The 1,153,433-nt window shown below is 35.3% G+C and overlaps 1 protein-coding gene, 2 long non-coding RNA genes and 1 pseudogene across 3 annotated transcripts; 2 read left to right on the top strand and 2 right to left on the bottom strand.

The window, feature by feature from the left end:
• Positions 1-1,324: 1,324 nt before the first annotated feature.
• LOC115900728 lies at positions 1,325-1,706 on the bottom strand (annotated as a pseudogene).
• An 18,889-nt stretch (positions 1,707-20,595) lies between these two features.
• NEGR1 (neuronal growth regulator 1) lies at positions 20,596-907,398 on the top strand. The gene is made up of 7 exons (XM_030913644.1): positions 20,596-20,986; positions 374,747-374,979; positions 525,491-525,616; positions 616,255-616,386; positions 705,768-705,888; positions 724,761-724,912; positions 903,493-907,398. The coding sequence occupies exons 1-7, from the start codon at positions 20,811-20,813 to the stop codon at positions 903,615-903,617; spliced, it is 1,065 nt and encodes a 354-aa protein (XP_030769504.1). The 5' UTR covers positions 20,596-20,810; the 3' UTR covers positions 903,618-907,398.
• LOC104659038 lies at positions 488,497-507,085 on the top strand. Its single transcript, XR_747533.1, has 3 exons — positions 488,497-488,507; positions 502,517-502,733; positions 506,778-507,085. It is a non-coding gene; the product is annotated as an uncharacterized LOC104659038 (long non-coding RNA).
• A 163,961-nt stretch (positions 907,399-1,071,359) lies between the features above and the next one.
• LOC115892327 lies at positions 1,071,360-1,087,930 on the bottom strand. Its single transcript, XR_004052213.1, has 3 exons — positions 1,087,795-1,087,930; positions 1,072,572-1,072,629; positions 1,071,360-1,071,486 (listed from the first exon to the last, which is right to left on the bottom strand). It is a non-coding gene; the product is annotated as an uncharacterized LOC115892327 (long non-coding RNA).
• Positions 1,087,931-1,153,433: the final 65,503 nt, after the last annotated feature.

The following is a 1,153,433-nucleotide window of genomic DNA, read 5'->3' on the forward strand; positions in this document are numbered from 1 at the left end:
TGAATCATCACTTTTATTTTTTTTTGTTTTGTTTTGGAGACAGAGTCTCCCTCTGTCGCCCAGGCTGGAGTGCAGTGGCATGATCTCTGCTCACTGCAAGCTCCGCCTCCCAGGTTCACACCATTCTTCTGCCTCAGCCTCCCTAGTAGCTGGGACTACAGGCGCCTGCCACCATGCCCATCTAATTTTTTGTATTTTTAGTAGAGATGGCGTTTCACCATGTTAGCTAGGATGGTCTTGATCTCCTGAACTCGTGATCCGCCCGCCTCGGCCTCCCAAAGTGCTGGGATTACAGGCGTAGGCCACTGTGCTTGGCCTTATTTAAATTTTTAAAATGTCTCACATTGCCATAAAGAAATACCTGAGACTGGGTAATTTATACAGAAAAGAGGTTTAATTGGCTCATGGTTATGCAGACTATACAGGAAGCATGATGCTGTATAGCATCTAGTGGGCTTTTGCGGAGGCCTCAGGAAACTTACAATCATGGCGGAAGGTGAAGGTGAAGCTGGTACATCATATGCCCAGAGAAGGAGCAAGAAACACAGGGGGGAGTGCTATGGTGCTATACACTTTTAAATGTCCACATCACATCTAATGAAAAGTCACTCACAATCATGAGGAGAGTAACAAGTGGGATGGTGCTAAACCATTCATGAGAAGACCACTCCAATTGTCCAATCAATTCCATCGGGCCCCAACCCCAACACTGGAGATTACATTTCAATACGAGATTTGGACAAAATACACATTCAAACAGTATCAAAAAATATGTGAAACATCTAAAACTTACGGAAATTCTCATTTCTTATAGAAGAGTTGGAAAATACAGAATACCAAAAGTTAAAAATTAAAAAAAAAAAAATCTAACTGCATCACTGAAAGGTAAGATTTGCTATTATTTTGGAATATAAAAGATATGCTATATATATAAGACACAGATATATAAATGGTCGTGGTGACAATAATGAAGAGAAAGGAGGAGGAGGAGAAGAGGGAAAGGAGGAAAAAAAGGGAAGATAGATGGACAGATAGAAAGAAATAGTTATAATTTCCCTTTGCTGCTAAGAAAACTAGATTTGTATATCTAAAGTTTCCTTTGATTTCTGGATTAGGGAATGCTGTGCATATGTGTGTTCCAAGATAGAACTTTGTAGGAACAGATCTAATAATATCATATGTAACAGCATGGAACTGAAAATGTTGGAAGAGGAAGAGTTGAAAAGAATGACCCAATGTCCACATAATACCCTACCTTTTACTTTTTTCTTTTTTCTTTTTCTTTTTTTTGCAATTTTATAAGTTTCTTTGATGTATTTGACAATCAGCGATTAGTTCTTATCCACATTGACTGTAGATTTTGGAAAGTGGCAACAGGCACATAGGTAACCAAAGTATAGAGTTTATTTGGTGAATCTTCATTCTCATTACGTTTTTTCGACAACCACACACAGATTCGGTGTGAGACATTCCTTATTCCTTGGGCCCAGACAGCTTTGCTAAGCCTGGTATCAAAGCTCACATCTGGAGTTCCCATCTCCTTCATGGCAAATTTCTGAATCTCTTTGAGTGCCTGAGGGGCATGCTTCTTGAAGCCCACTCCATGGATGTGCTTGTGAATGCTGATGGTGTATTCTCAGGTCACCACCTCATTGCTGGCAGAATGGACCATTTTTCTTCCTGCAACCCTTCTTTGTGGGAGTCATTCTGAAGGGTCCAAGTTGGAAAGGAAGCAATATCCTACCTTTTTGTTTTAAATCTTTCACTAGTTGTTTTCTGTAACTTGAACCAAATCTTAGCTCACACAGAAATTACAGAAGCAGAATTGTGGAGAGGATGAAAATGAAGAATTGAAAGATTACCTTATTTCGGATTCCAGTTATACACCTGGCATTCCTGCAATCTGAAGTTATTGACCCACTCTGTGCCCCAGTTTCTTCCTCCTGTGCCATGGGGCTAACTACGGTACCTACCTAAAAGGGTTGTGTGTGAGGATTAAATTATGTAATATTAGAAGTGAGAGGCTATCATTAACTTTATTACAATGTTTTATATAATTATTCATGGTTTTTCATGTTTTAAAAATGTATATAGTACATTATGAATTACAAAGATGAACATGGCCTTAAATTTTTCATTTTTTTCTCTTTTGATATATTATGTATACTTTAATGTAATCCCCCATTGTGAGATCAGTAATCCCCCATCCTGAGATCAGTAAAATATGACCCTCTCCCATTTTCCTGGCCGACTTTAGTTTCCTCTAGAGCATGATATCAGATGAGGGTCTAATTTTAATTTTTTCCAAGTAGTTAACAAATTTTCTTATTATTACTTTTTAACTAACCTTTCCTTCTCTTATTTACTTGTTGTGTCAAATTTATCAAACACATGTAATCGTGCATCACATTTTTTTCCCCTCAGGCATCTGGAGATTTCTTCGTGTTTTTTCTCCATATCACTGATCCAATTTGCTGAAATGTCAATACTACTTGTATGTTTTATGTTTTAATATTTAGAATATGAATTTTAATTCTACTACTGCATTTGTTTTTTCTTTAACTTTTATTTTTGTCTTATATCCTTTTCATTTTTGAATGATTCGTTTTTTTGCTTCTGTAGTATTTTATTAATGTATGCTCCATGTGAGCTTTTTTTTTTTATATTGTCTCCCTCACGTATTTATTCAAAGAGAAGTATCTTTCTAGACTAGTATTTGTTGACTGTCTCTTTGACTAGCACTACCAAATAGTTTTAATGAAAATATTGACCAGTAAACATTATCATATCACATAATGGCAGCTTATAAGTACAGAAGTCAGTTTATGGTTTCAATTAGAATATTCAAGGCTCTATGCTATCACCTGTGTACAAAACTAGCATATACGTCTTTTCAGTTAAAAATACGGATTAACTGCATCAATCCCCTCATTTCCTTTTCCACCATTCCTTTCATTCTAGTCTATCTTTCACATTGTGGCCATATTATCTTTCTAAAACACAAAGGTGATCATGATATTCCCAGACTTACAGTATATGGTTATAATTTATTCAGAAAACATTCATGGATTTTCCCAATCTTTCCCAAACTAATTTTTTTGTGCATCAATGTGTATCACTTCTTATTTCAACACTGATTATATAGTCAAGCCTAACAAAGCTGCCTTTCCAGGCTCACATTCCTAGGTTCATTTTTTCTCATGCTGTTTCTTCTTTTTAGAAGACTTATTTATGCTCTTCTTACTGATATATTCTTTCACACAGACCTCAATGTCTTCTCCAATGTGAAGATTGTTAATTGCAAATTCCTCTGTGTGCCATAGCACTTTATTTCTGCCACCATTGCAGTAAACTCTTACAAAGAGACAAGAATGAATGAGGCAGTTACACTTTCTAAGTCCGCCTGGGTCAAAACTGGAACAGCTGCCCAAGGCATAGTGCACAGGAACTGGAGTGGGAGTGCAGTTGTTACAAAATTACTCTCAATGGGCAGTCACTGTTTATGTTCAGCTCTTTGTATGTGTGGGGCACCTCCTCTAAATATAAACATATCACCATCTTAAAGGTAAAACAAATCGTAACTAAAGAACTAAAGAGCGTAACTTTATATACTATTTTATTTAGGGGTTTGAGTGTATCTGTACGTGTGTGCCTATTTTAGCTCTGTGAAAATAGGTTCCTTATGTAATTCATCTCTTTATTTCTAATGTCTTGTAGAGTGCTTAAGCATGCATATTACATGACGAATATTTAGGTTTACTAATTGTTGTTGTTGTTGTTGTTGTTATTATTATTATTATTGAGATGGAGTCTTGCTCTGTCATGCAGTAGCACAATCTCTGTTCACTGCAACCTCCACCTCCCGGGTTCAAGCGATTCTCCTGCCTGAGCCTCCCAAGCAGCTGGGATTACAGGCGCCCACCACCACGCCCGGCTAATTTTTGTGTTTTTAGTAGTGACGAGGTTTCACTATGTTGGCCAGGCTTGTCTCGAACTCCTGACCTCCAATGATCTGCCCGCCTCAGCCTCCCAAAGTGCTGGCATTACAGGCACGAGCCACCATGCCCGGCCAGTCTCTAATTCTTTAATTCTTTCAACAAATATTTCTTGAGCCTCTGCTATATGTAGGTATGACGACAGACCTTGGGGATAAAACAGCAAGCCAAAACAGAGATTTCATGGAGGATGGACTAGTATGAACTATATTTTATCTACCCCAAATTTCTATGTTGAACCCCTTACCACCAAAGTGACTGTATTTGCAGATAGGAACAATAAAGAGGTAAGGTTAAACTGAATCATAAAAGTAGGTATTCACTTCAATATAACAGGTGTCCTTATAAGAGCAAAGAAGAAACCAGGGATACCTTCACAGAGGAAAGACCATGTGCAGACACAGTAAGAAAGTGGCCATCCGAAAGCCAAAGGAAGAGGCCTCAGGAGAAACCAAACCTGTAAGCACATTGATCTTGGACTTCCAGCTGACAAAACTATGAAAAAATAAATTTCTGTTGTTTAAGTCCCTGGTCTGTCGTATTTTGTTATGGCAGTCTTAACAAACTAACACATGAACCATTATGAAGAGGTTGCTAAGTAGGAGAGAAAACAGGTCCTGTAGTCAACAAAATATGTTAAGGATTTCAAGTATTCTTCACAGTGTTACATGAAGCCATAAAAAAGTTTTAGAGGGGAAACATGATCATTTTTGTGGTCTGAAAATATTACACTGAAAGACTAAGTGGTAGGTAAGCAAGAAAAACTGTTGAAGATCAGTGCAGCTATATAGTTAAAATAAACAAAAAATGTTCAATTAATTTTAGCCTACAAATGGCAAACAACAAACAGGGCTTATTAAGTACTATTTTTCTGAAGAAAAAACAGACTCAGGGCTTAATATAGGCTGAATAAAAATAATTTTAAACAATACTTAGAATAATAATTTTGAGATATAGTAAGGGTCTTACTGATGAAAAATCAAATGATTGAGTTATTATACTTAGCTAGAAAAAGGGAAAAATAATAGGGTTTTGATATGGTTTGGCTCTGTGTCCCCACCCAAATTTCATCTTGTAGCTCCCGTAATTCCCACGTGTTGTGGGAGGAACCCAGTGGGAAATGATTGAGCTATGGGAGCAGGTCTTTCCTGTGCTCTTTTTGTGATAGCAAATGTGTCTCACAAGATCTGATGGTTTTAAAAAATGGGAGACGTGCTGCACAAGCTCTCTTTTTGCCCATTACCATCCAAGTAAGATGTGACTTGTTCCTCCTTGCTTCCACCACTGTTGTGAGGCTTTCCCAGCAACGTGGAACCGTAAGTCCAATTAAACCTCTTTCTTTTGCAAATTGCCCAGGGGTATGTCTTTATCAGCAGAGTCAGAATAAATTAGTACAGGCTTGGAATACTGTTAAAACAAAAAAGTTGATTAAACTGCTTTATAATATAATCCTTTACGTTAGAGTTATGTAATTACAGATAAATATATTTAAATAAATGTAAGTTATCTCTATTTTCCAAAATAAAATATATGTAATATACAAATAAACACTATTACACAAAATGAGTTAATAAAATCAATTTTTGGCACATAGTTATCAGTGAATGCTTGTGGCAGATCTGATTTTTTTACACATTTTATCTGTTTTGCCTTAAATCTTGACTTGGCATGTGTATTTAGTTCTCTTAATCTCTTCTAAAACTTGACAGTGTGTCCCAGGTCACAAGATAATTTAGAAAAATCCTGACTCCTCCAGAACAAACTATTTTTGAAGTAAATTCATGTCTGAGGTGGAATCATAATAAATATAAATAACAATCATTTGAGAAATTATTATATTAAATATTAATCCATCATTACTTTCATGCTGCTGCTTTCATTCTACAGAGAAAATTGTACGGAACATCAGAAAATCGGTCATAATGAAATAAGCTGAGTTCACTTTTGAAAAGCCATTTGATCCCACACTGAAAAATAACACAACCATTATACATGAATAATCAAGATAAGTGAGTCATTTGGGAATGACAAAGTTGGTTTCTGAACGTTGATATGGCCAACAGAAAAAAAATTTGGAAAAAATAAGCTAATAAAAATATTTAAAACTTGCTATTGTCTCGCCACAATCCTTCTCTCCTTTCTCAGAGGAGACAGGAATAAAAGCATTAAGAGTTCCTGATAGCATCTGGATTTGCTCTTTGAGTAATGGAAAATTAGATCATCCATAAATGATCACAGATAAACCTTACCTTATAAATCCAATTAAAACTGACAGATCCATGTAAGTGTAACTCCTAGATTATAATGACTGCAAAAGAGCATAATTTTGTTTGTTCTAAGACCTAACCATTTACATGCCTCATGTAGAAACTGTAGGAGCTGGGCAAATATTCTTTAGACTGCAGACTTGTCCCAATTATAGAATATTGGAACATGTTCCATTCAAGTATTTTTTATACCTAATGCCAGTGTCTTAAATATCTTTTAATACATGTAAAAATGTGTGTGGATTTGTGTGCCTGTGTGTGTGCACTTACACCTGCAGAAGCATTTGCATGCTAATGCCAAGAAAGAATATGTACCAGTGTACAATAAAAATATTTACTTTTCTACCAAAATTACATCTAGAAATTCTAATTAATCTTGTATATTTAGCTTTGATACTTTGTTGTTATTTATGATTTATGCATGAAGGCATATCCCTATCTTGTGGTCCAAATACATTTCAGGCTTAATATCTAAGAAAAACAAACAAACAAACAAACTGAATTTAGTTGTCATGTTTAATTATATCTTATTTTATCAATAATAATAATAACAATAAAACTGAAACCAATTGTCAGGCTAGCTCATCCAATCATATCCAGAGGAACTGAGAAATGCAGAGTAAGCATTGAGTACACAAAAGTAAATCTCCTCTGATAAGGACTGAGATATCCCATGACCAAGGAGCAGTATTTCACACAACTGAACCACTAAATATACATATTCCATCCAATTATTCAGAAAGGAACCTTAGAGATTACTTATTACTTCAATCCCTTTATCTTGCAAGAGCTAAAATAGAATCCAAAGAAACAGATTTGTCTTTGGTTCTTCACCATTTATTAGCTAAAACCTCACAAGGATTTAGGTCTCCTGTTATTTATTTCAGCTTTCTCTCCAGTTTTAGCTATTATTTAACCTAAAATTGCTAGTTTAAACTTCAACTACATTCATAAAAAATTTTACTTTTCATTCATTTCTAACCATGATGTCTTTCCACTAAATGTGGTCATCTTCACAATTTATGTATATTGCCACAAAGTTTTTCTGATCGACAGGGACAATCATCAGTGGTGACAGAAACATAAAAATATATAGATATTTTTATGTAGAAATATAGCCATTTTGATATGATATGATAGAAATATAGCCATTTTGGTGGCCTAAAAACACAGCCTGGGTGTTTTAAAATACTCGGTCAGAGTTCTGTGATAAAGTTCATCACACACAAAGTTTTCGTCCTTTAATTGTAATGTTTCCTTTGTAGACATCACTTACATTGTATTCTATAATGATAATGAACAAGCTCAGCTGAAGTAACACTCTCAGATAGATGAAAACCTGGGTTGAGCATATTAGAAAAAGATTAATTTATAATTTAAAGACTGTTAAAGAGGGGTTTGAATTTGGAAGGATGGATTAGATGTATGCTTCCTTATTCTTTCCATTAAGTACACTACAAACACTGACATAACATATAAAACACATATAGAATGACTTTGAAAGGTAGAGAATAGAAGGCAGTCTGGTTAGGAACCTGAGGACCTGAGAAAATATAATGGCGAGTTCCTGGGGTTTCCTTTTTGCCTCATGTATTCCAGACTAGGTGCTAAAGAAGCTGGTAACTCAGAAACCTCAACAGTATAGATTTAAAAGTCCAAAACAAAAGCATGCCCTCTCTAACAAATACTAATGAAGGGGCAACCTAAAGAGATAAAAAGCTTGTAGACAATAATGGATCTACTTCAGTCAAATACCACAAAGAATATTGGCAGCCCCACCCCATCCCTGCCAGCAAAGGACCATGAGGAGACTGGATTTCCACTCTCGCCAGGCTGCAACAAGGCTCTGTAAACCTCCCTCCCTGCCAGGAAAGTGTTAGAGAAGGCTGATTTGAAGAATCAGGACTTCCTTTCACACCAGGCAATAATGGTACGTGTCTCCCCTTCCTTACTGAGGTGGTGTCAGAGGGCACCTAGTAGAGAGCCAGAAATTTAACTACCACTCATAAGTAAAGAGGCTACTTCCCTTCCCCTACTCCACTATAGTATTAATAGAGGTCACGTAGGAAGCAGTAATGAGCAGTAATTCCCCTTCCAGCTAGAGTAGAGTAGGCCTAGCAAGGAACCTGAATTTCAGTGGAGTAGGCCTAGCAAGGAACCTGAATTTCCACAGCAGCTCATCAGTAACATGGAGTTCTTTCTCCCCAGGTGTCGAGGAAAGTTGAGCCAGAGACCTAGACTTTCACTCCAGTCTGGCATTCATAAGTGGTGACCTCTTTCCCCTTGGAAAGGTATCAGAGGAAAACTGCTAAAACAGATGATTTAAATAATTTCTGGAGTCTTATAATACCCAAATATCTAGTTTTTAATAAAAATTATTTACTATACTAAGAACCAAAAACATTTCTACTTGCAAAAAAATGAATAGATGGATGCCAACATCAAAATTACACAGATACTAGAATTATCAAACAAGGACTACTACAAAAAGGCTTTAATAAACAATAAATAAATATGCTCAAAAGAAATGAAAATATAGTGTGGACAAAGAGACTCAGCAAAGCAAAAGAGTCTCAGTCAAAAAACACAAGATGCAAAAAAAAAAAAAAAAAAAATTTAGAACAGAAAAATAAAATAACCATAATTTAAAATGCAATGAATGGGCTCAACAGTAGATAGAATAAAGAATCAGTAAACCTGAAGACAGAAGAACAGAAACTACTTAGGGTGAACCACAAAGAGAAAGTAGACTAAAATAAAATAAATCCTCAGGGACATGTGAGACTATAACAAAAGATCAAACATTTGTGTCATCAGAGTTTCAAAAACAAAATGAGGTGCAATTGAAACAGTATTTGAAAAAAATGATGAATAATACCCCAAAATTTACTGTAAGACATAAATCTACAGATTCAAGAAGTTTAGGCCAGGTGTGGCAGCTCACACCTATAATCCCAGTACTTGGGGAGGCAGAAGCAGGCGAATCACCAGAGGTCAGGAGTTTGAGATCAGCCTGAACAACATGGAGAAACCCTGTGTCTACTGAAAATACAAAATTAGCTGGGCGTGGTGGCACATGCCTGTATTCCCAGCTACTCGGGAGGTTGAGGAAGGAGAATTGCTTGAACCCAGGAGGCAAGAGGTTGCAGTGAGCCGAGATAGCGCCATTGCACTCCAGCCTGGACAACAAGAGCAAAACTCTGTCTCAAAAAAAAAAAAAAAAAAAAAAAAATTCAGCAAACCTAGAACAGGTTGAACCCAAAGAAATTAATAATAGAGAAAACATAGTAAAACTTCTGAACACTCAATACAGAAAAAAATAAGAGAAAGTAGCACATATGAAATGAAACTTAACCTACAAGGGAAAAATTTTTGAATGACAAGAGTTATCAGAAACTATAAATTTCAAAAAGGTGTTGCATGTTTTTCAGGCGCTAAAAGCAAAGAACTGTCAACTCAAAATTCTGTATTGAGCAAAAATACAGTTCAGGGATAAAAATTTCAAGGAATTCTCAGCGAAACTTAGAAACTTTATTTCAATGAGGAAAGAACAAAGAAGACAAAAAGAGCAAAAGTATAGGTAAACAGAATATACCATCCTAGACTTGAGTGGGCTAAATCATGTTTGACAGTTGAAGCAAAATGTATAATGCTCTGATGTGATTCTCAATGTATGCAGAAGAAATACTGAAGCCAATTTTAAATTGGGAAGCAAAAGAGATTCACAGGGTAGTGATATTTCTACACTTAGCTCATAAAGTAAGGTGTTGACACTAGTAGACTGTGACAAGTTGGTGCATATAACACCTAGAATAACCACTAAAAATCCTATACAAAGAGACACACTAAAAAATGCTAAAATAAATCAAAATACAATTGTTAAAATTGTTCAAATAACCCACTGGGAGGCAGGAAAACAGAAAACAGAGAAGAAAAATAAAACAAGGAGAACAAAGAGAAAACAAAAAATTAAAACAGTAGAATTAATCTCCAGCACATCAGTAAGTAAATGAAATCTGCCAATTAAACAATGTACATTTGGTAAAGTAGATTGAAAATATGACCTAGGTATATGATGACTACAAGAAACTCACTTCAAATTTAATAATATATGTAGGTTGAGAAATTATAAAAAAAAAAACAAAAACAGAAATATACACCATTGCAAACATGAATCAAATGAAAGCAGATGAGGCTCAATTCACATTAGATACCTTACACTTCATAAAAATTGCTGAGGGCTGAGATTACCATTACTTAAGGAGAAAGGAGTCAATCTGTTGGGAAAGTATAGCAATCCCAAATGTACACTACCAAACCAGGGAGCTGCAACATGTGTGAACCAAACCTGATAAAATTAAAAGGGAAAATAGATGGATCTAAAATCATAGTTGGAAACTACAACGCTCCTCTGATAATAATTGATAGAACAACTAAAAAATGGCTGAGTCAGTATTCCATAAACAGTCAATGTTATCCTTCATAGTAACAGACTACAAAATTAAAAAACAAAAAACAAACAAACAAACAAACACATGATATCAACTGATGCAGGAAAAGCATTTAAGAAAATTCAATACTATTCGTGATTTTCAAAAAAAGTTTTCAGAAAACTAAGATTATAGAAGTTTCTCAATTTTATAAAGAACATTTACCAAAAACAAAACAAAACAAAACGAAACAAAAAACCACCACCAACAAAAAACCTCCACAGCTAATACCGTAATTAATGATGAAAGACAGAATGCTTTTCCTTGAAGATCAGGAAAAAAAAGCAAGGGTGGCTACACTCACTACAGCTATCCAACATAGTATTGGAAGTTCTAGTCATAACAATAAAGCCATATAATTTTTTAAAAAAAGAAATGAGGAAATAAAAGATGTATCAATTAAACAGGAAAAAAAACTGAATACTAATCTTACGCATATATGAAACAATGATATATGTCAAAAATCCCAAGAAATATAAAAGTAAACTTAGAATAAATGAATTTAGTTAGATAATACAAGATCAACATATAATAAGCTATTCTATTTCCATATATTAGGAATGGTTAAAAAAGTGAAATAGGTATAAATCTTACAAAACTTAAACTAGTATGTTGAAAATTATACAATGTTGTTTCAAGAAATTAAAGAAGTTCAAAGTAAATAGGAAATGTGCCATGCTCATGGATTGAAAGTCTCAATAAATATTATCCCAATTATCCCAAAATTGATATATATTTTAAACACAATTCCTGTCAAAATCCTAGCAATATTTTAGACATACACAAACTTATTCTAACTGTATGTATATAGCAATACGAACGAACTTGAAGAACTAAAATAATTTTGATAAAAGTAAAGTGGGAGGAACTATACTACCTCATTTGAAGACTTATATATAGTTAAAATAACCAGGAATGGTGGCGGGATAGATACATAGATTAATTGAACAGAATAGAGAACTCAGAAATAGTCCTACATAACTAATTTTTGACAAAGATGCAAAACAATTCAATGGAGGAAATATAGCCATTTCAAAAAAAAAATGGTGCTAAAATGGTGTTGGAGCAATTGAGTATCTACAATCAAAACAAAGCAACAAATAGCAACTTTATCTGAACTTCATACCTTGTAAAAAAATTGACTCAAAATGAATCACAGATTTAAACAGAAAACTATAAAAACCTTTACAAAAAATCATAGAAAATCTTCAGAAAACAGTGCCTAGTGAAACTTTTTAGATATGACACCAAAAGCATAATTCATAAAAGGAAAAAAAAAAAAGTAAACTAGACTTCATTGAAATTTAAAACTTCTGCTTTATGAAATATATTGTTAAGAAGATGAAAAGAAAAGTTACAGACTGGATGAATATATTTACCACCACATATCTGAAAGAGGACTCAGAGCTAAAATATATATTTAAAAAAAACCTTTCAAAACTGAACAGTGAGAAAAAATAACAATCCAATTAGAAAATGGGCAAAACAAAGAGACACTTCTCTGACAAAGATACATGGATTGTAAAAAAGCACACAAAAAAAGATGTTCAACATTAGCAGTCATTTGGGAAATGCAAATTAAAATCAAAATTAAGAACCACTACAAACCTATTAGAAGAGATAAAATAAAAACCAGTTACAATAGGAAAAGCTGTGAGGATGTAGAGAAGCTGGATTTCTCATGCATTGCTGTTGGGATGTAACATGGTACAGTCATGGCAAAATAGCTTGGCAGTTTCTTTTTTAAAAAGTCAACATGCATTTATCATACAACATCACAATCATACCTCGTTGTATTTATTCCAGACAAATAAAAACAGGTCCACACCAAAACCTGTACATGATTGTTCGTAGCAGTTTTATTTGTACGTGCTCCAAACTGGAAATATCAAAATGTCCTAAAATAGGTGTATGGTTAAACAAACTATCATACATCCATTCCACAGACTACTCAACAATAAAAAAAGAAAAAAATCTAAAATATATTGATATAAGAAATAACCTCCATGGATCTCAAGGGTAATATGCTGAGTGAATAAAAGCTGACTTCAAAGTGTCATACACTATATGATTTCACTTATATAACATTATCAAAATGACAAAATAATAGTGATGAAGAACAAATTAGTGGTTGTTCAAATCCTAGAGGTGACTGAAAGCCTTTTTTTTTTTTTTCTTTTGAGAGAGAGACTGGTATTGATAAGATTATAAGGCCAATTCAAAACTAAACCTGAACTCAGAAAACTTGCTGGGCAAGAGTCCTAGATTTGAACCAATAATATTTCTCAACAATATTTCTTGTGAGCATTACGTTCAGTTCATAGGATTCCACTGACTCTAGCAGAAGTTGATTCTAAGTAGGAATGCTTCAACATTGTAATCTGTCCTAATTCCACACCAGTTTTCCCCACATTATAGCTTACATATAGTTTCAAATAGCAACATTTTTCCAACGTCTATGATGAAAACAAACACAAACAATATTATCAACAGTAAAACCAAGCCTTTTCTACAGTTTTTGCTGTCATGATTTAAGAAAAAAAAAGCCTTATTAATGTTCTGCATTTGGTTCTATCTAAATAAAAGACAATTTATAGTATAACCATGATCTGAAATTTTATCAGTTTCAAAGAGTTGAGGTGACAAAAAATACAGTACAGGGGCATCCCAGTCTTGGTATCTTGAAAAACCTTCTTTAAGCTGAGATGAGGAAGACATACCCTTCATGCATACTGGTGAACTGGAAGTAAACCAATGTGAAGGCTGATTTTATCTGTCAACTTGACAAGGCTATGCTACTCAGATTTTTGGTCAAATACCAGTATAGATGTTGCTATGCAGAATACTTACTAGAAGAGAGTAACATTTAAATCTGCAGACATTGAGTAAAGTAGGTTACCCTCCATGATGTGGGTGGGGCTCATTTAATCGGCAGAAGATCTTAATAGAACAAAAGATTGTGGTTCCCTGAGGAAGAGAGAATTCTAACCCTGGATTGCCTTCAGACACCAGCTGTAACATCAACTTTGCCCTGGGTCTCTAGTCTCCCAGCCCACTCTGCTGATTTTGGACTTCTGGGCTTGTCAGCTTCTACAGTTATGAGACAATTCTTTAAAATAATCACTCTCCTTGTCTCTGTCTGTCTGTCTGTCTCTGTCTCTCCGTGTGTGTGTGTGTGTATATATAACGCATATAATATATAAAATGTGTGCATATATGTATATGCACACAGACATACTTCCTATTGGTTCTGTTTCTGTGGCAAACCCTGACTGACACAGACAGTGTTCTCAAAAACTTGCAGCTCAGCTTTGTGCAATCTAGAAGTTTTCTGTACTGATATCCAAGAATGTTTATAGCATCACTGTCTGTAATAGACAAGTAATATAAAACATATCTGCCAAAAATATAATGAATAAATATATAATCCTATAGATATACTATGAAATGCTATGTGGATTCAAGAAATGAAGGAACAACAGCTGCACAACAGCACAGAGGAATTCTAACATATGATGTTAAGCAAAAGAAGCCAGAAACAAAAAAGCGTATGCTATAATTACATGTTGTATGATGTATTATGGCTTTGTATAAGTACATATAAAAGCCAGTCATTCTTTCAGAGGGATATAAAGCTAAATGGTAAAAATGTAAAGAAAATGAGGAAATGATGATGGTGAAATAATTACAGGGGTTACTTTTAAGGAAGAAAATTGGGGTTATAATTTTAAAAAGGCTTGCAGAAGGCATTTGAGGTGTTGGTAATTTTCTGTTTCTTAATCAGTGTGGAATGAAATGGATGTTAACTTTAAAATCACTTTAAAATAACTTCCCTAATCGGTAACTTCACATTCTATGCACTTTTCTAAAAGTATATTGTTAAAAATGTGTATTTCAGAACAAAAAAAAATATCATAAACATGGGTGGCTGTTATAAATATGGAAAGGTATTTGATATAGTCCTTAAAATTATTCCACTTCAAACCCGATTGACTCTTTCTCATCTTAAGAAAAACCAATGGTTTACTTATCCATGAATATCATAACTTACAACAAGAGCAATAAAAGTCTCAATAGTTGCTAGAAGTGAACATGGAGCGAAGTGGCAATACTTAGGGCTATGTTTTAAATCTATGTTTTCACAATCTTGTGTTAAGAAAATTATATTAGTAGTAAAAATTATCCCAAATTAAAAGTTACCAGTTCCAGTCAAGATGTCTTCATAAGTTTACACAGTGAGGTACTTCCCGTCTATACAGGCACACATATACACAGACACACATGTATCAATTATAGAAAAAAAATATAAAATGCTAAAGGGACAAAATTAACAAGTCATAGTAGAGTTTGAAAATATACAAGATAAACACCTCTGCAATAAAAATCAGAATCTTTTAGGAAATTAAAGAAATTACATAATAAAATAAAACAGAATAACTGCTTGGGAGAAGATTTTACATTCATCATAGTCCACTATAAAGTATCAAATTTGATGTTTATTTTTGAATAGAGATGCTTGAGTTTTTTAGAAATATGTGAGAAAAAATCTTAAATAAATAGTAATTATTGGTTTTCCTGGAACCCACTGTAAATTATATAATGAAATGTAGTAAAAGCTGTACCTGTTATCGTACAAGTAGAAAGAGTAGAAATTTCAGTTATTTAAAAATGATTTCTACCCATACCCATTGTAACACTGTTCTTTCTTGTTTAACTACTTAGGTGCAATTTTCAGGGCCATTCTATCGAAATGGTTTGAAGAACGTTGAAAGTAGAGTATCTCCACACTCCTCCAAACATACAAACACACATATATACTTCTAACTTCTTTGCTTACCCTCAATGCTGATGGTGACTAGATAAGATGATAAATTATAATTGAATAAATATATGATATTTAAATAGAGTGACCCAATAGGCAAATAACTTTTTGCTGTTTTCCACTTCTTTATGCAATAGCCATTTCCAGAGTGAATACTCTGTAGCTGTCACAACATAAAGAATGCAAAGATTTACATGGGTTATTGCCCAAAATAAGTTCACCATTTACTTATACTTTTATTTGGGGGAAAAAAAAACACAAAATGACGATTTCCTTTCAAAGAACTATTAGTTCAACACTTGCTTAAATAAAAGACCCCTTCCCGCCTACTTTACAATAACATATATAACCAAACTATACATTACAAGAATACAGAAGACATTTGTTAGTGTATAATTGTAATGTTATTTGAGCGAGTCTCCTACAATCTAGGAAGAAATCATAGAAAGATATTTTGTTGTGGTCAGCCATTAAATTCATTGCATCTGTGGTAAGCTGGGCTACTAAATCACATGGCAGGTAAATGTAGAGATTGAACTGATGAGAAGGAGCTCTTTTTTTAGCTATAGAATTCAAATGAGATACTTTTGACCAAAAATCTGCATTATTTTATTTGAAAACACAAGATGGTATATATTTTAGAAATATAACTTACAATGAAGTGGTTCTCAACTTGGAGTAATCCCCTTCCCAATCCACAGGACATTTAACAATGCCTGGAGATATTCTGGGTATCACAACTATTGACATCTACTGGATAGAGGCCAGGGATGCTGATAAACATTTTCCAATGCACCCAGAAGTCCCCACGCTCCACACAAAAAAATAATTACCTGCACCAAAATGTCAAAAGGGCCTAGATTGAGAAACACTTCTGTAGTGGAAGATTCCCCCTCTACCAACAAATTTCTGGAAGTTCGTATTTCTCACCCTGATCTGAAATTCATCAGTATACATCAGTTTTAGTTGGCAAGGTACTCCAAACTTAAAGCAACTTAATTCAAACAGAGAATCAACTATGGACCAAGTTAGAGAGCTGTTATTCATAGGTACAATTTATAAGGGCTTCCTGACTGACTCCTTCAGGAAATACAAAGTTATCTCATTAGCTCTTTCCATTAGATCCTGGGACCTGTCTTGGCTAAAACTTCTCATGCCCACACAGTAATATCATGGCCTGTTGTTGGGTGGGGGGAGGGGGGACGGATAGCATTAGGAGATATACCTAATGTAAATGATGAGTTAATGGGTGCAGCACACCAACATGGCACATGTATATATATGTATCAAACCTGCACGTCGTGCACATGTACCCTAGAACTTAATGAATTAAAAAAAAAAAAACACATGAAAGATGAAGCTGGCTTTACTCATTTACTACCAATAAACAAATGTAAACTTATATTCTTTTTCCATCCTAACAATCACAATTACACTGTTGAATAAAAATTGAGTTTATTAAAGTAAACAAGCTTAAGAAGGTTCCTTATAACATTACTCTTTCCAACATCCTTAGGGATTCAAAATGCAGGTCATAGGGCATGAAAGGCAGGAGTGAAATCAATCTAGATAATGAAATAATCTGCTATCACAATCAGGCTCCATCTTCCTCCTTTTATATTAACTCCCTACTGATTATTACATTTATTGAAATACTAGAAGTTGAGCTTTTAAAACGAAAAAAGGTACATCATTATAAAGAAATAATAATTAATTCCAATGTCATTTCCTTAAAATTCTAACCAAAGGAGTAACCCATTATAACCCACTCCAATATTTGCTTCTAAAACGTTCTACACAATGCTATTACCAATTCTTCTACTTCAAAAAAATTCTACTAAGGAACTATTTGCTATTTAAGGTTTTTTTTTTTCTTTTTTCCTCATTTTGTTGTTGTTTGGTTTTGTTCCGATTTTTCCTCAAAAAGAGTCAAGACAGCCCGAATTTAAGTCTCTGTTTGGAAGAATTCCAGGACCTCAAAAGCAAATATTAGAAACCATGTAAAAGCCTGTCAGATTTTTTGCCCTTAGAAAGGTTTAGGGAATAGGAAGTTATAAGAGCTTTTAAATCCATTTTCTTTAGTCAGAAGACTAGAAGTACAAGGGTCAAGAGATGCTGCCCTACCTGACATTCTTGCACTTGCTGTAAATAATAGTGACCTACCTGTGAATAATTTCCCCCATAATCCAGACATCTATACACTAAGTTCAGTCATTGCTTTCTTTAGATGGGTTCCCTAAGAGTTAAGTGTGATCTGTGAATGGTAGTTGAGATAATAACTAGAAATAAGGAAAAGAAACTGTCTTTAAAAGAAGTGTCTCGAGTTTCCGTTTACAAGCCTGAAGGGTTGCTGTACATATTAAAACTGCTGCATAGCTCCATCCCTGGTCAAAGAAATCCCTCCTCCTAACACCCCCACCCCAACCCCGTGGACACTGAAGATGTCAGATCTCTGGGAAACAGCAGTTAGAAAAAGGATGCTTTTCATAGCTTGTACTAGAAAACGCTGGCACCCCCATCCCTGCTTAAAATAGCACTAAACTGAGTCACAATGCAGGAAGCTATACCTTCTGTGTCTCTTCAATAGAATATAGCTCCTTTCTAGTGAAATGCTAAATAATACTGCATAGCTTTGCCCATGTACATGACATGTCAATTCTTCTAATCCCCCGTTTGCCCTAGATAATTTTACGCTTTATCCATCAGCATGCCACACAAGATAGAAAAATGCAGTTAACAAGATGACAGTGTTAGCTAGGTATTTGGCATCGATATTAGTGAAAGTCTGTCATTTGACAATTATTTCCCTAGCATACCAGACGGTAAAGAAAATGTTTTCATTCATCCGCAAATGACTAACATTTTATTGATTTTTCAAAATGCGGTTGAAACTATTGCACTCTCAATTTCCGAGTCGGTTTTGAGAGTTAGGGCAGAATACTAGTATCAGTAACTCCTGCCTCAAATGTCTCCGTTAAGTGCCCAGCCTTGGAGTGTCAATTCAGCAGGGAGGTGTTGCTAGTTAAGGAATCTTCGATAAGCCAGTCTGGGTGGTCACAGGTGATGGGAACCCTTCCCTTTCCCCATATATCCCCGTGCATGGCGATAAAAATCACTCTGAACACTGCTACCACCAAGCAAAACGACTCCCTGCCTGCCTCGTAAGGAGATTAGTCTGGGGAGGCAGCCGGATGCTGACCCCTGCAGAGAGTATTGCTTCGGTGCGCTTTGCCAAAGGACCCTGCTAGCATTATGGAAAACGAGTTAGGTACTTGTGAGGTTTTGCTTTATTTCCTCCAAAGGAAGAAGAACTGGGATCTGGCAAAGAAAATCCTCTTCAAAGACTGCTAAAGGGGGATGGGGTGAAGGAAGGGAAAAAGTTGGGGGTGACGGGGAGGGAGCTTATTTTTTAATTACTTATTTCCCACTATCACTTCCCCGCTCTGCTTCCCCAACTCTTCGCTGAACAAGATTGATTGGTGTAACTGCTAACGACTCAGCCTCGATTCTCGCATTGATTTGCAAATGGCCCGGAAAAGCTTAGGGATCTTGAATCTGGAAATGAGTTCAAGAAAGAAAGAAGAAAAAAAGAGTAGGGGGTGGCCCCATGCCTAGTATCTCCTTCTGCCTAGGGCCAGGGCAGGGCTGAAAACAGCCCGGCGAGCTGCGGAGGAGCTGCTGCATGGGGAAGCGGAGGTTACCGCTCCGCACCGCGGAGGAGCAAGCCTGTTAAACCCGGTTTGGGGATTGTTAAGAAATACAACCCTGCGACTCGTTAAACCCCTTAACTCTACCCTGCCTTGACTCAGATGCGCCGATCTGATAGGCTCAAATGGGTTAAACTGCCTCTTACATAACGGTACTGCCTGGCTCTACACAATTAAAACACTTGATTGCAGTCTTTTCCCGACTCTGCATCCCAGCACGACCCGCCCCGTGCCTCCCAGCGCGCCTGCGTGCCGCGCGTGCACAGGCCCCCGCGCGCACGCTGGCCTCCGCGCGTACTACACACTCTCCATCACACACACACTCCATGTTGACCATAAACAGTCCCCTACTCACACACACAACTTAGTGTCAACACGCACAGATGAAAGAGGGGCGTCCTGCAATCCATACTGGCCGACCCCCACAGTCACGCAAGCTGCTCTACCGTAAGGCCTTGCACGTCCTCGTGTCCCCGCAAAAAAGCAGCGCCCCGCCACCATTCCCTACCTATTCCCGAGAAAAGGCAAAGAGAGAACTAGTTGGATGCTCGTTAACTGCAGCGTAGCCACCCAGACGAGATTAGAAGAAAATAAAAAACAAAAAAACAACTCACAGTCGCCGGCGTCATGATGGCGCCGACCACAACTTGGAGGACTTCAAACTTACGGTGCCTCGAGAGGTAAAACGCACCGGTGAGGGAAGGGAAAGCGCCCCTCAGCTCTCTTCACCCCAGCCCCGACACGCAGACTTTTCTAGCAAAGCATCCCTCTAGCGCTTACGACAGTAAGGAAAGCCTTCATTCTACGGTGGCTCTCTTTCCCCCTCGGTTTGCATAATTGTGATACAGTTCCTCCTAATTATTTTTTTCGTTGTTTTTCTTTTCTTTTTTTCTTGCTTTCTTTTTTCTTTTTTTCTTTCTTTCTTTTTTTTTTTTAATCCACCCCCCCCCCCCGTCTCCATCCCCAGTCCCCGGGCGGGGTTGCTAAGGAAACGGCCGCTTGGCAACGCGCGCGAGCCCGGGGGCCGGCGGCCGGCGCAGCGCCCCGCGCTGCTTCTGCTGCTGCTGTTGCTGCTGCTGCTGCTGCGATTGCAGCCGCCGCCGCCGCTCGCCCTGCCTCCTCCGCTGCCGCCGCGCCTCCTCCCTCACTCTCCGGCGCGCTCGCCTCCTCGCTAGATGGTGTGCGAGCCGCCCGAGAATTAGACACACTCCGGACGCGGCCAAAAGCAACCGAGAGGAGGTGTAGTGTGGTGCCAGGGGGAGGGAGGGGAGGGAGGGAGGGAAAGCGAAGAGGAGGAGGGGAGGCGAAAACACCGAAAAACAAAAAGAGAGAAACAACACCCAACAACCAGGAGGGGGGGGTTAGAAAGAAAGAAAAGAAACCCCCCCCCCCCCCCACCAAAAAAAAAAAAAAAAAAAAAAAAAAAAAAAACTGTGGCGCGCCGCCTGGTTCCCGGGAAGACTCGCCAGCACCAGGGGGTGGGGGAGTGCGAGCTGAAAGCTGCTGGAGAGTGAGCAGCCCTAGCAGGGATGGACATGATGATGTTGGTGCAGGGTGCTTGTTGCTCGAACCAGTGGCTGGCGGCGGTGCTCCTCAGCCTGTGCTGCCTGCTACCCTCCTGCCTCCCGGCTGGACAGAGTGTGGACTTCCCCTGGGCTGCCGTGGACAACATGATGGTCAGAAAAGGGGACACGGCGGTGCTTAGGTAGGAAGAACGGCGTGCTTTTCGTACTTGTCTCGGTCTATCTTTCTGTCTCTCTTTGAACCCTCTCTGCCTTCTTTATAACACAAGCAATAATGCTGGTGGTGCTCATCATCGAAAGACCACATCTCAAGAATTCCAGGTGCAGATTCTTCCCGGAGCCCCGGCCCGTTTATGCTGGGGCAGGTAGCAAGCTGGACTTGTGATGCTAAAGCACTTTGCCGGAACGCCGAGTAGCCTGGGGATGAGTGAACTGTCAGGTTTAGAAGGAGGGGCAGGTGCCACTTTGAAACTCAATGCACAAGGTCTCTGTTTTACTGTCATGGGGTACTCTTGGAGAGTCTGACAAGTTTATAAGGTTTGTTTCTATTTTACTCCAGCATAAGCGACTCTTTCAAACTGCTGATTCTCTGCTCCCATTTATTTTCCCCCTCACTTGGACTCTTAGGCTCGGTTTCTTGGTCTTTATCTTTCTTTCCTTTTACCTCTTTCTCTTTTCTTTCTTTTCTCCTTCCTCCTTCTCTTATAACATTTTCCCCACCTCCTTGTAACTCTTTTTCCCTCCAATATCTCTTTTCATACCTTTTCTATTTTCGGTTTTTTCCCTCCTTTTTAAAATTTGTTCGCATATTGTCTCATTTTTATCTCCACAACTTTAATTTCTGTTCTGCACATTTAATCCCCTTTCCTCCTCTCTTTTACCCTTTTCCTTTTAGTTCATTTTTTTTATTCCTCCTTAATGTTCCCATCCTGTGCTTTTGACTCTCATCCATTTCTCGTCCCTCTCCCAATACCGTTTCCCACCCCTGTGGCAAACACAGACATGGTCACTCTTCCCCTCCAGTACCGTTTACTCACCCTCATAAATCTTATTTCTATAAACATACTACTTCACATACTCTCACATCCTCACATGCGCTGGCACTTGCACGCTCTAAAAAACACTTCCACATTCAGATCCTCTCTCACTGTTTAAAAGGCATACTCTCCTTCTCTGTTCCACATTGTCACTCACACATGTGTACACACTGCCTCTCTCACTGGCTCTCACTGTGGCTCTCCTTCTCTCTTTTTCTCTTTCTGTGTCTTTCTGTCCCCTCTTTCTTCCCACCGTCCTCCCTCCTTCAGTCTTCAGTTTTACTTCTTTTTCTCATTTTTCCTTTTTCCCTTCTTTCCCCTAAGCTTGATCTCTGAGGTGGTTTGTCGTTAATGAACATCCATACCCTGGTTTTACCCCTAAGCAACAGTGCAGAGAGGGAGTCTGGAAATATTTCCTATGAAAATATAAATGGATGATCAGCAAAGCTTAGATCTAAACAAAGCTAAACGCCCTATTCCTTCATTTCTTTCCCATCACCCTCCCTTCTCCCCTTGCCACCCCACCTCACATTTCCCTGAAAGATCTTCTTTCTCTCCACTGGGTGGTAGTTGGCTTATAAGTGTGGCTTGCACAACATCAGTGTACATGACATGTCTAAGGTGAAAGAGAGTGGGAAATGTTTCTGTTTGAATCATGCAACATATTTAAATTTAATGATGTGGGTGTGGTATATGACTTACACCTTTTGGAACATGCCTATGAGTTCAAATTTGGAATACTATCATATTTTTTAATATACACGAATGCATATGTTTTTAATAATTTCTGTTTTGAATTAAAAATGCCACTGTATACAAAAGTAACTAATATCTTTGTTATTACACAGTAAAAAGAAAAACTTTGTTGGTAACAGTGATAAACTCTTTGTCACAGAGAGGATATAAATTAAGCCTGTTTTACCCTTTATGTTAAGTTTGTTTTAGAAGTTTGAACAACAGTGATAAGGGCAAAACACTATCTTCAGAGATTGCAAACATATATCATGGGAGCTGCAATATGTATTTTTGTAGTAAGCAACATATTGCTTATTTGTAGTGAGCATTACCATTTTCACCCTAAAGGATTTATAAGACTGCTTTTCTTTCAATAATATATCCTGGCATTTGGTTCACCAAACAAACAACAATTTAATAAATACTATGGTTAATGAAAATAGCTGGACCCACATTCTGCTTCCAGGAGACTCATGTTTAGTTCACCCATTGCTTCCAATAGTGAAGCTTCCCTAATATGTGGGGACCATATATTTCCAGTGTTGTTGGTTTGGTGCAATCCTTGTTTACTTTGTGTGCTCTGTACCTCATCCATTTAGATGCTATATCCTGCATTTTGTGATATTGAGGGAACTTTTGACTTTCAAACTTCTTGAAGAGAACAGAGTCTCTGTGTCTTCTCAATAATGTTTCTAACAAATTAGATTTTAGTTTTTAAGTATTTTTTATCATATGAAATAGAAATTTGAACTACATTACTTTTTACTCAAAGCAATTTGCTTATAGTAATTCTGAAATTCTCCAAGAAGTATCTAGTTGTTGAACTTCTTACATTGTCTGTAGGTTTTAAACTAATTTAACGTATCCATTTATAAGAAATTCTCTCTCCATTAGAAAACGTTAAATATTGTCAGTTATTTTTTTCTTGACTTGTCTACAGCTGATAATTTCCTCTGCTCATGGACCAATACAGATAGAGCTTAAGGACTAACTGAGTATAGGCAACTCAGGTGATGCATTTTTTTTTAAATCAAGAGTAATGTCACAGTTATATTTTGTTTTTTCTTAGTATACTTAAAACCATATCTGTTGTTATTCTCAAACTCGTTAGAAAACAAAGCAAAATTCTACCGTTCAAACATACGCCCTTGTCCCATCAAAATACATGAATGAAGTGCTCAGGAGAACACTTAACTGAATTACATGATAGCATTCATCAAACTTAGCACAGTATATTCTATTTTTAATGAAACATATTCCTCACAGTGTCTTTAATAAAACACAAATAGTGGCATAACAGTTATCAAATAATTTTAAGTGCTAAAGGCCTTAAAGTGCAAACAGGCCAGTCAGTGACTCTGTTGCTTGTGGTTACACTAATGAAACAGAAGTTTAAAGGTCAAATGATACATTTCTGTTTCCTAAGTGCCAGAATGTCTGTTTTTGAGAAGAGGATCATGAAAAACAAAACTTTCCTTAAGTGCAGTTATAATACACAAGGGAAATTCATTCTGTTATCTAACTGTATCTGTCATTTTATAAATCATCTTTTCTGTTTAGCTTAAATACAGGATTTATGATGACATTCCACTTAATAATTTTAATATTTTTACCATTTTACCTTTGTGTCTTAGGGTTAGTGAAGCCACATATATGAAGTGTAAAGATGTTTCTTACTTTTAATAATATTATTTAGTGCTAAATTTCTGAATGATTCACTTGAATTATTTGGACCTTCTTGATAAAGTATTTAATGATACAGATATTCAATATAGTAATGTTTGATATTTCCCTTTCTTAAACTTTGTATTTAAAAAATATATGGTGTCTAAAATGCATTGTAATTTGCTATAAACACAAGCTGTTTCCATTAAGTTATTAAATATAGACTTTAATTGCTACTACATGTAATATATACAGTATTTTATTCTTAACAGAACTTGTTAATCTTGTATGGAGACATTAACTGTTTTTCCATTTTTTGAGTTGCATTTTGTAGTACATGGAAAATCTGAGTTAATGCGTCATGGGCTGACCTAGTAGAGAACAGGAATGCTAGAACCATATTGGTTATGCTTCAGGACCCAGTGTTTCTGGAACTGGAGAATCCAGGGGAATATAACTCTGCTCTAGAACAATACATAAATTTCAGGAGACTTAACAAAATCATTTTGCAGTCACTTTAATATGAACCAGTTGCTTTACTCTTACCTTAGTAATAAATACTGTTATGTAAGCATGTCAAAAATGTTTAATACTCCTTGGAAACAATACCATGAACATCCTTATTTACATCCTCCCAGTGCCTGCACATTTTTAAAACACGTGTTATTTTTAAGCTAATTTTTTTCAATCTGTTTCTTATTCAGCCCTTCTGTATGAAGTTTGTACTTTTTTAGCCGCCTTTCTGATATGAATTCAAAATATCCTATTATCTGCTTATCATGCTTTAATCGAAAAAAGTAAGATTCTTTCCTTAATTGTGATATCTTCTTTTACCTTAGCAAAGTTGAACACAACTCTTGTCATTTTAATGCAATAGATTTGAATGAAAGTTATGTGATATCCTACTATGATTTTGTAATATGGAAGAAGGTTTTTGCTTAGGGCATATTTCTACACTATTGGAAACCACAAAACTTTTCAAGTAAATAAATGAATGAATATGACAAGTATTTATTATTGCTTATCCTATTTGTTCACTACATTTGCCTTTTTATTAGACTACATTAACTGGTTATGATTTGAAATGCATGCTGTTACAATAAAATAAATGATTTTTGTATGAGAATACAGAATTACCAATAGCAGTAAAAATCAATTATGGTGTACTTTTGGAATAGTATTTGAGAGTCTCACATTTTCTATTGAGTTATTCCTACACATTAATGCATTATACCTTCCAAATGCTCAGTTCAACTTCACAAATATTTTCAATTTAGGACATTAAGGCACTATTTTAAAACCTGTATGTCTATTAAATAGTATTATGAAAAAATATTTTTAAAATCCTGAGGGTTTTTTTTTTTCTTTTTAAAAAGAGGAGGGATAATGGATTATCAGAATGGTCAATCTGGAAAAATATGTTCTAGAATATGTAATAAATGTTAAATGTTACTTATATTGATTTGCAGAACTGTTCTATTGGCAAGGTATATTACTTGATACTTTAGTACACAACTATTAATAAAAGTATAAGATAATGTTTTTAATTTTCTAGATAAATGCATTTTGCCCAATCTTTTTAGTTCGGAAGAATTCAAAAACCCGTGTGGTTGTATAGATCTTTGAACACAAGCATGTTAATGAACTACTTATTTTAAATAGATAGGCTGTACAATTAAATCGCTACATGGAATAAGTTAATACTGCAATACCTGACTTCTAAAGAATTTACAGAAATGTTCCCATCATGGTCTGTGTGAGTTCTGGGCCTGATTGACCAGACCCATCCTTTGTCCATCTGCTATTCTGTGCTATGGGGTGGTGGTGGTGTCTTTGGGTGGAGGCTGGAGCTAATCCCTAAAGCTGCATTTCCCAGTCTTCCATGCTAACTATCTTCAGGCTGTCATTAGCCAATGGAAAGTAGTTTTTGGTGAAGGGACAGCATCATGAAGTGAGGGGCTAGGGCATTTCTCCCCTCTTTAATTGTTTTGGGCAGCGTACAGCACTGCATTCATCTCCCACGGGAACCTTTTTTGTTTCAACTTCCAACTGATAACTAGCTCCTGTGTTTCTCTTTACTGCTTTATCCCTTTATTCCTTCAACCTAGGAGTAGTAGTGGCTTCCTGATGTTACTAACCACTGAGTTATCTTATCACTTTCTATTTGGCTTCCCAGGTATTCTATCCCCTTTAAAATACATTTCCTACATTAAATTCTCCCATTTTTAATATACAGAATGGTGTTGTTTGTAGAATCTTGATAGATACATAGTGAAAAGTGATAGTTTTTGTGATTTTAATTATATTTGATTGAGTGACTGTGGCACTATAAGTGTTGCTTACTAGCACTGGATGTAGTAGTTTTTAAAGGAAACGTGCATAGAAGTTAAGCCATAGGAATATTGAGGCATATTACAAAGAAAAAAGAAGAGGCTTTTTAATCCATACACAGATTATATTAATAATAAACCAAATGAATAAATATTGAATTAATATAACATTTAATAATTTCAGTAGGAAAATATATAATGTTGCTATGTGTGGAAAATAAATTGATGAACATATATTGATGAGATTCAATAGCAGTGTTATATTTTTTGACTGAGCCAGAAATAACTATGATTAAACCCTGCTTGTAGATATGTGATCAAAATGCTAAGACAATTCATAGAGTGTTGCCTATTGAAATCAATAAAAATTAAAGGTCTTTCTTTATATAGAATAACATCTGAGGTGACAATAAAAGTTTCTAGTTTTTACGAAGTATATGACCATAACAATATTGCTAATTGAACTATTTGACTATTGTAGGAATTAGTCTCAAACAAGTGGAATCTTTTGATTAAAACTCAGGTCATTTTTCTACTATATCTTGTTTCAAAATTGCAGAAATTAAGACATTATTGATATCACATGACTTAAACACTTTTTTTTTTTTGAGATGGAGTCTCGCTCTGTCCCCCAAGCTGGAGTGAAGTGGCACAATCATAGCTCAGTGTAGCCTCTAAATCCTTGGGCTCAAGTGATCCTCCTGCCTTAGCCTTCTGAGTAGCTGGGACTACAGGTGTGTGCTAACATACCTGGCTAATTTATTTTTATTTTTATTTTTAGAGATGGGGTCTTACTGTGTTGCCCAGACTGGTCTCAAACTCCTGACCTCAAGCCATCCTTATGCCTCAAGCTGTCAAGTAGCTAGAGTTATAGATGAAAACCCCCTCTTAACTGTATATCAGATGATGTAGTGACCTTCTCATTTGCTCCTGCAAAACACTTTCTAAAAGACACTTATATAGGTGTCTGGTTCATATATAAATAAACGATTGTCATTGAGTCCTACTATTGGTACATTTTTCTGTAATTATTCAGGAGAAATGATAATTTAAGACTGTTATTAAATGACTCTTTCTCAGGGATGCTCTAGAGAGGATTTCTGAATTTGGAAAGAAGTTGAATTTCTTGATATCATTCATTGCATTTCTCTGAAAGCTCACTGATAGATTAAAGATTGTCATTGTCACTTTCTATGCATATGAAAAAATTTATTGTGTTTTTTTCTAGGAGTATCCTATTACTTGTCATTTTGCTTTTCTAAAGGAAATGTTAAATTGGTTCACATTTTATTTTGTCAGATATTTTGTGTGTTTCAAATTAACCAGCAGAAACAAAAACTTCCCGTATGACTGGAGACTAAAATCTCAGATTTTTCTACACAGTCATAATCGTTATCAAATTGAGTTTTAATTACTCTGCTGTATATATTACAGAAAAAAGTGGTATAACTTATAAGATCTTTATGAATAAATAGTTGAAATTGATATTTTGCAAATATGTATTTTCTGTTTTTCTTTGCTATTTTAATTTTGATTAGAAAAACACACGGGTTTGTAGTGGTAAAACGCTCATTCAGCTATCTGTAGGGCCTTAGCACAGAAGCTTTCATGTATCAGGCCAATATCCACTAATTTTTGAATTAATGAGTAAATGGAAGGATAAGTGAAGAAATGAATGTATTTAAGTGTTTTTTGGTTAAATCCATATATCAACAATCCCTGCCTTAAATAATTCCTGCAGAAGTCTTAGTGGTTTAAGAGATATACATTGGAAATATTTAGTGTCTTTAAATTACAGGACACAGCCTACTTTGAAGGAAATATACTTCTTGCTAAAGGTATTATTAAATAAAATGTACTAAAATGTAAGACATTTTATATAACAAAGGTAAAGTGTTCTTTGATTAACTTCTATTTTGTATATTTTCATGTGTGTGTGTATGTACTATGTTAAGATTTCAAGGGTATTCTTACTGTAGGTTTAAGCAGAAAAGTTTGAAATGTAATGATCTAGTTGTAAGATTTTGAAATGTAGTTATAATTTTAAGAAGATCCCAGATTTTAAGTTATATAGGAAGGCTTTTGCCCTTGACAAGTATAATCAACAGATAGCAGGAACAGTTCAAAATAGCAAAATCTCTATTGTGGCCTCCTAACATTTATTTCTGTTTCTACTTCAACTTACGGAGCCTTCTCTTCCTTTCTCCTAAAGCTTTAATTAAATGAAATCAATAAGGATACAAAGGTAGAAAGAATTAGCTATTGCTACAATTTTACTGAATTGTAAAAAGTAGCTACGTGCCCCAAACCAGAGCAGAACTTTTGTATCATTTCAACCATCTCCTAGAGGTAGGTCAACAGTACTTTATAAACCACAGTGTATTGGTACTAGCTGATAGAATTTTAATGTGGTCATATGGCTTTGATTTATCATGTTGAGGATGTTATCTATTGATGTAGTGGTTTCTAAGCCATATCAAGTTCTGAATCCTGACAGAGGACCTTTGATGCTCTTATAAGCATTCAGCTGGCATGGGAATTGGTCTCTTAATCACTTTCTCTAAGAAAAGAAGAATAGAGGAAAGGAGGAATTTGGCAGTGTTGCCAGCATTAAATGTTGCTCTTTTGAATAAAAGCCAATACATTGTACTTTCCAGATAGCTGGTAATTTACTCAATTTAAGGAAGATGTTTATAACCCTTTTCAGTCCAGAACAAAGTTGTTCTTTACTGAATTTTTCTGAGTCGTTTGGACATAGGTCCAATGCCCATGCTCATGCTATTGATAAGAGTTTGTGTGCGTATTAGTGTGTGTTTAAAGCTGTGGCCACTGCCATAAAGTATGTAAAGGTTTTAGATAACTTAAAGGCCATGGAAAATATGTGTTCCATTGTCTTCAGAAACCCCTTTCTTTTCATGCAACTAAGTTACATTTAGAGGTATTAATGAATTTAAGAGATACTGTGAATATAAGAGCTGTAATCAGAAGATATTTTATGTATTTTCTTTAATAACATTTATCCTGTAATATAAGGGTATCTAATAAAGAGATCATAAAGTTTTTCTAATTTTATAAATAGAATATTTCTTACAGTAGAATATATTTAGATACCTAATATTTGATTTGTAAGTATTTTCAAATTAGTATATTTGGCTGTTGATCAGTTGAATAGAAAATGGCTTGTGGACTACTTAGTGTAGTGCTTGGTAGATTATTAGTATTCAAAACCTGAATGTTGAGTGAAAGAATGGGAGAAGAGATGGGGAGGAAGGGAAGAGGAAGAAAGGGAGGGAGGAAAGCATTTTAAGCTGTATTAGTGACTTCTCATCAAATTACCTTAAACTTTAGATCCCTTGGGATGACTTAGAATTAAGCCCAGACATTTCATTATATAGAAGTATAATGAGAGAAAATATATTTAATTTCATATAATTTATTAAATAACTGAAATAATTCTAAGCCCTTAATTTTCTGTATTAGTCTGTTTTCATACTGCTGATAAAGACATACATGAGACCGGGAAGAAAAAGAGGTTTAATTGGACTTACAGTTCCACATGGCTGGTGAGGCCTCAGAATCATGGCGGGAGGCAAAAAGCACTTCTTACATGGTGGCAGCAAGAGAAAATGAGGAAGAAACTAAAACAGAAGCCCCTGATCAACCCATCAGATCTTGTGAGACTTATTCATTATCATGAGAATAGCATGGGAAAGACAGCCCCTCATGATTCAGTTACTTCTCCCTAGGTCCCTCCTACAACATGTGGGAATTCTAGGATATACAACTCAAGTTGAGATTTGGGTGGGTGCACAGCTGAATCGTATCACCTTTCCATGATGAAGTAACGTACACTGTACATATTGAAGTTTGAAAATTATATTTTTCATCCAGGTGTATGTCTTCCTTCTTAGTTACTAGTCTATATTTATTTTAGAACGTAGATAGCAGCTTTATACCTTGGCCTGTAATTGGGTCAGAGGCCATTTTTTGGAATGTGTTCACAAAAGGAAATTAGATATACAGTAAGTGCTCATTTAGTGTTGTTGATAAGTTTTTAGAAACTCTGACTTGAGTAAAATGATGTATAATGAAAGTAACTTTTCTTCCTTCCTCAACATTATAAGAAAACAACATGGAACAAAATGATGTTACTCAATCACCTGCTGTATGTTGTTTTACTTAAAGTTGCAACTTCCAAGAATCTATTCACATCGTTGAGGGATTATAATACATCTTTGAAAAATCTTCTGCATCTCTTTCTTACGCTTATGTTACTTATTTTTGTTCACAAATTATTCTAGATGTGAAGTTACTTTTGCTTATTTGCACAGTTTATCATCTATCATAATTGCTTAGTTTTATTGAAATTGTTCATGCTTTGAGGCAACCAGAATGGAAGTAATCTGAGCTTGAGTTCCTGCTTCTGTACTTACTGGCTATGTGACCTTGAACAAAAGCCTTGTCTCTACAACAGAAGTAGATGGGTTAAATGAGATATTACATGTAAAATGCTGGCAGTACATAACACATAGTAAGTACTAAAAGTACATTAGCTAATAATTTTATGCTGCTTTTTTTTCTGCTAATCTCACTTTGAAATCTGTTGGCACTTGGCTTCACATCTGGAAGTAGAAACGCACTAAAAAATGTTTTAGCTCTTAGGGTGCAGACCCAGAGCACTCAAAAGAAATGGAATCACAAATTTTATGCTCAACAGACTGATGGTGATTTGATTCACTTACCAGAAGTGAGAGAGCACTATAATTGGGTGGTCACATGAAGCAATGAGGACTTAAGTGAGAAATGGAAAGAAACAGAAGAAAAGAAGTAAGAGTAATTAGAAATACGTAATGACAGTGAAAGAGTCGGAGGATGAAGATGAACATTTGTGACAGTTTAGAATGGAAGATATGACAGCTCGTGATAACACTGAAATAGTTGATAAGAGGACTAGCATTAAAAAATTAGCAAACTCTGGATTCTGGATAGTGTAGCAAATAATTATTGAGGATTCGATATATTCTTATGGTTCCTCGGGGCATCTATAGGTTATGCTGAAGGCAATGCAGTTCAGAAGCAGTAGGTATGGGCAAGAACTTTCCCTATACATTGCCATTGTTGCCAGAGGCAATATACTGAATTAAAGCTTGAAATTATGTATGAATGCTTGCCCTAATTCTGCATATTTGCAAAATGCACAGCATAGTGTTTTATAGTCATGATGGTGGAGCCATCATCAACATCATGATTCAGATTGAAATCACAGTCCTAGAACATCTACCATATATAACATACATTCTCAACTATGTACAATAAACTATTTCTTTCCCACTCTTATAGCCAAGTAGATTGGCAAGGGAAGGTAACTTGAACCAGGTGGAACAGTTAGGAAGTGGTGGAGCCACAATTACAATCCAAGTCCTTTATCCCAAGCCCAGTGCCTTTCTCATTATCTTGTACCTCTTACTAAAAGAAATCAAAACAATTGATAAAAAATTTATTAGTTATTCATTTATTATGCATTTACTGAGCAGCAACTGCCTTTTAGCTTCTAAGTCTACAGTGATTAAAAACATCAAGAGAGTATGTTCTATAGTTGAGGAAACATGAAATTGTTTAAATGAGATTACATATTTGGCATATTAAATGTATATGCATATATATTTAATATATAGCATATATATTAAATGGTCACATGCATTTACTAGATAGGAAAATTGTGAATTTTTAAAACTACTATAGATATTCTGAAGGAAAATCTCTCATCCATAAATGATTCCACCCCTAATGATTACAAGCTATTGATAACATAACAGAAAAAACAGCTATTGAACATCACACCTCGTTAGGTATTATGTATTGATCACTGCAATGAATCTTTACAACAAACTATACTTCTTCTACTTTACAAATGGGGAAACAACCTCATAGAAGCTGAGTAATTTTCCGAACTTTATTACAGCGATTCATGCATTACCATGATTTGATCCTAGGCCTGTGTGTCTCCAAGGCTCATGCTCATTTCCTTTCAAAAGCCACAAAATGTCCTGAAGCTTTTTTGTATACTCTAGTCTTTAAAAGAAATGAAAATCAGTAGTTCCTTGTTATAGTATTCCAAGTCCCTAGTTTAATCATCTGAATGCCCATCCTGATATAACCCTGAACAGCTGAATCACCTTGATTCACTCCTTTGAAAGGGGTTAGGCAGCCAATAATTTTAAGCACCATTATTTCCCAAGATAGGAAGATCCAAAGATTCAGAGACCTATAAAAGTTCCTTGTACTCCATTTTCAATAACATGTCAGTAGTAAGTTATAGAGTCTTATGTTTAATTGCCATCAATGAAAAATACCAAGCATATTAGATATGTTGCCTTTCTCTGCTAGCTGGTAGAAGTAGTTTATATAGTTTATAGCCTAATTGAAAACTTGTTTGTATCCAGTAGTACATAATTTAAGAATCTTTTAAAATGTGCTTATATATCCGTCTTCTAGAGACTTTGCATGTGTACCCAAGAGAAGTGTAAATTTTATGATGGCTGCGGCTGCTTTACATATCAAAAGCTTTTCCAGTAAAGTACTATTTTTGTCTCATATTGTTAAAAAATGCTTTCAAACCTTTATAACCCAGTTCTAGCTCTTTCTTCGCATTCTTACACCCTTCCATTTTATATTGTTTATTCTATCAATTTTATATTAGTCTGTTAACTCATTTGGCTGTACATAAGAATATAACAGACATAGTCAACAGCATTGATTTATATTATTTAAAATTATTAATCCTATATGTTGCTATTTGTATAGATTGTTTTCTCAATTCTAGAATCCTTGAATTGGTTTTTAATTTTTCTTTCTTTCTTTGGAAATGTATATTTTTCCATTCATTGTATAGTTTTTCCCATAGGCAATGTGTTATTTCAGGAGTTCATTCACTCAATTTCCACATTTATGCATTGAGTCACTGTAGTATGCTATCCACTTTCTGTGAGTTTAAGATCCAATGATGATAAGAGATAAGTTCCTATCTATTGAATTTACATTGTAATTCAGTCTATATTCTCAAACACTGTTGTGTGTTATAAAAAACTTACATGTGGATCTCTGTTTCACTGACTTTTAGCTCAGTGGCCACAGCAAGTTATTAGGTTTTTCTGAGACTCAGTTTTCTTGTCTGTAAAATGGAAATACTGAAAGCTACTCCCATGCTTATTGTGAACACTATAGTAACGTTTGTGAATATGCCGAAAGCAGTGTCAGACACAGTTCATGTTCTTTTGTTATCAGTTTTCTTTCTTATGCTACCTTCCTTCTCTTCCTTTAATACAGCTATAATTTATGGCCAGAAAAATCTAGTTAAAGAAATTGTTACGTGTTATATTGTACTTGGTGTATTCTGTTTGCTAATAACTTCTGAGTTTCACCTATTTTAATTTCAAGGCAGCTTTCTGATACTGTGAAGAGTAGAGTGTATCTGAAGACATGATGACCATCTCACACATATTGTTTCTACTTCTTGGACTTATTTTTTTCTTCATCTGAGATGCTTTTCCTTCATACTGTTTTCTCTGTAATACTTTTATACATGGATTTTCCTCTAAATTTATCATCAGTTTTTGACATATTCTGAAAGTCTATGAAGGTTTATTTTCTTCATTATTTCTTCTGTTAGCATCATAATCTTTTTACCATCATTGTGTGTTTCCTCTACTATACTACACTTTTTTCAATAGACTTGTATTTTCCTTTTTCTTGGTTGAAATGACATGTGTAAGGGATACCTGATGCTTTATTTTACCAACAAAGCAAACAATATTTTTAATTCTTTGGCAAGTAATTCTTCCTTGAAATAGCACGTTCATGCTTCTGTGATTTTATTTTATCAATTATTTTAACATGCCTGGGCACAATGGATGACCCTTCTCTCTAGCAATTTCAGTAATTGGTGAGTTGATTTTCTGAATTTTCTTGTGGCATTCAAATATTCTCTTCATATTTGATACGTATAACTAGTTTCTTACAGACAATATCTAGACTTTTCCATATTGTCCAGCTTTAAGTAGGACACAGTGTATATAATATTACTATGGGGACATCACTAAAATGAAAATTCTTGGTAATATTCTTTTTTCACATTAAAATTCCTATTCACCTTTCTTCTCCTATATGAGAATATATTATTCTTACTATTTCACAGTTCTCATAAAACCCTTTAATAGCCTCATCATTTTTCTACTTACAGTTACGTATGCATGTGTATGTGAGATGGGGTCCTTACAAATAGTGGCATATTTCTATGAATTATTTTGAAAATTGGGTGAGGAAACTGATTCCGATCGGTTACCTCACTGTAAAATGGGTTAATAATAATGCCTAACCAATAGGTTCTAAGAATTCAATGAGATAAACATTGTAAGCTCCTCAACATCATGCCTGGTACGAAATAAACAAATGTTGCTAGTATGATTTTTCTAAATATTAACAATAAATCTTCATCGATATTGTAGGGAATTAGCTGATAGCAATCAACATCAAAGTTTTCTGATAACATGATTACTTCTTTACCCTCCAGTATGCTTTAGGGACTTACTAATTATTCTTTATTTCAGATAGGTCCTTTTGCTATTGCCCTCTCTTGTGTGGGACATTCTCCTTCTCATCAATTAATTTTCTAAAAAAAGAGTTTTAATAATTTTCAGGTTCTATTTATTCTCTAAATTTAGCTCAATGGTATTTTTTTCTCATTCCCAAATTTGTATTTGTGTGTGTGTATCTGTCTCTATTTATATACACTTGGTACATTTTTTAGATTTTTATGTATGTATATACATACATACACACATTTATGAATGTATTTACATAGTGAATGTGTTTACCCTGCATTTAATACAAGATTTGATAAAATGTGTTTGGTCAAGATAAAGAAATGCCTTTCTTGTATTTTAGTTAATTATATACATATTTTATAAAAGACTTTTACCCAGCTATAGACCTGGTGAAGAAAGAACTGTTACCTTAATTGCCTTAGTATCACTTAAGGCCTTTAACAGGCTTGGTGTGTAGAAATAAGTAAGTGAATCTATAAAAAACGTAATTCTCTCAGTAGAATCCTTTACCATGTTTAGTTTCTGACAGTGTATGTGCTTATGGTACATATGCATTTTTAATTTATTAAGTTATTAAAGTTTGTTATTATTTAACATGGTTTACATAGATCCATTTGGAATATATGTTGAGGTAAATATGTATTGGCATCTCCATTTTTTAGCGTTCATTGCAATGTTATGTCAGTTACTCACCAGAAGTTTTGTGAGGCCAAGGGCACACTTTTCTGTAAATATAGCTGCCATACTCCCAGAAAATGTTAATATCAATAACATTATGATGATGTAATAACATGGATGGGAAATCTTCTCACAAAAGATTATCTTAGGAGTTAAGTAAGGTGCTATATTTAAAAAATGTAATGCTATCTCAAAGTAAGATTATTTTTGGAATTTTACTTAATAAAACCACTTGAATTCTAGAGTGCATACTGTAGTATTTTTTTGAATAGGGGATTATAAAATAGGACATCATAAGTGAGGAAGAAGAATTAAGTCCTATCTGATAGGACTAATCATTCAGAGTTGGAAAATTATTTTGAATATTCTGTTATAATGATGATAGTCCTATGATGTGTATAATCTATTAAGAAAATCGTTTTTCAAATTTATAAAAACAGGAAGCTCATTGAAGATTTTTCAAATATCTTTTAAGTTCTTAGCAGGTATGCTTAATACTGCATGCCTTAGAGATTTAAGAAACAAATAATTCTTAGTTTGATTTTAAAGATAAAAACTTTTAGTTTCTGGTGCCTACAGGGTATATTACCATTTAGTGGGGCATTCAATAGTTTATTGATTGAATATATTTTCATTTTCTTGAAAGCGTAAAATACACTTAACAACTGACTTATTATTCTGTAGTATGTAAGTTACATACTTTAGGCTCAAATTAATTCCTAGTTGTTTAATTAAATTGGATGCTTACATTTCAGTTATTTTTCTTAGAGAAAAAATGTAAAAGAGGAATTTTGATATACTCAGAGATTAATGGAAATATTGAAGCTGATTAACTTTAGTATCACAAAATTAATTAAAATTAAAGGCTAACAAAACTATCTTCTTAATGAAAGGGTCAATTTATTATCTTATTTATATATAAGATTATAATCTTATATGTAAATATAAGATATATATCATATATGATATATAAGATTAATATATTATTCAAAATATTCAAATTATTTTGAATGATTTTCTTTTGGCATCGTCAGATAGGTTGGTGGTTAAACAGGCAAACAGCTATCAGCAGTCATGCATAATTAAAACAAAAAGATTGTCCAAGAGTTTAGAGTAAGTGTAGCCTAGAGAAAAGAAATCTGCTATGTAAGATATACAGAAATTAGTAGTGTGGTGTAGTTATTCAACTTTGATTAATTAGAAAATGTTAAATTATTTGCAACTATTGAACTACTTTATGAAGAAATGACAGTTAAATAATCTAAAAGTTATTCAGTACAGTAATTTATAATAATTACAAATTTATTACATTAACACAATCTTCAAAGTGACAAAGATAAATAAAATAATTTCTTGTTAATGTGTTTTCCATCTGTAGAAAACTTAAACTTTGGTACATTTTTTAGATTTCTCTTTATTTTCAAAATAGTTTTCTACAAAGAAATAAAACATCATTGTAAGTGATTATTTATTTATTTATTTTTATTATACTTTAAGTTCTAGAGTACATGTGCACAATGTGCAGGTTTGTTACTTTATTACTGAGAAAGTCTATTCATTATTAAACGTTTTATATGTGTTAGTAGGGGGTGTATTTTCTGTCATTAAAAGTAATTGATTCATTTAAATATCATAAAATATTTTAAAAGTTTTTAAGAACTAAAATACTACTATAGAATTATTTAGTTTCCATATATATGTTATTTTAATTTGGATAACAAATAATAAAATACATTTTAGCATAAGAGATGTCAAAAAAGAAATATGACTTTATTATTCAAAATATAATTAATCATTTATAACGACTAATTTCTATATTTAAAATGTTAATATAGAATAGCTATTTAGTGCAAGTAAATAATCCCACTAAAATAGCATCAAGATATAATTGTAAATATTTCTTACAACTTTTAAATTAAAATTTAAACATTTCTTTCATATCTTTGAAATAATATTTGTATCTTAAAATGTTGTATTGCTCATATATTATCTTAAATATCACAGCAGCCTTATGAGGGAAGCAGAACAAGTGTGAAAATTCCAGTTTTACAAATGAATAAACACAGGCTTAGATGTTTAAAGACCTCTTTTTTTATGAATAATAAATATATCTTGTAAATATCAAAGCTTGGATTGGAACTCAGTCTGATTTCTTGTTCTGTATTTCTTGTTCTGATTTCTTGTCTTCATATTAATGATTACACAGACATAAACTACTGAGAGTTACAGATTTTATTTTATTTTCAGTGGACTCCAGAACAGCTTTTGATTTTATTTGCCCTCTGTATTGAATATGCCTGTCATAGTTAGGGATACCTCTAATTTCCGGAAAACATAGTTTCCCCTTCTGTGCTCCATTCCCCATCATATTTTACTCTTTCCAGTGAATGTATGTATTACATAAATAATGGAAACATCTAAGAGGAAATGGATTTACATAGGGATAAGAAAATCAGGAAAAGGATGATATATTGAAAATTACTTATTATTTTCCCACCACATAACATCACCATTATCTTTTTTCATTGTCATTTTTAATTTTTTGTTTGTTTATCACTTCACTTAATTTGGGCATAAGAGGTGAGAGAGAGTTGTTCTGTCTGTGTGTGTGTGCCAAAAGATATACTTACATAGCAGTAATTCAAGAAAGTTAGAACGGAAACTATTCAAGTATAGATAACTTTACATTCTAAACATTCTCTTTGTTTTGTTTTGACTGACTACATTCATCACAAGTTTTAAGAAACAATTTTAAGGTTGCTTTTATTAAGCATATATTTAACTTCAATAGCAGATTTTATTCACTTCAGAGAACTAAAACATCCGACTTGCATAGGTAATTTCAAAGAATGAAGAAGTAGAGCTCTTTGATCACTCTCGATGAACATTTCTCCAAATGGTGTTTTTTGGGGACTGCTAATGGGAATGCTAATCCATCTACAAGATGTTAATCAACATGTTTAAAAAAACTCCTTCAGCTGACATATATGATCAACACTCTTTATCTTCTAAAAAAATCTGATGCCTACAGCATGTAAGTAAACTTCTCTTTAATATGACTATAAACTTTTCTTGTCAGTTGCCTTTTGAGATTAGCAGAGTCGGTTAAATATGAATGTGTTGAGAAAGACTTTTGTTTCTACAAAGTTGAATTATTTGAAAATACTAGATAAAAGTAATTGTTTAAAATAACTTTTTAATAATATTTAAGTATATGTAGATGGGGTAAATAAAAAAAAATTGGAGGAAAATAATTAAAACCTAGATGACTTCTCAGAATGCTTCACAAATGTCTTTAAATTGTCATTCCTCTTTGAAAAACAAGGAACTGAAAATGTGGTAATCTTAGTGGAAGCGGTATGTGATAGAAGAAATGCAGTGTGGAATTTTAGTCCCTTAGTTACTAAGAAAAGACGCTGACCTGATGTTTTAAGATTGGTACATAAATATACACTTACGTATTTTAAGTAAAAATAAAATGTTTATGGTATGCACATAATAAAGTACTTTTTGTTTAACTGACCAACATGATCTTCAGATTTTTTATAAGATTGCTTTAAAAAACATTGTATGCGGTTGCAAATAATTTTAGAAGACACATCTTCAAATATACCAGTAATTAAGCATATATGTACCTTTATTGCACATTCATGGAGAGAAATTTAAATATAATTTGATATTTATAGACATCTTTGCTTTTTGAGTGAAGGAGATAATAATGATTTATTCATTGATACAACTAATAGTGCTTAAGCATTTAGTATATGAGAGTATTCTATTAGATGACTGGAATCCACTAGAAAAAACAAAAGCAAAAAATCTCTTGTCCTCAAAAAGCTTATTATATACGACAGGTAAACAAGTGGAAACAGGAAAAACAGACAGCAACAGAAGAAAATAGTTTTTTTAATAAGGACAAAAATAATGAACTCTGTGTATTCTTCTCCCATTGTGTTCCAATTAGATTTCTTTTGTTACTATGAAGGAAACCACTGGTATTTGAGCTTTCACTTCAGGAGAAAGCTTCCAGAACTCAGGCAGGACTTCCAGAACTCAGGCAGGGTACCGCTTCCTCTCCCAATCCACTCCCTTTATAGAAATCATAATTTCTACATATAGTATTACACTTCACTTTCCCAACCTTATGTAAGTAAGGGAAATACCATTCTGGCTTTGTTGCCACTCATGTTTCCATGTAAAAGGTTCTTTCTCAGCGAGTGTGCCCTGCCACCCAATTATCCAATCTAGGATAGCTTCCCATTCAAATGTTAAGATGCCCGTTTTCCCTGACATCATATGCTCTTTCATGATACTGTATTTATTGTCTTTCTCCCCTTACTTCTTTTTAAAGCAAATAGATTTAGAGGGTGCAAGTGCAATTTTGTTACATAGAGATATTGTGTAATGGCAAAGTCTGGGCATTTAGTGTATACATCACCTAAATAAAGTACATTGTACCCAATAGGTAATTTTGTATTTCTCACCTGCTCCTATCCTTACACCTTTTGGGATCTCCAATATCTATCATTCCACTCTTTATATTCATGTTACACATTGTTTAGCTGTCACGTCTAAGTGAGAACATGTGGTATTTAACTTTCTGTTTCTGAATTATTTCACTTAGGATAATGGCCTCCAGTTTCATCCATGTTGTAAAGACATGATTTCATTATTTTTATGGCTGAGTAGTATCCCACTACTTTTGCTTAAGAACAGGGACCTTGCATACTTCATGCCAAGCATTGCCAAAGTGGTGCCGGACCCCATAATTGGTACTCAATGAAATTTTGTTCATAGAAAAAAAATTTTAGATGTAATTTTTTAACTACAAAGCCTTTCAATATTTAATATGACAATGTTAAATTTATCTGTTTTGGCAAATCTATAGTTTTAACAAATATATAGTTTTAATAAAACTATTTTGGATTTTTTTTTCTGAGAAATATCTCTTTAAACCAGTGTTCTTCATAATACAGTTTGAGAAACATGCTTATACATTTATTAGAAGATTTGCCTATTAAATTTCTATTTTAAAATGTGAGGGAATTGAAAATATTTATAATACCTTATGCTAGGTGTTAAAACCACACTATTGGTCTCCAAATTGGTTATGAACTTAAGTGACAATAAATTTAAACATCTGAAAGGGTAGTGAAAAAGCTCTCTCTCATCATTTATAGTACCAACTTAATGTCAGCTTATTCTTTGGCCATCTATTTACGCTCATATTCTGACTGTTGTTTACTTTGCTATTACTGTAAAGCATGATTTTTTCCTCCTAGAATAAAAATGTTAAAATGATTTTTTATAACATGCTCATTTGTGATCCTTCTAAAATTCAACTCACTGTATAATATAAACAAAAACCATAATCTTATAACTATATCTAGAAATTTCAGAAATATCTGTATTAATGTGGTCAAACATTTTATGTTTGCATTTCTGCTTATTTTTAATCTTCAATAATTGTTTTAATTATATTTTGCTTCTAGACTAATTTTTGTAATTCGTTCACTTTTCAGAAAGAAACGTAATTATGCAATCTGCATGTTAATGTCACTTTTTAAGAATGTGATTCCCTTACTGTAGGATGAAATACTGAATCAAGTGTGAATTTGTATTGAATTTCAACTGGAATTCATTTGAACTATTATATTCTAATTTGAGCAACTATTTAGAAAATTTGTGTTTCATTCATAGTTCATTTTACCAGGGCAAGTTAGTCAGTTTGAAAAGTATCTGACAGAGTAATAGTGGAACATACTGATGTGTAGTGTCATCTCTAGAGTTAACTGCTTCATTTTAAATCATAATGTTGCTACCACCTTTTGGACGAAGTGCTTAACCCCATGTGCCAATAGTGCATATTTTATAGAATGGTTGTGAGGACTTATTTTTATAAAACATGTGCATTCTAAAAACAGTGCCTGACTCATAGTAAGCGCTTAGTAAACGCGAGTAAATTATTTTATGTTGTTTACGAATATAGATTGTATAATTTAATGAATGAGAAGAAAGTTTCTGTTCAGAAATATCCTTTGTAAAAATTGGGCTTATCAATAGAGAATAAAATCTTGATTTTGGCTGAAACCAAGGATGGAGGATGTCTTTACACTATATAAAAACCCTTTGTGGGAAGCTAAAATTTTTAAGTTCACAGATTTCAAAGTGAGAGTAATCTAGATTCTTTCACTTCCTATTGTGACTTTAGGCAAGTTTACCTCTCAAAGTCATGGTTCAAAATGATAAAATGAGAATGATTCCATACTTCTTAGGGTTACTCTAAGAAGCAGAAAAGGAAATTTATATAAAGCACTTAGTGCAGTGTACAATACATAGTAAATGATTAAGTTTTTATTATTGTTTTAAAGTTATATTTCAACTGATTATTTTAGAATCCACTTTGAGAAAAATAAACAAATGTACGAACAAAAGTCATCTGATAAAAATTGGAGTAATTACTACTGAAATAGAGGAATAAGAATAGTTAAAAAAAAAAAGTTGAGCATTAACAAAAGATAAACTTTACCTGCATAGCGATTTTGCCTGAGATAGAACCATATACAAGAATAGTTTTATGTGTACCTCATTATTGTCAAAGAACACTTGTTAGGCTTCCCCATGTTCATATTCTTGTAAGGGTCTATTAACTAGACATGATCCCCTTTAGAAGGATGTAATGAGATGTATTTTCTCCATGTATAAGCTCCCTTTCCGTAATAGCTTTGATTCATTGAGAACATGCACTGTGTTGCTGTGGAATATAATACACTAGTAAAACTTTTTTCTCTGATTACAAATGGAAAAAACTTTCCCTCTAATTTTGAGATGTAGCTTTTAAATACTAAAAATCACTATCATAATTTAGATGATGGCTTATTAATAGAAAAATGTCTTCAGTTATCACAAAGAGTCATTATTGTGTACAGGAAAAAGGGAGTTTGAAGAACATATAGTAAATTTCAATGTATAGAAGAAGAGGAGTAAAAGAGTGTATAAAGGAGATTATCCACCTTAGGTGGCACCTAGACTCATGCCCGATTTATCCTTATCCATTAAACATCTCTTCAGGAAGCCTGTTGTGTCCTTGGCACCTAGCACAGTGCCTGAATTCATGTCAGTTGAATTGAATTGAGTTACAATCTATAGCTCCTTGTTTTTCATGTAACTTTTAAATATTGATATTATATACTTAGTAACTACTGACATATCTTGCACTGTAAATTTTGGCTTCGTAGGACCTAGTCATAAAACATTTTGTTTGGTCTTGTCATAGTTCAGATCACATGATGCAAACATATGATAATTTAAAAATGTGTAAAAGGCTTGGAAGTCAGCAGAAAACCATGTTTTATATTGAGGTGCCTTTTTGAAGAACTTCCATATTTTTTTCTTCCTGTTCTTAATGAATTGCTTAATGAAGGTATGGAGAATCATAAATTAAAAGATAAAATAACCAATGTCATGTTGCTATTTAGTAAACAAACTAAAATAAGATTTTATTGGCTCCTATATATTGTTCCTTTCATGAAAATAAAAAAGTTATTGGTGAATTTTAATGTGTAAAAATACACTGGTATATTTATAGGTAGATTTATAGAGAATTTATAAATAGATTAGTTTTCAATTATAAGGTATTTCTCAGTACTCATTATCATATTGAATTTTTAAGATAGCGTTTCAAAATAATTGAGGACTTACATTCTGTATAGATGCATTACATTCATTACAAACTTACATATAATAATTTAGTTATTTAATTGCCCTGTGGAATCCAATGTCTAGCTAATTTTATTTTCTAATTGTCAATAGCTTATTTATGTATAATGTATTTCTTCTTTGTCTCTGCTCTATTTTCTACAGCATTTTTCACTGTAAGTCAGCATTAATTAAACATTTGGGGACATATTTTTTTCTCAATAATCTTAATGAAACAATGCCCTGCTAGGGGTTGCTAAATGTTCACTCTCACACACACGACCATCATGTACCTCTAAACGCCCATTCCATAGTTTCTGAATTTCAGGGCTATTGATATTTCTAGCCATATAATTCTTAGTTGTGGGATCTGTCCTGTGTGTTGATGATATTTAGTAGTATCCTTGGCCTCTACCCACTTGGTACCAGTAGCACCTACTACCTTCTTGAGTTTTGAAAACCAAAAAAGGAATCTAGTTATTGTCAAATGTCCCCAAGTAGACAAAATCACCCTGAGTTCAGAACTACCGAGTCATAGCCCAGTGGCCCTTGATTCATGGAACACAAATTAAAAATACCTGCATGAATGGAGATTAGGGAAGGATTGATAATATTAGGGAATATCTGTTCGTGATCCTTTTGGCAGTAGATCTATTGTCATCCTCAACTTAGGACAGTTCAAGCTTCTTACCTCATATTTGCCGTAAAACAATGACTAAAATAAACCTTTTCCAAGTTAGAAAAGTTTAGATGATTTTTTTTTTTCACAAAATGTTCAGAGATTTATCTGGGGGAAGTGACTCTTAAGTATATAATATTTGGATTTTCATTCTTTATGAATTTAAGATATCTGGTCTTTACAGGGTTTGATTCCAAGGGAAGAATGATCAAGTAAGTAATTGATGTAGCCTCAGATTACAGTTAACATTTCTCAGGACTGGGAAGATAAAATAGGGCACAAAAGAGACGTGTACCCCCAAAGCAGTGAATAAAAAGTAAATACTCCGGCAAAGGTGGCCATTAAGTTGCCTTCTCCTTTTGCCCCCTCACTTTATTTGTGTTGTAAAAAATTACTAATTGTAAAAAGGAAATAAATATAAGTAGATATTTAAATATATGGAGGAGGGGCATTTGAGACAGAGGACATACATATCAACAAACATGTTACATATGTTTATTTTTATAAAAATCAGTGATGATATTAATAATAACAGTTACCCCTTTTTAAAGTGCTTCCTATTTGCTAAGAACAGTGTAAATCAACTCACACATTTTTTTCCCCCTCAGTTCTCATCCAGCCTTGTTAGATAAGAAATGTTATGTGCTATTCTTAATGGTTTGGCCAAAGAAAATGCAGATTAAGAAGTTAAACCACAGATCTTAATGTGGGTTTAAATTAGTGTTTGTGTCACTCTAGAAACTATTCTGTTAACCGCGCTGTTACATGGATTTTATATGCACATTCCAAGTTAAACCACAGATCCTCATTTGGGTTTAAATTAGAGTTTGTGTTACTTTAGAAATTATTCTGTTTACCACGTCATTACGTGGATTTTATATGCACATTCTATTTTTATTTCTCATTTAATATAGGTTCAAATTTATATTGTTAAGCTGTATTATTTCTCTAATAAGGTAAGCAAAAATTTGGTAAAATAACAGCAAATAGCACTAACATTTTTGTTTATGCACAGAATATATATTTGGGTTTTTACCTATATTTTAGCTCATTAATTTTCTTCTTCTCTGAACTGCAATAATGAATTACATGTTAGGAAACAAATTATGTTTGGTATATGTAAAGTAATGAGCTTACATGGTTAGGGTGATTATAATTCATAATTCAATTTTAATTTCAAATGTGTATTTTCTACCACCTCATCAATTTAAACTAGATAAACTCAATACACAAACAAACACAAAGCACAATCTTGTTTTCTTCTGTTGAGAGTGGGGTAGAGGAAAAGGATCTGGCCAGCTGGTGCATAGATACAATTTTCAATAAATGGCAGTGAAAACAGACTTGTTTGGAATCTCCAGCTGGATGAGCATTGTGTCAACACTTTTGTGGTATTTCTTGATGATATCATGTTAGTCTGAAGAGCACTTAGCAGATATTAATTATCATCTGGTGAACACTCTTCAGTTGGAAAGGTGAAAATCTATTCAGTATGTGCAATGCATGCTCAGTTGTCAAACTAAACTGCAAGCTACTAAGACTTAATGTTTTGGTGTTCATGTAAGGTGTAAAGGAAACAGATGCTGTGCATTGTTCTATAAAGTATATGTTACCAAGCAATTGTTTCCAGTTTCTAATATTTTTATTAATGAGTGCGTTAAATAATTTAGCTCTATTTGTTGCTGATCGTTTTATTGTACAATTACCATGTAAAACATGTCATACAGGACGGGCGCGGTGGCTCAAGCCTGTAATCCCAGCACTTTGGGAGGCCGAGACGGGCGGATCACGAGGTCAGGAGATCGAGACCATCCTGGCTAACACGGTGAAACCCCGTCTCTACTAAAAAATACAAAAAAAAAAAAAAAAAAAAACTAGCCGGGCGAGGTGGCGGGCCCCTGTAGTCCTAGCTACTCAGGAGGCTGAGGCAGGAGAATGGCGTGAACCCGGGAGGCGGAGCTTGCAGTGAGCTGAGATCCGGCCACTGCACTCCAGCCCGGGCAACAGAGCGAGACTCTGTCTCAAAAAAGACAAAAACAAACAAACAAACAAAAAAACAAAACATGTCATACAAACTTCTAGATTGGGACTTCAATATCATTTTAAGCTATCATTTAATTTGGAGCAAATATAATGTTTTCTACATTTTCATGTAGAAACAGTCTTTCAGAACTTTAACTTGACTTCAAAGGCAGGAAAGCTCCTCCTTCAATTATTGCATCTAGGCTGCAAGCGTTTTTGGAGCATCTCCTAAATACATACAGTTCTACTAGGACAAATTTTATCAGCCATAAATACACCTATGAAGGAGATATTAGTGTACTGCATAATAAAAACATTACATGTAAGCTTTAGTGGTTTAAAATTAAGATGTATTGGCCAGGCACAGTGGCTCATGCCTGTAATCCCAGCACTTTGGGAAGCTGAGGCCTGTGGATCACGAGGTCAGGAGATCGAGACCATCCTGGCCAACATGGTGAAACCCCATCTATACTAAAATACAAAAAAATAGTTGGGTGTGGTGGTGCGTGCCTGTAGTCCCAGGTACCGAGGGAGGCTGAGGCAGGGGAATTGCTTGAACCCGGGAGGCAGTGGTTGCAATGAGCTGAGATCATGCCACTGCACTCCAGTCTGGGCAACAGAGCAAGACTCCATCTCAAGAAAAAAAAAAAAATTATTTTTGATAAACCAGAGTAGGCATTCTTAAATAAGTAAATCTTAAGTACCACACAAGGGTCAGAGTATATTAACCCCCAAAGCGAATGAAGATACTTTCCTGCTTGCTTTCTTGCATTCTGAATCTGCGTTCATTCATTCATTCATTCATTCATTCATTCATTCAGTAAATATCTATTCAACAACTATCATTTAAATGATAGCTGTGTCAACTATCATTTAATGTTGCTGAACATAAAATAATCGATGTTCATGAATTCTGAATTAAGATTTGAGCTATTTATTATTTTTATTTCAACTATTTGAAAGTAAAATAAAATACTCTGCAGCAAATGAAATTCTATTAGCAATGGTGTGCATAATAGATTAACACACAAAGAGAACATTTAACTTATCTGTACTTCCTAGTTAAAAATGTCCCTGTTCACAGGTTCATTTTTCATAATACATCAACTTCATTTCAAGGCATAGTAATTGTGATGAACCATAAATAGAATTGACAGGCTGACATAATGAAATATTGTCTGAGCATTTGAGAAAATAGAAAATCTCATGTGGATAATGGGTGGAAAACACATCAAAAACAAATATATTAAAATGTAGATAGACATTTATAAATTTTTAATACATCTATTGAGTTGGGTGTGTAAATTTTCTAAAGGGGTATATGAAGAAATAAGAATAGCTGTAAGGTTTCTGGGGAAAAAATCAGCTATAAATAATATGAAAGAGAAGTTTTTAAACAAAGACTGGATTTAACTTATCTTGGAAGTATATGGAAAGAAAAAGACAAAGCATTTCATGTAAAATGTCAACATTGTCCTGGCTATTGAAATATATGTGTGTGTGTGTGTATATATATATATATATATATGTGGTGTGTGTGCATATATGCGTGTGTGTGTGTGTATATATATATTTTTTTTTGAGATGGCATCTCACTCTGTCACCCAGGCTAGAGTGCAGTGGCGCGATCTCACCTCATTGCAAGCTCTGTTTCCTGGGCTCATGCCATTCTCCCGCCTCAGCCTCCCAAGTAACTGGGACTACAGGTGCTTGCCACCAAGTCCAGCTGATTTTTTGTATTTTTAGTAGAGACGAAGTTTCACCGTGTTAACCAGGATGGTCTCGATCTCCTGACCTCGTGATCCACCCACCTCAGCCTCCCGAAGTGCTGGGATCACAGGTGTGAGCCACCGCGCCCGGCCCAGTGCTTTTTCTTAATGTGTACATGAAGTGGGAGCCATGGTGTCATTTTTGAAAGCACAACAGTCTTTCAGAACTTTAACTTGACATCAAAAGCAGGAAAGCGCCTCCTTCAATTATTGCATCTAGGCTGCAAGCATTTTTGGACCATCTCCTAAATACGTACAGTTCTGCTAGTACAAATTGTATCAGCCATAAATACACCTATGAAAGAGATATTAGTGTACTACGTAATAAATACATTACAAAGACAATACATAATACTTCAATCCTGAGAAGTAGTACATGTGATTTAGAAACATAGAAGTGTGATGAAATTTGAATTGGACCTTGGGTTATATATAGAATTTGGGTTAGGAGATAATGTAGGCCATTCTAGTTACTGTTAGAGGATGTCATCCAACTCGGCTTTGGACAGTGTATTCATTGGCCTGGGGAAAACCATTTGTAATCACTTAACATTTTATTTTATTACCTGTAAATTGGTGGGATTTAAAAAATTCTATGACTTATTAAATTAATCTTTGCGTTTCAGCTTCAGTTAGTGTCTATTTACTGATCATCTTTTCTTCTAGCAACACATCCAAGATCCAATTTCAGTTCCTTGAAATATCCACTTTAATATCAGTGATGCAGTATTGCTAATCTCTTCTAAAATATTGTAATTCAAGTAATAATTATATTGATTTCAATTAAATGCATATATCATTGGATTAGTTTTTCCTGTACTTTATTTCTTATACCTATTTGATTAGCGTTGCCTTTGAAATGTCTTGCAGATTCCTCATTTTCATTTCTACTGGTAACAGTGTTCCAGTACTTACCACTTTCTGCATGAACACTTATTTATTCCTACCTTATTTTCCTATTTCTTTCTTCATACTCTCTTTTTCTGTAGTTGAATGGAAAAGACCCATATTGGCTATGCTCCAGGATATGGCAGAAATAATAATATATTGAAGTAATGATGAGTGTTGATTTATTATTTAATCCCTCTTCAGGCTTATTGTCACTCCATAAAAGTATTGTGATTCTGTGATTTTATCTGAAATTCACTGTCTGACTTCCCTGCCTGAGCTTCTGGGCATCTAGCCTAATGAGATGGAAAGATTTCCTAGAGAGTCCCAAAAGCATCTTAATGTGAACTTTTCAATTCTTCAAGTATTTCCAAAAGAGATAGAATGAAAATAGAACTATTAGAGATTCTTTGTTGACAATAGGAAGAGATGACAAATGAGGCAATGGAACATTATGTTGTCCAATATCTTAAAAAACTCTCTGTCCATCAAATCAGTGTAAATTCTGAAGCCACATTTTCAAATAATTTGAACAATTTCCACATCTTCAGCTATATAAGAGCAAATGCACTCAACTAAAGGAAGTCTTCTCACTGTCTATACTTACCAAACTATTTCTTGAGGCTAAAGATCCTTTAAATGAAAACAATAGCAGCAGCAGCAACAGAACAATCTGCAAATTTATATATCTTAGTAAGCAACACCAATTCATTGTTCTTCGCAATGTAATTGCTTTCTAAACTTCAAAAATTTCACCTTGCCCTGTTCAGAGGTGTGAACAGAATGATATGGAGATATATACTATCAGATCCATAAATTTATATGTTAAATAGTATAAATAATATACTACTTTCAGAGAGTCTATATCCCCAAATGGACACGCATCCTGATGAATTTGGAATGCCCAAGAAACACTACATTGAAAGTATCTCCTCGCTTACTCTCTCTGTCTCTCTCCCTCACCTTCTCTCTCATGTATACATGCACAAATATTCCTCACCTTCTTTATAAATGTTTCTAAAGTTAATATATGTACTATAGAGTCCACTCAAGTAATATAACTTAGTTACAGAGGAAGAGAAATCAACAACTGTGTTACAGATCTGTAGTAGGATGTTGAGATGTGAGTTTATCAAACCAAATTTGTAGTTTTAAGACTTGATATACTGTAATTTGAAATATTTTTTGAGCTCTGGGAGGGATTTAACATTAAGTCCACAGAGGCATAAAATACTATTTCTTGAATAAACTCCCTAACTTCCCTAGACAAACCTTTAAGAAGTAAGGCTGAAGGCTGGGTGCCGTGGCTCACGCCTGTAATCCCAGCATTTTGGGAGGCTGAGGCGGGTGGATCACCTGAAGTCAGGAGTTTGAGACCAGCCTGACCCACATGGAGAAACCCTGTCTCTACTAAAAATACCAAATTAGCTGGGCATGGTGGCACATGCCTGTAATCCCAGCTACTTGGGAGACTGAGACAGGAGAATTGCTTGAACCCGGGAGATGGAGGTTGCGGTGAGCTGAGATCGCACCATTGCACTCCAGCCTGGAAAACAAGAGCAAAACTCTGTTTCAAAAAACAACAAAAAAAGTTAGGTTGCATACATTTTCATGTAAAAATTCACAAATGGATGCTCTAGGAAGATTCAAATAAAATATGGTTAATGAAGAAATGTACTCATATAGTCAATTATTTGTAACCAAGATGCTGTGATAGCCACACATTAAAAAGTAATATGCTGAAAGTTTTCTAAAGAAAACTGTTTTCTCTTATCAGTGGTTTTTCTGAGGGAGTAAACAAGGAAGTTTGGCCAAATGCACCCTTTAGAACAAATGAACATTGCTTTGAAGAAATCTAAGAAAAATATTTTATTGTAAAGTTATAATGAAATCAAACAAAATAATGTATACAATCAGTCCTTTGCGGGTTCCTCATCTGCAAATTCAACCATGGATCTAAAATATCTGGCAAAAAAATCAAGGATTATGTATGTACTTAGTATGTACAGACTTTTTTCCTTGCCTTTATTCCCTAAACAATACAGTATGACAGTGATTGACATAGCATTTACATTGGATTAGGTATTATAAGTAATCTAGAGATGAAATACATGAAAGGATGAGGGTAGGTTATATGTGAATATTATGCCATTTTATATAGAGACTTGAGCATCAGATTTTGCTATCTCCAGGAGTTTCTGAAACTAACCCCTTATGGATACCGAGGGATGATGTAATTTGTGTTTGTCCTTTACTTTATGTGATTTTGAGTAAGTCTGTTTCTGAAATACTTTGTAACTATTATCTATTAATGTTTATACTAATGTAATTTTTATAATGGGTATGATACGTTGGAAAAATATCTACATAATACATTAAGCATATTTTTGTTTAAAATAATTACTTCAAAAATCAGTGTAAAACTACTAAAGAAAAACACATAGTGGATTAACCATATTATATGATATCTTTAAGGTGTACTACAGCCTAGAAAGCTGTAATATGATCATAGTCTACTTTTTCTCATACAGAGTCACAAGAGAATTTCTAGTAAATGGGAGTCAATTTTAATGTCCCATTACTCTCCCCACACATTTTCTGTTTTGCCAAAGGATCTTCACATAGGCATAAGAAATCCTCTGGTGAATTCGACTGGGGGTTCCCTACAAGAAAAGAATTCATGAGTTCATAAATTTTTCAGTCCCTTCAATTTATCTGGAGAGTTATGGATAGCATGCTGGGTAGCAGTACATAGAGCAGATCATCTTGAAAAATAATGCCATCTCCATAATGGGGAGGTTGCTATTTCCCAGTGGGGGTGAGCTGTTTAAGCTGTATAGATACAGCCCTATTGCGGATTGCTGCTGGCAGGGAAAATCACATTCTTCTTGGTTTCCATATTGCTTTGAATATGTATCAGTGGCTGAGATTTTAATTATGACAAAAAGAGCACATGTAATCACCCTTAAGATATTGATAAAAAATGGACAAAGAATTTCACAGTTAACTGTATCATTTTCTTATTAAAGCCCCTTTAATGTATGAAGATATTACAGGATTCTGGGATTTTTAAACAATATTCTATGCCATGTATGCTCTATTCTTAGCCATAGTGGCAAATGAAAGTAGATTGACTTAATAGTTTTTCATATTTCTTTTAAAATTCATTATTTACTATTTGAAGGAAATATTTCATTGTTTGTTCCTAGTTAAACAAATTAGCAGCTCCTTTTACAAGCAGTCATTTTTTTCCTAACATATTATATCATAATATGCTTGTATATGTTAAGCTTAAAATAGTTTTATCTGACTAGGTAGGGAAAACAGTAATGTTAGAAAGGTAAGGGTAGTATATTAGTCAGAGTTCCTCAGAGGAAGAGAATCAATTGAAGATGTGGGTGAGGCATGGAGGGGTGTGGTGGGAAGGGAGAGAAGAAGTGAGAGCAAGCAAGAGAGAAATTTAAGGAATTGTCTTATTATATTGTGGGACTGGAGACTCAGGCCGGGTTTGTATGTTGCAGTATTGAGAAGGATTTCTTCTTCTTTGGGAAAACTCAATAATTGATCTGATAGTCTTCAATTGGTGGAACTGTGTAAGAGGCCAATGTGACCTACCCACATTATGCTTTACACAAAATTTATTTATTTAAATGTTAATCACATCCTAAAAGTTTCTTCGCAGCAAAATCTAGACTGCCTAGCCAAGTTAAAACATAAAACTAACCATCCCATATAGTAAAAGGGAGGTTTTTGTCATTACTGATACCAATACAGATCTATCAAATGTTGCTTGAAGATCTGAGGCATTTGTAACAAAAAGGAGTCATGTACAAAATAATAGTTGCTTTATATTTGTTGAGAAAGATATCAGAATAACTTCTTTCCAGGCAATGTGCATGTTATTCTCTTTTCTTTCCCTGTTCTTTGCCGGGAACTGCATCTCTCCCTCTTTCTCCTTTCAAAAACTCAATAAAGTTTAAATTTCGTAACAAATGTTAAGTTTTATTTAATATTCTATTCTCACATTCATCTCCCTTTTTGTGAAATCCTTTAGTACCTATAATCTTGGCCACATGGCTGAGTCTTTAATTGTCATTTGCTTTGTTTTTTATCTTATCTTTCATGTGTTAGCATCTGAATTTCTTTGAGTCAGGAACTTTACTTCACGTTTCCTCTCTGGCCCATATATATAGTTCCTTGCTCATGTTAAGCTCATAATTAGCTACCGGGAAATATTTGTGGAATTACTTAGTTCATATCATAATTTTACATATCTACTGAGGCTGATGAGACAAATCTTAAGAAGAATAAACATCTTTTAGCCCATCTGTGCTGCTATAACAAAAATACCATGAACTGGATAGATTTTAAATAGCAGAAATTTATTTCTAACAGTTTTGGAAGCTGAGAAGTTCACTATCAAGATTCCAGCAGATCGGAGTGTCTAGTGATGATACATTTTCTGGTTCATAAATAATACCTTCTAGCTGTGTTCTCACATGGTGGAAGGGGCAAAGGGTTTCTCTTGAGCCTTTTTTTTTTTTTTTTTATAAAGGCACTGATGCCGTTCATGAAGGCTCTGCTGTCATAACATAATTACCTTCCAATGGTTCAACTTCCTAATATCCTCACATAAGTGATGGGTTTCAAGATAAGAATTTTGGGGGACACAATCATTATGACCCTAGTAATATGTCATATTTAATTTGAAGTTGTAAAAATGAATAATGGAGTAGCAATCAAGTCTAACTTTCCAGATACTATGGTTAAAAAGTATAGAATAAAATAATACATTTAAACTCTTGTAGGGTTATGTAATAATAAGAAGTGGTTCATACTTGTAATCCGAGCACTTTGTGGGGCCACGGTGGGTGGATCGCCTGAGGTCAGGAGTTCAAGACCAGCCTGGCCAACACGGTGAAACTGTGTTTCTACTAAAAATACAAAAATCAGCCAGGTGTGGTGGCACTTACCTGTTGTCCCAGCTACTAGGGAGGCTGAGATAGTAGGATCACATGAACCCAGGAGGCAGAGGTTGCAGTGAGCCAAGATCGCACCACTACACTCCAGCCTGGTAACAGAGTGAGACTCTGTCTAAAAAAAAAAATAATAATAATAATACGTAAATAAATACATAAAAATAGAAGTTTCAGGCTAGGCATGGTGGCTCACACCTATAATCCCAGCACTGTGCGAAGCTGAGACGGGTGGATTACCTGAGGTCAGGAGTTCGGGACCAGCCTGGCCAACATGGCGAAACCCCATCTCTCTAAAAAATACAAATATTAGCCAGGTGTGGTGGCAAGCACCAATAATCCTAGCTACTCAGGAGGCTGAGAGAGGAGAATTGCTTGAACCAGGAAGGCGAAGGTTGCAGTGAGCCAAGATTGTGCCACTGCACTCTAGCCTGGGGGACAGAGTGAGACTCCATGTCAAAAAATGAATAAAATACCAGTCTTAGATAAGAAAGTCAAATATTGAATATTTATCAGTTAATTAGTTCTCTTAATGAGATATAGTTTGTATATTTGTTCCTGCCCATGTCTCCTATTGAATTATAATCCTCAGTGCTAGAGGTGGGCCTGGTGAGAGGTGTTGGGGTCATGCGGGTGGATCTCTCATGGCTTGGTGCTGTCTTCACAGTATTGAGTGACTTCTCACAAAATCTAGTCATTTAAGTCTGCGATACCTCTCCCTGCCAACGCACACTCTCTCTCGCTCCTGCTTTCACCATGTGATGCACCTGCTACCTTTTGCCTTCCACAATGATTGTAAGCTTTCTGAGGCCTCCCCAGAATCCAAGCAGATGTTGGCACCATGCTTCTTATAAAGGCTGCACAACTGTAGGCCAATTAAGCCCCTCTTCTTTATAAATTACTCAGTCTCAGGTATTTCTTTCTAGCAACACAAAAATGGCCTAATATAGGAAATTGGTACTGTAGGTAGGACCTTGATCTAAAGACACCTGAAAATGTGGAATGGGCAGAGGTTGGAAGAGTTTGGAGGGCTCAGAAGAAGACAGGAAGACAAGGGAAAGTTTGGAACTTCTTAGAGACTTGTTACATGGTTGTGACCAAAATGCTGATAGAAATATGGACTTGAAGACCAAGATGGTGAGGTCTCAGAAATGAGGAAGTTATTGGGAACTGTAGTAAAGGTCATGTGTGTTAGCCTTAGCAAAGAACTTGGCAGCAATGTGCCCCTGCCCTAGAGATCTGTGGATGTTCGAAGGTCAGAGTGATGATTTAAGGTATCTGGTCAAAGAAATTTTGAGCAGCAAAGGGTTCGAGATGTGGCTTGGCTGCTTCCAACAACCTGTGCTCAAATGAAGGAGCAAAGAAGTGACTTAAATTTGGATTTTATATTTAAACAGAAAGCAAAGCATAAACGTTTGGAAAATTAGCAGCATGGCCATGTGTCAAGGAAAGAAAATGTTATTTTTGGGAGAGAAATTTAAGCAGGCTTTGGAGCAACCGCTTGTCAGAGATGTTCACATAACTAAAGGGGAGCAAGGTGTGAAAACCCAAGAGAATGGGGAAAGGCCTCAAAGGCATTTTAGAGACCTTAATGACAGCCCATCTCATCACAGGCCCAGAGGCCTAGGAAGACAGAATGGTTTTATAGGCCAGCCTCAGGGTCTGCTGCCCTATGTAGCCTTGAGACACTGCTCCCTACATCCCAGCTATTCCCATTCTATCCACGGCTCAAAGAAGCCCAGGTACAGCTCAGGCTGCTACTTTGGAATGAAAGACATAAGACTTGGCAGCTTCCAAGTGATGGTAAGCCTGTATGTGTGCAGAATGTAAGAATGAAGAACACTTGGCAGCCTTTGCCTAGATTTCAGAGGATGTATAAGAAAGCCTGGGTGTCCAGACAGAAGCCTTCTGTAGGGGCAGAGCCCTCATAGATGGCTGTGTACTAGGGCAGTGCCAAGGGGAAATGGGAGGTTGAAGCTCCCATACAGAGTCCTCAGTGGGCCACTGCCTAGTGGAGCTGTGGGCATGGGACTGCTGCCCGCCAGATTGCAGAATGATAGAGCCATCGGCAGCTTGCAAGACTTATTACAATAAGATACTCTTAAGTCATTTGGAAATGTATTCCTGTATAATAAAGGCAATGGCAAATAGATGTTAAAAGTTCTGAAGTGAAAAATGATCAACATATTTCTTAAGGTGGTCAAAGTTGATAGAGAAGAAAATACTTAAGCTGATTTTTAAATAGACAATCTTTAGGCAGGCTAAAGGACAAGTAATTTTAAAGTGGATGCATGGCATGGAGGCATAAAAACCAGCATGATTTGGAGTGTATTAAATTTACTAAATTATTGTTAGAGCACAATGCATAGAGGAGGCAAATCAGAAGGTAAGGCTTGAAAACTAGACAAAGATGTTATCATAAAAGGATGTTTAAGATTCGCTTATACAATACAATGGGAATACAATATAAATGGCAATAATTTGGATTTTATTTTGTTGGCCATAAATTGTTTTCACCAGCTAGTCAGGATTGTATGTTAGAAAAGTAATTGATGGAAAGAGAGAGAAAAAAGACTAGAAGTAAAATTATTAGTTTAGGTTATTTCAAGTAGGCAATGAACAGATAAAATACCTTTTGTTTTTTGAATGGGATGAAACACTTTCTGCAATAAGATGACTGTAATTCAAGTCATTCTAACAATGGAACTCAAACATTTCAAGAGAAGACAAATACTGGTAAGAACATTAATAGAGTATAAAATAATTAATATTTAGATATTTTTAAAAATGTGTTTAATTTGCATGGCATATTGAATTATCTGCACTTAGGAGTTAGTTAATTATCACATATAGGTTTATATCATTAAGTTTTTGGAACTTTTGTTAAGAGTACTAGATTGCAAAACTTAATTTTTGAAGCGTGTATTAAAAGTGTGAAATATGTAGTTGGTTTTAGATTAGTGGAATATTTACTTAGTAATTTTGTTGAAATAAATCATTATTATATTTCATTACTCTTTATGGGAAGAATTTTATGCCAAGTTTGAATGTTTCTCTCATTTGAATACATTTCTCTTATGTTTAAATTTAGTTTTTGAATCTTCTAAATGAATAGCAAAACATTTTTATTTTCTTATAGCCAAGATTATTATTCTTCTATATTAGTTTGAAATGATGTGACTTAAAAGTTGATGCCTAGTTGAGAATTTGCAAAATATATCTGAATTATTAAAACATGAATTGATGCCATAATATCTTAAAGTGTGCTGCATGCTTTCAGGAATCACTAATTGTGCCATGACCATGCCACTGATTCAAAAGTTGAATAGAATATGCAAGTGGAAGAAACTTTTCCTGAGGGTACTTAGACTACTTCAGTAGAAATAGTATTGTAATTCTTTTGGACTTATACATTTCTTTAATTGATATTAGTTGACATACTGAATAAATTATTTAAAAATTAGTCTAATAATGTCTCAACCAATTACATTTTGTTGAGCTAAATGATCATTCCAGCATGGAAATGCTCACAACATACAGCCAATCCTTATTATTTGTAGGTTTTGTATTTGCAAAGTCACTATAATTTTTTATGATCACCCAGATCTGTACTTGTGCCAATTTCATGGAAATATAAAGAGCTGCAAAATTTTACGTTGATCAATACTGTTGTTCCTGTCTTAGGTCAAAAAAGTCAGTGCTCCCTCTTCTTGTTTCAATTCTCATACTACAAATACATACTCTTTATGGTCTAACTAGTGCCAGGTTTTTCTATTTTTGTGCTTTTCGCTGGTAATTTCACTGTTTACAGTGGCCCCAAACATTACACAGAAGCACTATCTGGTGTTCCTCAGCACAAAAAGGCTTTGATGTATCTTACAGAGAAAATGCATGTGTTAGGTAAGCTTCAGGCATGAGTTGTAGTGCTGTTGACCATTACTTTCAATGTTAATGAACAATTATATATATATATATTAAATAAGACATCTTTAAATAGAAAGACATATAGAATAATGTTATATATTAATTGATTGATAGATATGTGACCACAGACTCATAGGAACCTAACAGGAGATACAGGACTCTAACCCTGTATGTCCCCCAGGGAACAATGGTGTAGTTTTCACTGATGTAGTGTTGCAGTGACTTCATAGAACATAACTACCATGAATAATAAGAATTGACTGTATTTACAATTATCAAATGTGAGTTTTGGTAATACTAAATAAAAGATGCATAAACAATATGTATATATGTGTGTTTACATATGTAAACATACATACGTATGTAAATATTGAAAACCATGTATGAGTTCATATTGTTGGGTAGAAATATCCTGATTTATGTACCATCCTGTATAGATAGGAAAGATTTACAAAATCTAACAGATCTAACATTTCTTAATTTCTTGGATAGTTAACCTAAAATAGGTTATTTAAGAGACAGAAAATTCCAAAAGGTGTAAGTCTTACAATTGATAACTAAAAAGCCAAGGCATTAGTAGCAGCCTAGATCCAGTAATACTTTTTTATGATGGAATATATATGTTTAATATGTATAAATAAGGAAATCACATGTATACTAAAAGATGTTCTCTGCCATATATCATCAATACAGAACAAAAGAAGAATGCTGAATACAATAAATAAATAAATAATGAGGCAGAATTAACTGTGGATCAGGAACTAAATATGCTGCACTAGAAAATCAGATTAAGATGCTATACTTAGATAAACCTGAAAGGATAAATCTAGCTTTCTCTATAAATCACCTATTAACCTAAAACAAAAGGAATTTAATTTTCAAGTTTAAATTGAAAACTTTGATCAAGCGTATTCTAATAGCAGATTGCTATGTATCAAAACTTCATGCCATAAAGAAATTAATATACTTATTTTTAGAAATAATATGAAGTGTCATAAAACAGGCACTGTAAATAATGCATATGAGGCTTTAATGCATATAATTAGGTAATGAGAGTTAATAATTATAGTTGATATAATCCAGCAAATGTATTCACATCACAAACTTTGGTTTTATAATTTGTCATAATTGTAATCAATTTGTGTTTTTTTTTTTTCACTCACTATACGGAAAATAACTTTATTAATGAACTTAAATATACTCAATATCAAGACTGCTTGGACAGGAGCACAGAAATGTGACTGTGACAGACTCTGCTGCAAAGTCCAGTGGTAAAAACAGACATATAAATCATTCTTTTTATTTCCAACTTTTATTTTATATTCAAGGGGTACGTGTGCAGATTTGTTACATGGGTAAATTGCGTGTCACAGGGTATAAACCATTCCTAAAATTCCTGATTATGTACTATTTAATCCTCAAAACAAACCTATGAAATAGATAACTATTTTTGCTTCTCATTTATACAGAAGAGGAAATTGAAGATTATTTATCCTCCTACCTAAGAGGCTTATCCTTCTAAGGAACTAAAATAGCTCTTTTAAGTTTAGTATTCCTATGAACACATTTAGTTATTTTAATTGAGATGAGAAGTGTACCTTCATGGTGTACAAATAATTATTTGAAAGAGTTGTATTATTTATCCTGATTAATATAATTGAATTATTAAATATTTATTCTAAATATTATCTAGACTATAATTAAAACGATTTAAAACATGTTATTAAAAATATTTTGTTACATAAATAATACAGAAATGATAGCAGGTGTTATTTACTTTTTATTTTTGTTCTGTCTTCAATGAATGTATCTGTAATACAGTCATAATTGATATGAGTACAATTAATATTACTTTTATTAAACATATTACATGATTTCCAAATATGAAATTAATAAAAAGCAAGTTTTCCCCTATTCCCTTTAGCTATAACACTATGCTGTAATGCAGGGCCGACTCAACAATGAGACTGAACTCAAATCTCAGTTTTCTAATTTATTAATTAGTGACTTTGCATAATATGGTTAAGCCATCTGTGCTTTGATTTACTCATCAGACAAATGAAAATAATAAAGTATTACATAGCTTTGTGCTGGGATTAAATTAAAGAACACATGTAAAGTACTAAGTCTCTGGCACGTAAGTGCCTGATAAATGTTAGCAATTATTATTAATATAAGTATACTTTATATATAATATCATGAGTAAATGACTGGTTTATAGTAACAGAATTTGTTAAACCCCTCAGATGTTCACTAAAGCGCTGTTTAATGAATAAATGAATGAAAGCGCTTACCTAGCATATGGACCTAAAATCAGTCAAGAGATATTTATTGAGTGGCTATGCATAACTGAGGCCTGAAAATAGCTCAGTAAACAGGGCAGATATGGTCTCTGCCATTTAAATATGAGTACTAAGGTTCTAATAATGAAGTATGCACAGACACACACATATACATGCAAATATTACATTTGTTTTATGTGACTATTAATACATTTTTTATAGTTTAACTTTTTCCTATTACAGGTCAAAGTTTTAGCATCTCAACTCATTACACTGCCAAAATAAAAGTGTAGAAATTGCTTTCAGAGCAATGATATTCAAGAGGATAATTATTTAATTTGTAATTCACTTTGAAAAATACGAATGCAACATAACAAAGATCACAATTTAGCATCAAGGATATTCTATGATAATGATATCATAATTTCACCATTATTGTATTTGTCATCACTTCCTTATTAATAGTTTATGTTAGAAAAACACATAATTATTGTTTCCATCCTTCTTTGTCTTTTGGAAAAGGAAAGCAGATACATGTTTCAAACTGTAGGGTATGGTAACAACCATTCACCCATTTCACAGATTGTTTAAATAATTTTCACTAGATAGACTTATCTTGTAGATTTAGAAGTTATTATACTGACTATTCATTAGTTAATTCAACAGCTATGTACAAGTATTAATTAATATAAAATCTAAAATTATGTTAGATCTGTGCTGTCACTTCTTTTTCCAGTTTATGATGAAAGTGATTTGTAATTTGGTTGCTTTTTAGGTAACTGCTCAGAAAAAAATAAAGAAGTTGAAGGTTGTAAAATACCTGGAATATATAATATCACTGTACTTCTTCATGTGATCGTGCAGCTATTGATTGCTGATTGTCTAACCGAAGAATGGTTTCAGGATCTTTCTCAACACAACACCTAGACAGACTCTAGCCATTAGTCACAGTTATTGTGTAAGAAGAAAATGATTTGTGGGCTCTGTGCCATACATTTTACAAAACATGAGTAGTTAACTTATGGTACTCATATTGCCATTTTCTTTTGACCATTAGCAGTCAAAAGGAAAAACAAAGCTCTTTCTAAAGTTCTCACAGAGAATTAACTAACTAAAACCATGTTAGCAACTTTATAGCTATAGTAGACAGGGAATATCAGGTATCCAAAAATCTGGACCCTTCTGAATATTTACTATTTAATTTTATTTAAATTTAACTAACTTAATCTCTGGGACTGTTTTTTTATTTCTCAAAACAAACAAGTTCTTATTTCTAAAGCTATATTCATAATGATCCCTTAAATATAGCAATAAGTTATTATCTAACTTCCAAATAAAACTACAAGGAGACTTTGGAAATACCATTGAAAAATGAAATTAACAGATAAAAATTAAAATATAAACTTGTCAACATAAGTTCCATTAAGTTAAACCAGTTTTGTGAACAATGATACCAGCCATTTAGTCCATCTCTAAAGAACTGAGCATCCTGAGACTTTAATGCTGTCAATGCAGTGTTTTTTTTTTATTTTATTTTTTACATTATTAACCGAAGAAAAGCAGATGTCTTTTAAAGATTGTTTAAAATTAGGAAACAATAAGAAATCAGGAGGCTTATCAGTAAAATAAGATTAATATCTACAGATTTATCATCAAAACTCACATGGTTGCCCTTGTTTAGTGAGAATAATGATCAGGAGCATTGTCATGTTGGAAAAGAACTCTCTGGTGAAGCCATCCCAGGAGTTTTTCTACAAAAGCTTTGGCTAACTTTCTCAAAACCAAACAAATGTTACCATTTTTTGGCCCTTTGAAATGTCAACAAGCAAAACACTTGAGCATCCCAAAACACTGTTGTCATGATCTTTGCTCTTGACTGGTCCAGTTTGCTTTGATTGGGCCACTTCCTCCTCTTGGTAGCCATTGCTTTGATTGTGTTTTGTCTTTAGGATCATACTGGTAAAGCCAAGTTTTATTTCCTGTTACAATTCTTTGAAGAAATGCTTGGGATCTTGTTTAAAATTTTCATTGAGAGCTCTGCTCTTGTCTGTAGCTGATCTGGATGCAGTAGTTTTGGCATCCATTAAATGGGAAGTTTGCTCAACTTTAACTTTTCAGTCAAAACTCTGTAAACTGAACCATTTGAGATATCTAAGGTGTTAGCTATTTTTTATGCTGTTGATTGTTGGTCCTCTTTAAGTAGGACACAAACTAGACACTTTTTTTTCCTTGCAAATTGATGTGGATGGTCTGCTGTTATGGACTTCATCTTCAACATTGTCTCATCCCTTCTTAACACAAGTTATTTATCTGTAAACTGCTGATTTCTTTGGATAATTTTCCCCATAAACATTTTTTAAGCATCAGTGATGTCACCATTATTCCACTCAATTTTAATGTTTGTTCTTGCTTCAAGTTTAGCAGAATCCATGTTGCCATGAGAGGGACTCTTTTCAAGGTGAAGTCTTTACCTTCTAACTGCCTCACACTAGACCTTGTTCAGAGTATGATTACTTTGGTGCAAAAATTTTGGGGTTTTTGTGTAGTTTTTTCATAATACACATTTTCCATGACCTTTTTGAGGACCCTTGGTTCCACATTATAGACTGTTTCTCATATTAAAAATCAATTTTTTAAATAAAATCATTGGAGTTCAATTTTCATTTCAATTCTTTTAATACAGTATTTATGTGGGGAAGGAGTCAGACTTTTCTCATTCAATTTTTTTTTGGAAGTTTTACTGAATGAAAAGTAAATTCTAATTACTTTCTGGTCTTCCTTCTAGCACAAAATGATGGAAGGCTGTTAGGCAATTTTTAGGTAAATGCTATCCTTAATTTAAATGGTTTATCCCATAGTATATTTTTATCATTATATTGAGAAACTTCGCAATTTTCATAAAATGAAAATTTTGTATTTTCACTTCAAATTGCATTTTTAGATTTCAATTTCAGAATATTATGTAGCTACTCCAAACAATAAATACTCTGTGAGAATCAAAATTAAGTAGCATAAACAAATGATTAATAAATCATTTGGTTGAAATACTTAAAACACTGTTTATATTATTTTTATGTATTCAAACAAAACAAGTAAAATACAAACAAAATCAGAACAGTGGATAATTGTTTCAAGAAAGAATTTTAGGAAAAAAATCAACTAAACAGAATTTGATGATTAATTGAAGATTATGTCTTGTTTTCCTGACTGCAGAGTTGATTGCCTTTATTTGCAGTTTGATAAACTTAGGGACAAAGCGTCTTTGATCACGAAAAAATACCAAAAAGTTCAGAAGTCTATTCTCCTTATATCAAAACTGTAGTTTCTGTTTCAAAAAGTGGTTGGTTGACATTGGCATCTTTGAATTTATTGTTATTTTTTTATTTGAAAAATGGGGCAGTTATTCTTGAATGGACCTCTTCTTTGACCCAAAAGTCATGTGAAGTAAGATATCCCTCAACAGTTTGGAAGACGTTGAGTATAGAATGTGACACCCGTGAAAAATAGGAAGGAAAAATGCAATGAAGACTCTCAGAAAAAGTATCTTATTGTGATGTGTCTTTTTTTCTATAAGTATTATCCCCAGGTTCCCTGGTATGAGGCACATTCAAAGTTGTTCTGCTCCACAGGTTTCATATTGTCCAATTTTGGTACTTTAAATTCCTCTTCTATGCATTCTTTGCATTTTCTGTAGGTTTGGGAAATCAAGTATCTTTCTGAACTGTACTAGCATGAAACTTTATAGGAAGATGGAAGGAGGACCCAGAGAAGCCCATGAGTGATTATTCCAGTTGAAATCCAATAGGGTTATATAATAGGATTACACAAAGGAAAGAGGACAGTAGGATCCAAGGATCTCTATCACAAGTCACTTTGCTAGATTTCCAGTGCCAGGTTAAAGGTGCCTCAGGAGGATGGTACTCACATTTTTGAGTCAAGTGCTGCATTTAGTCAAGAGGTTTGAATTAATGACTATTAGAGTAGTGGGCTGTCATTGAAGTCCCTGAAACCCAATGGCCTTGTAGGATCTGTGTCTTTTAAAAAATGTTGTAAGCCTAACACATAGAAGGTAATAAGTAAATATTTCCTGAATCAATTCAATATGTATATTTTACATAGTTTACAGAATACACTGTAAAATTAAGGAAGATTTTAAACTTTACATGTATTTTAATTATTACCGTTATTCAATCATATTTTATTTATTTATATGCCTATCTCTCCTTCTAGAAACTGAGATTCTTAAGGGTAGGGCTTGGTATTGTTAACACTCATCACAGTGCCAAAGGGATCACTGTTATTTGATAAAGGAGGAAAGAAGAAGATATGAAAAAATCCTCACAGTGTTCTTACTGGATGGGTTGCATAGTAAAGGTAGGGATTTGATATTTGTCATAGAAATTGATGAAAGTTAATCAGTTACAGATTATCAGACATTTATATCATATAAAACCTAATTTTATGTAGTAAGACAAGAAATGAAATATGGTTTTCAAGGTGGGAGGGAAAGAAGGAAGTAGGGAGAACCATATTTAGTGAAAACCCACTATGCCTCTACGGCTGTATTGCAACTTTACTAAGTTATCTGATTTAATGTTCGCAAAAACCCTGCATAACAGGATGAAGTTAATAACTCCATTGTATATATGTGTTATTTGTGATGTAACTTGTCTAAGGCCTTGTGACTACTGTATGTCAAAACTAAAAAGAGAACACAATTCTGTAGGCCTCCCAAATTTTTCTATACCACTCAGCTTCCCTAATAAAGTCATCTGCAAAGAAAGGGTCTAATAAAAGAAAATCACAGACACTTTGTTATCCAACTTTTAATTGTTGGAAACAGAGTTACAGGTGCCTCTCATTTTATAATGCTCTGGAATATGTGCACATCAAGTTTCTTTCATCCAATTGACATTTAATTGTTGATATTTAATTGGCTATGGTCTGAATATTTGTATGCTGTCCAAAATTCTTATGTTGAAATCTTAAACCTGAAGATGACAGTATTAGAAGGTGGAGCATTTTGGGAGAAGTAATGGTCTATGAACTGGGAAACAAACCCCCAACCAGATAACAAATCTGTTGGTGCCTTTATGTTGGACTTCGCAGGCTCCAAAACTGTGAGAAATAAGTGTTTTTCTAAGCTACCCAGTTTATGGTATTTGGGGTTTTGTATTATTGACTAAGACAATTAGTTTTCATTTAAAATGTATGATTCTCTGGTTTAAGAATCATATTAGGTTCCTGCTAATCTATAAATGAACTTCAAATGTAGTGGGGTACTTCACTATTTTAAGAAAGCAGGAATCCCTTAGTAAATTATTAAATTAAACTTGCTTTGTATGGTTTTTAATTCTGGAATATACCTGGAATAGGTCTATAATAAATCTACATGGTGATAGGAACTTTTCTCTACTTTAACCTTCAGAATATGTGAACATATTTTTAAAAAGTCTTGAAAGATAATATGGTAAATAATAAATAAAATTCTGATAATAAAGGCATACATTTTTCACTTTCTAATTAAAGTCAGGAATGTATTTGTTATTTGAAAAATCAGCATAATATTGAAAATATTTTCTGACTATGCTCAATAATAATACAAAATGAAATTAACACAAAATATTTTAACCCTGGGTTAGAATCCTAGCACACACAGTCACTTGACTCTTAACAGCTCTATCTGCATAACAGAAATCTCTCTAGATTATTTTATATATCTAAAGTAAAATTTTACTGTGAACTACAAGAAAATTGAATCTTATATCATCAAAAACAGCCAAGGCAACTAAAGTGATTTGTTCAGACATTCAAGTATTTCAATAAAAGAGACCCCAAATATAAAGGTGTTAATACCCTTTATTCTCGTTATTCCTCCTTTACAGAATAGAAAGTACCTTTACGATAAGAAATAGCCCACAACTAGTAAGTAATACTGAAATGATAAGAATAACAATTTACACGTGATTGAGTCACAAAGGAGGACCAACTATTGTTTATTTCCAGTGATGAACTAGAAATTAATATGGGCACTTCAAAATTGTTTCGATTCAAAGTTTTCACATTTGGCTTTTTGAGTTTTTTTTTTTTCTTTCTTTCTTTCTTCTTCTTCTTCTTTTTTTAAATTATACTTTAAGTTCTGGGATACTTTTGCAGAACGTGCAGGTTTGTTACATAGGTATACAAGTGTCATGGTGGTTTGCTGCACCCATCAACTTGTTATCTGCATTAGGTATTTCTCCTAAAGGTATCTCTTCTCTGTCTCCCCACCCCCTGACAGGCCCGGTGTGTGATGTTCCCCTCCCTTTGTCCATGTGTACTCACTGTTCAACTTCCACTTATGAGTGATAATATGTGGTGTTTGGATTACTGTTCCTGTGTTAGTTTGCTGAGAATGATGATTTCCAGCTTCTTCCATGTCCCTGCAAACGACATGAACTCATCCTTTTTATGGCTGCATAGTATTCCATGGTGTATATGTCCCACATTTTCTTTATCCAGTCTATCACTGATGGACATTTGGGTTGGGTCCAAGTCGTTGCTATTGTGAATAGTGCTGCAATAAACATACGTGTGCATGTGCCTTTATAGTAGAATGATTATAATCCTTTGGGCTTTTTGAGTTTTACTACCTCACTAAAAAATTCACTTTCATAAATGCATTTTGCTTAAGATTATGTTGGTTTACATTCTCTTAAAATCGTATGCCTTGCTAACAACCCTAATTTTCTGGTAATTCTCCAAATTCTTAACTGTTTCAAATGTTACATCTCAACACACAATTTAAATCATGTTACTTCCTGCACAAGATCCTAGAATGGCTTCCTATTAACAATAAAATTAGTAGTGGACACTTTAGAACTCACTTTTTTTTTGTCACTTTTCCCGTTGTTCTTTAAGTCAATTCTACTTTCAGTAAGTGTTTTTCTTTACTATTTTAAATAACATGTTTCCTGCTTCCAGATTTTACTCATTTTTGTTTCTTCTTACTGAAAATTTTAGAATTGTTTTGCACATTGTTTATATTTCCTATTTCACAAAATGCTTTTATAGGTATGATTTAATTTCATATACCCTTGCTACCCTCAGGTTCATCCTGTATTCCATTTACCTGTATTTGAGAATGCAAATCTTTCTGCCGTTTTCCCTATTCGAAAACCATCAGTGAATTTCCATTGCCTGATTTCTTACTGTGAAGTTTCAAAGTTCTACCACAATTCCTCTCAAAATGCCCCTCCAGGTTAATCTTCACCCACCACCCTTCACGAAAGCACTCTGTGTTGTAACCACATTATATGTTATTCTACACCAAGGATGTTTGTGTTTTCCTGATGCTTGCTCTTTAACTCACAGTCTTCTGTCTTCTGAAATGTGCGATGGTATCTTTCTCCCACCATTTATTTTTCCTATTCTTTCATATTCAACATGTTGTTTTAGGCCGAGAGGAAAATCACCCTCCTTTATGAAAGTTTTCCTGCGTAGTATCTCCCAGAGTGTATATGTAACATATTTTCTTTATCCAGTCCGTCATTATTGGGCAGGTTAATCCATGTCTTTGCTATTGTAAATAGTGTTGCAGTGAACATACACATACATGTGTCTTCATAATGGACTGAATTATATTCCTTTGGGTATATACCCAGTAATGGGATTTCTGATTTTAGGTATTTGAGGAATTGCCACTCTGTCTTCCACATGGTAGAACTAATTTAAACTCCTACTAACAGTGTATAAGTGTTCCTTTTTCTCTGCAACCTGACTAGCATCTATTTTTTTGACTTTTTAATAATAACTATTCTAATGTGTGTGAGATGGTATCTCATTGTGGTTTTGGTTTACATTTCTCTAATGATCTGTAATATTGATCTTTTATTAATATGATAGTTGGCCAGATGTGTGTCTTCTTTTGAAAAGTATCTGTTCATGTCCTTTGCCTTTGCCCAGTTTTTAATGTTTTTTTTTTTTTTTTTCTTGTCAATTTGTTTAAGTTCCTTATACATACTGGATATAAGACCTTTGTCAGATGCATAGCTTGCAAAAATTTTCTCCCATCTGTAGGTTGTTGGTTCACTTTGTTGATAGTTTTCTTTGCTGTACAGAAGCTCTTTAATTGGGTCCCATTTCTCAATTTTTGCTATTGTTGCAATTGCTTTTGGCATCTGCCTCATGAAATTTTTGTGAGTTCATGTGTCCAGAATGGAATACTATGTAGCCATAAAGAAGAACAAGATGATATCCTTTGCAGGAACATGGATGGAGCTGGAGACCATTATCTTTAGCAAACTAACACAGGAACAGAAAACCAAATACCCCATGTTCTCGCTTATTAGTGGGAGCTAAATGATGAGAATACATGAACATACGGAGGGGAACAACACACACTGGTGTCTATCAGAGTGTAGAGGGTGAAAGGTGAGAGAGGATCAGGAAAAATAACTAATGTGTACTAGGCTTAATACCTGGGTAAGCAAATACTTTGTACAACAAACCACATGACACAAGTTGACCTATGCAACAAACCTGTACATATATCCCTGAACTTAAAATAAAAGTTAAACATTTGTTTAAAGTAAAAAATAACAGATTTTGGGGAGGCTGTGGCTGCAGAGGAAAGGGAAAACTTATACACAGTTGGTGAGAATGTAAATCAGATCAGCCACTTTGGAAGGAAGTTTGGAGATTTCTCAAACCACTAAAACCAGAAGTACCATTTAGCCCAGCAACACTATTACTGGGTGTATACCTAAGGGGAACTAAAAAATCATTCTACCAAAAAGACACTCACAGTTATATGGTCATTGAAATACTATTCACAATAGCAAAGACACAAAATCAACCTAGGTGCTCATCAGTAATGGATTGGATATAGGAAATGTGGTACGTATACATCCTAGAATACTATGTAGCCATAAAAAGAATGAAATCATGTCCTTCGCAGCACCATACTTGCAGCTGGAGGCCATTATCCTGAATGAATTAAAGCAGAAGCAGAAAACTCAATACCATATTTTTTCACTTATTAGTGAGGTAAGCATTGGGTACATATAGACATAATGACGGGACTAGACCCTGGGGACTCCAGAAGGATGGAGGGAGAGAAGGACAGGGCTGAAAAACTTCCTATTGTGTACTATGCTCACTACCTGATTGACAATATCATTCACACCCAAAACTTCAGTGTTACACAATATAACCTTGCAACAAACCTGCATATGCACCCCATTAATCTAAAATAAAAGTTGAAATTATAAAACTTAAAAAAATCATAAAGTTTCTCTGGAAAGGGCAGCCATAGTGGATTGCTACTCCCTCCTCAAGACTGTCTTAGCTTTTATGTATTGTTCTTAACAGGAACCACACCTTGATATATAGGTGTGTATGTGTGTTTTCTTATTGTATATGTTCATTTCCTTAGGGATAGAAGCTATATTACCTTTTTCTGTATTTCGGTGTATCTACATTTTTCTGTATGTAGTCAGCTTGTAAGTGCTTGCTAAAATTGAGTGAAAAAATAGGACAGAGGTATCTTTACCCAATAACTGTCTGGATTGTGAGATGAAAACACAGCTCTCTAGCCAGCTGGCTATTTTTCAAGACTTCACTGTGTACATCTTTCCATTCACTTTCATCTTCCTGCCATTTTAGATGTCTCATGTCCTTTGTTGTTTTCCCTAGAGGTCAGAAAAAGAGGCTCTGAGGAAGTTAGATAATTAACTTCAAACTTGTGTGGTAACAATGAAATTCCTGGAAATACCAGGATGGGTAATGACCTATATTGTTTTAATCACCTATTTTCTCTATAATGATCCTCTGCCCAAGTCAACAAAATGGAGTGCATTTTACCCGTCCTTCCAGATACACAAAACACTTGATACAATTAAAATGATTTCTAATACACTGAAAGAAAAAAAAAATTAACCTGTCACAACAAAGATTTTTCGGTATCCTTTATCAAGGCCAGACTATGGCAAGTTATGTCCATGGTAATAGTTGTTAACTTGGCTTGTTCTGCTACCTGAGGATATTTTCTATCTAACCTCTTTAAGGAAGGAGAATGTACTAAATTAAATGGATTAAAATGTAGCATATACTTCTTTTGTATGCCTGACTGTAAATTAACTTACCAGTCAAAGCTGCTGCTTTTTTTTCTTCTTCTTCTTTTTTTTTTTTTTTTCTTTGTTTTGTTTTTTTTTGACAGAATCTCGCTCTGTCACCCAGGACAGAGTCAGTGGTGTGATCTCGGCTCACTGCAACCTCCGCCTCCCGGGTTCAAGTGATTCTCCTGCCTTATCCTCCCAAGGAGGACACCACCAGCCCATATATATATATATATTTTTTTGTATTTTTGGTAGAGATGGTGTTTCACCATATTGGCCAGACTGATCTCGAACTCGTGACCTTGTGATCCACCCACCTCGGCCTCCCAAAGTGCTGGGATTACATTTGTGAGCTACTGTACCCGGCCCCAAAGCTTTTTAAAATAAAGATTCCAAGGCTACTCTAAGAAATCCTAATTCAGTAGCTGTGAGTTGATTTTTTAAAAATGTCCCCATATGAGCTAAATGCAGGCAATTCGTAAACCAGTATGTTATATATTTCCTCTGCATCTGTATGAGTGAGATTGTATATTGGCAAATTTTCTGACGACCTTACCAAATTTATGCTAAAAGCAAAACCAAAATCTTACTTTCTTTATGAAGCTCTACCCTATTTATTTCTTCATTTCTTCTATTTTTCATTTTTCCCAAAAGTAAAATTAACTAATTAATTATGTAAGCACCATCTATATGCAGAAAATCATGTGATAATGTAACATGGCTCCTGTTTTCAAGTTATTTACAGTATAAATAGAGAACCACACAAATTAACAAACAAAATTATTATAAAGGTATATATTCTGGAATAGATCATTACAGAGTCAATGGGGGAAAAACAGAGATAGTCACTTCTGTTAACGTGGGCAAGATAAATCATGACATCAATAATAAAAGAAAATTAATATCAAACACATAATGCTATAGTTGTAAGTACATTTCTTATATTAACTTATCTAATATTCAGAGCAATTCTGAGATAGGTACTATCATTGTCCCCATAATAAATATGAGGAATCTGATACAAAACAATGTCACGTACTTGTCCGAGATCATGGTTCTTGAAGATGGAGTAAGGTTCATATCCAGGCATTCTTGATTCAGAGCTTGTGCTCCTAAAATAATTAATAGAGGAGGCAACTTTTAAAAGGTTGTAAAGAGGAGGAAAAAGCATTTCACAGAATGAAAAAAAAAAGGTGAATGGAAAGGCAAATGTTGTGGCAAAGAAGCTATGGAAGCTATTGACAGCAATCTTCAAGAGTCAGTCTGAAGGAGTTGATGTGAAACGAGTAAAAGGACAATGACAATCTATCACTTTCTTCCATCTGCCTACTTGTTTATGTTGCTTCTCTAGCCAACAACTTTCATGCATTCATTTATCATGCACTTGCCATGTTAATCTGGGCAAGACATGAATCATTGATGTGGACACTCCTGGACGTCTTTGGAGTCCTTCCATGACCTTTAGAAATCAAATAAAAATTTTTAGAAATACTGATGATTGTTAGAAAAGTGCACATCTTTTTAGACGAGCTTAGTAATGTATATTTGTGAATGACTCAATGTTGACTTAAAAGGCCATTTGAATCATGAATGGCAGGATGTAGTTCCAGAATCAGTATTATTTCATATAATTTATTATTTGGGAGGCTAAAACAAGAGTGTGCTTATTAAGTTTTGGATGACAGGTTGTTGGACATGGTTGATAGAATTTTGGATATAATAGGATTAGAATTCAAATGAACTTTGACAAATCAGAGAAATAGTCAGATTTATATTAGCTGCATAAGACCAATTCAGAGTGTGCTTTGGTTATAAGAGAAATTAAAAGATGGAAAGTTGCTGGCTAAGAGTAGTATTTGAGAAAGACATTTGAGGCACAAGGACTAGCTAAAGGGCATAGTGCTTTCTTTATATTCATTCAGCAAAGTCTAGTTTTCTGTTTATAATGAAGAACAGCATAATTTGATTTACATTTCGGAGGACTTGTGAAATGAATTTGATACCTGTCCAGGTTTATCTTATATCAGTAAATCAGTTTCTAGCAACAAAGCTGTAAAAATAACTGTATAGATTCCATTTGTACTAATAGCATAACTTTGTAAAAAGTTAGATATTAGTTAAAAATAATTTTTATAATCAATTATTACATTAGACCAAAGGTAATTTTTCTACATAACCCCCTCTTTAAGGAAGGAGAATGTACTAACTTAAGTGGATTAAAATGTAGCATATACTCGGTGAATTTAGAATTTGCGAGGGAGATAGGTAATTCCATTCTGAAGGAGCAGAATTTAACTTTTGGCATGAACTTTGGACTGCTTGCTTTGCTAGAATTACATTGGCAGATGATTCATGTGATATTTCCAGCAGTAAAATTTGCAAAGTATGCTACCCAATGTGGTTGCTTAAACAGTTAAATCCTGTGCAATCATAGAACTCCCACTGAACCAGTGATTATCTGTATGATATATTCTAATGTACTGAGCAACTGTGTAAAGATCATGTGGATTGATTGTTCATTTTACTAACTTCTTAAAGGGATTGAGTGGAAAATTATACAGTGCACTGTTCATTGTACTAAATCTTCTTTTTGATAAAAGCAGAATGTGGAATTTAGAAACGTAATTTTCATTACTTGTTGGAACAGATTTTCTTATTTGGAGAGAACATCTTTTTTTTTTATTATTGTACTTTAAGTTCTAGGGTACATGTGCACAATATACAGGTTTATTACATATGTATACATGTGCCATGTTGGTGTGCTGCACCCATTAACTTGTCATTTACATTAGGTATATCTCCTAATGCTATCCCTTCCCCTTCCCCCTTCCCCACAATAGGCCCTGGTGTGTGATGTTCCCCTTCCTGTGTCCAAGTGATCTCATTGTTCATTTCCCACCTATGAGTGAGAACATGCGGTGTTTGGTTTTCTGTTCTTGCGATAGTTTGCTGAGAATGATGGTTTCCAGCTGCATCCATGTCCCTACAAAGGACACGAACTCATCCTTTTTTATGGCTGCATAGTATTCCATGGTGTATATGTGCCACATTTTCTTAATCCAGTCTGTCACTGATGGACATTTGGGTTGATTCCAAGTCTTTGCTGTTGTGAATAGTGCTGCAATAAACATACGTGTGCATGTGTCTTTATAGCAGCATGATTTATAATCCTTTGGGTATATACCCAGTAATGGGATAGCTGGGTCAAATGGTATTTCTAATTCTAGATCCTTGAGGAATTGCCACACTGTTTTCCACGATGGTTGAACTAGTTTACAGTCCCACCAACAGTGTAAAAGTGTTCCTATTTCTCCACATCCTCTCCAGCACCTGTTGTTTCCTGATTTTTTAATGATTGCCATTCTAACTGGTGTGAGATGGTATCTCATTGTGGTTTTGGTTTGCATTTCTCTGATGGCGAGTGATGATGAGCATTTTTTCATGTGTCTGTTGGCTGTATGAATGTCTTCTTTTGAGAAGTGTCTGTTCATATCCTTTGCCCACTTTTTGATCGGATTGTTTCTTTAGAACTCTTTATAATAAAATGAACTTGCCAAAAAAAAGAAAACAGAATGGAAAGTTATATTGATTACCATATGCATGACACTCAAGGACTTAACAATTATTTTAGGTATATTTTCCAGATTATAATCTTACTTTGTCCAGACTTGAATGCTGTTTTTGCAGTAAAAATTTAAAACATAATGTATAAATATTTAAATTAGATTAACTTTAGAAAATTTTGAAATGTATTATATAATTATTTATTTAAAAATTTAAATGATAGAAACTGCTATCAATACCTAAAATATCATTTATAATCAAAATATTATTATATTTTATTATATTATATCTTAAATATTATATTTTAATATAATTTGTACTTATCTGTGTGTAATTATAGTACTGTAAACCAGAAAGATCAATTAGAGGTAATATATGGATTCCAGGATCAACCTAATCATTATAGTAGAATGTGATGTTACTATTTGTATCAAGACCCCATAGACTTATCTACAAATGGAGTTGGGAAAATAATTTTAGTAATAGTTTCCAATAATATAAAATTGATGATTTAGTAACCTACATATATTGAAATGCCAGCCTCAACATTTTTTCATTCAATTTGGAATTGAATTTTACTGAATGCCTGCGTTGTGACTTGTGAGAGAGAGAGGCATGGAACAGGATGGATTAAAGCTGAATAATACTCAGACCCTTCTTTGATATTTTTAAAAATTCTGGTAGTAGAGAGTTATTAGTAACATAGAGATAGCAGTATTCTCAGGAAAATGAAGTTTTGTCATGATTCCCTTGCTCTATTTTCCATTGCTCTAATTCTGACCTCCCCCTTTAAGAAACTAAATTGGAAGAAGCAAACTTTATATTAAAATGCCACAGAATTAGACTATTTAACTTACATTCTTCTCAAAGAAATACAGCTGAATGAAAGCATGAGCACATTACCATTCAAAAGTCCCTGGTCATCTTTTGGTCAGTAGATGTATTCAAACTTCTTTTTGATGTATCAGAGAGCTCTAGGCTAGTTTGTCTTACTTATGTCATAATAACAGCTACCATTCCTTGTGCCAAAATATGTATGATTTAGGGTTCTCCATAGAAACAGAACCAATAGGAGATACATGTGAAGAGATTTATCATGAGGAAATTGGCTCATTCAGTTATCGGGCCTGAGAAGTCCCGCAATCTGCCTTCTGTTAGCTGGAAACACAGGAAAGCCAGTGTTGTGATTGCAGTTTGAGTCTGAAGGTGTGAAAACCAGGGTAGACAATGGTGTAAATCTCAGTCCAAGGTAAGAATAGACTGATGATCCAGCTCAAGCAGGTAAGCGGGAAGCAAAAGGGACACATTTCTCCTTCCTCCAACTTTTGTTCTCTTGAGGCCCTCAAACAGATGGGATGATGCCCACCCATGTTGGGAATGTCAGTCTGTTTTTCTGAGTCCACAATTCAAATGTGTATCTTGTCCAGAAACACACTCACAAACACACCCATAAATAATGCTTTATCTGGGCACCCTGTGGCAAAGTCAAGTTGACACAGAAAATTCACCATTACGTGAAGGCTCAGCAGGAGCTTTCCTAGCAGTGGCCTGTATTTAAAGATCTATGTATGTGCAAGGCATCTTTCTAGGGGCATTGAATGTATTAACTTGTTAATACCAATAACGTTATTAGTCAGGTGCTATTATTGCTTTTGTTATGATGAGGAAACTGAGCAGAGAAGGTAAATAACTTGCCCAGGGAAACACAATAACAGAAGAAGGCAATGTTCTAATTCAGGCACTCTGGCTCCAGTGTTTGGAATATTACTCACTTGAGCTCTGGGTAACACTAGCTGAAATTCCAGAACTGCATTCTGTGGAATTCAAAGCTTTTTCTAATACATTGTGAATTGCCAATAATGCTCCTTTTTATGGTCATCTTGACTCCTTTGCAAACATGCAACCACTTATGTATACCACATGCAACCAGTGTCTTTTACTTGGTTTTCACAAGGGAAAAAAAAAACTGCTTTACAAAAAAGTTTCTGTATATGGTAAAGGAAGAGTCTAAGCTTAGCAAAAGCCAAACACTTCAAATGAAATATAAACATTCCCATTCTCAGATTTTTTAAACTCCCTTACTCCTGATAATACTCAGCCCTGTTCTTCCTCACAGTCTGCTGTTTTATATCATCCTGATTTTCTCAGTTCTTTCCTCTTTGAGGCAAAATGGTTCTTCTCCCCGCCTCTTGCAAAGCAGTTTCTTTGCAACCGTTTTCTTCATGGACCGTTCTTGCTTTTAGATCACATCTTTTGTCTCGGTCCACCTACCCTTAAAGTATTTTCCCAGGCAAGCACTTCCCACCCTAGAGGACTCTAGGAATAGCAGCCAGGATGATACAATTTTAAACTCCTTTCCCTACTGCCTATTTGATGCTCATTATTTATGAGGCCGTTATGTTTCATAACATTGCTTTTAATTCTCATGACTTTCCCACGAGGTAGATTTTTATCATTACCATTTTAGAGATGAGGAAACTAAGTTCCAAGAAAATTAACTCATTTTTGTGTGGATTCAAAGACATTAAATGCAAGAGAGCACATCCCAGCTCTGATTCCAAAGTCCATATTTTTCCAGTGGTGCTTTCTCATTTATATTACGGATATTCTTAAATTCATTATTTAAACATAGTATTTAATGATTAAATGTTTTGCATGTATTACAGGTTCCGTTTTCTTCTGAAATAGATCAGCTTGGTAGCTATGCTGTGAAAATGGAATGGATGGTCATTTTTCCTACTCAAATATGACAATAATTGAACTATCACATTTCTTTGTACCGTTTTTAAAGTTGCAGAATACAAGTGTAATGGAAAGGAGAATGTTTTGCTTTGTCTCCTATTAAACTCAGAAAAATAAAAGTAAATATACATATAAAATAATTTGTTTTCTGCATCACTTTTCTGAGTTTCAAAAGAGCATTATGGATGGGAATAGCATTTTTATCGATAAATAATATTTGAGGAACATACTGGGAATATACTGGTAAATATTTACTTCTGATAGCTGTAAGTGATGGTTATCACCAAAGGCAGAATCAAACTTTTAATGGAACTTGCAAGTTTTGAATGTATATATTTATACATGAAGTCAAATGTAAGTTCTCCTTGGACAGTTAGAAATTGAAGGCTATATATAATATTTGCCATTAAGATAATTATTTTCTAGATATTTAATAAAGTCTATGCCCCGTGACACTGATGATTCAGAAAGCAGGTATATGCCTTCTGTAATGTACTGACTTTGAAAACAAAGATGGCACACATACGTCATTCATAAAACATAACTTTTGAATAAGATTTCCAATTGATCTCACACTCGTATAGTCATTGATTCTTGATATTCTTATATTTTAAAAGACCTGTGTTATTAAAGTAACATTGTATAATATGATTATGACTTCCCTTTTCTATAAATAAATTTCCTCTTGAGTAATAAGAATTCCAGACTGTATAATTGTATTTTAGCAATATAAGTAATACATGTTTCCAAAAAGTTCAGATCTTGATTTTAGCCAGTAGATTTTTCGAAGATATGTTATTATTTCACTTCCACTCAAACAATATATATGGCTATTTTGATTACAATTCATTTAAACCGTAAATTTATTTATTTCTGAACTTCATCTTCGGAGGTTTTTTTTCGTCTATGACATAATTTTTCTTGCTAAGTTACCTCCTCATAACATATATTTACATAGTAATAAACCCCATTAGTCTTTAAAAACATATTATCTTTAAAAAAAATCAATTCATTTTCATCAAAAGTGATAGATTTGTACTAAATGTAATTGTGATTCTTGTGAATAATAGTAGTCTTGCCCAAAGTAGTTTAATTTGATTTCTCTTTCTGTCTTACATGAGGCTAATTTAGAAATGATCACTACTAAAAATAAATAAAATTTACTTATCAGAATAGAGTATTAAAATTTAGTTCAAGTATCAGTTTAAAAAATGTACTAAATGCCCATTAATGATGTTGGATATATGCCTAATATATCTATTCATGAATGGGAACTATTTAGAATAGTCTTAGTTACTTAAATATATATTTTTCTTAGTTTTAGCCCTATATCAGCTGCACAATTATGAATGCTAGAAGAATTTTGGTACGTATTTATAAAGTCAATACTTCATAAAATCATTATTCATTTTAAATACATTGAAAAGTAATTTTTGTATAAAAATATGAATATTAAGATACTTTATAAGTATATTACTAATGCAAAACTCATATTTAAAGAAAATAAAATAGTTTGTTTTATTTTTTAGTTTTTGACAATAACTAACTTTATCATAAAAGATATACCATGATCTTACCTCATTTAATTCAAATCTGATGAGAAATGAGGGATATTGTTATGTGGGCAATAATTTACAGATAATCAAAAGGACCTGAATTCAAATAAAATTGTCATTTTTTTACTCACTAGGATAAGTTACTTCTCTGATTCTCTGGACTATATGATATAGATTCTGGTCTGAAGTTCTCAGCTACATGTGTTGAAAGAAAAAACATGGGCATTCACTGATTCCATTCATGTCTGTTGGATTCCTGAGGTCTAATGGAGATAGAAGGAACAAAAAGACTCAGCTTTGCAATCTGTTCTCCCTTGATGTTCAGATGTCTTCATTCACTTCCTTATACAAGACTATTAGGAAAGTCCAAAATAAATTGAAATGCATAGTTTGTAAAGCCTTGAAATAACTATAACCTATAACATAATTCATGGTGTTAATTAAATTAATAATTGTAAGAATTATGTGTATCTTTGCATAATACACTTTGCTTAACTAATCTTGTATACACTAGCTTAAACCTAGAAACAGATTGTCTATAGATCAGACAAAAAATTTCAAGTATATTTTGAATAAACTAGTGAGTTTCTCAGTTTTGATCCAAAATTAGAGGTACTATTGTTTTGTGACTAATAACATGAAGTCAGTTTAAAAAAAAAAAAAAGTAAAAGAAAAGCTACTTTTAAAAAATCCAGACTCTGCAATACTCTACCTGAGTAACCTTGGATAAGTTGCAAGTTATTTATTTAAGCTTGGCATGCATTTGGACATGCAAGCTTACAATGAATAAGAATAATAATAGGACCCACCTCATATAGAAGTTATGAGAATTACATAAAATATTGCATGTAAAGAGCAAATAATTCAGTGTATTTGCATTTGTGTATCTTGTGCATGGAACTCTTTTCCCACAAACGTGCAAGGCCCTTCCTCAGAAAGAATTTTCCTAACCCCATTTTAAATAGCATCCTTCACTTTCTCACCTCCCCTCATCACATCTCAAATAACATGGTCATGCATTAGGAAAAAAAAAAAAAAAAAAAAAAAAAGTCAAAGAACCTGTCAGCTTTCCTAAACAGTTTCTTATAGGGTCATTCCTACTGACATAGTTCTCAAGATAAATTTGAATAAAGAGGAATCTTCTTTTTAGAACTTAGACAGAAAACGTTGAATGTCATACATCACTGAAAGCCTGAGTTCTTGGGGGACAGGCACTTCTGTAGTCATTTTGGTATACTTCAGCATACAATACTTTTCTAATCTTCAAAAATATTTTTAATTAAAGCAATTGTCATGCAACTGTGATGTTGTCACTTATCAGCATAATGAATTTAAACTGAAGGCCACTCTTACTGTGAGGATGAGTTGATTAGCTGGAGGGACTGCATTGGTAATAATTAGTCAGAAAAGTGCAGTGGTGCAAATCAGTATCTTGGTGCTGAGACTTTCCTTGGGGAATCTAAACCATAACAAAGCTGTCAAGCTGCTGGGAGATGGGGATGTTGCTTATTTGTGTTGCTAATTTATTCTCTGATATTTTACATTTAAATACTGAATACATAAAAATCCAAAAAAAACATGTTTGACTTAATAGTATTTAAGCCTTATTTGATCACCTAATCATGACCTTTTTTGAGAGGACAGGAGGAAGGATTATCAGAATTATTGTAATTTATTTTGGTCAGTGTTTAGCAAATAGCATCACTTGCTATTTAGTGTTATAACTTTTATATGAGTAATTTTATTTCAACTTTTTGCATTTATAAGGAGAGACAATATAAAATAGGCAGGACATTCTCTTGACTAGTGGAATTATAGTCATGGCCACTTTAACATCATGCTTCAAGAATGCTTCATGTAGAAGAGAACTGTCTCACTCATCATAGATTTTCAGGTTGTCAAGTATAATAACATCATCTGAAGAGTCCATTTATGGTAGGATTTTCAAAAGTCTTTGTCCTGTATTATATTCTAAGTTTTTCTGCAAATCAGACACAGAATTTTGTGCAAAGCACAATTTTGGGGGCTCAGTTTGCTTATATTAAGAGATTGGAATTTGGTTTCAGTTATATTGCTGCCTACCAAATTACTCCAAACTTTGTGGAGTTATGCAAAAATGCTCATGGAATCTATAGGTCATGAATTTGGAACTGGTAAAACAGGATGACTTGTCTTTTGCTCCATGATTTCTGGGAAGTCATCAGAGGGTAATGCAAACGATGGTTAGGGGCTAGAATTATTTGCCCACTACTCAATAGAGTAGTCACTATTTATTTTTAAATATCATTAATTAAAATGAAATACAATTAATAATTGAATTATTTGGTCACATTAGCCATATTTTAAATGTCCAATAGGCATAACATATTGGCTCCCAATTAGAGAGTTTGGATATAGAGGACATTTCCAACATCATAGGAAGCTCTTTAAACTCTACTCATCTAGAGACATCTTCACTAACATGTCTAACACCTGGGTTGGGAATGATTCAGGTCTAGAACAACTGGGATTATTGATGTAAGTGTGTAGATGCAGCATTTCCATTAGGGTTTCTTAGATCATGGAAGCTGAATTCTAAGAGGAAGATTTTCAAGAGCATGCATTCCAAGAGAACCAGGCAGAAACTGTTCGGTCTTTTTGCCTCAGCTTCTGAAGTCACATAGGATTATCTCAGCACAGCTTATTGGACAATAGTGAGCCTACCCACGATTAGCATACTTACCCAGATTTCAGGTGTGAGGATAGAGAACCTCTCTACCTCTAGAAGCTTGCTGAGTTTCCTTAAAACAATGATTTTACATTGTTGGTCAGGAAGTTTAAACATCCCTATTTCTTTATGATTGGTTACTGGTTATTGATGTTTTATTTTATTTCTTTGGTCATTTCATGTTTCTCTGATTGTTCTTAATCTTTGTGGCCAGTTGTTGGTGTCCATGAATCTGAAGAAGTAGAGATTTATTCTAGTCTTTGCACACTGGCTTGTTTGGGAAAGCCCTTCACAGAGACTTTGAGTAGGTTGGCTAATGTGGTCCATGAGCGGGCTTGCAGCTAGAGTCCTCATGCAAGCTGGCCTTTTGCCAGTGCCCACTGGGGTAGACCTGTTTTTTAGGTTTGCAGGGGTGGGCCTTAGGCCTGGGTTTGCAAGTGTGAGCCTGCAGCCTGTATCCACAGGGGCTGGCCTGAAGCCTATTTCCATAGGGGCTGACATGGTGCTAAGGAAGGCTTTTGATCTGCAAGGGTCAATCCAGGTGCTGGGATAGACCTGTTCTCTGTGTCTATAGGGGCCAGCCTGTAGGTTGGGTTCACAGGTGCAGGCCTGATGACTACCAGCGCAGTGCCAGGGTCAGTCTGGAGACTAGGGCCAGTAGGTCCACCCTTGCTTCTTGGTGGGCCTAGGGACTGAGTCTTGGGGGTGGGCCTAGAACCTACATCTGTGGGTCTTGGCTTTATGTTGGAGCAGCCTGAAGCTTGAGGCTGGTTGTGCTGTGTTAGATCCTACCTCTAAGTGGGAGAAATATCAAAGATCTTATGACTATGATTTAAAAACTTGTAAATCCACAAGACTAAATCTTGTAATAATTGGTGCTTTAGAAAACTATAAAGATGATGGAAAAGGACCAAGTGATCAAACAAAGAAGACTTGTAAAAAAAATTAATAGGACTTCAGGATTTTTAAAGGATTTTAGTCAACTAATGTTCAAGGCTACTTTCTGAGGTGATATTGTATGCCATGTTTACCAACTGTATTTTATCATGGCACATTTTATTAAATTATCACTTCTTCATATCTGGTAGTATTAAAGTTCCACAGAAAAGATTTAGGAAATGCTGGACTGAGTTTCTGTTAATTTCTAAAATCCTGTGATTCCATTATTGCTCATGCTTCCCGAAGAAGTCTATTTAATACATAAACTTTTATATTATTTGAATTAAAATTAATTGATAGTTATCTGAGATTTAGATAAATACAATTATTTATTCTACTTGATTAAACAGTGTTTCCCCAATATTCATGTCCACCTGAACTGGTGAATGGGACCTCATTTAGAAATAAGAGTTTTCCAGTAATCAAGTTATGATAAGGCTGTCCTGGATTAAAGTGTACAGTAATATTAAAAGATAAATTTGGACATAGGAATATAAAGGATACATAGAGGAAAGAAGGCCATGTGATGATAGAAAGAGTTATAGCTGCAAGCCAAGGAATGCCAATCATAGGAAGATATGAGAAAGGCGTAGAACAGATTAATTCTTGGAGCCTTAAGAAAGAACCAACCATGCTGACATCTTTATTTCACATTTCTAACTTCCAGAAGTCTGAAGTATAAATTTGTCATGTTTTAAGCCACATAGATTGTGGTAATTTTATATGTCAGCTCTAGCAAACAAATGCATTGTTCCTTGTTATTAAAAAAAATAACTTTAGGTAGGTAGAAATAACTTTTTATCAAAAATCTAAAAGATAATTATAAGAAAAATTCTTTTTACATTGAAGTGTTATAACAAATTAAGCTTATTCTTTAGTTTTAATGTGTTCTTTCAGCGCTCAGTGTATTTTACTTTTACGGTTTAAATAGTAGTTCGTTTCCAAACTAGCTGCTACAAAGTCCTAAATAACTGGCCCATTTAATTTATTATTCAATAACCTTTATATTCTGAATATCTTAATTCTATTACAGGAATGTTGAAAAATTTGTAAATTATATAGAAATTCAGTTAGTAAGTACCATATCACAAATTTGGTTACAATTCGGGCCAATTCATATTACCGATATGCATAGAATTTTCCCATTCTTTCTTTGATATAGTACTAAAAATATTAGAAGAGCAATGTTATAAGTAATCTACTGATTTTGGTCAATTAATGGAGAAAAATACATTTACTTTGTATCAGAAAGGAAGAGGGAAGAGAAGAGGAGAGGACAGGGAGGGCAGGGAAGGGGACAATTCATATCGTCCCCGATAACTACTGAGATTCTGATTCTTCAATAAAACTTAGTTTTACATTTCTCCCTTTGGATTCTGAGAGATATCCCTGTGTTTTTCACAATAAAAGGGGGGAGGGAGAGAGAGAGAATTTTACTTAGTTAAACTGGGTAGAGTAGTGAATTTTTTATCTTAAAAATTATTTTTCACGAAAGCATAATATTGTATTCCTTTTTTTCTGAGATTTAATTGGCAATTATAACTATAGAGAGTTGTTACGTGTTTTAAAATAATGTGAGTTTATTAGTAAAATCAAGCAGTAGGCAGTTAAAATGACTATTAATATTAACATGGGAAATAGTTTCCAGGATGAATCTGTGTGCACAACGGGGATTCAGTAAGTATATATTCAGTGATATTTTGGACAATAGGTAGATCTTACCTGAATGCAATAAATAATGCAAGAAATAATAAAAATAGCGTATCTGTAGAGCAAGGAACTGCAGGTAACAACCATTAATATTATTTTCTATTTGTACAACCAAAATAAATAACTTGTTACAAACTATATACATAATAGATGCAATCTTCACTATGTGAAAAGTGATTGTTAGCTGGTTTGTAACTTTATAATTGAAAGTACTTATGTGCATGCACTATTTTCAGCGTTAACCCAATCATAATAGTCAAATTTGGGGTTGATAATATTGTGGCTATATGTAAGATCCTTTTAATTTAATTATAAACGTATCTATAGCTTATACATGTATGGTGTTTGGAGGTAATAGTGCTGTGTAATAAATCAAATCATGTATTAGTTATAGACGACTTTCTAAAAATTTAATATGTTTAAATATATATCACAAGCTAGTATTTTTCCCATGGCAGACATGGATATAACTGAGAGTGGAATTGCTTAAAAATTTCAAATTAAAAATAAAATAGTTTTAAAATGCCAAGCTTGCCTTGGCACTATAAAGTAAATACTCATTATGTATAATATTATTGTTACATGTGAGTAGTTACATAAAAATTTCAAAAGATTGCATAATGTGACCATTATGATAAATATCAATTTTAATTAATACTCTAAGAACATCCAAAAATGACAAGCCCTTTACCATCGCTGTTTATTATTAATGGCAACAAGTCAAAGTTAGATGTATTTTATTTGCTTTGAGATGATTTTTTGGTTATGATTTTATGGCCAGCAATGCTTGTTATGCATCCATCAACAAAAAGTTGTTGACCACCTACTGCCAAAGAAAAATCTAAATGTCACCATCAAGACCATCATGGTGTGAGAAAACAAACCTATACTCAGGCAACTTCAGTATGATGGATGATGTATTAGAAAACATATCTGGGCACTTTGTATGAGTATCTGGGCACTTTATATGAGGAAAGACATGTCATTATATGGAAAAGATGAAGCTTCACTGAGGAGAGAGTGTCCTGTCCAGTCCTGATGTTTGTTCTTCTGTGCATTTGTGAATTCAGTGGTCATTGCAACTGGATTTCCTCTCTGTGCAAACAGCAACATTTTCTTTTTGTGGTAGATTTGTGGAAGTTTTTTGGGGCTTTACATGTGCATTTCAAGACTGCAACAAAGAGGGCTCTCTTTATATTTTAAATTCTTTTAACTGTCACATCCTCCCCTTATCTTACACAGTACTAAGCTGCTTCTTTCACACCTGTCTTCTTAATATTTTTCCTTTCATTCTCTTAACCCTTGAAGAGTCAGAGGAGAATCAGTACTCTACTGTGTGTTGTGATGAATCTGGCATCTCGATCTCCGTTATAACGTCTCGTAGGAAAAAAAATAACTCCTTATAACTCCGGAAATATATATTGATTGATTCTATTTGAATGTATATGTAAATTCAATTTTTATTTACTACATACATTTTGTCCATTTAAGAAAGATACACTATTTTTATTTAGCATAGAATAGTGCAGTGCAGAAAACATTTGATGGTAAACATATATGATAAACACAATAGTGAGTTCATAAAATAATTTTATTGAGCTTATTTTATTTTGAGAATCTTAACTTTTTTTTCTTACTTGACTTCAATTAAAAGTAGTTAGGTCATAACCTACAAGTAAAGATTTTATAAAATCCTCGTTGGAATTTTAGACCCAATATATTATACATATGTATAGATCTGGCTAATGACAATTTGTATCTTCTAAATAAGAACAAATTCATAACACTAGCCTCAAATTTGTCACAATAGGTCATCCTAGTGAACTTATGGAATTTAAGTAGTTTTAGTAAAAGCAGCATTCTCAGATTTCCCTTTTTATTTTAAAGGTAAAGAAAATTTTTAAAGGAAACATTGACAGTGATATATTACTGCATATTAGTCTATTGGTTCAGGAAAAAATCCAAAGTTTTATTGTATAAAGAATTTCTTCAATTAAAATATTATTAATTAAAACTATAAATTACTCACCTAAATGATAACATGCCCAACTACGTATTATCTTTTCTATTATAATACCATCTTTCTTAGTTGGAGATATAGAAGACTAAAATGGCCTAACAGAAAACTTTTCTTATTATATAAACTTTGGTAGCTAACACTTTATAAAATCAAGTTTGTGCTTATTTTTACAAATTTATCAAATCATTAAAGTTTTAAAACTACTTTGTCTTAGGCACAATTCATTTACTTCCACTGTTAGGGCTGTTTCACTGTTTTGCACAAAGACAAATCATTATTTAAATGTAACCAAATTGATATTTTTCTACCTCAGTCTCAATATGTTACACAAGATACATGATTATTTCTGATGTAACCTTATTTATATGGAATATATGATTATTTCACATTTTGTGGTAACTGTTTATTGGCACTTAAAAATATCTAATACAATTATTACCAAGTAATGCTATTTTTTTCCCATTGCTACCAAGTATTAATATTTTTGCCAAAAGACATCATATTGGCATTAATTTTATCTCAGAAAGTCCTTACTTATTATTAAATTAACTTTATTGCTTAAAAAAGCCACTCAAGATTAAAAGGTTGATTTGTTTAACACTGATATATTATAATAGAGCCTCTGGAAAGACTACAACTATTTTTGTTGAAAAAGTTCAATTTTAAATATAGAATGTTTTTATTATGCCTTGGGTTTAAAATGTTTATTTTCATAATTGAAATATCATAATCTGATATTTCATCTAACAATTTATTCTGTTGTTATAAACAAAGGGCTATATTAATTTTTACCATACACTTACTATAACTCAATTCCATAGTGCCTAAAAAGATTATTCTTAACAATGACTTTTGGAAAAATACAAACTAAGTAAATTCAAGATTTTAAATTGGGGATACTATTATTTAATCTGGATACTAATATAATTTATAGAAGATATAGTTGAAACCTTACAAATAGAGAGGCTTAATAAAAGTGTTTAAACAAAGCAGCATTAGAAAAGTCAATTGTAAATATCAATATTAAATATATAAATACTGAATAAATTAAGTATATAAAGAACAAGCACTATCTAATAAAAATCTGGTTAATATTTTTATAGCACTTTAAATCACTTTAAGTTATATATATGGTAGATTCTATAATCATCATCATAATAATAACTAACTTCCATTATGTTCTAGACATTCTTATAAATACCCTAAATGTATACATTTCATTTAACCCTCTCAAGAATCACATTAATTTATTATTCAGAAGTGCTTTAGAAATTCTGTGACTCACTGGCATAGTGATTAAAGAGTATTCTAAAATTTCAGAAATGTAAAAATTGTTTTGAACTTTATTTTAATTTTATGTTTTCAAAGTTAATAATTTATATGTGGTAAATCCTAATTGGCCACAATATTTGATAGTCAGGTAAAACTATTCAAGTTACTTTGTCATTATTATGTATTTGGAAATAATAATTGCATCTTTAAAAATAAGTATTCATAGACGAAAATATATTTTATATTTTCACTAGCTGTGTGTGTGTGTGTATTTATATATGACTTTTAAGTTCTAGAACGTACAGGCTTGTTACATAGGTATACATGTGTCATGGTGGTTTGCTGGGCCTATTAACCCATCATCTAGGTTTTAAGCCCCACATGCATTAGGTATTTGTCCTAATGTGTAGAGAAAAGAAAAAGAGATCAGACTACTACTGTGTCTATATAGAAAGAAGTAGACATAAGAGACTCCATTTTGTTCTGTATTTGAGATGCTGTTAATCTGTGACCCTACCCCTAACCTTGTGCTTGCAAGAGACATGTGCTGTGGTGACTCAAGGTTTAACGGATTTTGGGCTGTGCAGGGTGTGCTTTGTTAAACAAGTACCTGAAGGCAGTATGCTTGTGAAAAGTCATCACCATTCTCTTAATCTCAAGTACCCAGGGACACATACACTGCCAAAAGTCGCAGAGACCTCTGCCTAGGAAATCTAGGTATTGTCCAACGTTTCTCCCCCATGTGATAGTCTGAAATATGGCCTCGTGGGAAGGGAAAGACCTGATCGTCCCCCAGCCTGACACCCGTGAAGGGTCTGTGCTGAGGAGGACTAGTATAAGAGGAAAGAAGGCCTCTTGGCAGTTGAGATAGAGAAATGCATCTGTCTCCTGCCTGTCCCTGGGCAATGGAATATCTCAGTGTAAAACCCGATTGTGTGTTCTGTTTATGGAGAAAGGAGAAAACTGCCTTAGGGCTGAAGGTGGGATGTGCTAGCGGCAATGCTGCTCTTTCTGCACTAAAAAGGTTTATGGAGATGTTTGCATATGCATATCAAGGCACAGCATTTTTCCTTAAACTTATTCATGTCACAGAGATCTTTATTCATATGTCTTACTGCTCACCTTCTCCCTAAGATGATCCTATTATCCTGCCACTTCCCTTTTTCTAAGACGGTAAAGATAATAATCAATAAACACTGCCAGAACTCAGAGACCGGTGCAGGCGTGGATCCTCTGTATGCTGAGCGCCGGTCCCCTGGGCCCACTTTTTCTTTCTCTATACTTTGTCTCTGTGTCTCATTTCTTTTCTCAAGTATCTCATTCCACCTAACGAGAAATGCCCACAGGTGTGGAGGGGCAGGCCACCCCTTCACTAATGCTCTCCCTCCCCTGGCCTTCCACCCCCACCATACCCTGGTGGGTGATGTTACCTTCCCTGTGTCCATGTGTTCTCATTGTTCTGCTCCCACTTATGAGTGAGAACATGTGGTGTTTGGTTTTCTGTTCCTGTGTTAGTTTGCTGAGAATGATGGCTTCCAGATTCATCCATGTCCCTGCAAACGACATTAACTCATCCTTTTTTATAGCTGCATTGTATTCCATGGTATATATTGTGCCACGTTTCCTAATCCCGTCTGTCATTGATGGACATTTGGGTTGGTTCCAGGTCTTTGCTATTGTGAACAGTGCTGCAATAAACACATGTGTGCATGGGTCTTTATAGTACAGAGATTTATAATATTTTGGGTATATACCCGGTAATGGGATTGCTGGGTCAAATGGTATTTCTGGTTCTAGATCCTTGAGGAATCACCACACTGTGTTCTACAATGGTTGAACTAATTTACAGTCCTTCCAACAGTGTAAAAGTATTCCTATTTCTCCACAGCCTTGCCAGCATCTGTTGTTTCCTCAGTTTTTAATAATGGCCATTCTGACTGGCAAGAGATGGTATCTCGTTGTAGTTTTGATTTGTGTTTCTCTAATGACCAGTGATGATGAAATTTTTTGCATGTTTGTTGGCCACATAAATATCTTCTTTTGAGAAGTGTCTGTTCATATCCTTTGCCCACTTTTTGATGGAGTTGTTTGTTTTATTCTTGTAAATTTAAGTTCCTTGTAGATTCTAGATGTTAGACCTCTGTCTGATGGGTAAGATTGCAAAAATTTTCTCCCAATCTGTAGGTTGCCTGTCCACTCTGATGATAGTTTCTGTTACTGTACAGAAGCTCTTTAGTTTAATTAGATACCATTTTTCAATTTTGGCTTTTGTTGCCATTGCTTTTGGTGTTTTAGTTATGAAGTATTTGCCCATGCCTATGTCCTGAATGGTATTGCCTAGGTTTTCTTCTAGGACTTTTATGGTTTGGGGTTTTACATTTAAGTCTTTAATCCATCTTGAGTTATTTTTTGTATGAGGTCTAAGGAAGGGGTTCTGTTTCTATATTCTGCATCCAACTGGCTAGCCAGCTTTTGCAGCACCATTTATTAAATAGGGAATCCTTTCCCCATTACCTGTTTTTGTCAGGTTTGTTGAAGATCAATTGGTGGTAGATGTGTGGTGTTCTTTCTGAGGTCTCTGTTCAGTTTCATTGTTCTCTATATCTGTTTTGGTATGAGTACCATGCTGTTTTGCATACTGTAACTTTGTAGTATAGTTTGAATTCAGGTAGCGTGATGCCTCCAGCTTTGTTCTTTTTACTTAGGATTGTATTGGCTATACAGACTCTTTTTTGGTTCCATATGAAATTTACAGTAGTTTTTTTTTCTAATTCTGAGAAGAAATTCAGTGGTAGCTTGATGGGAATAGCATTGAATCTATAAATTACTTTGGTCAGTATGGCCATTTACATGATATTGATTCTTCCATTGAGCGTGGAATTTTTTTCTGTTTGTGTCCTCTCATTTCCTTCAGCAGTGGCTTATAGTTCTTCTTGAAGATATCCTTCATGTCCCTTGTAAGTTCTATTCCTAGGTATTTTATTCTCTTTGTAGCAATTGTGAATGGGAGTTCCTTCATGATTTGGCTCTCTGTTTGTCTATTGTTGGTGTATAGGAATGCTTGTGATTTTTCCACATCAATTTTGTATCCTGAGACTTTGCTGAAGTTGCTTATCAGCTTAAGGAGTTTTTGTACTGAGACAATGGAGTTCTTCTAAATATACAATCATGTTATCTGCAAATAGAGACAATTTGACTTCCTCTCTTACTGTTTGAATACCTTTATTTCATTCTCTTGCCTGATTGCCCTGGCCAGAACTTCCAATAATATGTTGAATAGAGTGGTGAGAGAGGGCATCCTTGTCTTGTGCCGGTTTTCAAAGGGAATGCTTCCAACTTTTCCCCATTCAGTATGATATTGGCTGTGTGTGTGTCATAAATAGCTCTTATTATTTTGAGATACATTCCATCAACACATAGTGTATTGAGAGTTTTTATCATGAAGGGGTATTGAATTTTATTGAAGGCCATTTCTGAATCTACTGAGATAATTGTTTTGTTTTTGTCATTGCTTCTATTGATGTGATGAATTACGTTTATTGATTTGCGTATGTTGAACTAGCCTTGCCTCCAATGGATGAAGCTGACTTGATTGTGGTGGATAAGCTTTTTGATGTGCCACTAGATTCATTTTGCCAGTGTTTTATTGGGGATTTTATCATCGATGTTCTTCAGGGATATTGGCCTGAAATTTTCCTTTTTTGTTGTGTCTCTGCCAGGATTTGGTATCAGGATGATGCTGGCCTCATAAAATGAATTAGGGAGGAATTCCTCTTTTTCTGTTGTTTAAGATAGTTTCAGAAGGAATGGTATCAGCTCCCCTTTGTACCTCTGGTATAATTCAGCTGTGAATCCGTCTGGTCTTGGGCTTTTTTTGGTTAGTAGTCTATTAATTACAGCCTCAATTTCAGAACTTGTATTCAGGGATTTGACTTTACCTGGTTTATTCTTGAGAGAGTAAATAGCAATATTTTGGGACTTCTCTGTTGACCATATTTATTGGTGTTTGAAACATTTTACTTTTTATATTCTCATTCTCCCCATAATATAATATAGCTGACACTTTCTGGTAGAAGAGTTATTTAACAGGTCATAATCACTAAAGATATGATTGAAAGTAGAAGTGTTTCTTTTATAAATTACCTGGATGAGTTTTTTCATAATATCTAATATGAAACTTTTTATTAAAATTTTTTTCAACTGCATAATTTATCACTATGTCAAATCCATGTGGAATTTGTTGAGAAGAACAAAAAGTAAAACAAAAAAATCTTCTAAGCATATGGAAAGTCTGAGTCAGTTTTCCAAAAGTTTATATCTGGTTGTAAAACACTGCATTAATCCCCATTCATATCTGCAGATTGCACCTTGCATTCATAATATTCCCACCTTGTCTTCTGCTCCTAAATTAATATGAAGATTAATAACTTTATAATTTTATATGTCCTTGACTTCTTCAGCAGAGTAATCTGAAAGTTGCAATATTTATTCTTTTTCATCAGAAAAAGAATGCTGATTTTATGCTTATTTTCATGCCTTTAACTATGCCTTTCACCTCAAATACCCTCCCTCCACTCCTTCTCACCCCTACTCCATAACCTTCCTAAGCACCTACCTCAAATGGTTTGTCTTGCTTACATATTCTTCTCTGACTGCTCTCTCATAGTACTTCATCTTTATCATACACTTGACACATAGGACGGTCTCCTCTTTAAAGACTTTTTTTTTTGCATTTTTACATCAACTTTGTCAGCCTCATTTCTGTTGAAATGTTGCTGGCTTTTGAAGTGCAGTACTTTATATTTCTTTTTATCTAGCTCATGGCAATTTCTGTTTGCCAATCCTATTGAATAAGAGGAAAAATTTTAGAATAACTGTTTGATCTTTTCTAAATTCCTATTTGTTATCTTCCACGTAGTTTCCATGTGGTTACTATTTGGATTATTACTTCTTTATTGCTTTTTTACCACATGGTTAGACAGAATAGTTTATGAACAATTAAATTATCAAAATGTAAGTGACATCTAAGGGCGAATATAAGCAGTGCCTTGGATTATAAGAATCTCCTCAGAAATTGTACATTTGTGTCTTTCCAGATAATCTTGGCTTTGATTGTTGTTGGGCTTTTGATAAATTTGGTGTCCTGCTGCCCACCACCAACTTTGGCTTCTTGAGACAAATTCCAGCCAATGTTTTAATTTGGTCCTGTCCATTTCAGGATAACATTTAACCAATGAGCCATCTGCCACCCTGGATCTAAGAAAGACTGAGAAAAAATGATTACAAAGCATAACATGACAAAGGAGAATATGACCCTTTCAGTATTATATAGGCAAAAAGATCATTTAATAAAGTTTATTGATTGTAATTTTACAACATAAATTGATAAAGTTTAACACAATTTATCTTGTTTTTCTGCAAAATTATAAACCTGATTCTTTTAGTTTACTTAAATCCTAACGCTGAGTGAATCAAAACAGTATAAACATCTTTGCCAATCACAAGGTGATTGGCAGGAATCAGAACACATCTATCATGAGCATATTCCTTTAGGAGTAGGCATTTCCTCTGATAACTCTGTTTTTGTATTCTATAGTTACATATTTTATATTAAAAACATTTTCCAAAATCTGGTTCATTTACCACTTTGCATTTCAGATGAGTCTTAGAAAAAAGTCTTTGTAAAGGAGGCAGTGAGGAACTAAGAGATATTTTTATAAGGCAGTGTCTATGGTTTATCTCTTCCTAGAGTGACTATTTTATAGAGTGAGGTACAGCGGCAGCTCTCAGGCATTTTTGGTGTCCTCACCTTTACATTCTTAAAAAAATATTTAGAACGTCAAACAGATTCTATTTATGTAGTTATGTCTATCAATATTTATCTTATTGGAAATTAAAATTGAGAACCTTAAAACATTTATTATTCATTTATAAATAAACAACAAAACCATTACATATTAATGTATAATAAAAATACTATATATATTTAAAATAAAATGAATGGCATTGTCTTACTTTTTTGCATATCTACTTAATGAATGAATTAATAGAAGACAGCTGGATTGTAGTCTGACTCTGCATTCAACCTGTGACTATATATTTGGTTGAATACAGAAAGAAAATCTTGGCTCATCATATATAAGATGAAAGAGGACGAGCATGTCAATAGCTCTTTCGGAAAATTGTGAATATTCTTTTTAAAGCAGCTTTGTGGAGGAATAATTAATATGCAAAAAACTATACATATTTATTATGTATAATTTCATGAGTTTGGGGATATGCATATACCCTTGATACCATTACCATCATCAAGGTAATAAACATCCACCATTATTCTTTTGTACTACACCAAAACTTGACAACTGGTAATATCTAAATGGTTAATTACAGTATAGAATCTCAAACTGTATCAGTGAACTTTGTTTCTTGCTCTGTTACATTAAAACACATTGGTTTATATTGCACTTTGAATATATCTTTCACCATGTATGATTTGAATTAGAAAATATTGGTTCACTGGTTATGCAGATATTCCATAACTCCATTAACCATATCATAAAAGATTCACATTTATTAATATCACCACACATATTCTTTAAAAATACTATGAGAGCTAGAAAGCTTTCAAGTTCATAGCAGCAGAATGAAGATGTCAGAAATTCAAATCTTCAACTTTGCAACAAAAATTGTTGTGAAGTCTGAGTGATTTATTTTCAAGCAGATGTCTGCCAAATGCCTGTTTCTGTTTAACTTCGATTTTTTCCGTCAGTTATTCCTTAAAGTAATAATGGTGTTCCATGAAAAATGTAGCACATTCTGCTTGCATTTCAATCACCCAAGTGTTTTATTTGAGACAGCAATTGTACTTAGAAATGCAACAGAAGTGTTTTGTGTGATTGTTTTATTTCAACACCTAGAATATTAAAAATGTGTGTACTCCAGGCTTTCAGTAGTCTTTTCAACTCAGTGATGTCGCACTATGCCACCGAATTGATTTTTGCTAAAATGCCTAATGTTTTATCCACCATTGCTTCTGCAATGTCAGTGCAAATGTCATAATAGTAAAAAGGACAAGATCTCAAACTATTTATGAAAATAGTTTTTATTTATGGAGTAAGTGAAATTCAGAGACCCCTAGGTGTCACGCCATGGAGCACAGTTGGAGAACTGCTAAGCTAAACAGAATAAAATAAACTTTGTTATTGTAAGTTCAAGAACATCTTCCAAAGCCTAATTTATTCCTTTATCATCTGCATTTTATTTTATACAAGTGAATAATGAGTCTATAAACTCAAATGCAATTCAATAAATATTAAATGTCCATAGTTTAATTAGTATAGGACAATACCCTGAAATAATAGTTGCTATTATTATATTTATAACTATAATTACTGAATATTTAGTGTGTATATCTGGCACATAGGTCCAGATGCTATAAAATTTATTGACTCCTTATTACTGCCTATCAAATTAGTACCACAGTTGTCCCTCTGTTACAGATAAATAAACTGAGGTGTTTAAGATAAATGCCTGTATCTCCAGAGTCTATGAATTCAATATTTACTTTGAAAGACAATGTTAAAAGAAGTAAATATTTAGCCATATATTTAAGATTTTTAAATGTATACATATACTTATCATAGAAATGTCATATGGGTAGTACAAAAATAAAAATTGTCAAAATTTAGAAAATTTTTTAAAAAATTATGGCTGAAATGGTCAAGGAAATCTTCACTGAATGAGTGGGATAGGTATTCAGAGTGCTAGAATTTTGTTTGCTTGTTTGTTTGTTTAAGGTGTTCCCATGATATGGGACATAATTTTAGTAGATTTATCCAACAAATGTATTGGAGGGAAGAGATAAAGCAAGAGACCAATTAGAATCCTATTACTGGAGTCTGAAAAATGGCAGTGATATTAGAAATATAATTTGGTGAATCAAGGAGATACGACAAAGATCTGAAAGATATGATAAATATTTGAGAGATAAAGAGTTAAATATATTTTCAGGTTTTGAGTATAGGTTCAAAGAAACGTTGTGTATCTGTTATAAATGAGATCATGTACTATTTTTCTAATTCACAATTTTTGTACATTGTCTTGATGGAATGTTAAATAATGATTAGTAAAATTACGGGACTTTAATAAGAAGAAAAAAATTCTAAATCTCTTGGTGTTGAAAAGGAGTATCTCCACATACTTGCCTGAAAAAAAAGTGTGCAGTCACTTCAGCATAATTGCATCTGTTGTTTGTTTGGCTTTGTATCTTCACAAGATAAATGCAAAGGTAAAATTTGCAAAAACTCTAGAAAAGAAGAGACAAACAAGAAACTTACAATACTTTTTGCTTTTTTTTTCTATTTTTTTTTAACTGATGAATCACCCATTCTTTTTAAAATTCTGGCAATACATTTCCTTAAAGATGTAACTTGACTGTTTGATTTCTGTCTGTAATCAAAAGTATCAAATTATTTCCTAGAGTCATTGAATGTAAAATATCTAGCACTTTGTTAAGATGTTTAAACAAAGTAGCCTAAATAAAGAAACTCTTTAAATCATTGCAGCATTATCAAAAGGAAATAATAATACTTGTATTTGAAATAAGGTTACCTTTAGGAAACTAGTGTAGACTGTAGGGAAAAATGTTTTCTCAGTGCTAACGTGAGCCATGTTTTTATAGGTGTGCTTTAATTATAATCTACTTTATTGTAATATACCAATCATGTCTAAATCACTAATTTTTAATTTAAAGAAGCCTTATTAGAGATGCCAGTATAGATATTTAAGTTCTTCTACATTAACAAAAAATTATATTGGAAGAAAAACTATCTGCAGATTTCTTTGGAGAGCCAAAAATATGTAACTCTAGTTTATTATTTGAGTGAATAAATCTAATGTGCAGTAAAACTGAGTCCCATTTCAATTCACAGAGTTAATAACAAAGTATTTTCATAATTTGACAGAAATGCATTGGCATAAAACTAGCAGTATACTTGATCTGGTTTATCTGTACTTTGACATTTAAATTACATAAACTAATTTTTGAAATTTATATCACTGTTTTATAGTTTGCCACATTATTTAATCACATGCAGACACGCACACATGCATGCAGGCACACAGGCACACACATGCATATGTATATTCATTCTATTTTATTACTACTAGCCATATGTTCTTTAACGTGTACTAAATGCCCAGATGACAGTTAGGATCTCTCTTTTACAGATGAAGAAAAACAGATCAACTTTTTTTTTTCTAGAACATGCAGAATTATTTTTACAATCATGTAGAATAAAATTGTGTCAGTTTACTTATAATTCACCTTATTTTGATTGTCTTGTTAAATTGTCACTTTTATCAATATAATCAATAAAATTATTGAAAAATTTTTATAAAGCAGACTGTTCAATTTGCTCTATCTTTAGTGCTATAAATTAATAGAACATTTGTCTAAAATATGTGAGTACGTGTAAATTATTGGGTAAAAACTAACTAGTTGTACTTGGTAAAAAATGCGTTTTTTAATCTCATGAATTTTAATTGGCATTTATTCAAACAAATATTTATCTCAAAATGACCATAGCCAGATACTGAGCACAATGATACATTAAATCCAGTATGTCTCACCATTTTTCCAACAAACAAATTTCCCACACGAAATATAAGATTAATATTTTGTTAGACTCCATGTATCTGTAATGTTTGTTAAATAAGTGTAGAAATATTATACATAGTATATGAACAGTAATGAATTCTTACTAACTATAGTTTAACAATGATTTGCTTTCGGGAAAACTTACTTTCTATTTCTCATTGTTTTATCCACAAAGGCTCCTCTAAATTTTAGTTCTCCAAGTTCCCAAATTTTTCTCCATTCTTTCTATATATAAAAAGAAGAGTTTGATTTTTATTTTAATTAGAAGTTCAAAGTGAGAGCACATGCATTGCCCTAAACTTCTTTACTGTATGTTCGATCTTTGCCCTAGCCCCTTTCTTCTGTTTATCTGATATTAAATTCTTTGAGAATGCACTTAATCCTATGAAGTAGGATAAGATTTTCCTTATCTGATATTTGCTTCTTGAAATAATTGTTTCCATCTCTACTTTACTATAAATATGTTTGAGGTACGTATATATTGACTTTTGTTTTGTTTTAACTTTTCTTTTTTTGCAGACTTACATCTTTCTTTGTAGCCTGTTGTACCAGAATAGCATTTTTCATTCCATGCTTTTTTTTTTTTTTTTTTATACTAAACATCTTCTTCAAACACTTATTTCGAATTCCTCATGGGCCTGCCACTTGCTAGGAAAAACTTATGTCTCTAATATTTATACTTTCAAAAGTACCCCTTCTTATGTAAATTTGTCTTCTTTGTTAGTCTTTGTGATTCATTCTACTGGTTCTCTTACTTTTCATACCACTGCAATCTCTTTGATATTGGTACTGTTTGTTTTTTCTGCTCCCTCCCTATAGTAAAATTAGATTTATACTCAAATACCCATCTTTAGCCTTCTTTTGGACTTTCTGAAATTTTAGCTATTTTAGAGTTCACCTTTATGTTGATGTTTAGCATATCTACATCTCTAGCCATAGTCTTTCATGGGTGAAAATGAAATGCGACTTGAGGTCATAAAATGAAACATGACTTGTTTCCCTCTGCATTTGTTTAATGGTCTTGACTATGAGAACCCAGCCTCTTTGGTCTCTAATTTATTAGTCATTCCTATGTTCTGAAAAAATCACTTTATAGAGTGAGAGCAAGTACAGTGTCAAGGTTAGTTCATTGGAAGAAGTGGCCATTAAATAAGATCAAGATTGTAAATGTAGAAACACAGATAGTTGTATAAATACCTGCATCAAATTATGAAACACTTTAACATCCTATGCAAAATTAGTATCACTGAATACTTACTTACAATGAACTTTAGGGCATGGTATTTCTTGGATATTCCTGTTTGCTGTTAGTTCAGGTATTTTCATAAATGTTAAAGTTATTTGTGTTTTTTTCTCACAGTAAGTCACATTTTCAGAAATATATTTGTGCCAAGGCTCAAATATAATCATCTGGTAATAATGTGTATTTGATGTTTTTAAAAATAGCATTTCCCTTACACATTCACACAATTTCCTGACCTTCCTCTTCCAAATAATTAATCATGCCATCTGTACTCACATCATATTTAACCAAATTTCTAATATAATATTTGGCACATTGCATTATATTAGAGTTAGCTGTATATCTCTTTGCTTTCTCCACCAAACCATGTACCCCAGATAATAGATATCTTATTCATTTCTGTATCCTCAGCCACTTGTTACATGTTTCACACATACTAGATATTCTCTAAGCAAGTATCTTGCTCTTTTGCCCAAGCTGAAGTGTGGTGGTGTAATCTTCGCTCATTGCGTCCTCGACCTCCCTGGCCCAAGCAATTCTCCCAACTTAGCCTCCTGAGTAGTCAGGCCTACAGGCTTGCGCCACCATATCTAACTAATTTTTGTATTTTTTTGTAGAGACAGGGTTTTGCCATTTGCCCAGGCTGGTCTTGAACTCTTGGGCTCAATCCACCCACCCACACTCCTCGGCCTCCCAATGTGCTAGGATTATAGGCATGAGCCATCATGTCCAGTAGAAGTGTGTGTGTGTGTGTATGTGTGTGTACATATATATATATATATATATATATATATTTAACAAAATATCTCTATTGCCTGTTAAACGTGAGTATAAAGTTTAAGTTGATTGAAAAAAAATAGTAGCAAGGCATTGGGAGTGGAAAAAATCTTAGAAAACTATAACAAGTTTCATGTTCTAATTCCAGTCTAATATAAGTATAGGTAGGCTTGAATATGCAGTTTTATTCTGCTTGGTCCAGTGTTACTATCAAGGCAATCTCTAGATAAAGACCAGAGAATCAGTCTCTTATTCCTCTGACTCTTAGAGCCTTGCTATGAAAACCCAATTTGGTTTTTCCATACTTTAAGCTTCAAGTAGTGGCCATAGAGTTAAGAGACTCTCTGATATTTGTATGTGGATTGGGTAAGAATGGAGGAGTAACAGGAAGTCAGAAGAACCTAGTCACTACAGATTGACCCTGGATAATATAAAACCACTTTTAAGTTCCATATGAGCAATTTAATCAAGGTGCTTTTTTCCCTAAATAAGATTTTTTTTGTTTGTTTTATTTCCAGTTGTAATCCTGTGACAGGAAATCCTACATTAATACAGTTTTTCATACCTCTAAGCACTCAGCTTTGATTCCATCAGTAGAGTTTCGTGTTTGCTTTTGTTTTATATTGTATTCCACAGGGCATGTGATTTTATTTTTTAATCATTGTTGTATGGCCTTCCGTATCTAACAAAGTGATTTAGGTTTTCCATGACAAGTTGTGGAAGGAAACTGGAAATAGTTTCAGTGTTGCTCACAATTCAGAATTGGAGACTTTAACCTATTAACATCTTTAATTACAAAACATTTTATTCTCATTTGGAAATTAAACATAGGGTCTTAATTGTTCTGTATAATGGATTTGAAGTAGATGTGAGTATCCATGTATATTATTTATGTTTAAGGCTCATTAACACTGCCTTGATTATTTTAATAGAGTTTTTTTGTTTCCTTATAACCAAAACTATAAGAATACTTGAAGGAAGTCAGCATGTAATTAGTCTGGATATATGAACAACAGATTACATTGTTTCACATGCTGTGAACTATGAGTGATCCACAATGCTGTGAAGGAGAGCAAAGCACCAACACTATTTCTCCCTTAAAGCTCAACATTCTTGACTTTTCAAACATCACTGCTTGGGGAACTGAGAAACACAGACGTTCTACTGATATGATGATTATTGACTGAAATGGCTGTACTTGTTATCATTTATTGGCTGATGGCTTACCTCTCTAAAAATTCTTTTATTCCTAAAATCAATTTTAATCTTATTTGGAGTGCACATGATGGAGAGGGAAAAATGGTGAGGAAAGAGGAGATGGATTTTTTTTTCTCATTAATTAGGGAGTTCAGTAGATCTAAAGATGATTACAAGGAACCAATTGAATAATCTTTGTGATTATAGTCAAGAAATATATTACATATTCACACATTTAATTCAAGCTATCACAAAGTTGTCACGGTGTAACTTTGTTTGATGCAATTTCAAGCTCCTAGCATTTTGGTTCTTGTTGAAGCATTTCACTCTAGAAGCTTACCTTGGAAATATTGTCGGTATGGTTCCAGATCACCACAATAAAGCAAATATCACAATACTGCTAGTGACATTTTGGTTTCCCAGTGTCCACAAAAGTTATGTTTATACTACACTAAAGTCTATTAAGTGTACAATGGTATTATGTCTAGAAAAAGCTCACACCTTAATTTAAAAATACCTGAATATTTATTAATTGCTTTATTGCTAAAAAGATGCTAACGATCATCTGAGCCTTCAATAAGTCATCACCGTTTTTCTGTTGGAGGGTCTGGCCTTGATGTTAATGGCTGCTCATTGAAAAAAGGTAGTGTTTACTTAATATAGAAATGGCTGGGGAAATTTCTTCAAATAAGAGGATAATGAGGTTTGACACATTAATTGACTCTCACCAAATATTTTTCCACAGCATGTGATGGTGTTTGATAGCATTGTACCCACATTAGCACTTCTTCCACATTGGAGTCATTTTTCTCAAACTGTGCCACTGCTGTATCAACTAAGTTTTATGTAAACATTCTAAAACCTTTGTTGTAATTTCAATCATGTTCGCACATCATCACCAGGAGTAGATTCCATCTCAAGAAACCACTATCTTTGCTCATCTATAAGAAGCAACTTATCATTCATTTAAGTTTTGTTATAAGATTGCAGCAATTCAGTCATACCGTCAGCCTCCACTCCTATTTCTAGTTATCGTGTGATTTCCACCACTTCTGCATTTACTTCCTCCAGTGGAGATTTGAACTGCTCAAAGTCATCTGTAAGAGTTGGAGACAACTTCTTCTAAACTCCTGTCCGCACTGATAATTTGACTTCCCCCCAATGAATTACAAATGTCCTTAATTACAGCTGAAATAGTGAATATTTTCCAGAAAGTTTTCAATTTCCTTTACTCAGATCCATCAGTGGAATCACTGTCTATGACATCCATAGCCTTGCAAAATGTATTTCTTAAATTGTAAGATTTGAAAGTCAAAATCACTCTTTCATCTATGGGATGCAGAGTGGATGCTGTGTTAATAGGCAAGTAAACAACATTAATCTCTTTGTACATATCCATCAGAACTCTGGGGTGACTAAGTATATTGTCATTGAGCATTAATATTTAAAACAATTTTTTTTTCTGAGCAGTAGTCTCAACTGTGGGCTTAAATATCAGTAAATCTTACTGTAAACAGATGTGCTGTCATCCAGGCTTTGTTCTATTGATAGGGCACAAGCAGAGCAGATTGAGCATAATTCTTAAAGGCTTTAAAATTTTCAGAATGATAAATGAGCATTGGCTTCAACTTAATGTCACCAGCTGCATTAGCCACTAAGCTAACAGAGTCAGCCTGTCCTTTGAAGTTTTGTTGCCTGGCATTGACTTCTCTTCTCTAGCTATGAAAATTCTAGATAAGATTTTTCACCTCTCCTGCCCTTCACCGAATTGAAGAGATAAGCCCTTGCTTCAGATAAAGCTTTGGTTTAAGAGAATGCTGTGGTTGGCTTAACCTTCTAACCAGACCACTAAAACACTCTTTGTATCCATAATGAGGCTATTGCGCTTTCTTATCATTTGTGTTCACTGGGCTAGCACTTTTAATTTTCTTCAGGAGCTTATCCTTTCTATTACAACTTGGCTATTTTGCTCAAGAGCTCTAGTTTTTACAGTCTCAGTTTTGGACATGTCTTCCTCATTAAGCTTAATCATTTCTAGCTTTTGATTTGAAGTAAGAGATACGTGATTTTTTTTTTACTTTAACACTTAGAGGCTGTTGTTGGGTTATTAACTGGCCTAATTTCAATATTGTTGTGTCTCAGGGAGTAGGGAAGACTGAGGGGAAAGATAGGTATGGAGGAATGGCTGATAGGGGGAGCAGGCAGAACATACACATCATTTATCAATTAAGTTTTCTGTATTATATGAGCATGATTCGTGGTTCTGTAAAAGTTACAATAGTAACATAAAATATCACTAACCACAGATTACTGTAACAGATATAATGATAATTCAAACGTTTGAAATACTGCAGTAATTACCAAAATGGGTAATTTTGGTAATCTGGGTAACTCATGACCCAGAGACATAAAGAAAGTACATGATGTTGGAAAAATGGTACCAAAAGACTTATTCAAAGCAAGGATGCCACAGAACTTCAATTTGTGAAAAATGCAGCATCTGCAAAGCATAACAAAGAAAAGTACAATAAAATTCTGTGTGCTTGTATAAATATTTGGTAGGATCAAGGCAGTCATATTAAGGTTGGTGGATCTAGTTATTAGGACCATTCCAATTTTATATTCTCATACCTTTTTACTAAAATTAAATGTTTTATTAAGATAGATTGAATCAACTTTTAGATATGAAATAGGACAACTGTTTGGTAAAAACACATACCCTGAATTTCACTGATTCTAAGACACTTCCACCGCCCCCCACATTTTAACATCTTTGAAATTATAATACACCCTAAAATTCGTGTGATCTTAGCCTTTGTGGTTTGTAAGCAGGAGAAACAACACAGTTGTCCTTGCATGTGTCTATACAAACTTCATCCAAGCTGTCCATATTTTTCTCACTTTACTTGAGTTACATGCATTATTAAGAGTACAAGTGTGTAATTTACTTACCATTAAAATATGTTCAATTATTATTACACTAATATGTGATGTAAAAGTGAAATTATGAATATTATGCTCTCAGAAACTGAGAAAAATAAAATACTGATATTTTGTATCAGTATAGTTTTATGTGAATATGATGTAAAATAAAATAAATATAAAATAAAATAAAATATAAAAATGATACTAGTGAAGCAAATATTTAATATTGGATGAATTAATATCTTTCTTTAAAAACTGTAACCAAGTACTTTATAAGATCTAACAAAGGAAGATACTTTTAAATGAAATGTGTTGTTTTGTTGCTAAAATATATGTCATATAATTATCTGTCATTTTCACACAATGTAAAATCAAGACATTAGAAATTTTCCAATCCTTTGGACTAAATGAGAGAGATTTTCAAGCAAGTAGAGCCTATATTACCCAATTCATATATCAATACAACTTTTATTAAGTCATTTTATAATAGTATATAAGGATAATTTTTATCACTAATAGTACATAATTTTTGCCACATCATACATAAAGGTGCATCTTACAGTTAAAGACAGCATATTATTAGTAAAGTATATAATCTAGCAAATACATGTAAGTGCTAAAATAAAATACACTCTGAACACATTCTTCGTTGAAAAGTTAGATTGAAAAAGTGTCATAACTCAAAGTAGCGCTCAATCTTACATTGGAGTGGAAATCCTTAGCTGCTTTTAATTCCTAAATATTTGGAGTGGGACTATTGCTTATTAAAATTCCAATTGTATTTTTTAAGGAAAATCTACATGTCATATTTAGACACTTTTTTTTCTTTTCTACTTTTTAGGTTTGGGGGTACATGTACAGGATTTTTACACAGGTAAATTTCATATCCCTGAGGCTTGGTGTATTAATGATCCCTTCACAAAGATAGTGAGCATAGTGCTCAATATGTAGCCTTCCCTGCTCAATGAGTCTGCAATATGTTTTGTTTCCATCTTTGTGTCCATGTGTATTCAATGTTTAGCTCCCACTTACAAGTGAGACCATGCAATCTTTAGTTTTCTGCTCTTGCCCTAGTTTGCTTGGATAATGGCTCCCAGCAACATCCATGGAGCTACAGAGGACATGATTTCATTCTTTTTTATGGCTGCATAGTATTTCGTGGTGTACATATACTAAATTTTCTTTATCCAGCCCACTGTTGATGGGCACCTAGGTTGATTCTATGACTTTGCTATTGTGAATAGCACTGCGATACACATAGTACATGTGACTTTTTGGTAGAACAATTTATTTTCCTTTGCATGAATACCCAGTAGTAGGATTGCTAGGTCAAATGATAGTTCTCTTTTAAGTTATTTGAGAAACTTCCACATTGTATTCTACAATGACTGAACTAATTTATATTCCTACCAGCACTGTATAAGCATTCAATTTTCTTGGCAACTTCAGCTGCCTCTGTCACTTTTTGATGTTTTAATTATAGCCATTCTGACTGGTGTGAGATGGTGTCTCATTGTGGTTTTGATTTGCACTTCTCTAATGATTAGTAATGATGAGCATTTTTTCACATATTTGTTGGCTGCATGTATGTGTTTTGAGAAGTGCCTGCTCATGTCCTTTGCCCATTTTTAAATGGGGTTGTTTTCTGTGTGCTGATTTATTTAAGTTCCTCATAGATTTCAGATATTAGACATTTGTTAGATGTGGAGTTTCTGTTTTAATGAACATTTTGTGTTTAAAAAGTGGAATGAAAATAGTAAAAAATGCAGTAGGTCTCTGAGCTAGAAATTAAACTTAAAGATGCATATTTCAATTTCATAGATTTGTTTTTAAGGTAGGAACATTTATAGATTATGTAATCCACTTCTATGATTTCATGATACACAAAAAGAGGTCCAGGAGATTGACTGACTTAATGTCGATCACCCAGTTTGTTGGGATGAGAAATGTGTTCTCATAGCTGGTTAAATGGGATAGGAAACCTGCAAATTTGAAGTGTCTCTAACTGCACAGTCCCTGTAGCTACAATCTAAATTTCTCCACTTACTAGCTTTGTGCTCTTTTAAGGTTACTTAAACTCTTTGTCCTCAATGTCCATATTTTTAAAATAGGGATACTTATACTGTCTACCTTCTAGAGATGTTGTGATAATTAAACAAGTTGATAGATAAGCATATGAATAGTACCTGGCACAACAATGTACATGGCAACCCCCAGAGTAGCGCAGTATACATGTTATGCAGCACCTTGACAGTATACATGTTATGCAGCCCCCCCAAATATACAAGTTATGCAGTCTCTCTCTCTCTCTCTCTCTCTCTCTCTCTTTATCTAGATAGATCTCCAATGTAAGAAGTACTATATGATATTCTGGATTGGATCCTTGAAGGGCAAAAGGACATTAGTTGGAAAACAAGTGACATCCAGATAAAATCTGGGGCTTAGTTAATAGTAATGCACCAATGTTATTTTCATAATTTTTAAATATGTACTGTGGTGATATATGATGTTAACATTAGGGGAGACTGGATGAGGGATATAAGAGGAACTTAAACATAGAACAAAACATCACATTCAATTTTTAAATATATTCAATAAATATATTCAATTGATATTTGTCAATTAAAGAAATAAAGTAAAAACAAGGAAAACATTTTAAAAAATAAATATTTGAGGTGATCTTTAATTCATATTACGTTCTTGTTTAAGTATAAGATGTCATTCTCTGTTACTCTTGCTTACCAGCAATTTCTCCAAATTTATCAGATTATTTTCTGTATTGGAATGATGTGTAATTTTTTCTAGTTGTTATTATAATCAAAGAGAGCATACAATTTAAAAAGATTAAAGAATAATATGATAAATCAGAAAAAAAACAGTATCAGGACAATCAAATTCAGCATTCTCCTTATATCAGGAGTAGATATGGCTGTAAGTTAAAAAAGAAAACAACTAAATAACAGTTGTTAAAATAACATAGAAATGCTCTTTTTTTCTTTCACACATTATCTTCCGGAGGTTAATAATCCATAGCTAATATGGTTTTCCTGTCACAAAGTCAGGCTCCTTCCAACTTGTTGCTAGAACAAGGTGCATCTTCCGTATCCTCAAAGTTGTCTCATGGCTTAAGTCTTTTCAGTTCCCATATTACATCTCATTTCAGCTACTAGGAACAGGAAAGACAACAGGAAAAGACAAAGTCATACAGTCTTCTTGTAAAATGTTTGCCAGACAAACGATCTTTTTCCTTTCTTCTACGTCCAGTCTTTTGGCCAGAATTTAGTTATATGTATGCTCCTAACTCTCAAGGAGGCTAGAAATATGGTCTTTATTTTGGGCAACCATCTAAAAAGTGAAGGTACCTTTTCAGTTCCACAGGAAGAAAACTACTTGGGGAAATACCAGCAGCCTCCACCTATTCTCCCACCAATATACATCTTTCAGCAACCAGGAGAGAGCAATGGAACATTATATTGTCCAAAGATGGGAGCCTTTTTCTCTCTGAAAAACTGACGGAGTTGTGCAATACAGTGGCCTTGACATATACAACAAAAAATGCAAAGGAAAATACTGAACTAAATGTTAACTGGGTTCATCAGAATCTGTTTTTAATACAAAAAATCTAAATTGACTGTTTCTTAACCCAGGGCTAATGAATGTCTTATTTTGTTTTTAAATCATAGAATCTTAGCAAATGTGGAAGTGACTTGCTCCATTTTTTGGCAATATATTTTAATTTGTTCCTTTGCTGGGGTCTTCTATTTTTAGGTCTGTAGGTTGGGAATATAAATGCTTTCCCTGGTTGTAATATTATATGAAAGACAATTTATCTTACAGATGAAAATGGAGAAGGTTTCAGCATTTGGAAGTATATATTGTCAAGCATTGAACTGTTGGCTGTGCCTGTACTAGTGAAAGAAGTGGCATGTTTATAATTCTGTGTTGTTAATCAATGTATGAATGATTGCCTTTTAAAAACTCATTTTTAAATATTTTATCTCCAGTATACAATAGTCTAGTTCATTTATTATAGAGATAGCTCATTGGCTATCAAGTTACGTGATAGACTAAAACAGTTATTTTTGCAAAGTTCAATATATAAAATATACTATATTGAAGTCTAAAGGCAAAATGACAAAAGTAGTGCTTCTGTTAATTAAAGCTATGTTTACAACCATTCTGCTTTGCAAAATTAAGACTGAATAAATGATAGACATCTAAGCAATGTTCTGATATTCATTTGTAAATACTGAAGAATAAAATTTTCTAACGGTCGCTGTAATGATTAAAATTAATTTTTAGGATTTATTTCTTTGTATTTTGCCATCATATCTCTTTGAGGGTAGGAATTATAAAACATTGACTTCTAGTAGAACATAAAAAGTCCATGATACATAACTGTGTATTCTTCAATTTCCTATGGCTTAGGTAACATCACTAAAATTTTCAGATAATTTTAACCCCATATACGAAATAATATTTTGGAATATTCTACTGAAATAGAAATCAGAGGCTAGCTGTATTACCTGATTAGTTGTCTCAAATTATATCATAAGTTGTGCTAAATCTACCTGCCACCACATGGCACACAGGAAAATTAGAAAATGATTATTAAAATTTTAATTTCATTCTCAATTATTAAGATGACTTTTTGTGGCATTATGCCTTATTATCTCAATTGGCCAGAAATGCTTTTATTGTAGTTACATGTATGTCATTTTTTCTCTTGCAGTGATTTTTTTTTTTTAATGGAGTCTCTCTTTGCGCTCCAAGGCTAGAGTGTAGCGGCATGATCTTGGCTCACTGCAATCTCTGCCTCCCAGGTTCAAGCGATCATCCTGCCTCAGCCTCCCAAGTAGCTGGGATTATAGGCATGTGCCACCACGCCTGGCTAATTTTGTTATTTTTAGTAGAGATGGGGTTTCAACCTATTGGCTAGGCTGGTCTTGAACTCCTGACCTCAAGTGATCTTCCCACCTCGGACTCCCAAAGTGTTGGGATTATAGGCAAGGGTCACTCTGCCCAGCCAGTGATCATTTTTCTAAGTACAAAATTGCATTTTTTCCTATAATTTTCTAATAGGTACATATTTTAGTAAGCATTTTAGTGTGAGTTAAGACAAAAGCAAATAAAAAATGAAGTTCTAACCTAAAACAAATTCATGTTGAATCTCTTATCTGAAACGCTTGGCACAGATATGTTTTTGATTGAGAGTTTTTTTCAGATTTTGAAATATTTGCAATATACAGGTTGAACGTCCCTAATTTAAAAATCCCAAGTCCAAAATGCTCCAGTGAGCATTTTCTTTGAGCATCATGTTGGTGTTCAAAAAGTTTTGAAAGTTGGAACATTTCAGATTTTGGCTTTTCAGATTTTAGATGTTCAACTTATTTAGCGTTATTAGGAATGTCCTGTGGTACTTTTTACTTCTCCACAATATACTTCTTTCATTGTCGTAAAACAAATTTTTTAAATATTTTATATAGCTTCTAGTAATACCTAACTCATTCAAAGGAAGGAAAAAGAAGGGAGTGATGAACCCGAGGGAGGGAGAAGGCACTAATTTACCTAGTTAATGGAGGAAATACCTTTGGGTTGAGTCTACACAAATGCTCTCAGTTTTCCGCAAACTTACATCAGCACCATCACAACAACAACAAGAAAAATTGCAGTTTGGTGTTAATTTTTAGAACACTATAACACCTTATAATGTAATGGCCATGCAAGGCATGCAGTATCTTACAGGGTGTATATAAAAGATATCAATCATTCCTAAATCTGTTTGTACTTTCAGAAATTTCACATTGGATATGGTCCCTGGATATGATATACAATAATAAAGCTGTGTGGCTGTTAAGCCAAAAAAAAAAAAAAAAAAAATCTAACTTCCTGACCATATCTAGTAGGGCTCTGCAGAAACATACAAATAAATATTTTGTGGTTTTTTCATATGTCTGTGAAAATACATCATATTTATGTCTAAGAAAAAAATATTGGTGTATCATTATCAAATTGCTGTTTTTTAAATGAAGACATCATATTACATAATAAGAAAAAATTCTGAGTTATTACATTTTAGAAGAATAATTTCAATTAAAATTAATGTGGATTTTTAAAAGAATTTTATGTTTGGCAACAAAAATGTAGAAGCAGTTTAGGCCTAACACTTAATAGAAAAATAATTTATTTGAACTATGTACTGCCTATTAAGAATACATTGGTAGAGTCATGAGTGATAAAATCTGAAATTATTAGGAAAGTATTAAACAAACAACACCAAGAGCAGTAACTCTTCACCCTCAAGTAATACACTAGCTTTTCTAATGTACTTTTGTTGTGGTTTTTAAAAAATATTACAATAATGAACGTCCTTCAGTTAGGTTATTGACTTGTTTCAATGGCTAAGCATGGATATTGAATGTAGAGCTATGTGAGTATCTTTCATTAATGCTTGTGCCTCATTGTCATGATGCATAATGGTAAGATTGACAGAAAGATGCCAACAAACACATGCATGACGGAGAAGCCTCTTTCATGTTCAAGATACAACATGCTGTGCACATACTGTGCTTGAGTTGTATGCATATGTAAGTCACCATGCATGGCAGATGACACAGTAGGCATCATCCCCATTTGAAACCCATCTTGCATGGCCTTTCAAGACGTGGGGAAGAGCTGAGGCCAGTGAAAACATCTGGTACAACACGAATGTCCAATTAGAAACTCTGAAAAGCTACTTTTGCCTTTCATGTGACATGTGGTCATGAATTAAGGATCTTTAAATAAATAGAAAGAGGAGAAATATAAAATCCCGTTTGTGAAAAGAAAAGTTGGTTTCCCAAAATCCTTCCCAGATCTTCACATTTATCAGATGCTTTCATGATATCGTCATCTCCAGTGGGCTGTGGAAAACAGTGTTTACTGTGAGGTTAGGGAGCTTCCTCGTCATTTTCAGTTTTTACTATCCCCCAGAAGGTAAAATGTTTAAGCCTATTTCTGAGTGAAATAATTGATTTTCATGTTTTTGAGAGAAACAGCTAGGGAATCTGGGCAACTTTCCCGAGCATGTTTGCTGTGGACTTTGACTCTAACAGCGATTACTTCCTGATAAAAATGGTCTTACTTTTGAGAGTCAACGTTTGATGGCAAATAAAATATTTATATGGTGCACCATGATACTACTAAAAATAAAAATTTCTCATTTGTTTCAGCCTTCTGAGTAGTACCTTATACAAAGTATACTTGCAAAAATATTAGCTTCCTTTTCCCTTCCTCATTCTGAGATCTATCTGTCTGTCTATCTATCTATCTATCTATCTATCTATCTATCTATCTATCTATCTATCTATCTATCTATCTACCTACCTATCTATCTATGTATCTGTCTGTCTGTCTGTCTGTCTATCTATCTATCTATCTATCTATCTATCTATCTATCTATCTATCTATCTATCTATCTACCTACCTACCTACCTATCTATCTATGTATCTGTCTGTCTGTCTGTCTGTCTATCTATCTATCTCAGGGTCACTGTTTTCACATATACAGAGAAGTTGTAAGACAAACATTTGGTCAAATATTAATGCCATTTATTGTGTTCAAATCCTTCTTTCTGTAAATTCAGATTTTTAATTTTCATGTGATTTTTGTAGATTTGCCAATTATATACTCTTTAAGTTTTAATAATTCTAAAAAATTTACCTTCAGGATTTTTAAAATTTTGTATAAAGGTGTTGCTCATTGAATGACAGTAATGATACCTTAGATCAGTATCATTAAGAATTTGCAGGTCATCCCTATATTTTATCTCTAACTATGTGTATATATTATGAATATGAAACCTTGAGGTTAATTTATAGGGCTAAGTCCTAGGAAATTTAAATGGTGTATGGGAGGCAGGCTTTCAGGGTTATAATTTGACCTGGGATACACTTTAATATGATTAAAAATGAACACTTTAAAAATATTATTTTTATATTTTTAAAAATATACATGTAATACCTACAGATTATATGTATATGTATAAGAGTATATAGAAAATAATAGCATATAATTAAAAATAAAGGAATATATAATATGAAAAAATTATATTTCTTATACTGAGTTAGAAAATTAAATGATATCTCTGGCCTTAAAATGTATTTTGAGCTTTTAAGGATCCTTTGTTTCTAATTCTTTGTTCCAAGTCATCCCAGCAAGATGAGTGCTTAAGAGAGTGATGGTGTTGACATCAGGAGCTAACACTTACTTTAATCTTGTTATATAATTAGCTTTATAAGGCATAACCATACTTTTGACAGATTCATATATTCCCTAAATTTTCCATTTTGAATGACTATCATACCAATTATATTAAAGAGATATTCCTGATTGTGTGCTTGTTTTACTGATACTTTATGCACATTATATTAGTACTGATTAATAGATTTTTTTTCTGTACTGGAACTTTCTTGATTATTCTGTATGAAATTATTGCAAAGATAGAAAAGGAAAAACTTGTTTTGCTTTTCAATTATAAAGCACCAGTGTTACCTTGGTGACATGGACAAAACAATAGCTGTACACATTCAATCATCTGCAAAATCTGAACAAATATTAATTATATTGATTTTTCTACTGTCTTATGGAGGTAATTGCTCCTTTTATCCAAGGAGCAGAAAAGTTAATTATATACTTAAAATCCAAATTAGTGAGTGGCTCCATCATTTACTAGTATTTCTCTCCTTTGTCCTGGTATTCAAAAATCAGAGCTCAGAATTAAATGCTGCTTTCTTTTAAAAGTGTGTTAAATATTATTGGTGTACTGAACAAGAAAAAGAAACAAACAAGACATGATCAGGTCATCAATAACCTAATTGCTTATAAGTACTACACATAGAAAAATAGACCATAAAAAGCAGAATCTCAAAAAGGGGAAACCATCCTATCATTTAATGGTATTTATAAATATCTGGATATGATAAACTCTTTAATCCATAAACTATAATCTGGTAGGTAAAATAACATCTAGAAGAACCTCACCATTCTAATCTGGCAATATTCAATTTGATATAATAGTGGTAATACATGGAATATTGGAAACTTAATTAGTATTTTAGTTACCTAAGTGAAATATTATTCTTACTGTATCATTGCTAAAAATACATCTCATAAAGTCATATGCATATTCCATCCTAGCCTGTAATTTACATTTTTTAATATTTATACTTTGCAATTAGCACTGTCATTACCTTTTATTTGGGAAGGTATATGGAATCAGTACTCTTAAAATTTTAAGAAAAAATCCATATTTTCTGATGTTGTTCCTGGAGTATATTATACACTGATGTATTTTACTATCTGCCAAAACTGCTCTCTTTTACAGCAGAAGATAAATTGTTCTTTATCTCTGAGCAGTGCGTTTTTGCCATAGCCAGTGGGATTCAATACCACTGATTCTTTTTACAATCTTGGTTTAGAAAATTAAAGAAACTCAAGTAGCACTACTGCAATTCATTCATGGCTAATACATCTTGTCACGCATGACTGAGGACAAGTGCCCTCCAGATTAAATTTTGCTGCTCAGCACCCTGCATTTTCATAAAATATAGTCCTTACATAGCTCTATGAATATCCCAAACATGTGGTTTAATTTAAACCAGCATGCTTGAGTCACCCATTTAAATAAAATATTTATAATGTTCCAAAACTATTTTATAAATGTACTTTCTTAAAATAAAACAAGTAAAGCCTATAATTTCATATGAGATAAAACAGTATTGATACTCAGTGATAAGTAGAGATCTTCAGGGAGGATTACCTGAGTTACCTTAGGGAACAGACATTGTCTTCTGAGTATTGATTTGTGAGAGGAAGATAGCACTGTCAACTGGTACTAAAAGTCCTTATAAGTGTTGGATCAACCCACCCTGTTTCCCTCTACCCCATGGCCTAGGCAAGATAGATACAGTTGATATGAATGGCCTTACAAAAGATTGCCTTCTCCTGGGATGCTCTGTTTAGGTTGCTTGCTGCCTCATTTGTAATCACAGTCTAAAGGTGGACTTTGATTTGCATTTTGAAAAATTTATTCATAAAATAAATGTATCAATTTGGATAGGGTAAATGAGAGAAAAAGGAATTCTAGAATGAATAAAAACAGTCTCTAACAGGGAATTATTTGTGATGATGTATACATATACTCTATGGATATTTATTATCATAAGAAACATATCCTGAAGTCTAAGAAAACAGATTATTATGGGATTATTAACAAAAACTGATTGAAATGAACATCTGATGCTATAAATTTCTCTTCTTTTCTCTATCTATCTCTTTCTCCCTTTGTGTGTATGTGTGCGTATTATGGTCTCAGCATAAACTATCAGATGTTGCCTCATAATGGTAAAGATTTACTTTAGGAACTATTCATGGAACTTTTAACCACATAGAAACGATGTTGAGATCAAAAGCAACCTAAAACTTCATGGAGAAAGAATCAATCCACACTCTCATGATGCGTACATATTGACTAATACTCAATGAATCAGTTGGAAGAGCAGTGTGTTCTTTAGTTTTTTGGGAATGTTACTAGAACATCGTGCATTCAGTATCCTGTATATATGATGGGAGTCTTAGGGATCTCATCAAATGATCTGTAGGCTTAGGGATTCAGCAATACTGAATCATTATGTAAACCTTTACTATAAGTAAACTTTTTACTAACATAAAAAAGCTATAAAAGTAATTAAACCACTGTTTACACATGGTTGGGAGTGTCAAAAACCAGCAAAATGACAAAAAATAAGTAGCAGAATCCATGTGAAATTAAAACTAAAGAGTAAACACAGACTAGTTAATGGGTTGAAGTTCTTTCAACATTACATAGCATGTATGTTGTTTTATGTCAGTATTGTAAATTAATTTTTGCGTACATATCAAAAATTATTAAATAGTTATATTCCCTAATGGGAGTCATTTATTTCCAAAGAGCAGTTTAGTGGTCCTAGTTTTCTCATACATAATTGTTAGCTATTCAGGCACATGAACAAATGTATACTCTCTTGTCTCTACAAAAAGTTTAATCAAAATGTTAATGTCATAGACATAGCAATTTGATTCACATATTAATAAAACGGAAACAAAATTAAATTGAAATGAATGTTTAGGAATACCATTTCTTTGTTGACAGAAAGTAAAATTGTGTGATTATCTGTGTGCATTATGGATTGATAAACAACTGTTTCAATAAAAGTGGAACACTAAAATTAAATATCTTCCTTCCATATAGGTATCTAAACCCATGTTTGCTCAGTTCTATGTAATTCATCACCAATTATCAGTAAGCATTTTTCATACATTTTACAATTATCAAGGGATTTCAAGTAAATCAGATTCTAGATGCTCACAAATACCTGTATACAATTATTATGCTAAACATTTTCTATAGAAGTAAACATATATACATACAAGTACATGTGTGTATACACACATACAAATACAAATAACTGAGAAATGAAGGGGTTAAATTAACTTTCTTCAGAAAATATGTGCGGCATTTAGTATAGTTGCGACATGTATGGATGGATATATTCTGACTACTTGTCAAGTTGCGATTAATATAGCTATATATGACCAATGGACTTAAAATTTTTCATTCATGTGTACGTGGCCAGTATGCCAATATTTTTCCTTGTTACTAAAATATTTTAACATATTGAATTTAGAGATTCTAGGCCAATGACTTCTTAGTGCTATTAATTAAATAAATAAGTAAATGAGGATTGGGAAAAGAGAATAGGAAAAGTAGGAAAGAAATGAAAGAGGTGCATGGTACATTTTACCACTTGACACTAATGATCAAGGTCAAGTCATTAGGTCACACAGACCTACATTTGAATTTCTTCTATTTCTTTTAAAAATCTGTGTTCTTCAGCAAATGACTTGAAAATAACAATCTTGTATCATGAACAATATACTACCAGTTGTCTTATTGTGTGCCTCTTTATTACTATATCTACTTGCTTTGTAGGAAGAAATGTATAACACAGAAATATCTCTCAAGCAATGTAACCTCTACCTTCTTATACAGGGGATAATTTATGGTTTCATTAGCCAATCATTAAACAAACAACATTTCTAAGGGCCTACTTTGGACCTCATAGTACTAGTCACTCAGGATATAGAAACGAATAAAATGCATCCAAGCATTTAAGAGTTCCTTATCAAGAATGAAAGACATATATATAGTGAGAAGAGACAACATGATTTGGGGAGCTTAGAACAAAGGTATGTACCACAGCATGGAAAGTCAAGAAGACATTTTCAGATATCTGACATCTACTCAGCTGAGCTGGGTTTGAGAGATACATTGAAATTTTCCAGCTTCTTGTGGGAAAGAGTATAAGATTAATATGAGTAAACTGAAAGAAGTGAGAAGTAGTCTGAAATTTCAAGTACATCAGTTGTACTTTATAGTAAATTAAGTTTCACAGGGAGGTAAGAAAATAATTGCTATATTGCTTGATTTTTGGGAGAGAACATTCCAAGAATGAGTACATAGCTCAAAAACATAATTACTTATTTAAAAGGAAAATGAAATAAGAGATTTTTATTATGTGCCAAAAGTACAGTTTATCATTTGAATAGGGAGACTGTCTTCCTACAGTGAAAAAATGAGACAGTGGGCATCAAGCTGGCTGTTTACAAACTATTGAAAGTGAATGTGTAAATGTGTTACTTTTACAAAATGCAATATACTTTCACATTAGATTTTAAGGAAAAGATTCTTCCTAATGGGCATATATTTATGGATATAAGAATAGATATTGAAGAAACAGTAAATGTTAAGAATTAATTCCTTTCTTGTTTTGTTTTTATCTGCTATCCAGAGCTGGCTGTATGTCATTCAAAATTGAAGTGACCTTCCTAACTTGATGGCCTTACTATAGTTTAAATAAGATCACAATAATTATGTAATTCTTATTAGAACAGTAGTAATGTAGAACTAATGGAATTGTTTGTTAATCTAAATTTAATATCACTGTGAAGCAGATAAGGAGATGATTCAGTTTAATATGTCAACTAACAGTTGTCACTTGAGATGTTTGTGCACCAATTGCAAACAGTACAATTTACAAACATCTAGGATGAGTAGTAATAATTGTAAAGGACTCTTCTTGTTTAAGCAGAAGGTTATAAGCACTATCTGAGATATAAAACAGAAATCAGTTCTTCTGACTTTAAATCAAATATTGTGAAGCAAACACATTTTTAAAAGTATAGGCTCTAAAAGAATATGTATAATTTTTTCCAATTAATGAGCTGTTGCCAAGAATTAAACAGTGCCATTTCTACAAGTGTGAATTAACCTGCAGGCACCTAAAGTATTAAATACACAGAATATGAAGATTGAAAAGAAGTGTCATCGGTAGGCACATTAAAAGAAAAATTTACGTTCATAAATTCTGGGTAAAACCCCAACCTTCTTTATCTCTACAGGTTTATAATGTACTGATAAAACTGAACCTTTTGAAAGGTTCATCTTTCAAAAATATTCTAGCTTTGAAATTTAATTATGGTGTTTTCAAGCACAGCTACAACTAGAGAATGGCATAGAGTTGCTAGGTTGAGTCCCTTCATGTCCGTCTCATGAGAGTAAAGAGATCAGCATTTAACATCAGTTTAATATTCCTTTTGCTTAAGGAGCCAAAACTATTCTAATCCTTACAATGATTTGAATATGGGTGAGAATATTAAACTCTTCCTTATGCATTGATTAAATTCCCCAGAGTGGAGTGGTGAGAAGGATCATTACATGAATCATATATGTAAGTTAAGAAAGTGTATCATAGTAATTAAGATTGTGTGCTAGAGCCAGACACTCCTGAATTTGAATAGTGGCTCTACTACCACTGAATTTCTTTAAGTGTCACTTATGTATCCTTCAAAAAAGGATAAAAATAGTGCCTAACCTAACAGGGTTGTGGTGAAGATCAATAAAGATCATGCATCGATATAGCACTTTTTTTGGCCTGTGGTCCAGTACATGATAGCTGCTATATTAGTATTATTATCAATGTTATACCTAAAAAAATACCAGGTTTGGATTGTCTGTTTCAACATGGCATGTTTAGAAAGAAATATTTTTAAGATTTAGAGTAGTTTGTTTGTTTGTTTTCATCCTGGGCATTCAATACAAAAGAAAAAGAAAGTAGAAGCTGCTCAAAATCTTATAGGCTGAGCCCAGGAAAAAAGCAAAACAGATTAGTTTGAAGTTTCAGTGATCCGTTATTATGAGTAGCATTCAAAGAGGTGCTGAGGTGAAATACTTGGTTTAATTAATCAAATAAATTAAGACTAAATAAATATTTAATACTAAACATATTTTGAATACTGTGTTAGGATATTTCCTATGTTGTTTCAATAAATATTTTCTAGGAAAAATGTCTAATACAAATTAAACATGAATGTGGTGAAAAAATTATGAAGTTTACTGATAAACTTTTGAAGTTTAAGAAATTTTGATATTAAAGGCTGAGCTTTATAGAGTGAAGAAATATCAACTGGTAACTTGCTAAGAATGAAGATAAACCCTAAATAAAGAAAAGTCTCTTCCAGCTAAAGAGAAAAGCACAAGAAAGCATAGCATCCCTTCTCTGATAAAAGGAGAAAGTATATTATCAGTGCATTTTGAGATTGGCCGCCTAAAATTTTGACATCCCAAAAGATTGTCTTTGAAGCAAAGGAAAAAAAAATTGACCAAGGTGTTTTCCCCCTTTTGAAGAGAAAAATTAGCAAACATTTGACTTTCAAGGGAGAGAAAAATAACAATATGGGTATCACTTCCCTCTAGTGGCGAATTCAGATCCCACAAAGCACACCATGGAGTATCCTGTCAGAAGACTGACGGCAATCATTTGCAGAAAATTTATGGTTTTCAGAGTTCTTCTGAATGTTTTATTTCATTGAATTCTCAAAGTACTCTATGAGAATTTATCATTCCTGTTTTAAGAATGATAGTAGTAGATTCTTAACACAGAACACAATGCAATTCTGACATTAATACATTGAGAATTGGGAAGCCTCAGACTGAGACCAGATTTTAATAGTAATTAGCTTTCTGAGTTTTTTGAGCTTATGTAAATGAGGTAGAATAGTCTGGGTAGTATCTTAAGGCCTGTTAGAATTATGAAGTTATGTCAGCTTTTCTGTTTTATATCTAGTAAGTAGTTAAACTGAGACTTTAGCATTGGTACCATATCATCTGGCCCAGTCCTCTTTTCTCCCAGGGCTGCCCCTCTTGAATGGATTATGATATGCATTACTTTAGTCATGACTTAGTGCAATGTCCAAGATGCATAATAATTAAGGATATAAACTCTCTAATGAGATCCACTTATATTGAGTAGGGAAGAAAACAGAAAGAGTGGGAAGTAGACATTTTGTAAATCATGTTGAAAGTTGCCAAATGGCATGTTAAATTTCAGCTGACCTGGGACAAATCAACAGGTGGCAAATGATGTAAACTTTGTTACATGGTATTTTCCAAGTTACATATGGACAAGAGTGGCTACTACTAGAGAGTGGTCTATTTCCTTTATAAATTTGAGGGTTGATAAATTACAGAATGAGTAATACCTGACTACTTGGATGATCTTGAAAGTTGAAACTAGTGTTTACTAGATTTTTAAATCTGGAAACTCATTTTATAATATTTTCTATATTTCACAGTAAATTAGATCTAAAGAATAAAGACATGCAATGCCAAAATAGAGCATTTGTTCCCCCCCCCCCCCCATATGGGTGAATATAGTATTTGTGTAGCCTTTAAGTTGACCCGCAATACAAAGGTTTTATTTACCATCTTATTTGCATTGGATGCAGGACGACTTAACATAAATGTGGATGTTTGGTGCCTCTACATTTGTTATAGACCTGAGCATCATATTAAAAATCCAAACAGTAACTTGAGAACAATTTCCACAAGACACTGCTTTTCAATTCAGGTTCTGATGTAATAAAATATTAGATGTATTTTAACTTTTTTCATCTAGTCTCTCCCCCATGTTGGTGACCTCAAATAGTAAATATAATTTTAATGGTAGAAAGCCCTATTTAATGCATGGAAACATCTCAATGAATTCCATTTTCATTTGTGTAGCTTTTTTCTCAGCATTATCGCTCAGCCATTCTACAGCTCTCCTGGGAAAAGGCAGCCCTTATTGTTTCTCAGTTTTCAGACTCTGCACAAGGAATTGCTAAGTTTATGAAGTCAGTCACAAGAGGTATATTCATATTTAATGGATTGTTTGGAGAGTTCAGCTCTTGGATTATGTCATATTTTGTTGAACTATTATGCACAGTCTTCACTTTACTCATAGTTCTTTATAGCAAAGGGAAACATAACAAGGACTGCATAATTTAGTTGCTCTTATTCTAAACACTTCAAATTATGGTCTCTTCTTTAATAATTGCATATATAAGATTAATCTAGTTACAAAATAATAATGATAATAATAATAGCAATAATTGAGGGAGAAAAGGGAAGAGTGAGGGATTAGAAGAAACAAGAAAAGCATGTATGGAAATCCTGCCATGTTCCAGGTGCCAGGCCAATTGCTTTATACTCATTGTCTCTCATCTTTACAGCATTAAAATAGTGTTGCTTATCCTCATTTTAAAAATAAGATGTCTGAGGTTTACAGAGGTTAAGTAACTTACTAGTGATATCTAAAATATTAATAGTAGCTAACATTTGTTGAGAATGTCCTATATGCTATAACTGAGCTAAAACACTTTTTCATGTTCTCTCATTTAATCCTTAGAATAACCCTATAAGGTAGGCATTGTTCATGTCCTTTGTAGGGACATGAATGCAGCTGGAAACCATCATTCTCAGCAAACTATCGCAAGAACAGAAAACCAAACACCGCTTCTCACTCATAGGTGGGAATTCAACAATGAGATCACTTGGATACAGGAAGGGGAACATCACACACAGGGGCCTGTAGTGGGGTGGGGAGAAGGGGGAAGGATAGCATTAGGAGATATACCTCATGTAAATGAAGAGTTAATGGGTGTAGCACACCAATATGGCACATGTATACATATGTAACAAACCTGCACGTTGTGCTCATGTACCCTAGAACTTAAAGTATATTAAAAAATAAATTGATTTTTTAAAAAAGGTAGGCATTGTTTTTATCCACCTGTAGAGGTTAAGAAACTACCACATAGAAAATGTAAATAATTGCCAGGATTGACAAACTAATAAGTAATTCAGCAGGAAGTCAGAACTGGAACTTGGATTCAGTAGCTAGCACTGTGACCGGATGGTTCATAAGGATCACCCAAACATTTCAGGATACATACTGAAGTTAGCCAGATAAAACTATATTATTATAGCCCTAAAAATTTGAGTGAATTGTACACAACTAATGTGTTTTTCATCTAATCATCTTCTTCTGTCATTCTTAGTGCATTGCATGAAGCTCATTTACTCTGGCCCCAACCACTTACTATGTTCCGTATCATGTGTGATTTCCTTTTCAGAGCTATAATTCATTATACTCTTTCTTAGTTAATGGAGCTTATTTTTATTTTTATTTTATTTTTTTCCTGTGAAAAGCTCTTGCACATTTTTCCTTTGTTTCTTTCTCTCTAGCTACCTTATTTGGTACCTCCTTTGCAAAATGTCTTTCTGCTGCCTACTTGCAAATATCTTCTGTGTTCTGCATTCTGAACACCCTCTTTGTTGCCAATAATGTTGCTGTTGTTGCTACTGACTTAGCACAGAGAAGAATCACTATGCTAAACTTACTCTCTCTGTTTCTTTTTATTCATGCTTATGGCATATATAACTCTGACTTCCCTCAAAGCTCCTTCCAGCATCAGTCCCCAAACTTCCCTTTCCCATAAAGTCTGGGATTCTGCAGAGAAGGTACATTTATCTGTCAAGACAACTAAGAAAAACTATGATGCGCCCTTGGAAACATCTTATATATGGCTGTTCAATTACAGCTGTACAATAAGTTAAACTTGTTGGATTTGCCTTTAACATGTCATTTATATTCAAGCAGCTTTGTCTATATTCATACTGATCTTTCTGTTTGGAATGCTCTCTTCCAACCTGCTTTCCCATCAGTATTTTCCATTAAAAAATATTACTCATACTTGAAGGCCAATCTCAAATATCAGCTCATTTGTGAAATATTTTATAGCTCCTCCAACAGAAGATATAACATCCTCTCAAGTTCTTATACATTTTGTAGACCTCTGGGTTATAGGATTTAGCAAATTGTACTGCAAGTAATACAAACAATAATTACCAATACTAAATATTGAGCTCTTCAAGTTAGGGAAGTTTTTCTTATAGCTAATAATATTCTCCACACCTGGCATTAGATAGTCACAGTGGATGATCAGCAGACTTTTGAATCGTTTATTTATAGTGTTTCAGTTTAGATTTTCCAAGAAGCAGTCATCGATATAGAATTGGATTATAATATTTATAGGGGAAACAAGAAAGATGAAAAGGATGGAGCCGAATACACAGGAAGCGACTTTAGGCACTTATACTCATCTGACATCTGTGGAAGGAGAGACAGAGGAAGGAGGATTGAAGAAGACCTTCAAAATGCAGTATAGTTCTTAGACAGTCTTTGCCTCACTCATGTGAAATTCCTGAGCAAGGATCAGAAGAAACCCCCAACAGTAAGAAATGTCTCAATTCTGGTACCCCTATGCTCAATCACTGTAAGAAGCCTGGGAAAGTCTGGCCTTGACATAGACACTGTGTTGGATGTGAAAGTGCACAGCTGGAGGTTGACAGTCAGCTATGCTCCCTGAAGAGGGATCTCTTAAAGAGAGGTTTCAATGGTCCACCTTCCTCAGCACCATGCAGTGCTTTAGTCAGCATACTTCTCTTTTCAATCTCATTAAGTCAATGTACTGGAGGAAAGGGGCTTAACATTAAAATCATTCAGCTAGTAATACTGAATAAGGAGACAAGAGATCTAGATTTTAGCCTTAGTTTTAGTACTTAGATGAATGACTTCTTCATGTCACCCTTGTATGTGTGAATTTCATTCTGTATAATATTATTTGAAATTTTTTTGTTTCCATTTTAAGGAAAATATGAAGTGTCACAAATAGAACTTGCTAAAAAGCAAACCTATGGGATGGGTCCTTTCCTTTTATTAACTATATATACACATATACACACACACATATATATATATATACATATACAAACATACATATATACACACACATATATTTCAGTCAATATAATTATACAATTTTAATTTCATCATATATAACACAATTATAATTATATAATTGTTATTTCAAAATGTCTTTCAATTTAGACCTTACAGAGCCAGGTTTAAGAACTGTGTACTAAACTTATTATATTTTGGGTATATACTTCCTTGGGAAGTTGCTTCATTAAGAATGCATTTTTTTTTTTTTACTGGAAGACCCAAAATGGAAATATAAATTATAACCTGAACTTCTATTTGCATTTATTTATTTTATTTTGAGACAGAGTCTTGCTCTGTCACTCAACCTGGAACGCAGTGGCATAATCTTGGCTCACTGCAACCTCCACCTCCCGGGTTCAAGTGATTCCCCTGGCTCATCCTCCCAAGTAGCTCCAACTAACAGGCATATGCCTCCATGGCCAGCTAATTTTTGTACTTTCGGTAGATACAGGGTTTCATCATGTTGGTCAGGCTAGTTTTGAACTCCTGGCCTCAAGTGACTCATCTGCCTGGGTCTCCCAAAGTGCTGGGATTACAGGCATGAGCCGTTGCACCCAGCTGACACAAACATTTTTAAAAGACAAATTTTGTATATTTAAGATATACAACAGGATGTTGTGGGATACATATATAGTAAAAAGCTTACTATACTAAAGCAAGTTAATATATCCATTATGTCACATAATTAACCATTTTTTTGTGTTTGCTTTTGTAGCAATGACAGCAAAACTTCTACTAAATTAGTATGAATTCCATATACAGTACGATTTTATTACCTCTAGTCCTTATATTGTACATTACATCTCTAGACTTATTCATTCTACATATCTACTACTTGGTATCCTCTGAGATACACCTCTCCATTTTATTTTCTCCCCTCTCTCCTCTCCCAACCCCTGGTAACTGCTGTTTCATTCTTTGTCTTTGTATATTTGAATTTTTTGAAGACTCCACATATAAGTAATATCATGCTCTATTTTTCCCTCAGTGGTTGGCTCATTTCCCTTAGCATAATGTCCTCTGGGTGCATCCACCTTGTGACAAATGGCAAGATCTCTTTCACATTCCTTACCCATTCATCTATCCACAGACACCTAGGTTGCTTCCCTCACTAGGCTGTTGTGAATTATGCTGGAATGAACATGCTAATGCAGTTATCTTTATGAGATAGTGATTTCATTCTGGGGAGTAGGGTGGGTATATGCCTCAAAGTGAGATTTCTGTGATGGTTCTGTGTTTGTTTATTTATTTTTAGAACATTCCATAGTGTTTTTTATAATAGCTATACCAATCTTCCACCCCAAGAGTATACGTATTCCCTCTTCCCCACACACTCACTAGTTTTTTGTGAGCAGCTACAGCGTGGACAAAGTGCAAGAGTGACACCAAGAGATGACTTCCAGATGATGTAGAGGGACATTGAGGAGGAGAATAAAGACCATCCAAGTTGTCCTCTCTAGCAGCATGCTGCCCAAACTTATCTTGTGCTTCAGGGCTGTTATCTTAAGTACAGTTGTTACGAAGATAAAGAGCAAAACAGCTGCCCCATGTTGTTGCAACTGTTACTCAAACTGAAACCCTGCTCAGAAGCCCAAGGACATTCAATGTCAAATAAACTCATCTAAAACATCAGTCATTCTAAAACCTTAAAGGCCATGTCTATGTTCTAGTGTATTCTTTACCACTGTCCTTCCTCCTCTTCATTTATTGCTTTGTCTCAAGAACACTAAACTCAACACCATCATTTGGTCAGCTGATACCACTAAAGTTGTTCCCAGCAGACATGGTGCACCATCAGCACCAAACTCACCATTTTGCTCAAAGAAACAGCTGTTTGAGGAGAAAGCTATAGAAAAAAAAATCCCAAACTAACTGCTGCAAGGATTCAGAGGAGGAAGTCAGAATCTAGAATAGAAAACAAAGCAGAGCCTCCCTGAGACAGTTTTAAATCCCAGGGCTCTTTTAACCTTTTGTTAGTGGCCATTCTAATGGGTGTGAGGTGGTATCTCATTAGTGGTTTTGAGTAGTATTTCCCTCATGAGTAATGATAAGCACTTTTTCATATATCTTTTGGCCATATTTATGTCTTGTTCGGAGAAATATCTGTTCGGGAAATTTGCTCATTTTTTAGTTGGGTGATTATTTTTCACTATTGAATTGTATGAATTCTTCATAAATTTTGAACATTAACTCCTTATCAGATATATTGTTTATAAATAGTTTTTCCCCATCCATACTTCCATTTCATTTTGTTGATTGTTTCCTTTACTATGCAGAAGATTTTTAGTTTTTGTCGTTCCATTTATTTATTTTTGCTTTTGTGGCCTGAGATTTTGGTATTTTTTTTAAAAAAATCACTTCCAAGGCCAACGCCGGTAAGTTTTTCCCATGCATTCTCTTTTAGGAGTATTATAGTTTTTGATTTTATATTTAGGTATTTTATCCATTTTAATTTGTGCATGGTGTAAGATAAGCATATGATTTCATTCACTTTACATACTTTTTGTGCCTTTCTCAATAATTAGTTAACCATGTAGGTTTAGATTTGTTTCTTGGCTCTTCATTCGTTTCTACTGGTTTCTATTTTGTGCCAGTAAAATACTGTTTTGAATACTATCTCTTTGTAATATAATTTTAAATCAGTAAGTGTGATGCCTCCAACTTTGTTTTTTCTTTCTTCTTAGAATTGTTTTGGCTCTTTGGAGTCTTTTATGGTTCTATGCAAATTTTAGGGTTTTTTCTATTTCTGTTATAAATGCCATTTGGATTTTGATAGAGATTCCATTGAATCTGCAGATTACTTTGCCTAGTATTGACATTTTAACAATACTAATTTTTTGATACATGAGCAAGGGATATCTTCCCATTTATATATTTCTTCTTCTATGCCTTTGTAGTTTTAAGTGTGCAGGTATTTCACTTCCTTGATTAAATTTATTCCTAGGGTTTTTTTAAAAGCTATTTTTGATAGGTTAATATTTAATATTGTTTTATTATGTTAATTATTAATATTGTTTAATATGTTAATATTTATTGTTTAATAATAGGTTAATTATTAATATTGTTTGCTTGATTTATTTTACAGTTAGGTCATTATTTATGTATAAAAATGCTACTTTTTTTGTCTATTAGTTTTGTAAACTGCAATCTCATCTTATGATTGAAAAAAACAATAAAATGCCTAGTACTTTATACCAAGTTAATCAATATGCTTATAGATATTTATTACACTTTCCTTTGCAAAACACAGTTCTTAGAATTCTGAAAGTGCAAATGCGAATAACTAAATAATTACTTAATACTTACTGAGAACATATAATGTGCTAGGCACTGTTCTGAGCATTTCACCTTAACTAATGAATTTTCTCCTTACCACCCTGCATCAGTTAGTGATTGCCACAAAAATACTATGTAACAAATAACTGCATAATCTCAAAAACATTCGAAACACCATGGTATTAGAAAAATACCAGACGCATAAACCAGTGGAACAGGTGAGAGAACCCAGAAATAAAGCTGCACACCTACAACCATCTGATTTTCAACGAAGCTGACAAAAACAAGCAATGGGGAAAGGACACCCTATTCAATAAATGCTGCTGGGATGACTGACTAGCCATATGCAGAAGATTGAAAGTGAACTCCTACCTTTCACTGTATACAAAAATACTTAAATGTAAAACCTAACACTATAAATACCTTAGAAGAAAATCTAGGAAATATCATTCTGGACATCGGCTCAGGCAGAGACTTCATGATGAAGATTCCAAAAGCAATTATGAAAAAAACTCAAAAATTGGGAACTATCACCAGAGAAAACAGACAACCTATAAAATGGGAGAAGACATTTGTAAACTATGTGTCTGATAAATGTCGAATGTTCAGAATCTATAAGACACTCAAACAAATTAACATGCAGAAACAACCCCATTAAAAAATGAGCAAAGGGCATGAACAGACAATTCTCACAAGAAGACATACACACAGCCAACAAGCATATGAAGAAAAGCTCAATCTCACTAAATATTAGGGAAATGCAAATGAAAACCAAAATAAGATACCGTCTCATACCAGTCAGAAAGGCTACTATTACATTAAAAACAAACAAACCAAAAAAACCAGATGCTGACAAGATTACAGAAAAGGGAAAGCTTATACACTGATAGTGGGAATGCAAGTTTGTTTGTCACATTTAATGGAAATAATTATTAGAGCTAGGGATTCTCCTAACCAAAGGGGAGAAAAAGAAGTGTCATAGAATTGCTAGATACAGTCTAAGCAAGAAGAGCTGTAAAAGGCCTCTCAAGTCTCTGTGAGTCATTGGTGTCCTGATTTAGCCTAGTTTTTTATGCAAGCTGTCAAGCAGAATAGGTAGAGGGCAAGGGAATTGCTGTGACAGTGTGCCACTAAGAACAGAGTTAATTGGAATTCTGCAAGCCAATGAATGTGTGACATTCAGAGAAGAAGTGGACCAGTAAATGTAGTATACTCTGTTTAGGGACTGACTGTAAAACTCACAGAATGCAACTGGCTGTTGGTCACAAATTCAGCATGTGTGATTCTTTATAATTAACTATCAATAAATAATAGGGAATGCAATGGTCATTATTTCAATTAAACATGACAGATTGTCCCTTTGAGTATAAACTCATCGTGCTAAAAAAAAAAAAAAAGAACAAAAACAAAATAAGGAAAAATGTGCAATTTAATATCCTTGACTGCCAGATTTACTGTATAAAATGAATTCTTTGTAGTCTGTTAAATAAACACTCCTTTTAAAGACATCTGAGAACTAGGTTAATATTGTCCTCTATTTGTAAGACCTTGAGATTCTAGACACATATGACTTTCAAAACCCATATTTAGGATCTAAAAAGCAGCCAGCTGTGCTTCATCTCTGAGTCATTCTGTGCTTCTCAGTGGAGACCTTATTGGCCCCTCCTTGTGCTGTCTGTGTTGGAGGTGTTCCCTAGTCATTGTAAAAATAACCTGTGAGTGTACTGAAATTTTTAGAAGGCTTGAACAACAGCAAAAAAACCCAAAATATGTGTTCTGTAATTACGTTTAAATGGCATTTTGGAATGTTTAGAAGGCTTGAACAATAGTAACAAAAAGATGTGATCTACAATTACATTTAAATGGTGTTGTTGTTTTTCTAAAAGGTCAGAATATGAATGCTTTCTATAAGAAAATTTAAAAATCGCCAATATGAGTAAGGTTTTTGGAGGAACTTTGATATATGTTGTTGAAGACTAAAATTACATGTATTAATTTCCATAAAAAGAAGATAATTCAAAACATGGAATTGTATATGTACAATGATGTTCAATGTACTATTAGTTATAATTATTAGAAAAATGAAATAAATATTCAGTAATAGGAAAATGGTTAAACTGTGATACATATTAAACCACTCATATGTGATTCTCGGAGCCACTGCATTTTGATAAATTTAGCTAGAAACTAGGCATTTTGCATGATTCCTCCCACTTCCTTACTCATCACATCATATCACCTATGCCTGGCTTTGAATCCTTACTCTGTCACTTGCTAAAAATGTACCATGAGTAAAGTTACATACCTTCTCCTTGCCTCAGTTTCTTCATTTGTGAAATAGTAGTAACAGTGGTATCTATCTTATTTGGTTAACCGAGATCATATAACTACTACAACACTTAGATAGATTTCTGGCAAATAATTGGTCCACAATGAACATTAGATTTTCACTATTGTGAAGATTATGATATAATTATTTCTTTATTCATTCCATTTTATATGAAAATATTCATTGAATTCATCCTGAGTCTATGGCCATACCACCCTGAATGCACCCGATCTCATCTGAATTTACCTTGAAACTGACTCCTTACTATTCCCAGATTTTGATTCCTTTCCACTGAAATCCAGCTCCTCTTTTGCAGCCACTAATATAAGCTATCTACATCTGGCCATTTCATTTCCCTAATTAAAACCGGGCATTGATCTCCCCTGGCATATATATGTTATTAAGGCATAGAGGATTCCCATGATTTGTTCCTGCTTACAAATGCAAGCTCATTTCTCACCACTCTGCCTTCCATTTTGTGTCCTAGCCATCCCACAGTGGGTTGTTGTTGTTTTTTTCTTTTTCTTCCCCTCATACAATTCCAGGCTGTTTGCCTTAAGCCATTTTCATTATCCAAGTCTCCTGTACCTGAGAATACTCACCCAGTACTAACACTGATTAACTTTTACTCATCCATGAGCAATTAGATCAGTGAGTGTGACATCCTTCTGGAGGTAGATTTAGTTAGATTTAGTCCTTCTCTGGACCCTCATAATAATGTGTGTCTATCTTTATATTTCATCAACTACCTTTCATTTTAATTTTTCATTTTGGTATTCTTCTCCATTAGAGTTTGAATATATTGATAGCAAAGTCTTAAGATTATGTATCTCTGGCTCCTGGTACAACATTTGCACAATGATTGGTCTATGAATGCTTTGAACAAATAAATGTTAAATTAATATAATTGTAAACATTTTAAAAATAGTTATGAAAAGTTATATAGTCACAGGGAAAAGTTTGTGACATGAGGTAATAAAAATCAAGATACTAAATTTTGTATAAAATTCTACGTATCATTGCTAGAACTGTGCAAAAGTATCATAGGAAAAAAGATGATTGACTTATGGAAATGTTTTGTATTAACTTTCCAATTAATTTCCAAAATATATTTGTAGTTCAGTACTAGTGCAATTTATATTGCTTTCTGATAAAATCTTCATAAAAGGATCATTCAGTTCTGAATTTTAGCTGTCTTGTAAGGCTTGCAAGGTATCTTACAGTGTTTTATAAGTCTTCACTTCCCTGACATTATGCAGATTTAAAAGCTACATAGATACATTCAAACCACTGACATAAAATAGTTTTATTTATAATGTCCATGCCTCAATGCAAGGCTAGTTTAAGCTGTGGAGTTTGTGGAATACATTGCCAATTTTAAAAACTTGAAAACCTGTTTGTAGAAAAGCAGCTATGATTCCAAATTTCAATGTCTGGTTCTATAATACTTCTAAAATTATTATTAATAATTTTCTTATAGATGAAGAATATTAGTACTTACGTTCACATGTGTTTTTTTTTAAATTTACCCCTAGTTTAAACATATACTTGAAACATACACCTAATTTTATTTTCCAGCATAAATCATCACTTTTACCTTAACTCTTTGACTAATGGGACTGTTTCCTAGACACCTCAATGCAATCATGATGCCATTGTAGTAATTGCACTAGTAGTAATTTTAGATGTTTTTAAAGAGGAAGGGTGAACATTTTGCATTTACATGACTTTTGAAAGCCACATCTGAAAGCCCAATTAGACTATTTAATTTATCACTATCATAAGTAGAGGAAAAATCGGGATTGATAGAACATTCATTGGAATCTGGAGACCAGTGATAACTTCCAGATATGACTTCCCTTCTCTGTAGGTTAATTCTGGATAATGATAGCTTCTGGAAAATTTGTAAGCATGACCTGAATCAACTCATAAACTATATTCATCTGTTGTCGATGGGTAGATGAGCATCCACAGCTAATAATCTAATGATCTGTTATGTATCTAGTCTACACAGTTCTGGTTGATTGAAAATATCATACACATTGTAGATAAAATGAGTAAGTCTCAGAGAGTTTAAACAACTTGTCAAAGCTGAATGAACACTTGACTTCTAATTTTGTGCTTTTTTTTTTTTTTAAAAACTATCCCTCATTGCCTCCCTTAGATTGTGATAATGCAATATTATAGAAGCATAAAGCCAATTTTTTTTTTTTAATTTTACAGGGAAGAACTTCCTGCTCTTTTGACCTGTTGACATTAGGATGCAAGCTTATAACATTATTTGGAAAGAGTAATGTGGGATCTTTGTTCTAATTCAAATCCAGACATGTGGCTGGCTAAGTGACTTGATGAATATCAGTGAATCACTCGGGTGTCAGTTAACTTACATGTAAAACAGAATTTTAAAATGCCTAATGTAGCAAAACTCGAGACAGTAAAAGGATCAATGGTTACTAGGAGTTAGAGGAGAGAAAGAAACGAATAGACAGCACACAGAGGAATTTTAAAGCAGTTTCCCTGCTCTATAATACTATAATGATGGATATATGCCATTATACATTGATCCAAACATATAGAATCTCCAACACCAAGAGCAAGCCCTAATATAAATTGTGAACTTTTGGTGATAATGGTAGGTCAATGTAGGTCCATTCATTGTAGCAAATGCACCACTCTGGTGGGGAGTATTGATAGTGGAAGAGACTGTGCATGTATAGGGGAAAGCAGCATATGGGACTTCTATACTTTCCACTCAGTTTGGCTGTGAACCTAAAACTTCTCTAAAAAGCAGTCTACGTCAAAAAAGTTGCAGGATAATGAAATTTACATCTTTATACCCGTAAATTTAAAGACACTTAAATAAAATTGACTTTTTTTATACAAAAACAAATGATTAGGATGCCCATGTTAGAAGATTGTTGTGAAACAAAATGAGAAAGTACTTTGATTACTATAAGCATTCCAGGAAGTTACAACTTTATTAGCATTGCCACTATTATTATTATTATTATTATTTAGATAAAGTCTCACTCTGTCGCCCAGGCTGGAGTGCAGTGTCATGATCTTGGCTCACTACAGTCTCCACCTACCGAGTTCAAGCAATTCTCCTGCCTCAACCTCCCAAGTAGCTGGGATTACAGGCACCTGCCACCACGCCCAGCTAATTTTTTGTATTTTTTAGTAGAGACAGGGTTTCACCATGTTGGCCAGGCTTATCTCAAACTCCTGACCTCAGGTGATCAGCCTGCCCCGGCCTCCCAAAGTTCTGGGATTACAGGTGTGAGCCACCATGTCTTCATATTATTTTTATCTATACTTTCTTAGTAGAGCAGGAATAACAATGAAAAGATGTAAGGAGATGTGTAAGCAAGATCTGGAGATTAAGTCATTAGAAATTAGATAGCTTAAAAAGTGAGGAGGGGAAGTCTAGTTCATTGCTGTAAACTTTTTCTTTAAAAAATTAACTTTTCAAATGCTTATTCTAAAGAACATGTTCATGAGAGTTTCATTTCAGATAATAATCCAACATTAAATTGCATTGCATCAGAATGAATTTAATCCCTGGAACATGTGAATATATTAATTTTCCTAGCAAAAGCAGCAGATGAAAATAGCATTGTTAAAAATTTGACCTTGAGGCTGGTGTGGTGGCTCATGCCTGTAATCCTAGCACTCCAGAAGGCCCAAGCTAGCAGATCGCTTGAACTCAGGAGTTTGAGACCAGCCTGGGAAACATGGCGAAACCCTGTCTCTACAAAAAATTCAAAAAATTAGCCGGGTGTGCTGGCACACACCTGTAGACCCAGTTACTTATGAGGCTGAGGTGAGAGGATTGCTTGAGTGCAGGAGGTCCAGGCTGCAGTCAGCCAAGACCACACCACTGCACTCCAGCCTGGGTGACAAAATGAGACCCTATCTCAATAAAAAATAAAATAAATAAATAAAATTATAATGAAAAAACTTGACCTTGAGATGCTCTGTGAATTATCCTGGATTATTCAGGTGGGCACAAGGTAATCACAAAGGAAGAGGGACATTGAAGAGAAAGAACCAGAGAGAACCAGAGAGATGGCAATATGGAAAGACTTGGTTCAACATTTCTGACTTTAAAAGGGGAGGAAGGGTCATGAGCCAAATAAGGTGGGCAGCCTCTAAAAGCTGAAAAACACAAACAGATTCCATCTCAGAGCCTCCAGAAGGAATGCAAATCAGCCAACACCTTGATTTTAGCCCAGTGAGACCCATTTCAGACTTGTGACTTCATAACTGCAATGTTTGTGTTGTTTTAAGACACTAAATTTGTGGTAAATTGTTAACAGCAACAACAGGCAACTAACACAATATGTTTCACTTGACAAGGAAAGAATGTACCTTTTTTTTGAAATACATTTTTTATGATGACAAATGATAGGCCCTTAATGGAGAAGACAATCATATCCTCATTATTAATATTACATTTATGAATTCTATTTGGATATGAAGTTTTTAAAAGTGTCTTTTCAAGTTGCATGTTGGTATGCTAGTGCTATCCCCTGTTTTTTGAAGAAGAATACATTATGGCAGATGGAAGTAGCTGCAACAATGGTGTTTGGTTATAATGGCAAAATAATTGAAATACTTAAGGTAGAAAAGAAACTAGTAGAAATATTTTATTATACCTGCCTACGGTGGAAGAAATTCTATTTAGGGCTATTTTATTGAAAAAGCAATCATATTGGTTTAATAAAAAAAGAAAATACTGCATCATTAATATTCTATAATTTTATATCTTGGACCTCTCCATTTTTCCACCTACTGCTGATGATTCATAATATCAGAATGTTTAGTTTCAACCCACTGCTTTTTTCCTTCAATTTCCTGTTAAGACAACTTTCCTTTAAAATTAATGACCTGACAAGGAAGGTCTCCAATTGACTGTCTAGAAGAGTCATTTGACATTACAAAACTGTAATTATAGAAAATACTGCGTTCCCAAGCATACCAACTTTTTAATGACCTGATAAAAATGTTTAGTTGTTGAAGGAATAGTTTAAGATTTTTATATGCATTTAAAAATATTATTTGGCATTTTCTCATAAAACTTCACAAAAAAATAACGTTTCCATAACTGTTCCTAGAAATATATTGATTTTTCTCTTGGTTAAAGAGGGGTACTGAAGTTGATTCTGAATAATTTTCTCAAAATTCAAGCATTAAAGTTTTTGTAAATAACTTACTTTTATTTTTCATATAGGTCAGGTATTACTAATATTTCTAAAGTAAATTATGACAATGTAGTGTTTATGGCAAAAAAGACAAAGCATTGGAAAGAAATCATTTAAAATAACAGCAAAGAATTCAGAGCAAAAAATAAAATGACTAAACTTCAAAAGCCCCTAGAATCTCACTCGAAGGTTCTTGTATGCAAACATGTAACTATCAGTGATATTTCTACTTGACAGCAGCTTCTAAACTTATCTTTTCTCCATGTTTCTTTGATAGAATCCCAATAGGTGCCAGAAAGGGCAAAGGGATACTTTTGTGTGTTCTTACACCATGAGCGTCTGTAGATTTTTGATGTTCCATGTACGCACACAAATTTAGAGAGATATAGCATTCTAATATCTTTATACTGAGATTCATGTAACTCTTAGTAATATTTATAGCTACTATTAGATTGTTTGTATTGGATGGCTGTTTGTTCTTTAAATTTTTGATTCTTCCACATCAAATTAGCTCAGAGAAAAATTCCCTTCTGCTCTGGAAAGAGGAGGGAAAAACAGCCATTCTGAATATACACACAGAGCATTGTGTTCTTCTTAACAAGGCCTACCCTCATAGCCTATTTTGCCAGAGCCTACCTTGTGGAGTTTTATCCAAGACCAAAGGGAAAAGGAAATACCAATAGTCTGCTGTAACCTTTCTGACTCATCTAACGGTGAGGAAAAGAGGGCACTGAGAAGCATTTATGAAGGTCAAAGCCCAGGAACACAGAGTAACTAAAAGACTGAGAACAAATCCTAATGCTATCCCACACCTTACACTCAAATTAATAGGGGTCTCGTACAATAACAGGTTAATGGAATTTAAAGGACTACACCTCTAAGACTTTATTTAGGAAGAAGTCCTTAGGGAAACTCCAAAACAGCAGTGAATACAAAAACAAGGACTACAGAAGAAATGTTAGCCTCTGATATCTACAGTTACATCAAACGGTAAATATGTCACATAAGCAAACTTGGTTGCTTCAGGTACAATTGTAAACAAATGAATTTTCTCTGTTGCTTATTGAAAATAAACATAGGACTTGCAAGGACCAGCATTTGAATGATTACCTCTTTTTCTGGCTTAGCATCACTACAAAAGCTTCTGAATTTCAAGAATAATAAAGCTTATATTTAGCTGCTCATTCCAGATTGCGTTTTGAATACCTATCATGTGCCAGACACTAGTATTACTGCAGACAATACAACACAAATCCCTGCCTATATGGAACTTTTACATTCCAGCTGAAGGAGGCAAACAATGGACAAATAAGAAAAGCTTATAGTGTGTTAAATAATAATTGCTATAAAATAAATCAGGGAAAATAATAATGAGTTGGCAAAACTTCAAATATTATCATTGAAAAGGTGATATTTAAGGAAAGTCCTGAAATATAGATTCATGTCAATTAAAAAGTAACAGATATAAAAGAAGCATTTATTCCTTCATTCAAAAAATATTTGAGTGCAGGTATAAGCCCTGAGCACTATGGAGGAACAAAGAACTATGTAAAACAGGAGAAAGGTTTCTGAACACTTAGGAAATATACTTAGAATTTTATAAAAGACGTTTTAAAGAGGTACATGTTTTCTATATGCATCTAATTGAAGTAATATGTAGTACTGAGTATAAGGAATTCTAGATTGAAATTTCCTGATTAACTGTAAACTACCAAAACTGATATTAATAGTCACACACTTTTATTGTTTATTTCAATATGGTGGTTTCAAGCGATATCTTATTCCTTTTCCACTGAACATAAGTGTGCTAAGTCTTTCATTTGTCTTTCTACTCACCTCCAATTTGTCAGTGAAACTTTAACTGACATTTATTAAAGTTCACTAAATTTGGAAAAGATTCTCAAGGATTAGGAGGTGTCAGACATAATTTTGTGTTAAAAACAGTGGGTCAGAGGAAAGGCTCATCAGTATAGATCCATTTAATGGAGAGTTTGACATAAATTCTGGATCACTTAAAAATCTTTGCAGAAAAAGCACTATTTGCATAAAGAGAACCATTGGAGAATTTATACTTCATTAACCTGTTGAATCTTGTAAAATGTCAGAAGCAGAAATAATATTCAAAACCATAAAGAAGAATTCAGTAGAGACAATATGCTTAATTCCTAAATTATAAGATTACACACTAACTTCAGCCTGAGGCAAAATATCTTATAATAGATAATTAACTTAAAATCAGAATTGAAATGCTATAGAGCAATATAGCCACTATTAAATTAATATATAATGTAATAAATTGTTTATTAAGCTTTTAAAGACCAGTAGGTTGATATCTAATAGAATACGCTGAAAGTTACACCTTGCTGATTTTTCACTAAAAGATAGCTAAAAGTGACATAAAAATATTAATATGATTTTGAAAGACCTGATTTACATCTAATGCTTTCCTAATACAGACATTGTAAGAATTTTGTTCAACAACATTTAATATCCTTTGTTGATAATGAGCTATTGAATATGTATGAATATCTGACTCCTTGAAGTTTCCAACTGATTTTCCTGATTTTTTGTATGGAGAAAATAATTAATACATTTTTCTTATGATATTAAATTTAAAAATTGTTATATCCTCTTTCTCATGTTTGTCTCCCGTCATTCTCTGGTTCACTCTATTTTAGCTACTATGCATTTGATAAAGTTTCCAGAACCTTCACCAAATTTGCAGTTACTTTTTCTACTGCACATTTTAGTTTCTAAGTTTTTGTTTGTTTTCTCTTTTTTGACGACAAGGTCTCTCTCTGTCTCCCAGGCTGGAGTGCAGTGGGATGATCTCAGCTCACTGCAGCCTCTGCCTCCCGAACTTAAGTGATCCTCCCACCTCAGCCTCCTGAGTAGCTAGGACTACAGGTGCAAGCCACCACACCTGGCTAATTAATTTTTATTTATTTTATTGTTTTATTTTTTGTAGAGACAGGTTTTTGCCTTGTTACCCAGGCTTGTCTCGAACACCTGGGCTCAAACGATCTGCCTGCCTTGACTTCCCAAAGGCCTGGGATTACAGACATGAGCCACTGCTCCCAGCCTGTCAGCGCTCTGTAGACTGAAGTTACTTTCATGGCTATTACATAGTAGAGTGGGATTTTGTTTTCCTTTGGCCTGAAAAAGATATTCCCACTAATTCCACTTAAAAATGTTAACTTGAAGAAAACACACCAGAAAATCTTCATTTTCTTCACATTCAGAATTGTTCCTGTGTACATACTTGTGTGTGTGGGTTTAGACAGAATAGGAAAAAGAAGAAAGAAAGAGAACGTCGAAGGGGGAGTAAAAAAAAAAAAAGGCTCTGCTCTAACAAGTTTCTCTTAAAATTTTAATGTAAACACCTGTCCAGGTTTTGTGGCCGACGCCTATAATCCCAGCAAAGACTGAGGAGGGTGAATCACCTGAGGTCAGACCAGCCTGGTCAACATGGAGAAACCCCATCTCACTAAAAATACAAAAATTAGCTAGGTATGGCAGCACATGCCTGTAGCTGGGAGTGGCAGCACATGCCTGTAGTCCCAGCAACTTGGTAGGCTGAGACAGGAGAATCACTTGAACCTGGGAGGTGGAAGTTGCAGTTAGCAGAGATCACGCCACTGCACTTCAGTCTGGGTGAAAGAGTGAGACTCTTGTCTCAGCAAAAAAAAAAAAAAAAAAAGAAATAAAAATAATAATAATAATATAACTACCTTATTAATTATGATATTATTTGTCTATTTCTGGCACAGAGTTATTGTAAAATTTTTACAAAGTCTCATTGGTAATTTGGAATAATTAATGCTTTAGAGATGAGTTTTATAAACTAATAAATGTAGAATGAATGACACATTAGTTGAAGAAAGTGATTGATCCAAAACTCAGAGTAACATGTAATCCTTAACATTTTACAGAAAGATATTAAGTGAACATCTCTCAGGGCCTGTCTAAATTTAGTTTCACAAAGAAAGCTCAACTAAAAACAACTATAACTTTGGGGGAAAAAAAGGACAGTTTTGTTGAACTGTTTTTGTTGTTGTTGAAAATATGTAAGAAATCCCAAATTAGAGGGCAGTTCTACAGTGACAATAAGAAATAATAGAAATAAAAATATCATTTTGCTTTACCCCAGTTATTCAGATAGATTAATGTAGTCATTTTATTTGTACAAGTTCTCATATAACACTACATATGATTTCTTTGTTTTACAAATAAAAACAATTGTATTTTATTAAGTTTATAAAAGATATATTTACTTAGAAAATATGGTAATATGAGAATTAATAAATTCTCAATTACTTATAATTCAGTTATTTAAATTTGTGTTTTCTGAGTTTTAAAATCTCTATCTTACACATAAATAGGAGTATGTTAAATAATTTGTTTACATTCTATGAGCTTTTTTTTTTTTTTTTTTTTTTTGAGATGGAGTCTCACTCTGTCACCCAGGCTGGAGTGCAGTGGCCAGATCTCAGCTCACTGCAAGCTCTGCCTCTCGGGTTCACGCCATTCTCCTGCCTCAGCCTCCCGAGTAGCTGGGACTACAGGCACCCGCCACCTCGCCCGGCTAGTTTTTGTATTTTTTTAGTAGAGACGGGGTTTCACCGTGTTAGCCAGGATGGTCTCGATCTCCTGACCTCGTGATCCGCCCGTCTCGGCCTCCCAAAGTGCTGGGATTACAGGCTTGAGCCACCGCGCCCGGCCGCTTTTTCTTATTCTTTATACTCTAAAGAGGTAGGCTTAAGGAAATCATGAACAAAGGAAATGACCAGAAGGTGGCTTTGATTACAATACAGGTTGTGTAGTGAAACGTTATTGTTTACCCTAACAAAATGTTTTTTTCTTATTTTTGGAACAGCATCTTGTTTTAGGAATTTGCATCCCATCTCAAGCTAAGGATACTGTCTGAGTGGTAGTGGCCATTCTTTTATAAACTTTTATCTCTGTACCTTCAGGGATTGGCCTAGGTGTTAGCTTCAGGCTCAGGCTAGGCAAATCATTTCACTTGGTCACTACTGGCCATAAAGATTAACTCAGGTGTCTCTCACTTCAATCAATCCATTTAAGTCTTCTCTGGAATATTATTTTATAATTTATTTTTGTTTTTAAGTGGTAAATTATAACTGTGTATATATACACACAAATACTATATGTATGTATAAGATACACTATGATATTATGATTATGTATAAATTTAAAATAATGCTGTCAAGCTATTTAACACACCCATTCTTCTTCCCCAGTTCCTGGCCTCTGGTAACCACAATAATACTCTCTGTTTTATGAGAGCAACTCTTTTAAGTTCAGCTTAAGTGAGATCATGCAGTATTTGTCCTCCCTTGCCTGCCTTAATTCACTTAACATAATGTCCTGCAGGAAATGAAAGAATTTCCTTCTTCTTTAAGGCTGAATGGTATTCCATTGTGCATATTACCACATTTTCTTTATCCATTCATCTGCTGGTGGACACTAAGGTTGAGTCCATATCTTGGCTATTGTGAATAGCACTGCAATGAACTTGAGAGTGAAGACATCTTCTCTTTGAAATACCGATTTCATTTTCTTTGGATATATACTCAGCAGTAGGATTGCTGGATCAGATGGTAGTTCTATTTTTAGTTTCTAAGGAACCTCCATACAGTTTTTCATATTGGCTAATTTACATGTCTACCAACAATGTACAAGGGTTCTCTTTTCTTCACATCCTCGTCAACCCTTATCTTTCGTCTTTTTGAAAATAGCCATTTTGGCAGGTATGAGGTGATATTTTTTTAACTTGAAACTTGGCAGTAAAAGTCTCTTTTATTTTTGGTAGTAAAATTAAAGGTGTGCGCTCAAAGGTTCCCTAGCTCTATGTTTTGGAAAAGTATATGTATTTTGAGATTTCTTGCTTGAAAGATAAAAGCACATAAAGGAGATAAATAGACAAAGAGGTGCCTTGTCTCTAATTCCAGTCCTTTCTACCTATACATTGCCCTTTCCTATTATATAAACTCTTATTGGCTAATGTAGTTCAAGCTGAATTTCCGACGCTGCAATCAAAAGAGTTCTAAGACACCCAAATGAAAATATAACATATTCTTTCATACCTAATAAAAAACCAATGTGATAGAGGAGGAGATAGACACTTAGAAATTATTCATAGTCCTCCTTTCCTTTTTGCTACCTATCTCCTAAACTAGTAGCACTTATAGTTTAAGAATAGTGGAAAGCATACTTTCCAGATCAGAGAAGATATTTTACTCAACGACCATAGTTTGATGGACAGTTTTGTAAGTGTTTAGATGCTAAGAGTGGACACCATGCCTTGCTACAAAATCGATTTCAAGATTCAGTAAGCTAGTTGGTAAGAAGGAGCACTTGATGGATTGAATGAGAGGGGAAAGGAAAGAGTATGGCAATAGAAGAAACAAAGAAGTGGAAATGCTTCTTTTCCTGCTGCAAGCACAAATAACACCTTAAGGAAACACTATTTGTAACGCTTCATCCCCTCCAGAATTCCCTGGATGTGCTGTTGGATTAATGATCTAGGAAACCAGGTGTTATAGCTTCAGTAGAATCATCAGTTCTGAAACTGCCGATAGCAAGTTGTGCATATCCTCTTTCTGGCTTATCTTTATGAGATAATTGCATTAGTTAATGTTAACGTATTTGTTTAAAATGTTGTTTGAGCAACGATTTTGCTTCTAGCTAAATAATATATCTTCTGTATATCAAAATATGTTTCACCACTAAGCTATGTTCTGAACATTTGTGACCTTTCTAATTAAAATTTCTAATGCTATATTTCATGTAACAGAGAAAGCTGATGTTGATGTTATGCTCTTCTCCTCTCCAATATTCTTTCACTAATTGTAATTTTCTACACAGATATTGTTCTGATAAATCATAATTGTTTAATATAATAGTAATGATAATAGACCCAACATAATGAACTATGTCAAGGCTCATACCTTCTGCTGCAGCAGCCCCAAGGAGAAAAAAAGGAAATGCTCATGAAAAAAAATTATCAAGGGTCATATTTTAAAGGGTACTCTAAAGGGTATTTGTAAGACTTGAAAGCAAACATTTGATTTGGAAGTTAGCTATGGTGATACTTAGCATACAAAAATGACATTTTAAAAATCTTCCTCTGCCCCATCTGATTGTTCAGTTATACCTGTTAATCTAACCACTGCATTATTTAAAAATCCCAAATATATACACTTTATTTGGTTCCTCCACCTTAATTTTCTTTCTGTAATGATAAAAGAAGCAAGAAAAAAAAGTGAGGAAAACAAAACAAAAACAGAGAGCTGTGAATGTAAATATTCAAGACACTGATGGTCTAGAAAATTATGTGTTAGGTCCTCTACAGAAGAAGTGTAAAAATTCTGAAAGCAAGGAAAATATTTAAAGAGTACAAATGGTTAGATTTTTAGTTTAATTTAAAAACACTTGTATTACTAAAATGACAAACATTTGGAAGCTGAAAATAAAGGTCGGATATTATTTGAAGTGCAGATACAAAGCATAAAGTGAAAATTTGGGGAATATTAAAGCTAATTCAGATGTTTGTGTGACAGTGCTTGAGACCGGTTGACCTTAAGGTTGAAGAGCAGGTAGAAACTTGATAAACAGATAGCAATGCCTGGCCTTAGACTGTATTCCTGCTTCTATCACAAAAAAAATCAGTAAATAAAAATTTAAAAAAACAGTTTTCAAGTCAGTGGGTTACATACTAAACATAAGCTACCTTCTTTTAAGAAAGGCTAAGGCCTTTTCAATGGTCACTAGAGGTTCAGAGCAGTTGTTCACAACAAGGCAAACTGTAGCTTGAAGAAAATAATAATTTCCTCCCGAAGCTGAAGGAACTTTTGTTTCCATAGCCTGCATACTTTTCTCGGTGCCCCGAACACTTACCGATGGAAGCCTAGTTTCCCATCCAACCTTCTTGTTTCTGCTTTTACGTTTACTTAAAAAAAAAAAAAAAAAAAAAAAAAACTTGTCTGAAGATGTATGCAAACTAAAATTAGTTTCATGAAAGAGACACTTTCATGGTGTCTCTTAATTTCAAGTGTAATTTCACTTGCAAGAAAATATTCACTTTATTTGATACCATTCTTATTTTGTATTTTATAATTATTTTCAGTTACTAATGGAAAATATGACCTATGTGCCATAATTTAATATTATATTTCTACTTTCTAATGTTAAGAACTTAAGTATATCTAAATCTAAATCTATCTATCTATCTATCTATCTATCTATCTATCTATCTATCTATCTATCTCTCTCTCTCTCTAATCTGATCTATCTATCTATCTAGGCACATATTATTTGCCTTGACATTATTTCAGAAAAGGACAACATTAATGTTTGAAGTTTTGACCTGGCTTCTATGTGGAGGCACCTTCAGATAATTTAATTAAATTAGATAACATATACGAAATCCATACTGAGGCTAGTTTAGCTAAATTGTTCTAAAATTACATTGTCATGTCTCCATTTGGTTTACTTGTTCTTCAGATTTATAGCTTGACTACATTTAGTAGTTAATCCTTTCTAATTATATTTTTGTGTTTATCATGTAGTGCATGGTAGAAAGAAAGCAAGTAAAAGAAAAAGAAGCAAAAAATAACATCAGTAATACTTTTAATGTATGTAGTAGTTAACAAAAAGATTTTATTGTTAACTTCACATCATAGGTTAGCAGAATAGACTCTGGAGGTGTAGGTTTGGATTTGTACTTTATCACTTACTACATTGATCACCTTATTTAGGTTATGTATTACTTGTAAAAGAAATGTAATCTGGAAAACTAAATAGCATGATTAAATTCAGGATGGTAGCAGGACAGGATACTGTTAAATAACTGCACTGCAACAATTTCGTGAATCTTACACTATCTTTATAATCCCTTTTCCAAGAAAAACAGGCATTTAATAAATGTTATGACATGGTTTTATTTAATAAATACAAAACGAATGAAAGATAACCTAAATCTATTTTTTCTAAACACCAGCAATTTGTAACATCCCTAGAAAATTGTCTAGAACACAGCATTCCTATCTTATAATGAAACTATCTCTTCCAAGCAACAATAAATTTCTGTTTATAATTTTCTAATTAAATGTCAGAAACAATATACACATATGCATATATTATTATGTATATATGCATTATTACTTGTGTATATTATTGCAATTGTTTTCAATGTTACCTTCAAGAGAGCAGGAACCTTTTCACTTTAAAATACCATGTTCCTAGGGCTCAGAACATTGCTTATTATATTATAGATATATGTAAAAAAGTATTTGTTGTTTAATGAACAGTCACTTAAATTCTGCTATCCTCTGCAGTCTTCATGAAATCACATAATAAGACCATGATTGTTCTTATGTCCAAGTCAAGACTCCATTGATCTAACTGCATCAGCTTGTCTGCAGGGGATTTCTGGAGGTTTGGGGGCTCGTTTCATGTATTTTCAATAACAAATTTGTCATTTGTTGTTCTACTCTGGAACCCTGTTTTCTTGGCTATGTTGTGTCTGCTATATGTGTCACAAAAAGATGTCACTGCTTTACTAAGTGTGGTAGTTTTAATGATGACTGTCACTCTGGACTTAGGGCAATGGTGTAATGTCTTCCTGTTTTATTTTGTTTTGTTTTTTGTTTTTTTGTCTTGCTCTGTTGCCCAGGCTGGTGTGCAGTGGCATGATCTCGGCTGGCTTACTGCAACCTCTGCCTTCTGGGTTCAAACAATTCTCCTGCCTCAGCCTCCCAAGCAGCTGGGATTATAGGCACCCGTCACCACACCCAGCTAATTTTTATTTATTTATTCATTTATTTTTAGTAGAGACAGGGTTTCACCATGTTGGCTAGGCTGGTCTCGAACTCCCGACCTCAGGTGATCCACCCACCTTGGCCTCTCAAAGTGCTGAGATTAAAGGCGTGAGCCGCTGCACCTGGAATTTCTGTTGTTTTAATGTCATTGTCTTGTGCACTCAATTAATATATAGTTAGTTAAACTGAATTAAATTATCTAAAATTGGTTAAGGTAATTACCTTTTCCATAATTTCTAACAGCACAACCACACCTAATCTGTAACTTTTAACATTGGTTGAGTGAAAAATTTAGAATAACGCATGGCCAGGCGTGGTGACTTATGCCTGTAATCCCAGCGCTTTGGGAGGCAGAGGCGGGCAGATCACTTGAGGTCAGTTGTTAGAGATCAGCCGGCCAACACAGTGAAAACTCATCTCCATTAAAAAACAAAACAAAACAAAACAAAAATTAGCCAGGCGTGCTGGCATACCTGTAGTCCCAGCTACTTGGGAGGCTGAGGTAGGAGGATCGCTTGAACCCAGGAAGCAGAGGTTGCAGTGAGCCAAGATCTGCCACTGCACACCAACCTGGGCAACAGAGGAAGACTACATTTCAAAAAAAAAAAAAAAAAAAGAAAAGAAATAATAATAATAATAATAATAACAACAACAACAACGACAACAGAATGACTCACAAAACACAGATAGGTAAAATACCTGGCTTACATCTAGGGCAGGGTTTCACATCTATCCTATTGACATTTTGGAGGATAGTCTTTTAATAATTCTACTTGTACATTGTAGGATGTATAACAGCATCTCTGGCTTCTACTCACTACATGACTATAACACTCTTCTAATAATGATAATCAACAATGCCTCCATACATTGCCGAATGCCCCCTGGGTGGGGGGCGGGGGTGGGGGTGCAAAATCTCCATGGTTGAAATGCACGATGGAGATTTTGAACTCACCTAGGGTAAAATGGACCAGCTAACTTCTAACACCAGAAATACTCCAAGCCACCACAAACCTAAATCTAGATGCACACTTCTACAAAGAATATTAGAGAAGTTCATCTCACAACTGTCCACTACCTGGTATCATCTTCAGTGTCCCAGGAATGGCCTTTTCCCATATAGCTGGGAGTATGCTTGTGCTCTCTAAAAGCAGTGTCTTTAAAAATCTGTCCTAGATTATGATGAAGGAACTGTCAGAGCTGCTGTTCTCTTTGGCAGTAATTATTTCCTTTCAAGTTCTGGAGTTCCTGAAACAACTGCTCAAAGTGATAACATACAACTCAGTAAATATGTAATTAAAGAATCCACCTAATTGCCCCTATTAAACACAGAAGTTCTTGGTTATTTCACAGAATTCAATCTGCCAGGAAACATGGATAGGTCCTTGCTATGTAATAACTTAAATAATAGGTTTTATTTATGTTTCTCTAAGAACCAAAGGATTGACAACAAAAATTAAAATCCAAATCTTAGCCCTTGAAAGCAGAACCTGCTTGTACATTTTTATAAGGCATTTTTCTGCCTTCAGGTAATCTTAAATTGTAGCCTCAAAAGGAGTGCCCTGTTACATAAAGTGGTAATTTTTAGCATTCTGATAAAGCTCCATTTATATAAAAGCCTTACTGATGATCTTTCCAGAAAAACAATGCAAATATAATCCCCTTTGTTGGTATTTTCAGGAGCAAGAATCATGATAGAATTTATGTATATAGTATTGGAAATGGGAATTATTATAAAGTTCCAAATTTGGATTTCAATATTTGAACTATTTGACGTATTTCTGCTGCTCCTTTGGTCTTTCTGTAATTGAAACCAAACTTTTTAAAAATATTTTTATGTTGAGTCACATAAACCATAAAATTCCTGAAATACAGTATCCTTTTAAAGTTGTGATTCTAATACTTGCATATTGGATTTGTAAGGGGAAGAAGAACTAATGAAACTATTGAGATATTTTTAGTTTTCTTAATGTTTAATTTGCCTTCCCACCTGGGCACTTTAGGGAATTTAAAAGTATTTTGATATAATATTCCAGTGAGAAAAGTCATCACCAAATGGTCTGTTCTTTTTAGTGCTGATATTGTTCACGCATCAACACCTGCTTCTTCCGAGATGGTAGCAGCTGTTTGAGTTGGAAAAAGGAATGAAACCTTGATAGTTTCACACTCAGTTCTACTGTATAATGAGCTAAGCCAGCTTCTGAATATCCTACTTATATTTTAGAGGAAAGTGAGATATTGCTTGCAGAAACTTTGGTTATTTGCTAAAAACCCAATAGTTATCAAAAGTATGCAGACACATTTTCAAAAATATATATGGAATGAACCAGTTTATAAAATCTATTTAATTTAACTTTGGCTACAAATTATTTTTGTATCAGAGTCAAGAAACAGTTATAATACACCTTAATTTTAGATCAATTTATAATATGTATAGTTAGTGTGTTTGTTTTTATTTAAAAGCTAAATTAACTAAAAGATACAAAATGTGAACCCTCAAGTGTTCTTCTATACATCAGATTTGTGTGTTTATTCAACCATATCATTTCACATCTTATTTAAATATGAGTAATTCTATCCCCCAAAAGTTCTTAGAAAATAATCACAGCAGCAAATAAATTGTATCCAAATACAATATGTGGTATCAGACACAAAGAAAGTTGGAATACTTAATGCCTAAGCAAAGCTTTGCATTTTTTCTATGTTCTTTAAGTTCATGGAAACCAAATATTTTAATTTGTGTAGAATAGGTATGTGACACTGCTTGCTATATGTAATATTTAAAGTTAGCTAGTGATTTTCCTCTTTACCGAAGTTTCATAATACCTTATACTTGGGGTTGTCCTTGAAGACCACAGGGAGGTTTTACATTGTGCAGAATCTAGTGACCCATTTACTCACCAATGTGAATCCAATGTTGTACCTATGTTCTGCAGTGCCTATTTTACCTCTGAGTGATATTCAGGGTGTTGTGTTTAATCAACCAAGACTTATGTGGTTTGGCCTATTGTTTTCTCATAGGTGACAGTTTCTACTAACTTATGAGGATAGAGGTCACGGAACAGCAAGGAGACTATTGCAAAGACTCTTCTTACTCTTAAATACTCTGCTTCTCTGGCAGAAATAAAAGTTTACAGCTGAAAATATAACCTGCATAGATTTTAAAACCAAAGTATCAAAATCAGAATAGCAGCAGACATATACAAGCACAGAAGAAAATGCTCATGTCTAAACTTCAGTAGATACCTAGGATCTAGTACACTACTTTCACATTATTGAGGCAAAGTACTCACCACCAGCAGTCTCAGCAGATGTTTTATTCAGCCTCACAAGGTTCGAAGAACTGTGTTTGATTTCATTTCAGGTTCAGTTTAACGTGTTGAATTACATTTTCTTAGGTCTGATCTTTATCAACTGAATTCTTACAAATTCAACTGAATTCTTCCAAAGTGTTAATGATTTAAAAGATCAGCAATATCTTCATTTCAATTATAGTCATCATATTTTTAAAGTCCAACAACATAATGGCCTTGGGTCACTAGCTCAACGAAGATGTGCTTTAGATCATAAGTTTTATTATTCATTTTCACATGATAGCTCAGTTTATTGTACAAATTGTCTTTCAATCTGATATATGGTGACCTAGAAAAAGGGCTTTATTTTCATGTCTATATAGATAGCTCTGTTGCAGTTCTGTCTGACTTAAAATTGCATCCAAAATTTAAGAAGCAAATGCATCTGGCTCAGACCGAGGAGAAGGAAAGTAAGTACAGAAGATGGCAGGGAACATCGAGTGGTCTGTATATAAACTGGTGGAGCTGGTTGGGCCACTGTGTCCCATGAAAAGTGTAAGGCTGTTTGAAGCAGTAGCGCCTTCCACTGAATCTGTAGCAAAGTGGACCCTGCTGCCTGTGAGCCTGCCATAGGGCAACTGGGCAAGAGCTACGCCAGCACTTCAGAGCTACACTAAAAGGTACCATTCCATAGAATATCCTCTTTTCTGTATTGGGTCATTGAAGAGACATTACAGCTTGCCAATATTACAGAATATTATATTCATAGAATATTCCACAAGATGTCTTTTGAACCAAAGCCTACATTTCAGACATGTTACCTGCCCATCTTTCACAAGTGACAGCGTGCCACTATCTCAGGTGGCAGAGAATGCCTGGCTCTCATGTAGAGCTTCTCACATATCCTGCTGGAGGAAATTTCAAAATTACTGATCCCTTCCATGGCTAATCTCAGCATGCTTTTTCCTGTATAGACCTGTATTATAGCTTTAGGGAGTCCCTGGCTCTATCTTCCAGTACTTCCACGAATCAAATGGTGAAAATGGGAGAGATTTGCTGAAGCAAATAATCCCTGATGTTTGTGCTGACAATGGCTACCACCTGTCCTGATAGACAGGGTCATGGTGTGTAGTTTTATTCTTAAGTAGGCTTGCAGCAGTAATTTTGTCTATCAGGTTGACTTCTGTTCTTGGTCTGTACAAGAAATGGAAATGTCTTGAAACGGAATTAAATAACCTGTATGTCAGTGTAATGAATTGCAGTCCTCACATGATTAAGTAGTATTGCCTTTGATTCATAGTGAGCAGTCGCTATGGTTATGACCCCAGCAGGTTTTCTTTGTCTTTATTCGGAAATGATACTCTCATACCAGATAGGATGTTTAATCTAGCCTGGCTCAGATTTAAAAAATAGCCTCTTCATATTAAGAACAGTGCTTTTATAATCATGCACCAGCTGTAAGTGTGAAGACAGCCTTACAAGGGTCACCATGGTTAAACTCCCAGTCTTACATACTTATCTGTCTGTAGGAAATATATGTGAGAGTTACAAAATGCAGAATCTGGAACCCAATGTCATAAAAACAAGTCATCAAAATGCTGAAATTAGGGATGAATTAACATTTATATTAAATGTGTCCTTTATCATAATGTCTATCACTGATGTATGAATAAAAATACTTTTATATTTTGGAAGTGAAATGAAGCATTTGTTTTAATCTCCAATACAATGTAAAACACACAAACGGAAAGGCCAGACATGGTGGCTCACGTTTGTAATCCCAACACTTTGGGAGGCCAAAGCAGGAGGATCACTTGAGGCCAGGAGTTTGAGACCAGCCTGAGCAACGTAGTGAGACCCCATCTCTACAAAAACAAAACAAAACAAAAAAGTAGCCGGGCAAGGTGGCATATACCTGTAGTCCCAGCTACTCAGGAAGCTGAGGTGGGAGGATTGCTTGAACTGAGGAGGTAGAGGCTCTTGTGAGCTAGAATTGTACCTCTGCCCTCCAGCCTGGATAACAGAGGGACACTGTCTCAAAAACAAACTACAAAAACAACAAAAAACATACAAGCAAGCCCTGTTTTGTTAATATATGAAATAGAATGACTAATCTGTAAGGTAGGAAATTTCACATTGAGGTATAAATAATTTCTTTGTTATCTTTAAAAAAACACACAGTAATACAAAAAAATTTGTGTTCAAATTAAACAAGAAAAAAACATTTATCAATCTATTTATGTATTTGTGTGAAACTTTATCCCCTTCCATGTATTTTAGTCTATTAATTCAGCTAACTGATTTGCATTGGGCAGAAATTACAAAATGAAAGCAGGACCATCACAGAAACACTGTAGTTCCTTGGTTTGAGGAATTAAAAAGACTATGGTAGCAACAGCAATGACAAAAAATAGCAATACAAATGTAACTTTGCATTTATTGAAGAAATATTTTGTATGTGTAGCATCTGTCATAGACAGTACAATTCTGTCAACAAAAGTCAATCTCTCACTGTAGAAAAAGAATGTTTTGCTTCATAGTAAAGTTCATTTGAAGTGTAAAACTATTTACCAGAAATTAGATGATTCTTTCTACTGCTTTCAAAAATGTAGTTTGTGTTCTAGTTCAAGACGTATTTTGAGACATTTTTTTGAAACCTTCTGAAATGGAGCTGGTAGCCTTATTGACTCCCAAACCCCAAAATAGTGCTGAGAGCTGAAGAGTGATTTTATATTTCAGTAATTGAAAATTTACAACAGGAATCTGAAGGATTATTCATAATATTATATAAAAAGCATAAAAATGATTATTCAAACAGATAGAGTCAGAATACACTACATCTGTGAAAGTTCCCAAAATCTTTTATTCCTATACTATTGCTTACATCTATAATATAGCACCATTCTTCCAGAAGAATCATGTTAACTTCTTGTAAGAGGTTGTAGGTCTTTTTCAAATGTTATGGCTTAGATCATTTTCTTGTATGTGAAACTGAAGTATCAAAAGCACACTTCAACTACTTTGTATTGTTGCAGACCACCCTGTGTCTTGGATAAATCAAATGTGACATTTCATTGAGACCTGCTTCCTTACTTTTTCTCCATTTTTCCTGTCAATTTAATGTTTGTTGTGTCATGTGAATAGCTACTCACGATTGAACATCTGTGTGTTAGACACCAATGTCACATTGCCTTTATGATCACATTCAGTGTCTGTGAAGTACTTGTCATTATCCCCATTTTGCAGATAAGGAAACCTAGGCTTATTTTAGATAAGCGATTTGTCTGAGTTCTGTTCTCTTAAAGTCAATACATCATTTGGCCTATAAAGATCTTGAAAGCCTAAAATTGGCTTTATAAATATTGGAATTGATTCTGCATGGTTCAGTAAATGTTAAAAATATTTTATATCATAGGACAATGAAGATACATATTTTATTTTCAATTAATAACCTGAGAAGTGAAAATACCCAAATATCTTATAAATCCAATGTAATTAATGTATCTTTTTTTGAGAATTTGCGTAGTGATTAAATTACTAGCTGTAAGGAGATACCATCCTTGCCAAAATGTTAATTATTTCAAAATTGAAATCTGATTGTTCTTAGGATAATTGACTAAGCCACTAGGTGATGTGATTTGGCTACTCATGACATTGCTTTCCTTAACTTGCGATTTGGACATATTATGAAGGATGGGATTCTTCCTCTGAAGTTAATAGTTAATTTTTCATTGTCCTTTAACTGCTAACATTTGAAGTGAACAGTTTTATTACTAAAAAGAGATGCTTTTGAAACCACTAGTGGGATAAAAGTCATAGTGGTTTTATCAATGATGAAAAGGTTAGAACAATTAGCAAGTACTCAAGGCATAATTGAGATGTATGAACTTCTGGTACATCATGAAACTGTTTTAAATGGTTGCAAAAAAGGTAGAATCAGAATTATATAAAAAAATTAAATACAGCGTTCATTTAAGGATTGCTATTTTCTACGATGTATGGTTTCCTAGGGGACAGGAATTTGCAGTTATTCTATAATATGTATCATTGTGTATATTATAATTTATATTTACTATTGTATTCAAACAATAAGGTTACTCATAGACATTCCTCTACTGATAGTCTCATCTTTTATCTATCCTGTTCAAATGTAACTTCTGACATTCATCCTGAAGGATAATGTATTAATGTATTAATGTACTCAGTGACCTGTAGACATTTAGTAACTTCCAAAGCAGCAAGGCTCAGATTTGTCCTGTGAGTCATGTGTAAAGAATATTACCCTAAAGGTATGTATGATCTTGGGATGCAATAAGAAAATGTCATTATAAAGTGCTATATAAACTTTGAATTCACATGTTCATATTCTGAGTGAAGTATTTTTTTTTCATGAAGTGTACAGTCTCTACACTTTGTTAATGTTTGAACCAGCTAAAATATTTCGTATTTGGTGAGTTTGTACTTGCATTGAGCATTCCTAGAATCTCTCATTAGAAGGACTTTTTTAATGCTTTTCTTCTAGAAATTTATGTAGCCCATTCCATTGTGACATGAAGGAAAGTGAGAGCTTTCCGAGTTACACTGATAGCAGAAATTTATTTTGGAAGAGATTCTGAGAACACTGGCTCAACAACAATTAGCCAGTCATGGAGCAGAGACCAGAATAATATAAAACAAAAAAATGAAAACTTGTGGAGAGGTCTTGATTTGAACGGCTAGTGAATTCAGTTGAAACACATTCCTGACATCTCAGGAACTTCACCTCATCCCTTAAAATGTTGACTTCTGTGTCTTAATTGTCTCCCTCTTCATTGTATCAAACCTATTGACATGTATGCATGCTTAGCCCTGTCAAAAGTAAACACAACCAAATTCACAAAACAATTTTCTCTGAGCCCCAAATCTATCCAGGTTACTACGTCTCCCACACATCTGGAATGAGATGCTCACATTTGCTATCTCCACTCATTCAACACTCATTTGTTTGTCAATTTTTTACAAGATGACATACACTTTCATCACTACCCAGAAACTTACTTCACTGAGATTACCATCTGTTTTCTACTATACTAATCAATGAGCAACTTGCAGCCCTTGATTTATTTGAATTATAAGAATTTCATAGTGCAAGACCTCCTTTCTTCTTGGAATTCCTTTATTCTTGTTTCCATGCTACGTGCGTTAGTAGTTTTTATTCCATTCTTCTGCCTTTTTCCTCTTAGTCTACTTCAGTATCTTTACTCACTTATCTTTTAAAAGCTATTATTCATCCAGGTTCTGTTTTTAGGTCTGATTTTCTTCTCACTCTAAATGAGTCTATGAATAATTTCTTTCATGTGAGTGGTTTCAATCACTATTTATACACTAATGTAGAGAGACAGACAGATAATAGATATATATTATTTATCATCAGCACCACTTACCTAAATTCTGACCTTCAGTTCTATATACTTAACTGCTTTTTTGAAATCTTCATCCAGATTCACAATATCAATTTGTATATATTCAAACTTATAATAATAATAATATTTCTCCAAACATTAGTTTTTAACTTGGGTCTTTTTATTTAAAAAAATACTGCTATCATGATACAGTTTGGAAATGATATATCTGTGTTATTTTAGACTTTGCATTCTAAATTGTATGTGCTTTGGTATGTGTGTGTGCCTTTTCTCCTTTTTCCTGAAAAATCTCACTATAGTTTTATTCCACTGAATTAGTCTTTTCAAGAAGCCATCTGTGGGCATAAATGATCATCTCCATCATGTCTTTGTTTACTATTTCATTAATTATTTCTTTGTAGCTTTACTTTGTTTTCTTCTTAGGTTGGATACTAATTGGATACTTCAGTTGGACACTAGTTGCATACTAGTTTTCTTAGGTAGATACTACTACGTTTTCTTACTTCTTAAGTTGGATGCTTTTTTGTTCTTTAATTTTTTAATTGAACTTTTATTTTAGATACAGGGGGTACGTGTGCAGGTTTGGTGCATGGGAACAATGCATAATGCTGAGGTTTAGGGTATGGATCCTATTACCAAGGCAGCGAATATAGTACCGACTATGTAGTTTTTCAAACCATACTTCCCTTTCTCTCAGTAATTCCCAGTGTCTATTGTTTCCATATTGATGTCCATGTGTGCCTAATGTTTAGCTCACACTTACAAGTGAGAACACATGGTATTTGGTTTTCTCTTCCTGCGTTAATTTACTTAGGATTTGACCTCTGACTCCATCCATGTTTCTGCAAAGGACATAATTTCATTCTTTTTTTATGAAAAGATGTTTTATGGTTCTATTCCATGGTGTAAATGTATCACATTTTCTTTATCCTTTCTACCATTGATGGGCACCTGGATTGATTCCACATCTTTGCTATTTGAATAGAACAGCTATGAACATATGAATACATGTTTATTTTTGGTAGAATACTTTTCCTTTGGGTATATAACTCCCAGTAGGATTGCTGGGTCAAATGTTAGCTCTGTTTTAAGTTCTTTGAGAAATCTTCAGATTGCTTTCCATAGTGGTGGACTAATTTACATTTCCAACAACAGTCTATAAGCATTCCTTTTTCTCTGAAGCTTTATCAACAACACCTCTTGTTTTTTGACTTTTTAATGATAGCCATTCTGACTGGTGTGAGAAGATATCTCACTGTGGTTTTGATTTGTATTTATTCCAGTATACTTACTTAAAGCAATAAATGTCTCTTCAAATATCACTTTCACTAAATTCATTAGCATTCTATGTGTAGTATTTTTGTTATTTAATTACAAGTGTTTGAAAAACCCCATTATGATTTCTTCTTTAGAGAAATATTGTTCCTTACTATTTTAATTTTCAAATATATAATTATTTTAATATTCCTTTTATTTGTTTACTGTTTTATTTAATTAGATTATGGTCACAGAATATGATTTTTGCTCTTTCTTTAGATTCATTTTATGCTTAAGTTCTAATATGTAATCATTTATAATTGCTTCATATAAGCTTGTATAGGATGTGTAATCCTTGTCTGTTGTATGCAGCATTCCATATATGTTCATCAAATCTATTCTATTGTGTTCTACAAAAATTCTGTATCTATATTGTTTTAATAGGGCATCCATAGTACAAGAAACAAATCCAAATATTCTACTTTAATATTACTATGTAAAATTCACCTTGTTCTGTTAATTTTATGTATAAAATTTTGGCTATTCTATTAGTTGTATACATCTTTGGGATTACTATATATTCTGAATGAATTGATCCTTTCATTGTTATATAAAGACACTCACTATGTAGAAACGTTTATAAAATTTTTATGATTTGCTTGATTTTTATCTTTTAAAGAAGTCAGTTCTTTTCCTTAGATCATAGAAGTATTTTTTATATTGTCAGAGAAAATGACAATTTTGTTTGTCTTTTACCATTATTATATCTCCCATTAACTTCTCTTATTGCACTGACTGAAACTTCCAGTAAATTTTGCATAGTAATAATGAGAGTGAAGTGTCCTTACTCTTTTAAAAGTGTTTATCATTAGCTTTAAAGGGTTTTTAATATTTTATTATTGATTGTCATGTATATGTGTGTATGTATGTGGGGGTGTATCTATACATAATTTTGCGGCCTATTGTATTATCATTTCTTGTTTATCTGTCCAAAAACCTATTGAGTGTGAATTCCTTAAAGGGAAATCTGCTTTAAAAAATCGAAAACAAACAACATTATATCTCCATTGCTTAGTATAATGCCTAAAATTAATGTAATGCCTAAAATATATTATGTGTATTAAATATATTTAATAATTTGTTAAAGTATTTATTAAAGCAAGTTATATTTATTAAGTTAAAAATGAGTAAATCGGCCAGGCGCGGTGGCTCACGCCTGTAATCCCAGCACTTTGGGAGGCTGAGACGGGTGGATCACGAGGTCAGCAGATCGAGACCATCCTGGCTAACACGGTGAAACCCCGTCTCTACTAAAAAATACAAAAAACTAGCCAGATGAGGTGGCGGGCGCCTGTAGTCCCAGCTACTCGGGAGGCTGAGGCAGGAGAATGGCGTGAACTCGGGAGGCGGAGCTTGCAGTGAGCTGAGATCCCGCCACTGCACTCCAGCCTGGGCGACAGAGCGAGACTCGGTCTCAAAAAAAAAAAAAAAGAAAAAAAAAAATGAGTAAATCAATAAATATGTACTGCCAGAAGCAAACATTTTGGCATCAAAGAATAAATAAGGAGAAAACCATTGTGCAAATCTTTTGTTCTTCATTTTGTTGTTTGTCTGTCTGTATAGTAACTAATTCCTTCTCTAAATTTGTTAAAATTATTGTTCTATGAGGAAGATGTTTGGTTGATCGGTTAGATGGTTTTGGCTGTTATTTTTCTTTTTTTTGTTTTTCCTTTCTATTGTTTGTTTATTTTTAATAGCAATTGCTAAGGGAGTCCAAGGAGTTGTTGTTGGGCCATTACCTAAAACAAGCAACCAAAAGACAGATGAGTTAGGAAGATTGTGATTATGTAAGCTTTGTGGTGTTATTATTATTTTTTTGTTTTTCAAGTTGTAGAATGACATTGCAAAAAATATGTGAATAAGTAAAATTACCATTTTGGGCTTTGTATAATGTTGGAATCTCATATTATAGACTGTAATGTAAATGTGTATATTTTAAAAACCTAAAAATCACCAGCAAATCTTCACAGTTGACAGCTTTCTGGTTAGTGTGGCTACAGAAGTCCAGGCTTTTCCATAAATTATAATCAGTTATATTGTAGATCCATTCATTTTACAAAATGGATGCTAGTCAAATACCATAAAAAAAGTCACTGTTCAAAATTTAAGATTTGACACAGATGCTGTATTTTCTTTTCTTTTTTTTTTTTTTTTTTTTTTTTTTTTTTTTTTTTTTGAGACGGAGTCTCGCTCTGTCACCCAGGCTGGAGTGCAGTGGCCAGATCTCAGCTCACTGCAAGCTCCGCCTCCCGGGTTTACGCCATTCTCCTGCCTCAGCCTCCCCAGTAGTTGGGACTACAGGCGCCCGCCACCTCGCCCGGCTAGTTTTTTGTATTTTTTAGTAGAGACGGGGTTTCACCGTGTTAGCCAGGATGGTCTCGATCTCCTGACCTCGTGATCTGCCCGTCTCGGCCTCCCAAAGTGCTGGGATTACAGGCTTGAGCCACCGCGCCCGGCCAGATGCTGTATTTTCATGTGTCATCTTTGACATTTGCTAAGATCCCAGGTAAACTCGTTTAGTTTGTTTTGAAAACCATCAAAGAGTCATCAGAAATATCTTCCTCAAATTCATTACAGTTTACTTTTTCAATGGTTGTGTTTATTTATTGTAGAAGCAACAATTCCTACAGTAGCTCCTTAACCTTTACATCTTCAAGAGGAAATCTCAACCAGATTTTCTCTTTTATTAAATATTCCTTTTTAAAAGAAGTGATAAATGACTCTACTTTCTAAGTCAATGTGTGTCAGTTACAAATTCATAGTATCTTTGTAGTTTGAAAGACTGTGCTTCATGTCAGGTGACAGGATTGGTGGTGATTCAAATTAATACTAAAGAATAATAAATGAATGGCAGAGATGGTCTGCAAAATCTCTGTCTTAAGACACTCAGCTTTGGAAATTTAATGCCCATAAAATGAATTACTACTAGGCAAATTACGAAGGGATTCAGAATAGTGATAGGTGAAGAGGACAACATGAAGGTATGTGTGACAGGCTTTTTCTTTTTCTTTTTCTTTTTATTGTACTTTAAGTTCTAGGGTACATGTGCACAACGTACAGGTTTGTTACATATGTATTCGTGTTCCATATTGGTGTGCTGCACCCATCAACTCATTAGCACCCATCAAATCGTCATTTACATCAGGTATAACTCCCAATGCCATCCCTTCCCCCTCCCCCCTCCCCATAATAGGCCCCAGTAGGTGATGTTCCCCTTCCAGAGTCCAAATGATCTCATTGATCAATTCCCACCTATGAGTGAGAACATGCGGTGTTTGGTTTTCTGTTCTTGTGATAGTTTGCTGAGAATGATGGTTTCCAGCTGCATCCATGTCCCTACAAAGGACATGAACTCATCCTTTTTTATGGCTGCATAGTATTCCATGGTGTATATGTGCCACATTTTCTTAATCCAGTCTATCACTGATGGACATTTGGGTTGATTCCAAGTCTTTGCTATTGTGAATAGTGCTGCAATAAACATACATGTGCATGTGTCTTTATAGCAGCATGATTTATAATCCTTTATAAGTCTGATATTCAAGTTATAAACTGGTCTCATCTTAAACTTACTATATAAGGATTATTTGTACTTGGTGGAATTTTTTCTTTTCTTTCTTTTTTTTTTTTTTTTCTTTTTTTTTTTTTTTTGACAGTTTTGCTCTTATTGCCCAGGCTGGAGTGCAATGGCAACATCTTGGCTCACCACAACATCTGTCTCTGGGGTTCAAGCGATTCTTCTGCCTCAACCTCCTGAGTACCTGGCATTACAGGCATGAGCCACCATGCCCGGCTAATTTTGTATTTTTAGTAGTGGCAGGGATTCTTCATGTTGGTCAGGCTGGTCTCGAATTCCCGACTTCAGGTGATCCGCCCTCCTCAGCCTCCCGAAGTTCTAGGATTACAGGCGTGAGCCACCGCGCCTGGCCTACTTGGTGGATTTAATATACTAACTTTGTAGATTGAATTAATTCATTGTGCTTCACGGTTCCTTGAGAAATGTATGTGTTAAAATAGACTATATCTCAATGTCTATTTTAAATTTAGTATGTAATAGCATATGACATAGAACGGAAGATTTTAAGAACCTTCTTCATCTGCCTTAAAATTTCAAAAATCTCAATGCAGATTCCTTTCATGAACTGACAGGATTGGACTGTGTCCCCATCCAAATCTCAACTTGAATTATATCTCCCAGAATTCCCACGTGTTGTGGGAGGGATCCAGCGGGAGGTAATTGAATCATGGGGACCATTCTTTCCCATACTATTCTCATGATAGTGAATAAGTCTCACGAGATCTGATGGCTTTATCAGGCGTTTCCACTTTTGCTTCTTCCTCATTTTTTTTTTGCTGCCCCCATGTAAGAAGAGCATTTCGTGACCCGCCATGATTCTGAGGCCTCCCCAGCCATGTGGAAATGTAAGTCCAGTTAAACATCTTTTTGTTCCCAGTTTTAGGTGTGTCTTTATCAGCAGCATGAAAATGAACTAATACAGTAAATTGGTACCAGTAAAGTGGGGGGGTTGCTGTAAAGATAACTGAAACTGTGGAAGTGACTTTGGAACTGGATAACAGGCAGAGGCTGGAACAGTTTGGAGGGTTCAGAAGAAGACAGGAAAATTTGGGAAACTTTGGAATCTCCTAGAGACTTGTTGAATGGCTTTGACAAAAATGCTGAAAGTGATAAAAAACAATAAGCTCCAGCCTGAGGTGGTCTCAGATGGAGCTGAGGAACTTGTTGGGAAACGGAGCAAAGGTGATTCTTGTTATGTTTTATCAAAGAGACTGGTGGCATTTCGTCCCTGCCCTAGAGAATTGTGAAACCTTGAACTTGAGAGAGATGATTTAGGGTATCTGGCAGAAGAATTTCTAAGGATCAAAGCATTTGAAAGGTGACTTGGGTGCTGTTAAAAGCATTCCATTTTAAAAGGGGTACAGAGCATAAAATTTCAGAAAATTTGCAGACTGATGATGCAGTAGAAAGGAAAAACCCATTTTTTTGAGGGGAAATTCAAGCCAGCTGCAGAAACTTGTATAACTGGCAAGGAGTCTATTGTTAATCCCCAACACCATGGGGAAAATGTCTCTAGGCTATATCAGAGACCTTCATGACCTAAGGACTTGGTCCCTTGTGTCCCAGCCACTCCAGCCGTCACTGAAAGGGGCCAACGTAGAGCTCAGGCTGTGGCTTCAGAGGGTAGAAGCCCCAAGCCTTGGCACCTTCCATATGGTGTTGAGCCTGCGGGTGCACAGAAGTCAAGAACTGGAGGTTTGGGAACCTCCATCTAGATTTCTTTTTCTTTTTTTTTTTTTTTTTTTTTTTTTTTGAGACGGAGTCTTGCTCTGTCGCCCGGGCTGGAGTGCAGTGGCCGGATCTCAGCTCACTGCAAGCTCCGCCTCCCGGGTTCACGCCATTCTCCTGCCTCAGCCTCCGGAGTAGCTGGGACTACAGGCGCCCGCTACCTCGCCCGGCTAGTTTTTTGTATTTTTAGTAGAGACGGGGTTTCACAGTGTTAGCCAGGATGGTCTCGATCTCCTGACCTCGTGATCCGCCTGCCTCGGCCTCCCAAAGTGCGCTGGGATTACAGGCTTGAGCCACCGTGCCCGGCCAAGATTTCAAGACATGTATAGAAACGTCTGGATGCCCAGGCAAAAATTTGCTGCAGGGGTGGGGACCTCATGGAGAAACTCTGCTAGGACAGTGCAGAAGGGAAATGTGGAGTCTGAGCCCCAACACAGAGTCTCTACTGTGGTACTGCCTAGTGGAACTGTGAGAAGAGGGCCACCATCCTCCAAACCCCAGAATGGTAGATCCACCAACACCTTACACCATGCACCTGGAAAAGCCGCAGACACTTAATGCCAGGCCATGACAGCAACCAGGTGGGAGGCTGTACCCTGCTAAGCCACAGAGGTGGAGCCACCCAAGACCATGGGAACCCACCTCTTGCGTCAGTGTGACATGGATGTGAGACCTGGACTCAAAGGAAATCATTTTGGGATCTAAAATTTGACTGCCCCACTGGATTTCAGACTTGCATGGGCCCTGTAACGTCTTTGTTTTGGCCAGTTTCTCCCATTTGGAACTGCTGTATTTACCCAATGCCTGTACCTCCATTGTATCTAGGAAGTAAGTAGCTTGCTTTTGATATTACAGGCTCATAGGCGGAAGGGACTTGCCTTGTCTCAGATGAGACTTTGGACTCTGGACATTTAGATTAATGCTGAAATGAATTAAGACTTTAGGGAGCTGTTAGGAAGGCATGATTGGTTTTGAAATATGATCACATGAGATTTGGAGGGGCCAGGAGTGAAATGATATGGTTTGTCTATGTTCCCACCTAAATATCAACTTGCATTGTATGTTCCAGAATTCTCATGTGTTGTGGGAGGGACCCAGGGGTAGGTAATTGAATCATGGGGGCTGGCCTTTTCCTTCCTACTGTTGTGATAGTAAATAAGTCTCACAAAGTCTGATGGGTTTATCAGGGGTTCTACTTTTGCTTTTTCCTCATTTTTCTCTTGTCGCTGTCATGTAAGAAGTGCCTTTCACTGCCTGCCATGATTCTGAGGTCTCTCCAGCCATGTGGAACTGTAAGTCCAATTAAATCTCATTTTGTTCCCAGTTTCGGGTATGTCTTTATCAGCAGCGTGAAAACAAACTAATAAATTAACACATATACATCTAAATTTTTACTTTTAAAATAAAGTTTTTATTGCCTGGTATGATTTATGCATGATACATTCAAACTCAAACATGCACATATGTGCATACACAACAAATACACATTGTGCTGTTTCCTTATAGTAAAAGAGATGGGCTAAGTCAGCCACAACCAAAATTCATTTATTATAAGTATATGTAGGTCAATGAAGATAATATAGTCCCTATGATTTTGAAAGCAATTTTACGTCAAGACATAGTAGGAAATGCAACCTTCCCCAAAATTTCACTATAGATTCTACTTATTATTGTAGCCAATTAATTATGTGATTGCCTGTAAATGGCATTTGCTATGTGCACTTAGGCAACCTACTGTAGTGTTAAAACAGCAAATCAGCTTTACAGATATAATAGAGGTTGAGTAACCCTTATCCAAAATACTTAAGACCTGAAATGTATTTGATTTTGACTCTTTTCAGATTTTTGTATATTTGCATATATATATAATGAGATATCTTGGGGATGGAACCCAAGTCTAAACACAGAATTTATTTATATTTCATATATATCTTATAAATATGGCCTGAATATAATTTTACACAATATTAAAAATTAACTTGTGCGTGAGACAAAGTTTGTGTATATTGGACCATCACAAAGTGAAGGTGTCATCATCCAGCCCCCCATGTGGGCAATCTGTGATTGGTTGGCATCACATCATTTCTAACTCTAAATTTACTGTCTGTGGAGAAGCAATCATTTTCTTTCACTTACTCGTATATATACTTAACAGTAAAAAAAAAGTACGACATGGCATTAATAGAGTGAAAAATAATGTGTTCAGAGTAATGGAGCAGCACAGCAGCATCACCAGAATACCTGTATCAGCTCTTAAACAAAAGATGATGGCAGGCTTTCTATCTCAATTTAAGATGTTGTGTTTTAATTAAAAGGTTATTGTACACTTGTGGCATTATTTCAGTGCATTTGGGGCATTTCAGATTTTAACTTTTGCATTGAAGAAGCTCAACCTGTATTGCTATTGACATAGTGAAAGAACATGCTTTTGCCCAAAAATATAGTGTACTGAAAATATAGTATTGTGAAGACATCTCGCTCCCCCCTGCCCCCATCACCAAAACAGCCAAAAGAAAAGAGGAGAGAAATCACACAGCATGTAAAAACAGAGGAAACTCTGAGAATTCTGCTCAGTAATGTTTTTAACTTTTAAAGAAAAACTGTATGTAATTCAGGTCCAGAACAATAAGTCACAGCAGATGGAGTTCTTCCATATGGATGGAGTTAGTAAAAAGAAGCCCTAATTGGAGTGTCAATCTTCAAGAAAAAAATATTTTAAGAAAATAAATAGAACAACATGTTAGTAATATTGCTTTATGATAATTCTAAGTAAAAAAAATAAGGAAAAATAATGAAGGTAGAGATAAAGATTAGAGTGGAATCATGCAGAGAAAGAGTGTCAAAACAGAATTATCCTAGGATATCAACTGTCTTGTGAGATGTGTCTTATACCACTACATGCTCGCTTACCTATGGAGGGGCAAAAATGCAATCTCTACCCGCTAGCCCAACCAAACTTAACACCAAAACAACCCACTTCATCGAGCGGGCAAAAACAATATAGAAAAGCAGGCTGCATGCACATTCACTTGTCAGCTTTAAGTTTGCACATGATTGCTTCAGTGCCCTAAACAAAATTCTGTTTCACACCATCTTGCAAACTCTATTTTCTTCTATTACATTTAGCGTTCACAAGTAACAAAAATGCTGTTCAACAACTCGATTCACTTGAAGTAAACTCTAAATGATTAATGTACTTGGAATAAAAATAAAATTACATGGGCATACTTTAATGAAGTCAGAAGAACACACACAATGTAAATTATAGTTGACTCTGAGGATGCATTTTTTTGAGCATGTCTTTCTACTTACTATTCAGATAATTGACATGTATTAGTGTTATCTGATCCCAGATATTTAAGGAAGTCTCATAGTAGGTAATTTCACTGAATTTTTCTTTTCCCTTTGAAGGCCATGTAGACATTTTTTTAAAACCTCTCTCTTTATAAAACTCCAGATTCATTATTATTAAAGAAATACTTCAGATATCTTCCAAACAGTTCCTTGTTAAATCTGACAACTGCATGACTGACATGCTTTTAACAAGTGTTCCTTTTGTAAGTACATAGGTAAGGTATCCAGAATATGGATGGACGATGCAAGCCCTGGAGACTGAGTTACATATCTATATTTGGATGAAAGACCAAGATCAAATCTTCTCTTGTAATTTTCTAAAGGGAGAGATATTACAAGGACATCAGAGAAAAATCTTTATGTTGGTTTTAAGATACACGGGGGTATAGTCAGGGAAGCAAGAAGATATTTCAAAAGAAAACAGATTTCTCCCTTTAAAGTATGGAGTTCTACTAGACCCTGTTCCATACTACATTTCCTTCTTTCTTGTCTCTGAAATTTGGACACTCATTAGAGAAGTGATACTCTGTGTTTGGGGAAAGTGTTCAAAATCTAAACAGCTTAGCTATAAATGATGGACATTTAAGGAACATCAGTGGTGAAACTCTAAAAACAATGTTGTTGTGCTTCTTCACGTGAAATATATATGTCTAATAATGAATGTATGCTCCATGCACATATTAATTATATGTCCTGAATTTAAATTCATGTCCCATAGCATTTACAATTTATGTGCATATATGTAGTTTGTTGTTTATCTGTTTTAACAGTGTTTCTTATAGTTTTATGATTGCATCCTCTTTACATTAGTAGAATATACCACAAAGGCAAACAGGATTGGAAAATTATGATAATATTAGATGATTATGTTTTTTCACTCACTATTGTATCCCCTTATGTATACTCATAGTCTAGTACAAACCTGGCCAATCAATAAATATCTGTTTAGAAAGTGAATGAATGAATGAATGAATGAATGAGATATAATTGGGAGTGCCTGCAAGACCTTTATGTTTTAAGTAATTTAGAATAAACATAAAGATCTTGTATGTTTTTGGAACATTCTACTCACATTTGGTGATGCACTTGTTTTCTAGAATCTTATTCAATTAAGCAGTAATTTTCCTTTTATAAAAAATCTTACCTCATAGCAGTTGAGGGATATAATACCTCTTCATCAATAATATAATTGATGCAAAAAAGGAAAAGGCATTGAGACAATCTCAGCTCTTTCTTACAAATCCCTCCTCAATTGAAAATACTGAACTGATGAATATAAATATGAATATATGATATATATATGAATATATGATATATATATGAATATATGATATATGTGTCTCATATATACATATATATGATGTATTTAGAACCATCTTCTTTGTTATCAGTGCATTTTCGTGAATTGAAGACACAGCTCAATTTAAAATATGAGATCTGAAAAAATCCGTATTCAATAAAATGTGTATGTAGATCAAAATTTTCTCATTTAATAATTATTTAAATTATACTCACTATTGGGTGGAAAGTATCTGCTTTAGATGACATCCTTAAGTGAATCAGAAAAAGTGGATATTTAATCATGAGATGCACCATCTGCAAAAATGTTAATCAGAAAAATAATGAATTAATATAATTTTTGCAAATTACATTTAAAAATCCAAAATTATTTATATTTTATTAGGAATTTCCATTGAGTCCACAGAGTCTTTTAATGTTTAGCTACCTTGATTCCTTATTTCCCACTCTGGATATTTCCTTCAGGATTAAAGGACATCAGTTTATGTATCTTTATCCTCTCCTAACTCTCTCACTCACTCTTTGCCTTAGGTGCATCATGACCATCTTGATTTGTGAACATGGAAGGAATATTTAGGCATGATTGGCTCAGGCTAATCCTGGGGCAATCTAGTTTTAAAACTTTATAATATTCTGGGGTTCAGACTTAGTAAACTTAATTGGTGGCATATATAAACAAAGTTCTTCATAATCAACTTTAAAGATTTCTCTTTGACTTACTTTTTAAAATAATTTAGAACTGAAGCAAGAAAGAGAGAGAGAAATAATAATTTTCAAGCCTCTCGGCTTCCAACATTTTTACTGCCAAAAAAGAGAAATAATTTATTTTAAAAGAGAAAAGGAAGATTTTGTTTTGAGTTTTTTAATCAGAACAATATTGCTCACAAATTTTAGTAAATTGACTTCAATCAGCTTTCTACAGATTTTCATTAAACTTTTATAGAAGTTTCTCCTTTGGTTTCAAGGAAAAATATACACACACGAACATGGTTTGTGTGGTGCCCATGTGTGAGTTTATGTGTGTGTATACATGTATACAAGTGTATGTGCCATCTAGGTGTCAGAATGCTCATCATTCAATTGGCCAATGAGAAATGGCAAAGGTATTTTGAAATAATATGGCTCAATAAAGTTTACCTTTCTATGACTTCCTGGCTTTACCCCACACCAGACCATATTCTTCATCACAAAGAGTACATACATGATAACATATTTTCTCATCATGTTAATAACTAGCAGGGCTGAAAAAAAGTTTTGCAAAGCATATTTAAAATGCTGACAACATGTCTTCTATGTTATAGGCCCATCATAAGTCTTTAGTAATGTACTTATTGAATTAATAAACGAATAAACTGTAAACTAAACACATTTTTTAAACTATGAGAATTTTATGGGTAAGTATATGTGAGACGAAAATATATTTATCTAATTAACAGTTGGACAAACCTAAAAGTAAAGACAATAGAGTTTGCTATAGCTATTTCTTTTGCATTTTCACTTTTGTTCCTTGATTTTCAAATACTATGTTTTCTTTACTTAGGTCTGCATTTAAGTGTGTAGGCAATTTAGTTAAGCTGAAATTGACATGTTACTAATAACTTTCAAGAAAACTAAAGAACTTAGTAAGGTTCATAGAATTGTAGATCTACAAATAAAATTCTATACTTTTTTACCCTTTGTAGATATTACTTTATTTTTATTTATTGTGAATAAACGTTTATTTCTTTGGCCAAATATAAATCCTGCATAATGTTAATTTAATCCTCACTGTAATCCCATTAAATGACATTATTATCATCCTCATTGTACACAAGAGAAAAGGAGACACATAGAGTTTAGTAAGTTGACACATATTACATAAATGACACTAATGTTGGAGCTAGAATATGAATCCATGCAGTATGGCTCTGTAGTCTATTATCGTAACAAATGGGAATAGTGCTTTTCTGAAAAGACTTTTATAAACGTGATTGTGATCGTGGGTGAGTAATGATTTTCATCATTTTACTTTCTCATCTGTTTGTATGGGTTTTTTGTCATTCTCTAATAGGTAGTGAGGAAGTACTTGTTTTAAAATAATGAGACATATTTGAATGTTTCAGCATTCATGTTCTTCAGACTGTATTTTTTATGTATTTTTTGCTATCTTATTTACTGAGTGCCTCCCGTGTGTTGGCGTTTATTCTATGCATTGGGCACAAGAGGAAGGCTGCTTGGGTTTGAGTACCTTCAGAGCTAAGGTATAGACAGAGAATGAGGTTTTCATTTATTATTAAAAGCTAAATAAAATTAAAACAAAATGGCATATCTGTAGTCTGATTTCATATGATGCAGAGATAGTGAAATTAGTAAAGTGTATCTCATGTAGTAGCCTTCATTGTGACTTCTCTATCATTCATTAAACAAATATTTATGGGGTACCTATTATCCAATACTGTGCCAGGTGTGGAAATAAAACAACCATTAAAAGATAGACATAGCCCTTGTCTCTACTGAGTCTAACCACACCAGCCATCTGAGTTACCTGTCACCCATTCATTCTCTGTTGACCAGTGCTTTTTCTAACATTCCTTATCTACTCATCTTACTTTCTTTCAACAGAAACACAGGTGCCACACACATACACGCACACACGCACACAACAGATGTTATGAATGACCTTACACATTCCTTCATGCTGTGGCAAAATGTGCCTTCCAAAGCAAATATATAATCAGAATAATGTAATTAATTTGAATGTGTTAGGTACATTCTAATAGGTGATCTTGAGTCAGGGTTTCAGTGTAAGGTAACCTGGAAGATAATAGATATTATCAAATTGGTTATTTTGCTTAAATGAGACAAAATATATGAGGGTATGTTTATACTACACAGTGATATTTTTCTTCTATCTGTCTATCTATCTATCTATCTATCTATCTATCTATCTATCTATCTATCTATCAATCATCTATCATCTATCTAGGTATCAGATTGTTGTGGCTAGTAATTGGCTTGTCTTGTTGCCTAACTTAAGTGGCCTTGGTCATGAGAAAATCTGTCTTTTATGATGAAATATGAGACAAATGTTTTGGTAGCATGAAGTTCATTATATCTTAAAATTATATTCAATTGTTGAAAATTGTTTTACTTATGTGAAAGATCAATCTCACATTTTTCATGTCCGTGTATCTTTATTTGCGTGTGCCTCAGATAATCATTCAGAATTGCCTTTTTCTTAGTAAGAAATAAAAAAAAAAAAATCACACTCTGACAAAGTACAACCTCCTTAACGAAGCATTAAATTATAAAATCTAAGTACCAATTACCTCCTTGGTTGGGAGGGCATGGAGTTGGAGTCTAGTGAGGTAGAATGAATGATGAGGTACAGGCCTCCTCCAGCTTCTGCAGTCTGATTCTCTGATATAGAGAAGCTTTGTTAAAGGGATAGTTAGTCTATTGGTTTATTTATGATGATTGCCTGGGTACAGTGTTCATGCAGCTACTTCATTCTTTTTCTTTATTAGCTGCTGACTTTTTTATTATCATGCTTTTCCTTTTTGCTATAAATTGTTAATTATTACCTTGATGACACTGGGTAAAACTTCTATTAACTGTCATTGTTTGACTAGCAGTTATGGAGATTTACTTTTGCTAAACCCCCTACCATTCTAGACAGTCATAAACCACAAGGCACAGTGCATTAGAGAAAAGACTTTCTGCTTTTGTCCTTCAGACCAATGTAATTTGTGTGTTTCCAGCTTTATAAAGAACCTGTCTATTGTGGTCCTGTATATTTTATCATGGAGGTGTATTTACCATCATTTAAACAAAGAATTCCATCAATCAAATCTTAAAGAAATACATTGCTTTAATCAGACTGTCACTCTTTGACCAATATTATTGTCACCGATTTGATAAAATAAAAAAATTGAGTGGTGCTCCCATTTGATTGCATAGTATTTTAAGAAGATAACAACTCATTCAAATTCCAGTAATCAACTTCCAAATATAGTTCAGGATAATATACACTATAAGGTTGGATGCTTGATTCTATTTATTGAATGTATGATTTTGGTATTTTTTTATTCTAGTTCCCTGGTATAAATTCATACCATGTCATAACTAGAAAATCTGGACAAAATATAGCATTTGTATTTTTATAATTTCTTAGAAATGACATATGCATACGTTTTGCCTCTTTCACAAAGTGTTCTTACATCTTCACAGGATGGGTCCAGGTGTTTCTTCTTGCATCTTTGCTGTTTATGGCCTATATTATAATAACGCTAAACTACTCATGGCTAAACTACGTGGCTCCCTAAGTCCACCGTATTACACACTGAGTCTCTTCTTAAAATGCTTCTTTCCTTTCCCTTTTCTCATATACCATTCTTAATCTAATATGTTCCCCAACACTCTGTGCATTTTTCTGTTTTAGGATTTACTACGTTATATCATATCATGTTGGTGTACACAATGGCAGGGTTTACATCTCTAATCTTTACATCCATATCACTCAGCAAATTATCTGACACATATTAGGTATGCTATATAAATTTTCTAGAAAAAGCGAGTAACTTTAACTCCCTTTTCATATCTAAATATAAATTCCCTTTGGAAAGTAATCCTGAATGAGTGAATAGGTGAAAAAGTTCTTCCTTAATTAAATATAATAATTATGAATAATATATCAATTCCAATTAATGATGTCTAAAAATTACATATGTATAATTTTGACTATATTATTTCTTCACTAACATTTAGCAAAATATATTTTAGTTTACATGAAAGAAAATTTTCTATTTGGATTGAAAAACAACTGACTAGAGAAAAAGTTTTTATATTGCTCATTCTGCTTTGCATGGTTTGAATGTCTGTCCCCTCCAAAACTCATGTTGACATTTATTTGTCACTGTGACAGCGTTAAGAAGTGGGACCCTTAAGAGGTGATTAGGCCATCTGGGCTTCATCTTCATGGGCGGGATCACTGTCATTACGAAAAAGAGAGTTTGGATCCTTCTTGCTCTTTCTTGCCCTCTTGCTGTCTGCCATGTGATGACTCAGCAAGAAGGCTCTCACCAGATGTCCACATCTTGATATTGGACTTCCTAGCCTCCAGAACTGTGAGCCAGTAAATTTATTTTCATTATAAATTACCCATTCTTAGATATTCTGTTATAGCATCAAAAATAAACTAACACATACTTCTTTAAAAACAACAACAAAAACAAAACAGTCATCTTAAGTCCTGAAGAATTGGCCAGAAAAGAAATTAAGGAAATTGATAGAGTGACATAAGGATTCAGAAATTAATTCCAGCCTCTTCAACCAGATTCTCTATGTGTGTTATGTTGATAGTTTCTTTTTTTTTTTTTTTTTTTGAGGCGGAGTCTCGCTCTGTCGCCCGGACTGGAGTGCAGTGGCCGGATCTCAGCTCACTGCAAGCTCCGCCTCCCGGGTTTACGCCATTCTCCTGCCTCAGCCTCCCGAGGAGCTGGGACTACAGGCGCCCGCCACCTCGCCCGGCTAGTTTTTGTATTTTTTTAGTAGAGACGGGGTTTCACCATGTTAGCCAGGATGGTCTCGATCTCCTGACCTCGTGATCCGCCCGTCTCGGCCTCCCAAAGTGCTGGGATTACAGGCTTGAGCCACCGCGCCCGGCCTATGTTGATAGTTTCATGAGAACTAGAGGTGTTCTCTCAAAATGACCTCACCATTTAATCTTTTATATTTGGATATGGAATTGTAATGTGATTCTTCTAGGCACGAGCAAGCAAGGATGGAGTGGGAATGTCATCTAATGACTGGATCCCAAGTACCAAAGAAAGTGGAGTAGCTGCTGCTTCTCCCAGTTCACACCTGGCTGTTGTCAAAAGAGGCAGAAAAAACAGAAGAAATACCACAATTGAGATGACTTGCAATATATTATGTATAATACAACCATGAATCCGTCATACAATCAAGATAGTAAACATATCCATCATCCTCAAATGCTTTCTTAGGCTCCCTGTTAATTTCACCCTTTCATCCCTCCCTTCTACACTTACATGTTTCCAGTTAAACACTGATGGACTTTTTGTTGATAGATTGGTTTTCATTTTCTAGAATTTTACATAAATGATTTTTTACAGTATGTGCTTTGTTAGATATAGGGATATTCAGGTTGTCTGCCTATGAGTGTGCTTTCATATTTTGTTTCTTTTAAAGAGTTTATTCATTTCATCAAGCTTGTTAAATTTGTTGGCATAAATTTGTTCTTAATTTTGCCTAGTTATACATTTAAAATCTATAGAATCTGAGTAATATTACTTACTATATTCATTCTTGATAATCAAATATTTTTATTTTTTCTGATCAATATGATTAGAAATTTAACAGTTGTGTTAATTTTCTTGCATCACTAAATTTTGTTTGTTGTTTTTGCTATTATCTATTTCATTGATTTCTATGCTGATCTGTATTATTTCCTATCTTCTGTTTAATTCGAGTTTCTTTTTTTTTTTTCTATTTTTCCAGTTTCTTAAGGGGGAGGTTGAAGTCATTTGGTTCAGACTCTTTCTAAAAAATTACTAATCTTGGCCATTAATGCTATAAAATTTCCCTACTGCTTGAGCAACATCAGAAAAATTTGTAATTCACCTTTGATTTTTTTTTTTGACTCATGAAGTATTTAGATATGTTTAGATATGTGCTATCCTGTTTCTAATATTTAAGAATTTTTCAGATACCTTTCTTTAATTGAATGGTTATTTAATTTTATTGTGGAATGAGAACATACTTTCTATGACTTGAATTTATTTTAATTTTTTGAGACATTTTTATGACCCAAAATAAGGTGTATCTTGATACATAATTCATGTGTACTTGAAAGAGTGTATACTATTATGCTGCTGTTTGGTAGGGTATTCTATAAATGTGAAATTACATAAAGTTGGTTGAGTTTGAGTTTTTCATATCCTTGCTGATATTTTATCTAATTGAGAGATGGACATTTACATCTCCAACTATAATTGTGGATTTTCCTCTTTATGCTTGCAGTTTTAGCAGTTTTTGCTTCATGTGTTTTGAACATTTGTTCCTAAGTGAAGCAGTTTAAGATTGAACTGTTATGTAATCTTCAATGGCCACTTTATAATTATGAAATCACCTTTTTTATCTCGTTTTTTCTTTGCTCTGAAATAACCTTTTTTTCTGTGATTAATACAGTCATTCCAACTTTCTTTTGATTAGTATTCATAGCATATGTTTTCTCATTCTTTTACTTTTAACTTATTTATGTCTTTCTATTTAAAGTAGACTTCTTCTTGGCAGCACATATTTGGCCTTGCTTTTTAAATCAAATTTGACAGTCTTTGCCTCTGAATCAAGGTATTTAGAACACTTATAATTAGTGTGATTACTGATATAATTACATTTAGGTTTATCACCCTGCTTTGTAGTTTTTATTTGTCCTATTTGTTCTTTATCTCCCTTTTACTCTTTTTCTGCCTTCTTTTTGACTATTGGAGTGTTTTTTTATTGTTACATTATAATTGTTTTTTAAAAAATAATTAGTTGTTTGAACTAAAATAAAATGTGCATTGTAAAAGTCATAACATATGTATGAGAAAAATCTTACATATACCCCACCATGTTACCCTTTCTACTCCTCCTTATTCCTTTATGTATATCTGTATTTCCATTTGTTTTAATATTCCCTATGCCTGAAGTACTTTTTTTCAGCATATCTTGAGTCTGCCAGTGGTGAATTCTTTCAGCCTTTCTGTGTCTGAAGAACTCTTAATTTTGTCTTTGTTTTTAATGTATGTTTTAAATGGTTATAGAACTCTAGGTTGATTTTCTTTCAGTATTTTTAAGATCTTGCTCCACTATCTTCTGCCTTACGTAGTTTTGACGAGAAATCTGCTATCATTTATAACACAAGTGGTCTTCTGTAGGCAATGTGCTGTTTTTCTCTGTTTTTTTAAAAAAGTTTTTCTTTATCACTAGTTTTGATAAATATGTTTATAATGTACCTTAATGCAGTATTCTTTTTTATTTTTTTATTATACTTTAAGTTCTGGGGTACATTTGCACAACGTGCAAGTTTGTTACATAGGTCTACATATGCCATGTTGTTTTGCTGCACCCATCATCTTGTCATTTACATTAGATATTTATCCTAATGCTATCCCTCCCCCAGGCCCCCACCCTCTCTGTGTACATGTTCTCATTCTTGAACTCCCACTTATGAGTGACAGACAACATGCAGTGTTTGGTTTTCTCTTCTTGTGTTACTTTGCTGAGAATAATGGTTTCCAGTTTCACTCATATCCCTGCAAAGGACATAAACTCATCCTTTTTTATGGCTGCTTAGTATTCCATGTATGTGTGCCACACTTTATCCAGTCTATCGTTGATGGGCATTTGGGTTGATTCCAAGACTTCACTATTGTGAACAATGCTGCAATAAACATACTGTGCATGTGTCTTTACAGTAGAATGATTTATGATCCTTTGGGCATATACCCAGTAATGGGATTGCTGGGTCAAATGGTATTTCTAGTTCTAGATCCTTGGGGAGTCTTCACACTGTCTTCCACAATGGTTGAACTAATTTACACTCCCGTCAACAGTGTAAAAGTGTTCCTGTTTCTTCACATCCTCTCTAGCATCTGTTGTTTCCTGACTTTTAATGATTGCCATTCTAATTAGTGTGAGGTGGTATCTCATTGTGGTTTTCATTTGCATTTCTCTGATGACCAGTGATGATGAGCATTTTTTCATAAGTTTGTTGGCTGCATAAATGTCTTCTTTTGAGAAGTGTCTGTTCATATCCTTCGTCCACTTTATGATGGAGTTGTTTGTTTTTTTCTTGTATTGTTTAAGTTCTTTGTAGATTCTGGATATTAGCCCTTTGTCAGATGGATAGATTGCAAAAAATTTTCTCCCATTCTGTAGGTTGTCTATTCACTCTGCTGATAGTTTCTTTTGCTGTGCAGAAGCTCTTTAGTTTAATTAGATCCCATTTGTCTATTTTGGCTTTTGTTGCCATTGCTTTTGGTGTTTTAGTCATGAAGTCTTTGCCCATCTTGTGCTTGGATTTTTTTTTTTTTTTGTCTCTTTTTGGACAAATTAAGTAGTTTTTTTGTTTGTTTGTTGGTTTGCTTGTTTGTTTTTTTGTTTGTTTTTAATTGTTTCAGTTAATTTGTTTTGCTGGCTAAGACCTGTGGAGTTAAAGTTTTATAAAGTTTGGCCACTTTTACTCATTATTTCTGGAAGTAATTTTTTTTTTTTTTTTTGTTCTCCCACTCCTATTTTGGAGATCTTACTTACAATTATATTAGGGCTGTTGAAGTTGTTTCCAAGCTCATTTATACTTTTTCATTATTTTAAATTATTTCTTCTCTGTATATTTCATTTTGGATGGTTTCTATTACTGTGTCTTCAACACATTGATCCTTTTTACTTAAAAGTACAGTCAACTGCTAATCTTATTTTTTGCATTTTTCAGCTTTTGTATTCTAATATAATAATTGTATATCCTCTATATCTCTTTACTTATTGAACATCTGAAATACAATGATAATTGTGTTTAATATATGTGCTTTCTAATCCTAAAATTTTATTTCAGAGTCAATTTTGATTGATATATTTTCCTTCATTGCAGTTTTTATTTTATTGCTTTTTTTCTGTGTAATGTGTTTACGGAATGGATGTTAGACAGTGTGAATTTTACGTTGTTGTTTGCCTGACATTTTTAATCCTATAATATTTTTGTCCTTTCTTATTAGAAGTACTTTAGTTGCTTGGAAATTGTTTCATCATTTATGATCTTTTAAAGTCTGTTAGACACATTAGAGCAATGTTCAATCTTGGGCAAATTATTCTCCAACACTAAGGCAAATCTATTGTGAACATTATATGTAGGTGCCTTGTAAATTATGAGATTTCAAGTCTAGCTAGTAAAAGTAGTCACTCTGTTACATGTAGATGTGATACCAGATATTAAGGTTTTTAACTTTTTTTACATAGTTATTTTCTCTTCCTTGGTTAGTTACCTGAAATTCCTGGACTGATCAGTACTTTGATGAATACTTTAGGAGACTCTGTTGCAAATATTAGGATTTTTTCTCTGTGAAATTCCGTTGTCTCTGATACTGTCTTGCAAACTGCATCAGAATCCCAGTCTCACAGTTCTTTCTTCTCAATAAAGGAAGTTTGCTGAGCTCTGTCTGGGTTTACTTTTCCTGTGCTACAGCCTGGAAACTTTCAAAGGCAATAACTGATGCATTCATAGATCTAACTCATTTGTTTTCCATCTCTCAGGGATCACTGTCCTTCAGTCCCTAAATCTCATTCTTGAAGCAAGTTATTTCTTATATACTGTCTGATTGTTTTGGTTGCTTTATAAATTCAATCTCGGACTCGTCGTGGTGACTCACGCCTATAATCCCAGCACGTTAGGATCCCGAGGTAGGCAGATTACCTGAGGTGGTCGGGAGTTCGAGATCAGCCTGACCAACATGGAGAAACCCCATCTGTGCTAAAAATACAAAATTAGCCGGGCATGGAGGAGCATGCCTGTGATCTCAGCTACTTGGGAGGCTAAGGCAGGAGAATCGCTTGAACCCAGGAGGCGGAGGGGTTGCAGTCAGCCGAGATCGTGCTGTTGCACTCCATCCTGGGCAACAAAAGCAAAACTCCAACTCAATAAATAAATAAATAAATAAATTAGTTAAATGTCTTTTACTTCATCTTGGCTTGAAGGAAATCCTCATTTATTTTTTGAGTAGTTAAAAAAAAAAATAAACCCTCTAATCTTATATAGATCTTATATAAAATAAAAACTAGTATAAATGTTGGCTTAGGCATTAAATTGCCATTGTATATATACAATGTCAATGTTATATATTGAGTCTGATTAAATTTGTCATATTTCCCCAAATAGTAGGCCAGGCGCGGTGGCTCATGTCTGTAATCCCAGCATTTTGGGAGGCCAAGGCGGGTGGGTCACGAGGTCAGGAGATCAAGACCATCCTGGCTAATGCTGTGAAACCACATCTCTACTAAAAATACAAAAAATTAGCCACGCATGGTGATGGGTGCCTGTAGTCCCAGCTACTCGGGAGGCTGAGGCAGGAAAATGGCGTGAACCTGGGAGGCAGAGCTTGCAGTGAGCTGAGATCCAGTCACTGCACTCCAGCCTGAGCGACAGAGCAAGACTCCATCTCAAAAAAAATAAAATAAAATAAAATTCCCCCAAAACTAATAATCATCATTGGCATTGATGTGGTTGCCATGGTTTTCAGTAATACTTAAATGCATATTTCAATAAAAAGAAACAGGAATAGGTGATGAATTAACAAGTATTTAAATGCAATTGATAAATTGTGATGGCAAAAATTATTTAGTACTTAAAGTGCTGAATACCATCTTAATTTTTTTTCAATAGATTTTATATATTGAAAATATTTCAATAGATTTTATATAACAAAGTTATGGTTTTATGAAACATGATTTTTCATCAAATTTAAAAATTAAAACATTCTTTGTGCAGAATTTCAAAATATGCAGACATTGAATAGTACTTTAAAACTCAACTATTAAAATATGCATATGAAATTTACTTTTATAATTTATTTTATTTAAATGGATACTATATGTCTGAAATATAATATATAATTAATTCTTTTTTCTATATTAACTACAAAAGTTTAAGCTGATGACATTCTTTTTTTTTTTTTTGTTACTTATGTGCTAATGAATCTCTGCTAAAATATTTTCAGTTTTTACCTAAAAATATTTGGTTCATATTCCTTTGCCTTTTAAAAAGTTGACTTATTTAAACATTGATTTTAGATCAAATATGAGGGAATTTCAACCACAATGTCAGTTTTTTAATTAACAAGTTACTATTGAGTATCAAAGCTTATATAGTACGTTTGTGCAAGTTTGATAACATAGATCTGAGTGAAAGGAAGTGTTTCCATTGCTTAATACAAACCAAAATTATATTTTACTACATAGAACAAAACAGGTTTTCCTATTTTTCCCTTTCCTTACCTTCATTCATAAAAGAGAATTTCTTACAGAAAACATATATTTCCCGTTGCATTAAATATTTTCTCATTAAATGGGCAGTAGTATGTTAAAAATATATTCTGCATGTACAAAAGAAATTTAGCAATTAATCAGTGCATATCAAAATTTTGTTTTCAAGATTTTGTTTCTAGGCAACAAATTAGGTTGTAGGAACCCTACATTTAAATGTAATTTAATTTATGGTAATTTTTTTCTACATATATTACATCAGTGCCAAAGCAGATAATTTACAGATATGGATTGATTTACAGGTATGGCTTGATTAGTAACACTGGTTATAAGTCTTTATTCTTAAATGAGTAATGTTATGACAAAATGATTGTCACATTTTAAAGGAGTGGTAGCTAACCATTGTAGAAGCTAGAATTGTTTTAATGTCTTATTATTTTTCCAGAAAAAAAGAAGCTACAAGAGAAATTAGCTACCCTGTCTCTTCGCTTCAGAGATAAATAGCATCTCAAGAACAACTTGAAGAAAACAACGCAACTGTTTAATATGGAAAAAAAAACATTCAGCTCTACTCCACTCTATATTAGTCATAACTTTGCTCATAGATCTTTAAAATTCTCTAGTCCTTGCATTATGCACTTTAGATTCCATTTTCAGTTTTAAAATAATCCTATTTTAATTTTACATTCACCATAAATTACTTATCTGGAAGATCACAATTGGCTTAACATACCATGTGTCTTATTTTTATACTTGATTATTATAAAATCAGAGAAAAGTAGGTATCGCTCTTCTCACTTATTGTAGTTACAATTCACCCTATGGTAATAGTAAAATGCACAAATAGTAGTATCATATTAATTAAAGAAATGTCATTTCAAAAAATTACCATCACATCTTCACCGTCACATCCTTCATTCAAACCCAAGTTTTTTTTGTTTGTTTGTTTTGTTTGCTTGTTTTCATGAATGGCTTGAAGGCTTAGTTGCAAAAACTCCGTAAGGATTCAACTTTCAACATGCTTATTTTCAGGGATTTTTCCAAGGCTCAGGCCCCTCCTGAACTTGTTAGAAGATATCCTTGCCTACTCCCTTTTTTCTGACCTCAAGTTTTCTCTCTTCTAAACTGGGCTACTTCATGACACTATGGGCAGAATGACCTATGCAATCAAATTTAATTCTCTATGGACAAAGTAAATAAATATGAATTTCTAACTTCCTAATAACGTTATCAAGATATTGTGGAGATCACGTTAGTTTACTGTTGCAGTTGTGTCCTATTTATGTGCGTGTATACTGGGAATAAAATAAGATTTTTATCTTTTTTAAAATTTTATTGTTTTGAGACAGAGTCTTGCTCTTTCACCCAGGCTGGAGTACAGTGGTGGGATCTAGGCTCACTGCAACCTCTACCTCCCAAGTTAAAGTGATTCTCCTGCCTCAGGCCCCCAAGTAGCTGGCTCTATAGGCATGTGCCCGGCTAATTTTTTTGTATTTTTAGTAGAGACAGCGTTTCACCATGTTGGCCAGCCTGGTCTCAAACTCCTGGCCTCAAGTGATCCTCCCATCTCAACCTCCCAAAGTGCTGGGATTACAGGTGTGAGCCACCATACCCAGCCAATACTGGGAGTCAAATACTCTTAAGGATAACTAATATTGTATATATTGGTTCACTAATGTAGTCATAACCTGTAAATTCATATATAATACATTCCTAGGTTTATCACCTAATTTACATTTAACATTATAAGGCTATCTGGAAAAATCTATTTATTAGATGTATTTTTATGCTTGATTTAAACAGTCCTCTCTGAGAAAAATAGACTACTGAAAATTATCTTTTCAAGTTGTCCCAAATCTACAAATGTTTTATTTGAGAATAAGATATTTGTGAGAATATTATGCCCTTGTTTCTCTTTGTTTAGAAACCCCTAATCTCACCTTTGCTGGAATTTATTTTTTTTCTTTATCTTAATTTGTACATTATTGTATTCTACCTTGATGTATGTGTGCACATCTTGTTCTCCTATTATAATATTATAAGATCCTTTAGAAAAGCATTTTTTTCTTGACTTATTTCTAAAATATCAAAATACTTGACACAACTTAATAAGTATTGGATGTATAGTTGTTGGTTGTGTATTATCAGATATATTAAAATTTAGGTATATGCAGTGGGTGGTTTCTAGATGTTAAATTATGCAAAGTTAATCTTATCTATAAGCTTGATCAAGAAAAAGGGAAATATTTTAACAAGTTGATGAGAAGACTTAGAAGACAGAACTTAAAATGTAAAAGTATTTGCCAATTAAGTGGATATAAATATGACCTTACAACATGAGCAATAGAAATTTTGTGTTATAACAACTAGATCCCTGTAGACACATTTCCCTATTAAGCAATTTCCCTATCTTTTCTCTCTTTTTCCTAATTCTGTTCCTCATCTATTAATCCTTCCCTCCATTTGTGTTTCCTTATTTTCTTCCGCCTTTCATCCAACAAATATTTTTAAAGTGTGTACTCATTAACAGGATTGATTATAGATGCTATAGAGATAGCATAAACATTCATGCCCTCGTGGAGCTTATATTCTGTTGGGGATATGAGGCAGGGAATTAGGAATATTTTGTGACGACTGAGGAGGTTAGAATGACTAGAATACGCAGGAAATTAATAGGAGATGAGGTCTCAGAGGTAATGGGGACTGAGGAGAATCAGTTGAAATGTTCTGATTGTCCAAGTGCTTGACTGGAGTCACCCTAAAAACAGTAGCAAGGGAGTTTCTGCAAGGGACTGCACCAAATTGTCTGGAGATGGGCCAGTTTTGATTCCAAAAAAGCACTAAATGCCAGGTTGATCAGTTTAAAGCATTTATTAGGGAAACTTAACATACAGAGGGCTTCAGCTTCCTCATGACGGATGTAAGAAAAGTGACGTTGTACTCCAGTATATCTGGAAGGAGAGGGTTGTTATATAAAAGAATGGAAGTTATATAAGGGTTTAATGATTTTGTCTCAGGGCAGGGGCTTGTTTATACTTGTTTAGCAACCTGGTTGATAATTCAGTGTTTGGGGCAAAAGGCCTAAACAACTTTATCTGTGCCTGAGAATGTTCAAGGCTCTGGGTTGAGTTCAAGCCTGTAATTAAAATATGCAGCTGGCTGGATCACTGAGTGGTTAGGCAATTCTGTGTTTGCTTGGGCAGGACGAAGACAAAAGTGGAAGCAATTGGAGGAAGTATTTGGGCTATCTGTCCACCATAGTAAGGAGGGGAATTTGACTCAAAGTGAAAATATGAAGCATTAAGAGACCTAGCAGAGGAGTGACAGTATCTGGGTTATTTATTAACAGTAACATTTTGGAACCTGGGTTCAGAAGTGGATTGAAGGGGTGAAACTCTCAAAGCAAGGTTTCTGAATAGCAGGGTATTACTTTAATCTGGGCAAAGGCAATGGTGAATTAGTACAGGTTATTAACAGTGCAGATAGTGAAAAGTGGTTGTATTTTGAATATATTTTGAAGGCAGATATGACAATATTTTCTTAAATTGAATAGAGTATGAGAACAAAAGCAGTGAAGGATGACCAAAAGCTATTTCTTCTTAGCAACTTTGAATGGAATAGAAATGTCATTAACTACCTATTTCCATTTCTTCTCATTCATTCATTTAGACCTTGTCATTTGGAATTAATCCCAAATACATACATTAGACCTCTAAACATCTCCCTACTTGCCTTCCTTACAACATTTTATTACTTTAATCTGTTCATCTTCTTGGAAACTCTTTTCTCCCTAAACTTCAAGATTACTGTTTTTATCTTATTTGTCCAAAAACTCTTTTCTTCATATTTTATTCTTACTCTCCACTTGTGGTTCCACTGCTACTAACTCTGGTATATAAGAAGCAATTAACAAAGCTGTATACCTATTAAGGAATAAGGATATTGTAACTTTTGTATTAACTAGATGTAGTTTATTTTATTTTGCTCTAGGGTGTATATTGTCATTAGCATGATTAAATAGAGAAAAGTAAATACATTTTGGTCAAGCAACTAAATTTTAGATTAGTCAATAACATAAATGTGACTTTGGAACCAGATTTATTAATGAAGTTTAACAATAGCATGTAAAAGGACTGAATATGCTTGTATTACTTGGGTTTCTGTAGAGTAACAGAACCAGTAACATATATGTGCATATATATATAAATACCTTTATTATAAGGAATTGTCTCACACTGTTAAGGGGGCTAAAAAGTTCCACAGTCTGATGTCTGTGAACTGGAAACGTAGGAAAGCCGGTGGTGTAGTTCAGGTCCTAGTCCAAAAGCCTGAAAACAGGGTGTCTCAAATCCAAAAGCCAGAGAACCTGGAGCACTTGGTGGTTTAAGTCTGAATCTGAAGACAGGAGGTCTATGTCTCAGCTCAGGCAGTCAGGCAGATTGAACCAGTTCTCCCTTCCTTCCCTTTTTTGTTCCATTTAGGCTATTAACATATTGAATGATACCCACTCATATTTAGGAGGGATATCTGTGTACCAATTTAAATGTTAATCTAATTGAGAAACACCATCAGAGGCATACCCAGAAATAATGTTTACCCAAAATATTTGGACAATGTTACCCAAATATTGGGCACTCAAATATTTGGGCACCCCTTAGTTCAATGAAGTTGACACATTACATTAACCATTATAATAGTGAATTTAGAGTAATATTAATAAAATTAGTATAATACATTTATAACTCTTTGTAAAATAATGTTATTTAAACATATATAGAATTTCCAAATCTATTCCAGATTTAGCTTAGTCATTTTTATGTAACTACCATATTTATTCATAACTCTGGAAATCTTATTTCATACAACTTGTGAATATTGACTATTATTGTGTTTCAATTTCAAATTATTACCGTTAGATAGCACTTCTATTTATTATACTTCACACTCTGGGGACAGCAATTCATTTTTCAGATGTACAAGTTTCATAATTTATTGCTGTGCTTTAATACTTTCTGTCTTGTTTTCCCAAATGTTCCACACCTGCTCTTTGCCAATATATGCTATCTTTAAAGGGATTTAACATCATTGCAAATATTTAATGGAATGCATTATCATGATCCAAAGTGATTATATTGCATAATACAATCTTAGTTTTTTTTATATTTTTACACTCCTGAGTTTTTAAAAACCTGTGTCTTGTAGCAAATGGGAAATATTTCATGCTTTACTTACTGTGCTCATCAAAGGAAATATGATTCTTATCCAGATAATTGTAAGGTCAGATTAAATAATTCTTTAATAGTTTGCTAAGAGTGTGTCAGATCATTATTTTCATTTTAGAGACTTAGTTATGTTAGTTGCATTCATTTTACTGATAGACTGTGTATTCTCATGTCATCTTCCTTCTTCCTACAATATGATCCTAACATATGAACATTTATTTTCTATTTTTGTTTGCTTGTTTTGTTTTTTTCTACAACCAATTAGAATGTTTACTTCTGTCTTCTCTTTCAGACTTTGAAAAACATGACAAAAGATTATGAACAAATAGTTGTATATGAAGGTACTGGCTTTCCCTTTTAGAATTAGAAACATTGTGAGTCAATTTATATCTGACTTATATAAATTATGATGACTTATGATGAACTATGTGTCTTCCAGAGTCTTTTTATCAAAGATGTAGATGCGCTGAAGACAGTCAACCACTGCTTGTTGATCTATTTGTTTTATAAATGAAACACATATGTTTAAGGTGTCAGGCTTTACTGAGAATTACTTAGTAAATTAGGCTTTTACATCTATTTTAGATGCTTTTAATTTTTAGCATGTCATTATATGAAAGCTTTTTTTAAAGTTTATAGAGGTGATAACTAATATTATATAACAAATTGCGATTCTCCCTTTATTATTATTTTTTTTTTGTTAGACGGAGTCTTGCTCTGTCCTCCAGGCTGGAGTGCAGTGGCGCAATCTCGGCTCACTGTAGTAAGCTCCGCCTCCGGGGTTTACGCCATTTTCCTGCCTCAGCCTCCCCAGCAGCTGGGACTACAGGCGCCCGCCACCTCGCCCGGCCAATTTTTTGTATTTTTAGTAGAGACAGCGTTTCACCGTGTTAGCCAGAATGGTCTCGATATCCTGACCTCGTGATCCGCCCGCCTTGGTCTCCCAAAGTGCTGGGATTACAGGCGGGAGCCACCGCGCCGTGCGGCAATTCTCACTGTAAGTGCAATTAGTTATACATTATTGCTGTCAGTATTCACTGAGATGGTGCTAGTACCCTGTTGTGGGGCAGTTTTCATTGTCATTTCTACATATCTTGCAACAGCTTTTGTCCCTGTATTTTCAAGAATGTTCTAAAGCAAATGGCCTTGGAGGAGAGACAGACAGTGTCTCCCTCCAGGGAAAAAGTCAGATTTGTGTGCAGACCAGTATAATCAAAATAAAGTCTCCCTTTGGGGCAAATGTTGAGGAGAAATACCTCTTATAAGATGGGGTTTTCTAAGTTCTGGAATCCTCAGTTATGAGACAAGCCTACAGCAGCATCCCTCTGGGCCTTTTGGGATCATCTTACTCGTTCATGGGTTAGAAGGAGAACTTATGAGGACATGAAGCTCATGCAATAAATAATGAAGTTCTTTGTGTCTGACTAAAGAGTCTTGTGTCTACTGTCAATCTTTAGGAAAACGTGACAGGCTGACATGATAGCTTTAAAGTAGGATAAACATCTCTGACCCTTCAGAATTCTTGACACTACTCACAATTTATGGAGGAAATGGTTCAGGGATGGTGAAAAACTGTCTCAATGCCTTAGTGACCCAGGAGGTAGAACTTGAAATCTGGTTTTACGTTTGTGTCATAGTATGATGCTGCTTCTACTGAGTGTACTTTCTGCCAAAAAATATTAAATTTTCCTCCTGGAAATAATAGAAGCCAAATGTAGTTAGAACTTTTTGTTTTAGTAGTAAATACTTAATCAGTAATAAATAATATGTATCCATCTAGATTCCATTACATCTTCAATATAACAAGCTAAAAACTTTTTAAGAAAGTTAATACAACTGTTCATATTTTTGCAAATTTTGTTTTGTAATTGTAGTTTAATGCAAAAAAAAAAAAAGATGTTCTTGGAGTTTGCAAAGGTCAGGGAATAATATAGAAATAGTAATAGAAAAATTGCCATTTCTAACACTGTCTCTTCATAAAATGCGTTCTCTCTCCCTCTCTCTGTTCCTCTCTCAGTCTCTCTCTCTCTCTCTCTCAGTCTCTCTCAATTTCTCTGTCTCTCTCTCTCTCTCTCTCACACACACACACACACACACCTTTCTCTAATGACTCATAAGGGAATCACATCACATGGTAGACTATCCCTAGCAGTCTTGGTAGATTTTTCAAAGAATTTAGTGTTACTGCTATTCGCAAACCAGACTTATTTATTTTGTTGGGAAAGCGGTCTTTGAGGGACACCGGAATGTAATACAAATTCTGGATTGAGAATCTGGACACCTGGCTTCTGTTCTCTCCTGTGTCACTAGCCGTATGACCACTGTTAAATCTCCTAAGCTTGTTGTTTCTTACCTTGTTCTGGTGGGAAAAATAATTAATTACTTTCAATAATTTAAGAGGGTCTGTCCAATTCAAAAATCTAATTTTTTTATGTGAGAAATACAAAAATGTTCAAAATTAACATAGTCCTTATTATCTTACTTCATTACTTCATACTTTGAATATAGTAAGCGTGAGCTGCTATATTTGGTCCTTTTAATACCCTATCTGTGCTCTGTGTATATCCCTTTATAGTAGTAATATTTCCTTATTATCTTTATAAATATAATGGAAGTTCCATTGTATTTTAAGACTGAAATTTCATAATAATGTGATTTACAAATTACTTACAAATAATAAGCATATGCAATTCAATATATAGCTTATGGACTAAATTTGTTTTAATTTGGCCACATTTTCTATAATATTTTATAACTGTACATATGGTGGCATATTATGAGTAATGATAGAGTGTTATGCAAATTGCATTTTTCTGTTATTGCTATTTTAGAGTATGTGAATCATTTTAAAATCAAAATATTTTTAATTTTGAAAGGCAGAAGTAACTGAAATACATGTGCCCATGTAGCCTTTTACTTGATATGTTCAATTTTTGTCAGTAAGGATGAAGCTTTTTCTATTTCTTGCACAGTAATATTTGTTTATTTTTCTTAGATAGATATGAAATTTTAATGAGGTGTGATCATAAGAGTTCTTCTAGCAATATCATTTTCATAAAGTTTTCATAACTTGGATGTTTTCCTAGATGTCACTCTTTACAACCTAACTGATTCCTTACTGAAGTTGTTTTTGAGTGACATATAGTGGTGATAAAAGACTTAAGAACTAAGTAAGTTGGAGTAACTTTTGACTTTTATATAAGCCAAAAAATTTTTATCATCATTAGTAAATATTTTTAAGGAAAAATATATGACTCACTTTAAAACTCAATGTGTATGTTATCAAATGAGAAGTTAAAGTCTTTTAAAATCATAGAGATGACTTTATAATTTCAAATGAAATTGTTTTACCAATATTTTTATGATGAAAATGCTGTCCTGAAATTAATTTGACAGTCATCCTCATTCTTTTATTAGCAATTCTTCTATAAAATCCAAACTCTGCAAATGAAAAGTATCCAATGCCGAACAGCCAACACCTGCAATTCCCACCACTAGCATACATAACATAGTTATTAACCTAACACAGTGTGGATGATAGAATTAGGTGCCTGCTAATTTTTTATCTTTATACAAGCATCCCAGATTAATTTTAGTTCAAATAATCTCAAATTTGTGAGCCATTTGGTCTTCACTTTCCAGTAATATGTGCCTGCAATTATTGGGTCCCAGGAATCTTTCCTTATTTGCCGTATTGCTCAAGTGTTTGTTGCTCTCGTTATTTGACTGTTTTGTTGGCTTGTATATTTTTTCTACCCCAGTCTTAATGTCTTAGGTTTTGCTCTGTGCTGATCTTTTTTTCAATTCTCTTTAACTCTAGGGATTTTTCCAAAATCTTTGTGAGTAGGCAGGGCCATAATAGTAGGAGAAGTCTACCTAGGGAATTTAGCTTGACTCTGAAGTTAGCATAGAAGACACACACTGTATTTACTTAAATATATGTTTACTTAAGACTGGAGAGGGTCATGGAGATGATAGGGGAGATGGAAACCTCTTTGGTGATGGCTTGGAAATACTCTTATTTTCTTACTTTCTCAGTGCTAATCATCAAGAAACCTCAAGGCAAGAGATGAACAAGCCAGCAACTTCTGAGGTTGAAGGAAGAAATATGTTTTCAATCCCTTTCCATTCTTCAAACATTACCTCTCAGATTATATAAACAAAATACATGATAGATTTCTAGTTTCAAAAAGGTGCTTTATACCTAACTATAAAAGAACATTATTTCTTAAAGTGACTGAAGCAGCACCAGTGCTAACTGAAACAGAATCATCCCCCAGGCCAACGGTTGTACTTCACTTCTCTAATTTTTCATTTGCAGTTAATACCAAATAAATCAATTTTCCCTTTTGCTTTTATAAGTGCTCAATGCTCAGAAACTTGAATACAGACATTGTAATAAAGAAGCTATTGAATTCCCTCTTTTTTTTTTTTTTTTTGAGACGGAGTCTCGCTCTGTCATGCAGGCTGGAGTGCAGTGGCGCGATCTCGGCTCACTGCAAGCTCGCGCCATTCTCCTACCTCAGCCTCCCGAGTAGCTGGGACTAGAGGCGCTCACCACTACGCCCAGCTAATTTTTTTACTTTCTTTTTTTTTTTTTTTTTTTTTTAGTAGAGACGTGGTTTCACCATGTTAGCTAGGATGGTCTCAATCTCCTGACCTTGTGATCCTCCCGCCTCGGCCTGGCAAAGTGCTGGGACTGCAGGCATGACCCACCGCGTCCAACCAGAATTCCATCTTTTAAATCAATTATATAAAAGAATATGTTACCTCATCCTTTCTGATGATTTGTTCATACTTAAGACTAATTATTTTAAGCTGAGAATACAAATGGGGTAAAGCTTCTTTACCTATGCCATGTCCTCCCACAGAGCTATTCTATTGTCTAAAACCTGTGAAAAGCTATTATATTTTTAAAATTTTATGTTTCTTTGTAACTTTTTGAAAACGTATTAACTAGTATTGAATTCTTCATCCATGCCCAAAACATTTGCCTTTATCTCCATATGAATGACCACCTGTAGTTGCAATTTCTCATCTTTATGATCCCGGAACATTTTTAAAGCAATTTTAATTATGCGGTTTAAAAAAAAACATATTTCTCAGTATGCTCATGTGGTCCTAGAGGGATTTTGTTTTCTTTCTACATGTTATATACACCTATGTGAATTATACTAATACAATCTCAAGGTTATCTACTATTTATTTAAACTGATATGGAAATGATTTTATTCATAAGGAACTTTTCATTTATAATGGTCAAATTTGGTTTTTAAACCATTATTTCATTATAGCCAAATTTGCATGAAAATGAACAGAGACAGAAACAATTAAAACAGAAGATCTGCGGGTCTATGATTCTAAATAAAGAAATTCTTATCGACTTAAGAAACTTCACATGGAGACTGACTAGTGCTCCCTAAATAAAATTTCTGGCATGAAATAAATAAAATTTCTGGCATGAAACAAATTTAATGACATGGACAACAATGAACAAATATTTTAAAAAAGTATTCCAGGAATGTTACGTGTTTTCAATATATTCCATTATTTAGATATATTCACAGTGTGTCTAGAACCTGCATGGTGCCATTATGGAATATAGAGTTGTTTTATTTTGTATTTTGAAAATACTGTGTTCCAGCTTAATCGTGATCTAACACTGCTGCTAGACATTATTGTTTTATGTTAGGGTGGTGGTGGAATTACAGAGAACTGCATTCCAAACTGATAAATATTGTTTTTTGTTATTTAAATAGTATTGCAAATATTAGTATTCTTTAAAAATTGCTACCATGGCAGTGAACCACTCCACTCTCCTTAGTTTCACTCCATTTTATGACATGCTGATATTCTCTATAAACAGCTCATTGTGCAATCCCTAAGAACTGCTGTTGAATCCCTTATTTATGTAATAAACATACAAATAATACATGATTAATATTCACACATATATAATATAATCAAATAGATGCATATATACACATATAACACATACATTTTCTATATAATCCTCATAAATGTACCCAGGATCACAAGTTTGTGTATGTGAAAAAGCATAAAGTTACTTAATGGATTGGGAATAAAATTCACAAGTTTTTTTTGCGTGTGTGCCAAATATGAAATTGCACATTTGTACATGTTCTTGCAAAGGCCATTTCTTTACAAATAGGGTCCTGGGGGATTGTTAACACTTGATGAAGCTTCCTGTTTATTCACTCACTCTGGGATTTCCCATTTGCCAACACAACAAATGCATTGTATTATAAATGAGAACAGCTTGTTGAGAGTGTGGTTTAATGTTTTCTGGAAATAGATGAAGACAACATGTTCTGATTTATCTGTAGCAAAATCCAGTTAGGAACTTACTGAGTATGGGAGTTATGGTGTTTTTTATTTGAACCAGCATAGAAAGTATATTCTTGCAGTACTATCCTTGATAATTCCAAATTCTTCCTAAAGTTGTAATTATGCATATTTTAGGGTAAATCTCTTTTTAGGGAAACAGTCACTATTTAGTTTGATATCTGGGTAAACAGTATTTACACAAAATATTATAAAGTTATTAAATTATCTGCAGTGCCCCACGAAAAGAGCTAAAGTTGTAATTTTTTAATTGATATGTTGTCATATAAAATTTTGCTTTAAGAAATGATCAGTAATGGAGGTGCTAACGCTTAATGTGACGCAATTTACCATGGAAAGTTACAACAAATGTTTGCGCTTTTATGTATATTGACTCTATTTAAACATTTAATTTTGGTGTGTAAGGGGTGATTTTTCTTTCACAGTATAGTCATTTTCTTACAGTTCTTACAGATCAATTGATAGACTCATCATATTTTTATACATCTATCTTGATGAATTTTAAACAAATTTCTGGTAAATAACCATTTTTCTGTAACAAGGAGGGAGGGTAAAATAGTCTATTCTACTTTGCCTGCTGACATATTTTTCTTTCTGTACCTTTACACTCTTGCCTATATCACAATTCTGAGACATTTACTTCTTAAGAGATGTTGACTAATGACATTAGGGAAAGTTTAGTTACAGTTTTATTTCTATCTTCTCACAGATAGAAAAATAAATCCTATGCTTAGGTGTGATACATTTGTTATAGGTGTATTATATATCTAAAGTAGAAGTTCGAATATCCCATGGCAAACTTATATACTTATAGTATTGTCTTCTTGAAAATATGGACTCAGAATTATACGCAATTAATTTTTAAAATGTTCAATGATATTAAAAAGTAACAGTGGAGGTTTATATATTTGATAGGTGACAAAAAGATTGACTTTGGCTTTGGGTTGTGTATGCAGCAGGTAAGGGTTGTTTGCAAATATTGTAAAAGATGTAACACAATAAAAGTAAAATTTGGGGTAAGGTATTTTATACAAAAAGTATGAAAAAGAACTGTAAGAAAATGACTATAGTATGAAAGAAAAATCACCTCTGTACACCCCAAAATTCAATGTTTAAATAGAGTTGATATACATAGAAGTACAAACATTTGTTGTAATTTTCCATAGTGAATTGTGTGTTAGTGTTGGCACCTCCATTACAGATCATTTTTTTAACAAAATTTTATATGACAACATTGTATGTGAAAGCAAGTTATTTTAAATAATACAGCTTCAGAATGATATATCGTTCACTAAAAATTGCAAAGCATAAGCAAAAAAAGAATGAATTTATAATAGACTTCAATTTCATCTTTTAAAAATAGTGTTTGTTAAATGAGCATCTTAAGAAGTGTTAAATTATGCATACATATAAAACATTAATAGGATGGATATTTGTATTGGGTGGCTAATTTCATCCTTAATTGCTGAGTTTATTTACAGAATACATGGTACCATTGCAGTTTTCCATCTTTTTCAGCTACACTCTTCAATAATTCATACATTTTAAAAAGATTCTACTTCGGTAGCAAATAATTCTTTCTATTATAAAACATATTTTGTAGATTGACCCTTTCCTCTTTGCAATGCAGTCAAATAATTTTTGGATGTAAGTAAAACATGTTTAACTCCTAATCTAATATGCTTTTTGCCATCAAATATGTATGAAAAATTTTTCAAATTCTCACATTTCCCAAAGGTTCACTGACATAGACTCTGTGTGTTTGTTATCAATACTATTCTGAAAGTAGGTTAGCTATGAGATAACCTGAAGGCTTATTTGATTAAAATTATGTAAAACCCAAAAGGTTCTGCCCTTGCCAGTTTATGCCTCAAGACTTCATATTCATTTGAGTCATTCTTCTTAATTAATCATTTATACATGATTTATTTTAAACTCACTATAAGACCCAGTTAAAGGAAGCTTGTCTCCTCCAGCATAACCAGACATTTCAGAAGATGTGAGTGTAACCGTGTCTATTATCTACAAATTCACTATGAAAAGCCTTCTTTGAAGATATTCTAGGACTTTTCAACCTCAACACTATTGACATTTTGGGCTGAATAATTATTTGTTTTGGGAGGCTGTCCTGGTCATTGTGGGACATTTAACAGTATCCAGTACATGCCAAGAAGAACCCCCTGCCAGCTGTGGCAACTAAAAATATCTCTAGATGCCTCATGTGAGGAGAGTGGGGGTTAAATCATCCCCATTTGAGAAGTACTGAGATCGTCTGATATAGACGACAATATAAATACTACCTTTTGACTTATTTCTGCCAATATGATAACCTATGCAGTATCATGTATCATACAAGTAATGTGGCTTTCTTCTACCTCACGATGCTTTTTTATTCTTATACCTTCCCCTCTTTTAATTATACTAAGGCATTATAGCCTCATAAAGTAAATTTGTGCTAAATAAAATACCATGTTAATTTCCAGTTTTGTCTCATACAGACCATATACTACTCAATCAGAAATAAAAGAAAAAGCAGTGTGTTCTAGTGGAAATATCACTAATTCCTCAATTTGCTATTCAGCTCACTCACTGTGTGACATTAGGAAAGCCCTTAACTTCTCTTATCATCATCAACTATTAGCATATGAATTTATATGTTAATGCTCGCTTTCTTCCTGAGGATTAAACGTTGTCAGACTGGAAACACCTAGCTTAATGTCTGACATAGTAGTAACGTAAGAAATGTTACTGTAAGTCATATCTAAAGTATGAAACATGATGAATAGGATAATCAGAATAAGTAAAGTAACAGTTAATATTTTTATCTTGGAAAAGGTTGGATATCTAAATAGATTGATATAATAAAATCAATTATATCTAGTATATAATATCTGCATTAAAATTTTTCACCAATGTCCAGAAAAATTCAAGATTCTTTTTATAGTGTGGGGAATGGAAATTTAAGATACTTGCTTAAGAAATAACATATTTCTTGTTAACAACTACATTTATTTAAAATTTGGTTGAAAATAGTCCCCAAAATAGAGCATAGAAAATATAGAAAATAAACAATAGAAAATTGTTTATTTATAGAAGTTATTTAAATAAACATAAATACATTCCAGTCAGGGTTCAGCTAAAGTAATAGAAACTACTATAACCATTTTAAGCAGAAATTGATTTAATTTAGGAAACTGGGTACTTAAAAGTACTGGAAGGGCCAGAGAATCAGACTTTAGGAAGACCCTCCAGAAATGACTCCTAGAGCAATATTGCAGAACGACCAGTGTACAACAATCAGAAAGCCAGGAAAACAGGACACAGCTTTGCTGACTGTCTTCCAGGATCACACCATTGCAGAATGACTAGTGTACAACAATCAGAAAGCCAGGAAAACAAGACACAGCTTTGCTGACTGTCTTCCAGGATCACACCATTGCAGAACGACTAGTGTACAACAATCAGAAAGCCTGGAAAACAGGACACAGCTTTACTGACTATCTTCCAGGATCACACCATTGCAGAATGACCAGTGTACAACAATCAGAAAGCCAGGAACACAGGATACAGCTTTACTGACTATCTTCCAGGATCACACCATTGCAGAACGACCAGTGTACAACAATCAGAAAGCCAGGAACACAGGACACAGCTTTACTGACTATCTTCCAGGATAACACCATTGCAGAATGACCAGTGTGCAACAATCAGAAAGCCAGGAACACAGGATACAGCTTTACTGACTATCTTCCAGGATCACACCATTGCAGAACAACCAGTGTACAACAATCAGAAAGCCAGGAACACAGGACACAGCTTTACTGACTATCTTCCAGGATCACACCACCTTAGCTGTTGCCAGAATTATTGCCACTTGAGCCACAAAACACCTGTTGGAGCCTCACAACCCAAATGAAAGTATGGCCCACCATCTGTCTTCCCATTTAACTCAGTTTCTAAGTCACTGCTGGAGTCTTCGCTGTAAGAAATAATGGGATTTAAAAAACTCTCCACATCTACACAGTACAAAATAGTACAAAAAGGAAATTGGAAGAAAGACTGTGGAAACTAGTCTTCCAGATGTGCTACAGCTTGTAGGTGCCAGAGTTGGGGTTTGGTCACAAGTAATGTTACTTCAGGATCAGTGTTATATAGCACAACTAATAAGGAATATTTCAAAGACTATGCTATATCTCCTTAGTCAAGTCCACATATTATTATGCACTAGCCACGCAGTTCAGTGTTATAGTGGGACACAAATCTTGGGGCACACATAAGAATAATCTCATGTCCTCAAAAATTGTATCTAGCTTTGAGAAGTAGAAGGAACACAGTAATTTCTTGCCCAAAGAGAATTCCAGCAGTGCTCAATGACTTCCTTCCATTTCATCCCCAGCAAAGTGATGCAGATGACTTTCTGTAGTGAGTAGCTGCAGTGTTTAGATAGTCCTCTCTAATCACAGAATTTCTTTGCCATACTTTTCACCACTTCTCTTAAATAACATTTGGCTGCAGTTTCTAGAGCAGGTGGCACTTGAGAATCAAAAATACCTTGAGGCAAGTGAACATCCCTCTGCTTACAGTCTGGCCTATATAAAGAATGTTAAACTAGCAGGTGTCCACCCCCAGATGCATTCTGCCTACAAACCAAAAAGAGATATTTATGTTCCATTGCGGAATATATGTCTGACTCTGGGGGATTGGTAAACAGAGGAAGGTTCCTGAAATATTAGCAATGCTAGGGTCATAGTGTGTGTAAGTGGACAGGTTGTCCCAATTCCATGGTATTACTGTAGCATGATATTTGTCCAGGCACCATTGGATTTGTTTTCCCCTCTTCAGAGAACATAGTTAGATATCTCATTCTGGATGTTTTATATGTGCCTAGAATGCTGGCAGATTAAAGCACAGAAATTGGTGTCAGTGTTGCTAAATTCTGATTTACCTTATATCTGTATTCTCAAACACACAATTCACTGCTGTGTTCAGAACACTGCTGGTATGAATGATAGAGAAACTAATGCAGCCAGTGAGGCTTGTGCTTAAGGATCATTGAGGACAAAAAAAAAAAAAAAAAAAAAAAAGTCATGCATAAACATCTCTCGTTTAAATAAAAGTAACAAATTTAATTAAACAAATATCTAAAAGCATAAATAATATATTGCAGGAGTATGCATTAAAACATATGAGAAGAATGGACCTTTGTTTCTCCACTGTATTTTAACACGTATTAGTAAAACTCATTAATTAGATATGATGGAGATGAAGCCAAGAAGGTAGAGGGAAGAACTAGATTAAACTTAAAATGGCTTGCAATGCCATCACTTTTTTCTGAGCCAAAGCTCACAGAAAACTACTTAAACTTTCATTTGAGCTTTCAGATCAGCAATAATAAACTCAGATAAAATACATTCTCAGAAGTATATGGCAGTGAGCTATTAATGAACTATTTTAATGTCACATAATAAAACATTTCAATTCATATTCTTGTTATCAAACTCAGTGAAAAACTTACATAAAAATTCATATAGATGTGAATATTGGAGGGCATTTTAGTGTTAGCAAACTGTTTCTAAAAAATAGGTGAAAATAAATAAACACTTTTGCAGACTATTTCATTTGAAATAAAACTTTAAGTGTTAAATGCTACTTATTTATATAATTGAAATGTGTTTTTAAGTTTTAAGTTAACTGTAAGTCAGAATAAATATTCCACATAAAGCAAATTGAAACTACTTTTTAAGAGGGAGAGGGTAGAAATCATGCTGGGATATTTTATTTTCATGAAGTAGGGATTAAGTGAACTGTAATGAACTTCAAACCATGACAATTTTCATTCAACTAATTGATTATCTTCTATAGGTAGAACAATGCACTAATGATTAGTTAAATCATTAAGTCTGCATATGACTAAGGAAATGCAAAGTGCTAAATGTAAGTTTGCAGATTGGGTGTTACTGTTCACAATTCAAAGGGATCTCTGCTTCACAAAGCAATTATTTTAAAATGCCATCTCTAGTGCATTTGCTACTTTACAGAACATAGTTACTTTTCAAGGAGATTGAATGGATTCATTTTAACTTAAAGTTTATGGCTTAACTTTCTTTCTAAGTATCTTTTAATGTGCACAAAGTTAAAAAAAAAATTAGAAGTACAGAATGCTAGTATATAAAAAGTAAAAGTCATATATCATGACTCAACTCATTGCACTCCCCAGAATGGAACTTTTACTGTATCTCTTTTAAGAATGAAAATCTCCATTGTCCTTCTACTGAATCTCCACACTGATAATAATACAGTAATGCTGTCTAGGATAATCTCCTTGCTGACATAATATTCACCTTTTGTTTTAAAGAGGCTAATTAATGTTTGCATAATTTTAAATTTAGCCTCCACATAGAAGTACACCTAATGTTGAAGTGTGACCCAGATACTCTTAAGTCAACTCCTATTGCTGGTTGAACCCAAATTACTTTCTTCATTTCATGGGCCTGCATTAATGTTATCAGAACTGCTTTGGCACCCACCCCACCATAAGGATGGTACCACAGAAGAGGCAAGATAAAAGACTTACACCCTCAACACTCATACTCCAAATTTGAAATTCCCTTCCTTTTAATGGGTGTCCCATGCTTGATTTTAGGGCAGTCAGTATATTGTCACCAGGATACTTCCCATATACCCACTAAATGCCTGGAGAGCTCTCTAGCCAAGTCAATTAAAAACAGGACCTTTCCCTACTTTTCCATACACATTTTAAAGGAGTGGCTCCCATTTCAGACTCTTTTGTCAGGCTTATAGTACTCATGTCTGTTCTGTCCAGAAGCTACTGCTAATATCAGATTTTCTAGCGCAAGTAATGTCTTTTGAATCACTGGAACTAGTGTTCCAATGGCCTTAACAGGATTACAGAGCCCCACTGCTGAGGCCAGGCTGAAACACTGAATAAGACTGTCTAGACAATTCTAGGGATTAAAAAGAGAAATATAACACTAATAAACTTAAAACTTGCTATTAAACAGTATGAAAACTAATGCCAGCCACATTTTCTTAGGTCTGTTCAGAATGCCTCCATGCCTAACTTTGTTATGGTTTGCAGATCTAGAGAAATAGGTATCTCAACCCAGTGCGTTATGACGTTATTTTATATGCTAAATGAAAAAAAAAAAAAACACACACACATTAAAATATAAAAGGCCACAATTAACACATTTTTCACAGCTTCTCAGGCACTTGCATTCCTGAAAATATTCTTTGCCTCACACTGACGTAAATAAAAGGCTTACTCAGGAAGTTTAACATAGCAAAATTCTGAACCAAAGTTTCAGTCTCTATCTTTCCCAAAACAAAATCAGCTTCCAGGTTTAGAAAGCCAGATTTTTCAAGGTTCAATGGATCCCATTTTGGCATAAAAAGCAATAGTGACAAATGAAAGATGGTGTCTTGTTACAATAATCAACTTTGTTCCAAAAGACAAACTTTTTGTGATTACACTAACTTCTTTTTGCTTTCAATTAATTGCAAGTTCAGTAAACTAAAAGCGTAACTCCTATGTAAGCAGTTTGCTCCAAAGGAATGTGTGCTTTGTTCTTGAGGATGGAAGGAAATATAATCAATTAGAAATAAAGGGTGCTCTCAAACCTGTCTTGCTTTCTCTTTAAAACCAAAAAAATTAGGGTTCCCAGAATGTGTTGTTCCGACACCATGTGAAATAGTACAAGGAAGTGGAAAGCTTCTTCCAAATGATGCATCTATTTTTGCTTATGTGGTTATTTCAAGTCCTAATTTTAATGCTCAGTGTATGAGTCAGGTTTCTTCAGAGAAACAGAAACAAACATCTTTATATCTCAGATAGATAGGTAGATGAGAAAAAGTATGAGAGAGGGAGATCTATCTAGATCTGTTTATCTATCTGTCTATCTATCTATCTATCTATCTATCTATCTATCTATCTATCTATCTATCATTATCATCTATCCTATGAAGTAAGAGAGAGAAAGATTTATTTTAAGAAAATGTCTCATGTGATTGTGGAGACTTGGTAGGTCCAATATTTACAGGATAGGCAATTTGAGTCCGAAGGTGGTCTACTGGCAGAATTTCTTCTTGCTTGGGCTGGGCAGAGGTGTGGGGTGATGGGGAGGGAGATCAGTCTTTGTTTTATTAAGGCCTTTAACCCATTGAATGAGGTTGACCATATTATGGAGGGTAATATGCTTTACTTAAAGTCTACTGATTTAAATATCAATCTCATCTAAAAAAAAATACCTTCACAGAAACATCCAATATCGTGTTTGACCAAATATCCAGGTACCATAGCCCAGCTAAGTTAACGCATACAATTAACCATCACACTCAATACGTTCATCAATTTTGAAAACACTCAAGTACCTGCATTTTAAAAATATAAGCTATTTTGCTTTATAATTAGTAGATGATAGCATAACATTACACAAGTGCTTATACATAGAAAAGTAGAGGATGTGGTTACAATAGGCTCTATGGTAAAAGTATAAGCAACAGCAACAGTGCCCTGATTGATAAAGCAGTCTGTGTGATGCTGTCACACACAAGAGTTAAATTAAGTCCTAAGTGTTATGTTAGGTGGCAATGACTGAGAAACTGACAGCCTGACAATATTTGTGGAAAATGAAAGCCACCTGTGAGAACAAACTCTACAGAAAATCCAGGATTAAGGAGAGAAAGATCACAGTTTGAATCTGCTTAGAAAGAGTAATTTGAAATACTGTAATAAAGTAGGTACAATTCCTCAGCCTTACCCATCCTTCACCACCCTTTCCTTGTGCTCTTTTCTGCTTTTCTATTTACTTTCTATTTTCCTCTTCCTGACAGCGCTTCTGATATTCTTCCTTTCTAAACACATACACACATACACACAAACACATATTTCTAAACATCTATATTTCTAAGCATGTTTATATTTCTAAACCTATTTTTTTTTCTAAACACATGTATATTTTTTGTATAAAAACTTACTCACTTCCAACCCCCATTCTCCAAGGATAACAGCTATAATACAAACTCAGGTGTGCAATGAATATACTTTCTTTACTTTCTCCACTGTATTTGATTTTCTGATTTTGAGTCTCCATTCACCTTGGTTGTCAATAAAGCCAGTTTTGCTTCTGGCTTTCCCAAACTCCAAAGTTGATTCACAGTTTTAGCGTCTCATGTAGCACCAAGACTTAGGTCTTTGGTCCACATAGTTTGCTAGTTCATTCATAAATTCATAATACTGGCCATCATGAAAAACCCTTGGATCTAGTTCTCACTGTGCTTCTATGTGTCAGGTTGAACTCTTAACTCTGTACCTACCTTGAATATGCAATACTGATTTCCCAGGTTGCTGGAGAATAAATGAATTTAAATCCAAAACACCAAGTTAAGGAAATCAGAGACTTCTTGCCAGAAAGAACTAGTAAACAAATAGCTGACAGGTGAACATGGAGGTGGTGTTAAAAAGAGAAATTTGAGGGGAAGGAAAAATAAAAAGCAACGCTTAATAAAAGTCAGGGAAAAGATTTTGCAAAACACCAGATTCCTCCCCCAAAACCCATGTCAGGGGAGAGCCCAGAGAAGAACAATCTATGGTATGGCTAATGGCAGTAATGAGGGAGGTGGAGTGGAGAAGGGATGATGATTTTTGATAGGAACATCGTTGAAGCCTACTGGTAACCTTCAGATCACTCTTTCTTCATTTTTTATTTCCCCCTTCCTCCAGTCTAGGGAAATTATCTTTTTAGTTTGCAAAAAGTATTTTCCTTAGGTCTTGTGACCAAGACCCATGGTTCTTTGAATCAGTCAACATAGATTTGACTATCTGCTTCAATACAAGGAAGAAGAAACCTAACAATTATAAATGTATCATAATAATAGTCAAGTCATACAAATAATATATTGTTTCAGAATAATTTGAGATCAGAAAACATGATGGGAAGAAGAAAAAGCAGGATATTATCAAATAAAACGTGAAAACGATATATTATGGAAAAATGAATTTTGGAAAAAATGAAATGTTATAATGAAGAATAGTGTAAATGAAGAACTCTGATTATTACTACTTTACATTTTCAGATAATTATGTAGGAGAAAAATAAGCCAAAGGGGTAGATTTAAATTAAAAAAAAAGTAAGTGTACAACTCTGAGCCATCAATATTCTAGATTTTTTAAAAGTGAGGAAAATTAGGTCTATTTTGCTAATGCTTATGTTGGAGAATGAAAATGGAGAAATTAAATAAGTTTCTTTATGTTATGAATAGACCATGGAACATGGAATAAAACATAAGTGAATTTAAAATTGCACTCAGCTACTTAGTCACTCTGTGGTCTTCTTCATATTAACAACTCTGAATACCATTTTTTTTGTCTGTGAAATAATCTCTCTTCACACAATTACTGTAAGAAATTAATGATCATCACCTAAGTGGAAACAACTTAGCACATGGTAAGGTACTCAGGAAGCATCTGTTACCTTCTTGTTAATTATCTCTTACGTAGGAGGACAAGGATGTATGCACATGCAAATTCCTGCCACGAATATTTAAGGAAGTTGGACAATCATCTTTTCCATTTTCTCCATTTCCTCTTTTCATGACACCCAGAAGCTTAGTTGCAAAGTCAGTAAATCTCTTACTCATATCAAGAAAGGGTTTTTATGGAACAAAACGTTTCCATGACTGCAAACTATGAGAATTTCAAAATTTTATACTGCAAAAGGAAAACAATTAATATTCATTATTAATAATCTGTCATGTGTTTTTTATCTTAGTCACCATTAAACTCTGATATCTTTGTGAACCCATGTTGTATCTTATCATCTTTAAATGTCATACTGTCTCACACTGTGCCTAATACTTACTAAAATTTAAAATGAATTGATTTAATAAGCAGCACTTTATGCATGTTAGCATAATTGTATTAATGAATCTTTTTTCATGATATTCAGATACTTTTCTGTTGTGCTTTGAGAAGAGAAAAACGAAATGAAGCCAAATGGTTAATTTTTCTAAACCTAGAATGAGATGCTAAAATAAATATTAAAATTGTAATATCTAATACTCTTTATCTCTAGCTGCTTTTTATTGGTTATCTGACTTAATCCTCACAACATTTCAGTGGCATGGGCACTAGTGTTACCTCCGTTGTAAAGAGGAGAAGACTAAAGCTTAGAAAGGTTGAATAGCCAACCCCAAATCATGGAACACATGTTTGGTATCCATGAGAACCTGAGAAATCCATATATATATATATAAACAATTTAGTGTAATTACCTTTTTTTCCTACTCCATAAGACAAAACTAAAGCCAGAAAACCAAGTAATGTGTGTAGTAGGATGTAATAACTATTTTATAAGTTCTTTTTTTTCAATTTGTATTCATGTTCCCAAAGATAACACCTGTATTTTGTGACTGACTGTACCTTGATTATGAATGTAAGTTTCTATTTGTAAATAATAAATTGTGGGAATTTATGTGTGGAAAATCACAAATCTTATCTTTACAATGTAAAAATGACCAGGAAAAGTGAAAATTTGGTAAAAAGTTGTGAAAACGAGGAGTGTGGGTTCTTTACATTTTTCAAGTGTGTCTTATTTCTTAGTATGTTCATTCAGAGGTTAGACAACACCCTTCTAAATTTCAAAATCAGTGGAATTAGTTACTTTGAAGTAATTAAGGGTTAATTATATAGCTCTTTTAGAGAAGAAAATTGTTTCAGGTTTATAATATTTTTAATTTATGAATAAATTGAAGTTTTAAAAAATAATAATTCAGCATTGAAAAGTTGCTAATGCTGGAAAATCATTTTCTTCCATAGACAGCAGTTAATTACCATGGCTACCATAAAATAAACAGGCAAACCTAAGAAAGATTCTTTCTTACTTTTCCATCAGTTTAATACTTTGTTTTTACTTAAAGCTATCAAGTTGTCAAGTGCATTCACTTTAGTGACTATACATCTAAAATTAAAAGAATTATTCCCAAGAGTCACAGTCAGTCATGTAGCTACAATCTTGCCCATCACAGGAAACAAGGTATGTGTGTGTTGTATATAATTTCTATACACATGATTCTTTACATTGCTGGTGGAAATTATGTGTGTATAATACTTCCTTTTTTGTCTCCACATTGGACTGAAAACTAATCTAATGTTTTACAGTTGCGTTATCCTTCATGTTTCCCCATCCGGGACAAGTTCTAAAAGTTTTCATTTTTAAATTTTTGCTTTTCTATCAGGATAAATACTGAAAATTCTACACTGTGGATTCCTAAGTAAGAACATCCGGCTTTCTTTCTGGTATCTATATGCTTGATGGGGGAAACAAATTAAGTAAGGTTTAATAATTTTATTTGAAGAATCTCCAATGATATATGCAGCCTTTTACATATATAAACCAGCCCCAATTTTTACCATTGTTCTATTTTTTGTTCATTTTTAAAACATAACAATAAATGCATTGTTCTTTGTCAGTGCAAATGTTTGGTGGATTATGTAAAGCCAGTTAGGAGCTGATCACTGAAGTTTGTGAGTTTTAATTTTCTCCCAGTGGTCTTGATCTTGAGAAGGAATTAAAGAAAATCTCAAGTGTCTGCCTTCATACTAAGAACAAATGAAATTTCTGAAGCAAATAGAAAGATGAAAAAATAATAATATATGTTTATACTTTTGGAATATGAAAAGGATCTGCAGGAGAAACAATTATTATAACATTTGTCTCAAAAAGATACCATAGAATCAGTTGAAAGTTAATAAGTCCCTGTAAACGTGTTTTAGGAAAAATTTTTAACAATACTCATCTCTGTAGGTGTTGAAAGAAAAAGCTTAAGGTATGAGTCTGTTGTACTTATCACACCTTTAGAATTAGATGAAGTAGTTTTTATTTATGACTCTTCTTTCTCTTCCTCTGAACCATTAGCCTAAATTTTCTTTGGAACAAAAAGAAGAACTCTCAGATAAAATGGAGAGAAGCAACAGCAAATAATTTTGCTTTATCTTCTTGGAGCTGTATTTTAATATTTAACACAGTTTTAAAGTTTAATATCACCTCTACTTTTCTATAAGCTTGTTATTCTAGGCTTGCTGCTGTCATATTGAGAAATTTGTAAAATAACTAGGTCTTTAAATAATTTTATACTTTGTTTAGTTGAAAATGTGTTTATGTGGAAATGAGATTAAGGTAATAGAATTACACCTGTTTTCTACACTTGATAACCTTGTGTGATAATGTCGCTTGCTTACCTGGGAAGTTATTTACTCACTGCAGCCAGGAGAAGACTTTAATATTAGAATCTATTAAGTAATGTTGTGTTTTAAGTAGGAGGAGGAAGTAAAAGTCTAAAGTTTAAAAAAAGTTAGAAATTGTTTACCTGTGACAAACTTGGATTAAAATTAATACCTAGCTTAGAGGGCTTCAAGGTGTTATAGAAAAGAGCAATGTGTGCAGAATTAGGAGACTCGGTTCATTGTTCTGTTTGCATCCAGTTCTGGGGCTTTGAATACCTCTCCAAATTCCTAAGGAGGTCAAGATATCTGATTCCTAAGGTCTATTGTAATCTCCCATAAATTATGCTTTCCTTTACTAATAATTCTTTATATATTCATGAATTCTGTAAAGCAACTTCTCTAAATTATCATCTATTTCTTCTGCTAAACATGTCATATATCATTGGAATGATATATTTATTTTATTAATATAAATAGAAATGAATTACGTTGAGTCATTTTGATATATTCTCAGAGTCTAGGATTAGTTATGAATTATAAATGGTTTGTTTTTTATCTACCTCCAAACCAATTAATCATATTGCATGTATGTCATATTTGCCAGTGTAATGGTATTATTCTGAAAGTACTCTAATGACCCCGAGACAAAATGTGAAAAATTACAACTAGAGGAAATGTCTCATGGAAGATGACTCTAATGAACTTAGGAGAGAATATTAAGAGTTAATGACATTGAAATAATCACCTAAATAATGAGCACCATATTTGGTGGTAAAAATCAGAAAATCTGGATCTTTTTGTCATAAAATATCCCATCTTATGGATCTTTGAGTACCTGAGGGCACAGGTACTCATAAAGTCATGCAGGGTGACTTTCAAAAATATTATTTGTAATGACCCATTCAGTTACTTTACTTACCCATTAAGATATTCTAGAAAATGTTCAGCTGCAAATTTCACATTTTTTGTCCTGAAAGCTTTTACTTTTACTGAAGATTATACTGTCTAGAAAACCTGGCTGCACTTAAAAAAATTATTAGACATAGACTTTGGCAAACATAACTACAGATTTCAGGAAATACATAGAATAGAATAAAGGCTTAGCCAAATGTATTTTTTTAGCTATGAAGAAAAGCAACCATGTAGAATGGCACAGACTTATTAAGTGGTTATATGTATATGTCCATGTATATGTGTTTATTTGTACATATATACATTTACATATATGTGCATATATACATATAGTGGATGTATATATGCAGATATAGATATATATACACACACATATGGTGGATGTACATATGGTGTACATAGATACATATATCCACTTAAGTCTGTGTCATTCTACATGGTCATTTTTCTAATATATAAAATGTTTATAAGATTCTGTTGATAAAATAATTTATTTAAATAAACAAATTAGTTTTTGAGAAGAAAGATTCATTTTAGAGCTTTTATGGATAACAAAACAGTTTTTAATCCAAAGCACAATAGATATGACATCTTTTTGCCTAAAAAAAATTCTAAAATTAGGTTTTCTTTGAAATGAGACTAGAAATCCAGCCAAAAGAAACATATCAAACTTGGGTTTAAGTAGGTAAAAGTGTTTAGCATATTTTAAAATTTAATGTAAAAAGTTTCTGAAAAAAATTTTATACATCTATCATACTTTTCCCAGGCTAATTTTTTTTCATGTTGTTCAATGCAATGTTTTTTCCAAAGTAAGACCTTATACTTCAGTAGTTAGATAGGCTGCATGGTATAAGTAGGACTTACCATGAAGTTTGTGTAATAAAAATTCTATTTTTAAGTATGGTTTCAGAAACCTTCAGTGTGATAATTTTACATGATAAAATTGATAATATTCTCAATATAAGTTCATTTCTCTCCTTTGTTATCATTTCAATGTAATCTTTCAATCAGTTGATTCATTGTAACCTACTTTTAAGATTATGTATGATTATTTCTCACCCTAAAGATATTTCATTTAAATCATTGTATACAGACCTAGTAAGAAGGGAAATGTTCTTATCTGAAAAATTGGTTTCTCAAAGAAGTTATATAAATCAAGCCTGAACCTTTTACAATTCTAAATTTTCTTGTATTTGTATTAAGTAGCTAAATGTCTTTTACTTGAATTCATAACATGAAACAGGAAACTGTCATATATCTGAATCTGTATCTATATCTATATTTAAATGACACATTTTGTCTTTGATATAGAGGGAACACTGAAAATTTTAATGGAATTTCATTCACAATTTTGTCTAAAAGATTTATCCAAACTTTGGAATTAGTAAGTTAATCTCTAATCTACCATTGCTCTGGGTCAGCCAATTATTCTTTGTTGAAACGTTTGATGGACTTCTTCTAAATGTATTGTCATCTTCCTTAGTCAAATTTCTGTATTAGTTTTTCATTCAAGGCAATGGGAAGAAATTTATAATCTGTCACTTTTGAGGCATAATCCAATCATCCTTGAAATTAAACCCTTATAATTTAAGTTCATCTTTTTTCTCCTAGCCTTTTTATTTCATAGTTGGGATTGAAAATTGATATCTGAAATTTAGTATGCATAACTTAAGCTAAGAGAGTTAGCAATATCTACTGAAGTTTTTCCTATGTAATGAGGCATGCCTATGAACAAAGAACTTTGGGGAAGTAGACAGTGAAATTTTCATTTTGCATGTTCTTGGGTCACTGCTTTTTCCAGTTGAATTTGAGGGTTCAAACATATCTCAGCTTTTCACTGTGCTCTAGTGTAACAGGAAAAGTAGGAAAAATTAACTGTGAGACTTCAAATATACCACTGAGACCAAGCTCCCAATCCTTTTGTCTTGCAACGTTTTTGATATAGCTTACAAGTAATGAGTCTTTTTGACTCTGCGTTAGTGTTACTGTTCTTAAATGTTCTTTAACTTTGCCATTATTGTTTTCTTGTACTTAGTTTCACATTTCTTTATGCTTTCTTCAACTGAATGCAATAACTTTAGAAAAGTTATCTAATTGTTTCTCCTCCTCAGAAAATTAAGTTTAGATCTTACTTATTCTAGGGCAAAGTCATATTTATCTTAGTTATAACTAGGTTTTCACTGCCATCTGGCATCTCTTATGAATGTTGTATTTTGTTTTCCATTAAATGTTTCCAAAAATCTTCTGCTCTCAGTAAACTTAACACTGCCCTTTCTTCTGTTATGAAAGGCAACTTTCTTTACTAAGTTAGTTAAAGACCTTTCATATAAACTTGCTTAGTATTTCCCTTTCTTGACTATGAAACATTGGACTCCATCTTTCCTCCTTCTTTTCCCTATGAATGCCTTTGATGATCATCTGCCATTATTACTTGTGTGGTTGAATCTCTCTCTCTCCATGCTTAGAACTATCTTCAGGTTTTCCACATCCTAAGGAAGACTTCAGTAAACATTGTTGATGCCTAACATTGTTTTTATTTTTCTGTCAATTTTTTTTCTTCATTTCAAAATCGATTGATTGATTGATTGATTGATTGTGGAGAAATGAGGTATCGCTTTGTTTCCCAGACTTTTCTCAAACTCCTGGGCCCAAGCAATCCTCCTGCCTCGGCCTCCCACCAAAGTGCAGGAATTGCAGGCTTCAGCCATCACACTGAAACACTGACATTTTTAATAAAATAATCTATGCATTTTGACAAGATTTTCTCATTACTCACTTCCTAGAATCAGACTATTGCCTTTTACTTCTACTGAAGTGTGAAGGAAGAAACACCTCTTAAAAATTCATGTATGTCTGCATCAAACAATCCAGTTTTTATTCTCAAAGTGGATTAGTTGAAGGGTTTAAGGATGGGAATGATGTAAAATCAGATATATGTTTTAGAAAGATGATTCTGGCTGTAGTATAGAGAATAGTTTGGAGGCAGGAAAGATTGAATTTATTGTCTTTAACTATTGTGATGAAAACAAAACAGATCAGACAGATAGACAGAGATATACAGTTTTGTCTCGTTATTTTGAATTTACAATAAAGAGTCTTACATCAAACCTTCCTTTATGCCATTTCTGCTGTGAATGGGGATCTGACTCCATTTGTTTTAAAAAAACATACTAGGTTATATCGTAGAACAAAAAAAGTACCTGGTGAACAGACTATATACTCTGATAAGTCCAGCCATTTTTCTTTGTACTTTTAAAGTTACATTCTCACAGAGAGTAGTTGTGTTTGTTTACAAATGACAATTTAATTGTTTTTTATAATTAGAAAGTTTAATATTGTGCTAAGCAATGAGATACAAAGGCAAAAGAGAAAAAAGTATTTTTGTTTTATAAAACTAAATTGGGCAATTTAAAAAAACAAATTCAAGGCTCCTACAAGAGTCTATCAAATTAGTTGTAGATGTGATAATTGTTGAAAAGATTGGGCAGAAAGATATATTGATTCCTGCTGTTGTGTAGCATATTACTACATATTTCCTACTTCTTTATCACTCCTGTAGTAATATGTAGTACATATTACTACAATTACTTTTTCTTTTAAAATAAAAAAATAAGTCATTATCTTAAAGTTATGGAGATCAGAGGTTCAAAATCAGGCTCAAAGGGCTAAAATTAAGGTGTCAAAGGACCATATTCCTTCAGGAAGCTCAAGAATAGAATTTTCTACTTGCCTTTTCCAACTGCTGAAGGCTTTCCATATTTTTTGGCTTGCAGCTCTCTTCCATCATAAAATCCAGCAATCACATCATTTCGGCCTCTGCCTTCCATGGTCACATCTCCTTCTATGAATGACTCTGACCTTACTGCTTTTATTTTATAAAGACTTTTATGATTACATTGGGCCCAACCACATAATCCAAGATTATCTCCCAGTATCACAACCCTTAACTTAATCACATCTACAGAGTTACTTTTGCCATGTAAGGTAACAATTGGAAAGTTCTGGGGATTAGGACATAGACATCTTTGGGAGGGGCTTTCAGCATACCAAGAGGATGAAAAACAAAATCTATAAGCATCCTGCACTCAAAACTTTATGTTCTCCATGGAAGAAACCAAATCCAAAAGCACATAATGAATGTGGTTTATTTGAAGGAAGGAAGGAACCAAATTTCAATTCTTGGAGCACTGTCAGAAGCCTCAAAGTCATTGGTTCTATACCAAAACATATGTATTTTATAAATTAAAATCAAATGTGTTACTTTATAATCTTTCTGATCTTCTAAAAATTTTATCTGTATAGCATCATTCCTTGTTGACTTATAATAATCTACTAGATCCAGAGACAGTGAATGATCTTTAAAATACTTCCCTAAGAGTTTTCCTACTACTTTGTCACTCCTGTCAGCATCCCACTTCCGTACCAGAGATGGATCAGACTCTGCTTGTTGAAGGGTGGCAGGAAAAATGGGAGAAAGAGAAAATATAAACCTGAGAAATAGAAACTAACCACTCTTTCCTCTCATGTCTTACTGTAAACATTCCAGCTTGAAACAGGTCTGAATCCAGGGAAAACGTGGCTTAACACAAAATTTAATCCAGATCTTTAGTTAATATTGTAGACATGATCAATCTTTCTTAGTGAATTGAGAGGGTGACACAATGATTCCCTATTTTCTATGAATGAGCAGAGAAGTCAAGAAGCATACTGTATATTTTATCCAGTAGCAGGGGAAGATTTTCCTCACTAAATAAAGTTGGAAGGAATTGGTGGGAGACAGAATGTAAAGTTGAATCTTCATCACATCCCGAATTGCCTTTTATTAAATCATTAATTATGTTCTGTCAACATACTATATTCTAAAAAGAGGATTGGCCCCAACAAACAAAAGAAGGATTTATATTTCATTTTAAAATGTTCTTCAGTAACAGCCTTTACTCAAATAGCCTCAGTGGAGCATAGTACCAAATAAGGAACAAGCCTGTGGAGTCTTAAGACTGTAATGGCCAAATGTCCATGATCAATAGAGCTAATTAAACAACTTTATTTCACCTTGTGGCAAATACAAAGCACATGGTATGATGTTGTATACTTATAGAAAAGTACTTTTAAAGGGAAGACAAAAGATAAATACAAATAAAAACAGAGTGACAAATGATAAGAATCGCACAATAGAACAAAAATAATGGTAATTTGCATAAGAGTGGTTGCTTATGATATGTATCTTTATCCCCCTTATATATATTGACTTTGCTTTGATCAAAAGCAATTGCCATTCAGCTAACATAGCAAAACTTTCTTTTGAAAATCATTTCATATACTACTTTACTGCTGAAGTTGCTTGCCTGTTAAATATTTCTAGCATTTATTGAGAGAGATTTGGATTCATTTGATTTTCTCTATTATTCTTTCAGCAATAAAATGAGAAATAATTAAGTAAAAATAACTTTAGAAGTAAATATAAATGTATCATGATACTAAATATGAATGTAAAAATATATATGTGTATATGCACATAATATTTTATCTGTTTCTACCTTAATAAGATGTGACACTTTAGTTTGCTTTCATAAGTATGCAGATAGCAAAAACCTTACTTTAAAAGCTTTTCAGTTACACCATCATTAGCAAAAAGTTACAAAGCCAGCATGATTACTGACCTAGGCTGTTTTTAGTATCTTCCCAGTATGAGTAGTTCATTGAATTTAAATGCTATTTTCTCCCATTTTATAGGCACATGGTCAGAGTTATAGCATATGTTATTGCCTTTTGCTAAGTTTCTTGTAAAATAGCAAAACTACAGTATTTATGCTAAATTGGCACATTTTTTAATGTAGCGTTTTAATGTTGAAGGTCACACTCGTAAAGACCATGGAGCTTTCTGATCATTGGACTTCTGATTTTTTTAGAGTATAATTGAATTATGGGGGGAGTGGATACAATACCAGCTATATTATTTAATTTATCATGTAACTTAACCAAATTTTTTCGTCATACAAATAAAACATTTTATAAGTATGCTTCTTTCCTAAATCTCCTATAGGGTTCTTCTCAAGGCAGGTTTGATTGAGAGTTGTTGAGAAACTTAAATGTGTCTTTAGTTTTCTTTAGAGTAGCACATCTCTTCTAGTGATCAAATACTGCTTATTAGAGTTGCAGAATCAGCATAGCAATTTAGGTGGGAGCCTTAGGATTAGATAAGAGATCATGAGAAAATAGATGGGCAGATGGATAGACAGATATTAAAATGTATGTAAAGATCCAACATGTATTTAAAGCAGCAATATAATGTTGTTATACCTCATTAAGCCAACTAATATAAAAAGAGAATGAAAACCCGCTATAAAACTGGTAGCAATTTCTAATTTGACTTCTAGCATTCATTTGAATGGACCTCTGTATTAGGAGGTCCTTGAACCTGGTCGTTTACATATGGCCCTAGAGGAAGCGGTGCCAGTTCTTTGCTGTTTGAAGCCAGCATTTGCTGTTTCTGACACAATCTGAGACAAAAGTGTTAGTTATGTGATTGTTCATTCTGAATTAACCCTATCTCTTACTCCTTCGGCCATTAAGAAAAAATCTACAGTCTTCTTAGTTTCTGGGGGAAAAAAAAAAAAAAAGATGTCTCCTAACAACTGTCCTGAAATCTTGATGAATTCAAACTGTGTGAGATTATTTTATTTGGTGCAAAATTGTACCCTGAAATAGGAATACATACCTAGTAATTTGGTTTTATTTTAATTTGCCAAACTTCACTTGATACAGTTTTTACATTCCACATTTACCATTAAACAATATTTTAAAACCTTTCCTTTGCATTCTTCATGTTGAGTATATTATGGTCTGTGTTGAGATAATTTTTGCAGTTCAATAGTTCTTTTCCTGCTGAGTAATTATTCAGTATATATGTTTATTTCTTAACTAGTTTAACTGTGATGAATCTTAGGTTTTTATTTTGTTATTGATTTTGTTAGAAAACTACACAGATGACTTCTACTGAATGCTTGCTCATAAAGACGTTTTATAAGAGACAAAGAAAAAGACACAGTCAAATTTATATGCTGTGTTTCACATGGTTGTGGACTACAATATGTCCTCTGTGAAAATTCCTATGTCCAAGCCCTAACTCCCAGTGTAATGGTCAATGGAGATGGGACTTTTGAAAGATAAGTAGGGTTAGATGAGGTCATGTGCGTGAGGCTCTGGTCTGATGGGATTATTGTCCTTACAAAAGAGTAAGAGACACTGGAGCTCACTTGCACACGAAGAAAAGGCCATGTGAGGACACAGAGGGAAGGCAGCCATCTGCAAGCCAGGAATAGAGCCCTCACCAGAGACCTAATTTGCCAGCATCTTGATCATGTACTTCCAGCCTCCAGAACTGTGAGAAAATACATTTCTGTTGTTAAGCCACCCAATCTGTGGATTTTGTTATGGAAGCCCAAGCAAACTAATACAGGTATACAGTATACACACAATTGATAAGATTTGACTCGTCGCTTGTTTGGCCCTCAGAAGACGAGATTCCCTATCATATGAGACACTCACCAAATAATTGCTAAATAATAAACAAATAATTTAGAACTGTTTTATGAGCATGTTATGAAAACTATGCCACATTACTTCCATAAAACTGGAACGACTGAATGAATTGCAGTTACATTCATGTGGTCACTGTTAGTCCAGATGAACTATGTACTAAAACATCTATGTTCTAGAGTAGCATCAAAACTTTGAACTTTGTAATACACTGAGTAAATACATTGTTAACAAAGTCTTGTGCTCATTCATTTTTATTAGTTGAGATACATGAGTTGATAGTCTTGGGTGTTTGCAATAGTGAAAAAAGGAGGAAGCACTGAAATCAGATAAAATCAATTTTAAGCAAAAACAAGGACAAGCATGTATGTGGTTTTCTCAGCAGGGGCTAGTTTATGTTATATTTCTAAAATTTTCCTTGTGGATGTTTTAAAATTAAGTATTGATTTGTTTTTTAGTTATAGTCTTGGATCCTTAGGTGATAGCTACAATTCCATGTCTGTCTTTTTATTCTTCAGAAACAGAAAAACAATCAGACAGAATTTATAAGTGCATTTTAAAAAGTTACTTTAGTCCTTAAAAGAATCAAACTATTTTTGACATTATGTTATTTAAATTTCAGTCTTCTCTGTTGGCAATACCAAAATCACTATTTCTGTTTTATTTATATTTCAGTTGTCATGCAATGGTTAAATATAAGAATGTTTGCCACTTAAGATTGGATTCTATATATGTATATGTATATGTATATGTGTGTGTGTGTGTGTGTATATAGAGTATATATAATTCAAATTTTTATTTTTTAAGGTTATATCAACTAAAAGTACTTTATGTACCATTTGCAGATGAAAATAATAAATTTACATAGAACATGTTTAAAATAAAATCTCTTTTATTATTTAACTGCATCAGAAAGAATTAAATTGGTGAGAAAAATCAAAGTTATAATATATATGAAATGGAAAATTACTGTGCAAAATAAATATTAGACCTGTGAGGAGAAAAGTTTTCACCAAGTTTACTTACCAGGACCAGAGCAAGTGATAAGTCATTTACTCTGTACTACTAAAGAATAAAATTTATGAGTATAAAACTGTTTTATTCATTTAAAAATGTTTTTATATTATCAAGTTAGAAAATAAGCAGGCCAAAGGCTAGAATACCATGTGTATTTTTGCATTTTCCGTTTAAGAAGAAAAATCAGAAGCTCAAAACTATTATAATTGCTAAGTAATGAAGAATACATATTGTTTTAAGCATCTCACTTATATTTAAGAAATAAAATACACTGAAATATACAATGAATGTAAGCTAAGATAGGAAAAGCAATTGTATTCTTTGAAATAAAATCATCTTCACTCTTAGACATAACCAAGGAATTTTAAAATCTGAGTGATAATTAACAAGGAATTTCTAAAATGCTATGAAAATTTATTATTCAAAATAATCCTATATTCTTGGAAATTTTCTTATGAAACTTTAAAACATAACTTTTGAAATAAAATTAGAGATACTCTCTAATAATTATGAATTAGCTTATTCAGAATAAATGTTAATAATAAAATTTGATATTAAAATTAATAACAATTTAAATGAATTATTAAAAGTCAAGAGTTGAATATAATTATAATATTTAAAATTCCAAATTTTACATTGCTGCTAATTTTAGCATAAAATCTATTAATAAGCTTAATCATACTCAAACATTTATTTTAGTTTTATGTTTTATTTAGTTTTGTATGTTTTTGAGGGAAATGCCACTTCATCCAGAAAAGCTGAAGTTTAACACAGATGTAAATTTTTGAGAAAGTTTTATAGTCCAGAAACCAGTTATCTTTACTCACAGTTTACCTGTTATTAGATGTTACTAACTATAGACTTCCCAAGGCTACTAGAATAATTTGCTGATCAAGTAAAGCTAAGATTTAGTTTAGTAAGGAAGAAAATTAAGTTCACACATTCTTTGTAGATACTCAAAATAGGAAAATGAGAAAGAATATCTAGAGATTTTACTGTCTGCAGTGGGTGATTTTAAGGTAGGTCTTGCAAAGTAGGTAATTGGTTGGGACAGGGCAGAGTCATGACATAATAGTTTTATATGGGTGAACAGAGTGACAGGATCTTGAAATGATTCTTGATAAGCATTGTGTTTTATCTCCAAGAAACAAGCATTTCCTAGAGCTGGCATCTATAATTTTTAAAGTATGGTCTTCGTATTTAGCAGAAGGACAGAAAAATAGGCCTGCACCCTGTATTACTTAACGCAATGCTGGGAGAATATGACAGTTTCCAGTATTGCTTCCTACAGGCAAAGGGAATTATGTTGTTTTCGTTCTCAATCCTTTTTTTTTTTTTTTTTTTTTTTTTTTTTCCTGGTCATTCCTCAGCCTAAAGTGGAAAATAAACCATTATGATCTGGAGACATGATCAGTCCAGGTCTATATACAGTTGTTTGATTTGACATGGTCATAGATTTTCTAAGGATGTTCGCTCTCCCCTCACTGCTTCTTGTTCTTTTTCCTGTTAAAAGGTCAATTATTCCATCATTTCACAGGACAGTGGCTATGCAGCTGTGTTTAAACCTCTGGAGGTCACTGTTGACCCTACAACACAGACAAATATTAAGAGAAGAATTATGATCAGAGTTTTTAAGCCAGGAGCCAGATTTGCTTCAGTGTAAACAAAGAGAACAGATTTCATTTCCAATGCAAAGGGCACAGAGAAAGAGATAAGGGAGTATCAGCCAAATTACTTAAACTTTCTTGATTTCTTTGATCATTTTCAAACATTTTAATGATCCCAGAGATCTCTGTAATGTGTAAGTACAACATTCTTCCCCTAAGAATGAGACAACACATGAGGCCAATATTATATGTAAAGCAGCTTGTCTAATTTCAAGAAACTCTCAGCCAAGTCATTGCCAGTTCTTAGAGAAATTGTATGATTTTCCTGCTTTTCTCTGAACCACAGCATTTAATATTCTTCCCACTATATGAATCTTTTGTAAAGCACGAAATGGGAAAGCATGGGGGCAGAAGAAAACAGTCTAAAATTTTGCTTAGTGGTTAACGTTTTTGAGCTTAAGGCCCAGATTATATTATTTTCTATTAGTCCATTTTAGATCTCTTTTTCAAGAAAGGAAATTTTGGGGGACAAAGTTGACCCTGGATAATATTATGAAGTTCAAATCAGAGTCCTGTGCCATAGAGGAAAATAGTGAGGCAGAACTGGGAAAGTCTGTCAGTCTTTCCTAGGCAATTTACATTATCAAATAATCTGGATAATTTGACAATAATAGTTAATACTTTACATGTGTATCAGATATTTCGTAGCTACTTTTCATGTATTACTCAACTAATTTTCACAACAACCTTAGAAGATAGGTATTGTTACAGTCCATGCCTTACTGAGACACAGTGAGATTAGACAACTTAAAATATTGATTAGCTAGTAGATGGTGGTGGCAGTGGGTTTCAAACCCAACTTCTGGAGTCTTACTTTTAATCATTATAAAATACCACTTCTTAAAGTCAGTAAGACTTTAAGAGAAAATAAAAATTAAAACTAAACAAACTGTGTAAGACTTTGTAAAATTTTATTTTGCCTGAAAATTTAAAATTGAAAGTGCAGAGTATTTACCTAGTTATAGGGACTTTTAAAAGATACAACTACGGCCGGGCGCACTGGCTCATGCCTGTAATCCCAGCACTTTTGGAGGCCGGGGCAGCGGATCACAACGTCAGGAGATCAAGATCATCCTGGCTAACATGGTGAAACCCCATCTCTACTAAAAAAATAAAAAATAATAAAATGAAAAAAATTAGCCAGGCGTGTTGGCAGGCTCCTGTTGTCCCGGCTACTCGGGAGGCTGAGGCCAGAGAATGGCGTGAACCCGGGAGGCAGAGCTTGCAGTGAGCCGAGATAGTGCCACTGTGCTCCAGCCTGGGCGACAGAGCGAGACTCCGTCTCAGAAGTAAATAAAATAAAATAAAATAAAATAAAATAAAATAAAATAAAATAAATATACAACTGCAAGAAAATCTGGATTTTTCTTTTACATGAATGAGTTATTTTTTGAAATGTCAAACTGTAAAAATATATGAAGGTGTAATTAATAGTTATTTAGTGACTATGATTTTCTGATGTATATACAAAAGTATATTTTAATAAGAAATTTTATATTAGATTACATTTGTTTTGCCTTCCTTTAATGTTAAAATGAAACAAAGATAACACTTGACAGTTAACTTCAGAAGAGTCACACCAAATTTCACTGAATTATTCTATTAATTTAACTTCTTATTCTTTATTGAAATTCTTATGTTATAAAATAATAAATAATGACTTACTTTACTATCTTCTCTGCTCAGATTATAGTTTATGTGAATTCTAAGGGCTCCATAAACCAAAGAATTGAATAAATGAAGCATTTGCCTTTTAAAAAACATTTAAAATGAAATGAAGTTCAAGTTCACCTTGAAACATCAAACACCATTTCTAGTTATTTGGTGTATTTTCAACTTTAATTGGAAAATTGATCACCTAAAGATTTGTATTTGAAGTGTAAAAAAATGTGTTCCACAGAGAGAAGAAAAGTACTACAAACTGGGTTTGAGGCCTTGTAAAGTCTTAACAAGATACTTCATCATACTTTAAGAATAATACCCTTTAGATCAAAGCTTTAAAAAAAAAGGAAATATCTAATCCATTATTTGGAAAATTGAATGTGGGAGTGAGGGAGGCAGAGATTAAGTGGAAAGGAAAAGAGAAAGGAAAATACTTTCTTGGCTAGCTGGTAGAGAAAGAAGAGCCATTCCAATTTCATCATAATTCACCCTCGTAGGTATTCCTAACCTGAGATTGGCTTGGGTTAAGGCTTGCAATCAAAATGACAGTAGCTTTGAAGTTAGTGAATTCCAAAATTTTAGTTTATCAATTACTTACATAGGAAATATTTGAAATAATAGATAATTACATAAAATATCTAATAGTTTCTTTTTAAGTTCATATATATATATATATATATATATAATATATATATATAATATATATGAATGACATGGGGAAGGAGAGGTTTCAACTTTCAAAAATGTAACCAGTATGGGAAACTTGGCATGTAAAATATATCACACTAATCAATTAGAAGTGTTTCTACATAGTCTACTTGATTCGTAAAGAGTTACACTCTTGAAGGTAATATAAATTTGTCCAAAATAATTATCAAATCAGAAATGATTGATAAAATAAGGAAAATATGACTGTACTCTCATAATAGGCAGCAGGTAATAGCTATCCTTTTAGATTTTCAAAGTAATATTCATATTTGAGTGCAAAATAAACATATGAGCTATTACTAAACTATTTGAAATGCGGTATTTTAATCAAAAAGTCACCATTAATGTATGTGTGTATCCTAACATGTTAATTTTAATGGAGATTTATATAGATAATATAAGAAGCCAGGGTTAAAAAATTAGGCATATCATCATATTTCATCTTCATGTTTAGGCAATAAGATTTCATTATTTTTAAGTTGTAAGTTTTAGCTTTCACGCATCTTCCCTTGTAGAATAATTTCTTTTGTGTACTGTAGTGGGTGGGAGAATAGTGGAATTTGCTATATTAAAAAGGAAAATCACCAGTTGAAGTTATATTACATTCTTATGTAACCTTTTGGGAGTTTTGATACACTTGCTATTTATGAACTGGAATGTCTAAGGTGTATACATCCGACATTTTGCTTGTTGGATCAATTTGTGCATATTACTTTTGGTCTACTCACTGTAATTAGTGCTAACAAAAGACCAATGAGATCTACAGAGGCAAAAGGAGAACTTTATTTTCTAAAAACAATCTGAAGATTGGGTAGACAGTGGGTTTCTTTGAAAAACAAAAGTGTGCTCCAAGCAGAGGTTGGAGAGTTAATGAAGATAAAGGCAAAACATAGGGCAGTGGTAAGGAATAAATAGAAGGGACTTAACTGGGATGATCATTATACCCCAAATCACCAGTCTGTCTGAATTGGAGGGTTCCGGGTGGACAATCTGTTAGTGATCAGTTGTGGAATTTCCATCTGCAGTTGTTTTTGACGTTGAAAGACCAGGCACTGTTCTTGAACTTGGTTACAGAAAAACATGTTTTGCAACAGTTTTCAAGAACACAGAGAACAGGGATTTCATTACTGACCTAGTTCAGGGCCTTTGAACAAGTTATTTCCTCTGCAAGCCATACGCTGTCCCACTCTTTCTCCGGCTCCTACTTTTTGTTCTTTGAGATCTTAGATTTCTTCATAACTCCCCCACCAAATATAAATGTGTTCTCTTTCATTTTCTTTTATGACATAGTTCTCTGATAATTTTCTTTACAACCCTTTTCTAATTGTGCAATTAGGAATTCATTTGTGAGCTTGTTTTTTAAGTCGGTTTTCCCTACATGTGAGCATCAGGAAAGCATTAGAGCGCCCAACACATACTATTAGAAATTGTGTAAGACCATGTCTGATCTTTTCCTTCAGTAAGAAGAGACACCACTAATTATGAAATTGTAAAGAAAAGGGATGAAATAAGTCAAAATACTTACTTCTGGATGTCTTATTATTATTGACCATTAAGCAACATATTCTACAAAATGTATTATGCTGTTCAATTCTTTTTAAAAATTAATTAATCACATCTGTGATTTCCTATCTGTTTTGAAGCTAGACGTTCATCTTCCCAGAAGTGCTAAAATGTTTGCTGGCTGAACAACAGCATACTAATTAACTAACCTTTTCTATTGCAAAAAGTTTATTAAGAAGTCAGAACATTAAGTTGAGAATATTTACTGATATTTATAAATCCCATCTAAACAAGCTGAAGTGTTAGTAAAATGCTGGCTTATAAGTAATGGCCTAAATGAGACTCACTGTTTTATGAACATCTTTCTAGGCAAACACACACACACACACACACACACACACACACACACACACACAGGTTGCATTTAGAAAAATAAATACCTGACATTACAGGAACATAATGACCACAGAATACTCTTGCTTTTCCACATTTGAAACTATTGGTGAGCATTAATGACTTGCAAATAATTTCTTCCCCATATCTATGAGAACTCAGAAGTGAATTACATAAGTTTTTAAGAGAATATTTGTATGTGAAATTGTTAGTCTCACAACTAGAACTTATTTTGCTGTTCTAACATTTGAGCATGTCTCTTTCTTTGTTTGTCTGAGATAGAGTCTAGCTCTGGTGCTAGACTGGAGTATAGTGGTGCAATCTTTGCTCACTGCAACCTCCGCCTCCTGGGTTCAAGCAATTCTTCTGCCTCAGCCTCCCAACTAGCTGAGACTACAGGCATGTGCCACCATGCTCAGCTAATTTTTGTATTTTTAGAAGAGACGGGGTTTCACCCTGTTGACCAGGATGACGTCGGTCTCCTGACCTGTTGATCTGCCCACCTTGGTCTCCCAAAGTGCTGAGATTATAGGTGTAAGCCACCGTGCCCAGCCTTGAGTCTCTATTTTTAAGGAACTTTTGTAGTAGGTACAAGGCTTGTAAAATATTCAAAGTAAAATTAGATTCATCAGTAATCAGTAAGGACTCCTCCTGAAGAAGTCAAGGAGGCCAGGTACGGTGGCTCACGCTTCTAATCCTAACACTTTGGGAGGCCAAGACAGGCAGATTGTTTGAGCCCCAAAGTTTGAGACCAGCCTGGGCACAATGGTTAAACCCATTCTCTACAAAAAATACAAAAACTTAGCTGGGACTGGCGGTGCACATCTGTAGTCCCAGACACTTGGGAGGCTGAGGTGGTAGGATCACCCAAGCCTGGGGAGGTCGAGGCTGTAGTGAGCCAAAATCATACTACTGCACTCCAGCCTGGGCAAAAGTGTGATACCCTGCCTCCAAAAAAAGAAAAAGAAAAAGAAATAGAAGTTAAGGAAATGGTACACTGTAGTACAACAATGAAGAGCAGCTCATCTCTAATATATTCATTATGGATTGAAAATGAGAAGCAGCATGATTACCTTTGACTAGTGGATTATGTCATTTGTATTAAGTAAAATTTTGCTAGATAGGTGAAAATCACAGGGCAACATGCTTTTTAAAGGCATATTTCCTTCCAGAAAAAAAGTCTATAAATAGATATATTTCTGGTTCAGCTAGGAATTTTCCCCAAATGCATCTCCACCTCCTAGTGTGTTGTTTACAGGAGGTGGAACACATTAACTCAGAAGCATTTTTTCTTATTTGGTAGAGAGAGAACATTGACTAGACTGAAAGTTGCTGTTAGTCTTTGCCAAGGATTCTAGCAGGTGCAGGATGCCCTCCAGCCTCCTAAGAAGGACGGTTCAGGCTACTCTATACCTTTCCTGTCTTTTATCTGACACTTCCAGACATACCACCTGCACCTTAGTTGTATGGAACTTAATTTTATTATGCAAAAAACAGAACCCACCCACCCCACCACTACTCACACTGATTCGATGTCTACCTTTTAATCAGTTTTATGGGCTGAATGTGTGTGTCTTCCCAAAATTCATATGTTGATTCCCTAACCCTTGGTGTGATTGTATTTGGAGATAAGATTATAAAGAAGCAATGTTAAATGAGGTCAAAAAAGTAGGGCCTTGATCCAATGGGATTAGTGTCCTTATAATAAGACACACACACACACACACACACACACACACACACACACACACACACAAACACACATTATGTGAGGACACAGTGAGATGTCAGCTTCTTATAAGCCAAGAGAAGAGACTTCAGAAATAATAAGATGCCTTACTGGCATCTTGATATTGGACTTCTCTGCTTCCAGAGCTATGAGATATTAAGTTTCTGTTGTTTAAGTCCCCAGGGTATTTTGTGGCAACCCAAACAGACCTTAGGTCTCGTTATTCTTTAAGAATAAGATAATTAAACTCCCTCTGTAAAGCTTCTGGAGTCCTCCCCACCTTCCATCCAAGCAAAATCCATTCTCCCTGCTCTGCACTCCCATGGCACTTGAATGCAACTATAGTATGATCATGCCTTGTCTATTATGACTAAGTATGTATTAATTCCTGGCTCTCCTATGGGGCTGTGATGTACTTGAAGACATCAAGCTCATAGTCTCATTAAGGGAGAAGGAAGGGAGGGAGGGAGTTAGGGATGGAGTTAGGGAGGGAGGGAAGGAGGGAAGAAGGGAAGGAAAAGAGAAGGGGAGGAAGGGAGGGAAACTGAGGGAGGGAGGGAAACTGAGGGAGAGAAAAAGAGGGGTGGAGGAAGAAAAAGAAAGACAGAATCTGATAAATAAGAAGTCTATAGTATCATCATTCACTATCATCATAGATATATAATGTGCATGACCAAGTATGTCATAACATGTCTGAGTGCATATCATTTCAAACACTGAAGAGTGCCATGTTTCCTTACTGGACAGGCAGTAGCTTCATGTTCATCCCTAGTCCTTAGTAAAATGAGTCTGAATGTCTAGAGGGTTGGAAAACTCTGACTGAACCCATCTTTTGCAACTTGGGGGAAGTGGAATTATCTAATAAATTTGAAATATATTAATTTATCAGATGCAGGTGATGATATATGTTTTCACAGAAAGCTTCATAGCTGGTGATTGCAACTGCATGTATGCTGCAAGCTATTAAATACCCCCCAAAAGAATCCCTGAAATGTTTTCAGAGATATTATGGTATTTTATGGAATATTTGCTTAACAGCACTTTGGAGATTGGCCTAGTCCCTTATTTTTCAGATATGAAAACTAGGTCTAGAGGGCACATGACTTACCCAAAACCCCACAGCTCTCTAGTTTACCCAGAGAGAAAACAAGCAGGCAGGTGTCCCAACTTCATGTGAGTAGGCCTAATGCCTGCTGAGACTGTGTTCATTTTAATTTTCATGAATCTAGAGTTGTCATTAGGGAAGCTTAGCAAATGTGTTCAGTGAGCAAACTTGCTTCCTGTTAAAAAAAATTATCCAAATTATCAGGTAGATGATCCTGGAGTTATTTTAATTAAAGGCAATGGAGAAAAAAATTAGGCACTTAGATAGGTTTCTTGGACTCATAAAATTAAAGAGCTTTTTCTGTCAATATGTAGGTTAGAGGTAATTCTTGTAAATGTAAATGTAAATTAACTGTGTAAATTCCCATGCATATTACTTACAAAAGAAATCTTCACTACTTTAGTCTTTATTTCTACAGTGGGAGCTCTTATTTTTTTTTTTAAGAAAAAAAGAATTGTTTTATAAACTGAAGTTGGAAAATTTTAGATATTTTTCTGTTTTGATCCTCTCTGGCTCTCATCACCTAGGTATAGAAATACTCTTTGGTGAACTTTTTGCCTGAAGTCATTCCATTAATATAATGATTATAATATACCTAAAGGAATGTAAGTGTCAATATCCCGGGAGAAATGTTTAAATCTATAGGAACTTCTGCTCTTAAGTATATTTAAGAAATAAATACACAACTAGCATCTTACTAAGACAATGTGAATTAGTTATTTGGAAAAATCAGAAATAAGCTCACATTTTTATCTAATCTTTTTGACAAAGACTAAAAGCTAACAGCAAGCTGTTAGTCATCTGGCAAATCCCTAACTTCCAATCTTTATTTCCATTCTGACCACTTACATGATTAAAAGACTCATAAAATATAATCATTTTTATATTTAAGAAATTATATGAATCTCCATACCACAAATCCCTGAAGTGAGGTGTGACTCAATATTTCTTATCTCAACAAAATTTAAAATTAATCACTGATTAATTAGTTACATATATTTAATAGTCCATAATTTAATCTTTTGTCTGCAAGGCAAGAAATTATTTAAAGTGCCCCAAGTAGACATAGGCTGTAATTAATGAGATGGAATTAAAGCAAAGAAAGAAGACTCTCAGGAAAAATAAAAGGTTTATATAGAAGTTATTGGTGTTATCATTGATGAGGACAAATGTAAGTACCAAGATACATTATTTGACCCAGAAATCAAACAATATTTCATAAAAGAATAAATATTATTATTTTACTAATTTAAAAATTAAATCTTTTTTTCTACAGGATGTGTTGCTTCAAATACAATATTGGTGTTATTTTATATGAATTAATCAATCACAGTTATGATCATGCTTGGAAATGACTGATAAGCTTTGTATTAATAGGTAATGTTTTAAAAACCATTATTAGCTAAAAATTATTATGTGCTTATCATGTGTCAGCCATTGTTCTAAGCATATTGAACGTATTAACTCATTTAGTCTGCCACCCCTTGTAAGATGGCACTATTCTTATCCTCATTTTACAGATGGAGCTCAGAGAGAGGTGCTAACTCAAACTCGGGTTGTTATAAGTGGTAGCTAGTGGTTCTATTGTGTCTCCAGAGGTGGCCATCTCAAGCTTTTTATACAAGTATGGGTCTTGGCAAAACATTGGATAGTCCATTGGATGATCAGCATCCTCTAAGAGCTTGTTAGAAAAGCAGAATCTGTGCCCCACCTCTGCCTAATGATTCAACAATTGCAGTTTTGAAGATTTACTGGGGGATTCATCAAAGTTTGAGAAGCACGGCTCTGTTAATACTACTTCTTGGTAAAGCATTCCTTTTAAAACTGCATTGCATAGGCTGGGCACTGTGGCTCACGCTTGTAATCCCAGCAGTTTGGGAGGCTGAGAAGGGATAATCACTTGAACCCGGGATGTGGAGGTTACAGTGAGCTGAGATCGCACCACTCAACTCCAGTTTGGGTGACAGAGTGAGACTCCATTCGTCTCAAAAAAAAAAAAAAAAAAAAAAAAAAAAAGGAGAGAGAGAGAACTACATTATACATTGTTTTACAGTCTTAACTGATAATTGTATGTCTCCATTTTTTTAAAGCCAGCAAAATCTCCTTAGGGTCAGTGTCTTTAAAACTGTATATAAATTTGAAGGTACGATTTAGTGTTGAACATATACATCATTCTAATATCTTTGATTTTGCTATTTTAACACGAAGAATGGTGAGTATGAATTTGAACTCCTATTTAAGTTGGATCTGAGTTCCCCTGGCTCTACTTCTTACTTGCTGATTGAACAAAGTTACTTACATTTTGTTTTCTATTGTACAAAATCTGAGGTGAATAAGGCTCTTTATTTCTGAAATGCACCATATGAGCACCTACCCTCTTAATCACTCGTAATGATGGTCTACTGTGATAGCCCGAATAGTAAATTTTTTAGTGTAGTTTTTATGAAAATCACCTGTAGATCTTCTTGAACCATAGATTATTGCTTCACTCCCCCAAAGTTTCTGATTTCAGTAGGTCTGGGGTAAGATCTGACACTTTGCCTTTCTAACAAGTTGTAGGTGATGCTCTTACTGCTGAACTAGGGAACACACTAACAGGTCACCTTCCTGCTCTCTGATTTCATCCATGATGATTAATAGCAGTATCTCCAAATTAATTTAATTGGCCATCAAAGAAGGCCCCAGGTTACACTAATCTCTTATGTAAAACAGCTCTGAGTATAGAAAGTTAGTGAAAAGATTGTCCAAAACTGGTTAAATTTATACTTCACCTGGTGAAAACTTTCTACGAGTTTGAGAATCCCCTAATATTTTGGAAAGAGATATTCACTGTTTCTTTTCAGTGTGCCATTTTGTTTATTCTGCCATAAAGGGCATTTCTTCCATATTATGCAGTTATGCTCTGGCAGGGTGCAGTGGTTCACGCCTAATCTCAGCACTTTGGGAGGCCAAGGCAGGAGGATCACTTGAGCGCAGGAGTTCAAAACCAGCATGGGCAACATAGTGAGAGCCTGTCTCTACATTAAAAAAAAAAAAAAAAGCGCGATGGCACACACCTGTAGTCCCAGCTACTTAGGAGGCTGAGGTGGGAGGATCACTGAGTTATGAGTTATGGTGTCACTGCGCTCTAGCCTGGGCAACACGGGGATTTTGTCTCAATCAGTAAAAGAACACAAGTATGTTCTTGTAGAGTTATACTGTTGTTTCTATCACTTTGGTTCTGATGGGTAAATGTCATTCTATTATTTCATGTTTTGAACATAACTCCTGCATCCTGCCTATGGTTTTACTATACTGAGGTTAAGTAATAGTTTTTTGTTTGTTTGTTTGTTTGTTTGTTTGTTTTGAGACAGCATCTCACTCTGTTGCCCAAGCTGGAATGCAGTGGCATGATCTCAGCTCACTGCAACCTCTGCCTCCCGGGTTCAAGTGATTCTCCTGCCTCAGCCTCCTGAGTAGCTGGGATTACGGGTCCGTGCCACCTTGCCTGGCTAATTTTTTTGTTGTTGTTGTATTTTTAGTAGAGATGGGGTTTGACCATGTTGGTCAGGCTGGCCTCGAACTCCTGAACTCATGATTCCCCACCTCAGCCTCCCAAAGTGCTAGGATTACAGGTGTAAGCCACTGCACCCAACCAAGTCATAATGTTCTAAGTAATTGTAGAGTTATAGAATTTGGAGAACCTTAGAATTTATCTATCCTGTTTATGTTTAAGATGAGTAAGATATAAAGAGAGTCTTACTAAGAACCACACAGCTCATCCAGCACATTGTTGAAGTAAAATGCAATAACTCTAACTCAAATTTTCTAGTCTCTAACCATGTGTTTTTTTAATCACTTTGTAATTCAGTGTGCTGAATGATTTGTTTATGATGCCATGAAGCTTTTGCAACTATCTTTACATTAAAAGTTATGACATATGCATTGAAATAAAAATTTGAATATTTTAGATTGGATGATTAATAAATATTTTAAAAAGTAAAAATACAATTTTTAAAATGTATCATAATAACACGACCTTACATCCCAAAATGACTCATGTAATTTTAAATAAATCAATTAACAAATTCAAGATGCATGAAATATCAAATCAACCTGAACAACACTTATTATAAAGGAAACCAAACACCAAATCAAATAACCAAAGTTATAGCAAAACAAAAATTGCAGCACGAGTGCTGATTGCAGTAAGTCTGACAGGTTATCTGAGTTCCTGTGGTAAACAAAATATTCATTCATGTTGTGAATAAATTTGGGCTCTCAATATTCTACATAGGGGAGTGGTCTAGAAAAGAATCAGGTTCACCTTTACCTTTTTCTTTTGTTGTCTCTCATTTTTAATTTTATAAAGCACTTTAAGGATGCTTAACAGAAATCTTTAAGAAACAAACAATGTGCAAAACAGTAGATAGTGTAAAAATTCAGAGCAATGCCATGTATGCCCTTACAAATTCAGAAGAGGCTGGTGTCATACAGTCTGTCTTGTGCTCATCCACAGAAATCATATCACCCCCTCTTGACAAAGCACATTAATTGATAGTTTTGGCGAAAATGAGTCATGATTAGTGTCACTAACGTGTAACTGGTAATTCAAGTATGTTCATTATAATATCGAAATTACTATAAATATCATATGGTTGATGATCATACACTATTTTTGTGGGTGATTCATGATAAATTAATGCTGTTGAAGTTACCAGTGAGGACATTTTGCTCTAGTAAGCTTTCAGTGTTGCAGGTGTAGGCTCTTGATTGGAGGTCCTGTTTCTAGGAATTACATTTCTTTCTTTCTTATTTTTTTATTTTTATTTTTTTTGAGACAGAGTCTCTCTCTGTCGCCAGGCTGGAGTACAGTGACACAATCTTGGCTCACTGTAACCTCTGCCTCCCGGGTTCAAGCGATTCTCCTCCCTCAGCCTCCCGAGTAGCTGGGTCTACAGGAGCACACCACCATGCCCAGCTATTTTTTTAAATTATTTTTTATTTTTAGTGGAGACGTGGTTTCTCCATGTTGGCCAGGCTGCTTTCAAACTCCCGACCTCAGATAATCCACCCGCCTCAGCCTCCCAAAGTGCTGGGATTACAGGTGTGAGCCACAGCACCCAGGTGGAATCACATTTCTTAAGAAACATAAAATTTAAGGGAGAAATACTAATATTTATAATTTATTTTAGTTCCTGATTATTTGTAGTGTTCAGTAGCAGTATATAATAGGGCATATGGAAAGAAAGCAGATGCTGTACCTCAGAGAATTGATTAAAAGAACAAAGAAATATGCAGAACACACCTAGTTTGACAATTGCAACTGAGGGCAATAAGAAAAGCTTGTTTAAGCCATTTTCAAAACAAAAACTACAAACTAAGCAGACTCAATAATTGGCTATGATAACAAATACTCCTGCACATACCAGGGACAACAATATTAACTCTGGTATATTATTTTAAACATTTTCAAGGCTAGTGCTACAAATATTGCAGACTTTTTCCTGCAGAACTAAACCTTCTCAGACACTGTTATAACAAATACTTATCTTTGTGTATTTATCTATATACTTACGTGTGTGTGTGTGTATATATATATATGTGTATACCCATAATTATGCATTGCATGCATTTATGTCTTATAAAAAACATATGACCTTTATTGAAACAGTCTTGCTAATACAAAATAATCTGATGTAATCACTTGGATTTTTTTAACCTTTTTGGGCAATCAGCTGGAAGATGCCTAAAATGAGCTTTATGAAAACTTGAGCTCTGAAAATGTGCTCAGTCCACAAGTGTCTCACGTTTTCATTTTGTCTATAAATCTGTCAGACCATTCCCAAAACGGTCCTAACCTAGATCATTATGTTGCTTTCTTTTAATTTAATACTCACTTTTATAATTGCTTCCCATCATTCCAAGTGCTGCATTATCACTTTGTAATCTTAGTAGCATGGGGCTTTTAACAGATATTTTAGTTCAGATACAATCAGTTTTTCTTTTCATTTTTCCATTCAAATAATCCAATATGAGTTTCTCTCAAGATAGGTGTTACTTCCTGGTCACTAATTTAGAAAAGGTTCTTAAATTATATTAGTCCTTGCGAATACTATTAGAACCACAGTCAACATTTTTGTAAATATGTAATTCCTTTAATCAACACATCAGTTTTAAGCAAATATCATGTTCCAGGCAGTAAAAGAGGCTCTGGGGTGCAGCCATGAAAAAACTAGACAAAAATCCCAGCCCTCATGGAACATGCTATCTAACATAGGCATACATAGCAAAAAATCAAAAGTAAGTAAAACATAAAGTATTTTGATTGGTGAACAACTACAATTGAAAAATGATTAAGGAAAGAGCATTAAAGGTTATAGAGAAACGTTTGCAATTTTAGAATTTGAAGTGCAATGTTCAGAGAATGCTGCAACAAGAAGGTAAGATTTAAATAAAACCCTGAGAAGGGAGCCACGCTGATGAGCGGAGAAGGCGATAACTTGTGCATCTGTGCCCAGGGTATGTGACAGACTCATTTGCTTAAAACATCAGAGGCCTATTTTGTAGAGCTGAAGGTATAAGTCAGTTCTTTCTGCATCCTATGGCTGAAAATGGGGATGGCTAAATCTTTCAAAGGAGAGTTAAAAATATTGCTGTAAAGGCTATATGCTCTATGATTTCAAATATGTTACTTCCTGTAAAAGAAAAAAAACAAACAAACAAACAAAAAAAAAAAAACTATGAAGACAATGAAAAGATCAATAGGTGCCAGGAGTTAGTAGAGAAGCTGGAGGAACAGGCAGAACACAGGAAGATTTCGAGGACACATTACTTACACTCATGATGCTCATAGTCTAGTAGGCCGAGATGGAGATTAATAAATTACACACAAACATATAACTTTAAAATGTGGCAAGTGCGAAGAAGGAAAATTACAGGGAACTGTAACTGAAAATCATGTGTAATTTGGGGTTATATAACTTACGAAGTTTCTTTCAGATGTAAAATTTTGTGGAATAGTAACTGTAGAATCTTTGATTCAGAGAGAGAGAGAGATTTATACAGTAAGTGGGAGTGAGAAAACTTTATCAAGCTCCTCTTATTCCATTCTTCCGACAATCTTATCTTTTGCCATTAGATAGGGCAAGACTTGAGGAAGGCATGTTCTGTAGTTTCATTTGATTTCTCTAGGATGTACTGAATTTAGAACGTATGATTGCACTGCCTTCTCTAGTTATTTCCTAGTCTCTCCTAAATTGAGCTCAAGTCCTGCCTATGTTTTTCTGACCAGTGCTACTGAAAGTACATAAATGACTAGAACCTATCCACAGTGCATTTTTCCTTCTATATTACAACCTCACAAAACTTCTGATTGTTTCTCTGATTTTTTATGTTTCTGTCCTTTTTGGTTTAACCAGTCCCTTAGGCTGAAATACCCTCTCTCAGCCAGAGGCACGTACATTCATTCATTCATTCATTCATTCATTCATTCATTCATTCCAGTCATAGTGCAAGAGCTAGAGCCCAAGTCATATGCTGAGACTTTTAGGAAGCCTTTCTTCATTCACCCAGGAAAATTTGATTATAAATAGCATTTATTTAGCTTTTTTCTGTAAAGGTCTCTGTGATAAGCACTTGCATGCCTTCATCTCATTGAAAGCTTCCAACAGCCCTATGAGGTGGTTTCTCTTATTATTTTTATTTCACAAATGAGAAAATTGCAGCCCATAGCTGGTATATGGTCAGATGGACAGAATAGAATACAACTCCAGGTGTATAATACTATAATTTTAACTTAACCAGCATACTTCCTTTCTTCATTTGCATAATATTTGATTCATTATCTTAGTGTAGTGCCTACTATACTTTTAGTAGTGTCACTATACTTTTAGAAAATTTAAATATAGCTTTCATATTTAAATATGAAATTCTTATCAACAGTCTCCATATTACATATGTTCTTTTTAATATTCACAGTACCTAGAAAAATATGTTTTTGAATGTATAAATTAATACATCTTGTATGTTATCCAAGACTTTAAAAATCATTAAATAATAAAATACATTTGGAAGTTATATTTCTGGAGTGAAACTTTTGTCTCAATAGGAAACTATCTGGATGCTTGTAAATAAATGGTTAATATATTAAAAAAACTAAACATAAAGATGCAAGATTATTTTCAATATATCATGATATGAAATATTTTATTTAAACTTCAAAGTCACCCTGATAATAAACTCTAGATTGTTAAAGGGATATATTCTATTCATAACATCAAATATCAGTTGCAAAGACCAACAACAATAGCACCAAAATATGAATATTATGGAGATTGCACATTGTCAAAAAAAAGGAAGCCCTTTTAATGTTAGGCTTCTAAGTAAAGTATTTCGAGGGTTATTGACTTAAATGAGCTAACTAATGGTTCTTCGTCTGGTGAAAGAAACCATAGCAATTACTGAGAGTTATTTATTCAGATAGGCAAATACAATCTTGGATTCTGTTAAGCCATTTAATATGTGAAAACCTTTTTCTGGTTCAGGGATCTCCAAATTTTTTAATATAGCAAATACATATTAAATATAATTAAAATGAGTAAAACATTTTTCACTTGAAACTATTAAAGAACACTTTTAAATACATGGAAACATATTTTAGTATTCAAAAGTGTAATGCAATTCTCTTGCATACAGTAGACCATTGTGGAGATGTATTTCATCTTCATTCCTTAATTCCTCTGAATTCAAAAGAAAATTGGCCCAAGTTTTGATCATTTAAAAGTAATTCACAAATGGCACATCTTACCTGTTTTGTATTCATACATATTTATTATAATGACTGGTATTGTTTTACTTGTCATCTTCTTAAAAAAAAAAGTGTAGAATTCTTTTCAGTTCATTTTTTCTTTTGTACTAAGACTGATTTATTCTTATATCTAATACTGCTTTTTATTTTTTAAAAAATCAGGAAAAAAGTGATTACCAGCTAACATAATATTTTCCTATGGACTTTTGGTAAGTAGAGCAATGACTTCATTGTTGTATTTCTGTTCTCACTGGCATACTAATTAGGTGAGATTTACTGTAATAAAGTATTAATGCGATGGATAGTTGTTTATAATATGACTTAAATCTGATTATCAAGCAACTATATGTCACTCAGAACTCTTTCAGCTATATTTTTAAATAAACTAATGAGTTTTAAGAATGCTGACATTACTTTCACTTTTTAACTTAAATTATTATTTTAGTCATAGAAATTTGGCAGTCATTTAATTTGGAGAGATTATATATGTAATATTACATATATAATATTCTGTTAAATGTAACCATTGACATGTATCTATTAAATGTGCTCATTTGTTTAAAATCTAAATAACCTCATTTATCATTTGATTAAATGGTATATTCAGTAATAGGAGTTATATTTTGAAATGGAGATAGTTAAAATATCAATAAATAGGCTGGGCGTGGTGACTCACGCCTATAATCCCAGCATTTTGGGAGGCGGAGGTGGGCAGATTACCTGAGGTCAGGAGTTCAAGACCAGCCTGGGCAACATGGTGAGACTCCTCTCTACTAAAACACAAAATAATTGGCTGGGCATGGTGGTGGGCACCTGTAATCCCAGCTATTTGGTAGCCTGAGGCAGGAGAATCACTTGAACCCAGGAGGCGGAGGTTGCAGTGAGCCGAGATCGTGCCATTGCACTCCAGACTGGGCAACAAGAAGGAAACTCCATTTAAAAAAAAAAATTAAAAAATCAATAAATATATTAGTGTATGTGATAATAATTAATATACATTTATTTATATCATTTTTAATTTGTAATTACAGTTGGTAAATTTTTACATGTAATCCATACATATTCTTCCTACTGATATCAGTAGAATCTGTAAACACATATCTAACAGCAAAACTAGATTCAGAGAAGTTTAGACTTCAAGGTTAGAGTGTTTGTATGTGTGTGTGAACATTTAGTTTGTATGCATGTGCTTTTCAAAAGTCATATATGAATTTTAATGAAATTTTTTAGCTCAAAGATAAAAGGTTGAAAGATAGTGTGTTCAGAATGTTTTTAGTAATTTTTGTGACCTTATGGTAAAGTGAACTCACTGACATACTATGATGCTGTAGCTGTTTTTTCTGGTTTTGGTGTTTACATGCAAAGAAACTACACTTGACATCTCTGCTGTGTCTGATTTTTTACTATTTGACTTAGATAATTCTTTGGGTTAATTTAGGGAGTAATAAATTAGTACTGCTAGTTGATCATGGATAGAAAAACAGGCTGACTAATGGACAACAATATCAGAATTATGTTTTCTTGAACTAAGACAATGTTAGTTCCAACCTAATACAGAAAGAATATGCATCTGTTCAGCAGGGTAGTCATTCGTTGTTCCATATTCTACTGTGTTCTGATTATTTGTAATTATTTGATATACTACAACTATACAGAAATACAAATCAATTGATGCTTTATCCTAATTTCTAGGGGTTGTTCAGTGTTCTTTTCTGGTAATTTCACTTTTAATTCTTTGTGCTTGATTTGGGAAAATTTTTTTCTCTTTTTCTTTTTTTGTTTGAGACAAGTCCTTTCTCTGTCACTCAGGCTGGAGTGCAGTAGCATGCTCAGGGCTTACTGCAGCCTCAACCTTCAAGGATCAAATGTTCCTCCCACCTCAGCCTCCCTAGGACCTGGGACTACAGGCATGCACCACTGCACCGACCTTTTTTATTTTTATTTTTATTTTTATTTATTTTTTATTTTTTGTAGAGACAGAGTTTCACTGTGTTGCCCAGGCTGGTCTCAAACTCTTGGGCACAAGCCATACCCCAACTTCAGCCCCCTGAAGTGCTGGGATTATAAGCACGAGCTACTGCACCCAGCAAAAATACAGTTTTAAAGTAATTATTCAATAAGTCAGATTTACTCTGAGATGGCAAAGGTTTGATTTTTTCCCCCCCTTATAACTTCTTTTGGTAGAAATTTTATGATGAGAAAAAGGGAGCTTAAGTGACGTGGTTCAGAACGTTAGCACTGGGTCTAGCTGAAAGTGATAGAAAGTCCCCTCCACCTCTAAAAAACTGACTCATTCCATCTTGTTCCACTATCTTCAACACATTGATGACATCCCATTGTTCAACGTGAATGCTCCAGTTGCATACATCACATTCGTGTTCCTTTAACATAAAAAGAGATAAATGAGGGCTGGGCACGGTGGCTCATGCCTGTAATTCCAGCACTTTGGGAAGCCGAGGTGAATGGATCACGAGGTTAAGAGATGGAGACCATCCTGGCCAACATGGTAGAAACCCTGTCTCTACTAAAAATAAAGTAATTAGCCGGGAGTGGTGGCCCGCGCCTGTAGACTCAGCTATTCAGGAGGCTGAGGCAGGAGAATCACTTGAACCGGGAGGCGGAGGTTGCAGTGAGCTGAGTTTGTGCCACTGCACTCCAACCTGGCAACAGACAGAGCGAGACTCTGTTTTCAAAAGAAAAAAAAAAAAGATAAATGAGAAAAACACACATTTTCTTGTGTTCATTGTTGTAGACATTAAATACCAGTTTTGCTTACCTCCCATTGACAAACTTTGTTATATAACGTATTAGTCAAGATTCTTCAGAGAAACAGAGCCGATAGCAGATGGATACATTACGTGTGTGTGGGCATGGGCACGTCGTGTGTGTGTATGTATATGTGTATACACACATATACATACACACACATATGCACACACAGACACACATATATGGAGACTGATTATATTATCGTAGAAATTGGCTCACTTGTTATGGAAGGTCAAGATACACTGTCAGCCAGCTGGAGAATAGGATAACCAGTGGTGTAATTCAGATCTGCGAATTAGGTTGGTGGTGGAGGGAGAAGTTGTTTCTGTTGTACTCTTTTCAAGCTGTTACGACAAAATACCATAAACGGGGTAGCTTATAAGCAACAGAAATTTATTTCTCATAGTTCTGGAGACTGGGAAGCCCAAGATCAAGGTGTAGGCAAATTTGATGTCTTGCGAGGCTCTGTTTCCTTGTTTGTAAATGGCTGTATTCTCATTGTGCGAAAGAAGCTAGCTCTCTAGGGTCTCTTTTATAAGGGCACTAATTCCTATCATGAGGACTCTACCCTTATGACACATTCACCTCCCCAAAGCCCCTAATACTGTCACATTAAGATTCCAACATATGAATTTGGGAGGGACACAAATATTCAGTCCATTTCATATGGCTACATCTAGTTGTAAGAAATGCTTCTCTATTTTCTTGATCAGGCTTATAAGAGTGTATTAAGGTTATCGATATTTATAAACAGCATCTGCTTCTGTTTTAGTTATATTATTTGGTTTGATTTGTATAACAATCTTGTTAACTATTGTTATCCCCGTGAAATGTGAAGACATTGGAGTTCGGAGAGTTTTGAGATTTGCAAAAATCAACAACCACCACCCAGAGAAGTGTTAAGTTCTCCACCAATCCAAGAACTCTTACTCCGATCTTAGTTCTGTAATTTTTTCAACGATTATCAGGAATTGATGCTCTTGTTCACAGGGCTAAAGAAAACATAAGTTAATATGTAGAGGATAAATTCTATATTCAACATACCCAGGCACATTTCCACTTTCCAGCATGTTGACAAATGGACTTCCTAAGGCTAAACCAAAATGTATTTTTTCATAGCAGCAGGCATAACTTTAGCTTCTGTTGAAAGGACCTGGGTAGTCATCTGCAGCATTCATTCATCCAGATGGTCAGCACCATAAAAATTTGGATGAAAATTAGGATATGCAGATGAGCTGTAGATGCTTCACAGCTTGACACTGCTGAAATATTTTTTTAATTGTGCCTGAGAGCTCAGAATTTTTCTTGTTTTGAAACATAGAAACCAGTTTACATATTAATAGTTTTAATTCCAGTACGTAGTCTTCATATCTACATTGTGTAATGTTTGAAGGACAATTTTAAGCTGTTTTTAGTAAATGAGAATTTAGAGTAAAAGTACTCTACCTCACTAGACTGACTTGCCTGTTTCCTGTAACACAATGGGTAAGCATGCCTTTAAACAAAACAGAGAAAAAGCAACCTTCCTTCAAGAAATTGTAAAAACTATACCATTTATTTGCTCCCTGTATATTTTTAAAACTTTAATTACAAAATAACTTGTAAAAATAAATATTTACTAAGCTTCTCTATATCTGTGTGGTGGTTTGAAATATTGTAATGTTTCCAAAAAGATCTAAAATTGTTTAAAAGTAATTTATTAGGAAAATTGCTAACTTATTTTATTCCATGATTCTAGTGTCAGATCAGTTAGGAATAAAATTAATAAAAGCTACAATATTTTAAGCTAAAGGTTGTCTTTATTTATGTCCTTAAAATCGCATTTAGAAATGTCAGGTAAAATATGTACTATGTGTACCAGATGCTGAAAAGGATCCCCACCTATTTATATTAGAAACATTAAGAGAAGAAAAAGACTTGTTTGAAATCATACCTATAAATTTAAAATAAAACATTGTAAGACCAAAAAATGGAGAAAACATCATTTTCTTTGGTTCTACAATATAAGTGATAATCTGTTTTGCAAATTCCATACTGTCTAGGGGCATATTTGAAAATATATAATGAAATAAAAATAACAGCACATTGGGAAAGTTCATGAGGCATTAATAATTTTAATAAAATTATGCTTAATCACAGTTTTGAATAGGTGTTAATAATACTTGTCAAATTCATAACTTTCACTTACATCAAAAAGCCAATGCTCTTTTAATGGCGTAGAAGTAGGGGTTTAGCAAAATCCTTTTTCAGTGCCATGACCCAGAGGGAAAAATGGTATAGTGCCTCTAAAACCTGGAACAGCAGTGGGCAGAGATACATATTTTTTCCTTTCTCAACTGATATATATGATATATTTGCACATAAAAATGATGATAAAGAACAATCTTAATGTAAGTATAGCTAAACCATATTAATATTTGAGGCATGTGGAAACGTAACAATTACTTTGTAACAATTATTATGTGGAAAACTGTATCCTGAATTATAATCAACTGACCAACAGACAAACATTAGGAGTATAAACATAGCCATTCATACATTTATCAGACCCATTCAGTCTGTTTTTTCCTCTATCACTTTTGGAGCTAATAACGTATTTCATCAAATCCAAGATGTTATCTATTATAAGACATACTGTTTTATGTATCACCATGAAAAGAAAACAAAAGGTCCAATTAAATGACCCTGAATTCTAAATTCAATCCTAATTTCAGAGGTGATAAAATATAAAATGGCGTATCATAGAATTGATGAAATATTTTATTTTCTTAATATGGTACCTGATATATTTAAGCTTCCATTTTTCAGTCTCAAAACTTTTATATTTCTATATCCCTGCATCCAGTATCATTTGTCATTCAGTGATATTATTTTGTCTTTCTTTTGGCTCAGTATCATATAAAATCCTACAGCCATGTCATGATTTTCCATTTTTCTGTCTTATGTCTCTTCTTTTCTTTTTTTTGAAAAAAATTATTTACTGCAGTAGCCATTTAATGAGTCTTAAGAATCTCTTTCTAAGCTGTAACTTAAGTAATCTTGAGTCCATCTATTTTTTAAAAAAACTTTGACCATGAACTGGTTTATTTGAACACTATATTATTATTGACGTAGTTTAAGAAAGTATATCTGTAGTATTGAACATGAAATAAAAGTGTTGTTTGTTAAAAATGTAAATATTATTTTAAATTTATGTATCATATTGTGCATTTCTTGTAATTATAATGACAAAGTCCTTGCAGTGTTGCTAAGTTTTCTTAGCTATAGACGTCTCCTTATCTCCCCTTAATACTTTAAAATAGATCATTGCACAGATACAGAGATAATAGAGGAAATAATCACAGAGCACAAGCAAATCAAAATTTAGTGACTACAGTTGATGCACTACCTATATCAGTTTTAAGAATGAAACATACTCCTCTAACTCCTGTTGAAAGATGGCCCTCAGTGTCGGCCCACAAAGCTGCCTTGCTCGGGGTCAGACACCCTTCTGTGAAAGTCTTCATCTATTTATTGATCCTCAGAAGTCATATAAAGGCCTAGTGCCCTTGACCCAAATGAGAATAACTATGAAGGCCTATCCTGACTCCATGGCTCCCCATGAAGTTAGCTTAAGGTCTTCTTTGGACTGTATCACTGCTCACATTCTCCCTTGATTCAGTCCTTTTCCTTCCTTGCTTAGGTGTTTAATGCTGGGAACATTCCCCAATAAATGTCCTATATACAAATCTCTATCTTGAAGTCTGTGTCTAAGGGAACAGGTTGGACAGCAGCTAAACTAAATTTATAAATAAAGTACATAAATATATTTATTCATAAAGTAGTACAAGATACAAGATGGTGATTAATTTGTGGCTATTATCTGTATGTGGATGGCGGCTGTAGGCATATTTCCCCACCAATTATTTAAGAATAATTGAATGAGACCACACTGGCAGATCATGCTATTAGCAACGCAAAGAGAATTCTCTTTCTGTAAACCAAAGGACAGGGAGTGCTGAGAATCAAGCTCAGATTGATGCCTCTGCTAGCCAGATGGATAAAGGACTCTGAAGTGAAAAACACCAAGTGAAGACTCAACCTTTGTGTAACACAGAGAGTTCAGATCCAGTGCCTTCAGAGGCTAGATCAAACCCATTATTTTTTTCTCAGCTTTTATTCTGAGGGAAATATTATATTGAAAGATAATTGCTTTTATTTCTCTAGGATTTTGTTTGTGAAACTATTCACCCAAATAATTGATGGCTATAGGAAAAATATATTAGATCCACTTTTCATGCAGGTCTGTCTGCAAATAAACTTTATTTGTAAATTGAATATTGTGTTGATTTCAAACACTATTTTATTAGCATAAGTATTTTAAGAGCTGTACCCCAGCATGAGAAAAATATTCCCTATTTAATCACCTATGTTTCTGTCACTATACGAAGTATTAGAAATTCAGTGATGAGTAAGACATCTCCAGTACTCGCAATATTCAAACCTCTGGTGATGGAGATGAATAATGTAGTCTACTTACAGCACAGTATTTTAAAGGTATACTTGAGGGATGTACAAAAGCAAAATATAATAAGATTACAAAGATATAATAAACTCAGACTGTTATGTTGGGGATCCTTATAACTAAGGAGATCATATTAGAGCTGGACTGTAAAACAGAAATAGGAATGTGCCATGTATGGAAGTGGGAAAGTCTATTTTAACACTAAATCAGAGAGGCTAGAACACATACAACACATTCATATTAAGAGTTTGCTTTTTGCATAAGGGACTGACAAGAAATAAGACTAACTGAGGAGTTTGGACTTTTTCTAAAATCTGTAGGAGCTATTGAAAACTTCGTAAGCAAGAGAGCACAATATTTACATTTGTTTCAGAAAGCAAAGCTTGTGACACAGAGGAATAGTGGGGGGGAGAAAGACTAGAGAGTGCAGAAGACACGAATATTAAGGATAATGTTTGAAATGCTTACATGGAAAGAAGGTTAGGGTTTCCAATTTAGGAAGTAGTTGTGGAAACAGGAAAAGACCCTTTTGAAAGACATTTCAGTGTAGACTCGAAAGAAATAGGAGACTTATCAAATATAGTGCAAAAGTGGGATGAGAGAAGGGACATTCCACACTGGCACTAAGATTTTTTTTTTTGGATGATAAAGAAGAATATTTTATAAGGGCTCATCAATGGCAGCAGGCGTATACTGGCAAACTCTAATAGGGCTGGTGACAGTTAGGCCAAAACAACAACTAAGAGTTTGCCTAGATGAACATTGATTTACATTTCTAGATTATTGACATTTGAAATATGATTATTGAAAGAAAAGTATATATGCACTGACCTAACTTGGGACACTTGTTATTTTACTAATATTGCCATCAAATTGAATATGTTATTAGGCTGGAATATATATTCAAATTAATGGCAATATTAGTAGAATTAGTAGAATATATATTAACTTATTTTTAATATTTTCTGTTTTTTTCTTGCTGTTCACTAGAAGATTTCTTTTGATTTAGCTTTCATTTCATATATTGTTTCTTCATCTTAGTCTAATAGAATATTCAACATGTCTGAATTTTTTTCTCATTTCAATAAACACTTTTCTAGCAGTTCCATTTGGATTTTTTTCATATGTGCCTGTAGTTCTATTTTTCATTTCTTATGTTGCTGATGAGAACTTTGAGAATTGAATCTTACGTTTAATTTTTAGGTGCTATTGTCTAGTTGTTAATAAAAACAATGTTCCAGTTACTCTTATGGGACTACATAAAAGAAATGCAAACAGAGATTGGGCTTTAGGTCATGGGTTTTTAGAAGTTTCAAGGATGGACATGTTTACATAAAATGAAAAAAGCATTCTAAAGGTGGAGATAGCATAAATTTTATATCAAATACCTTTATTATAAACCAATATAACTTAATTTTTGAGACATCTTAATTTTCTAATATGCTATCCCCCATGCCATAAAATCAACTAGGCTTTTGTTTAATATACTTAGTAGATAACAAGTAGCAAAGAAACACAACCACAGTGTAGTCTAATGAGTTTATGTGACATGTTATGTGTTTTCTTTGACTTTATGGTGGAGTCAGGGATTACCAATACTGATGTTCACATACATGGCATTAGTCTGGGTGTTAATGTCATGCTGTCATAGAACTTATTTTTAAAACCTTATATTTTAGTGTTTTTATGGAAAAGATGACTTTAGAATCTATACATTTTTTATTACTTCATAAATATAACTCTATTTTTTATCATTTCCAAAACTTCTACTACATTAAACAATAAAATTAAAACATGAGAAATTATAATATTAAACATGAAAACTTTTTTGACCAAATCACTGTTGATATCTAATATTGACACGATGTTAAATTAGAATCCTTCTACTCCTACAACTCTTTATGAGAAAAGAGAGAACAGGTACAAGAAAGCAATTAGGAGAGAAATTGCAATTTTGCAAGTGCAGGAAAGAAACATTAAGCTATAGTTTTTTAAAAAGTTACTGAATACCTCCAGAAACCTTGAAACAAATTTAATTAATGCAGCCAATCTACTTTCCTTTGTAGATTATATTTAAAAAATCAGTAATCTGAGGATCAGCTTTCAATTTATATAATTCACTGATATAACATTTTAAATACTAAATATATTTTTATTTTCCGTGTTATTAATTTTTTTAAAAAAATCTTAAATTGATGTCTGTAACATGAGGTCCACTATTAATTATCCTGGGTTATAGATTGTGGTATAAATAAATCATCACATCACTAAGAACCATGCATGGTCATGTGAGAAGTTAATACAATTTATTTTGATGGAACCAAAAAACAGATAGAAATACTTAAAATTATCTTCTGAACTTGGATGTCCATGAAGAAAGAGAATTATAGTGTCAAAACTGCCAAGAAACAAGAATTGCATATAATGTCATTCTGAGAAGACTAGATCATTAATGTGCCACAGATATTCTTTTATGTACGATTAGTGGAATATTCAAAATTTATTTCTAAAGCCGTTTCAGTGTTAACACAATAGGACTCAATTTTAAATACAAAATGAATTCATCTTAATTTTCTTGGCCTATAGAGTGTTATTTCAGTGGGAACTTCTGCAAAGGAATACTGAATAGAGAGATAAAAAGACTGTGTGTGTGTTTTGTGTTTGTGTGTAAAAGAGAGATAGTAGATATTCATTTCACAGGTGTCAAAAGTAGGTTTATGACCTGTATATACAATATGATATAAACCATCTACCATCTTAATCAAAATTCATACTTATAATAAGTAAATAGTTTACATACTTACTTTTTTGTTTTGTTGTGTTTTGAAACAGAGTCTTGCTCTGTCACCCAGGCTGGAGTGCAGAGGCGCAATCCTGGTACACTAAACCTCTGCCTCTTGGGCTCAAGCGATACTCCCACCTCAGCCGCCACAGTAGTTGGGACCACAGGAGTGTGCCTCCACGCCTGGCTATGGGTCGTTTGTTTGTTTATTTGTTTGTTTGTTTTTGTTTTTTGTATTTTTAGTAGAGACAGAGTTTCTCCACATTGCCCAGGCTGGTCTTGAACTCTTGAGCTCAAACAGTCGGCCCACCTTGGCCTCCCAAAGTGCTGGGATTACACACATGAGCTGCCACACCCAGCCGTAGTTTACATACTTAAACTGACACAAAAGATACATGATATAAAGGAGTCCTTTTAGGTTGATATTCAATTATTGATTAAAGTCTGAAAGTTTATTAGACAAGAGGGTAACCAGAAAACACAATGATTTATAATTACTTTTCCAAGTGTTAATTGACCAACATTTTACTTGTTTAATATATATCATTAATTTTTCTTCTGACTAATGATATATTCATGATAAACATGTGTTTTCTTAAATTTAAATGATTAGATATTTAGCTGCCACTATATCCTTACATCTAGAAAATTCCTCAAGAATAATTCCTAACTGGCATTCAGAGACAATTTTATATACTTGCTAACACAAAACCACCAATAGTTATTAATTCAAGTAAAGTATTTAAATAGCTGGTACTGTGTTCTATTAAAATAGATTCTGATTATATAACATTCTGTTTACTTCAAGAAGTTTTGTTGCCTTATGTGACCTTTTTAAAACACTGAGGTAGAAGCACACATGCTAAAATTCATGAATTATCAATTCCATCTTTCTCCTATCTGTCCATCCACCCATCCACATAATGTTACCTAAATAAACTGCATCTGTTTGTACATGAAAGCCAAACACCGAAGCACTGGATTTTTGCGGGAGAAAGGTTTATTGAGTCCACTGGCAAGTAGTCAGAGGAAATGGTCATCCAGAGCTAGGGGCTATGTCAGGTTTTATAAGCATATGGTAATGAGGTGTGATCTGATTGGATCTTGCAATGAAGGGATGCCGGCAGGCATGATCTGATTGTATCATCTCATGGGACAATGCCGGGGCTCAACTGGATTGGATCCTGGATCCTGCCATGGGATGTCCACTTCTTAGTTCCGTTTCTTGATTCAAGCACTTAGGTTCCACCTGTGATTGCACACTTGGTTCATCTGGGCATGCTTAGATTATGTGACCTTCAACCTGGGGGTGCATAATAACTGAATAACGACTCAACATTGTTACAGATCTGTCTGGAACAGTTCCAGTAATACAGTGTTTTAAACTATAATCAATGAACCTCTAATTTTATTTTGTGAAGCTACATATAAAAAAAAAGAGATGCTCCTCCCTTTTAGAGCTTATTTTCCTTTGCAGTATGCTGTTAAAGGAGAGCTTGACAATATACATTTCACAGCTGAATGCCAAAGCCTATAAATAAGATACAAAGGAACAATATTTTGGTACATTCCAGTTGGAAAGTGTCCACCAAATATTTTATAATGAATATAACCTTCAGTAATGATAGGAAGCATACATGGTTGAGCTAAATTTAGAAATGGTCACCAGCTATTTATTCCTATATCTTAAGAAAAATAAATCAGTTAAACAAGTTTATTTAAATGATATACTTTAAGAACAGTTTGGGTTTTTTTCCCCAGTATGTTAAACCTATTCAAATCCACAAACCTGGTATTATTATGCATCACTGACTATGTTTCTTGTTAGAGTGGACAACAAAATTGACAAGCTAGAGCACAGATTAGGAAAATCACTCAGTGTAAAACTACAGTTCAAGCAAGATTTGGATCAAGTAAATTGTCTATAAATTATTGTACCTTATCTCCAAAGTTTTATAAATTGAATAATTGTACTTCCTAAAACTGGAGTAGATATCTAGTCATTTTTTTTCTGTAGTAAAAAATGGGTATACTGTTTAAAATATGCATTTTATCTTCTGTTAGCTGCTCAAGGTATAACGAGATGAATCTTATCTTTACATAAAATCAAAATTCAGTTCACATTGTGAACTTTTTACAAACCAGTTTGAGCAGAACACTCATTAAGGGTAATGGAAATTGAACATATACAGACACTGTTACACCACAACAAAATTTAAATCTCTAATGTACAGGCTATTACTGAACATGAAAGATTCATGAGCTGTGTTGGGATCTTAAAATTAAAAGGTATATAATTTAGTTTACAAATCAAATCGATCTTTTCCATGTTTATAGTACTTGCTATTTTGTCACCAAATGTTGCTACAACTAGAAAGGTAGATCTTTACTGCTTTAACTACGTGCAATACACGTAACATGGAATAAATGTAAGGTAAATTTATGCAAATGGATCATACTAGAAACTTATGGCAAAAATTTTATTGCAAAAAAATTGAATGGGCACCGGGAGAACCCAAAACGTACACTTTCCTGCTCTGAAACTATTTCATTAGCATTCTAACTGGCTTTTAAATTTGTCAGACCTTCTCTTTCAATCTTTAGTTACCAAATTTTTGACGTGGTCAATGTCTTTGTCTGACAGGACTGCCATAACAAAATGCCACAGACTGGGTGTCTTAAACAGATTAACTTTATTTTCTCGTAGTTCTGGAGGCTGGTAGTCTAAGATCAAGGTGCCGGCAGTGGTGGCTTCTTTGGAGGCCTCTCCTAGCTTGTAGATGGTGGCATTCACATTATGTCCTCACAAGGCCTTTTCTCTATTAATGTGCATTCCTGGTGTCTCTCTGTCTTCGTGTAAGGACACCAGGCATACTGGATTACAGACCAAGCATATGAACTCATTTAACCTTAATTACCTCCTTAGAGAATCTGTCTCCAAATAAAGTCACATTGAGGTTTAGGGCTTCCACATGAATTTCAGAAGGACACAAATCAGTTCATAACAGTCAATCATTATTTATTATTTCTCTTGTTACTATAAAAGTTAACATGTGGTCTTAATTTCAGGCCTCTAGAAGTAGGAGACTAATTCTGTGTATTTAGACTTTATTTTACACAATTATGATGTTCTCAGAAAATGTGTAAGTTGAAGTGAATGTTAATGAGTAGTGTAGCTTTGTTAAATCTATGGATCTAGGCCACACTGCCTGGATTTGTATCCCAGCTCCACCACTTATTGGCTAAGAGATCATGGCAAACTAACTCAACCTTCCTATGCCTCAGTCTTCTTATGTGTATAATTGGTATAAATACCTTTAAATGCAATTCATGATGTATTAGAAAAACCTTTGGCAACTAGGAAATGCCTTATAAGTTATTAACTACTTTTATTATTGAGTGTATATTTCTATATATTCTGAGTATTTATAATTGTACTTGGATTGCATTTTAAAGTGAAGGGGAATTTTTAAAATTAGTGTTTTTAATTGCAAGTTGGTTAAATGTATGGACTCTTCTCGGACTGTCTTGGTTTGTGTATTTGGCTATATCTCTTCCTGGTTTGATGCCCAATAACACGTCATTTAATAACCTCTGGTAGCTTAATTTTGCTTATGGGCAAAATTAGAATTAAAAGTAGGGCCTCATAGTGGTGCCATGAGCATTAAATGCAGTAATGTAAATGAAGCTCCTAGAGCATTGCTTGATGCAAAACAAGAATTCTTACGCTTGCTATTTTTAGGTATATAAATGTTAATATGATGATGACCAACCTTCAATTTAACTTTTTGCTAAAAGTACTCTTCATATTTAATTTTATTTTATTTGAAGTCAGTCACATCTTAACAGAACAGTAAGGCAAACTTGTCCCAATTACTATTGCTGCAGTTCAAGTCCTTTCTCCTACTTTTCCACACAGCTCTGAGTGTAGATAAGGTGCTCTGTTCCCAGAGAAACCTTGGCAGATTGATTTTATTTGTTTATTTGTTTGTCTAGTTCAAGTTTGGGCAGATAATTAGCAATGCCAGTGTTTGACATCTAAATCTGTGGAGAAATGGGTCAGTGGCTACCATAAATTGTGACAAAACAAATCAAAGTTACCCCATTTAGGACCTGACAGTAAATTATGAGGCCAGTAGAGGAAAGATTTCTAAGAATACATAAATTTTAAGAAGAAATCGGGAGATTCAGAAGCAGGTAGATAGACTTGAAGTCAAACATCTTATAATTTATCCTTAGAAAGTAATAATACAGTGTGCTAACTGTACATATGAATAAAGATATCCAGTAAAAATACGAAAAGTTGTTTATAGCCTTGTATGATTACACTTATTTGTATTTTTACTTTTACTATGTATGTGTATGAAAAGATATACCTTTGTAAACATCCACACCTTTACATATCAAAATAACAGTGGTTTTCTTGTAATACTTGGAATTTGTTTTACTCAGGAATATTTGATATTTGAATTACAGTTAGATGTGAAAATAATAATAATAAAACAGAACTGGAGTTAACAGTAATTTATAATTGAGACACTGCAACTAAATGTCGTGACCCTAGGCCACGTCACATATACTGTGTTTCTTAAGTTTCCTCATTTAATAAAAAAAAAAAAAAAAAAAAAGTACTTCCTCTATCTCAAGGTTTGCTGTAGGAATCATATGAGGTGAAAAACATAAAAACACTTTACCATGCTGAAAGAACAATTTAAATGTCAGGTATCAGTGTTGGTAGCAATAAGTAAAATAATAATATTGATTCTCATTCTAGATGATTAATGGTTACAGTGTACAGTTTGCTTTTCTATAGAGCATATCCTTTTGAAACATAAAAAGTCCACTCTGGGAAAAAATTTAAACTAAATGCTTCATAAACTGACAACAAGGACTGTATTTGGACACCACTGGTGAAAGAATAGGGCCAGCATAGTGAAAGCCATTGGTGCTCAGGGCCACTGTGTTCTGGTTTGATCTCAGCTGGCTGAACCACAGGAGCTTTTGCACAGACACTATCAACATATTGCTTGTTCAATAAGAATTTATCATGTTTCAGTTATTGGTGCACTAACAAAGCTGCAGAGGTAAAGGATCCTCAGCTCCTCTACATGCCTAGGGAGAGGATTAGAGGCTTTCTTTTCTTTAGGTAACTGTCTGGTTTCAGCATTTGGAGGGCTTATTTTTAATAACTGAAGAGAAAAAGGTGAAGTAAAGTATTCTTTCTGAGAGACTGGAAAGGCAATATGATTTGTGATAAAGGCTCCTTTTTTCTACAAAATAAATGACACAGACTTAATTACCCATCACTTCTCTGCATTCAACTTAAAGCCCCATTCTTCTGGCTAGTTTGATCCTGAGTAAAACAAATGCAAGAAGAAAAATTTTTCCCTCTTTTTAAATAACTTTTACAAATTTCTTTTGGTTCTAATATAGAATAATTTATAAAATGCACCACTTCAATTGTTCTTTAAACTGAAATTGAGACTGTAAGCCATTCCATCACTGAGCATTATTTTATGGGATGGCAGCTGTCAAAAACTACATTAAAGCTAACACTTGGCCAACTACGTCTAACAGGGAGGTTCTGTGAGTATTAAGTCTTAGAGGAAGCACATAGCCACCGTGATCAAGCACTCCAATCTCGACTTTGTAGCTTGTTACAGCATTGAGACTTAATAGTCATGATTAAAAATGTGTATGGTGTGTAACTCTCTGGATTCGGCTTTTAGGATGGCATGCGAGATAGTTTTGTGACCTGCTAAAAATTTTAATCTACATATTTAAGTCCACCTAGTCACAAATCATAGAAAACACACTCTACATGCACAGTGTACTGGACATAAAAGTGACTTTAGAATAAGTGAGATTCAGGTTCACATTCTGGCAGAGTCAAAATAAGGACTTATTCTAAAGTCACTTTTATTTCCAGCACACTGTGCATAACTATAGGTAGGTGCAAAAGTATTGCTGTTTTTGCCATTACTTTCAGTGGCAAAACCGCAATTACTTTTGCACTGACCTAATAGGTGTGACTTCACTATTATTTCCAGTACACTGTACATAATTATAAGTTGGTGCAAAAGTAATTGTTGTTTTTGCCATTACTTCCAATGGCAAAGCCCACCATTTTTCACCAACCTAAGAGGTGTGACCTAGGGCAAGTCAATTATATTGTCTGAACCCGAGTCCTCATCTTACCTTGCAAGGAAATTTAGAGAATTAGAAAATGCATGTGTAAAATAATGTTTACTAGCTCAGTGCAATGATAGACTATCCAGGAAAAATATTTAATTTCGAAATATATAAATTGATCTTATAAAATGATTTTTACCGCTACAGTTTCAGAAATAAACTGGACCTGAACAGATTTTTTTTCAAAATAAATATTATATCATGATCTACTAGAGACTTCTAAAATCAACGCTTCTTTAAAAATACAACATATAGTAAGAACTGCCTTCTTTTCCTTTCCTCCCATTAGTTTTAGTGTCATTGATTAATAAAGATTCACTCAGTTTATGTACTAACATGTTACCTTCTGAACAGAGAAAGAAGACTGAAGCTGAAAAACTCTCTTTGAAAGTGGCTCTCCATTTCTTTTTTTTTTTATTTTTTTTTATTTATTTTTTATTTTTTTTATTTTTTTTTTATTATTTTTTTTTTTATTATACTTTAAGTTCTAGGGTACATGTGCATAACGTGCAGGTTTGTTACATATGTATACTTATGCCATGTTGGTGTGCTGCACCCATCAACTCGTCAGCACCCATCAATTCATCATTTATATCATGTATAACTCCCCAATGCAATCCCTCCCTCCTCCCCCCTCCCCCCTTCCCATGATAGGCCCCAGTGCGTGATGTTCCCCTTCCCGAGTCCAAGTGATCTCATTGTTCAGTTCCCACCTATGAGTGAGAACATGCGGTGTTTGGTTTTCTCTTCTTGTGATAGTTTGCTAAGAATGATGGTTTCCAGCTGCATCCATGTCCCTACAAAGGACGCAAACTCATCCTTTTTTATGGCTGCATAGTATTCCATGGTGTATATGTGCCACATTTTCTTAATTCAGTCTGTCACAGATGGACATTTGGGTTGATTCCAAGTCTTTGCTATTGTGAATAGTGCCGCAATAAACATACGTGTACATGTGTCTTTGTAGTAGAATAATTTATAATCCTTTGGGTATATACCCAGTAGTGGGATGGCTGAGTCATATGGTACATCTAGTTCTAGATCCTTGAGGAATTGCCATACTGTTTTCCATAATGGTTGAACTAGTTTACAATCCCACCAACAGTGTAAAAGTGTTCCTATTTCTCCACATCCTCTCCAACACCTGTTGTTTCCTGACTTCTTAATGATTGCCATTCTAACTGGTGTGAGATGGTATCTCATTGTGGTTTTGATTTGCATTTCTCTGATGGCGAGTGATGATGAGCATTTTTTCATGTGTCTGTTGGCTGTATGAATATCTTCTTTTGAGAAATGTCTGTTCATATCCTTTCCCCACTTTTTGATGGGGTTGTTTGTTTTTTTCTCGTATATTTGTTTGAGTTCTTTGTAGATTCTGGATATTAGCCCTTTGTCAGATGAGTAGGTTGCAAAAATTTTCTCCCATTCTGTAGGTTGCCTGTTCACTCTGATGGTAGTTTCTTTTGCTGTGCAAATAATACCATGTGGGCAGGCCCTGGTTTCCTTTGCAAGACAAGCTATCTTGGGAAACACCCACTTCATGTTTGACAGGCACAGATCACCACAGTCAGCTCAGTCAAGACGTTAGCTCCAGCCCCAGATGCTGGAGTAGCAGCTAGTCTGTACTTTCCTTAGATTAGAAAGCTATATGCAACCAAGAGGCTACTGAACCATGCACAGAGCCCTCAGACTACAGGAAGATACACATATATTTTGGGAATTCATCATTTTGGTTACCAAGCAGTTTATGTGTGTCCTCAAAATTCTTTTTAACCACTTTATTTCGTGCTCTATTTATGTTTATTGAACTCATCCTGCTTCTTCACACTATTCTAGAGGCTGGGCATTTAAAGATAACAAGAAGTCTTTTTCCTCTTCTAAGAGAAATAGATATAAATTCATGTAGTACAAGATATAGCACCTAAGGAATATTGCTAATATTGCGTGTGGTAGGTGCCCTCATAAAAGTACATAGTAAATATTATGGCATCTCAGAATGAGGAGTGATTAATTCTGCCTGGAGGATTCTGGAAGGCTTCAAAGAATGGGTGATATTGGAAGGAAGCTTACCAATTGAAGAAAGGTGCTTAGAAACTAGGAAAAATTTTCCAAGGGGAGGAGACAAAATAAACAGTGGTGAGGAGGAAGGAAATTTCATACTTCTTAGGTATAGCCGTACACGCAGACAGTGGATCTTGTTTAGATTTAGGAACACAAAGCCCACGCCAATTTGGAAAGGATCTTGAATGACATTCTAAGTAACTTGGACTTTATTCCCAATACAATAAAGTGCTGGCTATTTGGAAACTGTCGTTAGGGAAAGACAAGGATAAATCCACATGGTGGGAAATTATCTCTGGTATCAATGTGGGAAGAAGCCTGGGGTTGGATTATTGGCGAGGTGGAGACTGCAGGCAGGGAGCCCATTATAAAAATCATAAAATAATCTGAGAAAGGAACACAGCAGGATGGGCATTGTTCACAATCCAATGGCATAATGGAGTGACTTTTGCTTCGTAGAATACAATTGTATTGACTGTAGGTTATTAAGAATCATCATGAGGCAAGAAAATTTACATCAACAGTAGAAATGTTTTTAGATACATGACTTGGAGGGGGCTGAAATTTCTGAGAACATTTTTTGAAAATTATGTTTTTAAAAGTTATTCTTCCTTCCTTCTTGTTCCAGCTGCATGTTGTTTGGTAGATAAAATTCTACTTATTCAATCATTTACATGCTCTTCATTCAATAAATCTGTATGGATTATCTGCATGTGTTAGATATTATGCTAAGTGCTGGATGTTGAATTAGACACAAACTTTGTCTATGGGCATCTCACTGTTAAGTGGATGAAAATAATACTATATATCAGAAAATGTAATGATTCTGTGTTTGGAAATTGGCATTTCAGGAAAAAAAATCCTATTAAATATCTAAAATAAATCTATTTTTAAATGTAATTTTAGGATGCATTCCCTATATATTGGGTGGGATAATCGCACACTGCTGATAATGAAGCAGATGATATTGTACTAGGCCATCAATACAGTCAGATGTTAATCAGGTCACTGTGCTCTTTTGTTTTTGCTAATTTGGACCAGAGAAGATAGTTTTTTCGTGTAGTTCAGTTTGAAAACGGAGATTATTATATTTTCCTTTTTGACGTAAATCTTTTCTAAGATGTAAAACTAGAATGCTCTCTCTAGGTATTACACATTTAACTGAGAGTGAGGAATTAGTGATGTCATAGATTCTAGCCCTGAGTGAGGAAATCCACAAGTGTCCCTTTATTTCCCATTTTGAGACAGGATATATTCACACAGCTAAAACTTGTGCTCAGCAGAAAACACAGTTTGGGAGTAGTTAGAATATTTCAGAATATGTTATGGAAAATGTTCTGGTAAGTTGCACCTGCTCTGTTGCTGAGGGGAAAAATAATCTACCTCTAAAAAACTACCTATCCAGAAAGTAAATCAATTTTTTAAATCCAGTCTTGTCAAAATAGTCCTGCTTAATGACCTGAAGTCTGGAGTTTACAGAATGGAACATAATGGATGACACTAATGTATCCATCTTAGTTAATTACATGGAAACGTTTGGAACTTGAGTAATGTTTATTGTTGGTGTCTGTCTCCTGCTGAGTACCACTCAAATTGAATGTCACAGAATTTTATTCATCCTCAATTTTAAGAGAGCATTCTGTAATCCAGAGCTTATCCTATTAACTCCTCCTCTAAACAAGGGCAGAGATGCAAATAAAGAGATTATTAAAATTGGCTGTAAAAGACATAGATCTTTCATTAAAAGTTTCTCGACAAGCAGAAACACATAAGCTTAACTCAAGGAGATTAACATGGTTAGGTTAGAGGCTAATTGTGTTTTGCATCTGAAATGTAATAAAAGTTTGTACCCTTTGGGGGAAATACAGCTAAGGTTCATCAATTTTTACCATCTTTAATTCTGCAAACCTTGGAAAACTAATTCAGAGCAATAGTACGGCTAGTTAAGATGATAAATCTCTAATTAAACAAGGAACTATCTTCTTAAATGAATAATCTGTATCTAGATCTCAATTGTGTCTCAGCATATTTAACTGTCTGTGTGTGAGGGAAAAAAATCAAGGTAGGTTCATAATCTTGGAGGTAGAAAGCTTGAGTTATTTTGGAAATGCTATTGACACGGGTGTAAATTATTAATATCGTAATTTCCTAAAAGCAATTTTGCCACTTCATGAATATGAACTTTATGAAAATTTTATTATAATTTTTCCAGCCAATTACTTTGTCAGAGGACTGCAAGATGGATTCTTTAAAACCTGAGTTTCCATCTAAATCATGTTAAACTGAAAGGCTTCAGGCACTGTCATGGAGGGGCATTTGGTCTATGTGTGAAACAAGGATTACAAATCAAGCAGGGATGTTTCCTTTGTTTTCCAAATGTTACTTTTGCAGCCTGTTTTATGTTTGTAATAGTTATTACTGAAAATATGATTTAAGATTTAACATGCATAGTGTATATATCTATTAAAAGTAATTGATTTTATAATTATTAAAACATGTTTATTGGATAGAGATTCATGGATAATATTAATATGCAGTAGACTAAAGCTGAGAATTCTGCCTAATATAAGGGCAACACCAACCAAAATAGAGGAAATTACTGTTTTATTTTGTTACTTGTAAATATGATCATTAAACTATTAAAATCTCTTTACTATTTTAAAAATTGTTGTCAGGGTTGTCCATGTATTTATAATTGTATATTGGATAGCTAGTTAAAGTCAACAGTGCAAAAAACAAACAGTTTTAAACTTCAGACAATTATTAATCATAAGGCAGAATGAGTGAATAGGATTTCACTTGAAAGGGTATCTAGATCTGGTAAGTCACAGCTTGACATGTCAAGGCAAAGAAATTTTGCACTTCCCACACCCCCCAAAAAGAATAAATGGTCTATGTATCTACAGAAGAGATTTTTTTTTTGAAAGATGGAGGGTCTGCAGCATGAGGAGGGGTGATCACACCATTGAGTGTGGACTTGCATTACACACAGAACTTTGGCTTTGGATGCACATAATCCTTAATCCTGGGGCTTAAAACTATGAAAATCAAGGACACTAATATGTAAGGCTCAAGTTGTAACTAGATGCTGTCCTATGCAGCTGCTTTATTGACACCTTGTCACATTAAATTCAGTAGAAGTTAAAAGTAAGAGAAAAGCAACCAGAAAAATGGAAACAAAAAGAAATCAATGTGTTGTAGTGGATCTGGGGAACAATCTGAAAGACAAGGTTCTAGTTTTACTTCCAATGTGCCTTTTCCATTTTGTGATGCTGTAAAAGTAAAGTCTTCATTAGATACCTCTGGTGTTTACAATCCCCACAATAGAAATAAAGAGGAAATGAGATGTTCCATTTTTAATATTACACTTACAATCGTTTTACAGTGTGGAGGTTAATTCTCCTCACAAAAGTGCATGAAAGGAATTAAAAGAAACAATTTGAACATTTTAATTCTTTTCATGCATTTCAAGGGGAGGAATTAGGCACCAAAACACAAAACAATTATATGTGTAATTTAAAATACATATTGATTTTTTTTCACAGCAATAAATAGGCAATGGCAGTAAAGTGTAAAGCTTACCTTGCATAAATGAAACAATTTGCCTACCTAATAACACAAAACTTCAAAGACAACTGTAGCAGATGCCTAGCTCACCAAGATAATATTGGTGTAATGGCATGACCCTAGTAATTGTTATTTGAAAGGTATACATGAAACAAACGAGACACAGCTAAACCTATGGCTTAAATTTTCCTTCTGCCTCTTCACTGTATTTCAAAATGTACTGCTATGTTTATTTAGAGAACACTTAAATTCTTAGAAACCTCTAACAGAATATCGACAACCTCATAGAACCCTTTGACTTGCTGCTAACCAGCTAATGTGCCAGATACCATAATAACTAATGGGAACATACTTTGAGTTCTAATATTAAAGATTATTAAGTGAGTCTTTCTTTTGATACTCTGTCAATTTTCTCTACCTTTGAGACCTTCAAATACAAAAAAAAAAAAAAATCTTGTTAGATCCATTTAGAATATTTATTTCATTTATTTCCAAATTACTTGACTGAGTTATATCATATGCAAAATTCCATCTCATATTGGTCATAGTGAAGTTTCATGTGAAGGGAGAGCCCAGACCCTGAGCCTCAAAGATACTGTAATATGCGGAACTTGAATGTGGGTCCTGTTAGGTCAGTGTTCTTTAGATATGTCCCAAATAAGTCAGTAAATAATCGAAAAAAAAAAGTAGGAAAAAATCAGAGGGTGTGCCAGGGACCTAATTGTGATCCTTTAAATCTCATATCTTGAAGCTACAAACCCCAATGTGACTGTGTTTGCCGATAGGCTCTTTAGGAAGTAGTTAAGGTTAAATGAGGTCATAAAGATGAGGTCCTAATCCCATAGGCTGGTGCCCTTACAAGAAGAGAAAACAGACACCAGAACTTTCTGTCTCTGCCATGTAAGAACACAGGAAGAAGTTATCCATCTGCAATCCAAGGAGAGACCTCACCAGACACCAACCATGCTGGCACATTAATCTTGAACTTCTAGTCTCCAGGACTGTAAGAAAACAAATTTGTATGTGTAAGCCATTCAATTCATGGCATTTTATTATGACAGTCCAAAAAGACTAATACAGTGTGTGTTGAGGGGCTGGAGGGGCCCCTCGTCTAGAGTTGTGTAGAACTGAGAAAGATGCTTCATGCTCCTTATGTCCTGCAAGCTGTCAGTCATACCTGGTGGGTAGGAAGCTGGGAATAGAAAGTCTCTTTTCTTTTATTTTCTGGCAAATCATAAAGTAATTGAATCATAGGGCTATTCCATACTTGTCACTGTGATGTAAGAAAACTGCAATTATGATTGATATGAGCATTTAAATGTATGAGAATCCAGCTACATGGACTTGTACAGACTATTATACATGCCAATCTAAGGTACAGAAAACTAAATAAATGCAAAAAAAATTAAGATTGGATTTATATGTTCCACAATAATGCACAATCCAAATTTTGTAACCAAAAAATTTAACAAGGAATTTCCTTCCTCCTTAAGTTTGGACTGTTGTAATTAATTTGTGTAATTCATTATTTTATCCATCTGTTTATTCTTCCATTCAGTCAATAATATTATGAACCATCTATCATGCCAGGCACTTGGAGAACTAATAAGGCACTGCCACCACTTTCAAGAACTCTCAGCAGTTGTGGGAAAGAAAGAGCTCATAAAACAGAGAAAACAGTTGAAATTTATCAAGTACTTTGGGGACACAAAGGACAGAGAAATGGCCTTGCATCAGTGCAGGAAAGTTTGGCAAAGACTGTACCTCATGACCAACAAGTAATGAGGATGGAAGGATCCATGTGTAATTTAACTATGTGGAATTAGACAAGCAGTTCAGAGGTAGACTTAGTAGACATCAGTGATTAATTGGATGCTTCAGTGGGAAAGCAGAGAAACTATGATATGAATAGACTTCAAAACAAAAGTTAACTTTCATGTTCTATTAGTTATTACTTAGAACACTGTTGTGTGTAATGAAAAGGAACTAATTCAATAAAAATGAATTACTGGCTACTGTACTACATTTTAAATGTAATTAGAGGACATAGATTAGTGAAAATAATATTATAAATGGGCGTAAGGAGACATTTGTTTCTTAAAATAGTAACTTAGTGAGAATCTATTGATATTCATATCCCTTTGATGAGCCTCTCAAGTAAATCACTATAATTTCAGCAAGAACTTCACTTACTAGATAGATTATTGTAATTTCAATTTTCATTACAGAATCTGGAAATATACTAACAGCACTAACTCTGAAAGGTTTAGAAGAAAAAGCTATTCTCTTATAATCCTAACCAAATCCAGTCAGGAATCTCTCTTTGGTCCTCTATGCGATCATTAGCAAAGTAACCCTCCTTGTATTGCCAGAAAAAAAAGCAATAAATAATGAATAAATAAATTTTTCATTTCTCATTTGTGATGTACAAAATTAAGGTCTCTCTCTTCACAAAGTCTCTCTCCTGAACTGGGTGAGAGACACACAAAGAGAAAAAGAAAGCTTTGGTTAACTTCTTAAGAGTAGTAAGTTATTAGCTAAAACAAGAACATCAAGTATTATTGAATTTCTTATATGTAATTATACTTTCTGGAACTGTGGGTGATTCAAATTCCACATCATATGTAGTACTTAGATCTCTCAGAGAGCTAACTGATTTACCAATTTGGCAAGAATAATAAATAGGAAATAAATTGAGAAGAGAAATACACACATTCAAAATATTAAATTATAGAATTAATAACAGAATTTTAGGAATGATCAAGTGCAAAGCAGAGAGACTGAGTAGTTTATTTAAGGTGTCACAGGTAATTGTAATTATTTTAAGAACTAGTATCTAGAAGCCAGATTTCCAGGTGCCTAATTTTTGTTTGTTTCTTTGTGTTTTTTATCTTGAAAGAGTTAAATAAATGAGTTGTACAGATTATATATATATATATGTATATGTATATACAATATATTATAGATTATATATAGTATAGTGTGACTGTTATTTTGCAAAAGGGTTTTGACCAAACTATATTTTATATTTTTCCAGATACATCTGAATTGCCCTTTATTTTTCCAAATTGTTATATTGTTGACATAAGCATATATTTGTGAATAGGATATATATTTGTGAATAGGATATTTGTGAATATAATATATTTTATATATTTGTGAATAGGATATATTTAATATATCCTATAATATTATGTATTTGTGAATAGGATAGTGCTCTTTTTCCAAATAAAATTTTGTCGATAAATACTTTCAGATGTTTCTAAATGTTATAATCAGGGAATAATCTGTGTACCCGCGTGTTCAGGCATATTTCATTTCCCATTAACTTGGTAATTAAGTTAAAAAAAATTACACTTTATCTCCAAAAAGTCAAAGGAAAGAACACATTTAAATGACAGTAAATTTTACATCAAGTTAAGCCACATTGTAAGTCACAGTGCAGATAGATACCAAATTAAAAGAAGATAATTCTTTGTTCAGTATAAGGGAGTAATTTTATTGAAATTAGTTTCAGGTTATTAAAACTAACATAAATGCCTTGTTCAAAAGGACAGGCCTATGGAATTAAGGACAGAGATAATGTAAACTTAGTCTTCAATGTAAACCTTCAAACTTTGTTAAATATTCTTATACATTAGGGGATCCTCAAAAAACATTCACAATAGTAGTAGAGATAAAAACATATAGTATTTGGCATCAGTAATGAAAAAATATTTTAAAACTTTATTATAAATGAATGATTTTTAAGGAAAAACACGTGGTCCACATGTCACCTATTGAATGTGTTAACTTGCTAATTACTTAATATTTGGAAAAAGCTTTGAAGATGAGAAGTGCTATATGTGTTAATATTATTATTCAAGTACTATAGTCTCCATAAATTAAATGTGCTTGCACATGAAATATCATCCCTTTGATCCCCCAGGATAATTAGCAGTCTCTGCCTTCTTCTAAAATTATAAATCATAACTTCTCAAAGTTTATATTAAAAACACAGGCTACTAATGCAGAGAAAGAAATAGATATATTTATTTCTTCCCAATATCCATATATGCAAATATGCAAATATATGGATATTGGGAAGAAAAATTTATGTATAAAAAAGGCAATGTGTTAAATGTGGTATTTTAATTGTATAGATAAGATAAATGGAAAGTCAAATATTGGATTAAGTCAACAGCAAATTTGTAATGAGATGCCATGTGCTTTTGGTGAATACTACTTTGAGATTGCAAAGATTAAAAGAGCAATTCTACAAAATAAGTCTGTCATCAAAACAATTAAATACATATCTACTGCTAACCAGAGTACTCTAGTATTTGTAGATATAAATTGAATGTGTTTGGTGCAATATTTTAAAATAAAATTTATTTTCAAACGTTAGTTTTTTGAAACTATGCACTGTAGCTTATAGACTTGAGATAGGGAAGCAGAATAAAAATCTGTTCCAAAGAACCTACAGTCTAACCCTGAAGGTTCAGAAAGTAGTTGTAAAAAGTCAAAGGAAAGACAGATAGAAGACAAAGACAGATGGAAAATGCTAAGATACAGGTATAGATTAAAAATGCACAGAGTCAAATGCATCAGTCATTTGCTCAGCAACAGAGAACTTCCTAAGGGGTGTCCCTGCATGCTGAAGGGTTTCTGGTTTAAGGTGAAAAAGCTCTGATGATTTACTTTTTACTAGGGTGGAAAAGACATTTCCTTTAGAATTTTATTTTTGCCACATGCTCTATTTTTATGCAGGACATATTTTGCTGTAATTTTCTCTAGCTAATGTACCTATTATTTTAAAATTATTCCCCAGAGCTAATTAACTCTAACAGGTTTAGATCCTATCATCTCACCTTATGGCTTCATTCTCTTCTAATTGCTTGAGCAATGCTTTCTGTCACAAGAGATGGCTTCATTCTGAATATTTGGAGTATTAAATTAAGTTCAACAAACATCTAGTTGAGGTTCTGATATGTGTGAGTTTTTTTATCTTAAAATTAAAATACAAAAAAAGTTCCTTTTTTGAGATACTTAATCTTCACCAATTAATATTCTGTTGTCAATTCAAAACATGAAACTAGTGTACTATTAGGTAAGTCTCTAAAGGGCAAAAAGGGGTGGAAAACAAGTTCAGTATCTAAATAATTAAGCATTTCTCATTTTTCTTTAATTTATCTGTATAAGTTAGCTAATTATAGATATAATTTGGCTGAGGATATGTGGCCTTTGAGTTTAATGTTAATTACCTTACTATGGTTCCTTGCAATTAATTTTAAAGAAATGGATCAAGTGAATTGTATCTAGAGCTAAGTATGACTTACGTGATGTGAAAAAAATAAAAGGTCATTTTTAAAAACATCGTTATGCTATATACATTCTTAATTTAACTGGCAAGAGTATAATTATGATTTGTCCTATATATAGGCTACGATTCTAGTGGAAATATTGTATAAAATATATTTTTGTAATTTAAAGGTGACAGTTTACTTGGTGTTAGGTGAAAAAAATAAAACCTAAATTATTACATGTAATTTGTTGATATATCTTTTACCATATCCAGTTACCAGTTTTCTTGTACTAAACAGTGAAGAAGATGACAATATCTTTCCACAGTTCTGGGAGCCCTAAAAACACAGGCTCCTAAAAAAAAAAAAAAAAAAAAAAAAATCGAAACAAAGAAAAGGATATGTTTATTTTCATTTATTAATTCCTGAAACTTTTGTGAGCAGCTACTGTTTGCATGACACTGAGGTGTCCTGACTACAAATTTGAATATATGCTCCTATCCTGAATAATATCATAATCTAGTGACATGAAGAAACTATAATAAAACTTGATAAGCATTATTATAGTAATAGAAACAGAGAGTAGTAGGAATGCAAAGCGAAGCAGTGTTGACTCAGGCTTGGAAAATCAAAGCAAGCTTTCCTAAGAGGTGAGATGCCTGGCTCTGAATTAGTACAGTCACCAAATCCATTGAGAATCTAATGGAATCAAGGGAGGACCTGAAATGAAAATTGTTCATAAAGTCTGTGTAATGAATTAGCATGCATTTTATTCATATGCCAAGTTAAACTTTTATAAAATGTTTCACTATTTTTATGCAAAGTTAATAGCCCAATTCAAAAAACAAGTAAAAGAGCAAGAATCAAACCTGTGCAAATTAAAGTAAGTGAAATTTTAACTTTGTTCAAAATTAATTTGATAAGACACCTGCTTGAATATGAATTTAAATTTGTGCATTTTTATGAAATGTGGTTATGTATACATCACCTTTGACGTCAATTGAAATTGTCCTGTTTTTGATTGGAAATATGCAAATCTTGACAATAGTACCAAGTGGAATCAGGGCTCCTTTTGTCAGCTCTCTGTCCATGAGAAGTTAACTATTTTCTAGAACACCAAAATTCTCCAAGATTCTTCATTTAAATTCATGTGAGCAAATTTTGCAGTCAGATTTGGCCAGGACTGCTTCACTAGTGTTTTCTATATCAAAATTATGCAGCCTGTGTTCAATTTTGAAGCCAAATCAGCAAAAGCAATAATCAAGAGTTGTGTTGGATTCCAGGGTCCAAAGGCATTTTCCTGGAATAATTTGGCAAGGCTTTGTCACTATCAACTTAATCCTGATGAAGCACTTTCTGTGGTATTTGAAAGTTCACATAGTTGTCCACCTGCTAATTTCTCTCCCCAATTATTAATAGCATTTTGGATAAAATACTTCTTAGTTTATCATCATTCTCAACAACAGTGTCACAGGGTTCTATCTGAAATAGAGAAATACCCACTAAGTTAGTCAAGATACCAAGAAACTCTGTCAGCTTGTTTTGAGGATGAGTTTTCTGTCTCTTGAATTTTTTTTTTACTGAAAGTTCAATCATGGTCTTTGGAACTAGTGCTCTGGAAAGTTGACAAACTTCTACATAGGACAAACAAACTTCATATTCTCTTTCTATTCTCTTGACATATTTCTTTAAAAGGCAGTGATTCAAGACCCTGGCTCTGATAAACTTGACAATTTTCGGGCAGTAGACAAAAATTCTCTCAGGATTACTGGCCGTGTCTTTACTGCCATTATATGACAGCTTAGAAAGTAGTGAGTCACAGTCTTGTGGGGAGCTTCTTTCTTCACCAAAGCAGCAAAACTATGCTGCCAATCCTCACAGGTGCTCCGTCTGTGCACAAATTTACCAACCCTTCCCTTCCAAGCTAAGTTTTTCTTGGCAAAAAAACTTTTCACACTTTCAAGGATGTCGGTGGCCCTTGTAGTTTTCAAACCGGGCCCAGGAAATAAGAAATTTTTGTTGATGCAACAAAATAATATCTCATAATAGAAATGCCAACAATTTTGTAGATATACTCACTGGCAATATTTTATTTTGCTCCAAACCATAAGTGAGCTGGATTCATTCCAGGGTCCATGCCATCACGATGATTACTCCAAAAGAAGTGTTTCTTCTTTTTGCTTGGTAATGTAATGCTTAAAAAATATATATATTATATTGGAGAAATCCAGATTGAGGTACAAGATTACCATCATCAAGTCATCATCTCATGATGGTAATCTTGGTTGTAATATGTATTTTAGTGATGAACAAATGTAAGGTACCTTATCAAAAATTGTGACCTTTCAGCATAATCTTGATGTACATTACACACTAATTATATGTCTCTGAAATTTACATATGAATGGATAAATGTCAGCCATTTAGAGAAGGGCTGGGCTTAAATGCATTGGGAACATAACAAGCAAAGCTAAAATGTGGAAAGTGCATGTAAGATTTTAAAGATGGTGGAAAGTTTAGTGGGGTCGAAGTTTAGCTTATTGGGGCAACAGGGAAAGAAGAATTACTTAGGTACAAATCTGAAGGCTTGATTGGACTGGAGAATCTGATTCCAAGATGGCTAACCTATTTGGCAGGCAAATTGGCACTATTAAGGAAACTTCCTTTCTACTCTAAGTGGGCTTCTTTATACAATTGCTAGTGTATCCTCATGACATTAGCTTCTCCCAGAGTAAGCAGTCCAGTAGAGCAAGATAGGAGCCTCAATGTCCTTATGGCCTAACCTCAGAAGTCACATGTAGTCATTTCCCTAATATCCTATTGTAAACACAGTCAGGTTTATTCAGTGAGATAGGGAACTACACAAGGTTGTGAATGCCGGAAGTCAAAGACTCTTGAGAGCTATTTTGAAGGCTGGCTACCACATCCAATAATAAACAACTGCCGTCGTCACACAAGTAGAATATATAGACAGGAATAAAAAATAACGATTATTTTTTGCATATTAGTTAGAATTGAAGTAGACAAACACTTAGAGAATAAAGCATTTCTTTAAGGTATATTAATAAGTTGGCTAATAGGCCCAGCAATGTGCTTTCAGTGAAATTTGCATAGTCACACTAAAAATAATTAATCAATTCTTCATTTAAAATTGTGTGGGCTACACAATTTTATAATTGTTGTTCCCAATTTGTGATTTAAAAATAAATGTAAATGGAATTTATTATTTATCTACATTGTATAAATGCCTTTTAATAACAGTGAGCATATAACTAATTTGTTTACAAATATTTATTTGTTAAAGATTTTAATTCACTTTCCCAAGATTTTTTAACATTAATCATTAAATTTAACTTTATATACTATATATAATTAATTTTTTAAATTGTGGTTTTCTTAAACTTTTGGACCTTTTTTACAATATAAAGATTTCTTTATGTAGAAAAGCAGTGGGCTTTAACAGAATCAAACATTGTAACATCATTGACTTTTTAAAATCCCATGTAAGAGCCATTTTTCTACATCACAATGTGAAATACTTCAACTACAAATCAACAAAAGATGTTATAGCAAAAACTGCACCAGATGTAGCAGCACAAAAATACAGGTACTTTTCTTCACATTTGCCAGAGCCTGATATGCATTACCTTCGCCATTCAAAATGGCTGCTTTGAAAGTTTCCACCATTTTGGTGTTTAGCCTAATTTATAGAGTGAAATAATAATGCACCAACAATTTAGTTTTTATTTATGCCCTATAGTATGCCAAGAATTGGGATACAAATATGAGTAAAAGGTGGTACTTATTCACAAAACACTCACCTTTTAGTAGGAGAGATTGACATGTTTTTGTTCAGCTTGCTTCCTGGCTTAAGGTTATATGCGTTGAGGCTAAATTCTCTGTGCTGTAGACCTGTGTATCCAAATAAAAATTTGTGCAAACAACTGTTGGTGCTACAATTTTATATGCTTAATTTGTTTCGTTTTAAGCCATGGGGAAATTCAGTTTCTGATCAATAAGCCGTGCTACCACTTGTGGTCACTGAAATACCTCTTTGTACTTACCATTTTATCTGCCTTGGATAAACATCCTCAGATTCTTTCTAAGGCTGCTTCATTTTTATCGTCAGTTTTATGCTTATTATTAAGTATTTTTAGAGACAGGGACTCTCACGCTTTTGCCCAGGCTAGAGTGCAGTAGTGAATACCTCACTGAAAGCGTGGACTCCTAGGCTCAAGGAATACTCCTGCCTCAGCCTCCTGAACAGCTGAGACCACAGGTGTATGCCACTACATCTGGCTAATTTTTTTTTGTATTATTATTATTTATTTTTATTTCTTTAGCGATGTCTTGCTATGTTGCCTAGGATGGTGTCTTGAACTCCTGGCCTCAAGCTATCCTCCTGCCTCAGCCCTTCTAGTTTCTGTTTATATGTCACTTCCTTAGAGAAATTTTGGTAGCCACTCTAAAGTGGGCACCCAAATTTTGTATTTCGTTATACTATGTATTTCCTTAATACAACTATGCATAACTTTTTGTATATTTCTGATTACTTCTCTGACTCCTTCATTAGAATGGAAAATCAGCCCATATGACTTTGGGCAAGTGATACAAGGATTGTAATAGGAGACTATCTATAGGATATCCTTTTTTGTTTCAGAACAAAAAAAATGTCCAGTTAATTGACTTTATTATTCAGAATGTATCAAAAATATGGTAAAGGCAGAAAAGAACTAAGCTCCTTAATGTGTGTTTCTTCTTTTTGAAGATGATATAGGATTAATCACCACAGGTTGAGGATGGCTAGAAGAGCATTTTAAAAGTAATATTATTCCTTATTAGATCCCTAGAGAAAATTTTAATTTCTTTTTGCTAGTAGATGTAAGGCTTGTTCCTGTCCCCACCCACTCACCTCACCCCCATTATTCCACCCCATTTATCAATTATTTAGTGGTTCCCTTTTGGGGGAAAAAATGCTGGGTAAATATGTATTAAGAATTTATGAAACTTGAAGGAGCTTACACATTTAAAGGGGTTATAAACCACTTGCAAACCTGTTTAAAGAACAAGATAGAAAGGGGGCAAGCAAGTAGAAGGGATAAAATTTGTTTCTAATGATGTACTGTTAAGCAATTTATTTAGTAGAGACTTCAGCTTTCTGAGGTACAAAAATTAAAAAGGAGTTGTGATTGAAACAAACTCTAAAGTTGCTTCCAATTCTAACATTCTGTAAGGTAATATTAGTTTAATGAAGAAAGAGTTCCATGGGAATTAAGTGTTGTCCTTATCACTTCTAGTAGAGGATAATAAAGAAAAGCTGCAAAAAAGAAAATTTGAGTTTGGGTAGAGTCTTCAGGGATGCATAGGATGGCTAGATTTTGAACAATTAGAGGTAGAAGTGGAAGGCAAGAAATAAAAAGGGTATTGGAGACAGATAAAAGTGCCCAGAGAGGAAAAGCAGAAATGAGTCAAAAGAGTAGTTGGTCCATTTTGGCTGGCTCCTACTTTACATAAAGCTAGATTCTGGAAGGCCGTGTGTGCCTGAATGAGTAGTTTTTACTTTCCTTCTGTGCAAGTGAAGAATATTTGTATACGTGGTGCTATTTGCTTCTATATGGACTATTTCATCTGCTTGAGGAAAAAAAGGAAGACTTAATATCTACCAGTGTATAGTAATCATTAAAAGTATTGATTGTTAATTAATAAACCAAATGCTTGTTAGGATGTCACTAGTACTAATAATCCTTGATAATAATTTCTTAATCCTTGAATATAATTTCTTACATTTAAAAATTTAATTTTTGGATTTTTCATGGCTTCAGTGCCTAAGAGTAGAGTGATTGCTTATAATAGGAATATTTCTTGTGAATTGAAAATACATACTGATCAAACTTAACCTTTCAAAAAAAAATTCTGAAATCTATTTTTGAATCATAAAAGATTTTAAATCTTTAAAAAATTTTAGTGAATTACTTATTTATGAAATTCATGTTTACTAGTATCTGAATGATGCATATTAAGCTAATATTAATTTTTATATTAACATTTGCATATTTTAAAAATTATCAGCTTATATTATTTAAATATCATCTATTAAGTACAATTTTGGGAAACAGGATCATCTAGCATAGTTACTCACTAAAACTGAGTGACCTTTCTTTGGATTTTAACTCTATTTCTGCTCTGCTTTTTCTTTTACTTACATAGTGCATGACAGGAGACTCTCAGAAATAAATATTGAAATGGTTTTCTAGGGATTTAACTTTGGATCACTTATTAATATTAAATCTCATCTTTCCCTTGTATGCTTGAATTGCTTGCTGAAATGGATGAGCAGATATTTAAAAGGTTAAGAACAGATTGCTGTATGAAAAAAAAAAAAAAAAAAACGCAAAACTAATCTTTTAAATGAACTTGGGAAGAAGCCAGGAAGACAAGAATGTTCAATGTAAGAATCTGAAGGTTTTTCGACAGTAAGTGTGGAGAGGGTGGTTAATCTTTTCTTTTAATCTGTATACCATTCTGCATATTTGAAAATTAAGGATGTTCGAAGAGGATGGATATTTATAGGTCACACAGATTACTTCCCCAACAGCCTGTGAAATAGCATTCTAATATGTTTGCTTGCAATATTTTTATTTGTTTCTTGTTGTAGACCTTTGATCATCTTATCTGTGTTAATTTTTTATACATTAAGTTTCTTCTGACAAATTTACATACTTTGAATTAGTATTTTCTTTGTCTTATATCTTGCATATTTGAGCTATTTTTATTCTGTTGTAATAAAACAAAATCTAGAACTCAGTGAAAATTCTGTAAAAGTACCTTTCATTACAATTGGAAATAGGTTTACTTTTCAATGTCCTTAGATTTGTTTGTCTTTAGTGGTCAAAATAACTAAAGATTATTTCATTTGCTGCTCAGTTGAATCTTGTACCTGCTTTTATATATTCTAACATAGATACCTGTTGCTTCAGGTCATTTATCTGGCTATAATCATGAAGCTATAATTTGTTTATCATTTTGAAGGGTTGCAGTGCCCTAAACTAAATGTCTTTGAATTGAATAGAGGTCTCATCTCTCTGGAGCCAATTTATTTTTCTTTGTATACTTTTCTTCAAAAAATATTTTAAAATTATAAACACCAATTATTCTCAATGTGTTCTTTGTTTACTTGGCTTTGTTTTTCTTCATGCTCATTCAAAATATTTAATTCGTATCATTTCATCCTGTAAGTGTCAAATCCATTTTCCTAAAGTTCCAATATTTACTCTTTCTCAAACTTTACGTTTTCTTCCATTTTTGCTCTATTATAGGACATTCATCTTTTTTTAGGACTAAGACTATGTACAAATGAACTTTGTGGTTGAATGACTTGTTTTACAATCAGAAATACAGGGTTTTTCTCATTAATCTTCCTTTTTGGGGATATTTTAAATCTTTCTGTCTCCATTGCCCTATTAGATTATTATATTTTCCGTTAATTACTTTCTTTCCACTCAAGGGTCTTATTTCAGATTTGAACAGGTTTCATTCATTTAGCAGAGGAATTCACAACATTTGACAAAACTGTATTTCCTAACAGTTTTACAAAATCCACCTGGACTCATGTCATTTAAAGATATTTTTTCAAAATTTCTGTAGATAACTCCATATAAAACTACATAAATTTTTTTCTAATTTTTCCTATGGTAGTCTCTTCAGGATCTTTCATTTTGCTTATTGAATTTGATATATTGTTACCAATAAAGAAACATGAAATGTGGATGTATTAGTTCTATTTTCACACTGCTGAAAAGACATACCCAAGATTGGGCAATTTCTAAAGAAAGAGGTTTATTGAATTTACAGTTCCACGTGGCTGAGGAGGTCTCACAATCATAGCGGAAGGCAAGGAGAAGCAAGTCACATCTTATGTGAATGGCACCAGGAAAAAAGAGAGCTTGTGCAGGGAAACTCTCATTTTTAAAAGTGTCAGATCTCATGAGACGCAGTCACTATCTGGAGAACAGCACAAGAAACACTCACCCCCATAATTCAATCATCTCCCACTGGGTCTCTCCCACAACACATGAGAATGATGGGAGTTACAAGATGAAATCTGGGTGGGGACACAGAGCCAAACAGTATCAGTGAATATTTGGATGTCCTAAAAAGTACATGAGGATCAGATGCAGACCTATCTAACTTGTTTGTTTCTAGTTTCCAACTGATGATTTGATGTAATGCTAAAGGTTGTCTCATAATACTTTATGCTACTAGTATGCACTTTTCAATTCTCATTAGAATATTTTACTTTCAAACACTAAAGAAATTTTAATTAGCTTTCTTGCTCCAATTATGAAAAGAATCAGAGATTTGAATCTTGCAAAATTCTAATGCAGCTATGTTATGTGGATGAGGTCAGAATTATATAGAGAAGATAGGGCTAGTAATTCCTTGTGAGTATGAAGGATTATGGAGACATAAAAATTAAGTTAGTTCTTGAACACCATCTTTCATGTCAGAGGGAAAAAGCCCTCTAATTCTACAAAATCTGTTTCTGATCCCTGTTCTTAAGTACCACAAGCATGACCTTGGATATGTGTTATTATGAAGTAATGCTGAATTTCCTCTATTCTTTCTGGTGGAAAATAAGAAAACCCGGAGGTAAGTATTAACTCTATTCGTAAGCCATTTATCAAAGTAGTAAAAGAAACAACATACATCTGATAATTTTCCTTTGCCACCAAACAATGCTATTCTTTATTTATGATTAATCCTTAGCACCAAAGTAAGGTGAACACTTCCCAAGGGAATGTTAGGCATTTGCTTATAGAACAATTTATCATATAAGAGTTCATAATTTTTCATTGATTGAGAGTATGAGTTTATGATACTCTATTTTTGGTTTGTCAGTGCAATACTTTTAATGATTCAGTCCAATCTAATTGTGCTTATAAACTTCTTGAATAAAATCTGGATATATATGAAATTCTGCATTTAGGATATAGTTGCAAAGATAGTGTGTGCCAATTTGCTATTCACATGGCATTCAAATTTTCTATTTATTCGAATAATAATAATACAATTGTGCAAAGGCCAATATCCCAGAAAAAAATAGTTTCTTCTTTATTATCTGAGGATACTAGTCTTTCATTTTCTCTTCTTTTTTTTTTTTTTTTTAACTTAGACCTTTGTGCTAACTTTGTTTTATTGCATTTATCATTGAACTTACAGAATGTTGAGGCTTTTTCTTTGGTAGGAATTTCTCAGTTTTCTCAAATTACTTACCAGTAATCAAGTCTTAATGATTAAATTAAACATCATATTTTGAGAAGTTATTATATGTCAGGCACTGTGTTCAGTACTTTATAAACATTAACTGAAACTCCAAGAATTAAATATTTTTGAGGCTTCAATGATAGAAACAGCATCTGCATACAGATTGGTATGGGGGGCCTTTAAAATACACGATGATAAAAGTTTGTTTAAACAAGCCCTGTTTAAACAATGTTTAAAACATTATTTTAAGATAATGTTTTAAATATTGCCTTTTTATTTTTTTATTTCCATTTTATATTTTCTGTATCATTGAGAAATTAAAAAGCATTTATTCTGATATGTTTTTCTGTTGGATATTGTTATCCAACAGAAGTTCTGGAAGTCCAACCAAAATGTCCAGGAGTATTGTATTGTCCTTGCATGTACTAATACAAAATGGGTTGCAGAAGAGAGTAAATTTCACTGTACTGTTTCAGGTGCTTTTGCCCATGAATTCAACATGTGACACACTTCATCAAAGTCATTCAGAGCATTTTCGATCATGGTGGAAAACTCAAAAACTTCAAATAGCATGTGATTGCAGACATGTGACAATATGATTCTGACCAATGTCAACACAATTCTGCTAGCTTTTCATTATGGAACATACAGTTCATTTTAGAGAATCCAATGTTCTTTTACTTTTAATCTAATGTGACTTTTACTATTTTAAGTGGAGTTAAATTTTTGATATTCATTCTAAAGTCATTTTAAAATTATTTGTGAATAATGTACAGGTACAAGAAAAATTTATACAAAAGCATTTACTTCAACTGTATCCTCAAACATTTATATTTATATTAATATATACTTATATGGTATGTACTACAGAGTGAGTGAATGTATCAGTCAGGACCCAGTTGGGAAAACAAAGGCAATGCTGGTTATTTCAAACAGAAAAGATTTGATAAAGGAAATGATTTACAAAAGTATTAGAAATCTAGAAGAGGAGAAAGGCAAGTAAGAGAAAATGTAGAGATTACTAATTCTGTGAGAAGAAAAAATCTTAGCCGGGCGCGGTGGCTCAAGCCTGTAATCCCAGCACTTTGGGAGGCTGAGACGGGCGGATCACGAGGTCAGGAGATTGAGACCATCCTGGCTAACACGGTGAAACCCCGTCTCTACTAAAAATACAAAAAACTAGCCGGGCGAGGTGGCGGGTGCCTGTAGTCCCAGCTACTCCGGAGGCTGAGGCAGGAGAATGGCATAAACCCGGGAGGCGGAGCTTGCAGTGAGCTGAGATCCGGCCACTGCACTCCAGCCTGGGCGACAGAGCAAGACTCCGTCTCAAAAAAAAAAAAAAAAAGAAAAAATCTTAAAGACAGTTCAGGTGTGAACTTAGGAGAGCTGAGCCTACTTCCGGACTTTGGAGGAGGAGGCGTCATGGACTAGGCCAGGTTAGGTAATTCATGGACTATACAGGTAATTCGTGGACTGTACAGCTGATATTTGCTTTTAAGGGTATGTGGCCTGGTATGCTCTGCCACTCTCACCCCTCAGCAATAAAGACAAATGCAATGAGTACAGATGAATGTGTATATCACTAAGCATACTTTGAAAACATGGAACTCTATATAGGGTGTAGCACAAAACACTTTTAGCCCCATCTGTATCCCCCATATCTGTTTAAAACTGCTGCAGGAAGCAGAAATATTGAGTTATACCTAGTTTAGATACTTTAAATTTTCTAAATGGTCTAAGGTAATAAAAGCATCCCAGTAATATTTAGTCAGAAATCATGTATATGTTCACAGCTAATGTGTCCTACTACATCTAGGCATGTGTAATATACAAAATTCCAAATTGCGTTCCCCTAGCTTTGGGCTCTTTCAAACTTGTAGTCTCTGTGAGGTAGTGTAAGGAATGGTAAGTTACTTGGGTTTCGCTATTTCCTTGTCTAGTGCTTATGTGGTTTCTGAACTTTCCAGAGTTGATGGGGAAGAGGGTGGGTTGAAACGACATACAAAGCAAAGAGTATTCTTTGATTTGTGCTATTGTGATCTGACATTGGGGGTTCCTGTGCTTGGCAGATGTTCAAAACTAATACTTTCTTGATTGTTTTCCTTGTACAATTCTGCCTGGGGAGTAACCAACTGTGTTTTCTTGTATGCAGGATATGCATTCTCTCGCTAAATTATTCTGACTTTCCCTCATCCTATAGTTTCTGTGGGTTCTCCATGACCCAACCAGTAGTTTTCTAAGGTGCAATGCCTCTAAGTCATCCCAGGCTGGCTTTCTATCCATTAAGGACCATCAGTGGTCCAAGTGAAACACTTACGATCCCTTGCTCTGACAACTAAAGGAAGTGCAGGACAATTCTAACATGACCACCTTGCCTCCACCTGCTGTTTGAAGAATAGAATAGATACCATCTCTCTTCTTTCTTTCTGTGCCTGAAAGACCCTACATGTTGTTAGTGTTGAAGGGTCTTTTATTTGGCATGAGGTGGTGATGCATCCATAGGCTTGCAAGTAATTCTCAAATATATATATACACACACACATATATATTTATTTATTTATATAATTTATATTATATATTAAATATATATTTAAAACTCATATTAAAACTCATATATATATTTAAAACTCAAATATATATATATACACACACACACACACACATATATATATATATATATATATATATATATATATATATATATGAAACATCATGGTTTAGTGGAAGAAATATGAACTTATGGGAATATATCCAGCCCCAATCTCAGCTTAAACATATTAATCTATAACTTGTTTTAATAAGTGTAATCATATTTAGGCATATGTCTTGCCGCTGTTTTTTTAAATATTAGCTATATATTTTTGTATTTGTAAATTTAAAAAATATATTTTATGTAATATATAAAAATTATATTTTATAAAATATATAAAGATATATATTTTAGGGATAATATATTTATATATTATTTTGTATTATACATTTTATATATTATTTTATATTATATATTTTATTTGTTTATATATAATATATTTATACATTATTTTATATTATAATATATATTTATATATTTATATATTTTAAGGTTAATATATATTTATGCATTATATATAAAATGTATATTTTAAATATTACATATATATTTGAGAAATACTTGCAAGCCTATGGGGTGCATCTCCACCTCATGCCATGGCTGTGTGTGTGTGTATATATACATATATACATCTAGTCTTTTCAACATAAATCATTTTAACATAAATCATTTTAACATAGCATAAATCATTTCAACAAAAATCATGTTATACCCACAAGTGGGATTTGGGGTAAGGGGGTTCACCAAACCATATTTGACTATTCTCTTGAAAGTACTACCACATAGGTGACTTACCCTGTCACTTTGTGGGGGTGCAGTTGTTCACCCACTGTTTAGTCCTAAGTCCTTGAGTACACAAACAATTCAATACAGAAAACTTCCACTTTAATGGAATGTGCAACTTCAGGAGACAAAACAAACAAACAAGCAAACAAAAAAACGCCTACAGAAGAAAAGAGAAGGAATGGATTAGAAATAATATTTTTAAAATTGTAAAATCCTGAATATTTATAATAAAGACACCAAAATATCACAGCTATATATTAACAGAGCATTAAACCCATGTAAAGGAAATTTGTAAATCCGTGTAAAATCTATTGGAAGAGGACCTAAAGAAATAGAAGAGGGAAACAGGACAAATGATTGGGACAATAGGACTGGGAATCAATTTACTACAAATAGCAAATATACAAAGAAATGATGGCCAGCCCTAAATTGGCATACATGTGGTATCTTTTTAAATGTTTTATGCTTAATTTAACTTTTATATTAAATTAGTAGTAATTTGTCTCTAGGGAAATTTATATTCTCAAATTTGTCTTTTGTTACAATTCAAATTAAGAACTATTGACATTGATTACTTACACTGACATATGGATGAACCTAAACAGAAAACAGATAATTAGGTTGATGTCTAGAGAGGGATAGAGTGCTTCTGATTGGATCTACCTTAACTCATAGTTTTTGGTGGACAGAGGAATGTTGAAGATTATAAAATTGATGCCCTGGAAATGGTGGCAAGACAATATTTGAATTGGATTTAATTTTTAACCAAATTTAAAGTGTTATTTTTTACAACTTCAATTGGAGATTTATTTTATATTTATCATAATCTGCACATCCTTAGTCACATATTTCATTTCAAGAACCTTGAAATAGTCATTAGGTCTTCCTTCTTTCCTGCATACACGTACACACACAAACCCAATTCCTTTTCTTTCAGTAAGGTTCACAGTTGATGGACTTCCTCTCTCTTTCTCTTTTTTTTTGTCAGTGCTCTTACTGCAGTTGGTGCTCTAACTGCTGAGGGTTAGCAGGCTGACAAGTTCATCATAATCAGCATCTATTCCATTTCCATTTTATACTCAAGGTCTATTGTTGCCAATTCATTCAAGAAGGTGTTTTTATTTAAGTGGTGCTTAAGTGCTGGCTTCTGTGCTCTGTGAATGCAGTCCTCATAGGGAATAATACTGTAGAATGGTTCATTCTCTGTGATTCCAAGCTACTGTGATGCTCTTGTCTATTTCTACTGCAGATTCAACACAGAATTTTCTTTCTTCTAATGTAACAAGTGTTTATCTGTCTTTTATTGTTCTCTAGCACTTTTAAGTTACGATGTGGGATTCGGGAGAAGACTATGACAAAACTTTGCCATCAAGAAACTCCAAATATATTTGGGGCTTGAGAATTGTAATACATAATAGAGAATCATGTACATAACACGGCTAAATGTAATGATATGTGGTTTAAGTATTTAATTTTTCAGGAAGGATAATTATTAAAGGTTTTGTATATGTCAGTATATTGTTTATTCTTAGGCTCACATTAGACCCGTATTTTTTATCACAGTCGTGTACATTTTATAGTACACTTTTCCTTCAGAATATATAGAAAATCCATTTTTGAGTTAAGTGCCTACAACCAGCATTCTCTCTCACCAGAAACACTTCTCAAATAGATTGACAAAAATATCAATGATTATCAGTGTAAGTTAAACCGAATAAATCTTTAGACCCCTCTGATCCTGAAAAATTCCAGATTTCTGCAGCCCTTCTTGCTACATTCTTGGCATGCTATTGGTATTTGCACTTAATACAAGAAACTAGTCCTTGAGTATTTATTATTTGATATCATATTCATTCCTCTTATCAAATTCCAGAAGGTTTCTTTTTTATCCTTTATATTCATCAGGGATTCTGCATAGTAAAAACTACAACATCTTCTTAATCACAATATTGAGTTGGTATCCAGGAATACAGGTAATTTTGTTGTCTTTTTCTCTCCAACACTTGGAGGGTTCTTACTGTTAAATGCAAAATGGTTAATGCTGGAATATTAGAAATCTGAAGAAATGTAATTATTCATTTTATTACTTTACCAAGAGACTACTGAAATACATGTTCTCCTGCTTACTTGTCTATTGTTACTAGCAGGGTCTCTTGCCTGGACTTCTTTAGTGGCATCTCCACACCTACTAATCTATTCCTTATTGTGCTTACATGGTAATTTTGAAACACTTATATGCCCACATAATCTCCTGATCAGAAATTTCAATGGCTTCCCAGTGCTTACAGGAAGAAAGTAATGTCCTTAGCACAATATTCACATTCCTTCAGCATCAAATAGACATTATTTTATTATATTGTCCTCTTAATACACATTTAACTATAATTATATTGCATAATCTGCTGTTTTCCTGAGCTTTTCACAATCTGTTCTACCTCCATGCCTTGATTCATTCTGCTCTGTTGGTTTAAAATGACCATTTCCTACCTTGCTACCTAAAGAGACCTTAGTCATTCTTCAAAATCCAAGTCAGCTTCTACTGCCCTCAATTTTTCTTTCTGTGAAATTTTCCTTTTTCATGTACTCACATTTTATTTTGTTTATATTCATATTACAGAATTTATCACAGTCTGAATGATATCATTGTTAGATGTGAGTGTTCTCCTTTGCTCAGTAGTGAGTTCTTTGATGACCGGAATGATGGATCCCTTAGGAATCTATCAGTGTCTTGTACTCAGGTACTTTGTACTCAGTGTTGCACTGGAATTCATTTATTTTATTACAATATGGTGACTCATGGAGCATCCATATTAACATCTTTTCTATTTCTTTCTAATGTTGTTTCTTGGAACACAGAGATCTTTGTATGGTTAGCTTCAATTACCATCACTGTGAAGTCATGAAGTGATTATTTTAAAAGATTATAAGCTTTTTGAAGACAGAAATGATCTCTTTTATCTTTGTACACTGTTTTTAGAACAGAAATCATTTGCAAATGGAGTTATTATGCAGATGAGATTTTAAAAATAATATGCTCGAGTTTGCGTACTCACTGACAGAACACAGTAAGTATCTCAGCTAAGTCACCTTTCTTACTGAGTAACTTCCTTGACCTTGAAAACTGTTTTTTATTGAAACATCATGGTTTAGTGGAAGAAATATGAACTTCCTATGGGAATATATCCAACCCCAATAAACATATTAATCTTTAACTTGTTTTAGTAAGTGTAATCGTATTTAGGCATGTGTCTTGCCACTGGTTTTTTAAATATTACATTGTAGATATTTATCTTTACCAGTGCATGTAAAATGACTTAATCCTATTTACCACTGCAGAACATTCAAAAGCATGGATATAACAGACTTATTTAAAGATGTTTCTAAGGAGGAAGCCACTGTAACATAGTGGCTAACATCTTTGGTTAGATTTGGGCTTTAAACATTTTAAGCCTTGCTACACCTCTTACAAATTATGTGACACTTTTACTAAGCCCTGATATATGAGACAACATAGTTAAGAATCATTAATGCTAGAAAATACGCTTAGCAACAGAAACTTTAGCTCTTTTTTTTTTTTTTTTTTTTTTTTTTTTTTTTTTTGAGACGGAGTCTGGCTCTGTCGCCCAGGCTGGAGTGCAGTGGCCGGACCTCAGCTCACTGCAAGCTCCGCCTCCCGGGTTTACGCCATTCTCCTGCCTCAGCCTCCCGAGTAGCTGGGACTACAAGCGCCCACCACCTCGCCCGGCTAGTTTTTTATATTTTTTTAGTAGAGACGGGGTTTCACCGGGTTAGCCAGGATGGTCTCGATCTCCTGAGAAACTTTAGCTCTTTTATGAGTGTAAGGAATACCACCAGCAGGTGGCAGCAACTTTGGGTGATGGTCGTAAACACCAAGAATGGTGCTCTGTTAATTACAGAAGGTAATAAAAATAAGTGACCTGGCTAATAGTATATCCTGGAAGTACTTCTACTATTAGAGTTGCATTACATTTTTACATGTTGCATAATATTAAATAAAAAATGAAATATTTGTCACACCTAATGGAAATAGATTCAGATGTTTGCAATGATGCAGATTAACTCAAAACTTGTAAACAGATATTCATGGAATAGTTTATGGCCTAATTCTGAATACAAAATTATTTAATTCTATTATTTTCTCTCTACATGTTAATGATGAAGGAAAGCATGACAAAGAGTGACAACCAAGGCAGTTATAGTTTAACTTGGAAAGGCAGAGTGCTTCCCAAAGAATTTCTACAGCATAGTTGGTTGGTTAATGATGGATAAAAAGAACTCTGTCTCTAATTTCTAATTGCCCACGTTTATTTCCTGGCTGTATTAGTTATTAGTTATGTAGCTTAAGTGCCACATTTCCTCATCTGTGAAGTAAGAATAACAATAGTATTGACTTCATAATGTTGTAAAGATTAAATGAGATGACTATAAATTGTTAGCAGTACCAGGAATATAGTAAACCGTCAATGCAATGTAGCAATTATCTTTTTTAACATGATCTTAAGCTTTATTTTTAATTTTTCTACTAAATATCTATTCCTACATCTCTTTGAAATCTATAGTACAGAGTCAGTCTCACTGTTTGTTTCCTAAATTTTATACTTAAAAATCAAAGGAGGAATAAAATATTTAAGGTGAAAATCCAGATGCAAATTTATTTACAACAGTGATAAATGCAGAAGTCGCAGGATGTTCTCATAGGTGAGAGCAAAATCCCAAGTACAATTAACTTTGTTCCATCAAATAGATCTGACAAGTGTTTAAGATACTAATGATTTTGTAGGCTACTAAGAAATACAAGGTTTACATCATCCATTTTTAAAAGCTCTTATTTTACTGTGTTTTTCTCTACTTTGTGCCACATATTTTACATTGATATATATATTTAGTTATATCTCACCTTGTTGCAAAAACAAAAAGAAATTAACCATATTGATTATTTGTAGTTATTGTGGCATGTTTATGGTGTCCTTTTTTTCCATATATAGTTCATATATGCATAAAGTTAAAGACTAATAAAAACATCTTACTGTATAACATAATAGAAGATGTTCTTCAAATGAATACAAATCTTTAATTTTCCATTTGTGTAATTTAATATTGCTTTTTTTTTTTTTTTTTTTTTTGAGATGGAGCCTCGCTCTGTCTCCCAGGCTGGAGTTCAGTAGTGCAATGTCAGCTCACTGCAACCTCCACCTCCCGGGTTCAAGTGATTCTCCTGCCTCAGTCTCCCTAGTAGCTGGGATTACAGGTGTGTACCACCATGCCTGGCTAATTTTTGTATTTTTAGTAAAGACGGGATTTCACCATGTTGGCCTGGCTGGTCTCGAACTCCTGACCTTAGGTGATCCGCCCACCTCGGCTCCCAAAGTGCTGGCATTATGGGCGTGAGCCACTGTGCCCAGCCAATATTGCTTTTAATTGTGCCTCTGACGTGTGCACATTTTTTCCTACTATAACCTAGGAAGATTTTACACAAATGTAAAGCCCCATGGGATTTTACATTTCAAAACTAAATTCACATCTATATAAATAAATTGTATGAAATATCTAGGCAATCAGTCTGGGAAAATAGATTGCTGTAAACAATTCTCTTCTAAAGGCATTGCCTCATATTTACTAAAATGTACTTATGCTAAATCACAGTGCAGTTCTAAAAATTGTGAATTTTAGGCATGGTATTTGAAAGAATCAAATAGTTCTGGTATCTGAGAAGATAAATTTTGAATCCCGTGCCTTTACACGTTTCAACTATAATGCAATTATTTATGTTCAAAGCTATTTCTAAATGTCTCTATCTGTGATTTGTGAAACTATTACAATACAAGTGGGATGTGGGAAGAACTCTCCTAACTGAAAGGGGAAATATGAAATGATCTTAATTCTACCTTCTCAAGAGCCACGTGAACTTTTCCAAAGCATTTTAACTTCTGATCTTCTGTTTACTCATACGTAAAATTGAGGTTGTAAAAAAAAACCTAAACTCATTGAGTTTTTGTGCAGATTTAATGAAATAATAAGCTGCCAGGCACAAGATCTACTGCATAGACATCATCAATTCATGATAGGGATTTTCATTTTTATGGAAGGCTTTACACCATTTAAACATTTTCTTTCTGAGTATTCTTCACCCAAAGATACCACTGAGATCCTGCCTCTCCACTTAACCACGTATGATTATACATTCATACTCACTTCTATGTCATATACTGTAGAAATAACTCGAGACACAAAGTCTAAAACTTAAGCTTTTGAGTCTGAATGCCATGTTTAGTAGCTGTTTGAATTTAAGCAAACATTCAAGCTTTCTGAGCCCTCTGTCTTTATGCTTAAACAAAGGGAAATGATACTTAATTTAGTGAAATCATGGGGGATGTAATACCAATCCTGTTGAAACGGCTCCATTGTCTGAGGCATATACCCTGGTTCTTTGTCATAGTTGAGAAAGAATTCAGAACATGGACACACAGGAAGAGTGGGTTTAGGAACAGAAAGTTTAATAGACCAAAAGAAGGGAGAGAAAAGTCTTCCTCATGCAGAGAAAGCTGGTCGCCCGAGAGAGGGTCTCTGGTTTGCGGCAGACCGCAATCGATTTTGTACAGAGGCTTGAGGAGGCAGTGATTGATTTACATAAGTCCCAGGGGATTGGTTTGACCAGGTATGCCATTTATAAAGCCGAGAAAAGACTGGCCCTCTCATCCTAGTCTTTTATTATGCAAATATGGTCTCTACCAGGCGTGGCCATAATTCCTGTACCAGTGGTTTTCCCTGGAGACTGCCATGACACCATAAACATGGTGACAAGGAAGAGAGCGAGAACCGCCATATTGAATATACTTGGCTTCCAAGTCAGCTGCCGGTATTTACGTATAAAAGCTCCTAGTTTGCATATCTATCAGGCTGCTTCCTGTTAGAGAAGAAATGGTTTGGGGCCGCTTTTTATTAAAGGAAAATTCCACCGATAACTTTTACCCTTTCAAGCTGACTAAAAATAATTTTTTTTTTTTTTTTTTTTTTTGAGACGGAGTCTTGCTCTGTTGCCCGGGCTGGAGCGCAGTGGCCGGACCTCAGCTCACTGCAAGCTCCGCCTCCTGGGTTTACGCCATTCTCCTGCCTCAGCCTCCGAAATAGCTGGGACTACAGGCGCCCACCACCTCGCCCGGCTAGTTTTTTGTATTTTTAGTAGAGACAGGGTTTCACCATGTTAGCCAGGATGGTCTCAATCTCCTGACCTCGTGATCCACCCGTCTCGGCCTCCCGAAGTGCTGGGATTACAGTCTTGAGCCACCGCGCCCGGCCAATTTCTTAGTAACTCCTGTATTATGATCATGTTGTGAAAATCATTCGTAAACTATCATCACCTACTCTGATTTCTTACTGTTCACTCTGCAATAAGGTTCAGAGAATGCAAAGGCCTTTTGTGACCTATTAATGGGCCTTTTGAGTCAGGGAAGTGACAGCAATTGTCCACTAATATTTCAAGTTCTTATGGACAAAAGATATTTTTTACCTGCTTTATCTATTTGGCATTCAGTTTAATATATTATCACAAAATAAGGTCCTGTGGATGAAAAAGAGATGGAATACCTTTATCAGACGAGAGAAACCGAGACATGTAAAACTTGTGATTTTCCCCAAGTTAGACCACCGAATTAATTAGTAGCAAGCAAAAAAGTAAATACTCAAAAACATTCTTCCCTTCCCTTTCCTGCTCATCTAAAAGGATATACAATTTATGCTCAACAGTGGGTGATCACACCTGCATGCACAATAGATCCCCTTCTGGTGTTTTCCAAGGGCTAGAGAAATAAAACAGTACTACGAGGAACTAACACACCTGTGTGATTTTGGCTAGGACCACTATGTATTGTAACTGGCCAAATGTTTACAAATAAGAAGATTCTGAAGGTAATTTTATAAAAAGCAAACAGAAACAAAATCATTCTACACATTTAACGTGAGTTGATTGTGCTACATGGCTGCTGTACTAACAAATAAGAAGGAATACAAGAAAACAGTCAGTTCCTGTTTCACCTTCCTGAAATACCTGCAGTAATTGAGATATGAATTATTTAAAAAGAGGATAGAATTTTGTTGGTTTTCTTATATAAAGTAGAAATATTAATATTAAGCAATAACTCATGGCAGACCAACGTTTCTGGGTAAAGATAGCACACCATAGGGGGTGTTTTACAGCTTGAGTCCGAGTGACTTTATCCACTTCAGGGACATGAAATAATCCCCCTGAAATGCATTGCCTGGAGTGTTGTATTAATATTATAAAATGTAATTCATAAATACAAAGGAAATCATGTAGATCCGTGCCTTTACTAGGCATTATACACCATGGAAAAAAAATAGCAGAGTCTAAACATGCAGGTCCTTAAAAGCTGTTTTGTTCATAAACCCAGTTAGATGTCTCATACTGTTGATGTCACTGAAGTGTGGTGTACTTCTTTAAATTAATTAAGTGCTTCAAATTAAACAGTCTATCATAAGATGGTTGCATATGTTAATATGTTTAAAATGTATGTGAATTTACTTGAAAGTGAAGTAGTGTGAAAGCCAATGATTAATGTTTCATACTTTAAGAAACAGCATCGTTTATGGAAATACATAGTATTGGAATAAAATTCTAACCTGTATAAAAGCCTCCTTTTTGACAGTGCTTTAAAAAATCTTTCCATTATTGCAGGGTAATCGCTTGACTGTAATGTCTGCTGTTAAAGGAGCAAGTGCCTGTACAAATATTAATCTTACATTATTACTGCTAAATATTCAGCTGATTTGAATATTAAAATAGCCCAAAGGCTCTTCAATAAAGCATATGATTACTGAAATAGTGCAGTTCCTTTTATCATGCCAGGCATATCCCATACATATATTAAAAGATTTTATAGTTGCTTAAGTTAAGTAAATATATTAATTTATAATAGTGGCAAAGCCTAAAGTTTAATTTTGTGCTTTTAGAAGTGTTCTTGCTATTATATTTGAACTTTTCTAGTGGAAAATTTTGATTCTGTGAGTAACAATTTAATTACTGAAACTTTGTGATTTTTTTTAATTTCTAGAAACTGATATAATTTTTAAGAAGAGCTTCATAAATAGTAATAATATCTAACACTTATATGGCAATTATTCTATGCTGGGCTCTGTTCCAAGTACTTTCAGAGAGTGAATCCTTTAATCTTTGTAATAAGCCTATAAGATAGGCTCTGTCATTATTCCCATTTTTTAAATGAGGAAACAGGGTCTCAAATTGTTTAACTAAACTGCTGGAGTCTACTCACCTAGGAAGTGACCTAACCAAGATTCTAATCAATATGGTCAGGTTTCTCTGTCTGTGCTGCTATGTGATAAAATGTATATGATGAAGATGTATGTTAGACAAGCAAGATTATTTTTTTAAAAGGAAAATATACACATGTATGAATGTAAGAACTGTGTGAATAACATTCTGTAAAAACATTTTGTGTGTGAAATGGCTTCTTTATTTTGAGTGTGAATAAACTGAAGGAAACTGATGAAATTCAACTATTAATTTGGGTCCTGGTATCCCATTTTAGAACATTATAGTCTAAAAATGACTAATTAATACTGAGAAGAGTACAGAATAGCTGAAGAATTTACCTGAAGTCCGTTAACTCTAGCTTTCTGTATGCCATTGCAAGATTAGATTATAAGCAGGGACAGCTCCAGTGTAATTTTTAAATCCTCAGGTGTTCCTATTACCTTCCTACTCTGCCCATTGTTCTGTGCACTAGGTTCTCCTTGGTTCCTGCCCCTCTGTTCCAAAACTTCCTGTCTTCTTCATTTACATGTCAGTTATTTAGGATGCTTATGATGGGAGATCCTAAATTATCCCTCACAGAATCTAGGTGTTAGAGGTTTTAGGGTGATCATACCCAGCTACCTTACAATGCTTGAATCACTTATAAACACATATACGAGAAGTAAGTCATCTTCCACATGTGGAGTGTTTGTTGTTAATGCAGGCAAACAAGTGTTTTTGAGTCAGACGAACTTGAGTTTATTTTCTAGCTCTTTTAATTTTTAGCTCTGTGAGTTTGGGTAAGCTACTTCCTCAATTCTAGTCTGTTTCTTATCATTAAATCTGGAGAAAATAATACCTACCTCACAAGGCTGTGGAGATTATTTTTTTCAAAATGCATGTAAAGTACTTGGCATATCTTGGATATTCCACAAGTAAAGCACCCCCTTCCTCTTCTTGAATAGTCCCAGTGGCACAGAATGTATCACATCATGAGGCAGTTCATTCCACAGAATGCCCCTTATTTTAGGCTCAAACCTTCCTCCTTTCAGACCCTTTCTTCAATGTCCTGGTTCCCCTCTGAGTACATCTGGGCCTCTAACTCGTGTAACCCCATGCAAGTACCAGAACCACTCTGGACCTCCGTGTTCAGTGTTCTCACTGGTAAATAAAAGGATTTCACGTCAGATACTTTTCAAACTCTTTTCATCTATAAAATTCAATAATGCTTTATGATACTCTCAGATTTAAATATCTCCTATTTTGCTACTCGCTAACTGTGAAACTAATAACAGCTAGCATGTATTTTTTCTCTCTCAGGCTTGTCATTTGAAAGGGGTCAATTTTAAGAAGATGATGATGATGATGTTTAAGATAGGAAATGCACTTAATTTTCAAACAAAATGTCCAGCAAAATTTTAATATCCAAAATAAGTAAAAGTGGAATGGCACCTGAGTAAAATGGGGCTGGATAAAGAGAAGTCCTGCCTGATTGGCCTCCTCAGATCCATCTCACATCCACCTCCTCCCTATCTCCAGTGCCCTTGAAGAAGCTCCACAGAAACTGAATTTCATGAAACAATTCTAAAACCACTGCTTTAATCCAAGTCATGTCTCTTATGGTGAGCCTTTCCATCTCTCCAGCAAGCTGATGTAAGCTACTTTTTCTGCGGCTGCATAAGATCCAGGAAAGGTCCAATTTCAAACCAGCTGCAGGCTGCTATGTTTCTCTCTTTTTCTTCTCAATGAACTAGGTGTCCCGTTAGTTAATATGAAAGCCTTCAAGGACAGTCTAACTCCAGTTGCCCGATGGAAGCAACAAAGGAAACACAACATGTAAGAGAAACTCTTACGACTTAATTTTAAGAAACTATGCACAAAACATGATTGTTTTAAGAATGCTACATGAAGAGCCTCTTTCCTTCAGTTGGTTTTCTTTCTGTATGTAAGTTGAATTTCTTCTTTCCTAGAAAAGTGTATAGAATTCTCAGCCAATATTTTTGTATGATCCTTGTAAACAATCAAATATTTCTGTCATCTTTTCCAAGGATATTGCGCATTAATCCTAATGACTTGAAAATTTCAATGACTGTAACATTTGCTTCATATAATGTTCTCATGCAATTTCAATTATATATAGTGTACTTTTTTAAATCTTTCTGCTTTGAAATGAAATACTTTTTAGTGTCGATCAATGTGATGACTATATTTCAGAGAAGCCCCGCTTGCTTTATCTTACTTATACAGTTGATAGGATTACTTTATGAGTGAAAATAATCACACATATATTATTATGATTTCAAGTATAAAATTGTGTTTCTTCTAATGAGGCTCTTACATACCAGGTACCAATGTATGGTATTTGATTTTAAATATGCCTACCCATAGACTACTGTCAATAATATTTCTTAAGCTTCAACCAGATAATACTACTTCAGTAGTATCTGTACTTATTAGCCGGGCATGGTGGTGGGCACCGGTAATCCCAGCTACTCCAGAGACTGAGGCATGAGAATCATTTAAACCCGGGGGAATCCCGGGAGGCAGAGGTTGCAGCAAGCCAAGATTGCACCACTGCACTGAAGCTTGGGCGATAGAGCATGACTCCATCTCAAAAAGAGAAAAAAAAAAAAAAAAAGAGAAAGAGTGTCCCTAGTTGTGACCTTACATGTGATAATTTTACATTCTACATTGTCACTTTTGTCAAGTGAGCATCAGAGAACATTGGTTTGACATATTTTGCAACTACATGAGAGCTGGCTTTACATTTTTTACTACCTGTTTGCAAAGCTGTAAGTTTTTTGTTTTTTGTTTTTTTCATATTTCACTCCTTTTAAATATTTCTTAACACTTCAATTCTTGGGAGAAAGAAAGAAATCAGTAACAATTTTTATAGCAGGTTTATGTTTTTCAGTATTTATATTTTATTCACATAATTTTAATTCATAAACCTACTTCAATTCCCAAATTAGACAGGGCCTAAAATCTGAATAGTATTATTATATGTTGGCTTTCTAACATTTCTTTTTTAGAGATTTTTATTCCTTTAATCAGATTATATATAAACATGATTTTCTGCAGGTTATTGAAGAACTCTTGGAATATAGTTTATCCTTAGAATTACTCGATGACATTCAAGTACTTTTTTTTTTCTTTTTCATTTTGTTGCATATAACTTTTGGAGCACAATGTAAAAAAGTTCAAATAATTTTTTTCAATTCAGCACATTGTTTTCTGTTTAAAAGTCCATGATTTTCAATGAAATATGCTTACATTCTGTAGGAGACAGCATTATTTGTCAATAAACACATCAAAATGACTCCGTTATAGGCACACAATACTGGATAGATTGTTAATGAGCCATTCTATGAGTGTCACACTTAATGATCCAGAGTGGACGATTCACATAGCTATTTTAGCTGTTGACTAGACAAGCCCCTTGCTTGCTTTTTCTTATATCTTGATATTATACAAAGCAATACTGAGGTTGTCTCTGCCTCTTCCCTTTTCTTTCTTCAATTTCCATCTTTATTTTTTTTTTAGAGATGCGGGTCTCACTATGTTGCCCAGGCTGGTCTTGAACTCCTGGGCTCAAGTGATTCTCCCACCTTAGCTTCACAAAGTACAGGATTACAAGCGCAAGCCACTGTGTCCAGCCTTCTTCTACTTCTAAATAAATGCCTTTGTTATTTTGTTCCCTTATTCTTTGCACTAGTTTAGTTTCCATATTTTCAAATTGTATTTTTGTACTCTAAGAATCATTCTTTATGTATTAATCTAAATAACTGATTGATCTGGTGTCTTGTTTAACCAGTCATTTGACCCATTACACTTTTTCCTTTAGCATTTTAGATATATTCACACTATCATTCTTAAATTTTCATTTTTACAAGTGCTCAATTCTTTTGCATATTTTATGTCATTCATTTACTAAACCTTATATTGAGAATCAATCCCTGAGTTAGGGATATAAGACATAGTTCTTACCTTCAAAGAGCTCTTGGTCTAATAAGGGAAATAAACATTGAAATTCTTGCAGTTTTCAAATTGCTATAATAAAAACATATGTAGGACATGGTGGCAATATAAAACAGAAAGTGGTGAAGTTTATTTGAAGAAGGTCAGAGTAGTTGGCAAAGGCAGAAGTATTTAAGTAGAATCTTGAAGGTTAAGTAGACATATTCCAGATTTAAAAGGATGTGAGAAGTTATACTAGGTAAAGGTATTAGTGTGTACAAGGACAGTGACATGAAATCACTTAGTGCTTTGAACTCAGTGTGATGTGCTGAGGCAACTACAATTTGTAGGTGAAGTGGTCAGAGAGGTAGGTAGGGGTGAGAAGATAGAGGGTTGTTTTATCTTTATTCTGGAGACAGAGAGAAATAATAATTGCATACATTAATTACATTCATATATCAGATGTCCTGGTATATTAGTAACCTACTTTTATGTATGTTCTATGCAAGCCTATCTAAAAATAGATATTTTGTGTGAAAGCCTTTCATCAGCGGAGTATAAGTACAATTCATGCTTTTGAAAAATAATGTTAAGTATAGAGTAAAAGATTAAAGCAAGGATGACACAGAGTCCACTTGAAAGTTGTTGCAATGGCCACTATGAAAGATGATGAGGCATGGATTACTGCTATGTTGGAGTAAGAAGAGGAAGAAACAGGCTGAGGACTGTTTAAACCATTGATTCAATAAGATTCAGTGACTGGAAGTGTAAAATGAGAAAGACTTCAAGATAATTGGTTAGGATAACTGGGTGGATTTGGGAAGTCAATTATTAGGATAGAAATTTCACAAGATAGAATAGATTGGAGACAGGACCAGTGCTAAAAGGTAGAATCTGCGGGAGGTAGGGTATTGTGAGTTTAGTTATGGTATTGATGGAAAATCCAGGTGGAAAAATCTAGTACAGTGTTTCTCGAAGTTTAATGTGCATACATATCACCTGGGGATCCTATTCATGTGCACATTTTTGTACACTAAATATGAGGTTGACCTGAGATTCTGCAGTTATGACAAGCACCCTTGGGATACGGCCATGCTATCTGTCCAGGGATCACCCTTTGAGTAGCAAGGATTTAGAGATAGTCAGATGTAATACTCAGCAAAAAGATAAGAGCTGGAGATACACATTCATAAGTTCTCAGCATATTGGTGGCAACTGAAGCCAGACTAATGATTATTTATATAGCTTTAACATTAAAAACAAATTTCTTTCATATAAAGCCAAAATTTGAAAGACTAATAAAAAGTTGCAAATTATGTCGTTCTGACAGATTTAATATTTTGTATATAGTATTTTTTTCATTATTTCTACCTGGTTCTCATTTATCCTATCAACCAGAAACACTCTTATTTACAGGGTATTTTTTGTTTGTTTGTTTGTTTTGTTTTGTTTTGTTTTTTGAGAGAAACCTGTATGTATTTTACATGGAATCTAGTAAGCTAATAGATCTGTCATATGAAACCAGTGAAGCCTAAATCCTTTGTAAGTAAGAAATATATCATTCCTTTACCAAATAGATGAAACCTTTCTCAAAATATGATAAACACAGATTGGCAAGTGAGGGAGCCCAAACATTCATACCGGTAGTACTTTAACCCATGAAAAGAACATGAAATGAGAACATAAAACATGAGTCTTGGGCCGGGCACGGTGGCTCACGCCTGTAATCCCAGCACTCTGGGAGGCCTAGACGGGTAGGTCACGAGGTCAGGAGATCAAGACCATCCTGGTTAACACCGTGAAACCCCGTCTCTACTAAAAAATGCAAAAAAAATTAGCCAGCCATGGTGACCGGTGCCTGTAGTCCCAGCTACTGGAGAGGCTGAGGTAGGAGAATGGCTTGAACGTGGGAGGCGGGGCTTGCACTAAGCAGAGTTGACGCCACTGCATGACAGCCTGGGTGACAAAGCGAGACTCCGTCCTCCCCCCACAAAAAAACAAAAAACAAACAAAAAACATGAGTCTTAGGAACGTTATCTTTGGAGTGAAGACATTTGAAATAGATGCTAGGAGAAAAAGCCAAGCTAGCTGTGCAAGTTAAGGATTGCTGGAGAGGGTAGAAATAATGTATGGAATTCACCAAGTTAATGCAAAAAAAGGGAAAAAGGGTTTCAGGGAGGAGTTTGTAAACAGCATAATCCAAGTCAATGAAAGTAAGATGGGTCCAAAATCATTGCACTTAGAAGTTTTGTAGTTATACAGTTGGTGGCCATTTCCAGGGCAATTTCAGTAGAGAGAGACGGTCAGAAGATGCCAAATCACTGTGGCTTGAAGACTATATTGGAGATAAGGAATTAGAAGGAATGAGGGTTTTTTTTGTTTGTTTTTTTAAGGAATGTCATTTTGAACCGTGCAACAGCAAAAGGGTCAATTCGTGGAGTCTAATTTTAAGAATTATATTTTAATTTCAGTATATTCAACTTTGAGGTCAATTAGTTTTACTCTCTTTTGTGAGGTGTGGGAGACTCCAACTCCTTAAGAGGGGGAAAAAAAGGTAGCTTGGAAATAGAGACAAGGGTTTTAGTTTTTGATTTGCCGTTAATAATCCATTTAATCGAACTAGAAAATGACTGCTAAAGTCACCAAGTCTAAATTTTGTATTTCCATTTATTCCTCATCTTTCCTTTTTTAACAGTGAATCAGTTGAGATGAGAACCACTTCACAGGTAGAGCGGGGATAATACTTTATTTGATCCAATGAGCCATCTGCTTTAATTATGTCATTTCTTAAAAGTAAGGCTGCTTTCTCCAGAACTGCAACTTAGTTTTTGGCAGAAAGTATAAAGACAGACAAAAATTACTCTGTCTCTCATCAGCAATATATTTAAATGCTGCTAAATGAATATCTGAATTCAACAGATGCTTTCAGGTAGACTGTAGAAATTAAAACTCTGCTTTATTTTCCCTATTTGATCATGCGCTTATTTAACTTCTTCAGTAACTTTTTCTATGTTGGTGCTACTGCCTAGGCTGCTATTGATTTTAAGCTCAGTGTAAATGATATTTTGGTAACCCTTGATTTCCAGGCACTATGTGCCTGAAAACATGGATGATGTTCCCTACATAGTTATTGAATCAATCAATGAATTATTTTATTAATAAATGCTTTTAGACTATAAGAGATTAGTACTAAACTAGTTAAAATTGTCCATTTTTATGAACAAGTTTTTCATGGCCAACAGGTATTTTGGAAACACCTATGCTCTAATATGGTAGGTCATTATAATTATATAAGGTCATTGGGGTTCATAATAAAACTCACTCAGTGTCTATGTAGGCCTTCTCTTCGAAGTACTATTTTTTAAATGTCATGAATACATTGAATTTGAGCAGCTTCTGGCTTTTTTTGGTGGAGTCAATGTAAACGTTATACTATATAAGACATAAAAACTTAGCTATAGCTATATGTTTTGGAGTCTAGACTGAAAAGTATTCCTTAAAAGTTTAATAGACTTTTTCAGTTTTTGGACTATAATTCATTTGTAGAAAATTGAAATTGAATTGTTTCACTATAACTCCCAAGTGGAAAATCATTTCAGGAGTTCTATGAATAGGTACATTTGCACAATCTGATTGGCTACCCTAAAGGCAGAACCAATTATATTATGCTAATGTGCATATTATGCTCAGAAATCTGAATTTACCATTCTAGTACATCAATGTATATTGTCTTTTTAAAGAGGTAAGCTTATAGCTGTCAAGTTCTGCATAAAGAGAGGTTTTAAAGATTTGTAATTGTCAGGTTTAGGAAGCTTAAAGCATTCTTACATTTCATAATAATGACTGAATCTTTCCTTTGACAGTAAATACAAAGCTGACTGCAGTGATAACCTTGATTAAGTATTACATGGCTGTGGAAACATTCTGTAAAAGGGTTTTTGTATCTTTATATGAAGTTCATAACAACCGGAGGAAAATTATTTGGAAATTTTCTCATTAAGATCTTAGCAGAAAAGCATTTTGTTTGCATTGCCTAATAAAATGAAAATAAACTAGTGGATACATAATTTTTCTAGGGCATGTAGTTTATGGTCTAAAAGGTTGTGGTGCTTTTGTGATGCCATTTATCAAGGATTTTTATTTGATTTATTTTATTTTATAGCTCACCAGATAGTTTAATATGAATAATTTTCTTTAAAATTGAGTAAACAGCAATAAATGCTGTTAATGATCCTATCTTATATAGGCGCCTTATAAACCCTAGGATGCTCTAAACATCTCTTGCTTAAACAAACAAAAAGAAAAAATGAAAGCATATGTATGATAGACTTTTCAATTTTAATTTTAGATGGAGAAACAAATAAATTATTTGTTGGAAAAACTTTAATACATAGATTTTTTTCTCAAATAATTTCTGATATGTTAATCACTGATAAATCAGGTAGCCAGATGGCTATATGTGAGAAATCACTGTGTAAATCAAACATTCTAATCTAAGTTTGAGCAAGGGTGTAGCCTTGAGTTAAAGAAAATTAATACATTTTATATTAGAGCTAAGTTATAAATGGTGATTTTCTTTGGAAATATGATAGCTTATATAATGCTTCTAAAGATTATTCTTAATATAATGATGATAAGAGATATACACTCCAGTTGTAAGCTATCAAATGGGTCACCATGCCTCTGTCTATAACTGTGATTATTCTTTTGTTTAAACAGTACAGTGTGTCAAGGCAGGAGAGCATAGCATAATTTGATAGGAGAATATAATAAAATATAATGACATTTACTAGTCCCTCATACTCCTACTATGTTATTTTGTTAGTTCGTTAAACGGTTTTCTCTTTCACTTTAATGTTCATGGATCCCCAGTGTATATGAAAGCCTTTCCATAGCTCAACTCTTTAATTTGTTATTTCAATAATTATTGTTCTTATGTTATTTGTTAATTTTTTTTTCATTAAAATGTTTTAAACATGGATTGTAATCTATTATGGAAGAATTATATTAACTTTAAAAATCCCTTGCTTTAATTTACAAGACATTTTCTAATCTCATTAAGGGGGATTTAGCAGCATAACTCTCATTTACACAAAAACAGGCTGGTTGGGCTCTCTATGTGGGAAAATTTGCATCTGCATTTTAAAGCACTAAGCCTTTTTAATATTCCCCTGATAAATCAGCTTTTAGGATTCATCCAGCAAATAGGTGTGGGGAGAAACTGTAAACACTTAGCTAAGTGGTTACAGATACATGAGCAATTAAAAATGAGGTAATTTTATTTGTGTAAAGGGTTTGGGCTTAATTTGAATCAAAGAACTGTGGAAGGCTGTGCTCAGGGTACAATACCACCACCGTCACCACCACCACAACAATGAAAACACAATCACTTCTTCAAGGGCAAAAACGGGAAAGTAGTTAGGAGTTATGTCTGCTTTCTTTAACAACTTCTGCCACAAAAATGACAATGAGGAGAACACTGGAGTACAGTGAATTGAGGAAACAAAATACTGTTTAATGAGATGAGTTGGATACATGCAGATTTTATTCATACTTTATCACGTGTTTGTATTCTTTCATGGCATTTCAGTTCACTGAAATGCAGTGATTTGTAGAAATGAAATAATATTTAATGAGTGGAGAAGGATATGTGATATTTTATTCTTACTACTTTGGTTGTTTCTTTTGCTAGATATTATGGGTCCTTGTCACCTTTTAAAAATTACAAAAATATTATAGGATTTTATATATAGCAACCTTCCTAAACAATTATTGAATTTAATTATGAATTTGTAGATTCTTTTGGTGCCTACATGTAGATAATCATATTGTCTGTGAATAATGGCAACTTGGATACTTACAAGTCTATAGAGTCCTAATTTCTTTTTCTTGTCAGATTGTACTAGCTAAAATTCTTGTAAACTTTTAAAATAAGTGATGGTAGCAAATACTGGGTCATGTTCCAAAGAAAATGCATTTAGTTTTTACTATTGACAATATCTATTGTAGTCTCTTAGTTTATGTCCTTAATGTATAATTTATACATACATGTATGATATTTGTGTGTATATGTGTATTATATATATGTTTATTGATTTACTATGCTTTTTATAAATATAAATTTTATTGGATGTATTTTCTGCATTCATTGAGATGATTATATACTTATTACTTAATCCATTACTAAAGTACCATATCACTTAATAGGCACAATGTGTTTAAATGGTATTATTATCTTTATAAACCTCTGGATTGCTTGCTTTAGGATATTTATATATGTATATTCATATATATTATGTTTATAATATATGTTCATATGTATAATATATATTCATGTATATATTCATATATATATATATGAGAAAATTGTTTATAATTTTCTATTGCCATAGCTTCCTGGTCTGGTTTTGATATCCAACTTAGAATTCTCCTAAAAAATCAGTACAGAATCTTTCTCTTATTTATATTCTTTGAAAAACTTTTAACTTTGGATTATCAGCTCCCCAAATGACTTATAGAATTTGCCTGTCAAAACCAGACATGTTGTTTTTTAAAGCATGATGTTTTACTAATTATTTCATTTATTTAGTAGTTACATAAAAATTTTCAATGTTCTCCTTCCACTTTTTGAGTAAGTTTTTGAGTAAATTTTTCTGACATTGAGCATTTTGCCTAGGTCCTAAAATATATTGTCAAAAAGTTTTTCAAAATATCATTTTGCTTTTCTTTTAATTTCTATCACATCTCTAATTATGTTTCTTTTTTTATTCACAATATGGTTTTTATGACTTCTCTCCCATTTATTAACTTTGCCAACTATTTGTTAATTTTCTTGAGGTTTGGAATGTTATAATCCTCTGTTATACCAGAATTTCAAATACATTAATTTCTGCTTTTCAAATTTACTCATTTTACATCCTTTGCATTTATTCTTTTGTCATTTTAACTTATAAACTTGGATGCTTAGTGCATGAATAATCAGTCTGTTATGATATAATATGATTATAATTTTTTCCTAAGTTGCATATATGTAGTCTTCAAACTTTGACAGGGGAGTATATCTAATTGCCAATAGTGTTCAGTTCTTTTTTCTCTTAACCATTGTGATTTCTTTTTTGTCCCACATGTTATTTAGATGTTATTAAATTTCCAAGCAATTGAAATTTTCAAAATGTAGTATTTTATTTTTGATTTCAAATGCATTTGTAGTCAGAATGTGGTCATTATTAAATTTGTCAGGACTTTTAGTATGTGTTAGGTTTTTGTAAATGTTTCAGTGGTTCTTGGAAAAATGTGCTACTTCCAACTCTCCATAACACAGCTCATTTATGACCATTGAGTTAATCTCGTTAATAACCTACCTTGTTTACATACTGCTTTCCTGACATTTTTTCTTTAAATCTGCTTAATCTAACAATTACCAAAAGTGTTGTGTTGATATCTTCCACTATAATTATATATTTGTATGTTAGTATAATAGCTACATCATTTAAATATATTGAAGCTGTATAAAAGTCCCTCCAAAATTAAGCATTTTATATCTTTTCTGCCGAATTGAATCTTAAATGAATATCTAGTGCTTGTCTCTACTTTTTTCTACTGTTTTGGTGGTGGTGGTTGTCGTCGTCGTCTGTTTTGGTATTTTACCTGGTAATTTACCTTGTTATTTCTATGTCAGATGGATTTTTTTTTTTAGAATTTGCCTGACACCTCTTTTTCTGCTGTTTGACTTTTAACTTCCAATGTTCGTTCGTATGTTTCAGATTTTTTTCTTGTAAATCGCATAAGGCTGATCTGCGTTTTGCTTTATCTAGTCTTGACAATTTTTGTTTGGTCTCTTTATAGGACCCAACCTAGTAAGCATCCCCACTACTCCTTTTTCAGGGAAAATACTTTTTCCTGATTTCCTTACCAAAAGTGCTACTTTTTAGAATCCTGACGTTATGGAAGACAAGTTTTTCAATCTTTCCCCTTTCCTGGGTCCCAGATTGTGTCTGTTGCCTTCAAGATCGGCTTGAGGATTCAAACTAGTGTGCTGCAGATAAGCAAGTGTTCAGGATTTATGTCTCGCGCTTCAGGCATTCTTGTAATTTTGGCTCCTGAGGATTTTGTTACCCTTAATTTCCTGCTGGCTAACCCATATATCAAATATTTTTAGGTGATCTGTATTGGAACTATCTTTCTCAAAATCAATGATGCTTTATTGCCAGAAGCCAAAGGGGATAATAATAAAGCATGCAGTGTTTAAATCATAGACTCAGAAGTAATTTTAAAAATAATCCACCCACCTTTTAATTTACGTAGGCCCTCAGTTTCCTCATCTGAAAAACAGGAATTCTAAAATCTGCTTTGCAACGTTAGTTTTTTCATTATAACTAGAATATGTGAAGCCCTTGGCTCATACTTAGCCACATAGGCGCTCCATAAATGTAAATTAATAGTCATAAAGTTTTATTTTTATTGAGTATTTAAGTGAAGAATGCCTTTAAAAAGGAAGTACAGGTAATGAAACAAACTGTTAATGACACTGGAAATGATTTTAGGTTAAAATGTGTAGTTTCAAATTTACAGTGATGCATTGAACAAAATGAAGAAATGTGATATTGTATGGCAAATTAGGCACAGTAATGAAGCTCAACCGCTATTCAGCTTTTATAAAAAGAGAAGTGGCAACTTTAAAATTAAGACAAAGCCAATTTTGAAATGCTTTTACTGTCTCAAAGTTTCTACTTGGTTGAAATTAATGCATCGATCTGATCAAGGGTTCATTCCTGTCTTCAGTGGTACTTTCATTCTTTAGTTCTTCATAGCTTTTATTACCCTTAAAGAATCTTCAGGTACATACTGATGAAACTAAGCATATGGTACAGCTGCATTATAATACAGTATTGTCTTCTATTTTTTTCTGTCACTATTTTTCTAGTGTAAACTAAGAAAAGACTCTTTAGACTTCAGAGCATTTTATAGTTGTGCATGTGATTATGCAAATATGCTTGTGTGCTGTGTCCATATGATTAACACTATATATACATGTGAACGAGAAAGAGAACTCTGAATAGACTACTTTACCATACTATTTTAAGTCAGTAAGATCTATCTTCTGTCTCTTCAGTTAGATAAAAATACATAAGTGTGTAACTCCTATTTATGAGCAAGGACTGCCATTCGCTCCATTGCTTAAGCTTAATAACCCTAGAATCATCCTTGACTTCTCCCCTTGTTCCTTAACGTCGTGTCCAGCCCGTGAAGACATATTCTCCTCTCTAACACCAAAATACATATCGAATCATACGTCTTGATTTCCAGTGTGGCCATCCCCCCAAAGCCCTCATATTCCCTCACATTTCTTGGTAGGTCTTGCTGCTTTCACTCTTGCTCTTCCATAGCATATTCTCTGAAGAGCAGCCCAAGGAATGTATTTGAAACCTATGCTAGATCATGTTGCCTTATGTCAACACTTCCCCAATATCCTCCTATCACACTTTAATAAAAGCACAGAATCCTTGCAGTGGCCTCTGACTATTCAACTGAAAAAAATCCTCCTTCTCCTCCCCTCCTGCCCTGAGCTCACTGCAGCCATACTGGCCCTGTGGCTGCTGCTGGAATGCTTGCCCCTAGAATATGCACTTCTTTCTTTCAGCTCCTGCCAGTTTCTTTTCCCTAGGCTTGCTTCATTTTACTTTGTGGCACTGATTACATGACATTATATTTCATAATTTTATGTCTGTTTGTTCATTTTGGATGTTCTTTATCCTAGTGTCCCAGCAGAATTACCTGAGAAGTTATTAAAAATTATACACATTAGAATCACCTAAGACATTCTAAAACGTATATAATATGTATGTTCCAAGACGCTGTTTTTGTATATATTTTTCAAAAAATTCAGTAACATTCTCTAGGTACAGTAGGGATAGGGGAATCCTAGTCACTGGTAGTTCTTAAAAGTTCTTTAGTCAGAGTTAAAAATCCCTGAAAAGCAATATTTGTTTTGTTTCTTTCTCCACTCAATAGGCTATAAGTTTATTAAAAGCCAGGGCATTATCTATTTTGTTCACTGCAGTATTTCTACTCCTTAGGAAAATATCAGACTCATAGTAGACTTTCAATAAATATACATTCATAACTTTTAAAATTCCTTAGTCTTTCTCTTATAGAATATATAAACAAATATGAACCACTGATATTGATCGTATGTAATTCTGTAAACCCTATACCTCTCATTCATTCATCAACCTGTTCACTCATTTAAAAAATATTTATTCAGTGCCTTCAATGAGCCAGATAAAATTCTAGACTCTTGGAAATCAAGATTGAAATAAATACATAAATATCTGCCCTCATGGAGCTTATATTCTAATAATCCTGGTGGTAAATTTCTGTGGATGATTGTAATTTTGGAAATTAGAAAATATAAGTTCTTTAAATAATTTTGTTTGTATGGTATATTATCTTCAAGAATAGCCCCTTATTGAGACCAGTCTTAAAATTATTTTAAAGAATGCTTCTCCTTTAATTCAATTTAACTGAAGCTGTTATTTTTGTGCTGATGTATAAAACAACTTTTCAAAGTAATTTCAGAAGGTTTTTTTTTTCTTAAACTATGACTAATTAAAAGAAAACCAATTTTCTGCAATAATAATAATAATAATAATAATTGGATTGTAACAGATTTACAAGAAAGACCAACTACATCTGTCTTAAGAAAAGCTCTGATTCTGCAGTATAATGCCAGCTGGAGTGATAGCTTTGGGATATCCCAGGCAGTCATGTTTGATCATTTAAAGGTTCATTTGAATTTTGTACAAACACTCATTTATTTTTTTTTTAATCCTTTCATTCAACAAATATCTGTGGGTGCAATAAATTACCAGATATTTTGCCAAGTCCTAAGATTAGAATACTTGTTCTCTGCTATTAAGTTTACTTTATGATAGAGGCCTAATTTTGTAAAGAAATAATGTCAAATATGTCAAAAGTAATATAAGACAACTACTGCAAAGAAGCGTATAATATTGAAGCTAGTTCCTACTCTTAAACTCCCAGAATTTCTCCTTCTTTTGACATGCTGTAGCATTCATCCTGTTTTTTTTTTTTTTTTTTTTTTTTTTTTTTTTTTTTTTTGTCAACTGACACCGTTCACCTTTATTCTGGTTACTTATCTACTCATGTTATATAGTCCTTTAAGCTCCCTTTGGTTTTCATACACACACATATATAAATACATATGTATATATATGTGCGTGTATATTCTTTGTATATTCTTATTTGTATATGTATGCACGTTACATTGCCTACCACATTCACTCCAATACATATATTTTATCAAATTATACAGTAAGAATTAAAATGAGTGTAAAGGTTATAGTCATTCTTACAAATATCTAAAACCAAATGCAATAAATCCAAATGTATAACATCACGCTCAAAGGTTGCCAAAGAAGCTAAATAAATTCAAATGAGTAACGCTGGTTATAATTGAAGTATAACATAAAATGATGCAGAAATTGTAATTAACTGGATTCAACACTGAAATCTCTAGAAAGGTCAAAGTGTCTATAGCAAGTAGTGACTGCTCATTACATTTGGTAAACCCTGCAACTTCTCTCTGAGATAAGAGCAGCACAGAGGTTTTTAGAGTGCACCCAAACACCTCAGCTTTTGGAATGTAGGCTTTCACAAGTTGCTGTGCATCTTTTAGTCTTACAAGTTAGTGTTTTTCCAATACATGAAAGCAATATCTCAGCATTTAAGGGTCAAACACCTTCAGTTCGGCCTGGTTACGTTCATCATGCAAGTATTTAGGGGAAATTCCAGGAACTTTAAAAACTTTCTCATCTATTTCCCATCTTTACAACTCTTGGGTGGTTGTCTGGTCCTTTTAATTTTGGGAGGCAGATGAGTGTAGGAGCTAGAGTGTGGATTCCAAAGGCACGCAGGACTCAATTTGAAACCTGGTTCTCCCACTCACAATTGTACCACCTTGAAAGAGTTAACGTCACTAATCCTTCGTTTCTCTGTCTGTGAAATAGGGACACACTCTGTATCTTACATGGCTTTTTTAATGATTACATTAGAAATTCCTTGTAAAGGATGATAGATTTAAAAATGTTAGTTTCCTCTTACACTTTTTTTTGTTTGTTTTTAACACATTTCATCAATTATTTTGTATTTAATCTCCTGTTCTCTTTTGGTCAGTTTAGGTTATTGCTTCTCTAAATTGTGATTCAAACCTATCAGTGATTGAACAAAAAAAAAAAAAAACAACTTGTTTAAAAGGGCATTTAAATGCAAAAATGTGAGACTGACATGATCTCAGAATGAAGGACAATTTCTTATATTGAGAAAATTAACTTAAAATAGAAGTCACTACACTATGTTTGCTCTTCTCATTTCTCTTTGGATCAAACAAAATGTTAGCCTAGATTTGCATTCATGTTTAGGACTGGCTAGGTATCTTTAGTGGCTTGTTTTTATTCTGATATTCTTTGAGATTATTTGGGTAATGAACTTAAGAGCTACTAGTGTTGGGGTGGCCAGACCCAAAACCAGGCCGTGAGGGGTTTTAGACCCTGGACCCAAGACATGTTCCAAGACTCTTCTACATTATGTCAGACATGCAAGCCCTGCCTCAGCTTTTTCCAACAACTAGCAAAATACCTGCTTTTATTTATTTATTTATTTATTTTGAGACAGGGTCTCACTTTGTTGCTCATGCTGGAGTTCAGTGGTGAAAACACAGCTCAGTATAGCCTCGACCTCCTGGGCTCAAGCAATCCTCCTGCCTTGGCCTCCCAAAGTGCTGGGATTATAGGCCTTAGCCATGGTGCCTGGCCTTGAAAAATAATAATGGTCATTTTATTTATGGTAAAAAGCTAAAGAGGAAAGTTGTACATAACTTATAGATTTACTGTTAGTCTCCACAATAATTTTAGTTGAATAGCATGGTTATGGATATGCAGGCCTAAAGAACAATAAAAGATGCATTTTTATGGCCACAAAATTTTATACATATGATTTGTTTTAGAAAAGAAGTGCCACGCTAATACTTTAAACTTTTTAAAAAAGACAAAGCTGAATAACCAATTTCATTTATGCTTATAAAAATATCACACCAGCAATAAGGCCTTTCATTCAGTATGTTCCTTCTAAGAAATGTGCTTATATGACAAATTCAGGGATACTTTTTCTTAACATATTAAATTATATATTTCTGAAAATTGTATTTTCTAGTTTAACTCATATTAGTATGACTCTCAAAAGAATTTTTTTCTGAATATCAGCAATAATTGGAAGAAATAATGTATTAGCCATAGTATTATATTGAACACAGTCTTATTTACTTAAGTTACCCAAAATAATTGATCCTTAGAAAAAACTCTGTAATACAATTTTAATGACAACCAAATGCCTGAACTTTCGTGCATTACTGTATGAAAGAATACTTTCTTGTGGCATATTTCAGAGACCTCTTAATTGTCATTTATCCTCAACTAAGATTTGATAATAATTATTACACTGAAGACCGTCTTTATTGTTTATGGGTAAATAAATAGCAGGTATTTCTGGTTTAATGAGGAGATCTTAGTTAAATGAAGAACCGCCTTTAAAAACCCAATGTCCACATTGGTTTAATGAGAATATATGTTAATATTGCCTTTATAGGCTTGAAATAATTATTTGAATGTGTTATATATCACAATCTTGGTATATGAATATAATATTATTTTATGGAAATTCATTTTTAAAGGTTTAGTGCATATTTAAATAACTTTTACATATTATACTATGTACATGAATATTGGTTGACTAATATAACTTAGAAAACCATTCAAAAACCTGAATTATAAAGTGAAGTTAGTAGTAAAAATAATAATAAAATAACCAGGGAATTTTACATTAAGTATCTAAGAAAGCATTTTTCAAGTGAGTTAAAAACAAATTATTTGTACATGTTATCACTTAATGTCTAAAAATACAGCTGTTGAATTCAACAGTCCTAGATTCAATATCACTTATCACTTATGTGACTTCAGGCAGTTCCTTATATAAACTGAGAATTTCTCAAATGAGAAAAGGTACAATCATTTCTAAATAATCAAGATAACGTTTGTACTGCAATATCCTAGGCAAAGAATAAGCACTCAATAAACAATACTAGGTAATAATGTTAATAAGTATAACTTTAAAACAGGAGAACTTGTACGATAAAGAATTTTTGGAAATCTGTATACAAAAAAAGTTGAACAGCTTTTTTTCTTTAACCTTCCCCAGAGCTTCTTAAACGCTAATGTGCATTGTGAATCTTTTGAAATTCTACAATTTCTAGATTAATTAACTAGCTCTTCCCCATCCTCCTTCCCCCCCACCCCCCAACCCCCCACAGAGCATCTCTTGGGACTTGTATTCTTCCTACACACTTTCTTAAATGATTTCTTAGGTAAACACCTACCTATTAATCATAACGCATGCAGAATTTATATTGCTTAGGCGTTCAACTTTTTGTAATTAAGTACTAAACATCAAATGTCAGAGTAACGAATGTTTAAAAAACTTTGTTCGTGGACATGACAATCAGCTAGCTAACCAGAATAAAGTTTTCTAACTACATCAAAATTGATATTTCCATTCTAGAAGTGCTCATAAGCATCAGAGCATAATATTCAATTAATACTTTCCAATATTAGTAATTATTTGTTAATAATGGAGGTTTATTTATTTACAGTTGATTTATATTACAAATTATAGTGCTTATGCTCATAATTTTAATTGTGTATAAGCTTGTAATAAAAGAATTATACAAACTGAGAAGTGGCAAGATGGCTGTCAAGAAAACCAGAATATTTTACCCCCTAATATTAGTGTTTGAAGTTAGAAGCCACCTCAAGGTCTCTCTGATCTCCTCTCCCAGAACCCTTGGTCGGTCCGAGAGCACTGGATGAGACTGTTCTCCAAGGTTCCCTTATCTACCTAGAAACCAGAAACGCAAGGAAGAACACAAATGTCGTTGCTTTCCCTTCCTGAAATGTCATTATCTATCACAGAACAGAAGAGTGAGGAATGTAACCACATCTGGATGGATTTTTTACCACAAAATAATGCTGCCTCTGGGGCTCATTCAAATTCCAAAGAGAATTATTTACAAGTTAATTTTTGTCTCTGGGGTCCATTCATTCTCCCTTATTATCATTTATTGCCCCTAGAAAGAATTGTCTATATTCCCCATCTCCTCCCTCCCCCGAAGGGTTTATAAGCTTCTATACATTAGATAATGATTCTCCTGTTATTTCATTATGCTATGCATATTAAAATAAATGTTATATGACTTATCTCCTATTAATCTACTTTTTTTTTTTCCAGTTGTTTTTTCAGCAAACCTTCAGAGGCTAAAGGGAAAGTTTTTTCTTAGCCCCTACAACTATTATCTTGCTCTACAAAAAAAAAAAAAAAAAAAAAAAAAAAAAAAAAAAAAAAAAAAAAAAAAAAAAAAAAAGTATGTATATATACATTACTAATGTTAACAAAATATCAATGAGATCTGTGGAGGCAAAAGGAGAACTTTATTTTCTGGAAAAACATATCTGCAGATTGGGAACGCACAGTCTTTAGCACAAGTGAAAGTGTGCTCTCTGAAGAACAAAAGAGGGTCTGGCTTAATCAGGGGAAGTTCTTGCCCAGGTTCTTAATCAGGTTCATTTATGCTTATAAAAAATTCAAACTTTTTCTGTTCTCATTGCTCAAAACAGTCAGGCCTTGATTGGATGATGTCCAAGCACCAAACCAAAGTCTCTGTCAGATGTTTCTTTCAAATGGCTGGTAGTGGGTATAGGGAAGATCCAGCCACAATTCACTTTGGCGCCAACAATAGAAACTGATTTGGCTCGACTGTGGAAAGGGAGGTCCTGTAACACTTTTACAATATCTTTCTGAGAACACAGAGTGTGTTACCCCTGCCTCACCCAGCTATGGCTGCCTGGGTTTGCTTTAACCTTGAGCCCTTTAGTTAGCCATGGGGGAGTCCATTTTGTCTATTGGTCTGGGGCATGCTTCGACACTAACATATTCATTATAAAAGCAGACTGTTGACAAAGATCATTAGATATTGTGTATAAGCTTGAAATTTAAGCCTTGGAATCTCAAATACTGTCTTCACCTTGTGTTACATTTATTCTAACATACTAATTTAATATATCAATCATTTCATATGCTTATTCTAATTGTTCTGCCTGTCCACAGTTTTGGAAAATACACCTTCCACATTGTACAAGAGGAATCCATACAAAGCTAACTTCCCTTTGTCTTTGGTGTAACTCCTGGCTCTTTAACAAAATGTAAGACTCTTCACGGCCTTGCAAATGGCCACTCTCCATCTACACCTTCAAAGCTTCCATGTACTTCATCACCTAATGCTCTGTCATCGCTTAGGTTTTTATAGATCCCTGCATACTTTAGGTTATTTTATTTGTTTGCCTTTGTGCTTTTGTGTAGTGTTCTTATAGGCAGCTACTCCAACTCGTTGTTTAAGATTCTGCTTAGACATCGCCTGTTCTAGAAGCCTTCTTTAACCACTGAATCACAAGCTGGACTTAGTGTCATTCACCTATGTTCCCTTTTAACACTATTACTTCTGTTACTTGAAGTGAACATGCTGTATTCTAATAATCTGTTTGAGTGCCTTTTTGTTCCCAAAAATGTCAGCTTTTTGAGGGCAAATATTGTGGCTCATTAATTCCTGGCATCCCTTTGGTATCTTGCTTGATCTATGGCGATTACTTGTGATTGACCTCACTAAGTGTTGGAAATATTTCCATTAGGTGGTTTAACCTTAAAAATCTTTGAACCCTCCAAGTTTCCCTTGTAATATCTAAGAGTGTTTGATCTGCTAAGTCAGTATTTCTATGTGAATGCCATTATATAACATTGAGAGATTGTCCTTTCAAATCCTAACCTTCCCTTTCCCAAAGATATTAGCTCACCCACTGATTTTCTGAATTATTCTAATACCAACTGCAACTTATTCAGTCTCTTGCTGGTAATGAACTTCTCAGACATGCTGAGCCCACTAATATCTTTTGAATTCTTATGTTCTCTCTAAGCCCCCTTTCTGGGTAGAGTCTCAGAATGTTCATCAGCCCCCACAGTGATCAAATTGATCTTCATTGACATGACAAAAATCATGCAGAGGGTACTATATTAGATAATTAAGAAAAAAAACAGGAAGTTGAAAGGAATATTTAGTTTTTAATATGCACTAAATTTTTATCCTGTTACTTTATTCCTTAATCTGAGTCAGTTATTCTTATGGCATCACCTTTCCATTTCCCATTGTTAATTGTGCTAAAATTCTATTTCTAGAGTCTCTTTATAACAAGGGATCTCAGGTTGAAGATATCAGTGAAGGCTAGGACACATGTTGTCATGAATTGTCCTGTGTATTTTAATTATATTTAAATATCTAACTATGGAAATGATGACGTCTTGTGCTTAAAGAAGTCACTTCCATCCACCCAGTCATATTCCAGGCTTCTACCAGCAAACAAATGCTCATATCTTCCTACGCTTGTGCAGTGTGCCCCATCAGATTTGTAGCCAAAGTCAAGTTTCCCTTGAGTTGCACACAATTCTGCATTCAGGAATATTTTTTTTTTCTTTCTTTCTACAGTCCTGGAGGGGGTAGGAGAGTGGAGAAAGGCGCTGGGGGGAGGAGGAGGAATATAAATACCCAGGAGAGAATATTGCAGTGCTTTAGTTGAGCCTGGCAGGTATGAAGAGTTGTATACTGCACATAAGGCAGAAATTTCATTTTTATCCATTTTTGTCACATTTTCTTTACTGAACAGAAGGAGGAAAAAGAGAGAGTATGACTTTGTACTAATTAGAAAAATAAAGATAAAAATAGACATTTTGAAATTGGACATTTTATGGGCACCATTTGTTCTCTCTTTCCTTTCTGTTTTTATCCAGCACTGCTTTTCTTCTGGTTTCTTCCCCTCCCTCACCTCATTTTATCAGCTGTCTTGAACTGCCTCTGACCTATCTCACAGTCATGAGATGTGGCAACCACAGGTGTCAGCAGCTCTTCACAGCTGGTAAAGTCATGCTTTCACTTGATTTCCCCCCCATTAAAAAGAAAAAACAAACAAACAAACACCTGTTTTGACTCTCGTCCCTTCCTTTTCTCCAATAGCAAATTAAATTGACAAGCTGGCTGGACAGTGGCAGAGGGGACTTAGTTTTCAGTCAAATTATTTTTAAATCTCCTTTTTACCAGTGTTTTCTCTTCCTGTCATTTCCTCTATGTATGTTTTTGACAGCTGAGATTATTTTTATTTCACATTCCAGTCTCTGCTTTGTAATAGCTATGTTTTTGTTGTTCTTGTTGTTTTTTTTTTTCCCACCTCCCAGATTTAACTAGCAGTAGGATGACTATGTCTGACCCCTGTATTTAGCAATTTCCCCATAGTTACAAATATCTACATTGGATTTCATTCATTCTCTAGGAACATAAATTTCCATAACATGCCAATGCTGCCAGATGTTGGGGCCAAAGATATGAATAACACATGGCTCCTGTATATTGAATAGATCAGTGTATAATACCCAGCTAGACACAAAACAGTTGACTATGGAGAGATGCCAAGAGACAAAACTGTAAATCGTGAATGGATAATCCTTTAGGTTACATGTAAACTGTCACATAATATGTCCTGCCCTAAGACTTAGGATGTTCCTTGTACATTTCCAGATGATAGTAGGTAGGGTCTTTGAAGACTGCTTTGTACAAAAAGTTTTTTTTTTTTTTTTTTTTAAATCTTCAGATTGTGCTTTTTATAAATACAATTTAAAAAAAAACTCTGCATTTAAAAGGAGAAAGATTTAAAAAAGAAGGAAGAAAAACACAAGTTGGGGGAACTATGCTAATTTTGGATTTAAATGAAATCAAAATTAGAATATTGCGTAAGAATCCATATGTTAACCTTCACAAAGACGGGGAGAACTTAGAAGAGGAACTGTCCCTGAAGCGTGGAGGGAAAAGGGATGGCTTGGTGAATCCCACTTGCTGTAGTTGACAATAAAGGAACCACACTTTTGAGCTCCAATTATTTCTGTTATGGAAGATAAAGAATTTAGCAACAAAATATTAAATTTGTTGATCGTCTGCTACATGATGATATCATATAAAATATTTTGACAAACATATTATTTCATCCATATTAGCATTCTGTAATGGTAATATAAGCACCATTACATATTAGTAGCCATTACATATTAGATCATAATATGTAATATGAGATGAACACTCCCCCTTCTTTCTTTCCTTTTTTTTTTTTTCTTGAGTGATGAGAGGTGGTGGTTAGGTAAGTTTAATTGTTAATACTGGTATGGACTAGAACCAGATTTTAATGGAAGCTTTTTGACTTCACTCTTCCCACTAAAGTAATTTCTGAAGGAGTTTTCAAAAATATCAGTGGTATAATCTAGGAGTGTGCAATTAACACACTATGGGTCATTCTAGTGAAAGTGGTCTAAAAGTGAAATACTGCCCTTATATTTTGACTTATCTTTTGTATTATCATCAGTCACCTGTTATTCAGGACAAGTGACAAGTTACATTAAGCACTGCATTAATCATGGGACTATTCAAGGTGTTGTACCAAGATAATTTCATAGGCCAAGGCTAAACTTTCAGTGAGTTTACAATCTCAGGTGGTTATAGAAGTTCAGAATAATAATATTTAAAATTTATGAGCAATTAAGTGTGTCAGGCTCTGTAGCAAGCTCTTTACATAGACTATCTCATTTAATTCTTAAAACAGCCCACCAGATAGGTACTGTTTCTATTGCTGTTTGCAGATGAGAAATTTGAGCTTCATGTAAACAACTTGTCCTGTATTCTTGAATTATGTATAGTCACTTAGAATGTAGGGTCAGAAAAATGTAATGGTGTGTACTAGTAAGGTCACAAAGAGAAAAAAAAGTACATTTTATTAGATTGAAAAACGTTTCTTTTTAATGTTGGAGAGAGCAGCACCATGGGAGTTAGATGTCTGGAGTAAAGCTGCTAGAAGGAAAATTCTAACCCTCTTTGATTAATCTATTTATTAACTATGTGACCTTGGGCACATGATGACTTCCATACTCAATTTCCTATTCTCTAAAATGTGCAAAGTAATAACTGACACCCATTAAAAACACCAACGAACACGTGTATCCACATCATCATATCCTCATATATCCAAAAGTGGTATTTGTTCTTGTTAAGTAAAATTGCAGGGAGAAAAAAATATTCAAACAAAAAATGTTAATATTTAGACACACAGGATTAATTTTTTAAAATTCAGATTTTGTTATATCTCTTCTAATACTTCCTCATAGTTCAGACTTAGCCTCTCCTTTTTCATATGCCTCATTATTACCCAGCCATAAAATGGCTAACTTGACATATTTTCTTTGAGGAGCAAGGAAAATAAAAAGATTTGGGCCCTAGGCAAAGTATTGTATTAATGTACTTAATGAAGAAAGAACTAAAATTATTTGCAAATGACAGAAAATGGCCTATATCTTTAGAGTATATTGTGAAGAATTAAATTAGGTTTACTCTAGCCTTCAAACTTCATACTTCTGTAGCATTTGAGCAGAATGAATTATAGTAAATGATTTTTTTTAACTAGTTCACTTTTAAATTTAGGATTTATTTTTAATTCTGGCTTTCTCTTTTCTCCATACTCTTTCCAAAACTTGATTGCTTATATGCATTTTTTAACTGGTGGCCATAAGACAGTGAGTAACGTAGCATAGCAGTGGCGGAGAAAAGTCAGAAATGACCTTCTTCAGGGGCACCCTGGCTTCCCCTGCTGCCAATCAACTGAGCTCACACTGAGTTTGACCCAGAAAATTTGTCAGATTAAAAAAGAAAGCAGAAAATGTCTTCCTTTTTTTTCCCCCTTTCTTTCAAATATGTATTTTTCAGACCTTGGGCTTAGAAGGAGAAGAAAGTTTTAAAAGAATTTAAGCCTAAATTTCCTCTTGGATGTTAATTTCAAAAAAGAACTTAAACTGCGAGAAAGAAAAAATTAAAAATGAAATGGTCAAACTTATTAATACGCCCAAGGACATTTACTAGTGCAAGTGAATGCTTAGCATGTTTGCTTCTGGGATGAACCCAGGAATTGAAACGACACCTCCTTTTTTGAAAACACGAATTGCTCCAGTGTTAATATGTACTCCACTATTTTATGAAAGGAAGTGATTATTTATTTTAGATGAAAAAGTTTGACTTTTGGAAGGAACAATATTAGACCTTACTAACAGGAAAGAGATGTGTAAAGAAATATAACTTTATTAAAACATACAAAAACAACAACAAAAAAATACACTATTAATTTTGACCGTGATCTCTCACTTTACACCCTCATCAAAATGTGGTTAACAATATACTTATTCCCACTGTGCTCTGTGAGAAAGGTAAGGATGCTGCAGAGAATATTCAACTCTGGGTCAAAGAGACTTGTTAAGGGTAGTCTAACCTTGTCTTTGCAAGATGTTTTTTTTTCCCCTAGTTTTTCCTGCAGTAAGTCATGAGAATATATTAGCAGTAAAGATTTACCTCCACATTATTTATTTTGCTGGTATTCTTATTTTTAGTGGAACTTTTTGGAAACACTTTTCTTTTAATGTAATTGTGATGTTTTCCCTCATCACATAATTCAATTAGGTATTTGGTTAATTACTGGGTGTTTAATGTCAAAATTCATAATGGATCTGTAGTGTGGAACCTCTCTTCCTTTCTTCCTTTCTGAATACCCTAAGCAGCATTATGCTGTGTACTGACCATGAGAAAATGTGAGTAGGACAGTTGGTTTGGTGGCACTGGCACTTATAGAGGAAAATAATTCTTCTGATAGAACATATATTACATTTTGTGGTGGAGAATTATGATTATAGGCATTTAAAATGCATGGAATGTTTCTGGTATACCTACGTGGTCCAGAAGGCCTTTTCTATCCTAGGCTTATTTACTCCCAGAACTCCAAATTTACCATGTCATTTTAACACATTCTTGGGGGCTGACAGAGCTGGAAATACTTTCATAGGCTAATGTAAGCGGACACACAGAAGTGCCAAAGTGCATTAGGAAAATAGAAATCTATTCTGCTTCACGGCTGAATTTACCCTTCTCCAGAGACTGAATTTATTTGCATATTTTATTTCAAATATATGTGGGTTACAGTGAAAGAGGTTTTAAATTTAATAAATGCCATGATTAAATGACAGATATAACAATGGCAAATCTGGTAGCCCATCATGAATTCTCCTTTTCATAGGAATTCGAGCCTTTGTTACTTTTTGGTGAAAAAGATAAGTATTTTATAAAAATGAGTAAAATTGTATTAGAAAAGTTTGGTCAGCTGAAAAGCATGTTTAATATTATTGTGTACATTATTAATACATGAGAATAATTAAAAGATTAATAGAATGAAAATATAGGTGTTTTATACCAAAATTGATTTTTCTTTTTCTAAATATTCTTTCCTGAATCTGTACATGATTGTCTTCTGCTAGATATCTTGAAATATTGCAGACACTAGGAAAAGTATACAGGTGATCTTACTATTTAAATAAAAGAAATATGGGCCAGGCGCGGTGGCTCAAGCCTGTAATCCCAGCACTTTAGGAGGCCGAGACGGGCGGATCGCGAGGTCAGGAGATCGAGACCATCCTGGCTGACACGGTGAAACCCCGTCTCTACTAAAAAATACAAAAAACTAGCCGGGCGAGGTGGCGGAGCCTGTAGTCCCAGCTACTTGGGAGGCTGAGGCAGGAGAATGGCGTAAACCCGGGAGGCGGAGCTTGCAGTGAGCTGAGATCCGGCCAGTGCACTCCAGCCTGGGCGACAGAGCGAGACTACCCCTCAAAAAAAAAAAAAAAAATTAGCCGGATGTGGTGGCGGGCATCTATAATCCCAGCTACTAAGGAGGCTGAGGCAGGAGAATCACTTGAACCTAAAAAAAAAAAAAAAAAAAAAAAATGGAAACTTGATTTATGAATAAACAAACGAACATGCATTTATTATTGCCAAGATTTGGAGAGCTAACTCAGTTAAAATGCACAAAAGCTATTTGGACCGAAATTTTTAAAATACTCTTTTACAAATGTCAAATAAATACAAATCTAGATATGTATAATTATAGAACATGAATGCTCAATTTCAAAATAATTATGAACAGCTTTGTTATTTTACCATATTCTTTAAAAATGATAATTTGTAAGGAGAAAGAGAATATATAGATGGAAGTCACTTCTAATAATGAGTATGCTATCTTTAGGGTTTGTAATTGTGGCTTAGATTCATACATACATCTTAGTGATTGACTTCTTGAGTTTGTTTATATATAGCCTGGCATTAAACTATTTTTTATTTGGGCTTGATGGTAGATTGGGTGTTTTGCATTCACTATGTCGTTATTTTGCCTCCCCCACCTGCTATCCCCACTTAGTTCTCAGTGTATAATAGTAGAAATATCGTAGCCAAAAATAAACATAATAAACAGAGCTTAGGTGCCAAATATGTTATTTTCAACTTTCCATCTTCACTCATGTATGTTTGTATGCCCTTAATTTCAAAATGCCAGGCTAGTGCTTAACCAGTCTCTAACAAAAATGCAAACTGTCAAAGCAAGTACAATAGGAAGTCAGTTAAATGGCATGAAGGTATACCTAATCACCCATAAAGTAGAAGGAGATTAATATAGTGATGTGTAACATGACTACCATAAAATCTATTTGGAGGTGCTCAATAGATAACTATTAAATTAAATTGTACGATTTCAATTCTTTTGCCTTTGTTTTGCTTCTTACTTTTCCAACATTGTGAATTTTCAGACTAATGAAGCCTGACTTTCCAGGATATTGAAATGTATTAGGCAGTGGTTCCCTAAATATCAGATTCTAAGTCAAAGCATTGTTTTGTGATTTTTTCTAAATGTTAAAAACTGAGATAATAGTATTTTATTTTATTTTTATTTTGCCATACCAAGGATGTTATGGTATATATGTGTGGGAGTGTGACCACTGTCTACGTAAAAATGTAATGCATAATTTTTTGTGTAGACTTTGTTGTTAAACGTTTGATATTCTAGGCCAGGCACAGTTGTTCATGCCTACGATCCCAGAACTTTGGGAGGCCGAGGTGGGCAGATCACTTGAGGCCAGGTGTCTAAGACCAGCTTGACAAACATGGTGTACTAAAATTACAAAAATTAGCTGTGAGTGGTGGTGCATGCCTGTAATCCCAGATACTCAGGAGGCTGAAGTTAGAACCCAGGAGGCAGGGGTTTCAGTGAGCGGAGATCGTGCCATTGCACTCCAGCCTGGACATCACAGGGAAACTCTCTCAAAACAAACTAAAACAAACAAAAATGTTTTGTTTATTGTATTCCAGAGAAGAAACATGTTATTCTTTCTCTCTACATATAAATACTTATGCATGTATATTTAACGTGTATATATATATATATATATATATATATATATATGCGTGTGTGTGTGTATATGTGTATATATATACCTTTTAATTATATATGAAAATAAATATATAATTGGACAAAGGGAAGAGAAAAAGAAAGAATAGTGGCTTAAGGCAGTTGTTGATTATGGGAAGTTCAATTGCCCCCATTCCATTCTCTCCACACTTCTTTTTTTTTTTTTTTTTTGAGACAGAATCTTGCTCTGTCGCCCAGGCTGGAGTGCCGTGGCATGATCTCGGCTCACTGCAAGCTCCACCTCCCGGGTTCACACCATTCTCCTGCCTTAGCCGCCCGAGTAGCTGGGACTACAGGTGCTGGTTACCACACCCGGTTAATTTTTTGTATTTTTAGTAGAGACAGGGTTTCACCATGTAAGCCAGGATGGTCTCGATCTCCTGACCTTGTGATCCGCCCGCCTCAGCCTCCGAAAGTGCTGCGATTACAGGCGTGAGCCACACTTCTTTTCTCCTCGACTAATGAGGCATATTGATCACACAAAATAAAATAAATGGGAAAAAAATGTATATATTTTTCTACTTGTTAATCTCTCATTCGTCTATCCATTAATCTTTCCCTTACTCCATAGAAAGTCGCTCATGTAAATGAACTATCAATCTGTGGTACCAGGTTAACAGTATAATGCTATAACAAAAATAATAAATGATTTATAATGATTCTGAATTAGAGTAAAACATTTTAGTTCTGTTCATTTCAATATCAGGTTTTCTGTACATTGAATTGGCTCTGGGGCAAAGACTGCAGTGTAAATCCTATCAAATTGCTTTTTCTATATAAGATTTTATATCATTTTTACACCATGCTTATTTACATAAGCTCACCATGATGAGGAAAGTCTATTAGGATAAACAAGTTCAGTTAATGTGGTCTAAAAACAAAATTTAATCCTATCTTCTGATAACTTCATGGATTCCTCCATTTAGGCCTTTTTCTTTTCTAAGTTCCCCATTTTCTCTCTACTTAAAAGTATCCAAATCTGAGCTTTTTATTTTGTTAAGGTCTTTAATGTTACTTGCTATGCCATCCTGCACCTATGTCTTGTGTTTTCCTTTTCCACCAATATTTTCTCCTTGCTTATTTAACTTTTTAATTAAATCCTGCCAAAATCCCTTTAGAGTGGCATTGCATGTTTGTTGGCAGGCTGCAGTTTGCTGTGCTGCTTCAGCTTGAGCTCAGGTACAAAAATGTTGATATTTACAAAGCATCTTGTAAAAGTCAATATTGTACCACCAGAGCAGAATAGCCTCTAAGTTGTCAAGCCTAACCTCCGACCCAACACTCAGATAGGGCTTAAAAGCATCAAGGCTTAAAGGAAACCTCAAGCACTGGGACACGTACTTCAAGTTATTCCTGAATCAGAGAAAGTTACTAAGGAAGTGAATATCTGAACACAGAATTGAATTTCCTTCCATCTTTTCTTTAAATTACTGTTTTTTGGTTTTAATTTGCTAACCTTGAAAGTGCTCATCTGAATATCTCCCAGTTTTAAGCGCTATGTTGAAGTCACTTTACATGTTAATAACAGTCGTAACCTCCCCAAATGTTTTTATTCATATGCTATCTAAATTGTAACCCATTAGCAGCACTTATTTTTAGTAAGAGTAGAAACATGCAACATTTTACATTCGATGTGTCCTTTGCATTGATTTAAGGAATCCATGAGAGATATGTGGTAAATTCCTTGGTGCAATTTGTAAAGAATAATTAATGAATTGCCGAATTGCATTTTTGAAAGTTAGTATTGATTTACATTTAAGAGTAAACAATCGATGTGACATTATTGATTAGTAATATGAATACTAAATTTTTAATGTAATTTCCCCATGTTATATGGTTTTGTTATTTTAATACTCTACCACCTAATTCTTTAAACTCCTGTTGAACATTTACCCTACAGGCTTTATAATAAAATTCTACCAAACAATTATAATTCTCTTTTACTGTTCTCTAATGGTTATATCTATCACTTCACTGGACAATAGGCTGTAGATTCTATCATAATTGTGGACCAGGTACGGAACAGTTCCTGCTTAGTTGATTTTAGAGTCATCATACTACTTTCTCAGAAAACACGGTTGAATTGTGCTTTACCCATTCTCTATAGTCTAAGGACTATTAGAAATTCAATGGGAGAATTAAAAAGTAATTGGAAAAGGCACAATAGTCATCACATTGCTATACTTTAGAATTATTTATTGTGGATTCTTTTTGATTTTATAACAAATTTCCCACACCTGTAAAACATTTATTAAGATAATAATAATCAATAAAAGCAACTTTGTTACCAGGTTCTCAACTTATTTTCTCCCCCTATTGCATTATAACACAATGTAAAGGCAGGAAGGAAATGAGTTTAAGTCCAGGCCCAAATTAATGTTCTTCCAAAGCAGTTTAAGAATGTTCACATATAATCAAAAAACAAACAAACAGACAAAAACGCTGATATTAAACTCTGAGAAGCAGTATCAAAAAGAACAACAGATGACTAGAATTTTATTAAAACCCAAAATTTCAAAAGCAAAAACTTGATTTAAGAAAACTGCAAGTTCATGTCAGCCACTGGGAAAACTTTAAAATGAGTTTTCAGGTTGATTTTTTTTTTTTCAGGGAGACTGGAAAAAATGCATGTCTATGGTCTATGTAGTACAACAGGATGATTTTCTTGATATGACACTCTTAAGTGAATCAAGACTATACATGTACTTATTTTAGGGTAGCCTCTATGAAGATGCATTTTTAATACATTGTATTGGCAATCACTTTTCCATTCTCTTCAAACCCCTTGAAGTTCTAACTTACCACTGGGTTAGGTTATTCTAGTTATTATACTATCCATAAGATTACATGTGATGTTCATAATGCCCTCCTTAATTTCAAAGAACTTAACTGGTATCTAGTTGCCCATCTGTCATTTATTTTGTTTTCTTCTGCCTTTCTTAGTGCCCATTGTTAGTGTTTCTATTTTAATATTTAATATTTTTTTCTTTGTAGCAAGGACAAAATATTCACAAAATATTCCCATGACCTTGTGATTAGAAGTCAAATTTGACCCAAAAGAGTGCTTCTTAATGTTAATATACATGTGAAACTTGGGGAGTTTATTAAAATGCAGATTTGATTCAATGGGTCTAGAATAAAGCCTGAGATTCTACATTTCAAATAAGGTTCAAAGTGATTAATATTTTTGAAATGGCCTGGTTGTCTACAGTGCCACCTGAAGTTCTTTGTGTCATGGCTGAGGAAATCAAGGACATGGTCACACGAAGTGTGAGGTTAGAGCAGAAGTTTAATAAGGGAAAGAAAGAGAGAAAGCTCTCTGCTGCCAGAGAGGGGTCCTGAAAAAAAAGGGTTACTATTTCACAGTTGAATACAGAAGCTTTTGTAAGAAGCCGATGAGGACTGGGCATCTCATTTGCATAAAGCACAAATTTCTGGTAACTCCACCCTGTCCTCCTAGTGCACATGCAGGCCCTTACCTTGAGTTACTCCACATTGCTTTGTTCCTCTTACTGCACATGTGTTAGGGGATGGAATTTTCCATTGTGGGCATATCTGAGCAAGTCTCTTGGGTAGCCTTTCTTATCTATGGGGCTGTGGGCCTGTCTCAGGCAAGCTCTCCTTTGCAAGTTCCCTTATCTGTCCCTTCAGGCTGTCCTTTCCTTTGAAAGAACTCATCCAAGGACCCACCCTACCTACCTGCCTGACAGGTTTTTTTCTTTCCTCTTTTATTGTGACTGTCTAGATCCTGAGAATATAAAATAAATGGCAAGGATACAGTAAAATAAACAACATGTCCTGCGAAACACTCTCACTTTGAGATGGTTTGATAAATTGCCAATTGGTTCACTGTTAGATACAATTTAAATAAAAGAACTTTGTAACCTAAGAGTGTAGAAAAAGAATTAATAAACCGCCTTTACAAACATGACGTGATGAAAGTGAATGTATTCATTTCCTCTGATATAAGATAATAAACATTGACTAAAAATACAAAAATGTATTTTAAATTCACAAAGCTAAATATATTATTAAAAATTTAAATAATTCATTTTTCAAATTATATTTTTCATAAAGAGTATAGCATTTATATTTTTGAAGTTATTAATTCTTAAACTGCACTACTTTTTAAAATATTTTATCTCAACTCTATTTCCTCATCATGAGGAATTTTACAGAGTATTTTACAGATATTAAATGTGTATTAACACATTGTGTGTGTAATGTGGAAATTTAATACTGTGTGGAAACAGTATTAAATGTGATCATATGTGTAATGTGCTTATCAGTCAATAAATGCTAGATTAATAATATTGTTTTTAATTATACCCATAACTATTACCTTTGTCCCAAGTTCAAATTTAAGAAAAATTAAAGGAAGCTTATAAAAAAAAATCATGCACGATGACTTTTCTGAAATATTCATCACCATGATATACCAGTTTTCAGAATAAGTTGGAGATTTAAAAGTATAGGATTTGAAGTCTAATTTGAATCTTGGTTTTAGCATACCTCTCATAGTGTTATTCTGGGAACCAAACAACATAATGCACATTTAGTTCACAGTACAATGATATACACAAAATAGAGGCTCAAATATGGATATTACTATTGTAATATGGATATGCGTGGCTCAAATATGGCTATACTATTATATTCCAAGTCTTCAGACAAAACAGGCCAATTAGAACAAAGGAAAATAGAAGCAAAATGTTCTGTGACAAAGTAAATAAAGTACTGAACCTAAGGCTGGGTTTTAAGTGCAATGCCTTAAAATCTCAGTAGCGTTATTGATAGTATGTAAGCAAAATAAAATGTATGTGTGTTTGGTGACTATAAGAGACTCCATGTAAAGTCAAGGCTCAGAGATCAGACAAAAATGTGTGTGTGTGTGTGTGTGTGTGTGTATTTGCTTTGATCAAGATGCAAATGCACAAGAATCTTGGGAATGAAAAGGAATGTACAGTATCTTAACAATTTTCAGAAGACAGAATTAACAAACCTGAGTGAAAATAGATCCTTGTAAATAGATGAATAACTTCAGTTCTGATGCATAGATACATCTGTCATAGTCCTTACTTATTCTGATATATTTAACTTTCTTAAAACTTCTGGTATTTGTCATCTTCCCAGACAGGAAAAAAAATGGGTGGGGAAAGGTAATGGTTCAATTACCTTGAAAAATAATCTCAAGACTGTCTGTGGGAACAAATAGTGGACATTATTAAACATGAAAGGGTTGAGTGAACAAGGCAGGTTATGAAATCCTATTCAAAGTTGAACTCTTTTAAAATAGAAGATATTTTTCAAGTAATGATGGCCTCATTGAAGCCTGGAGTGGGCTTTCTTATATTCCTTTTCAGCCCTATAATTTTGTGATGTCAAAATAATTGAGACTCAGAAAGTACATTTCAGAAATTGATATCTGTCAGTGAGGCAAACCTAAAACCAGAGTAAAGCCTGGCATTTGTGTGTTTCATAGACGATGGAATAGAAGCCAATTCATTCAATTACATATTCACACATTTAGGAAAACTATATTGATCATTTAATATGTGCCAGATGATGTGCTAAGATAGATGTCTCACAGATCTTAGAAGAGAATGTTATGTACCTAAATTTATAATCCCAAGTGTGTGTGTTATATACAGCACATAGTATATATATAGTATATGTAACTATGTATAATATCCCAAGTATGTGTATATGTAGATAAATAATATTCATTTTATATATCTATATTATATGTAAATATTATATAATATATCCAATACATAGTTGAGATTACACTATTTACTATATACTTATATATAAAAGAATTAAAATATATATGAATATATGTATATCTCTATATAAAATGTAAATGCAAGTGTATATGAATGTAGTGAATGAAAATGTGGAGGTTATGACTTTGACCTTCCTTTAAGCAGTGCTTTGCGATATGAGTAAGAATCTGTGTGCAAGAGAAGGTGGGTGGGAGGCAGGAACACATTATAAGAAGGAAAAACATGAGGCTTAAAGGTGCATGAAGTATCTTTTATTTGGCTTTAGTGTACTGTGTGTGAGATAAACAATAGCATTATAAAGCTGGAATGAAAAATTAGACTTCTGTTATGAAAGGTCTTGAAAACTATGCCAGGGATTGTGGAATTTATTTTGTGAGCAGTATATACAGGACACAGGTATATGAGAGAATTACTTTTATTGAAAAAGCGTCCTGCCTAAAATATAGGGAGGAACACGATTAATTAATAAAATACACATTAATTATTGAGCTATATGCCAGGGATCACAAAAATCACTTTATATGCATTGTTTGGTTTAATCTTCACAAAACCTTTGAGATAAGTATTATGATTAGCCTCATTTAGCAGTTGGGTTCACAGAAATTTAGGGAATTTATGTAAATTGCAAAATCAGGTTGTCGAATTAAAAGTCCTAGTGTTTATCCTTTATGTAGAGCCTCTTAGACTTACCAACCACAATTACAACTCCTGGGAATTTTCTTCTTAGGGAAAATTAAGAAGTTGTTTCAGAATTGTTAATTTTCACAAAAGATAAATCTATTAGTGTTAATGACTATTAATGCAAAGTCTAAAAATGTTAATTTTACCTAGTATGACTATAGGTAGAAGGTAGTGTGGTGTCAAACCTCATGTACATTTTGGAAATTTATGATTGACAAAAATGTTAGAGGTTATTTAGACTAAACATCTAATTTTATAGCTGGAAAGCTGGCTTAGCTCATTGAATATTACCAATTAAATGAAGAAATAAGTAACTTATGCAAATGGAAAGAAGATGTAACAGAGACATAAACAGGTTATTAAAATATGAATTAGGATGTCAGGTTATTTTTTCAGAAAGAAAACATCCAATAAATATTTATTGAAGCCTTACTTATACAAGTTACTATAATAGATTATCAGGGAGACACAAAAATAGTGTTGTTTCTGTCACCAGGAAGTTCACAGGAGAGTTGAATATTGGACTGAACCACCAAAGAGCTAGACTATAGGGTAGAAAATTGTAAGCATTATTTGAAAAATGAGAACAATATTTTAGATGTATTAGATGATGCTTCATGGGGATTGGATATTTGCATTTAAATGAAAAATAAGATTTGTACTTGGACATTTTGGGGGAAGGGCATTGCAGTATAATTAGTACTATGACATGTTTACACTTTGGACTACAACAAGTAGTCTATTGTATCTACAATTTAGGAAGAATAATGAGGAGATAGTAGTGGAATTTAAACTTGGAAAAGTAAATTGGAAGTGAAATCATGGAAAGCCTGGAATAGTAGCCTAAGAATTGACTTACAGAGACCTAACTTGAACTGGAGAAATTTATAAGTAAAATGAGAACTTCAATTTTAGTTATGTTGAATTTTGAATAATGGCAGGTAATTCAACAGGTAGTTTGATACATAAAACTGAAGCTGAGAATAGAAACAAAGCCTTGATATTTAGTTGGGAACACATCAAGTAGAGGTGACATTATATACAATTTTATAATCTAGAAACAGATTGAAAAAAGGAGAAGTAGAGCATAGCTGTCTTAGTAAATTATAGTAAGGACGTGGAGGGAGCAAACTGGAGGAAGTTTGGGGCCATATAGTGTAATAGAAACAAAAGGAGGAATATGTTTCAAAGAGAATCAGGGAAAACAAAGACTGGGAAAGGTCAATTGAGAGATCATTGGTAACTTTAGAAAGAGCATTACTCAGAATATAAAGGTCAAAGGTCAAAAGTGAAAGGTGTGTATGACAAAGAATGTTCTTGAAAGCAAAGATCATTTTATTTATTGTTATATCTTCTGATCCTTTTATAGTGCCTGGAACTTTGTAGGCATGAAAGATTACAGATTTTCCCAGGTGAGCATTGATGAGAGCAGGCAAGAAGGAATGGGATCAAGATCATATGTTGAGGAAGTAGCCTTGACAGCAAGGAAAGCTCCCTGACGGGATAGTTGAGTAAAAAATCAGAAATAGTTTTGAGGTGGTGAGAAAGAAAGACTGTGAGAGTATCCAACTTAATAACTTCGATCTTTTCAATGGCATAGAAAGGAAAGTCATACATTAAAAAACGATGGAACTGATTAGGTCCTCAGGGGTTTTAGAAAAGGTTTGAAACATCACTGCAAGGAAATAATAGGCACAAATGAATAGGCAGAAGACATAGCAAGTGTTTATTTCTAGTAGGATAGCATGATCCTAACTTGTCTCAATAAAAATAATTGTGTGACTTCTTATAGCTATACTTGGCAGCAAGTAGGTGAATGTGTATATTTATTTATTACATAAAGAGGTAGAAAGTATGTTTTATCTAAGAAGTATGAGCAAATTGGCTTGATTTTTACATACTTCCATATTTTTATAATGTTGTAAATGTTATTTCATATGTATTATACATCCAATGGTGCAAAAAAATCTACAAGGGGCTACACAGAAAATACTTTTTTCTCCAGGAAGTTTCCAGTGTGGTGTGTACTATTACTCTTTTTTCACTGAGTTAATGCTTATTCCTCTTTTTGTAATTTCAGAGTTAACAAATTTACATAAATAGATATCCCTAATTCTGAAGAATATTCATTCTCTAAAATAATTCCAAATGATTAAAAAAATTAACAAAGCTAGCTACTAGGAAGAGTAAAAGTGATTTTTTAGAATTTCATGAATATCATTAAAAACAAAACTTCAATTAATTTCATTTAGAAAATTGTTCTAGAATATCATGTTTGTATTGTAATTGGTGACTGATGGAGTGATCAGAAAAAGAAAATGTTGATTGCCTTTGGCATTAAAAAATTGGTTTAACTTTCTTGCTATAATTATTCATACATGGAAATCATAAGTTTTATCTTTTCAGCATTTTCTTGAAAATGTTTGAGGCCTGAGTGATGTTGTAAAATAATGAAAGTGAATCGAGATGTATTTAATTATTGTAGTGATACTTCTGAATAGACTAATTTCAATTAATCTTTAAGTACAATGAAGATGAATATGGACAAATGTTGAAACTACAAGAATCTCTATCATTCTTCAGATCCATGTTTATTTAGCCTTTTGATATTTCTCTAATATATGTACCTGTATCTGATATTTTTTCCCAAAAGCCCTTTCTCTGATAGTGACTCCCTATATATGTGTAGAATAGCAATGTTATTCATGGTATAATCAAAATACATAGAACTGTTTTTCACACATCCTTCATAGGCTATTTCTTGAAGACATGGCATGAAGGGGTTTAAGTTGTCAATTCTCCCACTAATTGAGTTGAGCTAAAGACAAGGGAAGATAACCAACTGAAGCCTTTAACATCTGTAATCACTCTTTCCAACCATGGATAAATGCCAGCTCTGAAATCTTCTCATTAGAGTGTGATTTAACTATTACCATGGAAAATTTTCTGTGTGGGTAAAGGCATTCATGGTACTTGCTTATACATTGAGCTCACAAAGAGGTTTGATCTTAGATAGTGTTCTTTCATAAAATAACTCTTTTAGGAGATTCCGTCAGTAGAAAGGCTGTTTTTTCCTGTAAGTTTGGAGTTTTAGGTCTCCCTAATGCTTATATTCCATTGCCATACATCCTGGCATACTGATGCCTGGCAGGGAGTTTGATGTTAAGTGCCAGCTGCAGATGCTGCTACAGAAGTCAAGGTAAGAGTGAAAAAAATTATTCATGAGGCCTTATGTCTCTGGGGAACTCCTAGACTGCCATACAGGAAGTTCACAAAGCAATATTATGGTTCTAGGTCTTGAACACTGAAATGCATACTCAATCTAAGTTTGCATGATGTGGGCATTTTATTGAATAACTCGCTTTTCTTCCCTCCAAGAGGTATAGAAAAAACCACGTGGAAAATAAACAGTGACACACCAAACTTGTATATAATAATATTTGACTGTTCTACTTTTTTTATGTATGTTTTTAATATATAAGATATTTGGGATTTAAATTTTTGTGATGAGTTTATTATTATTATCATTATCATTATCATTATTTTTTACAGAGTCTTCCTCTGTTGCCCAGGCTGGAGTGCAGTAGCGTGATCTCAGCTCACTGCAAGCTCCACCTCCCGGGTTCACGCCATTCACCTGCTTCAGCTTCCTGAGTAGCTGGGACTATAGGTGCCTGCTACCACGCCCAGCTAATTTTTTTTAGTTTTAGTAGAGACAGGGTTTCACCGTGTTAGCCAGGATGGTTTTGATTGCCTGACCTCGTGATCTGCCCTCCTCGGCCTCCCAAAGTGCTGGGATCACAGGCGTGAGCCACCGCGCCCTGCTGTTGTGATGAGTTTTATACCTCATATTTAATATCTTATCACCTTTAGTCTCATAATTCTAAAAGACATGGTTGCTTCTCCATAATAGCAAATCAGAAGGCTGCCGTTTAGGAAGTAATTGACATTTGGGAAGTAATCTAAAAGGCAGGCCTCGTGAATTCATTTTTTCATACATTCCTTAAACAACAGAGTTGTGCTGGATGTTCTATTAGCTCTTGGGGATAAGAAGGCAGGCTCTCTACTACTTACAGACTTATTAACTTTGTAGGTGGTAAGAAGAATGGAGAAATTATAAGTTATTCCTGGGGCCCTGGTTGGACATGCCTAAAAAAAAAAAGAACTAAGAAATGGTAGAATTTGGAGAGTATCTCCATGGGTAACTCAAGTAGCAACTGTGGTTAAGATTGCTTAACCACATTGGTTAACCATCCAGTGGTTAACATTGGAGTTAGTTAAAATTTCACATCTACCACTTGATAACTGCCTGACTTGAAGGGAATTCTTTATTCTTCCTTAGTTTAATTTAGTCATCTCTACAGTAGATACATTAATTCCTGCTTTATAGTATGACTATATAGAAAACTAAGATAATACGTTTAACACATTTTGTGGCACACCCTGAACATGTAATGGGTAGCTATTATCATTGTCACTGTTATTATTTCTCAGCTATTCTCCAACTTTTATTTTCTTACAGGAAGAGATAATATAATCATTTTAGTAAAACAATTCAGTTTTACATAATGTTTCCCTTTTCAGAAATTTGAGCCTTAGAGGTTCCATTATTTTTACAAGCAAATTTTGTCAGCTACATAGATGAGGTATTATTTTCTCAAGCTTAGTTATGCATAGAGAGAGACATGGAGAGTGTAAATGGCTTACTTACACTGCCAGTCAGTGGCTAACTCCAGCTAGAAGATGGCCCTCTTAAGTCTCATCTCTGTTCTTTGTCCGTTACATCATGTTTGCTTGCTTAAAAATTGCTTTGCTGCCTTCAAAGTTCTTTTAGATATTCAAAGAAAGCTATTAAGGGAATATATACTATTCTGAAATTTTATAACTTGACTTAGTTCCCTGACTAGGGTATGGAAAGTATTAATCTTCAGTTGAGGAGAATATGAATTGTCAAAGTTATCCTCTCCAAATTTGGCAGTGAAGCAACTTGCTGAGCAATTAGCCTCATAGAATATGCCATGTACTATATTTTAAAACTGCCTCAGGAAACCTCTGAAAGGAGATGATGTCTCTCTTTTAATTTGTTTGGAAATCTGCAATCAGTATATATACTCATTTAGCATAGCATGATAATGTGACAGGGAAAACCCATATTTCCTTAGTCATCCTTATTTTATATTGGAGACGTCTATTAAGGTTAATTCTTTTAAAATAATTTAAACTTTACTTTGGTCATTGTTTTTGGTATTCAAAAAACAAACAAACACGCAAACAGATTTTTAAAACTCAGTTTTCTAGCTGCAACTAAGATTTCATTCAGAGCTGCTGTTTATTATGGAATAGATTTGAGCCACCCATCTTTGTGAACTTCCCAGTACAGTAGGCACTAGCCATGTGTGGCTACTGAACACTTATAGTGTAGCTGTTCTGAATTGGACTGTGCTATAACTATAAAATTCGTGACAGATTTCAAAGACTGCATATAAAAAGGGTTGCATAATGTCTCAATAACTTTATACTGATTACATGTTGAAATAGTGGCTTGGATATATTGAGATAAATAAATTACATTACTAATATTTATTTCACCTTTTTATTATTTTTTTTTAAGTTGACCACTAGAAATTTTAAAACTATATATGTGGCTTACATTCTATTTCAACCAGGTAGTGCCATTCTAGCTATATAATTGTGGATATTATAAGAATACCATACAGTACTGAGTCCTTCAAATATTTGACAGTTTTAGTGCTGCAATATTTGTAATCTTGTAGTAATTTACATATAAATTCCCATTTTTAATTTTTATACTTATTTTTAATTATCCCTGAAATATTACCATAATTTAATTTCTATGCTAAAATGAATATAATGTATATAAAATACACATACAATTTTTAAATAATACCCCTAGGGGTATTAAAGCTATTCTTCAAAAATGTCACTTAAGTCATCTATATTGGTAGTAGACTATAATGTTATATATTTAATAGTAAACTCATGCCGGGGCACAGTGGCTCACACCTGTAATCCCAGCATTTTGGGAGGCCAAGGCAGGCAGATAGCCTGAGCTCAGGAGTTCATAACCAGCCTGGGCAACATGGTGAAACCTGTCTCTACTAAAATACAAAAAAAATTATCCGGGTGTGGCAGTGTGCACCTGTAGTCTCAACTACTTGGGAGGCTGAGGCAGGAGAATTGCTTGAACCCAGGAGGCGAAGGTTACAGTGAGCTGAGATCATGCCACTGCACTCCAGCCTGAGCCACAGAGTGAGGCTCTGTCTCAAAAAAAAAAAAAAAAAAAAAAAAAAAACTACACATGACTACCTATAATAGGTTAGGTTGGGAATAATTTGCAACCTAGTGGATTAAGTAGGTAAGTAGATATCAGTTAGAGTATAGAGAAGTGTATTTTTGTAGAAGTAAATATAAGTTGTATGAGAGTGCAGAGATCACGAGTCTTCCCAGAGGAGTTGAAGCTAAGTTTTAGTAGCTCTGTGGACCACTTAATGCTCTTCAGATGAAGAGGAGGTAAGAACATTCCAGGTACAGCATTAGCCAAAATACAGAAGCAGGAAAAGTGATCTGTTTAAAATGTAAATGTGTTTTCTATAGCATAAACAAAAGATATATTTGCTATTGGTGGGAGGGAGTAGTGGTTGAAAGGGGAGAGAGTAAATCATAAGAGCTGAGACTGAGTCAGATGTTACTAAAATATGTGATTTTAAAAATATGACATTGATTACATAATATTAAGAAGATTATAAAGGAGGAATATGAAACTTGAGAGCTAACTGTAACAGAGGACTAGAGGTAGATCTCAGAGAGAAAAGAGTAGGTGTGAATAAATTAATTAGGAAGTAACTGCAATAGTCCTGGTAAGCATTTATGACCACCTGAGCAAAGAAGTCTGTATTTTTGAGAAGTTGAGCAGGGAATAAAGAAAATGATGGCTTCTAGAATACCACTCAGTTTTCTGTTCTGAAATACAGGATATTTATTAAAAGAACGGGAATATAAGGAAACAAGCAGGATTGATGCAAGGAAAGACTGTTCAATTGAACACAGTGAATTTGTGGTATCTGTGAATGTCTTCTAGTCATTAAATATGTGTGTGTGTGTGTGTGTATATGTGTGTATGTGTGTGTATATATATATATATATATATATGCCTACAGATATAGATTGGGAGAGTCATTATTAAGAAATAATTTTATTAATGTGTTTATGGATTGAGCTTTCTCAGAAACAAAATGCAGAGTGAAAAGAACAGAGAGCCAAGGACTAAGTAGAGTTTTGATGAAAATTAGAAAGTATTAGAGATGTATCCAGAGACACTTTGTGTCATGTATTTTTCAGAATTACTAATGTAATCTGTGGCTTTGGTAGACTAGGACTATTCTAAGAAACAGATGTTTTATAATTTCCCTCAATTATCATCATTTTACCAGGAATAAATGATGGAAACCACACTATTATTCAAACTTATGTAAATGAAATATAAAAATATATTACTTGGCATGCATTTCATAGCTATGACCAACAATTTTTCCAGAATATCATAAATTATATCAACATCAAATATTAAGATTCCTATTAAAGCTGACTGGGAAGACAGGATGTGATCTTGGATCTTGGAAAGGTTACCAAAATATATCACTTTCAATGATAATTTACTAAAGTTTTGAATAAAAATAATGTTTATAGTATAATAGAAAAGAGCAGTATTCTTGTTTACCAATATTAAATAATAATGTTATTGAAGAACTCATAATTGTCGAGGCGCTTCAGCAAACTTGAAGCATTCTGGAGAATCAGGTAGCTGTGACAGATGAAATTCAACTTCTCTACGTAAGATCAACAACTTTTGGAAAGCTGACATGCTCTTTGTAGATCACACTATTGCACATTTTGGATTCTATGAGAAAAGTAGCATGATACACAGAGAAGACAAATTTCAGCTGCATTTTCATAGTTGATAATAAAAGTATTTTATACAGAAGGAGAAGTAAAACCTTTAATAGTAAAATAACATAATGACTTCATATCAGATCATGCATCCTTGTTGTGCATGGTCCAATTTCAATTATATCATTTAAGATGTATATCAGAGATCAAAAAGATTTAGAGAAAACAGCCAGGAGAGTTAGAAGTACATTGGGATTTACATATGATGAGTGATTAAAAAAACATTAATTGCAATGGTATATAAATGAGAAAATCTAGACAAGGAGTTTTGACTGAGAGAGTCACAAATGGGAAAGCTATGATAGAAAATGACTCTGATATCTTATTTATTCTGTTTCATATTTTATTAAAAAAAAGTTTTTTTAGAGGTTAGAAATATACTGACCAATTTAATAGAAATAATTAGTTGTGGTTTCTGTACTGTACTCACTGGTGCAATTTATGGTCACACGTATGCTTTATTTTCCCAAAAGTTACAGAATAAGCTGCTGGCAGGATTTTTTTTTTTTAATGGACTTGGGTCATTTTTAAAGATGGATTAAAATTATTAATAACATTTTCAGTTATGAAAGCTCTAGCCATAAAATGCCATTAGTCATTTGTTCTACTTAGGCAACACAAAATGCAGTTGCTGGATTGATCAGATCTGCAGCTGGATCACTTACTGGCTCATTAATTTTTATCATATATTGAGTATTCTGACCTGGTACATCAGCTTTTGAAATAGCCACTTGTCTTCTTTCCCTGGGCAAATAGCTACTGGATGCATTTTTAAAATGTTGATCTAATTTATTTTGTTCTCATTGAACATCTGTGGGAGTGGAAGGCTGGTAAACAAGTGTTTAGGTTTACATGTACTTTGGGACTCATATCACCTCTGTGTACACTCCTGCAGGATCAGCTTAGGCAAATTTGTTTAGATTGCAAAACAGGTCTTCAGCATTTCACCTCTTTTCATTCCACTTTAGCACCAACCCCGAGGCATTTAGTTTTTGCTTTTGCTTTCACTTGGTAGTCTCAGTGGAAAAAAATATAAATAATTTTGGATGCTTGAGGTGAAAAACTTTGTAATAACATTCTTTTGATTTCTTAGTTTTGTGTATCTCCCTAAGTCTACTTCAGATCATAGAAAGCATTTTTTTTTTTTTTTACATCCAGTATGATAGAGTTCATTGCCTTGACATCATGGCATGGATATGTGGCTTTTCCTTGCATTCCAGATAATGGATGTTTAGCTGTGTAGCCACAGCTATTTTATTTTTTATTAAATCATATGTCGCCATAGCAGGTGTTTGTTCTCTGTGATTTCTCTAGTCATGTGGTTCTTTATAATAGACATGTTTTATGTGTGTTCCACTGTAAAACCTATACATGTATTTAACTGAGTACCTTGTGCCCCTTTAGATTTAGCATCTTCAGTTTTTTTTCCCTCCTTCCTGTTTTATGTTTTCCTCACCTGAAAAATGTATGTTTCTATTTTCTGTCTTATTTCTCTCCTTTACTCTTCATAGCATCCCCATGACACCTTCTTTTTTCTTCCTCCCTTTTACATGGTCGTCTCTGGCCTCTGTTCTTGGCATGATTGGAGGGGAGGACTCACTTCCTTAGGGTAGTTTAGTGACCAAAAGACAAATGATACATGGCCTGACTGGCATGCGGTGTCAGCAGAATTGTGAACTCTTCTTGCTGTTAATAGGTACAGTGGCCACAAGAGCCAGGGGACCCTTCTGTACGTGCTCTTCATCTATGGCCTGTGAGTGGTCTTAGGGAACAAGAAACAGACTCTTCGTCATTAGAGACTTAGAACTGGAAAATCATTTATTAAGATGTTTTGTTGAACAGTCCCCAAAGCATCCTTTTTGAATGAAGGGCTCCTCTTTCAAATTCCTTGTGTCAAAGCTGATTGGTTTACACAAATCCTTTTAGAGTTAATTGTGTAGAAAAGGACCTAAGAAGAGACTCAGAAAATAAATGGCTTTGATAAAGGAGATTTTATAAAAAATCCTTTGATTTCTTCAATTCATCATACTATTCCAAACATTTTCCCCTGGCCAGAAATGAATGTAATTTTCCCCTTTGTGACACAAATGGCGGTGTTTGTTTCCTACTGCTGAATGGTAGCTGAAATGCTGTGGGGAATGGGCTTCTGTGATATCTTCTCCAATATGTTCTAACCCCATGTAATCAAATAAATTGGATCATTGAAGACCACTAGGCGCCTTCACGTTCCAGCAGTAGTGAGTGAGAAGGTCAATGTCTTGCATTCTGTTTCTGCCCCTTTCTTTGTTTGCTCAGCAGTGTACTATTTGGTCAGCATTATTTAGTCTTATATCCGCACTGTCCATAGATCAGTACCATGTGAGTGGTTTGTATTTCTCCCTGGTAGCTATTGCTTCTCACTCTCTCTCCCGCCTGTCTCTTTATCCCTTTTTTGTGTGTCAGATGTGAAGCTGACACCAGGCCTTGATTGAAACCCTCGAGTACTTCTTTCATTACTTGCTATTCCTACATCTTGTTACTTTTATCTGGATTCAGTAAGTTAAGGTTATAGAACATACAGGATTAAGCAACTTTGGGAGGGAATTGGACATTAACTCTTTAGGAATTCTAGTGTGGCTAATAAAGGTATACTGTTGAAAAAGTAGACTGGTTAGGTATTTCCTAAGCAGTGTGATTCCAGAGACAGAAAAGAAAAAAAAAAAAAAAAAAAGTTTTTCCCTGGAAATTTCTTGCTCAGAAAACACTCAAAATTCTGCTTTTAGAGCACCAAATTTTTTAGTTAACTGTTTCTGCCTCAAAATACCAATATCAAGGCATATATTGCAATTTTTCACTTTTGTAGATTATCATACTGACCTGTAGGTTCTACAGTTCCCTGCTGCAAAATTGTCATTTCTTTTTTGCACTTAAGACTTTTGTACTGGGGAAAAGGGACAGAAGAAATCTGAGAAATCTCTGACAGGAGAATTGCTAGAAAGCAGCAAATACACTGATGAGAATGGACTCTGAGAATCTGCAAATCTGACACATTCCGATGAAGGCACCTGTAGCTGGTCAGGATTTCATGGAAAGGTCTGTCTTATTATGGGTAGCCCAGAGAGACCAGATACTTGAAAATTATTTTGAAACACCAACCTTATTTCTAGACTACTTTGATTCTGTTGATCAACATCATGGGGCCCCTCTGCATGTTCTGAGATTTGGAATCCCTTCATGGTATGTATTCTTGGAGGAAGGCAGAAAAAGGGAGAGAGCAGAAGGGGAAAGATGGGAGCGGGACTGAGTGGGATAGCAGCATAGTTGCAGAAGGGGTTGGGAAGAAGCCGAGGATGAAGGTCAATCTGTAGGGCCAGACCAGATGTGCCAGACGGACATCTCAGTGTTACTGAGTTGCAGAGTCCAAAGAAGTAGAAAAGAAAACTTAAACATTCACTTAGCCAAGACAAATGTTTCTTTTAAAGCCTCATAATGCACTATTGTGTGGAACATATCTGGCAGATTAATGACCAGCTGTGGTAAAGGCCTGGTGCCCAATTTTAAGCTAGTGATAAATATCCTGGGTTTAGAGGATTAAATGTTTTTGTAGCTGAGCTATATTTTATAAAGTGATGAAAGCAATTACTCTACCACATATAGAATTTTCACACACTGAAACCAAATTTAATTAGCTATGTCTTTCCAGATGAGATTGGGAAACAAATAAATATATATGAGTATTTTCCACTTCATGTGTACTCAAGATTTTCCTTCCTTTTCCTTTTACAGTATTTTCTTACATATTTTCTCAGCTAAATGTACTTCAAGTGCTCTCTTTTCCGGTTTCCTTCTCATGAGCAAAGTTTTCCTCTTTTCAAACACAAGAAACCCTGGTGGTTGAAGAAAATTATTTCATCAACTAAAATGTGCTTCCAAGTATGGTGAAGTAAAATTTGTCTACCAATTAGAGAATGAATAAACGAACCTATTAAATATCCTAATTTTCTAGATAGTTGGGAAGGGAAGCCACTGATGTAAAATAAATGATATTCTTAATGGATTCAAGGAGATAAAGTACTTTTACGTCTTTTCTGTGCATTACTCTATGGTTACCATTTCTAGAAATCATAAAATTGTGTACATATGTAATTTAATAGATTTTTCCATACACTTTCAAAGTCATTACATAGAAAACCTAGGACATAAATATATCCTTCTTCTTTCCCCTAGAAACTGTATAAAATATAACATACAATTATGTAGACCCCAGTATGAGGCTTCCCACATTCAAATCCCAGTTGAGGGATTTATCAGTGGTATAATCTTGGGCAAGTTACTTAACCTTTATACACCCCAGTTTTCTCATATCACAACCCTATGAAGATTAAATGAGCTATTACACATAAAGTGCTTACCACAGTGATTTGAACATATTTTATTATACAGAGTTACAGGGAAATGTTTTCCTGACTTAAAAGATACAGAGAAGGGAGCGAATTCAAGAAATAGCCAGCATATCTTCATATTTTTATAGTATTTCAAACACTTTAACATATGAGCTACTTCACACATTACTATACTTTTGGCTGCTTTTTATTTATGATTATGATTTTGCCTGTGAAGAAGAGATTATTAATTCTTGTAATATAGAATGATAATTCAAAGCTCACAGAGATTAATGCAGTGTGATGTAGAGGATAAGAGCCCAGATCCTGGAGACAAATTGCCTGGGTTCAAATTCTGGCTTTACTATTTACAAGCTGGGTAATCGTGGATGATTAACTTCTTTTTGCCTCAAGTTCCTAATCTGAGAAATAGGGATAATAATAGCATTTATTTTCTATGGTTGTTAGGATAATTACTTTATTTATAATATATGCAAAAGGCTTATAATTATGCTTGGTTCATTTAAGCATTAGTTATTATTTTATATCATTATTCTTATTAATAAAAGCATGCTTAAGTTTATACAGTTAAAAAGAAGTAAAGACAGACCTAGAATTCTGGCCTTGTGACTGGAAATATTTGTATTGGTATTAATGTATCAACAATTCCTCTGAAAAATAATATTAAGATATTTACTGTACTCTTACTGTATGCCAAGTATTCTTATATTCATTTTACATAACTTTTAAAAATTATTTCTCACTACAACCTATGTAAGATAGGACTTATTATTAGGCTTACTTTACACATGATTCAATGAGAATGAGATTAAATTATTTGCCAACGGTCCCAAAATTTGAAAACATGTAGCCTAATCCCAGAGTCAGCATAACATACAAATTTTAATTTTATTGTTTTTCTCTATAATTTTTAAGTTTTTCATACTAGACATGTGTTGGTTTTACAAGTGGAAAAATGGACATTAAAAGTTATTTCAAGGCTAGGCACAGTGGTTCATACCTGTAATCTCAACACTTTGGGGGACCGAGGTGAGAAGAACACTTGAGACCAGGAGTTTGAGACCAGTTTAGGCAACATGGTGAGACCCTGTATCTACACATCTTTTTTTTTTTTTTAATTTTTAAACAAGTTATTTCAACAGAATAAATATTTTGTTACGCAGTAGGATTCTGAAGTAATTGTACACAATAGGTGATGACTAAATGGTTTAGCTGTAAATTAGGATTATAAGGCTATGGGTGGGCAGGAGGCAGTAAAGAGGAAATGGGAATGAGGGAGAAAAAAATGAATCAAAGGATAGCATAGAGATAACTGAAATGGCAAACTTGAACTCCTTTTACTGGGGGCTAGCTTTACATGGTAAAATGGAATGACACAACATCTTTCAGAGACACATTTTATTAATTTCATAGTTTGATTAATTAAAGTTTTGAGACTCTTTTGGCCTTCTGATTATATGACTGGTAGAACAATTTCATAAATGTTTTAATTCACAATTATTTGAAGAATAGATGATTATTTTTAGTAAAAAATATGTTGAGTACTTTTTCAAGTTATGAATAGAAAAAATAAGTTAATCAATTACAAATAAAGTGGAGTATGATCCTGTGTATTTACTTGCTATTTTGATCAATTGCCACATGTTGTTGAATACAGATGCACAGTTGTACATGTATGCATCCCTTTGTCCAATCTCTATTTGTGAGACTCCCAGACATTTGTTCTTTATACATCTTTCATTTCTGAGACTTTAGCTGTCCACAAAGCAGTCTGAACTTACAAAGACTTAGCAGTTGAAAAGGACTGAAGTGCATTTAATTTGATTGTATTTGCTCAAAGTAAAACCTACGGAAGTTGAAGCCCCTGTGGAATAGGCAAAAATTTTTGGAAGATAGTGAATTATGCTTTGCTCTACAAATGCAGCAAGTATCTCCTTCCATTATGTGGTCCATAGGAGTAAATTCTGTCAGAAAAAAAAAAAAAAAAATGTATTTGTGTTTGACCCTAGATAAAAAGCTAGTTAATCTGATTTTTTCTCAGGAAAAGAAATAAGCACTTTCCGTTATTTCATTTTCCAAATAATGCTGTGTAGAAGTACTTACAGCTTCATCAATGTATTGAAGCGAAAATGCTATGTTTGACTTATTTATTAAGTTTCATAATAGTTAATAGTTTCAATAATTTGAAGGTTAGCTTTGAATCAGCATTTTTCTTACTTTTTACAAATATCACCCACAACAAACAGGTAAAATAATTTCAACTGCAAAGTGTTCTAAATGACTGACAAATGTTTATGACCCACGTTGTTTTCTGTATGATTAAACTATTAAACATAGTTTAAAAAGAACATTTATTATTTTAAATGTATTAAATCCAGGTAGCATGTGCAGGGGTTTTGTTTTATGTACAGGATTCATAAGAACTACAATGATTACATCAACACCCGAGGAAGATATTCTCAGATAATTCCACATATATGAAGTAGAATGCACTTATCTTTCCATCTGTATTGATAAAAGGAACCTCACCATTTTCTTGTTTTTGCATGGTTAGCCCTTCAGGTATTTCTCCTCTTTGAAATAGAGTTTTATACATTATATTTCATTTATACTTGTTGATATCTTCCTAAATTAATGTTTGTGGCAGGCACTTTCTAATTAAACTAAGTTCAATGAAGTAATTTTGCTTTGTTTTTGCTAGCCCTCTATTTGAGTGTCTGAATCCAATTGGAGTTTTACATGTATGCAAACACTGTGCTGTCTGTTCCAAGTTAATCAGTTAGCATTTATTGAACCCCTGCTGGATGCACTGTAATAAAATAAGCATTGTAGAATTGTTTGAAGGAAATAATATATGTAGCCGCTAACTCTATGCAATTGGGAAAGCAAATGAAAAAACGTATTCAGACATTTTGAAATCAATAGCTACATCATTTCTTTTATGAAAAGAGTGTTGACAAAAATTAAACAAGCTGGAATTCTAGGCTGCCTGTACTGTATCATCAAGATGCTGTGTCCACTGTGCTATGCCAAATAATAGTTAGACCAAAGAAAGCTAACCCTTTTGGGACAGGAGACGGTGAAGATTGAGAAGTTCTTTTCTGTTATGCTGAAAGTTACTTAGAAGGAAACAATTTATATAAAAGTACATGGGTTTAATACCAAACTTAAAAGTTTAAGGACCAAGATAAGCCCATATTTACATTGGGCTTTAGTTTGGATTTGTTAAACCTGAAAAAAGAGAGATTTCCTTTTTTGAAAATTAGGTTTTCATTTACCATTGTATATCCTTAACTGACATATCTTGACATTCTTATTCCTTTTTGTAAATTGAAAGAACCAGATAGTAACAATGTCACAAATTACTTGTTTATAGGACATTGCTCACTGGATGCAAAAAAAAAAAAAAAAAAAATTATATATATATATATCAAACAAGACATTAAACATTATTGCAACCTCCACAATGTATATAGTGCTAAACAATATGAGTTATGTTTCCAAATAAGAAACAAATGGTTCTAATCTAGATGTGCATTTGAAATATTTTAATAGTTCACATCATGAATATAAACTGTAGGGAAAGTTTCATCTTTTTCACTGTTATGCATGAAGCCTCTAACCCTTCTAACCCTTCCAAATCTCACCTTCTAGTTACTGGTAAGGCTGGGGCCATTAGACATAACATTCTTGTTATGGTGCTGTATTCTTACACTGAGATTCAAAACCTTGAATCCATAATGACATCTCCTTGTCACTGCCCTTATGCCTTCCACTAAACCTTGTAAAGCCTATCACCTGATAAGTCTCCCATAATCTTTCTCCTCTGTTGTTCTCTGCAGCTTCTTTCATGGTACTTTCATGAATATCTTTTCAATAATCTTGTCAAGCTTCACTTCCACCACTTCCACTATTCCCAACCACCATACACATCTCAAAATACTTCTTCTAATACCCAGTCCTGTTCATGATGTTCAAGTTCCTTCAAGTGTTGGAACACAGCTTTCCACCGAGCACATTAGTAAAATGGAGCTAGTCTTCCTTAGAAGGAGACTTCTGCTTTCTGATGGCCTTGTGTAAGACCTTCTAGCATCCTCTTACTGGGCATTGTATCCTCTGCTTTAATCATGAGATGAACCTAATCAAAGTTTTCCTCAGGCAACAAACTCTCTGTAATATCTTCTTTCTACCAACTCTCAAAGAATGGGAGACTCTCATTTATCCTAGTACTTCTCAATGTCTACCTAGAATTATAGCTTTCCATGTAATATTGCTCTCTCTACTATTAGATTCATTTTAGGGAACATTGTCATTCTTACACCTAGTAGCTCTTGGGGTACAATGATGAATTTTACAATGTCTTACAGATAAAATATTAAGCATTTGGTTTGTAACTAGTGAAGTAGATGAAGACACTCTTACTACAGATGCACAGAAGAAAGAAATATAACTCGATTTCAGAGTTTGGGAAACTTTTTTGAAGGGATCACACAAAGATAGACTTGATAAAGAATGAAAAGAGGAAGCCAAATAAAGAAGGATGGTGAGAACATTTTAAGGAGAGGGAATAACATGGGAACACAGGATAACTGAGGCCTGATACTCCAGTAGAGATAGTTTGGTATTAGCAAAATTAAGACATATAGGGCAGGAAGTGGCACACCACAACCTAGAGAGTTTGAGCCTTGCACTGATAATATGTGATCATAACACTGCATATTTGTGATACTGAGGTTGAGCCTTGTGATATTAGGTTATGTGCTAAGGGGCTTAGACTTTATTTTGTAGATGAGAAGAAGCCATGGGAAGGTGGGAGCTGGTTATATTAAAGGGGCTTTTAAAGCAGATGCATATTTATGTTCCCAACTTTCCCACATGCTGTGTTCCAGTAGGGATAGGGAGATGTTTCTTATCTGTAAAATGTATAGAGTCATATTTAACTGACTCTAGAAGAATTAAATGAAAATAAATGGTGGCATAACATTCTTTGAATATTAGATATTATCTTTTTCCCTATTGCTTAGAATAAATCCTGGCACATGGAAAATGTACAGTAATATTTGTTGAATATACCACAGTGCTATGCATAAGAGAATGGATCCAATGTTGCCCTGTGTTGCCAAAAAATAATGACTTACATTTGAATTTTTTATTTGTTTTATTTTTAGGTTGAATTTTTATTTTTATGAAAGTAATATACATGCATAGTTTAAAACTCAGAGATTAATACAGGCCTTCCCACTACTATTTCTGGCTCCTCGGAAGTAACCTCTTGTAACTCTTGTGGCTATTTCTGTCTGCACGTATCTCCATTTTTCTAAATAGCATGCATGTTCTGTTATTTGGGCACTTAAATATTGTCATTATGCAGGAACTCTTTTTTCTCATTTGCATTTTCTTCATAGTTGCAGTATTCACTTTTACCACTCTGAAACGATTAACAATATTCTTTGTTTTGTTTTGTCTCATTATCACCATAATGTTTTACCCAGTATTGGGGCAGGCCCGCTTGACATTAGTGTCTTTGAAATTTCTCTGGTTGCATAAGGTGGAGAATGATCCAAGTTATACACGACTTCAACCATTTGTCTTTTTTTTCAGCCACACCCCTCATTCCCACTTTCTAAGTTAGCTGGTGTCTGATTTTTTTAGCCCTTGTAAGTTTCTGTGGCTTAGATTGACCTGCTTCTTTTGCTCACCACCTCAGAAGAAACTGCATTTTCATGCTTCTTTTTTTGTGAGTAACTAGTCATCCATCAGTTTCCTATCATCAAAAACTTTTCATTTACTCTCATGTCCAGATTTATTTCCATTGTCCTTGTGGGTTGTTCTTTGTTCTTCTTTATTGACATTTTAGTGTGATTGGAGGATGAATTGAAGACGTAAATACAATCAGTGTGGAACTTTAACCCACATTAGAAAGTTTCAAAATGCTTTTCTATTGACCATCTGATTTGCTTCTCACCACAATCTGGAATTTTTCACAGATGGAAGTGGTATTATTTCTATTTTATACGTTGTGGAAACAGTTTCTTTTTTACTTTCTATTATTATTTTTATTTCTAACTTTCACTTTAGGTTCAGGAATACATGTGCAGGTTTGTTACACAGGTAAACTCCTGTCATGGGGGTTCATTGTACAGATTATTTCATCACCCAGGTACTAAGCCTAGTACCCAATAGCTATTTTTTCTGTTCCCCTCCTTCCTCCCACCCTTTACCTTCAAGTAGGCCCCAGTGTCTGTTGTTCCCTTCTTTGTGTCCATGTGTTCTCTTTATTTAGCTCCAACTTATAAGTGAGAACATGCAGTATTTGGTTTTCTATTTCTGTGTTAGTTTGCTAAGGATGATGGCCTCCAGCTCCATTCATGTTCCTGCAAAGGACATGATTTCATTCTTTTTTTAATCACTGTTTAGTATTCTATAGTGTATATGTACCATATTTTCTTTATCGAGTCTAGCATTGATGGACATTTAGGTTGATTCCATGTCTTCACTATTGGGACTAGTGCAAGGAACATAAATGTGCATGTGTTCTTATGGTACAATGACTTACATTCCTTTGCGTTATCCCAGATTATGTAATGGGATTGGTGGGTTGAATGGCAGTTCTGTTCTTAGCTCTTTGAGGAATAACTGAACTTCATTCCACAAAGGTTGAACTAATATATACTCCCACCAAGAGTGTATGAGTGTTCCAGTTTCTCTGTAACCTTGCCAGCATGTTATTTTTTGAATTTTTAATAATAACCTTTCTGACTGGTGTGAGATGGTATCTCATTGTGGTTTGATTTGCATTTATCTAACGATCAGTGATACTGAACTTTGTTTTCATATGCTTGATGCCACATGTATGTCTTCCTTTGAAAAGTGTCTGTTTATGTCCTTTGCCCACTTTTTAATGGGTTTGCTTTTTGAGTTGAGTTTGGTAGTTGTTAGGTAGGAATTTCAGGGCCATAATTTGTATTTATTTTCAGTGATCTTTCTAGTGTGTCACAAAATCCAGGGTAGAAAACATGAAAACATTGGAACTTCAGAATTAAATAAATTTAAGAAATAAAGAAATACACTTTAGCATCATGACATAAAGAAAAGACTTCTTAAATGTCAAAAGATCTATTCACTTCATTAAATGTTTACCCTTAACTCTTGTTCACTCAGAGAGGACTTTTCATATTTAAACAAGGTGATAGTTTTTGCTCAATCTCATCTAATTTGCATCTCTCCCACCACTATAAAGGCTGAAATAAAAGGTTATTTTATCTTCAATGCTAGAGCTCACAAAAAAAGACTCTAGAGAGGCCTCATTCTCTCTTAAACATACCTTTGATAATGCAGCTCTTGCAATTTGAGAAAAACTCATCACCAATACAATCAGTTTAGATAGCTCACCTGGACTATTGGTAACTTACTCTTCAAACCTGTCCCATCTTACTTGGAATAGTATTAGCAGCAACTGAGGAGACACAGGTTGGAAAGAAATTTATTCTGACAGAGAGTGGAATTAGGTATTGAATTGTACCTTCCAAGGGTGCTGTTATTTTCTTTCTTTTAATTTTTTTTTTTTTTTTTTTTTTTTGCACTTTAGTCTCTTTGTTGGGGTTCCTTTTTTTTTTTGGCTTCTACCTTTCTACTATTTTCCCTAGAACGTTGCCCATTATAAGTTTTAGAAAGGAAAATATTCTTGTAAAAAATTTCATAATGACAAGACAGTAAAAGTATGTAATCTGGTATGTTCTCTGTGTTGCTTATATATTTTTTTGGAAAATAACAACTTTAATATCTTTTCTGTTACAAAAAATAAAAGTAGGTACAAAAAATGAAAATATTCTAGATTCAGTTTTTACAAAACTTTTAAAGTGGTCAGCTAAAAAATCATTGTTGAGATACACTCATCTAGATTTTCTTCAAGCAGATAATTTATCTGAACAATAACAAATAGCATCTTAATTATTTATAATCTTTTGAAATCCAAGGACAAGCAAGCACTTTCTAGTTTTTTGTTTGTTTTGTTTTGTTTTTGTTTTGTTTTTTTTGAGATGGAGTCTTGCTCTGTCATCCAGGCTGGAGTGCAGTGGCACGATCTCGGCGCACTGCAACCTCCAACTCCCTGGTTCAAGCAATTCCCCTGCCTCAGCCTCCCGAGTAGTTTGGATTACAGGCGCACACCACCATGCCCAGCTAATTTTTTTTTTTTTTTGTATTTTTAGTGGAGACAGGGTTTCACCATGTTGGCCAGATTGATCTCGAACTCCTGACCTCAGGCAATTCACCTGCCTCGGCCTCCCAAAGTCCTGAGATTACAGCCGTGAGCGACCATTCCTGGCCACTTTCTGGTTTTATCTTTTATATATTATATTACCTAGCATTCTATAACTATTATCTATTATCTACAATTTCCAGATGGTATTTGCCTTAAAAATCTCCAAGAGATGAAAGAAATGCAAACTAAAGCCAAAACTATCACATTAAATGTCTCGCTATTTTTAAATTATTTATTTTTGTGAGCTCTGTAATTTAAATCCATTGAAGAATATACTAAAAATATACTTTTTTTTTCTTGTTGACATTTCACTCAAAACCTATCTATTACTTTTAGAGTCAGTGAGATTAAAGTGGTTGGAAATAAATATTTCTCTTCAAAACCCTTAGTGCAAAGACAAAAGGAGGTTGTAAGAGAAAATGCACAATAAAATTTATTTTTATTTCATTTGTAAACTCGGAAAGCATTTTTAAAAGGAATTTTTTTAAAAAGCTATCCAAATCCCAAATACAAAAAGATAATTATTATCTGCAGTTGAGATCATGCAAAAAAAATTCTGCCAGCTCCTATAGCTGGGAGCCAGTCTCCCTCAATCAGATTCACTTATCAGGTGTTAAAAATAAATGGAATGGAAACCCTGCTTCTGAATCCAATGTATTCCAAGTTTGCATATCCACAGGAAATCTTCCAGTAAATCATAAAATAAAACAATAGCACTGAAATTTCAGAGTAATATCCAGGACACCCACCTCATTACTCTTTTATCTCTTGGTTCACGTACATATTGCATAAGCTGATGGGGTCTGCATTGCTTCAATGATCTATATTTGAATGGAAATTCTTAACTGTATTTCAAGGTTATGATATGACGATGTGAGTTCTTGAAGTGAAGCAAAAACAAAAGAAGAGAATCAAAAAAAATGTAAACTTTCCTTATGGGAGTTTTAGATTAATTCATTCTGGATTTTGTGATTATGTGTGAGTCTTATGTGTATATTGTTCCATTTTGATAATAAATAAATGCGATTATAGAGACCAACACTAGAACATTAATAGGGTCTCAATTTGTTAAAAAAAAAAAAAAAGCGTATTTGCTGCGGATTTATGAAATGTGAAGCATTGGGCTTGATGATAACCACACAATACAGTCTAAAGCCCTGCACTTAGAAGAAATCAGAAATAAGTAGTTTTCTCTTTCCAAATAACTGGTGCTTGAATTCAATGATAATCTCTTCCCAAAATGGTAAGTGAATTTGACTACATGGTAAAAACAAATCTAATAATTAAAAGTTTTGAACTGGGAGGGATCTCGGAAATTATCTATTTTATCTAAAGTTTTTATTATCTGGAGAATAAACTCAGCCACAGAGAACCTGCCTTCAGTCGCATGGCTAATAGCTAGCACATCTGCAGCTAGGACTCAGCTCAGTATAGTGAAGAGGGTATGGGATGCAGAGTCAAGCATATTTTCTACTCTACAGATTATGTTTTAAGGAAGATTATGAACACTAATCTAAAATTGGTTAATGCCTGTGTTGATGTCATTACACAGATCTTGCAGCATCTGTAAAAGTAGTATCAGGCCTCACTTTTAAAATGCTACAGATTTCTAAATTTTGCCTGAGAAATGGGTCAGAAGAGCATTCCATTGAAGTGGCAGAGCTCCAGTTTTAGTCCATAATTCTCCTCCTATCATGTCCTTCCTAATCTAATTATCTATACCTCTTTAGGTTGCAGTATTTTTTAATATCCTTAGACATAGCCTTGGTATATTAGACACACTTTCAGAAGACTGTAAAAGATGAGTAAATAAATATAGGAAGTCAAAGGAAATCAGAAGAAATACACTAGAAAGAAAATAGCCACTCTCAATGCCCCACCTGCCTCCCCTACCTACTTCCCATTAAGCATATATTGCTTTTCTAAAATTAAGTGGACTATATTCCACCTTACCGTAGGAATGCATTTGAAATCCTTTATGTACTTCTTTGGAAAAGTCTGAATTCCTTTTTCACAATAAGTGATTCAACATGCAAAAACAGTTCTTTCTGGAATAAAAAACATTGACTGAAGAAAAAAGTTGATATGTCTTCTCCTAATGTTACGTTTTTCTCACCAGAATTTGATTACCATGATGTCTTTTCTGTGAGTCCCAAACTGACTCACTGTACATTAGTGTAGGAAACATTAACATAAAGGAATATGTATTTATTTTCAGTATTGTGCTATTCTTGAGTTAAAGCTTCTATTAATATCAGTAGGAAACTGAATAAAGATAATGTAACATCATGATTAAGGTATACACCTTTTCACAGATCACCTACATTAGTCTGTCATATTTATGGAAAAGAGAAGAGGTGCTAATCTCTGATACTGAGTAAATGAATTCAGATGTAGGCATTTGCAGAAATAATTAATATGCCACTGAATATAAAACAGACTAATTTTAAAATGAAAAGAACTGTTATTTGTATAGGATTCAGAAATATCTCTCCCTTAAATTTTTAAATATTTCTAGCAGATTAGGATATACCGCTATTACTTGTATTAATTTTAATGACTATTTCATTAGTGCTCTATTCAAAACTAAGTGCTGTTTAATTACAACTTTATATACCAATTTGTAGAATAGTTTTTTAATAATGCTATTATCAAAATAGTTTAATAGTCTATCAGAAGCTCAAAGAAAAAACAAATTTAATAATGTAATTTAGAAACTAAACAGAAATTTACTTAACATCCTTAAGTGTAAAAGCATAATTACTATTTTATTCATTTTGTTTATTTTCATAAGAATACATATTATTAATGTGAACCTAATCTGATTTGGCTGAAATATTAACAAGATAGGAGAATCTCAAGCTTACTTTGAATCCCTACAGAAATAGTGAGTAATTTAATAGGGAAAATCAGCATGTCCAATGAACAGTTGTGGATGTCCTGAAGTAATGTGGCTAATGTGCATGGCCCATGTCCTTTAGACTGGATTCCTGAGGCAATGGTGTGAGTATCTGCAGTGAGAAGATAAAAAGCACAAAGTGAATGGTGATGATGGCTTTGTAAGTAATCTACTTCCTTGACTGAATTCTGTAAAAAGCTGAATTCCTCTAGTAAAATTTCTTTTGCACAATGAATGAATCAAACGGAAATACAGCATGAAAATCAGAAGGACTCCTAAGGTGCTAAAGAAAAGAAAAAAGAAAAATAAAGAAAAGAACAAGAGAAATAAATGAAAAACAGGAATCATCCTTGTAACAGTGCAGGCACAAGACGCCACAAACCAAGGCACTAACACTGAAGCCAGGCAGCCTTTTTAGGACATCCTCTTTGGTTCCAATTCTCTGTTGTTATATTCTGTGCATATGCTTCCAAATAAAGGTGGAAGTTATTTCATTCACATTTTAGCACAGATTAAATATCTGTTTTTATTATCTCCTGTGAGATTGATTTTGCTAAGAGAAAAAAGAAGAGTGAATGATATAATTTTATTAAATTATATAATCAAATAATTTTCAAAACTTGCTTAAAGATAAATATTTTAATGAAATATTTTTGTCCCTTCTATTCTGCATGGAGATTAAAAATCCCAATGGTTTCTGGATGAAAATTAAAATCTCTATTAGATTTCTAGAGCTTTTATAACAAATGGACAAAAGCATGGTGGCTTAAAAGAACAGATATTTACTGTTTGTTCTCTCACAGCCTGGAGGACAAAAGTCCAAAATCAAGGTGCTGCCAGGACTGTGTTCCCGCCGTAGGCTCTTCAGAAGATTCTATTTCTTGCCTCTTCCACCTCCTGGTGGCCCCGGGTGTTTCTGGCTTGTGACAACATCACTCCAACCTCTGCCTCCATGATCCCATTGCTTCCTTTTCTTCTGTCAGATCTTCCCTGTGGGTTTCTTATAAGGACCGCTATCACTGGATGTAGAGCCTACCTGCATAACCAAGGATGATCTCTTTGTCTCAAAGTCTTTAACTTAATTATATCTGCATTTTTTTTTCATATAATGTAACATTCCTATGTTCCAGGAATTAGTATGTGAACACATCTTTTTGGTGGCCAGATTTTGTTTTTGTTATTTAAAAATCCTTCCTTATCTAGCTAGCCCAGTGAGATGTAATTAATATAACCATGAGAGGCAGTATAGCAAACGGACAGAAAACATCAATTTCAGACTCAAATGGACCTGGGTTTGAATTACAGAATCCATCATTCACTAGCTGTGTGGAATCATGTAAATAATTTCAAGAGTAAAAAAAAAGATAACAAAATATAGCACTCCAGGAATCAAGAAAAGTCTGAAGACTTTTATACGTATACGTTAGTGCAAATACCCTTAGTGCATATGATGGTTTTCTAAGTCTGTGCAGGCACAAGTTGTTTTAAGCAATTTCTTGATCTTAAGTTTTCATATATATGTTATCTAAACGTGACCTGCCTGAGAATAGGCCTGTTGTTGGCTTAGTTCTTTATCTTAAGTCATGGAAATTTAAAAATTAAATGAAATAATGCAAAGCTGTTTGTACCAAGTCTAGGCACAAAAGTACTCAGTAAAACATATATGTAGCAATATTACAGTGCTAAAAACCTGGTAGTATTACTATTTTAATTTCAACCAAACCATTTAAAATAATACATGATTATTTGCTGCTGACATATTGATATTCTCTCACATTTACCTTGATAAAGAGAAAATTATCAGTATTTGTTTATCAGATATTTAAAACCAACCAAATCAGCTAGGAAATGCAAATATAGTACAGATTTCTACCTCTTGAAATGTTAGATTTTGACAAAGCTCCGTTCCTTAGGTGTTAAATATGTATTAAATGATTCATTTTACGAATAATTAGGAAACACCTACCATTGAAGATACTGTGTTTAAAATATGAGAGATACAAAAGCAGATGAGACATAGTCCCTGCCCTCACATAGCTTATGACAAATAAGATGCATGAATGTAGTCAGACTAGAGTAAAACATGATTTGTGCCATAGATATACTGTATACATAATTTCTCAAGCCTTTTTAAATAGTTTCTAGAAATGAAAAATATTTAAAAATCAATTAACGTACTGTAGAATTTTTATGTATTTTGTGAGCAAAGAAATATTGAATTCACCAAAAAGAATATGCCTAAATTTTGTTTTAATTAGCGATGAAAATTGCAAGTGCTTTCAGATAAGTCTTTAAAATGTGATGACTTTTGTGCCAACAGTTGATTTCCTGAAAATAAAGTTTAAAGTTAATTTGCAGAAGTAAAAATCTTTCCCAGGAAAAGCCATTTTTACTTTGGTAGTTATCTATTTATTTTTGTCCAAATAGTAACCAAACCTACTCACAGAAATCTAACAGAAAGACAGCTTACAAGATGCAAAGCAGGAATGGTAAGGCAAAGATAGGCAAATTAGAATGACTAAAATATTAACTGAGTGCCTTATGAATTTTACTATAATTTGAGAGAAAATGACATAATTTATATTTTAAAACTTCTGTACTTCTAAATTTTTCAATATGCATTTATATGTTCACTTACCTCTGCAAGGGAATCTTGTAATAACACTTAAGATGGGACTTCAGGGGTAAACAACATTATTTAAGTCTTACTATTTAAAACTGTGTTTATTGCATCTCAGATTTCCGACCAAAGGGCTACAGTAAAACTAACATATACAATATATCTTAAAGTGAAGAATCAACTGGGGAAGAAATGTTATTACTGCAATCATCTATACTCAGTTCTACCTCATAAATTACCTTTGAGTTCAGCTGTATCAAAATAAATAGAAATTTCATAGCATCTCAAGCATAAATAGCGACTAGTGGAATATATAGTATCTGTGGGGCAAGAAATAAAATCATAGCTATTTGGTAAGATTTTGAAGTCACCTCTAGAGAGACAAATACTACCAGTCAGTGAAGAGTGACCTTTTTCACACATCAGAGAAGCAACGTAAATAAAATTTAAGATGTAAAAGGGAACAAAAAACATAGCTGAGGTTAAGTATATCTAAGCTCTTCCTAAAGTAATATAAAATGAATTTAACTTGACAGAAGTATTTTTGAAGAAAGGACATATATGTAGAAAGATGTATATTATTTTTGTTTTTAGTTTCTACTTTTCATTAATTTGTATTCCCTTCTATGTCCCCCCATCCCACAACATTAAACTGATATGGGAGGTGGGGATAGTGAAATTTCTTTAGGTCTTTTACTTTTGGATATAGGTGTCCCAGTATGGTGTCTATTTATAGACCTGCCATTTTTAATTTGAAAAGGTTTGTAATACACCAGTAATAAATGGATTCATAACCACATCTTCCCTAATCACTACAGTGCCTGCACTGCTTTTTGGCACTCATTTGCTGAAACTGCCATTCACCTATAATTTATGACTAGCATACAATTATGTGTTATCACTACTCCAAGTGATTACTACACTGCATGTTTTTGAGATAATGGTATGCAACACTCCATGATAAATTTTACTGCAATGGATAGTTCATTTCTGTCATTTACTCTATTATTTTCCTAAAAACAGTCTCAAGAGAATTATATTGAAATGTGAATACCTTTTGAAATTAAGAATATAGAATCAACGCTGTTCCTACAAGAGAGGAAAACTGCATTCAGAGAAAGAAGCAGATAACATTAGCAAATACATTTGAAAATATGATGATAAAAGTGAAATCGGGAAATTTAAGAACAGACTATGAATTTTTCTTTAAAAATACATGACCATATTTTGATTAAAGACTGAAAATAATATGTGTAGTTATTTGGTCATAAAAGCAAATATTTTAACATCAAATATTGTGGAACGTGTCATGGATATTTGTTAGACTTACAAAATAATGATCAATTTGGATGTGATGCATTAAAAACCAACATATTTTTAATTGTTGAAATATGTTCATTTTTTTATCTACCTAGTACTTTAACTTATAATAGTACTTACACGAACTAACGTTCATTATTTACTTTGTGGTAAGCAAAGCACTGCTCTACATATTTCATGTGTATAATCTCATGTAATTCATGTGACAACCCAATCAATACATGAAGTGTTAGTACACCAATTTTACAAAGAAGCAATTAGGCACAGAAAGTTGGGTAGCTTACTCAGAAGCTTACCAGTACTTACCAGCTTACTCAGTAGCTTACCAAGACGACATGGATGAATTCATTTCCTTGGGCTGTCATAACAAAGCATGGACCATAAACTGACAACTTAAAAAAAAAAAAAAAAAAAAAAAAAAAAAAAAAAAAAAAAAAAAGCAAAAACAAAAACAAAACAAAACAAAACAAAACAAAAACATTAAATGTTCTCTTGAAGTTCTGGAGGCTAGAAATCAGAAATCAGGGTGCCGACAGCACCACACTAACCCTGACACCTCTGGAAAAAATCATTCTTGGTTCTTCCAGGTTCTGGTGGCTTCACACACTTTTGGGTTTGTAGCATCGAATCTCTGCCTTTGTCTTCTTGTGTCCTTCTCTGTGTGTCTCTCTGCCCCTTCCTTTTCTTATAATGGCACCAGTCATTAAATTTAGGGGCACTCTGAGTTCAGGATGATTTCATGTCAAGATTCTTAACTGATTACATCTGTAAAGACCCTATTTCCTAATAAGGTAAAATTCTGAGGTTTTGAGTCAAATTAAATTTTGGGAAACACTTTTCCTACCAGTACAATGGTGGAGCTGAATGCTCTATTCAAACACATACTCCAGAGTCTGTCCCCTTGAATGTGTATGATTGTCCCAGACATAATGTTTGGTACATATTTAATTTAATAACCATTCCAACCCTCTGAGTACCTGTTCTCTTTTTTACATATAAGAATGTCCAAGGTCATGTGACACAGGGCAGCATTATTTAAGTGTTTGGGTTTTTTTGTTTGTTTTTGTTGTTGTTTGTTTTCTTTAAGATGGAGTCTCACTCTGTTGCCCCTGGAGTGCAGTGGCACTATCTTGGCTCACTGAAACCTCTGCCTCCCAGGTTCAAGCAATTCTCCCGAGTAGCTGGGTCTATAGGCACGCACCACCACGCCTGGCTAATTTTTCTATCTTTTAGTAGAGATGGGTTTTCAACAAGTTGGCCAAGTTGGTCTTGAACTCCTGGCCTCTAGTGATCCATCTGCCTCAACCTCCCAAAGTGCTGGGATTACAGGCGTGCGCCCCCAGACCTGGGATAAATTGAGTGATTTTTTTTCTAAAACACAAAATGTGCATTCTCCTGCTTAAAATGTTCTTGATGCATTATAATTACCTTTAAAATAAAACCCAAATTCCTTGAAGTAACGTTTAGGGTCCACCAAGATCTGGCCTTTCCCTGCGTCTCCAGCTCACGTCCCTCTCCCCACCCAATAGGTGTACATTCCCTACCCGTCCTGGCCTCCCGGCTTTCTCCTAGTTGTTCCCTCTGCTGACAACACCTTTCTGACAGGCTATTTCTTCTACCTGCTCTTCTGGTCTCACCTGCCACTTCTGCTGGGCCGTTTCTTCTGATACCCCTGAGTAGGTTTGGTGAACCTGCTATGGGCTTCTATAATAATCTAAGTAGCACCTAACCTTACAGTCATTTGTGGGACAAGCATCACATTTTTGAATTCTCAGCTGCAATTTCAATACAGCTATGCAATATATTTCAGTATACACAAGACTATAATGACTGACACTCAAATATCTATTGAAAGAAAAACTCAAAAAATGAAGCCAGAATGTCTGTAGGCATGATAAAGCAAAGGCAGAAAACTGCCAGTAGTTCATGACTTGGTGTCATCATCTTATTTCCAAAAGGCTTATTCTGACTTTTCAGTGCACTGCTTCTCAAGGAGAAAAACACATTTGGGTTTCCTGCAAGCAGCTGGGAATCAAATAATATGTCCATAGTTTCATTTACTGCTGTTATTTTCTTCATGAATCTAGAACTTCCTAATCATGCTGTAATAATTATGATAGAATACTGACATTTTCTTACCATACCTGCCCCCAGTGGTAAATGTGGAAGCACACTGAGGAAAGTATGGAGGCAAGTAATAGATCTGCATGGTAGGGCTGTCATGGCAGATAACGTGATTGACTGGGTTGCTTGGTCACAGCCTTTGACTGCATGCATCCTGGGGTTGCACAGAACCTAAATTTACCCATATGCTTTTTCTAGAGCTCACTAAACTCACATGATGACAGAAGCAAGGCAATACTTTATAACAGGATTCCATTAGAAGAATCTTAGTTCTTAGAACATGATGGTATATGCACACTACCTACAGTATTAGATGTAGGGGTTAGGCCAGGCACGGTGGCTCACGCCTGTAATCCCAGCACTTTGGGAGGCTGAGGCAGGCAGATCACCTGAGGTCAGGTGTTTGAGACCAGCCTGGCCAACATGGTGAAACCTCATCTCTACTAAAAATACAAAAATTAGCTGGGCGTGGTGGTGGATCCCTGTAATCCCAGCTACTTGGGAGGCTGAGGCTTGAGAATCACTTGAACCTGGGAGGCGGAGGTTGCAGTGAACCAAGGTCGCGCTACTGCACTCCAGTCTGGGCAACAAGAACAAAACTCCGTCTCAAAAAAAAAAAAAAAAAAAAAAAAAAAAAAAAAAAAATATATATATATATATATATATATATATATATATATATATATTAGATGTAGGGATTGAGCTGCATCCTCACAGCATGGTAGCTGTTATTTAAATTCATGCAAACAATTTTACCAGGAAGCCATGTTCCCCTATAGCAGAGTGGAACATTTTGAAACATCATGTTTTCTGTACAGCAAGCTGGTTTTCCATGAGAAAAGCATTACTGCCTAAAAACAAGGCCTCTGATCAATGTGTCTGTTGTTTAAAAAATCATTTGCCATCATGTAGAGTGCCTATAGATTTAATGTGCAATTTTACACGTAATGAAACCTAGATGTTTCCAATTAGAAAATAATAGATGAGAGTTATAGAGGAGCAAACTACATTTCAGAAAAGTACCTATAGAACATTTGATTATCATTAACACTTTAATTTGTAAAACCTTGTCTATACAAAATTTAGTAAATCTCTCTTCCTCATAGCATTGTTAGGCACAGTAGCACAGTAAATATTATTTTCCCTTTAAAGTAAACTAGGATTTTGTGAATTGAATGTTAGTTTTATAGGACTTTTATGTGTTTTGTTCACTGATGCATCCTCAGTTTCTAGAACCAGTATGCAATAGAAATTCAATAAATAGTTTGAATAAATAAACAAATAGAAAATAAATGTACTGTAACTTAAACTCACTAACTAACCACAACAAATCTGATATCCCAAAGTCGTTTTGTAGTGCTTTGTTTTTCATATCAACTTCAGAATGTTTTGTTTTCTATTAAATCATCTTTATGCACATTGGCAGGGTACTGTGTCTTGCTGGTTGTGTTTCTCATTGGTTGAGTGGATCCTTTCTGTGTCTCCTCTTTCCAGTGCAATTTGCACGTTTTCTTATAATTGTACAGATTTACATTTCTGAAGGGAATATTGATACAGCCCCAGAGACATTAGAGAGATAAATAATAGAGTCAGTGATTTTCTTGATAGCATATTTTTAAAGACACAACATTATGAGACATTCATATGGCTTCTTGAAGCTGTTCTTCCATAGTTGTAGCAAGGTGTGGTCTGGATATTTATCAAGTGCTTTATGTGTCTAATCATCACACATTACTATAAAATGTTTTCCCACCTCAGCACCAGAATCTTTGAGCAAAAGAGAAAGTTGATGTAATACAGAGAATACTGCATATTCGCACTGGGCATAAGTCTGTGCAACCATTTCTCCAGTCATGTGACTTTAAGAAAATAATATAATGTAGCATCCAACATCTGCTATATTTACTCTGTGATAAAAGGTAGTGCTTCCAGATTATTTACATTTGAAATAAAACATGTAAATGAAAGATAAATAATTGGCAGTATTATCTCCTGGATGCATTCACTTATTTTTATTTGTGTGGACGTGTTTCTTGGGAATTTACCAAGCCACAGTTGTTGATTATATGGAGATATTTTTAAATTTATTATATGTATAATTTTAAGAGCAGATTAATTTGCTTTGAGATAAAACTCTATAAAAATTATAATCATGTATGTCCTGTAGTTACTCAATGTGTTCATATTTTAAATAGATTCCAAACGACGTATGATCGTATTCTTTAAAATTCAAGCTTATAATTTGTCTTTCCCCCAAAAGCTTATGGTGATATAAACTTTATATGCACTCTTGTCTCAGAGTGCCATGGAAGAAAAATGATTGGTGCCTTTGGATGGTTGTTGGACTGAATTGCTCTATTTTCTTTCCCTGACTACTTACTATGAGGAGGAACACCCAGCATGGACTTTTCCCACCATCATAATCCATTTATTACAGAGCTGTGGCATTTATTTGAATTTTGCAAGTATAATATCAGTTCTTCATTCATTATTTTTTCATAAGTGCATCTTAGTATAATAATCCTCTGTTCTCTGCTCTCATGTTTTTGTCAGAATCTATTACATCAGTGAAGAAATCTTTGTTTCTTTCTTAGCCTCAAACACACTCAGAGCTCATTTAGGTTTTCTAAAATGGAAACAAATGTAGCTAATTATTCCTTGACCTGTATTAACAACCCAGCTGGTTGTGGGTAGATTTAGCCTACTGAATATAAAATTAGAGTGAAATTGAGTTACACCCTTCTTCTAAGTTGTGAGCATATTAAATAATGTGAAAAATTATGAAAGTTGCTTATTTTCTTGTCCTTTGGGCATGATCAGCCACTTTTCTAGAGTCTCAAACCTTATGTTACTTTTAACTCCTTTGTTTTCTGTTTGTCACAGAGCAGAAAATCAGAGGGGAGAAGTTACCATCTGCACTGGCTGTCATCACCTGCAGGAATTTTTGACTTGCCTGCTGATGTGATTGAGGCATGTTGATTTTCAGCATGCTGCAAAAGATGCCTTTGTGTCACCGAAAATTCAGTTTGAGATCTTCTATGCACTTCACTCTTTAAAAGACCATTTGATTCTATTATATAAGTTAGAAACAATTAGAAATTTATCACTTGCAGAAAACACTTAGAAAACCAAGCGTAAGACTCACATTTTGAAACTTTTGAGGAGCTTTGCAGAGGACAATCATCAGCAGGTGTAGAAAAAAGAGCATGTAACTCAAATATGTCCAAGCTGAAAGTAGCTCTCTATCTGGTGTGGTTGAAGGAGCGTTGAGGCCTATTCTACCGTTTTGGCATGGTATCTGAAATTTCTAACACTTAAAATACTTTTCAATCCATGCACATATTAAAATAAAATTGATGCTCTGGACATAGCACATGTGTTAAGTTAATATTTAAAGCTGTAACTTGAATAAGTTTGTCAGAAAAGCTGTCATTTGAAGAAGTAGCTATGTTGTAATTAAACAAGAGGTATCTACATTTGATGAAGTGTTATGAATCTGAGCTGCAGTTATTTTTAAACTAAAAAACCCAGAGGTTCTACTAAAAATTTTGAGCTTATAACATTATCCCTAGAATCTACTAGTAACAAATATTATTTAAATGAGCACGATGAATTATTGAACTTTGGATAACATAGTTATTAGCATTCTACATCAATATTTTGCACATTGTTATTGAATTAGTGAATGAATCAACAGATGCAATAATATAATTTTTCCTATTTAGGCCACTTTTATCATATGGCACACTCCACAAGTTTGACAAAATATTGATGCAGTTATAATCTTTTACTCTCTAAACTTACTAAATGATTTTTTTTCTTTTTCTACTTTATTATTAGGATCAAATGAAGCTGATATCTAAGGAGGACATAATGATTAATCTCTTAAAATATTTTTCGGGTGGTTTAGATCTGAGTTCCTATTCATTTCCCAATTGTAACTTGCTAAATGTTAATTTATTATATTGGATTCTGTTAGGAAAGTTAATATTTTCGTAATCAAAAGTGAACCATTACATTCTAACATAGAAAATGATATTTAATATTCTAAGTTACAAGAGAAAATTGGTAGAGGTGCAACCCAGTTTTTCTTTAGCCCTTTTCCATGAATAAATAAAGCACATCAGTTTGATCCTCACCAAACTTCCATTCAAAGCAAAACGCCTAGGTCTAGGAAGATTTAGAATGCATATTGACAGGGCCAGTGCATTCCACAAATCCAGTAGTATCATTGATGACATAGACTATGAAGTATTTCTTAAGTGGCCATATGTGGATGCTAATTTTGTCTAAACATAGTGTAGTGTTTATAATATATTCAGCTGCAAGTAACAGAAAACTTCACTAAAGTTATTAAGTAATATAGACGTGCATTGTCTTGTTTATGATGAGAAATGAGTGTTTTCAGATTTTATTCCCTGGTTGACTGATTTTATGCCTGTCTTTTGTGCCTTGGTCCTATCTTTATATTCACAAGTTAGTTACCTCTGCTTCCAGGATCAAGTCTTCATATGAGAAATTGTAAAAGCACAAAAGTGGTGATGGCTAGAACATTGCAAAATAACTATTTGTGTGACCCTCGATTATTTTATCAAAGAAGGAAAAATATTTCCCAGAATGCTTCCATTGGGTCTGGATCAGCTTTTATTGGCCAGAACTTGTATACAAGCCTGCCACTAATCCAATAACTAAAAAAGGAATAGGATTACCATGCTAAACTTGAACAATTATTGATTATCATCTGGAAATTTTTAGGTAAAGAAAAGTGCCAACTGTACCCAGTGTTTCCTCCAGTTGAACATGAAATCCTCTTTCCCAAACCCATAACCCTTAAAGACACTTTAGGGAGTGTTTTGTTTTGTTTTTATGCGATTATATGTAAATAAAATCAGCAGACATTCTTTCTTCATTTTAAAAAATATAAAATAGTGTTCCAGTGGTGTAGCTATGTACTCATTTACATTACTGCATAACCACCACAAACGTAGTGTTATAAAAAAGCAACCATTTCATATTTGCTCATGGATACTCTGGGTCATAAACTCATGTGGAGAACACAATGAGGTTGGCTTATGTCTGCTTAGAAATGTCTGGGGCCTAAGCTGAGAAGAATCAAAGGGCAAGGGGCATGACTCGAATGGCTGAGGGTTAAAATTATCTGGAGGCCTCTTTACTCATGTGTGTGGCACCTCTACTGGTAGAAATCAAAGCCTCAGTTTAGGACTGTGGATTAGGTCATCTACACATGGCCTCTCCTTGGCAACTGACTGGATTCAAAAAACAGAACCATCTTGAGAGGAATAATGGGGAGAGTGAACATTACCAAAGTGGAATTCCCAGGGCCTTCTTGAGCCTACCCTAAGAATTCCCACCTCGTCATTTCAACCACATTCTAATGGTTACGAGATAATTACTAAGGCCAGCCCAGATTGGAGAAGAGTTCTTAAACTCTGCCTTTTGATGGGGATGTCAAGGTCATCACACAAAAGCAACCGTGGCATGGGAAATGCGGTCATTTTGTAAAATACAGTCTGCCACAAGTAGTAAAATGAGGTCAGACAGAACTGGGATAGAATTGGTAATGACAGTATGATTTAGGTTATTTAAAATTTTTCAGCTGTCACGGTTGTAGAACTTGAACTTTCAATTCAAGGTGTATTTTGAGGAGAAAAGGGAGCACCACTCCTCATCATTTTGATTTTCTGTGAAACTATATGTAGGATAGAGTCTGAGGTAATGTAGGAAAACGATTCCTGAGTATAGAAGTATAAATCACCCCAAAGATTTACAATGTATAGTTTTACAGATTTGGACTCATATTTCTTGCATCACAAATTCTAGTGATAAGTTTCCAAAATTAATATTTGTATAACAAATCTCTACTGTCAAAAAAATGAGAAAATGATTACTAAATATGCTTAATCAATGGGATTATCTTTGGGAGATTTTAAGAAAAATATGTCTGAGCCTCCAGACCCAATCGTAGACATTTTAATAAAGTTTGTTTGCAGTACAATATCTTTCACACTCTCTCTATATAAAATAATCATACATATTCATTAAAATATATACAAATATTCCCATGAGCAAAAGAATGGTGAGAGTGTTAATTAACATGACATTTTAGAAAATAATTTGGGAAAATTAAAGAGGCACATAGGCTTTGAAGCAGCAATTCTACCTCTATGAGTTTATTCTTTAGCTGTACCTACATTGTTACATTTAACAGCTACTCATGGCAGCATTGTATTAGAGGAGAAATACTGGGAGAAAACCAACCAACCTCCACCTAAAAGACATGAATAGTAACAGTTCTCTGTATTATCTCTATAACATAGAATAACTGCTGATGACCACTTAGAGGTAGTAGGCTCCTTCCTTTTTAGTACAACCTGACTGTGATTAATGGATCAACTAGGTCTTCTCCTGAAAATAACTTGTGAATGAATCTTCAGGTACTTAAAAAGAAAGAGGATGTACCTACATGTAGGCATTACAGAAAAATGTCCAGATATATTGTATTGTAAAGGCAAACAAGCTATTTTTTAGTATATTATGTATAGGATTACCTTATTTCTGTTAACTTTTTTAAAAAAAATAGATATACATACAGAAAAATACTCTGGCTTATATAATTTCTGAAAAGACATAGAAAACAATTTTGTTAGGGAGTGGTACTGGGAGATTTATAACAAAGTGTGAGTATTTCTGTATTTTTTTTTAATCATGAGCATGCATTGTTTTTAAGATAAAAGGTAGAATATTTTTGTTTTTGTTGTTGTTGTTTAAAATGCTGCACAGGTGAATCTGATGTCCATTCAGGGTTGAGAAAAACTGTCTCTTATGTGACTCATCTTTTGTTCAGGTGAGAGGAAGAACAAAAGATACACTTACAGAAAAATAAAAAATAAAAAAATACTTGGAAAATTTAGACAGAGTGAAATCTAAGTCCAAATTTTTGAACAGTGTATTTTTTGAGAGAAATCAATGGAAGACATTTTTTATTCTTCTAAATTAGCATTTGTAAATGCCATAATGAGATATGCTTTAACATATCATTATCCAAGAGATAGGTGTGTCTTAATTTCTAAAGGATTCTTAAGCATATTGAATAGAGCCAACTAGGGCAGATTTTCATTATAATGTGATATCATTATACCCATGATTGCAGGCTAATTCCCCACTTATACAATCTGACCACTGACCATGCTAGATCAAGAGAGTTTAATTTCTTTTGTAAATGTTCATTCCTGCTCATTTTACTTGAGAGCAAGTAAAATGGTAGTTTAATAAGAGAATAAATTATTTTTAAAGGAAGAATATGCAAAAGCAAATGCTGTGGATTTTTGTCACAATAATTATGTACTTCCCTTTACCATCATCCCCTGACGTATCTGTGTAAAACCGAAAGGAAATCGTGTTTTTTGATTTGTTTCCAATAACCTTTTAAACGATGCCTGCAATTGTTTTGACCTTTTGTGTTGACAAGTGCACATTGGACTCTTGTCTTCGGGAAATAGGGTGTAATAATAGATCCTTTTCCTTCTGTCTCATCTGACATTTTGGCATTCATCACTTTTTAAGACTGTGTTGGATTTTTTTTTTTTTTTTTCGTGAAAGCATTACTTTATACTTGCCAACAGTCAACTTTGTTGGTCATTTTCACCATTCACAAGGATTTCTTAAGAATAATACAAATGGCACATTTAATGTAGCTCTCAAACTTGATTATTTCGTTAAGCCTTACACAAACTAATGTCAGATTTATCACAGTTTTATAAAGGAAAAAAAATGGAGCTTAGAGAAGTTATGTAATTTTCTCAACTCATATAACTAGTAAGTGGAAAAATGGAATTCCAACCTAAGTCTGTTTGACCCTAAACCTGTGTTCTTAATGAGATGATGTATCTTATTTAGAAATAAAATAGCTCCAGAAGCTAGTTGTTAATATTGATATTTTACAGAGGCATAAGATGAAAGATTGAGAAATAAAGTGAGTTGCCCAGGATGACAGAATTAAAAAGCGATAGCCCTGGAATTTGAAGACAGATCTCTTGATTCCCATGACTCTTTTTATTGTGCTTCACCTGTGTTAATTGTTTTACACCATTTCTCACTACCACCTGTGTAGTCAAGAACTTCATAAATCTTGATTTTACAGTAGAGAAAACCTGATGTTTTGGGAAGTTACAAACTAGAAATAATAAGTGGCAGCACTAGAGGCTGGATCTCACGTCTACGGACTCCAAAATTACTTCTCACCTGACTGCCTCTTAGTTAAGACTTATCTTCTTGGCATTTTACTCAGCAAAATTAGTGTCATCTATAAATGTAGAATTTTACTTTGTAGCCCTGCTTGCAAGCCAGCGATAAATAATGTTCAATAGAACATGTATCCGAGTTGATTCCAGCATTGTACCTTAAGAGACAGGAAAAGGAAATGCTTACTTAGAATCAGACACAATCTCTGGGAATGAAAGTGGTTACTGATGGACACTTAACTTAGCCTTTGGCCCACTCACAGCCAGAGTTTAGTTCAGGTTGGTAACTTAATAGTGAATGATGCTTCTTAGTGAGCCTAAAATATGATCAGGAAATTGGACAGGCAATAAAAGAACATGGTAAAATTCCCATGAGTGTATTTGTTAAAAGTCTAATATGTAGGTGCTATAATAATTTATTTGTAGAAAAGTTAGAAATTATCAAATTATACAAACCATAGAGTTAATATTATACTAAATGTTTACTGAGGAAAATAAGCATAATTTTATTTTGTATTTTGTCATCTAAGGAATTTTGTCTCAGTGGAGACATTTTTGCATTTCTACAAAACTTATAGTTCATTTTAATAAGAGATAATTTTATAAGAGCTGACTGAGTTGAATTTACTACTATGACTTAAGCAATGAAATTAACCAAAATTAGATTTCTGCTTATTTCTAACTCCCAGGAAAGCAGGTCTTAATGATGGAACAAATGTTTTGCCCTGCGGATTAACTGTGAGCCTCCTAATGAGCCACTAATGTTCATGGGAATGCTGGACAGAGTTTAGGATGGATACAAGAAATGAAAAACCTAATAACAGTAAAATAATTAATTTGAAACTCTGCTCTGGCCATTAAAGATTCAACTTTAATAGAAAATAAAGAAAACTTACATCTTCATTTTATGCTATGATAATTTTCTAGATATTATAGAACCTTTGTAAAATTATATGCAGTTGCTTTTATCAGATTCAAGTATGTGTGGCAGTAAACCTTCATTTAAAGGCCTGACTTTATTATCAAATACCTTGTTATATCTTGGCCGTAGAATATAAAACAAAGCACAGAAAAACTAGGAAATAGGAGAACATTTTTATTCAAGAAGTGAGTTCCAAAGAAACTTTCTAGGGCAAACACAATTTTTTTTTTTCCCCATAGAAAGTGGCCAATAAATGTCAGTGAGATTATTTGATTGAAAAATATAAGTGAGATATCATCAATATTTATGTAAACATAAAGGTACCCAATAAGTAGCCTATGTTTGTAAGTATTTTGCAGTCCATTTTTTTTAAGCTTTAAGAATACCATGTGTGTAAACCAATGACATTTTCTTGCCCCTTTGAAAGGGAATATATGCTTGCCCTACTGCCTACCTATGAAAGGTTTTAATTTGACAGTTAAGGGATAGAAGAAAGCTTCTGTAAATTTGTTACCATTTATATGATATACAATTTTTGGCACAGTTGGTATAAAAATGTGTGACAGAGGCCGGGCGCGGTGGCTCAAGCCTGTAATCCCAGCACTTTGGGGAGGCCGAGACGGGCGGATCACGAGGTCAGGAGATCGAGACCATCCTGGCTAACATGGTGAAACCCCGTCTCTACTAAAAAATACAAAAAACTAGCCGGGCGAGGTGGCGGGCGCCTGTAGTCCCAGCTACTCGGGAGGCTGAGGCAGGAGAATGGCGTGAACCCGGGAGGCGGAGCTTGCAGTGAGCTGAGATCCGGCCACAGCACTCCAGCCTGGGCGACAGAGCGAAACTCCGTCTCAAAAAAAAAAAAAAAAAAAAAAAAAAAAAAAGTGTGACAGAAATATAAGGTATATTGAATATTTATCTCTTGATAATACCCTATTTCTGTCTTCTTATTTATGTAACAAAATTGTCTGTGGTACATATTAGGAAAAAATGATTTCATACGTTTAAGGGTTTTCAATTCACAAAGTGTCAGTGAAAAAATAATAATATAATAATTATTAGGAAATTTAACCGACTTCTTTTCATAAAAATATTTAAAGTGAAATTGGATATAAAAAAATACATAGAAATCTAGAAGCACCTGGCAACCTGACAAATAAATTATTGGCAATGAACCTACCAGGGAACATAATTGTGAAAGAGGATGATGAAATTAAATATTAATAAGCTTAATAAACTTAAGTTTATTTTGACCCCAAATAGGTAAGACCCCAGAGACTCAGAAAATTATACCTAGTATGTCCAGACCTGAATATTGTCTTTAGTACAATTTATCCTTCATGTTTTTAAAAGAACTAACCTAACCCATTTTTCCAGCAAATGAGGAGCATCATCAAAGAAGGAGATATATAGAGAAAGTGGGTTATTTTAGAATTTTAATTTTATTGATGTTTGTAATTTATTTGGGTATATACCAGAAAAAACAAGGAAGTATTGTTTACCTGGGTGGATATTGGTATACCAGCTGACAAAACAGTGACAAAATGGAAAGACATACAGGATGACTGGCCCAGTGTTAAACGAATTTGGTTTTAGATGTGGGTGTTTATCTCCAAGGATCTGGAATTCAGGAAGGGGTTTTTATATATAGATTTTAGGTATATGAATTTGAGAATCATCGTGTTATAAGTGACAATGGAAGAGTGAAAGTGAATTAGATTGTCCAAAGGGAAAAATCAGTTCTCTTTTGTCATTTGTGTTGCTGTAATTAATGAGATTATAATGGTATAATCAAAAATACTGTGAGATAATATCAGCAAAAGATGACTCTGTTTGGGAGAGATTATGGAAGATACCACGTAGACAACAACATTAAGATTTAGGATTTTTTTTTTTTTTTTTTTTTTTTTGAAGTGGAGTCCCACACTGTCCCCCGGGCTGGAGTGTGGTGGCACGATCTCAGCACACTGAAAACTCCCCATCCCGGGTTCAAGTGATCAAACGATTCTCCTGCCTCCGCCTCCCAGGTAGTTGGGATTACAGGCACCTGCCACCACACCCGGCTAGTTTTTTTGTATTTTTAGTAGAGACATGATTTCACTATGTTGGCCAGGCTGGCCTCAAACTCCTGACCTCGTCATCCACCCTCCTCGGCCTCCCAATGTGCTGGGATTACAGGCCTGAGCCACCACATCCGGCCTGAGAAGTTTGGTCTTTAAACAAGAAACAGTTCTTGTCATCTGTAGAGTAACACTGAAAGAAGAGAAGATATTCTAGGAGTTGGTGCCCATGAATTTTTTGGGGGCAGAGTAAGTACCTTACTCATCAAAATATTAAAAATAATACATCAATATTATATTCAGAGTCAGTCTTGGGAGTAGTAGGATTCCCTGGAGTATGGGAAAGTCTCCTCTTCGTCCTTTCCTTTTATATTTCATAGTTTTTATCTGGATTCTTTTATGTAGAGACAAAAGTTTTATTTCCAGTTATAAATTAGGCTTAAATAGCAAATGTCTGGTTAAGTTAACATACTGATGCAGATGAATATATATTTTGAAATCCGTTCACTCCTACTTTGGAGAAAGGGGTTGGAAATTGAAAGATGTGCATGCTAAGGAAATAAATGTCCCTAAGGGGAAAAACGTAGAAGAAAGGGAAGGCTACAAGGCATTAAATTTCATCTCTCGTTTTGTCGTGAAAATGCTATAACTATATTCAGTGGAAGTGGGAAAATAGGAAATGTTTAAAAAGGTCCTTTATGACCTACACAAATTGCACATACTTCAGTGGAAACTCTATTCATGTGGGGTGATAAGAAAGGGGAACTTCAAAGAGGTAATTTATAAAGGACATTAAAGGATGGTGGAGGTTTTAAACAAAAATGCAATGAGGACATTTCAGGCAACTCTATCATTAAGGGCTCAGTATAATAAAAATTTGAGGGGAAAGAGAAAATAGACCAAGTTACCTACTATGCAAAGGTCATATTGGAAAATTCTAGGAGAAATGGTTGGAAAGCCGAAAGAGGTCAGATTATAAAATATCATTAATTCTAGGATAATGCCTTTGTGCTTAATTCTTTGGGTCACGAGGAATTATGTGATGGTACTGAGCAGAAATTATATAATCACTAGAATTTCAGGACAATTAATCAGATAAAAGTGGGTAGAATGGTAGTAGATATGTTAAATTGGTTCCAAACCCAATTGATATTTTAATGTGATTATTAAAGACTATTATTGAGAAATATTTTACTCCCAAAAAAGTTAATCTTTTACAAAGACTTTAATTGGTATATGCTATATTCCTCTCAACGGCAGAAATATACATTTTCCTCCTATAAATTTTAAAAAAAATTATATTTACTGATCATGAGTCACTATATTGGTTTTTATTTATCCAAAAAAATACCAAGTATATATCAATTGGTTCAGTTCATTTTTATAAAGAATGACTAGTTCTCTACCTCAGATTGGCTTGAATAACTTTAGTGCTCATAAAACTGGATTTTAGAGCTTCACTTTTACCTGGATAGAAGCAAATACCTGATAATGCCATGCTTACTCTTGAATTTAATTCTGTTGCTGTAGCTACTGGCATTTAGTCTTCTGCTTTATAGACTAAATCTCTAAATGAGCCAGAATGGACAAAGTGAAACTCTCTGAAGATTTCCACTGGGATATAGTCATGACTTTCAGTTTGGCATCTTTTTTGCTCTATGGAATACTAATTCTGGAAGATTAATCTTGGATATCATATTCAGAGATACATAAATTTGGGAATACTTGTGTATTATATCTGTCTCTTTGAGAGTCCTCGTGGACATTAACATACTAAATGGTCTGAGTATTCCTGCGATGAGGACATGTACTCATTTTAATTCATTTATATGCACATGGAAGTAGAATTTGAAGAGATGCTTGTTAACATCCCAGGGAAGTAGTTTCATGGAAGCCCCTTTGGGAAATGCTGATTCTGTTTTACAGATAAGGGAACTTAAGTCTACAGACACTATGTCTGGAATAGCAGTTAGTTGGTGGCAGAATAAGAATTAGAGTACAAGTCTTCAGATTCTATTTTTGTACTCTTTATCCTGGCTGTGTTACCAAAAATCTCACATGCTCTGTAGTTAGACTTTAGATCAAGTGTACTTACGTGGCCATTAAAATTCACAGAAGGTAAAATAAAAATATTTCCTGCTGACATGACTTGATATGTATTGACATATAATTTCAGAAATGTGAAATAACTTAAAATATCAGTTCTAAAAACATTGATTTTTGTTTCTCACCTTGACTTTGATGACAAAATTTTACCAATGATGTCTCAGGTTACTTATTTCTTATTATTTTTATTATATATGGAAAGTGTTCTCTCTCCACAAAATTACCTGCAACTTTTGCAATAAATGTACTTAAAAGAGCAGATCGAAAAGTTGGAATTTAGTTTTGTAAGAGAACGCTACTTCATTATTGTTCTCTTGGTTTGATGATTTTTTAAATTTCCTGTAATAAAGTTGAATATATTTCTAATTTGTGTCATTAATAATCATGGTAGAAGATAATTTATTCAACTATTAATACATTTAACCAGTAATCATTGAGCACTTGGTAAATGTCAGACACTGTGCTAGGCTCTGTGAATATATTGGCATCAAGAAAATCCTCATACTCAAGGTGTCTGTAATGAAGTTGACAGATTGAAGCTATGTTTAGTACTGTAATAAATCAGAAAAAAATATATCAGTTTGTTGGAATAGCATATGGTTGCCCAAACTAATCAATGTTAGCCTTGCCTTTTAAAAATAATTATTTTATGTACTTGAAATATACCTGGTATACTGTTAAACACAAATGAAAATAAATTGAATTTATCCATATTAATGCTGTCTTCAAAACATCTTCATTTTTAAAACAGAGCAAATGTTTTTTATAGACAATGAGTGAACATAAACCTCCACACAGAACTATGTTTTGTTTATAAGCCCTTTCTTTTCTTCTGCAACAGTATAGTTAACTGAAACCGGATGGTCTGTGAAAACTTAATTTCATGCTATCAGCCAGAAAAGCACACGAGGAACTGGCAACAAAGATGTGTCTCCTGGTCAGTGTCACTGCTGAATTATAACTGAAATCTGGATATTTTTAAAGATATCACTGTAATAATTCCCAATGTTAAACTCTTTTGGGAAAAGGAAATGCAAAACTACAAAGTACAAAACTAGTAAAATTTGCTACTTTAATGCTGAGACAGAAACTGATCTATATGGCAAATCACAAATGGCTGATGCAAACAAGAATTTGAAGGTTATATGAGTGTATAAGTGAAAAGATGCACTGTACTATTTCTTTGTTCCTCAGAGAGGCCTGCTTCACTTTTGGTGGTCAAGGTTGCCTTCGGAGAGTTTGCAGTCTCTCATATCAGAGGATTCAGAATCCTGAGTTCATTGCCATTTACGTGTGTAAAGTAGGAAAGCGACAATATTAAAATTCAAGAATTGATCCACTACCACATCATAGAATTCCTCTCTGCATTAAATTATTTGACTTCCTGTTCTATTCATTAATAGAACAGATCATCAATGTTTTTATTATTAAAATATTAATTTTAATATTTTAATATTAAAATTATTAATGTGTCATTAATATTTTTGGTAGGCCACATTAGATTGTAGGCCCACACAGAATCTATGGCCTACCAAAGTATATTAATTTTTTTTCCTGGACTCATTTAGACAATTCAATCTAACATACCAGCACAAAAATATTTCCCAGTGGCATATGGATAATTTGAAGGATGTCTTAGAATTGTACTTCTGTAGTAATCTGTCAAGTGTGGTAGAAAGGGCCAAGAATTTGGATTCAGTTGTAACTGAGGTTAAATCCCAAATCTACCTGCATGTAATTTGTTGCTTTAAACTGTTAATTTTCTAGAGACGCATGTAAAATTTATTCCTTATGTAAAATTTATCAACATTAACTCTATAAAGTACTTTTGCATATTTTATTAATATCTAGTATATCGCCATATATGTTTTTATAAAATAAATGATGGTAGTGATGATGGTAATTGTTATTTGATCATAGCTATGTGTGGCTGACAACCACAAGAGTGCAATACTTTTATTAGGATTGATTGTATGATTGTACTTGTATTTTTGGCAATGTGCTTATATGGATTTGTGTTTTTAATTTCTTGATTTCTCCAGTTTCCTTTTTGGAAGTCAGAAAAGCATTGATCATTAGAAATAATGATAATTATTCCAACACTTTCCTCATCTTCAGGTTAAAGTTCATTATCTGAGTTTATAACGTATTTGAATTATCCTGAACTCTTTTTTTCTGATTCTCCTATCTTGGAAAACATATTGATAACTCTGGAGCCTCCTTTCTTCAGGTATATGAATGGGATAATAATATAACTTCAGAGGGTTACTATGATAATTTAAATTCTACAGTATTGTAGCAGGACCAGTGGCAGACAAAACTCCTCAGACACCGAGTTACAGAAGGAAGGGGTTTATTTGGCTGGGGGCATTGGCAAGACTTCTGTCTCAAGAGCCGAGCTCCCTGCGTGAGCAATTCTTGTCCCTTTTAAGGGCTCACAACTGTAAGGGGGTGCACGTTCGAGAGGGTTGTGATTGATTGAGCAAGCAGAGGGTACGTGACTGGGGGCTGTGTGCACCAGTAATTAGATCGGAACAAAACAAGATAGGGATTTTCACAGTGCATTCCTATACAATGTCTGTAATCTATAGATAACAGAACCAATTAGGTCAGGGGTCAATGTTTAACTACCAGGCCCAGGATGCGGCACCAGGCTGTCTGCCTGTGGATTTCGTTTCTGCCTTTTAGTTTTTACTTCTTTCTTTGGAGGCAGAAATTGGGCATAAGACGATATGAAGGGTAGTCTCCTCCCTTAGTATATATAGAATCATTGCCTACTATCCAATTCTTAAGATATGATCAAAAAAGCCTTTCTCCTAAACTTGTTTTTTTAATCATATGCCTTATCTACTCTGAAACATCTTTTTGCCAACTGAAGTTATTCTGAAATTCACAGGTTGACGTCTAAAATCATCTATCATTTACCTCCAAGTGAATTAGAGAACTTTTCATTCCCACTTCTTTCATACACTCTATTCAATCAAATGAGATTGTGTGCTAGTCCACAACCTTACTCCTTATTTTGTATCTCTTTATCTGTGTTTCTCTTGGTGTCCCCTGCTGAGAACTGTAATGTTGATAGCTCTTATTCATCCTCTTTTCTAATGCTAAATGATTCCTGTCTGTAAAGAGCCATCTCACTTTCCTATTTCCCCAGCTAATTTTATAAATTCTAATGCAGTGAAATATGATCTCTTCTTTCTCGAAGTCCTATAAACCATTATGGTTCTTATGGTATAGGCTTACCTGGGAGATATTGTGGATTGGATCCAGACCACTGCAATAAAGTAGGTATCTCAATTGAGTCACATTATTTTTCAATTTCCCAATAAACAAAAGTTGTGTTTACATTATGTCATCTATTAAGTGTGCAATAGCATTATGTCTAAAAAAAGTACATAACTTATTATGAAATACTTTCTTATTAAAAATGCTAATTATCATTTGAACCTTCAACAAGTCCTTTGTTCTGTTTGTGAAGGGCCTACTGACTGATCAGAGTGGTGGTTGCAGAAGGATAGGGTGACTTGGACAATTTCTTAAAATATGACAGCAATGAAGCTGCCTACATCGATTGGCTCTTTCTGACATGAAAGATTGCCTTATTCCATCCAATACTGTTTGACAGCATTGTACCCAAAATAGAACTTTCAAAATTGGAGTCAACCCTCTCAAACCGTGCTGTTGTTTTAGCAAATAAGTTTTTGTAATAGTCTAAATCCTTTGTTGTCATTTCAACAATATTCACAGCAATTACCCCAGGGGTAGATACCATCTCAAGAAACCACTTTTTTTTTTTTTACTTTTTTTTTTTTTTGAGACAGAGTCTCGCTCTGTCACCCTGACTGGAGTGCAGTGGCATGATCTTGGCTCAGTGCAAGCTCTGCCTCCTGGGTTCACACCATTCTCCTGCCTCAGCCTCCGGAGTAGCTGGGACTACAATGGGATTTCACCATGTTAGCCAGGATGGTCTCGATCTCCTGACCTTGTGATCCGCCCACCTCAGCCTCCCAAAGTGCTGGGATTACAGGCGTGAGCCACTGCACCCAGCCTCAAGTAACCACTTTCTTTGCACATCCGTAAGAGCAATTCCTCATTGTTCAAGCTTTATCATGAGATTGCATCAATTCAGGCTCATCTTTAGGCTCCACTTCTAATTATAGTTCTCTTACTATTTCCATCACATCTCCATTCACTTGATATTTTGAGCTCTTCTCATGAATTACAGATATTCTCAATGATATCTGGAATGGTGAATCATTTCCAGATGGTTTAACTTATTTTGCCCATATTCATAAGAGTAATCACTATCTGTGGAAACAATAGCTTTATAAAATGTATTTCTTAAGTAATAAGGCTTGAAAGTTGAAATTACTCCTTGATCATGAGGTGCAGAATGGATGTTATAGATGTTGTGTTACTAGGCATGAAAACATTATTAATCTTCTTGTACATTCTCCATGAGAGCTCTTGAGTAACTAGGTGCATTGTCAGTAAGCAGTAGTATTTTGAAAAGAATTTTTTTTTTTTTTTTTTTTTTTTTTTTTTTTAGCAGTAGGTCTTAACTATGGACTTAAAATATTCAGTGCATCAAGCTGTAAAAAAATGTGCTGCCATCCAGGATTTGTTGTCCAATTTATAAATCACTGGTAGAGTAGATTTAACATAATTCTTAAGGTCCCTAGCATTTTTGGTATGGTAAATGAGCATTGGCTTCAACTTAAAGTCATCAGTTACACTAGTCCCCAACAAGAGAGTCAGCCTGTCCTTTGAATCTTTGAAGCCAGGTATTAACTTCACTTCTCTAGCCCTGAAAGTCCAGGATGGCACCTTCTTCCAATAAAAGGCAGTTTTATCTACATTGAAAAATCTGATGTTAATGTAGACATCTTCATCAATTATTTTAGCTAAATCTTCTGGATAACTTGCTACAGCTTCTGTATCAGCATTTGCTGCCTAATCTTTCACTTTTATGTTATAGAGACAGCTTCTTTTCTTAAAGCTAATGAACCAAGCTGTTCTAGCTTCAAACTTTTCTTCTGTAGCTTCCTCACCTTTCTCAGCCTTTATAGAACTGAAGATAGAGCCATACTCTGGATTAAGCTTTGGTTTAAGAGCCTTTTGTAGCTAGTTTGGTCTTCTATCCAGACCACTAAAAATTTCCTCATATCAGCAAAAAGGGTGTTTAACTTTCTTTTTTTTTTTTTTTTTGAGACAGAGTCTTGCTCAGTCGCCCAGTCTGGAGTGCAGTGGCCCGATCTCGGCTCACTGCAAGCTCCGCCTCCCGGGTTCCCGCCATTCTCCTGCCTCAGCCTCCCAAGTAGCTGGGACTACAGGCGCCCGCCGCCATGCCCGGCTAATTTTTTGCATTTTTAGTAGAGACGGGGTTTCACCGTGTTAGCCAGGATGGTCTCAATCTCCTGACCTCATGATCCGCCCACCTCGGCCTCCCAAAGTGCTGGGATTACAGGGGTGAGCCACCGCGTCCGGCAAGGCTGTTTAACTTTCTTATCATTCACGTGTTCACTAAATTAGCAATGTTAATTTCCTTTAAAAACTTTCCTTTTACATTCACTATTTGGCTGTTTGGGACAAGAAACCTCACTTTTAACCTATCTTGTCTTTTGACACGCCTTCCTCACTAATCTTAATCATTTCTAGCTTCTGATTTAAATTGAGAGATTTGCGACTCTTCCTTTCACTTGAACTTTTAGAGATCCTGTAGGGTTTTTAATTGGTCTCATTGCAAAATTGTTGTATCTTGGGGAATAGCAAGGCCCAAGGAGAGAAAAAGAGATGGGGAATGACTGGTAGTTGGAGAAGTCAGAACACAGACAACATTTATTAACTTAGCAGTCTTGTGTGGGCATAGTTTGTAATTCCTCCCTAAAAGTTATACTGGTAACATCAAAGACAACTGATTATGGACCACCATAAAACATATAATAACAACGAAAAATTTGCAATATTGCAAGATTTACCAATATGACACAAAGACATGAAGTGTCTTTGTGTTGGAAAAATGACACCAATAGACTTGCTTGACACAGAATCGCCACAAAGCTTAACCTTGTAAAATGTAGAATATCTATGAAGTGCAATAAAATGAGGTATGCCTGTACTTCTATCATGTCTATCATGGTGATTATAGTGTAAACACTTTGCTTATTCTGTCTTCTAGATTGTAAGCTTATTAAAAGAAGCTTTTATTTATATTTTTAAATTTTCTATTCTACTTGCGTAGTCAAAAATCAAAAAGAAATGGTCGGAGGAATTGAAAGGGAAGTTGAATGAGACTCTATCTCAGAATAGCAATCTTGAATTCATTTTGAAGTATTGTTATTTCTTCACAAAATTAGATAGGTATATCTCAGTTTCACTTTGTTCTGTCTGTATAAATGCAAACCTCGAGTTTAATTAGTGGTAATATTTATGATTTTCCTGTTGTAGTTGCCTGCCCATTAATAGCTGATTGGGATGACCAATTCATTTCACAAGGGCCACTGAGCATCTGTTAGGTAATGGTGGCTTTCAGCCATTGCTAGAGATGAAAGGCTACTGTTTCTCATTATGTGTAAGGCAATTTGGTGTTTGGCTGAGTCAAAAGTATACTTTGCCCAAAATGGTTTTCTCTAATTATTGAAGCAGTGTGCATTTCAAAAAAAAAAAAAAAATTCATTCATTTACCTAAATGCCAGTTTAAAATCTATTGGTTGTCCATAAAATCTTATATTTATTGTATAGCCTATTTTTTGTACTAAGTCCATGAAACATAAAGGAGGACATCAAATAATTGTACACTGTTGATTTGAAATCCTGAAGACACACATATGATAAATTAATGATTTAGATAAATCAAAAAGAAAAATGTGATAGCTTCTTTCAAAGGTTCGTACTTAGAGAGTCCCATTAGAGAGACAGAAAAGGTGCAAGTGTATATATAGTATGGCATCCATGTATCCTTTTGAATCAGAAGCGCGCAGGAATTAAGGAGCTGAGGAGACAAGCCAAGCCAGAAACAATAGACCTCTGTGTTTAGTATTGACTGCAAAGACAATTGTGAAATACTGGTAACAGAATAAAAGCTGAGGAAAGTGTGTCTGTATTCCTAACATGGCTTTTACAAGGCAGTTTGTGCTTAACTAACTTGCTTGGCTGCTTGAAAATAATGCACTATGAAAGATAAGAAAAGTGGATATAGTAGGTTTCGATTTTCATAAAAGATTTTGACAGCTTCACGTGAGAGATTAATGGCTAAAGTAGAGAATTGTAGAGAAAGCAGTAAGGAGTTCTTTACATAGGAAATCAGTTCAAGAATGAAACTGTATTTGAGGATGAAAATATTTCAAGTAAAATAGAATTTTAGGGAGCAGTGCACTTTAGACTTTTAATTTCAAAAAGCACTCAATTTTCATTCTTTTTTCTTTCCTTCTTCTCTAATTTATAATTACCATGCAGTTGTTATATTTAATAATGTTACTTATGTGTTATGCTCACTACAAATTATACTAAAAGTGATTACCAGTGTGTTTATCCAGCAAATGCAGGAAAATGTAAGAACAATGAATGACAAATATATATCTTGCTAAGAAATGAAGGAGTTACTGCCTCACCGTAGGAACCCTGAACTACATAAATAGGAATGATATTTCACCAAGATCATTTTTGGATCATGAAAGAAAAATGTAAAAAACCCATCTTTGAATTCGTAAGAACAATAATTACAATATTATGTTGTTTGAGTCGAATTAAAACCAAATGAGTAAGGTTTCTTCAGTTTAATAAAATATTTGTTATCTTATGTAGATTTTCTTTATATGGTCTCCTTACCCATTCTTTATCTATTTTACCTAGCCTCTGAGGTTTTCTTACACGTTCCAGAAACATAGGAAAGAAAATGACACCATAGGAGCAGCTTCCATTTGTTTTTCTAAGACAGATAGCAGTTTGTTCTCCTTTCAGTGTGTCAAGGCTAGAATTTAGTATCACTAAGTTATTTTTAAAGTAAAATGAATAAGAAGATAAAAGAAGACTCTGTAGAAAATGGGCAGTTCCATTTGTTCCAAATTATATATTCAATTTTTGAACCATAGAGGAAATCCAGAGATTGCTGTGTGTGCTTCAATTTAGGATAATTTGGAACAAAAGTTCTAAAATACAATACAGTAAGGCTGGTGTCAATGCTACCTCTCCTACTAAACCTGCCCTGACCTATTCTTACCCTGTTTTTTTTCCCAGTAGAATATGTCATCTTTCTTTATGCACTAGACACATAGTATTTAATTTGGAGTTCTCATAGTATTCAAAAAACTATTTCTTAAGTACCAACTACGTGACAGGCACTGAACTTCTTACTACACTTCAAAATGAAGAATAAGCTAGAGTCTTCTACAGTTTAGCAGGACAATAATTGATTAAATGAGAGACTGAACAGTGCAGGGCAATAAAGAATGATGCCTAATGTGCTAGGGCAGTGCAAACCTTAGGGAGGGTCCATTACACCTGTGTGAGGCCATTGAGCAGAAATGTCAGGGAGAGCTTCCTGAAGACATGACATCTAAGGTTAGGTGCTTAGATCTTATCACATGAGACATTTCAGTCCATCTCACAAAATAGCCCTTTCAAGTACATATTCATATCCCTGTTTTAAAGAAGCAAATGTGAAGGTTGAGAAAAATTTAGTTCCCAAATTCCTCAGGCTAGACGTCACAGGAAGAGTTATGATTCTATCCTGTGTTACCCTGAACCCAAGTTACAATATCCTTGAAGAAGCCATATAAGTATTTCCCCCAGATTCCAGTTCACCTGTGTTTAGAGTGATAGTGTTTTTGTTTGTTTGTTTGTTTGTTTGTTTGTTTGTTTTCTTCTTCAAGTTAACTTTTTAGAGTGACTCAAGGAAGCAATGACTAATATCACAAAATTCTGACCTTGAGAGATGATAGTCATGGGGCTCGGAAATATGCAGCAATCGCAGCAATCTAGTAAAGAAAGGGCCAGCCAGAAAGTCATGGTTGACATTTATGCTTTTCCTAAATCGCAGTGGAATTTTACATCCCTTGGAGGTACTTGCATTTCTGGGCCAGGAAGCCAGTGAGATATGACAGGTCCAGCTGCCCACTAAATGCTGCTGTTGGATGGATCCTCTAGCAAGAGAGGCATTGATATGTGGGGAGATTCTGGTACTTTCTGTAAGAAAGAACTCAGGTGAAATTAACTTAAATTATATATTGCTTTCATATTCAAAGTGTGTCACCTTTTTTTAACTATACATGTAATAATCAATACTCATTTTTCATGTCTTGTCCATTTTTGTACCAAATATCTCCTGTCTCTCTCTCTCTCTCTCTCTCTCTCTCACACACACACCCCTTTTGAAGCACACATATCCCTTGAAGTAGCAAATATTTAACAATAACAGAGTTGATCGTAAAGACATATTTTTAAATTTCTCAAAATGAAAAGAAACCCTAGACTACTAACACATATATTTAAAAATAAAAATTTATAATATATGGATATCAGCTTCAGTTTTTCTGAATATATGAATATTGACTAAATACCAATGATATTCAAGCCCATAGAATTTAGCAGAATAGGGCACAATTTTTATTTTCAAGAGAGAACATAAATATTTTAATTTACTGATTCATGGAAATTATAATATAGTGTGCTACATTCCAATTGTTGTTGCTGTTTTAAAAGAATTTAAGCAACTTTAAATCTAGACAAGATAGAACGAAGTGAAAAGACTTTTTAAGCAACTGTTTTTTAAAAGTCCATGTTCTTCAGAAAGATTGTCTTTGGTACACTATCTTCAATGTGTAAACTTATATTATAATAACTCTCACATATATTAAGTTGTCTCCTTTCCCAACCTCTAGGAAGATAGAAAGGGAAGATTAGAAGTGGAGAAATAAAACTCAAATACGTTGGTAGGTTACCATTAGAAAAAAATACCAAATACAGCATTTCGGACATAAATACACTTAGGTTCATGGTGACTTTCCAAGGACTACACAGGAACAGATAGTTCTAAGAAATGTCTTAGATAGTTCTAAGAAATCATTAATTTCCATGTCTTTTTTTTTTTTTTTTTTTTTTTAAGTGACCAACCCGCTGGAGAATGTTTGTATTTGGACTGATTCTGGTTCCTACCTCCTGCTTTTACTGTCACCTCTCACAAAACCTATTGAACATGCAGAATCATACCATGGGCCATGGCCCAAAGTTTAAAACTTGCAGATAGTAAACAAAGAGGCTATTTAAAATGTTGATGTTAAAACAATGAATATCTAGATGTTGCTAAATTCTTTTGCAATAGAGTTAGATTACAATTTGCTTTCTATATATCTACAGGGTGTATAATATCATCATCAACTGATAAAGCATTAGGAATGATTTTGGGTGACAGAGTACTGTAATTTTTTGTTGTATCCCTCTCATCAAATTGAATAATTAGTAGTACTGGTTAAATAGGACATCTTCCATTCCCATAGACTTATCTATGAAAACAGGTTTTCTCACGGTTTCTGCCCATAAAATCCATTCCAACAAAATCTAAGAAGAATTCATTCTGGACTTTATTTCCTGTAAGTAAAAAGTTTTGCCATTTGAGTAAGAAAGTTTGTCCATATATCTAGATAAAAGCATTTCATTAACACCTCTATTATTAACTATATGAAGTTATATATGAGTTAGAGATATATAATATATATTATTAACTATACAAAGTTATGTGTGCGCACGCGCACACACACACACACACACACACACACACATATGAGACAGGGTCTGGGTCTGTTGCCCAGGCTGGAGTCCAGTGGTATGATCTCGGCTCACTGCAACTTCCACCTCCCAGACTCAAGACTCAAGCCATCCTTCATCTTAGCCTCTTAAGTAGCTAGGACTACAGGAGCACACCACCATGTCTAGCTAAGTTATACAATTTTTTTGTAGGGATGGGGTTTTGTTATGTTGACCAGGCTGGTCTTGAACTCTTGAGCTCAAGCTCAGCCTTCCAAAGTGCTGAACAAATGTTTATTAAAATGTGGGATATATATATTTTTTTTTTCAATTATATACTATTAATAATTATAAAAGTAACTATTTTTGAATATTTTTTCAATTAGATTTGTATGTTCACAATACCTGTATTAATGCTAATTTATATATAGCATTTTACAGTAGAAAAGATAGGGTATCAATAAAAGGCTTTAAAGAATAACAAATTAGGATCAAATTATGAGGCATAAGTACAGTAATATCAGTTTAAGGAGAAAAAGCAACGTAGCGTTTATTTTAAAGTAGAGTTTGTTCATCTTATTTTAAATGGTTGTTAATGAACATCACGTCACTCTTATTTTGATTTATTTGGACACATTTAAAACGGAAAACTTATAGTTTTATTTTAAAATAGCAATATTGATAGTAGTAAGAAATTATAGGTTGGCAAAGACCTTGGATTATGATGAAAATTTTAGGTGGCAATTTTTGAAAGTTCAAAGGTGTACATAATTTACAAAATTGTTTTATGAACCATACAAGGAAGAAGAAAAAGAAACTGAGGTTGAGATGATAGGGCAACATAATAGACCCTGTCTCTGCAAAATATAAAAATAAAAAAAAAAAATTTAACCAGGCATGGTGGCATACACCTATAGCCCCAGATACTGGGGAGTGTAGGAAATGTGGAGAGAGGCTAAGGCAAGTTGATCGCTTGAACCCAGGAGGTCAAGTCTGCATTGAGCTATGATTACACCACTGCACTCCAGCCTCAGTGACAGCGTGAGACCCTGTCACTCCCACAAAAAAAAAGACAAGAAAAGAATTGGTAACCCTTTGCTTTACATTAATGGGCTTGGGAAGGTCACTGTGCTTATGCAGTCTCTATATAGAAATTCATAATCATAACCTAGAGTTATGAAGAGCATTAACCTATAAAACATTGTAATAATTATAAAATATTTACATTTATAATTCACTTTATAACTTTATAAACCTCTATCCCATGCACAGCCTCTTTGATGTTATATCAAAATAGAAGCTACTTAACACAGGTGATATTATCTCAATTTTGCAACTATTAAATTCTTTATAGAAGTTGAATTACTTGCCCAAAGCAGTTGCTAGTAAACTAGGAATACAGTTTATGAACATAAGTTTTCAGTCCCAGTGTAACTTTTATAACTTTTTAAAATATAACACCAAGGCTGTGTTATTCTACATGTTCTGCTTATAAGATGGGGAAGTGTATTAAAAAACAAAACAAAACAAAACAAAAAAAAAACCTTTTGTGGCAGTTCAAGGCGGGGTAAAGGAATGAAGTACTTTAACATATGACATTTAGCTACCTGTAAAATTAATTCTGTGAACCAGCTCTGTGCTCTGACAATATAGAAAAATAAAGTTTTGCTACATCAAGCCAGACACTATGAATTCTTTATTTTTTTCCTTCTTCTAATCATATTTTAAAACATAGGGTTTTTTGTTATTGTTATTGGCAGCACTATTGTTTTCAAACACAAAGTTAACCACAGGGATGTAGGGTAATAATAGTTAACCTGAATTACATACTTATCATGCACCTTGTTCTGTATTAACTGCGTTAAACAAACTAATTAATTTAATCCTCATAACAGTTTTGTCAAGTAAGTACTTTTACTAACCCCATCTTACAGGTGAGAAAACTAAGGTAAATTAACTTGGCCCAGGTTCTAGGCCTTGTACACAAGAAAGATGACATTTGAACCCAATATTAAGTATAATTACACTACACAGTTTAAGGAAAAGTTATAATAATGAAAAATAAGATCTAGCAAAGACTCAACTTTGAGAAAATGTTTAACTTAACATCTTTCAAAAAATAAAAAGTTTAATTTTTTTACAGGAAGCTGTTTAAAAAATACATTAATTTTTTTCTTCTTGGGTACACTCCTTAATTTATATTTTAAGGCATGGTTCATACTGAATTGTGGTTTAGTCCATTTTCTGAAGAGAAGACAGATAAATATGGGTTAATGGCTACTTTAGTAACTGATTGCAAGGCTAGCTTTAATTAGTTGACTGTGTGACAGTTCTTTATTCATAAAACAAAATTTGTGTTCAGAATATTTTTTATTAGGAAAAAAATGCAATAAGAAAAATACAGCAGTGACTGGCAAGATGCTTAAAGATCAACATAAGCAGATGGGTTGGGAAGGTGGGGAACAGAATTCATTTTGCTTTATAAGTGTCTGTATTTGCTGATACCGTAAAGTAGCATAGAGTTTATTATTTTTACAAAACAGATGAATTTAGAACCTTTCTGTATATTCATGTTATATTTCTTATTTTATCATCTTTATTTATTAATATATGCAAATATAATATTTTTAATGACTTTGACACAAAGATGGCTGACGGAAGGGAGATGAGGTGCAATTGCTGATACTGTTCTTACTAGGGAAGTCCATGTCCTTTTATTCCCTTGATTTAGGGATGAGGCATATGTACCTGGCTCTGTCCCAAAGAGGATGGAATAGAAAGGCTTGCCTGGAGCCTAGAGCTTTATCTCAGTCATTTCTCTGGACCTGATTGCATTCTCTGTCTTTGATACTGCTATTTTAAACACCTCCTGCATGCATTTTGAATGTAGTTTCCATTCCCTTTATATCTCCTGAGGTGAAAGTCCAACTTCTCCAGGAAGCAGCTGCCAAGGAGACAGTACTGCAGACAGAACTTTCCCCACAGCGGTTCAGAGCACCTGCCAGTTATCAAAAATCTTGAAGCCCTTCCAGATACAAATATCTCACATTCAATCAAGTCCATGTGGGAGAAAGCAAGCTGATTTTGTTGAAATTCAAAAATTAAAAAGTAGAGATGACAAAGAAATTTTCAACTTGATTCATGTTTAAAGCCATTGGAACAAAGCTAGCCTTAAACTACTCAAATTTGTGACACCTCTTTTTTTTTTTTTTTTTTTTTTTTGAGGACTTTTACATTCTTTGCTTCATTTATCAATTTTGCATGCATGCATTCAGTAATCTTAGGGCAGAGATAATAAGACCTATCTACTTCTCAGATTGTTTTTTTGAGTGTTAAATGAGATCATACATTTAAAAAATGTTTCTATGCCTGTTAATCCATAGTAATCATTCTGCAAATGAAATTTGTTATTATTGGGATAAAATGATAATAATTAGTAACAGGCCAAAAATGAGGATATTTTGCTATTCAGACTTTGCTAGTTTCTTTAATCATAATGTACAAGATCTCTCTTACTCTAGTCACGCTTATTTTACTTCATAAATGGTAATTTATATGTTAAATTGTTTACAAATAATGTATTGAAGCACCCTTTATATGTAAAAATCATTTGGCATTGCCCCTCCTAACACAGAGGTATATTCTTACTTGGAAGCTTGACTTAAATGAGTTAATGGAAAGAATAAGATAAAGCAATTTATGGTATTGCAGAAAAACATAGTTTAATTATGAGTTAAAATGAGTGATTTTAATGAGTAATTTTAATGTTTGAAAATGCGACTTAATCATAACCAAATTTGAACGATTTCCCAGGCATTGAAAATGTTATATATACATATATATATATATAAATGGCTCTAAATTTATATTTTATACACATACATGTATATATGTGTATGATACATGTGTATGTATGTGTGTATGTTTGTGTATATATATATAAAACAAACTTAAACTATATATATGTATATTTATAAACAAACTATACATATAAATGTGTGTGTGTGTGTGTGTGTGTGTGTATTTAAAACAAACTTAGGGCCAGGCCTAGTGACTCATATCTGGGAGACTGACGCAGGACGATTGCTTAAGTCCAGGAGTTTGAGGCTTCAGTGAGGTATGATCCTTCCACTGTACTCAAGCCTGGGTGACAGAGCAAGAATCTGTCTCTTAAAAAATACAGATTTAAAGAATTTTAAGTTGTGCATTAAAGTAAAACTAAACTATATGAATTAATACTATCACTTGGTTACATTAAACTTCACAGATTTCAGGGAGACATTAAGTATAGTTCTGCATGAAAAAAGCAAGAAAAATTCACAAAGCTTAATTTTCAGTTTTTTTTCCTATCTAATTTACAATGTAAAAATGTTTAAGATGTTTGAGGATTTGGTCTTATAATTGATAGTGGCTGATAGCTTTCAATTTTTTATCCAAAATATTTTAAAAATAAGCTTATTATCCCAAATTGCTAGAGTGAAATACATAGAAAATAGAATTCTTTTTCCAACAAAATAAGAAATCAATGCTACTTGTGATTTTTCTTTTTCTTTTTTGCTATTACACAAGAGGTAAAATATAACCAACATGGCATAACTCCCATTTTGAAAATAAATGTACATGTTTTATTGATATTACTTTGGTTCTAAGGCCTGAAGATTTACTGCAATTATTTCATAATAATGTTTTTCTCATATAATACAAATGTCAATAATCAAGTCATCTTCTGGTTACTTAACTAACAGATGTATCTCAGTGTCTTCATTGTAAAATGGGTATAATGATGATAATAATAATAGTACTGGATAGTACCTACCTCAAAGGCTTGTTTTGAGGATTGAATGAAAAATATACATAACATGCTTAAAATGTATCTGGTTCATAGTAATGTTAACATATTACTATTGTATCATCATTTAAGGGGGCTTCTTTAAAGAATTTAGGCAGCAGTGCCATCCTTATTCGAAAAGAATTAAATATTGTGAGCCTGGGTTTGTATAATTAACAACCATGAAGCAAAAAGAAATGTTCAAGGTTTTTCGCATATTTTTTCCAATAGCCAGATGTTTGGAACTATGTGTACAAAATATCTAGATGATTGACTGAAAATTTAAGTATTTGTCATGATATTTGGTATAGTGTCAACAGAGCATATGCTGAAGACTATATTTTTGGAACTATTTTATTCATCTCCTTGCAAAATAGGTAGTCTAGCAGATTTTTTAAGTGAAAGATAAAAACCACTATCAAGGAAAGCTATGCCATACTCGATTAGAGGATATATTTATTTTTGTACATTTTTATTCAGATTATGTCGTTGTCTGTATTTCAAAGGGATCCTAAGATCACTTGCTGCTAAAATGTTCCATTTTGAAGTCCAAAGAAAAAAGATCTGAATTTGTGACCAGAGAAGTGTTACTTCATGCTGTCCCATTACTGATCTGACCACCCTCACTTCCCTGAACTCTCCCCTACCCCTTGATTCCTCCATTCTAAGCAGGGAGACCCCCTGACTTGCTGCTGCCTGACTCTAAAAATACTAGCATAGTCTGTCACTGTGGTTATGAATGCAAGCCGACTTGCTTTGTCCAATTACAACCTGCCAGTACCTTTACTTCTTCATCTAAAAAAATGAAGATAATAGTAGTATCTGGCTCACAGTGTTATGCTAGGTTTAAATGGTGTAATAAATGTAAAATGCCTAGCAAAACTCCTAGCACATACTAAGCAGAATGTCTAATGGTTTAAAAAGGCTTCTGAAGTGTAGAGTCAAATGCTGTAGTTCTTTCTTATTTCAAGTATCTATGTGTATGGATGATTTGCTTGATCTGCCACCTGCACCCTGCCCACCTCTGCCCCTGACTTGCTTTTTTTCTGATCACTGAATTCTTAGCTCAGTTCTTCACTTACTGATTTAGATTGCTTAGCACATCCTCTGTATCATTCACCAGTTATTGTCTGTACTATATATATTTGCATTTAATTACATGTTATAGTTTACATGGGTCTGATTTTGCTTTTCCAACTATGCTGCACTTTGGGAATTTTGATACACTTTACCATATTATTCCTTTCTCCAAAATTTTCCTAATTTTTACCTTCATTTATCCACTCAACACACACTAATATTTATCATTCATTATGTTTAGGCCCTTGGAATATATAGAAGCAACCAAATAGACAAAATTTCTGGATCTTGCTTCTAGTGGAAAGAGAGAGACAACAATCAATCAAGTAAATGGATAATATGTCTACAGGGAGTGTTGGAACAGTCGTGCTGTTTTTGCTATTTAATACATTAGGTCATTTAATGAAGACCTAAGGAAGATAGTTAACAAGCTATGTAGAACTTTAGGGGAAAAATGTTTCAAGGAAGAAATAGCAAATATAAACTAACCGAGGTAAGAGAATGCCTGGCTTGTTGGAAGCGCAGCTAAAGGATCACAACCTAGAGCAAAGTGGAAAAGAGGGGTGTGAGGTAAAATCAGAAAAGCATCAGGGGACCAGATTCTATAGGGCTGTGTTGACTACTATCAGAATTATAAATTTTCTTATGAATTAAATAGAAGGCTTGGAGTTGTTGATAATCTGATTTAAACTCTAAAATACTCATTCTGCTTATTGTGGGAAGAATGGATCTGGCTACAAGGGTCAAGGGCAGAAGCCAGAGACTCTCAGAGAATCTCAATAATCCAATTATAATGACAATTTAATTACTACATTTTTCACTTCCTGTTCTGCATGACGGCTATTCATGCACATGCTTTATCATCCTTGCTAAATTTTAAATTCCGTATGGGCCAGGATTCCAACAAATTTATATTTGTAGACACTAGACTTTTTAAACCAAGAAAAAAAATGTTGGTACCCAAAGAGTACAAACATAAATTGGTATCATGCTTCTCTACTTGGCCCTCACCCTCCACCCCATTGTACCCTACATAGCTTCCCTCCTTACAAAATTTCTTAATACAACATACACATGTCAAGCAATATCTCTTTATATTGTAAAGGAAAAAAATAGGATGTAAAGTGAAGAACAAAAAGGAAGTACAGAGGAAGAAGACACAGTTCTTGTTCTCAAGGAATCTTTATAATGACCAAAAAAACAACACCCACACATGCATACAGCCGTGTGTGTGTATATTTGGCCTATTCACATACTCTTTATAGTCATCTCATACTGGATCTTTAAACTACATGTATTCTCTATATGATTTCATAACTTAACCACGCCTACATAGACTTGCCATTCAAAATTTATAAAATTCCATGTATGGTAATTTGGGTTATTTATGTTCTAACCTAATAGCGTAGTTTGAGAATAATTCTACAAAATTCCACAAAATTTCCAAAAGGATTTTTTTTTTTCTGATTGTCATTCAAGAGTATTACTAACATGTATCTTGAAAAACTTTGAGTTGGGAACAATAACTATTACAAAATATAGTTATTGAAGCCAAGGAGACATAAATGATGTTTTTTTTTTTTTTTTCTTTTTCCATCTTTTTCATCATGAAGAAGTTGAATTCTATTCTTCTGTGGCAGCCAATGTCATGCCAGAATTGAGGAACAGTGCTTATGCTAAGACTACTGGTTAATCTGCAGTCTTCCCTAATACCCCCAAAATAAAGGTAAAGCTGCTACTGCCTCTAGGGAAATGGAAATGCCCAACAGAGCATTCTAAATCAGACTTTCATGGTAAAACATCCACTAATAATTAATTTTCTGCTTCCTTTAGACTAGGACAGGTTAAGCAGTTGGTCACATTCAGTAAATAAGAAATTACTTGCAGTAATTTCTGCAACATTCTAATCATTTTCCCATTTCGGAAACCTATTTTAAAAGTCTTTGATCTGCATTACAGTGGAAAGGACATTGAATGTGGAAAGAGAAGACTTGATTATGAATTCAACATTGGCACCCACTAATATCGTGGCTTAGGCTAGTCATTTAACCTAAACATCTCCATTTATTTTCTAGTGATTGAGAGCGTTGCAGTCTATACCCTGAAAGAGTTGTTATGAACACGCAACAGAAAAACATGCGAAGGACATAGATGCAGAGGTTACGCAGAAACACTTGATGAATGCAGATACTAAATGACACACTAGAATTGTCACAGTCCTAGCAGTGGTATTTCAGAGTTCTGTCCTGTACCAGCACAAATGTGATCTTGTGAAATGGGAAATATGTCCCCTGTATCTTCTTTCTGCATATTATTAAGAATGACAATATGCTGGAATTATTTAATTACATCATTAAAGGGGGTTTTATTTTCTTTAGTAAATATATAAGGACAAGCTTTTCAATTAACACTGACCTTTACGACTTCCATTTTGGATTCTGTAGATGGTAAAGCTGACTGCAAATTAGATTCTGCAATGTACCTTGTTCCTTACTTTTTCACCCACTGATTAGTTTCATACAGTTGACAACAGCCCACCCTGTTGCTTTCAGTTTGCAATTTTATAGCAATCTCAAAACACTGTGTTCAATCCCCCAAGGTGCTCTGTGGAAATGCTGTCAAACTATTTCTATGTATGTGTGTTTTCGTTCTGTAGCTGTGCTTTGTACTCATTTAAGAAAACCAGTCTTTAATTTGTAACAGAACATTTTCAAGATGAAACAGAATTTCAGGCCTCAGCAAAATTACTGGTATATGACCACAGCCTTCTTCTGTTGTAAAGCTTGATGTGCCTGACTACTATTAAACATAATGCTGTATTTTCGAAACCTGTTACAGAATATGACTAAATATAAGGCTGCAAATTTGGCCTTAAAATCTAGTAATTGTTATTATGCTTGTCATTATCATGTGGATCTGGTTTTATTTTTCCAATTCCATTTCTCATGCCTTTTACCATATATCTCATGGCTATTTGTCATTCCTTGAAATGCCTATTTCTCTCATGTTTGCCTGGTGCTGCCTACATATAGCATAGCCTCTCTGTCTAGAATGCCATATCTTTTTTTTTCTTTTTTTTTTTGAGGCGGAGTCTCGCTCTGTCGCCCGGACTGGAGTGCAGTGGCCGGATCTCAGCTCACTGCAAGCTCCGCCTCCCGGGTTTACGCCATTCTCCTGCCTCAGCCTCCCGAGTAGCTGGGACTACAGGCGCCCGCCACCTCGCCCGGCTAGTTTTTCTGTATTTTTAGTAGAGACGGGGTTTCACCGTGTTCGCCAGGATGGTCTCGATCTCCTGACCTCGTGATCCGCCCGTCTCGGCCTCCCAAAGTGCTGGGATTACAGGCTTGAGCCACCGCGCCCGGCCAAGAATGCCATATCTTACAATACTGACCTCTTTATCTCAGACATTGCCTATTTCGGAAGGCCTTTCTCTATGCCTTCAATGCCCTGATTCAAGTAACTCTCTTTGATCTCTCATGCATCCTGTGTGTGATTTCATAAAAATATTTTCCTTTCTGTATAGTAATAATTGGTTTGCTCTTGTGTCCTCCTTGCTAGACTAAAACTTTAAGACAGCAAGAGACAATACCTATTTAAATCCATAGATACCTTATAAATGTTTGCTGGCTAAACGAATGCTTTATAAAAAAAAATATTGATCGGTCGGGCGCGGTGGCTCATGCCTGTAATCCCAGCACTTTGGGAGGCCGAGGCAGGCGGATCACAAGGTCAGGAGATTGAGACCATACTGGCTAACACAGTGAAACCCCGTCTCTACCAAAAATACAAAAAAAAAAAATTAGCTGGGCGTGGTGGTGGGCACCTGTAGTCCCAGCTACTCGGGAGGCTGAGGCAGGAGAATGGCATGAACCCGGGAGGTGGAGTTTGCAGTGAGCCGAGATCGCACCACTACACTCCAGCCTGGGCAACAGAGCAAGACTCCCTCTCAAAAAAAAAAAAAAAAAAAAAGGCTTGGATCAATAAATTGCAAAAACAAGCAACATTATTAATAAAAGTGTTATACTAGCTTTGTTATATCTAATGACTACAGCATTCAGTAAACACAGTTTATAGTTTTATCAGTGAAACATAGTTTATAGTTTCAGTGTACAAGCTCCCCACTGTGCAAATCCAAGCTATTTTAAAAGTAAATCCTTATAGGCCAGGCATGGTGGCTCAAGCATGTAAAACCAGCACTTTGGGAGGCTCAGGCAGGGGGATCGCCTGAGGTCAGGAGTTCAAGACCAGTCTGGCCAACGTAGTGAAACCCTGTCTCCACTATAAATACAAAAATTAGCCAGTCCCAGTGTCAGGCGCTTGTAATCCCAGCTACTCGGGAGGCTGAGGCAGGAGAATTGCTTGAACCCAGCAGATGGAAGTTGCAGTGAGCCAAGATTGTGCCACTCTACCCTGGGTGACAGAGTAAAACCCTGCCTCAAATAAATAAATAAACCCACCCTTATATGGTTCTATGATTTCTGCATCTGGTACATTATATTCAGTGTCAGATTGGGTCAGGTCAGTCTAAATCATAGACCTTTACTGCTTCTCTTAATTTCAAACGAAGAAATAGGCTTTAACATAGAAAATTGTTTAAACTAATTTAACTTTATTTAAATTTGTCATCCAGACAGAATGAAAAAGACTTTTGACTAACTTTCAGTTGAAACACACACACACTACACACTTAAAAAATTGTATGCAAGTATTGTTTTACATTTGCATTGGGAATGGAAGGTGTATCAGTATGTTCGTGTTTCCTGAGTTAATGTCTGGTATTTGCAATTGATGCTGTGCTATTATTCAGCAAAAGAAAATAACACTCAGAACAAAATAATGTTGTCTCTCATTTTTATTTTGATTAATAGTGTTCTATCTCTTGTAATTTTTAGGTGCTTTTTGGAAGATGGAGCTTCAAAGGGTGCCTGGCTGAACCGGTCAAGTATTATTTTTGCGGGAGGTGATAAGTGGTCAGTGGATCCTCGAGTTTCAATTTCAACATTGAATAAAAGGGACTACAGCCTCCAGATACAGAATGTAGATGTGACAGATGATGGCCCATACACATGTTCTGTTCAGACTCAACATACACCCAGAACAATGCAGGTGCATCTAACTGTGCAAGGTATGTATTTTCAGAACTGCTATATTGTGAAAGACTATGCTTAGTACTGCTTAGGTATCAAAATGACTAGGAAACAATTAACAATGCTGAAATATTCAGCTGAAATATTCTTTGTCATTGAAATATTTGTTGAAGTATATTGTCATTGCTTTTAGGAATTTACATTCCTAGATATCAGAATTTACATTCCTAGATATACAGACAAAATGAAAAAGTCTTCTGACTGACTTTGAATTGAAAGACACACACACACACACACACACACGAACACACACTTTAAAAAATGTATGCAAGTATTGTAGTCATTAAGAAGTGTAATGACCATTACGGGCATACAAATCCCTACTTACAAAGATAAAGAAATATCCATTAACACCACATTATGACATTTGTAAATGATTCACCTCGTATCTTCCTTTGATTCATCCCTTCAATATATCTTTGAGAGCCCATGATTGATACATTAAATATTTGAAACCTACAATAGATACATGGAAATATTAGAACTTTTTGAAATATGCATAATAACTCTTTAAATGCAGTCCGCCAACCATTCAAATACTCTGTCTCAATCCAACCTCTGTTTACTTTGATTCAAGTCACAATGAAAAGTAGCAGCCTTCTAGGATTTCTTTATTTAAGTATGAAGTAATTGAGAAAACACGTACACAATGGTTTATATTTGATTTACTTTCAGTAGATCATAAAGCATGCTAGCTAACTTTCAATCTCCAGATAAAAACAGAAGCATCAAATTATTTTATTTCTCTTGCATACTAAAATGTAAGAGAATATGTACCCTAAAATACAAACGACTTTCAAGAAAAATGCAATTATTATGCTAGGAGAATGGAAAACGTTTATTTTTTACCCTTTTACATTTTTACATATTTCCTTCTGCTTTATAAATTAATCATGTGTTCATTGTTTAGAAATATTATGCTCTGTGGAACTGAAACTGATGTTGCTATATTTCTAAGTAAAATTAATAACAAATTATGTGATAATGTGGTACCAGAGCATGCATGTTTTATTCCTAGTAGGAAAACTGAGTGAGCAAGTCAGTTGTACTCTCTTTGAGTTTACCCTTCAATAAGTCAAGGCTGAAAATTAATTTAGGTGCATAGCTTAAGTCTGAAAAAGATTACTAATCTATAGCCTTATTAACTGAGCTTTATTTCCTTATGTACAGGTAAACTTGAATTCAAACACAGCTTCAATTGTTAGTACAGTAAATATTTTAACTTTGTGATAAGGTTAAACTTCTTAAACAATTAACTTTAAGGAGCAAAGTAAAAATTGAAAAAGAAGTCAATGAATTTCCTCAATGATTTTTCTTTTTTTTTGCAGATTATTGCAGACTGTGATGATGTTCATTATTTAAAAGTGGTATATCCCAATATAATAACATTTTCACAAAAGTCCATCTTTAATCAGAGATTATTCAGGGACTCCAGAGGGTGGGAGTTAATCCAGCTTCAGAAACTGACATGAGATTGTAAGACAAAGCACATTTCTTATGTTATTCAAGCCTAATCCTGTTCTCTTGTTCAATTCTCTGCCCTTTGACTTGAGTTTCTAGCTCAAAGACTATAAAAGATTTTCATTATGTGAAAAAAGAAAGTATACTTGAACAATAATATGTTCAAGTTAGTTAAAACACAGACATTTTGCTTGTACATTTTAAACTTGTAGATTTAAATGATACATTTCTGAAGAATAAATATATCCCATTTTCCTTTTTCCATTCTCTCTTATTCCATATTAGGCCTATATTTTAAATAATCAGACTATCAGTATTTAAGACCAGCCTAGGTACATGTTTAATTCTCATAGGATTTTTAATCTAACTTTATATTACTTACGTTATTTGATATTGTTCACATTTTTAAAATTGCTACACGTCTTACTATATACTCTTTTTTGCTGCTCATTAGATGATGGTGAACTTTTGAGCAGTTAGGAATATACTTATTGAATGTTCCTTCAGTATAATATTTTATTCCTCCAGAAAAAGAAAAATCCATGTTACTGTTTTGAAAGTATAAGATTGGATAAAATTAAAAGCTAATAATTTTACAGTATTTATAATCGTAATTACTTATTAGAAGTTGATTGACATGTAGGCGTTTTTCATATTACATTAATGAAGTTCAGGGAATACATTAATAGGCTTGTCAGTCAATTCAAATACTACATAAATGTCATAAAAAGTCAACCCCACTACATTTCTTCTCAATGAACAAAAATAAACTGATGTGTACACCTCTTCAGTCCCTAAATTTGTTAGACTGTCTGATGCCCAGGGGTATCAGCATAGTTTTGAAGCTTATGCTCTTTGCCTAACAATCTGTCAGTCCTTTATGCACCAAGATAAAGAAGCTTAGCAACTGAGGGAAAACTGTATTAATCACTGATGTCAAACATACATTGGCTGGTAAAAACAAAGCTCACCTTCAATTGTTGCATGTACTCCAGGGAACTATTTTTTTTCTAATCATTTTGAAAAGGGATAAAAAGTGGATATATTGTCAACACAGACACTATGTTTGAGAAATTTATTAGTGCTTGACTTCTTAGAGCTATTAATATAAATAAATGGAGCAATGGAGGAGGAAAACCACTAAAGTAGGAATAGGAAAACCAGAATTCTAATCTGGAAATAGGCAATTATTAAGTTTCTGAACTCTGGCTTTCTCATTTCAAAAGGGACATAAGACAAGAAGATGTTTAAGGTCCATACCAGTCAAAAAAAGGCAAATGATAAAAACAAACAAAAACAAAACAAATGAAAAACAGTGATAAAAATCCCACTTCAATTATTTGCTTTGATTTAATAGGAAAAAATGTATTTAAGTCAAAAAAGAAAAATATTTTATAACTTTATCGAACACCATGCAAACTAATGTTTACATATAGCCCCTGCTACTACTTACTCCACAAGTACATTTCATTTTTCTTTATATTTTTTCTTTATCCAATGGAGCTGAGTAATCTATGGATTTATGAAATTTGAAGAATGTGATAATTTGGAGCCTGGCTTTAAAAGGGTGGAAACTGGCTAATAGACTTAATAATAAAATAAAATTTTTCATTACCTATATATAACATGGTTTTGATAAATCAAATGACCTATTATTCCCTGTTTCGAACTACGTGATATATTTACAAAGAACTCATTTCTTTGTTTATAAGTGTAAAAGTGTGTGAGGCTGGAGGACTTGTAATGAAGCCAGGGCTCCCTATTACAATACTGTAATGATAAGAAACATGAAATATAAACACTGTCCACCTAAATGTATGTCAGGAATTGTGCTATGGTTAGAATGTGTCCCCCAAAGTTCATGTGTTGGAAAATTAATCTTGAAAGGAACAGTGTCTGAGGTGCAGTCAAATAAAAGCTGATTATTCATTCATGAGAGCTCTCATTAATGGGTTAATATTGCTGTCATGGGATTGGATTAGTTGTTGTGAGAGTAGGTTCCTTATAAAAGTGAGTTAGGCCCCCTCTTGCTTTCTTGTTCTTGTCCATCTGTTTTCTGTCATGGGATGATGCAGCACAAAGACCCTTGGAAGACGCTGGCACTATGCTCTTGGACTTCTCAGCCCCCAGAAATGTGAGCCAAATAAATTTCTGTTCATTATAAATTACCCAATTGGGGATATTCTGGTATAACAGCATAAAATGGACTAAGACGTGGTTCCTACTTTTAGTTCTCCATGACATTTAAAGTCTAGGTTGTATAGAGCACAAATTAAACACTCATAGATATTATGTATTAAATAAGCACATATGAAATATTTATTGCTCAACTCATTCCCTTTCAAGGAAATATACTCTATGTTTTCTCTGGTCAGAGTAGAAGGAGATTTGACTAGCACATAACTCTATAATCAAAATAACTTCTCAAAGATATTTAACTTCTCCAGGGTATTGTAATTTCCTTAGGGTACATAACTCACCTACAGTATTTGTAATAGGTGGGGTGCTACACTTCCCTTATCAAGGGTGGACTTCTTTCTCTAGATACTGGGAGTGTAATTAGAAGACAATATTCAGGGCCCTTTTGAGGATAGTCTCAGCTTCAGAGAGGTTCCTTGCCGAAGTCAAGGCCTGCGTAGAGTAGCTAACATCCAATGACTGCTTGAGGCAAGAAGTATAAAGAACTTTTCCTTTTAGCCCAATGTAGGAGAGCTTTGATGGGCCATTTTAGGTTCAGAGCTCCACATGGGCAGCTGAGGCTATTGTCCAGACTCCATTGCAGTTCTACTTCTTACTATATTCAAACCCATTTCCTTCGTCTTCCATCCCCAGGGGCTGATCACAAGGATATTGCCTAATAAACATCCTGCACTCTAAACTCTATCTTGCTTGAATTCATTTCACAAAGATCCTAAACTATGACAATATCAGATCCTTATCTCTTGCTTAGTCATTATTTTGAGAAAGCCTTTATAAAGTGAAAAGACATTCAAACATCATTTATTATTAATATTCTATTTTATGTTAAAAGGGATTTGAAGTGGCTTATGGAGAAGTATTCAGAACACCAAGATAGATAGGAGGAACAAAATAAACAAGAGAAGAATAGGATGCAGTCAGAGGTGAGGTTAGATCACAAAATTTGTAATATGATTTCCATATACTTTCAGAGCATGGCAAAAATTTAGTTCTAAGATTTCTGAAAGCCAATATATACAGAGAAACAGAATCAGTTATTCATTTCATAGTTCATAGGTTAAAACTTATTTTTCTCAGTACTCTGATCCTGTTTTTCAGAATAAAGTAGCATTTCTGCTATGAGCTATCTCAGAGCAACACAGTGCGGTATAAAGAACATCTCTTTGGTACCCGTAGCATTCATTCATAAGGCTTTTACTTGTAACAGCTTTCATTATATAAGTTTATAAACTTATATAAGTATATAAGTATAAGTTATAAGTAAACTTATAAGTTTACTTATAACCTGAAGTGCAGGGAAGTAAAAAAATAAATTTAAAAATAAATTCAATAAGATGCCATTCCAATAACAGGGAGATAGCTTTTTGATTACCACCTTAATCTACAAATGAATTTTAGAACCTATTCTTCTTAGGCAAAACTCCACAAATATTATTTTTCCCAATTAGTCGTTGAATAGTAATTCAAGTGCAGATACTGCAGAGTTATACTTACCAATGATTATCTGGAGAGCAACTACTCTATGTGGCCACAAGTATAAAGCCATAGTCTCCAAAGATTAGTACATCTTTGTCTAATGTTAACATCCTTGGCCTAGCGCAGTGGCTCAAGCCTGTAATCCCAGCACTCTGGGAGGCCAAGACGGGTGGATCATGAGGTCAGGAGATCGAGACCATCCTGGCTAACACGGTGAAACCCCGTCTCTACTAAAAAAATACAAGAAACTAGCCGGGCGAGGTGGCGGGCACCTGTAGTCCCAGCTACTCGGGAGGCTGAGGCAGGAGAATGGCGTGAACCCGGGAGGCAGAGCTTGCAGTGAGCTGAGATCCGGCCACTGCACTCCAGCCTGGGCGACAGAGTGAGACTCCGTCTCAAAAAAAAAAAAAAAAAAAAAAAAAAAAAATCCTTTTAATGAATAGTAAGGCCTTGACAAGATGCACACTGAAAGAGAAGAACATCACACTCTGTTCCAGTTTGAGCTGATGGGAATAAACAGCATCACAGGACATGGGCCTGCTTTTTACTGAAAGACCGAAAGGAGGAAAAAAAAAAAAAAACCAGTAGTGGTGAGAAAAGCATGAAAGAATACATACATTAGACAATTCAAGCCATTGTCTTGCAACAGTGAAAATTTCAAAATTTTCAACAAGTCAAAAAATGAAACCAAAGAAAAATTATCTCCACTAACAAAAATTTTACAGAGCTACAGATGTTGAAAACAGTCATTGTCTGGATGCAATAATGGCTCACAACAAGACTCTTGCATTGGATCCTAGTCTGTTTTATTCAGGATCTATTTTTACCTGTGGAGGAGATCAAAATTATACATGGGAACCCAATCTTGGACATGCTCTAAAACACAAACAAATGGACAAAGAGTCAAACCACATGCTGTTAATATTTTTAGCATGGAAACAAATAATAACCCATTGAAATAAAAATGGCTTAATTACCTGTTACATAATGTTACCCTACCCAAAATATCTTTATCTTTAAGGAATGCACCTTCATACTTACAAAACATAATCTTAGGTAAATGAAAAAAGATAACTTGTTAGTGGAGCTACTACCAGTTAAAACTAGGAGTAGGTCTCCCAAAATTGTCCATGTTTTTTGTACATGATCTATAGCTTCTTTATAACATTAACTACATAACAGAGCTACATTTCTAAGTACATATATGATAAATACATGTTATTTATCTGCTTGTAAGAAAATGCTTATTATTTGCTCTCTAAAATTTGGCTAAAAGTGATCTCAAATGTTTAAGATAAAAGTTACATGGATAAGGTGTACATACTCATTCTCATTCCCTTTGCAGGGGATTCCGACCTGTTCTACCATAAATCATTCTTTACTTACCCAATTTACATTATAGTGCAGGTCCAATGGAAGTCAAATTATACTGAGCTCAGGCGGACTAATCAATACCTGACTACTGATCACAGGGTGAAAGACCAAATAAGTTCAGTTACTGATGAAAATAAGATTGTATTAGTCCCTACAGATTTTCCCCACAATGAAGTAGTAATGATGGAACCAGGTCTAAGAACATTCTGTTGTTTTTTCTATTTCTATTTATCTGAAATGGCCAGTTTTGCAACTTATGAAGACAGGATCTTATTAGCATTTTGGAAGATATGCCTCATTAGTTAATAGGATGATGATTAAATAGATAGATAGATAGATAGATAGATAGATAGATAGATAGATAGATAGATATGTTCTGTTTTGTTTTTTCTGAGACAGTATCTCACTCTGTCCAGGCTGGAGCATAGTGGCTCAGTCTTGGCCTACTGCAGCCTCAACCTCCCTGGCCTCAGGTGATCCTCCCACCTCAGCCTCTCATGTGCTGGGACTATAGGTGCACACCACTCTGCCTGGAATTTTTTTCTTTTTTTTCTTTCTTTTTTTTTTTTTTTTTTTGTAGAGATTGTATCTTGCCATGTTGCCCATGCAGATCTCAAACGCCTGGGCTCAGGTGATCTACCCACCTTGGCCAACCTCCCAAAGTGCTGGGATTACCGACATGAGCCCCTACGCCTGGCCAGGACTATCATTATATTCCCTGAGTACTTTATCCACTGGGAAATACTTAATCTGTTGAAATATATGAAGCAGTATTATTGAGGTCTAGAGAGACAATGGTCTGATATCTAAACAATTTAGTATAGTTATGCCTAATTTGAGAAACTTGGGAAAAATATGTTTTTCAGGTGTCATTCGTGATCTTAGACTTCAGCAAGATTATTTCCACAAATATACCTTCACAGACAAATTCAGAATGAAGGTTATTTTCCCAAATGTACCTTCACAGACAAATTCAGATCTAAGATTATTTCCCCAAATATACCTTCACAGAAAAACTCAGGTTCACCATCTGTGCTTATGTGGGGTAAGCTTTTTTAGGCAAGGAAATATTGCATAACAATTTAAAAAATTAATGCATTTTGCAGGTGGACATTTTCAGCTTTCTTTTCACACAATCCCTTCTGGCTAGAATTGCTATGGTTACATGGCAGGATATATCAGACCAGATTCTAGGAATTTATTACCTCACTTTTCTGTGAATATACTGACATTCATTAGGTTATGGGTTTAGCTACTATGATTTATAAGATATAAGGTGAATTGAGCTACTTTTAGTAAAATTCTTTTTTTTTTTTTTTTTTTTTGAAACAGAGTCTCGCTCTGTCGCCCAGGCTGGAGTGCAGTGGCGCGATCTCGGCTCACTGCAAGCTCCACCTCCTGGGTTCAAACGATTCTCCTGCCTCAGCCTCCCGAGTAGCTGGGACTACAGGCACCCGCCACCACGCCCGGCTAATTTTTTTGTATTTTCAGTAGAGACGGGGTTTCACCGTGTTAGCCAGGGTAGTCTCGATCTCCTGACCTCGTGATCCACTCGCCTCAGCCTCCCAAAGTGCTGGGATTACAGGCGTGAGCCACCACGCCCAGCCTAAAACACGCCCAAGCTTGTTTTAATACAACCTTGTCTTCCAGAATACACATTTTTTCTTCTAAATATTCTAATATTCAGAATTATCAAACATTACTTTTCTACAGTTGGGAATAAAAAAGTAGCAGAAAGAGAAAGTACATTTCAGTAAATAGTATTTTGCTTCCAAAAGATTTTCTATGTAAATATATGGATAATATTTTCCTAAGCAAAATGATCACGTGAATTTTTATATATTGCCTAATGTAAGGTCTGATATTGGAACAATACTGTAGATCAAAACTATGCCAAAATTCATAATGCACTTCTTACTCTACACAAGGGGAATTACTAAGTTAATAATATTGTCTTATACATTTTCAATTTGTTGTTATTTGCCAAGGAAAGACAGGTAGAGAAAAGCAAACAAAACAAAACAAAACAAAACAAAACAAAAAAACATATTGATAGCCACTGCACATTGTCGGCTTCCATCTGAGTCATATCTTTTTCTTTTCTATAGAAGGAACTTTGTGAGTTCATAGCAGAAGGAAGGAAGGAGCACTATTGGGATTTAAATAAGTATCTTTGCTAACTAGGAAATTATACCAGCAAGGAAGATTCTACTTCACTGCCTTGAATCTACTCATGAGATGAGTAATACGTTGAGAGGGTGGTAGAAGAGGGGCAAAAATCAGATAATTATACAGCTTGTGGTCAGTGTTGATGAGGAGAATTGTTGCCCTACTTTATCCTTTTTTTTTTTTTTTTTTTTTTTCAAGTTTTAAGCTTGAATCACAGTGGCAAGTATTCCATAAAAACGTATGTGGGCATAGGATATATAAGAAAGAAGAAGAATATTATGTATTATTCATTTGGAGACTAAGGCAGTATTTCTGTTTTTGATAACACACAGTCCAAAATACCATTTGAAAATAATTTAAAGTAATTATCCCTTTAAGCAAGATTTGCTGCCTTTAAAAGTTCCTTTAATGATTAATGGATATTTCTTACAATTCCTGAAGCACAGAGTTTGAAAAGTATGTCAGAGCTCAGCAGACTGATCCCATTTTCATATTCTTGGTAGTAATTCTTAGTTTTGCATGTGCAATCTGTATTGGAGAATGGTTATATTTGTTGCCTGTCTTTGAGTATATTCATTTTGTTTTTAAAAAAAAAACAAAGAAAATAACTGTGTAAGTAATACATGTCAAATCCCAGTGCAATGTACACTATCACTATGAAAATCTCTCTATAAATAAAAGATTACCAACCTCTAGCTGGCCTATTTATTTTAAGAAACACTGCAAATAAAACCTATGTCTGGTGAAGTAACTTATGTTCTTAGAGTCATTGTAATGGGATTTGATATATGAAATATTTTTTCTGTTTTTTTGTGTGTGTTTTTTTTTTCTTCCCCAAATCACGTACATAATTAAGATATCACTATAAAGACAATTAGGAATTTACTGTTTTCATTAGTTAAATGCCAACTGACAATACTTCTTGTAACCTTTATGTGAAGCAAAGATACAATTTCAGAGGAGAAAATTTGAATCTGCTAATACTGTTTACTGTATTATCTGTAGTAGAAAAATAAGAATTAATCATATATAGCACCAACAGGAAAATGGACACAATTAAAACTGGTGGCAAAGCTTCGTTTGCAGAATTAGAGGGAGGTTATATTCCAATATCTCTCTTCCCCATACTTCACCCCCCATCCCTTCAGCATCTTCTGGTTAGTAATCTAGCAAGAGTAATAGAAAGACTTGGGAAACAGGGACCATGCACCTGCACCAAGTTGTCAGTTTTCTAACCCACATTGGTAGGTTTGCGTTTAGACAAGTGGCCCTTAAACAGTTTGTGGTCATGAACCCATTTGAAAATCTGATGAAATTTGTAGACCCCTTCTCTGGAAAAATACACATACCTTTAGCATACTTCTTTACATGAGCACAGGCTTATGAACTCCCTAAATCTATCTGTGGACTCCAAGTAAGGTCTCAAGTCAACTTCTTGAGCATGATGACTAGGTCTTATTTTATTTTATTTTATTTTATTTTATTTTATTTTATTTTATTTTATTTTTTGACTCTCAACAGGATGGTGTCTGACAAATGTTAGAAACTCAGTAGAGTTTTCTTGTTTTTATAAATGCACGTATTTCTTTCTGCCTAGCTTCTTGCCAGTCACTTTTCTTAAACTGTGACTTAGTATGTTGATGTTATCTTTAGGACATAAGACCATGAATGCTGACATAATAAGAAACATAAATAAATTAAAAGCATTAGTTAAACATTCATGTCTTAGATTGCTTATTTTTATTTGAGGCTAAAACCTTCTTATCTTCTGCTAATTTCCATATTTTCACAAATGTAGAATAGTGAATGCATGTTGTGGTAAAAAGTAACAAATAAGACACCAGCCTTCTTCTACAAAATATATTCTACCCTAGTAATGTTTTTTTTGTTTTTGTTTTTGTTTTTTTTTTTTTTTGAGACGGAGTCTCACTCTGTCGCCCAGGCTGGAGTGCAGTGGCGCGATCTCGGCTCACTGCAAGCTCCGCCCCCTGGGTTCACGGCATTCTCCTGCCTCAGCCTCCCGAGTAGCTGGGACTGCACTTGCCACCACGCCCGGCTAATTTTTTTTTTTTTTTTTTTTTTTTTTTTGTATTTTTTAGTAGAGACGGGGTGTCACCGTGTTAGCCAGGATAGTCTCTATCTCCTGACCTCGTGATCTGCCCGTCTTGGCCTCCCAAAGTGCTGGGATTACAGGCGTTATTTTGAGAAAAAATATACTTTACATGGGACAGAGTTAGCTACAAAGACCGTAGCCAAATGTTTCTAATGCCAAATCCAAACAAGAGTTTAACATTTAAGAGGAGCCAACAGTTACACAATTATAGGTGATGGACACTTTTTAAAATGAAATATTGAAGACTTGAGGAGGGACAGATTTTGCAGCTATTTATTAGTGCAGAATAAAGTGAGATGTGTTGTTATTCACTCTGCTTAGGACTTGTTCATTTTAAGTGAGCCCATTTTAAAAGAGCAGGTAGGATGACTTCAGTTTAAATCAATAAAGACTTATGAAGTCTCACTTAAATTCAATACCAACTTTATGCAAATAACTTTGCACATGCATTCATTCATTACCCCTTGTGGGAGGCCGAATGATACAGTCTCCAAATATGACTACATCTTCATCTCCAGAACCAAAGAATTTGTTAAGTGGCAAGGAAAAATGTAATCCGATCTTAAGACAGGGCTATCCTATAATCCTAGCACTTTGGGAGAACGAAGCAGGAGGATCACTTGAGACCATCCTGGACAACAGAGGGAGAGCCTTTTTCTACAAAAAAAAAAAAAAAAAAAAAAAAAAAAAAAATTAAATAGCTGCTGTGGTCCCAGCTACTTTGGAGGCTGAGGTGGGAGGATTGCTTGGGCACAGAAAGTGGAGGCTATAGTGAGTGGTGATCGTGCCACTGCACTCCAGCCTGGGTGACAGAGCGAGACCTTGCCTCAGAAAAAACAAAACAAAACATCAACAACAAACAAACAAAAAAACAAGTGCCTATTAACTTAGATTATCCACTCAGGCCCAGTGAAATCACATGGGCCCTTAAAAGTGGAAGAGGAAGGCAAAAGAATGGTCAGAGGGAGCTGACTGCTGATGAAGACCAGATTGAGGACTCAACCTACAATGGCTGGATTTAATGATAGACGAAGGGGACCCTGAGCCAAGCAATCTGGATAGACTTTAGAAGCCAGACAAGTCAAGGAAATGGATTCTCCTTTGGAAACTTCAGAAGGGAATTCAGCCCTGCCAACACCTTGAGTATAGCTGAGTGAGACATGTCTAGCCTAACAGACATGTAAGATACATTTGTGTTGTGTTAAACCACTAGATTTGTGATACTTTGTTATGGCAGCCAATAGGAAAACTAATACACTCCACATGCACATTCACACATATACACACTTTAAAATAAAGGTACCTTTATATTTATCTAGAATAAGTTTCTTAACCTCAGTACTACTGACATTTTGGGCCATATGAGTGTGTGTGTGTGTGTGTGTGTGTGTGTGTGTGTGTGTGAGAGAGAGAGAGAGAGAGAGAGAGAGAGAGAGAGAGCGAGAGAGAAAGTATTGCTGTACAAGTGTAGGATGTCCTGACCTCAACATATGGACACTAGCAACATTCTCTGGTTGTAACACTTAAATGTCTGCTGGGGCAATAATCACCCCTAGTTGAGAACCACTGATGGAATGGAAGACACATGCTTTAATTTTCAAATGCATGGTAGGTTGTGACAAGCTCCATGAAAATATAGATCATATCCATCTTACTGACCTAACCTGAGTGAGTATAACAGGGGCTGGCATATAAAAGGGGCTGAAATAAATATTTAATGGATGATAGAATGAAGGAGTGAAGTCTCTTAGAGTATAAACAGCCAATGACCAGAGAAAATTCTTCTGAATTTTTTTCTCTCTGATCTGTTTCCCCTGTTGACACTAGTGAAGATCAGTAGAACTAAGTAGTTTGGCATGGCATAAGTATTAGATTGACCTCAAGTCACATTCACTTTTAATATTTATAAAGTGTATGAACTTGGTTAAGTCTCTTCATCTGTTTAACACTCACCTCCATCCTCCGAGAAGTAAAAAGTAATCGCCAGCTCTCTGGTTTGCTGTAAAAATCTAAAAAACAATTAGATACATATTTTTGAGGTGTCTGACTCAGAGCAGGTATTCAATCTGAGTTATAATCTTTCTTTTTCCAAAGAGCTAATAGTGTGCATATAGGTCCTTTCTTCTTTCTCCCTTTGAATTAGGATGCAATTGATATTGCTCTCACTGATTCCAAGTGATCTTTACTAAGAATTTAGACAACAAAGTTAGACTGTAAAATATTAATAAAATTGATTACTCTTTCTTCTCCTGGATAAATTCTATGTGAAAAAGATACAATAAATTTATATCAACGTTAAGGTTTTGAACTAACATAATTGAAAATAATCTTACATTTTTTGGAAAACTTCTACCTAAAATTAATGGAAAGATATTATGCATTCATTTTTGCCTATTTGATCCCAAAGCTATTCTCTGCACCTCTCTTGCTATGCTCTATGTCACCCTCACACCAGAAGGTGCATTCCCATCCCTCTATGTTTTTTGGTTTCTGGCAGGGTTCACTCAATGAGAGATACTGGCAAGCGAGTGATTGTAGACTGGGGGAAGAGAGAAATCAAGCTATTTTCCTCTCTCTTATTGCCACAGGCAGTGGTGTCTCCTGCAAAGCCTTTTATTTCCTTGGCTCCAGGTTCAGCTGGACAGTCCATCCTCCTGCTGGCATAGCTCACACTGGGAAACCCCATGTCATGGGCCTGGCTGCTATTGAACAGTCCTGACCTTTGGGCTCTGGCAATGAGACCTGTTTGCAAAAGTATTAGTGACTTCTTCTTGTTACAAATCTCTGATGTCCTCTCCTTCATGTGCTCTGGCTTCTTAGACTTTCATCGCTTATGTAAAAACTTTTCTGTATTAGTCCATCCTTTTTCTGAAATACAGTTGACACTTGAACAACATGAGGGTTAGGGGCAGTGACCTCCTACGGAGTCAAAAATCTGTACATAACCTTTGACTCCCCCAAAACTTTATTAGTAGCCTACTATTGACTGGAAGCCTTACCAATAACATACATAGTCAATTAACACATATTTTATGTTAATACATATATAAATATGTATATGTATGAACCATGCAATGGTATTCTATATCTATTATACTGTATGTATAAGAATATATATATGTGTATTCTATACTGTATTCCTACAATACAGTAAGCTAAGGGGAAGAAAATGTTATTAAGAAAATCATAGAGAAGAGAAAATATATTTAGTATTCATTAAATAAAAGTGGAACATCATGAAGTTCGTTATGCTCATCTTCACATTGAGTAGGCTGAAGCAGAGGAGAAAGAAGAGGGGTTGGTCCTGCTGTGTCTGGTGGCAGAGGTGGAGGAAAATCCAAGTGTACATGGACTCTTGAAGTTTAAACCTACATTGTTCAGGGTCAAATGAACCCAGAGTGGTTTCTATTTTCCTGACTGTATCCAGACTGATACAGCTTTTTCTTAAAACTTCAAGTGGTTTTGAGTTGTAAATATTCCCAAAAGGCAAGTGTTTAAGCTCTATCCTTTATATAGTTAACCATTTTATGTAATGATAATTACTGCCTTACATTCCAGGAAAAATACGTCTCATTCCTGAATATCAAAAGCAAATTTAAAAACAAATTTTAAAATTAATTTCACATATATTGGGATCTCAGATTTATTAAACTAATTATTAGAAAGTAAGATAAATTGGGGAAAAGCTAAAAGTATGCATAATTATTAAATGCTGGCATTTATGTGAGCCTTGGGCTTCTCTTTATTAGCTTTTTGGGTGCAATTATCATTAACATTTCAGTTGCATCCTTAATGAATATTAGAGCTACAAATACACAATGGCATGAGTGAAAATAGGAGTCTTTCATTACCACACAGACTGAAACTTTAAGAAAAATAACTTACAGAGAGGCTGTAGAGCTGTGATTGTATATTTACCCTGGGAGCTATGAGCTGTCTAGAAGTATTCTGAGCTTTGATTTTTATAGCTGCACCTGTGCCAGGTGGAGAAACTAATGAAGAGCAATTTGGGCCTCTTCAGTAAACCAGTTAACTGAGTTTGGACACTAACGCTAAAGCAACTTAGCCACATTCTTTGAGCATTTGCTTTGTGCTAAGCATTGTTGTAAGTATTGGAAAAGAAAGATCTGCAAATAAAAATTAGGTTTTTTTTTTTTTTTTTTTTCAAGGAAATTGCCTAGCAGCTGGGGGTTACCGACTTGGAGGCAAACGAGTGCGCTAAAGTTAGGTAGGGGCTAGGACAGATGTATATATAGGGCACAAGAGCAAGGTCTTCTTTTTCTGGAGGATCATACCCAACTTTTGGGGTGAAGTAGTGGAGAGGGTTGAGGTTTAATTACAAAGCATGAAGCGATAGCCATAGTATACTGCTTGGAAGTTACTTTTAGAGTGTATAGTAAGTCATTCAGAGCTCCATGAGGAGCTACTTCAAGTCTCAGCAAGTGCTGAATAAACAATTAGATGTATAAACTCACATTGTCTTGTTTCATAAAATGAAATAAGAACTGTAGAGAAGGAGTAGGAACAGGACAAGATGAGAGGAATGGCTCAATCAGAGAGCATTGTCATAGGATAGCCTTTAGAAGTGGTACTGACAAAGAGATGCTCAAAGGTACAGCTCCTCGGAGATGGAGATGGCTTGGAGGTGGTTTGAGAATATAGAAGCGATGGGGAGCAATGGAGGACACTGGGGAGCAGTTGTAGGAGGCTATAATTGCTAAGCTCAACTGCTGACTGGAACCATTCAGTACTGAGAGGAGCAGCTGCAGAGAGCTTAAGCAGGGAACCCTGGAGAGCCACAGTTGGAGCATCCCCAGATTAAGAAGATGCCAGGGGGAGAAGCAGTTATGTGTGTCATTGTATGGAAAGTTTGAAGTTATCCATCCAGTTCCACCATCTCTGCAGCTGGAAATGGTTGAAACACAGTGTCTTATATATATGAAGAAATGGTGAAATACTGATAAGATCGACAAAATATGTTTGAGATTTTTAAATACAACTTTCCTCAAACTCAGACGTAGGCTTCCTTGGGTAATGTGGTATTACTTTTGGTTGTTGTTTGTTTATTGAGGAACAATTTTACCCCAAAAATAGCTGTTACATTGGCCAAAACAAGGAGACTTGATTTTAAAGTGAAGGATTCACTAACCAAAAAATCAATGAGATTATATGCAAAATTTGGTATTTTTTGATATTTCTCCCCTGGAAAGAGTTTTTATCCAGTTCTCAGAGTTCCTGATGCTAATAAAAAAAGGTTAAGACTGTTTGTATTAGGAAGACAGAAAAAGTTAGCTAATAGAGAATTTGGTAACGTCTATTATCAACTTATCCACAAAAGATGCTGTTGTATAACAGTGCGATGAATTCAGGTAATCATCACATTGAACACTGTCTGGCATTACTATGAGGCTGTCCTCTTCAGATATTGTTCAGGATAACAAACCTTGGTATATTAGTGAGCCCTTCTGCATCTTTTTGGATCAGCTTGGGTTTGATTATGGAGGGAGACGGAAGCAGCATAGTAGACACTTTATTTGAGTAAAACACAATTGTGATGTAAAAACTTGAGAAAGATAATCCAGCTGGAAATTATTGTGTTAGTCCACCTTTGAATGAGAGCTGAAAACTAGTGTGGATCCTGTAGAAACGGAAGGAAGAATGTGGAGGTGGAGGTATTCATTCAACTTGTGAATGTGAACACTGTAATTTTAAAATAATAATGCATCTGGTTATATTTTTGTTTTGTTGGAATCTCATAGTACTGCAAATTTTTATCAAAATCACTCCATCTGGAAAAATTCTATGTGGATTAAGCCACATGGGAATCAGTTACCCTGGCTTAACAGATATTTCATTGCTGTGGGTTTTAATCGATAAACTTGACCTTCTAACTTGGCTGGTTATACAATCTGTGCTGAGCAAACAATGAAATGATGTGAAGTGAGTCAGACTTTGAGTATATTAGTGAATTGGGGCCTGAGTGACCAAGAATGAAATGTCAGGATAACAACATAAAGAAGAAAACTCATTTTTTTAGGTTCAACTTACTTGATTTTTTTTTTTTTTTTTTTTTGACAGAGCATACCATACTCTCCTTTAAAAAGAGCATTTTACCCAAAAAGCTATGTGTGTTTTCAAGGTAACATAAATTTACCCTTGAAGCCTCTGACCTAGTAAAGACTCATGGAATAGTTACTTTAAGTCTGCTCTGAACAAAAAAAAAATTGCTCTCAAAGGTATTTATTTAGCTAATGAAGATGCCTTGCAGACCATTTGAACAATTATTTGAAAGCAGAAACCATTGCACGGCTCATCCATCTCTCATGGAGAGCTGCTGGCTTTGCACACCTTGGAGTGTTTTTTTGTTTCCCAACTCCAAAGGAGAAACTGTCCCACTTTCTGAGACTTAACATGTGGTTGGGATTACTGCAGGGCTTTTGAGCTCGCAGTTCATACACTTGTTTTTGACAGTGTGATGTGTTCCTCTTTTAACTTTGCAGTAGAGCACACAGCAGTGAGGTTGTTCTTAAAGGCAACCTAACTCAATTTTTGCATTTTGAAGAGTGGTTTGCTGTTCAATTTGGCTGCTTCCAAAATATGTATAACTTACTTTTTACATTTGCATGTAGTTAAAAAAATTGGTATGGCCTTATCAAGATCAAACAGAAAGAATGTTTTAATCTCTGGACTCTTCAAATTCACAGGGACTTCATGGAACATACTAAAGCCTTAAAATACAGAGTTAATCAAATAGAAAGCTATATATTTCAGGCACAAATTTATCTTCTGGTTTGTTTCTTCAAGATAAGTAAAGAGGTCAGACTTCTAGTACATCACCTTCTGAAAGAATAGGGGTTGTTATACATATTATTAAAATTTTATATTACTATTCAAAGATAAGTAAATAAAACAGTTTAATTTGGTATGTTTCATAGTTTTCCAGCTCTCTCCTTGTCCCAGTGCAGTATTTAACATTTCATAGCATCACTATAACGTGACATTTATGAGTAGCCATTGGCGCCGAGTGCACAGGCTGCTGTGCCGAGCATGGCCTCAGCCCTCTCTATTACATAAAACAATGAGCATTGACACATATGGAACTATAGAAGGCATATACACACACAGGAAACATTGAGAAGAAAATGTGACACTGACCTCTGCCTTTCTCTTTTTCCCAGACTTCCGTTGTCAATCAAATAATCAGAAATTGCCCATTACACATCGCCCCGTGGACCTCTTTTGCTGAGCTCAGAATAAAAACATTATGTATGGTTGACTAAAAAATGAGGACTTTCATTGGGAATAGTCTAATGATAAGTTAGAGTACTGTACACTTGGAATTGAAAGATCTCTGGGTTTTTGTTTTGTTTTGTCTTTTTTACAGAGTTTCACTCTTGCTGTCCAGGCTGGAGTGCAATTATGCAATCTCAGCTCACTGCAACCTCCACCTCCCAGGTTCAAGCAATTCTCCTGCCTCAGCCTCCTGAGGAGCTGGGATTGCAGGTGTACACCCTTATGCCTGGCTAAATTTTGTGTTTTTTTTTTTTTAGTAGAGATGGGGTTTCACCAGTTGAAACACAAGTTGGTCAGGCTGGTCTCATACTTTTGACCTCAGGTGATCCACCCGCTCTGTCTTCTGAAAGTGTTGGGATTACAGGCATTGAGCCATGGCACCCGGCCGGGTATTTTGATCTAATAATTCTAAATATATTCTTTACATTTTCAGTGTTTCATGATGAATGAGTATTTTTAAGGGTCTTTATATTATGCAGAACTTTGTTTAAACTTTGCTGTCTATTGCTTACTATCCTGATGATTAGTAAGGAAGAACATAAGACATTTTGTTTCCGATAAGACTCATCATACTTTTCACTTTATGCTTTATACTTTATTTAACTTTTAAAATTACAATATTAATAGATATTGCAGCATCAGATACTATAAAATAAACATTTAAATAAATGATATGAGTTTAAGGATATCTCTGTAGGAAAAAGTGTAGCCAGAATGGCAGGGAAACCCCCACTCCCTGCTTCCCCCTGGGCAACAATCCTTCTGCCGCTCTCTTCTGTCTTTGGCACACCCTTGCCCTCTGGGAATACTGAACATGTTGCTCTTCCCTTAGAGAACCTGATGTGTCACACCTCTGTGTTTCTGTTCTTTCCTAAACACTCTTCCTTCCCTCTAAATAGGATTAATCATTTCTTCTCTGAATATCTCTAAGCATCCTTTTGGCTCTCCTATCATAGTCTGTTACTTGTTAAAGTATCTGTGTTTCTCACTAAAGGTAAACCACATGAGGGCAAGTAATATGCTTATTTATACTTCTCAACATATGATTTCTTAATGAATTAATTTGTATTATTATAGACAATATGAATCAACTAATGGAACCATGTTCTGTAGAGAAAATGGCTTCTCCTAAATTCTGATATTACACAGTCATACACATTGGAAAGGATGAAAGTGCTAGAGTAAGACTCATCTGAACGTGGACCTTCGCTCTGCCACTTAGGAGCGATATTAACTCGGGACTGAGACCCTCAGTCTATGGGGAGCTTTGTGGAGAATGAAACCCACATTATAGAATTACCTTCAAAATTAAGAAATGAAATGTGATAACATCTGGACACAAAGTCAGCACTCAATAAATGACACTATTATTATTATATGTAATAAATACCTTTCAAGAGGTTTGTATGTGTGTTCATAACCCGATGAAAAGGTCAGTTATTTGTTTTTGCTCCTCAATTTCTCCTTTATTACTCTAACTTCTTATTTAATAGACGTGTCAAACAGCATTTTTATAAATATTAGCTGCCTATTTCTCCAACTTTATGTTTTTTCTATTCTTAGTGATGACAGCACAACATAGATAAATGCATATGCCAAGCCATTTTTCAACTTTATAATGACAAAAAGGCTTCTTATCGTATCTAAATATGTTCAAATGCCACTTAGTCACTTTTTAAAATCAGAATTAATGAGATTCTTGCTAACCTTTTTATTTTTTAGTCCAATCATCTCCTAGCCTGACAAAGCATAAAAAAAAGAAGACTTCATTATATAACTTCTAAGAGTAGTAATGACAGAGTAATTGTAGCCCAAATTGGAAAAACTTTTGGTTTTAACTAAAGGAAGAGGAAAAGACTTAATAGCATCCCAAAACACTTTATAAACAAAATGATGGTCATTAGCAATAGCAAAAATGAGGACACAAGAGCAAAGAAATCCACCTAGTTAAAATAGGTAATAGTAGGCAGTGATTATGGAAAAATGATGGCATCATGAGTATCTATATGGAAACACTGAAAAGGGAAACAACATTGTTTCCTAACTTCTTTGATATTATGACACAATCAAGAAACACAGAGACAGAGACAGTGAGAGAGACTGACTGCATGAACTGTGGTAGCTCTCAATCCTCCCATCAGGAGGCTATGCAAAAATTATTCTCAAGCAAAAATCCGTATCTTTCCATAGGACTGAATACTGTAGTACATGGATACTTTATGTAAACTATGAGAAGACAAAACCAACACCCCTACATTTCTCTAGGAAAGAGAGAAGGGGCTCACACCACTTTCTGGTAAATGGGAATGACAACAGCAAATGATAGCACCAAACTCAAAATCATATGAAAAGTGGGATGATCAAATGAATGGAAAGAATTTAGAGTATCTGGTTTTCATTACCTAGACTCAGACTTATTTCCAGTTAACTTATCCATTCAGAGCACAGCTTTGTACCTCATTTACTTCTTCTGGGAAATGTGGGAAAAAAATCCACAAAGGATAAGTTTGATCTGGCATTAATGTAACAATCACCTACATTTTGATTGTTGAAGTAAAGGATGGACAAATTCTGTCTATAGTGAAGCTGGCCCCAAGATGAAACAGACACTGAAGTAAGGAAAATAATTTATTCCTGTCCTCATGGGTGCACTGCCAGTGTCTTCTTAGAATATAGATAGTGGTATGTATTGGCTAAGAAAGAGTTAATTCCTGTTCAGGTTTGGCATCTCAAAATCATATCCTAAATTGACCATAAGCTCTGATCTAAAGGACCAGAAATATCTCACAATCTTCTTATATTGTTCAAATTAGAATGTCTTTGTTTTAAATTTAGCAATTGTTATGTTAATGGAGAGAATGTTGATATTGTGATCAGCTCTTCACAGAGAAGCTTATACCACTGAGGGATTAGAGACATGCTGGGAAAAATATTGTCTTGCATACACTAAGGAGTATACTTAGTTATCACTGTTTTCTTCTGTTTTGTTTTGTTTTGTTTTGTTTTGTTTTTTTCCTTTTCTTCAGAGGAAACACTTTCTGTTACTAGAGTTTGCAACCATGTGTAAATAACTGTAAAATAATAGAATTCAGAAATGGAAGCTCTATTTCTTTTTCTTTTGTGTCTATGTGCCATCCATTCTTTTGTCATAAAAGATTAAAAATGCTGAGCAACTAGAAAGAAATAATTAGAAATTAAATCAGGGTAAAATGAATAGAAAGAAAATTCTGATCAGTTGATGAAAGCATATCATTTGTCATTGAATTTTCTTTCAGTATTAACATATTTCCTCATCCTTCAAAATCGAATTGCTAAGACTGAGGCATCCAAAAACAAGAACATGGGAACGTCACATGCAAAATATGGGTTTAGAAGTGACATTATGCAGCCTTCTTTCTTGTCTTGTTTGTATTAAGTAAGGATAGAAATGTAATGTAAAAAAGGATTGCTTCCGGCTGCGCACAGTGGCTCATGCCTGTAATCCCAGCACTTTGGGAGGCTGAGGTGGGCGAATTATCTGAGGTCAGGAGTTCGAAACCACCCTGACCAATGTGGTGAAACTCCATCTCTACTAAAAATACAAAAATTAGCTGGGCGTGGTGGCAGGCGCCTATAATTCCAGTTACTCAGGAGGCTGAACCTAGGAGGCGGAGGTTGCAGGGAGCTGAGATCGCGCCACTGCACTCAAGCCTGGATGACAGAGTGAAACTCCATCTCAAAATTAATTAATTAAATTTAAAATGATTGCTTCCATATTTTAATAAATATGTGAAGCTAGAAATAACATGAATTTAGGATTTATTTTGCACCTTTGAACCTACTCAAACTGTTAAGAATTTTCTTCAGAGAATTGCACTGAATCACACATGTCCAACAATTTAAAATGACTGCTTAAAAGTCAGATAAAAGAGAAAGTTATTTTGCAAAATTAAATTGAAATTATTACAAAATGCATGAAATATTCAAATAAGAAATTTATACACGTGTATACATACATAAATACATATATACATGTACTTATACATATATAGATATACATACATCTATCTATCTCTCCATTCATCCTTTCACACAGTCCATTTATTAACAAATATATTTGAGAGAATATGGTAGAATACATTATTCTTGTATTGCTTCCAGTGTATTCTTTGGAGTAATAATCCAAAAAATGATCTACAATAAAAGGGATTCAAATTAAGTTTTGAAACTCTGAATACTACACTCCTATAAGACATACAAATCATAAATGCAGACAGGATCCTGTAAGAATGACTTTTATCAGCGTAGCTATAGTAGACAGAATAACTGTCTTCAAAGATGTCATGCCCTAATTCCTATAACCTGTGAATATGCTCCCTTTCGTGGTGAAGGGATTTAAGGTTATGGATGAAATGAACGTTTCTCATCAGTCGAATTGAAAATAGAGACATTATCCTTTATTAACTAGTTATGCCCAATGTAATAACGAGGGGTTATTTTAAATAGAAGAAAAATATAGAAAAACAGATCAGAGTTATGAGGTGTGAGAAGGACATACTCCCTATTGCTGACTTAGAAGATGGAGGAAGAGACCAGGAGATGGTAGGTAGTCTTTAAAAGTTGGAAAAGACTAGAAAATACATTCTCTCCTACAGCCCCCACAGAAGAAAGCAACCCTGCCCACACCTTGATCTTAGCCCTGTAGGATTAGTATTGGACTTCTAACATATGTAATTGCAAGATAATGCATTTTTTGTTCTTTTATGTGGGAGTGTATCTGATAATTTGTTACAACAGCCACAGACATCTAATATATATGCTATGGCTGTTGTAGTGATTACTACCTGCCAGACACCAGGGTACATTCTTGATACCCATTAACATATTAGTCAACCCAAAAAGCAACAAATTATAAACATTATTCTCCTCTGTATTTTATGAACGAGGATATGGGGCGTGGTGGTAAACTCTTGTAGGTTAGCACATTATGCATAATGATACCAATAGAAAGTACCAAAACCAAGGCTCAAGTTAAAGACTAATTACAAAGTTTATGCTTTAAGTTTCTTACTGTTCAGTCAATCTTCTATCAAACTTTCTTGACACAACAGCCCTTTCTTTCTTTCTCAATATACCTGTTTATTTTGGGAAGCACTAATGTAGTGGAAAGTAACTGCACTTCAGAGACTAAGATCCTAATTCCAACTTTGTTCCTAACTACTCACATAACCTTAGTAAAACAATCTTGTATTTCTTGGCTACTATTCTTTCTGGTATTGGTGCTCTCAAAACAGCTCCTGCTCTCATGGGGCTTAGAATCCATGCCTTAGCATTATTCATACCTGCAGTTAAATGTGTTCTGCATTATTTACAACTCCCTCAGGACCAATGAATAGGTATATTAATCCCATTTTAGAGAAAATAAAATTAAAATGCAGAGTAGTTGAGTTTTTCACTGCAGATCAAAAACGCAGTAATAGTAGAGCCAAGTTTTAAATGGATGTCATCTCATTCCTGACCAGAGCTCTTTCCACAGTACTACACTTAATCATATTTTAATAAAAATCACATTACAAAATTCTTACATATTGCTTTATTTTTATACCAACCTAATTAAGCCTCGATACAATTAATATATTACCATTTGAATACACTTTAATCAAATATACTGAAGAAATGTCATTGACTAATAAATAATATATTGTCTTAATTTTCTTCTGTATAATGCTTGATAGACATATCTAGACAGTGATTTCAATGAAAAATAGAATTATATTTCTCTCACTAGGGTGGCTCGCAAGCTCTTTTATTTTTTTAAAGTACTACAGGAAATTATGGTTAAAATCTAAGACTCTAGGCTGGAAGTGGTGGCTCATGTCTGTAATCCTAGAACTTTGAGAAGCAGAAGTGGATGAATCACTTGAGCTCAGGAGTTTGAAACCAGCCTGGGCAACATGGTGAAACCTACCCTCTACAAAAAATACGATAATTATCTGGGCTTGGTATTGTGTGCCTGTAGGTTAAGCTACTTCAGAGGCTGAGGTGGGAGAACCACCCGGGCCTGGGAAGCCAAGGCTGCAGTGAGCCAAGATTGTCCCACTGCACTCCAGCCTGGGCAACAGAATGAGACCCTGTCTCAAAAACAAAAACAACAACCTAAGGCTCTAGAAGAGCCTCATACGTGGTCACTCAACCTACTTTAAAAGCTTAAGATTTTGCCAGATAAATGAATGTAACTTTGAATGTAATTTTGTTTATTAATTAACAATTATGGTAGGCAGAGTTGTAAAACAAAAATGGAATGGATTTTCAAGTCAAATTATCTGGACTTAAATTTGCACTCTAGCAGGATCAGCATTGTTACCTTTAGCGAACAATATCAAGTTTTGTAATCAATCAGGGTTGGTTTGCGTCTCTGTAAAATGAGAATAATCATGCCAGTGTTTGAGGGTTGTTGGTACTTATAGGGTATCCAGGTATTTCATCACCTGCAAATTTTCTAAACTAGTTTGTACTAAGGTCCTTTCCAAAGTATTCCCGTTTTTAAGTGTCCATATTTTTACAATAGTTGCTTGCTCACAAACTTATACATTGGATTCTAAGTCTCTTATTGGTTGAGATGATGTCTTATTCAAAGTTTATCGCCAACATTAAGCATGTGTTCTGGCCTCTAATAGGTGCTCATTAAATATTTATTGACTGAATGAAAACCTTCACTGAATATTACTTGGCTGACTTTTAATGTCCAAGTTTGTGGCATTACTTTTAAAAATCAGTGATGAGGGAATAAAACATACAAAAAGATGTACTGTCTTACTCCATCTGTCAATTTCAGTTTTAATTTCTTGCTTTTCTTCCTGTAAGCTATAATCATATGATAGACTGGATTGAATCTGTAGCATATTTAAGTAAATCTCTATACTATTTATAGAGTCTCTGCATAACTACAATTGATGACTTTGATTATACATGTTTAATATTTCTGATGTAATATTTGCTATCTTTTGTGGTTAATAAATCTTTCAAACATCTCCTCAATATTAATGTATTGATTCGGTCTTCATAATGTTTGTAAAGTCTAATTTATTTTCCAAATCTGGCCAAGAGAGACTTACATTTGGAAGTAACAAGATAAATCTTAGACAGATTTGTGTAAAGTGGAACAAAATAAATATTCAAAAGACTTCTAAAATCACATAAAAACCCTTTTCCAGTTAAAACTGACAATTCATTACTCTTTTAAATTGTGCGTACTTGAGTGAGATGTCAGTTTTGGTTATAAAATTTACTCACTAATGCCAGCCACTGTTATCATCCTGTCTTAGCTCAGGACAAAAAGAGCAGGATTGAAGAAATTTCTCTTGAATTTAGAAGTGGTTTGCTGAGATTAACTAAACAATAACAAAGCAATCACATTCAACGAACATCAGAAACATTAAAAAGCTATGGTTTAGTCCAGGGTTTATCTTTGAAGAAATATAAAATAGAATTTTTAGAATCATGCCCAGTTTTTCTATACTTTTGCTTTTCCAGTCCTATGTTGTCTGACATGTGGAATACTTGATGAGAGAAAAAACACTAGCCATTTCAAATGAACTCCCGCTGATATGCCCTGCTATGTGGCAGCAGGAAGCAATGCCTTCTCTTAAAAGTACTCTCTGTAAATAGACCATTGCATCTTTCATCTTTAGGATTGCGCCCACAGAGAACTGAAGCAAATACTTAATTGTTTTGTAAGCCTCACAAGCAATCCAAAGGGATTTCTCCAAGTATCTCAGCAGCTAGAGTCCTTACACTTCAATTAATACTGTTGGGAGTTGCACGTTTAAAAACCTGAGTGGTTTCAAATGATTTGTCTTTTGTCAACAGTGTTAAACTTGACACCATGTAAAAATACATGTGTATTTAAGAAATAAGAGAAAATAAGTCAGCTCATTTCCCTAAATTTAAGAAAAGAGAGAAAATATAAATAGTTTAAAATTTATTTAATATCTATTTTAGTAACAAACAATAACATGGGAATTCATTTAGAATTGAGAGTAATAATGACTGAGACGTTCCTCTGAATTATTGAAAAAAAAATTGACTGCATATATTTAAAATAATGTAGTTTGGATGTGGAAGAGGATTTAGCAGTGTTCTCAGTTTCCAGGTAAGGACAACAAGATCCACCTGAAGTTAATGACTTTGGTAACTCATAGAGCAAGTAACAGAACGAGTCAAGTGAATCTAAGTTTAAAATATGTTTTTGTCCCAGTTGGAGGACCTCTCAGAGCCTCCTTTCTTCAACCTTTTGATATGAGTGGTCTGCCTTCTGACGTTGGATAGGTGCACCTGGCTGTGTTCCTGGAACACATGAAGTGTTTAGCTCATGTTGGGTCCCTTCCTTTCCTACTCTTCTCTCTGTCTGGAGTTCTTTAAATGACAGAACATTTGTTAGATTTTGTTTAGTGTTTGGATTCAAACATTGCCATAATCCAGATTTGTAATTGTGATTAAACTTTTGGCAATGTCTGCATTAAATTAGAATGAAAACTGTGCTGGAGAAGATTCAAAAATATTGTATAGAACATTCCTGTTTGCTGAGCTTAACCAAACAATATCCGCCCCCCCTTTTTTTTGTAGTGGCTTTTCATTGTGGTTCTATTTTATATCATTTTTATAAATAATTTCAACTTCTATTTTAGATTCATGAGGTACATGTGCAGGCTTGTAATATGGATTTATTGTGTGATGCTGAGGTTTGGGATATGAGTGATCTTGTCAGCCAGGTAGTGAGCATAGTACCCAATAGTTAATTTTTCTAACCTTGCCCCACTCCTTTCTTCCCACCTCTACTACACCCCAGTGTCTATTGTTGCCATCTTCATGTCCATGAGTACCAAATATTTAGCTCCCACTTGTAAGTGAGAACATGTAGTATTTGGTTTTCTGTTCCTGTGTTAATGTGCTTAGGACAATGGCCTCCAGCTGCATCCATGTTGCTACCAAGGACATGATTTTGTTCTTTTCATAACTGCATAGTATTCCATGGGGGTATATGTATCATATTTTCTTTATGCAGTCCACCATTGATGGGCACCTAGGTTGATTTTGTGTCTTTTCTATGATGAGTAGTGCTGCAATGAACATACAAGTCATGCATCTTTCTGGTACTGCAATTTATTTTCTTTGGGATATAAACTTGGCAATAGGATTGCTGGGTGGAATGTAGTTCTATTTTTTGAGAAATTTCCAAAGTGCTTTCCACAGTTGCTGAACTAATTTACATTTTCACCAACAATATATTAGTGTTTCCTTTCCTCCACAGCCTCACCAGCCTCTGTTGTTTTTTTCACTTTTTAATAGTCGCCATCCTGTTTTTTCACTTTTTACTAGTAGCCATCCTGATTGGTGTGAGATGGTATTTCATTGTCATTTTGGTATGCATTTCCCAGTGACTATTCCATATGGACTTAACTGGTGTCTGTTTCAAATTCTCTCTCTGATAATCTTACATCTGTTCCAAATAAGTTATTTGATGTTTCCAACCATAGTTACATTCAGTGTTTTGGGCAATTATATTACCTCATTAAGTTGGTGTCAATCAGTGCCATGTAGTTTCTAGACAACCACTATGGAGATACAGTAATAGAAACAGAGGCTAGACCTAGCAATTATTTTTATGTCTTTAAACAAGTTCTCTCTTGGAAGCATGAGTTTAACCCATGCTAAATTTGAAATGATATTTTTCTCTTGTAAATATCGATAATCACTTTTTGCTTATGTTTTTTACAAATGAAACCAAGTATAGAGAGAGGGGAAGAGAACTGACTGTGGCAGAACTAAGACAAAATACTTAATTCATAACATTTTCCCTAGGGTTAATTGGAGTCAACCAGTCGACTGGTGACAGTAGCAATTAAAACAAGAAAATCCTGCAGTAAAAATAAGAGAGAGTCTCCTGAAATTCAGTTGATTTCCTCAAGACTGTCTTTTCAAATTGCCCCTCGGGCTAGGTTAAGTGCTAGGTGTAGCTAAGCGCCAGCAGCTGATTTTAGCTCCAGAGCCACCTTCTGAAATCTAAGTTAGCAGATGTGAATTATACACTTCACCTTATACTGTATTTTATTGTTTTTTGTGTGTTGTTTTTATTTTGATGAAGTGAATGAGTTAATAGGACATATGCTTCTCGTGAACGCTGTTAAAAGAAAAACTTTAGACAAATTAAATTTGATAGTGTTTATTTGAACAAAGAATGGCTCATGAATTGGGCAGCACCCAGAATTGGAAGAGTTTTAGAGTGCTCCGTTTTAGCAGCATGAGCAGAGGACTGTATCAGCTGAATCCAGAAGGAAAGCAAAGAAATTACTCAATTTGTTACAGCTAGCCATTTGCCTTATTTTGGTATGATATGGTGGAAAGTCCCTAATTAGAGATTAGTTGGCAGTTTCCGATTTGGTTAAGTTTAAATTGTATTTTACTGTTTACATTACACTTCAGTTTGCTTACATAGGCAACTAAGAGCAATTAAAGCACTAGAACTTTCTCAGACTATTTTTTTTTTTGTAACAACCTCCCAATTAATTTACCAACCTCTAAAATTTCATTTTACTAAATTATGAGTGAATTTTAATGTTCCTGTCCTATTGACCTATAAGAATAATGTGTTAAACCTCTTAACACATGTAGCTTCAATTCTTTGGAAAGCAGTTTTATCAGTGGATTCTGTTTTAAATATATCTTATTTCTGCTAGCTTTATATCTCTTCATAGGTCGGAAAGATTATTCAAGATATTGTTAAATCAAAAAGCTAAATTTCACTTTATTTGCAACAGAAGGATTCTGAAGGACTAAATAGTGACCAATGGATCAGATATTGCCTAACTTCACTGAATAATCTTCATGATGTTTTATTTTTATTGATTATATTTACATTGTTCTAAGGATTAGACTCTGTATAAGAGGGAAAATCCAACTACATAATGAATTTTCTTGATGTGAATAGACTATAAATGTAAATACAAGCATTTTATCTAAAAATGTGAGATTAGATGAAAAATATAAGATTAGAAAAATATACAATTTGTTTCAAATAAAACACTTTAATTAAAATACATTACTTTTTAATTTATTTGAAACTTATCAAAAATATTGTGATTTAAAAACTAATAGAATATTTCTATGCATAACTGTTGAAAAAAGTTAGCTTATTTTGTGTGTGTTAAAAACTGAATTGAAACGCTTGATCAAATAATATTATTATAATTGACACTTCAAGTATTTTTCTAGATATCTCAACCAAAATAGTGGGTTGAATATCTTTATGCTTAAGACAGAGCAACAGAGTGAGGGGAAAAAAAATGCCCTGATTAAAGAAGAAAAATCTTTCACATTTTTTTGGGGAACACTCTAAATATAGAGAGAATTAAGGTGGCTGCTGTAGCATTCATTCATAGGGAGTATTGTGTTTGAATTGGAAGCTTTGTATGTAGCAAGAGACTCCCATGCAAGCTGCCATCTTGGATATTAAATGTATTAAAATCCACACTGCTGACTGTCAAATCATACAACTTTGATCTTCTGTGAAATGTATGCATCAGTAGTAAAATTGCCAGATGCCATCATTGTTTTGGATTTTGAGTTCTTTCTGAACAACAGATTGAGTGGGTGGATACTAAATAAGCAGAAATTCTAATAAATGTGACCATTATTTAGTGAGCTTGTTTGCAGAAACAGACAGTTGTGTAAGCAATTGACTTATTATGCAAATTCTAGTTTGAATTTGTTCTCAGCCACTTTATGATGACAAACTTTCTCTTTACTTCCTAATAAGAGACTCCTACTTTTGCCAAACCTATATTGGATGACAAATAGAGATAAAACTTGAATGATAGTGTTTAAAAGTTTAAGGATTGGTGCTACTGCATTAAGTGTATATTACTTTATCAGACATTCTGTCTCTATTATGGAAATTATATTATCTTTCATTTAAGAATGATAGTGATGTATAGTATCATAAAGCAAACTGATTATTTTTTGGTGATCCTATTAGAAATATCAAATAATTATGTCCACTTGTGTGGAATTGGCACATAATAGTTATTAATAATGGCATTTTATAATTTGCAATGTAACTTCTTGATTAATAATATAAATTACTTTTATTAAGTAATATCTATTTGAAATCCACTTATTACCAAATATACACAAGTCCCTCTTTTTCCCTTTATGTTTGCTGATACATACAGCTGCTCTCCTTAGCAATGCCATCACAACTGCTTTTGTTTCCTGAGGCACTGCTTCACACTGAATTTCATTTTGGTTAGCTAAAAGATGCACTGAAGTATTTTCATGTAATATGTAACAGAGTGATTACATGGAGTCATCACTATAAGTTCTCATATCATCTAAATAGGGGAAAGAAAGTAATAAATCAATTGTTATTGAATGAAGAAATAAGACTCATGCAAATTAGAAGACCAAAAATCTGTTTATGTACACTAACATTTAAGTCAGTAAGTAATAGCATGTATAACATCCATTCATCTGCCTGATTAATGGAAAGATACATAATTCTATATATATATGAAGAGAGAGAGAATAGGGGTGATATATAAGGAAGATGATATAGATATAGTTTTAGTAACAAAAGGGCTATGTATTAGTGATGTGTGTGTGTGTGTATATATATACATATATATGGAGAGAGAGAGATACAACAGATATATGTATATGTATGAAATAAATGTATTTATTTAGTACAAATGAAGGAAGTATGTAATGGAAATTTATTTGGACACACCAAAATCCATAGTTAATCACTCTTGTCACATGATTAAATGTATCACCTTATTCATGGGACTTATAGGATATTTCTGGATGAAAGATTGAGGTCACACTGGTGGTCTTGATTTAAAACTAACAACATTGGACATATAAATATCTTAGTTAAAATGCTATCATTACATACAACTCTTTTGTCAAGTTTGGTTAATATTTATAGAATGAAGGGCATAGAAATAGAATTGAAAGTAAAATTTCTGCATTCATTTTGCTGACAGCAGAAGAACTTTGGATAAAATTTACTTATTGCATAAACAAAATTTATTTACTTAGTAAAAATTTATTTATTGATTAAATATAATATGAGCAGACATAAAATAAATGTTTAGATACCATCACAATGACATCAAAAATCAACAAAGCCAGAACAGGGTACAAAGGTGGGTGAGAGCTTGAGTCATAATAATGGAAATGTGAGGTAATTTTTCTGATTTTAATTAGGACCTCTGGAGGTTTATGTTTACATACTTTAGATCAAGTTTCTTCCTTTTTATCTGATCTAAAAATCTCTATGCTAAACAAAACTAAATTTTATAGATAGATTAGAAACTTTAAAGTGGGAAATTAATAAAAGAGTGTTAATAACATTTCAATAAATCACTGGCATATTCTAGTCTCAAACAGTTTTTTCTATTATAATTATACAGCTAATGAATATATGAAAATATAATTAATAAATGAGGCTCATCCAAAGTAAAAACTTTTTATAATTTGATTTATAATGTAAGTATACTTTAGAATTAGCAGTGACATCTTGTGCCCATATTGTATTTATTTTCCAAATAAATTTGCTAAAATATTTTACGAATTGTATATTCCTTACAATTGTAAAAAATAAAAATTTCAAAAATTATTCAACTTGTGGTGACCTTACAAATATTTAATTAGAGCATGAAAAGGAGAAATTAAGTATGTCCTGAAGTAACTGATTTATCATTGAGGCCAAATAATGGGTTAAAAGGTATTTAATTCAAATGTGAAATGATAAATCGGATGAATACTAAATGGCACTGAAGTCTTGAGTTACAGAAATTGACAATATCTGACCCAGCAGGTCATCACACTGAAGACAGTTACCACAAATACAGTAGATATAACAGATTTTAACTCCTCATAAAAAAGTATGAGTCTAAATATATTATAAGTAAAAATGAATTAAAATATAATATTTAAGAAGTAACCTTTATGCAAAATTCCTCAACTTCTATTAATCTCTAGCAGGTTTTTTGGATAATAAAATGCATAAACTGACAAATGCCCTTGTATTAAGCAAGCTTTAATGAATACATGTCTTTAGACTAAAAGCACACTAATCGCATGCTGCACTCTTATTTTATCATCTAGTGAATAAACAGAGACAGTGGACACTGGGTGATGATCTTTTCATTACTGCTGCATCCTTAAACTTCTGTGTGCCCCTTCACCTACCTCTTTCAATTTCTAAGTCTGTGAAATAGGAATAAGAAGACCTTTTCTTCCTTAATTTCCCCAGACTGCTTGCAATTAATTAGTGAATATTTATGATTTTGCAGAAAAATAATTGGTATTATCTTTATGCTTTATTTTTCACTTTTGTGGTGTTATGGTTTAAATCAATTATAAGACTTTTATATCTTGGCCAGGTGTGGTGGCTCACACCTGTAATCTCAGCACTTTGGGAGGCCGAAGTGGGCGGATCACAAGGTCAGGAGTTCAAGACCAGCCTGACCAACATGATGAAATCCCGTCTCTACTAAAAATACAAAAATTAGCCAGGTGTGGTGGCGCATGCCTATAATCCCAGCTACTCAGGAGACTGAGGCAGGAGAATCGCTTGAGCCCAGGAGGCGGAAGTTGCAGTGAGCTGAGATTGCACCATTGCACTCCAGCCTGTGTGACAGAGCATGACTCTGTCTCTAAAAAATAAATAAATAAAAAACAAAAATAAATTAAAAAGTTTCTATCTCATTTTTTAGAAAAATGGTCTTTAGAAAAATGGCTCATTGGTATCACAATGTCACATTGTGTGGTTAGGAGGGAACTCTAACCCCAGGGGCCCATTTTAATGGTTGTTTTATCCTCTCTAAGCCAATTACTTACACCCTAGATCAATGAAATTGATCGTTCGTTCAATAATAGTGTTTTCAGCACTTTGAACTATATCTAATGTAAAAACTAGAGATTCGGCAATATACAAAATAGCCCCAAGAGGCTGCTCTCATGGGGCCTACATTCTAGTGAAGAAAGATGCATGATAAATAAGAAATGTACCAGATAGTAATAATTGTACAAATGTGCCAGAAATAGTTAATAACTGGTATTTGCTATTATTAGCAGTAGTAGAAATAGTAGTTGTTATGGTAGGTTCTTAGGTTAATAGATATGAAAGCTAGTTCTAATTTTTGGATCATTTTGTTTATACTAACTATATAGAATGCAAACTTCATTTTCGTACTTTAATCATGCATTGATAAAATGTTTTTGACATTTCTATATGGCTGCTTCATTGACACTTCAACAAATCACAGAAATAAGATTAATGTCATCATCAGATGATTTTAAAGTAGAGAAAAATGAGCTTTAAGGTTAGATGGATCTGTGTTCAAATCATTTACTTATGCATTGCATGAAGATTAAACAGGAATTATTTTGAAACAGTTTTAACACTGCTTAGCTATGATGATGATGGTGATGGTGATTATGTATTTTCTATTACTGTTTTATCTTGTACCTAGACACATCGGTAGCCTACTAACAGATCTTGTTTCTCTGCTTCAATCTCTTTCCTTCAATGTATCTTTCCAAGTACAATCAAATTAATATTAATTAAACAAATCTACATTTTCCATGGAATAATTTTGTACATATTTAGAAATGAGTTAAGCAAACAAATGTGTTTTCCATTTCTAGCATCTATAATTGTGGTTACAGTTCAAATCTTATGTTTCCTCTTAAAAGTTATTAAAACATGCAAACATTATTTTCCTACATTAATTGGAGCCCTGCCCTCATTTTCCAGTACATAGTTGGCTACCCTGCAAGTTAAATAACTCTAATTATTAAGATTCAAAACATTACATGTATCAGTGAAGGCAATTAAGATGATTTGAATATTATTAAATGAAAATGAACTATTTCTTTTTTCAAAAAACTAAATAAATATGCTTAGGGATTTTTACATTGTTAAATTGCCTCAAAAATAATTGGGCAACACAATATAATACAATGAATGCAATAAATAATTTTAATTCATAATAACAATAAGTAATATGCTTATTTGCATGACTAGGATAAAGAATGGATTGTGTAAATACTAAACAGAGACTAATAGGGAGAAGCATAGATTATTATACTTTTAAACCTGTAGTTCATAAGTTATTACACTTTACTATGGTTGAGTTGGCCTAACTCCACTATAGCATCCCTTATAAGAGTTCTTAATCTCTTCCCGTTTATCATGTGAGGAAATCTTCATAAAACAGACCAAATAAACTGCATAGGACCTTCCTTAAGCAGGATTTCCAACTCAGTGGTATACTGTATTTTCTTGGCTGGAGGTAGAGAAATGGAAACTACTTAAGCAGCTGTGCTTTGGATTAGAGTTTTATTGATTGTATATATTTCAAATGTTTTTCTTCACTAGCTGTGTTTTCTTTATAACCCTTGGGGAAGATTCCCAAATACTCCAATGCAAATATTATCAAAAGGTCTTAAGGGTAGCTGCAGGGCCAGAGCATTTAGAGAGGACCCTTGACCAATGGTACTGACCCTTTGGACACTTGGTGAAGAAAACAATAGTTCATGTTTGATGAGTTCTGGATGAGACTAAAGGCAAATATGGAATATCTTAAATAAGCCTGCCATGAGAAGAAATCAAATGGTTTCTGATAAAAACAGAGTCATTCCCAACTATGAATAGGAAGACTTTGGGTTAAAGAAATTGCAAATCTAATCAAAAATGTTTGTATAAAATAAATGATACCATATTTAATTAGAATAATAAATATAGGGTTTAATTTCAGTAAATGGACTTATGTGCAGATACTGGAAAACTGAAATGCAATTGTGTAACTTTTTAACCGTTTCAAGGATTTGAATTTCTTAGTGTATTTGTACTCTTAACAGTTTCTTCCTCTGTACATCTTCCTTTCCATTGTGATAATACCCCAACTCAAAAAATCTGTCTAGTTCAAATCCCTAACTTTTTCCCCCAGCCTTCTTAACCTGGTATAGTGCCTTCCCATCTGCCTTCCCATCTGCATCTTCCTACTCACTGTCTTGGATCATCCTCCATACCCTTTCTCCATAGCCTGAAATTCAGTTTAGTGCCACTCTCTAACCATGAACCCACTTCTTTCCCAGCTTCTAAATCTAAGATCTGCATTCTGGATTCTTATATATCTGTGTAGGGAGTTCAAAAACCAATGAAAAATACATTCAGCATTTCAGCAGGCATCAGTGGAGTGGACAAAGGCTGAATTTCTCACTTTTCTGAAAGACGTTGCAAAAGTGGATTCTTCCCCAAAAGACTTTGCCGTTCCAGGAATCTTTTCCATGGAAGTCCTGGGCATACACACATACACACACACACACATTGGTTGCTGTCTCTCCCTCTCTCTCTCTCTATATATATATGTGTGTGTGTGTATATATGTGTGTGTGTATATATATATATATTTGCTCTTTCTTCTTTTAATTGGATCTCAATTATTGCAAGATATGTTTTGAACGTCCAAACGTTTATTTAAACATTAAATGAAAACAAAACAAAACAAACAAAAAAACGGCAGAGCATTTTTTTTTTTTTTTTTTTTTTTTTTTTTTTTTTTGTGAGACGGAGTCTTGCTCTGTAGCCCAGGCTGGAGTGCAGTGGCGCAATCACGGCTCACTGCAAGCTCCAGATCCCAGGTTCACGCCATTTTCCTGCCTCAGCCTCTTGAGTAGCTGAGACTACAGGCACCCGCCACCACACCCGGCTAATTTTTCGTATTTTTAGTAGAGACGGGGTTTCACTGTGTTAGCCAGGATAGTCTCGATCTTCTGACCTTGTGATATGCCCGCCTCGGCCTCCCAAAGTGCTGGGATTGCAGGCGTGAGCCACCACACCCGGCCAGCAAAGCAGTTTTTAATGTCTGTAAGCATTTTATGGAATGAGCGTTTCTTAGATATGGATGATAAAAATGTATTAATATGAAAAAATAAAAAGACACAGCCGCCTTCTCTTTCTGAGAAAGAATGTATTAGCCTTCTCAATGACGGAAATTTTAAATACCTACCAGACTGACTTCAGTAATGTCACTGAGTACTTTTAGGCAATTTCAGAAGAAAGATAAACTCTTTACAGACTCCCAGTAATTCCTAGGTAATGAGTCTTCTTTCATTATTAGCCACAGCACAATACTGTGATACTGGAGAACTTAAAAATGTGTTCCTTCAAAAAATACTATCCCTAAACTAAAATTATCTGTTGACTTTGTAAAGGAACCAAAACTGTTAGCTTAAAATTTCTAAGTTGGAAATAATTTTCTTCTGAATTTGTGAAAATGTTATGTCCAAGTCTTTAAAATTCAGTATTAAAATTATTGGATAAATGTTGTTATATCTGCACTTCTAGATAAGCACTCCTCAAAATTTTACAGAGATCTGGTACCATAAGTGTTGACCAAACTTTGAGTAAAAACAAACAACACAAACACAGAAAAACCTTAAATTTTTATGTATGTTTTATGCCTTTATTGTGGAATCATCTTGATTTCTATACCATTAGCAAATTTTCACACTAGGCAGTGAATTCATTCTATGTTGTAAAGTATGAGTTAATCTCTTTAAAATTGTGGTTCTACTACGTTTTTCTCTTTCTTTTGTACAAATATGAAATACAAACGTACAATTTCATTTGTCACAAGCCCAGAAGAATACCTCTCAAACTTGGGTTATAAATATAGAAGTGACTTTAGATATATCAGACTAGAATTTCACACTTCTCCTTTTTCAGGAAAAGACGTGACAACAGAGAAGTTGAGGAGTTTTTCAAGGGATAGGTAACTAACTAGCTACACAGCAGAAATCAGAGAAGTATCCTTAGATTCTAAATGCAATGTAGAACATTGCTTCTTGTCCTGGTTTATCTGAGATTTGTGTTATAATGAACCTAGTCTTTACTAGATAGTCTTGTCCGGAAATGGAGAGAATCTGATGTTCTGTCAAACAGACATGTTTTGAAATGGAAAACAGGGACAGTAATACTTTGAGTTGTAGTATATATATCTTCTATAACAGATATATGTATATATACTTTAAATGTGAACAGAGACGAATACTCAGCAACTACTTTATTACCTGTGAGATTAAAAAAAGAATCAGTGCAGTGTATATCAGTGAACATTATACCTGTAACATGGCATTACAGCACAGTGCTTACGAATACAGCAGATGGGGTAACCAACTTTGAATCCCAGCTTATTAGATTGTCATCTTTAGCAAGTTACTTGGCCTCTCCAAGCTTCATTTTTTTTCATTTGTAAAACAGATATAATAATCTAAATGGAAAATCCAAAAACAGACCCTCGTATTTATGGTCAATTGATTTTTGACAAGAGTGGAAAGACTTTCAATGGGGGAAAGATAGCCTTTTCAACAAATGATGCTGGGAACCACTGGATTTCCAAATGGAAAAATAAAATAAAATCAGACCCCTACGTCATACCATATAAAAAATATTAACTCAAAATGATCAAAAATCTGAAGGTATGAGCTACAACTCTAAAACTGTTACAAGAAAACATAGGAGTATATCTTCAGTACCTTAGTTTAGGCAATGGTTTCTTAGATTTGACAACAAAAGCACAAGCGTCAAAGAAAAAAAAATAGATAAATTAAACTTAACCAAAATTTAAAACAATTATATTTCAAAGGATCCTCTTAAGAAAGTGAAATAACACACAGAATGGGAGAAAATATTTGTATCAATATCTTAGATAAGGCATTGGTATCTAAAAATAAATAAAGAAATCTTACAACTCAACAATAAAATGATGAATAACTCAATTAGAAAAGGGTCAAATAATTTGAATAGAAAATTCCCCAAATAAACTATGTAAATAGTCAAGCATCACATAAAAATATGTTAAACACATTTGGGAGGCCCAGGCGGGTGGATGACTTGAAGTCAGGAGTTCCAGACCAGCTTGACCAACATAGCAAAACCCCATCTCTACTAAAAACACAAAAAATTAGCCGGGCATGGTGGCATGCACCTGTAATCCCAGCTATTCCAGAGGCTGAGGCAGGAGAATAACTTGAGCTTGGGAGGAGGAAGTTGCAGTGAGTCGAGATTGTGCCACTGCACTTCAGTCTGGGCCACGGAGTCAGACTGTCTCAAAAAAAAAAAAAAAAAAAAAAAAGTTAGACGTTATCATTAATAGAGAAATAAAAGTTGAAACCACAATGAGATACCACTTAACATACAGTATGATATCTATAACAATAAGTGTTGAAGGATAAGAAGTATTAGCAAAAAGGCGGAAAAACTGGTACCCTAATATATAAAATACTGTAGCTCTTGTGAAAGAAAATGTGGCCAAATTCTCAAAAAAACACAGCTACTATGTAATTCAGCAGTTTCACTTCTAGGTAAATTGAAAATGTATGTTCACACAAGAACTTGTACATGAATGCTCTTAGTAGTGTTACTGATAACAGCCAGAAAGTGAAAACAATCCAAGTGTTCATCAGCTGATAAAGGGTTAAACAAATGTGATAGAGCCATACAATGGAATATTATTTGGCCTCAAGAAAAAAATGTACTGATATGCTACAATATAGCTGAATCTTGAAAATATAGCACTAAGTGAAAGAAGCCAGACACCAAGACCACACATTGTATGATTCCATTTATATGAAATGTCTACAATAAGATAATCCATAAAGATAGAAAAGAAATTAGTGGTTACCAGGGGCAAGAGGAAGGGAAGAATGAGGAGTAGGTGCTGATGGGAATAGCATTTCTTTTGGGGGTGGTGAAAATATGATGCTTACAAAACTGTGGATATGCTAAAACCTTTTGAATTGTGCACCCCAAATGGTAAATTTTGTGGTGCTTGGATAATCTCAATAAAAATGAAAAATAACCTACTTAAAAGGATGGTTATGAGAATAAAATGAGATAATATTTGAAAAGCTCTGTACCTAGGAAATAGTAAGCACTCATTAAGGTTAGATGATAATGATAATGACAAAAATGACAAAAACTTGGAACAATTGAGGCACATGAGTAGAGAATAAAATAGCTCCTAAATTAAAACTTAAAGGTAGCTATTACTCTAGTCACTCCTATCCAAGGCTTCTAAAATGTCCTATTGAGGACACATGGTAGTTAACAATAGAATCATGCCATGGGTATACCTACAGACTACTCATAGATATTTTCTATAAATGTTAGTAAATTGTGTGTAGATTATTTCATAGCGTGGATTCTTTCTTTTCCTTCCTTCCTTTTTTTTTTTTTTTTTTTTTTTTTTTTAATTTTTTGAAGATGCAGTCTCACTATGTGGCCCAGGCTGAAGTGCAGTGGCTATTCACAGGCATGATTATAGCACACTATATCCTCAGTTTTGGGCTCAAGCAATCCTCCTGCCTCGGCCTCCCAAGTGGCTTAGACTACAGGTGTGAGCCACCTCGTGCCCAGCTCTCTCTCAATTTTTTTAAAAATAAAACTTATTGAAAGACTTCAAGTTTTGTTAAAGAAGGATTAACAAGTTAGCGTGTTATGAAGTTAACAAGTTAGCAAGTTAAACCTGTATTTAATAAGTTAGCTAACTTTGGTAATTGGTAGCCTGGAGTCTTGATTGAATTTGTCAAACAATATTTTAATAGTTACTTAACTTCTTTGGTCTTATTTTCCTTATCTGTCAAATGGGGAAAATAACACATGTATCTCAGTGGTGTTTTAAAAGGAAGTGATATTATCCATGTAAAGTGTTTGTTATAGTGCTTTTTGCCTAGTAACTGCTTAATAAATGGAAATATTGTCATTATGAATTGTTACTCATTTTAGAAGAGTGCTTCAAAGAACCCCTATTCCTGTTTCAATGTGGTTCCCCTTATTCTTGAACTATTACGGATGTTTTCTTTTGAAATGAATTGTAGTATTCAAGCACATACCAAAAAGTCTTGTGTTCTTGACTTCCCCATTCTAAATTAGTTTCTTTTTCTATTCAGAGATAGGCTAGAAGAAAAATTAATGATGATAGAGTCATCTAACCTCTACTATAGGAGAGTGGCAAGTTGAAGAATAAATTATGGAGCCATTCAGACACAAGCCATTCAGACATGAGCTAGTTATTCTAAAAGCGTGTGTGTGTGTGTGTGTGTGTGTGTGTGTGTGTGTGTGTGTGTGTGTGTATCCTTCAAAAAGTTTGAGCTCCACTGGCTTTCTTTGGTACTATCCATTGCTGCAGGATTGTAGGAATAAAAGACATGCAAGCAGGACTCCAGGTGGGAGTAGGGGAGATTAGCCTGCAGTAATTCCAAATGGAGAAGGTTGTTTCCACCTGATCTTTCAGGAGACTATATATTGCTTATCCTTTAATAACAAAGAGAAAGCGTGGAGCTCAAATTGGGGGCGAGAAACACTGCAGTAAAAACAACAACAAAACAGAATAAGTTCCAGTGTCCTATACCACTGTAAAATGACTTCAGTTAGCAATAATAATACAGTTTTAAAAAGCTAGATGGAGAATATTGAACACTCCCAACAAAAGGAAATGATGAATGTTTGAGATGATGGATATGCTAATTACCCTAATCTGATCACTGCACATTATACGTATTGCAGCATCACTCTGTATCCCATGAATATGTACAACTACCATTTATTAAATAAAGAAAAAGATAAATTAAAAAATAAAAATTAAGGTTAAAAAATCCTAGTACAAGGAAAGAGACTAGATATTTGTCCCTGACTTCATGAATGGGACAGAGAATAAGAAAGAAAATAAAAATATTCACATTTTGAAAAGTTGTTAAGCTTTTAGATAAATATGTCAAATGTCAACACAGTTGACCCTTGAACAACATAAGTTTGAACCTCATCCACTTATACTTGGATTTTCTTCCACCTGTGCCTCCGCTGAGACAGCAAGACCAACCCCTCCCCTTCCTCCTCCTCCTCAGCCTACTCAATGTCAAGATGACAAGGATGAAGATTTTTATGATGATCCACTTACACTTAACAAAGAGTACATGTATTTTCCCTTACTTATAATTTTCTTAGTACAATTTTCTTTTTTCTAGCTTACGTCATTGTAAGAATACAGTGTATAATACATATAACATACAAAATACATTTAAATCAACTGTTTGTTACTGGTAAGGCTTCTAGTCAACAGTAGGCTATTAATAGTTAAGTTTTGGGGGAGTCAGAAGTTATAAATGAATTTTCAACAGTGCAGTGTTCAGTGCTAACTCCCACATTGCTCAAGGGTCAATTACATTTTGCACCCCAAATGGAATCTTGTTCTTAGCAGTAGTCAATACAAAGTAACTAAGTGGTAAGTGTAGTAGACACGGTGGCTCCTTTCCTGTGCTCTTCTCCTCCATGATAGCATCTCTCTCTTCCCTATTGAAGAAAACCAGTAAATGGAATACACGTTAAAAAAGGTAATGAACACTTCTTAAATAGTTTTATATCTTATTTATCTTTACTAAAGATATATCTCTCTGTTTAAGGCAACCTGGGGAAAAGGTGAGTGACATAAGAGGTGCCCTGTGCCTCATACCACCTATATTACCATTTCAGAAGCTGACTTATGGTAAAAAGTAGGGGTGAGTGTTCTGCCCCAAATAAATAATTAAACTGGTTAGATATTAAAAACTGAAGTCTAATTTATCTGCCTCATCCTCAATTCCTGCCTCCATCTCTCCCTTCCTTCCTTTGTTTTGTTTTTTTTTTTTTCCATAAACTAAGAACACACTGGTATTTAATATATAATCTGAAGTCATGAAGGGTAACATACTATTACCATTCTCATGGAATACCTAAGTTAAAACTATGGAAGAAGAATACAATAGAAATTTTAGGTTTTACTGTTCTTAAATTAGTATTTCTAAAGCAAACACTAATATCTTCATTTGCCATTTTTATTAGGGAACAACTAATAACCATAATTCTCAAAGGAGAACATGTTTAGCAGGTTTTGAATTCAGGAAACTTCACTGGACCAATCTAAGCCCTTTTGTTATAGTTTTCAACACCTTTTGTTCCTTTGTGTATAATTAGCAACTCCTTTCAAAGCTTACAAATATTAGCGTTCAGGCTTGTCATAAGGACTATTAATGGTTGATAGTCTTTTCCCAGAAGTGCATAAGTGAAAAAGCTGTCGTCTTTTGATATAGAAACTTCATTGCAAGATATAATTAGCTTTCTAAGGATAACACTTTTAAACCAAGCCTTCTGCCTGCTTATTAAAAGCATTTCTATATATTACTCAATTTACAGTATAAAGACATTTTTGGGAAAACACATTTCATAAATTTCCATACTGATTGTAAATACCCCATTTGTTTTGTTGTGAAAAATATCCAGGTAAACCTAGAACAGATAACTATCTAAAGAAAAACTTATAATACTTTACCAAATATTTGGATAAATCATAATAATGCTGATGTGTATAATCAAGGAAAATTTATTCTCTAAAATATTGAGTACTTCTCTATTTTCTAACGTTTCTGTGCACATTAAATATTGTGCTCAATGTGATTAATCAATGACTTGTGAACCTTTTTCCAGGGTAATTTTTATTGCCTCCTTTCAACTTTTATGTATAAACTTCATGTGTTTTTTTAATTCACCCAGATCCTCTTACAAAATTAGCATGGCTAATTTTGTGTTTTGTTACAGAAGTTTAAAAAACAGCTAACGGGCAAATTTTCCTTATAATAAAATCTATAAAAAAAAAAAAAAAAAAAACAAGTAGATGCCCTGCAAGAAACATTGCTGTGTGAGTCAAGACTTCTGGGAGAATTGCAAGCTGGCATCCTGCCCACTTATGCAGAGTTTCTTAATTTGTTCTATTATAAAATAATGTGAGTGTTCTCTCTAGCCATAAGTACTTCAATGCTTTAAAATGCAGAAAGTGTAATTAGTTTTGAAGCTGAAAAGGAAGGTACCTTGGAGAGTACTGGCTCTTATTAGCTTTCGAGCTAGGGACAAATAGATGCCACAGACCATTTGAGGGCTGTTTGTTGGATGATGCTAATTGTTTACTGTGCTTATTATTCTGTGACATCCTTAGAATCACCCAGGTGGGGAGATGTCATACTAAAGTTACCATTATCTGTGCTAAGAAAAACTCACAATTCTATAGTTTAAGTCCATTTTAGTCAAAGCAGAAGGATTCAAAGTCATTCTGAGGTTTATGAATAAGATTAAGAAAGCACCTGGCACTGATTTTAGCTTGTAAATGTGGAACCCTTAGACATTATTTCAGATTATTTCATACACCTAGAAAAAATACATAGAGAAAAGTGTTTACAAGAAGAAATAAGATCAAAAACAAGTACAGCCTTTGTCCGTGTGAATTTAAAGCAACTAGCAGGCAACAGCTTTGATTTGTTTGATGCAGTTGCCTGTTGATAGGTTTTCTTGTCTCATTCTGAGGAATCATTAAACTACCTTTTTTAGTGTAACTTTTCTTCATGTACTTGGTTCATGAAAGTGGCAAGTATGTCATCTAGTTCTCAATTCCCCGCATGCCAAATACAGGTTTTGGTATATCACAGTTGTTTAATGAGAAATTTGTCTCTTATTGGGGATAAAGGAGCATACGATATTTGAGTTTAAGTTAGATGAATTTTAAGACATCCCTTCAGTTTTCAAATTCTATAATTTTAGTAATTTGTGCATTTGCTTTTGTTGGTCTATCAAATAACAAAATTATCAGTTAAGAAGCTTTATAAAACAATCAAATGAACTAATATTTGAATGATCTACATGTACAGTGATAAGGTATGAATTTAGACTGTGGATGAGTCTGTGTGTATGGACGGGGGTGTGGTCTAATTACAGTGAATGATATATGGTTTGGAGAACAATGGAAATGCCTTGAACAATGTTCATATCCCACCCAAGAAATGAGGCAAAATATCACTCTTGAAATAAAGGAAAAAAACAAACACAAGGAACTGCTTACAACCCAAGTGGAGGAAACAATAACCAATTAAACAGTGTCAGGAAAGAGATGGAGTAAGGAGGGAATGAGCTGAACTGCTTTCAGTAGACTTTAAAGGGCGCCGGGGAGAAAACGCATAAAGGTAGGATAGTGTTATGGTTAAGGATGCAAAAAAGTCACACTATCTAGGAAAGTAAAAAATAATCATGTTAATAAGGCTGTACTTAACTTTTCCATTTATTCATATCAGAAATTTTATCTTTTTTATTTTAAAAAGATATATTTAAAATTTTAAATATTTTTGTTTCTAACAACAATGACAATTCGTGTTTTGTATGGTTTTCAAGCTGAGTCAATACTAACTTTAAGAAAATAGCTCCTTTAGACAGAAAAGCAAACACCGCATGTTCTCATTCATAGGTGGGAATTGAACAGTGAGAGCACTTGGACACAGGGTGGGGAACATTACACACCAGGGCCTGCCATGCGGTGTGGGGAGGGGGGAGCGATAGCATTACGAGATATACCTAATGTAAATGACCAGTTAATGGGTGCAGCATACAAACATGGCACATGTATGCATATGTAACAAATCTGCACGTTGTGCACATGTACCCTAGAACTTAAAGTATAATAATAAAAACAAAAGAAAATAGCTCCTTTAATTTTTCTCATGAAAAAGTATATTTTAGTGTAATAATCTATAATTTTCACTATATTAGACTGTATCTCTTTTGGAGGAGTTTCTCAAATGGTCAAATTTTTGTATTCAGTTATTTAGCTGTAACATAACTTCTTATTGAGCAAGAAAATCAGGCCTTTTATTTTTCTATTTATTTAACAAAGCTTCTAAAATTAGCCAACATGACAACATATCAAACAACAGTGGAAGTTTGATGTATATAATGATTATATAGTAAATCAGGTATTTCAATCTAGAGGAAATTATTGAAGTCATTTTATCATTGTATATAATGTATAGAATTATAGAATTAAGGTGGCAGTTTTATGGTCTGAATGGAATATAATAGAGGAAATATATTTTATAATGAATAAATCTTATAATAGTGGTATTGACGAGCAAGCTAATGTGTATAATTTACAATCGTTGAAGCAATGCTTTGTTAGAAGACGCTGAGGCCCCAAACGATTTATATGTTATGGCCAAACAGCCACAAAGTGGAAATTATACTTTTGAAGTTTACGTATGTTGAATTGAGTTAAGCAAAAGTAAATATTGTGGCAATAAACAAATGGTTTCAAAGGATCATTTTAAATACCTACTCCATGCCAGATATTTTACATATATTTTCTCCAGTCTGTACCACCTTCAAAGTAGGTAACATGACTCTCAAATGAAATAGCCAAGCTTCAGAAGGCAAAGGAAATTACTCATAATCACATAGCCAGTAAATGGTAGGAAACTCCTCCAGATATAGACTGAAAACTACTTAAATTGAATCCTTGGGAAGACCTCAACATGCTTTTTTTTTTTTTTTTTTAGTCTGAAGAAGATGAAGATTTTTTTAGTAGGTAGTGCTGATAATCTGTTATCACGAGTACTGGGTGGTGAGAAAACAGGAATACTAAAGATGGGTCCCTTTTAAGCCTTATTAAATTTCAAAGTGTCCGTTTAATTTTTAAGGAACTAAAAATTTTACACATTGTGTTTGCAAGACAGTCAGCCATGAAAGATTCAGTGTTCTTATGGGAAACATTCTCTCCCTTAAATGAAAAAATAAATTTTCTGTTAACTCTCTTAAAAGGTCTTCTAATTGAGGAAGTCCATTCTTCCCTCAAACCACGTGGGCAGTTCCCATTAATAATAAAACCCTTAGGGGAAAGATAACTCCCTAAGATGCTATAAAATGCCCAAACAGGATGAAATCTTCTGCCAACGTTTATACTGACTTTGAGTTTTGATATAAGTAACTCACTGTGCCTTCCACAGGACAAAGGAAAATTTTATCAGCAGTTATACAACTAACTGAATTAAATGGAATGGAGCAATTATAAAAGTCAACAAATTTAAATTGCACCTTCTAACTGCAAAGCAAGTTTTGTGTCTGTTTATTTAGATGACAGTCCATTTTGGTGCCATGCTGTAGGATTCAAGAGCCTAGAAACGTGAGATAACAGCACTCTTGAATTTCACAGGAAGGCAACATGTTTGGAAGAGAATATTCCCAAACTGTATTAATATGAAAACATCTGTCAGTTACAGATTAATTTTCTTCACAGATTTTCTACCTTTGGAAACATCTGCAGCTGAAATGTATTTCTCTAAAATGTAAATTACAGAGGTCAACCAGTTTATCAACCATTCTAAGAACTGGCTGCTTTCTATAGTACACAGATGTAGCTGAAATAGCAAGACTAAGTGCATACCCTTAAAACCACAAGCAAAAAGCAGTTGGTTGAAGAGAAAAGACATTCAGAAAGAATATATTATGTCTAAAATAATTCAGTTGGAAACGAACTTGTGGTCTAACACGTGACTACAATAGGGGAAAGTCATATGATACTCATAATCAGGAAACATTTATAGCAATCTTCTTTCCTACTTACATTTTTATCGTTAAGACTTTTTTCTTCAAATTTAACAGTCAATAATCAAATGAAAACAAATTGAGCAAATGTACCTTGCAGAATCTTTATTTAAAATGGTTTATGTATAAATTTTGGCTTAAATAATCTATATTTTAAAATAGGCACAATAACAGATACGTTAGGAAAATATAGATGCAGAAATCTGTACAAAAGCCTAATTGAGTTGATCCTTGCCAAACAATTAACAATTGCAATTTATTTTAAACTGAGATTTCCGACACTTTAGGGAGCTTGCACACAAGTGTCAAAAGTCTTGGTGATGTTACCGGTACATAAGGAAAAACCTATCAGTATTATTCTTATTAAAAGTTGAATTTGCTATGAAACAGAGTGTCTTCTTCTAATTACCATTCTCCTTTTTTTTCTGATTTCTTTCTGCATCAGACACTTACTGTCTCAGAAAAAAGTCGGTCATAAAACATTTGTATATTTGGGGATCCTATGATCTGTGTAATTTCTAGAAGAATTTCCTTTAAGCTCTAAACATACTACACTGTAGGAAGGATTTTGATTGACCACAACTTTCTTGAGAATCCTGTGTAGGTAAAAAGTAGGAGAGAGATACCAAGGTAAGATGAGTCAATAAAATAAATTGCTTTTATATAAAAGCATATACGCCACTCATCTTTTGCCATTTTTAGTATTTGCCATTATTATTACATTTATTGAATATGTTGCCTATCATTTTCATGAAACTTCAAAAAGCCAAATTTCACATCAGAAATTGAGTCTAAATATTAATCGATATTAATGATTAAATATTAACCTCCTATCCACTCTATATTCTGTATTGTGGCAAGTGAATGTGAGCTCTAAGAAAATGCTCATAGCTATAATCATAGAGCTTTGGTCTAAAGCTCTTACTCTTTTGACGAAAGGCATTTAAGGATAGAAAGAGAAATATGCATACAGTCAGAATTGAAGGCAATAGGTTATCTTGGTAGGAAGCGGCAAAATCATATTTTGCCAGAGGGTAAACGAGTACTTTGAAAAGCTTCATTGAAACTGCAAGGTTTTCTATCTGTGTCGAAGTGTTTGGAGTTCATTTCAAAGGAGTTAAAAAAAATAAATGTTTTCAGAAAGACAATTCATCTAGAACCAAAGGTTGTCTTAAATTTGAACAGAGAGCAACAAATTAAAAAATCAACAAAGAATCTTTGTTCCTGCTAACGCTGGCTTGCATATATTCTTAGAGGAATTGTTTGGGTGAGTAATTGGGGGCATCATAATTTTGTCTCTAGAAATATAATTTTTAGTGTATAAAAATATTATTTGAATCCTAAGAGGATAGTAAAATTGTACTTTATGATGCCATCATGCTTCTTTGAAATACGAGTAATAAATCTAATATATAGGAAGCATATAAATAAAATATTTAAATTATATGCCTCTCTGCAATAAAATTATCATTTTTTATTGTGAAAACCTACCCTCAAAACTTTCCACTATGATTCCTGGGGCATTTTGAAATAAAAGGCCTTAAATGTCTCTCCATTATGAAATCTTAAAGTTTACAGTTAACATACTTCTGAAAATAGTACCAGAAAGGAAATCAATTTTAGATTATTAGCTATCTTGGTAATTTGAAAATATTTCATGACAAGAAATACTAAGGTTAACATATTTGACTGCTATGAAAAGATATGTCTTACTATAGAACTTATATGAAAGCTTCAATTTCTGAAGCAAGAGTTGGAAATAACTTCATACTGAGGTTTACATTAGCTGGTTTAATGTTTCTAAATTGGGCCATCAGAAGAGTTTTAGTCCTTTTACACTTTGTCTGTAAATAGATCTTTAATTTCAAAAAAACTAAGTATTATTTAGTGTTCCATCTGAACATACAGGAAAAAAAAAAATTATTCAGTCCTAAGAAATGTTGTGAATGCCATGTTAAAAACCTGGCATTTCTAAGATTTTTGTGAAACGCTTTAGTAAAGAGCAAGAAAGTTATGTTGTTTTTCATAGAGAAAAATTATCTGTAATGTGTGGGTGAACTACAACTTTTTTGCATGTTTAGAGGTCTTAACAAACTCTTGATTGAGGGAGTTCATTGTGTAATTATCATCGCATATTCATTCTGCTTTCCACCTAAATTATCAGTATTAGGGTCAACAGCAAAGTCCACATTTCCAAAAATATGTGGTTGATTTGCCTCCCTAAAAGTAACTGGGCTTGAGCCACTATGCTGGCATGTCTTGTTTTCTTGAAGGTAACCTTAGTTTTTAAAAAGTATTATCTTGTCTTAAATACCGAATTATCTGCAGGCTACTAATCCATTTCCTTTTAGTCCTCTTCTTATAATGATAAATAGGGGTGGGGAGTAGCATCTTTTATCCTCAATTTGGTCCTTAGCCTCAATTCTAAGGCAAAAGCAAAAAGAAATACCTCTCCCTATGCATGATTCTTTACACATTTGCATAATTTTTTTGATGGCAAATAGATAGGATTTGCATGCATTATCCTTGTTGCTATTTTTTTTTTTTTTTTTTTTTCGAGGAAGAATTTTGCTCTTGTTATCCAGGCTGGAGTGCAAAGGCGCGATCTCAGCTCACCAAAACCTCCGCCGCCCAGGTTCAAGTGATTCTCCTGCCTCAGCCTCCTGAGTAGCTGGGATTACAGGCATGTGTCACCATGCCTGGCTAATTTTGTATTTTGGGTAGAGACAGGGTTTCTCTATGTTGGTCAGGCTGGTCCTTGTTGCTATTTTTAAGCTTTCAGCTTTGTGATCTAAATCCCATACACTGCAACCTGGGAACAGATATTTATTTCATCGACCCACATATATCACTTATTAAAGAAATTCACTGATAGATATTATACAGCTCTATGTGTCTTTTTATTGTTCCCACACTAGTGTGGCTAAGACCAAGGTGACACATAGGTGCATAACAAATATTTTAAATACTCATTGACTTTGTAGAGCTGTTAATTCCATGATTTGGTTTTTGGCCATGGTAACTGCAACTAATTTCATATCTTCTGAGATACCATGCATATCAGGATGATTTCCAGCTATTTATTATTTTTCATAATGGTGACAAATACGTTTAATTAAAGCTATCTATTTTTATGATGAAAAATACTTTTTCAAAGTAAAATGGAATAATCTGATTTTGTTGTTACAAACATTATTGCAGAGCAGTTTTCAGTGTCGCTGAACCCGCAATAACAACATTCCTGAGAACTTGTTAACAATGCAAAAATAGCGGAGTCCACACCGGACTATGAATAAGAAACTCTAGGGGTGGGGCCCAGCAATCTGGTTTAACAAGCCCTTCAGGTGATTCTAATTAATGCCAAAGTGTAAGAATCACTGCTGGGAAAGATAATGAAAGCACTTAATTCAGAAATGGATAATCTTTTCTAAAAAAATTTCATGAGGGAAGCAAATTTATACAGGTATGTTGTAATAAAACTTGCAAAAAAGGTTAAAGAATAAATTGACCACTGAAACTGGCCAGATTTGATTTGCTATTATTTATTGATTTCAAATTACTCAAAGATTTTCCCCTCCACTCACCATACAAATATAAAATAGTAAGAGTCAGCATTTTCCATGTTTGAAATTATTACCAGGTGAGGATGGTTTTGAAGTCATTTCTAACCTTAGGAAGACCAAAGACAATAAAGCATTAGCCTGATATCACTAAATGAAGTCTAAACGAAGTTCAGGCCATGACATGCCATGGTATATTTTACTGTAGTCCTTCAATGATAATATAAAATTTACAAGAACACCTCCATCAAGGACTAAGCATTCAGACCTTAGAGCTGGAGTAGCTCAACAAAATGTTCACATTTTTGAGATATGGACGTCTGCAGTAGCAAGTGAACTCAAAGTAATTTTTTATTGTTTTCATTTTATAAAAGTAATGTGTATTTATTATAAAACGTATAAATAATAAGACTAAAACCACAGCTAATTTTACTCTTTGTCTATTCTTTTTTTTATCATTGACAGTATATTTTTGTCCCCTAAAAATTCATACATTAAAGTCCTAACCTTCAGTACCTCAAAATGTAACTGTATTTTCGAGACAGCATCTTTAAAAAGATAATTAAGGTTAGATCATAAGAGTGGGTCATAGTCCAGTATGACTGGTGTTCTTATTGGAGGAGGAGATCGGGTCAGACACAAACACAGAGGGAAGAATATGTGAAGACAGAGGGAGAAGGTGGCCATCTATAAGCCAAGGAGGGAGCCCTCAGAAGAAACCAAACCTGCCCATGCCTTGATCTCAGACTTCCACCCTTCAGTACTGTGAAAAAAAAAAAAAAAATAAATTTCTATTGTTTAAGTACATGCAACTTTGTTATGGCAACTCTAGCCAACTCTAGCCTCCCTATAGTTCAGTATAGCTCCTCCTTCTAAGACCATACATGGCTAGTTCTGGTTCCCTGGTGGATTTTTCTCCAGATGGAGCTGCCTGCGTGCTACCTACCTTTGCTTTGAATGCTCTTTGATCCTTTGCTCCCACTCCCAACCCTCACATTTTACCTCCTAATCTGTACAGTCTTTGTTGCTCAGGTTTTACATTTTATTTCCATCCACACCATTACTGCTATTATTTTTAACTTTATTTCTATCCACACCATTACTGCTATTTTTAAAAAAACTATTGTAATCATCATCCTATAGGTTATACTTTCTCTAAGTATCTTCTAATTCTGAACCGGCCTCCAAAATTCAGGTAGCATGTGAATTCTAAAACAGAGGTCTGATTTATCTCATTCCATCACTCATCCTTCCTATTTCAGAGTTTAGTTTAGAAGCAATGTTTATCCATCAATGAACATATTATGATTCCAAATGCCCTAATATGGGATCAGAATATTAAAAACTTCAGTTTCTTCCACTCCCTGACATGCTACATACATCCTCAGGCAACTCCAATCTATGAGTTTTCCTCTCCAACTGAAAGAATTCACTTAACACTGTTAATACTCAATAGTGACTGGTTTATTTCCTTCCTTCCTTCCTTCCTTCCTTCCTTCCTTCCTTCCTTCCTTCCTTCCTTCCTTCCTTCCTTCCTTCCTTCCTTCCTTCCTTCCTTCCTTCCTTCTCCTCTGTCTCTGTCTCCTCTCTCTCTTCTTCCTTTCTTTTTCAGACAGGGTCTCACTCTGTCGCTCAGAATAGAGTGTGGTGGCTTCATCATGGCTTGCTGGAGCCTCAACCTAAGCGATCCCCCTGCCTGAGCCCCTGGATTATCTGGGACAACCAGAGCGTGCAACCATGGCCAGATAATTTTTATGTATATTTGTAGTGGAGACAGTGTTTTGCCATGTTGCCCAGGCTTGTCTTGAACTCCTGAGCTCAAGTGATCCACCTTCCTGGGCCTCCCAAAGTGCCCATGTTTCTTATATTGTTAGCTTAGAATCATGAAATTAGCACATTATAGAACTATACTGGACTTTTCCAAAGAAAAATATTCTATAATATATACGAGAACTATGTGTTTTTTAGAGTCAATATGTTAAAAAATTTAAGACTACCCTCCCAAAGGAAATCCAAGCTCCTTGTTGTCTTCATTAGCTTAAAAAAATGAGAACCATATATAGTACCAATTTCAGTGGAGAAACAGAATATAGAAGCTGAGTAGAGGAGAGATTAAGACTAAATAAGGAAAATCACTTGTTTGGAAGTATAACTATACCTTTATTTGATGGGAAACAGCTCAGGTTTAAGAACAACCCCATGAAAGTTGTATAAAATGGTCTTCCTTCATTGAGTCTTTCCATTTTTTTTCCTTCTGACTTGGAATAGAAAAAGATAGAGACAATACTCAAGCAAAAAGTCATTTTCCAGAGAAGGATCCTAGTTAGCTTGGATGTTTGAGTACATCCTTTATTAAAATCTTGAGGCTTAGTGTTTCAAGTAGTTAAACAGGACCTCTGAAATACAGATATTTTCAGTCTCTAGGATAGAAAACCAGGACTGAAACATTCCATTGTTCAGGTTGTTTGCTTCACAGGGATGCCTGGCTGAAAGAGTAGGGTAACATCTTAAATCTAGCCCCTATCTTCACATCAAGCTGTAATATCTATCACTGAGCTGCACCTTTTCTGATTCACATGAAGACTTTTTAGCAGTTTCAGTATACCTGTTAAAGGCAAGGCTTCAACTGCCCTGATCATCAAATGCCACTGCTACTGACAACATTAATTGGATAAATTCCAAAAACTCAGAATGACCAGACATCTGCTTTTATAGAGAGAAGCAAGACCATTCTGTACCCAAGTTATAAGTTTAGTTTAAGACATTTGTATTAAGCAGAGACCTACTTTACAGCACAATTAAAGCAAATAAACACTGCAGAGAGAAAATGGACAAATTGAGTCCAGGACTTATTTTTCTTGAAACTCATAAAATTGTATGTACAATATTGGTATTTTTAAAGGTGTATCATTTTATTTATATTTGCATTTGTGATGTACTAAAAGTATACTTTTATAGAAATGAAAAACTTGGCCATGCACAATGACTCACACGTGTAATCCCAGTACTTTGGAAGGCCGAGGTGGGCTGATTGCTTGAGCCTAGGATTTTGAGACCAGCTTGGGCAATACGGCAAAATCCCATCTCTAGAAAAAATTTAAAAAATATTAGCCAGGTGTAGTGGGGAACATCTGTTGTCCCAGCTACTCAAGAGGCTGAGGAGGGAGGATTGATTGAGCCTGGGATGTTTGAAGCTGCAGTGAATCATGATTACGCCACTGCATTCAAGCCAGGGTGATAGAGCAAGACCCTGTCTCAAAAAGAAAAAGAGCTTGCTGTGGAAACCAAAAAGTTTCCTCAGCAATCAATGTCTACGGAATATTTACTTGTGATATCATGATACTAAATGAAAACTCAAGTCTTAGTGTCTTGAGTGACTGTCTTTTATTTGAAGACACTTGAATATCTAAGGATGCTAACACATCTAAGAGTCAGACCTGGCTTCAACCCATTTCAGTGAAAGTAAATTCACATCCTATCTGCTTTTCAGAGCAGACTAATAATAATATAAGGCTGGGATATTTAAAACTCAGGAATTAATAATAGAGAAGAAGATACACCATAAAGTAGAAAACCCAGGCGATTTGCTTTGTATGTATGAGAATGACCATGGCAGTTTGTAGCTGAAGAAGATAGAGACCCACAAACCTTGCTAGACAGGGAGAGAAAATAAGAAGTTGGGTTGTTGAGTATGAAGATAGTATGTACCATTACTATTTTACAACTAAAAATAAGAATGCATTTTTATTTTATGTCCTACCTTGCAAATCACTCCTAAATACAGTGTTCAATTCTTCTATTTTTCTTCATTAATGATAATGCACTTTCATAGAGTGCTTTGAGATCCTTAGATAAAAGGTACTGTCTAAGTGCAAATTAATGTCATCTAAAAGCTGTCTTAATAACTTCTCAAGCAAGAGTGGAATGGCTTCCAATTTAGTTCTAAATAGGTGTAAATCATTTCGCATGAAGAACCAAGTGAATTAATTGCAGAAGAATAGTTCAGCATGCACCAAACCTATTAGGATACTTGAACACAGCTGCAACTCAGAGGATAAACTAGATTAGAATACTGTTTGTAGAAAATAGCAAATCGAAGCACTCTTTGAGGCAATTAACAAAATCAGAGCATCCTTTGAAGCAAATAAGCATGAAAAATGCCTTTCTTACTCTGATTTTTCCAAATGCCTAATTTTGCTACTGTCTTGAGTATTTTGGATTATGTTCAAAGTCCAACACAACAGAGTTTCTGTCATACAGATGAGATTTTGTTTTGATGTGAACTATTCAACCACATCCAAATGCACATTTTCAACCATAGCAATGATGAATGTGAACTATTACAGTAACACCCACTGCAGCTTGACTCACTGATGGCATTACCCATCATAGTCTACTAATGTTTTTCCACTTATTTAGAAAGAAGGAGGGATGTGAGTAAATCGAGAGGAAAACTAGAAAAAGTTACTAACAACAATAAAGTATGAATATTCTAGCATATTTGCACATAGATTATTTAGAATGCCCATTGTTTTTATGTGCATTATTTTAATTTTATATAATTACATTATGAATTAGAGAAGATGCCATTTTCCTATGTTTTAAAGAAAGGAAAGAATACTTTCTATACATTAACTGGTCCAGGGTCATATAGTGAGCCAGTTGCAGGTCAGGAACTTAACCTAATATTTTTATTCCAGAACATTTTTACTATCTCATGCCACAATAAAATTTCTCCTTTTAAACATTTTTTGTTAACCAATATTTTAGCTACTTCATACTGCAAAACAAGCCTTAGAGATAATGTTCTTCCACGTACTTTATATATTTCATATATGTATTTATATATTTAAATGTTTTCCAATCCCAAAACTCAAATTACTTTGCAAACATAAATGTTATTCACGTAGATAAATGAACTTTTCTATTAGAATCAAACAAAAACCTCAAAATACCCTATTTGTCCTTTTTTTTTTTTTTTTTTTTTTTTTTTTTGCTACACCTTTAGGGATTCCATTTCAACTTACCTCCCAATTTCTGCCATTTTCCAGTTTAGGAATTGAGTGGTAGAACAAGAAACAGTATGCCTGAGTCATAAAATATAGGTCATTTTGTTTTTGAGTGTGAAACATCAGTGAAGTCTAAGGGTAGTATGGGTTCCACTAACTTCCTATGTCATTTTCACTAGGAAAAATAAACAAGAAATGAAGTAAAAAAAGAGAGAGAACAACAATGTCCACATGGCAACACACAAGAATGAGTGTTTGTGGTAATGTTGGCTACTGTACCATCAAAATCTTAACTGCCATAAATTATTGCCTACTTCTTTTGAGTTCCACACAAACTGCTCTTCTCAGCAGTATGGCCAGGAGCATACTCTTGGAATTTGAAACGAATCCAACCTATATCTGTCAAAATGTGCTAAACTACATGGTGGTTTTAAGACACTTCTAATTTTCAGTGACTTCAAATAAGCAAGTTTTATTTCTTGCTCATGTTGCCTGTCCAACATGGTGAATAGAGGAGCTTTGCTCATCATGGTCACTGAGAGATGCAGGATGACAGAGCAGCCACATTATGCTTTGCTGGAGGGAAGAGTGAGAGCAGTTTAGAGGCTCTCCACCTAAACAGGGAGTGGCATGCATCACTTCTGCTCACAACACCTCCTTGCCCATAATACCTCCATGGCCCCTTGTAACTGGCTTGTCACAGAAATACGCAGTGAACAGAGTTAATGTCTACAACACAATACTGCTCCTTTAATTCTTAGAATAGCCTGTAGAACCATGGCTTAGAAAACTAAAGACTGGGGCCGGGCGCGGTGCCTCATGCCTGTAATCCCAGCACTTTGGGAGGCCGAGACGGGCGGATCACAAGGTCAGGAGATCGAGACCACGGTGAAACCCCGTCTCTACTAAAAATACAAAGAAAAGCCGGGCGCCGTGGCGGGCGCCTGTAGTCCCAGCTACTCGGGAGGCTGAGGCAGGAGAATGGCGGGAACCCGGGAGGCGGAGCTTGCAGTAAGCAGAGATCGCGCCACTGCACTCCAGCCTGGTGGACAGAGCAAGACTCCGTCACTAAAGACTGAAAGTTAATTCAGCAGAATGTATCAAAACCACCTCAGAAAATCACAGCGTACCACTTAGGTGTACTTAGAGAGAAACATCATTGTCTTCCTGCATGTAACACCTCTTCAAAGCAAGTTTTAGACAGTATTTAATCATAATATTATCATAAGATACTTTGGAAACTTTTAAGCAATTGAATGGACTATAGTTGTTCACCAATTTTATGACATTTCCTATGTTGTCATCATTTATTTTTATTTCCATTGTATTATTTAGTTGGCCAGAGTACTAAATTTTATAGATTGAACAGCCTAAAAGTCCAAGGTTGGTCTGCTGAAAGTATTTGATTCTATGCAAGCAATATTAAGAGGGGCTTTGTGAATAATACTTCCCATAATTCTTCTCAGAAAGGAGAAATTGATATTTCAGTTAATCTCAAATAGAAATTGATTATTTGTGTTCAAGTTACTGGAAGCCTCAATTCATGAATGAGCTCTAATAGAACAAAGAACCCTAGGTAAATAGTACAGAGAGTTAAGTTTCTTCTGAAACAAATAAAAGAACAATATGTCTGCGCCTCAATAAAAACTATTTTGTTAGCAGTAAAGAAGGTGAAAACAATTTGATTCAAAGTTTCATTACCTGTTTCAGAATCAATTTGTCTAGTGCAAATCAGTTTAACTTGTCATGTATTGATATGCCAAGATAAAGCATGCTGTTTAATGACTAACAACAAATGTACAATATGTATAGGATGTATGCAACTGACAGGGCTGCTTAATATACATTTTGAGCTTGGAATGAACATTATGTCACTACCACAACTGGGATGCCACATGAAAAAGTGGCTCAAAATCACTTTTTTTGTTTACTTTTCTCATGATATTTAAAATGGTGTGATAAGAGGTGATCTGACAAGAAAATGTTATCCGAAACATTGTAGTCCACACAAACAGTCTACTAGAAATGCTGTTCTATCAATTTTGAATCTGAAGAACTACTGGAATTTCAGAGATGAGACTTTCCAGAATGAATAGGTCACTCACTTCTGAGATCACCCCTAGGGCTATGTCTTTTTACATCTCAGCATATAATATGTCACCTGCATTAGTAAGCCTACATAAGTGTCTCTTTACAAGATACATTCTGCACTCCCAAGTTGCTGAAACATTGATGATAAATAGGGCATTTGATATTCTTAATACACGATGGAGACAAATCTCAAAGACAGAGGAGAACTTCTGCTCGGCTCCTCTTCTTAATGTAATCCTGCAACAGAATTTAACTTCCATTAGACTTGCTTCTCACAGCTCTCTTATCCCCAGGTATTCGTATAAAAGCTGAAATTCTTACAAACAAGGTATTCTAGCCTTCAGGGTGAATTTTCAAAACTGCTAAGGCAAGGCACATATAAAATCTTTCAGTTTATTACATTGTGGGTGTATGTTGGCTCTGCAGTGTTTTGAACATTCACCCCTTCAGGTTAGCACATTCATTAAAAATACATCTCATGAATGTGATATGAACTCAAATTTGAGCACACAGATTTGAATGAACAAAAAGACACTTACAGAGCCAGATAATGGTCACATTCATAGGTCTGTGATTTTTCAACCTAGCCCTAGGCCAACGTAATTTCACACAGTGTAACAGAATGAATAATAAAACTATTACCTAATCTTTAATACATTACAATACCAAATTCTGGAATTAGGAATATGAGTCAGCTATACTTCACTGCACTCCCCACCTTCAAGCTGTAATTATAGTGCAAGTAAAGTATAAATTTGATATAGGCCAGTTTTTTTAATGTCATCAACCAATTTCTAAATTTTAAGATGTTTTTCTTTGAGCAGAGATCATTCTTTTCAAACTAGTATCTGTTACTTCGTCAGTATCCAGGGAAGAGCCCACCGATCATTTCTATAATTATAAATTGCATAACCTAACATAATTATGCATTAATTATTTTAATTCCTTAGATAAAAATTAATAGATATTTTAAAAATTATAGCTTTTTGTAACAGGTCTTCATCAATATTACATTCTAATAGCTGAAAATGTTTAAAGCAAGTGATTTGGTTTGACTGTCCTAATAGTTTCAGGATACTCAATTTATAAACACTTCATAAAAGCTATTGGGTGTGGTGGCTCACGCCTGTAATCCTAGCACTTTGGGAGGTCGAGGTGTGTGGATCACCTGAGGTCAGGAGTTCAAGACCAGCCTGGCCAACACAGCGAAACCCCATCTCTACTAAAAATACAAAAATTAGCCAGCTGTGGTAGCCTGTACCTGTAATCCCAGCTACTTGGAAGGCCAAGGCAGGAGAATCACTTGAACTGTTGAGGCGGAGGTTGCAGTGAGCCAAAATCACGCCACTGCACTCCAGCCTGGGTGACAGAGGGAGGCTCTGTCAAAAAAAAAAAAAAAAAAAAAAAAAAAAAAAAGGAAAAAATAGCTATTCAAACATGTTTAAGCAACTCATTACTATATATTAAGAACACTGTTAAATATCACAGATTATCAGAAAAATGTTAGTATTTTCCGTATTAAGTGAAAGTGAAAACTAAGAAGTCAAAATAATAATTATTCTTTAGAGCAATCATTTTCTTATGACTTGAATATATACTCCATATGGTTGTTACTATGTTTTAATATTTATCTATACAAATATTGTTTGGGCAAATTTCCAACTTCTACTCTGTTTAGCTTCTTTTTCCGTAATATTCTATTACCTCAAAATAACAAGCCTTGTGTAGCACTGTCAACGTTATCTAGCAATCAGTATCCATCACATTAAATAAATGTGAGACTAATTGCATTTCCCTTATGGACTATCTGTCTGTTTTCCAGAATTTTGGTAAGATAATCACTTTTCCCTGCTACATTTTTTATTAAGATCTATTTTAAACCTTATAGCTATATTTTAGTATTTTGGGCTATTTCACAATTATTCATTTATTTTCTAGTATAGCTTTAATTTATAGGCTCACCATATTTGTCTATATTTATCAGTTTAGCTCTATATATAATCAAAGTTTTGAGGACTTGTATTAGTTGACTTAAATAACTCGTTTACTTAATTTCATCTAGAATTCCTCCCTCTAATCTGTTCATCCATTTACCAAATATTTACCTAACAAGAGATTTAATCCAGATACTTGATACTGAATATTAATCTATGAATAAGTCATGAAAGGATTCTGCCTTCATAGAAAATAAATAGGTAAAAGATGCAGATAAACAAATTATAATTTTTGGTGTAGTGTAGTGAACACAGAGCATGTTTGAGAGCACTCGGGAGGAGGTGTTCCTAACTAGGATTTGGAATTGATTATCTATTCCTAAGAGAAATTGAGGTCATTGTAAATCATGGAGGTTGAAGAGGAAGGAGCCTTACAAAGGGCCTGTCTTCCAGTATGTACATACATATTGGGGGTAAGGGATATTCACAGGGAAAGTGGCAAGAAGGAGAAGGTGGGAAGTGGGATGGGGAGAGAGAGTATTAGGTCAGTGGGAAAGGAAAGAAGGAATATAAAGTGCAGATGTAAGCGAGAGGGAGGAGTAGAAGTGTGTTTCAGAAATAGGATATAGCTTTCAATATACTAGAAGCAGTTTGATATGACTAAGATGTTAGAAAATACCTAGAAAGGTAGTTGGTAACAGAAAGTGCATTTTCCATTAAGTAATTAAAGTTAAGATTCAGAGGCCCGTTTTTGTATGAACAGCTTGCAAGTTCCTGGAAGTGACTTTAGCAAAGTATTTATATGAATATAAATCCATGTATGTATATATGTATGTATTCTATCTATCTATCTATCTATCTATCTATCTATCTATCTATCTATCATCTATCTATCTATCTATCATCTATCTGTCTAATTTAAGGTAAGGTATGTTACCTCAAGTGTTTAAGATGGCTCTTTCTTTCTACCTTTTCCCTTGTGTTAGAAGATATTGGAGTGGCCACTTAAAAGGAAATTGATTTGGGGATTCATTTGATTGAGGTTTAATGGGATTTTTAAATGTAATTCACTTGTTTCTATGTATAGTAGTTACTTTCAGTTATTGCCAAGAGAATATTTTCCAGGAATATTATGCTAAGTAATGAGGAGTAGCAGATTTAAAAAACACACTAGAGAGATTTATATTTCTTTCTGATTAGACATGGTATACTGACATTGACAAATATTGTATAAAACGTATATGTGCCACTAAAAGAAAGACATTGACCACAAATTGTTTAATGGTGTCCTCAATTCAAAGAGTAAAGACTTGATATCAAACAGGTCATATTTGATAGTAAACTAATAGAGCTTTTTCAAAAATTGACAATAATCCTAAAATAATTTCTGGACAAAATCAATGATAAGTTGGTATGCAGTAATATATTTTCCAAAATTAATAATAATAAAATTAAATTTGAACAGTGTTGCTAAGAGAAAATGGAACAAAATCTTTATGTTCTTTCTATAGAAAATGACATTATGAAGTAAAGGACTAGGCAAAGAATACCTAGTTACTTCATAGAAAATAAATATTGTAGAGGTGGTTGAGCCAGTTAATTAATAAACATACAATATAATATTTTGGATTTTTGACATTTCTGATATTGGTCAGATTTTTAAATTTTGTATTTGATTTTGGTCAGGAATCTATTTCATAGTATGGCAGTTATAATCATGACAGTCTTAGTTGACATATCATTCTCTCAAACACCAAAAGAGAAGCTTACCCCTTATTCAATTTGACCAAATTTTTAAATATCATAGGACAGCTATTAATTACCTTTTTAGTATTTATTTCTGTAATGTAAACAACCCCAATTCCTCCATTATTTGCTATACAACATAATAATGAAACAATTTAGGTTAATGCTATCCATTCCAGTATCTCTCCCTGGTAAAGGGGATAATGTATCTATTTTTTCTTTTTTTTTTTTTTTTTTGTTTGCTTTTTTGAGACGGAGTCTCACTCTTTCGCCCAGGGTGGTGGATCAGTGGCATAATCTTGGCTCACTGCAACCTCCGCCTCCTGGGTTCAAGCAATTCTCCTGCCTCAGCCTCCTGAGTAGCTGGGATTATAGGCACGGGCCACCACACCCAGCTAATTTTTGTATTTTTAGTAGAGATGGAGTTTCACCATGTTGACCAGGCTGGTTTCAAACTCCTGACCTCAAATCTCAAACTCCTGACCTCAAGTGATCCGCCCGCCTCAGCCTCCCAGAGTGCTGGGATTACAGGCATGAGCCACAGTACCAGGATAATGTATCTTTCTTTTCAGTAATTTCCCTTTTGAAGGCACAATAATATTCATACTTATATGATAATCTTTACGCCTCACAAATTATGTTCTTTTACACTGTTGCATTTAATCACAATAACAAAAAGGAAGTAGGGATATTCTCACTTTTCAGAGATAAAAACTGCAGTTTGGAGAGGTTAAATAACTTAATAAATTCATAGCTCTTGGTATAGAACCTTTCTTATCGTCTCACACTGAATTCAGAGAGCATCACATTATACTATCACTTCTTACCACATTTATTTATAAAACATACACAGCTGTTAAGATATGCTAGGTTTTCCCTTATAAATATTATTTATTGACCATAAAACCAACTACAAGCTAAACATAAAAGTTACCCTGTCCTCTCAGAAAGAATCTATAACTACCAGTAATTTTGATGGAATTACTACACAGTAGCATGTTTAAAGGATCAAAATATTGGGAAAAATTTTTGCTGAAACAATTTAATATCACAGTCATTTTAATTAAAATGTGAAAAACTTTGTAGGGTCAGATATTTATGTCATTATTTAAAGTACAGCTTACATTATTCACAATAACTATCGCCTTTTATCATTTTTTGAATATTGAAACTAAAAGAATTAAATGGTTGGGAAAGTGGCTGGTCTTCATTATGCTTTGAATAGGCTATTCTTACTGACATTATAATGGATTAATATGATATGTTATGGAACATCATGTCAAAAACAATTCCAATGCTTCCTCTGAAACCAGGATTTCTTTTTCTAAATTGCTAATGGTCTACTTAGGAGATATTTTACTGGTCTTCTTGTGTTTCTTAGTTGCAGTTATTCAATTAGAGATTTTTAAATTATTCAGGTAGATTTTTTTGTAACCCATGAAAGAGTACTATGGACATTTTACTTGCCTCTTTTCTTTCCTCATTTTCCTTTCCTTTAAGTAAAGGGAAAGGTGTCTTTTGTTACAGCCTTTTTTTTGTGTTTGTTCATATGGTTGAAAGGGAAGGTATTTCAAACCAGAATTGGGAAAAGTATAGTATACTTTAAATTTGGCATTTTGAAAATAACACAATCAACACAGACGAACAATGGACTAATAATGCTATTCATAAGACATATCTAAGATGTATATGTCTTTTTTAATACAGGAAACAGAACCCACTCGATATTTTAAATACAAATAGATTTTTTTTATTAGCAAGGATAGTTCTTTATTGCTATGTGTGAGTCACAAATTGGAAACAAGAAAAGAATACATAAAATATTAATATGATATTCATAGAATTCAATGGCATTCTACTCTTTTTTTATATACTTAAGTTCTGGGATACATGTGCAGAACGTGCAGGTTTGTTACATAAGTATACACGTGCCATGGTAGTTTGCTGCACCCATCAACCCGTCATCTACATTAGATATTTCTCCTAATGCTATCCCTCCCCTAGCCCCCCACCCCCTGACAAGTCCCAGTGTGTGATGTTCCCCTCCCTGTGTCTATGTGTTCTCATTGTTCAGCTCCCACTTATGAGTGAGAACATGCAGTGTTTGGTTTTTTGTTCCTGCGTTAGTTTGTTGAGAATGATGGTTTCCAGCTTCATCCATGTCCCTGCAAAGGACATGAACTCATCCTTTTTTATGACTGCATAGTATTCCATGGTGTATAAGTGCCACATTTTCTTTATCCAGTCTGTCATTGATGGGCATTGGGGCTGGTTCCAAGTCTTTGCTGTTGTGAATAGTGCTGCAATATACATATGTGTGCGTGTGCCTACCCAAATATATTTTTATACAGGGAATTAGGTGATTACACAATTGTTAGAAAAGCTCTACTGAAGGCCTTCAGGTATGGCTAAGAAAATATTTCTGATGTGATCTACTTTATAGTTAAATAAGTAAGATGGCAATCAGGAGGCCACTGGAAAGTTCTAATCATTTTATCCTTACCACTGATTTCTGTATTTTAATCAGCATGTGATCTGACCTTGAACTTCTTTTCATTGAAAAACTTGTTAGAAACTGTCCTCTCTAAAAAAATGCCTCACTGAACTGTTCTTAGTGTGTGCTTCTCTTCTTTCAAAATAGCCTATACATTCCCCTTCTTCTCCATTTGTGCCTAAATCAGAAACCTGAAAGGACACTGTTTTTTGTTTCTCATGTGATATTCAACCTGCTATATAAAGCCATGTGCATCTAGAGCATTGTATAAATAATGAATAATAATATTTATGTCCTTCAGGGAAGACTGAAAACTTTTCTGCTTTAATTGAGTTCTTCTGTTTGTCTTTTTGATGTTTTATTTATTGTGTGCTTATTGGAAGGATTTTTCTGTCTATTATTGTGGTTCCTGTTCTATTTTGGCCCTGGAAATAGCTCCTGTCTTGTGTTGCCCTTTTCTTTGGAATTTTGTTTAATTTCTGTCAGATGAAGGTGCTTTGAAGGCTGCAGGGCCCTTAATGTCAATAAATTAAGGATATAAAAAATGCCATCTGCCACCTTTTCACCTACTATACAACATTTATCAATGTATCAGAAAAAATTACTTTAGTCACAATTCTCTTACAGAGAAATTTATTTTCTTGTTTTTCTCTGACGACCTTCTAATTTTTAGGTGTAATCAGATTGCAGTGAAAGCCAGTAAATTACACATGATATTATTAAGTTTAAACTTTAGCCACTGCTAGACCATTCAGACCATGGGACATTGTTGAGATTCAGTGGGGATCAGGACAAACCTTCCTTGCAGGGTTCATCAGTGACCAAGAACTGCATGCCTGTGTGCTCCACAGTGGAATAAGCTGTACAGTTTTAGCAACTGCAGATCACTTAGCATGAGTGATACCAAGAGGTGATACCATGAAACCTGTGGACCCAGGCGACCTCTCCCTAAGATAGTCCCCTGACAACCATGTGGGGGATTCACCAATGAGTGCCCATCATCTCTAAGGGAGAAAATGTAATTTACTGCCACATAAACAAATTTTCTAGTCACAGAGATGTGACATAGTACATGAATTCTGATATGTGACTTTGGGCAATTTGCTTACTTTGGTAAGCTTCAGTTTTTTTTAAATCTGTAAAGCATGAAAAAATACCAACTTAAAATGTTGTGGAAAGATTCAATAAGATAATATGTATAAACTAATTAACACCTACTAAATGTTAAGAAATGATATTTTAAAATCCTATTAATAAGGGACAGTCCTCTTGTTCATTATGTATAATCAACACTTTGGGTGGTTGCCAGACCACTCAAAGTTATATTCCCTAAGGGGCTCAGGAACACTGGTACTTTCTATTCCCAAATGAAGAGGAGCCATCTGCTTTTGAAACTTAATAACTGTGTATGGGAACGCTAATTGAAACAAAGAGAAGTGTGTCCAGTATTAACTCTTTTAATTACTTATGTATTCACATATTTTTTTTCTTCAACTTTTATTTAAAGTTCCAGGGTACGTATTCAGGATGTGCGGTTTTGTTACATACATAAACACGTGCCATGGTGGTTTGGTGTACAGATCAACCCATCACCTAGGTATTAAGCCCAGCATCCATTAGCTATTCTTCCTGATGTTCTTCTTTCCCATGACTCCCCCAGTAGGTTCCAGTGTGTGTTGTTCCCCTCCCTGTGTCCACGGGTTCTCATCAGTCATCTCCCACTTATATGAGGACATGTAGTGTTTGGTCTTCTGTTCCTGTATTACTTTGCTGACAATAATGGCTTCCAGCTCCATCCATGTCCCTGCAGAGGACATGATCTTGTTCCTTTCTGTGGCTGCATAGTATTTCATGGTGTATATGTACCAAGTTTTCTTTATCCAGTCTATTATTGATGGGCATTTGGAGTGATTCCATGCCTTTGCTGCTGTGAATAATGCTGCAATGAACATATGCATGCATGTATCTTTATAACAGAATGATTCCTGTTCCTCTGGGTATATATGCAGTAGTGAGGTGGCTGGAACGAATGGTATTTCTGCTCCTAGACCTTTGAAGAATCGCCACACTCTCTTCCACAATGGTTAAACTAATTTACATTCCCACCAACAGTGTAAAAGCATTCCTTTTTCTTTGCAACCTCACCAGCACCTGTTGTTTCTTGACTTTTTAATAATCAGCATTCTGACTGGTGTGAGATAGTATCTCATTGTGGTTTTGATTTGCGTTTTTCTAATGATCAGTAATATTAACCTTCTTTTCATATGTGTGTTGGCTGCATGAATGTCTTCTTTTGAGAAGTGTCTGTTCATGCATTTATCCACTTCTTAATGGAGTTGTTTTTTGTTATAAATTTGTTTAAGTCCCCTGTAGATTCTGGATATTAGCCCTCAAATATATTTTTGATGGCATGTGATGTGCCCAGCATTGCACTCGAAAAGATATACTCCTCTTTTAGAGCCAGAGAATTATATCAGCAAATTAATTTTGATGCAATAAAATCAAGAGTAAGAGACAATACACAGAATGGAGAGGAAAGCCACCAACTCCTTAATACAAATGCAGAGCAAAGGAACTTACAGGCAATGCCAAGATTTACCTCAGGAAGTAATTATGATGTTTTTGTAATATCTAATAGTCCAGAACAGATTTGGGTAAGAGATATCTAGGGAAACAGGGAGTGAGTGAGGCAGTTATCTCATGATGTTTTTGAAAATGGGAGAATGATGACATTATTAGAAATGGCAATGGGATGATAACTTGAGAACAGCTTTGTAATACAAAGTGTTAGGAGTGTCAGCTATGGGGTCAGAAAACCTAGGTTCACTTCCCTTTGTTGCCCCTTTTTCGTTATGTCCTTAATTTCTTTTTGTTCAAATTTCCTCTTCTAATAAATTTGCCAGCATGTTGTGAAGATTAAAGAGTTTGTTTTTAATGATACAGAAATCTCCCTATAATAAGCATTCAGAAACATGATTATTATTCACATTGGAAAAAAAGCAAAACAATATGGATTACACACAACTTAAGAAAAATAAACAAAAAATGTAAAAAAAAATCTAACATATTAAGAAATATTGTGTCTTCTGTCATAAACAATGAAATTATTTCTTCAGATTTTTACTCCTGTGTGTGCAAAAAGTACATAATGTCCTCAAAGAGATGGTGGGATTTTTTTTTTATATAAAATGGTGGGATTTTTTTTTTTATAAATGTCTCCTGGCAGCGGTCACCTCATCTAAAAAAAATGGTTTTTCTTTTCATACAGTGAAATCTGTTTCATTCTGTTCTACTGTGTTGAGTAAGACCTCTTAAATGGTTAAAAAGAAAAATGGAAACAGTCATAATTACTCACTAACTTGAATTAATGTGACTGCATTATGCTCCTAATAACTGTAGTTTACTCATGTCTCCCCTGTAATAATCCAAAATTAATTTCATTTTATGCTTGCAAATAATCAGTTTATTTATAAAGGTTAGCCATCTTTCTTAGCACAAGTTATTCCTTTTTCATTACTTACTGAATTGTGCTAATGAAACCAAGGCTGGAGATGCATGCAGACTTATTTCTCCTGCATTCTTTGGTGTTGAAGAGGCTGCAAGAGAAAGAAATAAGTCTGAAGACAACTGCATTTTGGGTCTAGGAATCTTATTCTAGTCTTGGTTGTTTGCAGTGCATATAGGCACTTCAATATCTCCTAGCCTTTCCCATGGAAGAGACCAAAACTATCCCTAGGGAAAAAGTACAGAAGTACTCTGAACTCTTCCAAAGAGATGTGCAGTCCACCTATCTTAGACTGTAATAATAGTGTATGGTGTTTACTTTATGCCAGTCACTCTTCTAAGTGTTTTACATTTAGTTCTCATGGCAACTCCAGGAGGTAGGTGCCATCATTATTCACATTTTGTATGAGTCACAAAGAGATGAATGAACTTGCCCAAGATCATACAGTTATTAGATGTGTTGCAAAGCCAGGCTGCTAGCTCCAGAGACTGTGATCTGAAACACTATTCTCAATATACAAATCCAATAAAATATTCTATCAATTACAGGTAGTCACTGTTTCCCTATGGTGAGATGAAAATAAGCAGTAGTTAAAAGAGAGTAACTTCTTAGCTTTTAATCATTAGCAAACTAGTAATTGTCATCTCAATGGCCTCTTCTCACTGCTGGTTTCATTGGATGCCCAATTATACTATTTTAACTTGATTATGTAGATATGCTATTCTATAAAAATAATCTCCAATTTTTTCATGGCCATATGTTCACTATTCCCGATCACAGAAATGCTTTATGACTTGGGAAATTGCTTATCCTTTCTGGTTAAGGATTTATTTTTTCATATGTACATAAGAGACGAGATGTAATTTAAATCTCTAAAGATTTTTTAACTCTAAAACTTATCCTTCTGTAATTCCTTAAGAATGGGATTTAAGCTTCATATTGTTTTGCTTTTAGTATTTATCAGTCCCAGCAAACTAAGCTCATTGTTTTATGCACAGTAAATTTAAAGTAAGTCTTCCTATCTGTCATTGTATTTTGTGATAATCTGACTTCTAATATAATGATTTTTCAAACATAATTTTATTTGACTTTGGAGTTACAGAATCACTCTAATGAAACACACAATAAATTTGGATTATAGTTTCCTAAAACATAAAGTGGTCTAAAAATGACCTCCCACTATATTTGGGCAATATCAACTGATTCACAGGATCTACTGGGCAACGATTGTGAATAGATTGCTGAAAAACACACTGTAAAGAGATAGTAATAAAAAGTATGGCTGTGCTGTGAAATGATCTCTCCTACCTTGTAAGGTATTTGCACAGTCATGTTTTCAGAAATGCTATAAAACAAGCAAGCAAGCGTATATTGTCTCTTACAAACTCCCCTTTTGTGAACAGTTTTTTTTTTTCTTTTAATGATGAGAATTTTGACTGCCCTGCACCAGTCACACAAGAATACATATACCATAAAACTATGAGTTTCTTGGTGCATTTGTAAGGATAACAGGGTCACGTATCACCTGGATTGGCAGAATTTGGAATGGAATCCTCAGTCATATTGCAAGAATTTGCAGAGCAGTAGGGATCTGGAAATAGACTGTTGGCAGCTCTTCTTCTTTTATTAATCATTATGAGTATGGCAGATGGTCCTTGGGTTATTCTCCAAGAGAAGTTCTCACTCTCTCTGAGGTGCAATGAGAGGTTCTCTAACGCTATTGTCCTCATTCAGGAACTGTTACTTTGATATTTAGACAGATGAATAAAAAGTTTTTACTGAACAATTAAACAAAATTTTGTTGAGCGTCTTCTGTGTTCCAGGTATGGTTATAGACAGTGGTGATAAAGCAGTGAACTAAAAACCCTTGTCTTAGCGGAGCTGACATCCCCAATTGTGGCAAAAAGCTGACAGGAGGTAAAATAAGTAAAATGCATAATATGTTGGATCTAGGGGCAGCAAATTCAGTCTGTAGGCCGAATTTACCCTACTGTTTGCTTTTATAAACAAAGTTTTATCGGAACACTGTCATGTTCTTTCATTTACCTATTGTCTATGGCTGCTTTAGTACTACAATGGCAGCCCTACCTAAAGCCCTACAATGGCTTTACCTAAATTAAGTAAATTAGCTTTACTTTTAGGTAATTTACCTTTAGGTAAATTAGCTTTACCTAAAGACAATGGAAGAGCAGTTGCAACCAAAACTCTATAGTGTGTGTCTGTCCAGAAAAAGTCTGCAGACTTCTGGGTTAGATGCTAGAAATTAGTATGAATAAAAGTAAATGCAGGAAGTAGAAGAGGACTAGGATGTGTTTTAGAAAGAATGGCCAGAGGACAATTGATTAAGAAAGTAACTTTTATGTAAAGCACAGAGTTGGTGAGAGAGCAAGCCATGCAGCGTTTAAGGAAAGAACATACTAGACCAGCAGAACAGCAAGTTTCCAGGCTCTGAGATAGGCACATGCTCAGAATGTTCTGGAAACTGCCAAAAGACCAATGTCCTGGAGCAGAGTGAGGAAGAGAGAAGTAGGAGATCAAAGAATGAGGGCAAGAGGTATCAAGAAGTCATACAGGGCTTTGCAGGCCGTCAGAAGTTTTTTATTTGTATTCTAAGTGAGTTGGGGATCCATTGGAGGGTGATGACCAAGTGACAGAGGACATATGATTTAATAAGATTTTCTTCCACTGTTGATTTGATAACACATCAATGTGGAACAAAGCCAAAATCAGGGAGGAATGACCTTCTAGTAAGAGTTACAGGGAACCAGGCATGAGATAATGGGAACTTGGAAAATAGGAGCAGCATTGGTGGGGAATGCTGTATTTAGGTACAGTTTTTGGTTTCAAAAACCCACAAAAATTGTAATAGAGGGCTGATCTTCAATTAAATACTGCCTGTATTTAGGGCAATTAAATGATATTTTGAAATGTAACAAAATATATGTTTTTATTTTCATGAAAGTATATTTGTGTTATATATAACTGTTACCCAATAACCATCTGCTGGGAGAGCCATTAGGTATTTAGTAATTAAGAATTAAATGTGTTTTTGTTTGTTCATTTGTTTTCCATAAGGAGCCTGCATTTGACGTCCCATTGAGAATAAGTAGGAAGCCTGAAAAAGGAGGAAAATGTCAGCTAAGTTCCTTTAGATTCTCTTTAGTTTCTTCAATTATCACTGAGAAATTTGGCAATTTAAAATAGGACTCTCCATCACTATCATAAATTAGCAAGGTTCCACTGTAATAATTTCCCATTAAAACCCATGAAGTTCAGGTTGTACATGATGAGTTCAGAGACGGCTACACAAATGCATTGTTCTGTAGGCAGTCTGTTTAGTCTAATGCAAAAGCCACAGTGGCTTTTAAAACTTACCTGCAAGAATAGCTAGAAACAGCATTCTGAATGATAGAGATCTGAGTTTTAGAAAGGAATATTTAAAAAGAAGAACAAAAATGAGAACAGCATATTTCACTGTGAGCTTTGGATAAGTGTAGGAGAAGGCTGTCTCAATAGTAGCTCTCTAGGCTATAAACCCAAAGGATGAAGTAGTCAAAAATGTGTTTGTGTTGTCGCAGAGTGACCGGTGATGATCACCGCTTCAATAGAACACCAGGGAAAATATGTTTAGGAAAATGGAAATGAGGGTAGAAGAAAGTGAAAGCCAAATTACAACACTTGGTGTTAGAGAGTTGAAAAGAAAAGTGAAGCCTGCCAAATTGAATGCCCTGGAGAATATCCCCAGGGAAAGGAAATCGTGCAAGATTCTTTAGCTTTGCAAAAAGGAAAGAAGAAAGGCTTTCTATAGCAAGTCTTTCAAAAAAAATCCCATCAGTTAGATTCTCTAGAAATTGTAGGGTTGTATAGAATTTATACAATATTTGAGATAGAAAGAAAATGTATATTTTGTTGAAGCCAAGCTAAATAGAATTAATGTATCATAGTCAAAAGATAATAACAGCACCATATATTTCTATAGAGCTTTATTATTGATGAAGCATTTTTCACATACATTCTCTTATGAATCCAAGGAGGATTGTGGTTCAATTTTTTTTTTTTTTTTTTTTTTTTAAACAGGATCTCACTTTGTCACCTAGGCTGGAATGCAGTGGTGTGCTCTTGGCTCACTGCAACCTGACTTCCTGGGCTCAAATGATCTTCCCACTTCAGACCCTCAAGAAGCTGGTACTACGATGTGTGCCACCAAGCCCAGCTACATTTTTTTTTGTATTTTTTGTAGAGATGGGATTTCACCATATCGCTCAGGTTGGTCTCAAACTCCTGAGCTCAAGCACTCCTCCTGCCTTGGCTTCCCAAAGTGCTAGAAATACAGGCATGAGCCACAGTGCCTGGCCTGTTCACGGGTCAGATTTTTCAGGTAAGAAAAGGGTGGCTCAGGAAAATTACAACAAACAGTGATAAACACTTTTGGAACCAAGATTATAGTGTAGTTCTTTTGAGTGCTAACATAGGAATCTTCCCAATACTTATGTAATCTATATTGTATTCAAATTCAACATTAGACATTTAGAGTCACTCAGAAGTTGGATGAAAAGAATCACTAACCACTGTCATTTCAGTATGATTTCCTGTTTGCAAGTCATCCCAGTGCAATATCATTTGCTCTTTACATTTTACATACAAGGGAACTAAGTCTGGGACACCTGCCCAAACTGAAAGGGCCTGCAAATACAGGAATGAGAATGGAAATCCATCTCTTTGAACACCAAAGTCCTTTGCTTCTTCTATTATAACATAAACACGATACATGAAAACATATATATCTTGAGTTAACTCATGATAATGTGAACCACATGCCAGCAGATCCTAGTGAGGTTGACACTGTTAAAAAAGAAAATAATTCATACGGCAGTAAGGGTTTCCTTAGATCCTGAATGTTTCATAGAACAGCTGAAATTTGAGCTAGAACTTGGGGGTTTGTAGAGTATTTTTATGCAACAATTAGCATAATGACAGACAATAAATGTTAACATGGACAAAAGAATAAATGGATGGGTAGACAGATGACATTTGTAATAACGCTGGAATTCTGTTTATCTCACTATTGCTTCACTTCCTGTTCAAAACATTCTCCTACCTATGCCAAGAGCTGTTAGATGAAAATCCTCTGTTTCCATATTGTGAGGTATATTAGACTGCAATTCCTTTAAACAAGGAATTATATCTTTCTAGTCACTGTGTCTGACATACAATAGAGAACATGTTTGTCAAATAAATGAATAAATAAAATGGATGAAATTAATGGATAAATAAGTAAATGGTATAACACTTCCATCTGCCATCATGTGCTTACTCATAGGATAACTCACTCTTTCATGAAGGTTTCCTTTATGGCACCTTCTCAAGCAGAGTCTGCCTCTCATAATATATCAATTCTGTACAGATGGCTCCTTATAAACTTGTGTTTCCTTATGTATCTATCGACTGGTAGGGCCCTTATTTGGGTAGATGACTGTCTTCTCAGTAGACCATCTACTCCTTGAAAATAGACACTATTTTTCACTAATTATTTTGGCCTCCATATTTTGAACATAGACCCTTAATAAATATCTACATTTTTTCCTGCCCCATTCTTGATCTCAGTCAGAAGGGCTCATGGGAGTGAGATTAAGAAGTGAAGTCTACATAGCAAATAAAGCATGCTGAGACACAGAACTGTAAGAAGGCATTTTTGAAGGCAGGCAGAGGAGTGGTGTGGTACGGCTGTAGATTAGAATGCAATTATTTGTATGCTTACTAGAATCACAGTCCGTAATTATATATTTAAGTCTGAAATTTCTAACAAATTCCAACATAAGGTGCTGATAATATATTTTTTTCTAAATTCAACCTTTCCTAATAGAAATAATTTTACCTTATTGCCACCCAAATCATCTATTAAAACAATGATTTTTTTCATGGTGACATAAATATCCTCTAAAATGCTCTGAGTACCTTAAAAAAAGTGTAATGCAAATTCAACAGAACATTATTAATTTTAAGACTGTTAAGAATGCATAATTCAAAGCTATGGTTACTGTACCATAAAAAATAATTAAGCATAATCAAAATAATAAGCTTATTGTTCTCAATACTTTCCAGGTCTCGATATGAAACCTCTTTTTCAATTAATTTTTCAACATCTTCCAAATGCCAATATGCATGTCTTATATACATTCCTATTTTTCTTCTAGAGGTTAAATGGCTATGGCAGCCTCCTCCAGAGTTGAGTTGCCTATTTCCACTTCATAAATCAACTGCTTTTCTCCTAGGACGACGGGAGACTTCAGATTCATTTATTCCGTTTTGTAAGAAAAAAATTGTTAAGGGTTTTCCAAATAACCTCACTGGTGAAAAAAAAAAAAGTTTCCTCATGGTTTATCAGGGAAAACCATAGATTATACAAAGTTATTTGTCAGCAAATGCATATCGATTGAATAAAAGTTGTTTGCTTTCTAATTGCCACATTTCCTTACAAGGAACTTGGCAGGTCAGGGATTTGAGTTTATTGAAAGAAAATAAAACGGGTTGCAGTTTGACCTGACAGACTGCTTATGGGGAAATATACAACAGAGTTAGATTTTTCTAGAGGGACTTTGGGCAATGAAAGTGATTTACAGAACTTCTACATGCCTAAACTTTATACTCACTGGGGAGTATTTAAGGATAAGAAGTGTAGAGGATCTTAAATTCAAGCATCAAAACTCACAGGTCAACAAAAAGGTGAACTCAGAGACTTATATAGTTGACCTTGTGCTGTTACAGAATGTCCCACAATTGCTTGAGTCTTGGTATGGATGGACATTGTTTTGATACCTAAGATTATTGATACGGTTTGGCTGTGTCCTCACCCAAATCTCATCTTGAATTCTAGTTCCCATAATCCCCATGTGTCCTGGGAAGGACCTGGTGGAAGGTAATTGAATCATGGGGGCGGTTACCTCCATGGTGTTCTTGTGATAGTGAGTGAGATCTCGCACAATCTAATGATTTTATAAGGGACTTTTCCCCCTTTGCTCAGCAGTGATTCTCTGTCTGTCCTGCTGCCTTGTGAAGAAGGTGTATGCTTCTCCTTTGCCTTCTGTGATTGTAAGTTTTCTGAGGCTGCCCCCCCAGCAGTGCGGAACTGTGGGTCAATTCAACCCCTTTTCTTTATAAATCACCCAGTCGCAAATATTCTTCATAGCAGCATCAGAGTGCACTAATACAGTTATAATTATCATCACCTTTTGGCTGGCCAATTGATTTACAGTATTGAGTTCATCTGTTTATTTTTTTTTAATCTCTTCTAAATATCAGGTACTATATTAGATGTGGGGTGCAAAAATATATTTTTATTTATTCACTAATTTACTTAAAATTTATTTATTGAGGACCTACTGTATTTTAGCCACTGTACTAGATTCTGGGAATATATAGAGATTAATGTAATTGGGCCCGAAGTATAAGAGCACACAGTTAGGGAAAGTAATTTGAGAGCTCACAGGGGAAGTAATTTACAGTTAGTGTTCTAAATGTAGAAATAGAAGTATGTGAAAGGTACCCAAAATATTTTGATGGAAGAGGATTTAAGGAAAGTTTCAAAGAGAACATGGGACCTGAGACAGGTTCTAATGGATGAGTAGGAGTTTGCCTGGTTGGCAAGGTATAGGGCAAAGCAAAACAAACAAAATGTGTAAAAGTAAAGATACATGACATTAGATTAACTTTTTAAATGAAACATGCTTAATAAAAATCAAATCCTCAACAAACAAGAATATAGAATCAACAACATCTCACCTGGAAATTATTCTGCTCTTTGTGCTGAGGGCTGAAAACGACCAGTTTCAACTCAAGCCTAAAATTTGTTTTGCACATTTCATAGTTGATCCGTTTTGCTCTGAACTAAACACATTCATATTAAAACAGACGTCGAGCAATGCTAATAACCAAAGTGAGAACTGCTTTATAAATGTAATCCTGCCCAAATAACAGCACAAACAACTTTTGAAAATTTTGTAAATAAATATCAGAAATTTTATAACAAAAACTTATGGCTGCTTCCTTCCACTGTCTCTTGACCCTTTCTGGATCTGTCTATTGAGGACAGAAAGCCTGCAAATTCATAGTCATAGAAGGATGAATTAAAGAGAATCAATATACATCCAGTTAGCCTCAATTTTCTCTAATGAGAGTCTCTAATTTCTGCCTTTTTTAACTACTCTGAATGAAGCAAATCCTTAGTGTGCTATATAGCTCATGGCATTTTTCAAGACAAAGGCGTGATTTGCAAGAATTCTGCTCCATTATACTGGACACAATTGTCTTCGTAAAATGTCAACACTAACATATATATTTTAATGAACTTCTAAACATAGCTTATAAATCACCTAATTATTAAGCAATGTCACATTAAATCCTATATATCATCTCTTTACATGGAATAATTAACAAGAGCACAGTTGTATCTGAAAATTTCTTATGCTGTACATTTGAAAATGGCAAATTATTACCTTTTAGTTATAACAAATTATGAGTAGCATCTATAAAAATATACCAACATTCTCAAGATTGATAAAAACTTATGCATATTCCCTGTAATTTAATTCAAGGAACACTTACTGAGGACATACTCTTTACCAAGCTCTGAAATTATACAAATAGATATATTAATATAACATTCCAATCCTTTCCCTGAAAATTCACAGTTTATTGTCACTGATTAGAATCTGCAAATATTTCTGAGGGTCAACATGGATTTTTCCTATGATTCATGACTATGAATTTCTTTAACTTGAAATATCCAAATTCGGTATACTACACATTTAAATCTCTGTGATCTCCAGACATATTTTGGTCTGTCCTGTTTCTATTATGTGCATTTTCCATTCTTTAGATATACCAGTCTTTCTTTCTTTCTTTCTTTCTTTTTTTTTTTTTGTCCTCTTTGTCCATTTTGCTTTCTGGTCAGTTAGCAGATTCCTTCTGATTATTCCTTTGGAATAACTTTCATATCAGCTTTTTTTTCCTGGCCATTTCTGCATTAACTTCAAACCTACTTACCCCTCATCTATATTACTGAGAACCTTCACTTGCCTCCAATCTTGTCTTTTTTTAATTGAAATCTGCAAACTGCAAAGGTGTAATACTCCTGAAAGTATCTGTACAAACCATTCTCTGTTAAAACAAAACAAAGCAAAACAGTTGTGGTCTATTGTCTGGAAATGTTGCACACTGAAGTTCCTAAAAAGGCCAGGTCAGTAACAAAATAAGTAAAGTGAATAGAATAAGACAATCAGGAGTGCTAGAGATTGTGGCATGCATAGGCTCCGGATAAGGCTTACAAGGTACTTAGGTATAGCTGATTGTTTTCATATTTTTCATATTGAAATATGGGTTTTTTTAATGTTTGATAAAAAAATATACTAAATTTTCTATTTTTTAAGATACTGTATGGGCCAAATAAAATATATTTGTATCTGCTGTTCTCACACAGTTCTGACAGAATAAGAAAAGCAAGCTGCCAGCTTGTGAACTCTGGTCTATAGAGTTAGACCATTTTACGTTACCTGGATTTCAAGGTCCTGTGACATGTAGGCCCATTGTCTGTCTCCAGTATAATCTCTTATTATCTAGCATTGACTTTGTGCCTGTTTTTTTAAGGGCACATATACCTAGTATTTACTCCTTGCAACAATTTATGGAAGTAAGAATTATTATATTCGCCTAAAAGATGAAAAAGTTTAAATGTTTGTCAGTAGCTACATGGTAAAGGACAGCTTTATAATTCAAATAGAGCATTTTCTGATTCCAAAGTCTATGCCTTTTATACTTTGCTATCCTATTTCCTGAATACATGTGTAGCAGGGTATATATCTTCCCAAGAACCTTGTGTAAAAGGAACTATTTTTACCTTAATGTTACAAGTAAGGGAAGTGAATTACATGAGTTGTCTAAACTCAGAAAACTTAATTAATCAGTAAACTTAAGAGTATAAATCCACAGTTTAAATACAGAGTCTGCTATCTTATAAAACTGTTTACTATAACTACATAACTTTTTAATGAGCAAACAAAGATGTAAATAGAATTTACTTTAAAATCCAACTCAAATGCTACAGTTTCAATAACTATTCTCTTGCCCCTCTTCATGAGACATAATCTCTTCCTCCAGTCAGCTACTGTGGTATATTACCCATATTTCTCTTGTCTAACCTTGCATTAAAATCTCTTTTACTAAGCAAGATCGATGTGCTGCTCATTGTGAAGATCCCTGTGCATAGTTGGAGCTTATAAAATTGTGTTGAATGAAATTATAAATACATGAATTAAAATGTGTTATTTATTTCCTAATACGAGTGTGCTTTGCATAACTATAGTAAAAATAATTTAAAAAATAAAATAAGTTTTAAAATAAAATTTGCATTTTTAGCACACCTCCTGCTGGCAGTGCTCAAAAATCTTGGTTCAGTATAAGGCATCAAAACTGTTTATTAAATTATTTAGAAAGTAGGCCTAGGATGTATTTGTAAAATATCAGGAAGAAAAAATATCATCTGGTTAGGAAATAAATCAGGGATCATTTATGTGGGCGATAATATCAACATGCAAAGCAATTCCCCTGGTAACACATTGCATAAAAACATTTTGTTCAAACCAGGGTATTCTGCTGTGTTGTGTGGTTTCCTGCCAAAATGTTCCTTTGCTGTCATGTAGATAGCCAAAGCTATCTGTTAGGAAAACTCCATCTCTACTCAAAGAGCCCGACTCAGCACTTTCAAAGGCCCACAGGAAACAGATGCTCATCTTGAAACCATCAGAGGTGAATGATTTTGATAAATACAGGTAGTCTGATGGCACATGGTCCATGAGACTACCCTTTTCTAAATCCTGAATCAGAAGTGACTGTAAACTATATTCTTAGTGCACAAAAAAAGTATCTGCCTTGAGTGCTTCAGGATTGGGATTATTTTTAAGCATATTTTACTGAGGAAATTTCCAAAAACCAGTGTTGGAGTCTTTATAGATAATGGCACCTCAAAAAAATAAATAAGATTGTATTCTCTAGACACTTTATTGCTTAAATATTGGAGCATCTGAATGATGTAATGCCAAATCTTTTCCACTGAACTGCTCCTCCCAAGTTAAAAAGAAAAACAAAAGCATTACAAAATAAAAAGCAAAAGTATGTAGAAATAATTTCTCATCATTCTGCCCAAAATAAATGAGATAAATGAATAACATACAGACACTGATACACGCTTATGAACTTAGCAGAAATTCTAATTTGTATAGCATAAAATGTTCCAAAAGGGCTGTGTAGGAGTTTATTTTGCCCTACAATTAAGAAATTTTCTTGATAAGACAGTAGATTTGGCTGGGCATGGTGGCTCATGCTATAATCCAAGCACTTTGGGAGGCTGAGGAAGGAGAATTGCTTGAGCCCAGGAGCTCAGGACCAGCCTGGGAAACATAGCAAAACACCATCTCTAACAAAAATATAAAAATTTGCCAGGCATGGTGGCTCATGCCTGTAGTCCCAGCTACTCAGGAGGCTGAGGTGGGAGGATTGCTTGAGCCCAGAAGGTCGAGGTTGCAGTGAGTCAAAATCAAACCACTGCACTCCAGTCTGGGTGACAGAGCAAAAACCCATCTCAAAAAAAAAAAAAAAAAAAAAAAAAAAAAAAAAAAAAAAAAAAAGAAAAGAAAAGAAAAAGAGAGAGAGAGAGTAGATTTTAAATGTTCTTATCACACACACACAAATGGTATATAAGTAGTAGATATGTCAGTTAGTTTATTTAGACATTCCACAAAGTATACATACAGGCATATTTGGGAGATATTGCCAGTTTGGTTCCAGACCACTGCAATAAAGTAAATATTGCAATAAATTGGTGGCACATTTTTGTGGGTTTACCAGTGCATATAAAAGTTATATTTATACTATATTATAGCATATAAGTGTGTAGTACCATTGTATCTTAAAAAAGGTACACACCTTAATTTAAAAATACTATATTGCTAAGAATGTTAAGAATCATCTGAGCCTTCATCAGGTTGCAACCGTTTTGCTGGTGGAGGATCTTGCCTCCATGTTGTTGGGGGGTGGTTGCTGAAGGTTGAGGTGGCTGTGGTAATTTCTTAAAATAAAACAAGGAAGTTTGCCACATAGATTGACTCTTCCTCCTTTCACAACATATTTCTCTATAGTATTCAATACTATTTGATAGCATTTTGCCAATATAAATTGTTTTAGAATTAGAGTTAATTCCAAATTCTGGTACCATTTTAGCAAATAAGTGTATAATACTCTAAATTATTTACTGTGATTTCAACAGTGTTCTCAAGATCTACACCAGGAGTAGATTCCATCTCAAGAAACCATTTTCTTTATTCATCCATAAGAGTAAACTCATCTTTCAGGTTTATCATGAGATTACAGCAATTCAATCACATCTTCGAATTCCAGTACTTTTACAATTAGCACCACATTGCAGTTACTTTCTCCACTGAAGTCTTGAACTCCTCAAAGTCATCCATGAGGGGGAATCAACTTCTTCCAAACTCTGGTTAATGTTGATGTTTTGACCTTCTTTCATGAATCACGAATGCCCTTAATGATATCTAAATTGGTGAATATTTTCCAGAAGGTATTCAATTTCCTTTACCCAGATCCATCAGAGAAATCACTGTCTATGGCAGCTATAGCATTATGAATTTTTTTTTTTTTTTTTTTTTTAGACAGAGTCTCACTCTGTCACTCAGGCTGGTGTGCTGTGGCACGATCTCGGCTCACTGCAACCTCCACCTCCCAGATTCAAGCAATTCTCCTGCCTCAGCCACCTGACTAGCTAGGATTACAGGTGTGCGCCACCACACCTGTAATACAAATAATTTTTGTATTTTTAGTAGAGACAGGGTTTCACCATGTTGGTCAGGCTAGTCTGAAACTTCTAACCACATGATCCACCCGCCTCAGCCTCCCAAAGTGCTGGGGTTACAGGTGTGAGTCACCGTGCCCGGCCATTAAATGTATTTCTTAAATAATAAGTCTTGAAAGTTGAAATTACATCGTGATTCATGGGCTACAGAAAGGATGTTTTGTTAGTAGGCCTGAAAGCAACATTAATCTCCTTGTGTATGTCCATCAAAGCACTTAAGTGACCAGGTACACTGTTAAAGAGCAGTAATATTTTTAAAATAATTTTATTTCTGAACAGTAGGCTTCAACAGTGGGCTTAAATACTTAGTAAACCATACTGTAAACATATGTGCTGTCATCCAGGCTTTGTCGTTTCCTTTATGGAGCATAGGTGGTGTAGATTTAACATAATTCTTAAGGGCCCTCGGATTTTCAGAATGGTAAATGGGCATTGTCTTTAACATAAAGTCACCAGCTGCATTGGACCCTGACAAGAGAGTCAGCTTCTCCTTTGAAGCACAGAAGCCAGGTTTTGACCTCTCTGGCTATGAATATCCTAGATGACATCTTCCAATATAAGGCTATTTCATCTACATTTAATATCTGGTTTTTGATGTAGCCATCTCCATCAACGATGTTATTTAGTTCATCTGGATAATTTGCTGCAGCTTCTACATTAGCACTTGCTGTTGTACCTTGCAATTTTATGTTATGGAAACAGCTTCTTGAACCAACCTCTTGAACCAACCTCTATTAGCTTCCAACTTTTTCTCTGTAGCTTCCTCACCTTTCTCAGCATTCATAGAGTTAATAAGGGTTAGGGCCTTTCTGTGGATTAGGCTTTGACTTAAGGGACTGTTGTGGCTATTTGATCTATCCAGACCACTAAAATTTCTCCATATCAGCAATAAGCCTGTTTTGCTTTCTTATCATTTGTGTATTCATTTCAGTAGCACTTGTAATTTTCTTCAAGAATGTTTCCTTGGCATTTACAACTTGATTAATTCTTTGGTGCAAGAGGCCTAGCTTTCAGCCTATCTTGGCTTTACACATGTCTTCCTCCCTAACCTCAATCATTTCTAGTTTCTAATTTCAAGTGATTTAATCTGATTCAATCAATCTAGTTTCTGATTAAAGCATGTGACTCTTCCTTTTACTTGAATACTCAGAGGTCAGTGTAGGGTATTAAGTGGACTAATTTCAATATTTTTGTGTCTCAAGAAATAGGAAGTCCTGAGGAGGAGAGAGATTTGGGAATGGTTTAGTCAGTGAAGCAGTCAGAACATACACAACATTCATTGATTAAGCTTGCCATCCTACATGGGCACTGCTTTTGGTGCCCCAAAACAATTAAAACAATTACAAGAGTAACTTCAAAGATCACTGATTACAAATCACCATAACATGTATAATAATTATGAAAATGTTTAAAACATTATGAGAACTACCAAAATGGGACACAGAGATGTGAAATAAGCTCATGCTGTTGGAAAAGGTGCTGATAGACTCACTGGACACCGTATTGCCATAAACCTTCAATTTGTAGCAAATGCATTATCTGTAAAGTGCAATGAAAGGAAGGCAATAAAATGAGGTGTGCCTGCATTTCAAAACACTATGTTGTACACTGTAAATATATGCAATTTCTATTTGTCATTAAATAAATTTCAATAAACAGTCCTAACAGTTCATCTCAACACACCAGAGGGGATGAAATGAGATGTTATTCCCCAGTATAGTAAAATATTCTTGACTTCAGTGCTTCTGACTTGATATCCAAAGCCGATTTGAGTCAAATGGTCTATACTGGGAGATGGGGAGATTTGACTGGAGTGGTGTAGAGAGTAGTAATGTGGAAGGAAAGAGAAGAATTCATTTTGGAGAGTAAGTACTGTGGGAAAAGAAAACATTTCAATGCTTGAATGTTTAAATATGTGCTATAATCTGAAAGTTTGTGTCCCTAGCAAATTCATGAGTTGAAACCTAATACCAAATGTAATGGCATCAAGAGATGGGTCTTTTAGGAGGTTGTTAGGTCATGAGGGTAGAGCCCTCATGGTTTAGATTAGCCCCTTTATCAATGAGACACAAGGGAGCTTGTTTGCCTCTTCCACACTGTGAAGATGCAGCAAGAAGGCGCTGTCTATGAGGAACAGGCCCTCACTGGGCACAGAATCTGCTGTCACTTTGATCTTGCACTTCCCAGGCTCCAGAATTGTGATAAATTTCTAAGTTACCCATTTTAAGGCATTTTGTTATAGCAGCCTGAATGGACTAGGACGATATATAGGGTGGTAAAGAAAGGAGAGAACAGCTAGAAAGTAATATATGTGGAATTTCTGGGTTCTTCAGGGGTTTGGGATGCAGTGAAACCTGAGGATGAGAGAGTCAGCTTTACTATTTACTCACATTTTTTTTTTTTTTCCTCCGGGAAAACAATTCCTAGAAAATATGTCAGCAATCTTTTAACTTCCATAACCTGCATGTGTGTGTGTGTTTGTGTCTCTGTGTGTGTGTGTGTGTGTGTATTTGTAGTGCTGAAGAACAAAGGAGACAATCATAGAAGTAGTTAAGACCCCTTGTTGAGTTAGATAGGTGTGGCTGATAGGACTCCTAGGTACTTGGTATTATAAAAGGAATAAGATTTAAACACCTCTATGACCAGAATTTTGATTAGGTTGGGGTGGAAACTTGCTTTCCATTCAGCTCAACTTCAGAGGGCAGCCCTAGAGAAAGGAAGAGAAAAATAACATTTCTGGCTTGCAGGTTGACAGGAGAGAGACTAACAGAGGCCCTGGGGTTAGACCATATGATTTAAATCTGGGTCTTGGCTGGGGGTGGTGGCCCATGCCTGTTATACTAGGGCTTTGGAAGCCCGTGGTGGGAAAATAGCTTAAGCCTAGGAGTTTGAGACCAGCATGGACATCATAGTGAGACCCCCATCTCTAAAAAAGGAAAAAGAAAGCCAGGTGCCATGGCATGCACTTGTAATCTCAGCTACATGAAAGACTGACATGGGAGGATCCCCTGAGCCCAGGAGTTTGAGGCTGCAGTGAGCTGTGATTGTGCCATTGCACTTCAGCATGAGTGACACAGCAAGAACCCATCTCAAAATAAATAAGTAGATAGATAGATAGATAGATAGATAGATAGATAGATAGATAGATAGATGACAGATAGATAGATCTGATTCTATTGTCCTTTTTGCTCTGTGAATTGAATCAACTTACTCTTTCTACCTTAGTTTTCTCATTTTCTTAGACGTGGAGGTAAGAAGATTGCCTCTTTGTAGGGTTGTTGTGAAAATTGAGCTGAATGTTAAATGTTTAGAATAAAGCATGATAGTCAGTGCTCAATAAATACTATTTCTAAGTACTTAGTTTCATTAGTATTACTTAATTTTGGTGATACTTGGTGAAGAAATTGGGGCAGCCTGATTTCCCCTGAGAAAAAAGTCTTCATGGAGTCCATTATGGGGAGCTTTGTTTCTTTTTTCTTACCTTCTCCTACCCATCTCAAGATATGATTTTTTAGATATAATAATAATTTTAATTACTTACTAAATTTATTGTGATTTATGCCTTCTTATTTATGCACATATTGATTACTATTTATGCCTTCATATTTATGCACTTATTCATGAAATATATTCTATGTAGATATATAGAATTCTATAGTTAATTATCAAAAATAAAGACAAAAATTAATCTATACTTTCTGAGCATTATGTAGAAATTAACACAGGAAATGTTTCCTTGTGACTGCATACTGTGCAATTAAAATGATGTAAGTCATTATTTATGAAGAACAATTTCTGATTAGTTTGAAAAAGAATCATTGTCTATTATTCCTAACATTAAACCTAACATTAAACCTCTATTTGGCTTGACCTCGGATTAACTCATACTAAGAAAATATTTTAATATATGTGTTCAAAACCTGAAATAATTTCTGTCTGCAAATCTGAACTCCTGTAGAAGGCACTTTCTTGACTATATCCTGGATAGTCCCCCTGGGCAGTCCTGTCTGTTTAAGGATGTCCACCAGGATGTCTACGAAGACAAGACAATCTCTGTCCAAGGGTTGGGCCAAGGCCAGTCACCATGTATTAGTGATCTGACTTCTCTCTTCTACTGAAGTCACCCTGAGCTGTTTGAAAGGGCTGGTGAGAAACTTATTTCTTATGAAGCCTGAAGCGTAGTATCCTGATTTTAGCCATACCTGCTAGTCTAGATTGAACAATAAGGCAGGAGAACTCTGAGTGGTTTCAACATATGCAAATGGGTCAAGGACAGCTTCCATGTTAACACTGTTGGCAGGATCGTAGTTTCCTACAAATACTTCCTGTCTCTTTAGCAGCTTCTTCAAAACCTGAAGGATCACCAGTAAGATTTAGGTCATTAAGAATGGCTTTGAAATGCCTTACTGTGGCAAATCAAATGTTATTTTTTCCCCTAAACTGTAAGTAAAACTGATTTTGATTCAGTGTTATGACCCTCTCTGTTAGGGAACATTAAACTGTTGTAAGGATCAGGAGGTCCTGATTTGGCCACCGTGGTGTGATTCAAACACAAATGTTTATGAAAGAAGGCCCACTCCATAAAATTCTTCCATTCTATTCTTTTCCCCATTGAGGCATTATGTCTTTGTTAAGGGATGGTTACATCCATAGTTCTCATTAGTTTGATTAATGGTATACCTCTAATAGAGGCTGCTACCTGACATTTGGGGAAAAATGCATGGCAGGTAATTTTTAAAAATACACAACCTGTCCCCTTAACCTAATTTTATTCCCTCTGGTAAGGGTGGCAATTGGATGTGACACTTATCATTGGGATTGGTCTGACATCCTCTCTTTCCCTCCCTCTCCAGTTCAATTAAAAGAAGGCTAGCCTGGCTTTCTGGAGAAACTGAAACAAATCTAGGGAGAGAGCTATTTTATATCCCTAGCACGCTGTCACCTCCACAAATTTTGAACTTTACATTTCCTGCCAATTAGACATGTTAAGATTTCACTAGAATATTGAATTAATGGAGTGATTCTGTTCATAATAGATAATGAATTTCATGCCTTTTTAATTAGAAAAACAATGAGATATAAAAATAGGCCAATTTCAAATTTTTTAAATGCTAAACTAAAATTTATATTCATAAGTCCTTGCTTTGGAGTTGATTTTGGATCTCACTGATGAGACTATTTTCTTCTCATTTCCTCTTTAAAACTATTACAAATGTTTTACTACCCCTGATTGTTATAAACTGTCTCTTGTGATAACAAAATGTAACTTAAGTTTCAGAATCTATTTTGTTCTGAGATAAAGCCCTTCTAACACTAGGAACGGATAGAGGATACAGAGCTGGCCTTTGACAACCCCTTGCTTAGTGGACTTGTCTCAGTCAGCATGTAAGTAGGAAAATCACCTTGTTTGATACCATTTCAGTGCACAAGAGTCAATATCCTCGACTTCTGTTCTCTTATTGCCTAACGGGAAATGGACTTATTTTAAATTCACCCAGATATACTTCAGGTTATTTTGTTTTTATTGGCTTGCCTTTCCATTTAATGTTCTGTTTCCATCGCTAAGTCTATTTATCTCCAAAGATCTGGAGAGCCCGTGTTTTTGTGCAATAGGACAAGCCTTTCTCCATCCCCTGCCACAGATAGAATGTTGCTGCAGCCTGGAAACTGATGACAGCAGCTGTCCTTGGGCATGGATGTCCTCTTTAATCAAAGTGAGTTCCCTAATGGGCACTATAACGACATTCATTTGCCATTTGGATGTACCTGAGGTGACACTTGAGGCAATGCCGTGATTACTTTCCCTTAAAAATGTAAAATAAGGCCGGGCGCGGTGGCTCAAGCCTGTAATCCCAGCACTTTGGGAGGCCGAGACGGGCGGATCACGAGGTCAGGAGATCGAGACCATCCTGGCTAACACAGTGAAACCCCGTCTCTACTAAAAATACAAAAACTAGCCGGGCGAGGTGGCGGGCGCCTGTAGTCCCAGCTACTCGGGAGGCTGAGGCGGGAGAATGGCGCAAACCCGGGAGGCGGAGCTTGCAGTGAGCTGAGATCGGGCCACTGCACTCCAGTCCGGGCGACAGAGCGAGACTCCGCCTCAAAAAAAAAAAAAAAAAAAAAAAAAAAAAAAATGTAAAATAATTTTACAAAATCAAAAAGGCAGAAATATTACCCAAAGAAGTTAAGTTTAAAAAAATAGTGCTGTTATTCTGAATATGAGAAAGTGTTATAATCCTCTATCTCCCCAATGATAATAGGGTCATCTCACTTTTAACTTGGTGACAACATTCTGTATTGGAGAAAAACATATTCTTTGGTTACAAAAGATGTTTATAGACTCCATAACAGAGTTTGCTAAGTTAAGATACAATATAATGATGATAATTTAATAATAACGTTGTTAGGCACATCTTAGAAATCAAATGGTTTACTTCCTTGAATTTGAAAGGTGTTTGATAGTAGAGGAATTCACTGCCCACTGGAATTGCTATTTAGAACTAGAATAATGTTTTCAAGATTTCCTTTCACACAAAATCTGTAGCAATGCTGTAATTAAAATGCCTGCAAGAAAGTGTTCAATGAAAAGTTGAAAGACAGGTTTAACAGTATAGATCGAGACATTTCTCCATCTATACTGTTTATTTACTAACTGTAATGAAAAACATTTTAAAGATTTAGAGAAATTTCTTAGTAGTTCCTTATTTGGCTAAGATCCTAGACTTAAGGAGCTTAAAGAATCTTCAGAACAAACAAAATACATCTCCAGCTTCCTGGAAACAGACACTGAAACATAGATGCTGTCCATGTTGAGTTTATATCTTGTCTAAGCATGATGAATCTAAAAATTAAGCTCAATGGATGGGTAGTGGATTTCCCCTTCAAAAGAATCACCAGGGAAGACACTTTCATAACCTTACCTTTCATTCTGTTCCACTGTCTAACAAGCCAGAATAGCCAGGCTTCTAGCTCCCAAAGTGTGACAAAGCCAGATCGTCAAGCAGCATGAAAAGGAAATAAAAGAACAGAATATCGTGATCAAGGGGAACTTCCCATGTGATTTCTGAGCTAACAAATGTCTATTACCAATAATCTAATAGGCAATGACAATGAGTTGCAAGGCAGAATGAGCACAGTTTTTATTTAGAACTGAATTAAATGCTGCCTCTACTGCTAAGTAGCGGTGTGTGATCAGAGCCTCAGCTTCCTCACCCAAAAATGAAGATACTTACATTGAAGGAATTTTGAGCGAATTTTAAAAATTCAATCTAGCATATCACCAACACACAACAATTGGGAACTACTGCCAAAAGTTACCAACTAATTGACAATATAAAAAGCACTAAACCAGGTCATCTATGGGAAGAAAATGTATTCTTGCCTTTTAAGACACTATCCTTGCCTTTTAAAGAGACTAAAAGCAAGAATTGTATTTCTATGTTGTGCTAAGAACATTGCATACATTATCCTTATAATGACCCTGTGAAGTGGAGATTTTCCTTTTCATTCTGAAGATGGGGAAGTGGAAGGTTTGAGAGGCTACCTAACGTTTCTAGCAGCATGGCTGCAGAATGGGTACTCATAACCACCACATTAGACTGACATGACAGTGTATTTGTCCCCAGTGGCAAAGATATGTACAAACATAACTGAAAAGGCAGGAAGTGACTGGATAATTGTTGCTATACACAGGATAAATGCTTCTATGCCCCAGTCTTTCAAATTTGGGGTTTGACAACATGATGTGCAATGAACTAGTAAATCGAATTTAATTTTTGGTTATATACTTTTAAAAGCTGTTTATTGAATACTGGAATTATAACAAGTAACTATATTTTCCCATGCCTAGGAGACCTAACTTCATCTGAAAATAAAATAGATTTATATGTAAATTTATATTTGAAAATTATGCAGAAATTGAAGAGACATTTATATTTTATATAATCCTCTTCTCATAGGATTCTTCATGTGATCTCTTGATCCTTCTATTGGGTGACTGCCTGATGGTCCTGCAGTTTTTATTAGTCAAGGTTCTCCAGAGGAATAGAACTAATAGGATGTGTATGTATATATAGAGAAAGAGATTTACCTTAAGAAATTGGTTCATGTGATTGTGGAGGTTGGTAAGTCCAAAATCTTCAGGTAGCCTGCTAGGCTGGAGACTCAGGAAAGAGCAATGTTGTAGTTCAAGATGAAAGGCTGGTGCCAATGAGTTCTGTCTTGCATGGAGAGGTTAATCTTTTGTTCTGTTCTGGCCTTCAGCTGATTGGTAGGGGCCCACCCATACTATAAAAAGCAATCTACTTTACTTAAAAGGTTTCCAATTAAATGTTATTTTCGTTTCAAAACACTCTCACAGAAACAGCTAGAATAATGTTTGACCAAATATTTGGGTGCCATGGTCCAGCCAACCTGACTCGTAAAATTAGTCGTGACACAGGTTTTGTTGTGACACAAAACTATTTATAGCATTCCAAGTTTCCCACATGGTCATTTATCCACTGGAATTTTTTAGGTTTTGATTACTCTGAGTATTATAACTTCTATATAGTAGAGCGAAGTCTACATTTTTAAAGTAAAAATTAAGCTAAGAATATGAAATCATTTATTTGTAGTATAACAATGGAGAAAGAGAATAAAGCTTTTGTTTCCACATCTGATATACCACAGAAACTTATTAATGATGTAGAAAAAGGACAAGTCCCTTGAAGGAACCACAATAATTGGGTGAATCTACTTATTAGATGTATCTTATTTTTTTTCAATTCTAGAGATGAAATAAAAGATAACTTTGGAACATATACAAATACTGACTTTTAACATATCTCTAATGTGGTAATTCTGAACACTTTAGAGTGTTTATGGGAGCACAATTCTAAGCATATTTGCAGCTGTTGAACTATATTTTGCTCACTGTTCATAATCCTACAGATGTTTTTGATGTACAATGTTTCCTTATTCACTTAAATCAGGTATGATAGGGAAACTCAAACTGAGCCCACTTCCATAGTCCTGTAAAGCAAGCACTTCCAGGAATTATATTTACAGAAAAAGATAAATCCGCTCTGGAGATAATGCATATAATCACATTTGATAAAAATGGAAACGCCTTATTACATTCTTGTTTGGTATCTATTTTACATCCTCACCTGCAGCTATGTTCTGTTTCCATTATTCTAATACTAGTAAGAAGAAATCGCCACTAAGAATCTCAAAATAGAGGACTTATTTTGTAAAGCTGTAATTATGTAACTCGAGTTTCAGCATGTCCTTCAAAGAATAACAATGTGAAAGCTCTAAGACTATTGCAAAAGAAGCACTTTGAAGTGAATAGATTTTCTCCAAAAACATAGTAAAATCTTTTTAGAAATAAGGATGGAGATTGCTTTGTGGAGAGTAGTTTAAATGTCCTGGTTAAAATAAAATCCTCTGGAATATTTGCAAATAATATGCCCAACTCTGCAAATGAAGAAGCAGTCTGTTTTATCATAATCAAAATTATATTCCTCTATCTAAGCCACTTCTTTTTGCTCTCTTGATTTTATTTTCCATAATTTTAATTTTTATTATTTCTTTAGAAAGCCCTGGTACCTTTGAAGGATGTGTTGAAATTCATTGTAAGTCTGGTCTCGGCCAAGAGTGGTGGCTCACGCCTGTAATCTCAGCACGTTGGGAGGCTAAGGTGGGTGGATCACCTGAGGCCAGGAGTTCAAGCCCAGCCTGGTCAACATGGTGAAACCTCATCTCTACTAAAAAAAAAAAAAAAAAAAAAAAAATTAGCTGGGTATGGTGTCTCATGCCTGTAATCCCAGCTGCTTGGGAGGCTGAGGCAGGAGAATTGCTTGAACCCAGGAGGTGGAGGTTGCAATGCAGTGAGCTGAGATCATGCCACTGTACTCCATCCTGGGTGACAGAGCGAGACTCTGTCAAAAAAAAAAAAAAAAAAAAAAATGCTGGTCTCTTTTCATCCAACTATACTTCTTTTTTTTTTTTTTCAATTATCTTCAAGGATTCCTCATGAGACCCCTTCTCCTTCTATTGGATGAGTGTCTGATGATCATAGAAGTTTTGTTAAGGCACAAATATGCACATAACTTTTCAACTTGCCCAATGTGGTCAGCTAGGCACTGAAATTTTTTAGATGATGATTACTATAAGAACTTCAAGTTCATTTCTGTTTTAAAAACAGCTTACATTTTCTCAAACTCCATTACAGAATATCAAATCAACTTTATATTAACTGTTCAAAATATCTCTTTATTGAAACTGATTTTTAATTTTACTTCAACTTTTATTGGATCTGTTTTTTAATCAAATACTGGCCTTTGCAGTTGAAGATTAAATCTCATTTGATTAATTTCAGGCCATTTTTTCTAGGCTTTTTGTACTATTATGTGATGTCTCATTGCTTGATATACTCTCTCATCTGAGAATTTAATTAATGTTATTAACAACCAACTGCATGTCATTTTGAAGCTGTTTAACAGAGTAGAGTTCAAGACTACTCTGAATGAAACAAAACACTTCACACCCACTGCCAAAGACTTGCATTATGCCTTTATATTTCCCACTTAGCTAATCAGTAAACTAGATGTAACCTTCTATTTTAAAACTTAAGAACTTTCTAATGGGATTATCAGCATCTTAATGTATCAATGACTTTTACCTTAGTCAAAACTAGGAGTTCTTTGCTTGGCACAAGTAGTGATTTTCCCTAATCATTTTAAAAATGTATGTTTAAATGCATCTTTCTGTAGAAAGAGATCATTTATAGTTTGATAATTCATTCCCAAAAGAGTATATATAGCTCCAAAATTATATAAGGATGTGATTTCTTACATGGTTATATTGAAAACATATTTTATGCTGCATTTGAGCGGTGTGGCAGAGCAGTGCCATTTTGCCTTTGGTGTCTAACCTCTTGATTTTTTGTATTATCCAATTTTATTTTCTTGAAAAGTGAAATTTTTCTCAAAAGCATATACTTATGATTTTCTAAATAACTTTTAGTCAAAATCCATTATTTAATTATATACGGTATTTGGATGAAAATTAAAAAATGGAACCTAGAAACTGGGATAATAAGATCTTATTTTTTTCAATGTACTTCAAATAATGTGGACAAATGGGGTGTTATCAGGGATTATTAAACTTTTAGAAAAATACATTTTTTCACTCTTAATTAATAGTCTTAGATCTGGCATTAATATAGTTAGAACATCAGGAAGAATACAAATTTATCTTACTTTTAAAATGTACTTTTCATTGATTTTTCCAGCAAAGAAATAAGGGAACTAGATTATATATTTTAGTATTTGTTCTAATTAGGTGAGTACCCAATTGTGAGCTATTAACAATAGCTCAATATCTATTTCATGGACCTTGCTTTATTGCTTTAAGTAGACGTTAATTAAGGTTGTGCTAATGGGGGTTTGGGAGGTGGGATTGCTATTGTAAATGGAGGAATATTGAAAGAACATTTCATGTTGGAAACATAAGGTTATCTACTCTTTATTTATTATAGGGTAGATAGAGTGCTATGTTCAATCAGGGTTCAGTTATTAAAAGAGTGGTGCAGAGAATGTGGAGAGAGTTAAAGAGGACAACAAACGTGACTGAATGTTCTGGATAGGACAAAGAATGAATGTATTTAACATCAACAAAGTGTATTTTAACAGCAACAAAAAAGTCTACAGAGAAATACAATGTCAGTGTTCAAGTTATTTTCACACTGAAAGCACAAGGTCTGGAATGAGAGGGATCTATATTTGAATCCTAGATCCTCCTCTTAACAGCTGCCAACTTGAACCTTTCCTATATGAAAAGTAGGAATAATATCTACTTTGTCAGACAGTTGTTAGGAAAGAGGATGATATAAGTAACATGCCTAGAATAGTGTCATGCATATAGAGAAGTCCTTTAGGAAATGATAGTTATTATTTCTACTATTTTTATCAGCTACTCTTCAAAAGCGATCTGAAAACAGGGTCACAGGGCTCTCTTGGAATTGCTAATCATTGAGTTACTTGCGAATAGGCTAGTATTTGTCCAAGATGCAAAGTGAGAGGAAAAGGTGACTTGACCATAAACAGCATTAGATCAGTTAGTTGTTAACATACTACTAATACAAGGATGAGTCTGGCAGAATTCAAATTTTGCCGAATACATGGAGGTACGATTTCTGTTCCTGATTTTTTGTTTTCTTCTTCCCTTTCTCCTGTCCTTCCTCTCTTGCTCCCTGCTTCTCTTCCTTCCTTCTTTCTTTCTTAGAAATGTCTTTAAATGTAGTTATGTGCCTCTGAAGGGTATTTAGTCATGAGGTCTGACTTTGCCATATGCTTTTTCTCAGAAGTGTAGTAGCAGGTAAAAATATATGGCAGGTGAGGAATCATGGTTAGGTGTTGTTTATTGTTCTTTGTTTAACAATAGCAAGGAGTACCGCATACATAAAATGTTGGCAAAAATATAAGTGTAATTTTGTTTAGAGTGAGTTAGAGTGAGTATTTTTTTATACAAATTATCTTTTCTTTCTGTTTTAAAACTGAAATCTCCATAGTCCCAATTCTTTCTTAGGTAGTCCAAGCAGTTCTTCTGTCTACAGGCACCGAGCACCATGCCCAGCAAATTTTTGTATTTTTGGTAGAGACCAGATTTCACCATGTTGGCCGGGCTGGTCTCGAATTCCTGACCTCAGGTGATCTACCCTCCTCAGCCTCCCAAATGCCTCTCATATGTCTAAACTTTTCTTTAAAATAACATGTAGATTTAACTTGCCTGGATTTTGTCTATTTGAGTTTAACTCCAAAGTCAATAACATGCAGTACATAGTCAGAGATTAGGGGGTAGAGGCAGCATGAGATAATAAGGGAGCCTCATCAGTCACCCTGCAATAGCTTTGCCTTGTTATCTGCTAATCACCGGAGAGGCCAGAATTCTTATGATTTTATGTCTCACTGAAACAAATTAATTACTTAAATATAAAAGACACATATGTGCACACACATACTATAGACTAGGCATATATATGTATATATAGTGTACAATCTCATTTAATCTTTTTAGTACCTCACTAACTCCATTTCACGGACAAGAAAACTGAGGTACCAAAGTGATAAACCTCCTAGCACAAAGTCACATAGTTCCAAATTGATAGAGTTATAATTCAAAACAAAATAGTCTAGAGACTGTCTCTTTAACCATGATGCTACTATACCTTCCTTGGTTGCAGTAGGATACTGAAAGATTCAGAAACTGCAAGATTCAAGAAATTTGCAAGAGCAATCCCTTGCGATTACTTCTTGATATACATATAGGTTGGGGGACTGACAGGAAATAACTAGAGTCATTTCGTTAATCAATACTGAGCATCCTCTTTTGTTAGAACCATGAAATTGCAAACATAAAATGAAGGAGAGAGTGAAAGAAAAAGTATAATAAGGAAGGAGAGAGGCTGCAGACAATAATAACAAAAAATCTGATTTATTGCACGTATGCATATAGTAACAATTTTTGTTATGGTAGATTGCAAAAATGAGTGCAATTTTTCTACTGCTCCCTTCATCCTCATGACTTTGCAGTTCTTCCGGATAAGAGTTAGAGTCTGTTTTCCCATTCTGCAAATCTTGGCTGCCCTTGTGACTTGCTTTTACCAATAGAACATGGCAGAAACAACATGATGTCAGTTCAGAGTTTCGAAGAGAACTGGGGACATTTATTTGTTCTCTGTCTTGAACTCTGCCATACTATGAGATAAGTAGAAAGACAGATAGAAACACATAACCCTATTAACCCCATCACTGTAGCTGGCAGCCAGCCAACTGTGAGGCACGTGAGTAAGCCAACAACCAGGCAAAGACCATGGAAAAAAGCCTAGCTGCCATCAGTCAAGCCTGGTCCAGATCGGCAGAACTGCCCAGCTGTTCCATAAACTTGAGAGCAAAAATGAGTAAGTCACTAAGTGTTGGGTGTTTTCATATACAGCAACAGATAACTGCTATGTGTGTGGGTGTGTGGGTGTGTGTGGGTGTGTGTGATCTCCTAAAATCTTGAAACAACAGTGTTTGGTAAGCATTATTACAATTTCAAAGATAACAGAATTCTTGTTATTGTAACACAGCAATGCTAGAAGCCAATATTTACTCCCAAGTTGTATAACTTTAAGCCCAGGTCTTCTCCTGTTCAGAAGGGAGTAAAATAAACAGTTGTTAGCTGTATTGGTCACGATTCTCCTGAGAAGCGCAACCAGTAGGAACTGGCCCACACAATTATGGAGGCTGAGAATTTCCACAATATGTTTTCTGAAAGTGGGGGCCCAGGAAAGCCAGTTGTATAAGTCAGTCTGATTCTGAAAGTATGATATCCAGTGGAGCCAATGGTATAAAACCCAGTCTGAGGGCAGGAGTAAATGAGATTAAATGTCCCAGCTTAACCATTGAGGGAGGAAAAAAAATGAGGGGGTGGTGAATTCCTCTTTCCTCCACCTTTATATCTGTTCAGATCCTCCATGGATTGATTGGATGGTGCCCACCCACACTGGGGAGGTCAATTTATTTTGCTCAGTTCATTGATCCAAATGCTAATCTCATCTGGAAACATCTTTCTAAGACACATCCAGAGATAATATTTAATTTGGGGACCCCATGGCCCAGTGACGTTGACAAGTAAAAATAACCGTCATACCAGTAAGTGAAGATCTAGATAACAATTTCTTCTTACTCCCAATTCAAATCCTTAAACCATGAATCAAAGCAAGTTTTATGAAGCAAATACCAGTATTAATGTAGGTGGCTTCACATTCCAATACAATGCAGTTTATTTGGTTAACATTGTGAAAAGGTAGGCCAAAATCCATGACTGAAGTGAAACTCATTTATCTATTCAACAAACATTTATTAATTGTTGCCATATGCTAGGCCCTGTGCTTGGCACTATTATGCAATTAATTTAAAAATAATCCATGATTTCAGAAACAACTCTAAGCTGAATAATTTAGGCAGAGCAAGACAAGTTATTCATAAAGATGCAGACTAATTGGAAACCTAGTTTAAATGCTATGCTTATGCTGCAGTGAGAGTGCTATGGTTCTAAAGGGAAATGAACATAAAGTTCTGAAAATAATGTCAAAATAATTAAGCATATGAAAAATGGCACTTGGAACCAAATCGCTTCAGCTCACTCTATAGAAAACACAGTATAAATTTGGTGCATCTGGTTTGTAACATCAGGTCTAGTGCAGTCAGAAGCCCGAGTCAAGTGCTGAAAGACTGACCCAGCTTTATGTATTGCTGGAGACAGAATAGGGAATCACACTAAGTACCAGCCTGCTAGAACCACCAACTCAAAATGCATTTGTCATTTGTTTTGTTTGCTGCTCTGCTTCCTTCTCCATTGCCTCCAGCTCATAAAAATACTTTTTTTTCCCCTAGAAAGATTCTCTCTGTAGAGAATTCTAGGCTTGACCAACCATGGAGAAATAAATTTTCTCTTCTTTCACAGTGTATAATTTTTTCTTTCTAACTCCTGAGAAGAGACCATTGATAGTCTAACTCAGAATTTTACAAAATCTTTTTTTTTATTTTACTGTTGCAAAGCAAAGTCCTAACATCTTGTTATACCAGGTGCAAAAAGTACTTTTCTCACTTAAAAAATGATGTTCATAATGCATTTGACTTATATTTATATTACTGTGAGTAAATACATAACAAAAAGTAGCAATTTTATTTTCTGATGATCTCAAAAAATAGTAGCCCATATTGAATAAAATGTAATTTTTCCTTATTGGTTGAATGAAGTAATAAAAATGCATTCTCTCTGTATCACAACTTTAGATTTGTGGATCTATTTCTCATGATGTTTTTCTATGTATCAGTGCTACTTCAGGACATCACAGATAACTGATTCTTTCCATTTTGAGTTCCCAAATATATACATACATAGATGTTTAATAATACTATCTGTTCTTAACATGTGGTTTGTAGTCAACACTATACAGTCAAAGCTAACCATTTAAGTAGAGAAACAAATTCTGTATAAAAGAGGCTTCCCTGTTTGAAATTCTCCATGATTCTTTATGTAATCATTGCAATGCACTTTACACCTGAATTTCAGAAGAGGCCATTCTGTTTTGCCTAATTGGGCCTTGACTTTGTGATTTGCTAAAGTTGTTATTTCTCCATTCTGTCCAATGTTAAAGAGGTAAATCAGCTCTTCACTGACTTGTTAATTCCCTTATCCTCAGACCAATTCAACAAATCTTTATTGAGGACCTACCAACTATTATTATTTGATGTTTTGTTATGGTTTATAGGTGACCTGGATGAGACTTCACAAGGAGAATCTGATGTCTATTTCCTGTTCTAAATTGTACAGACATCAGAGCTGACCCTCACTCTATGGGCCTTTAATTTGGTCTGACACATGAGGTCACATCAGCTAGTGCCTTAGAGGGCTTCTTTTTGTAAGAGTTCATCATTTACCCGTATACTCCCAAGCAAGAAAAATCTAGAGACAACTTTCCTTTTAGCTTTGTATCTCTGATGAAGAGCTTTCAGATGTATGGCACAAGTGGTGTGTCACTTTGATCGTCTGGTTGTCAGTTCATAGTGCTATGTTGATTCTGTCACCGGTATCACTATTCTTCCAGGCTATCTTTTATTCTTCCCTCTCATTCAAACCTAGTATTCAGTCTGTCGTTGAGTCCTGTCATTTCCTCCTTTGAACTGTCTTTCAGCTTCTGCCCTTCTCTCCTTTCCCATTACTCTCTCACTAATCTAGGCTTATGATTATCGCAGGGGTGCTCAGTTGATTTTTCTCACTCGAGCTTCTACCATCTCTAATCCGTCTTGCGTACTTACATCAGTCCAGTGCTCCTAAAGTCCTACTTTCATTCTGTTACTCCCCGTTTGAAACCCAGAGTTGTTTCCTCTTACCATCTAAAAAAAAATGCATTCTAGTCAGTACTTCCTACTTCCTTCAAACCAGGGCTCCCACTCAGCCCACAACACTCCATGGACACCACACTTAAAAGCAGTATGCTCATTCTTGCCTCATTGCTTTTGTTGTTGTTGTTGTTGTTGTTGTTGTTGTTGTTGTTGTTATTATTATTATTATTATTATTATTATTTTGTCACAACCCAAAATATTCTTGGTCTTTCCTCTCTATAGAAATCCTCCTACATCCGCAGGGACCAACATGAGTTCGATCTTCCCACTGTCTTGTAGCCGACATTCACACCCTTTGTGCTTTTGTAGCATCCAGTAATAGTATGTCACAGCACCTGTTGCATCATGCTGTAATTGTCTGCTTACAGGATTGTGTCTCACATACAATAATGAGCCCTCTGATGACAGAAAACAATTTTTCTTGCTCGACCTTATAACCCCATGTGCCCAGAAGTATTTGTCTCACAGTAGGTTCTCCATGAAAATATGTCAGGTATAACTTTCTCCCTTTTTAAAATGCTGAACTCTAATCCAGAATAGAAGTTTAACAATACATTGTGTATGTAAAGATGAGGAATGTAATAAGTAACATGAATGACCCCAGACTAGGATAGCTTTTATCCACTCAAAGAATCTAACAGCTTTATTTGCAATTTTTTTCTCTAAAAACTCCCTAGACGCAGACACCCCATCACATTCCCGCCTTCATCCTTTGATAGTGCCAAGCACAGTGATACTGAGTACTTGGTGATTTGAAGGAGCATACAATTTCCAGTGTCTGTCCCAGCAACAATTGGCCATCCTAAAACACACTGTCCTAAAGGACAGCATACTGTTTTTCTGTTTACATCTTTATACATAGACCCATCCAGTCAAAGAAGGCTACTATAGTTTCTATTTTCATTAGTTCATGCAATGGACTCATGTCGAAGGCTACATTGAGAAACGTGGGAGTCAGTCTTTAGAAACGTTTTCTAATCTAACAGGTTAACATATTCCCAGAATTCCTATCTCCAAATGGTACACATGGTGTTATGTATTGCGTGAAATAAATACTAATATTTATGGCATGTAATAAATACTAAGTGAATATCTGCTGAACAAATGATTGAATTATAACAACCAACAACTAAACTTTACGAAGTTTACAAAGTGGCTGAGAGATGGAAATTTCAATGTGGAGCAAAGTCGAGTAGTGTCCTAATGAAATGGGTGTTTTCAGACCTACCTGTTTATTCCCTATCCTTCTTTGTGGCTCTGTTTTTTTTCTTTGACTCTTATTAACATTGAACTAACTGCTTTACTTACATATCTGGTATGTAAGTTACAATACAGCAGAGGTTTGTGTTTCTTTTTGTTGTTGTTGGTTTATCACCAGTATCAAGAATGCAAAGTGCCATTCGTAGGCCAAGTCTGATGCACGGTCTATTTTTTTTTTTAATTAAAGTTTTATTCAACACAGCCACTCCTGTGTGTTAATTTACATATTGTCTGTGACTGTTTCTTTGTAACAATAGCAGAATTGAATAGTTGTGACAGATATAATGGTTCACAAAGCTGAAAATATTTACTATTAGCCCCTTTTATAGAAAACTTTTCAACTTAGTCTAGAGCAATGCTGGACACCAAGTAGATATTAAGGAACTACCTGCTATATGAATGAATGAAATAATAAATAAATGAGTCAGATATAAAAGTAACACTGCAGTAACACTTTACCATCCCTGCCCCAGAGGTCTTTTGATGTTTTGAAATGTTTGGAGACCCTGATAAAGGTGAAAAGTCCTATTTCTTGATCTATAGGGGCCCCAGAGTCCTGTGGAAGAAAATTTGAATTTAACCCACAATTGGGGTCTGATTTATGTAACTCTTTTGTCGTGGGCTAGTGTCCCTAAAGAAGATTAGACCAGAGGAAAAGATTAATGAGGTTACTGAAAAAAAATTCCCAGTGAGTAAGGAGATCTGTTAAAGGTAGGCAGACCATACATGCAAACTACTTGGGGGAGGTAGTTATTTTAAGTAATAAAAGGCCGTGCCTAACATTTCCCTGGCCAAATCACATTGAGAAGGATTGTGCTGCAATATTTAGGATGGAACTATACATTTCACTGTGGACCCTAAGAGTATGCTGTGAGAATCCTGAAAGAGCTTGTTAAAGGGTACAGCGTTTTTTGATTTCGTTGTTGTGTTGTATTTTTTTTTTTTTTTTTTTCTTAGCTGACTAAAGAGAGAGGAAAGCTTTGATCGTTTCAATTTTGGTAAAAGTGAGCACTAAATTTTGGGCTGGACTACGCGGTCAAGAAACCAAACGGGTGTTCGGGACCTTAGAGTCTAGGCCTGAGGTATCGCCGAGCTGTAGGCAGCAGCTCTGATTATATATCAGAACCCCCTGTTGGAAACAGTTGGAGTGTGGTGTCTCTGAAAAAGACTGGTTGTCTGCCTCATCAATTTGATAGGAGCTTATTGCATTGAGATTTGGAGTATTGCTGGAAATGGAACAGACTTTTACTTACTGGTTGGTGATGCCAGAGATATGCTGCATCCAATATCTGTTAAATCTCAAAAGAAATGAAGATTTCAGTTTAATTTTTCAAGGAAAAAACTCAAAGGAACGTATGATACAACAAAAAGCTATTGAGGATTTAATACTAATTAATTTCAGTTTGATTTCATATAATAGCCAACTCCAGAAAAACTCCTGTATCCTGCAAACTCAAGAACTATTAAAAAATCGCAAAGTATATTGAAGGTTCCCTGCCAACTTAATTTGGATTCAGACTTTAGACAGTAGCAAGACACTGTGAAATGAAAAAGGAGGGTTAAACTATACGAATGTTACACAAATTCCAAACGTGATAGTGTTTTCCTCTTTTTTCCCTGGGAAATGAACCTGCCCTGAAACACATACACAGGCCCTTGACTCTCTGCCCTCAGCCTTGTCTCATGGCTCAGCCGTCAGTAGTGTTCATTGTGCATTGATTGGAAGGAAAACATAAGCCAAACCCTTTTTTCCTTGAAGGAGCACAGCTCACACTGCAGGCAGTAAATAATGACACAGAATCAGAACAAACAGCAGCTCCTGTGGAGTGCAGGACAGCAGGTGTACCTTGCTAGAAAGTGAGAAACTCAAGAATTTGGTCTCTGATGGCAATAGGCATAGGTTACTAGGAAAGACGAAGCAATGTGGACTTGTATCCCACAGACATGACCAACATACTTATTAGAAGTAGAGTGAAAAGACAGTGAAATTGTGAGGAGCTGTGTGGATTGTAGAGTGAACATGAAAGAAAGAAAAAGAGAGGGAGACAAAGAAAAAATGAGAAAGGAAAGAGAACCTATATTTTGTCATGGGAGAAAAACAAAAGGTCAAAAACCTATGTAGCAACAACAGGGTGTGTTTCTGACTTACTCCCGGGAACCTAAAATACATGTGCTATTTTTTCTTTATTATATCCTTTTCCTTAATTTTTCCTATTCCTACCCCTGCTTGCCATATGAAGGGATGAAGAGTAGAATTAATTCAGGGCTAAAAACAATTTTTAAACATTTATTAAATACTAACATTGAGCAGAGAACTGAACTAAACACTTTGGACGTAAAGAAAAACATTCCTTCTCTGAAATTCACAGCTTCGTTGCAGAATAAAAGAGGTAAAGAATTACAATACAGAGCAAGAGCAACTAATTAGTTATTCTATTCCCATTACCCCAAAATATTCAGTTCTTATCTTTACCATACCACTTATTACACATTATTATGTGGGATAATGCTGTAATTTAAATATTCTTCTGGCTTTAAAAGCAAATGCTACTCTTTAGTTGATTCTGAGATTTTAGATGTGTTATAAAGAAATTGAATTCTTTCAGAATCTATGAGAAATAAAATATTTATTTACTTAACTGTTCACCTGACCTTTCATTTGGTTCCATTTTCTTTTCTTCCTTCTCTTTTTTACATCTTTATCATTGACATAGGATTTGTATTTTTTATCTGGGTCAATTGGGATAAAGAAAAACACCTTGAAGATGTCATGCTGTTTTTTCATGCCTGTCTCTCTCTCTTGGTATAGTTACATAAAATTCTGATCCAAGGAGGGAGCATAATTTTAGAAAAAAAAAACAAAAAAACAAAAATTCTGTGTTACACATTCTTGTCTTTATCTAGTTAATTTTGGAAACAAATGTTTTAGAAACCAACTGTGTTGGTGCTCTGTTTATTTGTAATTTTAGTATTTTCCGAGTTGAGAACAGTAATAAAAAATATGAGACACTGAGGAAAGGGATTCAGCAAATACCAGTCCTAATCTTCTCTGTTTTGGTATTTTCCATGAAAACACTGAGTCACAAACTGTAAGGAAAAATCTAAGGCATTAGAGATTAAAGAATGATTATCTACCGAGAGTCTTTCAGCTTTTTCATTGATTGAATAGAGTTACGTGACAAGATTCCTGTTGGTAAGAGTTGTAGACCCTTTAATTCTTTGGCAAATGGAAAGCTAGTCATTCTTTTGAGAATTATCAGCAATCTATCAAATTTTACCCATCAATGGTGAATGAGATTGTTTCTATCTCTCTGTAGTAAAAAGCTTTATTTTTTTTTTTAAAGGAAAGACTTTTTATTTTCCTCTCTGCTCTTTTTTTCATAAAACAGAACACAATAGAGTAGAAAAAAAAAAAAAAAGCTTTTTTTTTTTTTTCTTTTTTCTGCCAAGTCATTGGCTATTTACTGGGAAGCCATACCAAACTAGATTTTATCACAAGTCTCATGTTTTGGGAAACCACTGTGAAAGGAGAAAAGCCAATAGTGGCAACTGCTCTAAGCAAAAGTATAAGCTTAAAAGCAATAGCTTGGTAAAGGCCCTATGATTTAACACTAGTTGTTTTCACCTTCCTTTACTAAAGAAATGTTGATTCTCATCATTAATAAAATGTTATTTGCACACCACTCCCCTGTTAGTTTAATGGATGTTCTTTTTACCTTTGTCATTATCCCTAGGCCTTACAAATGCATTAAAAAGTATTCCATAAAAAGAGTCATTGCATTTTAACATTTTAGAAATGTAATTATGTAGGTAACTAGCCATCCCTGCCCTTGTCAGTAAGCAAAAATTTAACAATTCAAAAACAATTTTTTTCTTGGAATGTATATTTTAGTACAAATGAATGACAAAAACTTTGTTGTGAGGTTCAAACCAAGTCAGTGCAAACACACTTCTTTTCATAGTAAAAAGGGGAAGAATCTTTCTTCCTTACTTCCATAGGCTCACATTAATATTAAGGGAATGGAAATCTACTTACATCTCTTTTCAGAAAGTGTACATCATGTTATTTGCAAATTGTTCAGGTAAAGGAAAAAAGACCTATTTAAGTGGCAAGCAGCAGCTGATTGTAAAACAAAACAAACGAAATGCAAAGCCAGAATGAGTCTTGAATGACAGATGTTTTCATTAAAAGAGAGAGAAGATTTAGTGAAAGGAGTGATCAGCAGGTGGAATCATGGTTATTGTGGTAAGAAAAGTAAACTTTATTTTGATAATCAAAACTATATCATCATGAGAGTGCTACTGGAGTAGAGATATGTGGATTCATAGTTGAAAAAATAGGGAAAGACAGAGCAGAATGACAGAGAACACACTTGATTGCATATGTTCGTTCAATGTATATAGGGAAGGGAAAAGAAAACTGAGAATCCAGAAACTAGGGCCAAACAATTTTAGATCAGAACATCAGATGGAAAGAGGGAACTGTGGGAAGAAACCAGAGAGTATCCAGAAGACCTGGCACTGGTAAATCAAACAGCCAATAGAGGCACGTCTTCTATCATGTGTCTTCTTTGTGGCATATGAGAGCTGAGAATGCCAATAGCTGGGGCAATGAAAATTCTCTATGTGAGAGAAAGGTAAAACAATGTAAGAAAGGTGTTTTGGGAGATAATCTGAAGTGAATGATAGGCTAAATAATAGTAGTAAAAGGGATACATGTCAAAATACTAAAATTAGGCATTCTAACTTGTTTAGCTAGTTTTTTTACTATATAATCTATCTATCTATCTATCTATCTATCTATCTATCTATCTATCTATCTATACATATTTTCTTCTTTCTAATATGGATTGAGTGTTTATTATGAGCTAGGCAGAATGGTAACCATTTTACATGCATAATCACATTTGATCCTTTTCATAGATCTGTAAGTATTGTAATTCCTCTCAATTTATAGATTAAGAAGCTGAGATTTAGAGAGATTCCACACCTTGCACAAAATTCCATAGAGAGGAAGTGTAGACAAGGATTCAGTATCTAGTCTTGTTTATCATAAAGTTGATGTTCTTACTTATTTTTATATTGCCCTTTTATGCTATAATAAATGTGTTAGTAGTATTAAAAACCTGTCAGATACCGGGAGCATAACCCAGTGGTTCCTTTGTGAATCAGAATCATATTTTAAAGAGGTTTATGCTAGATCTTCCGAATGAAAATGTGTAGAAGTGGGATCAAAGCATGCAGATATTTTAAAAGCTACACAGATGAGTTATAAATGCCTATTGAAAACAGAGGAGGAGAATAGAACTCAGACTGTTTTCTGAAGGAGATTTAAACCACATCTAAATTCTTTGTGATTTACATATGAAAAGAAGTTCTACCTCATTAGCCATCTAGAAAATGCAAATTGAAACCACAATGAAATACTATTTTACATCCCCCAGAATGACTAAAATCAAAAAGACTGATAATACCAAGTGTTGGCAGAGATGTGGAACAATTAGAGCTGCTGGTGAGTGTTTAAAATGGTACCATACGTTTGGATAATTTTTTGGTAGTTTCTTACAAAGTTAAAAACAGCTGCATTATGACCTAGAAATTCCACATCCAGATATTTACCCCAGATAAATGAAAACATATCCACAAAAACTTGTACATGAATAACAAAAGCAGTCTAATTCATAAAAATCAAAAGCTAAAAACAACTCAAATATCCATAAATAAGAGAATAGATGGGTAAATTGTTGATTATTCAGGTATATAATCAGTAATAACTAAGAATAAATCAATGACACATGCAATGTGGACAAATCTTACAGACATTCTGGTGGGCAAAAGAAGTTAGATGATTCCATGTATGAAGTACAAAATAGTCCAAACTATGTAATATAACAGAAATCAGAAGTCCTTGCTTCTTCTATGTGTGGAGAGGAACAGACGGACTGGAAAGGGACACTGGAGTGAATGGAAATGTTCTATAACTTCTTTTGGATGATGATTACACAATAGTTTACAGTTGTCAAGATTCATTGCTTTGAACACTTAAGGCTGAATTGGTACATGTAAACTATACTTAAATTTTAAAAAGTATGTAGTTCATATCATCACCTCCTTTCTCCATTTGCAAAAGAGAAAAGTGAGGCTCAATAAAATGGGTAAGATTATATGGCTCTCACATTATAGAATTTTCATAAGAATCCAGGTCTTCTCATTTTGAGTCCCGTGCCTTTTTCACTCTCCAGTTGTTTTTTTGATCTTTTCTCTCCTTCACAATATATTTATATGTTTAGCAAAAGAAACAAATGAACTGCCCCGTGCTTTCAATTAAAAAATGAGATAATGGTAGTGGCTAATGTATCAAAATTAACTAGTTTTTGTCCTATTCTGAACAAATATCCACCATCAACTCTGAAACTCTCTTGGTATCACTAGCCTCAGTGTGCAAGAGTAGCCAATTTTTTTTTTTTTTTTTTTTTTCCTGGGTACCACAGTGTATCCTCTGGAAACAAACAGGGTAGATGACTTGGCACCTTTCTCAGGATTATATTTCATGTGCAAGGAGTTCCTCCCACACTGGTAAATGTAATGAATAGACTGCATTTTATTTCATTGAATTGCTTCTGTAGACATTCACAAAAGATCAGCTTCTGTGCGCTTCAGTCAGATGCACAGTTATGAAAGTGCCATAAAACCTGTGTGATCACCACCTGCATGTAAAAAATGCCAGCAATAACTTACCAAAATATTTCCACTGAAAATATGACTTTGACCCAGATGGCAAAATAGGCTGTGTTGGCCATAAATCTGCAGGCAGTAAATGGGCAGGTGGTAAATCTGCTATCATTGCTACTGTTTTCTCAACACTTTATCTGTACAGCCTTTTCTTAAGGATATAAAAATTCAGGAAATATGGAAGAAGAAACAAAATACGGACTGGAAACTCTGGTGTGAAGCTGTAAGTTTCTTGAAATTTAGGTAACCTGTCCGTAGATTATAGGCTCAGGTCTGAGATACTGTGAAGTAAGAAAAATTGTGCTAAGAATAGAGGATAAAATATATCAAAATTGCCAAGTTAATTTTTATCAGTTTTGGCAGCAAGGATCACCCTGGAAATGCAAAACATGTTTTCTTTTTTACATAGACAAGCAAATATTCTCTAAACATTGAAAGTTTATGTATCTCTTCAATTTCTTTTCACAGTTGCTTCTACCCAGAATGAGAGAAAGGGTATAACAAGGTTATCATGGATATGGTGGAATAAAGCATAGTCAACTTAGAAATAATTTGGGATCATATTTAGATCACACCTTATTGAGTGGAGATTTCGTTTTCTCCAGAAGGGAATGGATGTCTCCCTATTCATAATCCTGTGAAGAAATGTTTAATTCTGGGCAAAAAAAAAAAAGATGCAGAAATTTGGACTCTGGAGGAAGCATCTCCATTACTGTATACGCTAGGATATGTGAGACTGATTCCGAAGTACGCATCCTAGAGATCAAGTACACACCCTAGCTGCCATGTTTACACAGAGGTAGATTAGGGATGCCACCTTTGAATTCTTCCTAACAGGGACGCAGCACCACATAAAGGTCTGTGATTCAGTGCATATTCTAGATTTTGGAGGATGGCACTCTCTCCTCTCAGACTATTGCCTGCAATCTGGCATTTCAGCTATGCTTTCAGCAGGTAGTTCTAACACATTATATGGTCAGCAGTCTGGATTAAGTATGCAATACAACCAGTGGATCTTGTGGTCATAAGTCCATTCATGCATCTCTTTGGCTGTAAAAGGGTAGCCTGTGTGAATGGGATTCCATGCTAGTGGCCCAAACATGCTATGAGCCTTTAATAGTGGAACTGGCCAAGGCAGGTCCAAATGGCAGGAAGTGCAAAGCTCTACATGAACTGAATCTATTCCTGTGAGAACAAACCACTAACTTTTCCAGAATGCAAGGGAAACAATGCAGTCAACCTGCCCTCATGTGTCCAGTCTCCTCAAGCAATGGTGCCATAATGGGGGCTCAGGATTAGCATGTTGTGGGCAATTGGACACTCAGCAGCAACAGGAGCTAGATCAGCCTTGACAAGTGGGAGCTGATGCTGTTGGACCCATGTGTAGTATTCATAGTTGACATCATGGATACTTTGTTTATGTGCTGATTGTACCAGCACTCATGAAACCAATGACAGCGGCTAGCTGGCAGTAGCTGGCTAGATCATTTTGTCCACTTGGTTGTTAAATGCCTCTTTCATTGCAGGTGTTCTATAGTGGATATCAGCATAGAATACATAGATCTCACTTTCTGCAAGTCCTATAGGTCTATCAATGTGTTTCTACCTCATTCATCCTTGTCTGTGACAGTGTAGCTTTTTGCTTCCAGGCCATTTGCATAGGCTACCTCTTGGCAACTTTTTGTGCCTCTTCTCTTTCCACATGAAGTAGAAGACCAGTTGCACTGCCTAAAGCCCTCACTCACTGAAAGAATTTCCCCTCACTACTGTCTTTCAAGCATACAGTTTAAGGCTATAGTGTAGCTACTGTCTATTTTTGGCTCACATTCACATACAAAGAAAAACCTTCTGGAAACCAAATTAAAATCACTTCCCCCTTTATTAGTAGGTCATACCAGACCTCCTATGTGGCCTGGATATGGCTGAGGGAGGAGTTGCTGGTGCAATAGTACTGCCATGGGGTTCTGAATTATCTGTTCATGTTGCTTGCTTATGTCTGCTTGTCCCGCTCATGCTTCATCTCAAATCTATCTCTTTCTTGTGTAATTTCTGATAATCATCCTTTGGTGTTGCATGGTCAGGTGCTCCGTTTCTACCAGGGCATAGTTTTCAAAGGGCATACAGTTTTGCTGCAAATGTCATGATATCTTCGAGTCCCTAGAGGCCTGTGTTGTGATTTTTTTTTTTTTTTCACTAGGACTTGCCACAGATATCATATGGTATTTTTTTTTTCCCATCACTGATAGCTCCAACACTGTAGGCTTCACCAAATTATGTGGCCCAAGTGGTGGGGCTGTTGCACCTTAGCCTGAACCTCTTCAGAGCCCTTTCTGCTCTGGTTTCACTCAAATATTGTTCAACCTTTTGTGTCAACCAGTACATTTCTAAGTATTAAATGAATAGGTTACCTTTTAGAATGCAAATACCCACTAGGACATTGTATTCCCTTCTTTGTGTTAGAAGGTACAAAATGCAGTATTTATTCTTCACTTAGGACTCTTCAAATAGTTTTGAACAGCCTGACCTCTTAAACTTCACAAGTTCTATTTCACACCCTCTGGAATGCATGTGTTATTCCAAGGCCTTCAGAATGTTAGCTACCTCTTGCTCATCTGGCATCATCAATATAATATCATTGATATAATGGATTAATGTGAAGTACTGTGGGTTATCCAGATGGTGCAGATCTCTTTAGACTATATTATAGCAGAGGGCAGAAGAGTTAACATAGCCCTGAGGCAAAACTATAAATTAATATTGTTGCTCAATCCATGTAAATGTGAACTGTTTCTGATTGTCTTTTCTGATTGAGGTAGAAAAGAACACATTTTCCAGAATAATGGCTTTATACCAAGTTCCTTAGGCCATATTAATCTGCTCTAGCAATATACTACATCTGGCATGGCAGATGCAAAAAGGGACTATTTCTGGGTTAAGCTTGTAGTTATCTTTCAGAATCCATCTTGTTTTTCCAGGGTTCAGACTAGTAAATTAAATAATAATATTATGAGAACAAATACCTCTACATTCGTGAAATCCATAAGGGTGGCACTAATTCTAACCCCATCTCCCACTCCCAGGATTAAATAGTGATTTTGATTTATTCTCCTTGCTGAAGGATGGAAGGAGCAAGTTCAGGGATATTCACTTGGCCTCATGCTATGTGATAGCTCTGACCCAAGTGACCAAAGATCCAACTCCCAAGTGTCATTCTTGATTGTATATTTGAGGACAAGAGAGATGACTGTTAGTAGATACCCTATAAGGTGGACCCTAACTTCAACTTCATTTAATCGTGTGTCATATGACCCCTATATTGTCCTACTCCAACAAGGAGACCATGATGATAGGCTCTGGGTATCAAATTCAACTTAAATCTTATGTCCAACAGCCATCAAATTACCTAGGCATTTAATTTCCCCAATCAAATGACCATAATCCCTGTAGGGAAGGACTGGAGGAATCATTATCATGTACATTTGCCGTATAATTGTAGGCTCCTTACTCCTAGTCAGCGCCACATCTGCATTGAATGGATTCTTTGTCTGAAAACTGGCTCAGGTCTGGAAACTGGGAAAGAGATCATGAATGTTTATTGCTGTGACTGCCCTCAATCTCCTGGTCATCTAACTTTGAGTTCTTTTGCTGCTAAAATCTGAGTAGTGCTCCTGTTGGCAGTCTGTTTATTTTGTCTCTACGGGTGTCGTGTTTTATTAACATCTCCATAACCATCTGTGGGTCACAATTTCTTGTTTATCACTCTGATATAGCTTTCATTACCAAAAAATAAAAGTACAACCCCATTAGATTCTGAGAATGAAACATTGCCCCTTTGTTCCTAATATTTTGAAATCTTATTATCCACACTGGCATCAGTGGGACACAATCTGTAACAGCCTGCTCCCCTTCTGGTTCTTGCCCAGAGAGCTATCAGGGAATTTTTATTGATGCTGTGTCATCCTTTTAGCACATAGAAAATAGCCTTGGTGTCTTCTGGCCTTCATCCACAGGGTCTTTCAACTGTACATTGAATATTCATCCTAGCATTTTCCTGACCCTGTTATCCCCTTCCTCCAGAGTCTACCAGGGCAATTCTGGCATTTCAATTTCACCTTTTTTTCCCCCTTTGACATAGATTTGCATTAACTTATTTCTAGAATGAGTTGCGCATACACTGGCATCTATTTCTGGAGCATTTTATGGAATTAGTAAAACATTATACTTCCCAAGACGATTCTCTTTTCTTTTCTATCTCTTTGTTCTTTATTTTCATGTTATAGAAAATGTCCTCAATTTTATCTTTCAATTCTTCATTTCAATTTTTAGTTTTAGTAAATACTTGCTTAATTTCCAAGAGCTCTTTCTTATTCTATGATCATTCCTTTTTCATAATATACTGTTCTTATTTTACAAATACAAACCCTTCTTGAATCTCTCCAAGGATACTAAATAGAGGATTACTGTTCTAGTTGGTCTATCATGGCATTTATTTTTATGTTACTAGTTTTCTTTTTCTTTCTCTCCAATCATAGCTGATGCATAACTGGATTCATTTTTCAGTGCCGCTGATGTTACAGTCTTTACTGTTGGACATCTCTTTTCCCATCATCTAATTACTAGGTCTTTTCCAAGAATAGAAAAGCTGAATAGTTCTATGCATATGGTGGGACTTGTTGCTTGGCAGAATTCTATTACCATGAGAAGATAATAAGCTGTTACTGGCACCAACATCACTTTTTTGTATTTCTAGGAGTCATCCTAGTTTCAGAATTGTGCCTCAGCTTTCTTTAGCCCCTCACTAGAACAGATGCTGATTTCTTTATATAAAATATAAAAGCCCCACTGGCTTCTACATCTAGCTTTCAATTGCCTATACCTAATCCAACTGCTTTGTTCTATAATGCTCGATTGTACAATAGAAATATAATGTGAGCCACATAGGTACTTTCAAATACTTCTAGTAGTAACATATTAAAATGTAAAGCAAAACAAAACATTTTTTGTTTTGCTCCTGTGGATGCCGTGTTTTATTAACATCTCTGTAACCATCTGTGGGTCAGGATTCTTTGACTGTCACTCTTCTAGAGCTTTTATTATTTAAAAAATTAACTGCTTCGATTTCATACATACAGTTTATTTTTATTTATTTATTATTCTTTTTATAAAGCTTTTGTTTTATTTTAGATTCAGAGTCACATGTGCAGGTTCATTATATAGGTAAAATGCACTTTACAGAAGTTTGGTGTACAGATTATTTTGTCATCCAAGTAATAAGCATAGTACCTACAGGTAGTTTTTCAGAACATCTCCCTCCTCCCAACCTCCATCCTCAAGTAGGCCCTAATGTCTGTTCCCTTCTTTGTATCTATGTGTTCTTGTCATTTTAGCTCCCATCTATAAGTGAGAACATGTGGTATTTGGTTTTCTGTTCCTGCATTTGTTTGCTTAGTTAGATAATGGCCTCCTTGTTGCTGCTGCAAAGACATGAGCTCATTATTTTTTTTAATGGCAGCATAGTATTCCAAGGTGTATATGTACCACATTTTCTTGATCTAATCTACTGTTGGTGGACATTCAGGTTGATTCCATGTCTTTGCAGTTGTGCATAGTTCTGTGGTGAACATACTCATGTATATGTCTTTATGGTAGAAAGATTTATATTCCTGTGGGTATATACTCAGTAATGAGATTGCTGGGTCGAATGGTAATTCTAAGTTCTTTGAGGAATTGCCACATTGCTTTTCACAATTGCTGAACTAATTTGCACCCCAATTACCAGTACATAAGTGTTCCCCTTTTTTTTACAACCTTGCTAGTGTCTGTTATTTTTTGAGTTTTTAATAATAGCTATTCTGACTGGTGTGAGATGGTATCTCACTGTGGTTTTGATTTGCATTTCTCTAATGATTAGTGATGCTGAGCATTTTTTCATATGCCTATTGGCCCCAATACATATAGGTTAAACTAGCCACAATTCAAATACACAATAGTAATGCATGCTAGTGGCTACTGTATTTGGCAACATGACTGTAGAACACCAGCAGTGCTTAGCCATAGCCATCCAATCCTGATAAAGTTTTATGTATATTTTTCATACATTTCAATAACAGCAGCAACATCTGCTGTTTCTATCAATATATCCTCACACTCTACCAGGTTACTAGGTGAAAGTTTCCTTTGGATGCCACTTTTTGCCAGGCACAGCCTGTGTTCCTCCTTACTAGTGATGAGTCATCATTGCCTGCAGCTGGCGAATAATCTAGCTCCAAAATCTAAACCCCATCTTCCAGCCTGCTTTCTTGATCTAGTCCTGGTATTGACTGTTCAGGTTGGATTTTCTGGAAGCAAATGCTGGGTGTGCGTGTAGGATATTTATTAGTGAATAGCGCCTGTGAAAGGAAAGGAGGAAGGAAGTAAGACTGATCAGAGGAAAATGTTAAGTTGTGATGAACGTCTAACTAAGCTTTTCCAACCTGGTGGGGAAGTTCTCAGGCTAAAATGCCCACCAGAATTAGCCCATGTCAGCAAAATGGCCATCACTTTGTACTACCATCTTGCTTAGCCATTGAACATGGGCTGTTTGAGCCAGGTGACTGAGACCAAACTTGGAGAAGCTGATAACTGGATGCAGTCTGCTCACCACATCCCCTGGAAACTTCATGAGTAAGTCTTTTCTTTAAAAGGAGTAAGCGCAGCACATCTCCATGTCTACACAGAGGTCATTGGTAAACTTCAGCTGTAGAAACTCTGCCAGAATGTCAGAGGCAGAAACCTGATTGGAGTGGGCTGAGGAGAGAATGCAACTATTAAAAACTTGGCAAGTTAACTTGCTGTGGAGGCAAATAAAAGAATGGGTGCTAAGTGAAGAGGGACTGGAGTCAGGATAGTTTTTGTCATTTTTTTTTTCTAGTAAGAGATAGCAGAGAAAAAAAAAGAAGTGACACTATTGATTAAAAATAGATAATATTAACGGGAAAGTTTTTGAGAGGCCATAAGGGATGTAATACAAACACAGTATGAAGAGTCGGCCTTTGATAGAACCAGGAATATTTTATTCATGGCAATAGTCAAGAAGGCAGAGAGTGTGGGCACAGATGCAGATTAATTGGTAGATTGTGGAATGGGAAGAGGAGCAATTTCCTACTTGACTGTATGAAACAAAGTGATATGGTTTATCTGTGCCCCCACCCAAATCTCATCTTGAATTGTAGCTCCCATAATCCCCACCTGTCATGGGAGGGACCAGGAGGCAGGTAATTGAATCATGGGGGTGGTATTTCTCATGCTGTTCTCATGATAGTAAATAAGTCTTACGAGATCTGATGGTTTTATAAAGGGCAGTTCCCCTGCACACGCTCTCTTGCCTGCTGCCACCTAAGACATGCCTTTGCTCCTCCTTTACCTTCTGTCATGATTGTGAGGCCTCCCTAGCCATGTGGCACTGTGAGTCCATTAAGCCCCTTTTTAAAATAAATTACCCAGTCTCAGTTATTTCTTCATAGCAGTATGAAAATGGACTAATACGCAAGGTTTTCTGCTAAGATGGTGAAAGTGCATGTGTGCTGGTGTAAAAGGAGGGGAATCATATAGAACGTTTGAGGGAAAAAAAGCACGCCATTGTTGAGCATACAAAAGCCAGCATAATAAGAAAGCAAATTAGGATTTCACATATTGAGTTCTCTTTGAGTTTTCTGGTCAAGAATTTGAATTCCGACCAAACAGCAAGTACATAAACAAATACTTAAATTTTACTGTGTTTTCTTCATTTCCTAAATAAGTAAGACAAAGGATATTTGGGATAAAAAACTTAGGGTGTTTGAAAGGAATTGATTTTATTGATGCACCTGGAAATTCAATTTGTGTAAAAAGCAAGTTAAGGACATAACGGGTGGTTATTTACTGATAGTGGAAAAGTAGCTAAGTTCTATGAAAGAGTAATATGTTAAACCTTTTATCACTTCAACCATGATCCAATTTATCAGTGATCACTGACTCACTTAAATGGATAGGGAAAATTATAAGTGAAAAAAGGGGAGGAAGAGGATGGAAGAGGATGTTCATGATGGATTTTACCAAGAACACATTTGACTAGAGAATTGTTTCCTCTGTACCTGAAAGGAAGGGAGATAATACTAATCAGAATCTTAAAACTTAGAATATTTGGCAGTCAGTGTTATATAGTAAAAAGAACTTTGGGAAGGGCAATACATAAATGATAAAGAGATCAATTCAACAAGAAGAACTAAGTAACCTAAATATATATACACTGAATATAGCAGCACCCAGATTCATAAAACAAGGTTTTAGAGCCCTAAAAAGAGACTTAGATTCCCACACAACAATAGTGGGAGATTTTAACACACTAATGCCAATATTAGACAGATAATTGAGACAGAAAATTAACAAAGATATTTAGGACTTGACCTCAGCCCTGGGTCAAGTGGACCTGATACAGATCTACAGAACTGTCCACCCAAAAACAACAGAATATACGTTCTTCTCATCAACACATGGCACTTACTCTAAAATCAATCACATAAGCGGAAGTAAAACACTCCTCAGCAAATGCAAAAGAACTGAAATCACAGCAAACAGTTTCTCAGACCACAGCACAATCAAATTAGAACTCACGATTAAGAAACTTACTCAAAACCACACAACTACATGGAAATTGAACAACCTACTCCTGAATGACTCCTGGGTAAATAACGAAATTAAGGCAGAAATCAGTAAGTTCTTTGAAACCAATGAGAGCAAAGAGACAACATATTGGAATCTCTTGTGTGCAGCTAAAGCAGTGTTAAGACAGAAATTAATAACACTAACTGCCCACATCAAAAAACTAGAAAGATCTCAAATTGACACCCTGATGTTACAACTAAAATAACTAGAGAACCAAGAGCAAACAAACTTCAAAGCTAGCGGAAGACAAGAAATAACCAAGATCAGAGTGGAACTGAAGGAGACAGTGACACAAAAATCTTTTAAAAAAATCAGTGAAGCCAGGAGCTAGTTGTTTGAAAAAATTAATAAAATAGACTGCTAGCTAGACTACTAAAGAAGAAAAAAGAGAAGCATCAAATAGATGCAATAAAAAGTGATAAAGGAGATATTACCACTGACCCCAAAGAAATGCAAACAACCGTCCGATAATACTATAAACACTTCTATGCAAATAAACTGGAAAATCTAGAAGAAATTGATAAATTGCTGGATACATACACCCTCCCAAGGCTGAACCAGAAAGAAGTTGAATCCCTGAATAAACCAACAGTAAGTTCTGAAATTCAGACAGTAATAAATAGCCTGCCAACCAAATAAAGTCCTGGACCAGACAGATTTATGGCTGAATTCTACCAGAGGTACAAAGAGGAGCTGGTACCATTTTTTCTGAAACTATTCCAAAAAATTGAAAAGAAGGGATTTCTCTCTAACTCATTTTATGAGGCCAGCATCACTCTGATACCAAAACCTGACAGAGACAACAAAAAAAGAAAACTTCAGACCGATATCTCTGATGAACATCAATGCAAAAATCCTCAATAAAATACTTGCAAACTGAATCCAGCAACACATAAAAAAGCTTATTCACCATGATCAAGTCAGCTTCCTCCCCAGGACACAAGGCTGTTTCGGCACACACAAATCAATAAACAGAACTAAAGACAAAAACCACATGATTATCTCAATAGACCCAGGACAGACCTTTGATAAAATTCAACATCTCTTCAAGTTAAAAACTCTCAGTAATCTAGATATTGACGGAATAGTCCTCAAAATAGTAAGAGCCATTTATGACAAATCCACAGTCAATATCATACTGAATGGGCAAAAGCTAGAAACATTCCCCTTGAAGACTGGCACAAGACAAGAATGTCCTCTCTCACCACTCCACCACATAGTATTGGAAGTTCTGGTGAGGGCAATCAGGCAAGAGAAGGAAATAAAGTGTATTCAAATAGGAAGGGAGGGAGTCAAATGGTCTCTGTTTGCAGATCATATGATGCTGTATCTAAAAACCACATAATCTCAGCCTGGAAGCTTCTTAAGCTGATAAGCAAATTCAGCAAATTTCAAGATACAAAATCAATGTGCAAAAATCACAAGCATCCCTATGCACCAACAATAGTCAAGGAGAAAGTCAGATCTTGAATGAACTCCCATTCACAATTGCTGTAAAGAGAATGAAATACCTAGGAATACAGCTAACAAGAGAAGTGAAGGACTTCTTCAAGGACTACAAACTGCTTCTCAAGGAAATCAGAGAGGACACAAACAAATGGAAGAACATTCCATGCTCATGTATAGGAAGAATCAATATCATGAAAATGGCCATAGTTTCCAAAAGAATTTATAGATTCAATGCCATTCCCATTAAACTACCATTGACATTCTTCACAGATTTAGAAAAAAAAAAAAGTACTTTAAAATTCTTATGGAACCCAAAAAAGAGCTCATATAGGGACGACAACCCTGAACAAAAAGAAAAAAAGCTAGAAGCATCATGCTATTTGACTTCAAACTATCCTATAAGGCTACAGTAACCAAAACAGCATAGTACTGGTACAAAAACAGACACATAGACCAATGCAACAGAATAGAGAACTCAGAAAGAAGACTGCACATCTATGACCATCTGATCTTCAACAAACCTAACAAAAAGAAGCAATGGGAAAAGGATTCTCTATTTAATTAGTGATGCTGGGAAAATTGGCTAGCCACATACAGAAAAGTGAAACTGGACTCCTTCCATACACCTTATACAAAAATTAACTCAAGATGGATTAAAGACTTAAATGTAAAGTCCAAATTTATAAAAATCCTAGAAGTAAATCTAGGCAATACAATTCAGGACATAGGTATGGCAAAGATTTCATTACGAAAACGCCTAAGGCAATTGCAACAAAAGCAAAAATTGACATGTGATATAATTACACTAAAGAGCTCAGCAAATGGGATCTGATTAAACTAAAGAGCCCAACAAAATAAACTATCATCAGAGTGAACAGACAATCTACAGAATGGGAGAAAATTTTTGCAATCTCTCCATCTGACAAAGATCTAATATCTGGGATCTACGAGGATTTTAAACAAATTTACAAGAAAAAGCACAACAAAAACACAACTCCATTAAAAAGTGAGCAAAGGACATGAATAGACACTTCTCAAAAGAAGACGTTCATGCAGCCCACAAACATTGAAAAGAAGTGCAACATCACCAATCATTAGAAAAATGCAAATCAAAACCACAATAAGATACCATCGGACACCAGTCAGAAAGGTGATTATTAAAAAGTAAAGAAAAAACAGCTGCTGGCAAGGCTGTGGAGAAATAGGAACGCTTTTACACTGTTGGTGGGAATGTAAATTAGTTCAGCCATTGTGGAAGACAGTGTAACAATTCCTCAAAGACCTAGAACCAGAAATACCATTTGACCCAGCAATCCCATTACTGGGTATATACCCAAAGGAATATAAATGATTCTTTTATAAAGATACATGCACATGTATGCTCATTGCAGCACTATTCACAATAGCAAAGGCATGGAATCAACCCAAATGCCCATCGATGATAGACTGGATAAAGAAAATGTGGTACATATACCCCATGGAATATTGTACAGCCATAAAAAGGAATAAATTCATGTCCTTTGCAGGGGCATGGATGGAGCTGAAAGCCATTATTGTCAGCAAACTAACACAGAAACAGAAAACCAAACACTGCATGTTCTCAGTTACAAATGGGAGCTAAACAATGAGAACACATGGACACAGGGAGGGAAATAACCTCCCACCAAGTTTCTCCTCCAACAGTGGGGATTATAATTCGACATGAGGTTTGGGAGGAGATACAAATCCAAACCATATCAACAAATTTGACAAATCTTAAACAATATTGCCTTTCAGTAAACTCATTAAAAAGCTTTTAATGTGTTTCAATATTGTACATTTGATATGGCATACAGTATTAATACTCTTTCAGTTCTATTCATGGTGATGATTAGATTATCTGACTGGAAAATTGCAAGATTTACTGTAAGGTTAGTGGCTCAAATGAATACTGTAGATCGTGTAGGGGAAGTACACCATCCTGTCAATTCCATTCTCTGTGTAAAAGAAAAACCATGATTTCAAAAATGGCATTACTGTATAATTAGACACTTTTTAAATAATTTGAAATGAGTAAGAAAGTAGCCCCATTAAGTCCTGGAACACAAAGGAAAGCTTAACCAAAGCATAAATTAAGTCTAGCTTAACCCCTTCCTTACTCCAAAGCTGCTGTGCTGTCTGCCATTGCTAGTTAATTCAGAGTGCAGATTGTGCACCCAGAGATTGCTAGCTTGAATAAATGATAATATATTATTTCCTCTGACATAAGCAGCTCATGGTTTATAATCAACTTCATCTGGATCAACCATTGCAGTTCACTGATAATAAAAATCTTTTGAAAATCTTTTAAGAGATAATTACTATTTGTCTGAGATGGTTTTAGTTTCCCTTCATGCAAAACTTTTATGTTTTTTCTTTGACTCACTTAAAGCAATTTGTCTGTTAGGATCACAGGTTGGTAAGACTTTCAGAAATCATATATTAATTTCATGTACTTGTAACCAAGTGACACTGGAGTCACTTTAGAATGTTGAGCATGTGAATTACTATGTGTGCACATGCGCACACACACACACACACACGGGACATGTTAGCTTCATTTTGTCAGGAAGTTATATGTCCTATATAATAATACTATGAACTCAGAGAATAGTTAGTAGAGACATTCTTACTTGTTTACTTTTATCCATTATTTCTATGGATACCTTTGATAAAGTAAAGAATTTTTAGATTGTGGTTGTTTAATTAGTCCTTTTTGATCATCTGTATTCATTACTTTGCAAAAACTTGAAGGGCATACTTGATTTACTTTTATAACCCCAGTGCCTAATACAAAGCCTAAGAAATAGATGACACACAAGAAATATTTTGTGAATAAATGATTGTGGCAACTTAGCTTACTGTTGTTTCACCATGTGGGTGGCACTTAAATCACTCTTTGAAAAGCAAGATAAAGGAGATAGCTAGCTGAATTTCCACGGCAGTAAATTTCTAAAGACGAGACCAAGGCCTATTATGTCTGTTTACTTAACTGCCTTGTGTAATAATGATGGGAGAAGTGTTATGATGCAGGTTAATCAAAACCTCAGAGAAGCACCACTTTCCACAAGGGCACACACTCTTTTGCAACACAAATTAATTGGAAACAATGAATGGAGGGATAGTCATTTTCTTTCCTGTGTATCCATCACTTATCAGTGCCCCCTCCATGCTGCTTTTGCACACATGGAGATGTATGTTTAATAAGCAATAGGTAAAGCACTTTAAAAGGATGCTTCTCAATCACAATGCAACTAAGGATCTAATCATGTAAATGGAAAAATAAAACCAAATACACACACTCTTACTAGGTTTTGCTAGCCAGTAATGAATTGGCATATATAGAAAACAAGCTACAGATAGACAGGTCTTGTTAGTGTCATTTATGTTTACTTTGAGCTATGTTGGTATGCATTGATTTAGAAGCTTTAGATAGTTTAAGAGGAGGAAAATCACATATTCTTTTTTGGGTGTCTACCACTGTGAAAAAAAAATCTCTCATTTTCTATTGTTTTTTTTTTTTTTTTTTTTTTCTGAAATAACAATATGTAACAAGGAGCTGAGGGAAGATTTTATGCAACAAATCCTATTCCTTTTCACGTTACTGCTTTTAGAAATTCAGAACTAGTATTACCTTGGATTGCAGAGCAGGTGAAGTACGTTCTTTTGTTTATTCAAAAATCATGCAGCTACAGTAAAACGTATAATAAAGACTCTTTTGAGCTCCATATGTGGAATATACTTGTAGGCCTGAACCAGCTGTGGGACTGATAGGCTCCCAAACCTCTCTTCTCAGGCTTACTTCATCTATAAAACAGGGAAAATATTTACCTGGCATAATGACTGTGAGAAATGAATTATTTATTTATTTATTTAATTTATTTATTTTGAGACGGAGTCTTGCTCTGTCACCCAGGCTGGAGTGCAGTGGCCGGATCTCAGCTCACTGCAAGCTCCGCCTCCCGGGTTTACGCCATTCTCCTGCCTCAGCCTCCCGAGTAGCTGGGACTACAGGCGCCCGCCACCCTCGCCCGGCTAGTTTTTTGTGTTTTTTAGTAGAGACGGGGTTTCACCGTGTTAGCCAGGATGGTCTCGATCTCCTGACCTTGTGATCCACCCGTCTCGGCCTCCCAAAGTGCTAGGATTACAGGCTTGAGCCACCGCGCCCGGCCTGAATAATATATTTAAATCACAGTTAGCACTCAAAAATATTTCTTTTCATCGCCACCATGCATACCTATAGGAGGGTGAGAGACAATTTTGAGTTATTCAAAACAGAACCTAAAAAATCCATAGTAGCTACTGAATAATTTAAAGTGATAGTGAAATTCATAAAGTTGGAAAACTCATGGAACGTTTATTTCTTCTCTTTTCACTGGATTCAGTTCCTCATGTTTAAAATGATTTCAGAGTGATTTTTCCCTCCTAAGATTTACAACTTTTTGGTGTTTGGTGGTGGTGATCCTGGGGGAGGGATTGGTATGTTTTACTTTTTCCTGCAAAAAGTTGTATGATACCATGTGCCATTTTATACATTAGGGACCAATAACTGTTCTTATTGTCCTCTCATTTCAGTTATTTACTGTTGGACATAAATGATATTTTAAAAATCTTTTAAAGGATAAAATATGTGTGTAGGTATAAGAATGAGATAGTAGATATTTTCTTGGAGAGTGGAAAATATATGACCAATCTCTTTTTTATGCGTTTTTATATTTATGAAAACAGAAGTAAATACAAAAGAATCTGCTTAGAAAGCTTTTTTGAAGGTACTCACTATTTCCCTCTCAGTTGCAGATGAGCTGTTGTAGTGTGAAAGTTACTCAGGTAGGAAGTAAGAAAAAACTTCAGTAAGAAACTCCTTACTGGATTTGTCCCCTCCGAATTTTGGAATTGTATTTTCAGTCCTCAGTTGTATCTCCTGGGTTGAAATGTTGATTTTTTAAAAAAATTTGAAATGGTTTGTTACCTTAGACTTTATAAATGCAGAAAAAGCATAAAGTGAGGCTAAATCCAAATAAAGTAAAAAATCAGAGCATTGTATGCAGCTAAATTAAGCATGAACAATTTCCATTAACCTCAGTTCCTCTTCAAGAGGAATTCATTAAATCATTAGATTTGGAATGTAGTATCACTTTCTTCTATTTCTACTTTTGGCCATTGTAATTTCTATCTGTATACACTTTTGATCAGTCTTTTTTCAGGGTGTTTCACTGTTATTTTTTGTTGTTGATTATTTGATTGACTTCTCTTTTATCTGTTACATAAAATGTTCAGTTTATCTGTCCATAAATGATGGAAGTTTGCATTTTAAATTGTAAGTCTTTTTAGTGATATTTCAGTGCTTTATTGCACAAAAACAATATGAAATTCTTTCTAATTACTCTTAAAATGTCCCATACAGCATTTATTTTAAAAACAGATGGACATGCTGTTCAGTACTTAAGTTTGTGTGGTATGCTAGGATGTAGGATGGGGATTAAAAGTTATTAGTGCCAAAAGACAATTTCATTTCAGATAAGTCTGAGGCCTTATCTGACATGTACTGGTCTCAACACTTGGGGAGATTACCCACTTTTTAACATTTTATTAGAGATAAGATTATTGCCTTATAAGGCCACTGTAAGTATTAGATGGAATAATGTATACAAATAGCTTACCACAATTTTGAGAAAATAATAATTTCTTTATTAATATGAAGTTTTGCCTATATTATAACAATTTCCTGAACCAGTTTATGACTCTGACATCAATAACCTGTAGGTAAAGTAAGAAAAATACATGCTAGATTTTTTTTTTTTTTTACAATGGTGGGTAGGAGGAATTTTCGAAAGGATTTTGAGTTGAAATTATTTCTTACTTTTTATAGACCTACACACTCATTTGATACTTTTTTATACTACAGTATTAAAAATCTTTGTTATCATAGGGCTTTACAAGGATTTCAACTACAGTATGAAAGACAGAACTTTAAGATAATTTTAAAAATTCAAATGGTGCTTAACTTCAGGAGCTAGATTTTGTAATATTTTGTAGTATATTTTCTTAAAAATGTTAATATAACTTTAATATATCTTCATGGTCAGACCAAATCAACAGTTGATTAAAAAGGTATTGGCCAGGGAACTAACCTGTCCAATGGAAAAAGCAGAGGTTTTGTTTATTGTGACATGGTTTTCATAATACACTTTGCATTTATTGCCCACTGCAATATTCAGATTCTTGAGTTAGATATTGCTTAATTTTAGAAATAATAATGGGAATTTCTTGGTAAACGTGTGGCAGGTGTTAAGAAAGGTAATAGATTGAAATCCTTACTTCATTTTGAGACTATTTTCAATCATTTTTATTTGGATAATGAGAACTTAAGCAGTTCGCAAAAGCAAATTTTCCATAGTCATTATTTTTTCATTAACCACTTAATTTCTGTTTACTTTTCCTATGCCTATTACTGAGAACATGAATAAAAATTTGCTATTAAAATAAACCAGGTGCACTTGCATTTCAGTTCTTTGCCTATTATACATTACAGCAGGCAAGTAGTTAAGCATTTGACAAAAGAAATATGAGAAACTGTAAATATTGTTTGCAAACTGTAATGAGCTTGCAATGAAATACCTAGCTGAATACAACATTCCAATTATCTCAAAAATTATGTTGGTGTGTTATTATCCTTGAAAGTGATATTCAAAAACAGTGCAAAGACATCTCGGTGATTCCACATGTGAACCTAAACTGGATGGTGTCTATGTATGCAGTCTGTACTTAGAGGCCAGCTACTGGACCATGGCCAGCGGATCTCTTAGAACTGTATTGCATGCATGACATCTGTTCTTACTAATTAATTCACCTTGCAACATTCACATTAGTTGGCAAGCTTGGCAACAGGACCTGTTATTGCTGTTTATTATCAAGTTTATAACACATGAAAAAACAAACACAGCCTAAGATAAATGTCATATTCCTAGCAATTATCTCCAAATATTACACAGAATAACAACTTTATATAAATGTCAGAAATGAAAGAAATAGTAGGGTTGTATACTAGACGCCTGATTCCTCTCCCTGTTATCAACCTTGATTTATTATTTTGTTATTATTCTATTCATATTTAATAAAAATATTTAATGAAAGTATTAAATATTTTATATTTACCATATAGGCCTTAGAAGTACAAATATGAAGGTCATTATTCTTTGACTAGCAGAGAAGAAAATATAAATACATTTCCATTAATTTACCAAATGCTTATTAAACATTTATTATCTGACAGAATCTATTCTAGGCACTGAAGTGAACAGTGACCAAGATCGACAAAAATTTCTATTCAAGGAACTTTGATTTTAGTAAGAAGGGACAAGAAACAAAATATGTAAGTAATTTATATAATATGTCAGAAGGTGGCACGTTCCATGAAGACTTTTTTTTATCAAGGAAGGTAGGAAGGTAAAATTTGTAAACAGAATGTTCAAGGAAATCATTTTTGACAAGGTTATATTTGGACAAAGAATTAAAAGAAGTACAGGGAAAAAGCTATGCATATATCTGAAGGGAGAGTCCAGATAAATGGAACTGCAAGTTATAGCCCCTGAGCCATGGGAATGCCAGAGAGTAAGGAACCAATGGAGCTGGTAGAAAAATAGTAATAGATTATATTGGAAAAGCAACAGGATGTAGAGAGGAAGGCCACTGTCAGCCATTGGACAGACTATACCGCTGGCTCTGAGTGTGACGGTATGTTATTCTGCTTGAGCTGCCATAACAGAATACCAAAGACTGAGCGACTTAACAAAATATATTTATTTTTATGAAACTTCATGATCAAGGTGCTATCAGGGATGGTTTCTGGTGGTATCTTTCTTCCTGACTCATATATAGCCACATTCTGGTTGTGTCCTTACATGGCCATTTTTCTGTGTGTATGCAGAAAGAAAGAGAGGTCTGATGTCTCTGCCTCTTATTATAAGGACATCAGTCACATTAGATTACGGGCCAGCCATGAAGACCTCATTTAACGTGAGTTACCTCCTTAAAGGCCCTGTCTACAAACCCTCAAAGTCACATTGGAGGTTAGGATTTCAACATATAAATTTAGGGGAACACAATTTGGCCCACAAAATTCTTACCTCTGTCCCACTTCCCCAAATTCATGTCCTCACTTGCAATATATTCACCCCATGCTAACAGCACCAAAAGTCTTAACCCATTTGGGCATAAATTTCAAGTCCAAAGTTTCATCTAAATATCATCTAAATAGAATATAGGTGAGTCAAGAGGTATGCCTCATCCTGAGGCAAAGTTCCTTGCCAGCTATGAGCCTGTGAAACAAGACTAGTTATGTGTGTTAAAATTACAACAGTGGATTCGGAATAAGATAAACATTCCCATTCTGAGAGAGAGAAATCAGAAAGAAGAAAGACATGATGAGTCCTAAGCCATTCTAAAACCTATCAAGGCATTTTATTAGATCTTAAGGCTTAAGAATACTCCTCTTTGGCCAGATGCTCTGCTCTCCAGGCCGAACAAGGCAGCAGCATCACTTCCATAGCCTTAAGCATTATCCTGCCCCCATGACTCTGTAAGGCGCAGTTTGGCTACTGAAATCTAGAAGGTGGCCCCACCCTCTCTGAGAAGTAAACAGTCTTGCTTCCTGGGTATGTATGCCGTGGGCCTGTGGTGCAAGTGGGAGCTCTGATGATGTCTGAATTACCTTCAAGGTCATGCTTTCTTTTTTTGAAGGATGAAGCATGTTCACATATGAATAGTCTATTTTCCTGTGCTGGGTACTGGAGAGACAGCTGATTAAATCCAGGGGCAATCTCTTTATGGAGTACTTGTTTAGCCATACCTTTGTTGTCCCTTCCAGAACACACTTTCTCATTTTTTTGCAGTATGTGTAAACTGATAATTCTCTAAATCTTTAAGTTCTGTTTTTTTTTTTTCCTGTTAATAATTTCTTCTTCTGTTTATTTCTCTCCTTTCTCATTTTATCATAAGCAGTAAGGAGAATCCAAGCTGTACCTTCAACATTTTGCTTAGCAATCTTTTCAGCTAAATATCTAAGTTTATTGTTTTTAAGTTCTACCTTCCACAAAACACTAGAACACAATTCAGCCAAGTTTTTACCACTCCGTAGCATGGACCGTGTTTCTTTCAGTCTCTGATAACATGTTCCTCATTTTCATCTGAGACCCTACCAGAGCGTCTTTAGTGTTCATATTTCTACTAACATTATGTTAATGATATATATGTTTTCTAAAATAATGATAGCTTGCACTACTGTCTTCCCTTTTTTCTTTCAGAACCCTCATCAGAATCACCTTTAATGTCCTTATTTCTGCTAACAACAGAATGCAGTACATAACAGATAAGAAACTATTGGAGTGTTTGGGCAGAAAAGCAATGCAATCTGATTTATTTTATTAGAATTACTGTGACTTCTGTGTTGAGAACTGATTGCCTGGGACATGGACAACAGCAGGAGAAGTTGGGAGGCTCTAAAGTTAGAGGCAAATAGATTTTCTGATAATAGATGTGGAGTGTGAGAATAAGAGGGAAACCGAGGGTGATTTCAAGGATTTTGGTTTGAGCAAATTGGAAAAACTAGTTATGATTAACTGAGATAAGAAAAGCTGACATGATAGATAGCTTAAGTGGAAATAACAAGAGTTTTCATTAGACATGTTGAGATATGTACCAGACAACCATGTGAAGATACTGAGCAGGGAATTGTACATCTAATCTTGAACCCAAAGAAAAGAAATGAGGGAGATCTGTGTCTACAATTCAGGGAAGAGTTGTTGACTTTTTAGGTGGTATTTCAGACCATAAAATGTGATGGACTCACTAAAGCAGTAATGTAGATAAAAGGAGGTCCAACAATCTATGCTTGAGATGCTCTAACATCAGGAGACTAGGGAGACAAGGGGAAAAAACCATCAGAGCTGACTGGCAAAGAGAGGCCAGTAAAGGTTAGTAGAAAACCAGGAGAGTGTGATGTCCAGAGAAGCGGAGAAAATGTTTCAAGGGGAACAAAGTGATCAATTACTCTAAACGTTGAGTAATACACTAAGTAAGATGAGAGCTGAGAACCAGTCACTGGGTTAAGTAATGTGCTTCATTGTGGGATGGTAGGAAAGAAGGTAGTTGCAGGAAGTAGTAGTGGTGAAAGTGTAATTAGAAAGAAATCAAGAGAAAATTATATGATGACTACAAACACTATTTTGAGGCATTTCATTGTAAAATGAGGCAGTAAACAGAAAAGATTTCTCAAGAAGTCTTTTGTTGTTTTTCTGTTTCTGATTATTTTTTATTAAAGATTGAGGAACTATAACACATGCTATGGGAATGATCTAATAAAGGTGAAACACTGGATGATGTGGGAGAGAATGGGAGGAGTAGTGAAATGAAGCCCTTGAGTAGTTAAAGTGAATGGGCTTAGTGTTCAAGTGAAGGGATGAGGCTGGATGGGAACAGAGGCCTCTCTTAATAAAGAGGAAGGCAAAGCATAAGTGCACAGAGGCTACCATGTAGAAAGAAAACAAATAATTTTGATTGAAAGTGGAATATGAGGACATGAACCGTATGTTACAGGGATAAGGAAGAGGGATGGAGAGAGTGTCAAACTAGGATTTTTGAGCACTTACAGTATGTCAGACGTTCTGCAAATAATAAACTTAAGAACTAAAACCATACAAACCCTAGAAAAAAACCTAGGCAATACCATGCAGCACATACGCATGGGCAAAGCCTTCATGATCAAAACACCAAAAGCAATGACAACAAAAGCCAAAACTGACAAATGGGATCTAATTAAACTAAAGAGCTTCTGTGGCTGGGCGCGGTGGCCCACGCCTGTAATCCCAGCACTTTGGGAGGCCGAGGCGGGCGGATCACGAGGTCAGGAGATCGAGACCATCCTGACTAACACGGTGAAACCCCGCTGTACTAAAAACATGCAAAAAATTAACCAGGAGTGGTGGGCGCGTGTAGTCCCAGCTACTCGGGAGCCTGAGGCAGGAGAATGACGTGAACCCAGGAGGCGGAACTTGCAGTGAGCCGAGATCGTGTCACTGCACTCCAGCCTGGGCGACTGAGCGAGAGTCTCTCTCAAATAAATAAATAAATAAATAAATAAATAAATAAATAAATAAATAAATAAATAGGAAACAACAGATGCTGGAGAGGATATGGAGAAATAGGAACACTTTTACACTGTTGGTGTGAGTGTGAGTTATTTCAACCATTGTGGAAGACAGTGTGACGATTTCTCAAGGATCTAGAACCAGAAATACCATTTGATCCAGGAACCCCATTACTGGGTACATACCCAAAGGATTATAAATCATTCTACCAAAAAGACACATGCTCACTTATGTTTACTGTGGCACTGTTCACACTAGCAAAGACTTGGAACCAACCCAAATGCCCATCAATGATAGACTGGATAAAGAAAATGCGGCACATATGCACCATGGAATACTATTTAACCATTAGAAAGGATGAGTTCATGTCCTTTGCAGGAACATGGATGAAGCTGGAAACCATCATTCTTAGCAAACTAATACAGGAACAGAAAACCGAACACCATATAGTCTCACTCATGAGTGGGAGTTGAACAATGAGAACACATGGACACAGGGAGGGGAATATCACACACCGGGGCCTGTCGGGGGGTGGAGTGCTAGGGAAGGGATAGCATTAGGAGAAATACCTAACGTAGATGATGGGTTGATGAGTGCAGCAAACCACCATGGCACATGTATACATATATAATAAATCTGCACGTTCTGCACATGTATCCCAGAACTTAAAGTATAACAAAAAAAAAAAAAAAAAACAAAAAAGAAGAGCACACCATTCAATACAAGATCTTTTCCTCTACCCTCAAAAGGCTCACAGTCTAATAAGGCAGATACGTGAGGATATAATTTTAATAATTCAGAGTGGTAAATGTCTTCATATAGTAGTGTTGGCTACTTATATAAATTGTTTACACCCAGTCTTTGAATGCATTCATAGGTGCACTCACAAAATAGGGGATTAAAGGGATTATGAGGGTAAGTAAGGTATCAACACTCTTCCTCAGCTGTGAGAAGCTAAGGTTTCTCCACGCAATATGTTCCTCTTCAATCCAAGATTTGTCTTATAAAGCTCAACTGTTTTTGTTTTCTGCCTGTAGAGCCTTGGAGGAAAAGAATATTAGATTTCAGACTCAGATCAGCTCAGTTTGAATCCTAGATCTCTAGTTAACAATTAAGTGATCTGAGCAAGTTAATGAGTTTGCCTTGGTCTTCCCATAAGCAAAATAGGAGTGAAAATGTTTCACATAAATATTGTGAAGATGTAATTCTTTAATATGTATAAGTACTTAGAATAGTTCTTGGTACATAATGAAGATATAATTAATGCTAGTTATTATTTATCCTGTTCTTTTATTACATGCAATTGTACTTTTTACTTTCACCTAATGTCTTAGCTTTGTCACTTTTCTTTTTTGTATACTTTCTTTAGTCATTTTTTAAAATTTAGCCTCTGTATCTTTTATTTATCATTTAAGGGGATATTCACCGTGAACTTTCTCTTGAAGATTTTTTCTGTATTTTTTCAGTTGCTGTTTGTCTTTAGGATAAATGTAGGGACTCTCTGCTTCATCAAGTCTGATATTACTCTCTAAAAGGTCTGGATCAGTGATACTCTCAAAAAGCCAGTCATAGCTTCAGGATAGCTGGCTCTCTACAGCACGTTCTCTCACCTGGCTATGCTCTGTTCGTCTTGTATGAGGAGAGAGTATCTGGTCTGGAAGGGTGAGAATATTTGGCTCTTTGTGTCCTTTAATATCAGCCATCTATTGGCCAATGTTAAAGACTCATAAACGTTTTTAATGACAAGGAATGATACCTCTGATAAAAACATACAAATTTTATGCTTGAGTACCTTCTGCAACTAGATACTACAGTGATGCAGGTTAAACAATATAAGCTCTGTTTGTTTTTTTCTAAAGATATTCAATAAAAATGATCTGCAGAAATAGAGAATTTGTGACTAAGTTAATGATGCAGTCTACCTAACCATAGAAAAGGAGTCAGTGCTCAGAGAATGTTATTTAGAAGGAAACAAAGACAACTAAATAAATTAAGAGAAATGTATATATTATTCAGAACCATTCTGAAACTTAAAAAAAGAAAACAGGAAAGACTGCTTAAGTTCTTCAATCCAACAGCATTTAATGTTAGTTCTATAAAGCACACATTTATCAAGTACATAATTTATGTCAGGTAATGTGCTATTTCTGTATACTTATCACCTTATACACTCTCCTCCAAATCACTATGATGTATTTTCTCTAACTATCCAAATTTTACAGAAGGAAATAGAGGATCATGAAATTTAAGTCGTTTGTTCAATGTCAAACAAACAGTAAGCACCAGAGTTTCAAAGCAGCCTAAATCCAAATTTCATGGCCTTAGATTTCATATTGGATATTTTCATTTTGAATCTTCTTACCATGACTCAATAGCTTAGATCCTTGTGAGCAGGCAGCATGTTTAATATACCAACTATAAGATTTAGGGAAAAATAGTATTGGGTTGAGATCCAGTCTTGCCGCTTGTGGTCGGTTTGGTCTCGGATTTTTCTTCTCTTAGAATTAGGTTAATAATTCCTAATTCATAGCATGACTGTGTGGTACTGCGAAGCACTGCTAAATGAGGTAATGGATATGAAGTATGTAGCACAGTGTTTCACACATATTAAGTATTCAAGAAATATTTCCTGCTCTCCTTTGGCATTCCCATCTGTCTTTCTGCAAGCAATACTGGCTTGTCTGAAGTTCTTCTCCTCTTTAATGATACAAATCCTGTCTCTCACCATCTGCAAATATTTAATGAGCTTCAGTTATGTAAGTATGTGCTGTAAAAATGACCAACCCATAGTTCCTACTGTTAAGTCCCTAGTAATCTTTATCAGGCCCCTATATAAAACTTAAAACTTTTAAAAAGTCTTTCTGAGCACTGTAGGCCAAATTGCTTCTCTTGACACCTCCAGAAGTGAATTTTTATCCCCTTATTTGGTACTAAGAAATTTACCTCCCTCTTTTGTGATGTCTTTTTGTACTTCTATACCCCTGGCTCTCTAAAGAGACATTGTAAAGAAATATGACTCCTGCCTTAAGGGAACATAATACCTGTAGATGATAGGCATTTGTAAACTTTCCGTTGGACAAAATTAAGAAGGAGTTTTTGCTGCAGAATTCACTTTGAAAAATTATTTCACTTAATTGTAAGTCATTCTTCACTGTGAAGAAAACAAAAACAAAATAACAACAACAAAAAAATCTTGGTCACCACAAGCTATGCCGCATCCAGCTTGCTTGAGCCTTTCTTGTAGCTTTTGAGCTCACTCAATTTTCTAGATTATTTGAATTTAATGAAAATGCACAAAATCAAAACCTGTTTCTGAGTTCTTTTTCCTAAAGAGAGAAATGACTTTGTCTATCACTACCTCCAAAATTACACACACAAAAAACCTAGTTGATGATAGTGCTGCCCATTAACAGACTATCTTTTTCTAAAAAGCACCTTGTACTCTTCCAGTCCAAGTATGTAAATAGGATGACTCATTTTGCAATGGCTGAAACATGACCCAGGCTCTGTAGTGCCTCCTGAGATGGGAGTGGAAAGTACACAGAGGGGACTTCTGTATGCTTGGAAGGAAAATCGTATGAATATGTGTGGTGGTAGAGACGGCAGGAGATTGGATGGGAATTCAGGTCAGCTGAATGTTAAAAATTAGAATATAGAACTATGTTAATATCCAGTTAGGAGAGCAACATTAGCATCAGCATTGCTGCAAAAGCTAGATTTTAATGACCATAGGATTGGCTTATCTGTGACCTACATGTACACCCAGTAATGCACTATTTCTTTGGGACCAAATGAGGCCTTTGAAATGATCCCCAAAGTTCAACCTGGTCTAAATTGTAGCAGCTCTGCATTTCACAGTATATTTTAAACAAAACACTGCTCCTTTCCGAAAGGATTGAACTTTTAGTTGTTAAATAATAGTACAGAATTGACATATATTTTCATAAATGGTATCGTAATTTCATACTGCACAATTCTTTCCCAACTGTCTTTTTGCACTCAGCATTTTATTTTTCAGAATAGTTGATATTGATACACAGGGTCCCAGTAAACTCATTTTGTCTGCAGTTGAAGATTATATTATACAACCTAACATTTTATAAACACATGGTCAATTAGGATTTGTTCAGATTTTTGCTTTTGGAAACTACATAATCTTTCATGTATTTCCTTGTGCATATGTGAGATTTTCTCTAGTACAGGGATTCCATGGTTGAACAATGAAATGGATCATTTGGGAAGTTCTTCAGTATAGATGGAAATTCTATTTTTTCAGGAGTGGGGCCCATGAATTGATATATTTTGAGAATGTTTGCAGTTGAAGATTATATTATACAACTAACATTTTATAAACACATAGTCAATTAGGATTTGTTCAGATTTTTGCTTTTGGAAACTACATAATCTTTCATGTATTTCCTTGTGCATATGTGAGATTTTCTCTAGTACAGGGATTCCATGGTTGAACAATGAAATGGATCATTTGGGAAGTTCTTCAGTATAGATGGAAATTCTATTTTTTCAGGAGTGGGGCCCATGAATTGATATATTTTGAGAATGTTTGCAGTTGAAGATTATATTATACAACTAACCTTTTATAAACACATAGTCAATTAGGATTTGTTCAGATTTTTGCTTTTGGAAACTACATAGTCTTTCATGTATTTCCTTGTGCATATGTGAGATTTTCTCTAGTACAGAGATTCCATGGATGAACAATGAAATGGATCATTTGGGAAGTTCTTCAGTATAGATGGAAATTCTATTTTTTCAGCAGTGGGGCCAATGAATTGATATATTTTGAGAACATCTCAGGTAGTCCTAATGTGCGTTCAATATTGAGAACCACTGCTTTAGTCCAGGGCAATGCTTCTCAAATTTAATGTAGATATAAATTATCTACAGATCTTGTTAAGTTGCATCTTTTTATTTAGTTAATCTGAGTGCATCTGTATTTGTAAAAAGCTCCCCAGTGATTCAGGACCACACTTTCAAATCTCTACAATTTCATTTCTAAATATTTCCTCTAGGGTATTCAAATACTTAGAAGTGAAATTGTAGAGATATATGTGTATCTTCAGTGTTATTTGCTGTTTTCAAATTATTTGCAGATTTATAATGTTTTCAGTAATGATTTTTCATTTTCTCATCAACTTGGTATTACCTAATTTTTTAAATGTCACCAATATTATGAATTTCAAGTTGTGACATTTTAATTTAAATTTTTCTGACTAAAAGTAAAGGTACACTTCTTGTCAAATAATTCAAATAATTGGCCATTAAAGTTTCCCCTTTTTTGAAATTTGCATTCATATTCTTTATCCATTTTTCTATTAGTAGATTTTTTTTAACATTTTGACTTGTTGAAATTATTTATATATTCAGAATACTAATCTTTGTTTGTTTAAATTCTGTGGGAATATCTCCTGCAGTGTGGCTTTATTTAAATCAGTTTATGGTATCTCACATATACCAAAGTTTGCCTGTTTGCATTTAAGATAGTCACATTTACCAGTCTTTTTCATCTGGCTTGTGTTTTATGTCTTACTCTTTTTCCTACTTCAATACTATAAGGTAATTCTATATAATTAAAATATTTAAAAATTTTGATTTTAATATTTGGACTTTTAATCTATGCATAACTTATTTATGTATATGATATGAGGTCCAAATTCATTTGTTTTTGTTTTTGTTTTTTTCCCAAAGCATAGCCAATTGCCTAGCACCATTGGCTGAATCTTTCTACAGTGATTTGTAATACTCCGCTATCATATTCAAAACCTGTGTGTGTCTGTTCTGTGAGTGCTGTGAGTTTTCTTGTGGGTGCCAGTTTTATTCTAGGCTGTATTTTTTCCCAGGGTTTTATAATTAGCACTGAGAATTTGAAAGGATAAGTTATTCTCTTTTACTTTTCTTTGTTAGGATTGTTCTTGACTACTCTTGATCCTTTACTCTTCAATATGAATAAAAGGTTGAATTTGTTAATTATCTAAATAAAATGGAATTTAATGTAATTGTATCACATTTATAGATTTATGGGAGGAAGAGTTAACATATTTTCTGTAATCCAGTTGAATTTTCTTATCAACTCCAATAGTACGTATCTTCTCTTGAATATTCTACAAAGACAAGTTATCTATTAGCAATGACTTGTTTACACCTTTGCTTTTAATACTTATCCTTTTAACTTATTTCTAAATCTTACTGAACTGATTAGGATCTCTACTATAATGTGAAACAGAAAAAGTGAACTTCCTTACCTTGTTTCAGTTTTAATGAAATATGCCTAACATTTCACAATTACAGATAATGAGCATTGTGAATTTTGTTGTATCTTTTTAGTCATATTTTGAAAGAAACTATCCCTAGCTTACAACTTTTTGTTATAAATTATAGTATTTTTATATAATGCTTTTTCTATGTCTATTGACATGATTTTATATATATATATATATATATATACACACACACACACACACATACACACACACACACACCCCTTAAATCTGAATTGAAGTATTTAATTTACAAGCTGTTAAATAATTTCCTCATTCCTAGGATAAGAACACTTGCTTAGACAACATTTTTATAGACATTACTGGATTCACTTGATGAATCCAATGTTGCAATTAAAAATTTTCTGTGTTTATAAGTGAAATTGCTTTTCTTGTACAGTTCTTGCCTATATTTAATGTCACATTATGTTAGTTTCATGAAATGAATTGGCAATATTTTCCTCCTTTTATTTTTGTTAAGAAATTTTGTATCTTGAGTCTTCTCTTGAGTAGGCTATCTAGCATCGAAATTAGTTCTCTAACTGTTGGTAGATATCTTTTATAAAACGGTGTAGGCCTATTATTTATTGTTGCTAATAAAACATCCCAGGCTGGGCGCGGTGGCTCACGCCTGTAATCCCAGCACTTTTGGAGGCTGAGGCAGGTGGATCACAAGGTCAGGACTTCAAGACTAGCCTGGCCAATATCATGAAATCCCATCTCTACTAAAAATACACACACAAAAAAAATTAGCCGGGTGTGGTGTCAGGCGCCTGTTGTCCTAGCTACTCAGGTGCCTGAGATAGAAGAATCGCTTGAACCCGGGAGGCAGAGGTTGCAGTGAGCCAAGATCGTACCACTGCACTCCAGATCGAGACTCCGTCTAAAAAAAAAAAAAACAAAAAAAAACAAAAAAAATCCCAATCAATTGTTCCTATAGGCAGCCCATATTCTCTAGAGACTAGTTCTGTTCTACTTCGCATTTATGGCATCTTCAATATGTGATTTCCAATTTCTAAGGAAATAGCAAGGAGGATAACTCCTGGGAGGTTTATGTGAGCCAATCCTGGAAAGAGCACACACTTCTCATATTCCACTGCTTAAAACTCAATCATAAGTAACTTTATCTGGGAATCATAATTTAGTTGTATGCCAAGAAGAGGAAAGTGAGCTTGGTAATCAATTAGCCACTTTGCAACACCTAGAAATAAATAAGATATTTCTCTACTACTTAAGAAAAATTCTGTTTTCTTCTATAAATTGTGTTTAACATCCCGTTTCAAAAAGTACCTTACAGTAGCAAGCATACAACTCAATTCCTGAAGGTACCATTTGAGTGTTACAGCTTCCAGCCTGATGGAAACAGTTTGATATTAAAATCCTAGAACAGTATTGCCAACTCCCTATCAAAAGCACAGTGTTATATACATAAAAACCTTATCAGCTGGTGACTCTGCTGCCATTTGGTACATTTTTATTTTTCAATAAAATAACTAGAAAAAAACAACCATAGTCACTGTTGTTTTTGCAATATGTTGGAAAGGCAGGTGGTCATCCTATCTCTGGAGATTAAAAACAATACAGAGATAAATGTGGGGAAAAAAGAGGAAGTGTGGAAGAAAGTGTGTGGGTTTAGCTGTTTGGTGAAACAGGATGAGAAGGGCTCTTATGTTACTCATCAACTGAGAAACATATTTCCATCTATTTATACTAACAAATCAATTTGGATGCATACACTGTGACTTCTATAATGCAGACAAACTCATAAAAATTTACTTAGGTATAAACACTTGATAGGATATTCATATCATAGAGGGAGAAACCAATATAAAACCAGCCGTGGAGTTTTCAAATTGCAAAAAGTAGTCTCTTTTTTCCCTCCCACAAAGATATTAATCAAATGTTCTTTCCATTCCAAGAATTAAACAAGAACTGATTTAGGCCTTTGAAACTTCAGGCTCTCAGAGGGAATACACTAACTAGCCATTTACTACATGTTTGTTTTTGTGTCCATTATTTTAGCAATGTTTTAACTCAAAGTGCTCTATAATTTATTCTCATCCTAACATTTTAATCTTGTTTCTACCAAGTTTAGCTGTAAAGCTAAACTGCCTGATCGGCAAATATGTCCTATATGTTTACATAACTGTTTATTTCCAAATGCTGATCTCACAATTCTCTATTCATCCTCCCAAGTCCAAATTTGTTCCATTATTCAAAGCCAAGTTCAAATTTCTTCTCATCAAGTATTTTCTGATTCTCCTCTCCACCTGCCCCTCTTCTACCTACTTCCAGTTAAAGTTAGTCATTCTCTCACCTGAAGTACCATGATCTTTTTCTCTGAACCTTTCTTATGACTCTTAGGATGTTCCACTTTATAGTTACTGATGTTCTCATTTTCTCTCTTAACTACATTCTAGACTTTTTTAGGGCAAGACCTGCCTTTGATTCCTCTTCATGGTCTCAATATCTGATGGGAACACTATGAAATATTCTATTATTATGAAATATTTCAGTATTTATGAAATGAATAACTTTAAATGTATCTTCTGTATAGGTAAAGGTTGGTAGGCTGCTGATAAATATCTCAAAGGAAAAGCCATAATTTATAGCATTTGCCAATTTCCATGCTGTAAATACTGCCACTGTGGCCACTTTCAGATTGATATCACTAAATACAAAGTTGAGGAGAGATATGCAGTAGCAGACCATTTCTACCATATAGATTCAATACATGCAAATAATCCAAGATAACACATAGCAGTAAAATGTAATAAAATATTGAGAAAGTGACATTTTGAGTTTCTAAAATTTTTGCTTTTAATATAATTTAACTTTAATATGATTTAATTTAAATAATGAATATGTTTACAATGCAACTCACAAAATTCCTGAAAATCCAACATTTACCTTCCACAAGTGCACCCGATGTTGACATTGTTGGTGCATACTTTGTATTTATACAGTTTTGTTTAAAAATACTTCAAGAAAGGGAAAAACTATACGTGAAATGTAAGAAGAAATTCCATTTCTCTCCTCTTATGGACTTGTTCATTTTATCTACATTTTTGTTGCCTCCCCTCTTATTTTTCTCCTCCTTTTCCCCAGTTGTCTACCAGTCCTATTGCCAGTCCTGAACAACAAATGCTTTTTGTTCATCACTTACCTCCCTCAGATCTCATTTTTCAGTTGCTAAAAACCAGGCCCTCTAATGGCATTTTCCTTGAGTTTACTTCCTCATACACAAAGGTATGTATTGCAGCAAATACTCAAAGAATGCACAGTTGAAAAATCCCAACAATATTGTTTGACTCAAGCATCCATTCAGTGTAGTAATCCCATTTCTAATCCTACTGTTCTTCCATAGTCTCTGGAAACCTTCTGATGACAAGGAACTTATATTCTCATAAAATAGTCTCTTTTATTGTTAGGAGACTTCTTGTTTAAGATATTTTATTATAATCACCTCAAGTCTACCATATTTATTTTTTTTCTACTAGATCAACTGAGAACAAATTCACAAGCAAATGCAAACATTCTTCTCCTTCCTTACATTTTTTATATTTATGTAAACACTCCTGGTTCCATCATCAGTGTCCTAACATAGTACTGCATTTATGCACTTTACTATTCTGTCTGGCCTCTAATGGCAAAATAACATCTGTGTGTCACTAGCATGTTGTAATGACTGAAACTGAACACCTGACCTCTGGTATAGTTTTATCAGTAAATGTGTCTCCCAGAGATCCATCCAATTTATTTAAACTTGAGAAAACAAAACAGCCAAATACAGATTCTTACTGAGCACTGCTGACATTCTCCTTCCATATAGATGTGAATCCACCACCAATACAAGTTGTAGTGGCGTAACCAGTTAGGTCTCTGTCAGGCTATGTGAGCAACTTGTCCACACTACTCTATTTTATTGCTTAAACTGTCAACAATTGTCAAACACTCAATATGTTCATATAATTTTCTTTCTTGGTAAGTAATTAACCTACTCAAAAGGTAAATTGGGTTATTTTTGACATAGCTAATCCCTGATGTTCATTCCTCTCAACCCTTAAAAACCAAATATTGAGATATAATTTATACTTTTCCATCTTTCCACTATAGTAATATCTGTGAATAAAAGGTTTTAATGACAGGTGTATGCAAAAATACAGAATAAAAGAACTAACTTTTTACCAGGTAGTGTATTTGGGTTTTCAACCTTTCAGAAACAAGAAGGGGTTGGTTTGGCTTATTTTTGGTGGATTTATCAAGTGATGAGACTGGAGTGTTCAAAACAAGGAAGTTCAGAAGATTGGAGAGGTAGCTACAAAGCACGAGTGCCCAAGAAAATACACTTTTCAGTCTTAACCACATTTTTTTGAAGTTTTTAAAAACAGAATCATATAGCATCAAGAAAACAAAAATAAAAATACATGATTTTTTTATCTGGGGTATGAACATACGTTATACACTTAGTACTTGAGAGAAGCTAAAGCATGTTAGTGTTCCTTACGTAATACCCAAGAGACTAGTTCACTTTCAATATATGAATATTTTTAGTCAAAAGGGAGATGTGGCAAAGTATTTCTGTTCCTCGAAAAGTAGTAATTAATATGAGGGAGAATTACTTTTTAAATGAATGTGTTAAAGACTAAATCTCCAAACAAGGAACATTCAGAGTTGACAAAAATATTCCCATTAAACACATTCTGAGCACTTACTGTGTACTAATTATGATCTTGTAAACTACTCAGAGATCAATATAAAATAGTTCCCGCATTCATCTGGCTTCTCCAGAAATATCTACAAAAAGATACATTTGTTCATATCTTGAAAGTGAATAAAGGAAATAATTTTAGGTGTGACTAGCTAAGTAGTTCAATTACAGCCACAAGGATGAATACAGGGTCTGCGAATGGGCCCTCATCTTGTCCAGTCTTCATATGTGTATAACTCAACCTGGAATGTTTTTGTCCATTTGGATAGTTTCAATATATTCCAAAAAAATCTTTGTATTGCCATTGCCATCTTTCTATCTTTATTTGAGTTGGGTGAATTTTCCTTATTTATACATATTTTATGTATATGTTTCTCATATAACTTGATATAATTGTATTTTTAATCTATTTTAATGTTTATTTTCTTCCATAACATATAAACTACTGGAAAATAACTCTTTTATTACATTTTAAATCAATAGCACCTATCTCAGTCCCTGGTGCATAGCAAATGATAAACATTTTCTAACCAAATGAATAATATATAAATCTGTAAGAGAGAGATCTTCTGAGATTAACCTTCCTATAATTAGACTTTCCCCATTATTATCATGTCTCAGTATAAACAAAGGCACATAATGATGTTACTAGACACACACACACACAAACCCCCACACACGCACATGTATTCAATACAATACATATCTAACTGTAGATCTAAGATAATATATAACATTTAAACCTCTTGCTGGAAATCAAGGCGTTAAAGAGAATTAAGAATATCTGAAATTTTGGGTTGTTGTGATTTATATTTAAATATAAGTCCCAGAAGCTAGCCCCAGTATAAAACAATTTCTGTCAAGAGACTGCCTTTTTTTCTAATGAATAATTTAGAACACAACCTTTTTTTCCATGTGAACTGTCTTATATCTTGGCAGTAGGCATAGCATTTCAATAATTGATATAATTTTGAATATAATATAGTTAATGCCGTAAAAGCAATGTCTTTGATATTGAATTATAAGAGAATGCACTTAGACCACTGTGACTAATGATCTAGGGGCCAACATATGGCAAATTATCTTTTAATCCAATTTCAGAGAGAACTGTCACATGTAACCATAGGACTCTACTATCTCTTGGCACATAACTGCATGATAACCTTTGTTTGTATTATTTTTTAAAAACTAAGGAAAGGGTTCTTTTTGTGAAAAGTCGATAAGGTAACATGAGAGTTAAAAGTATAGATGCTAATTATTTTTTTGCAAGCAGAATATCAACATGAATCATGGTTTTCTCATTAAGTTTCTGGTTAAAACCTATTCTCAGACTGTTTTCTAAGGCAAGACTCTAGACCTTTCTAAGGCAGTTACTCTGTAAATATAATCATGGTTAGTTCGTGACAGGTGAGAAACCACACACTAGTGTGATCATGTACAACTTTTATAATAAAACCAACAACATAATGTGAAAATGAATTCCTTGAGTCTTTCAAAGCCAAAATAGTCTGAAGGCCTTGCCAAGATGTGAGGCAAAGATGGCAAGATTGTGGCTCTCCAGCCGAATCCAGACCATGCAGGACTTTCAGCATATGATGAAATTTTGTACACACACAAATCTGCAGGCACTCTTTCCTTTCATAAACCATGTAGACTTTTATATTAAGAAAATTGTCCAACATGTAACGATAAAATGTCTTCATGTTTTTCTAATTCCTATAAAGGTGTCATTTGGGTTAGTGCCAGGTTAATCCACAGATATTTTGATGAGATTGGAAGGTATAAAAAAGTTTAAAATTTCAGGTCTTAAGATCTAGCAAGCCTAGACTTTTCTATTTTTAGGATGGAAATTATCAGTGGTAGCCACTCTCTTTAGACAAGTGCTCTCTACTGGCCCCATCTATCACAATATGTATGTATACTTTGTCTTGACTCACATTACTCATGTATGTTACTTATCCATAACATTAGGTATTTTTGTTTTTAACATAAGTAATCAGGGACTTGACCGTCATGGGAAGTTGTATCATCTATTTCTGGAGTCTCTATTTTGTTCCATTGTCTATTTGATACCAACACTACACTGGGTTTGTAGTAGCTTTAAGGTAAGTTGTGAAGTCACATAAGTTCTCCAGTTTTCTTTATTCTTTTAAACACTGTGCCCAAAAGTGGTTGCTTTTAACAACTACAATTATTTGTTTTACTCAGAAGACTGCAATTTGTGCAATTTAGACAGGATATTTGAGGCCTCACTGGGATGACTTAGGCAGTCAGGGCTTAGATGAGCTGAAGTGCTTCCCAGGCTTGCTCTCTCTCTGTTTCTGTTATCACAGTCTCTCCATATGGTGACCACATGTGGTGTCTTCACATGTTCTCTCCAGCGTGGTAGCCCCAAGGTGGTGACACCATAGTGGGCCAAAGCTCCAAGAGTGAGTATTCTCAGAGAACAGTACAGGAAACAAATGTTTTTTTGTTTGTTTGTTTTGTTTTGTTTTGTTTTCCCAGTTTGGAAATCAAATAGCATTATTTCTTCCACAACTCTATTGTTTGAAGCAGCCAAGAGCCTACTCCAATTGAATATGAGGTGGGGAAGGGGAGAAATCCTATTTTTAGTGGAGTGTTAAAAATGTGTGGCCGGCCGGGTGCGGTGGCTCAAGCCTGTAATCCTAGTACTTTGGGAGGCCGAGACGGGCGGATCGCGAGGTCAGGAGATCGAGACCATCCTGGCTAACACGGTGAAACCCCGTCTCTACTAAAAAATACAAAAAACTAGCCGGGCGAGGTGGCGGCGCCTGTAGTCCCAGCTACTCGGGAGGCTGAGGCAGGAGAATGGCGTGAACCCGGGAGGCGGAGCTTGCAGTGAGCTGAGATCCGGCCACAGCACTCCAGCCTGGGCGACAGAGCGAGAATCCATCTCAAAAAAAAAAAAAAAAAAAATGTGTGGCCGTGTTGATAGAACCACCACACGAACCAGCTATCACAAAAGTAGATGGTTGGGTGGAAGGAAGAATTGGCCTGGACATGTAGAACTTTGCCCTAAGACAAAACCACACCCGCTCCCTCCAAATAAGTGATTAGTCTCTCAGTATATTACTCACAGTAAATGTTCGAAAAATACTAACCCTTGCTGTGCGTAACATTTTTTAGACATGTTTCCAGTAAGAAAGGCAGAAGGCCACAGTGTCCTATTTTGAATACCTATCCAACTACCTTCTCACTCCCTTTCTAGAGCACAGTGTTGAGAAGGGGTCACTATAAATAGTGTTGAGAAGGGCACACTATTTATTTCCAGCCAAGGTTTCAGCACCAATTCCCTGGTGAGCTTATTGGATCTTACGGAAATCTCTAGGATCTATATAAACATATGAACACAAAGACAAAAAGTAAAATATATCAAAATTCTTGTTAAATGGTGGCATTATATTAAATTGAACTATATGAAATTGCCAATATCCACTTGTTTTTAACTAAAGAGCAGTTTTAGATATTACAACCTAATACGCTACTTTTTTCTTCCTTACTGTTTATGTATTTGTCTACATTCTTTTCAGTGAATGTATATTATCTTCATGATTAGAAAAATAAATATTATTTACAAAGAACAAAGAAATCAGAGTATTTCAAAGAAGGTGTTATTTTTCTAATGGTGCTAAAATGACACATCTCCTCCGCAAATGCATAAAACACCAGAGCAGCTTTTAGATATAAAAATCTGCTAAAACACATTTTGAGAAACCTGAGTCTAACAAGGAATATGTATACTGAACCTGAGCGGGCTTACCTTATGAAACCGGGAGCCAGGTGTTACATTATAACTCTGTGACTCCAAGGGTAGGCATTGGATTCTCTCATGTTTTCAAAAACCCTAAAGCAAGCTTTTAGCTATGGGAAATGTTTGCAAAGAAGGCAGCTGGGTTCTAGTTTGACACAGCTGGGCTGTTTCCTCTGGTTTATATGGAAAATAGTTCACTGCCAAGGATGAGGCAAGAAAAAAGTTCACTTGGGCCATTCCAGAGGGTATTGGTTGGCACATTTCCAAATGGAGCTGGCCACCAGGTTTATGGGAATAGTAACTACACTGAAAGAAGGTACTTGCTTTCCTTAATATAAATTCCTGGAAGGGGAGTCCTTGGCTCAATGGAATAGAAATTTTTTAAGTTCTTAAAATATACTGCCAAAGTGTTTCCAGGAAAAAAAAAGAAACCTCATTATTAATTCTTAATAAAATGTTACCATCACTGAAGATTTTGAAGTTATATAGTTGGTGCCTTAAGAATTATACTTCACTAGGATACCCACGTTAGTGTGCTGTAAGGTATTTCAATTGCGGTGTTCTTCCTACCTATTTTGTGACCATTTTCTACTAAGGAGGAGACTAAATTATGCAGGCATTGTAGATTCCCTGTGATATACAATGCGACTATAAGTGTACTTCAGTCTTCTTGATGCTGCTGTTGTTGCCTGAGGGGGTAGCTGCTATTATGGTCCTGATTTTAAGCAGTGTTTTATATCTTTGAATCATCCAAGCAAGTGAAGCTGAAGCTAGCCTGAGGTACAGCAGGGATTTGAACTCTGGTGTATAAACACTCATGTGCAGAGGCTAGCTATTTATTGTCTCGCCAAAACGAATAAAAAATAAATAAAAATATTTACAGTCCAAAATATTGAAACTCTTGTGTAACCATGTTGTGTTTTTGTCTTCAAAATAAAATGTTTGTACAGTATGTGGGAAATTTGCCTGCAACCAAAAATGTTAAAATCATTACATAAATGTTAAGCTCTCTAAAACCAGTAGCCTTTTAAAAGTTTGTTTTATCACATTTAATTTTCATGTATACTAGACCTACTTCACGTGTGTTTCATGTGTAAGTGTATGTTTTTATTTGCTACTGGCAAATTACTATGCCTTTGCATAATCCATGTATTAGAGAGTTCAGAGAAGATGGAGAGAAATTGAAAATAGAAGAAAGTAATTTCCACTTTAATTTCTCTATAATTCCATAACCTGTAAGGTTCATTCCTCTCAGAGTCTTACTTTCTTCTCTCTATTGTTGATTGTCTTGATCACTGTCATTTAGAACCATTCCTGACCTTTTCAAGGGAAAAGAACACAATGGTAAAATGTTGCCTATTGCATCTCCCTACTTCCAGCATGGTGCCCCTCTGCACCCACTATGCTGTTCTCAGTGAGTTTGAAAATGGGTGCCAGTTAATAAGTCATTATCTCTTGTAGGGATAGTTACATTTTAACATTAGTTCCTTGAAGGCAAATAAATGTTCTGAGGATCAAAAAATAAATAAATAAATAAAAAATAAAAATAAAATAAAAAAAATAAAAAAATAAAAAAAAAAACAAGGCCTTCCTAATTAGAGTGCAGATTTTAAATATAGGAGAGATAATTTTAAGGAGAGTTCTTTCTGGTGTTCTGTAAATCAGCGATTCCAAAATCTATAGAACTTGCTACATACTATTGGTCTACAATATCCTGAATCAACCTTTCTCCCATCCCAGAATGATGAAAAACTCATCCAGTTATCCCTGATGATTAGCTGTGTGTGCAAACTACTGTCTTAAACCACCAAATTCTGTTCAAATTCCACCTGTTTCCAAAAGTCTTATCCAATATCAGCATCCCCTCAATTCTGTCTCCATAAGGAAGACTTAGAGTTACAAATCTGTGTTCCCAATACACCTTAGGAGTAAGTCTTTGTAGGACTAATGACTCTGCATTGTGATTAGAAATGTTGTATCCTTCTAACTCTTTAGACATGGACTCCTTAAGATTAGTCACCCTGAGTTGGTGCTTAATAAATGTCTATTGGATGGATGGATGGATGGATGGATGGATGGATGGATGGATAGATAGATGGATGGATGGATGAATTAAAATAGTTCACTGCCTATTTTGCCAGTTTTTTTTTTTTATAGCTGACCCCATGAAAGACACAATAGATTGAGAAAAACTCATGTACAGGTATCCTAAATGAGAGAAAACACTAAGGTAAGCAACATAATTCAAAGTTTGAACTGAAGTTTGACAGATACATTTTTCTTATACATATTCTTTACCCCTAAGTTGTTGTGGCATATTTTATCACTAGGTATTTCATGAAATTGGCAAGTTTGAATTTAAAACTCATGCTTGGTATCTTTTTCCTGTTATCACCATTTCTGAGTGAGGGAATGAGGGGAGAACCCATAGAAATCTCTGAAATGTCATAAACTATGACAAGTCAGTCATAGTCTATCAGTTGGAGAAAATAATGTTGCTGGTGAGATGCAGACCATGAAACCATCAAGAACCCACAAGCAAACCAATTTAGAGAAAAAAGCATGAAACAATTTCTTATCTCAGTTTGAGAACAACACCTTTTCCGGGAGGTTTGTTATGTAATGTAGATCTGCTTTCACTTTTTGGGGGCCGGCCAAGACTGAAAAGGGAAGTGCCAGCCCAGTGAAAGGAAGAATGTTCTTTTGATATTGCCAGCCATTACCAGATATGGGAGTGCAAAAAAAGCCAATTCTCCCAAGATTTATAGTTATGTCTAGCTTGTTGACTCAAGCAGTTTGGAAAACTTCAGAAATATAGTTCATCCAAACTAACCCAGACTCCAACTCTGTGAAGGAAAAAAAAAGGTAGAAATAATATGCATATATATACTATTAGAGACAAATTCTTTTGATTCTAAATTTACAAAGATTCAAAAAAAAAAAAAAAATACTGTGACCAACATACATAGGACTTCCTAAGATGTGACAGACCATTCTGTTAAAAATAAATGTGTATGATTATTGTCCAATTACTTCTCTGGGTTTGCATGGCAAAAACTATAGTAGGCAAAGGACTAAGAAAATATTATGCTTCTAAATGACTTAGAAGGAATATTTCATCCCTAAACTCAGAGAATTCATGAAAAAGTCACACAGGACCCTTGAAATTATAATTATATATTCACCGTATTCTCAGAATTTATAATTATGTCTTTCTTGTAATGGTATATAATTTTATAGGATCTCTTCACTGAGACATCAAAGTATTAGCTTAGCACCTGAAAGGACAATGAAATATTTGTTGAATAAACTGTATGTATCAGGCCCTCTCTCAGGTTCTGGCAATATGCTGTTGAATAAAGCAAACAATTTCCCTACCCTAGGTCTCTACTTAGGTTCTATGAAGAGATACAGATAATAAACAAGTAAAGAAATAAATACCAATGATAATGATGGATTGCAAAGAAAACTATCACAAGAAATGAGTAGAGGAGTGGAAAGGGGCAGAGAGTTAGGGATGCAAATAGTTATTTCAACAAGACACATACTCTCCTAGTGCATTCAGGCAGCTATAACAAAATGCCATAAACTAGATGGCTTATAATCAACAGAAATTTATTTCTCACAGTTCTGGAGACTGGGAAGTACAAAATCCAGGCACTGGAGAGGGCCTGTTTTCTCATGGATGACACTTTCTCACTGAGTCCTTACATAGTGGAAGGGGTGACCTAGCTCGTGGGGTCCATTTTATAAGGGCACTAATCCCTTCATGCTCTAATCACCTTTCCAAGGCCCCACCTCCTAAGAGTATCACCTGGGGGGTTAAGATTTTTAATGAATGAATTTGGGAGGGACACAAACATTGACCACAGCGCAGACCCAGAAACATCTATTTTGCTTTAAGATCATCAAAGTCATCAGTGACACAATTTTTTAAGATCAAATTTTGATCTTTGAAAATTCACTCAGTAATGTACATTTCACTTTCTTCTTTGTGGTAAATTTTTGAGGTATGAGAAGTCACCGTGGGGAGAGGTGGGTTGAAGAGGACATCAAAGAGTTGGCATCACTTTTATTTTACTTCTTATTTGTCCTAGTGAACATATTTGGAGAATAGATCTCATAATCGTGTGCATAATTAAATAGATACGTAACAACTTTTAAAGGTTTTTGGTAATGAGCCTACAACTTCAGAGTATGAATGAGAGGACATTCAGTGCATTCTCCTATAAAACACTGCTTTGATTTTATATCCTGACTGAGGAAACAGGTGTTTTTTGTGCCAGAATATCATGGTAACAATAAATGCTGAAGTGATGTTTTTCAGTAATCTGTGAGTGTTTGTGAGCCAGATTAAATAAATATTCCATCTACCTTTTCGCCCTGGCAGCCTAAAGAAGGCCTCCAAATGGATTTGTATGCACTGTGGTCTTTCACGGACTCTTACAGCTTAAAAGCTTGATAGGGCATTTAATTGATTCCAGTGAGTCAGTGCAACTGTCCAGATCCAAATAGTTTATGCCTTGTATTTGCAGTTAAAATAACTGTCAAATGCATCCTGTAAGGGATTTTAATATCATCCTGACCTCACGGGTCATGCAAGTTAATATTAGTTCAGGTGCTATTTTATTTATTCTTTCTAAAATCATCTGCACAGATTTTTCTTTTAGATAAAAACTTTTAATACAATAAAATACCCTGTGCTTATATGATTCCTATGATATCCAGATTAGTCACCCTGATGCTGGCTTCTCAGTTTGTTAATGGTCATGTTGCAGGCAGCATAATGAATTCTTGAAAGAAATTAAAGTTTTATCTTTGAAGACTGCTCATTAAACAAACAAAATAATTTATTTCTATACATCAGAAAATATGTACACATTAAAAGAAAATAATGCCATGCAATCACAAACTCAGTTGCTCATTATCATACAAACAGTGGGGAATACTCCAAAATGGTAGCCTGTGTGAAGGTCATTAGAATCTGGTTTGGATATGCATTCTAAGATTTTTCTTACTGAAGGTGACTCATACCTGGCCTGAAGACACCCACAGATGGGCTCAGAAGAGGGAAGGTGTGTGGAGCAAGTCAAATTGCCTAAATTTTTTGGTGAAAGTGAAACTAACAAGAGACATAAGTTATCTTTAGAGAATCTAAATATGTAGATACATCTAAATATGCATTATCTCCTCACTGTGGAAGCAACTAAAAGTTGAAGACCAGGTGCCAAGTAGTAGATGAATTTTAGGCCAGTGAACAATTAAAGGCAAAGCATGTTATGAATGTAAGGGACCAAGAGTGGTTCATTTAAATGGATATGGAGGTTTTAAAATATGTTTCACCCAACACAACCTTTAAATCTACTTTCAACCTCTGTTGCTTAGAAAGCTTCCAGTGTTCTCAGATCTCTCTAACTGGTAATACACAACAATTAATTATGAACACAGTTGTAAAGTCTTGTATACCCCTTATTAGAGTTTCACTAGGAGATATTCTGTGATTTAGTATGAAATCTAGGACTTCTGCCTTTTCATTTTTTATGGTGTCATATAATGAAGATAGTGAGGATGATATTATAATAATTATTTCCAGCATAGTAAATGAGTTTACACTCATTAATATATTTCTTTATAACTCCGTCCTAGGTCATAAATACTTAAAGTACATGACAATTCAAAATACTTCTTAAAATCTGTAGTTATTTAATAGCTTAACAAATGGTTGAATTGATAAAATACATCTGCTTCTTTTTGCATAAATTATTTTAAGTATTTAGAAAGGTATGTGAGGGAGTCTGAAATAAGATATATAGAAAAGCGGCACACATCTAGAATAGTACATTATTTTTAACTTTCCTTTTTTTGGGGGGGGGGGTGTGTTTTCTATGCAAGTGCTTAGCTTGATGTGCTGATGTGCTCTGGGACCATCCAAAACCCTCCTCAATACCACACCTTATTCTGGCAACTGAGCTGACAATTGTTATAATCATCATCCAGTTGACCAGTTCTCTATACCACCATTTCTGCGGTCCTACCTTAAGGTTATTAATAGTTTTCCTGGCCTGGTGTGTGGGGGCTCACTCCTGGAAACCAAGCACTTTGAGAGGCAGAGGCAGGTGGATCACCTGAAGTCAGGAGTTCGAGAGCAGCCTGGCCAACATGGCAAAACCCCATCTCTATTAAAAAATACAAAAATTAGCTGGGTGCGGTGGCAGGCGCCTGTTATCCCAGCTACTCCGGAGGCTGAGGCAGGAGAATTGCTTGAACCCAAGAGGTGGAAGTTGCAGCGAGCAAAGATTGAGCCATTGCACTGTAGCCTGGGAGACAGAGTGAGAGACTGTGTCGAAAAAAAAAAAAAAGAAAGAAAGTTTTTCTCTATTATAAATAGTCTGCACTCAATAACCTTGTGCTTAAACTATTCTACGTAATTGACTTTAAAATAAACCAACAAAAAATTAATATCTACTGATTTGAACCCAGAAGGTATACCTATTGAACTTGTTTTACTCCTGTAAAATGGGAAAGGAAAATGTGGAAAATATTTGCCCTCTCTTAGGCACTACCTATCCACTTCCCTCTTTTAATTTAAATTTATTGATGGCAAGTAATATGCCTTTAAACTTTTGCATTTACTTTGGGTCGAGAATTATTCCCTTCATGATAGTCAGTAAAAGTTGGAAGTTCTAAACTGAATATGCAATAGTTTTGAATATTCAGCAAAGCAACACCTGTTTTTGTCTCCACAAACCACCGTGCATGTGAAGGATTTCACTGGCCCTCTTACACACAGCATCTGCTGCCAACAGGTGATGCATTTCTGGGGAGAGCGCCTTGCCAGAGGGATTTTCTCTTACTAACATCCTCTTTCCAGATGTGTATTCCCTGTATGTCCTGAATTATGAGGTCCTGGAAGGCAATTGCAATCACTGAGAATGACATGTCACACCTGGAATTTACCACTCTCCCCATAACTACACAATCTCTTATACTTAAATGTCAAATCTAAGTTTATTTCTAAGGGACTTGTTTCTCTATATAGTCAAATACTAGTGCTGAATATTAGTTTAGCATAATGTTTAGCACTTTAAATATATGTAGATGTGTAAAGATCCAACTAAACTATTTTATGATCAGACAATATTGACAAAATAATGGTATTTTGAGGATAGAATTAATGTTCCTATGGCATTTCATTATTTCTCTTGATATACATATCTCTGTCTAACCTTAAATCAATTATATTTTTAATAAATAAGTAAAGTCACTAGGCGAGACTAAGAGCCCTACATAGTATATTGCATATAAAGGAAAAAAGTACTACATTTTTTAATAGTGGGCACTGCTATGCACTGTATGTATGTTTTTGAATACAGATGCTCCTCATGTTATGATAAGGTTACATCCAAATAAACCCATTGTAAATTGAAAATGCAATCAATACACTTAAACTATTGAACATTGTAATGTAACCTAATCTTTGTTAAACGTGCTCAGACACTTAACCACAGTTGGTCAGAATAATGTGACAAAAAGCCTGTTTTATAATAAAATGTTGAATATTTCATGTAGATTATCAAATACTATACTGAAAGTGAAAACAAAATGGTTGTATGGGTACTCAAAATATGGTTTCTACTGAATGGATATTATTTTCACACCATTATAAAGTAAAAACATTATAATTGAAGCATCATAAGTCAGTGACCATCTATATATGTATATCTGTCCATATGCATATATATATATATATATATATATATATATATATATATATATGTCCACATGTGCTTTACAGTTTATTAAATCAAAACTATGTCTACAACTAAATATCTAAAGTATACTTTTAGGTTAATGTTGTAAATGTATTATTATTAACTCTCCTATTTACCAGTGTAATGCAGTTTCTTGTACTTTCCTTCTACTGTATTTTAATGTTTTTAATTTTTGTTCTGTTTTAGTTAAGCTGAAAAGACCCCTCTGTTTGGGATGATTTCAAAATTTTCATTATTTGCCTGAGAAAAGCTCACTGAAGAGTTTGATGATAATGTGTTTTAAATGCCAATTAAACTATGTCATTTAGAAACAGTTACAGTGGTATATTACTTAGGAACAAGCCTTCTCCTCAATCATATCAACAGTTACACATAATCAAATACTTAATATTTGTAATTATATCATCCTTGATTTTCTTGCAGCTGAGTTTTGGTTCCATAAAGAGTCAAAAAAAATTCAAAGTATGGGTAATTTAATGTATCGTCACAATAGATTTTAGTTACTAGCTTTAAAAGGAACTATGAAAATATATCTCTTGCATAAAGAAACCAAAGAAGGGAACAATTTAAAAGATTTCAGTAAAAATCTTATTTTTCTAATGATTACCAAGGTGTGTAATTGCCATTTATTTATATTTGAGCTGGAATAGTAACATAGTATAAATTGTATAAAGTAACCCAAACTTATTTATGGCATAGGTCACTAATACATACTACAAAAGTGAAGAATTTCTGAGAACAATTTTAAGGCATAGGAAAAGAGCACTACTAAAACAAAATTCAAACACCATATGTGTGTTTAATGGCATCTAATAATAATAACTAACACTAATGTCAGACACTTTTCTAAGTCCTTTAACATGTACTGACTTACTTAGTCTCCATAGCAGCCGGATAGGACATGTACTATTATTGTCTCCAGCTCTCAGATAAAGACACTGAGGCTAAGATAAATTAAATAACTTACTCTAAATAATGCAGTTAGCCAATAGAGATTTATACTCATGCTGTTTGAGGATTCAATGAGACATTTGATTTCTCAGAGAATATAGAAATTTAATCCTGGAAGTTAGTTTAGAGACTTTTCTCTCCAACTTTTCCCAAATGTATTATGTGATTAAATTCTGCGATAAAAACTTTTATAGTCTAATACATCACAGAAAATGCAATATAATATTTCCCCCTTGACTCATGGATTTACAGTGCAAAAGGGCATAACAAAGGATGAGAAGTCTTGAAGTGATCTGTTTCAATCAGTATGTGCCAGTCATTACTGATAAGAAATCTTTATTGTATCCACCTTTCACAGTCCTTAGAATTTGTGTTCCTTAGAACACAAATTTTGAGAAAATCTAGCCCTACTACCTGGCAGATAGAAAATTAAACCCAAAAATACCTTTGTGACCATGAAATCTTACCTCCCAATCATGTACATGTCCTAACTCACCCAGCTTTTAAATCAGTATGTAGGAATAACCATTCTGCTATTTCAAGTTTCTTCTATATTCACTCTTATTTAACCATTTCAACAAGGAAAACATCATACAGTGAGGATCCATGGATAAATTGATTGGTTATATTCTAGTTTATTTAATACAAATTACTCATAATACATATTTAATTTAATCAATGTTTAAACATTTTTGTTATTAAATATTCCATTTATCCTGAGGTATTTAACTTCTAAAAAATTAGAGAAAAAAAAAGTAAACAAAAAACACCTAGAAAGTCTTGAGGTTCTAGAGAATCCATCTTTCAGGTGAGGACCATAGGCCATAAATACATTTCACCGTCATACCTTTCTTGCATGATATTATGGAATTAATCATATGTACTTCAACAAAATGTTATATATTTTTTTCTAACCACTGCATATTTTGTCATTTCAGTTCCTCCTAAGATATATGACATCTCAAGTGATATGACCATCAATGAAGGAACCAACGTCACTCTTACTTGTTTGGCCACTGGGAAACCAGAGCCTTCCATTTCTTGGCGACACATCTCCCCATCAGGTAAAGTAGGAAGGCATTGGTGTTGTTTGGGTTGTTCATTTTTCTCCTGTAACCTCACTTGTTCAGAACTTAACAGTCAATTTAATTTTTTGTGTTTTATTCTTGTGGTAGGGAAAATACATTTATTTATTTATTTATTTATTTATTTATTTATTTATTTATGAGACAGAGTCTTACTCTGTCACCCAGGCTGCAGCTCAGTGGTGCAATCCATTCTCACTGCAACCTCCGCCTCCCAGGTTCAAGCAATTCTCCTGCCTCAGCCTCCTGAGTAGCTGGGATTACAGGATTGCACCACCACATCTGGCTACTTTTTTTTTTTTTTTTTTTTTGTATTTTTAGTATAGATGAGGTTTACCATGTTGGCCAGGTTGGTCTCGAAATCTTGGCCTCAAGTGATCTGCCCAGCTTGGCCTCCCAGAGTGCTGGAATTACAGGCATGAGCCATCGCACCTGGCCAAAATGTATATTTTTATACTTACTCTTCATACCTAAAGGCACTGCAGTTCATAAAAGTTAAATGGGCTGGGCACAGTGGCTCACTCCTGTAATCTCAGCACTTTAGGAGGCCGAGGTGGGCAGCTCATCTGAGGTCAGGAGCTCAAGACCTGCCTGGCCAACATGGTGAAACCCTGTCTCCACTAAAAACACAAAAATTAGCCGTGTGTGGTGGTGCATGCCTGTAATCCCAACTACTTGGGAGGCTGAGGCAGGAGAATCATTTGAACCTGGAAGATGGAGGTTGTAGTGAGCCAAGATTGCACCACTGCACTCCAGCCTGGGCACAGAGCAAGACCCTGTCTCAAAAACAAAAAAAAAACAAAAAACCAAAAAACAACAGCAACAACAAAGCTAAATGAATACTTTTCGGTCAGAGTCCAGAATAGAACCTATGTCTCTTGATTCTTAGTCAAGGTTATTTTCACTTTCGTATCCTGGATAATCACCAATAAATAGACAAAAGGATCAAATGGAAATATCACAAGAGAAATGTCATCATTTAAATGTGTAAGGGATTTATTCGATCAGCATTCACATGTTGATAGGTCAGCATGAACTGCCAAAGTAATCAGGGGAGAATAAAGTCAATCAAATTATGAGTTTGCTGGGTCTGATTTCAAACTGCAGCTTTCAATCAAAGATTTTGGAGTTAGAATTAAATTTTAGTGATGAGGGATCTAAAAATCCAAGAGTTTATATAGCTTGTGCAGAACCGCATAGCTAGTTGAAATGAAATATATAACATGTTTATAGATTTCCGGTACTTCTGCTATAGTGCACATCCTCCCACAGAGATTATAAGTCAATTTTAGGAAGTTGATCAGAGTCATTATCAAAACAGGTCTGTTTTCAAAGTCACAATGCTAACAGAATTATCAAGTTGTGTGAAATTTAACTTTGAACTACATAGCTTTCGGTGCACCCTGAAGTCAGCGTGGTATTTTTGATAAATAGGACCCCGCTTCATTTCAGATGAATGAAATTAGATTTTATTAGTTTCATATTTTTTTGTGAAAATAGCTTGAGCAAGGCTGGTGCAATGAAGCTGCTTTTAATGAAATCAGAAAGGCATATTTTATATAGGTGTAGAACGAGCACAATTGAAACATGTAATTTATCTGCTAATGTTTTCTTTAATATTACTTACCCTTAAGTGATTTTCAGTTTACTCATTTGTGCAATGTGTCTAATGAATCTTACCCACACCACATGCTTAGTATTGGTATTATGTGAGAAAAAAATCAATATATCTGCAATATATGTTTATATAATATGCATTATGTCCCCTACAATATATCTGAAGTATGAGTGCGCTCTTGACTGCCAACACTTAACTCTCTAGAACCGCTGAAAAAACATGAAACTGATATGTGAGTGCTAAATTCATGGCAGGACTCTCCATGGGGTATAAGTGCAGCAAATTCAGAACAAGGAGTTATATACGTGTGTTCTTAAGACAAGTTCCTTATTCATCAAATCTGCCAATCCTTGTGCACATCTCTTAGCTGTGGTTACCACCAGCTAGTTTCTTACTTTAAAAAATTGCATGAAAATAATCCTCAACTATTGTGAGACTCAAAAAGTACAATAGGCATAAATGTGTTTTAAAAAGTAAAACTTAATATGTAAATGTGAAGCTGATTCTTAATCATCTTTCCAGGAGTTTAAATCTGATATGGTAGTATAATTTTTGTAAGAGGGAAACACATAATCTCTATCTTCATATAATTTAAGATTAATATCATGGATTTAACTGTCCTGCTTTGCAGTGCTTGTTATTATGCACATTCTTCTTTTATAAAGTGGTTGGATACATTTTAGTTTAATTAAATAGGAATGTTGGTTAGTGAAGTTATTATAATAATGATAATGGATAACATCATGAAACTGAAAGAAGACAGATTGGGTTTATAAGTTAAACTGTGCATAGATTTGTTTTTCTGATCCTGCCATGCTGAGCAAATGAGTAAAATTAACATAAATATTAACTATTATCCAATGAATAACTAGACTTGGAAGATATTTTTATAAACACTTACAATCATTTCAAATTATAATTGATTAATGATCTACATTCAAATGCACAGCACCTAAAGGAAAAAGAAAACAACCCACAACACTGGAGTTCCTGCTTTAAGGAATATGTCCGATGATTCTATTAGCTTTTTTGACTTATTAATTTATATTTAAAAGCAAAATTCAAAATTATGAACTTCATTGATCTCTTTGTATTTTGCATAAGAAACATTAATATTTTGCATGTTCTCAGCTCTTCTTTTGCTGTATCATGAAAGAAAATGTGTCCCAAAACAACAGTTAACATGTGAACATGTTTAGTGTTAAAAGCAGATGTAAAAATAAATACATAAATAAATGAAAACATATAAATATGCCTCATGTCAATATGAGAAGTAATGACTAGTTTTTGTATGTGTCTGATTGATTTAGGGTTTTTACCAAGGCCTATGGTAATTCTTGCTGACTCACTCATGGTCAGTTCCAGTTTTAAAAATCAGTAATAAATGGTTGATCACAGGATGATAGCTCCATAGAGCTTCACCCTAATTTACAGAAAAATGAGGCTGTGTGTTCAGCCACATCACAAACATCACTGGAGCCAGCTAGAGTTGCCATTCTACTTTTTAACTCTTGAAGCTCAACTATACTTTCACCAAAAACAAAAAACCCACCTTTCCTGAGATGTTTCTGGATATGTGAGCTTCCTTACAGTTCACCTTATCAATGATTATTTCTTTTTTCTATTCTATATTTGAGTATTAAATTCAAATTTATATTTTAAAAGGTTACAGAAATCAAACAGAGAATATTCTGTATCCTTTACCCAGTTAGATTCATAGAGATTTTGTCAATTTGCTTCATCACTTCCTCTGTGGCTAGACTAAGTATATTAACATGTAGATATTTCACTGAATCAGTTGAAAGCAAGTTGCATACATCTTGGCCTTTTTTATCTCTAGATATTTTTTATCTCCAGATATTTCAGCATTCATTTCTGAAGAACAGACATTTTCTTTACATAGCCATAGTAATTTTTAATTTCAGTAAATTTAACATTGGTATCATACTTTTATTCAATTAATCATCCATATTCCAATTTGGTCAACTGATACAATAGTCTTTTTTATAGAATACTTTTTTGTCTAGTACAGAATCCAACCCAGAACTCTGTATTACATGTAGTTGACATATCAGTTTAGGCTCCTTTAATATAATTTTTCAGTCGTCATTACTGAACATTGACTTTTTTTTTTTTTTTTTTCAGCAATGTATATACTCCTCACCCTTCCTTGTTTTTTGGAGATGACGTCTCACTCTGTCGCCCAGGCTGGAGTGCAGTGGTGTCATCTTGGCTCCTTGTGACCTCCACCTCCTGGGTTTAAGTGATACTCCTGCCTCAGTTTCCCAACTAGCTGGGATCGCAAGTGTACGCCACCATGCCCAGCTAATTTTTGTATTCTGAGTAGAGATGGGGTTTCACCACATTGACCCCTTTTTAAATAGAATATTTCTCTTTTGTGGGTTGTCTCATATTTTCTCATGAGACTTCTAGTTATGTCGGTAGAGAAGTAAGTGAAGTTGTATCCTTCTCAGGGAATCAGATCCGGCGTCACATAATATTCATGTGTCCCTCATTTGTGATGTTAATTTCAATTAATCAGTGTGTTGTCTGCTTTCCACACCATATAGTTTATTCCTTTTTCTTCCTTATGCTACCAATAAACAGTCTGGGAGAGATTTTAAGACCGTGACATCCAAATATCTGCTCTATGTCAACTCTGCCCTTAGATTTGACATTGTTGATGATTCTTTTGCACTCAACCTTCACTCTGATGATCAAACTGATGATTTTTTCTAGATGGGGCAGTCCTTCTGCTTTTACTAGTTAGCACTTGACATTCTACTGTAGAATTCCCCTTTCTCCTATTTATTATTTGTTTATTTTTGTGGCATGAACTCGTGGATTCACAATTTATTTATTTATTTATTTATTTATTTATTTATTTATTTATTATTTTTTTGAGACGAAGTCTCACTTTTGCCCCCCAGGCTGGAGTGCAATGGCACAATTTCGGCTCACCACAACCTCCGCCTCCCAGTTTCAAATGATTCTCCTGCCTCAACCTCCCGGGTAGCTGGGATTACAGGCATGTGCCACCATGCCTGGCTAATTTTGTACTTTTAGTAGACAGAGGGTTTCTCCATGTTGGCCAGGCTGGTCTCCATCTCCTGACCTCAGGTGATCCACCCACCTTGGCCTCCCATTTTTGTTTTATTATACTTTAAGTTCTGGGGTACATGTGCAGAACGTGCAATTTTGTTACATAGGTATACATATGCCATGGTGGTTTGCTGCACCCATCAACCCGTATTTCCCCTAATACTATCCCTACCCTAGTCCCCAGCCCCTGACAGGCCCCAGTGTGTGATGTTCCCCTCCCTGTATCCATGTGTTCTCATTGTTCAACTCCCAATTATGATTGAGAATATGTGGTGTTTGGTTTTCTGTTCTTGTGTTAGTTTGCTGAGAGTGATGGTTTCCAGCTTCATCTATGTCCCTGCAAAGGACATGAATTCATCTTTTTTATGGCTTCATAGTGTTCCGTGGTAGATATGTGCCACATTTTCTTTATCCAGTCTATCATTGATGGACATGTGGGTTGGTTCCAAGTCTTTGCTATTGTGAATAGTGCCACAATAAACATACGTGTGCAAGTGTCTTTATAGTAGAATGATTTATAATCCTTTGGGTATATGGCCAGTAATGGGATTGCTGGGTCAAATGGTATTTCTGGTTCTAGATCCTTGAGGAATTGCCAAATTGTCTTCCACAATGGTTGAACTAATTTACTGTCCCACCAACAGTGTAAAAGTATTCCTGTTTCTCCACATCCTCTCCAGCATCTGTTATTTCCTGACTTTTTAATGATCACTATTCTAACTGGCATGAAATGGTATCTCATTGTGGTTTTGATTTGCATTTTTGAAAATCTTTAGTGTTTTTGTTGGTCAAATTGTCCCTAGTTTGACCAGTAGGAGTCACACTAAATCTGTCTCCTGTGTCTTTATGACGTTAACCCATCATTTTCTTACTTCTATGCTTTCTGGCATAAGAAAATACAATAGGCTTATCTTTTCTGCCTTACTTCTGGAAACAACCATTTCATTTAACTTCAATTGATTTTATACCATACGCTTGGAGTTAGAATCATTATTTTTTGCTTTAAAAATGTAACTTTACTTAACTACTTTATAGTAAAATTATCAAAGACTCAGAAGTCTAGGCTACATCCTATGATACTCCGCTAAACCACAGTAAGACCTTAAATAACTTCAGGGTGAGGGATAGAAAAGATATTTTGTCTGGCTTTATCTAACAAGAAGCCTGGCATGGAGCTTGTAATCTGTGTGTATGCAAAGAGTGCTAGAACTAATAAGAAAAATATTTATCTCAAGGAAAATATAGGAGGGTAGTATTAGTCCGTTCTCCCATTGCTATAAAATACCAGAGACTGGGTAATTTGTAAATAAAATAAAATAAAATAAAATAAAATAAGTTATATTGTTAAAAATGTTAATCACAGTTCTGTAGGCTGTACAGGAGGCATAACAGTTTCTGCTTCTGGGGAGGCCTCTGGAAACTCATAGTCATGGTGGAAAGTGAAGGGGAAGCAGGCATGTCTTACAATGCTGGAGCAGGAGAAAGGGGGTTAGGGGAGGTTCTACACTCTTTTAAACAAACAGATCTCCTGAGTATTCTATCATGAGAGCAGGACTAGGGCAAATGGTGCTAAACCGTTCATGAAAACTCACCCACTTGATCCCGCCAGTTCCACTAGGCTCCACCTCCAACATTAGGGATTACAATTCACATGTGACTTGAGCAAAGACACAGGTCCAAACCATATCATTCCTACACTGACACCTCCTAAAAATCTCATGTCCTACTCACGTTTTAAAATGCAATAATACCTTCTCAACAGTCCCCCAGAGTCTTAACCTTATTGCATCATTAACTTAAAAGTCCAAAGTTCAAAGTTTCATCTGAGACAAGGCAAGTCCCTTCTGCCTATGCACTTGTAAAGTCAAAAAGAAGTTGGTTACTTCCAAGATACAATGGGGTATAGGCATTGGGTAAATACTCCCATTCCAAAAGGGAGAAATCAGCCAAAAAAAAAAAAAAAAAAAAAAGTGGGAGGATACAGGCCCTATGCATTTCTGAAACCCAGCACTGCAGTCATTAAACCTTAAAATTTCAAAATAATCTCCTTTGACTCTATGTCTCACAGTCAGGACATCCTGATGCAAGGGCTGAGTTCCCAAGGCCGTGGGCAGCTCTGCCCCTATGGCTTTGTAGGGGTCAGTCCTTATGGCTGCTCTCATGGGCTGATGTTGAGTACTTGCTGCTTTTCCAGGTGTAAGGTACAAGCTGTCGGTGGATCTACCATTCTGGGGCCCTCTTCTCACAACTCCACTAGGTAATGCCCCAGTGGGGACTCTGTGTGGTGGCTCTGACCCCACATTTGCCCTCCATACTGCCCCAATAGAGTTATTCATGAAGGTTCCACCCCTGTTGTGGGCTTCTCCCTAGATGCCTGGATATACAGGCTTTTCCATTCATCCTTTGAAATCTAAGCAGAAGCTTCCAAGCCTCAACTCTTGTACTCTGTGCATCCACAGGCTTAACACCACATCAAAGCTGCCAAGGGTTATGGCTTGCAGCCTCTGAAGCAGCGACCTGAGCTTTATATCGGCCCCTTTGAGCCATGTCTGGAGCTGGAGTGGCTGGGATGCTGGGAGCTATGTCCTAAGACTGCATAAGGCAGCTGGGCCCTGGTGGCCCACAAAACCATTCTTCCTTCGTAGGCCTCCAGGTCTGTGATGGGAGGGGCTGTCATGAACTTCTCTGAAATGCCTTTGAGGTGTTTTCCTCATTTTTCTATCAGCCTTTGCCTTCTTTTTAATTATGCAAATTTCTGCAGCCATCTTGAATTGCTCCTCTGAAATGGGCTTTAGTTTTTTACCACATAGCCAAGCTGAAAATTTTCCAAACTTTTATGCTCTGCTTCCATTTAAAATATAAAAGTTCCAGTTTCAGGTCATTTCTTTGCCCACACATAGAAGCATATATTGTTAGAAGCAGCCAGTCTCCTTCTTGAACACTAGGCTACTTTAAACTTTCTTTTGCCAAATACCCTAAATCATCATTCTCAAGTTAAAAGTTCCACAGATCCCTAGAGCCTGGCTCTTTGCCAAAGTGTAGCAAAAGTGACCTTTACCCCAGTTCCCAATATGTTCCTCATTTCTATCTGAGACCCCATCAGCCTGGATTTCGTTGTCCAGATCACTATCAGCACAACCATTCAACAAGTCTCTATGAAGTTCCAAATTTTCCCTCATCTTCCTGTCTTCTTTTGAGCCCTCCAAACTCTTCCAACCTCTTCCCATTACCCAGTTCCAAAGTCAATTCTACATTTTCAGGTATCATTATAGCAATGCCCTCCTCCTCAGTACCAATTTTCTATATTAGTCCATTCTTGCACTGCTATAAGGAAATACCCAAGACTGCATGATTTATAAAGAAAGAAGTTTAATTGGCTCCTTATTTTGTAGGCTGTACAGTAAGCATAGCAATTTCTGCTTCTGAAGAGGCCTTAGGAAACTTACAATCATGACAGAAGGCAAAGGGAAGGCCTGCACATGTTACAAGGACAAAGCAAGAGCAAGAGAAAGAAGGGGGAGGTTCTCCACTCTTTTAAACAAGAAGATGTCATGAGAACTCTGTCATGAGAACAGCGCTAAAGGGATGGTGCTAAGTTGTTTATGAAAAACTCCCCCCATGATCCGGTTACCTCCCACTAGGTCCACCTCCAACATTGAGGATTATAATTTCACATGTGGGTGGGGATGCAGATCAAAACCATATCAAGGAGATAAAATATCTAGAAGCATGTTGAAAGCTGTTTAAAAATATTCACTTATTTGTGGCTATTTATTTTGATGTCTATTTCCAAGTTCATTTCTTTCTATTCTTTGGTAACTGGAATATCCAGACATGTTCATCCTTTAGCCTGGTGGCTTTTACTAATTGACAAAGGTGTTATTGGCTCTGAAGCTAAACATGTGAGCACAACACTAGGCTATATGTCTCAAACTCTTTTTTGTCTAATTTCCATATGCTTAATGTTTTGATAAGGCATTACTACGTTATCATAGGCATTAAGGCTATTGCCTAACTCACGATAAAGAATGCTCAATTTATGTTCTTTTTCTCCTGCCATGTTTGAGATTCCTTTTCTTCCTATTTGGCAGATCCTTATTTTATTAAATATTCTCTTTTTCTTATGTTTTTAACTTTTTCCTTTCTACTGACCCTATCCTGCTCACATTTAGAAAGACTCAGGTCTCTTATTTCTTAAATAAATCACTCGACACTGCTCACTTTTGTTTAATAAACAGTCATTGTTCACTTATAAAGGAGACTTCAAACAAGTGATCTAAGTCATAGGGACAGAATCAGAATGCCATGATTTTAAGGACCCAAAAGATGAAAACCTTTTTAGGAATAGTGAGTAGTGAATAATGTCAATCAGGTCAAATAAGATACAAACAATATAGATACCTCTGGGGTAAGGATTTTCATGGTCAGTGAGGCAATTCAGTGTCATAATGGGAGATAAACAGTATGGAAGATTGGAGTAAATGAAGAACTTAGATGTGGAGGCATATTAGATTGGTGCAAAAGTAATTGTGGTTTCAGATCGTGAATTTTAAATCATTATAACTAGGCTCAAACACACCTTTATTAATCAAAATTGGAACCATTAAAATCAATACACTTTTGCCAATGAAAAATAAGCTTGTTTATTCTGCAGCATAAAATAAGAAAAATCCTTGCTTTGGGAGTCAACAAACTATTGGAAAGCATTTTCTGCATCCTGCTTGTTGTGGAAGTGTTTTCCCTGCAAAAAGTTGTTGAGATGTTTGAAGTAGTGGTAGTCAGTTAGCAAGAGGTCAGGTAAATATGGCAAATGAGGCAAAATTGTGTAGCCCAATTCATTCAAGTTTTGAAGCATTGGTTGGGCAATGTGCAGTTAGGTGTTGTCACAGAGGATTGGGCCAGTTCTGTTGACCAATGCTGGCTCCAGGTGTCGCAGTTTTCAGTGCATCTCATTGATTTGCTGAGCATAGTTCTCAGTTGCAATTGTTTCGCCGGGATTCAGAAAACTGTAGTGAATCAGACCGGCAGCCGGCCACCAGTGATCATGCCCTTTTTTTGGAGCAAGTTTGGCTTTGGGAAGTGCTTTGGAGCTTCTTCTCGGTCCAACCACTGAGCTTGTCATCACCGGTTTTTGTATGCAATCCACTTTTCATTGCACATCACAATCCAGTTGAGAAATGGTTTGTTGTTGTTGCATAGAATAAGAGAAGATGACACTTCAAAACAATTATTTTTTTCTGATTTTTGGTCAGCTCATGAGGCACCCATTATCAAGCTTTTTTTACCTTTCCAATTTGCTTCGAATGCAAAATGACCATAGAATAGTCAATGTGGAATTATTTGGCAACTTCTCATGTGGTTGTAAGAGGATCAGCTTTTATGATTGGTCTCAATTGGTCCTTGTCAACTTTCAATGGCTGGCCACGACACTCCTCATCTTCAAGGCTCTCATCTCCTTTGCAAAACTTCTTGAACCACCACTGCACTGTACATTTGTTAGCAGTTCCTGGGCCAAATGCCTTATTGATGTTGCGAGTTGTCTCTGCTGCTTTATGACCCATTTTGAACTCAAATAAGAAAATCACTCGGATTTGCTTTTTGTCTAACATCATTTCCGTGGTCTAAAATAAACGTAAAATTAACTGCAAGTAATGTCATTAGTAAAAAAAAAAAAAAAAAAAAGACAGAATTTTTATTAAAATTATTTATAACATAACCACATTTATTTAAGCATGTATTCCAATATCAAACAGCAACTTCCAACAATGCAAAAACCACAATTACTTTTGCGCTCACCTAAAATAAATATGCATCCTACTAGTCAAGGTAGAAATTTGATTTTTCTACCTTTCAATATGTTGTTTCTACTACTAAGAATATGTTTGTCCTTTTATTCAATTGACAAATTCCTATTTATTCTTCAGTTTTTAAAAAAATCATTCCTAAACATTCCAGGAAAAATTGTGTGTTCCTTCTTCCATAGTTATATAGTACTGCATGTCACCACTTGTGTGGAATTAACTTTCTGAATTGTAATAATAAACTTTATTTGGCTTTGATCTCATGGGCCAGGGGACTCCTTTTGTTCGGAAATAATCTGTTCTTCTTTATACTACACGGCTTAGCACAAGGCTTGGCACAAAGCAGGGAATCTGTAAACATTGCTGAACCAATGAATGTGCCTCTTTGTCTTTGATTCCTACATGCCTTCTAGGAACTAGAGATAAAAATTGAGACGGAGATAATGAGGTATTCACACAAGCAAGTATTTTTTTTTTCCTGATGTTTTCTCACTTCCATAGCTTTAATATGGTTACATCCCATTAACATAACTCACACCAATCAATTTTAGCCAATATGGTTCAACTAACTTTTTCTTTACCTTCCATACCATACGCAATGAGGGAGGTATTTTCATGTACTTATCTCATTTAACCCTCAAAACCAAACTCCTTGTACAGATGAGCATGATACTCAGAGTGTTTACATAAATTAACCCAAATAAATATAAATTATGTTTTACCTTCTACTTTGAAATAATTACAGGCTCACAGGAAGTTCCAAAATTAGTACAAAGAGTTTCCATGTATCCTTCACCCAGTTTTTCCCAATGGGGCATGAAGATGAACAGATCATTTCGTCACAAGGAGTCCCTGTCCCATGAGACCAAAGATAAATAAAGCCAGTTACTACTATTCAGGGGGTCAACTCCACACAAGTTGTGGCATAAAATACTATGTAACTGTGGAAGGAGGACCCCCCAATTTTTGTACAACATGTGTGACATCAAACTAGGAAATGGTCATTAGTGCAATGTTTGTGCATAGTTCTATAACATTTTATCACGAGTTAATTCATGTAGCCAGAACCAAAATCTAGATACAGGGCTATCCCCTCAGCACAAAGATCTTTCTTGTATTCTCTCTTTATAGTTACATGCATCCCTCCCCCATGCACCATGTCTAATCCCCTTTTTATTTTTACCATTTTTGTTTCTTCCTTCCTGGTGTTCCAAGGTTCATTCTTTTATTGCTTTATTTCTGTGTACAGATTTTTTTTTGGCAATTCTTTTATGGCAGGTCAACTAAAGACAAACTTAGTTTTCTTCATTAGAGAATGTTTTGATTTCTCCTTTATTGCCAAATGATGTTTTGGCTTAGGATAGAATACTGAGTTCAATCAAAGATGTCACTCATTATTTAACATTCTATTTTACAATTCTGTAATTTTGTCATTTATAGAATGCCATGTAAGTGTACACATAAATGTAAGTGTACAAAGGTTATGTACTGCCATACAGTACATAATCTTTAAAATTAGCTTTTTATATTCAGCATAATGTCCTTGAGATCTTTCCCAGTTATAGTGTATATTAAGTTTATTCTTTTTTATTGCAGAATAATATCTCATTATATGAATGCATCACAATTTTCTAACCCATTCAAATATTATAGAATATTTTGATTGCTTTCAGTTTTTGTTTATAACAAATAAAGCTGCTATGAACAATCATGTTTCTTTTCCATCTTTTTATTTTTCAGCCTAAAGATATTGTCATATTTTAAGTGAGTCTCTTGAAGACAGCCTATAGTTGATACAACATATGCATTCCTTAATCTGCTTCGCCAACCTATTTTGATTGATGTATTTAAACCATTTACATGTAATTTAATTATTGATTCATTAGGACTTAAGTCTGACTTTTTCTTTTTCTTTTTTTCTTTTTGTTGCTTCTCGTTTTTGTTTCTCTATTTTCTTTTTCTTGCATTCCTGTGGGTTACTTGAGCAGTTTTTAGAACTCTGTCTTATCGCTAGAGTTTTTGAATATATCTCTGTACAGCTTTTTTAGTAATTGCTCTATGTGTTGCCTTACAAACGCATTACTTACCGTAGTCTAAGGATGTCCAACCTTTACTAGTTCCAGCAAAGTATAGAAAACTTAGTGCCTTTTACATTCCTTTACCCCATTTAAAATATATGCATCTTAAATATTTTCTCTGCATACATGATAAAGTATTTTTATGATGATAATGTACTATAGTTTTTAACTGTCAAGCAAATTTGGAAGACTCAAGAGAAGGAAAGTATTTTGTATTGACCTATCTTTTTTATTTTTACCATTCTTCTCACTCCAACCTGATGCCCTAAGTTTCCTTCTTTCATTGTTTTATTCTATTTAGAAAAATTTTTATAGCCATTCTTTTATGGCAGTTCAACTGAAGACTGATTCTCTTAGTCTTCCTCATCATAGAATGTTTTGATTTTTTTCTTTATTTCTGAAGGATATTTTGGTTAAGTTAGAATACCGAGTTTAATAAAAGATGTCAGTCATTATTTAACATTGAGGGAGGCTTAAAAGGGTCATATGGCAATATTTGGAAATCATGTGGGTTAAAGTATAGAAATTTAGAAAGATAAAGAAGCAGTATTTTCTATGTTTTTCACAAGTATTGCCATGGATATACCTCAGTTATAAGTTTAATATTGTAAACTGTCAATCAAGAATACAAAATAGTTTCTGAAGTAGGAGATTTTAAAGATGTTGAAACTGTTCAATGAGATTTACTTCAGAATAAACAGAGTAAACAAAATAAAATAGTCTGTAGACTATGGATCAGCAACTTAAAGCCTTTGGGCCAAAGTGTCCTGCTGTCTTTTTTGTAAGTCAAGATTTTTTTGGAAAATCACTATGCTCATTCCTTTATTTATTGTTTATTACTGCTTTAACTCTACAGCAGTAGAAGTGAATAGTTGCAACAGAGACTATATGGACAGCAAAGCCTAAGTTACTTACTATCAGGTCCTTTAAAAAATATTTGCTGACTCCTGCATCAGATATTTTAAAAGACGTTTAGGTCTTAAGTTTTGTTTCCCAGCTGAGGGAAACAAATAATAATAAATTATATACGCAGTTAAAATTGTCTCTTCTTTCTGAGAGTGTTCCTTATAAATCTAACTTTTATTTGTCTGTTTCCAAAGTCCCCTCTAATTCTAACCAGTAAGGGGTGAGCTATGTTAATTTTTAAATTCAGAGCTGTTAATACCTGTGATTTGAATAAAGAAAGAAAATTTCTAGTATTTTAAGACACATATAGTGCCAAACAATGGGCCTCATGATATGATGAATCATTATTTAAAAAAAAAAAATCCACAATACTTCGAGGAAGGTGCTTACCCATAAAAACAACAAAAAGCAGGAACCCACCAAACATTTCACAAAAGATCTTTCTTTTTCTTATGGAATTTTATTTTCTGAGAGAGCAGGGGCATTTAAAAAATGACATGCCACGTTATGTTTCCCCTTGGTGGACTGAATCTGGGGAGCAGATAATGCTTAACATTAGACTGTCTGCATTTTGTGAATTTGACTTTTTCAAGAGTCTTTCCCTTAGTGATTTTCGTATCATGTTGCACGCATAGGGAAAGTAGTACATAAGCGGTTATATCTAAACAAGTTAGGAGCCTGTTTAGAAGTTATTATCTTGGGCCAGGCACGGTGGCTCACGCCTGTAATCCTAGCACTTTGGGAGGCTGAGGTGGGCAGATCACTTGAGGCCAGGAGTTCAAGACCAGCCAGGGCAACATGCCAAAACCCTGTCTCTACTAAAAATACAAAAAGTAGCCGGGCATGGTGGCACATGCTTGTAATCCCAGCTACTTGGGAGGCCAAGGCAGGAGGATCACATGAACCCAGAAGGAGGAGGTTGCAATGAGCTGAGATCATCCCAGTGCACTCAAGCCTGGGTGACAGAGTGAGACTCCGTCAAAAAAAAAAAAAATAAAAAAAGCCCGGGCGAGGGGGCTCACACCTGTAATCTCAACACTTTGGGAGGCTGAGGTGGGCGGATCACGAGGTCAGGAGATCAAGACCATTCTGACTAACAGGGTGAAGCCCCATCTCTACTAAAAATACAAAAAATTAGCCAGGCGTGGTGGCACGCATCTGTAATCCCAGCTACTTGGTTGGCTGAGCCAGGAGAATCGCTTGAACCCGGGAGGAGGAGGTTGCGGTGAGCCGAGATCGGGCCACTGCACTCCAGCCTAGGTGACAGAGTGAGACTCCGCCTCAAAAAAAAAAAAAAAAAAGCTATTATCTTGGAAAATGCAACCTTTACTTTGGTTATAAATTTCACGCTAATTCATGCTGAGGTGGGACTCTACAGATGGAAGTTCCATTCATAATATTAGATGGGTACTATAAGTATTCAGAATGAACATTAGGTACTACCAGTGTATACAATGAGCCCATCTAATACTTATATTAAGTATTATTTGTTCAGCACTTAGTATAGCCCAGGCACTGCTCTAACATACGTTAACACATATTAACTAGTATTCTTGTGAAATATTATAACTATGCAATACATTCAGGAGAAAAACAGCATGATGTTAATTTGAATGCAAGTTGTACTGATCATTTGAACCCCATAGCCAATGAAGGTATAATTTAATTGCTGTCACCCATAAATGTAAAGTTGTATTCATCAAGGCTAATTTTATACACAAATAAAACCTACTGGAATTTTGCATTGTACTTGGATCCTTATTGAAATATATATGAGTAAGAAAGAGAAAATAGCTTAATAATGATTTTTTAAAAATCAAGACCCAATGTGTCCTCGACAATTATAGAAAAGAGCACATGGTTGGCTTATAGTAAATTATTATTAGAAGAGTTTTGACCCCTGGTGTAATAGAGCACTATATCAATTTTTTCTTCACTCAAAATGAGTATTTTGCTATGGAATATTAATTGTGCAACAGCTCATTTTAAAATTATGTTTTTCTTGGTTAACTTGACCATAATTAGGAATAATCATCACTAGTAGAAAATTATAATGATTATAATAATCTTGGACTATATATCAGTAAAATTATGTTAAACTTTTAATTCTAATCATTCTCACTTTTAGTATGCTAAATCATTAAGATTCGGGCAAGTGAAACTACATGTTTTAAGCAATTACAGTTACACTGTAGTCATTTAATAAACATTTGTTACAAGAAAAGATATTTTAGAATATTGTAAAATCTTAATGTGATTAATAAATGTATCTGATTAATCTTTTAAACATTAATAAGACTAATAATTATTTATACTCATAACCTACATGACTAGATCATTTTCTAAAGAAGTTACAGAATAAATAAATATCATTTTTATAATTATTAAACTCCTATTGAAAAGGCAACATTACATAGTGCTTAAAAGGACTATGGTTAGTACTTGGGTTACCTGGTTTGAGATTCCTCCTCTGCCATTCACTGCATGTGTTAGCCTGAATATATTTCTGAAGCTCCCTATGCTTCAGTTTCTTCATTTGCAAAATGAAGATGATAATAATAGCAGCAACGTAACAGGGTTGTTACACAAAAGAGATATTACAGGCAAAGAGTTAAAAATAAAAAACGCATCCAAAATTAAGAGCTTTAACGTTTTAGCTATTATTATTAAAATTTGTCTTATACTTCATTTTTTACATAGAAGTTGTTTGAGGACAGATAATAAAAGATGGTGATGAATACTGTATTCTTATGTGATAAAATCGGGTAAATTCAAGGTAATGATTGCCCTTCTAAACTGGTGAAATTTTATTTTGTGTTTTGTTTTTGCTATATAAAAAGTATGAGAGGAGAATGTTTACTGGGCAATCACCAGAATGATTCTAAAAACAAAATTTTTACTTATTCAGATTTCATAAACTCTGGGTAATGACAGGGGAGGACAAGAAACACAATATATTAGAGAAGGGTTACATTTTTTAAGAGTTTTTAAAATCTGGTTTCATTCTGTGCTATAGAAAAAAGCCTATCAAAATTAAGAACAAAAGAAAAGAATCTTTCACACAGCTATAGATTCCTGAGCGGTTGGCATCAGAATAAAGGAACCAAGTCTCTCCGAGACTTCCATATAACTATTAACCTAAACAAAGCCAAAGTAAAAAGATGTAAAGGATACTAGGACAAGAGGGCTATTAATGATGATGCCATGTTTTTCTTCTTATTATTAATTTGGCAAATTAGCTAATCTTAGGTTGTTACGCCGTCCAATTTTGGCCTGTTAAAGTTTCAAAAATTTTATGAAGAGTATTCTCTATCAGAAGACAGTACTTTGACTCTCTATAAAATGTCTCAAAGGGAATTTTGTCCAGAGGGAAGAGAGTCAACACCCATGAAGTGTCTCCCAGCATAATACAAATATCTCACGAAATGGTGAAAGACTAATTTTGGCAGATCGACAAAAGAGGTAAAATGCAACATTTATTGCACATAAATGCTATATGTAAATTTTTCCCAAGAGGTCGTGACTTAAAAAACTAGACTCATTGTATATTTTTTGTCTAAGGCTCTGTTTCACTGTAATCTTCAGAAATTTATAGAGAATATTATTGCATAAATTTATAAATTAATAACAAACCTTTCTAAAGTCTTGAGAACTTACCCTCAAAATATATAGGATTATGGAATTTATTAAACCAGTTTGTTTTTGAGGATTTCTTTCACCTTTCCTGTTAGTCAGTTTTGTTTTTTTTTTAATGTTCATTTTGCATTAGGTTTGAATGTAATTCAGTACCAGCCGTATTGTTTCTGGACTGTGCTGAAGCTCTGAAGATGTATTACACCCATGCATCATCATAGCATTGTCATTCTGACGATGTATTAGTGTAATACATCTTCAGAGCCCTCAAATGAGAAGCTGTCTGCGAGGAAAGGAGAGAGGAGCAAATTCAATTCAATTACAGTACAAAAGAACCAGTTGAAGAGAAGGAAAGAACGCCCAGAGCAAGATTCTCTGTGGAGTTGATTACAACTGGGTATTTCATGAAAGTAGATTCCATTTTTTCTTTTGTGACATGACAAGAAATAATTATGGATTTTGAACACATATCTATAGAGATAAAATGGCTTCTCAACCCTCGCTGTTTAACTCAGGAGAGGCCTGACGTGGGTGTTTTTGAGGCATTTGATTTAAGGGGAAGTTGTAAAAGCAATGCTATTTATTCAGTATGTTAATCCACATTATATAGTTGCCCTACAGATTAGTTTACTAAAATGTGACATAAGGCAATAAAGAGTGCTACCCTTTCAAAACAGTCTTAGATGACACTTTTCAAATTTTCAGACACAAGTGAGGAGGAACAATGGCTGACTAAAAAGTGATCATCAGGCAACAAATGAGAGAACCAACACATTTCAGCCAGAACCTGACTATTTCCACTAGATTCTGCAGCCTGGAGTGATCAATAAGTTTCCCTGCTAGTGTAACTTTTTCTTGGATATCTCTCACGTATTAAAAAACACAGAGACTCAATTTCATCATAAGACAAATAAATCTGAGGCTTAAAGAGTTCAATCTAGACTTAACATGTTTTGCAAAAATAGATTAATAAAATACCCTTAACTCATTACATAAAAGTTATATTATAAATATTTATTTTACATCTATTTTCTTCGAAACTCATCTATTCAACACTTAACTATGTCAGACTTTGTGCAAGAATTTAAGTATATAGCAATAAGAGGAAAAAATATAGTTACCACCATCAAGGAGTTTAAAATCTTGCTGGAAGAGACATAATATGAAGAGTGAAAAAAAATTACACATTAACAATACAACAATGATGTATTTTTGCAGAGTTATCTTTTAAACTGAGCCTTGAAGTTTAAGGACAGGAAGTTGCTAATTGATGGGAACAACATTTAAAATGCTTGAAGACAAGACAAAAGTTGTTTTGTTCTAAGACTGAAGTCAGTGGTCATGGAACAAACTGAGAGGAGGGGAAGGGAGCAACTTAAGTTGGGCTTGGAGAAGGTTAGTTGGGGCTGGACAGATCAAATAAGGATAATAGACCATGGTGAGAGATTAGGATTTTTTTTTTTGCCTGAATGCAAAAGGAAGTTATAGAAAGTTCTGGAGCACGTAAATAATGTGATTTAATTTTAATTTTTAGAAGATATTTTTAGTGCTATGTAGAGAATGAGTTGCAGAGAAAGCATGAAGCAGAAGAGGGATATCATTTAGGAATCTACAGTAGTAGCTGAGATATTGACTTGAGGGTAATGACAGTAGAGGTGAAGAGGACTAGGGGCATCTCATAATATTGTACAGGTAAAACCAAAAGACTGATAGATTGGAGATGGGGAATGCCTCTTAGTTTTCTGGCTTCATCAATGTGGAGAATAAGCATGTCATTAAATGAGATGAGGTAGCATAGAGGAGAGGAGAAGGATATTTGAAAGAAAAATCAGAATTTCTGTTTTGCTATGTTAATTGTAAGGCATGTTAGACACTCAAATGAAAATGTCAGTGAATAATTGGATATATGAAGCTTTTTCTCAAGGAAGAGGTCGGGACAATAAATGAAACTTGGAATCATAAATGTAAATCTGTCCCAAGCAGGCAGAGTAGACAGACAGCAGAGAGCCCAAGGCCAGTATGTGAAGACTTGGAAGACAAGAGCAAGAGACTGAGAAAGAGATTCCAGTGTGACAGATGAAGACCTAGAAGAGTGAAGCTCAGCAAGAAGAGGGGTTTAGTAATGAGAAAGTGATCTAATGAGTTAAAATATAACAAAAGATGTAATAAGATATATGGAAAGGTGTCTATTATATTTAGCAGCATGGAGATCCTTTCTGACCTTCATAAAAGCAGTTTCAGTGAATCTGTGGGAACTGGAGCCAGACTGGATGAGCTGAATAGGGAATGCAGGTGGGAATGGGGAGTTTTGTGGTGAGGTAGAGAAGAAAAATAGGATATTTGTTGGACTGCTGTTTAGGGTTCCGGATAGGGATGCTGTTCTAAGAGAGAGAATAGTATGACAACCCAATGTATCTATCATTTGGCTTCAGCAGTAATTGATGCATAGCTAATTTTGTTCATCTAAACTGCCTCCCCAACTTAAGAGGGGATTTTTCCTTATTTCACCAAAAGTATTTACGTTAAAAGGACCATACTAATAATGGACCATAAGCAATTGCAGAACACTGAAACTCTAATGTATCATACAAGAAAATGGACATAGTAGCAATTTTGAAGTGATTCCCTCTCCTCGTTTATATTTTCTTTGTAAGCCCACTATGTAGAGGTCTTCAGTGAGGCACTCTGTTTGACCAACACAGAGAGCACGAGGAGCCCAGCACCTCTGAGGTGGGTACTGTGTGCTGGTCATTAGGTTCCACTTCCTCAGCTCTGCTACTGGAGCCTTTCCTGCCACTTCTGAGGAACACAAAGTTCCTCAACGGCAGCTCTTTCAGGAAAGCTTCAAGTCTCCTCTTTTTGATAGTACGTGCTCTCTCTCTCTCTTAGTTCCGTTCCATTTCTTTATCCTGAAATCGTGTGTGCTTTATGCTCAATTCATCACCCCAGGTGTCTGCTGCTGCTGACTGGGACTGTCACCTGGCAGTTTATTGCTCAAAGAAATCACTGTCATTTTCCTTTCCTTGTGGTCTGTAACAGGAGGTGCAGTCTTCGAAAAAGTCAGCATTTCTCTTCCCAGGTGTTCCTCTGCTCTCCAGCCGTCACATATTGCCAACTGCTCCTATCACCATTCTGAAATGTTACAGAGCATATGTTGGATTCACAGAGTTAATCAGGAAGAAGGAAGAAAGCTATTGAGTGTAGTTGCCAGATAGTTAGAAGAAAAAAAAAGTGCTTCTGTCTGCATACCTGTTGAATACAATTTGTACTGTAACGAGTTTACTTGCTCATTCTCAATAAGAAAAATACTCAAATACAATTTTAGCTTATAACTAAAAAAAAAAAAAAGTTTGTATGATATACTTGATGAATTTCTTAGATCCTTAAATTTGTATTGAACCTCTCAAATGCTGCTTCTGTGATACTTTGTGTCCACGACTAGTCTAATAAAGTAATCTTAAAGTGATAAGGTAAAATTAAAAGTCTGATATAGGTAGTTTGGCAATTGAACTGGATTCCAACCTTTATTTGGCTCTGCAAATTTATACTCTTTAGGATTTCTTCCTACAGATGGAGGACTAATCAGATGTGAGGGGGTTGATTAGAATATGATTTCTCCAAACCCCACTAAATTGAAGAAGGACACATGTTAAGCTTTTCAACGCCCTGACATAATCATCTTTAATCACGATGTCTAAGCTAAATAGCAAACATGCCTAGATTAAGATGTGCAATTCAAATTGTCTTTCACAAATTGTAGTTGTACACTGCTCTTCGATTTTATTATTTTAAAATTATTCTTTTATTTGCATCTGTAAGACATTTACAAATTAGAAATCTACCCATGAAAAGTGATATGGACCTATTAAAGATACAGTGGCAGCTCATTCTCCAAATATAAAGAAGGGAATGTATAACCACTAGAAAAATCAGAGGAGAAATCTTGTTAACAATCCCCAGGCAGAAGACAGTCTTGGTATCACTGATTCCCTATAGCAAATGATGGAAAGAGTAGTATCTAGGTCTATAATTACTAATTATAAGGATGATTATTACCATTCTGAATTAAGTATTGAGACATGGGCAAAAGACTCCTGAGATATATTACACCACTCACAGCTGCCACTTTTAAGGATTCATATGGGTGTAGTCAACACCATTTTTTATCTCTGCTAGAGTGCAAGATCTGTAAGAGGTGAATGTATTTCTACCTCGATCCTCATTATACTTACATATAGTACATGCTACATATATATATATGTATATTTTTTTGAATGAATGATAAAACCCAGAATAATTAGGTAATTTTAGGTAATGATTTGAGCTCTTCTTTCACTACCCTTGATAGCAATACAATATCAACAGTATCTTTGTGTGACTACTATTGTCTGCCAGGCAATATATTAATTTTCTTAATTAAACCTCAACAAATACCTATATTACAGGTGGTATTGTTTGCATTTTTGAGTGAAAGAACCTGAGACTCTTAGTATTTTATCATTTTGCCAAGGACTACGACTAGTTTCTAAGTCGTAATTCACACTTAATTCTGATAGACCCCAAAGCCCAAGCTATTAACCATTACTAAAGGAAGGTAGAGAATATAAATTACTAGCTACATGGACTTGCAAAAAAGTAGAATTAGAATCTCCAGTTCATGGGCTTACTATTGTAGAATAATTTTCACATCAAAATGACTATGATTTTCTGGAAGAATTTCCAACATAGAGAGCTAAAACATAGACCTGAAACCATGTTAAGTAGTGAATCCCCTTTTCCTGGAAATAGTAATAAAGACTGAATAATCTTTATTATTATAAATGTTATAATAATATTATAGGCAGGAATATTAGGCAGGAATGTTGCCTAAGTGAACTCTGCCATTTATGAAAGTGAGAGGGTACATTACTGATTGATTCCATAATATTTGATTTATAGACCAGGGAGATATTTACTTTTAATGTGGAGAAGGTCTTTATTTAACCAAGAAATATATTAAAGAAAATTTTGCTATCTGCTCTCACCATTATTTCATAAACCAAAGATAGATTCACGCAAAAGAGGCAAACATGGCATACACTTAGAATAAAAATAGCCCTATGCAAAAATGATAGTTGATAATCTTATATCATATATTAATCTTTATGTGTTTGTTTGCCTAGTTAGCTGGCCAGTAAAACCAAAATTGTGTATTTCCTCTAGATCAAGAATCAACAAACTACATGTGGGAAAAATTCCTTTCCCTGCCTATTTTTGTGTATAAAGTTGTATTAGAACATAGTCACACTCATTTGTTTTTGTATTGTCTGTGACTTCTTTCATGTGGCAAGAGCAGAGTTGAGTAGTTGCAATGGAAAACCTATGGCCTGCAAGTAAGAAAATGTTTACTACCAGGAATTTTACAAAAACAGCTTAGTGACCCCTTACAGAAATTATAAAAGGACCCCATCTCTTATTTAAAGAACTTGTTTCCTTCTCAGTATTACACTGAATATGGACTCCTATTGCATCTTAGAAGGCCAATACTTTTATTTTCTGGTTAGTACTTCCAGCATATTGTATAATTCCTATAGAGAAATGTTTCTATATTTCTTCTTCAACTAATTATTTAAATATATCAATATGTTCTTAATTTTGCCAATCCAATTAGCCAAGGATCCAGATGACCACTACATTTCCAACAAATTCTGTGACTTTAAAATTTCATATTCTCATGTGACAATAAATTTTCCATTCACATAATGTCCTCCATATCTATGTCAATAATAATTTTAAACAGAATTCTGAAAGGGTATATCCTTGACTGTATTTTTCTATTGGTAGAGAAAATGTGTCGTCTGGCCTCCCCTTCAGGAAGCATGCTGCTCTGAGCCAATAGTCACTTATGAGACAGGCAATTTTTTTTTTTCTTTTTTTTTGGAAAAGGAGCTTGGAATTGGTACATTTACCTGGGAGGCCTGTGGGCCTCCATTGATTGACAGCCAGAGAAGCAGCTCTGGGCTGAATAGCTCCTGGGTAGTAAGGTAAAAGTCACTGTTTGACCAACATTCAATGGGTAGAGAAAGCACAAGAAACAAACAGTGGGAGAAAAAAAGTTGTCAAAATCAATAAGGTCTCTGTTTGGGATTTGGGAAGTCAAACAATGGGGAAATGTGTGATTTTATAGTATTGATTTTCAGAGACATCCTCAACAGAGCCTCTTAAATGCCCTTAACAGGGATTCATTGTGTTAAATGTTGATCATTCACTGTTCTATGACTCAAATACTTTTCTTGAAGTGCTCAAATTATACTGAAATCTAAACTATCATAAGCACTATTTCTATGCTTTAGAGGTGAAATAAGTAAACTGTATAAATAAATTTAAAATTTCAGATTCAAATAACATATCTTGGGATGCTCATTACTGACCTTAGCTAAGAGTTCATCTCTTATTGAAGGGGACATAAAAACTGAAACTACTGAATTACTCAGTCATATGGGATATTACTCGGTGTAATATCAGGCTAAAAAAGGAATGCAGGCTAAAGAAAGAACAAAAACAACAAAACAAAGAATGATAGATTCATACCAAATATTTTACTATATTCTCACCCCTAAAATGAAAGTACACCTGCATAAGATCATCACTAAGGTATTTTGCACTCCAAAGTCCTTCAATTCTGTGAATCTAGTCATAAACTAAGTTCTATAGATGGAATATATAGCATTTGTTCTCATTATATTGTTCTAAAATACATATAAATCAATTTATATACATGTGCACACACAGAACCGTGGAGACTTGATGAAGACATTTTAAAAAATCTTTGGGGTAAAATAAAACTAAAGCTTCTTAAAAAATATGAACAATTAAGTAATATACAATAAGATGATTTGGCTGTGTCCCCACCCAGATCTCATCTTGAATTGTATCTCCCACAATTCCCACATGTTATGGGAGGGACCCAGTGAGAATTAATTGAATCAAGGGGGTGGGTTTTTCCCACGCTGTCTCTTGATGGTGAATATGTCTCATAAGAGCTGATGGTTTTATAAAGAGGGGTTCCCCTGCACAAGTTCTCTCTTCCCTGCCACCATGTAAGATGTGACTTGCTCCTCCTTCCCTTCTGCCACGATTGTGAAGCCTCCCCAGCCATGTGGAACTGTGAGTCAATTAAACCTCTTTTCTATATATATCTTGGGTATGTCTTTATCAGCAGCATGAAAATGCACTAATACATACATACTTTCCGGGGAAATCAGTAGCCATTCAGTAAAAATCAAAATCTGACTTTGCTGGTATATAGGGCAAAGAGAATATAACACAATGGTTTATTATCCAAAAGAAGGGAGCAAACCATTTCATCAGGAGAGACTGATTTTTGTAGCATTGTGAGGCTCTTTTATATGTGTCTGTAAATCGGGACATTAAACAGTCAACAGGGCTATAGTGACTGCTTCTGTATTAATCATTACATGTTAAAAATAAGCATTTTTTTGGTACTTTACAGTAATCTGACAACAAAATAATGTAGCTTTAAAATGCTGGAGGAGAAAATATCCAACACAACTATTTGCTTCTTCTAAATATTGAACAGGAATTGTTCTTCAAAAAATGAAAAAATGACATTGGAACTATCTGATCAGGTTCCATGAAATGGAGCAAGAGCTGGATGTTCTTACCTAAGATGAAAGTAGCTTCTGCGAGACGGGCAGACAGGCCAAGTACAGTGAAGGAAAACACAAATGCAAATTAAAGGGCCCAACCAGCTGTCAAAAACAGGATGTCAGAGACATGAGCTCAAAATTAATGAAATTAATAACTATCATTTCCTAAGTATGATTATCAGAGCAAATATGATGTAAGTGCTGCAGATATGCTATACTGCATATTCTTGTAATAACACACAAAGTATACTGATATTATCATGTTCATTGTACTCACCAACAACAACTGAGGTTTCGGTAAATTAAGTGAAAATATTAAGAGGCACTATGGTTGAATAGTTTACCTAAATAAATTTTGAGTATTTTTACATGGAGATAATATTCTATTCTGTGTTTTATTCAAGATTACATTAACTAAATGGTGATTCAGTGAATAATTGTGATACATCAGTAATTGTGATAACAGGAAAAACTGTTTCTTAGTTAAACATCCTCTTCCATATTGCATCAGAACATTCCATTCAAGATGCTGTGATTATAAACACTATTTTTTGTTAGTTTTGGTCATGTAAGTGTGTTTTGATAGAACATATTGAAAGCATCATTCTTATTTTAAGTTAACAAGTTCTCAATGATTTCCAGAAAAACAAAAAAATACTATGATTTTACTTGATTTCTGAAGAGCCCTATTTCATAGTTTGGCTTCATTCTCCTTGTGGAAATGTTTTGACTATTTTCTTCAGATAATTTTCTTTGATCAGTCTCTAATTATTTTTTGTTCCTCTTGTGTGACTCATAAAAAACATATTATGGTCCTTTATAGACCACAGTCCTTCTATGCATTAGAGCTTCAGAAACACTGTCCATGTTTTCATGCCAAAGTGAAATTTATTTAATTTCATTTATTTTAAATTATGCCATCATGAGAGCACCAAATATTCCTTAGGTATATTTTTTCCACTAGTTATAATACAATTTTTTAAGAAGCAGAAATAAATGTCATTGGCATTAGCTAACTAAAAGCTAATAAGCCCACTGAAATATTATAAGTAAATATGCAAATCAAAGGGCATAACCTCTGAACTTTTTATGTGTTTTCTTCAGGATACAGGTATCATAGGTCATTAATAAGGTCTGAATATATCATCACAATTCTCCCTTTATTTGGAAGCTGACATTTGTATAAAACCTAAGAAAACATAGCAGTCTACCTTTAAATTAAAAGAACAAAAGTGAAGATATATATATGTATATCTATATATCTATATATTGAGTATATATATATTCTCTCTCTATATATATATATACACACACACACACACACTCAGTGAATTAATGCAGACCTATTTCTATGTTTCATTAGAAATGAACTTCAAATTAAGCATCAGGAACTACATTGTGTACTAACATTATTAATTATCAAGAAACTTTGTAACACTGAGTTTGTAGAGGACTTTACTTAAGAAAGTAATCATATACTGTCAGCCAGTATGTATGGTAAAGTAGGGAAAATGGAAAGAACACTAGACTGGGAGTCAAAATAATTATTTTCTCTCAAATTTCTTCTATTGTACCTTGTACTGCTGAGCAAAGTATTTAACATCTTTGGGATTTGGTCTTCCTATATGTAAATGAGGAAAGTTACACTTCTTCAACTGAATTGTTTTAATGACAAAATAGAATAATCAACATCAAAGTATTTACAAAATCAGAAGTCTTCCACAAACTTAAAAAATATATTGGTAGCCTTATTCTGTCGAATACAGTTGTATTTGAAAGAACCTGGATGATAGAAATTAGTTTTAATTTATCTAACTCTATTTTCTTTCCCTAAAACTTTGGAAGCCAGATCCCTCTAACTCTAATCAAACACAAATGTTAAAAAAGAAAGGTGAAGGATGGGATATGGGTGGGGAAGAATTCAAGATTATTATAAAAATGAGAAATCCACCCATTCTACCTCTTCTCTTTGATTGTTTCTATTATTATATAAAAACAGGCTGGACGTGGTGGCTCATACCTGTAGTCCTAGTAGTTTGGGAGGCTGAGACAGGTGGATCATTTGAGGTCAGGAGTTTGAGACTAGACTGGTCAAGATGGTGAAACCCTATCTCTACGAAAAATTACAGAAATTAGCCAGGGGTGGTGGCCCATGCCTGTAGTCCCAGCTACTTGAGAGGCTGGGGCAGGAGAATCGCTCAAACCCAGGAGGTGGAAGCTGCAGTGAACTGAGATCACGCCACTGCGCTCCAGCCTGGGTGACAGAGCAAGACTGTCTTAAAAGAAAAAAAAAGGCCGGGCGCGGTGGCTCAAGCCTGTAATCCCAGCACTTTGGGAGGCCGAGATGGGCGGATCACGAGGTCAGGAGATCGAGACCATCCTGGCTAACACGGTGAAACCCCGTCTCTACTAAAAAATACAAAAAGCTAGCCGGGCGAGGTGGTGGGCGCCTGTAGTCCCAGCTACTCAGGAGGCTGAGGCAGGAGAATGGCGTAAACCCGGGAGGCGGAGCTTGCAGTGAGCTGAGATCCGGCCACTGCACTCCAGCCTGGGCGACAGAGCGAGACTCCGTCTCAAAAAAAAAAAGAAAGAAAGAAATTTTCACCACATGGCTATTTTCACTCAGAAGAAACACTAAGTGATTTCTACATTTATTTTTATGTTTTAATATTGATCCTGTGCTGTACTGAGATGGATTTAATGGAAGAAGATTGACTGTTCTGCGTATCTATGATATCTGATCCTGTCTAGTAGATATCTATAAAGGAAATACTTCATCCTTTATTCCTTTTTTTTTTATTAATGAGATTTATATGACTGACTTCAGAATAGCTCTTTTGCAGTGTGTCTATTTGTCACTAAGTCAATTGCCCCTTTATATGATAAAAAGCTGATGTATTTTACTATTCACTAGAGGAAATAGTCTTAAGTAAGATAGCTTCCCTCCTACACTCAATTTAATTGTTCTTTGAAAGCCAGTAATGCAACTGAATCATTTACACTAGCTATATCCTTTATTTTCGGGAGAGGACTGAAAACTTCAGTGACCCTTAGAATCAGATAAGCTTTTTACATAATTGAGACAGCCAGTATTCCATTTTTGATGGCTAATATCCAGGCTGCCTGAAAGGCATTTGAGAGAGGGAATTTGCCATGCAATTAAAAGGGAACGGGAACTGTAGAAAACATTCATACATTTCTTTTTGGAAACTTTAGAAATCTGTGTGTATGTGTGCGTGTGTGTGCGTGTGTGTGTGTGTGTGTGTGTATGTGTGTGTATATGTATACATATTTATAAATATTCTTTTCAAGTAAGGTGACATTGTGTGATTATTTTGACAGAAGTGGCAGAAAAAAGAAGATACATTGAGGAAAACGGATTTAGCTGTGATGCTGGAAGCTAATTTCCAGGGAGAGTTAACAAGAAAAAAAAAAGAAGCTTTCTCAAATGATAGTCACTTAAGGACTGACATAATGAGCAGTTGAAGATAATTGGCACTTTATTTTACTCAAAAATGTGATTTTTAAGGATCTTTCATAACTGTCAGTTATAACCAGATAATCTTAGAGTAAAGAGTATTTCAGATTTGCTGAAACACCTATCTAAGTTTGCTATCCTGTGTTAGAAATCTCACAGTTTCCTCTAGGTAATCTTGAACTCTTGCCTCTTGCAGCCTTAAACAACAGATTTAATTATTTTATTTATTCATTAATTAAACATTTGTATAAAGCCTGACACATGAATCTACAGGAGCAGAAAAGAGTGTTTTCTTTCCTCCTCATCATAAGGGTCTTGGCCAACACCTGTGTGACAAAGACAGGTTAGCAAGAAAAGCATAACATATTTGTATGAACATACTTTTATATGACACAGGAGCCTTCAGAATGAAGATCCAAAGATATGGGAAAACTATCCATTTTTATGCTTAGGTTCAATAAAATATGGGCAGACATGTAGAAAGGGAATGATCTAATGCAACCAGACCGATTGGGGAAACTCAGCAAGGTCTTCTTGGCCTCTCTTTAGAGCATTTCTTCCTCCTAGATCTGGAGTAGGACCTCTTTGGAATGAACATCTTAATTACTTTATGGCCGGCTGTTACACAGAAAGGCAGGATGCAAGGTTAGAGTAATAGTTTTAGGCTTTATGGCTGGCTTTGGGAAAAAACAGGTTATGTTCTCTTTTGTTGTTGTTGTTGTTGTTGTTGTTGTTTTCATGGAGTGTTGCTGTCACCCAGGCTAGAGTGCAGTGGCACAATCTCGGCTCACTGCAACAGGTTATGATTTCTATGATGAGAGAGACTTCACTTCTGAGGGGCTGCTTTTTAAGCCTTCACATTGAGTTATTGTTTTCTGAGGCCCATCATTTCCTGGTTTGAAATTTTCTCAAAAAGTTTTACAATCCAGAGACTGAGGAGATAGATTGTCTCATAAGCCACTGAATCAGTCTCTCAGTCTCAAGAATATGTTAGTCCAGTTAAATCGGTTACAGATGAGTCTCACTCAGGCAGTGATGATGTAGATCATCCACCAAAGTCAGGTCTCTATATAGTGTGAGCAATCAAATATTTAATAAGAGGAATTTCTCCTGAAAGAAGAACACAAAGCTTAATGGTTAGAACAAACTATAAACTCAGGGGTTTTTGTTTGTTTGTTTGTTTTTGTTTGTTTGTTTTAGTCCAGAGAGCAGCCAGCCAAGATTTCTAGATGTTGCACTGGAAGCACGTATAGATGGAACAAGAGTAGACAGTGGAAATCTCACAGGTTTTTCTGCTTTATAGTTTGCATCAGATAAATGTTATGAGTAGTCAATACAGCAGTAGGCACAAAGGTTAATTATACATAAGCCATTGTGGTAATTTATTTGAAGTTTATATCAAATTGTTTAACCTTAGTTTGTAGGACCTCAAAAAAGAGAGAAGTTTTAATTTTAATGATTTCAAGGAAGAAGGATGAGATAAAACTTATAAACCTTGGTCCAGAGAGTCACAGTCATATAATGGAAAAAACAAAAAGTTCAGAATTCAATTCAAATAATAATAACACTCAGAAATAGTGCCTAGAATCTAATAAGTCCAGTATAGTTTTCTTCTTCAGCATAATTTTTCTCTGTTTCATTTCCCCATTTCCACCAAAGGTATTTATGGTAAAACTATTTCTTTGTAAAGTAAATTTAGTTAATCAACTTGGGCTGATTATTTGCATAAAGTGCAGTAAGAATAATGATATTTAATATAGGTTATTTTTAAGTTGGCATTGATGAAATTTTTTCTTAAAAACATAAGATTGAACTTGTGAAAACCTCTCAAACTAGGAAGCTAAGCCAAGAGTTTGACTTGTTCTCAGGGTGTGTATGCATTTGGTGAATTTCATCCTTCTCAAGGTCCTCAAAATATCTGAGGTTACTGGGCCTATCAGAAAGTGACTTTCTTTACTAACTAGAAGACCAAGGATCTCAAAAGGGAACTATGTAGACAAGGTACCAGGCCAGTTATTCTAATGGGCATTTTATTGGCTCCATAAAAGTCAACCTTGATCCCTCAAAGTAGTCTGCTCATATCTGAAAATTTGACATTCCAGTCAAAGCCTTGGTAAACTAACCAGAGTCTCCAATTGTGTGTGTCTTACAAAAATTAAGATTCTTACTGAACTTAGGCAAATAACTGTATTTTCCATAAAATAAGAGTACTTACAAATGGATTTCAAATTCTGGAGGGATCAGGTAGAAAGAAAGCCAAATGTTTCAATTGTGTTTCCAAAAGTATATATTACCAAATTGCTACAAGTTATAGATAACTTAAAATACAATAACGTATTTTAACTCTGAAAAACAAAACATAAAAAGAATCAGCAATGTTTCAAAAAAAACTTATTAAAAATCATAATATATCATCAGTTCAGTCTCATGTTAGGCTAGCAGTTTTATGAGACCAGTTTTATCACTGGAGTTTTTGAAATTCTTAGCAGTCCAATTGAATACTCTCAAAATCATTGGCAGAGGTCTATATTTTAAAGTATTTGTTAGCCTTTATCTTTTTTGAAGGCACTACTCTTTAATATTATAGTTGTTTGTAATTATCTTTTAGAAGAAACACCAGAATAAGCCAATTAACTCTGGAAAATGAGACTTAAAATGACCAACATTAAAAATGCAACTGACGAGGAAATTTGGTTATTTTCTGTGGGCTAAAACAATTTAACAAAATAGCTGTAGATAAGAGTGATAACATATGCCCAGATGAATCAGATTTTTAGGAATCTCATACAATTTTGAAACACTTATTAGTAGTATATCTATACAAATATAACTCAAAGAAAGTTACACATTATTTCTTATTTGACATTACTTCTGTATGATTTTGACCTAGCAAATAAGCCTAATAAATCTCTTCTGTACTTTGAAAGACCCTCCTGGAATGCCCAAAATTTAGTTCAATGTCAAAAAGACTAAATTTAGAATTTGAAATTTGATTTTGAGAAGTTTGTCAAAAATAAACGTTCAAAACAATCAAGTAACATCACAGATTATTATGAAATAGTCATTCATTTAACAAAAGAGCTAATAAAGACAACATGAGGCACAGCAAATTTGTTTCTCTCTCTCCTCTTGTTTTGCAGTTAACTAAAATGATTTAAAACAGAAAACCAAATTATAGCCTTGTATATCAGTGTACTTTTTATATAAGGCTTACTTTTAAAACACTTATAATAATTTTATTTTGTCTTAGTTTAACTATACAAGATCCTCTTTTATTACCTTTTCTTTTTCTAATTTTCTATATCTATTTATCTTTACCAAGACCGTTTTCCCTCAATTTATTTATTTATTTCAAGTCAATCTTTAAATATCTTCTAAACTAGGTAAATTACTTTTTTCATTGAAACACGTATTTTTTATTTTTTATAAATTTTTTCACCAGAAACATATTTTGCTTTTCTCATGTATCTTCTCTACAAAATTCTCTGATTTTTAGTAGTTTTATTTAGATATATTAAATTTGAATTTCAATCTTAAGCAATTTTGGACCATTGTTCTCTCATTTTGCAGTTTCTGAAAATAGACATGTACAAAGTACAATTTTCACGTTTATTAACAGACCCAAATATATTTAGCTTTTTTATGCCATATAAACACCAGATGCTGAAATATATAAACAAACTTATGCTTAATAATTGTTTCAGTATTTTACTTTACTTAGAAATGACTCAGACATTTTATGATTATTAATTTAAAGCAACATGATTTAAAATGACTAAAAATATTTTTGAAACTATGACAGGTTCATTTATAAATGTTTATCCATTCACGCTTGCCTGATTTACTTGTTCTTAACAGTTATGTTTTAGTTGCTCATGGAAATCAAAGCTAGCCATTCAAATTATTTTTGAGAAAGCACAATCACCTAACCCTGCATCAGCCAATTTTGTTCCAACCAAGGCCTCTGACACACTGGACATAGGACAGGTCCATATTAGCCTTGGCTCTGTCCTATGGCTACTGTCTCTGGATCTGTGGATACACACATGTCTCCAATCTTACAGATCCCAGAATCCAGAGGCTTAAACCTAAAGATATTGGCTCACAGCAAGATGCATGGAAAGCTCTGGGGAGGCCAGTGGCTTGCTCTTTCCTATGGTTCACCAATAAATTAGGCAAATATTAGAAATTGCACAGAAATCAAAAATAACTTTTTTAATGTTTATTTTTATGACTGTTGCATTTATAGTTTATGACCTTAAAGCATCTAGAAGAGACAGCATAATTCAATCTGACTAGCAAACCCAGGCAAAAACATACTTACAATTCTAAGGACATTTCTGTTTATTCTACTATTTATTCTAAAACTAGCTTTATTTACCGAAGATTATCCCAGATCACATAAACTAAAAGACATTTAGGCTAGTTTCTATTTTAGTTTATCTCAAAGGAAAGTCTTAGAGCATAGTGCCTTTTATCACAGATCAATTTTATGGAGGTTGTGAACTAAATTTTAGGTTTGAATGTTTCTAAAGCTCAACTGGGCAGACAATATATTCATATCTGCTCAAACTAGATTTGTTACATTTTTAAAATAATTTTGTCCTGAGACTTTTCTCAAGTGACCTTAAACTCTATCCTTGACTTCATAGGCTTATCAAGGTAGCTACTCTCTACGGGAGCCTTGATAGGGGAGTGGAGGGGTGGGAAGAATTAAGTTCAGGTGTGTCAGGTGAGACACAGAGAAAGATTCAAAAATAGGTGCACAGACAACATAAAATAATGAGAATTCACTACTGGATTTTACAAAAAGACATACAGATGAACTTAGGAGAAAATTCGGAAACCTGTTTAAAATAAACAGCTGAATGCCAGAAAGTACTATTTTAGATACCACTATAGTTAGATATGCAGCTTTTTAATTTTGCTCCTTAACTGGATTATTGAATTCAGGGCAGATCCCATTAACAAATAGGACCTATATATAATTTGATTTACTTCTGAGGCCTATACATGTAAAAGGTAGCATAACTGTAAAGCAGAGCACCTAGGTCTCCAGAAATCAAGTATCTTATTTTTATGTTGAGTCCCAGGTCCCCCAGAGCCAAGGCAAAAGCCCAAGATGGAAACATCATGAGGCTGGGCTGCAGTACCTTCCCATAGTGTGCCTCAATGTAAAGATAACCCCTTAAGGCTGGTGGATAATTCAATGCCCACTGTATGTCTAATTCATCACCCACAGGATCCCCATTCCTCAGTACTGAGTGCTCCAACAGCCTCCAAGTGCCAAAACCATGTCAATTTTCATGTTGTGTCTTTGTCTCCGAGCGCCTCTTTACCAACTTAGCCAATATTTTCTTTCTGGTACTAAATTGCCATTTACTGCCAATTTTTGTTTGGCTCAGTCAGAAATGGAAGGCTTTTCTTTTCTAAACATGCAAAGAATGAGGATGATACAAAGAGTTTGCCTCCTGTAGTAACAATGGTCCATTGCAACTGCTATTAGTTACCTTTAAAATTGTGGCTCTCCTCAGTGACTTGTTATATACTACATATCCAAAGGTCAAGAGTTCTCTTACAGTGTAAAGTAATCCTTGGTACCCTACAGAGCCAAAGAGCTCAGGGCTTTCAATATAAAAGTGAGATGAGTTGTAGACCTGAGAGGAACCTGTCCACGTCTCCTGGGGCTTCTTAAGGAAAACAGAAGACCCCCAAAATTGATCTGTGAAACTTTTTTCTGTGTTTCTTAAGGGGTCTCAGGGTTAGTAGAAGTCTCCCCAAATTGCTTTTATTGATAGCCAAATCTCTAATATTTTGTTTCATTACTTTTGTATCCATTGACCCACAGATGGAAGTGGATAACAAAGGTGGCAAAAGGAAGAAGGGGCAGAAGCAAATAGGAGAATGAGTCATAGAGGAATGAGTTTGGGGAGTTTCCTAAAAAAGTTATAGTTAGTATGGGTTCTAGAAAAAGGGGTTCAGTTGCATGAAAAGTTCCTGTGGGGAGAAGCAAAATCTAACAGAGAGAAATAAAGAGGGCTTAAAAATATATATTTTATATGTACATTTATATAATCAGTTTTTAGTTAAGCAAACTTCTGACCATACAGCCCTTTACAAAAATCCCTTCAGATTTATTATCATATTTTAGCTGGAACAACAGCAAATACTCCTGGATTCTTTTAATTTTATTTATTATTTTCCATTAAACCAAAGGTATCTGAGTCACTTTGGTTTTCAGTGACTCATAACCCAAACCAATAAGCCTTTTGTAACTTAACAAAGGATATACCAGGCAGCTCCAAAAAGGTGCAAAGAAGCAGTCCTCACAAGATCCAGAGCTACCCCCAAAGACAACTAAAAGAAAAAAGAGACTTAGTTTTCTTTTTGATAGCTGGTAGCAGTAGATATGCCAGCTGCAAATGAGGTCCAACCCACATTTCTACCCAGGCATAATCTTTTTACAGGGGCCCCTTAAACTTTTGGTTGGCTGTCTGCACACGGAAACTGAATAATCTATATGTCCCCAACAGGTAAAAAGCCAACCCATGTTCTTAGACACAAAACAAGACTAATACGTAAACAATAGCTGTCCATGGGAGGGGAGAGGATCAATAGCAAGTGAGTACCCAAAAACAAATTTTCACGAGTCACAGTCCCAACAAATAATTTTCTCCTGCTAACCTGAATTTGGAAAGGAACAGAGAAAGAGAAATTCTTACCTTCCATTTTCCACTGGGCACAACAGACAGAGATCCATGAGACTTGACCTTGGTAAAAGTTCCTACCTTTTTTGCTGGCTTTTTGCCTGTTGTCCCAGAACCTCATCTGTAAGTTCTACAGTGAGTCAGCTGTCTCAGCCATTCCATCCTTGTCACCATAACTGTGGGGGAAGACAGGAGGTAGTCCCTTTTCTCCCCATAAAAAGGGTCATGGCCAACACCCCTATACCAGAGACAGGTTAACAAGAAAGGAGGCATAATGTGCTTGATCAGAGTTTTACATGACACAGGAGCCTTCAGAGTAAAGATCCAAAGACACAGGAAAATAATCCATTTTTATGCTTAGTTTCAATGAACTATGGATAGCCATGTATGGATGTGATTGAACAAAAAGAAAGTGATCTAATATGATCAGACTGCGTGGGAAAACTCAGCAATGCCTGTCGGTTCATATACTTTTTGGCATTTCTGTGCAGGATTCCTTCCTTTCAGGTCTGGGGTAGGCTGCCTTTGGAATGAGGATTTTAATTTCTCTATGGTCAGCTGTTACAAAAAAAGACAAGGGCAAGATTAAAGTATTTTTAGACTTTATGGCTGGCTTTGGGGAAAAGGGGTCCTAGTTTCTATGACTTGCCTTGGGAAAGAAAGATTCTAGTTTCTATGGCTTAGATGAGGGAGAATGAGGTATGAGGAAAGAGGCAGGAGAAGGTCAGAGAGAAGCTTTGCTTCTGAGGCTACTTCTTGAGACTTTACTTTGCGGTTTCATTTTCTGAGCCCCAACAGTACTATGCTGTTATAGGCAAAATCATGAATTCCATTAAATTATGTTCAATTTTTGTGTGTGTGTGTTAAATTTTAACCTGTATAAACCAAGGTAATGTTATTTTAGGACACTAAAAAAATGTTATTTTTTTTCTTCACTCACAGCCATTTTCTCTTATTTACCACGAATCCTGAATCGTAAGAAGCTTGCTTTCTTATAAACTTTCTAGTCCCTTTCAGTCAACTCTAATTTTCTCATGTCTTCCCATTCCCAGTTGCTTTATTGTCTGCCTCCAATCCTACCTTGTCTCTAAAGTTAGTCATTGCTTGAAATCAGATACCATATCTTTCCTATAATCTTTGATTGATTGTATCACAATATCTCTTGCTAGTAATATTTGCGATATCAGTAATATTTACTTTCAAATTCCTGGGATTAAGCTCACAAATGACTATGTCAGAAAATCAAAATATATTGAAAGTCTCTTCTTTTCCCTAAAACTATTCTTAAAGTTTTGAATGGAATGCATTGGTTCTACAAAAAGTCTTTCCAGGATTTCATTAAATCAGTTTCTTACTAGTTCCTTAAAAAAAGTAGTTTAGACATCTTTCCCACCATTGTTGGCACAAACTTTCTTTTCTAAATGTTAATTTCACAAACATTTTATAATTAAGTATTCTTGGAAAATTTAAAGTGTGATTAAAACCTACTACAATTCTGTAATTATTATAGTTCCTATTATTATTTTTTAAACCCCAGTACACAATATTTAGGTAATATTGTTTGTTCCTCAGTTCATAGCACACTGTCTTTGGTTTAGTCCAAGCACAGGCTCTTTTTTACTTTCCCTTGCATCCTTTATTCTCAGTCCTCTTGACTTCACCTGCCTCACACCACCCACTCCAATGTGTTTAATATAAATCTGTGAGAGTGAATGAATTTATATAATGCATGTAGAATTATTTGGGAATTTTAAATTTACATAAAAGTCAGTGACTTATGAGTATAATATAGTATATCATTTTACAAATTGAAATGTATCTAGTTACCAGTCAATTTGAACATCTGTTAATATACAGTACTAATTATTCATATTTATCCTTTTGAAGATTTTCTTTTAATATTTTTGTCGATTTCCCTGTTTTTAATTTTAGTATTTTAATTGAGGTCTTGATGATACTGTTTGTACATGATAGATATAAATTTTTAGTTCTCTTAGACATTTGAAATAATTCCTCTGAGTCTACTATCTGTATGATAATTTTGCTTAAATTTTCTTTTGTTGAACAAAAGTCCTTAATTCTGATGTACACAAGCCATTACTTTCCTACCTTATAGTTTGTGTTTTTTTGTCCTTAGATCACAAGTATTCTTTGCTGTATCTTTCTTTTATTAGCTTCATGTGTTAATATATTACATTTATGTATTTAATCCATCAAGATCTCTGTATATAAAATAAAGTGAGGAATTAACACATTTTTCTTCATATGGTAAAGTAGCTTCACAAACACCATATAATATTTTATTCTTGTCTATTGATCTATATGGTGATATCTTATTTTGAGTAAATAATGCACTTTCATTATGATAGTTTTCTACCCTCACACTTTTACCATACTTTTTAAATAAAATGGCCTTGTAGCATACCTTGGCTGTAGTAATGCACTTACTTACTTTTTAAAAGTTTATTTAGCACTTTTTGTACTTTTGTTCTTTTATTTAAATATATATAAAATTTTGGAAAGTTTTTAACAAAACAACAACAAAAAGCCCACAACAGTTCATGGATTAAATAGGGAGAATTGACAGTTTTTGATATCAATTAATGCAATCATGAACATGGTATATCTCCTCTTTCATGACTTAATTTATCATCTTTAATGAAATGTTAAAATTTTCATTATAATATAGAAGTAGAAATGCTGATAAGCATGTAAATGTGGTTCTTAGAGCTTGTGATGTTTCTTGACTGATTCATTATATTTTCTCAATGAATTACAAAATAAAGTCATTGGTTAGGAGTAAGGATGAAAAATAGGTATTGGATGTTGAAAGAAAAATCCAAGGAACTGGGAAAAAATTTATCTTTTTAAATGGAGGAAGGGTCTTTTATTTTGATCTGTTTTGTTGGGTGGATGAAAGCTGTTATCAGACATCAAAAAGTGTGTTATGTGAATAAGAATTTCAGTTTTTCATGTGTGATCCTGGATGGTAGACCACAAGCTATCGATATTCTGTAACTTACAGGATGGTAGATTATTTACTTTTATGTAAAAAAGAACATTCTCTGTTAGGGCGGTAAAAATCATACAGGCTTTCTTTGAAATAGTGATAATAGAAGTGTTCAAAAAGTGCCTCTTGCTTGTTGGAATATATGAGGTATGCCAGAGTGACAATTTATGCATAGATTAAGGGAATTAAAGGCTATAAATATCCTACTCAATGTAGAAGTGCAATTCTATAATCTAATAATCATGTATATTCTTTCAGAAATTAATATTATAATTCTGAACTACCTTAGTTGACTATATGTTTTCTGCTGTTTGTCCAGAAGTAGTGATATTAGTGAATAGAGCCAGATTTTTATGCAATCAAGTAGAATCACTTAAAACACCTCATCTGTGAGCATTAATTTCTCAAGTAAATGTTTTAACACAAATGAAAGGATGGAAAGTCAGTATAAAGGAAATCTGTTTAAATTAATCTATATTTTGGGAAAAAATCATTATAATGCTCTAATTTCCCTTCATTTCTCCAGTAAAACTTCATAATGGACAAGCATTGGTTACTTTACTAGTTGGGTCTAGGAACATTATATGGAAATACATGGATTGGAAATTTCTGTGGAAATCTTCTAGTGATTTAGAAAAAGGTCAACAAAGTATGGATTGCTGGAAAATCCAGCCTGTCAAGTCTTTTTGTAAATAAAATTTTATTGGAACTCATTGTCTACATATTGTTAATGGCTGTTTTGGAAAAAAAAAAAAAAAAAAAAAAAAAAAAAAAAAACAATTGAGTAGGTGCAACAAAGAGCATATGTCCTATACTCCTATAGAGCCTTAAATATTTACTATATGGCTTCTTACAAAAAAATTTTGCCAACCTATGTTTTAAAACAGAAAGATGACAAATTGGCACATATGGCACTAATGAAAACTATGTATAGTTGATATATAGTATTGACTCAAATACGGATATATGTTGAGACAGATATATGGATATGGAAATATAGGTATATGTGGATATAGATAGATACATAGATGTGAATGTGGATATATTATGACATGGATATGTTGCTTTTAAACCTGCATGGCTTATTATTATTATTATTATTATTATTATTATTATTATTATTATTTACAGGGTACTTGCTATGTGCTACATTCACCAAGCACTTTACATCTATGTCTTATTTGTCATGAACATACTATTATCACCCTTCCTTTACAGAGGATAAATTATGGCTAAAGAGCAGAATAAGGATTTGGACCCCAGAGCTTTACAGCTATCATATTCATTCTCCTAAACTTCATGTAGTCTGAGGCCAAAAAATACATAATACTAAATAAGGTCAAATGTTATCTGCTAAAGCTTAATTGACAACTTTGTCTTCCTAGATATAAAAATACACTATCAGCACTTTTTAAATAATTAATCCTCAGGTCATCTAAGCCATGAGTGGGAGAGAATTGCAAAATTAACCAGAAGGAAGGGCTAGTAACTACAAGACAGATCATATTTCCAATTCTTGTCAGAAAACATTGAGTTATTTCATAAGCAATTCCCTGTATAGAGGTGATGCTTGAATGAAGAGGAGCAAAGAGTGCAGTCTACTGCTTCAATTATCTGACTAAGGGAGGACAATTCAATACATAAGACCTAAGTACCAATTAGGTAAATGAGAAACATAAGCATGTTACACAATTTCAGGGCAGAAACTCACTCAGAAAGGCAACAGAGCTCTACAATTGCAGGCTGATCTTCAGCCACACTGACACAGAGACCCTGGGAAAGATTTGACCCTTTGGAGATGATGTTGAAGGTTATTAGGGCCCTATTAGAGAGCCTGAGAGAACAACAATAGCATTTAAAGGGACTCTATAAATAAGGTTCCATTTTCAGTATAGATGAGATTATTTTTAAAAATACCATACTGAAAGACATTTTTATATTCAACATATTCAGCATTAGTTAAAATTAAAATTCTTTATTAACAAAGAGGCTGATATAGTTATACAAATTTTAGTGGAAATTTTTTCTCCGGCTGCCTTTGAAAAAAAAAAAAAATCAATGACAGCTGAATCATTAACTATCCAAATAAAAATCTTCCTGAAAAAAACAAGTAACTGCAGTTTCCTAGATTGATGTACTATCTGCACCTCTGTTATTTTATGTTTCTATTAAACTACATTCTACTTTCCTAGAGAAAAATAATTCTGTATTACATTTTTTTGATCCTCCATAGATCCTAGCTTAAGAAGCAACATGTCTTAGTCAGTTGGGACTGCTTTTACAAATGCCATAGACTGGGTGGTTTGAATAAAAATCATTTATTTCTCACAGTTTCAGAGGCTGGAAAGTCCAAGATCAAGATCCCAGCCATTTTGGTTCCTGGTGAGGGCCCTCTTCTTGGGTTGCAGATGGATATCTTCTTGATGTATCCTCACATAGTGGAGAGAGAGATAACCTCTCTTGTGTCTTCTTTTAAGGGCACAAATTCCATCATGAGAGTGCCAGCCACATGACTTTATGGTCTCTATATCACACTGGGGTCAGGGCTTCAGCATATGAATTTTGGGGGAACACAAATATTGTGTCCATAACATCTGGCCTCTGACCTCCCACAATTCACGTCCTTTTCTCTTGCAAAATACATTCATTTAATCCCAATAACCGAGTCTTGATGTGTTCCAACATCAACACTAAAGTCTAAAGCCCAAAATCTCATTTAAATATCATCTAAGTCAGATACGGGTGTGACTGAAGGTTTAATTCATCCTGAAACAAAATTTCCCTCCAACTATGAACCCATGAAAACAGAGAAGTTATGGGCTTCCAAAATACAATGGCAGGACAGACATAGGATAGACATTTTCTTTCCAAAAGGGAGAAATGAAAAAGAAATGGGTGATAATTCCCAAGCAAGCCAAGATCTAGCATGTAAACTTCATGCGATATAAGGCTTGAGAATAGTCCCCTTTAGCTCAATGATTTGTTTTCCAGACTCACTTGAAGTGGTGGCCCTGCCATCCAGACCCACTAGAGTGGAAATCCTGTCTCCCAAACCCAGTGGGGCAGAACTCCCACTTTCTGCACCCACTGGGGCAGTTATCCTGTCTCTACAGCTTTTCTGGGTGAGGGTCACATTCCCAGGGTTCTACTGGACAGGGATCTTTCTCCTATAGCTCCAAGAGCCCCCACCATGAAGGCTTTGGGAAGAGGCAATCTGGTCTGTTGATCCTTAGGCTGATTTGGTTCCTGGTATGGGCCTTCTTCCCAATTTGTAGATGCATGCCTTCTTGCTGAATCCTCATCTGGTGAAGAGAGAGATCATCTCTCTTTTGTCTCTTTCCATAAGGACACTAATCCTATTTATGAGAGTCCCATCCCCATGACCTAATTACTTCTTGATATAGTTTAGATCTTGTCCTCACCCAAAGCTCATGTTGAATTATAATCCCCAGTATTAGAGGTGGGGCCTGGTGAGAGGTGATTGGATTATGGGGGTGGGTTTCTCATGAATGGTTTAGCACCATGCCCTTAGAACTGTCCTCACAGTATTGAGTGACTTCTCATGAGATCTGGCTGTTTAAAAGTGTGTGTCTCCTTGCTGTCTCTTGCTCCTGCTCTAGCCATGTAAAGTGTCTGATTCTCCCTCACCTTCTGCCATGATTAAAGTTTCCTGAGGCCTCCCCGGAAGCTGAGCAGATGCCAGCATCATGCTTCCTTTACAGCCTGCAGAACAATGAGCCAATTAAACCTCCTTTCTTTATAAATTATCCACTCTGAGGTACTTCTTTATAGCAATGAAAGAATGGCCTAATAGACTTCTCAAAGGCCTTACCCCAAATACCATAAATTTGGAATCAGGGTTTTATGTATGAATTTTGGGGGAACATAAACATTTAATCCATAGCAAAATGTATATGGTACGTGCTTGGCAAATACTAGCAGGAAAGATGAATGGATATTTGGAGAGATTAAGGAGTTTTTTTCCAGAAAGATCCACCTGAACAAACTGAAGCATAAATGAAACAAAGGAATGGGAGAATTAGGTTGATAGGAGGGAACATATATCACATGAATTAAGACTGACCAGTATTGGCAAAAGATGGCAGATACAATTGTGATATTCATTGTCATTGCTATTATTTTTGCAATATTCATGGCTACACAGAGTACCATATTGCTTAAAATGATTTAAGATCTTCTCTAAGCTCTTAATGAAACTTTGTACCATGTTCTGCAGCTACAATTGCCAAACTTCCAGCTCAAGAGGGACCAAATGGATAATAAACAGATCAACCCTACACTCTGGGTGTCTTCTTCTTAGAGCAGTAATAAATATTCTAAGATTTGGTATAAAATGAAATCAAATGCTTGAATGCCTGAGACACCATAAATGGAAGAAATCACTAAATCAAAAATTTTTTGGTGACTAAACTCATTCCCATTTTCTGAGTGTAAATCAGACACTTGAGCCAACCTCTGCAGGGTGTCGTTTTCACTCCACAGAGTCACACTGAAGTAAAGCAGAAGCCTGACAAAATAATACCTGAAAATCAATATTTTCTTGTCAACTCTGAAATTTCCAAAGCCTAACTTGATTATAAGAATTGTTATTTAAAATATCCCCATTCCTTACTTATGAAGGCAATGCAAGTACTAGTAAAAGTAGACTAATCAGTATTGGCAAAAGATGGCAGATACAATTGCAATATTCATTATTTAATTTATTTAATTTCATTAAATTGCATTCCTCCTGGTTTTCAGAAAAACCAATGATATAGTCCCTTGAGTTTTGCCAGAAATAATGTTAAATAATATATCTTGAAAATTACGTTTTAGCTGAATACATATCAGCTACCCAAACCCCACTGTAGTTTCCTGTGTTCAGCAGACAGGCCTCAGGAAACATCTTTGTGGGATAAAGAAGTTCATTTTGTTTCCATAGGTTACAACTTCATTCCTAGGATGTGAGTGGTGATTTGTTAGGAAAATTTAGCTTCATATTGTTCAGGTGAACTTGGTATTTAATTTCACTACTACCATATATTCCTCTCTTTGATCATATTTATATTCATCTCAGTATCTAACAACCATAAAAGATATAGAGTAGCACAGCAAACCTAAAGAATAATGCAAATATTACATTGCAATAATGGAGTAATTCATTCACCATTTACTGGGAACTATCTATATTCTCCATTAGAGGCCAAAATGGAGAAGAATGATTGTGACACAGAACAAAATATTTTGACTGCCTTCAAAAGTTTATAACATATTAGGAACATAAGGATATAAATAGCTATGTTGTAAAACTGAATGATATAAATTCTGTAAGTTAAGTAATAAATACAATTCTAGGGAAGTCACAGATGAAATAGACCAGATCTAAATAGAACACATTTAAGTTGGTATCATGAAGAATTTGAACTTGGTAATTCATGAAGAATTTGAACTTGGTAATAATCTTTCTCTATTAGAGATTGTGGAAGAGAAGAATGTCTGCAGTGCAGTGTCATGAAGTGGTAATGTACAAGGAGTGTTTTGGGAATATGAGGATGCTTAAGGTACATGATAGGGATTCTAGACTTCATTAAGTAAAACTTAAAAGCTAGTAAATGTTTTTGGCAAATTAATAGTATAAGTAGAGACATGATTTATAAAGATAAAACCTATAGGGAATGGAAAGCAAGAAGACAAAAAAATTCTGTAGACTTCATGAAGGCAGTGATTTTTAGCTGTATGTTTTACCAGTGTAGGTGCCCAATAAACTTTTTATTGCTCTAATGAATCAATTTCCCGATTTTGTGAGAGCCATGAAATGAAAGTAAATTTTTATTTATGATACTCCTAGAATTTTTTTTAAATGTGCAGTTGCACAGAGATAGAATAGGAGGGAAATACTCATTTTTTGGTAAGGAGTAAAAATGATTCAAGAGGGTTTTTTTTTTTCCTTTTTTTTTTTTTTTTTTTGGTGGGGGTGTATTAGTCAGGGTTCTCTAGAGGGACAGAACTAATAAGACTGTTGTATATATAGAAGAGAGTTTATTAAGGTGTACTAACTCACACAATCACAACATCCCACAATAGGCCATTTGCAAGCTGAGGAGCGAGGAAGCCACTCTGAGTACCAAAGCTGAAGAACCTGGAGTCTGATATTCGAGGACAGGAAGCATCCAGTGCAGGAGAAAGATGTAGGTTGGGAGGTTAAGCCAGACTAGTCTTTTCACGTTTTTTTCTGCCTGCCATTTTTCTGGCCACATGGGCAGCTAATTAGATGGTGTCCACCCAGATTAAGGTTGGATCTGCCTTTCCCAGTCCACTGACTCAAATGTTAATCACCTTTGGCAACACCCCTCCCCCCACACACACCCAGGAACATCGCATCCTTCAATTCGATCAAGTTGACACTCAGTATTAACCATCATGGAGGTTGGAGGGTGTTTGTTTTGTGTTTAGTCACTTTGGGGCTCTTTTTGGTCCTTAGTCATAAACATTTGGTAATAATTTAAATTGAGTAAGGAAACAATGAACTCATACTATGTAGATTTTTTTTCTCTTCCTTTATTGTTATATACAATGTATAAACATTTAAAACAGAAAACAGTAGGGATCCTCTTGGATCCCTAGGAAGACAGCAAGGAAGAAAGAGGTCCCAGAAACATTTTTTAAAGTATAAGACCTATCAGTGCTCTAACCAAAGATGTGGAAGGTTTAGAGCCAGCAGAGAGCTGTGTTCCCTGGGGTTGTCTTGGCTCCCCCTCAGAGCCAGGACAACCCCAGGGAGCCCTCCACTAGTAGCTAGCCCACACAGGAAGGATGCTACCAAGAGAAAACTCTACACCAGAGAGCATTCCCTTCTTGATGGAAAGCAGGGCAACATAAAAGGGTTACTAAGAGCTCCTTCCTCCCTTGAGGGCGACAACTGAGGAAAAGGAAAGTAGTGTCCCATGTCACTCTGACCCCCATCCCCAGTTGCTCTGGCCCCGGATGACTTCATATTGGCATTTACCAGAGCCTGACCCAGCTCAGACCCTACCTAGGCCCACCAGTTGCCCAGAGTTCTCTGGGGAGGGGAGAGGAAGAGGCTGAGTGTCAAATCAAGCAGATTTTTTTTTTTTTTTTTTTTTTTTTTTTGAGACGGAGTCTTGCTCTGTCGCCCAGGCTAGAGTGCAGTGGCGCGATCTCGGCTCACTGCAAGCTCCGCCTCCCGGGTTTACGCCATTCTCCTGCCTCGGCCCCCCGAGTAGCTGGGACTACAGGCGCCCGCCACCTCGCCCGGCTAGTTTTTCGTATTTTTTAGTAGAGTCGGGGTTTCACTGTGTTTGCCAGGATGGTCTCGATCTCCTGACTTCGTGATCCGCCCGTCTCGGCCTCCCAAAGTGCTGGGATTATAGGCTTGAGCCACCGCGTCTGGCCAATCAAGCAGATCTTTATTTGCAGTTGTCATTGGGGACGTTTCTTCTTGTTTATTTGTCTGCTAACCTGCTCTTTCAGCTGCAGGGCTGGGCACAAGACCTTGATGACATCTGTCAGGGCTGAGAAATGATGGACTTGCTGGGCCAGAGCAGATTCCACTTTGTTCATAAATGTCTCTAGGTCATAGTCCGGCTGCTTGGTCTTTTTAGTAACTGAAGGTAGAGACTGAGGTCCATAAAATGCTTTGCAGAGAGGAAAAATGAAGTGAACAGATTTTTTAGAAGTTCATTTCAGGGACAAAGAGATGGGATAATAGCAACCTAGGAAGGAGTGGGCGGAAGGATGACACTTCATTACTTCAGCATGGGCTGTTTCCTCCTTAGTTATGCAGATGGATAGGAAAGTTGAACTCATGTACTCAGCAGGTGCTGGCTCTGGGAAGAGACACAGTTGCCTAAACCGACTGTAATTCCTCCCACCCGTGAGGACTAAAAACCTGAGCCAGAGAGATCCCAAAATTGGGTCAGGAAGAAAGAGGGGGCATTACCCGTGGAGAAACAGTTGTTGGATCCACCTTTCACCTTTTTCAGGAAAACAGCAATGTAAGGAAATTAGCTATCTTTTTTGTCTTTTCTTTGCCTGAAAGAACAAAGACTGAAAAATATAAAATAAGTTTTAGTCTCTATTTTGTTTGGCATGTTTATACCTCCAAATTCTTTAAACTAATGGCAAGATAAATGACCAACTTGCATAGTGAGAGAGTTCTCCTATCTGCCTCATTACTTTCTTCCTTTGTTGCTACAAAAGCATGTCTACATCTTAATCTCCATTTCGAGGGATGAAACTAAGGCCTAGATTGTCAGTCAACATTAGCATTCCCTCCTGAGGGGAAAAAAAGAAGAAAAAAAGACTGTTTTCTCACCTCTGTCCAATAGGTGTTTGAATGTAAAATATGTACGGAAATCAAGACCAGAATTTGTAATTCTAGAACTATTGAAAAACTAATTGAGCAAAGGTAAGAGTTTAACAGACATTTTGGGATATAATATGGTTGAGTCTATTTCATTTTCCTTTTCAAAAGTTGAAAAATCAAAAGGATTTCTTTTAAAATTCAGGTTACATCTCTACTTTTGCTTGAGGTTTATTATCGCTGAAAGACTGGTTTTACACATAAAAGTTTTTCCTTAAAACATGCATGAATGGTTTCTGATTTCTTCTCATCCAGATATTCGAGAACAATTTTAGGAAGCACCCAACTTTACTGCATTGCATTTTCAAGTGTTCTTTCCTGACTCCTCTTACAGAGCCCATCCAAAATGTGCCTTCATGATGTTAAATACCAGTTGGCATTTTTAGTTTGGTTGGAATAGAATTGCAGAATTTTGCTTTTCTTAATTGTGAAAGAGGCAGATAGTTAACCACATTTTTTCTCCTTCTGCATATCTAAAAATGCATTCAATTCTTCAGCAAATATTTAGTTCTTTTATTATACTAGACATTGGAAAGCATTAATCTGAAGAACTAGTTACAGTTGAGTTTCCTCATCACAAGGCAATATCCTGGGAAAACTCTGATCCAGGAGCACTTTTCTGACTCCATTCAAACTACTTCCTGAAGGCAACTAGCAGATTACTTCATAACTTGAGGAACCCTGAAAGGTGGCAGCTTTTGCTGGCTCAGATAGTAAATAAGCCTTTTCAAGAAACTGCACTCAGTGCCAATTATAAAGCCTTTAATCAATTAATAATTACTGCAGTACATTATAATTTTCTCCATTATTGCTGCTCTAACTTAGGGGGAAAAAGTACATTGTAAATGGTAATTTAATGATTAACTGTAAAGTAGGTATTTAAAATCAAAGGTGCTGCTTACATTTTCAAAATCTCTAAATATATACAAACAAAAAAAAGTTCTTGTGAAAGTATACAAAATCTTTAAATGTCAAACCCCAGACCCATTTTAGACATAAAATTCATCAAAACATTTTCGACAAATACATCAAAGTGGGAAGAAACGAATAGTATTACTGAACTCATAGACAGTAATCAATAAGAAACTTTTAAATATAATTTTAAAAATTAGAAGATAGTACTTGCTTTTCAAAAACAAGAAAATTATTTTAGCTAATTGGCTAGTCTGGCTTCGGCCAATGTACTTGATAATTTTGAGCTTTTTACACTGAGAGTAATGAAAATACTAAAAAAATAATCTAGGGAGGTTGTGAAGCATATTGTTGGGAACTCTGTAAATCTTCTCTTTCTCTAAATATTAATTGATCATTTCAATAAAAGGTAAGGACTTTTTAGAGTCTACAGCATGATTACAAAGTAGATGACTTTCTCATTACTTCCTAACCCTTTAATTCATATGTATCAATTTAAATTTGTTTTCAAATGCTCTTAAGCACCTGATATTATTCTAGGATGCATCACCTTCAGTTGTGGCCTTCTAGTACCTGTCATCACAAAAGTAGCACAGAGAATGGAATATCTGAAATACCGTTCAAAAGTCTATTTTATCTATTGCATATAACTCTTTATATAATTAGGTAATTTTACATTTTATATACTTAATTATATGTATACCCACTATATATGTATATATGTGTGTGTTTATGTGTATTCATTTTTGCATTTCTTATCATAGCTACTAGAATCTTGTTTATTTTTTCACTCCAGCATCTGTAATTGTACTATGCCCCTATATGTTTTTGTATTATCATGTAATCACTCCATGTCATTTGCCATTTTAAGAGGCAATGTCTCCCTTTACCAGCCATCCAATTAAGCAACCATTCATTAAATATCAGATTTCAGGTTCACCCTGCCACTTCTGAAGTACTTTGAAAATTATAGTGATATATTTTGTGTTCTTAACAGCTTACAGTTAGTGATGGGTTAAAAATCGCTATAGAGGTAAAAATAACCATGAATAAGAAAGAAACTCAAGCAAAGTTTGGGATAGTCATAAAATTTATCTTGGAGCTCTTAGGGTTTTGTAAAGGAAGTTCCATTTTAAGTGTGTCTTGAAAGATGAATACTAAACCTGGCAGCATTTTAATGGATGAATCAGAGGATCAAGAAACGGAAAAGTCACGCTGAGATACAAGTTCTAGTGTGGCATCCATAGGAACGTGTCACTGTAACTGGTAACTGAAAATTAAGAAACAGGCCACATCTAGTGAAGAAAAATTGGAAGCTGGCAAGTTAAAACCAAAGGAGTAACAGAGATTTCCAGGTAAAAAGTGTGTTGATTGAACTTAAAGATGCTGAGAGTAGAGCCTTGGGGAAATATGACTGTAATTAAATGGAAATGGAGGGGAAACAAAAAGCTAAGGTGAGTGAAGAAGAGCAGGCAGAGACAAGAGAACTGAAGAGGACAATGCAAAAAGAAAGCATTTAAGATGATCAAAGACTGCAATGACAAGACAATGACTGGGCCCACTGCATTTAAAATTATTAGGGCACTAATGAATTTAATTAAAGGTGTTTCAGTGGTACAGTAGTGGTAAGAGTCAGATTACAGGAGTAGAAAGGCAGAATGCATTTGGGAGGAATGAGGGAGACTGGTCTTTAATGAAGTGTGACAATAAGGAGAAAAAAGAAAGATAGGGTGATAGATTGTGTTAGAAGCATAGTTCAATCAACATTTATTTTTACTTTAGTAAAATTAAACAGAAAGGGATAAGCCATTGTAGAAGAGTTCTTAACATAGGAGAAATAAAGGGGAAAAGTTGCTTGGAATAATCAAAATAATGATAACAATTATTTATTAAGCTCTTACTAAATGCTAGGCAGTATTTTAATCACTTTATATAAAATAAGTCAATAGCCTTCCAACAATTCTGTCAATGTAAGTATTCTTGTATCCATTTTACAGATAAGGAGACTGAAGCTTCCTTAAGAGTAGTTAAATATCTTGCCCAAAGTCACTGCTAGGGAGGAATGAAGATAGAATTTGAACTGAGACCATGTGGCTTCAGCCAACCAGCTCTATAAACAAACCATTATGCGGGTCTTACTTCTGCAGCCAATAATTGCCAGTCCTATTCTTTTGGTGAAAATGTTGAACATGAGAGAAAAATCAAATGCTTTTTCTTATTTATTCTGTGCTCTGCCCCATCCTTAGGGTCCCAGGTAATGTTTGGAATGCATCAGTCCCAACCTTCCTGTACTACAATAAGTGAATCAATTGCTTACAATAATTTGAGGAAGCCTGGGGTGTTTTATGAGCATTTCAAATGATTAATAAAGTATGAAAAATAACCAGATTATCTGGATCTGAATAGTGTTGAAAGATTTAATGGTTTCCAATATCGAGAAGTTTCAACATACTGGTTGAAATCAATGAACAAGTTTTCCATTTGGTGGTGGGGGGAAGATGTGGCACATCAAGTTTCTTGCATTATTTTAGGAATCAGTACTATACATGCAGTTAGATGACATATATAATTCTGCACCATTTTATTTTGGTCTACAATTATATCACTACTGTATTATATTTTGCTTTTTTAACAAATGAGCTCTGATGAATTTGCCTGTATTTACTCTAACTTTTCCTGGGTCTCTCATTTTCATTCTACTTATCCTAGCTTCTCCACCCCCCTACTAACTTCTATACTTTTTGCTTTATTGGAAAGTTCTCAGAGCCTTGGGCTCTTCAGTAGAAAGTATGGTATGAAGCTGGAAGATAAATAATACATCAGATCACTTCCACTCAATCTGGGCAAGTGACATTTACAATTTTAACAAACTGGAGGCATGATGGCAAATAAGAGAATATTTGGAACAGAGTAAACTTCAGTTACAATACAGACTAAAATTCTAAGAGTGTTCTTTCTCATTTGGCTAATATATGTAATTCAAGTTTGCTGGAGGAATGTTCTCACTCAGATGCTAAAACGCACATCTGCAAACTATTCCCACAAAAACAATCTGAGCAACGCCCACCCTCAAAACCCTCACTGATTCTTATCATTTCTCTAAAGACAATATTTCTTTCTCCAAAGAGCAGCAGATATATCAGATGTTTGAGTATTAAAATGTAGACACACTTGCCTTTTAAATCTCACTGTAATCTCTGACGCTAAAATCAGCACACTGTGCAGCATTTTGAAGAGTGCTTTCTTTGGAATAATAATCCCAGTAGATGATCTGTAGGAAAAATAAAAGAGCTATCCCGTGACCATATTTGACTTGAGAAAAGCTGAGTACACCTGTCTCAGAGGCTCACAATGCACATTAGCATATTAAAGGCTCTGGAAGTCCAGTAATAAGGAATTATGTGGGGTTTGTTTTTTGTTTAATTCGTACTTCCCAGGTTTATTTGAAAATCAAAAAACATTTTGTCCATAATTCTATTAAGAGAACTTTCTATAAAATGGAGTTTTATTGGTGGTAGGTATTTTGTAGTATCCTTCCCATTGTCAAAAACACGTTTTGTGAAATTCCACATTCTCTGATTTGCTCTGTATTTCTTAGTACAATAGCATAAAGAGAAAATTGAACATTCTTGAGTACTTATGTGTCAGTCATATCAATTTATATTTTTAGTAATATAAAATGGACAAATCTTTGCAAAGTGTCAGGAAAAAAAAACTTGATTTTTTCTTCTAAAAGCACTGCATCCTCATAGAGGTTTGAAGCTAACTAGCAGGAGACACCTGCATCTTATCAATGTCAACGTGAATGCCTCTAAAAAGAACACAAGCTGGTGTGCACACGTGGGTGCACACACACACACACGGCATTCAGTAATGCATTGAATGTGGCTAATTAAGGCAGTAATTGATTAGTATAAAATTGAGCACATTGGCTGAGACTGAGTCCATGATAGAAAATCAAGATATCTTCAATTTCTTATATACTTGTGAAATGTATTTTTTCTTCTTCTTCTTCTTTTTTTTTTTTTTTTTTTTTTTTTTTGATAGGATCTCACTTTGTCACCCAAGCTGGAATGCAGTGCTGCAATCTCGGCTCACTGCAGCCCCTACTTCTCGGACTCAAGCGATTCTCCCACCTCAGTCCCCAAAGTAGCTGCGACTATAGGCGTGTGCTACCATGTCCAGCTAATTTTTGTATTTTTAGTAGAGATGGTGTTTCACCATGTTGTCCAGGCTGGTCTCGACTCAAGAGATCTACCTGCCTTGGCTTCCCAAAATGCTGGGATTATAAATGTAAGCCATCACTCCCGGCCTGAAATGTGAATTCTTTATCATTGATAATAAACACCAATGTCTCAAGAAAACTGGAGGCTTCAATTTGAATCAATTAATATCTTCACAATAAGGGTGCAAATAGAAGTCTAATAAGTGACCATGTTAAATTGACTCTCCCCTTTGATCACTGGTGAATGAAGGAAGATACCAAGTTTTTGAAGTACTAATCCCAAACTTAAACTACCTTAAAACTAAATCCTGATAGTTTTATATTAGTGCTGTGTAATTGTTATGTACTAGCAAATATGTGGAGTCAGAAGATGCTGTATATGAAAACAATATGTCAGTGTTGTATCTTCTCCTGCAGAGGAATGTAATAGCAATGATCACTTTCGGCAAGTCCAGTTTTGCCTGCTCTACTGGTGAACAGCCAAGAAAAAAGATGTGTCCTTTTTAAAGGAAATTTGTATTTAAAAAGGAAGAAAAATCTTGTCTTTATGTTAAAGAAATTGTCCTTTTCCGCTTACTGCTCTTAACCAAAATAATTATCTCTATTAGCAATAGTTCTGTTAAGTTTGTTTTGAACATATCCCTTACATTGTCTCTGCCTTTTTTAAAAGACCTAGAATGGTTTTTGAAAAGTATAATTTCAGACACCAGGGTGAATACTCCTCACCCTAAGTGCTAATCACAAAAGCTGAGTTCCACCATCATGTAATCATGCAGTAATGGTCATTTGGCAGTAGAGCCACTCTGAGTAGAGGGAGCTTCTGGAAGAGCAGTGCTCAGAGTTGATTTCTACATATTATTCTACAAAATATGTCATTATTTTTCAAAAATGAGAGGAGAAACTGTAGAATACATACCACATAAAATTCACTATGTAAAATTTACCTTCTGGACCTAGAATATATTGTTAATAAGAATGATAACTTTGATCTTATCTTCATTAAATTGTTGAAAGCACTAATCCATTTAAGAACAAAATCCCACAAGTTTCTTTTTTTTTTTTTTTTGGAGAAGCAGGCTGTTTTAATGAGTGTCCTACAAGTTTCTATTCTTGCTTTCTGAGCCTCAATGCTTGTTAGGAACAAAAAAAGTAAAAAGCCAAGTAGTGACAAAATGAAACAATTTCTTACTTGCTATTGATGTTTAGCTCTCTTTTCCATGGTAATTTCTTTGTATAATCAAGTTACACACACACACACACACACACACAAACACACACACACACGAATGCTTCACTACACAGTAGCATATGTGCCTATGAAAACTGTAGGGGTGTCTCAAGAATACTATTAGATTTAAAATACCAAACAATTTTTCTACTAAAGCTAATTAAAACAGATGTTTGTGAATATTGAGAAGAACTTTTATTTACATTTTATGACTTTTCATATTAATTGTAGAAGTTAATAGTCTGTTTGATACTGATTTGGAAAATGTGGAAGTGAATTTAAAATGGCTTTCAAAAATGTGTTTGCAGAGTATGGAAAGCCATACAGACTTTTCAAATTTTATATGTCGGGTTTCTCCATGTTTCCCAGGCTAGTTGAATAGTTTCAATGAGGAGCATGCAAGGCAGCAGCAGCAGCCCGTGCAAATTATATATATATATATTTGAAAAGTCAAATTATGTATATATAAATACATATATTCAAGAAAATTATGATAATAATTTGCATCTTATGTAACTTGAAAACTATCATTCAGAAATCTTAGCTCAAGCCAGAAGTCCGATAAGTTTTACTCAGACAATTCATTTTTTGAAAGTCATGGTTACCATTGCTAACATTTTGGCATGAATTGCAGGTTAAACATGTAGATCTATTTCTGTGGTATCTGATTATTGTCTCTTTTTCCAAATCATTTCGTGTTGTTTTCACTATCCATGTAATCAACTCTCAAAGCAGCTCCCTCTGCTGCTCTTATTTTTACCATCTACTTGTCTGAACAAATAATATTTTCTCCAAAACACTTGTACATGTTCTAGTTATCTTTCCAACTAATGACTCAAGGTTGTTTGTATCTTCTTGTAAAAACCAGTTTTTAAAGGAGATCTCCTTTGCCTCTTGGTATTAGAATTTGTATCTGTCACCATATTAATCTTTCTGATCCCCTGTTTCAATGACCAGGTTTAACAGTCATTTTCCCACTTTGAAATTACTTTGATTAATTTTTATCAAATTTTATTTCAAAGTTAGTTTTGGACTCTCATAAGTTATTGTCTCTCAATAAAAAAGATTATTTTCTCATTAAAACTATTCAACTAGCCTGGGAAACATGGAAAAACCCCATCTTTACCAAAAACAATAAAACAAACAAAAAAACAAAAATTACCCAGGCATGATGGTGGCACTCACCTATGGTCCCAGCTACTAGGGAGACTGAGGTGGGAGAATCGCTTGAGCCCCACAGTCAGAGTTTTCAGTGAGCCAAGATTGCACTGCTGCACTCCAGCCTGGGCAACAGCAATACTCTGTCTAAAAACAACAACGACAGCAACAAAAACTAATCAGCTACATCTTTTAATGAGTTTTGTTAATCTCTCAGATTTTTACTGTAAATCACAACCTTCATTAATCAACAGGTATTTATTAAAAGCCTACCATGTGCCAAAGTGTGGGATACAAATAGTGAGCAAAATAGAAAAAAAGCTTCTTCTAGAGCTTTCACTCGAGTAAAGAAGACAGAAGATAAATAATAAGCATAATAATACATTATATAATATAAGGTGGCTAAACTATATTCAATTTGATTATGATTAGTTTAGGTGAAAAAGAATAAAACCTGGTAAAGTAGATTGGGGATGGTGCAGCAGGGAAGAAAATGTTTCAATTTAAAAACTTTTTTGGGAGGAGCCTCACTTAGAAGGTGTTATTGGAACAAAGCTGTAAAGGCAGAGAGAAATGTTGCACTCAACTGGTGGTGGAAGGAGCATGCAAGGCAGCAGCAGCAACCTGTGCAAAGTCCCTGGGGTAGGAGAGTCTTACGTTTGGCTACAGGAGAGGAGGCCAGTGTGCTTGGAGCAGAGGAGAAAAAGGAGAGGGTGTGAGCAAGCAGAATCAGAGGTCACAGAAATGGCCAGACCACAAAAAGATTTTAAGCCATGGTAAAAAAAAAAAAAAAAAAAAAAAAAAAAAGTTTACATTTCTTCTCTATCATGTTCTTCTGTCAGAATTGGATGGTAAGTATCTACTATCACATCAATACTGCAAGAAATTCCTGCTCCCAGCTCCCTGATCCTTCTCCTCCTCTCCCAGGTGGACTATCAAATTTCCCTCCTAGGAGGACCATCACCACAGAAAGAATAACTTTTGAAGAAAGGGAGTAGTAAAGAGGTGAAGACAACTTACACTAATGACCACATACCTTGTATAACTCTATGCTGCTTACTGTAATATATTTTTACATTATTTAGTGCTAAAAACTCTGAGAGGCAATCAATGTTCCTTTATTTACAGAGGAGTAATATGAAGTTCAGAGAGCTTATGAAAATTGTCTTAAAATCACATCACCAGTGAAGTTCCTACTTGAAAATCCAAAGAGAAAAACATTAGATTTTGTTGAAAGATTTTTTGAAAGAGTGTCGTAAAAATATGTTGAGAACATTTAAGAAAAGATAGAAAGTCAGAATATAGAACTGTTCTAATGGGGTAAGTCTGTGGTCTCCATCTTACCCATGTGCAGCTTCAGTTTGTCATGACACAGCAGTCACTAGGAAACAACCTCAGCAGTAGTTTTCTCAGTAGCAAGGGCAGTCCTGCTTCTAGTTTCCTCATCTCCCTAATTTACTCTTCCAGTTACTCTGCCTGGACCCCAGTGTGTTATTTTGTTCCTCCGTGTCTCCAAAATTTTTGCACATGTCTCTTACTTCTGGATGTTGGTTGTGTATTGATTGAGTTGAATTGAAATAAATCAACATTCCACCCACCCTGGTCTCTTGGATCCTTGCCTATATAAGCAACCCACTTCAGTCAGTGCCTTCCTTTTTGACTGAGTAATTCTGCTCACATCAGAAACTCTTCTAAGCTCTTTTTTGTTGCAAAGCACGAGCCTATATGAGGACTTGCCTGAATGGATTTTATATACCTTTCCCCTATTGAGTGGTCCAGGCTTATGACTTCTTGCTTAGACAAACTTTGTTGTGCCAAACTTTGGCTCTTTCTAATTCCAGTCTCTCCAGTTGCTTCCTAACTTTTCATACCTACAAGACTTTGCACCCACCAGCAGTTCGCAGGGCATTTCTCACTGTTATTTAACATAAACTCAGTATTGCACTTAAGCAGGTTAAGGACTGCCCTTAACCACATGTAGAATAAGATCATTTTTGCTTTTGTGTTATACCTTCATCCTTTGCCCTTAGCCTGAAATGCCCTCCATGAATATAGTTCTTTTCTTTCAGACTACACAAGTCTTGCTTTTCCTACCAGTGCACTCCATTCTGAGGACTTCTGTCCATTTTATGAATTTATTTTCTATGTTATACTTGCACCACAGCACAGAAGAAAATTGACTCTGTTCTTTCTTGTATATGTGCTTGTTTTGGTGATTGTGCGTCTTCCAAGTCACTCTGCATCTCCTTGAAAATGAAATGAGTGATAAGTACTTTTCTTGATTTTTTTCTCCATGGATTATTGATATATTAGTAAACTAGTAATTCCTAATAAATGTTTGAAGTGTGACTACTAATGCAGTCTTTTATCAAAGCTTTAGCAATTCAGCTTATCAGTTTATGAATATTTTGGCATATTCTGAATTTATTTTATTGATGTTTAGTTCAAAATGGTTATTACTTATTTGCTTTTTTTCTATGGTATATTAAAATTACCTACACTTAGAAATCACCTTAACATTTTTAACATCAAAAAATATAAATGTAAGAAATAGAAGAGCATACAGATAGGAATCTGAAAGGAAGTAGGTAGGAATGTAGGGGACAAAATGACAAAGTTTCATAGAGTGAGGCAGAAAATAAAATCTAGCCTCATCTCACAAATGGTACCTGATTGGAGCTATTGATTATTGATAAGGGACAGAAATAAACAACTTATCAAGAATTCTGGCTTCTTGCTGATGTTGTATTTCTCCGTCACATACTAACCACAGTAAAGGTCCCATATTTGCTGAACCTAAGAGGGTTCAGGCTATGCACTATATTAGGCCACATAGAGTAACACATGTCAGGGGAGCGTACCTGAAGGATTAGTGGTATGTGTTTGTTACATGTGTAGCATTAATTTTTTCTTCTCTGGAAGTCAGTATCTATTGGGGAACTGCTCTTGGTAGTTAGGATAGGCTGAGTCTACTCGGTCTTGTTCAAGATGAACATGAGATGGGGACTTCATCCTATTACCTCATTCCTTTGGCTACACTGCTTGCCCTAGAGATGGCCATGTGACTGCAGGACCTATCAAAGCTTTGGGGGGGAAATTGATATTGATGCTGGAAAGAAAGAGCCTCAATCTTTCTGAGATTAAAGACATTAAGAATAATATGAGCCTGGTGATGTGGGATCTATCTTTACAATCACATAGAGAGAATCTTCTTGAGAGTAAAAACAACATGAAAGAAAGCATTATCAAGAAATGTAGAGCTTGTGAATTCTGATAACAATGTCTGAGTTCTTACCACCAGCTCCTAACTTCGGATTCGTCAGTACTTAAAACAGCAAATTTCCCTTTTCGTTTACCTAGTTTAAACTGAGTTCCTAGCATTTTGAAAGCAAAGAATCATGGCTAATGCAGTTACCATGTGACACCCTGCAGAGCAAAGAAGTAGTTGTATTTGTGTGATACACAGAGCAAAATAAGAAGGCTCTCTCAGAATTTCTCCTTTTCTTACTCACTCTAAAACTGGGTGGGGATAAAAAAAATCCATACTTTATGATTACTTGCAGAAAGTATAAAAGAACTACTTAGAATCTGGGTTTCACAGAAAAAAAAAAAAAAAAAAACAAATTCCAGCTAACACTTGACAGTAACAGCTGTACTTGAATAAGGATCACGTAAGTACTGTCTAAGTTTTCTAAATACTAACTCCAATAACTCACAACAGCAGCAATTTGTCATCCAGCATTCTTTCCAAGCATCAGTATTAAGAAGCTATCTTTGATATATTCTTCAGCACATGTCCACTTGCTGAGGATAGCATTTTCGTTAATTTTTTTAAAACCAGATTGATGACAGACACAAAAACTAATGTCACTTATGTATAAGTAGAGAGATGCTGAGCAGATAAAGTCAATTCTTCTATCACTGAAGAGGAGCAGTGATATTGACTTCATTTGGCATAGAATATTATTCTATTCAAGATTTCAAAATAAAAACTAGAAACTATGCTATAATCCAAGTGTGTATCAAAGAGAAAGAGGAGGAAAAGGATAGCAAGTTTAGATGCAGCAGAGTGTTTTCAAAGAGAATAATAACAATAATGACAAAAGCCCAGTCTGCAGAGATTTCTTGAGGGTGGATTCTGGAAATAAATTATCAAAACACTGAGAAGACTAGCATTTTGCTTTGAAAAGTATTTTTAATTTGAAAATAACAGTTGCTTAAAATAGAAAATTATTAATCTTAAAGTTCAGCATATGCTTCGTACTTGTGATGCAACTATGTGCTTATACTAAAAATTAAGTGGAAAACTAAAAGAGCTCCAGAATTGATGAATGCTGATGGTATAGTTAACTCATTTCCTTCACTCTTATTGGCATGGAAAAAATTTCAATCCAAGAGTATCTGCAATGACGGATCAAGGTAATGGGTTATATGACAATAAAATTTTCCAAAAGAGAGGAATGGAAAGAATGAGTGGTGAGAGGGCATCAGAGATAACACAATGTACATAAAAGACCTAGTATTAATTCTACTGTTTCTAGAAGACCAAGTATAAAAGTCTGATACATAGTAAATTTTAGGTATCCTTAGTTATTGAAATTCTTCTATCGATCAGATCTTCAAAATACATCTTGACTTCTGTTTCTAGCCAAAGAGTAATATGATAGATACCAGATTTTCTCTCGCAATGAAATAACCAAATAATTGACAAGAATATATGAAACAGTTTGGAAGACACTGGACATTAGGCAGTGAATGATGATGATTCCTCAGAGGCGGGAAACAAGGGAGAACCACGCTGCTGCTTCAGCTTACTGCTTTGAGAGAGAAACTAGGCTGTGGGTTAGGGAGGTGAAACCCAAGTAGAGCCTCGCAGCCTCACTGAAGAAAGGAGGTGAAGCTGACTCCAGAGGAAGCAAGGTGGTTAGAGATCACAAGAAAGTACCAGAAAGAAGAAAATGAGTGAGAGAGAGAAAAAGAGAGAGATGCTGAGGGTATTCCCTGACATATGAAGCAAATACCTGAGGCTGGAGAATCACACACAAGATGTAAACATAACTGTGCCTGGTGTAAGGGGGATAATTAGCTCTGGACTGAGCATTGTGCTGGTTCCAGTGAAAAAGTCTTAGAAACAAGATTCAAAAAGATCAAACTGTTTTCAAGTGACATGAATATAAACAAGAACAAAGCTCAAAAATATTCATAAGAATACAAGAGTATCTATCAACCAATCAAATAAAACTAACAACATATGCCGTCCAATGAAAAATCATTAGGCATACAAAGAAGCAGGAAAATATGATGCATAAAGAGGAAATAAATCAGTTAATCAAAACTGATCCAGAACTGATGTGTTAAAAGCACCGTTAAAATCACTTCTATACCTATATTCTGTTTATACAAAAAAAAGACATGAACTGTATTTCTTTCTATCTATCTTTATCTATCTATCTGTCTGTCTATCTATCTATCTATCTATCTATCTATCTATCTATCTATCTATCTATCTTATTTTTAAAAGGACCTAAATGAACTTCTTAAGATTAAAAACTACAATGTGTGGTGTGATGCACTGGATACAATTAAAGGTAGATTAAATTGAATAATAAAAATTTAACATATTTGGAAATGTAGCCATAGAAACTGTCCATAATGAAACAGAGAAAAGAGAATTTTAAAAAACGAATCCAGCATCAGTAAGCTGTGGGACAATTTCAAACACTGTAATCTTTATGTAAGTGGAGCCCCATAGGGAGAGGAGAGATAAGTTTTTTTAAAATAAGAAATGTAGATAGAAAATTTTCCAAATTTGATGAAAAACATAAGCCTGGTGAGAGGACTTTTTTTCCTTCTTGACACCAAATATAGGTATCTTTTCCAGTGATACTTTTCTAACTATCTGACACCATCTGGGTGTCCAAGATTTAATTCAATTATAATACTCTACCTGCAATTAGTGTCAGATACCACAAGTTAGAGTTGAGTTACACCAGACTGCCCCCACTTTACACAACAATTACAAATCTGAGGACACGTGTACTTTTGCCCAACTGGCTACAAATAGGGGATTACCACTTCCCCCTCTTCTGGTTCTGTGATTTCTTGGAGAGGATCACAGAACTCAAGAAGGCACTTCGATTTGTTATAAACAATACGAGTGAATAGTGAGATAGTGGTACATAGGGTGAGGTCTGAAAGCCTTCCAAGCACAGGAACTTCCATCTCTGTGGAGCTGAGGTACACCACACTCCTGGCATGTCGATGTCTTCAGAAGCTCCATGAGCCCTGTTGGATAGGGGGGTTTTATGAATGTTTCATTACATAGGCATGATTGATTAAATCATTAGCCATTCATGATTAGCTCGTTCTCTAGCCCCTTGCCCTTTTCCAAAGACTGGCAGGTGGAGCTGAAAGTTCCAAGTTTCTAATTGAGTTGAGCAGCCCCCAACCTGAATCTATCAGGGGCCAGCCAAAAGTTGTCTCATTATGACAAGTGACACTATTATTATCACTCAGGAAATTCCAAGGGTTTTAGGAGCTCTGTGCTAGAAACTGGGGACAAAGACCAAATATATTTTTATGTTACAACACCAAGAGACCAAAGATGTTCAATGAATTCTAAGCCCAATAAAGATTAAAACAACAGCAACCACAACCAGGCACATTACAGTCAAATTACTAAAAACCAGTAGAGTAAAATCTTAATGGTAGCTAGCTGAAAAAGACATAATACAGAAGAACAAAGGTAAAAATTACAGCAGTTTTTTTTTTCAGAAACTATGTAGGAAAAGTACATTTTCTATGATTCCATTTATATAAAATACTAGGAAAAACAAACTAATGTGGGATGACGAAAGAAGCTGTAGTTGCCTGGAGGTAGGACTTACAGTGGGGAACATAAGGGAAATATTGCAAGAGTACACAAGGAAACCTTTAGGGGTGATGAATATATTCCTGATCTTGAATGTGGTGATAATTCGATGGGTGTATTCCTGTGTTAAAACTTACAAAATTGCATTTAAGAGTGTGCAGCTTATTGTATTATGGCTATTTCCAAATAAAGCTTTTAAAAAAATAAAAAAAACAAAGTATGCCAATTTTTTTCTGACCCCTACAACACAATAGTTCCTATATTTTGTAGCTAAGTAGAGAAATAAAGCAATGTTAAAAAGTCTTGCCCAAGGCCAATTAACAAAAAACCCACAGCTATATAAATTCAACGGCTATTTATTCCCATTGTTTTTTGCTGTTACACAGACAAGGTTAGCAAATTCTAAACTTTATTTTTGACTGTAGGAAATGAAAATGATATACATGACATATTATCATATGAAACATGCTCATTGAAAAGTATAAGGTACCCTTAAGACAGAGATCATATATCATTTCAATCATTTAATACTATTTAATTTTACTTAAAAATAAAATAAATGAATAAATTAAATTAATAAATATAAATTAAAATAATTTACCATATTTCTGAAGATAAGAAAATGTTTTTCTAAGGATAGAAAAGGGAGGAAGTGGCCTATGTACAAGGGAAGGGAATGGGAAGAAAATATTCTATTTGCAAATAATTGAGGCAATCATCATCTCAGTTTGTGAGTTGCTAACTCCTAACTTATCTTCCATTTTCTGCTCATGTCTCCTCAATCTGTTTTCCAGAGAGAAGCCGGAGTGATCTTTTAAAAGCACAACCAGATAATAGCACTTAATTGTTGAAAAGTCCCCCAATGTCATTTCCTTATGCTTAGAATAAAATAAAAACTTCTTACCCTAGTTAAAATCTACATGTGAACTGACTTCTACTTTCCACTCATCTCATGTTTCTCTTCCTCTACTTGCCTCCTTTCTGTCTTTTTATTCTTATTCTGCCTTGGACTGACTTGCACTAACTGTTCCCTTTGCCAAGATTCCTCTTTCCCTATGTTAACATGGAAGCCTCTTTGATGAAACTAAGGTCTCCACTTAAATGGCTTTTAGTGACCATCAAATTGCATTCATCCAGTGAGCAGGCAGTCACTCTTTATCACATCATTTTACTTCAGCGTTTCTCCATCAGAGGCAATATGGCCTCCTACAGGTTATTTTTAAATGCTTAGAAAATTGTTGAGTGAGTGTTGACTGCTGCTGGTATTTAATGGTAGATGCCACAGATACTCTAAACATTCTACATTGTGCAGGACCACACTCACACACACAAAATAGCAGTAGTGCCAAATTTTAGAAAACTTGCTCTATTTTACTTCCCTGCGAGGCATATATAATTATCTGATATTCTACTCTATGTTTACTTTTTCATTTTATTTTTTGTACCAATGGGAACAGGGACGTTGGATGACTTGTTCACCCATATATTCCCAGCCTTTAAAGTAATGACTACACAGAGTGTTTTGTCATTCTGTTTATATTTACTGACTGACTGAATGCCAACCACATCTTCCATTAAAAAACATTCTGTATAACTTGTTCCGTCTTTCTGCAACTGACCTCCATCATTAGCTGAAGGCATGTTTTTCCCAGAGTATGATTTGAGAATCAAGGGCAAGGGATCAACTTTTTGTTAAGTTTTCAAAGAAAAAAATGGTGTAAATGCCAGAAATGTTCAGGGTAGGTGGTTTGCCAAGCATGTGTTAAGAGTAAAATTATTTTCATAGCTTATAAAATAAATCTACTTTCTTAAATCTTTGGCAGGGTCAATGACTTGTGTTGAAATGTGCAAACTTATTGCATCTCTGATTTTCTGTCTGTCATGCTATAAATAAATTAACACTTTTCTCTAACCTGACTTGCTTGTACCTGTTATGTTTGAAAGGATATTGCAGTGCTGGCTGATGTTTTCTCTGGAGAAATGATTATTGGCCTCATTGTTCCAAGTAAAGGTAATAGTTTTTAACTATTGATTTTCTGTACTGAAAGAATCCACAGGAAGCAAGGATTGTAAATAGTGCTCCCCATTTAGGCAAATTATGATGAAATTTGAAGTTTGGAAGTCTATTCAGTAACCCTCATTAAAAACCTGATTTTGCTTTATCTTGCCCAATATCTGCTTCTCTCCCTGTGAGTTCCTTAGGTCTGACAAATTTATCAAAGAAACAAACTCATGCCTGTTGAAATGAGGCCAAGTAATTTGCTTAGGCTTACAGAATGGTGGAACTAGGACTTGTCTTTAGGCCTTAAGGGAAAAAAGTACCAACAGGTTTATATGTGTTACTTCTCCGTTTGAGCATATTCATTTTAAGGAAGAGTTTCTAGGGAAAACATGCCTTCAACTAAAAGAATAATTAATAATGAGATGAATTTTAGACACAGAAAAACCCTCAGTGGATGTATTTGATAGCTGATGAAGCTTTTGATGCCCATCACCCATGCATATGTATGGCTCATTGGTACACTACTAACTTAGCTATATAGACACAGGCACTTATGGCTTCAAAGGAGTTTCCTTTTACTTTTTTGTGTGTAAAATGGCATTGATAGAGTCAATCGATTTGTTTCATTCTTGTTGAGCCAATGAATTCCTATCAGCAAGCAATATATTCCTCTATACCTATCACAACATTGTACAATGGAAAATGTTGATAACACTTACTTTATTTGTTTAAAAAAAATTGCTATTGGCTATCATCTCTGTATTCATCTTTCTTCAATATAGCTGTCATTTCCTCCTTACAATTGTTTGGTAGTATCTAACAGTCTAACAGAAAATTAGATTGTATTCCATTTGTATGCCTCTATCACAACTACCTTTTCAGCTAATGTTTCTTTTTCATAATGAGTGGGCGGGCATTATATGAGATATATCCATTATGTTGAGCACATGCACTCTTACAGGATCAGGACATACTATTTTGTAAAACTGGAAATTTTTGAATCTTAAGTACTCTAATGTTTCTGCTTATCTCACATTGGTCTTTACATCTAAAAAGAACACATGGACACAGGGAGGGGAACATCACATACCAGGGCCTGCCAGGAAGTGGGGGTCTGGGGGAGGGACAGCATTAGGAGAAATACCTAATGTAAATGATGAGTTGATGGGTGTAGCAAGCTAACATGGCACATGTATACTTAGGTAACAAACCTGCATTTTGTGCACATGTGTGCCAGAACTTAAAGTATAATAATTAAAAAAAAAATACTGGAATCTGTCTAGTCTGTCCAGAAACATTTCAAAGATCTGGAAACTCACTGACCATGGAAGGTCTGTCTATCACTGTTAGTGTGACATCACCAGAATATAATGATAACAATTGCTTTGCATACATTCTTAGCCATCAATTTGAGATCTACCAAGAATAGGGCATGATATATGGGGGAGTGGCAAGAAGCAGATGCAGTAATGATTACATTCTGGACAGGCCAGGCAGTTAATTTTTTTGTATATTTATTCCTTGCTTATTTGTTCTATTGTTCTTTCATTTAATTATCTTTTATTCTTTCATGTGACAAATGAAATGAACATTTGTTATGTATGAATAAGACAAAACTTTTTATTTCTCTGTTATCAGCTGTAGCAAGTGTAGAGAGTTAAGAACAGATCTTTTTATTAAGCCTCATATATCATCTGGTTGGTTCAAATTCGAGAAGGGCCAACCCAAATGATTCTTTCACAGAAACCAAAGGCTTAATGTGTTAGAGAAAAAAATATAAAATGCTTTAGAACTCTTTCCCCAGAGAGTGACACAATTTTATTCCCTAACATTCTTCCATAACACCTTATAACTCAAACCCTTAGCTTATCCATTTCCTCAGCTCTAGCTTCAAATATGAAGAAAACAGTATTTTTTTTGCTTGCAACAGAAAACCTTATGGATACTATTTTTCTTTAGACTTGGCTGAAGTTTTGTAAGAGGGATCAAGGGATTGGTACAAATAGGCAGACTCTTAAGCATACAGAAGGGATAACTAGTTTACTGGAAAGAGAACAAAATATAAGAATAAGGATGAAGAGAAATATGAGAGAAGAAGAGATGGAATTACTGATGTGATTATTTTTTACATATTGTAAATTTTTTCTACAGAAAAACTGATTGTATTTAAAAAATGGCAGGCTTTTTTATATATCCTGTGATACTTTCAGTGCTATTTGAGGATAAATAATAAAAACACATATTTAAACTTTGTAAAACAAAATAAAATAAAAAGTCAACAACTGTGATGTTAAAAAAATGAAATCAATAAAATAAGGCAATATGTCTTAGTTCAAGTATTTTAAATATCAATAGTTGCATTAGGGCGTTCTTGCATTGCTATAAAGAAATACCTGAGACTAGGTAATTTACAAAGAAAAGAGGTTTCATTGGCTCACAGTTCTGCAGGCTTTAAAGGAAGCATGCTGCTGGCATCTGCTCAGCTTCTGGTGAAGGCTCAAGGAGCTTTCAATCATGGCAGAAGGCGAAGGGAGAACAGGCACATCACAGTTGAAAGCAGGAGTAAGCGAGAGTGGTGGGGGCAGGGAGAGGTGCAGACATTTTTAAATGAGAAGCTCTCAGGAGAACTCACTATAATGAAGACAACACCCACTCATGAGAGATCTTCCCCATGATGCAAATACTTCCCACCAGGTCCCACCTCCAGCAGTGAGTATTCCAATTCAACATGAGATTGGGACAGGGACAAATACCCAAACTATGTCAATAATACCTTCTAACAGCCACGATTCACCTTTAACTTTTTTCATATGACATCTGTATAGATTTGGTAGGCCTACCAAAATAGAGTCCTACAGATGTCATGGCTTCAACAACAGAAATGTATTGTCTCACAATTCCGGAGGCTATAAGTCCGAGATCAAGATTTGGTCATGTTGATTTCTTCTGAGAGCTATGAGGGAAGAATGTGCTCCAGGTCTCTCTCCTTGGCTTGTAGATAGCTGTTTCCTTCCAGTGTGTTAGCACTATCTTTCTCCATGCCTATGGCCTGTGTTCAGTTTTCCTTTTTTTATAAATGTACCAGTGATATTGGATTAAGCCCACCTTAATAACCTCATTTTAATTTAATTACCTTTTTAAGACCCTACCTGCAAATATAGTTACATTCTGAAGTACTGGGGTTTAGGACTTTAATATATGAATTTCAGGGCTACCCAATCGAGTCTACAACAGCATCTGAAGCACTGTTACTCAAATAGCATTTATTAAAGAATTATATTTCTTTTTAGAAGCAGAACGCTATTAGATATTAAGTACAGCTTAACAATACTTGTAGATTAAGTTCCTGATCTTGGTGAAATTGTGAATAATGTACAGACACTCAGTAAGATATGGCACATAAATAGGATTAGCTGTACACATCTATATAGTCACCGGGCTCTTTCATAAGGCAGAAAAGGAATGTCTGTGACTGAGGTTTACTCAACAAAAGTAATACTAAGAACAAAAGGATTCTTATTGTGCAAATGCAACAATAAAAACAGATATGCTGTGAGACATACAATGTGTAACAGTGAGTTACAGGCGTAAAGGAAATGTAGACAGTATTTTCTGATACCCATTTGAAACTTTTGTAGCTGGAACTATTGTCACTTGAGGAAGATAGTTTTACTCGGCTACAGCATATGTAGACAAATATATTCAGATAAGTTATAATGCTTACAAATGGAACATAATAGGGTTTTCACATGGTGCAGACCAATAACATATGGTTCTGTTCAGAGAGACAGTAAATAATACATTGCTAGTAATGAATTCAGCCTGGTCAGAACAGAACCTAGCTGCTAACAACCATATAAACAGTAACAGCCGGTACTTTTGCAGGCACTTTCCTTTCATAATTTACTCTCTTGAACAAGGTGTGTGTGTTGGATGGTGGAGGAGAGGCAGTTCTTCCCCAGTATAATAAATAATATGTTATTTTGCTTTTTTTTGCAATTTAAATTTTTAAGGGAAAAACAATGGCTAAACTTGTCATTGCAAATTGAATTATGTATTATCCAGGTAAAACACTTCTTAGACCACTAAACAGGGTAGAATGTAGAAAGGCCAGAAAAAAAGTCACAAAATCCGAAATGTATGATAGCAGTGAGAAAGGACCTGTGAGTGCTATATTGAATAAATATGATCTTTACCTTATAGGATGAGACATATGTGTTGTTTCTCCAACTTTAAACTATTAAACTGCTTTCCTGGCTCTGTAGGTTTTGGTTTACAAAATAAAATTATGTTTTGTTGTTACAACACAATCCTTAACTGTTAAATAAAAATACCATAGGCACTGAACAATGTTTCATAATTTGAATCTTATTTTTTCAATAAATTTTTAACAATGAAAATTTCTCACTGCTCTCATACAGTTTGGATTTTGTGATTATTTTTCTGGCCTTTCTACATTCTACCCCCTTTGGTGGGGTAAAATTAAAATTTCAATTTTATTAGTATTTTCCACAGTGCTTTATACATATTTTTACATTTGATGCTCATAATAACCCTAGAAGATAGGTGATATGGTTTGGCTCTGTGTCCCCATCCAAATCTTACCTTGAATTTTAATAATCCCCATGTGTCAAGGGTGAGACCAGGTGGAGATAATTTAATCATGGAGGTATTTTCCTCTATGCTATTCTTGTGATAGTGAGTGAGTTCTCATGAGATTGGATGGTTTTATAAGCATCTGGCATTTCCTCTGCTGGCATTCATTCTCTTCCCTGCCACCCTGTGAAGAGGTGCCTTCCACCATGATTGTAAATTTCCTGAGGCCTCGTCAGCAATGCATAACTGTGAGTTAATTAAACCTCTTTCCTTTATACATTTCTGAGTCTTTGGTATTTCTTTACAATAGCATGAGAACAGTCTAATACATACCACAGAGAGTAGGGTGGTGCTATAAAGTTAACCAAAAATGTGAAAGCAACTGTGGAACTGGGTAACAGGCAGAGGCTGGAACAGTTTGAACGGTTCAGAAGAAGACAGGAAGATGTGGGAAAGTATGGTACTTCCTAGAAATTTGTTGAATGGCTTTGACCAAAATGCTAATAGTGATAGAAACAATGAAGTCCAGGTTGAGATGGTCTCAGTAGAGATGAGGAACCTGTTGGAAACTGTAATAAAGGCAACTCTTGCTATGCTTTAGCAAAGAGACTGGTGACATTTTTCCCCTACCCTCGAAATCTGTGGAACTTTGAACTTGAGACAGATGATTTAAGGTATCTAGCAGAAGAAGTTTCTAGCAGCAAAGTGTTCAAGGAGTGACTTGGGTGCTCTTAAAAGCATTCAGTTTTATGCATTCACAAAGAGATGGTTTGGAATTGGAACTTGTGTTTAAAAGGGAAGCAGAGCATAAAAGTTTGGGAAATTTGCAGAGAAGAAAAACTCATTTCTGAGGATAAATTCAAGCCCACTGCAGAAGTTTGCATAAATAATGAGGAGCCAAATGTTAATTGCCAAGACAATGAGGAAAACGTCTCCAGGGCATGTCAGATGTCTTCATGGCAGGTCTTTCCATCACAGGCCCAGAGGCCTAAGAGACAAAAAGGATTTCCTGGGCTGTGTGCAAGGACTTACTGTCATGTGCATTCTCAGGACTTGGTGCCCTGCATCCCAGCCATGGCTGAAAGGGATCAACCTATAGCTCTGGCTGGGGCTTCAGAGGGTGCAAGCCCCAATCGTTGGTGGCTTACATGTTGTGTTGGACCTGCAGATGCACAGAATTCAATAACTGAGGTTTGGGAACCTCTGTCTAGATTTCAGAGGATATATGGAAACCCCTGAATGTCCAGGCAGAGTTTACTGCAGGGCCAGAGCTCTGCTAGGGCAGTGCAGAAGGGAAATGTGGGGTTATTGCTTTCACACAGAGTCCTCAGTGGGACCCTGCCTAATGTAGCTGTTAGAAGAGGGCCACCATCTTCCAGACCCCAGAATGGTAGATCCACCAACAGCTTGCACCGTGTACCTGGAAAAGCCACAGATACTAAATGCCAGGTTGTGAAAGCAGCTGGGACAGTGGCTGTCCCTGCAAATCCACAGGGCTGGAGCTGGCCAAGGCCATGGGAGCTTCCCACTTGCATTAGCGTGGCCTGGATGTGAGACATGGAGTCAAAGGAGATCATTTTGTAACTTTAAGGTTTAATGACTGCGCTATTGGATTTCAGACTTGCATGTGATATATACCCCTTTGTTTTGGCCAATTTCTCCCATTTGTAGAGGTGTATTTACCCAATGCGTGTACCTCCATTGTATCTAGGAAGTAACCAACTTGCTTTTCATTTTACAGGCTCATAGGCAGAAGGGACTTGCCTTGTCTCAGATGAGATTTTGGATTTAGACTTGTGTGTTAGTACTGGAATTAGGTATGTCTTTTGTAAACTGTTGGAAGGCCATGATTTTGTTTTGAAATGTGACTACACGAGATTTGGGAGGGGCTAAGGGCAGAATGATAAAATTTGGCTCTGTGTCCTCACCCCAAACTCACCTTGAATTGTAATAATCCCCAGGTGTAAAGGGCAGTGCCAGGTAGAGGTAATTGAATCATGGGGATGGTTTTCCCCATGCTGTTCTCATGATAGTGAGTTCTCATGAGATCTGATGGTTTTATAAGCATCTGGCATTTCCCCTCCTGGTACTCACTCTCTTTCCTTCTGCCCTATGAAGAGGTGCCTTCTGCAATGATTGTAAGTCTCCCGAGGTCTCCCCAGCCATGTGGAACTGTGAGTCAATTAAACCTATTTCCTTTATAAATTACCCAGTCTCTGGTAGTTTTTCATAGCAGTGTGAGAATTAACTAATACAATGGGTACTGTTTCCTTTACTCAAAGATAAAACTGACCCTAACAGAGGTTAAAAATTTTGCCCCAGATGATGTGAAACCCTGAAGCCCACATTCTTGATCACTCGTTTATCTATATTGTTATAAAATATCTTTTTTTTTACAAAGACATCTATAAGAATACATTTTGTGTTACCTCTTGGTATACTTCCTTCAGGTGCTAAATGGTTTTTAGAAGCCTCACTATGAAGAGTTACTTAAGTGCTATCTTGAATTGTCAAGGTGGTGTGACAATTATTATAGCTTTTCTATTAGATACCATACTTATTTGCTTTTTGCCTGTTTAGCAAATATTTCTTCTTGTAAATAAGGTAAGGTCCAAAATTTTACAGTAATATCTAATAGGAAATAATTTAATTGATTTAATTTTAGCATAGTTCTGCTACCTTATACTACAGATATTTTCTGTATACAATATACTACATGTATACAATATACTACAGATATTTTCCAAATATCTGTGTCTTTATATTCTTATTTATGATGTCCTGATCTATCTACATATAACTTAATGATCCTCAAAACACTCCTTTGATGGAGACATCAAAGGTATATTTTCCTTCATGTTGACTTTACATTTCCTAGTGGCCTAGAACAAAAAGGGAAACAACTATTTTATAGGATTTTATAAACAACTAATTTATAGGGTTATAATATAAAATGAAATCAGGATGTCAAAGGTAGACCTTTTCCTAGTGCTAAAATGCACAAATAATTTTACCATAGGTCCTCAGCAAGTAGACACATTGATATGGCAGAAAAGGACCTCAGTAACTTTTCTGATAAAAATATAATAGGAAGTTTCATAAGGCCTTTCTTACAATGTTTCTCAGTGAAAACTGGTATACCACCAAAGCAACAGTTGTTAAAGAAAATTTTATGAAGTGCCAAGATAAGGCAGTCAAAAGGAATCATTTTATAATATACTGGCTGTATTAGTCTGTTCTCACACTGCTATAAAGAGCTACCTGTGACTGGGTAATTAATGAAGAAAACACTTTTAACTGACTCACAGTTCCACAGGCTGTATAGGAAGCATGGCTGAGAAGTCTCAGGAAACTTACAATCATGGTGGAATGTTGAAGCGGAAGCAAGCACATCTTCACATGGAGGCAGGAGAGAGAGAGAGATAGTTAAGATGGAAGGGCCACACATTTTGAAACAACCATATCTCATGATAACTCACTCACTATCATGAGAACAGCAAAGGGTAAATCTGTCCTCATGATCCAGTCACCTCCCTCCAGGCCCATCCTCCAATTTGAATGAAATTTGGGCAGGGATGCCAGAGACACAATTCCAAACCATATCACTGATATATTCAGAAAAGAAAATTTAAAATAGCTAAAGAAATAAATGAATTTTCCTCACTTAATTTTTTATGAATATTATTTCTGTACATGAACTTATGATAAGAATTAAATGCCAGAAAAGTCAAAGTTATATTCTCTGGACAGACCTGGGAGTACAGAATATATTGCTCAAGAGGGCCCCAAGTCACAAAGCTAATATAATAAGATGTTAAAATGAACCTTCAGCTGAATCCTAAAGAAACAGATAGCAAAGTGAGTTGTAATTCACATCACCTTTATAGAACTTCTAATAAATGATTAACTAAGAGCCAATTAGAATACTCCTAAAACTCTCTCCCTCCCTGTAGAACTACAAGGATTGGAAGAGAAGCATTTTGATGTGATTTCTTAGGAAAAACTGTTCTATGTGATCCACATCCTCATTGCCATTTGATATCGTAAATCTTAAAATTTAGTCATTTTAGTAGATGCGTTGTAGTATATCAATATGCTTTTGCCTTTATATTTACAGAAAGTAAAAATGGCTATTTCTAGCATCCAGTTTTATGGCTTTTGAAAATGCATAGTCATGTATCCATGAACATAACCAAGATACAGAACAATTTTATAATTCTAAGAAATTCCCTCAGCTATCTGTCAATACTAAACCAGCCTCCCCTTATCCACACTCTTGGAACAACTGATCTATTCTTCACGTTGATAATTTTGCCATTTCTATAATGTTAAATAAATTAAATCATACAATATGTAGCCTTTTGAATCTATTTTATTTCATGCATGTGTTTACATAAAATAAATTTAAATATTTATGGATTTTTGAAAACAATAAAACACGTTTTAGATTCATCCATGTTTTATATGTATGAATAATTTTATTAGCAAATTGGATTGCATGTATTGGCAAATTAATGTAGCATAATCCTTCATGCATTAAAGGATATTTGGGCAGTTTCCAGTTTTTAGCAATTGTCAGTAATGCTAATATAATCATTCACACAGTTGTTGAAATTTTAAGTTTTTATTTATACAGGAGTGAGATTGCTAGATGACATGGTCAATGAATGTTCAGTTTTATGAAAAACTGACAAACTGTTTTCCAAAGTGATCACACCATTTCACATTCACACCAGCAGTGTAGGAGAATTTAAGTTGTTCTGCTTCCTGACAGCACTAATATTTTTTTTTTCTTTTTGTAAATTTTAGCCATTCTAATACATATACAGTGGAATGTCATTCTGAATTTGCATTGAATTTTCCTAATGACTACTTATGTGCAGCATCTTTTGATGCACCTATTTAACATCTGGGTGTCTTCTTTAATAAAGTATCTGTTCAAATATTTTGGCCATTTAATGTTTTTTTAACTTTTTTTGTGGGTAAATAGTAGGTATATATATTTATGGAGTACATGAGATATTTTGACACAGGCATGCAATGCAAAATAAGCACATCATGGAGAATGGGGTATCCATCCCTTCAAGCACTTATTCTTTGAGTTACAAGCAACCCAGTTACATTCTTTAAGCTATTTGAAATACACAATTAAGTTTTTATTGGCTATAGTCACCCTATTGTGCTGTGAAATAGTAGATCTTATTCATTCTTTCTAAATTTTTAGTACCCATTAACTAACCCCACCTCTCTCCCAATTCCCCAGTGCCCTTCCCAATCTCTGTTAATCATCCTTCTACTCTTCATGACCACAAGTTTTGGTGTTTTGTTTTTATTATTTTTAGATACTACAAATAAGTGAGAACGTGTGATTGTTTGTCTTTCTGTGCCTGGCATATTTCACTTAACATAACGACCTCCAGTTCCATCCACGTTGTTGCAAATGAAAGGATCTCATTTTTTATGGCTTAACAGTACTCCACTGTGTACATGTACCTCGTTTTATTTATCCATTCATCTGCTGATGGACACTTAGGTTGCTTCCAAGTCTTAGCAATTGTAAACAGTGCTGCCACAAACATAGGGGTACAAATACTTCCTTGATATACTGGTTTTCTTTCGTTCTTTTGTGTATATACCCAGCAGCGGGATTGCTGTATCATATGGTAGCTCAATTTTTAGTGTTAGGGGAATCTCTTAACTGTTCTTTATAGTGGTTGTACTAATTTACATTTCCACCAACAGTGTACAAGGTTTCCCTTTTCTCCATATCCTTGCCAGCATTTTTCTTTTGGATATTAGCCATTTTAACTGGGGTGAGATTGTAATAACCATAGTTTTGATTTGCATTTCTCTGATGATCAGTAATGTTGATTGCTTTTTCAAATGCCTGTTTGCTCTTTGTATGTCTTCTTTTGAGAAATGTCTATTCAAGTCTTTTGCTTAGTTTTTCATCAGATTATTAGATATTTTCCTATATAGTTGTTTAAACTCCTTGTATATTCTGGTTATTAATCCTTTGTCAGAGGGGTACTTTGCAAACATTTTCTCCCATTCTATGGGTTGTCTCTTCAACTAATAGACTGTATCCTTTGCTGTGTTGACCGTATCCTTTGTTGTGCAGAAGCTTTTTAAATTTATGTGATCTCATTTGGCTGCCTGTGCTTGCAGGGTACTGCTAAATAAATCTTCGCCCAGACCAATGCCTTGGAGATATTCCCCAATGTATTCTTGTAGTAATTACATAGTTTGAGGTCTTAAATTTAAGTCTTTAATACATTTTTATTTGATTTTTTTCTATGGTGAGAGATAGGAGTCTAGTTTCATTCTTTTACATATGAATATCCAGTTTTCCCAGCACCCTTTATTGAAGAGACTGCCTTTTCCCCACTGATCTTGGCACCTTTGCCTAAAATGAGTTCACCGTAGGTGTGTTTATTTGTTTCTGGGTTCTCTATTCTGTTCCATTGGTCTATGTGTCTGTTTTCATTCTCGTGCCATACTGTTTTGGTTACTACAGCTCAGTAGTATAATGAACAGACATTTCTCAAAAGAAGACATACATGTGGCCAACAAAAATGAAAAAAACTCAACATTACTAATCATTAGAGAAATGCAAATCAGAAACACAATGAGTTGATACCGTCTCACACCAGTCAGAATGGCTATTATTAAAAAGTCAGAAAGCAGATGCTGGTGAGGTTGTGGAGAAAAAGGAATGCTTTTCTCCACAAAATTCTCCTCAGAGAATTCTCTGAATTGCCAGAAAGAGGCTCCTGTTTTCTTCCTGGAAGTGTAAATTAGTTCAACCATTGTGGAAGAGAGTGTGGCAATTCCTCAAAGACCTAGAACCAGAAATACATTTAACCTCACAATCCCATTACTGAGTATATGCCCAAAGGAATATAAACCATTGTATTATAAAGACACATGCACCTGTATGTTCATTGCAGCACTGTTTATAATATACTAGCAAAGTCATGGAATCAACCTAAATGTTCATCAGTGACAATCTGAATAAAGAAAATATGGTACATATACACTATGGAGTACTATGCAGCCATAGAAAGAAATAAGATCTTATCCTTTGCAGGGACATGGAAGGAGCTGGAAATCATTAACCTCAGCAAAGTAATGTAGAAACAGAAAACCAAACATTGCATGGTCTCACTTATAAAGTGGGAACACACGGATACATAGTGGGGAACAACACATGCTGGGCACCTGTGGGGAGGGGAAGCATCAGGAAGAATAGCTAATGGATGCTGGGCTTAATACCTGGGTGATGGGATGATCTGTGTGCCAAACTACCATGACACACATTTACCTATGTAACAAACCTGCACATTCTGCATATGTACCCCTGAACTTAAAATTAAAATAAAATAAAATAAAAACTCTGTAGTATAATTTGAAGTCAGGTAATTTGTTTGCTTTGGTTAGGCTAGCTTCGGCTATTCTGGATCTTGTGTGGTTCCATATACATTTCAGATTTGTTTTTATATTTCTGTGAAGAATGTTATTTGTATTTTGATAGGGACTGCATTGAATTTGTAGATTGCTCACTAATTCGTTCTTCTGCTTGATCCATTCTGTTATTAGAGCACTCCAATGTATTTTTCAGTATACCGAATACATTCTTCAGCTTCATAATTATTGCTTGATTCTTTTTAATTATTTAAATCTCATAATTAAATTTATCTGATGGAATTCTGACTTTCTTCTCTGTGTTATCTTGAATTTGTTTAAGTTTTCTCAACACAGCTATGTTGAATCCTCTGTTTGAAAGGGCACATATCTCTGTTTCTCCTGGGTTGGTACCTGTTGCCTTTGTAGTTCATTTGCTGAGGGCATATTTTCCTTGATGATGTTGATTCTAGTAGATGTTCTTCAGTGTCTGGACATTAAAAAGTTAGGTATTATATTTATTGTAGCCTTCATTGTCTGGGCTTATTTGTAGCCATCCTTTTTTGAAAGGCTTTCCAGTTATTTGAAAGGACTTCAGTGTTGTGATCTGAGCTATTCCTGCTTTATGGGCATTCCAAGCCCAGTAATGCTGTGGTTCTTGCAGACTCTTAGAAGAATTGCCTTGATGGTCTTGGACAAGATGCGAGAAAATTCTCTGAACTGCCAGAGAGAAGCTCTTGTTCTCTTCCATTACTTTCTCCCAAACATACAATCACCATCTCTGTCCTGAGCCACCTGAACCTGGGGGTATAGTGACACAAACACCCCTGTGGCCACTACCACTGTGATTGCATAAGGTCAGACCTGAAGTCAACACAGCTCTGGGTTTCTCCCAAGGCCTGCTGTAATGACTCCCTGGCTACTGCCTGTGTTCACTCACAGCCTTGGGGCTTTATAGTCAGCAAGCGGAAAAGCCAGCCAGGCCCATGTCCTTTCTTTCAGGGTGGCAAGGTCCCCCAGGCCCTGGCTGGGTCCAGAACTGCCATCTGAGAGTCAGGAACTAGAGTCAGAAACCTTAGAAGTGTACCTGATCTTCTATTGTATTCTGGCTGAACTCGCACTCAAACTGCAAGACACAGTCTTCCCACTCTTCCCTCCCCTTTCCAAAGGCAAAGGAGCCTCACCCTATAGCCACCACCAACCCTGGCCACAAGGAGAACTCTCAGCCTACCACTGATGTCCCCTTAAGACCTAGAGTATCTTAGGTCAGCTTGTGTGAACGCTGCCTGACCTGGAACTCACCATTGAGGTCAGTGAGCTCCCCTCTGGCCCAGGGCAGGTACAGAAATGCCACTCAGGAGGCAGCTCCTAGAATCAGAGAGTCCAAGAGCCCACTTGGCGCTCCAACCCCTGTGGCAGTGTAGGGACCTAAGATGCAAAACAAAGACCGCTTAACTTTTATCCTTTGCTTTTCCCAAGCAGAAGCAGTATTGCCCCCATAATCATCAGCTGATAATGTACTGAGTCTCACTTGAAGCCAGCAAATCTCAGAAGCTCACCAAGACCCTCAGTGTAGTACCTGGGTATCCTTGCTGGTTATTCGGGGCCCAGTGTTCCTTAGTTAGCAGGTGATGAATGCTGGCAGGATTGGGTCCTTTCCTGTAAGGTAGTGGGTTTCCTTCTGACACAGGATGTGCCTAGAAATATCATCTGGGACCTAGGGCCTGGAATGGGGGCCTTTTGAGTCTGATCCATGCCCTATTCTACTGTTGCTGAGCTGGTATCCAAGGTGCAAGACAAAGTCCTCTCCACTCTTTACTCTCCTCTCCTCAAGTAGAAAGAAGGGTATTTTTTTTGGAGCAGCAAACTGTGGCAGCCTAGGATTAGGGGAATGGGGATGCCAGCACTCTCTTGGCTACCCCAACTGGTATCTCAGTATATCATGTGCCTCCCAGTCCAGTGTGTCTGGGACTAGTTCATCCCTAGGACTTACCTAAGAGTTGCAGTCCTTATGGCCTAGACTGCTTTTCAAATTTACTTAGAGACTGAAAGCATTTTGGCCGTCAGTTGCGAGGTCTGTGGGCACTCAAATTCAGACCACTGGGATTGGCAATTCCCCTCTGGCTAGGGCTGGTTTAAATCCTCCTTCGGTGGATGGGCATCAGCTGAGTTTGATCTGGTTTTCCTTTCTGCTCTAACAGGACAGCACTGAGTTTAATGCCTTGCAGTTGCTGTGGTCTCCCTCCCCCAGTGTCCACAGATGCTCTGTCCACCACACAGCTTCATCCAGAGGGTTGGGGAGGGGTGGTATCGGTGATTTAGGACTGTTATTTTAAAAATCTCTTCAGTACCTATTTTAAAAATCTCTTCAGTACCTCTTTCAGCAATATGAAGTGAAAACCAGGTACTGAGAGTACTCACCTGATTTTTGGTTCTTAAGAAAGTGGTTTTTTTTTTTTTTTTTTTTTTTCTGTGTAGATAGTTGTTAACTTGGTGTCCTTGCTGGGGGAATGATACCTGGAGCTTTCTATTCTACCATCTTGGTGTCCTTCCTTTCCCTCCCTCCCTCCCTCCCTTCCTTCCTTCCTTCCTTCCTTCCCTCTCTTTCTCTCCCTTTCTCCCTTTCTCCCTCTCTCCCTTTCTCTCTTTCCTTCTTCCTTCTTTCTTTCCTTTCCTTTCCTTTCCGTTCCTTTTTGACAGAGTCTAGCTCTGTCGCCCAGGCTGGAGTGCAGTGGCACGTTCTCGGCTCTCTGCAAGCCCTGCCTCCCGGGTTCACGCCATTCTCCCACCTCAGCCTCCTGAGTAGCTGGGACCACAGGCACCCACCACACCCCGCCTGGCCCATTTCTTAATTGGGTTGTATGTTTTTACTGACTTGCAAAATTTGTTATACATTCTGGATACATGTTCTTTGTCTAACATGTAGTTTAAAAATGTTTCATTCCTTTTATGTAATTAATGATGTCTTTTCCAAAGCAAAAGTTTTTGTTTTTATAAAATGTTGATGAAATTCACTTATTAGTATCTCCTTATATATTTTTGCTTTCTGAGTAATATCTAAAAACCTTTAGCTCAACCCAGAGTCACAAAGATTTTCTTCTTTGTTTTGTTCTAATTGTATGTATAGTAATATGATTCACATTTAAGTCAATGATGCATATTGAATTAATTTATGTATACAGTGTGAGATATAGGTTAGAGTGGATAACCTTGCCTTCATCATCATATTAGTAAGAAAACATCATTTCATCATTAAGTATGAGGTCAGATGTAAGTTTTCATAGAAGTCTTTGGCAGGTTGAGATAATTCTCCTCAATCTCAATTTTTGTGAAAAAAAATTAAAAATTGAATAAATGTTGAATTTTTCAGTGAATTATCCGCATGTTAATATACCCACATATTGTTATTGTTGTTAATGTAGTGATTTATATAGTTTAATTTTTTTTAGTTACACAATCATCTTTTCAACCTTGGAATATACTGTACTTGATCATGGTGTATTATCATATTAATATATCCCTAGATTGGTATACCAAAAATTTGTTTAGAGATTTTTGTGTCATTGTTCTTAGGAGGGATTATTTTTTCTTTTCATATTTTTAGTTCTGATATTAGGGTAATAATGTAATAATAGTGACATAAAATGAATTGGAGCATTAACCCACTCCATTTTCAGAAAGAATTTGTGTAGGTTTGGTATTATTTATTTCTTAAAGGTTTAAGAGATGTGATCTTGAAGTTTTCTCTGTGAGTGATCTTTTAATTGCAAAATCAATTTCTTGCAATTTCATATACTAAATATTCAGATTTTTTATTTTTTCTAAATTAATATAGAAATTTCTGTTTTTCAAGAAATTTGTACACTTAATCTAAACTGCTAAATTAATTGACAAGTAGTTTGTCTTAATATTAGCGTAATAGCTATTTAATTTTTCTAGGAACTGTAATATTTTTCTCCTTCACTTCTGATAATTGGTAGTTTGTGTCATCTCTTTTTGTTCTTTATTAGACTGGTTAAGATTTATCCATTTTAGTGATCTGTTAAAGAATTAGCTTTTGGTTTCATTGAGTTTTCCTGTTGACTATTCATCTTCAATGTTAATAATTTTTAATCTTTACTATTTCCATAACTCTATTTACTTTAGCTTGTATTTGTTCTTTCTTTTCCAACTTGTTAAGGTCAAAGCTTACAATATCGCTTTGAAATCTTGTGTGTGTGTGTGTGTGTGTGTGTGTGTGTGAGTGTGTGTGGAGAGAGAGAGAGAGAGAGAGAGAGAGAGAGAGATTTTCTCTTGGCTTGCATAGTTTTAAACAAGAAATCTGCAATAATTCTTATTTTAGTTTTAGTGTAGAATGTATATTTTATCTCTGGCTGCTTTTTAGATTTTCTCTTTTCCTCTGGTTTTTAGCAATTTAATTATTATGTTCTTTTGTATGATTTTTATTTTTTGTCTACTCTTCCTTGAGATGACTAACCTCTTATATTTGCTATTTTGTTGTATGCATCAAATTCAGAAACTATTCAACCTTTAATTCTTAATATATTTTTTCTGTCCCCTTTATGGGAACCCCAATATTTATATATGATAATTTTTTATTATTCCATATATCACCTAGGCTCTGTATTTTTCTTTGTTTGTTTGGTTTTTAGTATTTTTCTCTCTCTGCTTCAATTTGAAAATTTTATGTACTCTTGCTGTGCCTTCAAGTTAACAATATTTTTTTCTTTGGTGTTTAATATACTGTTAATTTCTTCCAATTAATACTTAATTTCATATATTTTGGGTTGCTTTGTAAATAATGTTCATTGTGTCATTTTTTCTATCTTCCATTTCTTTCTTCATTATATTTATTTAGTAAAGACTTGAACATAATTATAGCCACTTATTTAATTTTTTTCTCTTATTTCCATTTTTTCCATTTCTAGGTCTTTTCTATTGACTGTTTTTCCACTAGTTGTAGTTCAAAGATTTCTGTTTCTTTAAATGTTTAGTCATTTTTAAAATTGGATATTGGACATTGTGTTGTTAAGGGCTTAGATTTTGTTTTGTTCCTTTAAAGAGTGTTGGATTTTTTTTTTTTAAACAGGATCCTGTGTCACCTGCAAATTATTTTGGTCCATTAAACCTTGTTATTAAGCTTTAAAGGTAGGCCAAAAGGAGTCTTTATTCTGGCTTTTATTCAGCCATACAACTAAGGCATTAGCCCTTTGGAATCTCCATCAGTCTCTGATGATTATATTCTTGTTGATCAAAGATCAATGTCTCTTTACCTTGTTTGAGCTCTAGAAATTGTCTATCTTACAAATGACCAGTTGTTGTTGTTGTTGTTGTTGTTGTTGTTGTTGTTTTCAGATTTATGGGATTTTTTGCCTATGCAAGTACAGCCTAGTACTCAGCAACGATAAGAAAACACATGTAGATGTCTGTAGCTTTTTGTCTATATGAGTTCCTTCTCTTTAAAACCTGCACCATTACTTCCATCCCCTTGGTCTACCTGAATTCCAATCTATCTTTCCTTGACAATGCAAGACCACTGGGCTCTAGTTTCCACCTATGTGAGCTTGGTGTCTGAAAATTGCATGAGATAGAAATCCATGAATATTAATTGTGGGAGTCACTGTGTTTACTTATTTTCCATTAGAGATCAAAGTTCTATGCTTCTCACTGTCCAATGTCTGAAAGGGTTTTTTTTTTTTTTTTTTTTAAACAAGTTTTGCTCATTCTTTAGTGGTTTGTGGCAAGAAGGTAAGTCTGGCCATTGTTCCTAAATATAATAGTGATCTGAATGCCAGAGTTATCTTTTAAAATGTAATATTTAAAAATACATAATATTTAGAAATGTAATGCTTTAAAATAGTCTAATACTTTTTAACTTACATTATTCTAATAATTCCTCAATTTATAATCCAAATTCTTTACATGGAATACAAGGCCTTCTAGGCAATAACTTCTCTTTATAGCTCCAGAGTCACTTCTGTCTGCTGCTATGAAATTAATATTCTGGCATAACGAAATGTTCAGAAATCTTCAAGTAATGACAGTGCAATTATGACAGCATAACACCCTATATTTACCCCAAATGTAGTAGTTATCATACTTTATTGAAATTCCCCACTTATACTTTTGTTTCCCAATAAACTTTGAAAGGGAAACAATCTGATTCACTGGTCAGAGATCTTGTCAGAATATCCATTGAATGAATGTATAAATGGAAGAAAAGAAGGCAGGTAGGAAGGCAGGAAGAAAAGAAACAATTGATTTTGAGCTGATTTAAAAATTTTCCTTCAGTGTTCTCTGCTAGATTATGACAAATGTGTAACCAAAAAAAAAAAAAAAAAAAAAAAAAAAAAAAATCAAAAGCTTGAGGTTTTTCTTACTAGTTATTGTTATTTGCTTTAGAAACCTGTTAGAATCATTTTAGTAGATGACTTCCATAATTTCATCTACCCATATACCCCCTCTTATTGCTCCATAAACTCCATTATTTCTGTGCTCTAACAATACTTCCCAGACTTACATTACTTGATAGACTTGTGGTATAGTGTCATGGAATTTTTTTTTTTTTTTTTTTTTTTTGCTTCAAAATGAATATCTTCATTAAATGTATTTTTCTGAACTTCATTTGTATTATTCAGAGAGATTAATAACCTCAGCAATTTAAAAATTACACCACATGTCTTTCTTTACCTATTGCCTTTGAAAAATATTATAATTAAATTAAAATTTGTATATGCAAGTAGAACTGCAAAGTCTGAGGAAAACTGATAAAAAATGTGCAGAATAATGGCTTCCAAAGATGTCCATGCCGTAGACTTCGGAATATATGACCACGTTTCCTTACATGGTAAAATAGACTTTGCAGATGTTATTAAGGTTAGGAGCTAGAGATGAGGAAATTGCTTTAGATTAGGCAGGTGGGCTCGGTTTAATAACATGAATCCTCAAAAGTGAAAGAAGAAGACAGTAGAGTGGTCAGAGAGTTGAGACTGGAGTACAGGCAGTAGAGATTTAAAGTGGGAGAAAGACTTGACCCAACATTTGCTGGTTTGGAAAATAGAGAAAGGGGAAAATGAGTCAGGGAATGCTTGTAGCCTCTAAAAGCTGGAAATGGCCATCAGCTAACAGCCACCAAGAAAATGAAGACTTCACTGCTGCAACAGCAGGAAACTTAATTCTCCCTACAACCTGAAAAACAAAGAAACAGATCTCCAGAAAAGAATCCTGCACCTCTGACACATTGATTTTAGTTCAATGAGATGCTGTATTAGTTTTATACTGTTGCTATAACCAATTACTACAAACTTAGTGGCTAAAAGGAGTAAAAAATTATTATCTTTCAATTCTGTAGGTCAGAAGTTCAGCAGTGGTCTCATCAGATTCAAATCAAGGTGTTGATAGGCTGTATCCCTTTTTGGAGGTTATAAAGGAGAATTCAGTTTTGTTGTCAGCTGAGGGACATTTTAGTTTCCAGAGGCCACAGCTTTTTTTGGCTCATGCTCCACTTCCTCCATATTCAAAATCAACAATGATTGGTAGAGCCTTTATCATGTTTCATCTCTTTGACTCACTCTTCTATCTACCTCTTCTACTTTTAAGAATTCATGGAATTAGTATTGTCCCTCCCCAGACTCTCCTTACCTCAAGGTCCTTAACATTATTCACATCTGCAATGTTCCTATTGCCATAAAAGCTAATCACTTTCGCGAGTAGGATGTGTAAAACTGTGGAGGTCCCATTTTTCTAGTTACCATAGGTTTTGCTGGATTTCTGACCTAAAGAACTGTAAGGAAATAAATTTGCATGATTTAAAGTTGGTAAAGTTGTGGTAATTTGTTATGGCAGCAATAAAATACTAATACAAGTACCAATATAATTTTTCAGATATTAAATTGACATGTGGTTAATTTACTGGTTTTAAGCAGTAAGTTTGTGGTAATTTGTTATGGCAGTCATAGACAACTGATATAGGAACAAATAGCATCTTTCAGAGATTAAGTTAACATTTATATAGTGCTGTATAGTTCTAAGAGCAAGAATGACACACACATGTTCTAACTTAGTTTAGTGAGCTAAGTAGCCATTCACAAATGAGAGAATTAATGTAACCTTTCAGTCTTTTACAAATCAGGCATGTAGGTTTTTAAGTTAATTCTGGGTTTCATATATGTCACTGGGTTCTTTAGCAAGATATTTAATCTCTTTAACGTCTTCCATTACATAGAATAGTCTTATTCTATGTAATGGAATTTACCTCATAAGTTTAAGGTTAACTGTAGAATTTAAGAGAGTATGTGGTTCCTTACACATAATAATAAAAATTTTTAAAAAGTAAATATAATTTTTATTTATGATATGATCAATCATTGGCTAAATAAAAAGATTAATCTATCTTCTCTAATGAAATGTCAAATTTTCTGAATTTTCTATTATGTTGTTTATTAGTTCGTTTTCACTCTGCTGATAAAGACATACCTGAGACTGAGAAGAAAAAGAGGTTTAATCCTACGTACAGTTCCACATGGCTGAGGATGCCTCAGAAAAATGGTGGGAGGCGAAATGGTGGTGGGAAGAGAAAAAAGAGGAGGAAGCAAAAGCGGAAACCCCTGATAAACCCATCAGGTCTCATGAGACTTATTCACTATTATAAGAATAGCATGAGAAAGACCAGCCCCCATGATTTAAGTACCCCCTAGGTCCCTCCCACAGCAAGTGAGAATGCTGGGAGATACAATTCAAGTTGAGATTCAGGTAGGGGCACAGCCACACCATACTATTCTGCCCCTGGCCCCTCCAAATCTCATGTCTTCACATTTTAAAACCAATCATACCTTCCCAACAGTCCCCTAAGGTCTTAACTCATTTCAGCATTAACCCAAAAGTCCACAGCCCAAAGTCTCATTTGAGACAAAGCAAGTCCCTTCCACCTATGAGCCTCTAAAATCAAAAACAAGCTAATTACTTCCTAGGTACAATGGGGGTACAGGTATTAGGTAAATACAGCCATTCCAAATGGGAGAAAATGGCCAAAACAAAGGGGTCACAGGGCCCATGCAAGTCTGAAATCCAATGGGGCAGTCAAATTTTAAAGCTTCAAGATGATCTCCTTTGACTCCAGGTCTCACATCCAGGTCATGCTGATGCAAAATGTGGGTTCCCATGGTTTTGTGCAGCTCCGCTCCTGTGGCTTTGCAGGGTACAGCCTCCCTCCTGGCTGCTTTCATTGGCTGGCATTAAGTGTCTGTGGCTTTTCCAGGTGCATGGGGCAAAATGCCAGTGGATCTACCATTCTGGGGTCTGGAGGACAGTGGCCCTCTTCTCACAGCTCCACTAGGCAGTGCCCCAGTAGGGACTCTGTGTGGGGGCTCTGACCCCACATTTCCCTTCCACACTGCCCTAGCAGAGGTTCTCCATGAGGACCCCACCCCTGCAGCAAACTTTTTGCCTGGGCATCCAGGCATTTACATACACCTTCTGAAATCTAGGTGGAGGTTCTCAAACCTCAATTCTTAACTTCTGTTCACCTGCAGGCTCAACATCATGTGGAAGCGGCCAAGGCCTGTGGCTTCCACCCTCTGAAGCAACAGACTGAGCTCTACATTGGCCTCTTTGAGCCACAGCTGGAGTGGCTGGGACACAGGGCACCAAGTCCCTAGGCTGCACGCCGCACGGGACCCTGGGCCCAGTCCACGAAACTACATTTTCCTCCTGGGCTTCCAGTCCTATGGTGGAAGGGACTGAAGTGAAGGTCTCTGACATTACCTGGAGACATTTTCCCCCTTGTCTTGGGGATTAACATTCGGCTCCTTGCTATTCATGCAAATTTCTACAGCTGGCTTGAATTTCTCCTTAAAAAATGTTTTGTTCTGTTTTTTTTTTTTCTTTTCTGCTTCATTGTCAGGCTGCAAATTTTCTCATCTTTTATATTCTGTTTCCCTTTTAAAAGGGAATGCTTTATACAGCACCCAAATCACCTTTTGAATGTTTTGCTGCTTAGAAATTTCTTCCGCCAGATACCCTAAATCATCACCCTCAAGTTCAAAGTTCCACAAATCTCTAGGGCAGGGGCAAAATGCCACCAGTCTCTTTGCTAAAACAAGAGTCATCTTTCCTCCAGTTCCCAACAAGTTCCTCATCTCCATCTGAGACCATCTCAGCCTGGGCCTTATCGTTCATATCACTTTCAGTATTTTTTTCAAAACCATTTAACAAGTCTCTAGGAAGTTCCAAACTTTCCCACATTTTCCTGGCTTCTTCTGAGCCCTCCAAACTATTCCAACGTCTGCCTGTTACCCAGTTCCAAAGTTGCTTCCACATTTTTGAGTACCTTTTCAGCAATACCCTACTCTATTGGTACCAATTTACTGTATTAGTTCATTTTTACGCTGCTGATAAAGATATACATGAGACTAGGAAGAAAAAGAGGTTTAATTGGACTTACAGTTCTATGTGGCTGGGAAGGCCTCAGAATTATGGGCAGGAGGCTAAAGACACTTCTTACATGCTGGCAGGAAGAGAAAAATGAGGAGAAAGCAAAAGTAGAAACCCCTGATAAACCCATCAGATCTCGTGAGACTTATTCACTATCATGAGAATAGCACAGGAAAGACAAGCCCCCATGATTCAGTTACTTCCCCCTGGGTCCCTGCCACATGTGGGAATTCTGGGAGTTACAATTCAAGTTGAGATTTGGGTGGGAAAACAGCCAAACCATATCAGTTGTTTTTAATCATACAGTCAACAAATGTAGAGCCATACTAGACATGGAATAAGATATAGCCTTTTATATCACAGAGCTTATAACAAGAAAGATAAATGTTTTAAAAGTTGCTAACAATTAAATAAGTAATAGCAAGTATGTACATACCATGCAAAATTAGTGCAGGCTTTTGTGTTTTGCTTTGCTAAATTTATTGGAATTATATGTAATGTGGGGCTCCTTCACTGGGTAGAGAGTAAATCAGAAAATGTTTCTCCTAGGAGATAATGTTTAAGCAGAGACATAAAGGATGAGAAGAAGAAAGCTGAGTGAATTGAAGGGTAGAGTGTTCAAGGCAGCAACTGGAAGTCAAGATCAACTGAGACTTTATCTCGGGCTATAGTTCTCATCTGAAACCCAAAGTTGAAAGCCATTGAAATTGAAAGTTGAAAGTATTGAAAGCCATTTTTGAATGCTGTTTCTGGACCAGTGACTATTCAAGGATTGTGTATACATAGTTTAAGAAAGGAGAAAAGTGAATCAGGGAAGTTAAATTATCTTTAGGAATTCAGGCATAAAGAAAGTGATTCCCAGACATAAGAGCAACCATGTACATCTACAGATGTGTAAGAAAGATGAGTTTTCTGAGCTCCTACAGTGATATGAGAACTGAACTGGTCATTGCTATAAATCCTTCTTGAGTGACTTCCTTATTCTCACTTCTGGTTTCTATTAAATACCAAGTTAAGACAGAAGCATCAATACTTGAATATAATAACCTGTCAGCATGGAAACAATAATTATCTGAATCAGTCTCTAGCATGCCTAACCTGTACATTGTAATAATAGTTAATATAATTTTTAAATTTCTATGATGTATGATACAGTGTTCTACATATTTTACTTGTATTAACTCACTCTTCACAACAATCATATGAGGCAGGTTCTGTTATTATCCTTACACATTACAGATGAGTACACTAAAGGTTAAATACCTGGTGTAAAGCCACATAGCTAATAAATGGCAGAGTTGAGACTTGAGCTCACATAATCCAGTTCTAAAGCCCACATCCCTTATCACACAGTATGATAAATATAGTACAATGCATAAAAGAGATACTTGTTTAATACCAAATATGCTGGTGTACAAGTTAACAAGTTAATGGAAAATAATTACAATTTTAAATGTAAATGAACCATCCCAAATGTATTTTATATCTTCAGTTAGAGAGTATCATCTAGTAATACATGGCAATGAGACCCTAACAGTATATCTTCCTGCAGGGCAGCTTTGTAAAGTAGAGTGACTTTCTGAGTAAGTTCTTAGAAAATGATTGAAATGGATCTACAAAGCAGTAGGCAATTATTGGCATATATGATTATGTTCATTCAGGGCTGAAACACAGAGGCTCCTAGAATAAGTTTGAGAATTAGGAGGCAAAATTGACAGGATACAGTACCGATGGATGACTAAAGTCAAAAGTATTACCAAAGTTAATGCCAAAAGTTCTGGCTTGAGCAATTAGATCATGATCAAAACAATCATTGATACTTGGAACGTAAGAGCAGCTGCAGATATGGCAGGAAAGGTAAATCTGGTTCTGGTTATGATGACTTGAGATGACTATGGGACATCTCAGTGCGGATGTTCAGTCAAATATATGTGTCCCAAATTCATAGGTATGAGCTAAATAGATCAATCAGGGACTTGTCAATATTAAGAGAGTAATGAAATATAAATGAATGAACAAGAACAAGATCCTCTGAAAGAGTGCACTGAATAAAAGAAAGAGGTCATAGAACAGAAACAATATTTGGGGAATGTGAAGATGTGAAGGGTTTTGCAAAAGTAAGTGGAAATTGCCAGCGATGTGAGAGTAAAACTAGTGAAGGATCATGTGCTAGAAATTAAGGAAAGATAGATTTATTTTGTAATTTTTTTTTCTGAAACACACAGATACTCTAGAGGAATATTGCTGCTTTCACAAACAGTTTTTAAATGCTACATAAAGTATGTTAAATGCCTTAGCAAACTGTAAAACCAAATCTAGATATCATTTAGTGGCCAACACAGAACTCTTTGTGGCTGGGGTTCTTATCAGAAATAAGTATCAGAAAGATATTTTAAAGTATAGCTATTTACTATTTCTCAGCTTCCTCTTTGAAGATGGTGATAATAGTGGCATCACTGAAGGCTTGTAGACTTTCTTCAGTTCTCTATTTTGTGAGAAAACTCTATCTATACTTGGAAGAGATTATGCACAAAGGAAAACTGTGGTTCAGATTATAGGCGGTACTTATCTTTCTCCTTCAAAATTGTATTCACTGTTTTTGTTAGGCTTTATAATATTGAAAGGGATCTAAGGTAATGTCCAGAGCCTGTTCTAACTCCTGCCACCATCTCTCACTTAAAGATGTCAGCAAGAATGGCAACTCTTCTTAAAGTTCTTTTCGTTCTTCATGACTTTGAAAAACAGCTGACAACTTCCTCAGATGTAGGTGTTTAGTTGAGATTCCCCATGCTCAATCCTTACAGGACTTTATTAAATTAATCAATGTGTTTGTTTTTTTTAATAAGTATTTATAAAGTATAGGATGTTTTACACATTACACTAGAGCTAAGGAAACAGAGATGAGCAAAACAGAGACTTGCTGCACTGGTGGAGAATGGCAAAACCTATGACTACTGGAAGGCAGTCATATCACAATGTGATTATATCTCGTCTACATTTATAAGCGATACACTAGGGGATTAAAAACATATCACAAGGTCTAGGTTTATAATAGATATCTAAGATAGTACCTATGCCTCATAAACATTGCAAAGTCATAGTTTTAGTGATGATTCTTATGTCTTTAGTTTTCTATACCCCTTTAGCCTTGTCTTTCTCCTCCATTGACAGGGTAAATTGAGTTATACTGCATTTATAAATGGAAATGCTCTGCTTTGCATTTTAAAGTACCATGCCAAAATCCTTTCCCCTTGAGAGGGGAGTGATGGGTAAGGGGATCTGAAGACAGGATTGGCTCAGAGCTACGCTAAATTACTTCTAAGGAGAATAAAGGACAGCAAAAACAAACAAACAAAGAAAAACAGTGAGGGAGCCAAGCAAATTACAGACAACTAGTAAACTACAGGGTTTAGATCCTGGGCAAGCAACTCTAAGTTCCAAATCTGGAATTCAAGTCTGGTAAGATCAGATGAGAACAGAGCAAGAATGAGTTCGGGTAAAAGAGCCACCAGGCGTGGTGGCTCACCCGTGTAATCCCAGTACTTTGGGAAGCAGAGGTGGCGGGATCACTTGAGGTCAGGAGTTTGAGACCAGCCTGGCCAACATGGTGAAACCCCATCTCCACTAAAAATACAAAAATTAGCCAGGCTTGGTGGCACCTAACTGCAATCTCAGCTATTCAGGAGGCTGAGACAGGAGAATCGCTTGAACTCAGGAGGCAGAGGTTGCAGTGAGCCACGAACATACCACTGCACTTCAGCTTGAGCAACAGAGTGAGATCAGAGAGTCTGAAAAAAACAAGTTATTTGTATAAAAACAATAGAATGCTTAAAACACATCTTCTGGGAGTGCAGATTCATGGTGAATGTAAGTAACAAATGGCTTAAAGTACCTGATATAGTATATCAGTGTTCCTCATAGTTTAATTTATATTTCATACCATCCTTACTTTATAATTTAAGTTTTATTTTAAAAATTCTTGGATGTGAAGTTTATATATATACATATATATATTTCAATAGGTTTTACAGACACATTTAAGCTTAGAGTATCTTCATTACAATAGTGAAAATAAGACAAAAAGAGCCAACTACCACTTCAGAAGTTTTACATTCCCCTTCTGTACAACTAGGATTAGATAGATAAATGGAAAAACGATGTAATCATATATATTCTAAACACTGAAAGTTTCAATTAGCAAACTCATAGTTACCTGGAGGGCAGACCATGCCACAGTTAATAAAGACCCAGACACAGAAGTGCATGGGGGAATGTTGGGGGGAAATAATTGGAATGGACTTTAAATTTGGAGGGCCATAACTAAAATTTATTTTGTTTGTTTCATTAAAATGAACCTTCTTACTAGTTCTCCAACTTCTATATCATTACAATGGTTTTGGCAAGATAGAAAGGGGAAGATAAAAATAATATTGACTCTGAAAACAAACAGTTTAATAGTAGCATTGCTTCATTCCACAATTCCCTTTGATATGCACTGAAATGTGATTTTTTTCAAGGCCTATGCAAGGAGGTGGAAGGGTCTCGTCTCTTGAAATTCCCAAAGGCTTATTCTACCTTTGCCATACTTCTGATAATTAGGATCCTGTTCAATGACCCAATGCTTTCAAATAAACAAAAATTCCATTATTAAACAAAGGACACTTTATTTTCTCAAATCTCATTCATTTGTGGGTAGTCTTTCATCTGTTATTACATCTTTATATTTCTATTTTGCTGCTATTTTTGGTCACATAGAATGTTTTCCCATGAATATTTAAAAATAAAGATAACTTAGTTTGCTTTTATGAACACTTAACCCTTAGAGAGTCATAATGATTTTTTCCAAGACTCATTGGGTGAGTTATATATAGTGTGGACACTGTACCTTTCTTGGCAGCATTAATAATTTTGGAAACAGAAATATAGCAATGGTTAAATATATCTCTATACTTTTTTCAAGACATCTGACTTGAATCCTTGAATAAGGGTAGGAGATTTCCCCCAAAAGAAAAGCAACATTTAGTTAGGTTAAGTGTCAAGTTGCTAGCTCACACAGTAGAAAAGTCAATATGTACCAAGTCATATTAGTGAATTTCATCTACACTGCTCAGAGGTTGTTGAACTCAATTACAGAAATGTGCAGAGTCTATTTGATGTGTGAAGAGGTTAGAAGACCACAATCAATTAAAAAGAACACATGTATATCCTGTTCTGGGGAAATAGTTGTTACAATATACCTTGTTCTGCTTCTGCTTTTTTCTCTGAGTTTCCCTCTGAACATAGAAGAACAAAAGGTTTAATAATTCCTCAGTTTCATTTGGAATTGTTTTGTCAGCAATATCTTGTAGGAAGTCATGAAATTGTTGTTTTACTTGAATGAAGCCTCAGGCAGCTACAATTAAACATGCTGTATTCTTTTTTGTAGCAAAACCATTTGAAAATGGACAATATTTGGACATTTATGGAATTACAAGGGACCAGGCTGGGGAATATGAATGCAGTGCGGAAAATGATGTGTCATTCCCAGATGTGAGGAAAGTAAAAGTTGTTGTCAACTGTAAGTGTCATCACCTTTTATCAAGATAAGTTCTGAGAAAAGATAAAACACCTTGAAAAATTCTGACTGAAATTTGTGTTGCTGTTTTTAAGAGGTGGACTACTGGTAAAAATCACCTACTAACACTGAAGACGGGCAGATGTTGAAATGTTGGTTAAATTGTTTAATGTAACAATAGTCCCAGGTAAACTCACAATAATTAAGTTTGATGTACAGAGTGAAATGTGTTTAATATTCTCCTAGTCTCTGGCACTCTAAACCGTGGTGTCCTTACCTCAAAAGCACTGTAGCCATATGCTGGTGTTTTCCTCATGAGCTTTACCTGAAGTGCACTAACACTAAATTTAAGTGTGTAACTCCCAGTCAAACCTGATGAAAATGAAGTGTACTGGTCTGTACTCAAAGAAAAGAGCTGAAGTGTGATACTTCTCTTACTTGGGTGACTTATTTCTATTTCATTTGGGAAAAAAAAAAGTGAAGAAAGAATTTTTCCGTAAGCATTATTGTTAGGAAGTTAGAATATAAATTGGATACCTGCAGAACCGTCAGTGCTAGTATGTTACACACTTTTCCTCAATGCTCCCACCACACTGATATAAGATGATTTTCCAGTAAAATCCTATTGTATATCTTATGATCTCAACAGCAATGACTGTTTTTACTTTTTTACTTTTCAAAAATCTCCCCTAAATCATTATCTAAAAAATGTTCATACTGTTTAACTTCTTCAAATAAAATACCTTTGGGATAATTGTGTTTTACCCAAAGTATTTACAAACTATAGTTTTCATTTTTAAAATTCTACTTGTCTTTCTGTATATGGTCCTTGCTAATAATGTGCATGTGGTATTATGCCACAGATCAGAAAAAATTGTTCCAAATATATCCAGAAATGTTAAAGCTAATTAGCAGTTGTTTCATATTAATATGAGTCTTTCAGTCTCATGGACCAAAAAATAACTTTCAAAACACTCCTAACAGTTGAGCTGCACACCAGAGCAAATCACTTTCATCAACGAACATTTGTCAGTGACTAATCTATATACTTGGGGTTGAACTGTCTCTATTTTACTGCACAAATGTGCATGATACCAAGTCAGGAGGCAGTTTTTGGAGTAGGATTTCTCATGGAGTGTTCTGCAAACAAATTGTAGCAAAATTGCCCAAGAAACTCATTAAAAATGGAAAACTCCTGCAACCCACATCAGCCATTTTGAATCAGAATCCTTGGGGTGGGGAGTGTATGGCCTGGAAATCTGAATTTTAACAGGTCCCCACTGATTCTCAGGACTCTTATTGCAGAGGGCTACTGCTCATTCCTCTGGAACTCTCTGAAATAAGAGTTAACAAACAAGTAAAAATTCCTGATCATTTATCACTAGCCATGCTTTTCTGAATATGTGTATACTGATTTTATTGTTTGAGGGTTGAGGGCTTGGGAAGTGGAGGGGAGGGAAGAGAGACATATATCTACTAAGGAAAGAATATTTTTAGCAGCAAGCACTAAGAAATGAAAAAGCAGAGTAAAATATGTCAAATAAACAAGGCACCCAGCCAAGCAATCCTGTTGAACTCCAAGACCCAATAGGTGTTTAAAATGATGTCTCTGATAGGGATGAAATTGAAAACCCAGCTGCAGTACAGATTTGCATGGGACTTATACTCCATATATAAGCCACCATTGTTTCTGAATTAACACTTTTTATTCCTCTGACTTTAGTTTGTTGCCACTTATTTAATCAGATTCTCTTTTCCCTAGGCAAGTAGGAAATTTAGACCAAGAAAGTTAACTTAAGGAGGCAGAAACAAGTAAGGAACTAAATAGATAGATGAGAGTCTATCCATAAAGCAAAAGAACAGAAACTGGGGATACCAGATACCAGGAATGCTGAAGAGTCTACAGCAGTTTCATGGATGCAGAGGACAAAGACAAAAGGCAGTGTATTACTCATAGCAATAGCAGTAATCAGAGTATTGTCATTTTCTTGCATCAGTTCCTTAAGACCCAGTTGCTACAAGGTGATAAGATGAGGGCTAGGTGACCACTGTACACGGTGGGTTTATGTCATAGCTGAAGCACCCTGAGCTTTAGAAAACTCTTTTTTTAAAATATATAATGTCAGCAAACAAACCTGCCCTTTGCCATAGAGAGAGAAATTATCCTTATTAAACTGGATTGTAAACAAATCTGCCCTTTACTCCATAGGGAGAACTACTTCTGTCTTCCAAGACTGAAAAGATAGGAACAAAAGCTGTCAGTGTCTCTGCTTACAAAGGGTGCAGAAATGTGAAAGAGCCATGCAGAATTGTCTTCTAATACAAAGTGGGAGCTGGAACATTTGAGGTAGAGCCTGAAGACATTCCATCCAGCTAACAAAGGTGCTTTAGTGGCTTTATGAGGGTGTCAGAGACTGTAGAATAGGTAGGGAAGAAGACTTTGTTAATCACTTTAACTTAAGAGGGAAAACAGCAGGAGAAAGGGGGAAAAGTTTAAAACAGTAGGGAAGTGCTTTTTAAATCATGACACAGGCTATCTTTTTTAAGAATAAATTTCAGGTAGATAAGTACAGTTATAAGTCAACATGTTGTTGCAGACATAATATTAACTTGTCTCATATTAAGAAAGTAGACCCAACAGGATTTTTAAATGATTTTAAACAATCAGTTTTGTCATTTGCTTCTCCCTGAATCATACCTTTGATAATTCACCCTTTTCCAAATATTCCATGAAAAACTGTGCTTAATACTGGTTTTGTTTACTGCTAATTGTATTTAATTTTGATGCCACACATATATAAATGATATCTCAGGTGTGAAGGAAATGTGATCGTGAGTATGTCTGAAAATGTTTCTGATTATGACAAGGTTTGCAAAGTGTTAATTTTGTGAATTTGGCCCTTTAAAAGTCAAAAATTGAGAGCTACTTCTAGATTTTGCTGAGCTGATTTCCCAGAGGAAATTAGCCAAAGCCTACTGAACAAACTTTAGTTTGTCAAAGCCCAAAATTGAGCACAGTGGTCTATGTTACCAGCATGGAACTGCACATCCCCTAATAACCTGAAGATTCCCTAAAGATAGTATCATGCCAGGTTCAGACGGCCCTTCCTTTCATCTTTATTAATCAATATTGATTGTACACATGGAATTACAGTAGGTTCCTGAGTTATAATTTGAAGAAAAACTTTGTTCCTTTTCCCAAATGGGGTTCAAGATGAAATATAATACATTTTCATAAATTCTGATAGATCCAGTTATGTGGTAAGTCAATTTGAGAAGATTTAGGTTCCCTGAAAGTTAGAAATGTTTAATGTTTTATTATTTGTCTAATACATCTGCCACATTCACTATATATAGAAAATATGCATATACAATAAATAACATCATGCCTGTCACTGTGGATTTTTATTCAATTTAATTACATAGCAGTTTGGTGAGGTAATTGATATAATTGAATATATAATTAATTATATAGATCGAACTGTTTGTTGGTTGAATAAATCAGTTCATTTTGAGTTATTCACAGAAAGCCTTACTACAGATAGAAAGAAATTTGTAAACATTAATACAATGGGTTATTTCTAAGTAGCGGGATCTTAGGTGTTTATTCTCCATGTCTTTACCCGTAACTTTTTCCTTATGTGTTTGTGTATGTGTGTATTTCTTGTCCACTTTTTTAAAAACTAAAATAATGAGAAGAGATCATGAAAATTATCGTAACTAAACCTTGTGACACATGTAAACACACACACACACACACACACACACACACACACATGAGAAAAAAAATTGAAACATTTGATTAGCTAAGCCAAAGGGAACTAGTGGATTTAGACTTGGACAGATTCCCATTTTATTTACATTCATGTTCTGCTCTTAGCAGAAGCCTACTGGACACTAGGTTCATAGTTGTCATTGTAAATTACAAAATGAAAGAATGAATGAGTCTCAGAAAGCCCATGGATTAAATTGAATTGAAAAACAAACAACAACAACAACAACAACAACAACAACAACAAGACACAGGAAAAATCTGGTGAGAAAAGGGAAGATCAGAATGAAAATCAAAAAGCTGATCTTTAGAAGTGAAGTATAGAATTTGAAAAAATTAGAAAGTGTGATGAATCAAGTAATATAGATCTGTGTAGGAAAGTAGAATCCGAGGGATAAGAAATCAGCAAGGAATGGAAGACCTGCCCCTTTAATGTGAAGATTACTAATAATAGTAAAATGAATGGGGTTCCCTAGTCTTGTGACAGAGGCCATCTGTTTTCCACTCTATTTGTATGTATTCTTCCAGTTAAGAGTGCCAGTTTTGGAAATGTGGGACTTATGGTCAGATATAATTTACTATAATTATTAACAGATAACTTACTCTTCCATAATTTACTCGGCCTTTGAGACCTTGGGTGAGGTACTTTAGTTCTCTGACTCTCAGTTATCACTTCTGTAAATTCAGGGTAGTAATACATTATTTATATATATTTGTAAATTTGTAAATGTTACAAATATATACACATATGTGAATGTAAGTGAACTGACTCCAGAACATCAGCTCTATGTGGAAAAGGATTTTGCTGTCATTTGTACACTGATGTACTGATGCGTTCCTGTTACTTCAAATAGTACCTGGTCCATAGAAAGGCGTCCAAAAATAGTTGTTGAATAAATAAAGGGTTAAACAGATTAGAGTCCCCCAGGTGAATCATTCTACTAGGCAAAATCAAGAAAAGATATTAGGTTTGCCTCACAATTAAATTTTTTTCTCCCAGGAAAATTAGTAAATGGTGTCTTGACTAATATACTTCTAATACTATTTTTTTCTCCCCAAAATTTCCAGGTGGATTCAATAAAGATAACCTGAAATTTGCATACTATTTTTACTCAGAGAGAAGCAGCACTAATTCCATTCTTTATAGATAAGAAAATTGAGATGCAGAGATATTAAAACATTTAATAATTGCCCTGATTTTCAAGAACAAAACAGATGTAAGTAAAGAGAGCTGCTAATTGGAAAAAAACAAAGAGCCAACCAGACTAAGGTGAAAAGAGCTCTAGACATTATTTCAATTTTTACTCATGAAAGTCAGACCTAAATACTGACCATTTTATTTGGTGGCAGAAATTATTTTGTACACGTTTTCAGTAAAATAGAGTTGATTAATTCTTCCTATGATCAAATAAATAGTAAAGTCATTTTTGGGTGTACTGTGTACTAAATCTTTTATCCAATAAGTTACAGGCACATATTTGTGCATTATTTTGCATCTGCTACATATTCATTTATGCAAATATTCACGTTATCTTCCAATATAACTAGCTCCAAACATGTGGAATTGAATGTTCCAATTAGTATAACTTAGTACAATTATATGGAAGCTTGAAATGAGAAGCCACTAGGGAGTAAGAGGAGGAGGCTTCTAGGGAAATGACCAGTTTTTTAAGGCTATTCCTAAAGTTTTCTCCAAAACCTTGGGCAATTTAGGCAATATGTCACACTTAAGACTAGAAGAAATTGCAGATGACAAATGGCCATCACCTTGAATAAAAGGAAAATGTCGGTATTCAAAGTTTGAGTAGGTCATAGATACTATCATGGGACTAGAAGAAAACAGTGTTATTTGAATTCATAGGCATCACCTTAGTGTTTTATTTCTGGATCCATTTTATGCCCCTAACTTTACTTTTCATTTACTTCATCTTTCATATCTGCTTGTAATGTAGGATACTCTGCTATATTTTATGTTTCTTTTTAAGCTAATTAACCCTTATTTGAAACAACTCAGGGCATAAAAAGGCATATAGTTGTCTTTTAAATAAAGTATTAGTTCCTATACCATCTCTAATCATGACACACTTTGGTACATCTCCATTTATATATTCACTTAGTTATGTACTTACTGCTTACTATAAGAGAATCAAGGTGCTACAACCAGAGCTACTGTTTTTCAAAATTCACTATCCAGGAAAGGAGAAAAACAAAAGAAACCCATAGTTTTAATACAGTGTGACAAGTGCTTTGATAAACCAATCATAAGGTGTTATGCAAGGATGTAAGATATACAACAAATGTGGCCTTGGGGTTTCATTGAAAGCTTCTAAGAGGCCTTAGTGATGGAGTTTAAAGGATTAAATTGAATTTGACAGATTTCTTTTTTTATAAAAAATAAATAAATAAATAAGGAAAGAACAGTCTTCCAGACAGAAGAAACATCATTTGCTTAGCTTCATAAGAGTTATGGGACAGAATGTTGTTTGTTTAGTCAGGTACAATGGGCTGGGTTAGACCAAGAAACAAAACAGAAAAGAAGGTTAAGCATTGTGGAGGGAAGCAGGACCGGATGAGGTGAGAGTTAGTGAAACTCCATAGGCATACTTAGATCCAGTGTTTCATAATGAAAAAAGAATACATTTGACGTGATAGAACTGCTCAGAGGTTATCTGAATATTAAACACATGAATTTAAATATTTGTATTGTTTACATTCACAAAGAATACTTGGAAGATTTCTGTTTTGTCATGGCAAGAGTAAGAGAAGAGATTAAAACGATAATACTGAGAACAATGCCAGCCAAAAGAGATATGAGGAGCTAAGAAATATGAAGAAAAATTCCAAAAAGAACTGAACATTAAATATTAGAAACGTGAATAATCACCCGAAAAATATTAAGTAAAATACTTCTTAACACAACAAAATTGAAAAAAAAACTAAGAATTAAACATTTTTTATTTACCTTCAGACTTTCATGGTGTAAAAAGTTAACATTTAATTTTATGATTTCTATAATCTCTCAGTTGAAGTAAAACTGTTATTAAACATTCAGTTAAAGAATAGATGATTTTTTCTATTGAGGGAGACATAATTGGACCTTTGTTTTAAATGTTAGACATACAGTTCAATTAATGACTAGTGTGCCAAGACTATTTTTACTTAATGAGTCTGATATCCAGTTTAACTTAAGTGTATTCTCCCATACATTTATCTTTGTTAAGAGGATTTTTAGTGTTAAGGGTCTATCAGTGATCTTTTGCCTTTTGTTCATGGAACATCAACACGCTTCTGTAGTAATGAAATATGCATATTTTTATTATTTCTCCTTTTTCTAAAAGTGAAAAATAAAACAATTTCTTACCTTTAATATGGGAGCAAAACATTTTGCTAGATGGGAGCCTGTGTTTATTTTATTTTGTTTGTAGTTCTTTTTAGGCTGGGAATCATCGCTTCAAAAAATATACATGAAGTGATACGTGTAATAGAGTTTAACTATGAGCTCACAGTAAGAAAGCAATTTCTAACAGGGTAAAATACTCTGGATTGAAAATGACTGCATGCCAAACTGAAAAAAAGGGATAAAGTCAAAGTCAGGAGAGAACAAACAACGACAAATCTCAATCTCTCTCTCCATATATATATATACACACACACACACACGTGTGTGTGTTATATATAACTCATATGTGTGCATTTGTGATGGTGTATTCCTCTAGATTCATGTTCTAATAAGCAGTCAAAGGACCAAACCCTGAAAATCATCGCAGGGTGCTTTTTGCCAAATATACTCTTCAAAATGATCTAGAAGTTTCAAACATTACTTTAGTCAGTACAAACATATAGTTTATAACCTGTATTTATCTAAATCCAGCTTTTTCAGCATGTTTCCTCTGTGCTTCCAGAAAAAAAGTGTTGCTTCAGTACGTTAAGCAAGATAATTTATGGATTGAATGCTTTTAAACCAATATGTGAGAGCCATTTATAGAATGAACGACACTGAATTAATCCCCTTGGATCTTTGCCATATCATCATTATTAAACTTCAGAGGAATTGCCAAATATGCTTATGTCTGACAATGCACATGTTTGCGTGTTTTGTGTATGTGTATATGTGTGTGAAGGGAGAGAAGTGGAATAATTAGGGGAAGAGTATGGTAGAAATAGTATAAATAATAGCAGTATGTACAAGAATTATGGCAGATAAATTTGGAACAAAAGCATCCAAATTGTGGGGAAACATCCTTCGTACATTCAAGCTTGCTAGCTTGTCTTCACTCATTTCTTTCTTATTTATCTATTCTCTCTATTTGTCTTTCTCACCCTCATTAACATTTATTTAATGTTAATGATATTTAATATTATTTTATTTACATTTATTTAATGTTAATTTATTTACATGTATTTAATTACATTTATTATATTACATTTATTTAATGTTAATTTATTTGTGACTGCCATATTATTTGTTTCCTCTCCTCTCTTTCCTCTTATTTCTACTCACACGTATAGTGATACTAAACCAACTTTTGAAAGACATCTATATAATGAAGATTTGTAATGAATTTTATTCAGTCACCTTGGAAACATTTTAAATATATGGATTGCCAAATAATCACTCACCAAATATACTGAATTATTCAGTCTATATTTACCTGTAAGTCAATGGGCACAACTGCTTTTTCAAAATTTACTAGATGATAAAATTATGAGTTTACAGGATAATGAAAATAAAACAGAGGAGAAAGGCAGAAGATCGGAATTCTGTTTTTAATTCAGTTACTTAACTAATTGTACAACTTTGGGCAAAAAACTTAAATCTAGGTCTCAATCTCCCCATTTAGAAAATGAGGAATCATTCTCTGGTACCACCTACTCCTGACATTCTGATGTTTTTCCTATAATTATTTAAGCTTTTTAGAGATTGCGTGAATTCACCACCTAACAGGCAGGGAGCAAAGATTTAAAGCCACTGTTAGGCTTCAGTGTCAAATGATTCTGGATAATCTCAGACTTTGCTTTGTGAATTCTTTGAGAAATTAATAAGGATTATAATTTAGTTCTCTTATGCATTGTTGGCAAATCTGGGCAAACTTTTCATCCTTTAAAATGTAATTCATGTAAAGAATAAGTACAGTAATGAAGACATAAATTTCAGAAAACCTTAAAGTAGAAATTCTGTTTATGCAATGGAGTGTGAAAGAGGATAACAAAAATGGGATTTGGAATCAGGTAGACAGGAGTTTTAATCTTAGCTCAGTCACTTATAACTATGGAATATTGGGAAAATTAGCTAATGTCTCAGAGGCTCAGCTTTCCTATAAAAAAAAAAAACAAACTGGAGACAATTATAAGCACCTTAAAGATTGGTTGTGAGCTTCGTCATAATACATTTAAAACAACAGGAATGACTGGCGCAAGGCCAATGACTTTGTATATCAATAGTATTAGAAAATAGCATTTTGTTTACATATCAACCTTCCTCTGTAGCCTGTGAACTCTTTAAAAAGGAAAACTCTTGGGAGGCTAAGGCAGGTGGGCCACCTGAGGTTAGTTCGAGACCAGCCTGGCCAGCTTGGCGAAACTCTGTCTCTACTAAAAATACAAAAATTAGTTGGGCGTGATGGTGGGCACCGGTAATCCCAGCTACTTGTGAGTCCGGGGCAGGAGACTCACTTGAACTTGGGAGACAGGTTGCAGTGAGCCGAGATTGCTCCATGGCACTCCAGCTCGGGGCAACAGAGCAAGACTCTGTCTCAAAAATAAATAAATAAATATATATATATATGAAAAGGGAAACTCCTCCAGGCTATGTAATACAGTGGCTACGAAGTCAGACCCTGTAGCTGGGCACCCTGGCTTTAAATCCAAGCTGGGTCGCTTACGACCATGCATACTTGGTCAAGTCATTAAACTTTGTGTATGCCGGTTTCTTCAACTATAAAATGAGAGCATGAAGATTAACTGAGTTAATATATGAGAAGACTTAGTGCATATTATTATTCCCAGTACCTAGTACAGTGACTGGTAATAAATGTATGTTGATTGAATAAATAAATAAATATAAAATATGCACACCTAGAATTCTACAGTTGAAGATTGTTCATAAAATTGCCAAATTTCTTCATCTCATAGATGTATACATTTGAATTAGGTAGCTTTGGAAATTAATTCATGTAAGGGATCAGAATGAAACTTTAAAATCCTAATTCTAGGTCTGAGGCTGCTTTCACTGTACTAGCCTGCTTTCATATAAATTGAAAAAGGAACCTAATTATTCTCAACAAACTGTGTAAACTAGGGAGACTTTTAGAAAGATAGTAAACTCTTCAGGATGAGAAGAGAGGAACACTGTTTATTAAAAGAAACTATTTCAATAACCAGAATGTGCACAGGTGCTAGCTGTCAGAATGGCTGACACTGAAAGTGCAGAACCAAGAAAGATAGGATTCCCAGTGAATAGAGAAAACAATCACAATAAATAATCCTTTAGAACGATGCTGCACCAGAATAGGTTTGCTCACATGCTGTCTAAAATAAGAGCTTTTGTTTAATAGTGAACATAATGAAATCCCAGCATCATGCAGTTGGCCTACTTGCTGCTACACAGAAAGTTAACAGCAGTGCAAAAAACAAACAAATAAAAACAAAACAAAATGCCCACTGTGCCAGGGGCATTAAACAGTTGTGTATTTCATAGATAAAATGAAAGACGATAACAAAATTTTATTTAGGGCACTGTGGGTGTGTTCCGTGTTTATAAGATTCACTACTCTACTCTTAATGCCTTGAGAACCGTATATATTCAGTCTACCAAGAACTTAAAAGCAGTTTGGTGGCAATTATAAAGAAAAAATATCTTAAGCATCCTCCCCAGTTGTTTAAAGGTTTAGGTGAGCAATTTAGATAAAAAGTATAAATTTTTAAGTAATATGAGACACAGTAGCCTAATGCATATTAATTTTTTTCTGCAATAAATCATAATTTGACCTAGTCTAAACAAATAAGTGTTCTGTATCCTAGAAGAGATGTTGAGAGTGTTTTCCACATTTCGTATAACCAGCTAGTATACATTTACATAATAGGATGGAGGGAAGTATAGCAGTAATTAGCTGAAGTTCAGAAATGCTACATTTGTTAATGCTGTTTCATCTTTGTGAGCATATTGGGTTTGCAAACCCTTCTGTTTTTCTCTGTGGATGTCAAAAGGACTTTGAAGCTCCATGTAATTCACTTGAGGATGTAGTCTCTCATGAGTTGTTCTGTACTGAGAACAGCTGATGATTTGTGAATTCTTTAGGAGTCAAGTTGTGTAATTCTAAGAATTCAGTGTCCTGATAGAATTTTCTAGATTATCCAATGGGGTAAAGGTAATTTATCGAATAATGTTTTCACCTTCTTCCCGCACCTACTGCTTGTACTACATTGTCTAGCCTGGTTTGGGGTTAGCTTTGACCCTGTGACTGAGTTCTAGTGCAAGCAATGTAAGCAGAAGTGACATGGGCCACTTCCAGGCATGGCCTATAAAACTTCCCATGCATGCTCTGCTATGCTTATTTTACTTTCTAGCTAATGGGAATAGTAACCCATTAGCTTTCAGGGTGACCTTGAAATCTACATGTTGAAGATAACAAAGCTGCCATTATGTGAGCCCCTGAATGATTCTGTGCAGCAGAATATCCTTACTCCTACCCCATTTCACTCCCCACCTTTCACTAAACTAAATTATTATGGACTTTTAGGCTAGTGGGAACCAAACTTTTTTTTTGTTGCCTCATTGTATGTTTGAGTCTATTTGTTCCCAGAGTTCAGCCTCCTCTAACTACTACAGTCAAGAATATAGGCCCAAATATAATGAATACAATAACAAATTTTGCATCTTGTCTTACTTCAAAATTTTTGGCTGAAAGCAACGATAAAAAAAGCTTCCTGAGAAGAGTAGAAAGATAATGAATTTTTTTCCCTCCTATCTGAAGCATAGCCCACCAAATTTATGTTTGCAAACTTTGTGAGTCATAGTGAAAAAAAAAATTCTATGAGTCTCATGCCTTTGAGACTACTTACGATTTTGCTCAGAAACACAATTGGATTTAAAATAGCATCTGGCCACTAACCTCTGACATAAACTTTTTGACAATAGTTTTTGAAACCAGTTAAATTCAGTTGTGATGCCAAAAAATTGGTATAAACAAGATTTCATAAGTTTCTTCAAAAATGTATTTAGTTCACATTTATATATTATAAATTTAGAAACTGAATACAAACGATCTGGATATGAAATCCAAGATTATACTTTTTTAAACAGCAGTAACTGACAGATTTAGGTGAATAGAAGAATGGAGAGAAAAATAAATTTGGTGTGGGGAGGAAGGGGGAAGTGGGGCACACACATCGAGAGTCAATGAAAGCGTGCTCTGTGTTATCTTTCACTCGCTGAAGAAAAGTAACCTCGACCTAAGGTGGCTCATGCCTGTTATCCCAGCACTTTGGGAGGCCAATGCGGGCAGACCACGAGGTCAGGAGTTTGAGAGCAGCCTGGCCAATATGGTGAAACCCCATCTCTACGAAAAATACAAAATTAGCCAGGTGTGGTGGTGCATGTCTGTAATCCCAGCTACTGGGGAGGCAGGAGAATCGCTTGAATCCGGGAGGCGGAGTCAGCAGTGAGCCAAGATCACGCCATTGCCCTCCAGCCTGGGCAACAAGAGCAAAATTCCGTCTCAAAAAAAAAAAAAAAAATAGTAACCTCAATCAATTATTGAATTTGATAATCCAAGAAACATAAATAATATCACTAAGTGCTAAAAGTAAATCCTATTATAAATGAATGCAGGAAACATAAGCAGAAGTTTCTTTTTACTTCTAGTCAAAAAGGGAGAGAAATCCATGAAGTATTAAAAGTTGAAACACGCACAAAAACAGAAAAGTAAATGAAAACATCAGGCCAGGCGCGGTGGCTCAAGCCTGTAATCCCAGCACTTTGGGAGGCCGAGACAGGCAGATCACGAGGTCAGGAGATGGAGACCATCCTGGTGGACACGGTGAAACCCCGTCTCTACTAAAAAAAGTACAAAAAACTAGCCGGGCGAGGTGGCAGGTGCCTGTAGTCCCAGCTACTCGGGAGGCTGAGGCAGGAGAATAGCGTAAACCCAGGAGGCAGAGCTTGCGGTGAGCTGAGATCGGGCCACTGCACTCCAGCCTGGGCGACAGAGCGAGACTCCGTCTCAAAAAAAAAAAAAAAGAAAGAAAGAAAACATCAGTAATATAACAGACTAACATGATTAATTGAACACTAAAGGGAAAAATTACTGGCTTTGTGCTTTAATACATTGGTATTTATTATATACTAATATAATAAACAATGATATATTGCTTGTGTCAGACAAACCTAAAGCAAAATGAAGAAAAAATACCTTAAAGAATTAATAAAGATGTATTGAAGTAATTCAAAATAAATGAAAACAGATTAAACTTTTTTTTAACTGTGAAGTTTGAGAGAACACAATACAAAGCCTAGTAATCTTCCCTCATGAGTTTATAACCAACTGAAAGATAGAAGCAGGAATATGACAAATTGAAAGCCAACCATATTATCGGGAGAATGGAAGGGAATCCATGTAGGTACCTCCTGAGAAGGATGGTTCTAAACAAGGAAAGCACCAGGCAGCATTCCTAATTTCTTCTTCCAATTTAACACTCTGATACTTCATCTTCCTCTCACTGGAATGGCAACACAGGGCAGGGAGATTATTCTCGAAAGAGACTCTACATATAGAATTATGAGGTCAGGGAAATGGAAGTTTCTTCCCTAACAATCCATACTAGTAAACATTTATAGATGAAATAATATAGAATGTGCATACACACACAAATAGATACATACATACACACAAACATATGTTAGTATGTGTTGTGTGTGTTTACATAGTCTTCTTAGAAAGACATTAAAAATATATACAAATGTACAAATGCTTAAAGAAGGTTTTACTTAAAAACCCTCATCCTTTGCAAGGTTAAATAGGAAAAGAATGAGAAAATAAAGAATTTTAATAATATTAGTAATATTTAATTAATACGCATTTTAAATCTTTTAATTATTTATTTATTTATCTTTTTTTTTTTTGAGACAGAGTCTCGCTCAGTCACCCAGGTGGCAGTGCAGTGGCAAGATCTCGGCTCACTGCAAGCTCCGCCTCCCGGGTTCACGCTATTCTTCTGCCTCAGCCTCCCAAGTGTCTGGGACTACAGGCACCCACCAATACTCCTGGCTAATTTTTTGTATTTTTAGTAGAGACGGGGTTTCACCATGTTAGCCAGGATGGTCTCGATCTCCTGACCTCGTGATCTGCCCACCTCGGCCCCGCATTTTAAATCGGGTATCCTCAGAGAGCAAACATTGTTCATCTACATAATTTTTATATTGCTTATCTACCAAACCTCAAAGAACTCAATACATCTTCCAAAGCGGAAATTGTATGAGTCATAATTTCTTATTCAAATTTAATAATATAAGTTTAAATCCTCAAAACACAAAAATAAGATCACAAACCCCTGAAAATTAAAAAAAAAAAAAAAAAAAAGAAATCCTAAGTAACTCTTGGTGGGGGTAGTTTAGAAATAGGAAAAGCAAATTCACTGAATATCAAAACAACCCAGAGTTAAGGAAAGCTGTACTCAGAGGCAAATTTGTAATTTTAATAGTCTTTTATTGTGAAGAAAATGAAAGAATGCTATCAAATTAAGTATTTGTCCTGAGAAGTTAAAAAAAACTGAAACTAAACCTGAGGGAGATTTTTCCTTTTGAAGTACAATATGTTAGATACCCAGAAAACCATTTTGGACTTAAACAACTAAAATGCTGCATAAAATTTCCAAAGTATGTTTTAAAGTCATCATTGTAATTTGCTGAGAAAAAATATAAGTTCTGAGCTGTAAAATTAATTGAAATGAGAACCACTAAGATGTAAGAAAGTATAAAAATGATTTTTCTCTCAGAGTATCTAGTATACTCTTGAGTCTTTGAACACCCATTTTGATGACTGTGAAAGATGCAAGGAGAAGAAGATAAAGTCCAGGGATCTTTAAAACTAGAGGAGATCCCTTCACATTAAACAAAGATCCCCACAAAGGGCCATACCTTTAGTATAAGAATGAACAAGAAATACATCTCATGTCTCAGAAGTAGATGCAAAGAGTATTTCCTGCCTCAAGTTTAGCTCTGATTTTATGGAAAAATTCTCCTTGGAAAACCTATAACCTCAATTTACCCAAAATAAGTCTACAGCCTCTCTCAGTCCATTTTGAGTTTCCATAAAGGAATCCCTGAGATTGCATAATTTATAAAGAAAGAAAAAAAAAGAAAAGTTTATTTGGCTCATGATTCTGCAGGCTGTACAAGAATCGTAGCTCTGGTGTCTGTCTCTGGTAAGGGCCTCAGATTGCTTTCACTCATGGCAGAAGTCAAAGGGGAGCAATCACCAAATGGAAAGAGGAAGAAAGCAAGAGAGAGGAAGGAGGTGCCAGGCTCTTTTGAGCAATCAGTTTTCCTGATAACTAATGCAACAATAACTCACTCATTGCCAAGAGGAAGGTACCAAGCCTTTCATGAAAGATCTGCCCCCATGACCAAAATACCTCCCACTAGGGCCTTGCCTCCAAGATTGGGAATTAAAAATCAGTGTGAGATTTGGAGAGGACAAACATTGAAACTATATCATAGCCACATATCCACATATTTTAATAATCTGAAAGCGTTATTTAAATTTACTCTTGTCCCAAATAAGTGAAATCTGCAGGAAACTCACAAAACAGAAACAAAACAAAAACCCGATGAATCTCTGAAAAAATACAACTTCAATCTAGGCCTCAAAAATAACACTGCAGGTAAAGTTCCATGCAAAATGAATATCTTTGAGGTAAAAATTACAAGACTTAAAAACCCTGTCTCATATAACAAAACACTTAGACATGCATAAGAATCAGTGAAAACAACAGACAAGAAAAATAAACTTTACAAAAACTTTTTGTAGAATTATCAGACATAAGTTTAAAGAAATCAGAGTGAACCTTGAAAATGAGTAAACAATAAGCAATTTTGAATGAAAATTCCACTCCTTAGAACTTCCAAGTGTGAAAATTAGAATAATTAAAATTAAAAAGCTTACAATGAAAAAATAAAGAAAATATGTGTTAGATATAGCTAAAGAGGGGATTAACAAATTGGAAGATGGATATTACAAAATTAAATGGAATGTGGCTGGATGTGGTAGCTCATGCCTATAATCCCAGCATTTTGCACTTTGGGAGGCTGAGACGAGTGGATCGCTTGAGGCCAGGAGTTTGAGACCAGCCTGGCCAACATGGCAAAACTCCATCTCTATTAAAAATACAAAAGTTAGCCAGGCATGGTGGTTCATGCCTGTAATCTCAGCTTCTTGAGAAGCTGTGGCATAAGAATCGCTTGAACTTGGAGGTGAAGGTTGCAGTGAGCTGAAATCACACCACTGCACGCCAGCTTGGGTGACAGAGTGAGACTCTGTCTAAAAAAAAAAAAAAAAATTAAATGGAATGTTAGCCAGAGAAACCAAGAGACAGAATTTAAGGAAGAAAGTGAAGAAATTTAAAGAATAGAGTGTAAATGTCTGAAATGTATAAAGTATAATTCCATAAGGACATATTAGGACATACTAGAGAGTACAGGGACGTGGGGAACAGGCAATATTCAAAGAAAGAAATTACTCAGTTTTCCAGATTTATTTAAAAATTCTCATTCTGAAACTGAGGAATTCCTATAAATCCAACCAGGATTAAAAATAAAAAGATATGCACAAATATATATCATACTGAATTTGAAACAAACCAAAGAAAAAGCAATGTCAAAACACGTTAAAATAAAAATTTAAAAAAAAAATGACCTGTAAAACAATAGCAAATATACTGACTGTTGATTTCTCAGCAGCAACAATGAATGCCAGAAGACAGAATCATAGTAATACTCTTAGTGTTTTAGGATAAAGCAACTGTCATTTTATTTTTATGTAGAAATATATGAAAAGATCTTTAGACAAAAAACAAATAAGAGTTTGTCACAAAATGACTTTTACCTTTTGACATAAATGTTTTCATTGAACACCAAAATCTTATTTTCTTGTTATAGAAGGAATAGAACCTTGTATTTTTTTACCCCCTTGAAGTTGATTATGTTATTGGATAAAGAAATGTTAATGACACACATCACTTTTAAATAAAAACACCTAAATGCTGATATCTAAAAATCCACTGAGTTCACAGACTCCATAATCACAGATGTGTATGTTAATATGCAAGTGTTTTTAAATTAGTCTGAAGTGCTGTGCCAACACATGGAAAACTTATGCACGGGAGAGTCACCCGGACCCACAGCCTGTTTTACAGGAATGTAAATTTTTGTTATGTTGACACCTAGAAATTGTCGGAATGTTTCTTACTGCAGCCTTGGCTGCCTTTTACCGATATATATTATAACACTCCTAAAACATAAACTTCTGGCAAAAGGAAGCCATATGGAAATCTGTTACATAGGAAAAGATACTAGGCAAATATAATATATTGGCAAATAAATGAGTAAACCTAAATAAATATTAATTATATATTTTAAAATGTCTAATCTCTGGGATGAAGCAGGCTAGAGCTGAAGTGTTAAGTCAACATTGAAGACGGAAGGAGAGCAATGGTGTTAAAATATAGTAAAACAGCCCTGTATCATTAGGAAAAAATGGTAAACCCATTGACTAGCTTAGGTCAAAAATTAAAACAGAAATGAACATACAGTGGAAAAGGAGAAATCTAAAAGCTACTTTTAATATTAAAAATAGAAAAATGAGATTAGGCAAACTTCAGAGGATACTAGTCTAATGTTTATTTGTGGCATCTTGTGAAAGTAGAAAATTAAAAATGAAATAGAGACAGAATTCTAGGTGCTACAGAGATTAAGCAGATATGAAGAGGTGGTCATTAATAACAATCAATAAATTGGGAAATTGCAATGGAATGGAGAAAATGCTCAAAATAATTTATTTAACAGTCTCAAAAAGAAATAAAAAATCAGAATGATCCTATGTAACTAAAGATATGGAATCATTGATTAAAATATCTTTCCAAAAATATGATTTAAAGCTCAGATGTTCTTATACGACAGTTCTGTCTAATGTTACTAGAATGGATTGTTAAAATTTACACAAGCTCTTCAAGAAAATTTTTAAAAAAGAAATAAAAAGAACACTTTCAAATAATTTTATGAGGCTCTAATAATTTGATAACTAAAATTATTTGAGATTAGAAGGAAATAATATTATAGATCAAATTCATTAAAAACTTGATTCAAAAATTCTAAACAAGATATTAGCAAACTGATTACAGCAATGTATAAAAATATCATGTTGATTTTAACTTAGGAGTACAATGTTGAGTTACAATACAGATTAAAAGAGAGAAATCACAGGTCATTTCATAGATTCAAGAAAAAAATTAATAAAACAACATATTTATCATAAAATCTCTTAGTAAACTATGAAGAGAAAAGGACTTAACCTGATGAGCATCATATAAAAATATCTACATTAAACATCTTAATATTGAAAAATCATAGGCTTTCTTTTTCAGATCAAGGAAAAGACTTGAACATCAGCATCTCATACTGAACCTTTCAATAAAGGCTCTTACCATTGTAGTAAAAAGGAGAATAAATAAAAAGTATAAGAACTGAAAAAGGAAAATGAAAAGCTGCCAGATCGCTTCTATGTGTGAATGATTTATGATCTGTATTATGGATGATATCATGTTGTGTATTGTAAAATCAAAAAAATTATTTCAGTTAATAAGAGTTTAGCAGTGATGCTGAATAAACCAGCAAGAATCAGAAATTATAATTTTTACATTTAATTTACAATGCAAATATATGTAAAATTATATCTTAGAGAAAATGTGCAAATCTTTTATAAAAAACAGATTATTAAAATGAATTTAAGAGATTTTAAGTGAAAAGTATACTATATTTTTGATATGAAAACTCATTATAAATGTAGTAAAAATATTGATTATCCTCAAATTGATCTGTACATTAAATACAATTTCATTCAAAATTTGAACAGGTATTTTGCTGAACTTTAAAAACTGATTCTAAAATTAACATGAAAAAGCAAGAATTCAAGAAGACTCTATCCATTCCTAAAGAAGAATGGATAATTATACAATGTGATGTTAGCAGAAGGAAAGATAAATAGAACAATAGAGAGACAAGAAACAAAATTATGGACAAAATTACGGCTGAAACTCCAAACCAGATCTGTTTCATTTCCAATTCCTCCACGTCACTTCCAGAGCAATCTTTACAAAACACAAACCTGATACCGTCACTGTCCTGCTTAAACATCTTCAGTGGTTTTCCACATTCTTTGGGATAGAGTGTTAGTCCTTTGAACTGGCACATTTAGCCTCTTCTTGATGCCGCCTCTGTTTGCTCGGCTGCCTTTGAAACTCCCATTTCCTTACTTTTCTCAATATGGTATCCCATGCCCAAAGAGGTACTCCCAGTTCCGCAAATTTACCATTTTAAAAACTCTGCTTGAATACATCATGTTGAAGACTTTTTTCTACTTTCTAGTAATGGGCTAATTCCAACTCTGCTCTCAATACTGTGCCTAGTAACCAACAAGTAACTGTTGAACAAAATGTTGAAAAAATAAGACAAAAGTGGCACATTCCTGATAGCCTGTTCACAGTGGAAGGAAATGTCCACTCATGGGTGTTATATGCATGTACAACTGAATACTTTGGTGTAGCCATTTAAACTAGACTTGTTCTGGGTGGACCTGCCAAGCAGTTAGTGAGGGATTATTATTAAATGTGTTGATGGCCAGTCACTCAGGGAGTGTCCACATGTGAGCATTTAAGATAAATTCTGAACAAACAGTTCATTACTTACTGCATTATACTTGTTTTATTATAGAATAAATCACATTTTTACCATGACATATAATTGAGTGATGAAACTAATGAAGCTAAGCTTCATTGTAATGTAGTAAACAGAAAAGCTATTAATATATTCATTTTACATATGTTCATACTTGCTCGATGTTCCGAATACATATATGAAAATTATCTGATTCAAAATTGCCTTTACCCCCTTTTGATTACCTTGAACTCAATATAAACAATGAGTTTCCTTTCTTTCCTTGTAGTGTAAGTACAATTATGCATGTTTTGTAATTTGTTTACGTACATTGTTTTGGAGGTGTGTACATACTTCTTTTTTTTACCATGCCCTACAGATCTGTCATCATGTATCTGCATGTGCTCTGTAAAAATAAAAAAATAAAAAATAAAGTAGTGGAATCTGAGGCTCAGTCCATCTCAGAACACAAATTTTGAGGCAGTTGTTCAAACTGACTTAAAATAAATAAGTTAAATCCAATTTCCTGTTAATAGTAAATCTTATTAGCATTTTCCATTACATTTTATAAGGCAAATGTTGATTTATGCTTGATAATCTTGATTCTTCCTTCACAGCTCCAGTCTCAGATTAACAAGATTTTAATGTCATACGAAGCTAGACTGCAAGTTATACATGCATTCCTCCAGCCTCACTAACTTTCTCATTTGTAAATTATGTTTAAGGATATTACTAAACCCCAGAATCAGGGTGGTCATGCTGAGACAGTGAAGAATGAAACACATGCTCTGTGAAACAGGCTTTTATTTTAATTTATGTTAAATTGTCAAAGCCTAAATTAATGAATAGCAAATGTGAACCTCCGAATGGGCTCATGTGGAAATATTTCTATTTGTGGTTATCTTTTTAAATTATATTAAGGGTTTGCTCTTTTGTGGCTGTAAAATAAATATGATAACTTTACACAAGAACCCCGTGTTCACTCAGCGAGTATAGCAGAAATCAAATAAAAGCAGCCATGCAACTCAAATTAAAGTTCAATATCATTAATTTAATTATAGTACATAATCATTTGACAGTGCTATGAATTGGATTTAAAGGATGATATTGTAATTGATTGTTAATCATTAAGAAACATGAAGTAAAGATAATGCTGTCTGGGTGGTAGTAAATTACGATTTTATCCTATCCGGAGACCAGATTGTGGGAACAAATGGCTCCTGTCACCATCAACGAAACATGGAGGATGGAAATGGAAACAGAGGGCTGCCCTGTGAACATGTGGGACAGAATAATGACCATCATTATAGAAGGCCAACAATGCACCAGCTTGGAGCTAAACAGTCTACATATATTATCTCATTTAATCTTTACAATAAACCAAGAGAGTAGATATCGTTATCTCCATTTTACAGATGAAAGAAATGAAGTTCAAGTCACTCACACATAGTTGGTCATACACTTCGTAATGGGGAGGATGATATGTCTGATTGGAAAGCCCAAGCTTTAAACTGCAACTTACACCCCTTCCAGTGAAAATCTACCAAATGAGCTACCCTCAATCTTAATATGCTTGGTGATTGCCAGTCATGACACTTATCATTTGCATTCTAATAGCTGTTTGCTTAAAATGTCCTCCTTCACTCAGAATTTTTTTCAAATCCCTCTTCTCTCTCTTTTTGTCCATGTTCTATAAAGGGGGCTTAGAGAGTAAATTATTTTACATTTTGATCTGTTTTATCAGACAGCTGTATCTGACAAGAAAAGAGTAGTAAGCAAAGTCTTATGACACACTTTTTGGGTTACACTGAGAAGAGATAATGATTAGCAGTATGGTGGAGATATCTGCCTGGAAAAGTTTTACCAAGCAGGACAACCAACAATGGTTGAAGAAATTTCTGACACCCAACAATGGTTGAAGGAAACCTACTGCATGGAAACTCACTCATAGTTCATTGTTATTGTTGCTGTTTCCTTGTCTTACAGCAATCATTTCATTTCACTACTACCATATTTGTATGGATTTCTATTGTTTGTACCATACTGGTGTTTGAGGTTTAGCGAAGATATGAAATGAGGTCACAAGATCATTTTTTTTTATCAGATGATAATCGTTTTTAGTTGAGGATTAAAATTTAGAAGGCATTGACTCCCCGTATTTTCATAATTAAACCACAAAACCTCTGAGGCATAATAGAAGAATATTTTTCTTAATAATAATTTCCAAAATAATGATGGTCCCTAATTCACAGTATGTTCACACATACAAAAAATATCCTTAGTGGCTTGGAACACTTTTCTTCAATAAGAAATGTAGACCTTACAAAACACATACAAAATAAGATTATTTTAACTCTCATAGTCATCCTACATTGTAAATATTATTTTATATTGCAAACATAATAACTGAATTCTATAAAATTTGGTAGGTAGCATGCTGGAAGTCAAATACCTGTTTAGTATCTGTATTGAAACTAAAGTCGGTCAAGGCAGGTGGCTTCCACCTGTAATCCCAGCACTTTGAGAGACCAAGGCAGGAGGATACTTTAGACCAGGAGTTTGGAGGCAACAGTGAGCTGTGATTACACTGCTGCATTCCAGCCTGAGTGACAGAGCAAGACCATGTCCCTTAAGGAAAAATAACAACAGCAACAACAACAAAAAAGAACTAGAGAGACTGAAATTATGTCCCTGTGAACAAGAATTTGGTTTCTTTTTCTATATACCCTATTCATGTTAGGTTTCCTCTTAGTAGTACATATCAGTTTCTAACTATCCCTTTGAAAACTACAGTCCAAGTTCAAACTCATCAACCCAGATGCCAAGAACAGATTTTTCCTCATGCATGCTCTCTTTCTCTCTCTGTCTCTCTCTATGTATGTATATAGAGAGAGTGAAAGATATATAGAGATAGATATACACATATATCTGTATCTATATATGTGTATATCTATATCTATATACCTACATCTATATATACCTTTCTCTCTCTTCATGCTGATCTAGTGGTGAATGGGAAATTATTCTTGTACTGCTCCCATAGAAACACTCAGAATGCCATGGATGTTTCTATGCAAGGACTCCTGGGTATTCATGCAAAGTGGGTGGTAGGTCTAGTGTCAGACCAGACCTGAGTTCAAAGGCACTTAACTTTATACCTGAAGGTTTACTTAACTGAACGCTATTTCCCTTTTTATTAACTGGGCATGCTAACACCTGCTTCAAATATTGCTTCTAAGAATTCATATATATATATGTGATATGTATATATGAATAAACATACATTTTATATATTGCATATATATATCACATATATATCTATCACATACATATGTATGCAATATGTACAACATCTTGTGTATATTCAGTTTTTCTTTATTCAGTGTTGGAATGTTACAAGCACTGTTAGGTAGGTTAGTTAAGAATACAAAACAGGCAAGTTTCAAGGTGCCTACATTCTGTTGGATGAAAACATATGTTAAACAAATATATACTATGCCAGGTAGTGATTCGTACTATCAAACAAAAGAAGTAAAAATTAGATAAAAAGTGATACAGAAACTCTATTTTACATAACATGTTCAGAGAAGCCCTTTCTGATAAGGTTACATTTGAGTGACATCAAAGAATGTGATAGAAAGAACATTCTTCATTGAAGCCAGTCTCGTCTACACATTTATACTCTTAACTCATTGAAAAGGCTAACTGGAACATCACACATTTTAGAATACAGTGCTAAGTACTGTATACGTTTGTGTGTGTGTGTGTGTGTGTGTGTGTGCCCTCCCAGCAAAAGCCTACAGAATATTTAAATTGAGCCAAAAGGCTTATGAAAATATTCACTACATAGAATTGTTACATAGCTAATGTAATACAAAGTCTAAACAGCATAGGCAACAAAATATATGTCATCTTTTATGAGGAAGGAAGAGTTCAGTAGGCTGTAAAGATAATGTCCAGTGAATGCAATAATACATGCATGGGAAGTATCAGTGTGTGCTGGATTGAGATTGTCTCGCATATTTGATTCATTGATCTAATGCTCATTTTGCAGTTCTCAAGGTATTTCTGCAGGTGGCAAATTACATAACTCATTCTTTGACTTATTTAAAATGGTGATAGACGTTGATTTTATATAGATGTTTGCATTTGAGTGGAAAGAAGTGAAACTTCCAGATAGTTTTAGAAACATATTTTATTAACAACCGGGGAAGAATATGTCTAGGTCACTCATTTGTCTGATAATAGAAGAAATAAATGATGCTACCCAGCATATGATTTTTGATAAATAAATACAATTTTCAAAGCTGCATTTTTAGTGTTAAGAAAGAAAATATTGAGAGATTATTTTTCACATTAAATACTAACAATGGTATTCTTATTTTAATATAAAATTAATACTAATATTTAATTGTAAAAATTCAAAAAAGTAATGTACAAAAGTGTTTTCTAACACTTAGTAACCTCTAAATTTCTCTGTAATTTGTTCACATGTCTATGTTCTCCATAAAGACTGAGCTCCATAAATCTGTGTTTAGAGCATAGTAGAAGCTTGACAAATATTTATTCGTTAGTAAAAAAAACCATATCGTTAACAGAAATAAATGGATATGGGCTTCTGCTCTATATAATTACTATAAGCATTGATTTGATTGCTTCACATATTGTCACAAGTTAAATGTAACACGCCCATTAGTGTCCTAAAATAGATTATTTGAGACTAAAATTGATTGAGGATTTCTGCATTTTTGGTATACTTTTCTTTCAATATTTAAGGGAAAAAATATTCTCCCTTAAGATAAATAATGTTTCCAATTTTGAGGGAACTGATATTCATGAACAAACCATCCTAGATCCTATAATGCTTTATTAGAGTAATTTGTTTTCATAGCTGTCTTTTATATTAAATCATAAGCTCCAAAAAAGCAGGAACCAAGTTGTATTGATATTTTTCTCTGTATCTTCAGCATCAGACATAAAAAAGGAATTAAACATATTTCTGTTGAATGTTGAATTGATAAAGTGTGAACAAAGGATAATATATTTGGACTCTCTTGTCTACACTTCAATGCCTGGTTAACTTTTTTTATAAAGATATCCATTAGTATGATAATAGGATGATGTCCTGGACATAGTATATGGATACTTTTTTTTTTTTTTTTTTTTTTTTTTTTTGAAGACGCACTGGAGTGCAGTGGCTCAGTCTTGGTTCACTGCAAACTCCATCCATGTTATTCTCCCGCCTCAGCCTCCAGAGTAGCTGGGACTACAGGCGCCCATCACCATGCCAGGCTAATTTTGTTTTTGTATTTTTAGTAGTGATGGGGTTTCACCGTGTTAGTCAGGGTGGCCTCGATTTCGTGACCTCATGATCCACCTGCTTTGGCCTCCCAAAGTGCTGGGATTACAGGCGTGAGCCACCGTGCCCAGCCACGGATACAGTTTCTAAGTGGCATTTGTTGGGTTCAAATCCCGCAATGTCCTCAATGTCCTGCCAAGCTGTTAGGTGTTGTATGCTGGACTCCAGTAATTTCCAATTTAACATACTCTCATCCTAGCTCATTCATGATCTGTTAGTTTTAGTATTTTATAATTTATTGACACCAACTATATGTTTCTGATGTCAGTTTAGCTTTGTTTCAAGGAATAGCCCTGGGTTTACTGTTGTTTTTTTTTTTTTAAGTCTGTCAAAGTGCTTACCACAAGGTGCCATTTTGAAACTCAAGTTTGGCAAACATTGAGCACTCCATCCCTTTATTGGGTAATCACAGAGCATATCCCCATTTTAAGGACGTTGAGATATTTTGGAGTCTAGCACACTGATTAATTGACCCTGCCGACACCACCATTTTCCTTGCATTTATTGATTGATTTAACAACATTTATTGAGGATTTATAATACACCACTCTGCCACGATCTGGATATACAGTGGTGAACAAGACTGACTTGGTCTCTGCCTTAATAGAGTAGATAATTTTTGGGATGCATGTTTTTAATGCTACTCATGAGTGTCTTATCTTTCTAAATGTTACAAAGATGTCACATGTTTTAATTTTTAATGAATACAATAATTTTACTAATTTAATGTTGTCTTCACCCGAAGCATTCTTACTTAAGAAAAAAAGTGATAACATTGTGACTATGGTTTATATCCCCAAATTTTCTCAACAGCAAGGTATTAAATCCAGAAACCAGTAATGAACTGGTAAGCCTTCAATCTTTGAATATACTTAACTATGATTGCAGATATTTGGCATGCTCCATATCACTAATGTTACTTTCAATAATAGAGTTTTTAGTATGGTTGAAATAGAGAACAGAAGTAGGACTGGGTGTGAAGGCTCACACCCTAATCCTAGCACTTTGGGAGGCTGAGGCAGAAGGATCATTTGAGGACAGGAGTTTGAGAGCAGCCTGGGCAATAGAATGAGAGCCGTCTCTTAGAGAGAGAGAGAGAGAACAGAAATAAAATATGCCTTCAAAATTTAAACAAAAATAATAAAAACCTAGTGATAGTAGTTAAAGAAAATGATGTCTGAAAAGTATGATTAATTGGGTGCTACCAGGGACCCATGATTGCCAAAGTAAAGTTGCAGTCAAAGAAGGTTGAATAGAATAGAGACTAGTGAGAAGAACCCTGGCCGTGGTATTTATCAGACAATCAGATACAGACACTGTAATGGCAATCTGATGAAAGATAAAGGATGGCTGACCAAGATGGAGTTGAGACTGTGATGAACTTGGCAAGATGGCTGGCTTATGAACAATAACCTGGAAATCATTACTTGAGTATAATACCCTAAAATGGTTTTTCCCCTTATAATTTTACTCCTGTTATTTCTTCTTTGTTTACATATTTTGTCTTTCAAACTCTATCATTTATGTTTTCTTTCTATCAATTTTCCCTTATTTCAGTGCATTATTAAAAGTATAACCCAGGTTTTGCCAGTTTCCTTCATTTTACCCTTTTTACCTCTTAAAGATGATGTTTACCAAGGGCAGTCTGAAGGTTGATCTTCACTTTTTCTTCCTCTTTGGTCTTCTCCAGTGTCTCCAAGTGAGTTAGCCCTCTACTACCAGGAGCAAGGTTGTGATACATTACAGGACCACAGTCTCTTATATTCTGGAACCACAACAAATCAAGTGGAATTAGTCTCACCTTTCCCTATCATATTGTCCCATCAACCTCAAGTAGACTAACAAACCTCATAGTGATGATAATATAAAGTTCTTTTGGCCGGGCACGGTGGCTCAAGCCTGTAATCCCAGCACTTTGGGAGGCTGATACGGGCAGATCACGAGGTCAGGAGATCGAGACCATCCTGGCTAACACGGTGAAACCCTGTCTCTACTAAAAAATACAAAAAACTAGCCGGGCGAGGTGGCGGGCGCCTGTAGTCCCAGCTACTCGGGAGGCTGAGACAGGAGAATGGCGGGAACCCGGGAGGCGGAGCCTGCAGTGAGCTGAGATCCGGCCACTGCACTCCAGCCTGGGCAACAGAGCAAGACTCTGTCTCAAAAAAAAAAGTTCTTTTACTGAGTAGTTGAAGTATCAAAATATAGCAATACAAATAGGTATATTTCGCATATTAAAATTTTACCTTCTTTGAGTTCAGTGTCCAACAGTGACAAAGTACTTTGAGGTAGACTCATGCTCAAAATGAAATTCACCAAAAAATTATTTAAAGGCATCAAAAAGCCAGTGAGGCAAATACTGTGTGTGTGTGTGTGTGTGTGTGTGTGTGTGTGTGTGTGTGTGTGTGTGTGTGTGTTGTGAGTCAGCATTCTGTAGCCTTTTTTATTCTAGGCATCTGCTGATTTGAGGTTGAGGGCAGGAGCCTGAGCATACCAATTTGAACACAGGGACATATCAATGGACCAGAAAAAACAGAATTGTTGAAATTTTTTCAGAACTGAGGAGACAAAATGGATGTGTAAAAATTCATGATCCGAGAAAGAAAATACTGGTGAAGAATTAAGCCTGACACACAACCATTTTCCCTCTAAACATATGCCAGTTCTTAAGATGAACAAGACAAGAAATTAAGAAACTAAATGGAAAGCCTGAAATCAAATAGAGCTTTCACCAATATTTTTATGCCAAATAGACAAGATTTATATTTCTGAACTACCAAGGGTAAGTAGTCAGGCTTTCATTTGGAACCCAGAAACTATGCCCTTGAGTGGGAGGCAACGAAAGACAATGTTGAAAATCTCAACCGAAACCTAATCAAGATTAGTTACAGTTGACTAAAGTTATCAGTCCCTCACCCTATTTTTCTAGCAAGAGAAAGATGAACTATTTTTGGAGGAAGATAACGTAATCTAAAGCATGTATGAGTTGTCATACACTATGTAGAGCAGTCAATTAGAAAATATCATGCCGAATGACAGAAACAGATGGAAAAAAATCAAGAGATTAAAAGACTGTAGCTATACAAGCACACATAACACAGAAACTGGACTAATAGTTTGTATAAAGTAGTTATGATGAATAGTTTCAAGTAAATAGATGAAATGATGGAGAATTGTATCAGCTTATTGAAATCTGTAAAATAATCAGGTGGAAATTTTAAAACTGAAAAATATAAAACAGAAATTAAGAAATTAGTGAGTGGCTTTAACAACATAGCAGACATAGCAGAAGAAAGGATTAGTGACTTGGAGGACAAGTCAACAGCAAATATTCAAAGTAAAGCCAAAGAGAAAAACAATACAAAAAATATAGAAAAAAAATATGTCATAGTGCACACAATAGCAATTGTATGTGGATAATTGGAGTTCTAGGAGGAGAAATATGTTGGTCCAGAAGAAATACTTGAAGAAATAACAGCGAAGATTTTTTCAAAATTGTTGGAAAACATGAACTCAAAGTTTCAACAACAAAAAAAAAATTGTATGAACCAGAAGAAAGATAATACACAGACGTCTATGCTAAGTACATCATAGGCAAACTTCTGAAAAACAAAGACAGTGAGAAAATCTTAAAAACAACCACACACACACACACACACACAAACACACACACAAATGACACAATATCTTCAAAAGAACATTAATAAGACAGCAAATTTTTCAACAAATCAATGAAATCTGTAAGAATATGGAAAGATAACATTAAATTGCTTAAAAAACACAAACTAGAACTGTATACTCCATATAAGATTATTCAAAAATAAAAACAAATAGGAATACTCTCTGATAAAGCAAAACCGAAATAATTCATCACTGGTAGATGAGCCCTGAAAGAAGACCTAAAAATGTTCTTCAGGCAGAAGAAAAATAATCACAAATGGTAACAGAGAAATGAAGGAAAGAAAGAAGAATAATGGAAAGGGTAAATATGTAGTATATATAAGCAAATAATGACCATATCAAATACTAGTAATAATGTTTTAGAATATTAAAATGTTAACTAGGATTGACCGGGTGTGGTGGCTAATGCCTGTAATCCCAGCACTTTGGGAAGCCAAGGTGGGCAGATCATGAGGTCAGGAAATCGAGACCATCCTGGCCAACCCGTTGAAACTCCTGTCTCTACTAAAAATACAAAAAATTAGCTGGGCGTGGTGGCACATACCTGTAATCCCAACTACTCAGGAGGCTGAGGCAGGAGAATTGCTTGAACCAGGGAGTCAGAGGTTGCAATGAGCCGAGATCGCGTCACTGCACTCCAGCCTGGTAAAAGAGCAAGACTCCGTCTCAAAAAAAAGTTACCTAGGATTAAAATACATGGTGGCAATGACAAAAAAGTAAGAATAGTAAAACTAAAGTGTCCTAAGGTTCTAGCATTGTAGGTGAAATTGTAAAAGTAATAATTGAAATTTAACTTTAGTAATTCAAGGCTGCAAGCTTGACTATCCAGAAAAAAAAAATGAAAAGACAGTAAAATATTCTAAACTAAAAAAGCTATTGAGAAAGAATAACGTAATAAAAATATTTAGTTACTCTAATGAAGGTAAAAAGAAGAGAAAATCGAACACAAAATAAGTAGATTTTAAAAAGCAAGTAGAATTATGATAGCTGTATATGCAAACATTTTATTATATACATTAAAGGTAAATAGAATATATATTCTAATTAAAAGACTGTTTGTCCAGACACACTTTAAACAGCAGGATCCTGCATTGAATTTAAAAGCATAGAAAGAGATAGATCAAGAAACATGAACCAATAAATGTTGGTGTAATTTTACTAGTATCAAATTAGACTTTAAGGGACACCTCATAATGTATCCCTCTCTTTTCATAAATGTGCAGAGGGGTCAACATAATGTGTAGAGGGATCTACAACTAGGAATATATAACAATTCTAAATCAACATGTACTCAAAGACACAATATTACAATATATAAAGCATAAATTGATGTAAGTAAAAGGAGATATAGGCAAATCCACAGTCATTTGGAAGACTTTCACAAACCTGTCTCAGCAGATAAATGATGTAACAAGCAAACCAAAAAAATCAGGAATGATATAAAACAACACAGTCAACATATGTTGACACATGTCAAAATGTTAGCTCACGCCAAGCAGGCTGCTCTTGGGAACATTCCCTCCATTCCCGGCCTAGCTCTCCCTCCTTATATTCTCACCAAAAATCACAGGCATGTCTGTCTACAAGACTTTCTCCCCTGCCTTGGGATAAATGACAACCCTTCTACAGAAGGCATTCTCATTTTTTGTTCCTTTACTGGGTTTCCAGGAAATATCAGTTGTCATCTAGATATCTGATGTTTTCAGGCACTAGGCAAAGGATGCACCTTAGGCCCCAAGATAAAGTGAATATAAGTCCTCTCAGTCAAGTTGTATCTTCCCACTACTGAGACCTGTGGAATTGCTATTTTCAGTACTAATGAACCTTTAACGACGTTTCTTTCTCAAAGGCAAATATTCTATCAATTAAAAACAAAGAATAATTATCCAATGAGCCGTAACCTTAACTTTTAATTCTCCTGTTTGCTCATCATTGTACTAAAAAGTAGTCGGCTCTATCCTCCTCTATCAACCTGGCAGTAACAAAAAAATGACATTCTAGCTTGCAATGGCTGCTTCCACTGCTACCTAGGGAATGGCACAGGCTTTAATTACCTGGCTCTTCCTCGAATAAAAGAAGTTTCAGTTTCCTCTGGCCAAATATGGATGCATTCTCCTATGAGAAAGAAGAACAAGGGTAATGGACAATTCCAGCTGAATGAACCTCTGTGATAATCCGAGAGTTGTTCAAACATGTCCAGATGACACACACAAAAGATATTCCTATCAAGAAAATATTTAGTTAAACCAAATGAAAATAATGATTTCAACTCTTAGTTCCTAGCATGTGTTTAAAAACAAAAAATAGATAACAGAAAAAATTGAGTATCTTGGCAAAAAAAGGGAAAAAACATAAACTGATGTAATACATTTGTGTGTATTATGACTGCATTATATGCTACTTTCATATGTATATGTATTAACAATATCTGTAATAGTTAAAATGTGTACAGTGCCTAAAGTATGTGAAACATTTTTGTAAGCACTGAGCAAATATTAATTCTTTGCAACCTAATATGACCCTTATTTTACAAGTGAGAAACTGACACTAGTGGTTAAATAGCTTGCCCATACTCACAAAGCTAGTGAGGTTAAGGAGAGATTTGAAGCCAATAGTCAAGCTTTGGAGATTGTGCCCCTAGTAATTTTGCTAAACTAAATTCAATGGTAAATTAAAAATTTTAGTAAGATTTGATCAAACAACACACTGTTGAGACATATTATTCTGGCTTCCTCTTTGCCTTGAACAAAATTACGAAGTAAAAGACTATTTTCTTTAAGACTCTCTCAGAAACTCTGTACTACATTTTTCCCCATTTACACAGCTGTCTCTCACCAGACACCAGGGTGTAGAATTGGAGCTAGAACCCAGATCTCCTGATCCCATCCAGTGCTCTGTCCCTCATCTCACCAGATTGCAACACTGATTTTTCCATCTGGTGTCATATTCCTAGAGTTATCACTCACAGTCTCGCTTCTGTGTATTTCACAGACCGTGGTTTTATTGCATAATTGCACAGAAGAGCTTAATTCAATACTGTTCTGAGAAACCAGATTTGACTGTCATTGTGGCAGTTTGTACTGAATTACTAAAAACATTCAGAATTTACTTTTCAACTGATTCACAAGAGTCACATCGAAGACTAAACTCTCATGTTTCTAACCTTACACCTACCAAGGAATAAATTATGTGATTTTTTGCATTTGCTAAGATTCTATTTACTCACCTGTTCTGTTAGGGCAGGTGTAACATGGGGGAAACGCACTGCCTTCTCTGTACAGCTCTGCTCACATTTCTTTTGCCTTATGGACTTCATTTTATGACCAGATATAATTTTTTCCTGTAGAAAAGTATACTATAATGGTAGAAATGTTAATACCAGACAAAATATTTATTAATATATACAGACAGATGCTTGCAGAAAACTGGAAATAGGCTAAGTATGAGGTCATGAGATATTTTTCTGACCGTTTTTGTAGTTGGAAAATGATAGAATGGCTTTAGTAGAAAAATAAATCTGGGGTTGGAATGTGGTTTGCAATGAAACTTAAAAAAATCATTCAAAATTATACTTTAAAGTATGAGGAAATCCAGGAGTTATTCAGCCCTGTCTGCAGAACTTTTTCTGGTATGTTAAACCTTTGAAGAAACAACAGGATCTATACTTTGCGATAAATTTACAGAACAAAAGGAGAGTGAGCTTTTACTACTGAGTAGTCATACTGCTAGATAGATTTGTAGTAAATCCCAATATAATTGCAGTTCAGACTTGAAATATTTAGCGATGGACATGGTACGAATGTTTGTGAAAGGCTTGAATGGTGTTTCCAAAGATAAACACTGCCTTTTCTATACCTCAATTGAAATAAAAGATCTGCAGTAACAGATCCAGGGTGGGTGTTTGTATGTTTTCTTTTTAATGCTGATTGAGTGCCTATGCTTTAGCTTCTAAAACAATGGACTGTTCTATTTCCATGATGGGTCTTTTTTACACATTTGCAACCAAGGGCTTTCTTAGCATGCGACTTCAAGAAAGGAATTATTTTCATTTGAGACCCATGTTTTTAATGCAGATGACTATTGTTAGGAGTGGTCTTGAAAAATCCTAAAAAAGCGTTTTAACTATTTTCATAATAGAAAAATTGTAAAAAATTAGAACTATCGCTTGCAAGTGAGTCATATATAATGCTCTTGAGTGATGGTAAGTTTTAGAAAATCAGATTCTCTGAAGTATTCACGTTCATTTGTGCATTCACATGGAGGAACAGTGATAGTGTTTAATATGAGTGGAGGGTAACATGGAATGAGACAGTTGACTAAACTGTTAACTTCTTGAAGGTAGAGTCTATCTCTAGTTTTTTATTGAATCCAAGACATAAAGCACGGGCTCTGTCGAATAAACAAACACATTTACTCATTTAAGAAATAAATGAGCCCTGTATAAGAATTTTGACTTTATCTTGTAGGCACCAAAGAACCAATTGAGGTTCAAAACAAAATGCATACTCTTAGAGGAGGATAACTAGAACGATAAGAGGTCTAGAACACATGTTCTATCTATAAGATACAATTAAATTAATTGTGAATAGTTATTCCAGAAAAACAAGGTTTTAGGAAGCTATAATCAGTCTCCAAATAAATGACGCTCCAGTGTATGAAAAGAGGAATAAACACCAGTGTAGTTTCAAAGAAAATATTATAATGAATGGTTAAGAGTTTAGTGAAGAATGATGGAGCGCAATGTAAGGTAAACAAATCTTTCTAATTTAGAATTGTTCAACATTGGGACAGGCTGTTTATTGGTTGTGGGTGCTACATCACTTCAAGTATTCAAGCAAAGCTGAAGGTGAGTTTCTCAAGTGGGGAAATCATGTTGTAGTCCTTGCATCTATCCTCCTGTTTGTCACATGGCAGGATCCAACACATGTTTATAGAATGAATATGGCACAGGCTTAATAGAAATCTCTCAGGGATATTGTAACCCTGCCCATTTCCCCATGTTTAACACATACCTCTATTTTCTTTGCGGGAACTCCACAAGTTCTTATAATTTAAAGTCAATAGGAAGTACATTGAACTTAAGAATTTAACTGAAGTAAAGTGTATTTTTATCCCCAGACAGCTAAGATGAATGAAAATGGTGTGTAAAGAAAACTATAATTTTAGAAAAATTAGCTTTATTATTGCAGAATATTACACTTTTAAGTGTCCTTCATTTTTCACATGAAAGTCAATCTATTTAAAAGTGTTTAATATATTTTCATGAATGATTTAACTTTGCAAATAGCTTTGGTAAATATTTGATATGCTGTTATTAAATTTTCTTTTGCTGACCTAACCTTTTGACAGTTATTTTACTTTGGCCTGATATTGTTGGACTTAAGTCATTTCCACATTTGGATAGTCATTCCAAAGAAAGGTTTAATAGAACATGTATGTTTATACCTTCTTATTAAAGGTTATCTATCCTAGAAACTTACATTTATCTAGATAAAGTAAGTCCAAATGACAGACTACTATTCTGCTGCAATAATAGGATCAACTTAAACAGATCAAGGGAAAAAGAGTGTCAGAAACACAAAGAGATATTTTGTAAAATATACTCTAACCCTTCCAAAGATATATATATGTATATATTTTTTTCCCTCAAAGAGGCCAAATAGCACTGGAAGGGTTTTGACTGATAGTAAGGCAAAGGAAACTGATGAATTTTCACAAGGTTTCATTATAATTTCTGTTCAAAAACAAATTTAATTGATTTAATATTATTTATTTTAATAGAAAATAGCAAATCCGACACACTTTTCTCCCTTCCTTCTCTTCTAAATCCCCATGGAAATCACACAAAAAAAGATACGTAAAAAACTTAAGAAAATCATAATAGTCTTGGTCAGGAAAGGGAGGCCATGGAAAACTGGAAATTGTAAAATATCTTACAAGAAAAAATATTAGAAAAAATTAGATTGAAGTGGAAAATAACAGAAATTACAGGGATAGGAACTATCATATCCAAATTCAGAAACATCGTGTTCTAACCTCAGAATCTTCTGGCAAACATTGAGGTAATTAATGAAAGAACTATTTGTAGGTCAGCTGCCATGGTGGTGCTCCATTTGTTCATCCCACATACTTTCACTCAGTGTGAAGGCATTGTATTCTAAGAAGAGAATTTTCTACATACAGTGAGCTTATGGTACAGATGTGGGGATCTAAGAAAGGAGTAGTTTTTGAAACTGCCATATGTGAATAGAAGAAATGTTAATACAAATTAAATCACACACAAAAAGGAGGTCAGCTATACTTGAGAGGGAAGTACACTAGATGTTTCCATCATTGAACTAAAACGGACTCTTATTTTGACATTTAAGGGCCCCAGTACATATGGCAGTTTTACACTCATGCATTCTAAAATGGAAGTGACCAGTCAGTATATTGCTTGTATAGAATCCATAATTAACTCTCAAGAGAGACAGCTACCTTTCCAAGAGAGAAGTCTGAGAAGCAGGTTTATCCACCTACAGAGAAAAGCTATAACTGTTGCCCAAATTCATGAACCTAGTCCTTTAATAATATGCATGAACAAGTATAAAACAATATTTTTGGTCCTAGAATTTCATAAAACCAAACTATCAATCACGTATGAAGGCACATGGAGATATTTAAAAATAGGCCAAGACAGAATTGAGTTCAATTTTCTAAAGAGGTACTCCAGTAACATTGTAAAAGGCTATCAGAAAGAAGATGGCATGGGATAAATTAAAAAGTGACAACTGAATGAACTGACAAAAGCAAAGGAAATGCAAAAATAATTCAATGGGATTCCAGTAGACTTTGGCATTTTGGAATGTCTCTTCAGAAGTAAGGGTTTTATGACATAGCAAAACACATTTTTTCTTTTGTAATTAAGAATATTTATTCATAAAATTGCAAATATTGAGTTTGTTGAATTAAATTACTAGATTCAGCATACAGACAAAGAAGTAAATATAGTTTTAAAAATAAGCATTGTACAGATATTAAAAATATAAAATAATAACATAAGAATTAAGATGTAGAAACTGCAATAACATGCTATTTCAAGTTGCACAGGTAACCACGATAAAAAAAAAAAAAATCTAAAAAACGCTGGGCACGGTGGCTCACGCCTGTAATCCCAACACTTTGGGGAGGCCGAGGCGGGCGGATCACAAAGTCAGGAGACAGAGACCATCCTGGCTAACACGGTGAAACCCCGTTTCTACTAAAAATACAAAAAAACAGCGGGGCGTGGTGGTGGGCGCCTATAGTCCCAGCTATTCGGGAGGCTGAGGCAGGAGAATGGCGTGAACCCGGGAGACAGAGCTTGCAGTGCGTAGAGATCGTGCCACTGTACTCCAGCCTGGGGGACAGAGCGAGACTTCGTCTGAAAAAAGAAAGAAAGAGAGAGAGAGAGAGAGAGAGAGAGAGAGACTAAAAAACAAAACTGGTAGAAGTAATTAATTCCAGAGAGTGGGTAGATATTAGTAGATAGCAATACTTTGATATATTTTAGGTGTTTCTGTTATAAATGAAAATTTTGTCATGTGTACGTATAAATTTTAATAAAACTGAACTAGTTTTAGTTGCATTTTTAAAAGTAATCTATGAGATACTGAGGGATTTTGCATCAATATAATTTTATAGAAATATTTTCAATGTGCATTTCCATTTCTATTTTATAATATTATATATATATTCTTGATTATATATATTTTGACATGTTATAAAGATAATCACATTTGTGTTATAATTTTCTGTATGCTAAGTACTTTAAAAGTCATTTCTGATGGACAGGGTAATTATGCAATATATCCATTATTAATATTCTTTTTCGGATGAAAAAACTGAGGCTCAAAAACTTAAATATCTTATTAATAAATGGTGGAACCAAGGTTCATCTATAAATCTAAGGTGTGATAATGCCTGAATATGCCTCAGTATTTGCAAGTTTACAATAGAGGGAGGAGCTATTCTCAATAGCTGCTTTTCAATTCTGTTCTCCGTGCTTAACCACTTCCAGATTCCTTTAGATGCCGCTAAATCTGAGAATGAAAATAGCAAAAGCATCTATGCTTGTGGATAATTCAAAACCCTACTGGCAGTGTTATTATGTTTGTTTTTTTAATTCTTTCCCAATTATTGTGAAATAGTCCGTGATGTTCTTTCCATTTACTAATGAGGAAAACTGAGGTTTAGAGTGATCAAATACTTTGATCAGGGTCTTGCACCTAGTTAATGGCAGAACTTGGATTTAAACCACAAATTTCTTCAAACTCTAAAAGCCTGCTCACTGGTGTACTAGATGATACTGCTTCCCATAAAAAGCTCATCGACCATTTATTATGTGCCAGGCATGGTGCTAACAACTTTAAATATATTATTTCATTTAATCTTTACAACAGTCTAAGTCTACAAAGGGAGGTTAAATCATTTTCCAGTCACACAGTTGATGAGTGGCAGAGTTGGGTTTGTAAAACCATCTTTGTGGTTCCTGAGGCTAAAATCCTAATCTCCATGATACAGTTTCCTCTAAGCACCTAGCCTGAAGCTGTAGAACTACTAAGAAACAGAATAATGAGAGAAATATTTTCAGCTCTATTAATATAGTTAGGCAAGATGGTAGTATGGAAAGAAGGGACACAGAACTTAGCATCAAGTCAGTTTGTGTTATAATTTTCATTTTTCACATTCTGATTATCTGACTTTGAACATGTACTTATTTGTAACGGGGGCCATATTATTTATATGACAAAACTATCAAAGGGATTAGAGAAAATATACATAATATTTGTGGCATAGGGTAGAAAGTCAACAAATTGTAATAATTTCTATTACATTTTCACTTGTCCGTCCTTTAGATAAACATCTCTACTAGAGTTTATTTGCAGAATGGAAAAACAGAGTTTGCACTAGATGTAGAATACTCATCCTTTACATTATACAGCTAAATTAAAGCATAATTAACTTGTCCCTGGTGTGGTGATCCAGCTGCTGTAATGTGCCTTATAAAAGACTCCCACTAACAGTATAAAAGCATTACTATTTCTCTACATCCTCTCCAGCATCTGTTGTTTCCTTGTGATTCCTCAAGGATTTAGAACTAGAAATACCATTTGACCCAGGGATCCCATTAATGGGTATACACCCAAAAGATTATAAATCATTCTACTATAAAGACACATACAATGTATGTTTATTGCAGCCCTGTGCCCAATAGCAAAGACTTGGAACCAACCGAAATGCCCATCAGTGTTAGGCTGGATAAAGAAAATGTGACACATACACACCATGGAATACTAGGCAGTCATAAAAAAGGGATGAGTTCATGTCCTTTGCAGGGATATGGATGAAACTGGAAAGCATCATTCTCAGCAAACTAACAGGAACAGAAAACCAAACACCGCATGTTCTCATTCATAAGTGGAAGTTGAACAATGAGATCATATGGGCACTGAGAGGGGAACATCACACACCGGGGCCTTTTGGGTAGTAGGGGGCTAGGAGAGGGATAGCATTAGGAGAAATACCTAATGTAGATGATGGGTTGATGGATGCAGCAAACCACCATGGCACGTGTATACCTATGTAACAAACCTACAGGTTTTGCACATGTATCCCAGAACTTAAAGTATAAAAATAATAATAATGATAATAATAATAATAATAATAAAAGCCAAGATGTTCAAAATCAGTAATCTGTTAGACATGTGTAGAATTCCACAGCTATGGTTTATGGTTTTGTTTTTGTTTTTGTTGTCAGAATCAGGGCCTCATCTAGTTTATGTGAACACATTGATTGAATTACATAAACATAATTTCTATGAGCAGGTGCAGACCTAAGGATATAAAACTCTGTAAAGAGATGTTTTTTCTTTTTAAACTTTTATTTTATATTTAGGGGTACATGTGAAGGTTTGTTATATAGGTAAACATATGTCACAGGGGCTTGCTGTACATATGATTTCATCACCCAGGTATTTAGCTCACTATCCAATAGCTATCTTTTCTGCTTTTCTCCCTCCTCTCACCCCCCTCCCACCGTCAAGTAGACCCCAATGTGTGTTGTTTCCTTCTTTGTGTTCGTAAGTTCTTATCATGTAGCTCTCACTTACAAGTAAGAACATGTGGTATTTGGTTTTCTGTTCCCGCATTAGTTTGCTAAGGATAATAGCCTCCAGCTTCATCCGTGTTCCCACAAAAGACATGATCTCGTTCTTTTTTTATGACTGCATAGTGTTCCATGATACTATGTGCCACATTTTCTTTATCCAATCTGTCATTGATCAACATTTACGTTGATTCCATATCTTTGCTATTGTGAATAGTACACTATGAACATTAGTGTGCACGTGTCTTTATGGTAAAACTATTTATATTCCTCTGGATATATACCCAGTAATGGGATTACTGGGTTAAATGTTAGTTCTGTTTTCAGCTCTTTGAGGAATCACCATACTGCTTTCCACAATGGTTGAACTAATTTACACTCCCACAAACAGTGTATAAGTGTTCCCTTTCCTCCACAATGTCATCAGCATCTGTTGACTGGTTTGAGATGGCATCTCATTGTGGTTTTGATTTGCCTTTCTCTAATGATCAGTGAGATTGAGCTTTTTTCCATATGCTTGTTTGCCACATGCATGTCTTCTTTCGAGAATTATCTGTTCATACCCTTTGCCCACCTTTTAGTGGGATCGTTTGTTCTTCTCTTGTAAATTTGTTTAAGTTTCTTATAGATGCTGGATTTTGGACCTTTGTCAGATCATAGTTTGCAAATACTTTCTTTCATTTTCTAGGTTGGTTGTTTACTCTATTGATAGTTTCTTTTGCTCTGTAGAAGCTCTTAGGTCTAATTAAATCCCACTTGGCAATTTTTGCTTTTGTTTGTGATTACTTTTGGTATCTTTGTCGTGAAATCTTTGCCCACTCCTATGTCCAGTATGGTATTGCCTAGGTTGTCTTCCAGAGTTTTTATAGTTTTGTGTTTTACACTTAAGAGTAATCCATCTTGGGACATTCAACATCAGTACTCACAATTTGGCTATTGAAGAGCAGACTGAGTTTCAATCCTGTTTGTTTGTTTGTTTGCTTGTTTGCCTCTGTACAAGACACAATTGACTTAACTCTTTATGGTTGCCTTGCTCAAATAACCCTGAAGATTAAAAAATCAAAAACCTCTGAAGATTCAAAGCAATTTGTAATCCAGTCTCAGAGAAGTTAAGTACTTGACTGGGGTTAAAGAACTAGTAAGAAAGCTGAACTTCAGTAAAAGTCTTTCTACCTCAAGCCCAGTGGTCTTTCCATGGGGTCCACTGCCTCCAATGATGGTTTATCAGATCGGATCAAGCATATTACAGAAAATCCAAGATTTCATAATCTTAACAGTTATGACACAAAAATAGTAATCAAGACCTTTAAGTATTTCCTCTTCAACTGAGACTCCTTTTTTTACATTTTAGTTTTACTCAACAATTAGTTTGAATAATAGTTTTATGACCTGCAATAATGTTTTTACATAACTGTCAAATATGAAAATTCTAAGAAATTCTAAAAATTCTAAGAAGGACTGCAGTCTGCAGTTCCTCAACGAGATCTCCGGAGATATTTTAAAATATCTAAGATAATGGTATATACTTTCTAGAAACCATCTAATTTTATTTGTATCCTTTTCTAATTGTCTATTAGTATTACTTTATTTAACTTTTAAAGAGACTTACTTTTAAGTTAAAAATGTCACACCCAAAAGACAAAGAAATTACATGCATGAGATGAAAGTGCGATAGACACCATTTGCCATAATAAACAACTCAGCAGTTCTTTAACACATGGCCCATATTAAGCAATTGAGAAATCTGGCACCTTTGCAAATAATTCTGGCACGGACTTGAAAATGCGGATCTCTGGATTCTTTGGCCCAGTTAAAAAAAATGTAGTTTATTTCTACCCAAAGATGAAAATAATTATTGCCAAATTAATGAATAAATAATAAAACATCTAGATAACAGAAAGAAGCTCATTTTATTTAGAATATAATCATACATCAATTTTTCCCTAAACAAATAAACAAACAAAACCTTAACTTATGGCGATTGCTATATGTCACACACTATGCTGAATATTTTGGATTTAGTGATAAATGAACAATTCCTGCCCCAAGGAGCTCACCCTCCAATGTAGAATAAAAGAGTGTAAAAACAACATTCAGTATAATACAGGTATGCTTATGATATTTTGAATGCATAGAGCAAGAGGCAATTAATTATGTTTGGCTGGAGCTGTACAGGGATCATGGAAGGAGATGACATTTGAATTGTTATTAAAAAGATAAGTCATTTGGCAGAGAGAAATAAAGAATATTTAGCAGTGGGATTTTGGACAAGCCACTAAAACTGTTTAGGTTAATGTTACTACACAAGAGTACCAGGATATACAGTTTTGCTGCTGTGCTGCTATAGTTATTAATTTACTTCCAAATCTAGCTACAGATTTTGAAAACATTTCTTTTCTCTATTATGAAAACACTAGTTAAGTATTGCAAATAGTTTGTTGTAACAAACTTTTTCCTCATTATCTGTTATCAAAGGAGGGCAGTCACCAGGGAGGATCAAACCATCAAAACTGGCATATGTAAAGTTCATAGCTAGTGTCCCCAGCTTGCTGTTTGTAAGTTTGTTTTCCTACTTGTTGGCATCTGCTGCCTTCTCCTGCCAGACCCCAATGTTTCCTTGCCTTTTATGTTTGCCATTATTAAAATATGCTTTCCTGAATGATTTTTTGTTTCCAAATTAGTTTTTTCATGTTGGATATTTCCAATGAGAAAAAAACTAAATGTTGCTTTCTAAATATAGCAACCAAACTTTGGAGCATCTTTGTGACTTCCGATTTGGTTTCATAGGGACATAACTCAATGACAAAGTGAGCATTCATGTTATTTATTAGTGTGATGCTTAGAGACAAAAATGAGAATTTAATTCCCCAAAGAACTGATGTTTCACAGAGAATTTTATTTTATTCTTGATCTTGAGCCTTTTTTCCAACACTTATTACACTTTTTGTAAAGGTCGAGATAGAATCCCTTTGAACCATTGTTAGAGCCCATTCCCAGAGATGGTTCCTGTGAAGAAACATGAGGTTTTGTTTGCCTTTTAAAGAATTCACTAGTTCTTTATACTATTGTGATTCACTGTCTGAGTGTAAAGCTATTTCAAGACATTCTTTGTGGACTGCTGTTTCAGATCTCCTTTATCAAACTACAGTGGCCCATGGGGTTCCTTGCTCAATACTCTTGCATCTTTCTTTATTCCATGTGACAAATCCTAGCTATTATTTTTGAAGCCAAACAGTATTATTAGATATCCATGCTGCAATATTATGACCTTTGGGCCAATTTTGGGACACCCAACCCATGTGTTAAATGATTTAGAGATACGTTGCAATTATTTAGGAAATCGAAATCAAAAGATCTAAGAGCCTAACAAGATGCATCCAGATAATTGAGACTCTGAAGGTTTTACTTAAATTATCCATAGATATAGAACATCAAATTCTCTCTTTTGGCGTTTTGAGGAGCGTTCCCCTTGTGTCAGGTCTGTAGAAGCTTAACAATAAAAGTTTTCATAATTTTAACAATGTAGAAAGCCTGAGTCTAGTCAACCCTCTCATTTTATATAGATAAACCAAGGCTCAGAGAGGTTAAGGGATTCTTTCCTGCTAGAAGGAGAATAGGGGCTACCAGAACTGTCTTTCCTTCTATTGGTAAATTCTGCTTTCTTTACTACATCATAAGAGTTTTATGATAATGACTCCATTTTTATATCACTGCAGCTGATACTTAAAATTAACAGTGCAGATTGGGAAGTGGGCTGTGGGGATAAACTTTGGGGTCAATTATGCCCAAGTAAGAACTCATTTCTGGCTCCTAAATACTCTGAAGTTGGGCAAGCTTCACTTTCTTCAGTTATAAATGGAGGGAAATTCTATGAGGTTGTTTGCAGGGTTAATAAAATACAGAGAGTGGTTAGCATAGAATTCAACATAGATTAGCCACTTTAAAAAGGTAATAACGTGAATCTGCCTAATAATAATGACACTTATTGTTACTAAGCAGAAGCTTACTAGGGTGACTGTTTAGAAGACCTTGGCATGAGATTAAGTCAGGATGTCCTGTGATAGACTGTTGTGGCAACTGTTACTTTCCCTCTGTGATGCCTTTCACAACTCGAATGAGACAATCATTTGCACAATAAATTTCTCAGTGTCTTCTAGACTGTGGATTCTGAGTACCTATAGAACTCCATGAGAACAAGGACAGGTCTGTCCTGTTTACCATTCTATCTATCCCCCTCCAACCCACCCTTATCAAGTAATGTATGTCACAAAACAAGAATTGGTGCTTCACCAGATACTTCCGTCCTTTAGGATGATGGTTTTGTGATTAGGTACTCATTTCTTCCTTCGGCAAAATTTGTATTCTGCATGTGCATATATTAATGCTGGGGAATTCCCAATACTAAAGGGGCATTCACTGTAGGAAGAAAGACAGTTCACAAATGTCCTAAAATTGGATGCAAATATTTGTGTGTAAATGTGTCCATGTAATTTTTATATAGGGAGTCTATTTTTTTACTCTATCAGAAGGCTTTAGGTATAAATTGTTTCATTTTCATAGGTATCCCTGACTATTTCATACATGTGACCTGATCACTTCTCTAAAATACACTTTTCTAGAATATTCTATTATTTTTCTTGCTTCAGATAGCTGTGTAACTTTTTTGTAAGCTTCTTAATGGTTCAGAGCACAAATATAATTTCTTTTAGACCTTCCTCCACAGCAATTAGTTCTAGACTCTGCCAAAATAAAGATACTCAATAAAATCTCTTTGAATAAATGAATACAAGCATACTTAATAAATTCTTCTTTAAATAGAATTAAAACTGTGTAGTTTTCATTCGACAGGAGGAGTTTCAACTGGATGTGGCCAAAAACAGAACTGAAATTTCTACTGACAAACACAAAATTCAAATGTATATACACTGGCTCTGCTGGGTGATTTTACTTCAGTTTCACCACTGACTCTCTCAATACAAAATGTGTTGCCTTTTCAATCATTATTCATCTAGGGAAATTTTTTTCTCAGTGGGAAAACATTTAGTATTCCATTGCTAAAGCCGTATATTAGACAGACCTCCCAAATTTATGTATTCATTGAAAACTAGCAACCCATAATGTCAAAACTTTATTTATGTGTAAAATGTATCCACTTGTTTTAAAATGTATCACTTGTCGTTTCTGTCAGAATGAGTTCAGAAATTATCTATCACTTGACCTATTTGATATTAACCTACAATAAATCTTGTGTTCTATCTTATCACTGGCACTGCCTTTCCACACCCCACTGAATATGTTCAGGGTAGAGAATATTCACTTTCCAAAAACCCATAACAGATGAATGATATCAGTGTGAGTTAAGTCACAATCATATTTATGATTTATTTATTTTGAACATATTTTATTTTCTGAGCAGTTGCAGCTTTAGGAAAAAAATTTGTGCAAGAAGCATACAGAGTCTTCATATCCTCCCTCTACTTCCAACCCCTAGCTTCTGGTATTATTAACATTCTGTCTTCATGTACTATATTTGCAACAGTTGATCAAACAGTATAGGCACATTAATATTAACCAAGTATTAGGGTTCACTCTTGGTATTGTACATAATACAGTTTTGGACAAATGCATAATGTCATATATCATTACAGTATGATACAGAATAGTTTTGTTGCCTTAAAATACTCTGCATTCCACCTGTTCTTTCCCTACACCCAGCCCCGAGCCCCTGACAGCTACTGACCTTTTTGCTGACTCCATAGTTTATCCTTTTCTGGAATATCTTATATTTTGAATCATACCAATATGTACCCTTTACAGACTGGCTTCTTTCACTTATCAATATGCCTTGAAAGTTCCTCCCCATCTTTTTATTCCTTCATCGCTCATCTCTTTTAAGTTTGAATAATACACTGCCGTATTTATATAATGATTGTTTTCTCATAATAAAGAGAGTTATTTGAGGTGTCACGAAGTGGAAAGAATAGGACTTTGGAGCCTGAAACCATGGATTTTGAAAGTGACTTTGCTGTGTTTTGACTGTGTGAGTTTGGCAATTTATTAAAGATCTTAGACTTCCGGGTTTGCTGATTTTCAAATGAAAAATATTAATATATATCTTGAAATGTTCATGATAAAAAAAATCACATGTAAAACCATAGCACAGTACCGGGGCATGCCAGCATCAACAGAAGCAGCAGCTGTAATGGTCATAGAAGTAATAGTAACATGAGCATCAACAGAAGCAGCAGCTGTGATGGTCATAGAAGTAATAGTAACATGCCTGGCATACAAAGATTTTTTTTTCAGTGATAAATATCTACATTAAATGAATATTACTTATTTTGTAAATTCAGATAGACTAGAACAATGACTAGTAATCAGATAAGGGTGTACAGTCAATTGATAAAAAACACAATAAATGAAAATCAAAGACCTCAATCTAATACAAAGAAATAAGCAAGCAAAGTAAAGAGAGATGAGATGGAAAAGAGCTCCCATTTAATACACATAGATGGCTAAGAATTTCTGAAATGGAAAGCTTTTTAAGTTGTTGATGTAACTTTTCAGTTTTAGGAAAGAAAAGTTTGTGCACATGAATATTAGGCTATTTTGAAATATTTTAAATTGCTTCATGTTTTCTAAGCATGTGTATATGTCTTCATAAATATTCCAACAAGTATTTTAGGTAAAGACTGTAGATTAAAAGGAAAGTAAAGAGGTATAGATTCATAGACTGTTTAACAGTCACCATTTTCTCTTTCTTCCTTCATCCCTTTATTAAAATTTTAATGAATTATGTGCCTGAAAAACATTTGAGCTTTAAATACAGAAAAAAACTGAAGTAAACAAAAAATTTTTAAGCATTAACTAAGTCAGACCTTTGAGTTCCCAGACCTGGCATCAGTGAATCTACTTTGAGATGGAGGCGGGGAGGTCAATGAGTCAGCGAATTCCTGTGTCTGACAAGATGATTTCAAGTATTAAGTGCAAAGAGAAGAAAATAATTTACCAAGGATAAGACCATAAAAAAGAACCCAAGATGATTTAGAACAGAGGGTGGCAAACTTTTTTTGTTGTTGTTTTGAAATGAAGTCTCACTCTGTCACCCATCCTGGAATGCAGTAGTATGATCTCCGCTCATTGCAGCCTCCGCCTACTGGGTTCCAGCGATGCTCCCACCTTAGCCTTTCATGTAGCTTGGACTACAAGCGCACACCGCCACATCTGGCTAATTTGAGTATCTTTGGAAGAGACCGAGTTTCACCGCGTTGCCCAGGCTAGTCTCCAACGCCTGGGCTCAAGCGATCCACCGACCTCAGCCTCCCAAAGTGCTATAGGCGTGAGCCACCACACGAGGCCAGCTTTTTCTATAATGGGCAAAATAGTAAATATTTTAGGCTTTGTTGGCCCTATGGTGTCTGTTATAACTACTCAATGCTAATATTGTAGTATATAAGTAGCCACACATGTCTATAAAAAATGGCTATGCTGTGTTTCCATATAACTTTCTTTATAAACATAGATGGCTAGATTTGACCATGTTACTGACTTCTGGTTTAAAAAATGAGAAAAAAGACTGGAATTAACTGGAAAACATTTTATTCACTTTACAAACAAAATGACTAAACAAATTACCTTTTACCAAAGACTGAGAAGTTGATAGTGTAAAAATGATAAAGATTAATATTATGACATCATGCAAATAATTGTGTGAGAAGTAATACAGCTTTTTAAAGAAGTATTTCTCAAGCAATTGGCAGAAATAGACATTGCTGTTTTTGGATAATGGAAGAACGCAGATTTTAGAATTGGAATTGGGCATATCTTGGTTTTTAATCTGGTCATTTATGGCTTTTATGGCAATGTTACTTATCCTTGCTGAGCCTTAGTTTCTCTAGTTATAAAATATAAATAAATCCCACCTCATAAAATTGTTATATACTTGAAGCAAAAGAGCTGGCATAAAGCATTTAGTATAATTCCTGGAATTTAGTAAACACACTCAAGAAATTTACAGGGAATTATTCACTTGTTGGGTAACATAAATTTCAATATGGAAAGTTGAAACAAAAGTAATACTGGCACCTTACAAAATTGTAAGGATTAAATAATGTATGAAAAATACTCAGTGCGGTACTCGGCACGTAGTAAATGTTTAGTTGATATTAGCTGCTGCTTATGCTGCTGTTGTTGTTATTATTATTATTAAATATACTAATATACAGAATATATACATTCATAAGTGAGTTCAACATGTCCAGGATAGAATATGACAAATGCCTTGACAAAGATACTGAAGTCACATATGATTAGGGGATCAGAATAGGATTCAGAAAGAAATGACAGTTGAGCTACCTGGCTAGAATGAAAACTATTTTAATTAAAGCAACTAAAAGATATTAAAGATAAAACAAAGGATGAGAGCAAAAGAAGAGAAGCAAGGTTTTAATGGGTACATGCAATGAGCAGTAACTCAATATAATACTATTTATAGATTCTACATTTCTTACTCAGACCTCACAACAATCCCGTGTGCTGGATATTATCATACATCTTTGAGGAAAAGCAGTCTGGATTCAAAAAAACTTAATGATGTGGCCAGGCACGGTAGCTCATGCCTGTAATCCCAGCACTTTGGGAGGCCGAGGCGGGCAGATCATGAAGTCAGGAGATCAAGACCATCCTGGCTAACACGGTGAAACCCCATCTCTACTAAAAATACAAAATATTAGCCGGGCATGGTGGTGGGCACCTGTAGTCCCAGCTACTCAGGAGGCTGAGACAGGAGAATGGCATGAACCTGGGAGGCAGAGCTTGCAGTGAGCTGAGATCGCGCCACTGCACTCCAGCCTGGGCGACAGAGCAAGACTCCGTCTCAAAACAAAACAAACAAACAAACAAACAAAAAGCTTAATGACTTTTCTTAAGATCATACAAGTAACATGCTGATCCTGGAACTGAGCTTCAATCATTTCTCCCATCAATGCAAGTGTAATGTCCACTCTACCATACACACTCCCTACAAGCAAGTGGAGCTTAGTAAAGGCATAATCCCCCATATATAGGTCATTGTTACTCTTTGATCATGTAAATATATTTTACATCTCACATTTCATTCACTAATCGGAAATATTTATATCTTTAATTTCATTTATCTTAGTTAAAAAAATTTTTGAGTTCCTAATATATGTCAGATACTATACTAAAGAATGGTATACATCAGAAAAGAAAAGAGATAAAGTTATATTCAACATAGTTATGGGTTTCTGTTTGTTTTACTTTTAGAAAAGTATTTTTGAGACTGAGTTAGGTATATGGTATGTATACAATGTTAGTATTTCCCTCAGAAAAAAGCACAAACTAATATGTTATCTAATTATCATTCTACTGCTCTAAATAACAGTATGAAAACACTGATGCCCCAAAGTCATTACAAAGCAAAATTAGATCTCCATATAGCAGATTTTGGCTGACACTTACTTTTAAAATTTTGTTTTATCTTTTACACTATGAAATCACAATTCCATTTTAGAGCACATGGTGATGTCATTGTATTTATTTTAATCAAAATTTACAAAAATACAACTGAAAGAACAAACCTTTATGGATAACAAGTTTTCTTGAAAGAGTCAAGGTCAAAAAAAAAAAGAAAGAAAAGAAAGAAAGAAAACAAGTACGCTTATGAGCAAACAACAGGGAGAAAACTTGTACGGCCTTTTCTTGAGAGCAGCGATAAAAACACAGAGTTTGTTTATAATAAGACAAATGCAGTCTACATTTCAGAATTGGTCATTTCTGCATTTATATCTTCGCAGGTTCAATGTACTTTTTAAAATGTGAAACTTGTTCTTACTAGTTTTCAGTCCTAAAGATTCATCTTCCATGGAACAGCTGGATCTAATTAGAATCCAAAGTTCTGATTCCACTTGATCTGATTTCCCCATCTGTATGGAGTCATTAAACCATAAATAGTGTAAGCTATAACTTCCAGTTCAAACCAGAAAGGAGCTGGCAATCACAGCTCCTGTTATTCAGGGGTCACTGAAATTTCTGTTGAACATCCCAGCTTTTCCATATGGGCTGACTCAATCGTTTTGAATTTTTCCACCTCTAAGAGTATAAATGGAGAACCACGACTTTTCTGCAGTTCATCTTTTCATTTCTTTTTATTTGAAGGTACATACAAATCTGCAGTATCAGATTTAGGGATAAAAATATTCTCTATTATCACCAACACCTTGTTGCACACTTTTGTTACTTATTTTGTTTCATATTCCATATGAAAGGGTATAATTCCTTGTATTTTCTCCTTTTTCCATAAATTGGGTATTTAATGGAATTATGTAGTTAAAAATTAAGAATATAAAAGAGTTCATCTTTTGCCAATCCCATCATTTTACAGATGTAGAGACTGAGTGTCAAAAGTTATCTGACTTGTCTTAAGCTCACACGTAAGAGACACAGGAATGAAGCTGCAGACTTCTGAGTTCTTAACTGGCATTTATCTCAGCCTTCAGACTGACAAGACTAGGAAACTCTGCCAAAGAGGACATAATGTTTCTCCACATTTATAGTCTGACTTCTTCTTTTTATATAATATAAGTTCATTGTCAGTTTTACAAATCAGAGAATAAAGAGAAAAATAATATTCATCCAAAAGGAATCACTGTTAAAAAATTTAGATTTTATGTTTCCACACATTTTCTGCATACTGTTTTTCACCCTTCCTGCTTTAATATATTTTATCTTGTTCCTAGGTAATTAACCAAGCCTCATGAGCATGGTTTTCAATAGCTAAATGGTATCTTGTAGAAGTGCACCACTATTTAAAACAGCATTTTATTGCTAGATAGCTTGTTTCCAATTTAGTTATATAATAATGCTATGATGATAATCCATGTAGTTTGCTCTTTTGTACATCTTTGTTTGTGTCCTTAGGATAGATTCTTTGAATTGGAATTCTTGGGTCATCAGATATACATTTTAAGTCTTCTGATATGTGTTGCCAAATTGTCCTTCTGGAAAGGCTATGCTAGTTTAAAGTTATACTCTCAGAATATGAAAGTTTTGCTGTTTCTGCACATACAACTAGTATTGCATATTATCAGTTCCTAATACTTTCATGTTTGAGAGGTAAAATAATAGCATCTTATTTTAATTGGCATTACTTTTGTTAAAAGTAAAACTGGACATTTTTTACACATGCTTCTTGAATATTTCTGCATATATCAATAACTACAGAGAATGGTAAAATTCAGAAATTGTAGATGAGAAAAAGAATAATCAATTTTAACCGAGAAGATCAGGGAAAGCATTTAACTAGTCTTTAGGAGTCATTGGGAAATCACTCTGAAGTATGGAACTGAATGGAATGAATGAAGAAGTAAAAGAAGACTTAGGTTTCATTATGGAAAGATAATAGTGAAAACTGAGCACAGCAGAGATATATAACAAATGAGCCAGAGAGACACAAGTTAAGTTTCCAAATCCAGTCCTGTGAGCAATCAGCAAGAAGAGTTGTGATCAGGGCATCATTTAATACCCACGGAAAAGCAAACTAAAGGAACAAGAAACAACCCAGCAATTTCTGTGATTGAACCATAGATCTTTAGAGTAGGAAGGGACCTTGGAGATGCTCTAACCCTTACATGCAGTTTCCACATGAGGAAACTGAGCAGTTAAGTGCTTTGCCTAGGGTCTCATCTTGTTAGAAAAGCCAGAAATAGAATCCAGGGCTCCTAATTCCCTTTGGAATGCTCTCTGTACAATTTTACAAGACGGAAACATCTTGAGGCAGTTTTAACATTATGCTTGTCCTTTGAATGAATAATTTAACTTCTGTGTAACTCAGTTTTCTCATCTTTAAAATGAGAGAACAGGACCAAATAAACATGAGCATTCTTTGACGTTATTAGAATTACTGGATTTCATCTGTGGATAGCTCACACTCAAGTTGTTTGTTTCCTGGGCCATGCTAATCTTTAAAAAAAAATTGTGTTTCCCTGCATATATGCTTTTAAATAGCTGCACTGCTTTCTTCTTCCCTGTGGTCAGGTAATTCAGAAACTGTTCTGGTTTTTGTTTTGAACTGAATTTTCTGAGCAAAATTGTTTCTAGGCCAAGATGATTTATAAGATATTTTAGACCCCAAAGCATTCTTTTAAGAAAGTTATAAACAACTGTGAATGGGGACAGGGCCAGTTGACTGCATATTTTTCTGGCCCAAGAAAAACTAGTAGGATATATTAAATATTATGTTTCATTGGAATTGAAAGGGTCCTCCATTGCTTTTCACTATATAGAGAGAGAGGCTTTTACCTTCTTTCCTTACTGTTTATGCTTTTGTGGATAATATTTGAACGGACTATTATATAACAGTTTGATTTCAGGGAAATATGTCAGCGGTGTGGCCACATGTATACTATAATAAGTTTACACAGTGTCACAAGCCAGGCTGTTTAATGTTTGTGGGTATGAAGTGACTACTATAGTTCAGTGTCTAGTGTTAATAAGATTGAGATCATGTGTTCAATTCCTGGTTTCTTTCACTGTTAGCTACAAATAGTGACATTAGTCATAAAGGTGAATAAAGGAGAAACTGTAGAAGACTCAGTATAAATCTATCTCTACCATGTGGAAACTGACAAATGAACAACAGCTCTCACGTGAATCATTGAATGGTCACTGTGGCTTGTCAGGAGGGAGGAGGAAGCAAAAAGGAAAATGGCTTGCAGATAGTTCATCTGCTGACATCGTTCATCTACTAACACCATCTACTTATGTGTGGCCTCAGATGTTTATCATGGTCAAATGATTATTTCTTCACCAATAATAATATGAATAAAAATGTGGGAAAGACATAGTGCTTTCCTTGCTAGAGATGAGAGCAATGCAAATTCTATGAATTGAGCAAAATTTTGGCAGATCAAACTTCTCACAGTTATTTGTAAGGCTATGTTAAGGACCCCTGAGTTGAAAAAAGACCGATTACTTTGTGTGAGCATTTAGAAACCCTACCAAATGTATTTAGGGACCCAGTTGGTTCTCAAGAATGAAAATGGTGAGAAATGAAACTTTCCTGTGGGTTAGGCTCAGGGCTGAATAAAGGTTATGAAAAACGAGTGGGATTGAGTCCAAAGAGCCACGAACACTTTAGGGCCACTATAAAGGATTCTCTTGGTTTTGCTTTTACCAATAAAGTAGCTATTCCATTGGCATATCTTCTTCTGTAATGTGAATTTGACATGGCTCGAGTCAACACCTTCTAAACATGAAGATAATTTTTACCAAAGATGAGATACTATATCCATAGTTCACTATTTTCTTAGTGTTTTCACTCATAGTCTGTTTCTTAAATAATAATTATTAGTAGAAATATTAATCTATGCAGGGACAATAATTTATATTAGAATTGTTAATTCAATTGTATATAAGTTGTCCTTTTTTGATGTCATTGATAACTTTTCAGTATTTCTCTTGTAAAGTCCCTGAAGAGCCCTCTCAGTAATGCAGCAAGAAAAAAAGATCAGTTTTCTCTCTGAGACTTATCTATTATTATTACCTCTGGTCAAGGATAAACAGACTCAGTTATGGCTTGCTGAGAAATAATACATGTATTTTCAAACATAAAGAGAGAAGCCATTTTTCAAATGTGTGATGTTCATTAATTATTTTTTCATTCCTCAGATTGTCTTGCTCTCTGGTACACATTCTAAATTAGGGGAGCCAGGATGAACTAATGTGTTAAAAGTTCTAACCTCAGACCAATCTTTCTTTTAATTGTCATGTTTTATAGTTTTCAGGAAAAAATAGTCAGTTAATTTCTGGATATTTCTGGCAGACTTCCTAAGTAACGAAGGTTCAGGTCAGTTATATTCAGAGCCAGTTATAAATTTCTGGACTATGCTTCTTTTCCCAGAGGAGATATTATGCCAGTTCAAGTGGCCTTCTAATTCATATGCACTATCCCCTGGGAGATCAAAGAAAAGAAAATGAACTACTGTTTTAAAAAAATTGTATTATTCATAGACATGTATATGAATGTGTGTGTGTATGTTCATGTATGTGTGTATATGTGTAAAACAATATGTGTATTCATGTGCATATGTATTCAACTATATATATATGTGTGTATATGTATACATAAACAAGCACATTACATATATTGCTGGAAATGGCAAAAAATCCCTCCCAGTTTGGAAAGACAAAAATATTATCATGGTAAACTTTCACATTTGGGGGCAAAATGTCACTAGTATTTCCACTTCTGTAAGGTAAGGGGGCAATAGAGGGAAAGGATAAAATTCTGAGAAGTAATTATTCTTCCCTAAGAATGTTGTAATCCAAAAATACCTGTCTAGAATCCATGACCTATGCAGTGCCAGGCAGCCAAGCAGTGATTAAATATGGAACTTCCCAATCATTACTCAACTTTTCTACAGCCCAATATATGTCAGCTTATTAACTCTGATTGAAATTTAATGCTCATTTTTCCTACTGTACCTAATCTGTCAAAGAACTACAGACAATGTGGAGATAAATGTTAGCCTCTTACTTCCGGTATATTCTTCAAACGTCCAGAAACTTTAGACTTAGTCATTTCCTTCAAAAGATGTTAAATCTTACCAAGAACTTCAAAACTGGTTCTACTTAATATTTTAAAAACAGAAAAAGTCTTAAGGTAATGATTTATTTCACTTATTCGTTACTGCATTATGAAAAATAATTATTGAGAGAAGTTTTTTATTTTTCTGCTGTGAGAATGAGAAAAATCTCCTTATTTAGGAGTATGTTGTTTTTCTAAGACTATATTATATGAACAAATGTTGGTATCTGATAAATAGCACTAATATTAAGTGTTTATATTTCTTTCTGCATTCAAAGTTTAAACTGTTTGAGAGGATTACTGCTGTCCTGAATATTTAGTATATTGAGCTGTCACTCTTAAACTGTATCATAAAGTTTTGTTTACCTAACAGTCAACAAATTTGTGAGTACATACTATGTATACTATGTGCAAAGCACTCTGAAAGTACTTGCATTATTCAAAATCAGAATATGTGTGGTTCCTCTAAAAATAAGTCCACATAGAGCATAATCAAAGACTTCTTCTAGAACTGAAAAAAGCAAAACTGAAGAGCATGATGCAAACCTGACTTTTTACATATGTTGGTTTCCGATTTGAGTTTGAGGGTGCAAAAAAGAACACCTTGATATAGATTGTCAAGGTAACAAAATTATATAAAGTTTAGAGTTGTGTAAATGTGTAAATTGTGTGAGGACAGCAAGTAGGAAAGCCAGTAGAAAAATATCTAAAGAGAGAAATTGTTTGAGGGGAAAAAAATACTCCTTTCCAGCAGACTTCAGAATACTTCATTTATAATAAATATGTGAACAGATAGTAGCCTGGGGAAGTTATTGAAATAAGCCCCTGGATAAGCATCTCTTTAGTACTGGAAATGACACAGGAGGCTTCTGGTCCCAGTGAAGATCCTTTCAAGGTTAATAATAAGGATAATTACTTCTTATAAATGTTGTTCCAGGCTTTCTGTAATGCAATTTAATATTTTTCCTATTTAATCCTTACCATAGTTGACATCATTTTCATTTGAAATAGGTAGAAATTGAAGCATGTATTTTAAGTAGCATTCTCAAGATCTCACACACCTATTATCGTTATTCAACAACTATGTATTGAGTGCTTATCATATGCCAGACATTGTTTCACAGTCTTAAGTTACATGAATAAATAAAGCAGACCCTGGCTTCATGGAGCTTTCACTTTAGCAAAGACAGGCAATAAACAACTGGCATTAAAAGCAATGGAAAACAAGACAAGGTAAATTATATTTTAGAAAACAATAAGCATTGTGGAAAAAAGAGTAACGTAGAGAATGTAAAGAGAGGTTGGGTTTTAGGAATTATGTTCTTAATGATGTTTTCAGTGTAGGACTCAGTGAGAATGTGATATGTGAGCAGGGACTAGAAGGAAGCAGGAAGCTGGTTAGGTGGCAATCTAGGGATTAGTATTCTAACCCTGAGGAAAAACTAGTGCCAAAACCCACAGGTGAAGCTGGTGTGACTAGAGAGGAAATAAAATCAAATAAAGAATAGAAGAGTCAGTCAGGGAGTCACAAAGGCCAAAGAAGCAGCCCATAGGGACCCGTGTAGTGGTTTTAGTTTTTGCTTCCAAAGAAAAGTGGAACACTTTTGGGCAGCAAGCACCTCTCCATTACCAGATCAATGGATTGAGATCTTAGCTGTACAAGAAAAGAATGCTCCTCCATTACTTTGGGTACCTTTCTCTGTGGCAGTGTAAAATTTTTGCCTCAGGAAGTTAATATCATATTTTCTAGAAGTAATAAAAACTGCCATCAATTGTTTATTGTTCACTTAAATTTGATTCAGTTTTTGCAAAATCCATAGGAAAGCTAATGAATGACTTCTATTAACTTTATAATTCCAGATCATATCAAATATTAGTCCTGAAGACATTCTATTTACCACCAGAAAAGTCTGGATTGTTTCTGAAGTCTTATTGGATTTAGGAAAATTACAATATTTCAGAGCCTGAATTTGAAGAAGCTTAGAGTTTACAAATTGCAGCAACCACCTACATGAATATACATTTGTGTTTGATCATGATTGGAGTGGTGAAAATTTTAAGAATAGCAATATCCTTTTCTCTCTTTAAGGCTAATTCCTCTAGCCATCCTGCTTCTTAAGAGTGGGTCTTGGAAACACAGAGTCAACATAAAGGCTGATATATTTATTTCAGATAAATTTAGCCTAGTGTAATTGAAAAGTCAGTGAACTATGTATCCAATGCAACTTTTGTTGCCTATCTTTGCAATGTCTTCCAAAATTTAACTACTAATTTTCCAGCAAATCGTTTTTTCTGGACTAAAGTACTCCCACTATATCACCAATATCATCACCATCACTGAGAAGATGTTGGCTGACACATAAAGTCTCTCCTGCCCAAACAGGTTGCATTAATGTACTCTGGTAACTGTGTTCTATAGATTTGTTGACAAGCCTAACATCATGGCAAGAATCTGCATGGAAAAACTTCAGATCAGGGGAGGACAAGGGTAAATATTTGGGGATTTATGTGGTTTTATGCCATTTTGTATCACACTGAAGACAAGGCTGCCTACTTCATCAGGCTGACCTGTGTGCCCAAAGCAAGAATAGCTGCTCTGTCTATTTGAAGTGATTGGTAGCACCAAGTTCATGGTTTTACTCCTTTGTCTGGTCTTTTTATTCACCTTCTTTATTATGAACTTCCTTTATTCACTTCTGAATATATTTAGCCCTGCCTAAAAGTCTCAGTGATACTTACAGGCCCAATCCTAGACAAAAGAGTAACTGCCTGCCTGAGACTCTTACTGCTACAGCTCTCAGAAAAATAAAGAACACAAAAAATAAGGGAGATACACATTTAACTTTTATAGGACATATATTTATAAATTGCCCAGATAGAATAAACATTTTTAGATTTCCCACTACACACTAAATACCAAAGAAAGAACATGTTACTTGATTAGTTCTAGTGAGTCTACTGAGTAAACGAATGAATAAACGAATTAAACAAAGCACCAAAAACCGTGCTTCCTTCACTGATTTGTGATCTCAAACCACCTTTAAAATATTTTATTCTTACAAAGTTGATCTCTTTCATTCTATTCTTTCTCTCTCCCCTGCAATTTTTTCTCCCTCCCACTCTTCCTTTTGCTCTTCTCTCTCTGTCCTTCTCTTTCTCTTTTCTTTCTTTCTCCACATTCAATGAATTACACTTCATTCATTCTTCCTTTCTTTCTAACATTATCAGCTTTATAAGTTATCTGTTTTCCATGGTTAAACATTTTACCATTGGCTTAAGCACTTTTATTCTCCTGGCCATGTTACACTCATTATTAGTAGCACTTACATAATAAACAGCTGAGAGTTTGGCAATGATGAGAGGCACAGCCCTGCCAACCTACCCCAGTGAACGTCTGAATGTCGCTGTGTCGCTCCCCTGACCCACAGGCATGTTGGTTATTCTGATCCTGTCTCTCCTTTGTATAGAGGCCAGAAACTCTGCCAAAATATGAGATGATGACAAATGGGAACTTGGACAGAGCTATCAGGTAAATGTACTAATTCACCATACTTCCCAAGGCCCCAAGCATATGGATCATCCTAAGGAAGAGCTTAGGGAACATAAATTAATGAACCTTTCAGAGAAGACCAAATGAGTAAATCTGGTGCTTCTTGTTCCAACAAGATGTCATTCTTGTCACTCTTTAAGTAACCCTAGAATATCTGAACTATTCTTATCTCCACATCTCTACTCAGACAGGGGCCGTGTGCTGCTGAAACAGGAGCTTTTCAGCATTGAAGTGAACTGTCAAGTCTGTGCTAGGTAGTGTGTACCACACCTGCTTGCATTATGCATGACTAGTTCTGCTTACTGATGTCATTCCCACTCTGCTTATGGTATTTTTACCCCAAATTCAAAACTGAGAAGGTGATATCCTCCCCTAACCCTAATTCATCCTTTGACAGTCTAGAGATTTAAGAAATGGAATGAATGTGCCTCTCCCAAGGGTTCTGTGTTCACCTCGGTCTCATTTGGTTGCAAATAGAACTCCATGACAGGAGGATCGGCTTAAAGAATACAGAGAAAACCCACCATTGGGTCACTATCATACTTTTTCATGCATTTGTGTGTGTTTTTCTGTACACAAAATATTTTTATACACTGAGGGACCTGCTTTATGGAAACTTCATTCTTTTTTAATGTAGTTCATAGAGCTGTACCTTCTCAACCTTTCATGAATCTTCAGCAACTGTGTCATTTTTCATGAGATACATATGTATATCAGCTATAACACACTGTCAGTGAACAGTGGTTTTCAATCAAATAGGCTGTCAGTAAAGCTGATGCACTAACAAGAAAGCTGTCAAGCTGTGACAGCTGCTGTCTTTGCTACCCAAACAATCTGTTCTGTGCTAATGGTGACTTGTGCACTCCCATTTATTATACAGTCATAAAGAGCAGTGTCCTCAGAAACATGGTCTGAGTTAGTGGATTTACAGACTTTGTTGTGTGCTTTCTGCAAAATCAACATGAGCAGAATTTGCAGCTGGTTTTCTCTAAAAATTTTGTAGGAATTTCTTTGTTTCAGAAGTTTTGGTTAATTGTCCAATGGTGAGGAGTCATTCACCATCCATCCCATAAGCCTCTATTGAGTTCTTACTCAACAGTGTCCAGAATTCCTAAGTATTGGGAATACAAAAAGAAATAAGAATAATGTTTGTTTTCAGCCATTCATTTCAATCTATTAATAGAGAAGATATTTGGTCACTCCAAGTTAGAGTGGTTAGACATTGTGTTCTAGTCAGAAGCTCTCAATTTTTAATAAATAATAAATGATTTCTTAATTTTCCATTCTGAGGTTGAATATTTAAGTTCTTCTATATTCAGCTATTGAGATAATTTCCTCTAGTCTGATACTGAGTTATGAATAAAGAACTTTATTTTTCAAGTGACTGTCTTCTTGGGAGAGATTTAGATTTGTGAGAACATTTAAAAAGACTTAACACTTACCAACTGCTTATCGTGTTCCGTTCCTTTTGTTAAGAGAGGAAATTCTTATCATTCACAGATACCAGGATATTGCATTCTTGTTATTTCCCTGGCTTGAATCAGTAGGGAAGGCCACAGAAGGGTATGAAGGGGAATAATTCCCTTTAACACTCTGAGATATCAAGGTATCCTTTGTTTCAGTTTCGAGGGAGCTCCATGTTGCAGGCAGATGAGAGGTTGGTGCCCCATGAGTCTCTACAGAGCCAAAAGTTGCATACTACACAGCCATCTTCATGGCCAAGATTTTCTGTCTTATTGTTTACAGCAGTGTGGCCACACATTAACCAACAGAATCCCAAGTCGAATGCATTTAACACGTAATTTGTTCCCCCACAGGATAACCCATACCAGAAACTGTTGGTTGGAGAGCAGTTCATTCACATTGCAAATATTACTAGTTCTTAGAGAATAATAGAGAACATTTAGTAGGATCATAATTATGGCAAGGAAAATATGACTTGCAAGAGCAGGCAACACATAAAGCTAAAATTAGCCATTCAAGAAAAGAAGCAGAGCAGTTGCGCTTCGATCCATGGATATTTGTTGGCAAAAAGTGTAACAATCATCCTTGGGAGTAAAAGGAGAAAGTGTGTGTCAAGAAGAGTGGCCTGATTTTTCTCCTTGTAAGTCCTGATTGGTTTCACGTTTTCCCATCCCCTTCCTCCACCCCTCTACTAATGCATCATGAAGACACTCTGGATGAAATGTACATCTCCATTCATGCTGCCTCTGGTACTCAGGTGCACTAATGACATGTGCCCATGTTGGGCGTATACCACATTACTTGGCAGGTCGCAAATGCCTGGGGCCCAAACACAAGTGAGTAATGACTGGTGACTCTAATTTCTCTCCTCACCAGCAGCACAGTGTATATTCTGAGAAAATGTTTTAATATACTGGTGTCCAAGGACTATGCCTCACCTTCAAACTTCCTACAAACATGTGCAGAGGTGCACACACACATATTCTTCCACTATACTTCAAGACCATCATGCAGACTCACCCACAAGCCACCTGTAACACAGAGATTGAGAAAATATTGACAAAACATCTTCAGCAAGAGCAGCAACAGAGGGATAGGAGCAGCAAACCTTTGTGATGAGAAACGGTTTTGTTGAGCCAGCTCTTTGTAGCTGTACGTTGAAGAATTGTAAAACTGCTCAGTAATTGCAATTCTGTTTTTCAGTTGATGAAAATCAGAAAGCACAAACTTACCTAGTTGACAAAGCCTGTGATTGGGCATGGGCATGGGGAACTTGTTTTGCGTCCTGTTTTTTTTTCCCCCTGAACATCTGTTCATCTTCAAATACGCAGAAGTATTCTATGCAAGGATGGTCTATTTTTCTGTTTACTTACACTGTACTCTGGCCACCAGCATATGTGACAGAAAAAAATCAATGTGTGTTTCCTTTGACACAATGGTTGCAGCTCTCATGTGAGTATATGAATTTGGGGTATAGGCCTACTCTCATTTTTATTTTATTCTTACTTTATTTTATTTTATTCTTCCTCCTTGTGATAGGTGAAATGAATATGAGTACAGCTGTTAAAAACTACAAATAACTTTTTTCTCTCAGTACTAAGACACTGTGTTATTATCTAGTGACATGTTTTGAATATGGGGAAAAGGGCATTTTAAAGGGGACTTAGAAAATACTAACAGCTAGCACTGCGGACACATGGGTAACATGGGAGATGCCACAGTATATTAATACTGTTCTTCTCTGAGACTGTGAAAGGTTATTAAATGCAAAGGTTTACTATCCATAAGATAGTAATTATTTAGAATATGACCTCAGACACCTTACTTCTCTTTGCCTTAGTTGTAAAATGGAAATCATATTAGTACTTACAGAACTGTCATGAAGGTTAAATGTGTTGGCACATGAAAAGTGCTCAGAATAGTTCCTGGCATAGACTACATGCTCATTTGATGTCCCTATCACTGTGCAGCTCACATCCTACTTGAAGAATCAAGTTTCAAACAGAAATTCTTATTTTTGAGTTCCTTTCTTGAGCCAGACACTCACAAAATGCTTTATTTTTATATTCTCTAATCTTTACAACTCTACAAGGAAGAATTCATTCCCATTTTACTAATAATAAACAGGCTTATGGAGGCTAGAGAACTTGCTCAAAGACTGAGAATGTAAATCCATTCCAAAGCTATGACATGATGCCCATGAATAGGTCCCAAGTGGTTCATATGATGTGAGCACACTGAGGGGCATGATAATGTCTCTGTGGAAGGATGTCATTCAAAGAAGAGGTAGTGGCATAATTGAGATGAAAATAATATTTTCTCTAAAATTAATTGAGCAGAGATAGCCATGTTTAAAGTGCTTGTGGAAGAATCCATATTTTGTCAGTATAATGAGAATTTCTGAGTGAGGCAATTATGTATTTGAATCCAACTTATCAGCTAAGTGAGCTTGGGAAGATTCCTTAACCTCTGTAGCTTCAGCTTTCTCATCTAAACGATAAAAATAATATAGCACCAAACATATGGGATTTTTAAATAAAATAATGCATTTAGAGAATTTAGTGCTGTTTTGGCATGTAGTATATGCTTAGTATAGATTAATTATTATCACTGGTGCTCAGCTAGGGACTCTGTGATTGAGGAGAGATTGCATTCATAATGCCCAGAGATATCCAGTAATGTGAGTTAGGTGACCTCTGCATGCCTTCTCCATGCCTACCGCCAATGATGCTTCTTTGTCACGCTCTGTATCTTCATCCTCTTTTTCTTTCTTTTCTTTTTATACTTTTATTCTCCTCCTCATGGTTTTAGAGAAATGTATACATAGTATATTTTGATTAACCATGATGACATCAATGTGACTGCTTCCCTATTCTAGCTTCTAATTATAATTACATATCATATACAAATTTTATATAGATTTTTTTATAATCCTCTAAGCAGTGGAACATTTAGACTTTATTCTGTTATTGCTGCTTTGCTATCTATAGAAATAGGGTTGCATGATACCAAATTATATACATAAAATAATCATCACTTTAAAACCCATCTCAGTTAAACTAACTCCCCCTCCTTTAATTTTATATTAGGATATTAAGCTTTTTATGGTCATATATAATGGAACATACACTGAAACAATAACATGGTAAAAGCCTCTCTTTGAAAGGAGATGAATCTGTTTTATTCATCCATAAATACCCTAAAGTTCTAGGACATATAAGTTACTTAATGAATATTTGTTTTGAATAAATATGGAACTTGAAAATATGTAATAATATCCTGGCATACTTGGTGTGATAGACACATACACATGAAGGTAGGGAAGACCAAACTATAATAGTTCAAATCAATGATATGTGCTAAGGTTCATACACTATCGTACTAGAACCCCATGATTCTGGGAAATGTTAAATCCTATTTTTTACTCTCTACCTTAAAAAGGGAGAGCTAGTATAAACCTCTGTTGGTCTTCTTCATACCATAAATTTTACACAATAAATTGTCCCTTCATGCCATTCTTATTCCATGCATAAATACTTGTAAGGTTTTTTACACACATTTACCCCAGTCTTTTCCATGACTTCAAAGTATTGGGCTACTATTAATATTATCAAAACAATACCTTGGGTATGTGGCAAAAGATTCCTCTAAGGACCTCCAAGAACATTTCAAACCACCATCTAGCTTGTTGCTAAGTGGAACACAATTCATGGTTATTATTAAGGTCTCCACTGAATAGCATTCAGTTATGAAAATAAACATTTTGCAAATGAAAAAATGGCAAACAATATGACAGTCATTCCACAATAGTACAGGCATTTCTTAAAATGGAATACAAATACACCCTGAATGTCTGCAGCATATTGTTTGATAATGCCTGTTAGAAAACAATCAGGAGGACCTGATAGAATCTTATGGAACTTTTCCAGTGGAGAAGCTTGCTTTGGATGGTAATGATTTGGCGCTATTTCCTGTCAATCTATCAATTCATGATTAATTTGCCCCTAATAATAATTCCATACTTTCAGTGTTTTTCTCATCACATAGAATTTAATTTACCTTTCATTATCTTTGGCCTTCAAAAACTGTTTCTGCCATCTTGTGAATAAAAATTAAAACTAAAAGACACAACATAAAAATGAAGTGGTTTAATAAAGATGAGGAAGGTATGAAATACTCATTAAAGAACCATCAGATTATTAATTTCCCTGGAACTAGTTAAAGTAGAAATGACTTTCTTCACGTCTCTTAGATATTTTAATTCCTTCTATTATTTGCTTTCCATTTTGGCAAAGCCAACAGTATTTCTTCATCAGGACTTACTGTAATACATTTTTAACAAAATGTTTAGTTATTTGTGGGTCTACCCTAACAATACCACTCTTACGACTGCTATTCAAAAATATTTTAAAAGGATGCAACATTTATCTATTGCTATATAGTATAGCTTATTATATGTATATGAGAAAGATTAAAGTACTTTAAAAATACCAGTTACTTCCATGGTTGATTTGTCTTTGAGTGTTTACTTGATATTTTTTAACTTTATAAACATCATTGTATAAAATGATAGTTATCCCAGATCTAGTGCCTAAAATATGATAAAATATAGACAATAGGAAGCATTCTTAAGGTGTATATTAAAAGTAAGGACATGTAATCTTGAAATCTCATCCCACCCATGATCTCAATTAAACATTTTTGCATGGGTGACTCAAGTGTTCATAACCCCAAGCTAGCTTTCTCCTCTAAGCCCTAGATCATCTTACACATCTCTTCATTTGATATTGACTCTTCTCAAGAGCATATCAAACTCCATATGTTTTCAAACTGAAGTCAGGTTTACCAGACACCTGCTATTGTTAATCACTTACAGTGTGGACTGGCACGATCACCCAGCCAGTTGTGCTAGCCACAAATTCAAGAGGAATTTTTTAACATCTACATCTTTTATTTCCCTCAGATCCAGTCTATCCCCAACTCTCTCCATTTTGCCTCAAATACTTCTCTCAAACCCTTCTCATCTTGGTCTCTGCTACTATAACTGTTTCTATGCCTCAACCTCAATGGCTGCAATATGTCTTGACTGTTCTCTCCCATCCTTTCTGGCTCTCTTCCAATGTTATATTAAAGCTGCAGCCAAAGTGCTAGATTGTTTTAGTTTTGTTTTTCTGTGTTTGTGTGTGTTGGTTGTGGGGTGGAAGTGCAGGCGGTGGTTAAAGTCGGGAGAGCCTTCTTTGTTTGCTTTGAACCAGTAATAATGTGTATCTCCTTTTTCTTATATCCTGATTAGAACAGTGGAGACCACATATTATTTTCTTCCTATATATACTTGTCTTTCAGGTTCAGGTTCCATTATCCTGTGTTCCCCTTAATATGTATCTGTACTGGCCGCTAAGATTTCATCCATTTTTGTGCAGATCTCTCTTCTACCATTTAATCAGCCCAGATTCCTTCTATTTCATTGATCATTGTTCCTCAATTATAAGACTGAAACAAGCATTTTCTTTCTCGACTTTTTGAGCAAACCTGATTTCTTATTCCTGCCTACACCTTTAAAACTGCCTCTTAAACCTTTGAGTGTGCAGTAGTATTATTGAATTGATTCTCAACCTTCATCCATAGAGATGGAATATTCTAATAATAAGGGCTCTAATTTTACTTATTAATAATATCTAAGAACCTTCTATGAATAAAGCCACAATTTGGATTTCAGCAATGCAGAGCCATCTCCTAAGACTATGTATTTAGTAAGTCTAGACCCAACTTGAGACCACAATAATGTGGAGGGACTCTAAATAGCCTGTGGACAGGCCTCATGTTTCCAAGGTTACCCCTTCATACTCTCTTATTTTAGTCCTAAAATCAATTCAAGGCATAAAAGAGAAACAGAATTTGTGGCAGCTGAACTAGCAGATTCTACCTATTTAGGAATAAGGATCACTTTGATTAAAAGGATCTGGAGTTCCATCCTACAGCCTTGGCTGAAAAACATAATAACAGTATGGAAGAGTGCTACCTCATCTATGTTACCAGGCCATGTGCATCAGCAGCCTATACATTAGGCTACACATGTGTAGCAAAGCATCAGCAGCCTACACATTAAAGTCAGCTTGGCTGGTCCCTTCCAAGGTCCCCTGCTGCTGCTTGAATTTGGCCATGGTTGGCCTGGCTTATTCTGCCAATAACATTTTGCTGAGCCACCCACTGGGTGCACCTGCTCTTTGCTTAATATCAGAGATGGCCCACCTGCTTGCTCAGGCTGCACCTGTACAAAACGACTCTGTTTCTATATTATATATCTGCTCACCTGTAGAATAATGGTTACTCTCCCAGAACAAAGACCCATAAGCTAGTGTGAAAATCCCACGTGGCCTACACCTAAGACCTAAAGCTGCATTCTTGGTCAGAGCAATTCAAAGATAGCCACCTAAGTATAAAATAATCCACATGGTGTACCTGTAACTCTAAGTCCATAAAACACAGGTCCATCCCAAAACCTATATCTATGAATGCTATTTTTTTCTCCTTAAATTCCACTCCTTGTTTATAAGTCTCAAGGTTTTTGGCCCAGTACACCAGATTGGAATACTCAGTAGAAGTGAACCCATCTTCCAGTCATAGACACAACTGGAAATCGCAGCCTTGGCTGAAAAACATAATAACCCCACATGGGCTCCCTGCTTTTGTACAACTTCCTCCAGGGAGACACTGAGAAGATAGTTATATCCTGCTGGCAGCTTGCGAACCAAGAGAAAAGAAAGTGAAGGGGCCAATCTATAAATACCCATTTCCTCTCATGTTCTTGCAAATACCAGTTGTTTTTTCTTTGGATGGCAGTAAGCAAGAAGGTAGAGAGAAGCCAAAGACATTGAATGAAAATCGCTCCTCTCTCTTTAACTTTCCATGTGAATAAACATTTCTCCCCAGTTCCATGTTTAGTTATTCTCTTCCCTCAGGATTTTCCAGTCTTTTTGAAACTGTCATAGTTCAGCCCTTGACTTCTGAACTGAACTGAGCCAATCTTCCCACTTTTAGACTCAAACTCCTCCATTCCATTCTTCCCAGAACATAATCACAAAAGATGGAACTTTAGGCCACAGAAAAATTACCAACAATACAATTAGTGAGCTTTTGGAATTGCTCAGTTTAAATTAAGAACCATAAACATTAAATCTGTGACTGCCAACGGACTGTAATATGTAATTACTGAGGAGATGACAAAAAAATTTCTCTGCTGTCTACTGATGGCAAGGACGTATAGAAAACATACAAACTAGTTGTGAATGTGTGTAGCTCATAAGTGAAATTGGGCAAGTTAGGCGAAATTCATGGATGACGAAGAAATGGAGTAAAACTTGGGAGTGTTAGGTATTACATTAACACAAACAATATGTAATTTGGCATGAGCTCAATTTGAAAGTAAAAAGTATATAGAATTAAATCTTACTAGAGATATTTTAAAGACATATGCAGTTATATCTACTTAATAACAAAATACCTTATCAATTAATTCATAACAGTAATTATTCAGAAAATCTTGTCATAAAATCACTTAATGAATTGATAGAAGTTTTACCTATCACTTTGTTGTTTTTATCTAGCCTGTAAACACAGCCTATGAAAGAAAAATAATTTTGGAAATGCTTTCCCATAAGTTAACAGATTGTACAGTAGGGAAACTATAACTCATTCATCTGTTCAGTCAGATGACAAATATTTATTATGTTCAAGGCATAGTTCTAGCTGCTAAGGTATAACTGGTGTGTAGTAAATCCTCAATAAATGTTTTGTAATTTAGAGGATAAAGTGATAACTAAGAAATAAACTTTACCTTAGAGACTATAATGTACTTATGGAGATAATAGTGTAATTATTAATAGCGGTGCTGTAATAATATGCTATATCAATCAATATTCAGTGTATATTTTTATGTAAATGTATAATATAATGTATATAAAATAATACAACTGTTTATACAATGGTTTTATTATTAAATAGTACTAATAGCATAGAAGTTCAATAAAATCAGTTTGTATCATATTAAAATATCATAAACATCTATAGATGTTGTCATAAGAGTAATGTTAAAGGTGAACTAGAAATTTGGGTACATAGTAAACAATGTAATTATTTTGGAGATTATGATATGCAAAATTGTCAGCTGATGACAAGTTAATTGTTTTTAATAAAAATTTTATTAAAATATACACATATATTTACATATACACATATATACATGTATATGTACATGCATACATAATTATGTATGTATACACACACATCAAGAAAGAGATTATACTGATACAGAAGGATTTTAGGAAGATGTAGGTTCCATATTTACAGTTCTCTGCCAATAACTTGAATCAGAGTGATAGTAGTATTAATGCAATAGCACCTCATTTTCAAGGGTTTGTTATATGCCGTACCTTCCTTGTACTCATTTTTTATATAAATTACCTCATTTAATTGCCACAAAAGGTCTTTGAAGTAGATTTTATTATTCCTGTATTACAGAGGCAGGAATTACAGTATTAAAACATTAACATACTTGCCCAGCATCCGGCTAGTGACTGGTCATAAGTTAAGATTCTAATTGAATTACTCCTTAATGCAAACCCCTTAATTGCTATAGTGTATGAACGTCCATATTCACAATTCACGGAAAACAAAAATTTTTTCGAAAAAATCTTTCTTGTTAATTCTTGTATGATCTTTGTCTTTCATATCCTCTTTTGTCCACCGAAAGCTAATATTACCTGGGTCAAGAATAAGATCATCTGGGGTCCAAAACTGTAGACCTCAACTAATAAAGTTATGGTTTCATTCATATTTAAATTCTAGTTAGTCTTGTTTTTCACTAAATGAATGTGAATTTTTATAAGAGTATTATATTTCCATCCTAATTATCAATAAATATGTATTGATTACCCACTGGTAAAGCATTATAGTAAATTTCAAGGATGAAAAATGAATATGGAGCTATTTGTGTTTTTAATATAAACAACTCACCAAAGAAATAACATCTAACACTTTTGGAAATACATTATGCCAAATGGGAAGAGAATTCTTGTTGATAGATGACAACTATTCTTAATATTTACAAAGTGTGAGAATTATTTTTAAAAGCTGCATATTTTTGTGTTTAGAATGTAAATTAGCTGACGTCTCAGAAAGCTACTTAGCTTTACTTACCCTTGCAGAAAGCTTCTAATCATCTGATATCAGGCTCTCTATTGAATGTGCTAACACACCTATAATATTTTAAGTAATTAAGAAAGAAATAATAATATTTACTTAAATATTTTTGAAATGAGCTTGGATAGTAATGAATTTAGCTGTGGAAATGAATTAAATTTGATAAAAATTGGCAAAATGCAAAAAAGTGGACACTGCATTTTGACATTTATAATTAATTCCCACACAAATATTTGTTTAATCAGACAATGTGGTTAATCACCAAGGTGAAATTGAAAGTTACCAACAGTGAATGCTGGTGTAAAAGTTAATAAATTCAGTTCATAATCATTATGCACATGCTAGTTATAATAATTTACTGTCCATACCAAATCTTTATAAGCATTGTAATTAAATATAAAATGCACATTAGAATGATAATGAGTAATTAGGGCAACATAACTAATATGCATGAAAGTCCCAAAGCTCATTAAAATGTTAAAAGACAAAACCTGTTCTACCTAGTGTTTTTGCATATTTTCCATAGCTAAATGAATGCCAGTGGAATCTTTGCATTGTTTTGCAATTTTTGATTTTTATAAATTATGCATTTAAAACACACTGGAAACATTTGTTTCAGTTACCAAATGCAGGCTGATTTCTATTTTGGAGGAATCAGAGCCAACAAGACACACACACACACACACACACACACTCAAAACCCACATAAAAACAAACAATACTATTACTAGGCTAACTCATCGGATTACTTTAGGATGAAGAACATAAAACCATAGTGGACCACTGTTTTATGAGGCACACAGCAGAACACATTGGAGAGCGCTTTCAGATGATAGACCCAATGGGGAGCATCATCTTGACCAATCTTTGCACTTTTTACAATATAGTTATATCTCCTTCTACAAATTTCTATTTTTTTAAATGGTAAATTCAAATTAAGACACTGAACCCCCTTTAACACTTTACCAAAATGATAGGAGAAGCAGGACATGTTGCTTCTAACATTTTTCAGGAATCATTCATCCTGTGTCTTTTATAAACAAACACATAAACTTCTTCTAATAGGCCCAGTACACATAGAGTAACTTTCTAGCTGAATCATATCCTGCAGTTTACATTCAAACTGAGTAAATGATTTTAACTCCTAAATACATTTTGGATTCAGCTAATAACAGATTTTTAGTCCAATAAATGCTTATTTTCTTAACAAGGATATCCATTTATTTGAGCAAAATATAGCTCTGTATGTCTAGAAGGTATAACATTTTCAGGGAAATTTTTAGCTTTACATTAAGTTAGAGGTGACATGTACACAGAAATTGTACTATTTCCATAGCCTTTTCATTAAAATTTATTCATTGAAAAAATGCTCTGAGAAATGGAAATTATGAGAAAAATGGCATTGATGTCAATATTTGGTCATATAATAGAAATGTATTTATCACTTGTCAGTTATGTATTACACGAGCATTGTAAGACTATCCACATTAAATTTTAACTTATTGGAATTTAACTCTATTCAATTTTTTAAAAAAGTCTAGAGGTGATTTTTGCACATTGATTTTGTATCCTGAGACTTTGTCAAAGTTACTTATCAGTTTAAAGAGATTTTGCGCTGAGATGATGGGGTTTTCTAAATATACAATCATGTCGTTTGCAAACAGAGACAGTTTGACTTCCTATCTTCCTATTTCAATACCTTTTATTTCTTTCTTTTGACTGATTGTTCTGGCCAGAACTTCCAATACTATGTTGAATAGGAGTGGTGAGAAAATTCACAAGCATTTGTATACACCAGTAATAGACAAACAGAGAGTCGAATCATGAGTGAACTCTCATTCACAATTGCTACAAAGAGAATAAAATACCTAGGAATACAGCTTACAAGGGATGTGAAGGACCTCTTCAAGGAGAACTACAAACCACTGCTCAAGGAAATAAGAGAGGACACAAACAAATGGAAAAACATTCCATGTTCATGGATAGGAAGAATCAATATCATAAAAATGGCCATACTGCCCAAAGTAATTTATAGATTCAATGTTATCCCCATCAAGCTGCTGTTGACTTTCTTTTTATTTTAACAACCCCATCAAAAAGTTGGCAAAGGTTATGAACAAACACTTCTCAAAAGAAGACATGTATGCAGCCAACAAACATGAAAAAAAGCTCAGTATCGCTGGTCATTAGAGAAATGCAAATCAAAACCGCAATTAGATACCATCTCATGCCAGTTAGAATGGGAATCACTAAAAAGTCAAGAAGCAACAGAAGCTGGAGAGGATGTGGAGAAATAGGAACACTTTCACACTGTTGGTGGGAGTGTAAATTAGTTCAACCATTGTGGAAAACAGTGTGCTGATTCCTCAAGCATCTAGAACTAGAAATACCATTTGACCTAGCAATCACATGACTGGGTATATACCCAAAGGATTATAAATTATTCTACTATAAAGACACATGCACATATACGTTTATTACAGCACTGTTCACAATAGTAAAGACTTGGAACCAACCCAGATACCCATCAATGATAGACTGGATAAAGAAAATGTGACACATATACACCATGGAATACTATGCAGCCATAAAAAAGGATGAGTTCATGTGCTTTGCAGGGACAGGAATGAAGCTGGAAACTAACGTTCTCAGCAAACTAACCCAAAAACAGAAAACCAAACACCACATGTTCTCACTCATAAGTGGGAATTGAACAATGACAACACATAGACACAGGGAGGGGAATATCACACACTGGGGCCTGTCGGGGGGCGGGGGGGCTCAGGGGGGGATAGCATTAGGAGAAATATCTAACGTAGTTTTGATGGGATAGCATTAGGAGAAGTGCCTAATGTAGGGTTGATGGGTGCAGCAAACCACCATAGCACATGGATACCTATGTAACAAACCTGCGTGTTCTGCACATGTATCTCAGAACTTAAAGTATAATTTTAAAAAGTCTAGAGGATCAATTATAACAAGATCATAAAACTGTAATATTTTATAGACATAATGCATTCATTTATTGTGTTCATTTATTCAATAAACTTTTTTTTTTTTTTTTTTTTCTGAGATGGAGTCTCGCTCTGTCGCCCAGGCTGGAGTGCAGTGGCCGGATCTCAGGTCACTGCAAGCTCCGCCTCCCAGGTTTACGCCATTCTCCTGTCTCAGCCTCCTGCGTAGCTGGGACTACAGGCACCCGCCACCTCGCCCGGCTAGTTTTTTGTACTTTTTTAAGTAGAGACGGGTTTTCACCGTGTTAACCAGGATGGTCTCCATCTCCTGACCTCGTGATCCGCCCGTCTCGGCCTCCCAAAGTGCTGGGATTACAGGCTTGAGCCACCGTGCCCGGCCTATTCAGTAAACATTTTTAAAGTATCACCTATGTTTCTGATACTTGACCAAGTCTTAGGGAAACCCATAAGATTATGACATAGTATCAACTAGTTCATAATTCCACTAAACCCTTGAACTTCTCTAAGGCAGGACCCATTTTAATCTATCCTTGACCTCGAGCACTGAGTAAATAAATTATTAAAAGAAGAGACAATAATTCAGAACAAAAGTAGAGTGAATAGATGACATATAAAAATAGAAAGTAAATTTCAATTTTCAAATACATTCCCTGTGTGGTCACTGAAGAAATGGGAAGTCCTCCCAAGGTGAGTTTCCGTCACCCTTTCTTGTGAGCTCTCATAACACCTTCCAGAGATGCTAGTTTTGCAGACTCTTGGTTTGTATAGTACTTGCTGTCATTTTCGTTTTCACAAGCAGCTCTATTCTCTATGGTTATCTTCATTCATATATTATTCACATTGAATTACTGTGGAATCCACAATTCATTTTAGACGCTTTATTTTCTCAACAGAAGATAAAACAAACTTTCTCTTCAAGGCAGACCCATAGAGCCCTCTTTGGCTTTGGTACATAGGAGATTTTGAGAATGAATAACTTTGGAAAACTCTACCTCTAAGTAATAGTCTGGACAATTCTTTGGAAAATACTGACTCCCCTTCCCTTCCAAATGTAGATGAAGAGTATTTCTTAACTCCATTGATGACAGGCTTGACCGTGTGGCTGCTTTGGCTAATGGGCTTTAAAGATATGTCAGAGACATAGGAGTGAGAAATAGATAATAATTGTTATGTGTCACTAAAATGTAGTGTTTATTTGTCACACAATATCACTGTGTCTATAGCTGACTAAAAAAATGGCATTAGTATAAAAGTGATCCGTGATTACTTTCTGAGTCAAAATATACTGGTGGGAGCCATAGACAAATACTACTTGAATTTTTTTCTAGAGCTCTGATGCCCAGATATATAGTATTTTGGTGCCTAGTTATATAGTGTTACATGTGATATTTCATAATATATAAAATAAAAATTAAACATTAACCATTTAGTTTCAGATAATCTGTTCCTTATCACAGCAGTCCCCAATCTTTTTGGCACCAGGGTGGTTTATGGTTTTGTGGAAGACAATTTTTCTGTGGACTGAGGGGTTGGTGGGAATGGTGGAACTGTTACATCTCAGATCATCAGACATTAGATTCTCATAAGGAACATACATTCCTCGCATGTGCAGTTCACAATAGGGTTCACACTTCTATGACAATATGATGCCACTTCTCTTATGACAGGAGGAGGAGCTCAGATGGTAACGCTTGCTACCCTGAAGCTCACCTCCTTCTATGCAGCTGTGTGTATAGTCATTTAAGTATAAAAAAAATTATAAGGTATTATTACTCAGTGAAACATCAAAAAAGTGAAAGCAATATATATGCAGATATCGCATTATTCATATTAGAAGCACACGATATGTCCAGCAGCAGTCTGTTGCCTGGGGCTTGGGGATGCCTGCCTTATCATATCTAAGTATTGTAACAAATATGTTAAATTTAAGTATATATAAAATATAGAAAAATAAGACATAAAATAAATATTCAACTAAACACATACAGGCATTCATCCCTCGGTATCCCTGAAGGGTTGGTTCTAGAACTCCTCAAGGATAAAAATCTGTATATGCTCTAGTTCCTTATATATAAAATGGCATAATATTTGCAAAGAACCTATGCACATCCTCCCATATAATTTAACTCATCTCTAAATTACTTATAACACCTAATACTAAATAAATGCTGTATAAATAGCTGTTACACTGTATTGCTTTTAGTTGTAGCTTTATTATTGTATTGTTATTTTTTAGTTCAAATATTTTTTTAAGCCCTCCTTGGTTAAATCCACAAATGTGGAACCCATGAATACAAAAGGTCAATTGCATGTGTGTGTGTGTGTGTTTGTGTGTGTGTCTGTGTGTCTTTGTGTATTCATGTAAGTATAAAGAAAAATACAAGGTATTATACACAGAAAAACATCAAAAATGTGAAAGCAACATAGATGCAGACATTGCATTATTTGTTTTAGAGGCACATGATAATGGGAATTTTAAACATGGAAATGGTAATGCTATAGAAATGCTCTACTCAGCAAAAGGGAATGAAAATATGATATCTTTTTTGGCATACATGAAAATGTGCAACATTTCTGTAACACAAATAATTTCATGATTACTTTATTCTTTAAACAACAATAGCATTTTATTTTTTATTGAGTGCCTACTATGCTTCAGGCACTGGTCTTAGGACTTGGAATACATCGCTAACAACACAAAGGCTATTCCCTTGTGAAGTGTACATTCCAACGAGATAGGAGAGGCAATTAGCAATAAAGAAGTAAATATACACCATGTCAGATCGAGATTATTGGTATGGAGAACAATAAGGACAGTTAAGAAGGAAAGGATTGAAAAGTAAGGGAGTAGGATTGTTATTTTATATAGGAGGTCAGGGAGCACCTCCTTAATAAGGTGGACATTGAGCAGAGACTGGAAGGAAATGAGGATGAAAGAATGACATGTCAATATCTGAGGGATGACTATTCCAGACTGAGGAAGTATCAAATAAAAAGACTCTGAAGTAAGGGTGCTCTTGGTTTGTGTTCCACCAATTTGAAACAGTCCAATATTGCTAGAGCAGATTGGACAAGGGAGACAATGGACAGAGGTGTGGTCACAGAAGTGGCAAGAGGGTTGATCATTTAGAGACTTACAAACCATTGTAATGAATTTGGCTTTTATTCTGAAAAAGCAAGGGAAGTAAAGCATAGTTGTGTGTAGCAAGGATGTAGGATTTGTCTTGTTTTAACAGAAACACTATGGCTACTGTGCTGAGAATGATTTGTAACAGGAGCAAAAGCCAAAGCCAGGAGGACCAATTAGGAGACTACTGAAATATTCCAAGCAAGAAGTAATGTTAGCTAGCACCAGAATGATAACTATAGGAGTGATGAGAAATATAAGATTTCATGTGTATTTTAAAGGCAGAACCAACAAGATTATAGCATCTCTCAAGACTTAGAAATGTTTCTTAATGACATTGATGAACTGGTAATAGTAACTGTTCATCAAATGCACAGATAAGCTTTGCAGGATCAGAGCAGTAATAGACTGGATCTGGTGACTTTGACTAAAAGGGCATTAAATAAGATTGAGATTATAAGGAGAGTATCAGCTGCATTTCAGAGCAAAATATATATGTATTCCTGAGCAAAATGGAAAGAACCCAAACATATTCTTTAATAATTTATTCATGTGCTGCTCTTGCTGACATGGAATTTCTGTTTTGTAAGTGAGACTTTTCCTTTCTTGATGTTCTCTTCACTTGTCAAATTACTTTTGCTATTAAGCAGAGTTTTCTCATACCATGTTATTTAATCATTTTAGGAAGGATGACTTTTTTTTCTCTTGTAAAACATCCTTGGCCCCAAATAAACCCATACTACTCTTTCTGAAAATTACAGTTTTCCTACCACCCCTCCTCCTACATCTTCTGATTTCTTTAAGATACACTATTTACAGGTAAAATGTCTCTCCTACTTTGTCTTCTCATTCTTTTGCTCTTAGTTACTACTTACTGTGCATGTTCTGATTTAGCTTTCTTTCTTCATAAATAGAAGGGTCCAAAACTATGTTTTTCAAATGAGAAAAAAAACAACTGCACAAGTACCTCTCAACTCTACAACTACTATCACTTTCCACTAGGATTTTTTTTTTGTCCTCCTTGTTTGTAAGTTCATGGCAAGTTTATGGATAAAGCACACTGGTTGCACAGTTACTACCTCTGTGGCTTTAGTCTTTGAACCATACAGAAATATTATCACGTTACATCCTCCAAGATGCAGATTTGAGTAGGCAATTGCCATGTCAAAATAAATGGGGGGGTGAAAGTGGTTTAATGTTCATTTTCTTACTAGGGAATATATATCTGTAGTTTTGGAAAATGTCATTCGCTTAACATATTTTCTGTAGTCTTGCTAAACTTCTGACACTCACGTAATTGAAGGCTGGGTAGAGGCAGGGAGATACGGGTATTTTACAACTATATTTCTATGACATAAATCTTATTTGTTTCTTTTCCTTTCAAGATACTGAAAGTTTTCTTTTTCTTTTTATAAGACAATGTGTTTGGAAAGTAATTCTTTAGAATATATTAACAAAATGAATTATTCATTTTATAGAATTAAACAATTCTAATAAATGAATTTTAATCAACTTTTAAAATGTTCTTTTTTAAGATTTTTGAAGGCCATAGTAACAAGAAGAAATAATAAACCATTCAATAAGCTAAGAAATCAGATCCAGTTATTATTCTGAGAGGGCAGAAGTCATACCACCCCAAGGCTCCCTGCTGCCTTTGGATTTATTGTTAGATCTTTGGAGGAAACTGGCTCTGAGAGCAGAGGGAAACATGATCTAGTGAGGACTGGCCTAAGGGAAGATCCGACCAATGCTATCCTCATCTGTTACCCCACGTATATTTACTGCCATTACTTTTTCAATTGATTGACTTCACCTATCTCGAATGTATATACAAACCTGGCTCATTCACATTTTGAGAGATCAATGTTAGTCTTTAACAGTGTAACATGACTTAAAACATAACAATAAACTTCATGGAAGCTCTAACACCATACCTTGAGGGATTAATGTAAGTAGTAACATATTTTCATTAATAAATTCCAAACAATATTCTAATGTTTTACAGAGATCTAAAGAGTCTGCACTTTTCTAATCTTTATTTTTTGAAGATTCACTAAAAATACTGTTTTATATAAGGAAGTTTGTAACAGCTTCAATATTAGAAAAAATGCATTCAAATGTTTTAGGATTTGTAAGGTTTGTACTGCAGGGCAATTTTATTTACAAGACTGTGCTTGCTGAGAATAGAGATACATTCAGAGAATCCCAACTTTTACAATACTTGCAAACTTGTCCAATATATCCAAATCAATCACATATAGCTATAATTTCAGCATGACTGACAACAGAGAAGAGATCAGATCATGAGTAAGTTGAAAGAAAGAAAGTTTGGCAAACAGCTAGGAAAACAGTGAACCATTTAATTCCTGTTGATACAGCTGATGGCCCAATAAATTTCACACATATTTTACAGTGGATGCATCACTGGAGTGAGCATTGCTGACTGCAAGGAGACAGCTACTTCAAGCTGTAATTTAACCAGTGCTAACCGTTGTCAAAAGAACAATATGAATTAATTCTGCTTTAGCACCAACAAACTACTAATAATATAACCCTTTCTCTTCTTACTGCACTTTTATTCACTTCATGAGTCACAGGTAACTCATCCATCCATCCATCATCTAATGGCCTCTAACATGCACATACTCATAATCAACACAATATCAGATCATTTTTACCACAATGTAAATGACTAATGCTAGCTTAGTAAATTCAACCCCTTGAAAAAGTTGAATATAATAACATTAAGCTTGATATTAGGAAAATAATCTCTTAGGACAGTAGTTTCAAACAATGGACAGATTGTTATTGAGGGTTTAGAGAGTTAGTGCTGGAGACTTCATTCATCCTCCTAAAATCAGAATTCGTATGTAATCATATATCTCTGCTCTCTGAAAATTTTTTTACCAAATAATTTTGTTTTGTTCTGCACCTTTTCAATTACAAGGGAATCAAAGATCACAGCTTAGTACTCTGTCACATTGGATATTAAATATTTTTAAAAAACATTAAGGTCCAGTTAACATGTAAAATTTCACTTATTGTCTTTCTTGTGAAAAAGAAAATGACCTCATCATATGTTTAATGTAATTGACATGATCTTTTATATGCCCAAGTAGTGTACCACCACAAGTACATATTTTCCCGGAAAGGATGCCTTTGTGTTACATATGCTTTTCACATTTTTTCACATTGAACCCAAGCCTCTTATTTCATGTTCAAAGAGGAATGCAAGGTTTACCACATCTGCCTTTCAGAAAATATTTTCTTGATTATGCTATAAAGGTAGGCTATGGATGGAATTCTGGGAGAGTAAAATGTGATATACTCATTCAGGTTTTAATTAAATTAATCACATTCTTGCAGTACCAAGGCAATGAATTTTTAAAAACTCATTTTTCTTTTTTGCCCATGTCTTATCATGATTCCATGCCCTTAAAGGAAGCAGGACGATAATATTCTATTCTCCAGTAATAATGCTAATTTAATAATAGCTAATGTTTTTATTGACAACTAACTCAGTGCAAAGCAGTAGAAAACATTTTCCTTGAATTATTGTATTTTCTCCATACAGCAATCCTTTGAAGTAAGTGCTATCTATTTTACAGGTGAGAAAACTGGGATTTAAAAGGGTTAAGTACCTCACACAGTAAATGTTAGAGCCACGTTTGTTGGACTGAAAAGCAGTGCTTTTTTATTACATTATTTCACCACTGTGTAAATGTTTAAGGTGTGGGGGAAGCTGGAGGTACATTATAAACTTGATTACTTTCATCCCTGGTGAATGCTGACCAGAGGCTTAATTCAATGTGAAAGTCCTTAAGTTATAAAGATTGTGATTCAACTATATTTTGGAAGTTTGATTTTTTAAAATATTAACTTCTTTTAAGGTGAAATTAATTCATTAGGCAAAGACATATTTGCTTCATGAAAAGAGCTCATTGACCTTGTGATATGTTTCTGTGAGATCTATAACAATCTTTGAAAGATTGTCACTGTTTCCAACCCTGAGTTTCAACCTATCTTCAAGTAAGAAATTTTTAACTACCTATAATTGGCCTGCTATGAAACAATAATATATTGAACACATCCTATATTATGTATTCTCTGTGAGATACTGAAAATCTTAAAATTTTTCCAAAGACTGCCCATTTGACTCAGGCTGCCTTAATGTAGTATGTAAATCCTAAATACAGACTAAGGTCAACATGCTTATTTTCCACAGCGTTTTCAGACCATATGGGTTTTGTAGGACTGATTTCTTCTCTGCACTCTAAATTCACCATTTCTCTATGGGCAACGTTATTTATACTGTTGCAGTATTTAACATGAAACATGTTACTACTCTTCTTCTCTGGGCACCCTTTTTTATTGTTGCAGTTCTTTAACATGGAATCTTCATAATCATCCATCATTTTAAGGGGATAGGGTGGTGTTCAAATTCTTTTGCCATTGGAACTCTAAAGTTTCCTTTCAACTACCTCAACTAAGTAAGCATATTAAAATAATTGTTGGATTTTACTCGTTTTTAATGATAACAATACCCTGTACATAACTAAAGCTCCCACTGAGGATGGCACAAGAGAAAGAAGATATTTGTAGCCATTGTCGTGTAACTAAGAAAATGAATCTTGATTAGGCTTGTTGGGTGCCAAGTGCAGAGGTTCTGTTTCTTGCACTCACAGAGCCTGGAGTTTTGGATGAAGAACTTTTCATTATCTTCATCCTGAAATGACTAGCTAAACAATGCAAAGAAATAATCCCACTGAGCAAATTAGAAAGGAAGACTCCTCCTTTGTGAGCCTCTAACCACACAGGTATTAAATACCTTGTGTTGACTCTTTCACTGCTGACTTTCTCCAACATCTGTTCCTTGCTCTTACTCACATCTGTCTAATAACATTCCTCTGAAATTGATTTTATTTCCACTCTGCAATTACTTCAGCTCACAGTCCACTCCAAAGGATGCTATTCTACTGGTGAATTTGAGAGACTCTAGCACTCACCTTCCTTGCCACTTTAATGTTATTGAAAGATTACATCTAAGAAGAAAAAAAGGCTACATCTACAGAAAGAAAAACAGTTCTGGAAACATAAACACATGAAGATGCATAAATTTATATCCCTACTCCCAGTAAAAACAGCTTACACTGCCGGTGCCAGGCCAAAATTCACAGAGCAATGGAGGGAGTGTAGTGGCAGGAGAAATAGACTTGGAAGCAATCACTCAGATTTTTTCATTTGATCAATTTGCTAAGAAAGAGCCCACATGATTATTTAAAACATGGAACATTGTAGTGGAAAATGAGTGTTTTGTACAACTTGGCCAAACATATTTATAATTTTTTTACTGTACAGCTCCAGTTGGAGATTTAATTAGTTATACTTTTTGTCAGGTACGTCTGTTCCAGGGAAATAAATGACCATATCCTTATGGCACAAACAATTGAAGCCTTCTCCTTACATGAAATCTGTGAGTATATTATAGCTTATGAGCCCTTCGAAACCTCTTGAGCCAGAATTACAGTTCACCTTAAAAGTCATGGACCGCATAACCTATGGTGTAGAATACAGCTTAGAGATCCACTATTCCAGTAATTCGAAATATCCAGAATATATCCCAAGAAATATCAGACCCACAAAATGCTCAAATAAAACCTTATAGAATGCTGTGGTCATGTAAGTTTGGAAAAGGGTCTGTCCAAAAAGACAGCAGTCCCTAACCTTTTTGGCACCAGGGACCGGTTTTGTGAAAGACAATTTTTCTTTTTTTTTTTTTTTTTTTTTTTTTTTTTTATTTATTTTTTTTTTTTTATTTATTTATTTTTTTTATTATACTTTAAGTTCTAGGGTACATGTGCATAATGTGCAGGTTTGTTACATATGTATACTTATGCCATGTTGGTGTGCTGCACCCATCAACTCGTCAGCACCCATCAATTCATCATTTATATCATGTATAACTCCCCAATGCAATCCCTCCCTCCTCCCCCCTCCCCCCTCCCCATGATAGACCCCAGTGTGTGATGTTCCCCTTCCCGAGTCCAAGTGATCTCATTGTTCAGTTCCCACCTATGAGTGAGAACATGCGGTGTTTGGTTTTCTCTTCTTGTGATAGTTTGCTAAGAATGATGGTTTCCAGCTGCATCCATGTCCCTACAAAGGACGCAAACTCATCCTTTTTTATGGCTGCATAGTATTCCATGGTGTATATGTGCCACATTTTCTTAATCCAGTCTGTCACAGATGGACATTTGGGTTGATTCCAAGTCTTTGCTATTGTGAATAGTGCCGCAATAAACATACGTGTACATGTGTCTTTGTAGTAGACTAATTTATAATCCTTTGGGTATATACCCAGTAGTGGGATGGCTGGGTCATATGGTACATCTAGTTCTAGATCCTTGAGGAATTGCCATACTCTTTTCCATAATGGTTGAACTAGTTTACAATCCCACCAACAGTGTAAAAGTGCCCAAAATCTCCTTAAGCTGATAAGCAACTTCAGCAAAGTCTCAGGATACAAAATTAATGTGCAAAAATCACAAGCATTCTTATACACCAGCAACAGACAAGCAGAGAGCCAAATCAGGAATGAACTTCCATTCACAATTGCTTCAAAGAGAATAAAATACCTAGGAATCCAGCTTACAAGGGATGTAAAGGACCTCTTCAAGGAGAACTACAAACCACTGCTCAGTGAAATCAAAGAGGACACAAACAAATGGAAGAACATACCATGCTCATGGATAGGAAGAATCAATATCGTGAAAATGGCCATACTCCCCAAGGTTATTTATAGATTCAATGCCATCCCCATCAAGCTACCAATGACTTTCTTCACAGAATTGGAAAAAACTGCTTTAAAGTTCATATGGAACCAAAAAAGAGCCCGCATTGCCAAGACAATCCTAAGTCAAAAGGACAAAGCTGGAGGCGTCACGCTACCTGACTTCAAACTATACTACAAGGCTACAGTAACCAAAACAGCATGGTACTGGTACCAAAACAGAGATATAGACCAATGGAACAGAACAGAGTCCTCAGAAATAATACCGCACATCTACAGCCATCTGATCTTTGACAAACCTGAGAGAAACAAGAAATGGGGAAAGGATTCCCTATTTAATAAATGGTGCTGGGAAAATTGGCTAGCCATAAGTAGAAAGCTGAAACTGGATCCTTTCCTTACCCCTTATACGAAGATTAATTCAAGATGGATTAGAGACTTAAATGTTAGACCTAATACCATAAAAACCCTAGAAGAAAATCTAGGTAGTACCATTCAGGACATAGGCATGGGCAAGGACTTCATGTCTAAAACACCAAAAGCAACGGCAGCAAAAGCCATAATTGACAAATGGGATCTAATTAAACTAAAGAGCTTTTGCACAGCAAAAGAAACTACCATCAGAGTGAACAGGCAACCTACAGAATGGGAGAAAATTTTTGCAACCTACTCATCTGACAAAGGGCTAATATCCAGAATCTACAAAGAACTCAAACAAATATACGAGAAAAAAACAAACAACCCCATCAAAAAGTGGGGAAAGGATATGAACAGACATTTCTCAAAAGAAGATATTCATACAGCCAGCAGACACATGAAAAAATGCTCATCATCACTGGCCATCAGAGAAATGCAAATCAAAACCACAATGAGATACCATCTCACACCAGTTAGAATGGCAATCATTAAGAAGTCAGGAAACAACAGGTGTTGGAGAGGATGTGGAGAAATAGGAAAGACAATTTTTCTACGGACAGTGGGGTGGGGTGGAAGTTTGTTTCAGGATGATTCAAGTGCATTAAATTTATTGTGCACTTCATTTCTATTATTATTACTATATTGTAATATAAAATGAAATAATTATACAACTCGCCATAATGTAGAATCAGTGAAAGCCTGAGTGTGTTTTCTTGCAACTAGACAGTTTAATCTGGGGGTGATGGGAGACAGTAACACCCGAAGTGTGTTGCTTTTCCAGTCTACTCCATGATCTCATTTTGGTGGCTGTGACTGCAGAAGACCTTGCTTCACAAAGATAGGATGTTGGAAATGGAAGCAGGTTTTTTCACTCCTTTGTGGCAACCCAGGATATTCTGCCTTGCCTTTAATCCAGAACCTATGGAGATTTGAGGTTGTCCCAAACATACTTTTAAGGCCACGGTCATTTGCAATCTCAAGTAATTGAGTCTCTTCTGGCAGGGACAAAGTTGATTCACCTGGCTTATTCACAAATGGGTCACGGATCCATTCCTTCCCAGTTCGGGTATCTTTTGTGATTGGGAAGTAAAGCTCAAATTCTTTTGAAAGCTGAGCTAGGTGATCATGCACCAGTTGGAAGAAAGAAGGTCCTGGCTCAGCCTCTTTCAAAATCTCTGCTGATGTTTGAAACATGTCAAAAATCTCAGTGTTCATTTGTCGTCCTTATAATTCCAGTTTGGCTTTGAATGCAGCCACTTTATCTGCCAATTTGAACACGGTTGTTATTCTCTCCTGAAATGACATGTTGAGTCCATTGAGCAGGTTGAATACGTCACACAAGTAAGCAAGTTTTATGAACCATTCTGTGTCACTGAAATGTGCTGCCATTGGTGACTGTGTTTCTAAAAGAAATCTCTGGAGTGGCTCTCATAATTCAAAAACTCTGGCCAGTGATCCACCTTTAGAAAGACATCTCACTTCTGTGTATAAGAGAAAGCATGTGTGCTCTGTGTCCATCTCCTCACAGAGCTGTGGGAACAGATGTGAGTTGAGGGCATGTATTTTAACGTGGTTGGTAATTTTAATCACATTCTGCAAAATGATTTTAGTTCAGGTAACATTTTCCAGCTAGCTAGCATTTCTCTACGGATGACACAACGTGTAGACTTACATTCAGAATTGACCTCTTTGACCCGAATAGTGAAACCAGAAAGCTATCAAGTCATGGCGGCAACTCCATCCACGCATATACCAACACAAAATAACCAATTCAGTTTTCCTGATTTGTAATCATTCAGAGGCTTGAATAGTCCTGCAGCTGTGGTGTTGGCTGGCAACAAAAGTGCACATAACACATCCTTCTGAACATCCTCCTGAAAAATATATCCCACATAAACAAGTATTGTTGCCTTGTCAACATCAGTAGACTCATCAACCTGGATTGCATACCACAGTGACTCATTAATCCTCTCTAACAATGGTGCCTTAATATCTTGTGGTATTTCATCTAGTTATGGTGCTAGCCAAAAGAGGAACACGTGCCACCTTTTGAACAGCAGCCTCTCCTAGAAGTTCACAACAAATGTCCTAAGCAGCAGGCAGGGTCAACTCTTCACCAATAGGAAAGGGCTTCTCAGCCGGGCGCGGTGGCTCAAGCCTGTAATCCCAGCACTTTGGGAGGCCGAGACGGGCGGATCACGAGGTCAGGAGATCGAGACCATCCTGGCTAACATGGTGAAACCCCGTCTCTACTAAAAATACAAAAAACTAGCCAGGCGACCTGGCGGGCGCCTGTAGTCCCAGCTACTCGGGAGGCTGAGGCAGGAGAATGGCGTGAACCCGGGAGGCGGAGCTTGCAGTGAGCTGAGATCCGGCCACTGCACTCCAGCCTGGGCGACAGAGCGAGACTCTGTCTCAAAAAAAAAAAAAAAAAAAAAAAAGAAAGGGCTTCTTAGCTTTAGCAATGTGGTTAGTCATGAAGAATCATGCTCTTAGTACAGACACATTTGACGAAGTGGTGGCCTTCAATAATTGCTTCTGTTCTTTATGTTTGCATTTTTTTTTCCTTTTGAAAAACTCCAAAGGCTTGTCTTTTAATGCAGGATGCTTGGTCTCCATGTGATAAAGCAGTTTTGAAGGTTTTGTGGCTTTGTTGGATAGCCAGTCACCACATACGATACAAAGTGGGCTTGGAGAATGTGAATCACCTGTTACAATGAACCTGTAATTTCAATAGGACTCTTGGTATTTTCTTTTAAATTCAGCTTTCTTTTGTTGGCAGTCTTAGGGTTGTTGTGTCTTTTCCCTTTTTCAATGAAGCTCTCCAGTGATGTTTGGTTTTTACTCATTTTGGCTAGGGTTAGCTTGTGGGCTTACCAAAACTGTGGCTGAGACAAGTATGCAGTGTAAGAAAGAGGCACGGACAGAAGTGGTAAATAAAATAATGGGTGGACCACATGCAGACTAAAGTCTCAGATTCTGACTTAAAGCCTGCCACCAGATATAGCTGTGCAATTGAAATACCTCAACTTATTTGCCATTATAAAGCCTGCCACCAGATGCAGCTTAATTGTTGCTTACCACTCACTGATAGGGTTTTGATATGAGTCTGCAAGCAATTGATTTGTTATGGTCTCTGTGTATAATTCTCTGCTAACTTTAGTCTGTATTACAGCCACTCCCCAGTGCTAGCAACAGTGCCTCAGCTCCACCTTAGATCATCAGTCATTAGACTCTCATAAGGAGTGTGCACCTTACATCCCTTGCATGTGCAGTTCACAAAAGGGTTCACACTCCTGTGAAGATCTAATGCTGCCATTGATCTGACAGGAGGTGGAGCTTAGGCAGTAATGTGAGTTATGGAGAGCATTTGTAAACACAGATGAAGCTCCATTTGTTCACCTGCCACTCACCTCCAGCTGTGTAGCCCGGTTACTAACAGGGCCAGGGACTGGGGACCCCGAAATAAAAGATTCATAAGACTTACGTGTACATCACAATTTCTAAGAAGTACTGTAGAAAGGAATTCTCTGGGCATTATCAGACATGTCTGTACACATATAATTCTTTTATTTATACAGAGTAATAGGGTTCAGAATCTTCTAAACTTGGAATCCACTGAAAATGCTCAGTCAATGCCAGTTAACTAAAATGAGTTGATTCAGGTCCAATGTGAGCAATGATCTATTTAATTGCATTCTCTCCTCAGTTTCTGCCTTTTCTATGCATTGGCCAATGACTTTCTCATTATCCTAAGGATTACTACAACCCCATAGCTATTCTGCCCATTTCCTCTCCTGCCTCTTTGCAGACCATGTTCCACACAACAGACAAATAATCTTTATAAGATTTTAACTAAATCATGTCACTGTGCTCAAAATCTGCAAAATCTTAGCAGCTTAGAATAAAATTCAAAGCTTTTATCATGGGCTACTAGACCCTATAGAATCTGGGCTCCAGGCCCCTGCCCCACATCCTCTTCTAGATTATTCTCACCTATTCTACTCAAGCAATGATTGCCATTTTGCTATTTCTAAAACAGTGTGTTAAACTTAATCCTGTTAAACTTGTTTCCACCTCAAGCATGCTCTCCACTCAGGACCTTTGCCTTTCCTGTTTCTTATTATAATAATTTTCTACAAATCACTAAACAATTCCTTTGCTCACATCACTTAATTCTTTGTTCAAATATTACCTCATCATCAAGGATCTCTTAGACTGCAACATAGTAAATAACATATCTTGCTCTTCCTTTTTGTTTTCACCCTGCTCTGTTTTCATCTTAGTTTGTATCACTTCGTATCAGCTCTGTGAAGCCAGGAATATTATTATTTCTTTCGTTAATGTGATCCCTGATACAAATATTTGTTGAATCAACAAAGGAATGAAGAATAAATAAATGGATGAATCTTTTTCTTTTTGAATAAGTTATTTCCAAAAGATGCACAGTAATATGAATATGTAATAAGAATTTTTATGTTTCCAAGTAAAATCAATAGAGGCTTTCGGTTCAAGTTTATAATTTTAACCACAAAGGGATATCTGCATGAGAATCTTCTCCCCACATTGATTACTCCACAACACTTGGACGTTTAACTCTGTACCTTGCAAAACGCTCTTAGGACTTTTTCTTGTGCATATTAATAATGTTATTCATTTTTTATCCATTCTTTATCCATATTTTTCATATGACATTTTAGGTGTCTTTCCATTTTTGTTGTCCATCTTAGCAGCCCACGAAACCCTAGATAACAGGATCATGTCCCTTTAACTTGTGTGGTAAAGCACCCAGTGCTGAGCCGTATGTACACTGTACTGCACAAAAGCCTTTTAATGATGAATTAGATTTTGATTTCGGTTCATTACGCCTGGGTTTTCACACAATGTTCCGGATTTCATGCTTTTGTTTATAATGAGTCATGGCCCCCTTGACAAACAAGAGAGTAATTAAACTAACCAGGTTATCAATAGAAGCTTGTTGTGGATCTCCTGTTGCATATGGTTATTTCATCTTCAATAATAGTTAGATCTCATAAAAGATTACGGCCTGTTTGTGTGATAGGAAAGAGAGATTAAAGCAGGTGAGAACAATAGTGAAAATACAAGCTTACCTGTACCTGTTATGAGCAGTGTCTTAATAATTGACAAGTACATGAAGTTTTATTTATAGATTTTTTAATATATTTCATTGACTTTTGTAGGTGACATGAAACTTTGCTTAACAAAATAATTTTTAAATTATGAAATGATTTATTGTATTGTGTTTGTGAATATACATATATGTATACACCCATGTATACATAAATATGTATATATAAGGGTGTATATACATATATGTACATTATAAATGTTATACATATATGATATTATATATATAAAACTAGATGTGTGTTGGTGTATATGTATGTATCTATATTATCTTGTAACAGTTCTTATGCAAACATTTTTTGGAAATATTATTTCATTAATTTTCATCAATTTATTAGCAAGTACTTTAACAAAAATATTTTCCTTGCAATGTTTTCTAGAACTATAAATAATAAGAATAAAAACACCACAGACAAATAGAAGTGCAATAATTTTTCATATGTTGAAAACTATATATTCAGTATTCACTGAATATTGATAAAACATTAAACACTGGCCGGGCGCGGTGGCTCAAGCCTGTAATCCCAGCACTTTGGGAGGCCGAGACGGGCGGATCACGAGGTCAAGGGATCGAGACCATCCTGGCTAACACGGTGAAACCCCGTCTCTACTAAAAATACAAAAAAAAAAAAACTAGCCGGGCAAGGTGGCGGTGCCTGTGGTCCCAGCTACTCGGGAGGCTGAGGCAGGAGAATGGCGTGAACCTGGGAGGCGGAGCTTGCAGTGACCTGAGATCTGGCCACTGCACTCCAGCCTGGGTGACAGAGCGAGACTCCGTCTCAAAAAAAAAAAAAAAAAAAAAAATTAAACACTGTACTTTTTCATTGCTTTCCAAATAAATCAAAATATATCCACAGTGCACACTTAGGCCATATTTCTGAATGAAGCAGTTTTTGTATCTTCAAGATTCTAGTTGTTGAATAATTTTCTATAGTGTTATTTGAAATATGAATTATAGTATGTTAAAAACTTGGTAGAAAGGGAAATATTTATGAAAAGATGCATACATACAACTCCTAATGTTTCTCTCCAAAATTCTTTTTTTTTTTCTTTTTTTTTTTTTTTTTTTTTTGAGATGGAGTTTTGCTTTTGTTGCCCAGGCTAAAGTGCAATGTCAGTCTTAACTCACTGCAACCTCTGCCTCCCGGGTTAAAGCGATTCTCCTGCTTCAGCCTCCCAAGTAGCTGGAATTACAGGAGCCCACCACTATGCCTGAGTAATTTTTGTAATTTTAGTAGAGGCAGGGTTTCACCATGTTGGCCAGGCGGGTCTCGAACTCCTGACCTCAGGTGATCCACCCGCCTCAGCCTGTCAACCTGCTGGGATTACAGGTGTGATCTACTGTGCCCAGCCCCCTGCAAAATTCTTCTATTTACAGTCCTTTTCATCTCAGTCAATAACCTTTTAGCTACTCAAGCCAAATTAATCACCCTTGACTCCTCTTTATTTTCTCTATGTCACTTCAGTCTATCTAGAAATCTTATCAGCTCCACCTTCACAGTAGACCACAAGCCCAGTAACTTTCCACCACTTCCACTGCTACCACCCTGACGTGAGCCACCCACCTTCATTTGCCTTGCTTACTGCATTCCCTACTTTATCCCTAGACTTTTATCCTAGCCTCACTATGGTCTTTTTTCAACACAGCAGCCAGAGTCATCTTTTCAAAAAACCGATCAGATTTCATCTCTACTCTGCAGAGATTCACCATTTGTCCTAGAATAAAAGTCAATTCCTTGAAATGACCCAAGAGGTCCTACCCAATCTTCCATCCTTTGTTTCTCTTTGGTATGAACTTGGAATCCACTGAAAATTGTTCCTATCTGCTCCTGCTCTCTTTTCTCTTGTGTCGGTCACACCAATCTTGCTATTTCTTAAACAAACTAGGCAAGCTTCAGCCTCAGTGTCTTACTGCAAGCTCTTCCCTCTTCCTACAAGGCTGTCTCTAAATAGCCACGTAGCTAACTCACTCATCCACATCTAGTTTTTGTGCAAATTTTACCATCTCGATGAGGCCTACTCAGATTATCCTATCGAAAACTGCAATCCATTCCTTTCTCTGATTCCTCTTACCCTGCAACTATAAGGGTTTTGTTTTTATTTTACTGTATTGTTTATCACCTTCTAACATTTTATTTAAACTACTTATTTGCGACATCTGCTGCTTATAGTCTGTCTCCCCATTTGTTACCCCATCTAGAATATAAGCTTCATCACCTCAGGGCAATTAACTGCTTTGTTCCTTGAGAAATGGCTGGCACATGTTGACAGCTGAATAACTATGTGAAGGATAAAAAAAAAAAGTTATGCTGCAACAAGAAAGGTTTTTAAGCATCATACTGTGCTAGGCACTGTGCAATAATCTTGGAATATACAAAGATGAATCAGATATTTATCCCTGCCTTCAAGGAACTGAAAAGAAAGTCTGGCATACCCATAAATACAGTACATGATACAATGCAATACATTTCTATCAATACGTGATAGAACGTTCATGATATGAGAGATCCAGATACGCAGAGGAGGGGAAACTTTTTCTTGCTAGAGCAATAGGGAAGAGCATGGAGACACTGATGCCTAAAATGGATCTTGGATCTGTGGAAATGGGAAAAACAGCATTCAGACAGAAGAAACTACATTAAAGAAAAAAAACACTAAATTACTAAAGTATAGGGAGGAGGCAGGAAAAAACACAGAATATGTCAAGAGCTCAGGCTTTGAGTTAACATGCCTGACTTCAAAGCCAAATTCTGCAACTAAGTAGTTGTGTGACCTTGACAATTCATTTAACATCTCTGAACTTTAGTTTTTACATTTGTAAAATTGAGATAATACCATAAAGCTCAGAGTAGTTTTGTGAGAAAATGGAGAATGTAAAGCACCTGGCCCAGTGACTGGCTCCCTGTGATCACTCAATAGATGAGAACTATTATTGCAGTAGAGTTGGACTGGAGTGCAGATGAAGTGTTACCCTCACCAATGCCATTTTTCCAATAGGAAGGAAGGCCAAAATGTATTGCATTTACTCTGCACTCCCTGAAAACATTCATCTATTGCTCAACTTGAAAAATGAAGCTGAAAATGACTAGTCTTGTATTTGAAGCATAAAACACTGAAAATATGATGCATTGGTCTATCAGGCATAAGTTTGCTTCAAATATAGAAGGAATAAAAATATATGTGTGTCATATTTCTGTTGAGGATTATTTGTACTTATCCACTAATATTTCTTTGTTTGTTTCTTTTGCAGTTGCTCCTACTATTCAGGAAATTAAATCTGGCACCGTGACCCCCGGACGCAGTGGCCTGATAAGATGCGAAGGTGCAGGTGTGCCACCTCCAGCCTTTGAGTGGTACAAAGGAGAGAAGAAGTAAGGACTTTGTGATTATTACTGTGTTCTAAGCACTTTGAGATAATGTGTTTGTGTTTCAGATACTTACTTTAGGCAATTTCTTTAACTGGCTTGAATGATTCTCAGCAGCCTCCTCTCCAGCAAGCAAATTGAAGGGGCCCATGTGGGAGGGATGAGTAGCTAATAGCATCCGGAAGAAATGTCCACTTTGGTTTGTGTGATCTCAGAAATGCCTGCAAATCCCCCATCACTGATGCATTTCATTTCTTCCCCACCATTGCTCTTGCTGGCAACTCAGTTTATTTGGGAAGTAAACCAGCTCTTAAAGGACTTGAGTACAGCTTCCACAAGAGCACTTCAAAAGCAATAGGAATTGCTGTCTTTGCCTGGCTTCCTTGATAAGCCTCAATCCTTTCACCTGTCTTCTTCTCCCACAAGATAGTTTAACATTTTGTTGTATAGGACACTGTGTTCCAGATATTCTGTCACTAAAGAGACTGTAGAGGAGATAAAATACATGCCTAAAGGACTAACCAATGGGATTTTAGGGTTGCTCTAATTTCAACTCTGTGTGATTACTCCCTTGAGAAGACCCAAAAATCTTGGCAAGAGCTACTGAATAAGATAAGACAGGACTTGACAACTTTCTCTTTATTTTCAACCAGTAGGCTCATTCAGACCTCTTCGAATGCTGTTATCAAGCCAGCAAAAAAGTCACAGGACCCCTGTGGGTAAACTGGAGTCTATAATACAGAGGAGAGGGAATTATCTATACTGTATAGATTCTGCATCAAAACTAGGGAGGAATATATTCAAGCAAATGCTAGGTCAAACCATATGGAATTCCCCCTTTCAAAGTCAAAAAAGCCAAGTGTTGGCAATTCCATACTGTACAACATGTGTGTGTATGTGTATATATATGGCATAGATACCATATATATCCTATATATACACATACATATATGTGTGTGTGTGTGTATACCATATATGGTTTACACACACACACACACACATAAGGAGAGTTTACATACTGTATTAGTCCGTTCTCATGCTACTATAAAGAACTGCCCAAGACTGGGTAACTTATGAAGGAGACAGGTTTACATTGACTCACAGTTCCACACGACTGGGGAGGCCACAGGAAACTTACAGTCACAGTGGAAGGGGAAGCAAACACGTCTTTCTTCACTAGGCGGCAGGAGAGAGAAGTACCGAGCAAAAGGGGGAAAACCCCCTTATAAAACCATCAGATCTTGTGAGAACTCACTCACTATCATGAGAACAGGATGGGGGAACTGTCCGCATGATCTAATCACTGCCCATGGCTCTCTCCCCCAACACGTGGGGATTACAATTCAGATTAAATCCAGGATGAGATTTTGGGTGGGACACCTCCAAATGGTATCATTTACTTATGTCATGGCTCATAATAAATTTCAGCTAAATATCTGAACAGAAAACTGGTGAAATTATATAAGGACTTAGATATTACCACAAAGGATAAGAATGTATGTGATACCAGCAGGTATTTTTTTCTGGAACTGGAATCAAAAGATTTGTGGAAGACAATATCCCTTTTTTACAATTAATCTTAATAATAAGGGAGAATATCCCCAGAACTGTCTCACTTCTTCTGACTGGTTTTGCCTAAAAAAATTTTTAGCTATTTTATATGCAACTTGTTCAATAATTTGAGTTGTTCAATTTTTAAATTCTTTCTACTAATTTATATGCTTTTACCAATTCTAAATTTGCCTTTTTGTAGCTTAGTAGAAGACTCCGTATTTTTATGTACTGAGAATTAGGTAAACTGGTCTGTGGTCACTCTCATTTCACCCTACAATATTGTACATCTGCCAATATAGCCTTTCTCAGATTTTGATAACCCAGGTTGAGAAGTTTCAGTTTGTAATTATCTATATGGACAAATATCCAGAAAAGTGGTTCTCAGTCCTTTGCAAGTTATGGAACTCTTTGTTCATGTACAATCTTATTTGGAAGCCCAAGAAGTACTATTTGTGAAAACAGCACTTCTCTAGTAGATGCTGGGTAAATGGAGTCTCAATTCTACCTGTTCACAACCCTCCTATAAATTAGGACATCATTGCAGGAGTCCCCCAGATCCCTGGTTCTCTACAAAACACTGTATAAATAACATTGACAGACTATTTTACATACCTTTCAAAGTCACTTTTTAATTTGTGTCATTAATTTCTTAAAAGCTAACAATCAGAGCTTCTTTGTTAAAGGCCATTTTGTTTCCAATACTTTCTGAAGCAATGTCCTGGATTTTTTTTTCTGCTCTCCCTTTTTCTCTTTTCTAAATTCAGCAACCATTGTCAAAAAAAAAAAAAAAAAAAAAAAAAAAAAAAAAAAAAGCTACAATAATCCTCGGTCCACTTTCTTGGCCTATAGTAAATATAGAAAAGGGCCAATTGGTGCCCACAATCATAGCTTCAGTGATTTTTTTTTCCTGCTGTAGAGATGGACTACAGCTTTTATTAGATTTTCAAAGGAGTTCAGAACCATTTGCTAAAAAGGAAAAAGTAGATTGATTTTCCCCAATCAATGTCCTCCCCAACACACTCACACACCTAGAAAAATGCAGCTGTGAAAATCAAATGCACTTGTGAAAGGCAAGCATATTTTCAGTTCAGAGTGAAGCATACTTTTATCATCTTTAGGGATATATTTGAGGCAATATTCAAATTCTCAAATATCATGGTAATGAATAATTTCCTTTCAAAACTAAAGTAAAGCAAAGTTGAGTATACGTAGGGAGTAGGAAAGAGAAGGATTCTGGTTGCTGAATGGTTGCACTCACTATGTAGATTCACCATAAACGCCCAGGCCATTCAATTATTTACTTCATCAAAATCAAAAGCTATTCAGGCACGGTGCCTTACGCCTGTAATCTCAGCACTTTGGGAGGCAAAGACGGGTGGATCACGCGGTCATGAGATTGAGACCACCCTGGTCAACATGGTGAAACCCCATCTCTACTAAAAATAAAAAAAATTAGCCGGGCATGATGACAGGCACCTGTAGTCCCAGCTACTCAGGAGGCTGAGGCAGGAGAATCGCTTGAACCCAGGAGACGGAAATTGCAGTGAGCCGAGATCGTGCCATTACACTCCAGCAATGAAACTGAAGTTTCAGTTTGTAATTATCTATATGGACAAATATCCAGAAAAGTGGTTCTCAAAGAAGAAGACAGAGCAAGACTCTGTCTCAAAAAAATAAAAAATGAAAAAATAAAAATAAATAAAAAGCTATCTATTTAGCAAGCACCTGCTGTTGGACAGGTAGTGTTCAAAGTTGCTAATATTTATCCATTTTACTCTTTTTTTCTTTTCTTTTTTGAGACGGAGTCACCCAGCCTGGAGTGCAATGGAGAGATCTCAGTTCACTGCAAGCTCCGCCTCCTGGGTTCACGCCATTCTCCCACCTCAGCCTCCCCAGCAGCTGGGATTACAGGCGCCCACCACACGCCTGGCTAATTTTTTGTATTTTTAGTAGAGACGGGGTTTCACCGTGTTAGCCAGGGTGGTCTCGATCTCCTGGCCTCATGATCAGCCCGCCTCGGCCTCCCAAAGTGCTGGGATTACAGGCGTGAGCCATCGCGCCCGGCTACCCATTTTACTCTTATAACAAACCTGTAAGGTAAATATGATTCTTAACTTTTGCCTGAGGAAACCAAAGCACAGAATGCTTTTAAGTAATTTGCACAAGTTCATGCAGTTAGTGGCAGAGCTGGGATTTAAATCCAGGAAGTCTTATAAATCTTCATGCAGAGTCCATGGGTTTAACCCCTATACTATGGCACCCAGTGTAGGTCAAGGAAGGCCCTTAAGAGTCTATCAAAACTTATTTGAAATGTCAATGTGAAATACCAAGAGTAAAAGCATTCTAAGTTGTTTATGGATTTGCAAAATAAGAAACTGCACGTACAAACACTCACTTATAATTTCCCAATTTATTTAGTCAAGGACACAGAAAAATGGAGTCAAGAGGAACACAGCAGAAACAGATACAGCATGTTTCAGAGTTGATTTCTTGACCTCTGAGGTCTTTAACTGGGAACATGAAGCTGTCAGAGACCCTGTCAGAGAGGAACAGAGTTTATTTCTGCATGATCTAGAGTTTTGTTTCCTAGAGACTTTTTTTTTTAATTTGAGGCTTACATAAATATTCAGAAATAACTTACACGATCACGTTACTTCTATGTGAGAGAATGTTTATAAATATTCATTTATCTTAAATCAAGATCTTCAAAACCAGCTCTTCATCCGGATAAACATAAACAAATAAACACAAATGAAAAACAGAGGCAGTGCCTGAACATCCGTAGCCCTATCTCTGCCTGCAGTTCTTCAACATCCTGTAAAGTCCATTTCCGTGTGCTAACAGCAATCAGCTTAAAACCCCTTAAAAGAAAGACTGTAAAATTAAGCACAATTTAAAGAAAAGAAAGAAATATATAGTTACTGAGAAAAAAAAACACTTTCCAGTTTCTTTGAATTCTTTTATCTCATTTATTGTTCAGACCTCTGTGAGATAAGATTTACTATCATCAATTTACTGTTGAAAAAACTGAGGCACAAGAGACTTGACCTGAAGAGCATTCAGCTTTGCGTGACCGTCAAGACATTTTAGATGTGATAACCTCTCGACCCATGTTCTTTCCCTTGTTTCTGATGCCACTGTTAGTTATCTATTGCTGGGTGACAAATTAACCCAAAACTTAGCAGCTAAAACCAATAAGCACTAACTATCTCAAGCATCCTGTGTGGGTCAGGAATCCAGGAGCAGTTTGGCTGGATGGTTATCACTCAGTGTCTCCCATAAGATTGCAGTCAAGATGTCACCTGGTGCTGCTCATCTGAAGGCTTAACTGGGGCTGGAGAGTCTGCTTCCAAGATGACTGACCCACACACCAAGCAAGTAGTGCTAGTTATTGGCAGATGGACTCAGTTAATTGCCACGTGGATGTCCCCACAGGTAACGGGCTTCATCCAGTATTAGTGATCCAGGAGAGAGCTAGATAGAAGCTGCCATGTCCTTTATAACCTAGTTTCAAAAGTCATACTCTCTCATATCCATAATATATTATTAATTACATGGGGGAAACTTTATTCAATGTGATTTCATGTCATCAAAAACATTTGCTTAATGGGACTTTGGATGCCCTGAAATTGTCAATGTGAGAGGGGATAGCACAGGGACATAAATATCAAGAGGTGAAAGTCATCCGATGCCATCTTCAAAAACGGCTCCCACACTATCTCTCTCATGCATGATCTAAGTATTTTTTACATTAGAAATATTAGTTATTTGGTTTTTAGTTTATTCCACCATGAGAGTGGCTAATGTTATATACTAGTTATTAAAATATTACCTCTTAGGATAAGGTAGTCATTTTTTAACATCACAGTTTCTTTCAGCACACCTGGAATGAGGAGTATCAATGGGCTTAATTTTACTATGTATTTATTTAAGCCTTGAGAAAATTAGAGTTATAAACAGAGTCAAATATTTAAACATTTTTCCTTAATAATATAGAAGGTTGTTAAGTAGAAGTATACTCTTTATATGCATATGCAGTGAAAAGGCAATTTCAGAACATCCAAAGTATCATTAAGCAAATGTTTTTGGTGATATGAAATTCAATTAATCTATTGTTTGAGAATAGTACATTCATTTAGGTTTAAGGCTACAAACATGAATTGTGATATACTGGCATTTCAATAGGTATTGCTAAAACGTGGATCTGTATTACTTTGTGAAGATGGTATTGCCATCTTGTCTTAGATGAGAATTTTGTTATTTTGTCTGCAGCTTTGAATTCCCTCCTCTTTTTCTAGATTACCTCAAATTCAAGCCTGAGGTCTAGAAATACACACTTTCTGATTTCTCATGACCATTTTAACTGCTGTAGACAAAAGCTCCGGCTTTTAGGCAACTGATATGTTAGCTTGATTTAGTCATTCCACAATGTATACATACATGAAAACACCACATTATACCCTATACATATATAAAGTTATTAGTCAATTAAAAATAAAATATTAAATAATTGAATATATTTTAAAAATTGTATTTTACTTTTCTTGTTTTTAGGCAAAGGGCTAATTATAAAAATGCTTTTTTGGAATTTTTTAGCTGCAACAGTATTTCCTTCCTATTCCTCTATTGTAATTTAATATAGGGATGAAAACCTTGTAAATGAGGTACATATAAATTACTCCCAGGAATGAAAAAGAAGTATATAATAAAACATTAAAATTTTAAATATATTAGTTTAAAAGCTGTGTACCTAAAAAATGGAAAGTTTTGCATTTGGCAGTGTGCGGCCTATAGTATTTTGACTTTTAAGCACATGTTTCAAACTTTAGCTTATTCACTTTTAAGTCATTCCTTGTAACGCTGCTATAGAAAAAAAAAAAATGTGATGATCTTTATCATTTTGCCCTGGTGAGAAGGGTTAGTTATCTATGTGCATAAAAGATGCATGCATAGACACGTACAAAATATATGCAGGTACCAACGAATAGATAGGAAAATACCTAAAGTCAACCATGTAGAAATATGCCATGTTCACTTTACACAGAGGCATGGTGACCTTTTTCAGTAAGGTTAATATTAAGTTTCACTTTAGATAATGATTATTTTTCATTCTGGATTTTACAATGGTAACATGAACTTGAGAAATCATAATAGAGTAATGACCATTCCTCTCCTCTTTTCTATTCTAAATATTTACTACCTGATTGTCTAAGCAGGCTATAAATTTCATGCGAGTATTCACTTTGCTGCAGGACTTCTCCCCTTCTTATATTTTTGAGGAAACCAACAAAATGAGTTAAAATTTTTTTGTATGTAGGAAAATTTTGATTCCCCTTTCTTTACTGTTTTCATGCAATTTATTTATGTCAAAATTATGAATACATTACATTTGCATAGCAGATTATGATTTTCAAGGCTTTATTATGTGTGGTGGCTTTGCAAAATATTCACATTAATTCACTTACATAGAGTCAATTCTTAAGCATGGAGTGCTACATGAGAGAGAGAGGAAGAGAGAAAAAGCTAGATAGCACATATAATTAAATGGCATGACTTGCTACTCTACTGCTTCAAAAACACATACCATGGGAGATATGAACCTGGCTGCTCCTTCCATTGGTCTTCTTCATTCCCATATGTCTCTGATAAGGTGAGCATCTCTCTATCTTTTTTATTATACTTTATGTTCTAGGGTACATATGCACAACGTGCGGCTTTGTTACATATGTATGCATGTGCCATGTCGCTGTGCTGCACCCATTAACTCATCATTTACATTAGGTATGTCTCCTAATGCTATCCTTCCCCCCTCCCCCTACCGCACAACAGGCCCCTGTGTGTAATATTCCCCTTCCTGTGTCCAATTGATCTCATTGTTCAATTCCCACCTACGAGTGAGAACATGCGGTGTTTGGTTTTCTGTTCTTGCAATAGCTTGCGGAGGATGATGGTTTCCAGCTGCATCCATGTCCCTAGAAAGGACATGAACTCATCCTTTTTTATGGCTGCATAGTATTCCATGGTGTATATGTGCCACATTTTCTTAATCCAGTCTGTCACTAATGTACATTTGGGTTAATTCCAAGTCTTTGCTATTGTGAATAGTGCAGCAATAAACATACGTGTGCATGTGTCTTTGTAGCAGCATGATTTATAATCCTTTGGGTATATACCCAGTAATGGGATGGCTAGGTCAAATGGTATTTCTAGTTCTAGATCCTTGAGAAATTGCCACACTGTCTTCCACAATGATTAAACTAGTTTACAGTCCCACCAACAGTGTAAAAGCATTCCTATTTCTCCACATCCTCTCCAGCATCTGTTGTTTCCGACTTTCTAATGATCGCCATTCTAACTGGTGCGAGCGTCTCTCTATTTTTAATGAGGTTTCAAAGTTGAAAATGTTTGTTTAACGGAACACAGCTCTGAAACAAAGCCAACTACTGTATCTAGTGCTCACTCATCAACAGTGATGTAAAGCAGGGGTCAGCAACATTTTTTAAAATATATATTCCTATGAGTAAAATATAAAATTTAGCAAAAACTAACAATATTTCCATACCAATTTTTACTTATGGTTATGCGTTTCTGAACTAGTGTATTCATGTATTAAATGACCTGTGACAGAGAAAATTTTAAAAATGAGATAAGAATACAATACAAATGGACCTTCTGTTATTTTTTTCTCACACTCCAACTAGTCATTTTATTTCTACTTTAAGATACTTGCTTTCCATTTTGGAAACTATCGTAAAGTATAGTAGTTTGAAACAAGGAAGTTTAAGGAATTTTCAAGATTCATTTTAACGACATGCAACTTTACCTTATATGCTGACTTTGCTATCTTATAACACATATTTTATAACTCACTATATACTATCTTACTCATTCTTTGTATATCTCTAACCAGATTAATATAATAATAAAAACTGTATCTTTTGAAGGTGAAATGACTTGAAGGAAAGCACAGACCTAATTTCCAGACTCCTATGTCAGGATATCTCTCTTCTAGATTTTATATTACAACTTTGATTATTCAGAAGAGACTAGAAGTACATTCTGTTTCTCTTTTGCTTTTGTGTTATCATTCACAAGGTGGTTCTTACCACGGTGGGCAGTTATGTGCTTCGATTTAGAAGAATACTACAAATAACCTTATTACTATTTCAGATTAAAAGTGGTCTTCTCTTCTAACTTCAGATTTCATGTCTTCACTCACCTGTGAGATAAACTGAAAAGTTTCACTTTTTCATTAACCTGTTAGATAAATTGAAAAGGAAAGAAAAGTTCCTGAATTGAATAAACTTGCATTTCTAGTGTTATCTCATTATTACATTTCGCTATGTAGTGCTATGTTGTTTTTTTATTTGTTTCATTTGATGATTTTTTTTTAATAACCAATGTGGTCTCAGTACAACTCTTACCACGTTTGTGATGATTTTAACGTTCAAGGCCAGAGATGTAAATAAATATATGAAATAAGTGAAAGCATTTCAACTGCTGAGAACTGAAGAGCACATGCCCATGTGAGACACATATTATTATATTGAAAACACTGGGTGAGTCAAACAAAGATGAAAGTGGGCCACCTCCATTTGCATCCTGTGACTTAGATTGTAGGACTTGTCATAGAAATCAGCAAAATGAAGTAAGTACTAAGTAAGAAAATTTTCGGGGAACCCTAAGCCAAGTCCTGAGAAAGTGCACAGTAAGAGCCCATTCAACTCAAATAAAAGGGTTACAGAATACTTCAGGGCAAATGTAGCATTTTTGCTGGATGCCAAAGGATGAGTAGCATATCCAAACATTCCACGGAGTTGAGAATAATCATGGGCAAGAGAAGAACATGATCAATGTCATGTAAGCATTATGCAGAGGCATTTAAATGTCTTGGTGTGCAGGATATGAAATCAGGTATAACAGGAGTTAGGGCTAGAAAGGCACCTTAGGGAAAGACTTGGAGGGTCTTAAATGTTACAAGGCATTTGGACTGGATTCCAGAGGTGTTGGGAAGATATTGAAGGGATTTTCAGGAGTACTAAAACAATCTAGTCTCTTTTATGTGTGTGGCAGTAGTTTAATTTAATTAATCAATTTATTTATTTTTGATTCAGCAGGTACATGTGTAAGGCTGTTATATGTGTATATTGCATTGTGGTGAGATTTGGGTTTCTAGGGTACCCAACACCCAACTAGTGAACATTGTACCCAATAAGTAATTTTTCATCCCTCACTCCTCTCCCAACCTCCCCACTTTTGGAACCCTCAGTGTCTATTGTTTCCATTTTTATGTTCACGTGTACCCATTTTTTAACTCTCACTTGTAAGTGAGAATGCACTATTTGATTTTCTGTTTCTGAGTTATTTCACTTAGGATAATGGTGTATAACTGCATCCCTGCTGCTGCAAAGGGCATGATTTTATTCTTTATATGGCTGCATAGTATTTCACTGAATATATGTGCCACATTTTCTTTATCCAATCAACCATTGACGGATGCTTCAATTGATTCCATGACTTTGCTATTGTGAATACTGCTATGACAAACGTACAAGTGCAAGAGACTTTTTAATATCATTATTTCTTTTCCTCTGGTAGTGGAATTGCTGAGCCAAATAGCAACTCTATTTTTATTTATTTGAGATATCTCCATAGTGTTTTCCATGGAAGTTGAACTAATTTACATTTCTACCAGCCATGTACAAGCATACACTTTTCTCCACATCCACACCAACATCTGTTGCTTTTTTGATTTTTTTTTTTTTTTTGAGACGGAGTCTCGCTCTGTCGCCCAGGCTGGAGTGCAGTGGCCGGATCTCAGTTCATTGCAAGCTCCGCCTCCCGGCTTCATGCCATTCTCCTGCCTCAGCCTCCCGAGTAGCTGGGACTACAGGGGCCCGCCACCTCACCCGGCTAGTTTTTTGTATTTTTTAGTAGAGACGGGGTTTCACCATATTAGCCAGGATAGTCTCGATCTCCTGACCTCGTGATCCGCCCATCTCGGCCTCCCAAAGTGCTGGGATTACAGGCTTGAGCCACCACCGACTTTTTAATAATAGCCATTCTGACTGGTGTGAGACGGTATCTCATTGTGGTTTTAATTTGCATTTCCCTGATGATTAGTGAAGCTGAGCATTTTGTGTATGCTTGCTGGCAGCTTGTATGTCTTCACAAAATATTTCTTAGAGTAGTTGGGAGAAATGAATGGGAAAGTTTAAATATGGCCTAGAGTACTGGATATGCAATTAAAAAGCAAGAGAGGAGAAAGGTAATATTTGCCTATTTCAGTGACTAATTGGATATAAGGAAAGGAAAATTTGAACACAATTCTAGGTTTTCCATCTAGACAACAAGAGAAAAGTGAAGCCACTGGCTGAGGCTGGACCACAAGAAAAAAGGTTTGGGAGGGCCCACACTTACTTCGGTTTGGGACATACTAGAATCAAGAAGTTAGTACTGCACACGCAGAGTCTGCCCATAAACAGCTGGAAGTACTTCGTGTTTTTAAAATGCATGATGATCTTTCTAAAATAAATAATTGATCTTAGACTTTATGTATGAAGTCTGTCGGTGTTTCTTCACTGTCCCTGGAATAAAATCCTAATAACAGGGGGTGGTATATAGGTTTCTTCATGTTCTGGCCCCCGTATTCTTCTCTGGCTATGAATCTTGCCATTCTACCCTCACACAACAGGAGCTGTAGCTATCCTGAAATATTTCCATTCCCAGACTGTGATATGAGCTCTCTCTTTCAGGACTCTTCAAATGTTGGCTCCTTCATTTGTAAGCCCCTTCCACACACATACCCGTTCCTGGCTGCCTTTGCTTGGCAGCCTTCCACTACCTAGTCCTTTAGTCTCCATGGGGATGTCACCTTCTCCAGGAAAGCTACCACAACAAGCTTTTTTCTACCTGGGGAGGGAGCTCTTCAAATGTACCTTCATGGACTCACATCTAACAAGCACTTATTACACTAAACACAACTTATTTTACTTTTTCATCTCTCCTGCTAAGCTGTAATCTACCTGGAAATGAGGATTCTGCCTTGTTCACTATCATGTCCCCAACACTTATCATGGTATTTGGCATGAATGATACACTCTTTTGGAAGACTGCGTTATAACCTTTTACTAAATATAAAATAGAGCCATTCTTATTTTAACACACTTTCAAATTGGTGAGAGACTATTAGTACAAATGAATCCTGTCACCTTAGATTGCAGGACATTGTAAACCCAATACACGATTAGAGAAAGGAAGTTGATTTCTGCTGCTCAATTCTGGCTTCTCGGGATTTTTTCTTTGTGAATATAGTTTCTGAGAAATGGTTGTGTTGCTATATTATGGGGTAATATTTTACATTAAAATCATGGGCATATTGATATTAGAAAAATAGTTTAAGTGGTGGGGAGAAATCCAGTCATAGGTCAGGTTGTCAGGGATACAGGAACTCACAGCAGTCAGGGAGGCTTGACATCTGTACTGTAGCCATTGTTTATTTAATGTAGGGTTAAAAGGGAAGATCCTCCCATGCGAATCAAACTGTCACAAGGAAAGCAGCCCAAAGGTCTCTAATCTAAAAGTATTAATTTCATTAAAATTGATAAAGTAAACAAGACATACATTTTAAATAGCTTAATAAAGTCTAGATTCATTAAAGTGTCTAATATATTATAATAACATTAATTTATTCAAACACACAACTAAAGATAGATACCCCTTGGGGCTAAGACAGTGATGCATGATATTCTTCAGCCTGTTCCTAGGAATAAATGATATCATATTGTTTTCAAGCCTTAAGTATCAAGCAGCACATAAACCAGTAGGTTGCCATAGCAGCATATTCACATAAATTTTCATTTCTCTCTGGTAGTTCTTGCTCCTCCTCCCTTTCACTTTTCTTTTTTGTTAAATCTGTGAAAAGCTTAGATGAGATTGATGATGCACACGTAATTGATACTGAGTTTGGCACATCTTGAAATCATGATGCCATGATCTTTTCAGTCACTCTCCTAGATCTTTTCTTTAAAAATAATTTCCTGAATGCTCAATATTTAATATTTTTCTGCCAGCTGAGAGGAAATGTATCTGTTGTAAGAAACAGACTTTATCATTGAACAATAACACCTATCATAATCTAGTGCCTACTGCATTTGGCATATATGTGCATAAATATTACACATTAAATATTTTTAAAAACATTTTAACATTAACACTTTGTGATTGGCTTCATTTTTCCCATTTCAGAGATGAAAAAACTAAGAATTACAAAAATATAAAAACAAAATTCATTCAGACAAGCACGCAACAATTACTCTATGCCTATTAACTATCTAACACTGTAGTGCATGCTTAGAATACAATGAATAACAAAATCAACCTGGAACCTTGCCCTAACAGAGTTTTACTCTAATAAGGAAGATGGACATTAATCAAAAATCACACAAATGTATGAAAACTTAAAACTGAAATGATGTTAGAAAAAGAAGTATTTGATGTTATGATGATGATTTGGCCAAGCCAAGCAGAATACAGTAACCTCATACCATCACTAGAACTTGAACTTTAGAGAGAATTTTAGAATTACTCTAAAATGCTGCTTTCTTGTCATTTGGATAGGTTGCATTTTTCTTCCATTCTTGACTATATTCTGCATATACACTATGAGGAGGGACTTTCTTCCATCCAAATATTTAGTGAACCTCGAGGAAGAAAAACAAACAGTAATTGATAGAGTGTGTGTATGTTGGAGAGAGTTTGAGCAGGGAAGGAGGAGAGAACCTATGGTACGTTTCTCATCTCAGGCTGCAAGAAGCCTGGGAGGCTGACTATGGGAAGCTGGACACAGCTGCTCTAATAGGCTGCACTGAAAGACATGACTAAGCCCCAAATACATAGTCAAGAGGCTTCTGGTCCAGAGATATATCCAGATAACATTTTTGTTGTTGTTGCTAATTTTTTACCCATTAGACTCACCTCTTGGATCAAACCTGGCTTTCCTGTCATGGGTGCCACATGCCACTTGGCTGTTTAGCTCCCTTGGTTTCATTCCCTGACTTGACTCGATTTTCTTGAAGTACCCATGATTTCTGATTTGTCTCTCCAAACTTAGATACAATATCCTGGTTTCTACTTAGTGATTTGAATGTCAATTACTTCTTTGGGAAGGCACCAGTAGTCAGAGGACCTATACTTAAATCTTGATTCTGCCACTTATCAGATGGTGCAAGATAAATTAACCTAATCTTCTTAAATGTCTGTTTTCTCATCTATAAAATGGGACTAATAATAACTACCTCCTAGGATTGCTGTGAAGATTTGTTGATATGTACATTTCAACATGCTTAAAGTTTTCTGCGTGTCAATTTTTCACTCATAACAACAAGCATTATTGTGTACAATGCTGAATTTTTTTTTAAATTTTTGAGATGAAGTCTCACTCTGTCGCCCAGGCTGGAGTGAAGTGGCATGATCTCAGCTCATTGCAACCTCTGCCTCCTGGGTTCAACCAATTCTCCTGTCTCCGCCTCCTAAGTAGCTGGGATTACAGGCTCCCACTGGGATTACCACGCCCAGCTAATTTTTGTATGTTTATTAGAAGCGTGATTTCACCATGTTGGCCAGGCTGGTCTTAAACTCCTGACCTCAAGTGATCCACCCGCCTCGGCCTCCCAAAGTGCTGGGATTACAGGCGTGAACCACCATGCCCGGCCACAATGCTGAAAATTTTTAGTGTGAGATTACTTCAACCATAAATGTATTGAGAACAGATAAAATGTCCCACATACATAAAGCATTGCTGGTCACACTGAAAAGTCTAGAAATACAGTCTGATTCAGAGCCTACACACACACACACACACACACACACACACACACACACACACACACAGAGAAAGAGAGACGTGTGTGTGTGTGTGTGTGTGTATATATATATATATATATATATATATAACTCCATCCTTGGGAAAGGCATTATGAGATGTGTTGTGGAAGGGACCTGTATGCTATCTTAATGTCATCTTCAGATTTTCAGATAGAACTAAGGTCCATGAGATAATAACTATGTCATATTTTTCCTCTATGGTTCCTAACTCTCTTTCAGCATAGAAGGCATTTAATCATAATTTGATAACCAAATAAAACCCCATTTCTGTTAAGTCCATATAAGAATTCTAGCATCACTCATGGCTTTTTCTAAATCCTTCTCTTTTGTTATAATTTGAGCTGTATCTTTAGTTCACACAACATCTTGGAATTCTGCAAGCCTACAGTCCATTGCTGACATTAACATTCCTTGTCTTCATAAATAAAACTTCTATGATTCAAGGGTTGACTTCCCCCACCATCTAATAGCAAAGATTGATTAATAAGACCATATTAATCTGCCCACTCATATAAAGTGAATTCCAGTCTCTACAAGATTTATCATTATTTGAGAATGCCTCCCTCACTCTTATTCTAAGTTGTTCTAATATTTAAAATGTTGTCTGATACTTCTTAATATATATTTCCTACATTAGGAATGAAGTCTTTCTGTGGCTGTTTTCATCTGCAAGTTGGTTTCTCTAGAGATATCTGTTGTTATTCCTGACCTGGAAAGACAGAGAGTGAACAATAGTCTTAAAATGTGGATTGAGGCTAGATTTATATATAAAATGAATGAGGTCCAGTGTGGCTGCTCCATTTACTAATATTTTTGCAATCTTAGCAATCGGTACTGATGGCTATGTGGTCAGTTTTTTGGGGTGATGTTGCTGCAGGCTCTCTTCTGGTGGTCCCAGATAGCTGCTGCCTGGAGGGAGGTTATGATTGTAAAGTTTGTGTCCATTTTGTGAGTAAGAAATATGTGTACCCCTAGTTATCAGTAGGCTTTCCATGTGCTACTTCTGACTGACACTAGAAAATATAAGGGACTATTCTAATTCAGAACTAGTTAGTGGGTTCGGCTGTGTCACTTATGAGCTGACAGCATCTGCTAGCAAAGCAAATAGCCTGCAGTTCACAGATTTATGAGGCATTGGCAAAAGCCAGAAAGGAGAAGAGGAGTGAGAGTTATGGTTCTCAATGTGAAGCAAACTTCCATTGGTGTCAGAGAGTAGAGGACAGCAGGGTCCACAGAAATAGAAGGATCTTATAACTATCTTCCCTATGATAAAAACACAATGAAGAAAAATGACCAGGTATTTCCAAGTAGGCACCATATAGTACTGATCTCTGCTGAAGAAATGGATGCCATATTTAACTCCGAGCTCCACAGAATTTGTTTGTCCTTTTTTTTTTTTTTTTTTGGCAGGGAGGGGCGGATTTCAACAGAGGCTATAAGAAAGCATATTTCTTGTATAATCTAACTCAATATAAGAATGATTCTTTTTACAGAAACAAAGTTATAGACAATCATATTAGAACAAATCAATTATGGAAAGAAAAATGTCATCAATTAGAGAGCTCTTTTATCATAATTTGGTTTTAGTCAAGGAGTGAATCACATTAGGGTCATACAGGCTGGAGTTTCCAGGTGTGGCTCAAATTTATACAACCAGTAATTAAGGGTAGATACGTTCATATTAACAAGGTCCCCACTGTGACTAAAACACCCTTCGGTTGTAAACACCCTTTTATGTGCTGGATTCTTCTCCTTGGCTCTGAGCTTCTCAAGCACAGAGATCAAGGGTTGCCCAGTCTTGTCCCTAGTCACTCAGCCAGCATAGAGCTCATCTTTGAAGCAAATTAATGAATATTTTCAGAATTGATTTGAATAATTGAGAAAGCCCATCTTCATACCCCAGAACTCTGCAGGAAAATCACAAAAGTACACTCTCTATAGACACATACACCATATCAGAAGTCACTCTCTCACAAAGTCAGCTTTGCAAAAGTCCTTCTTCCAACCATCTACCAGATGAAGAGAGGTTTTCATGTGGTGTTTGAGGAGTCAGCACTTCTAAAACACACAACTACAGAAGAAAGTAAGCTTTAGATTTCTCCAGTAATTTCAGAAAAGTAGCTTTCCCTAGAGGGAAGAAAATTCCCTCAGGGAATGTAGTTTTCTTTTTATTGGCCATAATAACCTGCCTGACTGATCTGAGTAGCAGGTGTTGGAGCACTAATGCTCCACTCTGGTAAGGATGCACACGGTACTGCTGGCCAGAAGCCCAAAATGGGCCCACACATACGGAGTACGGATGTGCTGCATGATTCAGCAACATCTGTGGCTGTGCCTTCAGATACATTTAAGGGCAGGGAACTGGAAGCTAATTCACCCAGAAAGACAGCCATAAGGAACATAAGCATATAGTGTCATAGAGTATCTGAATTTACTTCCTCAAGTCTTTCCCCTGGGTCTAGCCAGTTGAAGGCCCTGGTTAATTTCTCTCTCAACTCTTCAGCAGGAAAATCGTCCTGGTTTTGGTCAATGAAACACAACAGGGATTTAGTAGTCTGGGAAGTTTCTGAGTCCTCTGGAGAATGTGTCTATAATAAAGATGTGGGTGAATTGATTTAAGTCATAATACTGAAGCTTGCAAGTCAATGAAACTGTTTTTTCACAGAGCACCGATTAGCTAAAAATAAAGTTGTTAATGTGATGCAGAAAAATATATAATAATGACTATGGGAATTTAGCGTAAATGTTGGTAGGCTTGAAATGTGAGACAGAAGAATAAAAACTGCCATATCCATGATATTTTATGCCCTATTATCTTATGTCAGAGTTGGAGATCATTAAATTTATTGCTCAAGCTAAAGTTTGTTCAATGTTTATGTAACTCAAAGTTTTATTTATCTGATTAAAGTTTGCATTTGGGGTAAGCCAAATTCAGCTATTACATGAAATACAAGTAATTCCCAGAGTAATCAAGTATGACTGCTCATCTTAATCTACATTTAACAATAGTATATTTCATCTAAATTCAGGTGCAAGCCACATAGTATAATGCAAAGGAGTTCAAATTGAACTCCCAGAGGATGCCATTTATTAGCATTTTCATAATTAAAAAATACAAAAACTTGAACACATTAAAGAGAAAAAACTACCATGTCATTTGGACTATCAGTTTACATAGCCTATGTTGTGATCAGTGTAGCTCCTTTGCAATAAACTATGGGTAAATTGTGGAGAAGTTAGTATCAAATTGACATACTCATTGTAAGAAAATTTACATTTAGAGAGAGAATTTCTTGAAGAGGCCACTGAAGTGGGCTTACCAATGCCTATGTTGGGGGAACATCACCTGGACACCATTGATCTTTGTACTATTTATTATGTACCTAGGATATCACTATTAAGTGCTTTGTAGGATTCAAATATCAGAGAAAGCATGTTCATTCAACCTCTCCTTTTGAGGAATTTAAAACTATTCAATTTATTTGTTTTGAAAAGGCTTGTGTGCATGGAAACTGCTAGAGAGAATAGTGCAAATGAAACATACAAAGAGAGAGATAAGAGTCCTTTAAGATAAATTAGAAAAAGAGAGATAAATCTTTGGTTAGACCTAAATGAGGAAGGAAGAATTTGAATAGCAGAAATAGAAGGTACAAGAGATAGGCTACAGATTTAGAAAAAGGGTGAAGCAGAAGTAGGTACAACATGCATTGAGAATGGTGAAGACATGCCAGCCTATTTCAGAGTGAGGGCCTCTGGTGGTAAATCCAGAGACTGTTGGACTATTAGTGTGAATTTAGGTATAGCTGAATCCCATACTGAAGCCTAGAGAGTTTTAAAGACTTTCCCTGACACATTACTAAAATGTGGCAGTAATGGGACTCAACTTTAAATGCTATCTCCAATACTATATGGCTGTCTCTTTCTAGGTTTAATGCAAGTTATCTGTCTGAGTTGTACAAGAGTAAAGTGGTGTTGACTCTGAACTCAGAACCATCCTATCCCAGTTGTAGGGTTAACTTTCAACGGAGTTATCTAATAATATTTGAAATGACCCAGACATACCAGCTTACGTAGAAACCATCAGTTTGTACTTTCGGTGGAATCTTTATATTTATTTCCTTTAAACTCCTTCCTGACTGTAGTAGAAGAGATATTATTGGTGTGGTGTGTTTTATTTTCTAAAATATGTAACAGTGCATAAATAGGACATGTAGCTATCCAAGCTCAGTTTGTTACAGAAACAGTCTACAGCTGACATGCAACCTCACTTCCCCCAAATCTACTAATGTAAGTGAAATGTAAATTGCACCATTATCAGGTTATATGCTAACGTCAGCTTGGTGGAATTGTCTATGGGTTGCCATGACAACCCCAGCTAAGATAAAAATGAAACTGATATTCACAATACATATTTACCTAGAGCTTATTTTGTCTTCTAGGCTCTTCAATGGCCAACAAGGAATTATTATTCAAAATTTTAGCACAAGGTCCATTCTCACTGTTACCAATGTGACACAGGAGCACTTCGGCAATTATACTTGTGTGGCTGCCAACAAGCTAGGCACAACCAATGCGAGCCTGCCTCTCAACCGTAAGTAATGCAATGGTACCAAAATGCTCCCAGGGGCCTCTGGGCCCCTATCCATCAGTAGAGATAAAACCTAAGAATAGAGTACATTCATTTTAAAACTCAACCTGATGTGACACATTCCTTATATGTCACACATTCCTTACACATGGAAACTTTGCCCCCAAATCATATAGTTGTCCAAAGATTTTATAATCCCTGTAGAAGTCTACATGTATATAAAAATATGTTAGAGCTGAGAAAGGAAAAACTACATGAATAATAGGGCTAACTGAAAAAATGTCTTTGAAGTCAGTAGATTTGGTGAGATTTTGTTGTTTTTTAAATGTATTACATAATCTTGAAGTATAGATTAACATGGCTTGAATTTACTCTTGGTTGGTTTTCATTAAACATTCATCTTGGGATAGCCAGAATTTCACAAGCCATACATAAAATGAAACAGCAAGTAATGATCATGGACAAAATATTTTATCCATATAGGTAATATTTTTACTCAAAATTGTATTTTAAAATACAACTTAAGATTTTATTCAAATAAATACTACATTTCTAATGTATCTTACTTCCTAAGGACTAAAAACTAGAAAAGAAGCACAAACAACACAAGGATCTGGTAAAAGGATAGAAACCTCCATGAATGTTTCCTCCCATAATTAATTTTACTGCTCTTTAGAAGCTGAGTAACCAACAAATTGTTGCAGCCACAAAATATTCTTAATTTTGAAATCAAATGTTTCTCAAAATGTTCAAAGAAGACTAGAGAGAGTATACTGTGTTTTCAGTGCCTCAAAGTTATCTGAATTATCCTTATCTCTTATAGTTAATATTTTGTAGTAACTTGACAAATGTATATTTGTCTTATGATCCTGTTATAGTAAGCTGTCTCTGAAAAATGCAAATATTATATAGTTCATCATAGCTATCATTTCCATTTTGCAGAAACGGGGATGGGATATATGATGTTCCTACAACTTAAAAATATACTGTAATAAGTTTCCATGATTTATGAGCTTTACATTACCATAATTTAAGAATTCTGATGTGAAATAAAATATATCAGTTTATATCACATCTTTTATTATCCCATCCTAATATTCTTTAGTACTCAATTTGAAAGAAAAACATTGCTTGCCATGAAATAGTTATAATATAATATGCTTGCTTAAGTTCCTTCCATGAGGATGATTTATTTAGTGAAATTATGAATAATATAAACCACTGAAAATATTATAAAGCAGTGTGAATTCCAATTTAATGTAAATATTGATACTTCTTTGGTATATTATTAATATTTTAAATGGTTTAAATATTCAAGCACTTGAAAGAATAAATGAATTAACACAGCAAAGTAAAGAAAAATTTAAGGCTTAATAACATATTAAGTTTTGCTATTTAAATTTTTAAATTACATTCTGATTTTCAAAACTGAAACATTAATGAATGTGAAAAATTAGGAACAAATTCCACTTGTGTAAACATTTGTTTTACTCTGGCAATCTTAACACAAATGTCTGGAAATAATATAGTGCTGAAAAGGCTTCTAAACGTAGTGCCTTCAGAAGAGACTCTCATCATCTCTCTCTGCCATTGACTTGCTGTATGCTGCAGTGCTATTAAGTACGTACAATTTGATTAATTTGTTAACAAAGGCAAAATATGAAAATCTCATCTGTAATTATGAACATAGCCTTGGGAGTTTGGGAAAATGCCCATATATTCAGAACCACTTGTACGACCTCATCTGAAGCTCTTACTGCCCTAAGCATTTTTATTTTGTCTTATAGTTATTTTTATATATATTCCATCTCTCCATCAAATTATAAGTTCTTTAAGAAGACAGGATCAATGTCTGATTAGTTATTTTATTTCCCATATCACCAAGCACAGTGCCTGCTATTTAATAAGCAATTAGTAAATCTTTAGTGAATAAATGAATTAAACATTGACTAAATGAATGCATTGATTAGTGAATAAATAAATGAGTGAATGAGTTTTAGCTGTAGAATTTATACTTGTAACCTCTACAGATACAAGACAATATGACTGTAATTACAAATAGCACAGTGTTAGCTTACTCTGAAACAGACTCTACTCTTATTTTTTATATGAACTTGTTCATTTAATTCTCACACAATCCAAAGAGCTAGATTCTGTAATTCTCCTCTTCTAGAAAGGAAACTTAGAGAATATAAATGTGGCCGAAGCCAAATGGTTAGTGACAAAGCAAAACCTTAAACCCTGACAATCCGGCTTCAGATTCTAAGCTTTTATCTACAATGCCTACAACCGGCAAAGCACACCACTAGACATTGGAAAGAAAAGGGTTAGTAGGACTGGAACCCCATCCTGAAGGAGTTCTCAGATGAGTGAGAGGTGAGAAACAAGCAAGCAGGCAACTATAATGCAATATGGTCAGTGGTATCATAATGGGGCAGAGAAGATGCTCTTACTGTAGTCTTAAGGGTCATGAAATAACTTTCATGTAGAATAGCCAATACCACCATTTGAATTATAGCTAAGGTACAACTGAAAACATCATCTTAGCAATGACTATCTCGTTTTCTGGGGCAGAACTTTTCAGGAGCTCATTCAACAACAATCATGTGCACAAAGTATAGTGGCACAAATGAGAGAATGATCAACTCAGTCAGTCTCAATGACTCAGAGAAAAATATAGAAGAGATGCCCCTTGAGGTAAAGGTGATTAGGTTGAGCCTGGGTGTGGGAATGGTGATGGAAGAAACAGAGAGGCAAGCACTCTAATGCGGAACCGTTCATGTAAAGACATGGCAGTATGAAACAATTCAATACATTTGAAGACACTATAGTACTTTAATATGGCTGGAATAAAAGGTAGAAGGAGAGTATTGAGAGATGAGGGTAGACAAGTTGGCAGGGATGAGGATGAGAGAGTTGAAATGAGTTTTGGCTGTATCCTGGTTTTGGAGAGTTACGGAAGGATTTTAACAAGGGAATGATACAAACAGATTTGGTTTCCAAAAGACACTCTTATGCATTGTGAACTGCTAAACCCAGATAGTAAACTTTTAATGCTAAAGGCAAAATAACAATAATAATAGTAACACCAAAAAGAATAGCAGAGGCGAGAGAATTGAGAGCTAATTAGGAGATAGCCATTAATGACCAAATCTGGCAAAAAAAAAAAAAAAAAAAAAAAGGAAGGGAGTTGCAAGGATCTAGATAACTCCTAATGTTTAGTTTGCATGAAATTAGCCAGAATAAGTGCATAAGAGAAGAACTGAGGCTTTCAGATCTTAGGAGGAGGTAGAAATTAAAGGAAAAAATTAGATCATTTCTAGACATTTTTAGTTCGAGGCAATGTCTAATAGGTAGCTGGGTATAAAGTCCAGAATGGAGACATAGGTAAAGTTATCAGAATGGAGGCAGTAGTTTCAGCCATGAGAGTAAATGAGACTTCTCAATAGAAGCCATGTAGAATGGAAAGATTACCAAGGACAGAAATCCAAGTAAAATTAGCATCAAGGAGTGAGCCTAGGAAGAGAAGCATCCTGCAGAAGCAAGCAAATTCAACGTGAATGGAGATGCCTGAGGAGGGCCGGCACTGTGGAGTGCTGTGAAATCTGTCAGAGCAGCCCATTTCAAGAAGAATGAAGAGTCAGCACTGTCCTGTGCTACATCCACTCAGGGAACATCTGAAAATCAACCACTGTCTCTGACAGTAGGGTGGTTAGTTACTGGTGACCTTTGCCAGAGCAGTTTCTGTGTAAAACTGAGAGTAGAAGCCAGATTTCTGTGATTAAGGTTAAATAAATAGATGAGGAAATAGAGACATGGATAAGAAACTGCTCTTTTCTGAGGTTAGGCTATGAAAAGGAGAAGACAAGGCTGATGTTATGCCTTGATGTCTAGCTGCTGGTCTGATTAGAATTCCTTTCTGATTAATATGGCCTAGCGGCTGTGTGTGTATCAGCAGCTCCCTGACCTGCAAAGATACAACATCCTAGCATTTGATGAACTATACTGTAGTGAACTTGCAATGTTTTCTGGTTTTCTGCAAGTCTCCATCATTTTCAGCTTGTTCGCTTCTTTCTCACATCTTTCTTGGGTCCCAGGGAAATAAGCAAATTTTTGATTTAACGTGAAGACACCTTAAACTCCTTTATCTTCCATGGCCTGTAGGCTTTAGGCAGTAATTGTAAGAGAACCTATAATTTTAAGTAGAGGTTTTAGTAATTTCATCAATAGAATTACTTTAAATTACTTAAGGTAAAAATGTATGTTTTCTAAAAGAAAAAGAAAGCAAACTTTATGGTGGAAAAACTACCGGAAAGCTAGTATACAATGAAGATCTGTCATCCTCCAGATTCTCTGTCCAAAAATTCCTGAAAGATTTCTTCTACGTTGTAAAAAGTACAAAATTGGAAAGGAAGAGAGGGAAAGACAGAGAGAATATTCTGCAGATCAATGTATATTAGCCCTCAGGAAAGAAGTGTTTTAACAAAATTTATAATGGATAACAGTATGCCAACCATTCATAGCAAAATTCTTATTAAATAAAAAATTGAAGATTCAAAGATATTTGTTATTTTATTGTTATTTTTCAGTGCATTTTTTGCTTCCTGAACATGAGCAACTAAAAAAAATGTTTCTTCCAAGTCTGTTCTTTAAAGACTATGAACTGAGTGGTCCCATCCTGCCATCTATGGGTTCAATTCATCAAATGTACACTATCACTTAAGTGGGAATTCAGTAATCAGTACAACATAGTCATTTCTGTAAGTAAAACATGTTGTACACACTTTGTTTCTCACTTCCACAAAAGTACAAATATTTATTATAGGGCAAGTATTCAAAGACTTGCCATCTAACGGGAAATAGGAGAATTAATTAAGGTGGAAGAAAGCTGCATAAGCAAAGTGCTTAGAATTCACACAGCCTTAGTTTAATACAACCCTCTCTTGAGACCTAATACATGGAAATATTTGGTACAAATTGAGTCTCACTATCGATAAAGACTCATTGCTTAAAGTCCCAAAATAGATAATGATAATATTGCTATGATGTGTGGATGCTAAACTCCCCTCTCAGGTGTTCCTAAAAATATAGTGTCAGATCCTTTACTGTAATATGGGTTCTACAGGTTCTAATGATGCTATAGGGATCTCTCTCTCTGTGTGTGTGTGTGTGTGTGTGTGTTTACTCATGTATGCATTTATTCAAAGTAACAAAACATTTGTCTCAGAAATATTACACGTAAAACATTCAAAGGACTGATCAAAACTGTCTTTTCCCTGCCTTAGCAGCCCTGTGGAGACAATAATGAAGTCCTAATTTTAAACGCTTTATGCTGTCAGGGCTTTTTAACTTTCCGGAATGTCTCCTTTCATATCAGAGAAAATTTCTTCCCAGCCTGTTTAATGTGATGGGCATCTCTTCTTTTCAGATAAAAAAAGAAGTCAGTAGCTAGTATCCAAAAGGAAATGGAAGAGGAGTCTACTGAAGAAAGTAAGAATGAGAGTAATGTAGCAGTTTTTCCCTGGTTAGATTCAACCGATGCAAGCGAACAGTACCTTTCAACTGATTTGTTGAATATGAAACTAGCTGTGTCCCTGCAAGTAATATTTCAGCTCTCTGCTTGCTTCAGATGTTCCCACATGCCAGTAAGCAACGATACGGGTTCTGTTACTTTTGCCTATTACAATGAACCCTGAAAGGTGATACCACAGATGTGAATGACTCATATTTTAGATAGAAATTTATCTCTCCTCTTGTAACTTAAAGGAGATAGGGTTTTCATTTTGGTTGAAAGAGGCGGTAATAAATTTAGACTTGGTGATTATTGAAGACAGAGTGCTGTGTGAGCTAATCTGCTTTATCCTCGCAGCTTTGAGATGTTAATGAGAAGGCTTTCCTGGATGTTCTACTAATAAATATTTAACAAAAAGTAGGTTTGCAGTTGTAGGTAGAATGTGATCCGGGTATACAGGCCTATCTAATCGTTATCTACCAAACAAAATAACACACACAGACATAACCATCACACAAATCATGAATATACACAAATTTGCTGAAGTGGAGTATGAGTAAAGCAAGAGAATATTTTTCCTCCCCAAACTCATACCTGGAACGTGTATGTATTTTCAAGAAGATAGACACAAAATGGCCATTTAGTGGCATATGGGAGAGACAATAACCAGCAGGCTGAAGCAGTCAGAATGACTTGAAGTTTATGGTGCTCCAAGTCACCAAATTGCCTCTAGTGAAAACCACATATCAGTTAGCGGAGCTTTAGTTACGTTACATTTGTCAATGCGGAGCTTTAGTTACGTTACGTTTGTCAATGCACAGAAATTGGAGCTAGAAGATGTCTCAGATTTTACATAGTCAGTTTTCTTCCAACTTTCTTAAGCAATGGAACCCTTTATTCAAACCAAATAAAATCTATGCGAACTCTTAATGTATGACAAAGATAAAACTGGAGTTAGTTTGGTTAAGTTGGAGACAAATCTTATTTTCCTACCCATCACATTACATAGCGGCCTTGAAGCCTCCCAAGACATCATACAGTTCCAAATAATTTGTTTTGAAAACTTTTGTCTAAACCAGTTTTTTCACTTTATAGGTGAGGAAACTGAAGCCCAAATAGGATGAGTCAGAGTCCAAAGTCAAGCAATATAACTAGGGTTAGAATTTCGTTTTTACTACTCTTTTTCCCGTGCTTGTCCCACTGCACAGGTGGAACACCAAAAGCTTTGAGTCGAGCAGATCTGAGTTAAAACTATAATCCTTCATGAAGGATTGTAGATGCTTTAGTCACCTGACCTATAAAATAGAGGAAAATAAATTCTTTTTATAGGATTATTGTGAAGATTAAATGAGAGGACGTGCAAAATCGCCAATACACTACTAGTCTAAAACAAGTGCCTATTAAATGCTGGTTTCTTTTGCTGTCCTTCTCATGTATAATTCAAATGTTGAAGGGTAAACACAGGCAAGCACAGATCTATATAACCTGAATAACTGTGTAACTTTATTTCACTGGACAGACAAATCAGCAGCACCGGTTCTTTGATTCATTTATTAATGCACTATGTATATCATTATGATATTGTCCTTTTTATTAGAATTATTAATTAAATCGGCCATGCACGTAAGCATTCACTTGTCATGAGAAAAAAAAAAAAAAAAGTGGAAAGGTTGTACAAGATTAATTACTCTACTGATGTGTTTCTCCCAGGTTAAGAGACAATTTGACAGCTACTGGTACAGCACATACATTTCCCACAGCTGACAAAGGGTCAGTAAATTCAGAAGGGAAAGGAAGCTTTGGTATTTGGTGTTGTCATTGATCAGCCTTGAAATATGGCTTGCTTAGGAGGATTAGGGACCAAAAAGATATAGAAAAATAAATTAGAATTTCCAAATTAATCACAAAATTTTACTAGAAGCCCTACCCTTGGAGTCAAACTGGCCTTAAATTGGAGAGCTCCATAGCAATTAACTGCCTGACCTCAGCATACCAATCTATAAAATGAGGAGACTAGACTAACTAGTCTCCAAGTTACCTTTCAGCTGTAATGTTTTCAGATCCTAAGAAATCTGTTTGTGTTTAAAACATAGTATGTATGTATTGATTGTTGTTTTTTAAAGTTAAACTTCCTCTTTAACAAAGTAGAAGTGCTGCCAATACTTTTAACTTCTGTATATTTTTGTTATTGAACTCAAAATTATTTTTATTTGACAGAAAAATGCATTTTAATGTGCTTGTCTCTGTAGTGAGTTTCCATAAAACTTAGCTCAAGAGCACTGCCGGTCTAATCATTTTGTCATCTCTATACAGAATTTTACTCTCCAGAGAAATTTCCTTTATGTTCACAGTTGCAACAATCTTGGCCAGTAACCTATGAAAAAGGCACTAGAATAGACATTCTTGCTTGCTATTTTATTTCACACAGCTCTAATCCTGTAACTAATTAGGCCAAAATGTGACTTGAGTATATGGGGTTGTGCCTATTACGGCTTTGTAAAAATGAAAACATGCCAACATTTCTAATCAAAAGAAAACATATCAACAGTCTTTCTTCAGTATGCCTTTCCTGATTGTTTCTCTCACAAAGCCTTTTGGAGGTCCTGTGAGATACTTCTTTCCCAGCACTTCTGAGAAGTTTCTTGTAGCATACTTACCCAGCATGCACTGTGTTCCCTGTAACTATGACTCCATCTAAAGTGAGATCCAATGGTTTGAGCACATAATAAGGTGGCAAAGTCTGGGCCACTGTATCACCTTCACTTCTGTGCTGTGATTTTTCTCTGAAAATGGAAATATGACCCCTAATAAAAGATCCAGGAATATGTGTGAACAAAATGATTATTATGAAGTTCTGAGTACCGTTATGATTAAACTTCCTATTTCTCCTTAGAGTGAAACATAGTTAATAGGGTGCTCCACTAAATGAAAAAGTAAATTGAAATTGGCTCTTTTTTTTGCCATTCTGATGTTCCAGATAAAGGTAAAAAGAGGAGGAATTAACTGTGAAAGCAATAATATTTCAATGGGCCACTCTTTCTCCAAAGCACTGTAAATTCAGTTTTAGTATCCATAAAACTGCTAGGGAAAAGACTGAAATGGCATGTCTTCATTGAATGTGGCTATTCAGTGTGGACTGGATTTCCTCTCTTTATAAATGTAATTCAATTGGGATTTCTCTGCAGAGATACAAATTATCTATCCACACAGTATATGGCTAAATAAGATTTGAATAAACCAAGCAAGGCTTGCTTGCATGGAAATGTTATTTTGCCTATGCCCTGGCCAGGCATTTATAGTAGGTTGGATTTTCCAAATTTTAGGTTATTTTTAAGCAAGACTTCTCTTTCAACAGTTTTAAAGAAATGAAGCAACTTCAGTTTCCTAGCTCTAAAATGTGTTTTTTAGATAGTTGCACAATCTTCAGTTCCTTTCTTTGAGTCAATCCAATTAGTGCATATGTGGAGCTGCTTAATTAGTGAGGCAGATCGTAATTCTTGCTGAAGAACCACTAAAGTCACAATCAGTCCACTTAGAAGGAATTCCAAGTTTTCTAAAATACTTTCTAAGACAAGACTAACAACACGCTTTCCTGTAACTGGCAGAATAATAGTATATGCTCTAAGAATTAGTGACCACAACTATAGGGAAATTTGTTTTTTCTCAAAAAAATTGTAACTCCTTGGGAGCACTGTAGTTTATGATCTGCGTATAAACTGTAGATAATAACTGTAATCAAACTGACTAACATTAACTAAGTAAACACGTTTTTTAGGAAAACTTGCATAAGCGATAGATGCACATCAACTCTGCAGGCTTGACTCTGCTGGAAAAGGATACATTGAAAGGGTTCATTTCTCTCAAGCTAACATGTGCCTGTTGGAGGCCATATTTGACATCCTTTCTTACACCCATTTTGCTTCATTCTGCAGAACCACCTGTATTTCTCTAACATTCTTCCTGCCAGCAACACCTGAAAGAATGAGCCTCACATGCTAAAATAATCTAAGGCTGCCACATATCACCATCATGAGAAACTTTCCATTTATTATTTTAGTTTCCTGGTTACTATGCTCCTTAATTCTTTTCTCTCTCTTATTATGGTGATGGTCATATATCTTTTAAAGTTTTTTATTTTAAGTTACTGACTCACATTAGTGATAGGCTCTTACCTGCTATTTATTTATTTATTTTTACTTTCTGTATCCTTTCCTCTTATTTTCTTCCTCTTATTTCTCCTCAACTCCAGGACTTAATCATCACCAAAAGAGACAGATAGATGCTTCTCTAACCAGGAGTATAAATTCAGAACGGAACCAAACAGCCTCTGAATAGGCAAGCCTGAAATTGCTTTTGAAAGCTTCATCACCGATAATGTAATCAAACTTAGCTTACCCAAAATTGATTTAAGTTGCAGCCTAAGGGCCAACCTTTGACCAGGGCAGCGTTCACACTTGCATTGATTCTGCCTGCAATTGAATTACTCAGGCAATTCTGTGCGCTTTTAGCTTTAGCCCTGGAGTGCAAATGGCCAATTTGGGAGGCAACTTGCTTGTGCTTGAAATTTGCAGAAAGATTTTCTCATACATTTCTGGGGAAAAGCAGGATTACTTTTTAAAAATATTATCTTAGTCACAGAACTCGCTGCCCACAGCGCATTTTGTTTCCTTGTTTTCATATTTGTTTTGATTTGAGAAAACTTAGTTTCCCCCAAAGAATCTCTTCTGACTTTGGAAAGATGAGGTCTGCTCCTTCCATATGTGTACTAAAATTTAGAGGAAATGAAAATTAATGAGAAAAAATAAGGCAAAATAATATGCTGCTATTAGATAGAGGGAAAGGCCAGAAACACACTGTATTTTATAGTTCTAGGGACAAGAGTTTAAAAAAAATGGTTATGAAGCAAAATAATACTCTGTAGGTCTGTATAGGATTGTATTCTATGACAAATCCCTCCCTTTCTTTCTAAAATATTTTATGAGACTGGCATGAAGAAACATTACAAGATGCTTTTCTGCATCATAACAGTCTTTTGTTAAACACTTATATTTTCTATAGTTTTTCCCTTTGTACTGTATATCAATCGTACATTATCTACCCTCCTCACAAAACTTCTTTCATCTTCACATAACCATACCATCTCCATGTGTTTATTTTACATAATTATAAAAAAGATTCAATTGTATACCTTGCAAAAACTTCTCCATATTTCTATTCAGTCTTCCTAAGTAATATTTTATGGCTTCACTATGATACATTTAGTGGTGAATTGTTAAATATTTAACTGAAGTAAAGGATGTGTATAGGTTGGGCATAGTGCCTTGCTCCTGTAATCCCAGCAGTTTGTGAGGCTGTTGCAGGTGGATTGCTTGAGCCCAGGAGTTTAAGACCAGCTTGGGCAACATGACAATACCCCATCTCTACAAAAAATAAACAAAATTAACTGGGTGTGGTTGCCTACACCTGTCATCCCAGTTACTTGGAATGCTGAGGCGGGAGGATCACGTGAGCCCAGGAGGTCAAGGCTGCAGTGAGCCGAGATCATGCCACTGCACTCCAGCCTGGACCACAGAGTGAGACCCGGTCTCAAATTTAGAAAAAAAAAAAAAAATGTGTATAATGAGACTTACAAATAATAATAAATTATGCAATTATCTTTATTGTAAATTCCATATAGTCAGTTGCTTCTCACAGATTCTTTCACTGATTTTTGGCAGAATCTTGTATCTGTAACCACCCTATGATTATAATCCATATATGTGACATGCATGATGTTGCACATGGAGCTGTATTCTACCTAAGAGGATTATTCTAACTTGAGTAAGAGATGATATGTTTATGATAATGAGTTAGATGAAAATAACCTGTGCAAATTTTTTGCTGAATCAGAGAATAGTTTTGGAATACTCCAAGAAAATTTCCCCAATTTTTTGTGTCGACATTAATGTAATGGCCACAGACATGACACATTACGTTTAATCCCTGTTAACATTCACTTCATTGTTTTCTTAAGTCTCGACAATCAACTAAGCAATAAATCAACCTGTAACTTGGACCTTTTGCCAGTTTCCATGGTATAAACATTCCCAGTATGGCTGATTTCAAACTACCAAGTGATGTTACTGAATGCAGAGTTGGGAAGAGATGTGCCATATCGCACACCATTGTATAGTATTCTACAATACAGAAACAGGGATGTGAGTAACCTGAAGATTATAAATAATAGTACACTGTAGTAAAGTAATTTGGAGGTAATGAGGTTTGAATAGTTATTGCATTTGTGTTTAGTATCATTTATTAATTCTAAACTTATAGAATTTAATTTTAATAATGGCTGTATTTAATAAATAAATAGCAGAATTTCTACAACTTTCTCAATTGGCCTTACAAGCTGGTATAAGCCAGCTTTAGCATGCCACTATCTATTTGAATGGCTATAAAGGAGAACACAATTTCTCCCCATGCAACCTACATGACTCTAGACAAATTACATAACTTCACTTATCTTCAATTAGTCCATCTGTAAAATGGAGCTAAAGGAGTAATACCTAGTTCACATGGAGGTAGAATAATTAAATAAGATAGACATAAAGTTCCTGGCTCCTGGTAAGGATTTATACATTATGGCCTTTCTTTACCCTCTTATATAACTTCAATGCTCTCCCCCCCATTATTTATATAGTTTTCTTCACTTTATTTTGAGGTAAGGATGATTCTATTCTGCATCTCCAAATCCATATAATGACCTCTGACAAAATTAGGATTTTATTTTGTCTCTATTATAAACTCATGCCTACCTAAATATTGTCACATGCATGCCACATTTCTTGTTTAAATTTGCTGCAACACAAACCGTTTCTTTCTTACAATTGACTCTTACTATGCTTCATTCCCACTCCACAGTAGATTTTAAGCAACATTATTCATTTATTCCTAAGGTATGAGACCTCAGAGGATGCTTATTTTGCAGTATCTTTATTCTATGAAGCCAAGAGAGAAAAACGTACAACCTGGTCATAAAAAGCATTCACATATTAGGGCATATAAGCCTGCACATTAACATCACAATAGGTTTCAAATCTGTTGTTATCATTCCTCTAACTTGGCCAGAGTCAGGGGAGGAGGAATTTATATGTCAAACTGCTTTGAAATAGGTGGAATCAGTTCCCTTTTATATCATCCTCTCTGCTACTATATATATATATATATATATATATATATATATATATATATATATATATATATATATATATATATATATATCTTTTAAGTAGTTGCATTGTTTTATTTTTCAATTCTTCCTAACTTCTTAGTTATTTAAAGGAAAAAAACACATTTGTAGGCTGCATGCTTGGGACATAAGATTGACCAGTAATGTCATAACTTTAAAACTTAAGTATTTTTTCACTTATTCAGTTTATTATCTATATGCCAAGTCGCATGCTATGTTGGGAATACAAAGTTGAGCTAAAATAACTTGATTCATAACCTTTTGGAGATTGTCAATTTTGAAAGGGAGGTTGGCAACACAAGCAATTATCACAAAATGTAATTAATTCTTAGGGGTGATAGAAAGAATGACTAGTATAAGTGAATAATAGAAATCCCATTTGGCTGGAAAACAGAGGACAATTACAGGTAAAGTGGACAGAGCTGGGTGAAAAGAGGGCACATGATAGCTTCTAAAGTGGACTTGCAAGGAAATGTAGTAGAAATGATATGAGCCACAAACATATTTTCATATACTATTGCTAGCTTTTAAAATGTGAGTGACAAATGAACAGTGATTACTAGAATACTGTAATGCTTTGGCTCGTAAGATGTGTCATAATGCATGTGAAATAATCCCAGTTACTAAGATGAAGCCTACTGTTAGTCCCTGCCTTAACTTCTCTATGACTTTTGGTACTCCACAGACAGTGCACTTATTTATCTTCTCCTCATATATTTCTGGAAAATCAGATATACTTGTGCCAATTTTTTCTTAAAGGAAGTGTAAATTACTTCACTGTTGATTTATTAAGCTGATCAAATAGTAAGATAATAAGTACTGAGCTATTTAATGAAATGTTTAACCTTTTTCTAATATAACCTTCCCTAACTTTTTTCTAGTACACTGTTAGTCTATTCATTAATTCATATCATATTTGTTTGGTCTAATCTCTTTTTCCTTCAAATTATACAAGATGTTTCCAGAAGCCCCCCAAAGACATTTATGAGCAAAATCTTTCATCTCTGAGTAAAATAATACAGCTAAATAGTCTTGCCCCTGAGTAAATCCATAAAGAATTTCTCTATATAGATGTATAACAACTTGTCGTCTGATTAGAGAATTGCCTGATTGATAATGGCATGATAACAGCTGATTAATAAATATTAAAACTGATTTCGGTGACCTGGAAACCACCCCATAAAGATAATTTACCAATTCAGCTACAGTTTGCTCTAGCCAATGAATTACTAGCCATAGTATATACTGTCACCAGCCCCAGATCAATGAAGAAATAAGTTCTCTAAAGAAGAACTTGCCTTTGTATGTTAGTTGTTTTTTGTTTCATTTTGTTTGGCTTTCATTTCTAATAACTTATATCTCTAGTCCCAGCCTACCATCTTAAAATTGGTTATAATAGGAGCCTGATGAGAGAGCTGAGATGGCTTAGCACAAATCCAGCATCACGGTTAATCAGCAGGTATAATAAAAATGTTTATGTGTATTATACCCTAGTAACTGATGGGTGTGAGAAAAGAGAAGTATTAGGAGAGAAGTATAGCAGCCTTTATTTAGTATGGCTCATGTAATATCAGACTTAGTATCTAGGCTCAATTAGAGAATAAGGAAAGGCAGAATGTAACGCACTGCTATATCTTGATACAGATAATCATGACTTCAGGAGTTCAGAGAGAGTGTGTATCAGTACTGGGGAAAAAATAGCTCCAAGGGAGTATTCTGCTGATGGTGATTCAGAATCATTATCTTCAAATATAAAGGACAACATTATTATCTTTTGTGATTTAACAATAGTCGAATTCAACGTGAGATAGGCCTAGCTTTTAACAGTTTTGGAAAATATTATGTTATGTTATTGTTGTTGTTATTGTCGTTGTTTACAAAGGAGAGTTCAGCAAAGAGACAAGCTTAGACAGAGGACGCTTTCAGACTAGAAATTGGTCTGATTACCACATAGATGGATAACAGAAAAAATCTGGAACCTATTATAATATTTTGAAATGACTGTTTAAAGTGTATGTGCATGTATATAGCTAGATTAAAAATCACCCAATATTGATTTCAGTTCTTTATGGCCACTACTATATGTATTGATTGTAACCAACCCCTTCTAAAAGACCAGGATATACATAGTCATCTGGGTTTCTGTTTATATTTCTCACTTCAGAGTGGGTTGGCTGCTCCTCCAACATTGTTGACAGCTTTTTGAAGTTTGCAGCCGTGTTACAGGCTTCTTCCTAGGTGATCCCTTAAAGCTATAAAATTCTAGCCTGACTTCTTTAAGAAAACTCCTGAAATCTTAATGTCTAAAACAAAGGTCTAGAAACAAAAGCAAATTATTTCATCTACATTTTACTTCACCATTAAAATTCCATCGAACCTAAGTCCTTAGAGACCCTCCACCAAAAGGCAGGAATATTCCAAGAACTAATTTATCATTTTTTATTCATTAACATTAAAATCCTTTGGGACTTGAAAAGAACTGACAAAAAAAAATTACAATTCTGTGAATAACTTTCTAGACAACTTCTCTAAAGCATCTGTGTTAGTTAGAATTAGAAACAGTAGCAAGTGACAAAACCCAAAATAACAATGACTTAAACAACTTTATTTTTCTCTCACATGGAAGCCCGCAATAGCCAGTTCAGGACTTGGAATAGCATCACTGTATCAAGGACGTAGCCCCCTTCTATGATTTTGTTCCAGTTTGTAACATTCATTCCCAGGGTTATTTTTTAGTCCAAGGTGGCCACTTCTGTTCAAAGCATCGTACCTATACTTTAGACTGTAGGAAGAAGAAAAGAGGGAAGGAAAAGATCTCATCCCCTCCCTTTATAAATGCTTCCCCAAATCTGTAGACATCACTTACACTTATGTCCCACTGACCTTTACCTACATGGCCACACTTAGCTGCATGGGAAGTTAGAAATTTTGTTCTTCGCTAGCATTCTTTGCCAAAAATTGTGGTTATCTTATTATAGGAAAAGGATATAATAGATATGAAAAGAAAACCAGTAGTCTTTACTACAGTCTACCCCTTTGTGATGCAAATATCTAGGCATGCCTTTCCTTGTCCGTATAGAACACACTCATTCCTATCAAAGATAGAAAACCATGGTTTCTTCATCAAGATTCTAGATAACTGAGGACTAGAATCTCTGAGTGATTCACATTCTTCTTCATCAGCCTGAATGTGACATGCTGTCTGATGATCTTTCGGTTAAAACAAGTTGTGTGTGTGTGTGTGTGTTTTCTGTCATACACAAGCCCAACATACTATGGTGGAATATGAACCAGAAAACTGCAATAGGACTCTCATTCTGAGAAGAGGAGGAGAAAAAAAAAAAAAAGAACAGCAGTCACTTACACACCAATGATCAGATCCTGCCAGTGGGAAGAGTCAGGATTCACTTTTCCAGCAGTATAATCTGTTCCTTAGATAACTTCATGGGCAGCCACTCATTCTGTGCTCTGGGAAGAACTCTCAAGTTCTTTGTCCTCTGTGGCTCTTGCCTGTATCCTCTGGAAGTTGTTTCTTGGACACTATGCTCCAGGATCACTTATCAAGAAAGCACTGGGGCTGAGCAGCTTGCATGGCCCATTTTGTACTGCTGCAGACTGGGGACATCTTTAAAGGTTGAACATCTGTAATAGTAGACAAGGCTTGTGGTTTCTTTGACAAAACAATTTGCTCAAAAACCTGCTAGCCTTCCAATACAGTTAATTTAATTCGTTAATAACATTAGGGAAAGCTTTTTTGTTTGTTGTTTTGTTTGTTTGTTTGTTTGGGATGGAGTCTCGCTCTGTCGCCCAGGCTGGAGTGCAGTGGCGCCATCTCAGCTCACTGCAAGCTCTGCCTCCCGGGTTCACGCCATTCTCCCACCTCAGCCTCCCGAGTAGCTGGGACTACAGGCCCCCCGCCACCACGCCCGGCTAATTTTTTGTATTTTTAGTAGAGACGAGGTTTCACCGTGTTAACCAGGATGTTGCTCCTGACCTCGTGATCCGCCTGCTGTGGTCTCCCAAAGTGCTGGGATTACAGGCGTGAGCCACTGCGCCCGACCGGGAAAGATTTTTAAGTAGAAAGGGCTTTGAATGCTGATAGCTCCGATGCCTCACTTACTATCCTCTGTTTTCTCTCAGCCAAAGAGCAGCTACATTGAGGAGATCTGAACTGGTGTGCTTGGTTGGAAAGGCAATACCCTTAGTCTTGTCTCCGCCCTCAGAGTTCACTGACTTCCCACAGCAAGTGCATTAGTCTTCTTTGATGTCAAGGTTGATGCTTTGTAACTATTTCTCTGCTGCTTTGGTTGGAGACAGAAGCAACTGGCTTTTTCAATGTTGCAACATATAAATTACCAGGCTCTTAATCAATTTAGATAGTAGGGAGCATGAGCTCCTCCCTTAGCAGAGGTGTGTATATTCTTTCCTCTCTCTGTAGATCAGCTAGCATTATACTGAGTTTATGGGTGAAAGTGGCATAATGCAGGCAACACATATGAGTGTTCCACATTCTCCTATTCTTCTTCTTCCCTGAAAATTATCACAATACAGATTTAGTCTCAGAATTATTTTGTCTCAAACAACAAACAAATAGTTGTTCTCCTGAAGATGTTCACATTCCATAATACCCCAAATGAATAGAGACCTAAGAATTATCAAAACTAAATGGACCCAGGGACAATCAAAATGGTTTATGTATTTTGAGTTCAATGAGAAGTTAATTGTCTTCCCTGAATAAGGGAACACAGAACATATGCACATCACTTGATGTAGAATAAGTATGGGCTAAGGGAAATAAATTATTAAGGCTTCTAAGAGGTTCCCAAGTCCCTTGGGCTAAAATAGAACATAAATTTATTGGTATGTGCTGTATCTTGTAATGATGGGACAATAGCAAAGAATTCCTAAGACATGAATGCTGTTTCTAAGTCACTAATAATCTATAAACTCCCATCACCTACTTCATTCCTCTCTCCTCCCCTCATTTTATACATGAAGAAATTATCCCCGAAATAAAAGTTAGTAACTATTCTTTGGCATAATTTGTTAATGGCAGAGCCTTGGTAAGAACTCAGTTTTCCTAATACTTTATTTTTTCCAACTGTGCTAAAAAAGACTGTAGAAATCTGAGTCAATAACTGCAAAGCATCTGAGATTATACCCTACTTACAAGCTAATATTGTTAGCTTGCCACAATCTCATGGATGCTGGTAGAAAACACAAGACTCCTGGGTCAGAGATATAAAGCTTTATTTCTCACAGCAAAAACAATAGGCAGAAAGTCAACATGTTTGCGTCAGTTTCCTAAGACTCAGTTTCCATAGGGATAGCTTGGCTGGCCATTATGGATGCGTGTACATGCAGTAGTTTCTGTTACAAGAGAACAATATTGAGTTTAGGGAATCTAGTATTTGGCAGAAGCCAGTTAAGTAAGCCTGCTGTTTTTCTCAGAGGAAGACATGACTTCATCCTGTAAGAAAAATGGCCTGAATAAAAGCATTTACTTTTTATCCTCTACTTGGGTCTTTCATTTTTGGCATTCCCAACAAAACAGGTACAGCAAAGCATGCAGCAGTGCAAGAAACCCATAAAGGAGTGTCTCCCAATAATCTGCAGATACATAGAGATAAAAATGGTAGGTGTACCCTTTCAAGGGCCACACTCCATTAAATAGCTAGGCTTTAGGGGAATTCTGGTTGAGTCCCAAAAGGGCCTTTTTAGGTCGCCAAAATCTAGATACTGGGCCTCTATTTCAGAAGTCTAGAGAGTCTTTCTTGTCATCTGCCTGGGACTTAGCAGACTATGATGACAGACTGACACTGTCTAAAAAATATATGAGACTACAACATATATTCTGAGTAGACCCTGGAATATCAATTTATTAATTTATAATAAGAAATTGACTTGGTTTATAATATTCATATTGGCATGATCAGCTCATCCTGTTCCTAAAGTGAACTACAAGAGAAGCCACATCAAAGTCAGAAGTCATTTTATTAATTCATTATGATAAATCACTGTCTGAGGACAGAAAATTGTTGAAGTCTGTAGGATTCTTTCTCTGTAGTTAGACTTGTAAAGAACACCAGATCACAATCAGAAGGTTGCTTGGTGACCATGGAATCAGAAGAAGGGGAGATAAAGAAATCCAACATTTAATGGCATTAGCCTAAAATCAACATTGATTAATTCGTCTCAAAAAAATGGCAATTTTGCCAATAGGAGTAAATATGCATAATATTCAATAATTCTGACTCCCATTTCTCTGAGTGATGCATACATCATATCAATCTTCAAATTCATTCCTGTTCCTTCTCCAATTTTCCTCTGTGACTTCCCTTTATCTGTTCGTGTAGCTAACCAGATCCTAGATCTCCACTTCCTTTCCCTTAGTGTAACATCAAACCTAAAATAGCCATACCCACATTAAGCATACCCACAGTGTTTCCAAACCAGAGGCAATGTCATCATGTAATTTCGTATGTGGGAGGCGAAGCTCCCCAGCACAAAGGGATTTTCTGCAAAACCCTTATCCTAACAAGAGTTCTGCTTCTGGAGGTTTTTTAAACTAGGCTTATCCAGGAGCACTTTCCTTGCCAGTCTTCACAATAACTGAAAATTGCCTTCAAGATGATATTAGAAAGCCAATCTAAATGGTCACCCTTTATCGACTATTCATTGATTAGTCTTCTAGGGTACCTTTAAGGATGTAACAAACCAGAAGCAGAGGTGCTATGTTTATTCAGTTATTAGTGTCTAGCACAATGATATGTGGAATCAGGCATTTATTAACTAGTGTTGTTTCCATAGGAATAACTCCAACATGGAGTAGGTTAGTACACTTATACGCATTTGCAAAATAAACTTGAACACATAGAGATGAATTTAAATGAATATATACCCACAAGTCTGCTATTTAAAGCCTCCAGACCTCATGCATACATGGCTGACCCCTATGCTGGTAATCAATGCTTAAGCAGGACTTTGCTGTGATATAAAATGCCTAGCAATTGGCAACACCAGATGCTTTGCTTTTCTCAATAGTGAGAAAAGAGTTAATGTGCAGGGTACTGTTGTTAAGCATATTATTTTCTGTTCAGAATACTGAAAATAAGTATGTGTTAAGAGTTTGTGCTCACTTTAGAAGTAGAAACCCCGTGAAACAGATGATAATGACGTGGTCTTGATCTGAACAGAGCCTTACACTTCAGCTGTTTACTTGTCCTCTTCCCTAGGAGAAATTAGAATTTCCCAGAATCTCAACAGCCTGCTTTCTGCCTTTGTTTAGACTTGCTATGTGTTGCAAGACTAATGGGTACTTTCTGTAGTTGTGATTAAGAAAAAGGAACAGAGATCAGAGGGGTCAGCAATGCTTAGATGGCATGTTAGAGTTTTAACCTCTAATAAATAACTTGTGGTAGGGCTAAATAAAGCCTATTTAAACCCAGAAATCATCAGTATTCTAATATAAAAGACAAAGGCTAATACTCAGAGCTAATTTGAAAAATTAAAACTCCAAAATATGGCCTAAATATGGTATAAATTTACAGAATAAAGAATTATCTGTCAGCCCTGCCTGGTTTCAGTCTTATACTTGATATTGTGTGAAAATTAGCTTAAAAAGGAGGCAAGGGCTCCCTCTGTCACCCAGGCTGGAGTGGCGCCATGACAGTTCTCTGCAGCCTTGACCTCCTGGGGTCAAGCCATCTTCCCACCTCAACCCCATGGGTAGCCGGGACTGCAGGCGCATGTCACCATGTCTGGCTAATTTTTTTGTGTATTTTTTGTAGAGACGTGGTTTCGCCATGTTGCCCAGGCTGGTCTTGAACTCCTGAGCTAAAGCGATTCACCCACCTGAGCGTCCCAAAGTGCTAGGATTACAGGCATGAGCCAGGACTCCCAGGAACATTTTAAAAACTTTTTGGTGATGATATTGTTGTTGTTGGTTTTGCATGTTTTAGCCAATTACTTTGTTTGACTTGCATCTTGGCAAAATCAATTTGGTCAATCATATAGAAAACTGCTATTTATTTAAAAAATGGTAAATCAGACTATGATTCATAATAGATTTACTTGTGCTTCAGAGAATTGTGAGAATAGTCCTGTACTGATTAAATAATGTGATGGTGCCTTTCCTGAATATGCTTTGCGAAGCAAATAAACACATATGGCTTCTCCATTTTTACTCTCAGAAAACTTTAGATATGTCTGTCCCAAAATATATTCATGAATAAGAAGGAAGTGATGATAAAATGCTATTCATGGCTAAAATGTGTCCTACTTTCTAATACGAATTTTCACAACATATCTGAGTTCTCTACCCATTAATCTATGTTTCATGCAGAGTTCGAAATGAAAACTTGCTTTTATTTTTTTGTATACCATCGGTTTAATTTTGCAGTTGGCTCACATACCTGGAATCAAAGATAGACATCAGTCAATGGTGACTTTTTCTATCAATTCAAAAAGATAAAACCATACAAACAATAACAACAACAACAGTGACAAAAGCTTTTGACTAAGCCATAAGCTACAAGAGAAATACTTTGTTAATTCTCCATTTTTTCAATTTGGTTAAAACTTACATTAATTTTCTCTTATAAACTATAATGACTTGTTTGAAAAATTTAATTGTTATGCCTTCATGTGCTTAATGGAAAGAAATGGCTAGAGATATCCAGTAACATTTCAGAACATTTTTCTTAGAAAGTAATAATAATAATAATAAGGACCCAGTATAAACAAACTTTGTAAGTTTATAAGTACTATTAAGGAAAATTTAACCTAGCATAAAATAATTTGACCACTGGAAGTATGCATTAACAAATAAGAGAAGTATTTACAATACAGTGATTTTGTATTACATCTTATACCTAAAAGATAGACTTGACTATTGGGCAGTAGCCATATGTCACTTTCCAACTTATACATGTGGGTAATTTTACGTCTTTTAAAATCATACAGAAACAGTCCAGTTAATGTACCATAGGCAGTTTTTCTAAGGTATATAAAAACTCCCAATGAGCTATAGTTTTAAGCAAGGAGCACAAAGTTACAGTTCTACAGTAGTATCTGTGGCATTGGGGTATAACCATGCATCACTTGTCAAAGAAAATGCCATGTACAAAAAAAATCCAAGCCTATGCAACAAATTAGAAACAGCTTCTTGTTTAAAAACACATAAAAATTTATTAAAGGATTATCTCCTAGAATTCTTTTAAATCACGGACTCCCCTTGGAAAAGTCCTCTGTGTGTCAACAGATTATAAGAAAATGACTCGCAAATTATCTTGCATTGAAACTTTTTTGTTGTTGTTTTTAAGGAAATAGGCATCAAGAAATTAAGTAATAGATCACAGTCATAAAACTAGTTAGTGGCAGAAATGAAGCCAGAACCTTGTTTTATATAATTCAGTGATTGTTACTCTGTAACCACTACCACTGGAAAAGAAGCCCAGTGCTTAAGTCACAAAGGGGAAATGAAGTGACCCCACTGGTGAGCCACACTTGTGTCTGATCTCTCCTAAAGGTCATTTGAAACATGGTTCAAGTCACCCCTTTACAACTCAGCAAGGAAGAGAATCCCTCAATGACTTCACGTATAATGACACTTTCTGTCTTCTTTTGCCAGCAAGTCACACTGCAGCTCTCTCCTGAAGCAAACCAAATAAAGTCTAAGCACCAGATATTTATTATCTCAATTCTGCATTTAGTGAGGGCAAGAACCATGTGTAACCCCAACTAAACTGAATTGTCTTGTTTTACAAAATAAATAAATAAACTTTAAAACTTTCAATGCCCAAGCAGTAGTCTAATTACTGAACTTTTTAAAGGATATTTTTACAGAAGAGATGCCAGATTATTTCAACAACAATAATGGATGTATTTATCCCTGAAATGCACTAAGCCTCATGTTAACTGCTCAAATAGAGTTTTTTCTCCCATCTAAGCTCAAGCTGTGCTGGCTCTATTTCCTACTCCTTCTTTCCCGTTCTTTCAAGCCCCTCCTTACCAGATGATAAGTTTTTTCTTTCTTTTTCGGTTCCTTTCTTATGTGAAGTGATTCACTTATTTATCTAAGATTCTAAAATTTATATATTATCCCTAACAACAGACAAGGTTTCTGTAGGCTTAAAAAGGATCCTTGCTGACCGGGTTCAGCAGCTCACGCCTGTAATCCCAGCACTTTGGGAGGCCAAGGCGGGAGGATCACGAGGTCAGGAGATCAAGACCATCTTGGCTAACATGGTGAAACTCTGTCTCTACTAAAAATACAAACAATTAGCCGGGCGTGGTGGCGGGCGCCTGTAATCCCAGCTACTCGGGAAGCTGAGGCAGAAGAATCGTATGAACTTGGGAAGTGGAGGTTGCAGTGAGCCGAGATCGTCACACTGCACTCCAGCCTGGCAATGAAGCGAGACTCTGTCTCCACAGAAAAAAAAAAAAAAATTACAAAAGGATCATTGCCCCTGAGGCAAGGATATTTTGATATATACCTATACACACATACACACACACACGTGTATATATATGTATACATATATACACATACACATACATACATAATTCTTATAATTTTGTTTTATATATGCATAACACATATATACTCACATATATATAATGTACACACATGTATAACCCACCATATGTATATATACATAATATATATGTATATAGATATATATATATGCATTTTTTCCATATATTTTTATTTTCAGGTGTTTATTCATGTTTACATTTGTACATATTTTGGTGTTATTTACCACTGGAAATTCAATACTCAGCCAGAACTTGTCACATGGTAACTTCAATAAATACTTGATTGACTAATAATGAACAAATTTGTTATTTTCTGAGTCTGCTCATCTGGAACCATGGATAACCTCCAAGGTCCTCAGGGACTCCTGGAAGCCTAGCCTTCTTCCTGCTTTTCCCAAGTTCTCTCCCAGGTTGTCAAGAGAGTCTCTCATAGGTAAAAGAACAGAAACAGTGGCACATGCTCTGTAAATTTACCAGAAATGATTCTGCACTAGATTTCATCATACTTTGCGGTTTAAGATAGGGCTCTCTGATATAGAATGCATATCCCCCATCAAGGAGATTTTAAAAGGCCTCTAATACACCGATTTCACAGAGGGGTTAATAAAATGACCTTACTAAAACAGCTAAGGAAATCAATAATTCAATTGACAATAAACAAAAGTCTTTTCTCTTGATACACAGAGTAATTGAATAGATGGGATATAAATGCTATCATTTTGTGAATCTTTGAACTTATACATTGCATCGGTTGATTGTCTTAGTTTGGGCTGCTATAAAAAGTACCATATACTGGGTAGTTTATTAACAACAGAAATGTACTTCTTATAGTTTTGGAGGCTGAAAGTCTGAGATTAAGATGTCAGGTTAGGGTGAGGGCCCTCTTCCGGATTGCTAACTTCTGGTTGTATCCTCACATGCCAGAAAAAGGCTGAGAAAATTCCTTGGGGTCCATCTTATTTAAAAAATCTCATTAGTGACATCTCCACCCTCATGGCCTAATTGGCTCCCCAAAATCCCAGTTCCATAACCATCACATTAGGCTTTAGAATTTCAACATATAAATTTGGGGTGGGGCGGGACACCAACATTTAGTATATATTGCACTGATATACTTTATTGTGAGCTGAACAATGCAGAAATCAGTTATAAGATGAAATCTAGAATGAATAACAGAGAAAAATGAATTCTGCATATTTCTATTATATAGAAATCAGGCAATAGTAGAGCAAATGCAGTTTACCTGAATTTTATTCTAAGTATCATGAAATCAGAAAGCAACTACTTATAAATAACCACTACTACATATAAATAACCACTACTACATATAAATAACCACTACTAGTAAAAGCAATTAACTGTTCAAAATAAACACAGGCTATTAGATTGAAGTATAGGTAACAGAAAATGCTTACCAATTCCTATACCATTTCTGTCTTTTGCTAGAAATATTATTTTTAGAAGAGTTTTCCCTCAAGACATTTTTCTAATACTCAGCTACCACATTCATAGCAGAATCTATATAAAAATACACTTTAAAATTGCCTTAAACGCTGCAATACTTAATCCATTTTTATCTCAAGCAGATAGTTTTTGGAATATGATGGAAATAGAGGTAAAAATAAAAAGAAAACACACACACACAAGAAAAAGAAAAGAAAAGAAAAGAATGTGGGTCTGCATTGGTCTAAAACTCGAGATGTATTTTCTTCTGTCAGTTTCACTCTTCTCCTCCAATTTTCTGCGAAAAACCAGAAATCTTATTCTAGACTTCTGCTATGGTCTAAATGTTTATGTTCCCTCAAAATTCATATGTTGAAATCCTAAGCCCCAAGGTGACGGCATTAGGAGTAGGCCCTTTGGGAGGTGAATAGATCATAAATAGGATTAGTACTCTTACAAAAGAGGCCCGAGGGAGCTTGTTTACTCCTTTCACTGTGAGAGGCCACAGCCAGAAGGTGCCACCCATGAGGAACGGGCCCTCACCAGTCACTGAATTCACCTTTATGTTGGACTTCCCAGCCTTCAGAACTATGAGAAATACATTTCTATTATTTATAAGCCACCCAGTCTATGGTATCCTCTTACAGCAGCCCATATACACTGCTATTTTTTGCTCAGGTATTATCTATAATGACATGATCAGAAATGGGAAGTTGCTGAGGAGATCACTGGGCCTGCATAGCCAAAAATATTTACTATTTGGCCCTTTACAGGAAAATTTTGCTGACCCGTGTTTAAAAGCATGGACTTACAACAGACAAATCTGGTTTCAGGTCCAACTCTGTTACTTACTAGCCTGTTACTTAATCTAGAGACTGAAATACTTATCTCATGAAGAGCAGTGTTTCTATGAATAAATGAGAAGATGCACACAGACCACCACAGCAATTACCTGATGGAGAATAACATTAAATAAACACTTTTTTTAAAAGTTAGCTAAGAATTTTATTTCTAGTTGCTGTCTTCTCTGTGCCTCAGTTTACTTATACATAAAATACAGAAAACACTATAAAATGTTTTACCTTAGCTTGTTGATACATTTTTCTAATGACATTAAAAATTAGGATACTTTTAAAATTATACATATTGATAGAAATCCATTCGCTTAAATATCTATATTAGTTTGCTAGGGCTGTCATAAAAAATTACTACAAACTAGGTGGTTCAAAACAACAGAAATGCATTTTCTTATAGTTCTGGAGCCAGAAGAAATCCAACAAGGTTTTGGCAAGGTTGTTTCCTTCAGGAAGCTTGGAGGGGGAATCCATCCTATGCCCATTTCCCAGCCTGTGGTAGTTGCCAGCAATTGTTGGTGTCCCTTGGCTCATGGCAGCATAACTCCACTCTCTGTCTCTGTCTTCACATGGCCTTTTCTGTGTGTCAGACATTCTTTTAAATCAGGGCATATATTTTTAATATTTGACTTACATGTGCACATAGATCAGCAAGAAGAGACTAGCAAATTATTCAGAATAAAAAAAGAAATTTAGAAAAACGTACAGAATTTTATAAATCTATTAAAGGCCCCTATTGAAAGTATTCCTAAGAATATTATCCTCTCCAACCTAGTCTGGCTCCACTGATGCCCTCGATATTATTCTCTGCTTTTCAATATCTTACCTCCATTGCATCTATCATATTTATTTCATATCCCTTTCTTCCTTCAGCTGTGTGCTGTTTCTTTTTTTTTGTCTCTGCACTGTACCTGGTGAAGAAACTGAAGAGTCAGCTGGCACTCTCTGCAGGTTCCTGTCTGCATGCCAATACTTATTGCTCTGTCCTATTTAGAGGGCCTGAGTTCCTGATGAGGAAATGTGCTCTGCAGAAAGACCAGCACCAGTTTGGCAATCACAGAGAGAAACACTTATTTTCCCTGCTAAGCAAATAACTTATTACTGAAAAACCACTAAGAACTGAGATGAAGTCTGTTTACAAGAAATGACATGAATCATAAAAGTCTTAGCCAGGCTTAAACTATTGTGTATACATACACAGAAGCATACACAAGCACACAAACTCCAGCTGCTTATTTTTTCCTTTTCTTTTCCTTTGAATATGTCTTAATTCCCTAGTAACCCCAAGCCAAGGATTAAGTCAAGTAGGATCTCAGTAAGAATCTGATCCAACGCTGTTTTGGACAGAATTCACAGAAAGGCTTGAAGCTGGGGAAACATGGCTTCCTACCAGGAACCATCAGGGAGTGTTTGGTTTACAACCATTTTATTTTATCTGGTTACCTCTCAAGAAATGGGCCTTTGACTGGTTTGGGAAGAGAATCTCAGTACTGGTTCTTCGCCTTAAAATATCATGCAAAATTTGTGTACTCACTTAATGATTTCTAATTGATAGTTACTCTTAACTTCTTCTTTGAAGCAGTATGATACATAGTAGAAAAAGATGAAGCCTACACTGGCAATCTGAATACTTGGGTTTTAACCGTGTCTCTGAAATAAGTGACCTTGGAAAGTAACCTAATGTCATAGGGCACAGGATGAGATTATCTCTAAATCTTTTTATAGCTCTGAGTCAGTGATTAAATGATCTGTGAGTTCCAGTTTTATCCTTGTGAAACATAATTATAAATAGTCAATCATATCCATATACTAGTTGCTTTGACAATTTTATAAAAATGACTGGCATCCAGAATTGATAAAACATAGTCATTTATAAAACATTTTCTTATTTCTTTGAACTATCAACAAGAATTGTGATTAAATTTTTGATGTTTTCTTAGTGTATACAGCACATCTTTGTACATATCAACACTAAGAGAGAAGATTGAGACAAGGAGGAGAGAAGATTGAGATAGGGCAGAAATATGAGTAAAGGAAGCTCTGGGTTTTGACTTTTAAAAAATTGAGGTCCAAAGGAAGCAGAGCTTTTATTTTTTCTTCTTTCATGGGTACAAAAATAAATACAAGAAAAGAGCAGAATGGGGAAGATAAAGATTGTGGAGTCACAGAACTGGGTCCAAATCCTTAATTCACTACTTAACATATGTATGATTTTGCCCAGTTTATGAGATTAAGTTCTCTAATTCCTAAATGTTGGAAACAAATACCATGAGTGTATGTGGTGATGATAATGTAAAATAACATACACACATTCCCTAGCAAGGGGCTAGTCATCCTAGATCAGTACTTCCCAAACTTATCTAAAATGCAAACAGATCACCTGAGATCTTGTGTAAGTCAGATTCTAATTCACTACTTCTGAGCTGGGGCCTGAGAGTCTGCATTTCTAACAGTCTCACAGGTAATGCCAAAGCTCTGTGTAGTGTGGATAAAGGCATTTGATAAAAACGTAGAATGCCTTTTGCCTTTATCCTTCCATTTCCAAGCATAAGTACATATTTATTTTGAAATGATAGAGTGGAAGGATGGATTTTTTTGTTTTTGTTTTTTTCCTCCCTGATCAGTACGCCTCGTCTGTTCCAGTCATCTGTCACCTATAGTCAGGGCAAAGGACACCAACAGTGTGTCATTTTCAAGTGATATTGTGTCAACTTGCTGGGACAAGTTCCCCAAACTTTCACAGAGCTCTGTGATTCTTCCTTTATTTTTTTTCAGCCATCACTTCCAGTTCACAAATGTTAGCTTTATTTATTAAAGTCTTCACCCTCTTTTCCACTAGAAAGGCAAGATTTCCAGTGAAACTCTTTTCTTTTACTTGTTCCAGAATTCTTTCTGTTAAAAACAAATATAACAACGACAAAAAAAAAGACATCTTTCTCTTACATATCTGCAGGCTCATGGCTTTACCATTTTTGTGCTCTTCTATTTCTCTAAATGATAGCAAAGGGCCTAGCAACCATTTACTTGTCTTTCTAGTTCTTTCAGTCAATAATAGATGATAATTTACTCTCCCTCTGTATGATTGGAGCATATTTTAAATTATCCATTTAAGCTTGATCTGTAATTAAAATTATGTGGGCATTTGTGACATTATTCTGCAAAAACGCTCTGTGGGCTTTCTCTGATCTAGCTCATGGAGTCCAGGTGCAAAGCAGCATAAAAACACTGAGGGAAAAATCAGCCCTATCTTGGGTTCACACACCGTCCATTTATCTGCCAGCTCACAAGCAAAATTCATAGATGTGTCTTTCCAGGAGATTAAGTATATCCCAGAGTCAGCAGGAAATCTGAACTGTTATCTTATTGCGCTTAAGTAAAAGGCAGTCAGTTCTCTCTCTCTCTATTCCAATATATTTCATGGAGCACAAGCACTGTTTTATAAGCAAACAAATATATGCCATGTAAGATTCTATTATTATTCACAAATACCCACTTACGTCCCCATAAGAGGATTACACATTTATACCCATTTTTAAATGATATGCAAGACCTTCTTCCTATTGACATTGGTGGTCATTTGACTTGCTTTGGCCAATGAAATAGCAGAAGTGATGTGCACCACATCTTAGCACAGGCTCCAAGAACTACTAATAATTATGTCTCAGCCTTTCCTTCTGCCATGAGAAGAGCATGAGCCAGGTAAATGATATGAACCTGATCCTAGAATGAGGAAGACACATGGAACAGGAGCAAAACTGCAGTTGAACTGTCTACATGAGCAAGAAATAAATTTTATTGTTGGAGTCACTTAGACCTTGATTGTTATAACAGAATAACCTAGCAAAAGCTGATTAAATCAGTGCTTTTTACCTACACAAATTATTTAAAGGAGAGGAGAACAAAGCCCTAAATAATAGAAAAAAAAAAACAAGCTAAATATCCAACTAATTTCCTACATTTTTAAAAAGTGAGAACTAAACAATTACATTCTTCCTTTTGCCTTAGCAAATCTGTGCTAGGAAAGGCTTACTGATTTCATCAAGATTCTAGTGCCACTTAATTGAAAGTACCTGCTTTTCAAGTTGGAATGAAAATGACGATGAGGTATTAGATGAGGAAAAAGCCCAGATCATTAAGATTTGTCAGGTGTGTGACACGGTTAAGGGTAAGCAATGTAATATATTTGCTCTTCATGTTTTAGAACCAGGAAAAATACCAAGGAATACCTGAAGATTTATGTCCAGTGTTTTAAAGAAGGAAATAAGATCTTTCTAGATTCTAGGGCAAATTCACGCTTTCAAATGATAGTGATACAATAGGTAATAGAGCAGAGTAAGTTCTACTAAGAAAGTTTATTTTTCCTTTTCACTGTCTATTGTTATTATTTTGCCCGATAATCTTTGCTGTTTATTAATGACAATCTGAATTAAACCCTCGACACCTACATTGTCATTAGAAAAGTTTGGGCTACAGGGCAAGATAAAGAACTTTAATAAGTCATTATTAGCTGATCTTCATGCTTCCATTTGATTCCAGCCTACATAACAGCAGTGGAAGAGATTCAAAAATGACCTCTAAAAAAGGAATTGCAATTGAGCCAAAAGTATGGTGACTCATAAGTTTTCTTTACAAAAAAAAAAAGGAAAAAAACTCTAGCAAAAAGGCAATTTAACAGTCTCCTACATCTCAGTGATTCATGAATGCTATATTTATGCATATTCATGAAAGAAAGATCTTAAAAGAATACTTTGTCCCTTTTTTCTCCTTTTGATGCAGGCAGAGCAGATACTAAAAGGACACCTAAGCCATCTGTTCAACTCCAAAAACTCTAGAACTCAACTTATCTGGCCATACAGGACTCTTGAATGTTCATGCTTTCAGGATTTATGGTTGTCTTTAGCTGTTTGAATACCAAAATGCATGGAGAAACAATGATATAAAATACTTAGGACCCTAAACATTTCCATTTCAAATGACTATTTGTTTTAATAGCTGTTTTATGTTCATGATACAAAATTTTAGAATTATCTCTTCAAATTTGGCTTGAGATTGGCATTTCATAAATTCAAGTGAGTACATAATTTTATACAGTTCAGCAAGTATCGTCTACTTATCTTTAAAGAGCAAAATGCAATAGAACTAGTGAATGCCAAAAAAAAATCCCTTTTAAGCAGAGTGATCTCATAGTTTATCATCCAAACTGTGGAAATTTTTAGAGTAAAAGTAGGCCCTATTAAAATTATATGAGAATTGTCGCAGGCAAACCTAGATGTATAATAACATGGGCTATAAAAAAATTGAAATTTGAATGTTAAATCAAAATTAATAAGACATTGATCTTTGTTAGAGGCTTGCTTTAATCATGTTTATGATAAGCTTCTTAAACTTCCTTGGTCTCCTTATTGGCTAGCAGAAGGCTGGGACTGTCTAAATGGTTTAGTGAGTTTGACAGTTACCTCTTCTAATATCTGATTTCATGATCATGGTTAGGATGTGCTATGGACTTTATGTACATCATATTATTTGGTCCTTAGTGCAACATTATGGAATAGTTTCCCAATTTTTCAGAACATAAAATTGAGTCTCAGAAACAGTAAATAACTTGTCCAAATTCCTGAGCAAGTGTGAAGTGGAGCCTGATTGAAACTCAGTTCTACCTAGATATAAAAAGATACATTATTTCTTAAAGCTCTTGAGAATTTTTCCCTTTAGTCTTGCCTTAGAGGGATAGAAGGCAAACCCCAGGAAAATCTTTCCTACTTCAGGGAAGACAATGGATATGAAGCTTATCCTTTATATGGTATCACACTATGTAAAGTATATCATACATCCTTTCTCATTTAATGGCGTTTAGAATCTTGGCTGGCCTTTTAAGAAATGCAAAATGATCACTTTCATGAGATATAAAATGTTTATTTGAGAGCTAAGAGTAATTCTAATCACCTTAACCAAAACCCAATATGACTCTATTGGAAAGAAAAGGAATTTGTACTCACACAATGTGGAGGTGAAATATGCTGGTTGACTTTGGGAAAGTTGTTCTGCATCTCAGAATTCTAATATCCCAATCTGGGATATTATATTAGATATTAGATAGTATTTTTCTTAGAAAATTGACTTAATGACAGTAAGTTGGAAAAAATATATATAATGGAGAATTATACAGGGCCTGGGTTATATTAAGGCCATGCATAATGGGCTTTAGTTTATCTGTTTTTTCTCCTGATAGCACCAAAGGATTTCAATGTAGACATTGGGAAAAGTAAGAAATTTGAAGAAGAAAATCTGAGTTTAAGTCCTAGCTACTTATTAGCTTTTTAACTTTGAGATAATCTTTGAAGTTGAAATTCCTCATCTTTAAGTGGAAACTATAAGAATAGGTGCCTTTAATATCTCTCAGGATCATTGTCAGTTGCAAATAAAAGGAACAAAAAAGTTCCTTATGAATGATGCATTTCAAATATAGTTATTATCCTGGTCATGATGATGATGATGATGATCTGGACTAGTGACTAGGAAAATATCTGTGTAGTTGACAATCATGTACACTAGACTTGAAGCGAAGATGATGTAGCTGGTCTTTCAACAACACTTAGAGAACCACTGAGCTAAAACATACTTGGCAAAGGGAGAATAGCAGAATATAAGGTTGAAAAAGCAGGTCCAAACTAAGATCTTGGAAGCTTTTAAAGAACAAGAAATAGGCAGAGCATTTGGAATTCCTGAAGATTTTTTTTTAACCAGAATGGTAATATAAACTATATTGTGATTTAAGAGATATTAGTGTGGACAAGTGTGTGCAGATGATGATGTTCTGCTGAGTATTAGATTGCCTGTAAATAGTATATTCCATCTAGAGCAAATCCAAAGTCCAACCTGGCAGGCACTTCACATACATGTTTTAGGAGTGGAGTTTGATTAAAAGTTTAAAGTGTTATTTAAAACTTTTTTCCTTTAAAGGACCTTTCTGGGAACTTTTGTGGTGATAGAACTATTTCGCATGGTACTGTGGTAGTGGGTGTACAACTGTGTGCATTTGTCAAAACCCATGGAAACGTGCATCACAAAGAGTGAACTTTATTCTATACAACTTTAAAAAATTAAACAGGATATTAAAGAAACACAAGATGGAATGCAGACTCTGAGAAATGAATGTGTAACAAATGAATCACATAACCATACTGAAAAATGAGGAAGAAAGGAGGTGATCTAAGTAACTTTGTGAAATTATCTTTTGATCTGATAATGTAAGACTAAAGATTAAAAATAACTGTATCATGATTGGTAAGTCCGTTTCTCATTGGATTATGTTTTACAGTTCTGAAACTAATATTACATGTATACTAGGGTTGAAAAATAAGAAAAATATGGATAATAAAAATTAGCTTTCCAACTGCCTAAGAAAGAAATTAAAAGTAAGCAAAGCCAAAATGCTAGAATGAACCATATGGTGTTTGACTGGAGTTGGAGATATCAATATGAAGTCATGTTGCTATATACATATATATGCATACATATGAATATATATGTATACATATTTACACACATAAACATATGTGTGTGTACATACATATACACACACAGAGAGAAAATACATAAATAAACATAAATATATGTGTATACATGTACTGGTATACATACATGCCTTCCCTAACACTCTACTGAGAAGTCTAGAAGCACTGACTCCCCAGTAGTGACTAGTGCAACTAGTACCCAGAACTTGGTCTCTATTACCATTCTTCAATAATAGAAACCAGGAATCTTTGGAGAAATGGCTAATTCTGGGGCTGGGCAGGGAAAATTCAGGATGAGCCTAGAGCACCTGGTGGTGCTAGGATGTAAAGAAGTGCTCAAGAAAAAAAAAAAAAGAAAGGATGAGGTGCATATCAAAAGGACACAAACACAATCCGAAGAGCTCCAAATGACCAAAACTGGAACAATTTAAGCTACAAAACTGGAACAATTTAAGCTACAAAACTGGAACAATTTAAGCTACAAAATAAATATTGATGGTGTTGTATTATAACTGAAAGAATAAAATAAATATCTGTGAGTCCACACTGATATGAACTATTGAATACATATATGAATGACATAGAAGGAATAGTCCTCCAGAGGAATTCCAATTAATAAATATAGGAATGAGGGAATACAGAAACACCATCAGAACACCATTGTAATAATTGCAGCAAGTGATATTTACTGATATATAATGATATCCCAAATAAATTAGGCAAAATTTTAAAGAGAAATAAGATATCAGTATATCCCCAATGTATCTCCCTGATGAATATGTATTAATTACTATGGCAATTTTTATATGTTCACAGGTTCTTTGATAATATTTTTATAAAGGTGGAGCTTAATTCCTATCCCTTTGAGTGTGGAGCTGGTCTGAGTAGATACTGATACTGAGTAGAGTATGGAAAAAGAAAAATAGTCACTTTACAGTGGAGAAATATGACAAAAAAAAAGCTTAACCAAATTATTAAGGTTAGCATCACCAGAAGTAAGACACACTAATGTAATATATCCCTAATATGCTAGAAAGAGAAGGGCACATCAGCTCTGTGGTATTCCTCTCTCAAATACATACGTTCAGTCGAATCATGAGAAAACATCAGAGAAATCCAAATAGAGGGGCTGTCTGCAAAAATTCAACCAGTACTCTTCAAAGTGTCAAGATAATGAAAGACAGTGAAGAAACATTACAGACTAGCGGAGATCAAGAGACATGAGAACTAAATGCAATACGGCATCCTGGATTGGATCTTGGAATAGAGAAAAGACATTATGGGAAACATTTGAGAAATCTGATTAAATCCACAGTTTAGTTCGTGACATTGCACCAATGTTAATTTCTTAGTATTGAAAATTGCATTGATAATTCATAATTTATATTTGATAATTGTCCCATGTTTATTTAAGATTTTTACCTTAAAGGACGCTGAGTGGAGGGTATACAGTAGGACTTAGCTTCATCATTGCAGTTTCTCCCTAAGTCTAAATTTACTGCAAAGTAAAAAGTTAAAAAGCTCTTGAGATAAGGAATTTGTCTTATTAAAGTAGTGAGCAGATTAATTTAGTTCAATGAAATTAAACAACTAGAGATATTAGAAATGTTTTCTCAATACTTGTTTTCTCCCTCACATTTATTTTCTCCAAGTGCATGATGTTCATTGTCAACTTTCAAAGCATTCTAAAGTTGACATAAAGTTGACATCCTTCTTCTCCCATACTTCCTTTATCACAAAGCTAACATTTGTCTGGAAGAAAGCCTAATTTCCCAGACTTCACCATACTCCTTAAGTATTACCAGTTCCAAGCCCTCACATGGCAGTTTACTCAGGATTCAAGGCAGGCTCTGTTGCCTTCCTATCTCCCTGCAATCCCCTTCAGTTATTTTGTGGTTGTTTCTCACATGTGCTCTACCAACCAAAGGCATTTGTGTTCCAAAACAAAATGTGCAAGATGAATTATCTCTACGGTAAAGGGCTAAATCTTTACAGACTATCAGACTTCACAGTATTTAGGTGGCCGTGGTGGGAAAGGCCTTTCATGAATACTTCAAATAAATCCATAGAACGTTTCTAAAACCATTCCAACTCATAGCCTTTCTAATTTAAGGGCATTTTCGTACTTCATAAAATGCAATCTCCACATTCCTATTCACTTCACACAAAATAAAAATTTTACATCTGTTGAGGTGTTTCATTTTGCTATTTTACACATCTGTTATTCTGTGACCCTTCTTGTTAGACCCATTTGTCACCGTATGTGGTCGTAATAAAAGACATGAGAAATAGGTTAATTGAACATTTATAGCTGCCTTCAAAAAGAATATATCCACTCCCCTCCCAGTCACGGTGTATTTTGGGAGTATAAATCTCCCTCTCTCTTTCTTTGTGTTTTATTTTCTCTGAGTGTGGCAGTGTGAGTGAGTTTTTGTGTCTCCATGGACTTGTGTGTGTGTGTGTGTGTGTGTGTGTGTGTGTGTCATTACAAAATAGGTAAAAACTCGTTTGAAAACATTGTCGCCAACATGAATAACAAATTGTTGCACTTTGATGGATTTTCTTAGAATGTTGTGTATATCCAAGATAATGTGTGCACCAGGATAAACACATTATCATAGCAAATGCTTCTAAAATTGCTGAGTAAACCATAACATTCAGTTTGACTTAATGGTCACATTGTTTTAATTCCTCAGACCTTCAAGAAATTCTTTCTCTTTAACTGAGCTGTGTGTACCTCTCTTTTCAGCAAACTTTTTCTACTTTCTGTCTGGCCAGTACCTTAACTAGCTAATGAACCAATTGTTTTAGACACGTAGGGCAGAAAAGTTTGCAGAAATATTTTATAAAAATGTGAGTTATATGCTTCGAATGCTAAAAGCCAGCAGGGAAACCCCAGATTTCCTTGCAAAACAGAGAGATTACCATTGTGCATTAAAGTTTGATGAATCTGAGTGCTCAGAATGCATCCTCAAACTATTTTCATTTGAAGAGAATGGTCTAGTAAATGACATATCATGCTATAGTAAATAATATTCTCTAAGTATGCCAAGTTCAGAAGTTCATACCATCCTTTATGATCTAGTAGTGGCAAGTATATTCATATTTTTTTGATTACATAACATCATAGAAAGTACCTTTTACTAAGTTTGCTAGCTGATATGTAATAACATTACCAAACAGAAACCTGAGAAAAATCTGGAGGAAATTCTCAGGTATGTCTTCCTCAAACCTATATATTAGTAACAGGTTGGGGACCAGTGAATGGAAAATGACTTCAGTGAGGGTGAAGGACATTTGAAGATATTCTCAACTCCTTGGATTACAGGAAACAATAAAGGGGTATCAAAAGTGATTTCCAACCATTCAAAGATGGAATACATACAATCTTACTAGAGCGTGTTTATTATCTTTCAGTGGATCTTTGCTGACCTTATGTTCTCAAGTGACTTATGAAAGAAAGATAATTTGACACAATGTCAAACTTTGAAGATAGAGACTGGCCAATCCTATGCTCTATGCATACTCAGCAGTGCTCTTATCAAATTATCAACTTTTTAGAGTAGTAAGTTAATTTTCTTCCTCCTTATGGGCAGAGAACACATGCATGTCATCTTTATATATCCTGTGCAAGTAGTAAATGTTCTAAAAATGTCTATTTTTAGGTAACAAGTAAGATCATGAACCAAGATTCAGAAAGGAAATTACCCTTTAGGGCAGGAAGGGTAACATGACACGTGGGCAGCCCCTTCCCAGTCCTCTCTCCCAACACACATTGCTACTTGGAATTCTTTGCTACTTAGCCCAATTACTGCCTCCAAACATCTACTATCAATTCATCAGAGTTGGTATATAAGGAATACTTATCTGCCTGCAGAGCTTTAAGAATGGCTAGCTGTTTAAACCAGGGTTTGATGTAAAACACAGGCAATCTCTAATTTGGGAGTGAGAGGGATTCACGGCAGCAATGGCCAACTAGGGTTTCTCAATCCATTACTCAAAAACTAGTAACTCATTGTCTCAAATTGAATTCCAAGTGGCTGCTCCTCAGGAAGGCAGGTATGCCAACTACCCATTTATTGGAGGAAAATAGATTCCTTTTAATGAGCACTCTCAGAAAGGATGGAAAAAAAGTAAGACCGTTGAGTATTTTGGGGATCACTTCTTGGAGTTTTTCACTGGGTTACTGATCATGAGTTGAAGGTTCTTGGATTTGTGGTACTTTGGTGCTCTAAAGCATCCCCTTTAAGTGTTCTCATTCTAATCTTCCAGCAGGCTCTACCTGCAAGGCACCCTGGATTCCAGCAACTTAATTGGTGAAATCTAGAGAAGAAATTAAAGATCTTCATGCTCAAAATGTATTCTTTGATTAAGAGAAATAATAAATTAGACCTCCAGTTTTTATTCTAGAGTGTCCAATTTTTTCTACCAAGAAAAAAGAGGAGAGTAGGTTCTGTGAAGAAATCCTATTCAGGAATAGAAACTTAATATTCTATCTTGTGTTTTCTGGAACTTGAGGGCAACAACAGGGTGCAGGAGGGTGAGAAATTCCAATATAATAGAAGACTTTCTGGTTGCAAACTCTTCACCCCTTGAACAATTAAGTGTCTCATTCTTCCTTAATGCAGAAGTTCTCTATCCTGGCAACTGAAAAATACACCCAGGCCGAACAGGTAGCCTACTGATAGATAACTAATTGGCCCCTGCTAACCAAAGTGCTAAGAGAATAATACCATTGTTTGATTTTTATATTAATATTCCATTCTAAAAAAAGGTGTCTCCAATTTGCAATATAATATTATCCAATTAGCAAATAATATTATCTATGATTAGCACTTGATTGACACCTGTCTGATTTACACTTCTTTGGTGCCCAGTTTTCCAATAATAGTAAAACAATCAATGTTCTATAATAGAAATCTTGGGGGCTAAAATGTTAAGTAAATTTATTTATAAAGTAATAAACCCAGTTTTATTTAATTACTCTAGTATCTAATATGTCTGAAAGGTATAAAGATGAAAGCAAAACAACAAACTTATTTCTTTTAATTCTCAAAAGTATTAATTAAAGCAATGGATCTTCATTTAGGATGCTGACTTAGTTATTGCACTAAAAAACTCTTTTCTGTAAGCATAATTTACTATTAACTCTCATTTTTTAAATGTTCTATGATGAAGATATTTTCTATCATCAAAAGGAAATATGTTAAATAAGAAAAAGATTTTGTACTTAAGTGTAATTATTAGAAGTGTGCTAATAACATAAAAATATTAGTGCTATATCTACACACGCAGACAAATTTGAGTTTAGGCAAATAGCAAATTACTTTAAAAGCCATCGCCTATCAAATTTTTTTCCAGGTTGGCTCATGTGAACAACCACAGTCTCAGGTAAAATTTTTTAAAATTATGCACAAACAGATGTGAAATTATCTGTGTTTAATTCCTAAAAAAGGATGGACACTGTTAGAGCAATATATTTCAGATGAATCATTTCTCAGCTATGAATTGAAAATATCTCCATTGTATCAGCCTTTTTAAAACTTTTTATCTAAAAATTTCATCTTTGAGTCAGATTTCTCCACTCATGACACATTCTGATAGTGTCTGTCCTACTTCTACAGCTTAAAGAGTGTTCATTAAAATGAAATATATTAACATGTAAGCCACAGATGGAGAAGATAAAATTGCTTTAAATAACTACCAAGGAAGTAGCTGTAAATGAAAACAGTTATAAGTTGAAAATTAATTCAGGCATTAATACTTTGATACCAGACAGATTTCAGGCTCGGCAGTTAATTATTCATTCTAAAATGTAAAATGCTTGAAATAGCCTTATTATTTAAAGACAGAAAAACTTAGAGAGACTGGTCATTCAAAAAGAGGATAGATATGAATCAAAAGTTAAGATTTTGGCACTTGCTGTTAATAAACATTTGCTATAGTAAGAAATGTAGTTCAAATATAATCTTATTTCTAGAAAGTATATACTCAGAATTTTTAATAATAGAAGGATAAAAGAAAGAAGCAGGAAATCGCCCTTTTTTTCTTTTTTACATATTTACAAGCTGACTCAATTTTTCTGTGGAAGGAAATAGAATGTAAATAAATAAAATCTGTGTTAAAAATTTTAAGAATAGAAAGGTCTCTATATGTCCCTATTTATTTAGGTCAAATGCAAAGAAATGTCTTTTCCTGGCAATGCCATTTCTCTGCATTGTCAAGGGATTGGGCAGTTTCAATTGCTGAATTCTCCTGAGAATATGCTGTAAAGCAAATTACACTTTTGCCTACTTACAGAGTCAAAGAAAAACCAGAGTTGGGCAGTAGTTAAAGCAGTAAACACAGATTTTATTCAGGAACTAGTGCAAGAAGGAAAAGAGACCTCATTATGGAACTGAGCTCAATTCTGAATATAGTGTGGAATATATAATGTCGTATATACAATACTATATATACAATTCTATGTAGAGAGACTATACAGAATATATTCTATATGTATATACATATAGAATATTGTATATACCTATTGAATATTGTATATACATATAGAATATATTCCTCTAATATATTACAGTCTAGGCGGTGGTCTCAGGAGCTAGTGCAAGGGCTGACCATGGCCACAAGGTCATATATGGAAGGAAGTATGAATTTGTGGGCCTACACAGGTTTACAGCCTGAATGAGAGTGTGGTTGTTCTATACCTGTGATCCTAGTGTCCCTATATATTATATATATATATATATAATAAATATATATGTGTGTATATATATAATAGAAGGGCCACAGGATAACAATCAGTAGAAGAAAAATTATTAAGCGAAAACATTAGAGTTAAGGAAGGTGTCTGGTTAAACAGACCTAATAATATTCTCGCTAAAGGCAGACTAGGTGATTACATATCACATGGGGAAGATAAGCAATTAGGAATTTGATCAGATATCAAGTGATGATATGAAGAGTGAGAGATTCTCTCCAATCTAACTGAGCAAGATTCCTGCTACAACTAGGTGCTTCAGGGGCAAAAAGGAAAAAATGCCAAAGTCGAGGCCTATAGGGCTTAGGAGAAGCCTGACCCTAGTTAGAACAAGGAAAGAGTCTTTGTCAATATATAGTGTATTCTAAAAAGAAGAAGAAGAAAGACTATTTTTAATTAAAGATATAGAAGTTTTCACACTTTGGGCCCATGTTTTGCTACTATGCACATGAATATGAATGGATTATTTTTAGGCTCCAAACCCTTTCAATAGAAAAGGAGGTGTATTTTTTAAATGAAATTACAGAAGAAATATTTAAGATCATCTTCCCAGCATGGCCAATGGACTTTATATCAGGTATAAAATCACATCAATTGGAGTCTCTGCGCAGCCCTAATACTGAAAAGGGTTTTGAAACTGACATCCTGGCCAGCAGGAAAGAGCACTGTGATTGATTAGTCATGTCTAGCATGGGTGAGAAAGGGAACACTAATAAATATGTTATTTTCCCTGATTTAAATTTTTCTTTGTATAGCTGGCTAAACAAAGTTAAATAAGTTACCTAAGATCTTAAAAATAAATAAATGCAAGAAAAGACCCCAGGTATCCTGATTTGTAGTCTTTGTTTTATATATCACACTGAATTTACCTGATTATATTTTTTGTGTACATATTCATATACTAGAAACATTTGTGTGTATACGTACATGTATGGCTGTCTGAATATGCCTTCGAAACATTTAACCATATGAATAGTTCATTAGGCCATTATTTCTCAATTTCCTGTCTCATTATTTATTTAAAAGTAAGAGAAAGTATGATTGAAAGTCCCCCAAAACTATAGTATGTTTGATTTTTCTTTCATAATTGTCTTTAATGGAATCTGATATTTTCCAGAAACTTTTAATGTTCACATTTTTGATGAAATGAAGATGATTGTAAAAGAATCATGCTTGCATTTTTGTGTTAAGGTAGGAGAAATTCCACTGGCAATCCCGATGGAATATGCAATGTTATTTAAGTACTTATAAACAATATCTGTAGAAATTATTCTTAAGAGCATAAAATGTAGAGTACCATACTATATTACACTAAATTCTTTTTATAATGCTGGTCTCGGAGACAACATAATGCCCATGATGTAGGTATTCTACGTTATTCTCAAGAGATGCATTATACACTTAAAACAGTGAATACATAGGGCTTAACTCATATCTTGCCCAACTCAATCTTGCTCATAATTTGGCAGCTTTCAGTGTTGTAGAAAGAAACTAAATTCCTTAAATCCTTTCCTACAATTTGACTGTTGCCTTTATCCTATGGGTAGATTTTCCTACACCAAGGAAAATTGTGGTTCAATTTATCCTACTAAGTGATCTAGATAAGGAGCGGAATGTTGATGTTAGGAGGAAACTCTTAGACAGTAGTCTAGGCTGTGGTCTCAGCAGCCAGTGCAAGGGCTGACCATGGCCACAAGGTAGTATATGGAAGGAAGTATGAATTTGTGGGTCTACACAGGTTTACAGCCTGAATGAGAGTGTGGATGTTCTATACCTGTGATCCTAGTGTCCCTGCCTGAAGGGCTGGTTTCAAGTCTGGAGCAGTAGACAGGAAAAAAAAAAAAAAATGGGTAAGTAACAAAGAAGTCAACTCTGAACCTTGCCAGGAGCAAGTGTGAGTTAGGAAAGATCCTTTAAAGAAATGCTGCTTCCAGGAAATGGCAGCACTGGGAACTAATAAGGGAAGGCACTCTTAAGGACACAACATAGTGTCAACTGTAAAATATTATGCCATTTATAGATCAACACAACTGAAAACATCTATGAGTGGCTGGAAAGGTATATCAATACGAATGAGAATGAAATGATCATAAATGGAAAGCTAATCTGTGCTGAACTTGGGGGATCCTCACAACACATGATGGGCAAAGGATAGTGAGGCTAAAAAAACTCAAAGACTGCCTACTCCACCATTTGGACTTGGACAGTAGAAATGATTGCCCACAATGCTGTTAAATTCATGAAGGAATGGGTGATTTATAATATAGCTTACTTTTGCCATTTTACCATATAAACGAGGAAGGAAGTATAGATCATTGGAAACATCCTTATTATTCAATTGTGCACTCCAGATCCTGGTATGTAAGCCCTGGCACAGATTAGACATGCATTCAGTAGATTTCAACTGAAGTTTATTGAACACTTGCTATGTGCCTGGCTCTATACTAGGAGCTTGAGCTTTCAATGGCAGTCAGTTGCTGACAGGGTCTCTCCTCTCACTCACCTAGGGGATATGAAATAAATATTTAAAACAATCCATGAAAGAATGTTATTCAGGCAAGGTAGATATTATATGACTCTCCCCCTCTCTTCAATCACTACTGGAATTCTCTATGCAGTGCTTAAGAGCATAAGACTTTAGGGTTTAACAGATCCAGGTTTAGATTCCTCCAGTTTCACTACTTTTCAGGTAAATGACCTTGGAAGATCCCTTTACTGTGCTGTGCCATAGTTTCCTCATCTAAAAATAAATATGTTTTTGAAAAATATTTAGAGAGTCTAGTGCTTGGCCAGTTTTGTCTCTCCTTTCCTTCCAGAAGCACTTGGGAAGATTTTAGACAAGATCATGTGACTTTTTCTGACCAATGAAATTTTGAGCAATTTTGAGTGTGGGACTTCTGTGCCAAAGCATGGAGGAATCAGTGCATAACACTCTCTCTTTCCCCACCAAGTTGAACAAAGAGAACTTTTGTTCTTTCCGGAAAATACACTAATAAGATGGTTAATCTGGTCTCAGAGGGATATACAAATATGCATGCAGCATGGCAATAAATAAACATTTGTTATGTTAATTCCCTGAGATCTTATGGTTGTTTAAGATCTGAAGAATTGTCTAATGTATTCTGACTAATATATAGGCCTCGATTAGACAAAATACTTGAATTGCTTAGCATAATGTTTAGGATATAGTAAGCACTCAATAAATGCTAGCCGTTGGCTTAGACATAGGTGGTTTCTCTGAAAACGTTTAATTTATAACTCTGGTGTCCAGAAGGATAAAGTTGTAGATACTTCTCTAAGTATAAGAACTCTCCTGTTCTCAATACAGGGAAACTATCAACCTCTATCCACACAGACTCATATGAAATGACTAGCTCTTTCTTTTATTTAAATCACTGTACGTTGACAATATTTGCTGTACCAAAGGGGCTCGTGTTATTCAGCTCTACAAAGTCGCAAATAATATATATTTGAAAACAAGTGGTAGCTGATGTAAGCACCAGATGGCTCAAACATAAAATCAAGGGAGCTGCTTTTAGCTCTACCCCAGGGCTCTTAAAGCCGCCTTCTCAGTGCTCCTTTATATGTTGTAGTTTATTTCTGAAGTGACAATAAAATTGGGAACGGCAGAATGGAAAGGAGCACCACAGCCTCGGCATGTTTTAACAATCTGCTATGCATATGAGATGAAACGTTGCCATCACTAGAATCAACAACATCTTGACACATGATTCAAACGTCAAGAATATCCAAGAATGTAAGATGTCTTTGAAACAGCGACAAGAAGCTGAAGTCAAATCCAGATTGGAGCCCAATGCCTAAAAGGATCTCATTTCCTTTTTTCTGAAGGTTGACAAATTTGTAGAGCACAGATTTAGCCTTGGGGACGGAACCTCTGAGAGATCCATTATTATAATTATTTGCATTTGGTGGCAGCATGGAGGGTGCCACACTTAGTGTGAAGGTATCACAGAGAAGTGTTGTGCCCAAAGCAGCAGAAATGTTGCTGTTCAGAGAAGTTACCAGCTACAGAAAGGCTCACTGTGCCTACAGCATCAGCCCCATCTCCAGAAAATAAGTGATGGAGCTGTATTAGTTACGTTTTGATGCATAATAAGTATCCCAAAATTGTGCAGCTTAAAATATCAAACATGGTATCTCAGTTTCTGTGGGTCAGGATTTCAGGTGTGGCTTACCAAGGTGGTTCTAGTTCGAGGTCTCTCATGAGACTGTAATCAACATGATGGCTAAGGCTGTGGTTTCATGAGTCCAGATAATTTGTTTCCAAGATCACTCAGGATGGTTGTTGGTAGGAAACCTCAGTCTCCCACTATGTGGACTTTTTCATAGAGCTGCTCACAACAGTAGCCTTCTTCCAGGCTACTGATCAGACGTGGTGGGCAGTGGGTGAAGCACACAAGACACAAATTGCAGTGACTCTTTTAATTCAGAGCAAAGCTATATACCAGCACCTCTGCCACATGCCACTGGTCAGACACACCGATCCCAGTACAATGATGTGAATACCAAGAACCCCAGCACCTCTGCCACATGCCACTGGTCAGACACACCGATCCCAGTACAATGATGTGAATACCAAGAAACCAGGATCATTGGGAGTCATCTCAAAAGCTGGCAACCACAGATGTCATGGCCGCATAGAACTGGTAAAGCAGTGCTCTCCCCTGCCTTCTTATTTTTCTCTGCTGGGTCAATTTTCAAGATGTGCATGAAATCTTCACTTCTGTCTAGGGCCACACTGATATGAAAGAATATCCTATTTATTAATAGGATATTAATAAATATTATAAATCTTTTGACATCTCAAAATATCTTTCTTTTTGTATTCTGTTTCTTTGGTGGGCTATTCTCATTTCTAATTTTCTTCAAATGACATTAAAGCTACAATGTTGTGAGTCCAGGGTTTAGAAGATCTTCTCTCCAACAGGAAAGACACAAGAATAGACTGTGAGTCGCGGAAAGAGCCTACCCCTGTTCCACTCTGGTGACTTTGCTAAATTGCAAAATACACATGCTCTCGTTTCCAATTAATTATCCCCTAACAAATACTTCCCAGTCTATTGTCTCTGTCTCTTGATAAATGAACAAGTTAGATGGGGAGTACCAGACAGCAAGAGAAGGGACTATTGCTTGGAATTGGCAGTAAAATCAATGAAAGAAACTTAGAAGAGGTTAATAGGGAGCTATTCATAAAGGGTTTTCCTCTTCCTACTTTAACTATATGGAAACAAAAACATCAAAACTTTCTGGAAGAAAAGGAATTTGGTGGACACAATTGCCCCCCAGTTCAGTAAGGTCATAAGTGTTAGAAAATTTGTTTTAAAAATAAAAGCAACTTGAACAGTGATTAGCGTCTCAAACCAACTTGCTAGCCTCTCTCTCTACTTTTACATCGTTATGGTCCATCTAAATTTGTGGCCTGATTGGGAGCTAAAAAAGATATATAGAGGTGGCAACCAATAGGGTGCCTCTTTATATAGGAAACTGATAGTAGATAATGCAGGTTTAACCTACATTGTTCTTGTTCCTCAAGTCCTTCAGGCTTTCTTTCCTACTCAGTTACACTGAGGGCCACCCCTTACCCAATACCTTACAAGAATCTCTGCCTAAGTGTTGAGTACACAGGCTCCAGTGTCCAGACCCTCTTTATTTGAACTCTGACTATGGCACTTACTATCTATGTCGCTTTGTACAGGTAGTCAATTTCCATATGCCTAGTTTACTTTTCTTTAGTAATGATGATAATAATAGTACTGCCAACTTCTCTGCATTGTTGTGAAGATTAAAAGGGTTAATGTGTTTAAATCACCTAAAATTTTATCTGGCGTGTACTCAATGTACACGTACTACTATCATCACCACTTTTAAATACCTATATGCCTTTATTTTTTATGTTAAATTTTATGTAAAATGTTTTATGTAAAATTTTAAGTTTTTATGTTATCATATTTTTATCTTTATTTTAAATAGTTGTGTGCCCAATAGAAAGCATATGCTATCTTATTTATCTTTGTACCCTAGCACACTGTATAATACTTGGCATATCATGTGTATTCAATCAACTTTTGAATAGATAAATGCATTAATTAATAGGTACATCAAGTTGCTTTATTCTTCACTGTCAAATTTTCATTTTACCCTCTGTTGAATAAATGAGTGTTTCTGGAAATTGTTTTTGCCATGGATATTCCTTATGTATGTAGATTTAAGAAAAGGTTTGATCAAATCACCTTTACACTAACTATAACCAAAGGCTGATTATATAACTTTGTGATTAGAAACACTTGTGACCAAAGAGCTATTGTGTCAATTAAAACAAACAAACAAAAAAAACCCTAAATATTACTTTTCCTTCTGGTAGTTTACCTCTTGTCTGCTTATCAGACGCAGATTTCTTTCCACAGATATAACCATTTGAACCATACAAATGGTTGAGCCATAATATTTCCAAGTTGGATTACATCATGGATATCATATATTTAGATTGCTAATTTTACAGAGAGGAAAGTAGCAAATGATGCCAAAATTACACAGCTAATTAGGATCCAAAATATAGAAATATGTGCATAGGAGGAGTTAGAGAGAAATTCCATTCTCACCAATGCTAGAGTTATGCTTCAATGGGCTACCTCTCTACATACAGCCTGAGTTTTCCTCTCGGGCATGAGTTCTTTCTATAGAGGCAGCTGCCAGTATTGCCCTGCTCCTTGTCGCTTATCAAATCCATAGAAAATAGAAATATTGAGAGATTTGGCACACAATGAATCATATTCTGAAAAACATCACAGTCCCCACACAGCTAAAAAAAGGAAGAGTTAAGAATATGGCTCAAGAAGGTGACAGAAAGAGAGAGACAGAGTCAGACAGCACAATAGGCAGAGATAGAAAGACGGAAGATATAGAAGACGGTGGGCAGCCTGTAAGACTGGATTTTTAAAAGGATATTGACACATTGAAATCAGCAAAAGGCATTGGCTTCCAAAGGAGTTTAATCACCTCGAAGCTAGGGAAGTTCAGGAGAGCAATTCTTGCCCACAAAACCTATTTGGAAGTTGCTATGAAAGCCAGAAAAACTCCTAAAAAAGAAGGGGTATGTAGGTTGCCTCTATCTAAGAAGCATAAAGCACCCCTTGTTCCTTCGGTGGGGCTGGTCAAAGGCAGACAAACAGATCCTGAATTTCAAATTTGGGACTTACTTATTCTCTAGGTCCAGCATGGGACCTTGTATCCCACACCACTCCCCAACTACTAGATGAAGGGCTTCGTTGGGGCAGTTCTTTGGGGTTTTTGTTTTTGTTTTCTGTTTTTTGTTTTGTTTTGTTTTGTTTTTTTGGTTGGGGACAGGCTTTATCTCTCAGTCATCTAACATAGCACTCAGCATGTAATAATTAATAGTCTTTCTGGCATGAAATAATGAATGAGATGCTTCATTGAGCCAGCAGTCGATCAGCTGCTAAAGCAAGAGACCTGCCCAGGCAGTCAGGAAACCTGAATTCTCATCTCAGTTTTAGTGGAGGAAAGAGCCCGGAAAGAGTTTAGGTTAAGTTGCTCAAGGCTGCATAATTAACAATCCACAGAACCAGAACCGGGGTAGATTTCCAAGTTTCCATTCTTTCCACTGGACCTGCTGTATTCTTATAAAGTAAATTGAACCTCAGTGGAATTATAAATGCTTCTCATTGATACCATCTCATCTATAGCTACTTAGACTGCTTCTCCCCCATCTCCCCAACAATCTCCTACACTGGGCTGTCAGACAGGAGATAATAATTGTAGTGTCTAATACTTAATGTGTATAGAATCTGTTGAAGTTACATTAATAATAACTACTAACATTATAATGTCTTTTATGTGCCAGCCACTAAAATCTTTACTAAAATTACTAAAATCTTTACAAAAATTACTTCATTTTCACAATCACCTCATGAGGCAAGTTATTGTTTTCCCTCTTTTATAGGTTAGTAAACTGTAGCCCAGAGAAAGTATTTAATGTACTCAATGTCACCACTGTGAGATAAAATAGGCAGATATTACATAGATTTTCTCAGTGACAAAGTGGAACTCAAAGCATTTGTGACTAGACCAAAATTACCAAACTAGTAAATGACAGTACCTGTTCCCAAACCCAAGGTTTCCAGCTTCTATCAAAAATATGTTTTTTCTCCTATCACCCTTGCCCCCAGACACTTTTGATGCAAAACTAATATTAATTTAACAAAAAATATATACTACTTAAAAGATTTAGATAAATAAACAATGAACAGATATTACTTAAAACATACACTATTTAAGCAAATAGTTGAAATATTTAGTGAGCTGGATGGAACGGAAAGCCTACAGGTTGGAGAAAATCTCAAAAGTAACTGCATTTTGCAAGGCAATATCTAGATAAGGTTGGTTTCTGGCAGTTGCCTCAATGAATGCATCTTCCTTATACTCAGCTGCAGAGGACCAGGGAAGTCAAACAAACAAATAATGTTTAAAAAAAAAAAAAAACTGTTTTGACTTCATATAAGGCCTAAAACCTCATATGATTTTAAAGGCTAAACATTCTATCCAACTTAACCACTTAGTACCTTTTCCTGGATTCATTTCCCAAGAGTTTAATGTTGTGTGCATAAGAATCACTGTCTTCACTGAAAGATGTAATTTAGTACAAGTAGTCATAACTGAGATTTTTCTCAAACAGATAAATTTAAGGGGACTATTAAATGTCTTTATATTAATATCTACTGGAAGATCTAGACCAAGCAAAACCTAGATGTGTTGAGTTTGATACCAGTTTGTTCTCTAAAATCAAACTTTACTGAAATCACATATTTATTTTATGTATGTACAGTGAATTATACAATTAGGACACACTTATGTCCAACTCATTATGCCCTCCCACATTATCTTTCTGTCTGTTGATAAGGAATCATTTTGTAACTAAATAGGGGGAGAATAAAACATTTAAAATTATGGTCAGGGAAGCACATATCTTGGTCAGACTCTACTATTTCAATTTGCATAATAGAAATTGCTTTAACTTTTTAAGAAAGGTTTTATATGTAGATCAAGCTGAGACTTTCACTGGCACTTCGTAATAGAACTCTTACCATCTTGAGATCTGATTTCAACTATGAAAATGTTTCGTTGGGACGTGTGAGTCACTACTCTCCATGAATCCTCCTGTTCCAGCAGATTTTGTGGGGTTGTCACAAGCACATGATGTAAGTATGTACAGATGTCCACACCAAAACGTACATATTTGCAATTGTACATGTGTTTTTTTCATTTATCTAGTAAATATTTACTGAGCACCTACCATTTGCCAAGACTGTTTCAGTTATTGAGAATAAAATAGTAAAACAGTTCCTGACTTTATGAAGCTTACAGTCTAGTGAGAAAGACAGGAACTACATAAGCAAAAGTGGCTTTTCATGTCATATGTGCATACTCATATCATATGACATACACACACATATGTATGTGTATGTATATATTCACTTTACGTTCTGCTGTATATACGTACACACAGTTGTACTTGTTCAAGTCAGTCTGAGAGAGAGTGGCAAATTTTCCAAAGTTAAATGTGCTCCAGAATTGGTTGGGTCAGGAAAAATTGCTTGTGGAGCTCTTGATCTGTATTCACTTGCTCTCATTGCATCATGGAGTTATGAGGAGCAAATGTTATCATGGGAGTGACATTATGATACCACCTGCCCTGGCATATTGCTAAAACCACATGGCTCTTTCTGATTTGTCATATTTAGAGTAATGTTATTGTGGTGAAACATTGCAAAGATTTTGTTCTTCATTGTCACTCGACTGGGAGTGAAAAGGCCAGGCTTCTAATTCCATCCCTGCAGTATACTGACTGTATGATTTGAACGTATCACTGTATCTGCTGGGGCTTCATTTTCCTTCTCTATAAGAGGAAGTGAGGGAATCAGAATACCCTCTAAAATGTCATCAGGCTGTAACATCCTCTGCCTCTAGCTTGAATCATTTACCTTAGTACCTCGCTGTTCATGCCCTGTCAACATCTCATATTCTCAACAGCATTGCCTAGTACAGAATGTACTGTTGCTAAACTTGTCAACAAGCTCGTACCAGCAAAGAATCCATCTGACTTCCCCTTCTGCTGTTGTCTGTCACTAGCCTGGACAGAGCATATGATTCGAATATGGAAACTAAGGTTTACTACGGCTGTTCTCAGAGAGGCTTTTTCCAACACCTTGACCATGAGAGGTTCCCCTGCTTCATGCTTCTGAAGCACCTTGCACTTATTTTTCATAGTTCCTACAACACTGTTATCATAGAAGTACCTTGGACTTATTTTTCACAGTTCCTATCACCAGAACTTATTTTTCATAGTTCCTACCATATTTCCCACCAATTGTGTCAATTATGTAATTATTTTGTTGTTTTTATTTATGGTCTCCCTTACAGTACATTTTACAGATTATTTCTTATTCACTCTTGTATCAACAGCACTCAGAATAGTGTCAGGAAAATGGAATACACTGAAAAGGTGCATTTAAAAAGGAATAAATAAGTCCAGAATAATCTGATTTGTCAGTGTGGCAATGATCAAGCAGCTCTTCTGTAGGAAAGCCTCCGTGGTCACCCTTCATGGCTTTGCTCCTGGCCTTTGGTATTTTTTCTTAGCTGAGACAGTAGTACAGCTGACTTTTGGCAGGCCTGGTTTTCTGCTGGCATTGGTTTCCCAGAAAGCTGTATTGTTGCTACATTGCTTCAAGGACAGCACTGAGACAACTGTAGTAGCACATATTCTGACAGTCCGTTCTGTTCCTGCTGTTCCATGTGGAATCTATCCTTATTCATCTGGCTTACAGAAACTGCATGAGATGAAACTTCCTTTAGTGCCTATAACGCATGTCCTGTAGCATCCTTCGCTGTCAGAGAGTTTGCCATCGTAGACCATTTCATGCTGCTCAGCAGCTCAACTTACTATTTATATATCCCCAAAATATAAAGCCAATACTCCAGGGATAGCTGTCTTCCACCCTCAAGCTGCCTTTTTATTACTCATTTTCAACTTCTTTATTTGTCAGTCGTCTAAAATGTACTGCTCAAATAAGGCCTAAGGACTGCTAGAAATTAAGGGCTTTCTTCTATTATGTCAGAAATTGTGGACCCAGATCACAAATGAGAGATACAAAAATTGGTATCTCCCTGTATATGCCAGTCACTGTGCTAGATCTCTCATCTTGGTTATTCTATACATATATACATATAGTTTATGGCAGAGACCTACAACCAGGTCTGCCTGATTCTGCTATAGTTTGGATATTTGTCCCCGCTTAAATCTCATGTTGAATTGTAATTCCCAATTCTGGAGGTCGGGCCAGGTAGGAGGTGTTTGGGTCATGGGGGCGGATCCCTCATGGCTTGGTGCTGTCTTTGCAATAGTGAGTTCTCATGAGATCTTGTCTTCAAAAAGTGTGTGGCTCCCCGACCTTCACTCTCTCTCCTTTGCTCCCGTTCTCACCATGTGATGTGTGTGCTCCTGTTTTGGCTTCCACCCTAAATAAAAGATCCTTGAGGCCTCCCTAGAATCCAAGCAGATGCCAGTGCCATGCTTCCTGTATAGCCTGCAGAACCATAAGCCAATTAAACCTCTTTTCTTTAAAAATTACCCAGTCTCAGGTATTTCTTTATAACAATACAGTAACAGCCTGATACAGATTCCAAGCATTAACGACATATGTCACATGACTAAGTCTTAGTAAGAGTGTCGATATGAATTTGCCAAATCCCCTTTTAGATTCAGCATGTCAAATTGATGAGTAATGTGTTAAATCTGTGGAATGGGTGTTTCAAAGCATCGAGTCTTTTGCCAACCCCTTGGAAATCTGTCAAAACTCCAGCCAAAAAAAAAATCAGAAGCAATAACTAAAAGCCATTCCTCTCTATAATCATACATGAGGAAGAATTGTAAAGAGCTAACAGGTTGTAATTCAGTTCCTGGGATTAATGAGGGTTTTCTAGATATAAGGAAATAAACAGTCCAACTCTTAATTACGAGGTGTTTAGGCCCTGTCTTTCTTTGCATGGCATCAATACAATGGACTTTTATAAACCTATCAGTTTCTTTTGGAATCTTGTATCCTCGACCACATTCCCTTTATTTTTATTTACATTCTAATTTGTATTAGAGAGAAAACCAAGTGAGTTTGCTGAAAACTAAGACATTTATTCTTCTGTGATAATGGAAGAAAATAATACCACACTCTCATCAGATCTTTTCCAGAGATTAGTATCTATACAATGATGAAAGTCAGTCTTTAGCCTCAGAGTGCTGTATGAAATATTCACTAAAACCCAAAGTTCTTCAATGCGCTTTTGACTTAATGCTCTATTTACTGAAGTAGATAGAAACATTCCTACAAGTCTGGGATAAACATTTTGGTTGGCTGTAATTCATAGCCTGGACTCAAATACTTCTAAATTGTTCTTTCAAATCTCATCTGGTAGGAAAATATTTTGGAGCAACTTTGAATATAAATATAAAGTTATTTTATTAATTTTATTAAGCACAGAAATGCACCAGTTGTTATTAGTACTTCTTTTTTACTACAGATGATGTTTTTCTAACTCAAAACAGAATTGGCTTTTGATTAACTGAGAGGATGTTTTTATATTCAAAGTGGTTTTGACCTATTAAGTATGGCAATATTTATACTGTCTTGGGACACTTACCAGGATGATAATAAACATGCAGATTTTCTTAGTTTTGACACTGGACTTTTTCTTCAAAAGAATACTGGCAGTATATGCATATAGAGACACTTATAGGAACACTGTAATCCTTAGCCCTCTGTGAATCTTCCTTTACTCCATCATATGCACACACCTACTCAAACACCTCCAAACAATAGCTTCATGTAGGGCAAAAAACTTCTTCTGCAAAATAAATGCAGTCTGTCTTGCGCATTTGTTAAGTCACAGTGAAATTTTGGTGGCCGATTGCAGCTAATGTTTTCCTTTGTAGGCTTTTCTTTGCAAACATTCAGAAATATTATTTTGCAATCCGTTTAATAGATTAATAGAAATTGTTTTCTGGAGGAAAAAAATTACTTTTAAGGCTAAATTATATGATAGTCACTTATAAGATGAAATATTCATAATGCTGTGATGATTTTAAAGTAATTTCAAACAGAACATAAGCTAACATTTATAGAGTGATGCTTATTTGCTAGGCAGTCACTGTGCTAAGTGATTTGTATGCATTGTCTCATTTAACCTCACTACAATGTTGAGTGTTAGATATCATCATTATCTCCATTGAATAAATGCACAAACTTAGAGAAAATGAGTGGCTTCTAAGTATTGGAGCCAGGATGTGATGCTAAGTAAGTTTCCTCCAGAAACTCTATTATTAACCACTATGCTAAACCATCCTTTAACAATAACCGTGTGATGGAAACAAAAGTAACCTAGTGAAATGTTTGAACCAACTATTATAAGCTATTAATAATATATAAGAAAAGTGAAATCCAGAGCTTCGCTTAGAGTCACACACCTAAGATCACCAGATGGGATAGAATCTGAGTCTTCTGACTGCCCGGACAGTGCTGTCTGTATTAGACAGTCATAACTTGTGGCCTCTGATGTTAGCTATAAATACATGAATGCTCACAGATCATGCATTTCTTCTGCTTAGGGCAAAAGTGTGATTTCTAAATTGTACTCCATGCACAAAGTCTCTGCTATTCCAGTGCTCTAAGAGGCTTGACGGTTACTTTATGGGCCTTCTCATAAAGGTGAAAAGTAAGGGTCATCTTCTTTGCCTTCTGTGTCTAACTTTGCTCACAGCGTGTCTTCTGAGGCTTCATCAGCACTAACCTTGGTCATTCCAGGGCAACCCACTCTCATTCTACTGTGAAAATGACATTGCTTCCATTCCACAATGATTGGGAGTCAGAGCTTTCAGATGAAACCGTGGCAACCAAAAGGATTAATTTCTGTTGTGTCTCAATAACACAATCATGTTATCTCTCAACAGTCTAAAAGATAACTCACACACACCTCTACTGTATAATAACATAAAGATAAAATAACAACCTAGAAACCAAATGTAACCTTCCAAAATACATAGATATGAAATGGTTTGATACTGAACAATTTTAATAATATATTGTGTGTGCAGAGTTATAAAACAATAATTAATGTGGTCTATAGAGACTGCCATTACAAATGTTTCCTTCTTGTAACACATTGTTTCCTCAATATCTTGTTTTAACAGAATTTCCTTCTATCTGGCCAAAATTACATTTACTAAAGAAGTAAAATCTTATTTTACATGATACCTTATTTTCCCACATAACTATTGAAAATGTCTGTCTTGGTGAACTTCTTTTCACCTCTGTTTTATGTACAATTAAAACTATCCCTTTGCTAAGGCCATTCCCCACAGTAATGCAGTAGCCCACAGTGATATATTCCACCATTAGCCTTGGCATGCTCACTCTGACTCTCCACATAATGAGACCCATAAGAAAATCTCACTGAGGACTTTTGCTGTTGCTCATCAGAAAAGCCTACTTGGCACCTCATGAAGAATATTTCACTGCTTACAAGTTAGTGACTCCAACGACAAAACAGGAACTCAAAAACTAATCAATATAAAAACAACAAAGTTCTTGAAAGCTAAGTAATTTCTGGTTAAACTACTGTTTTAACAGAATAGAGGTTTACAAGTTCATGATGCTTATTTAATTGTGTAATTCTGTTACGCTAACATCCTCTGAACTATCAGACAAGTTGTCCCTCTATGGCATCAGGGCTTATACAGAAGCAGATAGCTATATTCGGTGTTGGTTTAAAATGTGAGAACAAGATTGGAAAGTTGTGTGTAAACTCTTTTCTCCTGCAAAGTCCATTATGATAGAAATCTCCAGGAATTAACATTGAATTTGCCTCTCTTCCAGTTTTGGTGACAAAAACTATTCATTTATTAGCTACCTTTAATAAAAAGACCCTATTATTGAGGAAGCTACTAGTATTGAAGTCGTATATGATCCCTTGCATAGAAATGTCTCCATTTAAGTAATTATAGATATAATGAATGTCAATAAGATGTCTTTTCTGGAAGGTAGAGAATGGGATGCTGAGACATCCTAGCATAATATTTCTCTCATCTCTACTCCTTATTACATGTGTGACTATGGACAAGATATTTAACCCCTCTGTGCTCCATTATCTTATTTGTAAAAGGGGAATTAATGCTAGTATCTACCTCATAGAGTTGCTGAGGGGAGTAAATGAGTTATGTAAAACATTTAGTTATGTAAAACATATGTAAAATATTTAGGACTGTGTTTGCTACACGGTAGGAGTTTGATAATTCCCAGAATTGTAATTAATGTAGTTATAACAATGACTTGTTACAACAGCTGTTCATGTTCAATGAGTAGTTTCTGAAATACTGAATCAATGAACTCTGAATAGTGTAAGGAAATCTATAGCAGATTTATTGGCTCTAGTTAGTTTCAACTATTACCTGCACTGTATTGTCTAAGTAATATAATATCATTATTGTCTTTTACAGAAGAGCTTGACTATATTAAGCCAGTGGGATCATTCTGATCTGTTTAGGGGTATAAAGGGAGAAAGTTTAATTTTAAATATTTCTTGTATGTGTCAAAAATACTTGCCTGTAATTTGGCACAAAATTCCCATTTTAGGAGTACATTTGTCCTTCACAAAAATTTTAAGATTTTGATCTATAAATTTATACTCTAAACTTTTACATGAATCAGAACTGTTAAAAATACTCTGGATTCTATAGTTATCTTCTAGCAACAAATATGACTCCCAAATTGTCCTAGTCCACTTATGTTGCCGTAAAGAAATACCTGTGGCTAGATAATTTACAAAGAAAAGAGGTTTATTTGGCTCATGGTTCTGCAGGCTGTGCAAGAAGAATGGTACCAACATCTGCATTTATGAGGGTCTCAAGTTGCTTCCACTCATGACAGAAGGCAAAAGGGACCCAGTGTGTGAAGAGATCATGTGGCAAAAGGGAGCAGGCATAAGCTTCCAGGCTCTTTTCAACAACCACTTCTTGTAGGAATAGCGAAAACTCACTCACTCCTGAGATAATTACATCAAGTCATTCATGAGGGATCCACTTCCATAACCCAAACACTTCCCACCAGGCTCCACCTCCATCACTGGACATCAAATTTCAACATGGAACTTGGTGAAGCAAAACGTACCATATGCAAGCCATGGCACAAATAATTACCCTAAAACACAATATATTCACCATGTTATAGTTGGAAAAAATCAATGTCTACATCGTAGGTAGAATTTTGTTATTTATATAGTTTCCTTACTCATGCCATTCTTCTTTGCTTCCACTTGGTAAGGTTAAATTTTCCCTTGAGTCTAACACTCTACTTAATTTCTTCTTCATTGTTTCATATGCAAATTTGTCCATTCACTTCTATAAGCAGTAATAAAAAACGACTACTGCTACTCACTGTCACTTGGTTGTTTATATAAAGTACAGTATCTTTAATCCTTCCAAACCCTACAAAATAGGAACTGTTATCCAAATTAGATAAACGATGACACTGGGGATTGGAAAGATTAATTAGCTTCCTTTCTACCATGCAGTGAAACAATTGGTTAGGTTTAAGATCTCATCCCTATTTTATCTGAGTCCTTTCTAACTCACTGAACTATCTCACATCAAGCAATCTAGCTGACTCATCATCTAATGCCCGTAGCACCAGCTTTTCCCAATCTCTTTGTTTTGATCTCACTTTGGTTTCTCTTCTGCTTCATCCTCATCTAGCCCTGTGTGCAACCCTGAATCTCCAATTCAACCAACATCTCCATTCTCAATTCTTGTGTTACATAAAATTACCTCACCAGAAATTCTACTTTATCTTGGCCTATGTGGGGAAAAAAATCTTGGTTTGACTGTGAAGCTGGAATTATATAGTGGATCCTGCATGCAACATAATTTTTTATGCAGTAAATTCCTGTATTCTTTTAAAAGCCTTTCTATGAGACAATGTGGCTTTACATAAGCAATTTAGCTCTACATAAGCAAGCACAAAGAAGAGCTTCGTTCATTGGGATAGCTATTTGTTTCTACCATCCTTTTATTGAGATGAAGTTGTAGTTGTATGCCACCCGTCTTTTTCAATGAACTCTCAAATCAACATTAGAAATTGAAAACAATGGGAGCCAAACAGTCGAGGAAATTGAAGATCACATGTCCAAGTTACTGAACATAGAAAAGCCTGTTCACTGTTCCATTAAATGTAGTTTTCCCATGAATAAATATTCTGATTAAGCTTCAACCTTTCAAGCTACTTTATGCTTTCATTTTTTTGAATTATAAGATGTTTTCATTTGAGTGCACACTCTAAGTATAAATTAAGATGTATTATATAGCATTAAACTAATTTAACATAAATTTTAATTATTTTGAAGTTCATTTTTAAAAATAAAAGTATAATAGTCACAAAAAAATTTTAAGAGACTATTGCTAGCCCACCAAAAGAACAGTGTTCATTAGAACATCATTTCTCTGATATAATTTTTTTGTTTAAAATTTTGTTAATTTTTTATAAATAATGAAATGTGGGGATAAGAATGTTCTAATGTTTTGAAACCTGACATTTTATAGTCAGAAAGCTCCAAGAGGCCTGGCATTTCTAACTGTTTTATTAGCACCTATGATTTCAGCTCGTAGAATATTGCTTAACACATACAAGGAATTTAAATATTATTTGTGAATGTAATAATTGCTATCCTTGCAAATGGAAAATGGAACAATTCTCATATCGTTAAGTAATCTAATACAGACTTGCCTTAGTAAGGTTCTACTTCTCAATGACAACAAATCACAATGTCTGATAGATGACTGGACTTTTGAATTTTTAATTGTAGCTTGTTATCCAATTAATTATTTTCCATTTGAGAATATCTTTCTTCAAAAGTATATTATTTCATGCCAGATCTGTTGTGACTTAGGCTATGATCCTGTCAGCTGTCAGCTAGGCCATCTTGCATGATCCATGGCCCAGAACAGTCAGAAAAGGGTCCAAAGAATCAGTCCTGCAGAATGGGACACATGTAAACTTAGTCTCCCACATACCCACAAAAGATGTCTTTTGTACAGCTCGTTTTATAACCACTGCTAAACTAGGGTTTTATTACTCAAACCAATAGTTCGACTAAAAAAGGAAGGAATGTGAGTTCACTATTAACTGGAATTGGTCATTGCCACTGTCTTTTCAGAGAAAAACCAACAGTTCCAAAGGGACTGGAAATTCTTTTTTTAAAGAAGGAAGGGTTGTAGTTTTGTTTGTTTGTATGTTTTTTGCTCTGCAACATCTCTTGTATGTCATGGGAACATAGTTGAACAGAGGAGAGTGCCAGAGGCAAGATTTTACATAAAAATCTTTGCTTTTACCTCGCACTGCCACACTTGCTGTGTGAAGTTTTAAGAATCTAATCTGGTTTTCTTACTATTATAGAATTTCGTTATCAACTAAGTTAAAAAGTAGATTATCTATGTGAAATGAGTGCTGAATTAAGGATCTCAGGCTACTACATTAGAGTTTCTCAAAAATGCAATGTTTTTCTGGTATTTGCTTTATTCCTTAAGAGAAATTGTTAATATCCTTCAGGATTGCCGGTGATGGTGTTTAGTCTTTGTATCACTGCTACTTTCAGTACCACCATCATTTAACATTTCAAAAGAAACAGTTCTTTTAAAAAGTTAAGTTTAAAAATAGAAATCTTAAATACAACTATATACATTGTTTAAAACACCATAGAATTTATTTGTTAGATACTTGCTGGAAAATTATATTGATATTCCACTGACACAGATATCCTTTGATTTGCCTGAGACCTAGCCAACAGTACCGTGTAGGCACACAAATATATTCCAGGTAATTTAAAACATGTACATGTTTGTGTGTATATGTGTGAGATGTATAGGGGTATATGCATGTGTGTGTATATTTACCTTCTACATAAAAACATAAAAGCAGACATAATTGGTCCTCTATGTGGCCAAGTTTGGTAGGTACATTAATAAATTTTTAGATTTTATCTTTGAAAAGTTATTTTGGGGCAATTTGAGCTTTATCCATGATTTTTATTTGTAGAACATATTAAGAAACAACATGATTGAAAGACTTTTTAAGGAACTGACATCCTTTCTCTAAGAGGAAGACATTCTACATGTAGGTTTTAATAGTTTACTATAAGGAAACCTTGTAAACTGTTGATTGGGAACTCTAAGGGCATGTCTTTAACCTTAGTACAGCAGAGCTTGAAGCTGTAGTCTAGGATGTGGAAATGACTCCTACATGTTGCCTCAGAATGAAAGATGGCCTAATATCAAAGTCAGTGATGGGGTGTTGTGTAAACTTCACAGAATTGGATTTTGGTCAGTCGTGTCCACGGTCAGGGAAGTCTTCATATCAAAGACCATCTGTGTATATGTTGCATGACTGTTGATTGTCTCATGAGTGTTTGTCTTTTATGTATGATTAATACACAAAATGTTTTTCTTTTCTTTCCTTTTCCCTTTTTGTAGAAATTATTGAACCTACTACCTCTAGTCCTGTCACAAGTCCAGGTCAGTATCCACATACATTCTCAAAGTATGTCTGGGTACTTTTTCCATTAAACAAGACCTTCTCATCATTACAGAAATAAACCAAGTTGATTATGGGCCGCCTGCTTGCGGTACTGCTCTAATGTCTGTTACTTGTCCTCATCTATCTGTGATATGTCCTTCTGTTGGATTTTGTGATCTGATCCTGATTTGAAGTTTACATCTTCGACTTCATTCTGTAGGGCATATGCAGTAAATATGTGTCACATTGTAGAATAGTTGCAAGGTGATTAGCTTCTGCAATGCCTTTGCAAACAAAGCTGTAGAGAGTTTACAAGGTTTTTGGAGTAGCTATTAAAACTGTTTACTATGGTTTGGTATTACATTGTTATAAAATCATTACGAAGCAAGAAGGCATTTAGTGCTTCTAAAAGGAACAATAGCTAGGGAAAAACCTATACTTCTACTCTTTCAATATTATAGTAGGAGATTTTGGTCTCTTGAAACTATCAAGTCAAAGGACTTATTTCAGTTGTTGGGCTTTATTTTCAGATTGTTCCTAATTCAGCCACAAATACTCTGAAAAGATAGGCCATTGCTATAAGTATGTTTTTAAAAGCTGTTTTCAACTGTGAACATTTCTGAGTGACATGAAATCGAGATAAAAGCAATTGATATTAGAAACAACCTTTATCTCGTTATATAGGAATTTAGCAGTTCATTCTGAATGTTGGCTGCTGGCTATTTGAAGAAGAAAGTGGAAATGCTAAAGTTATTCAACTTTGAAAAGTTCATAGGGATTTCTTGTAACTGCTGAGTTAAAGGATTTGTTGATGCTGCCTACCCATAAAGAGGTATAAGTTAGTTAAATAGTTGTTTCTCCTCTCATTCCAGAAATGGCACTAAATTTTAGTCTAAAACAGGATTTGCTGATCTGAGAAACTAAGTGTTTTAGAAATGAAAAAAATTCTATCTCAAATTGTAATCAATCAAAAATGCTTTAAATTGCTTTAGATGATTATGAATTTCCCCCACCCCAAAATCAAACATGTTTGAGCAAGTCTATGATTATATATTTAAAGAATCTCATAATATAACGCTTTCTGGTCAAATTATAGAATACTTTTTCATAACCTCTCAAACTGAAGCATATTGAGTGATCTATTTAAAATTATTTTATAGTTGATGCATACAAAGTTTAAGTTATGTGATTAATAACAGTTTCCCATTTTATAGGAGTTAACAGTCTCTCAAAGTTGAGTGTCATATTAATATAATTAGAACCAGTCATCACGTGAATCTAATTTTTCTTTTAGCTTATAAAGACTTATTAGGTGTGATTCCTACTAATGCCTTTGTCCCCTATAGATTAATATAATCTCAGGTTCATATGAGATCATAATCTTGCTAGTAAACTTTTTGATCTTCTTTTCTCTATCACTTTTAATGAGGCTATTAAGTAATTTCCATATATCTATGTCACCTGGTGAGTTGAAGTAAAGATTGGATAAGTTCTTACTTTCCTTTTTTGGCCATTGCCCTAATTATTGGTTGAAGTTCTCATAAATTAAAAAGACACAGTACCTTTCTTATCTACTCAAATAAAGAATAGTAGAATGCAAAATATTTTAAGAAGTGGTACCTGGTGGCATTCAGTAATAGCATATTTGCTGACTTCATTTTTTGGAAAAAGTTTTATTGATAATAGGTATAGTGAGATTATTTTTCAGTATGTTATTTATATCAAAAGAGCTTTCCATGGTTGGGCTTCTTAGAAAAAAATTCAAGTCAAGTTACTTAACCACTGTATACTCAAGAGTTTTTGTTTGTTAAATGGGGCGGGTGTACAGTAAGGATAGTACCTAGTACATGGAGTTATTATGAAAATTGAGTAAATCAATATTGGCAAAATAACTATAAGTGTTCCTAGTACACAGTATGATAGAAGTGTAGGTTAAATTTGGGGGAAAAATACACAAACACCGCACACCTCCTCATGATGACCAGATATGGAAAAAGTTTACTAATGTGCTTAAAGGTAAAAATGTGGACTGTTTAGCCTTTCAAGCACTCTGAGACCTATTAATTGTTGATTTCTAAAATCCCCAGCAGCAGCCATTATGTCCCAAAATTGGTTAATTTGTTGCTAGAGTTAAATGTTTGGAAACTATGAATGCGTGAAAAATAGTCTAAAATTGATTTTCTTAGCACTGCAATCTTTAAGAAAAGATAATATACACTTTTAAAAATGATTATTGTAGGAAAATTTAATAAATATGTGTTGAATTGAATTGAAAGATTAAAAACAAATGCAGCTATAAATGAAACTCACCCTTCATTAATTGTGAATTTGTTAAATGCCTCCAGGGAACAGTTTGGTTAGGCAAGGATTTAAAGAGTATGTGGTTATAGCAGGATTGAAAGAGTGGTATAAATGATAAACAAAAGCTTTTAAAAGAATGTGCAGTCTGCTGAGCAAGATACAAAGGAGAAGGATTTGGCAATATATAACTCTAAGCAAAAGAACATTAAAGGCAGGTGGGAAAATAATTTACTCTATGAATAAAATCAAACTACTAAAAGTTCCAGTTGTTTCAAACAAAGCTTTAAAAAATGTTATCTAAATGACAATAGTAAATGAAAATTCTCACAAAAGTATTCAGGAGATAATAAATATTAGATTTGCAAACTACCCCATTTACTGCCTCTACATAAGTGGAAAAAGAGAATGTAAAATAACTCAGCACAGATCTCATATTTCCTAATATTACTGCCAGAGAGTTAAAGCAGAGATAAAGTGGATATAGTTATGAAAATATTGGACACACTGAAAATAGATTGAAGTAAGTGGATTTATATCATTTATGTTCATAAGTTCTGAAGAAATGAAGGTCCTGAAGTCATAACTTATGCTTTATACATTCTTGACAAGTCAGAATCTGTTTTAAATGAAGGGAATGAAAATTGAATTATTAACATCATTATTCAAGAAAAGGCTATGAAATATAGTACGTAATAAGAACAAAAGAAAACTATTATTTGATCAGTCTCAGTCTCAGTTTGAAAGGTAAGGGGCGTTTTTCACGATGAATGAGATATATGGTGAATTTGAAAATTCATACTACCTTTATTGTAATTGCTGTGCTGGACTATAAGTTATTCTGGACAATGGTCATTAAGCTAAAAATGCCTACCCTCTCTTAATAAACCAGTATGATCTTATTAAATTACCTAAAAATTTCCATTTACTTTTTGAAAAAACAAACATACATTCTCGTGATCATCTTTGAAGTGTACTTTAATATTTATGTTGGACTTTTAAAGAGTAGAAAGGAGCTTAAGGGTATCTACTCTGAATAAAACAAACTATTAATCCTAAAAGTATTTATTGGGTTGCCTTGTATAGCCTGTCTGTCTGAATACATTACACAAGTACTCTATGACCTTGATCCCAGCAATTCAAGACTGAACTTCCCAATCTAGATTAAATTCACAATAATGCCCTAATGCTGGTTTTATGCTCCTAGGTCATAATTATCTCTAAAGCATCAGACTAATAAACTAAAAAGTTAAAATTGTAGTCCTACCTGTATTCACTTAGCTTCATATAGATTCAAAACATGTAATAAACATTAATTTGTCTAAGCATTTTTAGTCTATAGGCAGAAGATTAAAATTAAAGATTTGTTTAATGCACCACAGATACCCCACCTAGCACTTGTCCTTACTTTGTCCCTAGAAATAATCTTTAGCAGTCCTCAACTAAAAATTTTTATTCTGAAAATAATTTAATCTTTAACTGAATGCTGTTGTTATTCATAGTAAAACAAATGCTTTATTTATATGTCTTTAGACAAATGGAGAAGTAGTTTTAAAATACAATTAGTCTATACCTAAAAATAAACCAAAAAAAGTGAGTGTAGACTCTTCAGTTGGACTTGTACAGTGTCACTATTTTAAAATGGCTATTATTAAGCAAATTGTACCTATGTGTGTTTTAAGATCATTTTTAAGTCTGTGAAACAATCTAGTTCCCGTTGACAGTCAAGGGAAAAACCGAAACAATTGTTTTTTTACCAACGGTCACTGAACAAGTATACGTCCAAACCAATATTGAAATGTCTATAATAATATCATCAAATGTTTGCCTCATTTTCCAGAGCAGAACTGTTTTTGAAAAAAACATAATTTAGTGTTTGTAAACTGAATTATTTTAATTCACCACAAGATACCACATTATGTAAACAAATTCCACTTTAAATTGAATAAATGCTATCTGATTCATGTACTTAGCAAATAACTTTTCACTTTGCTAGTTTACTGGATTTTGTTAAAAAAGGAAAATGTCTTTGTTTAACTTACCCCAGAAAGCTCCATTTCCTGTTTCCTGTGAAGGATATAGTTTGTCATTTAGCAAAGTTTTATTGAGTAACAGCTGTATCAGGCACTGAGTACTAGGAGCATAGGTTATTATCTTAAAGGTGTTTATAATCTATAAAAGAGACAGACATATGTATAACTAACCATTAGTTAATATAATATATTCTATAGTTTCAGACTAAAGAAAAATCAGACAATTTTGCCTGGGGGAAATATTTACATTTATGAACACAATCTTCATGGATTAGGCATAGTTAGCAAGAAATGGGAGTACCACAGCAAGCAAAGGAAATACTTAAAAAGTCAAAATGGTAGAGAATGTAGAAGATTAGGGGTAAAAACTGATTTAATTTCTGTATCTTTATTGTCTAATACAGTGTTTAGTATTTAGCAGGTCTTCCACGTATGCCAGACGATTTCAGTAAAAATGCTGAACCACTTAGCAAACCATTTGAACCAAAAAAAATAAATACAGAAGTTAGTTTCCTGACAAAAGCTGCATAACACTGTTTGCTTTACATTAGGTTGTGTCTAACTTTCATCATTTAAAAAAACCCATCTAAAAAGAAGACAATACAATAAAAAACAAAATTAATTTTCTACCAAATTTAATTTACTACCAATATTCACTCTCTTGCAGTTTATAATAGAGGTTTCTAAAAATGCTTTTTATGCTAGCATTTCCTATGCTAATTGAAATAGGATAATAAACAACCAAGTTCTATGCTAAAAAAGAGTCCAGTTGTCAATAGGTTATCTTTCCTCAATAAATGAATAAATAAATGAGTGAATGAATGCTTTTGAAAACCCATAAGTAGTCCACAGAATTAGAGCATAAAAGGAATCTCATAGATTGTGGTAGTGTACTCTAATAAAACTCATTCAGGAATAGAGAGGGGTGAAAATATTCAACTATCAAATAATCACTCAATAGCAAGAAGGTTGGGTGATTTATCTATATGTTTACTAAACAAAATTTGAAAATCTTAATGACTAGACCAAATGCATATACCTGATTACCCATGGATGGATGGATGGATGGATGGATGGATGGATGGATGGATGGATGGATGGATGAATGGGTGGATGGATGGATGACAGATGAATGGATGACACACTTATTTGTGGTTCATAGAGGTAGAGCTTTAGAAAAGTGGGGAAACTGGTGGAAGTTGGGAGTAAGTCACTTTCTGTAGTTTCTGTCAGTTCTCAGAAATGTATTGAGCATCTGAATGTGTCAGATACTGAACCACGCGTCAGATATGCAAAAGTGATTAGACCACTATTTGTTTTCGTGAATCTCACATTTCAATGAATGAGAGGGACATGGAAACAAAACAGATTTATATAATACAATAAGTGCTATAAGAGAAATATGTGTAATGCACTCTTCAAACTCAGATACAGCTTTAAAAATATCATAAAAGGCTTTCTAGAGGACGTGATTCATGAATTTGGTAGTTTAGGCAAAAGCCATTCTAGACAAACAGTTCAATGTGGACAAAGGGACAGAGACATAAAAGAATATGGTGTGTTTGAGGGAAACTTCAAATAATTTCTGGAGTGTAAACTGAGCAGAAAGTGCAGTGAAGCTGGGATAGTAGACAGACTGGACCACTGAAGGGCCTTGTGTTCCTTGCTGTAAGCTTGGTCTACTTACCCGTAGGCATAGGCTGATTATTAGGCTTCCTATGTAACTCTGAGAGTCAGGATTAAGGACTAATTAACATGAATAAGACTGGCATCAGAAAAGGTTGTTATATAATGCCTGGAAAGAAATGATGAAAACTTCATATGTGATAGTGATAGTAGGAAAGAGAGAATGGGACTGATTCAATAATTATTGAAAAGGCAAACATATCAGGGCTTGCTTGTTGATTTGATTCTGAGGACAGGGAGACAGTAAAACAAGGATGACTCCCACCTCTCTCTGTGGATGGTAGGATACCAACCGAGATAGGGGAAGTACCGTAAATGTCATGCCAAATGTCTTGGACTTTATCCTCTTGTTTGGAACAAAAGATTCAGTGTTTTGTTTTACTTTGAATAGGAGAGTACTATTACTGTGTGTATTGTGCAGATATAATTCTGTAAAAGTAAGAAAGTTAAGAATGAGAGTGAGGAGACATCAAGCAAAGTCTATGAAAGCACAGTCTCGAGCTACCAGCTTGGTGTTATCACTTAGGAAATGTTTACCTGAGAACAAGCATCTCCCTACAACCTGGGAAATCAGCTCCTACAAAATAGGTGTTAAACTTGTGGTATTATTACAAAACTTATTTTAAGGTTTGTAGGGATTTTTCCTGATTTAAAATAATCAAGCTTCCATTATTCTCTGATTGTTAGAGTAAAAAAATGTGAGACAGCTCAGAATATATTTCAAATTCCAATTAATATGACTGAATATAATGAATTCTGATATTATAATTATCCATAATTAGTTGATTAAATTTCAGATAGAAGTAAAGCAGAAAACCTATGATGCAATTTAGAATATGATGCTCATTATTTAAAAAGATAAAAAAAAGTAGGGTGCCTTCTAATCTCTGTTTCTCACTATTCAATTCTTTCTTCCTTAACATATCTTCAGCTCTGTCTCAAAATATTATTTTAGGCTATTTGGCTTATGATTTACTCTGGGCTCAAAGTAACATGCCACTAGAGATATAGATCAATGCTTCAAAGTCAAGCACTACATGTACTAATCACAAGTCTTTAATATGTTAAATCGAATTATTATTATATAGCATAAGTATTAAAATGACTGATGATTACTATTACTCTGCTTTATAAACATAAAATAATATAGACTTATAAATGTGAGTCCTAATTAAGTATATACCAGGTATCTTGTACTATCTGATTATGCAGTGGTATCACAATTGCCAAAATATTTAATACCTTACATTATATTTGGAGGTATGTGTTTGCCACAACTCTAGATTGCAAGATTCTTTAGGGCAGGAAAGAAGTTTTTTGTTCCTTGTAAAAAAAATCATTCTCTGTACAGTGTCTGAAAGAGTGAGTGCAGCATGATAAGAACTGAACTCACCACATAAATACATAAATGAATGAGTGAGTTAATGTGAGGAGGATTTCAGCTGGATGCGAAATCAGAAGAATTGAAATACATGTCTTTATAATTTATATTTTAAATTAAATAAACATTGATTAATTGCAAGTCCAGCATAGAGGCCAGATTTATAATGGGAGAGCATTTCCAAAATATATCTGCATAAAAGGAAGGGAACCAAAGGCTGATGGAAAATAGAATTTCCCCCCAAAATCCCTATGAGAAAGGGAAAAATTTCTTCCTCACCTAATTATTTCTGGTTTACCAGTGGAAAGAAAGAAAATAGAAGTTAACAAAAGACAGCCCTACTGGCTGAACACTGATAAGATGAATGTGATTGTGTCTTGCACTTAGGAAACACATAAGATTTGTTGAATAAAAGAATGGATGGGTGAATGAACGATTTCCTAGGTGTATTAATTTCCTTTTGTTGCTGTAATAAATTATCACAAATATGGTTGCTTAAAGCAACACTAATGTATTATTTTATAGTTTTGGAGGTCAGAAGTGCAAAATCAGTCTCCCTGACTAAAATCGAGATGTCAGCAGGGCTGTGTGCTTTTCTGGAGTTGTAGGAAAAAATGTATTTTCCGCGTTTTCCAACTTCTAGAAGCTGTCCATGTTCTTTTGCTCATGTTCCTCTTCCATCTTCAAAGCCAGAAATGGTCACTGAAATCTTTCTCATGTCACATCATGGTGACACTGACTCTTCAGTCTCCCTCTTTTGCATTTAAGAATACATGTGTTTACACTGGATTTACTTGGATAATCCAGGATAATCTACCTATTTTAAGGTCAGCGATTCATAATCCAATCTGCTGCCTTAATTCCCCTTAGCTACATAATGTAATAAATTCCCAGGTTTCAGGAATTAGAATGTAAACATCTTTGGATGGTCATCACTCTGTAAACCATACCAGGTGAACAAATACTTCCTTTTTTCTACATCTAATATTTTCCCTCAGAACCTACCAAGCCTCCTTGAATTGTTCCAATATTCAAGTAATGAGTCTAGAGTACAAGCTATTAGAATATTGAATTTTATAGTAAATGTTTATATGCAACTATTTTACTGTTAAAAAGGTAATGATATTCATTGAAAGGATTATATTTATCAAGCCATATTACCAACAATGTTACAATATTTTATCAAACAAATTGATTGATATCACACACACACACACACACACACACACCCATTTAAAAAGAAGATGCCAAGATCTTAATGTAAAATATAAATCCCAACTGGCCCACTGGTAGTTAGCGAAGACATCTATAACAGGAAAGAATCATAAATGCAAGTAAATCTTGAAACAATTAGAGTTAATGAGTTTCGCTCTAATAAATGATTAGTCTTTCAATAATACATGTAGGAAATAGCTTCTTTCCTGGACACAGGATCCTGTAAAAGCCAACAAGCAAATGCCTGCTTGTGGTTATTCTAAGTAGGAATGCATATATTTTAAGTTGGTCTTAATTTTGAAATAAAAGCAAACAGAAAATGAAAAAAATGGTTTTAATGAATATTTTGCATTAAGAAGAATAAGGTAAAATTACTTAGAATGTGAGCCCTCTGATTTTTGCTTTTCTCTGTCAATCCTCCTAGCCCAGAGCTTCTCACTATACTGAGGATCCCAAATAATGCCTATAGTTCAAAATTAGCAAATTTCATCCAGTTGTTATTAGTGGATCAGTGCTAAACTGATGCATGCTTGCAAATATGCACTTTCCTAGAGCTATTTGTATTTTAAAAGAAGCTCCCTATTTAACCCTAATTTATTTCTAATGATGGAAATTAGAAACAGGCACCTTGTGAGAATATTAGTAGGCAGGAGATCCTTCCTGTTGTCATATAAATTGTTAAATCCAAAAATACAAATGCTTGGACTCTGCCTGGTCATCTGGCCAGCGTCAGTAGCCGACTTTGTGTCCTTATCCCGTTGTTTACCTTAAATAAACTAAGTACATATTTTGCAAGTGCAAATAGACAAGGCTGTTTTGTGCTTTGTTTGAAGGTGGTAATACTCATATTCATATTTCAAAGTGAGTTATAGTTTAAAAAGTATTTTCAACAAACATCTGCTTCTCAAAAATAATCTTACAATATATGAACAGGTAAGGAATTTGAAGTTCAGAGAGTCTGAGCAACTTACCCAACAACCCAGAAATTCAGCAAATATTTTCTGTGTTAGGGATCTTCCTGCATAATGTTAGGATCTTCCTGCATATGTAAATTTCATTTACGTTCTTCTCCCATCCTCACAACAACCCAACAACCCAAACTTATCTGCTGATTGGCTCCAGGAAAATTATCAGGGAGGCCCTGTTTGGGCACTTCTATTCAGTAAAATGCTAACCAGTTTTCTTCCTGAGGCGAACCAACCATCTTTTGTTCATTTAAACAAACAACAACACATGCCATCTTTCATATCACACTTTGAGTCTTAAAGATTTTTGTGGTTTTCAAAAGACCATTGGCTGGCTCATGGGCATAAGAGCATAAGGACTTTATGCCTCTGATCATGCAGCCAGGCAATCAAAATGTTTCCAATTCATGAAATACTAATCAGGTTTACTTACTGCTTTTTATTGTATCTGGCTCAACAGGGCATTACAGTTATTAGGCAAGCACACATGAGCGTGTGAGTCTGTACCTTTACTGTTAGGCTTGGCTTTTAAAAGTATTGTGCCTCTGTGTGTGTATGTGTGTAAGAGAGAAGGAAGGTAGAGGGGAGGAAGATAGCAGCATTTTATCTATCCGTTTTACAATTGATGATGGCAACCTGACTAGGCCCACACCATGAATAAGTAATTTCTGATTATTTATTTACTTAAAATTTACTTAATTAGAAGTAATTTATGCTACCAAGCAGAAATGATGGTACATTTCACCAATCTTTGTATTTCATTCATAGCAATTTTTTTGGCCCTTTTCTGGCCTTACTTCTTTTGCTACCACTCTCCTCCACTTAAACCACCAAACTTCCTTGATTTCATGATTACTCTGATTTTAAAATGAGATTATACTCAGACACAAAGGTAGTCATCATAAGTGGTTGAGTAGAGAGTGAGGACAAATTGCAACTGTCCACTTTCTAATCCAGTGTCTTCTCTCTTGAAATTCCTTAAATTCAAGGATTTATATAACATTTTTGCATGCACTAATTCAACATCCCTTGCCTAGTGTATCTTATGTGCTACATACTGGGCTTCAAATAAAAATAAATATTAGAATATAAGCCTAAAATACAATGGTGGAGTCAGGAATGTATTATATCCTTTTTAATCCCATCATGCACTAGAAATTCTATTTATCATATTTATTTAGAACCAAGGACATGTGTGTACACCTGTAAGAGCAAAGCACTTTGATAAATATCTTATGTTTTTATTTTTGACTTTGGGGCTTTCAAAGGCTTTCAATTCATTACTCATTTTATTTTCTGAATTTGACAGAGCAGAGAAAATTATGAATAGATATTTATGTTATGTATTTAAAGATGACTTGAAATATTAATATGTACAAATCTCATCCCCCATGTTGACAGCTATGCTTTTCACAGCCAGCAGAATGCAGTCACTAGGTGGCACCTCTGGGCTATATTCTCTGCTGAAGACTCACAAGTGTTCTTTCCATAGACTGATTTGTGCGTGAATTTTGTAATATCTTCTCCCCTCTTATAGCAACATTTCTTCAGACTATTATTTGTACTAATCCTATAAACAAGAGTTGCTCCTATAGACTTAATAGTAACATATTGAAACTGTTCATACCTACTGACAATTGAAAAATGAAAAATGTAGTCCTGTTTCCTGGTTGTTGAAACATACTATGCCACACAATCTGTTTGTATTTAAATTTCCATTTGTTTGGGACTGAGTGAGATAGGATGATGTATTCAAGAAATATAGTACAGTGTGATTAGGACACTCTTACTTATTCAAAAGGTCTGAAATCAAGTCAATTATGTTTAGGGCTTCAGGCATGTCTCAACTCATTCAGAAACATTGATGAAAAAGATGTGGCCCCTGTGCTCAACAAATCTCATTCCACTGGTAACACAGACTCTCTATAGTGGAGTGATTGGGCTAGATAATCTTAAACTTTGCTTTCATCTCTTAAATTCTATGAGTTTCCTATAAACAGGGTACGAAAAGTCTGTGGGTCTAAATCAGCTGTGAAATTGCTCTGGTATCCTTATAAACTTAGTTAAATTGACCGTTTTCCATTCAGCTGGGTATATAATGCTTTTGTACTTGAAATATTGAAATATCTACATTGAATCTAGGACTTTAGAATGAGGAAGACATAAATCTCTGACCCCTAGTAAGAGTCCCTGGGAAATTAGCTCAAGTAAGAGAAAAGAACTCTACAAATTCCCAAATTAACAGGCTGCTAATTAAGATTCCCTGGAGTGACAAGGCACAGCTAACTTGTCCCGTACTCCGGCAACTTGCAAAAATCATGGATCTCATGCAAACACAGAAGTTTTCAGTGGGTTTATCTAATCACAGATTAATGAACCTTCAGTTCCTGCTGGATTGGGGTGGAGTGACAGAAGGCAACTGGTGGCAAGTAAAAGCAGGGTAACTTGTACCTTCTTAAGTCATATTTGAAATCACCTTCCCATTTTCTCCATCTGCTCTCCTGTGTTGTCTTTCCCTGACCCAGCCTTGCCTATGACACTAAATAGAAGCTATAAATTAGTTGATTTTATGTTTTTACACAAGACAGGCTTCACAGTAGGTAGTGCACAGGAGCCGAAATGAGGTACTACTTATTTGGGACATCAGTCTTCCCTTTAAGCGTAACTAGCAAAGACTTAAACACAATTCTGAATAACCAAAAGAGGGTTCTAGGCTTTTGACCTGAATTACTATCTAATTAATTAATTAATTATTGTAATTAAAGAATGTATATATTAGTCCATAACCTGCCAGTAGGAATCACTGAGACAAAACTATTTATTCTCTCCCTCCCTTAAGCCCTGTCCAAGACAGATTTCTGTGGCAGGCAAAATGCAACTGAGTTTGCTTCGAAAAGAGCAATGGATTCTTGAGACTACATCTGATTCCATGCTTATGCAGCAATTTTATGACAGTGGCGGGAGGTCAGCATGTCTCCACAGCATGTCAGCATTGCAGTGGAATCCAAACAAAAGGCATTACTATTTATTACGCAATTAGTCTGTGACAGACACTGTGTTAAATAATTTTAAATCCATTTTCTCAGTTAACCATCATGACAACCCTAACACTTGTCATTTTCATCCCAACTCACAGAAGAAACTGAAGCTGAGAGAACTAATAAGTATGATCAGAGTTCATCTGACTCCAACTCCTACAAACTTAAAAATTAAGCCAGTTTTCCACCCCACATTCTCACCCATATTTTTAGGGATCCAAAAGTTCTGTGAAAAAAAATTGAAATTTCATCTTTTTTATTAGATAATCCTTAAATAATCATTGTACTAGATATTTTTTAAAAGACCTTTCCTTAGCTATGAATAATGAGCAAGTTTTCAAAATCCCAGGTACACATACCTAGTCTCAGGTCTATAATTTTTTCATATTTTCCCTTTAAAAGACATTCCTACACATCTCAGTTTGGAAGCAACGTATCAAAATGGGCTGCCTAAGACCTCAGTGTGCATTTGACTTTGTGATTCACTTGCTGTGTGATCTTAAGGAGGCTACCTAACTTCGCTGAATCTCAGTTTCTCCTTTTAAATCAGGATGAAAACATATACCTAATAGGACTTTGAGATATTTTAAGAAAATGTCTACAAATTCTATGTATTTCATAAACATAGACATCAGATTTAATATTGGCTTGCCTTCAGGAGAAGGATGTTGATCCACCAGAGTTTTTATTATATGTTTAGGAAATAGCATGTATTCTTTAGCCTGTTCAGAATTTATGCAGTAAGAGTACCTTATCCAATTTTATCAACTCAAGAACATAGAAAAAATAGGTTTCTGGTCCCACAAAACTGAGACCCAGATCATAAACAATGGCACATTCTCCAAGATGAAAACCACCCTCTGTACTTTTCCTCATAACTCACTTTTTTGAGAGGTGGAGGTAGGGGTAGATTTCTGTATTCCTCGAACAGAAAATAGGTAGAAAAATATATTCAGCAAACAGGTGAACTAAATATGCCTAGTTAACACCAAAAAATCTCATATTTTAAGTTTTTGAATTATTATATGTAGCATAATTACAAGGAATTAAAATTGACTTCTGTAAGATGCATCTAAATTCACCCTTTCTAAATTGTATCTATAATTGTATCCATAAACTGTTCTGTCAGGAGAAATTCTTTAATCTGCCATCTTGATTAGTGTATGATAATTATGTGGTATTTCTTGTTGATGTTATATATGTAGTAAAATGGTTAGTTTCTTTATAATTAAGGTAAATATATTAGTTTCTATTGTATCTTATCCCTATAGCTTGTTTTATTTACACATTTTAAAACTTTGGTTAGTATGACTGGGCGCGGTGGCTCACGCCTGTAATCCCAGCACTTTGGGAGGCCAAGGCGGGTGGATCACGAGGTCAGGAGTTCAAGATCAGCCTGACCAAGAAGGTGAAACCCTGTCCCTACTAAAAATGCAAAAATTAGTCAGGCGTGGTGGCGGGCATCTGCAATCCCAGCTACTCAGGAGGTTGAGGCAGAGAATTGCTTGAACCTGAGAGGCAAAGGTTGTAGTGAGCTGAGATCGTACCCCTCCACTCCAGCCTGGGTGACAGAGCAAGACTCCATCTCAAAAAATAAATAAATGAATTTTGGTTAGTATTTATGTTTTTGTTTCTAAGTGCTACTTAATTTAGGAATATTATGCAAAGTTTTCCTGTCAACAGATGTGCAAATTTTGTCTTTAGTTCAGCCTGTGGGGCACAGTTGAATGTAATACATATGCTGTACTCAAACTAGATAGCATAACATTTAAAATGTTGGAAATATAAAACAAGAAAGAGTACAGATTCTTTTTCCTTGAGTACAGTCCTGTTATCACAAGATAATCTGCCTCCATTTTCACTTTTGTTTAGTAAAGCATTATGTTAATTTTTTAAAAAATTATATATTTTTTAAGTAAACTGTAGGGGCCAACTGTTTTTACATTTAATTTTCCCAACAGAGAATGTTTCATATCAGAAAAGATCCATTTGAATGTAATTGATAGTTATTTTAAAAACATAACACTTGATTCTACAGAAAGAAAGAAATATTTGTATGTTGAGAGGGTAATATTGGTTTTATTTGAGAATAAAGACTATTCATAGTACTTTAAGTGAACAAGATATTCTGGAGTTTCTCATGCATCATATCATTTACTTGCATCTAAAATTTCTGTATATCTAACTTTTTACACATTTCTAACAAACCTGCCTAAGTTTCCAGAATATAATTATACTATAGGTTCTATAATATGAACCTAAACTGGATGTATTCTTTGACTTTAATTCTAAAATTCTGACATAGAGTTTGGCCAATTTAAGTTTGAACATAAAGAAAGATGGGCCTCGTTATGTTTTCTCAATACATAGTTATTCAGATCAGTTATATTTAATATTGACTTTGTGTGTCTTTAACTAATCTTTTCAGTGCAAACACAGCTGCCGATACTTCATGACCATCAGAACATTAACAAAAGAACATATTGCTCTTTGATTCAGCTTATCTCAACACAACCATAAAAGCAGTTCCTATCAGATGATTCATTTCACAACATCCTGACATTGATCTACATAGAATCAATAAGTAAAAATAATGCTTCAATTCTGTGGAACTTCTAAGGAAGTCTCTGGGCTCTTAGAAGCCTACACTCTTTCCACTACGTTTAGTTGAGTCTCTGATGCACAATTGAATATAATGTACATGATGTGTAATAGTGAAACAAAGGCTTTAGAAGACAGAAGGGAATGTATATATTTCATAGCAAATGCTGGTCTTGTAACATATTTTGAAAGAAAATGGTTCTGTTGGTCAACTAGATTTGGAGACCCTGAATACGCTATCACTGTCTTAAAAATTCAATTTATACATGAAAAATTAATATTAGAGATTCTGAGAACTTCTGCAATTAAGAGCATGATAACCTGTTTAATTCAGGATTCTCAAAACTTACTTGAGCAAGGAATACTGCCTTTCCTTTCTTACTAGTGAACATCCAGTTTGCAGAGCATATTATACTAAATGCTGGTGTCAACTGCAGTTAAAATAGCAAAAAGCAGTCAAAATGCTCTGTCTTACCATCTCTTCTCCAAGGCACCCTCTAAAAGTTCCTTGTAGCCTGGATCTGCAAAATTATCAAGCTAACCCTGGAAGTCTGCCCTGGACTTACAACATTTTAACATAGTTTCAGGCCACAAGAGTTTTACTAACTAAATCATGCCTTGAGAGACAGTTCACAACCTGAGAAAACTATGAGTACATCAAGGTACCAACCTTCCAGTCTGAGTGCATCTTCCTTTTTCAAAATATTTGTTCTCTGACTATGAGAAAAACATATTCACCCACCCAAACCCAAAGAATGGACCTGGAGACACAAAGAATAGCGGAAGTGAGACTTTTAATAGCAGTCTTGCAAGATCAGGTGTCTAGTAGGCAGGCACACCTGGGGCAGTTACAGTAGGTAATTTATCTCCCAGCATGCAAGTCCCTCCCCCAGTTCCTCATTGGTCGAGTACTATGGGGTTACAATCTTCCTGGATGTCGCCTGAGTTTCATTATCCCCTTTGTAAGGTTATACCCCATCCACTTCTCTGCTTAAGTTTCAATTTCCCAATAATGAAACTTTTCCCTTTTATGGGCTGACCCCTCCTCTACATTTTATTCGCTTATCGTGACCTTCTAGCTGCATGAGCCATGTGGTTTGTTACATTTGCAGGCCAGCTGGCATTACTTAGATTTATCATGCTTTGGAAATGAACCATTTAAAATAGTTTCTTTCAAATTCCCTCCTCTTCTCTACTTACTTTCTTTGGCCTCATTTTCATCTAAACCCTTTTGGTTCTTGAATCACTCTAGAAATTATTTGCTTTTTTCCTTATAGGAGAGTGAGTTTAATTTGGCTTTTAATAGTAGCAGGTTATTTTGCTGGTAAGTTATGGGCATTTGTTTATTAATAGCTGTTTTAATTAATCTCTGTGCTAGTCCCCTTACACAAGGGCTAAGACAACATCCCACTGCTGTTAAGACTCATGCCACAATTATGAGAGATATAAGGATTGAAGCTACCATGTCTTTTTATTTTCCAAACTAACCTTTTAGCCAACCCGTTAATGGGTCATTAATTCCAGCATTTTCTGCCAGTTCATTGACTAGAGTTGTCAGACCTTGTAAAGCTTTTGTGATGGTCCCATCTGGGGCAGTATTGTTGGGAACGAAAGTGCAACATTTCCCACCCAACATAACACATATGCCCTCTTTTTCTGCTAGTAGTGTGTCTAGCGCAAGCCTGTTTTCCCAAGCCATTTGGCTGGTGGCATCTAACTGGCTAGCCACTCCTCTGAGGGCATCCCGAGTATAACTGATGAATCTCTGTTGACTATAATAGATGTATTTAATTCAATCCACATTTTCATTAACAGTTGACCACCAGAAGAGTGCTGACTTAAACCCACCAGCTATTTGGTTTCAGGCCTTAAATTTTTTAGGCACCCTCCTACAGACTCCTATTGAGTTCACATATATATTGGGATCAAAAGAATTTGTTAGATCTCTCCAGTTTCAGCGGCCATGTGTATTTTTGGGTATTTTATGGAACGCCAGAGTGAGGGAAACGGCCAGTTGGACTGAAGCATAAGTCCTGGTCCAGTTGGATGGTAACAAGTTATGAAGGTTCCTTTTCCCACAATACCACCAGACATGAGCCCAGGGTATATGGAGAGCTGAGTAACTGCCATTGCCTGACTCACCAGTGGTGTGTCGGATGTGGGTACAAGTCAAGAGTTATCCCACAGACTTACTGAACTCTGCCCCCTGCCTAGAGAGTCAAGAGGAGTGGTTCGTATTTCCTATAGAGAACTAAGGGATTACTCTGGGATCTGACCTCTCCAATGTGGGAAAGAGCAATGACAGACTCTTACAAGTCTGATTTCTCCATGCATCCTTTAGGATTGGTATCTCATCCTAGGGGAAACAGAACCACCTGTGACTGAGGTCATCTCACAGCACATGCATACCAGTTACTCTTCTTGAGGGCTTGTACCGAAAATTTGATCCATTTGACTCAGGCATTCACATCCCCATACCCTGTCTCAATTTCTAAGGTTCACCATTACCTTATTTTTATCCTTTTACAGTTATTATTTGGTGGATTAAAGTATTTATTAGGGTTTGGGGTTGGAATATTTCCAGGCAAATGGGAGGTTGAGTTCTTAATTAGTTTAAGAACAAATAACCCTAGGGAGTCTTCCCCTGTGATGTCTGCCCCTCACCCATATACTCGAGGTGCTACTTTTGGTTCTTGATTTAGAATGGCTGGATTGTTAAAGGTGATGAATATAGGAATACATTCTAAATTCTGGCAGTTATCTGGTGGGGAGCCCCTGGACAGGTGCAGTTTATTCTTTAAGGGTGTCCAGCTTGGAGTTACCCACCCCATGTTTACTATCCAACCCTGAAATTGGGTAGTCCACCATACATTATCCCAGCTGGGGCAGGGTGATGCCCTGCTGTAACAGGGCAAAGATATTTATCCACCTACCAGAGCTATCTCTGATTTTCCAAATTCCCACAGGGTAAGACCTAGAAGGCATTAAATTTTATACTTTGGGATACTATCATTTTGGATACATTAGTTACCAACCTGATTGGGTAGGGAGGAGTCCCCTGCCAGTTTCCATTTTGACCTGCTGCTTTTTGTATAGTAGCCCATCCTAGCCATATTAACTTTCAGAAATGGGGCCAGCTCATGTTTTCTTTTTAGATTTTTCTCAATGTTAACTTTAAGAGTTCCTCAGGTGACCCATGCCCTTTCCACTGGTTTTTTTCCTTCCCTCCTGGGGTCTCTTTTCTCACTCCCTTGACTCAAGTATGGTGAGTCCACCCACATTCAGCTGTTTGCATGGCTTTCTTAGTGGCCAGGAGCACTTAATAGGGACCTTCCCTGCTTGGGTGGAGCTCATCTTCTTTCCAAGTTTTAATTAGCACCAAGTTCACCAGGCTGGAAGTGGTGAACCACAAACTTAAGAGGCTGGATTTGAGTCAGCAGTCCTTTTAACCTAAGGGATGACAGGGTGGAAGTTATGGCCAGAATATAATTTATTAAGAACTGATTACTGGTTTCCATAGTAGGGAGATTTGTAGCTCTGCCCAACTATGGGAACCTATATAATAACTTGTAGGGAGTCAATTCCAAGTCTTTTTTAGTGGGGAGGGGGCTGTCCTAATCCTAAGGAGTGCTGTTGGGAGACATTTGGTCCAAGACATTTTAGCTTCTAAGATTAGTTTGGTGAAATGCTTTTTGAGAGTTTGATTAATTCTTTTTATCTTTCCAGAAGAAGGGGGATGCCAAAGGGTGTGATAATTCCATCTAATTTGTAAACTTTTTATAATTTCCCTTAATGCCCTTGAGGTAAAGTGACTCCCATTGTCCAAATTAGTATTTTCACCAGGCCAAATCTAAGTACAATCTGTTCTAACATTATTTTGACCACATTCCCAGCAGTGGCTGTTGGAAGGGGAAAGTAAATACTTTAATTTTCCTACTTTGGGCATTTCTGTGAAATTTACTTGAATGCTTTGAAATGGTCTTAGTTTGGGAGGTCTTCCTCCCATAGTCTGTTTTTTAATTACCTTTTTGTTTATCCTTTGACAAGTTACATAACTTTTGCATACTTGTTTAGTGAGAGTATAAATCCCGATACACCCATAATTCTTAAATATTGCATTACACAGAGCCTAGGGTCCCTAATGACTCCCTTTGTGTAATACAGACATTAGTTTTTTAATTAGGGGTTTCTTTATTATTTCTTTTCCATTAGGAAGTACCCATTTCCCATCTTTAGTTTGAGTGACCCCTATCCTGTCTAATTCTTCCTTCTCCTCTCTGGTAAACTGGGACCATAATACTTCTTTAGGGATGTCTGGTATCAGGCTAAATAGTCTAAATTTTGCCTTCAGGGAGGCTTGCTTTTTATTTGCAAGCCTGTTTCCTACAGCTTTTATAGTGTTCCCTTTTTGATGACCATTTACATGAACTATGGCTACCTCTGCTGGAAGCAGGAGGCTTTTTAAGACCTGTTTGACCAGTTCCCCATGTACTAATTCTTTCCCCTGCTATTTATTAGACCCTGCTTTGTCCAGATTTTTTTTAAGTGTGTACCACTCCATAGGCATATTTAGAACCAGTATATATAGTATCTTCTTGACCTTCAAGGAGCTTTAGGGCCTGGTTAAGAGCATATAATTTACAAGTTTGGGCTGACTAGCCATTAGGTAATTTACTTTTCTCATGTAAGCAGTGTTTATTTTCATCAATGACAGCACAACCATTTTTTTTTTTTTTTTTTTTTTTTAATCTATCACTTGGGATGACTCACTCACAAACAGCCTTACCCCTAAGGCCTGGTCTAACTTTGGTTTTGTATTTTATCATATATAAGCAGTTACGGTCTTATGTTTTTCATTCCCCTGTCCTTTCCATAGGAAACTGGCTGGATTCAGGCAAGTATTTGTAGGTATGACCAAATCATTTTTTTCCATTATTATGGCTTCAGATTTTAGAATCTGAGAATCTGTTAACCACTTCCTGGCTTTTTGGTTTCATATATTCCTGACCTGGTGTGGGGTGCTTAGTATTAGGACCCCACCAAAGGTTGGCTTTCAACTCTCCTCTACCAGCAGCACTGTGGCAGTTACTGCTTGCCTACATTTGGGTCACCCCCAAGAGACAGGATGGAGAAGCTTGGAGACAAAAGTAACAGGTTGCCTCTTCCATCCCTGAGTTTGAGTGAGCCCCCCAAGGGCCATGCCCTGGTCTACTGTTACAAATAGATGGAATGGTTTTTCTAAAGATGGGAGGGCCAGGACCAGGGCTGTAATGAGGGCCTGCTTTAGCTCTTTCATTGCCTGAAATTTCTCTAGGGACCATTGCAAGGGATTTGGTTCCTTTTTCAGTAACTTGAGATGCAGAATTTTTGTCTTTTAAGCATATGAATCAATCCATAACCTTCAGTAGCCAGTCTAACCTAAACATTTTTGGAGTTCTCTCCTTGTCTTAGGCAAAGGCAGACCCACTATTCCCGATATTTTCTCTGGATTTATTCTCTGCTTCCCTTCTATAAGCAGGTGTCCTAAACATTTAACCTTTTTTTCCCTACAAATTGCAATTTGTTCTTAGAGACTTGCAATCCCCTTTCTCCTAGGAAATTAAGTAAGCTTACAGTGGTTTCTGATACCTTGGCCCTCCTCTCCCCAGAAATTAAAAGATCATTTACATATTGTAACAACCTGGAAGGTTGGAATTCCTCCAGGACTTTTTCTAAGGTCTGACCAAATGAGTTTGGGGCTTCCATGAAACCTTGTGGCAACATAGTCCGGCAATACTGTTGTTTTTCTCCCAGTTATAGGATTTTCACATTTAAAAGCAAAGAGGTCACTACTCCTAAAGTAGAAGGACTGCCCAGAATGAGTCTTTTAGATCCACTACACTGAACCACTTCCATTTTTAGGACTATCTTACTAAAGAGGGTGTAGGGTCTAGGCACCACAGGGTGGTGGGTCTGGACAATTTAATTTGTCTAAGCTCTTAGATCTTGCACCAATTTATAACACATTAGGCTTTTTGACTGTGAGAATTGTAGTTATTGTATCATGACATGCAGGGTTCTAATAGTCCTTCTTCAATGAATCCACTTACTACCGGTTGGAGACCATTTTTCCCTTTAATGGAAATGGGACATTGTTTTTTGCAAACTACTTGTCCTGGTTGTTTTAGTTTAATCTGTAAGGGTGTGATTTTTAACCCTCCTCTCTTGCCTTTCCTAACCCACACAAGAGGATTAATTTTTTTTCCTCCTCCTCTGTTAGGAGGCCCATCACTACTTTTATTTGTCCTTCCTCTATTCCAGATCCTAATCCCAATCTCACAATTAGGTTTTGACCCAGGAGGCTAATTCCTGCTTCAGGAACATATAAGAGTGACCCCTCAGTTTGTTCTGGTCTCGATCTAATTAACATTTTCTTGAATATCGGAACCTAAAATCCCTCCCCTTTGACCTTGAATACTGTCAGTTTTTCCTTAGAGACTTTTGTACCCCTTGGTTGGTGAATTAGGGAGGAGCAAGCCACTCCAGTATTAATCAAAAATGTTACTTCTTCTTCCTCCGGTCCCATCTTCACATTTATTAAGAGTTCCTGGTGGGACCACTCAGAAGGAACCCGTGAAGCCCCTAGTCTTCATTAATGGTTATGAGGGGGGATGCCTTTTCTTCTTATTTCCATTCAGGACATTTTCTTTTAAAACTCCTGGCTTTCTACACTTTTAACATTTACTCAGTGTCTTAGGAGTTTCCCCCTACATTTCTCTTCTTTCTCTGTGTTGAAATCTGTCATTCCTTTGTCTCCTTTGAGGGGATCTAGATCTAGCCTTTTTTTGGACTACCTTTTCCGCAGTAGAAACTATGACTTTTGCTTTTTGTTTCTGCTTTTCTTCCTCTGTCATTACAAAGACTGACTGAGCTTCCTTCAGTAATTCCTCAATCAGTTTCTCATTTCATCCATCAATCTGTTTTTGTAATTTTTTTGTAATGTCAGGCCAGCTCTTAGTTACAAAGTTAACCTTTAAGAGGTCTTGCCCTACTGGGTCCTCTGGATCTAATTTGGAGTATTTATTTTTATTTTTATTTTTTATTTTTTATCTAATCTCTGAGCCTCTGCAGGAATGCAGAGGGTGTTTCCTCTTTTTCTTGTTGAATCTCGAATGCCTTTGAGACATTTTGTGTCCTGTGAGTGAGCTCTTTGATTCCTTTAATTATTAGTTCCCCGAGGTCCCACATTTTGGCCCAGTCCCTGGGATCACTATTATCCCATTCGGGATCAATATCTGGAAATTTTTGTTCAGCTGGCAAGACTTCTTGCCCGGAGCGTGTTGCCTTTCCCAGATGGTTATGGCTGCTTTCCTAATCATTTCCCTTTCTTCGCCTGTGAACAGGATATTTATGACAGACGTCATTTCAGCCCACATGTAAAAGCTGGGTCCTAGGAATTGGTCCAGCTGGTCTGCTAAACTGAGGGGGATCATCGAGGAGTGGTTTTATATCCTTTATGAAATTTCTAATTCCAATACTTGTAGGATGAGCACTTACAAAGCCAACCTCTCCCTGTCTGTGGGAACTTCTCTAAGGGGAAACATGCTAGATGCCTGCTGTGTGGAAGGGATAAGGAAGTTCTTAACATCCCTCTTACACTGTTCTAATTCTTTTCTTAAGTTTGGATGAGGATTTAAAGAAGTAGTTGGTTCGGCTCCCCCATGGTCTCCAAGTATTTCTTCCTCTAACCCTCCTGCTGCCCCTTGATCTTCCTGTTCCTTGTTTTGTGAGATGTATGGAGGGGGTAAGCATGATAGGGGGTCCCAGGGCTTTTCACTGTGTGAGGGCTTTTTACTAGGCTCTTTTACTCCTTCTTTAACAGGGAACATGGGGGTGCTAATTCCTTGATCCAGCAGAGAGTGTAACCTATCTCTTCTTTTGAGGATGGTATTTTATTATTCGCATGGAGAATTAAAGCTTGGCATACCCAAACCTCATTTGAGCCAAACTCAGGCCAAAAGACCGAAGGGTTACAAGTGGGTCTTTGGACCAGATAAAACAGCAATACTTTGTTATCTTTTACTTTTCCTTGTTCTTGGTTTGAGGGTTGTCCCTGCAAACCTGCAGGGTTCTCCCCAATGGACTACACATGGGAATGTCGGAGACATTCTCTTTGATTCCCTCTTTCTATTGTTCCCTAAGCCTAGAATTTCTGTTTCCTTTTTTCGATCAGTTTCTGTGTCTGAGCTTTTCCTCATGTACTCAACCCTCCCTACTGGAGGTTTCTTGCAGACCCCAAGAATCACCCCCTCTGTCTCTGGTCATTTCCCTTGTGGGAGAACAGAACCGTGGACTGGGACTTTGCACTTGCTTCTTGTCTAGGATACATCTCAGTCATGCACACACTTGACCTATGAATATGCCTAACCCCCAAGCGGGGCTTACAGTCCAATTTTCTTACTTTGGCTCATGCACAAGGTTGCCTGGTTGCCATGTTGCCTGCTTTTCTCCTTGTGTTGCCTCTGCTGCCTCCTGAATAACAGTCTTGGGTTTATCTATGGCGTCCGCAGGGAGCCAGGAAGCCCAGAGTGGACCACCTAAATCGGGTGGGATGCATCTCCCCTCTCTGCCAGAGTCCCACCCCATGAAGGCACAGAGATCCTGGACAAGCCCCCAGATTTGTGAGAAACACATTTTCACCCATCCAAATCCAAAGAATGGACTCAGAGACATGAAAAACAGTGGAAATGAGATTTTTAATGGCGGTCTTGCAAGATCGAGTGTCTAGTAGGCAGGCACACCTGAGGCAGTTACAGCAGGTAATTTATCTCCTCGCATGCAAGTCCCTCCCCTAGCTCCTCACTGGTCCAGTACTATCGGGTTGCAATCTTCCTGGACGTCACCTAAGTTTCATTATAAGGTCTCCCTCATAAGGTTATACCCAGGTCCCCTTCCTTGCATGTTTCAATTTCCCAAGAATGAAACTTTCTTCCCTTTTATGGGCTGACCCCTTCCCTACATTCTGTTCGCTTATTGTGATCTTCTGGGTTCATGAGCCATGCAGTTTGTTACATTTGCAGGCTGGCTGCTGGTACTTAGATTTATTATGCTTTGAAAATGGACCATTTAAAATGTTTTCCTACATGACCAAATAACCATTGGGCACATCTAGTTATATATTCGTGTTTCCAATTATCTGAAGTTTAAGTAGAATCAATTTTATTTCCTCCTTGTTTATTTCAATGTATTTTGCCTTCAGAAAGTTGGACAAAAAAGTCAATAGAGTTCCATACACACAGCAAGATGTTTATCAATGTTTAATTTTTGAATATATAAGTAATATGCTTTATTTCAACAAATAATTTTGTGCAATTTATAATAATGTAATAAACTCTGTCGAGGGCAAACATAAAAGAGCTTTACATATATTTTATTCTTCTTATCTGTAGTTATGCTGCATGAAATTTCTTATTGCTTATAATTTTAAGAACATTATTTTTTCACTCTCACATTATTGCAGATTTTGTCATTCTTTGACATGTCACCAGTGAGTGGACATACTTGTATCGACATAGAATCATTGATACCTTTAATTTGTAGAGGGCCCATAGAAATCTGCTATTCTTTATTTTACAGATAGGTAAACTAAAATTTGCCACCTCCCAATGATTTGTCTAGGGTCATGCAGCTCTTGGTAGCAGTCAGGTTATAGAACTAGGTTTCACATTTTCCAATTCAGGGTAAATCCATTTTATAACAAAGAAAATGATACTTGGGTCTATCATCAATATTTCAAACTGTGGGATCTTTCACACCCCAAATTGCATTTAAAAATTATGTTAAAAATATTGCTTCATAAGATTTAAAGTTCATTTCATTCACTGAATCACAATTAATGCATAACAAATAATGCATTAGTTTTAAAGAAAAGATCCCATCATTTAGAAATATAAATCAATTGTGTATATATGCCAAGTTATTAAAAAGTTATGTCTTTATCAGATATCAACTTATTGTTAAATGTCTAACGGAAATGTTTATGTGTACACACATGCCTGCACATGTGTGTATACGATAAATAGATACATTGACAACTTGATATTCATTCTTTGGTATTATTTTCATGTTAATGTCAATCTTATTGTGAAATAAGAAAAAACCCGTGACAATTTTAAAGACCACATAAGAAAGTTACAATTATTCTACTACAAAGACACATGCACACGTATGTTTATTGCGGCACTATTCACAATAGCAAAGACTTGGAATCAACCCAAATGTCCATCTGTGACAGACTGGATTAAGAAAATGTGGCACATATACACCATGGAATACTATGCAGCCATAAAAAAGGATGAGTTTGCGTCCTTTGTAGGGACATGGATGCAGCTGGAAACCATCATTCTTAGCAAACTATCACAAGAAGAGAAAACCAAACACCGCATGTTCTCACTCATAGGTGGAAACTGAACAATGAGATCACTTGGACTCGGGAAGGGGAACATCACACACTGGGGCCTATCATGGGGAGGGGGGAGGAGGGAGGGATTGCACTGGGGAGTTATACATGATATAAATGATGAATTGATGGGTGCTGACGAGTTGATGGGTGCAGCACACCAACATGGCATAAGTATACATATGAAACAAACCTGCACGTTATGCACATGTACCCTAGAACTTAAAGTATAATAAAAAAAAAAAAAAGAAAGTTACAATACAATGTTTCAAATTAGCATGTTTAAACATACGGTTGGCTCTCTGTCTTTTTGGGTTCTGCATCTGTGGATTCAATCAACCCCAGATAAAAAATTTTCAAAAAATAAAAAATAACAATACACAAATTATAATAATACAAATAAAACATGTAGTATAACAACTATTTAAAGAACACTTACATTTTATGAGATATTATAAATAATCTAGATATGATTAAAAGTATATGGTAGGCTATGCATTGGTTATATGCATATACTACACCATTTTATATAAGGGACTTGAGCATTCATAGATTTTTGTTATTACCAAGGGTCCTCAATCCAATCCTCCACGGATGCCGAGGGACAACTGTACTATTATCATTACAAATATTAAGTGCTTTTGAGTATAAAGTGGCACTTCATCTGATGTTGAGAAGTTCAAAAAGGTTTACACAGGCAAAGAAGATCACTTATGTAATGTGAGGAAATTGATTAATTCCAAAAATCAAGATATTACACTTATCTAAAACTGAATTTTCATTTTTAAATCTTGTTAAATAATAAAAACTAGAGTCCTGGTGGAAAGTTCAGACTAAGATAAAATAAAGAAAGTGATTTTGTCCTTTTTTCATTTAGATGATTCTATAGGTCATTAATTTGGCCATACATAGCTTTATTCATTCTGATCCTGACCTGACCCTTATAACTAGAAAAAAGCTTATTTAAATGAAGCAGTCATTGACAATAATATATCCAACATAATTGTAACCTAATTAACTTATGACATGGTGAGTTAAACAAAACTTAACCATAGATAATTTTCTTGAGGTATATTTATATATACAGGAGAGAGATCATAAAGAAACTGTACAAACTAATTATTTTGGTATTACATTTGATTTTTTGAATTCATAAAATACCCTCCATTCAATAAGCCTTTTAATTTGTGTTTCTAAAATTGAATTTTAATTCAATAAAGAGAAGCACATCACACATTATTTTGATGGCTATGATTGGCAGTTCAATAAGACTCAGTGTTGAGGTAAGAGCAGGTTAAACAGTTGTTGGCCTATACATTGATTACATTTATTATGGTGAAATATTTAAATTCAGGTGTTTCAATAAAATGTGGTGCACATTTTATTTTGTGGGTGAATTATTTTTCTATCACCAATAGGTTGCACTAGATCACGAATGACAAACGGGTCTCATTCTCCCTGCCTAGTCTTATTGATTGGTAGTGAACATCTGGTGCAAAGGTTAAGGAGGGTCACGTGGCTGTGTCAGGGCTCACAAAGAAATGATACTGGGATAAGATTATAATGTTTCTATCCTCAGGGGATTATAAGCAATCATGAGGTCAGGAACTTTGTATTCTTTGTCACATTTTGAGTGCCTATAATAATTCCCAGCATATGTTAAACACAAAGATATATATAATAATATATATATAACATGTACAATTGTATATACATGTTATACATAACATGTATATTTATATATAATTATGTGCAATATATACATATATAATTATGTGCAAGGAAAAGAGGAAGAAGAATGGCAGAACACATGGTACATCTTGGCCTTCTCTGCACTAGGTGATTGTAAACTGCCAAGATCTATAAGTCACAATCCTCAAGCATGTGTTGAAATGTAACCTGGTCCATTTTAAAAAAGAAATTTCAGAATGTAAAACGTAAAAACTTGCTTATACACATGGAAAGATATAATGAGTCCAACAAATCCCAACAAGAGGCCTGATTTTTAGAAGACCATTCTGTTAGACACCTAATGAGAGTTCATTTTGTCACATGGAAAATTATAAACTCTTGCTGAAAACTAAAGTCACTTAAATTTCTTTAAAAAGAGAGAAAACGAAGAAAGTTGAATTCTGAATTTTTGTCAAGGTCTTTTTATGTATCTTGCTGCCTCAGAAGTCAGTAGTCAGCAGAGGATTTCTCCCTGGTAGAAAATGGATTTGCCTTTGAAGCGACTTTGTATAAAACTGGTTGCCTCCAAGAGATGAAAATGATGGAAGCCAAGAGACCTGGCAGGCAGCTGGGTAGTGGGCACCCCTACAACTATCTCTATTGAATATATTCCCTATAGTGAAGTAGTGACCTTCAGGTCTCCTATGATTAAGGCAAATGATCTTATGAGTGGTCATGAGTATGCACATTGATTGGACTTGGCCGATTGCATAATCAACTGCAAATTGGCTCTTGGAAATGACTGGCTATATCCAGTGAGCAGAAGAAATGGAAACAAGGGGAACTGGCAGACAGCAAGTAGCCATAGCAGCTGTATGAGTTACATTCCCATAACTTAATGATGAGGAGAGCCAAGCCTGGACCTTTCATAGCTGTGCTTTTCATTTCTGATATTTGGAGGAATTGCAGGATGGAGCTGCACACCCGAGCAATTTACCCTCAGGGTAGCAGTAAAGCAGAGTGAAAAAGTCTTACTTATATTGCTACACCTCTTGAAGGATGATATGCGCATCCCTTTTCTTTATATCCAGGAGAAAAGCACAATATCTGCTCTACTGATAATTGTAAACTAGGCTTCTCGGATAAAAGGATATTAATTTCCACTTCATAGATTAATAGGCCTTGGGAAGTCAACTAGTCCATCACACTATCTTACTACAGAATCCTTCCCAAACCAGAAGGAAGTGTGTAAAAGAGATATAGGCATGTTTTACAATATTATAATTTAATGCTATAAAATTAATCTGAATACACGCAGCAATGAATTGCTAAACCATTCCAAGAAAAGAGTCTACTAGATGACCATAACCTTTCAACTATGAGATGAGCTCATATTTTCTTGTTTGTATATTTTGTTAGACAGAACAGGCTCAGACTTACAAAAAGTTCCAATTCAGCAAGTATTAATGAAGTCATGTTGAGTTTTTAGTGATATGCAACAGCCTGTGGAAGCTATTAGCTCCTGTGTTTCATTTCAGCATACATTTGTGTCTGCAATGGAAAAAGCTAAATGATGTCTTTTAAGAATATAATTTAGCATCCTACCCTGACTAAAACATAGAAGATACATAGTTTTGCAACCTGTTTTGACTAAAATAGATATCAATAAATGGAAAGGGAAGTTCTAATCAGAAAAGACAAGTGTTAGGTTTTATTTTACCTGAAATATTTGTTTGATCTATGTCTCATCATCTTTTCGTATGCTGCGTATGTTTACACCTGCAGCATATTAAATAAACCTTTTAAGGTATGTTTCTAAAATTGAATTTTGCAACTGTACATTTTTTCATCATTCTTTCCATTTAGCTTCTCAAAAACTGTAGATTATATGCTGAAAACACACACGATGAGTTCGTAAACCACCACAATTTAGAGAAACAACGTACCAATTCTATCCTGAGAATCAATTTTCTTGGAAATAATTTATTCATCTGATCTTATAAGAGAGATCAATAACTCTGTTTCAAAAAGTTCCTTAAATCGTCTTAGAAAAAAAGCATATTTGAAAAAAAGCCTATGGAATTATAGTAAAGGTTTCTGTTTAACAGATAAATACATGTTTTAAGCAATTTAGAATGAACGCTGATATTTTTATCTATATTTATGATATACACACATGTGGTATAATTTCAAAAGACTATCTGAACACAGGAAATTGTAAAGATTGTGTGCATTGCTTACAGAATGACTGCATCTCTTTTAATCAGAAAAGGTAGTTTCTCTTTTCTTAAAAAATCAAGAATAGAAACAATGTCCACCAATTGATCAGCACTTACCAGTAAAATACTAGCTGGCATCACTTCAAATAGAGATGCATTTTGTACTGGAAATTTCAATATTAATAAACTCGTGGCCCAATTATTTCTAGTACACTGAAGAGGGACAAAGTTATGGAAAGTGGACCACCATACTTTGCATATCTGATTCATAAATGCTAATGTTTCAAACAGAAATCAGATTAAGCACATCAAAACCTAATGCATTAATTTGATTTATCAATTTTCCACTAGTGAAAATGGATGTTAAGAAAGTTGCAGGTGGCTTAACTAGCTACAAAGGGGTTTCATGGAATATGAAGACTGCTTAAAAAGTAGAGATTTACACATTTATCCCATTGATAGGTTATCATAGAACTCTAGCAGGAGGATCATGAATTCTTGCCTCGTCACTGATCTATTGCACATCCCCTTGGCTCAGCCAGGCTCTGTAGTGTGATTTTAGCAGAACAAGAGATAATCAAACATCCTGTTTTTATAGAATTGTCCCAATTTAGGGTCCTTCAGGGCCCTCCAGGATGCCTATTTGAGATGTTTTTCTTTCTGAAAAGCATTATCTAGGGATAAAAAAAAAAAAAAAAAAGAATGTAATCTGTCATAATCTTAGCTCAAGGAAATATGAATCCTGGTCTCCTTACAGTTCTCAGAGAAGTAAAAATAAAACCAAAAGGCAAGATGTTTTCCACAAGGAAAGGATATCAAACTTCTGGCCAATGACTACCTTCCTTCTTTCTATCCCCTTTTCTACCACCTGCTGCTGTACTCAAGCCAAGAATCAACCCATCACCATTTCGGATTTCAGAACTTTTCTGAGTTCCTATGAATATCTTCCTCCAATTCCTTCTAGTTCTGGAAGCCAATGTGAGCCCATTTCTGCCCTTTTAATTCCTCTATTCCTTCTGATTTCTTATTTCCTGCTTCCATGTTGCTGTACTCATGTGCTATTCATGACCACTCTTTCTGTTTTCTCTCTGTCTATTTAGAGTATCTCACATCACTCAGAATTATCCATTTATGTTAAACTTGATAGGGTCACCACACTGACTGTTGGCATCTTTCATGCAAAAAAGAAATAGGAAAAAAATATAATTAAAAAGAAAACTACCAGTCACAGGCAGAGCATATAGACAGTCTTTCTCACATAAAATTGTAAGATGTGGGAAAGGCAGATACCTATTCCCAAGGTATGAAGCCTCTGAAATAAACTTCTATCAAAAAAAAAAAAAAATGCAACAATGTTCAAATGCCATCATCAGCTATTCATCCCTGGAGGGTTGATGACACATTTTCAGTGCCTAGCAAGTGCTTTAAAAAATGTTGACAGAACTGTTGAACTATTTTGTTAATACAGTGGTTCTTTAGGAAAATGATTGATGCCTTCTTGCCAGTATCACTACCATCCTCTCTTCTTATACTTTTTCACAGGATTATATAGTCTGCTGTCTCCTTCTTTTATTGTCTTCTGATGTCAGAAGTTACGAGATTACTAAATATCCATGGTACCCAAATCCAAACCTTAGTTGGTACTTATTGTAAAGTCAGCTTAATACATTACCTCCAGTGATCTATGTCTGTGACAAATTTTGTGATATTCAGTACACAGTTGACCCTTGAACGATGCAAGGGGTAGGAACAGCAATTCTTTGTGTAGTCAAAAATCTGTGTATAACTTCTTTTCTTTTCTCTTTTTTTTTTTGAAATGGAGTCTCACTCTATTGCCCAGGCCGGAGTGCAGTGGTGCGAGCTCAGCTCACCACAACCTCTGCCTCCCGAGTTCAAGTGATTCCCTGGCCTCAGCCTCCCAAGTAGCTGGGATCACAGGCCTGTGCCACCATGCCTAGCTAATTCTGTGTTTCAGTAGAGACAGGGTTTCACCATGTTGCCCAGGCTGGTCTCAAACTCTTGACCTCAAAAGATCCACCCACCTTGGCCTCCCAAAGTGGTAGGATTACAGGCATGAGCCACCACTCCCAGCCTGTGTATAACTTTTGACTCCTCCAAAACCTAATTACTAAGAGCTTACTGTTGACCAGAAGCCTTACCAAGAATATAAACAGCCAATTAAAACATATTTTGTAGTTTATGGGTGTTATATATTGTATTTTGATTACAAAGTAAGTTAGAGAAAAGAAAATGTTAGTACAAATCGTAAGAAAAAGAAAATATATTTTCTAGTTATTAAGTGGAAGTGAACCATCCTAAAGGTCTGTGTCTTTGTCATCTTCGTGTTAAGTAGGCTGAAAGGAGGAGAAAGAGAAAGATTTGCTCTTGCTGTCTCAGGAGTGACAAAGGCAGATATAAGTGGACCTGTGCAGCTTAAACCCATGCTGTTCAAGGGTGAACTGTCAATATATAGATATTTAGAGGGAAGGAATATCAGTGAGGGAAATAGTACTTAGAGGATGCTTCAAGAAGGAAGTGGGTCTGTGTAATGAGTTTGACCAAGAATGCAATTTCAGAGAATTCTCCCCACAAGACTGTCCTCACTTCAGACAGAAGTCATAAAGTTCCTGGGTCCTCAGGACCACTCGCAGTTCAGACCAGCTGGCTACAATTTAATGGATTCCAGTGACTAACTTGGATTTGATAATTCACTATAAGGACTCACAGAACTAATTGAAAACTATTATAGTCATGATTTATCACAAGGGAATACAAAATCTCAGCCTAAGGAATAGATACATAGGGCGGAGTCTGAAAGAGGTCCAAATACACAGCTTCTGGCTGTCTTCATCCTGTGGAGTCGTGGATGGTGTTACCTCCTCCTTGCCACAATGTGTGGCAATACACACAGAGTTTGCCAATCAGGGAAGCTGGCTCAAGCCTTCAGTGTCCAGAGATTTTACTGGGGCTTAATCACACAGTGCCGGCATTGGCTGCCCTCTAGTCTCCTGCCCCTCACAAAAGTCAGGCAACCTTTACTCATCAGTTCTTCATGAGATTAGAAGTGATATAGCATGGCCTCAAAGTCGCCATCATAAATCACGTTGTTAAATGGTCTAGTAGCCAAACACACTAGCAAATGAAAGCATTCCTATCAGGCAGGACATTGCAGGAACCTAGAGATCACCTCCCAGTAGCTGAAGGCAAAAGCCAGACCTCTCTTTGGATGAGGTGAAATGCTTTATAATACTGTCTAAAACTGAGTGTTCAAGGAAAGAGAAGATAATTAGGTAAAGATAAGTCACTTCAGGCAAAAGGATAAACATAAGAAAAGAGTTGGAAATGTGAGTGAGCGAATGAAAGAGGAGTCTAAGGAAAGGATCCCATCCCAGCAAATATGGGATATGCTTTAGGTAGCTGAGATAAATAAGTTGGACTAGAGCAAAACACATAAATTCTGGATGGCTTTTAAAGTCAGATAGAACTCAGGGAGAGAAGTATTGCTTTGACACAATAAAAACTGGAAATATTTAAGATGCTTGAATTCGGTTGACGAGCAGAATAATGAAAAATCAGTGTAAAGAAATTGTGAAGTATTGTCTTTGTATTTGAACAATATATTTTGCCTAATGCTAAAAAGTGTAAAATACCAATAGGAGGGAAATCAAGATATAGAGGTCTAAAATTTATATCAGATTCAATTATGGAACCAGTGTATGTTCAACCAGTTTTTAAAACATAGGACTTAAAAAGACAAAATAGTTTTCTTCAATGGCTTGATGAGATTTTATATTTCAGAGAATCCAAACAAGGATTCAAGGGAGAAAAATAGAGCAAGAAAGATACAGACTTACCAATACAAGGGGAATTTTTCTATCAATTAAATTAATCTACAAAATAAGTTTTTTTGAAAAATTGGGCTTCCCATCAATAAGTATTTGGGTAGTAGATGGGTATTCCTCTACATTTTGGGTTGATTTGTAGAGACTGTTGCATTAGAGGTCAATGTCTCCCTATTTCAGAATTCGGTGGGACTTTGAAGTACACAGGATGATTTAGATGAGGGAGAGCCTGGATTCATAGACATCTGCTAGGAAATTGCAGGAATATAAGTATAAAGTGATCCAATTTTGGAGTAGGGTGATGGTAACGATTGTAGAACAGAAGGATAAAAGAGATATTTCAAAAGAAAAATTAACAGAACTTAGTAAATGGCTAGATAGGGAGTATGAATCTAAGGAAAATGCAAAGAATACCCACCTTTCAAGCCTGAGTGACTAAGCTACCTGTGCAACAGCTAGGAGAAATAGAATCATCACAATGGAGAACAATTTTTGGATGATGATTTCTATCTTGAACATAGCAAATTTGAAATAAAAGGAGAAGCCCAATAAAGGATGCCTTATAGACTATGGTGAGAGGCAAGCTACTTTTGTTTTCATTTTTTACATATTTTTGTTATGGCACTTGTAACAGTATGTCTGTCTTTAGAACTGTTTAAATATCTGACTACCAGTGGATTCTGAGATTCTTGAAAACAAAGTCAAAGTTTTATGCATCCTTTTATTTAACCAAACCGTCTTTGTGTCTTGTACATATTCAGTAAATATTTTATGCTAAGTTATTTAGAGATAAAAATCTGAGTCAAATCCATGTGTATAAAACTCAAGATAAAACTGAGAAAAAAATAACAAGAAGCTACTTACTGTTTAGGGAAGGGAGGTAAAAAGAGCTGAACCACGAGCCGTAGATGGTGAAGAAATGAGAGAAATTGAGATTGTGAATTATTATAAACTCTTGAAGATACGGGCTTCAAGATCAAGTACCTAGCTAACTGTGAGACCTTTATAATGAGAATGGAGAAAAGGTCTTTTTTTTTTTTTTTTTTTGATAAACGTTTAATTGATGGCTTTCAAGAGGTACTGACACTATTGTAAATGGTTCAGAAGTTTCCATTATAAAGAAAATTTATCCTGTGCCCAAGGGATACTTAACAGAGGCAGACAGGCTCCCTCCCTGTGAGTCTCTACTTCTTTCTTATACCTGAAACTCTTACTTGCATTTTGATTGTGATTCACCCTTGCCCTATCTCTTAGTCCATCCCTACTGCTCTCATATGATATAAACTAGGTAATTTATTAATAATAAAAATGCATTTCTCATAGTTATGGAAGAGCAAGGTGCCAGTAGGTTCAGTGTCTGGTAGGGGCTTCACTGCTGCTTCCAAGATGGCACTGTGTCCTTGTACCTCAGAAGGGCAAAAAGCGGGAGACAGCTCTGTGATTCCTCTTTTATAAGTGAATGAATCTCATTCGTGAAGTGTGAACCCTCATCACCTAATCACCTCCTAGAGGTTCTACCTTCTAATACCATCACCTTGGTGATTAGGTTTCAGCATATGAATTTTGGAGGGACACATACATTCAAAAACCATAGCACTCTATGAAATGATAGAAGAAAAAGCCAACAGTCACATTCTTTTGTCTTATTTTCTGTTTTATACATTTATTTTCTGTTTATCCATTTTGAAGACATAGCCCTTTGGGAATGAGAGAACATTTGCTACTGCGGTACACACAGGCTGGAAATGTGGAGAGGCCGGGCTGGTCATGGCAAAGTTGGATGACATTCACACTAGCATGAAGAGTGAGAATAAACGCTTTGCTGTGAGGTCGTATTTTCATTTCAAAAAAAAACAATCAAGCCCTGAGGTGGTCATTGGAGGTTCCAAAATGTGTCTTTTCTTGCCTCCTTCTCTGTCATACTACTTTCATTTTATCCATTACTTGCTTCACTTCCATTATTTTCATCTCTAGCCCAAATGAATACATACTCCTTCACGTGTCCTGAAGTATGTGATGATGTCAGATAATGTTAACCTCCTTGCATTCAGTACAATTGTCCCTTGGTATCCTCAGGGGAATGGTTCTCAGACCTCCCTTGGATATCAAAACCCGAAGATGCTCAAGTCTCTGATGTAAAGTGGTATAGTATTTGCATATAACCTTTGCACATCCTCTTGTACACTTTAAATTATCTCTTGACTACTTACAATGCCTAATACTATGTAAATGCTATGTAAATTGTTGTTTTATTGTTTAGGGTATAATGACAAAATGTCTACACTTAGTACAGGTGCAATTTTTAAAATATTTTTGATCTCTGGGTGGTTAAATCTATAGATTCAGAACCCAAAAATATGAAGGGCCAATTGTATTTATTTAATAAACATTAGATGAGCACTTGCCATGGTAATTGTGCTAAGAACTCCTGTGAAATACTTAACTATGTGTATCATTAAGATGCTTAAGATGCTTTGCTTAAGCAAAAAGGAAACATTATTATTTCACATAACAAGAAATGAGTTCTAGAGTGGGTTAATTCAGCAACTCAAGGAACCAGTTCTGTCCAGTGTTTCAGCTGTGTTTTGTGAACAGCCCTTAAAATCCCAGTTGACTTTTGCAGTCAACGGCTTTCCATGCAGACACATCAATGACCAAAGGAAGAGAAGCCATTTTTTCTTCTGTGTTTCTTTTCATCAGTGAAGACACATTACCCAGAATCCTCAGCAGTCTTCCCTTTCATGTCATTGCCAAGGTGTGACTCAATCATTGCCAAGACTGAGTCACATGCTCCTTTGTAAACCAATCACAGGCAAGAGGTATGGCATTACCTAGAATGGTTTAGACTGTTGGGGATTTATGTTTGAATCAATGGGTCTGCCAGCAAGGAAGAATGTATCTATAAATGTTGTGTTAGAATATGAAACAAATCAATGAACAATCTGAGGAATAGTATTTATTTATGTCAGCCTTTATATCTTTTATGTTGTTTTTTTGAAGAATGTGTTTGGCCATGTACACTGTAGCATGTTATCATAAGCACTCTTTACATCAAAGCCATGAGATTTCGTATTCAGTTAGGTGGGTACCAAATGCATATTAGTCCTAAATTTGTATTTCAAAATTTAAACAAATATGTAATTGTTATTGCTACCTTTGGGTGGATTTCATATGATATTAATATAAGCTAAAAGAACACAATCCTGCAGAAGAATGTAAAAATAGTACTTCTGTATTTCAGAACAACAAATTAGTGTCTTCTACAGACATCGTATTGATAATGTCAAGATGATGTTATAATGTAAAGTAAAGAACAATGCATAGCATGCATCTATTCAAACTATGAGTCATACAATTAAATTTTAAGTGGGTTGTATAGATTAGCACTAAGTGATAATGCAATTCAATTTAATTCATGGATTAACATAAGGTTAATGCTTTATTTGGGGTGAGCGGGGGAAGGACTTTTTTTCTCTCCAGCAAGTGCAGTCACTCAGTTTCATCCTCTTCTGTGATGAATTGAGAACAAGGTAGCAAATCCTCCTCCTTTACAAAGGTTTGAGCTTTTGTTTTCTGCCTTTCCTAATTTAAAGTAACTTAGATTGGCTTGAATGGAAACTTCCAGGGTATACTCCAGGGAAATAAGGCCAGTTAGACAAATTTGGGCTTAGTGAGACAACTCTGTTTAAGAAGAAAAAAAAAAAAAAAGAAAAACGCTCTGTTTAAGCAGAAAAACAGATTTTGTAGTCTGAAAGACCTGACATTAAATCATGACTCTACTAGTTACTAGCTATGTGGATTATTAACACAGCCATGTATTAGTAACACAGCCTTTTCATGGTTTCGTTTTCTTTTTTTTAGAACAGGAAAAAATACTCTATCAATCAGTGTTTTTGTGTGGGAAACAACAGAAACCATCACGAGAAACTTATACAAAATGGGATTTATTAGAAAACTATCCTAGGAGTGGCAACATCAATAAGAGCCTGGTGAAGCAGCCCTAAGAATGGGCAGGGAACAAGGGAACACCGGAGGGCCAAGAATTAGAAAACTGGAATCTCAGCACGAAACTGTTTGGGCCACTGCTACTACCTTGGTTGTTTTAATAAATAACCTCCAATCTACCTGGGAGATTTAAAACCTCATGAAAGAGCTCCCAATTCGCTGAACATATGCCATTATTCCTGCTCCCTATGTTGCCTGAGACGGAGAAAGGGAATATTTGCCTCATTTGGCTTACATGGTAGAACCTATTTATCTTTAATCCGTCCACCAAGGCTACATACAATGGGGAAGAAATAATTCTTCAGCAGGAAAAAACAGGCTATGTTTATGAGCATAAGTCATTTGATCTTCACAAGAACCCTATAAGGTACTTGAATCTCAGAGAACAGACTTAAAAGGTCAAATAATTTTCCAGCCACACAGATAGTTATAAGTAAAATAGTGGAGCCAGTTTTCAAGTCTAGGTCAATTTGTTTCCAAATTGTATAGTATTTTCAATTATACCACACCATCATCTTTGTGAGAAGAAAAACCTCTAATTTTATTACATCTTGAATTGTATAATACTTCTGCTTGCATTAGTAGTTGCAGGAAACAGACAGTCCAAGATAAGGATCTCAGATGGGCTATCTGAATGGTGTTTGAAGTCAGTGAGGTCAGGGTGCGTCTGTTCATACTATAATAGAAGAAGAGATATAGGTAGCTCATGCTACATGGTGACAAGGATACTTAGTTAATATAGCTAAAAATTGGATAACAAATCTGATTCTGTGAGTTACTGAATGGCAATGTAGGTAGAAAGTTATTGCACTGTTTGGAAAAGAACTCTGGAAAGTGGAATGATAACTTTGAAGACGATTCAAAAACATTCAGTTCCTCAAACCTGATTTCAGGATCTCGAACTTGAAACAGTTTGGTTGTGAGTCAAATTGCAGAAACTGCTCTGGTCTCATAAGCAGAAAATGACTTTTTACAAGGCATTAGAGTTGACAAAATTGTTTTGGAAAGGGCTGTGATAACAGGTTCTAGGCTAACCAGAATTAGCTCCCAGAACATTGTATACTTTCTCACCAAGGAAACTACTACCTTGGCCAATATAAAGAAGCTGGATAACTTAGGAAGTCCATCACAAAACTGTTGCCTCTAGAAAAAAACCTGTTTTAGACTCTTGAGATCAGCAAGCAGTAACCAGCACTGTGAACTCGAGACCCACACCCATACCTCTAAGATTCACATGAGCAAAAGGGACCCACCCACCACTGCATCCTTCCCTGCTAAACAAGTCTTAAGCATATACATCGGAATTGTGGAATATAAAACACCTCTGGACATTTAATTCCAATGGAGTCTGGGAATGTCATTTTTTAACTTTCCAGCCTCTACAGCACAAGAAAAAACATTAGAAGGTTGTTGGAAAAGCTACCAAGTAAGCTAGTTTATTCTATCTACTATATCATCAACATGTTTTTAGAAAATGTATATTTCAAAGAGGAAGAATATAGGATTAATTGTTGCAAATGTATTATATTGTAAAGAAAATTAATAAGTCAATAAACTTCATAAATTTAAAGGAAAAGTGAATTATGCATACAAAAGAAAATATTTAGTCATTTTTTACTAAAAACAAATCTATTTAATGCTAGGGTGTGCGTGCTTCATAACAAACTACTCATAAGCAAAATTTCTGAGCAAATCATCATTCATAGCTCAGTAATATTTACTCTTCAGCTAGCACATTATTTTCACTTTGAACCATGCTGAGCAGACTTCATATTAGTCAATTTGGCTAATGTTACAAAAATGGAGACAAATAGTGTGGAACAGAGTGTGCAAACTCAAAGAGGCTTGAAAGATCTGGATTATGAGCAAGTAAATGACTCGTGGAATTTAGAATAACAATGTGTAAAAGGCATGAAGCTCTGGGACCAAAATAATCAGAGAGGCTACAACTTTAAAGGGTTCAGAGAACAAAGTACACATCAGGAAAGAGCTCTCGAGTGATTACAGATATTACACTAAAATCATCAGCCTGGGAGACAGCTGTGAGGGAAAGAGGAAAGAAAGTGGCCCCTCAGTAGATAGAGAAAAAGGTGCATCTTCAGATGTTATTGTGACATTAGACAAAGTGTTAGTGTGTAGGATTATTTCAGCAAGAACTCCTGATTCTGCTCTGTTGGGCTGTCATGTTGATTACCAGGGATTACGTCCTAAAAATGTGATGTCTTAAAAGAAAAAGAAGACTGTATATATCTTTTTTCATTTTTAAGCAATTTAAGTGGTGCAAAAAATCTTCTATGTATTGTGTCTCTTCCTCTCGGTTTCTTATTTCTCTGTATGGAATAGAATTGCTCAAGATGCTTGCAACTGCTATATTGGCCTGCTGTTTCAGACAATCAAGTAGACACAGTTATCTGCTTGATCGGTGTCTCCAGTTTGTAGTATGGAACACTGTGAGGGGAACAAGTAACTGAAGATTTTAGAGACTGCATGAATTTTAAAAATAATAAGAAAAATAGCCTTGATAGGTACTATTTACAGTATTAGTATTATTATTAATATCATTTATTGACTTGTTATTGTTGCCAGGAACCATGTAAATACTTTACATAAATTAACATATTTGCTTTCATCTCTAGCTCTTTCCTGGTTTGCATTTAGGAACATAAAAAGGCTGAAATACCTGTTTAGGACTCCTATGATAGACCCTTAGACAAATATTACATTAAGAATCAACTTTCTAACAGTAGAAGCTAACCTAGCAATAGAAGGATAAAAAGGGTAAGATCTACTTTGTGTTTCAAAGACAATATTTGAATCTGATTGTCACCTTGTTTGAGAATGTGCTTACAGTAAGTGAACCATCAGTTAGGTTATTAGGAAAGCTGTTCCTCCTGGTCCTTTCATATTCTTTCCAAGTCTAAAGACATGGGTTGAGTTTTGCCCTCTTCTTTCACCATGAAAGTTATAAGGGGGAAAAAAAAGAAAATATTTGCAAAAGTCATCAGATAAAGGAATGTTACCCAAAACGTGTAAAGAACTCTTAAAAGCCAACAATAAAAACATAATAATGTAAACTGTAGACTCTGGGAGACAATGATGTGTCAGTGCAGATTCACAGGTTGTAACAAATGTACCACTCTGGTGGGGACGTTGATAATGGGGGATGCTATGCATACGGGATAAAGGGGTAAATGGGAAATTCTGTGTCTGTCATTCAATTTTGTTGGGAATCTAAAGCTTTTCTAAACAATAAAGTCTATGTTTGAAAAGTTACAAAAAAACCCACGAAATTTTATAATAAAAACAATATGGCCAAAGATGAGGAGCATAAGAAGTAGGGTGAATTTGCGTTTCTCCCTTTCTTCACTTCCTCACACACACAATTATCTAAACTAAGCAAAGACTAAAATTATCAAGGTCAATTATCTCATGGGAAAACCCTCAAGCTTGGGAACAATTATTTATTTAGTAACTTTTGTGTCTGCTGTTAGAAAACACTCTGTAGATATTTTTATTAGCCAAAACAATACCCCAGTTATCATCTCCAAATATTAGGGGTTTATTATGTTCTATTCAAATTTGGAAAAATTTGAACCAAATCAGTGTAGTATCACAAAGAGCTCTCAGTGAGTTGGAAGTACTTTCTTGTATTTGCATTTTACTCACTGATTTTGCAAGTATCACCTTCATTCTGTGGGCCTCAGTTTCTTCATCCCTGTAAAGAAGGAGTTAGACTGGAATACTTAGGTTTATATGATCTTATACCAATTTGCTCAGCCACAAAAGCATGGAAGACTATTAATACTATTGGATGGAGGCTGATAATACATTTTTAAAAGGAAAACCTACATTGTGAATTCAGCAATAAATTATTGTCTTAGAACTTTTCAGTTGCACACTCTTTCTGGTAATATTCATTAAATTAAAGGCTATTTGTAAGTTTCCCATATCTTGATTTATTCTAGTCTGAGATTGTTTTCTAAGGGGATAATCTCATTTATGATATTGCCTTTTTAAAGATGTAGAAGCATTATACAGAAAGATAAATTTGTACTGCCAACCAAATGCAAATGATCACTATTTTGAAGGAACACTTTCAAGGCTTTATTTTATACAGATGTATATGGAGATTCTTATATATGGAAGGTTTACAGGCAATAACAATAAATAAAATTAGTTGACCCTGGAGATGAAAAAAATTTAAAAAGTCTTGCATGAAGGGGAATAGTATTCCAATCATACCAGAGGTTAACATCCAGCTGGTATTTTATTCATGTGCCTGAATGTAGTCACTTTTAGATTGCTCAAAATCACCATGAAAATTGGTGTAGATAAAGCCTATTTGAAAAGCTGTAATAGAATGAAAAGCTGATATTGCAAACTAGTTCTCAATCAGGGCCTAAAATCCATAGTAGATTAAGTAAAATAAGTAGAATATGGTAATAGTTGAGTTTACCTAAAAAACCCATATGGTTTTCAAATTTATACTCCTCAAGGGCATACCAGTTATTTTCCAGAGAATACAGAAAATAATCTATACGTTTTTCACTCTTTGCTTCTAGGGAATAGGAATCTAGGTGAAAAAAAAAAATCCTTAGTGAAAACGACATTTTAAAAACCTTTTTAGATACTGCTATTATAGAAATTACTGTTAAATGCTAGGCATTTTCATTTATTTTATGTGTTTTGAAACCAAAAGTCAGAAAGTCTTAGCTACTTAAAATCAACTACTGACAGTTGCCTTTGAACAGAGATGGAACACACCTGACATCACTGCTGCAATGCTGCCTTTCATAATTATGGAACTCTTCCTTTCCCTCTGAGCCTAAACATGATATTAGACTCTCATTATGGCACACCTGGCAGCCACTACCAATGCATAAGAGTCGGCATTGAAGATAAAACCTATGAGCCACATATGACTTCCAAGTTTGATACCTTTGTATGGATAGATCTACATACACATACATGCACACGTGCCTACACACACAAATGCCTCATTGGAGTGCAGTTCAGTCATTGTAGCTTAAGCTGTAATACTCACACCATCACCTCTATTGTGAATTATTCCATTATTTCCTAAATGAGCCCCATGTTACTATGCTTGCCCTCATACACTCTATTCCTAACTTTTATAATATAACTTATATTATGTCATTCCTTTCCTCAGAGCTCTCCAGATGTTCCCCCTTTCACTGAGAGTAAAACAGTCTACAGAATCCTACATGGTCTCGCACCATCACATTTCTGCCTTCATTTTCTAGTTCGCTTTCTATTTGCCACTCTTCTTCAGTCAAACTGGGCTTTGTGCTATTCCTACAAAATGCAATGCCAGGTGGACTCTGTCTTGTTGCCTTTAATATACTGGCTGTTCCCCTGCCTGCAACATAACTTCCTCCAAATATCCACATGGCCTCTCACTGACTTCTTTAAGTCTTTGCAAAGATGTCCCCAATGGGTGTGCCCTATCCTGACTATCGACTTTCCAGCTGCATCCCACCTACCACTCTTAATTTCCCGTCCCTGATTAATGATTAATTCATTTCTTTACCTCACTTATACAGAATAATTATTGTATTTTAATTGTCTTTGCCCTCCTCAACTAAAATGTAAATTTCATCAAAGTAGTGCTTCATCCATGACTTTGTCCCCAGCATCTAACACAGGCAGTATATAGTTAGGTGTCAATTATTTGCCAAATTAATGCACATTTGATACTAATGAATTAATAACACTTAGGCTCACAGGAACTAAGGGAAGTACATATGTGAATCAGGCATTTAGATTAACCTGATAAAAATAACTTCTATTTGCCTTGTGCAGTTTGAAGACTTGCTATTTTGAGGCTTTTAAAAGTAATAAATATCACAACATTGTTATTTCATAATAAACAATATCAAAACCCTCTAATGATATGAATTCTTATGGAAAATTAAAGAAATGAGAATTAAAAATGGAAAAGCAGAACATAAAAAAATCTTAGTCATATCATTTGATCCTGGGGTTTGTTTAAAATAGTGATTGCTTTCTTGGCAAGTGTATGTGTATTTTTTAATCAGAAAAGATTTTCTGAGCCAAGTAAACATATTTCTTCAAGCTTTCCCACCACCTAAGAGTTTGTTCTACTTTGTTTAGAAAGATTATCTGTGGTAGATGGTTTTTTTTTTTCTGTCATGTTAAAAAAAATTCCATACATGCTAGTTGTTTCTCATCAATTCAGCCCAAAAAACGTTTTTGTTACTATTTCCAAAACTAGTTATTTAAAATTAATATAGTTCTGCTTTGGCAACAATGAAGATGAATAGCTATTTGTGGTGTGGGTTTTGTTTCTGTCTTTGACTATTTAGTGTAGAGAGGTATCAGTATGAAGAGCTAACAGTGCTTTAAAAAATAAGCAGGGGTTTAATCTTCATTGCTCTTTTTTCAGTGTTTCATCAATATCAAAAGATCTAGTGCTGGTAATGAGATGGTACATTACTCCCAAAGCTCAGCGGTTTGTGATTTGCTATAGAAATTGGGCTCCTGGGTCTTCAGAATTAGGCTAGTTTTCAAAAACTGAAGTACAGAGAAAATGAGAAAAATAAAGCTCAGAGAATAAAAAAGAAAAAAAAAGGAAAATTAATAAATTTTAAACCAAAGGCATGAATGTAACTTTAGCCTAAAAAGTGACTAAAAAGCATTTCTGCACCAGGCAAATGATAGAAATAGAGGAAGTAAATAATTAAACTAAAAGTTCATATTTTAAAAACAGCATCTCAAAAAATGCTTGAAGTAATAAAATGAGAGAAAGACTAAGAAAATCAGTGCCAAAGATTCTGTATCATCTGTTACCAAAAATGTTTACCAAGTGGTTGTATTTTGAAAGAACATACAATCAATATGCAATACTTACTAAAGTCTTAATTGGTGGAAATATCTAGACTATTCATATAAAGTCATGCTCCAAAGAACACCAATTGACCCAAGAATTTTGTTTTATTTTAATATTCAATAGGTATGGTTCAGTGTTACCATTGTTGCCATTTTAAAGGGGAAACTATGAGGAAGGAAAGAGATTCACATGTATATATACTCAGTACATGTGGACAAAGCCAACAGAAGGGCTGCAGTACTCTAAACAATTTAGGTCCTGAAAAATCATTGTGTAAAGAGAATGGCTATAGTAGAGAGAAGAGATTACAGTTTTTAAAAGTATTTGTCTATAGAAGCTAAACCTACCAGAATATTTTTTTCAGTTCCTTCAAATAGGTGAGCACCAATTGAGCACCCACTATGCCAGGTTTTGGGGAGCTTCTGGAGGAAGGCAGGAAAGGATAGCATGGAAAGACCTGGGCCTAAGCTTTCCAGAATGCTTTTCCCATTGACCAGCTATGTGATCTCAAGCAAGAGATACATCCATTTCCTTGCCTGGTAAAGGCCTAATAATGGAGTTATGAAATAAAATCGTTATATAAAATAAGCATGCAAAACATTTATAAAGATGTTTATCTTTTAATAAGCATTAGCTATTATATAAAATAAAGGGACTAATGTCAGAATCAGACTACAATTCGGATGTGAAAAGTGCAGATCAGATTCAGTATCCAATCTTTAATAGTTATATGATTTTTAGGTGAGTTATTTCACCTCCCTGAGCCCCTGTTTTATTAATTATAAACGAGGAACAAGTATTCCTATTTTTCAGGGTTCTTTGAGAGAATTAAAGATTAGGTATGTAAGGTATTAAGCATTATTCTTAGTGTGGCCAAGATTTGTAAAATAAGTTATTATTGTAAATATCTCTTGTTTCTTGGGGGCGCACAATTCCACTTTTCTGTCAGTGGATTCTGAGTCAGCATAGTGGTATAGATAGAAGTAAGATCTCTGACAACAGACATCATGTGTTTTAATATTAATACTACAACTTCATTCATTCACTCAGTAAATATGAATTGCTTATCTACTGTTTGCCCTCACTGTTCTAAACTTGTAGTACAAAGATTCATGCCCTCATGGAGCTCCCTTTCTAGCAGAAGGGGACAAACCATAAACACAATTAATAAGCAAATCATAGAGAATCTTGGAAGATTATAAATGCTATCTAAAGAAGAGAGAGAGAAAAGGAGAAAGAGAAAAGGAGGAAGAGTAGTGGACAGAACAAAGTAAGAAGTTGGGACTTGGGCCGGGCGCGGTGGCTCAAGCCTGTAATCCCAGCACTTTGGGAGGCCGAGACGGGCGGATCACCAGGTCAGGAGATCAAGACCATCCTGGCTAACACGGTGAAAACCCGTCTCTACTAAAAAATACAAAAAAAACAGCCGGGCGAGGTGGCAGGCGCCTATAGTCCCAGCTACTCGGGAGGCTGAGGCAGGAGAATGGCGTAAACCCGGGAGGCGGAGCTTGCAGTGAGCTGAGATCCGGCCACTGCACTCCAGCCTGGGCCACTAAGCGAGACTCCGTCTCAAAAAAAAAAAAAAAAAAAAAAAAAAAAAAAGAAGTTGGGACTTGCAATTTTCCTTGTTAGTTACTTATTACCATCAAGCCTTAAGCAAGCTACTTAACCTCCATGGCCTTAGTTTCTTCATCTCCAAAATTGGGAAAATAATGCTGCCAAATTCAAAGGATTGTTTTGAGGCTTAAATGAATTTTTCCAAGTAAAGAACATACAGCAATGCCTGGCACATAGTAAACATTTAATAGGTATTGGCTGTTACTATTACTGTTGTTATTAGGAGTTAGAGAAACATGGCCACTGTAATTACGTGGGTTGGCTAAAATGTAATTTATCAACTTCATTGTTTTCGGGCTATACTAATTATCCAGTTTCCACTGTTTTAAAGCCTTAAAATGTTTACAAGTGAGCCCTCCATGAAAATTTCATAACCAAGTAAAATTTATATGAACCACATAAAAGAAGTACAAGTATTTAAAGCATACTAAACAATTGTGTAGTTGTGATTTATTTCAGGCAAGCAATCACGGAACTACTAAGAAACTTTAATAAGCAACAACACCACAGTAGATAACAAAATCGATAACAATATTAATTGCATATTGTCAGGGAAAAAAAGGTTCCCTACAAACCAGAAGCTCTGATTTTCTCATGAAAGAGAGAATACAAATAGTTTAAAGTATATCTAACACCTATAAATAAAGATTTTATGCAAGAGATGTTTAAGCCATAACTCAATTGAACTGGGATTGGTGTGAAAACAGTTTCCCAGAAGCAAAGTTTTCTCCCTTAAGTGTATATTTACCTTAATTGCCCATCACAATGTAGGATTGGGTGTCAGAAGGACCTAATAGAAACGAATAAATAACACCTAGATGCCTATTAAATATTTAGCCTGTCTGGAAGAGAAAACAAGCAAGTGGGACATACTTTTATAATGACTTTATTCTACTGATTGATTCTACTGGATAGTGAATTTGTTTGGATTATATCCAACCAGCTAAAATGGGATGCTGGTTTTCTGATTTGTTTTTTCAGTCCCCTGTCAGGATCTTGCTGTAGTGCATAAGTGAGTAAGAGAGATGCAGCAGGTGAAGCAAGGAGTGGACAAGAATAAGTCAGTAGGAAACGAATCCAGGCCACCAAAAAAGCACAATGAAAAACATTTGTGCTGCGTTGACTGTTGAGCACAGCTCATCAGCCCTTGCCATAAGTTAAGATTTGTAAATTCATAAAGCCCGGTGAGGTTCATTAATCTATGCGATTTCTATAATGGTGAAGTGAAATGTTCATTTCTGCCTAATTCATATAAAAAAATTTTATTAATAAAGTAACTTTTATACTTATATTGCACATTGCATAAATTTTAAGCAGTGGTTTGTGAGACTGTAATGACTATACATTTAAGTGTCAGATGAAACCTTAAAATGCCTAAGAAAAGGAATATATTGTCTGTGTAACTGCCTAGACTCAGAGGCACTGAATTCAGGTGAAGTTTGATGTAACTGCTCATTCAGTATCACTCTATGTGCCACTGAATCATATTTTTTTCCCTATCTATTGTCCATGGTATCAGCTTCATCTCAGGCACCACTACTAACACACAAAAACTCTAATTCCTTCTCCATAGTAGCAAAGTAATAACCCAGTTACAGTCCTCCTATTCTAACACAGTACCATTGGGGATAAGCAAGAGGGGAAGAGTATTGCTTCTAGATTCTCCTACAGATATTGTGGGACTTGCTTTCATTCTGTGACCTAAATAAGTCCATTAACTATTTACTATGTCCAGAGGAATAGGATATGGTGATGTGTTAAGTCAGGCAGGGGACCAGTCCTACCCAAAGTAACAGAAGAGTGCAGTGTCCAAATAAAAATATCAAGATGTTGTGGGCAAAGGAGAAAGAGACAGCCACTAAGAAGGCAAAAAGAGAAAAAATCCTTTTCAGGGTTTTAACCTATCAACTACAAAAAATGTTGTTTTGTATGATAGTGGAGCGTGTCAGTGTATTCACAAATAATTATTGTGACTGAGAACTCTTTCTTATGGGGCTGGAAAAGTGGGTCTAAGTGCCAGACCATAAAATGCATTAAATGTCATGCCAAGGATCTGAGGTTTTGCACTTGCTATTGGGGATTTTGAAGGACTTTAATCAAGAGAATACTATGTTTAGCCTTTACTATTTTAGAACAGTCCTAGTACCTTCATTCTGTACACACATGTGTGCACAGACACACCAGTAACTGTGTCTTTTAATAGCAAAATCAGTGGTATGAGGGAGTGTCATTTCCTACAGAACAAAGTAGAAGGGAACAAAATAGAAAGACATCTTGAGAGAAAGACATACATTCATCTATGAAAAAGTAATTAAATAGAGACAATCTTTGGCTTATTGGGAAAGAAAACACTGATAAAGTAATACAAGAAAAGTACAAGATCATAGCGTTTTTTTTATTCCTCATTCCCTCTGGCTTCCTACAGGTTTTAAGCTTTATGTATCTTTTTTTAAAAAATCCAAGAGTGAAGTGTTGTTGTCTGACTATTAAGATATCTGCTCAGTCTGTTTGTAAGTAATTTGAGATCAAAGGCCAGAATGTACACAGAAAACAACTATAATGAAGCAGCAATAATCTGCTAAGTGAACATAAGGCATCAAACAAAAGGGCCACAGAGTTTCAAGCAAGAGATTTACCTTCTACAAACCCGCTCTTTCTTTAAAGCACACCACTCCCCATCTAACATCAACCACACTAACTAAACTAAAGCAACTGGACGCTTTTTCTCATCAATTCAGTAGACATGACTAAGTAAAAGGTGAAAGAGGAAGTCTTAGCAAAGCAGAGAAGGTAGCAGGCAGCCATGCTGCAGGCATAAACAGTACTAATGTAAGGCAGGAATCATGGACTCAGGAGGAGGTGAAAGTCAGGAAATGTTAACTTGCCTTCAGCACCCTAGCAGTCTCATGGGAGATAATTAACGCAATGTCACCAAAAGCAAACGTCAGCCTTTGACCAGTCCCTGTGAAAGGTGAAAAAATAGCTTTTCATACATAGTTGTCAAAAAAAACCCTGCTGAACAAAAACATCTGCCAAATTTTCTGCTGTAAAGGTGGATTTCCAGTGAAAGTCAACAAAATTACTGCTAAAACACATATAAAAGTAGTCTTTGAAATATCTACCAGTTACCTTGTGTTATCAATATTAAGCAAGGTTGCCTTTTTTAAAACACTTTAAACTGCACTGGTTAAGCAATTTTTAAATATGTGGAATATTCATCAAAATACGTAATTAGAATTAAAATTGATTTGTAGACAATATTCTTCTCCATGTACATATTAAATGTATAATCAACAATACTTTTCCTTTGTAGACAAGCTATGGTAAGAAATATAAGCTTATAATTGCATGCATGAGCATGCCTTAAATATTTTTATTTTACCTGGTATAACTTTGAATGGTTCCCAAAACCATCTTCAGTTTTGGCAATTTGCTAGAAAGACTCAAATAAATTGAAATCCATTGTGCTCCTGGTTATACTTTATTGCAGCTAAACAGTACACATTAAAATCAGCCAAAAGAAGATGGGCAGAGTCCAGGAAAGTTCCAAACATGGAGCTTCCATTGTCTACACAGGGGTCCCAGTATTAATATGTAACATGTAGTCCCAGTATTAATATGTAACAACATTCTTGGAGTATTGCCAGATGAGGGAAGCTCTCCTGAACCTCAGTGTCCACAGCCTTTGTTGAGGCTCCATCATGTAGACACAGTTGGCCACCTAAATGGCTGATCTGTTTTCAGACCCTCAGGAGGTCCAGCTGATACCCTGTGACTCAAAACTCACAGCCTAAATCACATGGTTGTTGTGATTTAAAGCTCCCACCCCACACCTTACTTCAAGATTACCTCCTAGAAGCCAAGGTCAAAGGTCAGACCTCTGTTTGGAAAAGGTTAAATTATTTACACACCTGATAAAATATGAATAGTCATATATTGTTTATTTTATTGATGTTAATTTTTGTTGTCAAAAGTGACAATTGAAGGTAGAAAGGAAAGATGCAAGTCGAGATACAATTCTACAATCTTTTAAAGCTTCAGTAGGTTCTTCAACTTCTTTCTTTCCTGCTGTTTAGTTATAATATGATCAGATAACTCATATTTTCTTTAGATAAACTGGTCTGATATCAGGAAAGATTGATAAGATTAATTTTATTTAAAAAAAACATGACACATATTAAGAGTATTTAAGTGTTCTTTAAAGAAAAATGTAAAAGGAAGAAAAAACACTCATCAGAAAACCATCTTACCACAATCTCTGGGCAGAACTCTCAAAAGATAAATCAAGTTTATAAACACCAAACACATATTACTATGATAGGAGTCTAAGTTCAGTTTTGCATATCAAATCCTAAATGCTTTATACAAGTGAACATCAATGAAATAAATAATTACTGAAGATATAGTCTGTAGAAAAAAATGAGAATAAAATGTAGCACTAAATTATTAGAATATAAATTAAATAAGTTCGATAATAAATTTTTGCCAGAGAGAAAGAAGGAATATAAGCTGTTCATTGACCTAAATTTTAAGCTGAGATTAGTCCCTTAATCCAATAAAGAAAAATGTTTTTTCTTTTTTTTTTTTTTTTTTTTTTTTTTGAGACAGAGTCTCGCTCTGCCCCCAGGCTGGAGTGCAGTGGCCGGATCTCAGCTCACTGCAAGCTCCACCTCCCGGGTTCACGCCATTCTCCTGCCTCAGCCTCCCGAATAGCTGGGACTACAGGCGCCCGCCACCTCGCCCGGCTAATTTTTTTGTATTTTTAGTAGAGACGGGGTTGTTTTTTCTTAAAGATGTTCTCAGGAATGTTTTATTCTGGCTTAAGCAAATATGTGTGAAATCTCTCATGCTACTTCTAAAATTTTTAAATGAAAATTGTACTTAGATATGCTAAAATTGTGGCTATAACTTTTGTTGTTGTTTTAACTTCTGTAATTTTGACCAAAAGTTTACATGGGAAAATATTATTAATAACATTTGTTGCACACACATGAAAAAAATTAGTTACATATTATTAGCATATAAATATATCAGTATGTTTTATTATCATGAAAATCTCAGATTAACATAACTAATTCTTTATATTTCCTTTTTATTTGGAAGAGATATCTTTTGTGACATAAACTTTGAAAATTTTGCAAATATGTTTTAACTTCTTTGAAGAAGTGCCTATTATTCAATGGGGTTCAAATAACATTTTTCAAATACTCAATAGCCATGTATGGAAAATAATATACTTTATTTTTTAAAAAGCGTGTTATTCAATTATTCAGAGAAGTCCGTGAATAATATAGTAAAATGCATGTCTGCACCAATCAGGCTTAATGAATGTTAATGTTTGCTATTATTTGCTTCCAATCTCTTTTTCTGGTAGCGTTGAAGTGCCCGTTATCCTAGTCTCCTACACCACGCCATCCTGAATTTAGGTTGTATTTTTTCTAACCATGTTTATATGTGCCTATAGTGAATATGTATTTTAAGATAGATGCTGTGTTTTAAAATTTTACATGTTCTTTTCTGTTTATTTCTTACCTGACCCTTGTTGAATTTCTAACTTTTTATTTCAAATATTTTCTCTGTTAATGTGGAAGCTATAGATTTCATATTTCTGTTCTTTTAGTGGTTTCTCTAACATTTGAGCACGCAATGTTAACTACAAATTTTTCTAACAAAGCTTAAATAAGTGTAAGTAAATATTCAGTAACCTCTTCCCAAGCAAGATGGAAAACCTAGTATGGTTTATTTATTCTGTTTATTGTTTTTGTTTTTGTTTTTGTTTTTGTTTTTTTGAGATAGGGTCTCACTCCGCCACCCAGGCTTGAGTGCAATGGCACACTTTGGCTCACTGCAGCCTCTGCCTATCATGTTCAAGCAATTTTCCTGCCTCAGACTCCAAGGTAGCTAGGATTATAGGCACCTGCCACCACACCTGGCTAATTTGTGTGTGTGTGTATGTGTGTGTGTGTGTGTGTGTGTGTGTGTGTGTGTGTGTGTGTGTGTGTTTTTAGTAGAGATGGGGTTTTGCCATGTTGGCCAGCCTGGTCTTGAACTCCTGACCTCAACTGATCCATCCACCTCGACCTCCCAGCAGTGCTGGGATTACAGGCATGAACCACTCCACCTGGCCCTGAGCAACTTCCTCTCTCATTGTCACATATAGACACAGTCTCCCTCATGCTGTTTTAAATTTTTATTTTGCCATTTTAATCACACACACACACACACGCACATGCATACACACACATTTTCCTGTTTTCTTTATTTACTCCACAGTTAATTAACTTTACAAAAATGAACCACTTTCTGTGTTCTCCATTGTTTCTTTCACCTTCCCTCTGGGTTAACTTTTCTTTCTGTTAGTAAGTATTTTTAGTTTCTTTCAGTGCAAGTCTGTGGGTGACAAACTTTCCTAGGTATGCCTGGAAATTTGTCCAGGATTTTTGAATGATAGTTGTGTTAACCCAAAGGGTTGAACTGTCAAAAAGCACTTCTGCACGTTATAGATCTTACCCAATGCCAAACTTTATTAATGATTCAAAAGGTACAGGCAAGCAGCAGGCTCAGGCAAGACATTTATTTCCAACAGGAACTAAAGACCAAATGCAGCTTCCAAAAATTTTTTTTCTTACTTTGGGATGTGTTTTCATTTCTGATGCACAGAACAGTATTAAGCAATATATGCGCACTAGTCACAAAGGAAGCCATTAGGAATTTGGAGCTCTTTTGTTTTATACTCTGATAATTACAGGGATAGGAGAATATTTTGATGACTACCACCCACTGCTCCCCATTCTCCAGAAAGCCATGCCCCGTACATCCAGGCTCATTGACAATAAGAAATCTAGCTACAACAAATATATCCTACAAAATATATGTTCTCAATAAAGACTCCCTGTCTGTAGTAAATACTATTTTTATACTGCATAGAGGTCTGTTGAAGGTCATTGGCGTGGTTATAAGGAAGTACACTGAGGGTCATTCATTTTCCCTGGATAGCCTCCATAAAAAAGACCAAGTTGCAGGTATAGTATTAACTCTTTTACTCCCAGTTGTTTTATGACATGTAGAATTCTGGGTTGACAGGTTCACTGACTGATTTTTCCCTCAGTACTCTGAAGCTGTAATTTCATTATCTTCTGACATCCACTAGTTGCTAATGAGAAATTTGCTGTCGCTCTAAATTGTTATTCCCTTTTAGGTTATACATGTCCTATTTCTGCTAGCTTTTAAGATCTTCTTCTTATACTTCTTTGCAAGTTCATTACAATGTTATAAAATATCTAAGTATTTAATTTCATTTATTCTGACTGGTATTGAATGTGCACTTTCAATCTTAATACTTATATGTTTAATCCCGGGAAAGTCTCAACTGTTATCTTACCAGGTATTACTTACTTGTTATTCCATTTACTTCTGGTGAAATTTCTTTTAGACAATTGCTGAAGCCTTTCAAACTACCCTCTGTTTTTCTTAACTACACATATATTCAGGTACATACATTTTTAAAATTATTTTATCACTCTCACTCTGAATTTCTCTCATGGTTCACTTTTTTCTGTCCCATTGTTTCATAGTTAACTTTATCCCATCTTTAGTCTTTTAATTTTTAGTGTTAGAACATCCAATTATTTTATATTTTATATATATACTTTTATGTAATATTTTATATTTATACTTTTAATTTTATTTCTGACTGTTTATGTTTTATAATTTCTTTTTACTTTATTGAATGGATGTCTAAGTGATGCCTGGGTCTGAATTCTCACTGAGAGAATATAAACATACTCTCTTTGCATGTATCAGAATGAAGCAAAAATAGATTTTGTTTCCCACCACCATCTATCATACAGTGTAAGGAAAGGTTTCTGATGCATCACCTTTTCTAAACAAACAGAGACCAAGGGAACTTCTATAGATCAGTCAGCTTGGTTCTAGTGCCTGGAAAGATAATGTAGCTGTAGATAAATCAAGTTGCTTCCAATTTTCAAGTCCCTAAAATATCTTGGAGTACTAAGAAAAAATCAATATGTCTTTATAAGACACAAGTCCCAGTAGCCCAATTGAATTTCATCTTTCACACTAAAATCATGATCCTGGAGGGTGGAGAATCAAAAAGTTCATACATCGAGATTTTAGTAAGGCTGTATTTAGGCAGGCCTATCAATAAACAGTGGAAGAAAGGTACAAGTGAAAACTCAAGTCTGTAAATATCTCCAAATTAGGAGCAAATGATAGCCAGCCAGACAATTTTCTATCTATTTCTATCACTGCCTGTACAGACTCAATGATAGATCTTAAAGTAAAAAGACACAAAGAGATCATAGGCATCACCCAATCTCAAATGTTTAGTTGTATGTTTCCTATAAATGTTGGTTCTAGTGAAAACTAAACTGAAGGGGGATTTCAGTATGAGAGGACAACATGTGATCAGAAGACTTTAGATGACTGCAGAGATTAGAAGTTTGCCCAGAAAGTCTGGAACACAGGGAAGGTAAAAGGGAAGAATAGAGAATAAGATAAGAAAGACAGCTGGGGTTCAGCCTCTGGAAGGTCAGGAACACCAGACTGAGAAGTAATGCCAGGACGTTGTTCTGTTGGGCAGAAGGGACTGTGAAATACTGGCTCCTCAAATGTCACCGACACATTCTGTTGATAAAGACAGTGCTGAGTTTGTGGCTTTTCTAGGTAGCATAGGAGACTGCCTTAACTGATTTGGTATTGTTAGGGGCAGGGAAGTTAGGGTCAGATTTTATTGAGACCTAATATGTGGTTAAAAGTACATATTTATTTATTTATTTATTTATTTATTTATTTATTTATTTATTTTTTTGAGACAGAGTCTCACTCTGTTGCCCAGACTGGAGTGCTGTGGTGCGATCTCGGCTCACTGCATCTACTGCTTCCTGAGTTCAAATAATTCTCTGGCCTCAGGCTCCTGAGTAACTGGGACTACAGGCACATGCTACCATACCTGGCTAATTTTTGTATTTTTAGTAGAGATGGGGTTTCACCATGTGGGCCAGGCTATTTCGAACTCCTGACCTCAAGTGATCTGCCCACCTAGGCCTCCAAAAGTTCTGGGATTACAGGCGTGAGCCAAAGTGCATCTTTAAATGTGGGACTTGGTTAGGATTAGGTAAGAATCACAATATAATAATTTAAGATTGGTGAACATAGCAAGATAATATTTTTGAGGATTTTGAGATGAGGAGTTCAAAAAGTCTTAGGACATAAACCATTGATGTTTTATTGAAGAATTGATGTGTCTCTCAGAAAGCCCCTGTAATGAACAAAGCATTTATTTATTGGGCAAGAGTCTTCTTATATTAATAAAAACAATGGAATAGTAATGTCACATTAATATAGCTAGTAAGCTGTGTAGGAATTGATTCTTGAACAGGAATATAACTTGATGAGAGTTGTGTTTTATAAAGATTTTTCCAGCATTTATGAATGGAATAAAAAGATATGTGATGGAAAACAGCATTAGCTGGAAAATTGTTAGCAATAGCAATTAGTAAATGTGCCTGAATATATTAAACAAAATGAGGAGAGAAACAAACGGGAAATCAAAGTAAAATAAACAGCTGGGTGGGTTGGTAGTGGTAGGGTGAGGGAAAGTTAAAGTGTATTAGTTAGAAAGAAACTCAGGATGTTGAATTTTAAATCTGAATGACTGTAGCTGACTCTTCTAACAGAAGCAGATCCTTCTGGCATCTTGTATGACATTTGCACCTTTCATTACACATTATTTGAACACTGCCTATGTTAGTTCAATGCTTCTTAACCTTGGCTGCAAAATAGAATGCAAAAATACCAAGGCCTGGCCCTACTACAGAACAATTGAACCTGGGCATAAAATTGACAAAGATCAGGCAGTAAAGGCCCTCATCTCTCCAAAACTCTCTCTGTAGCAGTAGTCATATGAAGTCTGAATATACATTCAAGAGATAGATCCTTAAGTTAGATTATCTCTAAAAAATAAGCATAAAATTCATAAATATCATTAAAGAAGGAGGATGCTGAATTTTCATTGTTTATATTAGTGTTTTATGAAAACTCCTTTGGGAATGTCCTAGCCTAATAGCATCTCATGTCATTCACATAAAAGGTCAGCATTGAGAGGCATATTGTCAGTGACCATTCCTTAAGCTACAAAGTACTTAACAGATAAAAGGGTTGCATTTTGTGAAATCAGTATCTGTAATAAACATGCAAAAATAAATAACTTCTATGGTAGAAAAAAAAAAAAAGATCAGGTCTGGGCCTCAGAATTCTTCGAAAGCTGCCCAGATGATGTTGATGCATTCTGAGTGTATAGAGCCTAAAGAGGAACACTAACATCTAATGTTTGGCCCTTGACTTCAAGAAACTTAGACCTTGGTTGGAAAAAAGATATGACCAGTAAGGACCACAGTCCCTTTATTTCACACCAACATTTGATATGGCCAAGCCTTTCAGGACTCTCTGAGATTAGGAGGACTAAAAAGACTTTACTTTTCAGTTCAAAAATAAATTTACATGTGTCCATATTTTGTAATTTTAGTTAACATATCTACTCTTTGTTGGGTTATATTAACAAAGTATAGTCACCACTATTTCAGTGTGGAAAAATATCAACCGTACTTTTATATACAGTGATTACTGAATTAACTTAGCATGCTTGACTTGAGCCTCTCAGAGGCATATTACCTTTTTGATAATTTGTGGACACAAAAATTCATATATTTTAATATCTACATTTTCACCAGATATACCCTTCTTCAGAGAAAGATCTATGATCTCTGCTATTTCCTCAGTAATTCATAAGTTGTCCCTTTCACTCTTTCCCAGGCTATCTCTGATTATGTTAACCAGGCTGCAGACAAGGTCTCAGCTGGGTCTGCAGTGATGTAAGTGCTTCTGATGAAAGGACTTTTTCCCCAAGATAATTCTCATTCAGCTTATTGCTTTTCATTTGCAACCCCCTATTTTCCTGTAGATACTAAATTCAACTGGAAGATTTTCTCTTCTCACAAAGTTAAACATCTGTTAATGAAAAATGACCAGAAGTAAAGTACTTATTAGAATTTAATTACAGAGAAAATTATGTTTTTTTAATAGTTTACAATGTGATCCTGCTTTCTAAAAGTGGTGCACTCTATTTTACAAATTTCAACTTTATCCCTATGCAACAACCAAATTATCTTAATGGGTGTCCAAGTGACAAATTAGATGAATGCCTTCCCCCTGAGTAATTTTCTGATAAAGACACATCGTTTAGTTGCAAGATGACAAACTATGTGTTCAAAGTGACAAATCATTTAATTAAAATTTACAAGCGGTTAAATACTGTTTGACCCAAATGGAGGCTGTTATCATGAATCAATTTCAAAGGAGGAACAGGCTTTTCAGAAAAATCAATCCCAAATAACTATAGCACTTTGAACATATTGTACAACCTCTTTACGATGTTTTTGAACACCTCTTCAGGTTAGCGGCAGTTTTTACCTGGTTCAAACAGAATTTCAATCTAGTTGAAAAGAATTTGAGAGTTTTACTTAGTACTTAAACGCTATTCAGTTTCATGAATATTTAATATCACGTTCAATGTTCAAGCAAAATGCTCTTCTATCTTAAGAGAAAATAGCTAAAATTTTGATGAGTTATGGCTTTTTATTGCATATACAGGCCAATGGAAATTGCAATCATCTTTCATGAAAAGGCTGGGTAGTTTTTATTGTTTGAGAATAAGAGTGGCCATTGCATTTACTTACTAATACAGTAAATGTAAAATTGCTTAAGTAACATGCTTTATTATTTATGCTGCCAACCACATAATGTGAGGGTAGTTTCATAAAAAATATAAATTAGAGAAATTTCACATGCCAGCAGGCTGTAGATCTGTTTTATGGCTCTGACTTAGCAGGTGCCCTTCTATTTTAGTTGTGCCCTATAATGAAGTACATATTTAAGCAGTATTGAAATTCAGATAAAAATGTGATGTGTATGAGGAAAGTCAGTTGCTTTCCCCAGTGATGCTGTACTTTACAAGCTCCATCATTAGTAGTTAATGACTTGGGATTCTTTTCATCAATTCAACTCAGCTTTTTGCTCATCTAATTCCATGCCAAGGTTGATAAGGTCTCAAAAAATGTATTTGCATGATTTCAGTAGTAGTACTTTTAATACTGGCGGATTCATCAGGTATGCAAGACTCACCTATGAATAAGAAAATTCGTTAATAATTAGAGTTAAGACACAGCTCAAGCACTACTGACTAAACTAACAAAATAAATCAAAAGGACCAATGAAACATCAAAATAATCATATAAATATATATACCATTTCTTTCCCCAAAGACATTAAATTTGGTTTAAGGAAAAGGCAAGTGATACTGCTGGATCATTTTAAGTTGTTAATATTGTCTTTGTATAACATTATTTTGAATAATTTGAATCTATTTTTATCTGTCTCTATTTTATTGTCTTGTCTTTGGAAAATAAAGTAAGTTTTCCACCTTTAGCTATGTTAAAAGATGCAATAATTAGGCATGTTGAAAAGCACAGGATTTTTCACTAGAATGTAATAACAATTATTTACAATGTGCTCTATGACTTCATTTAAAATATACAAAGCCAGTGAAGTTTGATTTATGAGGACAATTTTCAATGGTTACCACCAAATACTTAGGATTTAAATGTGCTATATATAAGTCAGGAGCTCATTTGCAATGCCAGATATCAATTGGGCAGATAGCTATGATTTTGACAAGCAATTTGCTTCAAATAGAAGAATATTTTATAAAAGGTCAAAAGTATAAAATGTTTCATCCTCAGCTGAAATTAGTGGTTCAGCTAATGTCTATGCTGCTGTTTACAGTATTCTGAAAGACATACAACCTCTAATTATCTATAGTCATAAATAATTGTCAAAAATGCAAATGAGAAAAATTCTATCAAATTAAAATAATTAGTTCACTAGTTAAAATTTCCTCTCATATTAAAAACCTCTTTTTAAAAAAGTATGACACTGAAAAATGAAGGAATCCTTTAGGATATTGTTACTAAAGCGTTTTTGAAATTTGACTTTGAAATGCAAGCACAAATGATAGATAACGTGTAATGCAGATTATATAACTTTCTAGGCATTCATTTTTTCCTTGTTTTTCATTTCTATACAATGACATCTACTTTAGCAAACAAATAGACTTCAGGTACATTTCCCTGAAATCTTAACCACTTCTAACACAGCCTCGGGATTCATTCACATAACTCTAGTTCTAAATTTAACCTACTGACTAACCTCACAAAATAATCCAACCTTCAGCTTTGAGCCAAAATGCATGACTTCTGAGAAAACATGGACCAATTTTGTTTTATTTTTCATTCATTTAACTTTATAATGTATGTGAATATGTTTTTAACATTGCTACATAAATGTTGGCAATGGACAGAGACTAAATCTTCTGGCCATGACATATAAAACAAAAATCCATAAAAATTATGAGAAAGCTTTCCAGATTTGTGTAAGAGCCGGCTCAAGGTTAACCCACAATTTATACTACAGAGCTGACAATCTTGTGTGAAATGCTGTCTGAATCTTTAGACCACTCTGCAGAGCTGGATTTAAGCTCTGCTCTCATCAAGTTTTATTAAACAAGATCAAGAGTTCAAACTATGGTCCATGGACCCCTGTGGGTTTGCACCCATGCTGCATCTTCAAGACTTATCTCCAACCCTTTTTCAAAACCCTTGCTTACTCTCCTCCATGTATACCAGCCTTCTTGCTGTCTTGGTTATAAGCCAAACATGCTTCACCTCAGTGCTTCACACTCTCTCTGCTTGCAGCATTCTTTCTCCAAATACCACATGACTCTTCTCCTGCTTTTTGTCAATCATGACTTCTCAATGAGGCCTACTTTGACCAGGAATGTACATGGGCTGCACTTCCCAGTATTCTCCATCACCATTCCCCAGCTCTATTGTTTCCATAGTGCATATCATATTCCAACATGCCACATATTTTAATTATTTATTATGCCCGTGGTTTATCAACTGTCTGCTCACACTAGCACATACATTTCAAGAGGTCAAGGATTTGGGGGTGCTTTGTTAAGTAAATGCATGTCCAGGGCCTCCAGCAAGGAGGACTTACAGAAAATCAATATTTACTGAATGAATGAATGAAAGATAGTAAACACATGCTTCAAGTCCTGGATATTGATTATACCTAGGAATATATCATTTTAGAATATTGCTACAATACTATTACTTCTTTTACTAAGGGCTATCATTTGGTGCCTACATAATGTGTGCCAGGCACCATAAACTCTCTCACACAAATCAACATATTTCCATTCACTGTCCCTGTTACTTGCGTATTATTATCACCATTTTACAGGTGAGGGGGCTGCGATTCAAATAATTTAAGTGGTCACACATCTAGAAAATGGAGAAATCAGAAATAGAGCATGGGTCTGTCAATCTCCAAAGATTTTACTATTAACCATTAGAGAATACATAAAATGCTCGTCTCTAACATGACTTTGGTAAAAACTGCTCATAATCATTTTTTTCTTAATATCCTTTATATATACACTCTAATTCAAGGACCTATTATTTGTCACATGAACTAAGATAATAATTTTCCAACTGGTATTTCTCCTTTTCTCTACCCTAATCCATTCATCTTCCTAAAGTACAGCTACAATCATGCCATTAATATGATCAGAGTCCTCCAATGCGTCCCCGTTATGTGCATATTCTCTTTATTATATAATTTCAGTTTACTCACCAAGTGATGCAGCTTTTTCTGTCCAAACACCACCCCAGTAAGAAAGCTAGACTTCAAGGTACTAGTAATGACAGGAGTAAAACAGGTCTATTACACTAAGCTGAGTCCTGCATCCAACTTAATGGGTTCATGGATACCCAAGTTTTTAAAACGTTATAGGCCCAGAATCATCATTTTTTCAAAATATTGTTTTTCTTTTTTTCCAAATCAACATGTGTGCACGTTGTTAAAATGAATTACAGAAGACCGGGGTAGATACAGTATCTGATTATAACTATTTCCACAGTGACAAGAACAAAGAACCAAGTTGTCTGCAGGTTGCAACACTACTCAGATACTGAAATAATTAAGGAGATAACTTAGAATCAAGTTAGCAGCCACACAGAAAAAATTGCAAGCTCCATCAGGGCAGAGACTGTCATATTCACTGCTATATCTTCAGCATCTAGTGTAGTGGCTGGCACAGAGTAAAACTCACTAAATATTTGACTCTGCTGTTTTTGTGTCTATTGTTCTCACTGAAACTCTAATTTTTAATTGTTGTTTTCCATTCTGTATACTATAATTATATTAACACTGCAGAAGGTGCAGGAAATTGAAATATCTAATGAAATAAATGGTATAAATTCTGAAAAGTCTGAAATGGCATCCAAGCATCCTCAGACCTAGACTTCCAGATGAAATCCAGTAAAGGATTTCAATGCTATTCTCTACCTGGAATCTTTAATACATTTCTGAAGATAACTGATGTAGATTTTCTTAAGAAGGAATGAACAAACAAACTCTACCGTTGCATAACTGTGTACCACTGCCTTTGTTACTTCAACTAATTGAGATAAGGTTTCAGTTTGTTATTATATTCCACTGCACTGTGTAGACTTCTTTCAACACCAAGAGGCTGCAGTTCACAGTGTGAATTGTTCTGTCTAGTCAAGAATGTACACAGGGGTGAGGCAGCATGTTATATTTAATTACGGAAAGTGTATTTTCCCAGACGAATTGGTTCACAGGTCCTCCTCATTTTCTGTGCTTTATGGTGGGGAAACTTCTTTCATTGATATACATCTAGGTTTTGTATGGCCAGATTTTGTGACAGAACTGCATTCTTGGGAGGATAGGATACTCTGTAATAAAAACTCAATCTTTCATTTTTCATTTTTAACAGGTATTTTTAAATTATTACTTTAGCTATTTTGGCAAAATTAAAACAAAATGGAATGGTATTCATGTGGATAAAGCTATAATTCGATTAGATATTGTTTGTTACTTCTCTTATGGTTCTCATAACTCTGTCCTTTGATGGACGCTCTCTAGCTATTTTTATTTTCAGTTCACTTTACTTTCTTTTTTAAACTTACCATTGTACTAATGACAACTAAAAACCATTGCAGTCTTTCCTAATCCAACAGATTTGCCGTATTCTCTTATTCATTGTGAGGCATATTTAAAATCAGAGTTTACTCGTGCCTAGCAACATGTGGCACTTTTGCATCCCTGACTTGATGATACAACACTGAGTCAACTTTGACTTCAGATAATTTTTTTCCCCCTTTTCCTTCATGAAGAGGTTAGATAGCAAGCTGTTGACAGAGTACTAAAACTAGACTTTAATCTTGTTAACTACATGGAGTCTTTGCAGATGTCACAAAATCCAACTGGGATTTTAAAGTAACAGCAGCAGCCCAGGAAAGAGATGAGTCTAACTCCAACCTTTTCCATGAAGAAATGCACCAGCCCTGAGAAATCAATTTGTCTCTGGATTCCTGATGATACAATTAATCTAGCATAAGCTCCATTTGTTTATTATTTTTTTTAGTATCATTTGGGGTCCTTTCTCTCTAATTAGATTGTAAATTCCTAGAAGGTTAATAAGAGCCTAGCACAGAGCCTTGTACAAAATATGTGGCTGCATCATTTTGTCCCCATGTAGACTTGCTTTGCTTTTGAACTATGAATTTACTTTCAATGTCTCACAATAAGAAATGCATAAGACAGTGTCCTAGGAAACTTGTTCACTGCAACCTACGAAACAAATTGGCAGCCCAGTTGTCGCAACTATTTAAAATTGACTATGACTTTCTATACTTACCAGGATGGGCAGTAATAGTGTAGTAACAGAATTTTCAGGTTTGCATTTCTTGCTTACATTACATCAGTGTTGCACAGGCCACTGCTTCTTGTTTCCTTACCCCTGGACTCAGGAACCTCTACGCATTTATCTTGTCAGTAGTTGCCACAGTAGGAGAAAGAGAACTTGGAGAATCATAAACTTCTCAAAGGTATCTGTTCAAATGTGACACAAAAAAAATGTTTGCTCCCATTCCACTAGACAAAGTGAGTCATTTGACCTTGCAAAACTTCAACAGAGCAATTCTGTCATGTGCCTGGAAGATGAACAAGAATGTAGTTATCTCCCTAATGAACAGAACAGTACCCTATTTTTAAATGTTCCACCCCTTCCCTGCATTTCCCAGTCTCCTTTTTACTGATTAATTTTGTCCATAGCTTTTGTCACCCTTTTACATAAAATGCATATGCTTTATTTAAGTATTATGTTTACTGCTCTTTCCCATCCAGCCCGCGCTGTAATTTACATGAAAACAGACATTTATCTCTTCTTTGTTCAACCAACCCAAACTGCCCCAGTGCCTAGAGGAGTGCCAGGTACATAAGTAGCGTTCTATAAATAGTTGCTGAGTAAATGCATGATCCAACAAAAGAACAAAAGAAATACCCAGGTTCTTACAACATACCCACAGCTAGCTGCATCTGCTTTTCTTAGCATTCCTTTCTCCTCTGATTTTCTTGTATAGTTATGTATTATCAAATGTAACTATAAACACAAAACTATGCACACATACGTCCATAATATATCTTTCTAAGTCTTCTTAATTTTGCCAACACGAATTAATTATTCCTTTTGAGAAACACAATAATAAATGAAATTTGGTACCAAAACATGTTTATCACTTGACTGGCTGATTGTTTTTAAGAAGCTGCATCTAAATGATTTTTTTCAGTGGCCTTTATATTCTCTTATAAAGAAATTGTTGGGGTTATTGTTTTCAACACATCTTAATGGCTCCTCTAACTGCACTTCCAGTGTAATCTCTGGCTTTTATTACAAAAGCTTCTCTCCCTCCACTCCCAAGGTAAAATCATTTGAAGTATCTTCTTCTATGATTGGCCTGATGCTCACAGTCACCAGGCTGGTAGGGGGTCATCCTGCTGGGCAAGGTCCTGCTTTCTAAGGCCTGCTTTGCACTACAAAAAGAAACTACCTTGGGAGCACCTATTAGTGCTTGATTTTCCTCTTTGCATCTCCATTGCCCTCTACCTGGCATGCTATCATGAAAGGGCCCTTCTTCTAAAAGGGTCTGTTGAATTTCCCAAATACCAGCTTTAAAATCTTTACTTGATCTTAAAAGAGTTGTTCTATCCTGAGAGAGAAGAATAAAAGGCATCTCTAACAAATTTAGGCCATTCCCACTTAAGGAACAATTACAAGTTTCAGACTATTTCCCCCTCAGTGCGTTAGATTACATCATTGATTTTACTTATAAGTGGATTTTATTTAAAGTTGTAGATGCAATTATCTAGTTTTCTAATAGTGCTAATAGTTTTATAGCACTTAGTTTAAAAAGGATAAAGGTGAATAAATTAATTTATCTAAATACATGTATGATTTAGTAATTAAAATCAAAATCTCAGGGATGATAAAGAACAGGGTTTGAATCCCATTCTGCCAGTTGTTTTGCCAGTTGTTCTGCCAGTTGTTCTGCCACTGTGGCAACTTGGACTGTTGACTGACCTCTTTAAGATCCCATTTCCTCAAGGACTAAGGGGCCTGTGAAGATTACGTAAGAAGAGTTATGTAAAAGCCTTTATAACAATGCCTACCTCACAGCATTTAAAGAGAAAATGACCTTGGCTGTATTCTCTCAACCTCTTCACAGCTCTCTCCATTCATTTATACTTCCTCTCCCCAGTAATAAGTTTGTTTCAAGCTAAAAGTCCATCTTTTCATCAGCCATAAATGTACATTGCCTCTTTCCAGGGCCATCGTATGGATATTTGATATTGGGCACACGTCTGAGATTCATTTGTGACATTTATACAAGTCAGATGGGAAGATTAGACATAAGCAAACAGTGTGTTCCTCTATCAACATTTGTTCAGCCTTCTGTGGGAAATACCAAGAGAACTTATTAGAGTAATTTGCAAAATTTTGTCGGCCAGTTTGCTTATTCAAATTAGAAACTGATTATGCATTCAGCCTTTATAAAGAGAATAAATGAGGTCAAACTTCTTCAACAAAAATGAAAGTAAGACCTTCAAATTTGGCAATCATGACCAAATTCAAGGTGTTAATTTAGTTTGGCTAATTATGCAAATCTTAAAGACAATCATTTAGAAGTGATCTGTAGTATTTTAAAAAGTATGCATTAGGATAATGTATGATGTTTTAAAAAGAAAACTTCCGTGACATGACAGATTGGCAAAAAATTTTCATGATATTTTTGTTAATTTGGCCAAAGACTTGGAACAGCTTCCCTTCATGGAGAATAACAATAGACAATTAGGTTTATTATCCATTAAAGAGTTTTACAGTTGATATTGCAAATAGGTAACACTGGATGAACACCCATTGATTGAAAATAAAACAACAGTTTTTCAATAATAAAGAAGACAAGTAAGCCCTGAGTGGAAAGTTCACCATACATGACAAACACAAGACAGGTGCATTTTATGTTCAGAGACCAGCCAGCTTCATAATAAATTATTTGGCAATGATGTGGGATAAGTTTTTTGTTAAAAGTATACAGCTGGAACTAAACGAAAAACAAAAACCTTTGTACTTTATTTTTATCATTACTATGTTTTGTTCAGGCCCAGGCAAATTGCAAAGTAGGCAAAAGCATTCATTTGTTTCTGGCATTTTCTCCTCTTTGTCTTGTACCTGATGTCCATATATATTTCTTCCAAATATGGAGTGTCTTCTGACATCTTTCTCCAGATAACTTCAAAATTTTCCCTGCTTTATCATACCATCTAGACCTACCTGAGAGTTCATTACCTCAGGACCCTATCATAGGCTTGATGACAGTGAGTGAAATATCTAATACTTATTGAGAAGCCCTTTACAGAAGATACACTAAGGATCATATTATCTCATATAATATTCAAAACAATCTTATAAGATAGATGCAGTTTTTTAAATCCTTGTTTTATAATTGAGAAGACCAAGGCATACAGAGATTAATAAAATTTCCCATCAGGGCTTGAAGACCACAGTGAGAAAACGTAGCTGCCTAGGGTACAAAATGTAAGATGGGAGTCACTGTCAGAGCTGTGAGTAAGAACCCACTTAAATTTTGTACCCTAGCTCTAGGTGACTTGTTTGCCTTACCTTAACCCAGGCCCTGTCATCCATATCACACAAACAATGTCTGTAACAACTGAAGCAGTCCAGTCTGACTGCAGAGTTTGTGCTTGGACTGATGTCAGCAACACTGTCCCACCACAGAAATGCTACTGGTATTGATTAATTCATGGTTCACAATATGTAATTTTTTTGAGAAAACATCATTTCCAGCCTGAAATATATGTTGCTCATTCATTTATTCAACTAATGTTAGTTGTCTACTATAATAACAATTCTGTGCCTACTTAGTAATATGTACATCGAAGGGACAGAAAAGATATGGTGCTGACTTTTATAGCACTAAAAGATATGGAAGTAGAAGCAGACATTAATGAAGTAATCATACAACTGAACATAAATTGCAACTGTGACAAGTACCATGAACAAATACACGGTACTGTGATTGTCAATAGTACTGATATTTGACCCGTTTGGGTATTCTTAGAAGGATTCTGAGGAAGTTATGATTGAGCTAATATTCAAAGGATGAGGAAATCACTGTGGGAAGGAACTAAAAGAATTCTAAGCAAGGAGGCAGGTAGGCATAGCCTCATGCATAAGTATACAATGCAGAAAGTAGTAAATTGTGCAAATAAATAATTGGGGTGTTCAGGTTGAGGGTTCTGGCAGGACACAGTTACGGCCTTTAGCATGGATGTTAGTGGATGGGCAGGATTTGAACTTACTGACATGGGACAAGGAGGCCATTCTAGGCAGAGGGATTAGTAAGAGCAAAGAGATAAAGATAAAAAAATAAAACAAACAAACAAACAAACAAAAACTTAAATGGGTACAAAGGAAAGTTTGCATGGATAATGGCATGGTAGGTAAGACATAAAGAATAAGTTAGGACTAGATCATCAGAGGATTTAAATACTAGCCCAAGTTGATGAGCAGGAGAAAGTCTTTGGTGTCTATTAAGTGTGGAAGTGACATACTTAGAACTATAAACTTTAATTAGGAAGCCTCATATTAGAGGAGAAAATAAAAATTAAAGTATGAGATTACTTTCATCTCAAATTAGTGAACCATTTGGGACATTATCTTGGAATCTATAGGGAGACTTTGTTTTTTTCTTTTTTCCTTAAAGTATTAGAGAAGACTTTATGGAAGAGAAAATCTTTTTTTTTTTTTTTGAGACGGAGTCTCGCTCTGTCGCCCAGGCTGGAGTGCAGTGGCCGGATCTCAGCTCACTGCAAGCTCCTCCTCCTGGGTTCACGCCATTCTCCTGCCTCAGCCTCCCGAGTAGCTGGGACTACAGGCGCCCGCCAGGTCGCCCGGCTAGCTTTTTGTATTTTTAGTAGAGACGGGGTTTCACCATGTTAGCCAGGATGGTCTTGATCTCCTGACCTGGTGATCCGCCCGTCTCGGCCTCCCAAAGTGCTGGGATTACAGGCTTGAGCCACCGCGCCCGGCCGCGGAAGAGAAAATCTTAAAGCTGTTCTTTTAAAGTTCAGTTAGCTGTTACTGGAAGAAAAGCCATCCGCAAGTTGGAATAGTATTTTCCAAAATATCGACTAAAAGATGGTAGGGGAGAACTTAATTTTTACTTAAAGAAAGATGTTTAAAGCAATGGAAAGCAATAAATGAGACAAGAACTTTATTTTGTTTATTTATTTATTTGTTTATTTTTAATGGCCAGAACTGATAAAAAACTTGAAGCTCAAACTCTGGAACTTGGTTTGATTTGTGTGTCAGGGGAAGGTTTTGGGGAATGGGGTGACATGATCAAAGAGGCAGAGAAGAGATAACTTTGTCGGAGACATATGGAACTGATGGAAGCTAGGAGATACTGAGGCATGAAAGCTGATAAAGAAAAAGTTAGTCATTTAGCTAACAAATGACCAAGTTTTGGGTTCAATATAATTATACGTCAAAGATGTATTTGATTAACATTTGGAGAAGGACCTAGAAAAATGTGTCCCGTGTTACCATGAAGAAGTCAGATTCCTTAATTTAGTCATTCATCCACTTAATGGATATGTATTATGTGCCATAGATGCCAGAAACTGTGATAGGAACTGGACTCACAAAGTTAATAAGACGGAATTCCAACCTCCAAGATGCGTATGGATTACTGGTATGGTCAAAGCCATATCAAAATTGACCAGCAAAGACACAATCTGAATGAAATTATACAGAAATAGCAATGCAATTTGACATTCAAAAATAAATATTTAATTAGGACCTGCTATGTGAAAAGTATAACTATAGCAGGCACTATATAGGTTACTGTTAAATATGCAGCTTACTGCTAGTTATCAAAGACCCTACAAACTATTAGAGTTTGCAAGGCACAAATACACAGTAGGTTAAAACAGGACAATGTTTAATGACAAAGGAATGGTATGTATAATAAGAGTTTATGGGAATTTAGAGCATTTACAGAATATAATGGCAGTAAGCAATAACTTATTGAGCAGTCAGCTCTTAGGCTACACCTTGATGGAACAATGGAATTTGCATTCAGCCTAGCCATGAGATTCACATTATCCTGGAATGTAGTACAAGGAAAAGGGCTCAAACTTTGCAGTCAAACAGATCTAGGATAAAAGACTTGTATATCTGTGTGATTTTTTTTGGAGACATAACTTCTTTGAGCCTTACCTTTCTTGTAACATAGGAAAACTGGCTGGGCGCGGTGGCTCACGCCTGTAATCCCAGCACTGTTTGAGGCCGAGGCTGGTGGATCACGAGGTCAGGAGATCGAGATCATCCTGGCTAACAGGGTGAAACCCCGTGTCTACTAAAAATACAAAAAAATTAGCCGGGCGTGGTGGCGGGCGCCTGTAGTCCCAGCTACTCGGGAGGCTGAGGCAGAAGAATGGCGTGAACCCGGGAGGCGGAGCTTGCAGTGAGCCGTGACGGTGCCACTGCACTCAGCCTGGGCAACAGAGTGAGACTCCATCTCAAAAAAATAATAATAGGAAAACTAAAAATATGTCTTATTTCACATAGTTGTTGTAAGAACAAAAAGAAATAATTTCTAAAACGTCAGGTCCAAGTATTTCTGTATAAAAGTGTTAATGTCCTCGGAGAATTCGCAATACAGAAACTTGCTAAACACTAATCTGTACAAGGAGAGAGATGCTGTCTCTCTTGCTTCCTCTTTTTCCTAGGACCTTGCATAATCCCTGAATCATACAAGGATGACAAACAAGCGGTGAATGATGGAAAGAATTAAAAGTGGATTTGGGTGTCATGAGCAGATCTGTCTTTATGACAGAATTCACATAGGACAGAGCTGAGAGAAAATATTGAAAACTGAAGTAGAAGCTTGATACTATTCTCTGGATCTTAGCTTTACCTTTTAGGCAGTAAAGCATCATTGAAAGCCCTTAAGCAGGGGATTGACAAGATGAAGTGGTGCGTTATGAATATTATTCTGGCAGCCAGGTAGTGGGGAGAACGGGGGAGGATTTAGACCACATGTGAGTGGAACCACTGGTGGGGTGGGGTGGAGAATGTGGTAGAGAAAGGGTAGAAGCGAGAAGCCTTGTGAATGAAGAATCCCAGGACCCAATGGCTGATTGATGAAGAGAGAAAAAGGAAGGAAGAGATGTGAGGACTCTCAGAAGTCAGAGGAAGGTAATAGTATTTCCAACAGATACCAATCAGAGAAGCAACATAGAGTGAGCAACAACCATATTCCCAGAACAGGACACTTTCAAGACTAAAGCTAGTAAAGTCCCAGGCAAACTGAGACAAGTTAGTTCTTCATTCCATTTCACTCAACTGGACTCAAATTACCAGCATGCCAAAATAAAAACATTTTTAAAACTGTGGAAAAGCAGGCATAGAAATGCACAGAAAATATCAAAAAGAATAAAAGAAATTGACTTAGCCCTGTAGCGATATATGGCAAAATTAAAATAACATATCCATTGGTGCTAATTGTATTGATGTATGTGTGTCTTATGAAAAATTAGTGAAATTTTTTTAATTTTCTTTGCTTCTGAACTTTCCATAGAAGTTTGTGTAATTACAACATAAGAACTCTCCTACAAGTATGTCATGATGACTCGCCATGAGCCACCCATTGTGGGGAAGAAAAAAATGATTAAGGTACATTTACCTGCCTTTCAAAATAGTCAGGACCCTTATAGTCTGAGCAGACCTGGGAATGCCTTGTTATCTGAATAATGTGCTTTCTACTGGTGCTATGAATAAAGAGGGACACAGCAGTAGGATAAATCCTTCATTCTAGGGAAAGTACCCTTACTGAGGCCACGTGTGATGGCTCATTGTTGTAATACTAGCAGTTTGAGAGGTTGAGGCAAAATAATTGGTTGAGATCAGGAGTTTGAGACCAGCCTGGTCAATACAGTGAGACCCCATCACTACAAAATAAATAAATAAATAAATTTTTTTAAAGTGCCCTTACTGTAACTTAGCAATGATTCCCTTCTGTGGACCAGGTTTTTCAGAGTGCTTTTGGAGTCTCAACATACATATCTCTTTGTTATACCTAAGCAAGTACTTAACTATATTTTTAAACCTTAAAGAAATCTTGGAAGTCATCTAATTTAACTATAGTTTGAAATTTTGGTTATATAGCTCTATATCATTTTTTATTCCCATTTATTCAGAAATAATTACAGTTACACGACTTTGTAGAAAAAGTGCATGTTACGATTATCTATGTATTTTGGAAATTCTGAACCAACTGGCATATCTAAGGAGCAACACATGATATAGCAGTGAAACATACACTGTAAACTGAAGTCTTATGTCTTTCGGCTTATGAGTCACAGAAGATGGAAAGGAGACAAAAAAACAAGTATATAATTAGACAGTGATAAATCACAAATTAAGAATTTTAACTTGGAGACATAAAAATGCAATAAAGTACTGATGAAAGTAGCAGCCTGATAGTCAAAAGATTTTTTTTTTTTTTTTTGAGACAGAGTCTTGCTCTGTGGCCAGGATGGAGCGCAGTGGTACGATCTCAGCTCACTGCAACCTCCGCCTCCTGGGTTCAAGCAATTTCTCTGCCTCAGCCTCTTGAGTAGCTGGGACTAAAGGTGCCTGCCACCACACCCGGCTTTATTATTATTATTATTATTTTTTTCGGTAGAGACGGAGTTTTACCATGTTGGCCAGGATGGTCTCGATCTCCTGATCTTGTGATCCATCCGCCTCCTCCTCCTAAAGTGCCAGGATTACAGGCATGAGCCACTGCGCCTGGCCAGTCAAAAGATCTTAATTCAGGTCCCACCTTTGCTTAAAGCTTACAGGGTGAACTTGAACAAGCTGCTTGATGATATTAGACTTTGATCTGATCTCCTACGTTTGTTCATTCAGTCATTCAGTCATTCAATACTTATTCAGAGAGTTAGGAGTAAGGGAGTATAGGTATGTATTAGGCTCAAGGGCGGGGTTTTTAAATCTCAGCACTATTGGTATTTTTAGTTAAATACTGAGTTTCTCCTAGAATTGTAGGAAATATTGACATATTAGTACAAGAACTGGTTCTTGGAGACTAAGTAGAGGAAATAATGAATAGCATCTTCAGATTGCCATAATTGGACTCAATGAATCATTTCCAACTAGTATTCAAAATGTAAGACCTTGGTAGACACTCTTACTGCTCACTTACATGTGTGTCCACCCCTAAAGTGATTGCCGTGGGATCTGCCTGGCCAAACCTGGGGAGTATGCCAACCCCCAAGCTGGGACTGGAGAAGGATAGGGGAAACCCACAAGTTATGAGTGGGAAATAATGGTGTCCTGAGGAAAGATGCTAGGCAAGATAAAACCTCCAGTGTCCACTATAGTATTTTATAAAACCTTTATGCATTTGTTATTACATTTTATCCCCCAATCTGTGGTATAGGTAGGAACATCTTATGAGTCATTTTCTAAGCAAGTCAAGAGAAAGGAGTGATTTGTCCAAGCTTACATAATTAGTAAGTGATGGAGCCAAAACCTGAAGCTGGATCTTCTGGTCCCAAATGTTATACTCTTTCCATTTCTCATGCTTCCACTTGAGTGTTTTCTACCCAACTCAGGACGTAGGGATCCACATTGTAAGAGTGGAAGGCAAATTTTTAAAAATCCACAAACAAATCTGGATATTTGGATAAATCGTAAATTATCCATGTCTCAGAAGCAAATTAAGAAGCACTTCAAAGAAGTGACATGATCGGATGTCAGAAGATGAAAAAAAATGTCACAGTGGAGGTAATTGCTTTGACAAGTATCTATGTAGAAGATATTATTGACATCCAAGAATCTTTCCATCAAGTAATGGGACAAAGAATTGAATTAAATAGAAAAAAAGTTGGATCCAGAACTAATGACAATAGACAATGTCACCATAAGCCCTAAAAAGGAGAAAAGCAGAAAATCCACTCTAGTAAAAATTTCTTGAAAACAAAAATTCACAGGAAATGCTTCAAGTTAGCAACAACTAAGAGTAATTTAAATTTAAATTAATTTAAATTAATTTAATTTATTGTAAAGTAATTTGAATTGTCATTTGATGCCAATGAACAGAGAGTTGCTGTTAAGGTGGGTGGAGAATAAATTAATACTGGGAATATTCTTGAAAAATGAAGACATTAAGTCTATGGAAAAAGATTTAAGTTCAAAAATAAGAAAGTGAGCTCATGAATTAGGGCTGAAGAGAAGAAAAAATGTAAAACCACTGGGGCAGTTAGATGCCAGTGTTTGTGGGTAAATGTGAAACTAACATTTGCAGCGTAATTTTGGCTCAGTTTAGAGCGAAGGAAAAGGCAGAGGTTATTTCTTTTGTATACAATTCTGATCTCTAATCTTTTGACAACTGAGTGTAGGGCTTTCTCCATTTAGTACTGTTCCCCGTCAGTGAACAATCTGCTCAGAACCATTCCAGAGTTCATGCTGATCCTTATTAGCTTTTCATTTCCCTGGGAGTTTCTCTCTGACACAAACGATACTTTCCAGTCACAAACAATTCTGCAGTATAAAATATCATCGAGGGCAACAGCACTTGCTTGTATTTCTTTTCCCTACATCTTATTGAAAAAGCTGCTGGTGTTATTTCAGGTCTTTCTCCAGACTGGTAAAAGTTGTAATTCCACCAATGATAAGTTGATTGGTCTCTGGTTTTTCTATTTGTTGCCCATCTTGGCATAAAAAATTGGACTAGTCACTGTTGTTTTCCTATGAAACTAAATGCAAGATTATTTATATCTTGAGCATTGAATGACATTTTACACTAAACATGCTATGCTGAGTATTATGGCTTACTTATCACAGGGCAAGGTATTTGAGAATTTCAAACTCTATATCCAAGGCTTACCTAATATTGCAACCCCGTCCCTGCAAGCCAGGGACAGTTTATTATATAATTAAAAGAGCTATTTCACTGAGACCCCACTGCATGTCCTTGGTTGCAACTCAGGTAGAACATAAAGATGACACAGAAAGTATAGAAGATTAGTTGGAGAATATTCTGCTCCCTGAATCCATAAAACACGTCTCTGAATTCAAGCCTACATCATCTGCCCTTAAAAGTATAATAGCTTCTTCAGTTTTCAACTGTCACTGCATTGCTGTACTCTCAAAAAGCTATTGAGACACTTGGAGTATGAAAGATGCTATATAAATCCAAATTTAATTCCATAGTCTTCCAGTAATTTGCCTCATAAATACTTCTTGGAGTAGTGAAATACTTTTGGTTATAGAAATAAAACTTATGTATTCATGACCTATGTATTATTTCATCTTCTTGGAAGTCAAAGGGCTATTTCTGTGTTTATGCTACTGAAATAAATTTGTTATAGGTATTTTTATAAAGGTTGTCAGTACATGTTACATTGTTGTTGGAGGTGGCACTATTATCTGTTGCGGTTTTTTCTGCAATTACTGTACTTTTTAATGCACATTTTTTAGTCATTTTAAGTGAATTGACTGAATTTTTGTTCATTAATAACTACTTTTATTTCTATGAAATCTCACAATTTCACAGGTGTTTGGAAATGTTAGCATAACCTTATGGTAAGGACAAATGAATGAGGGGAATGTCAACCCAAAAAGGCTTCAAAATCACTACCCAGGAGACAGTAGGAACTTTATTTGACTTTGAGAAAAGGACATGGGTTTAATGATTACTCAAGTCCATATTTTTTCCAGTGAATGCTATCTTCACATAATCTTTTCTCACTCTAAGCATGTCTAGAAACAATCCTTTTATCTTGACACATGGAAGCCCCTGCTGTATCTGGAACATTAAATAAGAAACTTCAACACTTTAGTTGTAAAAGTCAGAAATCATTTTCAAATCTTGTAGCAATGTAGATTGCTACTTTAACAAGAAAACTTGTTAAAACTGTAAGCAAAAGAAAACCGCTAAGATATTCTGTCAAATGCAATGTGTAGTGATTTCATTGAGGATTACCTTTGCATCTCTGCACTAGGAAAATCTAAGGATATGAGATTAGATGCTCAAAAATAAAATAAAATAAAATAAAATAAAAGGAGATTCATGGCAACCATGAATGGATGTGTATGAGTGTGGATATGTGTGTTGGGGAGTTTACAAATGGAACAATTTATCAAGTATCAGGAACTACTGTTTGTCTCATAGTAAAATTACAACTATTTGCAATGTAACATGAAAGGCTGTCTCATGATGTTATAGTGGAATTTTATTCATCTAATTTAGCTATTAAGTTTGAATCCCTACTAGTGCTGGAGGAAAAGGTGTGGGTGCAAAAGTATGTGAGATATGGACCCTGTCCTAAAAGAATTTAAGCTCTAGTGAAGATTCCATGTACAAAAATAAAATCCCACTTGGGATTCATTGTTTTCAGGAATATGTACTTGAATATAGAATAAGATTTTCTAATATTTTTAATGAGCCTAATCAGATTTAAAATATCCTATTTCAGAGGAAATTTAAATACTTGCTTTTATAAAACTGGTGGCATAATTTTCACACAGTGTCCTCAAGGAAAAGAACAGAGCTCTGTCCATTGCTGTATGCACAGTATTGGCCTCAATTTCAACAGCTAGTCCCTGTGGAATAAGCAGTGATACCACCTTACATGCCTGTAATCACAGCACTTTGGGAGGCCTAGGTAGGGGGATCTCCTGAGGTTAGGAGTTTGAGACCAGCCTGGCCAACATGATCAAACCCTGTCTCTACTAAAAATACAAAAAATTAGCTGGGCATGGTGGCGGGCACCTGTAATCCCAACTACTTGGGAGGCTGAGGCAGGAGAATCACTTGAACTTTTTCTTTTGTTTCTATGCTTCCCAGATAATCATTAATGATTGAATATTACTTACAGTGTGCAAAAATACACATTTTTTAAAAAAAAGTAACATTGACTCTGGGTAGCAATAGTGTAGCCTCCTCATTGTCTTCTATGTTTTTAAAATATTTGACAGGTGTAATCTCTAGAGTACTGGAATTCAGAAAAAGGTCATATTCTAACCTCCTCTCCTCCAGACTAGCAATCACTTTTCATTTGTCAATCAATTACACCAATGAGACACTTGGAAGATGCCCCTCCGAGTCCCAGAGTACTTGAGTGCTCCCTTAGGTAGGACAGACAGGTTTGTTCAAAATAGAAGCTTTAATAGCATAATGTCAGAAGTTCTTAAACTGCTCTAGCATATTCTAACAAAATTCTGGGTTTTTTTTTTTATTATTTTAGCTAATTCTACAGTGAAAAAATGATCCCAGGAAAGAACCAGTGCAACTAAGAGGCACCCAGTAGTGTTACAGATTTTTTTTTTTTTTTTTTTTTTTTTTTTTTTGAGTCAGAGTTTTGCTCTTGTTGCCTAGGCTGGAGTGCAGTGCCACGATCTTGGCTCACTGCAACCTCCGCCTCCTGGGTTCAAGTGATTCTCCTGCCTCAGCTTCCCAAGTACCTGGGATTACAGGCATGTGCCACCATGCCCGGCTAATGTTTTTTTGTATTTTTAATAGGGACAGGATTTCACCCTGTTGGCCAGGTCGTCTCAAACTCCTGACCTCAAGTGGTCTGCCCGCCTCAGCCTCCCAAAGTCCTGGGATTACAGGCATGAGCCACCATGCCCAGCCAAAGTTACCCTTATTTTCAACACCCAAAGATAACCCTATTGACATTAAATCTCTTTTAATATTATATATTAGTAGTCCCTCTAAAAGATGTGTCTTATGTTTTAGTTATAGATAGTATTTACAATTTAAATGATACATTAGAGTTACAATTACCTTGTAATAGTGTACATTGCTGTGCCACAGATTTTGCTGTGCATTGGATTAATAACAGATAGTTTGCTTGTAAATAATAACATTCTAAGCCAGGCGTTGTGGCTCACACCTATAATCCCAGCACTTTGGGAGGCCGAGACGGGTAGATCATGAGGCTAGGAGTTCGAGACCAGCCTAACCAACATGGTGAAACCCCGTCTCTACTAAAAATACAAAAATTATCCAGGCCTGGTGGCACACACCTGTAATCCCAGCTACTCAGGAGGCTGAGGCAGGAGAATCTCTTGAACCCAGGAGGCAGAAGCTGCAGTGAGCTGAGATCGCACCCCTGCACTCCAGTCTGGGCAACAGAGTGAGACTCTGTCTCAAAAAAAAAAAAAAAAAAAATCTATATAAAATTCCAAAAATGTCTTAAAATTAGTGAAAATAAAAGATGAATATAAAAAATAAATTTATTCATTAAAAAATTCATGGCTTATATCACTCAATGAGAATACCAAGAAAAATTATAAAAATCCAGCCTCACAAGAACATACTAAACAATGTGGTCTAGGATTTGGAGTTCTAAGACATGAGGTTGATCCCTGAGTCCATGTAATGATCATATAACCTCGAGCATATCAATGAATCTTCCCAAAGCTTAGTTCTACCATGTATAAAATGAAGATAATAAAGATTTCTTTGAAAACTTGTTGAGAATTAAGTGATATAATGTACATGGAATTCTGTTTTAAACTTTTAAAGTGCGACTCAAATGACACTAGCACATAATTTAATAATTTGAACTTAAAATTTATTTATTAAATTCAGTTGTTAAAATGAAATTATAGTTCTCTTTATCTGACATTATGTAATTGTTCACAGAATGTAACTTAAAGTGAGTACTACCAACAAGAACTGTTTTCCAAATTAAAAAATTTAGAGGTAGCATCTATGCTCAGATTTGAACATCAATAAGCTGACCCCTCTATCCAAATAGTAGCTCTGAATGCAGTTTCGTTTTATCTTTTCCATAAAAGTGGATTGTGAAAAATTTGCAAAACTTTAAATATAGGCACCACTGAATATAGTTTTAGTCAGTGTAAATAGTGTCAAATCAAATGAGGTGAGCACTTTTAATTGGGCTAGCTTCTATTGTGAAACAATAAAATCTTCATATGAATGAACTTTTGCACTAACTCTTATACATCTCTCAACCTAGATATTACAATAGTGAAAATGAATTCTGATATGATCAGGTTAGGGTTCATAGAGTTGAGGGAGCCACTGACTGTAGGAAGTATCTGTTACTTCCTGTGAGTAGCGCAGATTATGTCATCATGCCTCAAAGTAAGTTGGACACAAAGTATGAAAGCATTGTGCTTTCATACCATCTCAATGACAGCCTCAGGTTCCTCTTTGACAACTCAAGCAAATTTAACAAAGATGTGGCATCAAACCATATTACAAGCCTCTTGAAAGAGGCGGAAATGAGAAATAATGAGATTTTATCCTATGCCCCTTTATTGTGCAGTTGTCACTGAAATCAAAGATTCCAGAAAGCTCTTTCTGATATGACCTACAATGTTTACTATGGTACAGTTTGACCTAATTGTATAAATTACATCTAAGTTTAGGAGCACCTTGACCTCCTTTGTGTTTTTGTCAGACTATGTTTGTGGTAAGCCTCCCCTGAGTCTATTGGGAGACTTTGCCTTACTGCTTGTTCTCAGAGCTTTCTGCCTCTGGAATGTTGCATCATCTTCTCTAATCTCTCTCAGCCACTTTTTTTTTTTTTTTTTTTTTTGAGATGGAGTCTATGTCTGTCTCCCAGGCTGGAATGCAGTGGTGCAATCTCTTCTCACTGCAACCTCTACCTCCTGGGCTCAAGAGATTCTCCTGCCCCAGCCTCCCAAGTAGCTGGAACCACAGGCATATGCCACCACGCACGGCTAATTTTTGTATTTTTAGTAGAGATGTGGTTTCGCTGTGTTGGCCAGGCTGGTCTCCAACTCCTGACCTCAACTCATCCGCCCGCCTCGGCCTCCCAAAGTGCTGGGATTACAGGCGTGAGCCACCACACCCAGCCTCAGCTGCTTCTTACAAGAACTTCTCTTATCTGTAAGGACACAAGCAATAATGCTCACTTTCTCTCTTTTTTTTTTTTCTTTCAGAGCAAGTACTTCAAGTAGCCTCTTCTTCTAAGCTCTGTTAAGCCTCATTTCCATCCTTTTCTTTTAACACTGAACAAAGGTTCCAAACACTAAAATTTCTAAATAACTTTTCAATGACTGGAAAACAGTGTTTCCCTTGGTCAAGTGGTAGAAGAAAAGTTTATACAGTCTTTCTCGTAAGTCAGTTTGTTCTTTCCCATTTCATTCAACCCTGTGAAAGAATAAAAAATGCAAGTATATTGAAGAGTTTCCTCTTCCAGTCCCCAGAACAAATGTATGCCTTTATTCTTTTTCTTTCAGTTTTTTCTTATTGTAGGAGAAATAATTTCCATGATAAAATTTTGGTTGTTTAAACTACTTTGAAAAGAAAGAGGATTTACAGAAAATAATATTTCATTCATTCATTCACTCAATAAAGTTATACTGGGCAATTGGTTAAGCTCGTTCTAGTCATTGTGAACACAAAGAAAGCATAGCGAATGCTTCATAGTCCCTTAGGGAGAAAATGTATGAACAGGGAGATAAATTCAAACACTGGGCAGTACAGATGATGAAACTAACTGTACTTAGGAAGGTCAGGAAAGGCTTTTCAAAGATGGCTAAAGTATGAATAGAGATTTAAAGGAAGAGAAGACTCCAGCAGGTAGAAAAGATCAGGGTAAAGTCACTCTAGGTACAGAAGGGTTGTACTCCCTTGCTGTTCACAGAACGGCAAATAAAGTCAAGTAATTGCATGGAAAGCAGCAACCATATTCTTCACGGCATCATATGGGACTAAGAGCCTTGATATATCCTAAGACACTGGAATATTTTGACCTGGGAAATGATTTATATCAATGGGCATTCGTAAAGATCTCTCCGGTAGCAGTTCTTTGCCCTCTTTGGGCGGATTACACGAGGGGTCCCCAATTTTTTTGGCACCAGGAACCGGTTTCGTGGAAGACAATTTTTACAATTTTTCCATGGACTTGGCGAAGGTTGTTCAGAGGCATTAGAGGCTCATGAGGAGTGCTCAACCTAGACCCCTAGGTTCCATGCTCCTATGAGAATCTAATGCAGCCACTGATCTGACAGGAGGCGGAGTTCAGAGGGTAATGCTCGCTGCCTCTCCTGCCGCTGACCTCCTGCTGTGTGGCCCAGGTCCTAACAGGACCTGTCAGCAGTAGAATAGATAAAGAAGTTGTGGCATATTTATACAGTGGAATCTTATACCGTGATAAGAATGAATGAACTCAAGTTACAGACAACATCATGAATGAATTTCACAAACATAATATTGTATGTAAGTTGACCAGACACAAAATAATATTGCAGTATTGTTTGAGTCTATTTATTTAAATTTAAAACATTGGCACCAATAGAAGTCAACATAGTGGTTACTCTCATGAATGAGGCTAGTTACTAGAAGTGGGATATAGTGGCTTCAGGGGTTTGGGTCAGGTTTCCTTTGCGAACATTTATCAAGCTGTATGGTTCCAATTTATGCACTTTTCTAATGTATTTCCATTTAAAATGTATATCGGAAAGAAAAATGAAGTAAAAGAGTATGAGTAACCAGATTCTATTATGAACATACACAGTCTAATATTGTCAACTTTAATTAAAATCTAGACATGCTAACTAAATTTCCACTTAAATTGGTCATAGGGATATAATCCATTTAAAACATTGTGAGTTTTGAATTATTTCCCTTTCTCAATAGTATTGTGTACAATTCTTGAAAGTCAATCTTGTCAAAAATAATTCATCTTACCTACTCAAAATAATTGTAAAGGCATGTTTCATAATTCTATTAAACAATTTACTATTTCATGACATTTAAGAAAGTGTAGTTTTTTTCTCTCTTCTAAAACAACATGAAACCTCCTAGCTTTGTTTTCTGAGACGGTTATCTCAGAACAAAGTAAACAGAAATCTGTTTGGTACACAACTGATTTGAAATGCCTCCTATTTCCTCTTCTTCACGGTTTTCTGTTAAATGACTTCCAATGAGTTCGTCTCAAATGAGGCAACATGGCTACTAGAAAGGCCACACGAAGTCCTCCATGCTTATAACTCTCTACAGCAATGTCATTTAAATTTTATTTTCTGAGATGTCTTCACTATTTTAAAAACAATAATAGTTTTCATTTGTGCCCTTCTGACAATTTCTTAAAAAGGGATAATTTAATATGTAAGAAATATGATGAAGAATTTGAACATAAAGACATGTTATAGTCTCTTCTTCTTTCTTTTTGTAATTCCTATAATAGAAAGCTAGGTAATTCTGTGACAGAGGTTTAGCACCAGAGTATCACACTCAATAGAGCATTTACTAAATGTCCTTGGGAATGTCCAGTAGGTCACATAGCTAAGATTGCAGAATTGTACTTGACCACTGGCCTTCTCCCATGCAGGTTTCCATCAGACAACCAATTGCTTGCTGGAAAGTAAGAAGACGCATATTGGGGCTTTCTATTTTTACTTAAATTCTCATGCATTTTCTAGGTCTTATTTTCCCAGCTTCATAAACTGATTTCCTCTCAGGTGTCTGCAGTTTAGATTAAAGTTTTTTTTGTTTTGTTTTGAGAACTTTATTAGAGTTAGGAGACTCAGGTGTCAGTTGTATCAGACTCTAAGCAGGTCACTCACTGTATCTTCAGGCATCATTTCTAAGTCAACCTTTTATAGTTCATCAATCTGTTCCTCTAAAGCTTTAAATCCTCAACTAACTTCAAGTGTAACAATATTTAGAGATTTTATTTTTTTATCTCTAGCGTTCCATAGAAAATTCCAAATTTTTCTAACTATATTGTCCCACTATCTATAATCTTTGTGTTCTGACCTTAAATTTGTATTTTCTCCTTGATGTATTGCAGTTTCTGAGAAGACAAGATTTAAGATTTTCCTCATGATAAGTCTTAACCCCAACTAGAGGTTCAATGAGCAGGCTGCTAGAACCCTTCTTGGGTAACCCTAAAAGTGTATTAGTGTTACTGCTTTGTCATTTCCAGTTTAGCTCAGAAGCCAAGAATATTTGTAGAAGTTATTTTGTCTGTAAATTGCATTTATTTATTATGTGTGTGCATGTTTATGTGTTATTATTAGGCTCCCATTCAAGAATGTAAACTCCATGAGTACAGAGATTATGTCCATTTATATGCCTGAGCTGTGGTATCTCCAATGTCTAGAATAGTGCTTGACACAGAGTAGTTGCTCAAAATATATATTCATGATTTCAAGAATATTAATGTGTTAGAACGTTAGTTTGTTGCCTTTTGGACAAAAACTGTGTTATACTGCACTTTACATATCATGTCATGTGACTACTTATAGTTCGTTGATGGAAATATATTATTGTCTAAACCAGGGATTGACAAACTTTTTCTTGAAGAGCCAAATAGTAAATAGTTTTGGCTTTGCAAGCATTAAAGTCTCTCTGACAAATACTTAACTTTGCTACAAAGACTTAATTTTGCAGCAGTAGCAGAAAAGTAGCCACAGAAAATATGTAAATAAACAGATATCCAGCCCACCCACCTCTTGTTTTTGTTTGACCCTTGAGCTAAAAACAATTTTTAGATTTTTAAATGGATTTCTTATATCAAAAGAAGAATGATATCCTACGTTTCGTGGGATATTGACATGAAATAGAAACTGAAATCTGAATATCACTCCCATCACCCTTGGGATATTATTCTTCTGGAAATTATAATTTCCATGTTAATAAATAAAATTTTATTGCAATATAGCCATGCCCATTCATTTAAGTATTATCTAAAAGTGCATCTGCATTCTAATGTGGAGTTGAGTATTTGCAAATACTAAGCAAACTACAGAGCAGAACCTTTTAAAAATAGGCTGAAATGATAAGGCTTTTTTTTTTTTCTTTTTACATTTTCTGGTCATAACAATCTCCATATCTTCAAAACATATAAAAGTTCAAAGCTTAACTTTTGGGGGGCTTATGGCTCCTACAATTATAACATGGCAATGGTAACAAAGATAGAAAAATATGTTACTCTATGCATATTAGTGAGATCTGTACATGTAGAACACAATGCTTAGTTACCTATAAAAATTGGTTCAAGAATCAGATGCATAAGTGACACACACATGTGATGCTAAAGAATCATATAAATCAATCAGGCTAGGTTTCTCAACTCTCTATCAACTTTACAACAATTCTTTACAATGTAATGGAAATTAGCTTCTCACTTTTATCCTCTGATGCAGTTGAAATTGCTAATGAAAAATCTAGAAAATCTGGACTTCAGTTAATCACGACTTGGCTGTAGATTATTGTGTTCTATAAACTGTTAAAATCAAATGAGCATTACTTATGTTTATTAGAAAAAACTAAAGTATGTTTCTCAGAAATTATAAAAAAGCTGTTAACATTAGGCAAAGCATATTCAACTGATTAAAATACAACAATATGAGCTTTCTCCAATTAGAATATGAGCTTTAGGAGGACAGGTATGCTTGTATCCTCAGTACCTGATAACTTAATGAAAGAATTAATGAATAGTGCTTACAAAGCCATTCATTCATTCATTCATTCATTCATTCATTGTGCATCTGATCAAGAAATAATCATTTGATGGCTATTCTGCACTTGTACTGTGAGAACACAAAGATATGTAAGAAAGTGCCTCTGTCCTTCAGCAACCCTTTCACTGAGAAGATAACTTGTAACTAAAAAAGTAAACATAACAAAAGGTTTAAATATTAATTTAAAGTAAAAGGCATTAGATAGCAATGTATTGTTGGGTGCCAAATAAGTAATACAGGAAATAAAGGCTACAACAGTTATGAGGCGGAAGGATCACTGGGCTCTAGAGAGGTCAACAAAGGCTTCCTGATAGAGGAAAGAACTATAAAGACACTTAAAGAGTGAATAAACACCCATTGTATCCCCAAAATATGCCCATATATTATGTAGCAATAAAAAATTTATAAAATCATCCTGTAATGATGAAATACATCAATAAGTCTAATGTTTAGACAGCTGAAGTGAATGAAGAACACAAATTGGTAAAACTGCCAGCTTTCTGGACGCTACTCCTAGATTGACCAGAAGGTTCAAGGTGAACAAGTATCTACTCAAAGGCAGAATAATCAATTCTGCCCTCTTTCCACTTATCCTCCACCACTGGCTGAGCCTGAGTGTACAGATCCACAAAGTAACCTAAGCACAGTAGGGTCTAGAACAGAGGGGCAAAGTGAGCACAGGATTATCCCTGAAAGTTTGGACCCTTAAATATTTGGGAAGATGATTGTCCTCAATAACCTTCAATTTGTTTCTGAAAACAATCAAAATCAGCAGCAACCTTCTCTCAAAACAAGGTCTAGTAGAGGGATTGCAACTGTTGTCTTGGAGTTACACTCACCTGTTTGTCTTAAGCTTTTTCAATATGACCAATTCTTGTTTCCCTGCATTTTTAAAAAGTTGTTAGGATTTTGCCATGTGAAGTGAAAATGTTCAATTTTATTTATTTATTCTCTTTTTATTTTATTTATTTACTTATTTATTTATTTTTGATACAGAGTCTCACTCTGTCTCCCATGCTGGAGTGCAGTGGCACAATCTCGGCTCACTGCAATTTCCGCCATCCAGGTCCAAGTGATTCTCCTGCCTCAGTCTCCTGAGAAGCCGAGATTATAGGTGCATGCCGCTATGCCCAGCTAATTTTTGTATTTTTAGTAGAGTTGGGGTTTCACCCTGTTTCCAGGCTGGTCTCAAACTCGTGACCTCAAGTGATCCACCCACCTCAGTCTCCCAAAGTGCTGGTATTACAGGCGTGAGCCACCACACCCAGTTGAAAATGTCCAATTATTTAACGATGGAAAAATTTTCCTGTGTTGTTCATTAATGATAAAGAAGAAACATTGAAATCCAGTAAAAAAAAAAAAAAAGTAATGTTTCTTTACCATTGTGTTTTTAAATGTTGCGTATTTAAATTTTCATGTAACATGTGGAGTTAGTATTTGCAAATGCATTTACAGAGAGGTGTTTTTTTTTTCAGGGTGAGTGATAGAGATATGTTTCCTAACATGTATTCCCTTTATGATTCAGGTTCTTATGGGATGCAATCACCAGCAATATTTTTTAAATATTATTTTACAAAGTACATTCACCTATTTCAGCTACCAATTGATATATTTACAGAAGTCAACATTGTGCTGACCATGGATAGTATTAAATGTGGATAATGTAGATTTATATCTTCAAGGAATAAAAAAGTACAAACTATGGTGAGAATAAAATAATCTTCTATAATTTTGCAGGGTTCTCCCTTCCTGATTGAACTATCTTTTTTGGTAAATGCTTGGCTATGTAGTGTTCTTGGTAACAAAACAATACATGAAACCACCGCAGTTACCCCTTGAAGTATCTACCAAACAACCAAGTTGGGCTTAGCAGGAAACATTCCATGATAAATAACATAAATTCTCGTTTTCTAGTAGCTGAAAATCTAGTATGCGTGATAACATTTACTCAGATAGTAATACAGAGCAGAAAGGGATTTTAAAAACCCTTGATGATGCCTTCTCATGTCACTAAAAATAAAATTTTACTTCATTACTGTTGTCTATAAAACTCTGAATGATCCAATCACTCATCATCCAGCCTCACTAGATACATTCTTGATCATCATAGTTCACCAAGTTCTTTTGTGGTCTAGGTTCAGAAATGACAGATTGCCATTTCTATGTCATGGCATCTGGCAAAGCAAATCTCATGGCTAATTCAAAGTCATGAGGCAGGGAAATACATACTGCCCACAGTGGGAGGACCCTGAAAAAGTACATGGCGAAGGGTATGGAAGAAGGAACGCCCAAAGGATTGGGGCCAATAACCACCTACCACACCAGATTATGTGCAAATTATTTTCTGTTCCAGCCACACTAATTTTTCGCATTAGTTGATAACTTTACTTTGGAGTGATTGTTGACCACCCACACATTGTTTGTGTGATTCACCACATGGCCACGCATTATGCCTGGGAGAAGTGCATTTGGGCCTCATTTGTACTGATAATTGTTTTGGACGTATGTCTCCCTATTCAATTAGACATGCCTTGAAATACATCTGTCATTTATAACTACCAAAAGCCTCACCTACATTTCTACACAGTGTGAGCACCCTATAAATGCTATCTTTTAATTGATTGCTTTATCCTGTTTTGATCTGTGAGTGACCAATACATTTTCATGGGTCTGATCTTTTGGAAGCATTAATATTCAAAATCTTTCTAAGCTACTCACCCGCATCAGTTAAGATGATTGAGACTGTAGGACTGATTTAAAACCAGACACACAAGACTTTGTTCTTTCATTTCTATAAATATGACAATTTTAATTTCGATGGCAGAAATAAACACCTAAGGCAGTGTCTCTCAAACTTTAATGTGCATTTGGTTCACTTGGGGCATCTTGGTAAAATGCAAATTTTGCTTCAGTAGCCTGGAGCGAGACCTAAGAGTAGGCCTTTCTAACAAGGTCCCAGCTGAGGTTGATGCTGTTGATGCCTGTACCAAATTGAATGGCAAATGTCTAAAGGAGTCAACAGTATCCTTTCCTGAATAGAATCCTTATCCATAAGTGATATAATAACTGCATTTAAGAAAAGTAACAAGAAGTGACCTTAAAATGTCGATTATTATAACATTTTGTTGGTATATCATGGGCCAGTTTTATGTGCTGAAAATTAGTAGAATTTATATGTTGGAAATAGATCTCTAATCCAAATAAAACCATATTCATCAAATAGCAATTACTTTATTGATCTATTGCAGGTTCTGGTTGTTGGTAATGAATGCAGATTATACCTGGCTGAGTAAATTGAATCAATGCTCATGAGAATTTATAGAATTTACTGGTAATTCAGTATTTCTCACATCACAGTAAATCATCAGTTTTGGTGTTCATCACTAACATAATGTACTGATTTGCTTAGAGAATAAAATACAATATATTTTGAGTGAAGATACTCATTCTTTTATTCATTTGAAAACATTTAATACATACTAGGATATCAAATGGTGGTAGTTGGAGATAAAACAATGATGATGATATGTGACACCTATACTCAATGGGTTCATAAGTCAGAGAACAAAAATGGGTAATGAAATAGCAATACAATAAAACAATAAAATAATGCAGTAAGTACTATCTTCCTTAAGAAATGAACAGAAGTGCTAAGGAAGTCTGTGAAAGGAAAAATTACATGAGACTGAAGAAAAACAAAAACAGACCAAAATTTATGTATATGTATATATGAGAGAAACAAAAGCCTGTATGTGTATATATATCTAGATAGATATCTAGATATAGATATAGGCATATGTGGAAAAAGAGAGAAGAGAGACCAGTAGAATGATTAAAATAAGAAAACAAGAATCCCTCAGCCAGAGTCCCATCTAGAACCTTTAATAAAGCATGGTAAGGCAAGCATATGGAATCAGTTTTGACAAGAAGTATTTTCTATCTTCTATGTATTTTAAAATTTGTGCCAGACACAGTGCCTCATGCCTGTAATCTCAGCACTTTGGGAGGCCACGGTAGGTAGATTGCTGGAGGCCAGGAGTTCAAGACCAGCCTAGGCAACATGGTGAAACTCTGTCTCTACAGAAAATACAAAAATTAGCGGAGTTTAGTGGCATGTGCCTGTAGTGCTAGCTACTCCGGAGGCTAGGGTAGGAGGACTGCTTGATCCCAGGAGGCAGAGGTTGCAGGCAGCCAAAATCACACCACTGCACTGCAGCCTGAGTGAGAGAGTCAGATGATGTCTCAAAAACAAAAACAAACAAACAAAAATGTTATTGAAGGAAAGGAAATACGGTGAAATTTCATTTGAGTTCTAGTATCACCTTCCACTTTTGCTCCTACTTGAATATTTACTTTTCCCGCCACCTTTCTCAGTTTTGGGATTTGTAAATGAGTTGGTTTTTAATATACAGAGCTCTATTCAGAATCTATTACTCCCCTCCCTATATACTGTGTGGAAAACACAATTATTTGGAGTAGTCTCGAGAAGAATAAAAATAGTGATAGAAAGTGGAATCAGAAGCGAAGATCAGAGAAAAAAGGATTGGGGAATTTACTCACCAAGAAAAGATCACGGGGGAACTTTGGTTTTATTTTGAATTTTGGACTGGGAATAGTGAACAGTTATTTACTGATCAGAATAGGGCAAAAAGAATATGCTTCAGTCAGACACTTAAGTAAGCACCTGTCCACGTTTGCCTCTGGCCCGTATAGCTTGCTCCTCCTGTGAGTGTACCAAGAGCAGGGCAGGTTTCCACCACTCGGTCACTGGCTAGTGAGGCTTGCCAGCCTTCTAGACCAGCATATTCAAGTTCTGGCCATAATAGGATCAAATGGGACCAGGTGCTCTCTCTCAAGAATGTCTGGCCCCATCTCACTTTTGATAGTCTGTGTAAAATTTCTAGGTTTCTTTGATAACCAAAACTGTGAGCTTGGATAAAGACCAGTTCATCACAACACAACTAAGGTTACTAAGGCCATTTTCCCTGTTCGGTGCTCTAAACAAATACAAAATGCTATTACGCCTAAGTGCTTTTTCGACTTAAAAAATGCCCCTCAAACAAACAAACAAAATCCTAAAACACCGAAAACCTCTCTTTATTGCCCTGAAAGTGGTTCTTCATTCTTCTTTTCAGTGGGATGAAAAGGCAATTATGTTTGTTTAGAGAGCTTATTATTATGCAAAGTAACTTTCAGCACCACACAAAAAAAATGAAGATTCTGGGATTCATCACATTTGAAGTGTCATTATAATTTGATAGAATTGCATTACAATAAGGAAAGATTCTAGGAGTATGTATGGAAGTACCAATGTACTTTTTCACAAGAAACAAAAGGTCCATTAATTCTTGGTGCCAAACTTAGGCATAGCCAGCCCCAGATATCAGAACGCCTGTTATTTTTTCATTTGTACACCACCAACCTCAACAATCTTTGACTAAGGGCTTATAAAGAATATATATATATACATCCTCAAAGCCATCCAAACAGTTTACATGAATTGATCTGTTACTATTAAAACTCTCAACAAGCATTGTAATTTGGCAGGTAACTGGTTTAAACCATAGAGCAGCAGCTGTAGCTAATAGAAACATGCAAGAACAATGTCTAGCAAACCATGCAACCCCTGTGAGAAAATATCTCTACAAGATACTGCTAATAATAAGAATTCTTGAGAGGCCACTAAAAGGCAATGTTGCTTCATGAAGTGCATATTTAATACAGCTCTCCTTCCTTTGGCTTGAAAAGAATCATACTTCTCTTTCTCAATGTCTGACCTGGGAGGGATCTTCTTGCCTGAAATATAGCATGAGCACAGCTGACACTTCAAACAAATTTTCTAAATGTGTCTCAGACAAATACAAATTAAGGCATTTAATTTTCATGGTGAAGTCAATTAATGATACCCTTTCTTCCTTCCAAAGATCTCATGCTTAACCTGACCTCTTCCGCACTCACATTTTTCCAAGTAAAGAATATAAAAACATAGATGAACAAAACATTTCTAAATGCAAAGTAGAACGTTTGTGAATATTTTCATAAGAAATTTAGCATAGAAGCACCTGAATTTCTTGACTTGCTGATATGTTAGCTTTTTCTTAGCACCATTAATTTACAATGTGACCATTACTTACTATAGGTAAGACTTCATCCATTAGTTTTATAATCATTGTTTGAATAATAGCTGTATTGAGTTATAATTTACATGTGATACAATTTACCCATTGAAAATAGGCAAGTCAGTGGTTTCTAGTAAATTTATAGAGTTGTGCAACCATCACCACACCAATTTTAGAACATATTACCTATAAAAGAAACATTTTACCCTTTAGCTATCACTCCCTAAAAACATCTCGTCCCATGTATTCCTAAGCAACTACTAATCTTTCTGTGTCTATATTGTTGCCTATTCTGGATATTTCTTTTTTTTTTTTTTTTTTTTAGACGGAGTCTCACTCTTTCGCCCAGGCTGGAGTGTAGTGGTGCAATCTCGGCTCACTGCAAGCTCTGCCTCCTGGGTTCACACCATCCTCCTGCCTCAGCCTCCCGAGTAGCTGGGACTACAGGCGCCTGCCACCCCAGCCAGCTAATTTTTTTTTTTTTTGTATTTTTAGTAGAGACGGGGTTTCACCGTGTTGGCCAGAGTGGTCTCGATCTCCTGACCTCGTGATCCACCCGCCTTGGCCTCCCAAAATGCTGGGATTACAGGCCTGAGCCACCGTGCCCGGCCATTATTCTGGATATTTCATATAAATGAAATCATTAGGTTTTATAATTATTTTTACTAATTAACTAAATTCAAGTAAATATATTTCATACTCTTAAAAATTATTCTTTTTTTCTGAGCCAGGTGTTATGTGCCTGTAGTGTTTATAGGGTTATGATTATAGCTTATATTTAAAGCTCTATGAATGCATAGGTAAGAATACACGTTTGTCCTTGAACAACATGAAGAGGCCCCAAGCCCCTACACAGGTGAAAATCTCCCCAAAAACTTAACTAATAGCTTACTATTGGCTAGAAGTCTTACTGATGACATAAACGGTTGATTAACACATATTTTATGTATGTATTATATACTGTATTCATCCAATTAACTAGAGAAACTAAAATGTTATTTTAAAATCATAAGAATGATAAAGTATAGTTACTATTAGTGGAAGTGGATCATCATAAAGGTCTTCATTCTCATCATCTTCACATTGAACAGGCTTAGGAGGGAAAATAAGTTGGTCTTGATGCCTCAGGGGTGGCAGAGGCAGAAAAGGTGGAGGAGATAGACGAGAAGGCAGAGAGGTAGACACGTGATGTAACTTACAGAACTACAACATAATTTCTGTCTGATTTTTTTGCTTTCATTTCTCTAAAAATATTTCCATATGGTACAAATGCTTTCTTCTCCATTTGCTTTAGTTTCAGTGATTGTGTCATGGAAGGGTTAATATTATAAAAACAAACAAGCAAAAATCAAAACAGTCTTAAATAATCAAAATCCTTCTGGCAGATTGTCTAGTGTCAGTTTGTTTTCTGGCACTGATTCATCTGCATCTTCTTCCTCATCGTCTAGCACTGGTTCAGAAGCACCCATCTCCATCATGTCATCTTCTGCTAATTCTGCTAATTCTTCCGGTGTGGTATCTATTTGTTCTTAAATTTCTCCAAGATCTTTGTCTTGAAACTCTTCATACCCCCACCTTTTTTTCTTTGTTGCCATATTCACAATCTCTTTCATTATTTCCTTGATTGGAGCTGTTTTAAGTCCTGTGAATTCATGTACAACATCTAGACACTGTTTCCTCCAGCAGGAATTTGTTGTTTCTCACTTGATGACTTTCACAGCTTTTTCTACAACAATGATAGCATCTTCAGTGGTGAAATCCTTCTAGATTTTGTTGATATTCTTTCTGTTGGGGTTGTCTTCCATAACATTGGCAATCCTTTGCATAGAGTACTGTGTGTAATGAGTTTTAAAGGTCCTCATGTCCCACCACACATGTAGAGACTGAGTTAGAATCGGGTTGAGGAGGAAGCAGACCACTTTGATGCCTTCCATGTTTAACTCATGGAGTTCTGGGTATTGCCCAACATCAAAAGAATTTTAAAAAGTAGTCGCTTATGGGCAAGGTACTTCCTGACTTCAGGGACAAAACATTGATGCACCTCTTCCAGGAAAAGTGTTCTCATTGTCCAGGCCTTCTTTTGTGCAATCAAAAGATGGGCAGTAGCTGGTATTTTTTTTTTTTTTTCTCTTTAAGGCTCAGGAGTTGGCAGCTTTATACGTAAGAGCAGTCCTGATCATGAGCCCAACTGCATTCGTTTAAAATAGGGAGTTAGCCTATCCTTTCCTGCTTTAAATCCTGCTGCTCAATTCTCTTTCTTACTAATAAATGTCTCTGTGACTTTTGTTTTCAGAATATGGCACTTTTGTGCTCATTAAAAACCTGTACAGACAGATATCCTTTCTCCTTAATGATTTCCTTAATGGCATCTGAGAATTTTTCTGCTACCTCTTGGTTTGCAGAACCTGTTTCTCTCTTTACCTTGGCATTTTTTATGCCAACTCTCTTTCTAAAATTATCAAACCATCCTTTGCTGGTATTAAGTTCTCTACGTTTAGATCCTTCACCTTCATTTTGCCAATTGTCATGTAATAACTCCAATTCTTTTCTAATCATATTAGAGGCTAAAGGTGTGACTTTCTTATAGAAGTCTTGTACCCATATAAAAACTACATTTTCAATATGACATAAAAAGGTATTTTGCAAAAAGCACAATGTTTTTGCCCCTGCTAATGTAGATATAATAATGGTTTCAATAATTCCCTCTTGTCTTTTTAACTATAGTGACAAAAAATCCTTACACTGTATTGTTTGTTTTGAAGTGGCAGTCAACCACAGTTGCAGTACAATCTACAGTACATATCAAGCAAATCAACTTTATTTTATAATGTCATGACTTTTGTTTACTTCTTGGAAGCACTTCCAGCATCACTATGGCACTTCTTGTGACTCCAGTGGTGTTATTCAAAGCTTATGATATTGCACTAAACATGGTTAAAATTAACACAAGAACCTCAAGAAATCACTTTTTACTGCAATACACAATTTATTGGAGAGATGAATTTCTCCCACAAAGATGATTATTATCACACAGTGTATTAAGCAGATGCTTATCACTCAAGCTCACCACAATAGCAACAGGAAGTGGCTACAAAATTGTTACAGTATGACAATATGTATCACAGCTAATTTTATGTAGTTAACATTTGATACTACATCTTTACATTTATTTATTTTTCCTGGACTGTGAGTAGCACTATGCACAGTCTGCATAAGTTTAAGTTTTTATAATACATTTGTCTATATTTTATAGTAGTAAATAACAAAATAGACTAGTATCTTCATATATTATGTGCATTCATGACATACTTTTTTCTTAATTTGTTTGATATTTCTAGGCTGCACAGTTTGTCTGCCAGTTTTTTTAAACTGTTACAAATCTCCAAAAAGTTTCTCAATATATTTATTGAAAAAAATATCTATTTGTAAGTGGACCCACATAATTCTAATGAGTATTGTTCAAGGGTTAACTGCATATAAACACAATTTGACCAGTCATTGAAACAAAGCTTGTTTCTAACTTATTAGCTTATTACTGATTTCACAACCTCAATGCGACTTTAATTATTAATATGTAAAAGTATATTTTAGTAAAACATATTCCCAATTGTTTCTGTTTGTTTATGAAATTATTTTGAAACATAGAGAAATACCAGTTTACTACCAGTAACAATAAACTTTGAAGCTTATAGAGAAAGAAAATCTCTCTCACACACACACACACACACACACTGTATGATATGGTTTGGCTCTGTGTCCCCACCCAAATCTCATCTTGAATTGTACTCCCATAATTGCCACATGTTGTGGGACCTGGTGGGAGATAATTTGAATCATAAGGACTGTTTTTCTCATACTGTTCTCGTGGTAGTAATTAAGTCTCAGAATATCTGTTGGTCTTATCAGGGTTTCTGCTTTTGCATCTTCCTCATTTTCTCTTGCCGCTGCCATGTAAGAAGTGCCTTTCACCTCCTTTCATGATTCTGAGGATTCCCCAGCCATGTAGAACTGTAAGTCCAGTTAAACCTCTTTTTCTTCCCAGTCTCAGGTATGTCTTTATCAGCAGCATAAAAATGAACTAATACACTGTGCTTCAGGAATCATATTTCTTTATTGCCCAGGGACATTTAGGGGCAGCGTGAAGCACAGGGACTGGTGTCCAGTTTGAAGATTCCTTAAAAACAATGCCCTAATGGGTAACTATGTGAGATGATAGATATGTTAATTTGTTTGACTACAGTAACCATTGCACTATTATCTTAGTTCATTCATGTTGCTCTAATAAAATACTTGAGACTGAACAATTTATAAATGAGAGAAATCTATTTCTTCCAGTTCTCGAGGCTGGGAAGTCCAAGATCAAGGCATTATCATTTTGTTTCTGGTGAGTATCTTCTTGCTGTATCCTCTCACGGCAGAAGGCAGAAGGGCAAAAGGGAACAGACCTGCCACTCAAGCACTTTTACAAGTCATTAATCTCTTTACTAGAATTCCATCTCATAATTACAGATTCTAAAAGGTTCCACCTCTTAATATTGTTGCATTGGAGACAAAGTTTTATGGGAGGCAAGGCCCTTGACCCCCCAAAGTTTCAATGATAAATCAACTCACAATAAGACAGATTAATAAGAAAAAAGACATACAAATCTATTAAGCATATCCATGGGGAGAATCACAGAGGATTCTTCCAACAACATCCAGGAGCTTATATATCTGCTCAAGAATGGGGACTTGGATCCTGGTAAAACAGATTATAAGGTGGGGGAGAAGAATAATTATATTGAGTGGCAATAATTGATTGCCTGGATGAATTGTTGGATCAAGGAACAGAAATTGACTTGTAAATAGTTATCTTTGGAATTGAAGTGATCCTTGCAGTCAGTCTTTATCTGAAAAAAGGGTATATTTTTTAGCCTTTGTTCCTTTAATGGATAATGAAATAACAGGGAGGGGAAGAGGAACAATTGTTCTCCTTGGTGCCTCAGTCTCATCTTTAAATAGATAAGCAAAAAGTCCCTTCTAGAGCTTACTGACCTCTCAGAGTTTTTAAATCAAAATACTCATGATTCAAGTGAGCCAGATTTTGGTGTAAAACTTCCTGCACTCCTTCAGTTGTAACATGAGTTTTGGAGGGAACACAAACACTGAAACCATAGCAAAAACTATGTGTAAGTATACCAAAACATTACATTCTATGCCTTAAATTTGTACAATACAATAATTTCTTTTAAAAAAGAGCAACTGCTAATACACATGCACTATTATCTCTTTGTTAGAACCATTGCTATGGATTCTTGTCTCTTTTGCTTCCCATCTTCCTTTAACTTAATCTATTCTCTACCACAAAGAGCCTGAATGATATATTTAGAACATGTCACTCCTCTGCTCAAAACCACTCAATAGAATCCCATCTCATTAAAAATAAAATCCAAAGTTCTCTCTGGGGCCTATATGATGTTGTCCCTTGATCTACGACATCATCTCTTACAATCACTTTCTCAGTGGACTCTCCTACCCTGCTCCAACCATTCTGGTTTTGTTGTTGCTTTTGAACACACCAAGCATGCTCCTACCTCAGGGCCTTAGAACTAACCAGCTCTCTGCCTACCACAATTTCACAGTTTCCCCTAATTATTTTCATAGCTCATCTCATTACTTTATTTAAATCTCTATGCAAAGAATTACTTTATTTACATCTCTAGGCAAAAGTCTCTAAATTTATTTTCATACATAAAAGAATACCCTACCCTCCCATTCACTTTCTAGTCCCTTATTCTGTCTTTTTAGAATGTATCACTACTTGATGTTTTATTTGTTCATTTGTTTGCCCCAAATATAAATCCCATGATAGCAAGAAATTTGTTTGTTCATTGCTATATCCCTAGTTCCTAGGAAGTACCTGGGTTATTACCCAGTATACATTATATTTAATAAACATCTGTTGAATGAATGAATGAATAAATAAACAGATGGATGGATGGATGGATGATTGGATAAATAAATAAATAAATAAATAAATAAATAAATAAATATTGATCCTCTTTCCTTCAGATAAATAAATCCAAATTAAAAGTGTGGAATTTCTATAGACTTTTCCTTTTTCTGAGTTCAATTCAAAATATTCACTCTGTTTTTAGGGCTTACAGATGAGCTTTAGCCTGAATAGACATCTTTCATCTCCTTTCTTCTTCCATTATTGTACACTTTGTTAGAAAAACTGGGAGCTATAGCCATTTTTTACTTTATTCAAACTGTCCTTTTTTGTATATTATAATGTTAAATAAACTGAATTTATGATTTATATCTTCATGGCATTTCCAGATACATTTTTACTTGCTTTTCAATCAGTATTTGTGGGATTTGAATACATCTAAATAATGCCAGGGAATACATATTTATTGCCTGATCATAAAGAAAAAGTTCTTTTTTTAATTCTTATATGGAGAGTCACAACTATTAAGAAAAAAAAGCTATAAGACATACCACTTCAGAAAATTTAGCAAAATGTGAATTATACACTTTCTGTACTGCCAAGCTAAAATGTGGATGTCTTATAGCCAACTCTATGCTGTAAGAATGTTGGAAAGTCTGGATAATCTAAAGGTTTTGAGTGAAAATACAGTATGACTGCTTTAACTAATTCAGTACCATTAAAAAATCAAAACCATGAATTTTAATTTTACATAAAAACAAGAGAGAAAAAGGCACATTACATATTGCAGTCACCTAGTTGAGCCCCAAGCAAAAGAGCAGAGAATTGCAGAGGAAGGATATGTTAGGGCAATACCCAGCAGAAGCCAGGTCACACTGAGGTTTACAGAGGCAATACAGAGAACGGAGCTGAGGTCTAAAGGAGACCATAGAGCCAAGAGCAGAAAGGAAAAGTGTCTTTGAGCCTGGATCCAGGAGCTATAATGGCTATAGTTTGCCAGACGGTGCCAAACAGAAACAAAAATTCAAAGATGAGTTGCCCAATTTTTCTAAGAAGATTCTCTCGTCTTCCATACTGCAGTACCAGGGACTCTGCAGTGGGAGGGAAGGCTGGCACTTTTCAATTATATAACATTTATTTTTGCCTCTGCTTATCTACCCTAGGAGGCAATTACCTTTCTGAAAAGAGAGGCAGGGGCTGGCAAAAGGCCTTGAACATAGTAGGCAGTCAACACATTTGTTGAATAATAAGTGTCAATTATCCTCCTTCCTCTCACCCTGCAGTGAATCCTTCATAAATAAGTATGGGTAATCCACAAAGTGTATTTTTACTTTAAAACAAAATACATCTCTTAAATATTTCTCTTACAGAGGCACTTTGAACTGAAAGCAAACACAAAGTTTCCATATGAATACTATTTTGAGAAAATGTTAAGTATCACAAAACAGCGATTTTTAAAAGTGGAAGGGCCTTCTTAACCGTTACCACAGTATGTCATCCCTACCCAATGTTTTAATTGCCACTATTTGACTGCAGAGCAATGAGGTATGGATGGATCTAGGACTGGCTGGATAGGTCCCAGGGTGAGAACAAAATGGAATGCACTATGCACTGGACCTAACAGATGGAGAAAGCCTCTGATGGATGACCTCTGGAAGCATCAGAGACCACTGGCTCTGGGTGACTTGGCTCAGGCTATTAGCAAAAAAGAAGTTTGATTCAAGCCAGTCTTTTATTGATAAGAATTTTACTGTGCAACCCCCACCAAGCATTTGAATTCGAAATGAAATGTAATTTAGACTTTGCTTAATCTTTTGGACTTTTTTTTTCTAATTTTACCTTTTGTAAAAATAACAAAAACTGCTGATCGTACATAGAGATTTGAATTCCTGACATGTAAAATAATCCATTTAAATACTACGTGCTAGTTCCTTCTTTAGAAATAACTTTTTCAGGAATTTAAGTTCATTGAGAGTAAATATAGGTATGTTTGCCAGTACCACCAGCAGTTCTAGTCAATGTGGTTTATGAAAAAAAAAATGTAATAAGAACTCTAAAATTATCCCGATGTAACCTTTTAATCAAAGAACTAAAAAAGTATGTATTGATCATACCAGGGTTTCTTCTAACTTCATACTGACTTGTTTGTGAAAGAAAAGTCTTTAAAAAGGCTACCTGTAGGTGATGAAGATTTTTAAAGTATTCTTTTCTTCCTTTTTATTAGAGAAAATCCAAAGGGAGTTTTAAAATTTGCTTCTTTGTGTATTTTTTAAAATGGTGGATCTTATTTTAACAATTTTTAAACCTCTACATTTGTTGCTTATCTCTGAGGGGCAGCATTGCAAAGTACCTGAGAACAAAAATTTTAAAATCGCATTGACTAGGTTAAATCTAAGTTCCAACATTTATGTGTCTCAGTTTTCCCCATTTATACAGTGGAGAAAATAATATAGGCTGTTGTGAGGAGTAAATAAATTTATGTAATAAATTTGTATATCTAAAGTTTTTAAAACAGACTTAAACACGGTAGGTCTAAGAATATAAGAATCAGCTATTCTGATTATTTTGTTCTAGATTCCAGAGGTCCTGAAATACGAAATTATTCATTATCTTTCAGCTACGCATTTTGCTGACAGCACATTGATATCATGTCCCTAGCATCTGAACTTAATTATTAGAGTTTATACTCAGTGCCTTAACATAGCAGTTTTATAGATAAATGAATATGAGTTTTTGTTTGTGTGAAACATTGATTTGAACACTATTATTACACAGGTACTATTTAGAATGAGACTTAACACAGACTGCCTTTAGAGCAAGTGTGAAATCTTCAGCCCACAGGCCACATATGCACCTCAGCTTAATGTCATCTAGCCAGAAGGCAAGCACCCAGAGCTGGCATTGCCATTTGTACCTTCTGCTGTGAAACTACAAAAGGGCATTTGCAGTCTGCATTATCCTATAAACATGTAAACTGGGGGCTGTTTCCCATCCACCTCACTTTCTGCCATAATCAGAATTCTCAGTCTTCCTCTGCCCTTTCAGTAAGTGTCTTTGTGTGCCTCTAAATGTTGCTATGCATAAGGAGAGTGTGTGTGTTTGTGTGCATGTGTGTGTGTGTTATCAGCCTCTCAGTGTGTCTTATATCCGGGTGCATAGCTTCCTTTGAGCACATCTCTCATTATTCTTGGTCCTACTGTATTTGTTGGTTATTCTCTTTGTATGGCTCGTAGCATATCATGTGATTGTCTCGGTCTATCACTTAAAATTCTAGAATGCTAGAATTAAAACGGAATATTGTGCTATTTTACAGTTGGCACAATTCCTTAATAAAGAACCAAAATGTATATTTTATTGATTACTGAATGTGTTGAATAGCATTCTTACTTAACAAATATTTAACTAGGCCGGGTGCAGTGGCTCAAGCCTGTAATCCCAGCACTTTGGGAGGCCGAGACGGGTGGATCACGAGGTCAGGAGATCGAGACTATCCTGGCAAACACGGTGAAACCCTGTCTCTACTAAAAAAAATGAAAAAAACTAGCCGGGCGAGGTGGCGGGCGCCTGTAGTCCCAGCTACTGGGGAGGCTGAGGCAGGAGAATGGCGTGAACCTGGGAGGCGGAGGTTGCAGTGAGCTGAGATCCGGCCACTGCACTCCAGTCTGGGCGACTCCGTCTCAAAAAAAATAAATAAATAAAAATAAAAATAAATAAATAAATAAACAAATATTTAACTACTTACTATAGGATAGGAACTAGAACAAGAGTTTGTTTTGCTTACTTTCATTTTTTAAAGGTGCAGAAAATACTATACATTTTTCTTAACTAAAACATAGCTAATAATTTAAATATCTTTTAACTTGTTGATTTATTATTGGTTAACTCTTCATAGAAAAAGTAAAGGATTTCCTGCCTTGCTGTAATATATAAAGTAAGAAATTAGTTGTGAAAAGATGTATATTAAGATTAGATATATATTTCCAAATAGATTGGAGTGTATTAATGCAGGTAAATGCAAATGCAAATCCACAGTAACAATGAATTTAACTTTGACATCAAAGGACTACTTCTTCAGAATACAGGAAGGATGAGGACAGTCTGTGCGTGCTATTGGCATGGCTATTGACTTAACATGCTGCGCAATCTGGATCACAGGTTTGTCTTCTAGCACACAGGCAGAGCGCATTACAGTCTGAGTCATGTAGGAGATTTCTGTGTTTGAAAAGAAGGAAGTTTCTAAATTTTGGCTCAGAGAAATATCCAGCTACATATATGTGCCTTTATGCTTATGACATCGCCAAGGTGAGCATTCATACATGTACTGACATTTTTAGGTGAGCTAACAAAGCAAACACCACTTATTCAGGCAATGAGCCTAAAGAGACCTCAAGGACAGAAGGTAAGAACCAGTGAAAGCTAAAATATAGATGAAGAGGAACTTCAACATGGCTGCTGTGTGAGCTTCCTGCTCCCTTACTGGCATTTCTTTGATATGGGATTTTCAAAGCAGGTGCTATTCTTATTGCAATCACATTGTCACACTCCATTATGAGGAAGCAATTAAGCCCCTAATAAGTTAAGAGGTGATGTTTTGTGTTTTTTTTAAATCTCACATAACCGTTGATTTGTTAGCTTTTGAAAAAAGATAGGAATTTTTCAATTACACCCTGCAAAATACCTTTTCTCATTCTGAGTGTTTAAAGGCAAATGTATCTTGGATCCAGTGCTTTTGTGTTTACATATCTGGATATGATTTAGTAAGCTTTAAAGAGATAGCAAGCACACAGTAAGGAAATCAGATTTACATAATTTTCTGCTTGCTTACAGAACACAGCAGTTGAGATTATCTTTTACATTTGGGAAGACTGTTTTAATATGATAAGATGAAATACCACCTACAGTACACTTGATCTTGCTAGTTTGACTTCTTAAAATAAATTACAGGCTGATTTGTCATCGTGACTTTTAACATAAATTGCTATATAATCTAAAGGAGCAATTCTAAAGGAGACTGTCTTTTTACCTCATCTACATAAAAAGATTTAGGTTATTTCTATGTTTATTCTTTTCTCTGTGCAATTTATTTGCTGTAACTTTACATGGCAGGAACTACAAAAATCCACGTTTTGTTCACTTCATCCATTCTTCTATTCATGCATGATAAGTAGCAACTAGCAGCTTAAATGGAGAAATGGCACAAGTAAAATAAATACGTCCACTTTACTTTTTGTATGTAAAAAAGTGTTCTTTAAGGGGAGGTGTGTGCCTTTTTCTTCCATTGGAAACATAATTAAATTGCAACCTTGGAGAAATAAGATGAGCTAAGGCATTACTCATTATCTTTTACACTATGTGTGTATGCATATATGTATGTAGGTAGTCTTGCAGTTTCAATAACTGCTATAAATAATGAGTGTCATAGTCCAAACGTCTTTTAGCTGTAGGAATGTGATTGCTGGGAAAAGAGGAGGTAGTGCTAAACCAAAGGACCCAAGGGACCCTCTTATGTAATCATGAGCCTCAGGGGAATGTTTGGTGTTTTTTGTCCAGATTTTTGCTTTATGGATTGAGAGCATTAAGCTTGACTAAGCTTTCTGTCACTGTCTCTAAATTACATTTGTCCAAATTTGTCATGGTTCCTGTTTTCTGTATCATCTGTATTTATTATTTGACCACAAAAGAGTTAGAAAATGAGCATGGTTATATGCTTTCCAGGATTAGTTATTCATTGAGAAGTGTTCCGACTCAGGTATTTTACATTAAAAAAGTGTGTGGAGGGGTGCACACAGGTCTTCTGGTCAAGCTTTCTTACTGTATTCTGTATAGAGATTACATATATGTATGTATTATCTTATTCAGGGCTCAGCATGAAATTGGAGTAATTCCAGATTTATAAGTGGATGATGATTATTTCCTTCCAACTCAGTGGAATAATAGTTCTGACCCCCTGCCTGGAGTCTCTGATTGGAGCCTTTGTTTTTATTGTTTTTAATAGTTGGGGAAAGGTTTGCAGAAAACATGAGTAACAGATATAGCATAGGATTATATAATGTCATCCATACAATGTCATCTCTGATGCTGCTTTCAGTTTAAAAAAAAACTCAAAGATAGACAAGTTTAATGGGAGATTTATTTGGAATCATAAGAAAGATTCGGCCTTGCCTACCTCTTCCATGCTTTAAGCCTTCCTGCTCCAGGAAGAACTTCTCAGAATAGTCCAGCCCACTGTGAAATACTCTTCTTGAAGCTAAGAGCACATATTATGTGTGCTGATCAGTCATTTCATCTTGACATGTCTTTTTTTTGTTTTTAATTTCTAACTTTTGTCTCTTTAACCCTTCATGCCTTTCCACAGTTTATGTGACATGCCCCAATATGAAACAGATTGTTAACTTGCATTTGCTTTCTATTGCTATGAAACAATTACCAGAAATCAAGTGGCTTTAAGCAACACAAATTTGCTTTCAGGTCTGTAAGTCTTGTGCAATATGGCTTAACTAGGTTTTCTGCATATGGTCTCACAAAGCTGAAAGCAAGGTGTCAGCTCAGCTGGGTTCTTATCTGTAGGCTCTAGGGAAGAATTACTTTTGAGCTCATTTGTGTTTTTAGGATCCAGTTCCTTGTGGTGGAGGGACTAAGGTCCTCATTTTCTTGTTGGCTGTCAGCAGAAGACTGCTTTCTGCTTCTGAAAGTCACCTGCATTTCTTGACACATGGGGCCCTCTCAGTTTTGAAGCTAGCAACAAAAGGCTGATCCCTGTCTGGGTTTTTAATCTCTGACTTTTGCCACCAGTGAAGAAAACTGCCTGTTTTTACAAGACCTCATGTAACTGGGGTAAGCCCACCCAGATCATCTCCAGATTTTAAGATCAACTAACTCAGAATTTTAATTACATCCACAAAATCTTTCACTGCAGCACTTAGATTAGTGCTTGACTGAGTAACCAGGGGATGGGACTGTCTGGGGAGGAAAGACATCTTTAGAATTCTTCCTACCACATTGACCATGGTGCATTATCTCCTGTGACACTGAGGTAATTCTGTGCACAAGTAGATACTAAATTCATTTATTAAATGAACCCACAAACGTATGAACAAATGAATAATAAAGATAATTTTGTCAGTCAGATATATGATCATACAAATTACAAATAGATAAAACTGAGCCTGTAGGTGAGGATGATTTTATTTTACCCAAATGCATTCATTTTGGGTCATTATACTTAACCTTATGTCTATGATTGAATTAATTAACCATGGAGAGATTTACCATTCAATGGTGAGAATTTGTTTATCAAATGACAACAAATTTTAAAAGGTTTTTTTTCCTTTAAAGTCCTAACTATTAGCATCTGAGAGTTATGCTTTAGTCTCAAATTGCTTTTACAAACTGATGTGTACATTGCAAAGCACAGGCACAAACATTGTCTCCTCTAACATTCACAGTAGTCTATAGTGTGACTGTAGCCCCTATAGAAATTTGAGGCTCACAATGCTGCAGTATTTTGTTGAAGGTCTTAATTCTTTATACTCAAAATGTTCTAAATGCAAGTAATTTTGCAAAAAAAAAAAAAAGGGGGGGTGAGGTGGGTGAGGAGGAGTTGGTCATAATGATATAGTCAAAGAATTAAATGAAGAGATTAACAAAAAATAATTCTGGCCAATTCTTTATATGCCGTGCCCAAATGCTTGATAATTATAATGTGATTGCTATCCCACCTTGTATTTAACAGTGGAATTATGTATCCTCAGGAATTGCAATAGTAAGTTATCTATGGCAAGTAGAAGAGACTAGTTTTTCCCACATTTTGTGAAATATTGAAGAAGGACTTCTAATCTCTACCAGTGAAGTAATGAAAAGGTAATATCTTCAAATGAACAACATTCAGCTACATTTGTCTCTAATTAGTATCTATGAAATAATGACACTCATTTTTCTCTTCCACAAATTTGTAGGTTTTTTTTATGTTTTATAAATAGCTTTTTAAAAAATTTCATTTTATTTTCTTGGGACAAAAAATTATTTCAAGAAATGCTCTGTTGCCCAGGCTAGAGTACAGTGGTGCAATTAGAGCTCACAGCAGTCTTGACCTCCTGGGCTCAAACAATCCTCTCACCTCAGCCTCCTAAGTAGCTATAGTGATAGGTATATGCCAACACATACCATTTTTAAATTTTTTTTATGTTTTGTAGAGATGGGATCTTGCTTTGTTGCCCAGGCTGATCTCGAACTCCTGGCGTCTAGGGATCCTCCTGCACTGACCTCCCAAAGTGCTAGGATTACAGGTGTGAGTCACCGGGCCCAGCCAAAAATTGCTTTTTGAATCTGTACTTTTCGTATTTCAGTGATCAGGAAATCAAACTGTATTTACAGACTCAGGATACCTGTTTCATAACTTAAAAAACAAACTCTAATGCAATTCAGTTGTGCAATATGTATTTTAAGAAGGGTGTTTATAGGATAATTGGAATTATCAGACTTGTGTAATTTAGTAAACATACCTAGGAATAGAAAAAGACTCAAAATGTCCAATATAAAGGGATGCATTTGCAGGGCTCCAAGATCAATATGTTTGTGTCTCCGATGCTGCTTTCAGTCATAGGATTCCCTTGACCTCTTCTTCCAGCATTCTTCAAGTTTCAATATCCTTTCCAACAGTCACTTTGCCTCTTCTCAACAACTCCCTTCCACTTACAAAATCCTTTCTGTAATATTCCACATGTTATTTCATTTTACTTTCAGAAAACAATAAAAGAAGGCCTTTCTTCAGTTCTTTTCCTGTAGCCGCTAAGCCTAGATTGAATCCGAGGTGATTTTCACAGTCCTATAAGTGACTTTGAGCTTGACCTAGGCCCCTCTTTAGCTTTCGACTATGAGATTTCAGAGCAATTGTTGCTTGTTCCTTAAAGAATATAAATGACATTATGACAGTCTTAAATAAGAAAAACACTCACACAAAAACCATTATGACAAATTGAGGAATATTAAAGTAGTCAATTTGTGCATTTCATTGAACATTCTGAACCATACAAATTTGAATGCAGTTTTCAATATACAAATAAGCCAGTTCTGTAACAATAGTGTCATTGTGTATCAGACATTATGCATAGTGCAGCCAGCTGCATCAAAGAGATGGGGGAACTGGGATTTGTTTTTAATGTTAAATTGAAATTAACAGAAAAATTATTATTGTCACTCTGTAATAAACAGGAATGTGGCTTAATGAAAACCTTTATTTGTATTGGTGAGTTTTTTGTTCCTAATTCCGAAGTGGATAACGCTGTTCTTTATAAGTGGGTAGCTGCCACGATGCTTAAACTTTGCAAAATATTATCTTGTTCACATGTGAAGAATATCAGAAGAATAGTTTAAATAGTATAGATAAGATATAGTTTAATATAGGAGGAGATTCCAGGAAGCTTAGCAGGAATATTCACAGTGCTTATTATATCCTTCTTATATCCCTTTGTCTTAAAAAAAAATGTGTAACAAGGAGGTATTAACATTTAACATTTTTTCTCCCTTTGGTGAAGGGAGAAAATAATCATCTGTCTTTTCTAATTTAAAGATTAAAAAATTACACCCAAGTGCAATTATGTATTATGTAGCCCAAACCTTTTTATAATGATATGTTTCTAAGAACACATCAAAATGTATGGTTGCTTTTTAATGCTTGCTTTCTTTAAGTCTTACACATAAACTTGCAGAGAATTTTAGAATTTTTCTTGGCAATTAGAATGATGTCAAATGTTACTATTAACTGTGAATATAAGTAAAGGTAGTGTGAAATGGAAAAATGTATGTTAGAGCACATGTATTTAAATGTGGCTTTTTTATTTTATTAGCAGTTACTCCTAGATGCTAGTGTGCTAGGAAGTACAGAAGTTACTCTGAAAAAAACAAATTGACACATTTATTGTTTTTAAACTATACCTTTGCTCTCTAGGAATATATGGTTCTCTTAATTTTTTTTCCCATTTTTCAAGTTTTCGAGCCCTGACCTGAAGCTTGAATAATAAGCCAGAGCTGCTCCTTCACTGGAAAAAAAATTAAAACCAAAACCAACAACTAAATTTTACGCAGAGATATCTGAATGCTAATTTTCTGATTTCATGTGTACCTTTTAGCAACTGGTGAATCAAGACACAGTCTAGTCATATAACTGAATGTTGTAGATGCCTACTCTTTTGATTCTAGGCCAAGTTCTTCTTACAAAAATAAATTAGCCATTCATAGCAGATTTCTAATATAGTGGTTATTAAAATATCACTAATATTGAATCAATACATATTTATTATGAGCTCCATATGCTTGAGGCGCTAAAAAAGTTCAAATTTGAGCACATTATGAAAGATGTGAAGAAAGTATGTATTGACTATAGATCTTGGAAATTATTTCCAACATTTAATATTTCAAGAAATAATTATATCACTTCCAGCATGTATATAGAACAAACTCATTTTGTATTTTATTGGTTGAAATGTCTAATTAAAGAGGGGTCTCGAGTTTGGATAATTTACTAGACTATGGCATTATTTTGATCATATTATATTTAGAAACATTTTAAGATTCGTATGTGCTACTTTAATATTAATAAGCAATGAGCGTTATAAAAGCATGAAACAAAATACTAAATAAATTCATGTGAGCAGTGCAATATTCTGGAAAGGGCATTAAACTTAAAATCTGGACACTTGCATTAATTCTCTGTGTAGCTCTTTCCTCTCCAGACTTGAGTGTCTTCTGGCTATAAAACGACATAAGCCTAGAATGTCTTTATCTAAATAGATTCTGATTTAGTTATGCTTTGACAAAGGAGAATAGATTCTCTCAAAATTTCTTTTAACCCTGGAATTATAATAACATATGATTTTGTAAAAATCATTTCCTTTTTTCTGGAGTGGAATGTTTTTTTGTTTTTTTTTTGAGACGGAGTCTCACCCTGTCGCCCGGGCTGGAGTGCGGTGGCGGGATCTAGGCTCACTGCAAGCTCCGCCTCCTGGGTTCAGGCCATTCTCCTGCCTCAGCCTCCCGAGTAGCTGGGACTACAGGTGCCCGCCACCACGTCCGGCTAAGTTTTTGTAATTTTAGTAGAGACGGGGTTTCACCGTGTTAGCCAGGATGGTCTTCATATCCTGACCTCGTGATCCACCCGCCTCGGTCTCCCAAAGTGCTAGGATTACAGGCATGAGCCACCGTGCCCGGCCGAATGTTTTTTTTTTTTTTCTACTTGACTTCATAGTCATAAAAGCTAAGAATTAGGTATTGTTCATCTTTGTGTATGTATGAGTGCAATGCCTAACACATAGTAGGCACTCCATAGCACTTGTTGAATAAATAATGTGATTACTGCTTTAAAAATCAGTTACTCCTAAATTATAATTTCCTGACTAATGTAAGTCTCAAAGATCAATTTTCCAATCACATGTTTAAATGTATATATTAAGGTTAAGTATAATTGAAAGTACTGCTCAAGTAGAGGCATCTCTCAATAAAATAAAGGTGTCATGAAATAACAAAACTTTTCCTAATGTTTTGTGCCTGAAGAAACTATGGATATAAACTTAATGCTAATAAACTGAAACATTTATTAATGCAGGGAATACTATTTTTATTACAGTCAAAAACGATTTTAAACAGTAATGTAAATGGCCAAATTTGCAATATCTATGAAAATGAGCCAGAGGTAAGGTGTTTTGATGTAATGGTTTTAAAAGTGCACGCCTCTCTCTCTTTTTCACTATCTTGACTAGTGTCTGAGCTCAGTACTGGCATCACTGTGCATGTTTTTTTTTTTTTTTTTTTTCTTTTCATCCTTTTCTGGACTCTTCTTTGGACTAGAATTCCCTAATATCTGATTTTTGTGTGCCTGCCCCCAAAGTCCTTCCACAGCAGTTGTATTTCTCATTTTCCCATTTTACAAGTTGGATAATCTTAGGCAGCAATAGAGCCTTGAGGAAAGAACATTTCAAGGTTGTAGTGGAGAGGAGTATTTTATAGTTGAAATCATAATAAAAAATAAGAACTATGAGTGTCTTTAAATATTTAAGAAATACAAGAGGAGACAAAACTTTCATTAAGCAGTATTGCTGGTATAGCAGAAACCAAAATGATGACAGTGTAAAACAGTGGGTGATATTCCTGGGATAAAATCTATGAGGAAAAAAAAAAAACATTTAATTAAGATTTTAAGACCTGGGTTTTTGTTGTTGTTGTTGTTGTTATTAAAAGTATGTGCCTGCTAACAGTATAATTAATGCAAACCTCATAAAAGTGACACTAACTGAGAGAATTATCAAGAGCCAAGAAGAATAGTGGCAAAGAGAATAGATAACTGTTTACTTTCAACAGATTTATTTATCCAAATTAATTTTCTGTGCACCTACTATGTGCAAAGCACCATGAAACGTAGGGAAATATGAAGTTGCAGTAGACACAGTATTTACAATGTATTGTTTTCCTTTTCTTTGTACAAGCTTATTGTCTTTCTCTGGATACCCATAAAATGAGCAGTTTTCTTGTAGGTGATTATTTTGGGAAGGAAGTTCAAGGAACACTGGTGGATGATTGGAACAAATAAAATAGGGAGGAAGGGAAGAAGAGAAAGCCAGTTCAAGAATACACTATTGAACTGGTACTAACTGTGCTTAACTGGACTCCATCCTACTAGGGACCCTCTGAGGAGTCCTGTAGAATATACTTTAGAATTGTTTGCCCTGCACACAACCAGTTGTCATAGCGACAGCTAAAGTAGAAACATAATGAGAAGATGTAAGGCAAAATACAAAAATTGTGTGAAACAAGTGTATTTTGCAAATTTATCTCATATGGAAATAAAAAGAGCAGTTATTTATTAAGCCCTTATTATATGCAGTCACTGTGATAGACTCTGGGGAAGAAGAAATAAGAGGAAAAGAAAGATGAAAAAATATGGTTCTGGCTCTTTAGAAACTCGAACCCTAGGTGAGGAAGCAAGTACCTAAGCAAGACCTTGAGAGAACGTGAGTTACAATGAGGCCTCCAGGGAGGGAGGAAGTAAGGAAGAGATCTTGGTTATTATAGATGTAACACCGAACTTGCTTCTTAAGGAGAAATATGTCAGGTAGAGGTGGGAGAATTGGGAGGAAGTAGAAGAAGGCAATTCCAAGTAAAAGAGGCGCGGACTGTAAACCCAAGGAGCTAAAAGGCTATGGTTTGTTCAGACCATTGTGATCTTAAAGGAGCTACATATTAAAAGTACAAAAAATTAGCCGGGTGTGGTGGCGGGCACCTGTAGTCCCAGCTACTTGGGAGGCTGAGGCAGGAGAATGGTGTGAACCCTGGAGGCGGAGGTTGCAGTGAGCGGAGAGGGCGCCACTGCACTCCAGCCTGGGCGACAGAGTGAGACTCGTCTCAAAAAAAAAAAAAAAAAAAATTGGCACAGGTGGTTACCATTTTTCTTTCTGTTTTTGAAAGTTGCATTCTCTACCATGTTTTTTCCCCTGTGAACTACAACTAATCAAGCTGTGTAACATTATTTGCTTCTTTTCTCCAGTTTGCTAGGAGAAAGGTCTATCTCAACACAAGAGTCAACATGACTATCCAGTAAAACATCACAGTGGCATTCCTCAAAAAAAAAAAAAAAAAAAAAACACTCTACCCTGGAACACAGAATAGTACATGAGGAATAGCAGGAATAGCAGGTGATCGCTGGGCATGTATAGATACTTAAGCATTATTTGTTTAGTGGAGGAGTTTTCTGATCTGCATTTTTAAAGCTATGCTTTAGAAGGGACATATACTGTTGGTGTCATTATTACTGTTTCAAATTTCTAGAGCTCTGAGATACACACACTCTCCTGTCAACAACCGAACATTTCTTCCTGGGCCAAGGTAGGGGCTTACATTGGTACTTCTTGTGTAAACACTAATACATTTTCTAAAGCTACCATTTTAAGAAAATTTAATCAACACTTCAATAAACACTTCACTTAGTTGTCTCATTTGCTTATCATAACACTAGGAGGGATAATTTTATCCCCTTTGTTCAACTGAGAAAACTGAGGTGCCAAGATGCTAAGCTAATACCTCTTATGCTTGATTGTTAAGAAATATGGCCTCCACCCATAAAAAACACATTCAAATAGAACTCACAGACAACAGCAATTATTTAACAGGTCTCTTGGGTGTGTGTTTATATGTTTGTAACTCTATATTTATTATATGATGTCTTGAGAGACATCCAAGAAGACAAGATTTGTCTTTTCAGAACCAATGTTACTCTACAGTGGTGGTCAATATTTCCAAGTCCTCGATTGATGATATTATCTTTCCTATCTCTTTTTTCTTGAGCTCTATAGTAAAACTTCATCCTAATGCATAAATTTAAGCAATGTATCTGTACTTCAGTTCTCTGTAATAAATAGTTTGATGGTGCCGAACACTTGATCAAATGCTATGAGTCATACAAAAGTAGTCAAGAAACTTAGACTCTGTAGAAGAAGATGCACATGAGAGTGATAAAGTATAGGTAAAATATAGGTGAAGTATAGGTAGAAGCAATAGGAGAAAAGGGGACTTGGCAGATTAATTTAACCAGAGTTAGGTAATAATTCAGGGAAGTTACATAGAAATGGAAGTACAGAGAATCAGAATACCTGAGTCCTTGTCTTATTTTTGCATCTAATTTAAGCCCATTATTCATTCCTTATTAGCCTCACCTCCTCATCTGTAAAACTAAAGGATGGCACCAACTGATCCCCAGTATTCAGACTTTTTTCAGGTTCTAACTTTGTGAGCAGGTGTTATCTGAGATGGGCCCTGAGATATGAGTACTGTTTCAGCACATACAGACATAGAAACCCATCTCAGATGAAGGCAAACTGCAAATACACAAGTGCAGCAATGTGTCCTGAGAATGGAGAATTTTCTGCCTGGGGTGACACATGTGCAAAGTGTGGCAGAGTATCAGGTATAAGGCTGAAAAAGTAGCTTGTAGAAAGTTTACAGAAGATCTTACATTCCATGCAAAGTCATTTGGATTTTATCAAGGATTTTAAAATAGCCAAAATATAATGGCAATGATTAGAGAATCATTGAGAGGAACTCAAAATCAATCTAGAGTGTAACAAGTGGAACAATGTAAGTAAATCAGAACTACAAGGCCAGATAATCACTGGCTTTCATTTCACTGGAAAATCGAAGAACAAACAAGCAGACAAAATTTAAAGGTAAACGGAATATTCAAAAAATGGAAATGATCAAGCCTTATGAAATTCGTGATCCTTAATTAATGCCAAAAGAACAGTGTTGCAGACTCCAGAAAATAAGCTAGTTTAGGTAACCTTCCTAACACAAAAGATACAAAGAATAAAATGTAGTAAACAAGAAAACCTGATCATGAAACTCCAAGTTTAGACACCCTATATAAAAACTTAAATAATTTCACACCCACAGCCCCACATGTATAAGATCTTAAAAACGCATTCAACTTGCAAAAATGTTTTCTGGTTTCCAATTTCTCCCATGTTTTTACCACACTAGCAGTGTCACAGTGAAGACACTGCTGATGGCAGTGACTATTAGTGACCTTAAGAACATAGCTGGATTTCTATTTTTATTTCTGTAAAACCTTCTTTTCTTCAACTAAATGATGCCCTAGAGGCCCAAGCTAAAGTCTGTATAGTAAGGGCAATGTGTATTGTATTTTGTGCAAATATATTTCACACAACAAAGACAGAGTTTAAACACACACATCCACACACCCACACATCCACATACACACTCCAAAATATGTCAAGACTCTTATGTAGAAACCCATTTGCAAACCAGCCTGGTAGGAGTTGCCATATCAAGTTCAAAGAACAATTCAGGGTTATACAAAATTACCTGTATTTGACAACACACTTCAAAGCTACTATATATTCATGTAAATTACTTCTGAGTTTCTAAAATAGAATAAACAAAAAAATTCAAAACATTTAGAAGATATTGATGAACAATTAAAGCTTTGAGACTTTATTTCAGCAACTAGGAAGGATAACAAAAGACAGCAGAATCTGTTTCTATTGGGACGATTGCTTCCTATTCTCCTTGCCTCAAATTAGAGGTAATAGTTTTGGGGAGTTTCATCTGGCTATATGAAGATAAAAGCATTCATCTACAAATAGGCAGATTTCTGAATGTAGGTAATAACCAAGGCCAACATATGTTTAAAATTCCTAATGTAATGGATGCTGAGTAGATAGGAGGGTATATCGTGAACTTTGGCAAAATGGTTATTGAGCAAGCAGAATGGAACTCGAGGACGCTGGTCGTCCAGAGAAATAGCTCTGTAGTCGCTAAGAATAAGTTGGCAGGAAAATGCTACTGGTCAGAAAGAGAGAGAAAGGAATTGTGTGATTTCTCTACCCATTCACCTCATTGTTTATAATACAAAAATACAGAGATTTTCTGTAAAAATGATTATTTTTATGTTTATCAAGTTATAGTCTGTCAAAAATGATGGAACTACCTGAAGATAGACAGTTTTTTTATCAAATGAAAAACAAAAAAATGTTAGAATAATTATCTAAATACAAATGTTTCTATGACCTTTGGCCTCTAATTCAAGAAAAGAACACCAGTGTGCACTTGTTGGCCTGATTTCTTCTAAAGAAGACAAACAGGAAAGCTGACTGACAGGAATCTGAAGCCATTTATCCAATTTTAACATTCTTTCCCTAAATGCAAGAGGAGGTGACTGTGGTAGGGAATCATGAATTGTTACTCGACCACACTGAGAGCTAATTGAAAAGAGGACCATGGAATGTTTACCTCTCTGCACTCCTGAAGACATGGCACAATGAAGGTGTGTTTAGTAAACAAACAAACATAAAATCTCTACATTGGTCCCTACAACATGACAACTGTGCTACTCAAGCATTCTTCAACCCTAAAGTTGAGGGGGAGGAAAAGACCCCAGAAGGTCTACAGTACAGGAGCATGCAATATTCACACAAACAAAGCTCTCTTCCTAGAAATCTCTGTGCCACAGATGAGAGGAGGTACATGAGAAGATACAGCACATTGGTGCTGTATCTATAACTCAGCACATCTCATCTTAGGATCTGGACCATTTGATTTCACCAGAAATAATGGAAAGGAATGTAATTATGTCACCTGTGTGAGACCTGCTTGATTCTTCCAGATACCATAATGCAAAGTTAAATGCCAGTGGAAAAGCATATCCCATCTGCTTCTTTTTCTCTCCTAATCTCTACCCAGTGTTTAAGTAAAATTAAGTGATACAAAAAAAGGGAAGTGTAATCTGAGCCTCCGGATATCCCCTGCAGCTGCTGATGGTGGAAAGGGGTGGATATTGCTTCAGAGAGGATTTAATTATCTTTTGAGCAAACTCCTCCCACAGTATGTAATGAAACAGGATCACACTGCCAATTGGATCTAATCAATGGTGTTTAATTTCTCAGTAAACGAATGTGTTCTCTATTTTGAGTATACATTAATCACCCTCTTTTGCATGAAATGTTATTTGGGTGTAAATCATTTGCTTCCCATTAAGGTATATGCTTCCTCAGGAAAATGTAAGTTGAGGCCAGTTTTGTCTTACAGAAGCAGAATTAATATAGCTTTAGTAACTCTAAGATTGCAACAGAAATCTTAAAAACATGATTTAAAGCTAGTTTAGTTAAAGTTTGAGTAATTTAAGGAAATTTCTAGGCAAGTAATTCGTATTGTACCAAAACTAAATATTTCATAGTTACATTTGGTGTTGCCTCAAAATACAAACTAGAGCAATACAAGGGAAAACTGCCAAAACAGAAAATAATATGCAGCAGCTGTGGTAACTGGTAGTGAAAATCATTATTAGAAAAGATATAAGATATGTGTTAAAATCCAGGATAGATCTTCCTGTTGACAATGGGAAGAAGTCTCAAAGGCTTACACTCCACTCAGCCTGGGCACTTTTGCTTCATACCTGAGACAGATTCTCTAAAAACGAACTCATCATTAGGTCAGCCATGAAACCATTCTCTAAATTTCACTCACCATACTGTTCTCTTTGGCGAAAGAGAAGAAAAGGAAGAGGTCATATCCTCTGACTTTGAAGAAATTGTAAATCAGAGGAGACTGGACAATTACCTAGCTGTAAATTGCATTAAATAAAAATCCTCCCAAAGTCAAGAAAAAATAAAGAATTAATATTTTTGTAAGCAAAAATGAAAGACATCTTTGCAAGACCAGAGAAACACTGATTTAACCAAGTGTAGATTAAAAGTTAAATAAAATATACTTGTTCCATGCAAAGCATCTCAAGTTAAACAGAAAGCTCTGTGGGAACAGGAACCATTTCTGCTTTGCTCATTGCCTCTGAGTGCCTGGCACGTAGCACACACTGAATTTGTTAAAGGAATAAGTGAATGAGAAGTGTTTAGATCATCCTTGAAGGAGTGTTTATGCTTTGTTAAGTGCTGTACTGGGTGGTTTATACATAACAACACATTTAATCTTTGCAAAAACTTTTGAGATACTACCAATCCTCATTTGCAGATGAAGATACTGAACTCAGCAAAGTTAAGAAACTTGCCTAGGTTAGTACAGTTAGAAAGACGTGGAATTGGAACTTGAACCAATGTCATCCAGCTCTACAGTTCATATATTATATACAATGTCATATTTAAAGACTAGAATGTCTTAGCTTTACTAAGAACTAGAAAGAATGACAGCCTGTTCTGTTGTTTGTTTTAAATTCTGATCTGCAAACAGAATCAATCTCCCTTACATACTGCATTTTATTTTCTTTCTCTCTTTTTTCAATAAAATGGTAAATATAATACAATCTAATACATTGTTCAAGGGCTGGGTATTCTCTCTGTATTTGTTTTAAAACTTCAACCTTTTGTTTCCTTTATCCTCTTCCTTTCTTTCTCATTCTCAATTTAAACTTTTCTTCTCTTTTCTTCATTCTTCTCCTCAAAAACAATTAAGCAGGTCATAAGAAAGAAATAGGACAATTTCATTAAACACTTTGTCTTGAGGGTGAGAAATCATAGGAACAACTATTAAAATAGGATAGTCTGTCAAAATGGTCTTGAATTAGACACATGCATATTTAGGAATATTATTTCACATCCAATCCAATAAACATCAATGGAACACATTTGATATAAGATACAGATGCACATATAGGGAGGAATGTTCCATAACTTCAAGATGTTTATATGTATATATCACATATATATACCTAATTATAAGTTAAGAAGAAAGAAAACATTTCTGAAGTTAGGTATAAGCAGAAGACTAATAATTTTTCTTAGATTGGGGATGGCCTCATGGAAAAACTAGTATTTTTGATGTTTAAGGATGAACAGGACTTTAATATGCAAAGAGGAATAGGAAGAAGGCTATCTAGGTTTAAGGAGGTAGCATGTGCAAAGGACATGGGGTAATGAAACACTCTATGTGCTCAGAAAATAGCTTGTGTGACTAGAGTGAAGAAGTGGTGTGAGTCTGGATAAGTTGACTAGAACCAGATGGCAGAGGTCCCTGAATGCCAGGCTGTAAAGTTTTGGCTTCACTCAACAGACAATGGGGAATACTTGAAGGTGAGATAGCATAGGCTTTAGGCTTTACTTTTTTTTTTTTTTTTTTTTTTTTTTTTTTTTTGAGGCAGAGTCTTGCTTTGTCGCCCAGGCTGGAGTGCAGTGGCACGATCTTGGCTCACTGCAACATACACCTCCTGGGTTCAAGTGATTCTCATGCCTCAGCCTCCTGAGTAGCTGGGACTACAAGTGCATGCCACCAGGCCCAGCTAGTTTTTTGTACTTTTAGTAGAGGCGGGGTTTCGCCATGTTAGCCAAGCTATTCTTGAACTCCTGGCCTCAGGTGATCCACCGGCTTCGGCTTCCCAAAGTGCTGGGAGTACAGGCATGAGCCACTGCACCCGGTCAGCATAGGCTTTACTCTTGCCTTTCCTAGTACAATCTATTGTCTACTGAGTAGCCAAGTGATCCTTTAAAAATAATCAAACTCTCCTATGGCTTCTCATGTCACTTAGAATGAAACTAAAGCCCTTGCCATAGCCCAGATACATCTCTGATCACACGGCCTATCCTGCCTAATTTTACTTAAGGTAAATAGCAGCATGATATTGAAAAGCAACTAAAAACTTGGCAGAGATCCTTCAACAGGTCTGGCCATCCCAGAGGCTCAACGAGATGTCTTCTAAGGAATTCAGGCTTCTAGCTTGGACCTATGGGTTCACCTATGCTGACAGTCTTTTGTGGCAAGAGTATGATGTTATAAAGTTCAGTACATGCTCTGTTCCCATATTATCCACTTAATGATCTGTCTTCTTGCTCAAAATACTTAAGGGAGGTAGTCTGACCTGTACAGGTCAAAGTATAATGAGCCTGAAACTAAAAGAAGAAGAAAGATTCAGAAAAAAAAAAAAAAAGGAAAGGAAAAGATGATACTCTCTGACAAAAGAAGTCAAGGTATTTTGTCTCCTTCTAGGTTTGTGGTAACTGGGGGAAATGGGTGTGAAGCACAGACATTTACTGAACACCTATTAAGTACCAAACTCTGTGTTCAGTATCAAAGATAAAAGATATATATAATGTATCTTTGCTTCAAGACATTCTTGACCTAAACAGGTTAAGAGTGTAAGTATATTACCAGTTACTAAGTAATATGGGGGAAAGGCGGTAATGCTTAATTTGTCGTATGGGATTTTCTGAAGGTTTTTTTCTAAGTGATATTTCAGTCCAGTCTTGAAGCTAATTTCTAATAGCTAATGGTTATTTTCTTAAGATCAAATAGTAGATTGGCATTTAACCTAAGAAAATCTATTGACCCAAATACTACTGAGGCCCTTACCTTTAGTATCATTAGCACTGTTTTTCAAATAATTCAGCCAAACAGTCATAACACACACAAACCACACATAATAAATGCCAGCTAATGGGAATAAGGTTGCATAACAATAGCATCCCCCAACAATGGAATGTTATAGAGCCATTTTAAAAATGAGATATGTGTGTACTAACATATGTATATCATTGCATTTTGTAAAAAATAATTGTATTTGTAACTGTTGCCTAGATTACTTATCTGCCATGACTCCCTAGGGAGTCCTCCCAAGTTTGTATATTATCCTTCAAGTTCCATATACCCTAATGTTCTGTATTTACCTATTTATTTATATCCCCAACTAGAATAAGCTCTTCCTGAAAGAGAGGATTGGGTTTTATTCATCTTTGCCTATGTGAGGTTTAATTCAACCCCGTGAACATAATAGATATTCAGTAGATAGCTAAAGAGTATGATTGATGACATATAACTTGGCATTAGGTATCTGATCTCACATTATGGTGACTAACTTAGATCTTTGTGTTTTGGTCTACTGATTATTCACGTTTGCTCCACAGTCTATCGCTTGTAACAACTGCAAGCTAATCATTCATCCCCCAGTTTCTAGTTTATTTCAGGACTAATATAAGTATTATATTCACACAAAAAAAGTATATACATTTGTGGCATCAGTGAAAAAAATGTATGCTATTTTAATTGTAAAGTAATAAATTTAAAATTGGTAATATCTTTGTTATGTTTAAGACAATAGGAGGCTGAGTGGAAGAAGATACAACTACATTGGGGAAGGCAGAATTAAGTAATAAAAGGATCATACCTATCTTATTAGGTGCTGCATTGCCAGCACTTAGGAGAGTGCTGGGTACCTAGTTCAATTAAAACTCGCTGAATGAATGAATGAATGAATGGTTACTATAGTACATTTTCTAGCCTATAATCATGTGGCTTGCTGCAGAAGAGATTCCATTTTGTAGGATAGAAATACTCATTTTGATTATGACCCATTCATTTGATTGAGTCATTTACTTAGACATTTCTTGAGCATCCACTATATACCACACTTTGCCAGATTTTATGTTTGGAAACACAAAGATGAATAAGACATGACCTAGAAGAGTTTAAATCTGTTGGAAGAAATGAATATGTAAACAAATATTTGCAATGCAGTGTGATGTTACATAACATATAATATATATTTCATGGTCTCATGACACAAAAGGGGTAGTCAGCTCAGTTTGTTGGAGAAGGAGAGGGGATCCAGGAAAGATTGCCCAAAAATGCATGTTAAAGGATTGATAAGGAGTTTTGAGAGGACTTGATAATCTACTCATTTAATGTTACTACTTAATTTGTCATAACAAAAATAATTCACCTTTGCTTTTTATGCTTAGCTTTTAAATTTTATTTCTTATTTATGAAACCATTTATATGCTTTACATATTATTGGTCCTTTACCATTATACAAGTTTTATTACACTCAACTTTCTTGAAAAACAATTCTAGCATAACTATTATTGAGAAGGTCATATACTAAATAAAGATTTATTTATATTTTTAAAATATTTTCCTAAGTCTTGAGAAAGGGAAAATAAGGAGTTCCATAGCTTTAAATTAGACTTTGTGTGTATCAGAAATTGAAAAGCTGTCTGTTCAACAATAGGCTTACTTTCTTCATCTTTTTATTTTAAAAAAAACTCATTTGTAATTATATACATACATTAAATCGTTAATTTTGCTCTCTGTTTATTAAAAAATAGTAGTCTCAGTGCTCAAATCCCACTCACCTGGAATCAATAATTGCATTGTCAAGGAAACTTCCCACTGCAGGGACCAATGTATCTTTCATCCCCTTTAATTTCTTGGAAGTGTAAACAACACAATTTATTCTTCTTGTTACAGAGTAATATAGTCATTTGTGACAGTTTCATTAAAACTATCTGCTGGTAATTCAAACTCAGTGTGACTAAACCTGCTCCTGGATTTGAGTTATAAATTTAGAAATGAAGTAGTCGATTTCTTTGCTACATTATTCAATTTCTACTAAGAAATAGTGCTTGAAATCCAGGTTTCATTAAGAAAAGGTGGTTAAAATATGTTGGTGGGTTTCTTGTTATTGCTATTATTATTATGATGGTAAATGAGAATCAGTCTCAAACAAGTCCAAACACGGCTGTAACATTTAATTTCTGGAGCACAATATAATTTACATACAAATAGGCAACTATCCTTTCATAAACAAAGTGGTACCCCTTCAGAACACTCCAACAATATCCCAAACGTGATGAATCTTCAGGTATTCAGTGAAAATTCAACATAACCGTTAGCCAAGTACCATGTGAACTTCCCCATATATAAGACTGTAATCTTTCTGATGTGTAAATGTAGTCACACATTCAACTCTCCAAATTCTTCAAAATGTCTTTCAGTATAAAAACCTAGTCCCTTTTTCATTACAGTAGAGGTCATTCTACCTGTCTAGAGGTCTAGTTTCAATTCCCTCCACTTCAGGCCTCAAACTTCATGGTCCAGCAAGACTAAATCTATCTTTACATTCTACATGATACACCTTGCTCTGTCCTTTTCTTATGCCTTTGAATATGTTGTTTCTTCTACCCACATGATAGTCTCCTTTGGTAAAACTATTTGAAATCTCCTTTGCCCAGGCATATTTAAAAGCACAATTTGTCTGTGCTACTGCGGTATGCACATGCAACTCTAATATTCCCAGAATTGTATTATAATTGTTTGAAGATCTTTTCTCACCAAAAAAAAGGCCTTGGAAGGGACAATATTCTTGTTTTTCTAGCATTTAGTACAGTATTTAGCTAATAAAACACAGCTACATATACACGCATGAATGAATATTGTCCACTAATACAAATATTTACAGTATGTATAAGAGGAATAATAATGTTAGTAGCTTTTAAGTACTTAGCATGTGTTTAGTTGATGTAATATGCTGTATTTGCTTCATCTCCAATTCTCACCACAGCCCTGTGAGGTGGATTCTATTATTTCTATTATTTTCATTTTGCCCTGAGAAAACTGAAGCTCTGAGAAGTTAGCCACATAGCCCACACATTGTCATATAGCAGAATCAGATATGAACTTAAGTCTGTCTGACTCCAATGTCCGTGCTTTCCCCAATGCACCCGGCTACCTTTTGATTATTGTCAAGATCCTGGAAGACACAAATTAGATTTTGATTTAATCTTTTTCATTTCTTTCCAGCTCCAAGTACAGCCCAGTATGGAATTACCGGGAACGCTGATGTTCTTTTCTCCTGCTGGTACCTTGTGTTGACACTGTCCTCTTTCACCAGCATATTCTACCTGAAGAATGCCATTCTACAATAAATTTAAAGACCCATAAAAGGCTTTTAAGGATTCTCTGAAAGTGCTGATGGCTGGATCCAATCTGGTACAGTTTGTTAAAAGCAGCGTGGGATATAATCAGCAGTGCTTACATGGGGATGATCGCCTTCTGTAGAATTGCTCATTATGTAAATACTTTAATTCTACTCTTTTTTGATTAGCTACATTACCTTGTGAAGCAGTACACATTGTCCTTTTTTTAAGATGTGAAAGCTCTGAAATTACTTTTAGAGGATATTAATTGTGATTTCATGTTTGTAATCTACAACTTTTCAAAAGCATTCAGTCATGGTCTGCTAGGTTGCAGGCTGTAGTTTACAAAAACGAATATTGCAGTGAATATGTGATTCTTTAAGGCTGCAATACAAGCATTCAGTTCCCTGTTTCAATAAGAGTCAATCCACATTTACAAAGATGCATTTTTTCGTTTTTGATAAAAAAGCAAATAATATTGCCTTCAGATTATTTCTTCAAAATATAACACATATCTAGATTTTTCTGCTCGCATGATATTCAGGTTTCAGGAATGAGCCTTGTAATATAACTGGCTGTGCAGCTCTGCTTCTCTTTCCTGTAAGTTCAGCATGGGTGTGCCTTCATAAAATAATATTTTTCTCTTTGTCTCCAACTAATATAAAATGTTTTGCTAAATCTTACAATTTGAAAGCAAAAATAAACCAAAATGATAGTTAAACCATACACTATCTCTAAGTAATGAAGGAGCTATTGGACTGTAAAAATCTCTTTCTGCACTGACAGTGGGGTTTGTGAATTTTGCCCCACACTAACTCAGTTCTTGTGATGAGAAACAATTTAATAACAGTATAGTAAATATACCATATGATTTCTTTAGTTGTAGCTAAATGTTAGATCCACCGTGGGAAACCATTTCCTTTTAAAAGACAGCACAGTCCACTCAAAGGATTGCCTAGCAATACAGCATCTTTTCCTTTCACTATTCCAAGCCAAAAATTTTAAGATGATTTGTCAGAAAGGGCACAAAGTCTTATCACCTAATACTACATGAGTTGGTAAGCACTCGTCATTAATTTTATTTTGTGGCAGCTAAGTTAGTATGACAGAGGCAGTGCTCCTGTGGACAGGAGCATTTTGCATATTTTCCATCTGAAAGTATCACTCAGTTGATACTCTGGAATGCATGTTATATATTTTTAAAGTTCCAAAATATATTATAACAGACATTCTATATCGGTATGTAGCAAACCAATCTCTAAAATAGGTAATTCTTCAAAAATATCTTTCTATATAGCCATTTCAGCTCAAACAAGTAAAACCAAAAAAGACCATCCCGTATTTTTTTCTTACATGATATATGTAAGATGTGATCAAATAAAGACAAAACACCAATGATGAGAATATCTTAAGATACACTAATTATCAAAATATTGTGAATGTTAAATTATTTCTACTATAAATAACGAAAACTACATTTTTGAAGGAAAATGCTGTTACTCTAAACATTAAATTGCAGGAATAGTTTGATGGTTTCACTCTTTTACTAAAGAAAGACCATCACCTTGAAAGCCATTTTACGGGTTTGATGAAGTTACCAATTTCAGTACACCTAGATTTCTACAAATAGTCCCCTTTTACAAGTCATAACAACAAAGATCCTACAATAAAATTAGAGACAAGAAATTTTGCAGTGGTTATACATATTTGAGATATCTAGTATGTTGCCCTAGCAGGGATGGCTTAAAAAGTGTGATTTTTTTTTTCTTCAAGTAACACTTTGTCCCAAAGTACACCATAAATCAATTTTAATTAGAAAAGTGAATCTTAAATGAGGGTACATAGTATAATCTTTCCACAAAATTGCAATAATAAGGCATAAAGCTAGTAAGTCTACTAACTATAATAAATGTATGACATGATTTTGATTGATACATTAAAAAAGAGTTTTCAGAACAAATATGACATTTAACTATATTGTTTATTTGCTTTTAAAAAATATTCTTTGTGGAATTGGTGAATAAACTACAAAATATTATTTTGTATTGCAGCTTTAAAGTGGCACACTCCATAATAATCTACTTACTAGAAATAGTGGTGCTACCACAGGAAATGTTAACCATCAGTACCATTGTTTGGGAGAAAGAAACAGATCAAGACTGCGTATTATTCAGTGACCGCTTTCCTAGAGTTAAAATACCTCCTCTTTGTAAGGTTTGTAGGTAAATTGAGGTATAAACTATGGATGAACCAAATAATTAGTTCAAAGTGTTGTCATGATTCCGAATTTGTGGAGTCTGGTGTTTTTACCATAGAATGTGACAGAAGTACAGTCATAGCTCAGTAGCTATATGTATTTGCCTTTATGTTAGAAGAGACTTTCTTGAGTGACATTTTTAAATAGAGGAGGTATTCACTATGTTTTTCTGTATCACAGCAGCATTCCTAGTCCTTAGGCCCTCGGACAGAGTGAAATCATGAGTATTTATGAGTTCAATATTGTCAAATAAGGCTACAGTATTTGCTTTATTGTGTGAATGTATTGCATATAATGTTCAAGTAGATGATTTTACATTTATGGACATATAAAATGTCTGATTACTCCATTTTATCAGTCCTGACTGTACAAGATTGTTGCAATTTCAGAATAGCAGTTTTATAAATTGATTTATCTTTTAATCTATAACAATTTTTGTTAGCTGTTCATTTCAGGATTATATTTTCTACAAGTTCCATTTGTGGGACTCCTTTTGTTGCCCCTATTTTTTTTTTAAGGAAGGAAGAAAGAAAAATAAGTAGCAGTTTAAAAATGAGAATGGAGAGAAAAGAAAAAGAATGAAATGGAAAGGCAGTAAAGAGGAAAAAAAGGAAGGGTGGAAGGCATGAAGGAAGGAAGGGAGGAAGGGAAGAAGGTAGGGAGAAAGAAAGGATGAGAGGAGGGAAGAATCAGAGTGTTAGGGTAGTTAACTTACACATTTGCATTCTTAGTTTAACGGCAAGTGGTGTAATTATGTTTTACAATAAGCACATTTGAAACGTAAGTCCTATTATACCATTAAGTTCCTATTATGCAGCAATTATGTAATAAAAAGTATTGCCCAAGTTATAGTAATGTGAGTGTTTTTGAGACACTAAGAGATTTGAGAGAGACAATTTCAAACGTAAAGCCACTTTTGGGGGGTTTATAACTTAACTGAAAAATTAATGCTTCATCATAACGTTTAAGCTATATCTAGAAAGTAGACTGGAGAACTGAGAAAATTACCCAGATAATTCAGGGCAAAAAAAAAAAAAAATATATATATATATATATATATATATGTGTGTGTGTGTGTGTGTGTGTGTGTATATATATATATATATATATATATATATATACCCCTATGTTTGAAGTCAAAATACTCTGAAAAACTGAATTATCAAAGTCAATCATCTATAATGATCAAATTTACTGAATAATTGTTAATTTATCCATTGTGCTTAGCTTTGTGACACAGCCAAAAGTTACCTATTTAATCTTTTCAATAAAAATTGTTTTTTGAAATCCAGAAATGATTTTAAAAGAGGTCAGGTTTTTAACTATTTATTGAAGTATGTGGATGTACAGTATTTCAATAGATATGAATATGAATAAATGGTATGCCTTAAGATTCTTTGAATATGTATTTACTTTAAAGACTGGAAAAAGCTCTTCCTGTCTTTTAGTAAAACATCCATATTTCATAACCTGATGTAAAATATGTTGTACTGTTTCCAATAGGTGAATATAAACTCAGTTTATCAATTAAAATATGTATTTGACTCATTTTAAAACTCTATTAGTTTGAGAGAAAGAAGGAAGAAATAATAATTTGAAGATATTTCTGCTATTCTCTTTATTTCCTGTATTACATTCATCTTTCTGCTTACTCTAAAGCAGTACAGGGTAAAATTTTTAGATGCTACAGTTTCAAAGGACTCCACGCTATTTTCTTTCTTGCTGTTGCTGATTCCTAAAAGGTTTGATGAGCTGAACTACATCTAAACTAAAAATAAGTTTTCTGGAAACATTTTATTATTAATTATTTAGAACCTTTACCAGGTAAAATACAGCAGAGTTAGCAACAGAGACTGATGATAAAATTCTGATGATCTTACAGGCTAAACAACTGAAACCTCAAATGCTTGTAAGAGCCAGGCAGAGTGTAATTTCTTAAGACAGCTGGGTATGAAACAATGGACACCTGAAGGCATTCAGATGCAATTTCCTTAAAAATACCTTGGTTTCCAAGTAAAACATGCTATTTGACTTAGAACCTTTAGTTTGTAAATACCGAACCGTAATACACAAATGAGACCTCACGCCAAATGAATTCTTTAAGCCCTCTTTCCCATATCTGTTCCTCTATGATAGTCAACTGAATAAATAGAACAACATGGTAGATAAAACAACAAACCATAAAAAAGATTCATGCTTGGTTTTATAAGATATTTTGAAATATAGGTATCATTGCTATTCTGAGAAACCCATATACACCAAAGCCTTCCTTCCACAAGAAAATGGGAAACGTTTCAATAAATGTCTGATTTCCCCCACAGCTTCATTACTTCTTCCCTTTTCAACATCTATCTTATGTATCTTGAATAAATTACATCACAGCAACAGAAACATCAAGTATCAGACATGGAAAACCAGCACATGAAACAGAGCTAGTTTCCCTCTCAACAGAATAGGGCAAAACACAGATGCTTCCAAATCACATCTAGGTATACAGAAAATAATTATTCACTTTAACCTGACAGTCAGAAATGTAAGTAAGAATTTGTAGAGATAATTTTCCAAGGTAACTCATTCAAGGTAGAGGGATTTGATCCAAACATCAGTCAATGTACTCCCTCTGAACTTTCTAAGAAGCATACACCTTCACTTTTACATTCACTGTTTTTCTAGTAATTCCAAACTTACTAAAAAGTATTTAAGTATTGATATCACTGGTGGAAAGAGAGCAATTTAGCAAACAAATAAATGCTTTCCAGTATTCCTAGAGAGAAGGAAAAAAGGAATACATTTCATTCTTCTCCCCAGAACCTCTACCCACAGTCATCCAAAGGCTAGACCAATCTCTCCCAGGGATTTCCTTCAGTCTAAGAAAAGTGCTTCATCTCAGAGACAACTGTGGCAACTATAGTTTTGCCCAAAGGCTCACAACTATCTCTACCCTGCATTTTACAATGGAGCACTTTTGCAAGTGTTGCTATTGTGATTTTCTCAACACTTTCGAATACTTAAAGGAGAAAATATTATTGTCACATATTGATGATGAAAACAAGATTCAGAAATTTTGAGTCACTTACTTCAACTAAGTGGCAGATCTCAGCCAAATATGCAATGAAAAATATTCCAAATTTGTTTCTAGTCCCACACTACCTAGGAAAAAGAAAAGCATATAATCACATTGTTAGCTTTATAAACAACTATTTGTGTATTTTTATTTATATATTTATATAAATGTAAGCACATTTTAAATATAAATATAGATATTTATGACATCCTTGTATTTTCCAATACCTGCAGAGGATATGAGATTTAAAGGCTAATCAGATTGTACATGTCATCTAAAACTTTGGAAATGTGAAACTCACAATGCAGTTACCTTTAGACACACAGCCTTGGGTTGTATTAGACCAGTCACACCAAGTGGAGAATCTTGTCATAATCACATATACCTTTTTTTTGTGTAGCATTTTGCAAAAGATGTGTCAAGTTTGGGATAATCCACTAAGACTATTCCTCAGACATCTGCAATCAACAGAATTTTGGGGGAAATAGAGATCAGAATACATACACACTTTTTAAAAAAAATCACAACAGAATACTGATTCTAATCTGAGTGATGTTGTTTGAGCCCATTTATATTGAAACACTAACATGAACATCTGTTTGTGCTGGGACAGTAGAACAAGAGAAAGATTCTAATTCTAGAAATTAAATTATTTGCAACCTAAGAAAAACATTTGTATTTTGTTTTCAAAATATGAGCAAAATACAAATCCTATGGATATCACCACTTAGTTTAAAAAACATAAAAAGTGTGATTTTCATACACTTATGAAATGAATATGTTAATTCATTAATGAAGGACCTGATAGGATAATACAACCAGATAAAAGGATAATTTAAAGAACATACACATTTATAGATCAAAAACCTTGAAATTAATGTACTAATGGAGGCAAAACTGGCTTCCAGAATGAGGAGGAGAATTCAATGGAATCTTTACCCGTCAGATTTATTCCCATATCTGTAGACCAGAAATATTTTGCTTTAGTATTATTTATTTACAGCTTGAAAAGGAGTTCAAATATAATGAAAAATACAGAGGCTCCAAAAGAATCAGAATCCAGTAACCTGAAAAAGTGTGTTCCAAATAATTAGTGGTTTTTCATTTCAGCAAAACTTATTCTCTGCAATGAAGGGACATAATTTTTTTTCTTTTTTAGACGGAGTCTCGCTCTGTCGCCCAGGCTGGAGTGCAGTGGTTTGATCTCGGCTTGCTGCAACCTCCACCTCCTGGGTTCAAGCGATTCTCCTGTATCAGCCTCCCCAATAGCTGAGATTACAGGCACGTGCCACCACACCCTGCCAAGTTTCGTATTTTTAGTAGAGGCAAGGTTTCGCCATTTTGGCCAGACTGGTCTAGAACTCCTAACCTCAAGTGATCCACCTGCCTTGGCCTCCCAAAGTGCTGGAATTACAGGCGTGAGCCACCGCGCCCAGACGAGATGTAAAAATTTTTAAAGCCATTGAATTAAATTCATTGCTAACATTTTGAGCTTTGAGAATGTAATTCCTACTTTAATGACTCAAAAAAAAAAAAAACAAGACCAAGTTACCTATATATCTAATAATCTATGTTTTAATTACTCCTTTTCTTCCTTATCTCACAAACCATAATCCAATAGTCTGGGACATATGAAAGAGAAAGTAAACAGTCACAAGAACTACCTTGCTTCGAGAATCCACGTTGTTGAAAAAATAATATATTTTGGGCACTTGTTAAAAAGGATTAACAGAAAAAGTCTTTTTTTTTGTTTTTTTTTTTTTTTTTTTTTTTTTTTGGTCTCAGGAACATTTAATTCATGGTATAACAGGAATTTTATATCAAAAACAGTAAGAAAAATGAAGTAACAGTTGAGATAGCAGTATTTTGTCAACCAAATACTATAATGATGAAAACATTGCAAGAAGCTATAGCCAGAACTGAGTGTTCTGCTTCTACTTAATGCTAATGAGCCCAGTCCTAGCACACATCTTGGTTTGGTAGAAACTACAGGAGGTAGCATGGTTCATTAGACTTTCAAAACTTGAAAATGTTAAAGAGGGTGGTTTCCCTCCTTCATTTCAAATGGATTGCTAAAAGCACTGGGCTATTCCTTGGTGGAACTTTGAATTTGCCAGTTTCTTCATTAATTTTGACCTTTTTACATTCAAAAAAAAGTTACCTTTACATTAAGCCACTGCAGACTTAGACCTCCTGCAGTTCTGAATTGTGCTTAAACAAGTATTCAAGCACATGGATTTCTTGAGAAAATTTGGGGACCATAGCTGAGAAAAAAAACTTATAAAATATTCGTTGAGGACTATCATATGCTAAAACTAAGGAACAAAATTCTCTTGATTGTTCTAAAAATACTTAGTAAGATCCACAGAACTCTCACATAGTTTTCTAAGTAGTTTTATAAATGTGGATTATGGTTGCCCTGAAACTTGACATCTCCCTACCAAGTACTTGGCAAGTGACCTGGCAAAAATGTGTTCAATAGCTCATTTTTGACATACTCCTTAAGAAATCATTGCCAGAGATTTGAAACTGCTTCAAGCTGATGTCTTTTTCAAAACAAAACACATACTCACACACAAATACAAAATTGCATTGCTATCAGTGATCTGGAAAATAAGCTTGCAAGCTGGCCATGTGGTGTTCTGAATAATTTTTTTAAAGTAGAAGAAATGACAACAGTACAACTAAGAGTTTCTGTTTAAGTTTTATTTGCAAGACGTTAGCATAAGGAACATCTTGTGATTTAATTAATCAGAATATGGCACCTGCTTTAAATACTGACATGGAGAAAAGCAGATTTTTTAAAAATCTGGAATAAAATTAATGTCTTGTAATACATTTTTCTTGTTGATAAACAACTAAATTATGCTTTGGAATGTCTTACTGTCTAATAACTTTAAATGTTGACAAGGAGAAAGACTGGGTTTTGTTTTTTTCTAATTTCGAATAAGCAATTTTTTCCTGGGAACATATATTTCTAATTTACAGATAAACTAGTATGTGTGTTCAGAATTCCTATTCTCTCATTATTCAGGTTTCAAAATGTATTAACAAAGCTTTTATGGTTTTATGATAGACAATTAGCTCTCTTTCATCAGGTAACATAAGAACTTGTATAATGGTATATTAGTCAGTTTTCACACTGCTGATAAAGACATACCCGAGACTGGGCAATTTACAAAAGAAAGAGGTTTTTTTGGACCTATAGTTCCATGTGGCTGGGGAAGCCTCACAATCACAGTGGAGGGTGAAAGGCACGTCTCACATGGCAGCAGGTAAGAGAAGAGAGCTTGTGCAGATAATCTCCCCCTTATAAAACTATCAGATCTCATGAGACCCATTCACTATCACAAGAACGACCTGGGAAAGACCTGCCACCATGATTCAGTTACCTCCCACCAAGTCCCTCCCACAATCTGTGGGAATTCCAAATGAGATCTGGGTGAGAACACAGCCAAACCATATCATTCCACCCCTGGTCCTTCCCAAATCTCATGTCCTCACATTTCAAAACCAATCATGCCTTCCCAACAGTCCCTCAAAGTCTTAACTCATTTCAGCACTAACTCAAAAGTCCACAGTCTAAAGTCTCATCTGAGTCAAGGCAAGTCTCTTCTGCCTATGAGCAGCCTGTAAAATCAAAAGCAAGTTAGTTACTTCCTAGATGCAATGGAAGTACAGGCATTGGGTAAATATAGCCATTCCAAATGGAAGAAATTGACCAAAACAAAGGGGCTACACGGGCAGTCAAGTTTTAAAGCTCCAAAATGATCTCCTTTGAATCCATGTCTCACATCCAGGTCATGCTGATGCAAGAGGTGGACTCCCATGGCGTTAGGCAGCTCCGCCTCTGCAGCTTTCCGGGGTATAGCCCTCCTTCTGGCTGCTTTCACCAGCTGGCATTGAGTGTCTGTGCCTTTTCCAGGTGCATGGTGCAAGCTGTTGATGGATCTACGATTCTGGGATCTGGAGGACAGTGGCCCTCTTCTCACAGCTCCACTAGGTGGTGCCCTAGTAGGGATTCTGTATGGGGGCTCCACTCCACATATTCCTTCTGCACTGCCCTAGAAGAGGTTCTCCATGAGGGCCCCACCCCTGCAGCAAACTTCATCCTGGGCATCTAGGCATTTCCATACATTCTCTGAAATTTAGGTGGTGGTTTCCAAGCCTCAATTTTTGACTTCCGTGCACCCGCAGGCTCAACACCATGTGGAAACTGCCAAGGCTTGGGGCTTCCACTGTCTGAAGCAACAGCCCAAGCTGTACCTTGGCTTCTTTTTAATCATACCAGGGGCAACTGGGAGGCAGAGCACCAAGTTCCTAGACTGTACACAGCAGATTGACCCTGGGCCAGGTCCACAAAACCATTTTTTCCTCCTAAACCTAGGGGCCTGTGGTGGCAGGTGCTGCTGCAAAGGTCCCTGATGTGCCCCGGAGACATATTCCCCACTGTCTTGGTGACATTCAGCTCCTCATTACTTATGCAAATTTCTGTAGCCAGCTTGAATTTCTCCTCAGAAAATGGGATTTTCTTTTCTATCACATTTTCAGTCTGTAAATTTTCCAAGCTTCTATACTATGTTTCCCTTTTAAAACTGAATTCCAGCCTGGTGCAGTGGCTCATGCCTGTAATCTCAGCACTTTGGGAGTCTGAGACAGGCAGATCACCTGAGGTCAGGAATTTGAGACCAGCCTGGCCAACATGATAAAACCCCATCTCTACTAAAAATATAAAAATTAGCAAAGTGTGGTGGCACATGACTGTAATCTCAACTACTTGGGAAACTGAGACAGGAAAATTTCTTGAACCCAGGAGGCAGAGGTTGCAGTGAGCTGAGATCCTGCCACTGCACTCCTGCCTGAGTGACAAAGTGAGATTCTGTCTCAAAAACAAAACAAAACAAAACACTGAATGCCTTTAACAACACCCAAGTCACCCACCTGTTGAATGCTTTGCTGCTTAGAAATTTCTTCCACCAAACACCCTAAATCACCTCTCTCAACTTCAAAGTTCCACACATGTCTAGGGCAAGAGCAAAATGCCACCCATCTCTTTGCTAAAACATAACATGAGTCACCTTTGCTCCAGTTCCCAACAAGTTATTCATTTCCATCTGAGACCACCTCAGCCTGGATTTTATTGTCCATATCATTATCAGCATTTTGGTCAAAATCATTCAACAAGTCTCTAGGAAGTTCCAAACTTTCCCACATTTTCCTGTCTTCTTCTGAGCCCTCCAAACTGTTCCAACCCCTGACTGTTTCCCAATTCCAAAGTCACTTCCACATTTTCAGCTAACTTTTCAGCAGCAGTCCACTCCTGAAACTAATTTGCTATATTAGTCAGTTTTCACAGTGCTGATAAAGACATAGCTGAGACTGGGCAATTTACAAAAGAAAGAGATTTATCAGACTTACAGTTCCACATGGCTGGGGAGGCCTCACAATCATGGTGGAAGGTGAAACGCACATCTCATATAGCAGCAGAGAAAAGAAGAGAGCTTGTGAAGGAAAATTCCCCCTTATAAAATGATCAGATCTCATGAGACTTATTCACTATCACGAGAACAGCACGGGAAAAATCTGCCCCCATGGTTCAATTACACCCCACCAAGTCCCTCCCACAATATGTGGGAAATCAAAATGAGATTGTGTGGGGACATGGCCAAACACTATCAAATGGTTTCAATTTTTATGTTGAGGCACATTCTCAGGCTAGTATCATTTCAAAAAGAACCTGTTATTTGTTGATTTTGGAAATTTTAAAAATCAGATTTAATTTACACTGAAAAGTGGTTGACCTTAACGTTTCTCAGATAACCTGAAATGTTCATGTGGCATTCATTCATTAATTAATCCATCCACTTATTTGACAATAAAATGTGATTTAGGTGGCCTCCGAAGAGCTGTCTAAAAAGAATTACCTGGTAGAGTTAATCTGGATGTTTAGAACACCATCACCAAACTGAAGAAAAAGGCACCCATTTCTCTAATCCTTTCTCTGGGAAGCTGATTTCACTTTTAAATTGAAAGTGAGAAAGGAAAGGGAAGAAGAAAAGAAACAGAGGGGAAAAGAAGAGAAAGAGGAAGGGAAAGAAAGAGAGAGATTAATGTATATTTTCTCCTAAGAAAGGCTTCTTTTGTGTGTATGGGTGTGTGTGTACATGTGTGTTTCCTGTTGCCTGGATCTATCATAAAAAGCAATGTCATCTCTGGAATGTTGCTTTGGTTTCCACATTTACAATTAGTAAATACATATTATAGTTAGTAATATGAATAAAGGCTGTTATCCTACGTCTTCCAAGTTGTCATTCCTCCTGTTTCTTTAAAACTTTCATTATTATTCATATAAAATTAAATTTATACAATGGTATATCATACTCTTTTCTCAGGAAAATACGACAACATTCCATTGCATCACAGAATGCAATGAAAAAGATAAAACTTCCATTTCTCTGTGACTTTGATATTAAAAATGAATTCTCCTAGTCAATTGCTGAAATTGTTTAATAATAAAATAAAGTCTGAATTTGATTAGGTTGCCATTTTCTAAACATGCACAGTAAAAATAAAGATTGAGATCTTCTGTAATTGTTAGTTACAAGCTTTGGGTTACATTTTAAAAAAAGAAAAAATCCAAAAAGTCTTGGAAATTTAACACTTTTAACTTGAGCCTCCAGAAAAATTTTAAAATGTTTTCAAAAATAGATAAAACTAAAACTTCATTTTAAGGGTTCCTGATTTTTCATAAATCTGTAATATCAGTGTATTCTCACATAACATACTCTATCAGTTCTGGATTCAAACAACAGAAAGATTGGCCAAGTTGAAAAAAAAATTTATTGGAAGCTTCTTGAATGGCTCTCAAGAAAGAGAAACTTCTGAATGATGGAAACTTCAATAGTAGGATGGTACCAAGATAGGAAATGCAGCCAGTAGGCAAATGTGCAGCTAAAGTCGTGCCACAGAAACAGGTAAGGACACCACGTTGATGGGATTCACACTACTTCATGATATGGCACCTTGGCATAATGATTTTAAGCTGAATACATTGCGAAGTGGTAGGTGCTGGCAAGACTCTCTGTCCTCCCACTTTTCCTCGGGTCATGAGACCCTCTTATGAGAAGTGCCTTCTCTATGATCAGAGGAAAGGCACGTCCTTATCTCTAAAGACAAGAAAAGCCTAAAGGAATCTGAACAAATAGGCCTCGGTAAATTTCCCCCAGTTTACTACTGTATTAGGCTATTCTTGCACTGTTATAAAGAAATACATGAACATGGGTAATTTATAAAGAAAGGGGGTTTTATTAGCTGATGGTTCTGCAGGCATTACAGGAAGCAAGTTCTGGCATCAGCTCAGCTTCTAGGGAGGCCTCAGGAAGCTTATAATCATGGCAGAAGGCAAAGTGGGAGCAGGCACATCACATGACAAAAGCAGACACATCACATGGTGAAAGGAGGAGCAAACAAGATAGAAAGAGTAGGAGGGAAGTGCCACACACTTTTAAATGGCTGGACCTCATGTGAACTCAGAGCAAGAGCTCACTTACCATCAGGAAATGGCTGAAGCCATTCTTAAGGGACCCCTCCCCATGATCAAAACAACCCCCCACCAAGTTCCACCTCCAACACTAAGGGTTACATCTCAACGTGATATTTGGAGGGGATATTCAGACTACATCACTCTGCCCCTAGCCTCTCAAATCTCATGTCCTTCCCATATTTTAAAATACAATCATCCATTCTCAGCAGTCCCTCAAAGCCTTAACTCATTTCAGCATTAACTCAAAAGTCCAAATTTCAAAGTCTCATCTGAAACAAGGTAAGTCCCTTCTGTCTATAAGCTTGCAAAATCAAAAATAAATTAGTTGTTTTCAAGATAAAATTGGCAAATAAGCATTGGGTAAACATTTTCATTCCACAAAAGAGAAATTAGCCAAAAGAAAAGGGCTATGGACCCCTTGCAAGTTCAAAACAAATCTTAAAGCTCCAAAATAATCCCCTGTGACTCCATGTCCCATATTCAGGTCACACTGATACAAGGGGTGGTTCTGAAGGCCTTGTCAGTTCCACCCTTGTGGCTTTGTAGGGTTCAGCCCCAAAGGTTGCTCTCCCAGGTGGTTGAGGGCCTTCGGCTTTTCCAGGTGCAGGGTACAAGCTGCTGGTGGGACTACCATTCTCTTGGGTCTGGAGGGCAGTGACCCTTTTCTCACAGCTTCACTAGGTAGTGCCACAGTGGGGAGGGTAATAGCCCCTTTCTCACAGCTCCACTGTGAGGAATCTGAGTGGGGCCTCTCTTATCCCTAAGCCCTGCCCTAATGGGAGTTCTCTGTGGTGGCTCCACCCCTGCAGCAGGCTTCTACCTGGGCACCCAGTCTTTTCCATAAATCCTGTGAAATTTTGGCAGAGGGTGCCAAGTCTTATTCACTCTTGTATCTTGTGTGTGCCCACAGGCTTAACACAAGGGGGCTGTCAAGGTTTATGGTTTGCACCTTCTGAAGCTGTGGCCCAAGTTATACCTGGGATCCTCTAAGCTGAGGCTGAAGCTAAAGTGGACTGGATGTGGGGAGCAGTGTCCCAAGGTTGTACAGGGGAGCAGGACCCTGGGCCAGACCCACAAAACTATTCTTCCCTCTTAAGCCTCCAGAGCTATGATGGGAGGGGCTACCATGGGCTACCATGAAGGTCTCTAAAATGCCTTCAAGGTCTTTATCTCATTGTCTTGGATAGTAGTACTTGGTTCCCTTTAGTTATGCAAATATCTATGGTAAGCAGTTGCTTTTATTCCTCTCCCAGAAAGGCTTTTCTTTCTCTGCCACACAATCAGGCTGCAAAATTTACAAACTTTTATATTCCACTCCCTTTTAAATGTAAGTTCCAACTTTAAGATTTTTTTGCTCCAACATCTGAGCATAGGTTGTTAGAAGCAGCCAGATGACTTCTTGAACACTTTGCTGCTCAGAAATTCTACCAGATACTCTAAATAATCACTCTTAAGTTCTAACTTCCCATGAGCCCTAGGGCAGGGGCACATTGCAGCCAAGTTCTTTGCTAAGGCATAACTCTTGTGACTTTGCTCCAGTTTCCAATAATTTCCACATTTATATCTGAGACCTCATTAACCTGGCCTTCACTGTTGTATCACTCTCAACATTTTGGTCACAACCACTTAACCAGTCTCTAAAAATTTCCAAACTTTGCCTGTCTTCCTGTCTTCTTCTTAGCCCTCTAAACTCTTCCAACCTCTGCCCAGTATGAGTACCAAAGCTACTTCCACATTTCCACGTATCTTTACAGCAATGCACCCCTATCCTTGGTACCAATTATCTGTATTTGGTCAGTCTTGTATTGTTTTAAAGAAATATCTAAAACTGGGTAATTTGTAGAAAACGGGGTTTTCATTGGCTTGCAGTTCTGCAGGCTTTACAGGAAGCATGTGTTGACATCAGCTCAGCTTTTAGAAGAGGCTGAGGAAGCTTGCAATCATGGCAGAAGGCAAAGTGGGGGCAGACACACTACATGAGGAAAGCAAGCATGTCACATGGTGAAAGCAAGAGCAAGTGAAAGAAAGCATAGGAGGGAGGTCCCACATACTTTTAAGCAACCATATCTCATGTAAACTCAGAACAAGAGCTCACTTTTCACCAAGGAGATGGCCTGTGCCATTCATGAGGAGCCCATTGCCATGATCAAAACACCTCCCAACAGGCCCCACCTCCAACACTGGGATAACATCTCAACTTGAGAGTTGGAGAGAACATTCAAATTATATTGGCTATGCTTAGTATATACCTTTTTGTCCTACCACATTTTTCAAAACCATTCATTCTTCATCAAACATAATATAAAAACACTCAGATTTAATGGTTTCTTTGGGTCTTTATTTCCTTACGAAGACTCCCATGATATATAAAATGTATGTAGAATACATTTTTATTTTATTGTAAATAATTTCTCTCATTAATTTGTCTTTCATCAGTCCAATTTACAGGGCTTCAGCCAAGTAACCTGGAAGGATAATGAGAAAAATAAATTTTTCTTCTAATGCAGCCTCCATGACATGCAACTCCACATTTCTCTTTTGCACTGCCCTAGCAGAGGTTCTCCATGAGTGCCCCACTCCAGAGCAAACTTCTGCCTGGGCACCCAGGCGTTTCCATACATCTTCTGTAATCTAGGCGGAGGTTCCCAAACCCCAATTCTTTATTTCTGTGCACAGGTAGGCTCAACACCATGTGGAAGCTGCCAAGGCTTTGGGCTTGCACCTTCTGAAGCCATGGTCTGAGTTCAATGTTGGTCTCTTTCAGCCATGGCTAAAGCAGCTGGGACACAGCGCACCAGGTCACTAGACTGCACACAGCATAGGGACTAGTCTCCCAAACCACTTTTTCCTCCTAAGCCTCTGGGCCTGTGATAGGAGGGGCTGCTGTGAAGACCTCTGACATGCCCTGGAGAAATTTTCCTCCTTGTCTTGAGGATTAACATTCAGCTCCTCATTAATTATGCAATTTCTGCAGCCAGCTTGGATTTCTCCTCAGAAAATGGAATTTTCTTTACTATCTCATTGTCAAGCTGCAATTTTTCCAAACTTATGCTCTGCTTCCCTTATAAAACTGAATGCCTTTAACAGCACCCAAGTCACCTCTTGAATGCTTTGCTGCTTAGAAATTTTTTCTGCCAGGTACCCTAAATCATCCTTCTCAAGTTTAAGGTTCTACAAATCTCTAGGGCAGGGACAAAATGCCACCCATCTCTTTGCTAAAACACAGCAAGAGTCACCCTTACTCCAGTTCCCAACAAGTTCCTCATCTCCATCTGAGACCACCTCAGCCTAGACTTTATTGCCCATATCACTATCAGCATTTTGGGCAAAGCTATTCAACAAGTCTTTAGGAGATTCCTAACTTTCCTGTCTTCTTCTGAACCCTCCAAACTGTTCCAACCTTTGCCTGTTAGCCAGTTCCAAAATCACATCCACATTTTTGGGTATCTTTTCATCAGCACCCCACCCCTGGTACCAATTTGCCATATATATTAGTCCTTTTTTTTTTTTTTTTTTTTTTTTTTTTTTTTTTGCTGCTGCTGAAGACATACTCGAGACTGAAAATTTCTGAACTTTCAGTTCCATATGGGTGGGGAGGCCTCAAAATCATGGCAGAAGACAAGTCACATCTTGGCAAATGGCAGCAGGCAAAAAGAAAAAAGAGCTTATGTAGGGAGACTCCCATTTTTAAAACCATCAGATCTCATGAGACCCATTCACTATCATGAGAACAACAAGGGAAAGACCTGCCCTCAAGATTCATTCATCTTCCACCAGGTTCCTCCCGCAAGAAGTGGGAATTATGGGGGCTACAAAATGAGATTTGGGTGGGGACACAGAGCCAACCCATATCAACCTGGGAGTGTCATTGCTGGATCATAAGGAAGCTCCATTTTTAGTATTTGAGGAGCTTAACAAACGTTCTCCATAGTGGTTGCACTAATTCACATTTCCACCAACAATGTACAATAGTTCCCTTTTCTCCACATCCTCACCAGCATTTTTCATTGCCTGACTTTTGGATGAAAGCCATTTTAAATGGAGTGGGACAATATCTCACTGTATTTTTTATCAGCATTTCTCTAATGATTAATGATGTTGAACACCTTTTCACACACCTGTTTGCCATTTGTATGCCTTCTTGTAAGAAATATTTATTCAGATCTCTGGCCAATTTAAAAATCAAATAAATGTGTTTTTCCCTAAGGAGTTTTTTGCGATCCTTATATGTTTCCTTATTAGGTGGTTAGTTTGCAAATATTTTCTCCCATTCTGTAGGTTGTCTGTTCACTTTGTTGATTTTTTTCTTTTGCTGTGCAGAAGCTTTTTAATTTGATATGATCACATTTGTCTTTGTTTTGACTGACCATGCTTGTGGAGTATTATTCAAGAAATCTTTGCCCAGTCCAGTGTTCTGGAGAGTTCCCCCAAAGTTTTTGTGTAGTAGTTTCATAGCTTGAGGTCTTAGATTTAAGTCTTTAATCCATTTTCATTTTATTTTTCTATATGGCAAGTTATGGGGCATAGTTCTGTTCTTTTGTATGTGGATATCCAGTATTTTCTAGCACCATATATTGAATACTATTCTTTCTCCAATGTATGTTCTTGATACCTTTGTCAAAAATGTGTTCACCATAGATGTATGAATTTATCTATGGGTTCTCTATTCTGTTCCATTGGCCTATGTGTATAGCCTATGTGTATTGCTCTGTAACATAATTTAATGTCAGGAAATGTGATTCGTCCAGTTTTGTTCCTTTTGCTTAGGATTTCTTGGTTATTCTAGGTCTTTGGTGGTTCCATATAAATTTTAGGATTTTTTTTCTATTCATGTAGAGAATTTCATTGGTAATTTGATAGAGACTGCATTGAATATGCAGATTGTTTTGGATAGTACAGATATTTTAACAATATTAATTATCTAATCCATGAAAATGGAATATCTTTTCATTTTTTGGTGTCCTCTTCGATTTCTAATATTAATGTTTTATAGGTTTTATTATAGAGAGCTTTTACTTCTTTGGTTAAGTTAAGGTATTTTCAATTATTTATAGCTACTGTAAATGAATTGCTTTCTTGATTTTTTTTTCAGATCATTTGCTGTTGGCATATAGAAATGCTACTGATTATTGTATGTTGATTTTGTGTCCTGCAACTTTACTGAATATATTTATCAATTCTAAGTTTTTCTGGTGGAGTCTTTAGGTTCTTCCAAAAATAAGATCATATCATCAGCAAAAAATAATTTGACTTCTTTTTTACAATTTGAATGCCTTTATTAGTTTCTTATGCCTGATTGCTCTAGTAAAGGCTTCTAGTACTATGTTGAATAACACAATTGAAAGTAGTCATCCTTATAATGTTCCTGAACTTAGGGGAAAGGCTTTCCGTTTTTCCTTATTCAGTATGATACCAGCTACATGTCTGTTGTATATGGATGTTATTATGTTGACATATATTCCTTACACATCCAGTTTTTTGAGGTTTTTTATTATGAAGGGATGTTAAATTTTATCACATTTTTCAGCATCAATTGAGATTATCATATGGTTTTTGTCTTTCATTCTGTTGATATGATGTGTAGCATTGATTGATTTATGTCAGTTGAACCGTCTTTGCATTCATGGAATGAATCCCACTTTGTCATGATAAATGATGTTTTTAATGTGTTGTTGAATTGAGTTTGCTAGTATTTTGTTGAGCATTTGTGCCTCAATATTCATCAGTGATATTGGCTTATGATTTTTTTTTTATGTGTCTTCATCTGGTTTTGGTATCAGCATAAAATAGACCTCATAGAATGAGTTCAAAAGTAGTTCCTCCCCCTCTATTTTCTTGTAGTAGTTTGAGTAGCATTGGTATTGGTTGTTCTTTAAATATTTGTTAGAATTAAGCAGTAAGGCCATGGGGTCCTTGACTTTTCCTTCCTGGAATTCATTTTATTGCAACTTCTATCTCATTGTTATTGATCTGTTTATATTTTGAATTTCTTCATGATTCAACATTGGTAGGTTTTATGTGTCTAGAAATTTATCCATTTCTTCTAGATTTTCAAAATTATTCCCATGTAGTGGCTCATATTAGCCACCAATGATCCTTTGAATTTCTGTGTGGTATCAGTTATCAGTTGTAATATCTCTTTTTTAAATATCTGATTTTATTTATTTGGCTCTTCTCTTTTTTTCTTATCAACCCAACTAAAGGTTTGTCTATATTGGTTATCTTTTCAGAATATAATTTTTGTTTAATTGATATTTTGTGTTGTTGTATTCATTTTAAATTTTTTATTTCTGCTCTGATCTTTATTATTTATTTCCTCCTACTAATTTTGGTTTGCTCTTGCTTTTCTAGCTCCTTAAGATGCATCATTAGATTGTTTATTTGAAATTTTTCTTTTCTCTTGATGTATTCAATTACAGCCATAAACTTCCCTTTGAATACTGCTTCTGCTGTATTCCATAGATTTTGATATGTTGTGATTATATTGACATGTATTACAAGAAATTTTTCAATTTCTTTCTTAATTTCTTCATTGACTCACTGGTCGTCAGGAGCATATTGTTTAATTTACATGTGTTTGTATGGTTTTCCAAAATTTCTCTTGTTATTGATTTCTAGTCTTATTCCATTGTGGTCAGTGAAAATGCGTGATACAATTTCATCTTTTTTGAATACTTTAAGACTTGTCTGTGACCCAGGCACAGTGACTCGTGCCTGTAATCCCAGCACTTTGGGAGGCCGAGGTGGACGGATCACCTGAGGTCAGGAGTTCAGGACCAGCCATGCCAATATGGAGAAGCTCTCTCTACTAAAATTACAAAATAAATAAATAAATAAAATAATTAGCTGGGCTTGGTGAAGGGCACCTGCAATCCCAGCTACTTAGGAGACTGAGGCAGGAGAACCGCCTAAACCCAGGAGGCAGAGGTTGCAGTGAGCTGAGGTCATGCCATTGCACTCCAGCCTGGGCAATAAGAGCGAAACTCCATCTAAAAAAAAAAAAGAAGGAAAAACCTTGTTTGTGACACATAATATGGTCTGTCCTTGAAAATAATCCACATGCTGAATTAAATAATGTGTATTCTTCAGCTGTTGGATGAAATGTTCTGTAAATATTTATTTATCCATTTGGCCTATATGTAGATTAAATCCAATATTTCTTCTTTGATTTTTTTTTTTTTTTTTTTTTTTTTGTCTGGAAGATCTCTTTGATGCTAAAAGTGAGGTGTTGAAGTCTCCAGCTATTATTGTATTGTGGTCTATCTCTTTCTTTAGTTCCAATAATATTTGCCCTATATTTGTTTGCTCTGATGTTGGGTGCATATATATTTACAATTGTTATATACTCTTTCTGTATTGACCCATTTATCATTACATGGTGATCTTCTTTGTCTCTTTTTATAGTTTTTTTTCTTGAAATCTATTTGTCTGATATAAATATAACTACTCCTTGTCTCTTTTTGTTTTCCAATGGCATTCAATATCATCTTCCATCCATTTGTTTTCAGCCTGTGTGTGTCCTTATAAGTGAAGTATGTTTCTTGAAGGCAACAGATTATTGATTCCTTTTTTTTTTTTTTTTATCCATTAAACCACTCTAAGTCTTTTGGAGAGTTTTGTCCAACTACATTCAATGTTATTATTGATAAGTTAGGACTTACTACTGCCATTTTCTTATTTGTTTTCTGGTTGTTTTGTGGTCTTTTACTCCTTCTGTCCTTTCTTCCTGTCTTCCTTTTAGTGAACGTAATTTTCTCTGGTGGTGTGCTTTAATTACTTGTTTTTAAATTTTTGTGTAGCCATTGTGTGTTTTTTGATTTGAGGCTTGCAATACTGTCTTATAACCCATTATTTTAAGCTGATAACAACTTGACACTGCACACACAAAAAAGAAAGTAAATTAATAAAAAGTCTATACTTTAACTTTGTCTTCCCAGTTTTTTAATTTTTTGTTGTTTCTATTTATATATTATTATGTTTCCTTATCTTGAAAGTAGTCATAGTTACTAATTTTGATTGGTTCATCATTTAGTCTTTCCTACTTAAGAGTTGTTTACACACCTCAGTTACTGTTCTATAATACTGTGGGGTTTTCTGTGTACTTCTTATTAGCAGTTAGTTTTGTATCTTCAGGTGATTTTGTATTGCTCATTAACATCCTTTTCTTTCAGTTTGAAGAACTTCCTTTAGCCTTTCTTGTAGGAGAGGTCTGGTGTTAATTAAATCCCTCAGCTTTTGTTTGAAGAAAGTCTTTACATCTCCTTCATGTTTGAAGGATAGTTTCACCAGATATACTATTCTAGGGTTATTTTTTTTTCCTTCAGCACTTTGAATACGTCGCACTACTCTCTTCTGGCCTGTAAGGTTTCCACTGAAAAGTCTGTGGCCAGACAGACTGGAGCTCCATTGTATGCTATTTGTGTATGGGATTGTTGTTGTTCTTGTTTTGTTTTCTGTCTTACTGCTTTTATAATCCCTTCTTTATCCTTATCCTTGTTCTTTGGGAATTTGATTATTAAATGCCTTGAGGTAGTCTTATTTGGGTTAAATATACTTGGTTATAACCTTCTTGTACTTGAATATTGGTAATTTTCTCTAATTTTATGGACGTTCTCTGTTATTATTCCTTTGAATAAACGCTCTATCCCTATCTCTCTCTCTCTCTAATTCCTCTTTTGGGGTAACAACTCTTATATTTGCTCTTTTGAGGCTATTTTCTAAATCGTTTGGGGATTTTTCTTTAATTCTTTCTTTCTTTTTTTTTTTTTTTTTTGCCTCATCTGATAGTCTATTTTCAAATAACCTATCTTCATTCTTCTGCTTGATCATTTTTGCTATTGAAAAGGTCTGATGCATTCTTCAGTAAGTCAATTGCATATTTCAACTCTAGAATTTCTGCTTGCTTCTTTTTAATTATTTCAATATTCTTTTAAAATTTATGTGATAGACTTCTGAATTCTTTCTCTGTGTTGTCTTGAACTTCTTTGTTTCCTCAACACAGCTATTTTGAATTATCTGTCTGAAAGATCACCTATTTCTGTTTCTCCAGAATTGGTCCCTGGTGCCTTATTTAGTTTGTTTGGTGAGGTCATGTTTTTTTGGAAGGTCTTGATGCTTATGGATATTTGTCTATGTCTGTGCATTGAAGAATTAGATATTTATTATAGTCTTTGCAGTCCAGTCCTTCTTGGGAATATTTTCCAGATGTTTAAAAGGACTTGGGTGCTGTGATGTAAGCTGTGTCTTCATTAAGGGGCACCCTAAGCCCAGTAACACTGTGGTTCTTACATTCTCATAGAGATACCACCTTGGTGGTCATGGATAAGAACTGGAATAATTCTCTGGATAACCAAGCAGATAGTCTTGTTCCCTTCCCTCACTTTCTCCCAAATAAATGGAGTCTGTCTCTGTCTTCTGTGTTGCCAGTAGCTGAGGGTGAGGTGACACAAGCACCTCTGTGGCCACAACCACTGGGACTGCACTGGGTCAGACCTGAAGGCAGCACAGCAGTGGGTCTTGCCCAAGACCCACTGTAACCACTACCTGGCTACTGCCTATGTTCATTCAAGGTCCTGGAGCTCCACAATCAGAAGGTGGTAAAGAGAGCCAGGCTTCTGCCCTTCCTTCAGGGTGATGAGCTCCCTGGGCTCTGAATGGGTCACAAAGTGCCACCTGAGAGCCAGAAACTTGAGTCAGGAAACCTTACATATCTACTGGCATGTTCTTACATGTCACCTTACGTGTTCTACTGTACTGCAGCTGAGCTGGCACTTAAACCGCAAGATACAGTCTTTCCCACTCTTTCCTTTCCTTTTTACAGGCAGAGGAGCCTCACCCCATGGCCACCACTCCTACATGCCCATGAGGAGTACTGCCAGGATACCACTGATGTTCCTTTAACATTTAAAGGCTCTCCAATCAGCTTGTGGTAAATGCTGCCTGGCCTGGGACTCACCCTTCATAGCAGTCTCCCTTCTGGATCAGGGCAGATCCAGAGATGCCATCCAAGATCCAAGGACTAGAATCAGGGATCAGATCTTAAATAGCCCACTTCATGCTTTACCTCCATGCGGCTGGTCTTGTAACTAAGGTGAAAGACAGTGTCCCCTTTACTTGTCCCTCAACTTTTCTCAAGAAGAAGGAGACTCACCCCATAGAGAGAAACAAACAGTCTCACCCCATAGACAGACAGATTTAACACACAACTGGGAATGTGCTTTATTGTCTTCTATACCCAAATTCTCTAACTGCTCATTAAAATAAATATATTAAACAATTCACCCAAATGTTGTATTTTATTTGATATAGTCTTGAAAATTATAGTGAAGTTGATATAAATTTTAAAGTTAATATTCTTAAAGATAAAATTTCAACTTGGGGAGATAGAGATGAAAGACAGATAGACAGATTTAACTTTTCTTCCTCAAGATCAACATTTCTTAGTAGAAAAAATATACAAAGATTTTCTTTGCTTTAAGTTTCTTTTTTAAGAACAAGAATTAAAATGAGCAAAAAATAAATAAATAAATAAAAAATAAAAAATAAAAAATAAAAATGAGCAAATACAAATTTATCATCATAAAAATATTTTTGTAATGTTATTTAGAATAGAGATAGCATATTACCTTAAACCTATAAATTTATTCCAGTACATAGTTCTAGTCAGGGTTTTCTTACTAGTAGTTTGGCTTCCACTACAATTATTTATTAATTGTGTAGAGTGACATGAAAGACTTTATATATACAGTTAATATTTTAGTTTTAATAGATATTTTTCTTGTACTCTATTTCAGCACCACTAACATAATCATGTGTGAGAGCAAACTATAAAATGGTCATATTAAAAATTAATATAAAAACTAATTACCCTTAGGAGAGTAGCTTCACAGAACAATCCAGTATTTCAAAGCAGGCTAACTGTTTCTCTTTTAAAATAAAATTGTCATAATGTTAGTTTGAGCACTGGTAAGTTCTGAGGACATGGAGGTTCTGAAAAAAATCTGGGAACCAAATTCCAGATTTCTGTCCCAGAGGAAAAAACTTTACCTAGATCATCTGTTATCTGTGTACATACTGGGTTGCTAATCTGAATGTTATCACGAGAAAATGAGAGTTTAAAAACTGGTAATATGAAACAAACAAAATAATATGAAAGCATTATAATAGTTGGATGGCACATTTATTATCTTTTATTTTATTTATAATAAGAGGGACAGTGCATGGTTACACTCAGAGACATATGCATTTTCCTGAAGTACCAGGCTTTTGATCTTGGGAAAAATGAATGAGAATTCTGCATTTACCTGTAATCCTTAACAATAAATTTCCTTTCTGTTTCCACTATATCATTTAGACTGACTTAAAATGTGATATGAATTCATTCGTTCATTCACCAATCATTTCTGAATGCATACTTTTACCAAACAGTGTACTTTTTTTGGAAACGGAATCTCACTCTGTCACCTAGGCCGGAGTTCAGTGGTGCAATCTTGGCTCACTGCAACCTCTGGCACCCACCCTGAGTTCAAGCGATTCTGCCTCCTCAGCCTCCTGAGTAGTTAGTTGGGATTACAGGCGACTGCCACCCTACCTGGCTAATTTTTGTATTTTTAGTAGAGACAGGGTTTCACCATCTTGGCCAGGCTGGTCTTGAACTCCTGACCTTGTGATCCACCTGCCTTGGCCTCCCCAAGTGTTGGGATTACAGGCGTGAGCCACCGAGCCTGGCCCAAACACTATACTTTTATATAAATATGAGGGAGTCACAGTGTAATGGAAGAGACAGACATAAATTATTACAAGACAATGTAGTATTGCAAATGTATTTATGAAGTGTTTGAGAAGCACGACAAACAGCAATTAATTGATGGAGGCAGGAAAGATTTCACAAAAGAGATGACATTGAAGCTTGATCTTGCAATGTGGCAGTTTCATGCTGATTTTATAAATTGCAATAAGTATTTGATAACTATGAGCTTGAGTCCTCATTTGCAACAATGTGTGCCAAGATAGTAAAATTCATTTTAATTTATGCTGGAAATACTATCACTTGTATCCATCAAATGAAAAGTTGATAATCACTTCCTCCAACTATTTATTCTTACAATGTCTGTTGATTCCACTTCAATCAGGTTTTTGTCCCCATCACTTTGGTAAAACTCAGTGTCATTCCTAATGTCCACATTTCTAACTTCAAACATAATTTCTCCGTCCTTGTTTTACTTGACCTGTCGGCAGCATTTGGTAAGATTGATAGATTACTCATGCCTCCCTGAAACATTTTCTGTACTTGGTTTCCATGAAACCTTGTGTGCCTCATTTTTCTTCTATCTTTCTGACCACTCCTTTTCAGATTCTTTCTGATGGTTCCTCCTTTTCTTTCATATAACTAAATGTCAGAGTGCTGTTCTCAAACTGCTTGTCTTTTCTCGCTACACTCAATCCCTAAGTGATATCAGTCAATATCTCAGCTTGAAACAGCATCTGTATGCTGCTCCACATCCTTATCACAGCCCAAAATTCTGTGCTGTACTCTAAACAGTTATCCCAAACTCCCGTTCAGCATCCCTACTTGTAATGTTTAGAGAACATCCCACAGTTAAACATGTCAAATCTGAACTCCTCATATTTCCCTCTAAACTGACCCCTCCTCTAGACTTCCCTATCTGATACGGTTTGGATATTTGTCCCCTCCAAATCTCATGTTGAAATGTGATTCCCACTTTGGAGGTCTGACCTAGTGGGGGGCAACTGGATCATTGGACAAATCCTTCATGAATGGTTTAGCATCATCCCTTCATGATAAGCGAGTTCGTGCTCAGTTCACCCAGGAGATCTGGTTGTTTAAAAGTCTGGGGCCTCACCCCCACTTTCTTTCTCCTGCTCTTGCCATGTGACATGCCTGCAGTCCTTTCACTTTCTGCCACAATCAGAAGCTTCCTGGGGCCTCACAAGAAGGTAAGCATGATTTTAGAGCCATGTTTCCTGTATAACCTACGGAACTGTGAGCCAATTAAAACTTTTTTCTTTATAAATTATTCAGTCTCAGGTATTCTTTTGTAGCAATGCAAAAACAGCCTGACACATCATCTTAGGTAAGGGATAATTCAATTATTTCAGTCATTCTGGACAAAAAAAAATTTGGACTGACTCCATCTCTGATTCTTCTCTTACTCTCAGAAGCCACATCTTATCAATTACAAAACCCTGTTAACTCTAGCTTCAAATTACACCTGGAATTTGATAACTTCTAGGCACTTCCACTTTTCTTGTCTAAACCACCATTATATCTTGCCTAGATATGTGTAATAACCTCCTAACTTGTCACCTTAATTCTAGCTGAGGCTTCTTCACTTTATTTTCAACATTGGAGCTGTAGCAATCTTGTCAAGTCAGATTGTTTCCCTGCTAAGAACTTGTTAATATCTCTCCATGTCACTTTGAGTGGAACTTTTTGCTATTCATCACAAAGTCCTATGTGACCTATCGTCTTTCTGTTATCACATTTGACTCCAGTCTCTCCAGCCTTCTTACTGTTCCTTACATGTGCCAGGCATGCTTCCACCTCAGGTATTTGCGCCTGTTCTTCTTCTTGGAATTAACCTTGTGTATATCAGCTTGGACAGAAATCTTCCTTTGGGTTATTACTCAAATTTCACATTTTCAATGAAAACAGAGAAATATGTTATTGTATTTTCTAAAATTTTTTTTAGAAATTTTTCTAAACTTTTTCTAAAATTTTCATTTCCATCTCGGTTATTTGTATCCCCCTTCCTTGCCCTATTGTTCTCCTTAGTAATTGTAACTAACATTATAACACTGTGTAATTTATCTATTTATCTTTTTTCACTTTCTCTCTTTTCCATTAGAGTATGATCCATGATGGCAGGGATTTTTGTATGTTTTCTTCATTACTGTTTCTTTAATATTTAGAAGCAGTGCCTGACACATAACAAATGATCAATAAACATAGAGATACAATACAGCATAGAGATTCAGCAGTATAAAAATTAGTACCACTAGGCCAGGTGTGGTGGCTCATGCCTTTCATCCCAGCACTTTGGGAGGCTGAGGAGGGCGGATCACAAGGTCAGGAGATTGAGACCATCCTAGCTAACACGGTGACACCCCATCTCTACTAAAAGTACAAAAAATTAGCCACACGTGGTGGTGGGCACCTATAGTCCCAGCTACTCAGGAGGCCGAGGCAGGAGAATGGCATGAACCTGCGAGGTGGAGCTTGCAGTGAACTGAGATTGTGCCACTGCACTCTAGCCTGGACAACAGAGCGAGACTTCATCAAAAAAAAAAAAAAAAAAAAAGTAGTATCACTACTAGCTGGGTTCTGAGGAAGTTACTACAGAGGAAATGTGGAAATATGTATAGCTCTTGCCAAATCAGAGGCCCTTTAAACTGAAAGGAGGAGAAAAGCAATACATCAAGGTATGGAACCTGTCACAAAGTCTTGACTGCTTTCTTCTCAGGCCAAAATTTCAGTTGGGATGTTCAGGTGGTGGCAGATCTGAAGCTGAGCCTTATGAGATGCCAACATTCTTGCCATAAAGAAATGTGTTTCCCAATTACTCTTCTAATTGTTCTGAAACCTTCCCCAATTTTAATTATTGTCAAGCACCCATTTTTTGCCTTTATATTTTTAATTGACATTATTCAGTCCACTAAAGAATTTGCTAACATACAAGTGGTCAACCTTATGTGTAATATTGTAATTTCCACAATTTCGTGTTCTATTTCCTTCCAGAAATTTATACAAAATGTCTCTATTGTGTCTTACTTTGTTCAGTTCCGTTGTTTATAAATGGGGTAGCTTACAAACAACACAAGTTTATTTCTCACAGTTTTGGAGGCTGGGAAGTCCAAGATCAGGGTGCCATCAAATTTGATGTGTGAGGAAGGCCTACTTCCTGGTTCATAGGTGGTGACTTCTCACTTTTCATGTGGTGGAAGGGCTGGAAAGAGCTTTCTAGTGCCTCTTTCATAAGGGAACAAATCTCATTCATGAGGGATCCACTTTCATGACTTAATCATCCCCCAAAGCCCTACTTCCTAATATCATCACATTAATGGTTAGGATTTCAACATATGAATTTTGCCGGGAAACAAACATTCAAGCCCATAGCACATCAAAATATAAGAAATTAATTCCCTTAGCTTTTAGCATCAATAACAGAAATACTATTAAAAACAGAATAGTTGTTTAGTTGTTGAGATAATAACACAATGCAAAATTTTATAATTTTGAACATAATTTCAACTAAAATTAGCAATAAACTATTCTGGATTTCTTTATCTTATGAAATACTATTTTCAGTTGGATTTTTAAAAACTGTATATTTTGACTATCGTATTTTTTAGGTATTCTACCTTACAAAACACATAATGCTGAGCTCTCTTTGGCTTATCTGTATGGACATTTCTCATTTACACAAAAGCCAAATACCACAGTTGAGGTGAGAGGTTTCCTCCTCCATGCAAGTATTCAAGGACTCGGGCTGATGGGGCCTCTGCTATCTTCAAAACATGGCTTCTATGGTCAACTTAGGCATTTAAAATCTAACTAAAGGCAAAGAAGGAGAGAATAGAGAAACATACAGGGAGTTTTTAATGGACTAGGCTTAGATATGGCATATATCATATCTACATTTTTGCATTAGGTTATTCTCACACTGCTAAAAAGAACTACCTGAGAGTGGGTAACTTATACTAAAAAAAAAAAAAAAAAAAACAGGTATATTTGACTCACAGCTCTGGAAGCTGTACAGGAGGTGTGACTGGGAGGACTCAAAAAGCTTACAATCATGGCGGACGGTGAAGGGGAAGCAAACATGTCTTACCATGGCAGAGCAGGAGAAAGAGGGCAAAAGGGGAAGTGCTATACACTTTTAAACATCCATATCTCCTGTGAACTCACGACGCACTATCACAAGAAGGGCAAGGGGGAAGTCCACCCCCATGATCTAATCACCTCCCAGCAGACCCTACCTCCAACACTCAGAATCACAATTCAACATGATATTTGGGTGGGGACACAGAGTCAAACCATATCAATTCAATAGGCCAACACTCAGACTTTTGGCCAAATTTTCTATTGTCAAGGCTGGAAGATGTGTATCAGAAACACAGGAAAAAGAGATTTTGTTAAATGTATCCAGTCTCTTCACATTCTGTTTTTAGTCACTAAATATCCTTTTTTCTTTTACTTTCACATAAAGAACACATTCTTCCACTCCCTCAAAGTTCTATTCAGTGACCACATCCAGATCAAAGTCCAGTATTTTCTAGCGATGTGAAAACTCTTCATTAAGTCCAAATGTGGCTCTTCATTAATTGGCAACTCCACTTCCACCCTTTACTTTCACATCACATATTCAATTTATGAAGGTAGTGAAATAATATAATAACCCCATTAAAAGCTTCCATTCAGAAGAGGAAAACACGTGACTGTGGCAAGAATTTATAAAATCTTGCAGGGAAACATTTTGAAGGGTCCCTACACATCTGGAGGAGAAAATTCCTTTATTAGACTAAGTCTAGTTTTTGGGAACTCTCCCTTATCCATTGCTCTCCCTGGCCCCCTCCCTACAGGCTATTGAAATATCTTCCTTGATCATTATCCTCTATAGACACACCTGAGGTTGATATGGAAGATTAGTCCTTCCTTTGCTATTGTAGAGGCTTTGAAAGCCTGATTCCTGTTTCAGTAGGAATCTGCACCCTTAATTTTATCTTTGTTATAGAGCTAGGTCTCATGGTCATTTGTTCCTCAAAAGCTACTTCAATCTTACATTCTATTTTTGGAAATGTAGTGGCAGTTACATTTCCAACTCTTTCAGCTCAACAATTTTTGTACTTTTTAAATTCTCTTTGATTTATTGAGCCAGGATTGGAAGTAGGATGCATCACTTTCACCCACAACATGTGGACCAGTGAGCTGGATGTTAGTCACATGGCCATTGTCATATCCAACTTCAAGAATAATTCAAAACTGAAGCCTAGCTGCGAACCCAGCAGAAAAGAAAACTAGCTTGATTAAGAGCCATCCAGTTTCTACCATAACTAGTAAGTTTGAAGGATTATTACATTTTGTAAAGTGAATTTCTGTTTTTTGTTTTTTCAAGGTTTCATGCTAGAGAAGATGAAGACAAGAAAGTCTCTAACTTCTGTGAAATATATCATGTATATGAGAATTCCATTTTCTGAAAACTCTTGCTGTACTATTAATAGCATGACTTCCAAAGTCAAAATAGAAAGCAAATACTATAATTTTGAAAAAGTAAAAACACATTTTGCCCTATCTTTTTAAATCATGCGTTCAGAATCGTGCAATTTGAGCTTTACTTTGTGTCTGCCTTCCCCACAACACTCTTAAGCAGTTTTCATTGTTATATATCCATATCAATCTTGGTAAATGTTCAAGACCCAGAGAAATAGAAGAGAATGTAGAGACATTCTCATACATTTTTAAAAAAATTAACTAATAAGTCATAATGTCACTGAAATCAACATTGTGTCTTTAATAAAATGCTTAATCATTGGAAGAAACGTGTGACAATATGTTTTTCATTATGAAAGTACAACATCATTGAGTTACATTATCTTTTCCATTTATATATAAATGACTAGTATAAAGAATTTTTTATTCAGAAGTTCCAGGAGCAATCTTGGAATGAGAACAGAGACTATAGAATGTTGGTGTGTATTGCATCACGTTCCAAGATAGGTTTTCCGTGAAAACACTTCAGGTTCCAGCTCTTCATAGTATTTTAGCTGAAAGTGATATAGCAGTTAAGAAATCACTTAGGCAGATAGCAAGGGTGTGGGAGTCCTCGGTAAGGCTTTTCTTTTTAAGGAAAAGCAGCCCCAAACTATTTTCCTTTCTAATGAAGAGCAGCCTGTAAAGTGGAGCAGCAGACATAAACAAGCAAGCTGGGAGCATGCACGGGTGAATGCCCGCAGGAACTCGAAACTAGACATGTGCAAGATGGCAGCTCCATCTTCTTCTCTCTTTGTGAGCCACATAACTGTAAGGAGCAGACAAGGTGCCACCAATCAACTGGAAAGTCTATTTGCTTAATAAGACTAGGGTGGGGCGACCAGCCTTCCCATGCACTATGTAAATGCCTTACCTGATAGAACCAATCTGTGAGCCCTATGTAAATCAGACACCACCTCTTCAAACTGGACTATAAAATCTGGGGCATTTGCCACCAACCGGCCCTTTTCACTCAGTGATCCCTCTCTCTATGGAGAGAGCTGTTTCTACTTTCTCTTCTCTTCTGCCTATTAAACCTTTGCTCCTAAACTCCTTGTGTGTGTCCATGTCCTAAATTTTCCTGGCGCATGACGACGAATCCCAGGATACATACTCCAATGTAGCTGCTTCAAAAGGACGTTTCAGGACAGAGATTTAAATGTAAATCTACTCAGAGACTTTCTGCATACAAAGAATGTATTCCTTATGACTAAAGATAGAACCAAGAGAAGAAACTAAATATTTCCATCCTAAACATCTCTAAAATTCCTTGATGGAGAATTCCCAGGACAAATCAACAAGGAGTAAAATTTGTTCATTCTCTTTAAAGGAATAACGTAGAACATTGCAGTTTTAGCCTCTAATAGATGACCTGTGCAAAGCTAAGGTAATGACTTGTTTTGTGAATCATCTTGAGAATTACTACCTGCAGGGGTCAGACTTTTGTCTGTGGACTCCTTCTCAAAGTTATCTTCTGGAATGTAAGGCAAACAACTTTGGCACAGATGTAAAAAGACAGTAGTGCTCACACTTCTGCCCTCATGGAAAGTATAGACACATTTTCTTTCTCAATTACTCAATGAGTCATATTTTCTTTTGGTTATCACTGAGTAGCAAAAGACTCAGTATTTCTATCATATTGTTTATAATGTCTACTAGAACTATTCTTCAACCAAGTCCCATCATCATACTACAAATTGGATAAAATGTAAAGCATTTTAATTCAGTAGTTTTCCTTGCCAAAACAGGAAGAAAAAAAAAAAAAAAAGGAAGAGTTTTATTTCCCATTGACTAGCATGGACTTGGGACCTAAAATTAGGATTTTTTTTTTTTCAATCATTGAAGCTTGGATTCTATCATTCATTAATTTTATCTTTATCATACATTTTATTTTCACTAGTTGCCACAGACTTAGTGATTCTAAATATATAGTTCCGTCAGCTCAGGACATTTGCAATAAGCATTTTTCCCCTTGATTATGGCATAGATAATCTTTAGAGAGTTGCACAAAGCCTATACTATTCATTCCATTTTTAATTCATCCCTCCAAATTAATGGTTTCCATTAATTAGACAACAAAAACTAAAAAGGAAAAAATGGAGGGTGCAGTGTTTTTCATTGAAAGGTGCGTGCTTTAAGAGATGTTAAGCAGTTGGGCCAGATTTTAATGCATTCTCAGATAGGTTTTAATTAGGGTTGGCATATGAACTGAATAGTTCTATAGTACCCTATACATGAAAGGTCCTTTTTAACACTAAAAAGAACCTTTTTTAGTGTTAGAATATGAAGAATATGTAATTAGTGTTAGAAATAAAAAGATACAAATGGCATATTTTCAGGACCAAAAGAATACTAATTCAGACCTCTTTTCTAGCATGTTTCCAGATCACACTGACTGTCATTTCCGATCTGTACTGTAGTACCATATTTCACAAAATGTCAATGTTTGGATATCTAATAGGTAAACAAAATGTATAAGGACAATATCTTTGTTCTTATTCAACTGGTAATTTAATCACCAATTAATTTACTTTTTATAACTATATGGGTTTTATATTCTGTAGCTCTTCAAAATGTATCATATGTGCCAGCTGAGAGAATCAACCTAATCTGAAAGATGGTGAAGAGTCTCAATAACCACAAAGTTTAAGTAGATTTACTAGACAACAATTTTGCAAGTGGCTCAAGAGCAACAGTGCCTATCATTAAGAAAGCTATTGACCTGTTACTTAGACAACAAATATAACTTACTTTAAAGGACACATCCATCTGGCCTACTGAACAATTAGGTAGAAGAATTCTTATAACCCCTCTGATGTGGTACCAGAGACACAGAAATAAGTTACTTTAAAATATTGTTGTACCCCACACTTTGTAAAGCATTCAGACAAAAACTAAAACTGTTTTAAAGCACTACTATAATTTATTGTTAGAGAAAATAGAAACACTAGGAAACTGATTCTTGAAGAAGAACATATTTTCAATTCATATCAAAATTAACAACTTGAATATTTACATGCAAAAGTATGTTGTCAGATGACTAAAAGATCTTGCAAACTTTATGATGGAATAAAAAATGTGACCGGGGGAGTTTCCACTCAATACGAAACTACAGAGTAGATAAATATATCACTAGAAATATCATTATCAACATCAGCATTAGCAACATACAAGATTATTTTTAAGCATGCTGTTTCACATGCACTATTAGAAAGAAAGAGCTTGAAAGGATCTTGTCTTATTGAAACTAATAGACTAACTTGGGAAATGGTTAGGATTACTCTACATCAGGGATCAGTATACCTTTTGCTGTAAAGATTCTGACAGTATTTTAGACAATATGGTATGCTGCAGCTATTCAATTCTGCCATTGTAGCATGAAAGCAGTCATAGATAATATATAAGTGATTTGATATATTTGTATACCAATAAAACTTCATTTATTGATAGAAACTCAAATTTAAATTTGGTATCATTTTTCACATGTCATGAGATATCAACCACTTAAAAACGCATAAATCATTCTTAGCCTGTGGGCTGTTGAAAAACAGAAAGTGGCTTGAATTTAGTCCATGGGACACAGTTTGCAGATGTTTGCTCTACGTTATAATTTGCCTGGGATTGTCTCAGTTTGCATCTGTTGACCTGGCACAATTATTAATAGCTCCCTCTTTAAATCTGTAAGTGTTCTGATGGGAGTAATAAATTATATGATCACCTTAGCTATAGTGAAAATGTATCAAAACAAAAAGTCAACAAAGTCATGCAACATACACAGCTTTGAAACAGAATTACATTATATAAATATTTTATTTGTAAATGCCAGTCAATTCATGCTATTGAATATAAGTGCTATTTGTGATCTGACTTACGTAGTGTACATTTGAAGGCATAATTGAGTAAACGAGGGAAGGCATTCACTAGCTAAAGAAAGAATCTACCACTTGAGAAAACTACATGAAACAAATGATAATTAAGTTAGTCTGAGATGAGCTGAAGGGGTATCCAGAAGAAGGAGACTTAAAACAAATGGAACAAGCCTTCTTTGTTACATTGTTAGAATATTATTCATGAAATATTTTGACACAGGTTAAGCAGTCAAATTTAATATTTGAGAACATTACTGCAGATAAGGTGGAAATTGACATGGTCAGTTAAGGCAAACAGAAATGTTTTGGCATGAATTTTTTTTCAAGAGTTAAATAAGTTAAAAAGTGAAGTACCGGATACATAACAGAAAGCTGGCATCTTGGGAAGTCTCATGCATCAAAAGTATTTTCATCTCAAGTCTGCATAATTAATCCAACTCTGATTTTACAACGATCAACACAATGTACAAGATACTTCTTCCAGTCTCAGTATTCTGCAATCACATTTCCTGGTTAGACCCAAAGCCCTGTGAATTTTCCATAGAAAGGTTGTCTTTGTCACTGAAATGACCAATAATGACAACATAAACTTTAAGCTGACAGCCACAGTTTCATCAGGAGGATGCACAATTCAAAGAACATATTTTCCTCATCCAGCTCAAATGTTAACATGTACCATGAAGATAAAAACACCAGTTTGTACCCTATGAAGACAACAAATAATGATACACTTCAAGGAAAAGCATGATATGTGGTTTTGCAACCCATGGTAAAAACTCATAGTCAACACCATGAGATATCACAATACCTCCATAATTCACTCATGCTCTCTGTTGTTTGGAGCAGTATGACTCTGTAAAATGGCTTACTATTATAAATAATGATAAAGGATTTCTGTCGTGGCTTTCCTCCTACATTATTTTATTGTTTTTATTATTTTCTTCATCTAAACATCAGGCTCCCTTGCTACATATTACATGCGGCACAGAGTCTGGGAACGCCAGCATAACTCAAAATCATCATGTACCATGAGGACTGAAATCCAGAGCTCTGTCCAAATTGTGTTCCATTGGTTCCATGACTTTATCCTTTCCTGACTGCAAATTTGCTGTACGTTTTAAGGAAACCACTCATTAATAACAATAGAAAAAATTATCATACCTTGAGGAAAAGAAAAATAAAAACATAGACTGACAAAATCATAAAAGAGAAATCAATCTTCATGACAAATAAGGAAGTGTTATTTACAGCCTAATCAAAGAGACATGGAAAAAGATGTATATAGTACAGCATCATATACAGATAACTCATTGTGTAGCTGAGGATAATTTTTACTAAGACCATTTTCTCCTTTTCAGGAAAAATCTTCTGGTACATTCTGCTGAAGTGCCCAGATATTAGTGTCTAATCCCTACAACAAATGTCTCCTTTCACTGACTTCCTGGACCCAGTACATTTGGCTCCCTGATGTGATCAATTGGCAGAGGACATGCACTTGGAAGTGTTCACACTATAACTAGACTATAGCTGAGACTAGAATCTCACTTTCTACTTGGATACAGTGCTAGGTGTTAAAAATATTTATGCCTGGCATCAGAAAGAATATAATAGTTACACTACTTAAAGTCAGTTTATATAAGCAAATATCTTTTTAGATTTGTGTTCTATAAAAATGAAAGCTAAATTTAACATAAAAGCCAAAGTTTAATACATTAAAAATTTCAAATACTACAATATACATGTTTGGTTAATAAAATTTTCGAACATCTTAAGTCTCTTTGCTGAATTCTTTGGGTATTTTTATGCAAGTTACAGTTAACAAAATCATAGTTATTTTTCTATTTTTTGAAGCTTTCATGCTAAAAGTTGATGTTGGCTTAAAACAAGAAACTAACAAAATCTACTTCTTGTTTTGCAACTTCTTTAATTGGAAAAACTTTTAACTATTTTTATTGAACATGAATTTGCCTGTCTTATAACTCTAGATTAAACATATATAAGTCAGTTTATATATACAAACAGTAGTTAATATTTTGGGTTGCTTTTCAAGTATAGATTTGCTACATTGTTCACACTTATTTCTTATATATTCCTCACAATAACCCTAAAAAATAAGACCTATTATTATGTCCACTTTGCAGGTGGAGAATCTCAGGTATAAAGAGACAAAATAATCATGAGTAACTGGTGCAACTAGGCTTAAAATAAGCAGTCTGATTCCAGAGTCAGTTCTTTTTAACCACCATTCAATCCTGCTCTCTTGTATTTCATTCCTAAAATGACATGTTTGCAAATCTTAAAAATTCTAGTATGATAGAGTGATTGATATAATTAACTAAACTATACCAGAGTATGAACCCTCTGTCAAATCTATGTATCAACTGTCACATACACGTGACTTGTTGTATGTACTACATTTGCAAACAGACAGCAAATAAATTCATTTAGGTATGGAATCAGAATAAATTTCTATTATCCAGTGCTGCCAGACAAATTTAAACTTGCTGCTACTTCAACCACACCACCTCTCTTGAGGAATGCATTCCATTACTTTTGCACTCTATTGAGGTCATAGAATTTTAAGAGAATCACTTGTTCTTCTATCTGTTGAATCTATTGCTGATATCCAGAAACTATTGGCTGAAACTTTGAGAAAAATGACAAGGTTACTACTCCTGCTATGCTCTCATTATATGTGACTTTTCAGGTCAGCATCTATAGAGAATACAGGCAATACAGAATCTGCATTTACAAAACTTCTAGTTGCAAGAAGAATATGGTTCAGCAGGGTCACTGGGTTTCTATTCTACTATCAATAACTTGAGATAACATAACTTGTATTTTAAACTTTATTAATGGATTAAATCTAAAAAGATTTTTAATTTGAAATCACAGTACAAATGTCCAACCTTTGAATCTTAACCCTTGTTTAATCATGACCTTTGGTAAAAGGATAATTTTAAGGCAAGGTATTACATTAAAATGTCATTCTAACAGTTAATTCCATTTTGTAGTCTCATTTTAATACTATATTAAAAGTCAAGTAAAAACTTTCACCCCAGAGCCCCCAGAAAGGAAGATGGCCCAGCTAACACCTTCATTTTAGCCCAGTAAGACCCATTTTGGAGTTCTGGCCTCCAGAACTGTGAGAAAATGAATTTGCTTTGTTTTGGGCCATTACATTTGTGGTAATTTGACAGAGCAGCAATAGGAAACTATTACAACATCCAATTTCATTTTATTCTACTGTCCTTTCCCTTATATACATACATCTACATATAAAGAGAAAAGGAGGGAGAAGGAGAGTGAGGGACAGAAGGAGGGAGAATAAAAAGCTATAGGTTTCCATAGTTGAGAATATGTTAATGCATGTCCTTATTAAGTATAGTTCAGTTCCCACATCCACTTCTTTTGTTCTCATCTGCTAAGTAATATGCAATCTTAATAGGGAACTTTAAAAATTAAAGTTAAATAGACTAAAAAATTAAAGTTAATAAATGCTTCTTTTGGATTAATTAACTATACAAATAGAGAACAGAGTGCAAATCAGTTTGGGCCTCCCCTGGGATGCTATTAAAGAAGGAAATGTTGCTGTCATTTTCACCAGAATGAGATATAATTTTGGTTCCATCTCCTCATTCAGTCTGTAATACATAAGAACTCAGACACCACTGTGTTTCAGTAATAACTTAATGTCTTACCTGAAAACACAAATATAAGACATTCTGATAAATTAAACCAATATCTATTGAAATTAGGGTTTAGGAAAAATGCTCCCTTGTGATAATTACAAAACAAGCTGTTGCTAGCAGTAAACTTTATCTGTTTTATTTTGAGGATGATTAACGGTCCTATTGAAATAATTTTATAGCTCTAAAATGTAGTTTCCTTTTGTTAACCCAATATAAACCTTTCTCACAAATAAAAAATTAAGCCAAGAATGCTGGTTTCATTCTTTTGCTTCTAGAAAAATTAATAATGAGCCAATTAATAATTAGCCAACAGATAATTATGTATAGTTTAAGAGGACATCTTGCTTTTTTAATGTCTTAATAAATTTCAATTATCATCAGGTACCTTGAAACAGTGATGATTTTGATTCAACATGGGAAGTTTGATTAATAAGAATATGAGTTATAAAATGATAGTAGTGTTAACACAATTTGCATAGCTTAGTCTTCATGTATGATACTTTTAAAATAGGACCTCTAAAATTTTTGTAGCAACTGTGTGTGTGCCATATTCAAAAACAATCCAGTTAGCTAGTTTGCATTTGTAAAATTTCACTGCTAAATTATCATTTTAATAATATTGCAATCATATTGAAAAGATAACATACAATCCAATATAGACTAAACATACTACCATAAAACATAGCCTTAAACATTCTAGGGATTTACTCTCTGCAGTGTTGTTGCCCATGGTGTCTTTTTTTGGCAAACACATATGGGTAACCAATGGCCACAACCAGATAAATAGAGCCCAAACGGCCTCTTTTTCTAGGGCTGAGCATTTGAAATGGAGTTAGGTTGATACTTTAGCATTTTCAGTTTTCTTTTTTTCTCCCAATAATTTCTAACCACCCTGTAGTTACAACAGTTTCCTTTAAAATGCAACAATTAAATCTTACTGTGGTAAAAGTCTTGATTTTCTAGACCTGGAGATCTTTTAGCAAATGTTCATCTTTTCATATGTGTCTTAACTTGTGAGAAGATTATCAATCTTTCAAAGCATCTTAAGTATTAAAACAATGAGATACCCCTACATATTTCCTAAAATAATCAAACTGTGGAGCAACAGAAACTCTCATTAATTTCTGGTTGGAATGCAAAAGGTTACAGCCACTCTGGAAGAAAGTTTGTTAGTTTCTTACAAAACTAAACATACTCTTACCATAAATCCAGGAATTGCCCTCCTTGATATTTATCCAAAGGAACTGAAAAAAAAAAAAAAAAGTATGTTTCCAAAAATCCAGCACATTGCTGTTTACGACTTTATTCATAACTGCCAACCAAGACGTCCTTCAGTAGGTGAATGGATAAGTAAATGGTGGTACATCCAGACAGCAAAATATTATTCAGCACTAAATAAAATGAACTATCTAGCCATAAAATAATAAAATGAACTATCAAGCCATGAGAAGACATAAAGAAAACGTGAATACATATTGCTAAGTAAAAGAAGCCAATCTGAAAAAGCTACATACAGAATGACTCCAACTACATGACGTTATGGAAAAGGAAAAATATAGAGACAGAAAAACTATGAGTGGTTGCCAGAAGTGAGTGGGGAGAGAGGGATGAATAGACAGAGCACTATGGGGTTTTAGAGCAGTGAAATTATTCTGTATGATACTACAGTGACGAATATGTGTCATTATACCCTTGTCCATCCTACAGAATGTGCAACACCAAGAGTAAACCCTAATACAAATATGGAGTTTGGGTTACCAGTTCATGTCAATGTAGGTTTGTTGGAACAATGCACCACTGTGATGCAAGACGTTGGTTGTGGGGAAGGTTGTGAGTGTGTAGGGAGACTTGAGGAATATGGAAACTCTCTGTACTTTCTGCTCAATTTTGCTGTGAACTGAAAACTTCTCTTAAAAAAAGAAGTTTATTAATTAAAACAATGTCTTAAGCAGGTCTGTGATGGTCCATGGAGAAAATGACAGCAGCAGGCTTGACCACCACTGATATAGCCCATGTCAAGTGTGCCCAGGGTGACCCAGAGCTCAGCTGGTGTGTAGAAGGCCCTCAAGTATTTTGCCAAGTTTCCCAGGGTGGGAGTGAAGACACCATGTGCCTTCCTGAAGTCACACCACAAAGAGCATGAGATGCCTAAGTTCATTGCCATCTCCACATTGGGTCTGAGACCTTTCCCTACAGGGATGGTAACCGTACTTTATTCTACAACCCTCCATGTACCTGCTTCCAATCGGCTATGATGATGAATAAAGAGAACCTGGACCACTCCATGGACACCAGGGGCCACATCACTCTTTTCGACCATTACTCTGCATGTGGTGGGAAAAAAAGTGTCAAATGATAACTTTCTCTTTGCTTTTGACAGAAAATAGCCTAAATACATAACAGATTTTTTTAAAGTACTAAAACTTTTAATTAACTAATTTATTCATTTTGAAAATGGGTACAGATCACTGACATTTTTCCTTTGTAAACATCCTTAATTTGGGAGAGATTATACACAAACTTTGAGGATCTTACAGATCATTTACTGAATTTATTAAACACTCCCCAAACACAAAATTATTAGATGCAATCTACTATAAAGGATTGTAATATTGTCTTTATTTAGCTGGTGTTATTAACAGCATTAAGCTCTCCTAAGGCATTTTTTTCTGCTTAAACTGTAGTACCTATAATGATGTGTCTTTATAACAAAGTTGGTTGTATTTCCTCAAGTCAACTTACATTAAAGCCAAACCTACACCATATATTACTACAAGGAGTAATTTCCTAACAGTAGAATGAATGTAGAACACCAATGATTAGTTTGATTTATTTTCAGTATGCCACAATGTTCTTTGAGGAAATATTTATCCAGCACATTCCCATGGCATTCAAATCCTGTATTGTTAATTGTTTTGCATCAAAGCCAAATAATTTGATAGGGTAACAAAAAATAACAGGGTTAAATTAGAAAAAAAAAAGCAAAATAAAATCCTTAACTCTCAAAGTAATTATTATTAAAATACTATTAAAAAGTATGCAACATAATTGCATCACACATGTATGCAAGTGTGTGTGCACGTGTGCACACACACACACACACACACACTATAGTTTAAAGGAAAACTAGCATTTATAACAGTGCTCAAACTGAAGGGAATATAAGAAATAGCAATTGAAAATACGGCTACCTAGGTTTCCAGTGAGTCACTGAGGAAGTAAGTGAGGTACGTTGCTGAGGGCATTAACACTTTTGTGGTCATTACTCACCGTAATGATAATTTCAGAAACAGTATCTTAGCAGCAGATAAGAAGTGATATTAAATGAGCCTAATTTATTCCTTGACTGGATCTAACAACACAATCATGTTACTAATAGCACCAGATTTAAAAACCCTTCCACATGCAAGTATAAAATGAAAGTAAATACTGTATTTAATCTGTAAACCAAACACATACTACTAGTTAAAATCATACAGATTTAGGCACTGGGCTGTAGATAGAGACATAAGAGAATAAACTAAACACATTTTCACATATTTCGTTTCTTTTGCCATCAGCTTAGCTCTGTTACTGTTCAATCTGAAAACAACCTGTTTAACAATAACATCAGATAATTGAGTTATAAATAGATGTAAAACAGTAGGAAGTGGTGCATCACCATATGTGACTTTTATAAATTGTATGGGATGACTTCATTATTAGCACACAGCTTACCCCATGATCACTGTAAATCATTTCATTGATGAGATAATAATGATGGCTTATGATATTATCCCCTTGTCCATTGTCATAACTTTCCAGTAGGGCTCAGCAGGTAGAGAAAAAAAAATCTAACAGATTTATATCTTTCCTTTGGTGTGTGTGCATAGCAATATGCACTTATAAAAAGCTTTATAGAAGCAAGAAAATGTAGTACTCCTCTTAAAAGATGTTACCGAGAGATCAGCAAACATTTGTAAAAACGGTTGGTCAGGATTATCTGAGCTTGTTTCAGTAATGTATTTAAAACCCTTGACCATTGTGTGCTGTGTTCAGAGGAGAAAGGAAAATAAAAGGCAAAGCCTTCTCCATCACTGAGCACCCACTATATGCCAGGTACTTGGCATAACTTACCTCGCTTGATTCTCAGAGCAACCCTGTGAGGCAGAAACTGTGGACATTACAAAGACATGAAAGTCGAGGCTCCACAATGAGTAACCAAGACAGGATTGAACACAGATCAGCCTAGTTCCAGACTCCACTGGGTGCTTTCCATCATTGCCCTAAAATAACCTGAGGTAAACCAGGAAGAAATGGTGAATTAAAAAGTTAATAACTAGCATTTTAACCAGTGTTGGCATTAGTGAAACCAACATCTAGTAGTTCGGTGTAGTCACTGAAAGTGAGAGACTTTTATGATGGATTCTGAATAGAAGGTAACAGACTACACAACTCCCCAAGTGGTTGGCATTTAGATCAGTGCTTCTCATTCTATTTGTGATGAAGAGCTATCGTTTATGTTTGTTTTAATTTCCAATCCACTGCACACTTTGTGGAAAGCAATAAAAATAAAGCATTACAAAAGGAAGTGAAAAAGTAAAGCAAAATATAAAGAAAATGAACTCAATTATTTATAACTATATTTGACAAACAATCCCACTGATCATATGCTAGGATATAGCGGCAATGTCAAAGTGCCGTAAAAGTTTGTAAATGTTCACACGTGACTTCTGTTCTTATTGTGGACTCATGACAAGCCATTCTCAGACCAACTGAGATCAGAAGGCTTTACTGTGATGGTTATATCCAGAGAACTTGACGGAGGCCATATCGCTTGTTGCTTTCCTTTCTAGAAGCACACGTATACACTACAAAAATGTCAGAGCTTCTCAAGTTCTGGGTCATTATGCTTAGAAACTTCTGAAATCTCAGCAATTTGTACAAATGCTGCTGATTAAAAGTAAACTGAAGCATTCAGAACTTTTGAGTCATTTTGTAACAACACAGTCAAATGTTTGGAATGGCCAACATATTCTGTTTTTCATGCTTCCTCCTCTCCAGGTCATTATGTTGTTTTTCAGGAAAAATGTTTTTGATTGACTCAAGCAGTGGACAATCGACTCCCTACATTTTTTATTTTAAATGAAACGATTACACAATTTTTTTTGTCTTAAAATTAACCTTTAGAAAACAAGATTGTTAAATATATCCTATAATTTTGTTACTTTGGAATTGTCATTTGGTCTCATTATGCCTTTAACAGTTTTCACTTCTAATCATCGACATAGTAAGTACTTTCACATATTTGTGCAAGGGACTGACAGTAATTGCTGTTTAGGAAAGTAATATATGCTTCTTTGTCAATGCAAACACTCAGACCCCAAAGTCCATTCTGTGTGCAATTTTCTATTAGCACTTAAAAAAAACACCTAACATAATGAAAAGGTGATATGAAAAAATACCACATCAATTATAACATTATATACATAATTTGAGACCCATCGTTTTCTTTTATAAACCTGACTGCTAATTGACATGAAATTTAGATTTGCATAAAAATGCTTTAATAATCATAGTATTATGTTCACCAAAACATGGAACACTTATAAAGACAAAAGTAAAATAGCACTCAATGTGACTAAAAAAAAAAAAAAAACTGTTGTTAGAGCTGATGATTATGCTGCTTTCAGAGTAATGTGCTTTTCTTTATATGTAGGAGAATATATCAACAGATGAAAGTAAAATTTAAATTTCAGAACCTAAATGGAATTGCAATTGTCCAATTTCATTATCATGCATTTCATTATTCCAGATCATCAGATTTTAATCCCCTGTAGTCCCAATATCAAACATCAATGAGTCTTAACAGTAGACAAGGGAAAGGGGAAGAGTGTGAAATAATATCACTATTTTACTTTGCAATAATATCCATGACCAAATATTTAATAAATACAATGTAAAATAAAATTAGTTTTCAACATGAAACGAGAATGTAGGGCTCATTGGTAGGTGTTACTAAAAAGTAAACACTACTGAAAAATCTATTAGAAAATGGTATTGAAGCCAGTCATGTTTGGGTATGATGTTATGTTTTATTAATTTCATCTTAAAAAACAAATTTGTATTGAACACCTTAAATAGACTGATTAATTGTGATCAAAAAGAAAATAAAAGTACTCATTTTTCGGAATTTTTACTCACATCCAGGGGAGAGTGATCTTAAATTAGCAACAGATTTCTTAAAATACATAAAACAAAAACTGCTTGGTATTCTAGCTAATGAGATAATAACAACTATTATAGTAGTATTTCATCATTTGTAAAAGAAGCAGCATTCGCACATTTGTTGCCATTAGCAGAATGACTTTTTAATGGATATTATAATAGCTTATATCACATAATCAGACTGAGATTCAGTCTATCCTGCCAAATACAAAATTAAACAACATGTTTCTGTCTTACCAAAATGTTCATTCCACTTCCTTATAAAGCTGAAAAAGAAAAGCATTGCTTCTTCTCAATGACATGTTTGGGTAATACACACATTTGTCATTTTGCTGTGATCCACCCAACCTTTCTTCTGTAAGTTATACCCATAAAAATTAAATAGTTTAGAGTTCACTCATTAAAAACTCTTATTTCTTCAAAGGTAAATATATTTACTTAAAAATATGCAAATGCCATGCAAAAGTTTAAAAATAACAAAAACAAGTGAATTTTGTACTACTGGGGACAAATTTGCTATGTTTAAAACGTAGCAAATTATGTGAACAAAATTTGGATATTTTAGTTAACCACATTGAAATGAAGTACTCATGATAAAATTAGTTGACAGAATAAAATCTGGACTAAATTATTAGTAGCGACAGTCTTAGGATATTAGCACCATAACATGACTGATGTCAACTCCATGGACTATATTTTAAGAAAATACAGGACTTCCAAAGGAAGAAGCCTAGGGGTCTGGATGAGTTTGGCCTTTAGATTGATTAAAGTAGAAGTCACAACTGGCAGCTGAAGAGCAGAATCTGACCATTTGAATGTGTTTTATTTGGCTTATTTGTTCAGCACTGAACAAATTTTACAATGGATGGTAATATTTAGAAATCAGGAGATTTATCATACAAATGAGATTTCTAGCTTTTGGGGTTGGGAGTGGAATTAAAAGATCTGTCAACAGAGGCCCACATTTTCCCCTTGGCAACAATTGACTGAAGCTGGGAGCTGCTGCCTACCCTGTTCAGATAAGGTACGAATTCTCCATCTTGCCCCAGTCCCATCTCTCTCTATTACATCTTACCCTAGCCAAATGCACAGATTCATGCCCCAATATAGACTGTGTAGATGTGTGAGTTTGTTACAAATCCCTGAGCAAGGCTCTGAAAATGTGTGGTCTAGAAAGACAAGGGGATCTATGAACATACTTTTCAGTGGTTTACAGATTGTTACATAGGTGAGAAACTAGATGGTAAGTTTTCACAGAAAACTTAGTAAAAATATAGAATTTAGAGGGTTATGGGTTTTAAGGGAAGATAAGAAAAAAATATGACTTTTAGACAGAAGTAGTTGACAATAGGGAAGACTTTTTCAGACAGAGTGTGCATTCCTTCACTGGAGATATTCAAGCAAAAGCTGGGTGGTCAACAGAATTTGCTACCTTAGCCTTGAATTCTGGAAAAAAAAAAAAAAAGCCATTGAATTATATCTGTGTATATGAAAGTAGTATAATTTTAGTCGTTACATTGCTGTTTTACTGGAAAATTCCTTTTGCCCTGATCTTAAAGTTCTCTCCATCTTTCAGATGCCATGTAGACAGGGAAAATAGGACTTTCATAGCACAAAGATAGTTATTGCTCAGAATTTCCAAATTTTAATGTTAAATTTGTATACATAGGTACATTTTCCATTAGTCTCTTCTTTATTTTATATTTGTAACCTATAGTAAGATGCTTATGAGTAAGAAAATATTGACTAGAAAATTTGTCCCATTACTTACTTAGTGAAGAATAAAACCTAAAAGCGACGGCATTTTCTACAAAGGCAGTGAACTCATGGTCACTGGACAGAATTATGTTGTTTTTGGCCAAAAACAATTGCAAAAAATTTAATATTCTCACTCAAGAGACAGAAAGTTCTCAGCATCATTATGAATATGTGCCTTTAAAATTTTTTAATGGAATTTCATCAAGCTCTATGCCTCCATAACAGTTTGTAAGTTGTTACCACTAACTACTGCAGCTTAAGCCACTGGGAAAATCACAAACACCACTGATGCTATTTACAGTTGAAGGAATTATATGAAGACTCCACTACTGCACACACCCAGAATCAAAGCTAAAGTACCCTACCCAACCAAAACCATAGATACATCTTCAGGAAAAAAAACTTTCCCTACAAAAGCCAATCCAAAAAATTGGAAGAAGCAACTGTTACACTAGATGCACAAATATAAATATAAGAACACAGGGAAAAAAATTTAAAACAAGAATACATGATACCTTCAGAGGAACAATAATTCTCCAGCAACAGATTCCAATGAAAAAGAAAGTCATGATATCCAGAGAAAAAGAATTCAAAATCATGATATTAAAGAAACTGACTGAGATAAAAATAAACATAGATAAACAATATAAAGAAATTAGAAAAATAAGTCAGGATATGAATGAGAAACTTACCAACAAGATAGATAATCATAAAGAGGAACCAAACAAATTCTAAAATGGAAGAATTCATTGAATAAAATACAAAACACATTTGAAACAGGCTAAATCAAGCAGATAAAAGAATTTCAGAACTTGAAGACAAGTCTTTGGAAGTAACCTAGTTACACAAAAATTTTAAAAAACTAAATTAAAAAGAAAAAAGTCCACTTAATATATGGGACACCATAAAGTGATGACATGTTCAAGTTTTGGGGTGTCTCAGAAAGCAAAAAAAAAAAAAAAAAAAAAAAAGGAATAGGAAACCTATTTAATTAACTTATAGCTAAAAACTTCTCAGGTCTAATAAGAGTTTAAGATATCCAGATACAGGAAACTCAAAGATCCTCAAATAAGTACAATTTTAAAAGGTTTCCACAACACATTATAATTGAACTGTCAAAAGTCAAAGAGATTTCTAAAAACAGCAAGAGATAACATCTAGTCATCTACAAGGGAAACGTCATCAGACTAACAGTGAATTTCTCAGCAGAAACCGTACAGGTCAGCAGAGAAAAAGATGATATATTTGAAGTGCTCAAAAAGCAAACAAACAAACAACAACAAAAAAACTGCTAGCCAAAATACTACCCCCAACAAAGTTAACCTTCATAACGAAGAAAATACTTTGCAGACAAGCAGAAACTGAGGGAATTCATCACCATAAGCTTGGCCCTATGGAAAAATGCTTAAGGGAGTTTTACAGCTGGAAGGAAAAGGATATTTACCATCATGAAAGCACACAAAAGTATCCAACTCGCTGGTAGATAAAACACAGTCATTCTAGTATTGGGTATATACCTACAGGAATATAAATCATTCTACCATAAAGACATATACATACATGTTCATTGCAGCACTATTCACTATAGCAAAGACATGAAATTAACCTAAATGCCCTTCAAGAGTAGATGGGATACAGAAAATGTGGTACATATATGCCATGGAATGCTACACAGCCATAAATCAAAAAAACAAAGATCATATCCTTTGCAGCAACATGGATGGAGCTGCAGGCCACTATCCTAAGTGTACTAATACAGGAACAGAAAAGCAAACTTCGCATATTCACACTTATAAGTGGGAGCTAACTATTGAGTACATGTGGACACAAAAAAGGGAACATCAGATACTGGGGCTTACCTGAGGGTGGAGGATGGGAGGAGGGAGATGATCGAAAAACTCCCTACAGCGTACTATGCTTATTACCTGGGAAATAAAATAAGGTGTACACCAAACCCCTATGGCACACAATGTACCTATATAACAAACCTGCACGTGTACCCATGAACTAAAATATAAGTTTAAAAGCAAAGCTCAACATCACTAATCATCAGGGAAATGCAAATCAAAACCACAATGAGATATAATCTTATCCCAGTAAGAGTGGCTATTGTTAAAAAGACAAAAACCAACAGATGTTGGTGAGCATACAGAGAAAAGGAAACTCTTATATACCGTAGTTGGGAATGCAAATTAGTACAGCCCTTATGGGTAACAGTATGGAAATTTCTAAAAAAAAAAAAAAAAAAAAAAAAAAAACTAAAAATAGAACTGCCATATGCTCCAGCAATCCCACTACTGGTATTTATCCAAAGAAAAGGAAATCGGTATATTAAGGAGATACCTGTACTCTCACATTTACTGCAGGACTATTCACAAAAGTAAAGATATAAAATCAACTTAAGTGTCCATTAACAGATGAGTAGATGAAGGAAATGTGGTATATATACAAAGGAATGCTATTCTACCGTAGAAAAAAGAAATCCTGGCCGGGCGCAGTGGCTCACACCTGTAATCCCAGCACTTTGGGAGGCGGAGGCGGGCAGATAACGAGGTCAGGAGATCGAGACTATCCTGGCTAACATGGTGAAACCCCGTCTCTATTAAAAATACAAAAATTAGCCGGGTGTGGTGGCGAGTGCCTGTAGACCCAGCTAATCGGGAGGCTGAGGCAGGAGAATCGCTCGAACCTGGGAGGCAGAGGTTGAAGTGAGCAGAGATCGCACCATTGAACTCCACTCCAGCCTGGGCAACAAGAGCGAAACTCCGTCTCAAAAAAAAAAAAAAAAAAAAAAAAAAAAAAGCAAAAACTAGAATAAACTAGAATAAAGAGATCCTGAAAGGTGAAGGATTGGCCAACTAGCCACAGCCAGGAAATGCCTCTCCTACTGAGAGAAACCAAACTATTCAGTACCCATCACACTTTAAACGGATCTTTGGAAACAACAACAACAACAAAACACTGAAAGTCAATAGAGAGGTGATGCCGACATCAAATTTGAAAAGGAAGGAAACTGGGAAGCGTGCACAGAGCTGCCAAGCACCAGGACTGGTTTCAAGTTCTGAACAGGTCCCCAGTCCTGAACAGGTCCTAAAACAGGGGTGAACAAAGGAACTCTGGGGCCCCACATTCCCAGTGTAGACATCTAGGATCCTAGCTACAAGAGATCCCACACTCTGATAGACTTTTGAATTGGCAAGGGGGACTGCCTGGAGAGTAGGCAGAAGTCAGAGCTCAAACCTATGTGGAGCCCAGAAGGTTTCACATGTGGGGCAGCTGCAGCATAAGCACGCATTCCTAAGGCTCTCTATCTTGCTCTGAGTGACTCTAGCTCCTGCTGACTGCCAGGCTGGAAGAAAGCAGGACTGCCTGAAACCACCAGAACAGGGCAGCACCTGATCCACAGACATCCTTTTCCGCGGGCCCCTCCTAAGATGCTTGTCTGGTTGCTCCCGCAAGAGGGCGCGCACAGCACACCTCGACTCCCTGACCTGCATGTTTTGCTGGTGGCCTGGGAACAGGTGGAGTCTCCCCTAGCATAGCTGGTGCTCAGCCCTAAGGCACCAATGAACAAAGCTGCAGCCCTGGTTCCAGTGCCACAGAGTTTAAGCAAACCAGCCAGGGGTATTGAACTGAGTACTGTAGCCTGAGCTCTTCTGAGAGTGAGAGTGGAGTCCTCACTAAGAGTGAAGTGCAGGTTCGTGTGCCTGCAGAGGAGCTGGATGTTCCTCCCTCCACAAGACTGATCTGGGATGAGTGTAGCCTGTTGACCAGCCTCAGCTTTTACCTGAGGAAACCACCCCTCCCACATACCCCCATTTCCCCCAAACCCTCCAACCACCCTGCCTGGAGCACCTGAAACAGCCCAGCCATCTGACCACAGAAGAGTTGGAACAAAACTAGTTGGCCAGGCCTGTTCCTGGGGCAGACACCAGAGTGACACCCAGTCAGGAGAGTGCAAACTGGATAGAGCCCACAACTGTCTGCTGGGGAAAAAAAACCCAAAAACCCAGACTGTAGGCACCACACCAGCTGCACATCTGTGGCCCTTGAGCCACTGCATCACCAAACACCTGCAGATATATGCCACAATCCACTCTGACTCCACCAAGCTCAGAGTACTAGTGGGTCCCTGGGAGTTGTGGGTCTTTTGTTGATGTAAACATTCCATGTCTATGGACTGGAAAAATCAATGTCATTAAAATGGCCATACTGCTCAAAGCATTTCTTATCAAACTACCAGCATCATCTTTCACTGATTTAGAAAATATGATTCTAAAAGTCATATGGGACCAAAGAAGAGCCCAAATATCCAAAACAATCCTAAGCAAGAAGAACAAAGCCAGAGGCATCACATTACTGACTTCAAACTGTTACTAAGCTGCAGCAACCAAAACAGTATGGTACTGGTACAAATACAACACACATGCTGATGAAACAGAACAGAAAACCCAGAAGTAAAGCCACATATCTACAACCATCTGATCTTTGACAAAATCAATAAAAATTAAAAATGGGGAAAGGACTCCATATTTGATAAATGGTGCTGGGATAGCTGGCTAGCCATATGCCGTATGCCATAGTCATAAGTAGAAGAACAAAATTAGATCCTGCCCTATCACTATATACAACAATTAACTGAAGATGCATTAAGGACTTAAATGTAAGGTCTCAAACTATAAAAGTTATAGAAGAAAACCTGAGAAATACCCTTTTCTACATCTGTCTTGGCAAAGAAGTTATGGGTGGTCCTCAAAACCAATTGCAATAAAAATATTACTATGTCAGACCTAATTAAACTAGAGAGCTTCTGCACAGCAAAGAAACTACAACAGAGTAAATAGACAACCTGAGAATGGGAGAAAATATTTGCAAACTATGTATTGAACAAAGGTCTAATATCCCCAATCTGTCAGAACCATAAACAATTCAACAAACAAACAAAAAATTAACTCCATCAGAAAGTGGGCAAAGGACATGAACCAACACTTCCAAAAAGAAGATACAAATGGCCAGCAAACATGAGATAATGCTCATTATCACTAATCATCAGAGCAATGCAAATCAAAACCACAATGAGATATCATCTCACACCATTCAGAAGTGCTATTATTAAAAAGTAAAAAAAGTAACAGATGTTAGTTAGGCTGTGGAGTACAGGGAATACTTATACACCATTGGTGGGAATTTAAATTATTTTATCCACTATGGAAAGCAGTTTGAAGATTTTCAAATAACTAAAAATAGAACTATAATTTGACCCAAAAATCTCATTACTGGGTATATACCCAAAGGAAAATAAATTATTCTACCAAAAAGACACATGTACTGTATGTTCCTTGAGACACTATTCACAATAGCAAAGACATGCAATAAACCCAGGTGTCCATCAATGGTGAATTGGTTAAAGAAAACCTGGTACATATACACCATGAATACTACATAGCCATAAAAAAGAATGAAACCGTGTCCTTTGCAGCAACATGTAGGCAGCTGGAGGCTATTATCCTAAGCAAATTAACACAGAAATAAAAAAACAAATATTGCATGTTCTCACTTATAAATGGGAGCAAAATATTGGGTACCGTGGATATAAAGATGGGAGCAATGGACACTGGGGATACAAAAGGATAGAGGGAGAGAGGGAGCAGAGATTGAAAGCTACCTATTGGCTACTATGCTCACTATCTGGGTGATGGATTGTACCCCAAACCTCAACATGATGCAATATAACCATGTAACAAACTTGTAGTTGTACCCCCGAATCTAAAATAACAGTTGAAGAAATAAAAAGAAAAGAAAAAAGAAATTTTATCATTTTCAACGACATGGATGGAACTGGAGGCCATGTTAAATGAAATAAGCCAAGAACCGAAAGACAAATATCACATGTTCTTATTCATACATGGGAGCTAAAACAATTGGTCTTATGAAAGTAAAGAGTAGAATGATAGTTACCAGAGGCTGGAAAGTGGATAAAGGCATGTAGGGGGTGGTGAGGATGAAGAGTTTGATCAGTGAGTACAAACATACAGTTATCTACAGGAAATAAGTTCTAATGTTTGATAGCAGAGTAAGGTGACTATACTTAACAATAATGTATTGTATATTTCAAAATTGATTAAAAAAAAAACAGAGGATTCCCAACACATGGAAATATTCCAACACATAAAAGCAATAAACACTGAGGTGATGGATACTCTAAATACCCTACTTGATCACTCACATGTGGGATCCAGTCTATCATTGATGGGCATTTAGATTGATCCCATGTTTTTCCTATTGTGAATAGTGCTGCAATGAACATATGTGATATGTGTGCATGTGTCTTTATAATAGAACAATTTATATTTCTTTGGGTATATACCCAGTAATGGGATTGCTGGGTCGAATAGTATTTCTCTTTTTAGGTTTTTGAGGTATTGCCATGCTGTCTTCCATGATGGTTGAATTAATTTACACTCCCACATGTACCCAATACAAATGTACAAATATGTATCAATGAAGGTTTTAATGAAATAAAATATTTCAGCTTTGTCTGGATCATGATTCAATCAAACAACTCAGGATATTTACGAGGTAAATGTAAAGTTTTGAGCAAAGGTTGCATATAAGATAAAATACATAGTTACCACTGACAGAAAATATTTTGAGAACAGGATAGTCTCATATTTTTGAAGTTTCACTCCACATAATTTATTAACTACAATGGAAAAAAAAATGATGCCTTTACAATGGAAAATCTGGTGGACGTGGAATTCACCAGATGAGAAAATACAATATCATCTATAGTGGAATAAACTTACATCATGTTTCTCTTAATGTGTTGGAGCCATGCAAAAAAATAAAAGGTCAACCAAAATCTAATCACTCAGCAACAATCAGACAAATGTAAACTGAGCACCATTTTGCAAAACAGTTGGCCTGAACTATTTTAAAACATGAATAACATGAAAGACAGAAGGAAGGAAGGAAGGAAAGAAGGAAGGAAGGAGGGAAGGAAGGAAGGAAGGAAGGAAGGAAGGAAGGAAGGAAGGAAGGAAGGAAGGAAGGAAGGAAGGAAGGAAGGAAAGAGGGAAGGAGGGAAGGAGGGAGGGAGAGAGGGACGGAGGGAGGGAGGTAATTAAAGGCTTGGAAATTGTTCTAGAATAAAGGACACTAAATGCAAAGTATGATCCTTGATTGGCTCCTGGATTGAGAAGAAAATAAACAGCTATTAAGGACAGTGTTGAGACTATTACGGATATTGAATATGGGATGTGTGTTAGTCACCTATATCATATTAATGTTAATTTTTTGAGTGTGATTATTTTATTATGATTGTGTAAGATGATGCTGGTTCTTTGTAGATACAGACTTAAGTATTCAGGCTGAAGTATGATATCTGAAACTAATTCTCAATTTTTTTTTTTAACTTTTGAATTCAGGGGTACATGTGCAGGTTTATTACATAGGTAAACTTGTGTCATGGGGGTTTGTTGTACAGATTATTTAATCACTCAGGTATTAAGCCTAGTACCAATTAGTTCAATTAGTTATTTTTTTCTGATCCTCTCCCTCCTCCCACTCTCCATCCTCAAGATTGAACACCAGTGTGTGTTGTTCCCCTCTATGTGTCCATGTGTTCTCATTATTTAGCTCTCATTTATAAGTGAGAACCTGTGGTATTTGGCTTTCTGTTCCTGTGTTAGTTTGCAAAGCGTAAGGACCTCCACCTCCATCCATGTCCCTGCAAAGGACATAATCTCATTCTTTATATAGCTGCATAGTATTCCATGGTGTATATGTACCACATTTTCTTTATCCAGTCTATCATTGATGGGCATTTAGATTGATTCCATGTTTTTCCTATTGTGAATAGTGCTGCAATGAACATATGTGATATGTGTGCATGTGTCTTTATAATAGAACAATTTATATTTCTTTGGGTATATACCCAGTAATGGGATTGCTGGGTCGAATAGTATTTCTCTTTTTAGGTTTTTGAGGTATTGCCATGCTGTCTTCCATGATGGTTGAATTAATTTACACTCCCACCAACTTTGTATAACTCCCATTCCTTTTTCTCCATGACCTCACCACCATATGTTATTTTTTGACTTTTGAATAATAGCCATTCTGACTGGTGTGAGATGGTATCTTGTAGTTTTGATTCACATTCCTCTGATGATCAGTGATGTTGTGCTTTTCTTCATATGATTGTTGACTGCATTTATGTCTTCTTTTGAAAGTGTACATTAATGTCCTTTGCCCACTTTTTAATGGGATTGTTTTTCCTGTAAATTTGTTTGAGTTCCTTATAGATGCTAGATATTAGACCTTTGTCGGATGCATAGCTTGCAAAAATGTTCTCTCATTCTGTTGGTTGCCTATTTAATCTGTTGATAGTGTATTTTGTTGTGCAGAACTCTTTAGTTTAATTAGATCCCATTTGTCAATTTCTGCTTTTGTTGCAATTGCTTTTGGCATCTTTGTAATGAAATCTTTGTCTGTGTCTATGTCCTGAATGGTATGGCCTATGTTGTCTTCCAGGGTTTTTATAGTTTTGGATTTTACATTTAAGTTTTTAATCCATCTTGAGTTAATTTTTGTATGTGGTGTAAGGGAGGGCTCCGGTTTCAATCTTGCACACATGGCTAGTCAGTTCTCCCAGCACCACTTCTTAAATAAGAAATCCTTTCCCCATTGCTTGTTTTTGTCAGGGTTGTCAAAGATCTGATAATCAAATGGTTTCAAAAATAAAATGAGCACAAGAGAGAATGTGTGCAAGTACATGGACCTGAACAAGAGAGAAAAAGAGAGAGAAAGGGTAAATGTGGCCAAATTTTAACAAATGCCAAATCTGAAGAGAAGGTATGCAGGTATTTTTTTGTACTCTTTTTGCAATTTTTCTGATGATTTGATATTTTTAAACATCTAAGCAGTGGTGGATGAAAATAATTACTTTTAATTATATAAAGTGAGATGGTAGCTATGTTAAAAATGAAAGTCTTTATTAATTAATGGCACCTACGGTATTAGTTTGTTTTCACACTGCTGTGAAGAACTGCCGGAGACTGAATAATTTCCAAAGGAAAGAGGTTTAATTGACTCACAGTTCAGCATGACTGGGGAAGCCTCAGGAAACTTACAATCATGGTGGAAGGAGAAGGGGAAGCAAGGCACCTTCTCCACAAGGCCTCAGGAAGGCAAATAAATGCAGGAGGAACTACCAAACACTTATAAAACCATCAGATCTCCTGAGAACACACTTATTATCACAAGGACAGCATGGAAAACTGGCCCCATGATCCAATTATCTCCACCTGGTATCTTCCTTGACACGTGAGGATTATAGGGATTATAGGGATTATAATTTAAGAAAAGATTGAGGTGGGGGCAAAAGCCTAACCGTATTACCTGCTGAACCATTCATGGGTAAAATAACATAATGCTTGAAATTTTCTTTTAAATATTTTAATTTAAAAAGAAGTAGAGGAGGGGATGAGTAGAGGTTGGTTAAAGGGCACAAAAATACAGTTAGATAGAAAAAATAAATTCTAGTACCAATAGCACAATAACCCTAGAGTTACCAATAATTTATTGTATATTTCAAAATAGCTAGAACATTGGGAATATTCTTGACATAAAGAAATAGTAAATATTTGAGTGATGGATGTCTCAGTTACCCTAATTTAATCATTATACACTGTAAGCATGTACCCCATAAATATGTCCAGTTATTGTGTATCAATTTAAAAATAGGAAAATAAATACAACAAAATTGGCAAAATTATTGAGGCTGGAAGATGGGTATGTGGGAGCTAATCCTACTTAAAGGCTAATTTTGCAATAGCTTATTATAATATTATTTCATCATGCTTTTTTAACTGTAGTTTTAAAAGCAGTTCTGAATATAATTTTTGATATGCAAATAAAAATTTGGAGTCAAGTATTGGAAAGTACATAAAGTAACATACTTTCTGGCATTAGTCAGAGATTTGTTTAAAGATAATCTACGAGAAACTTCTGGCAGACTTCCACATGCACAGGAAGAATGAAGGAGGATTTTGAAAGTCTTTCAGCTTGTGGGCCTGCATTTTGAAAATGAAAAAGCCACCTTTCTATAGCTGTGAATGACACCTTTTTGCATATAAGAAATATTCTAGTCCTGAGGTAACATTCTGTTGATGTTGGAAGGTTAGAATCAAGATTATTATCAGAAGATGAACTTCATCATACTCAATAGTTTTATTTCTCTCGAAATCCAACTTTTCCAAAGTCAAATTGGCCATGTCCAATTATGTTGCATTTTTATGACAAACTGTGAAAGTAATTTTTCTTTCTGTAAAAATTAATGTTCATAATGTAACAAACCTCTTTACACTTACCCAAATACGGAATGAAAATATCTGTTTTGCATAATTCCGTAAGAATATCATGCAAAGGAAAAGATTTTTTCTGTTTCTCAGAAATAATATATTTCAGTAGTACAGGAACAGGATATAGCTTTCTTCTAGTCAGGTGCTAAGTTATAAAATGTCATATAAAGAATTTTGAATGCATTATTTCTATATATAGGTCTTGATTCTTAGCAGTCATCTTTATAGGAAATATAGCCCTTATAAGACAACATTTTCAGTCAAACCTTTGCACACATCCCATGCAATCCTCAGCTGATATGTTCAATGTTTCCTATTTTGGACATACAGTTAGAATAATGACTAAGAGTGGAAAAGACTTTCTTGTCTTCTCTGTACACCCAGCTCAGATACAAAGGATATTTCAAATATCTATTTTTGAAAAGGAAACAAAAATTAATAGTAAAAGGTAAGGCACCTAATGAGAAAAAAAAGACATGTCACAACATGTAAATAAAGGTTTGCAGGTTATGTTTCCACACTTTCAACATTTTTGGACAAATCTTTTAAAAAATTAAATTATTTGTAATTTTTATATACTAGTGATTATTCAGATATTTCCTGAGATATTGTCTAATTACTTTCTTTGAAAGATCATTTTATATACCAATATTCAGAATGTAAGTACTATGTCTATCTTCAAAACAAACATGCTGTAATTTTTATAGCTTTTCTTTTATAACATCTCTGCCAAAATATTCTTTCATTACTGCATATAAATCAAGAATTTGCTGACATTGAATTATTAATGGGTTAACTCTAAAATGCCTCTTCGCATTGTCTAATACTCACAAATAATCAATGTTATAAATAAAATATTATGCCGGGCGTGGTGGCTCAAGCCTGTAATCCCAGCACTTTGGGAGGCCGAGACGGGCGGATCACGAGGTCAGGAGATGGAGACCATCCTGGCTAACACGGTGAAACCCTGTCTTTACTAAAAAATACAAAAAACTAGCCGGGCGAGGTGGCAGCGCCTGTAATCCCAGCTACTTGGGAGGCTGAGGCAGGAGAATGGCGTAAACCCAGAAGCGGAGCTTGCAGTGAGCTGAGATCTGGCCACTGCACTCCAGCCCGGGCGACAGAGCGAGACTCCGTCTCAAAAAAAAAAAAAAAAATAAATAAAAATAAATAAATAAATAAAATATTATTTTAAATAATCATTTAAAGAACTGAAAGTATCTTGTAGAATAGTCTGATCATTAAATGTTAAAATTGGTGCGGTTTGAATTTTGACATAAACATTGCTATGCTGAAAAAAAAAGCCCTATTTCCAAGCCATCTGCTTCACAGTTCACAAATACATTTCCATTAGTAATTCTAATTGGGGGAAACTTATGTCCAAGAAGATGCATCAAAACAAGAATAATTCTGGCTTCACATTTCCTAGAATGACAAGAATAATAAGTGCATATAATATCCTAATATTGTTTTTATGTTTTAAATACTATTTTAAAATAATATAAACTTGAATTTTCTGAATAATGTTTAGCATCTGTCTGTATCCTTTTACTTTATATATTAATCATCGGATTTTAAAATGTAGCTCAAAATTAAATGTTTCAGGGGCAATGCAATGCGTGTGTACAGTAAGGTTCCAAATATCTCCATTCAAATGAAGACTTTAACATTACAAGAGGGTGACCTTGGGCTTCTTGGAAGAGCTTGGGATTCTTCTCTCTAAAAATTTCCACTTACATGAACAGAGATATTTGCTTTCAGTTTTGTATTTTCCCTTTTGATTTCCCAGACCAAACACTATGGATCAAGGTTGTGGAAAGTATTTTGTTCCCTGTTTTGGATTATCTTTAAGGAATGAGATAAGTGATAAGAACTTTTGCACATCTTCAGCCTCTCAAAATTGTTGAACTAATGGTAGCTCATCAAGCCTTCCTGAGATTTTAAAAAAATAGTAAAATTCATCTCTAATTCTCCCAGACTCTCCAGAAGAACTAAAATTTGACAGATCTTCGGGAATCAGAAAACAATGCATAAGGATAATCCTACTATATTTAGAACTTTCACATTTAATCTACCCAATCCACAAATACATATTGAATTTACTATGAGCCAAGATTATCCTAGGTACCGAAATATAATTATGTGTGCTATACAGCTACAGTCTCTCTTCTTGGGAAGTTCAAAGTTCAGGAAGAGAGTTCACACTGAACAAATAAGTACAAGTGAGATGTATATTATAAAGTGAAAGTGAAGGTTACCAGGGTAGTGTACCCAACAAAGAGATTAATGTAACCTTTAGCATGGGAGTGCGTGTTACCTGGGGAAGTGAGACTTCAAGAAAATGCCTAGAGAATGAATAGAACTTTACCAGGGAAGAGTGGAGAGCACAAATAAAATATGAAGATTATCATTAATCTTAGAAAACAATATACATCAAGAAACAGTTGAAGTTAAAATGTTATGCCATTTATAAAACAAGCAAACCTATTTTTTAATTTTCCTTAAACCATAAAATTGTCCACTAAATCACTTATTCAGTGAAAACAGTTGAAGTTAAAATGTTATGCCATTTATAAAACAAGCAAACCTATTTTTTAATTTTCCTTAAGCCATAAAATTGTCCACTAAATCACTTATTCAGTGAAATATAACATCTAGAAAGATAAAGTTCAATCATGTATTTCTAATCCCAAACTCTTACTAAAAGAGGGAAACAGAAGTGGACCAATGATATTAATGTATTCCTGAAACTCACAATCTATAAATTTTCAGAATAATCCCCAAACAAAGGCAACTATGACGATTTCAAGGATGCTTAATTATGGACTTTTGTTTTGCTTAAATATGCTAGACTGAATTACTTGGCTTTCATTTGATTAATTTCTGGATGTAGAAATTAAGATAAAAAAATCTATACATCCTTTGAGTGGAAGAATAAACTATTTTACAGAACTACTTTGAGAATCCTATAAAAGCTTTTGATATTTTTCTCACATAAATACAGGTATAGATATTTACTTAGAATTTTACTTCAGAAATCCTCTTCATGGACTCTCTATTTAGGAAGGCCTATGGTAGAAGATAACAAACAGCAGCCAGGCACTGTGGCTCACATGTGTAATCCCAGCCCTATGGGAGGCCAAGGCAGGTGGATCACCTGAGGTCAGGAGTTCAAGACCAGCCTGGCCAACATGGAGAAACCTCATCTCTACTAAAAATACAAAAATGAGCCAGGCGTGGTGGCACCCACCTGTAATCCCAGCTACTCAGGAGACTGAGGCAGGAGAATTGCTTAAATTAGGAGGTAGAGGTTGCAGTGAGCTGAGATCACACACCACAGTACTCCAGACTGGGTGACCGAGCAAGACTCCGTCTCAAAAAAAAAAGAAGATAACAAACATCAAGTGAAGGATTGGAACTTTAAGATATTTATCTAACTTAAAATAATTTTCATGTTATAGATAAATGAATAAATAACCTTCAAATGATCTTCTAAATTGTTGAAAAGTAATCTGATAAAATTATGATTGTTGTATCATATCAACACCTGGCCCATTAAAGTTTAAGAATGTTCTCAAGAAACAACTGGAATATGTTTTACTATGAAACATTTATGTTGATATTTTGGGGGCTCATCTAATAATAATAATTTCCAAGACTGGATAAGTCTTGGATTCTCTGGAATCTCCATGTACTAGGGTGAGATGGAATAAATACAGTTAGTATATGCAAACATATTCTCTTGAACTTTAAAGAAACACATTTGAGGCTGGATGTGGTGGCTCACGCCTGTAATCCCAGCACTTTGGGAGGCTGAGGCAGGTGGATCACGAGGTCAGGAGATCGAGGCCATCCTAGCTAACATGGTGAAATGCCGTCTCTACTAAAAATACAAAAAATTAGCTGGGTGTGGTGGTGCATGCCTGTAGTCCCAGCTACTCGGGAGGCTGAGGCAGGAGAATCACTTGAACCCAGGAGGTGGAAGTTGCAGTGAGCAGAGATTGCACCACTGAACTCCAGCCTGGGTGACAGAGCTGGGTGACAGACTCCATTTCAAAAAAAGAAAAGAGAAAAAGAAGGAAAACACATTTCAAAATAAATAGTTTGAAAATATTCTGTCCATTTTATAAACAAAAAATCAATCAGCTAAAATTTTCAAATTTCTGGTTAGAAAACCACAGTATATTTCTACTGTGAAAATAACCACAAAAAAAAAAAAAAAGAAAAAAAAAAAGAAAAAAAAACAAGGTAGATTAACAGAGGAAATTGTTAAGAAGAAAAAATGCAGCCACCAGTGAAGCTCATCAGTCTTATTTGTGATTAGGCTGAAAATACCTAAAATGTATGTTTTACACTTTTCTCCCATGAGTATCCCAAGAAAATAGAGGCATATTTTGAAATTTTTTTTTTTTGTAGATTTCTTTACAATAGTGAGATACTACAAAACCTTGTTTCAAAGACCAGAAATTTCCATGGTAACTTACGTGATTTATTCTTTCCTTGTGTTGATCTCAATGTGCAATGAGTAGAACCCTAAATACACATAGCATTTACTTTTGTATCTGACCTTTATATCACGAGTTTACAATTTAATTATATAATGGCCCTAGCAAGACTACAAAATAAAACCACTCAATACTAAACTGCACATGCAATATAATGTTGCACACTGTGAGGTATGGCCAATATTACACAGTATGACTCCTTAAGCATTTGAGAAATGATTCAACAGAATTACAGCTTTTGAGAGCCGAGATTTTTTAAGAGCAAAATAAGGTCAAAATTTCATTAAGGGGCATGAACACAGTCTGACATTATTCATCAGTATAGAATATAAATCGTTTAGTGTCAGTTCTTAGCAGTTAAAGCAAACATTTATATAACACTTCACTTAACATAGATCAATTAATAGTAGAATTGTTTGATTTCTGCCAGATGATTTCATTACAAACAAGATATCTTGGTGAAAGGGGGATGGCATGAAAAAGGCCTCAAATTTTTACTTTATTTTTTTAAGAGGTAAGATAATCTTCTATATTTAAAGAAACTGAAAATTCACACCCACAAAAAGCCCATACAAGTTTATTGAATTCTGAATTGGAAACGTGTGTGTGTGTGTGTAGGCATATATATGTGTGTGTGAGGTGTGTGTGAGATATATATGTGTGTATGAATGTCATTTTTGGTACACTTATATAGATTTGAATATGGGTAGTATATTAGACAATATAGAATTATGGTTCTTTTGTTTTTCAGAAATGATGATTGTCTGATCATGTAGGAGATGCATGTTGAAATCTTTGAGATGAAGGATCATGATGTCTACAACTTACTTTCAAGTGTTTCACAAAATAAAGCATACACATACACAAAGGGCATATGTAGTAAGTCTAGAAGAAATGTATATGGGTTTTCATTGTACCATTCTTTCAAATTTTATTAAAATTATTTATTTATTTTATTATACTTCAAGTTCTAGGGTACATGTGCACAACATGCATGTTTGTTACATAGGTATACATGTGCCATGTTGGTTTGCTGCACCCATCAACTCGTCATTTACATTAGGTATTTCTCCTAATGTTATCCCTCCCCCAGCCCCCCAACCCCGGCAGGCCCCAGTGTGTGACATTCCCTGCCCTGTATCCAAGTGTTATTGTTCAGTTCCAACCTATGAGTGAGAACATAGGGTGTTTGGTTTTCTGTCTTTGTGATAGCTTTCTGAGAATGATGGTTTGCAGCTTCATCCATGTCCCTGCAAAGGACATGAACTCATCCTTTTTTATGGCGCATAGTATTCCATGGTGTATGTGTGCCACATTTTCTTAATCCAGTCTGTCATTGATAGACATCTGGATTGGTTCCCAGTCTTCGCTATTGTGAATAGTGCTGCAATAAACGTACGTTTGCAAGTGACTTTATAGTATCATGATTCGTAATCCTTTGGGTATATACCAAGTAATGGAATTGCTGGGTCAAATGGTATTTCTAGTTCTATATCCTTGAAAATCACCACACTGTCTTCCATAATGGTTGAACTAATTTACACTCCCACCAACAGTGTAAAAGCATTCCTATTTCTCCACATCCTCTCCAACAACTGTTGTTTCCTGACTTTTTAATGATTGCCATTCTAATTGGCATGAGGTGGTATCTCATTGATTTGCATTTCTCTCATGACCAGTGATGATGAGCATTTTTTCCTGTGTCTGTTGGCTGCATAAATGTCTTCTTTTGAGAAGTGTCTGTTCATATCCTTTGCCCACTTTTTGATGGGGTTGTTTGTTTTTTTCTTGTAAATTTGTTTGAGTTTTTTGTAGATTCTGGATATTAGCCTTTTGTCAGATGGGTAGATTGCAAAAATTTTCTCCCATTCTGTAGGTTGCCTGTTCACTCTGATGGTAGTTTCTTTTGCCATGCAGAAGCTCTTTAATTTCATTAGATCCCATTTGTCTATTTTGGCTTTTGTTGCCATTGCTTTTGGTGTTTTAGTCATGAAGTCCTTGCCCATGCCTACGTCCTGAATGATATTGCATAGGTTTTCTTCCAGGGTTTTTATGATTTTAAGTGTAACATTTAAGTATTTAATCCATCTTGAATTAATTTTTGTATAAGATGTAAGGAAGGAATCCAGTTTCAGCTTTCTACATATGGCTAGCCAGTTTTCCCAGCACCATTTATTAAATAGGGAATCCTTTCCCCATTTCTTGTTTCTGTCAGGTTTGTCAAAGATCAGATGATTGTAGATGTGTGGTGTTACTTCTGAGGGCTCTGTTATGGTCCATTGGTCTATATCTCTGTTTTGGTACCAGTACCATGCTGTTTGGTTACTGTAGCTTCTAGTATAGTTTGAAGTCAGGGAGCATGATGCCTCCAGCTTTGTTCTTTTTGCTTAGGATTATGTTGGCAATGCAGGCTCTTTTTTGGTTCCATATGAACTTTAAAGTAGTTTTTTCCAATTCTGTGAAGAAACTCATTGGTAACTTGATGGGGATGGCATTGAATCTATCAATTACCTTGGGCAGTATGGCCGTTTTCACGATATTGATTCTTCCTGTCCATGAGCATGGAATGTTCTTCCATTTATTTGTGTCGTCTTTTATTTCATTGAGCCATGGTTTGTAGTTCTCCCTGAAGAGGTCCTTCATATCTCTTGTAAGTTGGATTCCTGGGTATTTTATTATCATCGTAGCAATTGTGAATGGGAGTTCACTCATGATTTGGCTCTCTGTTTGTCTGTTATTGACGTATAGGAATGCTTGTGATTTTTGCACTGGATTTTGTATCCTGAGACTTTGCTGAAGTTGCTTATCACCTTAAGGAGATTTAGGGCTGAGACAATGTGGTTTTCTAAATATACAATCATGTCATCTGCAAACAAGGACAATTTGCCTTCCTCTTTTCCTGATTGAATACTCTTTATTTCTTTAGCCTTGCATCCCAGTGATGAAGCTGACTTGATCACGATAGATAAGCTTTTCGATGTGCTGCTGGATTCAGAATTCAGTTTGCGAGTATTTTCTTGAGGATTTTTGCATCGATGTTCATCAGGGATATTGGTCTAAAATTCTCTTTTTTTGTTGTGTCTCTTCCAGGCTTTTGTATCAGGATGATGCTGGTTTCATAAATGAGTTAGGGAGGATTCCCTCAGTTTTTTTCTTTCTTTCTTTTTCTTTTCCTTTCTTTCTTTCTTTTTTTTTTTTTTTTTTTTTTTTTTTTTTTTTTTTTTTTTTTTTGAGATGGAGCCTCACTCTGTCATCTGGCTCTGCCTCCTGGGTTCACGCCATTCTGCCTCAGTCTCCTGATTAGCTGGGACTACAGGCGCCCTATGCCCAGCTAATTTTTTTGTATTTTCACTGTGTTAGCCAGGATGGTCTCAATCTCCTGACCTCACGATCTGTCCGCCTTGGCCTCCCAAAGTGCTAGGATTATGGGTATGAATCACCACACCCAGCTGATTCTCTCTTTTTCTATTGATTGGAATAGTTTCAGAAGGAATGGTACCAACTCCTCTTTGTACCTCTGGTAGAATTCGGCTGTGAATCCATCTGGTCCTGGACTTCTTTTGGCTGGTAGGCTATTAATTATTGCCTGAATTTTAGAGTCTATTATTGGTTTATTCAGATATCCAACTTCTTCCTGGTTTAGTCTTGGGAGGGTGTATGTGTCCAGGAATTTATCCATTTCTTCTAGATTTTCTAGTTTATTTGCATAGAGGTGTTTATAGTATTCTCTGATGGTAGTCTGTATTTCTGTGGGATTGGTGGTGATACCCCTTTATCATTTTTTATTGCATCTATTTGATTATTCTCTCTTTTCTTCTTTATTAGTCTTGCTAGTGGTCTATCTATTTTGTTGATCTTTTCAAAAAACCAGTTCCTGGATTCATTGATTTTTTAAAGGGATTTTTGTTTCTCTATCTCCTTCAGTTCTGCTCTGATCTCAGTTATTTCTTATCTTCTGCTACCTTTTGAATTTGTTTGCTCTTGATTCTCTAGTTCTTTTAATTGTGATGTTAAGGTGTCGATTTTAGATCTTTCTTGCCTTCTCTTGTGGGCATTTAGTGCTATAAATTTCCCTCTACACACTGCTTTAAATGTGTCCCAGAGATTCTGGTATGTTGTATCTTTGTTCTCACTGGTTTCAAAGAACATTTTTATTACTGCCTTCATTTCATTATTTACCCAGTAGTCATTCAGGAGCAGGTTGTTCAGTTTCCATGTAGTTGTGTGGTTTTGAGTGAATTTCTTAATCCTGAGTTCTAATTTGATTACACTGTGGTCTGAGGGACAATTTATTGTGATTTCTGTTCTTTTACATTTGCTGAAGAGTGCTTTACTTCCAAGTATGTGGTCAATTTTAGAATAAGTGCGATGTGGTGCTGAGAAGAATGTATATTCTATTGATTTGGGGTGGAGAGTTCTGTAGATGTCTATTAGGCCTGCTTAGTGCAGAGCTGAGTTCAAGTCCTGGATATCCTTGTTAACCTTCTGTCTTGCTGGTCTGTCTAATACTGACAGTGGGGTGCTAAAGTCTCCCATTATTATTGTGTGGGAGTCTAAGTCTCTTTGTAGGTCTCTAAGAACTTGCTTTATGAATCTGGGTGCTTCTGTATCTGGTGCATATATATTTAGGATAGTTAGCTCTTGTTGAATTGATCTCTTTACCATTATGTAATGGCCTTGTCTCTTTTGATCTTTGTTGGTTTAAAGTCTGTTTTTATCAGAGACTAGGATTGCAACCTTTGCTTTTTTTTGCTTTCCATTTGCCTGGTAGATCTTCCTCCATCCCATAATTTTGAGCCTATGTGTGTCTCTGCATGTGAGATGGGTCTCCTGAATGCAGCACACTGATAGGTCTTGACTCTTTATCCAATTTCCCAGTCTGTGTCTTTTAATTGGGGCATTTAGTCCATTTACATTTAAGGTTAATAATTGTTATGTGTGAATTTGATCCTGTCATGGTGATGTTTTGCTAGTTAATTTATGCAATTTCTTCCTAGCGTCAATGGTCTTTACAATTTGGCATGTTTTTGCAGTGGCTAGTACCAGTTGTTCCTTTCGGTGTTTAGTGTTTCCTTCAGGAGCTCTTATAAGGCAGGCCTGGTGGTGACAAAATCTCTCAGCATTTGCTTGTCTGTAAAGGATTTTATTTCTCCTTCACTTATGAAGCTTAGTTTGGCTGGATATGAAATTCTGGATTGAAAATTCTTTTCTTTAAGAATGTTGAATATTGACCCCCACTCTCTTCTGCCTCATCAGTTTCTGTGACAGATCCGCTGTTTGTCTGATGGGCTTCCCTTTGTGGTTAACCAGACCTTTCTCTCTGGCTGCCCTTAACATTTTTTCCTTCATTTCAATCTTGGTCAACCTGATAATTATGTATCTTAGAGTTGCTCTTCTTGAGGAGCATCTTTGTGGTGTTCTCAGTACTTCCTGAATTTGAATGCTGGCCTGCCTTGCTAGGTTCGGGAAGTTCTCCTGGATAATACCCTGAAGAGTGTTTTTCAACTTGGTTCTATTCTCCCTGTCACTTTCAGGTACACCAGATGTAGATTTGGTCTTTTCATGTAGTCCCATATTTCTTGGAGGTTTTGTTCGTTTCTTTTTACTCTAAACTTATCTTCTCGCTTGATTTCATTCATTTGATCTTCAATCACTGATATTCTTTCTTCCACTTGATCAATTCAGCTATTGAAGCTTGTGCATGTGCCACGAAGTTCTTGTGCCATGGTTTTCAGCTCCATCAGGTCATTTAAGGTCTTCTCTACACTGTTTATTCTACTTAGCCGTTCATCTTACCTTTTTTCAAAGTTTTTAGCTCCCTTGCAATGGGCTTGAACATGCTCCTTTACCTTGGAGCAGTTTGTTACTACCGACCTTCTGAAGTCTACTTCTGTCAGCTCATCAAAGTCATTCTCCATCCAGCTTTGTTCTGTTGCTGGTGAGGAGCTGCGATCCTTTGGAGGAGAAGAGGTGCTCTGATTTTTCGAATTTTCATTTTTTTCGGCTCTGGTTTCTCCCCATCTTTGCGGTTTTATCCACCTTTGGTCTTTGATGTTGGTGACCTACAGATAGGGTCTATAGATGCCCTTTTTGTTGATGTTGGTGTTTTTCCTTTCTGTTTGTTAGTTTTCCTTCTAACAGCCAGGTCCCTCAGCTGCAGTTCTGTTGGAGTTTGCTGGTGGTCCGCTCCAGACCCTGTTTGCCTGGGTATCACCAGTGGAGGCTGCAGAAGAGCAAATATTGCAGAACAGCAAATATTGTTGCCTGATCCTTCCTCTGAAAGCTTTGTCCCAGAGGGGCATCTGCCTATATGAGGTGTCTGTCGGCCCCTACTGGGAGGTGTCTCCTAGTTAGGCTACAAGGGGTTTAAGGACCCACTTGAGGAGGCAGTCCGTCCATTCTCACAGCTCAAACGCCATGCTGGGAGAACCACTGTTCTCTTCAGAGCTGTCAGACAGGGATGTTTAAGTCTGCAGAAGCTGTCTGCTGCCTTTTGTTCAGCTCTACCCTGCCCACAGAGGTGGAGTCTATAGAGGTAGTAGGCCTTGCTGAGCTGTGGTGGGCTCTGCCCAGTTTGAGCTTTCCAGGTGCTTTGTTTACCTACTAAAAAGCCTCAGCAATGGCGACGTCTCTCCCCCAGCCAGGCTGTCACCTCACAGTTTGATCTCAGACTGCTGTGCTAGCAGTGAGCAAGGCTCTGTGGGCATGGGTCCTGCTGAGCCAGGAGTGGGAGAGAATCTCCTTGTCTGCCAGTTTTTAGACCTTGGGAAAAGTGCAGTATTTGGGCAAGAGTGTCCCATTTTTCCAGGTACAGTCTGTCATGGCTTCCCTTGGCTAGGAAAGGGAAATCCCCCCCCCACCCCTTTTGCTTCCCAGGTGAGGCAACACCCGACCCTGCTTCGGCTCACCCTCTGTGGGCTGCACCCACTGTCCAACCAGTCCCAGTGAGATGAACAAGGTACCTCAGTTGGAAATGCAGAAATCACCCATCTTCTGCATCGATCATGCTGGGACCTGCAGACTGGAGCAGTACCTATTTGGCCATCTTGGAATGGAAGCCAAATTTTATTAAGATTTAAAATGTCTAATGACACAAGTTGGAGAAAGGTAAAGAATTCTGTGTATTCTTTAAGTTTACCCTGTTAACACAATGCACACTAATAATGAGAGAAGAGGAAGGAAGAAACCAGTCAGGCAGGAAGTTAGGATGGGTCCTCAGTTGAATTCTTTCAAACAAAAGAACAGCCTGCAGGCACGGACAAGGAAACTTTCACAGGGAGGCCTTGCCTAAGAAGTGTCCACAGCTGCATAGATAAGAAAGGCTACACAGGAGATCTGCCCAGACATGCCCACAGTGCAAAATTCAGTCCCCTGACACATGTGCAGTAAGAAGAACAAAGCAATATGGAGTAACTCAAGCTAAGGGACCACATGCACACTTGGAGGAGGGGTGGAGATACCAGAAATTCATACCTTATGCAAATAAGATGCCCTGCCCTAATTGGTTACTTATGAAAGCCTCAGTATTCAACTGTGAAATGACAACCCTTTTTCAGGACCCCTCTCTGTAGCAGAGAGCTTTCTCTCTTTCACTTATTAAAATTCTCCAGCCTCACTCTTGGTATGTCCACATCATTGATTTCCTCAGCCGTGAGACAATGAACTTTGGGTGGTAACCCAGACAATGAGGCTGTTTCATTAGCACCAGTATTTAAATGCTTAGGATGGCTTCTTCACAGAGCCAGTTCCACTGATTGTCACAGTAGCCTTTAGGGCAGAATAGTTCACAGCATCGTGACTTAGCAGACAAGGCATTCAACATAATAGAACCTATCAAACATGGAATATATGTTATATTAAATTTCATTATATTTAAGATATGAAATGTTTAAACATACATCATAATTTTGTGTATTACCAATAATAAACGAGTTAATTATTACATCAGTGCCTTCTTATAATTTCAAGAATCCAAATTTAAGAGATATTAAAATATAAAATCAAGAATGAGTCCTAGAATCAATGAAGTTCTATATTACCCAAGGAAATGGATGCTGTGAAGGTTAATACTGAGTATCAACCTGATTGGATTGCAGGATTCAAAATATTGCTCTTGGGTGTGTGTGTGAGGGTGTTGCCAAAGGAGATTAACATTTGAGTCAGTGGACTCAGAGAGGCACATCCATTCTCAATCTGGGTGGTCACCATCTAATCAGCTGCAAGCACAACTAGGATAAAAGCAAGCAGGGGAATATGCAAAGACTAGAGCGGCTTAGTCTTCCAGCCTACATCTTTCTCCTGTGCTGGATGATACCTGCCCTCAAACATCAAACTCTAAGTTCTTCAGCTTTTGGACTCTTGGACCTTCAATCACAGACTGAAGGCTGCACTGTTGGCTTTCCTACTTTTGAGGTTTTGGGACACACACTGGCTTCCTTGCTCCTCAGCTTGAAGACAGCCTATTGTGGGACTTCACCTTTTGATCATGTAAGTCAATAGTCCTTAATAAACTCCTCTTTATACGTACATCTATCGTATTAGTTCTGTTTCTCTAGAGAACCCTGGCTAATACAGGACCATATATATGAGAAGTATAATTTCATCCAGATCTAGTCATTTTTTTGGTTACTGCATGTCTAAGAAAAAAATATTAACAACACTTCAAACAAAATTTCCTGACAGTTAAATACACATGGTTGATCCTACTAGTCACAGAAGTAGTAAAACAAAATAGTTGAGAAAAATTGTGTAGAAAAGGAAAAATTGTGTAGGAAAAGGAGGAAATTGTTACACCAATACTTTTGACCTGGTCATGCATCTGTATCCTATGCCACTGGGTCACTTGTTCTTTATTTTAGAATGTAGATAGAGTTTCTTTTCTAAATCATATAAATATTACAGGTTAGAAAAAATATAACAACACTGGCAATATCAAATTTTTAGTTTAATACAGATTTTCAAGTTAATTGGAAATGAAGAAGGTATTACAGAAGGAAGGGAATTCATATTTTAGCTTTTCTGGTAATACTCCTTTTACATCAGAAAGCAAAATTTTCTAATATCAGGTCTGAATAGAACATCTTAAGTGATGCTTTTTGTGTGTTACTTATAACAAAATATTCAAAACTTAATGGCTTAAAAATACAAGGATTTATTGTTTCTTATGATTCTGCAGGTTGACTGGGCTTTTCTTCTGCTCCATATGGTATCCACTAGGGGCACTCTGGGCCTGGATTCAGCTGGATGGGCTAAGCTGGAAGGTTCAAGAAAGCCTCTCTTATAACAGCCTGAGAGGTTCTTCCTGCCTGCTGCTTAAAGACAGACCATGGCATTGCAGTCAATTAATAGTTTAACAGACACAAGGCCAGCCATGCCACATGGGAGATGGAGCTAGTTCTCAAATCATTCTTGTCCAATGTTTTGTAGGTTAGGGGTTTTTCAAAAGAAGTTTGGGGAAAGGGGTGGGGTGACTGGTGTGCTAATGATCGGTTGGGGCAGAGATGAAATCACAGGGGGTCAAAAGTATCCTCCAGCATGCTGAATCATTTCTGGGTTGGAGTCACAGGGGCTAGCTTGGCAGGTCCAGGTGGATTCAGGTGGAGCTACGGGTATCAGACATACAAAAAAACCTTAAAAGATATTTCAAAAGGCCAATCTTAGGTTTTACAATAGTGATGTCATTTGCAGGAGTAATTGGAGGAGTTGCATATCTTATACCCTCTGGAATAGTGGCTGACTATCCTTTATGCCTGTGCCTTAGCAGAACTCAGGCTCCTCTCCTCCCCCAGCCTAATGGCCTTTCATTAGCTTTACAAAAGTGGTTGAGTTTTGGGCAAGGCCTATTACCATTTGAACTACAGCCTGAATATCTTCCAAAGTTAGCTCAACCCAATAGCCCATAAATAATTAAGGAAAAAGCAAGATGGGGGCTGGTTTAGCTCAGATTTCTTTCACTGTCATCATTTCCTCACTGATAACTTTTGCAAATGTGGGTTTACTCTCACTTACTGGGACTTGGCATTGACTGATGGCTGAGGGCCTCAGTTATCCTCATTGTTGCTGGCTTTAAACATGATATTGCATCCTCCAGGGGCTTGCCATGTCGCCCCTCTCTCCAGCAGGAGAGTTAGGACTAACTTATAGCATAGCTCCTAAATTCTGAAAGAAAGCATTCTGAGAGGGTAAACCTTATTATAGAAGTATTACAGTAAGTAGCTAGTCAGGCATGAGCAGGGCAGGAGAGGGCTTTCCCTGCACACACCAGGAATGTCAAGCAGCCATCAGGCAATTGCCAGGTGGTTGTTAACTGTCTCTCTAAAATAATAATTGGTTACAGTGGTGTCCAGGAGAGGCAGTCTCACAAAAGAAATACTCTGAAACTGGTGATCAGCAGTTTCCTGAAACAATCTCAGGCATTGAGTGAGTGAGCTCAAGCATGTGCATTAAGAGGCAAAATGGCAGAGTTTAGCTGGTATATGACAACCTAGGGACATTTGACTGCTAAGAGAAGAACACCTCAAGTAGGCAAGCATACAACTCCAGTAAATACACAGTGTGTGCTCACCTGCCACATGCTAGCAGGCCAATGTGCATGGGGACAACCCATCTGAAGGGAAGAATCAGGGGAGAAGGGATGCAAGACCCTGGAAGAATGCCAACATATAAAACCCCAAGTCAAAGGTCAAACAGGGCAGTTGATCTCACAAGTGGCCTGCTTGGTCCTCTTTCAAGTGTACTTCCTTTCATTTCTGCTCTAAAGCTTTTTAATAAACTTTCACTCCTGCTCTAAAACTTGCCTTGGTCTTTTCTTCTACCTTATACCCTTCAATCAAATTCTTCTGAGGAGGCAACGATCGAGGTTGGTGCAGATCTGTAAAAATTTTCCACTAGTAACATACTTTGGTGCCCCTAAGTGGTAAGACACCTCTACAGCTCACCTTTGGCAAGAGGCAGTCAACCCCTGTACATGGTTTTCTTCTCCTCTTTCACACTCCTGCTTACTAACAAATCCCCAGAATGAGTCCTCTTGGCCACAAGTCACTCTTCTCCCTTTGGCTGATCTCTCAGCTAACCCTGAAAGTTGGTTTGCAGGGGTGGGAAGGATCTTGAGTCTGTGCTGAGTAGATGTGAGGCACTAATGTCCCTTCTGGACAAGAGGCTCATTAGAATAGTAGGATTAAAAAGTAAAACTGTGTAATTGCTGGGGTTTTCTATACTTTTTCAAATAAAATCAGCACTTAAAAAAAAAAAAAAAAACCCATACCACCCATGCTCCTGTTTTCTCTGTGTATATTCTGAAATGACCTAGTGTACCCACTGGACCATCCAACTTGGGGCCAAGCCTGCCTCCTTGCTTTCACTTTGCTTACTGCATAACTTCTCTAACACACCTTCCCTGTTATTTGTGTTCTGGTGGCTCTTGTTGCATTTGTGCAATAGCAAAGACACAGGCTTCCTTGCAGATATCTCCTGAGATTTAAACTTGTTTTTACCCTATTAGCTTGGATGACCTCAAACCCTTACCCTGTCTGTTGGCACATTGCTGAGACAGACACTAATTGGAACCCTGGCTCTGCCAGCTTCTTATGACTTACCATATCCTTTTTGTTCCTGTTACACTCCAGGGCTAAGTTTTTTGGTGTTTTTTGAAGCAGTTTGTCTCACCTGCCCAGAACCTCACTGTGGTTCTTTAAGGACCCCACCTACTTGCTTATTTTGAATTAGCACCCCTTTTGGAGAGTGAAAATTCTTCCTTTGCCATTTGAGAGTTCTTACTCCAAGCCCTAAGTCCCCTGGAGGTTATTACTTTATGTCAAGAGGGCAAATAAATGTTTCCCTCTCGAATCCAAGGGCTGCTGTTTCTGAAAGCACATGAAGGCTTTACAGGAGTATTCCTCTAGCTTCCTCCCACTTCCTCCTGTAGCCTCCATTTCTCTAATCACTTCTACACCTTTCTCAACAGTCCTTAAGACCTTCAAGGTCATATTTACAGGGAGGGAAGCCCAACCCCTTGTAGCAGTTAGCTTAAAATACAGGTTTCTTATCAACTTAAAGAACATAGGAGGCCAGGTGCGGTGGCTCATGCCTGTAATCCCAGCACTTTGGGAGGCTGAGGCAGACAGATGACAAGGTCAGGAGATCAAGACCATCCTGGCTAACATGGTGAAAACCTGTCTTTACTAAAAATACAAAAAATTAGCTGGGTGTGGGGGCACACGCTTGTAGTCCCAGCTTCTTGGGAGGCTGAGGCAGGAGAATTGCTTGAACTGGGAGGCAGAGGCTGCAGTAAGCTGAGATCACTGTCACTGCATTCCAGCCTGGGAGGTGTATGTAAAAAATAAATAAATAAATAAAAGAACATGAGAAATGGGAATCTAAGATATAATTATTTTATTGCTAAAATGTTCTGAGTGAGAGCCACTATAGCCCAAGGCTGCAGGCACAAGAGACCCATAGGACAGAGATAAAGGTTGGTCCCAGGATAATAGATTACAATTAGAACAGAGATGAAGACAAGGTTAGGGGTACATGGTAAGACCACTTCATTCTAGAATCCTAAAGATGAACTGGGGGACCACTGTTCACTCCAGTATCTCCTCTGTTCTCAAGTGGGTAATTGTGATGAGATGGGACCAGGGTTAACAGTACTTGGTAAGACTGATTTATTCCAAAACCCCAAGGCCCATTCAGAATGATAGGAGAGCAAAAGGGGATGCCTTTTTTTCTTTTTCTTTCTTTTTTCTTCTCTGTTCTCTTTTCACAAAAGGGTAATCATGTCTCCATACCACAGGACACACCCCTTGGGTACATCCCCCAAAACTGGAAATAGTTTGATTTCCCTAAACCTTAAAACAAAAAAACTAGTTTTCCTTTGTAATACTGTTTGACCTAAAAATGAACTGGGAGAAAAAGGCGAAATGCAGGGACAAGAGGCAGATTCAACAGTTGGCTGCTTTACTAGCTCTCAAGCCCCCTCCAGGTTGCCCTAAGGAAACTCCTTTAGGGAACTGCCATTGATGTGTGAATCCAGGCCACTGAAAGGAAAACTGACCCAATGGGACAAATGGGAGAAGGTCTCAAACAGCTTGTCTCCTCTACCACAAATTAGCAGCTTCCCAATAAGCAGCTGCTTCCCAATAAGCAGCTTCCCAATAAGCAGCTTCCCAATAAGCAGCTTCCCAATAAGATCTCAGGCATCAGGCAAGTGTGCTCAAGCATGTGCATTAAGAGGCAAAATAGCAGAGTTTAACTGGTATATGAGAATCCAGGGACATTCAACTGCTGAGGGAAGAATGCCTCAAGTGAGCATGCATACAACTCCACTAAATACACTTTGCATGCTCTCCTCCCACATGCTAGCAGGCCAGGGTGCATGCAGGCAGTCTACCTGAAAGGAAGAATCAGGGGAGAAGGGATGCAAGACTCTGAGGGTATGCCAACATATAAAACCCCAAGTCAAAGGTCAAACAGGGCACTTGATCTCTTAAGTCACCTGCTTGACCCTCTTTCAAGTGTATTTTACTTCCTTTCATTTCTGCTCTAAAGCTACTTAATAAACTTTCACTCCTGCTCTAAAACTTGCCTGGGTCTCTCCTTCTAACTTCTGCCCTCAGTCAAATTCTTTCTTCTGAGGAGGCAAGAATTGAGGTTGCTGCAGACCCATACAGATTTGCCACCAGTAACAGAAGCATAGGTCAAACCCCTGCTTGTATCACTTTTGCTAATGTTTCATTGACCAAAACTATGATATGATCCAGCCCACCATTATCGTGTGAGGGCACTACAAATGACAAAAGTATTAGGAGCCAAACTCTTTGCTTCTCCACAATATAACAATCTACTACACATGAGAAATCTTTGTATATTTACATTAAAGTCTATGAGATTGAATCTCCATTTTTCTACATTACTCTGTGATAAGGAGAAAAAAAATTATATTTTCCTCCCTGTTTTTAACATCTCAAACAAAAGCAATTTCATAAATAAGAAATATTGCAGGTGATGAGCATTTAATTTTCAAAGGAACAATTGTCTGTCACTTTCTAATAAAGCCAGGGGAATATGTCTAAAATCAAATGTTAAATTGCATTTTTAAAAATAACAAAACCAATTACCATATGTGCATTATGTAAGAATCATTTTTTCAGACACATAAAATTACACAGTATCTTTTCTTTTCTAAGGAATAGTTTCTACCCAAAAGGAAGGCTCGAATTTATATAGTCAGGTTTAAAAAAAAATCTCATTCACTCTAAAAGGCATCTTCTTGATGTTCATGAGAACTTCAAATAATAATTAAAATACATATAAAAATAAAAAGAGAACTAAGTTTTGTGACTGACAACTTCACTGAATAATCAAACCTCTGTATAAATTATAAATGAGCTTAAATGCATTGATAAACTTACAAAAACATTAACTATAATCCACCAAAAAGTTTATGTGAAGAAACAAACCAAGACAAGTTGCTGAGTGCTTTATTTGACTTTTGTTTGTGGTCATTTGATGAACCAGGTGAACTTACTTTGATTTTTAAGAGATACTGTGGACAATATACAAAGTCTGTGGGTTTACCTATGTTTAGGAGTCTGATAGGAGACACACACTTAAAAGAGGCCACCAAGGGTTACAACCTCCTTACAAAAGTGAATTTAAAATAAACTAACTCCTCCTTAAGAATACTACAAGAAGTTTCTTGTCATAATGTTGATATTGAAATTGATTTGATTTGATATTGAAGGGAAAAATATCTTCCTCAAGAATATCTAACATCAAGATACTTCCTCAAAGTGGCTTTGGAATAAGAATGGATACTGCATGGGTGGTCCAAAGAAACTTTAAATAAACAATATAATTTAGCAGCCTAAGCTACCACCTCAGGTTCCTAAAAGAAGCAAAATCTATTACTCTAAAGGAATCCATTTTCCTTCCACAACTCAAAGAATTTTCAGATAAACTTCTAAAAAGTAAAATGTCACAGTCGAGCATGAAAGGAAAACAAGGTATGAATGAGAGGTTAACTGGCTCTGCTGCTTACTGGCTAACATGCTTTTTGAAATGTATTGCTACCTGCTGGCAAGATTGTGTTTTGAGTTGTGCTGATTTTTCTGCATTTACAAATCTTACCAAGCCTCTGTTTAGACTTAACCAACATAAGTTGAAAGTTTTCAACAATTAGATTCTAACGACAATGCTGTGGGAATGGAGCCCTCCTTTTATAAGTGGCATGGGGAGTGTGTCCAAGAATAGATTTACTATCTGTGTGTCTCAGATTGTAGTATGTGTCTTGATTCTAGCTCAAGCCATGACTGACACTAGAGTCGGGAAAATCTCTTACAACTCACAGTTGGCTGTGTGTCTTACCAGGCATTGGCGCCATTCTACAGAGTGTTCTGAGGAAAGACTGATAGTTTGTGCAATATGTGGGCCCTCTTGGTGATAGCTCATATAGGGGAAGAGAAGTTACAGTGTGACATGCTGAGGTCACTTAAATGAAAACAAATGACTTACTAAGACTTCGCAAAGTACCATAGTCACCGTGTCCATTTTTCTAAAATATCTCATAGTGGTCGTGACTGCTGTGACCCAACAAGCAATAAACTAAAATTAAGTCTTTGGCACTTAATTATTGGTTTGATAAAATGACACCCTATGGATCTTACTCCAGATAAAACAGGTTATCAAGCTGTATATAAATTAAAACAGGGCCTTCAAGGATTAAAACCTATTATACAAGACATTCAAAGAAGAGTTGGTTATCCCTACTGCTTCTCTAATTAACAGCCCAATTTGGCCTACTTCTAAACCTGAAAAAATAAATGGCACCTCATAGTGGATAGCTATAATGCTAAAGCTCTAGTCATACCAATTAAGGCGCCCATACCTACTATTATTAAAATTACCAAATCCATCCAACCAGCAACTGATAAATACTTTGAATCTTTTGTAGTTGTAGATTTGTCTATTACATTCCATTTAGTGTTTATTTCAATAGACTCTGGGATGTGGTTCGCTTTCACTTTTCAAGTGACACAAAAGAAGGTGCTTATCTAGCTATCTATGGGCTACATCAACATTCTTGTTATCATACACAGTCTTTGTAGGTAAGATCTTAATTGCATCCAACTTTACTCAGGAGCACAAGTAAGACATCATACTCATGACATCCTTCTCCATGGAGATCCATTTGATACATTTATTCAAGACACACAAATATTTCCAAAGGAGTTCATAGAAAGAGGCTGGTCATTGTTTCACACATAGTACAGGACCACACCACTTCAGTTAAATTTCTGAAAATTGTTTGGTAAGCTGAGGGCTGCTCCATTCCTGATACTGTCAAGAAACAGCTAATGACCTTCTCAGCAACCATGATGTTAAACCAAGCGAAAGTTCTTTTAGGCTTTAGGTTTTGGAGATAACATATTCTTTATTTAGAAATTTTCATTAAGCCCATATATGCTGTCACTCACAAATTGGCGTACTTTGAATTAAACCTCCTATAACAAAAGTCCCTAGCATCTGTCCAAAATGCAATAGAACATTAGTGCTCCCCAACCAGACTCCTTCACTCTAATAGCTTTAGCAACCTCCTGTTATTCCTCTTGGGGTCTTGGATATATCAATGATGGCTATATATTGCCCATGGGCTTCCAGTGCAAGAAATTGTCTTCCTTCTCCCAACATTATATGCCATTAGGGCAACAACTGCTAGCTAGAATTGTTAGCTCTCCTAGAAACAGAGGTGTTACAGGACCTGAGCCTATGGCCCTCCATACCCAGCTGCCTATTACATCTTGGGTCATGGTAACAGCACCCCATGAGCTCAGCATGGCCACTGAAGTCTCCTTGCTATCAGGTGGAGCTAAACCTAGGTCTTCTACTGCAGGAGTTGGAAGGGGCTGTCTTGCCCTCATTTCCCTGCCAAATGACACAGTGATGGGGGAGGTTGCCCTTTTCTGTACCCCTTAGCTTCATGGAAAGCCCCTTGGTATTAACCAAGTGAGCAGTAAAATAAGTTCATGTAAAGGGATGATCACATTACATGTGATACTGTTCACTGGAGGGCTGCTTAAATTGCTTTTCATTCTTCAACTGCATGTTCCTGATCAAGGATGAAAACCAAGGGTCAGCAAAACTGACTGAATTTTACTCAGCCATGTAACAATAGATATCCTAGCTAACAATCAGCCTCATCTACATATTTTTACAACAACAATTTCTTAACCAAGATTCCCCTTTGGAGTAAAAATCTCTAGAAATCTCCTACCTCACAGATACTCAAAATGTATGATAAGGTCACAGTACAAGCCCTTACTAAGATAATCTATCCCCTAGGAGTTCTAGATATTATTGATAGTGACCAAGGCACTCATTTGACTTCTCAAAATATATAATGTCAGACTCTTCAACAAGGTACTCAATGTCATTTTGGATTCATTAGGGCTAACCCTTTCAACATAGGGCCAAAGTGCAAGAGTCTTGGGGACAGAACAATTTCAAAGCAGCTGAGGGCAGCTTCACTACCTTAATCCTTGCTATCCAGCTGAAGGCTCCACTCTCCAAATTCTGGGGCAGCACTCAGCCACCCCAGGTGTGGCTTCAGTGGAGCCCAGTACAGCATGGGCAGCAGTGACTTCCCCTCTAAAAGGCACATGTAGTAAACCTTTGGCAGCATCTTTTGGTGTGCAAAATGCACATGCATGGGGACATGGCTACCCACACTGCAGATTTCAAAAGATACAGCCATGTGGAACTTTGAAAGTGTGATCCAGGAAGAAGTCTTCCTTGAGGGCCAGGTCACTGCAGAGAATCACCACTAGGGCAATGCCTAGTGGAACAATGGGGGCAGAATATCCCTGCCACCTCAGACTAGTAGAAACATTGGCTTGCAATTCCAACCTGGTAAAACCACTGGGACTGCATACAACCTGTGAGAGCAGTGGTACTCAGTGGGTCCAGAAAAGCCGTAGTAATGGAGCCACCCAAAACAGTGGGAACTGGGCTGCCCATGACCTTAGGTGAACCCAGCCTACAGAGCTGCAGAGGCAAGACCTCTGTGCCAGTGAGCCTGGAGGTCAAATTTTAAAGTCAAAGATTATTCTCAAAAGCTTTGAACTTACTTGGGACCTGTTATCCCTTTTTTCTTTCCTATTTATCCCTTTTGTAATGAGAACGTATGTTCTATATCTATGCCACTATTGTATTTTGGGAGCATATAATTCCTTTCACCTCACAGGTTCACAGCTAAAGAACAATTTGCCTAAGGATAAATCCCACCTTGAGTCTTATTCATATCTAATTTAGATACATTTAAATGAGACTTTAGACTTAGGCTTTGAAGTTGATGTTAGAACAAGTTAAGATTTTGGGGGCTATTGGGATAAAATAAATATATTTTGCATGTGAGAAGAACCTGAATTTTTGGAGGTTAGGAGTGAATGCTATGATATAAATGTTTGTATTCTCAAAAAATTAATATGTTGAAATGTCATTACAAATGCATAGTGTCAAGAGGTGGACCTTTGGGAAGTAATTAGGTCATGAGGGTGGAGCCTTTAAAAGTAAGATTAGTCCTCTTATAAAGATGTCTCAGAGAGCTTCATGCCCCTTTTATCATGTGAGGAGGACACAGTGAAAGATACTGCTCTTTAAACCAGGAAATGGGCCCTCACCAGACACCAGATCATCTGGCAACTTTCACCTTCATCTTTGACTTCCCAGGGACCAGAACAGTGAGAATACATTTCTTTTGTTTATAAGCTACCCAGTTTATGGTATTTTGTTATAGCAGCCTGAACAGACTAAGACAGAAACTGTAGAAGAACACTAAATAAATACATAAAAACATATTCAACCATACTAATAATCAGATAAATACAAATTGTCTTCAATGAATTAATACTTTATACCCAAGACTATCCCAGACGAGCAAAAGCTGAAGGATTTCATCAACATCAGACCTGTCCTACAAGAAATGCTAAGTGAAGTACTTTGATGGGGAAGAAAATAACTTTAAGAAGCAATAAGAAATCACCTGAAGACACAAAATCACTGGTAATAGTAAGTTCACAGAAAAACATAGAATATTATAACACTGTAACTATGGTGTATAAACTACTCTTAAGTAAGAAAGACTAAATGATGAAACAATTAAAAAAAAAATAACTGGCCAGGTGTGGTAGCACATGCCTGTAATCCCAACACTTTGGGAAGCCAAAGAGGGTGGATCACGAGGTCAGGAGATTGAGACCATCCTGGCTAACATGGTGAAACTCCATCTGTACCAAAAATACAAAAAATTAGCCAGGCATTGTGGCACATGCCTGTATTCCCAGCTACTCAGGAGGCTGAGGCAAGAGAATCATTTGAACCTGGGAGGTGGAGGTTGCAGTGAACCAAGATTGCACAACTGCACTTCAGCCTGGGTGACAGAGTGAGACTCTATCTCAAAAAATAAACAAACAAACAAAAACTACAACAACTTTGCAAGACATGCTACTATAAGATATAAATAGAAACAACAAAAAGGTAAAAAGTGGGAGGACAAAATTATAGATTTTTCTTTAGTTTTCTTCTTGTTTATTTGTTTTTGTAGTGTTACACTGCTTACAATGGTAAGCTGACTTACCAGTGTCAGCTTAAAATAATGTGTTATAAGATAGTATTTGCAAGCCTCATGGTAATCTGAAATAAAAAAGAATATAAGGAATACACAAAAAATAAAAAGCAAGAGATGAAATGACACTACCAGAGAAAATCACTTTTACTAAAAGAAAGAAAGGAAGGAAAGAAGGAAAAGAAGATCATAAAACAATCATAAAACAAACAACAAAATGAGCAATGTAAATGTTGTCAATAATAACGTTTAATGAAAAGGCATAAAGTAGCTGAATGGATAAAAAGAATAGGACTGAGTGATCTGTTGCCTACAAGAAACACACATCATCTATAAAATCACACATAGATTGAAAATAAAGGAATTTGAAAAAGATATCCTATCCCAATGGAAACCAAAAAAGAGCATTAGTAACTATACTTACATTAAACAAAATAGATTTCAAGACAAAAACTATAAGAAGAAACAAAGAAGATCATTATATAATGATAAAGGAGTCAATTCGGCAAGAGAATATAACAATTGTAAATACATATGCACCCAATACTGGAGCACCCAGATATATAAAGATAATATTATTAGAGCTAAAGAGAGAGATAGCTGGAGATAATAATAATAGCTGGAGATAACACTCCACTTTCTGCATTGGACAGATCTTCGACGGAAAAATCAAAAAACATTGGACATAATCAGCACTATAGACTAGATGAGCTCAATAGATATTTACAGAACATTTTATCTAAGGGCTACAGAATATGCATTTTTTCCTTAGCATATGAGTTATTCTCAAGGATAGACCACATGTTAGGTAACAAAACAAATCTTAAAACATTCAAAGAAGATGAAATAGCATCAAGCATCTTCTTTGACCACAATGGAAAAAAACTAGAAATTAATAACAAAAGGAATTTGAAAATGATATAAACACATGTAAATTAAATTATATCATCTTGAATAACCAGTGGTTCAATGAAGAAATTAAGAAAAAATTGACAAATTTCTTGAGATAAATGATAATGGAAACACAACATACCAAAACCTATGGGTTACAGCAAAAGCAGTACTAAAAGGGAAGTTTAGAGCTATAAGTGACTACATCAGAAAAGAAGAAAAATGTCAAATAAACAACCTAGCAATGTATCATAAAGAACTAGAGAAGCAAGAGCAAACCAAACCCAAAATTAATAGAAGAAAAGAAATAATAAAGATCAGAGCAGAAATAAATAAATTTGAAATGAAGAAAGCAATATAAAAGATCAATGAAACAAAAAGTTGTTTTTTTAAATATCAACAAAATTGACAAATCTTCAGCCAGATTAATAAAGATATAAAGAGAGAAGACCCAAATAAATAAAATGAGAAATGAAAAAGAAGACAATACAACTGATACTGCAGAAATTCAAAGGATCATTAGTGGCTCTTATGAGCTATTATATGCTAATAAATTGGAAAAATCTAGAAGCAATGGATAAATTACTAGATACATAAAACCTACCAAGAGTGAACCATGAAGAAATTCAAGTCTTGAACAGATCAATAACAACTAATGAGATCAAAGTTGTAATAAAAAGTCTCCCAGCAAATAAAAGCCTGGGACATGGTGGCTTCACTACTGAACTCTACCATGCATTTAAAGAAGGACTAATACCAATCCTACTCAAACTACTCTGAAGAATAGAGGAGGAGAGAATATCTCCAAACTCATTCTACAAGACCAGTATTACCCTAATACGAAAACCAGAAAAAACACATCAAAAACAGAAAATTATAGGCCAATATCCCTGTGGAATATTAACACAAAAGTTTTCAACAAAATACTAGCAAACCCAATTCAACAACACATTAAAAAGATTATTTATCATGACCAAGTGGGATTTATCCCAGGGATGCAAGGATGGTTCAACACACACAAACCAATGTGATACATCATATTGACAGAATGAAGAACGAAAAACATATGACGATTTCAATTGATGCTAAATATGCATTTGATAAAATTCATCATTGCTGGGATGAGTAGTGGGGGCATGGAAGGGAGGCGGGGATGATTAATGGGTCTAAAAAGCAAGGGAAAGGATGAATAAGACCTAGCATTTGATAGTATAAGAGGGTGACTATAGTCAATAATAATTTAATTGTACATTTAAAAATAACTAAAAGAATGTAATTGGGTTGCTTGTAATGCAAAAGATAAATGCTTGAGGTGATGGATACCCTATTTGCCATAATGTGATTATTACACATTGTCTGCCTATAACAAAATATCTCATCTAACCCTTAAATATGTACACCTACTAAATACATACCCATAAAAATGAATATATACTCATGAAAATAAAAAATAGACCTGTAAAAATAAAAAATAAAATAAAAATTTTAAAAATGCTTCACACTGGCATATTGGCAAAAATTAAAAAGTACAACTGCTTTGGAAAACAATTTAGTATCATTTTATAAAGTTGATATTAATATATTCTATGATGTAGCAATTCACTCCTCTACATATATCCTAAACAAACTTAGGCACCTATACCTCTGGGCAACTGTTCAAGAATATATATAGCAAAAGTTTGTAGTAGCAGAAAATTGTAAACAAAAATATATTTGTCATTTAAAGCATAATAAGGAAATAAATTTTGGTATATTTATATGCTGGAAGACTATATAGCAATGAAAATGAGTAAACTCATTGGTACATGAAAAAGTACAGATAAATCCTAGAACATAAGGCTGAATAGAAAAAAGCCAGTTAGAAACAAAGTTAGAAAGTGTGATTAAGTTATCATAATATGAAAGCCTTGCAAAAGTAAACATCACTGTATGGAATAAAGAAACATGAATATATCAGAAAGCTGAAGGAAAGGAAGAGAACTACAAGGACAGATTTTTGGATGGGGGTAGAAACAAAAGATTGGGATTTGGGAGAACATACAGGAGATTGCCAAGTAAAAGGCAATATTCTATTCTTAAAGCTATGAGATGAGTACACATGCACTGTCTTTTGTACATAGATTTTACGAATATTATTTTATAGATTGAATTTGATGTAAGTAATTAAAAATTCAGAATTATTAAAATGAGAATTTATTATAAAGAATTGTTGGAGGTGTGGGGCCTTTTAAAAGAGCATAAAAAATAGAAAAAATTGTGAATATGGTGGTTTCTGCAAAACACCATGGCACGTGTATACCTATGTAACAAACCTGCACGTTCTGCACTTGTACTCCAGAATTTAAAGTATTTTTTTAAAAAGGGCAAACAAACAACAATTGCTTTTGTGAGTACTGACCCCTAGCTAGTCAAGTAATTATGACTAGCAAACACTACCTTTTCAATCGCTAGGCGTTATTATTTCATATATATGTGTCTTTGGACAAGTCTGACTTAATTAGCAGTCATTACTGTTTCAACTAATTGTATTGGTTGAAAACAATAATGACTTAATGAGCTTAAAAAAATATACTTTGTCCAATCAGAATGTGTCAGAACATTTAAGGAATAAATGAATCCAATGAATGCATATATATTAAACATCTTCCTGTGTATTTATGCATTAGGCCTTCAAACAGCTATAATTGCAACATATGAGGTTTTTAGTTTTGCTTACTGTACATTCTCAAGTAAATAAAGATAATACATAACATTCATAGTTAATTATTATTAATTTTGATAGCATAAAAATAAAACATAATGGATTAATATTTGCTTTACATTTATGTGTGTAATTTTATAACAGAGAATTTTTGCAAGAGATGGTTTCTTATTTATGGGCAGGATTAAAAATCAGTGTGATTAGGGAAGAAAACCTCCTCCAGAGTTTCTAAAGACAAAATATCATTAGAGAGATCATCACTGAGGCCAGTGAATAATGGCTGTCATAGAAAAATAGAAATTTCATAGTTTCTTTCAACATACAAACAGAAATATTAAAGCTAAAAATTTAGCACTAGGAGAAGCAAATACAACAAAATAATGAATGCATGACCTAAGCACTATGGAAAAATCAACTTAATTATGGCTACAATAGTTTCTCTTTTTGAAAGAAGTCCCACTTTAATTAAAATCTTCTCATTCGATCAGATGGAGTTGCAGATGAGATTAGTTGAAACTATCTATTGTTCTTACTCATTTTAATGTGCTGCATTTCAGCAGTATGGAGACATACAAAAGAAAAGCATTTCACTAACTCTTCAAAGGAGTCTGTTACGATTCTAAATTTAATTAAATTAGATTAGTTGCACATCATTTATATTACTAAAAAAACTCAAGCAATTTCTAACAGATTTCTTCCCTTGGCTGTCCTGTTCTTACCCTCGTCCATCATGCCCAAATTCAAAATTACAAAATCTATGTTGAACCTCTATTATTCCTTTTAATAAATAGCAAAGTATTTCTTATAAAATAGTGCTTACTACTTTTCTTTTAGGTCTCCAGCAAACACAAATAGGACTCAATCAACAAAGAATCTGATATCCATATTAACACAATGAACAACTCATTTTAAAAAATTGAAGTAATAAATTGCACTTATGAATAATCCCTCATCTCTCTATAGGTTTTTCTTTTAAAGAAAACAAAAACATATACTTTGTTCAGGTCTCTGACTTGCTTCCTGTGAATATAGTCGAATAAAATAGATCTGGAAATAATCCACTATAACTCACATATTGTTATGACTAAAATTAATCCAGCTACCTCAGAAGCAATTTAAAAATCATTTTCTAGCACCAGGCTAACACTATCCCAGGAATTCGACATGGATCTCTATGTATATGTGTGCTGAAAAATGCAACAATGACAGTACATTTTCTGTTGCTTTTAAGCTGGTAAACTGTGGAACAATTTGTTATGCAGCAGTAGATGACAAATACTAATTTTGGTCCTTGAGTAGGGGAAGGAAGCTGGGAAACTTAGAGGAGAGTATTATCAGTGGAATGTGAATTCCCTTGAGGAAAGCATTTGTGGAAGCATGATGGCTGTGAAGAGTTTACAGTGCAGGCTAAAAGAATTGTGAGTAACTTTTACTGGAAATTAGAGGACAGGGGTTCCTCTATGCAGTAGCGGATAGTTTAGTAACGCTGATGTCTGTGCTATCATAGGAAGTAGAAAATGTATCTGATGAGCTAGGTGATCTATTTAAAAATATTTCAAGGTAGAATGTTGAAAGTACCTGGTTTCTTCATGCTGCTGATAGTAAAATGTGAGAAGAGATAAGAACTGTTGAACAAAAAGGATCCAAGGCCTAATGGTTTTGAAATTTTACAGTCTTTTCAGATGACAAACAGCACTACAACTAAGAAAACAGCTTCTGAACCATGGGATCAAATCCTGGGCACTATCAGAGAAGAAAAGCTTAAGATGTAGCGGAAGGTGCTACTGTAAAATTCTTTGTTAATGCCTCAGAAAGACCTAAGATTTACAGCCAAGAACCACTTAGTTAAGCAACAGGGAGTCTAAGAAGCGTAAGGACTATTACTCTTGGCAGTCTTAGTAGAAAACCAGAGTAGAAAAAGCTCATCTCAAATCAATTTTTGGGTGTAACTATTGAGTAGTGATGGGAACTTAAGATTCAAGAGTTGTCTACAAAGATTTTAAAAGAATGATATTAAGAAAGAGATGAGGATCCAGTTTCATTCTCCTACATGTGGCTAGCCAATTATCCTAGCACCATTCGTTGAAAAAGATGTCCTTTCCCCATTTTATGTTTTTGTTTGCTTTGCTGAAGCAAACAAAAAATACTTACAGTTGGCTGTAAGTATTTGGATTTGTTTTCAGGTTCTCTGTTCTGTTTCATTGGTCTTATGCGCCTATTTTTATACCAGTACTATGCTGTTTTGCTGACTACGGCCTTATAGTTTGAAATCATGTAGTGTGATGCCTCCAGATTTGTTATTTTTGCATAGTCTTGCTTTGGCTATTCAGGCTCTTTTTTGGTTCTGTATGAATTTTAGAATTGTTTTTCTTTCTATTTCTGTGAAGAATTCTGGTGGTATTTTGATGAGGATGGCATTGAGTTTCTAGATTGCTATTGACAGTATGGTCATTTTCACAATATTGATTCTATCCGTCTATGAATATGGGATGTGTTTCCATTTGTTTATATTATCTATGATTTCTTTTTTTTTCCAGTTTTTTTTTTTAATTATTATTCTTTAAGTTCTAGGATACATGTGCAGAACGTGCCCATTTGTTGTATAGATATACACATGACATGGTGGTTTGCTGCACCCATCAAATCATCATCTAAATTAGGTATTTCTCCTAATGCTATCCCTCCCCTTGCCCCCACCCCCTGACTGTCCCTGGTGTGTGATGTTCCCCTCTCTGTGTCCACGTGTTCTCATTGTTCAACTCCCACTTATGAGTAAGAACATGCGGTGTTTGATTTTTCTGTTCCTGTGTTAGTTTGCTGAGAATGATGGTTTCCAGTTTCATCCATGTCCCTGCAAAGGACGTGAACTCATCGTTTTTTATGGCTTCATAGTATTCCATGGTATATGTGTGACATTTCCCTTTTTTTTTTTTTTTTTTTTTTTTGAGATGGAGTCTTGCTCTCTCACTCTGTCACCCAGGCTTGAGTGCAGTGGCAAAATCTTAGCTAACTGCAACCTCTGCCTCCCGTGTTCAAGTGATTCTCCTGCCTCAGCCTCCCAAGTAGCTGGGACTACAGGCATGCGCCACCACACCCAAGTAATTCTTGTACTTTTAGTAGAGATGGGGTTTCACCATGTTGGCCAAGATGGTCTTGATTTCTTGACTTCATGATCTTCCCGCCTCAGCCTCCCAAAGTGCTGGGATTACAGGCGTGAGCCACCATGCCTGGCAGCCACATTTTCTTTGTCCAGCCTGTCACTGATGGGCATTTGGGTTGGTTCCAAGTCTTTGCTCTTGTGAATAGTGCTGCAATAAACAGACATGTGCATGTGTCTTTATAGTAGAATGCTTTGTAGTCCTTTCGGTATATACCCAGTAATGCGATTGTGGGGTCAAATGGTATTTCTGGTTCTAGATCCTTGAGGAATTGCCACACTCTCTTCCACAACAGTTGAACTAATTTACCCTCCCACCAACAGTGTAAAAGCATTCCTATTTCTCCACATCCTCTCCAGCATCTTTTGTTTCCTGACTTTTTAATGATTGCCATTCTAACTGGCGTGAGATGGCATCTCATCGTGGCTTTGATTTGTATTTCTCTAATGACCAGCAGTGATGACCTTTTTCTCATATGTTTGTTGGCCGCATAAATTTCTTTTGAGAAGTGACTGTTCACATCTTTCTCCAACTTTTTGATGGGATTTGTTTGTTTTTTCTTGGAAATTTGTTTTTAGCAGTGTTTTGTAGTTCTCCTTGTAGAGGTATTTTGCCTCTTAGTTTAGGTATATTCCTCAGTATTTTATTCTTTTTGCAGCTATGGTAAAAGGGATTCAGTTCTTTATTTGATTCTCTTTATTTGGTTGCTGTTGGAGTATAGAAGAGCTACTGATTTGTGTACATTAATTTTGTATCCAGAAACTCTACTGTATTATTTTATCAGTTCTTGGAGCTTTCTGAAGGAGTCTTTAGGGTTTTCAAGGTAAACGATTATATCGTCAGCAAACAGTGACAATTTGACTTCCTCTTTACCAATTTGGATGCCTCTTTTATTTCTTTCTCTTGTCTGATTGCTCTGCCTAGGACTTCCAGTACAATGTTGAAGAGGAGTGGTGAGAGTGGGCATCCATGTATTTTTCCAGTTCTCAGAGAGAATGCTTTCAGCTTTTCCCCATTCAGTATTATGTTGGTTGTGGGTTTGTCATTGACGGCTTTTATTACACTGAGGTATGTCCCTTGTGTGCCAGTTTTGCTGAGAGCTATAATCGTAAAGCAATGCTGGATTTTGTCAAATGCTTTTCCTGCATCTATTGAGATGATCATGTGATTTTTGTTTTTAATTCTGTTTATGTAGTGTGTCACATTCATTGACTCGCATATGTTAAACAATTCCTGCATCCCTGGTATGAAAACCACTTGATCATGGTGGATTATATTTTTGATATGTTGTTGGATTCAGTTAGCTAGTATTTTGTTAAGGATTTTAGCATCTGTGTTCATCAAGGATATCAGTCTGTAGTTTTGTCTTTTGGTTATGTCCTTTCCTGGTTTTGGTATTAGGGTAATTTCGGCTTCATAGAATGAATTAGGGAGGGTTCGTTATTTCTCTATCTTGTGGAATAGTGTCAAAAGGATTGGTACCAATTCTTCTTTGAATGTCTGGTAGAATTCTGCTGTGAATCCATCTGGTCCTGGACATTTTTTTGTTGGTAATTTTTTAATTACCACTTCAATCCTGTTGGTTGTTTTTGGTCTGTTCAGGGTGTCTGATTTTTTCTGATTTAAGCTAGCAGGGTTATATTTTTCCAGGAATTTATCCATCTCTTCTAGGTTTTCTGGTTTATGTGTGTAAAGGTGTTAATAGTAGCCTCAAATTATCTTTTGTATTTCAGTGGTGTCAGTTGTAATGTCTCCTGTTTCATTTCTTAATGAGGTTACTTGGATTTTCTCTCTTCTTGGTTAGTCTTGCTAATGATCTATCAATTTTATTTATCTTTTCAGAGAACCAGTTTTTTGTTTCATTTATCTTTTATATTTTTGTTTGTTTGTTTCAGTTTCATTCAGTTCTGCTCTGATCTTTGCTATTTCCTTTGTTCTGTTCGGTTTGTGCTTGGTTTGTTCTTGTTTCTCTAGTTCCTTGAGGTGTGGCCTTTGAATGTCAGTTTGTGCTCTTTCACTCTTTTTGATATAGGTGTTTAGGGCTATGAACTTTCCTGTTAGAACGGTTTTTGCTGTACACCGGAGGTTTTGATCGGTTGTGTCATTATTGCGGTTCAGTTCAAAGAATTTTTAAATTTCCATCTTGATTTCTTTTGTGCCTCAATGCTCATTCAGGAGCAGGTTATTTTATTTCCATATATTTGCATGGTTTTGAAGGTTCCTTTTGGAGTTGATTTCCAGTTTTATTCCACTGTGGTCTGAGAGAGGGCTTGATATAATTTCAAACTGGATCCTCATCTCTCACCTTATATAAAAATCAACTCAAGATGAATTAAGGACTTAAATCTAAGACCTGAAACTATAAAAATTCTAGAAGATAACACTAAAAAAACCCTTCTAGACATTGGCTTAGGCAAAGATTTCATGACCAAGAACCTAAAAGCAAATGCTTTCTAAAGCATTAACTTTAGTTAAGTTGGGACTTAATTAAACTAACGAGCTTTTGCACGGCCAAAGGCACAGCCAGCAGAATAAACAGACAACCCACAGAGTGGGAGAAAATCTTCACAATCTATACATCTGACAAAAGACTAATATGCAGCATCTACAATGAACTCAAACAAATTAGCAAACAAACAAACAAACAAAAGACCCTAATGATCCCATCAAAAAGTGGGCTAAAGACATGAATAGGCAATTCTCAAAAAAAGACGTACAACTGACTGACAAACATATGAAAAAATGTTCAACATCACTCATGATAAGGGAAATGCAAATGAAAACCACAATGTGATACCACTTTACTCCTGCAAGAATGGCCACAAAAAAAAAAACAAAACAAAAAACAACAACAGTAGATCAGTAGATGTTGCCATGGATGTGGTGAACAGGGAACACTTCTAGAGATTGCTTAAATAACTAAAAGTAGAACTACCATTTGTTCCAGCAATCCTACTACTGGGTATCTACCCAGAGGAAAAGAAGTCATCATACGAAAAGATATTTGCACATGCATGTTTATAGCAGCACAATTTGCAATTGCAAAGTCATAGAACCAACCCAAATGTCCATCAGTTAACAAGTGGATAAAGAAATTGTGGTATGGCCGGGCACGGTGGCTCACGCCTGTAATCCCAGCACTTTGGGAGGCCGAGGCGGGCGGATCACAAGGTCAGGAGATCAAGACCACGGTGAAACCCCGTCTCTACTAAAAATACAAAAAATTAGCCAGGCATGGTGGCGGCTGTAGTCCCAGCCACTCGGGAGCTGAGGCAGGAGAATGGCGTGAACCCAGGAGGCGGAGCTTGCAGTGAGCAGAGATGGCGCCACTGCACTCCAGCCTGGGCAACAGAGCTAGACTTCCTCTCACAGAAAAAAAAAAAAAAAGAAATTGTGGTATATTTATACCATGGAATACTATTCAGCCATAAAAAGGAATGCATTAATAGCATTCACAGTGACCTGGATGAGCTCAGAGACTATTATTCTAAGTGAAGTAACTCAGGAATGAAAAACCAAACAGCATATGTTCTCACTGAGATGTTGGAGCTAAGCTATGAGGACGCAAAGGCATAAGAGTGATTCAGTGGACTTTGGGGACTGTTGGGGAAAGAGTGGGAGGGGGCAAGGTATAAAAGACTACAAATATGGTGCAGTGTCTACTGCTTGGGTGATGGGTGCACCAAAATCTCACAAATAACCACTAAAGAACTTACTCATGTAACCAAATACCACCTGTACACCAACAACTTACAAAAAATAAAATAAAATAGATCAATCAAAGAAGATCTAAATAAATGGAGAGATAATCTATTTTAAGGGACTGTAAGATTCAATATGAAGGACAGCAGGGGATGCAGAGCAATATAATCTTTCTTTTATTCATATTCACTGGGAAACTAAAATAGCACAGCCACTTTGTTCTTTTATTTATTGTTATTTTTTTAATTGACAATAATAGTATATATTTACAGGGTACAGTGTGAACCTTTAATACATGTATACATGTGGAATTATTAAATCAGTCTAATGTATCTCTCACCTCAGATACTTATCCTACCATTGCAATGAGAACATGTAAATTTTACTCTTAGCTACTTTGAAATACACAATAAATCATTTTCAACTATAGTCACAAAAAAGAGTGATATTAGCAGAAAGAATACCAACTGGCCCTCAAAGGGCCAGAGATAGTACAAAATTTAAAGAAGAATTTTGACTCCACAAATTTTGCATCAGTGAACAGACAGAAAAATATGCAGCTGCAAACACAATTAGTACTTGAAAGGCAGTACTACCAATCAGTACTTGGAAGGCAGAAGTAAAAGTCTAAACTTTTATGCCAAGAAACAGAGAATCAATCTTGAGCAGCAACATGACTGAGAGCTAATCCAGGTTCTGCCAGTATGTGCCAAGCAGGACTTCTGGTGCCTCCTATCTTCTCCTTTTTTAAACATGAATTTACAGCAGTTACCTTGTGTCTTTCCTAAAATTATATATTGGGTAGTATTTGGATATGGGACATAAGCTCACAAGTCTTAAGATTTAGAGGAACTATACTCAAGGAGCTGTACTTAATAAACAATACCCAAGAAACTTCACCTGACTCTGGACTTAAATTAGATGGTAAAATTCTGCACCTTGAAATGCTGGTATAATGTGAATCAGACATTTAGGGAGCCCTGGGAGAAGTTGGATGTTTTTGAATGTGGGAAGAATGTAAATAATTTGTGGCTACAGGTGTACTGTGGTGTTTGTTTGCTTTTCACATTTATTATAATCCATGAACCTTCTTGGACACATTATTATCATCCAGAGTCTGTAGTTTACATTAAGGTTCACTTTTACGATTGTACCTTCTATAGGCTTGGACAGATGCATGATGACATGTACCCACCATTATAGCACCATACAAAAATAGTTTTAACAGCTTAAAATATCACTGTGCTTTGCCTATTTATCTCTTTCTACTCCCAATCCCTATTCTTTTTACAGTCTTCTTAGGTTTGCCTTTTCTAGAATATCATATAGTTGGAATAACTGTTTGTAGCCTTTTCAGAATGACTTCTTTCACCTAGTGATATGCTTTAAAGAGTCTTCCATGTATTTTCATGGTTTGATGCTCATTTCTCTTTAGGACTGAGCAATATTCAATTGTCTGGATGTACCACAGTTTATTTATCCATTCACCTACTAAGGGGCATCTTAATTGCTTCCAAGTTTTGACAATTATAAATAAAGCTGCTAAAAACATTCATGTGCAAATTTTTGTTGGGACATGCTTTTTTATTCATCTGTGTAAATACCAAAAAGTGCAATTGGTGGATTATATATTCTTAATTTATTCTTAATTTTGTAAGAAATGGCCAAACTGTTTTCCAAAATGGCTGCACCATTTTGCATTTACCCCTGACAGTGAATGAGAGCTCCTATTGTTCCCCTTGCTCACTAGCATTTTTGATATTGTCAGAATTCTGGATTTTTGGCCACTCTAATAGGCATGTAGTGTCATCTCATTGTTGTTTTAATTTACATTTCCATAATGACATATGATGAGGAGCATCTTTTTACATGCTTATGAGATGTCTGTTTCGGTCTTTTGCTCACTTTTAACTGGGTGGCTCGCTTTCTTATTGTTAAGTTTTAAGAGTTCTTTATATATTTTGGATTAAAAAACCTTTATGAGATATGTCTTTTGCAAATATTTTCTCCCAATCTTTGGTTTGTCTTCTAAGTCTCTTGGTAGTGTCTTTTACAGAGAAGAAGTTCTTAATTTTAATGAAATCTAGCTTATCATGCCTTTGGTGTTCTATCTAAAAAGTCATCACCATGACCAAGGTATCAAGATTTTCTCTCATGTCATCTCCTACGAGTTTTATAGTTTTGTCTTTTACATTTAGGTCTATGATTCATTTTGAGTTAATTTTTGTAAAGTGTATAAAGTCCATGTCTAGATTCATTTTTTTTTTTTGCATGTGGACGTCCAGTTGTTCCAGCACCATTTGTTGAAGACACTGTCTTTTCTCCATTGTTTTGCTTTTTCTCATTTGTCAAGATCAGTTGATTATATTCAAGTAGGTCTATTTATGGGCTATTCTGTTCCATTGATTTGTTTGTCTATTCTCTTGCCAATATCACACTTTTTTGAATCCTGCACTTTTTATAGTAAGTCTTGAGGTTGGGTTGTGTCAGTCCTCCTACTTTGTTCTTTTCATTTAATATTGCATTGACTAGTCTGGGTCTTTTGACTCCCCACACAAAAACTTTAAAATCAATTTGTAGATATCCACAGAAAACTTGCTGATATTTTAATTGGGATTGCATTGAGTCTATAGATCAAGATGAGGAGAACTTATATCTTGACACTACTGAGTCTTCCTGTCCACAAACATGGAAAATCTCTCCATTTATTTAGTTCGTCTTTCATTTATTTGTATCAGCTCTATAGCTTGCCTCATATAGATTTTACACATATTTTGCTTAATTTATTCCTAAGTACTTCAATTTTGGGGTACTGATATAAATGGTATTATAGTTTTAATTTCAAATTCTATTTGTTCATAGCTGGTATATAAGAAAACAAATGATTCCTTTATATTAACCTTGTGTCTTGTAACTTTTCTATAATTATTTATTTATTCCACGAGTACAGTGATTTTTTAAAGAAAAAATTTGTTCAGGATTCTTTAATAGTCTTTCTTTCAGGGAGGTAATGGTAATGCTTAATTCCCTTCCTGTTGAGTGTGGGTTGGATTTAGTGACTCACTTCTAATGAACAGATGTGGCAGCAGTGGCAGAATGTGGTTAGGTTATAAAAGACATTGTAGCTCCTCTTTGCTCACTCTGTCTCTTAGATTACTTACTCTGGGAGAAGATACCTCACATGTTATGAGGACACTCAAACAACCCTTTTAAGGGGTGTATATGAGAAGAAATCAAGGACTTCTGCCAACAGCAAGCAAGAAACTGGGACCTGTAGGCAACCGTAATGTGAGTGCAGTAGGATGCCTTAGTTAGTTACTGCTGTATGTAAAAAAATCACTACAAATGCAGCAGCTTGAAATAGGATAAATTTATTATCTCACTTTTTCTGCGGGTGAGAAGTACAGGTGTAGCTAAACTAGAATATCTGTTAAGAGTCTCATGAGGCTATATACAGTGTCAGCCAGATTGAGTTCTCATCTATAGGGTTGATGAGGGAAGAATCTACTTCCATGTTCAATCAGGTTATTGACAGAAATCATCTCCTTGAAGTTATAAGACCATTGGGTCCCGGCTTCTTGCTGTCATTGGCTGGAGGTTTCCTTTAGTTTCTAGAGGATATCTGTAGTTTCTAGAGTCCATCTGCAGGACCATGCCATATGGAACTTTTCAACATGGCCACTTACATCATTAAACCAGCAAGGAGACTCTAGAGTGAGTCTGCAAGCAAGCTAGAGTATTATATAACATAACATAATCATGGGAGGGGCATCCTACCACCAGTGCTATGTTCTATTGGTTAGAGGCAAATCACAGGTCCCATCCATGCTCACAGGAGAGAATTACACAAAGGCATGAACACCAGGAGGCAGGAGTCATGTAGTAAGTGTCACAAGGGGTCTGTCTGCACACAGTCTTTGTATAATTAGTTGAGAACACCCTTGAACAAAGTGAGCATGACAACATGATATCTAAAACCAGAAGAATGACATAAGAACACAAACTTAAGATTGTAAATAGGATACAAAAAATTACAGTGTTTATAAATTTGAATTACTTTTATTTATGAATCAGATAAGATAACAACTTAAAGAATGCTGTAAATCACTCTTTTCTTTCAGAAGAACCATCTATTCAACTAGGAAATATTTTTTTAGCATCTACCATATGTTAGACAGCTGGAAGTAGATTAATTTCTTTTTAAAAAGGAAAAGGAAGAGAGAAAAACACACTACTTGTTTTCATGGAGTGGCCATATCTAAACAAGAAAAAAAATAAAAGAATTTCAACTTAAATTCTGGCTATATATAGCTAAATAATTCAGTTAGAAATTCTGAAGTTATGTATTTTTTAAAATTACTGCTACAGACACGTTGAATATATTAATTAGAAATAATGTTTACGTTAATTAGAATCAGATTGAAGAGAGCAAAAACTTGAACATTTGATTCAATAGGAAAATGAGGAGAAAGGATTTCTTTTTGTGGCAGCATAAAGAGGTAGGCAGATGCTCTCGGCACAAAATAAACTAACAAATTGGGTTAATTGTCAAGACACCACTTTAAGACTGGAGGTTGATCAAACTCAGATGATAAGTTCATATTCATTACTGAAAACTGTTACAGCTTTAGGTAAAAACAGCAGGAGACTGTGGCTTTCTTGCTTGTGGATATTCTCATTCCTTCAGCTCAGTTAATGGTCAATGAAGACCACAGTTTTACCAATGAGAGACTTTTTGCAAAAAAAAGGTAGGGGGCGGGGGACAGACTAAATTTGGAATAGGGCCAAAACCCCTTGGCTCTGTCATTTAAGAGACAAATTTAGTAGAAAATAAATGAAAAAACTTATGGTTCTGATAGGCCAATATTTTAGTCCAGTTGGAGAATGAAGTGAGCCTGCCAGAAATGTAGTGGGTAGATCATGGAAATGAGAGAGCCATATAAGGTCTAATGTAAGCTTTTGACACATTCTTGACTTGGCAACTAACCACTTGCATTTATGGTGGACACTTGAGAGAGCCCATTAAAAAGTAAAAGCCAAAGCAGATGTGAAAACTAGCTGCACTTTTGAATGTACTCTGCAATCCACACACATATCAATTGTCAAAGGTATTGAGCATAACCACAACTCAAATCAGTGGCTGATCCTTAAGCAACAGACACAGGAGGAAACTTTAGAAAGTGAAGCTAAAAAATTAAAATGAAAAATGGACAAATTCTGCAGCTTAAGTCCAGATGAGTTACTGAATAACATTTTTAAAAAAGAAAAACAGGTTGGGTGCGGTGGCTCACTCCTGGAGTCCCAGAACTTTGGGAGGCCAAGGTGGGCGGATCACCTGAGGTCAGGAGTTTGAGAACAACCTGGTCAACATGGTGAAACCCTGTCTCTACTAAAAATACAAAAAATAATTAGCCAGGTGTGGTGGCAGATGTCTGTAATCCCAGCTACTCGGGAGGCTGGGGCAGGGAGAATTGCTTGAACCCGGGAGGTGGAGGTTGCAGTGAGCCGAGATTGCACTGCTGCACTCCAGCCTGGGCAACAGAGCGAGACTCCATCTCAAAAAAATAAGAAAAAGAAAAAGAAAAACATGTATAAAAAAATCCAGGGTTGCTGTCAACTGCGATTCATTACCTAAAATGTCCAATTTTCAGCTCAAAATTGTAAGACATGAAAAGAAACAGAAAAATGTTCTCATTCTCAGAAACAAAAAGATCTGTCAATAGAAATGGTCCGAGTGTACTCTATACTATATTTTAGAAACAAAGATTTTAAAAGTTATTGTATGTTAAGAGAATTAATGAAAACTATGCTTAAAGAATTAAAGGAAAATATGGTGACAATGACTTCACAAAGCATAAATCGCAAGAGAGAAATATAAGTTATTTGTAATAGGAATTCAATACTTGAAAAACATACTAATAGAAATGTTTAAAAAAAAATGACTAGATAGGCCTAACAGCCCATTTGAGATGACAGAAGAATGGATTCTTGACCACAAAAAGAATTAGTAGAAATTGTATTATATGAAGAACAACGAGAAAAAAGATGGAAGAAAAAATTAATTAATATCAGAAAAATCCCCAAATTTAATGAAAAACATTAATATACAGATCTGAGAAGCTTAACAAACCTCAGGAAGGATAAACACAAAGAGATTTACACCTAGACTTATCATAGTCAAACTGTACAAAGACGAAGACAATCAAAAGTGGAAAGAGGAAAACAACTCGTATACAGGGAAACAACATGATTAAAGGTTGCTCATCCTTGGAGACAATTGAGAATGGAATGCAGTGGGCTGATAGAGTGCTGAAAGAAAAACAAAGAACCAAAAACTGCCAATCCAGAATTACATAACCAGCAAAACTATTGATAGAAAATGAAACTAAAATAATGACATTCCCAGCTAAACAAATCTGTGAGAAGTTCTTGCTGGCAAACCTAACCTAACCTAAAATAAATACATGAATGAATGAATGAATGAATGAATGAATAAGTAAATAAATAAATAAATAAATAACATCCTTCAGGCTGAAAGGAAATGACAGCAGACAGTAACTCAAATTTGAAAGAAATAAAAAGCAGAGAAATGGTAAATATGCAAGTAAATATAAAACTGAAAGGAAGGAGGGAGGGAGACAGGAGAGAGAGAGAGACAGAGAGAGAGAAAATTAAATTCCTTTTTGATTCTCTGAATTTTTCAGAGAGAATTTTTTTTAATTTTCTCCTTGGAATTTTAATCTTATTCACAGTGACAGGAAAACTGAACATGGTTGATTCATTTTGATAGCAGCGACTTTTGCAGACTGTTGGTTTCCACATCCTAGACTCCTAAAGCTGCCCTGAATGCTGCCTCAGTGTTTCCTTTGATTATGTGAGCTGCTATGTCCGTCCAATAAATCTCAGTTTGTGCTTACGTTAAGTCCAAAAATTTATGTTGTTGCAATTAAAGGCAGTTACATATTTATTTCTCAAGAAATAACAGTGGTTATTTATTCATCATTTATTCATTTATTTATATATTTATTAAACAACCATTGTGTCAATTTCTCAAATTATATTAGTGAGAACAACAGATATGTTTGTGTTCTTTGGAGTTAACAATTATTTATGTGATCTGAAATTAAACAAAAAAATACTTATTTTTTCAATTAAACACATGATAAACTCTACAAAGGAGAAGATATTATGTGATTATAAAATGGGGCACTTAAAATGAATGGTCAGAAAAGACTTTTCTGACATTTCAGTTGACACTGGAGGATATTTAGCCAGAATCTTTCCCAGGGTTATAAGATTATAGAATACTTAACTAAAGTAGCCATTTGTTAATTGATTATATCTGCACATCATTCCCCAATCCCACAAACACTCTATAAAGAACCACTGCACATTTTTTTCATCTATTCTCTACTTGTCAAATAAAAAAAAACCTGTTTATATAAAGCTGATCTCTCCTCAGTCCCTAGAGATGGGCTTAGAGCATATTTACATTGTAGAAACACTCGATGTTATTGATCTGTGAATAGTAGCCTAGTTGGAATCTCCCTTAATAAAAGTTTTCTCCTTCTATATCTTATTAATTGTCAGGAAAAAAATTACATGACTGCAGATATTCAGCATGCCATCTATTTGAAAACAAATTGCATGCCTGAAAGCCACAAAAGAAGGTCAAATGAATAGCCTCAGAGTCATGTTGCCAACATTCTCTACTACTTGAATATTTAGGCCATTATTTTTAATTGCATCTCTAGATACAAAGAGGGTCAATATGCCATATTTTCAAAGTGATGCTTAACACTTAAAAGGATGTACTGTGTGAACTGTGAACAATTTAACAAGTCCAAACTTGAAGCAATCTATAGCTTTTTATGAAACATGTAGTATCTTAGTACCAAATAATATAACATTTGCCAACTAGCAAAATATTACTGATTTTCAAATCTATGTATAGATGGACTCTATTATAAATTGTTTGTAAAATGTTCCTTATCTCAGAGAGATATATAATATAAAATATATCAAAAAAGTATATTTACCATGAAAGAAAATATGTTTTTGTAAAGTTTTATAGCTGCAAAAAAAATGACAACTGTTCCATTGTATGCACTTCTCTGATTTTTAAAAAACATTGTCTTTCACAAACAAAAAAAATGTAATTCTGCTGAATAAAAATATCACTCTCTAAAAATCACTAAGCGGCCAGGCTCAGTGACTCACACCTGTAATCCCAGCACTTTGGGAAGCCAGGGCGGGTGGATCACTTGAGGTCAGGGGTTTGCAACCACCCTGGCCAACATGGCGAAACCCCATCTGTACTAAAAATACAAATATACATATACACACACAGAGAGAGAGAGAGAGAGAGAGAGAGAGAGAGAGAGAGAGAGAGAGAGAGAGAGAGGGAGCTGGGTGTGGTGGCAGATGCCTGTAATCTCAGCTACTTGGGAGTCTGAGGCAGGAGAATCGCTTGAACCAGGGAGGCAGAGGTTGCAGTGAGCCAAGATCACACCATTGCACTCCAGCCTGGGTGACAAGAGTGAAATTCCGTCCCCCCCCCAAAAAAAAGTCATTAAGCAGTTGTGCAAATAGATTATGGGTACATTTTTCAATAATGAACACAGGTAAATCTGGTATAAAACAAGGTCAGTTCTCAAACTTTGATGCAAACATCAAAACTTGTACTTAACTTTATGGAGGTCTTGAGCTATGCAGAAAGATAATAAATAATATTTGTTTTTACTTATATTATGTATTATATAATATATAATATAAATAAATTGTATTTGTTACAATTTACTGTTATAAGAATAATAATTTAAAGAAAAGCCAAGACAGTCTTTATTTGTAGAAGTGTTCATTGCATATATATATATAATTCAAGAAAATCTATAGACAAATAGAGTTAACAAAAAGTTTTTAAAAGTTACTAGATCTAAAATTAATTCAAAAATACAGAACATCATTTTTAAAGATATTATTTCAACAACAACATTTAAAAAGTATTTAAAAGTAAGTATATGTATGACCTGAAGAAAGAACATTATGACATTTTATTGAAAACATTAAAGGAGGACTAAATATTTGGAGAGTTACATCGTGTTTATATGTTCAATAGCTCAACATCATAAAGATTCTAAAATGTATATATAAGAGCAAAGGAACAGACTATGCAAAGATATTCCTAAAGAAAATAAGTGGTGGGATTTATCTTACCATAGATATTAGGACAAAGAATAGTAATTAAAACTGTGCCATTTTTTGCAGCTATAAAACTTTGTGTTTATAAGATATATTTTCTGTTACAATAAATATACTTTTTTCTTTGCTGTATTTTATGTTATATATCTTTTTAAGATACAAAACATTTTACAAACAATTTACAATACAGTCCACCTTTACTATATCCACTGGAAGTGATATATAGATTTGAAATCAGTAATGTTTTGCTACTTTGCAAATGTATTATTTACTACTAAATACTATGTTTTATCAAAAGCTAGCACAGACATTAACAAATAGTAATGGAACAAAATAAACACTATATCACAGAACAATAAAATATATAATGAATTTTAATGTATGACAAAGTGGCATTGCAAATCAGTGGGTAGTAGAATGGCAAATTCAGTAATTGATCTGGGGTTATCGGGATTAAAAAAATAAATAAATTTTAATTACTATGCTATATAATACATAAAAATTCAGTGTAAGGCTTCATAAAGAGTCAGTTTGGCAAAGTTGAATTATGTTTTCTAGAATTTTCTTTTCTATACGTTTTTAGTGGTTTGTTATGACCACCAAAGAAACTTGTTTGTGATTTGAAAGGAAGAAGAGAACCGTGACTATATGTACTCCCTGAAATTCAGTGTAGGTTAGGCCTTCTTGTGGCTCATGAACATTTTTTGCAATCTACTGGCCAATCTTTTTGGCAAGGAAGCAGCTGAGTCCATAAATCCTCCACCTCCCACGGGATATTTTAAATTACCTTTTCCACAACCTGGGTCAGGCGCCATTGCAGTTCTGTAACAAGAGTGATAGCCAGCATGTCCTATAGATCATCCTCAGCTTCAAGGTTGGTGGCTTGGAGATGAGAAAAGACCGATGCTGACCCAATAAGAAAGGAAGGCAGATTGCAGCTCGTTCTTCCAGTTTCAGTTTTTGCCAACTCTCCCCATTTCATATCTGTCCTTTTCCTACTGCCTGACCTGTGACTTTAGGCTAAGTATCAGATGCAGAAGAAAACAGAACCAACACTATTTTACCAGATTCTACAGTGATAGAAGATCAAGTTCCTAAATAAATCGCTTATTCTACATCATTCCTGGTGGTTCTGCTTCTCTGATTATAGTGACTAATGCATCGCCTTAATGTTTCATAGGCAAAACTATAAAACTTATAAAGGGTAATATAGGGAATATTTTTGTGACTTCAATAGAGAAACTTTTTAAAACAAGACACAAAGCCATAGAAAATGTTATTGACAAGTTCAATAGCATTACCATTTTAAAACTTTTGTAAGTGAAAATATATAATTTTAAAATAAAAAGGCAAGTCCTAGACTTGAGAAAATATACTTGCAACACATAAAACAGAAAAAGATCATTATCCAGAATACTAAAAAGCCTTCCTACAAATCAACTCAATGAAAAAATGAGAAAAGGATATAAATAAGAAATTTACCAAGGATTTTAATCTCAAATGGCCAATAAACCTATTAAAAGATGATTTACCTCAGTGATAATTAGATAAATGTCAAGTAAAAGCACAATAAAATACCTTTCACACCTATTGTTTGGCAAAACTTAAGAACTCTGACAATATCATGTGTTGGCAAAAATGTGGATAAAGGGCAACATTAATATACTGTTCATAGGAATATAAACTCATGCAACTACCTTGAGGAAAAATTTTGCAGTAACTAATAAATTTGAAGGTGTAAATACCCTAGCCCAGCAAACCATCCCTAGGTATATACCGTAAATAAACTTTTATTTGTATAACCAAACAGACATATATATTTTTAAAAGGTGACTTCTTAGTCGGATTGTTTACAATAGCAAATATTGGAAACTAATTTTCCATTAACATGAGCTAGATAATGTATTGTATTAAATGTTTATAATGCTATGCAACAGTGAAAAGCAATTAGCCAAAGTTACATGAATGAATATGGATAAATCTCATAAACATAATGTGAAAATGATAAAAACTACAGAAGAATACTTGAAGATTGATGCCATTTATATGTAAGTAAAGCCAGATAAAAGAATATTATAGGGGCCGGGCGCGGTGGCTCAAGCCTGTAATCCCAGCACTTTGGGAGGCCGAGACGGGCAGATCACGAGGTCAGGAGATCGAGACCATCCTGGCTAACACGGTGAAACTCCGTCTCTACTGAAAAAAAAAAAAAAAAACTAGCCGGGCGAGGTGGCGGGCGCCTGTAGTCCCAGCTACTCGAGAGGCTGAGGCAGGAGAATGGCGTAAACCCGGGAGGCGGAGCTTGCAGTGAGCTGAGATCCGGCCACTGCACTCCAGCCTGGGTGACAGAGCGAGACTCCATCTCAAAAAAAAAAAAAAAAAAAAAAGAATATTATATACATACTATATATTTAAGATATACATAGGTTAAAAATGTATATGTATGGAAATGAAAACACCAGATTCAAGATAGTAATTATCTTGGTGGGAAAGGAAGTGAGTTGTAGAGAGGAAAAAGATTCAGGAGGGCTGCAAGGGGGCGGTAACTCTATTGGTAGGTTTAATTTCTTAGGTTAAAGGAGTCCCTGCAGAAGATGAAGATAGATCTTCTAGACTGAAGATTCCTAAAAGACTTCCAGACACACTGCAGAACTGGTCAACTAACAGAGATGCTGTCTCTGCCACAATTAAGTTGCTGCTGAGTCATAAAGCTACCACTACAGCTGTCAGCTCCCGAGCCACACTGCCAGAAACACACGTGAAACACATTTACAAGTATTTACAGCACCACAATCAGGAAGCACTGAATCAGGAAGTTGCCATCACAGCCATTGACTCCAGAACCATGGAGCTTCTGCCACATCTGTTCCAGCAAATGGATGCCCTGAACTCTACCTCTTTCCCCATATAACTCAGTTCTGAATCACAACTTCACACAGATGCATTCAACTGATTGAGTTTCCATCATATATTTAAGCACTGGCCAAAAGGAAGCCTACAAAATACAGGTTTGTTCGTTTTTTTCTCAGCAAAATAAAAACAAGAGTGAGGAACTCTTAGGAGAAAAGATTATTCAAAAACTTGTAAGCAGATTGTAATGATAGATGTTTACTAAAGTGAGAGTAAAATTTCAGCTTTGTATCTGTATCCTTCTACACTATTTGTGTGCTTTTTTTTAACCAACAGTGTACGTTTTTTGTTTGTTTGTTTTACCATGTCACAGAAATTGCTGGTTGCCTCTCAATATGTAGCTGATCTTCTTTCTCATTAACAGAAAGAGAATGTAGCTAATGAAATATAAGCAAGACTTTTATGTGCTAATTCCAAGAAGTCTCCTTAAGGGGAAAGGAGAGGCCCTTCTTGGTCCCCTCATTGGGACCAAGCAATTACATTGCTGGAATGTAAATATAATTATTACCAATTTGACCAACCACTTTAAATCACAGTCAATATGTTAAAGATGGTAGGCAAGCTAGAATGAACCTAGATCTCTTCTGAAAGTGGCGCTAAGCCTGGAACTAACTGTGGGCATGTTTACATAATAGAGAAATAAATGTTTATCTTGTTTAAGCCACTTTGGGGGCAAATGGGGTTGGGTTCTTTATTACTGGCAGTGTAACTTGATTCTAACTGATATAGAAAGTAGTATCATTAATTTAAAGTCTACTTAAAAATTAATCTAAAGAACAGCTAAGTAGACAAACATTTGAAACCTGGGAATTAAGGGTCTTGCCCTTTTACAAATCCCTATAGCAAAATTCCACAGGAATTTCCCTATTATTTTGGAGGAGTTATTCAGTATATAAGTTTCACTTCTTTCCAAAGAGTTATATTGTCTTCTCTCTAGCCTATCAAGTTTCTCAATATTATTCTTACAAATTCTACTCTGAAACTGCAAATAAGGTTTAGAAGATCATATCAAATGCTAACTGTGGTGTACTAATTATTTCTCAGTTCTTGCTTTTACTTCCCTGTTAATACATCCTTAAATTAAATTTTATTATTATATTTTACCTTAGTTAATCTAATTATTGATAATAATACATTAACACAAACCCACCCTGTCATAGACACTGGGTTAGGTGCTGCAGATATAATGATGAATAAAAGTCCTGTGCACATGATAAGCTCACAGTGTAACAGGAGAAGATGGGCACAAAAACCTTTACTAGATATTGTAACAAGTGTTAAAAACGCTATTTTTAAGGCACTAAAGAGCTAATTGGGGAATCACATCCTACTCATAGCTGATTCACCTTTAGTGCTCCAACTCTGATTTCTTGTTCTTTTTTAAAATTTCTTAAAGTGGTGCCTATTTGCCTCATAATATAACTGTATATCCTGGTACTGATTTCTAGATATGTATCATTTTGGATGAACACTTTATAGTGAGTGTTTTTAAAATATCAAAGTTATGAACTCTATTCATACCTTTGAAGTGGAGCAACTTTTCTCTGTAGTTTTAATAATTTGAAAATGTGTCTCAAATAATCAGGTAAAATAGTGTTTTCAGATATATATTGATAAGCATCAAACATCAGTTTTTTACTCAATTGACCACACTTAAAGCATGTCCTCTAGATTACCTGACAATAATTACCTCTTTCTCTTAATTTATAATTACCTTGTTGTGAAATCACATTTTAGAATAATTCTTTCTAAGTCATTAATCTTTAGTTTATGGATGAGAATATGAAACAGAGTCGAATCTTCTTAAAAACTTTCTTCTTTATTAGAATTATCACTGTACCATTATGTAAAAGAACTTTGCATCTGAAAATTGATGGTGTGAGTTATGTATTAAAGCATTTCCTAAGGTATCAGAGTCTTCAGCCTTAGAACTAATATCCATCCCAGCACATTGGGAGATCACCTGAGGTCAGGAGTTCAAGACCAGCCTGGCCAACATGGCAAAACTCCTTCTCTACTAAAAATACAAAATTTAGCTGGGTGTGGTGGCATGCGCCTGTAATCCCAGCTACTTGGGAGGCTGAGGCAGGAGAACCACTAGAACCTGGGAGGTAGAGGTTGTAGTCAGCCAAGATCGCACCACTACACTGCAGTCTGGGTGACAACAAGACTCTGTCTCAAAAAAAAAAAAAAAAAAAAAAAAAAAAAAATTTTTTCAGCCTAACTTATTTTTAATGCAGTATAAGAATAATTGTACAACAACTAGGAAATTTGGCAGGCCATTACGAGAATTAACAGAGTATTAAGGAAGCCAAAATACTTTAGTAATATTCAGAGTGTGTAAGCACATCATGCCTGACTACCAGCAAAGACTTATATCTCTTATTCAATAAGCCAGTAAAATGCATTATATTTTTAAAGGCCAGATGCTTGGGGGCAAAACAAATGGCTAGCATAAAAGGCCTAAGCCAGCAGATACAATCACATAATGAAAAAAGTTTAGGGAAAGAAGTGGAATGTGAATTGTGTGGCTATCAATAAAAACACAATATTGACACAGTACTTCTTTGAGAGGCAGTGGGGAGATTTCAGGAGGAGTGATAGGCTGAGAAAGCCTGGATCCCAGGAGACACAGGCAGCAGCATTCTAAATGCATCAGCGTTGATGAAGTATACCCTCAGGTAACCTAGCAAATAACGAATTACAATCATCTAACAGAAGCTAAAAATAAGGAATCAACCCACTTTCTCCATCTTTCCCATTGAGCCTAATGCTGGCAGCATTCTGCAAAAATAAAAAACTGTACTACTTAGAATACATTTCAGTTCTCAAAGAATTCTATTACAATAGGTCTTACATATTTGTGTGACTTTAAATATCATTAAAACAGTCACCATAGGTCTTTAGAATTTAAAAAACATGCAGTGCTATTCAAGAACATTGAAAGAAAAATATAAGATACTGTCAGTAATTATCTTTTTGCTAAATTCAGCAAGATTTGCAGTGGAGAATTTCTATTATTAGTCAAGATCATTTATAAAAATAATAAGCATTCATTACATACACTACTTATGTAGTTGGGTTTACTTATAACACATTCATTCAACACAATCATCAAGCCCTTATGTCGCATACTATGCTATGTTATATGGAGGAGCAAATTTATAAGAGACGTTAGTGAGGCCTGTGCTAAGGGAGCTTATTGCATAATACAAGAGTTACATGACTAACTAGTTTATAGTGGAGAACATGATGAATACCTGTATGGTTTGGATTTGTGTTCTCACCCAAATCTCATGTCAAATTTTAATCCCCAGTGTTGGTGGAGGGGCCTGGTGGGAGGTGATTGGATCTGGGGGTGGACTTTTCCCTTGCTGTTCTCATGATAGTGAGTTCTCACGAAATCTGTTTGTTTAAGTGCATAGCACCTCCTTCTTCCCCTTCTTCCTCCTGCTCCATCCATGTGGGGTGTGCCTGCTTCCCCTTCACCTTTTGTAAGTTTCCGGAGGCCTCTCCAGTCATGCTTCCTATGCAGCCTGCAGAACAGTGAGCCAATTAAGCCTCTCTTCTTTGTAAATTACCCAGTTTCAGGTGGTTCTTTATAGCATTGAGAGAACAGACTAATACAGATACCATTATAAAGGAACAGTAAAAGTGCTATGGTGGTTCAGATGCTGAGGAAAGGAAGAATAATATTTATTCATTCACTCCACAAATATTTCCTCAAGGACTCTTGTTGGCATTGGGGATAAATTAGTAAACAAGTAGTGAGGGACCTAACCCTTTCGTGTTTCATCAATGTTAGCACACTTCATTTTCAAGAGAATGTGGTGAAGCGAGTATTATTAAAAGATGGTGACTATTTTACTATAAGGAGTATAAACAATGGCCTACCAATAGTGTCCAAAGCACACAGCTTGAAATAGAGGAGATTCAGTCTCTCTACTCCTGTCCTCTCTAGAACATAGCCTAAAGTGATAATATCTATCAAAGAAGCAGTCCTATTTGATTTTACTTTTTGGCTGGGGGTAGAAGTTAAAAGGTCCAAATAGAAGAGAGAGTTCTCTAGGACTGATATCAGATGTTATTGCACAAGACTATTTCACATAAGAAGTCTTCAAGGTTACTAGAAGATATGAATGGAACAATGGTTTATGTTAGAAATAAAGACCCAAACAAAAAGCAATAAAACAGCCTCTCAAATAGGCCCTGAGTGTCTGAATATTTCACCTTAATCATCTTCAATAAACAATGGTGACACTTTGGCACAATGGAAATGTTTTGTTCTGAAAGATAGCACTGGGATATTGCAATTATCAAAACTGATTCTGTTATGTACACTATAGGAGACTTTTTTTTTTTTTTTTTTTTTTGAGACGGAGTCTCGCTGTGTCGCCCAGGCTGGAGTGCAGTGGCCGGATCTCAGCTCACTGCAAGCTCCGCCTCCCGGGTTTACGCCATTCTCCTGCCTCAGCCTCCCGAGTAGCTGGGACTACAGGCGCCCGCCACCTCGCCCGGCTAGTTTTTTGTATTTTTTAGTAGAGACGGGGTTTCACCATGTTAGCCAGGATGGTCTCGATCTCCTGACCTCGTGATCCGCCCGTCTCGGCCTCCCAAAGTGCTGGGATTACAGGCTTGAGCCACCGCGCCCGGCCGGAGACTTTTTTAAGGCAGAAAACATTATTAGATTTTGGGAATCTTTTCAGCAATGAGAATTAAATCAAAATTTATTTTCTGACTAGCCCAGGGAAGTAAGTTAATTAATATATCTAATTCCATGATCATTTTGGGTAAACCAGTAGAATTTAATAGATTTAAAGGACTGTATATTTTGTTAATAACATTGTATTTTTCCAAATGCCTCAAATCCCTTCAGATTTAGAATTACATCTTCCTTACAACATCTCTTTAGTGGCACAAATATTAATTTTCATTTTATTGTGCACTTATGAAGTGTCTAGAATTAAAGTTACCTCTGATTCTCACAGTAACTTGATAATGTTACTCTTATTTTAAAAATAAGAAAATTAAGGATTCACAAATAAGAATATTTGAAGCCATAATTCAAATGAATTCAAAGAAAAGTATTTTGTATAATCATAGTTCTCAACTATAGCTATCCTTCAGTCTCACCTGTGAATATTCCCCAAATAGAAATACCTGAACCCATGCTAAGAACTGTGAATAAGAGTTCCAATGATGGCATGTTTTTAGTGTTTAAAATCTCAACTGGTAATTCTAATCTAGCTTAATAGAATTAGATTTGCCAAGTAGCAAATTGAATGTAAGATGTTTTAATATCTGAATAAAATGGGAGCTACAAATAATGGGAAGAGTTGGGAACATCTGTTTCTCTGCACCTAAAAGACATAGGAGGAGAAAAGAAGTGCTTATAGTTTGCACTAAAGACCTTAAGATTGTGACCAATACAACATTTTCTGATACTGGTCTTTTGGAGGTGAATGTGAAAATTACTTCACTCTTCTAATTAAAAGCAAGTGGACACAAATGGAAATACCATCTCCTTAATTCCAATTTCTGATATCTTCCCTTTCTTAAATTAATGGCTGAGGCCCCAATCAATGCATATGTAGTATTCATGCTGCCTCTCCCTATGCCTATGCCCTAGCTAGATAGACCTGTCAAATTGATTGGTTCAGGCTTAGCACACATGCACCCAATAATTCTTCCTGAACCCTACTAATTAATCAGACTTGGCACTGAAGATGAGATTTATTTGCTATTCTAGATCATTTATTTATTGATTCACTCATTCATTGAGCAAAGACTTACTGAATGTCTACTATAGTTTTGGAAACAGTACTTAATACTGGAACTACAACAACGAATAAGTCATGTACTCTGACATCTGAAGACAGCATGGCAGAAAAACTTCATCTACACATGCCTGGTATCTATTTCCAAGGTACTTTTTCAAGCACTCATGTACTTTGTATCATAGCTCTTCAAAGGTGTTTGAAGTATTTATCTAGCTCTTACAACATGCTCAGTGATGTTTTGTATCATTTAATTCTTACAACAAGCCTACAAGGTAAATACCATTATTATCTCTATTTTACAGAGGAACACACAGATATTTAGAGAGGATAAGTCAATTGCTAAAGGCCACACAGATACCAAGTGATAGAATAGGGACTTGAACCTAGGTCCATCTGACTTCCAAATTCATGTTTTTAACCATTAAACTTACTCCTTTGACCACATTAAGGACAAGTTTATTAATATCTTTCTAATTCCTGGAGATATCCCCTCCAAAAATATTTTCATCTTTATAAAACAGGAATAATATTATTTTGTCAGTAAATGAGAAACAGGAAGAAAGGAAAGGAGAGATTGAAGGAGGGAGAGAGTAAGGGAAATGAATACAAGAAAGTTGAAATTCAGAGTTCAATATGAAGACTCTTGGGAGTACATATCCACACACACCTACTCACATAAAATTTCAGCCCCACCCAATTGTAAATATATTTTTTAAAAACTGTCAACACATTCTCCATAACTGATTTACAAAATCTGACTATAAGAAGGAACTCGGTATCTTCTTCAACTCACTCTCTTTTCAGCACCCTCATCAACCTATCATGATGCCATCCAGTTGGATCTTCAGCCTCCTTTAAATTGGTTGGTGACTTAGTCCACTTTGCATTTCTGTAACAGGATACTTCAGACTGCAAAATGTATAAAGAAAATGCACTTCTTTTATTCTTTCTTTCTGTTTTGAGACAAGATCTTGCTTTGTAGCCCAGGTTGGAGTGCAGTGATGATCACAGCTCACCGCAGCCTTGATCTTCCGGTCTCAAGTGATCCTCCCACATCAGCCTCCTGAGTAGCTGGAACTACAGGAGAGTATCACCATTCCTGGCTAATTTTTTAATTTTTTTGTCGAGTCCAGGTCTCTCTATGTTTCCTAGACTTGTCTTGAACTCCTGGGCTCAAATAATCCTCCTGCTTCAGCCCCTCCAAGTGCCGAGATTACATGTGTGAGCAACTGTATCTGGCCTGTTTCTTATAGTTTTGAAGGCTGGGAAGTCCAAGAACATGGTGCCAGCATCTGGCGAGGGCCTCCGTGCTACCTCATAACATGGTGGAAGACATCATATAGTGAGAGGGCAAGAGCACTTGTATCAGCTCAGGTCCCTCTTTCTTTTCTTATAAAGCCACCGGTTCCATCATAGAGGCCTTAACCTTATGACCTCATTTAATTTTAATCAACCCCCAAAGGGTCTACCTCCAATCAACATATGAAATTGGGGACTAAGTTTTTAACACAGGAAATTTAGTGAACACATTCAAACTATACTGGTTGGTTGGTTGGTTTAGTTGGTTGGTTTGGCATCTAAATATAATTGGTTAAATTTAGTTTTCTCTCAATTAAGCAAAACTAAAATAAGACTTCTTCAGTAGCCCAAGAAGATCACAATTACAGTGATCTCTGCCATTCATACTGTGGATTTTCAATAAATAGACTAGAGAAATTAACATATTTAAGTAGACCCTAGGTCTATGTTTGCTAATATGTTTGTTTGCTTGTATTTAGCCAGATAAGCATTCTTAGCAAAGGTCCTAGAAAGGAGAGCAGTAGGAATACTGTAAGGGAAAGTGGCAAGAGATGAAGATAAATATATTCCCTTTTAGTGCTGAGCACCCTGCAAGGCAAAGCAAGTGATAATCAAATGTAAGACAAGAACTTAAAAAGCTGTCTTTATATTTTTTTGTCAGTGGTGAGAATTAAACTTATTTTCTTTTGTCACAAGTGAAAATATGTTTATGCCAAAAAAAGCATAAAAAAGATAAAAAAGAAATTATATCTTTCCATGATTATGAGAGGAAAAATGTCTTCACTCTTAACCCTTTTGTATAAAGCAAAATTAAATTGTTTTTTAAAAGAATTCTGACCCTAGTGCCTAGAACATTGTGCATACTCAGTAAAGATTTGTAGAATAAATGAATGAATTAAAAGAAATACCAAAAAAGCAAATTTTACTTAGTGTTGGGTTAAAATAACATACAAATTACATCAAAGAATTTTTCAAGAATTCATTTTATTGTGTCCTCAATTAATGAGTTGAAAATAAAACATACGTGATCTTTGGGAAAGAAAGCACTGAACTGAACCATTAAATCTTTGCAAATACTGAATTTATTTTAGCTTTTTAATGAAACTGATTTTTAAAGTGAGTGGCCAAGAGGATGAGATATTTTTCCTCCTGGATATAAATTAGAAAATGTCTTTACCTAATTATATTTGCTTATCTCAGAAGGTCTTCTCCTTTGCTTACTAAATAGTCACCTTTTTTCAAAACACTATAGAGAAACTCATTGAACCTTAAACAAATATTTAAAGAGTAGCTACTATGTTCTATTCTGGCTTTGTAATTACCAATTACATCTGTTTTTTTCTCAAGAAGAAAAAACACTTCTGGACTTATTTTGATTGATTTTTATAGGCAGCTCTCTTGCATCTTTAAGGAGCATATAAAGAAGTTTCTTTATATGCTTATGTATGTTTATGATAATAACATTTACATTTTTAATTACTAGTAGATTTAGATGTCTTGTTTGTGCTTGAAAACAAAGCTCTACTTTTAAAAAATGAAGAAAATATTAATAAATTCTGCTTTTATGCAATTTGTGAACGAGACCTCAGTGAAACATCATTTGCAAGAAAGTGAATGTTATTTAGAGGCTTTTGTAGCTTTACTTTACTTCAGTTTTCCACATTAGAAACAACAAATATCTGAATGTTCTTTAGTGAGTTCTTTTTCCTTTCTTAAGGTGTGCATGATAAAATGAGAAAAATATGGCATTTGTTTATTTCCTTAATCGTGAGGAAAATGAAATTTCACCCTTCTTTGGAGACAGGCATAATGTGATTCTTCAGTGCTACATCACACCCAGTTATGACATTTTGTGGAGTAACTGAAGTTCCTGGAGCACGGCCAGAAAAAAAGGAATGGAATAGAACAGGACATGAGTTGGGGTGGAGGGAGCACAAGCATGGTCTAAGACTTGCAAAAATTTCTCCAAATCATGGCACAGGATGACAAAGGTGAGGTAGCTGATTTTTCTCTTCAACTAAGGAAACATCTGAATCAAAGGAATAATCCTGGAAAAGCAGTGACTATTTATAGGTAGTTCCTGCCTGTGCACTGCAATCTTCCCTAAATGGCTGCTTGGGTTCACCAACTGCTATAAAATTCCCTAAACCTGAAACTTTAGAGATGATTAAGTTGCAGGTCTAAAGCAAAAGTTTCTCAACCGTGGAGACAGATGCTCAAATTTCCTGGGAAACGTTTTGTTACTGAACACCTACTCCCTCAAGATTCTGGTGCATCTACCTCGGGCATAGTTGTGAGCCACATGTAGAGAATGATCAAGGAAAGACAACAGGGTAAGTAACTGGGTTGTTCTAATTTGACTCCTTCATTTTGTTAATAATCACATTTACATCTTAGGGATGAACTTTCTCTCTGGTCCATATCCTTGAGAGCAGACCCTTCCCATCTTTTCTTGAGGGTACATTACATGAGGACATAGGGCTATATGGTAGTATCTTCACCTGTGATATTGCTGGTGCTCTGAGGGATTTGTCTCAACCATATAACCACAGATCAATGGTTTGAAAGGCCTCATCTTCTTTTGGTGTTGCTGACCACCTGATCTCAGTCAGCGGTAACCTCACTTTTACTATTTCCTCTTTTCAATGTGGCATATATCTGGGATAGAGTAATCCCCCTAACTTCCACAAAATACTTATTTTTTTCTATATATTTCTTTGCCTTGCATAGTCTGCATCCTCTTTATTCCACGGCTTTTGATCGTTCCTTAAATGTAGTATTTCCAGGCTTCTATTCTTAACCATCTCCAATATTAGTACTTCATCTGCCACTTCTCTAAAAAGTTCCAGATCCATGCTACCCAACTGCTTGATGTTTTTCTCACCCAAATACTGTACCAGACAATCAAGCAACATGCTCCAACATGTGAAAACTGTCTCCAAATAAAACCCTTTCTTTTCTCCATTTTTCTTCATTCTGGTTCTTTTTCCTCCATCCTTCACTAAATTGCCATATTATTGTCTAAGCTGCCACAGTACCATTGTTAGATCCTCTATTTCTCTCACCACTCCCATATTTAATGCCATAATGTCCTATTCACGTTACCACCTGTATTTCCCTTAGTTTTCATTGTCACATTTTTGTCATAGATTAGACTTATCTCTCTGATAAGACCAGTGAAGTTCCATTATCTGCTGCCTCCCAGTCTCTGGGTCACACCAGTCTCTCTAGCTAGGGATGATCTCTACCTCTTCTCCAGCACAAATCTTTTTGATGTGGAATAACTTGAGGAATGATTCTGTCGGTCTTACCCCCAGCTCTCTCCTTCCCAGAGAGCACATGTGCCCCTAGGCAGCACTGCTGTTAGAAGAGTTTCAAGTACAACTTGTTGTGTAGTACTAAAACTCCCGCTCGTCTGCCACATTTGGCACTGCTGCTGGAGTCTTCCTCTCAGCTTATACTTATGAGTTGTTTGTGCCAAGGATCCTGTTGATTCTTCCCGCATTTATACTTCCTAAGAGCCTACTCCTCCCCCAGTCCATTAACCATCCCCTGTCCCTCCCACCGCCCTGAACTCCAGTCCCCTCACTGGGTCTATCAGCTGTATCTGCAATAAACCCTAATTGTGGACAAGTTTATAGACTTTCTTACAGGGCTCCTGAGACTTACATAAACCAGGAAATGTGGCTGGACATCTGTTTGTGTCCCTAAGCATCCTATCACACTTAAGGAAACTGCCCAGAGCAGTTGGAGGACTTCCAATAAGGGTGTTTTCTAATTTCACTTGCTGGCACACCAGGGAGATACCTCCAGTCCAGCTCCAGCACACACATGATTTCCCTAAAGCTCAGGGACAGCAAAAAGGAAATTGATTTTAGAATTCTGATTCACAGGTTATATTTTTGCTTTGTGGTTCCCTCTCCTATCCCTTGGCCTGTTTCAACATGTGAGAAGCCCTCTCCTTGCATTGCCTAATATCCCAGGACTCTGCAGTTAAAGCTACTGCATATTGAGCCTCATTAAAATTCAGTCCCAAACCACAAGAGGCCAAGAGAGAAAGAGGAATTCCTTCTCCAGTTGTTCTGAGGCTTGCCTTTTCCAAACGATGAACACCTGAAATACTCACCCTCTTTAGGGAATGAGGGGCCCACAGAGGTGTAAACTAATCCAAATGAGAACTATAGCAAAATCCAAAACAAAAAAAGCCTAACATCTGTCCAAAACATTAACATACACATAGAATCACAACTTCTCCTTCCAAAAGCACCCACTGGCTACTGGATAAAGTCCAAACTCCTGAGCAAGGCAAAAAATACCTTCCCAACTGGCAGTCACCAGATGTTCTAGTCTCATATTCTGCCTCTCCACCTGATCCCCTCTGCTAGCTTTGCTCACCCTACACTTCATCATGCTAAACTACCAAACGCTCCACATTTCCTGGACTCAATGCTTCTGTATATTCCACCCTCTATACCTAAAGAACCCTTCCATGTTCTTTTTATGATAGGAAAATACTTGTCAGTTCTCTTTTCCAACCTCTCTTATCAAAGTTGATCTCTGTTTTCTAGACTTCTACAGCCCCATTGCGAAGTTCTAGGTAGTATCTCTTAAATTACGTTTTAATTGTTTGCATATACTACTACATTCTACCTGGTGTGGAGCTAATATCAATGCTTGATGAATACAATTGAAACTTTCTGGTGTTTTCTCCATAGGATCCCAATATTCCTTTTGATATTAACTCTTAGACCAGGAAAATAGCTAATTGTTCTGCCATTATGGTTTGAGATTTGAAGGAAGTGACTTTTTCCTTAATGGAAATGGTACAGACCTGGGAAAAAGCGTGCTCATCCCTGCCTATGGCAGATATTGCAAATCAATTACAACACTTGTTTTAACTGTGTTGCAGGTTGGGTTCACTGGAAGCAGACACTTAGACAAGAGTGTGAGTACAGGATATTGATTAGGGATCAACACTGTGTTAGGTAGAGGGAAAACGGGATCAGGCAGAGAAAGAAATGGAGCCTCGAGGCTGTGTGGTAAGTCTGACAAACCCTCATGCAACTCTCCAGTGAGCTCTGGAGCATACGCCCATCAAAGCTGACTACTATTGACCAAAACTGACTGGATCTTCACATTCTCACCATGATCAATCACTGGATGTGGGCTACCTTGGGAAGGTCAGGACCTTGTTTGAAATGATTATCTGCAGCTGAGGCAGTTCCAGAAGGAGTTGAATGCTGGAGGCTGTCTGCTGACTGCTCTCCCAGCAGCTGGGGCAATAAATCCTTCCTTGAAGAGTTATTTGTATGGCACTTCTCTGTCCACCACACCCAGATGTGCCATTGGACTTTTACCCTTCATAGCACTCTAAGTACACCAACTGGTGAAAGCTGAGGGGTAAGATAAAATCATAATGCTAGCCCTGCCTTCAAAATTTTAGACCCCATTCTTTGCGATATTTTCCTGCTTGAACTCTCAAAAACATGTCCCTTTCCCAGAGTTTTCTGAACTAGGGACAAAATGGCTGTGTTTCAAAAGTGCTGTTAACATTGAAACAGCTACTATGCCAATAATAAAATGGCATTTTCAGCAGTTTTAAATTTTTTAATTAAGTCTTTCCTACTAGGCAGGAACTGAAACAACTTCTTTCCTCTCTATCTAGGAGATTCATGAGAATTAACTCTTTCTCTCTAATGTAAATTCTATTCTCTCTCCTTGCTCCTTATGTCTCTCTTCTCAGTTTCCCTTCTTTGTTTTCTTTCCTCCCCTCACCTGTCTTGCCCTCTCTCAAGCCATCTCCTATCTCCCCTCTCCTCATTTCTCCTTCTGCTGTCCTCTCTTCTCTTTCACTCTGAAGTTTTGGTCAAAAGTCATCAAAGTGGAACTGATGTTCTGATCCAGATCTTTGTCCTAGAAAATATTCTGCAAAAATAATTTTAGATTAAAATACTATGAGAGAAGTCAGGAGAAAAAGAAAATAAGGAAAAGAAAGCCTATTTTCCTTCTTCTTCGTTTTATGATGATTTTAGACTAGAAAATGCATTCCACAGTCTGAAATGCCACAAGCACTTCAAATATCTCAAAGTACCAAGGGATGTGTTATAAACTGTCCTTGACAAATGATAACCAATTTCATCCTGGTCAGTGATGAGATCCGGTTAATGGGCTTCCTTATCCCTCTAAAGGGAATTAGGGAGTTTAGTGAGTATGTTTATCTGAACAAGTGCAGACGTGTGTAACCTAATAGTGCTTGGCTGTAGTACTTAAATGTCAGTATCTGCTGAAATGGAGTTGAAAATACTTGCAGTGCTGAATCACAATTTAAAAATTGCTGGGTTCGTGGTTGCATTTAACTGTGATCTGTCAGTTAGTGAACACTTCTTCTTGCCTCCTTTATAGGCATGACTCAAATCAGCCTTCTTTTTATTCTTATCGGTATAAAATAACAATTTTTTAGATAAAGGAGTTTAAATTTATTATACAACATTATTTTTAAAAATTTTCTTATAGCATCAAGTGTAATATTATTTCTATATTTATGTACCTGGGTAAATAATAAATAGGTACATTTCCGTGTGTTTCTGGCCTTCTAAGAGGGTAGGTCCCAAGGAAAGTATTTTATTTTTGTTTATCAGAGAAAGATGATAGATAAAATGAAATGAAAAAAATGATAAGAGAATAGATCATTTTACATAAGAAAACTTACAGGTACATTAATAGGAATAAAAGGTCTAGGATCCGGCAGATCGACAGAAAGAAAGAAAGATGAAGTTTGAATAGCTACCATAAGAAATGAAACTTTGGCAAAAGAGAGGACTCTAAAAAGGATTTTTAGGAATATTATTGTAATGAGCTATAGAATCTCCGCCTTGTAATATTGAAGAAAACTTAAGGCAAGACCACAAAACCGGCGACGTAAAACAGATACTACTGGCCCAGAGGCCAAACCCAACCTGACTATATATTTATACTGTGGGCTAAAAATTATATTTATATTTTTCAATAGTTGAAAAAAATCAATGTATTAGGCCATTCTTGCATTACTAAAAAGAAATACCTGAGACTGGGTAATGTATAAGAAAAGAGATTTATGTTCTCTTTTTTTTGAGACAGTCTCTCCCTTTTGCCCAGGCTGGAGTGCAGTGGCACAATCTCAACTCATTGTGACCTCTGCCTCCCAGGTTCAAGTGATTCTCCTGCCTTAGCCTCCCAAGTATCTGGGACTACAGGCATGTGCCACTGCACCTGGCAAATTTTTGTATTTTTGTAGAGACAGGGTGTCACCATGTTGACCAGGCTGGTGTCAAACTCCTGGCCTCAAGTGATCTTCCCACCTTGACCTCCCAAACTGCTGGGATTACAGACATGAACTACTGTGATGCAAGAAAAGAGATTAAATTGGCTCAGGAAACTTCCAGACATAGTAGAAAGCAAAGGGGGAACAGGCACATCACAAGGTGAGAACAGGAGTGAGAGAGAAGAGAGAGAAAGAAGAGGGAAGGAGGGAGAGAGAAGAGAGAGAAAAATAAGTGGGGGAAAAGAGAGAGAGAAGAGAGGTACCACACACTTTTAAATCACCAGGTTTCACAAGATCTCACTATTGCCAAAACAGCACCAAGTCATGAGGGGATCCAACCCCACAAACGAAACACCTCCTATCAGACCACACCTCCAGCATTAGGGAATACAGTTCAAAATGAGATTTGGTCAGAGACAAATAGCCAAACTATGTCAATCAATATAATATCTTTTATATGTGAAAAATTATATGAAGATAAAAGTTTAACGTCCAGAAATAGTTTTATTGGAACACAGCCGTATTCATTCATGTATGCATGTCTATGGCTCTTTTTGCTCTGCAACAGCAGAGTTGAATAGTTGCAAGTGGATCACAGGCCCACAAAGCCCAAAATATTTATTATTGCTCCCTGTAAAAAAAAAGTTTACCGACTTCTACCCTAAAACAACTATTTATTCTTATGAATCTGTGGGTTGACTGAGGCAGTTCTGCTGGTCTTGGATGATTTGAATGATTCTATAATTGTATAGCAGTCATTGCTCCAATAAGCAAGTCTGAAAATCCTGCTGATCAAATGCTGCCAGGTCATCCAACTCTGTGATAGGAAATATGTATTGATTAGGTCCCGTTTCTGATCCACGGGAGTATATTCCCAGTCCTAAGTTAGCTACAAACTTTAATTCAATCTTCTATGACGTTCTTCTCTGTTTATCACCCTAATTGACTGCTTCTGATTAAGGCTTTGAAAAATATGCCCTTTTTTGATGACTGAACAGTTTTCTCTGCCTGCTTCCAACACATAGAAATTTAAAGAACTTTTCACATCAACAGTTTCAATTCCTTTTAGCCCAGCTTGATTCTTTCTTCAAAAATTTATGGGTCATCTATATATTTGATACATGTCGACTTTATTTGTAAAAAACCACATTTATCATTCCCTTTTAGACATGCCTGTCTCTCTAGATTTAATTACAAATACTTTGGGCCTATCAGATTTCTGTGGGACTACAAATTTATACTTTCTAGAAACAATCTTGTCCAACTGAGAAGACATACTACGTGTCAGCTAATTATTTCAGAGATCTTAACAAAGGTTTTGACTCTACTTCATTGGTTTGACATGTGACCATGGGTGTATTGGTTTGTTTTCATACTGCTGATAAAGACATACTCAAGATGGGGCAATTTACAAAAGCAAGCGGTTTAATGCCTTATGATCATGGCAGAAGGCAAGGAGGAGCAAGTCACATCTTACATGAATGGCAGCAGACAAAAGAGAGAGCTTGTGCAGGGAAACTCCTGTTTTTAAAACCATCAGACCTCATGAGACTTATTCAGTATTGTGAGAAAAGCAGAGGAAAGACCCAACTCCATGATTCAATTATCTCCCTCCAGGTCCCTCCCACAACAGTGGGAATTATGGGAACTACAAGATAAGATGTGGGTGGGGACACAGAGTCAAACCATATCATTCTACCCCGGCCTCTCCTAAATCTCATGTCTTTGCGTTTCAAAACCAAGTATGCCTTCCATACAGTCCCCCAAAGTCAACTCATTTCAGCATTAACTCAAAAGTACACAGTACACAGTCACATCTGAGACAAGTCAAGTCCCTTGCACCTATGAGCCTGTAAAATCAAAAGCAAGTTAGTTCCTAGATACAATGGGGATACAGGTATTGGGTAAATACAGCCATTCCAAATGGGAGAAATTGGCCAAAACAAAGGGGCTATAGGCCCCATGCAATTCCGAAATGTAGCAGGGCAGTCAAATCTTAAAGCTCCAAAATGATCTCCTTTGACTCCACGTCTCACATCCAGGTCACATTGATGCAAGAGGTGGGTTCACATGGTCTTGGGCATCTCCACCCCTGTGGCTTTGCAGAGTACAGTCTCTCTCCCGGCTGCTTTCACAGGCTGGCACTGAGTGTCTGAGCTTTTCCAGGCACATGGTGCAAGGTGTTGCTGGATCTACCATTCTAGTAGGATGGGTCTGGAGGATGGTGGCCCTCTTCTCACAGCTCCACTAGGTAGTGTCCCAGTAGGGACTCTGTGTGGGGGCTTTGACCCACCACCGCCCCCCCCAACTATTTGCCTTTCTGCACTGCCCTAACAGAGGTTCTCCATGAGGGCCCGGTCCCTGTGGCAAACTTCTGCCTAGGCATCCAGGCATTTCCATACACCCACTGAAACCTAGGCAGAGGTTCCCAAACCCTGATTCTTGACTTCTGTGCACTCACAGGCTCAACACTATGTGAAAGCTGCCAAGGCTTGGGGCTTGCACCCTCTGAAGCCACAGCTCAAGCTCTACATTTGCCCCTGTCAGCCATGGCTAGAGTGGCTGGGACACAGGGCACCAAGTACCTAGACAGCACACAGCAGAGGGACCATGGGCCCAACCCATGAAACCACATTTTTCTCCTAGGCCTCTGGGCCTGTGATGGGAGGGGCTGCCATGAAGGCCCATGACATGCCCTGGTGACATTTTCCTCATTGTCTCAGGGATTAACATTTGGCTCCTTGTTACTTATGCAAATTTCTGTAGCTGACTTGAATTTCTCCTCAGAAAATAGAATTTTCTTTGTTATCACATTGTCAGGCTGCAAATTTCCAAACTTGTATGCTGTTTCCCTTTAAAAAGTGAATGCCTTTAACAGTACCCAAGTCATCTCTTGAATGCTTTGTTGCTTAGAAATGGCTTCCACCGGCCGGGCGCGGTGGCTCAAGCCTGTAATCCCAGCGCTTTGGGAGGCCGAGACGGGCGGATCACGAGGTCAGAAGATCGAGACCATCCTGGCTAACATGGTGAAACCCCGTCTCTACTAAAAAATACAAAAAACTAGCCGGGTGAGGTGGCGGGCGCCTGTAGTCCCAGCTACTCGGGAGGCTGAGGCAGGAGAATGGCGTAAACCCGGGAGGCGGAGCTTGCAGTGAGCTGAGATCCGGCCACTGCACTCCAGCCCGGGCGACAGAGCGAGACTCCGTCTCAAAAAAAAAAAAAAAAAAAAAAAAAAAAAAAAAAAAAAAAAAAAAAAAAAAAGAAATGGCTTCCACCAGATATCCTAAGTCATCTCTCTCAAGATCAAAGCTCCGTAAATCTCTAAGGCGGGGCAAAATGCCACCTGTCTCTTTGCTAAAATATAACAAGAGTCACCTTTGCTCCAGTTCCTAACAAGTTCCTCATCTCCATCTGAGACCAACTAAGCCTGGATTTCATTGTCCATATCATTATCAGCATTTTGGTCAAAGCCATTCAACAAGTCTCTAGGAAGTTCCAAGCTTTCCCATATTTTTCTATCTTCTTCTGAGCCCTCCAAACTGTTCCAATCTCTGCCTGTTACCCATTTCCAAAGTTGCTTCCACATTTTCAGGTATCTTTTCAGCAGTACCCCACTCTACTGGTACCAATTCACTGTATGAGTCCATTTTCATTCTGCTGATAAAGACTTAACTTGAGACTGGGCAATTTACAAAAGAAAGAGGTTTAATGGACTTACAGTTCCAATGGATGAGGAAGCCTCATGATCATGGCAGAAGGCAAGGAGGAGCAAGTCATGTCTTACATAGATGGCAGCAGGCAAAAAGAGAGAGCTTGTGCAGGGAAACTCCTGTTTTTAAAACCATCAGTTCTCATGAGACTTATTCACTAACACAAGAACAGCATGGGAAAGACCTGCCCCCAAGATTCAATTATCTCTCTCCAGGTCTCTCCCACAACACATGGGAATTATGGGAGCTACAAGACGAGATTTGGGTGGGGACACAAAGCCAGACCATATCAATGGGATATACTTAATGCTAGTGCCTTTAATATAATCTCTGCCTTTAGACCCAATCTTAATTTGAAAATCGTTTACTGACTTCAGAGACTGGACATAAGAAACGGTTCTTCTATTCAGTGGAAAATGAAGGATTGTTTCACAAATGAGGCCAGAATTTGTATTCATATGGGGAAACAGGTACAACTGAAACCTGTCTCAAAGCATGTTTTTAAAAAAGCCCAGTCATGTTAAACACTTAAATAAATATTTTATTAAGAAATCTTGGAAACAACACATATAATTTTTGAAACTTTTCATTGTGGTAAAATGCATATAACATAGAATTTGCCATTTTAACCATTTTAAAGTATACAATTCCATGGCATTGATTATACTCACAATCATCACCACTATTTCCAAAATATTCTTATCATCCCAGACAGAAACTCTTTATCTATTAAACAATACCTTTCCATTCTCCTCAGCCAGTACTAACCTCTAATCTACCTTATGTCTCTATGAGTTTGCCTATTCTGAATATTTCATATTAGTAGAATCATATATTGTAATATTTGTCCTTTGTGTCTGGCTTATTTCACTTAGCATAATGTTTTAATGATTCATTTATGCTATAGCATGTATCAGAACTTCATTCCTTTTTATGACTGATTAATATTCCATTTTATATATTTGCCACATTTTCTTTATCCATTTACATGTTGATAGACACCTCTGTCGTTTTATTGGCTTTGTGAATAATGCTACTATGAACACTGGCATAATTGCTTATTTTCAATCTTTTAGCTATATACCTAAGAGTAGAACCCTAAGTAATGTTGTAATTTTATTTTTAACCTTGTAGGGAGTCACCGAACTGTTTTCCACAATGGCTACCAAAAGTTCCTATTTCTCCTCATCCTTACCAGCATTTGTTAGTTTCTATTTTTTTATTGTAGCCATTCTGGAGGATGTAAGATAACACATATAATTTTGTCTTTTTTAAATAAAAAGTAGACAGTATATTAAAACTTAAAATATATTTGGAAAAAGACACCATAACTAAAGTCAAAAGAATCATGTTATTTTTAGAAAAAAACTTGTGATTTGGATGATAGGGAAAGGGTAGTATCTATCCTACAAAAAGGTTTAAAATGACAACATCTAAAAGACAATTTAACATTTAATATTATAAGTTAATGTTATAAGTTAATATTACAAATAGTCAAAAATGTATTACAAGATACCCAGGGAAATGCAAAGCATAACATTTTACATGCATCTGAATGCCAATTTTTTTTTTCTTTTTTTGAGACAGAGTCACTCTGTCACCCAGGCTGGAGTGTGTGGTGGCACCATCTTGGCTTACTGCCACCTCTGTCTCCCAGGTTCAAGAGATTCTCCTGTCTCAGCCTCCCAAGTAGCTGAATTACAGGTATGCACCACAATGTCCAGATATATATTTGTATTTTTAGTAGAGATGAGATTTCATCACGTTGGCAAGGCTGGTCTTGAACTCCCAACATCAAGTGATCCGCCCACTTCAGCCTCCCAAAGTGCTGGGATTATAGGCATGAGCCACAGTGCTCTGCCTGCCAAATTCAACAGAGCAATGACAACTATTGCTGGCACAATAAGGACAAGAGGAGGGAAAAGAAATGTCATATCTCTCTGGTAGAAATTGGAGCTGTAACAGCTTATCTAAAGAGTAATCTGTATAACTCTATTACAATTTTCAATTTGGCTACCATAGGATCCAGAAATACACTTCGATTGTGAGAAAGAGGAATCTTAATACATATCTACAATAATGTTTAATGCAGCATCATTTTTAGAGGTTAAACATTTTGAAATAATTTTCTATCAACATAACAATAATTTAGTAAAATATGCTGTATTCACATCAGGAATGATTATGTAGCCATCAGAGAGAACTCATTAGTACTATACTAGCTGATTTGGAGAAATTTCCACAAGAAATTATAGAGGGCGAAGAGCAAGACAAAAATATTTACATTATTATTTCATTCTTATGTTTTAAATGACCATAAAAATACACATCAGCCATGATTCCATGAAAAATACTAAGACTACAACATAGGTTCCCAGTCTGTGTTACCTAAAAGAGTAGTTTACATGTACGATGAAGAAAGAGAAAAAAGTAAAAACACAAGATAAGACAAAGGAGGAACAGAAAGAAAAAGAATAAATATGAGAGAAGATAATTAAATCTAGAGTAAAATAATGTATAAAAATTTATTAGGAGCAAAGATGCAATTAAAATTGGTGAGTTGTAATTAACAATTGGAACTAATAGTAACTAACTAAAGATGAAGCAAAAATTACGACAAAAATGAATGGACAATTAAAATAGGTTTGGTGGTTTCTCGAAGCAAGTTAATTTACTTTTTATCTTCATAAAGAAAATAAATATACTGAATAATTATGGATTCCATTATAAAATACTTAGTATATTTGTTAAAAATAAGAATAACAACTAAAATGAAAATATAAATAAATGTTTTAGCAATTAAACTAAAGAAAAAAGGACTAAAAGGATAAAGCATCAGTCCTAGTCATTTACTCATATTCAGTAAATATTTATTGAGTACTTAATCCCAATATATTCAGGAACTATACTATCTAGTCTCTGGATATACAGTAGTGAACAAGAGACAAGTTCCCAGCTTTTAAGTAGTTTAATGCTGGTGGAGCATATACACTATTATCACAAGGAGTTCTAAAAGGCTATAAAATTTAAAATCAACGTGCAAAATTAAAAAATATTTCCACATGCACCAGAAATATATAATCATAATCTTTGATGATCTCATGAAAAATAAAATTACATTGTAACTAGGAATAATTCTACCAAATATTTATACAGGATTTGGTGGTGAAAAATATTAAGCTTTGTTAAAGAAGCAGCCATAAAAAAAGAGAAAAATAAACCACACTCATTGATAAGAGTATGCAGTTACATAAAGATATTAATTCTACCTCTAAATAAATCCATAAAATAAATGTTATTTCAATCAAAATCTCAACAAATTTTTTAGTGGAATCCAGAAATCTAATTCTAAAAGCATAGTAGGTCAAGAGTAGGTCAAGAATAACCAAGACAATGTTGGAAAAGATTAACATGATGAGACTTGCAAGGTATGAATTACTAAAATGCTATGGCAATTAAAACATAACAGTATTGAAGGATAAACAAATAGACCTATAGGACAAAATTCAAAACCAAACTCTTACATGTATGGGAAATCATATGGTATATAAATGTAATTACAAATGAGTTGAGGAAGAAGAGAGAATTCAGTAAATGATGCTGGAAGAATTTATACATGTGGAAGAAAATTACATAATTATACTTAACTAAAAATAGATTATACATTGATTTAAAAGTTATATATATAAAGTAGATCTTGAAAATATTTAGAAGAACATGTAGGTGAATATGTTGAGAATATTGGGTGAAAAAATTTTTGAAAAGGTACAAAAGCACAAAAGATAAATAAAATGGTAAGTTTAGGTATATTAAAATTAACTTCTGTTTATCAAGAAACATCCAAAACAAAATGAATACACAAAACAAATAAAAACTAGGAGAATATGTTTGTAATGCAGATTATCAGATTAGTATCCAGAATATATAAAGAACTGATACTACTCAATAAGAAAAAAAAAAAAAAACCCTCTATAGAAGTGAGCAACAGATAGAGTTTACAGGGAAAGCCATTTGAGTGATCAAAAGTCATAAAAATATCCTTGATATTACAATCAATGAAATGCAAACTGAGGCTACAGATTTTATTTTACAACCATAAGGTTAGCTTTAAAAGATTAATCAGAATAATTTTAAAAATGTAAAAATCTGATTTAAGAGTTTATAAGGATGTGGGAACAGCAATACACTTACACAGTGACTGATGTGTAATCAAGCTGAAGACTGATTCACTAAAACCCAACATTTCCACATGTTGTTATATATCCTAGATATACTTTTATACATGGGCACAAAAAAACATGTAGAAGGATATCATGGCAAATACTGACTAGCTCTTTACCAAACCTATTTCCTCCTTTTCCTGGGCATAAAGTTAAATTTTCTCAACTCTTTACCATTTCATGTGGCCCTACGACTGAATTCCAGCAAATGATAGGCAAGTGGAAATAATATGAAGCACATACAGGCCTGTCCCCCACAAAACCACTCACACACAATCCCATTGCTTTTCCTCTCCATCAACTTGAAGTCAAGAAGCACGAAGACTTTGAAAGTCACATGATGTAGATGGTGGAGCCGTAAGTTGGAAGGACCTGGGTCCTTGAACTTAGAGGACTCATCAATCAAGAACATGCATTTTGGTCTTACGACAACTGAAGTTCTTTCATATTTGAGCTATAAAATGTTTGAGGGGGTTTGTTATCAGAGTAGCTAATGTTACTTTAACTAATATAGAAGCATACTGCAGAATAGTTAATACTAAGAATCAAAAGAGCCCATCAGTAGGGGATTTGAGAAACTGTGGGATGTTCATAGGCTATAATACTATTCAGTATTTAAAATTAATGTACTTGTATGTATCAATCTACATAGACATAAAAACTAGATTTAATTTTAAAATATACATACAGGATATTATGTCATATATGCATATTTTTCAAAAAGTCAAATATGTTTGGGAAGTCACCTAATCTCTCAGTTTCAATTTCTGCATCTATAATATTTTATCAAATCAGAGCCATTATTGATTGTAAAATGTATTTATTATTATTTTATGTAGCAATAGTAAATACATTAGACCTGGCAATTCCATTATTGGGTATGTACCCAAAGGAATTTAAATTGTTCTACTATAGAGATACATACATGTACATGTCCATGACAGCATTATTCACAATAGCAAAGACATGGAATCCACCTAGATGCCCATTAATGGTAGACCGGATAAAGAAAATATGGTACATATACGCCATGAAATACTATCCAGTCACTAAAAAAAAAAACAAAACAAAAGCAAGATCATGTCCTTTGCAGCAACGTGGATGAAGCTGGAGGCCATAATCCTAAGGAAACTAGTGCAGGAAAAGAAAACCAAACATCTCATGTTCTTACTTATAACTGGGAGCTAAACACTGAGTACACATGGATGCAAAGAAGAGAACAATAGATACCAGGGCCTACTTGAGGGTAAAGGGTGGGAAGTGGGTGAGGATCCAAAAACTACCTATTGGATACTACGCTTATTATCTGGGTGGTGAAATAATCTGTACTCCAAATCCCTGTGATATGTGACTTATCTATAGAACCAACCTGCACATGTATGCCTGAAACTAAAATAAAAGTTAAATTATAAAATAAATGTGCGATGTTGATTCGTTTGATGTTTGTAAATGCCCAGCCAGTGACAACTGCATCACAATTGATATCTGGGCAAGAGTAGAGTTTCCATGCAGAAATACTTGGAGAAATTTATCTATTTCTCTGAAGCCAAAATCTGGAGAAAAATCAATAGGGAAAACAGGAAAAGCATGATTACTTTCCCGGAAAATTAAAACTTAAAAATCAGTGTAGAGATGTTACTAATTAATCAGTCTTGCTTGTATTTGCCATGTTATATGTGTGTGATTGTGTCTCTTTTTGCAGTTAACAGTGAGTCATTCTTGCAAATATAATTATCAAACATTATAGGCATAGTATAGTTATAAAAATCCTATGAGTGGCATTCCAAGAATTAACAAGATTTGAAAACAAAATAAGTCCTTAAATTAGTAATGTTGACAAGTGAATCTTTATAGTAATGTTAACCTTGCTAGGCGATGCAAATGTTTATGTTATTCTAACACTAACCACTAATAATCTCTGGCATTTTGCAGTATTTAAATATTTGCATGAGCAAAGTTATTTGTGTATAGTTTATTTAAAGTTATTTGCAATACTTTAACAGGAGAAATGCAACAAAAAGGTGTTAATATTGTTACGGAATAGTACAACGTAAAATCAGAAACTGATCTAAAATATAAAATAGCGAACACAATTTTGATTTCAACATGAAAACCAAAATGAGGACAACATTTTTTAAAAACTTATTTTTTAAAAAAGAGAAAAGAGCTTATATAAAGCACATGCGCCTTAAAAACAAAATTGACACTGTTGCTTTAGACATACTTTTAATACAATCAACATCAATGCAAAATGAAAACAACTTTTATTACTACATCTAAAATATTTGCCACAAAACAAAGATCAAGATTATCAGATGGAGCAATTAATCTTTCTTGTTTTAAATTTTATTTTAAGAAAAATAATTTTTGGCCAGGTGCGACGGCTCATGCCTGTAATCCCAGCACTTTGGGAGGTCGAGGTGGTCGGATCACGAGGTCAGGTGATCGAGACCATCCTGGCTAAGATGGTGAAACCCCGTCTCTACTAAAAATACAAAAAATTAGCTTGGCGTGGTGGCAGGTGCCTGTAGTCCCAGCTACTCCGGAGGCTGAGGCAGGAGAATGGCGTGAACCCAGGAGGTGGAGCTTGCAGTGAGCCGAGACTGCACCACTGCACTGCAGCCTGCGGAACAGAGTGAGACTCAGTCTCAAAAAAAAAAGAATTTTTAATTATTAACTATTTCATAAAATCTTTTAATATTTTAAATAATTTTTATTCAGCTTCATAAATGTGACCTATAAAATGTCCATATCAGGTAGAGATTTACGGGTTATTAAAGTATATTGATCATACTGCCAATAAACCATGCATTTTCATATCATTTTTAAGGAACCTCTGAATCTCTTGGTATAATTCTATCACAGAAAAATGATTCACTATTTACTCTTGTGGTGACTCATTTAAAACAGATAAATAGTATGTTATGAAAAATGCAGAATAACATAATTAAGACAATTCCTGAGAAGTCCCAGGAATCCTAATTTTTCATTCATGAATCCCAAAGATTAATATCTATTGGAAGTCTGGAAGTATTAACAGCAATAGTAAGATGATTTTGATTGTAAGATGCATCTCAATTTCACTGATGTTAAATTGCAAAAAAAAAAAGAGCCTTAAAATCAAGGAAGTATAGTATTAAATGAAGACATCATATTAGAAAATAATTTATTTCACTCTCCTTCTAGATCTAAAATATTCAGTGAGCTTATGATTAATTTTCTAGGAGGCAGAACATACTAATAATTGCCCAGAATGTTAATCGGTCATGCCTCTCTTTTTCCTGCCTTCTTCCTCTTTCTCATCCTAATAAATAAATTTTCTGTTAATTCATTTCTTTTTATATTTCCTTCTTTCCCTCTACTTTAAGTAAATTGTAACAAAACCTTAATTTACAGCTTTTTTATCGTGTCAAATGATATTAATTTTAACTAAATACAAATAATCTGAAAAAATATACTTTTCTTATTTTCATTTTTTTTTCTCAAAACAGCATATGGTATAAAACCAACCACCCAAAAAGTATTTTTTTGTCTGCTCACTTTTTAAAATTCCATGGTAATGTTAGAGCTAAAGAGGAGTGAGAAGTTATGTATAATAACTTTGTTTATTTCATAATATAAAAGCAGAAAATAAACCATAAGATCTGTATTGCCCTACCTGAAATATCCTCTATGTTAATATGCTGAAAGAAGAAATTATTTTCAAGTATTTTTCTGGAAGTTGAGTAGCAATGAGCATTAAGATCACCTCAGGCTGTATTAATATAAGAAAAGCCTGTCATTACTGTGGAGTTTCTGTTAGCCCTATTGTTTTTTTATTATAATCTCACTTTGATGAATTAGAAAAACATAAACCAACATGGGAGAAACAAAATATGAAAACACTTAACTAAATAGTCTTAGTATCTTCATATGTCTATACTCCACTCATTAGAGAGTCGAAATCTAAAAAGGGCTTTACTAATACCAGATTATTGGTTTTAGTAGTTGCTGGTCCCAGAGTTTTAATCCCCGTCCTGACCTTTGCAGTTCTAGGACAAGTCACTTAAGCTCACTTGTCCCTTCTCTGAGAAGGGAGATAACCAGATCGCAGACGAATTATGTGAGGTTTCCTGATTAATATTTGCAAAGTGCTTTAGAGATTAAAGGCGTTTTCAAACTGCCAATTACCATTACAGATACCAGCATAGTCAAGTAGTCTAACTGGAAGATTGGCAGCTTGTAAAATTTTAGGTTGATTGTAAAAGTTCTCCTTTTTAGACTATGACTTCTTTTAGGAAATGTATATTTAAATATTAACAACATTTGAGGAGCAAATACTCCCAGAGATAAACATATAAGTTGAATCCACAATTACGTATGCATCTTCTCTGTGCCTCTTTCATGTCTGTGTTTTTAAAATTCTGTAGGTAAAGGACTGAAGTTCAGGCTGAAGGTCATTGAAGCGGCTATAACTTTATTAGTATGCTCATTGAATGTGCTATAGAAATTTAATTTAAGGCATTAATATGTACACACTAAATAAAACCACACAGACTGTGGGAAAAGTTATTTATGATGCTGGAATTTTACCAGCTACAGAAGTAAATAATGTAATGTGTGTATCTCTGGAAATAATGTAAACTCAGCTTACTCAACAGAAACAGTCAAGGAAATCTAAACAATTCCGTTATTCTATGAGGAGGGTAATTTCACTGATGACAGCTTTTCATAATTTTACTCTTCCAGATAGCAAATAATTTTCCTTATTCTTTATTTTATTACTGTTTTGGATTGCACTCCTTGTTGGAGTTTCACCTCTTGCTAATAATTCTTCAGGAAATGCATTTTCACTGTTTTTCATATGGCAGTTACTACTGGCAGTACCTAGTTGAAACCAACAGAATTACAACTCTCTTCAATATCCCTACATGACATGGGTAATATTTCAGTTTAATCCAGGGGCATGAATTGAGCCAAGAACAACCATTTCAATTTCTGCTGCAGTTTGTTTAGGCTTAACATGGACCTCCTACCATACTCTCTCTCGGTGAACCATATTAAATTGCTTACAGAAACTTGCTCAGAAAGCAAAAGGCATGACTTTACTATTCTCATGACATGTTTTTGCCTCATAATCAAGAAAGCTATAAAAAGAAGTCCACCGGAAATGCCGCCAAAAAATTTCATACTATCACCAATGACCAAGTTCCCACCAAAGAGTTAGCTATTAAAATTACTTCTCTTTTATGTAACATTATGTTTAGTGTAATATTACACACACAAAAACAGCTATCATCTGTAATAATAGACCAGTCTTATTTCCCTGTATCCTTGTCCATAATAATATGACTCTGTTATATACTTTCCACATGCGAGACTGAATGAGGAGTGATACATCCATATTCTCATGCATTCTTTCATCCTTTCTATAATTGAGAGCATTGTTTTACAAGTGGCTAGCTCAAGTTAAAGGAGTCATTTGCAGCCATAGAAGAAAATGGGGTGGGCGCTAGAGAAAAAAAAATGTTAAGTAAAACAGGGCCATGTACTTTATAAAGCTTATCTGTCTCCCCTTAAACTATATGAATGTTCTTGTTTGTGTCAAAAACTCCTTAAATAGTTAAGGAGATCTCTAGTGAACTGAAACTAGATTTTAGCTGAGACTTACACATAGCAAGACATAGTAAATGTTGGCCAAGTGAATGAATGAAGTCATCATATTTCTTCTAGCTGGAAATAAACGCATATCACTACACATAAAGGTAATTGAAGAATTATATAAATTGTCCTAATCTTTTAAATTAAGGCTTCAAACTGCTTTTTTTGGCAAATTATCAGAATAGTCGATACTTCTATTGCTCAATAACTCTTGCTTGTTTTTGGCAATGTGGTGAGCAGAAAAAGCATGGTAAGTGAACCAAAAGAGGAAATAAGAATTCCAGTCCTGGCTTTTCCATTATTTAGCTTTGGGCACTGGACGAAAGATTTCGACAATTTATGCATCAGGCTCCCCTATGCAAAATGCAGATGCTGAACTATGAGTTATTTGATATTATAAACTGTTTTAACGTGCTGTGGGTCTACATAGGAAGCAAGATTTCCTAACTTTCACAATGTAGAAAAAGAGATTTCAATTAGTTCTTGTTGCAACTGTCAATACTTATTATTTAGCTACTATTTTGCTTAATTTTTTTAAATGCCTATTTCGATGTCCTCCTATATTTTCATTTTCCTTGTGACATTACTGCTATTTGGTCATATCTACTGTATGCAGAAAATATGCTTTATTTTTACCCTGAAGAAACAGCCATGGAACAAATATATTGAAGAAATCACTGGTTATTTAGGAATGCTGTGCAATGTTTGAAAATTATACTATTTGTTATATTGAAATGTGTGCTGGTTTTGAAAAAGTCAAACTCTTCTGAAATTATTGAGGCCAACCTATCCTCACTCCTCTGAATATCCTATTCTGTAGCATAGATCAGTGCACTGAAGCTTTGTAATTCCCTGAAGGGCTTTTAGTATTGGTAGTGCCACTTCCTTCTACTCAAAACCTCTTGGGGAAAAACTGTTAGATGTATCATCTGCTTAGTTCTGCTTTCCTCCCTTCTTCAGCACCTGATCTCTGCTCCCAATTCTGCTTCAGCAGGAATATCTCTTAAACAGATGTCTTCTTCATTTTCTGTTATTCTAATAATAACCAAAGACACTCATTGGGTCTTTTGCACTTAGCAGATTTACAAGTCTTTCAGCATATATTAAATTTGTTTTAAAACCTCCGCTTATGATTCTAGGTAATCGGTTTTCAAGACACTGTCCTAATTTTTTAATTAAAGAAATCCCTAAATGTCCTATGTAATATGAAAATTAGGTATGATCTTGGATTTACAATGGCAACAGGATGTATAACAGTATTAACAACAGATTTAACTTTCTAATTATTTTGCTGAGATTAGTATTTAAATACATTTATATTTCCAAACACTTAACTAAAAGTTGCTGTGACTAGGGAGTCCAACTGAAATCAACAGATATTACTGAGCTCCTGTGAAATGCATAGGCACTTTGACTAAATGCCATAGGCAACTCATTAAGAATTGACCAGAGGCTGGGTGCAGTGGCTTATGCCTGTAATCCCAGCACTTTGGGAGGCCAAATCAGGCAGATCATTTGAGGTCAGGAGTTCGACACCAACCTGGCCAATATGGTGAAATCCCATCTCTGCTAAAAATACAAAAATTAGGAGGGCGTGGTGGACACGTGTGTAGTCCCAGCTACTCGCGAGGCTGAGGCACGAGAATTATTTGAACCCAGGAGGCAGAGGTGCAGTGAGCTGAGATCACACCACTGCACTCCAGCCTGAGTGACAGAGCAAGACTCTATCTAAAAAAATTGATTAGAATTTTGTTTTCAAGATGTTTATTGTCTAGTAAGAAAGACAAGCCAAGTTCGTTCACAGCTTGATTAGCGTCAAATAAGGCCCATAAGAGAAGTACAAATGCTATGTTCAAAGGAAAGACAAAACATCTTTAAAGCCTTGGGAAAGGTGGCTTTTGAGGTAGGCTTTGAAAAGTAGAAAGGATTTTAACAAGTGAGGATGAGTCATGCTAGGAGGTGGAAATACACTAAACAAAATACAATGGCTAAAATGTGTTGGGTATGTTTGAAGAACAGCAAGCTGATAATTTGGTTTGTATAGTCAAGTAATAAGAACTGAAACTGAAAACTACTAGCATAGTCTGTTCCCATGCTGCTAATAAAGACATATCCAAGGATGGGTAATTTATAAAGAAAAGAGATTAATTGACTCACAGTTCAGCACGGATGGGGAGGCCACAGGAAACTTACAATCATGACAGAAGGAGAAGCAAACACCTCCTTCTTCACATGGCAGCAGGAAAGAGAAGTGCCAAACAAAAGGGAGAAAAGCCCCTTATAAAACCATCAAATCTCATGGGAACACACTCACTTTCACAAGAACAGCAGCATGGGGGTAACCACCCCCATGATTCAATTACCTCTTATCAGGTCCCTCCTATGACACATGGGGATTATGGGAACTGCGATTCAAGGTAAGATTTGGGTGGGGACACAGCCAAACCATATCAGCTACATTGAACAAAATACCTTTTTAAATTATCTAAATGTTATGATGTGATACGATATGATTTTGTCATGTATTAACTCAGGTTTATACATAAAGATTTTACCAGGTCCATAGTAACTAGAGCCAATGTTAGATACAATATTTATAGTTTCCTAAATAACATCCCTTCTATGTAATTAATTCTATAAAAATAAATGCATTGATCCACCAAGAATAGAACTTTTATTCAGTTAATAACAAGGAACTCTCTAGAGTTTAGAAATCAGGGTTAAAGACCTCAGAGTCATATTAAACAAAGTATAAAGTAATGTAACAGACTTTACATTAAACACGGAACATTACATCTGTACATTTATGTCCATATTATCTGGAAATCCTAATAAATGATTGTAAAAGACGAAAAACATTTATAAAATAAAGATAAAATGATTAAGAAAAAAAGACAACAGCCAATAAGAGTGCCAACAATATTTCAGAAGGTAAGATGCAATGAGATGGCTAGTAACTGAGTATAATCTGAGTTTTCTATGGTTTCAGTGACTACTAAAGGAAAGGAGTGAAGTTGGGGTACAAAAATCAAAAGAAGCAAGCCGATTTGTACCACTAACACCATAAGGATTTAGACCTTTAATGGAGTAATTAAGGTAAAATAAAGTCACAGGGGTTACAAGAAGAGATAAGAACACAAATATACACAAAGAAAAGACCATGTGAGGACACAGAAGAGAGCCAGCTACAACTGAAGGAGAGAGGTCTCAGAAGAAATCAACAGTGTTAACACCTTAATCTTGAACATCTAGCTTTCAGACTATCAGAAAATGCATTTATGTTGTTTAAGCCGTTCATTTTGTGGTATTTAATATGGAAGCCCTAGCAAACTTACTATATTATCTGTTGATCAATTGGTTGATCTATTGATCTATATGTTTTATGATGACTCCTACAAAGCAGTGCAAGGCAGGGTAATCCGAAATAAGTGATTTGCTCTAGAAGTAGGGGTGGAAGAAGGCTCCTTTTATTTAGTGTGATCAAGGGTAATATCTCCTAGGAAATGGCATGTAAGGTAAGACCTGAAATACAAAAAGAAGCCACTCACACAAATATTTGGAGGAGCATTTTTCAGGCAAAAGGAAGTTTAGCACAAAGATTCTTAGGTATGAAGAAACAAGGCAGACTGGGGACTAATCAGCATGGCTAGAGTACAGCAAGGAAGGAGGGCTATAGAATGAGGTATATTTGGAGATGTAAGGCTAGAATATCATTTCTTTCTTTTGATAAATCGTTCATTTCTGCCTTAGTAGGTCTAAAGCTTAGTAAACTGTAAGACACATGAAAGCTTATTTATTTTGCTAAGTTCACCTAAACCCATCTCCCAGCTCTTATCCCATTATACTGCCTGGAATTTTATCTCGTTTGTTATTGATCACACTCTCACAACCACCTAGTGTTATAAAGGTCCTAGAGTATTGGGCAATGCTATTGGGTCAGGAATGCTCCTTTAGTAATTGATCATTGGTTGACATGGGTTATGGCTGAAACACCTTTTCTCAGTCCTCAGGGTTTCTTGGGATTTGGAGGCATAGGGGCTTTCCTGCCAAGTGTGGTGTCCGTGAAACTTTAGTGGAGGGTCTCATGCCTTGTGTCTAAGCTCCAGCAGTGACCATAATGCCACCTCAGTTGAGGTCATACCCCTTCTGATGTCACTGCCACAATAGTTCAGCATGTCCCTAATACAAATGGGACCCACTAAGTCTATTTTTTTACTATATCGAAAAAGGAAAAAAATCTCTCTTTCTCTTTCTCTCTCTCTTTGTCTCTCTCTCTTCCAAATTTTCTCAGAGGCCTTCTCTTCTCTCTCCTCTCATGGAATAATCTCTTCAAGTAGTTTAGGCTTTCACAAAAGATAGGAAGAGGTGTTCCCTTCAAGGAGCTTCTAATTTAAGTCCTAGATGTGACTTTGATACAAAATATAAAGACTTTGGCTATTTGAAGTGCAAAAAAAATTGTTAAAGAAGGACAACCAAAAATTGGCATATCAATAAAATTATTTGTCTCACTTGATTGCATAAACTGTGATACTTGCAAACAACAATAATAAAACTTAACTAATAGAAACATAAAATGTTCTCCTAAAAGCTTACAGTGTTTAGAAAATTTACTACTTCAGCTTAGAATCTATAATTTCCTATTTTTCACCATTCCCTCCACCCCAAGATGTGCTGCTTTTCCCAGTAATAGATTGTTTGGCTTGTCCAGATGTTTTAGTATAATACTCAGCTGATTTATTCACCTGTCTTTTCTCTTGGGAATTGGGGAGTATCGGAGCTGACTAAATAAAACCACTGCTGACTCTTCTTCCCAGACATTTTAGACTTTGGCTAAGTACCTTTTCAAAAAGTAGGAAAGGATGAGCCATACAAAATCAGGAACTTCAATCACTGAAGAGTTAACAAGACAGAACACTGTAAAAATAAATAAATAAATAAATAAATAAATAAATAAATAAATAAGGGCCAGGCACGGCGGCTCACACCTGTAATCTCAGCACTTTGGGAGGCCGAGGTGGGCAGCTCACAAGGTCAGGAGATCGAGACCATCCAGGCTAACACGGTGAAATCCCGCCTCTACTAAAAATACAAAAAATTAGCCGGGCGTGTTGGCGGGCGCCTGTATTCCCAGCTATTCGGGAGGCTGAGGCAGGAGAATGGCATGAACCTGGGAGTCGGAGCTTGCAGTGAGCGGAGGTCGGGCCACTGTACTCCAGCCTGGGGGCAACAGAGGGAGACTCCGTCTCAAAAAAAAAAAAAAAAAAAAAAAAAAAAATGCTATTGTAATTTGGAAATGTATCCCCAATGAGATATGCTGTATTCTTCTTTCAGTAATCTTAGATTGGTCTTTATGCAGAGTTTACAGAAGACATATTCTCCAAACAGCCCTTGATGTGGGAAAAGCTTTTATTTTCAGGCTAAAGAAGATGAGTTTTCTAAATTGTCATATGCTGTGGTTTAGCAGCTGGATTTTACATGGTCCCTGTGCAGCTTATTCTTCTAATTATGCTGCTGACAGCTTCCCCAGTGGATTAAAATCCACATTCAGAGTTCTCTTATCTTTAACCTTTCATCCCCATGACTCCCCACTCCACAGATGCCTTTCCTAATGCCTAGTTCTAAGTCTGGGGACTGCTTAGATGGGTACTTGCACAACAATAAAAGGGAAAGGCGATTGTAGTCTTTCTCTGATCTTGAATGTCTAATTTCTACATACATATTAAATACATAAAAATGAAAAAGTGATCTATTTTATAATACAAATGTTATCTGGTCTTTCATTCAGCTTTTAGAAAGTTATAAACCTTTGATGATTCTATGTGGGGCAACATTTTATAAAAAGAAAATGAAAAGCTGTCTTTGCTATACAATAATACCTTATTTTAAATGGGATAAAAGAAGGCCAAAGTCACTCAGAGTAGATAATTATTCACATAATTGAAGCTTATTTCTTAAAAAGTCAAATCTTTAACCATTTTAGGGTTCAAAATCTTTCAGGATGTATACAGTTTCCTTAACTAGAAGATGCTGAGAATAATTCAATATTTCTTTATTCAAAACAATCGTTCACAACATGCAGGCTATCAAGGGAATACAGCTTGGTTAATTTTGGCTCTCCATCTTTCTTTCTTGATGTTTTTCCCGCAAAGCCAGGCTTACCTTTAAGGATGTGTCTATTTTTGTATTGTTCTCATTCTCCTCATCCCCTACAATGCTTTCAGTTTTGATGACCTGCTGAGGGTAGGAAACCAGATACATAAGCCTGTTAAGAACTCTATAATAAATGTCAGCCAGGGATCAAGAATAAAGTTTCTTGATTTTTCAGCAGTGATTTAAAAACTGGTCTTTCTATAATCAGGCATGGGCACTATTCTGAAGAGTTAAGTTGATCAAAGCCAGTTATGGTAGGGTTTTCTAACACCTAACAAGATTAAATAATTTGGATGTGTGCTTTTAAAGTAAATCAAGTTCCCTGGATTTAAGATGAAGAATTGGGAACCTGGAAGGTTCTCCTGAGGGGAAGGAAGAAAGGTAAGCGATCATTAAGAAAATCCTCACTCTCTGCATTCATCTAAAAGCTAAATTATTTCCTCTCAGAAAAAAAAAAAAAAATGGAAGAAAAGAGATGGGGTCCAAGGAGGTCATTAGCATAGGGAGAAGCATCAGAGAAAATACAGGGTACAGGCAGCAGCTGAAGTTTCTTCTCTGATGTCTCTCAGGTACCTTTAAAAGGTGGGGGCAGGGTGGGTAGGGAAATACGGGAGAGAAAAGACCAAGGAAGGAAAGGAGACAGATTCAAAAACACCTCACAGAGGTACTAACCATGTATCAGGCAACATGTCACAGGTACCAGTCTTTGAACTATCACTGTCTGAGGCATTGTTTGCCTCTCCTCTGTTCATTCTGTGTCTCAAGGGAGTTGTAACCATTAGGCTGCTGCTTTTCTCAGGCTCCCATGTCCCACTGGAGCCACTGTCCCATGTCCTACTGGACATAGGAGCCTGAGAAAAGCAGATAGGAGGCACAGGATAGAGGTTGGGGGGTGGAAAAAGGGGGTTAGCAGGATATTTCTCCTTGTGTCTCTTTCCTTCTGGGAGTGTCACTGTTAATGTGTCCTCCGTGATTCCCACTGATACAGACAGGAGGTAGGGAAATACTGGATAAAAGAAGGTGGTCCCCAGAGAGGGCCCCACCCTCAAGCCTGGACCTGCAGCCCAAAGTGAGAACTTTATATCCTTGTTTTCCTGCTCAAATGTTACCTTTTCCAAAACCACCCTGGCCGCCGTGCCCCCCATCCTGTACCCATTAAAAACCCCAAGCTCCATTGGCAGCAGAATGATAGAAAAGGAGAAAAGAGAAGCAGCTTGACTTCAGAGGGGTGGCTTGACAGTGAGACCTCAGAGAAGATTTCGCCCAGGGACAGGCAAACTCTAGGAGAAGACCACCTTCACAGTCCATCCCCTTTCCAGCTCTCCATCCCACTGACTGTCATTTTCATCGGCAATAACATTTCCCACATTTACCATCTTCAGTTCATTCATGTGACCTGAGTCTTCCTGGACACCAAACAAGAGCTCAGGATACAGAAGGCTGTCACACTGAGCTGTTAAACACTTAAGCCGTCTGCAGATGGCAAAGCTAAAAGAGTGCACTGTAACACATACCCTCTGGGACTCCGGGGGTTGTGGGTACCCCACTAGATGTTACCACGGGGCTGCACAGAGTTCTGCTCCTGCCAGCGCTAAGAAGCATTCGTCCCAGCTGCTGCACCCACTTACCTGCATGCTCCCCCTCCTGTGAGGGGCTGAGAGCTGGGGGCTGAGTAAATGAGCCACCCGCTTCATGAGTCCCATGAAGCAGTCAAGGAAAATTTTCTATTTCACCACCATACACATTAGCTATGGTTCCAGTTTGCCTAGGTCAAAGTAATCCTGAGCTCTAGGTAACATTGGCTCCTCGCCTTATCCTTGCATACTGCTGTTACTAACCACCAGCTTACCTAATTGTTCCCTCTTTGGCTTCTCATCTTTTTCATCACATTTGTAATACATTCTCTGTATTCATTTCCCTGTAAAATACACTCGTGGTGTTCATACCCTATGCAATGGTTTCATTTTTCTGTTTAGATCCTAATGATACAAAAAGCGCTTTACATCTTATTTAGTCCTTACAAGTTCCCTACAAGGCAGTAATCATTACCTCTTTTACAGATGAGAAAACCCAAAAGTCAGCAAATTTAAGATCTTTGCTCAAAGTCATAGCACTGGTAAGTAGTAGAGCTATGATTCACATCCAGTTTCAAAATCACACTTAAATTGCTCTGCCTACCAAGGGAAATGACAGAGCCAAGGGAATGACAGGCAAAAATACAAAAATCGCTAGGCCTGAAAACAGACATTTATTCTGCAACATAGCTGCCCTAGGCCAGAGCAGGGTCACTAAAGGGAGCTCCTTTGGCCATTTAAAAATATTTTCTACCTTTGTCATGCTTTCTCCTATGGGTAGACATATATATGAATTGAATGTCATATTATTTTAATGGTAATCATTCACCCCAGGTATTCATTCTTTCAGTTGATTTACATTGCCTATAAAGTACCATCTTAAAGATAGTTCTGTTTAAGTTACTGAATTCTGAATGCTGGTTTTTAATAAAATGACAAATTAGACAATAAAAAAGATTTGAAAGATCCTTTATGGGATATGTTGGTAATATCCCTGATACCACTAATGATATTCTAAGAGCTCTCACCATATTCCAGTTTAGGCCAAATAAGAGAGATTGCTAATTACAAAACAGTCGCTTGTAACAATTCAGACTGGTTGATCCCATTCTATGTTTAGTTATGGATTTCTAAATGCCAGTAAACTTTCTACCTAACAAATGTGCCATACAGATTGTTACCATAAATTCAATTACAAGGGCAGAGGTAGATGTATACTCAACACTGAAACTCCTCTGCATTACCCATTCTAGAAGACTTATGAGTTCTTTGAAAACAAAACAAAACTCCAGTGCATATGCTTGGTTCAGTTTTCTACATAACGCAACGGGAATGAACAAGTCAGAAACATAAGAAACACCATTTTATGAGTTTTTTTAAGTCCTCTGATTTTTTCCCCCAAGATCTCCTTGTTTCTTTGAACAAAGACAGCCTCTGTGGCTCTGCCAGTTCTTTTATGTGCTGCAGAACAACTGGTGGCCAATTGCTAGGTGGAGGATAATTAGCCCCTCAATTATCACCAGTTTATTTTCACCTGTTCCACTAGCATTTCCCTATAACTTGAAGCTTGTCTAATTAGTCTTTTCTGACCCATTCTCCACCACCAGACTCAAGAAATAGCCCCTCCACTAAGTAATTAACCCATGGTAGGCCAATCTTACGCTTTTGTTTCAACTCCTGCTGGAATCATTAAAATTAAATGAACAAAGAAACATCATAGGACAGGGTAACAAGAATTGAAAAAGTTCTGTCTCTCTTCTCCCTTTGCCAGCTTCCAAATCCAAATTATAGAACCTCAAGCACAGTGACATTTAGTCAGACACATATGTGCTTGCTGTTGAATGTCTTGAAAGAGCAAAATATCATTGCCAGAATTATCAAGTTCAGTTCTCTGAAATGCCATAGGAAATATGGTGTTTATTTTATACCTAAAAGGTGAAAGAGATCAAAAAGATTCAAAATTTAAAATGCAGGCCAAAATCTCAACTTGTAAAACCTTTTCAGGATGCTGTAATTGAATCTAGCAATATCTTCTTCACATTATTTTGGTAGTCAATGAATAGTTTTCCTAACTGTTTATATACATACATAGAAATTCTTACTTTGCTGTATCAAACACTTTGATAGAGAAGTCCAGCAGAGATTACTATAAGGTTAAGGGACAGCTCATGTTTGCTTATTCATTCAAAAAGTATTATTGAGTACCTATATTAGGCACAGAATTAAGCCCCAGGGACACAGAAAAAGTGGAGAGTTCTTGTAGCTTTATTTCATATACCTCAAAATATAAATATTACCTATGTGGATATCTATAATATCTATAAGTACATACAGTATGAGTATACATATGTATATAGAATACATTATATTCGTATATGTATATGTATACACACATACTTTTAATAATACATTGAAGCCACACACACATGCTTAAAAATTGACAGGAAAACATTATTTTTGGTAGTGGACATTTGTTACATTTTGACCTGTCATTTTCTACTTTTCTTCTCAATACTACCCCCAATTCTTTTCGCAGCCACTTCACTTCTGCCACAGGGATTGGTTTAGGGCTGAGCACATGACATAAATTGAGTCATCAGGAGGCAGACTCAAGGCATCTATCTCTTCCAGTGTTGTAAAGAAAGACTCTCCCTTTCCTTTCATTCTTCATTTTTACCTGAAAATCAGAGAATGTGAGGTCTTGAATTGATGCTGCCATTTTGTAACCATCTGAGAATAAAGACACAGCAAAAGTAAAGAATAAAGCTATAAAATAAGAAGAAAGCCCTAGTAACATCATTTAAATTCTATGTAAGTCCTTTCTCAACTGAGGTTTTATCCTGAACTTTTCTGTTATGTGAGCCAGTAAGCATTCTCGCTTTCTAAACTTAGATGTGGGCTTAGGTCACTTGTAATGAAAAGTCTTCTGATTGATAGAGATTGACTTTCCGATATCACATATAACAGTTTAAGATATAAGGTAACTACATTTTCTTTAAAACAAATAAGATTAGAGGACATGCAACTTATCTAGTTTGAACTTTTAAACATTCAGATAAGAACTTGTGTTTTACACTTGCTTTTGTCCTGTAAAAATTTAGTTTCTTTCTGTACTATAAATTTCCTTCTGTGAATCCGGTAAATCATACTATTCCATAAAGTATGTTGCCAAGAAATTGTGCCCTTTATTCTTATATCACATCACATGCCCTGTAAATGTTTTTTAACATAGCAGCTATTATTCTGTCAAGTTGAATAATTTCAGGCTTACCTCCATATCTTCCATTCATTCCACAAATACTTACCAAGCAATAACTATATGATGGTATTGGCTATCCAAAGATAAATAGGAAAGGTTGCTGTTTTCAAGGAGCTTCCAGGGTCTTTAGGAGATTATAAAGTGATATAAAAGGACAGTCAAGCACTGACTGGCACCTGCCATGTAGCTTTCATTTTCTCATGTTGCCACTCTTTCCATTATCTCCCACATCCAATCTATCAGCAAGTCCTAATGGCATGGTCCCCCAAATCTTTCTCAGTTCTGTAGCTCCATTCTTTCAAACTTTAGTCCAAGCCACCATTATTTCTCACTTCTACTACTGCAGTAGCCTCCTAAGAAGTCTCCTTATCTCAACTCTTGCCCACTTCATGATCCCCAATCTATTCTCCACATGATGGCCAATATAATCTTCTCAAAGTACAAATCAGATTATTCTGGTGCTTAAAACCATCCAATATATTTTCATTTCCTTTAGAAAAAAAAAAAATCTAAACATATTACCATGCCCTAGTGGCTTCACACAACCTGATCCACACCTACCTCATCAACATCAGTTTCCACCATGCTCCACTTTATCCACCTCACCCCAGCCATAGTAGCCTTCTTTTCATGCCACAGAAAGGCCAAATCCATTGCCATCTCGGGCCCTTTGAAATTCCAGCTCTTCTGACTATAATACTCTTCCTTTCTCATTATTTAGGTCTCACCTCTTCTGACAAGCCTTTTCTAACTATCTTAGCTAAAATGATACCCTGAACTACCACTCACCAAATTCTTATCCCATTGCCATGTTTCATTTTCTCCACAGGGCTTATCACTATTTCAAATCAGATTGTTTACTTATTTACTTATATAATAAGCATTGGCCTTTCTTCATTAAAATGTAACTTTCAAGAAGTTGGGGACCATATTTTATTAATTGCTTTCTCTCCACTGCTACGAATGCCTGATACATGGTAGGTATTTGCTACATGCGTCTTGGCTAAGTGAATACAAGACTTGCTACTTGTAGAGGTATGTCTAGCTCAAACTGGAAAACCAAGAAAATTGGGAAGAAATTTAGAATGATAAAATTTTGGATAGATGGGGGAATGACTAAATAAATAGCATGTAGATTATATGAGTTAATGAGAAGCTTGAAGAAAGTTCAATAATCTGAGGAGTTAGTTTAAATCTGTTTTCTGTAACATCACTTACAAAGCAAACTGACAGCGAGACTACAAGATAGATCAATGATGAAGAGGAATAAATTAAATTGCAGGCGTGTTTAAAGTACTAATTTCAGGGTTGTTGTGAGCTTTGTGCTTATTTAACATCATTACTAATAACCTAATAAAGAAAATGCACATTATATTTATGGAACTATAGATAACTCTAAACTGAATTTTGTTACAAGTATCAGTAAAAACCCAATTCTCAATTAATGTTAATTATGTCAAAAATCTAGGAGCTAGAAGCCATTATTCTTAGCAAACTAATGCAGGAACAGAAAACCAAATACCACATGTTCTTACTCTTAAGTGAGAGCTAAATAATGAGAACACATGAACACATAGAGGGGAACAACACACACTGGAGCCTATGAGGGGGTGGAAGGTGGGAGGAGGGAGAGAAGCAGGAAATATAACTAATGGGTACTAGGTTTAATACTTGGGCGATGAAATAATCTGTACAACCAACCCCCATGAAACATGTTTACCTATGTAACAAACTTGCACATCTTGCACATGTACCCCTGAACCTAAAACAAAAGGTAGAAAATAAAAAAAATTAAAAATCTAAGTCTATTAAAACTTTAACATTGATTTGAATTCTTCGTAAAATACAAACAGTCACATACGATTCAGCTGGCTAGAATCATTAATCAAATGAAAGCAGAGGCGCTTAAAGGACTAGTGGCAAATACGAGTCACTATTGCCTAGACACCATTTTATAATTCACAAGAATAGGTTTGTTTGTTTGTTTAAGTTTCCTGAATAGATGGGACATTTATTGAGTGTTTATTAGGTTCCATGAACTTTATCTTTGTTTTATTTTGTCTTCAATTTAACTCCTAAAGGTTAAATTATCTTCATTTATTTATTAAATAAATGGGTTTATTATCTGCATTTTACATATGAGAAAATTGGTGGAGGTGAGAGTCAAACCTTTATCTACCGAATTCCAAAGTTCTTTTTATCATTAACATTTCCCTGCTGCAAGCTCTGAGATACACAGAATTACACAAGGCTAACCAAAAAGTACTATTCCATTTCACTTATGACTAAGCAACACATGAGGCAAAAGCTATTACAAAATAAACAAAAGGAAAGAAACTTTAAATGAGATTCCTAAAACGAACAATAAAACAAACCACAAAAGCAGCATGTATTTTTTTCTAGACCATAGCTAAAAAAGCAATAGGATGAAAAAAGCCCCAAAATTCCAACCTACAATAAGAAGAGAATATTTGTAAACTGAAATTAAGATGAATTTATAACAAATAGCAAAGACAAACAACATGTCAATGAACTTGAAAGGGTAACTTTCACCCATTGTAAACTTTAAAAGCAGATTGGTGAGTGACTGAATGAATGAACAAACCAACCAATACATAAATGAACAAAGACACTTTATGTTGCTGGGAACAACCTTGAGCTGGTAGGCCAGGGGCTAGAAGCAAAATTTCGAAATGAATTTTGGATCATCATATTCTTTTACCTGTGCCAAGAATCTCATGTTTCTGAAGTGATTCTGTGTTACCTTTTCAGCAAAGTAAATGAGGTTTTAATTGGTTCCCTTCCTTGAATTAGAAGATAGACCCAAGATTCACTGTCAATAGGAACTTCACTGGTATTTTATGTAAACTTGGGCATTACACCTATAGTATTTTCAACCGTCACATTTTTAATTTTTGTTAGGCAATACCATAACAAGATCCCCTGTGTCAATGTGCTACCCAGAGGAAAAAAAAAGAGCTGAAGTAAAAGAAGCATCCATATAAAGTAAACAAGTTAGAAAGGCTCATTTTTCATTTGTTAACTAGCCTCCACACGGCTGTTGGCTGTGACAACAAATGATTTAATGAGTCTAATTTAAAATGGTCTTGTCTGTTTAAGATAGATGTCTTAGAAAATGCTTTCTAAAATCTCACAGTTATAGCAAAGGCTGCTTCAATGCACCCTGAGAAAAATCAGCACAGCTCTTCCACTTTTTTTCTAAATTTCTGGTAGGCCAGATATCAAGCTAGTAGCAGCAAGAACTCTAATATTCCCATTGTACCTGGGAATGTTTCCTAATAGTAATGGTAAATAAAATGTTTCAGATATACTAGCTCAAGAAACCGTAAGTATTTATCAACTGTGTAGAAAAGTGATTAGTCAACAAGACCCTTTCTGAATTATGTGATCATCTTCTCTTGTCAATCACTTAAATGGCCCTTTAGAGAGATGCTTTGTCAGAAAAGGATGTTGATAAGGGACATGATGTATACTGGGCAATGGCAAAGAAAGGGCCACATCTCCAGGGGTGAACACTATCTAGGTTGTGGCATTTGGTTTTAGAAAGCTTATAAATATATTAGATTGAAGAGATGAGACCTCCCAAAATCCATTTCCCAAGTTCACAATCACACGTCATCTTCCCCATGTAAAATCTTAGGTAGATTTTTAAAGTGATGAGCAGGTACAAAGTGTTATCTCTGAATTCACATGATGCTTCCCATTGTATAAAGAAAAATTGCATCTTTTTTTATCATTCTTTGGTGACAGATAAAACACATTATACAGCTTCTGAGAAGGTCAGGTAGATTCAATTTTGTTGAATGACCTGCCTCAGCTCGAAACTGAGTATCTTGTTTTGTTCTTTCAACATAAAGAAGTCTAAATTCGATCAGTCTAAATGTGTACCCTTACTTTTTTGAATATTCAGATGTGGTGATTATCCAGAATTAACAAAAATCAGATTAACTAAAGTAACTTCCATAATATTTAAATTTACTAAAAGTGTTTTAGAAAAACAGAAGCAAGAAACTTGAGCACCAATACTAAAGGATGTACACACTAAATAAAAGCCTAGAAACCCGAAGAGCAGACGTGATTCAGAGCCGTCCTCACCATGAAATTATTCAAGAAGTCAAAGAAACGAGGAAAAACAGTGTCAAAATATTTTCACGTTAAAAGTAATTAGCATATACTGCATAAATTAAAGAAATGTAGACAAACAGACAGAGCCATAATACAAATACCTTTGCAAGCCAAGTTTCAGTTTAGATAAATATAGTTTCTGCAAGTAGAAAAATGTAAGCTATTTCTCACAGCTATACATGTGTGCTTTCCCTGACTTTTGTAGCAATCTCAAAGAAACCAACAGGGAAGGGAGTGGGTGGAACAAATGCTACCGAGAAGATTGAGTAAATTGCCAACTGTCTAGTCTGTACAGGTCATTAACCTCATCACACTGAGCTTTTGTTCGTGGTCCAAATCTCAGACTTGGACCTGCAGGCTGAGCATTGTAGCAGACTATTGTTTTCATGGAACTTTGTAGAAAACAAATTTCAAAATGTCAAATGCAGCATGCTATTTTCACACTCCACACTTGCCTCCTGAGTCTTAGATAATTAAAAGAAAAGTAAAAAATTTACTCCACTGAAAAAAAAAAAAGAATGTTTTTGTTTGGGTAAATAACAATTTCTTCAATCAAATAATTTATGTAATGCACAACCCCCAAAATGTTTTTATCATGTGTGAGATGTAAATATGATCAGAGGTGTGTAATCCTAAATGATTTGCATTTATTTATTGTAATACAAATATATCATTAATAATGGTTACTTTCCAAGCTTAATGACAGATACATTTATCCTCCCTAATGTGAGTGGGCATCAGCCAATCAGGTCCTTTGGCAACTGGTAATTTCAAGTGATGTTATTTTGATCGTCACTTTGTTCCTTGGTATGCAATCTCCATTTGAATCTCCTTATGCTGTTCTGTCATCTCTCTGGTTTCTTGTTTTATTCAATTACAGTTTACCAAATTTCATAGCATGAATTGCTTGAAAAAATATTTTTTCTATTCCTTTGATTTTTGTTTCTTCAAAGTTGGGTTTTGTCTTTTGTACTTTAAATCAAAAAAAAAAAATTAGGTTTTCTAGATAGCTGTGCCAAGTCATTTCTTTCATTTGCTCAATTTTCTAATTTGATCTATTTATTCTGATATAGTGCTTGTGACTTTCTGATTCCTTCCTTTAGTATCAGAAATCACTTTACCTTCTCTTACAAATTGTCTATGATATGAGGGCTCAGTGTTATATGCTCTATGCACATTTTCTGTAACCTCAGGGCATGACAGAAAGGGTGAGGTAAAAAAATCTCAGTTGACATAATGACCTAATCAGAAGTCTTGTCTATATTCCCCGAGTTCTGCTTTTCTAAAATGTGTTAAATGCCCTGAACCAGAGCTAAATTCATATAACTGTGGGAAAATGTGCCATTTCCTTGGGGAATATTCTTAGACTTCAGGTTGGTCCTTAAAATTGTGTTGCTGCTCTGCAATATTCACTCTCTTTTTCTGTAGTAATAGAGCCTCTGATATTTAGCTTTGCTCACTGCTGATTAGGATAAATCCACATTTTACATTTTGTAGACTACATTCCTACATACAACTCCTTTGTAATTAAGTGCAGTCATCAACTTCTGGCTGATGAGATGCAAAGAAAGAGGTGAAAGCTTTCAGGAACCTTCCTTAAGAGACAGTATGCTTATCCTTTCTTCCAAGCCACTGCTTGAAATATGAATGTTATCTTCTTATACATGTGGTCAAGACGATAAATGATGGAGCACCAAGAAAAAAGAAGCCTTTGGTCACCCAAATGCACCACACCATACCAACCCAATGTCACCTATGTTTATGTAAGGAATAAATATACACATACCTTGTTTAGCAGCTAGTTAGAATTTTCTGTCATTTGTAGCCTAATTTTGACCTAAATAATACAACCCCTTTCAGGGAAAGGCAGCACTTACTGATTTTTAGGGTAAATATCAAGCAACTAGTTTGAGAAAGAAAAATGTAAGTATATGCTCCTAATTTTATTCTCTCTAGATTTAAAAGAATTAGTGAAAATTCTCAGGACTTTGTTAACATTCTCAAATAGCTTCTTGGTGATGGGGACAGTACTGCTCCACTCCAGAACCTTCTGTTTCTTCCCATAGCTGCTGCCTTTCTGAAGTATTTGATATTGGGCTGCTTCTCATTTCTTCTTGGCTATTTACAGTGACTGTGTTTTTTTGGCTGAGTTTTAAAATCTATATTTCTGTAGAGTTTTTCTTTCCTGTTTGTGGTTTATCATATTAGAGATATAATGATAGAGCTCCATAGTACATTTTTAATCCAAAGCCCAAGATTCCATTTTTGTAGAATTTTGGGACTTGTTTCCTTTCTATCTAAGCCTAGAGCTATTAAGTAGGTAAACATATTTTTTGAGAATAAAACTCATGGCATATGGTTCCTGGGATTTCTCATTTTACATGTCATTTTGATAGGGCCACAGGGTGCCCAGATATTTGGTCAAATATTATTCTGGGTGTGTCTATAAGGGTCTTTCTGGATGAGATGAGCAGTTAAGTCTGTAAACTGAGTAAAGCAAATTGTTTTCTCTAATGTGGATGGGCCTCATGCAATCAACTGAAGGCCTGAAAAGAATAAAAAAGTTGACCCTACTGAAAGTAATAGGTAACTCCTCATGCTTTACTGCCTTTAAGCTGAGACATTGGTTTCTTTCCTCCCTTTGGACTCAAACTGAAATATAGGCTTTTCCTAGGTCTCAAGCCTGCTGGCATTCAGATTGGAACTACATCATCAGCTCTCTAGGGTCTCTAGCTTGCCAACTGCAGATCTTTGGACTTCTCAGCCTCCATAATCATGTGAACTAATTCCACATAATAAATACAGTCATACCTTCTGTTATTGTACTTTGTTTTATTGTACTTTGGGGATACTGTGTTTTTACAAATTGAAGGTTTATGGCACCCCTGCCTTGAGCAAATCTATCAGTGCCATTTTTCAGCAGCATGTACTAACTTTTGGTCTCCCTGTCACATTTGTTAATTTTTGCAATACTGTACATCTTTCATTATTTTTATATCTGTTATGATGATTGATGATTTGTGACCTTTAATATATCTATTATAATTGTTTTGCAGCACCATTAATTGTGGCCATAGAAGACAGTAAACTTATTTGATAAATATTGTGCCTATTCCGACTGTTCTACCAGAGAGCCATTCCCCTGTCTCTCTCCCTCTCCTTTGGTTTCCCTATTCCCTGAGACACTACAATATTGAAATTTGGCCAGTTTGTAACCGTATAATGGCCTCTAATTGTTCAAGTGAAAGGAAGGTCTCGTGTCTCTCACTTTAAATCAAAAAGTGGAAATAAGTAAGCTTAGTGAAGAAGGCATGTCAACAGCTGAGATAAGCTGAAAGCTAGGCCTCTTGTGTTAATCAGCCAAATTGTGAATGCAAAGAAAAAGTTCTTGAAAGAAAGTAAAAGTGCTAATCCAGTGAACACAAAAATTATAAGAAAGCAAAACAGCCTTATTGCTGATATGGAGAAAGTTTTAGTGGTCTGGATAGATCAAACCAGCTATAACATTCTTTTAAGCCAGAGCCTGACCCGGAGCAAGACCCTAACTCTTCAATTCTATGAAGACTGAGAGAGGTGAGAAAGCTGCAGAAGAAAAGTCAGAAGCTAGAAGTTGGTTCATCAGGTTTAAGGAAATAAGTCATCTCCATAACATAAAAGTGCCAGGTAAAGCAGCAAGTGCTGATGTGGAAGCCACAGAGAGTTGTTCAGAAAACTCAACTAGGATAATGGAAGAAGGTAGTCAGAATAAAAAACAGATTGTCAATATAGATGAAACAGTTTGCTATTGGAAGAAGGACTTTCATAGCTAGAGAGGAAAAGTCAAAGCCTGGCTTCAAACCTTCAAAGGACAGGCTGACTCTCTTGTTAGGGGCTAATGCAACTGATGACTAAGTTAAAGCCAATGCTCATTTACTATCAGAGAATCCTGGGGCTCTTGAGAATTAAGCTAAATCTACTCTGCCTGTGCTCTGTAAATGGAACCAGAAAATCTGGACGACAGCATTTATGTTTATAACACAGTTTGTTTAATATTTTAAGCCCACTGTTGAGACTTACTGCTTGGAAAAAAAAAAAAAAAAAAAAGATTTCTTTGAAAACAGTACTGCTCACTGACAAAACAACTAGTCATTCAAGAGTTATCTAAGAGCACTGATTAAGATGTACAAGGAGATGAATGTTGTTTTTATGCCTGCAACATCCATTCTGCAGCCCTTGGATCAAAAAGGAATTTTGGCTTTCAAGTATTTTTATTGGAAACATATGTTTTATAAGGCTATAGCTGCCATAGGTAGTGATTCCTCTGATGGATCTAGACAAAGTAAACTAAAACCTAGATGCCGTTAAGAACATTCCTGATTCATGGGAGGAGGTCAAAATATCAACATTAACAGGAGTTTGAAAGAAGTTGATTCCATCCCTCACAGATGACTTTGAGGGGTTCGAGACTTCAATGATGGAAGTAATTGCAGATAAGGTGGAAATAGCAGGAGAACTAGAATTAGAAGTGAAGCCTGAAGATGTGATTGAATTGCTGCAGTCTTATGATAAAACTTAAATGGATAAGAAGTTGCTTTTTATGGATAAGTAAAGAAACTGTCCTCTTGAGATGGAATCTTCTCCTGGTGAAGATGCTGTGAACATTGTTGAAAAAACAGCAAACGACTTAAATATTACGTAAACTTAGTTGATAAAGCGGTGGCATAGTTTGAGAGGATTGATTTCAATTCTGAAACATCTACTGCATAAATGCTATCAAGCAGCATTACAAGCTACAGAGAGATCTTTTGTAAAAGAGTCAATGAATGCAGCAAACTCCATTGTTGCCTATTTTAAAAAATTGCCACAGCTACCCCCGCCTATAGCAACCACCACCCTGATCAATCAGCAGTTATCAACATCAAGGCAAGACCCTCCACCAGCAAAAAGATGATGACTTGCTAAAGGTTCAAATGATCATTAGCATTTTTAGCAATACAAATTTTTATTAAGGTATATACATTTTTTAAGAAATAATGCTATGGCACACTTAAATGCTACAGTATGATATAAACAGACTTTTCATATACACTGGCAGTAAAAAAATGCATATAATGACTTTATTGCAATATTCATTTTATTGTGATGGTCTGAACCAAACCCACCATATTATCAAGGTATTCATATATCTGTATATCTATACATATATCTTACTGGTTCTATTTATCTGTAAAGCCCTGACTAATATAGTCTCCAAATACTTCTCCTCACATTCAAAGAGAGGGAGAATTCCATGGAGAAAATGAAGATTCATAATCTCCAGGAAAGTCTTGAGTATTGATAGACATATCTTAGGACTTAGTAACGAAATTGATTATGGTGTCTTACATGATGAGGTCACATGTGAGCCAAGACTTAGAGTCAGCTATGTCTGTCAAAAGGAGTTACATGGTATTCTGTACATTATTTGTATTCACTGATTTACATGGGGAGGTGACTTGCAACATGGTGAGAGAAAATCAGATTTTTATACATAGACATATTTTTTGGACTAGATTGGGAGAAGGGAAAAGTAAATTTGCCAGATGGCACAAAAAGATGGCAAAGCCCCTGAAAAAGAATTCATACCAAGCAAAGAAGGAATCTAGAAGGGCAATTTTACAACAGGATTTAAGGGTTGCATGATAGCAAAGATATAGTGAGGTGGCAAACCCCATCTGTGCTACCCAGAAGCCAGTATGAAATCTCATCCCAGTGTGGCTACCCTAGTGACAATGTATACCCCAAAGAGACCAACATCATAGGTATAAACAGAAAGTGACCCCTTCCTAAATAGCTTAATATTTTAGGGCTCAAACAATCCCAAACCATACAACTAAACATTATATATATACACACACACACACACACACACATATCTTTTGCCCTCACAGACTACTGCCAAATTTTATAGCACTATGAAGTTTAAGAGCATTTAGAAACTGAAGAGGGTGAGGAACTGTAGCAGAAATGCAAATGAAATGACACAGTGGAAACCTCCATTAATTTATAAACTTTTGTAAGAAACTCTTCATTATTTTCAAAAACATTTGTGGGTCAGTGAAATCTTTAAAGGTATTAAAATTCCTACATGAGATTAGAATCAAAAAGCTGAAGTATTAATATGAACTGACTCCATTCATACCTGTAGATTGGTACAATATTAAAATGTTTGGGTGATATGTGCTTCTTCTGGATCTCTCACAGGGGTGTCCTAGAAACAAGGCCTGCACGTAAATAATTAGGGTTTACTGTTCTAATCCAGTTTGTACAACTTTTTCTTTTAGAGAAGAATATAGGAGACTAAAGTCCAAGAGGAATTTGCACTTCACATCTCAATCCAGTTTATTTACTCTTATTCTTATAAACAACATTGTAATTAAAATGGAACAAATATTCAGAATTCAGGAAGCTTCTTTTCAAATTTAACTTCTACCATACATAGGTATATCCCTGAGCCTCTTAAGAAACTAATAGTCATATAGTAAAAGCTTTTGAGAAAACTTTTCTCTCTTTTTTCTCATCTGAGTCCACTGCCTTCTGCTTGCCATTGGCAATGCTTTTGTTGACTTTGCTTTCTTCAATTGATTTTAGTTGTTACTGTTAGTATGCAATAGCAAAACATGAAGGAAATACGTTTTTCAAAGAAAAAGACAAACAAGGACATTATATCCTTTTCCTCCTTCAGTCTTTATTTTAAGTCCCAAAATGCCTAATTTGATTTAGTTTTGCTGATTGACACTGGGCATTCAATAAGTATTTTTTGGACACCTATCTAGCACTGAGCTAGGTTCTGTCTAGCACTGGGCTATGTTTTAGGGACTCGGTGGTAAACTAGACAGACTGAATACCTGCTTTTATGGAGCTTGTAAACTGATGAGAGATCTAAATACATAAGAAAGATCCACAGACAACTACAATACAATATGCAGGAGAGGCAGCAATACATAGTGAGGAAGAGCCTGGGCCAGAGCCAGACTGCTTTTGTTTTAAGCTTTGCTTCTGCTGATTGCTTATTATCTTTTTAGTTTGTTGTATGGATAAGTAGCGAACATAAAAGCATTCATTAAGTGCTAAATAATTCTTAGCTACCATCATTAGCCCTTTACCTTCTCTGATATTGTCTGTTTTTATATTGCTGTATGTGTATGTTTTCTGTCCCATATACTATTGTAATTATTATTATTATAATTATTAATTATAATGACTACCACCCCAAAATCTCTTGTTCTAGCAGCACACATTCATTTTTTGTGGAACTTTCTTTTTAAGTTTTTTCTTATAATTCTGGGTCAGAGAGATTCTCTGAAAATGTTACAAGAAATCTATTGCTTGGTAATCTGAAGGAGCAAAATGTTGTGGTTGTTCTTATTTCCTCTAAATTTTAGTCAATTGTAATCATTACCCATTCTTCCAGACACAGCCCCTCCTCTCCCTGTTTTCCTATCGGGGTCCTTTGTACCTTCTGAGAGATTTAGTGACAGATGCTTTGCGACTTTTAACAATTTCAATGATAGTATCACCAGAAGGGCGACCATCATTAGTGTCTCATCAAACTCAGTGGATATTGTATAATCTTTGAACCTGTGTGTCAACACAAATCAACAAACTGTAACTACTTAGAAATGACACAATAGAACCATCCCTGACATTAATACATTTTCTACATAACGCTAAGATCTTGCTTTTCCTATTCCTTTATTTTAAAATAAAATTAATTAATGTTTTTATTTCAATTCCTGCTAGTGCATATCCCTGATGTGGAAAATCAACCAACAAGAAAACATTATTATGCTGACTCTTTCTTCTTGTTTTGCAGGTTTACTATGCTCAAATAGAAATCCTGATGGGAAAGGAAACTGCCTTGCTCTATCTATAATTTATCAACATGAAAACATTAGGGTTTTAATCATAAAATTCAAGAGGTCAGTCTTATCTCCTCAACTGTGCTCTGAAGATTTTCTAATAGGAAGAAATGCATTTCCTAAGCATAAAACTGTAATTACTAAAGTTGATGGGGGGAGAGGATATGCAAATATATAAAACATTCCATGTGGATATGCATATAATCTGTAGAAATTGGGAGTGTGATTATAGGGCATGGGCAGAGAGGGAGGAGTAAAGAGGTAGGTGGCAACCCCAAAATGTCTGCATAAGAGAGAATTAGGGCAGCAAATAGGTTGGAAGGGTGAGGCTGGAGGACTGGTCTGGGAGCTGCAATTGAATAGCAGGACATGCCTTCACTTAGATTGAATTTAATTTGAGGCAGTTTTGGAGAGGCCTTAGGGAGACTATGGGAGGGCTAAACCTTATAAATCCCTTTTTGATGCCAGTACTAGAGAGGAGTAGAAAAAGTAATAAAAACATAAACATGATTTACATCAGGATATGTTGTACATTCAGTGGCTGTGATGGAGCAGATGATAAAGTCAACAGATATATAACTGCCATTGCATACACTGAATTGCTCTGCCTTAGGTAACAGATCTTTGCTTCTAAAGGTAACAAAATGTTAAATTTATTCAGAAGAATTGGCATAGTTCCACCCTCTGTTCTTATCCTGTGCTTTACTCTAGGTAATGTTCTTTAAGAACATTCAAGTAACCATAATAGTTCAGGAAATATTTTCTGAACACATCTACATATTCCCATATCACAAAAATCCTATTCAAACATTTATCATTGTTAGAGCTGGCTTGTTACACACCCACATCTTCCTCTCTAGGTTGCAAAATTTACAAAAACAGAAACCATTTCTAACTTAGTGTCATTAGTAATAATAATAGTAACTAACATTAATTCATTACTTATTTTCCGTAAAGCACTAGACATTACTTCATTTAATCTCCTTAACAACCTATGAGGAATGTATTCTTTTTTTTTAATACTTTAAGTTCTGGAATACATGTGCGGAACGGGCAGATTTTTTACATAGGTATACATGTGTCATGGTGGTTTGCTGCACCCATCAACCCGTCATCCACATTAGGTATTTCTCCTAATGTTATTCCTCCCTTTGCCCCCAGCCCCAGGCCCTGGTGTGTGATGTTCCCCTCCCTGTGCCCATATGTTCCCATTGTTCAGCTCTCACTTATGAATGAGAACATGTGATGTTTGGTTTTCTGTTCCTATGTTAGTTTGCTGAGAATGATGGTTTCCAGCTTCATCCATGTCCCTGCAAAGGACATGAACTCATCCTTTTTTATGGCTGCATAGTATTCCATGGTGTATATGTGCCACATTTTCTTTAACCAGTCTATCATTGATGGGCATTTGGGTTGGTTCCAAGTCATTGCTATTGTGAACAGTGCTGCAACAAACATACATGGGCATGTGTCTTTGTAGTAGAATGATTTATAATCCTTTGGGTATATACCCAGTATGGGATCGTGGGGTCAAATGGTATTTCTAGTTCTAGATCCCTGAGGAACTGTCACACTGTCTTCCACAATGGCTGAACTAATTTATACTCCCATCAACAGTGTAAAAGTGTTCCTATTTCTCCACATCCTCTCTAGCGTCTGTTGTTTCTTGACTTTTTAATGATCGCCATTCTAACTGGAGTGAGATGATATCTCATTGTGGTTTTGATTTGCATTTCTCTAATGACCAGTGATGATGAGCTTTTTTTCATATGTTTGTTGGCTGCATAAATGTCTTCTTGAAAAGGGTCTGCTCATATCCTTTGCCCACCTTTTTTTTTTTTTTTTTTTTTTTTTTTTTTTGAGATGGAGTCTCACTCTGTCACCCAGGCTGGAGTGCAGTTGCACAATCTCAGCTCACCACAAGTTCTGCCTCCCAGGTTCACCCCATTCTCTTGCCTCAACCTCCTGAGTAGCTGGGACTACAGGCACCCGCCACCACACTCAGCTAATTTTTTGTATTTTTAGTAGAGATTGGTTTTCTCCATTTTAGCCAGGATGGTCTTGATCTCCTGACTTTGTGATCTGCCCACCTCGGCCTCCCAAAGTGCTGGGATTACAGGTGTGAGCCACCATGCCTGGTCCCTTTGCCTACTTTTTGATGGGGTTGTGTGATTTTCTTTCTTGTAAATTTGTTTAAGTTCCTCATAGATTCTGGATATTAGCCCTTTGTCAGATGGATAGATGGCAAACATTTTCTCCCATTCTGTAGGTTACCTGTTTACTCTGATGATAGTTTCTTTTGCTCTGCAGAAGCTCTTTAGTTTAATCAGATCCCATTTGTCAATTTTGGCTTTTGTTGCCCATGCCTATGTCCTGAATGGTATTGCCTAGGTTTTCTTCTAGGGATTTTATGATTTTAGGTCTTACATTTAAGTCTTTAATCCATCTTGAGTTTTTGTATAAGGTATAAGGAAAGGATCCAGTTTCAGCTTTCTGCATATGGCTAGACAGCTTTCCCAACACTACTTATTAAATAGGGAGTCCTTTCCCCATTGCTTGTCTTTGTCAGATTTGTCAAAGATACGGTGGTTTTAGATGTGTGGTGTTATTTCTGAGGCCTCTGTTCTGTTCCATTGGTCTATATATCTGTTTTGGTACCAGTACCATGCTGTTTTGGTTACTGTAGCCTTGTAGTATAGTTTGAAGTCAGGTAGCATGATGCCTCCAGCTTTGTTCTTTTTGATTAGGATTGTTTTGGCTATACAGGCTCTTTTTTGTTCCATATGAAATTTAAAGTACTTTTTTTCTAATTCTGTAAAGAAAGTCAATGGTAGCTTGATGGGGATAGCATTGAATCTATAAATTACTTTGGGCAGTATGGCCATTTTCATAATATTGATTCTTCCTATCCATGAGCATGGGATGTTTTTCTATTTGTTTGTGTCCTCTCTTATTTCTTTGAGCAGTGTTTTGTAGTTCTCCTTGAAGAAGTCCTTCACATCCCTTGTAAGTTGTATTCCTAGGTATTTTATTCTCTTTGTAGCAATTATGAATGGGAGTTTGCTCGTGTGGCTCTCTGTTTGTCTATTATTGGTGTATGGGAATGCTTGCGATTTTGCACATTGATTTTGTATCCTGAGACTTTGCTGAAGTTGCTTATCAGGTTACGTACTTTTAGGGCTGAGACGATGGGATTTTCTAAATATACAGTCACGTCATCTGCAAACAGAGAAAATTTGACTTCCTCTCATCCTGTTTGAATACCTTTATTTCTTTCTCTTGCCTGATTGCCCTGGCCAGAGTTTCCAATACTATGTTGAAGAGGAGTGGCGAGAGAGGGCATCCTTGTCTCGTGCCAGTTTTCAAAGGGAATGCTTCCAGCTTTTGCCCATTCAGTATGATATTGGCTACAGGTTTGTCATAAATTGCTCTTATTATTTTGAGATATGTTCCATCAATACCTAGTTTATTGAGTGTTTTTATCATGAAGAGCTGTTGAATTTTATCAAAGGCCTTTTCTGCATCTATTGAGATAATCATGCGGTTTTTGTCAATGGTTCTGTTTATGTGATGGATTATGTTTATTGATTTGCGTGTGTTGAACCAGCCTTGCATCCTAGGTACGAAGCTGACATGATCGTGGTGCATAAGCTTCTTATGTGCTGCTGGATTCAGTTTGCCAGTATTTTATTGAGGATTTTCACATTGATGTTCATCAGGGATATTGGCCTGAAATTGTCTTTTTTTGTTTCGTCTCTACCTCATTTTGGTATTAGGATGATGCTGGCCTCATAAAATTAGTTAGGGATGAGTCCCTCTCTTTATATTTTTTAGAATAGTTTCAGAAGGAATGGTACCAGGTCCTTTTTGTACCTCTGGTAGAATATGACTGTGAATCCATCTGGTCCTGGGCTTTTTTGGTCCATAGGCTATTAATTACTGCCTCAATTTCAGAACTTGCTATTGGTCTATTCAGGGATTCGACTTCTTCCTGGTTTAGTCTTGGGAGGGTGTATGTGTTCAGGAATTTATACATTTCTTCTAGATTTTCCACTTTATTTGTGTAGAGGAGTTTATAGTATTAGTGTGTATTTCTGTGGGATCAGGAGTGATCTCCCCTTTGTCCTTTTTTATTGTGTCTATTTGATTCTTCTCTTTTGTCTTCTTTATTAGTCTGGCTAGTGGTCTATTTTGTTAATCTTTTCAAAAAACTGGCTCCTGGATTCATTGATTTTTTTGAAAGGTTTTATTTGTGTGTGTGTGTGTCTCTTCCTTCAGTTCTGCTCTGATCTTAGTTATTTCTTGTTTTCTGCTGGCTTTTGAATTTGTTTGCTCTTGTTTCTCTAGTTCTTTTAATTGTGACGTTAGTATGTTGATTTTAGATCTTTCTAACTTTCTCCTGTTGGTATTTAGTGCTATAAATTTCCTTCTAAGCACTGCTTTAGCTGTGTTCCAGAGATTCTGGTATGTTGTGTCTTTGTTCCCATTGGTTTCAAACAACTTATTTATTTCTCCCTTAATTTCATCATTTACCCAGTAGTCATTCAGGCTGTTCAGTTTCCATGTAGCTGTGTGGTTTTGAGTGAGTTTCTTCATCCTGAGTTCTGATTTGATTGGACTGTGGTGTGAGAGCCTGTTTGTTGTTGCTGTTGTTTGTTTGTTTCATTTATTTATTTTTGAGATGCAGTTTCGCTCTTGTTGCCCAAGCTGGAGTTCAATGGTGCAATCTTGGCCCACTGCAACCTCTGCCTCCCAGGTTCAAACTATTCTCCTGCCTCAGCCTCCTGAGTAGCTGGTATTACAGGCACGCACCACCATGCCCGGCTAATTTTTTGTATTTTTAGTAGAAACAGGGTTTCACCATGTTAGCCAGTCTGGTCTTGAACTCCTGACCTCAGGTGATCTGCCAGCCTTAGCCTCCCAAAGTGCTGAGATGGCAGGTATGAGCCACTGTGCCCGGCCTAGACTGTTTGTTATGATTTTCATTATTTTGCATTTGCTGAGGAGCGTCTTACTTCCAATTATGTGGTTGATTTTAGAATAAGTTCTATGTGGTACTGAGAAGAATGTATATTCTGTTTTTTATTTTATTTTATTTTATTTTATTTTATTTTATTTTATTTTATTTTATTTTATTTTATTTGAGATGGAGTCTCGTTCTGTCGCCCAGGCTGGAGCGCAGTGACACGATCTCAGTTTACTGCAAGCTCCGCCTCCCGGGTTCACACCATTCTCCTGCCTCAGCCTCCCACGTAACTGGGACTACAGGCACCTGTTACCATGCCTGGCTAATTTTTTCTGTATTTTTCTTAGTAAAGACGGGGTTTCACCGTGTTAGCCAGGATGGTCTCGATCTCCTGACCTCATCATCTGCCCACCTCGGCCTCCCAAAGTGCTGGGATTACAGGCATGAGCCACTGCGCCTGGCCAAGAATGTATATTCTGTTGATTTAGGGTGGAGGGTTCTGTGGATGTCTATTAGGTCTGCTTGGTCAGAACTGAATTGAAGTTCTGAATATCCTTGTTCTTTCTTTCTCATTGATCTGCCTAATATTGACAGTGGGGTGTTAAAGTCTCCCACTATTATTGCGTGGGAGTCTAAGTCTATTTGTAGGTTTCTTAGAACTTGCTTTATGAATCTGGGTGTTCCTGTATTGGGTACATATATATTCAAGATAGTTAGCTCCTCTTGTTATATTGATCCATTTATCATTATGTAACGCCCTCCTTTCTTTTTGATCTTTGTTGGTTTAAACTCTGTTTTATCAGAAACTAGGATTGCAACCCCTGCTTTTTTTTACTTTCCATTTGCTTGGTAAACCTTCCTCCATCCCTTTATTTTGAGCCTATGTGTGTCTTTGTACATGAGATGGGTCTCCTGAATACAGCACAGAGATGCGTCTTGACTCTTTAGTCAACCTGCCAGTCTGTGCCTTTTAAATGGGGCAGTTAGCCCATTTACATTTAAGGTTAATATTTTTATGTGTGAATTTGATCCTGTCATTATGATGCTAGCTGGTTATTTTGCCCATTAGTTGGTGCAGTTTATTCATAATGTCGATGGTCTTTACATTTTGGTTTGTTTTCGCAGTGGCTGGTACTATCATTTTTTTTTTTTTCCATATTTAGTGCTTCCTTCAGGTGCTCTTGTAAGGCAGGCCTGGTGGTGACAAAAATCCCTCAGCATTTGCTTGTCTGTAAAGGATTTTATTTCTCCTTCACTTATGAAGCTTAGCTTGGCTGGATATAAAATTCTGGTTTGAAAATTCTTTTCTTTAAGATTGTTGAATATTGGCTCCCCACTCTCTTCTGCCTTGTAGGGTTTCTGCAGAGAAATCTGCTGTTAGTCCACTGGGCTTCCCTTTGTGGGTAACCCGACCTTTCTCTCTGGCTGCCCTTAACATTTTTTCCTTCATTTCAACCTTGGTGAATCTGACTATTATGTGTCTTGGGGTTGTTCTTCTCAAGGAGTATTCTCTGTATTTTCTGAATTTGAATGTTGGCCTGTCTTGGTAAGTTGGAGGAAGTTTTCCTGAATAATATCCTGAAGTGTGTTTTCCAACTTGGTTCCATGCTCCTCATCGCTTTCAGGTGTACCAATCAAATGTAGGTTTGGTCTTTTCACACTGTCCCATATTTCTTGAAGGCTTTGCTCATTCTTTTTCATTCTTTTTTTCTTTAATCTTGTCTTCACGATTTATTTCATTAAGTTGATCTTCAATCTGTGATATCCTTTCTTCTGCTTGATTGATTTGGCTATTGATACTTGTGTACACTTCATGAAGTTTTCATGCTGTTTTTTTCAGCTCTATCAGGTCATTTATGTTCTTGTCTAAACTGGTTATTCTAGTTAGCAATTCCTCTAATCTTTTGTCAAGGTTCTTAGCTTCCTTGCATTGAGTTAGAATATGCTCCTTTAGCTCAGAGGAATTTGTTATTACCCACCTTCTGAAGCCTATTTCTTTCAATTTGTCAAATTCATTTTCTGTCCAGTTTTGTTCTCTTGCTGGTGAGGAGTTATGATCCTTTAGAGGAGAAGCAGCATTCTGGTTTTTGGAATTTTCAGCCTTTTTGCACTGGTTTTTCCTCATCTTCATGGATTTATCTATCTTTGGTCTTTTCTGTGATGACCTTCTAATGAAGTTTTTGCGTGGTCATCCTCTTTGTTGATGTTGATGTTATTGCTTTCTGTTTGTTGGTTTTCCTTCTAACAGTCAGGTCTCTCTTCTGCAGATCTGCCGGAGTTTGCTGGGGGTCCACTCCAGCCCCTGTTTGCCTGGGTATCACCAGTGGAGGCTACAGAACAGCAAAGATTCCTGCCTGCTCCTTCCTCTGGAAGCTTTGTCTCACAGGGGCACCCACTAGATGCCAGCTGGAGCTCTCCTGTTTGAGGTGTCTGTTGACGCCTGCTGGGAGATGTCTTCCTGTCAGGAGGCATGGGGGTCAGGGACCCGCTTGAGGAGGCAGTCTGTCCCTTAGCAGAGCTCAAGTGCTGTGCTGGAAGATCTACCGCTCTCTTCAGAGCCGGCAGGCAGGAATGTTTAAGGTTGTCAAAGCTGTGTCCACAGCCAGCCGCCCCTTCCCCCAGGTGCTCTGTCCCAGGGAGACTGAAGTTTTATTTATAAGCCCCTGACTGTGGCTGCTGCCTTTCTTTCAAGGATGACCTGCCTAGAGAGGAGGAATCTAGAGAGGCAGGCTGACTACGGAGGCTTTGAGGTGCTGCGATGAGCTCCGCCCAATTAGAACTTCCCTGTGGCTTTGTTTACACTGTGAGGGGAAACCTCCTACTCAAGCCTCAGCAATAGCAGACGCTCCTCCCCCTGTCAAACTTGAGGGTCCCAGGTTGACTTCAGACTGCTGTGCTGGGAGAGAGAATTTCAAGCCAGTGGATCTTAGCTTGCTGGAGTCCATGGGAGTGGGATCCACTGAGCAAGACCACTTGACTCCCTAGCTTCAGCCGCCTTTCCCAAGGAGTAAATGGTTCTGTCTCACTGGCATTCCAGGCACTACTGCGGTATGAAGAAAAACTGCAGCTAGCTCGGTGTCTACCCAAACAGCGCCAAGTTTTGTGCTTGAAACACAGGGCCCTTGTAGTATAGGCACCCGAGGGAATCTCCTACTCTGTAGGTTGCAAAGACTGGGCAAAAGCATAGTATCTGGGCCAGAGAGCACCTTCCCTCACAGCACAGTCCCTCGTGGCTTCCCTTGGCTGGGAGAAGTTCTCTGACTTTTTGCACTTCACAGGTGAGGCGACACCTCGCCCTGCTTCTGCTCACCCTCCGTAGACTGCACTCACTGTCTAACCAGTCCCAATGAGATGAACTGGGTACCTCAGTTGAATGTGCAGAAATCACCTGCCTTCTGTGCTGGTCTCATTGGGAGCTGTCGACCAGAGGTGTTCCTATTCGATCATCTTGCCCAGGAGCCCCAGGAACTTGTGCTTTCGTTTATACATACGACTCTATTTTTGGCATACCTAATTTGGTTGAGCACTGTACCACACACTAGAACTAGATTAGCGAACATCACACGCTCTGGCCCAGCCTAAATGAAGCTTACTTTCTAAGTAGAAGAAATAGATTATAAATAAACAATCAGACCAACAGAAAAAAAATACAAATAACCAAATTAGATAATTACAATAAATAATGTATCTGTAAGTATGAATATTGTCTGAAAGAACAATTGGATATTGGGGAGGGGGGAGCAGAGGGCTATTTTAGATAAGATAGTCAGTAGTCTTCTGTGAAGAGGTAACATTTGAGAAAAAGTGGAAATGAACGTGACGTGTTATAGTGCTAAAGTGGGAAAGTGTCTGGCTTGTTTGAAAGACAGAAAACAAACCACTCTGTCTGATGTAAGCAAAGGAAAGGGTGAAATAAGCATGGGTGAGTAGACAGAAGTCAGATCACATAGATATTGGCTTTAGGCTGCTGTAAGTAGTTGAATTTTATTTTATGAGCAGTAGAAAGCACTGGGATGCTTATTTCCAATTAATTACTTAGTTAATAGTTTAAGACACTGAGGCTTAGTGATGCACAGTAACTTGTTGAAGGTCACTCAAGTAGTAGGCAAAAGAGCTGGGATATGAACCTTTAGTCTGAGTTCAAAGACATGAGTTATTGATCCTAATTCTTGACAGAGTGCCTGGTACACAGTACATCAGCCATCATCAGGATTATCACCACCATCATTTTTTTTTTCTTTATCATTGTTTTACAGATGAAGTTGAGACCCTTATATTCTACAGCATTTGCCTAATATGACAGCCAGTAAGGAGAGGGCTAACATTTGAACTCAGGTTCTCTGATTCCAGAGACAAGTGTTTGACTGCAGCCACCTATACAGTTTTTAGCAGATAGTAGACATTCAACAAGTATTTCCTGAGAAATGAATAAGCCAATAAGTACACAAGACTATACTTGACTCTGAAGGAAGTTAAAAACTGAGTAAGCTGGAGATCCTACTCTTAAAGTGTTTAAAAATTAGGAGAAAGTGGAGATTACAGGTTAGTTAAATTCACAGATAACTATCACAAACCAGAATTTTTTCACGTTTTTTAGCAAGCACTTATTAGAGTCCTGATATGTCTCTGTCACTATGCCAGGTCCAAGAAAACTAAATAATGTTAAAAGTGGTAATATAGTAACTTAAAAGTAGAATACATCAAACATCGCCTCTGTTTTGATAAATTAAAATATCTTTATGGAAGAGTTTTGAAAGAGGGATGGAATTTAAATAAAAATGTGAGACAGTGAGAAGGAGCTCTTTAGATCATGATGACAGTGTAAAAGGCATAGAGGTGGAAAAGTTTCAGAATGGTTCAATGAATAGTCAGTAATCTAGCTTGATTGGAAATACAAATTACCCTGGCCTGATCACCATACATTATATGTTTTAAAACATCACTATGTATTCCATGGATATGTACAATTATTATTTGCCAATTTAAAAAAAGAAAATTCATGTGGTTAAAGAAAGGATTGGAATCTTAAAAAGGAAATATCTAGCAATATTTTGGAGAATATATTGTATAGTGGACATGCTTATTTTCCATAGAATATTGCCTGATAAACTTCAACTGAACTTTGAGTGAGGAGTTAAAAAAAATGGTTCAGGTAATAGGAGTTAAAGAATAAGACAGTTCAGGTAACTAAGTTCTACAGTTTTAAAAAGGTTTGTTTTAGAAGCAAAGAAGAGTGGTAACTGATCAATATCCACTCTCGAGATACCTTCTATTATTTTATATTAACTCCATGAGAGAAAATTCGATGCTGTCTTTTTCACTGCTGTGTTCACGACTGTGAATAAGGCAACACCTAGAACAGTGTCTTCCACATGGAAGTACTCAAGAATAATATGTTGAATGAATAAGTGGATGAATAGTTCAATGTTTCTATCAATTTCTGCAACAAAATTCATATTTGTTTGGTAGGAATGATATTTTAAACCCCTTATGCAGGGACTATTAAGAGGGCAGTATTACCACAAGCAGTGTTCTTAAAATTTCTGGAGACATTTCCAGTTATATCAACGAATGGAAGACACTAATGATATTTAATGTGTGGGGAGACAAAAGATGCCTATAACAGTCTTGTATAACACAGAATTGGCCCACATGCTGGGACTTCTGAATATCACACCAAATATGCATGCAAGCAAAGTACCTGTTTATAATTATCTGAGTCTTGTACCTAATCTCATTTTATAAATAAATGCAAACAAGTTATGCAGTATTTTATTACAACTTGAGGGAGCGTGGAAGTAGATCTTTCCCCAGGTGGGAAGCTGATGAAAACTCATCCCTGGCTGAAACCTTCAATACAGTTGTGTTAGTCTGTTCTTCCATTGTTATAAAGGAATGCCTGAGACTGGGTAATTTATAAAGAAAAGAGTTTTAATTGGCTCACACAGTTCCACAGGCTATACTGGAAGCATAATGGTTTCTGCTTGGCTTCTGGGAAGGCCTCAGGAAATTTACAGTCATGGCAGAAAGTGAAGGGTGAGCAAGGCACCGTTGCTTGTGGTAATTTGTTATGCAGGAGTAGAAAACTAATAAAAGGTTAAATAATTTGCCTTGGGCTGTGTAACTAGTGTGTGATGGTTATAAAAACATCAAAAAAGTCTGTGTCCATTGCCAATATATTTTTTTAATTATCAGAAACTTCAAGATTGGGAGAGTGAGGTTAAGATAACTCATGGTGAATAACTTCAGCATACTAATTACATTAAAAGAGGAGTCTATAGCCCAAGAGTGGGATGGGACACATGGTTCTTGTGGCCCAGAAAAGTGGTCTAGGTCACTTTTTCAAGATACAGCTTTAGGGTTATCATATTATAAACCATATGCAAAGCCACAAGCTTGAATAAAATCACTCAGAGTAGTAAAACTGTGAAGAAGATGGAAGATGAAGACTTAAGGGGTAAATAGGAGTAAAATTAGAGGAGAATGAGAGGGAATACTCACAGTGTGAAGGGGAAGACTGCAAAAATAGCATCTTGGAATTCAAAGGAAGATGGATTTTCTAAAAATAGGTCAAAGTCAGGATTCAATGCCACAGGGGAAGCAAATAGGATAGGGTTGCAAGAGTCTTATTATATTTAACTATTAGTGAACACTTGGTAAAACAACCTGACCGAAGGCCTGTGGCTTGACAAGCTGGTCCTAGAAATCTTCACAGACCTTCAATCAGCATACTAAATAAAATAGGGTATAGAACGATGCCATGTGCATTACTATGGCACTTCATATGGATTAACACAGACCAATTCATTTCAATGTAGTTGAAAACATTTATTTACTCATCATCTATAAGTCAAATAGACTATCAGGCTACAGTTACGCAGGTTCACTTAACTCACACCTCACTCTACCCAGATTTCTCCAGCTTAGTGACAATATGGACGCACTTTATCAAATTCTTTGCTGAACTCAAGGTATGTGTACATATTTCCACTGATCTGTAACTCTGCAGCCAGCCTCCCATGTGGATACCAAGCATCTGCGAAAGTTTTAACTTTTCATATTTAATCCTAATTACTTCTTGCACCCAAGTATAGCTATGGAATTTAGCTATATACAAGGAATTTAGCAGGATTATCTGGACTGGAAAATTATGTTCATCACGTTAACTCCATGGCAGTCTCCATTTTTTCCTTCTCTCAGGTATGTGCCCTGCTTTCTAAAAATCTGAAGAAAACTAGTTTTAACAGCAATGAAAGTTTACAATCAATTCTAGCCATGTTATTTCTGCTTGCATATATTTTTCCAAGCTGATTAAGCAAATTGCAATTTTCCACATTTCTGTGGTAAGAGCTGGAAGAATGTATCAACCAGCAATTTCTTTTTTAAAGTTTGGCCTGCAGGCTGATAGTCCATGAACCTGAAAGTAATGGTCAGTGACAAGGAACAGAACATTATACAAAATGTAATATCCAGAATCATTGCATGCTTCCAAGTTACATTAGTTGACTCCTAAGGAGAACAAGTCTTTAGTGGTTCTGTCCAGAACATGTCTGTGTGACATGATTAAGAAATTGAAGAAAAATTTAAAGCATATCCATCCCTGAAAACTAATTTTTTATACACAGAAGTTACTGTTAATTATAACTATATTTATCAGATTAGAACTGTTTCAAGTAAAAGGGAATATGAAAATTAGCATAAATGCATAATTTAATACCAACTAGTATTAATGTGAATGTGGGACGTTATGAATTTCACAGATATTTAAAAATAATGCTTTGAAAGCATCTACAAAATGTGCACCAAATCAAACTTTCATTTGCCATATTCTGTTTTGTATATCGATGTGTCTCGAGCTCCTAGAACAGTACCTTGCACATACTAGTGTTCAAAAAGTTTAATGACAACAAAAGTAGTTCTGGTGGCTCATGAGCAGTAGAGGCTTTAGAGAAGAGTGCACACTGCTGAGAACTTACAAGTGAAAAACTCAGGAAGATGTCAAATATAATCTTCCACTTTTTCACTATGTGCCAAAGGAGGGTGCCTGAGAGAAAGAGAGTACAATATGTGCATCTAAAATGGTTAACTCTGGGACTGGCATATAATCATGGTTCAATCACATTGGATGTCATTTTTGTTATTATTATTGGTGGGAATGACTTGGTGACAGGCCTGTCCTTGTGAAGGGCTGCTCTCCTAGAAAAAGGGCTGCAAAAAAAACCATGATGTGGGCTTTGGACAGTAAAGGGACCAGTCATGTGTCCTTCTTCATATGCTCCCCTTGTGTTTTGGATCAGCCATATCCCCAGGAAATAGTTGCATAATAGTATGTACAAGGTGTCCCTCAGCTTGGGGAAGACTCCAGACTGCTGGCTGATGGCCAGTGTTCTCTCCCATACCTTAGGGAATGTGAAGGAAGGGCTGTCTTTTCTCTGAGAGTGAAGGAGCTTTATCACTATGTTGTCATTTGGCAACCTAAGGCGAAAATTGGTATGGAGACTGCAGCTATGTTGTGTAGAACTCAAGAATCAACAGGCTTAGAAAATTTGTAAATTACAATATTCACATCCACCATGAACTAACCACTGTCTCCCAATCTTTGAGGTTTTGTCAGCGTCTACTACTTAGTGGTCAATGTCCTTAGGCATAGTTTGAAATAAGGCATCTCATAAACATGGCCTTCCATTTGAGGACAATTCTTCCCCCTTCTTTATCTCATTGCCTCGTATTGTGACATTTTCTTTGGCACAGGTCCCTCCTTTCTAAATCTCTCTCCTATTGTTCAGCCTTCCTGAATTTTCACTATATCATGACCCTGGTGTTTGTAATTAGTATTTGTCTTTCCCTCATTGAATAAATATATATTCAGCTCCTCAGTGTATTTAACCCTCATAACAACTGAATGAGATATATTTCCATCTTCATTTGGAGAAAAGACAAAACTTAGAGTTTCTCAAGATTGCATAGCCATTAAGTCGTAGAGCCACAAACCCAGGCAATCTAATTCCAAAAGCTGAGTTCTTAGCATAGAGAATTGTTGCAAGCCCTTACAAAGAATGTATGAATTTCGTACCTTAAAAGTGGTACTAAAACAGAGGATGCCTCCTTTTCAGCACCAGCAAAGAGGTCTATGTAGAACAGGCCACTTTTCTGCTTTCCCATTCCTTTGATAGTCTCGTGATAGAAGAACAGGCAGAGACAGTTTTGCTGGGTTCTAGGCTTGGGTCTCATGCAGTTTGAGAGGCTCTCTTCAAGATAAGTAACATAAAATTACAGATACATCATTAAGCATGAAGGTTAATATGTATTTAGAAAAAGAAATCAAAATAAATTAATAATTTTAAGCCTGGCAAATGCCACAAAGCTTATGAAATTAACATAAATAATTAATTACCTGCCTAAAATACTGCATTGTTTTTATGTTACAGAAATCTTTTTCACTTTCACATATAAAGAAACTTTTCTAAATTATTAATAAAGCCAGTTATGTTATATAAATTTTGAAGATGATTGTAAAATTTGGAAATATTCTATCTAGTTTCTGTTCTATCCAGTTTCTGTTCTATACAAGCTGTAGGATTTCAAGGGACTTTCAGTTTTGTTTGAATCAACAGCATCATTCCCATTTTGCTATTAATGGTCTCCTCAGTGTAGTGGAGTATCATGAGTGCTCTGCTATCTTCATGTATGCCAAGCCAGTGCAGGGAAGAAAAAAATATTTTTTCCTTCTACCCATTTTATTCATGGACTGGGGCCCTGGTAAAGGAAAGAAGAAAGCAAACAAGTTTATTAGCACACATATTCCATATATACATGGGAAATGCCTCCTCCCACAAAATAAATGAGGAAATTTCAAAGAAGTGGCTTAGAATTCAGGTTTAAACACTGTTATCTTCTGCTGAAATAAAAGAAAGACAGGTGTGGGAGAGGCCAGTTGTGAGGAGGTGACCAGAAAAAGCGTGGTAGATAAGGGTAAGGTTTGCTTTGCAGAGTTAATCAGTGTCCTCGTCATTGAGAAGATTCCATTGTGATTTAGAGTCATCCTTCTCTTCCTGGTATAGGGAGGGAGATACCCTTACAAATGAAGATTTTCTTTATAAATTTATGTTTTTTTACAAACGTATAACTTCTGATCTCATTTTCAGAGTTTCTCCTGTGTCTGCTGTTTCTCAAAACAATCAATTCAAATTAATCCTTATGCCAAAGAGGCATAATTGGGGCTGGCATATTCTGGTCTCTTATACCAGTATTTCCTCTCAAGCATTTTTCCCAGGGTGTTAAAAGAATTCACTCTTCTTTAATAATTGGATTATCAAACAATCAAATAACTTACCCAATACAGTACTTTTAATTGAACTTTATCTCTTCCTTTTAATACATTTTGGCACTACCTGGAAAAAAAAAATGTTTCTATTTACTTTGCAACGTCTGAATAGTTTTTGTTAATGCAATGTCATCTCTTCTGCCCTACTACTTTTGTGTCAGAATCTATTGCCTTTATTTCAGAATTTTCTACCAATTCCTAATGGAAACTTAAAGATGATTAAATGTGGTACTTTGTATATACTTCCAAATCGGGAGTGTAATTTCTGGTTTGTTTTATTGAAACATTCCAAAATGTCTTCAGAAGAACAGTTAAAATGGCACACTCAAGCTTCATCAACTTTTTAGATAAACATTTTATATATCCAACTTTTAGGAAAAAGAATATGTTAGATCCTTAAAATATAATTATATCCATTACGCAAATCTCAAGCAACTTTGGAATAGGTAGATCCTCTTTTTACATTGAGATTTTTTAATGAAAATTTAAGTTGTATATGTGTTTAAAAAGTCCTATTGTTTAAAATGCTGTATCTACGAGATGAATCTTGAAAGAAAACATAACTGTTGCAAAATACTAAAGCAGTCAACAATTTTGGCTACTGTCACAGCAGCTTTTTCTCTGACAAGATTAAGGAAATGAGCTGGCAAGGCACATCTTCTGGTTACTTATTAAAATTTTGAAGAGTGCTTGCAATTCTTTGTCTTCACCTTTCATAACAACTGCATTATCATACAGTGCATTGCTGACGTTTTTCAGCAGTAAATTACCATTTTCCAGAACTTCTTTCATTTTTTGGAATTTGAAGTCACAGGTAATTAGGTGGTTTTCAATAGAAAAAAAAATACTCATCAGGTTTTTCGTTAAAACAAGAGAGTGCAATAGTTGCTAATTAATTAGTGTTTTGTATCCAGTTTAGAAGGTAGAACAAGGGATTAATATTTGGTGTACTTTTTGTTTGTCTGTTTATCATTTCATTTTGTAGACATTTTACCATTATTAGAATTAATTCTTAAACTGTTTTAGGTATGTCACACTTATTCCTTTTTAATTTTGATATTTTCCCAACTGTTGTTGTAAATTGAGCAAATTTAGAAATTTGAAGAAAGCCCATCTTCATTGTTACCTCTGAAGTACAAAAGTTTTTCACTCAAAAATTTAATAATCCTCATTATATTTTGTTAAGCTCTTCAAAATAACACTGAATGTTATTTGTTTCTTATCTGTTATTGAAGACATTAGCATAGAGGCATCTGTAATTGATGTACTTGTATAAATCCAAGTATAAATATAGATTTCTTGTGCTCTGTGGAGTCTTCATGATTTTCAATGGTTCTTCATGATTTTCAATGGTTCCACATCTGGTCTGGAAGCTCATCTGTTATAAGTAATGACTTTCTTGTTAAAAAACAGCTTAAACAAAACAATACATACATTCTTTTAGTCTTGGAATAGCCAAGCCAGGGTCTCATAAGAGTTTGATCATTTTATTTTCAAAACATCTGCTGAAGTATCATTTTTATGTTATGTGTGATTTCTGTAAAATTATTGGGAACAATTTCAAAAAATTTTTTTATTAAACAGTGTTGAACAAAATTATTTCCCAGTGAAGAAGACCACAATCAAAAATCACAGTACTTATTGAACTCAATTATTTTGTTGATATAAAATTGCTGCTCACCTTTATAATCATAAAAATTAAGTTTTCTTCTTCTTTTTGGGTTCCTGTTTGGGAGATAGTTTCCTGATTTTTATAATCTTTTAAATGAGATGTCATTTCATCATCTGTATTTTCACTATTATGATTCTTTTCTCTATATTCATGATTTTGACATTAGTTTGCTTGTGTTGTAACTTAAGATAATTTTTGGAATGTTAGTATTTCTATCATTTTTCTTCATCTCTGTTTATGCTTTTGGCTTCTATTAAGATGTTTCCCTGCCATTATATTAGAATTGCATTTTTAAATACTACTTCCTTCCTTACATTTAGCTTAAAAATTTTATGAAAAAATGTTTATAAATATTATATATTAATAAACATTTGTAGGAGCTCTGTCACTGAAACAATTGTACATATCTGAGAGCTAGAAGGAGTTTTCAAAGATAGCTTCCTGTACCACTTTTAAAATCTTGCTTCTGTAGCATTACTTCCAGAGCTGAATAGTATGGAACACTTTCATATTGTGTCACAACTTCTTGCCCTATACCAATATGGAGTATGTTGGCACTGTGGGAGGTGGAAGTATTCCTGGAAGACAAGGACAGCTCACAATAACTTGATTATACATGGATATAACTGCAAGGCACTCAACCCAAATTAAATGCATGTTCCTTTCAAATTCTTCTTACTTGCACCCTAAAAACGCCTTCAGCTAATCCAATAGCTACACAACAAATGAGAAGTGTGATGGAAGAAAAGTTAGAATGGAAAGAGGAAGAGATTATGGTAAACATATGTCTCATTTTCACAAATTAACACAAATATATGACCACGTAAGATTTTCCTAGATGCGTTCCCAAAGCTTTGGAAGGTGTCCATGCACTTAAATGTACTTCTGCATATAAAGTTGTACAGTGCTGTTGGAACTCAGAAAATGGTACACCCTGTATTAGTCTGTTCTCACACTGCTGTGAAGAACTACATGAGACTGGATAATTTTTGAAGAAAAAAGATTTAATTGACTCACAGTTCTGCAGGCTGTACAGGAAGCATGGCTGGGAGGCCTTAGGAAACTTATAATCATGGCAGAAGGTGAAGGGGAAGCGAGCACATCTTACCATGACAAAGCAGGAGAGAGAGTGAAGGGGGAAATGCCACACAATTTTAAACCATCAGATCTCGTGAGAACTTACTCACTGTCGTGAGAACAGCAAGAGGGAAATCTGCCCCCATGATTCAATCAGCTCCCACCAGGTCCCTCCTCCAACATTAGGAATTACAATTCAACATGATACTTGGGTGGGGACACAAAGCTAAACCATAATACCCCCACAATATGGAATTTTGACATGCTGAACCAAGAAAGCAGCCTTAAGTTCTCTCTGACTCCCCTATATCATTCCTGTCTCTCAATCCTCTTTCTCTCCCAAAGCATAGGATGAGGGTGATCTCTGAAGTTCCCTCATCTGCTTACAAAATAGACCCCCAAAGGGACTGCCTTCAATCCCTTCCCTGAAATTTAATTAACCAGAGAAGATTAAAACTCATATCACAGAGAAAGAGATTGAAAATTGAAACACCATACCTAGAGTTCTGGTGAACTCTGTCTCAAATTACTGTTTTCTCTCCAGTCCCATTCAATACCCAAAGAGAATTATACAAGATAATGTCTACCTCTGAGATCCATTTACTCTCCCTTAAAATTATTTACTTCCCTTCAAAATTACCCCGTCACTCCCTTTGAAAAATGGAATGGGTAAACATCTGAACCCTATTGGATTACCTGATAATCATTTCATGATGGAATTCTTCATACTTATATAATACTTTTACACTTAAATAAATTTGTATGCCTTTTTTCCTATTAATATGTCAATTGTTAGCTCATTTGCAAAGAACCTTTAGAGAGTGATGGGGAAGCTTTCCCTTGGCCCCTACATTGTGTTTCATGCTGTTTACTTAAAGGTTGAAGCACAATGGAGTCATCCTCCCTTTCCCCAGTGCCTGATTCCAATATAACAGCTGATTTTGTTGATGCTAACAGCACAATAGAACTAGACTCTGTACTTTTTATCCCTACTGACACCACACTGGTATGACCTACCACCATCTTTTGCTTAGATTATTGTAGTTGTTTTCTATCCTCTCTCTCTGCCTCCAGTACAGTCCCCTCTAATACTTTCTTCATACAATTCCCAGGGTATGTCCTTTCCTATAAAAATTTTTCAATATTTTCTGTTGCTCTTAGAAAAAATAAATAAATCTACATTTTCATGAGGTCTTCTCTCATTGGCCTTTTCTTAATTTCCATTCCCTCACCCAGTCAACTGGTTTTTTTCTATTATAGTGTTTCATTTTCTTCATAGCACTTATCCTTGCTTGGAATTGTTACTCTGTCCCTTTAATTTCTTGTTGATCATTTGTCTTCACTAATATAAGAGCTCAGTGAAGATAAAGACTATTCATTTTTGTTCACCATAGTATCCCTAGTACCATTCACAGTGCATTACATGTAATAGGTATATAAAAAATATTCGTTTAAACACTGCGTGGCTAGGTTACAAAGCAGATGGAGAACTTAATGCTATAAACTCAGTAGAACATTTCACAAAGTCCAAATCCTTCATATGGGGATTCTTGGTGTATGGATTCCAAGTTTCTATTCTTGTTCCCCATCCTTAGATTTATGCCTGTCTTCTAAATTATCTCTCCTTTTTTTAAGGTAAACTGTGATGTCTCCACCCATTTTTATTGTCTTCCATAGAGTCCATAAAGGAGGAAACAAGGAAGAGGCTTTGGTCTACAAGTCCCATAAGATATTCTAGGGAATGTAAAAGCTCTCCAAGAAATAGGATCTTGTTTGCAAATTTACCACTAAAGGAAAGATGAATGCTTGTTGGAACTAAACTGTGTATATCCCAAGGAAATTGATATGGTTTGGCTCTGTGTTATCACCTAAATCTCACTTTGAATTGTAATAATCCCCATGTGTCAAGGGTGACCAGGTGAAGATAATTAAATCATGAGAGCAATTTCTTCCACACTGTTCTCATTATAGTGAGTGATTTCTCCTGAGATCTGACTGTTTTATAAGGGGCTTTCACCTTCACTTGGCACTCATTCTCTCTTTTGCCACCCTATGAAGAGGTACCTTCTGCCATGACTCTAAGTTTTCTGAGGCCTCTCCAGCCACGTGAAACGTAAGTCAATTAAACCTCTTTTCTTTATACATTATCCAGTCTTGGGTATTTCTTCATAGCAATGTGAGAATGGGCTAAAACAATTTCAATGATAGTACAGTCTGAACCCTTTAAAGAAACCTGCCTGTTCTCCCTTAAATTATGCAAATTACATCATTATGTAGAACAGAGCATATTCCTCTTGATGGCTTCTCCTTTAGTTAAAAAAAAAAAAAAAAAAAAAAAAAAGATGCTTTGTAGTCACGGTTCTAACAGGGACCTTATGAAATTTTTAGCCGTGGAGCCCTTGCTCCCTGGGGAAAGAGGAGGCTATCAATCTTATTTAATCCTCACAACAGCTATTCAAAATAGATATAATTTTTACCCTTATCATTCATCCAAAAAACGAAGGCGTAGAGAATAAATATAAACTTCACAAGGTCAACAGTTTTAAGTGGCAGAGCAAGGAATCAAATTCAGATCTAACTTTAAACCTTACATTCTTACCCAGTGATGTGTGGGAGACAACTTGTATCAGCTTACAAGAGCCAGTTTACTAAATTTTCAGAGTATTTTTTCAGCTGATTGTCAAACATAGCTGTATGAGACTGTTTTCTGCTGCTTATAACAGAGTAACTGAAATTGGGTAATTTTTTTTTATTATCTCTTAATAGTTAAAGAGGCTGAGAAGTCCAAGGAGAAGGGGTCACATCTGGTGAGAGCCTTCTTGCGGTAGGGACTCTGTAGAGTCCAGAGACAGTGCGAAATATCACATGGTGAGGGTGCTGAGCATGGTAATATACCAGCTCAGGTCTCTCTTCCTCTTCTTAAAAAGCCACCAGTTCCACTCTCATGATAACCCATTAATGGCTCAATGGGTTAATGGATTAATGGCCCTGCTTCTCAATACTGCCACACTGGAGATTAATTTTCAGCACAGTTTTTAGAGGGCACATTCAAACCATAGCAAAAGCCATTGGCAAAAGTTAAATTATATCAGCTTACAATAAATATTCAAAACACATTACTGCCTAAGTATCTAACTTTACTATACTATTATTAATGCTTTTGAGTTCATCTGTGTCTATTTTGTCTATATGGTGGAAACAGTATATAATGGTGGGCACATCTTTTCCAAACTGTGTGTTTGGTGACATCATGGTTATAACTTGAAAGTGACCATGATGAAAGTACTTATACCATGGAAATTAGCAAACATTCTACCAAGTGCCTTCCACCTCCACCCCCGAGGCTAGTTGTTAAACATTTGGCATTATACTACTTCTTTTAACCATTACACTGTCTTACCCTTTAAGAGTGATCATTTCTCCCTATAAAATGTTACCATTCATGTGTCATAGAACTGGTCTCATCATTGCCATGTAATCCTGCACACTTTTGGTCTAAAAGTTTCACGTATCCTTAGATATTTCACATATTGTGAACTTTGGTAGGTAAGTTAACTTACTATTGCTTCCTATGGTAATAGGAAAAAAAGAAAATCCATTCTCTTCATGTTTGCAGATGCCTGATGCGTTAGATGTATTTCTTAAGTATCAATGAAGTGATAGATTTTTGTTCCTCTTAAATGACTTTCCTGAACAAGGGAGAAATTTAATATTTAGAAAATAAAATGAAAAATACTAAAGAGAGAACCTCTTGTTTAAACTATAGATAGCAAAAGAGACTGCTATTTTTTAAATGTTTGTCTGCTCTAAAACATATCAAAATTTAATTGCCAAGGTAATGATATTTAAGAGATGATTAGGTCATGAGAGTTCTGCACTTATGAATGGGTTAAATACCTTTCACAAAGGACTTTGAACTGGGTGCGGTGTTTTGTGTCTATAATTCCAACTACTGGGGAGACTGAGGCAGGGGGTTCACTTGAGACTAGGAGTTCAAAACCAGCCTGAGCAACACAGAGAGATTTTGTCCCTAAAAATAAAACGTTTTAATTTAAAAAAATTATCTAGTATTGGTGGTGTATGCCTGTAGTCCCAGCTACTTGAAAAGCTGAGACAGGAGGACTCCTTGAACATGGGAGTGTGAGACTATAGTGAGCTATGATTATACCACTGCACTCCAGCCTGGTTGACAGAGTGAGACCCATCTCAAATAAATAATTTAAAAGGGTTTTTTGGAGTAGATTGTCTCTCTTTGCTTTTCTGCTTTTCTGCCATGTGAGGAACACTGTTCTTCCCCTCCAGAGGATGCAGTGTTCAATACATCATCTTGTAAGTGAAAACCAGGGCTTTACCAGATACCAAACCTGCTGGAACCTTGATCTTGGACTCCCCATCCTCCAGAAGTGTAATAAATACATTTCTGTTCTTTATAAATTATATAGTCTCAGGTATTCTGTTATTGGAGCACAAAATGGACTAAGAAAGAGACATATTGAAGGATTTCAAATTAGCTCTCTGCCCTCAAAAAATTTCAGATATTAAATAATAAACAACTAGCAGAATTTGGGCCAAGTAGCCTCTGATTTTTCCTCCATTGATTGTGTATTTCATTTATAATATTGTCACAAGGGTCAGAAGAGTCAAAACCGTTATCCTCAATTCCCACTTGAGCTAAATACAATTATTTTTCATAGTTAAGTCATGTGTTGATACATGTCCAGTGAAATCAAAATGAATTATTCTTCTCTATTAATGCTACAATACTGTTGTTCACAGATATTTATAAAATTGTAAATTTTTAGAACTTGACATATATGAGGCACTGCAGCAGCCAAGTATTTAGTAATGTATGATAAGTTTTCCTCTAAATCACAGGTTTCCAGAATACCACAGGTAAATATGAAAAGCAAAAGATAACGTAAAATTAGAAAATTGCTTCATTAAGAATGACTCTTTGACACAGTTCCTTACTCTCTAATATAGAGCATCAACAAAGCATAGAATAACAACTTTGAAACTGAAAGTTTAGCCAAGGCAGTTTTTTAAATTGGCTTTGTTGAATGACAGGTCTAATTCTGAATGTTTCATAGAATCCTGAAATTAAGAATGCTGTCAAGAGGAATCATTTAGTTTACCTCATTAGGCAGAAATACATGTATACCAGCATTTTGTAATGTTACAAAAGATGTTAATAAGTATTACATGGAAAAAAATGGATTAGTCAAATACACTTGAGAAATGCTAGATTTTTAAAAAAAATGTTTATTAACTACTAGATGGCTCAGAATCTTTAATATTCAAATGTGTACTGTGAACATTGGGGATATTTCCCAGTGGTATTTGACCTTGCCATTCTTAAGTCATGGAGCACCTGTAGGGATCAATATTCCACCAGTCTGGAAAATGCTAATTTATGCCATATTAAACCAAGAGAGTCTGTCATTTTTTAATAGTTTCCAAAAAATCCATAATTATCTTTTGGTGAAGCTACTTCTGTCCCCATTTTGTTGTTTTGTTTTATTTTGTTTAATATTTTCAGATATATATCACATGTGGCACCATTATTGAGTGGTCTGGATTAGTGTCAATAAAGAGGTGATATGCAAGACAGTGCCAGTCTGTGGCTTGCTCGTTTTCAAATGATATAAGTACAGAAGTTTTGTGGCATTTTGGCAGAGTAATTTTATGTCTATGAATTGAATAATTAAATATTAGAAAATTAATTGAGGCTTGCATTTTTCATGCTTCTTTATTTTTATTTTATTTTTGAGTTATTAACTTTTATTCTATTTTATGAAAGTATCATTTCTCAGGAAATTTGAAATTTAACAACAACTGCTGTCTTACCACAGTTTGAGAAGGACTGTTCTAAGATCAAATTTCATGCGGAAGAATTTATTTTGTAGTTATATGATGACTCTTTTCTAACATAAACATATGAACTAGTACAAGTTTTGACAGCAATCCTAGTGAGAGGCAACTGTAGGAGAGTCTGAGAGTGAGAGAAGAATGAGGTCAGGATGCTGAAGACACAGCTCTTGTCAGTCAGCCCTATTCATATAGGTACCCTCTCTTGATTCTGGGAACCAATCTCTTCCCTTGACCTTTGAGGTTTCAGGGTGGTAAAGCCCTGCTGCTACTAGCCATGGGGTACAACACGACCCTTGTTTCTCCTATACCTGTCCAAGCCTTCATAAATTTAATTAAAACTCTTCTAAAATTTGGTAGTTATCTTTCTACTATTACCTGGAAGCCTCTGATTAATCATTGCTCCTCCATCATTTCCTCTCTTGGTTTACAAAGAGAGCTTAAAAATACTTTTGGAGCTGAAAACTACCTCAGGCCATGAACCTGAGTATATCCACCCTGGATGAATCATTTAATGGCCAAATGAAATATCAAGGCTTCAAACACTTTGGAAGATCAGCAAGCACTTGTTGATTGCTGTCAATGGATGATCTTTGCGGATGGGAACAAACAGAACTCCTAACAGCTACTCAGTACAGCCAATGTATGGCATTCATTTGACTAGACACTGGATGATATCTAGATATATAATCTCAGTTCCCTGTATCTCCCAGGAAATAGACTCAGAGGATTCTGGTTTTGGACAGACAGAGCTTGGTGATCACTTGATGGGAATATCACTCCTGTCCATAAACACCCTCTTTGCTCCCCTTTCCCATTGCATGGAATCCTCTCTAGTCTTGGTAAATATATATATATATATATATATATATATGTCCAAGTGATTTCTGTTATACACCTGAACCATGGTTTTTTGAATTTAAAATCAAGAATTACTTCTTGGATTCTTTTATTTCCATCATTCCACAGTTGATGAGAAAGCTTCAAAAACATGGGAAAAGAAATGCATTAAAGCATGAAGTGATAGGAAACCTGTCAGTGTATATAATCAAATGCATTTTCTTGTCACATAAAGTTTGATAGCTTCTACTTCAGAATGTTAGAGCTGGTACATATGTTTCTCTCTCTTTGCCTTCCAAAAGTGTCCTTGAAATAACACTATAAAACTATATTATGAATAAACTTATAAAGACATAGAGTACAATGACAGGTTAAAGAGGTTAACAGACAACTGCAAAACCAAGGGAAGTAAAATCAAATTAATAAAGGAATAATGGAAGAATCCAGAACTCAGGGCATATGCAGGAGAAAATTACAACAGAGACAGGAACTCTTTTCGTAACAAACCAAAACCTCTGATGAAATTGATAGTCACAGAGACCACTACTGAGAGAAGAAAGCACAGCAATCTGGCTATTCCAGGAATATGCCTTCAGTAGGCCTAGTGGCCCCAATCTGCCAATAGGGTGTTGGGCCTAGAATTTACATGTAATCTCCTCAGTCTTTTCATAGTACTGATAAATACTTTAAGAGTGTTACCAATGCAATCCCTCCCCCTCCCCCCTCCCCATGATAGGCCCCAGTGTGTGATGTTCCCCTTCCCGAGTCCAAGTGATCTCATTGTTCAGTTCCCACCTGTGAGTGAGAACATGCGGTGTTTGGTTTTCTCTTCTTGTGATAGTTTGCTAAGAATGATGGTTTCCAGCTGCATCCATGTCCCTACAAAGGATGCAAACTCATCCTTTTTTATGGCTGCATAGTATTCCATGGTGTATATGTGCCACATTTTCTTAATCCAGTCTGTCACAGATGGACATTTGGGTTGATTCCAAGTCTTTGCTATTGTGAATAGTGCCGCAATAAACATATGTGTGCATGTGTCTTTGTAGTAGAATAATTTATAATCCTTTGGGTATATACCCAGTAGTGGGATGGCTGGGTCATATGGTACATCTAGTTCTAGATCCTTGAGGAATTGCCATACTGTTTTCCATAATGGTTGAACTAGTTTACAATCCCACCAACAGTGTAAAAGTGTTCCTATTTCTCCACATCCTCTCCAACACCTGTTGTTTCCTGATTTTTTAATGATTGCCATTCTAACTGGTGTGAGATGGTATCGCATTGTGGTTTTGATTTGCATTTCTCTGATGGCGAGTGATGATGAGCATTTTTTCATGTGTCTGTTGGCTGTATGAATGTCTTCTTTTGAGAAATGTCTGTTCATATCCTTTGCCCACTTTTTGATGGGGTTGTTTGTTTTTTTCTTGTATATTTGTTTGAGTTCTTTGTAGATTCTGGATATTAGCCCTTTGTCAGATGAGTAGGCTGCAAAAATTTTCTCCCATTCTTTAGGTTGCCTGTTCACTCTGATGGTAGGAGTTATACATGATTTAAATGATGAATTGATAGGTGCTGACGAGTTGATGGGTGCAGCACACAAACATGGCACAAGTATACATATGTAACAAACCTGCACGTTATGCACATGTACCCTAGAACTTAAAGTATAATAAAAAAAAAAGAAAAAAAAAAAAACTAAGACCTATCTGTCTGCTGACTTTAAAAGACCCATCACACTTGTAACAGCAAAGTCAAGTCTTTGTTGAAAACCGGCACAAAACAAGGATGCCCTCTCTCACCACTACTATTCAATATAGGAAACCCTGGCCAGGGCAGTCAGGCAATAGAGATAAATAAAAGGCGTCCAAACAGGAAAAGAGGAAGTCCAGCTATCTCTGTTTGCAGACTGACATGATCCTATATCTAGAAAACCCCATAGTTTCAGTCCAAAAGTTCCTTCAGCTGATGAACAGCATCAGCAAAGTCTCAGGATGCAAAATCAATGTACAAAAATTACTAACATTCTCATACAGTAACAACTGTCAAGCTGAAAGCCAAATCAGCAATGTAATCCCATTCCAATTGCCATAAATAAATAAATAAATAAATAAATAAATAAATAAATAAAGAGTGTTACCAAGTACAGTAATGTCAAATGTGAAGCAGTCAGGCACATAGCACAAATCTCTAGAGAGAGAAGTCATCAGGGACCAACAAGGTATGAATCTTCTGAGACTATCAAGGATAGTACCTTGAAAAGTCAGTACTCTGATCAAGTAGTGTTACTAGAAGTCAGGGAACTTCATGAGAATTTGAGAGCAAGAGGGTCTTACTCATCCAACTGGTAGTGTTGCTGTGTTTGCTTCAGTATATAGCCAGCTTGTGCACAGTCATGGTTCCCTTTATATGCTTAAAGAATCTTGTATATTCTTTGCTTTGTGTATGAGCAGTGTCCTGCCAATCTCACCACTATTCTGTTTGGACTGCTTGCAGATTAGTATCAGGAGTGGGATAGACTCAAACAAAGAAATGTCAGGTCACATTCAGACGCAGTATAATATAATAGTTGTAAGTACCAGCTCTAGTTCCTAACTGTCTTAGTGTAAATCTTCTCTCTGGCATTTAGAAAGTATGTGATATTAACCTCTCACATCTCAGTTTTATCATCTCCAAAATGAGGAGAATACTTCAACTCTTAATATACTTAAGATTCTTATAAGATTTCAATGAGCTAACATATACAAAATCACATGTACCTGTCATACAGAAAATGTTTTAAATGATAATTTTATGATAGCTATATTAAGACAGGGGTCTGCAAACATTTTCTATAAAAGGCCTGATATTAAATATTTTGTACTTCACAGGTCAAATACAGTCCCTGTTGTGTGTGTGTGTGTTTACAACTCTTTAACATATATTTTAAGAAAATCTTTAGCTCACAGGCCACACAAAAACAGGCTGAAGGTAGAATTTGGACTACTGGTTATAGTTTGCCCAACCTCTGCCATAGACATTTTTTCACTTTCTATTGAAGGGATAAACATCCATTCCTTTCTTATTAAGAAATGGCAGCCTCACATTGAGATCTAAATCATCTATAAAAATGAGCAAAAAGATAAAGGAAACTTATTTCTCCAAGATTAGTAGATGTAGAGAAAACAAGTACATTGCCAGTCTTTTCCTAAACTCAGGTGGGCCCAATCCAAGAGCCATCTCCTCTAAACAAAATTATGCCTAGGATAATAAGTTATCCTCTTTGGATAAATTATGTTGACAACATTACAATTCCATATCATTAGGAATCATGTATCTTTCTGGAAATACTTATAGATATCAACTTTTCAGATACTCTCTGTATAAACATTTTTCTACTTAGATGGAATAGGAGGGGTTGTTAAATGGATAATATTGAGCAGAGGGAGAACACATAAAGGAGTTAAAAAAACTGGATCAAAGTTCATAAAATATTAGGAACTCGAGCATCAAGAATGTGAGAAAGGAACAAGCAGGGGGAACAGGGAGAGCTGGTACAACAGAATAAAGCAAGCTGTCCTGAGTCTGCAGCCAGGCCTTGCTCCAGAAGACTGAAGGTGAGGCAGCAGTCTTTTGTAATAGTGACATTTGAATAAACTGGGTGTAGGGCCTCACAAGACCCTCAAAGAGAAGCATGTCCCCTAAATGGATTCTGATGTTAATTGGATGCATAAAAAAAGAGATTATTGTTTTATAGGGTCTCTAACAGATAATCTGAAGCATTTAAGTTATTATCCCTTTGATAGAGAGGTGCTTAAAATTCAACACAGAATTTTAAGAACACATTTTTTTATTATTGTCAAAATCAGCCTGTCAAGATTTCAACAAATCTTGCCTGGTCGGCCTATCAAGATTTTGGAAAATGTATATTCTAAATGAATGGAGCTTCTGAGGCTCAATTTACCAAATCACAAGAATAAAATAATTGGGGTTTTATTTTAGGGGGATCATGCAGGTAATACAAATTAACTTTGGAAGTGTAGGCATATGATGCCTTGATCTAGGCAAATATGTGTTTGCATAGAAGGTGAAACTTTCTATTGGTAAAACGTGATGAATTTTCTCATTTTGGCCTATGTGAACATGAAAAGCATTAGGAATAAACAAAAAATTCTATAACTATTAGGGAGATTTCAGAATATCTAAATGTAGATTAAATATAATATTTAATATGAAATATGTTATATTCCAATGTGCTATAATCTACTGTGAGTTGAGTCTTGTGGAATGGGACAATATACAGAAATTTCTTCTACCTGAATTTGGGGGTAACAAAATATTCTGATGATTTTTGACCATTATTTAGAGTATTATCTGACTCTCTAATTGAAAAATTGGACTAATAAAATAATATTGAGCTAATAAATATTTGTATATATTCACTGTAATTTAATACCAATGTTATTGGAAATAAAAGATAAATGTTGACAAATGCCCATGGAAATTCAAAGTTAAAAAATAGTTTTAGGCTAAATCTCAAAGATTTGTCCTTTTTTTCTTCAAATTGTTTATCATTCCATATGAAATGTTAGGTGTCTTTTGCCTGTATATTCTTTATAATTCTGTGGGAAAAGATATAATTTATTTTACTTTTCAGATGGTTTTTCCTCTAAAATGCTGATAAGGGGAGTTGTGTGGGTAGTCACTTCTAGGGTACTTGAGGCAAGGGACAAAAAGAGAGTAAGAAAAGACTTACTCCCAGCACTTTGGGAGCCCGAGGCAGGCAGATCACCTGAGGTCGGGAGTTTGAGAGCAGCTTGACCAATGTGGAGAAACCACATCTCTACTAAAAATGCAAAATTAGCCGGGCATGGTGGCGCATGCCTATAATCCCAGCTACTCAGAAGGCTGAGGCAGGAGAATGGCTTGATCCCGGGAGGCGAGTTTGTGGTGAGCCGAGATCATGCCATTGCACTCCAGCCTGGGCAACAAGAGCAAAAGTCTGTCTCAAAAAAAAAAAAAAAAAAAAAAAAAAGACTTCTATATATAGGAAACAAAATGCTATTTGGTAGGACAATAAATAACATCAAATCTACCAAAGGAAGGATAAATTAGATTAAAAACTCTCAGTGCTAAAATAAAAACTTGGTTAAATTGAAAATAACGATATAGAATTGTTACCTGTTATTTAGAAAGAAAAGTAATATTCTGCCCTGTAACTCAGGTGGCTTCATAAGCATGCTGCATCCCCAATTCTCACATAAAATACTAAAATCTCTACTTCTATCCCCTAGATTTGATCTTTATTACTATTTTTTAACAAAAGGGACTAAAGCCCCTTGGGAAGTGTGGCTGATTGCATATTAAAGGCAGTAGAATGCAGGATGAGACTGAAACATCTTATTGAAGTTAGAAGGCAATGACTTTTATTTTTGGTTTTGTACCTATTTGTACCACTTAGATGTTTATTACTGTGTCTGCATATGTATAAGTGTATAGTAAAAAATAAGTGAATAACAAAATGTAAGTATTGCTTGTTATATAATAAAAGTCTATACTGTATAATAATAATCAGGTTGAAAGCACTGCCACTTTCATGTGCTATGCCTTCTCACAGGCCTGCAGGAAGAAACTTACTTAACAGCAACCACAATGGCAAATATTATCAATGACTAGCATATGAAGTGAAAATTCTCTTTCTCTAAACAACTACTAACCACTCATTTAATTGTCCTTTGTCTTACTTCTGAAGACCAAAGAAGTGGGAGGTGGGCTTCCTGGGTATCATGAGCATACCTCCTCCTCCAGTCTTTTCACCTGCACGAGCTTCCTGTTCCTCTGGGATGCATAGACAGTTTGTAGTCTCTGGTATATTCCCAACCACGTTGTCACGTCCCTTAGATACTCTTGAAGCTCACACACCGAATATCCATACCTTTGCCCACTAAGAAGATGAAAAACTCTTGATGTTATTTCCATTGGTGAACTCGTGGAAGAGCTTTCTGTTTATAAAAAGAAAATCAGAAGGTGAAAAACTCTTGGTGCTGTTATTTCCATTGTTGAACTAGTAAGACAGCTTTCTGTTTTTAAAACAATCATGATTTATTGTAGTTACCTATTTCTTTGGTGTAAATACTCCCATTAGGCTGACTGCAAGCTACCAACAGTTTTACAACTGGCTTCAAAATTCCTAATTAATCAACAAGCATCTCTTATAATGTGAGCTGCCTTCAACATACCGATGGTCCTGCTTTCTTCATTTTGCCTCATCTCAGCCTTTCTGTGTGGCTTTTTACTTGAAAAAAAAAAAAAAAAAAAAAAAAAAAAAAAAAATCACATCTGGTTGTCTTGGGAAACATTATTCCATATAAATTGACAGAACCTACTCTCTTTTTTTTTGCCACTCCCTAAATTCTACTGTCAGTGTACACACCCAGTGTTGGTAGCTGAGGCTGAAATTGCCAACCTGGTATTTTCTACTTTTTCAGGACAGTTTTATACATCGTATTTACCCAGTGTTGATGGAAAGAAAATGAAATAGAAGAGAAGAGGAAAGAAGAGAAAGGAAAGGGAGATAGGATGAGAGAAAAGGAAAGGAAAGGGAAAGGAAGAAGTATCATTCTATCCTGTCTTTTACAAACTTACTACTTGCCTTGTGTTACAGTCATTTTTGTACATGGGTTATCATTTTTCCAGATGTTAAAAATGCTTTAAGTATTTAATCTGTAGCTCATTTATTTCTATGTCTCCCACAGCACCTAACTAAATGTCTAGCTTATATAATGAGCCTTCGATAAATATTTGTTGAAAAAATAGAATTTTAGAAATGGAGTAAAAGAATTCACAAGTAAAATTGATTACATAGGAAAAGCTTATTTCAATATCAAACCAAATAAATAAGTAATCAACATACTGATTTCCAGATTTCATTTGTTTGCCATCAGTTCTCCACCAAGCAAAGATAAGTTGATATTGCCAACCTGTCATGAGCTTGCTCTTAACAGTAGGCATATTGCCTTTGCACATTCCTATAGCAGAGAACATAGATCTGACTGCCTTAAAGGAAATACCTTTGTGCTTCGTTGACATAGTCACTCTTAGCTGATAATAGATCCATTCTTTGTTGGAAGACTTGTGCTCAGTGTAATTTTTTTTCATCCCGATAAAAAGGGTAGGCCCCATAGACATGTTCAGCATGGTGAATTAGAATTAGGGTGTGTGTGTGCCCATGTGCATGCATGTGTGTGTGTGTGTGTGTAAGGGGGGGTCTTAATATGTTTTCCAGGTTGCACTTGAACTTTTAGTGTCAAGTAATCCTCCTGCCTCAGCCTCCCAAGTACCTGGGGCTACAAGCACACACTACTGCACTTCGCCATGAATTTGGTTGTGTTACTCCTATCATTAAGGTACTGTTAAGAGCTGTCTATTATTGATGAGATCAGTTGATTCAGTGCAGATGGTTCAGTGCTAAGTTCCTGGAAATATTTTGCAAATTTAACTCAACTTAAAATTTTAAAAATTGTTAAGTAAAAATAAGCTATACCTTTAGAAAGAGAAGACTAATATAACTTTTTTGTTATTGTTCACTTGCTTAATGTAGCAAGTATAAATCTTAAGCAATATTACATTTCATTATTGTCTATAAATCATTTAATTTCAATTCTGAGTAGCTAGTCCCATCAACTTAGTGAAAAATTCAACCTCAGTTATTTCTAGGCTTTCTCCCACCTTCAGGTTTGTGCTGAGGTTCTGCGCTTTACTCCATATCTAAGCATTAGGACATTGATCACTAGCGGTATCTGTCCACATTGGCAAAAGCTGAATTTTGCTGCAGCCATGTGATATCATCAGATTCACTGGTGTGCCATTTCCATGCCATGCTTTGTGCTTCAAGAGGATCTTGAACAAGGCTGAGAACCCAAGGTTGGCATCTAAGCTACCTAGTTCACTATGTAAATATGCCCCTTGATGTCCTGCCACACTTTTGAGTGCTTCCAGGAAAGAAGTAAAAGTCCCTTCTGTTCAAGGACAGGCAGACCTATCCCTTACCCTCAACCTGGAGAAAGCTCTTTTTCTCCTTTGAAACCTTCTGTCTTTCTTGCTTTCACACAGGGATACCAATTTCCTCTCTCTTCAAATTCTATTATCCTCAATGGGCAAACAGAAGCCAGAAAATCCTGCCAAAAACCTTTCATCTGGTAAGGAAGTAGGGAACTTGTTATGAGCTCAAATGAAGGACAGAGGAGGTGGAAAATTCAAGAAAAATTAACAACTCATAATTTCAATTAATATTTTTAAAAACTATCTTTCAAATATCTGCCTTCTGCTTAGGAAGATCTGTATTTATGGATCTCATTCCGTCAAGCTAGGTGGTCTAGCTCTCCTACCCTCTGATTACATCCCTCAACATACTAGCTTCAGTATATTTCTGTTCTTTCTGTCTACTAGCTTTTTGCCCAACAAAGATAACATTTTGCTTAAATAAAGTAGGTAACTGCCTAACTAATATAACTTAAAGGATACTAGAAAGGCTCATTTCCATTCAAAGATCCTTGTTTCTCTGTTATGAGGTGACTTTGATGCCACCACTAGAAAACTGATGCTTTGGATTAAGGCATACCTACAGTGTACATAAAAATAATCCATGGATCCAACTACTCAGTTAACAAACATTTATTAAATATATACATATGGCAGGCACTGTGCTAGGCACAAGATATACCACAACAAATAAGCATACATGGTTCTCCCTCTCTTGAAGTTTATAGTTTGTTCATGAAGAGAGACATGTGAGTACTTATTTCTGAAATGATTAATTAATTATAATTATAAGTGTCATGAAAAAGAAGTGAAGGTGAGTATGAGAATATATAACAGGGGAACTTTCCTGAGAAAGCAGCATTAAGGCTAAAATCTAGAATTACATGGAAAGGAAGAGAAGAGAATTTTAAAGCAGAGAAAACAGCATGTCTGGAGGTCTTGGAATAAGCAGAATATTGTTTAAAATTTTTAAAACAAAACAAACTAAAACATTGAAGAAGACTCAGATGGCTGAAGCCTAGGGATAGAGGAGAATGCCTTAAGATGAGGTCAAAAGGTGACCCAGGAGCTAGAATACTCAGGGCTATGTAAACCATAAGGAAGGTTTTGGTCTTGATCCAACCCCTAACCCCCAAATGTCTTAAGCAGAGGAATACATGATCGGGTTTCTATTTAACAGTTCTGGCTGCTGTGAGGAGGAAGTCAAAAACTGATTATGTAAAACATTATGTCATTATCAGCTATTAGCATTCTAGTCTCTTACATTCTTTCCAACTAGCTGTTGATATAAGAGTATGTCATGAAAGCCCTCAGACAGGACCCTCACAGTTCCACATCCTCGCTGAACTGTAGCATTCACTATCACCCCCACCCCCACACTCCTGTTCTCATAGTCTTTTACTTAAAAATGTCTCTACTTGGCATGTCAGTTCCATCACCAGGATCCCCATTTTAATTACCTGGAGGTCTATAATTCCTCACATCTTGGATATTTAAGCTTCATCTCACTGTTACCATTCATGCCTTGTGACCGTGGACTGGAGTAGTCCTGCCCTTGAACTCCAGTCTAGGGGATGGAGCTTCGTTATCTGACAACAGGTTCACCTGATAATGCCTATCCTAATATTTCTGGTATTAGGGAGTGCGTCAACACTCCCTAAACTCTACTTTTTTTCCATCCTTACTGATGTTCCCCCTAATTCAAGCTACTATCATTTCTCACCTTAATCATTTCAACATTCTATTAATGTGTTTTCCTTTTTGAAGTCTTTCTCCGAGGCTTTGGTCCACACTGAGGCAAGAAAGATCTTTCTAGACCAAAAATTTTGCCTTGTCATTCTCTTGCTTAAAACTCTTCCACGATCTCACATTTTTTAATAGACAAACTGAAAACTCCTCATATATCACACAAGGTCCTTCATAACTAAACTCCATTCAGTTTTGTTGTTGTTGTTGTTTTGAGTTTTTTTGTTTGTTGGTTTTGTTTTTTTCAGACAGGGTCTCATTCTGTCACCCAGGCTGTAATGCACTGGGGTGATCATGGCTCACTGCAGCCTGGAACTCCTGAGCTCTCGTGATCCTCTCATGTCAGCCTCCTGGAGTAGCTGAGACTACTCAGGTATGAGTCATTGTTCCTGGCCCCCATTCACCTTTTCGGTCTTGTCTCACATACTCTTCCTTTGTACTTTATGCTCCAGTCATTTTATTTAAGGACCTGATTAGGTGCTGCACTCTCTGGGGTGCTCACCTTATTGGAGCACATTAGAAATATCAGACTTGCTAACTTGGCTCTCCAACTCCTCGGTTTTTGTTGTTGTTGTTGTTGTTTGTTTTGTTTGTTTTTGAGACGGAATCTTGCATGTCACCCAGGTTGGAGTGAAATGGCACAATCTTGGCTCACGGCAACCTCTGCCTCCTAGGTTCAAGCAATTCTCTTGCGTCAGCCTCCCGAGTAGCTGGGATTACAGGCGTCCACTACCATGCCCAGCTAAGTTTTGTATTTTTAGTAGAGACGTGGTTTCATCATGTTGGCCAGGCTGGTCTTGAACTCTTGACCTCGTGATCTGCCCATCTCGGCTTCCCAAAGTGCTGGGAGAATTTCAGCCATGAGCCACCATGCCTGGCCCAAATCCTCGTTTAATGCAAAATGTACACTGGTGTTGCTTCTGGAAAAGGAGTCAGCATTATCAAATGTAAATAAAAATATTCTCCCATCCCCTACACAAATTGATTTCTTAAGTATTTCTGCAAAATGTATTTTGAGTAACTGCTGAAAGTTGGCAGCAAGCTAAATTTCTAAACCCAAATAATATGTGGCATAGTGCTATTTATCAGGAATGAGTCATTTATTTTATTATCTAAATTTTGCATTTTTAGTACACCTCCCAAGAAGTTCTCTGGCTCAAAACACACACAAACTGAAGAAAGAGAAGAAAACGGGGAACGTTTTGCTAAATAATTCCACAAAATTGACTCTGCTTTGACCCAGTGAAGTGAATTACTAGGTGAATGTGTTTTGCATATAATTTTTCTTAATAGAAAAATCAATTTCTCCCTGGCCCCAAGAAATAAATATTGAATAAATAGTTTTTAAAATATCCTTTTTAAGGGGTGACAAAATATTAGCTTGCCTTGCGGGCCCTCATTCTTAGCGTGCTCACTGAAGCCCCTGTGCTTTTTCATACATATTTTCCTCTCCATGAAACAAGATACACTTCCCTCTTGCTATTGCCCATTCAGCTTAAATAATACTCCTTTAAGGAGACCTTCCATCACTCATATATCAGGTAGGTTCCTCTCTATACTATTCTATCTTTCTATACTTCTCCTATCATTGTATTGTGTATCTGTTCTGTTTGTTGTATATTTGCTATATTTGATTGTGTATCTGTTCTACTTAATTGTATATTTACTCTGTTTTGTTCTGTTCTTCTAGACTTTAAGCTTCTGCCGCAGGAAATTCTGCCTCTGTTTGCTTATATATCCCAGACACCTAGACCAGTGCCTGGAACATAGAAGTTCCTTAATAAATATTTGATGAATAAAAATGAATAAATGAATGAATAAATATGTGAGTAAAAAGTACTCCATGTTAGAGCTCTCTGACTCTGCTTGAACTGCCCCTTGTTATTTATCACCATGGCCACCTGTTACCATATTATGCTTGAAACTTATGTCTGTGAACTGAATTAATGCAAGATTCCATTACAGCTGCTGTCACACATACCCAGGCACATGACAGTTGTAAACAATGAGATAGAAAAAGTAAATGCTAAGGCAATAGACACCATGAATTAATTTTCTCCTTTATACATTTTGTTTATGGCTAAACCTCCCACATTTCTCTCCAGTTTTCATAGGGAGCCCTTAAGGCACTGGCAAACAATTCAATTAATGGAGCCTCAGCTCTGCAACTCCCTAAGGGCCATAGCTGGCAGGGCTCCAGTGAATTCAAAGCTACAAATAATGTCAGGCTAAGTTAGGTGCCTGGGAAATTGTTGGTATATTAAAAAATAAGGAAAGTTTGCTCTTGGCTGAAACAATCACTCCAGAGTTGCAACAAGTGTTTACTATATGGCAAGCATTGCGTTGTCTCCTACAAACACTATTTAATTTAATAAACCCAAAAATCTTAAAGGTAGGTGCAACTATTCTATACCCATTCTACATTCAAGAAAAGTGAGGCTTAGGGAAGTTTAATAAATTGTCTAAAGTCATCTGATTAGGGAATGGCAGAGCCAGAAACTCAAATGGATCGAATTCCACAATACAATACTTTTTAAGACAGCATGTGTCCTTTTCCCAAAAATATAAACTTTTAGAAGAAATTCGAGCTAGTTTCAAAAACAAAAACAAATTAATAAGAAACATGATTAATCTTTCAGTTCATAATGCTGTAATTCTTCATTTTGGGTTCTTTTCAAATAGCTGTTGCATGCTACACTTTTGTGCTAAATAATTTTTTTAAAAAAAACAGAAAAATGTCTCATTCTATTTACATCTAAAATTAATTAAGAATGATTAGGGGCCAGGCGCGGTGCCTCAGACCTGTAATCCCAGCACTTTGGGAGGTTGAGGCGGGCGGATCACGAGGTCAGGAGATCGAGACCATCCTGGCTAACACAGTGAAACCCCGTCTCTACTAAAAATACAAAAAAAATTAGCTGGGCATCTTGGTGGGCGCCTGTAGTTCCAGCTCCTCGGGAGGCTGAGGGAGGAGAATGGTGTGAACCCGGGAGGCGGGGCTTGCAGTGAGCTGAGATTGCGCCACTGCACTCCAGCCTGGGTGACAGAGGGAGACTCCGTCTTCAAAAATAAATAAAATAAAAATAAAAATAAACGAATTATGGTTGCCCTTCCTTCTGAAGACCTTGGAGAAGGATGTGGGGGCAACTATGTTTTGGAGGAAGTAAGCATAAAACATGTTCTATGTTGACATAGCAACTAGACTCTGCGTGGCTCTTTACGAACTGAAAAAGAAGAATTCAAAATAAAAGACACAGTATTGCAGATCAAAACTACTGTCATTTTAATACGGGAGAAAAATGTTAAAAATCATTTGGAATTTTGCAACCATAAAACAAGAAAATTGTGTGAACTGACTAGATTTCCAACATTCACATAGGATCATGAGAAATTGGAAAAAGTATATACCTTTGTTCTGACATCAAGGGCTATATAATTTATGAGGGAGTTAAATCTGACAAGTGAGCATAAAATATAGTAATAGTTCAGAGAAAGGAAACATTTATATAGCTTTTTGTGGTCAAATGAGACAGGCAGCATTTGATCTGTACCTTAAAAGAAGTAGTAGAATTCGATGAATTTCTGTAGACCAAAGGCATAACATGAGAAAAGTAACACCAGGTGAACTTGAATGTGACTTATTACAAACTGTAAGATTTGCCTGATTGGAATTAAGTACATGTTCTGGGGAAAAGTGGGAAAGAGTAGACCTACAAATTGGAATGAGATTATGGCAAGCCTTAAAACAGTTTGTTAAACTGAAATATAAGGTACTTGAAGACCAGTTGATCTTTGCAGTCTCTATCACTCTGCCTGTCACACCAAAATCCAATGTGTAGCTGCCCACCCAGAGACTGTTCTGTCGACATTCACCCTAGTTCCCAATAGCTTCATGTATAATTGCTGTTTAACAACCCCAACTAGAATTTTAAACAGGTACAGAGGAATTCCACATCTGCTATGTGGACAGAAAAAAGTTGCCCTGAAGGAAGTTTCCCTTCCTAAGAACAGCATCCCTCTGCATGCTATCAAGCTCCTCAATGCAAAGCAGAAGCTTCCCAGGCCCTCAGTTCCTGATTCCTAGGGGAGGGCACGGGTTGCATTTCGTGTAAAGAGCACAGATGGTTAACATGAACAGTGGGTTTCATCAGCCTGCAATGTAAGATGTAACCTGGTAAGCACAGCTCACCCATAAATCCAGCCCATGGCTATCATAATCCCCCCCAGAGAGTCTCTGTAAATAGAGTGTTCTGTACAGGCAAAACAGTTTTCTTCCTCACATTTAGTGCGGGGTGGAGGGCACCTTCTTCCAAAGGCAGAATAATGTGAATGTGAAAGGCCAGATTCCAGTATAACTCGGCACCCTTCCTGCCAACACAGCAAGCCGCCTCTGTCAAATGTGCTGTCTCACGTCAACAGCAGTAATTATGTGGGAAAAGGTGCTCCTTGTAGCTACCCTGGGCGGCTGTAGTAAAAGATACTGAAAACATGAGCACTGTTAGGCAGTGAATTTGTCACGCTAAGTAGGACAATGCCTAATGGTGATAAGAAAATGAAGCAAACACCTGACATTAAATCTCTTTTATGGCATTTTCATAGAAATTGCAGGCACACGTATATAATCCCTAACCACAGGAAGGAATGTGAAAAGAAAAATGGAGTCTTTAGTGACATGGATTTTCTTAGCTGGATGCACATTTGGGATCATTAATAACAACTCTCTTCCAGGTGAAGAAATTGAGACCTAGAAAAGTTAAGAGATTTGCCCCAAACTCATATAGCTTTTAGAGGCAGAGCACAACTATTTGGACGATGTCCCAAATGTCTCATTTTTTTCCAGTGATGCTATATGCTAGTAACAGCTAAGATTTGCAGTCCACGAAACGATAGGATATATATTATCACGTTTCATCTTTACTGCAACCCTGTGAGGGTAGTATTATTATCCCCTTCACACAGATCCAAAATCCAAGGCTCAGAGAGATTAGCTTACATGCCAAAATAGCTCATGGAAAAGGTTGGGCTCACACCTACATCTTTGGCCGAAGAGTTGGAGTTGGTACGCAGAACCATGTTGCCTATCTTGCAGATGGAACCACACAGAAACCTCCTGTTTCCCCCATTGCGTCAATACAGGAGAATGTAGCTATTGAAAAGAAGCAATTATCAACTACTTCATTCAACAAGCAGGTATTGAGGACTTACTGTATGACAGACAATAATCTAGGTCCCAGAGACACAGCAGTAAGAACAATAGACAAAGACACTGCCCTCATGGTGACAGACAAGGAACAAAAGCAAAACATATAGGTGCAGGTGGTAATAAGTGCTATGAAAGAAAAAGAAAGTAATAAGAGGATGGAGAGTGTTTGGGGTACTGATTACTAGTTACCCAATGACTCTAGTTGAACCTGAACAAATCAGCATGCACAGATTTTATACACAGTGATATATAAGCAATAGTAACAAGTTCAAGTTCACAGATCCTTAAGAGGTCCACAAGCTATGTTCAGGGTTTCAAAAATAAATAAATAATAAAATCTAAATTAAATATTTAGTAAAAGAAAACTCTAGATAATTCATTTTTTTAAAAAAAATTAAGACAGATTTTATCAACTCTGTGGAAACTCTAGACAATCACAAATCCTGATTAACAGATACACATGTCATAAAAATGAGGACCCCAATCATTAATCAATGCAATTTTTCTGTTTTAAAAAAATGAATCTTTCCAAAAATCAGCCATTAAAGGGGGAATTGTTTAATGTAGTCATTGGCCATGATAAAATTGTAATTCAACATCTATCCTAGGACAAAGCAGAGGAGATCTTTTGGAAATAAGCTTCACCTTTTAGCATCACGGCAAATCTCTCTGAAAAGAACCAAGGCATGTACTAATTACAGCTGGCTATGCTGTCTGTATTACTCCCTTCTCACATTGCTATAAAGATACTACCTGAGACTGGGTCATTTATTTAAAAAAGGAGGTTTAATTGACTCACAGTTCTGCATGGCTGGGGAGGCCTCAGAAAACTTACAATCATGGCAGAAGGTGAAGGGGAAGCAAGTACCGTCTTCACAGTGGCAGGAGAGAGAGAGCGAGTGGGAACTAAACCATCAGACCTCATGAGCACTGCCTCACTATCATGAGAACAGCATAGGGGAAGCCACCTCCATGATCCAATCGCCTCCCACCAGGTCCCTCCCTTGACATGTGGGAATTACAATTGGAGATGAGATTTTGATGGGGACACAAAGCTAATCCATATCACTGTTCCTGGGAAAATCTGAGCAATCAGCAAAATATACATCGTTTATCGCTTCATAGAATCCTCCTCATCCTCATCATCACTTACGTTTCCCACCCCAGTGTTTCCTCAGAGCAAAGTACCTCTGCCGTGCTGGCTTTCCACAGCCTACAACTGTGGTTCCTTCTTAAGGCTTCTCTCTCCATTCTCAAGACCTTGCTCGGAGAATCAACTTGTCAACATCACATATGTTATACGTTAAATTATTTACTCTGAAAACGACCTGATGAAGTTAACACTACTCTTTTCATTTTGCAGATGAACAATCAAGGTGTAGGAAGATTGATTAGGTATGCCCTAATCACACGGGGATAGTCTGTCCTTACAAAGCAATATTCTTTTTTTTTTTTTTTTTTGAGACGGAGTCTCGCTCTGTCGCCCAGGCTGGAGTGCAGTGGCCGGATCTCAGCTCACTGCAAGCTCCGCCTCCCGGGTTCACGCCATTCTCCTGCCTCAGCCTCCCGAGTAGCTGGGACTACAGGCGCCCGCCAGGTCGCCCGGCTAGTTTTTTGTATTTTTAGTAGAGACGGGGTTTCACCATGTTAGCCAGGATGGTCTCGATCTCCTGACCTCGTGATCCGCCCGTCTCGGCCTCCCAAAGTGCTGGGATTACAGGCTTGAGCCACCGCGCCCGGCCTACAAAGCAATATTCTAAGTGACTAGCTAATCAATAAAATTAATGGGTAAAATCTATATTTTTACATGATGTTGCATTATCAAGACAGCAACAGTCAGAATGTATGTATAAACTTTGCAAAGAAGTTCATTGCTTATAAATTTTTGCACATTCAATATCATAATGCTAAAGAAACAAGAAAAAATACGAGTTCTCATCGTTTTCAGAAAAATTGTGTAGCTGTATGTTTTTTAAAAATTTAAAGTTTATAATGATTTAAGTCTGGTTAGGATGAAAAATAAAGTAGATGACAACCTGTGTATTTGGGGATCTTTTCCTGAGAACATTGTTATGTTTATTCTTCCCCTCAAAATAGAAGTACAGGTTATGACAGGCATGTTTATTGTTAAATAATAAAAAATAGATTGTATTTAAATTACACAACAGATTTTAGATAATTTGATGCTGATCCACATGATATGGCTAGAGAAATGTTTTGACATCTAGTACTATCAAATTTTATTTCCCTAAATAGATTAATAATTGTTAATAATAGTTCTGGTAATGCAATTTTAGATCTTGTTTAATCCTCACAACTACAAGATGAGAATTATGATTCTCATTTTACATATGAGGTAACTTGGGCTCAGAGAAGTAAAATAAATTCCCAGGTGACAGGGTCAGCATTTAAATGCAGGTGGATCTCTCCCCAAAGCTTGTGCTCTTAAACACTCCAGGGCTTTTTATGTGCCTCACTCTTACTATCAGAACCCAACCCTTACACAGAGTCTGACTTTGTTCATCACCGAGCAGTGCCAGGGGGTGTCCAAGACTAGACACAGACTAGTTTATCTTACAAATGAACAATAATACTGGATATTCAGCAAAAGGCACTCTCAGAAGAGATAAATTGCTTAGACCATCACTTTGACAACTCAAAAACATTTCAAGTATTAAACGTATTCTACCACTCATAAAAACGAAGATGAATCATATTCTTGACTTCATATTAAAGTTAAAGATTCCTTTTTGCATGATTTGTCTTAAATTAATATGCCAATGATTCACAGCCCCTTATAATATCACCTTTGGCCTACCATTTTTTATCAACGTGTTATGATAGAAATTGTTTCTTCGGGTTAAGACACATTCATCTGGAGGAATGTTATTATGGTCTGCATAAATAGCACTCGGTTATTTTTAAAGAATTATTTTTTTCCATCTGTACAAGTATACTGTTGGTTATCTTGAAACAGGGGACATTACCTACCAGAATTCCTAGCTGTAGGGGACTTATTTAGCCCCTATTCATGACCCTTTATTAATTGATCTGGATCTATTTTACCTCTTTAACAAGTTTTGTCTGACTATTGCCTGACTGTTGTTTTAGTCACGCAAAAAATTATAAGCCAAGATTTTTAAAAAATACTGTACAGATTGCACACCGGGAAGCTGGCAGTGTTTCACACCATGTTCATTCTCTGCAGCACAAATCGTCACCACAATAAAGAGCCTAAAACAAAAGCCAAATGCTGCATAAGGAGTACTTTTCCTTCTGAAAAAATTCCAAAATTGGGGAGCATCCTTTCCTCTGGATGCACATGCATAATTTCCATTATTGTTAATGGGAGCTATACATGCATAACACCCATTACTGCTAATGGGAGCTAAGTGCACACACAAGGGTAGAATACAGTGAAATCTGTCTTAGAAAATCACCCAAGAGACTAGCAAAAATCAGTTGCCTGGTAGAGAATGGTTTTAAATTAAAAGCAGAACAGAACTGAGGTTGAAACCACAGGGGAACTATTTAAACTTCAGGGAGCAGTGGGAATTGGCTTCTCTTTTTCTTGCTCTATTCTAGTATCTTGTTTTCCTCATCCATATTCTTGATGAGAACCAATGACCTTGTGATCTCCTAAAGAGATGATCTGGAAATGAATTTCACACCTCCATTGATTGAAATGGTAGGCTTGGGGATCCTTTGGTGGGGGAAGGAATACAACTACTAGATGATTACCTCACACCACATGCAAAATACAAGTCACGTGGTAGCTCTAATGACAGTTAACGAACCAGGATGAAAACAGTCAAGGAATATTATTATGGCAATTTATATCTATCACTCATTAACCCTTAAAAACATCTGTTCTATTATAATGTTATCGTAAAGATCAATGAAAAATAAACTGGAAAGTGATTTCCATCCACCCAAGTGGCCTTCTGCATTTTTTTTCAGCAATTCAGGGCATTGGAAACACAAGCTGTTCCTACAATATCTTAAAATAATAGGATTCTGTCCTAGTCCAGTCTCTTCATTTTGCAGGTAAGGAAATTGCAGAGAAATTAAGAGGCTATTTTTTTTTTTTTAAACCAAAGTCACAAAATACTAAAGGGAGATCTTAAATCTGGACTGCAGAATTTTTCTGACTCCAGATCCAGTGGTTTAATGTTCAAAAGCACAGACTCCCAAAGACTTTCATCTTTGTTGGCTTTGCACTGGTCTCTGGGGACCAAATGCACAGATGGGTGGGTGAGTTGTAAACTCCAAAAGGGGCCATTCTGGAACTCTGGAGAGTTGGGGACTGAATGTTCTGCATGTTACTCAAGTAAGTGCGTGCTCCAGTTATTTCTGAAAAGAGTTTTAAACACAAATCTCAACAAATGTTTTAAAGTGGCAGAAACAAAAAGGCAGTATTACCTCAGTCTAGAAAACAGGAATGGAAATACTGTGCTGAAGATGACTTTTCTGTTCCATCTCCCACTTCCCAGTTATCCTTCTTAGACTGTAGTTATAAAAGTACCAGCAATAAAGTCAGTCTTGTATCATCTGTGTCACATACATGACACATGTTATTTTTGTTATGCTTTATACACGGATGTTTCTAGTTGGCTTTGTTTTGGACTCACCCAAAAATGGGCAGGGGCAGACAAAAATAACGTTGGACATTGGTTATTGTTTGCAAGAACCGTTAATATATAAAAGCCCATGTTACTTTTCCTTACTCTTTTTCCATGGAAGCGGTTCTTTGTTGCCTTGGCTGCCAGATTCCTGTCCCTCATAGGCTTGAAAGGAAAGGAAAGACAAAGAATGGGGGATGGAGAATGTAGTGAGAAAAAAGGAAGAGACAGAAAGAAAAGAAATAGAGAGAAGGAGAGGAGAGTAGAAGAAGATAAAAAGAGCAGAGAAAAAGGCACCATAATGCTTTGGATGGCACAGCATAAAACTGGTGTTTTGGAGTCAAAAGAGCAATAATTTTAGAGCCTGAATAACAGAGTTTTATGATCAGCTCAGCCTTTATACTCTATGTGATATTAAATTAAATAAATTTGTGACATCTCAGTTTCCCCATTTGTCAAAGGAGAATAGAATATTCATTCTATTTCACATTGTCGTATTAGAAAAAGTAAGCATGAAAATACTTTATAAACCATAAGTAAGTGTAATATAGGAATCCTATGATTATGATGGCTTACAAAAGCAAATGTTCAGAGACAAAAAGTCACACAAAAGGGGCTCCCTTTGTCCAAGTATCAGAGCACATTTTTATGGCATCTGAACATTACCCTAATTTTCAGTGAACATCTTCATCCCATTTCCATCTTTATATTATAGAAAAGCCACCTAATGAAGAGCAAAAACTTGGTTTAAAAAAACTATATATATATTATCAGTTTACCCTACAAGGCCCATGGCACATACTTTGACATAACTCTTTCAAAAGGCCCTTGACTAAGAGCAAGGTGGCCTTGGATTGGATTAGAAGTCATTTCTGTTGACTCTACAGAAAACTCCAAGGAACAAGACCACAGGCAGGGGGGTACCCAGAGGCCCATGACTCAGCACAGTGGTTGAAGAGCTGTTCTGAAGGTGGCTAATACTCACTGTCTCCCCTCAGCTATTTTCAGAAAAAGAAACAGAACCCTAATGCGTTCTCTGAAGTTCTGAAATATGTGTTTTAGTTATTTTTGTGACCTATATCACAAACTAGACTTTATTAAACTTCATTGGGGTACATGACATGATATTTTTTGTCTATTCATTTTTTTCTTGCAACAAACTGCAATCTCTTTGAGGGCAACTACTATGTTGTTGTTGTTGTTAATCTGCAGCCAAGCACGGTATAAGTCGTAAAGTAGAACTCAATTAATATTTATATGATTTATTTATATGTGTATTTATTCACATATTTCAATAAATTAAACATCACATAGACACAAGTCATTTCATACAGGCACAGACTAGTTTATATATTAAAATAGTTGTATAATTTATCATTTGCATAATTAATTAATTCATCTGAGTATAAACAAGTGCTCACTAAGTCAACTAGAAAGAACAATTAATTCTATAAGAAGCATGAATTCATACCAAATAGTGCTAGAACATCTAATAATGATGTTTATAAAATCTGTTTTGTTGTAGTTCTTAAAAAAGACAAAGGAACAATGGTTTAGCCTTCAGACATATATTTGACAACGATGTCTTCTATCAGGATATGTTGATAGTCATTTCGTTTCTAAGAAATACTGTTTCTTACAATTCCATTTAGTGGTTTCTTTTCTTTGATGTGGAGTACACATTTTTCCTTTAATTAATATTACTATTGTATAAACTATGCAACTTCTATTTATTCATCTACTTTAGAGACTTAAGAATAATTTTACTTTTTTCTTGCAGGAAGATGGCGCTATTGCTTCACTCTTAACTTATCATGGTATAGTGAAGAAAACACTAGTTAAAAATCAATAGACTTGGGTTTTGGTTCCCAAAACCAAATATTTTGTCAACGTGTGACTTGAAAAGTTACTAATTTTGCTAATCTTACTTACTTAATTAGTTATCTGTAAATGTTTTTTGCAATAATTGCACCAGATAATGTCTGATAGGAATATTGTCTATACACTGCAAAGCACCATAAAAAGGTTCATAGTGATAGTTATAACAATAGATACCATTTGTTTAACAGCTATGGAAAGTTAGGAATTGAGCACTCAATATTATTAATCTTTACAATGATTATGCAATATAGGTGTTATTATTCTCATTTACTGGATGAGGAAAATGAGGCTTGGGAAGATTAATTAGGTAACGTACCTGCGATCAAACAGGGATGAAAGAAAAGAGCCAGAATTTCAAACCTAAATTGGCTGATTCAGATATTAAAAGAGAAATATGCTACTGGATTTGGGATGAGTTATTCACAGGAAATTGCAGTCAGTTTGCTTTCATTTGTGCCTCTCTCTTTTTTCATTTCCCTTTTCATTGTACTCTCTAACATCCTTCATTTTTCTAATTTTGGAGGGCCCAGCTGGTGCTAATCTGCATTACATTGTTTCTTATCTTTTTGGGTTTACCTTCACTTTTCCTAATCTGATATATAGAATTTAAGTAATGCTGATGATCATCTGATCCACTTTAGTTTTACTAGATATTAAAGAGGATACACAGAGATAGAAGCAATATCTTAGAAGACAAGAGGTCAGGAGACTTCAGATCCTTGAGCAAAGTTTTCCAAGTATTTTTGGGTAGACACCATATGACATAAAATGACAAAAGGCCACAATAAGAAGATAAGATTGCTGGTTGGTATTTTTTAAAGACAAACATTTTCAAGCTGAGAATATATGTCACATTTTCAAATTACTTTCCCCAGATCTTTTGATACTGTCGCCATGGTTTGTCATGTGATGTGGGTTAGTATGGTTTTGGGAAATAAGCTGATGTGTAAAAACAAAGAAATGGTTTCAGTGGGAAAGGAGGAGTTTTAAGCTATATAAATCTTTATTAACATTTCCTCCTTGAAAAGGGGCCTTTAAAATGGCGATATCTAGTGAACAGTAACATTATCAATGGGGCAAACTGACATAATCCATGTCTCTTGCTATAATATACATTGAAGGCTGTAACATCATCTATGTAATATTAACTAATTATGAAGAAGCAATCAGCCAAATCTAAATTGAAGGTCATTCTATAGAAAAACTGGTCTTGACTCTTCAAATATCGTAATGTCATGAAAGCACCCTCCAGCCTCCTAAAAGGGCAAAGGACTGAATTAAAATATACTAAAGACTAAAAGAGACATGCAACTATAGTCAGTACATTATTTCAGTAGAGAGGTTCTTCCAAAAAATTAAAAATAGAAATACCCAATGATCCAGCAATCTCACTTCTGGGTATATATTCAAAGGAAACAAAATCACTATCTCAACAAAATAGCTACCCAAATACCCAAAGGAAAAGAAGCCATTATATGAAAAAACTCATGCACATGCATGTTTATAGCAGCATAATCCACAATTGCAAAAATGTGGAACCAACCTAAGTGCCCATCAACCAAAGACCGGAGAAAGAAAATGTGGTATATATATACCATGGAATACTACTTCGCCATAAAATGGAACTAAATAATGGCCTTTACAGTAATTTGGATGGAATTGAAGACCATTATTCTAAGTGAAGTAACTTAGGAATGGAAAATCAAATATTGTATGTTCTCACTTATAAGTGGAAGCTAAGCTACGAGGATGCAAAGGCGTGAGAATGATAGAATGGACTTTGGGGACTCAGGGGGAAAAGTGGGAAGTGGAGGGTGAGGATTAAGACTACATATTGGGTACAATGTACACTGCTCAGGTGATGAGTGCAACAAAATTTCAGAAATCACCACTCAATAACTTATCTGTGTAACCATAAACCACTGGCTCCCCAAAAGCTATTGAAATAAAAAATTTAAAAAATAGCTGCACTCACATGTTCACTGCTGCATTATTCACTAATAGCCAAGATATGGAAACAGCCTAAATATTTATAAGTAAATGGATGAATAAGGAAATTTGGTATGTATATATGTAGGCATTATATACAAATATATATATGCACACACACACACACACAACACACACAAACAGTATTCAGCCTTAAAAATGAAGTAAATTCTATCATTTGTGACAATGTGGATGAACCTGGAGAGCATTATGCTAAGTGAAGTGAGCCAGACACAGGAAGACAAATGCTGTATGATCTCACTCATATATGGAATCTAAAAAAGTCAAACTCATAGAAACAGAGAGTAGAAGAGCAGTTACTAGGGGTAGCTGGAGTGAGGAGGGGAAGAGGAGATTTTAGTGAAAGTACAAACTTGCAGTTCTAAGATGAATAAGTTCTGGATACCTAGTTTACAGCATGATGACTACAGTTAATAGTAATATATTTTATGCTCAAAATGCGCTAAGAGAGTAGATCACACACACAGGTAACTATGTGAAGTGATGGATATGTAAATTAGCTTGTGTGGTAGTCATTACATAATGTATATGCATATCCAAACATCATTTGTACACCTTGAATATACACAATTTTTATTTGTCGATTTTACCTCAATTAGGGTGAAAAAAATGGGGCAAAAAGAATGTTGAAATTGTCCATGTACTGTAAAACTATGTGCTGACATGGAAAAAAGACTGTGATTTAGTCAAAAAACAGGTACATAATTTTTGTAAAAATTATACACACACATATTTGTACTCTAAGAAAATAGAAATTCTTGGAAACAGTGATGGGTCAAATGAATCAGGACGTAAGATTAGTTGTCAGCATACTTAAAAACAGCATCATTCTTTTGCTTTTGATCATCTTTTATATTTTTATATAATACGAAACTGGATCCTAAGCTATTACAGGTTGAGACGAGGTATAGTGTGCAGGATGTTTATTAAAGTGTGCCATGGGATTAACAACCTCAGAACGGAGGGTGAAGTGGTAGGATTGTGGGCCCAATGATGGGTTCAGACAACCACAATAGGAACTCAAGTTAAGAGGGCTCCTGAGAGCTCTCACACACTGTGTTGAAATAACAATCTCGTAGTGCTCTTGCCTCAATCTGTCTTTGGATACCAGCTGTCTTAAGAAGAATGTAGCCTTGGGAGAGGGGCTCTCTACAGCTGAAACAATTCTTGCAGGAGTTGACCCCCAAAGTCTGTCTTCAGATGTCGCTCCCAGCAGCTCAGCAACAAGTACTTTCTTGAAGGAGGGTCTGGATGGTACATCTTCATCTTCATATATAATTTATTTTCTTTTGATTCAGCAGTAACATGTTCCTTGAAAAAATGTTGAGTTGAATTTGGGATTCTAATTTCAACTGCTCAGTAAGAAAATTAATAGGTTTACATAAGCTCTACCTTCTTCATTCATAGCCCTGCTGCTACACATGGCTGTACATTAGTTCTTAATTCTATTAATCTTTCTTCATCTTTCTTAGTGCCAGCTATGGATGGAATCGTGTCCCCCTAAAATTTATATGTTGAAGCCCTAACGACCAATGTAACTATATTTGGAGATAGTGTCATTAGAAGGTAATTAGGAAGATGGTGTCATTAGAAGGTCATAGGATGGGGCTCTAATTCAATAGGACTGATGTCTTCATAGAAAGAGGCAGAGAGAGATGCACACTCAGAGAAAAGGCCACATGGGGACAAAAGTGGCTGTGTGCAAGCCGGGAAGAAAGCCTTCACCAGAGATCAAACCCTGCCCAGAACCTTGATTGTGGACTTTCCAGACCTCAGAACTGGGAGAAAACAAATTTCTGTGCTTTAAGCCACTAAGTCTGTGATATTTTGTTATGGCAGCCTGAGCTGACTGCCCACAATTGAAGGGCAGATCCAAAATTTGCCAAATAATTAGACCATGTGATTGATAGTTCTCAAACTGACATGATTTTGTACATGGCACAATGGAATTCTAGTACCAACGTGTGATATAACGAAGTCATATCATGTTCAGCTTCCTCCATCCCTTTCTTTGTGTCCCTGCTCAGTCACCTGATTGTTCTGCCTAAACTTTTATTTATAATTGTTTAATTTTATATATTTTTTCTGTTTAAAAAAGTCATTGAAATACGTTATGGAAAAAAAATTGTGCCTTAGAATTGGGCTTAGTTTGTTGTTTGTTTTTATAATGCTGGTGACATTATGAAGACACTAGAGTTTCCTAAGATTCTGTGATCCAGATTGGTTCATTTTTCTTTACCTTACTGGGATTACAGGAAAACAATAGTTACTTAGAAAGGGTTCTAGTAACAGTAATATTTACCTGTTGATCAGGCTGTTTGATATCTTCAGAAAGAAAAGGGTGCTTTAGAAAAAATCCATCCAATCTCACTTTTTCTTTTTTGGCCATAATTGGAAAATGGCTAGCCAAAGCATGAGCACGGGCAAGGTATGTCTTTCCTGTTCTGTGTAGTGAATACCAGCTATCTTTTGTGGGATTAAATCCATAGTTTGAGGTTTATTATCTATCATGCGGCCTTGAGGAGGAGAGCAAACAGTGCAATAGAATGAATTGGTAGATGTCATTAAATGAAGGATATAAAGCAAAAGTATGTCCAAATGTAAGTTAATGGATTATATCCCTAGGCAGAAATTGGAATATGTGCTTTCTCAGATGTAACATTTTAATTGGCCTACCTGGTAGAAGGTTAAATAAAATGTACACTAAACCTCATTACTACTCAATTGTCAAATAGCCTCCCTGCAACATGATTAAAACTAGCAGACTGAGTGGGCGCAACCCAGAATTATGAGAGAACTAAAAGCTGTCTTTAGGAGCACTTTGCAACACAGAATTTTAAGTGGTCCCATTAGACCAACTATGCTCTTGCTATTTTATCCAGGATTTTTAAGTACAGAGATGGGTATTTAAAAATTCCCTGTTCATATAATAATCCATTTCAAACGCCCTTCTGGAAATTATCTGTGATAGTACATTTCTAATAAAATACCACTGTTGAATGAAACCTAACCACCTGGCAAGAAAACAAACTATTATATCTTAGCATGATATTTGCAGATTTTTCTGGCATAAAGTGGTTCAGAAAACAACGGACTGTCTTTGCTACTCCCCAGCCCCCCAAACAAAATCTATTAAAGATAACCTCATTCAAAACAAAGATAGATGTGTGAGGATGAACACAAAGGAATATCAGAAGCCTTTGAAATTCCTAAAAGATAAAGATGAGCTCGAAATTTGTCATGATTACATTTTTTAAAATTATCTTCTATGCTATAGTGAATAGACTTTCCACATTTTTTTCTCTATTTGTGCATGTTGACTACCTAGCTACTGGCTGTTCCAACCATTATCTCTCCAAATAACCAGCAAAAAGAAATACCACAGCATGTGTCACTGTGCTTCTGGAATTTCTTCTGTCAACAAATATTTATTGAGCCTCTTCTTTGTAACAAATTCACTGAGGATGGCCCAGTGAAAAGAAAACTTCAGCCCTTCAGGAACTCACAATCTAGTGGAGAAGAGCCCAAGTAAGCAAATACTTGCAATACAGTGTGATAAGAGCTACAATAGTGAAAATACCAGGTGCAACAGAAACACACCAGAGGGATATCTAACTTAGTCTTAAAGGGAGAGACAAGTTAAAAGTTCACAAAGAAAGTAATGTTCAAGTTGAAACCTAAAGTAGAAAACAGGATCAAAGAAAGAAAAAGGCAACAGAAAGTGCAATGATTGGGAAGTAAGACCAGGTGTGTCAAAATGGTGGCAATTCAGGTAATTTGGTTAACTTACAGCTTGGTTTTCAAGGTAAAGTGAGAGGCATTGTGGGCGATAAAGCAGGAAAGCTAAGTTTACAAGGAAGTGGAAGATTTGCAAACTGCTTTACAGACTTCAAACTTTATTAAGTCAACACGGAAGGGTTTAAGTAGGGAAGTCACAGGATCATATTAGCATTTTGGAAAAAAATCACTCTGGCTGAGATAAAGATATGAAGAACAGGTTGAATTGAGATAAGTCTGAATCAAGGTGAGACCAAATTATTGGTAATTAAAACGCTATTGCAGCAACCCAGTGGCAGTAGAATGAAGAAAAGGAGATGAATTTGGAAAAGATTTAGGAAGTAGTTTTGACAGGACTTAGTGATGATTGTCTTAGGTAGGAAATGAGAAAGATTTAAGAGTCAAAGATGAGAATGAAATTTCTGGCATAAAAAGTTGAATACATCAGATAGGTAAACAATGATGGGAGGGAAAGGTATGTATTATGGATAAATGGCTTGAAAATGAGATTTGCAGTTCCACTTTAACTGAGAGATAAGAGAACAAGGAAGAATTGATTAAATGCAAAAAGTTTGTAGGTATAGTGGCAACAAGTTTGTAGGTTAAGTTAATTTCAGTCTAATGATTTCTCTCTCCTTTAGAAAGTCAGAGCCAAAGTTGTCTGCTGAGAAGCAGAGAGATAGGAAATATGGAGGTTTAAAGAGAATAGATAAATATTGAAAAAGCTGATTTTAGGAATGGAATAAAAAGTGATGAGAAAATCATAGAAGAGATGTTAGGCAGTATTGATCCTTTTGAAGCATGGGTTCATAAAATTAATCAGCATTAACGGCAATTAAATGGCATTAATTGTCAGAGTTGTGTGATTTTTTTAAAGTCATGCTCAGTTTCCTAGGTAGGAAGGAGGCAATAAATAAATAAATAAAACCAAATTGATCTAAAGTTGAAGGTTTTCCAGGTAACCAAGACATAAGAAAACAGGACAAGGGATTTGAGGATAACAATGACAACAACAAAAATGTTTGAAGACAGTGGAGTTTTGGCTGGGTAAAGCAGGAAATGACAACTGGAGGGGACTGACAGGGGAAAATAAAAGGAACAAAGGATTAGAGGTACTAAGAACTTGAGGGATGAATCTAGTGACAATCACAGAGGGAGAAGCAAAGATAGGAAAAGAAAAGAGGAAAAAATGCAATCAGAGACTAGAATGTTTTAAATTAATGCTTCAGAAACAGTCGGAAGTTCAAGGTGATGACAAGCAGGTGATGATATGCTCTAAGGAGTGTGTTAATAAAGGTAAAGATCCCTGAAGTTGAGGGAGTGCAGGCACAGACAGACTGCAATAGATATACTCTCCTGGTGTACATTGAAATGATTCGGGCAGGGGAGAAAATTGAAGTGAAGGAAAAGACCATTAAGGCACTGCCAATTTATTCAAAGAATGAGGGGCAGTCACCAGCATCAGATGATCACACTGACAATCTGGGGTGAAGGATGGAGTGAGCCTTTAGAAGTGGAGATTTGGTATGAAAGTGAAAGAAGAATTGTCTGGAATAAAAATTGAGGCATGAAAACTACTCGTGCAACACTAACCCTGTGACATGTCAGGGTCAAGATGTAGAGGGAAATAGTGCTTTCTTCTATAAATACATCTCACTCCCCTTCTCAGCAAGAAGACCACCCTCCATGGGCTTTATTAAAATTTAATCACCATTTTGAATTGGGCTTATTGTAATTATGTTCGTAGACAATAAATCCTTTTCTCTCTCTTTTCAAAACTGACTGGGTTTTCACGGCATGAATATTTGGGACCCTACACTCCAGCTGCTGCACATCAATCTTGCATGAGCACCAACCAAAAAAGTGCATGTGCTGGCAGAAGGTGAGGACCACACTGGGTTTTCTCATCCAGGGATGGTCACCCTGATGTCTAATCAATCAACAGGAAAGGTGTGCATTTTGCAAAGATCCTCCAAGAGGTCACTTTCCTAGGTGTGATCAATCTCCCCCATGCTGATCATGTTACAGCGATTACCACTCTATTCTAACAGCTTCTTCTCCAGGGAGAAACAAAACTTTGTCTGTGAATGTGTAGTATGGTCTGTCTTGTCAGGTTAAATTACCTTGTAACATAACTCACTGTAAATTCACCTCATAAGTAAAAACCAATCGGAGATTTTAAAACACCATCCAAAAGCATCCTATTTGGAGGTGGAATTATGTTCTGCAATTGCAAATGAACCATGCCAGTGACCCTTACCATCAGCAAAAGAGTCAGTATTTCTTCAATTCAGCACATAAGAAAAAGAGGTCTGCTACGGTTCTTATGGCCTAAGAAGTTCTTGCTGGGCCAAAAAAATACTGCTTGTTCTTATGACCTTTGAAGAGATAGATAGGAAAAAAACTAACATGTAAGGAGCACCTCATGTATGTTATGCTAATGCTTCACACATTTTTTTATAAAACCGGAATAAGTGCTGCCTTCTCTGGGAAGCCTTCCCTGGCCACCTCCCAAATCAAAGGGTGATGGATAATTTTCTGTGCTAACTTAACTGGGCCATGAGGTGCTCAGTTGTTTGGTTAGACAACATTCTGGATGTGTCTATGAGGGTATTTCTAAATCAGATTAACATTTGAATTGTAGACTAAGTAACGTAGATTGTCCTTTCCAATGTGGATGGGCCTCATCCAATCTATTGAAGGACTAAATAGAAAAAAAAAAAAAAATGGCTGAGTAAGGAAGCATTTTTCTCTCTCTACCAATCTTCAAGTAGGAATGTTCATTGCTGGCACACTGGACTTGGACTCAGACTGGAACTCATCAGCTCTCCTGGTTCTTAGGCCTTTGGACTTGAATTGGAACTATACCATGGGCTCTCCTGGGTCTCCAGTTTTCCAACTGCAAATCTTGGGACTTCTCAACCTCCGTAATCTCATGAGCCAACTCCTTACTTTACCCTGACTAATACGTAGTTTAGTGCTCCTTATCTGTTGTCTTCCTCTGCTGTGTGCCACATAATTACTATCTCCGTTATCTTGCGTTATCTTGTGTACTGTAGATTTTTTCTTCGAGACTGTAAGCTATTTGAGTGAGTCTTACTTATTTTAGTATTGTTAGTGCCTAGAACAGTATCTAGCACATAAGGGTGCTAAATGAATGGGATTAATTAGATATTTAATGCCCATAGTATAGTCAGCATCATTATTATTTTTATGAGGAATCTGGAGTTCAGGGTCATCAAATAATTGATATAAAGCCACATAGTAAGTGGTAGAGTTTAGTTTTGAAACTGGGTGTGTCTGACTCCAAAATTCCCACATATTTCTTTTTTTATATCACTTCCTTTCTACTTCCCATTTCCAACAAAATTTCTGAGTAATCCAATTTAGTTCTAGAATTAACTCCACTAGAATATGAGAAAGGCAGTGAATGGGATTTAAAAATATTGACTCCAGAGGCAGATTGCTTGGGTTCAAATCCTAGATCCTCTGCTTATAGAACTCTAAACTAATTACCTCTCTTCCCAATGCTTCAAAGTGTTTCCTTATCCACAAGTATTACCTATGTGTATCAGTAAGCTATTGCCACAATAATGCTGCCAAACGAACCACTCTAATGTATTAGTTTAAAGAGTAATCATTCTCGTGGATCTGCAAATAGGCTAGGGTCCAACTGATCTACATTATTAGGCTTGACTTGGAGGTGGGAGCAGTCTTCTGCTTCCAGATGCAGCAGTTGGAGCATCTGTGGTTTTTATTGCAAGCCTGTAGCCAATCAAGGCAGCTATACGTGGAATATCCTTCTTCCTTTCAGGACAGTTTTCTCTCTGCCACCCAGACTGGAGTGCAGTCGGGAGATCTTGGCTCACTGCAACCTCTGCCTCCTGGATTCAAGCGATTCTCCTGTTTCAGCCTCCTGAGTTGCTGGGATTACAGGTGCCTGCCACCATGCCCTGCTAATTTTTGTATTTTTAGTAGAGACGGGGTTTTGCCATGTTGACCAGACTGGTCTTGAACTCCTGACCTCAAGCGATCTGCCCACCTCGGCCTCCCAACGTGCTGGGATTATAGGCGTGAGCCACTACACCTGGTCCATGTAAGCTTCTTAAGGCCTATGTTTGGCGCTGGCACTCTGGCCTTTCCACCCATATGTAATTGGGCAAAGTAGGTGACACAGCCATGTCAAGAGGTGGAGAAATATGCTCCTTCCACCATGAGATTGTGGCAAGGAAGTGGTGAAAAACCAGAGAGAAGGAATTAAGAACTGGGCCAAAATTTCAGCCTACTACCCTGTCTCTGAGAGTTGTTGTGGGAATCTAATAAGTTAATACATGTATCACATAAAACAGAGACCAGCACTTACTGATAGCTGAAAAATGTTCTGAATATTCTACTTGTATAAAATGAGTTTGCCTTATAGGATGTCCCTGGCTCTGTCACTAATTAGCTGTAAGACTGTGATAAGTTGTAGGATCACCTTTTGTCCTTTTGTTTTTACCTACCACTCAAGTTTGTAATAGCTTGATTCCTTTCTTCACTATATTACTCAAAGGATCAATAACATATAGTAAGTGATCATGTTTCAAAAAGAATAAAACATCCTCAGAATGAAAGTCTAATATACATGGCTAATTCTAAATAACCATTTGGTTAAGGTCAGTAAATCGTTCCAATTTTAAGTGATAGGAAGTCATAGTTCTTATTTTATAGATGAGGTAAATGCTTCAAGGAACTAAAGTACTTCTTTTCTGGCCATAAATCCAAATATTGTCTTAGAAGTGATAGAATTAATGTTTCCTGTCTTCTAGGTGTGAACTGGGTCAGAAACTGAACACTGATACTAACTGTTAAGGTTTATTATCCTTCAGCATGAGGTGGTTCACATTCTGATTCTAGGGGTTCAGGGTAGTCAGGAAATCTCCAGGCAAGTACATAACATCACACACTCATTCAGCTAACAAATCTGCTAAGTGCTAGTTTTCAGGGGCTTACAGCTGTGGGGTTAAAGACTGTGAGGGCTACCATACATCTCTGAGAACAAGCCTAGATACCATAAGTCATGAAATTAATTATCTCAGTTTCATGGGTTTCCAGATGCTAATGTGCCATATCCTATTCACTCTCCACCCCCACTGATGAGATCAAAGAAGAGGAAAAATATAATTAGCATAAAAACCACACCCAGAGAGAATGAGGTGGGTTGAAAGTGGCAGGAGCAGGATTCTGAGCAGGAAAAAAGACAGCATATACATTCAATTCTCTAAACCCAGGGCTAAGGCTCCAAAGTTCTGCAAGCTCTCTCTTTTTCCTATATACTGTTGTAAGACACAGATAACTGATTTCTCAAGCGCTTTCTAGGAAATTCATTTTAGATAAACATTAGAGTCATGGAAGAATCTTCAGGGATGGTGGAGACTACTGAGGCAGGGCTGAAAGGGCTCTCATCAATAGCCTTGAGGGCAAACAAGCACCAAGCATGGTGTCAGAATACAATACAGTAAGTGCTATGTCATGGGAACATAAGAAGAGAGTCCCCAAGTCAGAGGCTTCACAGAGGACACAGAATATCTGCTGAGATTTAAAGATGAGTAGGAGTTTGGCCAAGCAGATCTAAGGCATTTCAAGCAAAGGCAACAGGTGCAAAGGCATAGCACATGAGAAAACTAAATCTATTTGGAAAAGTATTACCATAGCCTATTCATGAGCAGTATTTATGTGCAATTTAGAAAGCAACCAAAGGGCTCTGTTACCTCTCTCCCTTGAGCCTAGGATCTGGAAGAGTTATCTTAGAGTCTGAAAATACAAAGCCAGGCCTACAAAAAATAATGACATTCAATGTGATACATGTGAAAATGGAAATATATACAAAAACTGGTGGCACAGAGAAAAGAGGTCTTTGGGGATGCCTGGGGAACCAGGGATGCCTTCAAGTATTATTTCACACTCTTACAGAACCACTGTTCCTTTTCTTACTCAGTATTATTGCTAAATTTGGCCCATCAAATCACATTCCTTTTCACTCATGGAAACTTTTCTCTCCATGGCCCTCCATCTAGCTTCCATTGGGCTTACCCTCACACTGTTATTTCACCCTGTTAAATATTTCCAAACCCCATTTCCTAAGGATGCGTTTCAAGGTCTTTCCATTGCAGCTCCTAAAACTTGGAAATTAGGAAATTCAGCTATGTAACAGAAAGAAAATCACCTTAGTACACCAGTCACCACTTATTTTTATCAAGAGTGATTTGTAAATCACACACTGCATGGTAGACATTGCTGTAGGCACCAGGGATACAACGAGCATAACAAACACCTCTATTTTTTATGGTGCATACATGCCAGTGTCTCAGCACCTCAGCTCCATTCCTATGATGCAGTTGGAAATCATATTTTTAAATGTTACAATAGAAATACAATGTTAAGAGCAGTGGGGCTTATTAGAAGGTTTTGAAAGAAAGATCTATTTACTGGAGAGCCACCATTTAGGACAAATGTTTAAATAACATTGCCAATGAGATATAAGCATGTGGATTCATGTATTAAAATTGTTTTTCTCTCCTTCTTTTCTCTGTTCCTTCCTTTCAACTCTTGTTTGTTTTCACCTGATTCCCAGTCATGAAAATAAGATGTGGATTAAGATCTGTGATGATTTCCACATCTTACTGTAAAATAGCATTGTTTGAATTCCTAATCCTTCTGCTTCTTCTCAAAGAGCAGAGTCTACAATTTACCTTTTGGTAGCTAATTCTAGACATATGTTTAGCCCCAGAACTTGTGTCAATCATTAAAAGAGCTTTAACTCATTGTTATAAAAAGTGGTTGGAATCCATTTTGTTTCTCAAGCATGTCACCCACCCCGGTTACATGCAAAGAGTGGACTCATTGATGATTCTATTAAGTTTAGTCATTATATATAAATGGAGTCACATCATAAGCATATTTAAGTTGCACATAACTAACTTCAGTACCAAGGGGAAAGAGAAAGAGTTAAACAGTACAGAAAATTCGACTCATGATTCCACTCATGGAGCACAAGCCCTATCTGAGTGTGAAAACAAGAGTTATGGTGTTGCCTCAGTCTCAGGTCTCATGTGTCTCTCAAAAAAAAAGTGCAATTCCAATGTTTAAAGATAGCATTTTTTCATACAACATTGCCCCCAAATGCAAGCCAACTACTTCATCTGATGCCCAACTGCAGAAACAGTGCTCTATTCCCGGGCTGAAAATAAACCTGGAAGTTAGATTTATTGAGAAACTGTATGTCAGCCTCCAAAATGACATCTTTCTAATGTATTTCCAAAGGTAATTTTGCTTTATGTAACATTTGCCTTATAATCTGTCTTTAAGACTTAACCTCAGTGTAAAATATTATTTCATTCTACTGCCAAACTGAGATTGGTCCAAGATCTTTGAAGCTTATCTCTCTGACCCAGTGAAGCAGATGCTGTTAGTATCCTCCCATATGCTCTCTGCATTCACCACTACTGTACATACCTTCTAACACAAACTGCCAGCATCTGCAGCTCTACCTGAGGGCTCCCTCCAGCCACCAAGGTCTGCTTTGCTCATCTATGGGGGAGGCCAGAAATGCTGAGAAATTAATGAACACTAGAAATAGCCCATAACAATGACTGACAGGAAGATGGCAGATGACAGGCTAACTCTCAGGTGCATATTTCACAGTGTACCCCAGAGTTCCCTATCGGGATGAAGGTAGGGTTGCCTAGAGTGGTGAGCTGCTTGATGAAACCATGTATTGGCTTTCTTTCCACCCCTTTCCCTTTCCTAGTATTTCCTGGGATCCCAACTAAGAAAATTTCTCTTGAATCTTTGTGTCAAGAGAAAGGTGACTTCTGGGGGAATGCAAACTACAACACTCAGAGTCCTTTCCCCAAGCATCAGACTCAAAAAAAAAAAAAAATTATCAAAATTGGGTGAAATGGGTTCAGTCCTTGAATCATGACTTTTTTCTCACATAGCTGGAGCAAATAAGACTATGGTTTTATATAATCTTTGGTTTATATAATGCGTGTAACATTTCTTAACACCTATGCTTAGAAAAAAAAAAAAAACCTGCTGTAGGGGTATAAAATTTGAACCTAACTAAATAAAATCAATTCTAATTTGATACCTGATAGCATTTTCCCATAGGAAAAGTCTGGAACTTACTTGGGTGTCTTCTGTGCCTAGGGAGATATTTGGACCTTTCAGCAAGAACACTGCTATCTATTCTGTCCCTTGTATCTGAAAGTTTAAAAATTCATATTTCCAGTGTGTTGGTCCACAGGTATTTCTTTCAAACAACTGCTGGTAGAATTCACTTACATCAACTAATTTAAGTTATATGTTTAGAACTTTCCCTGGGGTTAGAAACCTTTAAATTTGATGCATACATTTACACAAACCAAAATAGACAGAATAGTAAAATCCCATATTAAATGAAGAAAGTCATTACTGTTATTCCTAGGTATGAGAAATCTAGGATTCCATAAAATTTCACTCACAAGAAGATAGGTATCTTCAGAATTACCTTCCTGGAATAAAGCTTGAGGCTGAAAGACATAAGAAACCATTGCATTTTTAGGGCAAAGAGAAATATAATACTGTCCTATAATATTATTAAATGTCATCTCAGAAACTGTGGATTTTTATCGTAAAAGAAAAAGAGATTTAAGAGGCATATTTCTCAGTAGTGCTTTTGGCCATTTTCCTCTAAAGGTGAATTTTGTTGCAAATTTTCCTGTGGAAATTTAAGATATTAAGATGTCATGTAGACCTTCACCTCAAACGGTTGTAGTGATTTTAGACTAAGTAATATTTGTTACCTCTTATTACAGTTCTTAACAAATATTTCATTAACTGGACACCCTAGTTATAGTGTTGAAAATCTGCATATTATATTTACTAAAAGCCATCTCCTTTTGTTCCTGGTGGAGTGTGAGTGCTCTTCATTTATGCCTCCTCTATGCTGAAACATTCCGTATGCCAGCTGATGTGGAGTGTTCTTGGCACCCTCAAGACCTGAAATGACTGGTTCTGGAATATATTGTATTGATCTCACAGTGACATTTGTGCCTCTAGCTTGTTCCCCGGCTGGGGTCTGAGATAGATCCACACATAGGGCTGCCTTAGGCTTGAGGCAGTCTGTTGAGTTTGTACCTCTAAACATTATTTATCATTTGATTCTCTTTAGATAACCTGCAATTGTTAATTTTCAGTTTAATAAATAAAATAAAATCATCTGCTTTGTATGTTTCAGGAAAATAATAAAAACAGAGTCTGACTACATTGATTTTACGTAGACCCTAAATCTTATTTTAAGGAATAATTACTTTATGCTCAGATAAAAATAATGTAAAAATAATCGAAAATATTCACACTCAGGGGAAACACGACCTGTTTCATTCAAATGACAGAAAATAGTTTCTAAATCACTTTAAATCATAAGGGCATATGCATAGAAAGGACATTTAAAAGGCCTTTTTCTCTGCTTTAACATTTCACCCATGCAGGATTGTATCTCATTTCTTTGAAAACAACCCTTTAGTGCTTATTACTGTGCTGTCTTTGAGAGCAGATCTCCTGACTTCTATTATAATGAGGTCTAAAGAGAAAGAGAGAGGAGAGAGAAAGACAGAGGCAGAGGATTTTAATGGGAGGATATCTTGTTGTTAGAACCAATAAAGCTAAAGCAGCTCTAGAATGATAGATTATTTTGTTTCATCAGTTTCAAAACAACATTTGAAGAATATGCTAACATTCTCTTAAAAATCTGTTCTTTCTGCTCATAATCCCAAGCAGAAATATTCAGATACTGTGAAAGCATATTCACATTTCATTACCACAGCCGCCCAGGCAGCTGTATAGAAATCTATCAGTCATTGATGTTTTTGAAGCACTGACAGGCAGTCTTTAGGGAAAATCAAGTAAAAAGACTAACTCTGAATTAAAAGGTATGCAGATAACCCTCATTTTCATGATGAATAAATTTCAAATAAAGCTACCTGGAAAACACACACACACACACACACACACCCCACACACATACACACGCGTATTTCTCAGTTAATATCAGCAAAAATACACTAAATACACTAAATCCCTCTGAGACTAGTTTGGTACAGTGGCAAAAATAAACAAAGTGATTCCAGAGATCATACAGCAGCTGTATGACCCTAAGATATTTGTCTTTCTGAGGAACAAAGAATCAACTGAACTCTAAATGTGCATCCTCCTCATGAGATTGTCCATTAAAGCTGATTATTTTAATCAACTTCATGATCAATATCCATCAGTGAGATAGTATTGGGTGCAATGATCAAAGCCTGGCCACTGAAACTAAAATACATGGCCTCAAGTAAGAAAAGAGTTGATTTGTATGCTACTTATGTGGAAGAAACAAAAACTCTCTAATATCCTGCTTCTTTCTTGGGTCTCCAATCCAAAAGAAAATGCCTTCCCTACATGGCAAAAGGAAAATAGGCAAATGGCAGCCTATTGATAAAATAGGTTAAAATATCCAGAGTAATGAAACTAGATTAATGAACATACTAAAATAATTCATCTTGGAAAGGGATAAATGAAGGGCTTTATAAAGAAAACCTATTCTTTATATGAGTAAGACTTATGCATTAATCTGGAAAAGTATTAAATCTACTCAAGTAGAGCATTTCTATACAAACTTGATTTTATTTCTAAAAAGCCATGCAAATGAAGGGTAAGAACTATTATGTCCAAACTGAGGAACGGCACCCTCAGAACCATCTCCCCATCCCTTTTTACAACCCCATTTACTTCTCTGCACAATTCTCATCTTTATGATGAATAAATTTCAGATAAAACCACCTAGAACACACAGAAACAGAGATCAATGGCATGAAATTTGTTACTTTAAGAAATGTATTCTTTGGACCTGTAAGACAAGCAAGTTAGATAGTTCATACACAAATCAAACCATAACTGTGAACTCACTTATATTTTAATAAAATGGGGAGAAACAGGGAGTGTTGAATGTACACCAAAATATTATTTAGAATGTTTATTAGTTAATTCAAATGAAAAACAGCTTGAGTATTAAAGTACATTTTCTTTTTCCCACTGGTGTGAATAATTTTAGTTCACAGAAATCTGGGGGAATACACAATAATTTTTTTCACTGATCCTGACACCACTTACTGAGAAACTGAGTAATTATATTCCCTAGAATCTGTCCCTATTCCTAGTACTATGCTGGTTATCTGCAAAGGAATATCTCTCCAATGATTTGGATGAATTATATGATAGGGTTTTGTGTTCTGGTATACAGAACTGAAATATGATCTTCAATCTCACACACAGTAATTGCATATGGCAGATTAATGTCAAAGAGGCTTCGAAAAAGCTAGGTTCATCGTCAGAACTTTCCTCTAGTGCTGAGTTATTACCTAATGTGTTTCCCTGCAGTGTCCCAAAAAGATGAAAGAATATGGTTGGAAATATTATATAGTGCCCATAAAAGAGGTGTTCTTTCCCATCATTCAGAAAAAAAGCAAGGAAAATATTTGCTAAACCATCATTTCCAGATAGCATTCTATTGCATGATCACTGAAACTCACCTAGATTATTTTGAGGTAGATCATACTTTGAATGTCATTTTAACATATTGATATGATCAGATACACATACTACCAATGTCTCAAGCTGCTCACTCTCTTTAGATGTAGTCATCACACACAGTGACCTAAGAATTTTATGGGTGAGAATAAAGTATTAATGAGGTCACAGTTATGGTATTGATTTCTGTATGAACAATCTAACTGAACTATCTAACTTGGTTCTCTTAAAGAACCAAAGACTACATTTCTTTTCTGCTTTTTTTTTTTTTTTAGAGACAGAGTTTCGCTCTTGTTGACCAGGCTGGAGTGCAATGGCACGATCTCGGCTCACTGCAACCTCTGCCTACCGGGTTCAAGCGATTCTCCTGCCTCAGCCTCCCGAGTAGCTGGGATTGCAGGTGCGTACCACCACACCCAGCTAATCTTTTATATTTTAAGAAGAGACGGGATTTCACCATGTTGGCCAGACTTGTCTCGAACTCCTGACCTCAGATGATCCGCCTGCTTCGGCCTCCCAAAGTGCTGGGATTACAGGCGTGAGCCACCGCGCCCGGCCCAAAGACTACATTTCTTGAAGTGACAAATTCCATGCTATCGATCTCAAGATGAACTCATGTGGGTGGCTCAGTGTAGGCTAGATCAGTGGTTCCTTCATTTGTCTGTGCCTCAAAATTCCTGTTATTTCCATTTCTGCTTTTCTTTAGGCCACTCAATCTTCTGAATCCTAATCTCTGAGATGATTCTGATACAGACATTACCAGCACTTGGAAATATTGGACTAGACTGATCTTCAAGCTAGGGGGAAAAACCACAAAAGAACCAAATGTAGTGGATCAGTCAAGTCAGCTTCAGCCCTCGTTTGCTTCCCCATCAAAGAGTGATGCTCTCTTTTTCCTAGTTTGGTAACAAAGCTCCTGAAAGAGTTTTCAAGCAACACATAGCTATTTTTCTGGAAATTATGAAGAACTTACCTAACTAGGCTAAGTGTTCCTTATGTGTGCCCTGAGCATATCTCTGTCATTAAAGTTGCTAAATATACTTTGATGTTCTATCAGTGTTTCTATTTCCTGAATTCCCCTATCTTCCAAGAACCTTGAGAGAAGGACAATTTTTAATTCCTCTTGAAGTCTACTATAGAATATGCACATGTTCTCAGCACATACTTTTTGTTCTGAAATGAGCTAGAATGCTGAGAAGACACTTTTTCACACACTAGCTCTGACACCTCAAGCAAGTCTTTTTGTCTCTTTGGTCTTCAATTTCCTCATGAAGATGCTGTACTAAATGATTTCTCTAGCTTTTCCCGGCTTCCATCACTCTGCTGCTGCAGGAATTGTAATGAATTGACTAAGTCTGGACTCTACTCTTAAGGAAATAAGGATCTTTTCACTTCTTCTTAATCAATTTCTGTTTGACACAGGCCTGATCTGCTTAGTTCAACTGCAGAACTGAGCAATATCTTAGGAAACTTTTGTTCTGTGTGCCAAGAATCTAAAATATTTGGGTCAACTCTAGAATCTACTGGAGTCATGAATTATACATATTATCTTCCACCTAATGTTGATCAATCATCCACTTGGTTTCATTGGGGTGCACATTACCAGAAATGGTTCTAATGTGTTCCAAAGGAGCTAAAATCTTAATATTGAGGAGAAAAGAGAGAAAAGAGAGTAACTCAAGGACCATTCTGCCAAATCTTTGTTATTTAAATTATATCTTAATGAGATTTTAAAAATTTCTTTAGTGTCCCTTTCTGAATTTAAGCAGATGCAACCTAAAATTACTCAAATATTTATATTTCTTTCAATTGCTTTAATCTATTTTGTCACTTAATTGTATAAAGCTATCTTCTACAAAATAGTACGCTGATATTTTGAAATAAATTGATTTTTTTAAATGGACATGGATAAAAAAGCTACAGATGGGGGTTTTTATATACAGTTGTTTGCTCCATAGATGGAATATTGAATCCTTCACCCATTAAATGTATTCTCACCACAGATTTGCTGCACCTGCTATTTTACATCTCAGTATATTTTATACTGAATATTTATGGTCCTTTCAAAATAATATGGAGACACACTAAATGGTCAGAAACAGCCCAATGCTGACATCTACTGGATATACAACTGGACACATTTACTATCAAAAGAATGCCTATATTCTGCTTTATGCTGTAAAGGTATAAGAAACAAAGCAAAACTTACTATGTAATGCTTAATAAACATTTATACTGGTTATGTATAAATCCATATTTCATATCAACCAAAGATGCCACAGTATTTAAAAATGGCTAAAGTTGGGAGGTTAGACAGTACTGGACTCAGAATCTAAGAGGAAGGGGAAATAAGCTATTATGCTCTGGATGGGGATGAGCTCAGGAATAATGCACTTTAGCCACAGATAACATCCTTCAGCTGCTAATCCACCTCTGCAGTAAATGGTCCTTTCCCGTGTAAATAGAAAATGTAGTTCCCACCCCTTTCCTCATCTGATCTTGGGAAATTATGCAAGTCCCATTTTAACTGATCTTTTTTATACCACTATGGTTTCTTTGGCAGACTTTTCTTGGCTTCTATGACCCTATTAGGAATTACACATTTATTTTGCCAAGGTATATTCAATTATTATATAAGTTGTTGTAATAGGAAAGACAGACAGACTTGGGTTCAAATTCTGGCTCAGCCTCTTACATATATGTCTGAGTGAATTAGGGAAGTTATTGAATTAGCTAACTAATTAACTAAAACATTTCATGGCAAGGACACTTAGGATATACCCTCAAACATTTTTAAGTACACAATACAGTATTATTAACTATAAGCACAATGTTGTACAGAAGGCTTGTAAAATTTAGTCATCTTGCATAACTGAAACTTTATAAAGGCACACTCTGCTTCTTGTGCTTCACTAGTTCCACTTCACAGATATTGAGCTTTTTAAAATGGAAGGTTAGTGCCAACCCTGTGTTGAGCAAATCTATTGGTGCCATGTCATTTCTCCAACAGCATGTTCTCACTTCATCTCTCGGTGTCCCATTTTGGTAATTCTCACAATATTTCAAATGTTTTTATTACTATTCTATTATGGGATTTGTGGTCAGTGTTCTTTGATGTTACTATTGTAATTCAATGGGGGCACCATGATTCTCACCCATTTAAGATTGTGAACTTTATTGATAAGTGTTGTGTATGTTCTGATGGTTCTACCAACTGGTCATTTGCCCATCTTTCTCCCTCTCATTGGGCCTCTTTATTCCCTGAGACACTACAATATTGAAATTTGGCCAATTAATAACTCTACAATGATCTGTAAGTGTTCAAGTGAAAGGAAGAGCTGTACTCACTCATTTTAGATTATCAAAAGCTAGAAATGATTAAGCTTAGTGAAGAAGGCGTTTTGAAAGCTGAGATAGGCTGAAAGCTAGGCCTTTTGTGCCAGTCAGCCCAGCCATTAATGCAAAGGAAAAGTTCTTGAAGGAGATTAAAAGTGCTACTCTGGTGAACACACAAATGATAAGAAAGCAAAACAGTCTTATTGCTGATATAGAGAAAGTTTTAGTGGTTTGTGTAGAAGATCAATCCAGTCACAACATTCCTTTAAATGAAACCCTAATCCAGAACAAAAATCCAACTCTCTTCAATTCTATAAAGGCTGAGAGAGCTGAAGAAGCTGCAAAAGAAAATTTTAAAACCAGCAGAAGTTGTTTCACAAGGTTAAAGAAAAGAAGCTGTCTCCATAACATAAAAGTGCAAGGTGAAGCAACAAGTGTTGATGTAGAAGTTGCAGCAAGTTATCTAGGAGCTCTAGCTAAGATAATGGATGAAGGCAGTTACACCAAACAAAAGATTTTTAATGTAGAAAAATATAGCCTTCTGTTGGAAGAAGATGGCATCTAGGACTTTCATAGCTATAGAGGAGAAGTCAATGCGTGGCTTCGAAGCTTCAAAGAAGCTGAACTCTCTTGTTAGGGGTTAATGCAGCTAGTGACTTTAAGTTAAAGCCAGCGTTCACTTATTCCCAAAATTCCAGGACCCCTAAGAATTATGCTAAGTCTATTCTGCCTGTGTCCTAGAAATGGAACCACAAAACCTGGATGACAGAATATCTGCTTACAGCATAGTGTATTGAATATTTTAAACCCACTGTTGAGATGACTGCTTGGGAAAAAATGATTCCTTTCAAAACATTATTGTTGATTAACAATGCACCCAGTTACCCAAGAGCTCTGATAGAGATGTACAAGGAGATGAATGTTGTTTATATGTCTGCTACCACAATACCCATTTGGCAGCCCATGGATCAATGAGTAATTTTGAATTTGAATAATATAGTGTATTATTTTAAAAATACACTATAAAGAAGGCCATAGTTGCCCTGGATAGTAATTTTTCAGATGGATCTGCGCAAAGTAAATTGTAGCCTTTTAGAAAGGAGTTTGGAAGGAGTTGATTCCAACCCTCACAGAAAACTTTAAGGGGTTCAAGACTTCACTAGAGGAAGTAGTTGCAGATGGGGTAGAAATAATCAAAGACATAGAAGTAGAATTGAAGCCTACCAGGCACGGTGACTTATGTCTGTAATTCCAGCACTTTGGGAGGGCAAGGTGAGTGGATCACCTGAAGTCAGGAGTTCGAGACCAGCCTGGCCAACATGGTAAAACCCTGTCTCTACTAAAAATACAAAAATTAGCCAGGCATGGTGTTGCATGTCTGTAATCCTAGCTACTTGGGAGGCTGAGGCAGGAGAATCACTTGAGCTCAGGAGGTGGAGGTTGCAGTGAGCTGAGATTGTGCCACTGCACTCCAGCCTGGGCAACAGAGTGAGACACCGTTTCAAAAAATAAAAAGGAAGTGGAGCCTGAAGATGTGACGGAATTACTACAATCTCATGATAAAGCTTAAATGGATGAAGAGTTGCTTCTTTTAGATGAGTAAAGAAAGTTGTTTCTTTAAATGGAAACTACTTCTGGTGAAGATGCTGTGAACATCGTTGAAACAACAACAAAGAATTTAAAGTATTATATAAACTTAGTTGATAATGCAGCAGCAAAGTTTGAGAAAATAGACTTGAATTCTGAAAGAAGTTCTACTGCTGGTAAAATACTATCAAACAGCATTGCAGCAAACTTCAACTTGTAAACAACATAGTATCTGTGAGGCACAACAAGGCCAAGTGTAATAAAACAAGATATGCGTGTAGCTCAGACATGTTTACTTTAAATGGTCAGATTAACATAATCTTTTCTGGTACTTGTTAAGGTTTCTCTCACCTTTCCTTCTCCAAACCAACATAGCCTCTGAATATAAATAATATCTTCAGAGCCCTAATGATGGAGGAAAGAAGAAACCCAAAATTAGAAAACTGTCATTTGTTCTTTCTTCTAGAAGCTTGGCAGTATCCATAAAAATGTTCATGGTCCCTTATGATTATTTAAAAGCCCTTGGAATCTGTTGCTAAAATTCATGACTAGTAAAGCTTGGGCTATTTTTCTCAGAATGCTTGAAAACCTCCCTGCCCACTCTAATGACTTGGCCCATCCTGGCTCCCACTCATATTACAGAGTATCTAAAATCTCAGCTACTTTCTCCATATGGCCGCTGTCCAAAGCAGCCTTCTGGCTCTCTACTCTTAGCTCCCTCTGCGTCATCTCTTCTGATTATTCAAGGACATTCTGCATCTCTTTTTATACCACATGAAGCCAAGGGAGATGCCTGGTGTCCAGCCTGCTCTCTGCACCACCATCCCTGTTCTCAGCACCCATACACACACCAGTGCTAACGTGAGTGATTTCATTAAGTAGTATCCTCCCAGAAATCCAAATGGAAAAGTAGAGCACAAGCTCTATTTCCGCTTTCTGTAAAAATTCTATCTGTTGTGTTTATGTACTCTGCTCCCATTTTTCAAGGAGGTCCGTGATGGGGCAGGTGGGGCACATGGAGAGAAATCACTAACATCTGACCTTGTCCCTATTATATTCCATTTATCGCTCTCCTCCTCTGGAACTGAAAGGCCTGTATTTTCTTCCCATTCCTGTCACAGAGAATTCCTCTACATCGTACATCTTTTCCTAGTCCTCTTCCAAAGAAAAACTGAAAGTCCATACTAGAAGAAACCATTGTCCTGCAGGGGAAGAACACAAAAGGAAAGAGTTTTTCTTATGATATGCCCATGCCTAAGGAAAACTTTTTCTCTTGAGGGAATTGAGATGGTTACTTTGATTTTAGTCATTAAATGAAATTTTATCTACACAGTCCAGGAAAAAAAATGTTATAACTTCAAAACAGACAGGACACAAGGATTAAGACTAAATTCCTTGAAAATCCAATCCAGCCTGTACCACCATTCAGAAGGAAATAGCAGAAAAGCATACCTAGTTAATTCTTCTAGGAAGACATGCCTGAATAAGATTCCATCTTTGTCAAAAGTTTAAATTGATCATACCCATATTCAGACTTTTCTAATACTCTGAACTGAAATGGTTAGAGGCCCTAGAGTTCAAACTCCTGTACCTTCTCACATGGCCAGTGGACCAACACAATGATTAATTTTAGATCCTACCTCCCAGTAAGATTGAGGCTTTTGATACCTGACTATCCAGTCATAATTAGATGGGACATTAAGTGGTCCGATATACAAGTAAAGAACAGACAAGTGAATGACATTAGTTGGGGAAGGTAGGGCTTACAGTTCTGTGAAAACCTCCACAGCGGATGAGCCAGAGGAGAAGTGAAAAGTCCTTTCATGACTGTCAATCTTTCTTTGTTTCCTCCTCAGGACATGGCCATACATGGGGGCAACACAGTCAATACTGAGCCAAGAGAAGACTTCTATTAAATATGTATTTAATATTTAATTAAATAGTTTCTATTAAATATGTATGGCTTTTTCACCATCATAAGGTCAAAAAATCCTAAACTGAACCATTTTAATTTGGGGACCATGAATACTCATTATTGTCTCTTGACAATAAGTATTGCTCAGCTTAAGTCTGGTGCAGGAGAGAGGGAAATGTAAATAAGGAAACAGAGTAGCAGAAGAGAGGAAAAAGTATTCATAGGTCATTCAGGAAGCTTTCAACTGCAACGAGAAGAAAACAACTCAAAATAATAATAAATTATACACTAAGTCTCCAAATATTCCTCTGTTAATTCAGCAGCCTAATGACTTCTTTAAGGACTAACCAGAGTCCTTTATATCTTTTAGTATGCAAATCTCAACATGTATACTTTGTCCTCAAGGCAGTTCCTCTATGGTTACAAGAGAACTGTCATGGTTCCAGACATCGGAACCAGGCGTGATGATGTCCAAGGGCTCTTCCAGCAAGGAAGTAGGGGAAAATATGATTATTAGGTAGATACCAATAGTCTCAGCTACAGGATTATACATGCTGAGGGCAAGGGGGAGAGCTGTGATTCAAATAGAGTCCTTTTGATAGTTGAAATTATTAGTAATATTGTTCTTGTGGACTGCCTGTAGTGGTAGACAATAGCAAACATGGTACAAGTTATCTTGAAGAAACTCAAATTATCTTGGAAGAAATTCTTAACGTCAGCCTGCTGAATGGTTACTGCTACCATTACCTACTGCTATACTCAAGTTTCACTTATTTGTCAGTTTTGCCTTTATATTCCTGGTCAATGAAAATAGATACAGTGAAGATTGCTGGTCACATCTCTCAACCTGAGTCCACACACAGTAAGAAATAGCAAGGAACCATCTTCCAGTGTGGTCAGAAAGAATGAGGAAAAATCAGCCACATACAGCTGTACCAAATGTGTGTATCCTGCCTCAGAGCAGGGTTAAAGAAATGGGTTTTTCTTATTGACAGTGGCCCTGTAAAGCAAGTTATAAAAATTACTCAGGTTAAGAACTAGGAGGCAGAAAAATATAGTTAAATGAATGTCAAGTGCTTCTCAGACATTCATGCCAGGCAGTGATTTCAACTTCCTCCCTCTTTCATCACATCTCAGCTGCCAAGAAGTATCTCCAACAGCGTTATGTATACATACTCAGTCAAATTGGACACCATTAAAGAACTCCTGTTTGTTAATAGTGGCTTTTGGTTGTGCTCTCACCCGCACCGTTCATCTTCACTTTAACTTACGAAAAGATCTACCTTGTCTCAGTTTCTAGTATCCATCTATTTTAACCAGCTCATCTGATGACTTATTTGTATTCTCCACCAAACTCTAATGTAGCTATCATTAGTGTGGATAGGAGTTCTTTGTATTATACATTTTTGTTATACATTGCTTATGTATGTATTAGACTATTATGAGAAAGAATATTCTAGATAGATCAGTTATTGTCTTTCCAGTCCAAATCCCCATCTAAACAAATCTATTCCACAACTAGATCACATTGTTTAGATGTTCATGTTTTGAACTACAGAACCACCTTATAACTATGGATGATTGGTCTAGAGGTAGACACATGACCCAAAGGTAGCCATTATATTATCTGGCCAATGACATGTATGGCCTAACTGGAAAAGATGGAAAAATCAGGCAAACTTTTTCCCCTCTCAGGAACCTGAACAGGGCAATAGAGAGAATTTTCTGGTTGTAACAGAAAGGGGGAAACATATGAGGCGTAGCTAGTCACATTAATGTAAAGGCACTAGGATAAAACTATATGAGCTCTTCCTACTGGTGTCCTTAAAACCACTCAGAGAGTCACCCTCCTGCTCCGTTCTCTGTGTGGCATGGACCTATAGCTAAGTTTATGCATTCATGCAAAAAGCATTTATTGAAAACTGCTATGTACTACACATAATAGTAAGCGCTGAAGCTATGACGTTGACCATAGCAAATGTGATTACTGTTCTTAGGGAGCTTGCAGTACAGTAGTTAAAACACACCGTGAATAGGGAGATATACAGGAAGCTGTGAGAGTATTTAACAGGGACATCTAATGTAGCTTTTCTTAGGGGAGGACAGACCATCTAGCTCCATCTATCAAAATACTAATCATCCATCAAGTCTGCAATAACAACCCCAGCTGGAAATAGTTGCACTCTCCTCTGAACCCATTGATGGTACTTCTATTGCCACACTTGGTTCATGTCATCCTAGTTTTTAATGTATTGTTTCTGGGTCTCATCGCTCACTAATCTCTAAACTCTCTGAGGAAAGCAACATTGTTTCATTTATCTCTGCATTCCTTCAGCGCACAGAACAGTGCTTTACACATAGCAAGTTCACAGAAATAGAGTTCAGAAATCACTCCAGTGTAATGGTCTCTAAAGAAGTCATAGACCTAGAAAGACTTCTAGTGATAATAGTTTTTTCTCATTTTTACAGATGGTAGAGAATCTAACTGTCTTTATGAGGGAGTCATTTTCAAATCCAAAGTTTCATACAAATGGTTTCTTTGAGTCCTAAGAGATAAACAGGAATGTTTGGCTTAAATGCTGTTAATTAAAACAGTAGGGAAGGGTTATTTATGTTGTTAAAAATGGGAAATATTAAAGGAAAAGAAGATTCACAAAATAAATCCCTCTGAAGGAGACATGTATGGATTAGGATTCTTTGGGTTGCGAGTAGCAGAAACCCGCTCAAATTAATTTGGAAAATTAGTGTAAGCCAACTTGAGAATTTTATGTAAAGTTAGGACAGGGAACTCAGTTGTGACTCAAGGATAACTGGACAAAAACCCAAATCTCAAACGCCATCAGGGTTTGCTCCCCACTCCTCTTGGCATACCAGTATCATTCTTTTCTCTTGCAATTTCCTCTGCTCCTCAGACCTCACCACAACTTGATTATATTTTCAAAGACCCTATTTCCAAATAATATCACATTCCCAGGTACCAGAGGTTAGGACTTAAACATATTTTTTTTTGAGGAACACAATCAAATCCACCATATGTATCTTTAAAGGTACTGGTCAACTCTAGTTGAGGTTCAAATTGCATAGGGAGGAACTCATTGGTTATGGTGTAAATGCTCACCCCTGATTCAAACAAATTTAAAGGAGATATGTTCGCACTTTTCTAACATAGTAACTCTTGCTACAGCCATGTGAATTGTCAGTGGGAAAACTCCTGGAAATGGAGAAACAGGTAGTAAAAGCTACAGATGTCCACTAGAAGGAAGAAAAAGAAATAGGAATTTTAGCATAAACGTGTGAGATAGCACAAGTCCTATGAAAATAGAGACCCAATGTCTCAGCCAAAGAGTCTGTCTCAGGGTTTGCTGAACTAACACTCTAACTCTCATGAAAGTCTCACCAACTTAATCAGTGTCCCAGTTATGTTTTTAAATCTCTGACATTCTCGACGAAAAATTTTAAAGTGCCAAATTTCTGGCTAATTAAAGCCTATCTCTCAGTCAAAGGAGAGAAGGCTCTTTGCATGAGCATCTACTGTATGCCTGGTATTCACATATATTCATTTATTCAACAAATATTTGTTGAGTGCCTCACATGTGCCATTTACTGTGTTAGGCAATGAATATATGTATCAGCCAAACAGACTGTTATCCTGGCCCTTGGGTAGATTACATTCTAGTAAAGAAAAGTTGACAATAAGCAAAAGGTAAAAGGCATAAAAGGAATATCAGCAAGGAAGGGAGATAGATTATTCGAATATGAATGTCAGAGTAGGCTTTACAGAGGAGGTGACATTTAAGCAGAAATGAAGGAAGTGAGGAAGTGAAATATTGGGGGAAGAAAAATATGACAGAAAAGAAAAAAACGTGGACAAAGACTCAGAAACAAGGCTATGTTTGTTGTTTTAGAGTATTTGCAAGAATGTGGCTGAAGAATACGCTTGGAGAAAATGAGGAGAAATTGAGATTGGAGAAGAAACAGAATTCCAGGTTCGAAAGTTGCTTTGTAGGTGGTTTTAAAGACTTAGGGTTTTACTCTAAGAAGAGAAACCATATCAATTAGAGCAGAACAGTAATGTGATTTTGACTTATGTTTCTAAAGTGTCACTCTGGGTACTCTATTGAGGACAGACAGTGGGGGAACAGAGGGACAAAAGCAAGGAAATGGTTGAAAAGCCATTGAAATAATCTAGGCTAGAAATAAACATGGTGGCAATGGTAGAGCTGTTGTCAAATTCTGGATATTTTAAAAGCAGAGCTGGTAAGATGTACTAATGTGAAGTACAGAAGAAAGAAAGGAGTCAAGGATGAGACTATGGTTTTTGACCTCTACAACTGGCACTTCAGAGTTGCCATTTACTGAGATGAGTTAAAAACTGATTTGGGAAATTGATTGCAGAGTTATGCTTTAGGGATGTTAGATTTGAGCTGCCTGTCAGCTATTCATGTAAATTAGTCTGGATTAGAGAACAAGGACAGTTTAGAGATGTTAATCTGGGAGTCATCAGCTGTAGGTGCTATTTAAAGCCACAAGACTAGATGAGATCACAGAGTGATTAAATGTGAAGAAGAACCAAGACCTGAGCCCTAGGACACAAACAACAGCCCTCAAATTGAATATTATTATCTTCATTGTACTGATGAGGAAACAGAATCCCAGACACGGTAAATATCTTAACAAGATCATACAGTTAGTAAACTGCAGAGCCAAATGTCAAACAAAGACTACCTTAGGCCATTAAATCACACTGTATATGATGGTAAACAAATCTGAAATCTATCAATGGAAGCAGCAACCCTAGCAACACATTTCCAAATGATTCTCTAGGTCACTGCCTCCCCAAATGTTTTTCCACACACCAAGTGCTTACTGAGGAGTTTGTAAAAATACAGAGTTCCAGGCTCCACTTCCTACACTTGAAAAGGAATCCATGAAAGATATTTTTAATGTTATCTAGATGATGGTAATGCATAGCCAACTTTGGGACAATGTCAAAAAATAATGTGACCCAAAGGGAAAAATAAAACCTCACACCTTCCTGAAGCCTAGTGGAGAGATGCCATCCACTCTAGGCTGAGGAAGTGATAAGGTGATAAGGTGATAAGAGCTGAAGGAAAGGCAGGGCTGGCTTCAGATACCACACCTCTCCAGGAAGAGAAGTGATGCTGTTTCTTGAGAAACACTTCACTTATGGCCATTCACACAGGGGAACATCATTCTACTACTCTTACCTGAAATCAAATTGCCCTTTTGATTTCCACAGGTGAGTTCTATGAAGCTTACTGGCCAGTAGTCCCCAACCTGGACAAACTTAGGACTAATCAATGATTTTTTATATATATAAAAATAGACTCCTAAGATCTGCTCAAGACTCAATGATTCAGAATCTCAGGAATCTGAGAGTATGTCTTTTCACATTTTCCAAGGGATTCTTACCAGTATCATTATCAATTTGTGAACTCATGTATTGGAACCATTGTTGTAGAACATTAAACATCTCTAGGTGTTTTTCCAATGTTCTTGGCTTAAGCTAGGAATTTCTCATTAAATAGAGCACAAACACTTTAAGTCAGCACTCCCCAAACTTTTTGGCTGAGGACTGGTTTCATGGAAGACAATTTTTCCACCAACTATATGGGGAGCAGGGTATGGTTTGGGGATAATTAAAACACATTACATTTATTGTACACTTTATTTCTATTATTATTGCATTGTAATATATAACAAAATAATTATATCACTCACCATAATATAGAATCAGAGTTCAGAATCATTCTTGAACTTGCTTTCCTGCAACTAGAGAGTCCCATATGGAAGTGATGGGAGACAGTGACAGGTCATCAGGCATTAGGTTATCATAAGGAGTGCACAAAACCTAGATCTCTCACATGTGAGGTTGACAATAGAGTTTGCACTGCTATAAGAATCTAATGCCTTCTCTGATCTGACAGGAGGCAGTGCTCAGGTGGTAATGCGAGAAATGGGTAGTGGCTGTAAATAGAGATGAAATTTTGTTCTCTGGCCCACCACTCACCTCCTGCTGTGTGGCCCGGTTCTTAACAGGCCATGGATCCATACCAGTCTGTGGCCTGGGGGTTGTGGATACCTGCTTTAAGTCTTTTTGAACGTAAGTGCAGACTTATGGTTGCATTGATCAAGATAGTAGTCGCTAGCCTCATGTGGCTACTGAGCACCTGAAATGTGGTTAGTCCAAATTAACATGTGCTACGGTAGAAAATAGACACTGAATTTCACAGACATAGTGAAGAAATGCAGACCATCTCATTGATTGATACACTTAGATCTATTTATGTTGAAATTCTATTTTGAATCTATTGGGTCAAATATATTATTACGGTTAATTTCATCTGTGTCTTTTTAGTCTTTTCAATGTATTTCCTAGAAATGTTAAAATTACATATGAAACTTTCATTATTTATAGCACCAACTAACATGTATACTTATTGATATTCTCATTATTTATTTAATCACACTATATTCTGGACTTCCACAGCCCTTTGCTTATAACTCTATAAGAGACTTATCACAATATATTCTAATTATCTTTTTTCCATCTCAGTCTATACTACTAGTCTGTTAGCAGTTGTGGGGGGCTGGATCCCAGTCTTGTTCACCTATCTCCTCTGGACCTAGCACAGTGCATGGCACCTGACAGATGTTCATAAACACCTAATTTATTTGTTTTGTGACCCTGGACCACACAGATTGTTCATTGCAGAGCACAGGCTCTAACTAAGGTTGCTTGACTTCTGCTCTCATTTGCTATCCATGACATCCTACTGTCTTAAACCCTTTCTCTAAAGATTAGCACAAGAAACAAATCAAAGTAAAACTCAAATCCATCCAATTTACCACTCATTAGCAGTTTTTATGAAGACTGGTTGTGGAAGAGATTGAAACTCAAAGCTAAGGTGACATTTTGAATTATCTCAAGTTGTCACTTTTCCATGCTGTGCTTCACTCTCATTAGGAAAAGTAATCAAGATCTGGGATTACTATTAAACTATGTCCCTCTCCATTATTAAAGCTTAGCACTCGGAGGTATCTAATTCTCATGTTGATGCTACCCTTTTCTTACTGGCACAAAAAGTTGTCTATTCGTTTTTTCCCTGATTAATTTTTGGATTTTCTTCTCCTTCAGACTATGCCCTCAGCCTATGAATTAGGAATACATATTGATTTTCTCTGAAAGCATTTGTGTTTCTATAATGTGATGGATACATTCAGGTCCCTTTATAATAGAGACATCCTATAATACCTTCTGTTTCCTCTGGGACTGTCTGCTAATGTCAGGGCACCTCTGGGACATGCGGGACCCTGAGGAAGTACCTTTTATATACATGATAATATAAACAATTTAACCTTAAACGTATTTAGAAATTCACAAGCCTGTGTTAGGTGTAGTCAGTTATCTGAATAAAGTTTCAAAATAGTGGATAGAGAAGAAATATTTAGTTATTTGTTTATGATTCAGTCACTGCATGTAAAGATAATTCATAGTGTGCACCCAAAACCTCTTCCTGTTCAGGTCCAAGAACAATCTTTTTGTGTTCTTTATTGTCAAAGGTTACATTCCTGGCTAATTTCATATCTCCTACTAAAAGAAAATGCAGCAATGCCGTTATTACTCATAATGCCATGGCTCTTTGGTAACTTTTGTATTGAAACATGATAAATTTTCTTGCCATGCAGTTCTTTAATACCATTTATTTAATGCTGGTTACATTATTACTCATGTAATAATGCAATCATTCATTGTGCCACCCATGAACATTGGCTTCCAATGATTCTCTCAAAGGTTGGTGCTGTTTCATTAATGATGATCACGAATGCAGCTCTTACCCAGGTTATCGAGGGAAATGTGAATCACAATTCATTTTCTGATTATTGAATTTACTGTTTAGAATTTTTTGCAGCCTAAACACAAGAAAATACTTCTTCCAATTATGTCTTCTCTTGAACTCATGAAGCCATTTTCACTGCATTCCTGAAGTGTGATCTCTTTTTATGTCGATCATCCCTGCTTTCTGCATACCACCACCACCAGCAGGGAGAATACATGAAGGGCCCAATGGCATGGTTAAAAAAAAAATCCCATTCATTGAAGTAATGGTCATTCAGAAGGTGCAATTTAAGATCATCCAGGAAGAGCAAGCCATTGCCATATCTGTCAGAAGCAGGAAAAGGCCTTGATTAGAATGGCCCCCTAGTGTTGCAGAACAATGATTTCAAAAGTTCTCAAAAAGAGCATTAGGGAGTTAGGATTCAAATTTTGCCTTCATGATTTATTAACTGTGAAACACTAACAAGTTACTTAATCTCCTAGATTTGCTGGGGAGTTTAAAGGTCACCTCTACCCATCCATTTTTGTTGTTGTTGTTGTTTTTTTTTGGAGTTAGAGTCTCACTCTGTCACCCAGGCTGGAGTGCAGTGGTGCGATCTCAGCTCACTGCAAGCTCCGCCTCCCGGGTTCATGTCATTCTCCTGCCTCAGCCTCCTGAGCAGCTGGGACTACAGGCGCCCGCCACCAGGGCCAGCTAACTTTTCGTATTTTTAGTAGAGACGGGGTTTCACCGTGTTAGCCAGGATGGTCTCGATCTCCAGACCTCGTGATCCACCCCCCTCGGCCTCCCAAAGTGCTGGGATTACAGGCGTGAACCACCGCGCCTGGCCTACCCGTCCTAATTCTTAAATGGGATCTTCAGCTGGGTCTAGGAATCAAATGGACACGAGACAAAGTAAGAGGAGAATATCCTGTAAGTGTCATTATTTTTACATGTGCACAGGGATCACTAAGAGAGTAAAGACCTGAAGAAAATGGTCAAAGCAGAGATCTTTTATACATTTTAGACAAAGAATGAGAGATTTGTGAAGAAATGACAAGACAAAAGGGTCTGGCTAGAGGCAGTAAATTCTAGGGAAGTCATTAGGAGGCCTATGGTAGGGGTGTGTAAAGCTAGTGGAAGGTAACAGTTTCTTCAGTAAGGTCGTTTGTACAGGTCCATTGCAGCAATAATTCCCAGTCTCTGGTGATATAGGTTATTTTTGTAACACTGGTACAAGGAAGGCACTCTTCTCAAAGGAATTTTATGGCTTACTATACGAAGGAAAGGACAGGTCTGATAGCCCTTTCTGCAAACACAGCTTCTCAAGTGCTTTCAGCTTAAAATAATTGCTATACCAAATCCACGTATTTGTCGATGATCATCATTAACTCCTGCAGTATCATTTTTTTTTTCTGTAAAATAGAGTTAATAACATCTTCCTAGAATGGTAATTGTGAAGATCAAACAGTTCACGGAAAGTCCTTGGCAAATAAGAGGTAAGCAGTTCATATGAGTTAATATTTTTCCTACTTTACTCTGCCAATGGCTTCTGGCCTTCCATATCCAAGCACAGAGTCCTCCAGGCTACCCAGTGCCCATTGATGTGGTATCTTGGCTTCAGACAAGTCCATGCACACACTTCTAGCTATATAGTCCATTCTTCCAAAGCAATTTATGGTATTTGATTCTCTTGGGAATTCTATGTTGTTCATGACCATGGCAGGAATAAAAGGTTAGTTTAGAGGTTAGCCAGGTTCCAACCTAAGCTAGGAGCAAGGTCTGGTTTCACCACTGATTAGTGATTACCTGGGTTAACCAGGTAAATCTTGCAATTCAGAATATGTCATGGTCTGGATCTTTTTGTCAAAAGCAGTAGCAACAAGTAATGAATATTTGGCTTTGACCTTTCACCCAGTGGACTATCTGGGATCCCGAGTACTCCTAGTTTCTTTTCCCAACTCAATCACATTAAAGTGAACTTGCTGCAGCCAATGTGCCAATATCCATTCCCTTGAATTTGGGGATGGAAAATTTGTAGGGAGTAACTACTTGGGACAATTCTGGTCCTTCAGTCTTCCTTGAGTCAAACATTGTTTTGCAGACCAATGTTTCTCAAACTATACTCCTTATTACAGTATGCCGCACCACCTTCTCAAAATGCACATGCACACTTCCCACCCACTGAGATTCTGAATTAATCCATCTTGGGTAGAGCTTGGGCATTGCTATGTTTTTTCAATTCAAAGGTGGTTCTGATGTATACCAAATGTTAAGAACCATTGTTGGAGACTGATGATTATATCTGGAGATAATGATATCCCTGCTTTATATCTGGATCTAATTCAGATCCCAGCCCTTCTAGTATTTTTTTTTAGCTATTCTTCCACTATTCAAAACTCAGTTGCCAATTCAGACACCCTATCATTTGGAGTACATAAGAATGGGGAGATGTAGAAATTCAAATTGGAAAATTAATTAGCATCTCTAGCCTGTAAGAAAGAAGGATTGTTTGAGAACAGATAATCTTGAGCAGGAGGTTTGACTCATAAACTAGTCTCTTATTCTATTTACATGCTCCAAGAAGATTTTGAAAGTTCATGATTTTTCTCTTTGACATCAGAGAAGAAGCCATTAGGGTATTCTATAAAACATCCTTGAGCTTCTTAACAAATTATATTCATAAATGCACCCTTTAATGTAGCTGAATCTCTTTTGAAATCAGTTATATATTTAGCCTATTCCACTCTTTAAAACAACGAGTATTTAAAGTTTACTACTGTGCCAATCATTGTATCTTTTCCCAGACATTTGGATCCCTTTTTCTTTCCTAGCATGTGATAGAATTGCATTTCCCCACCCTTTGAACTCAGGCATAGTCCTGAGGCTTGCTTTGGCCAACTAAATGCAAGTCAAGTCAAGTGTGTCACTACCTGGAAGAAGATTTAATAGGAAGTTCATGCTTCACCATATGCCCTTTCTGTCTCCCAACAATGTTCCAGATAGTGATGGTGTCATCAGCGTGGGTCCCAGAGCAACTAAGATAATGACATAAAACAGAATTCCTGTTCAGTTCTTGATGAGCAAAACTGTTATTGTTTTATGCCACTGAAATCTGGAGGTTTAAACCTCAGCAACTACCTTAGGTAAAAAATATTTAACCTAAAAAGTAGTTACCTTTATGTTTTACTTCTTTCCTCAGCTTCCTTAAAATTTTGCATATGTTATTTAACTCTTACAGTGTTACAGAAGTCAGTCTTCCTTTTACTCATATTGTTTATGATTTTCTGAATTTTTATGATATATTTTATTCTGCCATTGAAATTTTTAGTTATACTTTATCATTCCACTTAATTTTCTAAATTTTTGCTCTATTATAATGCAGGTCTTTATTCCCTGTTTTTAAGTGTCCATGTCCGAAACTTATGTAATTCTCTTATAACTTGTGTGAGGTGTTGACTAAGATTACCTGAAGTAATTAAAATGCAAAGGAGGATAGAATGGCATTTCCTGTCTTGGTTCCAATACTATATTTCCCTCCTACCCCCAGGAAAACAGTAGCCTACATTCCTTAAGTTATACTCTGGACGCTTTTAAGGAGTTTCTGCCAGACCCAGTCATTGAGAAGTGGGTTTTGCTATTTAAATCTCTTTATCAAGTCCTTGATCTTAACTCTCACTTATTTCTCTATTTCACATTGTATTTCATTTGACTCTTAGAAACCTGATACTCAGTAAACTATTTTAGCTTCACTTTGACTCTATTCTTTCCTCCCATCTTAGCTTTGGCATTTATTTGACACTTTTCTTCTAATAAGGATGGGAGACAATGTTACTGTGGGTTCCACTCTATCTCACCTCATGGTCAGCAGAATGGACCACATTCTTGTTGGTATCCAACTTTCTTTTGGCCCTATAGTCCTTCGTGAGCACATTAACAAATAGAGATGAATATTGCATATTCTTCTTAATCTATGTAAGCCTAATTGCTCCTGCAGCCTAGCTGTTAATTTTACCCTTACATCCGAAGTTTAACGAACTATTTTTTGAAATAGATTTCTTGTTTTGAATAACAAATTTGAAAACTTAAGCCCAGAAAACTATAATTTTTTTCTGAAGATTAGAATATTCCTAGCCAATGGAAAATGGCTTCAGCATTTATATATATTTTAACCAATCAAATCTAAACTGCTTGAAATTCCAAGTGTAGGGCAATGGCATAAATATTATTAATAATTCTATGGGTTAGTTCATGGTATATTTTGGTGAGCTACTTAAAGATACAGTATATGAGTAAGTTATAGAATTGAAAGTTTTGGTTGGGCGTGATGGCTCATGCCTGTAATCTTTGCACTTTGGGAGACTGAAGAGGGAGGATCTCTTGAGGCCAGGCGTTTGAGACCAGCCTGTGCAATATAGTGAGACCCTGTCTCTACAAAACATACAAAAATTAATCATGTGGTGGTACACAGTTGTCATCCCAGCTACTGGGAGGCTGAGTAGGGAGGATGACTTGATCCCAAGAGCTTGAGGCTTCAGTGAGCTGTGATTACCATTGCACTTCAGCCTGGGTGACAGAGGAAGACCCTATTTAAAAAAACAAAATCAGACTTTTAAAAATAACTCAACTGTAATTCCATGGATAGGAGATGGGAAAATATCAGACCAAATAAATGGTTTTTTTTAATAGAACTGATATGCTCTAATTGCTTTTGTCTTCTGTCTCTCTAGCAACTAGATCAGTTTTTGGCACATAGTAGCTACTCCACAAATGTTATGTTAATATATGAATAAAAGAATAAATGAATAAATGAATAAATCAGCTCTTCCATTCGTTGAATAAGCTGAATTAGTTTAAATAAGTGTCTTATCCTTTCTGTGACTTGGTATATTAACTTCATAAGTAAATGTTTACTATTAGATATTTAAGTAATAAATTTCTCAAGGTCTAGAATCTTCAGTTCCATATAACCAATGTCTAGAATAGTGCCCAAAAAATGTTTGTGAAGGCAAAGAAAAAAGGAATAAATATCAAAAAAAAAGAGAAAAGCAAGAAGGAAGAATAATAAAAATGATGGGGAGGAAAGGAATAAAGAATGAAAGGCAAAATAGAGAAGGAAGAAAGAAAAACAGTTATAAAAAGAAAGGTGAGCATTCAATTAACAGTTTTATACAGAATATGAAAGAAAATGATAAACTTGTATGTTGGTGTCTGAGGTGTGGAGTCAGGGAAAGAAGGGACAACTTTGATAGGGATGGGAGGAGTTAATTATTTATTTGACTAACATGAGTAGTAAAACTTACCTTTAAAAATATTTCTAGAGACCACAGCAATTTTTATATTGGCGATTTGGTACTCTACACTTAGGTTGGCCAGAGAAAAGAAACATATGCCAATGGACATGATAATATTGCCTTACTTGGACTGCTTCCAGAATAAATAAAATGTCCTTGTCTAGTGGTTAAAGTTTAGTCCTCCCAGGCCGGGCATGGTGGCTCACGCCTGTAATCCCAGCATTTTGGGAGGCAGAGGCAGGTGGATCACCTGAGGTCAGGAGCTCGAGACCAGCCTGACCAACATGGTGAAACCCTGTCCCTACTAAAACTACAAAATTATCTGGGTGTGGCGGCCCACGCCTGTAATCTCAGATACTCCAGAGCGTAAGGCAGGAGAATTGCTTGAACCCGGAGGCAGAGGTTGCAGTGAGCCGAGATCGCACCATTGCACTCCAGCCTGGGCAAGAAGAGCAAAACTCCGTCTCAAAAAAATAAATAAATAAAAGTTTAGTCCTCCCTAGAGGAAGTTGTGCTTGATAACACCTCACAAGAAACCTCTCAAACCTATGGCCATTTGTATGAAATCTCATAGAAAAAGTGTTTCGGACTATTTAAGAAAGATGGCCTGAAAAATAATGTAAATATGCTGGTGAAAATGAATGGAAAATTGTTCCAACTTCAAATTCCACCAGAACTCAGATGGGGTCTTTCTGAAAGTTTATAGAGCAAAACTTTCCTTTATCTTATGAAAAAATCTTTGCCATATTTTAAAAACATAGACTTTTATTCACAAATGTTGGCCACATGTTGTTGTATGTTAACACTATGTATATAGCTAAACATTTTGGCCAAAGCTAAAATGTTCAGCACATAGCTAACTCGGTTACAGTTATAACCCTGTGGAGATAAATGAACATTTTGCACTGGTTAAAAAAAAAAAAAAAAAAAAAAAAAAAAAGGAGAAAAAAAACATGATTTTTCCTATCAACTGGGTAAAAGTTTAACATACTCATTTGCTCATCAGTGATTAAACACCTGCATACGTGTGTGTACACACACATATGATCTTTAATTAAAAGCTTTTAATCCAGGTAGAGTTCAAAAACAAAATTAAACATTTTGGAGGATGATGAAAATTTTAGATTGGCTGGGCATGATAGCTCATGCCTATAACCTCAGCACTTTGGGAGACTGAGGCAGGCTGATTGCTTGAGCCCAGAAGTTCAAGACTAGCCTGGGCAACATAGCAAGACCCCATCTCAAAAAAAAAATTACAAAAATTAGCTAGGCATGGTGGCACGTGCCTGTAGTCCCAGCTGCTTGGGAGGTTGATGTAGGAGGATCACTTTAGTCCCGGAGTTTGAGGCTGCAGTGAGTCATGATCACACTACTACACTCTAGCCTAGAGCAAGACTCCATCTCAAGAAAAAAAATTAAATTTCTTTTCAAGGACAGCAATTTTCCTTTACGCCTTGCATTTCCCATTTCATAATATGTAGTCATTCATTAATTTAACAAATATTGTGTACCTATTGATACAGACAGGAGACAGGAAAATACTGGGTAGAAGAGGGTGGTTCCCTAGCAAAGGCCCCACCCTCAACCCTGGAAACCCATGACCCTAAATGGGAACAGGCATTCCTGGTTTTGCACACAAAATGTTGCTTTTTGGTTCACCACGTCACCTATCCTGTACTCATATAAACCCCAAACTCATGGCTCCACAAGGAGATGAGTAGAAGAGCCAAGGAGCAGAAGAATGGTGTGACAGAGAAGGAAAGAAGAGAAGGAGCATCTGAGCATCTAGAGGAGTCCAGCTGGGGACAGAGAGGAGTTTGGCCATGGGACAGCCGAACTCCAAGGGAAGATTATCTTCCCACGCCATCCTCCTTCCAGCTCCCCATCCTGCCAACGGAAAGCCACGTCCACCACTCAGTAAATTCCCCACATTCACCACTCTTCAAGTCCGTGTGTAACCTGATTCTTCCAGGATGCTAGACAAGGGTCTGCGTACCAAGCAGGCACTGAGCAGGTTAACACTTAAGCCTCAGCTGAGGACAGCAAAGCTAAAGGAGCACTGTAACACTGGTGCTTCAAGCATCACAGGCACCCAACCCTAGACACTGCCATGCGGCCAGAGCCAAAAATCACTCACCCTAGTTCCTGCAGCTGCCCATCTGCATGCTCCCTTTCCTGAAGGGTTTTGAGCTCATGGTAGCCAAACACAGAGCCTCATCCCTGTCACATATCCTGTAAGGTGGGTCAGGGAACGCTCTCATCTCACTATTATGTATCAGACACTGAAACAGACTTCACAATGGTTTATGGAGACAGGAGATTTAAAGAAAAGACATGATATAATGTCAAATAGTAATACATTCTGTGAAGAAAACTAAAGCAGGGTGATATGGTTTGGCTGTGTCCCCACCCAAATCTCATCTTGAATTGTAGTTCCCATAATCCCCACATGTCATGGCAGGAACTTGGTGGGAGGTAATTTAATCATGGGAGTGCTTACCTCCATGCTGTTTTCATGATAGTGAGTAAGTTCTCATGAGATTTGATGGTTTCTAAGGGGCTTTTCTTCTTTTGCTCGGCACTTCTTCCTGGTGCCATGTCAATAAGGACGTGTTTGCTTCCCCTTCTAAAAAATATGATTATAAGTTTTTTGAGGCCTCCCCAGTCATGCAGAACTATGAGTCAATTAAACCTCTTTACTTTATAAATTACCCAGTCTCAGGTATGTCTTTATTAGCAGCATGAGAACAGACCAATATGGTAAATTGGTACCACAGACAGTGGAGTGCTGCTATAAAGATACCCAAAAATGTGGAAGCAACACTGGAACTGGGTAACAGGCAGAGATTGGAACAGTTTGGAGGATTCAGAAGAAGACAGGAAAATGTGGGAAAGTTTAGAACTTCCTAGAGACTTGTTGAATGATTTTGACCAAATGCTGATAGTGAGATGGACAAAGAAATACAGGCTGAGGTGGTCTCAGATGGAGATGAGGAACTTGTTGGGAACTGGAGTAAAGGTCACTCTTGCTATGTTTTAGTAAGGAGACTGGAGGCTTTTTGTCACTGCCCTAGAGATCTTTGAACTTGAGAGAGATTATTTAGGGTATCTGGTGAAGGAAATTTCTAATCAGCAAAGCATTCAAGAGGTGACAGAGCATAAAAGTTTGAAAAATTTGCAGCCTGATGATGTAGTAGAAAATAAAAACCCATTTCCTGGGGAGAAATTCAAGCCTGCTGCAGAAATTTGCATAAGTAACAAGGAGCCAAATGCTACTCACCAATACAATGGGGAAAATGCCTCCAAGGCATGTCATGGCAGTCACTCCCATCACAGGCCTGGAGGCCTAGGAGGGAAAAATGGTTTCCTAAGCCAGGTTCAGGGCCTCCCTGCTGTGTGGAGCCTCAGGACTTGGTGGCTTGGTGCCCTGTGTCCCAGCTGCTCCAGCCATGACCAAAATTGGCCAAGGTACAGCTCAAGCCATTGTTTCAGAGGGTGCAAGCCCCAAGCCTTGGCAATTTCCACTTGTAGTTGAGCCTGCAGATTTACAGAAGACAATAACTGAGGTTTGGGAACCTCTACCTAGATTTCAGAGGATGTATGGAAACACCTGGATGTCCAGGGAGGAGTCTGCTACAGGGGTAGAGCCCTCATGGAGAACCTCGACTAGGTCAGTGCAGAAGGGAAATGTGGGGTTGGAGCCCTCACACAGAATCCCCTCTGGGGCACTGCCTAGTGTAGCTGTGAGTAGAGGTCTACCATCCTCCACACCCTAAAATGGAAGATCCACTGACAGCTTACACTGTGCACCTGGAAAAACTGCAGACACTCAACACTAGCCTGTGAAATCACCTGGGAGGCAGGCTGTACCCTGCAAAGCCACAGGGATGGAGATTCCCAAGGCCATGGGAGCCCATCTCTTGCATCAGTGTGACCTGGATGCCAGACATGAAGTCAAAGGAGATCATTTCAAAGCTATAAGGTTTGACTGCCCCACTGGATTTCAGACTTGCATGGGGCCTGTAGCCCCTTAATTTTGGCCAACTTCTCCCATTTGCAATGTGTGTATTTATCCAATGCCTCTACCCCTGTTGTATCTAGGAAGTAATTAACCTGCTTTCGATTTTACACGCTCGTAGGTGGCAGGGACTTGCCTTGTGTCAGATGAGACTTTGGACTTGGACTTTTGGGTTAATACAGGAATAAGCTAAGCCTTTGGAGGACTGTTAGAAAGATAAGATTGTGTTTTAAAATATGAAGACATGAGATTTGGGAGGGGCCAGGGCAGAATGATATGGTTTGACTGTGTCCCCACCCAATCTTGTCTTGAATTGTAGTTCCCATGATCCCCATGTGTTGTGGCAGGGACCCAGGGGAAGTAATTGAATCATGGGGGCAGTTACCTCCATGCTGTTCTCATGAGAGTAAGTGAGTTCTCACAAGATGGTTTTATAAGGGGCTTTTCCCCTTTTGCTGGACACTTCTTCTTCCCACCACCATGTGAAGAAGGACATGTTTGCTTCCCCTTCTGTCATGATTGTAAGTTTCCTTAGGCCTCCCAGGCCTGTAGAACTGTGAGTTAATTAAATCTCTTTCCTTTATAAATTGCCCAATCTCAGGTATGTCTCTATTAGCAGTGTGAGAATGGACTAATACACAGGGTAAGGATATAAACAAAGGTGGTGGAATATTGATTATAGTCAGGATAATAATGGAATATTTCCCTGAGATAACATGTGAGCAGACTTGAAAGAAGTTGGGGAGTTAGCCAAGCGACTATTTGGAAGCCATCATGGGCAGAGATAATAAAGGCTAAAGTGGTGGCATCAGATTTAAGGAACATTCAGGAGCTGTCATGACTGACACTGAATCAGTAAGGGAGAGAGTAGGAAGAGAGTAGGTCGCAAAGAGAGACAGAGCCTACTTCCTATAAGTAGTGGTACTCAACAAGTGGGAAGGAAGCAGTTCACCCTTCCAGATGTTGTTTGGTAGTGGGTAGAGACATTTTTTGTTGTTACAACTTGCAGGGAGTTCTGTTGACATCTAGTGGGCAGAGACCAGAGATGCTGCTAAACGTCTTACAATGCACAGAACAGCCAACCCACAGCAAAGAATTATCCCACTCAAAATGTCAATAGTGTTTAGATTGAGAAACCATGATAGAGGACACTGATTTTCAATCCTGTATGCACAATAGAGTCACTTAGAGAGCTTTTAGAAATATCGTACCTGTGGTCTTACCTAGAGAGTCTAGTTGGCTTTAGGGTCTAGGCATCCATCCTTTTTCAAATGTAGATAAAGGATTAGAAAACTAGTGTGGAACAAGATAAGCACTCGCTATGCTTAAAGTCAATTAAATGCCTAATTGCTTGCTTGCTTGCTTGCTTTCTAGACTGTAAGTCTCATGAGGCCTGGGACCCTGATTTTCTTGTTCCCAGCAGTATCTCATTCTAGCGCAGTAACACACAGTAGAAAGAAGAGAATTGAAATTGAAACATGAAATCAAAGCATTACATATAATGATTTAATGATCCTCATAAACAGCTTTATGAGTGACTTAAATTAAAATGGTCGATGAAAGAGTGAGTTAGAACTTCTTACTTAAGCAACAAGGTTTTAGCATCCAAGTTGCTGCAGTTAAAATTTTTTATTACCCATTTTCTTCCAGGACTAAGCAATATCACAAACCTCTATTGCTTCCAATTTCTTCTATATATTAAACACATATACCTGGTCATGCCCAGTACTTCCTGTATCTTAAAATGGTTTGTCATCATAGTTGCCTGAGTTGACATACAAAGAATTCAAAATTTTATTGTTTTTTATTTTTAGACAGGGTCTTGATCTGTCACCCAGGTGGGAATGCAGTGGCACTATCACAGCTCACTGCAGCCTCGACTTCCAGGGCTTAGAGGATCCTCCCACATCAGTCTCCCAAGGAGCTGGGACCTGTGGACAGCTAAATTTTTTTTATTTTTGTAGAGACAGAGGTCTTGCTATCTTGCCAAGGCTGGTCTCAAACTCCTGGGCTTAAATAATCCTCCCTTCTTGGCCTTCGAGTATGCTGGGATTACAGGCATGAGTCACCGTGCTAGGCTGATATTTGCCTAATCTATTGATGCTAGGCATCAAGCAATACTTTTTTCCCAAGATTTCAAGGGAAGCGTCAGCAATCAAAAGAGGATATAAAATGTCAAAAGATGCTAAGAACTCACAAGATTAAAACAGAGGAGAAGGGAGACGTCCAAGGGAAGGCATCTGCTAAATAACCAGCACTCTTCCTCTGTCTTCTTCTTGTGAATTTTTATCATTTTTTGACTTTCCATGTAGCAGCAAATGTGGTCATTTTAAAATAGCAGTACCCTGCTTAAAACCTCCAATGATTTCCCACAGATTTACAATAAAATCTAAACTCTTTAGTATGCCCTACAAAGCCTTAGATGATGTGTCTCCTGTCTGCCTCTCTCATCTCTTCTCTTACCAATCTTCCTCCTGCCTAGAATGCTTCAGCAATACTAGCTGTCTTATGTCCTCTGGTCTGACAACCTATATTTAGTCTAGTCTTAGGGCCTTTGCCCTACCAGGAATCTCATCCTCCTAAAATAAAAATACACAGGGCTCTTCAAATGAATAACATGATTTGCTATTTAACTGGTAGCCTAACAACACCTCCTCAAAGAAGCCTTCCCTGTTCATTTAAACAGCTCCAACCACTCTCTGTCATATCACTCCACTTCACTGCATGTAACACTTGGCTTGATATTTTTCTTCCTTACTTACAAAGTTTTGTGTTTGTTTCCTGATATGGTTGGGCTCTGTGTTTCCACCCAAATCTTACTTTGAATTGCAATCCTCATGTGTCAAGGGAGGGATCTGGTGGGAGGTGATTGAATCATGGGGGTGGATTTCCCCCAGGCTGTTCTCGTGACAGTGAGTGAGTTCTCAAGAGATATGATGGTTCTAAAAATGTGGCACTTTTCCCCTCACTCTCTTTCCTGCTACCGTGTGCTTCTCCTTTGCCTTCCACTATTATTGTAATTTTCCTGAGACCTCCCCAGTCATGTGGAACTATAAGTCAATTAAATCTCTTTTCTTTATAAATTACCCGGTCTCAGGTAGTTCTTCACAGCAGTGTGAGAACAGACTAATACATTTCCCTACTCCATCACAACATAAGCTTTATGAGAGTTCAGACTTTGTCTGCCTTGCTCATTATTGCTTTCTGAGTACCTCAAACAATTCCTATCACATAGTAGGCACTCAACTAAGTTTAGTAGATGAAGAACTCAAGATTGATATCTGAACCTGGAACTCTGAATCTGGTCCCCAAATCCATTTCCCAAGCAATACAGAGAATGGCCTATAAAAACTGAACTTCACTGTCAAGCCAAAAAGCCAGAAAAAAATCCATTGTTTCCAAAGAGACAAAACCAGAGACATGTTAATAAGGCAATAAATTTTCCTCCAAAATGAGTTTAAAGTGCATTGTATCAAAGTAAAAGTAATGGGATTCTTTTTTTTTTTTTTGAGGGGTGGGGGACAAGCCCACCAACAGCCTGAAGTTCTCATGAGTGAGAAGGTTGAGCTAGAATTGGAGGACCCATGGTTATAACTGCTTTTAGCCCCTCTTGGACTTCAGTAGAAAGGAGTCTTCAGCTCTTTCAGAAGAAGGAATTATTATAGTTTTTGGTGGCACAGAAGAGAACCATACTCCTGGCAGCACAGAAGACACATACAAGAGAGGCAAGAAAAAGGGCCATTCGGAGGACAGTGGATACTAGAGGGAGAGAAAATACAGAGAAAGTTTTAGCTGAGGTCAAATTTCATTAAGTTTGAAATTTTATTTAGAAGCAGTTCTGAAGGTACCATTATTATTTACCTTGTCGTGTACCTCCCATTATAGACATTTCTTCATCCCCAATATATATTTAGAAAAAACAAGCCCTCAAGTTACTATACAGAGTTCTAAATGAAAAAATCAAAATATCATAAATGTGTAAGCTAGAGAGTATACTATGCCAATTTTTGCCTGGAATTTGCTTGCAACAGTAAATGTCAACTTTAAGATCTCAAAATGGAATATAAGATGGCACTACTGTATTTAATTCATAATGGCATTCAAGCATGCTACAATGAGACACATTACCAAATTGCAAATGATTTCAGGTTCTGTACATACAGATGGATCTTGCCTAAGGTGTTTAAGTGCTAAGAGTCAATAGGTTAAAACAAATATACTCTAGATGACATTAATTTAAGTTAAAAGTTTTAAAACGGAAAGTGCTCTTCCACTAAATGGTAATGTTGTTCCCTAACAAACTGCTAAATCATGCCCTTGTCAGAAGAAATAAGCCAGAGTAACAAAAGATGTGCCCCCAAGTGCCTGAGAGGCAGAGTGTAGCATTATTAACTAAATCACGCCTTTCAAACTGCACTTTTCTTCCCTCCTGCTAGGTAGCATATCCAAACAGGATCTATACAGCTTCTATGCTCGCATAGCTCAGCACAAATACATGTTACAATGGGAGGGTTCAGACACCTGCACACGTGCATAGGAATAAGGGTTCATGCCACCTCTGGTCCTCTGAGATATGAGAGATGCCTTTTAAAACCTGTAAGATACCATCTGATCTAAGGTCTTGAATTCCCAAGAGTGAGAATTGGTGGGAATCAAAAAGAGTATTGTGCTCAGACTTTCTTGCTCATTGTAATATCAATAATTTAAAAGCATTGTCCTTACATCAAACCTCCCTAGAGTACATTTCTTCCATTGCATCATGGGATATTTCCATGATTAATTGGTCTTCTTTCTGATTCAAACACACACCTTCCCTAAAGACACAATACTTTCCTTCTAGCATGGCTGAACCCCTCCCTCCCAGTAGATTGCTTACCAAACAGATAAAAATGATATAAAAACTGATACTTGATCTTATTATAGGTAGGTTTTCAATGAAAGCTTAAAGGTGTGCACAATTTCTCCAAGAAGGAAAGAAAAGTGTTAATTAATGTTCATATTTGAGGAGGAAGCCTGATCAGGAAGATTCTCGTTTTTATTTCCAGTAGTGACAAAGGCTTTGCAATGATTCTTCCCTTCTCTAAAAAGTCTACAAGATGTTTGTGACTAGCTTTCTGTGGCTGAGGTCACTATACACAGGACCTTTCCTTGAAAATCAGGCATAATGACACAGTCATAGGGTCTGGAGGATGGTATAGAGGAAGGTGAGGAAGGGTGGTATGGAAAAATTTATATCAAGTCAGAAGACCTGCATTCAAGTTCCACAATTAATCAATTATCTTCCTTTGCCTCAATTATTTCATCTCTCTGAGCCTCATTTACATTTGTAAAACTAGGGTGATAATGACTAGCTTACAAAGGTTTTGTACTGTTACTGCTTTCACTGAACAGTTAGTGTCCCTATTTCAAGTGCTTAGAGCAAAGAAGGAGGAGGAGCAGGAGGAGAAAAAGACCTGGGCACTTTAAAGCCTTAACCATAGTAATGAGAACAAACATAGAAATAGATAATTGGGTGTAATATGATATGCCACAAGATAGATTCTGACAACTGGGACCAGATGGACATAATTCCTCATGAAACTATAAAAATACCACCACCACGATGACTGTCCTACCATAATTTATGGAGAAAGGAGGAGAGATTCTGTGAAAATTCTGAATTGATTGAAATTTAATCTGAAGTGACTACATTTATGTAGAATCTACTTGGAAAAGTTTTTCTGTAACCAAACAAAATGGACATGAAAGGGAGATTAAGTGGTATTCTTAGATCAAGGTCTCTAGAAGTAGACGGTGCACCAAGCTCCATGCAAATGAATCATTAGGGAAGTACTCCTGAGAAAAATCAATAGAGAGAGGGGGAAGCAGAGCATGGAGGAGAAAGAAGCCAGGTAAGGCTTTAGGCAAAGTCCTATACAAAATAGCTTTAGCCTGTGCCTCAGAGTGGTCCTGTCCCTTGATTGAGACTCTCTCACCATTCAGTCATTGGTTAACAGCCACCTGGGATGAATGTAGTTTCCAGGCACCGCCAGTTCTCTGGGCTTCTGGGCAAAGGCATAGTAGTCCAAGGGCATACTCTGAAGAAGAATCACAGGTGCAACTTGAGGAAAGCAGAGGCACACTCAAGTCAGGGGAAGAGGGCACAAAGTAGTAAAAGGGATACAAGGGGCTACAGGAGGAGCATGGAACTGGAGACACAGAAGTGCCAAGTTACACTCCTCACACCTCAGAATGTGCTCTCAAGTATTATTATTGCAATATAACCACAAGATAGAAATATTAGAAATATAAATAGAGGACAACCATGGAAGCACTAAGGAGGCAGTGACCAATTCTTTCTGAGGGAAACAAGAAGATGTTTAATAGACTGTATGATCCCTCCCTTAAGGGGCCTTTGGATTTACAGGAGTGTCTGGAAAGGTGACTGAGTCTGGGGTCAAGGCTCCATCCTGTGGAGTGATTATCTCACATGCCTAGGGACAAAGTCAGAAGTCAAACTCTATCTAAAAATTAGCAGTGAAGTTCAAGTCACAAAATCTAAATCCATTTTTAGAAACAAAAGGTTGGGAGTTCAGCCATTATAAGAAAAGTGTCAGAGACAAGGAGCCAGATGATGAAAATTACACATGAGACCTGCCCGTTTACCAGGGGCAGAGCAAGGCAGGACAGGGTTGTCCTGGGAAACATGATGGGTGAGTGGTGAGAGCCATCAAGGAGGAGCATCCAGATGTCAGGTCAGGGTCAGGTCTTAATGAAATGTATGTGTTTTCAGATACAAATAGAGCATATGGCATTAGAGAAAGAAAAGCTGTGCATGGAGCTAGAAATTATTGTGGCTTGAATTGAAGGGACATGGTGAAGAGAGGGAGAGGAAGTTCAGGAAACTGAAGAGGTCATTTTTCAGCTGACTTCTCCAAGACCCTGCAAGCCATTCTGAAAGATTTTCATCTAGTCCAGTGGCCAATACAGCGTTTTGTTTTATTTATTTTTTTTAATTTTTAGGAAGATTATATAGAGGATAAATTAGAGTGGAGAAAGAGAAAACAGGTTTGAAGATTGTTGCAAAAGTCGAGCTGAGGGATAATAGACAATGAAATTAACATTCTCCCCAAAGAATTTGTAGATCAAGGAACTAACCCAAAGGAAAATATACCAGGCCATTCTTAAAAGTTCTCTATCTCTTTGCATTCTATTTGTGTAGTGGTTACTGCTGAGGGAGGAAACAAAAATTTCATCTATTTTTTAAAACTCTGCAAAAGGCTTGATCTTCAAAGTATCTTGATCTTGCAGAAGATCAAGATACTTACTTGTGATGAAATAGAAACTCGATTCCTTTCTAGCAAATAAAAAACAGAAAACTACCTAATGAAATAAAATCCTGGCTCAGGTTTGGGATATTGGGAAAATTACAGTAAAGAAATAATTGAAATGTTTCAAACTGTGGAGAATGCTAACATAAGTTGACTACACCATGGTCAAATGATAATTTTTAGTAAGTAAAAGTCATTAATGGATGATAACAGAAAATCTATAAGCACCTACCTACTACATTTCAGGTAAGGGGCAAGATTAAGGAGCTACTTGGGGCTAGAATCAATAGAACTTTGTTGCAGATTGCACACATGAAATGAGGGAGATGGAAGAGTCCACTGGGAAGCTTAGGAATTGGAACTGAAGGAGGAGGAGCAATATGGGAAGAGTGAGGCAAATGGAGAGTTCACTTTTGCGCATGCTCAGCATTCAAGTTGGAGGTGCTGAGTAGGTGGTTGGAAATATATGTTACTTCAGGGAAAAGGTGGCTCTAGAGATACAAATGTAAGATTATCACTGTTTAGATTGTACCTCAGTCCTAGAATGAGTAGGAGTTTAAAGAGAGAAAACAAACATTCTAAGAACAGAACTGTGGGAAGCTACAATATTTAAGCTACATTTCATGGAAAGAGGGAGATTTAATAAAGGATTTAAGGATTTTATTTGAGTGGCCAGAAAGATCAGAAATTAGTGGTATTCTGTAAGCCAATAAAAGAAAAAGTGTCCAGAATGAAAATGCAACTATGACTGCCTAGGCCTAATGATGGCCCCACTATGTACTCCCTGAAGGGCAAGTAACTTAATCTCTTTGTGCCTAAATTTCCTCATTTGTAAAATGGGAATAATAACGCCTATTCTATAGGGCTATTCTGAAAACTAAATAATTTAATAAATGGAAAGTTCTTAGTGCAGGGCTAGGCAAAGAGCAAATGCTATGCGTGTTAGTAAAGAGAAAAAAAAGTGATGCAGAGACATTGCTTTCAATAAATTAGTTAAGCCTGAACACAGTTCATTGGATTTGACTACTAGCAGGTCACTGTTATGGGTGAAAGGCACTGTACATAAAAGCACACACTTAAAATAGTTATCATTTAAATTTTTTTCCTTTTTGCTTATTATTTAGAATTTCTGAAGATGAGAGAAAAAATGATGGTAATGTCTTTACAAAGAAAAAATAAAAGGGCTAACCTATGTTTCAAAATATGCCAAAAACTAGATTAAAGGTGAATTTAATACAGCAAACTAAAGTATAGAATTATCAC

The sequence above is a fragment of the Rhinopithecus roxellana genome, chromosome 12 (assembly GCF_007565055.1).
Source record: "Rhinopithecus roxellana isolate Shanxi Qingling chromosome 12, ASM756505v1, whole genome shotgun sequence".
NCBI lineage: Eukaryota > Metazoa > Chordata > Mammalia > Primates > Cercopithecidae > Rhinopithecus > Rhinopithecus roxellana.

Excerpts from the sequence above, each read along its gene's own strand:
- NEGR1 (XM_030913644.1), top strand. The coding sequence starts at position 20,811 with ATGGACATGATGATGTTGGTGCAGGGTGCTTGTTGCTCGAACCAGTGG. Across the intron at positions 20,987-374,746 it reads GGGGACACGGCGGTGCTTAG|GTGCTTTTTGGAAGATGGAG; the intron begins GTAGGAAGAACG and ends TGTAATTTTTAG. Across the intron at positions 705,889-724,760 it reads TGGTACAAAGGAGAGAAGAA|GCTCTTCAATGGCCAACAAG; the intron begins GTAAGGACTTTG and ends TTTGTCTTCTAG.